General features: G+C 46.5%; 14 protein-coding genes and 2 pseudogenes across 21 annotated transcripts; 8 read left to right on the top strand and 8 right to left on the bottom strand.

Annotated features, from left to right (window-relative positions):
* Window positions 1–307: 307 nt before the first annotated feature.
* TGFBR1 (transforming growth factor beta receptor 1) lies at window positions 308–58,744 on the bottom strand. 2 transcript variants are annotated; one of them, XM_055302477.1, is made up of 9 exons: window positions 58,622–58,744; window positions 29,407–29,652; window positions 25,930–26,160; window positions 21,100–21,330; window positions 15,520–15,687; window positions 13,706–13,862; window positions 11,842–11,966; window positions 10,235–10,365; window positions 308–4,837 (listed from the first exon to the last, which is right to left on the bottom strand). In XM_055302477.1, exons 1-9 carry the CDS (start codon window positions 58,710–58,712, stop codon window positions 4,712–4,714), a joined length of 1,506 nt encoding a protein of 501 aa, XP_055158452.1. In that variant the 5' UTR covers window positions 58,713–58,744; the 3' UTR covers window positions 308–4,711. The 2 variants fall into 2 exon arrangements, with proteins under 2 accessions (XP_055158452.1, XP_055158451.1); XM_055302476.1 differs by having other exon boundaries at window positions 25,930–26,172.
* Window positions 58,745–89,959: 31,215 nt separating this feature from the next.
* COL15A1 (collagen type XV alpha 1 chain) lies at window positions 89,960–197,475 on the bottom strand. Its single transcript, XM_055301945.1, has 41 exons — window positions 197,327–197,475; window positions 197,164–197,249; window positions 159,234–159,781; window positions 157,586–157,660; window positions 155,985–156,065; window positions 150,986–151,133; window positions 147,533–147,642; window positions 145,386–145,541; window positions 143,995–144,147; window positions 141,535–141,684; window positions 140,927–141,076; window positions 134,851–134,910; window positions 133,575–133,667; window positions 132,126–132,251; window positions 131,507–131,569; window positions 125,412–125,447; window positions 124,845–124,985; window positions 124,582–124,650; window positions 123,779–123,814; window positions 123,595–123,678; window positions 122,245–122,310; window positions 119,770–119,805; window positions 117,896–117,958; window positions 115,259–115,327; window positions 115,113–115,148; window positions 112,390–112,443; window positions 112,229–112,288; window positions 110,866–110,934; window positions 110,708–110,749; window positions 107,797–107,842; window positions 105,639–105,719; window positions 104,961–105,010; window positions 104,757–104,858; window positions 103,714–103,858; window positions 100,373–100,437; window positions 98,897–99,025; window positions 98,692–98,751; window positions 97,866–97,925; window positions 93,826–94,011; window positions 92,200–92,315; window positions 89,960–91,047 (listed from the first exon to the last, which is right to left on the bottom strand). Exons 1-41 carry the CDS (start codon window positions 197,335–197,337, stop codon window positions 90,834–90,836), a joined length of 4,125 nt encoding a protein of 1,374 aa, XP_055157920.1. The 5' UTR covers window positions 197,338–197,475; the 3' UTR covers window positions 89,960–90,833.
* A 78,308-nt stretch (window positions 197,476–275,783) lies between these two features.
* GALNT12 (polypeptide N-acetylgalactosaminyltransferase 12) lies at window positions 275,784–314,444 on the bottom strand. Its single transcript, XM_055301463.1, has 10 exons — window positions 314,037–314,444; window positions 301,269–301,438; window positions 296,000–296,189; window positions 292,201–292,386; window positions 289,396–289,513; window positions 287,835–288,011; window positions 285,428–285,559; window positions 279,734–279,847; window positions 278,652–278,798; window positions 275,784–276,209 (listed from the first exon to the last, which is right to left on the bottom strand). The coding sequence occupies exons 1-10, from the start codon at window positions 314,399–314,401 to the stop codon at window positions 276,072–276,074; spliced, it is 1,737 nt and encodes a 578-aa protein (XP_055157438.1). The 5' UTR covers window positions 314,402–314,444; the 3' UTR covers window positions 275,784–276,071.
* LOC129495357 (U6 spliceosomal RNA) lies at window positions 282,601–282,701 on the top strand (annotated as a pseudogene).
* Window positions 314,445–329,217: 14,773 nt separating the features above from the next.
* ANKS6 (ankyrin repeat and sterile alpha motif domain containing 6) lies at window positions 329,218–376,965 on the top strand. Of its 2 annotated transcripts, none has more exons than XM_055302624.1 (15): window positions 329,218–329,597; window positions 333,914–334,416; window positions 337,127–337,171; window positions 337,841–338,045; window positions 339,043–339,149; window positions 341,117–341,265; window positions 342,510–342,708; window positions 343,708–343,757; window positions 346,743–346,952; window positions 347,853–348,006; window positions 348,915–349,084; window positions 356,732–356,918; window positions 362,161–362,228; window positions 368,025–368,141; window positions 374,747–376,965. In XM_055302624.1, exons 1-15 carry the CDS (start codon window positions 329,245–329,247, stop codon window positions 374,849–374,851), a joined length of 2,622 nt encoding a protein of 873 aa, XP_055158599.1. In that variant the 5' UTR covers window positions 329,218–329,244; the 3' UTR covers window positions 374,852–376,965. The 2 variants fall into 2 exon arrangements, with proteins under 2 accessions (XP_055158599.1, XP_055158600.1); XM_055302625.1 differs by having other exon boundaries at window positions 356,735–356,918.
* A 27,379-nt stretch (window positions 376,966–404,344) lies between these two features.
* GABBR2 (gamma-aminobutyric acid type B receptor subunit 2) lies at window positions 404,345–752,820 on the top strand. The gene is made up of 19 exons (XM_055301415.1): window positions 404,345–404,674; window positions 514,250–514,387; window positions 544,888–545,058; window positions 580,940–581,041; window positions 593,960–594,025; window positions 599,705–599,905; window positions 615,014–615,250; window positions 653,448–653,508; window positions 666,549–666,629; window positions 669,985–670,135; window positions 673,146–673,278; window positions 688,280–688,387; window positions 697,414–697,536; window positions 733,543–733,653; window positions 738,036–738,260; window positions 740,639–740,821; window positions 743,343–743,472; window positions 746,978–747,095; window positions 750,248–752,820. The coding sequence occupies exons 1-19, from the start codon at window positions 404,345–404,347 to the stop codon at window positions 750,411–750,413; spliced, it is 2,835 nt and encodes a 944-aa protein (XP_055157390.1). The 3' UTR covers window positions 750,414–752,820.
* On the bottom strand, window positions 631,598–633,653 carry LOC129494920 (60S ribosomal protein L22-like; annotated as a pseudogene).
* A 13,926-nt stretch (window positions 752,821–766,746) lies between the features above and the next one.
* Window positions 766,747–818,099, top strand: TBC1D2 (TBC1 domain family member 2). Of its 3 annotated transcripts, XM_055302780.1 has the most exons (13): window positions 766,747–767,220; window positions 771,689–771,830; window positions 777,904–778,051; window positions 786,011–786,144; window positions 789,811–790,007; window positions 796,988–797,383; window positions 802,429–802,539; window positions 808,238–808,425; window positions 809,507–809,983; window positions 813,609–813,729; window positions 815,763–815,948; window positions 816,756–816,877; window positions 817,560–818,099. In XM_055302780.1, the coding sequence occupies exons 1-13, from the start codon at window positions 766,894–766,896 to the stop codon at window positions 817,765–817,767; spliced, it is 2,757 nt and encodes a 918-aa protein (XP_055158755.1). In that variant the 5' UTR covers window positions 766,747–766,893; the 3' UTR covers window positions 817,768–818,099. The 3 variants fall into 3 exon arrangements, with proteins under 3 accessions (XP_055158755.1, XP_055158756.1, XP_055158757.1); XM_055302781.1 differs by lacking the exon at window positions 816,756–816,877; XM_055302782.1 differs by lacking the exon at window positions 771,689–771,830 and having other exon boundaries at window positions 767,114–767,220.
* Window positions 818,100–822,071: 3,972 nt separating this feature from the next.
* Window positions 822,072–877,225, top strand: CORO2A (coronin 2A). 4 transcript variants are annotated; one of them, XM_055302636.1, is made up of 12 exons: window positions 822,072–822,153; window positions 850,397–850,597; window positions 863,969–864,085; window positions 866,509–866,658; window positions 867,892–868,071; window positions 868,810–868,926; window positions 869,716–869,820; window positions 870,523–870,619; window positions 871,645–871,757; window positions 872,116–872,206; window positions 873,112–873,368; window positions 874,323–877,225. In XM_055302636.1, exons 2-12 carry the CDS (start codon window positions 850,397–850,399, stop codon window positions 874,452–874,454), a joined length of 1,560 nt encoding a protein of 519 aa, XP_055158611.1. In that variant the 5' UTR covers window positions 822,072–822,153; the 3' UTR covers window positions 874,455–877,225. The 4 variants fall into 4 exon arrangements, with proteins under 4 accessions (XP_055158611.1, XP_055158609.1, XP_055158612.1 ...); XM_055302634.1 differs by lacking the exon at window positions 822,072–822,153 and adding an exon at window positions 822,461–822,566 and having other exon boundaries at window positions 874,323–877,224; XM_055302637.1 differs by lacking the exon at window positions 822,072–822,153 and adding an exon at window positions 822,583–822,601.
* A 2,314-nt stretch (window positions 877,226–879,539) lies between these two features.
* On the top strand, window positions 879,540–907,937 carry TRIM14 (tripartite motif containing 14). The gene is made up of 6 exons (XM_055302742.1): window positions 879,540–879,783; window positions 882,436–882,531; window positions 894,362–894,595; window positions 898,627–898,789; window positions 900,468–900,560; window positions 904,058–907,937. The coding sequence occupies exons 1-6, from the start codon at window positions 879,568–879,570 to the stop codon at window positions 904,591–904,593; spliced, it is 1,338 nt and encodes a 445-aa protein (XP_055158717.1). The 5' UTR covers window positions 879,540–879,567; the 3' UTR covers window positions 904,594–907,937.
* Window positions 907,938–910,181: 2,244 nt separating this feature from the next.
* NANS (N-acetylneuraminate synthase) lies at window positions 910,182–935,082 on the bottom strand. The gene is made up of 6 exons (XM_055302723.1): window positions 934,871–935,082; window positions 929,341–929,556; window positions 916,854–916,953; window positions 915,462–915,616; window positions 912,104–912,370; window positions 910,182–910,412 (listed from the first exon to the last, which is right to left on the bottom strand). Exons 1-6 carry the CDS (start codon window positions 935,000–935,002, stop codon window positions 910,203–910,205), a joined length of 1,080 nt encoding a protein of 359 aa, XP_055158698.1. The 5' UTR covers window positions 935,003–935,082; the 3' UTR covers window positions 910,182–910,202.
* Window positions 935,083–948,900: 13,818 nt separating this feature from the next.
* ANP32B (acidic nuclear phosphoprotein 32 family member B) lies at window positions 948,901–973,465 on the bottom strand. Its single transcript, XM_055302322.1, has 7 exons — window positions 973,057–973,465; window positions 963,064–963,213; window positions 959,430–959,552; window positions 953,709–953,898; window positions 951,571–951,695; window positions 950,301–950,370; window positions 948,901–949,350 (listed from the first exon to the last, which is right to left on the bottom strand). The coding sequence occupies exons 1-7, from the start codon at window positions 973,108–973,110 to the stop codon at window positions 949,283–949,285; spliced, it is 780 nt and encodes a 259-aa protein (XP_055158297.1). The 5' UTR covers window positions 973,111–973,465; the 3' UTR covers window positions 948,901–949,282.
* A 31,036-nt stretch (window positions 973,466–1,004,501) lies between these two features.
* On the top strand, window positions 1,004,502–1,013,134 carry HEMGN (hemogen). The gene is made up of 5 exons (XM_055302761.1): window positions 1,004,502–1,004,580; window positions 1,006,286–1,006,384; window positions 1,009,111–1,009,629; window positions 1,009,714–1,010,337; window positions 1,012,979–1,013,134. The coding sequence occupies exons 1-5, from the start codon at window positions 1,004,502–1,004,504 to the stop codon at window positions 1,013,083–1,013,085; spliced, it is 1,428 nt and encodes a 475-aa protein (XP_055158736.1). The 3' UTR covers window positions 1,013,086–1,013,134.
* Window positions 1,013,135–1,017,898: 4,764 nt separating this feature from the next.
* Window positions 1,017,899–1,036,744, top strand: TRMO (tRNA methyltransferase O). Its single transcript, XM_055302731.1, has 5 exons — window positions 1,017,899–1,018,485; window positions 1,023,363–1,023,537; window positions 1,026,012–1,026,169; window positions 1,029,514–1,030,221; window positions 1,033,021–1,036,744. Exons 1-5 carry the CDS (start codon window positions 1,018,410–1,018,412, stop codon window positions 1,033,278–1,033,280), a joined length of 1,377 nt encoding a protein of 458 aa, XP_055158706.1. The 5' UTR covers window positions 1,017,899–1,018,409; the 3' UTR covers window positions 1,033,281–1,036,744.
* Window positions 1,036,745–1,046,731: 9,987 nt separating this feature from the next.
* Window positions 1,046,732–1,047,101, bottom strand: LOC129495192 (60S ribosomal protein L39-like). Its single transcript, XM_055302626.1, has one exon. The coding sequence runs from the start codon at window positions 1,047,099–1,047,101 to the stop codon at window positions 1,046,946–1,046,948; it is 156 nt and encodes a 51-aa protein (XP_055158601.1). The 3' UTR covers window positions 1,046,732–1,046,945.
* Window positions 1,047,102–1,073,667: 26,566 nt separating this feature from the next.
* Window positions 1,073,668–1,076,499, bottom strand: FOXE1 (forkhead box E1). Its single transcript, XM_055302091.1, has one exon. The coding sequence runs from the start codon at window positions 1,076,425–1,076,427 to the stop codon at window positions 1,075,285–1,075,287; it is 1,143 nt and encodes a 380-aa protein (XP_055158066.1). The 5' UTR covers window positions 1,076,428–1,076,499; the 3' UTR covers window positions 1,073,668–1,075,284.
* Window positions 1,076,500–1,153,433: the final 76,934 nt, after the last annotated feature.

Consider the following 1,153,433-nt stretch of genomic DNA (forward strand, 5'->3'; position numbering starts at 1 on the left):
AAGAAGATGAAAACACCCTAAATTTCCTTTGAAAAGAACTGCAAAACTTTGAGAATCAAAATAATAACATTACTTTAACACAACCCTAGCAAATTTGTGAGTGAAAATAGTTCACCAGTAGGCAGGTCCTACCCCATCCACTGACAGATTAACAACCCCTGTGCACATGGGAAGAAGCCACCACACCCATGGAGGCGCTCTGGGGCAGGTGGGCACTTCTTAACCCACCTTATGTGTAACTTGTACTGGGGAATAATCCAAAAATTCAAATGTCTATCTACAGCAACTACATTTCATAACAGCATGGCTCAATCCAATATACACACTTTATTTTAAATTATTCCACTAGCATTTGGGAAAAAAAGTCATTTATTTGCATTGCTTCCATTTTTCTACTGTAGTGTTAGGACTTGACATAAGCATTGTTCTTCTACTTCCTATTTACAACTCATTCAGAATATTACTACAAATACAATATACAACTTTTAAAAACTTATGGGGAACTGCAGTTTTTTGTTTCTTTCCTCTTTACAGGTTTCTCAAAGGCATTCAACTAAAATGAAAATTTATATGGACATTTTCTGTACACAGCTGAAAGGGCAGAGATCACACTGATAAAGCCAAAAGAATTTTGCACAAATACAATAAAATACAGAAAACAAAGTGTAGAGGATGTTATTTGGGGTACAAATATAAACAATACAGTACCATTTGAGTAATTTAGCAACATAACACTCATACTTTATAGAAATAAAACTGCAAACCTGGAGGATGCTCTGACAAATATTAAACATTATATACACAATGAGGTAAATGTACCTTGGTCTCTTGAGAGGTAATTTAAGTTTAAAGCGATTGACATTTTGAAGCATCTCCTTGACATATAAAGAAATATCAAACACCCCATCCATTGGCACAATGTGAAAAAGGGATAGTAAAACACGGTTCATGATATTCAATTCACAAATCTTTTTAAAAAATAAAAACAAATTCACTTAAGTTCTTTTTTTCAGCCTTAAGAAACAGGTTGAATGTTATTAAACACATTCTTAAAAGTTTACAATCACAAATAAGATTGCATAATGGTGTTGAAAAGTTTAAATGTACTGACAATCCTCAGAATGCCTTAGAATTCCAGCATTCCTAGAGAGAGGGCCCATGGGTAGTCCAGCATTCCAAAACAGAGACACAAGAAGCTACAGAATATGTGTCCAGATCTATTCTTTAGGATCTCACAAATATCTGAACTGGCATTTCCTGCCAAGCTGTTGTTACAACCTTATTTGGAATCTCCATCATTTGGAGCCAGAACACTGCCACAATCAAGAAACAAAAAGAAACCGTCGATTTACAATCATTCTTTCAGTGCAAGGATAAAAATAAACTCTGAATATGGCATGTCTAATGGGATACTGATTTTGTTCTGCATTTTACTTAGCACAATGCCATCTTGTTTTATAAAATATTCTATATGGGACAGTTCTCAGATGTAGAAGGGGAACTAAAGGTAGCTCATGCATGAGTTGCAAAATGGCCAAGTGACCACTTACATTTTTTAACAAGAACTGAAATTTTGAATTCTTGATGTTATTAACCATGACACTGTGCACAGACTCAAGGCACTTCTTGAGCACTATCACTACAGCAGAATTACAGGCTCAGCTCTTCAGACCTTACCCTGTCCTATAGAGGATATGATTTGCCACTGCTTCTGGCACAACTCCTATAGCCATAACTGCTACCTTGCTGCCTTCCCATTCCTTGGCTATAGCTAAAGTCACAACAAGGCAGCCAGCAGGGCGACTGTCCACCCAATCTCCAAACCTGGAGATCCCTCCCAGCAACATCCAGTGACTCAAGGGAATGAAAGCATGTCCCACACTTCCATCAATCATTTTACTCTAGATTTCAAAAGCAGCTATTCAGTCAAAAGGCTGCTGAGGGGAAATGGGTGGGGAATGGTAGGGGCAAGATAACTGGTCTCTGAGTCAGGGACCAGCAGGAAGGCAAGTTGAGAGAAACTGAAACTAAAGTTAGGAAGGACCAGGGATACCTGTGCCTCACTGGGTCATCCCTCCTTCATCCCCATTCCTCCGGCGTACTGGTGAAATGAATGTGGACAGGTAACTGGCCTAAAGGTATGTGTTAAGCCAAGTTTAATTTTGGAAGGTGAGCATCTGAAGATAGGCAGTATAAACAAAGGCTTGTGTTTCTAAATGACAAAATTAATACTCTAGTTAGACACATCTGCAGTTATGGCCATAGTAATCATGATCTATTTCATTTTTAAGTGACTTTCATTTTCAATATTAACTAATTGGGGCTTATCAACCTGTCATTAGCCAAAAAAGGAATTTGCTGCAGTAATATATAAACCCAATTTAGAACTAAACTCCAACTTTAAGAAAAATTCCCTGACTCACCAAAAGTACATTTTATCCACTTAGGCAAGAAGTCGATTACCTTATACGAAAGTGAGAAATCATGTATCACAATTTTAAATCAGGTAAGAACTTTTGGTATGTTCTTAAAGTTATGTAAAAATAGTTTTAGCATTGGTCCCCTGGATTTCATAAAGCAGATCTGGTAGGCTTAGAAATGGCCAAAGGGGGGAAAAAAAAGTACCTAATCATTGAGCTAGAGATTATTAAACAGGAAATATAAGACAATTATAAAACCAAATCCCTCAAACTCATTCACTTGCTTTGACAAAATCATGGTAACTACAGAAAAAAACACAAATTTGGAGTCAAAATATTAACCTCTAAGCACATTTTCCCCATGATGTTTTTAAACACATGAAATTGACACTAAATTCCTATGCATATGCCATTCATTCTAAAATTACTTTGGCTTTAAGACCAAATAGTCTTTCAAATTTATTCTATGTATAAGAGATAAGACATGATCAGAATGCAGCTTAGTCAGCATAAATGGCCACTATCTCTTACTGACCAAATACTATAAAGGTTATTCTGACCCTTTCATCTGGAAATTGATAGCACTATAAAGTCAATGTCTTGCCTCACTGCTATGATAGTTTTTTCTCCCATCAGAATAAGATCACAGTGATAAAGAGAACTCTGAAAACTGTCTAAAAGTCTAAAAGACTTTTAGCACTGGAAGTAAAAACCAGGTATCATAAGCTAGTTTCAACTTAGTGTGAAGACCATGACGAGTTTGCTTTAAACACTGAATTTGACTCAAAACATCTGTAAATGGAGAACCTATATTCAGAATGTTCTTTAGCTACCACTCTCCCAAATATCAAGGGTGTACTAAACTTATTACCTAACCATATAAAGTAAGCAGTTGCAGTATCTGCACACAGAAAGACTGAATTAGAAGCTGCCTTCCTCAAAGTGGAGTGAGACCTCAGAACCACACTAACTCTAACCTTAGTTACAAAGACAGAAAGTCCACCGAACACTGACTCCTATGCAACAAATGTGACTCTCTTGCACACCTGTTATCTACTCAAATGATTAACTACCTTTACCTTCCTAGAAAAAGGCCTATTATTTAACATTAACCATACCTTAATTTTAAATGTAATTCATTTCTTAAAAAAATAACACTGTCTTTGATCAGATAAAGAAAAAAATGGCTTACAGAATGCCACACAACTTTTCACAAGCAGCTAGACAAATTTTCCCTTTTAGAAAAATTAGTCTGTATGCCACAAGTTTTAAATTATTAAAGTACTATAAGCATCTAGAGTGCCACTTGACTTTTTTAAGGTATACTTGGACGACACAATTTAAATGTAAAAAAAAGCTTGATGTGAGAATATTCAAAAATGACCATGATAACATTTACCAATTAATGCCACTTCATTTCTTTAGTGGTTTAAGCACATTTTGGTAGGAGAAAGGCATTTTCAAATAGAATACCAAATGACATACTACAAAAAAATCTTCCAAAAAACAAAACAGAAAAAGTCTGGGTTACCCAGATAAATAAACTTTTGGAATTAAAATACTATAGCTTTTAAGACACACAGACTTTAAGCAATTCTACGCATTTCCATTAGAAAGACACAGAAGCGGCACTTACTGGTATAGTACAATCCCATTTTGAAGGCATGTAATGTTCTGAATATGTGAAAGAACAGTAACAGTATACAAAATACAATTGCATAAATTATGTTCCTCACTTCTATATGAGGTCATTTTTAGACTCAAGATAAGAGTTTTATAAGTGTTAGTTTTAAGATCCTGAAAATTATAGAACAGTACATTCAAAGTCTGAATCAAGGAAACTCTTTAGTGGTTCAGAATCCTCTGAGAATGTACTAACCAGAAATAAATCACTTTCTTTAAAAATAAGAAATGTTTCGTATAACTCAACAATCCAGCTCCTTTACCCTTAAAGATGATTTCAGCACAGCAGAGTTAACCTAAAGTTAAGACCAGCAATCATCTTTTTTTTAAAAAAAAACAAGTTTTGTGTTAATAAAAAATAAAGGTAGACTACACAACATCTTGTAACTGTCCTGGGAAAGAAGTGTTCATAGTGCACAGAAAGGACCCACACAGCTGTTTCCTGGGTCCAAAGAAATCCTGGGGAGTTTCTCATTGACCTATTACACTGTTGCAAAAGGAAGCAATATCCTTCTATTCCCTCTCACTGAGGTAGAACAATTGACCTCCCAAATTAAAACCCAGGAGCAGATCTGAAGGAAAAGTAGAGTTCAGGCAAAGCTGCAGAACTACATTTTGATGCCTTCCTGTTGACTGAGTTGTGACAATGTTTTCTTAATCCGCAAAGCTGTAAGCCTCGCTGCTCCATTGGCATACCAACATTCTCTCATAATTTTAGCCATTACTCTCAAGGCCTGCAAGAAAATAGAAGAAAAATAATTAATGAATTAATAATAATTAATTAATGCACCGCTCTCTATTCATCTGGATAAGATCTGAACTCTGTACAATTTCTAAGTGACATATGTTCAATTTTTTTTTATTTTGCTATGTTTCTGCATTATTTGTTATAGCAAATGAATAGAAATGACTTCAATTCCCATCAGTAGGGTACTGGTGTCAGCACCTGGAAAGCAGATGGATGAAGGCCGACTTACTTAGCAGAACTAAAAGAGCTGAATCCCAAACCAATGTATAAGGCAAAAAAGGGACTTATTAATTCACACAGAAACTCCCCCTAGAACCAAGGAATTAACTGCACTGAGTTAATTGAGAATTAACCAAGGAATTAACTGTACTGAGAACTTCCTCTGAGGGAAAGTTCAAACTAAAAAATAGGAGGATCACCCAAAAATGCTGGAACCCCAGATACCTCCCCATCCCCAAGCTTTACCAAGCTGAGTGATTGCCCCAACCCCACCCTAGCAAAAGACTAGAAGTTTGTATCTGAGGGGTAAAACAGATTTCTGACTTGGGAAAGATGGGGGCAAAATTCCATACTGACAACTCACTAAATGATAAAATCATAGGTTTTCTCCCCAAAACACAGGCAGCAACTTGTAGATACTCCTCCAGGCAAGAGACTAAAAGGGTCTTCTCTGGGAAATGTGAGCCCAAGAGGAAAGACCTGAAGATACTGACATTGGGGCTCCACAAGGAAGCAACCCATTTAGGTCACCCTGAAGGTCACAATGGATAAGCTCCATTCGTGTGCACAAAGCTTCCATCAGCTTCCAGTGTGTCCTGTCTTTAAACATGAAGAAAACTGGAGTTTGAGCAGACATCAGAGACAGCGGTATGAATGCAGAAGCTGATACAAACAGAACAAAGCTCCTTGGACAAAAGAGTTGTACAGAAAGAAAATATCAACAACTTATTATTAATATCCTCAAAGAGATAGAAGAAAATACTCAGATTCATCACTGACAATTTTTTCTTTTGCTTTTTGTTTGACTTTGGAAAAACTTGACAAAAGAATTGGAAAATAAACCTGAGGAAAAAAGATACAAGTTGATAAACCTCACAGAAAGTGTAGGGAAAACCAGGGATGGATAAGACAGAAAAGAGAAGAAAATGAGAAGGCCTCTTCAAGAGGTCTAACGTTCAAAACTGTAGTGTAAGAAAGAGAACAGAAGAAAACAGAAGGGAACAAGTCAAAGAAATACTTCAGGGACATTTCCTAAAAATGAACATTCATTTCCAGATAAAAAGGACCAAATGCCCATCACATACACTCATTCCACAAAATAACAAATTTATAGAGAGCATACCATCTACCATCCTAGGTACTGGGGATACAACAGAGGACAGACAAACAAAATCCCAGCCCTCATAAAGCTCACATTCTAGGGAGCCAAAGCATATCATTAACAAACAAATAAAATATGTGGATTGTCAGTGGTAATTGCTAAGGAAAACATCATTTAGGTAAGGAGCTAAAAATATGCATGGGAAAGAAGGTGATATTTTAAATGTCCACTAACAAGGTAACATCTGAGCAGAGACTTAAAAAAGGGGGAGAGTTGAATACACCAAGAAACATGAAGTCATGGGATCCAGGAAGGAAGGTTCACTATCACAGAGACAAAGGGAACCCAGGACAAACAGTGAGGGCTATCCCAAGACAAAAGCTGCACAGCTGGCCTAGAGAGCCACAAGTCCAGACTAGAAAAGATAGGAAGGTTCAAGAAAATACTTCTCCAGTCATTCTATCATAGTTTCATGTTCTTAATGTGTTTCAACTTTTGAGAGGAGATTTATAAAACTCCAGAAAAGTTTTAAGACTGAATCATTTTGGTTAGAAAACTAACCAAATGGAGAAAAAACAAAAATGACACCAGTGGCATTAATTCAGCATGATATGACAGTAACTATAAATTCCGTGTGTCCTCTTAATGTTTTCTGCTAACTTTTCCTCATGCTTAAAAAGCCATCTGTTTCATAACGTGCTCTATTTATTTAATGTGTGTATTAATACTTCAAGTTTGCACTTTGCAATATCAAGATCAAATCTGTAAAAGACAAAATCCAGCCCAATTTCATTTGTTAAACATGTAAATTCTCTGAGCACACTGAGATGTATTTTATCTGGGCCTGGACACTTGACTTTGTTGTAGGTAGCCAAGGAGCACTCTTGATGTCCTGACTATTAAGTCCCATGTTCTTTTGAGATGTAAAACCAACTACTTAGGTCGCCATCTTTTTATTCCTTTTAAGTTATAAAATTTCACATCTGGAGGAAAATGTTCTCTCTTGCCAATATTATAATAGTGACAACTAGCAATTAAGTATAGATTAAATAAGATCTGTCTTATGAATTCTTTAAATTTACAAGTACAAAAAGCATTTCTAAAATTTTTGTAAGACCTGGGGTTGAGAATCTCAGACACTGCTGGAAAGCATTTTACCCACATTCCTGGTCACACAGGCAACTGGATGAATAAGATGTTAAATCATCAGACCATCCTCCCAATCACCTTATCCAGCTTCCTCCTTTTAAAAGGCATGTTAGGATCTGGAGAACTGAAATGATTTGCCCAAAGTCAGACTCAGAAATGGTGGCCAGGTTGGTCTAAAATACAGGCTTCTTAATTTCCATCCAGCACCCATTCTACTGTTCTGGGCTGCCCTGATCAAAAGGATGCATTCGTTTATTTATTTATTTTGTAATATTTTATTCATTTATTCATGAGAGACAGAGAAAGAGGCAGGAGCAGAGACACAGTCAGAAGGGGGAAGCAGGCCACTTGCAGGGAGCCCGATGTGGGACTCGATCCCGGGACTCCAGGGTCACATGCCCTGGGCCAAAGGCGGACGCTAAACCGCTGAGCCACACAGGCGTCCCGATGCATTCGTTTAAAATGCAGGTGCCTTCTCTTTCCAAAAGACATGATACTACATATGAAAGCCCCAAAGACTCCACCAAAAAAACTACTGGAACTGATAAATGAATTCAGTAAAGTGGCAGGATACAAAATCAATGTAGAGAAATCTGTTGCATTCCTATACACTAATAATGAAGCAGCAAAAGTGAAATTAAGGAAACAAACCCATTTACAATTATGCCAAGTACAATAAAATATCTAGAAATAGACATAACCAAAGAGGTAAAAGACCTGTACTCTGGAAACTATAAAACACTGATGATGAAAGAAGCTCAAGACGATACAAAGAAATGGAAAAACATTCTATGCTCATGGGTTGGAAGAACTAATATTTTTTAAATGTCTATAACTACCCAAAGCAATATATATAATTAATGCAATCCCTATCAAAATACCAACAGCATTTTCAGAGAACTAAGACAAACAATCCTGAAATTTGTATGGAACCACAAAAGACCTCAGAGTCAAAGCAATCTTGGTAAAAAAACAAAACAAAACTGAAGGTATCACAACTCTGGACTAAAAGTTATATTACAAAGTGGTAGTAATTAAACAGTATGATACTGGCATAAAAACAGACACACAGATCAATAGAATAGAACAGAAAACATATAAATGAACCCACGATTATATGGTCAATTAATCTTTGGCAAAGGAGGAATGAATATACAATGGGAAAAAGTCTCTTCAACAAACGGTGTTGCAAAAACTGGACAGTTAACAAGCAGAAGAATGAAACTGGATCGTTTCCTAACACCACACACAAAAATAAACTCAAAATGGAATAAAGACCTAAATGTGAGACCTAAAACTATAAAAATCCTTGAAGAGAGCACAGGCAGTAATTTCTCTGACATTGGCTATAGCAACATTTTTCTAGATAGGTATCCTGAGGCAAAGGAAACAAAAGCAAAAATAAACTGAGACTACAGCAAAATAAAGAGCTTCTGCACAGCAAAGGAAATGATCAGTAAAAACTAAAAGCAACCCACTGAATGGGAGAAGATTTTTAAAAATTAATTTAAAAAAAATTAATTTATTTGAGAGAGAGAGAGACAGTGAAGGGCAGAAGGAGAGTCTTAAGCAGACTGCGCTGAGTGCAGAGCTCAACATGGGGTTCAATCTCAAAACCCCGAGATCATGACCTGGGCCAAAACCAAGAGTCTGATGCTTAACTGAACTGTGCTACCCCAGTGACTAGAGAAGATATTTTTAAATGATGTATCTGATATAAAGAACTGATACAATTCAAAACCAAAAAACCAAAGAATCCAATTAAAAAATGGGCAGAAGACGTATTTCTTCAAAGAAGACATTCAGATGGCCAACAAACACATAAAAAGATGCTTACCATCACTCATCATCAGGGAAATGCAAATCAAAACTACAATGAAATATCACCTCACACCTGTCAGAATGGCTAAAATCAAAAACACAAGAAACAAGTGTTGGCAAGGATGTGGAAAAAAAAGAACCCTCTTGCACTGTTCCTGGGAATGCAAATTGGTGAAGCCATTGTGGAAAATATTATGGAGATTCCTTCAAAAAATTAAGAGAAATATCCTATGATCCAGGAATCGCACTACTGGGTATTTACACCCCAAATACAAAAATACTGAAAGGCATACATGTACCCCTATGTTCACTGTAGCATTATTTTACAATAGCCAAACTATGGAAGCAACCCGTGTCCATCAACAGATGACTGGATAAAGAAGGTGTGGTATATATAGAATATTACTCAGTCATAAGAAAGAATGAAATTTTGCCATTGGCAAAAACAGGTATGGAGCTAGAAAGTATAATGCTAAATGAAATAAGTTAGTCAGAGAAAGACAAACACCATGTGATCTCACTCATATGTAGAATTTAGGAAACATAAAAACAAGCAAAGAAAAAAGCAAACAAACGCATGCACATGCGAGAGAGAAAGGAACCAAGAAATAGACTCTCAACTACAGAGAACAAACTGGTGGTTACCAAAGGGGAGATGGGTGGGGGGATGGGTTAAATAGGTGATAGGGATTAGGGAGTGCACTTTAAAAAAAAAAAAAAGAAAAGAAAAAAGGGTGAATTTAAACCCGTCTATACTGATAAGTGCATTAAACATAAATGGACTGAATGCTCCATGTAAAAAACAGATAAAATGAAAATGCAGGCGCCTTGGTTCACTGGTAGATTTAAATACTATTCTGACACACTGATGGTCACTGCAAATGCTCCATGGCCCTTTTGATTTTTGATGTACTTGAGATTGAACAGGAAAACAAAATTATGTTTTTCACTCACTGGTTTAACTGCCATGAAAAAAAAGATAAAGAAAAAAAATTCTTGTGTCTATTTTCCTTAAAAAAAAAAAGTAACAAATTTCCACATACAAGCAGAAGCAGTTTAGAAAATTGTGTAGTATCCAAAATCAATACTCACTTCACAACTCTGCCATCTGTTTGGAATATTTGGCCTTAACTTCTGTTCACAAACAACTTTTCTCATTTCTTCAACTGATGGATCAGAAGGTACAAGATCATAATAAGGCAGCTGGTAATCTTCATGAATTCCTATATTGGTTAAAAGAAATTGTTTTTGAAGAATTTACTCAGCTAATGCCAGATCATTCTTTGTCCAGGAATAGCTGAGAGTCCTAGTTCAGGGTTCCATTAATAAATTAGCGAAGTGGAACAGGGCTTCTAGCTTGCTCTATCTCATCCACATCTGCATCAACAAGCATCAACAACCCATCTCTCTGAGTTGGTACTGGGCCCACACCCTGAAACTACATATCACTAGGGGATCAGCAAAGGCTATTTTAATGAGGGTTAAGTATGAGCTATGATGACTTGATTAACATTTTCGCCTCATGTGCAAGAAATGATAGTTTTTAACCTGTGAGTGCTCACCCTCTCACTTGGTACAGGGGATATACACTCTACCATGGAGATGTAAATCCTACAAGCAAATCTGAGGTGCAAGTCCTTTACCTCTACTTGGATCTGTCCTCTTTGCTATATAATACAGAGACATGCTCTCCCTCTTATTGCCACATAAACCCAAGTCTCAACCAAGCCTGGGCCCCTAAGCATAAGAAACTATTCCGCAAGTAAATATTAAAAGTGCTCAATCTAAAACTAAACTTCAGCTAAAATAAACTTGTTTAAAAACTAGTGTAATGGTAATGTAACTGTATTCTGTATATGTAACTTCCAGCTAAGAAGTTGAAGAAAATAACCACACTCTCAGGGGGGAAAATGAGTTTGACCCAGGTACATGCTGTAGAAACAGCTTCCTGGGTGGCCTCTCAAGCAGTCATCCATTATAAATAACTATATTCCAAGATAACAAGGGCTTGGTTTCTGATGTTTCCCAAGATTCAAATGGAAATAGAAAAAGAATACACTAGAATAAGCATATCATGTCATGTCATTTCCCCCCACTGCAAGTTTTACCTCCATTATTTTCTTTGGCACTCTCAGTGATCACCTGGTGAATATAATTTGACTACTAATGCGCATAATTTCATTCAATGAAAAAAAAAACAAATAAACAAAAAAAACACGACAGGGGTGCCTGGGTGGCTCAGTCAGTTAAGCATCTGCCTTTGGCTCCAGTCATGATCCCAGGGTCCTGGCATTGAACCCCGCATTGGGCTCCCTGATCAGTGAGGAGTCTTCTCCTTCTCCCACTCATCCTGCTTGTGATTGCTCTCTACCACCATCTCTCAGTGTCAAATAAATAAATAAAAATCTTAAAGGGAATCTCTGGGTGGTTCAGTGGCTTAGTGCCTGCCTTTGGCCCAAAGTGTGATCCTGGAGTCCCGGGATGGAGTCCCATTTCGGGCTTCTGCGTGGAGCCTGCTTCTCCCTCTGCCTGTGTCTCTGCCTCTCTCTCTCTCTCTCTCTCTCTCTCTCTGTGTGTGTCTCTCATAAATAAAAAAATAAAATCTTAAAAAAAAAATCTTAAAGAAAAAAAAAAAAGTGGCTATCCTGGACCACCTTTTCTGTTCATGACAAACTGTTGGGAGAGGGGGAGAAATTTACCACCAATGGAACATCGTCGAGCTATTTCCCAGAATACTAAGCCCATTGCATAGATGTCGGCACGTTTGAAGGATTCAAAGTGTTTCATATTTATGGAATCATCTAGAACTTCGGGGGCCATGTACCTAAAAAAGAAGTCAGCAATTTACTTTATGGAATAGTAGCCATACTACTTTTGAACTGTTTCACATATTTTCTTTTCCTACTGAGAATTTTTTATATATATATATTTTAAATTGGTATTAACTTTAAGACTTTTCTTCCCTTTTAGCATGGTTCTGCTTTTTAAAATGACTCATGCTTCTTATAGAAATTTTCTCAAAGTTCATAAAGTACAAAGTGAAAAATCATTAATGCTTTGATGAACAACCTTTCAGATATCTCTATTCATATATGGAGATACACACACACACACACACAATATTATATAACTAAAATATTAGACTCAAGAAAAATATTAAATATCCACACTGCTTTGAAAATTAATGATGTCAACTAAATGCCATGAAAAGCTGAAACAGCAATTTCATGCTATCTTATCTGCCTTATGATCTTCATTTCCAATGAAAGACACATATATAACAATCATGACTATTATAAATGTCTTAACATATACCATCCACTTTGTCAAATACTACGCAGGGATCATATATTTTAATCTAGAAGTCTTCTCACTAAAATAGGATGAAAAGGAAGGATGAGGACATAATCCAGGGAACAAAATAATAGATAAAAAAATGAATGCCAGTCCTCCTACTGATGCCTCATTGTAGGGTTTTGGAATTTTAAAAACCCTCCTGAAGTTACAGATCAGGATCCATGAAGAACTGTAGCAATCACTGTCCTGAATCCCCACATCAAGAGTTCTGAGAGTCCTCCTCAAATCCAGAAATCACAGATACAACTGAGATAGAATAAAGCTTGGCTCTATCCAAGGTGGAGGCAATAGTGTGAAGATACATTGTGGCAACGTGCTGTGATATACACAGTAAGGCCTTTGGGGTCAGAAACGCCTAAATTCAAATCTCAGCTCTTCAGGTGAGGCTGACCTTATTATTTAACATCTATGGGGCTGTTTGAAGGCAATGACACCTACCTAGTTATGTTCTTTAGAAAACTCATAGATTCAACAAATATTTACTAAGGACTTACTATGTATTAGGTGCTATAATGGATGCTGGGAATACAAGCCTGATCTCAAGCAGCTTGCAATCCAATGGAATATAAAGACAAGTAAATGGAGAGTTATAATGTGCTCAGTGCCTTAATGGCCCAGCTTCACAGCTTCCTATGAGAGCCCCTGGGAAGGGCGCCTCACAGTCCAGGAAGGGCTTCCTCTAGGAAAGGAAGGGTGACTATAAATCAGGGAAACAGCAGGACAAAGTCTGCTCTAGGATACAGCACATGCAGAAATTCTAAGGAAGAAAGTATAGTTCCAGGAACTAAAAATAAGAAAATAGTTGGGCTAGCTACAGTACAGCATTTGAAGAGAGCATTAACTGAGAGAATGAATATATATATATACATTAAGCAAGAACCAAGAATATATATATACATATATATATATGACCCATTAAAATGACTGGCACATACTGGGTACCCTATAAACATCAGCTCCTATTATTATTATAATTTTTCTGGAAGGGCCACAAATGATATTTTCTGGAAGGGCCACCTTTCATCAGCAGGCATCTTTAAAAGTCAGGTAACCTTGGCTTCAGAGCAGGCAAGACCATGAGATCTTCTACCTGTGGGCAATCTAATAAAGTACAGGTTTGAGTTTCAGAAGATAATCCACATAAATGAGAAGGAAATTAAAAAGAAGTTGAGCTCAGAAGATAATAAACACTATTTACAAGCATACCTTTTTGTTCCCACTCTGTGATTTGGAGCAATATCAATGGTATCTGTGGCTGAATCATGTCTCACTGCCAGTCCTAAGTCTGCAATACAGCAAGTTCCATTCTTCTTTACCAAGATATTCTTAGATTTCAAATCTCTATGAGCAATGGCTGGTTTCCCTAAAGAAACAAAAAGTAAATGCAATTGCTTAAAAAGTGATAGCAATCACAATTCTCCCCTTTAGGTTCAAAGCCTCTTCTCCTATCCCAGTGTCAAAGCATTTCAGCCCATAATACCTGGACAATTACTAAACAACCTCAAGTGAATCATTGTATCAAAAGTTGCTGAAATTATATTTATTCAAAGAAAATGGAGAAAATAAGATGGTGCTCAAAAAATGTAAGTCTACCAATTCAAAGATGGGGAGTTAAAGATGTTAGTTTGCTGACATCCTATGAATTATTTATGGAACTCTCATCACTGCCTGATATTTCAGTCCAAGAACCAAGCATGTACACCACTTCCTTTACTTACCAACTGTAATGTACTCAGTATTTAATTTATAATCTTTACTACTAACAGTAGACTCCCTGGAGCCCTCCTAAACTGCTGATAGAAATGTAAAATGGTGTAGTCACTTTGGAAAAAATAGTCACAGTCTGGTAGTGCCTCAAGACCATTAGTTATTGTATAATCCAGTAATTCCACTGTATAAGAGAACTGAAAACATATGCCCCCCCAAAAAAGTGTACACCAATGTTCACAGCAGTATTATTCACAAAAGCCAAGAGTGGAAACAATGCAAATGCCCATCAACTGATGGACAAATGTGGTATATCCAAACAATGGGAGTATTAATCAGCCAATAAGAGGAACAAAATACTGAAACATGCTACAACATGGATGAACCCTGAAAACATGCCAAGAGAAAGAAGTCAGTCACAAAAGACCACATATGATACAATTCCATTTATAGGAAATGTCCAGAATAAGCAAATCTTTGGAGGCAGAAAGTAGATTAGTGGTTACCCAGGACTAAGGAGTTTGGGAGGAAATGGGGAGTGACTGCTACGGGCACAGTGCTTCTTCTTGGAGTGATGAAAACATTCTAAAATGGACTGTGGTGATGTACAACTCTGTGAATATACTAGAAACCACAGAATTGCACACTTAAAACAGGTGAACTATAGGATATGTGAGTTATAATTCAATAGTACTGGTATAATCACCAATAGTAACAATTACAAAGATGAGGAAGGCTAAGATGTGAAATAACATGTACGTAGTAAAGTGAGGAATGAAAGAGTCACCAGGGCAAGAAGATAATCACTAGAGGAGAGAGATACATTAGCATTTTATATACTACATGGCACAATAATCATACCATAACAATTTCATAATTAAAATTTCATATACGATTTTCTCATCTATAAAACTGTCTCATGCAGTCACCTTATCTTGGGGTCAAATATAATTATTTGGCCATATAACATTAGGTGGCATGTTGATTTTTAAAAAGAATTTTCACATTACATTTTGTACTACTACACAGAAACACACATTCTTTCAGACTTGAATTCTAAAATCAAAATCCTCAAAAATCACAACTCTAGATGCTACTTTTAAGAATTCACAAACATGTAGGTATTGTTATAATGACTAGAGAATCTCTAAACAAATACCCATATTCTTAACTCTGAGATTTTCAACAGAAAGATAAAGTAATATTAAAAACCTCATTTTAAACATCTTCACTTGGGCTGACTTACAAAATTTTCTAACAGACATTATATTCACTGGAATTTAAAGCTTCAATAACATAAGCACTTGAGTTACCTTGGGTACCAACAATCTCCATGTGGAGATGCGCAAGTCCACTTGCTGTGGACAAAGCAAGTTTTATCATTCCTTCCACAGTAACTGTGTATCTGTTCAAATAATCAAAGAGGGATCCATGCTCATGATAATCTGACACCAACCAGAGCTGAGTCCATGTACCATTGTCTGTGGAGTACAATAACAGTGTTTCAGAAGGGTTGTAAAACATCCATTTATTCAAAAGCTACCACTTTTTACTCTCAATCCTGATGGAACAGGATGATGATACCTTAAGATGGATATTATTTCCTTCATATTTTCATTTTGTCTTATACTTTTACATACATATCTTTCAGATCCTCTGAGGAAGCCCCCATGCCTGAGATAAGCCAAGGAAAACTAATCCCATTTAAGAGATAAGGAATCATAGTTCAAAGATGGTGGTCTTGAATCTACACAGATAGTAGCAGAACTGGGGAATCCTCAGTTGGCTAGAAAATGTCTGGTTTAGGATAAGTGCTCAGTGGCTGTTTCTGGAAGGAGGAGGGAAAAAGGGAGAGGGAGGGTAATGAGAAGTATCTGGAGCCTAGTGTGGCCACAGTAGGAATAAAATAGTACAGGACAAAACTGAAAGTGAGCATAAATGAAGAAATGCAAGCTTTAATCACAGACTACATTCAGTTCACAAAAAAGCCAGGTAAAAGGATTATGATTCCAAGGTTTCCAGCTCAGAAAAAATATAAAAATAGTGGTATCACGGACACATGGGAAAGTTGAGACAGGAACTAAAACCTCAGGGGGACAAAAAGCTGGGGCTGAACCCAGTTTTACACAAGGTGATTTTGAACTTCAACAACTAGGAATATATAGGGATGCCTGGGTGGCTCAGTGGTTGAGCATCTTCCTTTGGCTCAAGGCGTGATCCCGAGGTTTGAGTCCCACATCGAGCTCTCTGCAGGGAAGCCTGCTTCTCCCTCTGCCTATATCCCTGCCTCTCTGTGTGTCTCTCATGAATAAATAAATAAAATCTTAAAAAAAAAAAACTAGGAATATGTATTCCAGAAATGTTTTTGTAAACTGATACATGGATTTGAAATGTGTATTTTCATGGGAATCATGGTAAAGATTCTGTGTAGGTTTCTAGGCGAGGCTAACCCACAAAAGCCTATTTAACCTAGGAGTAGCAAGAAAACCACTCATATTTCATGAAATCATTCATTACAACAATACTAGGAGGCACCACAATTCAGTAAAAGATACACACTTGGAGTCACTCTGATCTGGGGTGAAATCCAGGGACTAGTTGTTATTGACTATGTGACCTAAGTTTCTTAACCAGTGAAATCTCTGTTTCTTCTTTTACACAGCAAGAATACCTTACTTTTGTAAAACTGTTAAGAAGATTTAAAAAACAGGACAACTGATTAAGATTTAGCATAATACATAGCAATAAGAACTTAAAATGGGCTGTTTCCTTCCTTACTGGTTGTAAAAAACAACAACAATATCCACCCCAATTGACATAAAACAGCTTCTATATTTTGAAGGTTGTTACTTGCAAGAAAGCAACTCTAGGTATTTTCAGAAGATTCTGGAGGTGACTTCTGGATACTTTAAAATAATTTAGATATTCATGACACTAGTTCTTCACATACTTATTCTTTTTTTTTAATATTTTATTTATTTATTCATGAGAGATACAGAAAGAAAGAGAGGCAGAGACACAGGCAGAGGGAGAAGCAGGCTCTATGCAGGGAGCCCGACGTGGGACTCGATCCCGGGTCTCCAGGATCACGCCCTGAGCTGACAGCGGCGCTAAACTGCTGAGCCACCTGGGCTGCCCCCACATACTTATTCTTCATAAACTTTATAAACTGATTCTATTCAAACTTGTACCTTTTATTTTCCTTGATACAAATGCATCACTATTTTTATCTGCATGCTTATTAATCATGACTGAATTGTGAAAGGCTGACAAATAAATAGGAACACAGGCAGATGGAAGAAAGGGAGATTTTCTGAGGTAATTAAAAAGAGACGCAGAAAAAAGGATATGTAAGAGGCTGTGTAATATAAAGGGTTGTCTGAGGTGGAATTAACTAAATCAGGGGAATAAAGATAAAGAAGAAGCGAACTATGGTGGATGGGTTAGGTTCTGAGTAAAGTCCATTAACCCCTGACAAAGAAGAAAGAAGAGGGTGAGGAAGACCCAAGAGGGTCAGCCAGTTCCCATAGTGACCACCAGATGACAGCACCAGCTTGGCTGCTGCCTGAGCAAATGGGAAGAAAAAGTTCAGGGAACAGCAGCAAGGGTACTTTGTACCAGGGTGTTTGCAACTTGGAATATGCCTAGAACATCTTGGGCCTGGGTAAGGTTTGAGCCCCAAACGACAGATTGAATAGCAACTACCACAGTCAAGTTTGAAACTACCACTATGCATGTGGATAAGTCCTTCAAGGGAGCAATTACTGTTTTGTAGACTCAGCCTTCATACGAATCAGTAAAAAGTTTTACAAAAAAAAAAAAGACAACTACTAAGAAATAAGAAACAAACACATAAAATCCAGAGTCATGAAACATTGTTTGTAAGGTTGTTTTAAGAGTTGGAGGGGAGTGGCACCTGGGTGGCTCAGTTGGCTGGGCATCTGCTTTAAGCTCAGGTCTGGATTCCGGGGTCCTGGGATTGAGCCCCACGTTGGGCTCCCTGCTTAGGGGAGAGCCGCTTCTCCCTCTCCCTCTGCCCTTCCACCGCTTGTGCTCTCTGGCTCTATCAAATAAATAAATAAAATCTTAAAAAAAAAAAAAAAGTTGGAGGGGATGCTAATGGTGCCAAAAGCAGAAGAAAAGGAAAACTAAGGACTTGGTCAAACTATGATCATTGCTTTTGTTTCTTTTGTTTTTACATCAAGTAATATGGAATTGGTAGTAGTCACTGATAAATCACAGTCTACAGCCATCACATCCATTGCTATCACTGCCCCTAAATCGCAAATTAAGGAGCACCTGGGAGGCTCAGGTGGTTAAGCGTTCAACTCTTTCTTTTCAGCTCAGGTCATGATCTCAGGATAGTGAGATGGAGTCTCACCACTCCATGCTCAGCAGATAATCTCCTTGAGATTCTTTCCCCTTTCCCTCTCCCTCTCTCTCCCCATCTGCTCCTCTCCCTGTTATTGCTCTTTCTTTCACTCACTAAAATAAATAAAAACTTTAAAAAAGATAGTAGTCTAATATGGTTCCTAATGTGATAGACTATATAATACACAATATATCGTATATAATATACAAGTGTATAATACAAAGTATGCAATATATAGGAAAGTATACAATATTTTCAGGAAGCCAATAAAATGCAATAATCAGATTTAGTCTCTAATCCTAACTACTAGTTTTTAAATACAAGGAGCAACTTCAGAGAGCCTATGGAAATTCAATCAACACAATCCATAATGTGATAAGGCCTATAGGACAAACGATCCAGTTTCTTCAACAAACTGCAAGAAGAAAAAGAAAAAAAAAAAAAGGAAGAGGGAACATAGCAATTTTAAGGGATTTAAGAAAAACACCAATCAAATGCCATATTTTGCATCCTTAAAAAAAAAAATTAGATTTTATTTATCTATCCATGAGAGACACAGAGAGAGGCAGAGACACAGGCAGAGGGAGAAGCAGGCTCCCTCTGGGGAGCCCAATGCAGGACTCAATCCCAGGACCCTGGGATTACGATCTGAACCAAAAGCAGATGCCCAACCACTGAGTCATCCAGGTGTCCCTGTAGACTTTGCATCCTAAAGTGAATAGCCAATTTTAAAAAAAAAATAATATACAACTGCAGAAACATGAAACTGACTGGATACTGATGACATTTTAAAAATTGACAAGAATTGCGTGGTCATGTTGCATTAAGAAGATTCCTTAATCTAAAGATACAAATGAAAAGTATTTGTGGATAAAAAGATTTATCATCATATCTTTGGTTTCAAATAATTCAGATAGAGGCAGAGTAGGTGGAAACATATCAAACATGATTGGCAATGACCTAAACGCTACTGAAGCTGGGTGACAGGTATTCATTATACTCTACTCGCTCCACTTTTCTACATATTGGAAATTCTCTAGAAATAAAATCTGAAAAAGAAACAAGTAATAAATGCTTACTGCAAATAAACTAAAAAATACAGAGAAACAAAAGGGAAAATCATTAAACACTTAATATTCTGAAGAAATAAATAGTGTTGAAGAAAATGGGAGGGGAGAAGAGGAAAAAGAGGACCATAGTTCTGGCCAATCTCAAAGAGAAAATGATGCATTTTTTAATAATAGGAAAGCTGGGATATATATCTGATTGCAGGCAGGGATGATGAGAGTTCTAACCGGAGTCTCTGAGGAAGCTACAAGAGCAGGAATTGTGGCCACAACAGTAGGAACCAAAGCCAAGATAATAGATGAAGTACAGTGTGAAGCCACTGCTCCCTGTCAGCGCTCACTCTGACACACCACTGACATGGCTTCCGCACTTCCTGCAGCATCAAATTGAGCCAGGCCACCAGGCACCTGTGCCACAGGCAAGAAAGCATCTAGATGGTTGGTCACCAATGGGCACTGTGGTCCGGAGAAACTATTTCTCTATTTAGTAAACTGGATTTAAAAGACTATTTAGCCTCCGGCAACTTAAAACACAGAATATACTAAGTTATTTTTACTCTTCCTAAAAAGAAAGTCATTAGTATCTATTAGAATGCCCTAATGGGGGATCCCTGGGTGGCGCAGCGGTTTGGCGCCTGCCTTTGGCCCAGGGCGCGATCCTGGAGACCCGGGATCGAATCCCACGTCAGGCTCACGGTGCATGGAGCCTGCTTCTCCCTCTGCCTGTGTCTCTGCCTCTCTCTCTCTCTCTCTCTCTGTGACTATCATAAATAAACAAAAAAATAAAAAAAAAAAATAGAATGCCCTAATGGTCATGAGGAAATTTAAATGAAACAGATCTCTGGGCTCTATCCTATCTCAAAGTTTTGAGCAGCTAGACTTTATAAATCCCATTTTTTCTATGCTATGACTATACTCAAATAACTGCCTAGAACCAAAATAGCATATCACTTTTAAATATATATGTAGCTTTCTACCTTATAAAACCAAAATAACAAAGCATATCACTTATTTTTTTTTAAGATTTTATTTATTTATTCAAGAGAGACACAGAGAAAGAGGCAGAGACATAGGCAGAGGGAGAAGCAGGCTCCACACAGGGAGGCCATGTGGGACTCGATCCTGGGACTCTAGGATCACACCCTGGGCCGAAGGCAGATGCTCAACTGCTGAGCCACCCAGGTGTCCTAAAAGCATATCACTTTTAAATATATATTCAGCCCTTTATATCTTATAAAACATTAGACATTTAGAAACATGTTGTCAAGAGTCAAGAAAATCTTTAAGAAGCTCCTATTTCTAAAGATTTCAAATATATTCTATTTGACTTAATAGGTCTAATCTGTATGACAAACATTTATTTTTCATCAAACCTGACAATGTTTAGTAGCCATATTTATAGAAAGGCTCAAGTAGATTTCATTATACTAAGAGGAGAAGCAGATGTTACTGACCTTTATTGTCTGCCGCTATAAATCCCAAGATGTTTTCATGACGTAACATTACGGTCTGATAAATCTCTGCCTCACGGAACCATGAGCGCTCTTCTCTAGAGGAGAAGATTTTAACAGCAACTTCTTCTCCTCTCCACTTTCCTCGCCAAACTTCTCCAAATCGACCTTTGCCAATACTTTCTTGTAATACAATAGTTCTTGCAATTGTTCTCTGAACAAGCAATGGTAAACCTAAAGATAAAAAAAGCCATTAAAGAGTGACCCAGGAACAGAATAACTCCTAAGGCTCTGTCTTTATGGAACTTACAATCTCACTAAGGAGCTACAGACTACATCTGCAAAAATAATAATTCATAATAAAATGAAAATAAGATAATAAATACAATAAAAGAATCCAGAAACTCCTGCCTAGAGGGTCCAGGTAGGCTTTGTGAAATAAGCTGAATTTTGACTGTCCTTCATGGAAGCAATAGGACCACAGAAGAAGAGGAGATAAGGTTTTCAGGTAGGAGGAATATTAAAACAAAGGTAGAAGAGGGAAATGAATGGATGTTTACGGAACCAGTTCAGTTAAACAGAAGGCGATGTGTGTGGTAAAGCAGTGGAAGAGAAGGGAAACTGATAGCAGAGTATGAAGAGCATCGAATGCTGAGCTGAAGATGACCAATGAGTGCTGCGGATAAAACAGGAGCTATTAAAAATTTCTGAAAAGGGTTCATGAATGAGAAGTAATTTAAAAATCTTATTTTAGAAGAATGAATCTGGTAATGGCTTTATTGATGGAAGGAGTAAAGTATGTGAACATAAGAAACATAAAATCTGTATGTACAATCCATTGTATGTACAATCAGTAAAATTTATCACAGAAACCATTTCAAGACAAGCAATTTACTTACTAGGAACTGGCTGTGTAGGCAACATTAGTATCTTAAGGAATGATGCCAAGTAACTTAACGTGGTAATGAGACATTGGCATTATTTCACCATCTGAATGTGCCCTCCTCTAAATATATATTTTTAAAATATTGCCATTTACTTGTTTACAGAAAAGGATTTATCACACCCTACAACATTTAATTAACACTATATATGGGACTATTCCAATTCACTTAGTATCATATTCCCTCCTGGACTAAGTAAGAGTCATCTTAAATTATACTGACCCTGACAATAAAAATACCAGCATAAACCATGTTCTACACTAGTATTTTTTTATACAATCTATACACATAAATTTGTGTGATTTATAATCTATATTCAGAGTTCCTTGCTAGACTGAATTAATCAAATGATAGTAAATGAAATTATGTGCTCTCTTTGGTTTCCTGATGTGAAAGGTTTCTAAATCCAAATGTTGTCTTTACTTTAAAGTAATCATAAGTTTTTCTTCTTTTCATTTACATGTTTCTCGAATGGGTCCTTTTCCTCTCCTTGCTCTCTATCCACCTCACCTCCTGCAAAGTAGTTAGCAGTCTAATTATAAACAATTGTTTTTATGTTTATAAGGAAGCTGCTTGCTGAAAAATAAATCTGTGAAAAATCCTTATTTAAATCAAGGAGCTCTTTTCTATTATGAAGATTCTTAATTATGTTGCTTTGTGTAGATACTAATTTATAAGAACATCCTTTGAACAGGATCACATCACATACTTAAAGATTTAAAGTATACTTAAGAGTTAACTTTAAGAGGCTACTCTGGAAGTTAGAAAGGCAAGGACTACAGGAGAAAGGGGAATTACAAATGGGAAGTCTGAAATGTCTAGTACATTCAGGCCCCATGTAAACAATATGGTCAAGAAAGGCTACCAGGACAAGAAAAGTTTTTGTCTCCCCATCATCACTGGATTCTAGATCCCAAACTAAAAGTCAAAGCCATGTCTAGATTCATGATGTTATCTATATTTAGTTATACCATAACCCACATGAATACATGAGCAGTAATACTTTACTTCTAAAGAGAAAAATAAACAGGCCTAATTCAAATCTCTATGTTCTTCGCTTTCCTCTTCAGTATCCTTAGAACTGCTTGAAAGAAAAATTTCAATAGGGAAACAGGGTCCGGACAGCTTCACAAGCAGTGAACAACAGAAAGAAGACCCAAACAACCCACACACATAAGAGACTATAAGCATAAACAAGACATAATGAACAGTGGCTTAAGAGACTCACTGCCTTTCAAAAACTGGCACATGTGCACATGCTCACACATACACTTTACAATCTAATGACGCTTAAATAGGGGCACACACACAACCTGTGATTCAAATTAATGCGACAGGAATTAGGTTAGCCTCAGGGATAGAGCTGCCCATAGTTCCCAAGTTAATGATATAGTCTTTGAGAAACGGAGATCAGGACTTTCCTTCACCATTGCAACAGTACTGAATAATAAACATATGAATTCCTAACCTGAAATGTTTAGTTTTACCTTTTCTCAATGGGCCAAAGAACTGAAAAGGGTATTACATAAAGACATTTTACTTACTCAGTCATGATGAGTCCCATGCATGAGACAGCATTAAGGCTTTATAATGAATATAGGAGGGAAACAGGTGACTTTTTCTGCTATCATTCAACATAAGATAGCTTCTCCCTCAATAAATTTGGAGGCCTTTCAGTACATCATAGAACTATGATAGGGAAAGGAGGCCTTCGACTAAGTTTTATTGGTACAATGCAGCAAATTGATACTATTTGTCAGATTTTTCTTTCAAGTTTCTTTCCAATAAGAGAGAATAACACCTGTCATTTGGACATAACTACAATTTATCAAAACATCTTGTCCCATTTGAACTTCACAACAATCCAGTGACGTGCATAGGGCAGAGTTCATTACTTTCATTTTAAAGATAAAATAACTTGGGCATGAGACATCAGCTAACTGCCCGAAGCCACAGAGCTAGCAAACAATGTAGACAAGTTTTTGCAGGGTCAGGCATAAAAGGAGAGAAAGAGGCTTTCAGATAACAGAGCTGTGGTTCCTGATATATCTAGAAATACAGATAAAATGGAAAAAGAGAAATTTCATTCATGACTTTACATCCAAATCTTAAAAGGTAAATAAATGTATTCTTATTCAGAAATCAGCTGTCATCCACACAGCAATTTCTTCTAATCCTTTAGGTAGGCTTATTCCCCTTGAGGCCTGATACATTACTACTGTGCCAAGTGGCATGAGCAGCTGTGATTTCCCTGGGTGTAAGTTTGGCAACAAGGGATTAATTCCAAATGATCTCGAGCCACCCTGATTTTCTGTGACTTTGGTCATTGCCTATCATAGTTTTTTTGGTCTAGGATGACTTCTAGAATGAGCCAGAGCTTCTTTGGGAATCCTTTGGACTAAGAATCAACTGGAAATCCCCAGGGAAGCCCTAAAACAAGCTTTCTCCACTCCTCTACCACTACAGCCCAAAGACTGCACAACTTCAGTACCAAAGCTATTCCACCTCAATCCAACCTCTCAATCGATTCAGCCTCCCTGCTCACAATAGTCTCAGGGGTCCCTAAAGGCTGCCTTGAGAGACCTGGGTTCCAGTGCAAGCCTGTATGTGTCCTAGTGTCATGAACAGAGATCACTTATGGAATATATACGGCCAAAGCCAACACATGGCTTCAGGCTAAGAAGTCGGTTTCTTTATACTTATATGACTCAACAGATATGCACATAAATCAATATATATTCATTTCCTTAAAATAAAGAGACATTTGTCATTGTGCGAACTTTCTGTAGTATCAGATGTGACTTCATGCTTCAGTTATGTTCTTCCTCCAGTCACAACTTCTGCTTTAATGTTCGTTTAGTCACTTGATTATAAAAATCATGAAATTTTCATTATATATATATATATTTTCAAATCTTCATTTTATCCATGAACCTAGGCTTTATTTGAAGTTGATTTATATTTTTCAAAAGACAGTATATCTCAGTATCTGTTCCCTATTTGTGACAAGGAAACAGAAGCCCAAAAGAAGAAACATGATTTAACCAAGGTCAGAGCCAACCAATGACAAAACTTGCAATGGAATCTACATCTCTTGATTCCTAGCCCAGTGTCCAATTACAATATTGTAGAGGACAGGGGTCTCCTCTCTTAGCATCCTTTCAAAGCACATGCAAGTGAAATAATAGATCCCTTTCAGTTTAAACATGAAGCACTGCTATACCAAAATCCATTTCAAGGGATGATTCTGGCAATTAGCCAGTCTACTTCTGAAACCACAAGAATCAGCAAATGGAAATGAGAAAAGCAAACCTCACAGAGGCCATGAATCCATAAAGCTATATTAAATAAGAAGTTGGTGAGACATTTTTCTAAACTGAGAAAATCCTTAGTTTAATTAAAAAAAAAAAAAACTAGGTCTGAGCTAAAGACAGCAATTTCATATGTTAAAAAAGCAAATAACCTTCGCAATTCCAAACACATTTTCTGTCATGCTTGCTTTCAAATATAAAAATAAAGCTGCTAAACAATTCTGAATAAAATGGGGAGCAGCAGATCATTTGAATATCTACGAACTTCAGCCTCACTCATAAGAAAATACTTGTCCTCATTCTTTCTATCCCATGGAGTCATAAGATGAGAAAGCTTTGAAATCTATACAAACATGAAGCTGACTTATTTCAACAGTAAAGGTATATTCTAATTTGTCTATGCCAGACCAGTCACAGTCAGACTCTTATTGGGCTTTAAACTGGAATTAGTATTCACACTGTCTCAAGTTTTATATACACTAAGCCAAATGGACTTAGCCAACTAACAAAATAAACAATAAACAATACAGTTAATTTTTAAAAGACTTCCTAGGATAAAGGAAAAACAATTACATTACCTGATCCAGAACCTGATGTTGTCATATCATAAATTAAATCTTTTAATGTAGTGCCCTCTGAAATAAAAGGGCGATCTAAGGAAGGATCCTCTTCATTTGGCACTCGATGGTGAATGACGGTACGGTTATGGCAGATATAAACCATCAACATAAGTGAGATGCAGACAAAGCAGACTGGTCCAGCAATGACAGCTGCCAGTTCAACGGGACCAAGGCCAGATGATGGCTTTCCTGAAAAAGGGCCTCAAATGAAATAAACATCAACAATAGCAAAAACACTGAAGGGGGCATCCACAATTTCCTAATCCTCCACATTTCCTGTACTTGGCCACTACTCCCATTAGTCAGAGAGCCTCATTCCAGAAGCTCACAGGGCTCAAATCCAGAACAAGTGAATCATCCAGTCTTTACCCACTGGCCCCTCCTTTCATGATCACCAGCTCAGTCAACATCCACTTACTCTTCCTCTGCTCTTCAGCCTACATCTAAATAAAGCCAGTGATCACCACCATTCTAGGACCTCCATATTATCACTCTCTGGTCACTAATAAAAGAACCAATAATCTAGAAAAACTTCCTTTAATGTCTTAAAAGTACTTTTTTAAAATTAAGTTCTTAAAATTTTAATTCCAGTATAGTTAACATACAGGATTATAGTAGTTTCAGGTATATAGCATAGTGATTCAACAATTCTGTGCATTACTTAGTGCTCATCATGGTAAGTGTACTTAAGCATTTGTTTTTTTACTTTAAATTCTAGTTAGTTAACATATAGTGTAATCTTAGTTTCAGGAGAATTCAGTGATTCATCACTTACATATAACACTCAGCACTCATCACAAAAAGTGCCCTCCTTAATACCCACCATTCCCCACAAGGTTGTTTTTTTTTTTTTAAAAGAAGTTTGGCTTGCCTTCTTTGCCCAATATACACTCATAATAAGCAAAACAAAACAAAACAAAGTATAAATATAGCTGAGCAAAAGTAAAAAAAGGAAAGAAGGAAGGAGAAAAAATTATCTATAGCCTTACCACTCAAACAACTCACATTTTAGTGTATGCCTGTGTATATATCTCCATCCATTTTTTTAAAACTTTTATTTAAGTAATCTCTACACCCAACATGGGGCTCAAAATCATGACTCTGAAACCAAGAGTCACATGCTCTAAGCAACTGAGACAGCCGGGCATCCTTCCATCCATTTTTTTTTTAATGTAAAATATAACTTTTGTTTTGTTAATAGAGTTTGCATGTATATACTTTCTAGTCTATGTTAACCACTTGGACTTTTAATTTAAGATCACTTATTTTCTCATGATCTCTTTTAATAACTAAAATTTTGCACTATTTCAGAAATACGTTAATTACAATGATTTTTGGCATTCATCCTGAGCCTTGCTAGTTTACTGCTCACAGACATTTCTTTCATATCACAACTTTCCCATTCGTGAGATCTTTATTTGGATTTATGATAGAATCCTAATTCTAGTAATTTTTTTTACTAAATACATAATTATCTAAACATGGTTATTGCTTTTATATATGGAAAATTTTGGCTGATCTAAAGAATTTTGGGTAGCAATTAATATATGATGTTCCACTGTCCTCTGATATTTAAAAAAAAAGAAGATAATCTGAATTTTTTCTCTTGTAGAGGTAAGCAGTGTTACCTTGTTCTGAATGCCTATTTTTTTCTTTATTCTTAAAACTGACACTTTTTATTATACATATTTAGTTAAGTATTTATTTTTTCATTAATTTTGCATAGTATTCATTTCTCTTCTGTCTCCCTGTATGTCATTTTCTGGAATTTTTGTAATAAGCATATTGGATCACCTAGATTTATCCTCTATATCTCTTTCTTTGCTGTCTTTTCTCCCTGAATTGCAACACAATTTCACAAGCTTGTCTTTGCCTTAAGCTTGTCTCACACTTGGCTACAAAATATTAGTATCCAGTCTGCTACTCACTTTCAATATTACGTTTTTAAAAATAATTCATCAATCGAGCTTTTCATTTAAAAGTGATCTTTAATGGAAAATGGATTTTGGACTGTCTGAAAGTTCTTCCTTATCATGACATAAGTCTTTTTCATAGGATGACATCTACTCTGATTTACCCAGTTCAGTTCACTTTTTTTGAACCACTGAAACTTTTCATTTGGTAATTTTTTTTTTTTGGTGTTTGCTTAACACAGAGCTGGGAATGAAGAATTTATGTATGTTTAGCATTAGAAATGAAGTGACTTCTTCACAAGGCTTTGTGACTCTTCATTTAGGTATTTGAAGGCCAAACAATGGAAATGGGAAATTCCAGAATTATCATTTTCTTTATCATATTAGAATTGCAGATACTTTAAACAAAAGTCAGAAAAATTACAGTCCGATCGAAATTTGCCATGAGAAACTTCCCTATCGTGCTGAAGATCTGGTTTTACTTTGCTATTCTCACTTGAATGAAATAGAGCACTGCCTCCCTGTATAACCTGCACAGCCACAGCAGTGCTTCTTACATCAGTTAGCATGATGCCTAGACCAACTGTGAGCTTAGAATGAGCACTGTGGTCTGCCTCCCTGAGCAATGAAACTAGGTGCTTCTTCCTAAAGGAGAACTGAGTGTTTGGTCCTGTACGTCCTCATGCCAAGCCCCTCAGCTTAAGGTTTGGTGGGATTTACTAAGAGGTCCTTTCACTGACCTCTTTTCATATGGGTAGTCAATCTTCACTAATATGATGTTATCTGCCCCATAAATTATAGAAACTTCTCACAAGTGCAGGCATGAGGGTGGTATTCTACCATTAATTCTGCTAACATGAATACAGGTTTCCCACATGTTTATGTTCCTTTGATTATGACAGAAATCTGGGATTTGAGGAAAGTGATGGAAGAGTTAAATACATGTGTTCAGACTAAGATCTTCAACGAGAACCAGAAAATTAATCTAATCCTACGAGTTAATAAAGCTTTCAAATTCCTGGCTCTGTCAGGACATTGTAAAATGTAAACTATGGTGAAGGACCAAAACCTAGAAATCACATATAATGCTTCATATAAAAGAGATTATAAAGCAGAGTTAAATTACAAAATGAAGGCAGCTGAACAGTTCAGTGCTGCTCTCAATTCCCATCCATTATCAACTGCTGTAAAAGGCTGAAGCATCATACAAAGAGAAGAAATTCACTCCGGGGACGTACTGCCACAGCAGCTTTGTCAGAATTAGCCTTTAAGAGACTAGCCTTTTAGGCATAACAGACCTCAGAGAAAGTCTATTATTGGAACTACGTTCTCAAACAACACACACCCACAAGTCAGGATCTTGGCTACTCCTATAACTCTACAACTATGGACAAGTTCCTTCTTGCCTCTGAACTGAATAAGCTAGGGTAGCAATATCTAAGATCCCTTCCAGTTCTAAAACCATAGTCAGAATCAACTTTTCTTGTAGTATTAAAACAAAAAATCTTATATAACAACTTACCAACAGTTGGGAGTTCTATTTTATTGCAGTGGTCCTGGTTGCAGCAATAGGTTGTAGTAACAGACCCAGTTTTTGAAGATGGTGCACATACAAATGGTCTGTCTCGAGGAATCAGGTCAATTTCAGCTATGCACATGCTATTGTGTATAACTTTGTCTGTGGTCTCTGTGACAGAGACAAAGCAGAGCCCATCTGTCACACAAGTAAAATTGTCTTTTGTACAAAGGTGGCAGAAACACTGTAATGCTGGAAAAAGAGAACAAGATTCTATTAGAAAAAATCCTCTAGGTTAACAATTTGAAATTCACTATATTCACTATAATACATTCCTGATCCTATTATAATCATACAATTTCTTTGCAACGTTCAAAAAACAAAATTTTTATTACTCTCAGAAGTTCCAAATTCTGTTGAGAACCACACATACAAAACAGCCAAATATGATAAAATCTGGACTCAGGGTTTTTTCTAGAACTTTTTCACTTCCAAACACAGAAAAATTATTACAAGTAATTTCCTTAAGGTAAGGCAAGCATTTGCCCTCCTATTTGAAACACAGTACTTTAAATTTTTAATGGCTATATTCTTAACAGCTCAAAGCTATATATTTACATACTCCCCCACTGGGAAGCAATGTGTGAAAATACTTCTACCTACCCACCATAGGTTGGAAATGTCATTTGGGTGATTTATGGCGATGGAGCAAAATGGAAATAGATTTGTATTGAGCCAGACAGACACTCTTCTTGTGCAAACCCTAAGAAAGACATGTAACCTTCTAGCTAGGGTTAGTGTTACTTGGTCAGTAAGCCAGGGAGTCTGCACCAGTACTACATAAATGCTCCAATCACACACTCAGCCATAGACTGGAGAAACACTTAGCACCATGCTTGCTTGAATCTTTTGATCTTTATGGCTCAACTCAAGAGGTAACTCCTTTAGGGAAGTCTTCCCCTAATTACCAACACCTTCCCACATACACAGACACATATACTCTCCATCAGGCCCTCCAATGAGGTTAAATACGGCCCAAAGCACACACTACTCACTAGAATTGCTAACTTTCTCTCCCCTATGAAACTATAAGCTCATTGAGGGCAGAGATCCATATTAACCATTTCTGTAAATCCACATCTAGCACTAGACCTGGCATATACCAGCATTCAAAAAAAAAAAATCTGTTCAATGAATGATAGAATGGGTACTTATATTTCACTACCATCTCATGAAACCATAAAACACAGATATGTCCTTAAGTTCAAACAAACTTGCCAATTACTTGTTGGAGAGGAAACAGTTACAGTCCAGATATGTAGTATGTAGAATGGCTACCTATGATGAAACCAAGGAAGTCTACAGAAACAGTGTATCTAGAAAAAGATAGTAGACAGGAGGACCAGAAGAAAACTAGTGGAGTAGTTAACTTGCTGTGCAGGAAGGGTTAACTCAGCAGGCTTGAGTTGCTCAAACCCTGTACATTCCCAAGAAATGCATGTCTTCAGGACTAGCCCTTGGCCAGTCCCTATGAAATGAGCTCTGAGCCCTTGAAATATTCTCCCTGATAAGAATGCTGCAACCTTGTGTGACTGAGCCTCAGTAGAAACCCTGAATACCAAGGCTCAGCTGAGCTTCCCAGGCCTGCAGCACTGTGCACGTGCTGTCACACTGCTGCTGAGCTCTGGTGTGCACCTGTACTACTGCACTGGGCAAGTACCCCTAGAAGCTGGTACCAGGTTTCTCCTGGGATTTGTCTATATGCCTTTTCCTTTGGATGATTTGATATGTATCTTTTCCACTGTAATAAGCCATAACCATGCGTACAACAGCTTTTCTGAGTCCTGTGAGTTCTTCTAGCAAATCACTGAGCCTGATGCTAGTCTTGGGGACTTCAACTCACTTGCAAAACCCAAATTCAGGAATGTCAGGATCTCTTCAAGCAAGTACTTCTTGGTTGCTGGCTTAATTAATATATTTGTTTATTATCTTTACAGACCAGCAGTTTTACCTTAATCATTATAAAAAAGATTTGTTCTTTCTTCTTAGATAGTTCAGCTATTTGAATTAACTCCTCCCAAACATAAGAACTCAAAAAGAGTATTTAAAAAGACATAATTACAGTCTAACATTTAAAAAATTATTTTAAAATTTTTCTTTTTAAAAAATTGTTTATTTAAATTCAATTTAGTTAACACATAGTGAGTGTATTATTAGTTTCAGAGGTAGAATTTAGTGATTCATCAGTTGTACATAACACCCAGTGCTCATTACATCAAGTGCCCTCCTAACCCCATTACTCAATTACCCTGCCCCCCCCACCCCTCCAGCAACCCTGTTTTTTTTTTCCTATAGTTCAGAGTCTCTTATGGTTTGCTCCTCTCTGTCTTCATATTATTTTTCATTTCCTTCCCCTATGTTCTTCTGTTTTGTTCCTTAAATTCCATGAGTGAAATCATATTAACATTTAAAGATTATTAAAAAAGGTGGTAGTTATTCATGGTGAGATTTAGTGGTGATTATAGGTTCAATTTCCTAAGGAAGAATTCTGAATAAGAAATCCATGAACTGGTTTCAGGGATACATGAACGTCATGAAACTGTCAAATGTTGTATTTACATTTTCAAGGTTCATAGCTTTCAACAGAATCACATAGGAGTTTATCAACCATAAAAGATTAAAACCACCACCATAGGAGATTGCCATCATTCTCTCTTGAATCCCCTTTACTCATGAGTCAGTCAACCAATATTTTCTATTAGCTTTATCAGCTACTCTACCAAAAATTGAGTGTATGAAGATTGATAATTCATGGTCATAGCCCTTGAAGAGCTCCAAGGCCTACAGAATGAGAACACTGCAATACAATGTAGTAACTGCTATATATCCCTTACCATCTATGAAATGAGACCTAAACACTAGGTCTAACAATTAAGGCTTTTACTTTTGGGTTCTAACTTACCACTCACATTGCAAATGCAATCTAGGGCCACATGCTTCTCACCATTATGACATTTATGTCTTTCATGGCCATGGTCTTTACACATACTATCTCTCTGCCTAGTTTAAAGTGCCTTTTATCCTTTAAGACCCTATTCAAACAAGATCTTTTCCATGATACAATCTACACTCTCCCCTACTCTTAAGATAACTGGGTAGGTCCTTACATATGTTCCCAAAGTCCTCTTTGTTTACCTTTAAGATAGAACAAATCAATCTATTTATAATTTGCTGTTAAAGTGTGTCTCATTACACTAAAAAGGACTATGTTTTTTAAAATTTATTTTCCCATCTTTGAATCTTGGGCTCTTAGAGATCACAAAAATATATGCTAAAACAATGTTTCCCAAACAGGAGGTAACAAGTATGTTGCGAGAAGAAGGGGAGTTTAAGAATTGTGTACAAAATTTTTTTTGATGTTTTCATTTAAAAGATAATCTAAAATGAATAATAAAAATGCTGGACAAGTAACCATAATTTAAACAAGTACTGTCAGTAGGCTTTCACTGATGCTTCTTCAGTTGTGTTAAGATCTCCTTCAGGCCCTCTCTCTCTCTGTCTCTGATGAATAAATAAATAAAATCTTAAAAAAAAAAAAAGGTGGGGGGAATCCCTGGGTAGCTCAACGGTTTAGCGCTGCCTTTGGCCCAGGGCGTGATCCTGGAGTCCCAGGATCGAGTCCCACATTGGGCTCCTTGCATGGAGTCTGCTTCTCCCTTGCCTGTGTCTCTGCCCCTCGCCCCATGAATAAATAAAATCTTTAAAAAAAAAAATCTCCTTCAGGCCAAATGTCCTAAAGGCACACTATACAAGCAAAAGTCTCATAGTAACTAATCAAGAGTGAAAAATACTGGACATTAAAATCATCAGAGGATATGACAAGTCAGGCATGGTATATTCAAAGCCAATAAATAGTTCAATAGCTAATACCATATATATGCTACAAGTATTACATGGGTCCTATCTTTGTAGTACAATTGCAAAAGTTCTTTAGAAGTAAATGTGGTTAGAAGTATCCAATGACAATTTTTCCATTCTCACTTCCAGCACGAGCTGGTGTAGAGAATCATTTAATAAGGATTTCAGTAATGACATAACGCTAACCTCATCTTCAAGTAAACACCACAGCTGACGTCTCATTAAAATTGGTATTTGAGGAATGCTTGCTGGCAAGTGTTTTGGTTAGATAGGAGGTCTGATTATCTTGAACTTACAAGCAAAGCCTTGAAGTCATTAATAGCACCTTACACAACATTACTTATGCAGAATGGGTACTTGCAACTTTTAGTAATACTGAAGTTAAAATACAGAAACAGATTTAAAATGGAATGAGACCTAACGCTATTTTTTCTACTGTGAAATCTAAATATTACCTGTCACACTGAATAACTATATTAATTTGAAATTTAGTTTTGTAGTCGTCTTTGTATTTAATTCGTACGCTTTGGTTTATAGTTGTAAATGGGCCAAAAATATAAAAATTTTATATCTAGTTTCATAGCTATACAATTTAAGTAACATGAAAAATACATTCCTTATGTTTCCTTTCAAAAGGGTCATTACTTATGGCAAGTTTGAGAAAATCAGTGCTAAAGGGCTCTTAACGAGAGTCTTTCAGTAAGAACAAGTCACTAGACAAACATAAACATTATGTAACATAAAGCTTAACCAGGTAAGGATTTATTTCTTGAGGGAATTTTAAAATTCTATTTTACCATTTAAATTAGAGTTGAGATTAAATACAAGATTGCTGCTAAATGTAGGAGATGCAGGAATATATATTAGGGAAAAAATAAAACTATTTAAAATTTCCCATGAATTCATGAGCTTTAATTCCCATTTCTTAAAAGTTAAAATTTATTTTATTAATAAATAGATCTGACCCCTAGCTATCTCCCTTTATTAATTAGGTTGTTGTTTTTGTTGATTTTTTAAATGCACATACAGGGCAAAATTTCTACCTAACAAAGGTATACAATGATGTCTTCTTCTCATCCCACAATAGCATCATTTAACACCTGCCCTATCACCTCGAATCTTTCATTTAATTCTGCCATTTTTCATTAAGCATATCCATATGTCAGATGCTGCACAGGCTGTGGGGTGGTGGAATAAATAAGACAAGTATCTGGACTGAAGGAGTTCATCAGGGTGGATGAGTAAGGCATTAAATAGATCATTAAAATCCAGAGTCTGGAAGAGAATGATCAAAGTGCTTCAACACTGCCAAGGCAGAAGGGAAAGAAAGAAAAGCTTCACAGAACAGCCAACTCACAACTTGGAGAATATGTAAATCTACTCAATAGTTAAAGATGAGAAAGCTGTCCTGACAGGGTTTTCCTTTATCAGTGGCAGGATTTTATCCTTAGTGGGTATCATCTCAAGTAATAATGAGACCATCAAGTTTAAATAACTATTCAAGATACTAACCATAATGGTTTCATTTCAAAAACAAAATGAACATAATACCTTCCTGACCTATTTCATCATCTCAATGAGATCGTCAAATGAGATACTGTACGTTAGCACATTTTGAGACTATTAAATCATATGTGACCATACGGAATTATCACATATAATAAATGGTATCATTTCAAATGTGGTTTTTATTTGCAGGCCACCCGAGAAACAGGTCTTCCCAAAAGTAACGTGTAAAATTCCACTCTACAATCCCAGACAGACAGAGCCACAGGAGACTTCGAAGATCATCTCATTTTAATTCAGTTCTATCATTTTATCATGAAGAAATGAAAAGATAAGAGTATCAAAATAGGGATCCCTGGGTGGCGCAGCGGTTTGGCACCTGCCTTTGGCCCAGGGTGCGATCCTGGAGATCCGGGATCGAATCCCACGTCAGGCTCCTGGTGCATGGAGCCTGCTTCTCCCTCTGCCTGTGTCTCTGCCTCTCTCTCTCTCTCTCTCTGTGACTATCATAAATTAAAAAAAAAAAAGTATCAAAATAATTTATAACAATATTCTAGCTACATTACAGGTGGATGTGAATTCCCACATTATCATCACAAACGTGATGGTACTGGAATCTGTATGTTTTTGTGTTGGTATCCATATGTTAAATAGCTTAAATCTTTCAAGATTCCCCAGTGGTTCAATAGTACAGCTTCTTGTTTGGACCTCTAGAGTCTGACTCTTCAGCCTGACAGCAAAGATAAGAATCAAACTCCCTGTTCAGGACCTTTCTCCTATCCTGGCCACCTTTTGCTTCCATGCCCTATTATCTACTGGCAGCCACAGCTTCTGCCATTCTAAGATGTACATTTTCCTACACTTTAACTTCTGAAATCTGCATCTGTATTACAATCAAAGTAAAAAGAAAACTCCAGCCTCTGGACAGAAAGGTTAAGTCATGATAGTTGTTGCAACATCTGCATGTGCAAACTTTGCCATGTATGGAAGGGATTATTCATTTAATCACCATTTTAATCATATGCATTGGTAGCTCTCCTGCAACTAAAATTTTATTTTAACCTTAATCCCTATTAAAGTCATCATAAAGATTTCACTATGGCTCAGCACTACAATGAAAAGCTCTTGTATTCACAGAAAATTATCAGTCCTGTGCCAGGAAATACAATTACTAGCAAAAGAAATTTCCAAAGATTGCAGAATCACAGAATTTTCAGTTTGAAGATGTTGGTGAAGGACTGTCAGAAACAAAACATCTAGCTGTCATCAAAGAAATGACAACAGTAAAGAGAGATAGCAGAATCCTTGGGGTTCTCATCTTCAGTGATGGTGATATATCCCAAGTTGAGATTCTGGCTCTTGGTCCCAACTATAAAGGAAATTTCCATCGTTGCCTCATTTCAGAGTGTCTGGAAGTCACACATCAAAACACTATTATTTCTACCTAACGCTAGGGCCACTACGGGTTGATTCACAACCCTATATATCTGGCTGGACAAATGGAAAAGTAGACAGCCCGTAAACAGTAGACAGAACAGACATATCTATGATCTTTGTTGATTAAATAAAAATTAGTACTAGAAACCTTGTCCTCCCAGGCCAAGAGTGATAGTGTCTATAAAAGTTATCCATATATATATATATATATATATATATATATATATACACACACACACTTCAACACTCTTTCCTTTTTCTTTTTTTTTTTTTTAAACATTTTATATATCTATTCATGAGACACAGGGAGAGAGGCAGAGACACAGGCAGATGGAGAAGCAGGCTCCATGCAGGGAGCCTGACGTGGGACTTGATCCTAGGTCTCCAGGATCAGGCCCTGGGCTGAAGGCGCCACTAAACCGCTGAGCCACCCGGGCTGCCCACTCTTTCCTTTTTCAATGCTTGTTATTTGGTCTCTCAATTCTTCTTCCCCTCTACCAAGAACTTGACTGAAACATCTTTTGAAATTCACTACTGAATTCAATGTTCTTTTCTAAAATTCTTTAGGATATGAGACACATTGACACATCTTTCTTTATTAGTTTATATGATACCACACTTCCCTAACTTATGTCCACAGTCAGCCCTTTGCTACATCTCAGATCTACATTTCTACACTTCTTGACCTTATACTTGGGCTCCAAACTCGTATTTTAACTACCTTCCAAGAAATGCTCTGCTTAGGCTTGCCTCTTAGTGCAAAGTCAACATGCTTAAAATCAAACACAACACTATTCCTCTAATAGTGGTATATGTGATTAAAAAGCCCCTGCAAGGATCCTAGATTCCTTCTTGTTGAGACAGCTCAGCAGTTAAAAAGGAAGACAGGGATGAAGATTTCTCTCACCAAAGACTGAATTCCAATCTTTTCACCACTCTGAGTTGGCTGGTGATGACCCTTCTTTACTTTCCCCCTCCCATTACAGCACAATTATACTTTATAGAGAGAGTATTTCCAAATATTACAAATACGCATCAACAGGCAGGTAAAGGACGTGCACAATGTCTCTTACTCAGTCTGCTTAGCTACTGTTAAAAACAGAAGATCTTACCAGTGCTGGCAAAGATGGAGGCAAAAGTGAGAAGTTCTAACAAACCCTTCTAGGTACTAATGGGAACCCCATTACAATCTAGTCTATATCTCTACTCCAGTTCTTCTGCCTTCCCTTCTGGCTGCTACTCCCAATACCATACCCTCTCTCAAGGAGGTTTGTCCTCTCTTTTCTCCCTGTTCCACCTCTGGGGAAAGCATATGTATGTTCTCTACTTTTTAAAATATGCTGCAAAAATCTGTAAACAAGGTTAAAACCCTGACCACCGACTAGTTTTGTTCAAACCAGTTGAACAAAGCACTCAGTGGTTCTCAACTCCACACCCTTAGGTAACCTGGCAGTAGTAATGTCAAACTCGGCTTTTCAACACACCAAGTACCATACGTGAAAGTGCATTCTCTATAGTTTAGTCCAGATAACATTGTACTCTCAAATTTACAGCTTCAAAACAAAAATATGATTTATCCAGACATTTCTCAAGTAAGTCCAAGCACTTAAGAAACATTATTTCTGATTCAACATACAACTCCAATTTGGAAGACGAGGGGCAAGCCTAAATTCTCATTTGTTTTTCTACAACACCATCATTTCCTAGTCTCCTGAGCTCCATGGAATTAGCTGATAAAATGTTAACTGATATCAGAAAAAAGCACACTAAGAATAAGCTGTCTAAATGGCAAGATGAGACTTAATAGGGGCAAGTAATACAAAGGCTTTCATTTAGGTTCAAAATAAAATAAACTGCACAAGTACAAGATAAAGATTTGCTTAGCAGATTTGGGGAATCTGTTTAACAACAGGTTTAAAAAGAGTCAACAGCATTTATTGGTAATTGTAGCCATGGTGATGGGGGAGACAGAAGAACAACAGGCACAGAATTCCCCAAATGCCCAAATAATAAGTAATCAGTAAGTGTTAGATGAACATCAATCTGCCATGTAAATATGAGTCAGAAAATCAAAGAATGAATTCAACAAAGTTTGATCTGAAAGGTATCCTAGCTGTGGAGACAACCACTCATTTCACAGCTATAGTGTCAATTTATCTTACTCCAATATTAAATGAAATCATAAGGTCCGGATGTGGTAAATACTGTTTCATGAAAATCATTTCCTAACTATAGCTCCTCTCTACAATGAACTGACTGGCTCAAAGAAATTATGACTTCTCTGTCATTAGAGATACTTAAGCAGAGGCTTAATGACCAATAGCCGGAATCTGTGAAGCAGAGAATCTGCTGCGCTAAGTAAAAGGTTGATCTAAAACTCTACAATTCTATTGTTTTGTTTCGTTTTGTCTTTAGTAGGCTCCAGGCCAGTCTGAGAGTCAGTGGGGCTTGAACTCACAACCCTGAAATCAAGACCTGAACTGAGAACAAGAGAGGGACACTTGGGACACCTGACTGGCTCAGTGGTTGAGCATCTGCCTTGGCTCAGGGCGTAATCCCGGTCCTGGGATTGAGTGCCACACTGGGCTCCCTGCATGGAGCCTGCTTCTCCCTCTGCCTGTGTCTCTGCCTCTCTCTGCGTCTCTTGTGAATAAATAAAATCAAATAAATAAAATAAAAAGGAGCGGGACACTTAAGTCACCAAAGGCCCCTCTCCAATTCTTTAAATAGTAATATTCCATAATTTTACAAGTTACATCAAATATTAAACATTCATGTTTTCATTTTCTGACTAATTAAACTTAAGCTGACATATCTTCAAGGTACAGAGATTACAACAGTGTATCTCATTTTATAATTGTTTGTTCATCTATTTCCTCCATTAAACTGTGAACTTCATTGGGTCAGGGTCTGGGTCTGGGTTAGTATTTACGAGTTCTTTATGCACCTCTGCATTCCTAGATCCTGGCACACAGGAAAGGATTCAGTATGTTTCTTGAATAAACTCCCAGGAGTGTCTCTTTGGTATGTGGGTGGTTGCTACCACCAAGGTCCTCAATAATGGCCAGCCAAGCAAATTTTCTTTTATCCCTTACTACCTTCATTTTTGAAGTCCTTTTCCCATCTCTCAATGTTCTCCTTTCAAAAGTCCAAAATTCCCACTTAGGTACCTCCCTTGAGCCCATTTGATATAAAATATCCCATTATCCAGAATAGCCTACTCTTCTGTATAAAGGGAAGACAACCTGACACTTTCAAAATGACAAATGAACACACCCTCTGACCTAGAAGGAATGTAGCTTATAGATTATACTTTACAGTGCCTTATGTACATGGTTATTAATTTCCTAAGAGTTTATACTAGATTGTTTCTAATCTTGCCTATGCATCTATCAGTAGGACACCAGTAAAATAACATGATGGTACCTATAAAATGGAAGATTGTACTATTAAAAGAAATTGATGTTTTCTATGTGTTAATGTAGACTGACCCCTAAGATGTATTAAGTAAAAATCTGCATAGTGCAGAACAGTGTATCTGATATAGTAACATCGTGTTAAAAAGCAAAGGAAAGAAGGAAAATACACACATACACATAGTACAAAGTATCTGCCTAGAAATGAAATAGGTAATACTAGCTTCCAAAGAAGGGAACTGGGTACCAAGAAGATTGGGGTGGCAGGAGACTTTTTACAACCATTTGTACTTTTTGAATTTAGAAAAACGTGAGTGTATTAGATCTATTCAAAGTTACAAAAAAATTAAAAATGCCATGCCGTGCTCCATCTCTAGCCCCTATACTATCTTCAAAACTCCAACTCAGGATATTTACTCTATGGAGTATAGATACTTCATGCCAATTTTAAAACCTGAAAGTTCTTTCTGGAAAACAATTTGCCAAGATATAGTAAGAGCCTTTAAAGTCTTTTTTTAAATCCATTAATTCGGGATCCCTGGGTGGTGCAGCGGTTTGGCGCCTGCCTTTGGCCCAGGGCGTGATCCTGGAGACCCGGGATCGAATCCCACATCGGGCTCCCGGTGCATGGAGCCTGCTTCTCCCTCTGCCTGTGTCTCTGCCTCTCTCTCTCTCTGTGTGACTATCATAAATAAATAAATAAACAAAATTTAAAAAATAAAATAAAAAAATAAATCCATTAATTCTACTTCTTAGATTTTAGTCTAAAGAAATAACAGGAGATAAGAGCAGAGATATAAGCACATAGATGTTTGTTACAGTATTTTATGGTTGAAAACAATCTATATGAATGACAATATGGCAATGACAACATAAATTATGATACAATCATAAATGAGATACTATATAGGCATTAAAGCTGATATTTCAGAAGCATTTCTAAGGACAGGAAAATGATCATACTATTAAGACTATATACAATGTGATTATAATTTCATCGCTATAAAGTGATCATCTTGGTTTTTTACCACGTCAACGAGTTGTGGGGTATATGTTGGTATACAGAGCAGATGTATGTACTGTGCCTTATCTTAGCCCCTAAAAAGAAATGAAGAAACTTTTATTTCTGATGGTTAAAGCTAAAACAATAACTAATTTCTCATTTTTCTCTAATCTAAATAAACTTTTATAGTTTGGGGAAATTGCTTAAGTTTTTTGAGCCTGTTTTCTAAATTTATAATAGCAATCTCAGAAGGTGAGGATTAAGATAATATATACAGAAATAAGAAGTATAGTACTTGGCACATAAAATGCTTAACAATTCATTTATGCACTCATTCAACAAGTATTAGTGCCTACCATGTGCCAGTCCCTGTCATACATGCTAGACAGAGAATCAGAGCAAATTTTTACACAACTCTAGAAGCCAACACTGACACATAATATAGGATGTAAAGAATGTGCACATAAATCAGCAAACATTCTCGTTAGCTATCTCTGTCTCTCTCTCCATTCACTGATACCCATATAGAGTTTTTCAGCAATATGACTATGAACAGGGTTAGGCCGAAGAATTTCAATGTAGTAGCATGAGATATACCTACAAGAAAGTATATTTTTAGTTCCAACCCAAATTAACAAAGTATTGGAACACATACAGTGTGCATATATCCCTAACTAATAAAAAAATTAGGACTGTCTGCATGGCTCAGTTGGTTAAGTGTCTGCCTTCAGCTCAGGTCATGATCCCAGGGTCCTGGGATTGCACCCTATATCGGATTCTCTACTCAGTGGAGAGTCTGCTTCTCCCTTTCCCTCTCCTTCTCCTTCTGTGATCTCTCTCACTCTCATTCTCTCTCAAATGAATATACATAATCTAAAAAAAAAAATCATAACTAGGGGCACCTGGGTGGCTTAGTCAGTTAACTGTCCAACTCTTGATCTCAGCTCAGGTCTTGATCTTGGGGTCATGAGTTCAAGCCCCCTATTGGGCTCCATGCTGGTAATGGAGCTGACTTTGGAAAAAATATATATAACTCATAAAATGTTCCTGCTAAGAGGAACCTGAAAATTACCTGATTCTAACCTCTATTTTACAGATGAGGAAACAGAAGTGCCCAAAGAGTTACATCAACATAATCTAGATAGATTCTAAAAGTACAAGGAAAAAAGGATTATTAGAAAATCTATGGTGGGGACGCCTGGGTTGCTCAGTGGTTAAACATCTGCCTTCAGCTCAGGGCGTGATCCTGGAGTCCAGGGATCGAGTCCCACATAGGGCTCCCTGCGTGGAGCCTGCTGCTTTTCCCTCTGCCTATGTCTCTGTCTCTTTCTCATGAATAAATAAATAGAATCTTAAAAAAAAAAAAAAAAAAGAAAGAAAGAAAATCTATGGTGATCTCCCCCACATAGGACAAGATGCCTTTCCCTCTGGAGAGCAAGAGTGGCTACAGGCGATGTGACTTGCACAGGTACTGAGGTACAGTGATGAACCTAAATGAAAGTAGCAAATCATTCTGAGCTAGAATGAAGTTGAAACAGAACTGTGGTAAGAGAAGGAAGTGGTAACCAACCACCAGCTGCCTTTGAATTAAAGGAAGAGGAGAGTCACACCTGGGCCTGCAAACAGCAAAAGGCCTACTGGAGCCATAGTGAAGAAACAACTGGTGGCACTGGTATGCAGTTCATAATTTTAGAAGCAAAGAATAAGGTTTGAACATCTTTTCCCAGAAAAGAACAGTGTATATAACCTTTGGGGGAACAAAGAACTCACCTCTAGGAGGACAGAGATACCTAGGATGAGACTCCTGCTCTCAAGCAGCTCACAATGTAAGGTGGAGAGCCAACATGTTATGGATAGAGGGTAATGCACACCAAGTGCTAAGAGAACAGAGAGAAGGGAGACCTCTCTCAAAGATGGTCTTCTCAAAAGCCCTTGAGGCTTACAGAAGGCTAAAGAAGAAAGCAAAGTCTTTCCAGGGAGACGCTTTGCAAAGATATTGTATAGATTCAGGAATAAGAGATTAAGCAGTTTAGGAAAATGTAAATAGATCATATAATCATGACATAAACAAAACCAAAAAAATTTTTAAAATTCAGCACCTATTCATGATAAAACACAAAAGTCACTATTCAAAAAAGTCATCAGCTTTTCTTAAACCAGCAATAAAAACAAAAATTCAAAAATATATAATTTACAAAAGCATCTGAAATCAAATACCTAGGAATAAATCTAATACTATGTTAAGACCTAACCTCTACAGGAAAAGCTTCAAAGCATTACTTATTTGACAGAAATTATGAAGGAAATAAAATAAAATTTACTTATTTATAAGTGGAGGAACATGCAAGACTCCTCACTAGAAGATTCAATACTGTAAGATGTCAATATTCTGCAAAGTGATCTGTAGGTTTAACAAAATCAAATCAAAATCCTACAGCTGTGTGTGTGTGTGTGTGTGTGTGTGTGTGTGTGTGAATCCACAAGCTGATTCTAAAATCTATATGGAAAAATATCCCAAGAACAGTCAAAGCAATTTTGGAAAATAATGCTTTTGGAAGACCTACATTATAAGATATCAAGACCAATCATAATATAATAATTAAGACAGTGTAGCATTAGCAAAAGAATAGACCAAGGGAATAGAACAGAGATTCCAAAAACAGATTCTTACATATACAACTACTTGATTTATGATAACAGTGATGCTATAATGCAGTGGAAAAAGTAAGCTATACCAACAAATAGTGCTGGATCATCTGGGCATGCATATTTTTAAAATAATAAAATACACACACACACACACACACACACACACACACACAGAGGAATATTACTCAGCCATAAAAAAGAATGAATCTTGCCAGTTGCAACAACATGGATGGAGCTAGAGAGTACTATGCTAAATGAAATAAGTCAGTTGGAGAAAGACAAATACCATATGATTTCACTCACATGTGGAATTTAAGAAAAAGAACAAATGAGCAAAGGGGGGAAAAACAGAGAGGTAAACCAAGAAACAGTCTCTTAACGATAGAGAACCAACTAATGGTTATTACAGGGGTGGCAGGGATGGGAGATGGGCGAGATAGGGGATGGGGATTACGGACTGCCCTTTTTGTGATGAGCACCAGGTGCTGTATGTAAGTGTTGAACAAATAAATTTTAAACCTAAAAATTATTTTTTTAAAGATTTTATTTATTTATTCATGAGAGACACAGAGAGAGGCAGAGACACAGGCAGAGTTGGAAAAGCAGGCAGCCTGCTGGGAGCCTGATGAGGAACTCAATCCCAGGACCCCAGGATCATGACCAGAGTCCAAAAGCATATGCTCAACCACTGAGCGACCCAATAGCCCCTAAACCTGAAAACTATTATTATACTATGTTAACTAAATGGAATTTAAGTAAAACTTTATTTTTTAAGTAAAACTTTAGAGAAAAAGAGATACTATATATTAACAAGCTATAACTAAAATTTAAATTTAAATTAAAAAATACCTATTGCATCCCATAATGAAAAATCAACCCCAGATGGGTTGTACATCTCAGCATTAAAGGGTACAGCAAAAAGCCTTTTAGATGAAAATGTAGGAAACATTTCAAGACATTAGGTCCAGAAAGATTAATCAAATAGGATTCAAAAAGCCCTAATATTTAGGAGAAAATAACAGAATTTGGGCTATATTAAAATACATTAAAGTTTGTTGAAAAGACACCATTCTCCTTTACCATTTTTCTATTCATGTCTTTTTCTTTTTTAGATTTATCAAATATTTGTCTATTTTAGTAATGTGCTTAAAAAGAACCAATTTGGTGTTTTATAAATCAAATCCATTTTTTAAAGTTTTTTCTAAATCCTTATTTTCTTTATATACTTAGTTGTTCCTTCTCCAGGTTGATTTGTACTTAGTTCCTTCTCTAGCTTGAAATTTTGTTTCCAAATTTCCCTTTAGGTGCTGCTTTAGCAAAACTCCCAGTAGTTTGGATATGTCGAGATCTTGTATTGTTCATTTCTAAATGGTCTGTAATTACAACTGTAACTTCTTCTTTAGCCCAGGGATTATTTACAAGAATTTTTATTTTTATTTTAAAATAAATTTTTTTTATTTTAAAATTTTTATTTTATTTCCAAGCAGATATATTTATTTTGACTTTTTCTATTAGTTGTTGTGAATTTCTAATTTGGGTATTCTTTGTAGACCTTCATATCATCAATTTTCTGGAAACTCAAGTAGTATTTTAAAAGAATACTGTTCAGGGGATCCCTGGGTGGCTCAGCGGTTTGGCACCTGCCTTTGGCCCAGGGCGTGATCCTGGAGTCCCAGGACTGAGTCCCACATCGGGCTCCCTGCATGGAGCCTGCTTCTCCCTCTGCCTGTGTCTCTGCCTCTCTTTCTCTCTCTCTTTGTCTCTCATGAATAAATAAAATCTTAAAAATAAATAAATAAATAAATACTGTTCATTATTACAAAATTGGAATACATTAAATCTTTATTATGTTACTCAAATATTCTTTCTTCACCTAGTGATTTTATCAATTTCTTCTTGTATTTTTAACAATTCTGGCCTTACATATTCTGACACTATTAGTTGCATAAAAATTCATGACGTCTTAAGAGATGGTACTTCATCAATATAAAATACACCTCTTTCTTCCATTTAATGTTTTTGTAGCTTGAATTTCATCAGGTATTCACCTTTTTGGGGTCAGATGTGCTTTTTTTATTCTACTTTTTTTTTTTAAGATTTTATTTATTTATTCATGAGACACACACAGAGAGAGAGAGAGAGGCCGAGACATAGGCAGAGGGAGAAGCAGGCTCCATGCAGGGAGCCCAATGTGGGACTCGATCCCAGGACTCTGGGATCACACCCTGAGCCAAAGGCAGATGCTTAACTGCTGCTGAGCCACTCAGGTTTTAGCTAAATTCATTAAGTTTTTGCTTTGAAAAAGGATGGGAATGACATAATAGAATAGCCATCCCTATTCTACTATTTTCAATATTTTTATGTCATTTTAGATGTCTTTTGAAAAAAAAAAAAAAAACAGCTAAGTTTGCGTGTCTCTGTGTGCATATTAATCCAACCTAAGAACCTGACTTTTCAACAGGGAAATTCAACTCTTCATATTTAATTAAGTATTTATGGACTTATGACTGCCATATATTTACCATTAACTTTTTTAACTTAGGTTTTATTTTTATTAAATTTATTTATGTATAGAGTTAAGGTATCAAATAGCTCTACAAGACTGTTACCAAGCCTAACAAAGAAAAGATAACAGCTCCCCAACACCCAGCCCTTCCTATTTCCTGCTCCACAGAAGCAATCACACTTTATACTTCATTGAGTTTCTTGGTATTTAGCTTTATGTCATTCCCATCCCTTTTCAAAGCAAAAACTTAATGAATTTAGCTAAAAGCAGGATGACACTGCTGGAAATTTCAGACTTCGTGAACCACACATATAGTTACCACAATTATAGTTAATTTCTTGAGTTCTCCAGTCTGAAATGTTCATCTTCCTTGTCAAACAAAATGTCAAAGCAAGCAATTCAATTCTGGTTGCAGTCTCCTAGAGGAAAATAGCTATATTAAAACAAGCAAAGACAGGAAAGCCCAGCCAAAATGGCGGGACTGTTACAGTATTTTACAATGCTCTTGCTTTTATAATATTTTATATTATTTCTTTTTTCTTTTTAAGATTTTATTTATTTATTCATGAGAGACACAGGGAGAGAGGCAGAGACATAGGCAGAGGGAGAAGCAGGTTCCTCACAGGGAGCCTGATGCGGGACCCAATCCGGGGAGTCCACGATCACATCTAGAGCCGGAGGCAGACACTCAATCGCTGAGCCACCCAGGCGCCCCTTATATTATTTCTAATCATTAAATCCATGATCTCTTTTGGGGCATGAGGATGTAAGAATCTAGTGTTGTCTGAGCTCCTTTCAGAAGAACCAAAGTTTTCAGACATCATGATACAAACATTCAGAGGTTTAGTACTGTGAATATGGGTTTCAAATTGCTGTTAGCATTGATGCTACCTAGCATTTCGGTTACTGAAGAAGACCTCTAGCAGGGAGTTGGTTATTAAAAGACAAGGGCATGCCAGGGCTTGATGTTATTTAGTCTTCGGAAAACTGAAGATAACAATATAGAATTATGCTATATAGAATTATTCAGCATATGTACAGAATTAATGACATCTATTTAGAAGTCAATAATTACTAGGCCTTGGCTATGGTTTAGAATGGTTCATAGGTGATTACACCCATTTACTCCATGATACTTTTTCTCCAGTTCCAGGATCTCCAAGCTAAATTAGATGCAAGCACCCACTTGCTTAGAACAGTTATTTCCTTAGGGCACACCATCTGTTTGCAATGCCCAGCTAATAGTGAGTCTGTTGCTCCTGGAAGAATATCCCCTAAGGTTTCTGCCTGACTCCTAAATTCAAATTTATTGGAATTCCTCCTTCTTTCCTCTTTTCCTCCTATAAGGCAAGGGAAAGCTAGATTTGACAAATGATCAATGAGAAAGGGTGGAAAGTCCCTAGCTAAAAGAATATGTGGCCTTGTTTTCTGTTTGTTTGTTTGTTTTTAAAGAATAAAGTGGAAGAAACAATTGTGATCTTGGAAGAAAGACTACATGAGAGCAGAGGGACTCCAACTTATAAATGCATTATAAATAAGGAAGAGGAACAAAAAGTTAAAATTTACCTTGGAAAGGTAAAAGCAAAACAATGGGGAAAAATAGAGCATTTGTTCATAGGAAAGTGATCTACAGTGATAATTGTGTTAATTGGCTTGTTTGTTGGTTATTAGGGAATTTCAAATTTGTAATGCATAACTATCCTTTGTAATTAAAGAGAGAGAGAAGAAAGAAAAAAAGTCAAGACAGATCTGTGGTTCTTGATCCTTGAAGAATGCCCAAAAAAAGGGGGGGGGCCTAGAATGTGTATCCCAAGGTGCTGAACCCTGGTTATTTTATTTCCTTTGGCTTAAACAAGTACTGCTGGTTTGTCTATATTTAGAGAGATCAGTAACAAAAACACACCTGGGATAAGGAGATACTATAGATTTTTTTCAATTATCCTCCACCAACTTTCTATTATGAAGATTTTCAAACATTCAGAAAAACTGACAACTGTGAACACCTATATACCCACCACTTAAATTCTGTAATTGTTACTATCTTGCTATATTGATTTTATTATCGTTACTTATCCATCTGTTAAGGGTCTGATTTGATAGCATTTAAAAAGATCTTCCCCAAATTTAGGCAATTAAAAAAAAGCCATTCTCCCTAAGAGACTTGGGTCAGAAATGGGATGCTAAGTGAAGTTCTAAGGAGGAAGCTGGATTCCTGTTCAGTCAGTAGCTGAATTATTATCCTGATTATCCCGAAATACCACAAACCTTCTGAAACCGTTTCCTCATCTGTAAAATAAAGCGAGACAAAATGATAATCATGATCCCCTTAGTTACAATCCTTTCTAGCCTAAAATTCTATGAAAAGCAATTTTCTTAATAACTGCCATTTACTTTTTCTGTTTTCTGTGTGGCAGGAAGTATGGTATAATCTCATTTAATCTTCACTGGTCCCTTAAATTTTTGAGATACCACATTCATGAAGACTACCGACTGTTTTTAGTAGCACATAGCCACTCTGACCTATTTCTAGTTGCACTTCCCCTTCACATTTTCAGTATGTTTTACTAGCATCAATTTTGTACTCTTTGGTGGAACTAGCTGGAACCAGCACACAGAAATTATCTTTGCTCACTGAGACAAACACGAGTAAACTCCAGCCCCTGGTTTGTAATTTTTTTTCCAAATGTAAAATGAGATAAAACAGCTAAAAGTACTTTAACTTGTTTATTTTGGTAAAATAATTACATATAATTATTGTTGAAGGAAATCTACAATACACAATCTTGGTGTTTTTATTTAAATCTGTTGCACATTGAATAACAAAATTAAAATGTCAGTTTTTCAATTGGAGAAAGTACTCAAATCAACAGCCATGTGCTAAACAAAGAGACTCAATTAGAGCACATTATGGTTCGATTTGGGAATGAATATATCAAAGAGAAAAAAAAAAAAACAAAGACCATACATATATTGTCTGTGTGTGTTTTATAAATGAAAAGCCACCACGACTTTCTATCTCTATATTCCTCTTCAGACTTAACTATCTCCTCCATGTTCATTGCCCTCAAATATATGTATTAGTCTTCACTTCTAGTAGAAAAAACCATTTGTTTTTACTTATTTCCAAGGGAGCTATTTGTATTTCAATGCATATTTAAAGATCTTATATTGTAGAAATGTAACAGGATGCCTGCACAAGGTGTCCCAGAACTATAAATACACACTATTATGTAATCAGTGAGGTTCACACCTAGAAAGTCTGGATGGAATGGTTATCCTGAAGCAAATGAACAAAAATAAGAAGGTTTAGCTCTGTTGATTGGAAGGAAACACTGGAACTGCAGAATAAGAAAGGAAAGTGAATCTACTCAAGTCACAGAGATGATAAACCCAAACTCTTCACTTGATTTCCCATGCCCCTTAAACAAAGATTTCAATAATAGATTCTGCTCAAGAGCAGGGAGAAACTTGTTTTTCCCAATGAAATCAGCATGTCTTTAACCAAAGAATATCTTTCATGGTAACATATGTGGGTATTTTCTATATGAATATTGGGGTTACTATGCAACCTCCATGTGTAGGGACACACTCTCTGAATAAGTGTTGTCTCTGAAAGGAAGTCATCGTTCTCAACATCCATCACCCAGAAAGGAGGCAGCTCTTCAAACAGGAAACCCAAGCAAAGACACTCTCTGGACCTTGCTGTTTTGGTCCCGTTTGAAGAAAGATAAATGCCTAGCTCTATTCACTTCTGGTGGCAGCACTCAGATAATGTCTGCCAAATGGAGACAGGCCAAAAGATAAGGACATGAGGAAAATGTCTTTGTAAGCCAGCTTGAACAGTTTCATGTTGCTTTCTCTATTCATTATCCTCCAGCTTTTAGCAAAGCTTGATTTAAACGCTGCAGCCTTACATCAGCTGTTCCACTGGCATTAGGGTAAGACTAGTGTGTCCATACTTGGATCACAGCCTTAGCATGGAGAAGAAAAATGGTAGCACACACCTCAATACATGTTGAAGAGGAAGCCTGAGAACAAGAGTTAGGGCTGAGGGCCAGCAACCCCTTACCACTTAGAGATTCTCCCTGCACTGCATCTTTGTGTCTGGGGCTCTTTATTATTAAAGAAGGTGGCAGCCTCTCATGAATGCTCAATAACAGGCAACAAGATGCAAACTATCAGGTTCCCTTATTGTTCTCACTGCCTGAAAACTCAGAGCTGACTATTGTGTTCAACTACAAAAGCTTTCCTCAGCTAGAAGTTATGGATAATTGTTCTTTCTTTTCCCCTTTTATTTATTGGTTCTTATCTTTCTGATCATTAGTTCTGGTCTTACTGCATATATTTTTATTTCAAGTTTCCCAAATCGTTTCCTGGAAAACAGCCAGAGTACACAAGCCAATCAGTGAATAAATTTTTCCCATATAATAAGAAAGTTACAAAACAGTGCTCATCTCAGTCAAAGCTCTGAATGCTAAGGAGGTTGACAGCTGTATGCTGGCCTCTCTTCTACCTTATCCAGGAACCAGAGCAGATTCCCAAGAGGTCAAAGAGAGCCTGAAGGCTAATGTCCATACAATCTGAAGATCACAAATCATTCTGAATACATACTTCTTTAGGGTTGGAGGGGGTAGAGGGAACAAAGCATGGACCTGCAATCCAGGAGAGAATATCTCAGTGAATGGAGCAAGGTTCCAGGTCTAAGCTAGGAGTTCAGGGTCAAATACTTCACTTAAGGTGGCTTTTTAGGGCACCAGAATAAAAAGAGAGAGAATGAGGAGTAAGGCAAATGTTGATAGCTGCTTCTCTGCCTAAGATTCTCTCCCATTTCTAACCATGTTGCTGCCCACTGAACAAGTCCACTTGGCTATGCTACTTTTACCTCAAACTCAACATGTTCAAACCAGATTTCATTTCCCCTCAACCTTTCTCTCACCTAATTCATTACTAGTTAAAGGCATTATCCAGGTGTAAAAATCCTGGTCATTCTTTTTTGATTTCATGCAATCCTTAATTTTTTTTACTTCAGCTTTCTATGACTAAGATCTACTGGCATTCAACAAATATTTACTGACTGCCTATGATGCACCAGGCACTTTCTATGCACTTTAAACTGCTGAACAAAACAAAAATATTCATTATCACAGAGCTTATATTCTAGTAGGAAGGAGAAAACAAAGTAAATAAGTAAATATAGATAAGTAAATACAGGATTTCAGAAGGTAATAAATGCTACAAAAAAGAAAAGGTAGAGTGAGATAATGGCAATTTTTAAAAAGGTGGTCAGAGCAAGCATCATTGAGAAAAAGGTAACATTTGAGCAAAGATGTGGAAGAGGTGAGGGAGGAGGCTGTGCAGGAATGTAGGGAAGAGCAGAGAGGCAAAAGGACAGCCATGCAAAGGTCCTATTACCAGCTCCTCCGATTTCGTTGAAATGTCATAGAATCATCCTCTCACTCCATTCCCAATGCCATCATACAAATTCCAAAGTCTCCTAGGTAATCACCCTGCTCTGTTTCCTATGTGATGTGGTTAGACATTCATTTTGCAAATTAAAACCATTCACCTGATTTTTAAGGCTCATAATTCTTTGAATCCACCCTTTATATCATGAACTTCATTATTATTTCATTATTTCAGGAACTCTGCCCCTCATCCACTCTAAACTCTATCCATCCCTCAAAGCAGGACATCAATTCTTACCACTTCTATAAAGTAGTGCCTGTGGTTGCTATTATTGAATCTGAATTTATATTTCCCAAGCATCCTATTTCTTGAAAGCAAGTCAGCCTCTTTCTCTACTTCCCATTGTTTTGGTCATTACTAAATATTTGATAAGATTAAATGAGCTTGGGGGGTTCCTCGGTGGCTTACTGGTTGAACATGTCCTTTGGCTCAGGGCATGATCCCAGAGTCCTGGGATCGAGTCCCGCATCAGGCTCCCCGCAGGGAGTCTGATTATCCCTCTGCCTATGTCTCTGCTTCCCTCTGTGTGTCTCTTGGTGAATAAGTAAATAAAATCTTAAAAAAAAAAAAAAGATTAAATGAGCTATTTCTTCTACAAAGCTGAAGCTCTTTGCCAACTTAAAAATACTTTTATCACATTTTATAAACTACTGAAAGAAACAGAATGATTAAAAAATGGTTTTATCATATTAAGAAATGCATGGGGGGGTAGAATAAGCCAAAGTGTTCATGGTGGACAGTGATAGCTTTTTTCTTTTCTCTAACTCAAATTTTCAGCTACTTTCAGGTCTGTGCTTAGGTTACTTTGAGAAACAAAGAGCTTGCTATGAAAATATATAAATCAATACAAATAGTGAGTAATCAACTGTCATTAGGCTCATCAGAGAAATTCAAATTACCTTAAAATATAATTCAAAGACTGCAAGCATCTGAATAACCTGCAGTTGTGAAGAGGCAAACTATAATTAAAACAAGCTGAAGCAAATTCTCATGGCTAAAAAAAAAAAAAGAAGAAAAAGCCTTCCTCATGAAATGACCAAAACAAGATATTTACTGTATATGAAAGCAGCATGATGTACAGGAAAGATTACACCCTCTGAAATGCTCAGGTAAAGGTTCCACCATTTATTAACATCATGACCTAAGTTTCATGGTCTGTAAAATGGAAACAGAGAAGCTTTTTTTTTCTTTTTTTTTTTTTTTTTTTACAAACTTTCATTAGATACAAACGAAATTCCAATTTGAACAAAAATTCTGTTAATCCTTGCTTACCCAAGCAGATGGAGTTAATGGTAATGCACAATCATTCACACTTTGGTGGTTAGACTATTGTTAGTCTACAGACCTCTATTCTATCTGAAGCAGTCTTTTAAAATAATATATTATGATTAAAAGATGAAAGAATATTAACATCTTTGGATAGCATCTAAGAGAGTTGAAAAGAATCTTAGGTTAGAATCAAGGTCATCAAACCTATCTTTTGAGCACTGGTCACCTGGACCTAGTAACAAATGGACTATAAAAAAATCTTTGGAGGGATCCCTGAGTGGCTCAGCAGGTTTGGTGCCTGCCTTCAGCCAGGGGTGGGGGGTGGGGGGGGGTGGGGGGGTGCTGCAGTCCCGAGATTGAGTCCCACGTCGGGGTCCCTGCATGGAGCCTGCTTCTCCCTCTGCCTGTGTGTCTCTGCCTCTCTCGCTCTCTGTGTCTCTCATGAATGAATGAATGAATAATAAATAAATAAATAAATAAATAAATAAATAAATAAATAAATAATAAATAAATAAATATTAAAAATTTTTGGAATGGGATGTCTTGGTTCCACATTCGGTTGAGAAACAGACTCCCAGTTTCAGCTCAGGTCATGATCTCCAGGTTGTGAGATGGAGCCCCATAAGGGCTGAATGAGGAGTCTGCTTGGTATTCTTTCTCCTTCTCTGGCTCTGCCCTTCATGTTTGTGCTCTTTCACTTGCTCTCTCTCTCTAAAATAAATAAACTTTTTAAAAAATATTTTCAAAATTAAATGGTACATAAGAAGATTTTTGTACTATTATACAACTACCATCCAGGGTTGGTTATGAGAATTAAATGAGACAAGGCGACAGAATAATGATTTTATTTATTCATTTATTTGAGAGAGAGAGAGAGAGAAAAAAAATGAGAGAGTATGAGTGCAAGAAAGGGGAAGGGCAGCAGGGGGAGGGACAGAGAATCCCAAGCAGGCTCTGCACTTAGTGTCGAGCCCTACACAGGGCTCGTGCTTGTTCTCACAACCTGGACATCATGACCGTGCTTGTTCTCACAACCTGGACATCATGACCGGAGCCCAAACCAAGAGTCAAGGCTTAACCCACAGAGCCACCCAAGCACCCCTGGCACATTCTTATAATACATTCTTTTCAGATTGTTAAAAATGGTACGTGGATCACTGAATGTTCAAGAAATGTCAAAGCGACCTGTGGGTATCCCCTGCAAGTCCTATTTTTTTTGTTGTTAGAAATCATTTTTTATAATGTGTGTTCTTGGAATGCCAAAATAAGGGACTAGCTTTACAAAAGGCCAGATCTGACTTATAAAATTGGACCCATACAAATTGAATCCAGACTTACTTACTCCACTCTCACTCTTCATTGTGTTTGAGAAAGTGTTTAAGGCAAAAAGCCTTATCCATAGGCTTTAGTGCATGTCAAAAAAGGGTAACCATAAGAAACCCACCTGCATCATCTGAGCCCAAACTGGATCTATTCCAAAGTAGCAACAAGTCTTAATGTTTACGAATAATGCTTGGATTTGATATTGAGGAAATTCAGTTAAGAAAGGCATTAATCTATCCTAAGCACTGGAGTTAGGCTGGGTCAAGATAGATAGATCATAATTTTTAAGAAAATTCCAAAAGTTTTCTCAAGCTAATTCTATGGGACAAAGCATGAAAAATCCCTGAGAAACATGCCAGCATCTGCCCTCACTCAATTCCAGAAGCAGGAAGCAAAGATGTGACCCAATCACATGATAATAAACCACAGCCCATCTGTTCAGAGAACTTGTATTATGTAAACCACAACCAAGAAAGAACAGCAAAAGGCAGGCTGTTTGTTGACATGAGCAGGGGGCTCTGTGATTTGAAGAGACATGTTCTCACATCAAAAGGGCCATCCATAAAATAATGGCACTTTCAAAACCCACGTCATTAGAAATGAACATATCTGATGCACTACAAAGGTACTACCAGAATGGTGTTGGGTTCAGATTAAATGTTTCAACAGGCCTAGAAGAATTTTTCAGCAAAGGTCTTCTCCACATAAGCAGCCCTCCCCAGAGGAACAGATTTATCTCCCACTCAATTACTTTGATCATGTCAATTCCCTATTTAATTTCAACAACAAAGTACATCATCTAAAATTCTAAATCTAGACCATGTAACTGTAAGGCCTTTAATTGCATCCATTTTAACTAAACCCCAGTTTCACCGTCTTACAAACTACTAAATAAAGCCTCCTCTTCTCAATCAATAAGCTCTATATCAGGTCTTTTAATCAGCAATATAAAAAAGACATTGACTTTCTCTTGAGGACGTTTTAACCACCACCACCACTACCACAACCACCACCGCCCCCCCCCCCCCCCCCCCCCCGCCCACAGTACATCAGAAGTCACTTTTCATAAGTTCTGTGAAACTCAAGATAACTTCACTTAGGTAAGTCATTCCATTAACCCTCCCCCCTCCAAGTCCTTCACATTTTTTTAAAGAGCACAAGATTTGGAATGAGATAAATTCTTGTCTTAGTTCTGCTTGACCCTGAGAAATTCACCTAACGCCTGATGTCATTTTTTTCCCTTGTAAACTGAAGTGACTTAGAACTTTCACCATTAAAATGTCTACCCCTGGCAGGCAGCCCATAGTATTTTCCCCTTATTCATCCCACTTAGGTTACCTTTCTATTTTGTTTCTTGTCATGTATTACAGAGCTTTCAGAACTGGTGTAAAGAAATAGTGGTTAATATACATCCAAAACCCATACTATAGAATTAGGAACTTAACTCTAAAGAGGAACTTGCCAGCCAATCAATAAAAGTTTTGGTTCCTGCCCTAGAGTAGGCCTCAGGACAGCTCACCACTCATCAAATCCCACTCTCTGCCCATTTGAATTCGAGCTACCTTCAAAGTCAGTTTAAATCCTAAAGTCCCAGAAAGCCTCGCCCAATCACTTCAACCTATATTAATCATTTCCCTCTTGGACCGCTCATACCTCCCTGTAAGGGTGATCTTAAAAATATTTAACAACTGGCTCCACATTGCTACCAGCCAATCAGAAAGGATGTTTGATCAATCAAAATACACACAGCCCAGTGGAAATTGCTGGTTGAACATTAGTCCTACCTATTATTATCAATACAAAATAGCAACCTCAAACTGGAATACAACTTTCTCATCTGATCTTTAAGATCTCATGAATTAGTTAAAGTAGGTATCATCCAGATTTTCTGCATAACTAGAAGTGAAGTTGGGACTAATAACCAAATCGAATAACCAATTGTGTCTTTCATCATATTATACAATTTTCCCATATTACATGGAATTGTCAATTAATAGTGCATAAACTGCATTTAAATAAAGCAGTATAAATACTCAAGGAATGCTCAGTCAAATGGAATTCCTTTAATCAACGAGCATTTAAGCAAACAATATAAAACACAGCGCTAGGCTCTGAAAGTATAAAGGAAATAAAAGGCATAACCTTTGCCCTCTGGGTACCATTCCAAAGTACAGATAAATAAAAGTGCGAGATGGTAGAAATAAACAATACAAACAACAATACAAACTGTAAGCGCTATACATACAGTTCAGGGAAATAAAGAGTTCAGGAACTAAACCAGTACATGAAGCCAAAACTGAGAACTTCTCACTCCCAAAAGGAGCAAAAGGAAGTATGTAGTTAGAAGGCTAAAAAGTCAGGAGTCAGTGGAAAAACAGAAATCGCTGGAACTGGAGGTTTAGAGTAATAATAAGAAGTGAGATTTTTGGTTGAATACTCAGAAATGGCCCTAATCATAAGCCTCAAGTGTTGCTGAATACAAATGGAAACTCTTATAAACCCTTTGTGAGAATGGCTGTGGAGGATTAGTTTGGCCATAACCTATAGAAAAGTCTAGATGAGAGAAACTGGAAAGCAAACAGATTCAAGGGATAACAGGACACTAAACTGATGGCTGTATACAAAGAAAGGAAGGCATTGATATAAAGAAGAGTTGGGCTCTACGCATGTTATCAAAGAAAAAACTTACATGACGGCAGAAAGGAAACCAGATTCTCACATGAGATATCCATGTAGACATCTGGTATGGTACTAATCTGTGTACTAAGGCCAGAGAACCAATTTCTCCAGAGAAATCTATATTAGAGAAGCTGGTCAGAGGGAAACAAAACAGATACCCAGACAATAAGGAACAACTGCAAGGTCTTAAAAAGGAAGGCAAATTATAAATTTAAAATTGCACTTGACCTTCTTTAGAATATATGAATGATCAACATCAACATAACCAGCAAATGTGAGCAGGCCAGTTGAGGTAAAGTAGGCTTAAGAATAACAGCACCTGGATCAACTCTGTATTGTATACATACATGCCACTGCAGTCTGTAAGCTCCTCCCCAGCATGGGTTGAGCAAAGTTCTGTGCATCAATTAAGTCCAACACTGTTCCTTGAATACAGGAACACTTAGTGTGCTAGGCTACAAAGAGGGAACTATGCTATTCTAGTTAACAGTGGTGTAGAAATGCTACTTTTGCTTGATACACGAACTACTGATTCTCCCACCTGCCCCTAATATACCTTGCCCCCACTCCCTAGGCCAATGTCAAAAATCCACGGTTTCCTCTAACCCAGGCCTAGTATGAAGGGACTCCAGGAATGTACTGGGAAGTCAACCTCATTTTCATATTGTGAGGGTAAAATCAAAAAGTGAACAGTAAAGACCAACTGCTCATTAGTGAACGTGAAAAGAAACACGGGTTGTGCCAGACGAGTATATACATTAAGGTGTATAGGTTTTGGGAACACTGGACTCTGGGTGCAAATCCTAACTCCAGTCCTTGGTCATGGAGTACTTAACCTGTTCGAAGCTCAGTCTTCTCATCTATAAAATGGGGCAAGTGCCACTAGGAGGGTTTCACGGTCAGCATTAGATAACGCGTATCTACACCATGGTAAAGCTCTTCACAGACAGTAGCTAGTGGCAGTCTCATTCTTGGAGTTCTTTGTTTTTTAAACATTTGGTATTCAATTTTAGAAACAGAAATGTACTTTCACTGTAATTTAGTTTCTAACACTGAGGATCTATATTTTAGTTTCTAGTATTTTAGTCTGGATGCTAACGGTTTTTCTCTCTCCCACGGAGGTTGATCATGACCCCACGTACCCCATCCTGATTTAACCTTTTTGGAAAACGGAGCAAACGTCCTCCCTGGAAAACCAACCGCACGGAGGGACTCCTGATTCGAAACTACTGTCACTCGAGAAAAGGAACATCACCGGCGACGTTCCTTCGAGGAAATAAAAGCGTTCGATCAATCCGGAGAGTCCTTCCCATTCAAACGTTCCGAACCCCGCAGAGTGAGCAAAACGTTCAAGTTTCTACTACGGAAAACAGTCTGCAGCCTCCTGGTTACTGGATGCACTTCAACGCTCCCCAGACGCACGGAAGAAACGTTCCGCACATCGTCGTGCCTCCTCCTCCTCCTCGCACAAAGCTTGGAGGCTCCCCTTCCGAGGCCACCCTGGCTGGAAAAGGAGCCCCTCGGGGGAGGGGGGCGGCGGCCCTGTGACCCCGGGGTCTCCACCGCACACCGCCCCCCCCCCCGCCGCTCCCCTACCCCGCCAGGGGGCCCCGGGAGCCCCGCGCCCCCTCCCGCTCCGGGCCGGGCGCCCCGCCTCCGCCAGGCCCGGCCAGACAGACGCACACACACCCCCGGGCGCTCGGCCCGCGCCCCCTCGCTCCTCGGAAGGCAGCCCCGGCCGCCGAGCGCTCCGCCCCGTCGACGCCGCCCCCCCCCCGCGCCCGGGAGCCGGGAGCAGGGGCGGCCGCCGGCGGCCCGGCACGTCCACTCGCGCTCGGACACACGCCCCCGCCCCGCCCCGCCCCGCCCGCGCTCCCCGCCCGCGCCTCGCGTGGCGGCCGCCAGGCCAGGCCAGCCCGGCCCCGGCCCCGCGCCGCCACCTGCGCCCCCGGCCCCGCGCCATGTTTGAGAAAGAGGGAGCGAGCCAGAGGCCGGGCCCGGCCCGCGCGCCCCGCAGCCGCCCGCCAGCCCCGCCGCGCCGCCGCTCACCCGTCGCCCCCGGGACCAGCGTCGCCGCCGCCGCCGCCGCCAGCACGAGGAGGAGCAGCCGCGGGCGCGGAGCAGCGGCCGCCGCCCCCATGGTCCCGCCGCCACCGCCTGTGGCCCGGTCCGGCCCGGCCGCCGCCTCGCCTCAGCAAGCCTCGCCTCGCCTCGCCCCACCTCCCGCCGCCGCGGCGGCCTCGCTCCGGCCCTTTGTAACTGCTCCGGGGCTGCGCGCCCATTGGCTGCCGGGCTCCCGCCGGCCCCGCCTCCCGGCGCTCCGCGAGCGGCCGAGCGGGACCCAGCCCGGAGCCCCGCCCCCCGGCCCGCCGGACAGCCAATCCGCAGCCGCGGGCGCCGGCCTCTGGCCACGCCCCCAGGCTCCCCGGGGGCCGCGCTGCCAGACCCCTGCCCCTGCCCGAGCCAGAGCCGCCCCCGGCTCCGAGGGGGCCGGGGCGGGGGCCGGGTGTGGGGCGCCCCGGCCTGGGCCGGCCTGGGCCGGCCTCCGGCCGCGGACGCCTGGGGTCGCGCCACAGGGGTGTCTGGGTGTGAGGCGCCTTCGGGAAGAGGCTGTGGCCGCGCGACGCTCTTCTAACCTTCTCCAAGCGCGTAAGATCCAGCACCGACCCCATCCACAGCCCCGCACCCGCGTCCCCAACACACGCACCCAGATCCGCGGGGTCGTCGGGCAGGCTTCAACTTCCACTTCCCAGACCCACGCCTCAACTTTCGATAGCCTCAGTCTCCTGCCTACCCCCCGCCCGTCCGCGCCCCCGCCGTCAGCCTCTCACCCCAACCACACTCCAGGCCCCGAAAGTCCTCAAATCCCGGCCTCGGGCCTCGGATCCTGAGATCGGACACGCCCCCTCCTCCCTCAGCCCCTCAGCCTCCCCCTCCCCCCCCCCCCCCCCCCACCCCGCAGCCTCTCTCCCTCCGGAACTCCGAGCAGACCCAGACCCAGGCTCCAAACCACACTCCCTCCTTCTGACCCCTTCCGGATCCAGGTGGGAAGAGGAAGGTCCCCACCACCCCCTCCCCACACACACCCCCCCCCCCAGAGGACGAGGATTCCCCTTCTTGGCTCGCAGCACTCCTCCCCTGGCGGAGGGGGAGCAGTCAGTACTTTGACTTGCCTCTGACACGCCTGCACAATGATTCTGAGGTGTCACTAGAAACCCAAATAAACTCGGCTACGTTTTCATTCTGAATTCCTAATTTACTGTGAGACGCTCCACCCACCTTCCCTCTGGGACACCAAAATGAGCTCCAGATTTGTAATTCTTCCTGTCAGACTAGTCCTCTCTTCAGACACAAACACAGCCGAGGAGGCTGTGTTCCACAGAACAGAGAACATTTTTCCACAGAACCTTTTAAGGAGAAAATTGTATTTTCTGTGTGATCTGAGCTTGGAATCAGATAAACCTTGGTCGCAGAAATCACAGTCACCGCCCCCCACCCCCAGCCCCAGCATCGATTCCTGAATCACTGCGGGGCTGCTCTTCCCTGAGCACTTCACCTGCCTCTGAAGACTTCCCTCTCGGGCTGTGAGAGGGCTGGGTGGGGGTCTCGGAGCCGGCATCTGGGACCTGCCTGCCTCTTCCCCTCCTGGGTAGGACCCTTATTTGAACAAGTCAGTCAACCTTACTGAGTCTCCCTGTCATCATCTGGAACGTGGAAATAAGATCTCCCTCCCAAGGTCAGTGAAAGGATATGAGATTTGGGGGTTCCTCCTCCCCCCTCTTTCAAGTTCTACTTGTAGGCCCTCCCTCCAGACACTCCCATCTCCTCCCTGGACAGGTGGCCCCCTGGGTATACACTGAACTGCCTACCTAGGGATGCAGCTGCTACCAAAAACATGGCACAGCCTGCTCTCTAGGGCTGCTCTTGCTCCTGGCCGCTGGCTGACCAAGCAGGCAAAAACTACTTCGGGCGGGTGCCAGGCCCAATCTGCTCTAATCTTTTCAGTGGAGATGTGGAGGGCAAGTCAGAGTCTTGTGAGACCTGAGGTCTATAGACTTTTTTCACTGCTCTAATTCTCAGTGTCTTCCATGAGAGCCCAGAAGATATTTATTGAATGAATGAATGAATGAATGAATGAATGAATGAATTGCCTCAGACAAGCGAAGTGTCTTCCTCTCATCAGGTTCTCTCATTAGATTCTTCATCTCTAGGGGCACATGGGTGGCTCAGTGGTTGAGCATCTTCCTTTAACTCAGATCATGATTCCAGGATCCTGGGATCAAGTCCCACATCAGGCTCCCTGCAGGGAGCCTGCTTCTCTTTCTGCCTGTGTCTCTGCCTCTGTCTGTGTCTCTCATGAATAAATAAATAGAATCTTAAAAAGAAAAGAGATTCTCCATCTCTAAAATGAAATATTATACCTACCCCATTTATAAATAAAAGGGATTGAATCACATGTCTTGGGCCCCTTAGATGATGTAATGTGTCTGGAACAGTGTCTAGAACATAGTAAATACATTTTTTTAAGATACAGTAAATATTTAGTTAATGCCATTTCCTTTGCCCAGCCCCCTTCAGGCTCTGTTTGATTCTAATCAGCATTCATGTTCTGTTAACCTGTGCCTTCGCCTTACAGAAGCTCAGTTCATCAGCCTTGGGTTATCTTCTATGACACACTTCCAGTTCTTAACATTTTCCATGGAATTGAGTGTCTTCATTAGAACACCGAGGAACAGGAAGGAGAAACAGACTATTTTTAAATTTTATTTTCCTGATATTAGGAAGAAATTTCCATGAGCCACAGACCCATAAATAAACTACATTGGAATGGAACAATAAATTACAAGTTCAAAATCATGGTTCTCAAACTTCAAAACGAGTCCAAATTGGCTGGAAAGTTTTTTTTAAATGCAGATTGCTGAGCATCAGCCCTAGAGAGTCTGCATCCGTTCATCTGATAGAAGTCCAGGACTCTGCAATTTGTAACAGAGACCCCAGGTGATTTTGCTGCGGGTGTCACCAGGCCACACTTCAAAAGACACTAGTTTAGAAAGCGTTACCTTGAAATTCAGTAAATGAAAATGCACATACTTATTTCACCTTTTGAGAAAGGGAGGGCAATGGGAAGAAAAGCCTCTGGCTTTGGAGGCCTAGCTGGTATTCTGGCTCTACCCTTTTCTAGATGTAGGATCTGTGCACGCTACTTGATTTCTCTGAGACTTCACCTCCCGCAGTGTGAAATGGGATAATGACACTGACTCATATATTTGCTGTAAGGTCTAAATGAGCTATTGCACATGAAGAATCTATCATAAATGTTAATTCCCTTCATAGTCTCTACAGGCTTTGAAAAAGACTTGTTTACTCCGTCTTGATTTAATGGGGAAGAAACGGAAGACCAGCCCCCAGCAGGTCAGCTTCAGAGCCAGGACTAAGTGACTCTCCCTCCAGTGCCTTGTCCTCTGTACAGTGCTGCCTTTCAGTCTTCATGCCAAGTACATTGTTTGCTTTTCCTTTTGGAGTACTCCCTCAAGTAAAATGTTTTCTTCCAAATGGAGAGCACAGGCAGTTAGTTGCCTAAACTACATTCATTCCTACATTCACTTTGTAAACAGAATCCTCATTTCCTTTGGGAAAGCAGTTTGCCTAGCTAAAAATCTTAATTTCCTAGGCACCTGGCGCCTAGATATGACCCTGTGACAGAGATCTGGCCAGTGAAATATAAGAAGTCTACCAGGTAGAGCTTGTTGGGAAGATACTGTTTTCCCTATAAAGAAGAGATAGACCCATCACATCCTCACCTTCTTTCCATCGGGAATATAGCTGCGATGCCCAGAGGAATAGCAGCCATTCTGTGAGCATAAGGATGGTGGCCATAACTAGGAATAGGAGACAGAAGATAGGAATGGATAGAGTAGAAAACTTGGAATGGAGTCTGGATCCTTGATAAACCCCTTGAGCAACTGTACCAGCTCTAAGTGCTTACCACTGAAGTTCGCATTATATTAGAAAAACAAACATCTCTTTATTTTAAACCTTAAAACACTCCAATTCTGGTCAATACTATCTATTGTATATTTTGTTACTATCGTATTTTTTTTAAACTATGAGCTAATGTTGATTTATATTATTTTTATCTATTGCTAACTCCTGGGCTCCTAGCTGAATAACAAATCACCTCAAAACTTAGTGGCTTAGAATAATAACCATCTATTATTTCTCATGAGACTGTGGATAGGCTGGGCTGTTTTTCTTGGTCTAGGCCAATTGAAGCTGATCACAGCTGAACTTGCATATGAGGCTGGTCAACTGGGAGCTGAACAGATCTATAATGGTTGAGTTCATCAGCTCCTTCATGTGGTTTTTCACTCTCTAGCAGGCTAGCCTAGGTTTGTGAACATGACAGTTCAGGGATCCAAGATAATGAATGGCAGTTTCCAACTGGCACATCGTTTCTGCCACATATCATTGGTTTGGGCATGAATTAGGCCAAACCCAAATTCAGAATAGAGAAATAGAGTCCACCTCTTGCTAAAAGGAACAATAACATCACATTGCAAAGGGAGGGACGTAGATACCAAGAGAGACCTAAGTGTGGCCATTTTTGCAAACACTTTTTATCACTTTTTCTGATCTTCATTTTTTTTTAAGCCCTAGATTTTCCAGCTCAAATAATTTTAATTCCACCTGAAGTACATCCTTTGGAATTCCCTTTAGAGAGAGTTGACTCAGTAGCAAACAATTTCAGTTTTTGTCTGCCCAAGATGACATTATTTAATCCGTAGTTTTGGACAGTGTTTTCACTGGCTACAGGTTTCCAGACTGGCAATCGTTTTTTTTTCTCAACAATCAAAACTATCATTCCACTGTCTCCGGCTTCCATTGTTGTTTGAAATCGGGTATTAGTCTATTTCTCTTTTGTAGGTAATTGGTCTTTTCTGTCTTCTTTTTAACAGACTTTATTTTTTATAAATAAAAATATTTATAAATTTTATACAAAAATAAATAAAATATAAAATAAATAAAATAAAAAATAAATAAAATACTTATTTTTTAGGTTCACAGCAAAATTGAGCATAAATTACATAGAGTTCCCATATATTCTCTGTCCCTGCCCAGGCACAGCCTCCCCCACTATTAATATTCCCCATCAGAGTGGTTGGTTTGTTATAATCAACGAACCTGCGCTGACACATCATTATCACCCAAAGTCCATAATTTACATTAGAATTCACTTTTTGTGTTGTATATTCTATGGGTTTTCACAAAGGTTTAATGACATACATCTACCGCTCCAGTATCATACACAGTAGTTTCACTGCCCTAAAAATCCTCTATGCTCAGCCTACTCATCTTTCCCGCCCCCTAACCCTTGGCACCCACTGATTTTTTTCCTGTCACCATAATTTTGCCTTTTCCAGAATGTCATATAGTCAAAATTGTACTGTAGCCTTTTAAGATTGGCTTCTTTCACTTAGTAATATGCATTTAAGTTTCCTCCCTATCTTTTCATGGCTTGATGGTTCATTTCTTTTTAGCGCTGAATAATATTCCGTTACATAGAGTTTATTTATCCATTCACCCCCTGAAAGATATCTTGGTTGCTTCCAAGTTTGGGCAATTATGGATGAAATGCTATAAACATCCCTGTGCAGGTTTTTGTGTGGACATAAGTTTTCAGCTCATTTGGGTAAATACCAAGGAGCATGATTGCTGGATCATATGATAAGAGTATGTTTAGCTTTGTAAGAAACTGCCAAACTATCTTCCAAAGCGGCTGTACCATTTTGCATTCCCACTAGCAGTGAATGAGAGTCCTGTTGCTCCATATCTGGCTGCTTTTATTTTATTGAATTTTTCATCTCTACAAGTTTCATTTGGTTCTTTTAAAAATCTTCATTTCTCCTCTCATCATGTCTACATTTTTCTTTATATCCCTAAACATATGAAGCATATTTATAATAGCTGTTTTAATGTACTTGTGGGATAATTCCATCTACTCTGTCATTCTGGGTCTGTTTCTGTTTACTGATATTTTAGGCTCACATTTTCCTGCTGCTTCTTATGTCTAGTAACTTTTTTATTGGATGCCAGACATTGTAAATTTTAGGGTATGGAGCGCTTTATTTTCCTGAAGAGTCTTGAACTTTTTCTGACAGTGAGTTAAGTTACTTGCAGATTAGTTTCATCCTTTTGAGGCTTATGTTAAAACTCCTTTAGGACAAGTCTAAAATAACCATTATTTTAAGACTAATTTTGCATCACCTGTCAGGTATGTTCTTTCTGGGATCTCTCTGTTAAATCTTCTGTATAGTCCACAAGGTCTCTCCACTCTGGCTAGAGAGGATTCAAATGATTTCTGAGCTGGTCTGAACACTGAAAATCTGTTTTATAGCTTCGCAGTATTTGTTTGTTTGTTTGTTTGTTTGTTTCCTCCAGAGTTGTTCTTGCCAATCTCCTGAGGTTTCACTCTCTGCATGCATAGACTAATATTCAGACAAGAGTCCAAAGGACCCCAATATGGATTTCTCAAAATCTCTGCAGAAGTCCTTCCTCTTGGGTGCTTGGGTGGCTCAGTTGGTTAATCGTCTGCCTTTGGCTCAGGTCATGGTCCCAGAGTTTTGGGATTGGGTTTTGGGATCGGGTCCTAGGATCTGGCTCCCTGGGACTGGGAGGCTACTTCTCCCTCTCCTTCTGCCTTCCATTCACCCTGCTTGTGTTCTCTCTCTCTTAAATAAATAAAAGAAAGAAAGAAAGAAAGAAAGAAGGAAAAGAAGAAAGAAAGAAAGAAAGAGAGAGAGAGAGAAAGAAAGAAAGAAAGAAAGAAAGAAAGAAAGAAAAGAAGAAAGAAAAGAAAGAAGAAAGAAAGAAAGAAAGAAGAAAGGAAAGAAAGAGAAAGAAAGAAAGAAAGAAAAAGAAAGAGATAAAGAAAGAAAGAGAAAAGAAAGAAAAAGAAAGAAAGAAAGAAAGAAAGAAAGAAAGAAAGAAAGAAAGAAAGAAAGAAAGAAAGAAAGAAAGAAAGAAAAGAAAGAAAGAAAAACTCTTTCCTCTCCAGCTGCAGGCTCCCTGAGCACTGATCTTGGTCTCAAGTCAGAGGAAATGCTGAGCATCTGTGTTTGTTATTTATTTGCATATCATCTTCTGTGAAGTGCCTGTCCAAGTCTTTTGCTCAAGTCTCATATGAATGATTTATAGGAGTTACCTGTACAATCTGGATATAAGTCTGTTGCCAAATGTGTGTCTGGTAAATATTTTTGTTCTGTTATTTTTATTAATGTTATTTTTAAAGAGTAGTAGTTTTAATTGTTTTTCTTTACAGTTAGTTCTTTTTGTGTCCTGTCTAGAGAAAAAAATGCCTACCCTCAACCATAGATATTCCTCTACATGTTCTTCTATTTGCTTTAAAGTTTTGGCTTTTACATTTAAGTACTTAAGCCACCCTGAATTAGGTCTTGTATAAGATGTGAGGTATGAGTCAAGGTTTAATTTTTTCTGTACTGACATTCAGTTGATCCAGTATGATTTGCTGAAAAACCTTTTCTTTCCTTTTTAAACTTTGTTGGTGCTTTTGTCAAAAATTATTTGACTGAATGTTTGCAGACTTATTTCTGGACTCTCTTTTCTTTTACATGGTCTTTTTGTCTATCTTAATGCCAGTATCACTGTCTGGATTACTATACTTTATGGTAAGTTTTAAAGTAATGTGGAGTTTGCCTCCCAACTTTGTTCTTCTCCTACGTTGTTTCTAGCCAAATTTTTAAGTTATGGTAAATAGAATTTATTTTTAAATTTCACTTTCTAACTGTGTTTCCACTAAGTTTTCTAAAATTTTTAATTTTAACTTCAGTGTATTTAACACATTGTTATATTAGTTTCAGGTGTGTGATATAGTAATGCAACAGTTCTCTACTCAGTGCTCATCATAAGTGTACTCTTAATCCTCTTCACCTATTTCACTCAACCCCACCCACCTCCCCTTTGATGACTATTTTGTTCTCTATAGTTAAGAGCCTATTTCTTGGTTTGTCTCTCTCTCTCCTTTTCTTTGCTCGTTTGTTTTGTTTCTTAAATTCTACATATGATTGAAATCATATGGTATTTGTCTTTCTCTGACCGCTTATTTCACTTAGCATAATACCCTCTAGGTTCATCCATGTTGTTGCAAATGGAAAGATTTCATTCTTTTTTATAACTGAGTAATATTCCAACACACACACACACAACACACACATACATATCTACATCTTCTTTATCCATTCATCTATCAATAGACACTTGGGCTGCTTGCACGATTTGGCTATTGTACATAATGCTGCAATAAACATAGGGGTGCATGTATCCCTTTGAATTAGTGTTTTTTGTATTTGGGGGGTAAATACCCAGTAGTGCAATTAGTAGGTCATAGGGAAGTTCTATTTTTAACTTTTTGAGGAACCTCTATACTGTTTTCCACAGTGATTGCACCAATTTGCATTCCCACTAACAGTGCAAAAGGGTTCCTTTTTCTCCACATCCTTGACAACACCTGTTGTTTTCTTCTGTTGTTGCTTTTAGCCATCCTGACAGGTGTGAGGTGATACCTCATTGTGGTTTTGATTTGCACTACCCCTATGATGAGTAATGTTGAGCATCTTTTGACATGTCTGTTGGCCATCTGGTTATCTTGTCTGGAGAAATATCTGTTCATGTCTTCTGCCCATTTTTAATTGGATTGTTTATTTGTTGGGGTGTTGAGTTGTATAAGTTCTTAAATATTTTGGATACTGACCCTTTATCAGATATGTGATTTGCATATATCTTCTCCCTTTCTGTAGAATGTTTTCTAGTTTAGTTGATTGTTTCCTTTGCTGTGCAGAAGCTTTTTATTTTAGTGTAGTCCCCATCAAATTTGGGGGACTATTTTGTTTTTGTTTCCCTTGCTTCAGAAGATCTATCTAGAAAAATGTTGCTATAGCTGATGTCAGAGAAATTACTGCCTTTGCTTAAAGGCAGAAATTAAAAAATCTTCTGGATTTTTATGGTTTCAGGTTAGGTCATCAATCCACTTTGAGTTTATTTTTGTGTGTAGTGTGAGAAAGTGGTCCAGTTTCATTCTTTCACATGTGGTTGTCCAGTTTTCCCCACAACATTTGTTGAAGAGACTATCTTTTTCCTGTTGCATTCTTGCCTTCTTTGTTGAAGACTGATTGTCCACATAATTATAGGTTTATTTCTAGGCTCTCTATTATGTTCTATTGATCTATGTGTCTCCTTTTGTGCCAGTATCATATTGTTTTAATTATTACTGCTTTGGAGTATATCTTGATACCTGGGATTATGATACCTCCAGTTTTGTTCTTTTTATTTAATTTTTTAACAGTTTCTTTCTAAGGATTTTATTTTATTTATTTGAGAGAGAGAGAGAATATGAGTAGGGGAAGGGGCAGAGAGAGAAGGAGAAGCAGACTCCTCACTGAGCAGGGAGCCTGATGTGGGGTTTGATCCTAAGGCCCTGAGATCACAACTTAAGCCCAAGGCAGATGCTTAACCAACTGGAGCTACCCAGGCACCCCAACAGTTTTGTTCTTTTTATTTATTTTTAAAGATTTTATGTATTCATTCATGAGAGACACACACAGAAAGGCAAAGACACAGGCAGAAGCAGGCTCCATGCAGGGAGCCTGACATGGGACTTGATCCCAGGTCTCCATGATCACACCCCTGGGCTGAAGGCGGTGCCAAACCGCTGAGCCACCTGGGCTGCCAAGTTTTGTTCTTTTTAAACATTGCTTTCAGGGCACCTGGGTGGCTCAGTCAGTTAAGCATCTGCTTTTGGTTCAGGCCATGATCCCAGGGTCCTGGGATCGAACCCCACATCGGGCTCCCTGCTTAGTGAGGAATTTGCTTCTCCCCTTCCCTCTGCCTATCACTCGTCTGCTTGTGTTCTCCATCAAACAAATAAATTAAAAATATTTTAAAAATTGCTTTGGCTATTCAGGGTCTTTTGTAGTTCCATACAAAATTTGGAGTTGTTTTTCTTAATTCTGTGTAAAATGCGATTTTGATAGGGATTGCATTAAATGTTAGGTTGCTTTGGGTAGTATGGACATTTTAACAATATTTGTCCTTCCAATCCATGAGCATGGAATGTCTTTCCATTTCTTTGTGTTGTATTCAACCTTTTTCATCAGTGTTTTATAGTTTTCAGAGTACAGGTCTTTCATCTCCTTGGTTAAGTTTATTTCTAGATATTTTATTATTTTTGGTACAATTGTAAATGGGATTATTTTCTTAATTTCTCCTTTTTCTATTTCATTATTAGTGCATAGTGTATAGAGATGCAATGGATTTCTGTATATTGATTTTCTATCCTGCCACTTTACTGAATTTATCAGTTCTGATCGTTTTTTGGTGGAGTCTTTAAGGTTTTCTATATATAATATCATGTCATGTACAGTAATGAAAGTTTTACCTCTTCCTTGCCAAATTGAATACCTTTTATTTCTTTTTCTTCTCTGAATGGTGTGGCTAGGAGTTCCAATACTATGTTTAATAAAAGTGGTAAGAGTAGACATCTTGTCCTGTTCCTGACTTTAAGGGAAAATCTCTGTTTTTCACCATTGAGTATGAAGTTAACTTGTGGGTTCTTTATATATGGCCTTTATTATGTTGAAGTATGTTTCCTCTAAGCCTACTTTGTTAACAGGTTTTATCATGAATGGATGTTGTACTTTTTCAAGTCCTTTCTCTGCATCTATTGAAATGATCATTTGATTTTTTATCCTTTCTCTTGTTGATGTGATATATCAAGTTGATTGATTTGTGAACATCAAACTACCTTTGCATGCTGGAAATAAATCCCACTTAATTGTGGTGAATGTTTTTTTTAAATGTATTGCTGGATTCAGTTTGCTAATTTTTTGTGGTGATTTTTGCATCCATGTTCATCAGAGATATTGGCCTGCAGTTCATTTTTGTTCTTGTTCTGTCTTTTTTTGATTTTGTAATCAGGGTAATGCTGGTCTCATAGAATGAATTTGAAAGCTTTCTTTCCTCTTCTATTTTTTGGAATAGTTTGAGAAGAATAGGTATTAGCTTTTCTTTAAATATTTGATAGTAATCACTTATGAAGCTGTCTGGTCCTGGGCTTTTGTTTGTTAGGAGGTTTTGATTACTGATAAATTTCATTGCTATCAATTGGTCTGTTCAAATGTACTATTTATTCCTGATTCAGTTTTGGGATGTTATATGTTTCTAGGAATGTATCCATTTCTTCTAGGTTGTCTAATTTGTTGGCATATAATTTTTCGTAATATTCTCTTATAATTGTGTTTTATAATTGATTATACAATTGTATTGTTGTTTTTTTCTTTCATTTATGATTTTGCTTATTTGAGTCCTCTCTTTTTCTCTCTCAGTGAATCTGACTAAAGGTTTGTCAGTTCTGTCGATCTTTTCAAAGAGCCGGCTCCTGGTTTCTTTCTTTTCTTTTCTTTCTTTCTTTCTTTCTTTCTTTCTTTCTTTCTTTCTTTCTTTTCTTTCTTTCTTTCTTTCTTCTTTTTTTCCAGCTCCTGGTTGCATTGATCTGTTCTATTGTTTTTTAAGTTTCTATTTCATTTATTTCTGCTCTAATCTTTATCATTTCCTTCCTTCTACTGGTTTTGGGTCTTGTTTGTTCTACTTTTTTAGATCCTTTAGGTATAAGGTTAGGTTATTTATTTGAGATTTTTCTTGCTTCTTGACATAGGCCTGTATTGCTATAAACTTCCCTCTTAGCATAGCTTTTGCTGCATCCCAAAGATTTTGGACCACTGTTTTCATTTTCTTTGTCTCTGTGTATTTTTTACTTTTCTCTTTGATATCGTGGTTGACCCACTCACTGTTTAGTGGTATGCCAGGTAACTTCCATGCTTTTGTTTCAAGCTTTCATTTTTTTTTTTCAAAAACACAGTTTTTGTAGAAGCTGTATTTGGATCTTTTCCAAATCTGTTTGGTGTTCCTTATTTCCAATGTGTGTTTTTCAATTTGGTCTTTTTTTAAGGCATGTAAAGCATTGGTATGTTAAAAAATATAGTAATCATGGTTATTTCAAAATTATGTTTGTATATGATAATCCCAGCATTTGAACTCTTGTGGGTCTATTTCTGTGTCTGTTGTTTCTCATTTACAGTGTGTCTCTATACATATTGTGACTTTTATTGAAGGCTGTGTATTTTCTTTAGGATTTTATTTGAGGGAATTCTTTAAAGTCTGAGTAAAGAAAGGGTCCCCTAAGGAGGATTTGCATTTCTTCCTGCAACCTGTACCTCTACCAGTCTTAGGTTACTCTACGAAATTATTGGCTTGAATTTTGGAGCTTTTAAATTTGTTGTTTAAAGCATACAAGTAATATGAATTGGGGTTTCAGACTGCATGAGGAACAGCTTATGCTTCTAGATTCTCTGTGATGACTTTTTTTTTTTTTTTCTGAGCTCAGCACCCAGGTTCGTGCAACTGCCTGGTGGTTGATGAGGTTAATAGTTATTTCTGGTTCATCTTTTCATTGGCGGTGTAGAGCTTTGGGGTCTCATCTTTATGGAAGAGTTGTCCAAAGGCCTTGCATGGCCTCTGATTTTTGTACTCTGTGATTCCCTGTACTCTGTGAGACCAGACATCAGAAACTCCAGTTAATCTGGTTCAGTAAGTGCCCTCAGAGCAACAGCCAGCTGCAATGCTCCAGTTGTCATGATGAGTTCCTTCTTTCACTTAGTATTTTTGCCCAAGCATCTCTTACTTTCTTGCCAGCTGACAAATGCATTTAGGAAGATATATTTCCCCAGCATTTTTAGATTTATTCCATGGGAGGGTCAATCTACCAATTATCAGGAATGAAACTCCTACTGCCTAAACTCCTATTACAGACATCTTAGTAATCACTATCGAATTTTCTGCTGCAGTGTAACAGTTTTAACTGTTATAGGTATCAAAGGGGATTCAAACAAAAGCTATTTTGCCAATACAGTTTTAAAAAAAATTCAGCTTCTGGCATTGTCTCTGCTGCTTTTCAAACATTAAAAATATGCTCACAGGCTGTCTATGCCACTTGCCTCTGTCAAGCTGGTTTCCCCAAATGCTTGGGTTGCTTTAAGAAAATGTTTTGTGTTTTGTATTGTTTTGTTTTCATTTAGACTTTTGTTATGGATGTCTACTTTTAAACACACTACGGATAAAGAATTTGTCCTATGGATACTTTCTCTGCTTTGGGGACTTTATTTGTTAATTTTTTATTAATTTTATAAATGCCCCATAGACACTGGAAAACTGAAGTTGACTCTTTTGTGCATGTGAATTTTTTTTTAAGATTTTATTTTATTTATTCATGAGAGACAGAGAGAGGCAGAGACATAGGCAGAGGGAGAAGTGGGCTCCCTACTAGGACCCCAGTGGGGGACTTGATCCCAGGGCCCTGGGATCACGACCTGAGCCAAAGGCAGATGCTCAACCACTGAGACACCCAGGTGCCCCTATCTACTTGTTTTTAGAGAGAAATAGTACAAGTGGGGTAAGGGGCAGAGGGAGAAGCAGACTCCATGATGAGCAGGGAGCTGGATGCAGGGCCTGATCCCAGGACTCTGGAATCATGACCTGAGCCGAAAGCAGATGCTTAACTGACTGATCCACCCAGGCTTCCCTGTGCATGTGAATTTTTGTGTGTGTATATGTGTGTATGTTTCATCCTGGTAGTTAATCTTTGCTTAATTTTGACTACTTGATCTGCAAAGACACAGACATGCATTAAGCTCTCCCCATTGCTTTCCCTGTCTCTCCAGAGACACATCCGCTGGCCTTGATCACCATCCTTACCTTGTAAAGCAATTACTGTAAAGTAATGCCAACTTCCTGACCCCTGTGATTTAGGGCTGAGGGCTAGCAGGCTTGAACCATCTTCTCTCTGACCCCGAGAAGTAGTCTCTGGAACTTAGCCTCTAGTGGGATGACAGCTAGGTCTCTGCCTCGTTCCCGTGTCTAGGCTGAGCTGAGCAGGTGCAGCATGCAACTGCAGGACTCTGAGAAGCATCTCACCTGAATCAAAAGCAATGGCCAGAACACATTTTTAGGAGAGATTTCAAAGAGCCTGAGAATTGGATGAGCACTGCTCAGATGGGGGCTCATCATGCCAGCATCACCATCTCTGGACCCCAGAGTATGGGTCCTGACTCCTCCTTTAGGCCCCAGAATGTAACTCAAACTGTTTCCTCATTTCTGGTAAAACAGTTGAGATGACTAGGTACTTTCCAAAGGAATTTGACTGTGAAGCTTAAGGAAATGAAAGAAGAAAATGCTGTAGGACCATCAAGCTTATAGAATCTGTGTGTCTCAGTTGCTGGAAGGTTTTGCTCCACATCCTACTTGAGAATTCCATTTATAGATGACTTCATATTATTTGAGATGGGCTCCTTTCTCTCAATCTCAACAAAAATCCAGCTTCAGGGTTGGGGGTCAGTCTCCCTGGATGCACGACTTTCTCTCTTCCAGTCCTAATGGGCCAGATTGTATGAGGAAGGACAGGGGCTCCTGAAAGGACAGGATGAAGGCATGAGGTCTTTCTGTGCAACTATTCTTTCCCCTCTCAAACATGGATAGGTCATGTTTTTCCAGCCCAGTCTTTGTTTCCCTCCTAGGAGCTCACAGTTAAGTAGGGGAGATGGCTGCATACAATTAACTTAGTGTAAGATCCTAACTTCAATATCTCCAGACCACCTCCCAGATCCTGCATCATGTTTCATCCAAAGAAACAACAGTCTGACTTTCTGAAGCACACACATGAAAAGTAATTAACATTTTTATTGAAAATAAAATATTTAATGGTGTTGGAAAGATTACATTTAAATGACAAAATGTGGACTACGCCTCCCTGAATCCTTCCTGACAGGCCTTCTGCCTGTGCTAACAACTACCCAGTTGGTCTTCTCCCTCCGCGTCTCCCACTATCCAGATCTCTATCATAAAGGCCCTGGGCATCTGATGGGCAAATGTGAACCAGGTCTTGGCCAGCTGCCAGAGAGGGCGGGCAGGACAACTGCTGCTGTTTGTGTCACCGTGGTGTAACGGGACAGGTGCGGTGGTGGCAGTCTTCCCTCCCACCACTTTCTTCTGTCCATCCTTGAGCACAGTTGCTCCCTAGGGGCTGTCCAGGGTCTTCTTGCTTTGACTCAATTCACACCTCTTCGTGGACAACCGCAGCTGCTCCCCTGGCTTCCTCTGGTGTGGACATGGACATGCAGATGACTCCCAAATCCCTGTTTCCCCAGGAATTCAGCTCCTAAGTGCCCAGGTTTTTCCAACACGTAAACCACTCTTTGGGGGAACCTAGAGCTTGAGAGGGACACATGGTTACCTACCAAGCTCTCTTTGGGACAGCAAAACCATGACTCTTATAAATAGGTTATTGATGATATTAGGTTGGTAATCATCCTGTGTCTTGTTTGTCTTTTGGCCTCTCCTCCCTTCCCAGCAAGTTCTGGCCTGGGAATAGCCTTTAGTTCAGAATAGTTCTGGACAGTGAATAGCCTTTTTGTGTTTCAGACAGGATCAGGCATCTCCAAAGCATTTATTTGTAATGTTTCCAGGCCCATCAAAGGATTTGGTTGGATTGCCTAAGAGACAGATCCCTGGATTAATTGAGTCCCCTCACTGTGGCCAGGACTAAGACCACTGCCCATCCATGAACCAATCACGGTGGCACTGATTGGGATTATGGTCATTGGTTTACTTCAGTCAAGGGATACTCCTAGAGCTCACCCAAACCACAAGGTTATCCCACTGTGGAGAAAGAGAGAATAGGTGGCAGGTGAGTAAGCAACCAGTGTCTCCTGCAAAGTTCCTCTTGAGCAATGGCTTGCAAACATTTTTTGTACATGATCCATGATAAGAAATACACTTTGCTTTGTGACCCAGTGCCCACTCCCAACGGACTCACTGACAGCTGTAACAAAACTTCCACAAAATAATATTCATCCTTTGCTTGCTCCTGGGAGCACCCTTTGCTTGCAGCTCCAGGCTGATAGTTTGTAGTCCTGGCTCCTTGATCAGGTAACACTCAATTCTATCTCAGTTTTTAAAAATCCTGGTCTAAACGCACTAGATTTATTTCACAACTCACTAGTGGGTCACAGCCCACAGTTTGAAAAATACTACTCTTAAGGTTTGCATAAAGGGCTTGCATTGTTTAAATGGTGGTTAAAATGTGTCATAAATTTTCCAGGAATGTAACAGGGAAGTGTGTTAGGAAGTGGAAGTTGAGTTAATGGAGAGTACAAGGTCATGAAATGTAGAGGAGTGGTGCTTGCCACTTATGACACAGAAAGCAGGCCTTGAGAGCAGGGAGTCTTGAGTTCCAAAGTGGGACTTCAGCTTCAGGCAGTAAGCAATCTACAGGACATCCCCCTGGAATAGATCAGATTTGTGGCTACAAAGGACTTCTCTGGAGGCAATATAGGGGCACTAAGATGTTTTGTTCCATGATTTTGGTTACCCAAAACCCAACTCCAACCTCTGACGAGACTTCTTCAACCTCTTGGTGACTGGGTTATAGTGACCAGACAGATGCTTTTTGGTCATGCTAAGGCCAGGCTAGCCCAAGCACCTATTGTGCACAGGATGTGTCTGTGTATGATGTGGAGGGTATGTGGGGGAGTGAGGATAAGTGGGCCTTGTACCCATTTATAGAACATTAGATGACATACACAAGTAAACAATATATTTTTAAGGATACATTAATATGTTGAAAAAATCAGAATAATAGTTTGAAAGAGTAGATTGAGAGAGAGAGATATATAAGGAAAGGATACAGAGGGCCTTCAACAGGGATGATAAAACATTTTATTTCCTAATCTAAGTGGCAGATACATGGCTGGTTGTTTTATTATTCCTTAAACATTAAAGATGCAATGTATGCACACATACCTACACACACACACACACACACACACACCTACTGGCATATATGACAAAAAAATATAATAAGTGCCAGGGCCTATGCTTAGTGAGCTCACAGACTCAAATGGAAGCCAGACATCATCACAACTAATATATTACACAATGAGATCATAAGAAATATAAAGAAGGACTTCATTCTGGCTACTTCTATGACCTTGGATAAGTCATTTTATTTCTTGAAGCCTGAGGCTCTTCTGATACATCTAGATAGATAGATAGATAGATAGATAGATAGATAGATGATAGATGATACACACACATGTGTATATAATAGGTTTATTGTGAGACTCAGTTGATATGTACTGCATGATAAAATGTCTGACAAACTGTAAAACGTGTGAGATAATATTATCACTCTGGGCATCTTTGCAACTGCTTCTTTCTTCTGTGAAACTGTTATCCCACACAGTTTTATGCTCAAGTGGCAGTCTGAGCGAAGCAGGTTGTAAGTGACTGTAAATTATTCTCAATTGAACATATTTTGTGTCTAGCACAATGAGGGACAGAAATAAAGGCGGCACGGGCTACTACTGAATAGCTTGTAATTGCCGGAACAGGGACTTGGAGCTTCAGAGACCCTGAGGACTGGTCCAGGGGTCTAGGATTTTGAACTTGTGGGCCAATGGGGGGTTAGTGCTTAGAGGAGAGCCCTGTGCCTCCCCTTCCCTAGGAGCTCTTTCAGTCCAGCCAGTGGACCCCCACTGCCATCGCCGCACCAGGCCCTGGAGGGTGCTGCTCCCCAGTGCTCAGGCCGAAACATGAACACAGATCCCTCCTCCCAGCTCTTTGCAGCCTAAGAAAGTGCAGGAACACTCTGGCTTCTCATGCTGCCAGGGTAAGCTCTCATTCATGATTACCAGGCCCCATTCTTGCCCCTCTGCCCTAGGGGACACCTAGCACCAACCAGCAGCAGTACAGCTCTGCAGGTTCCGTGCTCAAGGTCCTGACCTTTGCCATCTCCATGTGAGGAGTCCCACCCCAAGGCTTGGAGGTTTGTTCTCAGGAATAAAGTGAGAGTTCATTAGTAAGACTTAGGAGTCTAGGTTCAAGGACGCTCCGGCAAACTGATTCCGAACGTTGTCTCTCTTGGGATAGAGTATGTCCCAGAGATTAGGGGAGACCCAAGTCTCAGGTTGGAGTTAGAGTCCCACCCGAACAGGTGACATACACAAACAGGGTAATTTGAGGAGAGTTTAAAGTAGGGCTGTTTTCAAAGGGATGGCAGGGGATGGAGAAACCACAAGGGAGAACGCAGAAGCCTGCAGAGCTCCCCGAGGACCAGTAACAGCGGGTGCTGTTACCAACCCAGACACAAATGGGCACAGGGAGGAGAAGCATCTGGACTTTGGGCAGGGAGGCCTGCGAAGGATGCTGCTTGATGGGAGATACGCTTTTCACTGGAGGAATGCAGCAGGACCTTGGAGAGCCTGAAGATGGGGAACCTGGCAAATAAGTACCCCAACCTCGCACTCCTCCCTTCCTTCCAACTCTAGCCAGTCGGCCTAACCCACCTGGGAGCCAAAGCACAAGGAAACTCACTGCTGTATTCCAGAAAGAGCAGGTTGCAGGGCACAGAGCTAGGTGGGTCTGGAGGAGCAAGTGACCCACACCGCGTGGCTGTGAAAGTGTGGGGGGGTCGACAGGGGCCAGTCTGGGCAGCACAGCCCAACTGTCAGGAGAGGGAAACCCAGGAGGTATCAGAAATGACAAAACCACTGTCAAGCAGTCAATTCAGGGAGACCAGCTCCAGCGCATGGGAATTCAGAGATCAAGAAGGCCCCCAGGAGGCCAGGGCATGTCCTTGATGGCTGAATCCAAGTGTCCTGTGTTTAAACGATGATAGAGGGACATCTTTGCAGAGATATTTTTGGCATGCAAGAATCGAATTCATTTAGCAATTTCCCTTGCAGCAGCAGGTTGAAATTTCCCATCAACTGTTTTCAAGGACATTTAGAAGCAAAGCTGTAGCAGACGCTCCATTATTTACTTTATGAAGCAAGTGACTTAGTGGCAAGACTCCAGTGCAACAGCACAGAAGATCTGGGGGTGAGACTTCACTTTGCCTTAAACTCACTACTGTCCTTTATTTTTTTTTAAGATTTATTTATTAATGAGAGACACAGAGAGAGGCAGAGACATAGGCAGAGGGAGAAGCAGGCTCTTCACAGGGAGCCCCGTATGGGACTTGATCCCTGAACTGCGATCATGCCCTGAGTCAAAGGCAGATGCTCAACCGCTGAGCCACCCAAGTGTCCCACTACTCTCTTTTGAATCACTCTCTTCCCCTATCTGGGGCTGAGTTGCCTTTTCTGCAGTGTGACAGGGTTGGCTGTGATCTGTAAGATCCCTTCTGATTCTAGCAAGCTGATTTTCATAGAAACTATATGATCAGAACAAGTCTTGACACACTGGTCTGGGCAGTGATTTTTTTGGGATTGGAAACCAGAAGCTCAGGTAACAAAATGTAAAAATAAACAGGTGGAACTACATTAAACTAAAAAGCTTCTGCTCAGCAAAGGAAATAATCAACACAACAAAGGGGCAACCTACAGAATAGGAGGAGGTATTTGCAAACCATGTATCTGATAAGGGGTTAACATCTAAAATATATAAAGAACTCATACAGCTCAACAGCAACAAACAAACAAAAGAGAACCCTGATTTTAAAAATGGGTAAAGGACCAGAATAGACATTTTCCCAAAGAAGATATCCACATGGCCAACAGGCACATGAAAAGATGCTTGATATCACTCATCATTGGAGAAATGCATATCAAAACTACAATATCACCTCACACCTGTTAGGATGGCTATTATCAAAATGACAGGGACGCCTGGGTGGCTCAGTGGTTGAGCGTCTACCTCTGGCTCAGCTTGTGATCTTGGAGTTTTGGGATTGAGTCCCACACTGGGCTCCCTGCATGGAGCCTGCTTCTCCCTCTGCCTATGTCTCTGCCTCTCTCTGCATGTGTCTCTCATGAATAAATAAAATCTTTTTTAAAAATGACAAAAGATAACCAGTATTGGAGAGGATGTGGGGAAAAGAGAACTCTTGAACACTATTGGTGGGAATGTAAATTGGTACCGTCATTATGTAAAATAGTATGAGGGTTCCTTGCAAAATTAAAACTAAAGCTACTATAGGATTCAGCAATCCATCTTCTGGATACATACCCAAAGGAAATGAAATCAGGACCTTGAAGATCTGTTTGTACTCTCATGTTCATTGCTGCATTATTCACAATAGCCAAGATATGGAAACTACACACACACACACACACACACACATATATATACATAAACACAGTGGAATATTACCCAGCCTTAAAAAAAGAAGATCCTGTCATTTATGACAACATGGGTGAACTCAGAGGACATTATTGTTAAGTGGAATAAGCCAGACACAGAAAGAAAAATCCTGCATGATCTCAGTCTTGTGTGGAATCTAAAAAAAATGTCGAATTTATAGAAGCTGAGAGTAGAAGGCTGGTTACCAGAGGTGGGGAGGTGGAGGAAATGTGGAGATGTTGAATAAAGAGCACAAAGTTGCAATTATGCAGTGTGAAGAAGTTCTAGAGGTCTAATGGACAGCACAGTGACTGTCGTCAATAATACTGTATACTGGAAATTTGCTAAGGGAGCAGATCTCAGGTGCTCTCACCACATGCACACACACACACACACACGGCAAGTACGGGGAGAGATGGATACGGTAATTAGCTTAACTAGTAATCTTTTCACCATGTATATGTATGTCAAAATGTTGTACACTTTAAATATACAGTCTTTTTTTTTTTTAAGCACCAGTCCTGACATCTCAGCATAGCCAACTTGGCAGTCACTCTGTGATTCCGTTTTCTAAGTCACAAAACTGTTTCTTTGAAATCTCCCTTTAAAATTGCTCCATTTCTCTGATGCAGCAAGAAGGCAAGAGAAAATAATTGCTTTCCAGTGGACTCATGCCCACGAAAACAAACCCAAGGGTACTGCCGCTAAAAAGAATCCAGTCTGCCCCACTTCCTATTTATTTGGCTTTGGGGAGCCGGACAGCGCGCGCCCGAGGACGGTGGGGTCACCGCACCGAGTCACCACCTGAAGCAGGGCCTGGGGCTGCAGGGCCTCCGGGCCCCAGCTCGCCCCTCGGTCCTGTGCATCCGGGCGGAGGGAGCCGCCTCCTGACAATTCCTGCCACATCGTGCATGGCTTGTTTAAGTTAGACAAGAAAACAAAACCAGCCTGAGAGCGCGCTCCCAATTCGGTTCCTGGACTGCGTTCAACCCGGTTTCCTGTAAGACGGATCGGTTGCGTTGGCCTGCCCAGCTCCTTGCCTCGGCTTTCTCAACAGAAACAGCAGGCTCGCCTCCTGGCCTTAAAAATCTGGTGGATCCTGGTGGGGCTGCACCCACGCCCCAGGTGATGACACACCTATGGCTGGCCAATCACAGAGCCCCGACCCGCAGGCTGGAGACTGAAGGAGGGTGGAGGTTGGCCCTTGCAGCAGCTGGGAGTTACGTCAGGTTCACCCTGGAGAGGAGAGAGCAGCCTTCTCACTGCCTTGGCACAGCTGACAACAGAGCCATGTCAGGAGTTGCTGGTGGCCTTGCTTCCCGTGCCCTGTCCTTGCCAGGATGAAGCCATCCTGAGCAAGAGAAAATGAGGCCTGAGCTCGGAGAAAAGTGGAGATGAGTGATGCAGGGAAAGGCCTGGGAGAAGAGGGCAAAAAACTTGACAATATAATTCGGGTGCCTGGACACAGCGATCCCAATGCCAACCTGCCCTCCCCCTTTGTACAAGGACCAGTAACCCTCCTTTTCTAGGTAAGCTAGAATTAACTGGATTTCTGTTGCCCAACCAAGGAAGGCTTAATCATACAGCCATTGGTCCCTGCAAATGGAACTGCAGGGACCCTAAAATGTGGAATTGCCTCAGACAAGGTGGTGCAGAGCCACAAGGATTCCTCTTTCCTGGAGGGAGAAGCTGGTGTTCCAGGCTATGTGCTGTAGGCAGCTAGTTAGACCGTTACAAGAAGTCTAGGTCAACAGATGTCAGGATGTTGGAATGGGTTGTCTATGCACTATCAAAAAAGATAATCCATCAAAGTTGGGCTGTTTTGGGGCGCCTGGGTGGCTCAGCGGTTTGGTGCCTACCTTTGGCCCAGAGCGTGATCCTAGAGTCCCAGGATCGAGTCCCACATCAGGCTCCCTGCATGGAGCCTGCCTCTCCTCCGTCTGCTTATGTCTCTGCCTCTCTCTCTGTCTCTCATGAATAAATAAATAAAATCTCAAAAAAAAAAAAGTTGGGCTGTTTGAAAGTGGGAAGGATCAGCAGACAGATAAAAGAGAGGCTCTTTCTCCTTGAAGCAACATGCCATGGGTAAAGAGGGTTGGAGCACCTTTTTTCTTGAAGAATTGCAGAAGTAGAAATCTGTGGTTGGGAAGGAGAGTACTGGGGTGAAGCGGAAGCATCTCATCTTGAAGCGGCACAGCCCCAGGGCCTGTATAGACCTTCCTCATCTCTTGGAGCATCAAGCCAGCTCAGGCCAGGAAGCTGAGTCCTCAGGCAATGGACACTCCTCTAGCCCTGTTGGTGAAGAGATGAAATCTCTCCACCACGGGGTCTAGTTTGTTCAGTTGAATTCCCCTGAGTCCTCCAAGAGGCAGGACCAGGAGGAGGGCAAAGAAGTGTGCTCCTCTGCCAGAGAAGTGAGTTTTTGCTGTACCTGTCCAAACGGATGGGATATAGGTAGTTGGCCGATGACAACTAGAATTGCTTCCCCATTCCATTTTTTAAAACATAGAATTTTGCAAACAAAGATGCAGTGGTTTCAGGCATTCATTTAGTCACAGATGGCAAGAAGATGAGTATGTCCCATAGGCTTCTCAGTTTTAACCTAATCCAATGATTGCTTTTTCAATTATTCAACACATATTTATTGAGCACCTACTAACTGGCAGATCTCTTTTAGATTCCGGGGATACAATAATGAAGAAAACAAAACAACCAACCAACAATGACTTATGACTTGTAGAGTCATTCCCATACCAGGAAGAAGGGACACCACACAGGCAACTGGCCAAGGCCCAAATCCCAAGATTCATTCTCTGACAACAGAGCCATTTCAGTAGGCTCCTCCTAAATCCAACCCAAATCTGCCCACTTCTCACCGTGTCCTCAGCTTAGCCATGGCCAGAGACATCATCACTTCTCGGCTAAATCACTGTGACAGTCTTTGAACCGGGCCATTTGCCTCCAGCTTTGGCTCCCAGTCCATTCAGCACACAGAAGTCACAGTGGTCTTTCTAAAACAAAAAAATCAGTTCATGTACTGTCAAACCTAACAGATCTGTTGCGAGCCAACATCTAGATAGTTGTCTCTATGTCAATAATAAAATGAACACTAGCAGCAGGAGGCAAGTATGTGTCTGTGAGACTCTCTTTGTGTATATGCAGAGTCAATGCTGGCTTTGTGTTCTCTGACAGTGGAAAATATCCTAATGATACATTCAATTGTATAATTTGCTGCCTCCAAAAAATAAATAAAGCCAGTTCGTGTCCCTCTCCTACTTAAAACCCTCCAGGAGCTCCTCAGAACAACCAGACATAAAATCCAAATGCCTTACCTGAGTCTGCAGGAGCCTAGGTGATCTGCAGCTGCCTACCCATCCTCCCTCGGCTGGCTCCAGCCTCCTCCCTCACTGCCTCTTGCTTCAGCTCCTGCCAACTTCTTTCTGCCTCTGAGACATACCGAATGAGCCTGCATCTCAAAGCCTTTATGTTTGCTGTTCCTCCTTCTTGGGACACTCTTCCCCAGATCTTTGCAAGCCCATCTCCTGTCCATTGTTCAAAGGTAACAGGTTACTCGGTGGGATGTTTCTTATTGTCCAGGAATTCCAGCTAAAGTCCAGAGATGGACAAAGGACAAAGAGGTTATAAGCATCCACCATCTCATCTCAAGAGAGCTGCCCACTATCGCACCAGTTTCCCCTGCTGGGGCTTACCGAAAGGTCAAGTTGGAACGTCCCTATCAGCTGTCTTCCATCCCTCCTTACTAATTCTCATGAGATGACTGGAGCAGAGAAAAAAAAGGTGGGCTAGAGCCAGAATCTTCTCTTCATGGGGAGAGCAGTGTTTGTGATGAGAGGTGACCCTTCCCCTAAGCGAAATACTGGGGAGGCGCCAAGAAATCAGCCATAGACAAGGGGTCCCTGAGAGACGTGCTGTTCCCCACCTGATTATCATCTTCTAATTTGCCCCTAGACTTAGGTGAGTGAGGTAGGGGAAGCCTGGCATTGTTTCCAGCTGGGAATAGGGACAGACGAGGAGCTACTTGTACTCCTGCTGACTGGCAAGAAGGGAAGAGTTTGTAGCTAGGCGAAAAGGCCACTAAGAAAGGTAGTTGGGCTTGGGTCCTCCAGGGGACTCACCAGCATTCAAATGGCTGCCACAGAGAGGGTGTCAGTGGCCACTGTTAGCCAGGAAAGCAGCAACAGCCAACTTAGAACAGCAGCAGTGGCCAGGTGAGTAAAGACCCTCTTGCCCAGTTTCCTCTTCCTCTGCCCTTCCCGTATACACTGGGAGAGCAGGGCACCTTCAGGAGGAAGGGGAGGGATATCTCAGAACCTGATCACACTCTGTCCCCATCTTCATTCCCAGCAGTCAGGATCTGAGGTCAGGAGAGGCAGAGGAGATTTAAATCACTTGAGATTGAAGTCAAAAGGTAGACTGGACTTGTAATCACCCAGGAGGTCATGAAATCTTCCTGGGTCTGTCCTGGGCGCATTTGCCCTTAAGGTACATATCTCACTCTTTCTCAAACTTCACAGTTGGGAACTTGATCCTGGCAGGCTGTGCTGCCCACGCTGCTGGGCCAGCTGACTTCCGGCTACCTTTGGTAGGTGAGGGATTGGAAAGCCGGAGGAAGGAACAAATTCAGGCTTCTTCCCTGCAATTTCTGGCTATGGGGTCTTCTTCCTCTATGAGTCCAGGCCTAGCAGGGCCCAACTTTCGCTATTGGCTCCTGGCCTCTGAGCTTTAGTAACACATCCTCATCCTTTATGCCTCTCTTGATAATAGCTGGATAGTCTTACTGCACCCTGTTCAGTTTCTAGGCTTTTCTATAATTTGGGTGACTAATTGCAGCAAATTTCCTCTGTTTCAAATACTTATAAAGTGTTTTTTGTCTTCTAGATGGACCTTTACTCATAGAGTTCCCCACAGGTTTATAAGGGCCTATCCTGTAAAGGACTGTGCTATAAATACAGCATAGTTGAGGACAGTATTGGTAAGAAATCAAATAATTTTATATTCATGCCTTAAGACATCTTAATATACCAGTTATAAATATCCCAACTCAAATGCTGTCTTTTCAGAAGGGGATCTCAGCATCCCTTCCTCCAACCATATTCCATTACCTTATTTTGTCGTCTTTGAGCAATTTTCAGTACCTGAATCCATCTTATTTGATTTTTTATAATCTTTTAAATTTCACTTGTGGTTAGAATATTCAGGCTTCCTATTTACTTTTGCATCAGTTTTGCTCATAACATTTTCATAGCACATTATCCATTAAATCTATGTCTTAAGATTCATACCAGTAACTTTTATATAGAATCTTTTCATTTTTAAAATGGCTTCTGTGTCAGTGGTCTGTAGACTTTTTCCATTAAAATCCTGTGATTCAGTGAACCACTTCAATCCATAGATAAAACTCTTTCGGCTCAGGAAATTTTCTCTCGTTATTCTGTTAATATTTCACTTCTGGGGCACCTGACTGACTCAGTTGGAAGAGTATGTGACTCTTGATCTAGGGGTCATGAGTTCGAGCCTCACAGTTGGGTATAGAGATTACTTTAAAAAAAAAAAAGAACTTTTATTCATTCTTCTTTGATTCTAAGACTCCTATTACATAAATACCAGAACATTATATCTATCTTCCTCACTCTTATTTTTTCACCTAATGAATTCATCTTTTTGTCTGTATTCTGAGGGGATCATATTAATTCTTATGAGTTTATCTGCTAACTCAGAGTCAGTTTTTAGTGGTATATATGCTGCAGTTTTATTTTATTTGGGGATGGATACAATTATTTTATTTTTAAGGAGTGTTTCTTGTTCTCCCAGCATTCTAGTTCATGTTTATTCTGCCTTTTCACTGAAATACAAATTGAATTGTTTTATTTTTAAATATTTTATTTATGAGAGAGAGAGACAGGCAGAGGGAGAAGCAGGCTCCATGCAGGGAGCCCGACGTGGGACTCAATCCCCGGTCTCCAGGATCAAGCCCTGAGCCGAAGGTGGCGCTAAACTGCTGAGCCACCCGGGCTGCCCAAATTTGAATTGTTTTAAAAGCTACCTCCTGCTTGCCTGTTTTTTTTTTTTTTCTTAAGATTTTATTTAATTTGAGAGAGAGAGAGCATGAGCTGGAGGAGAGGCAGATGGAAAGAGAGAGGATAGCTCCCTGCTGAGCAAGGATTCCCAACGTGGGGCTTCATCCCAGAACCCTGGGATCATGACCCCAGCTGGAGGCAGGTGCCTAACCGACTGAGCCCCCCAGGGGTCCCAACCTCCTGCTTTCTGTAATAATTCTTCTTAATTGGCTCTGATTGGTCTCTTGGTTCCATTTTGAGGCCACTTAATCTCCTTGGATGACTAACAGATGCTTGTTATTTGTCAGTATTTATAAATATGAAAGCTTATATTGAAAGGGCTGGATGGGCCTTCGGAGCGCTGCGAGCAGTTGTGCGGGTCACCGTGCGTTTTCTCACCACTCCCGGGACTCGGGGCACATTTGCCTCCAGCCCCTGGCGGCACAGTCCTGTGGAAATGAGCCTCCGGACAGATTCGCAGGCAGACACTGCCTTTGCCGTGTTTGTCAGACACCCACTCATACCAGGTTTATATCTCCCAAAAAGTCCTCGAAGTTTCTGCCTGTGGGCATGGTTCTTGAAACAAGCCCTGTGTGGTTTCCCATGAGACGGGGCCTGATTTCACAGGTTTGGGGCTCCCCGGCCACTACTGGCCCAGCTGGTGACCCTGAGAGTCTCCATCAGCACTTTCTCTGGCAGCCTGAGCCCTCTGGGCCCCGGCCTGGCCAGTCACAAGTCCTGGCCTCCAACGCACCCCTGCCTTTCAGTGACTGCTGGTGTGTAACTACCACAGCTCCCTTGTCCCTTCGGTGGGATATTCTGGGGTGCCTATTCATTCCACACTGGCTCCCAGAGTTCCAAAGAGGAGAGCATGATCTGGTCATCTGCAGGGGTGACTGGATGCCCCTGTATAGCCTGCCTTCCCTTCTCTTTCTCATTTCCCCACTTCCCTGTCGGGTATGTCCTGGGATCACCTTCCACAGAAACTACTTGCAAATGAATGCTTGATCTGAGGCGGGATCCCAATCAAAATACTGACAGAGTGTGACAGACTCTTTAGAAAGTTCTCCTTCCTGGTGTGGAGAAAGACCTGGAGGGGGAAGATGGAGGCCAGGAGGTCAGCCGGGAGGTGTGAGCAGCAGTCTCACAGAAGGTAAGAGAGGAGTCAGTGCCTTGCTGTGTCTCAAACACCAACACATGCAGCAGAGCGGAATGCCCCAAGATAGTGGTTAAATATGGTGACATTTAGAAGAATAGAAATAACCATCATGGAAATATCTAGACTTTGCTGAACTTCCTCACACTTACTTTTATCTTTTCAAAATTGTTGTTGTTGTTGTTACTTCTAAGGAGGCATTCAGTCAATATTTATTGAATGAACGAGTGAAAGAAGAGATAAATGACCCCTTGGCTGCTGGCTGGGTGGCAGGGCCATTCACGGAGAGAAGGTCCAGGGGAAAAAAAAGGAGCAAGTCTGGTAGGAAGGGTGGGGCAGGCAATCTCCTCTACAAACAGATCAGATAACAGGGTACTCTGGGTACTTTTTGGAACTCAGGGTGCTGGGCAGGCGTAGGCAGGGGAATAATCAGACTATTTCATAGTCGTGAAATAGCACGTGCTCCTGTCAATCAGGAGGAAGCCAGCCCCAGTGCCAGAGCTGAATCCTGGAGCCCCTACAGAGCCAGATGATAACACTTTAGTTGTTGGATTATGGGGAGGAGTGGAGGGCGAGGGTAGCCAGACTACGTAAGGAACTCTTACCCACTTCCAGTAGGTATATTTGTACCAGGTGTGTACAGGGTGAGCCCGGGCCGTGGGTTTGAGGTCAGGCAGAGAAACCAGGCAGATTAGAAGACATCACCCAGCAAAGTGAGGCCCCCAGCTCCTTCTGAGAAACATCAGGGCAGGCTGAAGATAGTGAGCACTTATGGGTGCTTACTCAGTATGAGAATACCTTTTCTAGAGCTTCCAACAACTCAAGAGAGTAATTCCCATTACTATCTCTATTTTCTAGATGAAGGAACTGAGCTGAAGGGAAAGGTTGAGTGTAGGGGACTGTAACTTGCCTATGACTACAAGGCTCTTAGGGGCCAGAGCCCAAATTCAAACACTAACCAAGGCCTGCCTATACTTGACTGCCCTGTAAGTTGGAGTATATGGTGGAAAGCAAAGGGGTAAGTCAGCCAGTGGGGATCAAAGAGCTGTGAGGGGTTCAGTGATGTCTCGGTGACCCAGGAGCTCAAGGAGTAAGCAGAGAAGTGCTTCTCCAGCTGCTAGGTTAGGCAGAGATTGCACACATGTACTTGCCTCAATGGGTGAGTTCCCCGCGGGATTGGGAGAGAAGGGGATATACATGAGGTTTGAAATAGTCTGTGCATTCAGTGGATTTAAAAAGTGGGGTGCATCGTCTGTCTTTATACTTCCAAATCCAAACATAGTCCTGGATACAAAATCATCATTCAAAAAGTATTTCTGAATGGATGAAACAAAAGACCTACTTGATTTTTCTCGAACAAAGACCTGATCCCATATCTCGTCTTCTTAAAATCTTCCCAGCGTGTGCCACCAATTGCAGGAGCAAATTCAAATGTCTTATCCTAGAATTCAAGGCTAGTGTGATCTTTACAGGCACACAATGCAGGTGGGAATCATCAAGTCCTTTCCAGGGATTAGTATAACCCCAGAAGGGAGACGAAGTCTCTTTTTTCTGAGGCCAGTCTCTGGGGTGGTGGAGTAATGTGAGCCTGGAGCTGTCTGTGAGCAACCCCTGCCACACTGCCACATGAAGAACTCTTGTTCCTCCCCGCAGCAAAGGAAGGAAGCCAAATACAGAGGAAAGCAGAAGCAAGACAGCAGCCAGACAGTCACACACACACACACACACACACACACACACACACACACACACAGAAAACAGGCTAAGTGTCCTTCTTTCTGGTTTCCAGAGCTAATAAATTCCTTTTTGTGTGCTTGTTGTGGTTTTGGCTTATGAATTCGGCTTGTGTCTCCCTTACTGCCTAGTATTCGGCTGTACTGGATTGCTGACAGTTCCCTGAAGTCCATGCTGTCCCCTTCTTGCACTCTCTCTGAGATCAGACAATGCAGTGCCAGCCATACAAAGTCCAGGGGTGCAGGATGTTTGAGAATGGCTCTTGTGATCCATCCTCCTTGTTTCCTTGGTCCCCCTTTGGGCACCACCGTGTGCCACACTCAGGTTGGCAGAGAGCTATCACCCTGCCACCCCAGAAACTCTACTTCATACTTCGTCTCCACCACCTCCCATACCTTCTCAAGTCTCCTGGCTCCTCTGTGCCCTCCAAAGTTTGCCTCTGCACGGGGCCCGGCCCCTCATATATGTTGACAGCTGCCTCTGTCATTCTGGTTCTGCTTCTAGATGGGGGACCTTAGATGCTGTGGGCTTTAGACCTTGAGAGTCTACAACATAGACTCAGATCAAGTACCCAAAGACCTCCAGCAATGTAAAGATGAACTACTTGTGGCACACCTCCTTCCCTTAGCAGGCCTGAGAGCATCATAGTCTGTTTCTTGGCCCTTGAGGTACATTCAGAAGTAGAGCGAAGGCCTACAGACCTTTCAGCCTCTGTGTTTCAATTATGTGATAAGAACACCAGCTGTTTAGAGGAGGAAGAATGACAAAGGTAGACAGGTTCGGGGGACTGGGATGAAGTAAATGAGGCAGAGTCTGTACTGGCCACCAGCAAGGAGGCCAGGCAGGTGTAGAGTGGTGACAGCTATCCCAACAGGGGGTGGGACACGAGCGACAGCCAGGTGGAGGAGTGGCCTATGTGACTCACTTAAGTAACCATAAGGACACTGGACTGGTCACCTTTGGCAAGTGATAAGAAAGCTGATGTTCTGGGAAGGATCTTGAATGCCCAAGATTTTGACCTTCATTCTCAGCGATTGAAAGGGCTCAGGTTGATTCAGGGCCTCTTCTGAGAGGGCCAGTTGGTTTTACCCACTCCAGTGCACAGAGGACTGAGATGCCAGGTCATGAACCTCAACTTCTCTTCCCGGGGTTAGCAGGAGTCTCTCCTCCTTTTGGCTTTCCCTGAATTCCCATCTTGCCCAGCTCACTCTGTGACCCAGGGCCATGGTGGGCTCTGACTAAAACAGATGGTATCTTCACTTCATGACCTCAGGAACCTCCTGCCCTCCTCCTCTCAGTTCCTGTCCGTGTCAGGCAGTCCTCTGTCACTCGGTAGGTGGGCCAGTCCTCAATCCACTTCTGGGGTTTTCCAACCTACAACTGCCTTTTATCCTATGACTCATAAGAGATTCTCATCACTCTTCCATTTAGGAAGCCCCTAAGTGGAGGTTCTGGGCTGTGTGGCTTTTTTTTTTTTTTTGTCCTCAATTTCCTTCCTACCTCAAGGACTATTTGGGTGGATTCACTTTGCTGAGTTTCTGGGCCAGCCCAGCTGAATAGGAGGAAGTATCCCGGCATGCCCCTCGCCTGGTGATTCTGTTTCTCCTTCAGGGTCAAGCCAAGAGCCAGAGCATCACAGACTCAAAAGCTGGAGGGAGCAGACAGGTGGCCTCATGCAGTGGTTCCTTGCAAAGATGTGACAGCCCGCATCTGAAAGGAGCCCTACTGCTCACCAGCTAGGTGGCCTGGAACAAGTGACTTCCTGAGCCTTTACTTTTTTTCATCTGTAACATGGAGCTAAAAATACCTACCTTGCAGGGTTATTAAGAAAGGTAAATGGACCTTATAATAAGTCTGATGTTTAATAACTGGGAGCTGATATTATAATTATTTTATCCCAACCTCCTTGAAAGAACAAGGTGGGCTTGCCCAAGGTCATGCATTGCAACAGTCACAGTTCACTGTGTTTCCCCTGCTGGGGTTCTTCTGTCCCCACCAAGTGGGAGACAATGGGCAGGAGCGCAGATAGCATGACGGGAAATCCTCCCGTGTTCTCTGATCATCTCCTGAGGGCTGCGCAGCAGTGGCAGGGTTAGCAAACCCGCCCCAGGGCCACTTCCACAGCAGTGGTGGACAAGAAAGGATCTAGGGGAAAAGAGTCAAACAGAAAGAAAGTGCCTGGAAAAGATGTTTTTATGTTCACTTACATGGAAAAAAAAAATCAAAGTATACAGCATGAAGATATATGTGTCTCAGAAAATTCTTCCTCATGAACCTGGTGGTTCAACAGCAGTTGTAATTCGAGAGCTGTCCCTGGAAGTCATAAAGTCAGGGGGACGGGGTGGGGGTGGGGGCGGGGGTGGGGGGGTGGGCCACCAAGGGAAAGGTAGTCATTATGTGCTATTTCTTTTCTAGTTTCAGATAATTTGGAGTTTAAACTTTTCCAGCAAGTCAGAGTTATATAAACAGATGCCATACTAAAATATGATTGTGTAAAAATATAAAACTCCTAAAGCATGATGGCAATATTTTAGGAAATAAACATTAAAGTCTGGTAATATCAGAAAATACAAATAGGATCATTTGAGCAGTTCGGTCTCTCTGTAGATTATGGATGTATGAAGAATAAAGCATTCGGTCGGCACATAACTTAGGGTAACATGTCTAAACACTGACTTTGTGAGAAAACATGAAGGACATCTTACACTCAACAACAATGGTTAAAGGAGGAAATTACTTTCTGAAGGATGCAGTGGACAGAATGCCAAGGCCTTTGTTTTCAACTCACTCTTAACCGTGTTGGGATGTGTTCACACTGCATGGGGTCTCCTGCAGAATCTAGCACCAATAGATGGATCAGATTTTACTTTTGATCTGAGTCCTTTATGTCTTCAGTTTTTGAGTGTATTGAGGTATGTTTTCTTTGGTTGCTGTCGTGACGAATGTGTAATAAAAAACTAATATTTACAACATTTAAACATTTTAGATTTCAGTGTCAACTCTTCACATAAGAAAAACTGGAAAACTCTTAGGAATCATTGGAAGGTCATTACTTCCTAGCATCTGTCATGAAACTGTTTTCAATACACAGAACAATTAGCCTATTAGCGCAGCTATATGTTTTCTGGTCCAGAATCTTCCCTGTGCTCAGTGGGGAGGCCAGTCCCGTAACTGCCATGTCAGCGGTTCGCCACGCTTCACAGTACTTATCCACAAGACGCACTCCGTGGGTGCTGGAGCCGTGCCAAACGACCTTCTGGGGCCTGCAAAGGAATCGTGTCACGTTACTTTTGAAATGTCTCTTCTTTGTGTCGTACCTCATCGATGAACAAATTGGCGTAAGTAACGAATCAAGTCAAACTCTTGAGCCCTTCATGGTCTGACCCCACAGCACCATCTGACCCCACCACTGGCAATGTTGCTCTTTCCAACTAGCTGAACACCTTGTATTCCAACCCTACCTTGCTCGTCCCTGTTCTCAGACCACACTGTGCTTTTGTGAATCTGAACCTTTGCACGTGAGGACCTTTAGAGTGGCTTCTCTTTCATTTTCAGACCAGTGATAACTTCTTGTCTTTCAGAGTCCATTAAATGCTTGCTCTTACAAGCAGCCTTCTTGACTGTCGGCCCCAAATAAGGATGAATCTTTCTTCTGTACTGTCATCTGTTTCTCCATTTTATAATTATAGTGTTCTGTCCGGAACTATAGCTAGTTGGTGATTAATCTCCCCTGTAGACCATGAGCCTTGTAAAGGCATGGGGTCATGCAGCTTATTACTATGTCTGCCAGGTGGACATCGGGCCCAGCATAGGGTAGATGCTGAGGAAAGCTTTGCCAAGTTGTTCTAATCTTTTTTTTTTTTAAAGTAGGCTCTATGCCCAGTGTGGAGCCCAATGAAGGGCTTGAACTCATGACCCTGAGATCAAGACCTGAGCTGAAATCAAGAGTCAGACGCTCAAGTGACTGAGCCATCCAGGCACCCCAACCAATTGTCCTAATCTTAATAGCATGCTGTTTCCAAAGAATTAGAGCCAGCTCACAGCATAGGGTCAGAGGATCCCCCAGAACAGCATTCCTTACTTCCTGTTGAGGGTCTATTGCATGCTAGATGTTCTCACACTTAGCATTTTATGCCCACAGCAACCCTATGGTACAGCTATGACTATCTTGCCCATTCCACAGTGAGGCACCTGAGGCTGAAAGAGTGGAGGAACCTTGAAAGGTCCCTTATTAAGGGGTCACTACCTCAGGTCTCCTTGCTGGATGGCCCGGGCTCTCTCCATGGCTCTCAGCTGCCTTGCTGAGGCTCTGTGCTAGCAACAACCCAGAGGGGCAGCTGGTAAAAGCATCCCATTGTTAGAATGTCTCCTAAAGCTATCACACCATATACTTTGAGGGCTTACCCCCTACTTACCAGGAAGGATCCGTCATCACGTCTCGGCCATCAAAGGAGTATATTGGAACCTGTGCATTGAACTGTCCTCCATGGCCAGAAAAAATTGAGTCCCAATTGTTGAAAAGTACTTGGCCCTGTGGAGATAGAAATGCCACGTTGGAATCATTGTGCTATCAGCCTGCAAATGGACTAGCTATTTATTCATTCTTCAAGGCTGAGAGGCCACCCCACGCCAAAGCCACCAGCCCCAATCCCAGAGTCTGGACAGAGTGGGAACTCAAGAAATGTTTGTTGTTTCTTTTATCATCCATCCTTGAACTCTTCTGGTTTTATTGTTTATTTCTTGATGTAATTTCTCTTATTATATGTGTATAAAGCTTCCTCCCCATCAAAAGCATGTTTTAAATCTTTACTAATTTTTATTTATTTATTTTTAGATTTTATTTATTTAATCATGAGAGACACACAGAGAGAGGCAGACACATAGGAATAGGGAGAAGCAGGCTTTCTGTGGTGAGCCCGATGTGGGACTCGATCCCAGGACCTTGGGATCAGGACCTGAGCCAAAGGCAGACGCTCAATCACTGAGCCACCCAGGCGTCCCCTAATTTTTATTTAAAGAATTCTTCTACATATATACCAAGCTTCAAATTAGTGCCAGGGCTTGTGCCAGTCTACACTGCAGGTGATACAGAGCTGACTCTTTTACTCCTCTCCTAAAGGAGCCCAGTTTCCTTCAGTTATCTGTATTCCAAGAATACCAACAATTTGAGGGGGTAAATGTGGCAGAATGGAACCTAAGGATAAGCGATGGGTTGGGAGGTGCCAGGTGTGGGATCAGGATGGACCTTGTTAGCCTTGAGGTGTCAAATTGGAGCACCAGGGTCACAGGGACCTAAGGGTCTCAAAGTACCTGTGAGCTATGGTGAGATCAACATCCAGGATATAGTGTGAGCAGTAGCAGAGCTGTCCCTCTGTAGCCTTAAAGGAGCCGCCTATTTCCATGGGGTAACAGGGGTCCTACTAGGCCCTCCCCTGCCAGTGAAAGGGGGCAGAGAAATATCTGCCAGGATTTGGCAGCTTAGATGTTCCAAGAAGACCAAAGTACGGTGTAGGATACTGCTCTGGGAGCTCCCCAGCTCTTCTCTGGTGCCACCCAGCCAATGCCCTACAGAAGGCAGCCCTGGGTGGAACTGAGAGTCCCAGACTGGGAGTCAAGGACTTGACTTCTGGTTTATAGTGACTTCCAGCAAACTCCTTTCTTCCTCTGTGCCTCAGTTCCCACACTTGACAATCTGAAGAAAGAATGCCCCCTTCTTTTATTGGAAGTGTCTATTAAGATAATGGATGTAAAGCACTTTGTAAACCTAAAGAAAAGTGACATAACTAAAAGAAGTGATTATTGTTATTCCTTCCTTTTGTCTGATACAAGAGCCATACTGTCCAAGCAAGAAGGGCCATGGCAAATATAAGGAAACTGAGGCACAGAGAGGTTAAATTGACCCACCCAGTCACACAACCAATCAGGGACAGGCAGGGTCTGGAACCAGCACACTTCTGATGACATCAGGAAGTGGCAGCTGCCTGCGGTCCCTGTGGAGACCAGTGCATCGGGGAGACAATGGGAAGAATATTTATTTTTACCTTGAGGTTCACTATTGGAAGGCTGTATCTCTCTGCTTTCCTCACCACCGTGGAGAGGTCTTGCAGATGGGAGGATAAGAATGCTCGGTAGGTGGACAACAGCCCCGCAGCCCTGGCCTGCTGGAAGCACTGAAAATCAGCTCGGATGTCCCCAGAAAATGGCGTGTTCAGGGCAACCAGGTGCAGCTGGGAAAAGTAAGTGAGCGTTAAAAGAGTTGAAGGCCAACCCTGAGCCCCATACCCATCTCATGTTGATAGTAAGATCCAGACTTCCTGGGATGGAACGCACTATAGGTCACCTCATTCAGCCCCTGCCTGACCATCTCCAGGGCAGGAGAGCTCGGAGCCCCAGTCAGCCTGCTGCAGCTCTCTGAACTGCTCTAAAGGGTGGAGATTGCTTCCATAATGAGAAAACATAACAAAATAAAGCACTTCAGAGATCTGAGTCCAGTGTGTAGACCATTTGCTGGAGACTTCTGGGTCTGCCCTAGTTCAGCTTCCAAGAGGGTTTTAAGCCAGCTTTGCTACTGGATCCTAGAGTTAAACCGAGTTATCTGGCCTTGCCCTTTCCTCTACCTCCCAAGCAGGCTGGGGGCTGATCATGAGGGGCCAGAGGGAAAGGCACTTTTACAGGAGAAAGTCATGACATTAATTGCTAAGACTGCCGGGTAGACCCTTTTAGAAACCAGGGGGTCACACAGTAACTCTACCCTCACATTCCTTGCCACCTTGGTCAGCAGCCAAAATAAAAGTTCTTCCAGAGCGTGTTTTCTCCCACATTTTCTCTCCCAAAACCCATCCCTCTCTCCCAGCCTTCATGCTGTGCCCTCTAGAGTACATTCTGTAGCATATGTCCAAGAGTAGTTCTCTCCCTCCTCGATGTCACCTCAGGAGTGACTTTGCTCTCATCAGCACAGAGCTGGGGAGGTCTGGTGCCAGACCCTGGGCCTCAAGTCTCCAGAAAACAAAACAAAACAAAACAAAAAACTATTTCAAAATATCTTAAACCAAAAGACGTGAAATGAGCCTTGTGTAGTGAGGCAGGAGGTGCTCAGTGCTTCTCTCCCCATTTCTGCACTGCCTCTCAGGCCTGAATGTCCCCAGCACCAAGCTTCTATATGGCCCAACACCAAGTGTCGCCATATTGGCCTTCTTCCGCTCATCAAGTGTCCAGCCAATTGGGCACAGCTCACTATGAACTACAACATCTAGCCTGCCCCACGCAGTCCATGCACTTCTCTGGACGTTCTTCTCCATTTCACCACCGTTTCCTTCCCCATTTTGAAGAGAAGAGACTCCAAGCATGCAATATCTCCTAATTTATGATTTTTATTCATTTCTGTTCTGCTTGTATCACCGTGCTAGATGGAAGGCCAAGTTAAGCATGCCCCCCCATCCCCCAATTGAGACAAGGCTTCCCTGCAGCCCTCCCAGCAGCAGCCCTTAGGATGGGGTGGGGGCTGCAGCACACTGCTCACTCACCATGACCACTTTCAGCCCACCAGACTTCCGGCCCCCCACACAAACTCTGTCATCCTCCCTCCCATGTATCTGCAGACTAGCACCTGAGGGAAGAGGCCCTAGGGTCTCATCACCCTCTGACCAGCATGTTTCTGGTGGCTATACCCAAGGGCTGTCACAAGAGGATGGCATCCCTACACCAGGGGACACCTATGAAAGGCACAAGAGGTACATGCAGGGCTTCCCTGCCATGCCTCCGATCCCATCCATCTCCACGTCTCCTTCTTTACATAGAGATACATAAATAGAGAACTACCTGGAATGATGGTGGTTTCTGAATGGTGGGATGGGGGGCTTTTGTGCTCTCAGGTCTGTATTTCTCTAAGGGCTGGAACATTTTTCATAATGAATATGCTATCATTTTTATGAACATATTTTATGAATAATGTTTCAACAATCAACTTGTTAAATGGGTGATTTTGGGGGATGGCTGTAGTTTCGGTAAAGGTATAGGTAATTTACTGCTTCCTTCCCCATTCTTTGTATTGATTATCCAAACTTTCTATAAAATACATATGACTTTAGAATTTATAAAATACTATTTTAGAAATCTTTCAGTGGCTGCCCTAACTTCTCCCCTTCATGGCTGAGCTTTTGGAAGGGTTATCTCCTCTCTCTTTCCTCATCTCACCTCCCATTTATTCCTCAAGCAACTGGAATCTCGTTGGCATCCCTCCATGCCCCAGAAATGTTCTTCTCTGGCTTCTAAATTTGGAGGACACCATTTTGGTTTTTTGATGGCCATCTTGGCAGCATCTGACATTGTTGGCTTCTACCTTGTTTGGCATTCTTTCTCCCTCTCTGGCTATGGCTTCTATTTGTTCTCATGTTTCTTCCATCAGTTCCTTTTTGTTTTTGTTCCTCGCCCTCCAATCTCTTCTCAGTGTGCAGACTTTCTTTTGGGAATCCTACCACCCCCCTCACCCATGCCAATGGCTGGGAGGAAGACTCCCAGGTCTGTATCTCCAGACCAGACCCTCAATCCCACACCCTCTGGGGGCCTCCACTCATGTATCCTACAGGTACCTCAGACTCACAGTATCCTGGATCAGGTCCTGCCTGATGAGTGGCAGCACCATGGGAAACACATTTCTGACATCTGCCGAGCCCATGCCTCATTTTTTGAAAATGCCCACATGACTTTCGTTATAAAGAGTGTCCTTAGGCCATTCAATCTCAATCTCTTGGCTACGTTTGATTTGGCTGGGAGTGGGCAATGAGTCCAACATGACCCAGGTAGGCAACCTCTCCCCAGACCCTAAACTGAGTCAGGAGTACTGGGCTCTGCAGCTGTAAGACCACATGGTGTTGATGTCAAGATCAGTGCCATGGCAATGCAAAGCAGCGTGTGAGCTTTGTGGCCGTGACCTGTGTCTGTGTGTTGGGATGGGGTGGAAAGGAGGCAGGAGGAAAGAGGCTTCCAGAAGCTGGTCTGTAGAGCTACTGAGCAGGCTTAATAGCAGAGACAAGAGTCCACAGGCCCAGTGGTACTTCCTGCCATTGTGTGTCCGAAGGCTCCTGCAATTAGCTGCATAAAATCTTCCCTTAAGCTAGAAGGGAAAGAGTCAGAGTTTTAATTCTGGCAACAAAATGATCCTTGGGAAAGAAACTAGAGCCACTCAATTATCCAAGCAGAAACTTGGGCATCATTCCTGATCTCCTTTGTCCTCGCTGCCCCATATTCATACCAGTGACCAAATCTGTCACTCCTGCTTTTTTTCTCCAGTCTTCTTATTTTTTCTACGTGTCCAGGGCCATGATCCTAGTTCAAAGACTACAACAGCCACCTGTCTTTGGGCCCCTGGTCCTGTCCCCTCCAATCCATTTGTACACTCTAACCATGGTAATTTCCAAAATGCCAGTTTCCTTCAGTAGCTCCCCACTGTCCAATGGAACAGGTGCAAGTCCTTAGAATTGGCTTACCAGCCCTTGATGACGAGCCCCCACCCCTCCAGCCAGACGAAGTCCTCGCAGTTACACAAATATCCAGTGCTTCCCCCCGCCTCCCTCTGCTCCAAATCCCCTCGGCCTCAATGCCCTCTCTCTCCCTCCCACCTGGCTCCACCCTGCTCTCGGCTCTCCTGCAGGTCTTAGCTCAGAGGTTACCTCCTCTAAAAAGGACAGAATTCTTGGACGTTCCTCACACCCTGGCACCCTGCTTGCCTCACCCCGATGACTCACCACACTACTGTAACTACCTATTTTTTTAAAAGACATTATTTATTTATTTATTCATGAGAGACACACAGAGAGAGGCAGAGACACAGGCCAAGGGAGAAGCAGGCTCCCGCAGGGAGCCCGATGCGGGACTCGAACCCAGGACCCCGGGAACATGACCTGAGCCCAAGGCAGACCCTCAACCCCTGAGCCACCCAGGTGCCCACCTACCTATTTTTTTGTTGGCCCTTCTTGCTAGTCTCTATGCCTCTTGAGGGCAGGGACCATGCACCAAGCATGGGGCAGGCACTCAATAGATACATATGCAGCAATTGCAGGAAAAATGCATGAACTGTACTTACCGCAGGCCTCTCGTAACTGATGCTTGAAAGGGGCATCCGTGGAGGCGGAAGCTGATGTGGCTGTTATGTAAAAGAGGAAAACAAACGGTCCTGAATAAGCATCCAATCTGTTCTCCAGAGTACACTGAGGTGCAAGTGTGATGTTTCATGAATAAATACTTTAAATAGTCTGCCATTGTCTTCAGGCCACTCTGAACTGCCAAGAGTCTCATGTCCTTCACCTCCCTCCCGGCCCCCCGCTGTGAAGAAATGATCTTCAGAAAGGGAGGGGATATTCTCAAATCTTTTACAGAGAGCACTGAACCAAGGAACCAAAAGACCCATATTTTAGAGCCAACTCTTCACTTCGTAGAGCAGTCAGCAACTCAGAGTCTCAGTTTCTTGAACTGCAGGGTGGGGATGGCAAGACCTGCCTCAAAGCATTGCTATAGGGCCACAATATGGACGGACAATGGAAGTCGCCAACGTTCTTATCAGGCCAAGGAGTCTCAGAGTGCAAAACGTGAAGGGCTCTTCTAGATTGCCTATGGCAACCGTGACTTCACAGGGAATAAACTGAGGCCAAGAGAGGGAGAAAGCCTGTTGCCCAAGAGGATTCAGCTATGACATGCAAACAGCAGGTCTCTGGCCTCCGGGTCCAGTTCATCCACTGCTCTACTGTGAGAACATTCTGTTGGCACTTGGTAACTTCTGGCCTCCCGCCAGATACTAAACCATGCAGAGCTGGCTGGCCAGAGGCTGGAGAGCTTGGTTCTGGACACCAAGGGGGTACTTAGTGGATGCCGATGAGTGAAGGAGCGAGAAGTAGGGCTGGGCAGCTACTCACATTGCTGGAGAAGGCAGGGGGCGGTGGGCTGTCAGCCGGAATGGGGATCAGCTCTCCCAGCTGGAAGAAAACAGTACATTGAAAATGAAACCTCAACTAGAAATCGTTAGCCTACCCTCAAACAGAAAAATGGCATTTCCAGGGGTCGATTATGATTTTTTAGAGGGTATGTGGAAGCAGTCTGTTAAAAGAAGTTTAGCATTACCTGTAATTTCTTCCAACCATCTCGGACCCGAATGAAGAACTCAGTGCTGTCCCTCAGGTAGATGAATGTCCCTTCAATAACCAAGTGTGCTTTCTGCAACATGTCATCCATGCTGCTAAATGCCGTAACCTGTAGGAAAAATTTCCAGTCCAAACAGTGCAGTTTTATCGTTAGAGCAGTGGCACAATTCGAAAAACCAGCCTTTGAGAACTCAAACAGGAGCCATCTCCTGAAAGCCAGCAAAAAGGCTCTCTGTGCCCTAGAAAGACATGGAACTTCATTAATAGCCAAAGGACATTCTTTGTGAAGAAACAAAAACACAAATTAGCTTGGACCACAGATCTATACTGTAATAAATAAATGAAAACTGGACCATGATATTCCATGAGCAGAGATGTTTAAAAAGTGTAAAGAGAGTTGTCTTTCTTCAGTCCTGATAATAACAAAATCGTGAGTACCTTTTGCCACTTGGATTTGCGTGAGCTGCCCAGGGGCACTGATGTTGTTAAATGTGTTTAGCTCCTGCTACTCCATAAAGAGTTTCAGTTTTGTTCTCATTTGGAATAAGAAATGCAAGCTAGTGAGGAATTCCAAGTAGGGTTTAAATCGTTTTGGCCCCGCTGGTTAGTTGTAATATTAAATTACAGGAGAGACAGTAGGGGTCTGTATATCCCTCGGTCTAGAAAATGGCCAAAGATTTGCCATCCATCTTGGCAAATCTGGGAGCAGATACAAAAGCTACAAACATCTATTGACAAGCATCACGTCTCCAAGAAATATTGGCCAAGAGAGCTTTTATTTTTCATCTCAACGGAGAAAGGTAATAAAACATTAATTTTCACCTAGCCTGGAAAATAATGAGTTTGTGCATCAAAATGGCTTAGAAAGCCCCCAAAGGCACCAGATATCAAAATTCCATCAGCTGCTGGATGGATTTTTCCTCAGGCAGCCAAATTTTCCAACTCCAGCCAAGATCCTGGCGTATTCCCAGGACTCCTGACATCCTTGTGAGGTTGTCTGTCTCTCTTCCTGAGCATCGTAATAATCTCTGAGTGCTACACACTGGACCAATGGTGTGCAGGCAACCAGTGTGTGAGAGATATCCCCTGGCAGGAGAGACAAGGCGGAACGACCCAGGGTAAGTCTGACCCAGACAGGGCCTGCCACGATACCGTTTATACTCTTGTGCTTATGTTTCTAGATGTCATCTAATTGGCTCTTGTTATAGTTTAGTCAATTAAGGATTAGAAGGATGGAACCAAAGTCATACGTGATTTTGCATTCTGTGTCTTTTTACTTGATAAGCCACCTAAAGAGATCCTAAGTAGCCTCTGTATGTGAAACTGTACCAGTTCTATCGCCAGGGAGGCCTAATTCTTACATAAAAGGTGTGCCAGCCCCTACGCACTAGAGTTGATGTTCTAAGTAAACCCATTAGGAGCAGAAGGATGAAGACACATGGATAATAATACTCACCAGGTTTCTGGATCCCGGAAGCCCTGGCTGTCCTGGAGGGCCGGGTGGACCCGGAAGGGCCACAGCTAAAACAAAGCAGAAGAGAGAAGTTACAAAAAGGCATATTCTCCATGCAATGCCTCAGATGTCAGCTGGTCACCTTGGGGAGAATTTGCAGCCCCATTCAGAGCGATGCCAGGCACGGCACCTGGCATCTGTACCTTGGGGACCATGAGCCTGGCCTGGGACTCAGCCACATTGATGGGCTTGGGAAAGAGCTGCGATTCTTGACCGTAGCCCTGGATGAAGCCACACCAGGACTTTCTAGCTTCCTAAGTGAATAAGTTCCTGTTGTTTCTGTTGTCTGTAAGGGTCAGTACAATTGGGATTTCCAGAAATGTCATGATTTGGGCAAGTTACGTCAGCCCAGAGACTAGACATGCAGGGAACTACCGAACAGAGGAGGCAGCCTCAGAAAGAGGAAGGGAGGTGGCAGGCTGCAGAAGCGGGGCAGGGCAGCGCAGCAGCAGCAACAGGAGGAGCCTTGGCCTTGGGGCCAGGAGACACAGACTGAGGCTCCCGAGCTGTTGTTTCTCGGCTGTGTGATCCTGGGGAAGCAACAAGCTCTCTGAACCCCTGCTTCCTCACCTGTGAGATGTAAACCAGCCTTTCCTCTTCACTGTGGTGAGAACAGAGAAAGGATAGAAACTAGGGATATGCTTTGCACACTGCCTAGCGTCCAACCCGAGGTTTGTAGTGTTTGAGGAGTCACTGCCCTCTTTCCTAGAAAAATGCCCATACCCATGCTCTTCTTCTGCCTCTCTAACCCCCGTCCCACCCCCCAAATCTGCAAAGCTCATGGCAGTTCAGGAGGTTTTTACAAGTCCCAGTAAAATTATTATATGAGATTTTTCAGGTTGTTGCGAGGAAGTCTGCAGTTGTGACCTAGGACTTGGACAGCATTACATAGGTGGTGCATATCTGGTGAGGGGAGGGTCGGAGGACTTGGATCTGGACCTCAGCCATGCCTCCTACTAGTATTTGTGACCTTGAGCAAGTCTCCTAACCTCTCTGAGCCTCAGTGCCTTCATCCATGAAATGAGTTTTACAGTAATATCCATTTCCTCTCCCTCCCAGGGTCACTGTGAAGATTAAAAGCAGTAATTGATATAAGAGCATTTTGTAAAGTGTGCCTTGCCGTGCATTAGGCGAGGGGCAGTCCTTAGTGGAGCGAGGAGCCCTGGGCAGCATCTCATGTAGAGCTGCTATGAACGACAGATTCTCTGCATCTTGTAACGTCTTTCCTCCTCCTGCAACTCCTGCTCATCCCTCAAGGTTGTGTTGGCACCTAGGTTTTATCTGCCTAGTACCTTCTTTCTCTGTAGGACCAGTATCCTCACCTTCTCTTGAAATCTTCCCCTTCCCCTCTACAACCATTTGGATTCAGAAGGCCCCGTCATGTTCTCATGTGATCCCACCTTCTGGCCACAGGTGACCGGCCCGAGGTTGGGTATCTGGGCCAGGACAGGTTAGTCAGAATTCTTCCCTAGGACTTCTCCACCCCAGGACCTTTCAAACTAAAACTGAGAAAGAAGGCCAAGATTTCTAGCTGACTATGGAAACTCTGAGTTGTCAGTAACCATGTTTCCCACCGTGCAGAGGATGTGGTCTGTGGTAGCGAAACGTGAAGCTAGCTACAGAGAGGAGCTGACACAAGAGATGGCCAAAGAATTCTCGTTTCTGGTTCTGGCTGTGCCTGAGGTCCTGCTGCATGCCGCCCTCTCCCACAAAAAATTATTCATTTCCTTTTTCACATCCAATAAACTTCCCTTTTGCTTAAGATAGTTTGAGTTACATTTCCATCACTTGCAGCCAAAAAAATGCAAGATTAAGTGAAAGGCCCAGTCCTGAAGTCACGTCCTGTGTAAAGTTCTCTCTGATGCCCTAGATGGGTCCCTTCCCGGGTGGGCTTCCGCCACACGTGGCTTGTGTCAGTGCGAGCAACCAAAGTGACACATTCATGCTACAATTGCTGCTTTTGCACTCTGGGCCCAAATAAAAGAACACAGGCCTCGGAACTACACTGATCTGGGTCCACATCCCATGTGAGCCCTTAATTAGGCGTGTGACCTCAGAAACATCTATGGGTTTCACTTTTCTCAGCTGTAAAATGGAGATGCCAATTCTTTCTTTGAAGAGCTTTGTGAGAATTCCATGAAATGGTATAGGAAGTGACTAGTGGAATGCTTGGCACTTGGTTAAATGTCCAACAAATGGAGATTTTCTTCTACTTCATCCTTTTATTTTTTTTATTTTTTTTATTTGAGGGAATGAGGCAGCTATGGGTAGGGAGATTTTTATGGGGAGTTAGAATCAATGCTGGTCCTCAAGTCCCCTCAGGGCCAGTCATTAACAAAGCAGCCAAGAAGTTCCCACCTACGCATGAAAGATGTTCCACACCATTAGACTTTAGGGAAAGGCACATGACAACCACCACGAGATACCACCTCATGGGAATGGGTGATGGGTGGAATAAAACAGGTAGGATAACAAGTGTGGGTGAAAGTGAGCAGACACCAGAGCGAAAATGGTGTAGCCACTTTGGAAAGCAAGGTTAACAGGTCCTCAAAAAGTGAAGCAGAGTGAACACGTGTCCCTGCCACCTGGCAATGCCACGCCTAGGAGTACACCCAGGACACCTGAAAACATGTCCATACGAAAACCTGTATACGGATGTTCATGGCAGCACTATTCCCAACAGTCAAGAAGTGGAAACGACCCAGATGTCCATCGGCTGATGAGTCGCTCACCAGAAGCTAACGTGCACACACAATGGACTATCATTCAGCTGGAATGAGGGTGGGGAAGGGCTGACATGCACTAAACTCAGATGAACCCATGACACAACCATGCTGAGCAGGACAAGCCAGACACAAAAGGCCACATATGGTAGGACTCCACTGATGGGATAGGTCCAGAGTAGGTAAAGCCAGAGGGATAGAAAGTAAATCTTCCCATGCCCGGGTCTGGGGTGGGGAGAGCGAAAGAACAACTGCTCATTGGTGCAGGGTGTCTTTCTGGGGCAATGAAAATGTTCTGGAATTAGAGGAGATGGCTGCATGACCTTGTGAATATATTAAAAACCACTGAACTATACACTTTGAATGGGTGGATTTTATGGCACGTGAATTATATCTCAATGTAAAAAAAAAAAAAAAAGAAAGAAAGAAAAGAAAGAAAGCTCCATCCAGGAAATAGCTCTCAGTCATATAATGTGGCACTGACATGCCACTCAGATGTGGTGCCTGACTCTGAGCACAGCAGCAGGGAGAGCACAAATGACCACCATGCCCAGTACTGACCTGCACCAAGGATAGCTGGTGGTCCTGGGGGCCCTGGGGGTCCCGGTGGCCCAGGGGAACCAGGTCTTCCAAAGCCAGGAGGCCCAGGCAGGCCAGGAGCACCCGGGGGTCCCTGGGGCCCGATGACAGTCTCCCCCTTCTGGCCCTGTCAAGGCAAGAGCACAGTAACAGAACAGAGAACACAGAACTGACCTCTAGAAGTCCAAGCTCTTCTTTGTATAAGGGTATTTGTAAAAAAAAAAAAGTCAGTAACTACCAGCTACGGCTATCATTATCTCCATGCTGGGCACAGCTCAGCTGGTATAGGACCTCACACCCAGTCGTTATGCTCAGCGTCACTGCATCCAACTCCAGAGAGCCCTGGAGTCAGAAGGGCCCCGACTTCACATTTAACAGATTAAAAAACTCAGGCCCGGAGAGGTGACAGGGCTTGTTCCAAGTGTCAAACCCAATTAGCAGCAGAGGTGGAAGTAGACGCTTGGTCTCCTGGCTTTGCTGGGTCTACCTTCATGGTGAGCTCTGGGACCAGAAGTTGCTTATGGTTCCTAAGGGTCATGATCTGGTCATAATTTCTCTCTTGTGAATTTCTCTGAATTTCTCTCTTGTGAGCTGGAGAAACTTGGCATCTTAAGAAGACTAAGTCTATCTAGGGGCTCCTTCTTTGATGAAATTTCAGAAGAATCAAACAGCTCTTCTAAAAATATCTCCCTCGCCTTCTATTCTGTCTTCATTATCTGATATGTTCACTGTCAGTAACTCCTTGGGTTGAGAGAATTTTCCACCACTGACATGAATAAGGCAGTGTGGTTAGTGGCTTGAAAGTTACTGAATGCATATGGCCAGGGCAGCTCCCTTTCTTCCGTGGGCCTCAGCCAACCTCCCCATCAGTAAATAAATATAAGGGAGAGAGACCAATGCCCAAGTCCTGCCTCCAGCTTATGGTACAGTGACAGACCCTTGACTCTCCAGCTGCCTAGTCCCACTGGGGAGCTTCAGGGAAGGCTGTGATTTACGGAGGCAGATGGCGAGAAGCCACTACTCACAACCAAGCCAGGACTTCCCGGCAGGCCTGGAGGCCCTGACACCAAGAAATCACCGTGAGAGTCTCCTTTTTCTCCTTTGATCCCCCTGTCTCCATTCTCCCCCTGCAAGCAGAGAACATTCAGTGAGAGTAAGATGAACCGGTCTCTGATATAAGCCCAAGCACTTGAAAACAGAGGCCAAATGTTTGGTAGAGAAAAACTCACCTTCAAGCTGTTTAGAAAGTGTCTCAGGTAAGTTGGATCCACTGGAGGGCCTGAAAAAGAAATGCTGTGTAAAATTCACAACCATAACCTCAGAAATTTAAAAATAAAAATTTCCAGAGGAGCCTGGGTGGCTCAGTCAGTTGGGTGTCCGGCTCTTGATTTCAGTTCAGGTCATGATCTCAGGGTCATGAGATCAAGCTCCATGTTGGGCTCCATGCTCAGTGGGGTGGTGTCTGCTTGAGGATTCTCTTTCCCTCGTTCTCTGCCCCTCCCCCTGCTAGTGCGCTCTCTCTCTCTCTCTTTCAGAAGTCTCCAATTTGGCAACCATCATCATGCCCCAGCCAAAGTGACCTCACATTGGTTTAGCTGATGGAGTGGGCAAGGGTCTTGGAGGCAGAAATGAGTCCTCGACTGGGCCCCACAACCCAGACACTGTGGGACACTGGGCATGACCCTAGCCCTCTTTGGGCCTCATTTTGCACAGGAAGCATGAATAGATTGGAACTTCTGGTCTCTCTTGGCAATGTTCCATGTTGGGTATGCATCACCCATGACTGGGTCTCTCTAGAACTCCATGGAGCTTGTAGTCAGGGTGGTAATATAATTTCTCTTTCCGGCTCAGTTGGATTTCTCAGGAACAAAAATCAAAGGCAAGATCCAGAACAATAGTTGCAATACCTGGTGGTCCCTGGGCCCCCTGGTCGCCTTTTTCTCCTTTGGAGCCAGGAAGACCCCAGGATCCTTTTTCTCCTTTAACACCTGCCACCAAACACATATATGTTAAATTTTTTTTTTGAAGACAATGGAAAATCACCTTCATTCTGCATAAAATGTTTCTGAGACAAGTTGTCCAACAGAGCCCCTTTGGCGAAATCCACTCAATAAATGAAGGCCTAGCGAAGGTATGAAATCCTTTGGTAAATGCTGGGGAGGGCAGAGGTGGATGCATCAGACACAATTCCTGACCTTGAAAAGCCCTGTGTCCTTGGGGAGATGGACACAGCGGAGGCTAACCCGAAGCAGGGTGGTGTTCAGGGGTCAGCCAAGACTGCAGTTAACTCTTCTAGACAGCTTCATGCATGCAGCCTGGCTCAACACCCTGGCTAGCTTCCGGTCCCATCTCACCTCCGCCTGTGTAGCATGGTGCTGTAGGGGAGGAGAGGACTCTCCCAGGAGTGCCCTCAGAGGACATGAACGGTGCTAAGTATTCCATGTACAAAGTTGTTAGGACAACCAACTGTGTCCTCCACCACCATCCCTCAGGACTTACGAGAAGCACCCTCTCTCTCCAGCTCTTTATATGGGGGACAAGCATGGAGGGAGCCTCCTGGGAGTTCAGCACTGGGGAAGGGAAGCAACCCCCTGTCCCCACTCTGATGGGTAGGGTAGACACTAGATCTCTGAATTCCTAGTTCCCAAGAGGTGACAGATCCACCGAGCAGTGTCCTCGAGCCTAGAGATGGGGCTTGGAGGCTCAGGCTTCCCAGCACAAGGGGAAGGAGAGTGAGTGCCAGAGGCACGATGTGCCAGCTGGGGGTCATCTGGGAGATGCGATTGCAGGGCCAGGGTGGCAACGCGTCCACCTGCCCACTGTAAGACCGTAGGCAGTGGTGCAGCCCAGAGAAGGGGCCACTGAGCCCACCACCACCACCGATGGGGCTGCTCACCTCAGGGAGCAAGAGTTAACAGCCACAAGGAAGTAGGACACAGGCTTGCCAGGGGCTGTCGTGTCCAGAAAGGTCAGTTCCCTCCCCTGCATCCCAGAGCAGCCCCACAGGGATAGGGAACCACTGGGGACCTGAGACAGCAAATCCAGCTCTAGTTGCCTCCCCAGGGTCCACCCTGCCCCAGGGGCAGGGGGAGAGCCTTGAACCGGAGCTGAGCATGGAGGGTGACAGCAGTCTGCACCCTGTAACCCAAAGCAACAGAAGAAGCACAGGGCCAGATATCATCAGACCACCGCCTGGCGGGCCACAGACAACAGAGCAGAGCCAGAGGTCAATATTAGGGGCGGCGGGGGCGGGGGGGGGGGGGATTGACCTTTAACTGATTCAACTGCAGATGTTCAGGCCTCTCAATCAAAGTGGAAGACAGAGTGACAGGGGGTGTGGGGACAGGGAACGAGAGTGACTGCTCCCAGGCAGGCTCCTGGTTTCCTGACCTACGCCCCTCTGAAGACTTACACTAATCAGACGCCCAGAACCAGTGCCCCGCATACTTTACTGTGCATACAGCTCAGGGGGGGGGGGGGGGCGGGGGGGGAGGCTTACAATGCAGCCTGTGATTGGGCAGGTCTGCAGTGGAGCTTGAGATGCTGCATTTCTAACATGCTTCCAGGAGATGCTGCTGCTGCTGGTCCAAGAACACTTTGAAGCAAAGGTCTTTGGAGCTCCCATGGCCCTTCCCTGTATTCATTCCTGGTACGTTGCATCATAATGATTTTTAAAATAGTTCCATCGAATGGAGCCTAAGGGCCTGGGTGGCAGGAACGGCACAGGATTCATCTGCCTCAGCCCAATGCATGGGATAATATCATGAACCATGGTCTCAGTCGATGTTTTATGAGCAAATTAACAAACAAATGGACAAATGGAGTATCTCCTGCAGGCTGGAAGCCCCAGTCAAGACGTATAGACCATATGGAGGTGTGACAAAACCAAAAAGAGATGCTCAGCCCCACAAGCTGGCTCAGCTCCCCCTGCTTCCAACACATGCAGCCAGACCTTCCCAACCATGGGTCTTATGTCCAGCACTGGGAATGGAGACCACCTTTTGTGGAGCTACAAGGGTCTGGAAAAGTCCCACAGAACCATAAGGTGAAGAAGGGAAACCGTACCATGAAAGGTGATAAGTTCTGAATTCCCCGGATGAGTGGTATCAACCTGGAGAGAAAGAGAGTCAAGGTCATAATGTGCGAGCCCTGTCCTGGCATTCGCATCCACAGGTAGCCACTGTCCCCTGTCCTGGCGGTGTGTGTAGGAGGCACAGTGTCATGGAGTCAGGCCTTTCTTTGGCTATGGAGCCCCCAAAAGTCCTGAGCTCCCCCGTGGGAGCTCATGGCACAGGCCAAACCAGGCCTTCAACTGGAGGGGCCCATTATGCAGCCAGGCCCGGGGGGAGACTTACTGGCCGAACAACTCTGCTGAGGGAAAGGCCAACGCTTCAAGATAACAAACCGTGGCCCACTATGAGTGTTCTTCGCCTCTTTTATTATTATTTAGGACTGATTCATGTGAGAGGTCAAGCATCCCAGTGAGTGGTGTACCCAGCCACGAGGCTGGGCCAGCCATGAGTTCTGCTGCTGCACAGAATCAAGGATGAGCATATTAATGAAGAGGAGCTGATGATGGTAGTGATAATTAATAAGGGGGGAGGGTTATCATTTGGTTGAAGGACTATTCTAGATGCTCCATTACGTGCTGGGTATCCAAGTTGTCCTAAATAATACTCCTTCCCAGTTCATTCTCAGATTCCTGCATTTTCTTATCTATAATACAGAGCCACCCGCGAATTTGCTTTCATATCCAACTTCACCTTTTGCCAGGTGAGATGTGGAGTCAAAACGACCCCTCTGGTACCAGGATCCTCTTAGTTTTGGGTGGAGGGTCACCAAGAGAAGATGGGGCGGGGAGTGGATGGGAGTCCCCCAGGACCAACATTTCAAAGTTGGCTGCAGTGCCAAGCTGCTATTTTGTGGCTACGCTGATAAGGATCCTCCTCTCCAGGTGTAGGCTGGCAGTTGTGGTGTCAGAAAGGGGCTGAAAGTGAAGGGGCTCATGGCACGATGGACGTGGCACAAAGCAGTTCTTTGTCAAGTGTCCATTTTGAGAGCTGGTCCGGAAATGTCCATGCCCCAGCCCCGTGGTGTCCGACGGCCAGGCAAGGTGAAATAAAATATTCATCAAAAGTGCTCTGAGCTCATCTTTGGTTTTTCTTCAGTAACCTCATGACCCCAGAGGCCACAGCTACGCCAAAGGTCCTACCACAGGCCACGACAACTGCAGTAGCATTTTTACAAAATCTCAAGTTTGTGAGGTGCTGCCCTGTGGTGGTGCCACTGACACCCGCAATCATGTTAGCAGAGGGGGGCTTTGGGTACAAACTCCCAGGGGACTGGGAGCAGATGGTCCCTCCTTCTGTATGATAAGGAGGTGGAATGCAGCTACCTTTCAGGCCTCAGGCCACGGATGTAAACATGACCTGGCTTGCTGTTGTCCTTACAGAGATCTGGAAGCCAGCAAGCCCTTTGGCCATCTTAGTGGATCATGTCATTTGCATTCTAGGCCAGAGTTCCCCGGGCCCTGGGCTGCAGACTTGGGTGCCTTAAAGTTTTGACCTGGATAGATGTCCAGGCAAACACTCAACCAAAGTGCGTCATTTGAAAGCGTCTAACCCAAGCCTCACCACCACACCCAACACATCAATTATGAACCCACTTCAAGGGATCTTTCTACGCTGTCATTTGCAAGCTCCTGAGAATGGAGGGCACGCCTGTCTAGTTCACCCCTGTGTCGCCAGGGCCCTGCAGAGTACTTGGCTCTCGGTAAGCCCTCAAGAAATACTTGTTGAATGAGTGAAAAAATGATCACACGTCGCTCCTAGACTAATGCCTGTGCACAGGGACAGGCCCCCTCTCCCTGGGCTTCCCCACAGAAACAGAACCCTCCCAATATACAGGGAGTCACAGTGTTTGCACCTGCTGCCTAGTGGCCAGGGGACCCAAGGGATAACCCCAGCTCTGTCAGGACCATGACCCTGGACAACTCAGTGACTTGTGTGAGTCACAGTTTGCTTGCTCATTATAAAGTGGGAGGGAGAGCGCTTGCCTCTCAGGGCTGTGTGCCTCGCAACACCGCAGTTGGGAAGGGACAGCACACACTCAGTTGTAGGTTTTGGCCCATAGTTCCTAATGCAAGGAACACTGATTGGAACTGCTTTATCTTCCCATCGATATTTTTACAAGGTTTGTCTTCCTTCTTACTCTACTGCAGCACGCATGAAGCTAACGTGGTTACAATAATAAAAGACACTGCTTTCCTGACTGCATTAAAGAAAGATTCTGACAGTGTGTACACCCTTAGAAGATCCAGTATGTTTCACAGCCTAACAGATAACACGGTGTGTTATTCTAGAAGCATCTAGCTACTTACTTAAGGGTCTATATGTAGGGGATAGGAGACATCAAGAGGACATTGATAGACTGTAGGCGCCCAAGACAAAGAAAGACTGATCACCTTCTCTAGGTCGCTTCCTTTTTTTTTTTTTTTTTTGAAATTAAATGTCATTTATTTATTTTTTTAATAAATTAATTTTTATTGGTGTTCAATTTACCAACATACAGAATAACTCCCAGTGCTCATCCCGTCAAGTGTCCCCCTCACTGCCCGTCACCCATTCACCCCCACACCCGCCCTCCTCCCCTTCCACCACCCCTAGTTCGTTTCCCAGAGTTAGGAGTCTTTATGTTCTGTCTCCCTTTCTGATATTTCCCACACATTTCTTCTCCCTTCCCTTATATTCCTTTTTATTTAAATTCAATTAATTAACATATAACTTCAGAGGTAGAGTTCAGTAATTCATCAGTCTTACATAATACCTACTGCTCATTACATGGCGTGCCCTCCTTAATGCCCATCACCGAGTGACCCTATCTCCCCCCCTCCCCTCCAGTGACCATCAGTTTGTTTCCTAGCATTGCTTTCTATGCCAAAGTCTGCTCTGGAAGGCAGCGACCCTACACGACTTACCGGTGTTTTGCAGTGCGGCCGGGCTGGTATGGGGAAGACAGCCTGTGCGAAGTGAGAGCAAGAGAAGTGAGGCCCTTGGGATCCCTGACTCCAGGCACTCTGGGGCCCATTGTCCGCTGTCCCCTGAAGGTCTCCCCACCTCCCCCACACCTACTTACTCCTTTGATGTTAATCACAGCTCCAGGAGGCCCAGGGGGACCCGGAGGACCAGGTAAGCCAGGTGGGCCCTACAGGGAGGAAAAAGGCCATTCCTGAATTCAGGTTATTGTGAGTACATACATACTGCAGGATATTTTCTCCAGAGTTTGGGGACACAATGAGAAAAGAAGAGTCCTCTAAAGCCGACTAACTTCTCCCACAGGTAGGCCTGACACTTCTAAAGAGAACGTCTACATCCGTGAGCCCATTGCATCTTTACAGCAAGCCATGGGGGAGGACAGTGGAGCAAGTATTATCCCTGGTTTACAAATGGAGACAGAGGCCCAGAGAGGGGCAGTGATCCGCTCAAGACCACACAGTCAGAACTCAGATTCTGACTCCCAGAGCAGCATCAGCCAACACAGAACCCACCAACTCTCTAGTAGCACATCCCTGGTATGAAGGGCCAAGTGGGGTGGGGAGGATCCTTCACCTGATATGGTACCTGGGACAGTGCCTCAAAAATGCAAAAATAAATGCAAAACTCTTTTTCAAGAGCAGAGTTATTTTCAAAGCCAGGTCAGCCTGGCCTTAATACCACACAGTGTCTTCTCCTCCCCCTGGATCCGAAGCAGGACCTTGCAGCAGGAGGGGTTAGGCTCTGACCACAGGCATGAGGAGTCTGGCCTGCTGGGAAGCTGCACTAATTACTAAGTGAAGGCACGAGTGTCTGCTTTCCCTAGTAGCTGCAGTGGGCTTGATGGGTGTGAACCTGTCCCCACAAGCTTCAGTAAAATTGCACTTCTGGTTTCTGGACATACAAAGAAGAAACAACGTGATGCAAACAAAAGTAGACTTTGTATTGAGTCTGGTACATAGTAGGTGCTCAATAAATGTTGGCTTCCTCAATAAATGTTGGGGCCTACTGATGTCCCCAGTGTCAGCCACTTCGTGAGACTCCGCCCAAGTAGACACTCACAAACCCGTACTGAGCCCCTAGTGATGTGTGAGATGCCTGGGTCTGGGTATGGAGGGAAGATGGGATAGTATCCCACGGTCAGAAGACTGGGATTTGAGATTCAGATTTCCTGAGTACACCCAGATCCCCTTCTCCCACCCTCCCTCTTGGGTCTGGACAAGGAAGCTTATATTCTATGAAGCTGCTTTCAGGGACAGGGACCATCCTGAGAGTCAGCTGGAGGCCAGGGATGGCCTGGAGGATCTTTGGAAGTGGCAATGGAGGAAGGAGAAAAACATTCCTAAAGATTCTGTCTGCAAGCCCCACTCGCTGGACCTGGCACTGTCCCCTCCCTCCTCTGGACACCAGACTCAGGGCTCTGTCCCTGGGGAGTGAGGGGTTGGGGCAGTGGTCACGTCACTCACCGGCATCATGACCCCTCGGTCTCCTTTGGCGCCCTTGAGGCCATTGAGTCCCGGGCGACCCTGAAACCCACAGGGGATGCCTTAGTAAACCCAATGCCCAGCAGCTAGCCTGGCCCACGTCTCCACCCCTCACATCCAGTTTGAGGAACACCAACACCTACAGGTCGTCCAGGAAGGCCAAACTCTCCTTTGTGTCCTGGCGGTCCTTTGGGCCCCTAGAGGCAAAATATATATCAGATTAGGAAAGAACAGAAAGTCAAAGGCCAGGGTGATGGGGCAGGGGGCGGGGGCGGGGGGCACTGGCCAGCCTTCATGGTCAGGGCTGAAGATGAATCCCTGAGGGGAGGAAGGACAATGGGCAATTACGAAGTAGGCACCTGCCTGGCTCCTGGTCTCCCAACCTCTCTGCTCTCAGCTGGGACCACCTGTCCCACCCCTGGGCTCCCCATGCCCTCCTGCAGGCTCCCCCCAACCCCAGACTCTGGACCCCACCCTCTCCATCAGAGCTAATGAAGGAGCAAGAGGTCAGTAGCTTGGGGCCTCAGCCCTCAGGTAGCTGGGTGCTGGCGTCACTTAGAAGCTGGACTTTTGCTGCTAGGTCTTATGTCCCAGGACTCTCCATGTCTCCAACTGGAATCACAGAGGCCTGCCACACCCTTCTTGGCAGCCCAGCCACAAAGAGGGGTTCCTAGCGCAACCCCAACCCCTGAGAACCAGCTCCAGGATTTGACTCCTGCCTTGCTCCTACTCTCAGGAGTCTTGGGCTGCACCCCACTTCTCCAGGTGAGTCCTTGACCTGCAGACCCTTATTCATTCCAGTGTTGGCTTTCTACATCTTCAGGCTTCTAGAGACACTACCCTGTTCTCATCTCCTGCAGGAACCCTATGCCTTCCGGCATCGGGGATCCATGCAATGCACAATCTCAACCCAGAACAAGCTCTACTTCCAGTATCTTCCCTACTTCTGTACTGGCTCTGCCCTGTCTCCCAGGGGAATGACTAGTTTCAGCCAAGTCCCTTCCTCCTGCTGACATTAACATATATGGCCACGCCCTGGAAAATGGCAAATAAAGCTGAGTGGAAATAGGCTTTGTATGTATGTATAGGTATGTAAAGGACCTGGCCCACATCACTCCTCATCAAAGAAAAGCAAGGACAGAAGGAATTAACAGGGTACAGGCCACTTGGCGGTAGTTCTAGTGCAGAGCTTCTCAAACATCAGTGTGCCTGCGCATCACTGGGGATCTTGTCAAAATGCAGACCCAGGAGGTCCAGGGTGGGGCCTAGGGCTCTGCATTTCTAACAAGCTCCCAAGTGACGCTGATGACGTTGATCCATGAGCCTCCTATAACAAGGCTCCAGGGAGCTTGTAAAGGAGGCGTAAGCTACACTAGTCACCAGGGCCACAGCTCCCCTATATGGCACCTTTATGCAAATTAAAAGGTGTCCCCTACTGTCTGTCCTTGGCAAGCTGTGCACACACAGAACAACCAGCATGGCCACCTGCAGCGGCCTGCTGGCCACCATTGCTAACGACCACCATTTCCCATGGTACTGGATGCTAGTAAGTGGTCAACCAGTGGTTAACGCAATACTCCCCCAGTCTGCCTTAAGCCACAGTTTCTCCTCTGCAGCACATCCATTCTGCCTGACTTAAGGGACCAAAGGCCTCAGGAGGTCCTTTGAAGGATGCACCTTGGAGGTGGTGGGCCATTCATTCATCAAGGACATGCGTCTGGGAGGTATTTCTCCCCAGGTCTGAGGTCCAGCTTCAACCAAGCAAACCCCATGTGCAAATAAATCTCCAGGCCAAATACTTCCAAAGAAGTGTTTCCTGGAGGCAGTGGGGAAAACCTGGCCACAGAGTCTGAGAGGCTTGGTTGAAATCCCTAGTGTACCACTTACAAGCTGTGTGACTGTGGGCCAACTCGTCATTCTCTGTGACCTCAGTCTCCTGATCTGTAAAATGGGGATTCTGATACCGCTCAGAGCACTGAGGATGAAATGAGATGGTCTGTGTGCAGTATCAATGCGGTGCCTCACCCACAGTGGGTGTCTACACACGAATTTTGTTGTTCATTGGTGGTGGTGGGGGACTATATGCCAGAGAGGTTTATAGTTCATTCTGGAGAGAACTGGTAGCTTACAAAACTATTCAGTGGCCCAAATTGGTTACAGATTCCTAGAGCAAGGAAGGCGAGAGGGGGGCTATCGTATCATCTAGTACTAAGTCAATACCTCCACCTTACAGATGGGAAAACAGAAGCCCAGAGAGAGATGGATTTGCTCAAGGCCTCATAGCTAGAATCCAAAAAGCCAGAGAGGACTTCCTGGGATTCCTCTGGGGGCTCCTGGGGCAGTGGCTGTCTCCAGCCGGCAAGCCCAGCACACGGGGCACCTGTGAGTGCTCAGCACCCCAGTGCTCCTCTCCTTGCAGGACACACAGCTCAACCACACTTTTGAGGCATCCCCGAGGCATCTACGTTCTGGCCAGTAGAATGTGCTAAAGTGATATTCATCACGTTCCATGACCTCTTTCCCCTCCGCAACCACAGCCTTCCAGCTGGAAGATGCCAGTGTGGCTTTGAGGCCATCAGATGGTGGAGTCCCAGGTCAGAAGCACCCTGGGTCCCTGAGTCACCGCTCGGAGGGGAGATGCCCACCTAGGAACCACCACCGTGGGTTCAGTGGAGTGAGAAATAAGCTGCTGCTGTGTTGAGCCCCTGAGATTTTTACTTCATTCCAATTAGCCCACCCTAATCCACACACACCTTGCCATACCCTTTCTATCTTCACAACTGGGACAACCCACTCTAATGGAGCCAAAGTATGATAAATTCTTCAGCCCCCAGGCCGGACCCAGCGGAGAGGTGCTCTGGCTTACCATTGGTCCCGGGGCTCCGTGCACTCCAGGTTCACCCTAAAGCAGGGAGATACGAACTTGTCATTCAGAGGGACACAGCGTGTGGCAGGAACAAACGTGGGATGCTTATACACATGTGTGCCTGCAGGGTCTGGTGACACATTTACCTTTTTCCCCTGCAGCTGTTCCAGAGGAATGTCTCCGGTCAGGATGGCACCTGGCTCTCCCTTCTCACCCTGCAATTCAGAGAACCTTTCAGTGAAGTCAGGCCTCCTCCCCATGGCTCACAGTCCTACAGCCCCGCTCCTGCCCCTCCAACACACCACTCTGATGTAACCTGTCACTAGAGAGAGAACCGCAACAGGCTCCTCAGGCAGTGCTCTCTGGGTTATTCCCTCCATACACCACAAGCCCAGGCTGGGGTCCTGCAAGCCTCCCCCACCCAGGGCTCCCACTGCTGATGGATCTATATCCTCACCCCCTACCCTCCAGGAACCAGCCTGACAAGGTCGTTCCCACCTCTTGCTACACGGCACCCCTCTGAGAGCCCCTGGCTCCTAATTTATTTGGTGGCTCACTTTCCCAACAATCTTATTCTTGTTAAAACATCTGTCATTCAGAACATAAAGACTCCTAACTCTGCGAAATGAACTAGGGGTGGTGGAAGGGGAGGAGGGCGGGGGGTGGGGGTGAATGGGTGACGGGCACTGAAGGAGACACTTGACGGGATGAGCACTGGGTGTTATTCTGTATGTTGGTAAATCGAACACCAATAAAAATTAATTTATTAAAAAAAATAAAACGTCTGTCATTAAAAAAAATAAAAATTAAGAAAAATTAAAATAAATAATTATAAAATAATTTTTAAAATAAAAAAAAAAACACCTGCAATTGGAAAACAGACAAAGGTGTGAACACTAGAAGCCTCTCTCGACACAGAGGCCCTGTGGGGGGCCCTGTGGGACATGCAAACCTGATCAGGCAAAGCTATTTCAGAGGCAGGGAACTGGGGAGATGGGGAGACCAGTGGCAAATCCTGCCCCAAATCCCGTCCTCAGCAGAGCCATCTCCTTATCTCAGGAGGCTTCCAAGAAGATATCTCACACAGGGAAGGCCAGGTGGAGGAACCTATGTTACTCTGAGGCTCTGGCTCCAAACTTCAGCCCTGGCCCCAGGAGGCTGGGCCGGACCAGGCCAATGTCTCCCTTCAATGGGTGGGAAGCAGCCAGGGCAGTGGTGCTGAAGCAAGCAGAGCAGCCTCTTCCCTGTGTCCCCCCGAGCCCACACCTCATATCTGGATCTTACCACTCCACTGGTGAGGGAAGGCGGTCCTGAGCATGGCAGCAGTGAGAAGGACAAGCACAAAAGCATTAGAAGCAGAGCAAGAGAAAGCTCGTTTGCTGTGAGGGCTGGAGCAGAGCTGGCTGGGTGCCCATCCCAGTGTTCAAGGCGGCAGGAGCTTAGGGGCAGCGATGGCATGTAGGTCCCTCTAGAAACAGCGGTTAAAGCAAGAACCACTCTTGCTTGACCAGGCCTCCTCCCAAGCCAGAGCAGCTCCTCCCAAGCCAAAGGCCCATGGCAGCAAAAAGCATCCCAAGACATCGTCCCATGCGGCGCCAAACTTAGACCCCTTCACCCAGGACACTGAACCCCCTCTCTCCTAAGACTGTGGTCCAACAGACACTGGAGCCTCTGTTGGGGTTGCCAGGGTGGAATGTTGGGGTAGAAAACAAGAGAAGCTTAATGCTCCCTCTTTTTAGAGACATACATACCCACCCTCCGTGACTCTCAAGGCAGGCGCGAGGGCTGCTCCTCCCCGCTTTGCACAAACCTCCAGCACAGCCATGGCCATACTTTCTGCTGGCTAATTGCACACCCTGTTCCTCATGTCTTACTTCTATATCCCTAGGGCCCACTATGGGACACTGGCTGGCACACCCCGGAGAACAGATAGAAGACGCATGAGTACACGAACGGATAGATGAATGATACACAGTCTGCGATCTGTGAATAGATGTCAGTCACTCTTTCCTTTCTCTATAAAAACCAACTGGGGAGTTAATTCCAAGAAGCAAATGTGGGAAGGTATAAAGGTCCATTCAGCGTCCTGGGAGTTCCAAGGATATGCTTTGCATGCTAAATATTTATTCCAAAGATTCTGAACCAAGACTGCCATCCAAATGCAGAATGTCCAGCTTATTATTTCTGAATACTAGCATTCAATGTGCTGATTAATTATATGTTGTATCGTCTTTTATCCAATATATAGAATTATATATTGTTTTATCCAATAAATGTCTTGGGTGCCATTTGCATACCAGGACCTGTGCTAAGCACCAGAACTATAGAGAAGGAACCGGCACGTGGCCTGCCCTTGGGGAGCACACACTCTCAAGGGGGTGCCCAACAGGTAGTCAGACAAAGCACAGCACATGGATGACAACATTCAAGGGTGTGTTGAGTTCTTTTTCCAAGCCATGATGAGAATCAATTTTTCCACCTATGACCCACCCTCACCTTGGAGGACCATTGAGATGATAAAAGTTAACAGCTGGGGAATGGCTGCTAAAAGATATGGAGCTTCTTCTTGGCATGAAAATGTTCAAGAATTGGGTAGCAGTGATGGCAGTACCACCTTGTGAGTGCACTAAAACTCACTGAACTTTACAATCCTTTAAGGAGTGGATTTTGTGGTATATGAATTATTATCTCATTTTTAAAAAGTTAACAGCTACTTTCAGCCAATTGGAAATAGTTAGCAAATTCTGGAGCATGATCCCAGTAGAGACCTGAGTCCCTCTTACCTGTTCTCCTTTTAGTCCTGGAAATCCAGGCACGCCAGTGTCACCCTTTGGTCCTCGAGGGCCCTGGAAGGGATCATCAGAGGAGATTCTGTTGGTTGTTATAATTAAAATGCTTTAACCAAATGGAAGTATTTTTTTCAAAAAGTAGAATAGGGGGTGCCATTCCCCGGGGAGGAGGAAGTCACCATTAGCCATGATATTTTCTTAATTTTAAGTGGTGCAGAAGTTATGGTCTAGGGTAAAGAAGACAACACTGAGCATGAGTAGGCCTGGAGGCCCTGCTGCTGAATGGTGGCTTCCCCTGACGGGCACTCCTGAAACAGCCTGGTCCTGCTACCTCTGCTGGCTCTACGGCTTCTTCCAGGCCATCCTGCAGCCAGCCTCTACGCACTGTTCACCTTCCATGACTCCCGCTTCTTCTCTGGCTCCCTACCACTCATGGGACAGGATCCAAACATCCCAGCCTGACCCCCAAACCCAGCCCACCAGCCTCAGCACGTCATCTCCCGCTCCCTGTCACACCAGGGTGAGTCTTTCCCCTGCCCCTCTTTGCACTGTCTGCCAACTCTGTGCTTCTGCCCGTGGCCTTCCCCCTGCAGGAAAGCACATCCGCCCCTCTGCAGAGCCAAGTTCTGCACACCAGCCAGAAGTGACCTCTTCTCAACTCCAACAGACACTGAATACCTGTGACAATGACTCATAGCCAGACGTCTGTCCCCTAAAAAACGTTAAGCACTTTACTGCCATGTAGATTTTCACAAGTCCCTGTTCTGTCTGCTGGTTTAAAGGGTGAGTTACCCATTAGAGCAGTGGCTTCCAAAAATTCGTTATCATTATTTTTTAACAATGAAGCTCTTTTCATTCCTTTTCTTTTTTCAAATAAAGACTTCAATGAAAAACCTACTATACAAAGTATGTCAAATGGGGCTTTTCTATGGGAGGTCAGGGGTCTGGAACCTGCCTATGTGGCCCCCTCTTTGCTCTCTAAAGTGGCCTGGGAGCCTCCCTCAGCAACACAGAACTACTTATCTAGAGGAAGACGCGTTCTGGAACACACCACCAGTTTGAAGCAGCCAAGCCAGGGCTGGAGCTCAGAGGCCTGAGCTCCTTTTAAAAAATGTAAAAAAGTTCAGAAAAGTAGAAAAAGAAATCATTTATAATTCCACCATCAAGAATAAATTGATGTTGCAGTTTTGATAAGTTTCCTTCGTTTATCTGGAGACAGTGCATATGCCTGTTGCATTAGGACCTTTCAGAGCTATAGTGTCTTGGAGAAATCACCCTGGAGCCTTGGGCTTCAGCACAGGCTCAAAGTTTTAGACAGAACTGATCACTTTCTACCTAGAAATGCATATTCACGTCCCGTGATAGAAGCCCCAGCAGTGTGCACACGGACTATTAGATATTGGACTCCTAGACTGGGATTCCCCTCCGCCATCCTCCATCGCTACTGTCTTCTCTCTGTAGGAAACTGATCTGCTGGGACTGTATCAGCTGTATCTATTGAAATGCTTGACTCATCCACTTGCATTCATAGAAAGCCAACCACTGGCTCTGGTTTCTGCCAGTACTGTGGGAGAGAGAGAGATAAGACCCAACCTCCCCAAGCTGTTCACGGTAAAATCATGGGGGAAAAAAAAAAGACAAGGACACAATTAACTGTTATTTGGGATCAGAAAAGAATCACAGCAGAGCTGAAAACAAAGCCTATGGAACTCAAAGGAGGAAACGATCACTCCAGGTGGAGGTCAACGAGGACAGGTTACATGAACAAGATGGCACCTGGGCTTGGTCATGCAGAAGTTAGAGAATGACATTGCAGGTGGAGGGAACAGAATGAGGCACGGAGGGAAGATGGCTACTGTGGTACTTACTGGAAATCCTGGCAGCCCGGGTATGCCCTCCGGACCCTGTGACATACCAAAAACCAAGCAGGTGGGTTAGGAATGGCATTTCCAGAGCCAAGAGGAACACTGCCTCAGAGCACCGCCCCCCACCCCCAGCACCTCCCAAAGGCCCAAGCACGTTCCTATGTGAGGAATCCCATGATCCATTTGTTGATGAGGATGCTGAGGCCTGGGAAGGGAAGGGACCTGCGCAGAGTCACACAGCTAGTGACAGAGCCAGAAACTGCGTCCTGGAGCCCACAGCTCCACTCCCACCACCTCCTCCATCCCCAAATGGGACTCTGCATGTGAAGCGGCTGGCTCCCCGCTCCATGAGTTCAGTCAGTGTCCTCAACACATGTTCTTGGAGCATAAGCCCCTAATTTCTGAGGAGTGGGCCCAAAGAGTGCACTGAGGTATTTGGGGGTGGAAGTGGGGGCATGTTGGTGACACTCAGCTCTTCTCCCTCAGAGAAGAATAAACAGAGAGTCTGTGGTTCACTCCCGTTGGCCAGGGCTCTCCCTGCTGGCTCAGGGACCCACATGCTCATCAAAGGTCTGTGAGTTTGGCAGAAAACATAAAGAGAGAGATGACTGGATAGCAACACGTTTCTTGGTACACTGCATACACAGTGGGGTGGGAAAGCATGAGGGTGTTGGCCGGGTCTTGAGTCCCTCAGGGAGGGAGGGGCCTCTGAGTAGGAAAATCTTGGCCCTTCATTCGGCATGTAAAGGACCCTTGAGGGGTGTGGGTTTGCTAAGGGGAGGACAGTGTTGGAGGGGAAGGTGGATTCTCGAGGTGGGGAGAGGGAGAAGGGTTGGGGCAGACAAGGCCAGGGACTCTTAGAAAACAGAGGCCAAACTTTTGATTTTAGCCTGTTATTTTGCTTTAGTAATGTCCCACCTAATACCCCAAACTTCCAGCAGTTTGGGAAATACCAAGACCCACTATGAGACGACTTTTGTTCAGTAGTTGGTTTGCCTTAGGAGTTGGTTGGTTACTGGGGTGTTTTGAGTGATTGTACAGAAATCAAAGAAAGGGAGCCTCAGTGGATGTAGTACAGAAGAGACAATGGGAGGACCCACCAACAGAGGTCACTCAGCAGGAGAGACTAGCCCTAGAACCTCCCAGATAGCTGCAGAAGCCTTGGGGAGAGCACCGAGTTCCCCCAGGACATGGATGGTGGGGGTTCAGGCCAACCTCATTAGGGACTGCAGGGGTGGGTGACCCCTGAAGACATCAGGGCTGCCTAGCTGTGGAAGTGTAAGCCCCAGTCTCCATCCAGGCTTGCACAGAGTGTGCCTTTGCAAAGGAGTCCATATCCACCAACCTCCGGTGAGCTGCCCCAAAGGCTGGTGAGGCATGATCAAAGGACAGGCTTAGACAGTCAGGGTGGTGTGTGGCAGGCAGAAGGGCTGGACCCTAAGGCTCCTGAGGCCAGAGCTCTCTCCTCTCTCCCCAGCTGTCACCAGCACATGCTGGGAGGTGCAATGGGGTGTTATGGCACAGAATGCAGGAAGAAGCTTCCTTCCTCTTAGGTCCTGCTGTGCCATAGACCAACTCTGTGGACTTTCAGAAATACTGTTGTCTCATTGAATGTTCCTGATCTCTAACGGGGAGGCTAGAAAGAATGAAGCAAGTCATGTTCTCTCCTTTGTGCGCTGGTTTTCCCATTAGCACTAGGTTAGGTCTCTCTAGGCTCTTCCCATTATGTGAAATGAGATCATGTTAATAAAAGCAAGCCAAAGCCATCACACGGACGTCAATTGGATTGTTACTTATGATTCTCTGATTTCTATGACGCACACTTCTGATACGGAAGACTGGAAGCTTCCACTGCATTGGACAAAACTCCCCAAACAATCAAATTGATGTGATAGCCACTTCTCAGAAATACAAAGTTCTTTTTCCATTCTGTTCTGATATATTCCAGCTCCACGATTCAAGAGCTAAAAGGCTAGGGCACCTGGGTGGCTCAATGGTTAAGCATCTGCCTTTGGCTCAGGGCATGATCCTGGGGTCCTGGGATTGAGTCCCACACCAGGCGCCCCACGGGGAGCCTGCTCCTCCCTCTGCCTATGTCTCTGCCTCTCTCTCTGTGTCTCTCATGAATAAATAAATAAAATCTTTTAAAAAAAAAAAAGAGCTAGGGATGCCTGGGGGGCTCAGCAGTTTAGTACCTGCCTTTGGCCCAGGGCATGATCCTGGAGTCCTGGGATCGAGTTCCCTGTCGGGCTCCCTGCATAGAACCTGCTTTTCCCTCTGCCTGTGTCTCTGCCTCTCTCTCTCTCTCTCTCTCTGTGTGTGTGTGTGTGTATCTATCATGAATAAATAAATAAAAAAATAATCATAAATAAATAAATATAAAAAAATAAATTTAAAAAAGAGCTAAAAGGCTTCCAAACCAACGCAACTTAGTCTTATCAGAGGGACCCCCACTCTAGGGCAGCTATGGATACACACCGGAGGCCCAATGAGCTCAGGGATGTCCGAGAGATTCATGAATCCATGGGTGATGTTGGTCAAAGCCTAAAAAGAGAGCAAACAGACGATGAGACAGCGGGTAGCGTATGTCCCACCCTGCTCCTGGCAGGGAGGCTTTCACTGAAGTCGCCCCCCCATGACAGAACACAGATGGACATGATAACACCCTAAACTCACTGCCGACACATCCATCCCTTCCCCACCTTTTATAAAACCGCCCTGAGCTGCTGTGGCACTTTCCTCTTTCAATTAACCTTAAAATTGCACAAAACATGAATGCCTTCTCTCTTTTTAAAATTTTAATACATGTAGATATTTTGTATATAACACAAATATATATATATATATATATCTCCACAGAAAACTTGTAGTGTTGGCTATGTGTGTGTGTATGTGTGCACGTGCACACGTGTGCAGGTGCCTATTTTACATAAATGGCATCAGGCTGTATGTATTATTTTTCAACTTGCTTTCTCCAACCATATAGCATGACCATCTTTCCACATGAAATTGGGGGTCCAGGCATTTTTAGTTTTAATGGATTGCTAAAGAGCTGTCTAAAGGGGCCATACAATTTACACTGTCACTAAAGCCTATGTTTCCACACCCTTACCCATGCTTGATATTTTTAATCACTTTTTTTTTTAAAGAAACTCGTCATCCTCTTTTTCCTAGTAATCTGGGATTTTTGTCTTTCTGTTATCTACCAGTATGATATCATTTGTCTCCAAAGGGGCACAGTTTTTCACTAATGTGATACCTTAATACGAAGGGGACCTTGCTGTGGTCCCAAGCCACATCCCAGCCTCCTCTACAAATTTCTATCACTCTCTACCCTCTTCATACCCATCAGCTCCCTGTGCCTTGGACACACACTTTTTCTATTCTGAGCTTTGACTCAGAGTGTTCCTGCCCCCCTGAATTCTGCAAATCCTGTTCTTAACACTCATCTGCTAAGATTCTTCTCAGCTCTCAAGTCTCTGCTCAAAGACAGTTCCTCCAAGAAGTCTTCCTGAATTTCCCATACCCCAAAACATCTTTATTCACTTGTTCCCCCATTATGTTCCTCTGCCTCTATGTTACAGCTCTGTGACAGCTAATCTCTTGACTGTAAATGCTGCCAACTGGGGGATGTTCTGGAAGCACTATGTGAGAACAGTGGTACTGGGGTAGGAACAGACATGTGGTGGAAGCTCCAAAGCCAGATGCCAGCTCTGTGCCCTCTGCATAACCACCAGCCTCAAAGGCCCTCAAGCTGTGTTCAATCTTCTCTCCCCTTTAGTAAAAGCAGCAAATGCATAGCCATGCTCCAACCTGGATGATACTCACACTAGACAGGACCTCGATGCGACCTGGTGGCCCCCTGGGTCCGGGGGGCCCCACAATGCTGGCTCCATCCATCCCTCTGTCACCCTAGATACAGCGGTGATAGTGAAAAAAATCATTTGTGGATAATGCTCCTAGAACCTGGCTGGAAATTTCCCCCACCCTTACTTCAGATCTGTGACCTCACCTTGGGTCCCTGGTCTCCTTTTTCTCCTTTGGGACCCTGGTAAAACAAATAAACATTGTTTGGTTTTCTTCTCTTCACTTTGCTTACTTCCTATCTTGCCTCCCCTAAGTGCCCATGTGGATTTTGCCCCCAGATAACAGGACCAAAGATGATGGGCAAACTCCCCTTCCAGAGTCAGAAAGGAGTCTTCCCAGCACAGGGAGAGTGGCTTCTTAACCCTGAATCTCAGAGCCCTCTGCACCTAGAGGATAGGAAAAGGTCTCATTTAACCACCAAGGGGACTCTACTGCTTGTCCCTACAGGCTGTTTCTCCTGGACCAGTGTGCTCAGCTCTGGGTCCCATTTGACAAAGATAATGAGATGGCGGGGGGGTGGGGGGTCGGTCCTCTTGAGAGTAGGAATCACTAAGGAAGATGGACAACACCTCCCTGGGGCTAGATGCAGTGGGAAGGGGCACCTTTCAGGAGCACAGGGTTCTGAAATGAGGCAAAGTGTGAGTACTGAACAGGGCAGCAGGTAGGAGGCAATGAGGTGGAGATGCTTGATGGTAAGGACTGGAGAGAGAGAGAGAGAGAGAGAGAGAGAGAGAGGACTTTCAAGTTTTCCTCTATGATGTTCTGTGCTGCTCCTCTAAGAAAAAAGCTATAAAGAGCACTTGGCCTCCCCACAGCACTGCCGGAAGCTGGAGGCACAGAGAGGGTGAATTAATGAAAACAGCAGGGCCAGGATAGCACCCCCATAGCTGCCGCACTCCAGCATGACAACGTGACAGTCCTCAAAATGAAGGCTTCAAAACAACTTACACTTGGAGCCACTGGTCCGGAGATTCTCGGTTCATGCAATAGCCTGATGCTTCCGGACCCTTCAGTATCCTGGGGAAGGAAGAATGAAAATTTCCTCTCCAATTCCTGAGCATCTACTTGTGCCAGGTGTAGAGCTGGGCCCCAGGGCTGGGCTCCGTGGGGGAGTCGCCACAGCCTCTGCCCTTTGTACCAGCGTTGCAGCTGGCTTTTCCAACAGTCCCCAGGGCACGTTGTTCTTTAACCACACAGAGAGGGGAATATACCTCAAACCCAAGTCCCATTGTACATCCAGGGCCTGGGGGTCCTGGGGGTCCAGGAGGCCCTGGAGGTCCCATGATCCCGGGACTTCCGACTTGTCCATTTTTCCCTGGAGGTCCTGGTAAGCCTCTGTTGCCTGGGTCACCCTGTAAGGAAGAGGACAGGCTTACCGGGTGGCCCTGGGTTTGCTCATGAAAGGAATAACATACGTGCCTGAGTCAGAAAATCATTCTTTGGACTTAATGAGATTGATGGGGTCTCTGATGGGCACTGCTTTGAGGTACAGAAACTGCTACCTGGCTAACTGACACTTCACTTGGAGATGAGCTGATGCGCTCTGTGCACGCCCATGTGGGGAGGACATGAGAGAGGAGTAAACACAACAGGCTGCTCACCCACCCACCCACCCCGCCCATGCCAGCCACTTTGCTTTCTCTCAGCACTTGCTGAGATGTGTTTCTCTCTGCTCCCCAACACTCATGTGTTTGGCATTCCAGCCCAACAGTCCAATTATAGTAAAGCCAGAGAAAGGGCAAAAATGAGAATCAAGCTTTTTGTTCTTTTTCTTTTACCTTTTCACCAACGGAGCCATTAGGCCCTCTTGCTCCCTGGGAAAGAAAACACACACACACAAACAAAAAACAAGAGAAAGGGTCAATTAATATACATCTCACTCGGTATAGTCAAAAGAAAAGAAAATGCAGAATTACTGACTCTTAAGTAGCAGGATATTAAAATGGGCTGATGTCTCCAAGCCAAGTGCATTATCGGAGTTGTCATTTTGCTAGGCAAGTTATGCCGAAAGCTTGAGAAATCCGTGTTTCAACTCTTAGCTCATTATCTACCTCAAGAGTGAAAAGGAGTAGTTGAAGATTAACCAGGGAGAGATCATAGAGGAAGAATTCCCTTGGAGAATTGTCCGTGCACTGGCTGGTCCGTTACCCCACCCTCCCACGATGCAAGTAGAGGGATACGTCTCCTACTCCAAGCTAATAAACGGACTTCAAGAACTTGATATGTATTCCCTAGACTTTTAGAGATCTGTGGAACGATGGCTGACTTTCTTCTAGATATACCTAAATACCAATATCTGGCTGGAGTGGCCCCAGGATGAAGTTGGGGGGTGTTGCTCTAAAGTAGGTTGCAAAAAAAAAAAAAAGGAGGTTGCATGTCCATCCTCAATGGGAGCCACAGGACAGGTTTAGATCTGGGAGGTGGTTAGATGTGGATCCCATGGAACTGACCCAGCTGTGAGCTCTGAACAGAAGGGAGGACCAATGGGGGCTGGCGGCCAGGAGTGGTCAACTACAAGAGACATGGCCCTACATGTCAGGGGACTGTGGACGCGAGTCCCAATGAGAGAATCTCTGAGGATTCACGAAAGGAGGAGTCAGGAAAAGGTCCTGACACTGATGGTGATGGACCCACCATCTATGGCTGTGCTCTTCTCCTCAGTCCCCTGTCTCCCTGGGCTGGGTCGCTCTTCTATATCAAATCCATAGAAAGGACAGAGCAGATAGTTCCAAAATAACATGCTCAAAAGTCAGATGGCAAATGACACTGAGCTCGAAAACAGCCAGGAACGCCAAGGGGAAAAGACAGGAAGCCGAAGCCTGAGGCTCAGTGGTGGAGAGAAGGCACAGGGGAAGACGATCCTGCAAAGTGGTGACGGAAGCCAGGAGCAGGGTGAGGCTCTGATGGGCAGATAGGCTGAAATTCCGGAGCAGGAAGGCCAGCGAGCCCTGCCATTCCCCCTCATCTCCCCAGTCCCCACACCTACAAGAACAATAAGCTTATTTGCTGGAGTCTGGGTATAGGGCAGAGTCCTGAGTAGCTAGGGAAGCCCATGGGGGCCGGGGCACCCCAAACTCCTAAGACCAGCTGCTGAGATGCCCTGCCTGATGTCAACACTCCCCCCACCCCCCCATCCTCTCCCTGAAACCTGCAAGTCTCAGAAGTAGCTGCTGCCAAGCTCCCCACAATCTGTCCAGACAGAGGCAGAACACAGCCCAAAGGGAGGTTCCAATCTCAAAAAGCAAACACACAAGCAAGAAACACCACACATCCGAGGGAAGGCAACGCAGGGAAAGAGGCGGCAGTGCCAGCAGTGGGATGTACGCCCGGGGAAGGAGCGTGAAGAACACGAGCCAATCGAGACTTGACGGGTACGCGATACGGAATCTCAGGGAGAAGAGGGAGAGTATTACAGCCACGAAACACGACAAACCATCACGAAATAAGCACAGAGGTTATAGAAAAGAACCAAGCAGAGATCTTAGAAATAAAAATACAGAACTGCGGAAAGGAAGTACTCGATAAGAGCTGAATCAGAGGGATGGACCTGAGGAGAGAATCACAGAATCAGGTTGCAGCCCTCCCCACGCCCCTCCCCTGGACATTAGGGGGTGACAGGAGGGGAAGGGAAAGGGGGACTGGGAGAAGCGGTGGTGCCTGGGTTCGGAGGCTTCTCTGCCTACCAGCCTGAGCAGAGAGAAACTACATGTGACCTTTCACTATGGGCAGAAACAAAAAGAATCAGGTTCCAGTTCCGTCGCTTCTAATCTGGAGGCTATGGTTACTGCACCTGCTCTTCTGGGGTGTGACCAGCCATGCCAGCCTCTGCGGCCTGTCGCAATCTGTCCCCGCGGGAAGTGCCACCCTTATGTGCCTTTCCAGTAATGAGTCGCATAGAAGTCAGGGATATTGTGAACCAGAAGTTAAATTAACCCCCTCTCTTGACTTCTGGACCCTAATCTCTGAAAACCTTATTGTTGTGTTGCTAGCTGAGTGTGTTAAAGAAAATTATGGGGGAATCCCTGGGTGGCTTAGCGGTTTGGCTCCTGCCTTCAGCCCAGGGCGTGCTCCTGGAGTCCTGGGATCGAGTCCTGCATGGGCTCCCTGCAGGGAGCCTGCTTCTCCCTCTGCCTGTGTCTCTGCCTCTCTCTCTCTCTCTGTCTCTCATGAATAAATAAATTAAAATTTTAAAAAAAGAAAATTATGTTCAGAAAGTGATAAACGGTCTTTTCCAAAGTTACCTTCCCAGCTCTTCAAATCAAGAGTACATCTTGTAGTGGTTTCAAAGGGAGTTCTAGAAGATATTTTGAACCTTGAGTTATTGGTCTCAGACATAGGTGATTTTTATCCTGCTTGTACATGCAGAAAGGTAGTATTTGGGCCCGTCCCACTGGCTTACAGATTTGGTGGCCACCATTTTGGATTCTGAGTGGATCAGCTGGGACATGGACGAGCTTGCTTATTGGAATTTACATGAACAGATGCAGTGAAAACTGGGGACTCCAATTACAAGAGTCAGCGAAGACTCCCTGCTCCCAAAATGATGACAGTAGAGCTATAGACTTCATTGCTCAGTGTGAGACCTTGGAATTCCAACCAGCCAAGCTGTGGGTTTGGCTGTGGCAGTGAAGTATGGAGAGGCCAGTTCCACAACGGAAATGCTGCAAAAGACCGAGGCGCAGGAATGCTACAAAATCATGCTTCAGAATTCATTAGAAATTTCCACTCATTACGGTAATGGGATTTGCTAAGGACATTATGAGACTTCAACATACAGGAACATCAAAAAACCTAATAACTATATCAATTTTTTTTTCTTGTGGTGGTATCTGAGACCTTGGGCACGTCTGTCAGTGGTGGTCGTGCAGTTTGTTATACTGATAACTTGCAACTTGTTAGTTACAATTGACCATGGTCTGTTTGGTTTTACGGAGACCCATAATCCTGATTTTGTACCAAACACATCTGATGGTTAAAGAAGATCTGAAGTAGGAAATCGGGCCAATATTGGAATGTTTAACCGAAACAAGCTGTTACCAGCTCCAAACCACGACTGGAACCTTGTTAAGCGTGGCTCCCCCAGCAGAGTGTCAGATTTAGAGAACTGCTCCAAGAACAACTGCGTTTCAGTAGAAAAAGGGAAGCTGATGATGATTTATTTGCATTTCTCCTCATCTCATGGGCAAGACAAAATCTGCTATGCGAGGTCCAGCAATGACATTTTGGCAGCTCAGTGAGATCACTCAAAGCCTGTTAACTGGGAGTTCAATGCTCCTCAGCAATTCTGGGCACGGAAGAAAACTTCAAAACACAAACTCTTTCCTGCCTGGGTGTTCCAGCACCTTTTGACACTGAAGAATACACTGAGTGACTCAGATTGTAAAAGAAAGCGAAAGAGTGATGATCGTAAATGCTACACATGTGAAGATGTGGATGGCACCGTGTGCTGCGCAAAAAGAAGAAAGGAATTTTACAGAGATTCATCTCCAGCGAGTCCTTTCAGCATCCTTTCCAGAAGCACGTGGTAGCTGAGAAAGCAGGCTACTCCTCTCCTGTTCCTTCATGGGCCAAAGACCTCAGAGGGGCCGCTCATGTTAATTTGGGGAAATAAATTAAGGAGTATGCCTATCATCGAACACAACATAAAATAATCTGTTTCATAAATTCTTAATGACCATTCACATTATGATGACAACCTCACATTTGAAAATAATGACTATATATGATAATATTCTTCTTCTTGCCAAATAAGCTGGACCTTATTCTTTGGGAGAAAAGTCCCCTTTAGATAACTGTCCAGAGTGGTCTCTACTCCCTGCAAGTGAGAAGAGAGGCTGCTTTCTGCGCAGCCTGAAGAACTCCTCCTACAAGTGTCCACGCAACTGTGGAAGGCACCGCCTGGCAGGAAATGAGTCCCTTGTCACCGGAGGTGTGCAAACTGAAGAACAGTATCGCGGAGGGGAGTCAAGGATCAAATGTATCATCGGATCTCATGTTGTGTTACACCCTGGAGACTGCTCATTTTCTTTAGCACGTTTCTGTTATTTTATATCCATACCACAGCTCCTTGGTTTAGTTTTGGCTTTTAAGAAATTTTTTTTAAGGTAAATGTCATCTGCAAGGTTTCCTTTGAGTTTTCTAGATGCAAATTTCCAAGTCCTTCTACCGTCTCCTTTTACTTGGCCAGAAAGCATCGTATGAACATCATGCAACAAATTAGTACTAGCAAATTTGGGAGAGAAAAATGTAATTTATCTCCAACTATTATCCTGGTGAGCCTGCTGCCCTGTGCAAGGCTGCTCCCCTGAGCTGCTGCAGAGTGCACCCGCCCAGTGTCAGCATGCGGATGTGGGCATGAGTATTTTTAAATACCAGAGGAGCATGGAAGGGGTGTGTGGGGGCGGGTAGAGGAGAGCTGGTAAGAAGAACAGGGAAGAACAGTGTAGGTCTGTGATGTTTCCTGCAAAATCGAATTTCTTATGAAATACTCGGTACATGTAAAATGAGGTCCATAAAGCTTGACAACTAGTTTCTTTCTTCCTTTTCTGAGAAATGAGCTTTCCACGAAAATCAAGTTACTATTTCAATTAAAATAAACACACTTGAGAGCTGACGGAAACTGGAAATTCAGTTCAGGGAAGATGGTGGCGTCAAGGGAGTTCACATTTTCCACGACTTCATGCAGTGGAGTACACAGAAGGCCTTGCTCCTTATCTCAGCCAGGACAGATCATCCTCGCTCTGAACCCCAGTAAAACTCATGACTGCATCATTGCAAGGAGGTTTACCTTATCTTTATTGCTCTCCTTTGAGGGATGTGGCTTATCTCATCAAAGAGGCAGGAACCCCGTCCCCACGCACCGCAGACAGAAGACAGGCTTACAGAGAATGAAGAGTGAAGGGAACAGCAGATTTGCTGATCAAACTCTAATGGAGGCCTGAACCGGATCCTAAGGACGCACAGACAGCGTGAGTGCTATTTGTCAGGGTAGGGGTCGATCGGGGGAGCTCACCGGTAAGCTATCACCAGCTGAGGGGTCCCAGCAGAACAAATACTGTGCTAACAAGAAGTACAGGAAGGAGGGCTGCTTTCTGCTCATAGGGAGTCTGAAAGGGCTTCTCAGAGGATATATCTGAACTGGCCCTTGGAGGACAAGGAAGGGGAAAGTCACCCAAGATGGAGAGAAAGCATGTGCAAAGGCCAGGGGACCATCCAGGAGAGTATGCCCACAGCACTGCAGCAGGGCTGCTGGCTGATCCAGAGGCTACATGAAGGAGACGGGAGGAGACAGAGCTGGGATGGAAGGTCTGGGCGCCGTCAGTGTTTCGTCCTACAGGCAGCAGCGAGGCTTGATACCTTCTCAGCAAAGACCAGAGAAAGCTTGCTACAGGAGGGTGGACGGGTGGGGCAGGTGGGTGGAAGCTGGATTGTGGGTGCGGAGAACGCGACACTGGCAAGATGCCTGAAGCCACCGTGTGGGTGAGGAGAGATGAACATCAGATCAGGGAGGAAAGAGGCAAGAGATGTGGATGGCAGGTGCGCCAGTCCTGGCAACAGGTGTACCAGTCCTGGTACAGCAGGAAAGGGAGAGGAAGGAGGGCTCAGAGAAGATACTGCCTTTGAGTCCTCATGACTGGCTAGGTGGCAGCCCCATTCACGGAAGCTGGAGATGCTGAGCTCAGGTTTGGGCATCAAGAGCCCCAGGACGGGGACATCCAGCAGCGAGGGGATTAGGACCCCTCCTAATTAGATTAGAAAGGGTCATTCACCTAAGAGGCAAGGAGGTCTAGAGGTCTCAGGCCTAGAGGTCAGAGAGAGGCAGCGTGGGTCTGGCGGCCCCCATGTGCTTGGACCCCTCCCACCCTGTCCGTACCTTCTCTCCCTTCATCCCAGGAAGGCCGGAGGCTCCATCAGGTCCAGGCTGTCCCTCGGGGCCCTGAGAATATCAGTGACAATCAGCCCACAACATCTCTGATAAGAATCACTATGAACCCTTCCTGGAGAAGGAGGCCATGGCTGGGAGGACCAATCAGGTGAGGTCAATGGGTCCAGGAGCCTTGTGTCAGTCTAGGGTGGAAATGCTGGTCCCTGGCCCCAGCATGGCCACTGCTGACCATGCACCTGTGGATAAGTGTCCCTCACTCTCTGGGTGGCATCTTCCTCTCTGGGTTTGGGGGGAGCTGGGGGCAGGGTCGGCCTAGATGGTCTCTGAGGACCTCCTGCCCCCGGCCCAGCACTTTGATGTCCTATGATTCCAAGATTCCACATGAGTCTGTATCTCCTATCCTAAGACAAAGCAGCAAAGCAGTGTGTAGGATGGTATGTTTCTTGGCTTCTGCTTCTTATGAGTCTCAGCAATGACTCAGCTGAGGATTTTTGTTTACAAACATTAGCTAGCTGCTCACTCTCTGTTATGAGCCTTCGTGCTGGAGTCTGGGGTCTAGAGGAAGCCTCATGGCCAAGGAGAGGGAGAGATGACCCCAGCAGCTCACCGGGGGCCCAGGTTCACCAGCAGCTCCATCCTCTCCAGGCGATCCAGGGGGTCCCATGAAAACATCAGTTCCTGGTTTTCCTGGAATCCCAGGTGAGCCAGGAGGGCCCGGGGGGCCCGGGGGACCCTTAAAAAAAAAACAGATACTCTGTTAAGAAACAGCAGGGGAGGGGATAAAATATACTAAGCATATATGTTCCCTTCATTCTCTCTGTTCCTCACAATAATACTGCAAGTAGAGACTGGTGTTCCCACTTAGCCGATGGGGGAAACTGAGGCTCAGTGAGACAATGTGACTTGGTCTGGGCTTACACACTCACAGCTAATTATTAGAAAAGCTGGGACTTGAACCCAGGTCTTTATGAGCCTATCATATCATGTTTTCTACCTAGATATAGCTATAGAATAAAAATCCACAATCAGTTAGAATTTTCAGAGGTGTCCTGGCTAATTTAGTTTTCTGATTACCTGACAGAGCAGTCAAAAACTGCCTGTTGGTAACTCTTATTAAAATTCTTCCTAAAAAAAATAAAAATAAAAATAAAATTCTTCCTGTAGGGGCACCTGGGTGGCTCAGCGGTTGAGCATCTGCCTTTGGCTCAAGGCATGACCCCAGGGCCCTGGGATCCAGTCCCGCACTGGGCTCCCTGCATGGAGCCTGCTTCTCCCTCTCCCTGTGTCTCTGCTCTCTCTGTGTCTCTCGTGAATAAATAAAATCTTAAAAAAAAAAAAAAAAAACGTCCTGCAGTGTACTAGTCTCTTTAGCCTCCAGCTGGGTTGGTGGATCCTACCAGTCAGAAAGATCCATGCGACTCCCATTTCACTTATCCAGTTAAGTCCAGAATCCTTCCTGTCCTAGCTTGAGGAGGGGACAGAGGGGCAACTGGGTGGAGTCTTCTAGGTGAAGATTCAGCACAGGGGCTCAGGGAAAGCGCTGAAGGCAAGGTTGGGGGCCCCAGCACAAAGCCACCAGCTGGAGTTGGAGAAGGGAGGTCATCGCCAGGAACCAGAAACTAGTGGGGGCCCTGCCTTGGGCAGGAGGCTGAGGGAGCAAGAGCAAAGGGGAAGAAGGAGCAGTTAAAGAGGTAGTAGGGGTTGCCTCGGGGTAAGGAGGATTTCAAGAAGGATCTGGAAGCCAAAGTGTGAAATACTACCCAGAGAAGAGGCCAGTAATTCTCTATAATGGGTAGAGGGGATGGAGGCAAAGCCAATAAGAGGTGAGGGTTATGGGGATACGTGACCACGGAACAGCGCTGGATGCCAGGTAAAGGGAGCAAGCGGCGAAGCAGAGGTCCCGAATATAAACTATATACAAGGTTCATATTCATTTAAAACAAAACAAAACTGATCAAAGTGGAAAATGCCAAACATAGACACATGTGGAGGGGAAATCCTCCGGATTTCTGAGAAGGCAGTCCCAGATCCCAGGATGTCCCATTCTCACACTTACCCTTAACAGCTCTTCACTGCGTACCAAGTCCCCAGAGCCAAACCCAATTTCGGAGCCCCAGCCCAGGCCGGAGCCCTCGGCCTCAGTTTCTACCTGGAGAAAGAAGAAATTCCCACCGCTTGGTTTCACCTGCCACTCCCTAAGGACAGCTAGGTCACCAAAAGTCTTCCCTTGTAGCCCTATCACTGCTGCTGCCACTGCCCTTCTGGTCTCTTCTCCCACTCTCCTCCCCATCACCTCCCTTTGCACAGCCAACAGCCAGCCAATCCTCAAACATACGGTGCTCTTTCACATCTTCTCAGCCTCCCTTCTTGCCTTTCAAACTGTTACTCATCCTTCAAGGCCTAGTTCCATGGTCACCACCTCCATGAAGCCCTCCCATCCCATTTCCAGGTGGAGGTGGAATTCATCTCTCCCTACTCTGTGTTCCTCACCAATCTCTGCTGAGGTCTGGATTTGGGGGTAGGACCACCTGACTTGAAGCTCAGTTGTGTGTATGTCTGTGGGCCCCTCTTGGCTAGGTCCCCTCCAGGGTTGGTCCCCTCCAAGGTTGGCCTATCCTGAACTGGGCATTCAGATACCTCTGAACGCCCAGTATCTTAGCACAAGATCTGGTACCAAGAAGGCACTCAGTGCATACTTGTTGAATGCCATCAAATTCCTCCAAAGGACAAAAGGGAATCTCTTAAAAATACCTTTCTAGTACTTAATTCCTGAACATAAGAACCAGGTAAGGCTCAGTTCAGTCATGGAACATGCATGGAGCATACGCTCAGAGGCCCCAAGGAGGGGCTGGGCTGGAGGTTAGGTCTGGATTGAAAAGGGTGGCGGTGGTGTGTGCGTGCGAGTGGGAGAGGGAAGGTGGGGATGGGGCGCTGCTGCCACTGTCTGAGGCACCAGCTAGCCTCAGGGCTTGGAGACAAACTGGATGGGGACGTGGGAGGCAGAGGGCCACTGGAAGATGTTTCCTGATTTGCCTTGGTATCCAGGAAGATGAGGTGCTGCTCCCAGAGACAGACCATCCTGAAGGAGGAACATGGTGGGGCACGGTGACAAGTCGTTCAGGATGTGGTGGAGAGACATGTGGGCCATTCAGGGCCCAGGATATAAATAGGATATAAACAGACTCTGCCCCTGAGTTCCCTGAGGGTTCTGACAGAGGTAAAGGCCCTGACATCTCACTGGAAGGCACCCTGAATCTGAGCCTGTGCCTATTTCTCAGCAGCCCCAACCCCTGAACACTGTGTGTGTGCTGAGCCCAGATGGGGGGTCTCACCGTGGGTCCAGTAGGCCTGGCAGGTTCAGGGTGGCCAAAAAGCCCCTCCCCAGCTTCACCCTAAAGAGGACAGAATGGTCAGCAGAGTGCTGGGCACCCCTCCTCCGCCACTGCCCCCCTTTGTAGAAACTGATCATCTTTAAGAGGAGGCTTACACAGGGGTAAAGAAGGCTTTGTTCCTCATGAGCCAGCCCAAGGGGCACTTGTCACCCTGGGCTCAGGAGCCCTTTCTTTCTGCATCTCACACATAGGGCGGATGGGTATGATGGAGGGAAGGATGCCATAGGGATCCTCCCCATTCTGTCAGCTAGGGTCCCCCCACCACCCCAGTCCAGGTCCTGCCAGAGCAGGGTAACCAGGCCCAATATGCCACCCTCTGAGGCAGGTTCTGGCTGCCCCGCTCCTCCCACCAGCCCTGTACCCTGTCCAGAGCCTTTATTGCTCATAGGCCTGCCTCCCTGGGACCGTGGGCTCCTGGAGGGCAGGCATAGTGCCCAAATCACCTCTAGGCCCCAGCGCCTGGCCTTTGGTGGGTGTTTAGGAAATGTTTTCAGAGTGACAGGAACACCCACTTGGAGAGGAGAAGCAAAAAGGAAAAATAAAGCCCGTTTTATAAACAAATAAATATAGACAGTTAATGCCACACAATGTACTCAAGTTTAGAACCAATTTTCATCGTGCGTTATATTCCTACACCATTAAATACTCCTGGTAAAGGGAGGAAATTGAAGAAGTCATCAAAAACCTCCCAAGACACAAGAGTCCAGGGCCAGATGGCTTCCCAGGGGAATTCTATCAAACGTTTAAAGAAGAAATCATACCTATTCTACTAAAGCTGTTTGGAAAGATAGAAAGAGATGGAGTACTTCCAAATTCGTTCTATGAGGCCAGCATCACCTTAATTCCAAAACCAGACAAAGACCCCACCAAAAAGGAGAATTACAGACCAATATCCCTAATGAACATGGATGCAAAAATTCTCAACAAGATACTAGCCAATAGGATCCAACAACACATTAAGAAAATTATTCACCATGACCAAGTAGGATTTATCCCCGGGACACAAGGCTGGTTCAACACTCGTAAAACAATCACTGTGATTCATCATATCAGCAAGAGAAAAACCAAGAACCATATGATCCTCTCATTAGATGCAGAGAAAGCATTTGACAAAATACAGCATCCATTCCTGATCAAAGCTCTTCAGAGTGTAGGGATAGAGGGAACTTTCCTCGACATCTTAAAAGCCATCTACAAAAAGTCCACAGCAAGTATCATTCTCAATGGGGAAGCACTGGGAGCCTTTCCCCTAAGATCAGGAACAAGACAGGGATGTCCACTCTCACCACTGCTATTCAACATAGTACTGGAAGTCCTAGCCTCAGCAGACAACAAAAAGACATTAAAGGCATTCAAATTGGCAAAGAGGAAGTCAAACTCTCCCTCTTCGCCGATGACATGATGCTCTACATAGAAAACCCAAAAGCCTCCACCCCAAGATTGCTAGAACTCATACAGCAATTTGGTAGCGTGGCAGGATACAAAATCAATGCCCAGAAGTCAGTGGCATTTCTATACACTAACAATGAGGCTGAAGAAAGAGAAATTAAGGAGTCAATCCCATTTACAATTGCACCCAAAAGCATAAGATACCTAGGAATAAACCTAACCAAAGAGGTAAAGGATCTATACCCTAAAAACTATAGAACACTTCTGAAAGAAATTGAGGAAGACACAAAGAGGTGGAAAAATATTCCATGTTCATGGATTGGCAGAATTAATATTGTGGAAATGTCAATGTTACCCAGGGCAATTTACACGTTTCATGCAATCCCTATCAAAATACCATGGACTTTCTTCAGAGAGTTAGAACAAATTATTTTAAGATTTGTGTGGAATCAGAAAAGACCCCGAATAGCCAGAGGAATTTTAAAAAAGAAAACCATATCTGGGGGCATCACAATGCCAGATTTCAGGTTGTACTACAAAGCTGTGGTCATCAAGACAGTGTGGTACTGGCACAAAAACAGACATATAGATCAATGGAACAGAATAGAGAACCCAGAAGTGGACCCTGAACTTTATGGTCAACTAATATTCGATAAAGGAGGAAAGACGATCCACTGGAAGAAAGACAGTCTCTTCAATAAATGGTGCTGGGAAAATTGGACATCCACATGCAGAAGAATGAAACTAGACCACTCTCTTGCACCATACACAAAGATAAACTCAAAATGGATGAAAGATCTCAATGTGAGACAAGATTCCATCAAAATCCTAGAAGAGAACACAGGCAACACCCTTTTTGAACTTGGCCACAGTAACTTCTTGCAAGATACATCCACGAAAGCAAAAGAAACAAAAGCAAAAATGAACTATTGGGACTTCATCAAGATAAGAAGCTTTTGCACAGCAAAGGATACAGTCAACAAAACTCAAAGACAACCTACAGAATGGGAGAAGATATTTGCAAGTGACCCATCAGATAAAGGGCTAGTTTCCAAGATCTATAAAGAACTTCTTAAACTCAACACCAAAGAAACAAACAATCCAATCATGAAATGGGCAAAAGACATGAAGAGAAATCTCACAGAGGAAGACATAGACATGGCCAACATGCACATGAGAAAATGCTCCGCATCACTTGCCATCAGGGAAATACAAATCAAAACCACAATGAGATACCACCTCACACCAGTGAGAATGGGGAAAATTAACAAGACAGGAAACCACAAATGTTGGAGAGGATGCGGAGAAAAGGGAACCCTCTTACACTGTTGGTGGGAATGTGAACTGGTGCAGCCACTCTGGAAAACTGTGTGGAGGTTCCTCAAAGAATTAAAAATAGACCTACCCTATGACCCAGCAATTGCACTGTTAGGGATTTACCCTAAAGATTCAGATGCAATGAAACGCCGGGACACCTGCACCCCGATGTTTCTAGCAGCAATGTCCACAATAGTCAAACTGTGGAAGGAGCCTCGGTGTCCATCAAAAGATGAATGGATAAAGAAGATGTGGTCTATGTACACAATGGAATATTACTCAGCCATTAGAAACGACAAATACCCACCATTTGCTTCAACGTGGATGGAACTGGAGGGTATGATGGTGAGTGAAGTAAGTCAATCGGAGAAGGACAAACAGTGTATGTTCTCATTCATTTGGGGAATATGAATAATAGTGAAAGGGAATATAAGGGAAGGGAGAAGAAATGTGTGGGAAATATCAGAAAGGGAGACAGAACATAAAGACTCCTAACTCTGGGAAATGAACTAGGGGTGGTGGAGGGGGAGGAGGGTGGGGGGTGGGGGTGAATGGGTGACGGGCACTGAGGGGGACACTTGACGGGATGAGCACTGGGTGTTATTCTGTATGTTGGTAAATTGAACACCAATAAAAATTAATTTATTAAAAAAATAAAAATAAATACTGGTAAGTATAATTTTAATAGCTGCATAATATTCCATCATTTGAATAGCCTTTATCCAATTGACCCCCTTTTTTGTCTAGTTAAACTGTGTCCAATTTTTTCTATTATGGGTAATATGGAGATTAGCAAATTTATATACAACAACGCCTTTTTACATAGCAGGATTAACCCTTTAGGATTAATTCCCAGAACAAAAGTTTCCACTTTAACACTAAGTAGTTTCATGGTTGTTAAAACGTGGTTGCAAAACCCTTCCCAGAAGTAGTAAACCCATCAACACTGCCACCAACATGACAGGTCTCACCAGGCCTTCAGCACCAACTTCTCAAAGTGGAAAATACAAAGGATCAAAGGACAACTGACTCAGTTCCTCCAAGAAATCAATGACAAAAAGAAAAAGGAAGCTAAGAGACAATCATAGACCCCAAGAGACTTAAGAAACATCAGCCCAAACATCATGTATAGAACGTGTCTAGATCCAGATTCAAAGTAATTGTAATAAGGCATTTTTTAAGCAACTAGGGTGTCAGATATTATGAAAGAACCATTGTTAGATGGATAACAACATTGATATTGATAGTAATGACCACAGACGGGTGGCATTGTGGCCAAGGAGGAAAAAAGTTCCACATCAACCTATTCACAATATGCATTAAAGTATTTATCAGTTAAATAATGCAACATTTGGAATTTGTTTTAAAATACTCCAGCCTTCACCTCCAGCCTTCATCTCTGCTCCAAAAAGATGGCCAAATGAGGTGGAACAGATAAAGCACGGTGGCGAGTTGGTTATGTGTTCACACTGAGTCATGGGTACGTGGGGGGGCTTATTGTAGTACTCTAAACTGTCTTGTGAATTTTTAGAATTTCTATCACAAAAGGTTTCTGAAAGAGAAAAAGGAGAACTGGCTCCACATAAAGGTGCATGGCCAGCCAATACAGCTGCATCTGATGTGGTGTCACCATGGGGAGATGTGGTCTTGCTGTTTTCCACGGCCCTTAGAGTGAGGAGCAGAAGAGCAGGGGAACCTGGTCGAGGCAGCCACAATGTGTGAGCCGGGGCCACACGGGTCACTGCCAGCTGGGTGGGTTCCACGGAGCTGTCCAGTAGAATCTCCCGGGAGCCTGAACCCCAGAGCAAGGGGCTCCTCGATTGGTCTGGCAAAGCACTCAGACACCTGCGGTGGTTTAAGTGCCCTGGTGTCTCTAATGCGCGCAGAGTTAAAAACCAGAGCTTTTGTTAAAAACCTCCCTCTGTTTATGGATGGCAACATTGACACTGAAGGACACATCACACACCAGTGGCGCCCCTGCAAGGAACCCTGGCATCCTGGCTCCCAGTCTGGCACCTTTCCACTGCACCACACTCTCAGGGGTGCTCAGGGGCATAAGCTCTGCTGGCCAGCATGCCTCGGTTCAAAAGCCAGCTCTGCTTCTCCGAGGCATGCAACAGCAGGCAGGATTCTGGAGGTCCCACGACCCTCACCAGCAAACTGGGGCCCTTTCAGTTTGCAGTGGTATGCATGGGGTCAGATAAACTCGGACGTAGAGTGCTTAATAGATGTCAATACAAACAGCTGATTTCCTGCCCCTCAACTGTGAATTCCTTGGGGACAGGAGCCAGGTCATTATCATCTCCATCTCCAAGAGTCTGAACTGAGGCCCTGAGGTACTGTGCTCAGCCAGTGAGTAAATCAATGAATGAATGGACAGACTTTACAGAAAGAGGCAGTAAGTGGCGCTTGATGACCCCTGGGCCACTAGCAGAGGTCCTCAGGCCATGGGCACTCTGGCTCCAGAGTATTCTTGGACATGTGGTCCCACAGCCCCCGCAGGTTAGCCCTGCAGTGCTGTGGTGGGTCACATGGGCCATGTGCCTCCAGCCCGAGTCAAGGCTTTGAAAGCGCAGGTGACCCGATGTTACTTAGGAAGCTGACTTGCCCGATCTGGTCACCAGACTGTCCCTTACAAATATTCACATGCCCAGAGCAGCTTCATTCAGATTCACACCTGCCCATGCAGAGAACAGCTCTGGGGTTCTTAGTTCCCAAACACAAAGTTACAGTCCTTATGTGGTGACAACCCCAGGCATGCGTACAGAGTTTCCAAACATTCCCAGACTGCGGGACCTCTGACTTGACCTCACAGCCACCCTCCTAGAAAGAGGACCACATGAGCCCCAAAGGAAAGAGAGGGTTTGGGTGAGGTCACACAGGGACAGCCCAGAATCAGAGAAACTCATGGAGGAAGGGACGTGGCGGTCACCCACATACACCCCCGAGTCCTGAGTATTAGGAGCTTCCTCACGTTCAGGATGGGACTCTCGTGACATTTGAGATGGGGTCTTTGCATCTTTGGCCAGCTTTGCCCATTATAAAGTTTTCATTTGAATTCGAGGACAATTGGGACAAGAGGCCGGGTGCCCTAGATTTTTTTCGCCCTTGCATTTCCTCTGCAAACTGTAGCTTCCTGGGCATTCCCAGGTTGGATGCCCCTCAAAGGCCCAAATCTGGAACTTAATGAACCACGATGAAACCCACCTCTAAGCAAGCCTCTAAGCAAGTCCCTCCCAGGACTCTGGCCCTTCTTTTCCTCCTCTGGAAGACGGGCCGCACCTCATCTTCATGCCTCTACGCCACTTACCGGAGTGACCCCTCTTTCAGAGGCCACTGTGGGTACGGGCAGCGGGGGCCGCTCCGGGAGGCTGCTGCCCACCTCTTCCGCCTCAGCCTCAGCCGTGGGAAGGGGCTCCGCTGTCACAGCTGCTGCCAGCTCTCCCTCATCACCAGGCCCCTGAAGAGCAAAACCAGCAAGAGGAATCACCTCCCCTCCCGGATGATGCAATGTGCGGCATCGCTGCTGGGGGGTGTGGGTGACAGTGTTCCTAGGGCGCCAGTCCCGGTTTCACGAGACCTGCTTACCTTCAACTGTCCTCACCGCATCACAGGAGCACGGACTCGCAACCCCCTCCAACATGCGCGCCTCCCCTGGCGGTGGGGCGCTCCCTCCCCACCCTTCTCCCCGGCCACCCCGCTCCTTCCACAGCCCCCCTCCCCGCCTCCCCCTCCCTGGGGTGGTGACGACCCACGTCCGCGCCCTTGCCAAGCTGAGGGCTGCCCTGGCCTCTGGAAGGCCAGGCACTGCTCCTGCCTCGGCCCGCTGCCCCCCCCCCCCCCCCCCCCCCCCCCCGCTGCAAGGCACGCTGACCCACCCCCCGCTGCGAGGCACAGGGAAGGCCAGGAGATGCTTACGAGAGCACCCGCTTGCTCAGGGGCCGCTGTGGGTGGGAGGAGAACCAGGCCACCCGTGGGGACCTGGCGAGCCTCCTCTTCCTCAGACGTGCTGCCGGGCACTTCCGTCGCGGCTGCTGATGCTGTGAACATTCCTTCAGCGACTGCACCCTGAAGGGAAGAGGCATGAGAACAGGCCGCTCCTTCCACACCCCTGGTTCAGCAGCCGGGCCAAGGCAGACAAGTAACAGGGCCGTAGCTTTGCTCCTGCGAGGCCCGCCTTGGCCCACAGGCCCCTGGAGACCCAGGCTGGGGCACCTCTCAGGTCAGCAGGCCACCCCAGGCTCCCCCGCGCTTTGGCCTAAGCCTGCACACGCTCGGGCCCAGCGCTCACCACCGCCCAGGCAGCCCTGCCCCTGCACCCCAGGCAGCCCTGCCCCTGCCACCCCGGCGGCAGCTCGGCAGCTCCGCTGGCCTCCAGGAGTCAGGACTCAGGCCCTAGTTTTCTCACGCTGTGACAAGGGCTTTGCCTTTCAACAAGTGGGGGAGGGAAGGATGAGGAGTGAGGGGAAAGAGATGGGAGGGGAAAGAGAAAAGGAAAGGAGGAGGAGGGGAAAAGGAGGAGGAGAAGGTGGAGGCAGCCACTTTGTTAATTAAAATAACCCATGTGACTTGCACTTGCAAGTGGCCTAGAGAGCTCTGTCAGTGGGTCCCCACTGCGAAGTTCCCCTCATGGACCAAAGGGGAAAGACTGGGAGCAAACATATGGAATGTTCTCAAAGGCCAGGGCTGTTGATATGTGACAGCCAGATGACACCTCCAGTCATTCATCCAGCAAATATCCACCGAGTACCCACCATTTATTTGCGGGGAGGAAGACAATGAACAAGATGTATATATAATCCCTGTCCTATTAGAGCTTACACTGCGGAGGGAGCCAGAAATGAACTATTTATTAAGATTATTATTACCTGGATGCTTGGGTGGCCCAGTGGTTGAGCATCTGCCTTTGGCTCAAGTCGTGATCCTGGGGTCCTGGGATCAAGTCCCACACTGGGCTCCCTACGTGGAGCCTGCTTCTCCCTTTGCCTGTGTCTCTGTGTCTCTCATGAATAAATAAAATATTTTTTTAAAAAAAAAATCGCGCCCTGGGCTGAAGGCGGCGCTAAACTGCTGAGCCACCCAGGCTGTCCTAAATAAAATCTTTTAAAAAAAGGTTATTATTAACTACAATTATCATGAGGCCTTCCAAAGAGAGGTTTGAGTACCACGAACATGTCTGATGAGAAGATTCACAGTCTGAGATGGTACTTCCTTTTTTTTTTTTTAAGATTTATTTATTTATTTTGGAAGGGGGTGGGGAGAGAGAGAGAGAAAATGAGCACGAGGGGGAGGAGAGAGTGGCAGTAGGAGAGGGAAAGAGAGAATCTCAAGTGGACTCCCTGTGGAGCCTGGAGCCCAATACAGGGCTCCATATCATGACCCTGAGATCATGACCTGAGCCAAAATTGAGAGGCAGACACAACTCACTGAACCACCCAGACGCCCCTGGGATGGTACTTCCTTGACAAAGTGCTTGAGCTGAACTCTGAAGGATAAGCCAGGATTCAAGGCAGGGCAGAGGAAGGAAAAGGTTCTAGGCAGAGAGGAGAGGGTATGGGAAGATCCTAAGCAGAGAAGCACAGTCAAGAAACTGCAGGAAGGTCAGTGAAGTGGGAGCACCGAGAGCCAGGGAGACAGTGGCCTATGAAGTGGTCACCAAGGCTGGCCAGGCCGGACCCTGCAAGGCCTTGTGGCCACGTGGGGGAGCAGGGTCTGGAGTGAGGGCGATGGGAAGCTCCATGCAGAGGGTTGCCCCCCACCCCAGGGAGAGTTGAGGGAGAGGATGGAGGTGAGGTGGAGCCTTAGTCGTCTCAGTCCCACAGGCTGGGGCTGGGAAGGGTAGAAGGAGGCAGGTCTATAACGGATTTAGGTAGAAAAATCAATAAGACTTGATGCTTAACAGGATGTGGAGAATAAGGAAGAGGGAAGAGAATTCTGGATTGGCCGACTAGGGGGCGATGGTCCCTATCGTTGAGGTGGGAACACAGGAGGAGTGGACATGAGGAGTCCAGGGCTGAGTCTGAGTCTGAAGAACTTGCAGGACTCCCACTATAATCACGTCATAGGGACAGACCCACTAAGTGTCTTAGAATATCTGCGTCCCACCTTCATGAGCTGGGAACACTGTCTCCATGTCGCCTAAGGAGAGGGCTGAGGGAGTTTGGCCCTGCCCTTGACTCTGCCCTCTCACAGCCCACGCTTGTGCCCAGAAATAGGGCTTGACCACACGCGTGCCCAGGCCTTGGCCAACTCCACTCCAGAGAAGTGCCCCACTCAGGCTCCTTTGGATGTGCTGAACAGAATGAAGACTGGTCCTCCAAGAAGGCCAGGACCTGCTCCAGCTGTGGCCTCAACCCCGAGGCACTTTGCACTCCTTACCAGGGTAACCCCTGTCCCAGGGTCCTGGACGGCCATGGAGAGGGTCGCTCCCTCTGTGGGCACACTGTCGGCCTCTGTTTCGTTGGTGGCGCTATCAGGCACCTCGGCCTCCCCAGCTGCCGTGGCTCCCGAGCCTTCTTCAGCATCTACACTCTGAACAGGAAGACATTGAGAGGGGCCTGTCAGCGGTCCACTGTGGTCCGTGTGGCTGGAGCCAGCAGACAGCCAGGGTCCCTTGGGCATCTGCACCCTGTGGCTTCCTCGCCTTCAAAGCACTTGCACATCCAAGACCTCATCTTGCGCAGCACCGTGAACACAGCACCCATGCGGAAACCCACGTCTCGCACACCATGCAAGGTGTGAGCCCCTGGCCAGCGTGCCACCTGTGTGGTTCACCCCGCTCCTCCCTACCATCCTCGCTGCCACCCACCCCTATCCCTTCCCTCTTCCTTCCACTGCTCCTGGGAGTGGGGCTTTCACCGACGCCCCAGTCGTGGTGCCAGGGCAAAATCCAGGGACCCGCAACACACAGCCTTCTCCCTCATTAAGAGGAGTTGGCTGGCCTCACTGATCTCCTCACCTCGCTCTCCTTCCACCCCTCCCGCACCCCTAACCCTGCCCTCCCCGAGGCCACCAACAGTCATAGAGGCAGACCCACCAGCCGCCTTCCAGGCCTTTACTCACTGAGACTCTGGGAAGAATATGAAAGCACTGACCAAACCCAGAGCGAGCCGATACCACCCCTTGCCTGGACCATGACACAGCCTCCGATCCCAGCCCCGGCCTCCAGGCTTGCTTCTCCCAGCCTTTCTCCACTTTCTGAGACCTACTTTGACTAGTCCATTAGCCCACTTCTGAACACATTCCAGCTCCCACTCGCGGCTCTCAGGGTCTCGGGGGCCTCTCTAGCCACATTGCCTGCCTCCTCTTGTTCACACTCGACCCTCTGCATGTTCCCATTGATGCCTCCAGGTCTCTGCTTCTGCTAGCCCTCCTCCTGGAACACCTGTCTCACTCTCACCTGCCAGGTTCCTTCTCAGCGTCCCCATAGCCTCACCTTCAGCAGCATCCTATCCTCAGGAAGGCGTCCAGGGCCCCTGATCTTTTGGGTTGGGTTCTGGGCCCCTTTCAGTGCTTTTCCTATTGCATCTCTTATGGCTCTGTCCCCAGGAATTGGTCTATCCTGTCTACCCATGTCCCACATAACACATCACTCCACAAACAGCTGAATGAGTCAACAGACCCCTCAGCCTCCAAATCGGGGTCTACACAGACTTGATCCCACAAGGCTATCACTCTGCATTCTGCAGACTGATAAGGAAGACCAGTGACTGCCCCCACCTGTGATGCCCACCATCCCCCAGAAACAGCAAGTGCTCTGAGCTACTTACCAGAGTGACCCTTTCCCCCATATCTTCAGTGGACAAGGAGAGAGCTGGCCCCCCGGTGGGCATACTGCTGGCCTCCGCTTCCCCGGCAGTGCTGGTGGGCACCTCAGCCTCCCCGGTGGCCGCTGTGGCTGCCAAACCTTCTTCAGTATGCACAGCCTGAAACAAAAGCATCATGAGGCACCATGTCAGGGGGCCTATGGCTCTGATCCATGTGCCTGTGGCTGGAGGGAACAGACTGCCCACAGCCCTCCCTCTCAGCTTGCATTCCTGTAGCTTCCTTCTCTCGAAGCAACTTTCTTATCTATGCCTTCACCCCAGCCCCAAGACAGTCCCGGAATCACAGAATCCCAGGGACAGGAAAGACCGTGAGGCAACTGTATCTCCTGTTTGAGTCCAAGCATCTGTTTGCACATGCCCAGTGGCCAGGCCATCCCTGTCTCCTGAGTTAGCCTGCTCCAGCTCTAGACGCTTCTATCTAGACACATCTGTCTCCCTGTGACCTGCCCTAGGTGCCGCTCCAGAAGCCATAAGGACAAATCGAATGCTTTTGCCCCTGACGGTGCTTCAGAGATGTGCAGACAACAACCTTGTCCTCCTCAGCCTTCTCCAGACCGAACCCCGTGATCCTTCTTTGCTTGGGACTCAGTTTCCTTGGGAAATGCAGAACCTTCTCTGGAGGTTACACAGCAGATGCAAGAAATGGAAATAGCAGTTTTGGGTGCTAGTGTGATCCAACTATCTCAGTTTTCTCTCAGTTTCCAAACGTTTCTTTTTTTTTTCTTTTAAATTTGGAGGGTTGTTCTGTTTTATTTTGTTCTGTTTTGCAAAACGTAGTTCTTTTGGATACTAAAACCATTAAGCTGACCAAAGTTAGATTTTCTTGCTGCAGGACTTACAAGGAGTCTATAAAAAGGAGGATAGAAAGTGGAGTATCTCCCAAATGTATCTGACCACAGAACCCTTTTTCGTACGATATAAATCCTTGCAGAATTATTGTCCTTCCCCAAAAAAGAAAGAAAAGATGACATCACAGCTTTTCAAATGAGACTCTTTGTGCCTCAAATTTAGCTGAAGTCCCAAAGGGCTTTACAATAAAGTACAATTAAGAACAATTAATTCATTGTATAATAAAGTACACTTCCACATGCTAGAAAAAGCAACCAGACCACCTGTGTGGCCACGTGCTATGAGACAAGAAAGGAAATCAGTTTGTTTGGTTTTTTTAAATTTAAATTCAATTTGCAAACATGTAGCATAACACCCAGTGCTCATCCCATCAAATGTCCTCCTCGGTGCCGGTCACCCAGTTACCCCATCCCCCCACCCACCCACCTCTCCTTCTGCAACCCTTTGTTTCCCAGAGTTATGATCTCTTGTGGTTCTATCAGTTAGCCCCCGACCTGCCTCCAGCCACCAGCTGCCTCAGGGCTATATAGGGAAAGGTAAAGAATTCCTTTGGAGAGAGAATCATCTGTGTGCTGAGATTTTCTCCTCCTTCCTCCCCACTGCAAACCATTTGTGAGCTGGATATGTGTTCTTTGGAATTGGGAGACAAAGGGACTGAATTTTGATATTATGCTGGACTGGACTTTGGAAATAGCTGTGAAAATAGGTTATTATCAGATCGTGACTGGGAGAGAATGAGAGGTGTCCGCGTTTCATCCCAGGATAGCAGAAAGAAACACCCGAACCTGTGAGTTTTTAGCACAGGTTGTTGTGCAAAAAATACATTTGCTTCAATTTCACACCTCACTGTGTCTAGCATTTTAAAAAATTGGCTTTGTGGGTATAAAAGCCAATTACACGACAATGGAGTGGGCACATATGCAATCAATCTGATTCTGTCTTCAAGGAGATCCAAAGGAAAAGGCTGTGTATCTTCACAAATGAGCAGGAGGGAGATGGGTACAACAATGAGGACCCAGGACTCATTTCCAGGCAGGTATGAGGACTAGCTCATGCTGCATCTCCTCTCCCTGTCCTGGGGCATCCCTGGAGAACCTCCTGGGCCCTGGGTCTCCCCTCCTCCGTACCAACAACTAAAACCCTCGTGATTCTTTATCGTGCCCAATACAAGTCACCATCAAGCCTGAAATAAGCAACCAATTTACTACTGACTCAGCAAATGAAATCTACCATTCACTCACCTCCTCAGTGACATGAATGAAGGCCCCATCCCCTGAGCCAACATCTGTAATGGGGACACCATCCACAGTATGAACTTCCTCCAGTGTGTCATTCAGGACTTCACCAGACCCTACGGAAGCAGGCATTCTGGAATTAACAACTGCATTTTGTAATCTTGAAAAAACAATGAAGCACCTCTTTACCTATTAACTTGAAAAGATGTCCATAATATAGGATTAAGAGGAGAAAAAACCAAGTTGCAGAAAAACAGATGTTGAGGCGGATTATTACCCTGTCCTTTAATCACATAGGCTGGCACCAACTGTGGGGTGGGAACCCCGCTTTGCCACTTCCTAGGAACATGATCTGTGGCAAGTCATTCAACCTGGGCCTCAAGTTCCTCGTCTATAAGTCATGAGCAACAATTCCTATTTCACAAGGTTGCTTGGAAGATTATGTGCTACGAGGATTAAATAAGTTAATACAAAAAAAGCACTGAGGACAGCCCCTCAATACAGTTAGCAATAAATATAGTTAGCAATTGATAAATGCTCATTGTCAGTGTGGTTCTATGTGTGTTAAGTGAAAAAGACTATATGAATATACATGTTTTATCATTATTATATATATATAACCTTCATTATATAACTAACACAGTTATTAAATAACATATGTAATATATAGATACGTATGTGTGTGTGTGTGCAGCACAAGGTTGGCTAAACCACACTGCTTAATACTGGTTTCCGCCAGAGGATAGGAAAGAAAATTTTGGAGGGTTCATAAGACTCTGCATTGATTGAACTGTTACCACAAGCACATATCTCTTGTGCAATTTAAAAAAACAAGTAGATTCCTAAAGCAAAAAAAGAGAAGAAGAAGAAGAAGAAGAAGAAGAAGAAGAAGAAGAAGAAGAAGAAGAAGAAGAAGAAGAAGAGAGAAGAAGAAGAAGAAGAAATTATACTAATATGAATGTATGCCTGTCATGGGCTGGGCCCCAGGCTAAGCATGTCCCATGAGGTGCCTCATTTGATCCTCCCGCTAGGCCATCTGTCCTACCTGCAAGGACCTTTCATCACCTGACAGCTGGGGGAGCAGAGCCCGGACAGGAATCCCACGTTTTCCATCTGCCCACTATCACCCCATGGCATGCCTGTGCTGCTCCGGTGTGCACATTAACACTTTATGATGATTAACCCCATTTTGCTGAAGACAAACAGGTCCCACAGAAAGTTAGTGACTGGGAGGGGCCTCGAAGCCAGGTCGGCCTGTCCCCACATCCACACCGTGCTGTGCTAGGCATGTCCCCTGGTGAGAACAGTGTGGGCAGGGGAGGTGCTGAGCTATGGCCCACCCGCATCTTCTCTCTCTTCTCTCTCGTCCTCCCAGATCTGGCCACCAGGGGGTGCTGTGCAAGCAGCAGGCCAGACCCCGAAGGCCTGAGTCCCCACTCCTTGGAGGATGTTAAGTTGGAGGTGTGGGGTGGGGGTGGGGGTGCCCTGAGCCAAGACAGTCTCAGGAAAGCTTGGAATAAAACTACTAGGTAGCTTTGCCTAGACGGGCACAGGGCTCTGGGTTCAGGCCCCTTTCTCCTCACTATCTGGGCTGTCTACTCAAAAGAACAGCAAGCTCCGTTGTTTCCATTTGGCCTCTTCTCTGCCTGTAAAGGAATCTGGCTGATTCCAGGGAACAGAGGAGAGAGGTGCTTAGATCTGCGTCCCAGTCTGCATTGGCTCCCACCTCCTTTGCACTCACACGCACCCCCACTCCCCACCCCCAGCCTAAGGAGAGGCCCTTGCTCCGCTTGCAGCCCTTGCTGGTTCCTTGCCCCTCCTTAGAGATCCTAATTCCACTCAGGAGAACAGCATTCCCGATTCATAAACCACTTCCACATCCCTGGCTGGGTCCAATCCTCTAAACTACCTGGGAGGTGGGGACTGTGAACATTCCCAGGGGGGCAGTTAAAGAATCTGAAGCTTGGAAATGTTAAGCAACGTGTGCCAGGCCTTAAGAGCAAATAGGTGGCTGAGTAGAGCTGCTGCCCAAACTGTCTGCTCCGTCCCAGGTCTTCCACGGCAACACCCTGACTCTGCGGTTGTTATTATGACTTTATTAAGTTATCATACAAATTTTTTCCTATTCAGTACTGTATACCTTCTCTCACCCAGAGACTTCCCACTTTAGATGTTAAAATAACATGCATTTTCTGATGGTAGCAGTAAAAAGAAGAATGAGGCGTATGATTGCAGAAGGCTTGTCAAACACAGAAGAAAGGAAAACCACCCACAATCCTACCGCCCAGATAACTACTTATAACATTTTGTTGTCTATTACTCTAACACACACACGCACACACACTGCTCTACATGCCTATACATAAATGGATATAAAAATATATTCAAAATGAGGGTTACAGCCTACATGCAGTGTTGAAATCCACTTTTTTTGTGGAGTATACCACAAACCCGTCCCTGGATCATTCAATCCTCTGCATCACCAATATCGGAGCTCAACATAAAAATGAAATACAATTTGGCCAACCAATCTTTCCTACAGGCAGTCTGAGTGGGCTTTTGCCCTTGTTTTTTTGCCCTGCATGTTGGTGCTCTGGCACAAGCAGTAACCTCAGCCTGAAGCAGCCGCCCCTCTGATATAGGACAGAAATTTCAGGCCTTGGGTACATGTCAGGCAGCCGCCTAGGGGATCACATCAGATTCTGGGTTTTGACCAGTGTTCTCTGCACACTGCAGAATGACAAGGGTCAGGGGCAAGAGCCCTGGATGGGGAGCCAGGAGACCAGCACTCCCCCAGGGCCTGCCACTGACCTGCTGGGTGCCTGCCCCTCTCTGGCCACCAGTGTCTCACGTGTGCCACGTAGGAGTTTATACGACCTGATCCTATTCTCTGAGACTCAGGAGTTTGCGGCTGAAGCTGGAAAGGATGGGGATTCTGGAATCAGGCCTGGACACTGGGTCAGTCCCACTACTCACTAGCCGTCTGAGCATGGGCATGAGCCGTGACTATGAGCATATCACTTACCTTTTCAAGTATCAGGTTTTCCACCCATAAAATACTGGCCAATAAAACCAACCGGGAGAGGTACTTCCAAGATTGTAGATGGAGTATGTGAACACTTGGCACACAGTAGGTATTTAATAAAGAGCAACAATTCCTGCAAGCTTTTCTGTTGGAACTTGGGCCTTTCCAGAGTCTAGGGATTAAAAGTTCAAGTATCCAAGTTCAAATGCAGCTCTGCCATTTGCAAGCCAAAGAGCCTCAGCTAGGTGACCTCACTTCTCTGTGACTTTATTTCCCCATCTTGTCTATAAAACGAGGATGGTTATAATTCCTTCCTCGAAGGGCCGAGGGGAAGGTTAAATGAGATGCTCCATGTGGCATACATCCCCCAGGCTGGGCACACAGCAATCGCTTCACAGAAGACCATCGTGTATGAAGGCGCAACAGGGACTTGCCTTGCTCTGGGCTGCTATGCAGGCTGACACTCAAGTTGCCGGTTTCCGCAGTCCCCTCGGGTACGGGCTCACCAGAAAGTTCTGTGTCGTCAGAAGGAGGGGATGGAGTTGGAGGTGCGTTTATGGGTTCAACTTTTGCTTCTTTAGACTGAAGGGAGGAAAAACAAAACCCAAAAGGATTTACTTGGGAGGGAAGCAGGAAAAAAATGGCAGTGATTTTCACTGGGGGAAATAATATATCCACGACGTGCTAAACAAACCCAGAAAAATATCTGGACCTGCCTATTGTATACGTAGGCAATCACTGACCCTCCCAGGACCTGAAAAAGGAACTTGAGAAAGAGCAGCACCTCCATAGTGCTTTTCCCTGGGTGTTGGTATTAAAGGTGATTGTTTTATCTTTTTTCGTTCATCCACAATTGCAGTTTTTCCAGTAACGAACACAGAATATTTATGTATTAAAAATAAAATGTAGGTTATTGTACTGTAAAATCTCCAGGGCAGAAGCAGGAATGAAAGTCTCCAAGAAGTTGGGCCTTAAAGAATGAGGAGAGTTTCAGAAGACAGGGATGGAGGGAGGCTCCTGGTAAGAAAGGACACAGCACTGTTAGCACCTGGCTTACCTGTGCCTGGCGAGGGTTCGAGGGCTCGGGGAGAGAAGCAGGTGGACGGAGCCAGGGGAGGCAGAGAGCAGAGAGCTCAGTTCTTTGGTGAGAAGTCTGACCTTGCACCTGGGGTGTTCATGGGTATTAGGCTCAAGAGAAGTGTATGCATTGGGGAGTTCAGCCTGGCACCAATGAGAGCGTGGATTTGAGGGTTGAGAGTTGAGTTTAGGTCAAGAAACTGGGAGGCTGGGATGCCTGGGTGGCTCAGTGGATGAGCACCTGCCTTTGGCCCAGGGCGTGATCCTGGAGTCCTGGGATCGAGTCCCACTTTGGGCTCCCTGCATGGAGCCTGCTTCTCCCTCTGCCTGTGTCTCTGCCTCTCTCTCTGTGCCTCTCATGAATAAATAAATAGCCTTTTTGAAAAAAAAAAGAAAAGAAAGAAACTGGGAGGCTGCACAGTAAAATCCCAGCGAGGCAGGAATCGGGGATGGTGAGCGGTGGGAGAAAGAGAGCAGGCCCCACCACCAGCGGGCTGTGAAGAACTCCCAAGCACGCTCCCCTGCTTCTCCCCAGCTGCAGGGGGGGGCCCAGCCGGGTGGTGTGAGCTCTGCCCTAGGCAGTTCCTCTCCTCTCCCTTCCTTCGAGAAGCAGGGGGGCACTCTGCTGTGGTTCTCTGATGGCGTCCCTGCTGGTAGCTGGAAGCGAAGCTGCTTTGTAAGGGGTTTGAGCTTTGGGATCAGGCAGGCAGGCAGGGCAGGCAGGGGTATGGGAAACCAGAGCACAACGTAACAATGGGCTGAGCTCTGCTCAAGACGGCAACAGTCCTGTTACGTGAAATCACGGACTCCAGCCGGTGCGCCAAAACCCTCGTTTGTCAAACTCCCAAGAAGTCAGCTACCAACTGCGCTTCGAGGCAGAGCATGAATCAGGTAAGCTGACCCTTGGTGGTTAGGGTCAGCTGTCCTGCCTCCAACAGGTGGCTGTTGGTTTTCAGGGGTTAGTGTGGATGCGGAACCTGTGTGTCTATGACAAAATGGGACTACCGAGTCTCAAGACTTTGTATCAAAGGTGTAGAGGCTTGCTGAGCCTCTCTCATTCACAAACAGAATTCTTCATTCCACACGTACTTCCTGAGGCCCTACTGTGTGCCGCGTCCTTAGCGGATCCTCAGGGATACAGAAATGAAGGCCTTAAATTGTACTGGGGGGAGACCCAGACTCAGACACGATGTGCTTGAATGTGACATGTGGGACAGCAGAGTGAGTGAGAGCAGAGTACAGGAGGGACACTCCGACAAGGGGCTGCGGACAGGATCCTGAACAGTTAGGACTTGGCCGGGGGGTGGGGGGAGGTGGGGGGGCGAGAAGGGCCCTCCAGGCAAACAGACCACCCAGGCCAAGGCCTGGGTGAACGAGTTACAAATGTTTACAGTCTGGGAAAACTGTGAGCATTTAGGTGTGGCTGGAAAAGAGGCCCTGGCTGCGGATCCAAATCACCTGCAGAGCTTTTGCAAGTGCACTTTCTTGGGCCTCATTCCAGCCCTCCTGAATCTGAATGTCCAGGTACACAGCCCAGAGGCAACTGTCCCCCCACCGATCTCCCCCCACCACCACCTCCCGCCAAGACACACACGTGATTTTGACGCACAGCCAGGCCTGGGAACCACAGGGACATTAATTCTAACTGAGCACGATAGAACTTTCCAGAAATGGAAAGGTGTGTCAATAGAAGCTGACTTAGGGGGAAGCATGCGGTGGCAGGGACTCCTGCCCTAAATGGGGAAAGAGGTGAGGAGGGCTGGCTTTTTAAGTCCCTGACTGCTCCGGCAGGCCATGATTCAGTTCGCCGCTGGTCATGGCTTGTGTCTTGCAGAGTGGCAGGTTGGAAGGGGCGAGGACAGGGAAGTGAGATTCATTCCAAGAGAGAAGCCAGACAGAGATGAGAGGGAAACATCTGAGAGAAGAGGGGAATTCCCCCGTCCTGGAGGGGTGGCCCTGGAGGGGAGCTGGAGCCCTCCCAGGAGGTGGTGACATGAGAGACAGAGCCCTGGACCCGAGCTGGAGACCTGGCTGTGCCACTGCCTGGCGGGGCAGCCCTGGGGACAAACTAGTCACTCCTCTGTGCCTCAGTGCCCCCTCTGAGGAATGAATGAAAAACACTCCCCCGGAAACAGCAAAGGAAGTGCTGCTCTGCAGGAGCCACGCAGGGAGGCAGCGAACAACACTCAGATGCCAGGAACAGACAAGTTAGCATCAGCACCCACAGGCCAGAGAGAATTCTGTTAAGGACTACGGGCAACCACAGGGGTTTGGCATGCCCAGCAGCCCCAGTCACCAGCCAACCAGGAAGCAGGTGCTGGGAAGGGGGCCCCCAGCAGACCAGGGCGCTCTAGGGCAATAATCTTATCAGTGGAGAGCGACGCCCACCACCACGCACGGAGGGCTGCCCATGTTTCACGGGGGCCACGTAACCCGCACCAGCCCCCTCAACGGAGGAGGAGGAAGTTACTGACCCCCAGCCAACAACCAGCAAGTGGAGAGCTGAGCCACACCGGGTGGGACTCTGATGGGCACCGGTTCTCTTAACGCCGCAGAGGACAGTGTGGCTGGGAAGTCTAGGAAGTAAAGTGTCCAAGGAGGGAGGGGGCCCAGGGACCACCAAGTCCCTCAAATCACTCTTCTCTTCTCCAGACACCAGAAGGATGTAGTCCTTACCTCCTCCTGACTGCAGCGTGCTCGGACACCTGCCCCGCGCCTGTGGCACTGTGGCCCGAGGTCCTGACTCCACCACTGCCTGACCCTGGCAAAGCCACCCTGTTCCCTGAGCATCTGCCACCACCTCCCTTGCAAGGTTGTTGCAAGGATTGAATTAAGTCACGTATATGCAAGCACCAGGCCCACAGTGGGTATGGAGAAGTGCTGGTTCTCTTCCATCCCTTCCTTTTCTCTACCCCTGTCCAGAGCTGCCCAGCTTCAATGCCTCCTCCACCAGGAAGCCCTCCCTGGGTGGTCCCTGCTGCCATGATCATCTCATGCTCTCAAACCCTCACTCCCCTTTTCCGTTCCTCTTGCGGGGCCACCATGTGTTACTGGCATCTCTGCCTGAGCTGGCTTCACGCCGAGCTGGGAACTGGGGCACTGCGGGGGCAGCGCGTCAGGCTAGAAGGAACCACCACTCTAGGCCTGCTGCAAGTGCCCTGGACATGCCAATGGGGTGGCCAAGAGCTGTGGCACATAGGGTTACGACACTGCCGAGAGCAGCCACAGCCCCATCACCATCTAGGCCACCTTAGACCCTTGCCTCTTCCATCTCAGCTGCCCTCGAACTGGCTGTGGTCCTGGGGAGGAGCCTCTGCAGCACCCTGAGGCCAGAAGCACGAGGCTGTGGCCTGAGCCCTGGATGGGGCGTCAGGGGGCTCGTGCTCTAGCTTCAGCTCCACCCAGGTACCCAAGGGCCACTCTGTTCCCCTGCCTGGGCCTCAATTTGCCCATCTGTCCAAAGGGCAGTTTTCCATACATCTCTGTACAGAAAGCGGGGACCTTTAAGTCTCCCCAGCACTAACAGACTGAGGTTCCATTCTGCTCCACCCAAACCTCTGTCACCAGAGACCTATACTCTATAGCCTCTGCCCTATTTCCATCTCCTTGCTTTCTTTTATCAGGGATAAGTCTGTAGAATGTGCCAGACCAGTCAAGGAGATTGCTGGGCTTCTGTGTTCAATGACTCAGACACTGCTGTCTTCATTAAAAATGGGTTCCTGCTGTCCCCATGGTCTGACTCAGTGCTTTCAAAACCACTTCCTTGTCTGGGGCACAGAGTACATTCCCAGGAGGGAGGAGGCCCCAACCACTGCAAGGATGGCAGCCTTTCCCATGGGGCCAGAAGGGAGCTCCTGGGAAGACTCTGCATCTCACAGGAGTGGGGGCCCTGCCTTCTTTCCCATAGCTCAGAGCCCTGAGCAAATGCGACACCAGCCACCATTCGGCGGCACCACTTCCCTCGTCCCAGACACTGGGCTGAGACCTGCCCCTGCACTGCTTCATCTGACCCTCCCAACACCTCCTTGAGAGAGGACTCTGATTAGCTTTTTATGGAAGAGGAGCTGAGGCTCAGAGAGGCTGAGTAAGTCACCTAAGCTCACAGAGCTGGGAGGGAGTGGAGCACGCTTGCCTTTGGACGGTCCTCTTGTGGCCTAGAGATAACTGGCATTTCACTGCACTGGGAATTTGGCAAAATGCCTTGGCCAGGACTTTCCTGACCTTCCCAGGTGAGCCCACAATTAAAGTCACAGATCTAAGAAAAGAGACGTCAGACCCAGAGCTCGGGGCCCTCTCTATTAACGCCCGGCCCCTAAAAGCTGACCAAGAAGGTGCGGCGAGGCAGCCAGTACTCACCGGGGCTTGAGTGTAGGTGACAGCTTCTAAGATCTCCGCTACTCCCTCTGGCTCCTGAAGCCCGCTGCTCTCTCCTGACGCCTGTGTGGAGACAAATCATGCCCGGCAGAGGGGGAGCAGCAGTTGACAAGTGGGACGGTCACTGACGGTGACTCCTTTGGAGAAACTGTGTGCGTGCGGGCATGCACGTGTGCATGTGCGAAAGAAGGGGACGGACAGAGCCAGAGAGAGCACTGTACAGTGCTCAGGCTTGGCTATTCTTTTCACTGTTCCTTCCATATTTTATTGCTCATGCAGTCAATGCACAGTCTCTCGAACATACCTACTTTCATCTTGTCCAGGGCCCTTCAGCCTCTGCCAAAGGCACTTCCATTTGCATGGCTGTCACCAGAATGTTACGCTGGAGAACCGTGACATTTGGAGAATGTCTTCCTATTGCTACCTTATTTTCATAATTAGCCTTCTGATGTCAGCCAGAGAGCCTGGGGGCCACCATCATTTTGTAAATAATACCTTATTCTTGGACTCTTGGGCGGCCTCTACTTTTCCAGTGCTAACAGCAGGGCAGAGAGCAGGGGATGATATATGTAAGGTGTCCCTTCTCCCAGCTTTAAAGGAATGGCAGGCCAGGGTTATGGCCTTGGGGAGTGCAAACGTTCTTACAGAGCCAAATTCCACCCCCAAAGGGCTTTCCCACTAAATTGGCAGCATTTTTTTCTAGATGAATGAAATCAGCTTATGCTGTACTTTGAGGTTGACATCCCCCAAAGAGAAAGAGAAGTTCTAGGAATATGCCACTCCATGCTCACCTCTGACTTTCTGCATCACGCTATGGCTTCTACCAGACAGGCCTTTTCCTCCTCATCCCCAGCTGAGACTTGTGTGTCATTGGTCAAGCATCAGCTCCTCTCTCACCTACTCTTTCACCTTCGTGCCCCGACCCAACCTGGAGAACTTGGGTTTGAGGACTTCCCAGGTTCCGGTCACCCCCAGCTCTGTCACTGCCTTTGGGCTTGTTAAGTGTGTGAGAGCAGCTTGAGGAGAGACAGCTGCCGATGTATCTCATTATTTCCAGCATCCCCCAGGTCTGTCACCTAGCAGGGACTCAGTAGGTCCTCGGGGGAGGGAGGGAGACAGAAGGTAAGGGGAGGGCGTGGAAGGACCCATCTTTTTTCCCTGCCTACCACTCCATCCCCAACTTAGGAACTGATTCATTTGCCAAGCATAAAAGCTAAATTTAGGCCCGTTTTTATAGGAATTTACACTCATGTCTTAGAGTTTTAACTTTGATTTTAGAATCCTGACACCCTTTCTTGGCAGGAAGTCTAGAAACCAGGCCACTGACTGCCACAGCCACAGAAGAACCTAACACCCCAAAATAAATACAACCCACCCCAATCCCCACAAAAGACATGGCTGAAGTTCTTAAAAAAATAAACTGAGCCCAAAAACTCAAAATAGGACTTGAGGCAGTGCTTGACAAGTCTAGAGATTTTAGAGACTCCATGACGTTGGGGAAGAGGAATTGCCTGGGTGTCCAGCCCTCCCTGGTCAACTGGCGGCTAGGGGTGGGGGCAGGGGCAGGGGAGATGGGGGCTCACCGAGGATTCTTCAGCTTCACACATCTCCTCGGGGGTCCTGGGGTCAGGGTGGATAGTGAGCTGCTGTATGGAGCCCTGGGGAAAAGCACAAGGTCAGAAGCCACTGCTTGCACATCTAAGACCACTAGTGGCAAACATGATTGTTCTTGTAACAGAGACCACGCCACTGAGTGAAAGGACAGGTGTGAGAATGTGCTGTGTGTGGCCATGACAACAGGATAAGCCACCTCTCGGCCCACCTCATTTAGGGGGACTCTCCTTGGGCCAATATAATATGAGCTCCACTAGCTGCAGAAGCCCCAGGGGAGTACTGTGTTCAGAGCACAGGCTAACACAGAAGCCCCCTAACTGGATCCAGATCCCTAGCCTGTTGGTGACAGGCCCTAAGATGCACGTCCATCTCCCTCACCCAGAAAGTGTCTTTCCCCTATAGCTCAAAGTTTCTTGGCCAGAGCCCTCGTGTGAAGAAGAAAGACCAGCCAGCCTCCCTGCCTCCACTCCTGCCTCCTCTCTCCACCCTGACAGTTGGTTTTCCATGATGCTCCCAAAGTGAGTGTTAAAAAACTGTAATTGGATTTTAACTTCTTCAGATTCACTCACCGTCTCCCACTAAACTACAAATAAACCCAAAAACTCTGCCCCACGGTACCATTTAGTACTGGTTAGGTAAGGTACGAGTATGTGTGCTGACTGGATGCATAACTGCAATAAAAGGGATTTTCTTAGAATGGCTTATGCATAAAAGCTTCTTTTGGGACACCTGTTGGCTCAGCGGTTGGGTGCCTGCCTTTGGCCCAGGGCGTGAACCTGGAGACCTGGGATCAAGTCCCATATCAGGCTCCCCACAAGGGACCTGCTTCTCCCTCTGCCTGTGTCTCTGCCTCTCTCTTGTGTCTCATGAATAAATATAATTTTTTAAATCTTAAAAAAAAATAAAGCCTGTTTGACAGGGCAATTTTCTGCTATTTTTTCAGAGAATATTGTCCAAAAGGAGAGAGAGAAACTACCTTTCACTCTGGCATTCTAGCTTCTTCTACCTTGGCAAAAATTAAATGCACCTGGCACTTCTCTCCCAAGGTAAGATCACTGAAAAAATAATAAACTATCCTCCTTTTATAAATGCCTGAAAATGCACAGAGAGCTTTCCCTCAGGCCATCCCACTTGACTCTACCACTCCATGGTGCAGACTTTCTCATCGTTGTGTACAGATAAGAAAACCCAGAGAGGATCAGAGAATCCACGTTCTGGAGTCATCAGAATAAATTGGAAACCTAGGACTGGAATCTAGGTTTTGGGTTCTGGGACTAGTGCTCATCCCACCACACATGCCTGCCTCTTTGAGGCTTTAAGAATAAAATAATGAGGGATCCGTGGGTGGCTCAGTGGTTGAATGTCTGCCTTTGGCTCAGGGAGTGATCCTGGGGTCCCAGGATCGAGTTCCGCATCGGGCTCCCTGTATGGAGCCTGCTTCTTCCTCTGCCTGTGTCTCTGCCTCTGTGTGTGTGTGTGTGTGTGTGTGTGTGTGTGTCTCATGAATAAATAAATAAAATCTTTAAAAAAGAAAGAATAAAATAATAACAAGAACAATGGCTTGTGTTTCTTGCACAGTGTCCAGCGGCCTCCCGGATCCACAGAGCTTAGACTCACGGTGAATCTCTCCAGCCCCGTGGCTCCTGCATTGCCCACGAAGATCCCTGCACTGGGCTCGAAAGCCAAGGCCCGGGAGGACCGCTGGAAGGAGATGTGGCTGTGCTCTTCACAGTCCATGAGGAGGGTCACCTCCTCGCCCTGGACGATCACCGCAAAGCGGTTCCACCGGTGGGTCATCACAGGCACCAGGAAGGCAGCAGCCTCATGGGACACGTGGGAGCCTGGCTCCGTGTAGTAGAGGATGACCCGCTGGCCACCATCCTCCACACCCGAAAGCCGCAGGCCCAGGTAGATGACCTTCTGGAAGGCATCAGTGATAGCAAAGAGCACCCCACCGCTGGCACTGCTGGGCTTCGCTGTGACGCTGATGGCGAAGTCCCTGAAGAAAGTGGGTGGGATGAGGGTCCTGGCTGGGCGGCCGACGTTGGCACCAGGCCCGAAGCTGTAGGCTGGGAAGCCACCATAGCCCGTGACAAAGGACACAGATGAGGGCAGCGGGACACCGATGAGCTCCGTGAGGTCCAGGGGGCCCTGGGAAGCCAACTCTGCAGGGAAGGAGACAGAGGCCATGCCTCACACATATATTCCACAATGCTTGAAAATGGGGAGGAAAAAAAAAAGGGAAATGGGATCCCTCAGAAACCTCCCTGGAGTTCCTTCCTTACCGGTTTACAAACTTTTTTGACAATGACCCACAATAAGAAATGCATTTATATTGCAACCCAATAGGCCCGTTTCAATAAACATATCTGTAACCCCAAAACAATGTTTCATAAAACATTATTTACTTTCAGTACTCTCCAGGCACTCCGAAATTTTCCTTTGGGGAATTCTTTTCCTCATTTATTAAAAGCATGCTGGAGGGGCGCCTGGGTGGGTCAGTCAGTTGAGCAGACGTCTGACTCTTGGTTTTGGCTCAGCCTCACGACACTGAGCCCCAAGCTGGGCTCCGTGCTCAACAGGGAGATGCTTAGGACTCTCTCCCTCTCTCTCTGCCCCTCCCCTCTCAAATAAATAGAATAATTAAAAGCATGCTGGCAATGACCCACTCAATTAATTTCATTACCCACTAAAAAGTCCTGACTGCAGTTTGGAAAACATTTTAAAGTATTTCCTAGAATATTCGAGGACTATATAAAGTTCTCCCATCAACTTACAGATTGTTCCTCGTTTCTCTCTATAAAACTGGGTAGGTTGGTTTGTTTTGAACGAGGTCTACTGTTGAAGTGCCCCCAGGGTTATGGGGAGAAGCTGGGACAAGGTGAAGTGTTCCTAGACTTCAGGGCTGTTGGAATTCTCATCATCATCAACAGGGACATTCCCTGAGTTCTCCTTCTGCGTGGAGCCCTGCGCTAAACTCTTCACATACATTAGCTCATTTTTCATCCTCATGATAACTCTGGGAGGGGAAGTACCCTTAGCTTCATTTGACTTCAAGGAGAAATTAAGAAATTTGCCCAAGGTAAGTTCCCTCAGGGTTCAAAGCCAGAGAATCTGACCCCAGGGTCTGAGCTCTTATCCAGCTGAAATCCTAGGGTTCCATTGTGGTGGCCTGGAAAGGCCCCCAGTCTAAGGAGCCTTGATTGGCCCAACCCTGGTGCCCTGGGAACAGGCTCTGGGCTGCCTTGTGTGATGTGCACCCATTCCTGAGGAGATGTCCACGATGCCAGCAGTGAGACAGGAAGGCAGGTCTTGGGGACAGGTGGACTGGACCCCTGCGGGCAGGACAATGGACATGCAGGACACTTAGGCCTCAGAAGTGAAGCCAGATCCTGAGGATTCAGCCCAATGAGGAGATGAGGGAGGGTCAGAATCGAGCAGGGTTCTTCCCCAGAGGTCAAGGGGGAAAGCAGACCCTGGTGACTGCCTGGGTTACAGCCAAAGGTCAGAGGACCTTGAGAGCCTGAGTGACAACGGGGGACTTGAGTTTATGTCCAGAGAAGACTCAAGCCTTCAAGGGCACTGGGAGTAAAGCTCCATGTAGTAAATCAAGCCTGCCTTTCAGTTTACCAACTTGTCCCTGTCTGGCTGAACAACTAATTAGGTGTGTGACCTTGGGTGAGTCATTTCACTATTGCAAGGCCATGTTTTCCTCTATGATATGAGCCCCATGAAAATGATTGAGTGAGACCATCTGTGTAACTTGGTAAATGAGGTGGTAATGCAATAAACATTCACTACTCTTTCCTTTTTTTTTTTTTTTTAGATTTTATTTATTTATTTATTTGACAGAGAGGGAGCACAAGCAGGCGGAATGGCAGGTAGAGGGAGAGAGAGGAAGAAGCAGGCTCCCCTCTGAGCAGATGAGCAGAGAGCCCGACAAGGGGCTCAATCCCAGGACCCTGGGTTCATGACTTGAGTCAAAGGCAAATGCTTACCCAACTGAGCCACCCAGGTGCCCCAACTTCTGCCTTTTATTACAACCACGCAACAAGTCCAAGTGGTTGATGGACAGGGGTTATTGACCCCACTGTGCTGACAAGGCGAGGGCCAAGATGGGCGCCTGGACACCCTGCCTCTGTGCCCTTGAGCTCCCCATACAGAATAAAGACGACCAAGTTTTTCATACATGATTTTACTTAGTCCTCACCACAGCCCCGGGGATTAACTTCCATTCTCCCATCCTGCAGATGAAGAACTGAGGCTTGGGAAGATGGAGTGACTCTCCGAGGTGACACAGTAAGTAGCAGATGTTTTTAAGCCATGATTGGTCTGACCTCAGGCTGGTTCACTGCCTCAGTCTCTCAAGATGGGGGCTCCCTTGCAGAGGTTCTGGGGGGAGCTCAACCTGCTTGGCCTGCCATGCCAATGATCCTTTAGCAGCACGAGGGTGCGACTGAATTCTGGGTGGTCCAGGAGTTCAACTGTCCCTGAAGGATGGGAGAGAGAGATGCCTGGACTCCAGTGCCCCACCCTCAGCACCCACAGAGAGGGTTGCACAAAGTCAGCAGCTAGCTGCTCTGTGTATGTGTCACAAAGTTAGTACAAAATACTTAAGACCTACCAAAAACCATAAATAATGGGACACGTATTAAATGTTAAAATGGCCAATTTTGTGTATTTATGTTTTGCCATTTATTTTATTTTAATATTTTAATTTATTTGAGACAGAAAGAGAAAGCACAAGTGAGAGCAAGGGGCAGAGGGAGAAGCAGAGTCCCACTGAGCAGGGAACCCAAGGTGGGGCTCCATCCCAGGACCCCGGGATCATGACCTGAGCCGAAGGCAGATGCTTAACCAACCGAGCCACCTAGGCACTCCATTTAGCCATTATTTTAAAAAGGAATAATTAAATGAGAGGATTAAATAGTATGAAGCGCTGGCACATGCTCAGTCATGGTGGCAATCATCATCATCATCATTATCATCTTCAACTTTCAGGTTCAAAAGGAATCTCAGAGGGCCCCTGATACAGTCCCTAACAGAGATGTGTTAACCCCACACTGTCCAGTATGATAACCATTAGCCAAGTGTGGCTTTTGAGCACTTGAAATGAGGGTCGTCCCAACTGAGGTGCACCTCACGTGTAAAATATGAACTGGATTTCAAAGACTCAGTTTTGAGAAAAGAATGTAAAATATCTCATTAATCACGTGTATATGGATTACATGCTGAAATACATGATAATTTGGGGAAATACTAAGTTAAATAGAATATATTATTAAAACCATTTCTGAAGAATATTATGAAGAACAGGCATGAGCCAGCACTCTGCTTAAGAAAGTACTGATTCGGCAGAAGCTCTTGGGCACTGTCCAATCCTAGTCCCCTGGCCACACTCCAAAGGCAGTCTCTCTGCGGGGTGTGGGGTACATATTCCCATGCATTGTCTTTATATGTTTACTACATGAGCATGTACATCTGTGACGGAAGGTGCAACCACAGTGCACGTCTCTAAACCTCTCATCAGAGTTGGTATACTGACGTGGACTCCTCTGACAATTTTTTCCCACTCAACATTGCATTTTGAAGATTGATCTTTATTGACACATGTGGCTCTGATCTTATGCTTTCACAATAACACTCCACGGTATCAACAAGCCATACAGAGTGTGGCTCACTTTTCTGTTGGTGGGAAGGGAGATTTTCATCACTATTCAAAACTCTACTGCTATGGGCTTCTCATACACATCTCCTCGTGCTCACCCGGCGGGTGGAATGATTGCTCGATGTGGGGATGTACCCCTGCAACTTCACTGACTGCTGCTACCATGTCCTCTGAAGCAACTGTGCTGATTTTTAAAATTGGGACATCAGTGATGTATACTATTGTATAAGTTTAAGATATACAATATGTTGATTGGATTTATTTCTGTATTGCAACATGATTACCACCACATCTTTAGGTAACACCAATATCACCCAACTACCATTTCTTTTTTGGTAGTAAGAACATTTAAGACGCCACTGTGCCCACCAGCAGCATATTCTGACCAACATTTCAGGGGAGGCAGGAAGATGAGCTATGGGAGCAGCCTCTGTGGCTTTTCAACAATAATGATGATTTCTTCTTCTTCTTCTTCTTCTTCTTCTTCTTCTTCTTCTTCTTCCAGTTTTTTTTTTTGGGGGGGGGTAATGTTTACTTCATAAACTAAGTGATATTTAAAGATACTCATTGTAGTATTGTTTATAAAACATGTGATGGAAAATATGTCACAATGTCTTAGTGAAAACAATTACCCCTCCTCAACAAAGAGCGAATCTGATCACATTGGTGCCCTGCTGAGAAGCCTCCCAAGGCCACCCAGCCCAGGGCCCTCCCTTGGACAGGGTCAGTGTCAGGCCATTGCCTCCTGTCCTGTGGTTGGGACCCAGCCACACTCCCTACTCTCCAGCATGCCTTGACACAGTCTCTGGAGTGCCCCATGCTGTGGCCGCTCCTCCCTGCTCTAGAGCAAGTGCAGTCCCCTATGCCAGACACCCCATCTCACCCCACCCAGTTACTTTGCCAGAAGAGAACTCCTTCTCATCCTTCAAGACTCAGGCCCGGCCTCACCTCCCCTGAAATCACCTCTTTCACCTCCTGCACCCACATCCTCCTCCCCTCAGGAGGCTGCATTAGATGCCCTCTCAGTACACACTGGAATCCTCCCTCAGCCCTTATAGCACACGACATGTCACTTTATCTCTCTCCCTGTTAGACTAGGAAAACAAAGACCACACCATTCATCTCTGTGTTCCCAGTATCCAGACTAGTTCTGATGAATGAATGAATGAATGAATGCATGAATGAATGAATGACTAAAGTCAAACCCCTCATTTTACAAAAGGTAAAGGTGAGATTCAAGGAAGGAGGGGACTGCTGGCTACGAACTCAGAACTGATTTTCCATCCAATGATTCCCCTCTCCAGTTTTCGACATGCATTAAGACAGGAATTAATTTTAAGTATGAGAAATCCCAGAAGGCATAAATGAAAAGGTTGATCAATCCTTTAAATTTAACTGCACAGAAATTCTTCGAGTTCTGCATGGCAACAAAAGTTCCCAAACAGGTGTCAAATAAAATTCCAAACTGGACAGAAATATTTGCTACATATATCACAGATGACAAACTAGTTACCTAACACACAAAACAGATGAATAAACAGGAGAGCAACAGCCCCATGGAAAAATGGGAAAAAAATAGGGAAATTCTTTCCACCGTGAAAAAAATATCTAAAATGGCTCTTAAGGGATCCCTGGGTGGCGCAGCGGTTTGGCGCCTGCCTTTGGCCCAGGGCGCGATCCTGGAGACCTGGGATCGAATCCCACGTCGGGCTCCCGGTGCATGGAGCCTGCTTCTCCCTCTGCCTGTGTCTCTGCCTCTCTCTCTCTGTGTGTGTGTGTGTGTGTGGCTATCATAAATAAATAAAAAAAATAAAATGGCTCTTAAACATATGAAAAGATACCTCACTCAGGAAAGAAATAGAAGTTAGGGCTACGAAGAGATGCCATTTTCCCTCTCAGATTGGCAAACATCAGAACGTCAAATAGACGCAAGGCTGCGAGGAAACAGGAGGTTTCATACACTGCTGGTGGGACCACACACTGCTATCATGTCTGTGGGAGGCACTTTGACAATATTTCTCAAAATCACAATAAACATGGGCTTTTTGATCCAGGAATTATACCTTCATGGATTTTTTTTTAACAAAGTCACATATGTGAAATAGCATATACAATAATATTCCTTGCAAAAAAAAAAAAAAGAATATCCCTTGCAGTATTGTTTAGAATGTATAGAACTGACCATCCTCAGGAATGGTTAAATAAATAATGAGTTTTGATATACCATGCAGCCTTTAAAAAGAGTGATTCCTTAGGTATTAATATGAAACAATCAACAAGATGTATTAAGTAAAAATAGACCCAAAAAGGGGTGCAGAGCAGAATCACTATCTGTTAGAAATACTTATATTAATACATATTTCATATATAAATATATAGATGCTTAAATATATGTCAGAATACCTCTGGAAGGATACATAAGAAACTGGGACTCGGGATTGTCTCCAGGGAAGGGAGTTGGTGGCTGGGGAATGAGAGACTTTCTTCTCTCTGGATACTCTTGTACTTTTTGAAATCTTATACCATATACATGGTGTGAAAAAAGACATTTACATATTTTAAAGACATTAACTCCTCCCATCCCCTTTTAGAAATTATGAAAGCTTCCCTCCTTGCTTTTCCTCACTCAGATGTGGCCTTGTCTCTGTAGAAAAAGAAAGGCAACAGAAAGAGTGAAAAGAAAAGAAAAAAGAAATAAAAGCAAACACCCCACTGAGATATCTTTTCTCCCCTCCAGGTTGAAAGATAAAAACAAAATAAAACCAAGAGCATCCTGCTGACAGCCCTGCTTTTTGCTTCCCTGAACTAGTGTGAAGCTCTACACCCTCCTACCCCCCCCCATCCCCATCCAATCTCCCCCCTACTGAGAAGAAGGCAAGCCCCTTTCCGGTGGGCTGCTCCAAGTCTGGAGAAAGTATCCCCCCCCCCCCACAGGGAGTAAATGGGCCAGAGCCTCTCATCCAGTCATGGCTGGTTTCCAAGTGGTGTCCCCAGGGTTTCAGGGACATGTGGGGGTTCAGGGGACCCGGGGCAGAGGCAGAGAGGCCAGGAAGCCTGCTTAAACCAGCCCAGCACTTCCACGTGGCAATTCTGGGATTCCTTTATGTCTCCAAAGAATCCTGCATTTAAAAAAAAAAAATCACAAATCTATCCAACCTCCTTGTTTTATAGATAGGAAAATGGATGGTCAGGGAGGGAGTTCTGTGACTGTAAGCCACCGCCGGGAAGTGGCAGATGAGCAGCGAGTAAGGATGGACAGGGGGAGGTGTAATTCTGCGCTGCTGTCCCAGCCCCTCTGGGCACAGGCCGTTGGCCGGCCATCTGGAGAGTGGGCAGAGGAAGCCACCTGCAGAGGAGGATTCTTGGCATTGGACGGAGCCGGGTTCGGATCCAGCCTTTGCCATTTACCACCAAGTCGGCAGCCTTTGGGTGGATGACTGAGCGGTGATGTGAGGACATTCAGCTCATCTCACATGTGGGGAATCAGATGAAACGAAGGGTGGGAAGTGCCAATGCTCAGCAAATGGTAGCGGCTGGTATTCTACTGGATTGCAAGGTATAAGCTGAGCAAGAGGCAAAGTCTGCAAAGAGAACCTTCCCTGACGGTCCCCTGCCCTCCTGCTGCCCAGGCCCCAGCTGTGTGAGGGCAGACGAGTGTGCAGGAGCCTGGCCACAGGCCTTGTTTCCACTGGGTTAGCCAGAGAGGGAGCCAACTGCAATCTGCAGGAAGCCCGAGTCAGCCCAGCTCTGCTCTCAGCAACCCCCACCTCCCTCCAAACGCAGTGTCCTGTGGCGTGGCGTGGGGGGAGCGACCCCTGGCCTGGAGTGACCCCCCGCTCAGCACTGCGCCTGGGCCTGCTGGCTCATTTCCCCTTGGCTTCTGCAGGAGGGCCACCTGCTTAGGCGGCCACCAGGGAGGGGAGAGAAGCCAGAGAGCCAAGACAAACAGGCCCAGCGGCTTGGTCCACGGGCTTGTCCTGGGATGGCTCTGTGCTGGGTGGGAATTGGGAGGGTGGGGGTCACAGCTGGTGGGAAGACATCCCACTATCGGGAGGGAGGAGGCAATCCCAGAGGGGGCAGTGCTCACAGGGGCTGATCCTGGAACTCTCTGGCCTCGGGAACCTGGGCCCCTTCCCACGAAGGGCCCACACTTCTCCACAGATAATGATACCTATTCTCCATAGACAGCTGTGTGAAATAATACATCTAAAATGCTTAGCACACAGGAAGTGCCAGGCTCAGGATCTGAGGCCCTGGTTAAGGCTAGTGGGATCAGGCTCGGGCCCCACCTCTACCAAGGACCCCACTGCATGTTCATCCATCACCTGGAGATCCAAGCTCCCTCCCATTCCCACAGTGCCAGGTCCCAGGGAGCCCTCTGGGCATGGATACAGCATGGGGCACTGAGAGAGGCCCAGGTGGGGGATGCAGGACTCTTCAGTTGAGTCCCAGCTCCACCCCTGACTTCATCTGTGCTTCTGGGCAAGCTGTTCTCCATCCCTGACCTCAGTTTCCCCATGTGCACATCAAGGAGCTAGACAAGATGGACTCTTGGAGCCACAGCCACTCTGACATATTCTAAGTAGCTTCTCTGGCTTCAAAATACCTCCTGGGGCTGACTCTGACTTCAGTCTTCATCTCTCACTTCATTAATGCATAAAGAGAGCTTCATCTCCAATGGGGATTTTTCAACCCACTTTTCCAATCCATGAATTGATAAATATTTATAAAGTCCCCAGATTTGGCTTGTGTGCCACCGGGGATATGATGCTGAAGCAAGAATGCAGGCACTCAGGAAGCTCACGATCCAGGTGTCTTGGTTCGTAGTCATCCATTCATGCTACTTACAAGCTCCGAGGGCTTCCATGGCTCCCTAGTTCCGGCAAAATCAAGTCAAAATTCCAGTGAAGACGCCCTCTGCTTCATCTCTTCATTCTCCCCTCTCCCCTGTCTCTGTCTCTGCTCATGCTGTTCCCCCTATTTCCATCTTCTCAGAGCCAAATCATCTAGGAAGAGCCTCACCTTCCCACTTCCTGCCCCTGCTCAGCTGCACTCCAAGACAAGGGAGCCCTCCTCGCACCCCATACACAGAGCCACAGCATCAATCCCTCCTCTAAATACTCAAATCAGGGCTGAGCACAGGAGCAGGCCCTCTGCGCCCAAGGCCTGATGAAAGGGGACAGAGGCCCCTGTGCCCCACGTCTTTGGCTCAGGCTCCTGAGCACAGCTCTAGGCGGCCCCTCCCGAGGGCACAGGGAGGAGGCGGCAGACAGAGATGGACCCAGCAGAGGAAAATCTGAACAGTCAGTCACTGCAGGGTGCAACTTTCCTCCCAGGGGTCCAAAGCCAGTTTCCATGGAAACCAGGGCAGATTCCTAGCGATGAAGAAACAAACAGGGCAGGGTTCAGGTTTTCCTTCCACTGAGACGACAGCAACCTGGCCAGAGGAGGTGAAGAACCGGAACCCTTCCCTCTGCTCTTGGCGGCCACAGACTCCAGGACATCTGCATCTCATCTCCCTCCGTCACACCTTGGTTTCTCCTTCTGTGCAATGGGCTGGATCAGCCCTTCCCTATGCGGGGTGCTGGGGCAGTGCCTGGGGCTAGTCTGCGGCTCTGGGGCCTCGCCTCCCCAGGGAACTGCATTTGGCTTCGCAAAGCTCCATCTCACAGATGATCATCTGGGACCTGCGCCCAGGGCTCGCGCTTGTTAGCATTTAAGGCCGGAAGGAGCTCCGGAGCGTTCCTCTGGCTCCAGGTCAACTAGGGCTGCGGCGAAGCCAGCGGGGAGGGGGGCTGAGGACACCCCGGGATCCTGCGTGGCAGCGGCCCCTGGTGGCCACCTGGAGAACTGCGCCTCCGTGAAACCCAAGGGAGGCTTCCCAGGCTGCAGTTGCGGGGGACACTGCCGCCTGGGGAAACAGCGAGGACAGGCATCCCAACACCAGAATCAGAGTCAGGGGCCTGGGAGGTCCCCACACAGCAGGCCTGGGGTCATGCAGGTCGCTGCGGCCACGCCAGGCCTAGAACTTAGAGGCCTACCTCCCACCCTCTTCACTTTTCCTATGCTGGCTGCCTGGGAAAGCACAAGGTGCCCCCTCCTCACCTCTCTCATTTCCACCTGTGGCTGCTAAGACCTACGGGACACTTCAGTCAGCTTAGGTGGCCACCCTCCCAGATGTATTCGAGCTGGTTGGCGTACTCCACGGGAGGCAAGGCACAGGGGGTCTAGAGGATCCCATGCTGCTGTGGCCTGGGGCTGGAGCCAGTAGGCTTAAGGGAGTGTAGGTAAAGTGGGGGTGACTACCTGGGAGCCCCTATACTCAGGCTCTGAGAAAAAAGGAGTTCCCCAATACCTCCTCTGCTCCAGCAGCATAAACTGGGGAGCCTCCGAGAACCAAGCATCTCTCCTCTTGCTCCTTCTCAGGCCATCCTGCCTGGGAAGGAGATGTTCCTGCATCTTCCCAGGACTGTTCCTTCTCATCCCTTTGGATACCCCTCCAGACATATGGTCCCTGAGGACTCTGGGTTATCAAATCAGACCTCCTGGCCTGTGGCTTCCCTTCCTCTCACTTCCCCACAGTGACAGGAAGCTGGGAGTGGAGCAAGCCACAGACTCTATGCAAGGAGAGTACAGCTCACTGTCTGAAAAGGGTGTTTCCTCCACCGCATACCCACCAAAAGGCCATGTGCAAGTGTTCTGTGTGCACATCTCCACTACTGGGGACCACCCTGACCACTGCTGGGCAGTCTTTAGTCTTCAGATATCTTTCTCCTGATGGACTGAGGAGGTCTCCCTTAGCTCACACCCACCAGGCTGGGCCCTACTTTGCACTCTGGGACCACCCACAGGCGGCCTTGACTCTTGCATCATGGCCTCTGTGAAGCATGGTGTGGGGGAAACTGCTGGCCTGGAGGCGGACGGCCACTAGCTCAATGTATGACCTTGAGCAATCCCTTCTCTCTGAGCCTCAGGATGATGGTTTCCATGCCCCCCCCCCACTCCCCACCAGGTCTGTGAGTCTCCTTCCTGCATCCTTCTTGTCTCTCGCAGCTGATTTCCAGCTTCTCTAACCACTGTTCATTCACTGTCTGTTCCTCCAACCCACAGCCTTCGGGCCTGGAAGGAATGACTCCAGCAGGGAGTCAAACTCAGCCCGCCCCACAGACGTCCTGTCTTTGGGCAGCACAGCCTGGCCAGAGGCATGGAGCGCTGTGCCCAAAAAAATGTCACAACTCCGCCTGGGAGGAAGCATTGCTCCACCCAGGCTGGAGCCCGCAGAGGCTCCCAGCTCTACCTGACTCCCTTCCCGAGGAAAAGGAACAACAGAATTTGTGCTGCATGGGATCCATCTGCACCCAGCAACGATGCAAGAGGTTCTTAGAAAAACCTGCCACCCAATGCATTTCGTAGAAAAAGAACCATTTTCTTGCCAGGGGGGAAAAAAATCCTGGAACAACTCAGAAAGGAGACCTGGGCTTGGCAACAATCAAAGACCTCATTTTTCTGAATTACAGAAGAGCATTTTTCTACATGTAAACTTAGAACGCCTCCTTCCCTTTGCCGGTTTTCATATATAGCATAGGAATTTTCACGCTCAATGAAGTTACTGTGTGAGCTCTCCTCCCTCTCTTTCTCTCTCTCTCGTTCTTTTGCTCTCTCAGGCCTTTGGCCTAAAGTGAGAGAAGGATGGCTTTGAAGGTGCCTGGACGTGGGTGGAGACGGACGAGGTGTGGGCACTGCGGCTTGTCTGCCCCTGCCCACCCGGCAGGAAGAAGTTGTCCCCCACCCAGCACCCTCTCTGGCTTCCAGAGCATCCCCTCCTCCACCAGGGGAAGAGGCAAGGCATGATCACTCTCTCATTTCAAAGAGGAGGAAATCAAGCCCTAGAGAGAGGAAGCAACCCACTTGAAGCCCCAGTGCAGGAGCCAGCACGGAAGACTTCACGCTGGGCTCTGCCCAATTACAAGCCACGGCCTCCCGGGCTGCCCTCGGGACTCCCCCAGGTACAGCTGCACACCTCTGTCTCCCCGGGGCCCCCCACCTATCCCTCCACTCCAACATCCTCATCTCTCTGCATTCTGGTGGTGCGTTCCCTTCCCTCTCTGATAGGACCACGTGTGGGCTTCTGGGCATAGACCATGCAGACCCATCTCAGTCCCCAGTGGAGGCAGAGCCTGGCAAGGAGACCTATACATGAAGACAAGAAATAACATCAGCAGCTAAGATTCACCGTGGGCTTGCTGTGTGACAGGCGCCGCTCAACAAGCATCCCATGAATCATTTCATCTTCCTACTGACTCTCTTTGGGGCAGGTCATATTATTATCCCCATTTTACAGGTTAGAAAACTGAGGCTTGGAGAAGTTCATGATCACTTTAAGGCCATGAAGGATAATAAACAATTTAAGTTGGGATTCAGATCAGAATGGGTGGTATAGTGTGGCATGAAGGTTCCTGCCCAAGTCACACATCAGAGTCACCCAGGGAGCTTTTAAAAAGACAGAGGTCTGGGCACCTGGATGGCTCAGTGGTTGAGCATCATCCTTCGGCTTGGGTCATGATCCAGGGTCCTATGATCCAGGGGTCCTGGGATCCAGTCCCACATCAGCTCCCCGCAGGGAGCCTGCTTCTCCCTCTGCCTGTGTCTCTGCCTCTCTCTGTTTCTCATGAACAAATGAATAAATAAAATGCTTAAAAAAAGAAAAAACAAGACAGGTTTGCCCCCTCCTGCCTGGCCCTTCCTCCTGTGGACTCGGTGTCTTCCAGGGTCTGTCCTGGGTAAGTCTGATGCCCCCTCCCAGTTGGCAGCCACAAGTAAGGGTTACCCTCCCTCCCCCAGCCCAGGCTTGGCTATCAGACACGCCCAGCCTTGAGTCCTGAGTCTGCCACTAAGCCGTATATGGCCTTGGGAAAGCCACTTCACTCCTCTGAGCTGTGGTGGGGCCGCAACAGAAGCTGGCTCACAGAGTCATCGTGACAAAGGACAGCACCATGAGGGCCGTGCCCAGCAGGGGGCTGGCACAGCTGAAAACCCAGGACTCGCTGCGGGTCCTAGCTAACTGGACTGGGCCAGCTCTGGGCCCCACACCCCCACGCTCTCGCCAGCCAGCTTCCAACTGTTAGCCATTAAAGAATTAATAATATAATCGGATAAGTAGGCCCGGCAATGAGGGACCTGAGTTTAGCCTGGAGAGGATGTATTCTGACTCCCTGATTCTGTGACCCAGGTCTGCTCACTACCACCTCCTACATGCACACACACGCACACACACGCACGCACATGCACACACACACTAACGCCTCGGACTGGACAGAAATGGACTCCGGTGCCAGAGCCATCTGCAAGCCCTAGGGAGCATGCAGTGGGTCCTGCTGTCCCGGGCAGCTGAGGGTCTTTTCCAAGCCTGTCCCAGAAGCCTGGGCCCAGCACCACCTCGGAGACCACATGCACCAGGTGGCGCATGAAGTCCGGCAGGTGTGGGCAGACAGGAGCATCAGGGAAGAGTTTTTGAGTCAACTCTTCTCGATTTATCGACCTTTCTTTTCCATTTGGGGAAGAACAAAGGCTCTTTGAGTGTGACGAGGCCCTGGAGCCCAAGGATGACATCAACCGCAGTGAGTCATCACTCCCGGCGGGCAGCTCTGGAGGACTCGGCTCAGGGCGCCCGCCTCGAGGAAAACCCATGGAAAACGAGCAGGGAGGGGACGGGGCCTGTCGAGGGCACCTGCCGGGCACGGGAGGGGAACACGCAGCGGCCTGCTGGGAGCGGAAAATTGCCGGGTTCCCCCAGAAGGGGACGGAGCCCCGAGAGCCAGGCCGGAGGCCGCGTGGGGTCAGCGCAGACATCTGGACCCCCGGTTGCAGCTGCCCTCCCTGGGCGGGACCGGGGCTCCGGAGGGGGCTGCATGCGGGGGCTGCACGTGGGGGCTGCACACAGGAAGCTGCACGCAGGCCTAGACTCGCACACGCACACGCACACGAGAGTGCTCACACCCTGACACCCTCACCCACGCTCATCTCCTATACATGCCAAGTCACACACACACTCGTCTGCTCACACTCACACTCATCCGTGGGTACTCTCACACGCTAACTCACAAGGACACACACTCACACCAAAGCCACTCAGACCTCATTTGCTTCATATGTTCAGTTCCAATCCCAGCCTCACTGGAAGAAAGCGTTCTGGAGCTAAAAACAAACCAACAAAACCCGCACCATCTGATGCCTGGGTGGCTCAGCGGTTGAGCGGCTGCCTTCAGCTCGGGTCATGATCCCAGAGTCCCAGGATCGAATCCCACATCGGGCTCCCCGCAGGGAGCCTGCTCCTCCCTTGGCCTGTGTCCTTGCCTCTCTCTCTGTGTCTCTCATGAATAAATAAATAAAATCCTTAAAACAAAACAAAAAAACTCCACCATCACAAGCCTTCCACGTTACTGATGTTCACGAGGGAGCACTGCAAGGGAAGATGTCGGCCATGGGGCCCACGGAGAGTCTGCAGCCCACTCTCTCTAGTCTAGCTACCTATTTAAGGGTTTGGAGATCTTTTTTTTGGGAGGGGGGTTGGAGATCTTTGCCTATGCTTCCTACTCATAGGGTTTCAGTTTCTCTCATGTGGGTACATTTTCTGAATTTTCCCCCTCGTCAGTAAAACCTCCTCAGAATATCAGATTTCGGTCATGTCTTCACAAAGCATCGAACCCAACAGACTCATTTTCTTAGAGGCAATGCTAGATAAATATGAATAGATGACCTGTACAGATGATGCTTGGCACAGAGCCTGGCCTGTACAGATGATGCTTGGCACAGAGCCTGGCACAGGTAAGTGTCCAATAAAGGTCAGTGTCATGAACATACGCATGCATTTATGCCAAACGATAGCTCGTATGTATTGAGCCCTTCCTGTGTCCTGGGTGGAAGTGCTCTACCCACATGGCAGTGGTTCTCCACTCTGGCTGCACAGCAGAATCACTGGGGAGATTTTCAAAAACTCTACTGCCCATGCCTCACTCCCAGAGATTTTGATTACGGTGGTCCCAGCGTAGCCTGGGCTAGTGAAGGTGATGCTCATTCACAGCCCCCAAGTTCTCTCTCTCTCTTTTTTAAGACTTTATTTACTTATTTACTTGGGAGACAGAAAGAGCTCGCACACGAGCAGGGGGAGCAGAGAGAGAGGGAGAGAGATAATCTCAAGCACACTCTAAGCCGAGCAGAGAGGCTGATGCGGGGTTTGATCTTACAACCCTGAGATCATGACCTGAGCCAAAATCAAGAGTTGGATGCTAAACCGACTGAGCCACCCAGGCACCCTGACACAGCCCCTGAGTTCTTCACAACTACCCCACTCCTATCATCCCCAATCTGCAAATGTGGAAACAGAGCAGTTAAGTTAGTTGCCCAAGAGCACACAGCTCTCAGGTCTCAGAATGGGTGAAGCCTTCATCTGTTGGATGTGAAGAGCTGGGTCTTCATCTGGCCCTCTCCAGGAATGTCACTTCCCCCCAAGGCTGCCCCGCTCCAGGGAGCATGCCCTGGTTAGCCCTCAGTGACCTTGGGCCTATCTGCCTCTCTACCCCCCATCACTCTTTGTACCAACACAGCTTCCCCCTAGCAGCTACCAGGAACAGGGCCCTGCTGCCAGTCGGAGACAGTCTCTCAGGGGCTTTATCTTCTAAGCAGATCTGGGAGGGCCAAAGACTCCAGGCCTGCTGGCCACTGGAGGGCCACATCTCTCCTCTTGGCTGACCTGACATATTTTCAGAGGTGGGAGAAGGATCTCTAAACAAGATGACATATGTTGGGGAGAAAGACAGCTCTGGCTTCAAATCCCAGCACTGCACTTAAAAGTTGTGTGACGTTGGACAAAACATTTCCCCTCTCTGAGCCTCAGGCTCTAAATCTATAACATAGGAATAATGCCACCCAACCGCAGGAAAGAGTCTTGAGAATGACCTGAGATAACAGATATAAAACACTCAGCGGAGGGCCTAGCAAGAGCAGACATTTGTTTAGTAGAGCACATTGGTCATGGTTATTGCCATTATTATCAATGACATAAGCTTTCCTTCCTCTCCCCTGAACTACTACTGTAACGGCCCTGAAAGGCAGCTCTGAGCAGCTTTCCCTCTGGGTCTCAGCTTTCTCACCTGCAGAGAGGAAATGCTACTTCCATCTCTAGGTTGCAGGGAGGGCCACATGTGGTTCTGAAAGGCAAAGTGCTTTGTCAAGCGCAGCCAACTCAGGTATAAGGAATAATTTATAAGGACAGAGAGCTCCAAACAGGTGTCCAGGAGCTGAGAGTGTGGTTTTCCTCAGATGGGTGAAATCTGAACACACAGAGAGACTGTAATGGGGCCAATGCCACTCCTGAGGGGAACCTCCTGCCAGCTTGGGAATGGCTTGAGAAGCAGGGCCAGCACAGAGGAGCTAGAACCTGGAAACCGGTTTAGCACCCCACTCGATCCCCCCACCCCAGGGCAAGAAGCTGGAGTCAGGCCTAACTGCAGCTGCTGGAAGAAACAACAACAATAACAATGACCATGTTCACTGCAGTGGGTGGGATGATGGCTCTCCGGAAAGATATGTCCTCATCCCCGGAACCTGTGAATGGGATCTTATGTGGAAGAAGGGTCCTTGCAGATATTAAGGATCTTGAAATGAAGAGATCATCCCAGATTACCCAGGTGAGCCCGAAATCCAGTGACAAGTGTCCTTATAAGAGACACACGGAGGACATCTGACAGACAAAAGGGAGGAGACACTGTGACCACGGAGGCAGAGCCTGGAGAGAGGCCACCCCAAGTCAAGGAATCTGGCACAGCCAGTGGAAGCCCAAAGAGGCCAAGAAGGATCCTCCCCTAAGGCCTCCAGAGGGGGTAAGGCCCTACCCCCAAACCTTAATTTTGGACTTCTCGTCTCCAGAACTGTACAAGAATAAATTTCTGTTGTTTTAAGCCACATGAGCTGCAGTAATTTGTGACAGCAGCCAAAGAAATGAATGTATGCACTGAATGCTTACGGTACGGTAGTACGCCAGGTAGGACCTCGACTGGGTCGTTCCGTGCTCACGGGAGCCTGGTTTATAGATGAGGAGACTCATCTAGATGAGGTGTAGAGGTGTGGGTTCACATAGGTGGTAAAAGACAGAGACAAGATCTGGGACCCAGATAGCTGGGTTCAAGCCCCATAGCCCATCTGCTTAACCATGACACTGATGGTTCTCAAAGTGTGGTTCCTAGGCCAGCAGCCACAGCATCATCTGGGAACTCAGAGCTACAAATTCTCAGGCTCTACTCCAGACCTACTGAATCAGAAACTCTGCAGCAAAGGCCAGCGTCTACGTTTGGACTAGTCCTCCAGGTGATGATCACCCTCAGGTTGGTGACACTTGTATACAGTGTTGGTGCAGGCTAAGGTTGGGGTCTAAGGCCGGAACAGAGGTCAGTGGTAGGCAACCACACAGCAGGAGATGTGAGCAGATAGCTAGCAGTAGAGAAGTCTGCAGGGCCAGGACCCAGGCATAGGATTGGGAAGGACTCCACCAGGGACCAGGGGATGGACCCAGGCAGGGCCTTGGCCATGATGAGCTGCAAATGAGTGACTTCCTAGCCAGGCCAATAGAATGCTGAGTCTGCCGAGGGACTAGACCCACTGACTGACAACAGGAGGGCCCCAGGGCCTGGAGTGAGGTGGCCAAGTGGCCCTAGGCTGGAGAGAAGTGGATACAGGGAGGCTTGGGAGCCCCAGCCCAAGGGCCTTGGCATATCAAGTGAGGGTTCTGCAGCCAGGAATAAGCTGATGGCCTCCAAGGGAGCTAGTACCCAGGGAAAACCTGTCCTGAGCAGAAGGAGCCATGTCTTCCAGAGGGGTGGCAACAGCTACTTCCCTTGCCTCTCCAGCCTCCCCTTGCCCTGTGTTGGACTTAAGGGGCCTAAAGACATCCAAGGAAGTCCACTTCAGCCACACTGGAAAGCTGGACCTCAGGGCCCATTCCTTCCAGATGCCTACAAATGAGTCACCTCATCTTGCCAAGAAATCCTCCCTGTGTGAGTTTCCCAGGAAGCTCCGATTTCTCACTATTCTGTTATTATCTGTTTACTTGCCTATGTCTCCCACTGCCTGTGAGCCCTTCAGGGTAGAGATATCATGTTCTGGTTTCATTTCTGTATCTTCCAACTTCACCCACCCTCCTAGCATGGGACTGGCCTAAGGATGGATGGATGAATAGATGGGTGGGTGGATGAATGGATGGATAGATGGATGGATGGATGGATGGACGGACACATAATGCACATGTGAGTGAATGAATGAGCTCAACAGATTTTGGACAAGAGTGATTGCAGGCTTGCCCTAACATCTAATATTTTTCGTCATCAATCAAAAGAATTCTAATGAATGCCAGCTGTTGCCATAGTAATCCCACCAGCACCGTTAGCTCAATAGGCACCTACTAGCCTAGTTCTCATCTGATCTCCACTGTTGAGAGATAATAGAATATTATTATTATTATAATATCACAAAGGCCTGATGTTAACTTTTGTGAGGGCTGCAGTCTTCCATCCTTTTGGCTGACCCTTAAGCAAGAGGGCTTTGAATGACCAATCTTCTGCAAAATCTCTGCTCTTGGCTCTCACCCACTGACTGAGCTGGGAGTGCCTCCCTTAAACACACTGGCCTCTCAGACTTCAGACTAAATTCCAGCCGCCTCCACCCTCCCCCCTTCCTGAACTGAGGGTCTGGGTGGAGGATGTGAGCAACACATGCCTCCCCTTCTCCCTTACATGCTGGTAGGGTCTTGAAGTTTGGCTGGAGGCCTCAGGGAAACTGCCCATAACCTGTCTGGCTATCAGACATGAACTGGGGCCACTGGACAAGTGAGATGGGATGGGATGGAACAGACTTCCAGGTCCTGGGGGAAGTAAGGAAAGATTCCTAATCCTGGCTGTATCCCCCACCCCCACTCCCACTCCCACCCAGGAAGTAAGGCACTGGGTGGGAGGGGCTTGCAAGACAACAATTCTGGAGCTTTCTAAGCCTTTCTCTAAGTGAGGCATATCCTCAGGTATTTCCTGAAATTTTTGGCATGGGTGACAACTGGTCGGTAAAATATCTTAAAGAGTTGCTATCTACAGGCCTCAGTTCAGCCATAATTTACATGATCCCAGCCCCAATAAAGTGGGGTAAGGTAGGGTTAGGTAGGGAGAGATAGTAGGAGGCTACAGGATCAGGATCACTAAAATTCCAAAAATGTAGAGGTGTAAGGAAACCAGAGTTAGGGGGACAAACCAGACCATCCTGTCCTAGGTGTCAGAGGTAAGGTCTTGTTATAACAGCTACTTTTGACCAACAAAGAATTACCAGACCCTAAAAAGAAAGTAAGCCGTTAAAGGTGTTATCACTGGTCCTTACTCTGGTGTTATCAATAAATATGTTAAAAGGATTTAAGTTCCCCCTTAGCTTTCAATAAAAGATCAACCCTAAAGGCCCTCAGTGGCAGCCCTGTCGGGACCCCTCTCACTCCTGAGAGCTTTTTCTGTAACCTTGCTTAATAAAACTCTATTGCTTTACTCATTCTTCTTCGTCTGCAAGATTTATTCTTCAACTCTGTAAGACAAGAACCTAGCTCTCCTGCTTCACAACCACAAAGGGAGAATGGATCCTGGAAAGATCTTTCCTTTCACGCTATCCTGGTCTCAGTCAAGGGTTCTGGGCTTGCCTACAACCAGTGTCCAGGGGCTAACCTTGTCCAAATTTGGCTCTGGGCTGGACTCTGGGAGATTGCAAGGATGCAGTATCTGGTCCCCGAGTAGCTCTCAGCCTAGTAGAGGGATAAAATTCCAACACAGAGCCCTGCTACAGGTGGCCTGAACTGGAAGGCTTTGCACAGGTGAATATGGTGGAGGGAGCAGGGCACAGGCTGTAAGGAAAACAAGAAGCATGTGAGTGGTTCTGGGGGAGCAAGGGACCCTTAACCTCCAGCATTACAGCAGAAAGGAAAGCATTATAAATCCAGGGAAATACAGAAATGTGAAAGTGACATGCATTAGCTCACTTAATCTCAGGACAATTTGATAAGGTGGGGACCACTGCTGTCTCATTTTGCAGATGAAGGCCACATAGCTGGTGAGCGGATGGATGACCACATGGGACTTGCATGTGGGTCACCTGAGGTCCTCTCCTAGCTCTTTCTACTCTTACCACCTTTTCATGTGGGAGACAGGAGCTAGATTGCAGAAAGGCTTGACTGTCAAGCCAAGGGGATAAAAAATGAATCCAACAGGCCACAGGGAGCCTCAGTAGGTTTCTGAGGAAAGCCATAGCTGACCATTTTAGGAGGCATCACTACCTCATCCTAAGCTGCTGCCCCTGGCAGCCAGGCCCCCTTCCTTCGCTTGCCAAGGAGAGGGTGGAATTGGTGAATTGGAATGTGGGGTGAAGGCGGTAGTTTGGCAACAGCAGGAGACATACTTTCCTGCAGCTTCTCAGGGCACTTGGCATGTTACACCCTGGGCAAAATCAAGCTGCCCTGGGAACAGCCCAGGGCGTCCCAACAGACAAGTTTGTGTGAACTCAGCCAGGGCAGAGAAGCAGCCGCCGGAATGAGCTCACAGCTTCAGCAGGCACCATGAAATCTCCCTACACACACCAAGGCCGGTGGAGGCCTTCAGAGCCGGAGTGGACCTCAGGAAACACCAGTCCAGTGTCCCCAAGATGAGAAAATCAGGGCCCAGACTGACGATGGGAGTCACCCCCACGCCCACGGCATGGCATGTGCCCACAGCTGTCTACACTCCAGGCCACTCTCCCACCAAAGCCTAAAGAAGGTGTGATGTGGGAAGCACTTCGGCCAGTGCTTGGCATACAGTAGGGGCCCAATGTGGGAATGACTGCCCTCATGCCTGCAGTGGGGGCCTGCGGTCCATTGCATGTACAGTGATGTGCAGGCAGATACAAGCCACCTAAGAAACTGTCCTCCAGCTGTTACCAAACACACTGCCTCTTCCTACACACTGTCCTGCTCCGCTGTGCAGAGACCTGCTCTCTGCTGGACGCCAGAGCCCATTTGGCTCCGCGGTGGGATCTGAGTTTCAGCGAACAGCTGGAACAGATGGAACAGATGGTGACCTGAGTCATATTTTGCAACAGGCTGACTCTTGTTCAGTCGAGATGAAAGTACAGCTCGATGGTCTCCACATGTTCGCTGGAGGGAGGGCAGCACACCTCCAGAGTGACATGAGGGAGAGTCAGAGCTTCCAAGAGGAGTACCCAGGAGAGGCCCCTACCTGGAAACCCAAAACTGTGGGTAACATCAGAGGGGATCCCAGGAGGCCCAGCATCACCCCACAGGTGCAGGGGAAAGGACGTGGGATTCGGTGCCAGACAGACCTGCGTGCGAGTCCTAGCTCCACCACTTACAAGCCCATGACCTTGGGCCAGTTCTTTAACATTCCCAAGCATTAGTTTTTTTTTGTCTGGACATAGCTCTCAGGGTGATGGTGTAGGGCCATGTCAGGAGCACACCTGGCCCATCCATTCATTCACTCATTCATTCATTCATTCATTCACTCATAAATACTATCATGCACCAACCACCTGGGACTGCCAGTCTTGGAGATTTACCAGTCTTCATGGTCTGTATGGTCTAGAACTGAGCTCCTCATCCCGGGCAGAACCACTGGGGCGGGGGGGGGGGTTTGGAACGCTGATGCCTGGCTGCCCCCTTAATCAGAATCTCTAGGGTTGAGGCCACAGATGCTTCTGTGCAGCAGCATGAGGCGTAGAGGAAAGCTCCCATCCACAGAAGGCCTGCTGCCTCCCGCTCTCTCTGAGCACTCCCTTAGCATTACTTGCTGAAGGCCTCACACAGACCCAGAGGTGGAGGTGGGACCTCTACCCAGCCCCACCCCAATCCAGGCAAAAAGACCACCACTCCTTCTGAGCCATCTGCCCAAGGCACATAGCTCAGAAAAATTAGAATTGGGATTTGAAGTCCATCTGATGTTTCCAAAGCTCAGCTTTAACCACACGCTGCCACATACAAAAGGGACCTCAGCTTATGTGAATTCCTGCCCCTGGCTCTCCTCCTACGTCCCTGGGGATGGGACAGACACCAACCACACATCTGCAGTCAGGCGCGCTTGGGAATTTCAGGGCGGTGCAATGCTCCACCTGGACATCAGAAGACCCAGATCCGGGCCTTCTGTATTCCAGCTGTGTGACTCTCATCTTTCCGTCTGTAATTTAGAACTAGAATAGATGATCCTGAAAGCCCCACCTGTTCTGGGTCCTCCAGGTTCCTCCCAGGGGGTTTTGATGGAGGCAAGGTGTTTGGGGGACCTTCAGGCCCTTTCAGAGGGGAGCCCCAGGAGCCCAGCTCTCCAAGGTGCAAGAACGGTGAACTGTGCCTTCTCTCCCATGGGAGCCACTATGTGGCACAGACCACACTGGGTAGGAGGCTGCCTCCAAAGGGCAGTTCTTAGAATCCGGGACCTTGAGTGGGACTGGCCAGTCTCCCGGATGCATATGCATGAGCAGCATTTCTCGAATTCCACCCAACCTTCCCATGCTAATGCTGCCCCACACACTCATTCCTAGAAAGGTAAATGCAGATGGAGAGGGGAAAGTTTCTTGTCGCCATGAACACACACACACACACACACACACACACACACACACATCTATTCATTCAATCAGCATTCACTGAGCACCTGCTGTCTGGCAGGCACTATTCTGGGTGCTGGGGATCCAGCAGTGACAGACAAGTTCCTTCCCTCATGGAACTAACAGTTCTAGTACAAGAGTTTTGGAAGGCAATGATCTTCATCTTGTCAACACCAAAATAAAGGGTAATAACCCCTTCTGCACACACGCGTGCTAGATATCTGCAGATGGAGCAAATGTTTATACGAGACTAGGTTTGGCACCCACTGCAATAATTCTGAACCTCCCCCACAAGTTGGGGACCTCAAATCTATATATAACATCATCTCCACTTAAGCTTCCTACCATCAGGGAGAGGGGATGCTGTCTGAGGATCTGGGTCTAGACAAAGAGCTCCCCAGAGCTTAGAAACTTAATTAAAGCCTTCTGGCTTTAACTCTAAAAGAACTCAACTTTTGCACTCCACTCCATAATACATGTGTGCTGTTCCTTTTAGTATAAAATACTCCAAATCGGGGCGCCTGGGTGGCTCTGTCAGTTAAGCATCTGCCTTCCGCTAAGGTCATGATCCCCGAGTCCTGGGATGGAGCCCTGCACTGGGCTCCCTGCTCTGCGGGGAGCTTCGTCCTCCCTCTCCTCTGCCTCCTGCTCCCCCTGCTCCTGCTCTCTCTCTCTCTGTCAAATAAATGAATAAAATCTTTTTTAAAATGTTCTAAATTATTCCCCAATTATTACTAGACTCCCCACCCCAAGTTACCAACCTCTGGGTAAAATGGATGCAGGAAATAAACAATGTGACTTTGCATGCCACAGTCAAGAGCCATGAGCCATGAGCACAGCCAATCTGAGAAGGTCTCTAAAGAAATGGCCCAGACAGGAGGAGGTAATGCATCAGCCACATCCCACCATCTCTAAAGAAGTTGCTTTCCTGTGCAAACACATCTAAAAGCTTCCCACCAGAGTTATTTTACCACAAGATCTTGTTTCTGTTCCCTGGCAAGAGAACTCTGCGTCGTGTTCATGGATGCACATTCTGAATACAGGGATCCAGAGAGAGACAAAAATCAAAAGAAGAACATTGGCTCTGGATGGGCCTGAAATGAAGGGGTTCATTTCACAGACAGGAAGAAGCTTTTCAAAGCCAAGACTAACTGGAGTCTAAGTGCAGAGGGCAATTCTTAGAATCCTTTCCCCATGTGACATTCATGGCCTCCTGATGAGGCGGCTGTAACAGGCTCTGGGTGGCTGAGGCTCTGGGTGGCTCTCACTCAACCCTGCTCCCCTATCATTTCGCTGCGAGTCTCTTAAATGCACTGTACCTCCTCCCTGAAGCAATTCACCCTCTGCCAGTAGAGGCACAAGCAGGCAAGGAGGCAGGACCTGGAGGCCCCCAGTCCATGGATCCTAGGCTGTGAGCTCTACAAGGCATCCACACACAGAAGGAAGCCAAGAGGCTCACCTACGGGCCAGGCTTGGGAAAGCAGCTCCTGGATGGAGGGTCTGCTTTCGACCTGAGATTCCTCACAGGCTCCTCCCCTCCCGCACCACGCTCAGGCTGCACACAGGCTGCTCTTTCTACCCTCTCTTCATTCTGATCCCTTGACCTGGAAGATTCCATTCCCCTTCAAACCCACCAACCCCACAGCTAAATAGATTCACCCCTCACTTCTCACCCTAAATGTCACTCCTCATGGAGACTCTCCTGACACCCTAGTGCTGATCAGAATGCCCAGGTCTGTGCTTTCATAGCTCCCTGTACTTCTTGACATTTGTTTGTCATTTACAAATATTTAGGGGTTTTTGTACAATTATTTATTTAGTGTCTATGTCCCCCATAGATTGTAGACTCCCTAAGGGGTGGGAACCATGCCTCTCTTGTTCATCATTTGATGCCCAGCACATACCACATTGCCTTGTACAAAGCCAGAGCTCAATGAATTATTTATTCGGTAATAGTGAGTGAACAAATGAACAAATGAAAAACCTGGGGCACCTGGGTGGCTCAGTTGGTTAAGGGTCTGACTCTTACTTTTGACTCAGGTCACGATCTCAGTGTTGTGGGACTGAGCCCTGCATTGGGCTCTGTGCTGGGCATGGAACTGCTTGGGATTTCCTCGCTCTTTGTTCTCACACCCTCCCTCTCTAAAAAAAGAAAAGAAAAGAAAGAAAGAAAAAAGAAAAACCTACCAGGTATGACAGGCAGGATGGCCAAGTCTATTGAGGCCAGAAACCTTAGGATTAATTCTATCCCACCCACCTATCCACCCTTGCAAAGTCCTTGCTTAGCTATATTTCACTTTTCCCACAACAGAGTATGGCTTCTTAGGTTCCCTCTACTAGAAGGTCAATGATTCCAAAGATGAATGACCTTGTCCAGGCCTCCCCATCCTTGGCAAGACGGGCCGGCACACAAATCCTGAGCCCTGATGGAATGAGGCAGGTACAAGTGCTACGCTAAGAGCCGTGGGGGCATGAGCTCCTGACCTTATAGCATGAGAACTCTACAATGGATGGGTATTATTATCTCCCACTCTACAAATGAAGAAACTGAGGCTATAAGAGGATTAGTAAACCATCCAAAATCACCAGCCAGTACGTGCAAAGCCTAAAACTGAACCAGCTCTGTATGATCCCACAGTCCCAGCACTTCACCACCACGCTACAAAGGCCCAATTTCATGGGCACCTGGGTGGTTCAGCGGCTGGGCGTCTGCCTTTGGCTCAGGGCATGAGCCTGGGGGTCCTGGGATCCAGCCCTGCATCCGGCTTCCTGTGAGGAGCCTGCTTCTCTCTGCCTATGTCTCTGCCTCTCTCTCTCTCTCTCTCTCTCTCTCTCTCTCATAAATATATAAATCTTAAAAAAAAAAAAGGCCCAAATTGAATAATAAGTCTATGAAGGAGAAAAGGCGAATGAGGACTTTAGCAGGGCACGGAGAGAATTCCAACCTGCAGGAAGGCACAAAGACTGGGTGAAGGGAACATACTTCAAAGTTCAGAGACCAGCAAGTAGTTCAGGGGGGCTGGAGCCAAGGCAGGAGGCGGGAGGGAAGGGGACAAGCAGCCTTGAGTCCCAGCCCAAGAAAAGTGGAATTGAAGGTGTAATGGAAAGCACGTAAGGGGTTCAGGAGGGGGCCTAACATGATGGGACCTGTGTTTCAACAAGTCACTCTGCCTGCAGGGCGTTCTTGGGAATGGAGACACAGAGGTCCCACTGGCCAGGGAGCTGCTACAACAATCCACTGGAGGCCAGGACACAGGCCTAACCCCAAGGGGCCGGGGGTGGACACAGGGAGGGAAGCGGGACATTGGATGCCACAGGCATTGCAAGGGTAAGCTCAATTTCTTTCAAACAGAAACTGAGTATTTTTTCCAGGTGCTAACAATGTCTCAGCCGCTTCATGCACTGGGTCAGCAACACAGAGCAGCTGGTCCAGATGGAAGGTCAGGTGCACACAATGCCAATGGAGTCTCAAACAGAACTACTCTCAGCAATGGGACCCACCAACCACTTCTTCCAGTCCGGCCACACGGTCTCCATGGGGAGCCAGCCTTCTCCAGTCCTTGCTCTGTAAGTATCTGAGTCCCAAAGTGGAAGTGACTTGGTCAAGCTCCCACAACCAGGCCCAGAATCGAGGGGTCCACCCACCAGGTTAGTGCTATGCATTTCAGAGAACTTCCTCCAGCGGAGAGGACGAAGACATTCAGCTATAATTTGGTATCAGCCCATACTTGCAAATATGAAACAAGCAAAAACATTCCATTTCTTAAACTGGAAGTTTACATTCTTGAAGAAGAGGGGGGAGATTCTGACGTGGAATCATCTACTCTAGACAGTTAAATCTGAAGTAAAATTAGAAAATGTGTCACATGGAAAAACTCTGCAGTGAGAAATAGTTTCTCTGCCCCCTCCCTCATTTTTTCTTTCTGTGGGAGAGTGAGTGATTTGGCATTTTAACTAGACAGGGGGAGAGGGCAGCTGTGGTCTCTGTTTTGTGCCAAATACACAGTTGTCGGGCACAGTTTCTGCATCCTGACTTGTGGACTGGGATATAGTGAGGCATGTGCCTAGCAACCAGACGAACAGGGATGAGAGCTGCTGAGTTCAACCGTTTCCCCCAAGTGCCACAACGTTTGGCCAAACTGAACTCAGCCAGGCTAGGATGTTCATGCTACAGTGCTTTTAAAGTTCACCTGGTCCAACCCCTTCACTTCTCAGATGGGAAGCTGAGGCCCAAAAAGAGATCTGTCCAAGACAAAAGAACAGGGAACCCTCGAAGCTGAGCCTGTGGGCAGCATGCCTCCCCACATCATCGCCGTCTTTGCCTCCTGAAGACAGGGGAGCCCCTCCATGGTAGATGGTAACCTGAATGTACCAGGTGATTCACTTCACGAGCATTGCCGGAGTACCTGCCAGGGGCCAGGCATGGTGCTAGGTACTGAGGATCTAGGGGAGAATGTTCCCAGTTTAGACTCTTGAGGTGGCCCTCCCCCAGACTCCAACCACTTTGGAGGCTGTGCTGTTTGAGATCAGACAGTGAGGAGGGATATTCTGGGAGACAAGGCCAAAACAGCACATTAGTGGGATGTCAAGGGTCTCAAATGCCATGCTAAGAAGTGTTGTCATCATTGTCTATGGCTGCTGTAACAAATCACCACAAACTCAGTAACTTATACTAAGAAAAAAAAAAAAAAAGCTTGGGACACCTGGATGGCTCAGTTATTGAGAAGCTGCCTTTGGCTTGGGGTGTGATCCCAGGGTCCTGGGATTGAGTCCGCATCAGGCTCCCCACAGGGAGCTGGCTTCTCCCTCTGCCTGTGTCTCTGCCTCTCTGTGTCTCTCATAAATAAATAAATATTTTTTAAAAACTTATAATCTCATAGTTCTGCAGGTTAGAAGTGCAATACAGGTCTTGTGTGGATAAAAAGGTATCAACAGACTGTGCTCCTTTCCGGAAGATTTAAGGGAAAATCCATTTATTGCCTTTCCCAGATTCTAGAGGCCACCTGTGTTCCTTGGCTCACGGTCCCTTCCTGCGTCTTCAACACCAGCAAAGAAGGCCAGTCAAGATCTTCCCATGTCGCATCTCTCTGATCTCCTCTCCTGCCACTGCTTCTACTCTGCAGGACCCTTGTGATTATGTTGGACCCACCTGGGTAATTCAGGATCCTCACCCTCTTTTAAGGTCAGCTGATTAACAACCTGAATTGCATCTACTACCTTAGTTCTCCTACACCGTGTGACCTGACATATTCACAGGCGCTGGAGATTAAGATGGGGAAGCCTTCAGAGAGCCATGACCACCTGCCATGGGTGGTTAGCAAGAGAAGATGAGAAAGGATTCTAAGCAGGGGTGACATGATCAGAGCTGGTTTTACAGTGATGCTCAAACTGTAATGTGGACACGAATCACCAGGGATCTTGTTAAAAGGCAGATTCTGATTTACTGGGTCTATGGGTGGGACTGGAGATGATGATTTTTACCTAAGTCCCCAGGTGCTGCTGATGCTGCTGGTCTGCAAAGCACTTCTGAGTGGCAAGAAGCTAGAAGACTACTGTTAGCCACAGTAGGGGGATGCATTGAAGGGTGGAAGGAGACAGACCTATGTGCTGAAAATAAAGTTGGAAGAAGCCAGCCAGTAAGATGTACGGCTGGGAGGGAAGATGCAGCTGGCTGACCCAACCTCAGATGGAGCTCTGTGTGTGATGCTGTAAAAATTGCATTTAGGTTCAGTTCAGTTTGTCCGCCAGCTTTTGGGCTCTCTGGATTTCTATTCTAGAATGGTTGTAACTTACCAGCACCCAAAAAGCATACCTTCATTTTCCTTTTGTGACATGTATTCATTCTATCCCCACCCTATCTGTTATATCCAGTCCCTGCTCTCCCCCTCACTCTGGTCCCTGCACCATCCATTGCAGCAGATGGCTGCGGGTGGTTTTCCAGCAGGGCTGGAGGCACACACAGGCTTTGCTATGGTCAAGGCTTCATAATGCTGGGTTTTCACTTAGATCTCCACAGTCTCAGGCTTTGAATGATGCATTCATTAATGTATTCAAATACTCATTGTGTCCGCTTGGTGCCATGTCAGATGCTGAGGAAACATGGATAAATAAAAAAGGGTTCCTGCCCTCGGGGAACCAGCAGTGATGTGGGAGCAGGGAAGGAAGAAAGTCACTAATTATAGGCCCAATGCTTACTTCCTTACCTTTCATAGTAGGAACCACTGGCTCAATTTACAGGAAGGATAAGGAAAAGAGAGGTCACTCAGTGGGAAGTAGCAGAGCTGAGATCTGAACCCAACAACCAGGCTCCCAGAGCTCATTGTCTAAACTCTACTCCCTGAAGCTCCCTCTGGGATCCAGTGCCAGGTCTGTCCCTCTTCTCTGTTGCAACCATGGGCAGGTACTTTCCTCTATGGGACTTGGGATCGCCACATCTGAAAGGAGGCCTTTGGGCTGCACCAGGTGTTCTCTTCCCTGGCTGCACCGTAGGACCACACCAGGAGCTTTTAAAACTTGCCAATGGCTAGACCTCACCCCGGATGAGCTCAGCATTTTGGAAGTGGAGAAGGCTGGGCATCAGGTTCATTCCGAATCTCCAAGTGACTCTAAGGTGCAGCCACGGTTGAGAACCACCAAGGTCCTTATGACCTGACCTCTGGAACTCCAATTTCCTGAAAGATCCTCTTCTTCAGCCCTTACAAGGCATGTGCAAAATGAATAAATGAATGAAGCGCGAAGGGAAAAGGGAGGAAGGATTCACGACTCCATTCAGCTAAGGACAATATGGGACAGTCATGCAGCACTGTCCCTATACCTGCTGTTCACTTTTTCCCTTTGGATTAGAGAAAGAGCAGCAGTGGATAAGGGTGGGGTGAGCTAGTTCTTGTATGCTGTTGCAGGGAGTAGAAATCACTAGAGAAGCTTTAAAAAATGGGCATGCACTAGAGCCAACATTGTGCTTCAGGAATTTGTGCTAGGGGATAACTACAGAAAAGGTCAAATACAGAGCTACAAGACTAGGGTCATCACGATAGTGTTTATGCGAGCAAACAACCAGACGCTGTCTAAAGGCATAAAAGGGGACTAGTCTACTTAAGGGATGTACATACAACGAAATACTACTTTCGTTACAAAGGATGTTAGGGAACAATATTTAGTGTTCCAGAGGAAGTGTTTAGATGATTATTAAGGAAAAAAATGCCAAGCAACAAAACACTGTACAGAATGATCTATTCTTTTTATAATGCATGTGCATATTTAGGCAAATAACTTTGAAAAATGTCCACAAATGTCAACAGCATTTATCTCTGAGTCTGGAGATAATATGTGGCATTTGTAAACTCCTTCTCCCCCTAGATTTTTACAATAACTGTTATTTTTTCTATCAATTTTTAAATGCAATTGAACAAAATAAATCTCCTCCTTCAAAGCCTGCTTCCCTCCCCCTGCCTCCCCCATCTTCTGGTGGAAATAGACATCCCTACTTTGGTAGTGCCACGGTTTGCTTGCACCTGCATTAGGACACACAGGATAAGCTCCCTAGCATTTAAACCAGCCGCTGCACACTGGTCTCACCTACTGAACTGTGAGTCCCTCTAGGATGGGCACTGTCCCTCTAGGATGGGCACTCAATCCAGTGTATCTTCTTAGTCACCCACCACCCACCTCAGAGGGCCTCAGTGAGAGCAGACAGTCAGGGAATATGGGAAGAAGATAGAAATCTATATATCTATAAATTTATACATCTATATTGTAGCTAGAATACGGAATAGGGCAGACAGTTTTTTTTTATTTTATTTTAGGATTTTATTTATTTATTCATGAGGGACACACAGAGAGAGAGAGAGAGAGAGACAGAGGAACAGACACAGGCAGAGGGAGAAGCAGGCTTCCATGCAGGGAGCCTAGTGTGGGACTCAGTCCCAGGCCTCCAGGATCACACTCTGGGATGAAGGGGGTGCTAAACCGCTGAGCCACCCGGGCTGGCAGACAGTTTTTCAAAGACTTCAACAGATGTTCACTTTATGGAGAGACTAGTTGAAAAAGCCCTTAAAAGAGAGGGCTTTGAAGCTGGGCCCATTTAAGTCCCTCAGTGACGGAAGGGTGACTCCTAGAGATGCTTAAGGCAAGGCTGCTCCCTTTAAATCAGACTCTAGCCACGTTGCCCTAAACCCAGGAATGGGCTCTCTCAATACTTGCAGTCAGGGGTCCTGCTCATTTAAGGGAGATACCAGGACCCTCAAAATAGTTTTCTTCCCTTTCCAATCCTTCAAGTCATCCATGCCATGCAACAAGTGCAAAATGAACTGGATTGGATAAAATTGGGTTGGGCTGGGTTGGGTTGCATTGGGTTGAGTTGAATTGAATTGGGTTGAGTTCTGATGGAGATAAGAGGTGGGATGTGCTCATTAGGTGACCTTGGTCTCATGTTTCCCTCATTAAAGCTTACCCAATAACAGGTCTGGACCTTCTCCCAGGTTCTGCTCAACCCTAGACTTTTTCTCTCTTGAGTTGGGGCGGAGCAGAGGAAGGTGGTTTAGTCAACAAACTTGCTCCTCCCAACACTTCTGATGCATCTCTGCTCCCCTGGGCTTTGTGTCAACAGCAATAGCTCAAGACCCATAATCTTCTTTGAATTTGAAACCTTATTTGCTCATCCATTCTTCTTATTGCACATTAGTGTCTTCAACTGAATCTTATTGTAAGATTTCCTCTCTTTTGATAACCCTCACTCACCCACCAGCATGCCAACATCCCCAGCACCCAATCATATCATAAGAAAAAAGTATATGGCCTAATAAACAAGACAGGAGTGACTTTCCTTGCCAGATTTTGGAACATATTACAATGCAATGATTATCAAGACCATGTGAGATTTTTTTTTTTAAGATTTTATTTATTTATTCATGAGACACACAGAAAAAGAGGCAGAGACACAGGCAGAGGGAGAAGCAGGCTCCATGCAGGGAGCCCAACGTGGGACTCGATCCCAGGACTCCAGGATCACACCCTGGGCTGAAGGCAGTGCTAAACCACTGAGCCACCCGGGCTGCCCCTATGTGAGATTTTTAAAAACATGCATACACATAGGCACAAGAAGGGACCAATAGTAGAGATTTTGTATCATTAAAGAAAAATAATTTATATGATAACCAGAAGCAACACAATGATGGGTAAATCACTCACATCTTAATTAGTATTTTGGGGAATCCTAGGTATACCACTTTGAAAAAACATGGCTTTAGATTACATGCTATGTAATCTATGTAATTAACCTAATTTATGGTCCTTTTTAAGTAGGTCAAGCTGTAGACATTCAAAAAAACCTTGAAAAAAACTCAATATTTAACTAGCAGAGAGAAGATAAATCTACAGCTTTTGACAAAATATAGGCCATCACTAATAAGATGAGAGGGGATAAGCTAGACAATAAATTGTTTCTGCAATTACATATAATGAAAAAAGATAAAGAACAAAATAACATTGGCATAAATTCCTAACTAGTTATTAAAGTTACTGAAGGAAAAAAACCTAAGAGTCCCATAATGTACCCTCATTACTCAGCCATGGTCACCCCACGGTTGGCAGAGCTGTGGAAGAACAGAGACGAATTACAATTACCATTGACATGGTAAATTGGCACATTCTCTCCAGACCACAAGCTGGACCTACCCATTCATTCCCTCTTTGATTCATTGACAGAGTTTACTGAGTGCCCACACGGCCAGGCCCTGGGATAGGTTCTGGGATTCAGAGTTGGAAAGGCCCAGTCCCTGTCTCTTGGAGCTTCCCGTGTGGTAGGGAAGGCAGACAAATCATCACTGGTCACAATCCAGTCTGAGAAGGCCTGTGACTGAAGGATGAGTTGATAGACAGCCCAAAAGAAAGACACCCAACATGCCTGGCGGAGGAGGGCTTCCCAGAGAGAATGCTTAAAGGATGAATAGTGGGTTGCCAGGTGGACAAGGAGAAAGGTATTCTCAAAGAGCGACCCGCCTATGCGGAGGCACAGGGTGAGTCATCCCATATCTTACTCCACAAGCTACCAGTGATTTGGTGTGAGCCCAAGTCAATAAGGGGCATGCTTCTGCTTAAGTACAGCAAGAAGAACCCAGTGAGAGCAATTAAAATGAGAATGATTAAATTTGTATCTAAGAGAGATCCATCTAAATACATAAGAACTATCCAACTACTTCTGTCCCTTGATGGGCAAGTCTGTGTGAGGTAATCTAGTCCAAATAATAATAATCCAAAAGGAAAACAAAGGCCTTTTGTCAGAAGATGGTCTCAGCAGCACTGTTGACAATAATGACAAAACAGCTGAAGTCCTAGTGGCCAACTTCTGGACAAGTGAGGCATGACCCACACCCTCAAAGTGGCCCTGCCAGGGTGCCATTTAGGCTGGTAAGTAGCACTAGTCCTCAAAAAGAAACAGAAAGGCAAGGAAGTGTACTCTAGACAGGGAGATGAGTTCACATCTTGTGCAAAGTCAAAGGAACTACAAAATCCCTACGGTACACCAAGAGCTGTGAGTGGTTCAGTGTGCCAGGAATTGTCAGTGTGCACTCTGCTGTAAAACACACAGGCAACACATGATGCGACCACAGGCATTCCCTACTTTATACAAAACCAAAAAGTTTACCCAGTAATTAAAACACTACAGGGGCACCTGGGTGGCTCAGTGGTTGAGCGTCTGCCTTTGGCTCAGGTCGTGATCCTGGGATCAAGTCCTGCATCAGGCTCCCCACAGGGAGCCTGGTTCTCCCTCTGCCGATGTCCCTGCCTCTCTCTCTGTGCCTCTCATGAATAAATAAATAAAATCTTTTTAAAAAATAAAAATAAAAAAATATTACAATCATTTATCTTCATCACAACCTCCAATGGTATGTGAGCAACAGTAGCTCACTAAGGCCAGGACACAGGAAAGGCCAGAGGCTAGAGAGAGAAAATCTAAAGTGTGACTCCTCGCCACTTCTCTCTCCTTCAGGAAAGCACATCAGACAGCCATGAGCAAGAAGAGTGAAAAGGTTAGAGGAAAAACTCAAACTGGCTCTGCTTAGTGTTCAGATTTGCCTCAAAGAAGATCTGCAAATGGCCAAGAAGCATGTAAAAAGATGCTCAACGGCATTAGTCATTAGGGAAATGCAAATCAAAATAACAAGGAGAGACCACTTCACACCCACTAAGATAACTATAATTGTAAAAATGGAAAGTCAGAAGTGTTGACAGAGACGTGGAACAATCAGAGCCTTTGTACCCTGCTGATGGGGATGTGGAATGGTACAGCCACTGTGGAAAAGAGTTTGGGAGTTTCTATAAAACCTACACATGAAATGACCACATGACCCAGCTGTTCCACTGGGTATATACCCAAAATAAGTAAAACAAGGACTCAAATTCTTATACACAAATGTTCACAGCAGCACTGTTCATGAGAGCTAAGAGGAGGAAACAACCCCAGTGTCCCCATCAATGGAAAAATGGATAGACGAATTATGGTATATCCATGCAGTGAAATATTCAGCCATAAAAAAAGAATGAAGTCCTGGCACACACTACAACATGGAGGACCCTCTAAAACATCATGCTACGTGAAAGAAGCCAGACACAAAAGGTACAGGGTATATGATGCCATTTTATGGAACAGTCAGAATAGGCAAATCCACAGAGATGGAGGGCCATTGAGCGCCTGCCAGGAGCTGGTGGGGTGAGCATGGGAGTAATGGCGAGTGACCACTTAATGGGAATAAGGCTTTTCACTCTTTAGAGTGATGAAGATGTTTTGGAACTCAACAGAGGAGACGGCTGTACCACAGCATGAATGTATGAACTGCCACCGAATTGTACACATGGAGGTGGCTAGCTCTATGTTATGTGGGTTTCACCTCGGTAAAAAAAAAAAAAAAAGTGGGGATCCCTGGGTAGCTCAGCATTTTAGCACCTGCCTTCAGCCCAGGGCATGATCCTGGAGTCCGGGGATCGAGTCCCACATCAGGCTCCCTGCATGGAGCCTGCTTCTCCCTCTGACTGTGTCTCTGCCTCTCTCTCTCTCTCTCTCTCTCTCTCTCTCTTTCGAATAAATAAATAAAATCTAAAAAAGAAAAATCTCATTTAAAAAAAAAAAGGCAACCAGGATAACCACCAGATGTCCAATAAACATTTGAAAAGGTAATCAACTTAATAATCAGGAAAATAGGGGCACCTGGGTGGTTCAGTTGGTTAAATGTCTGCCTTCAGCTCAGGTCATGATCTCAGGGTCCTGGGATCAACCCCCCCACATCCAGCTCCCTATCAGTGGGGAGTCTGCTTCTCTCTCTCTGCTTGCTGCTCTGCCTACTTGTTCTCTCTCTCTCTCTCTGAAATAAATAAATAAAATCTTTGAGAAAAATAATAGGAAAATATATTAACACTATAGTTAAATTCTACTATGTATTCATTAGAAGGACTGAAATTCAGTCCAGCGACAAGACTGAGTGCTGGTGGGAATTTGAAGAAATGGGGGCTCTTATGCCACGCTGATGACCGTGCACCTCAGTACAACCATAGAGTAGGCTGGGCTGGCACTGTGTGTTCAGTTGGAGGATCTGTGCACGCTGTCTCCCAGCACTCCACCCCTAGATATAGAATCTACCAGAATACATGCACATGTACGAGAACGTGCAGAAACACTCTGCTATGTCTGCCAAAATGGAAATGACTCAAATGTTGTTGGAGAAAAATAGATAATGTATAGCACATCAATACAGTGGAAAACTATACAGCAACAAAGATGGATTCGCTACAGCCCACATGCAACAGCATAAATGAATCTCAAAACTTAATATTCAGTGAAAGACGCCATGTATAAAGTTCAAACGCAAGTCAAATGAAACTGTAGAATTTGAGGATGAACGCTTAGGTACTAAAGTTATTCCTAAAAAGTAAGGAAGAAGTTAACATAAAAGTCAAGGTGATGGTTACCTCTGAGGGTAGGGAGGGCATGATCGCATCCAAGGGGCACACAGGAGAGCTTCTGGGGCTAGCCTATTTCTCTGCCTGGGTTATAGGGGTGTTTGCTCCGTTATAAACCATTGGGCTGTACTTTCTGTGTGCACTTTTCTGAATGGATGTTATATTTCACAGTAAAACAGTTGAAAGGAAAGTAAATATTTGCACATATAAGGATTTTCTTAGCAGGAACAAATTACTTGTGGAGCCACTTTTCCCCGCCTCCAAAACAACCTCCTTATCTGCATAGTAGGTATTCCAATGACACTGTAACTTTACTAGCTGGGCCGTGATGCATCAGGGGCATGAGGATCGGCGTGGGGGACAGGGTCCCATGGACAAGGGTCTCTTTAAGCCGGGTGGGCCAGGAAACCCTCAGTGCCTGGGGAGCCTGGAGACTTTGGGAAGTGGTTTCCTTATTGAAGCACAGACACATAAACAGCTCCAGTGCCTGCCTCCGGGGGCAATTTTGAGGACTGGATAAATGTAACCTGGACCTGCTCACACCTCTGCCTGAATGCAGAAAGTGATTTGTTTATAAGCGTGAGCATGATTAAACTGCCCGCAAAATCTGGTTTGCAGGAGGATGTTTCACACGTCTAGGAAGTCTCTGCAGAGGCCCAGAGGGACGCTGAATACCCATCAGTTGCAAATGGCCCTTTCCTTGCCCTTTTCAGCTTCTGAGGGTTTCCTGGCACTCCCCTTTTACGTTATGGATGGGAACAGGACATCCTCTGTGTTGTTTCTAACAACTGACTTGACATCGAGGGGTCCAGCCTTCAAACACAAGAGGAGAAAGAAACACCAAAGTCTCTTTCCCCAGAATCTTCTTCCTTTGGGAGGTGGGGGTTGCAGCAAAATTCACAAAAGACCGGGAAACACGAAGCTGCCCTCTGCCACTGAGCTGGCAATACCCCATATCACATGCCAAACTGCAGCATTTCCACATGGACCACGGTGCTGAGCAGCCAATACTGTGCTCCAGCTGCCCTTTGATCTGCAAGAAATGCCAGGCCGGAGGCTCTGGCAGGAAAAGTGGCCACTGCGAGTTTGGGTCTTGCTCCCAAGGTTACAATGATCCAGGCTGTCCCGGGCTTCCTCTGGCACACAAAGAGTTAACCTGGGCCACCCTCAATGGTCTGTTTCCTTCAAAAGGACAGAGAGGCTGTTACCCCTCCTCACACACACTTATTCTATTGAGGCTATGTACGGATTTTCTAAAACCAAAAGGAGAGGGAGGCTACTGCTGGGACTAGAGAGTCGTGCAAAATGGTAAGGAGAAAGGACTGAGGGAGGAAGGATGGGAGCCCAGATCCCGCCTTTTGGACAGGCCACTTCTGAAAAGTCTCTCCTCCTCAGTGTCCTCTGCTGTCAAACTGCCTGCACTGCTTGCTAACGCGGGAGTGCAAAGATCCACCCGTAAATTCTACCACTTACTTCGTGCCTGCATGGGCCGCAGCGTGGAAACATTGGATATTTCTAATATCTCTTGTAAATCTTCACGGCATCCCCCAGGAAAGGTGGTCTAATTATCCCCCCCCCCTTTTTCTTTTGGATGAAGAAACTGAGGCACAGAGAGGTGAAATTCCCTGCCCTGAGCCGGGTCACCTAACTCAGCCAACGAACGATTCAAGCAGCCTGAACACACCCCTTAACCGAACTGTGCTTTAACTCCGGCTACAGTCGTCAGTCATCCACCCACCTCTGGGTGCTGGTGGGGGAAGGTGAGGCTCGGGGAACAGGAGGGACCGGGGCCCCTGGCTCCCCGCCCCTAGCTCTTCTCATCACCCAGGGCGCCACTGCGAGGGCGGACGGGGACTCCCGCAGCTAACCTGGAGCTAAGTGAAGCAGCATCGAGGTTCGTTCAGTCCCGTTATTTCTCGCGCGGCACAGGCCCCGGGGGTCCCCGCCGTGGTCACCTCCCGCACCTGTGTGCACGGCCCGCGCGCGGGCGCCGGGGGGGGGGGCTGTGCACCGCGGTCGGAGGGCCCGCGCCCCGCTGCACCGTGCCCCGAGGGCGCGCCCGCTCCCCCGTGCCGGGGCCTCGGGCTCGCCCCCTCGCACCCCCTGCACCGCCGGGGCGCGGAGCGGCGAGGACTCCCTTTTATGTCCAGGAATGAGGAGCGCAGGGCAGGCACGCCCGCCGCCGAGCGCAGCTGCCCGGGGGGCGCGGGGCGGGGGCGCGGGGCGAGGGCGCGGGGCAGCGGTGCCCGCGAGGCCCGGGCTTACCTGTCGCCGAGCGGGTCCGGGTGAGCGCGGGGAGAAGCGCGGAGACCCAGAGCAGCCACAGCAGGCGCCAGGAGCGCGCGTCCCTCCTGCAAGAGGTGGCGGGGGCAGAAGGTGAGGCGGGCGGGCGGGCCGCGGGCCCGGGGCGCGGGGGAGCGGGTCCTACCTTGGCGCCATCCCGCAGCCCCGCGCGCCCCCGAAGGCCCCGTGCGCCCGGCTCGCCCTTCCTGCAGCGAACAAAGGCGGCGCTGGGCAGCGGGGCGGGCGGCCTCGCGGCTCCCCTGAGTCACCCGCGCTCTGAAACCCGACTCCGCCGCGCTCACGCCCCGGGGGTCCCCACGCCCCTTTCCCGACGGCGCGCTCGGGGCCGCGGCCGCCACCCCCCCCACCCCCTCCCCGGCCTTACGTAACCTTCGGGCCAGCCCCGCGCCGCGGTCGCCCGGGGGAGCGGGCGTCGGTCGGGGTCGGGGCTGCCCCGCGGGCCGAGCGCCCTCCGTGCACCAGCCAATGGGATCCTTCCGGCAGCCCGGGAGGCTCGCGGTCGCGGCGCTGTCCTCAAGTGACGGAGCAGGAAACTGAGGCTGGACACAGGGAGACGCCGCGAACGCCCGAGATCGCACAGCGGGACGGGGCCCCGGGGCTCCTGCCTGATGCGCCAAGCCCAGGGGCACGGCGATGCCCGCAAGCGGGAGCCCGTCTTGGAGAGGGAGGGGGCTGGTGTAAACGTCTTCCATAGAAACACATGCAGCAAAGAATATTCCTTTTTTTTTTTTTAAGATTTTATTTATTTATTCATGAGAGACAGAGGCAGAGGCAGAAGCAGGCTCCATGCAGGGAGCCCGACGTGGGACTCGATCCCGAGTCTCCAGGATCAGGCCCTGGGCTGAAGGCGGCGCTAAACCGCTGAGCCACCCGGGCTGCCCTGCAAAGAATAATCCTAATAAAACATCTAAACGGATCGAATATTTCCAAAGTTTTCCTCTCTATAACTTGCGAGCCGCCTCCACCCCCTGCCCCGGGGAATGCACGTTTCAGGAGGGTGAGAATGTAGTATTTGTTTTGTTATCTGGCTAATGTAGTGCCTGGTGGTAGGAAATGCCCATAAAGGGTGAGCGAAGGGGCACAGTCCCAGGTGAGCCGCCACTCCAGGCTCTGCGATGATGTGGAAAAGGGGAACCGGGCTCAGCCTCCAGAAGCCAACCCCGGCCCGTGTGACTATCCCTCGTGTGTAGAGCTTAGCACAGGGCCTGGCACTGGCTAAGCCCTCAAATGGTGGCTTTTCATTCGGACTACCAGCACGCACAGGGGAGCAAGATTTGGGGGTGAGAGGAGACACCGTGGAGGTCCAAGGGGACCTACACAGGTCTGAAGCTGGCAAGCCCTGAGAGCCCCTCTTCCTGATGCACCAGGTAGCCACGGTGGGCTGTGGCCCCCATGGTCAGTTCCTGGTTTTCATTTCTAGTTATTTGAGTTAGGCCCCCGGAGATGGGACGGACATGATAGCTAACATTTATCGAGCGCTTATTATTTCCCAGACCCTGTGCTAAATAAATGCTTTACGGGTCCCATCCCACCCCCCCCACACACACACACACACCACCCTCGGAAAGTAGAACGTTCCTATGAAATCTTTCATGAGCCAAAACGATGTAAAGGAAGAAGCAGTTACCTTTGATTTATATAGGAAAATGTTTGAGAGTTCCCAAAAATAACCCCTCTTAGGCTTTTCTGGTACCTTAGGACACATCTTGCTAACGATGCCCAAAATAAATTGAGATAAAGCACAGATGCTCACAGACCCAGTCCAAAGCGGTGACAGCTTGATGCTGAGATGCTTGTGGGGGGCCAATCACACTGCTTGGGGTTCCCCGCTGCATCGATAACAGCTTGCCCACAAGATACTCAGCACTATTTTTGCTTTGCCCCTTTGAGTCTCGTAAGTGAAAATCCTCTCAGAATTTCTTTCAATTACTGAAAACAGGTATTCCCATAGGTCTTTCATAAAAGCAAAGTGGTTAAATGTGAACTTTTGAAAAGCAGGGGCTACCTATACCTATGTTATCTCACTTAATCCCCACCTCATCTCATACATGAGGAAGCTGAGGCTTCAAACATGCCCAACCTATGCAGGACAGGTGCCAGCACCCATGCTCTTCACCACTTGTCACACCCTGGACCCGAGAACAAGGGGGTTGGACCCACTGGAGACATGCAGCGCCCCAGCGTGAAAGGGTTAATGCCTACATGGCCAGTGAGGGCTCCCAAGGGAGCTCCAGCCTGTGGTCAGGAGCTAGGTTTCCACTCCAGTTCTGGCCTGGGCTACGGAGCAAAGTTAGACAAATCCTGCTATTTCTGATTTTTTAATTTCTTCATCTGGATAGTGGACATGATGGTCCTGATGTGGGCAAGTGGCTGTGAGTCTCTCCATAAGAAAACTCGCACCCCGCAGCGCTCTGGCCCCTGTAAAGGGCTGCATATCTGGATTCTGTACACATCTGGGATTAATGTGAACAGTCTTCAGAATGGGAAGAGAGAAGCATGGCCTGGAGAAGGCAGGAGAGGCATCAAGCCTCTGGAGGAGGGAAGGAGAGTTTGTGGGGGCTTCAGAGGAGGGAGGGTTAGGCAGGACTCCTAGAGATACACACTTGCAGTAAATAAATAAAAACTTCTGGGTTTGGAGCAGGGACCGGCGGGCAGGGCAGTGCCAGAGCCAAGACCTTCAATGACATGCTGATTGATGGGTATGCATGTGGCCTTGAAATCATTGGTATTCCCTGAGCATTGTGGAATCCCAGAACATTTACAGTGGATAGAACCCTGAGAAATCTGATCCAGCCATCTCCCTCCTGTCCCCATTTTATTGATGGGGAAACTGAGGCTCAGAAAGGCCATGCAATTTACTAAGTTGACTATCTAGTAAGTGGCAGATTGACAAGTCCCAGGGCCGAAGAGGAAGACGCATAAGAGAAGTACACAAATGGGTAAGGACTTCAAATGTTGCAGAAGATCCTTAGTGGTAGTGAATTCCCTGTCACAAGACAGACCTCTTAGCAACCAAGAGGTCCCAGAGAAGGTAGGAATTATGAACTGGGGGCTCTGGGATCATGCTGCCTGGTGACACCTGGCTCTGTTATTTATGAGGTATATGAAATCTGTAAAATGAAGATGACAAAGAGTTTTTCCTAGCAGTTGTTGGGAGGATGGAGGTGTTACTGACATACATGGCATTTACCAGAGTGTCTGGTGCAAGATAATGGCCATTTGGATGTTAGTTTCTATAACTGACGGTGGTGAGATTCTGGCAAAGGGCACGACTGCAAGAGAGGGGACACCGCACACCCAGCTTCAAGAGGGTGAAGCCCCCGCAGCCAAAGCCGCTCTGGAGCTACAGTGGCCCCCTGTGGCATCAGCACACAAGGCAAAGTGCATTCTGACAAAAATTGTCTGCTTCGGGCTTCTCTCTTCATCTGTTCATACTCACTGTGAATGTGATTCTCTCCTCCTTGAAGCTGCTCTGTACTGGAATACCTTATTTTAGAATAAATTACTAACCATAGAGAATTGCTCTCTTAATTCTCTATTTCTCTATTGCTTATAAAGAATCACATCAGCTGGAAATACAACTGACCTTCTTAGAGCCAAGCTTAGAATATATTTCTACATTGCTTAGAAACAGCCACTTCAATTACAGTTTTATGATAGGCCTGTGGTTCTATGTGACCGTTAAAACCAGAGGTTGTGAGGATGCCTGGGTAGCTCAGTGGTTGAGCATCTGCCTTTGGCTCAGGGCGTGATCCCGCAGTCCTGGGATCGAGTCCTACATCGGGCTCCCCACGTGGAGCCTGCTTCTCTCTCTGCCTCTGTGTGTGTGTGTCTCTCATGAATAAATAAGTAAAATCTAAAAAAAAAAAAAAAAAAAAAAACAGAGGTTGCGAACTGGTGGCCATTGGCTCAATTTGACCTATAGGTCTGTTTTGTTCAACTTACCTGGTGACAAGTTCAACATTAAATTAGTTAGCAATATGGATAATTAGGTGATTTTACATTAGTCTAGATTTCCAGTTTCTTCTTAAATTTTTGGAAAACCTGGCAACACAGGGCCCGAGTTCTCTGTGCCAACAGCTGATTGGCATTGCAAAAGGGCTGCTGTCTTCAGCTAAAGCCATGCTTTCCAGTTTGCTGCAGTCCTCACCACTCCCTGTTATTCCTCAACACCAAGGCTATGCATCATTTGCCATGACATGCACTCTGTCTTTCTTATACAAAAAAAAGAGCAAAGTGGGGAGTGCCTGGGTAGCTCAATTGGTTAAGCATCCAACTCTTGATTTCAGCTCAAGTCATGATCTCAGGGGCGTGAGATGGAGCCCCACATCAGGCTACATGATGGGTGTGGAGTCTGCTTAAGACTCTCCTTCTGCCCCTCCCCCTAAAAAAGAAGAAGAAAGAAAGAAAAGTGGAATAGATTGAGTACTCATGTCTCTGTTCAAAATGGATAAAAAATAAAAAGATGCATAGATATATAGAGTCAGGTTTCAAGAAAAAATGTAGAAGAACATATTTCTGTATGTTTAATATATAAATAAAGTATATATACCTTGGAAAATATGAAAACCAAGATGCTGCTATGAAACAAGCCTTGCCCCCCTTAGTTACATATGCTATGGGAAGGATGAAAGCAGGGCTGCATTTTGACTGGTAGGTTTTAACTGTGGTCCTATTTATAATTCAGGGTATGTACAGATGGTCTCAGACTTACAATAGCTTAACTTATGATTTTTCAATTCTACAATAGTATGAAAGCAATATATACAATCAGTAGAAACTGTACTTTAAATTTTGAATTTTGATCTTTTCCTGGGCTAGGTGTATACAGGATGATACTCCCTCATGATGCAGAGCAGGGCTACAGCTCCCGCTCAACCACTTGATCATGAGGGTAAACATGCAATCATTCTGTTTTTCACTTTCAGTACAGTATTCAATACATTACATGCAATATTCAATGCTTTACTATAAAACAGGCTTTGTCTTGAGATGCTTTTGCCCAACTGCAGGCTAATGTAAGTGTTCTGAGCACATTTAAGGGAGTCTAGGCTAAGGTACAATGTTCTGTATGTTAAATGCATTCAAGGCGTTTCAACTTAGGATATTTTCAACTTATAATGGGCTTATCAGAACTTAACCCTGTTTTAAGTAGAGGAAGATTTGTATGCATAAGGCAGAGCAGGTTCCCTTATTACACTGGCAGGGAGATCTTATGTGCAAATTTTATATTTTGTTTGCTTCTGTGTACTTATCGGATAATATCCAATTCACTGGAATCTAAAGATGGAAGTCCCCAAAGCACATTTCTTCTGTATGAATGACTGGAAACAAATGCATGTTAATATTGTTAATTTTGGGGATCCCTGGGTGGTTTAGTGCTGCCTTCAGCTCAGGGCGTGACCCTGGAGTCCCGGGATGGAGTCCCACATCAGGCTCCCTGCATGGAGCCTGCTTCTCCCTCTGCCTGTGTCTCTGCCTCTCTCTCTCTCTCTCATGAATAAATAAATAAAATCTTTATTAAAAAATATTGTTAATTTTGTACTTACTTTACCTAGGAAGCTAGGCCATGTTCACAGCCAACAGAGCTCTCATTTTGAAGTTGGTCCCAGAGGTGGGAACTGTGAGCTCAGGCTGATGGAAGACAGGGAGGGTGCAGGGCATCCAAACGGTCCCAGCTGCAGGTGTGGGAGGAATGGGGGCAGGACGCCAAGCAAGGCATTTTACCTCCTGCCAGACTGTGTTTTGAGGGTTTCAGCGATTTCCTTCCATTCAATATGAAGTAGTAGAAACAGCCAAGAGGAAGCCTCATGTCATACCCAAGTGGGTCTTAAATTGTTTACCACAGCTTCAGTACAATCTGAGAGATTAGATGTGTGGAGACGTGGGGATCTTGTGTCTCAGCTCTCCCAGGACTCAGCTAAATTAATGTGCTGTTCCATTTTCCCATGATCCACCCAAGTGTCCCAGAAAACACAGTCTCCAGGAACATTCTCCAGGCTGCCTCCAGCAGCTGGAAGATGTACAAAAATCAGTGAGAAGCATCCCAAATTTTGGGTTGAGAAGAAGTTACCAACCACATAGCTCAGTGTGGTTGTTCAGGACAAGGGATAATATCTCTCTTGGGGGGATTATGGTGACAGAGCTCACACAGGCACCCAGAGCTTGCAACTTCATCTGATTCCATGGGCAGAAAAAAGGGGGGAATAAACTTGGCTAGCTGACTAGAAAAGAATGTACTAGAATAACTAAAGAGGGCTGCCTTTGGGTGATCAAGAAAAAACAGTGACTGTTGAAGCCCCCAACAGCTTCCATTGAGGAACCTTGTTCCAATAACCACCTGGATGTGTTTGGATGTGCAAAGGGGGAAGAGAGGGCTGCATAAGAGAAAAAGATGAATTTGAAAATCTGACAATCCTGAAAGGAAGAGGACGAGGAGGGAGAGTGTGTCGGACCCTCTTCAGTACCACTGTCAGTCCCTGGTCCCTGTCCCCTCTGCCTTTGTCATTCATGTGTGCTGTAGCAAGCACCTGCTTACCTTTCCCTGAGAACTTTCTCTGCCCATACAGACCTGCGGTGCTGGGGAATTACCGCTGACCCAGCAGCTCTTAACTGCTGACCGACTGGAGTCTCTTTCTCACTTGGTGGGAACACGTAGGCACCCAGAGTCCCTTGCCCCCCGTACCCCATACCCATGCGGAACACCTCTCCCTTCTTGCCCCACGGGCTCCCTGCTGATGCTGCCACATTGCATGATCCACCCAGCACGAGCAACCTGGAAGTGATGTGGAAATAACATGCTGGGAAGTGGACTTTTTGCCCCCAGAAGCCAGCAAATACTTGTTTCTCCCTGCTTCTCCCAGATGCACTGTCCTGAGAAAGCCGTCGACAAGGCATCTCAGAAGAAGGTCTCGGGAGACTGATGTCTTCACCTAATGCATCTTACGGGTTCCTTCTCCTTCCCTGCTTCACTCCCCTGTCCTCACTTCTGCTTCCTGGGACTGTACTCCCTAAAGCCAGAGCTACCAAAAACTGCTGCCTGAGAACCGAGGGTAAGGCTAAGGCAGAGCTTACCTCTTGCTCTCTGACCCTCGTGCATCAGAACAGTCTCTGGGTGACTGTCCTTTCCCTCTCACCAGGTGCAATCAGCACGATGCCATCGACGGAGGGGACTAGCATTATGACCTGTGGCATTTATCAAGATGACGGGGTCCCTGTGAACCATATTATAACAGAGAATTGGAGAGTTAACACCGTCCTGGGGCAAAAAAAAAAAGGAGACATATAGTGCTCTACTTGCCATATGGAAGCAAACTGCTTTCAATTTTCCCCACTGGTAGGGATTGTGACTGCACTTGCTGGATCATGGTGCGTCCCAGGTGCCAAGGCTGTGTTGATATGTTCCAGTAAGGACAGACCGCATCTGGCATGGCAGCTGCAATTGAGGCTTCCATCTGGCCAGGTTTATGGCAATCCACTATTACCCATCACAATCCATTTGGCTTCTGCAAGGGCCATGGAAGTGAACTGGTGAAAATATAATGGGAGTCACCACCTTCGTACCTCTTACGTACCACTTAAATCTTAATAAGGGCTCTAATCTCTGAAATACTTCCTGGAGGATGGTATTGCTTCGTATTTACTCTTGGAAGTGGAGAAATGGAGGTAGTTTTAAGGATTGCCATTTGACCTTTCCCACCAGGCTCCATTAAGTCAAGTAGCTTAATATAAGTGCTCTGCCCGAAGTTAAGTATATCTATCCCATTTATATATTTGAGAAAATGCCTAAACAGATCTAGAAAAGACACAGGTAAATTATGTGAGCAGGTAGCCTAGAGTCCCATGTCACCTGACACTTTGCACTCATACCCCTTCTTCAGCGCACACCTGTGGCTTCTGGGTGGTTTCCTATGACCCAAAAACAGAGAAGGAAAGAATTCAGGCTGTTTCACAGATGAGTCAGTGCAATGTGTTGGTGCTAGTTGGAAACGAACTGTCTCTGTGTTGTAACCATTTCGAGGATGGCCCTAATGGATAATTGTGAAGAGAATGTCTCCCAGAGGGGAGAATCATGAGTGATAGACTTGGTCAACCACTCTAGGGAAGGGAAAAGTGGTCTGAGTTACACATGTGCATACATGCCTAAGGAGTGTACAAAGGTCTCGGATGTTGGCCAGGGGGTCTGAAAGATAAGACTGGGTTATCAGGGACAAAGAAGTATAGGAAAATGTTATTATGTCTTGACCTATGGGAATGGGCACACAATGTGTTGGTCCTTGTATTTCACAATGCTCACCAGAAAGTACCCACCACAGGAAAGACAGTCAACAACCAGGTGGACAGAGTGACTCATCCTGTGGATATCAACCAGCCTCTCTCCTTGGCTACCCTAGGGCTGATGTGGGGGAGACTTGAACAGAGTAACAATGATGGCAGGGGTAAATGCTAAGCAAAAATCCAACAGCATGGGCTCCTTCTGTCTAAAGCAGATCTAGCTATTGACCCTATGGCAGGTCCAACACGCAAGCTATAGAAACTGACCATGACTCCTCAATATGGCACCATGTCCCAAAGGGAGCAGTCAGCCACTTGGTGTCAAGTCGATTTCTTCAGACCCTTTCCTGAAAAATTCTCCCTTTATCATCATCAATACTTATCTGGATATAGGTTTGCTTTCCCTGACCAAGTACCTTTGCCAGCACCAAGGATGCTTGATTTATCAGTATGGTGGCCCATACAACAATCGTCTCAGATGAAGGGACCCATTTTATAGCAAAAGAGGTATGACAATGGGTGAATGGCCAAGGAACCCACTGGTTTTAGCATGTACCACATCACCCAGAAGCAGCTAGCTTAATACAACATTGGAAGGGCCTGTTAAAAAGGCTCAGCTAAGGCACAAGCTTAGGGACAACACAGTGCAAGGCTGCGGCCCTCTCCTCCAGAGTGGGAGGCTCTTGGTCAGCACATGGTTCGTGCCTCCTCATGTCTCCTTTTTTTGCCCCAGTACATGGCTTCTAGATCCAAGGTTAAGTACTTGGATCTAGAAGCCAAGGGATAGTAGGAAGCTTGAGCTCTTTTACCCTCCCTCCCAGTGCTCCACTGAAACCCTAGGCTCTTCCAGAGTAGAGGTGCTGGTTTCCATGGAAAAATCCTTCCAGAGGATACAGTGAAGCCGCCAAACTTGAAGCTGAGATCACCTGGTCATTTTAAGATGCTCATGCCAGAGAGCCAAGAGACAAAGAAGAGATGAGCTGTATTGATGGGGACAAGGAGGCTGATTTCTATGAGAAATGTAACAGCAGCTACCTACCTTATGAGACTAGAGAGGACCTCAGGTAATTTCATGGGGATATCTTGGTGCCTCCGTATTCTGTACAGATGGCAAATGAAACAAGACAACAAATAGATCATATTTTTTAATGTATTTATTATTTGAGATAGAGTGAGAGAGTGTGTGTATGAGTGGGGAGGAGGGGCAGAGGGAGAGGGAGAAGCAGACTCCCCACTGAGCAGAAAGCCTGGGCTTGATCCCAGGACCCTGAGATCACGACCCAAGGCGAAGGCAGATGCTTAACTGACTGAGAGTCACCCAGGTGCCCCAGATTCTTTTTTTTTTAATATTTATTTATTTATTTATTTATTTATTTATTTATTTATTTATTTATTTATTTTAGAAAGAGTGTGTGCACATGCATGAGCAGGAGGAGAGGGAGAAGGAGAGAGAGAATCCCAAGCAGACTCCCTGCTGAGCACAGGGCCCAATGTGGGGCTGAATCTCACAACCCTGAGATCATGACCTGAACCAAAATCAAGAGTCAAGCACTTAACTGAATGAGCCAGGTCCCTGGATCAGATTCTTAAAAGATGAAGGTCCAGGTCACCTCAGCAGGTGAACAACTCAGACCATGGAGAGTGTGAGCCAAAAATAAAGGAAATGTAGAATGGGGCAGCCCAGGTGGCTCGGTGGTTTAGCGCCATCTTCGGCCCAGGGTGTGATCCTGGAGACCCAGGATCGAGTCCCATGTCGGGCTCCCTGCATGGAGCCTGCTTCTCCCTCTGTGTCTCTGCCTCTCTCTGTGTGTGTCTCTCATGAATAAATAGATACAATCTTAAGAAAAAAAAAAGAAAAAAGAAATGTAGAATGGGCAACATTGAAGGGAAGTGACACTCATCACAGCTGGAAGATTGTAGCATGTTTCACTAAACCTCTTGCCTAAAGTCTTCCAGAAGATTTCAGCTGGCTTTGATCTGGAATGGAACTCTCTGACTGGCTGGACTTGCACTTGAAGAGAATATCTTGCTCTCACAACATCGGGAGCCGCATATCCTAGCATGGGAGCCAGATCTATTGAGACTGCATGTGCAATCCTAAGAGGTACACGGGAGGACCCGATTAGACATCCCTAGCTCACCACTCCAAATCCTCCCACTACCTGCCTCCAAGTGGCCATGTGTGCCAGCCACAGCCTTCGCTGCAGCCATCACCTCTGTATGGATTCCAGCCAACCGTGGGCACAGTCTGGCAGCCTTACACCCAGACTGGGTACCACCGCCTCCTGCTTTGGGATTTCTCCATCCATCCTGAAGCCTGAGATGCAGCAGGATTCATTTAGTGCCCACGCATAAGCAACTAGGAAATGCAAAGGAAATCCTACGTGGCAGACTTGAATAACGGGAGATAGAAACCAGTGAATAGATATTTCTCCCTTCCTCTCTCAGATGAATCACCCTACAAATTAGCTTGTTAAAGGAAATTCCCAGGACGCCTGGGTGGCTCAGCAGTTAAGCGTCTGCCTTTGGCTGAGAGTATGATCCCGGAATCCAGGATCAAGTCCCACATCGTGCCCCTCCCAGGGAGCCTGCTTCTCCCTCTGCCGGTGTCTCTGCCTCTCTCTCTCTCTCTCTCTGTCTCATGAATAAATAAATAAAATCTTAAAAAAAGAAAAAGAAATTCCCACAAGAGGGAGAAATTATTTGCACTTGATGCCTCTTATGTATTTTTCTTGTTCCTTGACTCATTCCCACTTCCCTCATTCCTGGGATCTTACTCTGTAAGAAACTAGTATAGAAGTCTTTGCCTCGAGCTCTGCTTTCTGAAACCCAGGTTAAGACAGAGGGTAAAAGCACCATCAACACACAGGCCAGAAAGTCTGTAGATGAAGCAGCCAGTAAAGCATTTGTAGCAGGAGTGGCTCCAGACCATTTGAGAAACTATAAACCTAACCTATAGTTTATAGCCATTTGCGTTCCAGCAGTGGAAACTCCTCCTGCCGGTCCCCTTCCTGAAGCAACAACAAAACTTTCAATCAAGTTTCTAAATATATAAATGCCTTGTGAAATGGGGTTTTGTGGACATCAACTGAAAGATGAATTCCCATCTTGGTCAACAGAACCGAACGAAGGCTGCACACAGAAGATACACTAATGAGCCATAACTAGAACTTAGTAGAAACAAGACTTCAGCATCAGAGGTAAGCATAGGAACTTCAGCTTTCTGAGAATTTGTTTAGATATTGAGGACAATTTTGGACTTCCAAAAGGCACAGAATGATGAAGGCAAAGGTCATTTTCAAGGGGCAAAGGGCTCCATCCAACATCTGACATATGAGTAGCAGAGACTATCCAAAATCGTATAGATTTAAATTCATGGATTGTCTCTTACCGACTGTGTGACCTTAAGAAAGTCACTCAACATCTCTGTGCCTCAAGTGTCATAAATTGAAAAATAGTTATAGTGGGGCACTTGGGTGGCTTAGTCAGCTCAGGTCATGAACTCAGGGTCCTGGGATAGAGCCCCGAGTCAGGGTTCCTGGCTCAGCAGGGAGTCTATGTCCCTCTCACTCTGCCCCTCCCTCCTACTTGTGCTCTATTTCTCGCTTGCTCGCTCTCTCTTGATAAATAAGTAAAATCTTTAAAGAACAAGAAAAATATCTATAGTAATAGAGAGTGGGCACAGAGCAGTCACTAAGCAATGTTCTGTTTTATTATTATATAATGCCTTTGTCAATATAAATAAAAGCCCGGACTTAGGGATGCCTGGGTGGCTCAGCAGTTAAGTGTCTGCCTTTGGCTCAGGGCATGATCCGGGGGTCCTGGGATCAAGTCACACATCCCGCCCCTCCCAGGGAGGCTGTTTCTCCCTCTGCCTGTGTCTCTGCCTCTCTCTGTGTGTCTCCCATGAATAGATAAATAAAATCTTTTTTTTAAAAAGCCCATAGTTATAATCATAGAATATCAGATCTAGAAGAATGCTCAGAAGTCGTCAAGCCATTCTCCACTCCTGACCAGACAAAGGAAGGGGCTTTCCCAGGACCACAGTTAATTCAACGCAAAGCCAGAGCCAAGTGTCTTAACACCTGTCCAGTGATCTTTTTTCTGCCTTGTGGGGCTCCTGCCAAGTTCCCCATATACCCAGAATCAAGACCATTACAAATCAGAAAGATAATAAGAAATAAATGTTTCATTCTTATGAGCTGCCCCTAAGTCTCTGCCCACTTTGCTAAGTGCTCCCCTAGAGCATATCACTCTGCCACTCTGCATTAGTCAGCATTGGTCCAGACCAGTGTTTTTTTAACTTGTGGCCCATATGCATCAGATTTATTTTGTGGGAGAATGTTAAAAATGCAGATTCTGAGTCGCTACCTAACACCTACCAAATCAGAACCTGAGAACTGGAATTTTAAGAAGCTCCCCTGACCCAAACACTGAAGTTTCATCGTCATTGGCCTGAAGTTCCAACATCTATATTTCCTAACAGCACCTGGCTTCTGAACTTGACCTTGGCATTTTGTGCATTAGGACACTTTCCAATTGAAATATAACCCCACACAATGATGCACTTGCCATTTCTAGCCTCAGACTGCCAACACTCCTCTTGGATGGACCTTCCCACTCACCACACCCTTGAAAGAGCAAGAGATCATATGTTCTGTTGAATTAAGGCCTTTAGAATCCAAGATTTTGGAGACAAAGCAGCCCAGAACTAGGAGGGATCTTGCACCTGATTCCAAAACAAATCCAATTAGGCTCTACCACGCAGATTTAAAGAAATAAGACAGCTAGGGCATCCCCTAGATATCACTTGGCTAAAGAAAGGAGGTCTGTCGAATAGGATGTAGGCAAACCCCACAGCTACGCGCTGCCTGCCTTCTGTCTTACCCCAACCCCATCATCAACACATCAGATAATACCTGTCACTTCCCCAGTATCTGTAGAGAAGGCAATAGCAAATATGGAAGCACTACAGATCACAGCTATTTTTGGCTCAAGGAGGAAGACAGTTGATAAATGTGTCCATATCATAAGCTGGAGACAGCAAGACATGCCATCTGCCCAAAGTGATAAGAGCTTTATCACTGATTAAGGACTGATGTCCCCACATGGCAGGGCCACACCTTGCTTCTGAGAGTGGCCAATAGAACAGCTAATGAAAAACACAGCCTCGGGTCATCCGGGTAGCTCAGTCTGTTAGGCATCTGCCTTCAGCTCAGGTCATGATCCCAGGGTCCTGGGATCAAGCTCCGGATAGAGCTCTAAGCTCAGCAGGGAGTCTGTTCCTCCCTCTCCCTCTGTCTGCAGCTTTGCCTATTTGTGCTCTCTCTCTCTCTTTCTCTCTGTCAAATAAATACATAAAATTGTGGAAGGAAGGAAGGAAGGAAGGAAGGAAGGAAGGAAGGAAGGAAGAAAGGAAGGAAGGGAAAGAAAAAAAGAAGAAAGAAAGAAAGAAAGAAAGAAAGAAAGAAAGAAAGAAAGAAAAAGAAAAAAGGAAGAAAAAGAAAAACACAGCCTCTCTCTCCCCCTTACATGCCACTCTGCCTCCTGCCCCAGCTCTGCTGGGCTTGACTGCAAAGCAGCAGGAGTAGTGTTAGATCAACAATGGGTTTCCTCAATCCTACAGATTCAGGGTCTGGTCAGAGGCACCCCTAGGAGGTGTTTGGAAATGTACGGGTAGGGAAGTTCCTTTTGTCACAATGAATGGGGATGCTCCCAGCATCTGGCAGACAGGGGCCAGGACTGCTAAATTCTGTAATGTGAGAGGCAGTCTATACAACAAAAAAATACCCACACAACCATGCCAATTGTGTCCTACTGAGAAATGCTGGCAGATGGTGGCTTTCCTTTTTTATTTATTTATTTATTTATTTATTTATTTATTTATTTATGATAGTTACACAGAGAGAGAGAGAGAGAGAGGCAGAGACACAGGCAGAGGGAGAAGCAGGCTCCATGCACCGGGAGCCCGACGTGGGATTCGATCCTGGCTCTTCAGGATCGTGCCCTGGGCCAAAGGCAGGCGCCAAACCGCTGCGCCACCCAGGGATCCCAGATGGTGGCTTTCCAATTTTTTTGAACAAGACCCTCAGCCTCACAATCTCATGAACACACACTTATGAAGCAAACATTTCACGTAGCAACACTGCCCTTCTTACATGTAGTGAGCTCAGGTAGTTTCTATTCTGTTCTGTTCCACTGGATTTAAAAAAAGAAAGAAAAAAAAGACATGGATCAAAAGCTATTAAATAGATTTTGTAGCCTATAAATGGGCTATAACCCATGTTAGGAGGTGATCATTTCAAAATTCTTAATCAGGGGACGCCTGGGTGGCTCAGCAGTTGAGCGTCTGCCTTCAGCTAGGGGCATGATCCTGGGGTCCCAGAATCCAGTCCCACATCGGGCTCCCTGCACAAAGTCTGCTTCTCTCTCAGCCTGTGTCTCTGCCTCTGTCTCTGTGTCTCTCATGAATAAATAAATAAAATCTTTAAAAAAGAATTCTTAATCAGCACCAGTGAGTGGATATATGGAGAGACTCTCTCTGTAAGCATTAGTCATCTGCTCTCACCCTCACTACTTGACTTACAAAATCTTGGGGCTAAAGTGAAAGCTAAAGTGACTTCTAAAGAGTTAAACTAGTCTTGCTGTGTCTCCCAAAACCAGATGCCCAAAGAGAGACAAACAATTGTCCGTTGCTGAGGCCTGAGGTTTTCACAGGGCCCTGCTCTGAGGCCCCCTGCCCTTGTGTTTTGCATTTCCCCACAGGGTGGGGGGCAAGGGTGGGGGGACGGGTGGATCCTAGCTATTCAAAGGTGTTAGATCACAGTGAACAATGGAACCAGCCACAGAGGGCTGAGGGCTCTGATTCAAGCCCAGAGGGTTTAAGAGTATTTCTCACCTTCCTGAACCACAGCCTGGCACCTGCATCAGATGGGCAGCCTGGTTCTCCAAACCAATTCCAAACTTCCCTGCCACTGTGTGCAAGCAGGCCAGGTTCTAATAGGCCGGAGGAAGTGCTAGCGTAGATGCCAACCAGGAGTGCCTAGGTAGCTCAGTCGGTTAAGCATCTGCCTTCGGCTCAGGGTCCTCGGATCAAGCCCCACATGGGTCTCCTTGGTCAGTGCAGAACTTGCTTCTCCCTCTCCCACTCCCACTCCTCCTCCGCCCTGTTTATGCTCTCTATCTCTATCAAATAAATAAATAAAATCTTAAAAAAAAAAAAAAAGAATAGACGCCAACCATAAGGTCAAGTACAGGGCCAAGCTCAAAAGTGGGGCCTGTAATACTGATTGGCAGGGCCACCCATGACCCTTTGACCACCTCCTGCCTGCTAACATTGATCATAAACTAAATAATCAGATCCTTTCCCCCACACTGCGTCCTCTAGTATTCTTACGACACTCTTAACTACCATCATATCATCATATTACTTTAAGATGGTTGAAAAGATGCCATTTTCAGGAAAAGTGGCCTCCCCCTGCCTCTCCATGGACAGTCCCTTCTTATCTTGGTTTATGCTTTCTCTGATTCCTGGATTTAGTGACTCAGTGTTCTCACACGTAGAGTCATTGCGGAAAGTACTACACACTCTCCCTGCAGGACCCTGGTGCCACCAAGGCCTGGACGCCCCCTCCCCCTTCCCTGCCCCACCTCCAGGCCTTGGCTGGAGGGCCAACCTTTCCAGGGCTCCCATTCCTAATGACATGCGAGATTTCAACTTCTGCTGCCAAAAAAGCAGACAAAATAAAATGTTGGCTGGCACCGGCCTCAGAGGATCTGTGTTCTTACAACCTAAATAAGATCATGACCCACGGAGGGAGAGGCCTTCATGGCTTCCTCGCCGCTTCTCTCACATGATCATCCCAGCAACCCTGGCGGTGGTAGGACACCACTTCTTCCCCGCCACCTCCCCACCCCACCCCACCCCCGCCTTCAGAGAGGAGAAGACTGAAACTCAGGAGGTGAAGGGGCTCATTTCTCAAGGTCAGTAGGTTGAGGAGGGGCAGAGCTGAGATTCGAGTTGGGTCTTCAGGCCTCCCATCCCACCTGACTCCACCACCTGAGCACGGCACCGGCCTTCCTTGCGTGCCCAGGCTGCCCACCTGACTGTCTGGGGCACACCTGGCAAGACAGCTGAGAGATTCTCACCTTCACAGAAGAGGCCGTTGAGGCCTCACAGGACTTTCCGGGCAACGCCAGCTTCTGAGGAAATCCCAACACTGGTCGTTCACCACCTCGATGCTTCACAAATCATGTTTGCCAAGAGGGACAACTGCTGAGGCGGGCACCTCACTGTCTGCTTGCGGGGGTCGGGGCATTGGACCCCCAGTTCCAAGAGCTTCCTGGAGCCTGAAGGTCAAGAGGAGGAATCAGAGTGGGCATTGGCATCTTCAGGATGACACTGTGCCCCAGGAGGTGGCCGCTGGCTCCAGGAGCCTGCTGCTGGGAGGCCAGGCCCTGGGCCCAGAGGTGGGGGTAGACCTCCAGAAGAGCCAGACCTCCAGAAGAGCCCGTCACCTATGGCTGTTCTGCAAAGGAGCAAGAAGCCTCTCGACCGCAGAAATTCCTGGAAGCACTCAGGTATTACACCCAGAGAAAATAGCCGCCGGGTATGCCCATCACATGAACCATCAGGAGAAAGGTTCAACTGTGTTGTGTGAGCTCTTTGTAGAAAAGCTCCACTGTGTGAAACATCTCAGAGAAGACTCTCATCAAAAACAAATAAAATCAAAAGTAACTTTCAAATTGTTTTAATTTAAAAGGGCAAGCCTTAAGGACTGAAGGAACTCTCAGAACAGCCCCAAGTTTTACAGACGTGCGTTAACAAGGGATTTTTTTGAAGCCAAATTTCCTTTTTTTTAAATGTTTGTGAACCTCATGAAATGGAACACCTACCTTCTTCAAAAGATACTTTGAAGCCATAAAAATGTTCATACACTTTGACTCAATAATCCCCTTCTGGGAAGCTAGCCTAAGAAAATACCCTGAAATATGGAAAAAGCCATATGCAGAGAAATATTCATCAAAGAGTTGCTTAGTGAAAAACTGGAACCAGCCCAAATATTCAAAAAAGGAAAGAGAGGATGGTAAAGTAAATTATGGTATAAGCCTTGAAGAAATCTTCTATAACCATTAAAAATGATGGGTATGGAGTTTATGAGGGATCACAGAAAATATTTACGATAAAGTATTGGGTACAGAGACTCTGGAACAGCATTTGCACACACATGACTTGTAAAAACAAGAAGGGAACATAAAAATACAGTTATCACTATGTCAAAGTGGTAGGCATATGGATTTTTACCTTGTTTTTTAATTTCTCTAATATTATTATATCTCTACTTTTTAAAAAAATTTCAATCTCCCCAAAAAAGTGAGGGAGGGCAGTAGATCCTGTTCATACTTTAAGTAGGAAGAAACATTAGTAGAAGTCAGGGGTAATTAAGTGCCCAAATTACTGCTTTTGGAATGCTTTCATGTCTTAGAAAATAAATATATAATATATGCAAAAGGCAGTTTTGTTCAAGGCTCCAACAACCCAAATTATATTACTGCAGAAAGCATTCAGGGTTTACAGAGTTTCTTATTTCTGTGTTTTTAGGTTGCTATGGATCCACTTACAAGGGTCTTCTTGTCAAAGAGCACTGAAATGATGCTTCATATCTCTCTACGTTTTTATTTCATCTGTAGCACTCAACATGCCATGGATATGAGTATTGGACTCAGAAAACAAATCTCATTTTCTCCCTCACCATCCAGGACATTTAGAATAAGAGAAGAATTGAAAGGAATTCAAAGTCATTCATGTAAAAAAAAATCTCCTTGGCAGGAGCGCATGTCACAACAATGTAGGTGGGGAGTTGGACATGCAGGGTCGCAGAAGTGCTATGTGAGTGTGAATCTGGAATCAGAGTCCTACCTGGGGACAAGGCCAGTGTGCAAAGGTGACAACAAACCACAAATCCAAACCCAAATATCTGGGAAAATACAAACTGGTACTTGGCTGGAAAATGAATTCAGAGGATCCAAGGGTCCCCTCATGTGCCTGGGGTGGCTGGCAAAATGGGTTCGGCTGCAGGTGTTGACCATGGCTCCTACACTGGGCCTCTCTGGCGTGGCAGTTCGGCATGGTTGGTGCTCTTCCGTGGTAGGTGGCATCTCCTGTAGCAGGCATTCGAAGATACCTGGCCAAAAGCTGCAAGACTTCTGGCAACTGAGCTCAGAAGTTCTGGAACGTCACTTCTGTCACAGACTACTTGTCAACACATCACTAAGGCCAGCCCAGGTTCAAGGGAAGGGAATTAGAGCCCATCTCTCAATGGGAGAAACAGTGAAGAACCTGTGTCCATCCCCTGTCCACCACAGCATCATTCTACATGGATTAGATCAGGAGAGAAATTGCAGAGAGCAGCAGTGCCGACAACGGCATCGAGATGGAGTTCATGCATATATTCATGGTGATGGTGTAGACGGGGGCCACAATTTGAGGAGACACTTTGTCGATATGGACAGAATACATAAAGTCAATGGAAGGCTATGGGGATGCACTAAGAATTCACTCGCCCGAAAGCTGGGCTTTCTCAGTCCGGCCTGCCACTGGCCTCACCTGGGGGCTTTCGAAAACACTCCAGCCTGATTCCACTCCCAGAGATTCTTTTTTTTTTTTTCTTTCACTCCCAGAGATTCTGACATGCTGGGTCTGAAGCATGGCCAGAAGCAAAGGGATTCCTAGAAGCTCCCCAAGTGAATCCACTGTGCAGCCAATGCTGTGAATTCTTGCAATGGGGGTTTGTGATACTCCTTATAAAAATCAAATGAGGGGATCCCTGGGTGGCTCAGCGGTTTAGCGCCTGCCTTTGGCTCAGGGCGTGATCCTGGAGACCAGGAATCGAGTCCTGCATCGAGCTCCCTGCATGGACCTTGCTTGTCCCTCTGTCTGTGTCTCTGCCTCTCTCTGTGTGTCTCTCATGAATAATGAATAAAATCTTTTAAAAAAAATCAAATGAATGTATAAAATCAGCTTTTTCCTTCTTGCATTTTTGGACCAAATGCTGTTGGATGAGGTCTTATGGTCCAAAGATTTGAGGGCTTAAAGAAAAATTTAACTCCTTGGACACTAGGGTCAACTCTGGAATGTTGTCACATGTTCAGAGCTTGAAGATTTTGCCAAGACTGGTTTCAGTTTGCTTTTTTTTTTTTTTTTTTTTAAATAACATGTTGAAAAGCTCTGTGTTGATGCCCCCGTCCCCTTATTATTCTGCAATGGCCCTTGTTCAAAGACTTGAAAATTTGATGTACCGTGTCCCCCTGATATAGATGTCTAAGAATAAATTAGAAAACATTCGAAATATATTTAGAAAAAATGCCATTTTGTACTACAAGGATTGAGGGTCTATAGAAAGACGCCTTTCAGAATAAATGTCAGGCATTCTTTTAGGATGAATAAGTCCCTACAGAGGTCCCATGGCGACCAGTCAGTTCACCCTCCAATTCGACTCATAACTACTCATTGATTCTGTGCAAGGCCTTCTGGAATGGGGTTGGGGTTCCAACACATACATGGATGGCAGGCAAACTCTTGGTCCAGTCCTGGGAAACTGATGCCTTCTTTCCTTTCGCAAACCAGAGGGACCCAGCAGTATTGGCTCAGACTTCTCTTTTGCACTCTCCGAATCTTCATGCCCCCTGGGATCTGATGAGCACAGGTTTCAGAGGAGGAAGTATGACATATAGTGCAGTGGTTCTTAAAGTGTGGTCCCTGGACCAGCAGCATCCATGTCACTGGGAACTTCTTAGAAATGCAAATTCTCTGGGGTGCCTGGGTAGCTCAGTAGGCTCAGTCAGTTGAGCGTCTGCCTTTGGCTCCAGTCATCACCCCAGGAGTCCTGGGATTGAGCCCCACATCGGGCTCCCTGCACCTTGGGAGGCCTGCTTCTCCTTCTGCCTGCTGCTCCCCCTGCTATATTCTCTCTTTCTGTCAAATAAATAAGTAGAATCTTAAAAAGAAAAGAAAAGAAATGCAAACTCTCCTGCCCACACAGCAGATCTACTAATCGGTAATTGTGGGGTGGGGCCCAGCCATCAATATTTTAACCAACCTTCCAGGAGAGTCTAGCCCACTAGAGCTGGGAACCACTGCTTAAGCACACAGATAGAACACAAACAGACTTTTTTGCTTTCAAAGCCAGCTCTCCAGCTTCCTAGTTGGGCAAGTCACTTCATCTCTCTCATCTTGTTTCCTCACCTGTAAACTAAGAATGGTGGCACATACCACTGTAGGGCTATTTGAGGATTTAGGGAGTGGATGCAAGCAGACTGTGGAGCGCTGTTCTTGGCAGAGCCACGTTGAAGGTGAGACAGGTGAGGCACCTGCCATCCTGTGGGTACCTCTGTAAATTCTGCACCTGTGGGGGCTTCACTCTCTCACTGTAGTCGCACCCTAGTACTTGATATTCCAAAAGTGCTCAGTAAGTGGCTACTACTTTTACATTATTGAGGAATCTGAGGTTCCATCCATTTTCAGGACTTTGGTCAGGCTGAGTTCCAGAAGCAAAACCTTTAAACAGTTTGCTGTAGAGGAAAGAACATCAGCTTTGGAGTCCACAGGTCTGAACTCTAGGAATATCAGCCAAGGAGTGAGATACAGAGCAGATGGGAGGCAGGCCCAGGTGCCCAGGACAGGCTCCTTTCACTGGGCAGGGCTCTTTCTTCCCCTCTTCTTCTTTCTGAGAGAAGACAGAGGCCTCGCCTGAGTTTGGACTCTCCCATCTATGATCACTGGGTTTTCTGTATCAGTAGATACTGACAACATCCAAGATCCATTCCTGATTGAAAGTTTCAGCAAATTAAGAATAGAAGGGGAAGGGTGCCTGGGTGGCTCAGTCAATTAAGCATCTGCCTCTGGCTGGGGTCATGATCCCAGGGTCCTGGGATCAAGCCCCATGTCGGGCTCCCTGCTCAGTGGGGAGTCTGCTTCTCCCTCTCTCTGCTGCTCCCCCTGCTTGTGCTCTCTCACTCTTCCTGTCAAATAAATAAATAAAATCTTTAAAAAGAAAAAAAAAAGAATAGAAGGAGGCCTCCTCTAGCTGTCAAAGGGCGCCCACAGAAGAATCCACTGGTAATATCTTCCTTAATGGTCAAAACTGGCCCCTTCCCCCTAGGAACAAGAACTGCTCCTCTCCGAAGTACCAGAGGTTCTAGTTAGTTCTTTAAAGCAAGAGAAAGAAACAAAAGGCATCCAGATCAGAAAAGGAGAAGTAAAACTGCTTTTTTGCCCAGATACCGTGATTGTAGGAAAAGTCTGATAGAATCTTCTGGAAAGCTACTGGAACTAAGATGTGTCCTCAGCAAGGTTGCAAAATACCAGATCAATACACAGAAATCAATTTTATTTCTATACACTAGCAACAGAAAAATTGGAATTTGAAATTTTAAAAACCATGTCATTTACAATAGCATAAACAGCACAAAATGCATAGGTACAAATCTAGCAAAAGATGTGAAAGGCTTGTGCTGCAAACTATAGAACGCTGTTGATGAAATTAAACAAGACCTGAGCCCATGACCTCATCCAAGGTCACACAGACTTTACCCCTATGTTTTCCTCTCAGTCTTTTAGTTTCAGCTCTTGCATTTGGGTCTTTGATTCATTTTGAGTTAGTTTAGTTTAATTTTTTTTAAGATTTATTTATTTATTTGAGAGAGAGAGAGAGAGAGAGTGTGTGTGTGTGTGTGTGTGTGTGTGTGTGTGTACACAAGCGGGGCAGGCACAGAAGGAGAGAATATCCAAGCAAACTCCTGTTGAGCGTGGAGCCTGACACAGAGCTCGATCTCACCACCCTGGTATCACGACCTGAGCCCAAAACCAAGAGCTGGACGCTTAACTGACTGAGCCACCCAGGTGCCCCTTGAGTTAGTTTTTATATATGGCATGAGAGAGGGGATCAACTTAATTCTTTTGCATGTGGAGATCCAGTTGTCCCAGTACCATTTGTTGACCCTGTTCTCCCCACCATTAAATGGTCTTGGCACCACTGCAGAAAATCAATTGATGATGAAAGTTTCTTTCTGGACTTTCCAGTGCACGGGTGTCTATCTTTATGATAGTACTACACCGTCTTGATTGCTGCAGATTTGCAGTAAGTTTGGAAATTGTGATGTTACCTTTTTCAAGATTGTTTTGGCTGTTCTCTCTTTGGACAACTGATTTTTGACACAGACATAAAGGTAGTTCAGTGGACAAAGCCTATAGTCTTTCCAACAAATACAGTTCCAGAACAATTAGACATCTGCATGCCCTTGGTTTTCACTCTCTTCTTCCTGTTACCCCTGCTTTCGGCTCAACCTTGTTTTCTGAAATGCTTCTGTTCTTCCAGAAGTCGTTTCCTTACTTCTTTTCAAAAATATAAATTTAATTAAGTTTAATTAAATTTAAGTCTTCTCAGTCTGTGCTTTCTCTTTTTGCAGGCTGTGCCTGGTCTCCCCATTCATAGATTATTTCGGAAATCTGAGAGCGTGAGCAGCTTAGAGAGAAAGACTGATGGGAGTGGGGAGTCAGCCTGGGAATCTGTCCCTGTGCCTTCCTTCCCCAGACAAATGCCCTCATCCCCACCCCTACCCCCAGCTGGCTCTGGGGAAGGGCATGGATCACCATAGCTACAAGGACTCAGGCACCTGCAGGGCCATCAGGCACGGGGCAACTTCTCTCCCTTGGTTTCTGAGACAGTAAAGGTTTCAGCCACTTTGTCCATTGGCATAACGTGTGTCTACATGACATATATCAAGAATCTAGTGCACATGGATGTCCAGCTAAGCTGTGTAAACAGGCCCCAGAAGGCTCGGATTTGGCCACTGGTGAGGCGGGAGGTAGCAGGAGAGTTCTGTGCAACACAGTTCTCACAGTGTGGCTCCCAGTCCAGCAGCATCTGTATCACCTGAAAAAGAAATCAAAGAATCACCTGGTTAGAAATCAAATTCGGGTGATTCTCATGCCTCTGGGTAGTTAAAGCGCTTATCCACTGGGCACTAAATTGCCAAAATTTCGTATCCTGCCCCTGCCATTTGCTACCTGTTACTTAAAATCTCTGGGTCTCAGTGCCCCCCACCTGTGCAGTGAGGATGATAATATCGTAGCGGGTTCCTAAAGGCTCTTGTTCACATTAATGGGACGATCCATGTAAATTCCTCAGGAAGCACTTGATAATCACTAGCTTATAAATATGAATTTCCCTTGCCTTCCCTGTTTCTGAAAATTCATCGTCACATGTAATCATTGTATAGCACATCTTAAAATCTCTCAAAGGCATTTGTATGATGGCCTTACTCCTGTTTCTAAGAAGCCAAGTAGGTACTGTCATCACCTCCATTGTCCATGTGTAGAAATGGAGGCCCGGATGATGAACTGTCTTTTCAGGGTCACAGTAATCATCATGGACATAAATCATTTCTGACTAGAACGTCTGTGTCTTTTGTCACGTTGTGATTCTCAGAGTGTAGGCTTGAAAACTCAGGTGACTCGGGTTTAATTATTTTATTTTTTTTAAGATTTTATTTATTGACTCATGAGAGACACAAAGAGAGAGGCAGAGGGAGAAGCAGGCTCCCTGTGGTGGGGGGCGCCTGATGTGGGACTGGATTCCAGGACCCCGGGATCACACCCTGAGCCAAACTCAAATGCTCAACCACCAGGCCAGCTAGGCATCCCAGGTTTAATTGTTTTAATCAGGTACCTATATTTATCCCTTACAGGAAGTAAGATGTGGTTAATGGTGATGGGGTTAATCATATATAAATCTTTCGCAGGACCCAGCCTCGCACTCATTGCTCTCCAAGGGTCTTCACTCCTGAAAGGGGAGACACTGTCCTGTGAGGTGAAACAGGCCTCCTCTGCTCCACCTTCTGGCTCCAACAGCTCTTAGCTGAGCACGTGACCTTGAACAGGGTACCTTGCCTCCTAGAGCTTCCTTTTCCTCTTCTATGTCACCCCTATCCTGCCCAGCTCCCAGAACAGTCTTGCATCTCATATGAAATAGTAGATGTGGATGGACTTTGCAAACTGTGAAGTGCATGCACAAGTATAGAGTTAGAAGTTGCAGAGGTGATAAAGGAAGAAAGAGTCTGCTGAAGACAAATAGTACTGGCCCCACCAGCGCTCAACAGCCCTGTGGTCTGGCAAAGCCAAAGCCCTGTGCAGCTGGTGGGAGGGAGGTGGGGACTGGTGGAGAATTATCAGGGTGTGTGGTCTGACCCCTCCTGGGGAGCGGCCTGCGGGGAGGGGGAGCTCAGAGACCCAGGCAGGCAGAGCTACAGGCAGGTGCTGTCACCCGTGGGAGCCATCGGCTGGGGGAACCCCCTGCTGCCCTGCTTGCTGACTAGCCAAAGGTGCTCTGGCATCACCTGAAGTGAAACAAGCTCTCATCCCAACTGCCAGTTCACAAAAAGACCCTGGGCAAGACCCTCACTTCTTTGGCCTTAGTTCTACAACGTAAGTGGCTGCTTCCTAACTGTCCCAGCATCCCTCTGATTATGCCTCCTACATCTAATACATGCATCTGAAAGTCTTCTTTCCCAGTAGCCTTCCCTGAGTAAGGATGAATGTGTTTGCCCTTTTGCAATATTGAAAAGCACACACCCGGGCTCCAGGAGACTGTCTCCTAGTGGCTGAGGGTGGGAGCCGGGGAATCAGCCTGCCTGGATGGGAATCCTGGCTGCCTACGTATGTGGCTTCAGGCACTTAGACCCTCAGTTTCTCCATCTGCAAAAGGGAGATCATAAAACATTCCCACCTCACTGGGGGGCGGGGCGGGGGGGGTCATTAGTGAGATGATGTGCTTCAAGGGCTTTGCCCAGCTCCTGGCAGAGGATAAGCTCAGTGAGAAGCCGTTGCCGTATCTAGCAGCGCCCGCGGACAGAGGACCACCCCAAGTTGACGTCAGGAAAACACGGAGACACCTAATTACTGCTAGGAGCATGTGAGCACACACGGGGGCTATCTCCTGGGTCCTTAGGACTTATGAAAAAACTGGTCATAGCCTGAGGACCCCCAGCATCCAGGGCCCCTAGCCTGGGAACTACTGGCCAAGAGAGTCCTAAAGCTTCATCAACCTCTGAGAGCATCTCAGTTATGCTGAAGGTCTGCCAAACCTCTTAAAAGTAATCCATGTGGTCGGTGGCAGCTGGGCCGTGGTGGGTCCAAGGCAGACCCCAAGAGGAGCCGCCATGGCCCAGAGTACCATCTCCGGGGCCAGGGCCCTTGGATAAGTGTCACACATCAGAGGGAAGCTTGCAGCCTCCTGCTCAGCTCATCCAGGAACTGATTCTCCACACCCCCTCCCACCTCTCTGATCTGGAAAGGCCAGGAGAGAGGAAGTGGTTATTTCAAAGGCCGGGTGAGTCCCCTTTGCAAAGGGGTCAGAAAGCCCGAGCCTCAAGTCCCCCAAGGAACTGTTGAGAGAACTTTGCCCATTTCCTTTCCTGTGATGTCCCCTTTCCTCTCCTCGCAGGCTTGTTCTAAATATATTTCTTGGAGGTCAAGATACAGGATGGCAGGGAACAGAAACATAACCACCAAAGAAAGGTAGAGAGAAAACTCAGGAGCTGGGTGGGTGGGAGTCATTGGAGGGGGTCAGCTATGCAGGTAAGTTTGTCCAGGACCAATGGGACAGCTGATGGGAATGCTGTACAACCCTCCCCTCTGTGATGCCTTTGCACCCTTCTCTCCCTGGGTGCTCTCACCGTCCCCAGGACAGCCAAGGCAGGGCTTCTTACTCCCTTTGTACAGAGAGCAAGAAAGGAGGTGATAGCACTGAAATCACAGCTCACTTTTACTGAGCACTTACTCACTTGCAATAGGTACTAGGAACTTGGCACGTATCAGCTAACACATTAGGATGTATTTAATCCCCACAAGAATCCTACGAGGTAGGTACTATTATTACTAAAGCGAATTGCAGATAAAGAAATTAAGGCACAGAGTGGTCAAGTCACTTCTGTTCTGTCAGACACCAGAGCCCACACTTGTCTAATCACCAGCTAGACCAGGCCTGCCCAAGGACCACAGGAGTCAGCAGAAGGGCCAAGAGCCAAGCCAAGGTCAGTGCTATATCCCTGCCACTCCTCTGTGGTCAACATAAGGATGGCTATTCTAGCCATCAGATCTACACAAGAGAGGCATGCCTGGGTGGCTCAGCGGTTGAGCGTCTGCCTTTGACTCAGGGCGTGATCCCGGAGTTCCGGGATCAAGTCCCACACTGGGCTTCCTGCATGAAGTCTGCTTCTGCCTCTGTCTCTGCCTTTTTCTCTTTGTGTCTCTCATGAATAAGTAAATAAAATCTTAAAAAAAAAATTTACACAAAAGAAAAGACCAGCTGGGTGGGAGGGAGGGAGCTCTCCATCACTGAGGGGCATCCTAGTGCAAACTACGTGATACTCATGGTGTGTGGGGGTGCTATGGACATGATGGAGGTTGGCCCTAAGCTTCTCCCCAGACAGGGACATCTGCAGTTCCAGGCTAGAAGGAGACAATCACTGAAGTTGCTGAGCAAACCTCCAAAAACAATCTCTAGGTCCCATTTTTCCCTTTTCATCCCGTGTCATTCATTCACTCTCCTGTGCTACCATTTCCTAAGAGCTTCCTGTGTGCCAGACACTGTGTCATAGAAGACGGACCCAACAGACCTCCTGGAGCTTATACCCAGTGACCTACACAACCCAGTGGCCTTCCTGGAATTTCCTCTACTAAACCAAGATTTCCCACTCTGGACCTTAGCTCTTTCTGTTTCCCTGCCACCAAGTCCTCACGCTGAAATGAAACTCAGCTCAAAGGCCCTTCCTGGAATTCCTAGCAGCCGTGCCACTCCTACCAGGCCCCAGGACCCCTACAAGGTGTTTATGTACCTCGCAGGCAGCCAGGCTGACCTGCTCTGAAGTTCGGGGAGATGTCATGAGGATGGGGAGTTCTTCTGCAGGACTGCAAGTTCATGGACAGGAGGGATTGTCCCTTACCTTGGCTTTCCCACACCAGGCATCCTGGCACAGAGAAGATACTCACTCATTCATCCAACCAGTAGGTGCCAAGCACCAAGCATGTGGCAGGCACCATCCTCCCCTGGGTTTACAGACCGCCTACGAAACAGGCCCAAAGCCCTGTCCTCACTGACTCCCTTGCGGCGACCGCTCGGCAGACAAACCAATGACTGAATGAATGTGCATTAAATCCTGTACACGGGGATCCCTGGGTGGCGCAGCGGTTTGGCGCCTGCCTTTGGCCCAGGGCGCGATCCTGGAGACCCGGGATCGAATCCCACGTCGGGCTTCCGGTGCATGGAGCCTGCTTCTCCCTCTGCCTGTGTCTCTGCGCCTCTCTCTCTGTCTCTCTGTGACTATCATAAATAAATAAAAAAAAATTTAAAAAAATTTTAAAAAAATAAATAAATCCTGTACACGCCTTTACGCCTTTTGAGACCCTGCACCTAGAAAAAGGTACATTTTAGGACCATTCGTATATCCACAGGCCAAGTATTTATCTAAACTAAGTGAGCTCGTGAAGGAAGCCCACCTTCCTCTGCGGTGTGAGTGTTTAAAAATCACCGGAAAGAGATTGGGTTGGAATTGGTCTCTGCAACATGACCCAGCTTTGGGGATCCAAAGCCTTGAGGTGTTAGTCTGAGGCTCGGATAAAAAATAAATAAACTAACCTTTAGAGTCACAGAAATAATTCAATTTGAGGAAACACCAGGCCGAAGGACAGTAATAGTAAAAATAATCACAACCCACACTTACACAGCACCAACCGTGTGCCAGGCCTGGGAGAAGCCCTGGTTCCCGACAGATGACGAGGCTGTGTTGGAAGGAAGGGGAGGCCACGGGGCGGGTGACCCTGACTGGAGCCGGAGCCGTCCCTCAAGGTTGGGCCATTGTTCACTTGGGTTCCTACTGTCCCATGATCGGTCAGTGCCTTTGAAATTCCCAGGACTTCAATAGCCGAAAAGAGAGGTCTTCACAAGGAGAAGGAAATTTGATGCCCTAAAATAGAAAAATTGTGCTCAGAGAAGGAAACCCCTTGGAAACATGGAGGCATCTTTAGTCCCTGAAAAGAAGATTTAAAAAACCTTTAGTGAGTACCTATTATAGGCCAGGCATTGTGCTAGGGCCTGATGTGAGCTGTCATTTACTCACCGCTGGGTGCTATTCTAATGTGAGGCCAAAGTCAGGAATGACATGCAGCTGGAATGTCCCTATATAACTGCCCCATTTACTAAAGTATTTATATGTTTCTTTTTTTTTAAGATTTTATTTATTGATGAGAGACACAGAGAGAGAGGCAGAGACATAGAGGGAGAATCAGGCTCCCTGCGGGGAGCCTGATGTGGGACTCAATCCCAGGACCCCAGGATCACGATCTGAGTTGAAGGCAGACACTCAACCACAGAGCCACCCAAGCACCCAAAAGTACTTATGTTTCTGTTCTAGCCAGTACAGAGCAGCTGCCCCGAGCCCCTGGGTGCCCCACTCCCGGCCCCAGCTGTGCCAAGCCCTCTTCCCATCCTGCCCCCACTTCCCTGTGATCAGACTACTCAGGAGTTGACTCCAGCACAACTGGGAGCCCAGAAGACCTGGCTTCCATTAGGGGCCCAGCCTGACCTGATTGTCCGGTGCCTGTTAGGTGTTCTGCTATCACCCCTTGCCTGGCTCTCACGGATCTCCCAAGCCAGTGGGGATCTCGCTGAACCCCAGCAGCCCCACGAGGGGCTCTCTCAGACTCCTTCCAGCTCCTCAAATGCCACTGGCCCCCCAGCTCCCCTCCACAGCCACTGCCTTCTTAGTCCTCACCACACCCTGCAATGACTTGGTTCCAATGATCTGGTTTCCGACCTGCTCACACTCCCTGAATTTGTTTCTCCAGCCTCTCCCCTGAGTTGGCCCTAAGTTGTCTCCCTGGGCAGTCCCGCTACCGTGTCAAGCCCAAGGCCTCCCCAGATGACTGAGGTCAGCTTCTTTCCCAGACCTCTCCTCCTCCCCCTGGTCCTGCAGTGTTCTCCATTTCTCTCACGCACGCACGCGTGCATTCATGGCAGAAATTCCCCTAGAGCATGCGTTATGTGCCAGGCATGGTGGCTGACACTGAAGATGAGGAAGGAACCAAGATAAACCTCCAAGGAGCCTGCAGTTCACTAGGAGCCCCAGCTAAAAACCTGATCATCACCTCCCCCCACCCCTGCAGGAATGTGAAACAAGTCCCACAATTTGCCTTTCTCTCCATCTCCATGGCCAAAGCCTGAGCCTGAATCCTCTTCTCTCTCATCGAGGTGACCACCAGCCTCCTCAGCCTCCCTCCTGCGAGGTACTCTCCTATTCTCTGCAAATAGCCAGAGGGACATCTCTAGCATATATCAAAATCTGCCCCCACCCCCCTTAGCTTAGAGCCTTCCATGGCTCCTCATTGCCCTCAGGAAAAAGTCCACATTCCTGGGCCTGGCATCCAAGGCCTATCCTGACCTCTCTTGCTCCAGTAGGGTTGGCCTAGCAGGAAATGAGCTGTGGGTGGTGAGGCCGTTTATCCCCAACGACTTGCTGATTCTTTATCAGGCAGGATACACATGCACACAGACCCCATACACACACAGAGACACACAGGTACACAGTCCTGTGCACCCTGAAACATGAACAAGCAAGTCTATTTAAACTGACGTACGTGCAATATAGATGTAGTTGTTAGACTTAGCCAATACAAACATAAGGTGCCCAATGGAACAACAAATTATTTTTTGGTCTATTTGGAACATCCCTAGGCTAAAAAATAATTTGTCGCTCATCTGAAATTCAAATTTAACTGGGCATCCTGCATGGTATCGGGTGACCCTATAAATTGGAAAAGACTTAGAGAAACATCAACCTCACACAGAACACGGCTTACACACTTGACATATTACACACTTAGAGTTCAGTTCATGTGTGAATGTGTACCTCACGCTATCATGCCCCCATGACTAATGGGCATCTCACCACCTGAGACTGAATGATGGCAGGGCCACGACATTGGCTGGTGGTGGAGAGCTCTTCAGGGAAGTGTTTATTCCGTGAATAAATGCCTAATTGACAGGAATTCCTGGACGTCCAGCTCCAGGAATATTGTGTGCCCAGAGTAATCCCTGCGGAAGCTGGGTTTCCATTGAATACAATGCCCTGACTGTAGGCATAACAGTGGGGAGAGGGGTCTGTGGGACCTAATCCTCTAAACCTGACTTCGACACATCTGTACTGTGTGTCTTTGGGCAAATCACTTCACCTCTCTTAGCCTCTATTAGCTAATCAATATAATGGGAAATGTTCCACTAATGAACCAGCTCCTTAGGGTTATGATGAGAATTACTAAATGACATAAGGTATATGAAAGACTTTTTTAGAGTTTGAGTCTGGAATAAAACAGTATTTGTAAACTCTCACTGTCAAGATACAAAATCAAACGAATGGCAAGTACAGTTAGATTTGGAGATGGAGAGGCCCCTAGGGTTGTAAGTGAACTACAGGAGAGGAAAGGGGATAAAACATTGGAACAATTAATTTCAGGCAATTAAAAAAGGTAGAAGGAAACTTTTGGGGTGAAGGATATGTTTATGGCCTAGGTGGTCGTGATAGTTTCATGGATGTATACTTATCTCTAAAATCATCAGATTGTATACATTAAACATGGACAGCTTTTTGCATATCAATTATACCTCAATAAAGTGGTTTTACAAAATAATAATGGCAGGCATTAGTATGAATTAATTACAGTAGAGCCACATCCTAAGTAGGTTAAGGTCTAAATTTAGCACATATAGGAAAAGCTGTTTATGTTCAAAACACTTCAGGTTGGTTTTTTTTTTTTTAAGATTTATTTATTCATTCATGAGACACAGAGAGAGAGAGAGAGAGAGAGAGAGAGAGAGAGAGAGGCAGAGACACAGGCAGAAGGAGAACCAGGCTCCATGCAGGGAGCCTGACAGAGGACTCAATCCCGGGTCTCCAGGATCACACTCTGGGCCGAAGGCAGACGCTCAACCACTGAGCCGCCCAGGCTGCCCTGTCCAAAACACTTTGAAACTAGGATTGCATATACAATGTTGTCCAATGTGGGGGATCCCTGGGTGGCTCAGCGGTTTCGCCCTGCCTTTGGCCCAGGGGGTGATCCTGGAGTCCCGGGATGGGGTCCCGCGTCGGGCTCCCGGCATGGAGCCTGCTTCTCTCTCTGCCTGTGTCTCTGCCTCTCTCTCTCTCTCTCTCTCTCTATGTCTATCATAAATAAATAAAAATAAATCTAAAACAACAACAACAAAAAAAAAATGTTGTCCAATGTCAAATAATGATTCTTTTGAATTGAGGACCCCCGAAATAGAATGAAAACAAGGATGAAAATATCTGGGCATTTTCTGCTTCTAAAATGACTAGCAAATCTCTACGAATGATGAGGGTGGAGAATTTCAGAATTTCTGCTTGCCTACTCTCTATTTTTTTGAAAACATTGAGTTTCTATAGTGTTGACATTAGCATGGTCCAGCAGTATTTCTGATTTTCTTTCCACCTTCAAACACAAAGGAATTGGAGGTCTCTTCTTCCTTGAGTTTAGGGGAGACGATATAACCTGCTTGGGCCAATGAAATGTGAACTGCTTTGTGTTACTAGGGGGCAGAAGCATTAAAGTGCTGGTGAGTAATTCTTCACCTTCTCCTCTCCCTGTTGCAGTGATCAACAACATTCCAAATGGTGAACTCTGGGTATTCAAGAGTGTGGAGCAGAGACCCCACCAATCTACGATGGATGTGTAGCATGAGTGAGAAATGACTGCTGACTGTGTTAAGCCATTCGTATTTGGGACCTGGATGTTACTGCAGCAAACCTCAGTCTAACCTGACTAATATGCTTCATAATCTTAGTACACATGAATAGATTTGTTTGTTGTTGTAAAGATTTTCTTTAAGTGGCTTTATATCTTATGGGGGAAGAAAGTTCTAAGTCCATCCGTAAGTTAAATGAGCCTGGTGCAATGTCACTACAGTTATGCACTGCCCAAGTTCCTTCTAAACAGAATCCACAGCAGCTCAGCAAGTCAAAATATATATTGGCAAAGAGAGTAGCTAATATAACGATGGAGGAGAGATGGGAATCCATTCAGAGAAAACAGGAGAGGATTATACCTGGAAGCTTTGCCAAAAGCCAGGAATGAAATATTGTATCATGGATCAGTGAAAGCATGTAGAAGTGGGTAATAGAAGAAATCAGTACCAAAAGGCTCTGGGCCAGAGGGCTGGGAGGGAAGCATGTTTACTGAATGCCTGCTGTGTGCCAGATACTGTCTTACATGCAGTGAAAATATAATTTCTTTACTTATTAGTCTCACTAAACCTCAGTGAAGTAGAAACTGAGGCTCAGAGAAGTCACGTAAGTTGCCAGAGGTCACACAGTGGTAGATCAAGGATTCAAACCCATGTTGGCCTTGCTTTCACACAGATGCTCTTATTGGAGCCATAGGGAAGCTGACTTTGGCAGGACACACTGGCCACTATTCACTCCAGGCATGGATGCAATTTAACATGGCAACAAGCTAGTGTTCAGCTTCCAGATAGCTCAGATGTGAAGGTTGATCAGAGGGGACCAAAGTGTCCAGAGGGCCAGCCCCACACGGGGCAGCCTTGCTTATGACCTCCTACTCTGCCCCCACCAGGATCTCAGGCTTCTTGGGAGTATCCTCCGAGGAAGAAGCAGCATTCCAGGCCCAGATGCAGACAGCTGTGTGCTTCCTGCAGCCTTGGGTGACTCATCCTGGGACAAGAAAACCGCTTCTTTCCTGGATTCCCTGTCCCCAAACCCTAATCTATGGAAAGCTGCCTTAAGCTCCCTGAACACAAGGCTCTGTCTGGGTGGCTGGCGCACGAGAGGGGTGGAGGCCAGTGACATCCAGAACAAAGAGGAAATTCAGGGCGGGAGATGGTTTTCTCGCCCTGGCACGCCTCCTGCAGCCATCTGGCTGAGGGGGCTGTTATTCAAACCTCTGGATCGTGGACTGTTTGTTTTTTAGGAGTTTGCAGCTGATTATTTTCATCAGATTCCCTACAACCAACTGCGCTGGCTCCCTTCGCAGGCAAACCTGTGCAGCCAGCACGTCCTCTCTGCTGGGTTCACACTTCCCTAGTGGAAAAACAGCAGCCGAGCTCTTCCCTAACCAATGAGTGGCCCCTGCACCAGGAAGGAGCCTTTGCCTCTGGATGCCTGGGCCCGCCTGCCAGATGTTCTGGTTGATGTTAACTGGAGAGACTGGCATGAGAGGGGCATCTGAGAAATCAGAAAACCCCAGGTGGTCAGAACAGCTCCAGCGGTCCTCCCAGCTCTGGAAAGGCAGTGTCAACCTTTTCTGGGCATCTCCATAAAGGTCAAATGTAAAGATCTCAGAGAGATCCATTACTCTGGCTGTATGGCAGCTGAGCCTCCATCCCTCTGGGGATTGGGGACAGTAAAGCTTTATGTCCCTGGGCAGTTGTATGCAAATGCATGCACATGTAATGACAGAGGTAGAAGGCCTAAGACCATGTGTGTACATAGCAGGTTCTCAGTAAATACCACGAATTCTCTACTTTTATTTCCTCAAAGATATGATGCACTGACCTTTTACTCCACTGCTTTAGGGACACGCAAGAGGGTTGGTGTTCCTCACTGTGGGGGACAGGATGCAGGAACTGAGAACTTTCTTTCCAGAAGCGATAAGAATGGTCCGTGTCTTCAAAGTAACTGGGTGATAACTCTTCACCCAGAAAATCAAATTCAAATGGTTTGGTAAGATGTGAGCTCGGTTACTCAATAGGCCTTCTGGACGTCAGTCTGTCCATGGGGATCAGGGAGATGGACCCAGGCAGCGGGGCGGGGGGCAGAAACTGTTTGTTCTGCATGAGGGAAGACATGTCTTCTCTACTGCTGGAATCACAAAAAGCCCCATGTCAAAGTCAGGCAGCCCCTTGCCTAAGAATCCAGGTTATGGCAATTTCTAAAGCAAACATTATTTTTCATTCTTTGTATCTTAATTTCTCAGAACTCCTCATTTCTGTACTTTGGTAGTAAGAGAAATGAGGATTTCTCTAATGCCTTGCCTGGCCCCCCACTCCCAGCCCTCTCTTCTCCCCACAGTTGAGGTTACCCCAGATGCATGTCACTGCCTTCCCTCAGGATGCTCCAAGGACTCAGGTCTGGTGGGCCTGGCAGCTGGGTCAGCAGGAAAGGGCTTTTGACTCTTCCTGATGCTAGTCCTGATCTTGCAGCCTGTTTCCTCAGGATCACTGGAGTCCCTAACCCAAAGACTTGAATCCTGACCCCAAACCTCAGGCCTATGGCTCCCAGACTTCCTCAGAAGCCACCCAATTCCCTAGAAGCTCCAAAGTGCCCACTCCTCAAACCCTGGTCCCACTCTGGCTGCTGCAGGCCTTTCTCTGGACCTCCAGACACTACTGCTTCCAGTAGTAGCCCCACAAAGGGCAGTTAAACTAACCCACACCAGCTTGCCAACAGCAGCATCTCATTGCCCACAGCTATGGTGCCTGGGGGTCTTTCCTGACCTGAGGGACCCACTGTGCCCAGAACAAGAGAGTGGTGGGAACGAGCAAATGACAGTGTAGCATGAGAATTGCAGTAGAGGTGCACAGAGCATGGAAAGGAACGAGAGGAACCCACTCTACCCCAAGGTGTGGGAAGGGAGTCAGAGAAGGCTATGGGGAGGAAATGTGGTGCAACTAGGAGTTTAAAAGCCAAAAAGGAGACCAGAGTAGGACAGCCAACTTCTCATTGATTAAATGGTCACTTATATCATCACCAGAATTTGTCCCTTCTGTGGCTACTTCTAATTCACTTAGTTTTGCCTCTGAGCTACAAATTCATGGCAGTATCTTGTCCTAAGTTAAAAACGCTGGATTTTCTTTAACAGGATAGCCAGTGAGGGAGTCCTGGGTGTGGAATCAGAAACTCCTGGGAGAAGCCTTGCATCTCTTGATTTTTAGAAGTGACTGACCATTCTAAACCTCAGTTTGCTCATCAGAAAACCAGAGAAAATAATTCCATCCAGGGCAGTCACACGGTTCAGATGAAGCAGTGTATGTGAGGTTGCTTCATGAATGGGCAGCCCCTCTGCCCATAGGAGAATTTGTCATGGCAGCAAGACCTTCCCATGGGCTGATCCATCAGCTTCCCAAGACATGGGGGTAGCTATGAGAAAAACCCTAAATCTTCATTTCCCCTGTTTGCATGCTTATAATTGCTGGGTTTGCTGGTCAACATGTACCTTACAAATGAGCTCTTAGCAGGCCTGGCATTTTGTACCTGTTTTTCCGAAGAGAAATCATACTTGAGCAACAAGGACACACACCCAAGGTCCCTCAGAATAAGCTTCTGCATGTGCTGGATTGGTGAGTCCAATGATAAGGTGTGAGTAGTTGGGGTGTCATTTTTTTAAAGTCAGGAAGGAGGGAGGTGGGAGCTCTGTTTGAGGGGAAGGGAAATGCCCATGCTTGCCCAAAGGTAAAGAAACCTTGGCAAAGGTAGCAGGTGTGTACATGCTGCTGACCTGCTCCTGACCTCTCCAAGGGAGACCCTGGGAAGGAAAGCTCTGGAGGGGAAACCAGAGCTGGAAGTGGCTTTCAATTACTTTTCAACTGCTGGCCATGGAAAAACAGGAAGGGAGCATTCAAAGCAAGGAGCTCTTGTAGCTTGAGGTTCTCAGAGCTGGTTGGAGCCCCATTGACTTTGGTGGGGGAAGGGAGACCCACCAACCGGAGCCTGCTGATAGAGCCCCATCCTGAGCTTGGCCTGAACTGAGTGGATGGAAGGAGAAGCATTGGATCTGAGTCTGGGTAGCTCACCCCTGATGCTTTGTGTCTGGCTCCAGACAAGTCACTAGCACCCTGTGGGCCTTGGTTTCCCCTTGTGTGTAGCTAGAGGATGGAACTGTGCCATCTCAAGGCACCTCCCCAAACTGACTTGTGTGGTCTCTGATGCCAATGTCCAGTGAAGAAACTCAGGGATTGGAGGAGGGTGACTGGCCACTTAATTCCACACCCCTCCTCTCCATCTGCTGGATTTCCAATCAGCATCCATACTTATTTATTTAGTTATGAACAAAAGAAGACAGCTCACCAATACTTACATAGCTCTGCAGTCCCTCCACCATCACGTCAACCTGTTCCCTCCTTCCAACGGCCCCATGGCAAAATAACCATAGCTACAGTGATTGACACTCCATGCCAAGCAGTATTCTAAGTCCTTTACATAGTTCATCTTACTTAATCCTCACTATTATATGAGGCACAGGTATTATCATCCCCATTATACTGATGTCCCCTTGCCCTGCTTTATGTGAGCTGGTGCACAGGGCTCCTCTAGATGCCCATGGACCCAGATCCTCTGAGTCTGACCTGAGTGCTCTCCACTGGAGCTCTAGCCCCTGGGCCAGCTCTGGTCTATTTACATTAGGCCCATATTCCTTCCCAGCTGTCCTTGTCCTTGGCTCTGGTCTCTCTCCTACCAGAGGACAGTCTTGAAAAATCATTCTCTTGGTGCAGCAGGAAGAGGCCACTCCAGTGGGCGGGGTCCTGAGGGAGATGCTGAGCCACTTTCCACAGGTCTGCTCCTCCCCAGAGGAGGTCTGGCCTACCGGCCTCACAGGGCAGTCTGACAAGTGTCTGTTCTAGAAACTTGGCTGAATGTTCTTCCTTCCTCACTGGCTCAGAGGATCTGCGGTCATGTCTGCCGGGCTCAGCCTTCCACCTGTGTCCTAGATCCCAGGACCGCCCTCTCCTGCACAGCCTCCCCTCCCTGGCAGCTTCCGCCCCCACTGGCTTCTTCCCATCCACTACAGCTGAAGTGCGGCAGAGAAAGCCCAAGCACAGAGTCCGGAGATGGAATCAAATCCAGCTCTCCACTTATCCATGACTCTAAATAGGACGAGCCACGGAGCTGAGCCTTGGTTTCCACCATGGAAGTTGGGGCTACGAAGGAGATGGGATAGTATGTTCTCTCTAATCTAATTTCAACTGCTCCCTTCTTGCTGCCTCTGCTCCATCCGGCTCTGTCTCCTGCCCATGGATTATCTAACAAATTGACTCAGTAGATGGTCCTGCTATCAAGGTGTCCACAGTCTAGTGGGTCAGAGAAGACAATAAATAGGTGATTACAAGACAATGTCCCGAGAACTGTGATGTCAGAGTTGGGAATGCTGAAGCAATGGGATGAAAGGTATCTAACTCAGGCCTTTTGGGTGCCTGCAGAGGCTTCCCAGAGGAGGAGAAATTAAGCTGGGAGCTGAGGGCTGGTAGCAATCAGCTCTCTGAAGGAGGGAAAGAGTATTCCAGGTGGAGGAAACAGCTTCACCGAGGCCCAAAGACAAAAGAGGGTGAGCAGGTTAGGGAATGTGAACATGGTTTGATTTGGTTGGACCATAGAATATATGCATGCATGTGGGCATGGAGGGGGTATGTATGTATGTGCCTGTGTGTGCGTGTGTGGGCGTGTGCATGTGTGTGCATGTGCATGCATGTTGGAGTGGAAGAGGACAGAGAGGTGAGCCTGGAAAGGTGGGCATGCACTGGCTCATGCAGAACAAGACTCTAGGTATCATACTGAGAGCAATGGGGTCCATTGGGGGGATTTTAAATAGGGAAGGGACATCGTCAGGAGTGTATTTTAAAAAGATCCACCTGTCTGCCATGGGCAGAGGGGGACCCAATTGAAAAAAAGAAAAGATTAATAATAGCAAGTGTCTGTGAGGATGAAGAGCCACTGGAATGCCCATGCTCAGATCCACTGGAAAGCAGACATGTAACCTTCCACACTACGTGAAGAGCTATTTGCAATACCTAGTAAAGTGGGAGACCTGTCTACTCTTGACCCAGTAACTCTGTTTCTTGGGGGACATGTGGGAGGATATTCACCACAGCGCCATTTGTAATAGTGAAAAAATAGAAATGACCTAACCAGGCATCTCGTAGGGGAGCAGCTCTGTAAACTATGACTAATTCATACAATGGAATCAATATGACGATTAAATGAATGAAGTGGTTCTCCGTGTAATAAGGACAAATGTAAAAATCTAATTAGCAGTGGAGGGAAAAAAAGGTAACTTGCAAAAGAACATGAACCTAATACCATATGGTTTGTGGGTCAGCAGTAGAAAAGGTAGAAAAACGCATGTGGGAATAAATCACATCCATTTTAAGATAACGTTACTCTTCGAGGGATTGTTAAGGGATAGGGTGGAAATGTAGCTGAGATTATAATATTCTATTTCTGTGAAAGGCAGAGTTAAAGCAAATATGGTGAAATGTTATCCATTGAATCAAAATACATTATTTGCTACACTTTTTTTAATATGTTTGAAGTGTTTTTTTTTTTTTCCAATTAAATTGACAACGGATTGGTGGAGAACAAGACAAGGGGGGGACAGATCTGCTGGGAAGGTTTAGGCTGTGTCCAGGAGAGGGGTGTCAGCAAGCCAGACCAAAGGAGGGCCCAGAGGGGATAGAGAGAAGTGGATGTCAACAAACAATACTCAACTCCTTGCCCATTGTGGTGACTTCCTTCCTTCTCCTCTCTCTATCCTTGGGTACTCATGGGAGTTCTGTATCCAGGAAGCTTCCTCAGCTACTCTACTTCTCAGGGATTTCTCTCCTCTGACATCTTGAAGTCCTTATCATCTTGGTTCACTCCAGGAATCATTTCATGCAACGATGCCTGTACGTGTGGCGTCCATATGTCTCATCTCTCCAATAAAACCAGAAGGGCAGGAACTGTCTCCTGTGCTCTTGATGGCTGTCCCTCCAAGCAAGTCTCTGTGGCTAATTGCTGGATCCCAGGGCTTCACACAATGCCAGACCCATGGCCAGAGCATGAGAAATTCCAGTTAAATGAATGAATGAACAGATGAGTGGCTAAATGAGTTCCAGAAGGAATTGTTGAGGGAACACCAAGCCCTGAATTCAAACCATGACTTTGCTGTTAATAAGCAGTGAGTCCCTTCACCTCTCTGAATCCATTTCCCCAGCTATAAAATGGAGAAAACACCCATCTTTCAGGATTAATGCTATGAATATTGAACACTGCTTATATACACCCATGGACATTATATGTCAAGGAGATTATATTTATAATCTATCTCTAAAATGCCTATCATTTCCTCCCTACCCACACTCATGTTTCATAGGAATTCTCCTTGTCCCTAGCCTAGAAAATGTGGCTTTTTATACCCAGGTGAACCAGTCCCTTCTACAGACAGCTGATGGAGCTCCAACCCAAGCTGGGCCAATCAGACTGTCCCTCCCAGGAATTTGGATACAGAGACCTAGTCAATTGGCACGCCTTCATCAAGCATTTGATGAGCAACGTCCTCTAACCATGCCCTCAGCTTGCACAGCTGCATATTTTAGCCAATGTGTTGCAAAGCAAGATGAGAGCCCAGCAACTGGAGCTGGGGTTTGGGGGTTGGGGACTGAGGAATAGGATGCTCTCTCTTGTTCTGTACCACAAGCCACCTTGTAGGACCCTTTGGGGACAAGTCTTCTCTCTTTCACAAAATGAGTCCTGACTTGTTCTTCCGCACAGTGCTTAGTCTAGTACCTGGCAATGAGAAGGTGCTCCAGTAACATGGATTCAAATGAATTGCGTTGCATTTGAATGCAATTAGACCAGGTCTCATGAGGGAGCGAGAAAGCAGGGTGATTGAGTGAGGACAAATCCAAATCCTAGGAGGCATGTGTTGAGCAATTAGAGATGTTTAATTTGTGGCAGAAAAGGCTCGTGGACTGCAAACAGGAAAAGGGATCTGATGTTCTTTGTGGCTAAGAGAATCAAGTGTGGCATCATACTAGGAACATTGTGTCAGACCAGCTCACAGACATACTGGGTTGTTTGTAAGGCTCCCTGTTTGGGAGGTGTGCAAGCAGTGACCAGGGGCCACACAGTTGCTGTTCAGGCATCGTATGAGGGGGTTGGGCTAGATGACCTGCAAAACTTGCAGCTGGGAATGTCTAAGTCTATGCTGTTATTTATTGGTGCAAACTAGATAAAAATGTTAGTCCAAGTTCTAGATATTAATGAGACCTCTCAGAAACCTTGGCCATGTGTTCTGAAATAAATATCAGACAAAGTGCATCTATGGAATAACTGTTATGATTTATCATTTCAGTTTTTATTATACAGTTTTATTAATGTTGGATGGAGTTTTAAGAAAAGCTTTTTTTGTCCTAAAAAATGTTAATGGGTTGCCTGTCAGCTTCAAAAGAAGAAAAATCGCTAACAAGAAAATTGTGCAGTTACAGGGTTGACCCGGAAGTGGAAAGAAGCAGCAAAGTTCCAGCAGAGGGTCTGGCATGTGCTCAACACATGGACATGTCCTGTTCTTTCCCTTTTTACAGCCTGCCCAAAGTCACCAAGAGGATAAAATCAAGATGACACCAGGCCAGCTTGAAGAATCCAGTGGGAGCTTGTTGTCTGTGTGATACCAACTGACTGAAGAGAGAGACACAATTTTCAAAAGTTGTGTGTGGAATAAGAAGTCCCTCTGCCCCATATTGATGCCTCCACTGGTCCCCTGCCAGTGCTTCCACCACCATAACAATCTGTGCCCTGAATTAGCAAGTTGATCTCAGAAGAGGCAGAAGAAAGTGAAGAGCTGAAGGGCTCTTTGGGGGTTTCATCCTGCTTCTATCTTCTTCTTGGGCATTATGGCATCTTGGTGTTTGCCAGTAAGCCAACCCCAGGTAAACCCAGCCATCAAGCAGGCATGTGATTCCATGTATTCAGCTTCCAAGGGCCATATATCAAAGTCAGAGAAGCATCTACATGGCAAACAAATGATTAAGGATCCAATCCCCAGACAAATACCTACAACTATAGTTTTTTTTTTTTTTTTTTTTTTTTTTTTTTTTTTTTTTTTTTTTTTTTTTTAACCTGGGCTATAGGAGCTTTTAAAAACCCATTACCCTACATCTAAAACCATTAGAATCAGAATCTCTGGGGGTAGGAGATACATATCAGGATTTTTACCTTTAAAAAAATAAGATATACTTTACATATCTCTGAAATATATAGATCTTAACTACACATCTTAATGTATTTTAGCAAATGCTTCGACCCATGGAGCTGCCCCTATCAAGATAGGGAACATTTCCGTCACTTCAGAAAGTTCCCTCCCGTCCCTTCCTAATCAATCCCTATCCTCAGACCTCAAGGTGAAACTATTGTTCTTATTTTCCAGCCCTGGATTATTTTTGCTCATTCCAGAATTGAAATTCTATGTTATGTCTATCTATTGATCAATCCATCTATCTCCATCCATCTATATGATGGAATTCTATATTTTATATATACACACACATATGTTGGAATTCCAGAATTGGAAATCATTCTATAGATAGAATGATACAGTATGAACTCCTTTGTGTCTGGCTTCTTTTAATTAGCATAATGCTTTTTAGATTCATCCATATTTTCTAAGTATCAGTAGTACATTCCTTTGTCATTACTTATATTCCATTATATAGATTTATACAATTCATTTCTCCATTCAGCATTTGATTTTGGTTGTTTCAGGTTGTAATGATTCTGAATAAAGCCTCTATAAATAATCACATACAAGTCTTTGTGATCACATATGTTTTTCTTTCTCCTGGTTAAGTATTCAGGAGTGAGATTGCTGGGTTATATCGTAACTATATGTTTAAGTTTATAAGAAACTTCCAAACTGTTTTCCAAAGTATTCCATTTGATATTCCTACCAGCAATGGAAGAGAGTTCCAATTGCTCCACATCCATGCCAGCACTTGTTATGTCAGGTTTTTAGAAACCTTTTTATTTTAGAACAGTTTTAGAATTACAGAAAAATTGCAAAGGTAGTAAAAGACAGTTCTTGGGTATCCTGCATCTAGTTTCCCTTATTATTAACACCTTACATTGGTATGACATATTTGTTACAATGAGTGAACATTATTAGTACATTTTTATCAACTAAAGTCCATTCTTTACTGGGATTTCTTTAGTTTTTACCTAATGTCTTTCTTCTATTCCAGAATTCCACCCACAATACCACATTACATCTAGTCATCACGTCTTCTTAGGCTTGCTTCCCTTGGCTGTGATGACTTTGACAAACTTGAGAAGTATTAGCTATTTTCTAAGATGTCCTCAGTTGGGATTTGTATGATTTTTCCTCAGTATTAGACTAAAGGATTTTGGAAAAGAGGACCACAGTGGTAAAGTATCATTCTCATCACATTGTATCAAGGGCACATACTGTCACCATGATTTATGACTGTTGATGACCTCAATCATCTGGCTAAGGACAGAGAAAAAAAGTATTCAACATAGCCACATATTTATTTACCAATTATTTTCCAATTCCTTCTGTAGGGTCCAATTTGCTTTATCCAATCCAGTGAATTTTTAATATTTCAGATGTTTTTCAGTTCTAGAATTTCTATTTGGTTCTTTTTTGTCATTTCCATTTCTCTGTTGAGATTCTCCTATCTGTTCACTCATCATGTCCATTTCTTCCTCTATTTTTAAACCTACAAATTGATTTAAAAATCTAGATTTTTTATTTTGGCAGCCCAGGTGGCTCAGTGGTTTAGCGCTGCCTCCAGCCCAGGGTCTGGGAGACCTGGGATCGAGTCCCATGGTGGGCTCCCAGCATGGAGTCTGCTTCTCCCTCTGCCTGTGTCTCTGCATCTCTCTCTCTCTCTCTCTCCCTCTGTGTGTGTGTGTGTGTCTCTCATGAATAAACAAATAAAATCTTTAAAAAATAAATAAAAATAAAAATCTAAAAAAAAATAAATAAAAATCTAGATTTTTTTCAAAGACTTTTATTTATTTATTTATTCATGAGAGACACATAGAGAGAGAGAAGCAGAGACATAGGCAGAGAGAGAGAAGCAGGCTCCATGCAGGGGGCCTGATGTATGACTCTATCTCGGGACTCCAGGATCACACCCTGGGCTGAATGAAGGCAGGCACTTAACTGCTAAGCCACCCAGGTGTCCCCTAAAAATCTAGATTTTTAAGTGTATTTGTATATCAGAGATACATTCAAAATCTACGTATTGATAATAGCTATGTAAAGATTTTATCTACTAATTCTATCATTTTATCAACTCTAGGCCTGTTCTTACTAACTGTTCTTCCTTCTAGTCTGGTGCACATTTCCCTGCTTTTTTTATGTTTCCAGTAATTTTTGTTTGTTTGCTAGACACTGTTGATATTATGGTGACAGTCTGGATTGTTACCTTCCTTTAAAGAGTGTCATGTTTTTTGTTTGATTTTGTTTTGTTTGTTTTGTCTGGCAGGGAGTTAGCTTTATTTTAAAGAGAAAAAGGCACAGACTTCCTGGGGTCTCAATTGCCTGTCCAGGGGATTGAGTGAGGGCTCCCTAATACAGCTAGGCAGAAATCCAGTAGCCATGAGCACTGTGAGACTACCAAAATCTCTGCTGACCTCATAGCTTCTGGGAGCTGTTTCCTGCCAGGTTTCTCAGAGTCTCACTCTGTGCATATATAGCTTACTTCTCAGCAAAAGACTTAAGGGGACTCCATGAACATTTCACATCAGTGTTTTTTAAAGTTCCTTTAGTGATTACAACACACAGCCAAGGTTGAGAACATTGACCATTATTAACTCCCTAATTGTGAAGGAACTGGGAAAAAAAAATGCTCTGCTACCAAAGAAAATGCAGGACACCTCAAGGTGAACTGGTCTGGGATGAAGTCCTAAAGGATGGTGATAAAGGAGCTCTACTCTCAAATGACACTAATCTGGGATGCCTGGGTGGCTCAGTGGTTGAGCATCTGCCTTCGGCTCAGGGGGTGATCCTGGAGACCCACATTGGGTTCCTTGCGGGGGAGGGAACACCATGGAGCCTGCTTCTCCCTCTGCCTGTGTCTTTGCCTCTCTCTCTCTCTCTCTCTCTGTGTGTGTGTGTGTGTGTGTCTCTCATGAATAAATAAATAAATTTTTAAAAAAATAATAAAATAAAATGATGCTAATCTGGGAGACATAAAAGCACAGAATCTAAGATAAATCAATGAGAAAAGTTCAGTGTACTTCCTGCTCTAATAGGAGTAGCTGTGATACTCTTGCTCTGCCTCAGTAGTCTCCTCTAGGACTTTCCTAATCACCGAAAATGTAGACAGTAAAGTGATATCTGGTTAAAATAAATTCTTGATGCACTAAGCCCATCAGGTAGAGGAATCTCCATCAACTCTTAGTGAATTCCTATCAGTCACCAGGTTCCAAGCTCAGAGGATATAGAGAAGTCTAAGAGGTCATTCCTGCACCTAAAGTAGTTCCCAATCTAGTTGAAATCCCAGTATATAGAGACGTACATTTCAGACTGTGATATATCCGTGGCATGGTAGAGATACATTCAAAGCGCTTTTAGGAGTGTAGGTTTCTAGCTCTGGGTGTGAAAGTCTTCACAAAGGAAACGGTTTTAAGCTGAGTTCCATTAAGGACAAGAAGGATGAAGAAGGTGGGGAAGCGAGGCAGGGAAGGATATTCTAGGCAAAGAGAACATAACATATTCAAGGGAGAATAAATAGAACATTAGGGGAAATTTGGGAAGTTCCGAGTAGAAGCATAGTTTATAGAAAGGCAGAAAGATGCCATCACCCTCCCCACGGGGTGAAATGAATCAAATTTAGGAAGTCAAAAATAACTTAAAAACAGTTCCTGCTGATTTATAATGAATCACACCTCACTTAGCAGATCCTCAGTAGAAGTTTCACAAAGGTCTGTTGTAGCGGGGGACATCTGAACAGTGTACACAGAACCAGAGGCGTCTGACCATGTGAATCTCATCCGAAGAATGTAACCTCACTGAAGCCACACATTACATTTTAGCCTAAAACTGGAGAGCGATCATTACACCGGGCTGGTGCTCCATGTGTATTGGCAGAGGCAAAATCTCTGGGTGGACTGGGAGGCTCAAGGATCAAAGACTCTGGGCCCTCGTGCCTCGGAGAGCCCTCCTGGTCAGTGAGTGGGAGTCTGAGGCCTGCAGCTCCCATCTACTGCAAGTCTTAAAGTCCTGGGGTTCCTCCAAGCCTCAGTCCCCTCCTCCGTGAAATGGGCACGTTAAGGCCTGCTCATTTGCTGTCTCATGGGATTCCCAGGAAAGACCAAAAGACCTTCTTTGTGTGGAAAGGCCTTGTAAGGTTTAGAGCCCAATTGCGATGCAAGGAGTTATTATTACTAATAATAAACAAGAAGAATGTGTGACAATGACCAGAACTTCCTGTTGAGACAACAACTCCATGAAACCATTAAGAGAGGTAGGATGTTTGTCGATTCCACAAAGAGAGTTATGCGCTGGTATTGTTTCAACGTCTCCAGGGAATAAAGGGTTTGACAGCAATAAAGAATGAGCCACTTTGTCCTAAAGATTCTTGTCCTCTTTGCAATCATTTCAATAGCTTTTGGTGCCTTCCCCAGGCCTGTGCTGCCATGACTGAAGAGAATTGAGCAGTACTCAATTAATTTTTTTCTTAACAATTTGTCTTTCCTTGGGCTGAAACTCACGTAATTCAAGTCTGTGGCTACGCCTCCCCTCCCCCAGGCAGCCCTCAGACACAGTGCTGGGGCCCTGCAGAACATCGGGTTCCTCAATGGCCTCCCAAGCTGCTTCTGCTTACCAAGAAGAGGGAAATGCGTGCCTGACACCAAACCAGTTTGCCAGAACCCCATCATTCCCTTCTATCAGCTCAAGATGAGATGCTTTCATGTGGATCCCAGTTGGCATTTTCAATTTGTTAAAGAAAAGAGTGTGGACAAAGCCTCCTGGGGAACACACGCTGCCCTTCAGAAATACAACAGAAAGATTCTTTCTTGTTGGTCTAATGATGCCTGGTGGTGATTTTGATGACCTTTGGGATGTCGTTTTCATGTCATGGATTCTTTTTTTTTTCCTAAGATTTTATTTATTTATTCATGAGAGAGAGAGAGACACAGACACAGGCAGAGACATGTCACGGATTCATACACAGCAGCTGACTGCCTTCCCCTACACCCTGTTGTTGAGGGAGCAGAAGGCTAGCTGAGGACAAAACAAACCGACACCCTGCAACCTACCCATCCCTCCACCCACCCACCCCACTCCTGGGTGGGATATGTGTGACATTTCTCCAGGAAGCTCCCAACTGTCTCAATGCTAATGCTTTGCTAGAGGGAAAAACAACCTTAACTTGACAAAGGCAAGGCCTCCAGTGTCTTGTAGGTCCTCTTTAGCACATGAAAGTTCTTTTGAGGGGCACTTGGGTGGCTCAGAGGTTGAGGTGTTGCCTTCTTTGGCTCAGGTCATGATCCTGGGATGAGTCCCGCATCAGGCTCCCTGCAAGGAGCCTGCTTCTCCCTCTGCCTATGTCTCTGCCTCTCTCGGTGTGTCTCTCATGAATATATAAATAAAATCTTTTAAAACAGAAAGAAAACTCTTGTGAAAATCCCTTCCTTACCTCTTCCAACTCCCGAGTATCTAATCAGCCACACCTCACAACTCCAGGGCAGCAGCTCTTTCTGTCCACAGGTCCTGTCCTAATAAAACCACCTTTTTGCACCAAAGACGTCTCAAGAAATCTTTCCTGGTCGTCGGTTCTAGACCTCATCCACCCCAAACCTCACCTATATTCCAAAACTACATCACTGTTACAAAGAGTTGGTGGGTTCTGGTCCCATATGGTTGATACAGGAAATAAAGGCAGAAGGAACTATAGATAAAATTAAATGTCCTTATAATTTACAGCCCATTGACAAAAACTCGAGGCAAGCAGCATATAATGTTCTTCCTGGAAGTTCCCACTGTCTTATTGTTAATGCCTTGCTAGAGGGAAAACAACCTTGGTTTAACAACAGGAGGACCTCTGGTATCCTGTGAGTAATCTTTAGCAAATTAAAATCCTTTTGAAAAAAAAATAAAATAAAATCCTTTTGAAATTTCCCATATCTTTACTTCCCCCAACCTCAAAGTGTATAATTAGTTGCCCCTCAATCCCGGGGCAGCAGTTCCTACAGCCCACAAGTCCTGTTCCCTGTGCTTTAATAAGACAACCTTTTCACATCGAAGACATTTCAAGAATTCTTTCTTGGCCATCAGCTCCAGACCGCACTCCACCAATATCCACACACCAACATTCAAAATCTACATCATGGTGATCCAAAGCCTTTTCCTGAACTTCTTCCAAATTGACACTAAAATAATCAAACTCCTATAATAATGGGGAAAGTCTGTATCACCACTAAGTATTTGAAAGCGTTCTCTCCTGGCTAGAATTTTATGACACTTCTCAAATTTTAATGGGCCTGCGAATCATCTGGGAATCTTTTAAAATGCATTTTCTGGGGATGCCTGGCTCCATCATTAAGCATCTGCCTTCAGCTCAGGTCATGATCTCAGGGTCGTGGGATCGAGGCCAGGTGTTGGGCTCTCTGCTCAGTGGGGCATCTGCTCCTCCCTCTCCTGTGCTCTCTCTCTTAAATAAATAAAATCTTTTTAAAAAATACAGACTCTGACTCAGTAGGCCTGGGATGGGGCCCAAGATTTTGCATTTATAACAAACTCCTGGATGATGCTCATACTGCTGGGCTCTGGACTACGCTGTGAAGAGCCAGAAGTCAGAAGACAAATTCTGAGCAGCTCTCTCAGAACTCAAAGGAAGTGGTTTAAGAGACACACATGATGAAAGAAGAATTGAAAAGGGAGCCAAGAACTACAACGGATCTTCTACATATAGAAAAGAACAGAGGAGATTGAGAAGAAGGATGGACAATTATTTTGATAAATGACCAAAATCATTTGAGATTTTTCAACACTCCATCCTCCTCTTCCTCTCCCTCCTCCTCCTCATCATCACTGCCAGAGGATGAATTATTAGAGGTTAGAGGAGAATTTACTTATTTATTTATTTGTTTGCTTGTTTGTTTATTTATTTATGAGAGGCACAGAGAGAGAGAGAGAGAGGCAGAGGGAGAAGCAGGCTCCCCACAAGGAACCTGATGCGAGACTCGATCCCAGGACCACGGGATCATGCCCTGAGCCAAAAGCAGACACTCAACCAACTGAGCCACCCAGGCATCCCAAGGAGAATGTTTTCTTAAAGTGATAAATGTACTCTAGGTGAAATCAAGTCCAGCAGGATGCTTACCGGTGAGATCCTAGAGCCATTCCCATTCACGTCAGTAATCAAAAAGATGTCCGTGCCCTTCGGTGTGATTAACATTATTCTGCAAATCCTAATCCAGAGAGCCAAATGTGAAACTGAAATTAGGGGTGATATTATGGGGGTGATACTCAGTTTCATGTGATCATGGCTTGAACAAAATAGAAGTGTCTTCCTCTCTTGCCTAAATTGGAGGGAACTGAGCAGGATGGCATAGCTGCAATCCTAAGACTCCGGAGACCCAGGCCTTTCTGGTTCTCTGTTCAGTCTCCAACAGAAGAGGCTCTCCCACTGCAGCTCTGCTCTAGTTGGCACACATATTTAATATCTCAGGCCTCTTGAATATGTAGTGCTTCCTTGGTCCTTCCAGCTCACTTATGCTCTGCCTACTTTACCTAGAATGTGTCACACAGCTTCTTGGTTCTATTGTTCTCTAAGGCAGAACACAATTTTTTAAATACATGAAATCTATTACCTTAAGAAATAAAGCTACACAAAAATAAGAAACATATGATAATAACCAGGCTTTTTTTTAAATGAGTGATAATATAAAATTATCCTAACAAATATGAAATTGTATCATAAAAGAGTAAGAAATTTACCAGTGTGCTAGACAGAAAGATCCATACAGAAAAGAAAGGTCAGAAATAGTCTTGACTATAATTAGAAAGTAGGAGATGCTAAGGCTATTGTTTTCAAATCAATGAGAAACTGCACGGAAAAAAAAACAAAATTAGGTGCTTACCTCACACCATTTATAGATTCCAGATGAATAAAAGCTATAAATGTAAAAATGAAACTATGAAGATAGGGCAGGAAAATCTGTGTATGTCTTTAAAAAATCTTGGGTTGAAAAATGATTTTTAAATCTGCCAGCAAAGATGGAACAAAAAATGAAAATGTCAATTGATTTGATTCCTAAACTTCTGTTTTTTTTAAGATTTTATTTTTACGTAATCTCTACACCCAATTTGACCCCAAGATCCAGAGTCATGTGCTCCATTAACTGAGCCAGCCAGTCTCCTGGATTCTTAATTTTAAAGATGTGCATGATTCTTGTAAAGGGCCAAAATTGAACTGGAGTAATGACGTAAAAAGGATCTGGAACAGTCCTTTCTAGACTAGGCTAGTGCTTCACCAAGTCCACGAAGAAGTGTGGATAGGTCACACCAAATGGACACTCTAGTTTTTTCTGTATACTAGCTGAAAGTTGATACACATATATAATTTTTAATTGTTCAAAAAGTATATGATCAGCATGGGTGAATCTTGAAAACAGTATCCTAAATGAAAGTCAAACCTGATAGGCCACAGGTCATGGGATTATTTTTTTAATGAAAATTCCAAAATAAGCAAAACCATAGAGACAGAAAGCTGATTAGTGTTTGCTGAGGAGGGAGGGAGTGGGATGGGGTGTGATGCTAATGTATGTGGGGTGCCTTGAGTATGATGAAAACGTTCTGGAATTAGTGGCGATGGTTGCATAACTTGGTGAATATACTAAAAACCATGAATTGTATACTTTAAAAGGGCATGTTTTATGCTATGAGAATGATATCTCAATAAAAAAATGTATATGCTACAATTCACTACCAAGAGTGGATTCGGTTCCTCTCGACTGATCCTCTCGCCTCTATAATACAATGAGTTAAAATAACTCCCTTACATTTACTAAGACTTGGTGCCTGAGCAAGGCTCACTGAAGGGATCTTTTTGGCTTGATGGCCAGGGTGGCTAGCTGGGGACATGCCTCCTCACTTGATGATGTGGGCCTCATATAGGATGAGCCAATCCATAAACCCACTAAATCCACTAAACCCACTGGCCAGGTAGATCTAGCCATATATCCACTAAACAACTCAAAAAACTCTGCTTTTAGTTTACAAATTTGAATAATTATTATCTGAACTTCCAGTGGGTGGATTTGGCCATCTGTGATTTCAGAGCATTTCTGAGCTTTTGGTTCCAAAACCATGGCCTTGAACTCATGAGGATTGGGATCCACTCCCAGAATTCCATCCACATCATTGTCCAGCAACTCCATGTCAGTGGGCCTTTTGTCCATCGGATATTGTGTAAGTTACAGACGTGGCTTATCAGAGCCGGAAGGAAACTCAGACATAATCAGTCTGACTACTCTACCTCCCGCCTCCTACAATTATATTGAATGGATGAGGTCCAGAAAGGAGAAGGAGCCATCCACAGTTTACCCCCACAAGTAAGTGAGGAAACTAGAATTAAGTTAAATTTCTGTGTCCCAGTCCCCAAAGCCCATGTGGTTGTATATACAATTATTTCTGTTGCAATATTGGCCTCAGTAACTCTAATTGCAATTAAATAGTCTCCCACACAGTGAAAAGCAAATGGAATGGCACAAGCCCAGCATCAAGACAAGGCTCTTAACCCTTTCAGGATGCTCCTGACAATATAGCAATGTGAAAGCCAGGCTCAGGACAGGCCCCCTTACATAAACACTGTGAGAACATATACCTTCTCCAAGTTCCTAGGACTCAGTAAAAATATTCTTGTTCATAGTTACAGATGGTATTAATAGGAGGGACCCAAGTACCTGCAGAGCACATCTGATAGTCTCCTAAAATCCTACTATAGAAAGGAAGCATTTTCCTCCATCTCCCCCATCAATGTAGAGGTTTCTTCTATGATGCCAGATATCCATTCATTCATCCATTCCACCAACACACATTTTCTAAACATCCACAGTGTGCTTGGCCCCATGTTGGACACTGAGACATGGAAATGGATCAAGCATAAGCCTGCCTTCAAGGAGCTCCCAATCTATTGGGAGATGCTCCTATATGACCAGCCCTGATAGAAGGGAAAGGCAAGAATCAGAGAGTTTACACAAAACACCATAGAGACACAAGAGAGGTCATGATTTTGACTTGCGGGTCAGGAAAGCTTCACAATTTGGATGACATTTAAGGCACATCTAGAAAGTCTTCAAATGACTGAGTTGGGGGAAGCTCTTATGACATAGGGAACAGATGAGCCAAGGCACAAACATGGGGAATATGGGGAGTTCAAGAAAGGGGAAGAGACTGGGGTCCCTGGAGCTGTGGTATGCTGACCTGTTCCCAGTGAGTCTCTATCACTAAAATATGGGTTTCTTGGGGTCAGCCAGGGACTGCACATTATCCCCTGCCAAATCTCCACCACCTGGCATAGTTTCTAGTACCTAATCAAAACTCAGCAAACTTTTTCCAAGTGAGTAAGAGCAAAGAAGAGGTAATATGCATTAGCCACTAACTATATGGCAGGCATTGCAGCAAATGCTTTACATACATGAAATAAACCTTATGAACTTGTATTTCTATTATTACCCCCCTTTAACACAGAACTTAATAAAGACACAGAGCGTTCCCAAAGCTAGTGAGAGGACTGTCTGGTCTTCAGATCCAGGTATCTGCTAGATGAATGTCCCCTCCTGCTTCAGGTCTGTCTCTCCACTACCCCACGGACAAGGCTGCATCTAGTTCTTGGACTTCTCTCTCTTAAATGCTGCTCTCTTACTGTAGGGGGTGATGAATGGTAGAAGAGGCAGGCAGGGGCCAGGTCATAAATAGCCTTGACTGCCAAGTATGGTGGGAGCTTGGATTGGACCTTAGAGATGGTGGAAGGTTCAACACAAGCCAATACACGTGCCCAGTCATTTCAGTACTTAGCATGAGTCTTGCCTTGGACTCTGAAGCCAGTACAGATTTCCTAGGAAGAGGGAAATGGAACCCTAAATTCCTTTGTTCTGTGTCATGGCAACACAACCAGATATCCGAGAAGTGGTGAGTGGGACAAAAGCTCCCATGGGTTAAGGCTTTCTCCGCGTGATAGTCTCAAACATCTGGCTCTTTCCTATGCTTTAAATTTAGAACGACTAGATATCTACTTCCTCCTAATCAAGATAAGCCCAGGGCCGAGAATCCAGACAATTGTGCTAGGTCATTTAATTGCCTTCCTTTTGGAAACCTTGAGCCAGCCATAGGGAAATTCTCTGGTCAAAGCAAAGAATAAAGGTCAACACCATGTCGTATCCTGATGTCTTTTACAGACCCCAGGAGCCACAGGAGAAATAAATTCCAGTCAAACGAGTTTTGAATTTTTTGTTGTTGTTGTTGTTGTTGTTGTTTTTTTTTTTTTTTTTGAGTGGAGCCTATATGTTAAGATTCTCCAGGTAATGGAAAAATAGAGACTAAGAACACTAAGAACATGAGAACAACGCTGTCTCCAACAGCACAAGGTTTACTTCTCATTGTTGTCTAAATAAAACCAGGCCAATTCCATCAGGGGGCTGTGTTCCTGAACCCACCATTAAATGATGTGTTATGAAACACTAATGGAAAAAATAGTATTACAAGTTATTCCTACTTTTCCTGGCTGCCCACAATTTTGTTATTAACCGTGCTTGCTTTCGTAAAGCTTTTTTTTTTTTTTTTTTTTACTATGAAAGTAATAGATACTTATTGTTGAAATCCTGGAAAATAAAGAGAAAAACAAAAAAATACAAATCACTGCAACCCTCTATTAACAAGTTGGTTTTTATTTTTATTTATTTATTTTTTAACAAGTTATTTTTTTAAACAAAAATTGAGGTCACCCTGTATATAAAATCTGAAGTACTTTTTTCATTTGTCTTTTATAAGAAACATAATCGTACACACCCAGTATTGTTCAAATACATCATTTTTAGCAGTTATGTGAGATCGCTCAGTGCAGAAGTGCCATAATTAATTTAACTAATTACCACCCTAGGGATACTCAGGTTGCTTCTAGTCTTTTGATTTTTACAAATGAGTGTGTGAATGTTCTTATATAAAGAGCTTCATCCTTCTCTCCAAGGGTTTCTTTAGGAAGTAGAATTCCTAAACCGAGGAGTATGAAAAACCTAAGGTTCTTGACAGATATTGCCAAATTGCTTCCCATCCATTCATTCGACACATATCCATTGGGTGTTTAAATGCCAAGCGTGGTTTTGGGCATGAAGTGAATGGGAAACCTAAGTTCCTGCCCTCAGGAGCTATATTTTAGAGAGGTACCAACTTAGCTTCCCACTTATAAGTAAACCTTGGGTAATTGGATAGTCTAAAAATTTTTTTTTTAATTATGGATTTAATTTGCTAGTTTTTAATTAACATGCTTTCCCATCTAGATGGCAATCATCTCCATTCACATGTGTGAATCGTGTGCTCATGCTCATTTTGTATGAAGATGTTTGCCTTCTCTCATTGGCCAAAGCTTGTCATAAATTCTAGACATTAACTTGCTGTCTACCATTTTGTACAAATACTTTTATCTGCATTCTGGATATTTATAGTGCTAATTTTCACTCATTTGGCAAATCCTGAATGCCTACCAGCATAAGGGATGGAGAGGTGGGCAGACATAGACATGGTCTCACTGGGGAAGATAAACTGCTTCATGAGAGAGTAAGGCAAAGGACTGAGGGATGGCAGGCAAGGGTCCCTCTTATGACTGAGGGCATGAATCTTGGGGACAACTCCTGAGGAGCAGACGCTGAGACATGGGGCGGGGGGTATCCAGGGAGCACTCTTGGAGGAGGGGGTATCTAGAGGGACAGAGGAAGGCAGAAAGGGAAGGGAAACACTGGCACAAGAATGTGTTGGCCTGTGAAGTCACTCTTGGTTGGTCCTGATCCCTGTGGGCTCCATAGTAAAACCTGCACAGTAGAGATTGTCTCCCTGAGGTGAGGGTGGTGGTCTTTTGTGAATCCAGCCACCAAGTCAGACACTTGGTAATGAGATGCTTCTGAAGGAAGAGAACGTGGCCTCCTGGGTAGGTAGCCCCAGAAGCAGCAGCTGGGAGCACCAGTGGTCAAGGCTGCTACAGCTGGAAATGGGTGCAGCAGCCTGGAGAGGGGGATCTGGGTGGGGCGCCGTGGTATGTTCCACATGTGTCAGAGAAGCTGAAAGTTCTGGGTGGCAGGAAGGGTGTGACACGGGCAACAAGATCAGTGTTGCAGTTCATAGAGATCAGTTTGGCTTCAGTGTAGAGAATGGGCTGGGAGAGAGGGCAGAGACAGACTGCAGGGTGCAGTGAGTTTGGGGCTTGCACAATACACAAGCCTCCCCACCAATGCCTGGAGTCACTGGGCCCATGATTAGCATGCCAAAGCCTCCAAGAAACCCACAAAACCAAAACTTGATTGACTTCGCTCAAACCCACAATTCTCAAGAAATCACAGAGGAACAATGAACAGAAAGGACAGCATGACAATACAAAGGGTCAACCCCAATATAAAGAGACTGTGGCCTGGACTACAGGAGGCCAGAACTACAGAGAAGTGGGTGTGGTGAAAGCATATTTAGGAATTAAAGACCACAGCACTTAACTGAAGATTGGATATGGAGCAAGAGGGAGAGAAATGTCAAGGATGACTCCTACGTTTCTAATTTGAGCATCTGGATGGTGATGACACATCACTCTCGGAGAAGGTTCGGGTCTGAGATCGAGTGGTAGGGGGGAGGCATTTGCAGAGAGATGTTACCCTTAATGTTTAAGTTAGTAAATGCCAGCAAAATGTGGCACATGGGCAGAGCCCTGTATGCAAGATTTGGGTTCTCCATCCAGCTCAACCAACAAATGACTATAACCCTGAGCAGGTCCCTTCACCTCAATGAGTCTCAGTTTTCCCGCCCAAAAAATGGAAAAAAACCCTATTCTAACTATCTCATACTGCTGTCATTTTGATCAAATAAAAAAATAGATATAAAAATATGCCCTAACTTGTGGAATGCAACCCAAACAGGAGTGGTGTTATGATTGCTACTAGCAATCTTTAGAGGGCACCCCAGCTGTAACACCCCAAGGAATTAAGTCAGAGCAAGCCATGAGGTCAACAGACCCAAAGACATAAATCTAGGAGGTGGTTAAGTTATAAAACTAATTACATAGATTGACTTAGAATCATCCTCACCATTTTGTCAGGCAGGAAACAATTTTCTTCTCTGTCACTAATGTCTCTCCCTCTCTCATTCTCACTCAATCAGTCCTTTCAAGCAGGGTCACCCACACCGTGCCCTCCCTGCCATCAAAACCTGTTCTCAAGGAATCACCCACTGACTGGAGTTAAACAGAGAGTGCCAGTACAACCCGGAGCGTGTTCTTCCCCAGGGATGTTTGCCCCTCCTCAGCAGAGAAACAAATTCTCTGACAAAGGCAGGATTCTGAATAATGGAATTGGGGCCCAGGCAGCCCACTCAAAGAAGTCCTGAGGGTGCAGTGAGCCATCACAAAGGACAAACACTGGAGGAGTCCCCTTATATGACATATCTAGAGCAGTCAAATTCATAGAGACAGAAATTTGAAGGGTGGCTGTGGGGTGAGGGTGGGGGAAGTGTGAAGAATAGAGGGTCAGCGTTTAATGGGGACAGAGCTCTGGACGTGGATGGTGGTGATGGTTGCACAATAACACGAATGTATTACTATCACTGAGCTGTACACTTAAGAATGGTTAGGATGGTAGATTTTGTGTGTATTTTGCAATAATAATAATAATGTATTGAGGAGGTTCAGGGTCACATCATTATAAACTTGTCAAACCCATCGAATGTACGATAGAAAGAGAGAAGCCTCATGTAAACTAGGGACTTTGGGCTATGGAGGTCTCCCGGTTGCAACAAATGTCACACTATGGAGCAGGAGAGGCTTCGAAGGCATGGAGGCATGAGGTTTATGGGAAATGTCGATTCCTTCTGCTCAATTTTGCTGTGAACCTAAAACTACTCTAAAAAAATAAAAGTATTTGTAAAATTAATAATAATAATAATAATAGAGAGGCATGAGGCAGTTTGTCCTGGTACTAAAGCAATCATTAGGCAGAGGGAGCTGCTACCACACATGCACACATGCACACGCACACACACACACACACACACACACACATACGTCACGGACACGCACACAGCCCTGCTCAGCCTTCTCCCTCAGCTGGGTGAGGGGAGCTGGTCACAGTCATTTGGACTCAGTTTGGGGCTCACTCCGGACCTTTGAATATTCAAAGGAATCTTTGTTCTCCCCGTGGAGCCATTCCTCATCCTCTTTCACTCTTACATTAGACATGCTTTGGATCTGATATATGGGGGAAAAAACCATTACCCATTTTACTCATTTTGAATAAACTAAAAATAACGATCCTCCCTAAAAGGAGCCAATAAGGACTCCTTGGAAAGAACAGAGGAAAAAAAGACATGGAATATGAAAAAGAACCCAAGGCTGCACATACAGAAGCCTGGGTTCAAAACCTGGCTCTGCCCCTCATCTGCTGTGTAAGTCGGGCAAGTCCCTGTCCCTCTCTGGGCCACAGGTGCCTCATCTACCGAATGAGGGGATTGTGCTGGAACCTCTGGCCTTTGAGATTCCCTTGGTTCTGACCTACTTTTCTGTGAAAAGTAAGATGGAGAGTTGAGGCATCTTATTTTGCTAGCCATCCAGCAGATGAATCATTTTTATTATTCAGAAACTTTTCCAAATTAATTTTGACGTGATCCTGTGTGGTAAGAAACAGCCAATGTCATCTGTCCTCCCATTCCTGTTCTCATGTCTAGAAATAGCCATTAATACTCACAGTCTCCACTTCCTCCACTCCCGCTACCCGCCCTGCAGTCCAGCTCCTGACTCCCCAGTCCTTTGAAACTGCTCTCGTCAAGGTCACCATAACCTCCTGTGGTGGAATCAACACGCATGTCCCAGGTTTTCACTTCTTCCCTCGACCTCTCAGAAACACTTCGCCCTAAATGCCCACCTCTCTTTCTTGAGATCCTCTCCTCCCTGGGACTGAGAGGGAAAACTCCCTCTGGAGCCCTGAGAGCCAATGCCAGGGTTGGAACCCATGTTATTACCGAAGCCTGGGCCTCCAAGGGGTACATACCACATCAGCATTTGTAGGGATTTGCTCTCCCCTGGGATTATTTTACCACCAGATTCTAGATTCTCTGGGCAATTCATTCATTTACTCATCTTTCAATTATTTGTCAAGAGCCAACTCTTTACCAGACACTATATAATGCAATGGGGGTAGAGCAAGACTAGCATGACCCCTACCCTCTCAGCATTTATACCTCAGTGCAAGAGTCAGGCATTCAACAGCTAAGTACAAGAGACATGCATGACTCCAAACACAGTGAGTTCTCTGAAGGAAAATACCAAGTGCTGTGAGCGATGGGAACAAGGTGCACTGATAGGAGGTGGGCAAATGCCATCTGGAGAGAGTGCCAATGAAAGGAGAAGGAAATGCAGGATAAAATGGGTGGGAGGGTGGGAGCACTCCAGGCAGAGGGAACAGCACACCCCTCATTGGGGTCTGGCTAGGGGTGGCATCTCAAAAGAGGTACCCAGGGGACTTGACCTTGTTATGCATCAACAACCTCCTGCTTTTACTTACATGGAGGTTTCTGGGGTCACTTGGGGGATCAAATGAAGACTCTGGAGGGATGCCTGGGTGGCTCAGTGGTTGAACATCTGCCTTCCACCCAGGGTGTGATCCTGGAGTCCCAGGATCCAGTCCCACGTCGGGCTCCATGCATGGAGCCTGCTTCTCCCTCTGCCTATGTCCCTGCCTCTCTCTGTGTGTCTCTCATGAATGAATAAATAAAATCTTAAAAAAAAAAAAAAAGAGAAGAAGAAGAAGACAAATCTGGAGGACCTACACCCCCATCACCACCCCACCCTAGACCTCCCTTGGCACCGCCGCTGGGGCCAGGTCCAAAGGAGACTGCAGCTGGACCATCTCAGGACCAATCAGGGGCCGGAGTGAGTGAGAGGGCAGAGCCACGGACAGGGGGGCAGGCAGGGCTAGATTCCACACAGCCCGGGGGACACCCTGAAGAGCAACCAGTTCCTGCTTCAGAAAAAATACTCTGCTGATCTGTGGAGACTCGGTGGGGAGGTGAGGGAGCGGTCAGGGCAGAAGGGTAACTTGTAGAGGCCAGTTCTCTTATAGGATCCTGCTTATTCCCAACAGGTGTAGAATCAGAAATGTTTTGCCATGGAGGGAGGAATAAAGGCCTTTTCCTCAGCTCCCTTGTGGAGGGCAAGCACTCCTATCGTTAGGAAGTCCCACAGGACCCGAGGAGGTGCCCTGGTCCCCCTCCTCAGTGCACAGATAAGGAAACTGAGGCCAGGCAGCCACAGGGACTCCCAGGAAGGATCTTCCCCCTTAGAAGCCACCTGGAGCGGCTGGTTCTGTCCTACAGACCAGGAAGAGGACAGTCACGGGCTGGAGCCCCAGACCCAGAGGTCTGACCCTGCTCTTGCCCATGCTCCAAGCTGCCTCCTTTGGGATGGCCAGAAGAGTAGAGGCCAAAAGCACGTGGCTGTGGACAAAGCGTGTCCCCAGCAGTGTCCCTGTGGCGGGGAGCAGCCCTTGGCCCATGCAGAGAGCTGCCTTCCCCCCCAGCAGCTGGCGAGGGAGCTGGAGCCACCGCCAGTGGACCCTTCTCCCAGGAACATCCAGCTCAGGAAGGTGGCGGGAGCCCGTGGGAACCGTCCTGTGCCCCCCTCTCCTGAGCCCGCAGCCACTGCTGATGCTCCTGGAGAAATTCTGGCCCAACATCAGTGGTGGTGGTGGGGTGCAGAGAGCTGGAGCCACCAGGGGCCCACCGCGAGTACCCCCGGGGCCGGGGCAGGGCCCTGCACCCATAACCTCGTGGAGACGGCAGTGCCCAGAGTGCACGTTCCGAACTTGGAAATCTGGAGTGAGTTCTAGGGGAATTTTTTTTTAAGATTTTATTTATTTATTTATTTATTTATTTATTTATTTATTCATTCATTCATTCATTCATTCATTCATTCATTCATGAGACACACAGAGAGAAGCAGCAGAGACACAGACAGAGGGAGAAGCAGGCTCCCTGCAGGGAGCCCGATGCAGGACTCGATCCTGTGACCCCTGGGATCACACCCTGAGCCAAAGGCAGAGGCTCAACCACTGAGCCACCCAGGTGTCCCGAGTTGGGGGAATTTAGACAGATGTTGCTCTTTCCACTTTCCTGCGGAAATTCAGCAAAACCAGGAGGCATCTCACTCCGGGGAGGAGATGAGACATGAGAAGTACAGGAAGAGAAGAAAGACAGGAGGCGTTTGTTTGCAAAGCAGTTGTCCCTCCCTTGCCCGGGGCTCCCCAGGAGGAAGTGGGCCTCCAGGAGGGCGCTGGGCAGCGAAGCTAGCCCTCGGCCAGCCCCGGCTTCCAGCCTCACCCCCGGGTGCCCACAGCGGGGAGCCAGCTCCGCACACTTGGTGCTGGCCCACTGCCGAGCCTTCCCACAGGCCGTTCCTCTGTTTGCGATGCCCTTCCCTCCCTTCTCCCTCTGGAGAACCTCTACTCAGCCCTCATGGACTGAGCCGGGCTCCCTGCCTCCCACCTGGCCAGGCCACCTGTTACCGGGAAACACCTCCACAGCACGATCCGGCCATGCCACTTGGCTTGGGAGGCAATTAGCGTGTCCTCTTCCCCCCACCCCACCCCCCACCCCCGAGCCTGTGACAGGTGCTCTACCTCAACCATCTCCCATCCACTGGGCCAAGCAGAGGGCCTGGTGCAGAAGAACCCTGTAAGTCTTGGAGGATAGATGTGGGGAGAAAGAGATGGAAGGAGGGAAGGAAAGACGTAGGAAGGAAGAAGGAGGAAATATGGATTTCTTCAGGAACTTTGCCAATGCCTAATGCTTCCTGATGGACTTGAGCCAACAACACCTGCTTCTCAGAATTAACATGTCTCCAGAAAATTCCTCCATGAGGCTGGAATAAGGCTGAGCTGAACACCACAAATCATAATGGCTTAAAGGAGACAGGAGATCATTTCTCACTCACATGAAAGTCGTCCTGGGCATGGAGAGGCTGTTCCTTGAAGTCATCATGCACCCAAGCCCCTCTGTCCTATTGCTCCAGGGGTGTTGCACTCGTACTGGTGGTTCAAGACAGTGCACTACCACGTCCCCAGTCATCGGAGGGGCAGAGGGCAAGGAAGGCACGCTCCACCTTGCAGAGCACGGCTGGATTTTGAGTGCCCGGCTCCCCTCACCTCCCAGGGTCACACCTCATGCAAGAGAGGCTGGGATTTGTGGTCCTGCGTGGAGCATCTGTGTGCCGAGGTGAAAGTTCTATTTCAGTGTAAGAAAGGGGAAATGGATTTTGGAAACAACCAGAGATTTTTTCCAAAATAACAATTGACAGAAAGGGTTTTTTTGTTTTGTTTTTTGTTTTTATTTTACACATTTCAAAAAATGCTCCAGCATTTTCCTTCTATATTTGTCCATCCCAACAAACCTGGGAGGAAACTGCAGGTCATGGGTGGAAATGCCTTTGGGTGAGGGTGCTTTGAAGTGAAGGAATGGGACCAAACCTGAATATAGGCTCTAACATGGCATTTCAGTTCACAACCGCCCAGATACTAGAAGGGAGAAAAGGAAGTTATGGCTGGGCAGATGCTTAGAAGGAGGCGATCTAGGGGTCTGAGGTCAACCCCAGTTCAGTGAATTTGCTGTTACATGTCTGTCCCCAGAGCTACTTTAATTGAGGCTAATGTCAGAACAAATAGGTGGGTGGTCATCCTTCCCCGACCTGGTCAAACTGTACCTGGAATGCTATGTTCCGGAGGCCAGCCCTCAGTGGGAACGCTGAGTTACAGAAAGACGTCTGGGTGCTAGACAGACTGCAAAGGGTCTGGACACCCTGTCCCGTGAAGAAAGAATCACAGCGGAACACCATGGAGAAGAGCAAAATCTGGGGGATGTAATTCCTTATCTTCTCATCTCACCACAGTGAGGACTAAGCGATGCCTTCTGGGTGGCTCTGAGGAGCAGGACAAGGACCAGGGGGAGAAAGTCACTGGGAGGCAAAGCCAGTGCAAAGAAAAGGAGGTAAAGAGAATGGAGCAGTGGTGCAGGTGGGGCAGGTGGGCCTGGTGTGGCAGGTGTAGCAGGTATGGCTGATGTGGCAGGTGGTGAGGCCTCACTGTCAGAAGGCTCTCGACCAGGGATGGAGATTCTACAGAAAGGATTCTTCTAAGGCAGGAGTTTATACCTAGAAACTCCAGAGGGCATGTACAGTCAGATGTGTACATGCGCAGGGCAGTCACATGCATGCACACATGTGTGCTTGTCATGGACAGGGGTCATAGCTCACTTGAGATTCCCTAGTCTATGACCCAAGTAAGATTCAGCAGGCTGGACCACCAGGCACCTCCGGGGCCCCTGCCTGCTGTAAGATCCCCTACCCTGATGTCAGTGCACAGACATCCCCAGTGAGGAGGGATAAAGAATTCAGTGGCAGGGACGCCTGGGTGGCTCAGTGGTTGAGCATCTGTCTTTGGTTCAGGGCGTGATCCTCGGGTCCTGGGATCGAGTCCCATATCGGGCTCCCTGCATGGAGCCTGCTTCTCTTTCTGCCTGTGTCTCTGCCTCTCTCTGTGTGTGTCTCTCGTGAATAAATAAATAAAATTTAAAAAAAAATAAAAAGGACCAAGACAACAGAAATGGGGAGGGAAGGAGATTGCCCTGGAAAATGGCCAGCAGGACTGAGGGCCTTTTGATACTCCTCAGATGTGGGGAGTGGATCTGGGGGTGATCCTTTTTTCTCTTAAGATTTTATTTCTTTATTAGAGACGCAGAAGCAGGCTCCCCACAGGGAGCCCAATATGGGACTCGATCCTAGATCCCGAGATCACGCCTGAGCCTGATGCTCAACCACTGAGCCACCCAGGCGTCCCAAGTTTTCTGGCTTAAGTGGCTGAATAAGTGGTACTGCCGTTCAGTGAGACAGGTGTAGCAGAACACTTGGTAACACCTGGCTGACCTTGGTGATAATCAAACTGACCATTACAAAAGGGAACAGGGGCAACGCACTGGCTCCTACACCTGAACGGTGTGAGGGTAGATTTCACTCACTTAAGTCACACCTGGATCCAGGGCCCAAATCATATCATCAAGTATATTCTCTCTCCTCTTGGCTCAGGTACTCCGTGCTGACTGTTCTTGATGGCTCTTCTTGCATTGTCACAGGCTGACCACCAGCCTCATGGTCACAAGAGGGCTGCCAACACCTCTCTGAGCTATATCCCTCTAGGTTTAAATCAAAAAGAAATCAAACATGGGCTTGCGTGTAGCATCTCCCTGAAAGTGCTGAGAGTCACTCTGGTTGGATCAGCTGAGATCACATGCTCGCCCCGAACCAGTCCCTGCGGTTGTGCTCACTGGCTGAGACCTAGGACATGAGCTCTGCTTGGAACCACATGGACCACAGAAACAAAGAGGGGAAGGGGTAGATCCCAAAGAGACACTGTGGCTCTTGCCAGAGTAAAGGGAAACAGATGTCAAGAAGACAAACCACATCTAGCTTTGTGAACAGCAGGGGAAGAATAGGATATGAGTCCGGGACAGAATGAGTTGTGTAGCAGCACTGGTGCAACCAGAGAGAAACGCTCCGCAGGCGGCAGGCTGGGGGAAGACCCAGGCCGCAGAGACCTGCAAGATCCTGGGGTGCAGGGGGTGAGAGACGGGCCGAAGAGGGCAAATAATGCCTTGGACTCTGGAGTCATTCTGGACTTCCTGCCTCAGGAACAACAAGCCCAGCCCTAGTGAAGGCCTCCTCTCCCTCCCTGGAGCATCAGGACCTGGCACTGGAGCAGCCCCTGACGTCCGGCTCCGAGCCACACCCCAGCTCCATCTTTCAACACTAGATTGCCTTGCACCTTCCTCTGCCCTAGTCGTTATCAGGACACGGACATATTTGCCAGTGATAGGAGCCACGGATGCTGCAGAGGAACAAGACCCGCGCCAGGCCCTGGTGCCAGGCCGAGACGTGACACAGCCAGGGTCCTTAAGGGGTGACGAGCGTGTGCTGGGAATGGCAGGCCAACACCTCACTAGGAGTCAGAGGGACAAGTGACCGTGAAGGCGGACAGTGTTGGGGACTCCTCCCGCCTCTCGTCAGCAGGGAGGTCTTTTACTCCTTCTCTTGACCCTTCTTTTCCCCTTGAATGAAGACAGGCCAAACGCGGTGGTGAGATGCAGGGACGCCGGGAGGAAACTCTGCAAGGGATTTAGTATATGAGAGGCCCTTGACCCTGGCAGGAGAGGTTCAGTGCAGCGTTGGGGACAGAAGCCAAACCACACAGTGTGATAGAATCCCAGCCCTCTGGGGGTTGGGTGCTTGGGGAGGGATGATGCAATGGGAGGAAGTGGCTCTGCAGCCAGCTGCCGTCCTGTCTGTCCTGCCTGCAGAGACCATTCCCCTTCCTCGCCTGCAGGACAAAGTCTCAACTCTTCATCTTGGCATCCACCCTCCCAGCCTCCCTTCCCCCGCATTCCAACAACACCACTACCCACCATTCCTGGCCCTGCCACCCTCCCCTTGGAGCACCCCCCCTCACCAATCCATGGCCTGCTCAGCCTCTCAAGGTGGCACAGATGTCACCCTTCTCTGACAAAGATGGGATCAGTCCTTTTTTAGGCTCCTTCCATCTTTCTGCGTCCACCTTGAATCATAATTGCCTGGGTCCGGGTGGGTTTTGCCCACCCAGGTAGGGACGGTGTCTGGTTGTCTGGTGCATGGAGGGGCGAGTAGCCTTGGCGAGTTGTTCTGGGCCGGTGACCGTACGCCTTCTATGGAGCTCCCAGGTCAAGGGGCACATGTGGGCATTCTCAGGTCGCCATCTGTCCCTTCCACTCCCACAGAGCTGGCTTGTGAGAGCTCAGGAAGGAAGCAGAGCAATCAGCAGAGAAGCAAAGAGCTTTCTTCCCTTCTCCTCTCTGGAGACTTCCCAGAGGGCAGCTGCATCCTTTCTCTCATTTTAGAACAAGAAGATGCGATTGTGACCAAATTTAGAAAATAACCAAAAATTAAAATAAAATACAACCCATATTTTAAAATCCATTTTGACAGCTCCACCCTGCTACAAGGAGTGTCTCTTCGGAGCCACATGGGTGAGGCATCAGCAGCAGAAGTAGCAAGCAGCAAGGCAGGCTGTGATGTCATGGGCTTGGAGGCTGCTGGGGAGCAGAGGGTCTTCTCACCAAAGACACACAGGCTGCCACACCAGCCCATGGGTGGGATGGGGAGACCCCAGGGGAAGGTGGGGCCCGGCATAGGGCAGAAGCACCCCCACTCAAGGAAGCATCTTCTTGGCTTCTTATTTCTGCTAATAGCTGGGGAGGAAGGATGCTTCTGGAAGCCACCTCAGAGACCAACCACAGTGGATGGGCCCCTCCTTAGCACAATGCTACTTTTAGCACATTCTTCTGCTGTGTTTTGTGGGGAACAGAGGGGAACCCAGGGAACCAAACAAACAGTGTCACTTACCTCATATAATAATAATAGCAACCAGGTATTGGGTGAATACTATGTGCTAGGAGCTGAACTAGGTGGTTGGTTGGTTGGTTGGTGTTGGTTTGGGTTTTTTTAAACATTGTTGCCAGGAATTCTACATGAGTTATGTTGCCCCAGAGTGATTGTTATAAGGAAAAACAGGTCTTCGTGAGACAATGAAGATGAATTTGTCAGGAACAACGGTAAGTCTTGCTTTGCATGGATAGCACTCCAAAGGCAGTTTCAGTATGGTTGTCAGGAAAGCTACTGTGTCCTCTGGGTATATTAATAAAGATAAAGAGGCCAGATTAAGGGAGGTGATAATCTGAATTTAGTTCCCATCAGCCCAAATGAGACCCATAATCTCTGAGCCTCAGTTTCTTCCCCGATAAATTGGACCTAGAAGTTATCTCCTTTGAAAGGTTGTTGTAAAGTTTTAACAAAGTAATGTATGAAAAGCAACTAGTATAATGCCTTGCAAGCAGCTCACACTTAATAAATGGCAATGATCATACTTGTAATTATAAACCCTGGCATTTCAAAATGGAGTTTAGGTTTTCTCCCAGAGGTAGGGAGAATCTGTGGCTACATGCTGTCTTCACACATCTGAACTCTGGTATAGACAGAGGAAGGAGACTAATTTTGCATTTCCTCAAAAGACAGAACCGTGTTCACTTGGCAAAGCGAATATTGAGCCAATTTCAACCTAGTAAAAGGGACGATGGTAACAAAAAAAGAACTGCAAGGAAATAGTTCAAATGGTACTGTCTCTGGGTAGTGAGAATTTAAGCAATTTATTTTTTTAAAAAAGATTTTATTTATTCATGAGAGATACAGAGAGAGAGAGAGAGAGAGAGAGGCAGAGACACAGGCAGAGGGAGAAGCAGGCTCCCTGCAGGGGGCCCAATGTGGGACTCGATCCCGGGATTCCAGGATCATGACCCCGAGCCAAAGGCAGATGCTCGACCACTGAGTCACCTAGGCATCCCTAAGCAATTTCTTTATATTCTTGCATAGTTTCTAAATTTTCAGCTAAGCATATATCTTTCTAATAAAATGGAAAAAGTGAAATGTTGGGGGAAGAGACATTGCATGTCAGGGATACGATAGCAGAGAAGGGAGCCTAGACTTCATTTGAGATTCTACCAAATATGAATCTCATTTCCAGGCCGCAAAAACCTGAAATCCTTTCCCAGTGGGGGCAATGCAGCAGGGGAGCATCCTCTCATGCTCTCATCCTGTGGCACAGAGACACCTGAGGGAATACCACTGAGTCCGGCTACAGGAGTGTAGGGCCCAATGGCTCCAAGGAAAGGTCCCAGAGGCCCATGTGGTGGGGAGGGAGCTCTTCACTCCAGCATTCGGGTGGGTCCACTAGGTCTCCCTCTTGGGGCAAGTCACCATCAGAGTGCGGCAGGGTGGAGCCTTCCCTCAACTGGCAATTAAGGAAGCAGCCTGAGTTGGATCTAAAAGGCAAGTGAGCAAGTGCTGGTGATGGGACAGGCATTGGAGCTCGCAGCAATGAACAGATGTGGGTTCCGGCCCCAGTCTCCTCTCCTCTCCTCTCGCTGTGTGATGCTGGGTAAGCCCCTTTCCTCCCTGGCCCTTGGGGTCCCCATCTACAGTTTCGAGAGGCTGGACACAATGGGTTCTACACTGTTTTCAGCTCAGAATCGGCAGCTGGAAGCCCCAGGCTCTTGGCCACACTTCCTCAAAGTCTCCATGGCCCAATGGACCTCAGTAAGTCTTTCAACCCCACTGTTCTATCCCTGCCTTTAATAAAGCCACATCTGGAGTATATCTCCTCTGATCCGTGTTTTGTACAGTTCTTCACAGCTGGATCCCCATAAATCAATTTGTTCTGCAGACGAGTTCCCAGAATGTCCAGAATCTTACCCAGAAAGGGCAGTTTTATTTCCCTTTAGCTTCTGGTTCCAAAAGCAGTTTGCTCAGTCCACTCCATGTCAGGACAGGCTCCCCAGGTCTCCCTAGTCCCATGGCCTGCTGGGGTTTTGCAGAGCGGCCCAGGCTCACACTTCTGTCCCCTACCTGTGGGCACAGAGGATGAACCAACCTGGGGGCTCCCTTCCCAGCCCCTCTTAGGAAGCGGTGCTCTGACTATACAGTGAAAAGACTGGACTAAAATGACCCTCCAAGTCCCCTGCAGTTCTTGAGTTCAAAGTTTTCCCACAGATGAATAATTACAAGAAGGGACAAGTTGAAAAGTTAACTTCCCTACAGATGGAGAAGGAAGGAGCCTGGAGCCCCCACTCAAGGAAGTCCAAGGACTTCTTTTGCTCATTTGTTCAGCCACAAGACCGCAAACAACACAGAATCTGACTTTTATGAAGAGCAACTGTTCCACAGGCAGAGGTCTGAGATGCTCTTTGTTTCTGATGGCTGCCCTGGTACCCAGGATATCTCTACGCACAGGCAACTCTGAATCTTTGGTCTGTATATGGTCCCTGAGCACCTGTTCTACTGGGTGCTCTATGCTCCCAGCTTTGCCCACTTCATCTCATGTAATGTTCACAACCCCTTAGAGTCATGTATTAGGATTGCCTCTATCTTACAGAAGAGGGCTTGCAGTTCAGAGGGGTTAGGTATTTTGCTCGAAGTCACACAGCTGGCAAATGACCAATCAGAATTTATATCCAGATCTGTCCTACAAATTCCAACCTCTTTTAAATCTGGCCTGCTAAATAAACCCGAATCTAGGTCCCTAATTATTTCCCTACTAACAAGAATTTGGACTGAGACTCCACTTGGAGGAATTTTTAAAGATAATTTTTACCAAATGTACTTAGTTAGCTTAAGTACATGTATTTTGCTTAAAAAGCCTAATAACATTCAAGGTTTATAATAAAATCAGTGGTCCCCTGCCCACCCATCCCCATCCCATCTAGATCTGGCTCCCAGGAGAGCCTCTACTCAACATTTCAAGTTATTTTTTCCAGTATTTGCTTCTGTATTTCAAATAATATGTCAATCCTGAAATTTTCTGTGATTTTTTTTTTTTTTTTTTAGATCATCATTACTGACTTTCTATTATGGAAAACAAAGTTTTCCTCACTACGTCTCTCCCAGTCTGGCTCCCATACAGATACACACAGATACACAAGTACACACATGCATGCACGGAGACACACCGCCCCTTCCTGCCCCTCAGCCCCCCAGTGTCATTTTATTGCCCTCAGGGCATCTGGGGGCAGCCTAAACTAGCCTTGACCTCTCTGCAGCAATGAGGAATGGAGTCTTGACCTTTGGTTAATGGAGTAGATTTTTTTTTTTTTTTAAGATTTTATGTATTCATGAGAGACACACAGAGAGAGGCAGAAACACAGGCAGAGGGAGAAGCAGGCTCCCTGCAGGAAGCCTGACATGGGACTTAGTCCCGGGTCTCCAGGATCAGGGCCTGGGTTTAAGGCAGGCACCAAACCGCTGAGCCACCCAGGGATCCCCTAATGGAGTAGATTTAATGCAAATGTCTATCTTCCCTGCTCCCAGAGCTCCAGTGAAAACCATATTCCCTAAGAATGGTTTGAAGAAATGAAGCTGGCTGGCAGAGAAGGCTCAGACGTGTATTCCCTCTCGAGTCTCGAGTCTCGGAGGGGCAGGGAGAGCAAACACACTGGGTGGCCTCCTGGGGGGATCCAGAGCAATGAGGGAGGCTTCAGGGAGATGAATTCCAGCTTCACCAGCCATTTGAGAACAGAACAGACCCCCTAAAAAGGGAGAAGCATCCCTCCCAGTGGTAGTGGACAAGCTGGGGTCCCCTGACCATAGATTGGGGACGAGGAAGGATTCCTGCCTCAGGAGCAAGTTGAATATATGACTTCTAAAGTCCCTTCCAATTCCATAACTCAGTAGTTTGCTTCCTTTTATAACAGTTGGCAGACTCCAGTGCTGCTTTGCAATCACTCTTGAGTTAAAAACCAGAGCTGCCCAATAGACACACCCTTCTGGCAATTTCTTTTGGGGATACTGAAACAACTGTCTTAATTCTAATGAGCAATCAGTTCCACTGACCCTTGCCTTGTAAAAGAAAGTTCGAGATGATTCACAGAGGAGTCATGACATGGCAGATGGGACAAAATTCTTTGTCCCACGGGTTTTAAACACTCTGAAGGCAGATAAATGCTGGATGAAGCAATGGCAATTGACCTGGCCACGGCCTGTGGGCCTCCCTGGCTCCGCAGCAAGAATCTCGAGGGAGAGACAGCAGATCTAGATCCCAAGCCCTGCCTTCTCATTCTTGCCTCGTTTGGAAGAAAGAGGGCAGACTGTGGGTGTGGGCAAAATGGGACTGTGCCCGGACAGCTGCCCATCAGGGAACAGGTCAGAACCTTCGGCCATTCTGCACTTGGGGCACTGCCCCCAGTTGTGCTCCGGACTTGGCGCTTTGGAAAGAAATGTGCCTGCCCGGAGACAGGAGGAGCCCACCGGGGCCTGCCGCACCTCCAAGCGGGCCTGCCTCAGAAACCCCCAGGCCCTAACTGGCAGCGTGGGCCCTAACTGGCAGTGTGGCGAAACCAGACTAAGAGTGAGGGGCTGCTGCGGGCAGGGGGGTGTGCTGGAGGCCTGGGCAGTGGTCCCCGGCCCTCCAGGAGGCTGGGGGGGGCGGGGGACAGAGCCCTTATCCCTGAGCTCTGGCTAAGACCTTCTGCGCTCAGATCCCAGCCCTGCCATCAATTAGCTGAGTTCCCTAAGCTCTGAGTCTTAGTGTCCTGCCTTTAAAACAGTGGGGTAGAGGGGGTGGGGAGAAGGATTAACACCTTCCTCACTGGGTGTTTTGAGAATTAAATTAGATCATTTACCTGAATGCCTAGAGCACTGCCCAACTCATGGAATAATAATGATAGTAATAATAATAATAATTATTATATATTGTTTTATATATTACCATTATATTTATATATATTATATATTGTATATTATATATATAATATTATATGGTACTATTAATAATAGCAATATTATACTATACTTTTTTTTAAAGATTTTATTTATTTATTCATGAGAGGCACATAGAGAGAGAGGCAGAAACCCAGGCAGAGGGAGAAGCAGGCTCCCTGCAGGGAGCCTGATGTGGGACACAAATCCGGGAATCTGGGATCACACCCTGAGCCAAAGGCAGGCACTCAACTGCTGAGCTACCCGGGCGTCCCTATACTATACTATTAATGATAATATTATTATACGATACTATTATATATACTATTATATTACATAAATGTAATTATTATAATATAGTAATAATAATTATATATTACAATTATTATACATACTTATACAATTACAATTATTATTATTAGCAGCAGCAGCAACAGCAGAGAGGAGATAGCAATCCTCATCTGGTTGACATCACAGGATCAAACAAAATAAAACCCTTGAAAACAAAACTCTAAAGTTGTGTAGAAATGTGAGAGATGTACTGCAGCGTGCATTATCCCTCACAGACATCAGGAGACTGAAGAGGCCAGTATTTCCCACCCCACTTGTTAAATAAACACTGTGACCATGATACAACAAGCCATGGGGCCAGTCTTTAGAACTTTCTATCAAGGTTGGTGACTCATTTTATTTCATGATTTTAAGGAAGATAGAAAAGCCAAATTTTGAAGATATAAGAATACTCTCAAGTATCACTTCCAGATCTGCCTCTTGTGGACCCATTTTGGAGGATTATTTAGACCAGTAGACTCGGCCTCAGTGAAAGCCCTATTGTGTTTCCTGAGCTGACAACACCATCTGCCGTGAGTGTGAGGGTAAGACACCAGTCACTAGCCAACCTGGAGCCTACTTCTTTTTCCCACTTGAATATCTGGCTACTCAAAATACAGTCCACAGACCAGCAACATTGGCATCATCTGGGAGCTCGTGAGAAATGCATAATCTCAGTCTCCACCCTGGACCTACCAAACATGAATCTGCCAGGTGATCCTATGCACATTCAAGTGTCAGAAGCACTGCTCTCATAGGAGGGAAAAAGGAAGCTAGTTGGTGTGAGCAATTTAAGTTTCACACATACACAACCCATAAAGAAATTCAGAATTGACTCATATAAATAAAACAAATCCTTCCCAGCTGACATCTAAGGAGCTCTTAATGTGACAAAGGTTTCATTTCTCGGGAATTTTTACAAGTTTTTGAAAAGGAACCTTCTTGAATGGTAAGTAGACCTCTGATGACAATGGTGGCATCCCCGAACTTGATTTTCAAATGCACTTGCATTGTCTACATTGTCGTTGAGGTAATAATCACACCGAGGAGCATGCTTCTAGAAATTCAACATGAACTCTGTCACTCTGAGGTCCCTTAGGCCATTCTCAGTTCTAGCCACCTGGCCCCATCCAACATGGAGGCTGACTTCTTCAGAGCCAGCTGGAGAATCTCTTCCAGCAGGAGGACTTCTAGGAGCCAAGGATCTCAGTCCTATTGCCACAAAGACCCAAATTCTGCCCACAAAGAATAGGAAGACCCCAGGGGTGCCTGGGTGGCTTAGACTCTTACTTTAGGCTCAGGTCATGATCTCAGGGTCATAAGATTGAGCCCCCAGTCCAGTGCTGCACTCAGCATAGAGTCTGCTCTGGATTCTATCTCTCCTTTTGCCCCTCTCTCACTCATGCTCTCTTTCTTTCTCAAATAAATAAATCTTTTAAAAAAGGGAAGGGGGGGCTCCTGGGTGGTTCAGTGGTTAAGCGTCTGCCTTTGGCTCAGTTGTGATCCTGGGGTCCTGGGATCAAGTCCCACAGAGAACCCAGCCAACCAATGCTCAGGCTAATGACCTACAGGTTAATAAGGGCTATTGTAAGCTACTACGTTTGTGGCTATTTGTTTACACAGCAATAGGAAACTAATACGGATTTTGGTACCTGGAAGTGAGATGCTGCTGTAACAAATACCTAGTATGGGAAGTGACTTTGGCATTGAACAGTGGGAGAAAGCTGGAGGAATTTTGCAGAACATGAGAGGAAAGGTTAAATTTCCTTGAACAGACTATTTGTAGAAATGTGGATGTTGAGGACACTGTTGGTGAAGCATTAGAAAGATTGTTTTGGAGAAAGTGAGGACCACGTTATTGGAAGCAAGAGTGAGGGGACCCTTGTTCCCTGTGGCAGAAAGCTTCGCAAAACTGCCTCCAGTTATATAGAATTAATAAGGGCTGACCCTGTTCTATAGTGGAGGAGATATCCAGGCAGTGCCCAAAATCGGCCTGGTGCCTCCCCGCTGGTCACAGTAGAATGCAAGAGAAGACAGATAAATAGTGGGAGAGTGCCCACTGCTGTTTCTTATGAAGAAGTAAGACTGAAGTAGAAAATGAAGTAGGACTAAATGATCTAGAAAATTCTCAGCCTCTCTAGATGACAAAAGATGCTAAAACTCAGAATGGCTGCAGAATGTGTGGCACAGAGAAAAGGCCACATGTGTGACTGCACTACCTTTTGTTAGAACCTCAAAGTGATCAAAAGGTCAAAATGTCCAGTCACCTCGAGAGCCCTTTCAAGAGTTGAGGGTGTGGGCTTTTCAAACATCTCCTCAACTGAACCAGGGGCATCTAAGGAAGTTTGCAGTCATATCCTTTGGGCATTTTTTAAAATGTATTTATTCATGAGAGACAGAGAGAGAGAGAGAGGCAGAGACACAGTCAGAGGGAGAAGCAGGCTCCACGCAGGGAGCCTGATGTGGGACTCGATCCCAGGACCCCGAGGATCAGGACCTGAGCTGAAGGCAGACGCTCAACCACTGAGTCACTCAGGAGTCCCTCCTTCAGGCATCTTAAGTGGAGTCTAACAGAGAAAAGAGATTCGTTTGAAAAGATCTATGGATGTGGCTTCTGTCTAGTGGAATGAAAAGTAGTGATTTCATACAAGATGCCCAAAGTTCTCGAGAAAACTATTTCAGCAGAAATCCTGCCAACTTGGACTTATAAAGGAACAGAGAGAGTATGAAATGAAAGGAGACTCTTGGATCCCCTCCCTCAAAACTCCACTGCAGGAAGCTGACTGGTAAAACCACTCAGTTGCAGCCACGTTACCCTGTGTAAAAAAAGGGAGGAAGACAAGGGGTGAGGAGAGCTGTGTGCCTGGAAGAAAGAGGCAAGAATCCCAGAGGATCATTCCCAGGTCTTGAAACTGAATCCAGAGAAGTGAAACACTCACCTGGCTAGATTTCGAAAGTAATATGGACCCAGGGCTCCATCTGACCTTCATTTCCCCCTTTCGGAGATGGAATGTCTGTACCCCTCACCCAGGTCCACAGCTGGAGAGGAGCTGTGTCCTTGCAGCCGCAGCTGCTGGAGGACACCCAGGAGCCTCAGCTGGACCTGGACCTGCCTCAGGCTTTGGACTTTTAGCTGATGAGATTTAGATTTAGATGATGAACTTTGGACTTCGAACTCATACTGGAATGAGATGAGACACAGGAACCTGGGGGAGGCCCTGAATGTATTATTCATGTGGTAGGAGCGTACGCTGGGGAGGGGGGGCTTGCAGAATGCTAAGATGAGCTCCAAGTGTCCCACCTCCTGGCGAACATGCTCGGTGCCACCGCCTCCCTTTGAGCCTGGGCAGGACCTGGGAATATGACGGGGTAACACTCCACTGAAGAAATTGTGTGGATGTAATTAAAGTCCTGAATTAGATGACTTTCAAGTTATGGGATGGGCCATTATCCTGGGTCAACCTGACCTAATCAGGTGAGCCCTTAAAAGAGATGAGAATCAGCAACAGGCACTCCCCTATGGGCCTTAAAGAAGCAAATGGTCCTGTTGTGGAGAAGGCCACACTGCAAGGAACAGTGACCTTCTAGAACTGAAGTCCTCTGTTCTCTGGCCCCAGGGAATTGAATTCCACCAACAACCAGTGAGCTTGGAGTGAAGTGGGAGAGCTAGGTTCTTGTCTCACGGAGTCAAAGAATGGATCTCGTGGACAAAGGAGAGTGAGTAAAGCAATAGAAGTTTACTAAGCAAAGATACAGAGAAGTTCTCAGGAGTAAGAGGGGTCCCGACAGGGTTGCCACTGGGGGCTTGTAGGGTTGGTCTTTTATTGAAAGCCACCCAAGGAACCTAAATCCTTTTAACATCTCTAGTGATAGCACCACTGAGCAAGGACCAGTGATAACACCTTCAATGGCTTATTTCCTTTTAAGGGTCCTGTAATTCTCTGTTGGTACAAGTAACTATTATAACAAGACCCCACCTCTGACACCTGGGACAGGGTGATCTGGTTTGTTCATCTCTGGTTTCATCTCCACATTTTTGGGGTTTTTGTGAGCCTGATTCCATGGGCCCCTACCTAGCCCTGCCTGTCCCTTACTCAGGAGGAGGACCCTGAGTCTCAGATGAGATCCCAGCCACGGTGAACACCTCGACTGCAGCCTTGGGAGCTCCTGAGCAGAGAATCTAGTCAAGGAATCTAACCTACAGAAACTGTAAGATGATGTATTTAAAGTTTTAAGTTGCTACAGTACAAAGGCTCCAAAGCAGTTAATAAAAATACATTCAAAAACCTTTAAAAAACTATATTCAAAGAACTAAAGGAAAATGTGTTTGTAACAATGAATCAATATATTGGAAATCTCAACACAGAAACAGACACTACAGAAAAGAACCAAATGGATATTCAGAGGTGAGAAGTATAATAACCGAAATAAAAATGTGTAAGCTCAGTAGCAAGTCTGAGATGGCAGCAGAAATCAAATGAAATCAAATGAAGTGAAAGAAGACACATTATCAGCCATTATCCAATTTGAAGAAGAGAGGGGCAGAAAAAAATAATGTGAAGAAATAATGGCTGTAGGCCTTCCCAAACTGTTTTAAAAAAACATTACATTGCCCAAAGCTCAACAAAGCCTAATCATGATGAACACACACCACATCTAGACAGATCTTAAACTGCCAAAAGCCAAAGACAGATTTAAGAGAAAGGGAACTTAAGATGTAAGAGAAAATCTTAAAAACAGCAAGAGAAAAATGGCTCATTGCCTACAGGTAACCAAATGATTACTGGGGTGACCTCTCATTCAAAAAAAGGGCACCACCAAGGTGGTGTAATCTCAAATTCACAGTGCTGAAGGGGGGCGGGAAGGGACCCCTGTCAACTATCATTCTGTATCCAACCAAACTATCTTCCAAAAAATTGAAGGTAGAATAGTAGAATAAAAACCTTCCCAGGTAAATAGAAACTGAGATTGTGTTACTAACAGATCCATCTTAGATGAAATATCAAAGAAAATCCCCTAAAGAAAGATACCAGAGGGGACTAAGATTCATAGAAAGTAATGAACAGCATGGAAATGACACAGATGTGGGTAAATAGTAAATATAAGAGACTGTGTGTGTGTGTGTGTGTGTGTGTGTGTATTTCTCTTTTATTCTCTTTAAATAATTAAAATAATTTAAAGTAATAATTATACCATTCGACTGAGTTTATAAGATATACGTATGTCCACAATAGCACAGAGGAGGGGATAGGAAAGGGAGCTACATGAATACAAATTTGTTAAATTTTACTGGCATTAACTCGAAACTCTGCTGAAGAAAATTGTGATAAATTCAGGAAGCATCCTGTAAGCCTTAGGGTAACCACTAAAAGCATAATTAAAAAATGAAGCTAAGAAATCAATATTCTTAAGGACATTCTTAGTCCCACAATGTAGAGGAGGAAGTGTGTCCAGGAAGATGAAAGGCGCTGCCAAGGGCTGGCCCCCAGGACTCTTGGCTCCACGCACAGGAGTGGGGGCCAATTCACACCTTCCAGTGGGTCAGGTGGAGACATCCAGGCTCAGATTCCCCACCCATCAGTGAAGGGAAATGTTCCTCAAAATGCCAATCGCCTCCTGGGCTGTAAAAATCTTTCTCTTGACACCCTAAAAAAATACTATTTTTAGGGGCGCCTGGCTGGTTCAGTCATTTAACATCTGCCTTTGGCTTGGGTCATGATCCTAGAGTCTGGGGATCAAGCTCCCTGCTCAGCAGGGAGTCTGCTTCTCCCTCTGCCTCTGCCCCCACCCTCTCCCCTGCTTGTGTTTTCTCTCTCTCACTCGCACACACACTCTCTCTCTCAAATAAATAAATAAAATCTTTAAAAATATTTTATTTTTATTAGTTATTCTTCTTTAAAAATGACTCTATGTAAGTTAATAGGAGTAAGAGGGGTGACTTCTCAAGCCAAAATAATTAGTGGCCTAATTAGTTGCAAAAATGCACATGCAGCCTCCTTGCATGATTTTTAGGGATTTGGTCAGCATCCATTTTACGCCTGCCTGAATTTTCTCCCCATGCCCTGGGACGGGCTGACACCCCTTCATCCAGCTCAGACTGACACGCAGAAAGGGTAAAAGATGCAGAACATAAAATATCTCACTTTAACCACTTATGAGAGAACTGAACATTGCTGGAAGGGGTTCACACCATAGTCCTGCCTGCCTATGAGCTATTAAATCCCATAAAGATAAAATAACTAAATTATTTAATATTTATTTTTGAATAAACACTCACTGATGTTTACTGTGCTTCACATTTTTTAACGCATTATTTATGAAGCTAAAAATTTAATGAGCCCATACTGCACACCAGGGACTTAAACTAAGCCCACATTTGTTATTTTATTCTCATGCTCCCCTCCACACCTGGTTTCATTACTTTCATTCTGCAGAAGAAGAAACCGAAGTTCAGAGTGGCATCAGACTGATGCTATAGCCAGGTCAGTTGGAGTCCTTCTGGGTAATTGTTAAACTGGAGCCCTCAGAGAAGGCCGGATGCTTTTAAAAAAAGAGACTAAAGGTGACAGGCACTAAGGAGGGCACTTGATGGGATGAGCACTGGGTGTTATGCTATATGTTGGCAAATTGAATTTAAATTTTAAAGAATTAATTTAAAAAATTTTTAAAAAGAGCCTGAGGCTCTTATCAACATAAGTTGATACTTTTTAATCAAGTACACCCATATCTTCATCACTCACATCTATCTATATTGCTCACATTACAAAACCAAAGGTCCACCATGTCCTCATAGTTTTCATTTAATCGTTTACATTGATGTCATCAGGTTGCCAAGATCCCAGAAGTGGATCTGAGATAGTTCACAAATCAGAATCGCTGACACAAACATTAGCAGCAGGGCCCCTGGGTGGCTCAGTGGTTGAGCCTTTGCTCAGGTCATGATCCCGGGGTCCTGGTGAAGGGGGAACAGAGGACTAGCTGAGGACAAAGCACGAGCCCGGGGGCACACTGACAAGTCCTTGACACAGACAGTGTGACCGTCCTCTAGGGACTCAACTGTCTCAATGTTAATACTTTGCTAAGGGCAAAAGGCAATCTTAGCCTGACCCCCAGGATCCTGTCAGGCTACTTTAACATATAAAAATTTCTTTAAGAAATTCCCTTTATCTCTAAACCGCCAAGGCATGTGTTGGTGGTCATCCCCCAAGCACATAGCCCACCGATATACATCTGAAGGGTCTCATGACTCAGGTTTTATTAGAAGGTAATAAATGCCTTTTTTTCCAACAAGAACCAGCCCCCTCAAGGTCCTGGGAACCTTGCTTCCAAAATTCCTTAGAGCCTTATGCTATCCTCAAACCCTCAAACCCCTCGCAGCTCCCAGGTAAATCTTCAGCTACCCCTCACAAGCTGACAGCAGCCGCTCTTCTTGCCCACAGATCCTGTCCCTGTGCTTTAATAAGATCACCATTTTGCACCAAAGATGTTTCAAGAATTTTCTTGGAAAAAAAAATAATTCTTCCTGGGTCATCGGCTCCAGACCTCACCCCCTCAAACCTCACCTATATTGCAAAACTTCATCACTGGGATCAAGTCCCACATCAGGCCCTCTGCAGGGAGCCTGCTTCTCCCTCTGCCTGTCTATGCCTCTCCTTCTGTGTCTCTCATGAATAAGTAAAATCCTTAAAAAAAAAGAAATGTCAGTAGCAGCTGCTATAGCTCAGATCTGAACACGGGTTTAAGGACCAAATATTATTAATGAACCAATTTGAAAACTGCATTTCACAGAACACATTAAACTTCCCCCTGATGCTAATATGTGATTAAAACATAAAATGACATAAATGTGTTTTAAAGTCACAGAGGTAATTACTGAAAGCAGCCAGCCATAGCGCGATAGGCACTGTCGGAAGGCCGCCCGTGTGTGCTGGAGACTGACGGTGGCTCTTAAGTCATGCTGTTCCTTCGGATTTCAGCTTTGGTTGGTCCTCTTTAGCTAACATAGTAATTCACTGGGGTATGGACTATGGTGGCGACACAGAACCAAATAGCATTCTTTATCTAAATAAATGTGGAGGGGCACCTGGGTGGCTCAGCAGTTGAGCGTCTGCCTTCCGCTCAGGGTGTGATCCCGGGATCTGGGATCGAGTCCCACATTGGGCTCCTGCAGGCAGCCTGCTTTTCCCTCTGCCTGTGTCCCTGGCTCTCCTTCTGTGTCTCTCATGAATAAATAGATAAATAAATAAATAAATCTTAGACGAAAGAAAGAAAGAAAGAAAGAAAGAAAGAAAGAAAGAAAGAAAGAAAGAAAGAAAGAAAGAAAATTTCAATGATATGAAATGATATGACTCAAAACAAAGTTCCTAGTGTCCATCTGTCTACCCTGAGAAAAACCTAACCCAATGTTTGAGGTATTAATCAGTTTATGCAGAGTACGCTATGGGAGTCTAATTTCCACACATGCTAGGAATCCTTGCAAACGCTGAAAACAGAATATTTAGGTTTTTGCTAGGAGTAACAGAAAGGCATGACAGTAGAACATACCTCTTGTTAGAAAAATATTTAAAGGTTTTTAATTCTCTGAATACCAAGAGTTAACATTTTATGATCACCCTTTGAAAACAGGGCACTTGGGAGCAATTTTGAAGTTTTCAAAATCAGTACAGAGCTTATTAAATCCAACATCACCTTCACAGATTGTAAAATGACTTCCTTATCAACGTAGAGCGGCCAGGTTTCAGGTGGGTCCGTCACTGTCGTCAGCCAAGTCTCTGCTGGGCAGAGTCCAGGGGCCTTCCGTACCTTCAGTGAGCTCCTCGGTACAGTGACACTTCATTACATGTGTTCCTTGAAGAGCCATTTCTGATGTTCTGAGTCGATGCAGTCCCGCAAGAGTGGTACGAAACTGTCACTTAACACCTTCCTCTCAGCCTGAACGCATTTTTTGGACTGTACATGAAATAGAGAACCATCCTACAAGAGATAACCAACACGGGATGCTTAAGAGAAAGATAAATAATTCCCCCAGAAAAATATCTTTTTCCTTAAAATGTGTTCTTAAGAGCTCAGGTGATTTTTGTCATTTCAGAGATAGTTTACTGAGCGCTAAGTGTCTGCCCTGTGCTAAGGGGCCCAGGACCACACGTGCATAGGGAAGGAAGGCCAGGTGGGTTAACAGGTGCCGCAGGCCGCCTCTCCTGGAAGCTCCGCACAAGGGTCTCCAACTCCACGGTCAGGCCCGGTGGCGCCACCTGCTGGCTGCTCTGGGGACCTGTCAGACCCTCTGTCTCATTCCTACCTGTTACCTTCAGGGAAATCAGGATCAAAGATCCTTCATTAACCTCTCTCACTTCCCTTAGGTCAACTAATTCCATCCCTGGTGATGTCTTTCTCTTAGATCTTTTTTTAAAAAAATTTCATTTATTTATTCATGAGAGACACAGAGAGAGGCAGAGACATAGGAAAAGAGAGAAGCAGGCTCCTTGTGGGGAGCCTCATGTGGGACTTGATCCTGGGACTCCAGGATCATGACCTGAGCCAAAGACAGGTGGCTCAACCGCTGAGCCACCCAGGTGCTCAGATTTTTAAATGTAGAATCAGGAAACTTGGCTGTAGTCCCAGATCGGCCGGAGAACAGCTGGGTGAGGAGGCACGTCACCTGCGAGGACACGGGTTCTACGGGGACCGTGCCAATTTCCACAATCCCAAAAGATCACAGTCCTCTTTAATGCCTCCCTCTTCTCTTCTTTTTCCCAACTGTTGCTGGCTGCAGCAAGTCTCTCCCCAGTCCCGTAGTTTGTCTTTTCCCTCCACCTATCTCTGCTGAAGCTGTACACCCCCAGGGAACTTAATCGTGGCCAAGGAGTAAATGGACACAACAAGTGATGTACCTGTTCTACGGAGAGAGAAACTTTGGGAATAAAATTATATGTAGAAGAATCTCAAAAATCTTAACTTTTGGGGATCCCTGGGTGGCCCAGTGGTTGAGCATCTGCCTTTGGCCCAGGGCATGATCCTGGAGACCCAGGATCAACTCCCACATCGGGCTCCCTGCATGGAGCCTGCTTCTCCCTCTGCCTATGTCTCTGCTTCTCTCTGTGTGTGTCTCTCATGAATAAATAAATAAAATCTTAAAATAATAATAATAAAAAAATAAATAGATAAAAACAATAAAATCTTAACCTTCAAAACACTTAAAGGAGCTCGCAAGCTGCCTTCAGAGTACCACGAAAGGAAATGATTAAGTACAGCATCCCTTTTCCTCCCCTTCCAAGGAAACTTACTTTTCCTTAAATGGAAAATCTAAGATAAAATTGTAATGACATTTCAAACCAATTTTACGATTTCTAGCTTTCATTACTATTCCTTAAGGACTTACAAACAGGTTCTTGTTAGAAGAAAGAAGAGAAGGGGCCGGGGGTGGGGGTGGCAGAGAAACACAGACCGGGGGAGTCTTCCCTCTTGTTTTTTATATCATGGATAGCACCATGGTGCAAGGCTTGTCCAGGAGCCTGCAGATTTCACTGCTAACCGTAATACTGTCTATAGGAAAATGTACTCCAGCTTCTAATCATACTTAGAATTAACCCATTTATAAGCAACAGAGACCAATCCTTCCATCCCTGGGGGGCAGGTTGGGAAGGAAAGCTTCCTATGGAGATAAAAGAGAACTAATTTTTTTCTTTTGAATTATTTTCTTTGGATTACTTCCCTGCTTTTTAGTGAGTCAAAGGATTTGACAGATTCACGAGCCCCCTTACAGCTTATAACAAGTGTGGTGGGGCTAGCCTTTCAGGCCTGAAATAATACCCAGTCCCACACTTGATCTTAGCCAAAAGGCCGAGAGCGATAATACCCAGTTCCAAATCAACAATAACTATTCTGATGGAGAGCCAACTCCCTCAGAGAGATGTTTTCTTAGTGATTATCCTGCAAGTAACAATTGATCTCTGCAGAGCCTCGTGGTTCCGAGGACTATTTCTGCTTCACATCTAATCCACACTAGGGATGGACAAGCTGCTACTACTGTTGCCATTTTACAGCTGGGAAAGACGAGGCCTTAAGAAATGGAGTAGCTTTTACCTGGGTCTAAGCTCACATCCTTACACTTTGGCTATTTGTTTCACTCATTTAAACCCCATTTCATCTTCAAATGTGTTTGCAACAGCTCGTCTTTCCATTACTGTGGCTACAGGTCTCGGGAGGGTGGGACTACTGGAGGGAAGCCAAAGCACTACTGATGCCCGGTGCTGATGCTGGATGCTGGACTCCAACCACACTGGGGGAAGCCCCTGGTCTCCCCGTATGTGGCCACATCCCCAAGTCAAGGACTATGCCAGGGGACATGCTTTACTTTCACTCCCCCGCGCCGGCCCACGGGCCGACAGCAAGGAAGGCAGGAGACAGCTCGCTTACCTCTTGCAAGATGAACTTCTGATTCTCTGGGGTGATCTCCTGGCAGAGATGCATGACGAGAACATCCGTTCCTGCGTCCACAGCGATGCAGGCCTCTGGCTGGTGGGTGTTATAGCGTATTTCATTCTGGGACGTGTACTCAAAAAACTAAAAACAGAGAGGCCAATGAGCACCAGTTACTCTCTGATGTGGAAAGATGGAAATCGCTGGACAGGAACCTGAGGAGACTCCAGGCTAGAAGAAACTTGAATCGCACCCCTTTGTCTAGGTGTCTGACACCTCGTCTCCTATGTCCCCCATGGGGCCTGCCTGGTGGTTTATCTCCCTTCCTGGGCTGGGATCCTGTTTCAGTCTACAGACCTTCGAGGACTTGCTCCCCTGCTCAGCCTGAAGCTCAGCACTTCACCCAGACAGGCCTGCCCAGGCCACCAGCAATTGCCCTAAACACTGCTTTGCATGGCACTGGGCATCCAAACGTATAATTCTGTTTAGGCATTCATTCTAAGGAAGTTATTTGAAATACAGATCTATTGCTTTTTTCCTTCTTTTTTTTTTTTTTCTGACAAGAAGTCAGTGGCAGGGTTACATACAATCACAAAGACAGGCAGGCAGGGACTCAGTTATAACTAAATAGTAATATACCCGTATAAAGGATTATTAAGAGGCCATTAGAACTGATATTCTCAAAGGATGTCTAATAACACATGAAAAGTATGATGAAGTAGAAATAATGGGATAGAAAACATATAGACATTATGATAATAACTATATAAAACAATAATCCAAAGGCCTTGCCTACAAAAAGATGGAAAGTAAATATGTCTTCATTCTAATGGCAGTTGCTGGGTCCTGTCATTTTCTAACTGCTTCTATTTTTTTGTATTTTCCAAATGTTCTGCAATAAGCATATATTACCTTGATAATGCAAAAAAAAAATCAAATGTTTAATTTTTTTTAAACAGAGAGATTTCCCCCTCATTTCCCTCTTTAAAGACCCATACCAATAGCCCTTGAGAATAGATCCTCCTGCTGTCTGCTGCCCCTGGCCCAGGAATGTGAAGCTATAGAGAAGCAGCACCTACCTGGTTCTGACCCATTCCATGACAGATGTACAGAAGGACCTGGTATCCCACGACCTGGTTTTCATTGGGTGGGTTATAGTCAAAGCAGTAATCTTTCAGTCCTTTGTTCTGGAGCTAAACAAAACATAAAGGTAGCATTTTGGTCCAGGTCCCGATTTATATGTAACGCAGATCCCACCCCAGGCTCTGAGAGTAATCACTCCATCGGAGAGGAGTGCCTGCTTCAAGAACTGGACTCAATGGGCAGCCCGGGTGGCCCAGCGGTTTAGCACCACCTTCAGCCCAGGGCCTGATCCTGGAGACTCAGGATCGAGTCCCACGTCAGGCTCCCTGCATGGAGCCTGCTTCTCCCTCTGCCTCTCTCTCTCTCTCTCTCTCTCTCTCTCTCTCTCTCTCTCCTGTTTCTCATGAATAAATAAATAAAATCTTAAAAAAAAAACTGGACTCAATGGTAATAGCCTCTTACATTTTGAGTTTTGAAAACACTTTCCCATTCTATACTATAGGCAAGAATCATAACCCCAGTTTTCAGATGATAAATCTGAGTTGCAGAGAGTTTAACTCTTTTAAAAAAATATTTTATTTATTTATTTGAGAGAGAGAGCACAAGGGGAGGGAAGGACAGAGAGAGAGGGAGAAGCAGACTCCCCACTGAGTGGGGAACCCAGGACCCTGGGATCAAGATCTAGCAGAAGGCAGACACTTAACCTCTTAACCACCTAAGAGCTGAGCTACTCAGGTGTCCCAAGTTTAATTCTGTATGGCCTGAAAGCTTCTATCTCTCCAGTTCTCATTAGTGGAGCCTTATTGCTGCACTACTCCAAGTATAACTGAGTTGTTGCCTCACACATGCACCTAGGCCTCCTGCGAGTGTGCATCTGCAAAAAGATATCCAGACTGAGAGACTCACCATGCCCCAGATCAGGAGTCCACCATTCTAGACCACAAGAACAGCATAATACAGAGCCAATGCCTTGCCCAAGGTCACACAAGTGCAGACACCTGTGTCTGAATCCAGGCCCCCAGCTCCAAATCCAGTGCTCTCCCCATGACTCAACACTATCTAATCTAACGTCATCTCTAAGGTACCTTTTAGATCTAAAATGCTTCAAACATTCTAAGAGCAAAAAACCATGCTCCATCATCTTCCCTTTCAAAAGCCTCTAAGAAAAGACACATAACTTTCCAAATCCCTTTCTGGAGAGTTCAAAGACTCCCTCAATGAACTCCGTGTGAACCCCACTCTTGCCCTGGCTCTTGTCTACCCTTGACTAGTCTGTTCCTGAAGATAAGATGCAGCCATATAGAAAGAAGGTTGCACAATCCACTAGCTTATAAAGCATAGACTTCCGTGTTCTTGAAGTCTCTTTGCTTTGTGAAGGAATCTGGGAACAGGGGATGTTTAAAATAATCAGAGAATCTCAGATTTGGAAGGGCTCAAATGTCATCTAGCAAAGTCTTGACCACCAAAGGGCCTTGATCTTAAATGAGCTCCCTATGTTCAGAAAGATTTGAAAAGAAACCGCAAAAACATTAAAAGAGGTGGGAACCTCTAAAGATGAAAACTGAGATGAACTAAAGTAGCTGTATCAAGTTGGTGAGGTGTAGAAAAAAATGATATTAAATGACTTTAGAACATTCCATTTTTTAGAACATCCCATATTTGATTACATTTCCTTAGTGAATTATGTTCTATAAACAAATAGATCTGCAAAGAAATCTTAAACTTCATTCAGTATTACACTGTCAATGGTAATGATGTGTGATTACTTTGAAACTACTTTAAATATAGTTTAAGATAAAGCAAATAAATAATATGCTAATGTTTTTTGAAATTAAGATTTTCAGCATAAGAAAAAAGAGATATAAGTATAATATTAAAGAAGAAAAATTTTGTGAGATTGCATTTGAGTTTGAGCATGAGCTCATGATTTGTTTCTCAGAGATATGCAGTTCCTTTCTCTTTCTGAAAAACTATAGTTCCATGCCCTCTCACATGGTCCCCACTGGTCACACGTGGCCACCAGGCACTTGAAATGTGATTAAGTCCACACTGAGATATGCTGTAAGTATAAAATACACAGTAGATTTCAAGATTCAGTATGCACTCAATAAATTTTTACAACAACTACCTGTTGAAATGATGATACTGGGGATATATTGAATTAGATAAAATGTATTATAAACTTCACTTGCTCATTTTAAAAATACGGTTTCTAAAAAATATTCCACTACTTATATGGCTAGCATTATGTTTCTGTTGTAGAGCGTGCTCTAGAGACAAAGACCACTGCTGGCATCCAGACTGTGGGCTCTGACCACTCTTCCCCACTCAAGGGGTCAGGGCTTCTGGGAGGGATGGCAGCAAATGTAGAAGATGAGTGTGGCCAGAATCAAGGAAAGAACAAACCAATATAAAGAGTCAAGATCACAGAGGCCAAAATAAAGAGATTTTCACTAGCCAAAGATGGGTAACCCAGTTAAGACAAACAACAACAACAACAACAAACGCACAACAGACTAATTGATCAAAGCACACTGGCCATATAAAAACCCCACTGGTTTACAGTGATGCTCAAGAAAAGAAAAAGCCAAAAAGCAAACGAGCCAACAAACAAAAACAACCCATTCAGTACAACTGGAGGAAGTTAGAGTGCCAACTCTTACTCTGAAAACAGGCAAATAGAAAAGACTTAAAAATGTGTTGTGCCCTTTCTGAATGAACTCAATTTCATGGACACCCAAATGTCCTGGTTAACAAGGGAATGTCCTCCTTTACAGAAGAATCTCAGCTAATAATGCAGAAGAAATGAAAGCACTAGAAAAAGCACCATTTGGCAATGCCATTTAAAATATGGGTCTAAGGCTCGCTTCAGCAGCACATATGCTAAAACTGGAATGATATGGAGAAGATCAGCATGGCCTCTGCACAAGGATGACATTTCTCTGTGAAGCCTTCCATATTTAAAAAGAAAAAAAGAAATACAAGTCTAGGTAAATGATTATCAACAGCCACCAAAAAAACACAAGAGAGAAGACTGAGGTGGCCCCTGATAGCCTGTCCAGGAGAGGCTCCTTGGACCCACTGATCAATCTTATCACCCGAGGCAGGACAACCAGAGGTGAGGTGCTCCTGCTATGACACAAGAGGAGCACAGAGAACGCCCACGAAGTGTTCTCGCCATAAGCAGCTGATTCCAACTCCAATCAGACCTTTAGACCTCATTTCCATTTTCAGAACTATGGGTGAGAGAAGCACAACTTAAAAAACATCATAGGGAAACAATTATGTAACTCCAAGGGTGGGATGCTCTACGGGACAATGGATGCTGTTTTTTTCAACAGGTATTCACAAAAGGGCAGGAAAAAAGGAAAGAAATAAGAAGTTATTAACTTATTTATTATTAATAATAGTTATTATTTTGGGTTTTGCTGTTTGTGTTGGTGACTTCACTGTTCAAATTATTAATAACAGCCTTAGATGAAAGAGCCACAGGAGGAAAGACATGGCAGCCAAACACAACAGGTGGACTGGGTTTGGATCCCAGTTGGAATGAGCTAACCACCCTAAGAAAGATGTGAAAAATCGGGTGGATCTGAATAAGGGAGAGGTAGTAAAGGATATGAAGAAATGACAGCTCATTTGATTGTGATAATGGTCTGTGGTTCTGTAAGACAATGTCCATACAGACATGCAGGTGGCAGTGAACAGGACTGAAATGACAGAATGCCTGGACAAAGAAAAATATGAGAGGATGAAACAGAGGAGACAGAGCAAGACAGTCAAAATCATTATAATTCTAGAATCTTGGGGTCAAGGTTCCTTACACCATTCTCTCTGCTTGAACATTTTCACAATGAAAATGGAATTTACTGCATTAATGGTCTGTTTTGTATTTATTTTGTATGTGTAAGTATTTATTTAATGTCCATCTCCCTAACTTCTAGAAAGTGTGATAGTGGTTGTCCTTTTGCCATCAAATCTCTGATGCCCAGGGCAGTGCCTAGCACAGGGTAAATTCCATATAAATATTAAAGTTGGAATATTCTGAAAGTTCTTGATACTCTTGAGGAGCACAAATACGTTGAGTAAGTGAAAATTTCATCAAAAGAGGCAGAGATTTAAAAACAATCAAGAGACCCTGCATATTAGGGAGATCGTTGTTGACGGTGTTTACTTTTTTTTTTTTTTAAGATGCCTGAAGATGTATTGGTTCTGATTTAGTTCATAGTTGTGGAGAACTTCTGTTCCATGCAATGTGCTCAGAATTCTCTCTCTCTCTCTTTTTTAAGTTTCAGGGATAGAGTTTAGTGATTCATCAGTTGTATACAACACCCAGTGCTCATTCCATCACATGCCCTCCTTAATGCCCATCACCCAGTTACCACATCCCCCCACCCACCTCCCCTCCAGCGACCCTCCATTTGTTTCCTATGATTAAGAGTCTCTTATAGAATCTCTCCTTCTGTTTTCATCTTACTTTATTTTTCCTTCCTTCCCCTATGTTCTTGTTTTGTTTCTCAACTTCCACATGAGTGAAATCATATGGTATCTGTCTTTCTTTGATTGACTTATTTTGCTTAGCATAATATCCTCTAGGTCGTCCATCCACATTGTTGCAAATGGCAAGATTTCATTCTTTCTGATGGCTGAGTAACATTCTATTGTACATATATGCCACATCTCCTTTATCCATTCATCTGTGGATGGACATCAGGGCTGTTTCCATAGTTGGGCTATTGTGGACATTGCTGCTATAAACATTGGGGTGCAAGCACCCCTTCGAATCACTGTTTGTATCTGGATAAATACCCAGTAGTGCAATTGCTTGCTGGGTCACTGGGTAGCCCTATTTTTAACTTCTTGAGAAACTTCCACACTATCCTCCAGAGTAGCTGCACCAGTTTGCATTCCCACCAACCAGTGTAAGAGGGTTCCCCTTTCTTTGCATCCTTGCGAACATCTGTTGTTTCCTAGGATTTTGATGGATTCCTATCTTACATCTAGATCTTTGATCCATTTTGAGCTTATTTTTGTGTATGGTGTAAGAAAGTGGTCCAGTTTCATTCTTCTGCACATGGCTACCCAATTTTCCCAACACTATTTGTTGAAGAAACTGTCTTTTCTCCATTGGATATCTTTCTGCTTTGCCGAAGATGAGTTGAACATAGAACATCCTGCTTTGTATCTATCAAAGGCTTCCAGAATGGAATACGGGCACCTCTGATCAACATGACACAGCAGAGGAGACCTCCCTAAGTCGGTGTAGTTCCTCCCAAGAGCCGAGCCCTGGACATTTTAGTTGACTTCATTCCAGAAACATTTCTTTCAGGTTCTTTGAAATAACCTAAGTGGCTCTTCTTCCTCCACTACTGTCTTTATGAATCCCTGAGTTGGGAATTATTAACTGGTCCAGGCATTGAAGCCTGACATTGGACATGGAAGCACAAAGTAAGCCTAAGTTTCCTCATCTATAATACGAGACTTCTACTCATCAATTTGGAGATGGCTTCTAGTGCTGACATTCTGGACCCAAGGCCCAAATGTGGGGAGAAGGAAAGACAGTGCATGAATGTGGGGAGGAGAGGGGCCACAAGGAAGGCTAGTAGTCCCCCGCTAAGGGGCCTTCCCCAGCCAGGAGTTGTTGATCAGGAACCCCCTGCCTACCAGGGGCAGGGGCCCGCCTCACTCACCATCCCGAAGAAGCCAGGCCTGTCTTCAGGCACGTGCAATTCTGGGTACACGTTCTCCAAGAACCACCTGAAGTCCTTACACTGGAGCTTTGCACGGAGCTGCTTCCTCTCTGTCACATCCCCAAAGGGTTCCTGAGAAAACAGCAAAAATGGTAAGTCCCTGCAGGTCACATACCTCCTATCAAAGTCCCATCTCCACGGATGCTCCCCTCTTCAACAGCGTTTAAAGGACGCAACGTGTCTGGTGATGAAGTCAGGGAGCTGCAGAGCCCTGGGGCTGCACTGGATCCTTGGTCCCGGGGATTGGTGAGTGCATGATCACAGAGGAGCACGGACCCCATGACGTTCTGAATTACTGTTGATCCCTGAGCATTCACTTTCAAACAAGGTTAAGTAGCCTCGATGTAATCACACTCACAGACCCTATGTGCTCAATATACTGAAGTCTGAATCTATACTTACAGTGGTAAGCGCAAAGCGCTGTGAGGGTAAGTACTTGTGAAAGGTTAGTTTTCTGGACAAAACCAATGATTCAGAACTTCCAAATAGCTGAATAAAAGCAAGCATCTGTTTAGCATGGCCACAGGAGCAATGCCAAGTGCTGACGTATGGCTGTCCCTGCACTATAATGTTAAAGCAGTTTACTTTGGGGCACCTGGGTGGCTCAGTCGGTTGGGCATCTGCCTTTGGCTCAGGTCATGATCCTGCGGTCCTACAATTGAGCCCAGAGTTGGGCTCCCTGCTCAGCGGCGAGACTGCTTCTCTCTCTCCCCACTACTTGTGCTCTCTCTTATTTTTCTCTATCTCACATAAATAAATAAAATCTTAAAAAAGTATTAAAATTTGACAAGCTAAATATTTAACAAAATGGTAATGATAGGAAAACATCTGAGTTAACTTTCAGATTTTTTTACTTAAATTTCCCAGTGGTTCCTTCTTTGGGGAGTCATGGTGCCCTCATCTTCAATCAAATTCCATTTTAACATTCAGCCCAGGCATCCAGATAAAAAAGGTGTACACGGTGGCCTTCTAAACAGGTTATTCTTTGGGAACCCTCAGGAAGAGGAACTGTGGCTTCTAGAGTGGGTAATGGGAAGGAACAGATATTTCCACCCTGCAGCCTTGGACAGGACAGAAAAGCAACAGACCCTGGCACCTAGAGGCAGAGAGGGGCCAAGGGGTGGCCAGGAACAGGTCCGCAGGAGGGCACATGCCCCAGGCTCAGCTCTGCGTGATTCGCCCACAAGGCCCTGGACAAAAATCTCTCAACTTCAGTTCTGTCACCTAAAAAATGAGAAGTTCATAGCTACCCTGAAGGGCTGCTGGAAGAATTCAGAAAAAGAGATTTTCTTGGTGGCTGGAAAAGAGAGGCTTTAGAGCACACCTCATCTTGCCAAGTGGCCCTCTTAGTTATGCAGATGCAGGGTGGGTGTTCTGTCCCAGGGCCTGCAGAGCTGGCCAGTGCAGAGGCAGTGCACCTATCTGAAGTTTATTTGGAACCCTAAAATCAAGACCTGTGGTTGCACACCTTTGTCGTCATTTGCAAACATGCAGAGAGTGGCCGAAAATCAGAGTCACCCAGCGTGACGGTCCTAACAGAGGTCATGACTCAGGTCCCATACTTTCACCAAGTGTCCTGTTCACGCTCTGTCTAGTGCCCCGTTTTTTGGGTTTTGCTGTTTGTCTTGGTGACTTCACTGTTCAAAAGCCCCCCAAGCACTATGCTGGAGGGCTCCCTAGAGTTCCTAGGTGTGAGAAGGCTGCGCTGTGCCTGATGGAGAAAATACACGAGTTAGACAGGCCCCATTCAGGCACATGTCATGGTGGTATTGGCCACAAGTCCGATGTAAAGGATCAACAATATATCCTTCATCATGTCTTTCAACAGAAATACACACAAACCAAGTTATGTCTTTTTTTAAAATTTTTATTTATTCATGAGAGACATAGAGAGGCAGAGACATAGGCAGAGGGAGAAGCGGGTTCCCCACAGGGAGCCTAATGTGGGACTCAATCCCAGGACCTCAGGATCACGGCCTGAGCCGAAGGCAGATGCTCAACTACTTGAGCCACCCAGGCATCCCAAAACCAAGTTATGCCTTGCTCAGTTGGCAAAAATGTCAACCTGTGAGAGGCAGGCAGGGAGCTAGCCCTGTAGTCCTGGGTTCAGCAGTCTGGAATTCAGGGTTGGCAATGACTGCACAGACTGTAATTACTGTGAATAATGAGAATCAACTGTGTGTATTATTATTATAAGTAGAAGAATAAAGTTTTCCCACACTGGTATCAGGAGTGCCCAATTTATTCTCTATTTCTGGAACCATAGGTCCGCTATGGTGGGGAGGCCAGACTCAGCTGCTTTTGTTTGATGAGGCCAGCCGGGGTGCAGGCGGGCCAGGGAACTCACCAAGCGGGCATGGGGGTTGCGATGGTAGTAGAGCTCCTTAAAGTCATCCATCCACACTTCAGCTGCTCGGACGCTGTTGGCCAGAGCCTTGTTGCGGGAGTAGGGAGCTTGCTTGGGGAAAACGTGGCCAACGTGAGAGCACGGGTGTGTCTCCAGGGTCCCACCGCATTGCCAGATCTGTGCACAGATTAGGGGTGAACTGGGGGGTGAGCTGCCGGCCTACAATGCCCGCAGCAGGCAGACTGGGCACACAGATGACATGAGGAACACTGCCAGGGCCTGGCCCTCCATGGGGCGGGAGGCCACCTCCCTGGCACACACTGAACACAGATGCAGCCCAAGAGCAAGGACACAGCCCTGAAGACAAATAAGCCATCGAAAGCAAGACCCCAATGTCCATGCACTAAAGCTCATGCACTTGACTCACAGGAACACCCATAGCTGACCTCAGCAGGAACCCCTTTACTCATTATGTAAAACACAGGCTCATTACCTGGTCTCCTAGCCACAGAAGATAGGAAAGCAGCAAGGAAGGAGAGAGGTTTGGAAGGGGGAAAGGAAGAGCTTCTAGAGGCAGGCAGAGCAGCCTGACACCTAGGGAAGAGGCAGAAAGACCATTAAGAGCACACCCTGAACCTCAACCTCAGGCTGAGTTGTCTGAGACCATTTCACGCTGGGGCAGATGGCCACGAACACCCCACTGTCCCCAGGATGTGTGACCGGGGAAAATATCTGGTACTTAGAATGGAAGTGGGTGAGTTTTCCGTGGAGGGCCAATTCGTATTTACTAACCCTAAGCAGAAAACCACATAAAATATTGTTGAAATTTATAATTTTCTATTAAAAAGTACAGACATTGACATAGATTTTTGATACATAAAATGCAAGATTTGGGAAAACCCACCAAAATGCTAGAGGTCTCTCAAAGGGGCATCTGTGTGCCACATGCAGCAGAATCAGTAGGTGGGCTGGTCCCAAAAAGCAGGTTCCTGGTCCCAACCAAAAATCTATCAAACCTGACTTTCTGGTGACAGTACCTGTAAGTCTGCCTTTTTGGCAAGTCTCCCTAATGATTCTGACGCGTGGCAAAGTTTGAAAGTCCCTGTGCTAAAGAGGGTACTTCGTAAGTAATTCAGCAAATCAAGGTTCCAAGAGATGGGATCGGGAGGCAGGGGCCTGTGTTTTAGCTCAGTCTCTGCCACTCACTGTTTGGGTGACCTGGACCCTGTTACCTCCCCTCTCCGGGACCCAGTCCCATCCTGTGGCAGCACGAGAATAGAACTAGGTGACTTGTAAGGCCCTCCCCTGCCCCAAATCTGTGAAAAGTACATTTTTTAGAAAGTTCAAATAAGAAGACAAGGATGTTTATAGGATGTGTGCGTCATTACTCGATCATCTTTCAGGACCGTTAGATACAATCTACCAACATGGAGGAAAAATCTACCAGGTTCTCCTGGCAAATCCTATTATGCTCTGAGAGAGAAGGAGAGGGGGAGAAAGAGAAAGAGAGAGAGAGAGAACAGGTTAAGAATAAGACCAAAGAAAAGACTGGAATACTTACCCTAAAAGAGAATTCCAGGTTTTCTCCGCCCCAAACTTCCATTCCTGTATCATAAGACCCCAGATATTCAAAATATTTCTTACTCACAGCAAACAGCCCTCCAGCCATCGTTGGAGACCTAGAAGAGTGTGATAACCAGATTGCAACGTGAGCGCAGGAACTCATCACAGTTGAACTCCTGCCCACTCATCTCCAGGCACAGCCTGTGTTCCTGCCCTGGGCCAGGGGCTATGCCGGGTCTGGAGGCATAGATGTGTCCCCACAGTCCCTGCCCTGGGGTAGCTCACGGACATCCCAACACACACTGTGCGTGAGATGACTCAGATCAAGCTGGGGTCCTTGCGCACACATGAGAAGTCATGCGGCACGTGAGGGAGGGTTCGGCCTGAAGAATACAGGGGAGTTGGCAGAGAAGGGGAATGGGATGGTTCTCCAAGAAGACACCAGCATGAGCAAAGGCCTGAGGGTGAGAGAAAATCTCATACTTCTAGAAGCATAGATAACAAGGAGAGTCAAGAAGAGAGATGTGCTCCCCAAGATGATGGCTAGTGCTGGGCTGCGGTGGCCCTGGCCATGCAACCACAGTGCAAGCACAGACGCCCTTAGGGCTGCTGAAAGCACATAAGGCAACGCCATCATCTTAAATCTCCCCCAAGGCCCGGGCCTCTCCTGCATGAGTGGCCTCTCCTGCACCCCAGGTGGCCAGCTTTGGCCTGCTTCTTCTGCTTCTGTTTTCTCCCCATGAGGTTCCTGTAGAACGAGTACTGGCTCCAGAAAGGGCCCAAGGCTTCCGTCCTACCACAGCAGAAAGCTGGAAAGGTCAACACAACCAGAGATGTAGACTCAAAAGGATGCATTCAGAAATGGAGAACCATATATCAAGAGCCTAACTGTTTAAAAATTGTAAGATCTTCCAGGAGCACTTCTGGGTCTTGGCAATGTATTGGCTTAGCCTGTGCTCCAAGCTCTGAGCCAATGAGAAAAGTGCAGCAAGACTTCCTGTGGAAGGGAAGGCTCTAGACTACAAAGCACTTCCATGAGTGTTCACCCTAAAATTCTAGAAGTAGGCAGGGTGGATATGCCTGTACCTATTTCACAGGTAAGGAAACTGAGGCCCAGGAATATTACAGGAAGGGAAGGGGAGCTGGCCATAACATCCCTGAGCACATATGTGCGTATGGGGGGGAATCATGAGAGTTCATGTCAGCCTCCCAAGCTGAATATGTGACCCTGGATAGGATTCTTCCTACTCTGATCCTCAGTTTACAAATCTGTTCGGTGAAATGTTGGGAAGGATCTCCTTCAGGACTCCTACAGAAGCCTGGGCATCATTCAATCTCTCCCTTCCCCATTCTCATTCGGTCTCTCTCTCTTTTTCCACAGCAGCATTTCTGGAATCCCCACTTTCCCTCCATCTTCTGCACCATCCTTCCTGACTGGAAGACTACAACACTTCCTAATGATGTCCCTGCCCCCTGCCCTACCCCTGCAGGCCCCTCATCACATGGCATCCAGCAATCTTTATTTTTTATTTATTTATTTATTTTTATTTTTTTCCAGCAATCTTTAAAGACTGCAACAGGCAATGGTCATTTCCCAGCCCCAATCCCTTCAATGGCTCTACCCTCTCAGGGTAAAGTCCCAAGCCCTGTCCTTGTCCTTCCAGACTGGACATGCCTTGGCCCCATTCATCTCTCATCCCCCATCTCTCAACCAATGTCTCCACAGGCATTTCCCTCTAGTCACCAGTGGGTCATCTCAAGGTCAGAACTCAGGTGGCAGATTCAGAAGCCCATCTGCCAAACATGAGTGCAGACTGAAGACACCGTTTCCAAATCAATACACCAGCAATATAGCTGATGTCTGACCTCCATCTGCCTGACTCCTATATCTGCCTCCCATTTGATCCTGAACTTGGAAGGGGAGGAAGAAGCCATACTATTAACTTCTAACACTTCAAAGAATGAGAGCAACTGATCCCTCTTTGAGCCCACTTTACTCAGACTCAGGTTTACCCACTGGCCATAGGTGGCCCATTCACCCCAAGGTCCATCTCTGCCAGTTGAAAAAGGACCTGAAAGTGTGTTTTCAAAATGTTAAGCATGAAATTACCATAGGACCCATCAATTATGCTCCTATGCATACACCCCCAAAAAACTGATAACAGGGACTCAAACAGATAACAGTATCCTATATTCACAGCAGCATTGTTTATAATAACCAAATGGTAGAAACAATCCAAGTGTCTATCAGCAGGTGAATGGATAACCAAACATGGTTATAGATTCAGCCATAAAAAGGAATGGAATTGTAAAAGAATCTTGAAAACATTATGTTAAGTAAAAGAAGCCAGACACAAAAGGACAAGTATTGTATGATTCCACTTATATGAGCTATTTAGACTAGGGAAATTCGTAGAAACAGAACGTAGAGCAGAAGTTACCAGGGGCTGGAGAAGGAGAGACATGGGAGTCATTGCTTGACAAGATGATGAAAAAAGTTCTGGAAGAATGCAGAGGTGATGGTTACACGATACTGTGAATGTGCTTGATGTCACTGAATTAAACACTTCAAAATGGCTAAAGTGGGAGATTTTACCACAGTTTTTAAAATAAGTAAATAAATAAAATATACCAAAATACAATCCATGTGTGTAGCTAAGATTTTTAATAAAAATAAATAAATGCTCTGGAGAAAATGGGAGAGCAACAGCAAACCAGCCCTCCCAAGAGCCCTCCCCAACACAGCAGCCAGATACAACAAGGCATGCTCACAGAGCGAGCGGCCTGCAAGTCACCCCCTAACCTGATGACATCAATGGGGGACCGCATGCGCATCCTCTCCCTCTCAGGGACCACGTGCCACGTGAACACCAGCCTCCAGTCGAAGCCGCCGATCTGAGGCTCCCTGGGGTTGCCCAGGTACTCAAACGTGTTCCAGTCAATCACATCGATTACAGGGCACACCACAGCCGACTCTTCCTCGTGGATCCTGCAAACACCAGGACGCCCCATGTGCCTCGCCATGTGGATGGGTGGCAAGAGGACGAGAAGGGAATTTGGGGATGAACTCTCCTCCTTTCACTTGGAAGGAGGAGCACCTGTGTGACAAAGCCTTGTGCCTCTTCCCATGGGTGTCTGTAGCCATGGCAGGCCCTGGCAGGTGGTTATCGTAGGGGATGCTCAGGTGACAGGGGAGGCTGAGGAAGCAGGGATTCTGGCCTGAATATGAAAGGTCCCACAGTTTTAATATTCTTATTCCATCTACGGATATTCTGGATAAACTTGAATCCCTCAATGAAAGTCGAGACATGTGAAAATCAAAGATCACTTTTATAACAGATGATCGATTTTCAGTTTCTAAAGGTTGCAAGAGGTTTCTTCATTTAATCACAATGAAACATCTTCATGTCAAGAAATAATTACCCCCTTAAAAAACAGAGATGTACCCAGACCAAAGGATCAGCTTTGCAGTTGGAATAAAAATTTGAGTCCTGCCCCTTATCTGCTGTGTGACATTAGCCAAGTCACTTAACCTCTCAGAGCCTGTTTTGTGTGTGGCTAACGCTGGCACGATAATACCTACTCAGAGGGTTCATAGGAGGACTCTCTGAGGAACATCTGTAGAAGATGGCTCGCAGAGCACCTGGTACTATTGCTCTTCTTTTAATTCTTATTATTGTGAGATATTATAGCGAAAAACCTGGTCCTCTCACTTCCCACTGCAGATAGCCTGCGTGTATCTGCTTCATCTCTTCTCCACAATCATGATTACAGACCCGGGCACCCTTCAGCAGGCCATCGTATCAGTTTTTTGTATCTGATAGCACACCAGGAAAGATGCACTGAGACTGCCCCGTGTCCAAACGCTGGATTTTTCTGGGTTACATTTTGGGAGCTTTTAGCTGGAATTTGAGACCTAAAAATCCTAAGTCACACAGTGCAATGCTGTGAAGAAACGGGGATGAACCAGACTTGAGCTGTAAGAGTGTCCTTAGAATAATACTAGAACTGACGAGTCACTGACCTCCACCTCTGAAAGGAATAATATGCTGAAGGTTAATTGAATTTAAATTAAAATTTTTTTTTTTTTTAAAAGAATAGGGCAGCCCCGGTGGCTCAGCGGTTTAGCGCTGCCTTCCGCGCAGGGCGTGATCCTGGAGACCCGGGATCGAGTCCCACATCAGGCTCCCTGCTTGGAGCCTGCTTCTCCCTCTACCTGTGTCTCTGCCTCTCTCTCTCTCTCTCTCTCTCTATGTCTCTCATGAATAAATAAAGTCTTTAAAAAAAAAAAGAAGAAGAATATCAGGAAGTCAGGGTGGGGGGATGTGAATACTAAATTTGGGTGAGAATTACAATATTAGGTGAAATTTCACTGTTCGGGATAGATTATATGAATAAAACCTGTGAATTCCCCAAAGTGAGGAAGATGTAGGGTGAGCACCTACCAACACCTAGTTATTAAATAAACTGGGGCCACTCTTAGATGGTTTGAAGGGACCAACAGCAGACCTCTCTGGGTAGGTTCAAAGAAGCTTCTTACTTAGCCCCTGGCAGAGAAAGAACTCGTGACTTGCGATCAAACTGGCTGGAGGCACGGGGAGCCTAATTTTTATAGAAAATTAGGAGGTGCCAGCATTGGAGTAAAGGCCCCTGGATCCTGGTCACACAACAAGCAGGCCCTGTAACAGCACATCCCACAGGTGGGGGCAGGGGCAGGTGTACTACTAGCACCTGGGGCAGAACCACGCTTTGCTGTGTGGGGCTAAGCTGCCTGGCATGAGATGTCTGGCATCCCCAGGATGAGGTTTGCAAAATGCCAGGAGCACTACTTACCTGACTTGAGAACTAAAGTACACCTTCTATTTTCAAAACCCCGTGGAATAATGGGGTACTACTGTTCCTATTGGACCATCTGAGTGGCCAGTGTGCCAACTCCGGTGCATACCTAGGTCCCTGGAGAGCTTCTGAACCATCCAGAAGCCCAGGCCCACCCCCAGAGATCCAGATCCAAAGAGTCTGCCATGAGAACAGGAGTTGGTATATTTTACAAGTTCCGCAGGTGGGATTCTTTTGTCTAGAGATACGGAACAAGGACTTGTCTATGGGGAGGGCTGCCTTGCTGCCCTCCACAGGATGGGTTAGAGTGGAATTCTGGGCAGCATTAGCACATCAGCTGCCTTTGACCAGCTTAGAGGAGGCCATCTGTGTGCAGGGTGAGGAAGGGGTGAGGGGTGAACCCACTGGTCCAGATTCCAGAGGGAATTCTTTAGCTGTCACCATGTTCTAAATAACCTCAGACTCCATCACAGGCTTGAGGAACCCTGGATGCTTGCTGCCAGTGAAGCTCATCAGAGCTGAGGAGGAGAAAGAGGCAGCTATGGCATCCATAGGGGACAGGACCAAACATAGCAGAAGCAGCAGAACAGGGGACAGCCTGGTCTCACACAGGAAGAGAAGCAAGTGGGTCCCAGCTCTTCCAGACAGACTCTAGCAAACAAAGTGCTAGAGGCCACAGGAAGGCAGTTTGCCAACTGCAGAGACCCAGATCCTCTGACCCTTCGCCTGGTCCATAGGGAGGAACCAGATGCAGAGCCCCCTCTGGGGGGGAAGGGAGACCCCCCCCAGAGCAGTTCCTAGTCTGCCAGCCTGGCTCCTGACTGCTATGATGCACAATTAGGAGGATGGGGAGGGAAAGAGTGAAGAGAACAAAAGTTGGGGCCCAGTGACAGTAGTTTTGGGGGACAGTCAGATTGGAGGGGTCAGGGGAAGACACTGTGGGACAGCAGGAGGTATGTCGTCCTTGAAGACTTTTCATGGCTCCATAAAAAAAAATATATATATATATATTAAAAACTGTATTTTATGACTATATTGGTATAAGGACAAACACAATTCAGGCTAGATTCATTATTGTGCAGTCATTATCGATATTCATTTTTTTCCTTCTGGTTTAAAAAAAAAATGCAGGACGTCTGGGTGGCTTAGCGGTTGAGCATCTGCCTTCAGCTCAGGTCATGATCCCAGGATCCGGAATCGAGTCCCACATCAGGCTCCTTACAGGGAGCCTGCTTCTCCCTCTGCCTCTGTCTCTGTCTCTGCCTGTCTCTGTGTATCTCTCATAAATAAATAAAATCTTTAAAAAAATAAAAACAAATTTAAAAAATGCAAAAACATTTTTGTGGGTCTGTTAACATTTCACGGGTCCTAAGCATTGTAGGCACTGAGTATAACAGATAAGACAGCCTTGCTTGAAAGAAATACACCAAAATATATATTCTTTAGCAGTGTGATTCTATATGATTGATTTTTTTTTCTTGGTTGATCGTACTTTCTAAGTGTTCCACAGCAAACAGGTAAATAGTAATAAAAGCAAACACTCATACATGCTAGCCTCATACATGCTACCATGTTCTAAAGACTGCATGTGTATTAATTCATTGAATGGCCTCCACAGCCCTGTGGGGCACGGACTGTTATCATGCCCAGTGACAGACGACTGCCCAAGCATCATCTGACCCCAGGTGCCCAGCAGCCTCTAATGCCCCAGGTAAGGAGCTTCCGCTTCTGCACGATGTTGGGCCCGCACCCACATGCTCACGCACCTCTGCAGCAGCGGCTCAAGCCACCCCTCGTGGCACTCACAGTGGCAGTCCAGGAAGGTCAGCACTTCGCCCTTAGCCGCAGACGCGCCCAGAAGCCGGGCTCGCACCAGGCCCTCCCTCTTGTTGGCACGGATAAGACGCACCTTGGGCAGCCCAGATAGCTCATTGGCCAAGCGCTCCTTTAGATGCTCTGCGGAGGCAAGTAAGACAAGCAGGGTCACCGCCCCACACCCCAAGTCATGTCCTGCCAGGGCCTCACTATCCCAAAAGAGAACACACATAAGCCTCCTTTGCTCTGCACCTGGGATGTCCTGACCTCACCCAGAACCGGGGCGGGAAGGGTAAGAAGGCCAGGGCAGGCTGGGGCAGGGGAATTCCAGAACCACCGAATGCTTCCCATCAGAACACACATGCACTGAATTGTATGCTTGAAATGGGTGCATGTGGTATGTGGCTATATCTCAACAAAGCTGCTACTCTCTCAGAAATACATCATACCTTGACGTGTGAGCATTTAAAGAGACAAAACATAAAAACTGCCCAACCACAATGTTTCAGAAAAACCGGCTTACTATAAACTTGGTTTATTTATGTTAATTAATTATGTAAAATGTTATAAAATTTTAAATTATGTGGAATTATGTTAACAAATAATAAACTCCCGTGCCTAATTACTGTCTAGGGGATTTACCTATAAGTCACATGAGTCTTAAAACTATCCCATAAGGTAAATACAACAATTATCCCCATTTATAGATGAGAACACTAGGGCCAGAGAGGCTAGGTAATATGTCAAGATCTCAGAACAAGTGAGCTAAGGAGCCAGGATTTTAACCTGGTGGCCCTGGTTTGAATCCAACAGGCTTAACACTGCCTCCCAGAGCTTCCTTGTACAATCTCTTATCCTTGTGAAACAAATCCAAAACTTGTCAGGAGGATGTGCTCATCGCATTTTGCGGAAGAGGAAATGAGGCTTTAAAAGTTGAAAAGTCATGCCCACAGCAAGGGCTGGCCCCCAGACTTGCAACTCCACACACGATCTGGGACTGGAGGCCCTGATTCACACCCCTCTGTGGGTCACATGGAGGTGGGTGGGAATCCATCAGGCAACCTAAAAATGAGACAATCTCTCTAGGTCAATGTGGGCTTTGTCTGAAGTCCTCAATCATCAGCAAAAAGGAAAATTTTATGAACTGTTCTAGGTTGCTTCATAGTTTGTAAAAATGTTTCCCTAAATATTCTTGGCACTCAAAAAAAAAGAGCATTCATTGGTTGATTTTTTTTTCAATCCTAAATATAACTGCAAGTAAGCTGACAGCAGGAATAAGGGAGCTGACTTCCCAAGGAAAGCTAATTAGTGGCAGTGCCCAGTAAACACCCAGGAAAATGCAGGTGCAAAAAAAAAAAAAAAAGAAAGAAAGAGAAAAAGAAAATGCATGGGTAGCTGCTCTTTATGGATTTGGATTTGGTCAGCATCAAATTTATGTCTGTCTGAAATGTCTCCCCAAACCCTGGGAGGGGCTGACACTGGTTCAACCCCACTCAGACTGACACACAGAGGGTGGCAGGGAGGAGGGGCATATCAGGGCTCTGATCTCGTTACAGGCTGTGGGGGGGCATGTGGCCCACACTACAAGCCACCACTATGGAGAGGGAAGCCTCGGCCCCACAGGGCCTTACACTGACATCCATGAGAGAACAGAGCTGCGCCGGAAGGGCTTCAAACCATAGCCCTGTCTGTTGAGGTGCTATTCAGTCCCACGAGGATAAAATAATTAATCTGATCCTTGCTTCTAAACGAATACATTTCTGAAATGTTTTCGGCACTCTACAGGTTTTTAATATTTCATAAAAGAATAAGTTACCATTTAACAAATGCTAGCAATACTCCAGGCACTGAGCCAGCACATGATCAGCCTTCATCTCAATCCTCACAATGACCCTACAAGGTAGGAACTGTTACCCCATTTTATGGGGGCCGAGGTCAAGGTTGACACTGGACTCGCTCAAGATTGTGTAGCCACAAAGCGTTGGAGCTGGGCTCCTCGTGCACTATGATCCAGAACCAGTGCCAGTGCAGATTTAAAACAGCCCTGGGGGCAGCCCAGGTGGCTCAGTGGTTTAGCACCGTCTTCAGCCCAGGGCGTGATCCTGGAGACCTGGGATAGAGTCCCACGTCGGGCTCCCTGCATGGAGCCTGCTTCTCCCTCTGCCTGTGTCTCTGCCTCTCTCTCTCTGTGTGTCTCTCATGAATAAATAAACAAAATCTTAAAAAAAAAAATCCCTGGGAGCAAGGGAGCAAAGAAGCAAAGGAAATAGATGAGTACCTACTACGTGCCAGTGGACATGGGGTTCTGTCCGGCATAAGATCTCATTTATTCCTTGTCGCTCTTTGACGTAAGTATGGATAAACCCATTCACAGATGAGAAACTGAGGCTCAGAAAAGACAAGTGACTTGCCCCAGGTGTCATGATAGGTTCACAGTAAAGCTCACCTCCAGCCCAGATGCCCTGACCCCAGAACTCAGTGCCCAGTAGGCTTCACTCAGCCTCAAGCTCGAGTCTGGCTTACACGGTGTCATAGAGAATGCCAGCTGTCCCCAAACACCCACTCTCCCTGGGGGTACACACAGCTACCCATCATATAGGCTACAGTTCCCAGCCTCCCTTGCAGCGAGGTGTGGTCAAGTGTCCCCATTCTGCTCAGTGGGATATGAGGGCAACTTCCCGGTCTGGCTCCCCAGCTCCTTGAAACCCTACTACTATCGGGAGTGAGCAGGAGGGGAAGAACCAGCCTAGGGCATGCAGACCAAGGCAGCACCACATCCTCCAGGACGTGTAGCTACGGGGCAGAAGGAGCTGGGCCCCTAACATTGTGGAGCCCGCCACACCGGCCCTAAGACTGTTATGCAAGAGGTGTGATGTGAGAGACACCAATTTTTATCCCGTGTAGATCACTGTTATTTTGACTTTCTGTGAGAACACCCAAACACACCCACCAATTAGGACACATCCTCCTGGCTTTGAAGTCAGACAGACCAGGCCCAGAGCCTGAAGCAGCAGAAGCCCACGAAGCAGTAGCTGCCCAGGGATGGTGATTTGGCTCTCCCTGTTGCTGCGGCCTTGACATTTCTCCTCAGTTGAGCTTAGCTGCCCTCACTTCGGCTAGTCACATGGCATGTGGCATGACAGCAGCAACCCCAAAACCCCACCCATGGGGTGTTGAGTCATGGGTGACTGAGTGACCTTCCTGTTTCCTCCAACAGCCCTCAGATAATTCCCATGAAGTTTATTATATTGAAGCCTACACCCCTTATCCTGGCCTCCAAGGCCCTACTGGCCTGACCCACCTGTGCAACCTGGTCCCATGTCACCTCCCCACTGACGGTCAGCCCGAAGAATACCTGTTCACCCTCACTTCTTCCTGCACCTGCTACCAGTTTGCCTCCTCTACATCCTAGCTATTGGCTTAAAACCACCTCCTCAGGGAGGCTTCCTGCCCCCCACCAGCTAGAGGAGGGCCTGTCCCCAAGCTCCACGTAGTCTTCTCCCACTTCTGTTTCATAGCACTTTCCACCTTGCTATATTACATTTGCTATGTCACTGCATTATGCTATGCTATTTTATATTGTGTTGTATTATATTATTCTTTACATGTTCATTGACCATCTCCATCCACATCTCCACTCACCAGAATGTGAATTTTATGAGAGTGGGGATTTGTGTTTCCCACAGAATCCCCAGTGCCTAGAACAGTACCTGGCACACAGCATAAACTCAAAAAACATTCAGTGAATAAATAAGGGCCAGCCCTGGACTGCATGCAAATTGCTGGACCCCAGGTCACACTGGTCGGGCCTATAGGGATGTTGGCCACTCTCTCAATGGAATGTCTCTCCCTGGCTTCAGTTCTCCTGTCTGGGCTGTCCTTTTTCTTTCTTCTTTCTTTCTTTCTTTCTTTCTTTCTTTCTTTCTTTCTTTCTTCTTCTTTCTTTCTTTCTTTTTTAAGAATTGAGAGAGAAAGAGAGGGAAAGAGAGCTAGGTGAAGGGGAGAGGGAGAGGGAGAGAGAAAATCTCAAGCAGACTCCTTGCTAAGCATGGAGCCTGATGTGGGACTTGATCTCAGGGCCCTGAGATCATGACCTGAGCCAAAATCAAGAGTAAGATGCCCAAGTGACTGAGTCACCAAGCACCCCTGCGCTGCCCCTTTTGGATCTCATCTCAAACTTGACACATCTAAAGCCAAATGCCACCTTTCCTCTCCCAGACCTGTCACTCCTGCCCTGGGTGGCTTTTTCAACTCTGGGATAGCACCACCACTCATCCGGAGACCTAAGCCAGGAGCCTGCAGGTCCTCTAGATGTCATGTCTCAAATGTCCCTCCTCCCCTCCCTACCCCTTCCCTCTACCTGCACCTGACTCCAAGCCTCCACCTGTCAACTGGGCCACCTCTACAGCACCTGGCCTCCCCACAGAGCTTCCCTATACACCATTTTCCCTCAGGTATCTCTGGCCCAGAGGGATCCCTCAAAGGGCAAAACTGCTCTCCTGTTTAAAATCCTACCTTTGAAAAAAAAAAAAATCCTACCTTTGCTCTTCCTGCCCCAGGACAAAGTCCCAGTTGGGCCTCATGTCTAATGCTGCTTGTACCCTTCTCATGTCTCATCCCTCTCCTCTGCCTGCACCCCTGAAGCAGCTGCTCCTTCCTGAACTACCTGCAGGTCCTACGCAATCCAAGCAACACCATGCCTCCGAGCCTTTCCACATTCTGTGCCTCTGTTCAGAACACCCTCCTTCCACCTCTGCTGCCCACAAACCACTCAACCTTCAAGACGTAAGGTCAGGGATCCCTGCGTGGCTCAGCGGTTTAGCACCGCCTTCAGCCCAGGACATGATCCTGGAGACCGGGGATCAAGTCCCACATCGGGCTCCCTGCATGGAGCCTGCTTCTCCCTCTGCCTGTGTCTCTGCCTCTCTCTCTGTGTCTCTCATGAATAAGTAAACAAAATCTTGAAAAGAAACCCCAAAAGACATAAGGTCAGCCACTATTCCTGAGTGTTGTGTGTCCTGTAGCACCATGTGGCAGAGCCGTCAGCACTCCCGCATCCCCAGCCAGCTCTGAGCTCCCCGAAGGCCGGGGCTGGGCACAAGGGGACACAGGAAGCCCTCCCTTCCTGGACCCCTACCACCTCCCATAAGTCACACCTTTGCCTCCCAGACACTACTATGGAAAGCCAGGCCCCTCGGAGAGCCCGTATCCAGGGCTTACCTCTATCACTGTAGTCATCTACAAGGATGACTTCTTCTAGCAGGATGTCTGGGGACGTCTCAAGGACACTGTAAACTGTCCGGAGGAGAGTTGACCAGGCTTCATTATAAAACGCTATGACAACAGAAGTCGTGGGCAAATTCTCATAATCATATTTCTTCTCTTTGCACCTGCAAATACAAGACAGTTTCAGGGATCGAGAACCCACTGCGGACTGTGTGTACCGGGCCCAGGATGGTGCTGGGGATGGAGGCATGAAGGCGACACAGGCCACGGTTGTGAGGCCTCTTCCTGGAGAGTAGAAAATAATCTGCTGGCACCTTCCAGAGCCCCCCGTGTTCCACTAGGAGCCAGAGCAGATTCTAAGAAGGGCTTTAAAATGACGCCAAGAAGCTTGAACTGTGGGACACTGTTTTTAAGCTTTAGAGCCATTTTCAGATTTGAGCAACAGACAAGCAGACTCCAAAGGGAGGGAGACTGTCAATCCTCCCTCCTCCACAGCTCTCTCACCTTCCAGCCCCACTGCCAATTGCCAGACCTGTGCTTGGCTATGCCCTCTGCCTGGAGCATCCTTTCCTCATTCCTCTCCCTGGGAAACTCTCTGCCCTCTTTCTGCCCCTGGGCCTGCAGGTGCAGGCTGCTGCAGGCTGCAAGAGGGGGCCCTGGCCACGCCTCTCTCAGCAGGTGTCACTCACTGGGCTTGCTCTGGGCTCTGGCCCTGGCTGGAGTCTCACTGCGCTTCCCAGCACCACCCTGGCCACACCTCTGCTTGCAAAGGCGGTGTGCTGGCTGCAGAAACTGGAGCCACCACTAGAACACTAGAACAGTCTAGAAGGGCTCCAGGGAGGACCCTGACTACCCCCTCTTCCAGAAGCCGTGCCACCCCTCGCCTCACTCCGTGGTGGCCTGGTGATGGGGGTGAGGGGATGGGCCTTTGACTGGCAATGAGAGGAACCAATAAGCTTTCTCTTTCTTTCCTAGGGTTTCCTGTTACCTTACAGGGAAGTTTCCCTACTGGACAGAGAACTCTCCTCACAGTCGCTGATGACAAACTCCCAGGGTTATTCCAGAAACTGGGCCATGCCTGGAAATCATCAGCAAGACATTGCCAGAGACAGGCAGGCACAGAAACCCAAGAAGGGTACCTGCAGGCCCCTGGGCTGGAACGGTAGGCTGGCAGTGCAAGATGGGCAGACGTGCCCAAGACCGGCCACACTGCCTGGGCACAAGGGAAGGCCTTACAGACGGGCCGGGCAGCACATCACAAGAGACGCAGAACCCAGTAGGATGAGGAATGAATCTACTCTGCTGATCAAGTGCCATGGGCCAGGCGATGTACCACTGTGCCCTTACCTGTAACCAAATATTTCCCAATCACCTACTATGTGCTCAACTGAAAAAAGAAAAAAAAAAGCTCTCCTGCTCCCACAGAGCTTACATACAAGGGGACAATAACCAAATAAGCAAGCATGTCAGTAATTTCTGAAAGTGATGGTGCTATGAAGAAAAGCGGGATGCAAAACGGAGCAACTGTTGAGGGGAGTGGGAAGGGGGAAAGGGTACAACCTGCAGAATGGGTAATCAGGGAGGGCCTCTTAGAGGAGGTGACATTGAGGATGAGACCTGAAAATGAGGGGCCTGGTCCTGCAAAAATCAGAGAAAAAGACCTTTAGGTATGCATTTTATGTCTTTGTGGTTTTTCTCCTTTTATTTTCTCCTTTTTCAAACATTCCTTAAGAAAATTTTCAAACATACAAAAAGTAGAGAGGATATTTTAAGAAATTCCTGGGACCTTGTGCCCGACATTCTCAATGCAAGGTCAATCTTGCTTCATCTATGCCCCCACCCATTCCCTCCATCCCAGACTAGTTTTAAGCAAAACCCAGCATAGCCCAGCATCCATAAATATTTCAATATATCTCTCTAAGAGATAAGGACTCTTATGATAAAACACAAGAAAACTGAAACACCTTAAAAAACTAGTGACTCCTAAGTGCTTCCATATCTCCAGTCTAAAATATTTCATAAAAATTCAGATTGTAACAGTTGGAAGACACACCATTCTTTTAAGAATCTCTATGTTGGGATCCCTGGGTGGCGCAGCAGTTTGGCGCCTGCCTTTGGCCCAGGGCGCGATCCTGGAGACCCGGGATCGAATCCCACGTCAGGCTCCCGGTGCATGGAGCCTGCTTCTCCCTCTGCCTGTGTCTCTGCCTCTCTCTCTGTGACTATCATAAATAAATAAAAATTAAAAAAAATAAAAAAAATAAAAAAAAATAAAAAGAATCTCTATGTTGTGGGGATCCCTGGGTGGCTCAGCGGTTTGGCGCCTGCCTTTGGCCCAGGGCGCTGTCCTGGAGTCCCGGGATCGAGTCCCGTGTCGGGCTCCTGGCATGGAGCCTGCTTCTCCCTCTGCCTGTGTCTCTGCCTCTCTCTATGTCTATCATGAATAAATAAATACAACATTTTTTTTAAAAAAAGAATCTCTATGTTGCTTAACAGTAGAATGAGTTGATTTTAAGGTGCATTCAAATCTCAGAAGTGTTTATATATGAAAAAATGACTTAAAATTAATGCAGTGTAATACTTTAATTCCCCAAAACACTTCCCATGTTGGCATTTATTGAGACTAGGCTCAGAGAGGTGAACTACTGGGGCAGTTCACAGAATTCCTGCGAGTATGTACCTGCCCAAGGTCCTTATGCCCAGACACCTTCCCTCCAGGATGCTCAGGCAGGATCTAAATATAGATCCCAACACCGTCCCTCCCCGCCCAGCCCTCCTTCTTACAAGACCTGGGCAATTTCTCCTGTCCTTCCTCTCAGGGTCCTGCTCTAGGCCCTCCTTCCTAAACTCCAGAACAGCTTCTGCCGAGAGCTTTGCTGTCACTGGGATGGCTTTTGCACATGAACAGGCTTATCTGGGATACTCTGTAAGAGGCTGGCTCTTCTCAACCACCTTTATATATCTGCTGCATTTGCAGGCCTTGCTCTGGACACTTGAGGAAAAGCCAGCCAAGGATGGAACATCACAGCTCTGATGTCTTGAAGTGACAGGGCATCCCCAGCAGCAGGACCCGAGTCCTTGGACACCACGGGCTTCCAATTCATGGAAGCAGTTATTTAGCACTGTGCTCCACAGTGGGGAGCCCAGCCCAAGCTCAAGGGGAGGAGAAGTAGGCTCCATTCTTTGCAGGGGAAGATAGCAAAGAATGTGTGGATATGTTTTAAAACCACAACACAGGATCAGAATGCAGCTGAATGTGTCTTCCAAGATCATGTGCTAAGACATTGAAGTTTCCTCTTTGTTTCCTCCCATGGATCATCCATTCTGTCAGAAGCCAGCTCCACTGCAGTGAAACGAAGATACTCAAGCATCCTAGGGGGAGGTTTCTGTCTCGAGGGCCACCAACCAACAGCCTGTCCTAACCAACCAGCATGGACTGAGCCCTCTTGAAAGTAGCTCTTCCAGCTCTAATTAAGCCTTGAGATGATGAAAGCCCCAGGCAGCATTTTGACTGTGATCTCATGAGAGATTCAGAGCCAGAACCACCCAGCTAAGCCACTCCCAAATTCCTGACCCACAGAGATTATGTGAAATCCCAAATGTTTATTGTTGCTTTAGGCCACTAAGTTTATGGTACTGCATAGGCTGAAATAAATCACAAGGAAACTGTCAGCTAAACCCAAACTGAGAGACGTTTTATAAACCAATAGGCCTGTACTCAAAAAATGCCAGTGTCCTAAGGGACAGAGATAGGCCTAAAGAGACACAACTAAATGTCACCCTTGATTCTCAATTAGATAACAGAGCAGGAAGGAAAAGCTGCACCAAAAATTGGCACCGTTGGAAAAATTCAGTATTGTAGAAACGTCCTGAATTCGATAACTACGTCATGGTATTACAAGAGAATGTCCCTGTCCTAGAAAACGCATGCAGAAGTAACAAAGGATAAAGGGTGCTTATCGCTGAAATTTATTCTCAAATGTGTATAATACTATAGTACAGAGAGAGGAAAAAAAATAAATGGGGCAAAATAATGAATGGATCTAGGCGAAGGACGTACAGTAGTTTCTTATGCTATTTTTCAATTTCCCCTGGCTTTGAATTTTTCAAAATCAAAAGTGTAATATAATAAGAAGGGAAAAAATGTTATGGTTGCCAAGGGTATATCCAAGCACCAAGCTGATTCTGATTCTAAAAATATATATGTCAAGGCTAGTGGCCCTGACAAAGGCCCTGTTCTATCTCACTCTTTCTCAGTTCCACCAAAATAGCTGCCCTCCTCCAAATATGTTACAATAAATGGAAAACATATATATGTATAAAAATATTAATAAGTATCTGCATTTTAAAAGCCCCTAACGAGTAGTCAGAGTGCATGAAGAAGCCAGAGCCCACTAGAAGCTTGAGATAGAATTGCTTAGACTCCATAAAAAAAAATGTGTTTCTGTGCAACCTAAAGATTTTTTTATTTAAAAAAAAAAAGGCAAAAATTTAGTTTCTCCACAGGCACAAGGAGGAATGAATGGGAAATGGGGACAGTAAACTGAGGTTTTCAAAAATGAAGTTTATTCAATTTAAGCAATTGTCCTATTGTGTGAAATCACATCCTTACTGTTCAGTATTAAAATGTATTTCTTCCAGGATGGGAATTAAGTAGGAGGGCAGAAAAAGCTCTGCATGACCAAATAACGTCTGTCCCTCCTCAGTATCTTTGTTTATGTGTTTTCAGTGCTCTGCAAAACCCCAAAGCCCATGACCACTGTTCTCGAATGTCTAGGTATGCTCTCTATTTGTCTCCCTTTAAATCACAAGAGTTCTGGGTACCAGTTGGCAAAACATACTTAGAGCTTCAAAATGTTCCTCCTCTTTAATCTCATATCAATATATCTAAGACCTTCTTACAGACACCCCTAAGGAAGCCTGCAGTAACAATCTTTCTTTGTAACATTATTTATAACAGTGAAAAGCTATAAACAATTTGAACATCCAACAAGAAAATGCGAAACAGTGCAGCTGCATGAAGAAAGACCATCCAAAACCACGTTTTCAGAGACTATTTGACAGTAAAGGAGAACAGCCTCACTGTAACGGTAAATCAAAAAAGCATAAACAGCAGTGTGTGTGCCGTGCTCACGTGCTCACATGCAAACAATAAACAATAGAAAGAAATATGCCAAAAATGTTAACAATGGAGATCTCTGAGCAGCAGAATTATTACGGATTCTTTCTTCTTTACAGTTTTCTGCATTTTAAGATTGTTCTACAATGAACATGCATCATTTTTATAATCACAAAGATTATTTTTAAAAGATTGGATCATATTTCTTTAGCTTCCCATAGCAAATGTCCTCACTGAGTGATAATTTCACACTCTGACCACTCCTTTTCTCTTGGCCTGGTAGAGTTTCTCCTTCTTTCTTTAAACATACCTTTAAAGGCATTCTCCTTCACAAAGTTCAATATATCCTTCTGGAATGTCTAAGTTTGTTTCCAGGAAAAATACTTTCCCCCCTTTTCCTTTTTTTTTTTTTTAAAGCAAATTCCCAAAAGTTCAAATTGCAAAATAAACGCTGCTGAAAAAGAATATGCAATTCACTTTCATTGCGTGATCAAAACAAATTGAAAGGCTTTTACAAATGTACAAGTCTGACCTTCTAGAACTGTGAATTAACTAAGTCTTTGATTCAGTGACCCAACTTTTCATTTAGATCAGTTAACCAAAAAAATTATTTAATAACTCTGATGTGCCTATCCCTATCTTAGGTGCTTTGACGGAATATAAAATAATTATATGGCATCCTTCTCCTGGCTGATAAAAAGCGGTGCATCCTCTAATTAAATAAGAACAGCTATGCATCCATCACTCAGGGTTCCACTTTTGCCTAGTGGAAGCTCAGAGCCAAATTCACTGCTAAATCATAGTGAGCCATCCTTTCCTTAACTTTCTGGTATAATCCGTGTGTTTTGTAAGGGCAGTGGCTGAACTGCGGTTTTTGCTATATTTTCCGCATGCTTTGTATTGTACTGGTAATAATAATATTTATTGAATGCTGACCACATCATGGGCAGTGTGCTAAGCACTTATGTGTTATTCCACTTTCCCTCCACAACAACCCTCTTGGGTGGAGAATATCATAATCTCCATTAACACAATACAGGTCTATTATAAGGATGTGAATGAATGGATGCAATAAATGCCTCCTCATTTTCTTTTATGTTTATATTTATGTTATCACATAAATGTCTTTAAAAAAAAAAAAGAAAAGAAAACCTGGGGCACCTAGGTGGCTCAGTCTGTTGGGCATCTGCCTTCAGTTCGTGTCATGGTCCTGGAGTCCTGGGATCGAGTCCCACGCTGAACTCCCTGCTCACCTGGAAACCTCCTTCTCCCTCCCTCTCTCTCTGCGTGCCTCTCCCTCTGTTTTGCTCTCTCTCATATCCTTTCTTCATGTTACTGCATTTTCTCTTTCAGGAACCATGTCTCCCAGACTCTCAGTTTGCGTGGTCTGTGCAAGGCTACACACAAGTACATGCACACACACAGATGTATGTATATACACACCCCTAGGAAGGTTACATGCTCCCCAGGCCTGACCAAGGAACATTTTCCTGATGACATCAGGTGGGTCCCTGAATCCAGGGCCCAGAATAATCCAAACTTTGTCCTTATCCCACACTTTTCTGTTACAGAAGTCAATATATTTTCTTTTATATTCAGGTCAGTTTGCATTGGGCTTTCAGTTGCTTTCAACCAAAAGAACTACAGCTAATAGAGAAATAGAGGGTTTTTTTGTTTGTTTTTTGTTTTGTTTTGTTTTGTTTAAGTGAATGTAGGACTTTCACTTCTGGCAATATGGAAGAGTACAATGCTTAGGAAACCCTGTTGGAAAATTCTTGATAAGATACTGAAAAAAAAAAAAAAAGAATTAAATGGATGGCTCAGCTTACAGAAAAAGAAAAAAGTCATCAGAGTCCAGGAAAATATGAAGATACAAATCTAGATATTAGAGTTATGAGACAAACAGCATTAAATTAATAGGCTTAAGATGCTTAAATAAAAGAGGCCATCAAAAGAATACCAAAGAAACAAGAATGATAGGCAAATTTCACTTAATATCAACATCTCACAGCAATGGTGTAAGTCAGGGGACCATAAAAAACTATCTTCAAATGCCAAACTACCTATCTAGAATGATATACCCCAATAAAATTATCTTTCAAGAACAAGAGCAAAATAAGAATATTTTCAGATAAGTAAAACTGAGAGTTTACAGCAATGGCTTTTCTCTACAGTAATGAATATATGATATGTTTCAAGAAGGAAAAGAACGCCAGAAAGTTCTCTGAGATCCAAAGATCACCCAGCATTCAGGAATGAATGAAGGGCAGAGACAATGATAACCTCAAGGTAAATGTAAACAAAATAATGCAGCATTTTTAAAATGTTTTAACATGTTAGTTTAAAAAGCAAGACAGGGCAGCCCCAGTGGCCCAGCGGTTGAGCACCGCCTTTGGCCCAGGGTGTGATCCCGGAGACCGGGGATCGGGTCCCGTGTCGGGCTCCCTGCATGGAGCCTGCTTCTCACTTTGCCTGTTTCTCTGCCTCTCCCTCTCTTTCTCTCTCTCTCATGAATAAATAAATAAAATCTTTAAAGAAATAAATAAAAAGCAAGACAGAGGGGTGCCTGGGTGGTTCAGTAGACTAAGCACCTGCCTTCAGCTCAGGTCATGATCTTCGGGTCCTGAGCTCAAGCCCCGCATCCTCACATTGGGCTCCCCGCTCAGCAGGGAGTCTGCTTCTCCCTCTCTCTCTGCCCCTTCTGCTCTCTCTCTCTCTTATTTGCTCTCTCAAATAAATAAATAAAATCTTAAAAAAAAATAAAAAGCAAGACAGAATTAAAATCCTGCAGTAAAATGGCATATAAGTTGGGAAGGAAGGTGATCAGCGTTATAAAGCATCCTAAGGCCCATAGTTAGTGATTAACTTTAGATACTGCTGAGTTGAATACGTTTTTAAATTTACCACTCAAGATGAGAAATAACAGAACTGCCAAATTAGTAGAGAAGAAAAAGTGGAATGAGAAGAGGAGAGAAAGACTTCTATTGACTCAAAAAGGCAGCATTTTGGGATCCCTGGGTGGCGCAGCGGTTTGGCGCCTGCCTTTGGCCCAGGGCGCAATCCTGGAGACCCGGGATCGAATCCCACGTCAGGTTCCCGGTGCATGGAGCCTGCTTCTCCCTCTGCCTATGTCTCTGCCTCTCTCTCTCATTCTGTGTGACTATCACAAATAAATAAAAATTTAAAAAAAAAGGCAGCATTTTAAAAAAAGGAAAAAGCAAAACATTTAGAAAGTATAAAATAGGATGGCATAATCAAAATAATCAAACCTTAAGTGTCTTGTAAGCATGAGAAATATATATATACACATTTACATATAGACATTTTATATATATATATATATACACACACATATATACATATATATATACACACATATGGACATAATTAGTTAAAAGTCAAAGATTGTCAGTCTGGATGTTTTCTTTAATGATCACACTAAATCTAGCAACATGCTATTTAGAGACAAGCCTGAAACATAAGGACATAGAATGAATGAGCGTAAAAGGATGGAAAAAGGTATCATGAAAATACTAACTAAACCTGAACACGGTTCTGCAGACCGAAAGCAGTGGTTCAAAGAAAGGACGCTACTCGGACAACCACAGATGGCTCTGGGAAAGATTAATAAAATAACCTGTGGTTTACAACCTTGTTGGGGAAGCAAAGAAACATCAGTCTGATCTCTGCACCATGTGTGATGTTGCTCGAAAGATACCGTTGTGATGACAACAGTCAAGCAGGCTGCCTCTCTGCAAGAACGGAAATCCTAACCAATTCCTTCCTGCCAACCCCAGTAAGGTGAAATTTTCTTTTGCTGAATTACCTATTTAGACTTATTCTGAAACTCTTCACCATCCCAGCACCCAAGTCCTGATCCCTGAACTCAGATGCACATCTGCAATTACAACATTAATGAGGCTAACACCAGAGCAAGCATCCAAGAACACCTATGTATTGTTGGCACGCTTTCCTCAACAGCAGTTCAAAATTCTTCTTCTACAGCAGAGAACGTCTGATGCTCGCATATGGCATGTCCATCCCCGTGCCCGTAGAAATGCCCAGGGCACTGTCCCTCCATCACAGTTTTCTCATCTCCTAAATAGGTCAGAATGCAAACAAGAATGACATTATAGTGATTATCTTAAGGCTTCTCTGATCTATAAAAACTGACGTCCTTTGCAAATATTGGTACATCAGCAACTATTTACTCATGACACATCTTACAAGTGACTGTAATGTCATCACAGTTTCAGGTGCAGTCAATCTGTTTTGAATCCATATATTGCCTAAATTCTGGTATTCTCCCACTTGCTCAAAAGCACCCACCCTTAATCTTCTGAGTAATTAAAACCCCACAGACCCTAAGACAGTAGCTTGCAACCCTATGTGCACATTAACCTCAACCTAGGCCCTACCTACAGAAATTTCTATTTAATTGTTCTGAGGAAGGTCCCTGGCATCAAAATTTCTCAAAGTTCCCCAAGGCCACAAATCCAGCTTTATGGCTCCCCACTTTGGCCTGCTGCCATCTCAGACGGAAAGTTCTGTCTCCTTGCTCGGCTCAGAGGAGATGGTGTTTGTGAGTCTTGCAACAGAAATAAATAACAGGAACAGAAATAAAGCTGTGCTCTAATCCACCGGCATGTGCATTTTCAGACTTACAGAAAAGCTGGGGTCTACACCAAGTTTCAAGGAATTAGAGCTGACGCTGAAGCTTCTCTACAGGTCTGGCCCGTCCAAGAGAGGAGACGCAGTATCAAGGCTTGCAGACGCCAAGAGTCCCTGCGTAGTTCCCAATTCCTTGCCTGTGGTAACAGGTTCACCCGCTGTAGTGTAAAAGGCAGGCTAAAAATGTGTGTGAACCTATGTACATACTCACGTTTGAATATATTCTCACTCACATACCCATAGGTATATTTTTCAAAATCTATTTCTTTTTCTCCAAGATTTTATTTATTTATGAGAGAAAGGGAGAGAGAGAACATGAACAGGGAAGAGGGGCAGAGGGAGAAGCAGACTCCCCACTGTGCAGGAAACCCCATGTGAGGCTCGATCCCAGGACCCTGAGATCATGACGCAAGCCGAATGCAGACACTTAATCAACTGAGCCACCCAGGCGTCCCTCAAAATCTATTCCTATACCTGGAAAAGTCTAAAAGGATACATGGCAAAATGTTAATAGTAGTTCTCCTGGAGCAGTAGGTTTATAGATAATTTTTATTTATTTATTTTGCTTCTATGTATACACCAACATTTCTAGAGTGAACATGTATTGCTTTTATAATTAAAATAGATAAATAATTGCTTGTACCCCAAAAGGGAGGAGGGAATAAAAGATCTGGGTTCTAGATCGGCTCTGCCCTAGATCTGCAAATTACCTTGGGAGCACGGCTTCTCCTCTCTGGTTAGACTGGACGCTCCCTCGGGGCCTTTCCCTTTGTGACACTCAAGGATCTTAACCATCCCTAAGCAGAGGCTTATCAGTTGGAGTCCCAAGGGACTCCCCCACCTGCACCTCCACTCCAATCGCAAATTTATATTCTGCTGTTCTAGTTTCTCAGGCTAAAACCGCAGGCCCTGATTAGGTGCCTACCTTTGTATGAACTATAATAAAAGTGAGTCTCCGTAAAAGGCCCTGACCTTTCAGGCCACACTGAAGTTATGGCTCAAGGCCTGGCCTGGCTGAGACCAACACAGATGAAGCTCACCTTTCTCTCCAGCTAGGCGAGAATAATCCAACAAGCCTTGCTGCAGGAATTAAAGGCAGGAGGCATTCATACTTCTTATCATGCTGGGTTTGGATTAACTTCCCAGAGTCAATGCAAAAGCAGGATCTATAAGCAAATCCTGATAGGACGCAGGGCAGCTGTGTCACCATGGAGACGGGATACCATAAGCCCCGCAGGTTATCCACAGTGCTTGAAAGAGGTTTCTCAACCTGGGACAATAAAGCAAGTTGGAACCAGGAAAAGAAAAACTTTACCACCGATCCCTGGATGACTCTTAAAAAGCGACCTCCTGACTACATTGTTGGCAACAGGGAAGGGAGGAAATGTAGCTAAGAATTGAGTGCACGGTGTGTTAAATGTTTTATTAACTCCCCGGTTGTGTTATTTCTACTCATTCCTCATTTTGCAGACAGGGAAAGTAGGGGGAACTGCACCAACACTAACAAAGTTCTAATCAAAAAGATTAACAGTGAAAACACCTCAGGCCAAAGCACCAGGCTACACATGAACAGATACCGCAAAATAGGAAGGACAGTGAAGTGCAAGTCCATCACAATTCTGCCAAAGGGGGGTGGGGAGCCACTTCTAAAGAAAGTACCCATGCTTTCTCTGGCCAAGGATTCACCCACCCCCAAATCCTGCAATCGGCACAGTGCCAAGGGGGCCAGGAGGGTCACATCCCCCACAGCCAGCTGCACCACTTCCTACCTGTGGGGCCTTAGGTGAGTCACCTGTCCTCCCTGAAACCTCTGCCACACCTCTAAAGCCGGAAAGCCAGAAAACAGGGAGCAGCGGCAGGTGCCTACTGCACACAGGAGGCTGCCCCATTGGCTACTCGCCAATCTCTGAGGTCTCTTTTCCTCAAAGCCTTTAAGAATGGGCTCAAGAGGGGACCTGGAAGATCCCTACCAACGAGGGAAGGAGAGAGAAAGCCAGGAGGTCTTGCTCCCTTTTCTTAGGCAGTGGGCACAACCTGCTGGGCCAGCAACTCCAATAGGAATTAGGCCTCTGGCCACACAGGCTTGGGGCCTGCTGGGTGCACAGGAGTATGCTGAGCTGGCCCTCAGCCAGAGGGAGACTTTCCCACCACCTCCTCCCTGCCTTCCTCTGCCTAAAGCTCAGCAATCCAGCTCCCAGTGAGGGGGAACCCTGGACTTGGCCTTCCAGGGCGACCTTTCAACTCTCCAGCTGGAGCGCCCTCCCCTCCTGGTTCATTCAAGAGTCTGGCACACCCAGATAAGTGAAAGGGGAGCCTATCTCCAACTCTAAGAGTTCTGAGTTTCACCAAGGTAGGGACATACTGGCAGAGCTGGGGATACGGCAAAACCAGGAAGCACCCTTAGACCTGTCTGCCTAGCTCCAAGCCTCCGGCCACTTTTTCAGGGCCGAAAGACAGACCTTCTTTCTCAAGGGGGAAGGAGACAAGAGACCACCTAGTGAAAGATCCATCAATTTCTGAGACTTTGGGGATCCCTGGGTGGCTCAGCGGTTTAGCACCTGCCTTCAGCCCAGGGTGTGATCCTGGAGTCCCGGGGATCCAGTCCCACATCGGGCTCCCTGCGTGGAGCCTGCTTCTCCCTCTGCCTGTGTCTCTGCCTCTCTCTCTCTGCCTTTCATGAATAAATAAATAAAATCTTTAAAAAAAAAAAAGGAGCTCTATAATTCAAAGAAAAAGTTCTGAGACTTTGCTATTTTCATTCTTTAAAAAACTCTCGTGTCCCGTCCCCCTCCTCGCACAGGAGCCCTTCCACTGCCCACTTCCGAGGAAGGCTCAGCAAGACGCGCGATCCCCAGGTACTCCGAGACCCTGGTTCCACCCCGCCCCTTCGGATGGAGAAACTGAGGCCCGAGGCCCCGCGGGCCGCGTGCCCCGCCCCCAGCCTCCCGCCGCGCCAGCCCCCGCGGACTCACAGCGGGTTCCAGCGCTCGGGCAGGCGGCGGTGCAGCGAGATGCGGTCGCTAAGGTAGATGTTGATCTGGTGCAGCCGCACGCTCTCCTCCTGCAGCCGCAGCTCCTCGCCCTGCAGCTGCAGCCGCACCGCCTCGCCCCGCGCGCCCAGGGCGTCGCTGGGCACCGGCGGCCGCGGCAGGACCGGGGCGCGCCGCCCGGGGCGCGGGGCGCGCGGGGGTCCCGGCTCGGCCGCCCCGGCCCCGCGCCGCGCCCGCAGCACGGAGCCCAGCCCGGCCAGCGCCAGCAGCGCCAGCAGCGCCAGCAGCGCCTCCCGGCCGCGCCGCAGCCCCCGCGGGCAGCGCCTCCGCGCCGCGCGCCCCCACATGCGCCCGCCAGCTGGGGCCAGCGCTCGGCTCGCCCGGAGGCGGCGGCGCAGACCCGGACCCGGATCCCGGAACCGCAGCCCGGCGCCGCCCCGCCCCCGGCCCGCCCCACCGCGTGCCGCCCCCTTCCCCGCCCCCCGCGGGCTCGCTGGGACTCGCCCGGCCCCCGCGGGGCCGCGTGCGTTGGGAAGGAGGTGAGGGCCCTTGAACCCTGAGCTCAGCGCCCGGCACGTCGTCAGCGCCCAGTAGCGGCTGAGTGCACCCTGCAGGATGCTGTGAATTTTACTCCCTTATCCCCTCTGACCCTAACAGGGGTAGTAGTAGCATTATCAACTCCATTGTACAGATGAGGAGACTGAGGCACAGTGAGGCTAATACACCCCAGATGGTCCCGGGAGGCGGGGGGTGGGGGGGAGGATCCCTGGGTGGCTCAGTGGTTTGGCGCCTGCCTTTGGCCCAGGGCCTGATCTTTTCTTTTCTTTTTTTTTTTTTTTTTTTTTTTGATTTTTTTTTTTTCCCCAGGGCCTGATCTTGGAGACCCGGGATCGAGTCCCACATCGGGCTCCCTGCATGGAGCCTGCTTCTCCCTCTGCCTGTGTCTGTGTCTCTCATGAATAAATAAAATCCTTATACATAAAAAAAAAAAAAAGATGGTCCCTGGGGGCCTGTAGGCCTAATTATAAATTAATTTTTTATTGGTCTTCAATTTGCCAACATATAGGATAACACCCAGTGCTCATCCCGTCAAGTGCCCCCCTCAGTGCCCGTCACCCAGTCACCCCCAACCCCCCGCACACCTCCCTTCCTACCACCCCTAGTTCGTTTCCCAGAGTTAGGAGTCTCTCATGTTCTGTCTCCCTTTCTGATATTTCCCACTCATTTTTTCTCCTTTCCCCTTTATTCCCTTCCACTGTTTTTTTATATTCCCCAAATGAATGAGACCATATAATGTTTGTCCTTCTCCGATGAAGGTGAAATACGGCTTAGATCCCTTAAATAACACACCTTCCCCTGGCACCCTGTTGGTCAATCTCGGTGTTTTTTACTCCTCACTTTACAAAAGCCTCCAAGATACTGATCACGAGAATGAGCCCTCTCAGAGAAACATATGCAGAGGCACCCATCATATGATCGCACACCACCCCAGGCCATTCATTCCCCTGACCTTGGTCAGAAGTTTCCTTTGAGGGGATTGAACAAATGAAGGAGCCACCAGGGTGCTGGAAATACTTAACAGTTTCAAGACTAGAGTGAGGCATGAGGCTGTCTCCAAGGCAGAAGATTGTAGGATGGGCAAGGCAAAACAAAATCAGTGATCAAAATAAACAATATTTAAAAAAAAAAATCAAAATGAAAGCAAAAAAAAAATCTCTGATGAACAAAACATAAAAATTTTAAATAAAGGTAGAATCTGATGCTGTGCTCGCATGGCTCATCTCACTGGCCTCACTCACCCTAAACGCAGCCCTGATTCCATGTCTTGATTTTGGTGGGGATTACAAGGATATATAAGTAAAAAAATATCAAGTTCTTCTTCTTTTTTAAGATTTTATTTATTTATTCATGAGAGACACAGAGAGAAGCAGAGATGTAGGCAGAGGGAGAGGCTCCCTACAGGGAGCCTGATAAGGAACTCGATCCCAGGATCCTTGGGATCGAGACCTGAGCCAAAGGCAGACACTCAACCACTGAACCACCCAGGGGTCTCCAAGTTCTTCTTTTAAAAATAAGCACTTGACTTGTGAAAGTCGTAAGTCAATTCAAAACATAAAGAATAAATTAAAAGACAGAACTAACAGAAATAAAAAAAAAAAGGGAGAAGCCCTGGCCTCCAGCACAAATGCTAAAGTCCTCAACTTGACAGGAAGAGGCCCTCAGAACGTGACTCCAAACTCTGCAAGGTCTACCCCATACCACTCTGGAAGAAGGGAGAGGAGTCTCACTGTTCCATATTTTTGCACATGCTGTTCTCCCTGCTTGGAATGCCCTGGCCCACCTGGCCCACCTCTATCCACCCTTCAAGGCCATGCCAAAAGTCACCTCTTCTGTGAGCCCTTCAGCAACTTCCACAGCCTTGTAGGCAAGTACATTTCAAGATTTCATCATCCTTTTGTGTATGGGTTCCACCAGAGAAACAGAACCAGGAGGAAATATGTTAAGAGATTTATAGAAAGGAATTGACTTACACAATTGCTGGGGCTGGCTAAGCAAGTCCAAAATCTGTAGGGCAGGCCATCAGGAAGTGAAGGAAGAATCTGCGTGAGCTGAATCTGCAGTTCATGGGCAGAATTTCTTCTTTTCTAAGGCAGCCTCAGTTCTGCTGTTAAGGCCTTTCAACTGATTGGGTCAAGCCCACATAGATAATTTCCATTAGTCAACATCAACTGATTACAGACGTCAGTTATATCTGCAAAATATCTTCATGGCAACATCTAGGTTAGTGTTTGATCCAACACACTGGGGATTAAAGCTTAGCTAGGCTGATGCATCAAACTGACCATCTCTATTAGTTTCCCAGGATGGCCATAACAAAGTACCACAATCTGGGTGGCTGTATTCCCTCTCAGTTCTGGAGGCTAGAAGTCTAAAATCAATTTGTCCTACCAGCAAGGCCATGCCTTCTTGGAAGGCTCTAAGGGGGATTGCATTCCATACTTTTCTCTTAGTTTCTGGTGTTGCTTGAAATCTTTGCCATTGCTTGGTTTATGCATGCATCACTCCAATCTCTGCCACCATTGTCATTCTTCTGATGTGCATCTGTCTCTGTGTGTCTTCTATTCTTCTTCTAAGGACACCAGTCAAATTGGATTTGGGCCCACTCTAATGACCTCATCTTAACTTAATTATGTCTGTAAAGACCCTATTTCCAAATAAGGTCACATTCCTGGGTACCAAGGCTTAGGACTTCAACATATCTTGTTGGGGGACTCAATTCAATCGGTAACACCATCATACTTTGTTACAATGCTTGGTATGCTGGATCGTGTTTAATTTAAACGTAGCCTTGTAACAACAACAACAACAACAACAAAAAGTAAGGGACTTAGAGTACAGGCTGTGGTCACTTCATGATCGCAGAGCTTAGTATAGTATCAGACACAGAGAAAGCACTCAATTAATGGCTGCTTTTGTGTCTCCTGCTCCCTTCCGTAGGCATTTGTTTGAATTCCCCAGAGAGGTGTCTGATAGAAGGCACAACCTGGTGAAGTGCAGGGAGGAGTTACTCCCAAAATGTAATGAACATAAATTCTTCAGGTCTTGTTGGAAGGGCCTCGGTGGTAACCCAATATGGGAATTTTCAAAAGTCTGCTCCTAGAAACCCCAGGGGACCACCCAGGAAGGTTAAAAAAAAAAAAAAAAGGCTGGTTGGGTGGGGCTCCAGTTCCCTTCCTTAAAACCGGAGTGTTGACACTTTTATCTGCTTAATGCTTTGAGCTTCCTTCTTAGGTTATAGCACCCTCCTTCCCAATGACCAGAAGAACCTGTAACAACACCAAATGAATTGTGCCACTCAAGCCACAGCAGGTCAGTGGCAGAACAGGAAATAAAACGGAGTAAAGGTGTGGCAGACACAGGTGGATGTCTGCCAACACCCATTCTCCTCTCCTTCCTTAACAGTAGAACCATGGGTTTTTGTTTGTTTGTCCCTCTGGGCCCATGGTCTTCAAACATAAAGACTAGAATCTCCAGCCTCATTTGCAGGCAGGGCATGGCCACGGGACTGAGCGTGCAGCCAATGGGCTGTACGTGGTGTTGGTGCTTCTGAGCAATGTCCTTAAAGGAAACTTCCTTACCCTTCCCTCTTCCTGCTGGCTGGACTGTGGATATGAAGACTAGAGTTCAAGCAACCACCTCAGGTCATGAGGTCAAAGTCATGCAAGGAGGGTGGTGAAACAACAGGCCAGAAGGAACCCAGGTCCCTAACATTGTGGACAGTGAACCAGTCCTGATGGGCTCCTTCCCGGCTTTGCTTACGTGAGGGAGAAAGAAGCTTCAGTCTTGTTTGAGCCACTGTTTTTATGGGGTTTCTGTCCCATCCAGCCAAATCTAATCGCAAGTGATATGCAGGATAAACTGCATAAGAATTCCTCCCAAATCTGGCTCTGACAGTGTGGCTGGTTTTAAAACAAGGCTGCAAATTATTTGACACTCCCTTGCCTCCAATTGGGGCAGACCTGTAACTGCTTCAACCATTAGATTATGATAGAAGTGAAGCTCTATGACCTCACTGGCTAGGAATAAGAAGCCAGGAAGCTTCCATCTTGTTTAGAGGATCACTGTTCTTGGAGCCTTGAGCTGCCAGAGAAGAAGTCCGACTATATTGGTATCATCCAGTTGTGCCCAAACCTCTGCTGGCCCAGCCAGCCCTGGCATCGAACAGGTGAGTGAAGAAGCCATCTTAGAAGTGGCACCCTAGCCATTCAAGTCACCCTGGCCATTCAGGTCACCTCATCTGTGGCCCCAGACATCATGGAATGGAGAAGAGAGGTGCCCTTTTCAAATTCTTGACCCACAGGATCCATGAGTACAATATAAGGTAGTTGTTATTTTATACCATGAAGTTTGGGGATGGTCTGTTATTGAGCAATAGATAACTAGAACAAATGGATGATTTTAGTCGATGGGTTTTTTTATTTTTATTTTTATTTTTTTATTCATGAGAGACAGAGAGAGAGGTAGAGACACAGGCAGAGGGAGAAGCAGGCTCCCTGCGGGAAGCCCGATGAGGGACTTGATCCTAAGACCCCACGACACTCAACAACTGAGCCACCCAGGCACCCCTAGTAAACAGTTTTTTAATTCAGGAAATATTTATTAATCATCTACTATGTGCCAGGCACCATGCTAGAGTCTAGGCATGCTATAAAGAGCAAGTTTCAAAGAGAAACAAAGCCAAATACTAGTAAAAGTGATGAGGACAGATCTTAATCAGTAATGCACTATTGCAGTAGGGAAGAGGGCCCAGCACTAACTGATCCAACTTTGATTTATACACAATGACTGAACATTTTAAATAGAGTCAGGGAAGTGAAAAATTACAAAGGAATGATCAGTGTAAATGCTGATAATGCCAGCTGTGTCTGTGGCTGGCATGTATCAAAGTTAGGATTCTATTCTCACGCAAAACCTGGGAGGCAAGAGGCCCTATCCTCCCCAGTGATTACATTTGTAAAGGAAAGGCTTTTGGTCCTTGGAAAAGACATTCTAGATTTATAGGAAATACACATACATCTCAAAGGGCTAGAGAAAGGATTTATAATTGTAAGCCCTTCTTACTAAACTCTCTAAGAAAGGGTAGTTGGGGCCGACAGTTAGCTGTTAGCTATGATATAAACAGTCAATTCTTTGGATAGCCGTGAGCTTCTTCCAGCAGATACTTAAGGGGGGCTGGGGTCATGCTGCCAGTTCAGCCTTGAGCTGTTAATAACTCTGTTGCTGTTTAAGTCTTTAATATGAAAGCAGGTAGGTATATAAAACCATCTGCGTTCAGAGTCTTTCCTCTTTATAGGCCAAGCTTGAGGCCCAGATGAGAAGTGGGGTCAGAGGAGCCTGGCTAGGGTTTGATCAAGGAGAGAGTCTTTGTCACAAGAGAGATTTTTGACATCATGGTGCTTAGAATGCAATGGAATAGACAGGTATTAAAAAGGTAACCTTCTAGAGTTGTGGTTAGCATGTTGAAGAGGAATTACAGGTGCTAAAAGGGCTTATAACAGATTAGTTGAGGGTTTTAGAAAGGCCCCTCTGAGAAAGTAATGTTTACATGGATACCTGAATGTTAAAGTGATATGAGGGATTTGAAATCATATTTTAGGTTAATGTGGAACTCCCTTTGCTGGTTCCCAGCTCAGGGCAATGAATAAGCTGTTTTTTTGTTTTTTAATTTTTACATCCTGGGAAGCTACTTCCAAAGCTTTTTTTTTTTAATCAAATATTCTCTATTCTCAAGACAACCACAGCCAAAAAAAGTTAAGAGGCATAAATCTGGTTCAATGCTTTCATTTTATGGATGGGGAGCCTGAGACACAGAGTAGGGAAAGGGCCCTCCAATAAGCTGGTGTCTCAGGTACAGGTATGATCTCATCTGCTGCCCTTGTAGATTCATAGACGCCCTGGAGGAAAGTGGCCTGCCCACTAGCTCTAGGAGGAGAATGGGCTTAGAGTGAACCTACAAAGCAGCTCCCACGTAGTACAACCTGCTGCAGACACCAACTGGTAGGAGGTGATTCCACCCATGGGACAGAGTCTGCCAGTTGGTACTAGAAGGCAGGTGTGAGAGGAAAGACCTGGAGCTGTGCCTTCTGGACTCTGTCCAGACGCTCAACACAATTAAGATCTGCGGTCAGATTAGAAAACAGACAAGGATTACAACTCATAATGTCTTGGATCACCTTACCAAATTGGAATGCTTCCTAATACAAGCTCGGCTGCAGAGAAGGAAGTGATGGGCCTGACACAACATGGGTTCAAGTCCCAGCTCATAGTAAGAGCTGTCGTTTACTGAGCATCTGTGTCTGCCGTAAAACACCAGACCTTATTCTTCATGTCCCATCTCATTTCACTGTCCTGACAACATTGCAAGGTAGACAGAAAAGGAAGTTTTGGCTCAGGGAGGGGAGATGATTTTAGCCAGGGCTGAAGGACATGGCAGTGGCAGAGCAATGATCTGAGTCCAGGCCCCTTGATTCTGAATTCAGGATTTTCCACCACACAGGATTTACTGGCAGACTGCTATGAGACCAAAAGGCAACTTAGCTTCATGTGTAGAAGCACAACTTCACAGCTCCCTTGCCTGACATCATACCTCAGCCCCATCACATTGCTCTGTGACCTTATGCAAGTCACTTAACCTCTCTTGACTCAGTTCACTCATCTGTAAAATGGTGGTGATAATAATGTACCTCTCAAGTAGGATTTTAGGAGGACTGAGTGATGTAGTCCACACAGCCAGCCTCCCCAGGCTCAAAGCAGGGTGGGAAGAATTTCTGGAAGGGCAAACAGAAGGGGTCCAGCACTTTGCCATTCAAAGAGTGGTCCATAGACCAGCAGCACTGGAACCACCTGGGAGCAATTGGAAATAGTCCAGCTTGTTAGTACAGGTAAAGTACTAGGGGTGGTCAACAGTGACAAGCTGGCACCCACAGACAGCCAATTCAGCTGGGACCTTAATTCGTTTTGCTCCTCCCAAATTGAGTACCTTGTCCTTTCCTTGGGTTTGTTGTTCTTTTGGAGAGCTTATTTGTTTTTTTGGCTACACCATCTCATTTCATCAGCTGTTCAACCAACAAACAGACTTCTCTAGAAGGCACTTGTGATTTGTTGTATTAGCTCCCTTCAAAGGGGTCATTACATCCCTTTTAGAGTTTAACCTGATGTACGGTAGATGTGGTGTTTCAAACATTGGTGGAGCAAAGATGGCTGATTCAATCAATGATTAGGGCAACTTGATAGCCATTTGGAAAAAAATAAACTTACATCCCAACCTCACACCCTACACCAAAACGAATTCCAAATGATCTAAAGATGTTAAAATAAAATAATAAAAAAAATCCAACAAGTATTGGATGAAAAATCCCAGAGACCATTGTAGAAAAGATGTATAAAGTTGACTACATAAAAATCTTAGTATTCTGTAAGGCCCAAAATAATATAAACTCAAGAGACAAAAGACAAATCAGAAAGAGATATTCGCAGATGGCATTTACCCAACAAAGCAACAGGGAAATAAAAAGAACAGAAATAAAAATGGCTGAATGATTTAAATAGTTCCCCCAATAAAGAAATGAAAATGGTCTAGAAACGTATCACCATGTGTTCAAGTTCTCTATTTAAAATGAATGCAAATTAAACTTACTCTGAAATATTTTTTCACTTATCAGATTGACAAAGATTTAAAAGGTTATTCATTCCAGTGTTGGCAAGGATGTGAATAAACAGGCTGTATATTCCTACCACTGTTGGTAGGAATGCAAACTGGTATAACCTTTTAGAAAGCAATTAGGCAACATTTATTAGAAGTGTTAATGTTCCGGCAGCTCTGGTGGCCCAGCGGTTTAGCGCCACCCTTGGCCCAGGGTGTGATCCTGGAGATTCGGTCCCACGTTGGGCTCCCTGCATGGAGCCTGCTTCTCCTGTGTCTCTGCCTCTCTCTGTGTCTGTCATGAATAAATAAATAAAATCTTTAAAAAAAAAGGTTAATGTTCATATCCTTTTGTTTTTTGCTTTTTCAAGAATTTTATTTAAATTCAATTTGCCAATATCTAGCATAACACCCTGTGCTCATCCCATCAAGTGCCCTCCTTAGTGCCCATCACCCACTTACCCCATCCCCACCACCCACCTCCCCTTCTGCAATCTTTTGTTTCCCAGAGTTAGGAGTCTCTCATGCTTTGTCTTCCTCTTTAATTTTCCCCCCACTCAGTTTCCCCCCTTTCCTTATGGTCCCTTTCACTATTTCTTATATTCCACATATGAGTGAGACCATGTTAATATCCTTTTGATTCTGCATGTCACATCAACAGAAATAGATTCACAAGTGCTCAAGAGATGGGCTTACAGGAAGCTTATTGAAGTATTGTGTATAAAAGCAAGAAGTTGTTAATAACCCAAATGCCCATTAATATGAGATTATAAAATAAAGTATTGCACATTCATACACTAATATACCACAGTATCCCTAACAAGAATAACACTAATTCTAGGTGTTCAACATACAAATGTGTTTAAGATGCAGTAAGTCAAGAAAAGCAAGCTATAGAACTGTATAGATGGTATGATCCTATTTTAATAAAATACGTTAACATATATAAAGGAAAAATCTCTAAAGAAATATTCACCAAACTATTAAGTATTATATTTATTTCTGGGGAATGAGATTCTGTGGGACTTTCCTTTTCATTCAATTTATTCATTTTTTTCCAAATATTTATTAATTACTTACCACCTATGTATCATTGATCTCAAGGTGCTCGCATTCTATATTTGCACAACATTGGAATTCTTCTCAACGAACATTATTGTCATATTAGAGAAAACAAATTAGACATTTAAAAGTAAATAAATACTCTAGAGATTATTTTACCTCCAGGCCCTTCCTACCTCCTCTCTAATCCACTGCACAGATCTCTGGAATTCAGTACCCCTGCTCCCTCACTTTTCCTACCACTACCGAGATCTTGCCCAGTCTTTCTGCCCAACTGGTGGCCAAGCTCTCCCATGAAGCTGTCAGTGATACCTCCAAATCAAGACACCCTCTTCTGAATTGACAGTGAAAGCTCATAAACTATCCTCTCTGCAATCATGTGGAATTCACTGGGATCCAGGGGCCATCCCTATCATCCCTAATATGCCATCACACATACAATGCCTAGTGCACAGAAGGCACTCAATAAGTGTTGATTGGATGAGGACTGTGTTGGTGATGGAGGTGCACTGCTCAGATCACCCTTAAAGAGAACCTGCTGGGGGAGCACAGCTGATAGAGCCTCCAGCTGCTATGCCTTCCAATCCTTTATGAAGTGCTTGCTGAGGCTATGTTTCTCCTGGTTTCTCTCAGCCAGTGACTTAAGCATGGGTGGCACAAGAACCCAACTGCCCATTGGGGACTACCTGGGGACTCCCCATTGGCTTGGCCAAGACATTTCCAAAACTGCAGAGCGCTCTGGAGCCATCCTACCCCAGCCTCTCCCATTCCCCTCTCCCAGGTGTAGCACCTGCATCAGGGTCTGAAGGCCCTCCTTTCCTTTTCCTCCTTCTTCCTCCTTTATCCAAGCATTTCTCTTGCGTAAAAGACAAACAAACCCACCTTGGCATTTGGTTCTCAGAGGACCCAAAACAACACAGGGATCAATGAAAAAATACTGGAAGAGAGTTCATACATAATAAGACTACAGATACACTTGCATAAGAGATTTATGTACAAAGATTTGCTGGATCCATGCTTCAAAACCTATGTGCATGTGAATCATCTGGGGATCATGTTGATAGGCCAACACGATCTGGTTCAAAAGGTCTGGGGTGGATGTAAGATGCCATGTTTTTAAGAAGCTTTCAGGTGGTACGGAGGCTGCTGGTCCAAAGACCACATTTTGAGCAGCAAGGTGCTGGAATATGTTTATGCACCACTGGATCTCTCTCATCTGATGACTGTGGGGATCATAGCAGCAGGCTCCAACCTCTCTCTGGGTAACAGTTGGGTTCAGCCAAGGAGGAGCACTAGAGGGCAGGAGGAGGGTGAGGGCAAAATATTTTATTCCTCTGGGGACTGTTCCCTACGAGGTTATTGTAGGTTGGCTGTGTCTCTCTACCCTAGGTCCTAACTCCTATCAGCTAGATCTCTCCACTTTCTCTCTTTCAGAATTTCAGTAACTGTTCCCTTCCTTCCTCCTTCAGGCCTGGGGTGGCAATGGCTCCCTACTGTTAGCAGCTTTGGACGACTGCACCAGCTCTTGGGGCTCTTAGTAAACTCTGCCTGCAGTTCTGTAATTAGTCCTTTAATAAATGTTCCTCATTTCTTCAGCCAAGTGTACCATCTGTCTCCTGCTGGGACCCTGACTGCTGTAAGCACTGTCAGCGCAAGATTTTTTATAACAAGCAGAGCACTAGAAACAAGGTGCATCATTTAAAAATGATTAAATAAATTATGGTACATCTGCTTAATGGTGTTACACGCTACCACTAAAAAGGATACATTAGATCTGTATTCATATTCACCTACCTATGGAAAGTTGCCCGAGACATTTGTTAAATTGTTTTAAAAAGCAAGATTCTGAATAGTCTGCATAGTATGAATTCATTCATTTGAAAAGTAAAATATGCATTTGTTAAGGCAGAGATTGCAGGGGGTGACAACCCTGCCTCTAAATGAACCAAACAAAAAGAAGGGTACTGTGGCAGGGGGAGTGGCGAGGATTTTCCAACTCCCATCTCTTTCCATCACTTATTTCTGCTTTCCTGTGCAGTAGCTTCATTCCCAGGCAGACTGTCTTCAAGTGGTGGCAGAGCAAACACCAGCATGGCTTACAACATCTGGACATCCTGACAGCTGACAACCTCAGCAGAGAGGTCTTGTTCCCAACTGCTTTAGCAAAAAAATCCTGGGCTGAAGCAATCAGGGTAGGCTTGGGCATATGCTAACCACTGAACCATTCTTACAGAGTGGGTAGGGAGGCTCCCTAAAAGAAAGAGGACATTTCTTCCGGAGTGAGAGAAGCAGGGCAGGTGTAAACAGCAGATATTCACTCTTAAGGGAATATTTGTAGTAGACATTTTTTTTTAAAGATTTTATTCTTCCATTCATGAGAGATACAGAGAGAGGCAGAGACACAGGCAGAGGGAGAAGCAGGCTCCCTGCTGGGAGCCCGATGTGGGGACTCGATCCCAGGACCCCAGGAACACACCCTGAGCAGAAGGCAGATGCCTAACCGCTGAGTCACCCAGGTGTCTCTGTGGTAGACTTTGTTATTCTTTTTGGCCGCCCAGCATCTGAAACCCCTTCATATCCGGGAGAGTCTCCTACCTTCTAGGGCACCTATACTAGAGCCTACGTCCGGCTATACATGCTGAAAATGCCAGAAATGCACTTTCTCTGCCTCCCATTTCATCAGGCAAAACACAGGACCCAGGCTGAGCCATTGACATGCTCTAATCTCAGGCTGGAGATTGTAATTCTGGAGCTGGTAATTCCAGAAAGAGCCTGTGCAGACTTCATCCTGGTATAGGGAGCAGCCATGGCATGATGTGAAGCATTGTTCTTGGTTGTGGGGCTTCCAAGATTGGCCCTAATGGGATCTGTGAGCTACAAAAAGAACCTGGTATTAAATCCCCTTTCTACTTAAATTATCCAGAGGGTTAATTTCTACAGCTTGCCATCAAGACGGTTGATCGATGCCTATATGTACGTATACATGTTTGTATACGTGTGAAATATCCTTGGAAAGATGAGACAAATGTGAATATTACCTATGGGGAGGAGAACTAGGAAAGCGGGAAGAGTTGGAAAGGGGCTTTTTACTTTTGTCTTATGCCCTCTGTACCATTGGAATTTACATTTTACCACACATATGACTTTATAATGAAATAACTAGTTAGTAAAAAGATACCTGAATAAATAGAATAAAAGGATGAGGTTATTCAGGATTATCACAGAAACAAATGTATTCATTCGACCTTCGAAAGGAAATCGTCCTCACCTCTGCTGTGGATGGAGCCAAATCTGGAAGCGAGTGAGCGAGTGTGTACCACCTCAGACACTTGGCCTACGTGATTAGCTCTAGCCCTGTCACTCCCTGCTCACTTTCCACGGCTCCTCGTTACTCACAGAATAAATCCCACAGTCATCCTGGCACTGAAGCCCTCAGCAATGTGAGCCCTGTGTACTTGCGAGACTTCTCATCTTTAAACTTTTGCTTAGAAGACTTTTTCTTCCAGTCCTGCTGGCCCACCCAGATCCTAAGGGTATTACCACCTTCTCTGATGGGCCAATGCCATGACCCTTTTTCTGGCCCTCATCAAGTGTTGATCTGTGTTATAATTCTATGTGTACAGGACTTAGTCATTTACACATTAGCCTTCTGCTAGGCTTTCGGACCACAGCTCAGAGTCTCTGGAAACGGGTTACCCCATATCAGAATGTTAATGTTATCACAATGAGCAGGCGGTGTAGGCGTTTGCAAACAGAGCCGCTCTTGTCAGAAGTTATTGTTCCCCTCTGCCTGGATTGCACTCTCCCCCAAATGTCACCATGGCTCCATTTTTCAATTTCCTCGGATCTCTCTACAAGTGTCACATTCTCAGCGACACCTCTACCCACCCTATTATAACATCCCATCCTCTATCCGATTTACTTGGACTTACACTCTAATTTATTGTTTCAATAGCACTCAAGTTACTTGTTTGTGTATTTACAGTTTCTCTTTTTCTACCGTCAGCTCCAGCTTCTCCAGCACCTAGAACAGTGTGCATAGTTGGCACTCCATCAATATTTGTCGAGCCCAGAGCATTGGATTGGATGTCGGAAGACCAGGGTCCCAGTCACAGCGCTCCTGGAGGGTGTCATGTGCCTCAGTCTCCCTTAAGCTCAGGTGTCTCCTCTGTAAATTGGGGGTGGTCACCTGAGCCCTCGTTGGTGGCTGACAGCATGCTGCGAGGATCAAACACAGGTCTCCAACTTCAGTAGGTATCAGAATCACGGGGGGTGGGTGGGGGAGGCTTGTTAAAATACAGGTGCCGCCCCCTCTCCCCCAATATAATTTCTGATCCGGTAGGTGTAGGGTAGGGTCAGGAAATCTGCATTTGTGGCAACGTCCCAGAGGGAGCTGATTCAAGAATCATTGGTGAAAAGCGAGAGGCACAGGAGGCGCTTGTAGCCTCAATCCTCAGGTGAAGGCCCCGCAGGACGTCCCGAGGCGGGGGGGGGGGGGGGCGGGGAGGTGTGGGGTACAGGGTGGACCACCCGAGCCTCACTTCAGCCAACCACTATTTGGGAAGCCGCAGCGAAGCGCAGGCGGCGGCGGACCCAGACCCGGGGGCTCTGAGCTCACAGCGCGAGCGGGCTGCAGCAGCCGCCGACCTCCGCGCAGGGCAGAAGTCCCCCGAGCGGCCGGGCAGGGCCGCACTGGCAGAGACGCACCCGCCGCCGGAACTCGCGGTCCCTCCCCGCCCGGCGGGGACGCGCGGCCCCGGCCCTGGCGCGCGCCCGGCACACAGTAGGGGCGCGGCCCCGGCCCCCGCGCGTGCGTGGCACACAGTAGGCCCTCAAGAGCGCAGCCCTGGGGCCTGCGCGCGCCCGGCACACAGTAGGCACACAGTAGGGCGCGCGGGCCCGCCCCCCCACGCACGCCCAGCACGCAGTAGGACCGCAGCCCCGGCTTCCCCCCTCCCCCGCGCGCGCCCGGCACGCAGTAGGCGCGCGGCCCCGGCTCCCCCGCTCCCCGCCCCGCGCTCCCGGCACACAGTAGACGCGCGGCCCCGGCTCCCCCGCTCCCCGCCCCGCGCTCCCGGCACACAGTAGGCGCGCGGCTCCGGCCCTCCCCCGCGCGCGCCCGGCACGCAGTAGGACCGCAGCCCCGGCTCCCCACCTCCCCGCGCTCCCGGCACGCAGTAGGCGCGCGGCCCCGGGTCCCCCGCTCCCCGCCCCGCGCTCCCGGCACACAGTAGACGCGCGGCCCCGGCCCCACCCCCGCGCGCGCCCGGCACGCAGTAGGCGCGCGGCCCCGGCTCCCCCGCTCCCCGCCCCGCGCTCCCGGCACACAGTAGGCGCGCGGCTCCGGCCCTCCCCCGCGCGCGCCCGGCACGCAGTAGGACCGCATCCCCGGCTCCCCACCTCCCCGCGCTCCCGGCACGCAGTAGGCGCGCGGCCCCGGCTCCCCCGCTCCCCGCCCCGCGCTCCCGGCACACAGTAGACGCGCGGCCCCGGCTTCACCCCCGCGCGCGCCCCCGGCACGCAGTAGGCGCGCGGCCCCGGCTCCCCCGCTCCCCGCCCCGCGCTCCCGGCACACAGTGGACGCGCGGCCCCGGCCCCACCCCCGCGCGCGCCCGGCACACAGTAGGCGCGCGGCCCCGGCTCCCCCGCTCCCCGCCCCGCGCTCCCGGCACGCAGTAGACGCGCGGCCCCGGCTTCACCCCCGCGCGCGCCCCCGGCACGCAGTAGGCGCGCGGCCCCGGCTCCCCCGCTCCCCGCCCCGCGCTCCCGGCACACAGTAGACGCGCGGCCCCGGCCCCACCCCCGCGCGCGCCCGGCACGCAGTAGGCGCGCGGGCGGCGGGCGGAAGGGGGCGCTGGCGCGCGGTATCCGGGGGCGGAGCCGGCGCGGCGGGCCGGGCGGACGGGCGCGGGCCGCGGGGCCGCGATGGGCGAGGGCGGGCTGCCCCCGGCCTTCCAGCTGCTGCTGCGCGCCTGCGACCAGGGCGACACGGAGACGGCGCGGCGGCTGCTGGAGCCGGGGGCGGCGGAGCCGGCGGAGCGCAGCGCGGAGCCCGAGGCGGGCGCGGAGCCCGCGGGGGCCGAGGCGGCCGGGCCCGGGGCGGCGGCGGCGGCCGGAGCGCCAGTGCCCGTGGACTGCTCGGACGAGGCGGGCAACACGGCGCTGCAGTTCGCCGCGGCCGGGGGCCACGAGCCGCTGGTGCGCTTCTTGCTGCGCCGCGGCGCCTCGGTCAACAGCCGCAACCACTACGGCTGGAGCGCGCTCATGCAGGCAGCCAGGTGAGCTCGGGGTCGGGTCCCCAGGGCTGGCGTCGGGCCGTCCCCGTCCCCGTCCCCGTCCCTGGGGCGAGCGGGCTCAGGTGGCCGCCCCGCCCGGGGCCCCTCCCGCAGACGCCCCGGGAGCTAAAGAGTCAGGGACTCGTTCGAGAGAGCTGGGATGGCGAACTTGGAGCAGCTCGGGGGACTACAAGAAGTGGAAGCGCTTTTTAATAATAAAACCAGAATCTTTTTTTAAAAAAAAGATTTTATTTATTCATGAGACATGAGAGAGAGAGAGAGAGAGAGAGAGAGAGAGACACAGGCAGAGGGAGAAGCAGGCTCCCTGCAGGGAGCCCGACGCGGGACTCGATCCCGGGACTCCAGGATCACGCCCTGGGCTGAAGGCGATGCTAAGCCGCTGAGCCACCCGGGCGTCCCTAAAATCAGAACCCTAGGAACAGTGGGCCTTTCGAGAAACAATCTGAAGACCTCGTCGAATAGAATCTTGGAGACACGTGATCTTAGGGGTGTTCATTCATGCCTTCTTGCAACCTAGGTTTCCTAAGAACCTACCTACTACTCTCCCTAGCTAGCCTAAGCGAGGGGGACCCTGCGGGATCCGGGGAGTCCCACCGCGAGCAGCTCGCGCACGCGTGGGCAGGCCAAAGAGATCGGGCTCGATGAGTGGGGAAAGTGCAGGGAGCTCTGGGCCTGGCAGACCCAGTTTGGGGAAGTGGAGGAAGGCTTTTGGTTAGGATGATGTATTTATTCAGGTTGAGACTCTATAGGAATTAACCAGGACAGAAGTGGGAGGTGGGAATGGGGTGATAGGAGGCCTACGCAAAGGTTCGGAAGCAAAAGTGAACCTAAGGCGTAAGGCGTAGGACTGCTAGAACCGTGATCAGTACTAGGATTGGGCTAGAGGTAGTGGGAGATGAGCCTCCCCTGGAGAGGAAGGCAGATGCCATGTGGCTGGGCTGAGAAGGATGAGCTATCCTAAGGGCATTGGGGAGTAATAGATGGATCTAGGCAGAGTGAGTGACACAATCAGTTTTATGTTTTGGAAAGAAAGATCACTTTCACTGCAGTGTGAGGAGGGATTGGAGGGATGGGCTAGATCTAGCCGGAGAGCCTGGTTAGCAGCAGTCTAGGGAGAAGTGATGGTAGCCTGGACCCGAGCAGAGACAGCCGTGGGAGAGCAGTGAGGTGTTCGAGATGTACTCAGGAAGCAGGGTGAACAGGACTTGAAACCCTGGTGGGAAGGAACTCCAGTGTACAGTAAAGTCACTCACCCCTGCTGGCCATCTTTTCAGGCCCCACCCACTCCTCAGTTTGGTCTCTGGTGGATGTTTTAGTAGCAGGAATGGTTACATTCATGTTTTTTCCTCTTCTGGACGTGATAAGCTTTATTGAGCACTTATTGTGTCCAGCACGGTGCTAAGTGCTTTAAGTGAGGTAACTCATTCAATCTGCAGAAACCTCAGGACGTGTAGGTACTGTCGTCATCCCCATTTTACAGATGAGGAATTGAGGCTCAGAGAGTTAACTTGCCCAAGGCCACGCAACTCATACTGTGGCAGAGTCACATTCACACTGAGGTGGGTGACCCCAGAGCCTGTGCTCTCGGCCACCAATCTTGCAACCGACTGTTTCCCCTTAGTGTCGGCCATGGGGAAGCTACTCACCAAATTGGCCAAATGCTAAAGGGACAGGTTGCATGGTGTTTGCTTTGGCCCCAACTTCACCCTTGGCCTCTTTTGTTCTCCTGATCTCTCCATTTCTTTACCTGATAGGGAGTGTGGCCTCTGTGCCCAGTGCTTTGGGTGGTAGGCGTTTTTGCCCAGTCTTTAAACACAAGTGTTAATTGCCAAATTAATTGGTAATCACAGCAGCTGTTCAGAAATTCCCACGCTTCCCTATCCTCAGTAATTACCTATTGTAGAAGCTCAGCATCCACAAAACTATCTCAGCCTTCCTTAGGACCTCAGAAGTCCTAATTCTTTTAAGTTTCCATCGTAATTGAATGACCTCCTGGGCTACCTGTGAGTTCAGAAATGTCAATCCAAATGTCAGCACTTCTGTTCAGATTCACTCCTTTCCTTTCTGTCTGAACACTTTTTATACCAGAAGAGCTGGGGTTTTAGATTTTCGGGTCTAGGTTCCAAAGTTTTGACTCCATCACTTTCAAAAGGAGACACTCTGCTTTCCACTCAAATCTTCAGTTTCCTCATCTGTGAAGAAGGCATTATTAGTTCATTTTAGGGTTTATTAAGATCAAATGAGATAAAAATGTGACCGTACTTTTTAATCTGCTGTAAGGAATTATACTAGATTTTATTTTAAGCTTAATAACTAAATAGCGGGATTTTTAAAAATTCTCTACTTCGGTGGAGGATACATGAGTTCTGTATTCATTTCCCTGGCCTTCATCCAGACCATCCTCTGTTTGGTGATGCCAGTTATTCATTTGACAGAACCTACTGAGCCCCACTGTAGGTCAGCCACCAGTCCTGTCCTTGGAGAGCGTGCAGTCTAACAGGAAGACACAGTGGTAGAGGCGAGGACTGGGAATGGTGGGTGCCCGGATGAAGGGCACCTGAACTCTGGAAGCTGCTCAGAGGAGGTGAGCTCTGAGCTGAATCCTGAAGCAGGATGAAGGGCCTACTGAGATCTGGACAGGAGGGTACTCCGGGCAGGGAGGCAGGATGGCAGAGGTGTGGGAGGAGTAGAATTGGTAGGTACATATAGGCCAGTGAGGAGGGGATGACATGGGGGTTGGGCAGAAATGAAGTTGACCAAGTCCAGGTGGACAGGCCTCTTCGAGCAGTGGGAAGCTGGAGAGTGGCCATCAGGTTTGGGTTTGGCGAGTATTCTTTTAGGGTTGGGCATCCCCACCACAGGGGATGGGCAGGAAGGACCGAGACTGGAGGCAGGGAGACAGATTGGGGTTGCAGCTTTCTGCATTTGCATTTCTGTCCTTTTGCTCCTTCTCTGCTCTTGGAGAAGAGGAGGGACAGGCCCATCCCCCTACAGCTGGAGGAGCCAGTTCACCCAGCTGTCTCCCTCCAGAGGCTGAGGTGACCTGGTGCCGTTAAGGTTCATGTCCCCAAAGGTATTTACAAGTTCAGGTCAGAGTTTGGCATTGGCTCTGCCTCCACGGGGAGAAGGGAGGCCCTGGGCTTACAGGAGGTACCAAACTCACTTCCGGAAAGGAGGGGAATGCAACCAGAGATTCAGAATGCGGCCTTGCAGATGCAGATGTTCTGCAGGCGTTAGGGTCTCGTGCCGCCGGCCCCTCTCTCCTCATTCTTTCCCGGTTAGTCCTAAGGCTCCTTCCAGCTGTGACGCTGGCCGCGCTGAGCCAAGGGTGCCAGCCCAAACCCTGCAAAACAGATCTTTTCTGCCCTCTGGCGGCAAACGAAGGTTTGATCTTTGCTGGGAAGAGGCATCTGTTTTCCTGTATTGGAGTTGGTGGTCGCCCAGCTGCTCCCTGGCAGCTCCAGTTTCCTGGAGGAAAGCCCCGCCCAGGCCCAGTTCCTGGCCCCTGGCAGCGGGCATTCCTGCCAGCAGGTGGCAGCAGGCCTCCGGTGAGAGGTGCCGGAGCCCGGCCCTGCTGACCCAGCTGGGCTACACCTCTTGGCGTGGGGTGCACTGGCTCCTCTTGAAGCACCTTCCTTGTGCGTTTGAGGATGGGTAGACAGGAGTCAGACATGAGCCCTGCCCACGGGAATCAGCACAGGCAGAGAAGTAGATGCCAAGGCCACAAAGCAGAATAAAATGAACTCTCTGAGATGTGGAAAGCAGTACGATATAGTGGAAAGGGTGAGGGCCTAAGGTTTCAGACAGCCCTGGGTGCTGACACTGACACGGCCTCTGACCAGCTGCGTGACTTTGGTACTTGGTGTAAATATAAAAGGTAAAATGATTATTTTAACATCTGATGCTTAGGCAGCGCTCCTTTGGCCAAGCACCGTGTTGAGTGCTTATCTGTATTATGTATCTTTACCTAGTGACTCATTTAATCCTCGACAGCCATTGAAGTAGATACAGTTCTAACACTATTTTTCAGGTGCGGCAGTGAAGGCACGTAGAAGCTGAAGGTCTTTCTCAAGGTGGTACAGCTAGTGATTGGCAGAGCTGGATTTGAACCCAGACAGAGCAGCTGTTCACCTTTGTGATGGTGGATAGGCAGGGCCAGCACAGCACCTGGCACCAGAAGACCTCTTACCATGAGTGGCTATTATGACTTTAATGATGAATGACAAATGAGGATTATATAAGCTGTCTCCTTGTCAGTGTTCCATGTTTGTGTCACTAATTCTCCATATTCCTGGCAGATTTGGGCACGTGAGTGTGGCACACCTCCTTTTGGATCACGGAGCTGACATCAATGCCCAGAACCGGCTAGGAGCCAGTGTGCTCACCGTGGCCTCTCGGGGTGGCCACCTGGGTGTGGTGAAGCTACTCCTGGAAGCTGGTGCCTTTGTGGACCATCCCAACCCCTCAGGCGAGCAGCCAGGGGCAGGGGACAGCAAGGACGAGCTGTTGGACATCACAGCCCTGATGGCCGCCATCCAGCACGGACATGAGGCCGTGGTGCGTCTACTGATGGAGTGGGGTGCAGACCCCAACCACGCAGCCCGAACCGTGGGCTGGAGCCCACTGATGCTGTCGGCACTCATTGGGAGGCTCAGCATGGCCCAGCAGCTGGTGGAGAAAGGGGCCAACCCTGACCACCTCAGCGTGCTGGAGAAGACCGCCTTCGAGGTTGCACTTGACCGCAAGCACAGGGACCTTGCAGACTACCTGGACCCGCTGACCACTGTCAGGCCCAAGACAGGTCAGGCTGTGCTACTACCAACCCTTCCCTACCCCGTGGCTTCATAGAGTCTCTTAAATTGTGTTTAAATGACAAAAGCTGAGGATTGCCCAACCAGAGGGCAGGTACAAATCAGAATCAGTGGATCTTAAGAGGTGCTATGCAGTTGGGAGTGCCTATTGCTTGCAGATTCCTGGGCCTCCAAAGAGCAGTTTGGTATCTGTGGGAAGAGTCTAGAACCCCCACAGCAAGGCTCTTCCTTTTTCTTTTTTTTAAGATTTTATTTATTTGAGACAGAACATGTGCACTTGAGCAGCGGGAGGGGCAGAGGGAGACAGAGAAGCAGACTCCCTGCTCAGCAGGGAGCCTGATGCAGGGCTCAAGGCAGGACCCTGAAATCATGACTTGAGCCGAAGGCAGCCGCTTAACTGACAGCCACACAGGTGCCCCACGGTCCCTTCTTTCTAACCAGATCATTCTGATGCAGGAAGTTCTAGAGTCTAGACTCTAGAACAAGAATCAGCAGACTTTTTCTGTAAAGGACCAGATAGTAAATATTTTAGACTTTGAGGGCCAGCCTCTGTCAGAACCACTCAGTTCCACAAGAGTGAAAGCAGCCATACATTATATGTCAACGAGTGGGTGTGGCTGTGTTCCAATAAAACTATAATTACCAAAACAAGCTGAGGAGCCGATTTGACCAAGACTATAGTCTGTGGACCTCTGCTCTAGAACAGTGTGCCCTCTGCCTGTGAAGACTGTGGCCTTATAAGGGAGACAGGGAAGATACAGGAAGTAAGCATATTAAATGCGATAAGTTACATAGTACGTTAGGTGGGCAGTACCATGGTGGGGGGAACGGGCAAGGTTGAGGTGTGGGATGGGGGTTGGGACGGTGCAGGCTGTGGTGTGGTGGGTGGCCTGGAGCACAGGAGATTGCAGCTGACTTGCAGGAGCTGAGGGAGCACTCCAAATAGGCTCTCAGGGAAGAGCCTCTGGGTAGGCCAGCAGCAAGGACAGAGGCTGTGTTATTACAGATAGGTTATTAAATACATAATCATTAGCCCGTAGCTGTTTTTGTGAGATGCCAGGAAATTTGCCTGGGAGACCCCTCAGTTCTCTCCCTCATGTTAGCTGCAGGACAGGGTGTCCCCCTACCCCCACTATGGTTGTTCCTTGGGCTGGGCAGGGTCCGCAGAACTGCTCTGCTATCGATGCCAACCCTGGCATCCGGAACGAGGGAGGGACCAGTCCAGGGTCACGTGACGTCAATGGCACAGCTGCCCCAGCTCCTGGGGTCAGGCTAGAGGGTCAGTGATTCTTTTGTATCAGATGGTTGCTTAGCAACCAACAAGAAGGCCAAGTGACACACTTTTTCATCCAAGGGTCCTGGCATGAGAGGGCCCTGCCCACATCAAATTAGACTCTGAGACACCTAAAGGAATGTGACATATTTAAAACAAAGATGCAGAATCTTTCTTAATAGTATTGCACAAGGAGAATTTGACATTTGGTTCCATGGCCTGTCTGTACTTCTCTGTAAGAACTCTGGAGTTAATGTCATTTCTGGGGTTGATGCTAGTTCTAGTAAAGAGAACAAAAATTGCTGTTTGGGTGAAGCCTAAGGCTTTCTGAAGCATTTCCCATCTACATTATTGATCCCTGCAACCCCCACATGGTCCCCATATTAACGTGTTATCCTCGTTATCAGCATGCTGCTGATGAGGAGACTGATCATTCTGGAAACAAACACACACTCAAATTCTGATATGCTCACTCCAGACTTGGTGATCCCTGCACTGGGCTGCAGCTTCTTCCCAGCTGCCTGAGGGGGCTGACCTGGATCAGAGATGTAGCCCAGAGTTACAGGTTCCCCTCCCAACCACTCCATCTCTAGAGTTAGTCAAAGATTGCAGGAAGTCTTGCATTTGGCCACCTGCGAGGGGGTGATGGGTCCTGAGGATGTCTGCTTTCTGACAGTAGCACAGTACCTACTAGCCCAAGCTTGGAGGAAGGTAACAGATGAGCAGATGAGGGAGGGGCGAGCACGGGGTGGGTGCAGCAAGGCAAGGTTTGGGGGTAGACATGGCTCCCGTACCAGCTGGGCTGAAGGGACCAGCATGAAAACATCAAGGGGGGCAGTGGTCTGCAGGGGGCCATGTCTGCAAGTCTGGGGCAGGGGTAACTTGCCATCATTCAGATTGCTTCTTCTTTGGGAAAAACAAAAATTAACATTGGCTTTTCTGGTGGCCACATCCACGACCTCCCACTGGCTCAGCTGTTCAGTGTCTCAAGGGCCCTCTCCTTTGGAATTATTTCATGGTTGTACATTTAGTTTTTACTAGAAAAGAATTGTTTTTTAAAAAAATTTTCATAGGAATCCAAATGTTTTCCAAGACTATACTTTTCCATTACATTTAAGAGGGGACATCCCAAAGTTTGGAATGCCCCAGAATGATTGCTTTGGTGTGGGATGAGGAAATGTTCTACTTATTTATGGTTTTTTGGCCAGATGACTTCCCAAGATCTATCTCTGGAGCATTTGCAGGCAGTCTCTGATAGTAACTCTTCCAGCAAGGGCCACCGGATTCGTCCGTTACATGGGTCTCTGATCAGATTGCTTTTGGAAAGTAGATCTCCTTTAAAACTAGGCTGTATTGTTACATGCATGTGACTTTTTCTGTTCTATGAAACCTTTTGTGGTTAACTTTTAAAATCTTTGTTTACCTAGATGAGGAGAAAAGGCGGCCTGATATTTTTCACGCATTGAAAATGGGTAAGCGCTTTAGAAAATCTTTTTGGAGATTTATGAATATAGGGACACATCCTTCCAACCTAGTATTTATAGTGCTTTTCAAGGCCACCCAGGGTGTTTGAGAAAGAAACAAGCGTTTTTGTTATTTCCTGACTCAGTAGTTTCACACAGAGAGGTTCAGCCCCTGGAGACTGGTAGTTATTATGGTGCTTTATACACAAGTTCCAGACTACCCTCCCTGCCACCCCCATCCCCAGCCAAACCCTGTGGCTATGTTCTGGCTTTTCCCTACCTATGAAATGCCTCACTGCCTACCTACCCACTCCACTATCTTTGTGATGAAGCCTAAAATCTCCTCTCCTGATTTAGACCCTACCTCCGGGAAGCCCTCCTTGATCTCACCCCCCCAGGGAGCTCTGAGCTCTCTGCATGTACGTTGCCTTTCATGTTTCCTTCATCTGTTCTCTTAGGATATCAATAACACTGCTCTCTTTTAGTAAAACTATCTGGGTGCTTGCCTCCAACTCTCATAGATTGAGAGATGTGCGCATTGGGACTACCTCTTCTTCACCTTTGTAGCCCCTGTGATGCCCAGCACAGAGGCAGGCTGAGCACCTGTTTGTTACATAAACCTGCTGGATAAGTAAATCCAGGCCCACAGATCACCAGGTCTCCTGCTTCTGTTTGCAGGAAACTTCCAGCTGGTCAAAGAGATTGCAGATGAAGACCCCAACTATGTGAACCTGGCCAACGGGGATGGGGCGACCCCATTGATGCTGGCAGCTGTCATGGGGCAGCTGCCTCTGGTGCAGCTGCTGGTGGAGAGGCATGCTGACGTCGACAAGCAGGACAGCGTGCACGGCTGGACGGCCCTCATGCAGGCCACCTACCACGGGTCAGTGCCAGCTCCACACCCTCAGAGGGAGGCTGCGGATGCCCTGAGCCGAGATAGGGTTCTTGATGGGGGCTTTCTGGTCCTGAGACACTGCAGACAAACTCTAGGGCTGTAAAGACCTTGAGGCACACACAAAAAATCAAAGCCTCGCAGGCTCATTCTATCCTGCATTCCTCCTCTGCTGTGTTCTGATTCCTGTTACCTCATCACCCCATTTACCAGTAACTGTAAAGACCCCATGCAGCAGGAACATTTTATGCAGGAAGAGAAGTTTCTGTAGGTTGATTTCAGTTGAACACAGTAATGGGTCTGTTTGGAGTGTTCACACTGATGTCCTTATGTCTGTGTCCTTTTGGAAATGCACATTGGCCATTCATACCATTGGCTCCTCGGCGACCGGTGGTGAGACTTGTCTTAACCCTCTCCTTTTGAAGAGGTCCACCATTGGCTGGTGCTTCTGAATCCCTTCTCATCCTGTCCTCCTGGAGGCTGCCTCTTTCGGGTAGACTGACCCAGAGGCTGGGAGCTACAGACAGTCTTACAGTGGCTAGGTGGTCTGAACCCAGATTACCAGCCCTTTCCTTGCCCTCTTTCAGGTTATCACAGCACTTTCCTATGTCATCTCGAAGGGGTTTGTCTTTCAGTTTGGTGAGCCTCAGACTTCTGCATCAGACACCTTGGCCTATGTGAGGCTTCCACGGAGGGGCGGGGGGAAGGATTGGGGGTAGAAGGAGTAGGGACCTGCGTGTGGTAATGGTGACCCTGTGGTTTTCCTTTTGTTTGTGGAAGGAATACCTAGGCTTTGGATTGCATCACGTTCAAGGCCGACCTGCCCATAGGGGATGGGGACAAGGAGTATGAGACTGTTTGCAGCTTTCCACGGCCTCCTTTCAGGCTTGAAGATGGGACTAGTTAATATCATCCGCTTCTTGCCCAGGAGCAAAGCCAGGCTTTTGCCTTCAGTGCATCTAACTCCAGCTTTTTCTTTCCTCCCCAGGAATAAGGAAATTGTCAAATATCTGCTAAACCAAGGGGCTGATGTCACTCTTCGTGCAAAAAACGGGTACACGGCCTTTGACCTAGTGATGCTGCTGAGCGATCCTGGTGGGTTGTTTCAGGGAAAGTGTCGTAAACCTGCGTGGCCTCTCTCTGGCTAGGAAAGGAATTAATTGCTTTTGTTTTAAGCACTTGCTTACTGTTGGGGGAAGTCACTCTCAAGCTCCAGGGGCTCACCACGTGTCCTCAGGCAAGTCCCTTCCCTCCTCAGCAAAGGCTTGGCTGGTCCCAGGTAGTCCCTTAGGCTCCTCCAGCGCCACCCTTTGGAGAGTCTCCCAGGAGGGAAGGCCAGTGAGACATACATCTGCCTTAGCAGTCCACACAAGTCCTAGAAAGGTAACTGGGCTCATAGCTGGAAACCCTGACTCAGGGGGAAATAAAAATACCCCTTTGACGAGCAGAATCAGAGCTGGAGCAGTGGCCTCCTCTGCTGCATTGTGTAGGTGGAGGCCGCTGGGTCAAGGGCACCATGCTGGGGGTGTGGCTGTCACTAGTCCCACCTCTCTTGGTCCCCACTGGCACCTGCTGCTCCCCTTGAGCCCCAACCCGTGTGACAGGCCCTCCTCTGGCACCTGAGGCATCCAGTTAGGCAGCTCAAGAGTTAGCGTCTGTCTGTCTGTCTGTCCTCTCTCCTGTTGCCTTGGAGTTTCAGCCCAGGGAGGTTGAGAGGCTGGAAGGCCTTTCTGACCCACAGACTTTGAACCTGCTGGCCGTGGGAGAGGACTACTTCCACAGTCCCAAGTGGAGTTACTCCTGCCTCTCTTGGCAGGGCTGGTGGCAGGCTGGAGTGCCCTACCTCACCACTAGCATTGCCGCCCTCCTCACCCCTGCTGCAGGCATTGCCACCCTCACCCCATCCCTGCTCAGGCCCCACATGTCTCAGATGCATACTTGGTTCCATTTCATACTCACAGGGCATGTGAAGGGAAGCAGAACTGCATATCCCCTTGTGGAGGGGAGGTGACGAGGGCCAGGGGAAATGACCTGACCCAGCTGGCGAGGTGGGGTCTCTGCCCAATTCCAGTGAACTCACTCTGCCTCACTGGAGACCCTCCCGGCATGCCAAGAGTTGGTGTCATCAGAACCCGTCTCCTGCATCACACATGCTTTTCTTTTCTTTTTTTCTTTTTTTTTTTTTTTAGATTTTATTTATTCATGAGAGAGAGAGAGAAAGAGAGGCAGAGGGAGAAGCAGGCTCCATGCAGGGAGCCTGACGCGGGACTCGATCCCAGGTCTCCAGGATCACACCCCGGGCTGAAAGCAGCACTAAACTGCTGAGCCACCGGGGCTGCCCCACGCACGCTTTTCTTGAACAAACTCCTGTCTCGCTGTGCCTTCTTCTGTTACCCCCTCCCCCCGACCACTTCCCCACCCCTTGCGCAGTAAGACAGTCTTTCCCTAGTTGATTTTTTTTCTAGTGGGTTTTTTAATGAAGTTTTTGCCTGAAATTTTGAAGAAACACATGCATATTATTGAACACTGGGAGAGAAAAAAGTCAACAAGAGGAAAACACCGTTAATAGTTTGTAGCATTTTCTTCTCAGTTTTGTTTATTGTGGGTTTTTTTGGTAAAAATAATAACAGTTAATAATAATAACAATAATAATAGCAATACTTAACCTTTCTTAAGTACTTACCTTATGCCAGAAATCCCCTCAGATCCTCCAGACACCTTTATGTGATGCCTACTGTCACCCCTTTTACAGAGACATGGAGAGGTTCCCTCATTTACCTGCAGTTAATGCAGCCAGGGAGGGGCAGAGGAAGAATTGAAGCCCCTGCCATCTGGCTGCAGAGTCTGTATTTTTAAAACACTACTCCTCTTTCTGTGGGGAGAGGGCTTCTGGGTTTTCCTTCTGGTTAAGTGGATGGAGCTCTGCTGGCCTGTGCGCCGGCTTCTGAAGACCAGACTGGAGCACAGGGTTGAGTTCGAAGGCCGAGGGGGTCATCTTGAGCCCTCTCTCCATGGCCCAGCAGACGTATTTGCAGGTAAAGCGCTGCCTTTTATGTCCATAGACACAGAACTTGTTCGACTGCTGGCGTCTGTCTGCATGCAGGTGAATAGAGACAAGGGCCGGCCCAGCCACCCACCACCTCCACCTCACTCAAAGGCCCGACAGCCCTGGAGTGTCCCAGTGCTGCCCGATGACAAAGGCGGGCTTAAGGTTAGCCTTTTCCCATCCTCAAGGGCGATAGAGAGAGCCTGGCTGATGGGGTGGGGGATGCCTGCTGCTTTCTGCTGACCCAGGGCTGTTTTAGGTTAGAGTGAAGGTGGCCCAGCAGGAGCAGGAAGTGAGCAGAGGGTGGGCATCAGGGGAAACTGAGGTGATCCTAACGCATTATGGTTGCTTTGCAAAATGTGGGTTCATGTTGTCAGATTGTCCCATTATTGCAGGAGAAGCTAGAAAACCATATTTTGATGTGGAGACTGAATTTATAGATGTCGGGAACTAAGAATTTTGCCTGATATAGTACTGAGCCAGCCGAACCAAATGCCTCTCCTCCCAGGCCACGTGTGTGTGGCATCTGCATCTGCACGTGGGATACTGCTGCTGGCACAGTTCTCGGGTCTCCCCGCAGCCCATGGGCCTCCAGCCACTGCTTTCTGGAAATAACAGAACAACCTCCAGTTGCTGGTTTCTAACTGCAAGCCAACTATCTTTCTTTGAATTTCTCAGCCTCCCCATTCTGTTCTACTTGCCTGAAGTCAAACTTACCTCTCCATCCTGTCTGGGGTCCCAGTGCCTCCACAGGTCTGCAGACTTTATATTCCTTTCCTATTCATAGCTCACACAAGCCCCAGGTCTTCCTTTCAGTGTTGTTTGCATGGGTCCCTGCAGTCCTGCCCTCCCTGCCATCTCCCTCAGCCAGGCCCTCACAGCCTCCCCTCCCACTGTGTCATAGCCTCCGAGCTGTCACGGGGCTAGGGGACACCCTGGGGGGTGGCACTAGTCCTCTATCTAAGTGGGGAGGCATCAGCTGGTGGAGCAGATGGCCCAGGCCTTGCCATGGACACCCAATACCTCTCACACTGTCACCAGAATGGGGGGAAGAGGTGACTGATGTTACGGTGTTTGTCATTGCCTCTTGTCCATCTGTGTGTCTCTGACTCACTGTAAGACTGAGCAAGTTGGCACCCCACTTAGGTCTCCATTTCTCAATCTGTGCAATGCAGAGATTGATGAGATGAAGGGTGGCAGGTAGGGTCCACTGTCAGAGGTGGGCTCCCAAGGGCTGAGTCAGGAACGATTTAGAGAGAACCGTGGCTTTGTGGGAGAGGGTGTGGTGGCTGATTGGTAGAACTTGTCGTGTGCCCAGGAGAGCGGAGGGGAAGGGTGCATAAAGTGTAGTCAGCATCCCTAGGATGGGTGCTCTGGATCATGACCTCTGCTCTGTGTTCCCTTGGCAGTCCTGGTGGAACCGAATGTCCAATCGGTTCCGGAAGCTCAAACTGATGCAGACCCTGCCCCGTGGGCTCTCCAGCAACCAGCCTTTGCCTTTCTGTGATGAGCCAGAGTCAGCGCTGGACTCCACAATGAGGGCGGCCCCCCAGGATAAGACAAGCCGCCCGGGGCTTCATGATGTGGCCCCCACAATGAAAGAGAATGGTGAGAAAAAAAAAATGCATGTGCTGTAGTATTTCCAGAATGGTCAAACCCAAATTCTCTGCCCTTTGTCCTACCTCCTGGGCTGATGTCAGAGCTGAGATGATATTGGAATGGGACACTGGGGCAGCCCCGGTGGCGTAGCGGTTTAGCACCACCTGCAACCCAGGGCGTGATCCTGGAGATCCTGGATCGAGTCCCACATCAGGCTCTCTGCATGGAGCCTGCTTCTCCCTCTGCCTGTGTCTCTGCCTCTGTATCTCTCTCTCTCTCTCTCTCTTTCTCTCTCCCCCTGTGTCTCTACGAATAAATAAAATCTTAAAAAAAAAAAAAAAAGGGAATGGGACACTGGAGTAAAAGTGGCTGGTCTGGGGAAGGACAGACAGGGACACAAATACGGTGTGGTAGAATGGGGACATAAGTGTCAAGAGTCCCTGGTTTCTGTCCCCCACACCGTGCTGAGGGACCTGAGGCTAGTCACGGCCTCTCTCTTGCCTTCAATAGGTGATTTTAGCAGTTATCAAACGTGATTGGTCTCTGGCACTGGAAGTGTTTTGAAATAGAATGAGTTATCCAGGGTGGGGATTTGGGGGGGTGGATGGTGAGCTTCACACCACTGGAGGTATTCAACAAATAGGATGACTTTGCCAGGGCATGAAAGGAGATTTCCACGCTGATTTGACAGTTGATTAGATCATAGCCCTCTGACAGACGCCACACCCAGACTAGCTCCTTCAGCACCACTGTTTGAGACAGACTATTGAGCTGGATGCAACACTGTCTGACCCGGCATGGCAGTGGCTTATGGAAAAGTTGAGAACATGCTTTGAGAGATACATTTTAAATGCTTTCCTCTATTCAAATATTGACTACCAATTATCATTAAATATTTAATCACCCAGGAGAGTTGGTTTTCCAGGATGAAGGCTGACCTGGTCACTCATCCTCATGCCGTGAACTTGTTGGGAGGGTCATTTCAGGAAATTTCCATTTGTCTCTCAGGTCCTGGGAGCACAAGAGGAGATAAAGAAGATGTGTTATTGACAACCATGGTGAGTGTGGGGCTTTCCTAAAAGCATTTCAGGTCTCTCACAATCATTAGTTCATTGATTTACAAGGCTAGATGTAGACATGTCTGTGGTGGTCACACATGGGGCTGATAGCCAAACGTGTAACAGTGGAACAGCTCTGGCACTGAGGAATCAGAACCAGCCCTAAACTGCGGGTCAGGCTGTGCTGGTGCTTAGTGGCCAGATGTAGGCCCTGATGGTGTTTGCAGGGAGGCAGCAGTGAGGACAGGGCTCTGAAGGGTAGGACTTGATGGGTGATGTTGGACTCCCCATTTTGGTTATAGGGAGTCGAGGGGAGAAGAGTCACGGAGGAGGCTGTGTTTCCAGCCTGAGAAGCCTCAGTCCCCTCATCTGTGAACTAGAGATGTGTCAGGATTAGGTTTTGCTACGAGTAACAGAAGGTCCTCAAATAACAATGGCATGAATGAAACAGCAGCTTATTTTTCTCAAATGCAGTTCAGGACTGGTACGTTGACCCAGGTAGGGACCTAGTTGGTTCCTTCTACCCGTGCTTGGCTTCTGTTAACCAAGATGACTCCCAGAGCTGTGGCCATTGCTGCCTTATTCCAGCCAGCAGGAACGATGAGGGGAGAAACAAGTGGCCACAGGCGGCACATACCAGGTGTCAAGTTTCCTGGGAACTCCCACATCACTTCTGCTTACATCCATTCAGCCAACGTCCGGTCACATGGCCACATCCCACTGCACGGGAGGCTGAGAAATGAAGTCTCTGTTATAGGTGCTTGTGTCCCATCTCAATGCCAGGGGTGTCTACTAAGGAAGCTGTGGAAGATGGATACTGGGGGACAGCTAGCAGTCTCTGACAAGGGCTGCTCTCCCTCACGGTTGTTCCTTTGAATAAGATTATCCCCAGGAACTTCTTAGCATAGTTCCTGGCCCAGAATGAGCTCTCTGTTATCCGCTCTGTGACCTTAGACGTGTGACTTCACCTCCCTGGGCCTCACGTTCCTCAAGTTTTAAAATGAGAGCCTTCTGGTTGGGGTCGAACTCCTCCATTTAGCTCGGAGATCCTGATGTGGGGGCCGGCCAGGAGAGGGCAGTATTGGAGAAGAGAAGGGAGCAGAGGCGGTGGGGACGGGGAAGGCCGTCTTCCTGCTGCCTCAGTCCCCAGAGTTGCCAGTGCTGAGCGCTCCAGGGATCCACTCCCTCCGGCCCGCCCGGCTGTGCAGTAGGTGTGCACCCCGCCTCTAGACCAGTTTACCAAGGTGGGAGCTTGGGCTGCCCGATGTTTGATAATCTCGTTAAGTAGCGGTAACTACCCCAGTGAAGACAAGGGCTGTTACTGAAATTTGGGAAGATGCGGTGACCTGTAAAGAAGAAACATAAAATCACCCTTGCTGACACGTACATGATCATGAGACGTCGTGTGCTATTTATCTTTTGAGTATTTTGCTGACCATGTTTTAGCACCTACGAGCGTATCTGTCGTATATAACGACGGCAAATACGTCCCGGCACCAAGTGCCAGCCGCTACTCAGGGCACGTAACATGCATTCACTCCTGCAGTCTCCCCGGCAGCCCTGCGGGGTCGGCACTGCCCTCTTCCCCATGCTGTGCCGAGCCTGCCTTATTACCGGTTTGTCTGACCATCTGTTGCATGTCATTAAACACTCTTTAGCCACGTCACGTCCAGTGGCTGTGCGATATGACATTCCATCAAGGGAACGTGCCTCGCTGACCGGTGGAGCCTCACCTGTTTGGACTTTGTGGGAGTTTTAGTTTTTCGTTATTGTTTTCACAGATCTGATGAATATTCTTATGCCTCAATTTCCCCCGCTTGCCTGACGGTTTCCTTGGGGTAAATATCTAGGAATAGAATTTCTGGGTCAGTGGGTGTGAATGTCATTGGCTTGCAGAAAGTTTGCAACGATTTAGACTCTGTCCCCGAGGAGTGAAAATGCCCATCTGTGGTGGGTTTGCAGCTGCGAGCGTCCCTAGTGCTCGCCCAGCCCAGCCCCATTGCTGGAGGAGGTTGCTGAGGTCCACACGGGACGGCACCATTCCCAGACTCGCAGAAAAGCTCGGGACGGCCAGGGTGGGACCCAGGATGGCCACACGCCTGCCTTGGCACTTGCTGTCCTACCTCCCCGTGCCCTGTGGAAGGCACCAGCATGCTGGCCTGCCCCTCGGCAGATGGAGGATGGCCAGGGAGCCCTGCCGAGTGGGCGTTTGCAGCCATCCTTGTGGAGACGCAAGCCTGCCCGGCTCCCGAGGCAGGTTTAGCTGTGGGATGCCCTTCCCTGCAAAGCACCATCTGGCACCAAGTCCACTGTCTTTTCTTAATTAAAGTTAGTGTGGACCGTGTGGATGCTTTTCCTTCACAATCCACCAGTCACCATTGTATGGATTTTATACTAGTCCTAAGTCACATTTCCAAAATATAAAATTACAGTTAAAAATGTCAGCAGTGGGAGGTGTGGCTGGAGTAGGAAGGGTGTGGTGGGATGGGGAAGGGAGTGAGTGCTGGGCTCACAGGGAGCCGACCTGGGCCGCCCACCCCCCGCCCCCACCCCACCCCCACCTTGCCCTGCCCCCTCCTCCTGAGACCCCTGGCTCTGCATGCATATCCTGCTCCTCTGGCTGCCAGACCCGGCCCATGCTGTTCCCTGGGCCTGCAGCGCCCTTCCCCCAACCCCCTCAGGGTCCCTGTCACAGCACACTCAGCCTCCCTTGGGCCCACCTCAGCCCCCCATCCCCTCTGTCTCCATTTTAACTGCTGTGATGGACCCAAAAGAAGCTGAGGGCTGGAGCAGAGTAAACAAGGGTATTGCTTAGTTGCTGGAAAGAGAGCAGAGGAGACCACATGGGTTCTGGCCGGGCGTGTGTTGGGGATGATGGAGTAACTGATGGTGCCATTCTCTGAGAAGCAGCAGAAACCTGGAATCTTCTGTGTAGAGCTGGGAGCCCCCGAGGGGCTCATCTAACCCACAGCCTGTCTTTTTCAGCTGCGCAATGGAGCCCCCTTCCCCAGACTCCCGAGTGACAAGCTGAAGGCAGTCATCCCCCCTTTCTTACCCCCTTCCAGCTTTGAGCTGTGGAGCTCCAATCGGTCCCGGACATGTCACAGCAGGAAAGCAGAGCCCATGAAGACTGTGCTGTCCCAGAGAGCCGGCCGGGGCGCCCCCGTGGGCATGGCTGGTGGAAGCACAGATGCTGTAAGTTGCCCAGCGGACGTGCTTTGACATGTCACTCACTGAAGTTGGGGTGTGTTGCAGGCAGAAGGGACATCAGACCTGCTAATCCAGCAAGTCCAAAGCTTTTCTTTTCTTTTTTTTTTTTTTTAAAGATTTAATTTATTTATTTGAGAGAGAGCAAGAGTACATGAGCAGGGAGAGGGGCAAAGAGAGAGGGAGAAGCAGACTTCCCGCTGAGCAGGGAGTTTGATGGTGTTTTCTTATACCCACAAGGAGTGTGACTTTAACTTTTTGCCCTTAGCGGTCTGTGACTTTTTGACCCTTGGTGTGTCTCTGCAATGTCCTGAGGTAGTCCCTCTTGATGTGGGAGATTATCTCCACGTGTGTAGACTGTCTACACCATAGATACAGTAAATGGCAAACCAAAGGTGAGGATTTAGGACCTTGCGCTGCCACTGTGTGATGAATGACTGGAACTCAGAGCCTCCATCTCTCTGTAAAATGGGGTTGACTTTTGCTTGCTTGCTGCTACCTCTTGGGGCTGTTGCAACAGCAAATCTCTAGTGGGAGAGTGAGAGCCTGGCCTCTGAAGGTGCTCGAAACAGGCAGGGCTGGTTTGCATCTAGTGTGCATTGTGGGAGGGGTTGAGTGATCGTGAAAGTGGGGTGAGTCGGGGAATGTTACATCACAGGATCTCAGCCTGAGCTAATAGTCTGGTTGCCAGCAGATAGAAATGAACTCTCCTCTTTTGGGGGGCTCCTGGCAGGCTGAGCACGAGTTGGCAGAGGTGTGCCGGGCATGCAAGCATCAGCTAGGGTGAGCCAGTGGAATCTGGGTTCCTCCCCACTGTGATGATGTGTGTCCAGAGAAGGGAATAACAAACCCTAACCACAACACACAACACCCACCTTCTTCTTGCAGACTCCTGGCAGGCCGGTTAAATTTCCATCTCTCTCCAGAAGCCCTGCCTCTCCTGCCAATTCTGGAAACTTCAACCACTCACCTCATTCCTCAGGTGGCTCCAGTGGGGCAGGGGGCTCAAGCAGGCACGGTGGGGAGCTGCATAACCGCTCAGGTGGGTACCAGGCAGGGCCACTCAGGGAAGCCCCTTGGGGCTGCGGGTGTGACCTGCCCTCTGCACTTGCTCTGTGGGCAATCCCAGAAACAACTGCATGCGCCCTGTTTTCCTCCTCCATGTGGCTCAGGGCTTTTTCAGTGAATTCAGTTTTGTCCTTTGCCCTCCAGAATGGCACTGCTCCTACATGTGAAATATTTACAGCAGTATGTGGTACCTAGTTATTGCTTTACTGATGTTGGTTATCGGTGTTCTCCCTGGGATCCTGTCTGGCCCTTGATATTATCATTTCTCCCTCTTCTTTCATAGTAATGCAAGGTTACTGGTGGGTTTGGGGCACCTGGGAGAGGGAACAGGGCAATCTACTCTGAGAATTATGGGATGAGGAAGTTATTGACAGCTGTGGGAGTGGGCTTGGTAAAGCTCTGGAGAGGGTGGGGGTGGGGGCGGGGGCGGTCAGAGGCCACACAAGCTGGCTGCAGCGTGGGAAAAGCGAGGATTGTACCTGCACTGCCTCTTTTAACACCTGTCACCATGATGCCTTCAGAGCACAAGGGCTGCTGTGTCCTGATGTCCTGATTAACTGATGCCTGTTAATGCGTTATATAAAAATAAATTTTTTGTGAAAAGAACTCTTTAGAGAAAAGAAAGCGAAGCATCACATTCCTCTCTTTTTATTTTTACAAATATTTTCTTTGTAATATATCCGATGGGTTTGGCCTGGAGACTCCGCCTTCAGTTTTCATGCGCAGTCCTCTTGTGGTCAGCCCTGACCCCCAGCCACACGGGGTCAGGGGGTCATCTGGAAAACACGTTTCCATCTCAGCATGGGCAGCACACAAGGTCCACCATGCTCACGTTGCTGGACCCTGGGTCCCTGGCAGTCATTTCTCTTCCTTTTTCCTCAGGTGGCAGCATAGACAGCGTCCTGTCACAAATCGCTGCCCAGAGGAAAAAAGCAGCCGGATTATCAGAACAGAAGCCCAGCCAGCCGTCAGGTCCTGTTGGGCCAGCGCCAGGGTCCAGCTCATCTGAACTCCCAGTCTCCCCAGCAGGCAGCGGAGGTCCTGGTGGCAAGGTGCGTGTTCTGGTTCCGTCTCCTCCTTTTCAACTCCCAGGTTCTGTCCTCACAGGGCCCACGTACTAGGGAGCCCGGGCAGTGCTGCCGCAGTCATGGGATGGCCCTAAAGACCAGCGGGCTGCTCCGGAACTTTTTGGGGAGAGCTGATCATGCAGGTGGCTGCCAGGATCCCAGCCGGTGCCCTCGGGCCCTGCACATGTGGGTCTACCTCCCACCTGCCCTGGAGGGCACCTCTGGGTGCCTCGTTCAGCCTCACACTGTGTACGTTTATTCATTGTCTAGAGCAAAGAGGTGTGGAGTGTGGGATCAGGAGCAGACTACCTGGGATCAGATCTCAGCCCCACACCTGAGCGTTTCCCGGGGTGAGGGGTGGGCGGCACCTGCTGAGCCTGCATCAGCTGTAAGTGCTGACGTGAGCAGCAGTAGTGGTCATGCTTTGATGTCATTCCTTCACTGTGCACACCTCTGGGGCATCTGCTTTGAGCCTAGCACTTCTAGCAGTAAGGGTGTAGCAGTGAACCGGGGGTGACCGCTCTCGGACTATCACTGCAGACTCACTCTGTCAGTGAGAAGGGGGGATGCTGCAGGGGCACAGATGGGGACCACTACCCAAGCTTGAGGGCATCAGTGACACCTAAAGGAGGTCTGAAGGATGAGGAGCCAGATGAGGGGGCAGGGTGGGGCAGGGCAAGAGGCAGGGATGAGGCTGCTCCAGAGTGAGGAGTAGCACGTGTGGCACTTTAGCCGGGGAAGAGCTGAAGGAATGTTGGAAGACAGGCCACCTCCCTGCTCTGGCACCATTCCTCCATTAATGCAGCCCAAGAGCCATCAACACGTTGTTAATCTCTATGGAGTTTGCAACAGACAGGAAACTGCAAATGCCTCTCTAGAGTGGGAAGTTGTTTAGTGTCTTTAGATCTGCCCCTCCACCTCCCAAGCCCCTCCACCTGAGTTGTTACTGGAGAGAGTCCCCCCAACTCCAGTGTGGATTCCTGGTGGTGAGTATAAATGGACTCTTCCACCAGGTGGCCCACCAGGTGCCTTCCTCCAGTGGCGCCATGTAGCCCATTTCATCCTCTGAGAGGACGTCCAGGCACTATTCCACTCTTCATATTTTTTAGATGTCTTAAGCTTTTTTCCCTGAGAAAAGTTAGATCATCTGAAAGCCTCACCCCTGGCCCCTTGCCCAGAAATGTCTCCAGAGATTATGTTTTAATGGATGTATGAGAAATAGACTTTATTTTCTGCCCACTCCTGTTGGTTACATAACTTTTTGTTACTCAAAGCCCCTTTTGCAATCAGACCTACATAATTAGATTCCCTTTACAATATAACTCCAGAGAAAGTTTCTTTTTCCCTATGCATTAGTATGGTTTACATTATATTGAAAATTACTCGTGTAATAGGATCTACGTAATCCTTGTAGAATTCAGCTCTAAAAAAATGTCTCTACTGTTACTTTCCTACATTTTCTTTCCTCAGATAAAAAGAATTATATAATTATTGTATTTCTCTTTTTGCCTTTGCTGCTAGGAAACTCAGAGCTACTAATTAAAGTAAGTCTTCTAATCTGGGCTTTGACATAGTTTTCCTCTTCTCTGTTGTTTAAAATTAACTTTTTCTATTTTGATTATTTTATGATGTGTTAGACATTAATGGTTTCCTTTAACCAGTGTTCAAAATAGGTAAGCGTCTAAATTGTAAGTTAACTATTATCTCACTTGGCTGCATCTTGTCAAATAATATAACCTATGTACAAGCATATTCTAATGAAAGGAGATTGTGTCAAAAAATACATTCAGGAAACGAACTGGAGAAACCATTCGGTTCAGTAATCACCTGATATTCTTTTTTTAAAAAAAAGATTTTATTTATTCATTTGAGAGAGATACACAGAGAGAGACAGAGACAGAAAGAGCAGGGGGTGGAGAGGGAGAAGCAGACTTTCTGCTGAGCAAGGAGCCTGACTTGAGACTCAATCCCAGGACCCTGGGATCATGACCCGTGCCAAAAGCAAATGCTTAACTGACTGAGCCCTGATGTTCTTAACAATATGCTGTAGTCTTGGGGAGCTATCTAAAAATTCAGATTTCTGGGTTCCTCTCAGCATAACTGAATGAGATGCTTCAAGACAGGGTCTGAGGACTCTGATTTTCCCCCTAGAGGATATTGCAGCCAACCCCATCCAGGTCTCTTAGAAACCACTGCCCTAAATCAAAGGATCCAAGAGTGGGCTTTCTGTCAAAGGCTCCAGCAGGAAAATGGAGACATGAAGTGCTTTTCAAAGACTCCCCTAGGAAGAATTAGAAATTAGTATTCAAAATAGGAGCCTCCTGAATCTGGTTTTTGTACTTTGCTGAAGACAAGCACCACCACAATGGTGGAATATTCACAAAGTATGGCTTCTATCATGTTTACGAATCAGCCTAAAGTGAATCTGAGGAGGAACAGAATCGGCGGGGGTGGTCAGAGTGTGTCCATGCTTCCCGGACCTCTAGAAGCCCAAAGTCCCACTGAGTAGATCAGCTCTCTGTTTCCACCCTAAAGTTTAGTGGTTTAAAACAAAAATCATTTCTTTAGCTCATGAACCTGTGGGTCAGCATTTCAGTCTGGACTTAGCTAGTCAGTCCTTCTGGTCTGGAGTGAGGGGGATCACTTACACATTCAGCTGTTCGCTGGGGTGACCGGGATGACTGGGCCATGTGTGCCCACAACAAGCTTAGATGTGTTCTCATGGCAACAACCAAAGACATGAGTTGAAAACCAACCATGATGTTTAAGCAAGTCAGCACACCCACTGCAGGAAAACACACAGAGTTACATGGGAGGAGCTGAGATGACACCACTAACATAGTTAGTCTGCTATACTGAGAACATAGGGAATAGTTCAGATATTTCTGAGCATCTCAAATAATCATAGTAATCTGTCCCCAACCCCCAACAAATATTGCTGCCCATAAGGTCAAGAGTATCATGTTTCTTTGCTTTGATATATCTGTTTAGTAGGGATTTACTAAGTGTCTCCTGTTTTAATTAGAAGCTTTATTATTGAATGTCTTTCTTTATAAAAAAGCAGAAAGAAGAATTTATTAACAATATAGGGAATATAGGGAACTAATTGACAAAGTCTTTCAAAATCTAAGAGAGGGGACTTCTTGTTCCACTCTGGGATGTAGTTAGAAGTAGCATTAAAGGGTTAGCAGAAGGAGAGGTGTACCCATTTCCTAGCATTAGAACTGTTTCTCTTAGCTTCTACTATCCAATCAAGATGTCCAGTCTTACCAAAAATCACAAGACATACAAAAGGGCACGAAAATCTGCACTCTCAAGAAACACAGCGTCATCAGGATCTGACTCAGATATGACACAGGAGTGGGAATTACCTGACAGTGTATTTTAAAAAACTACAATTAATTGTTAAATACTCTAATGGAAAATTTGAGCATGAAACGTCATAAATTGTTTCAGCAGATAGGTGGAAACTCTAAGAAAGAATCAAATGAAAACTCTAGAAATAGAAAACATGTAACAGAGATAAGGCATGCTCTTCAGTACACTAGACACAGCCAAGGTAAGAATCCACGAAGTTGAAGACAGGGAAATAGAAGTCACTTGAACTGAAACACAGAGGAAAAAAGAAGTTAAAAACAAGAACAACAACCAAAAACAGTTCTGGGATAATATCAAGTGCTCCCACATACAAGTAGTAAGGATCCCTGAAGAAAAAGAGAGAAAGATAGAAGGAATATCTTAAAATAATGCCTGAAAGTTTCCCCAAATTAATGATAGATGCCATATCACAGATCCAAGAAGTTCAGAAAACACTATAGGATAAATGTCATAAAGAATACACCTAGCCGTATTCTACTTAAGCTACCAAATAACTCTCAAAATTCAACAATAAGAGGAACATCTGGGTAGCTTAGTTGGTTATGTGTCCGACTCTTATTCTTAGCTCAGGTCTTGATCTCAGGGTCATGAGTTCAAGCTCTGCTTTAGGCTCCACCCTGGACATGAAGCCTACTTAAAAACATATTTTTTAAAACTCAACAATAAGAAAACAATCAACAAATTATAAAAATATATTGTGCAAAGTGTGTGGATATTTCATCAAAAATATGCAAATGGTGAAACATACGAAAAAATGTTGAACATTAGCTATTGGGGAAAATGCAAATTAAAACCACAGCAGGGGCACCTGGATGGCGCAGTCGGTAAAGCATCTGCCTTTGGCTCAGGTCATGATTCCAGGGTCCTGGGATCCAGCCCCACATGGTTCCCTGCTCAGTGGGGAATCTGCTTCTCCCTCTCCCACTCCTCCTGCTTGTGCATGCTCTTTCTCTTTCTCTGTCAAATAAATAAGTAAAATCTTTAAAAAAATAATGAAACCCACAAAAAGGTATCAGTATAAATTGGAAAAATGGAAAACATATAAAGTTATAGGTGCTAGTGAGCACATGGAGCTACTGGCACTCAGTTGCCAGTGGGAATGCAAAACAGTATGGCCACCTTGAAAAAGTTTGGCAGTTTCCGTCAGGCTCCAGCTCAGTGAGGAGTCTACTTGTCCTTCTCCCTCTGCCCCTCAACCATGCTCGTGTTCTCTCTCTCATTCTGCTCTCTCTCTCTTTCAAATAAATAAATAAAATCTTTTTTTTTAAAAAAAAGGGGAAAAAATTTTTGCAATTTCTTATAAAACTAAATATACACTTATCATACGAACTGGCTATCTCCCTTTCTCCTAGGTACTTACCCAAGTGTATTTCCAAAGATTTATTTTATTTTTTACTTATTTGAGAAAGAGAGAGCACAAGCATTGGGGAGGGAAAATCAGGCCCAGGACCCTGGGGATCATGACCTGAGCCAAAGGCAGACACTTAATCAACTGAGCCACCTAGGCGCCCCTCAGATGCATTTTCAAAAACCATTTGTGCCAAAATCTATTTGTGAATGTTTAGAGCAATTTTCTCCATCATCATGCCAGAGTGGAGACATGTCATCAACAGGCAAATGGATAAACTAACTGTGGCACATCCATATGATGGGACATTGCTCAGTAGTGGAAAGCAACTTGAACGGATCTTTGGCAGTTTACTGCACCAGACCCAAAAATCTACAGATTGTATAATTCCATTTATGCAACGTTTTAGAAAGGACAAGACCATAGGGATGGAACACAGATCATTTATTTCCATGGGTTGGGATGAGGAGGAGATTGACTAGAAAAGTATAGGCCAAGGGAATCTCAGAGGTGATGGAACTGTTCAGTATGTTGCACAACTCAGCATTTATGAAAACCCAGAGAATTATACACGACAGAGTTATTTTTGCGGTATACGAATTTTAAAAAACAGTATCAACCAGGAACCAAAGATGGAAGCAGACCATGACAACAGATCTAGCTATATTACAGATGACTGACACCACCACACGTTGGGGAGTGGGGCGGGGGAGAGACTATGTCGGGTGGATATGGTAAGGCCAAATAAAGACAAATAACCATACCCAAACTCTGTATTTAGTTGATATATTTTTTTCTCATAGAGATATGGGTTAAATTTTGAAACCATTTTACATGTAGCTATTTTTGTATACGTATATATGCTTTACATATGTACTGGGGCTGAACAAATAAGTAAATTAAATGAGCCCCATTTTTAACTGTAAGAGATTGAATCAAAGAAGAAATGCTAGAACAAACCCCATGGATGTTGGACTGTTGTCAGAGGTGTCAGTGTGAATCAGTATGAATGCATGCTTGTCAATATGTGTGCTTATATGTATACAGATATAGTAGTAAGTGTGGCTACATATATACTTGGCTTACTATGCTTTATTTCCTTGCTCTGTCCACTGAGAGCACCTAGAAGCAGTGACATCCCAGTAGCCATGAGCAACCTTGTACCCAGATTTTGGTTTCTAAATACCACTCTCCAAGAAAAGGGACAACAGCCTTGGAGAAGTGCTTTATTCCAGTGCTGGATCAGTGAAAATATAGGATGAGCCTGAGGCATTTTTATGGTGTCAGAAAGAATTTTAAAAAGGTGGGCATGGGATCCCTGGGTGGCGCAGCAGTTTGGCGCCTGCTTTTGGCCCAGGGCGCGATCCTGGAGACCCGGGATCAAATCCCACGTCGGGCTCCCGGTGCATGGAGCCTGCTTCTCCCTCTGCCTGTGTCTCCGCCTCTCTCTCTCTCTCTCTCTGTGTGTGTGTGTGTGTGACTATCATAAATAATAATAAAAAAAATTAAAAAAAAAAACAAACCTGGCTTTTCAAAAAAAAAAAAAATAAATAAAAAGGTGGGCATGTCAAAAGGACATAGGAACCAACCTGAAAGATCTCAGTGGCCAAAACTGGGACAATTTGAACAATAAAATAAATAGCAAGCTATTAGATTATAGCCCAAAGAATAAAATAAATATCCATGAGCCCATACTGATAAGGACTAAATAACTGAATAAACAGGGAAAAGGAACAACTCTTCCTTACAGAATTCCAAATAATAAATGGGAAAGAAAGAAGGGAAATAGCAGATCTTGTGTCATTAGAACATCACAGTAGTAATTGTTATAGACAAGATCAACTGAAGAATGCTAAAATTACTGGGAGAAACATGGTTTAGCTCAAAGCCTCCTGCTCCCCAAATACGTTTTCATTATAGAGTGCAAAGGTCATAACTTCATCATGGAGAAACTGGACAGATGCCACCTTAACTAAGTGATGAAAGGCAACATTATCAGTAATAAGAAATGGGTGCTTGGAGACTCCTGGCATGGTGCAGTAAGAATGGCTCATTCCCCCTGGGACCATTAACCCCCAAGTCCACAAGCAAATCTAATTATGAGAAAATAGAAAACAGACCCAAACTGAGGGACACTCTGTGAGCATCCCGACTCTCCGACAGTGTCGAGGTCCTGAAAGATAAGAGGGAGCTGTCACAGGTTGGAGGACGTCAAGGGGACACGATAAGTCAGTGCAACATGGGATCCTGGACCAGAACTGGGCCGTTAAGTGGAACAACCAGTGAGATCTGAGTGAAGTCCGCAGGTTAGCCAGTAGTATTATAAGACTGTTAATTTCTTAGTTTTGATGATTGTGCTATGGTTATGTAAGCTATTAACGTCAGGGGAAAGGATACACAGGAATGCTCTGTTCTATCTTTGCAACTCTTCTAAAATCTAAAATTATTTAAAAATCAAAAGGCGCCCTTTTTTTTAAAGCTAAATGACACGCATACAAAGAAGGGAAAAATGATGTGTTCTTTGGTGAAAGGTTGGCAATGACTGGTTTAGATGAAGGAACGTTAGGAGCGGAAAGGGACTTCATGTATTTATGAGCCACACTTGCACTGAGAGCTGGGTTAGCTGAGAGGTAAGGGGACTTGGCCAAGGACACAGCACCTGGTGTCCTGGCTCCTCACGTGCCACATTTTCCACCTCACCCCCTGCCTCTCTGCTCCAGGGGAGGATCTTCCTGTGACTGTTCTGACAGTCCTGTTCCTGCTTTGCATGGGTTTTGCAGTAGATTTCATAGTCCTGGTTAGAAATCTCGCTGAGTCAGATGTCGCTCGTGTTCCCTGTCGGTGTCTGTCTTAATCGCTTCTACCCTCCAGGTGATGGCTTACATTATTTGTCTTGTTCTTTTCAGCAGAAACTGGAGACGAGCAAAAGGCCTCCGTCTGGAACTTCCACTACCTCCAAAAGCACCTCCCCTACACTCACACCCTCCCCTTCACCCAAGGGGCACACGGCCGAGTCCTCGGTGTCGTCCTCTTCATCCCATCGGCAGTCCAAGAGCAGCGGGGGCTCCAGCAGTGGCACCATCACTGATGAGGGTGAGTCCCCCAAAGTCCTGAAATGCCACGCCCTCCTCTTTACCATTGTGACCTGGCAGGTACTCTTAATTTTACAGCCATCCTCAGTCAGGTTTTTAAAATTTCCAACAAAAATACCTATCCCTTTTCTTCCCTGAATCTGCCTTGTATTTTTATCTTTACTGTGCTGATGGTATGGTAAGCTCCCTCAAATAGTTTTTGAACTATATGTTCAAGGTGAGTTTTGTTTGTTTACACAAAGATGTACTGTAGAAATACATCTCCAAGACCAGTTATGGACCTTTCCCTGGACCTTGTATAAGTCAGAAGTCTGTCATTTGCAAGTAATGCGGTCTTCACTCAAACTGGTTTAAACAAAAGCAAACAACAGAATTTGTTGGCTCTCATAATGGAAGTGTCTAGGGTGTACTTCAGGCATGTGTAGGTCCAGGTACTTTGGGAGTGTTTCTCTCCATATCTCAGGTAGGCTGTCTCTAAGCGGTGGCAAAGTTGTCCCCCAGAAACTTCAAGCTTGCTTACTTTTGCTGCTAACTTGGCAACACCAGCAGAAAGAGTGCTACTTTCTTAGCAGGTCCAGCGAACTTCTGGGGTAAACGTAGTTGGCCTGCCTTGGCTCTATTGACAATGACGGATCATTTGCCCATGCTTGATGTGTGTCCATGGCAGTGGAATGTGTTGATTGGTCAGGCACAGGTCATGTGTCTGCTTTTGTAGCTGGGGTCAGAGTCTACGGAGAGAAGTGGCTCCTCAGAGGAAAATCACAGTGCTATTTCCAGAAGGAGGAGAGGATGAATGGTGGGCAAGCAGAATCAGTAACTGTCCCCTGTAACCAGAACTTTGGAACCTAGGCATGTGAATTGGCAGTCCCTTCCATGGGGATGATGCAGAAGGGAAGATTGACTGGACCCAGGGCAGGAGTGGAGGCTCAGCTGCAAGGCCCCAGATAAAGATAGGAAGAGATAAAGACAAAGGGAGAGGAAGAAGCCTGTCCTTTAAACTGCCCTCCATGGTCCAGGGGTGGGAATAGAGCGGGGAGAGTAGAGCTTTGGTAGAGATGGCCCAGGCAGCTGCCAGTCGAGTAGTATGTCAGAGAGGGGAGAGAAATCTCAGGTGTGCGAGGGCCTCACGCTCCTGCAAGGGCACCTGGCTGCAGCTGCCAGGAGAAGGGGGCTGAGCACGCTCTGCCCAGCAGGTGATAAGCTGAGAGCAACTACCCAGGCTGTGGTCTGGACTGAGTTGATAAATGCATGCTGCCATTGGCATCTTCTTTATTTGGGGGCTGCTTTTATTGTTTTGTGATATCTAATGCCATCATTAATAACAGCTTCAGAGAGTCACTAGCAAACCCCATTCTCCCCTAACTGTGTTTTCTGTGTGGAGTGTAAGGTTCCCTGCTCATGAATTCTCCTACCTTGGAGGCTTTTAGGAATGTAAATTCCTAGAGGTTCAGTTAGGTACTCATACCCCACCTTTCTCCAAGACAGAGTTGAGACTGTATCTGTATGCACTGTCTGTGCCCATGCTTTTCCTTCTCCATTGTTTTTTTTTTTTTAAGATTTTATTTATTTATTCATGAGAGAGAGAGGCAGAGACACAGGCAGAGGGAGAAGCAGGCTCCATGCAGGGAGCCTGATATGGGACTCGATCCCGGGACTCCAGGATCAGGCCCTGGGCCGAAGGTGGCACTAAACCACTGAGCCACCCAGGGATCCCCTCCTTCATTGTTTAAAAAAGGATTGCAAAGCCCTAGTTGAGATAAAAATAAAAGAGGACCTGATAGCACTTTTTTTTTTTAATTTCTCTGGTGTAGAAAGCCTAGTTTTCTGTTGGAGTTCTGTGTCCTGAAGCAACAAGACCTCTGTCTTATGGGCATGAGATTGTCACTGGACAGAGCTGTAACCTGTACCCCAAACAGCTACTTTTACAACATTATTGTGGGAAACATGTGGCCCGAGTCAAGGACTACCTACAGGCCTCTGCCTGCCCCATCTTTCCACCTGCTGAGTCTTTCCTAGACTCTCTAAGTAGTGGTGAAGCCTGTGCACTGGGTGCCTTAACTTGTGCTGGGTGTTAGGATAGCTCACAGTCAGGCCAGGGATTTGGACGCATGCAACATAATAGCATTATATGATTTTGACACAAATGGGATCAAATCTATGTTATCAGCAAACATGGAGTTGCCATGGCAGACTTCACCGAAGAACAAGCATTCAGGCCAGGCCAGAGGGCTGAGAAGAGGCAGGGCAGTGGCTGGCCAGAGTCAGTTGTTGAATTTACAGGAAATGTACAAGCCAGCGATTAAACACAACCATTAAAAGTCATTACAAGAAACACTACCACCTAGATATAGAATAATTGCAGGTATTATATGTGTAATATCTGTATATTACATATAAACATTCACTTATATATAATATATAAAAATATATAAGCTATGTATTTACATATTATATACAATATATTATATAATATAAATATACCTGAAAACAAAATATACATAAAGCATATGTAAATATACATAAAATCAATATAAAACATAAAGCAGGGCAGCCCCGGTGGCTCAGTGGTTTAGCGCCACCTTCAGCCCAGGGCATGATCCTGGAGACCCGGGATTGAGTCCCATGTCAGGCACCTTGTATGGAGCCTGCTTCTCCCTCTGCCTGTGTCTCTGCTTCTCTCTTTCTCTGTGTGTCTCTCTCTCTGTCTCTCATGAATAAATAAATAAAAATCTAAAAAAAAATTAAGCATATATAACATAAAATCTATAAATATAAAAATGTAATATATAATATATAAATTATATATAAATGTATATAAGCAAATGTATATTAAAACATATATAAAAGAATCCAAAGAAAAGAAATAAAAAGTCAAATTATGTGAATTTACATAATGACACTAATCATATTAAATTAGGGGTATGTGGTATTTAAAACAAATTGTATTATTAACTACTTTAGTACATTTTACTAATATCTGTGCTCTTTATGAGATAGGAATACTATATAACGGTGCATTACTATGCACATCCCTTCCCAGTTCCACTTCCAGGAACATGGGTTGTGTTGGCATCTTGAAATCAGCCAGGAAGGGGTATTGACTCCATGACGTCAGCAAGTGCCACTGATCAGGGTTTGGTTTATTGTTTCAAAGACCATTATGATGTAATCTAGACAATGATGGAGAGAACGTGCATTTTGCAGGCGAAGGTTAAAAGTGTGTCTGTTACATTGTGACTAACACAAAAAAATTGAGAAAATCTTCTCCCAGGATTTTAAAACCATTATCTCACTCGGCAGAGTTGCTCACGCACAGGTCCAATGTGCGTCTTCATTGTTCCATTTCATCTTACATGTTCCCATAAACAAAACTATCCGCCAACACCCATGTTGGAACTATACTCACTGGCTAGGGATTCAAGAGGAGGGCAAAAATCAGTGAGAGCATTCAATGAGGTGCCTGGAATGCCATGCAAGCATTGGCTAGATGGAATTTATAAGAAACGATATCATGTAGTATATTCTGATATGTAAATTGTGTGCTACACACCCCTTATCTCCATAAAATCTGCAACAAACTTATGCACCTACCTATCTACCTACCTATGTACATGCATATATTTTCCCTTGGAGAGCCAGTTGTTAGCCATTTACCAGCATGCTGCTGTGGAGGGAGCCCCAGGAGCAAAGGTTGGGCATCATGCAACTGTCAGCGGATTCTGTGTGGACGGGGACTCCATTCATCTCATACATCCTAGCTCAGTAGCGCTCTTCTGTGAGTCCTCACCCAGGCCTTCAAGGTGGTCGGCCGTCCTCCCTGTCCCCACACCCCCTTGGTGATACCCCTCATCATGCAGTTGTCACCAGTGATGACAGAGAGAGGTGTCAGAAGGGGTCGGGTGCATAGCACAGGCCTGGGAGCCGGACCACTTGGTGTGAATTCCTGCTCTGCCACAGACTGGCAGTATGATCCCATCCAAGATGTGGTAGCCAGCCTTGTGACGCCTGGCTTCCCCATCTGTAAATGGAGACAATGCTAGGATGGATCTCAGGGGGTTGTTGGAAAGAGCAAATGGGGTATCCATGTGCAGGGTGCCTGATGGTGCATCAGCCTCATCATTTTTATCTTCCCAGCCACACTGAGCTCCTTCACAGCACAGACCTTTCCATCTGTGCACTCCCAACATGTAGTAGGCATGTTGCTAGCTGCTGTTGAATGAATGAATTACAAAAGGAACTCAGGCCCCCTAACCTCCAGTCCACTCTTCTGTGAATTGCACCCACTGCCCCAGGACCTTTGCACTTGCTGTTCCTTCTGCCTAAATACTGCCTGGTGATCTTTCCCTTGGTATTGCACAGTTCACTCCTTCACTTACTGCTCAAATGGTACTTTATAAAGGAGACCTTCGTTATCCGCCCTCTATAATAAACAACATTCTCCCATTCCCTGTCATCTAGCCGTACCCTGCTCCATTCTTCCTGGCAGCCTGCTTATCTGTTTTGGTCTCTGTTGAGACCCTAATGCCTCATCTGGTAAATCCCTGTTGAATGTGTGAATGGATGTTTTTTCAAGCCAGTCCCCCCTCCCCTTTCTTGATGATGCTATTCTTGTCTCCTTTCTTCACTCTCCTCCTCTGAAATCTTGCTATCCAGAATCTTCTGTTTTCCCCTGCTCCTGGCCCCTCTGGCTCTGCTGTTCCACTAGGGTGTATCCATCCTTCCTTTGGGAAGCCCACAGCCTCCTCACACTGAGCCAAACTCCAGTTCTGGTCTGAAGCCACCTACTTGTTCTCTTAAGTTGTTTCTCTGCCTCGCTGACAACTTGCTGGCATTAGCATTTGCCACAGGTGCGGCCACGAGCATCAAGAAATCACAATTAAAAGCCATTCTTGGACAGAAAGTAGAGTTTTAGTACCAGCAGCTAGAACTCGGAGAACTTGGGGGTTGCAGCCATTGGAGGTTCACCTGGCCACGGACCTCCCCATCTTCTGTTTCCACCACCCAGTTTGGGATTTGGGGAGATGCCAAGGGCGTGCACGGAGGGGAAGTGTGGCTGACAGGTGGCTCAGACCCACCCCCAGCTGCATCCCCATGAGCGGAGCTTAGATCTGCTTTCTGTGTTGGGGTTTCTTGTGACATTTCATTTGAAATAAGACTGCCACTGCTTTATGAGTTTGAAGACCACTGTTCTGATGCATTTTGCCAAATTCTAAAATATCTTTTCACATCTTTCCCTCTCAAAGATGAACTGACTGGAATCCTTAAGAAATTATCCCTTGAGAAATATCAGCCCATTTTTGAGGAGCAAGAGGTAAGGGTGTTATTTTTGAACGTCCATCTGAATCTTACTGTAAAAAAATATCTTAAATATATGGGTTTTCATCCTGCAAGCTTCGATTGATCTTTTTCACTGAGACAGCTGAGGAAATGGAGTTTGTGTTCAGCACATTTAGTTCAGTTCATCACAGTGAAATCCTGGGGGCCTTATGGCTTGTTTTGTTGTAATAGAATTTTGTAATTTTGAGCACTTCTCTCCCTAGTAAAGTTTGTGTCTGTCCTGCACACACTTTTGTTGAAGGGGATCAACTGGCAGGCTTTTAGATTTAAAGTGGGTCAAAAGCAAATCCTAATGAATCTGTGCTAAGTGTCTGGATGTAGGGTCTGTGTTAATCCAACAGAGTTCCTTTTGCTTAAAAGCGCTCACAATCACATTTAAAAAAACAAAAATTACCGTTCTGCAGTTTGGCAGTTTCTCAAATGTTAAACATAGAATTACCATGTGACCCAGCAAGCCCACTCCTGGGTATATGCCCAAGAGAACTGAAAACATATGTCCCCACAAAAAACTTGTACACGAATGTTCACAGCAGCATTATTCACAATAGCCAACAAGTGGGAAACAACCCAAATGTCCATCAATTGATGAATGGCCAGATGCGTTATCACTGTACCATGGAATATAATTCGGCCATAAAAATGAATGAAGTGCTGATACGCGCTACAACACGGATGAACCTGGAACACATTATGCCAAGTGGAAGAAGCCAGACACAAAAGGCCACATATGGTATGATTCCATTTATATAAATGTCCAGAATAAGCAAATCTGTAGAGACAGAAAGTAATCAGTGGTTGCCAGGGAGTGGGGGGAGGAGTGACTGCTTATATGGGTGTGGGTTTCTTTTTGGAGTGATGAAAATGTTCTAAAATTGAGTGTGATGGTTGCACAACTCTGAATATACTAAAAGTCACTGAATTGTACACTTTATTTAATTAAACATTTTTTTTCATTTGCATAGAGTTGACCCACGATGTCACATTAATTTTAGGTGTACAACTCAGTGATTCGACAGGCTAATCTTTCATACTGTGTTCACCACAAGTAGAGCCACCCTCCCTCCCGTTACATCACTATTGCAATACCACTGACTATGTTCCTTGTGAGTTGTACACTCTAAATGAGTGGTCATTGTCGTTAGGTGAATTATATCTCAATAAGTTTTTGAAAAACTTACCATTTTGGCCAAATAAAGCTCCTCTGCAGGGGCACTAGCCACCAGGGTATAATTACTGGTTTAGAATATTCTGGTGCCTGGTCAAGTATATGACAACTGTCATAATTACGGTAGCAATCCTGAGAATCACTCACTGTCCCTGACAAGCTTGAGATGCTACTGAAGAGTTTGTATTTTGTTTTCAGCAGCAGAGTGCAGTGGCTTTCTTCCTCTTTTGCTTTCTCACTGTGTCCAGCATGTCCTTCTTGCCTCTTTGGCATTTTCAACCTTAGCAGTGATGTTTCTCATTGCCAAGAAATCTTTCCTGTGTGTTACTGGCAGCCTGCTTTTGTTTGCTGTGTCCTGTGCCCTCTTGGAGTACACAGGGAACACATTTCAAGGTGTGCCTCTGTTTCTTGAGGTGTCTTTGTTTCACAAGGCAGCATTTGTCCTAAGTTCTTGGCTGCATCCCCGTTTTGCAGCTGGCATGCCTGGGGGCACACCTGCCCTTCGCCATTCTCTGGTTCTCACAGTTGTCCCTTGTAGTGAACTGAAGTATGTTCCAGATGAAATTTGATGCTTTTGGAGGGTTTTTTTTTGGGGGGGGGGTGTTTTTGTTTTTGTTCTGTTTTGTTTGCTTTTGGAATTTTGAAGGGAAGGGAGACCATGCAGATTTGCTGTGGTCTTCACTCACCCACTTGAAAGTCTCCGTAGCCTTTGGGATCAGGGAGGGTCCTGAGGCCTCGGGCAGCACTTGGGGAGGGTTGGGAGCCACTGGCTGGAGGATTTCTGAGTGTATTGGGTGGTGTGAGGTTTAGCAGATGCAGTGCCCTTGTCAGGAGCCAGCTCAGCTGTCATGCCTCCCCAACCCCCCCAGCCCCACCCAAGTGCTTAGCTCCTCTCTGGACAACATATAAGCTAGGGTAGCAGTGTGTGAGAGTTGGTGTCTATCCATACAGAGATCCCGTGTGCCCTCGAAGGCTTTCATGGGACTCGGGTTTTTTGTTTTTGTTTTTTTTTGGGGGGACTCAGGTTTTAACACCATTGATTGCCCCTGCCCTCACCTCCACACCCATCCCCACAGGTACAGAGCACTGGTTAGTCCCTTAAGAAACTCCTTAAAATACCTGACATGCAGTTAGTGCTTTTCCCTCATTTCCAGGGCTCATAAATATTTCTCCCTATTATTTTATGCTTTTAGTCCTTGCTGAGAATTTGAAGAAGAATGAAGTTAATACATTTTCTCATCTTGCCATACTGAAACTAGAGACAGACTAATTTAAATTTTCAACTCTACCTGCATCAGGATGGATTTGGTTACATATATTGAAAAATCCCCAAATAATAGTATCTTAAACAAAATAGAAGGTTATTTTCCCCACAGCAATATTCAGGGGAGTCATCTAAACTCTGTCTAGCTCCATGCTCCACCATCACTAAAGTGTACAGTTCATCCTCCAAGTCTAGTATGGCTGCTAGTGCTCCAGCCATTACATCCATATTCCAGGCAGCAGGATGGAAGGAGATCACGGGAAGACACATGCTCTCCTTTTTAAGAGACTTCCTCAAAGTATCATAAACCCTCTTATATCTCATTAGCCGGAAGTCTGTCAGTTGCCATACTCATATGCAAGGGAAACTCAGAAATACAGTGCCTTAGCTTCATGGAAATGTGCCTGGCTGACAACTAGGATGGTGTACTAAAAAATAAAAGAAGAAAGAAAGAAAATAAAAAAAGTAGGGCATGAATATTGAAAGGACACAGATGTTTCTGCCTCATTCTGCTAACCCTTCAGAAGTACTCACGTGAGGAGAATTTCGTCTCTGGTGCTCTCCACCTAAAACGAGCTGTGAGGATTTGGCAGCCCCCAGGGGTGACAAAGGTCAGGGATTGAGAAGGTCAGTGCAGGTGGGGAAGCAACAGGATACTGGTGGATGCGCTCGTTCAGTCAGCCAGCAAACACAGCTCAGGTCCTGCCCCCTACCAGGCCCCCTTCCAGAGCCTGACCCCAGCAGAGCAGAAACGCCCAGAGCATTCTGGGAGCCCAGGGAAGGGGGTCTGCGGAGTGAGGGCCAGGGGACACCTCAGCCAAGCCTCAGCTGGGCTTTGGGGGGCGGGAGCAGGGCTGGCGGGCCTCTGGGAAGAGGAGCGGACGTGCGCCGAGACCATCACACTCTGGCCTGGCCGCGGCCCTCCGGACGCTGGCTCGTCTGGAGCAGAGGGCAGAGCCCGCGCAGGCAGGGCCCGGCCGGCCTGGCCGCGCGCCTGTGTGGACGGTCTGGAGGCAGCCGAGGGCCGGCGAGCCCTGTGGCCTCTGTGTGGGTGGCGGGCCAGGCTTGTGCGGGAGTGAGGGGCAGACTCAGGGCGAGACCCCAGTTCCTGGGCAAGAGGGCAGAGAGGTGCTGAGGAGCTGGGCAGGGGGCAGGGGGGCCGGACAGCGGGCACGGGGGAGGCGCAGGCCGTGTCTGTCGAAGCCCTGTCGTCTGTTCTTCCAGACCCGCAGCCCCGGGTGAGCCGTAAAGTCCCGGAGCCATGCCGGGAGGCACCTCGGGCTTGGGGCAGGGGGGAACGGCCCCTACCACCGACTCGGCCTGCTTCAGGTTCTTTCAATCCGGGAAAGTAAAATGACTATTAAAACACAGAGGGAATGATAGGGGACATTTTTCCAGAAAAAAAATACCTCTACCTCCATCAATTGTTTTGAAGACATTTTTTTCTTTTTTTAATTTACTCATGAGAGACAGAGACACGGAGAGAGGCAGAGACACAGGCAGAGGGAGAAGCAGGCTCCCTGCAGGGAGCCCGACGTGGGACTCGATCCAGGGTCCCCAGGATCAGGCCCTGGGCCGAAGGCAGTGCTAAACCGCTGGGCCACCCGGGCTGCCCTGAATGCCTACTTTTAAAGTGAAGAACTGAGGATTTCCAATAAGTTACAAAAGTTTTCTTTTAAATTGTTGCAATATTATGTCACGTAAAACTATCACGTTTTTATAATTTAGCTTGTAAAGCTCCGGGTAGAACCTACAACCACCCATAAGTTAGGTTGGGGGAGGGTTCGTACATTTCAGGTGGGAGACTGAGGCAAGGCCCCTGCCCTGGTGCCCAGGTGCAGGCGGGCCTGAGGCCCTGTCTGGCTGTGTCCACGCAGCACCGTGGGGGGCAGCGCCACCTCCTCTCCCGAGCCCAGGCCGGACCGGGGGCTGTGGGCAGCCCAGCTCACTTCCACCTCTCCCAGGTGACTGCCCTTTGGGGGTCTAATTTGCGAGGACCCATACGGGGGACACAACTGCTTAATTCTTAGGGAACATCAAGTCGCATTAGCACGGAGGCCGCTGCCCTGCGGAAACGGCGAGAGGGCGGCCGAGCAGCCGCGGCACCGAGGGGTGATGTGGCCCCGCAGGGAAGAGCAGGGGCTCTGGGACCCGCTGCCCGGGCTCCAGGCTTGGCTTCCACAGACCGGCCCCTTAACTTTGCAGACTGAATCTCTCCGCGCCTCAGTTTCCCTGTCCCCCAACAGGGGAGAGTAGCAATCACACCTTCTGTCATCAGGTTTGAACGACTCAGTCTGTGTAAAATACTCATGGCGTGAGCTTCTGCATCCTCCCCTCGTCACCTCGCGGTGAGGCCCTAGGACGGACGTGGGGTGCGCACCGCAGCGTGAGGCCGGCACCGGCCACGTCTGACCCTCAGAGGACGGGCGCCACCAGCCACACAGCCGGGCGGCCCGTATACCCTTCGCCTGGAGCTGAGGCCAAGCTGGGAGGACAGAAATGTTAGGGTCTCTCCTGTAGCAGCCAAGGGCTGCGGGGCTTTGAGGCGCCCTTGTTCTCAGCCCTTCTCCGCTTCCGTTCTCCGTGGCCCTTCTTCCTTTATCGCTTCTGCTTATTGATTTGCTCACTGCGTCTTCCCACAGTCTGCCCCTCCCTTGTCCTGTGGGGGGGAGCGTGCCGAGTCCTGCCACATATGCACAGTTGCTGTGAGGTTTCCAGGATTGCTGGAAACACAGCAGCACTGGGATCAACTATCTATCTTCCTCCTTTCCTTTCTTTCTTTCTTTCTTTCTTTCTTTCTTTCTTTCTTTCTTTCTTCTTTCTTTCTTTCTTTCTTTCTTTCTTTCTAAGATTGTGTTTATTATTTACTTATTTATTTATTAGAGCAAGTGTAAGCAGGGGGAGCAGCAAAGGAAGAGGGAGCAGCAGACTCCCCGGTGAGCAGGGAGCCGGATGCAGGGCTCCACCCCAGGACCCTGGGGTTATGACCGGAGCCCAAGGCAGGCATCCCTGGGATCAGCTTTCTACTAGCAGACTTGGATTTGCAGCACGCCGGCCACCCGGACTATGGTCTCAGAGACTCCTCTCCCTTGCTCAGTGGTCAGGGTCTTTCCACAATGCACCTGTCCTGGAATTCCCGGGCCTAGAGCCAAGGAGAGTTAGTCCTTAATAATACTTTGAACTAAACTCTCGTGGTAAAATCAGGAATTGGAAGTAGTAAGTCATAATTAATTCACTGCTAATAAAGCACGCATGGCCCATAATCATACTTCCATTGTGGTTGGGAAGAAAGAGGCGTGGCGTCAAGCCGATGGCAGCGAGCCCCCCTTCTGTTTTCCCAGGTGGATATGGAGGCATTCCTCACGCTCACGGACGGCGACCTGAAGGAGCTGGGTATTAAGACCGATGGGTCCAGGCAGCAGATTTTGGCAGCGATTTCTGAACTGAATGCAGGCAAGGTACTGTTCTCCATCTTCTTCTCCTGTTTCAGACAGCAGAGAGTGTCACTAGGATCCTGAGCCCTCTGTGATCCCAGGGACGTTTGAGGTCCGATTGCATCTCCTCTGGCACATCTGGCAGAGGACGGCCCCATGGGCACACTTCTCAGCACTGAGCGCTCACTACCCACCCACCCCCCCTGCTCCTTTTCCAGACCTCTCCTCCCTTAGGTGCCGCTAAAACCCTCCCTGTGGTACTTTCAATCCACGTGGCTGAGTGTTGCCCTCCAGTGACAGTGGAAGCAGAGCTTGTGGTGAGGAGGGGCCTTGGAGTCAGGCCCTCCTGGGCGTGAGCCCACTCCTCCCCTTACTCACCGTGTCCCCTACGAGCCATCACCTCCCCTTGCTCTCCTCATCCACTGCGGATGGTGGGGAGGCGACGGGGTCGTTGCCAGGACCAAAATGCCTACCAGCGCCCCTGGCACGCACAGACCCGTCAATCACTGTTGTTATTGTTGGCACCCCGCATTCTTGTCTGATGTGAAGTTTCTGTTTCATCAGCTTTAAACCAAAGATTAACAACACACCCCCTGCCAAGGGCATACATGCGAAAAACAGTTGGAAAAAAAATGCACAAGAAGCAAACCACCACTCACTTTGCAAACCTTAGAGCACGGCTGGGGTTGGCTATTCCAGCTCCTTTGCTTTCTCCTTTTTTCCCTAACGTGGGATGGACTTTTCTGCCTCACTGCCACAACCTGGAGGACTTGCTTACCTGTTGCTTTTTCACGCTTTGCCTGACAGCCCCCGTCTGGGGAGGCAATCACGCCCTGCGTCCGGGGATTTGCCATTACAAATAGCGCCTTAATGGCTCTCTCTGCCTCGTTCCTTTTTCCTCTGTTGTTTTGTTCCTCAGGCTGTGCTCCTTGATACAAGGTTATGTCAGAGAGCATGACCGGTCCTACGGTTCTGTCTGTGTATTGCCGGGTATGCACAGAAATATCGAACAGACTTAGAGTGCCAGCAGCAAATAAATATTCATGTAGCACTTTATCATTCACAAGACACTTCACATACGTTTCTCCAGTTAATCCGAGGAGGCCGCATCCTCACCATTCCCGTGTCCAGCTGGCGAGGGAGCAGAGCCTCAGGGTGGGAGGCGGGCCAGCAAGTGAGGCAGGACCTGCACCCGGGTCTTCTTCGTATGTTCCCACATGCCGTGCTGTGTGGAGGTGGCTCCTGCCAGCCCCACCGGGGCTGGGGGTGGTTGTGTCTGTTGCTGTCACCATTATGATCATTTTATCTGTTGATCGGCTATAAGGTGGTCCTTCAGGGTGATTTAATTGGCAGTGCTTCCAACACGTGTGTTTTATCTTGAGTTTTTACTGTCTGTTCTTTTTCTTCTGTAAATGGCCTGTTGCTAAACACTGCTCATCTGTTCTGTGGGCCCAGGCTGCCTCACTTTACAGACAGGGAAGCTGAGGCTCAGAGATGGAGAGTGAGCCCTGACACCCAGACCAGACCGTTTCTGCTCTGCTATCAGATGTGAGGGGCAGGGGAGGGGGTGAGGCAGGCACGGGGGTTGCTGGAAGTTGCTGGAAATGGACCAGTCTTGGCTGGTAGTGAAGCCCCAGGGTGGCTCATGGGGCCTCAATCAACCAGAACAAGCCATACAGTCTTTGGAGTGTTAGATCTAGTCATGAAAAATAGTCTTGGAAAAATAGCCATGTCCCAAGCATTATATGGGTGTTGAGCACCAAGGATACCTTGTGCCCAGCACTGCTCTGAGCATGTCACATCTACTCATTCATTTAACTTCACAAAAGCCACTGAGGCCAGGTCCAGTTTGTAGGTGGAGGAACTGAGGCACAGAGAGATTAAGGAACTTGACTGAGATCACACAACTGGTAAGTGGCAGAGTCAGAATTGGAACCCAGAGTTTGTATGCTGACCACTATGCTGCCCTGCCTCAGTGTGAGCCACAAGTCCATATAAAGGAGAGCTCCTGACCTTGAGTGGGGGCTGGAAAGGCAAGGTTCTGGAAGACATCTCCATGGAGGTGGCAGGCAGGCTGGGATCTAAAGAAAGATGGAAACCTTCAGGTAGAAAGGTAGAAGAGTGCAAACTAGGCAGGAGGAAGCACATGTGCAAAGGCCCTGTGGTGAGAGGATGTGCCATGCATTTCAAGAACTAAGGAAGTGCTGGACCTGAGAGCAAGAGGTATGGTGTGAGGGAAGGCCAGAGGAAACAGATGAGGGCCCCCGGTGGTTGAGGGTGACCCAGTCAAGTAAGGGCAAGGGCTTTGTAGAGGGAGTAGGTGAGTGATGGTAGGGGGATTTGGCTCAAGGGTTACAGGACCCTTTCTGCTCTTGTCCTCCAGAGGCTAGACATGTGAGCCAAGGAGAAGATGGAGGTGGGGGAAGCCAAGCCAGTCAAGGAAAGACAGGAAAGTTTCTAGTTGTAGGGCCAGTGAGGATCATGGAGGGCATGAGAAGACTAGCCAGGAGCTGGGTGCCACTAGAGTGTGACTAGGTGGTAGGGAGTGGGGTAGGGTGTGGTAGATGGTAGCTGCTAATGCTTCCAGAACCTCTCCTCTGCCCTCAGTGGCCATGGCCTTTGTGACCCAGGATCACAGAAAGAAGACAGACTGGGCTGGTTTGCAAATCTTAGGAAACTTAACTGCCATGATCAGAGTGGATGATGTGCCATCTCAAGCCCACTCCAAAGGAGAACATTTTTCTTAACATTTGCACAAACTGGGACCTTTTTTCATTTTCTCTCAAATTCATTGCCCCCATACTCTGTTTCTGTAACAGTCTGTCTCCTGTACCAAACAAGGCCCAGCATAGAGAAGCAGAAGCATCGACAGCTACTGGTCCTTAGTTCAGGCTGCATACCAGAGGACCATCTACTGGGTGGCTTGTGGGCAACAGGAATTGTTTCTCACTGCACGGAGGCTGACCATTTCAGATCAGGGTCCCAGCGTGGTTGAGATCTGTGAGGGTCCTCTTCCAAGCTGCAGACTGCCCACTCCTCATTGTGTCCTCACACGGCGGAGAGCAGGGAAGCACGGTGTCCCCTTTGTCATCTTAGAAAGACTCCACTGCTGTCACAAGAGTCCCACCCTGGTGACCTCATCCAAGCTCCGTCACCTCCCAAATGCCCTCACCCCTCACACCATCACGTTGGGGGCAGGGTTTCCACATATGAATGCAAGGTGTGGGGACACATTCCTCCGTAGCAGTGGTCTTCTTCGGGGGCACTGGCTGACTAGCTCCCAACCAAGAGACCTGGATGCTTCTGACCTAGATCGAGGGGACAGCTCTGTCCCACTCCCATCCCTCCCACAGGCAGCATCCACCCTCAAAGTCAGGCCGTTCCACATGGAAGCATGCAGAGGGAGGGTCTGAACTACAAAAGTCCTGTGGAAGTGAGGACCGTGCATCACAGTGTGCCATGGAGCAAAAGCATGATTGGGAGAAGCTAAATATTACAAAAGCAGTTTATCTTCTGCACTACTTGGGGTTACCATTGCAGCTATTTGCTACTTTTTAAGGCAAAGAAGTTCTCAGGCCGAGCGTGGCTTCCAGGAGCCCTTTGGATGGCCTTTGGATGCCCTGGGCCTCAGCTGTTCTGGGCCAGACCCGCTGGCCAGACTTTAGGGCATCCTGCCTCTTTCTTGATTGTCTCAGGACACCCACTCCCCCTTCAGCATTCACACTGTTTTGCAACCCAACCTCAGCCAGTGGAGTGCCCAATGGTTCCAATGCTCTGGACATATTCGAGAACCCAGACCGGTACCCATGAGAGAGGGGAGGCCCAGCTTTCCTTGTCCACCAGTGTCTTCATGGCTGTGGACCCAATTTAGGGTTCGCCAGCAGCATTTTTAAAAACAATAGCGTAGAAAATATCAATATTCTTTGCGGGTAGGAGTGTAAAATTTGTTTCGGTTGTATATATTTACACATAACGAGGTTGTGATCTAAAATGTGTTTCTTACACAATCAAAAATAGTTTGAACATTTTAGCTTAAAACGTTTTGTGTTTTGTTCTGTTTTGTTGGTGAATATGAACCAAAAACCTGGCTCCACCATAAGAATACCAGCAAAGCAGTCCTCTAAGCCATGGGCCTTCCCGGCTGAACCTCCCCACTCCAGTATTCCAGCTGTGATGTGTACTCAGGTCCACTTATTAGTTTATTAGTTTCAAACAAGTTTGTATGTTGGAGAAGGTCAGCCAGAAATTTCACCTTTAGTTGGTCGTAAGCCATCACTTCTGTGTATTGCCGTTTTGTGTGTGTGTGTGTGCACGTTCAAAGCAGTGCACGTTCATTTTACTAAATTTGCACAGTGCCAAAAAGGTGAAAAGAGTTTTTAAAGGAATCACGATCCAACCACCCAGAGGCCAGTGCTGTTCACATTTGGGAAGATCACTGCAGTGTTTTGTGCCAAATGTTTTTCTCTCTGTGGCTGAGATAAATTTGGATCTATAATTTTACATCCTACTTTCTTCATTTAACATTAAATATATGCAGTTACCCATGTCATTAAAAACTCTTTTTAATATAATACATTTGCATGGATGTACTAAAATTACCTTATTTTAAATCCCTACTAGTTGGATATGTAGATATCCGAACTTTCTATTAATAGTACTGCAGTGGGCAACTTTGTGTATAAGTCTAATTATCTCCTCAGAATAGATATCTAAAAGTGGAATTGTGAAGTCAAAGAGTCTAAATCAAGGTATATGGCACTTCTTCCTGAATTACTTTCCAGAAAGAGCCAGTGAACATCCCCACCAGCTGTGGGCGTGTGACTCCAGTGTCAGTGAATCCCCGCCAGTCCTGAGTACTCTCAGTTTACTTTTAAATTTTTATTAGTTTGGGAGGCTGAATAGTGTGCCTCATTTTAATTTCTATTTCTTTAGGTACTGGATAGACCGAACACTTTTTTTCTACTTTTCATGGCCGTTCGCTTTTTTCCTTTTAAGAATTATCAGGCAGGTCCTTTGAAACTCAGGGGCTTCTAAGGGGCAGATATTGTCATCATCTTCAGTCAGCTGTGGACACGAACAATGATGGTTTTCATTACCCACAGCTCTCTCCTAAGTAGGAGGCATTGCTGGAACCCTGGCTCACCCTGACCCCATCTCTCAGGCAATTCAGACTAAGGTAGCATTTAACAGTGACCTTGCCGTCACCCTCCTCTTTATTTGTTAGCCCCCTGAAGTTTGTAGGGTGTCACCCCATTCATTATCTCTGGTGGAGCCCCCTCATAGCCTCAGCGTGTCCTCCTATCCCCATTTTACAGATAGGAAACCCAGCAGCATGGGGTCCTGCCTGGGATGCCACCGCGAGGGAGCCGTAGACTAGGGAGTCACGGTCCTCTGACCCCGCATCCAGTGCTCTGCCCTCTGCCCTGTTGGACTCCAGGGGAGGTCTTTTTCTGGCTTATTTAACTTACTTGGAAGGATTGGCATGCCGGGAGGTCTTACTGCCTGTTCAGGTGTCCAGGAGGCTTTGATGGGAGATGAGGTCCCCACTCTCAGGGCTCATGGAGGAGCCGTCTGGGGTCTGGAGAGTCCACCCATGGAGAGTCCACAAATTGTACAAAGAAGAGACAATTTGTAATCCGAGCTCATTCTGTGGACTTCTTTTTTCCCTGTCTACTCTTAAAGAACAATCTGCCAGAGATTATTCATTTTTAATCTGCTTTACATTTGGAGTGCATTTGTTGGTTTTAAAAAATATGTGTTTAGTCCACACTGCTGTCCTCTGAGGACAGGACCTGTCAGCCTCCTGCTGCTCACACAGGGTCTGATGTCACCAGCCACCTTTTGAGTACTATTATTATCCCCATTTTATAGATAAGGAAATGAAGGCTCAGAGAGATAAAGTGTCTTGCCTCAGGGTCACCCAGATAGTAAATGGGAGGAATGGGATTTGAACCCTGGCTGTTTGATTCCAGTCTCTGCTCTTAACCTCTGTGTGTCATTGCCTCTCAGCCGGGCATTCAGTGAAGATGTTCTCTGGGCTGAAAGAAACATCCACCCTCTCCCTCTTTTCCCATCTCAAAACATGTGCGTTGAGGGGGTAGGGATGGGGGGAATGTTGCAGGGATAGAGTGAGAAGTGAATCACTGTGAAGAGCAACCTGACATCTTTTGGGCAAGAGGGAGTAAGGCAGTTCAAACTCTCCCTGTGTAGCAGAAAGAAGTTCAGCTCCCACTCAAATTCCCCAGAAATCTGAGAGCTAGAAAGACACACAGAGTGAGTCTGGAGGAAACCTCCCTTGCAGGCCATGTGACCTGGGGCAAGTCGGTCCTGCTCCCTGGGCTCTGTGTCCTGTCCTTGTCTGAGGGATTGGACCCCTGCATTTTAGGGGCCCTCTCCAGCCTTGACGGGCTGTGACCGTGGGTGCTGGGGGGCATTCTGAGTCAGCATGTTTTTATTAAACTCAGTACTCTTTTAATTAGATAATTTATTTTCCCCAAGACACCCATGGGTTTCTCAAGTATGAGTCGAGCATTAACAATACTATGTCAATTGAACTAATAGTTAAAAGATTTAACAAGAAAAAAAAAGATTTAACAAGACTTTGTGTCTGTTTTCAATTTCCTCCACAGGGACGTGAGAGACAAATTTTACAGGAAACCATTCACAACTTCCACTCTTCCTTTGAGAGCAGCGCCAGCAATACCAGGGCCCCTGGAAACAATCCCTGTACATGATCTTCCCTCCCGTGGTCACCAGCCTGAGCTTTCTGAATCCCAGTATTGTCCTGTCATAGCAGTGCTCCAGCCACCATCAGCTCTTCCCCATTCCCTGAAACATGCCACGCTTGGACACACCACCATGCCTTTGTCACATTCCCTCTGCCCAGAATGCCTGTCTTCTCTTCCCTGCTGTAGTAGTTGGTGACCCTTGTTGCTGTCACACAAACGCAGTAGACTTAGCCTCACATGAAGTCCTGTATGGCTGCTTCTGCTTGGCAGGTGGCTTCCCGCTGTGATTTGGGGACCCAGTTCCTTCCACCTCATGGCCCTGTCATCCCCAGGGGCCTCAGCATCTGGCTGGCAGTTTCTGGCTGGCAGAAATGGGAAATGCATGGTGGAGAAGGCACAGCCATTCTTAACTACCTTCCTCTTGAAGGTAGTGTTCCATCCACTCCTGTTCACGTTCCATTGGCCACCAGTAGTCACAAGGCCCCACCTGGTTGCAGAAGAGGCTGGGAAATGCAATCTTTGTTTAGGCAGTGGCTGCCCAGCTGCAACTCTGCACTTAGCTGGGGCAGCACATGTTCTAAAGGAATCTTAGCTTTCCCTGGCATGTCTTCCTGTAAAACTTCTAACTTGTTCTTTGGTATACAAGTCACCTACCCAGTGAAGCCTTTCTTGACTCCCTTACATAGAACTAACTTTTCAGCCCACACGGTCCCTTACTGCTTGTTTGTAACTCTGTTCTAATGCTTGGCTGCACCTACAGCATACAACATACAAGTATTCAGGACATGTATGTTGAATGCATTTTTCTTCATTGCAACAGCAACCTTTTCTGTAGGAAAAAAAGAGTAGGCCCACTGTGTGATCTTGGATTCCCTTCTTCTCTCTGGCCTTCAGTGTCCTCACCTGCAAGATCAGGGGTTGGGCAGGATGATGCTGTGATAGTCTACGCACCTCACCCCATGTCACTGTAGGGCTTCCTGCACTTCAAGTGGGAGCAGAAGACCCTAATACATTACGTTGTGGAAGGATTTTGGTGCTCAAACTTTCTAGACAAAGGAACCAAGTGTTTGGAATTTCTTGTACACCCCATTAATGCTATGTTCCTCAGAAGGGAATTGGTGCTTATAGTTCTCTGCGGTGTCATATTACTTTAGTGGGCTCCGACTTCTAAAACCCAGTAGCTTTTGGAAGTGTTTTCAAATGAGTAATTTGGCCAACACTTGCTGCATTTCTGTAATGTGCTGGGTGCCGGGGATACAGAGACAAACTAGAGCCAGCCCACCCTTGGGGACCTTGATAGGCACGAGAAGACGTGAGTGGACGGTCCCAACCTCGAGAGACAGCATGGTACAGGGGAGCTTGTGCTCTGGACTCGGGCTCCAAGTTCACCTGCAGCCCCATGCCTGGCCAGCTGCGTGGCCTGGGACAGGTCACTTAACCTCTTGCTCGGAGCTGAGAGCCACCGTGCAGAAAGCATTGGGTCTGCACAAAGTCCGCAGTTGACCGCAGCCTTCACAGAGTTCCCATCTTTGCCACGAGCCCTGCCAGGCCACATGATGATCTCCTTGGGAGGTGTGGTCTCATGTGTCCCTCCCCAGCCACGAAGGTCTGCTCCCCCTCCATGGCTTCTCGAGGCAGCCATGACCACGTCGCCCAGAGCCACCTCATGCTCACCCTCCACCTGTTGAGCCAGCTCGTCCTCCATCCTCTCAGCCTCCCACCAGCCCCAGCCGACTTGCACCGTGACTGGAGAGGGCGGTTTCTCTCTAGCCGTCAGTGACAGGCTTCTTTATAAAGGTCCCTCAAGGCCAGGCCTTTAAGGAGACGTGGTCAATGAACACCTACTGCGTGCATCAGCCTGACCTCCCCACCACCCCAGGGAATCCTGCACACCTGGGGGACCCAGAGGGAAGCTGCGTGCTGGTTACACAGCCCGGGTGGGCAGAGCTGGCCAAGAACTGGACTGGCGGGCTCCCGGGCCCACGCCTCTTCCACTGATCCACGTAGCCTCCTGGAGCTGGAAGCACCCGGGGTTCCTACTGTTGTACTTGTGGCTTCGGGGGTTGGTTATCAATAGGCCGTGGGTTGTTTGCCCCTGAAATACATTGGCCCCCAAGTTATGTGCTTTGAGGTCTTGTGTCTGCTTGCTGCTGTCCTGTTTTTTTTCTTTTTTTTTTTCATAAGCCCGATATTTGTGCAGCTTCCTGTCAGGTAAGTTTATTTGAACATCCATCATACACAGAGAGCTATGCTGGAGGGGATCCGCTTTCCACAGTGCAAGCTCCCCTGATCTCATCCGATGACCCGAGATGACCAGGGCTGATTCCCATTTTGCAGATGGAAAAACTGAGGCTCAGGGAGGCACCTCTCTTGTCTTTTTCACTGGACTCAAGTGGTTCTTTCCTTCCAGGCAGTTTGTGTGTTGCCTGGTGAGATTCCTGGCACCCTTTCCAGGCCGTGTTCTCTCCCCTTCCTGGTGACCCCCCACCACCCCACGTGTACCTTCCGCCTGCCTGCAAGAGGCTGTTCTCCATAGTGTTTCCCTTGCTCCATGACCTTAGCCAGCATTCCCAAAGTGTGTTCCTTGGAACACTAGTTCCATAGGATATTAATGGGTTTTTCATCAAGAAAAAGGCAGCATATATGTGAAAGTGCGGTGAGGCTTTGTGATCAAATAGGTTTGATGGGCACATCGGTTAAAGCCCGGTTACATGATTGTCCAGGTGCAGGACATCTCCCAACCTTCAGCATGCCCACGTGTGCTGGGCCTCTTCATGGGGGCCATGTAGCAGGTGACACTTCCCGTATGTTCGCTCACAGAGCGCTGCTTCACTGTGCTCTTACAAGACAGGTTCCTTGGACACTGTCAGGGAAATCTGCTTTGACTGTGGCAGCCGTGAGGACTCACAGCCCCTGGGAGCAGGGGAGGGGACACTGAAGGGCCATGGCTGGGTCAGGGGTCCTTGGTCCTCCTGTGTCCCCAGCATCTCTTGGCAGAGGTGCCCTGGTTGGCAGTAGGACGTCAGGGTAGGGGAGTCTCCTGACTGAGGTGATTGGGACCCTGCTCAGAGGACTCCGCATCTGTTGCAGGGTGTCTTCGGCAGGGTAGAGGGGGCCCTCTCTCCCGGCCTTAGTGCAGTATCCCGCCTACTGTGTGCTAGCTGTCCAGCCACGCTTCCCCAGGGGATGCTCCCACCGTTTCCCAGACCGTTACGTGGAGGCCAGCTAGTTTTGCAAGGAGAGTGTTTACTCTTGCATCCCTTCACTCACCGACATGCACTGAGCATCCAGCCTGTGCCTGCCCCTGCTTATGTTTTGGATCCAGGGGTGAAAATACACTCAATCCAGCCCTTAAGTAACCCCCAGTGTCTTCAGAGGTGTAGATAAAACTCTGCAGTGCTGTGTGAGGAGTCTTGTAATGAAGGGCTGTGCTAGGTCCGTGGCTCCAAGAGCATCGTCTGTGATGGCTCAGGTTTGGCCCCACAGGAGAGGGCTGGCGGATGAGGAAGCCAACGGGCCCCCAGACTGGGGGGGCGGGGACAACCTGTGTGAAGTGAGTCCACATATGACATTTGTGGATTACATATTGCTGGCATTGAGTTAAATACCTGTTTTTCTGACTTGGGTTGGTTTTGTTTTGTTTTTGATTTGGGTTCTTTTCTTTGAATGCATAGAAGCGATCTGTCCCCCTGGAAAGAGCACTGAATCTAGAGTCAACTCCAGCACCTGGTTTTTTGGCTCAGCCACTTATATTGAGTAACAGTGGGCTTGTTTCTTCCTGAATCTCAGTTTCCCTTTTGGTTAAGAGGAGTTAGTGCTCCCCAAGGTGCTAAAGATCAGATGCAAGTGAGAAAGCCCTTTTCACACTGTGTGAAGCTGTGCAGATTTGAGAAATCGCACTGTGGTTGCACATCTGAAATCAATCTCCATCTCCCTCCCTCTGGCTCCTCCTCCCCATCTCCTGTCCCCTTGTCCTCCCTCCACCACCTCCCACTTGCCCAGATGTAGGGGCAGCTGGGGTGGGGAGCAGGGAATAAGGCCAGAAGAGGCCTCCCGCCAGAGGGAGCAGCAGCTTAGATGGCTTGTGCTGGCATCGGAGCCCCAGGAAGCAAGGCTTGACAGTGGATCCCCATGCTCCAGCAGTCCTAACTCGGGGTGTTCGTGTCTTTGGGATTCCCAGCAAGGTGGACAGAAAGAAGCAGGAGGGCTTTCCAGACAAATTGCAGGAGCTGATCCAGCAGACAAGGAGACAGGAAACCCTTCCACTTTTCTCTTCCCTTGGAGCTGCCCAAGGACACAGCTACGCAGGGCAGGATTGGACCACACAGCTGTGGGCACCTACCCTGACCCGCGCCACCCAGAATGCCTCCTAAAGCTCGAGACCCTTCTAGGGAAACTTTTGCAGCCCAGCCTGAAGATGTTGTGAAGCATCACTCGTGCCCATCTGTCTTTGTCCCTTTCAAGCAACGTAATCACGTCTTTTTAACTAATAGATCTTGTTGAACATGTAAGGATACCTGATGTTTTTCCCTGATAAAGTCAATACTAAATTCTGTAGGACAGGCCGGAGAATGAATCTCCTCCCTGGAGGAGGTGGGAGGTGAATCACCTCCTCTGGGCAAGTTCTCCTTAAATATTTCTGGAGGGCTTGCCAGACTGTCCTCAGGGGGCCTCTTCTCCTCTGTACCATGCAGTCTAAGAGGGGATTAGACCCTGCCTTGAATTTCAGCCCCTCGTCTAAGCAGCCAGGCGCTATGGACAGTGATTCACCAAAGCTTGGGATGACAGAAGGGCAATCAGCACAATCACTGGAAGCCCAGTTCATCTGTCTCCAGTTCTTTTTAAGGTAGAGACCACCCAGGGCTCGCTCCTCAGGGCCCTGCCCAGTGGGGTGAGCCAACGCCAGCAGGTTCCCAGTTTGGTCAGAGCCAGTTCCCTAGGGCTGATGGACAAGGGGCATGGCTGTCCTCTTCAGGGAGACCTTGTCCTCCCCTCCTGGGTGAGGCTGGGATAGAGTTTAGCCTTATCTAAGTCCTCAGCAAGGCGACTATATCTTTTGATAAGAGTCCAGATTGCCTTTTTTTTTTAAGATTTTATTTATTTATTCATGAGAAAGAGAGAGAGAGAGAGGCAGAGACACAAGCAGAGGGAGAAGCAGGCCCCATGCAGGGAGCCGGATGTGGGACTTGATCCCAGGTCTCCAGGATCACACCCTGGACTGAAGGTCCAGTGCTAAACCACTGAGCCACCCAGCTCAGCTGCCCCAGGTTGCCATTTTGCTGCAGCCCCCCAGAGTTGGGTTTCCATGTGGCTCACCACCACACCTTACTTTTTATTATTATTTTAGTGTTATTTCCATGCAGGGACTTGATTCTGTAAAGGATTTTTGTCTGCCAAATGTATATTAAATAACAGTGAATTTGTCTTCCCACTTTGATTTTGCTCGTCGAAGGCACAAATGCTGCTCAGATTTCTTCCAGTGATAACTGTTACGGAGCAGGTGCCTGTGGTGTGTGGTGCATCTGTGAGCTCCCTTGCCTCCCTTACAATTGCCCCGTCAGGCCGGCCTTCAGATTCCCTTCCTACCAATCCAGTGACTATGGCACACAGATTTTGTTTTTTTATCATAAGTATACTCTTTAGTCCTCATCACCTATTTCATCACCCTCCCCCCACCGCCCCTCCGTAACCACCAGTTCTTTGTGGTTAAGAGTCTATTTCTTGGTCTGTCTCTCTTTTTTTTTCCTTTTGTTCATTTGTTTTGTGGCCCACAGATATTAACCTTACCAAGGCTGTTAACAAGGCACAGTGGGTTTGAATGCGGGTCTCACCTCTTCACTCCTAGGAGGAGTCACATTTTCTCCATGCTGTCTTGCTGCCTTTCAACACAGAGAGAAGAGAAACATTAAATTGGTTTAAGCCCAGCCAACAACAAAAATAAAACCTGTTAGTCTGTATGGCTTGTTCACAATTTTTTTTTGGCAGGCGGGGGGTGGGGGTAGTGCTCATGAAATACTATAAATAACTGGGAGATTCTCTTTGTTCTAAGAATTCCTACAAGTCAGGGGACTGCCTCATCTCCACCTCTTCTGGTGTCAGTACCTCGTGTTGGTGTGCTCAGGACTGTAGCACATAAGGGGGTGAGGGTTCCAGTCCAGCAGCAGCTGGAATAAGGCCCAGTGGAGCCCCAGAGGGTGGAGCAAAGACACTGGGAGTAGAGCAGGCTTTCTCTGATGAAGAACATTCCAGAACCAGAGCTACCCAGGAGGAGGAGCATTCCCCAGCAGGGCGCCCAGAGGCCGGGCCAGCCCCTAACAGGGCAGCTGGAAGGAGAATTCACACTTTAAATGGGGATTGGACCATGCAGTTGGTTCCCCAGTGACCCAAAGGTGGAGATGGTGTGAGGAAAACAAGAAGGCATTTACCTGACATGAAATATATGCAATTTTCTAAGACTGGCCTTGACGCAAGTCCCTCCTACTTTGTGAGAGAGGGTGGTGGTGATGGTCAGTTTAGTTTTATTGACGTGTGAATCCAAAAGTCTGAGAAAAACTTTTCTGCCCTGTGATTCTATGAAAATCGATAAAAAGAAGGGGGAGTGGCTCTTCAATAAGTTAAATATAGAATTACCAGGTAACAGCAATTCCACTCCTGAGTGTATACCCAAAGAATTGAAAATAGGTCTTAAAAATAAAACCTAAATGCAAATATTCAGAGCACTAGGCACAATAGCCAAAAGACGGAAACAATCCAGACGGCCATCAGTAGACAGAGGGATAAACAAGATGTGCTAGAGCCACACAACAGAATATTATTCAGCCGTGAAAAGGAACGGAATGCGGACACGCGCTACCACATAGACAAACCTTGAACACGGCGCGCTGAGTGAAAGCAGCAGACAGGAGACTCCGTATTATGCGATTCCATTTAATACGAAACTTCCAGGATAGACAGACATGTAGAGACAGCCAGAGTTTGGGAGGCTGAAGAAATGGGGAGTAACTGCTTAATGGGTAGGGGCTTTTTCTTTTGAGGGTGATGGCAGTTCTAGAACTAAATAACGATATGGTTGTAGATCGTGAATGTGTTTAATGCCCCTACATTGTGCACTTTAAAACGGTTAACGTGGTTAAGTTTTATGTTCTACACGTTTTATCCTAACGTTTTAAAGAGAAAAGGGGAGCTCATCACCTGGCTGGCCTTCCATCCTTCTCCTGTCGCTCTGCTCCTCTGGACCTTGTCATCAAGGTGAAAGACCCATAACCACCTCAGGTCCTCCTCCCCTCTCCCTCCCACTCACATGTGGACACACACCTTTCTGTCCCCTCTGCCAGAGGGCCGAGAAGGACAGAGGGTCTCAAGTCGGGGTCTCTAGAGCCTGTTACAGAACCTCTCACGCATGAGCGGGGATGCCCTTGTCCTGGCTCTGGGGGAGGCAAGTCCCTTTGGAAGGCGGGAACCTTCCAGGCGCCAGATAACCCCAGGCACTCCAGGCCGCTTGCCCAGTCTCTGGTTCTCATTGCTTTTCCCCAAGGGCCTCGGAGCTTCTCCGCTTCACTCGCTCACAGCTCTTTCAGTTGAATAATCGTCTCCACTTTCATCACAATCAGCAACGCTCCCTTTGAGTCACAGATGAGTGTTGGCAGAAGCCCTTCCTTGTTGGCGTGGACACCTGTCGGGTGAAGGACTTGAGCCGTGGAGTTGATGCCTCCGAGGGGCTCAGCCCCTTCAACTCCCCGTTACCTGCCACGGCGGCCTCCTGCCCTGGGCCCAGCCTCCCTCTGCCCATTCCCATTGCCCTGCCCCACTACAAGGATCGCTCCCAAGACAGCTCCTAAACCACATGCCACAGGCTGATTTCTACTTGGGGTCAGCTCCTGGGCAGCCCAGCCTGTGAGCAGGGTTTATAAATGGGGAGGCTGAGTGTGCCTAGAGGGGAGCCTCAACCATGAAGAAGGATCTAGAACTGGAGGCTGTGTGCCAGTGTCGCTGCACCTTCTGCAGGTTGGCTTCATTGGTGAGGTCACCTCAGGGAGGATTGATTTTACTAACTCCTCAACGGGGGACAGTGGTCAAGAGCCTGAGTCAGAATCCTCTGTGAGAATGCCCACCAGGCCACGTGGAACCGCAGGCTCACGACAGGCGTGTGGCTGGTGGCAGCCCTCCCCAGGTAAGCAAGCTGTTTCCTCGTTGTTGGAATGAGGGCTGACACGTTCTTTCACTGTCTCAGGAACTGGCGATGCACCAAGGAAGCAAAGCGTCTGCCTTTGAGGAGCTTTTGATCTCTGGGGTGGGGGTGAGGGTGGTAAAAATCCTGGCTCACAGGCATTATGAGGATTAACTGAATAATCCAAGTCCGGTGCCTGGCAGAGAGTGAGTGCTCATGGGGCATCAGCCACTTTTATTTTTTATTTTTTTTAAGATTTTGTTTATTTATTCATGAGAGACACACACACAGAGGCAGAGACATAGGCAGAGGGAGAAGCAGGCTCCATGCAGGGAGCCCAACATGGGACTCGATCCTGGGTCTCCAGGATCAGGCCCTGGGCCAAAGGCAGCGCTAAACCGCAAAGCCATCTGGGCTGCCCGCACCGGGCACTTTTAGTCGTGCTTTCCTCAACTTGTTCCTTGGGGTTCAGGGACAAAGGATCTCTGCACCAGCCACGGTGCAAGGGACACCGCGCTTTGCCACATGAATGAGCCCCGAGCTGGCAGCTATTAGAGGAGCAGGGGGTCAGGGATGCACCCAAACAAATTGCAAGAATGAATGGAGAATATGTGTTTATTGCAAAGCAATGGACTTAACACACATAATTCAGTTTACAGTCTGCAATTATATACAAAGAATACGGAAGAAAGAACTGGACAAGAAAATATGAGGTGCAAACTGTGTTCTATGGATCTGTGTGATAGCTCCACCTTGATCTCCATTGTGTCACACACTTGTACATGGATCCTCTAGCATTCCTGGGTCATGTTGATTTTTTTTAAAGATTTTATTTATTTATTCATAGACATACACAGAGAGAGAGAGAGAGAGAGAGAGGCAGAGATACAGGCAGAGGGAGAAGCAGGCTCCATTCAGGGAGCCCGACGTGGGACTCGATCCCAGGTCTCCAGGATCACACTCTGGGCTGCAGGTGGCGCTAAACCGCTGCACCACAAGAGCTGCCCTAAAAATAAACTTTTTAAATAAAAAAAAAATCAACTTGGGCAGCCCCCTGGTGGTGTAGTGGTTTAGCGCCACCTGCAGCCCAGAGTGTGATCCTGGAGACCTGGGATCGAGTCCCACGTCGGGCTCCCTGAATGGAGCCTGCTTCTCCCTCTGCCTGTATCTCTGCCTCTCTCTCTCTCTCTCTCTCTCTGTGTATGTCTATGAATAAATAAATAAAATCTTTTAAAAAATAAAAAGTTTATTTTTAAAGAAATACACAAGTCATTAACAATGAGAATATTTTGATGTGCAAGATGTAACATATTTACGTTTTTCCATCCTCTGTTGAGAGCCCTGAGATCAGGGACAGCTCTCACCAGAGCCCCACGGGGGCTCCAGGATACAGAGCAGAGCTGGGGGGGGGGCGGCTGGAGATCTAAGGAGCCCTTCTCTTGATGGAAATCTCCCACCTGGGAAAACTCTCCAAAGGGCTCCTGCTGACACTCCCAGTGAGGTCTCCAACTTCTGGCGTTTTTGACCGAGCTTGTAACTGGAGGCCATAATCTATGAGCATGGCTGTCTGCATAGTCATGCAGAGACTTGGTGGTAACGTTTGCATGATGTTCTTAGAACCTACAACCTTGCTACTCAAAGTGTGGTCCTCAGACCAGTAGCTCTGACACCTTTTGGAGGCTTCTAAGAAATTGAGGTGTGCCCCCACATTACTGAGCCCAAACCCGCATCCTCACAAGACCCCCCCCCCGGGGGACGCATGTGCAGGCTGCAGTGAGAGAGGATGCTCTCCAAGGTCCCTTCCATATGTTAATCCCCTCATCCACGACATCCTTATGAACACCATGATGCCTTCATCTCTTACACAGAGAAGGAAACTGGCTCCAAAAGCCAAGTGATCCACCCAAGATCACATGCTGGTTAGAGTAGAACTGAAAATCACCTGGGCTTCTCAGGCCCACTGACACCCAGTAAGCACTCATTGTGCTTTTACACACATGCTAGTTTAATCCTGTCAGCCATCTGGAGATACCGTTATTGTTAACCATTTCACAGGTGAGGAAAACACATCACAGAGACGCCAAGTAACTTGCTGAGGTTACATTCCTTGATCTAGACCCAGTGTATAGGACTGGAATTGAACCACTTAGAAACCGTAAGCAAGTAGATGGTCTGCAGGGCAGGGCATTCATACTCACCCTGGTGTAGCCAACTTCACCTGAGGTTCCAAGTCATAAAACCTGGATCTGAGTCCTGCTGACACTACTCTGGGCTGAGAGGGCAGATCAGCCCATCTCTGAAACCTTGGTTTTCCCATCTGTGAAATGGAGAGAACAGCAAACGCCGTCTGTTGAGACTGTGGTGAGGAGTAAGTGAGATAATAAATACTGGAGTGTGTTGTAAACTGTAAAGTGCGGTGCACATGCTACTTAGTGGCTTTATTCTCCAGGGACCCTGGCACAATGGTGGAAGAGGAAGAAGCTTGGAGACCGGGGAAGTTGCAGTAGGTGGAACTTTGAGGTTGTCATGGGAACCAAAGCTCTGAGGCTGATCAAGGCAGGAAATACCATCTGGTTTTAAACACCAAAAAGCCTCGACTCACACTGGACTTATTTCTGTAAACAGCAGAATTAACATCATCCTGTAGCAGTAACGTCAGCCCAGAGCAATCTAGAGATTGTCTTCCTGCTGATTTCCCTGGTCAGATCCAGACGAAGCACCTAAGGTACTCCTTATCCATTAGCTGGCACTTCCCCCGAAAAAGAAATGTGGACAAGTCACTTAGCAAATCTGAGCTTACATGGAAAGAAACCATGCTGGGAGACACTTTCCCAGCCCTCCTAGGCTTTGCAAGCCAGGAGGGAAGGCTGGAGGTGGTGTCCAGGGACAGCGATGGGGGGGCCTGGAACCAGGCAGAGCTGACTCTGGAAGGGTGAGAGTATCTCAGTCTTTCCTCCAAATTATGAGAGAGCAAACAGAATGGGATGACACCTCCCTAAGGTCACACAGCACATCAGTGACAGAACTGGCACATGCATCTGAGCCTCCCAAACTCTAAAATCCCCTCTTTGTCCTTCTCCACCAATCGCTGCTGCCTTTGGTATTTGCTCCTGCATTGTCATGTTGCTCCCCGGGAAACATGAGACTTGGGATTTCTCAGGTTCCCCACGGGCTCTGTGAGATGAAAAGCAGAACGTTTCTTGAGTCCTGCACCTCCCAGGGATTCGGCTCAGGAAGCCATCACTTCTTTGTTGTTTTTTTGGGAGTAACAAGGTTTCTGCGAAGCACATTTGTCCAAATGAATCAGGATGAAATTTTAAAAACGAGAGGGTGACGCCTTTGAGTTTTTAAAATCTAGAGGAACGTCCCGCTTCCATTGCAGCTCCGGATTCAGCAGAGGTCTTCGAGGGATGAACGCTTTTCTCACGGGGGCTGCTAGGAATCATTTGAGGTGAGCGCTCTGCTGGGAACGCAGGCCCAGGGAGGCTGCCGTGCAGTCCGGCTTGCCCTGTTTTCCCATGTGCACTGTGAGGCAGCTTCCACGTGACCACCTCTGCAGTTCCTGTCGGCTCTGACATTCTGTGACTTGCTAATCATTTTTTTAAGACAGGAAAGAAGACCCATTGCTCCTAGAGTTACCCTGATACTTGTCTCCACAGCTGACATGTACCTGAGTTGAGAAGCATCAGGATTTGGCCCTTCAGCTCCTTGGTGGCTGGGCCCTGGGAATGTCCTCTGAATGGGGCTTGGCTGGAAATAGTCTCTATCCAGCCTCGAGGAGAGGGGGCATCTGAGACCACTGTCCCGACACGAACCCAGGACCCTTGGCCGAAGCTGGCGCGGGACACCCCGGGATAGCAATGACAGAGCGCATGCCAACGGCTGTGTTTTCCCCAAGTCACCTCACCCCACCTCAGACTCCCAAGTTCTGCCCTCAAGCTCCTCTTCCCTTGTCCACCCACCAGATCATAGGCAGCAGCATCTCCTGGCAGTGGAGTAGGGGCTGGGGACCTGGGATGTCTCCTGGCCCCACACTCCTGGGGATGGCCCTGATTGTTCCGGATCCTGTTGTATTAATGGGAAGCTCCACTCCCAGGGGCTGTCACTCACCCTCTGTCCATCCCACCCCCTTTTCCACTTGCTCAGAGCCATCGGAACCACCTCATTGCCATCTCAAGGAAGTTCGTGGGGCTCAGCAGCTGGGGTTGGGGAGCCCTGGGGCTGCCAGGGCTATAAGAGAGCCTCAGCTGGGAGAGGGGAGGGAAGATCCGGGCAGCACTGTCTGTAATTTGGTTCCCAGGCAGGAAAGTGGGGACTGTGGTTCTTTCATATTTGGAGTTACTTTTTTGGCCTGAAACAACTTGAGAGCTAAACAGCTAACAGAAGAGCTAACCCCCACCCCCCAACCCCCCAGATCACTCCATGTTTCTGTTGTTTCACGAGCTACTTGGCAGCTTCCCAGGTGTACTCTGAAAAGGGCCCCATATGGGGGAGGGCAGGGAGAGATCCAAGAAAGAGGCAAGCCACTCTAGATTGGTAGGCTGCGGGGTTGATAAGCAAGGGAACTTACATACAAGGCTTGTCTTGGACGGCTGCAAGAGGGGTGGATCTCTTAAAAATTTATACAGAGGTCTTAGCTGGGTTTAGTCATGTATACATCCAGATGGCCTTAACACCCCCTTACGATCCCCAGACTGTGTCCTTAGAGCAGCTTCTGGGAGTGGGGAAGGCAAGTGGAACCCGCATTCTAAGGACAGGTGTGAGATGAGGACCTTCTGGTACCGGGGTCCAGCTCCCAGGTACAGCAGCAGTCACATCGCCTTGGTGACCTCCTCCAGCAGTTTCTAGTCTAAGGGCAGGGGCATAGCAATCCTAGATGTTTGGGCCTGAGAACTCTCTGAACCTCAGAATTTCTCAGCCTTCTCATCTGTAAGATGGGGATAATAAATTTCTCCTCCTGTGATGACTGGGAAGATTAAATGAGAAAAATGAACCTTAGTGCTTAGCAGACAGTAGGTGCTTTAAAAATCTATAAAAATTGCAGGGTGCCTAGGTGGCTAAGTCAGCTAAGTGTCTGCCTTCAGCTCAGGTCATGATCTCAGGGTCCTGGGATTGAGCCCCATGTGGGCTTCTGCTCAGCGGGGAATCTGCTTCTCCCTCTCCCTCTGCCTCCTCCCCTGTGCTCATGCTGTCTGTCTCTCTCTCTCTCTCTCAAATAAATAAATAAATAAATAAATAAATAAATAAATAAATAAAATATTTTTTAAGATCTTTAAAATTGCAAACACTTCATTTCCACTCTCTGAAGCTTTTTTGGAAAGGTTTCCATGGTGAATCTCATTTTCCACGTTGGGGGAAACTGAGCTCACAGCAGTGGGTGACTTGTGAGAAACCCCAGATCAGCCACATGTTGGTGTGGGTTATGTCCAACATCTGTCCAAAGCTCCTTCTGTCTTGCCACAACTATGAAATGTATGACTTTCTGAACACTTTAAAGCAATTAGGGAAATGAAAAGGAACTTGAGATACATCTGTTTCCTTGAGATATGACACCTGAGAAAAGTGAGAACTGAGAAATGCCAACTCTCAGCTTTCTATTTACTTCCTTTCCTAACAGCTTCCTGAGAGGGGCCTGGTTTGGAAACCAATTTTGTTGCATGCACCTGTCCTTCATATTGTGCCTCGCTATTTACTACTGTGGTGTTGTTTGTGAAGACAATGTCTAGTATGTTCTCTGAGAAGTTGACATCCAAAAACAAAGCCTGCTTTAGTGATGAATACTCAGCCTGGGTACAGGGCAGAGAACCTCTCCCTGAGACAACAGCTCGAAACCAGGCCACAGAGGGAGACTGGAGAAAAAGACAGAGCTTTCCCTCCCTCTTTCTGCAGTCATATGCTTAGAGAATTCCAGCACAGCCAGCCGGAGGGACACAACCTGCCCAAGGTGACAGTGCTGCCAAATTGTGGATTTGACTACATCAAGATTAAATGTTCCTTCTTCTTTTTTTTTTAAAGATATTATTTATATATTTGACAGAGAGAGAGAAAGTGAGAGAGAGCACAAGCAGGGGGAGCAACAGAGGCAGAAGGAGAAGCAGGCTCCCCACTGAGCAGGGAGTCTGACATAGGCTCGATCCCAGGACCCTGGGATCAGGGCCTGAGCCAAAGGTAGATGCTCAACCCATTGCACCACCCCAGGTGTCCCTCATTTCTTTTTAAATGAGTGTCACAAAGCTAACAGATAGGGAGGAGATATTTTCAATGCTTAAATCTGATAAGGGACTCATAAGGGGTTAATAGCTAGATTATGCAAGAACTTTTGGCAAACCAGGAAGAGGCCATCTCACAGAAGTAGAAACTCGGTTAAGTGTCAGCAGAGGTGCTCAGCCTCACCAAGTCATTGAGATAAATGCAACAGCAGCAGGATTCTATTTCATACCCATCAATTTAAGAAATTAGAAAGTTGGATAATGCTAAGTGCCGTTAAGGATGCGGGCTGTGTGAAGCTGGCACAGCCATCTGGAGAGCAGTCTGGCACATTTTCATGACGTCAGGTGCCAGTCCCAGGCCATGTGCCCTGAGATCCGTATTTCTGGTCCTCTCCTGCCCTGCTTTGTATTTTGGGGGGTCTGGTCCCTGCAGGGTGTGGTTCCCAGGTTCCTCATCAGCGGCAGCTGTGCCTCCTCCAAAGGGAGTTACGACTCCAGCTTTGCCAGATAAGGCCTCCTCTCCCTGGTTCTCCGGTAGCGCTTTCCTGCTGTTGCTGACTTCTGACTGCCTCCCTGACCCCCTACGTAGCTTCTCAGCCCTTTCACTCCTGGAGTAACCAATTCCCCAAGTGCAAGTCTCTGTGTTTGAAACACTCGTGAAGTTTCTGTTCCCTAGTTAGACTGATTCACATCCCTAGGAGCCCAGTAGTCCCAAATCCTGGGTGTGCAGCTTACAGCAACTCTCCTGTGGGTGTGCAAGGACAGATGTGCAAGAACATCTCCGGTGTTTGGGGAAATGGAGAGGAGGAGGTGGAGTGGCCGCCTATTGCCAGAGGAATGGATATTGTACAAGGCTAGGTAACATGCGACATGTAAGGAGGAGTGACCATGTTGGGGGCTGGGGAGGAATGGGGCCCGGGGATGAAGGGAAAATCAAGCAGGCGAAGGGTGCTGCGTGGAATGGATGATGAATGTGCCCTAAGCTGGAGAGGTGGTTAACTTGACCTCTGCAAATGAGGGTTGAAAATGTACCTTATGCCTTACAAAGGTGAGCGGGACAACAATATGATGGTCCAGGGAGAGACAATAACGTGTGAAAAGGATCAGAGGCCTAAAAACAGCCTACCCAGGGAACAGCCCGGAGCGGCCTGTGGCTGGGGCACAGGCCTGTGGTCAGTATCGTGCCCACAAGAATCATGGAACATCAGCTGCGCCCAGAAGATCTTAAAGATCGGTTCAGCCTCTCAGGTTGTGGCTGGGCAGACAGGTCCGGAGAGGGGCAGGGATGCCCTCCCTGCCCAGCGAGAAGCCAGCTTTCCCAATCCCCGTTTAGGGAGTTTCCTCTCATTTTCTCCTAAGTTCTTCACTCTGTGTCCGGCACCGTGCTGGCCCTGGGGACGCAGTCCCTGCCCTCGGGGGTGCATTCATGGGAGTGGGGCAGACATGGAGTCAAGCAGCCCTGCTATGTGGGGTGGTCGTGGGGGACACCCGTGGCCCCAGTGAGCTCCTGGCGTGGAGGGAGCACGATGCTCTGAAGTCCTCTCCCCTTGAATCTGGGTTGGGTGTGTGACTTGCTTTCCTATGGGATGTGATGGGGTGAAAATGTCCCTGTTCTGGGCCTAAATCTTAAAGAAGCTGGAGGTTTCTGCCTCTGTCCTCTTGAAGCCCTGCACGGACCCAGAAAAACTGGCTACCCTGCGGGGGAGACCTCATGCTGGGAGCATGTACAGAGGCCATGTGGAAAGGGAGAGGCTCCCGGACGAATTGGAGAGACCGAGAATCCCAAATGTGCCAGCCTCCCCAGCTGAGCCCAACCTCGGCCAACCTGCCAACTGAATGCAGCCGCCCGAGTGACCACCAGCCGGACCGGCCGAACTGCCCAGCTGAGCCCAGCTCAGATGATAGCCGTAAGCAACGGGCCTGCTATTTTGAGCCACAGATCTTGGAGTGGTTTGTTCTGCTAGCAATGGATTACCACACCCGCCAGTGTCAAGTGAACAGCGGGGGGGGGGGGGGGGGGAGGATGAGGACAGGGTCCATGGAGGGCCAGAAGGAGCGACAGCGGATCCGACCTGGAGGATAGGGAGAGCTGAGCGGGGAAACAGGAGAAATGATGGAACGTGAAGACGAGCCCTGGGCCTCACCTGGGTGCTTCGGCAGATGCCCTCCGAGGATCGAGGATCGAGGATCGAGGATCGGCTGCCTGCCAGGCCCCCGGCCGAGCTGGGAAAGGAGGCAGAGAAAGAGGGTCGCAGCCTGGTGGGAGAGGCTGGGTGCTCGGTGCCCGGCAGGAGGCGAGGAGCGAGAGCTGAGCCTTTAGAAGACAGAGGGGTCGTCTCCGCGGAGGGACAACCAGGGAGGACTTCATGGAGGAGGTGGAATTGAATGAGGGCCCTAAAAACCTGGTGCAGTTTAGAGTTGGAGAGAAAAGGCTTCCAGGTGGAGGGGCTCATGGGCGCAGAGTCAGGAGGTCGGCTTGTCCAGGGGCCGGCAGCGGCCAGGCTGGAAGCAGAACAGATCGCCGCAATGAGGGACACCAGTCCTGCTCTCTGTTTTGGCTAAACCCCCCTGATGCATGTATACAGAGATAGTGTAACGTGGCAGCAAGCCCTGGTAGTGCTCTGGTTATGTGAGGAAGGGAGGAAATGAACCCCAACCGAATGATATTTCTCCCAAAGTTAGTTCATGTTGTCGTGGTGGATTGGGAGACAAATAAATGCCTAAGAATAGACACACAGTATTAATTTTTCATTGATCATAATATCATTCTCATGCACATTAAAAATGTAGACTTTGGCAAAAAATAATTTTCATAAAAAAGAGAAAAGAAATATTTGGAAGGGTGTGGCATCTCCTTTCACATCCCTTTGATCTGTCTGCCAGTCGCTTTGGGAGAGTGGGCCTATTAGGGTATCATAGTAGGGGTGCTAGAGCATAGGGTAATAGGGTAGAAAGCCCTGGAAACTTCCAGACCCAGGATAGAATCCCAGCTGCGCCCTTTTCTAGTTATAGAGTGCCAAGCACAGAGTGAGGCACATGGCAAAAGCTTGCAACATGCTCTTGGAGTTGTTAAGATTACCGTGATCCTCATTCACCCTATTTTAAAAAAAGCAGCTGAGGCCAAGGAGCTTCCCAAGTGCCAACATACTGGGAACAAGGTGCCGTCTCCATGTCTTCTTCTCGGTTTCCCTCCATCTCTCCTCCCTGCACCATCTCCTCCCTTCCTTAGTCTTAGGGGTAACATTGTTTGTTACATGCCAGAGGTGTTGAAGTGAGAAAGCTTGAACTTCAGGTCATATGACCTTTCTGGGGTGTCTTTTGAGGGCTTCCAAAGGACAATAAATCAAACAACTTCATTGGAGACTCATACTAGCATAAGATAATGTCCAGAAAACAACATGCAAGTCACAAGGGAACTTGCTGAAAGAAACGGCAAAGAAAACAATGGGGCAGCAGGTACTCACTTTTTAAAAATAGTTTTCTTTTTATTTTAGAGAGAGAGAGAGAGAGCTCGCACACACCAGCAGAGAGGGGCAAGAATCTCAAGCAAACTCTGAGCTGAGTGTGGAGCCCAATGCAGAGCTCCATCTCTGACCCTGAGATCATGACCTGAGCCAAATACAAGAGTCCGACACTTAACCAACTGAGTCACCCAGGCACCCCCATCAGGTACCCACTTTTTTCATTTAAATTCAATTAGCCAACATATAGTACATCATTAGTTTCAGATTTAGAGTTCAGTAATTCATCAGTTGCATGTAACACCCAGCGCTCATCTCATCATGTGCCCTCCTTAATGCCCATCACCCAGTTACCTCATCCTCCCACCCACCTCTCCTCCACCAACCCTCAGTTTGTTTCCTAAAGTTAAGAGTGTCTCATGGTTTGTTTCCCTCTCTGATTTCTTCCTGTTTGGTTTTTCCTTCCTTCTCCTATGATCCTCTGTGTTATTTTTTCTATTCCACATACGAATGAAACCATATAATTGTCTTCCTCTGTTTGACTTATTTCACTTAGTATAATACCCTCCAGTTCCATCCATGTTGATGTAAATGATTAAGATTTCATCCTTTCTGATGGCTGAGTAATATTTCAGTGTGTGTGTGTGTGTGTGTGTGTATATTTATATTCTTTAGAAATATATATATATAGAAATGTGTATATATATATTCTTTATCCATTCATCTGTGGATGAACACCCGGGATCTTTCCATAGTTTGGCTATTGTGGACATTGCTGCTATAAACATTGGAGTGCAGATTCCCTTTTGGATCACTATGTTTGTATCTAGTAGTGCAGTTGCTGGGTTGTAGGGTAGCTCTATTTTTAACTTCTTGAGGAGCCTCCATACTGTTTTCCACAGTGGCTGCACCAGTTTGCATCCCCATCAACAGTGTAAAAGGGTTCCCCTTTCTCTGAATCCTTGCCTACATTTGTTGTTTCCTGACTTGTTAATTTTAGCCATTCTGACCAGTGTGGGGTGGTATCTCATTGTGGGTTTGATTTGTATTTCCTGATGCCACTGGGTACCCACTTCTAACAAAGGGAACACAGCCACTAGCAGAAGCTAGAAAATCAACAGCTCACTTAACCTTAAAACTGTGGAGTGATGGAAAAGACCAGTTGGCCTCTTAAGTCTAGAATTACAGCCTAAAATTTGTCCCTTCTCCTATACTGTCACCTCATTCAGCCTAAGACTCCATTTTATCTTTTGTAAAATGGGCATACGAATGCCTTACAGAATTATTAATGAGATCATTTAATGAGATAATATAAACAAAGGACATTGCACACTAGATTATGTTGAGTAGATATTCAGGGGGTGCATCCCCTGAGTCTGTGCATCTATGCCTCTTTGTCTAGAGCAGATCTCCAGATTCTCCCCTAGATTCTCTAAAGTGTCCCAAACTCCCCCCAAAGAAGTTTATTTTTTAGAGACTTAAGGGTTTTATTTTGTTTCTGTTATAAGATTAAATCTAATACTGAAAAAAAATCAAAGCAAAGATAAAAAGAAAATTGAAAAAGAAAAGCAATAGTAAACAATAGAAACCAAATGTAGTGGGATTTTTTTTCAATCTTTTTGTTGTTTTGTTGTTGTTGGATTTTTTTTTTAATGAACTGAGTCATCTTCTGGCTGAATGTCTCAAAATGAAAATATAAGAGGGAGAAAAATAGAACCAAAAGCAATAATAAAACAGAGAGTGAAGTGATACAGGAAGCCTTCTTTTTTTCTTTAATAAAAGAGATACATGCTCATAGTAAGAAAAAAAAATTCAAACAGTACAGAAAGATAGAAGGTGAAAAATAAATCTGTTTTTACCCTTCCATTACCTCTCACTCCTGGTCCTATTAGCCAGAGGTCACTGTTCTTGACAGCAAGAAACTCTTTATTTGTTGTTTTCACATTGCAAGTGATTGTATCCGTCTTTTAAAGGAGAAGATGGGATTTAGAAAAATCCCCAGAGGCATCTAATTTACTAAAAGATAATGAACATTGTATAAAAGAATTAAGTGCTTTCCAAGATCCTGACAAAATAAAGATATCAATCAAAAAAACTCCCCAAAGGAAGTCCAGATGGCCATGCAATTGAACTTTATCATGCTCATCGGCCTGACAATCTCCATGCCCTTGAAATACTCAGGAAAACCATCCAATAGAAAGCAACACATATTGTGTTGCTTATAGTATTGCATATAGTAAGCAATACATATAGTGAATTCTTCATCAAACTGACCAAAAACTGTAGCAAATCTGATAAGGTTGTAACCGGGTTCAGGGTCCCTGATGAGCACTGGAGCAAAGTTCCTTCTGAACCAATCCTTTAAACCTAGATACAGATCCATCTGAAGTCAGATCTTAACACCTACTTGTGCAAGATGGCATGCTATCAGGAGGATACAGTATCATTAATCACACAAAGTGGATCATCCCAAAGCATCTGACAATGTACACTGTATTTCCAAGTTTTAGAAGCACATGGAAAACAATAGAACATGCTGGATTTTATTAAAATCACCTATGGAATTTGAACAACGGCTGGAATACTAAGAAAAGGGCAAACAGTAGCTAAAATATCACCAAAGTCAGATGCCAGCCTATCTGTGTCCTTTGGTATTTAATATAATATAGAGCTGGGTTGGGGTGGGGCAGAGAGAATAACTGATTTCATTAGGAAAAAGCAAATGAAAAGACTCACTGGTGTTATTTAAAGCTTGGAATAAGATTGGCAGGATAGGACGTACAGCTTCCTGTCTCAGTGTGCTCCTGAAAACCAGGCCATAAATAAGATCCTTGAAAAGCAAATCATATTTACCCGATAGGAAGGATGTTATAATTGAAGCTTGCTTTGCTGATCAAGGATTTGGCATTAAATTAATCCTGTGCAGCTTCCCCCCGATGCCCCCGCCCCGAAGCTGTGCCAGCCCCAGGGATGTGAGACTCCCCCAATGTCACTTGGCCCTCAGCACCCTGGAAGGAAAGAGTAATCGTCTGCCCTTGGTGAGGAACCTCATGAGGAGCCACACTGAGAGGCCTTCCCATGCTACTCCCTCTCCCCATGGTAGAAGCATAAGTAGAAGGTGTTCAGGTAATAATGAGTAATGCCCATCTATTCATTCAACAAACCCATATTGCATGCTTTGTGTGTGCCAATGGTCTCACACGTGGAAAAGGATCCAGAGATGTAGACTAACCATATAATGCAGTGTGGTGTCAGAGTCTTTCTAGAATGTGCTGAGACAAAAAAATGAAAAAACTGTATTTCATAAAAGCTAAGACACCATTATTTTATGTATTACCGAGAAAGGAAAAAAAAATGCTGCCAATTATAAGATGCCATCAATGGCAAGGTGCCTCCCGATCCTAGAGCTGAATACAAATGTGTGTCTCAGAATGGGTGAAATATGGTAATTAACTTTTAAAGAAGTGATAAGTGATATCTCTCAGCATGAGCCAAGCCTCACCATGGGAGCTGACAGGAGGTAGCAATTACTTCTGCTGGGTGACTAGAGGAGGCATCACAGGGACATGACACTTGATCTGGGTCGTGAAGGATTTCACCAATGGAAGGAAGAGTGAGAAGAACGTTCCATGTTGAAGGAGTAGCATGAGCAAAAACATGGAGGCAGAAAAGGGCAGGCATGGTTATGGACCCACTAATACATTCTGAGTAGTTAGAATATAGAAGGTGGGAGTGGGGTACAGCTGGTTGCCGACGCTGGAACCATTGAAACCACATTGTCAGTAGCCGGGAACCCCAGTCTTGGAAGTTCATGCCACAGAGGTGACAGGGAGTCAGAGAACATTCTGAGCTGGGCGGATATGATTGGAGCCAAGCTCTGGAGAGGCTCATCTGGCAGGGTTGATGAAGGGTAGATTGAAGGGTGAGACCAGAGGCAGGGATACAGGTTAGACTCGCAACCAGCCTGGTTGGGGGTGATTGGAGAGAAAACCGAGGGGCTGCACATGGATCCAATGAGATGAAATCAGATTATAAAAGGTGAAGGCAGTCACAAGGCTATGAGAATAAAAGATCTACAGTCATGTACAACAATGTAGGTGAACCTCACAAACAATGTTGAGTGAGAGAAGTCAGACACAAAAGAGGATAGACGGTGATTCCATTTATATCAAGACCAAGAAAAGGCAAAAAGCAGTTTGCAGTGTTAACAGTCAGGAAGCTGGTTACCCTGAGGGAGGGTAGGGACTGGCAGGGACCCAACAGCGGCTTAGGGATGCTGGTCACTTTCTGGTTCTTGGGGTCATTTACATGGGTGTATTCACTTTATAAAAATTGGTTGAGCTGTGCATTAAGATTTTTTTTTGTGTGCATTAAGATTTATGCACCTTTATGTATGTTATGGTTCAATACCATTAACCCTCTCCCTCCAAAAACTAGGGACCCAGAGAGACACTGGAAGTAGGGCTCTGAAAAGGAGGAACCTACTGAAACACACAGGTGCTCGATGCCAGAGTGAGTCACAGACCACTCGAGGCTTCATACAGTGTACTTGGAGACAGCATAGGTGGATAAAAAATATAGAACCTTCTCACCTCTGGGCCTGTGAGAGAGACACACTAGACATTTTCGTGCATTGTGACCAGCAAACAGAAATAGTGGGGTGATCATAATTACAAGGCAAAGGAGAGATGAGGATGCCCTGAGCCCATGTGCCCAGGTCCATGGAGTACCTGTGAGGGCAGAGCGGGAAACTGTGGATGATATCCAGCCAGAGCCTCTAAGAATCTTTGAGAGATGAGTGAAAGGAAGGGCCAGGCGATGGGGACACAGGAGAGTTTGGGTGTCCTGAGAGGCTAAAGGGATGAGGTCAGCAATATGGGATCTGGGTGTTGACCCTCAGCGGCATGCGGGAAGTCCTGATTTTATAAACGCTGTGTGACCACACAGAGGAGAGAGGGATGGTGCCTAGGAGTGGGTGTGGGTTCACCAAGAACCATCCCAGCCACACTCACCTGTATTTGTTGTTACTAATCTGGCAGGTCAGAGAAATTAAGGAGATAGGGTGCATGGAGGCTTCAGTAAAGGCTGTAGCAAGAATTCTCACGACATTTTGGTGCACGAGCTGGATAAACATGGACTGCAGAGAGCAGAGTTTGGGGGAATCTTCAGTGGGTCTGGTCAAAAGACCAGAGGGGCAGATGGCCACTACTGTGGCCAGTCACAAAGCTCTCGACCCTCTGCTATTTAACAATTTGACCGATGCTTTAGGTTAAGAGAGCAAATGAGATCATCCAACAGCAATGGCATCAACTGAGACAGATGGTGAATATGATAGAAAAGAGATCCGTGATGCAGGACACCCTCGGTAGGCTGGAACATGGGGACATAATCACGGTGAAATGTTTCCACCCCATTCATGGACCCCTGAGTTACCCTCAGGGGTAACTGGTAAATAGGATCAGAGAGATCTGGCTTGCTGCTCACTTGAAACACCACCACCACAACTCCACAGAAAGCAAACCTAGGGGGGTTGTTGGAGGACCACAAGCTTCCCACAAGCCACAGGGTGATGTGGCTGCCAGCAAAATGCAGGTAGGCCAGTAAGGACAGCAGCATGGCAGCCCGGAGCCCTGAACGCAGAGGCAGGGGGCCTACTAGTCTATGTGCTTCTTTGTCGGGATGGAGAGTTTGTGGTCAGTTTTGAGCATCACCCTTGAAGAAAGCGAGGAGCAGACTCATGGCCAGGGCGAGTTGAAGATTCTGGGGACATTTCTCCTGTGCGACTTAGTTGGCGGTGGAATGCGGCAGTGCCTAGGAGCTGTTTTTCGTGGAGGGTGCCAAGGGTGAGGGAGAGCACCAAGATTCCAGCAGCAGATTGGGATCCAGGGTGAATACTACAGGAAGGCTGACTTTGGTGGCACCTGAGAAATAAGGCACAAACCGCCCATCAATCCAATAATGGAGTGGGAGCCTCAGGAGGCACTAATTTTACCACTGTGGTGGTATTACTACTATTATTATTATTAGTCACATGCCTGATAAGAGTTTAGTACTGTGTTAAGTGCTTTCTATGCACATATACATTGTTTTATTAGCAAGGGAGTTAATGATGTGAATGATGTGAAAAGTGCTTGGAATAGTGCCCGGCACGTGTGAGTACCTGAAACACATTAGCTGTTATAATCATTTAATCCTCATAATAAGCTCGGGATGAAACACAAATTGTCTATTCCCACTTTACAGATGAGGAAACTGAAGGTCAGGATCGTAAGTGACTCCCAGAGTTGAGCTACTGATAACTGGTAACCCAGACCCGGAGACCAGCAGGACTACCTGCTTCCTGAGGTTTGGTGAGTGGTTGGACCAGAGATTTTGCCATCCGTCCAAGGTTCTGTTCCTATACCGTGCCCCTTGTTCATCTGTAATCCCCTTTCTAAAGGATCTTACTGTGAGTGAAACCTGTACACGAGAGGGGATTTTGGCCCCCTTGCTAGTCCGTGTTCTTCTGGAGACCACTCAGGTTTAAGGTACCTTTTCTGCCTGTGTCTGCTCAGGGCTTGTCCAGCTGAAATGGGTCAAGGTGACTCCCCCGTCCACTGTTCTCAAAGTGACAAAGAGCATGGGTGGAAGGAGAGGCTCCAGGCTCTCCTGGCCTACCCCAGGCTCGGCATTAACCCCTGAAGGGTTTAGTCATAGACTCTCTCTGGGCCACAGCTCTCCTCTGATGATAACTCAGGAAGAGGGTCAGCTTCATCTCTCATTTGCTGAGGGACCCTGGCCAAGTCATTTTACATTCTTCTGGTGTTGATCCTCAGGAATGTTCCTTACTTCTTCAAAGATAATTTTTAAGAAGATATTATTTATTCATTCATGAGAGACACAAAGAGAGAAGCAGAGGCATAGGCAGAGGGAGAAGCAGGGTCCCTATAGGGAGCCTGATGCGGGGCTCAATCCCAAGACCTCGGGATCACGCCCTGAGCCGAAGGCAGATGCTCAACCACTGAGCCACTCAGGCATCCCTTCTTCAAGGCTCAGTCCTTCTCAGTCATATGAGTGTATCTCCAAGGAGAGGCATGTGGAATAGAGAAACGTGCAGGAGTTTGGGGTCAGACAGACTGGGTTTGGGCCCCATCACCGTCTCTGCCAAGTATCATTAAGCATATTAGTTAATCCATCTGGACTTCAGTCTTGTAATTTTTGCAAAACTGGGATCCTAACACCTATTTTTCAGGCAGTTGTGAAGATTAAGATGATGCATACCAAGGTGTCTGGCACAGAGTAGGTAGGTGTTTAATAAATGGTAGCTATTATTATTACTCGAACTGTGTCACCAGACCACGTTTGATGCCTGAAACCCAATTTTACGGTTTAAAAAACATGCCTTGTGAAAAGGGAAAAGCAACTTAGATTCATTCAGCTAATCTTTTTTTGGAGCCATCATTCATAACTTATCCATTAAAAAAAGAATTGAAAACAAACAATGTACTTAAAAAAAAACGGCTGAGCTACTTGGTTGAAAGAAACATTTCAATGTAAACAGAAATAAGAAATACACGGGGGAAAGGGGAGAAATACATGGGAGATATTTGTAAGATGGCTTATGTTTGTTTTTTTTTTTTTAATTTTCTTCTTATTTATGTATTTATTTTTTTCTAAAGAAAAAAGTGAAAGAAGATGATCTCCTTATCGTTGGAGTTAAGGCAGAGGCAGACATGGAGAGCAAGTCAGATTGGGACCAGGGTATTGGAAACTGGAGCCAGTTCCTGCGAGGAGGCAGCTGCAGGAGGGGCATATCTCAGCCTCTGGCACCAGGGTAGCGAGAAGTGTCCAGCCCAGCCTGGAAAAAAGACAGAGAGGAGGGCGAGGCCTGGTTAGGCTCTCAGTGTCGGGATCCTGCTCAAAAGGCAACCAGATGGATCACAGAGCCCTAAAAGTTCTCAGAAAGGGAATGAGTGTCATCCTTCAAAGCAGCCCCAACCTCTAAGCCAGGGTTCAGAGACTGGCTTCTGGTTCTTGTGTGTGGGGAGAGGGCACGGGAGAAAGGATTGCTAAGGAGGCAGGGTTTGGGGAAGGTGAGAATTTAAGCCATATGGACCTGGGCTGACATGCATGTTTTGTCATTTTCTAGGTGTGTGACCCCGAGCGTGATGGTTTCTTAAGACTCTACTATGTCCTCTGTAAGGAAGACGAGGAGATAAATCAGTGTTTACCATGGCCCCGGGACTTGGCATCTGCTGATGCATATTATTCCCATTAATAATGAGAAGAGCAATAATTAACCGAGCCACCTCTCATCACCCCCTCTGTTGGGTCCCTGGTTCCTGCCACCATACGTAGCTTTAGTGATAGCCGCCTCCTAGCTGGTTTCCCTGCTTCCACTTTTTCCACCTTCCCTCCCTCACCAAGGATTCTTCACTTGGCAGCCAGCGATCCTGTTCAAATACGTCAGATGGTGTCACTGCTCCGCTCAATATCCTCCAGTGGTCCCCCACTTCGCCAGGTGCAATTGGTCCTCCTCGATCCCGCCTGCCTTTGACCTTGGGTACTACCACCTTCCCCTTGCTCACTCAGCTCCAGCCACACAGGCCTCCTGACTGTTTCTTGGACATGCCAGGCACACTCCTGTCTCAGAGCCTCTGCCCTCGCTGTTCCTCCACCTGGAACACTATTTGCATGTCTCATTTGCTTACCTCCTTTAGGTCTTTGCTGAAAAGTCACCTCATTGTCTCCTTCTGTGACCCCCTATTTCAAATTGTAGCCCCACCCTGTCAGACTCAAGCCTCTTTGCTGCTATGTTTGCTTTTCATGGCACTTTTCATAAGCTGTCATACGAAGATAGCTTCTTCTTACCATTGCTGTTTATTGCTTCTCTTTCTCTTGACTACAATGTAAATTTTATGAGAACAGGGATTTGAGTTTGGCTTGTTTATTCCTGCCTCCTCAGCTCCGAGGACACTGCCCAGCACATAGTAGATGCTGCAAAACGTTTCTTGAAGGAATGAATGATTATTATAAAGCCAGAGGCTGGACTCCAGATGTAGGAGAATATGGACTTGAGGCTGGTGACCGAGGCAGGAACTCAGACCTAGGAAGCATGCCAGGAATCCAGTTATCCAAACTATCCAATTTCTATTCTTCAAACTGGAACACTGGCCAGGGTAGGACCTGGGAACCAGAGGGATGCCCAGGCATCAGAAGTGGGCATGAGATCAGAGCCTGGCCTGGATCCAGGCTGGCGGAGAGTGACACTGGTGCTCTTCGGGTCAGGGCTGGTCCCGGGCCACAAGTCTTGGGGCCAGGTCACCCCATGAGGGGAGACGGGGGGGGGGGGGCTGAAAGGCAGGTTGCCAGGCAGGGCCTTCAACTATTTCATAAATGTCAAGCAAAATTATCCCAGCTTTCAACTTATTCCCAGATGTAGGTGTCAGTGAATACTCCATATTGGCACAGCTTGGAAAGCACAAATGGAAAGCACAGATGACTAAGGGGAAAAAAAAAGGGAAAAAAAAAAAGGGAAAATGCTCATTGAGAAACCTGAACTGAGAAGTCGAGGAAGGGCAGATGCCAGAAGCGGATGGCTAGAGGACAGCTGTGATGTCAAGTGAATACCAGCTAAAAGAGATTACCTTGTCCTCTGGACCGCTTTTGGTCTTGTTCATGGGAGATGGTCAGGTGAGCTCTGCCCATGTAAAAAACCGTCTAGCTTAGTGAGCTCAGGAGTGATGTGTGCAGAAGCCTAGAAAGAGGAGTTGGGACAGGGAGTTCTTGGCCTGGGCTCCCTAGAGCTGTCCAAGGCACTCTCCAGGATTGGGCTTAGCCTGCCCTCTCTGTCCTCATGCTTCCTGATAACTAGCCTGGGATTCAGGGCTGCCTCTACCTCGCTCCAGAAGAGCAAGTCTGTGGACATCGTGCGGCTCAGCTCCTTCACCACATAACTGAGAGAACAGAGGCTCAGAGCAACCGAAAGTCAGAGCAGTGCCCCTCCCATAGGGAAGGTTGTTCCCCATCCTGGCTCCTGCTGTACTAGGTACAGAGCTCCGGCTGGCTCTGGGTTCCAGTCCTACCCTGGTAGCTCTGTGTACTTGGACAAGCAGTGGAACCTCTCTGAGGCATTCACCTGTATTCACCTGTAAAGCGAGGATGACAAACCCAGCGCTTAGTTCACTGGGCTGTTGTGAGGATGACATTATAAGGCATATAGTAAAGGTTCGGTGATGAAGGTTAAACTTCCATCCTTGTGGCAAGGCCGCGGATGTGGCCCAAAACGGTTGGCTCAAGCGCAAGGATGCGTTCTCATTTGATGTCCTGCGGGCTCCCCTCATTAGTCACCCCTTGGGATTTTATATCTTAATGACCCACAATTTCTCTTCTTCAAGCATGGAGGGGCTAGGTCAGATCACACAGGACTGCTCTGCCTAAGGTTAGCCAGCGCAGCCCGCGCGACCCGGCCAAGAGAGGGCCAAGCCAGGGGAAGCGGATCTGCGCTGGGGGGAGCTCCCACCCAGAGGGGAACTGTAGGGCGGAGCCCTCTGGGAGTGGGGACGCGGGGAGGTCAAAGGCCTGGAGGGGGCGGTAGCACGCGCAAGGTGGGGACCCCGGTCTCCGCTGAGGTTGGCAGAGGACGGCTTCCTTCTCTCAGTCCGGTGGGGGAAGTGGGGGTGGGGGGCTCTCAGTCCAGGCCCTAAGCTCCGGACACCCGAGCAGCAAGGAACGCTCGAGCGCCGGCGGCAGCTTCGGGCGCCCCCTCGGGCTCAGCGCGGGCCTCCGCGGACACCCGCGCAGAGCGGAGGAGCGGAGGAGCGGAGGAGCGGAGGAGCGGAGGAGCGGAGGAGCGGAGGGCTGCAGGTGCCTCCGGGACACCTCCGTGGCGCGCTCGCCCCAGACCTTCCCAGCTCGGCGGAGCGGCGGCCGCCACTGCGGGTGCCCGCGCGCAGTCCTCACCGCCCGACCCCGGCCCCGGGCGCGCAGGTGCCCCGCGGGCTGCGGAGGGGGCGCGTGTGTGCGTGTGCCGGGAAGGCGGCCCTCCCTGCCCGCGGCCGCCCCTGCGCCAGCGCCTCCCCGTCCCCTCCCCTCCGCTCCCCTCCCCCTCCCCCGGCGCGCACGGCCCGTCCCCGTCCCCGTCCCCGTCCCGTCCCGGAGGCGGCTCGAGCCGCCGCCGAGCAGCCTCGCCTTCGCCTCCCGCGTTTCCTGCCGCCCGCCCTCCCCCGGCCGGGCTCCAGGGGCGGCCGCGGAGCAGCTCCCGGCGGGAGAGCGGCTCGGAGCGCGCACGCGGGCGGCGGGCGGCTGGCGGCGGGCGGGCGGGGGCGGCCTGCTTCGGGGTGGCCGCGCCGGGGCGAGGCGCGCGCGAAGACGCCGGCCCCCCTCTCCGCGCTTGCTCTCCGGCTCCCCGCCTCCCGCACTCCGCTCGCTCCCACCCCTTCCCGGCGTGATTGATCCGTCACGGGCGCCGCCGCCGCCGCCGCCGCCGCCGTCGCCGCCGCGGCCGTTCGGAGGCGAGCAGGAGCCGGAGCCCGAGCCGGAGCCCGAGCCGGAGCCGGAGCCGGAGCCGGGGCCGGGGCCGGCGCCATTGCGCGGGCGCCGCGGGGAGAGCTTGGCGCGGGGCGGCGGGCCGGGCCAGGCCATGCGGGCCGAGTGAGCCGGCGCCCGCAGCCCGCGGCGCGGCATGGCTTCCCCGCGGAGCTCCGGGCAGCCCGGGCCGCCGCCGCCGCCGCCGCCGCCGCCGCCGCCGCCCGCGCGCCTGCTGCTGCTCCTGCTGCTGCCGCTGCTGCTGCCGCTGGCGCCCGGGGCCTGGGGCTGGGCGCGGGGTGCCCCCCGGCCGCCGCCCAGCAGCCCGCCGCTCTCCATCATGGGCCTCATGCCGCTCACCAAGGAGGTGGCCAAGGGCAGCATCGGGCGCGGCGTGCTCCCCGCCGTGGAACTGGCCATCGAGCAGATCCGCAACGAGTCGCTCCTGCGCCCCTACTTCCTCGACCTGCGGCTCTACGACACCGAGGTGAGCGGCCGGCCCGCGCCGTCGGGGCCGCGCGGGGCGGTGGGCGAGGGAGCGCCCTCCGAGGGAAGCCTCGGCCCCTGAGCAGAGCCCCGAGTGAGCCGCCCGCGCCTGGTGCCCAGTGCTCACCCCGGGGTCCCTCGGGCTTGGCTGGCACAGCTGGTACCAAGATTGGCTGAGCATCCCCCCGCTCTGGGATTGAATGCCTGTGTGTGTGCTGGGGCGGGGGTGCGGTGGGGGATAGAGGACCTGGGCTTCCCGTGGCCGGAGGAGGAGTGCAGACGGTGGGGACCGGACCCTCCAGAAGGCCTGCCGTGGTTGCCCCTGGCCAGGTGGGGCTGTGGGCTGCCGGGTGGGAGGAACGGGCGCCTTGGCTGGAAACTGGGCCACCCGGGGCTGGAGAGGCCGTGGCCTGCCCGCGGGCTCCCGGGAGAGCCCGGCCGCGCTTGGAGGTGCGGAGGGCTCGGGGCCCCGAGGGGCCGGAGCGCGCAGGAGGGCTGGGCGCGTGGTGCGCGCGGGCGGCTCGGAGCCCGCAGCGCGCGGGCAGGTGTGGGGCCGCCGGCTCGGAAAGGCTGCAGCCTGCGGCCGGAGCGATTTTATGGGGAGATGGGGAGACCCCCTCCCCCCTCGGGTTAGTTGCTCGGAGAGCGCCCGGAGCTGGTCTGGCTGCGGACGCGCGGAGGTGCCCGGCCGCGCCGCGCTGTGTGCGTGCTCCGCGGCCGCGGGAGCAGTTTCTCCGGGCGCAGACTTGGAGCGCGGACTTGGAGCGCGGCGGGCTGGCCCTCCCGGCCTCCTGCTCCGAGGGCAGCCGCGGAGCCCAGGGCTTCGCGTCCCGAGCCCCCTCGTCGCGCCCGCGGCCGGTTCCGGCTGAAGCCCCCGCGCGGACCTGACACCCCGCCGCCCGCACGGCTGCAGGGGTGCGCCGAGGGGGCCTGGGCGAGCGATCGCCGGCCGCGCCAGGTCGGGTGCGCGAGTTTCCCGGACCGAGGGAGCCCCCACGCTCCGGCCCAGGCGTCCGAGGCGCGGCCTGAAGGGGGCAGTGATTTCCCGTGCAGTGCGCTCCGCTGGCGCCTTCCCCGCCGCGCCGGCCCGGCCGCGCGCTGCGTCTGACCCCGTCCTCCCGGAGCTCCTGGGGAGCTTCTGCTCCAGCCCAGGTGCCTCTCCTCCTCCCACCCTTCAGAGAGGAGGCGGCGCTGCCCGTGCAGCCTGGGGCTCTGCCTCCTTCTCTGCCTGCCTCCCCCCCCCTTTTTTTTTGTCCTCTGAGAAAGAGCAGAAATCTGGATTGCATCTTATTCCCCACCTCCCCCCTTCGCGGATGAACCAGGCTGCCCTGCCCTGTAAATAAAAGGTGAAGGAACGGGTGGCAGTTGGTGGCGGTGCGCGCAGGCTGCCTCTGCCCTGCGAGGATGCAATCTGGGTGGCTGAGCAGAGCTAACCGGGCTGGGGAATTCTTTCTGAATGACATTCTCGTCGCCTTCATCTTTGCCCGAGCCTTTCAAGTTCTCCGGGGCACTTGTCTGGCACGCATAGATGCGCAGCGCACCTCAGTTCTAAGGAGGCATGTCCTGTGGGCACCATTTCCCTGTTGCCTCCATACAGATTCTTTCGGAAGGGTCGGGAGAGAGCCAGTTCTTTGGAGGCAGGAACATTTGTAGATAGGGCAGCCCTGCTTGCATCATCACTAAATGTTGTCAACTGCATAATGTTTTCATCATCAATTTATTCCCTTTAGAAAGCTTCCCTGAAAGAGATTTCACATTAGCTTGTTTGTGGCAGCAAAGGGTTGGGTGCTTGGTTTCAGGGTGTGGGTTGAAGCTTTTACATTTATTTTTCAAGTGTGTCTTGATGGCTCTCTGAGTGAGAGGCCCGGAGTCCGGAGGATAAGGCTCCTCCGCTGGTGGTGGGGATCTGCAGGAAGCAGTAGGAAGGAGGGCACGGGGTAATCTCAGTGCCATGCAAACAGAGAAACATCTCCATCCATGTGAAGGGGCACAGAGCATGGGTGGATCGGCCCTGGGTTCTGCTCAGACACCAGTTATCTTCCCCATGGGTGACCTTGAGTGGGGTTATTGAATCTATCTCAGCCTAGATTCTCAAATCTGGGAGAGTAGGGCTGTTGCATGTACTCAGTAGGGTGGTGATGTGATGCTCACGGGGATAGCAGGCCCGAGTGAGTGGAGAATGCCGTGAGCTGGCAGGCCCGGCAGCCAGGGCTCCGTCTGGCATGCTGGAAGCACCAAAGAAATATTTCCTGCCTCCCTTCCTTCGTTTTCCTCCGGTACGGATCCACAAGTAAGACCTTGCAGCTTTAGGTGTGATAAAATGGTCACAGCTAAATATTAAGCCTGCTGATTTTGTTGATCTCACTTTTGAAGTCTCCTAAAGGGTCAGTGAAGTTATCGCCAGTAAAAGGAACTCTGGCTTACAATCAAATACATATGTTATCTCCTGCCATGAGGTGTCATGTTTGGGAGAACACCCAGGTGATATAATACTTGATTTTTTTCAAGTGGCCTATCCCCATAGTAGAGGTATTTTTTGCTGAGCCGAAGTAAAGGAATGACTGGTGTGGGTAATTGCAGCAAGATCCACAGTGACCCGGAGGGTGTTTGGGGCCTGTGTTAGAGCGTCTGGGGCCTGTTTTATTCAGATGGGCCATCTTTGCGGATTGTGTGTACTCACTAGTCACTTCCTGGCTGTGTCACTTGTTGTCTGTAGACTTGAACACAGGATGGATGTGGTGAATAGGTTTTGGCTGGCTTTGCTGACATTTACTGTCAGTCAATGGCCAGAGGCTATGGGCAGCCAGGGTGGACCTTGGTCCACACAGCCTTCAAAGAGATGAAGATTTACCAAATAATGGGTTAATCTGATCAGTGGGAGAGCCTCCCTCAAAGGAGCTTCCTGCTCAAATTTCTCTAGGTTGACCCTCCTACTGTAATTAGAATAGCAATAGAATGTTCAAAGCCCACTCTGTGCCTGTGTTTATAAAAATGAAACATCCCAACAGAGCATCTGCTACTTAGGACCTCTTTTCTCTGCTGTAGATAGAATCATTTCAACAAATACTTTTTTATGTATTCCAAAGTAGAGTTGAGTATATAAAAACACAAGTAAGGAACTGAATATACAAATAAAAAGAAGCATCAGAAACCACATAGAAGCATGAAAGTTACTATTACCAAGAAGCTGGGTTATTGCCATTGTGCATATTACATTTTAGGTCTGAGCTTCCTGGCAGTCAAGGTAAAAAGGTAGAAATGGTGATTACTTAATTACTCATTAAATTACCAAATTTAGTTTTAGAATTACTAAAAGAAACTACTTACATGTTTGATTAAAAAACCCTGAAGGACAGTGCCTTTTTAAGCAAGTTTTGCAGGAGATTCAGAATGTTCTTCACATGGCTATCTCTCATTCTTTGGTAGCCACATTAAGAAAATTAAATAATAGCTAAGGGATGAGTTAAGAAATAATGTTGGCCTTTCTAATTTGATTAAAGTACTTTTCATTTTAGAAAAATGGAGAATTAGAGAGAGGCATGAAGAAAAATAATACTTGCTCACAATCCATCTATACAAAGATAATTACACCTAATAATTAGCATTATTCCCTTCTAGTTGCCAGTTTTTACTATATTATGTACTTGAGATCTTACTCTATTTGCCCTTTTATACTTTGTTTCATTAAATCGACATTATGAGTACTTCCCCATGTCCTCAATTGCAAAAATGATTTTGAGTGGCCATATACTATTCTGTCCTGGGGGGTGTACCATAAATATCAAGTCATTTCCCTCTTGTTGGATTTATTTGTTTTCCCACTTGTTCCTACTTAAATTATTATGTGACAAACTTAGGGAAAGTTCAGGGAGCCAAAGAAGCACATTCTAGGTGTGCACCTTTCAGGAAGTCTACCCTGATGCAAGGATCTAGCTGAGAAAATCCAGAGAAGACATGGTGATAGACGAGCATGTTCTTTCTTTGGGCACCTTTGCCAAATATCTGTCCTCTCATTCACTGAGCTTTAGAAAGGGTCTAAACAACTGGTGGATGGAGGCTGAGCTTTTCAAGGATGTCTGAGTACAACTCAGCAGGCATTAATTGAATACTGACTACAGTTACTGGTACTACAGAAGGGGATAAAACCCAGTCTTGGGTTTGAGGGAGGAGCTGGTGCATGGAGGAAAACAGGGCAAGCACCTATTTGCCGTTTTCAAGTTAAGATAGAAGTGATTGTGGTGATGACTGCACGGTTCTCTGAATATTCAAAAACCGTAGAATCATATACTTTGAAAGAATGAATATTGTGATATATGAATTCTGTTTCAATACAGCTCTTCTTAGAAGTAAAAAGAAAGAGAGTGAGCCCTTTTAGGGTCAGGTTACCTATTCTCTGTGGTTATAGCCCTACTGCCCAGCATGGTACCTGGCCCTTAGGAAGTGTATTGCTTAGGACTCACTCTAAGTGGTAGAAACCCCACTTTAACTGGGCCATGTGCCTGAAAAATCCTGGAGTGGGCTGTCTTCAGGCATGGCTGAATCCAGGGACTGAAAGGATATCTTAAAAAATGTCTCTCTCTGTCTCTTGGCTCTAATTTCCTCTGTTTGGCTTCACTCACAGGCAGGCTCTACCCATGTGGTAGCACAGATGGCCCCTACCAGCTGCAAATTTACACACTCCCAGTTTAGAAACTCCAGTAAGAAGAGTGTTTCTTTCCCAAATGTTGCAGCAGAAGTCCCAAACTCAGCTCTTGTTGGCTTGAATTGGGTCATGTGTCCACCCCCTGAGCCCATCACGTGACACTGGTGGTCTGGGACATCAGCCAGCCTTTCATGGAGGGAGAGGGCAGGGAGGTCAGCCCTGCCCAACCACATGAGTAGAGAGTGAGGAAGAGGTCGATGGTCGAAGGACATCTGAGGCTGTTGAAGGCGTGGATGCCAGGAGCGTCTGCTCACAGATATCCACAAAGACAGGCCCTTGGGAGATGCTGCATTTAAGAAAGAGACCAGGGATGGCACAGGCATTAAGAGAAAGAGATCATATCTAGGTCAGGAGAGGCTTCCTGGAGGAGAGAAAACAAAATGGGCCTGTAAGGGCCAATATCATGTTGACACGGAGAAGCAGGGACTCAGGGAGATGGAGGTTGGATCCCAGGAAGGGGCCCCAAGATCAAAGGGTGGAGGAGACAAAGTGTGAGGTGTGTTTGGGGAGCATGACTTGTTAGATTTTCTCCGGAGTGCAGGGCTTGTGGAGGGGTAGGTAGTCTGTTGGTGGGTGTGGAAGGCCTTGAATCACATGCAGAGAAGGTTGGACTTTATTCTGGAACCATGAGGAGCCGTGTGTGGGTGGCGGGTTTGAACGTGGCTGTGATATGATCAGGGCCAGTGGGAATGCAGAGCCTAGGTGGTAGACTGATGAGCCTGGAGACTGAGAAGCCAGGAAGCTACTCCAGCAGTTGAAGGACAGATGCTGAGGCTTGAACAGAGGTGGAGAGGCTGTGGGAGAGGATGTGCAGGAGAATGGGCATTGCTGAGACTGGACGGGGCAGGACGGGCAACAGAGAGGGCCCCATGGGGGATGCAGGGGGTGGATCTGGCAGGCAAGAGTCACTGAGTCCAGGCACTGCATGGTGGGAGCATGAGGAGAGAGTGCCCAGTGGAGGTGAGGTGGGCACAGAATGGCATACGCCCTCTCCAGACCCTTCTGCTCCCCAAGATGTGCTCCTCAGTATGTCAGGAGACCAGTGGTTCCCTTTTGGGTACCACTTACCTGCTTGGTGACCCGGGGCAATGCGCTTTGCCTCCGTTTCGTCATCTGTAAAATGGGGCTAACAAAATGAGACTTCCCTGGTCAAGTAATCAAGTCAGTGCTTGGTACACTGGGAGTGCCCAGTAAATATTTGCCGCTATATTGTCACCATTGTCATTATTCTCATCCTGTATGGGGACCATTATGCTGACCTCACAGGGTTGTAATAAGGAATAAATATCTTGGATGTGGAACCTCACAACAGGATGCAAATGGAAAGCGGTGTTATCTGTACTCTTGTCCGCCAACACCACGTTGCCGAGAGAGGTGCTGGAGGAAGGGGACCCCAGCAGCACATCTTCCCTTCTGCCATGGATCCTAGCATATTGCTCTCTTTCTCTCCCACCAGACTTTAGGTCCGTGAGGGCAGGGTATCAGGGAGTGAGTGTCTGCTGAACTGCACTGTGAGCGAGCAAATTCCAGTCTCCTTTCTGAATTAGCATCCCACCAGTTTGTCCAGATCATCTCTCTGGGGTCTTCACCCCCACCCCCATTACCACGGGATTTAGGTGATCCCACCTATCAGGATTAAGTTGACGGACAGGCTGTAGCTGAAATCAGCCCCATGCTTCCCAGTGTGAGGGCAAGTGCCCTTGGCCATGGTGGCCCCCAGCCCATTCCCCAGACCTCACCAGCTGCCCATCGGGGCGGTGGGTGGAATAACATGCTAGGGCCTGTTTAGCACTAGGTATTGGGCTAAGAGTTTAACTTGTTAACTCTGTCTTTGACGGCTTCTTCCTGTGTTTGGCCTACCCTCTCAAGGACACAGGGTACCATCAGCCTCTTCATGCAGAGATTTATGGTCTCAGCAGGTCAGTGAGCAAATCTGAAGGGTAAGAGAGCCATGAAAGCAGAGGTGCTAAACACATATGTGCGTAGGATACATGTCTTGTCAGTCAGGGTGAACGAGGCCCTGCTGCATTGACAAACAAGTCCCGAAATCTCTGTTGCCTAAATAATAAAATTTATTTATCTGTTGTCCAAAGTCCAGAATGTGTCAGAAGTGCTCCTCCTGACTGGCTCTCCTCCAAGTGGGAACATAAGGATCCAGGCAGACTTTGGGTGTGACTCTCCCATCTTGTGACCTCAAGAAGGTGGGAGTGGGGAGGACTCCCTGGAGAAGGCATACTGGATTTTTAACGATCTTTACTTGGAAGTGACTCATGCATTATTTCTACTCATATTCCATTGACTGGAAATAGTCACGGGTCAAGCTAACTTCAGAGGAGGGTAGGGGAGCATGTGGATGCCATGTGGACTTGTTGTTCTGGGTCCTTAAGGAAGTAAATGCCAAGATGGTTTTAGAAGTACAGGAGCTCTGGGGGGTGATGCCGGTGAACGATACAGGAGGAGGTGGGGAGACGCTCAGCCCGTGACACTGTGCTGATGATAGCTGTGAAAGGAGGGGGAAGGAGAGATGGGTAGGAAGAGGCTCAGCAAGTCTGGGCCAGGCAGTGGACTGCTCTGGAGCAAAGTCTGCCCATAGAGACGTCCTGCCTGGGACCGAAAGAGCCAGACATTAGAATCCCTGCCCAACTCAGTCATTGACCACAGGCTGCCTGGGAGCTTGTGTCCTTAGCAGAATTAAATATGGTGGCAGGGTTGAAACTGCAGCCATCCGCTGACCCCCCTCCTCCTGTAGATCCTGCCTGCAGAGGAGATCTAACCTGCCCACCTATGTGGCTGCTGCAGACGCTACCTGCTTCTGCCTCAGTTCCCTAGTGGGATGTACCCTCATTGATAGAACTTTCTACCAGGCCCCGTCTAGGCTCTGACACAGAAGTGGACAGGAACACGAAACTTGCCCTCGAGGAGCTCACAGTCTAAACAGGTGGACAAAACAGGCAGACAGAAACCCTCGCACATAGTGTGAGCCACCCGTGGTAGGGGTCAGAGGAGGATGCCGGGGAAGGCGACCCCCTTCTGGAGGCACCTGTTTGGTCAGTCCCTATGTTTGGTTGTGAGTGTAAGTGGCTCCTTGTTGCTAGCTTTTTTGATGATTTATTTTGATTGTAGGAAGGTCAGAAAATTAAGTGACGTAGTTCACCCGATGAACATCTGTATCCGTTTGCTCCTTTACTTCATTCTTATTCTCTATGCTTATGTAACGCTGCCCAGGGAGGCTGGTGAGAGGCCTTTGTCTCTGTACCTTTCTAGGAACAAGCAGGTGTACCAGGCTGGAACCATGGGAGTGTGAGCCCCACCCGGGTTTGGCGGTCTGGGTTCTGGTGCTAGATTAGTTGTTAAGACCACGGGGAAGTCCCTGCTTCTCTCTGAGAATTGCAGCATGGCTTGAGGATCTCTGCTCTGTTGTAAGCATTGTGAGAGCAGGTGCTGAGTGTGTCTGGCTCCCTTGTGGTCCTCTAGGCACTATCTCAGGGCCAGGCACAGAGCAGGAGCTCAATGAGTATTTCTTGAACAAACAAATATATCTAAAAGCTTGGAATCCGGCTCTCTGCTTCTAAGAGGATTAATGGGCATAGTTTTAATAAATCGAGGAGATGTTCTGTATGCCAAGACAAATGGGGTGAGCTTCCTGCTTGCTCTTCATTTGTTCGTGTGGGTTCTTGCTATTTGGTACTTTCGGGGTCCCTATAATTGTGGAGCACAAAGGGAAAAGGTTACTTGTCGGATGTTCCAATAGAAGATTATGTGCAGGGGATCCCTGGGTGGCGCAGTGGTTTGGCGCCTGCCTTTGGCTCAGGGCGCGATCCTGAAGACCTGGGATCGAATCCCACGTCGGGCTCCCGGTGCATGGAGCCTGTGTCTCTGCCTCTCTCTCTCTCTCACTATCGTAAATAAATAATAATAAAAAAATTAAAAAAAAAGAAGATTATGTGCAAAGCTGGTGTCATTCTTCTCTCCCCCGACGAACATACACGGCATCTTCCAAGATACGTTAAAACCTAGGAAATAAATACTTTCCAGCATCTGCGAACTGTTACGGTTTTAGATCGGTTTATTGGAACAGTCCTCTAAGCCAGCAGTTGGTGGGTGTAGGAATCAGGTTGTGATATCCCATTCCCACCTCCAGGGAACATGAGAGCCAACAGAGGCTGGACTGGGCTCCGGTCCTGGTAGAAATTGCCAGAATGGAGCCAAGTCATCAGCCTTGGTGAGCCAGGTGGTCTAGTGGCAGGTCTGGGTATAGTGAATGAAGAGGTCCCTGGGGATCCTCTGAATAGCAAGACTTAGCCCACGCTCCCTGCTCCTGGGCTGGAAGCTTCTGCTCTTTATCCTTCATGGTCAAGACTGACCCAGGAACTGGGTAGATTCAGCCTAGAGGTGACCATCTCCCTGATCTGGTTTTAGTCTGGACCCCAAATCAGATAACCAAGGTTATTGGAATCATATGCAAAATAAGAGTAAATCAGTTATGAGCTGAGCTTGGGGCATCTGAGCATTCTTGCTTGACTAAGGAGCATGAACCTTGTGACACCTTTTGGGGCCAGTTGGGGAATTCTTTTGCAATTTTCTACTTTTCCAGTCTTTTTGAACAGTCTACATTGCTGGAAGGATGAAGTGTCATTGTCATCTAGAAAATTAGTGGTAGATCCAAAGTACTGAGTAAATGGATTCATCTGTCTTCATCAGTGCCCACGTTCCACAGCTGCTGGCTGAAGCAGACCCCTCTCCTGCCACTTGGCAAGGACATCATCAGTCACCATTCAGATAAAATCTAGCCAAAGAAAGACTTTGTGGAGTGATGCATTATTGCTGCTCTCATGGCGCAGGGTCAGGAGGTGGCAGAGAGAAAATGATATTTTCACACTCTGCTTATGATCCACTTGACTTTGTTCAGAGGGAACTGATTTTGAAAGCAACAGCCACCCTTATAATAATCACTATATTATCCAAATCACTTTGTTTCTAGAACTACCTGTTCACTGAAGCTTTTCTGAGAATGCCCAGAAATGTTTCAGGGATTTCACTGGCAGGCAGGGACCCGGAAGCCCACTCCAGGGCATACACCTAGGCTCCTCAGAGCTCCCACCTAGGCTGGCCCAGAGGCCTTGACTTTGATAGGAGAATTGGCTCCTCTGTCACACAGTGGCCCGAGGGAACCCTCTGAGCTCCTTGCAGGACTCTGTGAATCCCTGAAACAGAAAGCCCTTGGAGAGCTCCTCATCTTGTTAAAGAAGAAGGGAAAGGGAATGGAAATGTTGAGTTGCATGTGCGCAGGTGAAGGAGACGAGACCACAGCAGCAGCTAGAACTTATCTGTATCCCAGGCTCAGCCCGGGGTGGTCCCTGTGGCTTTTGCAGGACTTTTCTGCAGGGTTCACTCATGTAATCCTCTCAACAGCCTGGTGGGGTAGGTGCCATCAGAGCCCGCGGTTTGCAGGTGAGGCTTGGCGGGGTCACGTGACATGATGGTCACCCAGGTGGTGAGTTGGGATTTTAATCTGTACGGTTTGACTTTGACGTCCTGTGCATAAGCACCCGGTGAGTGGCATCCTCTTGTCGTGTCTTACCTTCCTCCCATAGGGGCATGTGTTGTCAGTAGCTGATGCTTTTTTTATTTTATTTTGTGAACTTCATGGAGCCGCTCGTCTCTCCCTCTAACGCAGCCCCATTTCCCTGTCCACCCACTCAGTCACACGCAGCCAGCGCCACACTCTCTCCTCACTTTTAGCACGTCTGTCTACACACCTGGCTCACACAGACCCACTTTCTGCTCCCCTTGCACCTGCGGAGCTTGTCACCTCCTGTGGTGTTTCCTTGGGGTGTCAGTGTTTGTGTCTGTATGTGTCTCTCCTGGATTACCTCGAAGGCAGCTGTGCTGCTTCCTTTGTACTTGTAGCTCAGTGCCAGGCCTGGGGCTGGTTATGCGGTGTGTGGAGATGAACCCACAACAGCCGTGCTCTTGAAGGCATGCAGCAAGGTGGCCTGTCATCGTTGCCTCGCAGCATGAGAAGGATGAGGGGACAGGTCAGGGGTGGGGGCAGGGGTTGTCCCCCAGGTGCAGAGGACTGTTAGGAGCACTGACCCAGCACTCAATCAGGTGACCTCCCTGCCTGACACCCTGCAGGGTCTCACCCTTGATCTGGGGGTAGGAACTTTTTGTGGTGGCCTGGAGGCCCTGAGAGTCTGCCCTTCCCACTCCCCAGCTTTGGTGCTGCATGCTCTCCCTTCCTACTCTGGGCCGAGACACACACGGTCCTTGCAGTTTCTCAGGTGAGTGCTTCCCCTCCCTTCCCCCTCACGCCACACAGGGCCTTTGCACAAGATTTTCCACTGTCTGGAACGCTTTTGCCACCTCTGTTAGATAGCAGCTCAAGAGGGCTTTGTCTATCCTCTCTGATTGGGAAGAATTGTTTTCTCTGAGAACCACGAACCCTTCCTTTCTAGGGCTTTCCACAATTGCAGTTTGACGTTTGTTGGACTCTTTGATCCCTCTTGATCTTCTGTGTTCCTGTGGGGGACCATGAGCTCGTAAGTGCAGGAATAGCTAGGTGTTAGCTCCCCACTGAGCCCAGCACAGTTCCTGGCACACAGTTTGTGCTTGGTAGATATTTAGGGGGTGAATGGGTGAGAGCTGAAGCATTCTGAGGCTATCTACATGTTTATAATGTCTTGCAGTGTGTTTTCCAGTGCCCATCCGGTGTCGAGGAGTCAGCTGGGCACTGTGGAAAGACTGTAAAGTTAGGAATCAGACAATGCATGTACGTGTGCTGCCTCTCAACCCAGCCTCCCCCCCCCCACTTGCTGAGCCTCGGGTTGTCCTCTGTGGAATGGGGATGCCACTGTCTCGGGAGGTTCTTTTGAGGGTAGGTATAGAACATTCATGTAAAGCACTGAGCACACAGGGCACGTGAGTAGGCGCTCACTAAATTTTACTGTCATTTTATTATGATGTATGTGAACATGTAAAATGCTATGTCATCGCATTTGCGGGGGAAGTATGTCTGAAGCCCATGAAAAAGTGTGATCTGTGTGTAAGCCTCACCCGATGGGTATTCTCTGTCGTTGTTTCCAACACCATTCATTCCTGGGATGATTTGACACATAGTGAGAGCTCAGTGGTGAACTTCCCTGGCCCTTGGGGCCAGGCTGCTGTTCCTGCTGAGGCCCTCATAGCTCTGTGTTGTCACTGCTAGCTATTGTCCATCGCCTCAGCTGGCTGAAAGCTGGGCCAGCCCACGGAGACCAGCATGTCATATGTTTGGCACCTGCCATGTGCCAGTGCCCAGCACAGAGCCTGCAGGCACTTGGTAATATCTGTGAGTGGATGAAGGTCTTTGTGTCCAAGTACCTAGGATGGCCCCTGGCACATTGTAAGTGCTTAGCAAATGTTTCTTGCATGAGAAACGTTTGGTGCTAAACAATGTAAAATATGACACTTTTGGATAAAATACAACCACACCTCTAAATGGAGCAGAGGGAGAAGATGTTATCAGGCATCTATGAGGAATGGATTGCTTCAGTTGAATACCGCAGTTGAAGGCAAGAGAGAAACATCCTGGTGTTCCTATATGATGAGACACATTTCCCTTTAGGCTCAGGACAAAGCTTTTAGCTTAGAGGGCAGGGCAGGTCAGTGGGAAGAGCTCTGCGCTCCACACAGATGGCCCGTCTCTGATACTCAGTGGTGGAGGACCTTGAACTAGTCATTCAGCTTTTCTATACCCAAGTTTTATCATCTATAAAATGGGGATAATAATGATGCCTGCCCTATTTCTCCATGGAGTTATTGTAGAGATCATTGATGGGGGCAGGGGGAAGAGAATGAGGAAAGAGAGGCGAAGAGAAATAGATAAATGTGAAAGTGTTTACAAAAGTTGTAAAGAGGTACAGATATATGATATGCCTGAAACTAAGCACAAAGAGTAATTAATTCTGGGTTGTTCTCTCAGGGCCTTTGGCTGTTTCCAATAACATCTTTATAAAAGACATTGAGATGTTGTTCACACGGGTGATTCATTCAATTTCCTAATAAAGAAGGAAGGCATAGTATTAGATTATAACAGTGTGCGAGCGGATATACAGAGGGCGCTGAGGTTTTCTGGCCCTTGCTGGTACTCTTACAGAAGCGTCTAGAACAAGAGGTAGTTAACACGTCTTCCTCTCAACTGTCAGATGTCATTGGTCATCAGAAATCCAGCCACCCATCTTTGACACGTGTCAGACCCAAGACCATCCACAGCCAAACTATCTAACAAGGGTAGATGTGGGGTAGAAATTTGGGGGTGTGAGAGTGAGCGAGGGTGTCTGCTGTAAGAAGTGATTTGGGGTTCAATCCAGCAGTGGGGGCCCAGCTCTCCAATGAGGGAGGGCATTGCAAGTTTGGAGGCTGGGGTGAAGCCTGGCACACCACCTTGAGATCTGAAATGGCAGATCTGGCCAATCGGCAGCACGCAGGACTGGGTGGCTGGGATGCCCAATTGGCTGCGCTAATAGTATGTATTTTCTCCAGAGGAGCCTTGGCTCTCCCCAGCAGGTGTACAGGTATTTGGTTTGTACCTCAAGAGTCCTGGGCTAGGCAGTGTGGAGATGAGTGTGACTTGGGGGTCCCAGTAGCCCCCAGCTACCAAATCCTATAGATTCTTTTAAAAAAATTAATTTATTTATTCATGAGAATACACAGAGAGGAGAGAGAGAGGCAGAGACAAAGGCAGAGGGGGAAGCAGGCTTCATGCAGGAAACCCAACGTGGGACCCGATCCCAGGTCTCCAGGATCACGCCCCGGGCCGAAGGCGGCGCTAAACCGCTGAGCCACCCGGGCTGCCCACATCCTATAGGTCCTTATGAAAGCTGGGTCTTTAGACCACCGATCACCGTTGCTCCAGCTCCTCACCATCCTCTGGGAGCAACGGCCTCGCTTGGCCCTGATTCTAGTCTTGTGGCTCCATGGTGGCGAAAACCAAGTGACACATTCTTATTGAGGTCCCACTGTGCGCTGGCACTGTGCTGCATGCTTTCACATGTGCACCCAGGAAGGCGAAGTGGCTTAGAAAGAGCTTGGTCTTTCAGCCAGAGAGGCCAGGTCCAACCCAGTGCCCTGCTGGGTGACCTTGGGTGGCCCCTTCTCTTGAGCCTCCCTTCTCTGATGTGTGACGTAGAGGTTTTTAGCAGATAACCAGCGTTGTTTTGGGGACTAAATAGAAGTTTGTGGATCTGCTGCCTAGTGGGTGTTCTACAGAGTTAGGACCCAGTGGGAATGTGACACACCTGTGTCCTGGTGAATGGTCAGGGCAGAGAATCATGGGACTGGCCTCTGAGAGGGGCTGTGGTTCTGGCTTCCAAGGGTGAGGCCCTCTGTTGTGTTGTGGCTTGAGTCCCTCAGATGGCCGTCACTGCACACTGAGAAAGCCAAGGGCTTACAGTTGGGGGTGGCAGGGATGTGGCTCCCACTGGAGGAAGGGCTGACTGTGTATTCAGATGACATTCTAGAAGCCCTACCGTTAGGAAGCTTCGAGGGTAACTGACTCTCTCTCCCTGGGGCTTGACACTGGTAGAGTGGCTGAGCAGTGCCAGAGCCCTGAGCAGGGTCCGCTGTAGGAAGGGGCCAAAAGAGCTCCCAGGGGGACGTTTGCTTGGAGTGGGGGTGTGGGGTGTTGAGGGCAGTGTGCTCTGGAGGAGCCGAGCTGGAATCCCTCCTCCCTTGGGACTGTGGCTGTGTGGTTAAATGCAAACTGAAGGTGCTCGGTGTTGAGAACAGCAGCCCCCAGTTTCCATCTAGGCCCTGGCACAGCCTCTGGCACTCCCCTATCCCAGGGTTGACCCCCTCAGGGGACAGGATCCTGCCCTGGTTTCAGTGGAAACGCCTGGCCTCTGTGGCTGCCGTGGCAGTCTCTGGGACACCCTGAGGGTACAGCACGGGCTACCCCAGGGTCCCGAGAGCACTGTTGCCTCTCATCTTTGAACATTCAGAGAAATATGCACTATTTGTACCCCAGTCTGGTAAAGGGAGAAGTGCACTTGGTTTCTAATTTAGGTCTTATAGTAATCTTATTTAGTAGATATTCTTTCAATAATTAAAACAATAAGGGCACCTGGGTGGCTCAGTGGTTGAGTGTTTGCCGTTGGCCCAGGTCGTCATCCTGGGGTCCTCTCAGGGAGCCTGCTTCTCCCTCTGCCTCTCTCTCTGTCTCTCATGAATAAATAAATAATACCTTTAAAAAAAACAAAACAACAAGAATTACATATCTTGTGCGGTGCTAGAGTGTACTGTTTCTTTCAAATGCGATCATCTGGTAACAACCTGGTAAGAGAAATTCTGTTAGCTCCACTTATAGATGGGGAAACTAAGGCTCAGAATGATGAGCCCATGTGAGGCAGTAAGAGGACACTTACTAAGTCTACTAGACTCTAAGCCCAGTGCCCTTGGCACTACCCCTTAGCAGCCCCTCACACTCCAGTCTAGCCAGATGGAAGGATCTGGAGTCCTGCATTCTTGACTGGGTTTACTGGGATCCAGCCAGAAGCTGGGGGAGTCATCCATCGTGGCTGTTCCCCAGGGTCTTTCGATCAAGCCCTGGAGAGGGTGGAACAGTTGTAGCTGGTGAGGCGTGTGTAGAGATGCTATCGGCTTCAGGGATGACAAAGTGCTTCCTATTTCATTCTCTTAAGCATCTCAGAAAGGACTGCCAGAGGTGGCTGCCCACAGGAGGAAGGCAGGCGCTCAGAGTGGCTGGAAATTTGGACCAGCATCGGTACTGCATGCCGCTGTCAGCTGGCCACACGGGGAAGGTGACCTCATGCTGGACCCTGAGCTCCATTGAGGAGCTAGCACAGAGGCCCTGCCTCATGCCAGGCTGTGGGCACCTGGACAGGACTTAGATGTGATCCCTGCCCTTAGAGGGTATACAGGACATTGTAGTCAACTCATGCAAGCAAGTGACCCTAGTGGAGTGCTTATGAGCAAGCACAGATTCTGGAGGAAGACCGCCTGACCCCCGCTGACTAGCTGTGTTAATTTGGGGCAAACCACTTCATTTCCCATGCCCCAGTGTTCTTGTCTGTATGAAGGAGTGACAATAGTACCTACTCCACAAGACAGTTTACAACCGAACTCAGTTAAAGTTTGCCAAAGACTTCAACCACTGGCTCATACGAAGGAAGTGCCACAAAGTGTTTGTCACCTGGAATAAAGGATATGAGGCTGATTTGTACATCCTCTTCGAGGAGGCACCAGTGAGGGGTACAGGTGCATGAGGAGGGGGAGATGGATTCTCACTGGTACAGCTCTACAACCTGGGAGGGCTTCGCAGAGCCGCTGACCTTGAAGCTGGCCTTGAAGGACACTGGTGGAAGATATGGGAGTCCTGCCTGTTGGAGGAGGGAGGCGGGACTTTGAAGGGTTGATGTTGAGCCATTCAGATGTGGCAGGCACATAGGTGACCTACCACGAGAGACTCTGGGGGAAAGGGACCTGGAAGACCTGGCAATGCAAGCATCTTTGGGCCTGCAGTGTCAGAAAGCATGTTTTAAAATCAGTCAGTGCTCTCTGAGAGCCTCCTGCAGGGTCCTGGCTTCTGATATTTGCTGTGGGTGAAGAGGCTTCCTGTGGGCGAAAGCTGAAGGACACACTGCCATGTCACTTGGGAGCTGGGCAAGGTCATCTCCCGGGGCATCATGAAGACTAGGGTGCGGGGGAAGGAAGGTGCATCGGGCAGATTTGGAGTTAGATCTTGGCCTGGTCACTTCCAGCAGTAGGGCCTGGGACAGACCTGTAACCCCCTCCCCCCAGGCGGTGTTTCCACCTGCCTGGCAGGGATGTAGGTACCTGCTGAGTGGGTGGCCAGAAGGCGAGGACGAGAGGAAGTATCCCCAAAAGCCCTAGCTGGGGCTGCACACACCACCGATGCCCGAGAACACTGAATGGGAACAGGACCCAGCCTTGTTTGACAGCACTTAGATTCAGAGGTCTGCCATGAGACCATTCTAATTTTAACAATTGAAAAAATGACTCAGGGCCTGAAGAGGGCCCAGGAGTGATTTCAAATCTCACTCCAAGTTGGGTCTGTAGGTGGACCTAATAGATGCACTCAGCTTTACGTTTCTCTTAATGGCTTTCTTGATGAAGGGAAACAGAGTAGCAGTGAGCCGTGCTGGAATAATAGTCGTAGAAGCTCAGCAGCCAGAAGCCAGGTTGGCAGGCCTGACCGTGCGGTCTGAGGGCAGGGGACGGGCGCTGACAGTCCCTGGCCTGTCTGTCAGGGTGATGGGCAAGCCAATCTGGCTGCAGAGGTTTCTCCTTTGAACATGGGCTGTGCTACACACTGTGCTGGTGCTGGGGGACCTGTCTCTGACTCTGTCAGGATGCCTGGCGAGGATTAGGTGCTCCTTTTGAGACCTGCCAGGTTCCAGTCCTTTTGCAGCCACCACAGATCACTTCTCTGACCAGTGAAGCGCCATTCCTAAAGCCCATTTGGATGGAAGAGGTTCTGAGCAGAACAATAAAGTGCTTTTCTCACATCCACTGATAAAGAAGTTGATGTATGAAGACTCAATTGGATTTTTACCAAAGCGACTCCATTCTGAGTGTTTGGAGAAAGGGAGTTGAAATGGCTTGGGGGAACTGAAAGGAAGGGAGGAGATGTGTTCCAAATTTAGGATGTTGGAAAGCTGGATCCTGGGGTCTTTCTAAGGGAACCAGGATCTCTGAGCCTTGGTTTCTTTATCTGTAAAATGGAGAGGGCACTTGCTCTGACTACCCTCCCAGGGGGATTCTATGCTTCAATCAGATAATGGCGCTGGAAAGCCCTTGAGAAAAGTCAAGATAGGCATATCTAGGATTGTTAAGTGTTTTCATGAGAGAGCCCTACAGTGGCAGTTGTCTGAACTCATGAAGAAGGAAATCATGAAAGTTACAGAAAAAGCAGCGTCGTGAAAATAATGGAGACTAAAATAGGTCCTTTAGGTTTGGGGAAAGAAATAGGGCAGTGGATGTAAAGATTGAACTATCTATTCTTTTTAAGTCAGAATTTGCTTTTCAGGGCAGAAGGGTAGGCAGTTGGATTCATCTATCCTGTGTAAGCTAGAAGTCAGGATGTCAGGAGATTTAGAGCCCGCCAGAGCAAACTAATAAAAATATCCTGAAAAGATTTTTTTCGTTGTGGTTTGGATGCATACAAGAAGCCAGTTTAAGGGCTTTCAGATCTTTGTATGGTATAAATAATCATACTTGACGTAATAGTGTTAGGAAGAACACAACAGTGCCACAAGCCCCTATATTCTGACTTGGGGAAAAGCTCAGCTAGGAGACATCTGGAATAGATAATATTTTAGAAGACAACACTGGTCCCTCTGCTGGCTGCAGTGATTTGCTTTGTCCAGGCCAGCTCTTCTTGTTTGGAGCTGTACAATATACCCCAGGAAGCTGGTATGTGGGAATCCTGGCTTGTTGTCTGGGTGCCTTGGGAGCATGCATGACCTTGGCTACATGCAGCCATCTCTTAAGTGAAGCCTCCTGGCATTCCATGGGCTTAGCCTCTGTTCTAAGTCTTTATGGTAGTAAATCATCTACATTTCATCAAGGCCTTATGAGATAAGCATTCTTATTGCTTCCGTTTTTCAAATGAGAAAACCGAGATACAGAGAGCTGGGAGCCTGGCAAATGTGAACTCCATGGAGGTATTTGACAAAGTCTCTTGTAACTTTTCAGCTACGTAGAGAAGGTGGTCCATTTAGGTGCCTCTGTTAATGGTTTGGATCTCAAACCCAAAACGTATCACTCTGTAAGTAGTCTGTGGTGGTTGTCCACCAAAGAACTCTGTTCTTTGCTTTTTAAAGCAGATATATCTTCTTTCTTTAAAAGAAAGATATATATTAATTCTTATTTGTTATTTGTTTTCTTTTTTAAAATTTTTTATTTATGATAGTCACAGAGAGAGAGAGAGAGAGAGAGAGAGAGAGAGGCAGAGAGAGAAGCAGGCTCCATGCACCGGGAGCCCAACGTGGGATTCGATCCCGGGTCTCCAGGATCGCGCCCCGGGCCAAAGGCAGGCGCCAAACCGCTGCGCCACCCAGGGATCCCCTTAATTCTTTAATCAATAATTTGAGTAAGGTCATAGAAGTCATACTGCTTATAGATATACATGATATATATAATATGTATTATATATATATACTTTATATATATATATAACTTGAAAGAACACATATATTATTTCTCTAAAGAAAGATATATTGATTCTCTAATCAAGGATTTGAATAAGGTCATAGAAGTCATACTGCTCAAATCTTGCTGATGTCAAGCTAGCTAGGAGGATTAGCCAAAAAATAAATTTTCACTTAATACATTCACCCCTTTGCTCTAGGATTCCAAGTTTCCTTTTCTAGGACTTACCACATCAGCTGACACTTGAGTTCAGAAAACCAACTGCTTAACGACGGGACAAAGTTGATGAGGCTTAAAGCCATTGAGAATGTAGAGACTAATGTAGGCCCTAGTTGACCATGACTCATTATGGAGCAAAGGAGCACATAGGATCTGCTGCTCAGGGTGTGTGTGTAAATTTGGCCACCCGGGTAGGCTGGAGTCTCTGGGTCCTCTGAGGCTGGTGCCTCTTTCAGGGACTGCTGGGGAAGGTGATGCCAGAATGACCATAAAGATGAACACAGACTAAAGAAAAGCTCTTATTGGCAACCTTGGCTTCATTTCAGGTCAAACCCCACTCCACCCCACCCTGTCCCCTCCAATTCCCCACCCCTTCCCTCCTACCCCCCTCCCTCTGGCCAAAAGATGCTTATTGAATAAGACCTCTCTGTCGGCATTGCCCTGGGACTAGGTGCTGCTGGGGAGTACCAAACATAGTCCTGTCCTAAGTCATGGAGGTTGGAGATAGTGTCTCTCTGGTGTGTAGTTGGTGCCAAGGAGGTCTATGGTATGGTGCTCTCATACTGGTCATGGGGAAAATCCAGTCATTCTGAGGTTGGCAGCCTGCAGGCAGGAGCTGGCTAGTGCGCTCAAAGAGACCAAATGGAGGAGCGAGGAGTGGAATGGTCATCCTGTTCTGCAAAATAGTTCATCCTGCCTTGGACCAAGCAGGTTGGGGAGGGGGTGATGAGATGGCAGCTGGCCTTGAGGAAAGCACAGAATTTTCTCCTGAGGGCAAGGAATTTGGGTTGAGGCCACTGCACATGTGGGTACAGGTAGCTAAGGGGAGAAGCTTTGGACTGGGGTGAGGTTTCTCTACTACAGACACTGTAGTCACTCTGCGTTTTTGAAAAATGTTACTGTAGAGTATTGCAAAATATGTTTGGTTTTGATCTTTGGGGATAGGTACACTATCCTGGAATCACAAGCCCCCTTTTCCAGAATGAGGACAAATGTACCGAGAAATAAATAGATACCATTGAGTACCAGGAGCAATTTCTGTTTGGGACTTCAGTCAATATCACGTTAATGGAGTCCATCTCCACTGTTGGACCTTTCCCAGCTGGGAAGGGAAATGCATACTGACAAGCTCATTTGCATCTTTTGAAAAGCCATCCTAACAACCAACTTTCATATTTGGAGAGTTTGCATAAAAAAAAACAAGATAACTTGTAGTGTTTTTATCTTATTATGGAAGTAATTTATGTGTATTGAAGAAAATTTGTAAAATGAAAATAAAAGGAAGAAAATTAAAATCACTGTCACCCCACTCGCTAACATAATCACTGTTGATATCATGGCGTGCATCATCACACTTTTTAAAAATAAAATTTAGATTATCTGACGCTTGTTACCTGCTCTTTTTTTCTTCAGCTTTATATTATGAAGGACATTTCAGAACCTGGGCCATGTCAGACCCTCTACTCCATATTTTTAAGTGTCAAAGAGGGATATGAAATTTAAGTATTTGAAAACTGAGCTATCTCTACTATTTCTGAAAAATTTACTCTGGACCAGAGTCCAGTGCTTCTCTGTGCATCATCTTGTTTAGTCTTTGTAACATAGGTAGGAACTATTATTATCCTTTGGGGAGACAATATCTCAGGACATAGAGACTTTGCCCAAGACCTCAGAGGTAGGATGTAGAGGGCTCCACGCCCACTCAGCTGCCTGCAGGACCTCAGTGGAATTGTGCACTACTTCTTGCTAAGCTGACCTCAGATGGCAATGGATGGTGGGGGGGGGGGGCTTTCCTGGAGCACATAATTGGGAGATATTATTAACTAAAACACAAAAATAAAAGCTCTGCCAATTGGGCAGAGGATAAGCTTTTATTTTACCACTTCTTTGTTTATCAGAAAGGTTGATGGTATTTCAGTGTTTAACGAGCCCACTGTTTTAGTGAATTGATTTGTCGTATCTGTTGCCTATTTTCATTAATATGCATAACTCACTCCTACTGATTTGTGAAATTGATTTTTACATTTTTGTATGTTAACTATAATATCAATTTAAATATATTAATATATATAAATAATAAATGCATTTTTCTTTTGCTTAAAATAGTGGTTTAATTTTTAAATATTTAACCCTCTCATACATTTAGAATGAGGCTCCAATGATATTTCCAAAGGAGCAATCCAGTGTTCTGGCGCTATTTTTTGGCGACGTATTTCTCCACTTACTGGAAATGACACTTTATATGTAGTTGGTCTGTTTCTGAATTTTCTACTCTGTTTCATAGGTATGTCTGACCCTTTGTGGGTTAGTGCCCCATGATTTTAAATCACCTTAGGTTTATATTACACTTCAGTATCTGATAAGTGGTCTTCTCCTTAACAATAACAATACTTCTTAGGGCACCCAGCTGGCTCAGTTGGTGAAGCATCTGACTCTTGATTTTGGCTCAGGACACAAGCTCAAGGTCCTGAGATGGAGCCCCAGTTGGGATTCTCTCTCTGTCTCCTTCTCCCCCTCCTTCTCAAAAAAACCTCTAACAATAATAACAATATGTCTATTTTTCAAGGATGTTCTCAGGTATCCTCACCTGTTTATCCTTGTGCTGGAAACTTCATTTTGTTGGGTTCAAAATATCATGCTAATATAGCTGATATTCTGATTGGAATTTGGTGAACTTAAAGCCTGGATTTGGGGAGAATCATAATGTTTGCAGTATTGACTCATCCCACTCAGGAACAGGGGACATCTTTTCTTTCACTCTTACCTCTTTTATGTCCCTCTGGAACAATTGGTGATTATTTATGCAACAAATATTTCTTGAGCAGCTCCAGACGTTGCAGTCGTTTTTGTAGAAATCATTCTCATTTCCCTAAGGTAAGCTCGGTGTTTTGTGTCTTTGTTAGTATTGTGAGTGACATCCTTTTACTTTATAGTGATTCCTCTTTGTCACTGTATTTTCTGATTCTTGCTGGTAGGTAGAAAACTTTGATGTGTGAATATTACTTTTGTAATCGGCCACCTAACGGAGCATTCTCAGCGGTCCTAATGGTTTCCCACGGGTTTTCTTGGACCCCGGAGCCGGTTGGTCATATTATTGGTGAGCAACAATACTTACGCCTCTTCCCTGCCTGTGTTTTTACCTGGCTTCTTTGCCCACGGGTTGAATTGTTGTCACCTCTACGAACAGAACTGGGTAGAAGTCGTGAGTGTAGGCATCTTGTTTGCTGCAGGGACTGCTGGGCATGCTGCCTGTTGTTGGTGACAGACCACGTTATCGTGTCCTGGGAGTACCTGCTTTCTCATTTATGAAAGAGGGTTTGGTTAGGTTTTGTTCTTTTAAATGAGAAATGAGTGCTGAACTTTATTAAGTGCTTTTCCGGCAGCTCCTTTATGAACTGTTTGCATTTCAAGGAGTCCCTTCGGTGTGCAGGTGGATGACTTCATATCTGCAGCTCTTGACTGTCAACACCCGGTGTGGGGCGGGGGGCTGTCCTCAAGATCACCCACAGTCATTCGTCCCAGCCAAAGTGAGACACTGTGGACAGACAGCACACAAAAGCCATCCTCGTGCTTCCCCCCAGTGGATGCTCCATCAATGTATGTGGGAGCTATCTTCAGCCAGTGGCACGCATTTTAGGGGGCCGCTAGAGAGAAAGCGTTCTCAAAAGTTGGAGGTGGGACGGCTGGGGAGCCCCACTTCCCCACGTGCACTAATTAGGAGGCCATCAATGCAAGGAGGCATTTCATCCAGTTTCCTAGATGAGGTTAGTATCATGTTTGCCTCATTGAGGAACTGAATTGCAATGCCATAGACATTTAAATTGTGGACCATAAAGTGCTTGTCAAGTACTAATTGCAGCCTTCCTGAGCTCCTGGTATTACCAACCTCATGATTATGCCAGCTGCCGGGATGGCAGGCGGGCTTTCCAGCAAAGCACCTCACAGTAAAGGTGTAGTTGCTTTGGGGGCGGGGGGCGAGTTTTGCCTGGAGAATTAGATCCGCTTTGTAAATAAATACATGGTTAGGGCGCCAGGTGACAAGCTGGACGGTAGTTGGAAGTGCCACCAGAACAGTACCAGTTGCTTTGGCTGAACATGTTCTAAAACAATTTGGTTGAAAACACTAGGATCAAGGTGAAAATTAGGTTCAAATGATGAGCTGGCAAAAAGCGAATAGTACCTATCACTGGCTTTTTGTGTATTGGTGATTTGGTGCACTGCTCATTTATTCAATGAATATTAACCGTCTACTATGTGCCAGGTACTAATGTAGGCAGTGGGGGTACATCAGTGAACAAAACAAATATCCTGCCCACAGAGAGCTTGCATGCTACTGAAGGAGATGGGTGAACAATGAATAAATAAACACTCCACCTTAACTAGCTGGCCAGAGATGGTGTCAGGTGGTGATAGTACTAGGAAAGAAAAATAAAGCAGAAGAGGGTGAGTGATCATGACTTAGGGACTGAGTGAGTTCTATTTGTAGTTGGTGTCCAGAGAAGACCTGTCAGGTGGCATTCGAAGGGAGATTGAGAGAGAAAGGGAGCCTGTGATGCTGTAATGTCCAGGCCAGAGGAAGAGCATGTGGGGGGCCTATAGCATCTTGCATGTGGAATCTGAGACCCATGAGGAGGCTCTTGGGGCCCCAGCAGAGTGGTGGAGAGTTATAGGACTAAGCCGGAGAGAAGAAGATCCAGAGAGCTTTATGGCCATATGACACTTGAGCATTTTGAGCAGAGAAATGATATGAATTGTGTTTTAGAGCCATTTTCTAGACCTTGTCTTAAAGCATTTGGGGTTCACTTCATTCTGTCTCTCTGTCTTCCTACCCCTATATATATTGGCAGACCAGACATAATTAACTGAAAATGAAAGTGATTAAAAAAAAAAAGATAGAAAAAGTAGCCAACAACCATCACAAAAACCAGAAAAACAATTCTGAAAAATTGGCAAAAATGCTTGAGTGCCTTGAAGATGTTGTAAACCTGTCCCAGATGGCCTGAGGTAATTAATATGGGAAAAGCCAATGAGTAGCACTCTTCGTTTTTGCCAAGATTGTTGTCTGGGCCAGGCATTCTTCTGTCCTGGGGGTGGTCAGTGTGGAATTTGCTAGATACCTCCCTTTGTTCAGGAGCCTGTGTCTGGAGGCACAAATGTGTTTCAGACCTATCTTCTTGAACTGAAAACAACCACTGCTGATGGCGGGACTTGGGCAATGGTAGTACAGTTGGGCTTCACACAGTACAGTTGTCTTCTTGGCCATGTGAAATGACTCTTCTTTAGTGCTACCCCTATTCTAGAGGACTGTAAGGCAGGAGGGGTTAGACTGAGGGCTTATGTTGAGTGAATAATCATCTGAGGTCCTGGATCACAGGGTTTTTTTCCTTTTCACCTTTGGGGCCTCCTGGACAACTGGGCATTTCGCCCACCTCTGTACCTTAGCATCATCCTATAATAGTGTAAAGATCTGTTTCTGTGTTGTTTGTCCACATAAATTGTCCACATAAATTGGGACTTCCTTTAGGCAGTGTGTTTGGGTTATAGGAAAGCTGCTGTAATAAAGATACTCCAAAATACAGTGCCTTAAATAAGTTAAAATTTTATTTCCCTCTCAGCCAACAATCTGGCTATTCCAGGCTAGTGGGGCATTTCTGCTCCACAAGGTCATTCAGGGATCCAAGCTCCTTAATTCTTGTTGTCTTGCCATTTATCGAATTTGTCCACATTTGTGTGGTTGGAACAGGGTCGCTGCCATATCTATATTCCCGTCTACCAGAAGGGGACGGGGCAAGAGAATGTGCACAAGTCCAGAGCAAGCAGCTTGTCTTAAAGCTGAAGACAGTCCAGAAGTAGTACCCATCGTTTCTGTTCAATCCTGTTGTTTAGAAATTAGTCACATAATCACACCAGCTGCAAGGGAGGATGGTTATGTTTGATTTCTAGCTAGATGGCAGGTTCCCAGCTTGGATTTGATGTTGTGGTATATTAGTTTCTTATTACTGCTAAAACAAATTAACACAAACTTAGTGGCTTAAAACAATGCAAATGTATTCTCAGACAGTTCTGGAGTTTAGGAGTACAAAAGGAGTCCTGGTAAAGCCAAGGTATTGGCAGGTCTGGTTCCTTCTGGAGGCTCTGGGGGCAGGATCTGTGTCCTTGCCCTTTTTACCTTCTAGAAGCAACTGCATGCCCTTCCTTCCTTGTATCACTCAAACTTCCTGAGTTTGAGTTTATCATCACATCTCCTGCATCTTATCACTCGGGTATCCTATTTCCTTCTTGTTAAGGACAATTGTGATGACATGAGGCTCACCTGGATGATCCAGAACAATCTCCCCATCTCAGTTTTTACTTAATCACATCTCAAAGTCCCTTTTGCCATGTTAGGTAACATAGTCACAAGTGTTTGGGGTCAGGACATGGATATCCTTTGGGGGCCGTTATTCTGTCTACCGCAAGTGGGAAGTGGTTTTATTACTAAAAGAAGGAAAGGGAGAAAAGCTATCAGGACAGTGTGCTTACTGCCTGGCACACAGTAGATGCTCAGTTAACGTTGAACAAAGGACCATTTGGTGGGGTATCGCATACCATGTTTTCATGCCACCCTGAAATGCATTGGTTCATCCACTTTCCCTGTAGAAAAGCAAAAGGTGTCAGCTATCCTGTGGGGATCCTTGAGTGTATACACGTAAGCTTGGGGAAGGGAATGAGACAGATCAGTTGTCCATGGCTGTTACTCTTAGGTTCTGCACTAGACTGGGCTCCATCACCCACCCCACCTCAGAATGACAGGCATTTGGATCAGATGTCTCGTTCCACAGACACATAGCTCTACAGAGCTAATACTGAGCTCATTGCTGAACCACCAGCCTGGCTCCTTCTCCTGGTTTCCCTGTACTGTCCTCCTCTGGCACACAGACCGAGGGCTTTGGCTTCATCTCCAACCACTGCCTTTCCTTGGCCCTCCTACCATGTCGATGCCTCTGCAGATCTCACTATGTATACTCCTGGCCTTTCTCTGTAGCCTCGCTGCTCATGGAACTGGCCCAGGGCCCTGTCCCTGCAGGTGTGCACACTCGCCACGCTTTTATTGGGCCTGGTCCCTCCAGTCCGAACTCTTTCAGGCATCTCCTGCCACAGCGGCTCCTGCTGTGGACTCACTGAGCAGAGAACCACTGTGCTTGCTCAGACATCCCTTCCAGGTTCCCAGTTCCTAGCACAAAAAAACACCTGAGTTCTCAGTCTCCATTTGTTTGATCAGTGTGGGAGCAGGAAAGGGCCCTGGGAGTTGAGGCTCCGGAGCCAGGGCCTCATCCTCAGCTCTGGACCCCTGGGAGGCCAGGGACGAGACACCAGTCTCTTCCCTGAATCTGAGCTTTCTCCATCACAAACTGGACAGCCCGGCCAGCTGAGCGCACCTTCTAGGATATGTGGTGATTTCTCTCTGACCAGTGCCCAGGACTCCTGTAGCCAAAGGCTGGCCAGGCCGCAAGAGAAGCGGGGCTGGAGGGAAACGAGGCTGGCTTCCCAACTGGCCCCTGTGCAGCAGCCCCATGCGTGACTCAGGATGGCTGCCTGGCCTGTGAGGCCTCCTTGGGCTCTGGAGGGCAGGACTGTGCTGCTGGGCCTCTGGATCTGGGGCTGTACCAGCTCAGGGCCCACATTCCCAGGAGCCCCATCATGCACAATGGTTTGGTTTGGCTCTTTGGCTCTTCTGTGTGCTGCACCACTGCCTGTCGTCTCTCTTCTTGTCTCTCCTGTCATCCACTCCAGTGGAGGTAACTCCTGTCTTCCATCCATCACGAGCAATGAGCCTGTTCTCCGGGCCAGTGATATGCCAGGGGCTGTTCCCAGAGCTAAACCGGACTCCCTGGTGCAGAATCTTCTCTTGCTCATTTCTGCTTCTTGCCAGGCCCCCGACCTGGTCCATCCAGCCAGATCCCAGCCCTCAGGGCCCTTGAGGCAAGAGTGAACAGTTGTGACAGTAATGTAAATGCAGGAGAGTGGAGGATCCTGGGATAGCCCCAGATGTGAGTGTGGCTCTCAATGGGCATGTTCTTTCCCCTCAGAATGATGTTGAAGAAGCCTCTGTGATTTCTGGCCGTGTGGGTGGATATAACCCATTTGTAAGAATGATAACTATTGAATCTGGACATGGGAATCCTGTAGAGGGTTGGCTCTACTTCCATCCAGAAGCAAATTGTTAGGCTTCTTTTGTGTTGTAGCAGCAACCTGGGCACCAAAGGGAACTGCTAGGCAGATTTATGAAGCCTTCTGGTTCCCTCCCTAGAAGATGATAGGGACCCCAACAACCAAATACTGTGGGCCAAGCAAGGCCCGCAGCATCAGAGGAGGGGAGTGCCTGGCTGTTACAGCAAAGTTGATAAATCTTGACTTCTTCCTTTGAAGATTGATGTGGGGCCTGTGTGTGGCGCTCATGGTGACTTGTGGACTCCAAACGAGGCTTCCTCCTTACAGAAACCATTACCATTTATCTCCTCCTCAGCTGGCTCCCTATGACCTTCAGAGAGCAGCTGAAGAATTAGTACTAAGTATCAGACAGACAGGGCCTTGTTTGTTGAGCACTGCTTTAGAGCAAAACCAAAGTGACACTGGTGGTCACGCAAGGCTTCCATGGCCGGTGATGCCACAATCATGACATTTGTGATATTTGGACATGAATTGCCCAATGTGCTTATTTTCAGGAATTATGGGTTCCACCTTTCCACACTGGAAATAACTGCATTTTCTTTTTACATATTTGCCATTTTGTATCTTTTCTAAAATATTCTTATTATTTTTTAAACTTTTTTTTTCCGTATATATATTCCTTGTAGCAAAAAACAAGAAAATTCTTATAAGCAATAACCATATTCTCCCTTACACTGCTCTTCTCAGAGGTAAGCTCTCTTAACACCCCACTTCTCTGATGTGGTACTCTTATTTTTATTTTTCATTTTTTAAAGATTTTATTTATTTATTCATGAGACACAGAGAGATAGACAGAGTCACAGGCAGAGGGAGAAGCAGGCTCCCTGTAGGTAGCCCGAGGTGGTACTCTATCCCAGGACCCTGGGATCACCACCTGACTCGAAGGCAGATGATCAACCACTGAGCCACCCATGTGGCACTTTTAATTTAATATTTTTTTGATGATTCCAAATCTTTATCTTAGTCCTCATTACTTGTCTTCTGTTTTATTCTGGGGAGTTCCATGAGGCATAGAGGATTTCTTGATCCTGCATGATGACTCTTGAGTATGAAAAGTGCCATATGTGCTTATTGTCTGTCTTGTGTTTCTTCATTCTCTTGGCACCTGGTAGTACTTTCTGCTGCTGCATGTAAACCTTCTTTATGTTCCTTTTGCCTCTCTCCATGTACTATATCTTCTTGATTCTGAGATGTACATCTTCCCTCCACATTTTATTTTTTTTTTTTAATTTTTTTTTATTTATTTATGATAGTCACAGAGAGAGAGAGAGAGAGAGAGAGAGGCAGAGACACAGGCAGAGGGAGAAGCAGGCTCCATGCACCGGAAGCCCGATGTGGGATTCGATCCCGGGTCTCCAGGATCGCGCCCTGGGCCAAAGGCAGGTGCCAAACCTCTGCACCACCCAGGGATCCCCTCACATTTTAATGTCTCTGAAACTAGAATGTGTCTTGCCAGTGGGCAAAGGACTAAGATCTGATGAAGATTATCATCATCTGTGTATAGATGGACTTTTGTGTACTTTCTTTTTTTTTAAGATTTTATTTATTTATTCATGAGAGACACACAGAGAGAGAGGCAGAGATCCAGGCAGAGGGAGAAGCAGGCTCTGTGCAGGGAGCCCAACATGGGACTTGATCCTGGGTCTCCAGGATCACATCCTGGACTGAAGGCGGCGCTAAACCACTGAGCCAACCAGACTGCCTTTTTGTGTACTTTCTACTTTAGTTGCTATGGTCACTTATTTCATTGGAGACACACTTGAATTTTAACTTGCATTTGGATCCCTAAATGATTGCTTGTTATGTGTTCTAAAGAATTACGCTATAATGAAGTAATAAAATTATTGCGAATGCAGAAGATTGCCTGTCAGATGCCAGGCAAGGTGATTAAAGGCAGCAAAAATTGCCAGATCTCTCAGAATAGATCATAGAACTTTCAGAGGTAAGGGAGGTAGATGTGAGCAACTTTTGTAATGGAGGAGTATCAAATGCCCCAAATTATTAAAAGCTTAGGACTGATTTTTCAGGAGAAAGTATTTAGTTTCCCCCAGTAGATTATTTAGTTAAATAAAAACGACTGCAAATAACCAAATAGGAAATTTGGATGAAAATCCTCTATCCCTCAGGTTGTCTGAGAATTATACTGTAATTTGAAAGGTGCTAAAGGGGTCAAGGTTATGAAATGTGAGGTCACGTACAGCAGGGTGTCAGCATAATGCTGCGCTCGTCCAGCCGAAGCAAGCACTAAGTTGGAAGAATCTTGAGAATCTGAATCTGAAGGTGGCTTAGATTAAAATTTAGAGTCATAAAAAAAATTTAGAGTCATTATATTGAAGAGAAAGTTTAGATAAACCTGTGCTTTTTGTTGGTCAGCAAAAAAATATTTCTGTGTATTCATTTAAAAAGGAAGAAAATCTGTCACATGCTGTAACATGGATAAACATTGGGGATGTTACGTTAAGTGAGGTAAGTCAGGCACAAGAAGACAAATACTGTATGAGGTTTCTAGAATATTTGAATTCATAGCGACAGAAAGAATGTCGGCTGCCAGGGGCCGGGTGGGGAGGAAGAATGGGGCGTTGTTGTTTAATGGGTGTAGGGTTTCCGTTTTGCAAAGTGAAAGAGTTCTGGAGACGGGTTGCACGACCACGTGAATATACTAGCACTAAACTATGCAATTGCCCATGGTGATGATGATGAATTTTATGTTATACATATTTTATCACAGTTAAAACATGTACTTCTGTGTTCCTTTGGTGACAACTCCACTATCCACCCAGTTGACCAGACACTTAATGCCTCCCTTGTGCCCTCATCTGGTGATCTCCAGCCCTTATGGATTTTAACCCTGTTTCTCACTGTTCCCTTCTTGCTATGTCCCTCGCCATCAGCTTCCCATCAGCTTCCCCATGCAGCTGCAGGGGCATCTCCCATCACGGTCTCACATCTTCCTTTCTGTCTTCAGATCCTTTTACCAGAGTGAACTGTTCAAAAGTTTGATTGTATCAGGCCCTCAGTTAAAAGCCTTTAGTGATTAGGGCAATGTAAATCAAAACCACCATAAGATGCTCCTTCAGACCCACGAGGATGGCTAGAATCAAAAAGTCAGATAATAACAGGTGTTAGCGAGGATGTAGAGGATGGGGCACTCTCATATGCTGCTGATGGGAATGGAAAAATGGTGCAGCCACTTTAGACAACAGCCTAGCAGTTCCTTAAATTATTAAACATAGAGTTACCATATGACCCAGCAGTTCCACTCCTAGTTATACCCAAGAGAAATGAAAACGTATATCTGCACAAAAACTTGTGCACGAATGTCCATAGCAACAGTATTTGTAATAGTCAATCAAGTAGAAAGAACCCAAATGTCCATCGGCTGATGAATGGATAAACGAAATGCAGCATATCCATAACATAGACTATCCTTTGGCCATTAAAAGGAATGATGGACAACCTGAATGAACCTTGGAAATATTATGGTAAATCAAACAAGAAACCAGTCACAAAAGACCACATATTATATGATTCCATTTACATGAAATGTCCAGAATAGGCAAATCTATATAGACAGAAAGTAGACGAGTGGCTGCGTAGAGCTGGGGAAGTAGGGGGTGGTTGACAGTGGGTATAAGGCTTTTTTATGAGGTGATGAAAATGTTCTAAAATTGACCATGGTGATTACATGTATGTGTGAATATACTAAAAACCATTGAATTATACACATGGGGTATGTAACGTATATCTCAATAAAGGTTTATTTATTTATTTTTAATGTCTTTAGCGGCCTCCTACTGTTCTTAGGAAAAAGTCCAGAATTCTTTAGCTGACTCTTGGGGGTCCAGCCTGCCTGATCTGGACCTTCTTCCCTAGTCCCATCCCTGTCGGAGATTGCATGCAGGGCTTGCTGCCCTTTGCCTGGAGTGTGTCCTCTCCACCTCCACCTGGTCCCCTGCTCAGCGCTCCCAGATAAGTTATCCTACTTACACCTGCTTGAGATCCTAGCTCAAACATCACCTCCTCAAGGAGGCCTTTCCTGACTCCTTGTATGAATTTCCCCATGATATGCACTTACTGTTTCCTGTGCATGTCTCTGCTTGATTGCCCATGTGTGAGTCCCCTGCCCTCGGTCTGTTCTCTCTGCTCTGGCCCTAGCTATACCACTCCATGGGTATTTGTGGACTGATGAATCAATAACATCTGAGATACTAAGATCTATGGCATTAATGTTCTGGCTTATTCCTAAAATGATTCAAGGGAGCTTAAAACAAAACAAAGTCACAGCTAATAAAGTGCCTTACAAAGCGGGACACCTGGGTGGCTCAATGGTTGAGCATCTGCCTTCAGTGCAGGGCGTGATCCAGGGTCCTGGGATTGAGTCCCGCATCTGGCTCCCCGCAGGGCGCTTGCTTCTCCTTCTGCTTATGTCTCTTCCTCTCTCTCTGTGTCTCTCATGAATAAATAAATAAAATCTTTTTTTTAAGTGACTTACAAAGCTACATTAACTAAAACAGTGTGTTCTAAAACTTGAAAGAGATAGACTAAAAAAAAAAAAAAAAAAAAGAAAGAGATAGACTGGTCCATGGAACAGAGTAGCAACTCTAGAAGTAATACGATAATGTCATATATAGTAATTGTAGCATGTAAAAAAAATTTGGGAAAAGCTGAGTTATACAACCGAGGGTATTGTGGATGACTGGTCAACCACATTCAGAAAGTTAAAATGTTAAAGCAGTCCAACTCATGAATGGGTAACCACAGAGGAAAAGACTGGTCCCCATGGGACTAGCTGAGGCTTCCGGTGAAACCGCCCTGCTGGTAGGCTCTTCCCTCTGCCCCTTCCCACCCTCCTGGGCTTGGACCCCCAAGCTGGCCTGGTCCTTCGGGCTGTCCCCAGTAGAAGCTATAGGCTCTGGTGTTTGTTTCCTGCATCAGCCAGGGACTGGCCCCAGGGATGAGGTGGCTCCCGGAGCCCATAAGGGACTCCATGGTGAGCCACCGGCAGCATATATTCCCAGCAGCCTGGGGATGGGCGTGTGCCCCACGGGATCCACTGTAGCCATAAACAACAGCCATAAACAACAGATATTCATAAGGTAGATGTCTTGGGTATGATTCTCGAGCATGCTGAATCTGAGCTCAGTTCTGCATGTGGGTTTCCATTGGAGGGAATGAGGGAAGCAGGATGGGGCCAGTAGAGAAGTTGAACTTCCAGGTGGCTGTAGCAGAGGCCTCCGCTGATCCCCCCCAGGGAGGTGCAAAGCTAAGATAGGATAGGTGGAACAATGACTGGATATGGGCTGTCCCTGGGGAGGGGATGAAAACTTGGGTAGATGACTCACTTTGTCTAGGGGCAAGTCCTGGAGAGAGCTCAGCAGTGAGGTGGGCAGCTTGGGGAAGGGGTGCCTGGGTCCTGAAGGGGAGCATCTGGGCAGTGCACCCCGGCCACCAGCCCATCTGGTGCCTCTGCCATTTGCATTCATTTTCTTTGATCAGTAAGAAAGACGTCTGGAGCATCTTCTCCAAATTTTTGTGGTCTCCTAGGAACCTCCCTAGAGGAAGAGTAGGGCAGACTACAGTCACCCCACTGCAGCTGGTCTTGGGAGATGGCTGTTTCTTATCACCTCTCTGCTTTGCCATGTATTGTGGATACTCTGGTATCTCTGCAGTCTAGGTGGCCTACTAGGTAGGGTGACTCTCAGGGCCCGGGGCCTCTGACCACCACATTCTTCTCAGGCCATGAGTGCTGCACTGACCATTTACTGTCAAAATTGGGAGAAGGACCACTAAGAGATATGTCAGTGGATCACCTGGAAACAAAACCACTGGGTAGTCTGTGAATTTAGTAGAATCATTATGACCTGGAACTGGGCCAAAACTCCTTTTATTGGCTATCCCCGTATAATTCTATTCTAATAGGGGAGCTGTGATGATCCTTTGGGTCCTCAGATGCTGACATCAGCTCAGACCCTGTGTTTAACCATCTTCAAAACATCTGAGTCTTTGTCTTTTCCAAGTTTATGATTACGGGAATAAATTCTTTGAGTCCCTCTGGGGAGACACTGAGAAAATCATTGTTATATATACTTGCTGTTCTTATAGGGCCTTCCTCATGGGAATCCGTAGCCTCTCAGACAGAGGTGTTTTCAGGTCTGCAGGACAGCTGCCTTCAGCCTCCTGATCACCCATTCTTGATCTATTATTTTTTAGTTGTATAAATTAAGCAATGCTCTTGTTGCCTGCCCATCTCTCTTCCCCCTAGGAACACTGTGTTCTGTTAACCATCTTCCTGCTCCAGTTTCTTTTCTTTTCTCTTTTTAAAGTAGGCTCTGCACTGAAAGGCTTGAACTCATGACCCTAAGATCAAGAGTCACATGCTCTACCGACTGAGCCAGTCAGTCACCCCTTGTTAACCATCTTCCTAGATCTCTGTGGAGCGGCCCCTCCGACTGCCACACTGACCTTATCATTCATTAGGATAATTGCACCCACCTTGCTTTTAGCAGTTAAGTGCTGCTGTCTGGCCCCTTATTATTTGGGACCCTGTCATCCCTGTTGCTGTCAGACAGCCCAGTCTATATCAGCATTTTCTGCCATCAGCTCTGGGCTACAGAGAGAGGAGTGCCACCATTGAGCATCTTGATGATGCTGGGCACCTGTGTCAGGTACCTCCTCACCCTGCCCCTGCAGAACATGGTCGCATGTAGGTTTTCTGGCCTTGGCAGGATAGCTGCTTCTCACATGCTCACTTCCCTGAGTTTTTTGATCCCTTCTTCCATTGCCCTCATGAGACTTCTGACATTTCTGGTTTACTTAGTGGGAACCAGGCTTCTAGGAGCCACTCTGTTAACACCTCTTAGGGTACTTGCTAGGGTCTTATATCCTGTGTCATGGGAGGGTTCTCCCATATTGATAAAGTCTCCCTTAACCAACTTAGTGTCCCCCCCCCCAACTCTTGATCCACCTCCCTCAGAATCCAGGCACATACATGATCTCCTGGTTTCTGTGTGCATGTTGACTGGGTCCTACAGCACCTGGTGTATGTTACTCATCATGCCTTAGCAGGCCCAGGGCTTCTGTCTAGGCTTGTGTTGTGACTTGACTCTAGTTTTTGGTCTAGTGGTCAGGAGGGAGGATGGGGATGAATCCTGAGGGGGAGCATATGAACTATTGTTTCTGGATCATGTTTAAGCCTACCATAGGGAGCAGTGGGTCACAACTGTAGGCTCAGAGGACTCAGGAGAATCTGAGGATTCGAGTTTTCAAGTGCATCATCCTGATGTCGCCCCTCCAAGTCTGATGGCCTCTTTTTTTTTTTTTTTCCATCAGAGCCCTGATTTGGGCATGGCAGATTATCAGGGTTGAAAATGCAGCCTCCCTGGAGTTCCTTTACCCTTTTATATGAGTCCTGGGTCTGATGCTCTGCTTTTTCTGTGCTTCATCTGCAGGAGATGCAAGTATCTTTGTATGCTTCTGAGGCAGGCCTCTGATCTTCCGCTTAAATTGGTGATTAATCATTGTCAACCTCTCTGTACCTTCCTCCAGCACGTGGATTGGGCCCACTGGCGACTATCCCATCCTAAGCTCCTTATAGTTACTCCTCCTCTCGGTGGCCATCCCATCTTAAGCTCCTTAGAGTTACTCTTCCTCTCGGTGGCCATCCCATCCTAAGCTCCTTAGAGTTACTCCTCCTCTTGAATCTCTCAAATGCCTGTAGTATCGCCCCTACCAATAGCCTATTCCACTTCACCGTAGTGAAAGCTGTCCTGAAGGGGAAATCTGGGCAGTATACCATAGTATCCACTATGATAGTCAAAATATCTGAATGTACAAAAGAAAAAAATGAGAAAGAAATGAATACTTCATGGAGCAATGAACAAAAGACCCACTGTGAATAATAATACCCCTGCCCAGAGATGCCCACATCCTAATTCTAGAACCTGTGAATGTTACTGTCTGTGGCAAAAGGGACTTTGAAGGTGTAATCATTTGGCAATATTGACAGGGGAAGGTTCTCTTGGATTATGCAGGTGGGCCTGATGTAATTACAAAGTCCTTTTAAGAAGGAGGCAGGAGACCAGAGTGAGTAGTAGGAGGTGTGACAACAGAATCAAGAAATTTGAGTGATGTAAGGAAAGGCCCATGAACAAGGCATACAGGTGCTACTAGAAGCCGAAAAAGGCAAGGAAACGTTCTCCTCTAGAGGCTCCAGAAGGACCCAACCCTAGCCACATCTTGTCTTCAGTCCTGTGTGGTTTTGGACTTCTGTCTCCAAAGAGAGTAAGTATGGGTTGTTTCAAACCACTAGGTTTGTGGTACTTTGTTATAGCAGCAACAGGAAACTAATTTGGACCTGAACAAGAAATTCACCAAAGAATAAATACAATACAAATGTAGTTAAACATATATACCCTAATTATAGATGTATATACTAGCTATCAAAAAAATTAAAGCAATAAGATACCACTGTTACCTATCATGTTGGTAAAGATAAAAAATGGTGATTCTCATTGTTGGTAAGGATTAAGGAGATACGTATTCTCATGCTGCTGCTGGGAATATTGTGTAAATTGGTATAACTCTTCTGGTGAGTAATCTGAGAATATTTATCAAATGACTTTAAAATATGCATCTTCTTTAATGTAGAAATAACATTCCCAGGCCTTTACCCTAAGGTAATGATTGGAGTATAAACTATAATAATGAAAAATGGGAACCTCCTAAATATTCAAGGAGAGAGGATTGGTTGAATAAATATTGAATATCTATAAATACTTTCTGTATCCATAGGAAATCCTTTTGGCATAGGAAAATATTAATGACTTACCGTTAAATGAAAAAGGCAGGTCACAAAATAATATTTATAATATAACCTAGATCTCATTAAAATATGCATATAAAAATGTCTTGAAGGATATGCACCATAATTTGAATAGTGGTTATTTCTGGTAAGTATGGTCTGGTTTTTAATCTACATCACAAGTCAATAAACTACAGCACCTTCTTTTTAAAAGCCTGCAAGCTAAGAATGGTTTTACATTTTTAAAAGGTTGTTTAAAAAAAGAATATATGACAGAGACCATATGGTCTGCAAAATACTAAAGTATTTACTATCTGCACCTTTACTGAAAAGCTTGCTGACCCCTGATCTATATCTTTTAATTTTCCACAGTGAATAAAACAATGTTAAAAATGTAAGACCAACAAAAAATATTTATGAAAATTTCCATAGCATAATGGTCTAAAATAAATAGATCAGTTGGAGAATCAGTGAAGATATGAAAGGAAAGATGAGATGAAGAGAGAAATAAAGCGAGTACAGAGAAATGTGTACAGAGAGTCTCACACAGTTGCTAAAAGTGAATCAGAAATCTGGTCCTGTGCTTCCTAGGGCCCAAAGCAAGAATACAGACATCATCCATAAAACCTAAAACACCTAGCTGCTTCAGAGAAGTATCCTAGTTTTTCCTGGCTGAGATAATAACCACCTCTGAAAGTGCAATAAAGTGAATTTTTGGTGTGACCAGATTTAGAGTATACATTATCTTTGGGGTCTCTCAACTTGAACGTGTGTGGCTTGTGATCACTAAGAGCTATAATTGTTACCACGTGGCGTTCATCAGGTCAGATGCTGTCCCCTGTCCCTAAGCCAGTGCTTGTCCCTCCTGTATTACTGGAACACAGTGCTCTACATGCATAGCCCTGAAGGATATGTCACTGGTTGTTCGGAAGAACCACTTTTAGGGTTCCTCACTGAAGAAAGAGTGGCTCATTGTGTGACAGATGCTGGTTCTGCCTTTGTAGGGTTGACAGAGTGATGGATTAGAACAAGCACTTGTCTGCACATGAAGAGGCTGCTATGAGGCAGGTCCTAGTGACACCAGCTTATGGGAAGAGTTAGCCTGTTTTACTTGTGTTAGCCAATTCACCCCAGCATTCATCCACTGAATAAGGAGGCATAAAGTTCTCCACCAAGACTGTGCGTACCTGGGGAGCTCTATAAATGAATTGCCTTGTCCAGACTCCACTCAGACTTGCTGAGTCAGAATCTGCTGGGGTGAGGCCCCAGGCCTATGTATTTCTAAGTATCTCCCTTGGTGATTCTGATGTGCATCTCCACTGGAAAAGCCACGGGTGGTGGATCTTGGGTTTGGAGTTTGAATCCTGATTTCCTTATTAGTCACATCACTGTGGGTGAATGACTAACCTCTCTGATCCTCAGAGTTTCTCATCTGTAAAATGGGTTAAAATGAATATATGTAAAGCTTGTATGGTGGTTGGTACACAGTCAGTCAGTGATTAGTAATGGTTTTTGTGACTCTCATGGTCAAAGTCATCATTATCATTGACCGGGCTGAGTTGGCCCTTACCCTGGATCCTGGTTCTAATTACTCAACACTGGCCTTTTTTGTGGTCATGTCGTTTTCATATCCCCTTCCTCTAGAAAGAGATCTCTTTTTTGTATCTGAATGCCTGACCTGGGCCTCAGTGCCTTGAGAGGTTGTAAACTCAGGAGCATACGTGGCCTGACAGGCATGCGGTGAGCAGCTAATATAAATGAATGACGAGGGCAGAGGTAAGAGAAATCGACACAGACACACTATGTGAATTGTACCTGTTGGAAGAGCTTTTAATTCTGCTAAGAAATATGCTGTCTCTGTTTTTCTTGGAAACACACTGTCTTCTTGGTTTATGTTTTGTTTTCCCACTTTAAATAAAGACATGGGTACAGAGAAATATTTCTTCACCATAGAAAAGCAGTGGCATTACAAGTACAGTGATCAATATCAGCTGACACTTACTGTTGGGTAAAGATGGGTAGTCATGGGGACACAGTGGATGGGAGAGCCCTGCCCATCGGAAGAGCAGTAGCTGCTCAGCTTCAGGTAGTTGTTACCACATAGGAAGGTGGCCCAGGTTGGCCAGATCTCCTACTGATATTTCAAGAAAAGTCAGAAATTTGAAAATTTTAAAAATATGTATTTATTTATTTGAGAGAGAGAGCAGAGGCAGAAAGGCAGAAGGAGAGGAATAAATCCCAAGCAGACTTCGTGCTGAACTTGGGGCCTGACGTGGGGCTCGATCCCACCACCCTGAGATCACGACCTGAGCCAAAACCTAGAGCCTGAGGCTTAACCAACTGCGCCGCCTCAGTCCCCCAGAAATTTGGATTTTTAAAAAAATGTTGGCTCAGTTTTTAAAAACAGTACTGTATGGGACAGACAAAAGGTATTTTAAGGTTGAATATGGCCCAAGAGCTACCAGTTTGCAACCTGTGATCCAGAATCAAAGAACTGCTTGCTCTTGCCAGTACCCCCTACCACCTACCTGTTAACAGACCTCCCAACTGTTGACTAATTCTTGTCTGGATCTCCTTGTATTTCATGTTTCCATAATCACGCCACAATGCTCTGCCCTCCTGCTGGGACACCCTTTTTCCGAAATGCATTTGGGCAATGTGTCTCTCTTCCGATAGGTTTTCTTAAGAATGGATGAAATGAGTTGAGGCATAACTGGTAATTGGCTCGCCGTTCTTTGGCAATGGGAAAATATTCCTTGCCAATAATTTCTCTCAACACTTTTTCAGGCAAAGCAACATACGGGGTAATTATTTTTAGATCAGAAATAATTTGGGTGTTATAATGTCAGTGTACGTAAACCTGGTAAGATTATAGGAAGGTTTTAAAATGAGTTTTGAAACTAGTGACATATAAATTAAATGTTGAAGTACTTGCCCACTTATTACTCAAAATATCAGCTCAACTGTTTTTTCTTCTCTTCATAATAAGACGGCAACACAGAGCTGGGCTGAGCCCAGTGATGGAGCCTGTCGGATGTGATTGCAGCACCTCGGTCTCTACTCCCTGGCTCTGGTTTCCTTCCAGGGTTCCCTCCATGGTATATGGCCCCACATCCATTTGTTTCTGCAGGCTGGAGGCTAAAGGTCATCCTTTACACCCCTTGGTCCTCTCCACTGTTCCATCCTAAATATCTCTTGGATTTATTCGCTTCCCTCATCTCTGCCACTGCCCTGCTCCAGGCCACCATCATGACAGCTCTTCGGAAGCTGCACTGACCTTCTGTCTCCCTCTATCCACTTTGACCCACTCTCAGTTCATTCCTTACACTGCAATCAGATAAGATTTTCAGAATTGAAATCTGTGTATCACCTCCTTGCTTAGGATTCCCCTCCCTGCAACCCCCCACCCCCTGCAACCACCACCAGTGGCTCTCATGAGCCTTCAGATAAAGACCGAAATCCTTAACGTCTCTGTGAAGGTCCTGCATGGACCATCACCATTCTCATCTCTCACCTCGGTCCCCTTGCTCTCAGCACTCCAGCCTCTGCCCCATCTTTCATGTTTTTGAACATGTTATGACGTTTATGTACCACCCCCCTTTCTAGCAAACCCCAATACATCGTTCAGAGCTCAGCTCTGACCCCACGTCTTCAGGGAGTCTTCCCTGACCCTTCTGATCAGGTCCTTCTCTTTCTGCTCTGTGTTCTCTAACGACCTGTGCTTTTCCATAGCGCTCATCAGCCTGTAACTGCATGGGCGTTCACGGAACTCTTAGACTAATACCCGTTTTCACCGCTAGCCTGTAAACTCCGGATTGAGTCCGCACAGTCTGGCACATAGAAAGCACTCAGTAATAAATATTTGTTGAGTGAGTGGATGGTGAGAAGAATGTTCTTCCTCCCCATCGTGGCCCTAAAGGAGCTCACATATGGGACCAGACAACTGTGCTGGCGGTGAGAAAGGCGAGTTGGAACTGTGCCTCGGTGGCGGGGGGGGGGGGGGGCACAGCGGGGCCACCTAACTGGCGCTCAGCTCTGCGTCCTCGGTGCCTGGTGACGCAGGGGCACCAGCAGTCAGTCGTGCTGTCCCCGAGGTCTGCCCTCCCCAGCGACTGTAGCTCTGTGCGCGCATCTGTGCGGCCACATGAGAGGGATGGTTACGGCCTAAGATGGGGAGCCCACTGAATTTAGAGTCTGAAAACCAGAATGTAAGACACAAGGCAGTCACGGATGAACTTTGTGACCTTAGGCAAGTGACGTGATCTCTCTGAGCCTCTGTTTCCTCGTGGGTGAAATGGGAATATGGAACGTGTAAAGGGCTTAGTACCTGGCATACCAGGTGCATCGGGTTGTGTTAGAGCTCGATTTCTCCGTGAGCTAAAGGGAGGCACCGTGTGTGAATCCCCCTCCCTTCTGACTAGATAGTTTTAGCTATTTATGATGCTGAAGACTAGTATTTTCCATGACCTCAGCCTAGCTATTGAGTCAAGTAGATAGGTGAGGGGTATGCATGTGTGCACGTGCGTGTATGTATATGCATGCGTGTGTGAGTGCTCGTGCCTGTGTGCTTGCGTGTACACTACAACCCTCTGGAGGGTCCCTGTAGGCCTGGAGGATAGAGGCCATGCTAATGGCCACCAGGGATAGAGGGATGATGTCATATCCTGCTGGCTTTTGAATTCATGTCCAGAAAGAAAAGTTAGAGGTTTTCTTCTTTTAGAACTGGGACAGAAGAGGGGGGAGGCAGTGCAAGACACCTCATTCTATGTAGGGACCTCAAAGTTGCATTCTTTAAATCTTGGTCTACTTTAATCATTTTTTCCAACCAGTGTTTACTGTGCATTTCCATTTATGTGTCATGTTTATGCCACTGATAGTTTTATTTCAGCCATTCATTTTAAAAAGCTGAAGAGTCCCATTTTATAGGTGAAGAAGCTAGCAGATTAGAGAAAAGGATCCTGCTGTCTCTGTGGCTGTATCAGAAACCTTGGCTGCACTTTAGAACAGATGAGGAGTTTAAAAAAACAGGATGCCTGGGGCCAGGCCAGACCAATTAGGTCAGTATCTCTGGAGGTGGGGCCCTGGTGTTGGTGCTTTTCAGATCTCTCCCGGTGGCCTGAACATGCAGCCAGGGCTGAGCACCTCCGGCTCCTGGGGACCAGGACTGGAAAGCCTGGCTGTTCAGACTTCAGAGCCACCTGGTAAGGCCACCCGGTGGCTGCTCTTCTAACCTGCGGTGCCTGGGAGAGGACCCATAACCTCAACATGTAAACCTGGAAGAGGAGATTGAGAATTCCCGCTCACCTGGGAAATACTGGGGGAAAGCCTTTAGCCTCAGTGAGGAAAATTGGTAGGAAATGGGTTCTGGGGTCACTTTGAAGGAGAGCAGGGCAGAGAAAGCAAGCCTTTCTGTTTGGGATCAGGAGAAAGGCGGCTGCTTGGAGCAGGGGAAACAGGACAGCTCTGCAGCCGCAGATCTGGGTTTTTGTTGTGATTCTGCAGCTAAGTTGGCAAGAAGAGACTCAACTAAACTCTCAGGGACTCGGGTCCTCATCTCTAAAATGAGGTTAATTCGGCTGAAAAGTGCTCTCCAACTGTGAGGTTGTTGACTCCTGTAGCACCTTAAATGGATGAGCAGTAGGAAGGTCTGCGTTGGAGTGGAGAGTGCAGAGGGAAGATTCCAGGGAAGAGCTGTGCTTTTCCATATTCCTTAGGTTGTGGGTAACAGCAGTTATCCAACAGCTGTGGTGTGCCAGGAACGTTCTAGACCATGGAGAACAGAGATAATGCACATAATGTAAGAGATCGTTCTCAAAAGATAAGAAACGATGTGACCTTATTTTATGATGGAAGTTTACAAACATACAGTGGACAGAATGGTAGAAAGAGCCCTGTGTAGCCATCACACAGCTTCGACAATTGTTGCCTTGTGGCCAGTCCTGTTTTATGAGTGTCCCCATCCACTTCCCCTCCCTTATTGCTCGGAAGCTAATCTCACAACTTAATCCATTTCATTAGTCCATGTTTTTATTTGTAGCTCTAAAAGATAAGGGTCATTGAAAACCACCATCACATCGTAAAAAACCAACATTAATTCCTTAATATTGTAAAATATCCAGCCAGGATTCACACTTCCAGTTGTCTCATGAATGGCACACATTTTAAAGTTTATTTTGAATTAGGTCGACATGTTGTGATTGGATGGTATATTCTTAAGCATCTTTTTAAAAAAATTGCAGTAAAATATACATAACATTAAATTTACTATTTTAGCTGTTTTCTTTTTCATGCAGCCCCAAAGGGGCACTATTTTAGCTGTTTTAAGTGTGGAGTCCAGAGGCATTAAGTATATTTACATTGCTGTGCTACCATCACCATCATCCATCTCCAGAACTTTTTTGTTATCCTAAACTGAAACTCTGTTCTGTATCCTTTCAGTGGGACTTTGGAAGGTCACTACCTCTTTGGGAATTTATGGGGTCAAACTGGGTCACCACTAGGCCTTTCCAGCTTTGATAATTAAGATGTTTGGATGCTAATAAAATTACCTTTTTTTTTTTTTGACAAAAAAGACGGCTCTATTTGTCTCTGAGCTATAAAGGAGGATTTACATTATATTTCTGGAAAAAGAAAAAAGAACACATCTCAGCCACCATTCTTTCTATCTCTATAAATTTGACTACTCTAGGTACCTCCTAGAAGTGGAATCTTGCAGAATTTGTCTTTTGTGAGTGGCTTTTTTCACTTACATAATGTCTTCTGGGTTCCTCCACATTGTAGCTTCTTTCAGAATTTCATTTCTTTTTAAGGCAGAATAACGTTCCCAATATTGTATTTATATACCATGTTTCATTTATCCACCCATTGGTGGACACTTGGCTTTCCTACACCTTTCAGCTGTCGTGAATAATGCTGTTCTGTACTTGAATGTATGAGTAACTCTGGAAGTATCTTTTAATCTGTAGGTTTCCCCCTTCGTCTCCCTCTTTCCATTCTTCTTTTTTTCTCCTTGCAATTTATTTGTTAATGAAACTGGGTCATTTGTCCTGTAGTATTCCCCACTATCTGGGATTTTGCTGATGACCTCATTAACTTTTGGGCTGGTGAAAGTATTTTAAAATATATCAATTATATTGTACTTATTCTATGCCAGGCACAATTCTAGGTACTTCAAAAGCACCAATGGAATTAACCCTATGAGGTAAGTAGTATTCTTTTAACCCTCGTTTTGAAGATGGGGGAATAGGCTAAGTGGGGGTTGACTCCTTCACCCTGGGTCACCCAATTAGCATGTGTGGAACAGGATACCGTCCCAGGTCATCTAGTTGGATTATGCTACATTGCCACTCAAGCAAGGTGCTTAGTTAGGTAAAAGGAGGTCATTATTTTGATTCTTAGGGAAACAAGACCTAAACATGTGAATAATTAACAAAATAACACAATAGAAAATGCAAATAAAATTTCAAGTCAAAAGAGGGATTATTGCAAACCACACTTGATTATCATCCAAGTGAATAGATATTCTGGGACTATCTGAGGGGAGAGGCCCCCTCTGAGCCCTCACTGAAGTCAGTGTAGATCGAGACATATGAATCACCACAAGGCCTTTGTTAGCATGAATGTGAATGCTTATTGTTGGAATATCCAAAATAGATGGTCATAGTATTTAGCAGAAATGAAGCAAGGTAAATGGCTGCCTTTTTTTTCCTTTTGTTTTTTGATAGTCCTCAGATGTTCCCTTTCCAAGAGCTTCATGTGTTTTTGTAATTAGAAAGTTTCCATTTATTTTTTATTTTTATCATTTTAAATTTATTTATGTATTTATTTGAGAGAGAGGGAGAGCAAGAGTAAGAGCTTAAGTAAGGGGGAGAGGGCAGAGGGAGAAGCAGACTCCCTCACTGAGCAGGGAGTCTGATGTGGGGCTCACCAACTGAGCCGCCCAGGCACCACTACATTTACTTTTTAAACAACACAACAGTATTTTGGAAAATGGAGAAGAAAATCATTAATCCCACCACACCATCATGTCTATTTTTCTCAGTCTATTTTTCTGGTAGGCATAAAAAAATATAATGTGTTTTAGTTGTTGCAATGCTATGAAACTGAAAGTCTTATTTCTAAGTGTCTGAAAACCCTAGTGTCTGAGCTTGTGAATGGAGAGAAAAGCATTTTCCTTTGCTGCTGTTTGTACCCCATTGCTTTGGTTAGTTTGAGGTAAAAGGAAAAAGCCTGGGGAGGGTTCTTTTGTAGCCTTGGGGTTCCTGGGAAGGACCGTGAATCCAGCTGGAGGCAGAGGAGTGTGGTGGAAAAGGCACTGCCCACGGATCCAGAGTACCATCCTCCTCCTGACAGGCCACAGACTCTCAGCAGGACTTTGGAAGGTCACTACCTCTTTGGGATCTTACAGGGTCAAACTGGGTGACCACTAGGCCTTTCTAGCTTTGACATTCAAAGATGCTTGGATGCTAATAAAATCACCTTTTTTTTTTTTAAACAAAGAAGAAAGCTACATTTGTCTCTGAGCTGTAAAGGAGGCTTTAAGGTTATATTTCTGAAAAAAGAATGCATCTTTTGTTGGAGAAAAATTGGTCAAATTGAGTCCTCCTGACTGGAGAGTTAAATCAGTTAGATTTAAATCAAATCTACCAGCCCTGTCCTGTCATCACTGAGAGATGAATCAGGAGAAATCTACCTTTGAAACTGACCTGGATTCTGAGACATTCATCATTTTTTAATGGACCTTTAGGATGTGGACTTTCTGTTGGGCTCTGTGTTTTCTGTGGATGCTTATGAGTGAGGAAAAATGATAGCTGGCACGACCTATTTTAAAAGAATCATGTTTAGGAAAATGGAAAATAACTCAGATGCCTGGAAATTGGGAAATGATTAAGATTATTACCAGGTATCAGTTCTTTGGGGTCATCCAAGAGATGGACTATCAGTCCTGGAGGAATGTAAAGCTGGTCTGGTCTGGCAGGATGCCAGACTGGCTGCATCCGAGCACCTGGGGATTAAGAGTCATAAAAAATTCAGATTTCCAAGTCCCACTCTCTAGAGGCGGGTCTGGGTGAGGCCTGATTATAATGCTAACTGTTGGGTTTGAGAACCCCTCATCTAGTGCATGACCACCCCTTGGCAGAGGAGGAACCTGACTCCGAGAGAGGGCAGGAGAGGAGTTACCTGGTGCAGAACGAGCCCTGGAGAAGTGCCCTCAAGTACCACAGCATACCCCCCCTTACCGTGGCAAGCACGAAGGTGATGTCAAAACATGGAGATACGCTATTAAAGTGCTCTCAAGTGGTAGAAGCGCATTCTGCATGATTATAAACATCTAAATTAAGGATAGAGTAGGGGAGGGGACTTAGCCAAATAGTCATGTATTTGGGTGCCATTCCTGTCAGCTGCTTTCTTTCTTGATGTTCCTGGAAACTTGCTCGGAGAGAAAAACCAAGCATTTAACAAATAATTGCCATTTCACCTGATGATGTAAGAATGACATTCATTCTTACATAAGTGAAGTGGTTCTTGAATAACTGAGATCTCCTTCTCAGTGACTAAGCCCCACACCATGGGTAGCACCCAGGGTAATGAGGTCAAACGTTTTAACGTCATTTAGGTAAGACCTTTTTACATTTATTTAACTTGTGAACAAAAGATGGGATTAGAGACCTTATTACTGTCTTGTCTTTCTTCTCAGTGTAATTAACCTAATTCTCCCTCCTGTTGGTGGAGTGGAGAAAGGAAAGTAGGTGGCCTATTCATAAAACTGGCACATCCAGCACTCTGAGCGTCGAGGGGGGTAGGACACAACTTCTGTGACACTCCTTCTGGGTGACAGGCACGTGGCCAGGTACAGATTTCACGAAATCTCCCAGGCCCCTGTTATTCATAGATGAGGAAGCTGAGAGTCAGAGGGCTTGTGGCACTTGCCAGATCCCAGAGCTAGTGTGGGGTAAAACTGAGATCAAACTTACGCCCATCTGTTTCCAAAGCCCACTGTATTCTCTGCTGGCTGCCTGCATGTTTCCTGGGCTGGGCTTTCTCTGAAGTAGAACGGTTGAGCCGAGGGGAGGAATTGGAGAAAGAGTATGACAGGCCTGAGGAATGCTTATCTGGCATTAGCAACTCAACAAAAAATTACTGAATCCCTGCGCCAGGTGCTAAAAGGCAGGGGTTCCCAACAGGCAGCCACCCAGCCTCTATTTGACATTCCTGGTGATGGGGAGCTCAGTCCTTAAAATAAAGCCTTTTCCTAGATGTGAGCTCCATAGGACAGGGACAGTGTCTGATTCTTCTAGCATCCCCAGCACATTACCTGTGTTTGTTCAGTGCATTTGGGAGCACCCCCTTATATCGCATAAAATGTTCTCTCTGCCTCTTCTCTTCAGTGTACCTGGGACAAATCATGGGTAGTCCCTGGATAGGAAGTCAAGAGACCTTGGGGGGCCTGGGTGGTGCAGTCACTTAAATGAGCAATTCTTGGTTTCAGCTCAGGTCATGATCTCAGGGTTCTGGGACTGAGCCTCACATCGGGCTCCACACTCAGCAGAGAGTCTACTTGAGGAATCTCTGCCTCGCCTTCTGCCCCTCCCCCCATGCATACTCTTTCTCTCTCTCTCTAAAATAAATAATCCTAAAAAAGAGAGAGAGAGAGAGAGACTTAGATTCTAGTCCTTGAAGAAGTCACACAACCATTCTGAGCCTCATTTTCCCTGTAGGTAAAACAGTATTGCTGATATTACTGATGCCTGAGGACCTGTTTTGGATGCCCCACAAGGCCAGAATGGGTGTGGCAGGTTCCTCTTGAAGGTAGTCCTCAGAGAACCCTACCAGCCTTGGGACCATGGGGTGGTAGTCCAGTGCCTGGCAATATACTTTAGTCCATATTGTTATACCAGAGAGATAATCTTATGTAACATATAAATAGGGGCCAGAGAAAAATGCCACCCAAGTCCAACTGAGCCACAGCTTCCTATGATATTCTTTCAAATGATTAGCTTTAGAGTTTTGGAGGATGTGTTGGGTCTCCCAGACCACCTCCAGGTTTCATGAGTCGCTGGGAGGACTCACAGGACTCAGTGTATTGTGGTGCTCACAGCTATGAATTTATACAGTGAAAGGAGACAAAGCAAAGTCAGCAAAGGAGGAAGGCACATGGGGCAAAGTCCAGAGGAAGCCAGGTGTAAGATTCCGAAAGCCTCTCCCAGTGGATCACACACGATTAGTGACAACACATGAAGTGCCATCTACCAGGGAAGCTCGTTACAGATTCCGTGCCCAGGGTTTCTACTGGGGTCACCTGGGGGCAGCCTCTGCCTGGCACATAGCGAAATTCCAGGGTCCCAGAAGGAAAGCCGTGCAGCATAATCCACGGTGTGTGTGGTTTAGGCACACGGAGCCGCCGTCATCAGTTCTGAAGATGACAGGAGCCCTTCTGAAATCCATTTTTTTACAGACACCAGCCAATGGCCAGCCTCCCAAACAGCCCTTTCTCAGTATATGGTCTCGGGCCTGCTCCGTTGACCCTTTTCTGCACACAGGAGGTGGTGCATGATGATCCTCAGCGGGGACCCCCAGCCAGACTGCCCGGGCTCACATCCTGGCCTGCCGTTTAACCTTCTTGTGCCTCTGTGCCCTTCTCTGTAGAACGAAGAGGACAGTACCCACCACAGCAGGGTTGAGGATTGAATGCATTCATCTCTGCAAAGCACCTTGAACCATGCCTGACAGGTAGAAAGTGCTAAGTAACACTAGCTTAGCTGCTATTCTTATTACTATTTTCACTGTAATTTAAGGTTCTGTCCTGCTAAATAGGCATGTTTGGTTGCAGTAAAGGAGCTTCCCAAAGGACTTGTACTCAGAAATGTCCTGGCCACGCTGCACCTGGCCCTAGGCAGGGCTGGGGATGGTGACTTTCACATACACGTGGGTGGGATGGGGACTCGGTCGCTGCAGGTCTCCTGAGCACTGGAGAATATGATGTGGACAAAACCCCCATGGGGGGCACTGATGGCAGTGGGGAGGGCAGAAGGTGCAGAGTAGCTCACCAGCAGCCAGCGGCCCGGCAGCAGTAACAGAACGAACTGGACCGCTTTCTGGTAGCTTCAGCCCCAGGCGGTGGGAAGAGCACCAGCTCAGCTTCCAGTTCCAGCAATGCCTCGGGCTTGCCAGGTGACCTCCGGCCAGTCCCTGCACCCCCCCATGCCCACCCCCAGGGCTGGACAGGATGTTCCTCGGCCCCGGCTCTGACAAACTGTGTTGCCAAGGGCCCTCACTGGAGCTGAATCTGGGTTAATATGCTGGCAAGTTCCGAGGTCCCTGTGGTAGCACCCAGGGGTCCTCTTAGACTGCCTCGAGCGCCCCGACACGCCTGCGTTCCCGGCCTCCTTTCCCGCAGCCTCTCCCTCTCGGCTCTTCGCTGCCCCCTCTCTGGGCCTGTGACCATCTACCACATCTCTTCTGGAGGTCGGGGTTAGGTGGGGGCCAGTGACGGCGTGTCTGTGGCTGCTGAGTGGCCTGGGACATGTGTCGGGGGGGCACCCCACCTCTACCCCCCGCAACCCCTCCTTTCCACTACCTAGTGCGGCAGTGTCGAGGTCCCCAGGTGACAGTGCAATAAGGGACAGAAGGCGGGCTGCTGTGGGAGGGATTCAGGGTCGCATGTAACAAACTCAGCTCAGGCTGACTTCAGGGGAAAGCAGGAATCGATGGAGAGGGAACAGAATCCTTCAGAGGCTTTGAGGAAGGCCGGCTCCAGGGGCCTGGACCAGGCACCAGGACCTGGTTCCCCTCTCGCTTCCCCACCCCCCTTTTTAAAGATTTTATTTATTCATGAGAGATACAGAGAGAGAGAGAGAGAGAGAGAGAGAGAGAGAGGCAGAGACACAGGCAGAGGGAGAAGCAGGCCCCACACAGGGAGCCCGATGAGGAGCTCAATCCCGGGACTCCAGGGTCAAGCCCTGGACCAAAGGCAGGCACTAAACTGCTGAGCCACCCAGGGATCCCCTCCCTTCCCCTTTTGATTCTGTGTTGGCTACATTCTCTCGGAGCTTCTCTCCTCTTGGTGGGAAGATGGCAGCCAGCAGCTCTCAGCCACAGGGATTCTTTTAACCAACAGAGCAAACACACGTCCCTGGATTGCACCTCCGTGTACCTGTTGGGGTGAATGCCCACCTCTGCCCCCCGTCACTGTGGCCACAGGGATACAGTGGCTGACGGGGACTGAGAACAGAGGAAGGGTGTTCCCCAAGGAAAATATGGGCTTTGTTACCAGGAAGAAGAGGGCATGAGTATTGAGCTAATTCGATCCCTCTGAGAAGCTCCCCGTCTTGTCGGGGGGAACTTACAGAAATATCAAAAGGGACTCTGACTAAAATAAAGGCAGAATGGAGTCCCTGCTCTATTAAGATTTTTGTATCAATGAATTTCAAGAACAGAGGTAGAAAAGGGAATGTCTGCTACATGAGTGGAACTGTGAGCCCAGCCTCTGTGTGTGTGTGTGTGTGTGTGTGTGTGTGTGTGTACAGGATGGGCGGAGCATAAGGCCAGATTTCATCCAGAAAATGACTTGTGTTCATCTTTGTCACCACTCCATCCACAACCTTTGGACACTCACTCCGCCCCTCCATGCTGCCTAGACAACACCCATCTGTCGGGATCTTGTAGTGATGACTGGCAGGAGGGGGTGGATGAAAACCTGGCTCCCTCCGCAGGGGCCCCGGTGGACTGAGTCCAGGTGCCCACAGCAGGAACCTGCCACACAGCACACATAGATTGTTCCAGTTCCTTTTCTGTTTCACTTCTCCACTTCCTTGCTAGTGCTTTTTGGGGTCACTTCCCAAATAAACATCCTTATCTCAGGGGTCTTCTTCACACAGAAGCCTGCTGAGCCGGTGTGGATGGGGGAGTAGGATTTGGGTGGAAGGAGGTGGCTCGCGTGGAGGGGAGGAGGTGACAGGGCAGGAGGAAGTGGAGAAGGAACAGCACGCACAGAATAGAGAAGAGAAGCAATGAATTCAGTTTGGCCTGAACAGTGCTTTTCAAACCTTTTTGACTGTGATCCTTGGTAAGATGTGCATTCTATAATGTGGTCGGGTACATTCACACCTACACACACACACATACACCTAAGACAGAATTCTCGTGAAATGGAAACTTCCTATGTGCAATGCACTCTGGTATTTCATATTCCTTTCTATTCCATTACAAATTCCTGGTCGGGACCCGCTAGATTAATTTGATGTCTTACTAATAGGGTGGGATCTGTAGTTCCCTGGGCTGGAGAGGCAGAGGAATCAGAGGAGTGAGTGATGAAGGGGAGTGAAGTTATATCAGACCGCAGAGGAGCCTGAATGTCAGGCCTAAATACTTGCTCGTGGTCCTGCAGCTGTGAGGAGCCATTGTAGGCTTTTGAGTAGGGGCATGATCGGTTCCTGGCTGGGCTTCTGGAAGGTGATTGTGACAGTTCGGAGATGGGACACAGGGAGTGGTGAGGAAACTGTTGCCGTGGATGGTCCAGCTGAGAAGCTGCAGGGTCTCTGTCAGGGCTGGGGCAGGGGATGGAGACGCAGGAGCAGATGGTGGAGGCAGTGGGCCTTGGCAGCTAATTGGATGTGAAGACAGAGGAAGGAGACAAAGAGGCAGTGAGATCCCAGGCTGGCTCACTGGGCAGAGGGTGAGGCCGTCCCCTTCCGTAGCTCCCGATGAACTATTTATCAGGGCATGAAGCTTTCATTAATATTATTCTGGTGCAAGAGTCTGGAAATGTCATAAAGAACTTGTTGAGTGGTCAAACAGCTTGTACTTAAGGCTCCCAGGGCTGCTGTAAGTGGGAAGCAGCGGTGCTGCTGGAGGCTTGCTTCCTGATGGATTCCATTCTGACCATTCCTCACAGAGCCACTCTGCTCCTCTTGGGTGAGGCCATCAGGACCCCCAGCCCATCGACCTACTTGCTACACAATTAACACCTGCAGGCTGAGGGGCTGAGGAGGGCTGCATTTTGGCCTTCCATTCACAAGATAACTTACCTGGCGAGGGCCCTTCTGGAAGCTGACGATGCTAATTTGGTGCCTGCCCCTCAGAGGCCCGTGGTCTTGTTGGAGGAAGCAGACACAGAAATATATAAAAGTGGCTCCAACTAAAATGAAGGCACAGTGGGGTCTCTGCTCAGTTAAAATTTGGCAACGATTTTTATGAACAAAAAGGAAGGAAGAGGAAGTAACTTGTTGAGTGCCACTTAAGTCAAGTGCATACTAGTTGCTTCATTTACATTGGATAATTTAAGTCTTACAATAATTCATTTGCTGTTTTATGGATCCCTGGGCTTCCCCCCCACCATCAAAATTGTGTGTGCGACTGTGTTTGTAGTATGTGTCATGTGGTATGGTGTGTGTGTGTGTGTGTGTGTGTGTGTGGTATATATTTGTGGTGTGTGTGGTATGTGTATGGGGCATCTGAGTATATGTTGCTGGTATGTGTTATGTATGGTCATGGTGTGTTTGTGGTCTGTGTGATGCAGTGTGGTGTGGTGTAGGGGGTGTGTCTGTGATACGTGTGGTGTGGTGTATGCAGTGTGTGTGTGTTTGAGGTATGTGTGATGTAATATGGCACGCTGCAGTATAGTGTGTGTGTGTGTGTGTGTGTGTGTGTGTGTGTTGTGTATTACAGTAGATTGCTGGGTCCCATCCCAGACCTACTGATTCAGATGCTGTGTCTGTGTGGGAGTGGAGGGAAGAGGAGGAAAGCCCAAGAATCTGCATTTCAGTAAAGCCTCCAGGGTACTCCTATGTGTGTGAGGTATGAGAATCACTAGAGAAGGGAGGCTTTCATACCTTCACTTTACAGATGAGGAAACTGAGGCTTTAGAAGGTTTAGTAACTCAGTCAAGCTCAGTCTGTGAATGGCTTACTCCAAATCCCACTTGTCAGACTCACTGATCTGCTGCTGGTTCCCTCAGAACCTCTGAGACTCTGCAGTGGGGTTCCTCCCACCTTGCATAGCCTGCATATTACCCACTCTGCTCAGATGGAACCACCTCCAGGAAGCCTTCCAGGATGCATTCTCACTCTCTTCTCCAGTGGGTTACACTTCTCCCTCCTCTGGGCTCCCAAAGCACAGCTTGCTCACAGTCTAGGATGATCCTTGTCTGCCTGTTGCACCTTCCCCCGCCCTGAGGGCATCTCTCACACTCCTTGTATGCCCAGTATCTGAAACAGGGTAGGACTGTTCTGTCTGCGGTCCCTTAGTATCGCTCAAGGAGCGACAGACTCTGACTGGCAGCGAGGGGCACATCAGGGCAGTTTTGTGGAGGAGGGATATTTGAACTGAAGCTTACAGGATGAGGAGAAAATGGGGATAATCTGCCCCTGTCTACTGCCAGCGGGTTTCCTCTGCATTAGTAGCTAGCAGCTTAGTGTAGGCAGCAGGGTGAGCCGCGTAGTGTCTGTGACTAATAGTGTCCACGGTCTATTCCCAGGCTCTGATGGGGTTAGGGAATGCGGTTCGGCTCAGCACTCAGCACTCAGCACCCACTAGGTGATCCAAAGGTGATGCTGATCCAAAGGTGAATAACGTCTTGGTTCTGCTCTTAGCAAGAGGACTTCTGGCTGTTTTGAGAAATCACAAATTGTTGGAAGTGTTTTGTTTATACTTGGTTGCCTTTTCAAAGGTTCAAAACTTTAAAAATTATTCAAGTACCACGCAAGTCTTAAATGTTGAAATTGGGGGAATCTTAGCCAAGAATCCTTTTTAAATACAAACAAGGTGATTGTGCAGAAGAGCGGTAAGAGGGACGCCTGGGTGGCTCAGTGGTTGAGCATCTGCCTTTAGCTCAGGACGTGATCCTGGGGTCCTGGGATGGAGTCTTGCATCGGGCTTCCTGCATGGAGCCTGCTTCTCCCTCTGCCTATGTTTCTGCCTCTCTGTGTCTCTCATGAATAAATAAATAAAATCTTTAAAAAAAAAAAAAAGAGTGGTAAGAATGGAGGGCGCCTCTGAGCCAGTTGCAGGTGGTAAAGAAGGCCTGTCCTGACTGCCACCACAGTGCCTCTTTCTCTGGCTGGGAAGGAGGCACCTGGTTTTCTCCAGTCCAGGCAGGGTAGGTTCTCGATCATTAGGGCACCTTGGAGACAAGGCTGTTTTTAATGAGGCCACTGAGACCCTCCGAGGGTCCTCTCAGCAGACATCTCTGCTGACACCGCAAGTGGGCAACTGGGCACCTGGACCTCTGGCCCAGGAAGGGGGCAGGTGTGAGGCTGTCTCTAAAGCAGAGAGCGAGGGGTGCCTGGGTGGCTCAGCAGTTGAGCATCTGCCTTTGGCTCAGGGCGTGATCCCAGGGTCCTGGGATCGAGTCCCGCATCGGGCCCCCTTGGGGAGCCTGCTTCTCCCTTTTTCTGTGTCTCTGCCTCTCTCTGTGTCTCCCATGAATAAATAAATAACATCTTTAAAAAAGTAAAGCAGAGAGCGGGAAACCAGGATTTCCTTGAGCCATCATAAATGGGTCTTGTATCTGAAAATGTTTTCTCTGCTTATGCATGTGTGAGAGGAATGGCTGATGATTAGAGATGAGGCTGAAATGTATGCCAGGTTAATTGAGTTGTATTTGTAGGAAAAATGTGTCACGGCCAGGTGTGCTGTTTCTCTTCTCCTGGGAGGGGGAGGGCACTGGGTCCCTAAGGTCCATCCCAGGGCAGTGCCAATCTCCTGGCAGCTCCCATCTTCCTGGGTGTGATGGTATGGGTCAGTCCAAACGTGCAAGGCGGAGACAGGTGTCAGTACACACAACGGATAATTGGGGTGAATATGGCCTGTTTCTGCCGTGATTGCTGGATATGAAGAAGCAGGTAGCCCTGCCGGAGGAGGACACTGTTTTGAGACACCGTAGGCTCTGAGCAGTCTCCATCAATGTTGCCCCGGCAGGGGCCGACAGTATTAGTGTATTAGATTTCTACTGTGGCTTTCACAAGTTGCCACCAATTTAGTGGCTTAAAACAACACGGATTTATTCTTACAGCTTTGGAGGGCAGAAGTCCAGCACGAGTTTCAGTGGCGTGAAGTCAAGGTGTCGGCAGGGATGCATTCCTTCTGGAGGCTCCAGGGGAGAATCTGTTTTCCTGCCCGGTCCGTGGCCATAATTCTGGCCTCCTTGCCCCCCACCCCTTTGATCTTTCAATGGGCAGTGGGCGTCAGTGGCCTTTTCCACGTGACATCACTCCAGTGCTCTCTCCCTCTCCTCCCCCCCCCCCCCCGCTTACTTTTAAGGACCCTTGTGATCACATTGGGTATGCCCAGAGAATTTAGGATAATCTCTCTATTTGAAGGTCAGCTGACGAGCAACTGCAATTTTCTCTGTAACCTTGCCCTTCTTGGCCGTGGAACCTGATGTGTGCAGGCTGAGGATTGGGATATGGACATCCTTGGTGGGGGAGGCACTACTTCTGCTGACAGTAGGCATTCAGTAAGTGAGCCTTTTTATTAACATCATTACTCTCTCCATTCCTTTAGGAGGTAGAATGAGGGAACACCAGAAAAGTGGCGGGGAGGGGGGGGGAGGGGGAGGGGAGGCCTTCTCAGAGCGGCCCTGGGTGCTTTTCTTTTTCACGTTCAGTATCCGCAGTCAGTAGGGCCATTCCTGTGTGTGGATTTTGCCTTCCTACCAGGCTGCCTGCAGCAGAAGGCTTAGATTTATGTGGAGTCAGTGCAGAGCCTGGGAGTTTGGAGCGCTTGGCATAGGAGGAAATTTTCAGCTCAGGGTCAGGTGGGAGTTTTAATTTTTATTTTATTTTATTTTTAAAGAGTTATTTATTTATTTGTTTGTTTGTTTATTTATTTATTTATTTATTATGTTATTATGAGAGACACAGAGAGACAGAGACACAGGTAGAGGGAGAAGCAGGCTCCCTGTGGGGAACCTGGGCAGGACTCGATCCCAGGACCCCGGGATCATGCCCTGAGCTGAAGGCATAGATGCTCAACCGCTGAGCCATCTAGGCATCCCAGGTGGGAGTTTTTAATGGACACAGCTCTTCAAATTTGTAATGGGTCACCAGACCCACTGAGTCAGAGTTTCCAGTGGAGGGCCTGGGACTCTGCATTCACGGGCACCTCGGAGCTAGATATCTGAAGGAGACATTTTAGCAATGGTTGGCAGATTGGCCCAAAGGATCTTTTACCTCTGAGATACTTTGCTCCTGAAATTCTTTTGCTTCCCCATTTTTTTTTTTTTCTTTTCAAAAACAAAATGAAACGTCCTTCTCGAGAGAATGACTTCTCTCCAAGGGCATGTGCTTCAGTTTCCCGAGAGCTTTTGGGGTGGAACCATGGGCTCCCCCTGAAACGACCCGAAGACCTCTCTGTCAGCTCCAGGCGAGTCTGAGGGTCAGGAAGAGGGCCAGGCAGCCCCACAAGTCACTGCTCTGCCCACAGAGGTAATTCCTGATACATTCTTGGCCTTTTGTTTTCAACAGATACCTTGACGGGGAATCGAAATTGGTTTTCTCTTCCGAGTGCCACTTTTCATAGGAACTTAACTTGCCAGTATTTCTGGCATAACCTAATATGTTGCCATGCCACCTGTAGTGTTTTCCATAATGAAGAAAGGTGGGGAACCCAAGGCTGCTGCCTGTGTGAGATTTGCTCCCTCCTGCCTTGGAATCATGGCTGGAGCATATTTTATGATGCGGACCCAGGCTCCACTGTAGTCCATGCAGTCAGACTGGGGCCGCGGCGGGGTAGGCAAGGGAGTGGGGGTGCCAGGGGCACGGCGCCGGGAGGCGGGGGGCCTGTTGCTAAGCACACCGCACAGGTGGTTTCTAACACACACTGAAGTTTACGAGCCACCATAAATGCTTGGTTTCTTGGGAAGTAAAGCTCCATAAACAACCCTTTATCCAGTCTAAGACCATTTTTGACTTCTGCTTTCATCTCTGCCTCTTGCAATAACTGGCGTGATCCCTCTATTCCAGCCACACTAGATTTGTCTTCCTCCCGTAAACGTCGCCTGAGGGTTCACGCGGTCTTTGCATGGGCAGTTCCTTCTGCATCAGTCCTTTAGGTTTTGGTTGTCACATCTGACTTGAAGGCCCAGCCTTCAGATGCCTCCTTCTGGAAGCCTGTCCTGATTTCACACCAGGAGGCGGTCACACCCTCTTGCCTCTTGTGTGAGCCTTCCCCTTTGTTTAAGCTAGAGTGTGACAGCTGAATTAGATTGAGAGTTGTAGAGAGTATTTCTGGCTCTGTCTCCCACACTGTTGTTCTGGGAGTAACTCGGTGACAGTTTACTTTCATTCTCTCCCTCTCCAGCCCGTCTGCCCTCACCTTGGCCTCCTCCTCCCCCACCCCGCCGAACCCCGCACTCCAGACTCAGGTACCTAGGGGTCACTCTCTAGGTCTATGTGGAGCGAAGGGACCACTCACTCTTGTGGTGCTCTCCCCCTAAACTTGGCCTGGTGTGCCCTCCCAGCCTGAGTGGCTGTCCTAAAATGCCCTGTGGTTGCTAGAAGCTCTGGGTGTGCCAGTTCTGTGAATCCCTGATGAAAATAGAGACAGAGCAGTATGCTAATCAGGGAAAGATTGTCTTTATAGAGTACAGCTGATAAGATGATTTGCATATTCTGGTTCATTGTTGTATTTCGAGTAAGTTACATTATTCCTTAAAGGAGCTGGGGCCGAGTAGCCTGAAGGAGGGAGATTTTAGTAGGAGCAGTTTGGGTACCAGAGAACAAAGCCAGGCTGGAAGCTGGGGGATCACTGGGAGGCAGATATTTATAAGGAAGGGCTTTGACTGTCAGAGCTGCCAGAAATGCAGAGGCTTTCTCTTAAGGTGGTAAGTTCCCGGGCCCTGGGGGGCTGTTCCAGCTGCAGCTGAATGAGCTCTTGTCCAGAGCTTTGTCAGAGGGTGAGAGGCTGGCTCTGACCGTTCCCAGGCCAAGAGTCACTCGCTCCCTGCTTGGGCTTTTTCTTCCTTTAATTCTGTGACGTCTATATTTTCGATGGGCTTAGAATTATTAGCTTATTCTTTTATTTTCACTAATTTACTATTTTATTTTTGCTAACAGTCATTTATTATTCATTTGTTGGTCTCTGAGTTTCCTGGGGCTGCCCCCGGTACATGGCCACAAACTGGATGGCTTAGAACTCCAGAAATCCATTGTGACATTTCGGGGTGCTGCAAGTCCCAAGTTAAGTGTCAGCAGCGCCGTGTTCACTCTGAAGCCTCTGCAGGAGGATCCCTCCTTGCGTCTTCCAGCTTCTGGTGGCTCCTTCTGTCCCTTGGCTTGTGGCCCCTCCGTCCTCTGGTGGCCTCCTTCCCTGCATGTCTCTCTGTCTGTGCCTTCTCTTCTTATGAGGACACTAGACATGGGATTAAGGGCCCACCCGAAATCCAAGAAGATGTCATCTCTGGGTCCTAAGCCAGTTACATCTGCAAAGACCGAATAAGGTCACATTCTGAAGCTCTAGGTGGACATGAATTTGGGGGGATGCTATTCCACCCACCAAACAGGTATCAGACATTCTACTGGGGCTGTGTACTCACCATCTAATGCTGTACCCCAGGAATCCCCGGATTTCTATTGGGCAGGCCTTGCACGTGTATAGACTGAAGTAGTGGGCATAATGTTTCTACCCAGGGTCCAGGCTGGAGGACCCAGTTGTAGCTGAGCTGATGCTTTCACCCCCATCCCATAATCTCTGGGCACCCCTGGGGTCAGCTGCAGTCTTGTGCAAGCTGATGGGGTTCCCCTTCAAGGCCCCACAGCACTTCTCCGGGTCCCTGTCTCTGGGCCACTCGCCCCTTGCCCCCCGCGAGATGGCAGCTATGAAGAGGCTCCTCTGCCCCACCAGGAGTGGTGAGTGTAACTGGCCAGAGCTCACGCTCTGCCTTCTGAAGTCCTTCCCCACATTCATGCAGAGGCTGTGCTCCTGTGGGCTGCCCAAGGCTGTACTGAGCTGAGTGGGGACACTAGGGCAGGCCCTTGTCTCTGATGGGTGGTTGGCTTGAGGACTGCCCATCTACTTTGCTGAGCACCCCTAGCAGTGCACTGCAGCCCAACAACCTCCCGCTGACCACCCTCCCCACCTGCCCCCGGCCTGCACTCGGGTCAGACCCAGGTCTCCCAGCATCCTGGCCCTCTTTCTCACAGTGTTTCCCCAGTAATCTCTTGCACATCTAATCCTCTGCTGGCATCTGCTCTTCAGAGGTACTGGACCGACACAGGGTGGATGCCTCAGTCCCCCTCCTTTGGAGAAGCATTGTATTGGTACCTCAGCTGCTCATAGCGGTGTGCAACTCCATGGTACCCCCAAATCTACTTTGCTTCTGGCTGATCCCGCCTTCCTTGCTCCCTTGCTGATCACCTCTTGGCCCTCAGGCAAGCTCTGCTCCTAGGGAACCACATATAGACACAGAATGCTGCATATGTGGAGGGAACCCTGCATTCCTGTAAATTATGCTGTATATAAAATATGGACTCATATATGTTTAGACCTGGACACAGCCTCCTTTAATAGATGGGACAGTATTGGCATTGCGGAGACTCAGACACTGTCCTTGACATTTTTTTCTTTTTAGGGGAAGGGGAGGGGAGGGCTTGCATGTCTTTTGATTTTCTAATTCTTTCTTTTCTCTTTCTTTCTTTCTTTCTTTCTTTCTTTCTTTCTTTCTTTTTCTTTTCTCTTCTCTTCTTCTTCTTCTTTCTTCTTTCTTCTTTCTTCTTTCTTCTTTCTTCAATCCTAGAGTCCCCTCTCATTTCTTTTCCCCTTCACTGTGAGGCTGTCTATGGCACTTCTCTTTTCCACGACTCTTCTTCCTTTTATCCCCAAGTATTGCCTTTCAACGACCACCTCCATGTACTGCCTCCTTATAAATCCCTGCCATGTAGTAGGTGGTAGGATCCACTGGTATTTCTAGAGTTTCTTACTTAGGGTGGACTTTCTTTTCCTAGGATGGTTTTAGATCAGCTTTGCACCTGCTGCTAGCTCCTCTCTCTTCTCTACACAGTTTGACCCAAACTGCTCTTGTCCTGGGCACTTGCTCTCCTTGAGATTTAGTTTGTTTTTCTACTTTCAGGTGATTGGAAGTTTGAGGGACTCTCTGTCTTCTAGCTATAGTGAACATGCGTGTTTTATTTGTTCTTCTTGTTCTTTATCTTTTTTTAAAGGTGATATTGGGAGTTTTGAATAAAAATGGCGCCCATTACCTCAACCACCTGGAATCCCCCTTGCCCCTGACATTTTTGCTGCCTTTCTCATAGCACTGCCCACCCCCTGCTGAATGCTCTGACAGTGGCGTGCTGGAGCCAGCTCCTACCAGCTAGTAAGAGCTCATGTTACATTCTCAAGGATTTTTCACATCAGTAACTGGAATTGACACCTATGGGAGTGTTCACACCCTGGAAATCTGCCAACACTGCAAGGCAGGGCTTTCTTCCACCCTCCAGGTGCTTATTTTTTTTTTTAAGATTTATTTTATTTTTGATAGACACAGAGGGTGAGGGGGGGGGGAGAGAGAGAGAGAGAGAGAGAGAGAGAGAGAGAGAGAGAAGCAGACTCCATGCCAGGAGCCTGATGTGGGACTCCATCCCGGGACTCCAGGATCGCGCCCTGGGCCAAAGGCAGACGCTAAACCGCTAAGCCACCCAGGGATCCCCTTCTCCAGGTGCTTATTAACGTTTACCAGCATACCACTAGCTGTTTACAGTCAGGTTTCTCCACTCACCTGTGTACTTCCTGAGGCTCTCCAGAGCTCACTGCATTACTTTCCACATAGAAAGGGCCCAGTGAGTGTTGAGTGAATGATGCCTACTGAATGTTCTAGTTGCTTACTGCTCCATAACAAACCGTCCCAAACTTTAGGGCAAACTCACCACCGTTTTGTTATATTATCCTGTGGGTCAGGACATCAGACCATCTGCAGCAGGGATGGACTGTCCTGCTCTGTGATTTGGGAAGACTTGGTAAGTTGAGTTGACTCAGGCTGGGCTTAGCTGAGACCATTGACCAAAAGACATACACACAGCCTCCCCTACATGGTTTCCAGTATGTGACCGGGTTTTGAGAGGGAGCATCCTGAGATGGCAGGATAGCCTCCAGAGGCCAGCTGCACGGCCTATATGACCTAGTCTTGGAGGTCACAAAGCCTCACTCTCACCATACTTTATTGATCAGAGTGGTCACAAGTGCACTCAGATCCAAGGGAAGGTATGTCTAAGAGTTTGAGTGCCATGTTTTAAAACTACCATACTGAATAAGACTACAAGGTGCGTTTATTGAGCACCTACTGTGTGCCAGACCTTTATTTCTTCACAACTTCCCTGAAGGTATTATTACTGTTTCTATTTTACAGATGAAGAAACAGGCTTAGAGAGGTTAAGGAACTTGCCTAAAGTCACACAGCCATAAATCACCATGACCCTCCTACTAGGACTCACTTCATTTATTTGTGGAGTGTGCCGTGACCTTTGTCAGGTTGGGGGAGACAAGGATAAGTAAGACCCAGCCTTGCTTCAAGAGAACACAACACAGACTCAGTCTGGTATATGTGTACCCCCAGGCATCCCAGCATCCAGCCAACTGTGGTTGGGTGTGAGTGGTCGCCTAAAAGTCAGTCAAGGCCATGTGTGCTGAAAGTGCTGAGTAATTGTTCTTGTCCAGGCTAATTCAGCTTCATAACCTCAAGTCTGAAGTCAGTAGTGTGGAGTACTTTAAATTAGCTGTAAAATTTCAATCCAATTGCTAAACTGCCTAAATTATCAAGTTTGCTCATTGCTAGTTGAATGCATGCATAATTAATTTTTTCTAAAGTCTGGACTAAAAGCTGCTGAAATCAGATCTTTTTCTTGAATTAGATTCAAATGTCAGAGGGAAGTCTGGTTTTATGATGTAACCCAAAGCCGTGTGCAAGCTTAAAGAATTCTTAGTTGAGATCTATATTTGGGAGGAAGATAAAAGTTAGAGGGCCCGCTTCTTTTAAAATTGAAATCATGCTTTTACTAATTGAGAGAGAGGGCTCCATTAATGGTGTGTGTGAATCATAGTATCCTTAATGGCATTGCCAGGATTAATATGTAACATTTGCCAAAATCTTTCAGAAGGTAAGCTCCACAAGGGCAGGGACATGCATCTGCTTCACTAGCTACCTGCTTTATCCCCACGGGAGTAGAAGATATAGTTGCTGATGCATAGTAGTCATGTAATGAATATAAGTTAAATGGGTATGTCAGCTAACGGGATCATCAGAGCACCTGCTCTAAGATAAAGGCTTTTATTAATCTCATTTTTTAAAAATGAGGAGCCTGAGGCATGGAAAGGTAAGTTGTCTTTTCCAGGGTTACAGAGCCAGGAATCGTGAGAATCGAGGCTTGAATACCAATTTTTTTTTGGACTCCCTGTCCTGTGCTTCTCTTTTCCTAAGTGTGTAAACACAACACAGAAGTTGATGAGGTATTTCTGCACTTGATCTTAGCACTTGATCACAACACAGAAGTTGATGAGGTATTTCTGCACTTGATGAGGTATTTCTGCACTTTCTGGAGAAACGATTGATGAGGTATTTCTGAATTGAGAATCCCCTTGGTCAGATTTTGATGGGTAGCATTGATAGTTTTCTATATTAGCAGAGCATTTAATGGTGGTTTATTTATCTGACAGCAGTGCTGTACAACAGAACTGTCCGTGGTGGTGGAGCTATTCCTTCGCTGCTTTGTCTGAAATGCTAGCCGCTACCTACATATGGCTAGTGAGTGAGTGAAATGGGGCTAGTGCAACCTAGCAACCGACTTTTTTATTTCATTTCATCTGAATTAATTTAAATATAGATGTCAGCCACATGTGGCGAGTGGCTGCTGTGTTGGATAGCACGGCTCTGAAGTTGAAAAGTATTCAACTTAAGATGTAATTTTTAGTGGATACACAATACACTTATTTATTTGCTTTTTGATTAAGGAAGGGGCCAGGAAAGCATAAATACCTAGGCCCACTGAAGTCGTAATGGGGGTCCTGTCCTGTAGTGAAAAGTGTCAGCGGCCCTGCCCCTTCTTCCCACCTTGTCTCCTCTTGTCCCCACTATGCTTATGCCAATTACCTGCTGACAGGTACTGTTTGACAGCCACAGCCAAACCTTGATCATAATGAAAGCAGGATTCTCGCAGTCAGCACCACCATGGCATGAACACCCCCTCTGTGCGAGGTGCATCCCTCATTGAGTGATCTTGCCTAGTAAGTGGTGCTATCCCCATTTTACAGATGCACAAGTTGAGACCCAGAAAGATTAGTGATATGGGTATTTGAACGGATGTCTGATTTCAGATTTGGACTCATCTGCCTTTTCTGAGTGCTTCTCATCCAGCAATCCTTCCTGGCCATTGTTGCAGGGTGCCTGGATACTCTTGGCTTCAAGGCATAAAAAAGCCACTCAGAATGGCATCAACCGTCAGGAAATCCATGGGCTCAAATGAGAAACTCAGAGTAAGGGCAGGTGTTGAGTGTCAACTCAACCCTGTAACCGGGCCAACTTACCTATAAGGTACAGTAAGCACAGTGCCTTTTAGAAACCGACAAGGTGTTTTAATACATTGTAAAATAAAAGCAAGAGGACTTTTATGCTGAAGAAAGTGCATTGATATGTAATAGTAATGCAGTCTTTATGTCATTGTGGTCTTAAGATGTAATTTTTAGTGGATACACAATACACTTATTTATTTGCTTGTTGATTAAGGAAGGGGCCAGGAAACCATAAACACCTAGGCCCACTCAAGTCGTAATGGGGTCCTGTCCTGTAACGAAAAGAAACTTTTCTTTTCATAGTCCATTAGCCCAAATTTTCCAAGCACATTCCTTAAGGGAACTGTGTGTTCTCATTGGCTTACTCTTGCACCGGTCATAATCCAGGAAAATGGTTTAGATCAAGCCAGGATTGTAAACAACACTGGCTGCTACCCCATGGGGGAGTGGTGAGCCCAAATGAAAATTAGGGTCTACCAGGGTTGAGAAGATGAATGCTAGGTAGGAGACCATCCATGTCTACTATAACCATTCAAAGCACTCAGTGGGCAGATATGGTGAAGCCTTTAGGGATATGCGGAAAAGGACAGCCACCGCTTTCAGGCTGGTTTATGTTATCTGCTCTTGAAGTAAGGAAAATTGCTTGTAATTTAAGGAGCTCCCAGCAATAAATATGCTTGCTCAGCTTAATGATTGGAATCATCATAGGTAGAAATAAGAGCACGAAGAAATTTTAGGCTCATTGCCTATCACTTTTAGTCTTTTCTGTGAAAATTGTGATTCTTTATTAAAATAATAGCACAAACCCAGTAAGCTCTCTGCTCTCTCTCTTTTTTTTTAATTTCTTTTTTTCTCTTTTCTCTTTATAAACGAAGGCACCCATTATTCTGGAACACATTTGAAAATATTTGACCATCAAGTATGCATGAATTGCCTTGCTCATTAAACCTCAGCTCTTTAGTTCTGGTTGGATCAGGACCCTTGTGATCAGGAGCATGGATGATAAGAATTATCCCTTTCCTTACCCAGAATGGTCCGTGGGGATCTGAAGCCTTGGGGCTCTTACTCTTGGCTCTGACTTAGACCCAGGTTTAAATCTAGCAACCAATTTAACAGTGATCAGAGGGGGAAGGGGCTCAACCTTGCTTTAACCTATATAAGACCTATATAGTGGAGATAAGGCAAAGCAGTGAGGGTGCTGCAGCAGCTTTAGATGTGTGTACATACACACGTACGCACATATGGACACACATGCGGGTGTCCTAAGCTACACAGGAAGAGAAGTTGGCTGACTGGGAACCCACACTCTGTCATGCCGCAAACTCTTGCCCTTTCTTCTTAGGGAAAGATCCTGCAAGCAGTAGTTGGCAGGAGGCATTGGAGGCAGGGTGGTATGTGAAGGCAAGTTCCATTTTCAGGTGACGTTTGGGTCACACACACAAAGAGTGAGCTGTGATTGCTCAGAGGAAAAGTCAAGTACGGTGGCTTGGCTAATAGAAAAGCTTTGAAATAGTGATGCCTGTACTTTTCATGTAAGGGAGAAAGAAGAAAAGGTTCTTCTGCCCACATAGAGCGGGCAATTTCACAGCAAGTGCGAGTGTTTCACAGCCAAGCAGTGCCCTGGAGCTGGTCAAACCCCAGCAAATGTCCAGAGAGGACTCTGGCCTCAGCAAGTGCACCTGGGGTGGGGGTCGGGGTGGGGGGAGGTTATAGCTAGCTGCTGCTTAGATGACCAGCTACCTTCCTTTCAAAATTTGTGTGACTTTATAACATGTGGCTTTAGGACACCAGGGTCAGGGCCAAAGTCCTGGATTTGAAGTCAGCCCAGACTTCTAATTCTTTCTTCTCTCAGGCTTCACTGGTCTCCACTCATTTCATCTGTAAAGTTGGGTCAAAATTAAAACAATTTAATCTTGGGTCCAAGTGGGATCATTTTAAACACATGTAAGTTATTGTTGTATCTCACATCTTGTAACTTTTCAAAGCATTTATTCTGATTTTTACTCGTTAATGGTTAAAGGGGAAAGCTACGTTTTTCTAGAAATCTCCATGTTTGAGAAGCATCTGATTAGAGCCATTTGGCTATAATTCATGGAAAGAAAAAGTCTTGAAACATTTTTTTCAGCAGTAAGTCTGGCTGCCAGTGTCCAACGTCAGGCCCAATTGAACACGTCAATTTAAGACTCCAGGCTCTGCCCCAAATAGCTATGTGACCTTGGGCAAGTTCACTTCTCCTGTATAATCAGTTTTACCCATGCTATAGCAGAGTGGCCGGACTGGATTGTCTCTGAAGTCCCTGATAGCTCATTTGGTTTGTGATTTTCGTAGTTGACTGAGCTCCAGGTCGAGGGGTCCTGCTGACGTTCAGAAAGAAGGGAGAGTGGCTGTGGGATGGCACAGATCATCCGCTGGCACGTGCATCCCCTTTGAGACATCCTTGATGGATGCTCACCTGTCACCTGCCCTGTGTGGACATGTGACAGGGTGGTTGCTACTTCATGAAACAGCTTTTCCCTGTTCAGCTTCTCAGGTTGTTAGGTATTCATAATGAGTCTAACAGACCTGCCGGTGAGGACAGCTTGACAAAGCCCTCTGGAATGCAATATTCTACATGATTGTTCTGGATGATTCCTGCATCAGCCAGAACAATGAACAAGAGATTGGAGGGGAATAGCTTATCCCAGCTCTATCTCATTCATGGCACTGAAACCCTGGACATTGCCGCCGGTGCTTTGGGGCTCTTCTTCGCCAGTCTCCCGCCCTGGGTCACGGAGGGGGTGCTTCTGGTGTGGCCCACGTATCCTCTGGAGGCCGGATGAGGCTGACCAGGGAGGTGATGCAGGCCAATCACAGCTTGTTGACAATTAGGCCTCCAATCTCAGCATCTTATTCAAGGAGAAAGTCCAGGGCTGAAGGTGGGCTCAGAGCATCATGTGGATCTCTGAAATTGAGGCCACTCCTCCAGACTGGCCTGTCAGGGGCTGAAGCTAATTTACCTGAAGCCAGTTCCTATGTCCTTTCTGCTCAGCTGCCTCGTCTCGCTCAAGAAAGGGAATTTCAAACCGAGACATGTTAGGTTTCCACATCCTCTCTCCTTTATTCCCAAAGCAAGATGATCTCAGTGGTATCTTAGAATTCACTTCCTTGTAACTCCTCTGCTGGTTCAGCTCTCCAGGGGAATCCAGAAAAGTTCTAGCCACAGGCAAGAGTGAATACTTACGACTGAATGAATGCTTGGTTCTCTTCTTCCAAAGAGAAGGCATTTTAGGTCCCTTTGTGGTGGACAGACAGACTGAATGGGCAGCTTTATACATACCACATGCAATGGGGACTAAAGGCCATCATGCTTGGTGTTTCTTCAGATAACAAAGATAAGAGCAAGGACTTGTCTAGGACTTATAACGAGCCAGGCCTTTTTAAATACAGGTATTTGCATCATTTCAATAAAATCTCGGGGCTCCTGGGTGGCTCATTCGGTTAAGTGTCTGACTCTGTTTCGACTCAGATCATGATCTTCGGGGTCATGGGATCAAGCCCTGCATTGGGCTTCACACTCAACATGAAGTCTGCTTTGCATTCATATTCTCTCCCTCTCTCTCTCTCTCTCTCTCCCCCCCCCAAAATAAATAAATAAAATCATAAAAAGAAAATCAAATCTCATAATCCTAAGAGTATTGTTACCTGGATTGTATAGCTAGGGAAATGGAGAAACAGAGAGGTTAATTTAAGTAAGTAGTCCGAGATCACACCATAAGTAACAGGGTTTGAACCCAAGCTCTTACTACCTCACTAAGATTTCACCTTGAGATAAGCCAGAAATCAGACTCATTTCCATATCTTTTTTAAAAATAACAGATATGATTCACATACCATAAGATTCAGCTACTTAAAGTACACAGTTCAGTGATAATTGGTATACTCACATTTGTGCAGCCATCACCACAATCAACTTAGGAACATTTCAATCACCCTAAAAAGAAACTGTTACCCATTACCAGTCACTCCCTATTTTTCCCCAATTGCCTTAGCCCCTGTCAACTACTAATCTGCTTTCCATCCATATGGATTTGCCTGTTCTGGAAAATCTCTGTAAATGGAAGTATACGCTATGTGGTCCTTTGTAACTGGTTCTTTCACTTAGCATAATGTTTTCCAGGTTCTATCCAGAACTTTGGTCTGGTCCTCTTGTGTGCAATTCCCCTTCTCTGGTTGGCAGGGAATGTTCCTTCTACTGTTCTCCCTGAGTCTTGTCTTCCTTGGTTGTGGCATGTTCCTGCACAGGCTTTGGGGGACAGTGGACTTGGTGTGAATCCAGATCACTACATATTGTGTGCTCTTTGGCAAGCAGCTTAAACCTCTCTGCACCTCAGTTTCCTCATCTGTCAAATGGGTATAAACTAGTCTTTCCCTCTTTGGGTTGCTCTGAGGATTAAAGGAGGTAGTTGCCTAAATGCATTCTACCACACAGTGACTGGCCATGGGGCCAGTAGAATTTGGATCCAATTTGTTGTGGAACTGTCTTAAAAATTCAGAGGGGGACGCCTGGGTTGCTCAGTAGTTGAGCATCTGCCTCTAGTTCAGGGTGTGATCCTGGGGTCCTGGGATCAAGTCCTACATCAGGCTCCCCACAGGGAGCCTGCTTCTCCCTCTGCCTATGTCTCTACCTCTCTCTGTGTCTCTCATGAATAAAATAAATGAGATCTTTTTTAAAAAAATTCAGAGGAACCTCTGAGCTTGTAACTCTGTGTCATCAAAGAGGAATGAACCTAACCATTACTGCCTCCATGTAGAGCCTTCTGGTAGGAGGTACAGTCACCCTGTTGTCCCGTTTGACTCTCTCAGCAACCTGGTGAGGGGAGCATCATGGCCACCCCCACAGAAAGCCCCAGGTCCTCCCCAAGATCCCCCCAGGAGGAAATGGTCGAGGTAGTTTCTTGTGGAGCCTGCCTTCTCTCTGCCCCCACAGTCTCCTTGTACCATGCAGGCCACACAGGGCCTGAAGACAGGGAGTCGCTGGTAGGAGGCCAATGATGCACAGGAGCAATATGGGCACTGAGGTCTCCCAGACGATCTGGAGCCCTGTGCTGGGTGTTGTTGATGTCCTGGGGTTTCCTGCCCCAGGAGATGCATAGAGACAAATGCGGGGGTGGGTGCAAGAGAAGAATACAGGTGTCCCGTTGGTGGGTGTGTGCAGTGTGGCAGCCGGGGTGTGGGCTAGATTTGCTTCCCCTCCCTGGAAGCCTCAGCTGGGAGCCTTTCCACCTGGCCTGGGGTGTACGCTGGCCACAGTACTGGGATCCCAGGTCCTGGTGCCACAAAGGGCAGTGCCTCCTGGGTGGGGGCAGTGGCAAAGCCTCAGGAGGTCAGGAAGAAGGGTCCTTGAGAGGTGTGCCAGGCCTGGTGATAAAGAAGAGATTGGGGGTTGCAGAAAAACTCTGCAGAGCCACAGGCAGATCCTTCCTCTCTCATATCCCCCTGCCTCCGTATACATGGGGAAACTGAGGCCCAGAGAGAGGCTCTTGCTCAAGGTCCTACTGTAAATCAATGCAAGCTGCCCTCCTGTCTGCTCTTGGCTTAGGCCTCTTGCCTGGCCTGCCGTTCTCAGAGCATTTGCCAGGGCCCACCTTCCCTCGAAGCTGGGGCATTCTTGCTTTCCACCTTCCAACATCTGCTGCTCCCGAGAGGCCCCTCCCTGCCTCTCCCCCTCCTCCCCAGCCACTCTCTTGCTCCCCCCCACTGCTTCCCACCCCAACTCTCTATGTTGCAGCCACCCACCCACCTTTTGTTTAACATCTCATTTCTTTTCTATTAGAAGACAGTATTTGAACAATTAGGATAATTGAAGCCAAAATCTATCAACCTTTCATTGCAGTAGGGCGGGATACCAGTGCCCCAGCGGGGGTCAAGGTCAAGTTGCCCTGCAGGTTGAGTTGGTCAAGGTGTCTCTTCTTCCGGTGCTCTGGCAGCACCAGTGCGGTGAGCTCATGTCTCCTGAGACCTGTAGGCACCCGCCTTGCTGCGCCAGTCCGTCCTTCATGCATGCCGGGATAGCTGACCCTACTGGGGCTTCCCCATCACCCTCAGGAGGAAGTCTGTCTTCCTCACAGCTCACAGGGCGTCTGCATCCTCCCCTGCCCCGCTGCACCTGCTTTAGCTCTTGCTGTTTCCCATCGTCCTTGGCTCTCCAGCCACATGGAGTTCTTGCAACCTGCCACGTTGTCTTGCAGGTGTGGCCACTGTGGAGAGACTGTGCCTCTGAATCCTGGGTCAGCCCCCATCTCCTGGAGGCCTGGGAGGTTACAGAGCTGCCCAGGGCCTTGGGGGCCCCCATCTGAAAAATGCATAACAAGAGGACTGTGGGGGATCCCTGGGTGGCTCAGCATTTTAGTGCCAGCCTTCGGCCCAGGGCGTGATCCTGGAGTCCTGGGATCAAGTCCTACATCAGGCTCCCTGCATGGAGCCTGCTTCTCCCTCTGCCTGTGTCTCTGCCTCTCTCTCTCTCTCTGTTTCTCATAGATAAATAAATAAAATCTTAAAAAAACAAAACAAAAACAAGAGGACTGTGGTGAGCCAGAACCATGGCCCCTTAGGATATCCCTGTCCTGATCCCAGAACCTGTAGAGCTTACCCTAGGTGGCATTAGGGACTTGGCAGATGAGATGAAGTTAAAGACCTGGAGACGGAAAGACTGTCCTGGATTATCTGGTGGGGCCAGTGTCAGCACAAGGGTCCTTTGAAGTGAGGCAGGAGAGTCCAGGTAGAGAAGAAGATAGGGGAACAGAAGAAGGGGTCAGAGTCAGAGCAAGACCTGAAGAGGGTGCACCACTGGCTTTGGAGGTGGAAGACAGGCCCAGGAGGCAAGGAATGCAGGCCGCCTGCCGGAAAGAAAAAGCAAGGGGATAGAATCTCCCCTAGAACCTCCGAAGGGAAGCAGCCCTGCCAACACCTTGACTTTAGCCCAGCCAGACTGGTTCTGGACCTCTGATCTCCAGAACTGCAAGATACCATATATTTATGCTGTTGTAAGGCATGAAGTTCGCAGTTTGTTACAGCAGCCATAGGAAACTAATATAAGCAACTTGCCTCATTGGCTGTTACCATTCAGTGAGTTAAGACAGGTGCTCAGAAGAGCACGTGGCGGGCCTGGGTGGCTAAGTTGGTTAAGCATCTGACTTTTGATTTTGGCTCGGGTCATGATCTCAGGGTTGTGAGATTGAGCCTTAGGTCGGGCTCCATGCTAAAGGTAGAGCCTGCTTGGGATTCTCTCTACTGCCCCCATCCCCCTCCCCCTACAACTGATGCACTCTTTCTGTCTGGGAAAAAAAAAAAGAAAGAGAAGAGCATCTGGCTCACAAGCACTCAGGAAATATCAGGAGTAGTAGGAGGTGGTGGTGGTGGTGGAGGTGGTGGTGTCACATCTCTTAGAATGATGCGTGTCCCACCTGGAATGCCTGCCTCTGCTGTCTCCCTCCTACCCAGTCCCCCAGCACTCGACTCTTTTATTTGCCCTTCCTGACACTGCTCAGAGATCATCTCCTTTGAAAAACCCACCTTCCTCTGACCCCACCTTCCCATGTTGGAGCCAGACCACTGCTTCTCCAGATCCCCACAGTCACCTGTACCATGCCTCAAAGCCCCTATCACCTTGTATTGTCATGTGCTGTTCTCATGTCCACCTTCCCTCACATTGGGCCATTCATCCATTCAACAAGTGTTTAGAACATGCTTATCATGCACCAGGCACTGTTCTCAGTATGGGGGATACACTTCACAAAACATGTAAAAGTCCCTGCTCTCATGGAGGTTACATTCTACTCTAGTGAGGAGAGACAGACAAGCAAATCAGTAATTTATTCAGTCAGATAGAAGATACGTCACCTGGGCAACAAGAAAGCAGGCAAGTGGGATAGAGAGTGTGTGAGAAGGGGGGATGTCACCATTTTATGTGGTGTGATTAATCAGGAAGGTCTCGCTGAGAAGACTGGATTTGAGCAAATTCTTGGAAGGCATGACAGTGAACTGTGTAGATACCTGGGGAAAGAGCCTTTGACATAGAGAATGGCAAGTGCAAAGGCCGTAAGGCTTTGGGTGTGTTATGGGTTGAATTATGCCCCCCCCCCCCGCCAAAGATATGTTAAGTCCTAATCCCCCAGTATCTGTGAATGTGACCTTATTTGGAAATAGAGTCGTTGCAGATATAATTGGTTATGATACAGTCACACTGGAGTAGGGTGTGCCCTTAATCCAGTGTGACTGGTGTTCTGTAAGTAGAGGAAAAGAGACACACACAGAGAGAGAGAAACATAGGTAGAGACAGGGGGATGGTCTGTGCAAGGATTAAAGTGATGCATCTATAGGACCAGGAATGTCAGGGATTGCCAGCTGTCACCCAGAAGCTAAGAGAAAGGCATGGAACAGATTTTCCCTAGAGCCTTATGAAAGAACATGGCCCTACTGAGACTTCAGACTTCTAGCCTCCAGAGCTGGGAGAGAATACATGTCTCTTGTTTCCAGCCCCTTGGTTGTAGTAATTTGTTACAGTAGCCCTGGGGAAGGTTTGCAGAGGCAGCTGCGTGCATGGAGCAGTGAAGAAGCCAGCGTGGCTGAAGAGGAAGAGGGGTGACGTCAGGGAGAACCTAAAAGCAGCCAGGGCCAGGCAGGCCATGCGGGGCTGGGGGATACAGTGCAGGGGTGTTGACCTCAAGTGAGATGGGGCACCAGGGGAAGGCTGTGAGCCTCAGAGTGCCACAGATTGACATATTTTCTGCTTCTTCAGCCTCGTTTCTCTAGCAGCTTGCCCAGACCGGGGCGTGTAGCCGGCACCCAACAAACATTCCATCCTTTCTGTCCCAGCTCGAGGCTCTGGCTTGGTGGCTGTGACATGTATGTGTGATCCGTGGGATGGAGGAAGAGTGACTAGGTCCTTGCAACATGGAAGATGCTCTGCTCCTTATAATATTTAGGTTGATAAAAGAATATGTGTTTCACTTGGGGTGCCTGCAGACATTTTTTTTTTTTTAGTGGCAAGACACAGTTTTCATCTTAAAACCTTATAGTCAGTTGTTTTCTATTTTGATTAAAAAATTGTGCATTTTTAATGCAAGCTCGTAAAGTATTGATTCCCAGATTCTCGACGTGGCTGATGCATCCTATAGAAAAGCTTCCACTCCTTCTCCATGAGGTTTTCAGCACCGGATCTCTGTAGGCATATTATTGTGGGGAGGCATTGATTTTTGCCTGGTACAATATACCTTCTCTTTGAGGAAATGAACATTATGACAAACGAAAAGCCGTTTATCAAAGTGACTTTGATTCTTGTAGTTTGTGATTCAGAAATGAAGTCTGGGAGAAGGAGCCCTAATCTCCTGTGCTAATTATTTGGCTCCACACATAAAGGGACTCATTTCTCCTGAAGGAGCCCTTAGTAGGCCCGCAGGAGTCTGGTGCTAACAGTGGTCACCCTCATTCTCTAAAGCTGTGTGCAGCTCCACATACTTCCCTGCTTCCCATTTCAGAGCACTAGCAGCCTGCCGGCCCGAAGGTTCACATTCCATCCCACAGATGGCAGACGGAAGCTCAGAGAAGGAGAGCCTCCTCTTTGCCATCCTATAGCACGATGCAAGGTGTGTCCAGATTTGACTGGACATTCAAATGAGACGAGATTGTGTTCTGAAGGCAGAAGTGGATGGAGAGCCGCCCAGTGCTGATGCCTGGGTAATAGAACCAGAGCTCAGAACAGGAGGGCAAGGCAGGGTGGGGCCCCTCTGAGTCCGGGTTCTGCAACCAGTGGGGTAACTTCAGCCAACCTGCTCAACCTCTCTGAGCCTCCAGGTCCCCTCTCTAAAATAGGGAAAATTGTCCGCCTCGCTGCCATCTCCCTCGACAGCATTCTATAGGAGATAATAGTGAAAGTGCTTCATAAATTGTGAAGGGCTCTTCTTAAGCCAAAGGCAGTTGCTGTGAGATAAGAGCATTGATTGTAGAGTCTATAATTTCTGGAAGATTAATAACTAAAATATTATTTTAAAAGGATGGAGCCATTACTGTGTGCTGGCTGCTGTGTCTGGTGCTTCATACAAATCATGATGTTTGATTCTAATTCTGAATTACATCCCTGTGAGGTAGGCACTAATGTTAACACACCCATTTTGCAGATGGTAGTGGTGAGGGCTGCACCACTAGGGGAGTAGAATTCAGAACGGGCTCTGTATGACTTTGAAAACTCATAAGCCTCAACCCCTTCAATGGGAGTGGTAACTTACAGGTCCCAAGTTGGGCCAGTACAGGGCCTGAATCCAGAAGATGCAGCAAACATCTTGTAGGAAGCATCAGGCCCAAGGTCACCCAGAACCAGCGGCTCATAGAGGAGTCAAACCTGGTTCCAAGGTTTCCTCTTTGCTTCTTTTGTCGAGTTACCATCTGCTTTTTTGTCCCTGCTTACCCTGGAGAGTGTCTTTGTTCCTGTATCACTTAAAAATCCAGGGACACATTGACAAAGAGAAATTGACAACCAAATGTAATGTGTGAATTTTTTTTTTAAGATTTTATTTATTTATGAGAGACAGAGAGAGAGAGAGAGAGAGAGAGAGAGGCAGAGACACAGGCAGAGGGAGAAGCAGGCTCCATGCAAGGAGCCCGACATGGGACTCGATCCCGAATCTCCAGGATCATACCCTGGGATGAAGGTGGTGCTAAACTGCTGAGCCACCCGAGCTGCCCTAATGTGTGAATTTTTAAAAAAAACTTTGGAATTAAAGAAATCCAGAAATGACATTTTTGGGACAATTGGGAAGCTTTAAATATAAATTCTATTTTAAATAATATTATTTTATGAATATTACTTTTTTAAGTATACCGTGGGAATGCTGTTATGTGGGAGAGTATCCTTATTTCTAGGAGATACAGCCCAAAGTGGTCTTACATTTGCAACCCACACTCATAATTCAGGGGGAAAAACAACAGAGAAAGAGAAAGAAGGAGATGTGGGCAAGTATTAATGATCGGTGAATAAACGAAAAATATATGGGTGTTAATTGTCCTATTCTTCCCAGTTTTTTGTAGATTTGAACATTTTTAAATAAAATGTAGCAGTGGAAGGAAAATGATTCAAGGAGCAATCCCATTTGCTGAAAGTCTTTTGTGGGCTGGGCTCTGGGCCAGATACTGGCATGAGCTGGCATGAGCTCTCATGCGTCTCCCAGTCTCTCTGTAAAATAGGTGTTGTTATTTTCATTTTGCAAATAACCTAACCAAGCTCAGAGAGGGCAAGTGGCCGGCCTAAAGGTCATTGAGCAGGTGAATGTGAGCTGCAGGTCAGGTTGGTGTGAAGCTTTTGAAGCTTTCAAGGAGAGGACAACTGAACCCTCCTCCTCCCTCCACCTCACTCTTCCTCTCCTGTTTTTTTCATGATGGGCCTACATACAGTAAAAATTACTTTCATATCTGAAGAGGAAATTCAAAAGCTTGGTTAAAAAAAAAAAAAACACCCCACACTATTAATTAGGACCCTGTATCAGAAGCAAGAAAAATAGGAACTCCCAAGTATCAAAAGCTTCATTCGCTGACCAGAGTCCCCATAGGAGAGAGAGTTCTGGAAAAATAAATGTTGACATTTGACACCACAGGAGCACCAATTTAAAAAGGCACTTTAAACCAAAATTGACTTCACAAAAATCAATATTGAAAAATCAGACTTGGATTCCAATGAAATATCAGTCTCTTGATGTTTATTGACTTGGGTAAATGTTGGCATTTTACAGCCCAGAATTAAAATAATGGAATTTTAGAGCTAGACAAGACCTCTGAGATCATCCTGTTACCTACTAACATCTCTTTCTGGATGCTTCTTTTAGCGGGACATTGTTTTTAGTATGTTTAATTATCCCTTCTTAAACCGTGTTTAATTTTATAAATATCCCCCAAATCTTGATCCTAAGGGGACAGGTTCTAGTAACTATTTTACTTTCAGAAAGAAGAGCCAGGGTAGGCTGTCCCTTTAGAGGGGAGGAAGCTGGCCTGGGGTCCAGGAGCTGGGGACGGATGAAGGCAGAAGCCCACGTGCTCACCACTGCACTGCATTTCCCGCTCCAGCCCCTTCTCTTCTGGATCCCATCTGTCAGGTGGCGTAGAGGAAGTAGGAGTGGTCAGCACTGGCTGATTGACTAGACCGGCTCAGTGAGGCAGGAACTGTGTGTTAACTGGATGTCAGCTGGGGAAAAAGAGAGAGAGGGAGGGAGGGAAGGAGGGAGACACTCTTTTCTTTCAGATGGAAGCATCCTTTGTCATGGTTTTAGGGATAAGACGCACAATAGGCCATTAAGTTAGAGATACTATTGTTTCATTCCAACATGTTTTCATCTGCCTAATTAAATACCGCACACAAGCCTCCAACTATTGTGATCAGACAATCCCCACGAAGTCAAGATTACAAGGAGGGCACAAGAATGGTAATTATGCTGTGCCTGGCTCCCCTTCTGAGGGCCCCTGTTATTGAGCCATTGAGAGGGATCTTGTGGAATAAACGTGGTTGCCTTTTTTCGTGAGATCTGAGACCAGAGAACTGGGGTCACAGGATCAGTTTGCCCCCAGGCCTGACTGCCCTGGGGATGCAGGCCTCTGACCCAAGTGAAATGATGGCAAGGAGATAGAACAGCTACTTTTTTGGAGCAATTTTTTTTTTTTTTTGAGCACTTGCTACCTACCAGGCACTGGGTTAAACTTTTTTTTTTTTTAAGATTTTATTTATTTATTTAAGAGAGAGAAAAAGGAAGAGACAGAGCATGACTGGAGGGAAAGGAGCAGAGGGAGAAGCAGATGCCCTACTGAGCAGGGAGCCCGAAGTGGGGCCCGATCCCAGGATCCTGGGATCATGACCTGAGTTGAAGGCAGACGCTTAACCAGCTGAGCCACTCAGGTGCCCTAGGGCTAAGCTTTTTATATACTCCTTTTAGTCTTTAGAGATAACCCAGTGAGATCGATATCATCCCATTTTATAGATGTGGAAATCCAGACTTAGACTGGTGAGAGGGCTTGCTCCGGGTCATAAGGGCTACAGGTAGTGAACCCAAACTGGACACCAGTCTCTGGCTCTAAGTCCAGATCTCACAGGAGGTCAGCGCTTCCAGGAGGGTCCCAATGCCTGTCAGCCACACCTCCCTTCCAGCCCTCACACAGCTCCTCGGTTGGCTCAGTTTGCCAAGTATGTTGGGCCCTGCTGCCTGGATTCCTAACCAACCCCTCTGGCAGCAGCCATGGTTGACACCGCTCCTATGCTCAGCCTGTCCCTACTGTGACTTTAGCTCTTGGTTTACTGAAGCTTTTTTTGGGTAACAAATGATTCGGATCTCCCATATTCACCAGAGGAAAGGTAATGATTTTGAGGTGATCTAATCAGAGAATGGAAGCCAAAAAAATCCATTTAGGAACCAAGTTATCTGATTGTGCAAAATAAGCCGAAAAATCCCATCTCCCTTGTCACTCCTGCTGAACCTTGGTATTTTTGTGTGGGCCACAGTGTGTGTCTAATGCACATGCTTTCATTGTGAGTGCAATCAGCACAGGAATGTAACTATGAAATCAGAGATCTTAGAGGCCCTTGGGGTCACAAAGAAAGCGTGCTGTGTCCCTATCTGTCCCCAAACTACATTTGTACCCCCTCCTCTGGATATCCTCAGCCTCCTTTTTGACTCTTTCATGGAGTTTCACACTCTACCTTTTATTTCTCTCTACTCTGCTTCCCGTCACGTCACTCCACAGACGCTCACCAGCTTCAGGGTGACCTGGGTCTCACCTACCTTGGTGCCTGAGGGCCAGGCCCAGAGCTGTGGCCCAGACGTGTTGGGTTCTGTTTGGTTCACAGCACAGTTTAGTATTCAGATGCACACGTCTGACAGCAACCTGCGACCATCCATCCTAAAGAGGATTTATTGTGGTGAGTGGGGAAGTTGTTTAAATGCAACCTGGCACCTGGTGATGATCCTAGATCCCACGTATGCTCTGAGAATGTGAATGGTGTATGGCTCCCGGGGAAGGCTGGAATATGGAAGTTAGATGTAACACACCCTGCCAGGGGTCTGGGAGGCATGGCTCTGCATATGGAGAGCAGGGAGATTTTAAAATGCCTAGGTCAGAAACTTTTGTTTAAAAATATGGAAAATAGGGATGCCTGGGTGGCTCAGTGGTTGAGCATCTGCCTTTGGGTCAGGTCGTGATCCTGGGGTCCTGGGATCAAGTCCTGCATCGACCTCCCCGCACAGAGCCTGCTTCTCCCTCTGCTTATGTCTCTGCCTCTCTCTGTGTCTCTCATGAATAATAATTGTAATAAAAATCCTTTAAAATATGGAAAATAAATCCATATATCAGTATCGTGCTTATCCGGAGAGTGGTGATTAAGCTACCTCGCCTTTCCAGAACCTAGCCTGGAGTCAGCAGGTCCCTGAGCTGCTGGTAGAGAAGACTTTTATTAAGATTCATTCAGTTTATGAATGGGAGCTCTGCTTAGGGCTTTGCTCATGCCTGGTTTTTCTTGTTTTGTTCACTGTTCTCACCAGCAGCGTGATATTTGGTTCCCAGTCGACAGCAAGTCAACCAATGGGGGAGCGGGTGTCAGGCTGCTGGAGGCTGGGAGCTAGCAGCAAGAAGTGACAGCTTACCACCTGACTCAGAGGGCCAGGGGGGAAACAAAATGTCAGCCCAGGACCTAAAGACTAAACAAGCATTTGGGGGAAATTAAATTATGGAGCAGAATAAGCCGCATACCCTGTGCCTTCTGGAGCAAAGAGCTTCATACCCCTGGTGGGTCCACACTTGATTTCATAATCATCAGTTGGGTTTGCTAAGTCCCTTAACCTCTCTGAGCCTCCGTGTGCTTATCTATAAAATGGAAATAATAATTTATTGGGTTTCTATGTATTAGGCACCGTTCTTAGCTCTTGACCTGTGTCCATTCATTTAATTCTTACCACTTACTCTGAAACAGCCTTCATTTCTTAGCACCGAGAAACCAAAGCACAGAACTGAGAGGCAAAGCAACCCAAGCCCACAGAGCTCACGAAGGGCAGGCCCAGGATTCAAACCAGGCAGCCGAGCTCCAATCTCAGTTCTGATCATGGCTGTTATTCCGGGGACAAGAATCACCCCCTGTCACCAAGCAGTTAGGAGGGTTAAACTGCACACACCGAGGGGTCCGAATGAAAGCGCCCAGGCTGGGTACAGCACCGCTCCTGTAGGACAGCAGGGAGGGGGCCGTGATTATTCCTGGACTGAGGGGAGGTGGGAAGGAGCTTGTCTTCCCCACTGGACTGATGTGCTACTGTATTGTTGGAATTTTCTACAAGCTTGTGTTACCTTAGCTATTTAAAAAAAAAATGTTTTTGGGGGGAAGAGAAAGAATTGTCAAGACTAAGAATGTGTTTAAAACCTGCAGGAGTGTCTACACATGTATTGCATTTTAAAAATGAACCTATTAAAAAATAACTCAAATGTTTGGGTATTTGAAGATATACACTCAGGTTATATAGAGAGTCAGCCCTGTGGATCAGTCAGTGCTGTCTCGTGGTTCCACTGTGGACCTTGCCTGTTGCTGTGCCCTCGGGCTTGTGGCCATTCCCCGTTTCCTCAGTGATTCTCTCACTGGAAGCCACTCTCCGTGCCTCTGGGGGCTGTAACCGTCATCTGGTCTGGTCCATTTGCACTGAGATGAATGGTGCAGGCTGGTGTGTTTGCACCTGTTGGGGCGGGCGCTCCGAAGGCAAGGGAGATAGCATCCCCACCTCTGGAGCCCATCGTGGGCAGCGGCAGAGGTTGACCAGTTAGCCGCCGGTTGGACTGAGGGACAAGCTCAGGGGAGCAGTTAGTTCTGTGTTGCGGGGGATCAGGGAAGAGAAGCTGTTCTGGGCTGAGAGAACGACATATGGCAAGGCAGAGAGGAGGTTTATTTACCTGGAAAGTCTCTATCTGGGCAGTAAAATCCTGTAGAAAGAGCCAGCCTCTGGATGAACTGATTTTATGGTCTCAATTCCTGGTCAACTTCTGTAGGGCTGATCTTTACATATTTGTTCCTCCCTCCCTTCCTTCCTTTTCCTGCTTCTGGGTAGCTGGTTTGTTTTAATCAGGTATAGTAAGACGTGCAGACATGGAAATGACTGTCACAAATGAAGGAGTTTAAACCCTCAGAAGTCCCCTGGAAGCAGGAAGCATGCCACACCAGGCAGGGCCCCTGGATCTGTCGGGAAGCAGAGGGAGTGAGGGGAGAAGTGGCAAGAGCCTTAACTGTGGTTTCCATGGGAAGGATCTGGCGAGGCAGGGTAAGCAGCTTGGGATTGGCTAGTTCGGATAACTTCCCTGGGTGCTGGGGCTTAGGGCTGTCTGTCCTTTGTCTTCTGGTACCTGGATCTAGGGTGACTAAGGCATGAGTGTGGAAGCCCCCCAAAATGAAGTGATTGGGGGTGTGGGCTCTGAATCGGCTTGCATATAAGAGGCTCACAGGTTAGTTGTTTATTATCTTTAGGAATTGGCTAATCCTGGGAGAGGCCGTCAGCAAGGCTCCAAGTGTCAAAACTAATCCTTCCCACCCTCACTCCCTCACTGCTTTCCTTCCTTATCTCTTTCCTCCTTCCTGCCAATGTGAAAATACATCACGAAACATTTCAAACATACAGAAAGAAAAAAAAACAATATAGCGGCAATATAGCTTGTACTTACAGCTCCAATTTTAAAAATGTGAATATTTTTTCCCCCGGATCTCATTTCTCAAAGGACTAAGGCATTGCAGATGCAACCAAAGCTCCCTCCCTCCCCTCCCCTTCCCATTCCCCTCCCTTCTTCCATCCACAGAAATAACAACTGTCTGGAAGTTGGTTGTATTTTTCCCATCTCTATTTTTATATTTTACTACAGATGTACATGTCCATAAACAATATATAGTATTTTTAAAGCTTTATATAAACATGATACTGTACATAACATTCTGCATCCCGTTTTGTTATACCCCTTTTAGTTTGTCTTTTAATAGGTGGTTTTAATTGGTTTATATTTATTGTGATTGCTGACATATTTCTACCATCTTATTTCGGGTGTTCCTTCTGCCATTCCCATTTTTCCCCCTCTACTGACGTAGTTATACCCTTAACATTTTAGCATATATTCTAAATTATATTCCTTTTTTTCTCCTAAAATCTAAAGTTAGGGTTAACACAGTATCTTTCTCTACTGAATCTGACAAGAATTGTCACAATGCCTAACAACCTATTAAATATCTGCTCTATATTTGTTTCCTAGTGTTTAGGGTCCACTAATTTAAAAATATTAGTTATTTTTAGTTTTTAGTTAATGATTACATTTGCCAACAAATGTTACCAACATCTTTGCTCACTTTTTTTTTTTTCTTTTTAATCTTCCATTCCTTCTTCTAGGTTCCCTTTCCTTCTTGGTGAGTTCATCCTTAAGTAGTACTCAGGGCATATGATGGGAGCCAAGGGTGCTTTTACTAGTATTTGGAAGTCTTAAAATGTCTCTGTGTTCCTCTCACTCTTGCATAACAGTTTAGCAGGGTATAGAATTCTAAGCAAATAGTAATTTACCTTCAGAACTTTATCTTTTGGATCTCTCATTGCTGATGAGAAGTTTACTGTCCATCTGGTTATTGATGAACTGTCTTTGTCTGGCACAGCTCTTAAGGCTTGTGCTTAGAACCAGCTTACTGCCAATTCTATTGTATTCTTTTGGCCAAATCAAGTCACAAGGTCAACCCAGATTTAAGAGATGGGAAGGTAGATTCCACCGTGTGATGGAGGGAGCTACAAACTTATATTACAAAGGCCATGGGTACAAAAAGGGGCTGATAACTAAGGCCATTTTTTGCATTAGATCTGCCATTCTGTTCTGCTTTCTTGTCTTGCCACCCACAAGCATGCAGCTTCATGTGGCCTGCAGTGCCAGGCAGCAGTTGATAGAACTTTGTTCCAGCTTTTCTTATAAGTAGCAGAAGCTGTTCCCTACCTGCTTTGCTTTAAATAGTGAGCTTGGCTCTGGTTCCCCTTTGCATTGAATGTGGCTCTGCCCCTGCATTTTCTGGGGATGCTGTGAGTCTCTTTTGTCCTGGAGAATTCTCACTGCCAGGCACCTTTGGCTATTTTGTACCCAGAGCTCATGAAGGCCGGCCACCAAGCCCAAAACTTCATCTTCACTTACCCCATTGTAGGGATTTTTTTTTTTTTTTGCTTTTTTTCCTTGAGAATTTTGTCTTATTTTTGAGTAACTTATATCTTTAAATTTCTATTTTTGTCTTTCAGCTATCATTGCTATGTGTTTGGTATGGTGGGGAGGAAGGGATTTCAAGATGTGAATTTAATTTGTGATACCACCTTGGCTGGGATTCCTGTGTTTACTTTCTTCATAAAACTGAGCTTGTCACATTCTTTAGGAAACAGATGAGGTTGTGACAGCTACATCAGAGTGTATAGAATTGTGGCAGTGAGAACAAAAGCTCAGACTCTCAGGGTTAGAGGGGGCCTTCCAGTGCTTTAATCTCTTCTATACCCATCCCACAGCGGGAGCATCTAATGCCTGGACCCCTCCAGGGATGGCTGGCCTGCCTCCTCTTCATCCCATCTCTGAATAGCCCTGGTTTTTAAAAAGTTGTCCTTTTTCAGCCTCCTTATGGATTCTCTTACCCACCCCCCCACCCCCCACATACTTCTGTTTTTATTCTCTGGAATAAAACAAGTCACATCTGTGCTTTCTGCTTTTGAGAACCTGTCTCAGTATAGAGGCCATGACCAGGCCCCAAGGGAGCTCTCCTCCAGATTGAGCAGCTCCTGGTTCTGCAGCCTGAACTTGTATGATCTGATGGCCCATCCTCTCTCCACATAGCTCCCTCCATGGACACTGCACATTTTCCCTGGTCTCATAGGCAGGGCCTGGATGGAGCCTCAAAGGTGGATTTAGACAGATCAGCCTGAATTGGAGCAGGTCTGCTTCCTACCTCCTTGATTCTGGGACCCATTCTCCTATAGGTGCACCTGTGAGCCATGTTAGACCCTCATGATTCCTCGGTCAACCACCATTCATTCATTTGTTCATTTGTTCAGACCTTGAGGGCACCAAGGATGTGGTGGTAAATAAGACTACCATAAACTTTGGGTCCATTGCGAGAGATGTAATATGACCATGAGCAGGGCTAGATACATGGTGAGGTGAGCATATATAAAAGGGAACCTCACTAGGTTTGGGAGGAAGCAATGTGTGCTCTGAGAGCACTTCCTCATTTTCTTAACATTTCCAAATTCAGATTCTCAAGAGAGGAAATCCCTGCCTTGCTAGCTCATTGTTCCTTGACCCACAGAGTTATAGGTCAGTGACTTGCCTATGACCTGAATTTATGTACCTTGTCCAATTAGCTATGCTTGGGATGCTCTCAGCATCTTTGCACATCATCCATCCATCCATCCATCCATCCATCCATCCATCCATCCATCCGGTATACTGGGGATTCATTAAAAGAATCTGTGCAATCTTCATTGCTGGGGAAGCTCAAATAGGAATTACATAGGTCAAGGATGGGGTGGGGGTGACACTAAGTATAGTGACCATGTGGTTGGTAGGAGCATGGTGCAGTATGCTGGAGCCTGGGGCATGAGGGCGAGCATGAGACAAGCTCTTCCATCCCCAGCACTAGTGTGGTGAATGGCACGTAGTGGGTGCTTGATAATTTTTCTCTGGATCAGAGAAAGAATGATTGACTCCTGGGAGTTATGAGGTCTGGATTTAGCACCAGCTCTGCAACCAGCTAGCTTTAGGCCCTCAGGAAAGTTGCTTAACCTCTCTGAGCTTCAGTTTCCCATTTGTAAAGTGGTATGATGATGTTTGCTCTGGCAGGGTTATAGGTGACTAGGAGGGTCAAAGGGAAAATGCATGACATATCTTTATAAGCTGGAAAGAGCTTTATATATGGAATCTTATTGCTAACATTATTATTACTAATTTTTAAAGATTTTATTTATTTATTTATTTATTTATTTATTTATTTATTTATTTATTTATATAGAGGATTTGAGCAGGAGAGGGAGAAAGAGAGAGAGAGAGAGAGAAAATCTCAAGCAGACTCCCTGTTGACATGGAGCTCAATGCAGGCTCTATCTCAGGACCCTGAGATTATGATATGAACTGAAATCAAGAGTCAGATGCTTAACTGGCTAAGCCACCCAGATGCCCCATTATTACTTTTATTGTCAACAGTAATGTCCAGGTAGCATTCAATAATGCATATTTAAGGAAGGAATGTATATTTTCCAGTGAGTGGCTGTAATCCATGAAGGTGTTGCCAAGTGTTGGGCAAGCAACAAGCAGTTTCTGAAGGACTCTCCTAGAGCTCATCCTTCTGCACATTGCAGGTGGAAGAGTGAAACTTGGAAAACATCATCTTCTGGAACAAAAGGAAATTCTAGGAGCCTAAAGGGTGGCTGGTGGCTGTTGCAGGAAGGGGAAGGGGGTAGTATTGGGCTGCAGACAAGACCCTGAGAACTTTGGAAAGGCTGAAGTCCTTGGGATCCCACAGAGTCCCACTGATGTCCTGTCTTGCAAAAATAGTTACTCAGTAAAGTCTGAGGAATGAGTTTGTGTGGTGGGGGAGAGGGTAGCTGGGGAGGGGATGTTGAATAAATTTCCTTGGCAGAAAAATGAGTTGGATATCCCAAACTTTAGTTTGTATCCAGATCATCAGGGCTGCTAATTAAAAATGGACCAGCCCTAGAGATTCCTATTTGGGGATTGTGGAATAGAGCTTGGGAAGCCGCATTGTAAGGAGCCCCACCCCACCCCAGGTGGTTCGGAAGCTGTTGGCAACCTTGTCTTTGAAGAACACCATCCTGTGCCTGAGGCACACCTCCATGCTCCAAGCTTCCACTTGTCAAAAACCCAGCCAAACAGAAGCTTCTTAAAAATGCACAGAGCACCATGGGAAAGCACAGATCTGAATCGGAGGTGATATTTTCAAATGGAATAGGACGTTATTTTTGTACCTGTCAGTGGAAAGGTTCTTGGGGGTTAGCAAACTGGAGTTGAGTGTGTTGCTTTCACGCTACTCTAATTGTGGTCCCTAAAGCTCTCAGTGGGAGGTTAAAAACCAGAATATGTTTTCTGAATATGCCATGTGCTACCCTGTAAGGTCTGTTTTTGCAAAATTAATTAGCTTTGGGCCAGTTTCTTATCCCGAACCATTTGGGATTTCTGAGCTGCCGTTAGAGGAAGCATAGGTATGGGAAATAATTTCTTCTCCCGGTCTTTGTTTCCAGTGCATTGGCTCTGCTCCGCCGATGTGCTGGGCACAGGGCCGGGATCCAGAAATCGCAGGTATGATCTTTGCCCTTGAGGGAGGACAAAAAAAGCAAACACACAACTGGAATATGAAAAAGAGGAAAAGAAGTGTAAGCTGGCAGGCTCCAACATGGTCTTGAGAGAATAATACCAAGCAAGGGGAAACCGGATGAAAATCAATTACAACATTTCCAGGGGTAAACTACTCCCTAAAAAGTAATTAGAAATATTAAATTCCTCCTCTCTCCAGCATGAATGAACGTCGGCTAGTGAGGAAACACAGTGGAAAAGTTGTTCCAGACCAAATTCTTTGCTTGAGAGCGTCCACCCAGATTTGGTTGCAGCAGGAAGGGAGGAAGTTGCTGGAAGAATGATGTACAACCTTCAGGGATCTTGTTTATCTCCTTGAAACAGGGAATGCCTTGGCAAATGAAATGAGGTGCGCCGAGTGAGGCAGGCCAGGAGAGCCGGGTAATTATTCATATGTACCCCGTTTCTTCCTTAGTTCACACTTATTAGCAGTCTTGTTAGCAACAGTGATGATGCTCCTCCTGGCAGCCATCCCTTGCATTCGCTCAGTCCTGAAATATCCAGAGCCTGCGGCCCCCGTGTCTCAGCTCATCCCCCACCATAGTTCTAGGAGGGGGGTAGAGGAGGAATGTGCGCCTTATAGGTGAGGGTGCTGAGGCCCAAAGAGGTCACCCAGAGGCACCCAGGGGCTGTGCCTACTCTGGCTCTCCTGTCTTGGGCTCTCCACTACAGACTGTTGCCCCCTACTTTGTGGAATCCAGCAACTACTTGGGGGACTCAAGGGAAAATAAAGACTGTGGCAGGTACAAGGTAGTTTGCTAAAAAAGAAAAAGAGAACGAAGCCAAGCTTCCCTAATGAGAGACTCAGTTCCCTGTCCTGCATCTTTCCCCTCTCCTGTTGAATTAATTAGTGATGGCAAATTATTCCCAAGTGCTTGGGCAGTTTTGTTTGTATTTTATTATTAATTATTATTATAAGGAGTGTTTTCTGAATGGTATTAGGAGGAGCAGTTGTACAAGTAAGATCTTTCTAAAAGGAACTCAGCCCAGGGCCTTCACTGTGGCTGGATTGTGTTGTGATGGTGTGTTATTGGAGGTCACGTTCCCAGGCAGTGGGGGATCAGGCAGGCCCTGACCCCCGCTGACCTGAGCAGCCATGCCTGCACACTTGTCAATCTGTGAACTCACAGAGCACCTCCCCACTCAGCCTCGTTCCCCTGGGGGGCTCACGGAGTCTCCCATGGGAGATGCTCACAGTGACCGGCCCTTGGCCTATACTGGCCTTGACAGCTTTTACCAACCATGGCCACATGAGAAAAAGAAGGATGAGTTTTTCCTAGAGCTAATGTGGTTCTTGTAAAGAACATCCATTCCTTGGAGATGGTTTTTTTCCGTTTCCCTCCTCTGCCTCCTCCTCCTCTTGCTTCCTATCCTATCCTCTTTACAATTAAATCAAGGTGATTGAAGATGTTAGTATCTGTTTGTTCATTTTATTTTGTTCTTTAATGTCCTTACATGTGCAAATAAAATATGACAACTTACGCTGGCATTCTGGATCTTTTTTGGAATTGTGTGCAGGAGTCTGGTGATGTTCCAGAGGCAAGTGTGAGGTCCATGGGGCACAGGGGAGAGGTGGTCAGAACGGCCTTCTGTGATCAGGGATGATCTGGGCAGACAGGGACATCTGAGCTGAGCCAGGGGAAGGCAAAGTGAGGGGGTGCTCACCAAGGAGTGGGCGTTCCAGGGAGAAGATTGCTGAGCAAAGACAGGCTGAGCTCAGGATCCTGCCTGCCAGCTTGAGGAGGAGTCCAGGCAAGGAGAGGGGAGGCCAGCTAGCCAGCAGTGAAGGACTTTGAACAAAGTGCCTCTGACCTTGGAGGGCCACGGAAAACTTTGAGCGCAGTGACATGATCAGCTTTGTATTTAGGGAGCTCACTTTGCGTGGGAGGGTGGGCAGCAGTGGGACAGAGCAAGGGTGGGAGAAGAGGAGCCTGCCACCGTCCAGGACTGAGATGGCAAGGCCAGACAGGAACACATGCCAGCGGGACAGAGAGGCTGGCCCTATTCCACAGATCTCTGCGAGCAGAACCTTTGGGACTTGAGACAGGCTGGGTGCAAGGGATCATGCAAACCTGGAGTCTAGGGTGGCTCCTGATTTTCTAGTTTGGGAGACCTGCAAAGGGGAATGTTAATACTAATACTAATACTAATGCAAATATCAATACTAATAATAGTGATGGCTGACATTTACTGATCTCTCCGTGTGCTGAGCACCTGCTTAGCGCCATACCTATACGAAGGCTTACAGAGAGAAACAGGTTTCTCAGGGTATGACTTTCAGGATCTCTTATAAGTCACGTCTACAGTCTGCCTTCCGGGACACTGGCCCCATTTAAGGTGGTGAGTCTGGATTTGAACTTGTGGGTCACCCAGGTGGAGACGTGCAGTCTGGAGCTGAGGGGGACAGCAGGGATGGAGGTCGGGATTTGTGGTTACTGCCTGCAGCAGGTGGTTGATGCTGTAGGAGGGATGAAATTGCCCAGACATACTGCCTGGGAAGACGTGCTTTGCCCAACAGAGAGAAGTGGGAGCTGTCCTGCCTTTCCAGCCCCCTCTGCCTCTTTTCTTAGCTGATTTGGGTGTTGGGTTGTGAGTTTCCTGGAATCATTGAAATGAGGAAAGGGGATGAATGTAGGGCTTGCTTGGCTCTTCCTCTTCCTTTTGTTTTTTCCTGAGCTCTTTATTATGGATGACTTCAGATACAACCTGCAGGAGGAGGAGATAAACAGCCTCTGTGAAGCCAACGCTCAGCTCAGCTCAGCTCAGCTCAGCTCACGTTTGTTCAGCAGTTACCAAGCACACACCTGCCCCTTTCCCAGCTGACCTTCTAGAATCCAGACCCCCGCGTCCAGGCATCCTCTACTCTGTCCGTCTCCCATACTGTCTGCTTCAGCCAGTCTGAGTTGGCAAATCCTCAGCGTGCCTCGTGGTCTGGTGTGTGTCCAGGGTTCACAGCTGTGCCTCCTTGGACCTATCACGGTGTAACTGTGTCCCCGCCGTGCGAAGACTGTCAGCACTGTATACTGTGCATTAGGACCTGGGCTACATGCTCTGTAGGACAGAGGTGACACCTCTTAGCATAGCATTCAAGCTGACTGCATGTGTCCCTTATCAGAGAGATCCTTTGCCCCTTTCACCACGTGCGGGTTCAAGGGGAAGACAGGCTTCTGTGAACCAGAAGTGAGCCTTCCCTAGACACAGAATCTGCCTGTGCCTTGACCTGGGACTTCCCAGCCTCCCCGAACTGTGAGGAATAAATGTTTCTTGTTTGGGCCACCCAGTCCATGGCATTTGAGATAGCAGCCCCAATGGAGTAGGATACAGGCCATTTGTAATTCAACCCCAACAAGTCAAAGGAAAACCCTGGTCCCCTCACTCTGTGTTGAAACTCTAAGCTTATACTTATTTCCTAAACATTTGGTTGTGTTTTACTTTTTTGCTATTGTCTTTTTGGCCAAACCTTCTGGACCTCTTTTGGGGCAGAGCTTTTTCTGCTGCGGAGGCCTAGCACACTCATTGCAGGTGGTGGGTTTCGAAGACCTGGCTGATGGAGAGGGGCGCTGTCACATGGCGGACTACCTAATCTCCAGTCTCTTGGCATCAGCTCTTCTGCTGAGCTTACAGAGCCCTCCATTTGAACAGAATGTCTTAGATCCCCAGTGTATTGAAATCAGTAGAAGGGAATTTCCTGGCTAGACGGTGGTGGGGATCCCCTGCCCAGTGGGGGTTACTCTATGTCAGTGCCTGCTTTGAGGGGCCTCCTGTGGAACAGAGTTTGAAATTCCTAGGGTGGACTTCTCACCATCAAGGCCCCATCCAGGAGTGAGACCATCCATGTCTCTCCCCACTGATCCAACAACTGAGGGTGCTCATCTTATCTCATGCTCAGATGGGCAAAATGGCACAGAGCCCAAGAGAGATGGCTCAGGTCTGCCCACTTGCAGGAATGGGGGAGCCAGCCATGGCAACAACAGGCTGGTTAAGAAGAGTGAAACTCGTGGTGGGCGTGATGGTGGGGGTGGGGGTGGGGGGAGGTGGGGATTGGATGTGCTGTGACCAAACAGGGAAAACCCTGTCCATTGGGCATGGCCTGAGGGCAGGTGCTGAGCCTGACGAGGGGTGCGATGCTGCCCGAAGGTTAACTGCATTCATGATCCTTGCATCCACCAGCCATGTGGAAAAGCATTCAAGGCACCTGAGGACTATCCACCGCGTCCATGCCCCTAGCTAGGCCACGCCACCACAGCGGAAAAATGAAAGAGCACCCCCACCTCCCGGCCCCGAGGTGGATCTGTTAACACCGAGTCTGTTGATGATGGTGCCCACGTTTGGGGATTTGTGTTTCTTCTGGCACATGTGAAGTTTCAGTTTTTCAGTAAATAGTCATTAAAACAAGTGTACACAAAGCGACAACAATGCCACATTTTAATTTATTTATTTCAGCTGACTGCATCAGCCGGCCTCCTCGCGAAATTCCTTTGTCCTCCAGCATGCTCTGTGTTAACAAGCATCTCCCCTTCCATGTCCTGCTGTTTCTAGAGAATGTGGAGAATTTAGTGTGGGTGTAGTCTCTGGGTGCAATATCGCCTACTTTGTTATCTGGGAGGTAGGTGATGCGTTTCCCTGAGCGGTGGAAAATCCAGGCAGTCCCATTGTCTTAACAGTTAGAGAGCTTCCTCCTCTGAGAAGCCCCTTCCAGCCTCTGCAGTTCCCGTCACTGACCCCCTGTCCCCTAGGAAATCCTTAAGCAGGATGGACTGATGGTGCCATCAAAGGTGCCTCGTTCTGTGCACGGCGGTTAGAATGGCTTAGAAATGAATGCTCTTTCCTGCTCCCCGCCGCCTCCTGGGTCCTTCCCTTCCCCTTGCCTGATTTCATTCTCCCTCACGTCTCTGAGCATAGTGCTGGAAGTTTCCTCGTCGGTGTGCTGTCACCCCAGGTGACTCAGGGATGCCTGCCACCACGTCATCCTTGGTGCCCCCACCTGCCAGGCTTCATGAAGTCATGGGCCTGTGCCTGCCTAGCCAGGCTGGCTCCAAGCCCTGCTCCCCCTCTGCGGCCAGTATGCCCTTGATGCTTACTTCAACTCTCTGCGCTTCTGTTTCCAAATCTGCGAAGTGGGGGTGCTGTAAACATTCAGCTACTTGAGATGAAGTTTGTGAAGAATTGAGGGCCTTGCCTGGTGCCCCAGGAGCCTCAGGAGGTGAGAGGTGCCATTGTGATGATTTCTGTCATTGTTATTGGCACCCCAGGGGGCGCTCAGGCCGGTGTGTTGTCCCTGGCACGTTGTTTGTGGTCACAAAGTTGCTGGTTTAAAAATAAAATTCTCTGTGCTCTGTTGTGATGTAGGAGAATCCAGCACATTCTTTCACCTGTTTCAGAGCAACATGAATGGAATCTTGATGGGGTGTGGGGACTCCTGTGTGGCTGGGGGGAGGCTGGGGGGGGGGATCTGTGTGATTTCAGTAAGCCACACACCTTGGATTCTCTCAACAGTGCAATGCATTTCTTGGCCCAGATGACCTCTGTGAGACTTCCTGGCCTGACGTTTCCTAAAATAGGAATATCGGGAGACTGAGTGGGGCATGGGGGTGGGCCCTCATCAGTAACTGGCTGGGGAAGGTGAGTCAACCTTGGGGTGTCCTGGAAAGCCCTGAGATGGGGGTCACCCCTTCCTCTTTGCTCGCTTATGCTCCACCTTTCGGCCTTGAAGAGCAAAGCTGCGGGTTCCGGGGCCCACCACACAGGGATGCCTGGCCTATCATCCCCATCTGCTGCTGTTGAGGGGGAAGGATCTTGATAGAATCTGTGCAAGCACCTCTCTAACCTGGGAGACAGCTGGTAAAGGATGTTCCTGGCACAGCACAGACCCTAGGATGGAGGCTGTGTGGCAGGGTCGGGAAGCCTGGTTGTCATGTCAACAGATTGGCTCAAAATAGCGAGGGGCGGGCTCCCATATGGTGCCTGTCGTGACCATCCTGCTCGCTCCTTCCATGGCAGGGCTGCGCTGGCCCAGGCTTTTAGAGAAGTATGGAGAGCGGGGAGACTTGTGAGGATATCCCCTTCTCGTCGCCTCAGGAAGGACCAGACAGGGTGGGGACTGTTCTGGGGTCTCCACTGCTTTTCAAAGTGAAGCCTCAGGGACACCTGGGTAGCTCAGTGGTTGAGCGTCTACCTTTGACTCAGGTCATGATCCTGGGGTTCCTGTATTGAGTCCCGCCTGGGCTCCCTGCAGGGAGCCTGCTTCTCCCTCTGCCTATGTCTCTGCCTCTCTCTGTGTCTCCCATGAATAAATGAATGAATAAAACCTTAAAAAAAAAATGAAGCCCCAGGAAGGAACTCATAGACTGGTGTCCACCCTCCAGGTTGCCATGACTCTTTTCATTTGCCCATTGGGTGGCCAGGAAACCTCCACTCAGCACCTCTGCCTGCCAGGGGTACTGGGCATCCGGAAGAGAGAACTGACTAGAATTGGCCCAAGATCAAATGGCTGGTAAGCAGGAGGTTTGAAACCAGGCACCTGGCTGCAGAGTAAGGGCCCTTGACCATTACGCTGTAGAGGTGCAGGATATAGCGCTGCCCTCAGGGAGCCACACTCTGGGGGCTGCCCGGGGCCATTGTATTCCAGAGGGTGCTGGGTTAACCCATGGAAAAGGACATTTCACCCAGTGGAGGCTTCCAGAATGAAGCAAGACATGCCGGGCTTGGCCAGGCACAGAGGATGTGGAATATCTGTTGTGCAGAACAGAAGCCACATGGGGTCCAAGGAGTGGGGCCTGTTGCTGAGTAAGGGGGGCATAGTGTCTGGGGCAGGAGGGCCTCCCCAGCTCGCCCAGCCACCTGCCGTGTGCCCTCGGCCCCTTCCTGCTCTCTGCTCCAGTCTCCTCAGGAACGCAGGGCAGAGGGTAGCTGGGCCGGGAGCCCGCCGACGGCACAGGAGTCGGCCCTCCGGACATGGGGCACACACACTGTGCTTCTGTGTATCGTCATGGAATTCCATTTTTGTTTCCCTTTAGTTTCTTTGTATAGTGCTGTTTGAGAAACACTTTCCTGGCCTGGCAGAGAACAAAGGCGAGTGTTCTCTTTCCATACCCAGGCTCAGGGAGTAGGGAGGAGCGGGTTTCTCTCCCATCTTAGGGTTAGAAAACTGAGGCCCCTGGAGAGGCCGCAGAACCTGTCCTGGGGAAGAAACGATCACCTTCCTGCTTGTGTATTTCAAATTGTGGCAAAATATGCCTAACATCGAATTTGCCATTTGAGCCAGTTTTAAGGGTACGCTTCAGCGGCATGGAGTACGTTCCCGCTGTTGGGCCATCGTCTCTACCACCCGTCTCCAGAACTCATCTTCCCGAACTGAAACTCTGTACCTGTTAAACACTGACTCCCCCGTGCCCCTCCCCCAGCCCCTGGGAGACACCAGTCTACTTTCTTTCTTCATGAATTTGACTCCTCTAGGTCCCTCATCGAAGTGAATCATGCAATATTTATCTTTTTTTATCCGTCTCATTTCACTTCACTTCCTGCTGGCTTTTTTTTTTTTTTTTTAATTTGAAGAACTGCATTCAGATCATTTTTTTAAGGCTCAGGAAAGATCTGTTAAACCTAAAAGGAAGACAAAGTAAGAATTTCACAGCAAGGTCGCTACTCAGGGAAAAAAAAAATCATATTTTTTTTCTGCATGAAAATGAATAAATCCTGAAAAATCCTCCTATTTTGTTTGCAGGATTTATGAAGGCAATTTTTCTTTGCCCTCCACTTGGGAAATGGCCCAGGAGGCCATCACGGGTGTTTACAGAGCAGAGTCCTGGGGAGGGGGTGGTGTGGAGGCCATGGGCAGCCTTACTTTTACCTTAAGTCTGGCCTGGGCAGAGGTCACTCATGGTTAGAACTGCACCCACTTTTGGGGGGTGGTTCTGGCAGGACCTGCTCTAGAGATGCCAAACTATCTGTAAGTCCTGTAAGAGACCTCCCAGAACCTTGCAGATCCTAGAGTCTGTCCCAGGACCAGAAGCCCAGACATAAGAGGAGCCTAGTTCAAGGTCACCCAGCAAACAGCAAATAAACAGGAGCCCAGGGCTTCAGTCCCAGGACAGGCTCTGCCCTAGGATTGGGGTATGAATGGTGACAAGAGCCAACCTGACCTGCCCTCTGCCTTGTGAGTAAAGGGAGGCTCCTTAGACCTGCTTTAGAAGCAGCTCAGGAGGGTAGAGACCTGCCCAGCAGGCACCAACCAGGGGTTGGCAGAAAAGATGGGGATCAGGCCATGGCCCCTGGTTTGGCAGATGCACCACCTTGGTCCCCTGGATCCTGGGTTCTGGGCTCAAAGACCCTTCCTCCAGCTCAGAGGTTTTCCCACTTGTGTTTCCATCACCTCCTGTGTTCTTCTGCCTCTGGCAGGTCACACTAGCCTGGGGTGAGACCATCTAGAGGGTTCTCGATCCCTAGATTCTGAGATTCTGAGTGGCTGTTTTTTTTGTGTGTGTGTGTTTCTTTTTCTTTTTTTAAAATTTTATTTATTCATGAGAGACACACAGAGGCAGAGGCATAGGCAGAGGGAGAAGCAGGCTCCCCATAGCGGCTTGATCCCAGGACCCTGGGATCACGACCCAAGCAGAAGGCAGACGCTCAACCACTGAGCCACCCAGGTGCCCCATCTGAGTGGCTGTTCTCATTGGCAAGGCTTGGCATCTTCTGGCACTGGAAAACTTTAACCAAATTATTATGATTCTCAATTGCTCTGACCTTCAGTAGTACATTAGGAATGAGAGCAGTGGTGCTGGTTTAATGATAATTAAGATTACTGTGACTAATTCGCTATGATGCTCTCTGGGGTCTGCTTTCGGTTGCACCCACCCCCCCAAACTGGTCTCCCGTGCTTCCCGTGACACTCCTGTCCTGCACACCCTCTCACCTCCTCTATGCTCCCCATGATCTCTTCTGTATGTGGGTCATTGCTGAAGGGGAATCTAGAGAAGTCAGTTCACTGTCTCCCCATCACCACCCCACATGACCTGTGCCCCCACTGCATTTTTCCTTTTAGCTCTCATCGCCGTAGAACACGCTCGACTTACCGTGACACGATCTAATGCTGCCTAATATTTTACTTATCCTGCTTATTTATTCTCTCCTTCCTTGGCTGGAATGGCTGAAATGGAAGCTCTCCAGGGGTGGGGATTTTGTTCCCTGCTGCGTCCCTGCCACCTATCGCAGTGCCTGACTCATAGTAGGTGCTCAGTAAATTCGTATAGCCCGAAAGAGGGAACAGTCTTCCCACGGAGGGCCACCCTCTCCACCCTCTGCATGTGGTGAATTTCTCCTTTGTTTTAAGACTCAGCAGAGGTGCCTCCTCCTGCAGGACACCTACCCTGGTTCCTGGTATCCGGTTCAGTAGCCCCTTTCGGGGGCCCCACACTGCAGCCCTTCTCCTAGCTTTCCCGCCCCCTGCTGTTGCTCCTTGGCTTCTCTCTCATCCCCACTAGCCTGTGAGCTTTAAAGAATGGGCTCTGACTTGTTTCCCTCTGTTTTCCCGGTGCCTGGCACAGAGCATGGCTTGCAGGAGATGCTTAGTAAATGCTAATGCCTTGAGTTGATAAATAGCGTTAATAGATAGCAAAAGGCTCTGCCCCACATAGCCCCCATTAGTGCCCAAGGGTTAGGCCTTCTCAGCATTGCTTGCCTGTTTCACAAAGAAGTAATGTGAGCTCCCCATCCTGGTTGGGATGGGCTGCCCTCTGAGTGTCTGCACCTGCCCCTGCCTTCCAAAGGCTGCTGCTCTTGGAACTGGTCAGGGGTCTTACAAAGGGGCTTCCTCAGAATGGATCATACTCCTAAATGCACTGATCCCAAACTGACTGATGCCCCAAGATCCACAGACCCTTTCCTGGAAACCCAGCCCTCAAATGAATCCCCCTTCTGGAGCCTCCCCACACAGCTCCACCAGTACTTCCTCTGGGTCCTACTCCTCAAAAGAATTCCTTCTCTCAGAGCCTCCCTGCTCCCTTCTCAATACTTGGTGTTATCTGTTTTCTGCTCTGTCTTTCCAGCGAGGCTTCAGGCTGAAACCCCTTTGCATGTTTTCTGGGCAAGGAGAAGCTTCACCTCCTTCAGAGTCCAGGGGCAGCCCCAGGCACTACAGTCTTGGTGGGCAATGCCATGTGGGCTTGGAGACCACTCAGCAGTATCTCAGCCATGGGGGAGTTGGGGGGGCAAGCAAGGATGGGGTCCTGGGGGTGCACACCTGGAAAGGCGTGGTAGGACTTCAGACTCGGAGAAGCTGAAATATGGGAACAAGATGCTGAGATGGGGACCAGCTAGGTCCCAGGCCGTGCAGGTTGGACCTCTGAAGTCACCTTCTTTGTGCACTGAGCACCCTGCCCGTGGGCCCGGGTGGCCATGGCGGGGTTGCTACGGGAGCTGGTCCAGGGTGCCAAGGCGTTGGGGAAATCACCTCCAGAAAGGAACTCTGGAAATGGGTGCCTGCAGCAGAGATGGAAGGATGTATGACAAGATTGAAGAATTGGAAAGTCCCTGAGTAGAGTCCCCTGGTCCCGGTGGTGTGTGACAGAGGCCCAGCCTCCATCCATCAGGCAGGGAGTGACCGTCATGTCCCCCGCTGGAGGATAGGAGAGACACATAATTAAGTCCGGCTGAGCTGTTGCTGACGGAGGACGGGCCTCCTGAGTGATGAGTGTGGCTCTGGGCCGACGGGGTGTTGATCCCGTCGGGCCTGCAGTCACTACTCACCTCTGAGCGGGTGTCCAGTGAGTGTTTGAGCTCAGGCAGGAGCCGTGTTAGGCCACAGACCTCTGGGGGTCCTGGGGGGCCAGCTCTGGCCTGTGTCCCAGGAAGGCCTGTCGAGCTTGGATGTGGCTCCCCAGGGAAAGTCGGTGGAGTGGGCAACTGGCCCAGTCCCTCACCTGCGTCCAGTCCAGCGCTGGACTCGGCAGCATCTCCTGAGCCCCTCATTGTCTCCTGGTTCCCCCAGCTCACATCCTGGTGGCCCAGGACACACAGGGGCCTGGAGGAAGCTAAGACTCCCCTCTCCCTCTGGGGTTTCCCTTTCTCTGCTTTCTGCGTCCGACCCCGCCCACCATCCCTCTGACTGCCCGGCCTTCGCTCCTACCATCTCCTGCCTAGACCCGCACACTGGCCTCATTAGCCATCCCCTTGGCCAGCCTCTCTACCTTCAAGTCACGTCCTTCAAGTGATGGGAAGGAATGTCTTCCCGGCTCAGCTCTGGTGATGTCATTATCAGGTTAAGCCCTTTTAAGAACGCCCCTGGGTTTAATAGATACTGAGCTTTTCTGTTTGCCATGATGCAAACATTCTGGAAATAGATCCTGATGATAGTCATACCACATCGTGGGGGCACTTAATGCCACTGAATTGTACACTTAAAAATGATTAAAATGGTTAAAATACAAACCAAAACAAAAGCTCACTGGGGCCCCCAGGATAGGGTGCAGCCCCATTAACAGGTGCTCACTCAATCCCCCATTCCAATCCATCTCTCATTTCTTTCATCTGCTCGCGGAGTGCTCCAACCTAGAGAAACCACTTGCTCTTCCCAAGACTGACCCCACTTTTCCTGTCTTGTTTTCTTTTCCCATGGAATTTCAGGATTAGAGTCTTTTACTAATTTAGTTCTTTCCTTGGTGAAATAATCCTTTCTTATAGCATTCTCCTGCAGACTTCTGCTTGAACACCCACAGTGACAGGCAGCCCGCTGTCTTCCCAGGCATTTTACCCCATTTCTGGATGGCTCAGATGGTGAGAGGCAGAGGCAGGGTTTGGAGCATTAGGGCCTGGTTTTGAGTCCTGGGATCAGGACTTAACTAGTCACGTGACCTCAAGCTTGTCAGTTAAGCTCCTTGGATTTGTATCTTCTCCTCTGTTAAATGAGGGGTAATGTCGGTATCCTTTTCATAGGGTCATTGCAAATATTATGTGAGATCCATTATGAATGGGGAAAGAGATGATGCATGTAAAGAATTTAGCGAGGTGCCTGGCACATAGGTCAGTTCTGAAGAAATGTCAGTTTGATATGTATAAATTGAACCAAAATCTGGCCTTGAGCTCGGACCAAAACACAGACTGTTCGGGCATGAAGGAATCGGAGAGATGAACCATGGTGGTCATTTGTAGGTTCCCTGACACCTGGGTCCCCTCTCCTGCTGGTCAGCTTGCATGTGGTCCTTGGGACTTTCCTGGGTCATGTCTGGCCAATGAGTTCCATTTATTTTATTTTTATTTTTTAAAAAGATTTATTTATTTATTTATTTATTTATTTATTTATTTATTGATTGAGAGAGAGAGAGAGGCAGAGACGCAGGCAGAGGGAGAAGCAGCCTCCTTGCAGGGACCCTGATGTGGGACTCGATCCCGGGTCTCCAGGATCACACCCCGGGCTGCAGGTGGCGCTAAACCGCTGTGCCACTGGGGCTGCCCATGAGTTCCATTTAAATGCTGGTTCAGTCTCTAGAGAATTTTATTTTTCCTACTCCTGTGGCAACTGGCAGGATTTAAGATGGTGGTTATTCCATCAGTATGGTTTCCTGAGTTACTATGATGCATTGAGCCCTCATCAATGAGAGAGAAATCAATTTTTTCTGGAATGTCCAATTGAGATTTGGGGGTCTCGGTTCCACCGAGATTTGGGCATAGATCTGCTAACTCTACCTTCTCGTTCTTTATAAGTGAAGGCCGGTGAAGAGGAGGTCACAGGGCGAGGCAGTGGCAGGCCTGGCCCTACCCTTTGCAGGATCGCAACCTGTGCTTGACAGAGCTGGGTTTATTCTTTCTTTCTTCATTGGTCTTCCCCATCACTGGGTCCCATTAAGGAGACTGTTGAGATGGACCCATTTGACTGGGTCCTGTTGATGTCATGTGCTGGTCAAACCTAAGCCTCAGAACCCCTTCGTTAAGGGGCCTGACAAGTGAGCTCTTCTCTGGGCATGTGTTTTTCCCAGGGGTCCTAGGCCAGGTAGCTCATCAGGCCTCACATCTGGACCATGGCCACCAGCTCCCAGCTGACCTCCTTTCCTCCCCGGGGCCTCCTTCCTCTACACCAGCCTCCGGAGGCATCTGTGTAAAGCCGGCTTCCATCTCAGCACTCTGCTGATTAAAGTTCTGCAGTGCTTGCTGCTGCCTGAAGGAAAGGAAGCACGCCCTGCCTGGTGTCCAAGCTTCCCCAGGGTGCCGGCTCACCCCACCCATCCCTTCTGCCACTCTGTGCTCCCACCCCAGAAGCAAAATACTCCATTTTTCCAGTGTGCCCTGACCTTTCCCATCCCCGGGACTCCGCTCATGCCAGTGCCTCCCCATCACCTCTATGTCTTCTACACCTTTCAAGGCTCAGCCTGAATGCACCTCCTCCAAGAAGTCTGGGCAGAAAATGCCAGTATGACTTGAATATGCCTTCCTTTTTGCGTGACTTGTGTCTCTGCCATGGTTCCCACTTTTACCTGGCCTTGTGTTACAGCTTTTTGTTTCAATTTTCTTCCGTAGTCTCTGATGGCCGAGACTGGCCCCACCTACCACAGGGCCTGGCTCTTAATCACCGCCCCCATGAGTATTACTGGAACAGAGGAGTGCTCTGTGACTCATCCAAACCTTCGCTGTGCTCCGCACCAAATTTTACCAAATTGTTCCTGTCTCACCTCCTCTAGGCGAGAGGAGTCCCTGAGGGCAGGGACCATGTCTTACCCCCTCACACCACCTGCCCTTCCTCAGCAAATGTGGAGTGAGGGCACCCCTCAGAGAAGCACATTGTGCAGGCATATGTGGGGTGGAGAGGGGCAGATAGCTTGATGGTCTGCAACCAGTGTGTGGTCCCTCTTTGGCGGGTGACCTGGGCCCCCATCCCCTGGGGACGGGCTGACAATTTGTGATATTTGTGCAAACCTGTGAAAGGAACACTCCCACCCCCACACCTCCTCCTCCTCCCCTTCGCCCCTCCAGACAGGCAGCCTACACATGCTTCGTGTTCATGACCCTGACTTTTTAAAAAAATTTATTTATTTATTTATGAGACACACACACAAAGAGCCAGAGACACAGGCAGAGGGAGAAGCAGGCTCCGTGCAGGGAGCCGATGTGGGATTCGATCCCAGGATCCCGGGATCATGACCTGAGCCAAAGGCAGATGCTCAACCACTGAGTCACCCAGACGTCTCATGATCCTGACTTTTAAACATGTCACACCTGCATCTGCGGGGGTACTTATGGAGAGCTAACCAAGAAACACAGTTTGTATCCACCAGTCTGAGAAACATTTTGTAAATTTGGGGAGATGGCGGCTTTACCCGTGCAGAGGAGAGACGTGAGCTGTGTAGCTCCATCATCCTCAAATAACACAGTCTGCAGCTGGCTGAGAATTCAGAGTGACAACTTCAGGGAGAATACAGAAATGCCAGTTTTTCTCAGTATCCAGGATGGACAGTCTGGCTCTCTGGAGGCTTTTAGAAGCAGATGGTCTGTCCATCACCCCAAGGAAAGGGTGTGAAAAACTCAAGATGACTGGAGTTAATAAGCTCTTTGGGACAGAGTTGCGGATATGACTACTCTTATTTCAGGCTGTATCCACCCGCAGGGACTGCATCCACCAGGCAGCATAATGTTGGGCAGCCAGGATGTACTAAACACACCTGTTTGGAACCAGGCCCTCCGCTGGGCATGGGGGACAGAGGGCAGCAAATCTGAGCTGTATCTGCTCATGTCCCTTCAGTTCTGGTTGGACATCAGTCTCCCGCATGGGAGGGGGGATATTTTAAATGCACAGCACGCTTGCTTTCTGCCTCTTCCTGTAATCTTTTTTGGTCTCCCTTTTAAAGTTTCACCTTTCTCTAATCGTTTTCCAGACATTTTGATTTCTTACATTTCAAAATTTTTACAGCAGGTGGTTGGGAATGTTTATTCGTCGATGCCATCTAATTACACTAATAGACACTCGTGTGGCTTCGTGTATGAAGGTGATTTCTTGCTTGATGTCAATAGTCAAGCGCAGGTTGGAGGGGCATGTTGGTCGTGGCCTCTGGGAACAGGTGCCCAGATGGAGTCAGGAGGTGCACTGGGAAATGCACAGGGCAGGGGGTGAGTGCTGAGAAAGGCAGGACAGGTCTTCTGAGCGTGGGCAGGTCTGACACCTGTGAAAAGCGGGTGGGTAGGAAGGGGTATAGGCAGCATGGTAGCTCTGAGGAAGTCCCAGCCAGACCAGGGACACCAAGCTTGCCTGCTGTGGACTGGTGCTGGCTGGAAACGGTGGGCCCCTTTTCCACCACCATGCTCCATCAAGGTTTGGGTGGCCTGGCGAGAGTGGGGCACATCCCAAGGGCACGACTCCCAGATGCTGTCAGCTCTTGAGACTGTCCTCCTAATGACAGTTTCTCTTGGAGTGGCAGTGCCTTTCCATGATGGCCACAGGGATTCGCAGTTGGGGAAGCTCCCCCACTTGTAGGTCCTTGGAGTCTTCCCCACTCATACTGTGGACAGGACAGAGAGCACAGAGCATCCACGGAGTGGCTTCCTAGGCCAATCCCGGGCAGAGTGCACATCCCCTCACTCACCTGCCACTGCACAAAGCTCGATGGTCACATGTGATCGCAAGGAAGGCTGCAGGATGTCATGTCACTGGAGTGCCTCTGGAGAAAAACAGAACCCGGATACCCTGGAGCAGGGATCCAGAGTCCGTATCTTGACTGCCTCTTCCTTGCCGGCCGTGTAATACCTTGAGCCAATGACTCACCTCTCTGACCCTCAATTGCTTCATCTATTAAAATAAGAATAATAAAAGGATGTACTTCACCAGGTTGTTGTGAGGATTAAGTGATTATTATTTATTTATATATATATGAGAATCGACCTGGTACAAATAAATGCTGTGTTATTACTGTTACTCTTAATGTTTCCAAATGTAATATGTTGATAAATGTTTCTTGAGTATCTACTTGGTTCTAGGAATTTTGTGTCACGGGGACCTGCTCTGTTCTCCTAGCACTTAATAGAGGCTCAGAAAATGTCTGAATGAATTAATTTCACTGGCAAAACAAGATAGTGTTTAATTCAGTTGGCCATGGTGCTGGGCTAATTTTAAACATGAGTTAGCAATAAGAAATGTAAAGTCCTGTTCTTCAGCTCAGAAAGTCAGCCCCAGAACAGAACGAGAGAGACTTAACACGGTTGTGAAAGCATGCTGGGTGTGAGAAGCCTACTGGTTTCAAAACGACCTCCCATCTTTTAAGAATAATATATGCATTTAAAAAAATCTTGAGTAAAACAGGTACAAAGAAGAGAGTAAAAAAAAATCATTCAAAATCTCACCATTTTGAACATTAGATAAGTCTCATTCCAGACATGTCTCCATGCATATGTTAGATATAGACAGAAATAATTTTATAAATGAGATCATAATTACATGCTATCTAAAACTGATGTTAAATTTTATTTTTTTGAATGCCACAGAAGAAACTAAGGAAATATAAAGAGGGAATTACTCTACATTAAACAATTTTGCCGTCACTATAGAAAATCCTGATTTCTAAAATATCAAGGGTAATAAAAGACAATGAAATGCAGTGAGGTTAAAGTCCTGGCTTTCAGACTCCAGTTTTCAATTTTAGATGATATCGATTCAAGTTTTCCTGTCTAAGAAGAGGAAATTTGCAATCTTATGACTCCTTTGCCTCCTCCTCCTTCTGAGTTTTATGTTATGTTATTGTCTTCGCTTTGCTGGCTGATTCACGTGAAATGGGTGCAGTACTCAACAATTGCTTCTTTTTAACCACAAGCCTCCGTTCCTGAGATCTGTGATTTGAATCATGTTTTGGTTGGCTGCATTCATCATCAAGTTGTCTTTTTCTCCCCTCCAAGAAAGTTTCTTTCTTTCTTTTTTTTTTTTTAAGATTTTATTTATTTATTTATTCATGAGAGAGAGAGAGAGAGAGAGAGAGAGAGAGAGAGAGAGAGGCTGAGACACAGGCAGAGGGAGAAGCAGGCTCCACCACGCAGGGAGCCAGATGTGGGACTGGATCCCGGGACTCCGGGATCACACCCTGGGCCAAAGGCAGGCACTAAACCGCTGAACCACCCAGGCATCCCTCTAAGAAAGTTTCATAGGTGTTTTGTTACCAAGATTGTGTGTGCTGATTTAGTAGTTTTTACTGACAGTAAGGTCTGTGTGATGTAGGTGCCAGTTACAAAGATTGCATTCTAAGGTCGCATTAATAGAAGTCCATGCCCAGAATGTGGCAGGTGATCATTTTGTTCTGTTTATCATTATGTCTAGGCATGCTCTGAACAAATTGATAAGGAAAATACAACCCAATAGAAAAATGGGCAAAGTCACTGGTCCCAAAGAAGAAACAAAACACCTATAAACATATGTAAAGATGGCTCATCCTATTTAATAATCAGGAACAGACAAATTGAAATGACATCAATGCTCACAATATTGGCAAAAATTAAAGTTGGTAGGGATGTGGAGTAATGATACCTGTCAAACACTGACAGTGGGAGTGTAAATGGATAAAAGCACTTTGAAAAGAATGTGGGAAATCCTGTGATTTAACACTCCCATTGCCACATTTAGACACTAGAGGAGCTCTGCACATATGTGTCAGGAGACACATGTAGGAATTTTCAACCATCTTATTTACAACAGCAACCAAACAAAATACTGGAAACAATCCCAGTGTCCATCAACAGGGCAAGGAAGAAACAAACCATGGCATATTCCTGCCCCGGAATACTATGCACCTCTGAAAATAAATGAACTGCCACTGTGTTCAGCAACAAACATCCAAATGTCTCACACACGATGCAGAGCCATAAAGGGGTCTTGGTTCAAGTTTCAGGCAAAATTTACAGCATGATTCTAAGTATATATACATTTGAAAACAAATACAATCACATGATCTAGTGTTTAAGAAACACAGACATGTAATAAAACAATAAAGAAAAGCAAGGAAGGATAAATCCAGATGAGGAGTGCCCCTTGGGTGAAGGAAGGGGATACAGGGTGGCCACGCACAGGCTTCCACACTAGCTGTGTATTGGGTATCCTGTAGGTTTGTACTACTGTTTTTCATATTTTATGTAAGTTATGTATCTGTGATATATTCTTTTCCACACATGAAATATTTCAAAATAACATATTCTTATTTAAAATGAAACAGTACTCTGAAGCGACACTGCCTGGGATGGAATCTTCACCCTTTATGTGACCTTGAGCAAGTTATTTAACTTCTCTGGAGCTCAATTTCCTTTTCTGTAAGATTGGGAATAATAATAGTAAAACTACCTTATAATAGTATTGTGAGTAATGAATAGGATAATTTACATGAAGTTTCTAGGACCATGCTGAACACAGTGAGATCACGATGCGTATTAGCTAGTGTCACTTTTCAGTGCAGACAGTTGGAGATATTTGGGGGTGCATCCTAGAAATGTCTGCCTTCTGAAGCCTTTCTGGAGGATGACCACAAGTGGAAAGGGTGTGACACCATATCCTACAGGGGTGATTAGAAGAGCTAAGTGTCATTTGGCCTGAAAGCATTTCCTGGAGTCAAGTCAGGCTGCCTGAGTTTGGGTGTCTGAAGGGCTCTCATGGGAATGGGAGACTAATATATTTTAAAAGGCTCCAGAGCAGAGGTGGGCGAACTATGGCCCAGGGCACAAATCTGACTGCTGCCTGTTTTGGTAAATACAGTTTTACTGGAATGCAGCCATGCTCATTTGTTTATGTATTGTCTGTGGCTGCTTTTGTGCTACAAGGGGTTGACAAGTTGCTACAGAGACCATATGGTCTCCAAAGCCTAAAATATTTACCGCCTGACCCTTACCAGGAGAAGTTTGCTGACCTTTGCTCTAGCATGAGAACTTGAAAGGGAACTACAAAAGGAAGGTGATTTTAATACTTTGTAAGAAGCAGAGCTGGCCAATGACACCTTAGCTCCCTGGTGAGGGAGTGAGACTCCTGCCACTGGAGGAATGTAAGCAGATGCTGACTGCTCCTGGAGCAGGGGGCACAGAGGAGGACTTTGTATCTGGGGCAGGTCGGACACATCGGGTTTTAAATTCTTCAATTCTGAAATTCTGTACAGAGAAATTCTCAGTCTCAGATTGGTCGTTATTAACTGACATTTTCTTGGCATTTCTACATTTTAACTCTCAGCAACATTGGCTTTCAAATTTTTGAGTCAAAAAAAGTATTTTAATTCTTTAAAAATGAGATATAAATGAAAAATGGAATGTATTCCAGAGTTCTACTTTTCCATTTAAAAAAATGGATTTGCATGGCTTTTGGATCTATTCTCATTTATAGCCTATATGTGCCGATTATGATTTCTCTGTGACAAGTGTGTCCTTACCAGGAAAGAGGAGTCATCGGGAGAGGAGTCAGGGAAGGGAGTTTGGGGGCAGGGACCATGAGCTGCTGTAGATGTGGAGTCAAGTCAGTAGAGGGCGAAGGGGAAGCATACTGGACGGGACAGGGAGCTGGGGCGGGGGAAGCAACAGTGACTGAGGGCCAACCCTGTGCCAGAGCCCGTGTCCAGGTGGCAGAAATGCAGGTCAGAGGCTGCGCCCCTTCGATAAGCTTTGTACCACTGCATGGGAATGTGAGCAGCGATGGAATTACCTCCCCTGTCTTCTGGGGGTCAGGTCTGGCCAGGCCAACCCCCAGGATGCCCCCAAGAGGTGAGCAGGTGGGAGGGGGCTAGTCCGGGAGGTGGGGAAGTCAGAGGACCTGATAAAGTCCATCGCTTCCTTCCAGGACTCAAGACCCCCCTTATAGGGGCTCTGAGAGCAATTCATCAGAAGCCAAATCGCCCAAAGACAACTTGCCATAAACAATTTCTCAGAATGATAGTTTTGCCCAGTGACCATCTCACTAAAAGCCGTCTGACAGACACCTTAAATGGGGGGAATGGAAAAGCTTTGGCATCTCCCTGGCTCACGCAGGGGCGGGTCTGGAGTCTGCAAGAAGAGGGAAGCTAATAAACAGGCATTAGGGGAGCGTCGCCAAGTGGAGCCTTCAGGAAGGACTAGAATGTGAAATACAGGTGAAATGGACTTTCACCTGAGCCCGAAGGATGAATCCTCATGAAATGGCCGTGTGAAGTGTCTGCAGGGAGTCCCTCAGGACACTCAAACTTAGAGAAATTCCCCCCAGTGATTTGGTGATTGATTATCAGGCAAACCGATGTGCTGTGGATTAACGTGGAAGGAGTGAGCCTAAGTGCCTGGCGCATCCAGCCTCACCTGCAGGGCACTCACCTGCCCTTCCCTAGGCCAGAAACCAAAAAATCATACATGGCCGGGGACCTCTGGGGTCATCCCCCTTGTGGTTTCCTGGCATTTCATGCTACTGGCAATAGAATCCCCTCCTCAAATTAAGTATCACATGGAAACTTGATGTTAAAGACGGAACAGATCCAAGGAGAGCCTGCCGGTTGACGTGAAGGCAGGGAGCCCAGAGGCCCGCTTGCTGGCTCTAAAACAGCTATGCCAGGTCCTAGACCCCCGAGGGGCTGAGCGTGATGACCAAACTGGTCCCTCCTCAAAGACTCAGCTCTGGTCAGTTGGAAAAGTCCCTCTAATTAGGACACTATTTGTATCAGGCAGGAAGGGACAGTATCAGAAATGAGGATGAGGGAGAAAGGTATCTAAAATGGGACAGACACATGCCTGTGATTTTTATTTGGTAGTCCCCATAAAAGTGTTCTCTTTAGGGGAGGTGAGGGAGTAAGCCAGATGCCCAGGAGGTGGCTGACCCTGCCTCAGGTCCACAGCATGAATCAGGAGGCCTGGCCTTGAAACATTATCCTGGGGGAAACAGCCCTTTCTAGAACACTGCTAGCTTCAGCATCCCCCTTGCCTATTGAGCTGAGTTCTCCAGATTATTGAGAAAGCTCTGAACTGGGAATTGTGAAATCCCTCCCCTAATCCTGATAGGACAGTGACGAACCCCTTTCCTCCCCTTCTTCTCCTTGGTGTGCATCTGAAAATGAAGGTACAGGGCTGGCTAGATTAGCAATGCTCACGTGTTTGGATTGCACACATCAGTAGAAGCTAAAGGAGTGCAGTAGGGAGAAGGACATGGAGGAAAAACTTACATTAAAAAAAAAATTTTTATTTGGGTGAGGGCACCTGGGTAGCTCAGTCGGTTAAGCATCTGCCTTCGGCTCAGGTCCTGATCTTGGGGTCCTGGGATGGAGCCCCTAGCCTAGCTCCCTGCACAGCAGGGAGTCTGCTTCTCCTTCTCCCTCTGCCCCTCCCTCTGCTCATGCTCTCTCTCTCTTTCTCAACTAAATAACATTTTTTTTTTAAAAAAAAAAAAGAACCTTTATTTTGTCACATCAGGACATTACAAACAAAACCCTTCTGCTATTTTTAATTTCATAATAGAAAAACATTTCAACACCATACAAACTAGGAAGTATCTATAAATTAAGGATAGTTTTTTAAATGGAATGCATTTAACGTGAAGAAAAACCTCACTCTATTATTCTTACTTTTCTCATTTTACTTCACTGTGTTAGTTTTTTGTTGCTTCTGTAACAGATCACCACCGATTTCATGGTTTACGTCACAAGCATGCATCAGCTCATAGTCCAGGGGCCAGGAGTCCAGGCATTGCGTGATCTTGGTGGGTCCTCTGCTCAGGGCTTCACGAGGTCGAAAATCAAGGTGTCAACTGGGCAGAATTCTTAACTGGAGGTTCACCTGGGGAAGAGCCAGTTCTTTTTGATCCTAAGACTGAGGCCCTCATTTTCTTAATACATGGCCCCTTCTTCTTTGAGCCAACAGGCACACTGAATGTATCTTATGGTTGGAATCTCTGATTTCACTCCTGCTACCAGAAAAAAAAAAATCTCTGCTTTTCAGGGCTCGTGTGATTACATTGGCCACCTGGATAATTCTTTAAGGTCAGCTGATAAGAAACCTTAATTATATCTGCGAAGGTTTTGCATGTAACATAACATATTCATGAGAGTAAGATCAAGGAGCACAGGTCACGGGGGCCAAAATTCTGCCTTCCACACCCAGCCTGGTGAAAACAGAGTCAGATAAACAGTTGCAAATGTTAGAAGATTCTTCTAGGTCAAATACTGGTTGTCAAATATTTTCTCCTATTCTTGAGCTGACATTCAGAAGTGGTGTATTTGTGAGACATCGGGACATCATCATTAATACAGAGTCTTGCCCAGACAAGATGCCAGGGAAATGTTTGCAGAGCAAACAAGTATTAATAAGTTCATTGCTGCTAATATTATTTTAATGCAACTTTGATGATAAATCTTGTGGTACTGTATTATCATTGTCATTAGCAATAGATTAGAAAACAAGCTAAAATCATTATAAGAATGTATTAAAATGGGAAATGATTCAGTAAATCATGGTAGAAACAATTAAAACATGACTTACTCTGTTATATCTGCTGTGTTCTGCTGAGGGTGGAGAGTGTGTGGCTTTCAATCAAGGAACGGGGACAATTCATGGAGGGCCCCAAGAAGCAATGAGAAGTTAATCTTTCTTCTTTGCCTTCCCTCTTCCTTCCTGCATTTCGTCTTCTCTTTCTCTCTTTCTTTCTTGGCTAAATAAATAAATAAATAAATAAGCGTGGCCATTTTTAAAAATTATACTTAAATTTTAAAATGGCCTTATTTCCCAAATCTCTGCAGGCTGCAATCCAACACCCTGGCTTGGTCCTTAGGCTTTGCCCAGGGCCCTCTGCTGCCATCCTGGGGTGTCTACAGCCCAGCCTCACCCCTGCCCTGCATGATCACTGCGCCCCATGGGACTGGCCACCTCTCTGAGGTCTCACCGCTGGACAGTGGGCTCTCTGAGGCCAGCCACCCCTCACACTCGTGCCTCCAGCCCTGTTGACACCACTGTGGGTCAGAATCTCTCAAATGAGGAGGAAGCGGCCAGTACTAACCCACTCCGTCCCACGTTATGGCCACTTAAGGGGGAGGGAGCAGAAAGGAAGAGGAAGACAAAACTAAGTAGAGAGATGTGGGCATAGAAGGAAAAGAGGAGCAGATACAGGGAGAATGTCCGAGGGCTCCTTCATGCATGCTATAGATTCTTGCTGGGTCCTCACTGAGGCTCTGGGAAGACAGCTGTGAAAACAGTGACAAAAAAGTGACAAAAATCTGCTTTCGGGGGCTCATGTTCTAGTTGGTAGGTCAGTCAACTTGCAACAAAAAATAGACAACATGATTTCAGAGAATTTTAGGAACTCTCTTAGGGCAATAAATGAGGGGGCATGTTACGGAGTAACTGGGGGTGGGGGACATTTTGAATAAGGGGGACAGCGATGACGTCTCTGGGAGGTAACAGCTATGCCGAGACCTGGATGATGAGGAGGAGTGAACCATGCCGAGAACCAAGTGAATATTGTTCCCAGCAAAGAAAACAGCAAGTGCAAAGGCCCAGAGGCAGGAAGGAAATTGCTTTGTGTTTCAAGGAGCAGAGAGGAGGCTGGTGAGCTGTAGTTGGTGAGCCAGGGAGAGAGTGGAGGGAAATCAGGTCAGCATGGGGAGGCAGGTTGGGCCTGTGGCTTCTTGTATCCATGATGACAGGGAAGGTTCAGACCCTGGTACTAAACTTGTAAATAATACAGAGTAATTATTTTATAACCAGTTAGCCTAACAGAGTCTTTTCTAGCTGCCCTGCCTACGAATCATCTGACTGGGGGAATTTAGCCCCAGACACTTTACAATTCTCGAAAACTGACAGGATGTGCCAGTCTTTAGTGATTTTCTTTTCTGTCCCCAAAGGTTATTTTTATTGCCCCCTAGGACATTAACCAGTTTTGTATCTGATTTGGCAACCTTACTTATTTTCACCTTTCTTATTTTTCCATTCACTATAAAAATCCCTGTCTCTCAAGTTTTCTTTTGAATCCACTTTGTCATCCTGCAGATCCCTTTATTAATGAGTTAAACAAAAGGTTGACATGTACCCACTACCAGTTTTCATGAGAATTATGTTTTTAACCTTTTGAGAATTACATCCTGCTAGGAGGTTGGGCTTGAAGTGTGCGGAGAGCAGGACAGTCAGAAGGACAGGTTTATGTTTTACAAAGAACCCTCCGACAGTGGCTGGGTGGTAAGCAGGCTTCTCCAGGCCCCAGGGAGGGCGAAAAGCCCAGAGAGGCGCCAGGGACTTTGTGGAGGGAAGAGATGACAGGGTGACTTGAATGACAGAGATGGAGGTGGAACTGAGTCCCAACTCCCTACATTTGAGGATGTTTGTCCTTGTTCGTTTCCATACTGGGTCACCGGGATCTGCTTTAGGGCTCAGTTTTCCTCTCTAGGATGTGAGCACCTGGGCAGGGGGCTGGATCCAACTGGTATGTTACCTGAGCACCCAGCCCAGATTGAACACAACTGTGCTTGGCAAGTGTTTGCTAAGCAAACTCTTCCCTCTAGAGTCTCCTCCTCTTCTCCTCCTCCTCTTCCTTTTTCTTTTCTTCCTCCTCTTCTTCCTTTTTTTTTTATTGTGGTAAAATAAGCATAACATAAAATTTACCCTTTTAACCATTTGTAAGTGCACAGCTGTGGCATTAGGTACCTCCAATGGCAGTGCAACCATCACCACCATCCATCTCCGGAACCTTTCCATCTTCCCAAAGTGACACTCTATGCCCATTAAACATTGACTCCCCATTCCCTTCTCCCTCAACCCCTGGAAGCCACCATTCTGTTTCTGTCTCTATGAATTTGACTACCCTAGAGACCTCTTCTGAGTGGAATCATACACTACGTGTCCTTTGCGTCTGGCTTATTTCACTTAGCATAATGTCATCAAGGTTCATCAGTTTTGTAGCACATGTCAGAATTTCCTTTCTTTTTAAGGCTGAAAAATACTCCCCTGTGTGTATATGGCATATTTTGTATATGTCTGGAATCGTCTCTTGATGGATATTTAGGTTGTTTCCCCCTTTTGTCTATTGCAAATAGTGCTGCTATGAACATGGATGTGCAAATACCTCTTGGAGTCCCTGCTCTCAGTTCTTCCGGCTGTCTAGCCAGAAGTGGAATGCCGGCTTGTTCAGTAATCCTTTGTAACTTTTTGAGGACCTGCAGTGCTTTCCCTCCTGCAGCTGCCCATTGGACAATCCTACCTAAGCAACGTATCAGCATCCCGGTTTCTCCACATCCTCACCAACACTTAACCATTTTGTGTTTTTTTAATAGTAGCCATTCTAATGGGTGTAGATTTGTCCTCTTTTAACATGTAAATGACCCCAAGAAGGGGGAGACCCCAGAGTGAGGCATTTGGGGGCCCTTTCCTCAATGTGCCCTGCAGGGAGATAGCTGGAGAGCCAGAGATCCTGGATAGGGAGGGTGCTCAGTGGGAGGAGAGCCAGGATGGAGGGTACCAACATCACACTCTGAGCTTGTAGCGTGGGCTCGGGGCTGGCTTAGAGAGAGGCCTTTCGATGGGGGAGCTGAAACCCAGCAGGTTTCCCATGAGGAAATTTGTTTGTGTGAATCCGCCGTTGGGCCCTTGTCCCTGGGGAAAGCCGTTTCTAATTTGGGCTATTCTTTCTGTCTGTTGCTCTCCAGTGTGATAATGCAAAAGGATTGAAAGCCTTCTACGATGCAATAAAATACGGGCCGAACCACTTGATGGTGTTTGGAGGAGTCTGTCCATCCGTTACATCCATCATCGCGGAGTCCCTCCAAGGCTGGAATCTGGTGCAGGTAAGGTCCGGGTCACCTTTGGTTGGGGGACTGTCTTTGGCCACCAGCCTTTTGCAGGAATGCTTTCTTGTGCAACACAGCTCTTAAGTTGCCTGTTCAGGCCTCCTCAACTCTCCCCTGGATGATTGATTGCCCGCCACCGCTGCTGCCTTGACTCCTGGCCTGACCCTCGGCCTCTCATGGTATGGCCGACACGGTGGGTCTCTGTGGGGTAGCCCCACCACCTCCACTATGTGTTTGGAATCTTTCAGTGACTCCCTAGCCTGACTCTGTCGGTGCCACCAACGTAGCCAGTCTGCTTGTCCAGTGTCCTCTCTTGACCTGCCACTCACTCCATGCCTCAGCCCCTCCCAACCACCCACCCTTCCTCAAAGGCATCTTACACTTTCAGGCCTCCGAGCCCTGCTCTCAGTGTTCCCTAATCAGATGGGCCTTTATCTACTTACTGCCAACCCCCCCTACCCCCAACCTGAAGATTTCCTGTCCACCAAGACTGCCTCTTCTCTCATGTAAGCCTTTGTTGGGGCTCCTGGCCAGTATTCACTCTTTACACTGGCAAATGTTATACACCATCCACCATCCAGCCAGTGAGTGGATGGTCTGATGTAGACGAAGCTCACTAGTGCTAGCTGTTATTTGGGATGGAAGAGAGAAGAGCATGGAAAGATGCGACCACCAAGAATGAGTGGTGGCCCATGTAGGTTGTTTACATCTTTGCTTCATCCATCCAGCCATCCCTCCATCATCCACCCATCTATCCATCCAACAAATGTAATGGGCAGCTCATTATGCTCCTGGAGTTTTGGTAAACTCTGGAGCTATGGTGCTGGCGGGACAGCTAGGGCCTCTTCCCCTGCAGAGCTTACATGCTAAGAGGCAGCCAGGCAGTAAACCAGTAAACAAGTAATGATACTGAGCTTGTGTGATGCATGTGCCGGACTCACAATGTACCAGACACTGCTGTGAGAACTTATTTGCATTAATTCAATCCTTATGCTACTCTGTGCTATAGGCACTGTTATCATCCTTATTTTATAAATAAGAAAACCCGGGCACACAGAGGCCTAGTGACTTGCTCAAGGACCCACAGTGCATAGGTAACAGAGCAAGGATTTAAACTCAGGTAGTCTTGAGCTGAGACTTTGGTAGGAAACGGCCAGGAGAGAAATAAGCAGAGTGATGGGACCAGTGGTGACTGCCCCAAGGCAGTGAGGAGTGCCTCTTGGAGGAGGCGACATTTGAGTGGAGACCTGAAGGGTGAGAAAGAGCTGGTTGGGTGGATGGAATAGTAGATGCAGATGGACCATGGGAAAGAACTTGGTTCATTCAGGAAGCAGAGAAGTGGGGCAGTGGGACAGGAGCATGGTCAGTGGGGAGCCAGGGTGAGAATGAGGAGGCCAGAGGAGCCTGACCATGGCAGGACCTGATTTCACTGCACTGCTGTTGACCGAGCATCTGTCCGTGCTCGCCTGACATGCTAGGGGTAGAACCCTGACCTCACAGCCCAGAGGGAGGCAAGAGCTACCCATTGCTGAGATATGAGGAAGGAATGAGGTCCCAGGGAGGGCCACCCACTTGGCCCAGGGGCAAGGCAGGCTTCCCAGAGGAGAGATGTGGAGCTGGCTGTGGAGGAGGCGAGGACGCTGGACAGCTGGAGCCATGGAGGAGAGCACTGCTGGCAGAGGAAACGGGGTGCTCAGAAGTGGGAGGTGGGGGGAGTGTGTGGGCCTGGGGAGCAGTGAGTCATTCGCCATGGCCAAAGTGGGCCATGCTGAATGTGGGTGGGTACAGCAGGAGATGAGGCCAGAAGAGCAGCTTGGCATGCTAGGGTGCCAACCCAACCAGCACCGCTCACCTGGCTTCAAGCCCTGTGGTGCCTGCAAACAGCCGCGAGACCTTGGTCGGGTCCCTTTCTCTGTGCTTGGGCTTCCCTTCCTGAATACTGAGGAGCACACCACACTCCCTACTCACTACACTCTGAGCCCCAGCCCATCTCCTATAAAAGCAGGGGAGTGAGAGGACTGACCTCATAGGACTGCTGGATGGCTTCAGTGATAAAACTGTGATTAGAGCCAAGCTTGGCACATCCTAAGTGCTAAGTGTTTCCTGTTTTATTGCTACCCCCTGCCCTGCCTCCTACTGCTCCCTGAGTTGAATACCCCGACTCCTCATAATTCTGGGTCTTTCCGCCCTCACTGTTCCCACCCCCCTCCCTGAAATGCCCCCTTCTCCCCATGCCCTGTCACCCATTCTTAGAGACCCAGCTTAAATGCAGCCTGTCTTTACTGTATGCTCTAAGGTAGCTCCTCTAGAAATTCTTTTTCTCACTTCCCTGCATTTACTTCTAGCATGGTGCATATTTAGCCCACCCCTCGGGCCCCTCTGCCTGTTGCTGTCTTAGGGGGTTGCAGATGTGGGACGATGTTTAGCAGGGCTGTAAACTCCTTAAGGATGGAACCTGGGCCTGACTTAACTCCTGTTTATTCCTGTCCTTAACACTATGCAGACCTCATTCTGTGTCTGTTGAGTGAGCAGAGGGGTGGAGGGAGGAAGGAAGGTGGAGGATGGAAAGACCTGTGTGCAGATGGACATTTTGCTCAGCATGGCAGGTCAGGTTCCCTGGGGAACCTCCTCCTAGAGGGGAATCCAGGGAGCTTCCTGACCTTTTCATAGTCTCCCTTGGAATGATTTGACCCTCAGAAGTCTCTGAGGAGCTGCAGGAGTGAGTATAACGTTGGGAACTCCCGACTTGCCAGCCAGAGCTGTCTGGCCTTAGCATGAGCAAGACAGGTGTCTGGCTTAGAGAAGTAGACCAGACAGGAGACTGGATTATGAAATGGGGATTGTGCTAATTATTGCCGCATAATGAGTCATGCCCAAACTACAATTGGGGCTTAAATCAACAGTGATCATTACTTCATTATTTCTGTGGGTCAGGAATGCAGACCCAGAGAATGGCTTATGTCGGCTCTCTGACATCTGTGGTCTAGCTGAAAGATTTGGAGACCATGGTCTAGCATCATCTGAGGGCTTGACTGGGGCTGGACAATCAGCCCCCAAGGTGGCTCCCTCATAGGGCTGGCAGGTTGATGCCTCACCATGCAGGTTTCTCCATAGGGCTGCCAGAGTGCCCTCATGGCATGGCAACTGACTTCTCCCAAAGCAACTCACCTGGGGACCCAGACAGAGGTAGCAGAGTCTTTTAGGACCTTGCATTGGAAGTTGCATACTGTTGCTTATACTTTATTCTATTGGTCATGCAAATGAGCTCCTATTTAGCATGCAAGAGGACTTATACAAGCTGTAGTGAGAGGTGAGAATCAGTGGGGCCCATTTTGGAGGCTGACTACCATAGGAAGGAGGGGTTCTGGAAAGAAGGCCAGACCTCATGCTGCCCAGCAAAGGAGGCTTCATGCTGAGTCCCTCCTCTGTTTCAAGGACCTCCTGCTCATCCTTCAAAACCCTGGATAAGTACCTCTTCCTCTGTGATGCCTTCCCTCATCCCTTTCCTTGTGTACCTCCAGTCCCTAGACCCAAAGCAAATTAAATTGCTCCTTCCTAAATAAAGCCTGCTCTGTGAAGGCCATCTCCTGCAAGCCGGTGTAAATTAATCTTTGGGGAAAGGGGGCAAAATATCCTATTCTTTTTATGTGCAAGGCACAGAAAAACATACAGTATGTAAGTAGATTTATAGTATCTGTGTTGTTAAAATTTCATGAGCCGGGCATGGTTAGGAAAACATGTCTATGAGTGCTGCTTAGAAGAGTAAAGGCAAAAAGAAGATTGGGAAACGTAGTTCTATGTCACTTCTGTTACAGCTAGTATTTTGTCATTAAAGGCATCACATTTTGTGGGAAATGGTTTATTATATATCCAGGTGTTTCCTACTGGAGTATAAGCTTCTTGGGGGGAAGGGCCCCCCCATTGTCTTTGTCCTCTAGTTCCCAGTGCCTAGCACAGGGCCTGGCACCCAGTAGGTCCTCACTGAGCACTGAACTGAGCTAAGTGTAGGGCACAGACTGCAGAGCCTGGAAGCCTCCACAGCAACAGTTTCATCACTGCATGGACATGACCATGGGGAGGTGGAGGACTCGGGGGAATGCAGATTCTCCGTCCCCATCTCAGCAGGATCATTCTGCATTGCTCCAGACACGCTCAGTCCAGCACCACCCCAGGCATCTGCTGTTGGACGCTGCACCAGGTCCAAGGCTCTGGCTGACACTGACAGCAGGCACCCAGGGGCTGGAACCTGGATGGTAACCAGCAGTTTTGAGAGCTCCAGGGACCTCAGAGACGGAATCACAGGATAAGCCCAGTAGAGTTAACTTCTCCCAGGCTGTGGAGCCGGCCAAGGGGAGTGGGGCAACAGAGATCAGGATCTCGAGAAGGAGTAGCCTTGAAGCTTCAGCCTCCCTCCACGTTCAGGGAGCACAGACTCTGGGGACTTCCCAACCCCCTCCGCATCTCCAAGAGGCTGAGCTGGCTTGTAGAAATGGAGGAAGGGCTGGAGGAGCGTCCTACATTCACTCAAGGGATTCAATGAATCCCTTAACTTATTCAAAACTGGGCTCCCAAACACAGTTTCGCAAATGGGAAAATGCATGTAATTTGTGTAATTGAAAAGGAGCTCTGACTGCCCTTTGGGGGAACAATGCTTGCTGGACAGAGACGGCCTGGAATGTGTAATCAGTTGTTTCTGTTTCCTGGTGCTACAAAAATAGGGATTCGCGCGACAGAGGGGTGAAAATTCAGCCTGGTGCCAAAATCGGTTAAATTTAACTTTTGCCTTTCGCTGGGTTTCTTGATTCATGGTCGCTGCATCGAGAGGCTAATATTGTTTAAGTCATGATGTGAGTCACTTGGCCACTGGGAGCGTCAGTTCCTCCAACTAGATGCGAGCACCTTCTTAGAGTCCAGGCTGTGACATGCAAGCTCTCTCCCTCTCCGACCTGGTCAGATGCTGCCACTGGGGAGCTCAGAGCTGGGCCTCACTGGCAGGGCCTATCAGGGCATAGGCCAGGGGGCATCTGGGAAGGGGTGGGGCCTGGATATTGGAGACAGCACGTTCAGACAGGAGAACACACAGGAGTCTTTGTCTCCAGAGCTGTGTGGCTCTTTGAGAGATGTTGCTGGTTCTCTGTGACGTAGGTGGGGAGACCAGGGAGGGATGGCTGAAGTTAGTGGGGAGCAGAGCCCCCACTCCCTGCAGGCAAGCCCTTATTGCAGGAGGCATCCAGCATGGGGGGCAGGCTGCCTGGCTGTGAAGTAGGCGGTTCCCTGTTGCCTGACATTGCCCGAATGTTCTAGTCTCACCCAGGCCTGCTGCTGGGGAGATCTAATAGAGAGAGTAAGCACAGACCAGGTTGCAGGCTTTCAGATTGTATTGTAAGAGTCACTTATGGGCCGGGGGCTGCTGAGGATGTGCTTGTGTTAGTGCAAATTCCTGGGCTCTACTCAGCAAGTTGAGGTTAAAGGATTCAGCAAATGCCTCGAGGGCTGCAGACCCACTTGTCACCCTGGCTGCCATTTTAGTGCTCACAGCTCAGGCAACTTAGAGGCAATTAGTTCTTGGAGTCTTGCGAGGGCAGGTGATCTCTGAGGCACATTCACCTCCCAGACACTGGGACTCTAAGGACTGGGACACCAGGGACTCTAAGGAGTGCTCCTGGTCTTCAGAACTTCAGTGTATGCTTCCCCTGTTGGGAAGGCATGGAGGAGACGGCAGGGCAAATATCCCAGGGCCACTAGGACAAAGCCCGTGGTCCCAGGTGCGGCCAGAGGATGCCGTTGTCACCCCCCTATTCCCCTGCCCACCTCCTGCTCCTTCATGCTCCTGGCCCCAGACAGGTCTATGCTCATGCTTTCTGCTGTGGTCTGCTGCCTCGTTTCCTCCCCCATTTCTCTGTGCCATCCCACCCACACCCACCCTGCCACGGTGTATGCTGCCCTGTGCCTGTGTCTGGCCTGGCCTGGAGCTGCCTGAGATCAGGGTCTGCTCTCATTCAGCCTCGTACCCGGGCTTGGCGCCGGCCTGGCTCCCATGCTGAGTGGTCCGGCGGGGGTGGGGGGTTGCTTGCAGACCCCCAGGATCCAGGGGGCTGGATGCCTGCCTTCTAGGCCTCGGTCTGGAACATCAGATCATCAGAGCCTGCCAGACCCTAGGGACCCAGAGTGGTTCTCCACCTGCAGTCCCTTGGTAAATAGGAAAGTGAAGGGGAGACTGCAAAAGACCTCCAGCTCAGCCTCAGCCCACCCCTCCCGTCTCTGGACCTCATGTTGTCCTTTGACACTTTTTTCAGATCCCCTCAGCATTCTGAAGGGGGTTTGCTTTTGACCAGTTTACTTTGCTCCACCAGTTCTGCTGACCTCCACCCAGCCTAGGCTGTCTTTCTGCAAGCATGGGGCGGGAGAAAAGGCAGGAGAATTTGGAGCCGAGTTGGGGTGGGGGATAGAGGCAGGGCAGCTGAACCCAGAAATGCAGGCAGAGCCCCAGGGAAGGGACAAGAGCTGCAGAGAGAGGGGGTTGACATCCTCAGAGACCAGGACAAAACCCCTTCCTTCTTGGGAGCTAGGTGATAGCTGCCTCAGCCAGCAGACAGAAATAGTCTCGCTGATGAAAATAAAGTCAGATTCCTGAAGGGATAAAGGGCTGCTCGCAGGAAAACGCAAACACTATTTCGTCAAGAACTGTGTCCCGCAGAGCCTGTCCTTTAAAAGGCAGCACAGCAGATATTAAATTGTAGATGCATTTCTCCTGGCACCGTCCCAGCTTCCCCCCGGGGCCCCATCCCGCGCTGCTGTGCTCCCGGTGCTCCCTCCAGGACCTCCCCCGGGCAGGAACATCTCAGCTTGTGTGATGGGGCTTGAATCAGAGGAGAAGCTCCTACCAGGGAGTGGGGGGAAGCAGGTCATGCAGGTAGGGGAATGTTGACTTTGTGTTGTTCAAGTGTTGGCAACTACGGCCCAGAACATTTAGGACTTGATTTCTGCAAAATCTAAATCATGCTTGCTTTTGACATTTAAAAAACCAAATCGGTGAAACCCCCTCAATCAAGCCCTTTGCTATTTACTGAATTCAGGCATAGCTCTAAACTGTCGATCGATGCCATTTGCATCAGAGGAACAGAAATTTAGTCATCTGACTTGATTGTCTCAAGTGATTATCCTATTAAAGCTGTAGGTTGCCTGAGAAGTCAAAGGGTTTGTTTGTTTGTTTGTTTTTTATATTTTTTACTTAGCTGTGGGTTGTGGAGTTTGAGATAGATTTATAGAAAGCCAGAGCTGGTAGGGTTTTGGCAAGCGTCAGATCCTGTCTCCCCATTACATAGACCGAGAGGCAGAGGCCCAAGGTGGAGAAGACCTTGCCCAAGTTCTCACAGTAATTGCAAAGCTGGGTCCCATGGCTCGCCCTCCAGTGCTCTGCAATACCCACCAAAATATGGTCTGAGTTCCTCTCTCTCAGTCTGGCTTTTCTCTTATGTAAAATGGGAATAGCAAGGGACGCCTGGGTGGCTCAGTTGTTGAGTGTCTGCCTTTGGCTCAGGGCGTGATCCCGGTCCTGGGATCAAGTCCCACATCGGGCTTCCTGAGAGGAGCCTGCTGCTCCCTCTGCCTATGTCTCTGCCTCTCTCTCTGAGTCTCTCATGAATAAATAAATAAAATCTTTAAAAAAAAAATGGGACTAGAAAACCAGGCTCTTGTATTTCATGACGTTGTGAGAACCACTGAAGGCTTTCCCTTTTCAGTGAAAGCATTTCTATGTAGACTACAGGACAGTGACAGCGACTCCTCCACCAGAAGCAGATCTCTGATTACAGCTATCAGAGTTTAAACATCACCTCATTTTGCATCAACAACCAAGGTGGTTTACTCTGGCACCAAAGACCCTGAAACCAAGGTGTCAGGGGCAGGATGGGTGTTCTTCATCAAGACACTCAGGAGAAAAAAAAAGACAGGTTGCATACCACACCTGTTTCTCAGCCCCTGTGACTCAAAATCCACTCGGCTGGAATCCCACCCCTGCCCAGCCCAGGCAGGTGGTGACTGGGAGGCCAGACTGTGGACCTGATGGAAGACCATTCAGGAGGTGCTCTGTGATTGAGCACAGCTGGAAACTGCTCCTGGGGCTGCTCTCTAAGAAAGACAGCAGAGGCCAAGAATCCAGGCCAGGCTGGAGCCATTTCTTGGCGCTAGTCTCCAGAGGGGCCATTTAGCACATTAATAATCTATGAGATGCTTCCACCTTCTGGATTCATAAGAAAAAAAAAAGGTGGTGCAAGAGAGGGAGAAATGATATTAAGGACACACACCGTGGGCCAAACAGAAGCTATGGGTGGCCCTTCCTGATGGTGTCACTGGGCACCTGGTTCCGGGAAGTCCAGTTCTGAGTGTGAGTGGAATGTCATGCATGTGGTGACGAAAGGTTGCTAGCTTTTGATTTGGATACAAATAGATGGGAGGAAATACAAGCCTTCGACAGGGATCCAGGCAGGACTCGTTGATCCTCTGGAGGTAAAGAGGGGGTCCATTCTCACTCATTTATTCCTTCACTGACTCATGCTCACAGATATTTATTCATCTCTCACTCAAGCAGTGCTATGCCCACTGTACACTCCCCCAGGCTCTCCCAGACCAGTGTGTATCCCACTGCCCAGCACTGCCACCCCAGGACAGGCCGACATGGCAGAGAAGCAGTTTGGTGCAGTAGCTAGAACAGAGCTCTGGAACCCAGATGCCCTGGGTCATCGTCCCTCCTGTGTCTCTCATTGACAGAACCGTCTTGGGCATATCAGTAACCTCCCGGAGCATCCCTGCAAAACTCACCTGCAAAATGGGCCAAGTCCGCCCCTCTTCTGGGGCTATGGAGAGCATGAGACAGGACAGGGTCATGGAGCAGGCTGGAAGCACTCAGCAGACTCTAGGCCCTCAACACACTAAGGGTAATATTACTGTTGCTGGTGCTTTCACCATCTGAGACACCAGCTAGGCCCTGGCCAGGGAATTCCTTGAAGATTTATGTCTCCATTTGCCTCCAGATTCAAAGTTGTATGGATGAAATGAACCATTACAGACCATGAAGGTGATTCAGAATGGTGAAATTAAAACAGAGATCCTACAGGAGAGGCAAAATAAGCCCAAGGCAGCTATAAGAGGCACACATGCTCTCTTGGGTTGAGTTTTCACAGAAGCAGAGGTAAAGAAGGGCATGGTGCTATCGAGCGAGCGCATGGCGGCTCCCAATCTATTCCTGCCAGTGACCCAACCCGTATCCTTCCTGTCCATCTGGTAAAAGATTCAATTCAAGGTTCTGACCCCCATTTTTAATTCAAGACCGTGGTATCTAAAGTAATATCAGTTCCCAGCTTGTAAGCCCAAGCAAGCAATGGCTGCATTGCTTATGTGTCCTTCTCTGCCTCACCTCCTTTCTGGAAATATGCGGGGTGTAAATAATTCATTCTAAATAAATAAATCACTCACACTACTTACGGTACAGCTGATGCTGCTAGTAAGCAGCACAACTGCAGATTACATTGAGTTGAGTTGGGAATTACAAGTTGAGACTGGAAAGACCTGGAGAGGGAACCAGGGAAGTAATTCCCTCCAGGAAGACAGACCTGTAAAATGGTGTAATAGCAACCTCAAGGGGTGAAGGTGGAAATAATGTGGATGGGAAACATGGAGCAGGAGAGTCTCAGGCCCATGGGGGTGAGTTGGTCAGCCTGGCCAGGCTCTGCGCTACTTCTAGAGCCTGGACCTCTGGGCATGTCATTAGTGCTTCCCATGATTCTGACATACAGTGGGTGAGAGCCCTGCCGGAGGGTGATGAGCCAACCCTTGGATGGAGACTGGGCTGCACATGGTGGGCATGCTAAGAGAGGCTTCGGGGACCAGACGAGGGGATGGGACTCCACACTGTTGCCCACGTGTATCTGGCGATAGGACTCGGTGGGGGAGCGGAGTGGGCGTGGGCACTGGCTTACTAATTAAGGATCAAATTCCCACGTCCAGTCCAATGATCACATCGTAGGGAGGACACCTGGGAAGCTGGCTTGGATAGTTCTTACCATCAAGGGACTGGGGGAAATGGCCTAGAGATTCTGTAAAGCTTTATGGTCCACAGACCTGCAGCAGCACCATGTCAGAAGTACACACTCCCAGGCCCCGTCCCAGATCTACTGACCTTGAATCTGAATTTTGACAAGATCCTAGAAGATTCTTGCTGATTTAAGGTGCCTGAGTTCTCTGAAGGCAGGGATGTCATCCGAGGGGGAAGGATTTGAGGGTAGGTATTCAGACTCTGGAGGAGACATGAAGGAAATAGCTATAATTCAGCCCCTGAATCTACTTGCAGGATGTCAGGGGGAAAATGCAGGTGCAGTAGGTGTTTTGCCACCTTTGGACATGCCTGTAGTCGGGATCATGGACCTCAAGGACTCTTGTCAAACTGTGGTGCAGACAGAGCATGTCCTACTTGAGCCTTGGTCTGACACACCAGCCTGGAAGTCCTTTGAGCCAGCAAGGCCCTTGACCCCATGGTGGCCGAGAGCATATGGAGGGGACCTGTGGCTCCCAATAAGGAGCAATGGAAAGGGCACTGGATCAGCGTGTGGAGACCTGGCTTCCCATCCTGGCCCTGCCATCTCCCAGCTGGGTGGCCTTACACTAACCATTTCTCCTCTCTGGAGCCTGAGCACCCTCATCCGTGGACATTCTGCTTTCCTTCTAGGACTGTGCTGATGCTTATGAGAGGTGGGCCCTGGGGGGCTTGGTGGCTGTTGGGCAGGTGCTCTGGAACAAAAGCATGGCGTTCATGTCATAACATGGCACCCACTGCCCTATGTTTATCCTGTTTGATGAGGTAGTCTTATGGCCAGAGGCCCAGAGGGGCTAATATGCTTGGTCAGCTTGTAATAATGACAGTCTCTTGGGTTTGGAGTCACATGGGCTGGGGCTCACATCCAGGCTCTGGTACTTACTAATTGGCAGCCCTGGGGAGGTCACTTAGCCTCTCCCAGTCTCAGCTCCTTGTCTGTGACATGGCAGTGGCATGGGAAACCCTGGGCTGGTTATGGGATGAGACGAGACACTCAAGGTTCCCTGCACTACCTTGCACTCCTTCCTCCCACTCGAGGACCAAGGTGGCCTTCTGGTCTATCATCCAGGAAGCAGTGCGACCCTGGGATCTGGGATCAGCTCTCTCAGATGAGCTGTGTGGCCTCTGCACATCCCTTGCCCGTCTCTGGGCCTCCTACTGTAAGGGAGACAGTTGGGCCAGCTGATGATGACGTGTCATTATTCCCTGTAACCTTGTAGCTCAAAGCCATCAGCACCTGCCTTAAGCCTGTCATCTTCCCTCTTGTACCCTGATGTGATTCCCTTCTCTGAGGGGCTCCTGGATTAGGCCAGGTTCCCCCTCCATTCCTAAGTCACTTACCATTTAGACATACAGATGAGCTCTAGGTAGAGATCTCATTCTCCAGGTGAAGGAAGTGAGCCAGAGAGCTCAAGCAGCCTGTGTCGGGCCACACCATAAGCAGAGGCAGAGCTGCAGGGCCAGCATCTCTAGTAGGTCCCCCTCTGGCCCATTCCCCCTTGTACTTGGGGATAGAGCCTGCTTTCCATAGCTCCGGGGCCTTTGTTCATGCTGTTCCCACTGTTAGGTGTCTCTCTGATTTCCCTTCTCTCCTGGCTGAGTCCTCTGTATTTTCTGATATTTAATTCAAATGTTACCTCCTCCAGGAAGCCTCCCTAGTCTTCCCCAATCTTGCTCCTCAGCTTTGTATTTTCTTCACTCATTTCATCTTGCCCTTTCTTCAGTATCTTACAATTTTCTGATGAGGTTTCAATGTTACCCAAAGGGAACTCGCTCAGGACGGTCCTTGCCCATCTGAGCCGTGGCTGTACCTCAAGGATCTTGCACAAGACCTGGCACCGAGTAGGTACTCATAAATCAACAGTGGACACATCTGGATGGCCTATTACAAAACCAATTTGTAATACTCCTGGGCCAGGCAGGGTTTTAACCCTGTGCATAGATTAGTTCACTCATTCCTCACAGCAACCCGATGAGCTGGATGCCATTATTCTCATTTCATTCATAGGTGAGGACGCCAAGGCACAGAAAGATTGAGTGTCTTGCTGAGAAATTGCCAGGACTAAGTGGCTCCAGAGTCTGTGCTGCCAACTACAGGGTCTCCTACCTCTCACTCACTCCTGTTTAACCCTCAGACAACGCTGTGGGGAAGGAAGAGCAAGTGTCTTCCTACTTAGGCTGTTTTTACAATGAGGAAGGGGATGCCTGGGTGGCTCAGTCGGTTAGGCATCTGCCTTCATGATCAGTTCATGATCCCGGGGTCCTGGGATGGAGCCCCGCCTGGGGCTCCCTGCTTAGCAGGGTGTCTGCTTCTCCCTCTCCCTCTGTCCCTCTCCCATGCTTGTTTGCTCTCTCTCTCTCTCTCAAGTAAATGAATAAAATCTTTTTTAAAAAATAGAATGAGGAAAATAAGACGCAAAGATTGAAGAGACTTGCCCTGCTTCCTGTTGTGAACAGACCTCAGGGTGTGGGTGTGGGATCTCCAGAGGAGGCCATGCAGGCTCCCTCTCTGTGCCCAGAGTCCCTCCTCAGCCTACCTCGGTGAGGAGCCTCCTGCCTGGCACCAAACGACCACCCAGGCTGGCTGGAGCCCCTCAGTGCAGACCTGTGTTCTTCCTCTCCTTGTAAGTCCTTCATCTTTCTGTCTCTCTCTGTCTCTGTCTCTCTCGCTCTCACGCGCGTGCACACACACACACACGTGCACATGTGCACACACACGCATGCATGTGTGTGCACACATATATACATACCACTTTTAAACCTATTCCTCATCCACTTTTAAACCTATTCCTCATCCAGTAACTTGCTGTGTATAAAAAAATAAATGGTTCCTTGGAACTCAAAAACTAGATGACTGGTTGTTGATGAAAATCCATAACTATGCTAAGTATTTCAAGCATATAGTACTTAGAGTTCTACTCTGGGTGGTTTTATAATGAATGGGTTGCTTTTTTTTTTTTTTTTAATAGAACCTGGCCTACTTTAGTGCTGAATTATACAGAAGACATTTGCTTTGGATCTGTTTACCAAGAAAATTAAATAATTTATTTTTTGCCATGATGTGGAGAATGAGCCTTAGAAAGTGGGAAGTGCTCAACCTCAGACAAACAATCCTGGGTTAGATGATTATTTAGACGTTATGCCCAGATGCCAACACGAGTGTGGTTTTCTCAGATTTCCCCCGGGTTCCCACACGGCTGCCATATAGCCCTATCCTGTTTTTTTCTGAGATGGCGAGTTGGCTTTGTGTATACTGGGAATGCCCCCCCACCCTTCTCATCCTGGGTGTCTTCTGAAACTCCAGGTCTGTTGCTAGAATTGTGAGGATGCGCACAGCCAAGCAGCTCTGGCCCACCCCTGCAGCCCCCACTAGCAAAAAGGGATCTGTCCTCAATTTGCAGGTTGATCACCACTGCTCTGGGAAGCCTTTCCAGCCAGATCACAGCCTCCAGTAGACACATCCGTAGCACCTGTTTCTCCCCACCCTGCATTGTCATCGAAGGTTCAGCTTTCTGTTCAGGGTTGAGCTTGCCTGGTAGCTGTCAGTCCCCTCTGTCAGGGGCAGCTGGGGGGCAGGGAGGGGGCCTCTCTTGTCAGCAGATGGAACCCCAGAGCCCAGCATATGGCCTGGAATCTAGGAGAACCTCCAGGAATCTTTATTTTTGTTTGGTTTGGGGGTTCTCTCTTTCTCAGTCTCTCCCTTTTATGCAAGTGGCATTATGAATTCATGGATCTTTAAAAATTATATTAAATGGGCTGTATTCCAATCACAGACATTATTTTTTGATGCAGTGTTTTTGCTGCTCCACTTATGTTTCTACCTTTCCTCCAAATTTTCTTCCAAATTTTTTGGAAAATTTTCAAGCCTGCAAAAATGAAAAGAAGGTGCAATGATCATCGTCTACCCTTTACAGAGGGATGCCGGTTGTCAACGTTTTGCCATGTTGGTTTTCCCCTCCCTCTCTTTCCCCTGCCCGCCCCCTCCCTCCCCACATTCATTTTTTGTTGAAGCCCTTGACAATAGTTTGCAGACATAATGACACTTCACTATTACATATGTCAGCATGAATCCCCAAAGAACAATTATATCCTCTTATATCACCATAATATAATTGTCACACCTAAAAATTTAAGTGATGTGATAATATTACCCAAAAGATGGCCCATATTCAAATTTCCCTGATTGTCCCCAGAATGTCCTTAGTGTCAATTATTTTTGGGGATGGGGGGATCAAGGGACCCAGTCAGGTAGCATGCACTATAAATCCTGTCATATACTTAGTCTCCTTGAAAGTCTACTCCTTTTAATCTCGTGCCTTTTTTTTTTTTTTTTTTTTACTTTTGGAACATTGACCTTTCTAAAAGGCCCAAGCCAGTTGTTTTATAAAATGTTCCCCAGTTCCCAAATCCAGATATGGATTTGTTTGATCGTTTCTTCACAACTAGATTTGGGTTAAACAGTTTTGGCAAGAATGCTACCTTTTTTTTTACCGTGTTCCTTCCAGTGCTTTGAGGCAGGAGGCCCACCTTTGAACCATGAACCATTCTTGATGAGGCTAAAAAAATCAATCACTCAGCTAAGGTGGCATCTGCTAGATTTATTGTAAAGATACGTCCTCTGCTTAGTAATTATTAAGTAATCTATGGGGTGAGACTTCGAGGATAATGTCCTGGTCCCCCAGATAGTTTGAGCCTCAGTCGATGGTCCTGGCCAAGCCACTGACACATCAAGGCTGCCAAATGACAGCTTTCTGATTCGATTCCCTCCCTTCTTCACTGAAGCTCGCATCCTCCTCTGTAGAAGAGCATTTTCTTTTTGATGCCTTCTTTCCATCCTGCCTCTTTCTCTCCCTTCCTGCCTTCTCCTCCATTCATGTGGGCACTTAATATTTTACCTGCCTTAGGTTTGGAATCTCCCATTTCTCCAAGCATCCCTGATTCTTTGTGCTGGAGAATCATATTTGGGAACCAAGACCAGAGTGTTAGCTCTGCTCATGGCTCCTGGGGGTCACTGCTTCTAGGTTTTTTCAGTGGGCTGAACTAGAAAATATAATTCTCAATGTTTTTAACAAAAAATGTTTGAATTTGAATATGACTCCAAGGAGATAATCACACACCAATATAGGACATTTTACAAGCTGCCTGGCCTCGATTCTTCAGAAAACTTAATGTTGTGGAAAACAACAAGAACAACAGAAAGACAGGGGACTGTTCTTAGATGAAAAGAGATTATAAAAATATAGCAGCCAAATGGGAGGCGCGAGTGCTGATTAGATCCTGATTTTTTTTGTAAATTTATTTTTTATTGGTGTTCAATTTGCCAACATATAGAATAACACCCAGTGTTCATCCCATCAAGTGCCCCCCTCAGTGCCCATCACCCAGTTGCCCCCACCCCCTGCCCACCTCCCCTTCCACCACCCCTAGTTCGTTTCCCAGAGTTAGGAGTCTCTCATGTTCTGTCTCCCTTCCTGATATTTCCCACTCATTTTTCTCCTTTCCCCTTTATTCCCTTACACTATTTTTTATATTCCCCAAATGAATGAGACCATATAATGTTTGTCCTTCTCCGATTGACTTATTTCACTCAGCATAATACCCTCCAGTTCCATCCACATCGAAGCAAATGGTGGGTGTTTGTCGTTTCTAATGGCTGAGTAATATTTTTAACAATGGAAAGGGCATTTTGGGGAAATTGGAGAAATCAATGCGGACTGACTATTGGATGGTACTGAACTGTTCTTCATTCTCATGAGTGTGAGAAGGACACCGTAATGCTATCGGGGAATGTTCTCAGGGGGTGCATCCTGGGCTGATGGGAATGAAGTGTCAACGTGTTTATAATTTCAAATGCATCAAAACCAAAAACTAATGTGTGTGTGTGTGTGTACATGTGTATACGTATGCATGTACGTATACATATGCATATATGTGTGTATTTATATAGAGAGGAAAGCAGATACGGAAAATACTGAACAGTGAAGGGTATATGGTGTTCACTGTACTGTTTTTTTTCAACCTTTTTGTGGGTTTGAATACTTTCACAATAAAAAGCTGTGAATGTGCGTGTGGGTGGGGTGGGGAGTGAGGGAGACTATATTTCTCCTAGTGGACAGTGAGGATGTATCCAGAAGTCCCTTTATAGATTTTTCTCTGTGTGATTGATACACTCATAAGTGCCTTTGTTTTCAGTACTTAGGGATTGATTTCTTTCTTTTTGTTGATTAATTTTATTTTTAAAACATATGCAACATTTAGATGATTCTGCAGTCAAGAGTATGCAGTAAGCAGAGAATTTCACAACCCCATACAGCTTCCCTCTACTGTGTTCCATGCCTCTCCTGTAGATGGCCATTTTTCATTTATCCTTCCAGTGTTTCTCTTCCGAACATACATAAATGTGCTTTTCTTCCTCTTCATCTTCTGTACTCAAAAAGGAAGGTACATACTGCATTTGCTATCCTGCACCTTCCTTTTTACCCGCTTAATTTTCCCAGAGCTGTTTTATCAGCATATAAAGACATTCCTTATTTTTTTAACAGCTGCATAGCACTTCTTTTTTTTTTTTTAAATGTTTTTTAATTTTTTTTTTAATTTTTTTTTTAATTTTTATTTATTTATGATAGTCACAGAGAGAGAGAGAGAGAGAGAGAGAGAGAGAGAGGCAGAGACACAGGCAGAGGGAGAAGCAGGCTCCATGCACGGGAAGCCCGACGTGGGATTTGATCCCGGGTCTCCAGGATCGCGCCCTGGGCCAAAGGCAGGCGCCAAACCGCTGCGCCACCCAGGGATCCCCTGCATAGCACTTCTTGATGTGGATGTTCTACAGTTTGCACAGCCCAGGCCTCTATCAGTAGACACTGGGGTTGTTTCTAGTCTGTTGGAATAACCTGGGACCCCATGTCATATATGTGCTAGTGTGAAGTGGGGATGAATTCCTAGAAGTGGGATTTGTGGGTCAAGGGAATGCATCTGTAATTCTTCTAGAAAATAAGTATTTGCTGAATGAGAAAACTAATGAATGAACTTGATTAAGAAGAGCAGAAAGTAAAAGGCTGATCTCCAAATGGAGATGTGAAATAATCAGACTGAGTAACTGTCTTGAAGGAGGCTGGCTTCAGACCCCTCTGACGTTGTCTCCAAGGGCAGCCGTTTTCATTCCCTCCACCTAAAGAACGAATTCCTCCTTGGTTTGAGAAGCAAACACAGAACTGCAAAGTCATGAAAGGGTAGAGCTGAAATAAAAAGCCACCCAGTGCCATCTCCTTATTTTAACAGCAAGGAACCCGGGGGCTGAGAGAAAGGTGGAGAAGAAACCCCAAATTCAGCTCAGTTCCATCCAAAGCAGTAAACACTACATGACGTATCTGCTTGGGAATAAAGCATACTTGTTTGTAGGTTCTACCAAGAGTCAAGTGTCAAACTACTCTCCGTCTCTACTACGGAGAGCCCCCGAGATACCACATAAAGAGCACAGTGGTTCAGACCCCTGAGCGCATGCCGTCATGGCGCCATCACCTTCCACAGACTCTCAGTGTAAATGGGTTTTGTTTCCCATCTTTTGTGTTATTCTGGGGCATTCAAATGTAGTCATGATGATAAATTGGATCAGGTGGAGGCTTTGGCTGTGTGCGTTCTGGCCGGTGATGTGGGTGGTCATGTTTGCTGAGGATAGTCTGACATTACATAACTGTGGCGTTGGTGGCATTCTGATTTGATTCTAAGCAGACAGCATGGAGCAGCAAATGAGTTTAGCCCAGTCCAGCTGTGGACTCGGGCTGTGAGCCTGGGCGAGTCCCTTGTCTTCTCTGGTCTGTGTTGTGTAAAACCAGGAGTCGGGCAAGTTCAGGATGGCAGATAAGTGAATGACGTCACTGGCATCACTTCCCCATCCTGTGCCAGTTGCAGGTATGACTAATTGATCACCTGACGCTCTTCACTGACTTAACCCACGTCGTCAACCTGCTCGTGATGTCACACAGGCTCAAGCCTCTTTACCATCTCTGGTGTGGATGGTTACTTAGGATTGCCGGATAGAATCCAGGTGCCCGGTTAAATTTAAATTTCAGGTAAATAAAGAATAATCATCTAGTACAAGTATATCCCCAATATGGCAACCCTCTTAGGGCATTACTACTTATGCAGTTATTTCTCTTTTTAAAATGAGATTAACTTCTTTGAGAGATCTACTACCCTCTTTGTGGCGCTTCTGACAGTGCTCGTTCTCCAATGCCCAGATACAAGTCTAGCTCCTTCTGTATTGTTTAAATTCAGATTATGACTTAATTTAATGGCAAGTGATGGAGATTTGAGTAGGAGATTTTTATTTCTGAGGACTGTAGATTCTTGTAGGACTCCTTAATGAACCTGCAATCCAGGGTTTCCCGGACCTCAAAGACCTTTGGGTATATACCACTTATATTGTTAAATGATTATTTTCCTCTAAATACACTCATCCTTTTCTTTAAATACCATGAATGGAAAATCAGTATAATTTTCTGAGATATTGTAAATGTTAAAAAAAAAACACACCTATTAAGATATAAAATATTAATCTGGGGCTCAACTAAAATCATCGGGTTTGCCATCAGCAGTGCACATAGAACAGGACAAACTCATGCAAACCCCCTGCTGGTATGGAAATCCCCTCCATGATCCTGATAGATAGATGATTCTTGAGCATCTTCTTGAATACTTCCAGTGATGGAGAACTGAGTACATTGCAAGATTTTGATTCATTCTTGAACATCTCACCGTTAAATATTTCTTCTGTATATTGATCCCTATCAAGCTCCTGGGAATAGTCATATATCGATCTTAGTTTGCTCTCTGGGGCCCCACACACTAAGTCTGATCCCTTTGCATCCATTCATACATTCATTTATCAACAAATATTTGAATGCTTCTTCTGTGACAGCTTGAGTGGTTGTTATCTGACAGTCGCATTGAGGGAAGTAAGGATGTGCTTACAATACAGTGTGATGAGGTCTGGGAGGTGGGTGGGGAGATGGGGCGCACGTGACCTAGATGGAGATGTGTGTGTGGGTGATCAGGAAAGCCTCTTCATAGGGGAACGAGAGAGGGCCTGATGTGCTCTGGGAAATAGGAGGCCAGAATGAGAGGGAGAGAAAGGAGGCTGACCAGTAGCAACGGTGAAGGGCGACCAGACCAGGTGGGTTTTGTAACCTTGCCTTCCATCAGCACAGGGCCTTATTTCCTATACATTTTCACATCCAAGTTCTCATGTATTTTTTAAGAGCCTTGGAGAGTCAGTCTGGACAGAACTTATTCTGTCCATTTCACAGGCAAGGAAACTGAGGCCTAACATTGCTGGCAGACTTACGGCTGCATCTTTATGTTCCATAGCCACATATCCAGCTGGGCTCATTTCCTTGTGCCCCAGCTCCAGCCCCACTGGTTCAGGATGACTCAACTTAATTTTCCCAGTGCTGACCACGAAGCAAATCTCAGCAGTCTGGAGTCCAGAATTTTCCTGCTCCCTTCCTTGGTTATGGGAGGCATTAGCTCCCATTGGCTTAGGTGAACTGAACCTAAGATGACTCCTTTTGGAGGCCTGATGTCCCTGGGATCCAGCCTTCTCACAGCAAGGGGAAAAATAGTACTAGGAGAACTGAGGGATAGCAAGGAAGGCTCCCTGGAGGAGGTGGCCATAAGCAGGCCTGGACGGATGAGTAGGAGCTGGCCCTGAAGAGATGAGAGGATCCAACAGACAAAAATCCTGCATCCTCTTTCACTGCAAGCATCAAGGTGGGCCCCAGCACACCTTTCTCCCCCTATAGATGTGATTTCAACCTATCCACTAATTAGAGGTGCTAAATTGACATGAAGAGATGTGATTTTTGCAGTGTGGTAATTAAAAGGCAGTTGGCTTCACAGCTGTGATCACACGAGAGCACTTCTTACCCATAAAGACATCAGCTGAAAGCAAAGTGCAAAGGAGCAGAGGAAGCCAAAGAGGATTCTAATGTAATTTGCTAATTTCCTGCATTTGTCACCTGTACAGCTGTGAGGGAAAATGGAACATTTTAACCAGAAGTATAAGAGAAAATTAAAGACATACATTCTAATTGTACACAATTAGACAAGCAATATAATCATTATTATTTTTTTAAATTAACAAGCCATTTTAAATTCACCTGATTAGGATTTGGAAGGCCTGATTTAGAGTTATGTCCCTGCCTGGTGGCAGCCACGTTGCAGCTAGCAAACCCAGGCATTCACTGGAGCATCTCATCTGTGACATGAGTATACTCCTCTCCATTCTGCCTTCCTTGGGGTTAATGTATTACTGAGGGAGAAAAGCTTTGTAAGTTAAAAGGTCTTTCATAAGGGTATGAAACACCATCAAATCCTGGTAACATCTAAGTCTAGAAGTTGTGATCTGACATTAGCAATCATTCTACTCGGATCCTGAGATGGGGGTGAGGTAGATTAAATTAATCTCCTGGAATACAGAGAGGACAGATCCCAAAAGGTGAAGGAGGGTTCCTAAATTGCACAGTGGGTAGTGGAGCTGGTGTTCAGACCCAACCTATCCAAACTGAAAACGGAATTCCTACCCTTATGGACCATACTGCTTTCTCAACACTGTCTTGGTTTTACTGTGCTTCTATTTTGCTCCCATTTTTGGCTTAAAAAAAGGAAAGAAAGGACTTGAGGAAGTAATATTTGTTTTCCAACCTTCTTTACGTAAAACAGTGATAGAACTGTTTTGGTGGGGAATGAAGGAGTAAAACTCACAGGGTGCCGCATAGCAAAAGGTTGTATCTAAAAGAGCAAAAAAGTAAATTACAATTTAATATTTACAAATAAATAAAAGCTATTTCTTAAACTAGGTGATGGGCAGTTCGATATTGGTTTCATTATTACTCTTTAAGCTGAACGTATTTTGTATACTTACACAGTTATATGTTGCTTATATATCATGATAAAAGTTTAAAAAGCAATATATGAAGAATTTTAAATAAAGAGAATATATATATATATACACACATATAAGGTTTGTTTCATATAATTGAGTTGGACCACCTTAGAGAATCAAAAACATGATAAGTTTATGATTCAGTATTATTGTTTCTTTTAAGAAGATCTTATTTTTTCTTCTCCTTTCTTTTAAATTGCCCTACTTGCTTTCTCGTCCTGTGCCAGGTGCCCCCCTAAGAAACAGCCTTGCAGATCAGAGAGAGAACTGCGGGCCAAAACGAAAGTCCCAAGTTCAAACCCTAGTCTTGCTATTTGCTAACATGTGATTTTGACCAAGTCACTTAACCTCCCTGAGTTTCAGTTTTCTTATTTATAGAACGGGAGTAATAATGTCTACTCTGCCAGCATGGTGGATTTTTGTGGAGATCGAAGTTAAACTAAAGAAGTAAATATGTTTTAGTGGTTGTTGATTACAGAAAAGAGGCATAGCGGTCTGTGGAATGAGCAAAGGCTCATGCAGTTTCCCTGCTCTGCCTGTTGCTTGCTGTGTGACCAAGTGCAAGTGACTTGACCTCTCTGAGCCTCAGTCTCCTCATCTGAAAAGTGCAGATCATCATAGTGTCTACCTCGTAGAGGTGTTTTGTTCATTCAATGAGAAAGTGAATGCTGAGCCCTTAATGCAGTGTTTGCCCATGGCAGGTGCTCATCATACCATAACTTTAAGGAGTCTGATGATCTGAGCTCAAACCCCAGCTTTGCCCCTTACTAGCTGCATGGTCTCAGGCAGGTCACCCCAGCTCCTTCAGCCTAGGTTACTCCATGAGGAACAAAGACAAGCGATGCTTCCTCTCCCTCCCTCACAAATTGTTTTGAGCTCCCCAGAATATGGCATGAAAGTGGGTGGTGAAATCCGAGCTGCTGTGCACCTCTGAGTGATTAAAAACTAAAGCTCACCAACAGGAAGGAGACATGATTGTTCCCCAAGTGGTTCCAGCCCAGGATCTCTGACTGAAGAGGTTCCTTCCCAGCCTTACAGCAAGTCTCTGCACAACACCCCAGCAGGCTTTTTGTAGGAGTGGGACTTCAAGAACTCACCCCAGTGCCTGGGGTGAGTTCCTTTCCCCTGGCTAACTCAGAAAACGCTTTGCAGCCGCTCCACGTCACATCAATCTCACGGGCATCTGTGGAGAGGCACTCTGTGTCCAAACAGTTTTCCTCCAGGGCTTGGGTGCAGCAGCGACCTGGCGCAGGCCTGATGTGGGCCCGGGTTCCCAACGCACTCAGCCTAGCGCCTTTGTATACATCCTGGCACTGGCCACAAACAGGGTTTTGTCAGAAGCTTCCTGAGAAAGTTGCATTCCATTCATCTCGGCTGAAAGGGACCCGAGATGACAAATACTTCCCTCATTTAATTACAGAAACGGTCCACAAACCCATGGAAAAAGATTAAACCAAGCAGAGAAAAGAGCAAGCCTCCATCATATTTTGCCCTCCTTGCTTCTGGCCGGAGTTTCCCACCTAGGATCTAGCGATGGGGGCCGCCCCTGGTTGTATTTCCCACCTGAAACGTGCCGTAGCTCCGCAGAAGAGTTAAAGTCAGAGGCCCCAAACCATGGAGAGAATGAATTGCATTTAGGCAAGAATTCATCAGTGGCTTGGAATTTAATAAAGATTCCGAAGTTGGGAGGTGTATTTACATTTTTCATCTGGGCTTACATCTGCAAAGAGAAGTGAGACACAAAGGCAATTATCTGAATAAATCAGAGCAAATGAAACATGTACCCACACCAGGCTAACAGACTTCTTCATCATTTTCCTCAGTTGTTGGAGAGAAAAGCAGAATTGTGTGGTTGCAAGGAACCTTTGAAACCCATTGTCCATCATAGTCAAGAGGTCAGAAAACAGATAACCTAGAAGAAATGATGTCCATGTTCTCACAGTCACAGAGACAGGTAATAAGCCCGGTTTCCCAACTCCCTAAAGTGGCCTTGTAGTGGCCTCTGTTTAATGTTAAAGTGACTTGTTCAATATGCAGACCCTAAACTCACAAAATATTTCATGCCAGGCTGGAACTCCCCACCTGGGGAGAGATGCTGATGATTCTCTCCCCATCCCATGGTGCTGGTTAAAATGAGTCCCCCAGAATCTCCCAAGACCAGCCATGCCCACCATGGGAACTTGCTCTGTGTGAGAGACTCTGGAAGCCTTGGAATCAGCTGCCTTGCCGCTGGACTACTGGGTCTCAGAAGAAGGAGTAAGACCCGGATCATTGCCCCATCTCATTTGGGACTGGCAGTTCAGAGCTGGTTGAAGAAAGAGAACCAGATATGAAGTTAAAAGGCCAGTTTCATCGTTCCTGTACTGACCTCACAAACTACATCACCTTTCTTTTCCATGGTTTCTTCAGCTCTGAAATGGATGGTTATTTCTACCTCAAAGAACCGAGCGTCTCTAAGACCAACTGACATTCTACATGTGTGGCAGCTTCAATGATTATAAAGTAGATGGAACTGGATTGATAAAATCCTACAAAGCTTTGCCTCCTGGCACTCTGAACACTGCCTCATAAAATAATAATTGTTCTGAAAAATAATAGACTTTTCCCTCTCTCCTCCACCATCTGAGTGAGAGCCCCAGTTACCAATCACAGAATCTGGACAGCTACACCTCTACTCACAGTTGCTGATCTTAGAAGCAACCAAGATGCTTTATCCTCTTCATTTATACCTATCTTTGTAAATTCAAACAGAGCTATAAATTCCTAGGAAAAACTGGATAGGAAGAAGACAGGAGAACACTAAGGGTACATTACATCCTGGGAAGCAGAAACCTCCCAAGTAAAGTTTTATGGGCAAGAAAGAAAATCCCTGACAGCAACGCATGATGGAAATTTAATGTACAGTGTTGATTCACAGTATCAGAAAATTAGGCACCGAGGGCCAAGATGTCACCTCATTAATGTAGAACAGCAAATAGTGAGCACCTCCTGGACACTAAAGACTATGCTCAAATATTTATTTTCCACTTTTCTGGGAAAATATTCAATTATAATGTATAAAGACAGAAAACAGGGCCACGGGCAGTCCATGTGTTGTGGTATTTGATAAGCCATGTCTGAAAAGACCTGCCTTGCTTTTGACAGTATTTTGGAAACACCTAACATTCAGCCTTTGAAAAAGTGTTGTTAAAAATAATTGAAGGTGCATAATACCCAGAAGAAGCAGAGGAAGAGTCCACCTCTGAAAATTATCTATTACAGAATAGAGAAGAAAATTCTAGAAAAACATTTAACATCCTCAATCACATGCAGAAAATATATGTCTCTATGAATAAGCCTGAGATAAGATGACAGGGTAAAAAAGAAGTGTGATCATAAAAAAAAACTTTTAGGAAATGGAAAATCTCAATAACACAATAAAAATATATTAGAGACAGTAAAACTTAAAAGTGAGGCTGTTGAAAAGCAGATTAGCAAACTCATAGAACAAGGAACCTAAGAAGCTAAATGGTTTACATACAGCTGTTCAAGCACATTACAGCCAAAGGGCTGCAAAGTCCAATAATAATGAAGTGCCACCATATCCCAGAAAGATTAACAGATAATACCGAAGATTGGCCAGGATATGAGGAAATGAGAACCCTTGTGCCTTGCTGCTGGGACTATGGATAACCCAGCCACTTTACCAGAAATTAGCGAAACTAAATATGCACATACTCCATAGCAAAAGATATGGAATAAAATGAGATGCTCTTGTAGGATATAGAGGTGAAGTAATGGAAAAAAAATATGATCAGTATGGAAGTAAAGAATGAAAAGACAACATCTAAATAATCAGACTTCCTGGAGGAAAAACAAGAATATATATATTATTATATATTATATATATAATATATAATATATTATATTTATAATCAATATACGATTACATATAATACTACATTTATATTATATATTTTTTTTCTTGGTTGAAAAGCTTGAATGTATAGATTGAAGGACTCCCAGTGTCTCAGATAAAACCAGAGTGCCACGCCAAGATCTATCTTGGCAAATTTTTTGAAATCTAAGGGGAGAAGTGTAGCCCAGGAATTTCATACCCAGCTAAATTCTACTGTGTGTCAAGTCAGCAGGGTGTCATCCTCAGCAAGATTTCAACCACTTACCCTTCTTCAGAATATCAGAAGATACTCCAGCAGTTTGAGACAAGAAGCAAGATTAATATATCTAGAATGGAGAGGAGTAGACATACAGTCTGTACTAAAGAGAACAAGAGGAAACAAATAGGAAGCATACAAAGAGAGTAAGACTGCCAGGGCGCCTGGGTGTCTCAGTTGGTTAAGTGTCTGGCTCTTGATTTCGACTTAGTTCGTGATCTCAGGGTCATGAGATGGAGCCCTGTGTCAGGCTCTGGGCTGGGCATGGAGCCTGCTTAAGATTCTCTCTCTATATATATATCCCTCCCCCACTGCCTCCTCTCTCTCCCTCTTTCTCTTTCTTAAAAAAAAAAAAAGCAAAAAGAAATGAGTAAGACTGATAACAAGATAAGTGCAAGATCAAGTATTTACAGCAATAAGCTTACATGTTTTAAAATCCATGTGCTCTTTTCAGGAAATAGACTTTAAAACAATCTTAATAGAATGCAAAGAAAAGGAGGATCAGATTTATGACACAAATGCAAGCAGAAATAAAGGTCAATATTAATATCAAGCATGATATAATATAAATCAAACAGTAACAAAATGACAAAAAATAATAAAATGACAGGAGGGTTTTTTTTACCTTGATAAATATTTTAATTCTCAGTTCATGTAATGATTATTAAGTGCCTGCTATTTGCAACTATATACATTGCTAAAAAATAAAGATATAATTGTAATGAGCATTTATGTTCAAAACAACATAAAATCAAAGCATAGAAAACAAAGATTGTTGAAATACTTAGAGGAATTGTCACAGATGATAGAGAAAAATTTAACAAGTCTTCCAGTCTTTGACAGATCAAGTAAACAGAAATACAGAGCTTATGATAATAAGTTACTTTGGTTGATTATACCTGTTTTACATAAGAAATCTGATAAAGACTTTTATAATTTACAACTTGAGACTGCATTCTCTTTTCCAGCTACTGTGGAACTTTTACAAAAATTGATTGTAGAATAGGCCACAAAGAAAAGTCTCAAAAAATTCCAAAAGCAGGCACTATACATGCCAAATTCTAAAAACAATGCAATAAAACCAGAAATGATAACAAAACTGTAAAATAAGTTTAAAAGTACTCTCTGAAATAAATCTTTGTATAGGGATTAACCCAGAGCCTCAGTAACTCAGAGCCTCAATCGTAGTGTGTTTGGGAACAAACTTGGTTGTGTAAAATAAGGAAGGAGAGCCCAGAAAGGGTGGGCATTGCATTGAGGGCCATTAAAGCAGCAGTCCTGGTGTTTCCAGATGCTGAGTGACAGCCACTATGCCAGTGGGCAGCCATCAAGGGGAGAAAGAGCACTGGTGTTGGGAGTCCTGTAGACCCAAATTGGAATCCCGCTTCTACCTCTTAGCGACGAATATCTCAGTATCTCCCATTTCTAGCTTGCTTCTTCAAAACTCAGGATGTTGAGCTGTATTTGTGGTTCTCAGCCCTCCCTGGGCATCATAATCACCTGCGAAGTTTTTTTTAATAATACTGATGCCTAGTAGTCCTGGGCCCAGAGATTGATTCAGTTGGTTTGGTGTGGGACCAATGCATCATATATTTTTTAAATCTCCCCAAGTGATGCTACTGTGCAGCCAGGGTAGGCAACACCAGAGCTAGGTGAATTCTCAGGTTCCCCCAGTTCTGAAATTCAGCAGCACTGCTAGGCACCTGCAGCCTTTGCCCATAGAAGAAAGTTTTAGGAGGCTAAAGCCAGAGGCACGGTGATGCAGAGCAATCTAATCAAAGTGAGCATTATCTCAAATGGGGCAGAAAATGCCAGTGCCAGTTAATATTTTGCACCCAACATGATTTAGACTGGGGGCATATATTGTATTCCAGGCCTATTATAAACACAATGGGCCATTTATTCACTGAACAGTAACCACTGTAATTACCTACAGGGCAAACATATGAGGTTGTTCAAGCAACAATTAATTGTGGACCTGGACCTGATGGGACAATAGCGATAAAGTATCAACCAGAGTGTGATTCAGAAACCACATTAGAAAACCAATATTTCCCAAATTGTGTTAGATAAGCATTTGGGGGGATGTGATGACAGATACACCATCCCAGGTCCTGAAGAGTTACTCCCTGATTTTTTTTAATAGCTCCTTCTTACCCTGGTAGCCGTGGGAGGCTTGAAGTGTTGTTTTAATTCTGAGAGAGGAATCACAGATGCTGTGTTCAAGGGGACCGTAGAGAGCATCTATCTCTTGTGCTCACTCTGGGACCCAAATATCACCTGCAGGCAGGGGTGCTGACCTTGTTTGAGTTATAGGACCCTCTTGATGAATCTGATTGGAAGCTGAGGATCCTCTTCTCAGAAAAATGTGCATGTCAGTATGCACATACCCACACAACTCTTTCATATAATTGTTGGGGAGCTCAGGGACACCTTGGAGCTCCTCTGTATTCTCACTGGGTCATGCTCCTAGTGAGCATCCTCCATTTGCATACCTCCAGACACAGGGGTCTCACTACTTGAATTGCTGGACAACTCTGAATGCTGGTGTTCCTCAGTGTGTCCAGCTGAGATTTTCCTCTCTGTATGTTCTTCTCCCCATCGGTCCTTATTGTACTCAGAATTTTTCTAAACAGTCATTCTGCCCTTGGCCTTTAACAGTCTTGGGGTGATGTCCTTCTCTCCATGATGATCTTAGAAGTTGGATCCTCCAGGTACCCTCCAGCTCCTAGTGACAGCTGATAGGATATTTTGTGTTCATCTCCAACAGATGGGATGTGTTGAGGTTGCTGATCAAACCCAAGAGATGTAGGAATCCTAGATAGTGGCTGTTTACCCTCTGAGCCAGACCAGGAAAAGGGACAGGGTCTCTGCTGCCCCACTCTGTGTAAGTCCTAGGGAGGAAAAGAAGGAGCACTTTCTCAGGTGACAGGAGAGGCAGTAAAACATCTTCAGGTGGGGCCTGATCTTATTTCTCTGGATGCTGAAATTGGACTCTGGGATGTATTAGATCTAGAGCTGCGGCTGGGCGCAAGGGCTTAAGGTGAAAGCCGGTGGCAAGGGCGTGAGCTTGCCTCAGCTGTGCCCTCTTTGGATCAGGGATGTACACTGAAACAAAAGAAGGAAGGAAAAAGGAGAGGAGAGGGAGAGAGGAAAGAAGAGAGCAACAGAGGGAAGGAGGGAGGGGGTTATGGCAGACTGAAAGAAACCATGGAGGAATTAATTAATAATCTCAGTGGGGGAAAATCCTTTCCAAATATGACCCAAAGCTTGAGGACATAAAAGGGAAAAAAATTGATAAATTCAACCACATTTAAAAAAAAAGTCTCTATTGGGATCCCTGGGTGGCGCAGCGGTTTGGCGCTTGCCTTTGGCCCAGGGCGCGATCCTGGAGACCCGGGATCGAATCCCACGTCAGGCTCCCGGTGCATGGAACCTGCTTCTCCCTCTGCCTGTGTCTCTGCCTCTCTCTCTCTCTCTCTGTGACTATCATAAATAAATAAAAATTTAAAAAAAAAATAAAAAAAATAAAACTATTAAAAAAAAAAGTCTCTATGGCATGAGACACTATAAGAAACATGAAAAGAAAAAGTACAAACTGCAGGAGAGGGGGTGGTGAAATGAGCAACTTCTCTTGCAAAGGGCTAGTTTCGTTAATGTAAAAGATCACTTCTACCAGCTGATAAGAAAAAGACTAAGAGTCAAATTGGAAAATAGGTAAAGAATGTGAACGGTTTCCAGAACAAACTGCAAAGTGCTCTTGAGCATAGGAAGAGGTACTCAACCTCACTTATAATAAGGTAAATGCAAATTAGAAGTGCAACCAGATACTGAGCTTCCACTGGCACACAGCAGAGATCAAAAAGTGTGATAAGCACCTTCTGTGGGTGAAGCCGGGGGACAGGGAGAGCAGAGATCAGAGGAGAAGCTACAGAGGAGGTGACATTTAAGCGGGGCCTTGGAGGACAGATCATTAAAATCCAATTTAGCAACTTACTGGCACTTAAAAGAAAAAGAAGGAATAATGAAGGGGAAGATAGACACAGATTTGACTACTGAGTATAAATTAAAACACACACACACACAATGCAGAGCAAACAAACTGAGAAATTCGCAGTAACTGCAGTAGTCTGAGTTCGGATGCTGTACGTACAAAAGTCTTCGTTAAACTCAGTAATAGAAGCATTAGAAAACCAGTCAAAAATAAACAAAGACCATGACAAAGCAACTCCTAAAATAGAACATACTACTAGTTAACAGTCCCATGGAAATAAGCTCAGCATTATGCATAACCCACGAATGCAATAGGAATCATTTATTTTTTAATGATAAATCAGTATAAGATTATATGGAGAAGGGTTTAATTTCTCTCTGTTGATAAGAAATCTCTGTGGTGTGGTGAAATTGGCCGTCTAATTATACCTGGCTAGTGGGTGTATAAATTGGCGTAATTTGGGGGCGGCAGTGGTGGGGGGATAAATATTAAGTCTTTAAAAGCTCATCTCCTTTATGTGGGAAATTTTGTATCATGGACTCTATCCTACAGAAATAGCCTAAACTGTGGAAAAAAGATGCTCTGCACAAAGATGCTTGTAGAATAACATGACAATAACGACAAATTGCAAACAGTCTAAATGTCCCCAAATTAGAGATGATTCAGTAAATTATGGTATGTTCATATGCTGGAGTATTATGCAGCTATTAAAATGTTTGCAAGGAGTTTTTTAACAAGATGGTTTCAAGGCTTGTAGGATAATGTTAAGAGGGAGCGGGGGTTCAATCGTGTACGTAAAATGATCTCAAAAATCTCTTTTTAAAAAAAATCACTGTGTGGGGCGCCTGGGTGGCTCAATAGGTAAAGTGTCTGCCTTCAGCTGAGGTCATGATCCTGGGGTCCTGGGATCCAGCCCTGCCCTAAGGCATTGGGCTCTCTGCTCAGCGGGGAGTCTGCTTCTGCCCCTCCCCCTTTGCACCTGCTCTCTCTCATTCTCTCTCAGATAAATAAATGGAATCTTAAAAAAAAAAAAAATCACTGTTTATGGAAAAAGGACCAGGAGGAAATAAACTACCTTGATGGCTCATTGTCAAGGAATAAATTATTGGTCCTCTTTTGTTTTTCCTTCTTTCTCCTTATTTTGCATTTTTTTTTTAAAAAAAAAACCTCCTCTTCAATCATAATGTGTCACTTTCACAAATGTCTTGCCCCACGTGTTGGGCCCCCCCATCAGGGTCTCTGTTCCGTTTCGAATGGTCCTGGGCGCCCAGCCGTGAAGCCCACCAGTAAAGGTGATGTCTCTTTTGTGTTTTCCAGCTTTCCTTTGCTGCCACCACGCCCGTCCTAGCTGATAAGAAAAAATACCCTTATTTCTTTCGGACCGTCCCATCAGATAATGCGGTGAACCCAGCCATCCTGAAGCTGCTCAAGCATTACCAGTGGAAGCGAGTGGGCACGCTGACCCAAGACGTGCAGAGGTTCTCTGAGGTACGTGTGCCGAGGGCATGTTCACACTTACCTGTCAACTCTTGTCTCCCGCCAGCGGGCAAGGTGGCCTCATTGGGGATGGCTAATGTCACAGAGTTTTTAAGCAAGCTTTTACTGGCAGGCTCAGAGCTGTTTCACCGCCGATGAAACGGAGCCAGTGGCTGAGGAATTTGCACACGGGACGGGTGAACACTTCCATCCTAGATGGCTCAGGAGGGAGACCTTCCCTTCTGTCATGCCTCTTGGCTAAATCGTGCAGTGGATTCCCTGGAGACCCCTGCAGGTTGACTGTCCTCATCACTGATGCTGAGTGACCACCTAAAATCATGATGTGCCCCCAAGAGCGTTGCTACTGTGAGGGGAGTTTGGGGAGGGGCCGGCTTGGAACGAAGGCTCCTGGGTCACTGTGGATTGGTGGGTTTGTTTGGGCTTTTATTTGGTTGTTTATTTTAATGGCTTACACACATACATCATACGTGGTGTTTCAGGGTTTTGTTGTTGTTTTTTTTTTTTTTTTTTGCTTTTGCCCCCCCAAAAAAAGTTGAGTATAGATGGTAAAAAAACAAAAGCGTTGATTTGCTCAGTTCCCCCCAAATCCCACTTTCTCTCCCAAGTGAACCCCAGCTTTCAGTTTACTGTTCATCTGCCCAGAACTTTTTCCATGTTTGTTTAGACTCAGATGGCTTCATACTATGTATTTTGGTTTTCTCCCTTTGCTACGGATCTTAGAGGGCTTGATTGACCTCATTCCTATTCATGGGCCCTCGTGTTCTATCGGACCGATAGGTGGTAATTTACTGACTGTGTGCAGCTTTTTCATATCACAGCCATCATCTTCTGTCTCGGCATGCATCTTCTCAGTAGATTTCTAGAAGTGGAATTATTGTATTGAGTCATTTATGATATTGCAACAAACCGACCTCCAGGAAGGCTGTTCGGACTCCTGGTCCCACCAAATGTGTTTGAAAAACCCCCATATCCACACTTCTTTGCTAACAGGGGATATTAGCAAACGTTTAAGAAGTTTTCCCTACGTGGATGAGTGCAAACTGATCTCTTGCCTTTTCCCCCATTCTCCCTGGAGCTCCTACTTTCCTTTTTTTCTCCCACATGTGCTCTGGATACTCAGAGTGTCCCAGCCAGGCAAGCTATTCCACCTGTGCTTAGCAGCCCAAGAGGAGACACTGTGAGCTGCGTGGGTGGAGGAGATGTGTGAGGCAGGTGTCCGGATGGACCTCAGCGGGAGGAGTCTCAGAGGACTGGCCCTTTGTGGCAGTGGGGGTGGGGGAGGGTGTGTGTCCAGGAAGGTGGGTGCAGAGCAGGGTTGGCAATCATCAGACCTGTTCCCACTGCAGCCCCACACTTACTCTCTGAGGCTTTGCCCCACCTCTCTCGTGGGAAGGAGAGCACACTCCCTGCATTGGCTGTGGGACCTTGGAGAAGTCACCTCACTTCTCTGAGCTGTGGTTTCCTCCCCTATAAAATGAGGGCAGTAGCCCTTCCCATGCCTTCCCCGTAGTTCTTGCCAAAATCAGCCATGGATTTGAAAGAGCGTTGTAAATTAGAAAGTTCATGCACAGAGAGGGGTGTTTTTGGAGGTGCTTGAAAGGAGAAGTGTTCAGCCCTATGGTCTATGATTATCCAGACAAGGCAGGCTTTCCCCAGGCAAGGCTGGTCCTCGTCTTCCCACCTCTGCGTTTCTCAGTCCCTAGGGAGAGGCTCTGGGAGTGACTCATTGCCAAACACTGTGGAGGCTTTGGCTGGAAGATTGCCTTCTTTACAGCAGAGACCAGTGCTCTAAGATGAGTGTCGAACAGGTAGATGGTGAGGGTGGGGATGCCCAGTCCTGTGGCCCTATTGACATGGGGCTCTGCAGCCATGTGGAGAGACCTGCTTGTTTCCATCAGTCTTGGCTGCCAGAGCGTGAGGGGCCTTTAGGGCCCAACCTGCTCATAGTGTGGAAGTGAAAACCGAGGCCCAGAGAGGGGAAGAGACAAAGTTCTGGGTTTCAAAGCACCTCTGAAGTCATGAAGGATTGTTCACAGAGAACTCGGGACTGAACCCCGGGATCCTGACTCCCAGCGCAGGCTTCCCATTGCTCCTTTTTCCATCCATAACTTCCTGTTGTCACATAGGAACTGCTTGCAACTTGGGAGGTTTGAAATACCCCCAAGCCCTGGTTTATTATTTTTTTTAAAGATGTTATTTATTTATTCATGATAGGCAGAGAGAGAGAGAGAGAGAGAGAGAGCCAGAGGCACAGGCAGAGTGAAAAGCAGGCTCCATGCAAGGAGCCCGATGTGGGACTCGATCCACAGACTCCAGGATCAGGCCCTGGGCCGAAGGCAGGCACTAACCCACTGAGCCACCCAGGGATCCCCAAGCCCTGGTTTAAAGAAGATAAATCATTAGTCCTGACTTGATCAAGTGCTTTATAGATTCCCAAACACTCTAGCAGCCAACAGCCTGGTAGGAAGGGGTTATGCACCTGTTTTACAGCTAAGGAAACCGAGATTTGCAGAGGGCAATGGGCCTCTTCCTCCACGGCATATGCTGACAAAGGGCCCACCCAAGGCTGCCTGCCCGACCCTGCACTGCTTTCCCGGTCATGCTGTCCTCACTGGGGTCAGGTATTGGCAGTTTGGGAGCACATCTCCATCCCTACACGGCTCTGTTAGGGCCCTCAGCTGTGGTTTCAGGGCATCTCAGTGGGAGACCTCTTCTCTGAGGACAGGATGTTGCTTGGTGGTGTTGCTGGCAAGGACCCCTCTCGATTTAAATCTCTCAGCCCAGCTGACTCCTCTGTGTGCCCAAGGGTTTTGGCACCCCGCTCCCGATGTCTGGGCTGCATCGCTGGAGTGCAGGCTCTGGAAGCTCGCCAGGGGCTAACAGCTTTTCATGAGTGCAAGGGAAACTGGATTCCTTTTATGAAATTGGTCGATCAGCAACGTCAAGCACTTCTGTTCCAAACTGGTGCGCTGGAAGGATTGTCCAATGAAAATAGTCCTGATGTTGGGGGGAGCTGGGAGGGAAAGCTTAATCCCAGAAGCTTATTACATTGGGACTACAAGGGGTGCCAGCCCACCTCGGAGCCAGCTGCTCCTGTGGGGCCCAGCTCATGACCAGGGCCCAGAGGCTCCCTAGGACTTGGATCAGATGGGCCACTCTCCAGACTCCACTTTGCGGAGCAAGGGCTCCATGGGCCCAGACAATTTCCTTCACCTTGTTGACTTGGATGTATAGGATCTAGAGCTGCTCCGAGACAAACAAGGGTCCCTAGTGAACACCGGTGGCTGAAAAGATAGAGCCTGCCCTGCCCTCTCTAGGAGGGCAAAAGATTTAAATGAGCTGAGAGAAGAGGAAAGAACGTGGTTATCAGGCAGGCTGATCTCTAGGCCCTGCTTTGCCAGGCCAGGCCAGGGTTGTGTGGTCACAGCAATCCACTTCATCTCAGTGGGATTTAGTTTCCTTTGTGTAAAATGGGGATATTTACCCCAGCCTCACGGGGACTCAGGGATGAGAGTTGTTAGAACGGGACAATGAAAGACCTCTGCCTTGTAAGTGCTCACTCAACGGACATCCTCTCCTCCACTAAGTCCTGGGACAAACTCTAGGAATGCGTATCCATTCACTCACGGAATACGGTGTGCCAGGGTGTGTGATGGGCACAGGCCCTGTGCTGTGAGAGGGCCGGGGAGGGATGGACATGGCCTCGGGGTCAGTGGGTGTCAGGCCTCCTTCATGGGGTTCTAGACTCTGACTGACCATTAGAATCACCAGGGGCTTTTTTGTTTTTTAATACATTGGTTTCTGCCCCTTCTGTCTCTGCCCCCACTTTTAATGGCTTTGCTGGGCTCCATACCATACAGTTCATCCATTGTCAGGTTCAGTTCTTTTCAGTAAACTTGTGTGGTTATGCAGCTGTCACCACAACCCCGTGTTAGAACAGCCCCTTCACTCCACAAGTTCCCTTGTCCTTGTTTGTAGTCAGGCCTACCCCCAGCCCCACGTTCATTTATTTGCTCCATACTTTCGCCTGTTCTGGAAATTTCACAGAAATAGAATTATGCAACATGTGCTTTTTTTGTGTCTCGCCTCTTTCATTTAGCATCATGTTCTTGAGGTTCATCCATGGAGCCTGTATGAGCAGTTGGTTTCTTCATTCAGCTGAGTAGTATTGCCCCTGTGTGGATAGGGCACATTCCAAGGATCACCTGGGGAGCTTTTAAAATCCTGATGCCCGGGCCATCCCCACAGAACAGCCGTGTCACATCAGGTGACCCTTGGCATCAGATCCCGTGTGTGTTCTCCAGGTGATTTCGGTGACCTTGGTTCCCAGTAGGCTCAGCCAGAAACTCAGGGAGGGAAATGGCGCCCCCTTGTGGAGGGGGCCGCTGCTGTCAGAGTAGCCCCCATCTGCAGGCAGCAGGACCCCCCTTTGCAGGTGCAGGTGCAGGTGCAGTGACGGGTGCAGCAGGTTGGAGAGGTGGAGGGTAGCCTTGGCCCAGCACCGGGGCTCTGCCGGGTGGAAGACAAAGGTGGGGGCGGGTGATGAAGATTGAGGGTGCTGCTGAGTGGGTGCTCCACGGGGCCCGGGCTGGAGAGGGATGAACAGACAGATGGCCCGTGGGCTTGGAGGAAGTGGAGCTCTGGAAGTCTCTGGGAAGCTGGAGGGAGCTGGAAGGGTGGGAGACATGGTCAGAACTGGAGGAAGGATGTAGGGATCCAGGGGCCAGGCCCTGGCTCTGTGTGCATGGCTGAAGTGGAGCGCTGGTAGATGTTACTGGAACTAGAGACCAGGAGGTGAGAGACCAGAGTACTGAGTGACATCCATGTGAGCATGGCAGTCAGAGGATGGAGGCAGGGCTTGGGGTGGCGATGAAGGCAGTGAGCAGGCTGCCTGGGGAACCAGCAGACAGCAGCAGGGGTAGTCAGGCTCCTCTTCCACCCCCACCCAAGTTCCAGGTCCTGTGGTCTACGAAACCATCTTTGCCAAGTTATTCTATAGTTTCCCAATTCCATGACGCAACTAGTTGGCTAAGCACCCTTAGATAAACCAGTTTCTCCAGGCTTCAGTTTACCCTTCTATAAGATGAGGGAGTGGGCGGGATGCCTGGGTGGCTCAGCGGTTGAGCATCTGCCTTTGGCTCAGGTCATGATCCTGGGGTCCGGGGATCGAGTCCTGCATTGAGCACCCTGCAAGGAGCCTGTTTCTCCCTCTGCCATTGTCTCTGCCTCTCTCTGTCTCTCATGAATAAACAAAATCTTAAAAAAAAAAAAGAAGAAGAAGAAGAAGAAGATAAGGGAGTGGGGTGGGTTGTGTGTGATCTCTCCTAGCTCAAAGAATTTGTGTTGAGGGCCTAGGGAGATCTGGTCTTCAACCCTGTTCCAGCCACTCCCAGGGGTGTGGTAACGTGAGAATTACTTCGCCTCCTTATACCTCAATTTCTTCTTCTGGAAAATGGGGCTGATAAGTGGTAGCTAACTCTCTGGGTGGTGGTGAGGATTAACTGTGTTTAGAAACTTAAAGTACTGCGAGAAGTGCCTGGCTCATAAGCACCATGCAAAGGTGGCTGTTATTTTTATGTTCATCTCGAATCTGGCTCCTTAGCCTGAGGCTGCCCCCGCTCAGGAGCCCAGCTGTGTGGCTGCATGGCTTCCCTTCCTCCATGCCCTCCAAGCAGGCTCTGAGACTCCCGGCCCTGCTGCTGGTCCTCAGTGATCGCAGGGCTTCTGGGGCTGACCTTTCCATACCAGAGACCTCCTCCAAGTGATGGGATCCTCCGAGGCCCTTGATCTGTCCAACACCAAAAGGGCACCATCTGCAGAGTTCCTCCTGAAAACCAGCCTTCTCAGCCCTCAGGAGCCCCTTCTGGCCCTTTGAAGCCTTCCAGGCTTGCCAAGTCACCAGCTGCCCCACCAAAAGGACCTCTGGTCACCTTCTCTAAAGTTACTGCTTTTTTTCTTTTTAATGGAGCAGTCGCCTGGGGGACAGTCCTGCAGCGAAGGACAAGGACCTTGTGCTTGCATCTAATCCAGGAGCCAGTCTTAGTAGGCATCAGCCCTCCTCTGTTGTACTAAGGGGGAATGAACTCCTTGGCGTGAAAAGACCATCCATGGCTGGAGAGACCATCCATGGTCCCCTGAGGCCTCCTTCTTTCTCACCTCCAGTCACTTCCCCTCCATGCTGGCTTCTCTCTGCAGGAACATCCTCCTCCACACCTGGCCAACCATCCTCCCCAGGCTGGATGACACGTGCTGTCTCTGCTCCACACACCTCCCTCTACTCCAGGCTTCTCTTCCTACCTGCTCCTTGCACAATGTGGTGTGATACACCATCTGCTTTTTCACCCATCACCCATCACCGCTGACCAGGGAGCCCCTGTGGACAGGAGCCAGGCTGACCTCTCTGTCCCCTCCACCTACGTGCTGCCTGACACAATGCTGAGTGCTCAGCAAGGATTTCAGTCAATGACTCTCTATGCACTGGGCCATATTCTTAGGGGCAAATGCAGTGATTTCCCCTCTGTTGCCCTCATTCCGCTTGCACCCAGGATGGTGAGATGGGGAAACAGGGGTGCAGAGAGATCTCTGCCCCTAGCTTGAGTCACAGGAGCCATAGTGAGGAAGGGAGGAGCTGGTACAGTCAGCAAGTCACACTCCCATAGAAGTCAGGCAAGCCATTCTGTTGTTTCTCAGCTGGGTGTTTTTTTTTTTTTTAAGACTATTTATTTGAGAGAGAGAGAGAGAGAGAGAGAGAGAGAGAGAGATAACAAGCAAGGGGAACAGCAGGCACAGGGAGAGGGAGAAGCAGGCTCTTCACCAAGCAAGGAGCTAGACGCAGGGCTCAATCCCAGGACTCTGGGATCATGACCTGAGCCAAAGGCTGACACTCCACCTACTGAGCCACCCAGGCACCCTTGAGTTTTTCTTTGGATGTGACATTGTTTGTTAGTGGAAGTCCTTCTGGAAACCTCACTGGAAAGTCCTGGGTCAGCCACTGGAATCAGCAGGGGCCAGGCACCTGCCTTGTGGTTGCTTCTGGGTGGCAACGATGTTGGGTGTTGGAATGCACCCATGGTACTTTGTGTCTGAGTGATTTTTCTTGGCTGTGTCATCCTGGGATGTTCATCCCGAGTGGTTGACACTTCAGAATCCTGGTTTACCAGGATCAGGTAATCCCATCCTCTAAAGGAGTGGTTCTCAAAGTGCAGCCCTGGACCAGCAGCATTGCATCATTGTCACCTGGGAACTTGTTAGAAAAGCAAATTTGAGAACTCTGCCCGGCCACCCTGCATCAGATCCTTTGGGCTGGGGCCCAGTCTACTGCAGTTTTCAAACCCGCATCTTGGAGGAATGGGCAGCTTTCAGCTGAGGCCACTGTAGCCCTAGGCCAACTTTATCTGAGAAAAGGGCCAGGCATGCTGGAAGGGCGGAGGCACCTCTGGTCTCTGTCCTTGGCTTCCCTCCAGGCTGCAGGATCACCTGGGCCGCCCACACAGCCTCGGATCTTCCATCATTAGGAGGCAGGAGGGGGCTCCTGACGGACCAGATCCTCATCCCAGTGGTCCTAGGGCCCCATCCTGTGCCCCAACTTTTATCTGAAAACTTGCTAAGGATTTTAGGTAACTGGCTGTGTGCCCTTAGGCAAGAGACGTCCTCTCCTTCTCTGGGCCCTTACTCCAGCTCCGGGAGAGACCTGGCCTGCGGGCCAGCCAGCCGGGATTGCTCGGTTGCTCGGTATCCGGCCTGCCCACACCCACACAGCTGTTTGTGGCGGCCTCTTTTGCATTTAGAGGGGGTCCATTATTTCCCAGGGTGTATGTATATGATTTTTGTATAATTTTAATAGCTACCTGTTTGTGTTATTATATACCAGGGGGGAAAAGATTACTAGCTCATCAAAACTGTACTTCGGTGATGTTATTGTTGAGAATGGAAGCTTCATTTAAAAAGTGAGGCTGTTCAAAGGAAAAAACTAATCTAGCAAGCACCTGGGTAGTGCACTTAGGTGGTGAAATTGCCTCTAAGGGGTACAGGAGGAACTGAAGCTTGGGGACCCCTGGGATAAATAAAACCCATCCAGCTGCCTGTTCATTTAACAGACAGCAGTGGATGAGGGGTGGAGGATAGTGCTGGCTTTCCTGGTACTGGTAGTAATAGGCTTTTCCCTGCAGCCCTGGTCCAGTGCAGATATTCAGTAAGGGAGGGTCAGGGTCAAGGACTGGACCTGAAGACCTTCAGCTTTCTGAGGCTGAAGCTCCATGGGGCAGACTCTCATTTTTTTTGTTTTTGTTTTTTTTTTTAAGATTTTATTTATTTATTCATGAGCGACACACACACACACACACACACACAGAGGCAGAGACACAGGCAGAGGCAGAAGGAGGCTCCATGCAGGGAGCCTGACATGGGGCTCGATCCCTGGTCTCCAGGATCACACCCTGGGCTGAAGGCAGGGCTAAACCGCTGAGCCACCCGGGCTGCCCGATTCTCGGGTTTAAGCAACACTTGTTCCTTCATGTAAGTGCTCCCAGGGGCAAGTGCAGCCTGCTAGCAGGTGCTCTGCTGTGCCCATCCCTGCAGAGCGGGGAGACCCCATGTGGGTAAAAACCATCCCCAGTCAGGGCCTGCCGTTTCCAGGGCTCCTGCCCTCCTGGTGGCAGCATTCTATGGCAGTGAGCACACGCCGAGGAGGGCACTCAGGGTGGCTGCGGTGACCAAGATTTCTGAAGAAAAGGCGCATCTCCAACCTGGATGCCCTTGATCTGCCCTAGAACTTCTGCCCTCAGGAGAAGCTCTCCTCCCTCCACTCCAGAACATGGAGGAGATGGCTACCCCCTCTGTGGTGCGGGAGGAAGACCCTGGGGTCTGGACGGTGCTTCCTCCCTAACACTTCACACCAGGCCCCCAGAGCTGAGCACCCCTCTACCGCTCACACCCCAACTCCTATAAGAAGGACAGGAGGGGCAGCCCGGGTGGCGCTAAAGTGGTTTAGCACCACCTTCAGCCCAGGGCCTGATCCTGGAGTCCCGGGATCAAGTCCCACATTGGGCTCCCTGCATAGAGCCTGCTTCTCCCTCTGCCTGTGCTGTGTCTCTGCCTCTCTCTCTCTCTCTCTCTCTCTCTCTCTCCCTCTCATGAATAAATAAATAAAATCTTTTAAAAAAAAAAAAAAAAAGAAGGACAGGAGGCTTGGCTGAGGGCACGTGGTGCCAAGCACCAGGGCTCATCCCAGGCCAGGGAGAGTGCTAATCTTTCAGCTCACCAGGGCTGTGACAGCAGATAAATATACCCCCTACCCAGGCCATGTGGATCCTGGAACACAGGGGTGAGTGAGGGCCCAGAATGAGATTCCAGAGATTCTCTGGGTATGGGGTGGGGGGTCCTGCTCTCCATGGCAACCTCAGAGCCCTCACCAGGGACACTTCCTAGGGCCTCCTACACAGTCCCTGGGCCTGGTTCCCAGAGCATGACTCTAGCCCTGTGAAGCAGAACTTTTGGAGTGGGAAAATGTAATTATAACATCATCTCTGCCATTTAGGGGGTGCGGGTGGGGGACTGTGTGCAGGTGATGACATTCAGTCACCCAGCATGGGGCAAGCTCTGTTTCATAGAGTAGACTCAGAAAGGATTAGGTCACTTTGCCAAAGTCTTACAGCCATGAGGTAGCAGGTGCAGGTATAAACCCAGGTTTGTGCCCGCCCCTGTGGAGAAGAGACCACCAGCCAGGGCCAGAATCCCCACCCCGATTCCCACCACAGAAGCAAGGAGGTGGATATATAGACCAACCAACTCATGTGTCAAGGAGAGCTCCTCGCAGTCCCCTGCCATTTTCATCAAGGGATTCCGCATTAAATTTTTATTATTTTCTCAGATTCTGAATCTCAGAGCTCAGCTCTTCTTTCCACACCTGCTCCTGCTGAAGTATCTCAGGATGCTTTGTTTCAGCTGGGCCTCTTGGCTGACAGGGCAGTGCATCTTGTAGGATACAGGTCCTCGGGGCTATTCTGGTACCTTCTGGCTGTGGTTCTCCCCCCGAGGCCCCCTGCCAGGGTTGGATAGTGCCAGGGCAACAGGAGCAAAGGAGTGGAGTTGGAAGGTGTGTGGAACCTTCAGGAAACGGTGAATAGCCAGTGTGGAGTGGGAGAAGTGAAGAATGGGCTGGGAGGAAGGAAGAATAGTGAAGGCCCTGCATGACTCTATGTCTGGGCTTGAACATGAGCAGTAGGGAGCCATGGAAGGCTTTTAAGTAGGGAGTGAGAGATGGTAGCAATCTTCAGCTGACCAGAGTCTGGGAAACCAGCCAGGACGTTACTGCAGTAACTCAAAAGAAAACTAATAAGATGGTAGTTATTTTCTTACAGAAAAAATTCAAGTTCTCTTTGTTTTCGTTTTTTTTCCTTCTTTATTTAAAGATACTCCTCTATCGTTTCCTAAACTGTAATATTGATATGTACTCAATGCAGAAAACTTGGAAAACACAGAAGAGCCAAAAGGAGGGCTAAACATCAGCTATAACCTAGCCACCGAAAGGTCATTGTTAACGTCGATAGCATCTGTCTTTACAATTTTCTCAAAGCTTATGAGTGACTATGTATAAACAAACACATGTTCTTACTATAGAAAGATCTTCTTGAATCTAGGCATCCAGGGGCAATGTTCTTCCAGGCCAGCAACTATTCTCCATCACTGTGACTCATAACAGCCTGCCCACTGGGCCTGGTGACCCCTTGAGCGCCCCCACCTCTGCCACAGTCCTGTGTGTTTTGGACAGCTTCCCCCCTCCCCAGTCCTATTGATCCTACGGTCTGTTCCCTTTCCTCCTATATACCAAGAGTTCTGCAAATATTTTGTCCACTCATGGTCTTCTTTGTTGCTTTCCAGAGCTATTAATAGATGTTTTTTATAAATCTTTGCTGTTGAGGAGTTTGAGATGGGACAGGAGGTAGATGTATATTTTCTGTTGAAGTTTTTGCCAATATCTGTTGAAAAAATTCCACCCTATGGATATGCTATAGTTATTCAAGGAAGCTCTTACTATTGAACATGGAGATGGTTTCCAATCTCTCCTGATTACAAACAACAATGAAGGAAATTCATACTTGTATTTTTGTGTGAACATCTCCAATTAGTTTCTGACGATAAATTCCTAGAAACAGTGTGAGCACATTTTGGAACCTTTTGTATACATCGCCAAATTGTCCTCCAGAAAGATCATACCAATTTAGAGTTGCATAGAAGTATATGACAGCAGTCATTGCCAACATTATATATTATTCTTTTTTGATCCTTGGCAATTGCTATTTTAATTTGCATTTCTTTGATTACTACTAAGATTGAATTTCTTTTTTACTAGGAATCTCTCTTGTTTCTGTTTTTCCTTTTGTAAATTGGCTGTTCATGTTATTGGCACATTTTCGATTAGAGTGTTCCTTTTCTTACTTGATTTGTAAGAGGTCTTTATAAGGTAGGGATTTGTCACATTGATTGCAGATATCTCCTCATGTTTCATGTGACATTCAATTTTGTTTCATATGTTACTTGACAATTTTAAAAACTTTCGTATTTTACATAGTCAAATTTATCAAGACCTTTTTTTTTTCATTTTTCATTTTGGGCTTGGCATGCTCTTCTCATCCACAAATTCTTATAAATATTCACTTACATTTTCTTCTAGTACTTTTATTCATTTTTCACTTTATCTGGAATTTTAGCATACGGCCTGTAATATCAAAACTATACTCCTCCTGTCCTCATAGTTAGTTCATAGTTCTTCCAGCATTTCATTAATATATCTTCCCTCTACTCATTTAAAATGCCTATGCCGGGTAGCTCAATAGGTTAGGCATCTGCCTTCAGCTAAGGTCACGATCCCAGGGTTCTAGGATGAAGCCTGGCATCAGGCTCCCTGCTCAGTGGCGAGTCTTCTTCTTCCTCTCCCTCTGCTGCTCCCCCTGCTTGTGCTCTCTCATTCTCTCTCACTCAAATAAATAAATAAAGTATTTTTTAAAATGTCTATGGTGGGCAGTGGGGTGGGTTAAATGGGTGATGGGTATTAAAGAGGGCACTTGTGATCAGCATAGGTGTTGTATGTAAGTAATGAATCACCAAATTCTACTCCTGAAAGTAATATTACACTATATGTTAACTAATTGGATTTTAAATAAAAACTTGAAAGAATAAAAAAGTAAAATGCCTATGCTGAATTTTATTTTTAGAAAATGAATACACTACATTTTTTATACTTTACACCAGTTCTAATAGAAATATAATGCAAGCCCTATCTGTGATTTTAAATTTTCTAGTAACCACATTTTAAAAAGTAAAAAGATACAGGTAAAGTTAATTTTCATAACGTATTTTATTGAATGCAGTATATCCAAAATAGTACCATTTCAACACGTGACGCTATCCATGTCAAATTCTCAGGAACCACAGGTGGCTAGTGGCCACCATAGATGGTGCAACCATAAGACTGTTCTTGGGTTCTTGTTTCATTGTGTCCCATTGATCTATCTACTCTAGAATTGGCATCCCCATGTTTGAAATGTTATTCATGCAGAATACAATTTAATATACAGTCCTTCCTTATTCTGTCACAATGCCTTTATATTCACCAATTTAAGTTTTAGAAGTTTCCAAAAATGCAATAGGTGCTTTTTGAATTTTAGTGACTGCAGAATTAATTTGGGGGACACCTGACATCTTTATAATACTGAGTCTATCCATTCATGAACATAGAGCATCTTTCCATTCAAAATTTTTAATTAGGTCCTCAGCGAATTTTTGTCATTTTCTTTGTACAGATCCTTTCCATTTCTTGTCTGGCTTATTTTCAAGCATTCCACATTTATGACTGCTTTAGGGAAATGGGATCTATTTTCTTTAGTATTAAGTTGTTATTGCTGAAATAGAGAAACACTGTCGATCAGGGTATATACATATTTTGACCATGTTGAATTCTTACCACTTCTGGTAGTTTTTCCTCACTTGACTCCCTTGGGTTTTCTAGGTAGACAACAACAATACTGTCTGGAACGAGAATAAATTTGCTTTCTGTTTTCCAGTGTCACAGGATCTTTATCTTGATGGTTTTTCATGGAGGCTGTACCACATAGTGGTTAGACCGTGGGGGCTCTCTGATTCTAGCTCAGCTCCTTTCCCACTGTGTGTGTGACCTTTGGCAAATTTTTTTAACTTTTCCTTGTCCCTCATAATGGAGACATACTCCTATCACCTCTGCTGTTGTAGTAAAATAATAAATACATATAAGGCAGTTAGGACTTAGAACAGTGACCAAAAAAGCACCCAATATATATTAGCTATTAGTATAGTTATAATTATTGCCTTCTTCACTAAATGTCTTAGAGTTATATTTTAAAAATGGGAAAAATAGTAGATATTCTTGTCTTATTCTTGGCTTTAATGAGAATGCTATTTGTAAAGGATGTTAGAAGAACAGATATTCCTCATCACATTAAGGGGATGTTTTATTTATTCAGTGTTTGAACCAGATACACACGCTTAAGAAATCAGGTATCTTTTTATTATTTATTTATTTATTTATTTATTCATTCATTCATTCATTCATTCATTCATTCATTTTTTAAAAAGATTTGCTTATTTATTCATGAGAGACATAGAGAGAGAGAGGCAGAAACATAGGCAGAGGGAGAAGAGGGTTCCTCACAGGGAGCCCGATTTGGGACTCGATCCCGGGATCCAAGGATCACGCCCTGAGCCGAAGATAGACACTCAACCACTGAGCCACCCAGGCGTCCCTAGAAATCAGGTATCTTTTTAAATCTCTATCCATAGCTATGCATTTTTTCTTTCCTCTATTAGTGTGACAAATTATAGTCCTCGATTTCCTTGTGTTCATTCTGCAGTGCATTCATTCATTTAACATGTATTTATGGAGCGGCTGCCATGTGTTGGGCAGCCTGTCCTAGGCCCTGTGACACACTGATAAATGCAACAAATACCCTACCCTCAAGGTTCTTGCATTCTAGTGTGGGGAGACAGAATATTAATAAGAAGCAAATACATCTGTGATATGTCAGGTAATAAGTGCTAGGGAGAATAATGAAGTAGGGGAAAGGGGATAGGATATGCCATGTGGGGTGGGGTGAAGTCAAGGAGAGCCCCAAAGATAAGGTGACATTTGAGCAAATATCAGAAGGCTGTGAGAGGCAAGTCAGAGGATATCTGTGAGAAGAGCATTCCAGACAGAGAGAACAGGACATGCAAAGGTCCTGCTGCTGGTGGTGCTGGAGCCACATCACAGACACCATTATGGCTGGAACAGAGTAGGTGAGAGAGGAGTAGAGCTGGGTTTTGCAAGAAGAGACGGTGGATGTCCAGCCCCTGCAAGACATTTGTGAGGACTTTGGCTTATACTTTGAGTCAGTTAAGAATCTACTGAGTATTTTTGTTTATTTGTTTTTATTGGGAAAAATTTCACATAACGTAAAATCCATTATTTTAACCATTTTAAAATGTACAATTAAATGGTTTTTGGTATGTACACAATGACATGAACCATAACTTCTAATTCCAAAGCATTTTTATCACTCCCAAAAGAAGTCCCATATCCATTAATAGTCACTCCTTTCTCCCTTGTCCCAGCCCAACAGCCACATATCTACTTTTTATATCTATAGATTGCCCTACAATAGACATTTCATATAAATGGAATCGTAGGGGTCAGAGGTAGAGGAAATGGGTGAAAATGATCAAAAGAAACAAGCTTCCAGTTATAAGATAAATGAATTCTGGGGATATAATACAGCCTGGTGACCATAGTTAACAATACTGTATTGTGTATTCAAAAGTTGCTAGAGTAGATCTTTGAAATTCTCATCACAAGGAGAAAAATTATAACCATGTGAGGTGAACTTGTAGTAGTGATCATTTTGCAAAGCGTACATATGTCAAATCATTATGTTGTAAATGCTAAACTTATACAATGTCAATTGTAAGTCAATAAGTCTATTGTATCTCAATAAAACAAAAAAAGGAATAATAAAATATGTGGCATTTTGTGTCCAACTTATTTGTATATCTTCTTCGGAGGAATGCCTATTAAATCTTTTGTCCAGTTTTCAATTGCTTTGTTTTTTTGTTGTTGTAGTTGTTGTTGTTTTGCTATTGACTCATAAATGTTCTTTATATACTCTGGATATTAAACCCACCAGATACAATTTACGAATATTTTCTTCCATCCTGTGAGTTGTCTTTGCACTTTCTTAATAATGAGTTCTTTGCACAAAAGTTCTCAATCTTGGTGAAGTCCAATTTATTGGTTTTTATCCTTTTGTTTCTTGTGTTTTGGTGTCATATTTCAGAAACCATTGTCTAATCCAAGGTCATGAAGACTTAAACTATGTTTCCTTCTAAGAGGGTTATAGTTTTATAAAATGTAGCTCCTACATTTAGGTCTTTGGTCCATTTTGAGTCAATTTTTGTATATGGTGTGAGGTAAGTGTCCACCTGCATTCTTTTGTATGAAGCTATCCAGTTGTTACAGCACCGTTTGTTGAAGAAACTGTTACTTCTCCATTAAGTGGTCTTGGCATCCTTACTGAAAATCAGTTGGTCATAGTAGTGTGGATTTATCTGTGGACTTCTGGAGAGTTTTTAAAAGGAAAGATTTGATCTCTTACATTTTAAAAGGATCACCCTGGCAGCTGAGTGGAAGGTGGTGACTTAGATAAAATGATGAAAACCAATCAGATTCTGGATCATTTTTGACGGTAGAGCTGACAAAGTAAATTTCTTGATGGAATGTACGTGTGATGTGAAAAAATGAGGCATCGAGCATGGTGCCAAGTTTTCGATCTGAGCAACTGGAAGGAATGAATTGCTATTTATTAACTTGAGGAAGAATGCGGAGGAGCAAATTTTAGAGAGGGGACTCAACAGTTTAGATATGCCTACTGGGTATCCAGATGGAAAAGTTGACTAGGTAGTTGGATAAATGGATCTGGAATTCAGAGTTACATTAAACCATGGTAGCACTCCTGAAATAAACCTGTCTTTGTTATACTGCATTATTCTTTTAATCAATTTAATTATTTAGGGTTTTTTTTCCTGTAAGTACATGTGATAATAGTTTATATTTTACTCGATGGTGCCACCTCTAATCAGGTTTAGTTGATGGAGTTATACTAGTTTTACAGTGTGAAATAGAAAGCTTCCCATCTTTTTGGATGCCCTAGAATAGTTTATAGAATCTACAAATTAGCTGCTCATGAAAATCAAAAAATGAACCTACAAAACCATTCAACATTCTCCATCTCCCACCTTACTCTTTTTACAAGTCGTCTTTCTGGCTTCTGCCACGCTTCTTGATCAGGTTTATACTTCTTGTGTGGATTTTAGTAACTTATATTTTCCAGAAAGAGTCCCTTTCCTTGAGATTTGCAAATTTATTAGCATATATTTGAGTACCATGATTTTTCATGTCTGTGTCTTTTGTCATATGCTCTCTGTCATTATCGATATGTTTCTCCACTTTTCCCTTGATTAAGCTAGCTAGTTTCCTTTTTTTTTATAGTGATTTAGCTGATATTAACATCTTCAATTCAGCATGCACAAAAAAGGTCACGTTTCTTATTTTTCCAAATTAAATTAAACTGAATCAAGTGAACCATCTGCCACCAGATTTGCCAGGGTCAGCATTTTGCATCTCAAAGCATCATCTTTCTCCAACATGACCAGTATCCCTGGTGGTCTTTCTGTCACCAAGCTGGGAGAGCCTGCATTCTGTAGCCCCTGCTGCCTGCTGCCACTTGCGTTTGACACAGGTTGGACTGGTTACCGCCACTGATCTAAGTACCTGAACAAACTTCTGGGCATCATCAAGCTCCTTCCTAGGTTCCCAGCCTGCAACTTTCCACCAACAGCTTTTTCACTTCCATATGGAGCCACTCCCAGGATGTAGGAATACTTTGTTGGGAGTGATTTGCTCATTTTCTTTGCACAGATCCATGGCTTTTTCTCCTCCGATAGCCACATTCCCAAGAGTCACAGAGGGTCTCTTTTAGAAACCTGCCCCTAAATGGTCCTACTGTCTTTTGCAGCATAGTAGAGCCCATCCTCCTAGAAGCAGACACCTTGGTTTCTTCTGGGGGTCCCTTGTCCCCCCTTTAAAGATTACTCTCCCTACCAGACATGAGTAAGTTTTCCAGATATCTGTCTCAGAACATACAGCAAAAAGCACAAGTTAAATCATCAGTGAAAGATGCTGTTACCTTGTTTTTTTTTTTAACAAGGTAAAAAAATTGGATTTTTATTGGCTCTGCTTCTATTTACCTACTTTCTAATTTATTTGTTTCTGCTTTTATCTTTATGAATACCTTCCTATTTTATGTTTGCTTGTTTTGCCATCCTTTTTACTTCTAGATTTGCACACTTATTTTTCACTCTTTTTTAGTTGCTACCAAATATATTTAAGTCAATAAATTTGTCTTTGATTATAGCTTTGGCCAAATCCTATACATTTAGCTAAACAGTATGTCATGTTCATTATAATGAGACTATCTGTAATTGCCTTTTCAGTTTAAATATTAAGTTTCTATTTCTCTAAGTATATAAAATGCAATATAAAACATAAACATGCAATATATATTGTTGGCTACAGATATTAGCACTTTTTTTACTGCCCATCCCTCATCACCTCTAATTTTGTGTTGTTATAATTTGAGTTTTTATTTGACTTTATTCTTTACATTGTGGATATTCTTTTTCAGTTGTTATTTGAGATATTTTATTTAATTTATTATTTTTATTTTTTTAAGATTTATTTGACAGAGAGAGGGAGCACAGGAGGGGGAACCAGCAGACAGAGGGAGAAGGAGAAGCAGGCTCCCCATAGAGCAGGGAGTGTGATGCGGGACTCAATCCCAGGACCCTGGGATCATGACCTGAGCCAAAGGCAGGTGTTTAACCGACTGAGCCATCCAGACACCCCTACTGATTTTATTTTAAAACTATGTTATAATAACTATGATTTTAAGATTCAGATCTGTATTTATATGGCTTCAATCTCTATTGACAGATCCTTAATGATTGTATATTGATTTGTCTCTCCATGGCATGAGTAGGACTTTGAGTCATCCTTGTCAGGAAGGCAACAGGGGCTTTATACCTACCATGCTCTTACGCGGATCTGTTTCTCTCTATTGCATCTGCTAGGAAATATAGATTTTTATGAGCATAATCTTCTTCCTCAAACCTCTCTAGACATTACCTCAATGTTGTGATGACGTCTGATGCAATCTGGTTTGATTCTTTAGTGGATAAGTCTTTTTTTCTTCCCCCCTATGCTGGATGCTTGTAGGATTCTTTTCCCAATCCTTGGGATTAAAAAAGAAAACACAGCACATGTCAAATGTTAGCCTATTTTGTCTAACATGTGATTACCATTTTTATTTGAAGAATTGAGTGCTCAAATTGCAGAAGTTTTCTTCTATTATATCTTTAGTTATTGCTCTTTTATTCTGGTATCTTTTTTTTTTTTTTTTTTTTTTAAGAAAAACCAGTCATTCCCACGTGAATCTCTGCCATTTATTCTCCATATTATGTTGTCTCTGGTCATTTTTACTTCAGTCCTTGCTCTCAGCATTCTCAGAAGACGTCTCACCCTTATCGCCCTCTACATCACCTATGCTCTTTCCTGCTTCAGATGCTTCTTAAAATTCTCATAACCTATTCATTTCCCATCAATACTGTCTTAACTCTGCCAGCTTTCTTTTGGTTTCAATTTTTTATTGCATCATGTTCCACTTCTTAGGTTTAGAGCCCAGGTCTTAATATCTCCTTGAAGTACAAGACAGACACTACAACTTATTTCTGGTTCCTGCAGCGAATCTTTCTGGAGGTGATGTTCTTCCTATGCATGCATTCTTTGTTCGCTTCCTTTCCATTTCGGGAAGTGTTCATAGGTTCCATGCATATCTTAAGTCTTCCCTGGATCTGGTTCTTGCTTATAGCTGAGTTAGTTATCCTGGGGCCCCCTCCTCATGTGACTTAGATGCTATAAGATTCTTCATGTGAGATATTAATCTGGAAGACTGGATGATGAAATTTTATATTACCAGCCAGGGACCAGTGGCCGGGGGGTGGGGGTTGGGGGGCATTCTGTGCTGTGGCCATTTCTTCTCTAGTTTGTTGGCAGAGCAGCGCTCCAGATGTGTGCTCCTCCTCCTGGCCTCTCCCTTGTTCCCCTGCCTGTTATGTCTGGGAGCTGCTCAGGCCTATCATGGGGAAAGCAAGCTTGAATGGGCTTTGCTTATTCTTGGATCTAAAGGCCCAGCCACTCCAGAAGGCCATGGGACTGCACACAAGAGATGGGCTCCCTGGGGTAGGCTCTGCACCCCTCCTGTGACCCAACCTCTCCTCCAGGACTCAGTCACTCACCCTCAGAGACTGTGAGGTCGGTCCTGTGATTATGGCCACCCTCCCTGCAGTACCATGCTGCTTTCTCAGGAAGGAAAGCTATGAGTCAACCTTCAATCTGGTTCCACTGGCACTGTACCTAGCAGAAATTCCTCAAAGTTGGTGGCATATTGATGGCACCCTTTCCTGTTCTGCAATGCTGGAGCAGATTCCCCCCTATTTTTATATTCCTTTGGTCCTTTCTGTCACTTTCAGAAGGAGGTAGCTTAGGTAGGAGTTGGACATCTGTGTTCAGCTTTATCATCTTTCCCAAAAGTTTCATAGTTAACATTGTTCCCCGTACTTTGTATTTTGGCAGACAAATGACAATTCCCGAGCATTTCCTTTTCTGCGGCCCCCTTTTACATTCTTTGTATATACCGGCCTCCATCATATCTGGCGCTATCGTTTCTCCTGGGCACCTTTCCTCTCCCTCTCAAATGTCAGTAGCCTCCTCTCAATCAGATGATGGATTCTGTCAAACGTGGTACTGCCAGTCTTGGGGCCACAAGCGCTGTTCCTTGCCAGGGGCTCATCATCTGGCATCATAAGCCACATCCTGGCTTTCAACAATATTGATGGAATTTCCGCACATCCTCCTCCGTCTGCCAAAGCTACGACCTTCAAGTGGAAACAGAGGAGAAGCCATGCCTCTGCCCCAAGTCCGCAGTCTCCTCCCGAAGACTTGCGTTTCACAAGAGAGCCCCTTCGGATTCCTCCTGGCACACCCAGGCCCTCCCGCGTGAATCAGCAGCCGTGGGCAGCCGGTGGCGGGGGAGTGGTTGCAGAGCACACCCCCCCCCATCACTGCTTGGCCGCCTGCCCCAGGAAGACAGCACATCACACAATTTGCCATATCAAGTCTGTGAACAGCTGCCTCCCTACCCTTCGTGGGGACTCACCGAGCACCACACATCTGCTCCTTCCGAGGATGGCGAGAAGATTCCTCCCACTGTGGTGCCTGTGAATTCCCTCCGGGGTTTCGTGGGGCTCGCTCGGAAGAGCATTCTCCTGCAGAAAGCCTGCGACCAGCCTTTGCGGGAGTACACTGCTGGCCAGGGAGCCTCGTCCTGCAGCACCGCCAGTGCTTCCTGCCCTTCCCAACCTCACATCAGGTTTCCTCCACCTCCCCTTCTTGACTGATAATAAATACAGCCATTCATGGGACCTCAGCCATGCTGGACATCTAGCATGCATTAGCTTCTTTTAACCTGCTTCACGGTGTTCAGATAAGTTGTAGTTATGCCCCTTTTACAGATAAGAGAAGCTCTCAGACTTCCCTTGCTCCCTGCACGTGGCCCAGCGGGTGGGGGCAGAGGCAGCCTGCTAGTCTGACTCCAGTGTGTGCTCCGGCGCCTCTCCCACCACCTTCCTACAGGGGAAAATAAAACCACAGGCTCTTTCGTGTAGGTTTAGGGCAGGGGCCTGCCCCTGTGGGCCCATGAGCCAAATCCAGCTCTCTGTTTTTGTAAATAAAGCTTTATTAGAACACAGCCACAGCCATTCCTTCACACATTGTCTAGGGTTGCTTTTGCAACGTAAAGACAGAGTTGAGTTGCTGTAATGGAGACTGAATGGCCTGCAGAACCTAAAATATTTATCTGGCCCTTTACAAAGTTTGCTGACTCCTGGTTTAAGGCATGGGCCGTGGAAAGAGACCTGAAGTTAAATCCCTGGTCTCCTACTCCCCAGCTGTGGGACCCTGGGCAAGTGACTTGACATCTCTGAATCTCATTCTCTTACCTGTAAAGGCTCAAAATTATACCTTTTGAATTTACACCCAGTGGTCAAGAGGAGTGAGAGGACATGTGCTGCGGGCTGTTAGGAGGGATGGTTAGTAACTGTGAGCTGTCACTGTTACTTTTCTCACTATCCCCAATATGCAGCAGTCTCCCACCTTCCTCTGTGGCTTCCTTTCTGGAACATTCTGGCATTTTTGTCTAAGAACGCTTCATCTTTTCTGATACCCTCTGATACGGATGAAACACAGATGCTTCTCAAGCCTCCTCTGAATGCTGGAGAACAGGTGTGAGTGGCACTCACCTCTGGCAAATAAATGGACAGGACACTGTTGGTCTCATTCGTTCATTCAGCCAGTGTTGACGGAGCCAGGCCACAGTACTAGAACCTGACAGGCACTCAGGGCCTCGGGCTCTCTGGGAGCTCTCAGCCCAGGGGCAGATGGACAGATTAATAGTCCACGACAACCCCAGTGATTCCAGATTCTAGTCCCCTTTGGAAGATTCTCCTTGCATGGTGCACAGTGAATAAATACCTGTTCCCTGGAGTCTCTGGATATGGCTTTTAGGAAGACACATTATAAAAACTGCTGAGCTTAGCACAGCTTCAAACCCCACTCGCGGGCTGTTGGCCTGCTCAGCACTTTGATGCAGTGTCCACCCGGTTGGCTCACCTGACCTGCCAGCTCCCTCCCAGGACACACACTCAGCACCTCTACAGGCTGGGGCTGGCTCCACCGACTCTGGGCCAGGGCAAGAGCAGACTGTCTTTCCTGACCTTGGAGGAACTTTTGACCTTGGTTCCTTTCCATCATCTGTCCTCAAAGCCGACATTCTCTCCTAGCCACCTGTACTAGATCAGAGGAGCCCTTGTGTCGTGTGCTGTTAAGGGGGGTGTGGATGACCCAAAGAATTTGCCAGTTCTTCCAGAACGCGGCCAAGCAAGCATACACCTGAGAAGGAAGAGTGTTCAGGAGTCTTCAGCCAGAAGGACTTCATGGTGGAAGGGCCATTTGCAGTGGGGCTTAAAGCAGCAAGCAGGGCTTTGGCAGAAGAGAGCAGAGGTCAGGAACTTAAAGTGATTGGTGTATGTGCTTGGTGGCAAAAATGAATTATCAAGGTATACGATAAAATGTGAGGTGAAAAAAAATCAAGGTATAGAATTGTTGACGCTTCAATGACTTCTACCCAAAAAACCGGTTGTACCAGTGAAGGTCCTGGCAGGAAACAGGTGGCATATTCAGAAGGCTGACATGAGGAACATGTACTTTAGAGGAAGTACTTTGGGCAGGACCAGAGGAACCAGGTAGTGCTAAAGCAGCGCCGGAGACTCTGACCCCCTGGAAGACAAGAGGAAGGAGTGGTCACGGGGGGGGGGGGGGGGGGCTGCTCTTCTCTCCTCCCACCCACCCTCTGCTCCCCCTGGAGCCTGCGGTTGGCCCAGCCCACCTGCAAGTCAAAGGACAAGGTAGCTCAAGTCCATAAAAGTCACATTCCAGAAACAGAGGAGCAGAGACAGACTCGTGTGGGTACAGACGAGGGCAACCAACACAAGAAATTGTACTGGTTGGGTTAGCGTGTTGGGAACATGGGTAGTTGTGTCGCTACCCTCCTTTTCTCAGGCTTGAGGGGAAGTTGGGAAATCACTTGGCTAAGTTAGAAATCTTTGAGTGGACAGGACCTCAGAGGTCTGAGCCAGCCCCAGGGTCCCACCACAGAAGAACCCCAAAGCAAGCAGCTGCGTTTCTCCAGCAGCCGTGGGCTCTCAGCACCAGCACCCTGTCATCTAAGCTCTGGGGACAAAGCACAGGTTTGGGCTGAGTCAACGCACACGTGGGTGAGCCTGACTCAGGTCAGGTTTCCCTAGAAAGGGACTCGAGATCTTCAAGAGGTTTACTGCAGGAGGGAGGGCGGTGGACACGAAATGCAGTTGTAACAGAGGCCTCAGGAGAGCCCCGGGGTGAGCGCTGGAACTATGGTGGCCCCTCAGGGATGGTCCAAATCAGGCCTGAAGCCTGGGCCAGTCACGGAGACGGGTTGGGGGTGGGGGGCTGTGATCTTCGGACAGGGGCAAAGCCCCAAGGGACACTCAGCTGCAAGCCATCAGTAGCCACCACAGTGGCTCCCACCAGCAGCTGGGAGGCTGGAAAGTTCTGGCAGCACAGTGCAGTATCTGTTACAGGGCCCTTGGGAATGAAGGAGTCTAGACTAGCGGGCCTGGTAAGACCAGGACAGCTGAAAGGGCATCACTTGGCCAGTAGCCCCCAAATGTGGCTGTATAACGAGGACCCCAGGGTGCTTTATGCAGACGCATTCCTGTCTCCCTCCCCTCCTCTCATCTTGGGGTTAGAAGCTCGTGGGCAGGGCCCCGGAATCTGTATTTCTACAAGGCTCCCAGAGAGGCGTGATGCACAAGCTGGCCTGGAGCCACTGCTCTTCAAAACTCTGAACCCAAGTGTGGCTGATGTCAGGGAAGATTTCCAGTTCTGTACAGTGCTTGCTGAGCAGCTGCTCTGTGCCAAGCCCTGGGCTTGGTGCTGGAACATCAAGGAACGGAGCTGGGTACTGCCGTCAAGCAGGTGCCATCTTGCAGGGCTTCAGGAAAAAGACCTGGAAGGGTTGCAGCAGGTGGCTTTTTTTTGGGGGGGGTTACTGTTCGCAGGGGGGTTACCATTCTGTTGTTCCTCTTAAAGATATGGCTTTGGGTAGTATCGACGTCGAAAGCGGGAAACTGGGTTTGAATCCAGCTCTGCCCTGAGACAGCTGTGTGATTTGGGGCAAGTCCCTGCCCCTCTGCAGACCTCAGTTTCCCCTGCGGTCCAGTAAGGCCTGGTGGGTCAGTGGGTCAGAGATGTGGGGAGCGGGCCTGAGGGTGACCATGCCAACCCCACTTGTAGGACAGAGGCATCCCTTTGCAATGGCCTTGGGGCCAGGAGGTGAAGTACATCTTAGGCATGTGCCACCTCCTCTTTGTTGTCACCTCTGATCTTGATGCCGCGTCCCTTGGATGTGCCCAGCTCTGCCTTCTTCTCTCTCTTACTGATTGTAAAGCCTCAGCAAGCCACTTAAAATTCCAGGCCCCTATCTGTAAAATGATGTCTGCTTTATAAGACTGTGGAGGGGATGAAATGCACCCAGAGTCATCCTGCTGATCCCCCCAAGCCTGCTTGCTCCCCGAAGGCTGGGAGTGGGGGGCGGGAGAGGAAAGGAAGAGGGGTGGGCTACGGGTGCAGGTGGCCCTCAGGCCTTCCCTTCCTCCTCCATCCACACTGCCAGTCGGCAGTCCTGAACAAGTAAGGGAGGCCCTGTAGACAAAGGAGGAGGGCCATAGGACATCTGGGCAGGTCACTGAGCAGAGGACAAAGGAAAAAGACTTTGAAATATAGGACTGGAAAGAAAACTGCACATGAGAAGGGCAGGGATGCCCTAGGGTCTCTGAGGAGTCCTTCAGCTCCACCTTGGGGTGAGAGGGTGGACACAGATCCACCCGTTTATTGGGCTTACTGAGCTGCTGGAGCTGCCCCATTTCTGCAGAGGTGAGAATGTGTACCAGTGCCCTTGACACCTGCACCCTTGTAACTGGAGTAGAGGCCCGAGACATTCCTTGGGGTTCCAGCTGTCTCTCCTCCCCTTCCTCTGAGGCCCAAGTACCTACTCTAGCAACCTCACCTCTGCTTGCATACCAGCAGTGATGGGAAGCTCACTCTCCAGCCACAGCCGTTCCTTCCATCTTTGGTAGAAAGTTCTACCCCTGAGAGAGCCGAAAGCTACTTCCAGGTGGCTTCCCATGCTGGTTCTGGCCATTGCCTGGGATCCCAGGGGTCACGCTGGTCCCCACGTCTCGGTGATAGCTCCTCAGGATATGCAGGTGGGGCTTTCTGTCTATGTGGCCCTCTCCCCTCCCCTCTGCAGTTCCTCAGGTGCCAGGGAGCAGGGGAGGAGCTCAGAAAGCAGGGTGTGTGTGTGTGTGTGTGTGTGTGTGTGTGTGTGCGTGCGCGTGTGTGTGTGTGACTCTGCACCCCACTTCCTCCGGTGCTCTCAGGTGAGAGCCCTCTTCTTACCTGCTTTATTAATATCTAAATTTTCTGTAACTATTGGTCTGGGTCCCACAGGCCTGCTGCAATTAAAGCGCCAGGCGCTTCGTCACAGGAAAGCAGCCAGGCTCTGATGGCTGATGTCTTTCTGCCATAGCTCAGCAGAGTCTGACTTCATGGAGCTGACAGAGCTGCAGAAGTGGCAGGCGAAGGGAAGACTGCAGGCTGGGGGTTTGTGCATATCCAGGAAGGGGACTTCAGCCTGGTCCCACTTCCTCAGGTCCCACGCCCAGCCCGGGGCTGGAAGCTGAGGGTCCCGGATGGAGGGCGTGTGGACTCTCAGGACAGTTTCTGGTTCTCCAGAGAGAGTGGCCCTGTGCTCAGGAGGAGGGGTCACCACTAGCTTGGGAATGAGGGAAGACTTCTTCTTGTAGGAGGAGGTGTCTAGGGATGTGTGGGATTTTTTTTTAAAAGATTTTATTTATTTATTTATTCATGAGAGAGAGAAAGAGAGGCAGAGACACAGGCAGAGGCAGAAGCAGGCTCCACGAAGGGAACCAGATGTGGGACTCGATCCCAGGTCTCCAGGATCACGCCCTGGGCTGAAGGCAGGCACTAAACCGCTGAGCCACCCAGGGACCTCCGGATGTGTGGGATTTTAAAGTCAGAGCTGGTTGTAGGAGTTTCCAGGTTCTGCTGTAACAAATCATCACAATTTGTTACGTTACGGTAACAAAGCTCAAAGCTTGGAAGTTCAAAATCAGCCTCTCTAGGCCGAAAGCAAGGAATGGGCAGGACTGATTGGTTCTGGAGGCTCTAGGGGAGAATCTGGCTCCTTGCCTTTTCCAGCTGCTAGAGGCCAACTTCACTCCTTGGCTCGGGCCATCCTCCACCTTCAAAGCCAGCAGTGTTGTCAGGTCTCCTTCTGGGTCTACCTCCCTCTTTGCCTGAGAAGACCCCCTATGACTACACTGGGCCCACCTAGATAATGAGACGATCTCCACATTTCAAGACCCTTCACTTAATCCCATCTGCAAAGTGCCCTTTGTCGTATAAGGGAAGGGATTCCAGAAATGAGGATGTGTGCATCTTTTGGGAAGGGACCTTATTCTGTCTATCACACTTAAGCTTCTTTGGAATTTCTAAAACTGTGTGAGGCTGGACGGTGGGAAGAGGGACTTGAGAGCCAGAGAACCCTAGCTCCCCTGAATCATCTGCCCTCCCTCCCCCCGCCTCCCTACAGGTTGGTCTAGGGTGTGGTTCTGGGAGCTGAGCCCCTGAGGAGCCCGTGGGGCAACAGGGCAGACGAGAGTGGTCTGCAGGCCCTCCCCTCTCCCTCTGTTGGACTCCCCGAACAGGTGATGCCAGTGTTGGCTGCAATGCAGGAAGGAAATGTCGTGGGTGGATCTTGCATACAGGAGCCTGTCACTGGCCAGCTCTGCCAGTAGGGATCCCTGTTCCCAGCCACCATGGGGGCTGGCCACACGTCCACCAGCCGGTGGGAGCTGATCTAAGGGTTTGATGCGAGCGGTTAGGTGGGTTCAGGTCACAGGGCCCCGCACCCTGTGCCACAGTTGTGAGAGCAGAGAACAGCTCCCCTCCCCCGCCCCGGGAACTCTGCATCCCCCAGGGGTGCCCACAGGGCTGCCTAGCACTGTCCCCAGAGCCAGTCCCTGTGTCAGCGGGCTGCGCATTGAGGCTGAAGCATGCAGGCCAGCTGCTGAGCGTTTGGCTCACCCCTGCAAGACCATCTCAGATGGTCTCAGCATGAACTCTTCGAGGCTCAGACTAAGGACCCTCTGTGACGAAGCCTGGGCAGACACAGTGCCATCAAAGCCCGTCCCTTCGGGGGGCTGCTGCGCTAATTGGGGAGTGGATGTGACAGCCCCAGTTCTCGTGGTCAGCTCTATAACGGCCAGCTCAAAGCCAGCAACCTGGACTCCAGAGCCTGCCCCTGAGGCCCACCAGGCTGGTGGCCCCACCTGGGCCCCCACATCTCATAACATGACAGCTCCTGGTCCACCCCTTGTTTTCCTGCTCTTCGTAACTCTGGGGAAGTGAGAAAAACTGTCATTTCTTTGGGATAGACAAGTGGCTGTCAAGTAGAGGGGAACCTTACCTGTGATGTGGGGTACAGGCAGGACAGGAAGCCTGGCTGCTCCGTGGGGTCACGGTTTAGACCAGCAAGAGGCTGGGTCCTGGGCAACCGCAAATGTATTTGTTTCCATGGCTGCCACAACACATCACCAGAAACTGCCTGAAAGCAACAGAAATTCATTCCCTTATGGTTCTAGAGCCAGGGGTTCTGAAATCAAGGTGTCAGCAGGGCCCTGCTCCCTCTGAATGCTCCCCAGAACCGTCTTTCCCAGCCTCTTTCAGCCTCTGCTGGCTCTAGGTGTTCCTTGGCTGGTGGCTGCATCTCTGCAGCATCTGCCTCTGTCATCACATGCCTCACCCCTCCTGTCTCTGTGTCCCCTGAATCTCCCTCCGCCTTTATGTCATAAGGACAGTTCTCATTGGATTTAGGGCCCACCCAGGTAGTCCAGGATGAGCTCATCTCAAGATCCTTCAATTAACTACATCTGCAAGGATGCTTTTTCCAAATTAGGTCACATCCACAGATCTTGATTGTTAGGGCTTGGACGTACCTCTTTGGAGGTCACATTGGCTCTGCCGTGGGTGAACACACAGGTGTCCCCCCATACATGTGGGGTCTTCACATGGACACAGCTGTGTATATGCCACAGGTATTACCCTGTGCAAGTGCTACACATATACAATAGAGCTAATGCATGTTCACTTGCGTACTTACCCCGATAAAAAAAAATTCACTTGTATTCAACTCTGGTTATAGCTTATTAAGAGCTAATGTTTATAGAAATCTGAAAGCTCGATGGCTCTGTTTTTTAAAAGGAACGCTTTCTTCAATGAATCTTCATCAGGTTTAGGAAAGTAAAGTACAACCACATGGGATGTGGGGATTTAAGTGCATGCCCCAAATCTTTGGAAAACTTCAGAGATGCAGAGGGGTACTTCGAAAAAGGCAGAGTGCGGGCAGATGGAATTTTGAAATGCTTATTTTCTTGGAACCACATGCATTGGTGATGAGAGAAAACTCCCTTCTCTGGCATCTCAACCAGCTTCTCCTTGTACACCTCTGATGACAGGCAGCTCACTACCTACCAAAGCAGCCTTCTCCATCATTAGAAAGTTCTTTTGGCTTGGACCAAAGTTTGCTTTCCTGAATCATTTACTGTTGGCCCTTCCTCTGCCATGGGGGGGTGCCCAGAATCAGGTGCCCTCTCTTCCACATGAGAGCCCTTCAGTGTTTGAACCTGGTTATCACTTCCTGCCTCGGTCTTCTCTTCTGCAGGCTAATTTTTTAATTAGCTTAAATTAATGGTGGTTCCTGGGGAGCTCCAGCCCCAGTAAAAGTGACCTGAATTATTCAAAGATTTGAGTGTTTCAAATGCCTGTTTATCCTAATTAGCATCTTAACTACAGCGGTGCCCTCTACCTCTAACGAGCCACATTTTAACATGTTCCATATTTTAATGGATTTTACTTGAATGAACTGTTTAATCAAGTGAAGACACATTTCATGAATGAATAGAAGTAAATCTATAATTATACGCTTTAGTCAGGTAAAAGGAGTGACATTTTGGCACAATCCAGGGCTATATATAGCGAGTGCATTTGAATGACAAAGTAGGTTACCTCCACTTCCATAGGAGAGCTGGGAATTCGCTTTGCTCTCAAGTTCATTTCGTAACCTAATTAGAATTTTCAAAGAGTTGTAAAGTGCATGTGGCACAGATCTGGTTCTCCCCATCTTTACCTGGATGTCTGCCTTTCGAGATGATTCCTCAGCTGGTGCAGCAGCCTCATTAGAAAAGGCGGCCGGGGAACTACTGGCCACAGAAGCCAAGTGTCCCGTGGTCTCCGATGTTCCCCATGGCGTCCACCTTGCATTTCATGTCAGAGCCTTCACTGCCTGGGATGTGTGATCGGAAAGTGATCACTTAGAGCTATGACAATGCTTTGCTTTCCTCCTCTGCCTTTCTTACTGTCTCTTATGCCTTCTCCCTCCCTTGCTTCTTTCAGTTCACAGTCAGGACCTGCTCCTCACACTGGGGGCCAGGAGTAGAAGGACCTGGGGATGAAAGAGGAGAGATAACTATGGGACAGGACAGGAGAGAGCAGGGAAGGAGTGAAGGAAGCTGGAAAGGAAGATGGTGCCCTGGACCTGGAGAGAGTGGGGACAGTGATGTTGGGAACTTTTAGGCAGGCTGACAACCCTGCTGTAGCTTGGCAGTTCTGTTGCTTTTACCTCTCAAATGTGTGGTCCCCATCTTTAGCTGCATGTTGGTGCCACCTGGAGAGGTCTAAAGATGCTGATGCCTGGGTGCTAGCCCAGGAATTCTGAGTGGTTTAGGATGCAGCCTGGGCATCAGTTTTTTCAAACCCCCCAGGTGTTTTATGACCGATATGCCATCCAGAAGGCTCCGGGTGACTGCAGCCCCAGCCAATACCTTGACAACAGCTCAGGGAAGACTGAGCCAGAACCGCCCAGCTAAGTTGCTCCCATATTCCTGACCCATGGAAACTGTGGGAGATAATAAATGCTTCTTGTTTGAAGCCACCAGGTTTTGGGAAAATTTGTTACATAGCAATGGATGACTAATACAGATTATTAGTTGCCCCCAATGCACCCCTAAGTAGGTCACTTCTTGCACCTCCACCAGTGCCTCCAGAATCTGTCACCCAGATGGTTGCTGGAGCTTCCTCCCTGGCCTTCCTCTTCCCCACCTGCCTCTGCCCCTCACTGGCCCCACAGCAGCCTAAAACACAGTTCTGGTCATGTCACCCCTCCTTGAAACCTTGTAATGGCTTTCCACGGTGCTTAGGCTCAAGACCAGCATCTTTGATGTAAGTTATGAGGCCCTGATGGCCTACTCTTCATTTTGTGCTCACAACCTTCCCTCCTCCCTGGCCCATGCTCTGCTTTAGCCCAGCCTGACTCTTCTCACTTTCTTTCCCACCGTGGGACCTTTGCATGCACTACTCCTCAGCCTGGAATCCTTCTCCTGCTTTACCTCCTGGCCTGGATCCAGCTCCTCCATTACAGCCTCTCCCAGAGCATACTCCTGAACTTGAGAATACTCCCTTGACTTGGTAGGTACCAGGGCAGTCATCTGATGAATGTTCCTCACCCTCAGTAGATAGAGACCCAGGACTGGGAATGGTTTTGCTCACTATCAGAGCCCTAGTACCACCTCACATGGTGCGTGGAATAGAAGAGATGTCAGTATCATGCATGTATGAATGAATGAATGAATGAATGAACGAACAAGTGGATGAATGAATGGGGGAATGGGAAAATCAATGAGAGAGACTGGCAAGAACAAACAGAGCCCCAATCTAGAATAATCAGAGCACTAGGTAACTGTCCAGAGAGACTCAAGCCTATTGGCAATGACTGGGCATCGGATGGAATCCCAGCTGCAGGAATGAGGCAGGAGCCCAGACTGAGAGCCTGAGATCTAAGTTGTCTAGCCAGTGACATACTTATTCCTCTGGTCTCCTTTTCCTCCTCCAACCTGTCTGCTTCTCCCCCTGCATCTCGCAGGATGATAAAGACTGGCTGTGTCCCCGACGCCTCAGTCAGTTGGAGGAGTGAGACCAGTGTGATGGCTTCATTGGAGTGACAAGTCCTCATCACCCCTTCCCCCACGGCCCCGTGACCCAGCTGGGAGGGAGACTGTGTGCATACCTACTGGGCCTACTGCTCAGATGGCTGATCTGACCTGACGGGGGTTTTGCCTGCTTACGGGAGCAGGACTGTCCCCACAGCTCTGGGCTTTCCCCCAGAGCCACTGATTCTGCTTAGCTCTTGACTTCTCTCAAGATGTTGGACTTCCTTAGAGCTTAAAGTCTGAGCTTAAATGTTAAAATTCTTGGACTTGGATCTTGGATTCCCAAGGCTGCATGGGATGCCTTAGGAGACATTGTTGTCATCCCTTATAACCTTTGTACTCCCCAGCCCCCTGTCCATGGCTTCCCTAAGGGTCCTTGGTCCCTGTCCTAGCCACACCTCCCTCCTCTGAGCTTAAGCCACTTTGTCACTATCCCTTCTAAAGGCAACCAGAACTGAGCCCAGTGTCCTCCGTGTGAGCTGACATGGACAGAGGACAGACCAGAGGGTGACTGCCCCCTCCTTCATTCTAGCTGTGATGCCTTCAAATTATGGCTCCTAGTCCTGCTCACCCTTTTGGGTGGCAGTAGCCTCACTCAGTTAACACATTCTGGTCTTCCAATCAAAGGGGAAATATCCAAGCCATTGGAAACATTTTTCCCCACTATGATCAATGGTTGTTATAAAACTTATCCTGCTTCCTTTAGGACAGAGGTTTTCAGACTTGAGCATGCATCAGAATCACCTGCAGGGCTGAGTAAACACAGGTCGCTGGACCCTATGTCACTGTATCTGATCCAGTAGGTCTGGGGTGGGGCCTGAGAATGTGCATTTCTAACAAGTTCCCAGATGATGCTGGTGTTACCATCCAGGGGCCACCTTAGGACAGGCTTTCTGACACAACTTCATATCTAGCCCAAATCAGTTCTTGAGGCAGGGGAGGTAAATCAGTAGCTATTGCCCCCAAGCCTATCCAGATTATTTATTCCTGGGGCTCTGACCCTCTGGTTCTGTTTTCTGGCATCAAGTGACTTGGGCTTCTTGGAGCTCCTTCTGCAGCCTGGGCTCAGATCCACTATTGTGGAAGCAGAAGTGACCTCAGCCCTGTGAACTGGCCCCAAAGCGCCAGCCTTGAAGGATTCAACCCCTCTCGGTTCTTCTCCTAGCACCCTGGAAACCCTACCCCTGGCCCTGCTCATTTCCCCCAGGGGTCCTGGCTCTTCCTTCAGGGTAATGAGGCAGCCTTCCCCTCTGTCCCATCCATGCCCATCCATGCAGATTAGGTTCCCCCGCGGGACTCCAACTATACTGGAGAGTATGTGTGTGTTTTATTTTCTTGGAAAAATTGAGAGTCACTCTTTTCCCAGAAGAATGTATTTCTGCTTTATAATGGAGGCAAATGAAAACATAAGACTCACTGTGCAGAAATGCAGTTTATAGCAAGACATCAGCCCCATTAAACAAGAGAACCTACAATTCCAGAAGGAAAAATAGGCGTTTACAAATTCATGTCGTACCTCTTTGGCCAGTGGACTGAATAACTCTCCGATCTACACGTGAGGTTGTGGCTACTTTTCCTTAGGAGTTACATCAACTCCATTGTTTCTTTTCCATGCTTTGGTTACTTAAAAATACCATTTATTACTCATTTCCTCCATTTGCTTTCTCTAAAGAGGTCCATTAGAGTAAATACTTGAGCTGAGCTCAGACTTCTTGGTGCTAAAATTATGGTGGCTGATCGTACTACCATCTGTTCTGACCTGTTCTGGCTCATCAGGCTTCCAGAACTGCCCACAGCTGGCAGGATCCAGAAGAACCAGCCTGGGAGCATGTGGAGAGCACAAGACTGGGAATGACACTTCTGTTTCCTCATTTGTGAAATTAGGGGCAGAATGAGATGACCTCTAGGGTGTTTTAGTTTTGTTCGTTTTGAGTTCTAACTGCCTAAAAAAAATAGTTTATTTTGCCATAATTTATACAGCTCTCACACACACCCTTATTCACAGATAGATACTCCAAGCCACTGACTGCCTTGAGGCCTTGCCCTTACCCCTGGAAGTGATCATCCCAGCTTTTAAACTGCATAAAGAACTTGAGAGTTTACATTTTGCATCATTGGTGTTTTTGCTGGTCCCTGAAACAACCCCATATGTTACGTGCTGTATTGCCCCCACTTCAGAGATGTGAAGACTGAGCTCCAAGAGAGCTCTAACAGATCCCCTGAGTGTGCATGCCAGTGGTGCGTGCATCAGCTGCACTGCCTCCAGCAGGGGTGACTTTGCACATTTTCTGAAGTGTCTAATCGTTGTTGTTTCTCTACAACACCCCCCGACACACGAAACTAACAGTGGGGCTCCACCTGCATCCAAGAAGGATTTGTGGCAGCAGAAATAAACCACAATGCCAAAGTCAACTTTGTTGGTCCAATCAACTCATTCCCAGTCTTCCATCAAAATAGAGGTAAAAGGGCAGCCCCGATGGCCCAGCGGTTTGGTGCTGCCTTTAGCCTGGGGTATGATCTTGGAGACCCGGGATCGAGTCCCACGTCGGGCTCCCTGCATGGAGCCTGCTTCTCCCTCTGCCTGTGTCTCTGCCTCTGTGTGTGTGTGTGTGTGTGTGTGTGTGTGTCTCATGAATAAATAAATAAATAAAATCTTTTAAAAAATAGAGATAAAAACTAAGAATGGACAAGGTTCCATGTGATTGCAGCAGCTTCATTCTTTGTTTTATTTTTTATAAATTTAGTTTTTATTGGTGTTCAATTTGCCAACATATAGAATAACACCTTGTACCAAACATTTATCCAGAGCATTTCAAGCATTCAGGAAACACAGAGTAGCAAACACCCATGGACTCGTTACCCAGAATTAAATAAACGTTCACTTTTTGTTCTATTTGTGTCATATTTCTCTTAAAGAAATAAAATACAGCAGTTCCCATTGAAACCCTTTGGCTCTGCTTCCACGGTGGTGGCTTCCCAGCGACCATCCTGCAACGTTCACAGCCAAATTATTCAAAATAACGCTTTGAGATATACATGGGAAGAAATCTACCACGGAAATAAGAAACGCCTTTTTTTTTTTTTACTGTGATAAAATATAGGTAACATGAAGTTTCCATTTTAACCATTTATTAAAGATTTATTTATTTATGTTTAGAGAGGGGGAGGGGCAGAAAGAGAGGGAGAGAGAATCTTAAGCAAACTCCACACCTAGCACACCCTACACAGGGCTCAATCCCATGACCTTGAGATCATGACCTGAGCCAAAACCAATTGGAGGATGCTCAACCAACTGTGCCACCCAGACTCCCTGTCCATTTTTACCATTTTTAAGTGTCCAGTTTGGTGGCATTAAGTACATTCATACTATTGTGTAATCAGCACCACCATCCATCCCCAGATCTTTTTCATCCACCCAGTCACCCTACCCGTCAAACACTAACTCCCCATTCCCTCCTTCCCAGCCCCAAGTAGTCACTGATCTACTTTCCATCTCTATGAATTCTACTCCTCTAGGTACCTCATGTGAGTGGAATCCTACAATACTTGTCCTTTTGTGTCTGGCTCCTTTCACTTCACATAATGTCTTCGTTTCATCCACATTGTAGCGTGGATCAGAACCTCATTGGAAGGCTGAATAGTGTTCCGTGGTGTGTACATACCACGTGTTTTTCCCTCCATCCATTGATAGACATGTGGGTTACTTCCATTTTTTGGGTTTTGTGAATAAGGCTGCTGTGAACATGGGTGTGCAAGTACATCTTGAAGACCCTGTTTTCAGTTCTTTTGAGACAGGAACCAGAGGTGGAATACTGGATCATATAGCGATCTGTGTTTAATGTTTGAGGAACTGCCGTACTGGTTTCCACGGTGTCTGCACCATTCTGTGCACAGGGGTTTCCATTTCTCTCCATCTTCGCCAATGCTTACTGTTTCCTGTTTTTTAATAATGACCATCATAATGGGTGTGAACGAGAAGTGCTTGTAAGGATCATCTTCTCCTAAGGAAGAAGACAGTAAAGCCCTGAGACAGGGTGAGTCACACAGCGAGGCAGAGGTCACCACCAAGTTGGTGACAGAGCAAAACCTAGAATCTGGGCCCCTACGCACGCCCCCCTCCCCCGCCCCGGCCCAGTTGTTTTTACTGACACACACAGTCCAGTTTCCATTGCTTTACATCAGGGATTGCTCAGGCATGGCCACAGGCCAAATACAAACTTCAGATTTCTTTGGTTTGCTCCCTACTTTTTTGTGTGTGTTTTAAGTAATTCAAAATCATGCCAATATTTTCAGATATGAAAGGATCTTATATTTTAAAAAAACCTAGATTCTGAATTCTTCCCCCAAAACCAGAAGGTCTAGTGACCCCGGTCTAGCATTCTGGCACAGCGTGATTACAGCAGCTGCCACCTTAGATGGGACATGTGGTCACCAGTTTGCCACTGTCCCCACCACTCCCTAATATCCTTCCACACTGCTTCACACATTGGCTGGACTTGGCAAACCCTGGAGTTCACAGACCTCCGCTTTCCAAGCACAGAGTTGTTAGCTGCCCTGCGTGTCAGTGGACAGAGTTACATGTAACAGCGCGGGTTGGCTCCATACCCCCTCGCCATAAATAGAGATGAATGTGAATAGTCTGACTTGGAGACAGTATGATAGGGCAGAGAAACACCAGCATGAAAGCCTGGAGATTGGGGTGCTCATCTTGACTCTCCCAGGAAAACCTTATGCAATCAGTTTCTTGTCCTTTTGCCAGTGTGTCACCTGCAGGGTGGGACGGGCAGGTCTCCAAGGTCTCACAGGGCCCTCTAGTTTATAATAAAAGGGGGAAATTGCTCGTTTTGCATTGTTGGTGGAAAAAAATAGCCCAGTTGAGCTGCTTTGCCGGGACGACCCCTCTGACCAGACCCTTCCTGTCCTTCCTGTGGCCACCAGCACACCCACCCACTCTTTCTCTTTGTGACAGGTGAGGAACGACCTGACTGGGGTTCTGTATGGTGAGGACATCGAGATTTCGGACACTGAGAGCTTCTCCAACGACCCCTGCACGAGTGTCAAAAAGCTGAAGGTAGGTGTGTCTGGCCATGGCTTGGAGGACAGACTGTGCCATGCTCCGGGCTTCCCCACATCCCTGACTGTGAAAGAGCCTCGAGTTTAGGCTGTTCCCTCTCATCCTGGCATTTCACATGTGGGGAGAGGCTCCCAGGAGCTGGCTTCCCTTAGCTCTCCCCTTGCTTGGCCAGCAGGGGCCAAAGGTCTGGTTGCCAGGTGCATAGCCATGTAGAGCTTACTTGGTGACTTTGTATCTCTCACCCGAGCCTAAGAGGCAAGCAGGATGTGAGTTACCACCTCCTCCGTTGTGAAGAGATGGAGAGAGAGGGACTATGTTGCCCAAAGGCACAGCAAGGCAGTACGGTTACTGGGACTGAAAGCCTAAGCTCCTGACCCCTCTTATCCCACAAACTCTCTCTCAAACACCTGGTTTGTGCCAGACCCCCTCCTGGGCTCACAGATGCCATCAGGCATGTCCTTGTCCTCAGGTTGCTCACAGCTGGTGAGGAAGCCAGCAGCTTCCTCTAGGGATCAGAACAGAGGGGCCTAGGAACAAAGGGAGGAAGTGACTCATCGAGCCTGGGGAGAGGGTTCAGACAAGGCTCCAGAGAAGCATTTGCACCTGGCCAGGGAGGATAAGCAGGAGGGGGGCCTGCAGGTGCCCAGCAAGGAAAAAGGGGTGAAGATAAGAAGGCAGGGCAGCCATGCTCACCATGCATCAGGAACAGGCAGGAAGTCCACAGAGGCCGGAGTGTAGGGGCTGGAAAAAGCATTTGGAGCCAGGTTCCACAAGCCTTGAATGCCGAGCTAAGGACTTTGGTCTTTTATCCAGGGAGCAGTGGGAGGTGCTAGGGGTTTGTAAGCAGGTACAGACGTAGTTAGAGCATCTCTCTCCCTCTTTTCCTGTCTCCCTCTCTTCCGTTCCGGCATGCCCACATTTAGGGTTGTTGACATGGAGACCCCAGATGCCAATTGCTGATAAGCCCCCTTTCATCTTGGGCAGGTCCCAGGCTACACCAGTCAGAACAGGTGGCAGTTTAGAATTCTTATCTTGCAAAGCCCTCACAGTTCACAGATATAAAAGACTGAGGCCCAGAGACAGGGAACAAGGGGAGCAGAGTGCCAGTGGTTTGTTTCCTGACCTCAGGAGCATGCCTGTGTGTGACATTTCAGCCCTGAGAGTCCCTGCAGAGAAGGAAACAGTGGGTGGGAGGGCCTGCTGGCAGCCCAGGTAGCTGGGGCTGGATCTGCCCACACTGTTCCCCCACAGGCTGTGTGGGCAGAGGGTCCAGTCAGGCTGTAGGGGTCAGGAGGACCCAGAGCAGTGCAGAGTGCCTACTCTCCAGGGAGCTGGTGGGGCTGAGGGTGAGGGAGGAGCCCGATGCTGAGCTGACATTCTCCACCACACAGGGCAGCGTCTCCCCAGGGTGGGGACTTGAAATAGCTTCCTGCATCTCAGAGGCCTAGAGGGCTTTGGAGTTGAAAGAGCCTTTGTGTGTGGAGCAGAAGCACTAGTTGAAAGTCTGAGAGAAATTAGGAATGGAACTGGGTGCTCTGCTCTTCGGCCAACTAGCTCCAACAGAAGTAGGAGTGACAATACTGCTGACGGAAGTAGCAGCCTGCCGGTCCAGCGCCCTGAGCCAGAGCCGGGCCCGATGCAGACCCTCCCTGGCTCATTCAGTCCTCCCCAGAGCCCTCATATGGAGGCAGTTTTTGCATCCCTGTGTCACAGGTGGGGAATGTGAGGCTCAAAGAGGTTAAGGATTGCCCCTAGTCACTCAACTGGAAAGCAGTGGGCTGGATTCAAGCCTGGATCTGGGTGACAGGGCAGCTCAGGTCTCTCCAGCACCCCACACAGCTGCGGTGCTCAGAAAGGATGACAACATCACATAAGCTGGAGGGGACGGGGGAAGCAGGAGCCTAGTCTGTCTGCTGGCAAAGGAGTCCTTCTGGGGGAAGCACTCTTCCCCCAGAGGCTTGCAAGGCTGCTTCTCCAGCCTTCTTCTCATCTTTGCTCAGTTGTTCCCCTTTTCCCGGGGCCTTCCCAAATGCTTCATTTAAAAGTTAAATCCTTGCCCACTTTCTGCTGATTTTCTCCATTTCGCCGATGGATGTCTGTGTTCGTTTCCAAGGTCTGCTGAAACAAAGTACCACAAACAATGTGACTTAAAGCAACAGAAATGTATCCTCTCACATTTTGGAGGCTGTACACCCAAGGTCAAGGTGTCAGCAAGGCCATGTTCTCTAGAAGGCTCTGGGGCTCTCCTGTGCCTTTCTTTTCTGGTGTTGCCAACAGTCCTTTGTGTTCCTTGGCGTGCAGCTGCATAACTCCCAACCCCTACTCCCTAGGCATTTTCCTCTTCCTCTTCACATTGTCTTATTAGGATACTCATCGTGTTGCATTACAAGTCTACCTACACCAATATGACCTCATCTTAACTAATTACATCTGTGGGGAGCTTGTTTTCAAAGAAGGTCACATTCTAGGGTATTGGGGGTTCAACATATCTTTGGAGGACACAATTCAACTCATCACAACATCGGACCTATTGCTCATTTTGTGTAGTTGTTTTATCATCTATCTCCTCCCACCAGAACATAAACTCTGGGAGGCAGGAGTTTCTGTCTGATGTGTTCCCTGTTTTGTTCCCCATCACCCAGAATCAAATTAATTTGAGTGTGTGTAAATAAAATACCAAATCTGGGCAGATAAAGCCAATAGAGAACACAAGGATAGAATACTCAGGAATAAAGTAACTTCTGGAAAGCTCAGAGTAAAAGCACATCTCTGGTTTACTGTGGGATAAGATAGAGAAGGAGGTACAGAGGACAAGGAAGAAAACTGAATACCAAAGAGCAGAATTAAAATCTGCATTGGAGGTATTAGGGAGCAGAGTTAATGCCAAGAAAAATGATCAATAGTGTGAAGGACAAACTTGAGATATTTCCCAGAATTCAGAGGAAATGGTGAGAGTGATCAATATAATGAGGGAAGAAGTAACAGTTATGGACACTAGAGAAGGGAGACCCTAAGGGAAAACCAGAACAGGTGAAACGGAACCAAAATCAACACAAAATAGGCACCACAATAGCAACAAGCACACCGAGCACCCAGATGTTGGTTTCTAATACCATTCTCCATAAAAAAAGAACCAGGACTCCTTGGAGAAATGGCTGATTTTAGGACTAAGGCAGGAAATATGCAAGATGATCCTGGATCATCTTCTAATGCCAGAAAGTGAGGAAGTACTCAAAACATCAGCAGAACACAATGATGGGGGCACGTTGGAGGAGTACAGCCACCAACCAAAAGAGTTCCCAGTGGCCAAAGCTGGGACAGTTTCAGCAACAAAATAAAATAATATGGAATTGTAACTCAAAGTATGAGACAAATACCCATGTGTCCATACTGCTATGAATAAATTAATGGGAAAGAACAGACAAACCTCCTATACAGAAAAATCCCAAATGATTGATGTAGCTATTTTATACTCATGGAGGTGGAGCAGAACGACCCACTTCTTAAGTGACTTTCTTCCAAAGAGTACACAATGGAAAGAGGGGAGAAGAGTAACTTGATGGTGGAGAAATCAGACAAACATGACCTCAGTGGGGTGACCAAGGTCAGCATCAACAGTGGTAAGTCTCACTTAAGTGATAAGTTCATCCACAAGAAGATGCACCCTTGATATGAGGGGATGAGATGGACAGTTTGCCTCTGTGGTCTTCCTCTCCAGAACTTATGCCCCAAGTCCAACCATGAAGAAAACACCAGGCAAATTCTAGGCCATTTTCCAAATACTCCCCAAAACTGTCTAGGTCTTTAAAACGGAGGAACATCTGAGCCAAAAGGAGCCTACGGAGACATGGCGACTAAATATAATGTAGTGCTCTGGGTGCGATCCAGGAAGAGAGCAAGGACATTAGAGAAGAAAACCCAAAGGAAATCTGAATAAAGTATGGACTTTAGCTAATAATAATCAATATTGATTCATTAATTGTATCCAATGTACCACACTAACATAAAATATTAATAATAGGGGAAGCTGGGTGAGGAGCATATGGGGACTTTCTGTCTTTGTCATTTTTCTGTAAATCTAAAACTAATCTCAAATAAGTTTATTTTTAAAAAGGGAGACAAACTTAAGTGCGCTCAAGAGAGTCCTACTAGGTTGGACTGACAGAATTGCTAATAGTCAACCATTTCTGAACTACAAACTCAACAACCTCAGAAGGAAATGTGCACACTGCTATGTGCACGGTCTCACTGGCTTTTCCACATCCTAGCAGAATTGGTGAAAAGAGAGTCATACCAAGACACATTTTGGCAGAAGCTTTGAAGTGCAAACATAAAGGGGAAGAATCTACAAGTATCTAGGCCAGAAAAAAAAGCAAATTTCCCACAAAGGTGCAAAAACCAGGCCACCTCGACTCCTCTGCAGCATTCAATGCCAGAGACAATGGAGCCGCTGGGAGACAGCCTCCCAGGCGTGCAGCTGACGAGGCCTACTAGCCAGGTGCCCTTCTCAGAGTTAATCCTTGAAGGTTTACATCAGCCAGCCAAGAACAATGGCAAACTTCATAGCAGGTTACGGCAGAAATGGCTGAGTAGGGGCCACAGGAATCCGTGGACAGAAAGCTAAGTCTAAATAAGTTGTTATAAAATTGCATACAGATGCAGAAGTTCATTTTGAAAGCAAATGTACATGTACATATAGTGCAAAAATAGATACTTGAATAACAATAACTGAGATAGAGAAATCCAAATTCCATTAACAGGGCCAAAAAAGTGGGTGATATAAAACAGGGGTGGTAACCTCCTGGTCTTAGATAGAAGAGGGACTCAGCGGAGCCCACCTGGCTCATGAATTTCCTAAATAAATGTATAAGCTAAAGGATGCTTTGAATAACTTGATGGTAAATATACTATAATGCAAACAGAACCTGAAGCTTTTGAAGCATAGAAGGTGAAAGCAGGGAAAATCTAGTCCACATATTGAAAAGCAGAAAGCGAATGTGAACGCGGGGAAGCGTACCAGGTAGGTAATTGCAGACCAAATAGAGCCATTCTGACCAGAAATTCAAATAGGTCAAACTCCGTATGAAAAGGCAAAGACTTCTACAATTGTGTTTTTGAAGAACTAACTGTAGCTTTTGACGGCGGAGGAAGTGACCCCGAAAAGGCAAAGGTCAGAAGTCGGGCAGAGGTAGGGCAAGCCAACCAAACGAAGCAAGAACCCCAGTGTTCACAGGAGACCAAAGGGAATTCAAGGTACTGACCGTTAAACAGGATTAAGGAGAGTCATTCTCTGTAGATCGGGGTACCATTCACCGTGAGAACTACACACTCATGGACCATTATTGCTGTAAATTACATCTCATTGAAATATATAAAGAAAAGCTTGTTAAAATACAAAGGAGAATTGACAGAAACACAATAGCATTGGGAGCCATAACCCTCTCCTTCTTGGACAGATCACCCAGGCGAAAATAAGCAAGAGCACAGAGGGACCAAATAACAAAATTAATCAGGCTGGTTTAGCAGATATGTACCGAAGTTCGCCTAAAGGAAGTCAAGAAATAAAACCATCTCTGCGTGATGGAGACCGGAGGCCTTTAAGCTCCTTCCAGGCCTGTTCCAAACATGGGGCTTTAAAGGGGAACTGTTGCCAGGCTGGGCTGGGGGGATGGTGCGGAGGCTGCCCCTGGGTGTCTCCATGGTGCCTGCTCTGAAGCTTTGGGCCCTGTGGGGCAGAGGGCCAGGCTTCAGATGTCCTGCTCTGTGCACTTTATTTGCTTTCTCCCCCTTCCCTGGAGCAGCCCCCAACCCATCATTCAGGATTCAGATTCCGGGAACATCTCCCTAATTTATAAACCAGCCGATGAGCAACCTTAATTCCGTCTGCAGCATTAATTCCCTCTTGCCATGTCACAGAGCATAGTCACAGGTTCTGGAGATGAGGAAATAAGACATTTGGGGGGGATCCCTGGGTGGCGCAGCAGTTTGGCGCCTGCATTTGGCCCAGGGCGCGATCCTGGAGACCCGGGATCGAATCCCACGTCGGGTTCCCGGTGCATGGAGCCTGCTTCTCCCTCTGCCTGTGTCTTTGCCTCTCTCTCTCTGTGACTATCATAAGTAAATAAAAATTTAAAAAAAAAAAGACATTTGGGGGGAGGCCATTATTCTGCCTAAAACAGGAAGACGGCAAAATTAGACCTTCAGGTGAACTGTGACCCCCCGCTCTGCTCCATGGGAGAGGCCTTGTGGGAGCTCCCCTCTCATCCCCACAGGCCAGGAGCCTACTTGACTGCCGGAAATGGTTCACATAGGTACCCCAGGGGGATGCAAAGCTACAGCATGAACATGGTACAGTTTCCCAGTGGGCCAGTTTTGCTCAGAAACATGGGAAGAAAAGCATTATTTTTATCTTAAGATAAGCACAGATACGTAATTGGAATGCTAAATATACGTGAATTTTCAAGATAAAATAATAAACTTACAGAAATGGCATGCTTTCCCAGTGGGCTGCTATGGGTCATTCCTTCTTTACTTCCATCTTTAAAAATATATGCCTCCTTTGGGTACAGACTTGTCTGATCCTTATGTTGTACACTTGAAACTAATGTAACATTTTATGTCAACTACACTCCAGTAGATAGACAGACAGACAGATAAAAATGAAAAATAAATGGAAGGGCTACCAGAATAAAAAGTTTAATGTAACAACAGCAACAAAAGAATATATGTCTCCTGCTTCTCTGCCATTAGGCACATTTCTGGTAAGGAAAAAAGATGTCAACCTAACTAAATAAAAATACTCATTCTGGGTATGGAATCGGTGTGTCAGGGCCAGGAGGTACTTTGGGAAGCATCTATGCTAACCCTCCTGGACTTAACCCCAGGTCTCATAGCCAGAGTCAGGGGGCAGGAGTGAGCCTGGGCTCTAGACCCCTTCCCACTGGCCCAGGTCGTACCACCTCCCAGCCCCATCATGACCAGCTGCTAAGAGCTCGGCCGCTCTGGGGTTTGTAGCACCTCCTCCCTTTCTACAGCATCATACACAGTTTATTCTAATTTTTCAGCATCCCGGTGGGTCTATAGGGCTGGGCACCAGGGAAAACCAGGAAGCGATTGCAGTGGACCAAGGTGGATGTACAGGTGGCAGGAGATGCCAGATAACACAGAGGTCAGTGTCCGGTTGACCTTCCCTTCTAGCAGGACCCCGCACTCTGGCCACAAGGAAGGCACGATGGGGTGGCCTCTGCTTTCCTGCTCTTTTAAATGTATGCCAGCCATTTTAATGTCTCAGGATCACCTCTCCTGCTGCAGTGCTTTCACGTCCAAGTCTACCCAACTTTCTCGCAAGAGCTGTTGCTGCAAGCTGGATATTTTCTTAACCCAGGAGGCAATATATAGGGGTGACTGGTCAAGCACTCCAGCTCTGGGGCCAGGCCCAGCCGGAGTCGAGACCAGCCCACCACTTCCTACATGTGTGACCTGGTGTCTTAGGTTGAACCTCTGGGAAACAGAGCCTGAGAGTCTGGTGAAAGTGATTTATTGAGAACATGCTCAGGACACAGGATAAAGGCAGGATAAGGCAAGAGGAGAGCTGGGCCAGAATGCTGTCTTGGCTCGAGACCAGTTTAGCCTGGCCTCATGGGGTATCTGGAGCATAGCCTGCACCCCAGAGCTGGTGCCCTCTTTCAGTGAGCCAGTCACTGGATGCTGTGGAATGTGGGGCACAGCATGGTCTTCAGGGCCAGGAGGTTCCCATTAGCAGGGGGCAGTTGTCTAGAGAAGGGAGCAAGCCATAAGCAGCCTATGCTCACTGCTCTGGGATAGATGCAACAGTCCTGAGTCGAACCACCAGAGCTGACGGTGTCTGCAGCACTTGGAAAAGCTTCTTAGTTCTTTGGGGCTCAGCTGGCTCATGAAACTTTCCAGAGTGGACATAATAACACCTATCTCCTTGGGTGGGGCTGATATACCGCTTAGTACCACAGCTAGAGAGAGCTCCAAACTTGCCCTTGCTTTTTATTTGCTGGGATCCCTTACACACGGGGGGTTATACACAAGGTCTTTGAATTAGTCACTGAAGTGTGAAGTGAAGTGCTGAAGTGTCACTTTTGTGTGTATGTGATCTTAGCTGGCTTGAAGTATCCCAGAGACAAAGAGGCTTTAGACAAGAGATGAGAAGAACCCAGGAAGGAGGAAAGGAAATCCATCCAGGGTTTGGGCTGAACACTCCTCCCACCCCATCGCTGTCTCCTTCCATTATTGCCCCTTCCCTGTAGGTGAGGCCTCTTGTATGAACATAGGTCTCCATGTGCTCTACAACCTGAGGTCTAACCATCTGAGGACAAGACGTCCTTTGTCCCAACTCAGGCCATCTTTCTCTCCAGGTGGCCCCCTGCAGAATCGAGAGTCTGTGGAAGGGTGCAGGATTTTTGGACCCTGCCCTCTGCCACATTCTGGGTTCTCTGAACCATCACAACCCTGTTCTGTTACTCTCATCCTCAGGGACGTTCTTAGCTCTCCTGCCGTACCCCCTGGTACCCGTCAGACTGCCCCAGAGTCCTTTCCACTGCAAAGGAGAGTGTGTTCAAACCCCTGGCAGGGAGATGGGAGGTGTGGCCAGAAGCAGGGACCACTGCCAAGACACAATTTCTCTTCCACTTTACAGATTTTCAGGAAAAGACACAAGTTATGTAACATTGAACAGCGTGATCCTGGAACTTTTGCAAGAGCATGCATGTGTTAAAAACTTCTCAGACTCTCCAAACCCAGGAGTGCCTCAGTGGAGCACTGGTTGAGCATCTTACTCTTGGGTTCAGCTCAGGTCAGGATCTCAGGGTTGTAAGATCAGATCCTGCATCAGTTCCACTCTCCATGCGAAGTCCGCTTAAGATTCTCTCTCCCTCTCCCTCTGCCTCTCCCCCCTGCTCTCTCTCTCTCTCAAATAAATAAATAAATAAATAAATCTTTTAAAAAAGATCCTCTTTCCCTCTGCCCCTCCCATGTCAAATAAATAAATAAATAAATAAATAGTCTTGATTTTAAAAAGAATCCCGAAATCCAAAACCTTTCCCCTCATCCCCTGAATCTTCCAATAAGTTGTTGCTCTGGAAAGAAGAACAGGTATATCCATGCTTTTCATACTCTCAGGAAAACTCCTCATGCTCCCGGAGTACACATTTTCCATTTTGAGAAGCTGTTCCACCTCTTTCTACTGCTCTCAGGGTTCCTGCTGAGGATCCCAGGCCAGTTCCATCTCCCTTTGTCCACTCCCCCCGCTCCAGGTGCACTGGGTGCTGCTGCTTCCCTCCCAGACACTGCAGCATCTTGCCGCCTCTTCCTGGCTGGAATCAGAGTGGGTGTGGATAGCTCCCTGCAGCAGGCACAACCTGGCTCTGGTTAGGATCTTTCTCCAGGTCCTCTGATGGTCAGAGGGCCACCGAGGTGAGAGTACTAGTTCTGGGGTGCGGTGCAGTCTTGGGGAAAGCTTTTTGCCTCTCTAAGAAGGGGTTCAGTAGATCAGTGATCTCTTGGGTTCCATCCAATTCTAACAGTCTGGGAGCACAGAACCAAATGGTCCATGCAACTTGGTTGTCATGGCAACAGAGACACGCACTTGTCCACGAGTGGTAGAGCTGGTTATTTATCTATCTGCAGGTGGTTAGGTGGTCAGCCATGAAGATGTGGGCTCCTCGGTCCATTCAAGAAATGGACATGGTGAACCCAATGAGTGCTGAGGCCCTAGGCTAGCAGGATATTGGTGCTCTGGTGATCATAGCTACCAGTAACTGAATAAGGAGTGCAGACCAGGCATTGTGCTTGGTACTTCACATAGCATCTACTCCCTCATTCATGCATTCAACGCCTGTTGTTGATGTATATATGTCATGTATGCCCTGTCCCCCTGACCTGGGACCCAGAGCCGAATCAAGTTACCCTCAGTCCAGAGGCACCTGGGTGGCTCAGTTGGTTAAACATCTGCTTTCAGCTCCCTTGGGGTCCTGGGATGGAGTCCCACATCGGGCTCCCTGCTCAGCAGGGAGCCTGCTTCTCCCTCTCCCTCCTCCCCCCTGCTCATGCTCTGTCTCTCTCTCAAATAAATAAGTTTTTTTAATCTTAAAAAAAAAAGTTACCCTTAGTCCAGTGGAAAAGACAGGCAAGTAAGTGGACTTGTGCCATGATAGAGGGAAGCAGAGTGCTCTGGGCTGACAGAGGAGCAAATGACCACCTAATAGGGCAAAGATGGTTTCTCAGAGTAGGAGGTGCCTGAGCTAAAGCATGAAAGGTGAGTGGCAGCTCTCCACGCAAAGGAGTGGGGTGAGAGGGAAGGGAATTCGAGATGGAAGAGCTTGCAGAAAACAAGAGGGGGAAAACGTGGGGAATGAGCCGGTGAATGAGTGCACAAGTGGCAGACCTGTTTTAGAGAACTGCACATAGCTCATTCTCAAGCTCTGGAAGAGTGGTGAGGGCTGAGCAGGAGTTGGCTGGCAAAGCATCTTTAATGTCCTTCTAAGGAGTTCAGTTGACCTATAAAGCTCAGGGAGCCACGGAAGGATTTTGTACAACCATGTTTAAATCTTGGAATGATTCCTTCATCTGCTCTGTGGCGACCAGGGTGGATGGAACAGGACCAAGGGTGGGGATCCAGCCAGGAGACAGTTGTAGTTCACCAAGGAGGGAATGATGGTGGCTAAATCCAGTGTGGTGGGGCTGCGGGCACGGGGGTGACTTGGCACAGGATGGAAGGCAGAACCAGCAGGCCCTGGTTAGGGCTTGGATGGAGGTGAGTGAGCCTGAATGGGTGGGAGGGTAGCGACAGCATTCTCAGAGATGGACAACACGACAGGTGGAAAGGGCTCGTCGGCAAAGAGGACGAGTTCAGCTTGGGATGTGCTGAGCTTGAGGTACTTGGGAGAGCCCAAGTGGAAGGGTCCAGTGGGCAGTGGGTGGGGAGAGTGGTCAGGCCTCCATAGCACACAGAGGGCAGTTGTGGCTGGGCTCTCAAATGACGATGCCCAAGGAGAGTGATGAGGACACAGAGCTAAGGGCAAAACTGTAACACCAGCATTTAGGGCGGAGAGATGATGAGCTGACCCGGAGACTGAGCAGGAGGGACCAGGAGGTAGGAAAGAACCAAGAGGAAGCATCATGGAGGCCAGTGGGTAGGTTTCATTAGCATGAATCCCACAGCCACCTGGCAAGCTAGGTTGTATTACCCCTCTTTCAGTGATGAGAAAATTGAGGCTCCAGGGGATTAAGACTCAGGGCCACACAGCTGGTCAGTGGTAGAGCTGGGATTTGAACTAAAGTCTCTCTAAAATCCAATAAGCTATTTCTACTATATCATGTTTAGCAACACAGAGCTTGGCACAAAGTAGATGCTCAATAAGTGTTTGCTGGCTGGTTGGATGAATACTATTAGCAGCAAAAAAGGCTAAAAGATTTCAACAAACAAGCAGAAAAAATCCTGGAGTGTGCCTGAGAGCATGTCCATAGAACGGAAGCAGCTTAGAACTTTTTATAGCATTGCAGACATTGTGATGACAAAGGCTTGCCTTCCTTCAACTGCTCTGTTAACGATCTTTTAAAGTCCTTTCAGAGCAAGGTTTTTTTTTTTTCTTCTTTCCATTCTTGCTTGCAAACGAAGGATGATTTTAGAATCCAAGCCTTTTTTATTTTGCTAAAGTACATGATGAGTAAAATGGCCTCCCAGTCAGCACTTTCCAATTTTGAAAGATGCTAAAAACTGATCTTTAAAGGCATGTTTCTCTTCTTTATGCATCAAAGAGCCTTGAGTCCTGCTGGAAGGGACGGGCGGAACGGCGGGAAGGTGGCACCACCTGCCAGGCTGAGCCTCAGTGCAGAGGGCAGGAAGTGACTGGGGTGGGGAGCAGGCCAGTGGGCCAGGGCCCCGGCTGGTGTCCTGCAGGCTGCCTGGCACATCCTCCTGTAGCCTGTTCTCTATGGGGTGGGGCCCCGCCTGCATCCCCGTCCCCCCAGCGAGCAACAAGGATCCCTTACCTGACCCAGGAGGGAGCCTCAGGCAAGCACCCAGTAAAAGTTTGTTTAATGAATAAATGAGTCACAGGAGCTGTTGTACAGTGCACACATTGAGATCATAAGCGCAGTCCTATTTATAGAGTTTTCAAATGTAAGTTTTTCTTGGAGTTAAAGATGGGTTGGGATGAGGCTATAAAACCCTAATAATACTAGCCAGTACTTTTTGGGCGTTGACTATGTGCCAGGAACTGTGTGAAGCAGTTGATGTGGATCATCTCATTTGGTCCTCCCCAAAACCCCAGAAGCTAGGCACTGCCATTTCCCCCATTCTAGCAATGAGGAAATTGAGGCCAAGACAGATAAAGGAGCGGCCTGAGGCGCCCTGAGGCTTGTGGGTGGAGGTGAGATTTGAACAAAGCTCAGAACTCAAAGAGACTCTGAAACTTCTTAATTGGGAAGCTCTGTGGGTTCCAGGAGGGTATAGAACAGTCTAGAATACTAGGGGAGGGTGGAGCCGCTGCAGCCTGATTTCTACCACCACCAACTCCCCTGGGGACCTTGGGAGCTCCTTTCTGTCCTCTGGCCTCAGTTTTCCTGGGTGTCAGGTGGGGAAGAAGATCAGATGCTGCCTCAGTGCCCTGTAGGGCTGGCCTGCCCCTTGTTGAAGGAGATCATGGATCCTGCTGGAACCGCTCAGAGCTGCCAGCTTTATAAAGCCTCCAGCCAGTGCAGATTTGTCCCAGGACGAGCCCCTGAGACCAGGGAGGGCGGCAGAAGCTGAGGGGAAGCTGGCCCCACAGAGGCCAGAGCTCTTGGCCGGGGAGCTGGGGGTGCACGAATGTTCTTTGCCCACGGCTGCAAGCCCTCTAGTGTGCCTGTCGTCCACTCTCCTTCACGTACGTGTCCTTCTGTCCACAGGGCAATGACGTGAGGATCATCCTCGGCCAGTTTGACCAGAATATGGCAGCAAAAGTGTTCTGTTGTGTAAGTAAAACTTTGGTCATGTTGCTGTGTTTCACGAAGCTTTTTCTCAGACTCCTCGTCACTGCCCAGTCTGAGTCGAGTTGTCAGAAGCAGAAGTGTTCTTGTCACTGCTCTTTCCTCTTTTCAGGGAGCTAAACCGCACGGGCTCAGAACAGTGCGGTCGTGGAAGGCACTAGGGACCTCAGGTGACCAAACCTCCCCTCCAGCTCCCTGTCTAAGCCCCGTCGGTGAATGCTCCGCCTGTCCACTCAGCCATGCTAGATGGAGGCCTGCCGTGTGCAGGGCAGAGAGTGGGAGAGGCCAGACGTCCGGGCCAACAGATCCAAGTTGGGAACAGATTCAAGGTGCAAGGAACCCTAATGGGCTGGAATGTGCGATTCAATCTAAGATTAAGTCAAATAGTCCAAATAGAAGGCTGCATGAGCACAAATCATGTTGCCTGTGTCCAAAGTGGTTAGAGGCCTAGCTGAGGAGTTCTGTGCATTTAGAACAGAAGAGATTTGGAGCTCTTGGGGTTGCCGTGAGTCACCAATGCAAGCGTAACTGTCAGGAGCCATGGGGACCTCAGGCTGCGCGTCCACACCCAGGGACGGTGGTCCCTCCGCTGTCTGCTAGAGAGACACTGCCTGGGGTGTCCTGCTCAGCTCCTGGTGCCCATGGCAGGAGAGATGCAGGAATTGAAGGCGCACCAGGAGTGAGGACAGAACGATGCCTGGAAGCCACAGTCACATGGGGCTGTTTTATCCTGAAAGCTCAAGAACACAGTGAGAACTCTGATCATCTCTCCGTTTACTGGGGAGGAGGGAAAAGCCACGAGGCTGACATTTCTGGAGACCCTGGACGGAGTCGGGAGCTCAGGAGCCAGTCTGTTGCACAGTTGCTGAATGTGGGCTTGTTATTGACACTTCTTGGAGCCTCCGTTTTCTCATCTGTACAGTGGGGATGATAGCAGCACCTGTCTGGTGGGACTGTCGCGGAGATGCAGTGAGCAGAAACACCGAGTGGCGCCTGATGGGTAGTGAGCCCTCGGTAAACCTCGGTAAACGTCAGCGACCTTCGTTTGTTTATGTCAAGGCTCAGGTGTGTGCGAATGGCACGGACCGCGACTGGGCTGGCGAGTTTCCATCTGGTGGTCTTTACAGGATGGTGTGAAGCATCGTCTGCTCCACTTAGGGGTAACGAGGAGTCTTTCCATATGAAAATCTAAGAACGAATGTGAGAAAAATTGAAAAAACGGAGCAAATGGATTTAATACATTTAACTTCAGAACCTGGCTCATAGTTTTATTCATAAACCTTTACTCATACAATACAACCTTGCATATTACCATCTGAGGTCTAAAAATGGCCCATTTTAAAAAGGAAAATGATGCTCCATGTTGGAGAATGTCATCTCTTTGGGGGGAAGAAACCCTCCCCCCGCCCCCTTCCCCACCCTTCACCATATCCCCAAGGCCTTACAGACAGCTGGAGGATGATGTGTAATAACTCCAGGAGAAATGGATTCAGAAAAATGATCCTTGAAGACACCACACTGGTCACTGGCCATCTCCCTTTTACAAGAAATGTAGTCAGACCCCGTCCTCCGCTCTGAGCCAAACCCAAGTGGAGGAGTGGCTGTGATTTCCCTCTGGGCCATGCACTGGGATTATATTCTGAGTGGCATTTCCAGCCATGGTTTCTGCTTCAGAACAGGCAGTGTGGCTGTCTTCCTCTTGACCCAAAGCCCTGGGCTGCCTGCCTTCCACATGGCCTGGGACACCATCCATCTCCTCATCCTGCTCTCCTCTTGTTGGACCGTGGGCATTTTGCAATAGGCTCCCTCTTAGGGTCTGCGGGTGGATTTGTGTATTGAGGAATTCCTTGCAAATTTTTTGTTGGGTGTTTATCCCAAGTGTCAGACCCTCAGATGCAAGCCCTCCAGGGCTTAAGTTCTTACCTGGTAGGGAAGGAATTCTTCTGGCAGGTCTGGAAGATCCTGAGGAGAGTCTGCTCAGTGTCTTCCTACTGGATCAAGGCTGGCATGTGACAGAGGGAGGAGCCGCTCAGAGCAGAGGCCCCAGGAAAGAGCCTTCCTGGCTGTGTCAGGGTCAGAGTGCAGATCAGATGGAAACAACCGCATCTTTGCCATCCAAATGCTGCAGTGCAAACTTTGCAGCATGTTGCTGTGTTCTTGAGATTGGAACCGCCACCCAATGGAAGCGCAGACTCCAGCAAATGCAAGGCCTATTTATAGCCCTGTGGCAAAATGTTCATTTGGGCTTCAGCACAGAATGAGCATGTCTCCTCGCTTTTGTCTTCTCTTCCAGCCCCCCCCCCACCCCCGGGAGGGGTCTATTCTAAATTCTCAAGCACTCTGGCCTGGGTTCTGGTTTTAGCTCTACCAGCTGTGTGACCTCAGGCAGGTCACTTGACAGCTCTGGTCTCCAGCTCCCTCACCTCTAAAATGGAGTCAGCAGTCCTCACCCCATCGGCCTCACGGGGTTGGCAAGAGGCTGAAATTAAGGTTGCAGAAGGAGACCGTCATCCCAACTCTGAACTGCCTTCCTGATGTGAGGGTTCATTACTGTCATTGATGTGACTGGATTAGGAAAAGGGAAATGTCCCTCTTGCGTGTGGAGGGGAGGAGGCGAAAGGAAACATCATGAAAAGCAGAAACTGGATGTTTAAAAATAATTTACGTCATGGTTACCTGTCTGCAGCTAATAAGAACCAAAGTGATCCCTGAGGCTGAAGAAGGTGAGCTCAGGACTGCCCGTCACCACATGGCAGGGCTCACTGGTGGCCACAGGTCCTGAGATCACATTCCTACCAGAGGCAGAGAGAGGGAAAAACTAAGGTGACCGAGGAAACTGGAAATGCGTTCAGTCGCCCCACACCCATTTTTCTCAGGTGCGCTGTGCACACCAGACACTGTGCTAAGCAGCGAGGACCCAGGGAAGAGGGGACCCCACCCTATAAACACTCCCCCTCTGGCGAAGGAGCTCCCCCCCAGCTTATGTGTGTAACAACCTCAGCCCCTCTGAACATGGGAATTGCAGAACAGAAGACCAGAGCCTTCCCCTCAGTTCCTTTAGACGCTGGAGGGTATATTTGAACCAGTCTACTTACTTTGCCTGGGAGCCTCTTAGACACTCACTCGAAGCCTATTGACTTTTGCTCTACACATACGCTTAACAACCCAGGCACCTGCTTTCCAAGCCATAGCAGTTTAAAAGCAGCAAATTCAGAGAGGACAGGGACTCGATGGCAGTGAAAAGTGACACCTGAGACCCAACAGCGTTACTGTGCACAGGCCATAACAGTGACTGGCGTTCAGGATAAAGTCGTGCATTACGGAGAGGAGAAGGGAACGAGAAGGAGCTTGCTAAAATGTTTCCGAATGTAGTGATGGCCAGGCATGGTGCACGGATTATCCCATTTAATGCTTACGCCAACCCAGTGAGCTAGGCTTTCCTTTCCACAGGCTATAGATGGGAAAAGTGAGACCTGAGGGGTTGTGTGCCAGAGTCACCCAGCTGGCAGGTGGCAGAGAATCTGGTGCTGCTTGACTGTAATCTTTTTTTATGTGGTCAGTAGGAAAATGTTTATCTTCCACAAAACTGAATAACATTCTAAACAAAATCTGTTGTCACTCAAATGGACGAAGCTTCACTTTTCTGGAAAATTCACTCACAAGAACAGCTCCTAATGAGACAAGGGCAGGTCAGAGAGCTGTCACAGCAGATCCCTGGGAGGCTCCTGACTTCCTGCTCTGGGCTGCCTCTACATTATCACAAGATCTTTGTCCTGGGATAGTAATGCAGATCTGCCTCTGCAGATTAGAAGGCCTCTTATCTATTAACTCCTACTTTACATACGTTCCTGGATGGAATGTTCCAGCTCCCTCACCTAATATACGTTCCTTAATATACTTTCCTAATAAGTGAGGCTGTCTTCTTGCCTCAACCTTTTACGATTGAAAAAGCTTCCAAAAAGTATTGTTGTACTTATTTTGCTAGGGAAAGAGGGGAACTTCCAAAAATGGACTTTGAATCTTGTCCGCTTGACTTAGCTGTATATATATATATACATATATATATATATGCAAATCCTTTGATCCCTGAGCCCCAATTTCTCCATTTATAAGATATAAATAATAACACATACCTCATAGGATTGTTGTGAAAATGAAATAAGAGAATGTGTAGAATTGGCCAAGCACATAATAGGGGCTCAAGACATCTGAGTTCCTACCTTTCAATAAAGGATGTGAGTTGTAAAGTCTCACAAGTTCTGCTGTTGATACAGTGACCTGGAATCCCTGGGATGAGCCTTTTGTTCAAAAGTCTAGCCCCCAGACAGATCTTGGATTATCTATTCTTTAGAAGAAAGTTTCCTGGGACTAAACCCCATTCTTTAGAGGGAAGACCAGGAGATTGCCTGCCTTTGTTGAACTGGGATGTTATCATGCAATGAGAATATGAGGGCTGTCTGTGTTTTCTACAACAATTGTGATGGGGACAAGATTATAATGTAGCTGCTGGAAAAATGACTATGATCTGAGGCTGCATTATGAAAAATATATTATCTATAATTGGGGAGGTGAACGCCTCATATCATCAGAGGAGTCTAGAGAAAAGGCAGTGTGATCGCTGCCTCAAGGCAGTTGAAGGACTCTTTCATTAAATAATTTCAGTTTAATCTCCAGAGGCTTCACTGAACTAATGAGCAGAGGCCATGGAGATGGGATCTGAGGTTACATTAAGGAACAAACAATTTAACTCACATTTATCCCAGTGAGATGCTCCACACTGCGGGATGGGCTTTCTTAGGTGTTAAGAGAATTCTAGAAGAGTCACCTCCCAGATATTGGAATGGGAGGAGCTCTCCCCCAACTCTCAGACTTGACAGTAACTTTTCTCTAATATACAGATGCACTTAGAGTCTCTGGCCTACCCTGCTGTGGGGGCAGAGCCTGGCTTAGCATCCCAGAGCCTCAGTGGAGGGAAACCAGAACCTTCCTGGAGTCCAAAGCAATACTGCAGGCTCCCCTGCCACATCCTCCTGACCTCTGTGCTGTGTCTGTTGTAGGCCAAGGAGTGCAAAGGGCTGTAACATGAATTGTTTCTCCATGTGTTCATGACCTTCCAGAAATGAACTGAGGGGTCATTTAACATCATGTTATAAGACGTGCACAGCTCATCACAGTACACAGGGAGCACCTGTTGCAATGATCATGTGATTTCTATCTTTAATTCCACTAACGTGATATATTACTTTTATTCATTTGTGTGTGTTGAACCATCCTTGCATCCCAGGGATAAAGGCCACTTGGTCACAGCATATAATCTTTTCAGTGTGTTCTTGAATTCATCTGGCCGATATTTTGTTGAGAATTTTTGCAACTATGTTCATCAGAGATACCAGTCTATAGTTTTCTTATAGTGTCCTTATTTGGCTTTGGTCAAGCCCTCATGTTTAAATTTTTATTTCAGTGTTTATTATTTTATTCTATATGTTTCCAGTAAACCACCTTGGTTCTTTTGAGAGATAATGAAAAGAGATAACAAATAATAGAAAAATTAATAAACCCTCTGGTAAGAGGATGTCTGAGCCCCCTCCACCTGTCTCACAGGGCACAAAGCCTTGAACAAATGTTTAACTCTTGGTACCTTCATGGCCAATCCATCTGTTACAGGCCTATGAGGAGAACATGTATGGTAGCAAATACCAATGGATCATCCCGGGCTGGTATGAGCCTTCCTGGTGGGAGCAGGTGCACACAGAAGCCAACTCATCCCGTTGTCTCCGGAAGAATCTGCTTGCTGCCATGGAGGGCTACATTGGCGTGGACTTCGAGCCCCTGAGCTCCAAGCAGATCAAGACCATCTCAGGAAAGGTCAGTGCCATGGTCTGCCCACTTCAGCCCCCAGGCCTACCTCTTTTGATCATCTTGTCTGATGATGTTGGTACAAAGCACCCAGATCTTGTTCTTGCCTTTGCTCTGTGACTTTGAGCAAATCACTTGGCCTCTCTGAGCTTGCTAAATGGGGATAGCCAGACCTCCACTGCATGCCCCCTAAAGAACTTGAGGATCAAATGAGGTAAGAGTGCTTCGTAAGCACAAAACACAGTGTCCATGTAAGCGACAGAGTCATGATTTTTACAGCATCAAGTACAGCCTGCCTTTCAGACTCTGTCAGGCTTTCACTCCATGGACCTCTGATGTGGAATGTCATTTCTCAGTCTCACTGATGCTCCTGTCAGCCTAGAGGAGAGGACTCACGTAGACTTTGGGAAACATGTGCAGGAGACCAGCCAGACTGGCTTGAACCCCAGTTTTGCTACGTACCAGCTGTGTGACCTTGAGCTTGAGTTGTCTGAGCCAGTTTCCTCATCTGCATAGTAGCAGTAAAAATACCCTCCTCTGGTGGCAGATTGTGCAGTGTGGCTGGTGTGATGCCTGGCCCCTCAGTGCTGTCCTTACCGGGAGCAGCACTTTGGACAGGGTGCTCTGCATGTTGTCATGGGCCTTACTAACCCCTCCCTGCTTATCTCAGACTGCTGCAAGAGAACCAGGCACTGTGACATATATAAAAACACCTCAGAAGTCCACTGTTACCTATCAGTGTTAAGTGTTATCAAGAATCCGGGGATGGCGGCCCTGGTGAATGAAGATGATTATATCTGTCTCTTAGTTCTAACCACCAGCGAGAATCAAGGCCAGCAGTGCACACAATTCTCCTTCGTCTTCTCTGAGCTCAGACTGTTCATTTCTCCACCCAACTCCGGTTCCATTAAAGGAATTAAACTTCATGGCAAAGCTATATATGTATATTTTTATATATATTTATATATATAATTTTTTATCCATTATTCAATCTCAATCAGAGCCAGCTCTATAAGAATGATTTATTGATTTCTCCAAAAAATGGCAAATCATGAGGACACATTTTGTAAACAACTCTTTAGATCATGCTGGCACCTGGGGAATGCTGGAAAAACACTCTGGCTAGAAAATGTTGGAAGAAATTATTTTCATACAAAAATCGATGAGCATATAGAAAGTTTTGTGAGATGTGGAATAATGGGCAGAAACAACTCATTTCATTTCAGTAAGCGTTATTTTTAAAGGCATCAAAGTTTGTAGTTTGTTAGCAGAGACTCGAGTCCAGGGACACTCTAGATTTAATCTCAAAATAATAGAAAACCTTAGGAAAATGCAAAAACTAAAAAAAATAATTTCATGCAAGCAGGCAGCATAGTAACTGAACTGAGGACTTCAGGGGGACCAAAGACAGAAATGATTACACTCAAGATCTGTGAAGCTGGGGCAGCCCTGGTGGCTCAGCGGTTTAGCGCCACCTTCAGCCCAGGGCATGACCCCGGGGTCCCGGGATCGAGTCCCACGTCGGGCTCCCAGCATGGAGCCTGCTTCTCCCTCTGCCTGGGTCTCTCTCTCTCTCTCTCTCTCTCTCTCTCTCTCTCTCTCTCTCATGAATAAATAAATAAAAATTAAAAAAAAAAGATCTGTGAAGCTGGGGGCACCTGGGTGGCTCAGTGGTTGATCATCTGCCTTTGACTCAGGTTGTGATCCTGGGATCCTGGGATCGAGTCCCACATCAGGATCCCCGCAGGGAGCCTGCTTCTCCCTCTGCCTGTGTCTCTGCCTCTCTGTGTCTCTCATGAGTAAATAAATAAAATATTTAAAAAAAAAAAAGATCTGTGAGGCTTTGGGGCATAAGAGTTGCAAGATGCCATGCAAAGGGTCTTGAATGTTGTTCTAAGGAGCGTGGACGCTGCAGGGTGGGTGAGCCATGCATGGATGTGAGCAAGACACAGGACTGCGTTTTGGGAAGATCATTTTTTTGCAGTGTCTTTTGGAGGAGGTGCTCTGACTTTATAACAACATCTCCCAGGTCACTGATTTTCATTTTATTTTATTTTTTTCATTTTAGTGGTTTTTATTTGGGATTGGTGAGGAGGCTGACCTCACTCCCATAGCTCTGTGCCTGGGAATATAACACTTTGTGACTATTCCTGGGGGTGTTCACTTCACCCCATAGTGTGGGTGACCCACTCATGGGCCTCTCAGGATATAATAGTACCATTAGAGCAGAGCCAGGCTCCTGGCATGGGACAGCTTCCAAAATTCCACGACACACAGTCCTTGCCTCTGAGATGTTTGAAGCAAGAGACTGCATTTCCTACATCATCCTGAGGTTACAAGATGCTTGAAGTTATGCGGGAAAATCTGGGGCATCTGCCTCTTGAAATCAGAGGCTTTAGGGTTCTCCTACAGATTATCTAGACCAACCTCCTATCAGCTTCTCAGATCCTTCTAGTAGTAGAGGACTTACTACTTCTCCTCAGGGCCCACACAAGTCATGTCCAAACTAAACAGCTCTGACCCCTCCTGTTGTAAGTCACACGGCCAGTGCAGAGCATGAGGGCAAAATTTAAAGTGTTGTTAAAAACCTCAGTCATTAAGGAGAAAAGTATTATAATGCAATATTTTTTAAAATTCAAAATTAACATGCAAAAAAAAAAAATCCACAATGGGGGACGCCTGGGTGGCTCAGCGGTTGAGCATCTGCCTTTGGCTCAGGTCATGATCCTGGGGTCCTGGGATCCAGTCTCACATTGGGCTTCCCTCAGGGAGCCTAATTCTCCCTCTGCCTATATCTCTGCCTCTCTGTGTCTCTAATGAATAAATAAAATCTTAAAAAAAAAAAAGATTCACAGGACTGGGATTAGGGTGAACCAAGTGATTTTAATCCCACAATTGCAAGCCTGGATCTTGTCTTTATTTAAAATTGTTCATCATTTTTTTTTTGCATTCGTTTTGATTTTTTTGAAATATCATTGATTTGGATGCCTGAGGTATTTGGCCCCCTGTTCAGTTACACACCTTGCTTGCCTCCCGCGGGTCCTGGCCCTGAACAGGTTGTGTTTATCAAGCTCCTTCCACGCTCAGCCTGTCCTCTGCACATGCTCTGGTTTTTGTTTTGTTTTGTTTTGTTTTTGTTTTAAAGATTTTATTTACTCATGAGAGACACAGAGAGAGACACACACACACACACAGGCAGAGGGAGAAGTAGGCTCCCTGTGGGGAATCCAATGCAGGACTAGATCCCGGGGTCCCAGGACCACGACCTGAGCCAAAGGCAGACACTCAACCACCATGCCAGCCAGGTGCCCCTTCACGTGCTGTGGTTGCATGCTCTTTTCCTGGGGCATGGGGCCTGCAGTTGAATAAAACATTCTTATTTATAGTCTGACCACAGCCTAGTTCCCCAACTAATCTCCAAGAGTCTATGGTCAAAGGAAGGTCAAGAGACGTGGGAAATGGTTCTTGAATTTGAATTTGTGCCATACATGACTCCTGGGGACTGTGGTCAGCCTTCATGGGCTGCTGAGCTGAGGCCTAGATTTTGGGGTCCATCAGTGTCCGTGAAGACAAGCAGACACTTGTAGAATCCAGTCAGTGAGCTCTTGCCATCCTTCCTTAGGAAAGCTAAGCAGCAGAAATGGGAAGGGACACACCCAAGATTTTTGTAGTTGGTTAAATAGCAACCCCTAAAAAGATATGCCAGTGTCCTAACCCTTGGAAGCCGTGAATGTGACCCGATTTGGAAAAAGCGTCTTTGCAGATGTAATTAATTTAGGGATCTTGAGATAAGATCCTCCTGGACTGCCCGGGTAAACCCTAAATCCAACGGCGAGGGTCTTCTAAGAGAAAGTTAGAGGGAGGGGCACCTGGGTGGCTCAGCCAGCTAGGCGTCTGCTTTCTGCTCAGGTCATGATCTCAGGGTCCTAGGATGAGCCCCGTGTCAGGCTCCTTGCTCAGCGGGGAGTCTGCTTCTCCCTCTCCCTCTGCCCCTCCCCCTGCTTGTGCTCTCTTTCTCTCTCCCTCTCAAATAAATGAATAAAATCTTTTAACAAAAGAGAGAAAGGCAGGGGGATATTTGCCACATGGTGATGGTCATATGATGCCACAGACAGAAACTAGATACGTCCACAAGAAAAAGAATGCCAGGGACTGCCGGCAGCCATCAGGAGCGAGGAGAGAAGCATGGTATAGATTCTCCCTAAGAGCCCCCGGAGGGAACCAGCCCCCCGACACTTTAATTGCAGACTCCTGGCCTCCAGAACCGGGAAAGAATAAACTTCTGTTATTTCGAGCCACCCCCATTTGTGGAAGTTGTTATGGCAGCCCTAGGAAACTAATACAGTCACCCAGAAGGACAGGGACTGCTCCAGGACCTGAAGCCAGGACTGCTGATTCCCTACCCAGAACTCCTTCCCCCTCAAGGTCTCCCCCCAAGACTTGTGACAAACTTAGAACAGAATGCACCCAAATCAGCCCTTTCTATCTCAGTGGGGTCACTGCCAGTAGGTGACATAACAGGAGAGCGTGGGTCTGGTGATCAAGAGATCTGGCACAAATCCTGGTATTCCCACCAATTAATCTACCTCCACTGCTAGTCCTTCTCACCCCACCCCCACCCCAGCCTCAGTTTCCCAAGTGAAAATGAGAGATTTGGACCAGCTAACTCCTGGGGTCCTTTCGCATCTACGTTCTCTGGCTCTGTGTAAATACAGTACTGGGTTCTTACAGTGAGCTGTGTGATATGGTCATAATGTTAAACCTTGGAATCCCCAGAATAAAGGTGACTCATGGCAGAGAAAGGTGCAGAATCAGACAGAACAGTGGCCCCTCTTGGACTGTGTTCTCTGAGGTTCCCCCTTCCATATACCTGTTGCCAGTCCTGCCAGCCCAACCCTTTCATGGGCGCCCAAGAGAGCTCTGGTAGGAGGAATAATAAGGTAATGGGACTCCAGAGGACATTCATCTGTCTCTTCCTGTTGGAATTTCCAGTGATGGGATAAGTGCAGACCTTCAGACTTCCCTGAGCACATCCAGAGTTCGGTCTTCTGGAACCTCATGAGGACAGTCTCTGGGCACTGGCTTTGGCTCTACTGTCGGGCTCATTCTCCCCACTGAGATTCCCCATTACCACTCTGCTCCCCCATAGGAACTCTTTGACATTGGTGATTTCCATTGTCAGCTTTCACTTTTCAGAGTCCTCTTAGGTTTGTTTCCATTGTGAGGATTTACCACTATAGCCAGGTTCCTCTGGTGATGGCTCAGCCTCTCTGGACATTTTTCCCATTTTCCCACTGAGACACAGAGCTGAACCCAAGCACCAGTTAGAGATGTTCACAAAACCCTGGAATCACTGGGGACCTCAGAGGTGGCCCAACCCCCCAATCAAATGCACAGGTTCATTCTTTGGAAGAGTTTTGTAATGTTTTCTGACAAGAGGCTTCTGCAACCACCCATGACTATTTATTCAAGATGGCAGAAGTGAAAGAAACACCAATCAAGTGAGTCCTCAATGTAGGGCCAATGACCTAGGAAAAATTGCATCCATCCCATTGTCACTGCCATGTTAGCTCCCTGACAAAAAATGTAGAACTTTTAGAGAAGCTCTGGGCTCTAGAGAAGAGGAAGGGAAGGGGTCGTGGAAAAGCAGGCATACTCCCTGGAGAGGTAATCCTTCACAATGCCAGTGCCTCTGCCTCCCACCTTCCCCACGAGGCTGTTGTTCCCTACTGCTGCCCTAGGAATTCAATGGGGGACAAGTAGTGTAGCAGAGGAACATGGGATCCGGAGGAAGGGTGTGATAGCCCATGGAGGATCATAAGTAGTAAGGGCACTCACTAGATTTGAATTTTGGCCACCACTTCCCAACTGGGAGACTCTGAAAGATGACTAGTCATCCATACCAACATCCCTGGCCCCCCAGTCTACCTCAGTAACACAACTCTGGTTTTTAAGTAGGTATGTTGCCATGCAGCTGAAAGGGACATGTAGTTAGATAAGGCCAGGATTCTAAGTCTGGCCAAGGAATATAAGTAGGAGTGTTATATGGGACTTCTGGAAGACTCCTTTAAGAAGAGAGCTTGGACTTCTCTTCCCTTCTCCTTTCTGTTGGCTGGAATATGGATGGGATGGCTAGATCCCATCTTGGATTAAGAAGTGACCATGAGAAGGAAACCTCATTCTAGGGTAGTGTTGCATACAGATGGGAGCTGGGTCCCTGATTACACTGTGGAGCTGCCATAGCACCCATGCCCTGCCTACCCATGGACATCTTTTACATGAGAGAAAAATCAATTATCTCTAAGTCACTGATAATTATTTACTGCTATATACAGCTAAATCAGGTGACATAGTGATAGTGATACAATGACATTGGGCAAGGCATTTGACCTTTTAGAAATTGTTTCTTATCAATACTGGGGTAATAATATCTCATTTATAAGGTTTATAAGGATTAGATAAAGTAAAGCAGAGAAAAGTATCTTATAGGGTGCCAAACACACAATAGGTGCTTGACAAATGTGCTTCTTTTCCTTTAGCACAGCAGCCTCAGAGCTGGAGAAAGGAGCAGTGAGTCAGTTTACACACACATATACACAAATCTGCCCTGGTTTGTTATTGGGATTTTACTGAATTTGTAGGTCGCTTTAGGAAAAATTGACTTACTAATAGTCTTCCAGTCCATGAATTTTGTATATCCCTACATTCACCAAGGTCATCTTGAATTTCTCTTAGAAATGTTTTATAATTTTCTGTCTGGAATTCTTGCACATACTGTGTTTGGTCTATTTCTAGGTATTTGATGTATTTTGGTGAATATATGTGCAAATTACTATTGGGTGCATACGTAGGGGTGGAATTTCTGAGTCACAGAGTATGCATATGTTCAGCTTGAGTAGACTCTGCCAAACAGATTTCTAAAGTGGTTGTACCAATTTACACACCCACCAGCAGTGATTGAGAGTTCCAGTTGGTTCACATGGTCACCAACATTTGGTATTGTCAGCTTTTTAATTTTAGCCAATCTAGTGGGTGTATAGTCGTATCTCATTTGAGTTTTAATTTACATTTCTCTGATGACTGATGAAGTTGAGTACCTTTCCATATCTTTACTGGCCATTTTGATACCCTCTTTTACAAATTTCCTGTTCAAGTCTTTTGCCCATTTTTCTACTTGGATTCTCTGCCTGTTTTTCATTGATTTGTAGAAGTTCTTTTTAAATTTTGCATATGAATCCTTGGATGGTTATATGTATTATTTATATCTTCTCCCAGTCTTCCATTCTTGAACTTATACTTTCACTCTCTTAATGATATACTTTGAAGAACAGAAATTCCTAGTTTTAGGGTAGTCCAGTTTGTCTTCTTTATGATTAGTATATCTGTGTTCTGTTTAAACATCTTCGCCCACCCACCCTCATGGAAATATTTTCTATCTTATCTTTTAGAAGTTTTGTTTTCTCTTTCACATTTAGATATAGAATCCACAGGAAGTTGATTTTATGTATGATATGAGTTAAGATCTAGATTCATTTTCTGCCCATATGGATAACCAGTTGATTCGGGACCATTATTAAAAAGTCCATCATCCTCACCATCCTCTCCCCATGCTATGGTGTCAATTTTGTCATAAATTAATCATTGTATATACTAGAAATCTATTCCTAGACTTTTCATTATCTTCCAGTTGCATATCCACAAACCAATATCACTGTCTCAATAACTAAAACTTTATTATAAGACCTGATACCTAGTCGTGTAATCTTTCAACTTTGTTCTTATTCTTTCAGATTTCCCTGGATATTCCTGGCCCTTTTGTCATTTTTCATTTAGATTTACTCACATATCTATACTTTTCATTTCTTTTCATTCCTTCCTGCATTTCTGTTCTTCTGTTTATGACACTTTCATTCTGCCCAAAGAGCCTTTCTTTTACTGGGGATTGGCTAGAGACCAGTTTCCAATTGTCTGAAATTTTGTTTTTTCATCTTTAACTTTGAGGTGTAGAATTCTAGCTAGCCATGATTTGTCTTCTGGCTTCCATTGTTTCTATTAAGTCAGCTGCTTGACTTTTTGTTGCTCTTTTGGAGGTAATGTGTTTTCTTTCCTCTAGCTACTTTTAAGATTTTATCTTTGCTCTGGTCTTCAGCAGTTTTACTGGGCTGTACTGACGTGAGGTTTTCTTTGGGTTTATCTTGATTGTAATTCACAGAGTTCATGCAACTTCATGAATCTGTGAATTGAAATGTGTTTGGAGAGATTCTACCATAATATCCCTTTAAATATTGTTTCTGCTTATTCTCTCTTTCCTCACATTCCAAGACAACAATTATACGTATGCTAGACATTTTCAACATATTCCATATATCTCTTAGGTTTACTTCTTATTTTCTAGTCTTTTTTTTTGTCTGTGTTTCAGTCTGAATATTTATTGCTATTTACTACTACTACTACCCTTTCTTCTAGTTCATTAACCTACCTTCTGCTGTGTCTAATATCCTGCTCCATCTGTCTTATTGAGTTAATTTCAGTTGTCCTATTTTTCATTTTTAGACTCTGTTGTCTTCCTTTTTTCCTTCATAGCTTCTAGTTCTCTGGTAATATTCTGTATCTTTTCATCTATTTTTTGAACACATAAATATTATTCTTTTATTTATTTTTTTTATGGATTTTTACTTATTTATTCATGAGAAACACAGAGAGGAGAGAGAGAGAGAGAGGCAGAGACACAGACAGAGGGAGAAGCAGGCTCCATGCAAGGAGCCTGACATGGGACTCGATCCCGGGTCTCCAGGATCACGCCCTGGGCTGAAGGCGGCGCTAAACCCCTGAGACACTAGGTTGCCCAATGTTCCTCTTTTAAAGTCATGTCTAATAACTTCAAGATTTGAATCATCTGTGGGTCTGTTTCTATTGTCTATTTTTCTTCTTTCCTTTATTCTTTCCTCCTTTATTCCCTTCCTCATTTTTTGCCTGCCTGCCTGCTTTCCTTCTTCTGTCCCTCCTTTTCTCTTCTTATTATTTGGTCCTATTTCCTGATATACCTGTTAAATTTTATTGATATAATTGGAGATGAAAAAAAATGTAGAGGCATTATCTTTCTTCAGAGAAGATTTCTTTCTCTCCAAGAAGGCAGTTAGACTAGGAAAAGATCACCTAATCCAATCCAGAATTGAGATGATTCCAGGCATGGTTTTGGTTTTTATAAGACCCGGCCTATTTTTGGTTTGCCCTTATTCCTAGTATTTATTCTTCATTGTTACTAGCTGAAATCCTGGGGTGTTTACTGGCCTTGGGGTTCAACTTCTTTCTTCCTGATACTGTGATACTCCAAACACTTCTTAATTTCTAAACCCCTTAGCCATTGCTTTTTCTTGGTTTCTCAACATCTTGCTTTATGCAGCTTGGTTATCATGAACTATTTCAAGTGCAAAGGCCAGTCTGAATACTGGGCTTACTTTTCTGTGCTTCGTTTTTCTCCAAGACCTTGGTGTTACAAGCCTTGCTACCCTGATAGCCTTGAACTGCAGGTTTTTTTTATCTTCCCTTCCTTTTGGGATGGCTGAAAACTCTGATTCAGTGTTTTGTTTTCCTGCAACTAGCTTTCCTACTTACAAAGCATCAAATGCCCCAAGGGAGACAGCAAAGAATGCTGGACTCTTCTCAAAGCATTCTCTTCTCTTTAGCATCTTGCTTCTCAAGTCCTAGATGTCCTGCTTGCTTTATGAAGCCTTTGAATAGCTATTTTTATATTTTATTCTGCTTCTCTGAATGTTCTTCGTGGGAACTTTGGTCTGATATAAGCCATTTCATCACGATCAGAGTGGAAGTATGACCTGAGACTATTTTGCTTCAAAAGTAGAAAACAGCATGCCGGGCACAGGGCAGCATGCCACTGCCTTCAGCTCTTTGAGGGGCTGTTGTGTATAAGAGGGAACAGACATGATTACTGCAGCTCCACAAGGAGACACTGCATGCAGAATACAGGTCATAGGGAGGTGCTGGAGATGCTGTATCCAGAACACTAGTCTCCTAGACAGCAAGCACTCCTTAAGTGAAAATTCTTCCTGAAGAGAGAGTTAGCTTCTCCGCACTGAAAGATTCTAAGATGGAGCTCAGCAAGTATCTGGAAATTGCTATTGAGAAGATCCAATAATCGGATTGTAGGAGGGACTTATCAGTAGTAACCTATTTATATAGTCTTGAGATCTTGGAAGGTTTATAGAAATACAGATTCTTAAAAATATCCCATGGGCATACTGAATCAAAATGTAGGGCTCTGGCATCTGCATTTAACAAGGTCCCCAGGTGATCCACAAACTGGGGTATAGACACAAAGAGATTAAATACTCCCTAGTGTAGCTCCCAAGTGAGACTCTGGGATCCCCAAATCCCACAGGGGATGCCAGAGAGAAACTTTCCTAGTTTTGCCACTCTGAGGGTGACAGCTGGAGATGTGGAAGAGGATGAGTTCTTCACCCTCTGCTGTATTCTGTCCATGAGGCTCCTCTCTCCCAGAAAACAGGACTCTGCTTGGTTCTGCTGGAATGACAGACCCATAAGGTTTAGTCACATTGTGGGTTAGCAAGCTTGTGTGGGCTAGCCAAGGAGCCTAACCACTATTTATAACATAGTTTCTGTGGAAAAATATGTTCCAAGTTTCAACAACTGCCTTTCAAAAATATGCTGGAGCACAACCTGTCAGTAATTGGGACTATCTATATAAAGTTATTTTCTCAGAAACTTTTAGCATCTCATGATAAACCTGACCTCAGAGAATGAGTAATTAATCAGCCTTCAGTGTCAGCTCTACAATGGAAGAAATTCTTCTGCCCTGAATAATCGGAGGCCGGCTTGAAGAGCAGCTACTACTTTTTCTCAGACAATTTGTGAGAGTGTTTCTTCCTGCTGTCATTGTTTTGCCCAAGGGAGATTGGTGCTGGCTTCACCTGGGAAGTGATGAATGGCCTGGGATATAATGTGGTAGCAATGTCTTCAACTCGGTGCTTGCTAAGACAGTGACAATGAGGTCACCTTTCCGGGCTTAGTTACACCTGTCCCATTCCAAGGACTCTTCCCACAGAAATGAGGTCAGCAGCCATATTCCCAGTGTTCTTCACTTGAGGGATGAAGGACAGTGTTGTGAGATAGAAAGATATGGATTTGTAAGTACATATGTAAAAAGTGCACACAGGGGGTTGTGTTTGCTCCAAGCTCAAGTTGAATAAATGATATGATTTTGTGCCCCCTGCTGTCTTCACAAAAAAATGACCCCAATAAATAACATTAAGGAAGTTAAAAAATTATATTCATTTATCCCTTGGTGAGAGCACACTGAGAATGTTCGCCTCAGGTCTGGACTCCTGACTTTAAAAGGGTCATAGAAACCTTGAAGGATGACCCAGGGGCATGTTCTGGTAGGGAAGAGGTCTGGAAACATCATCTGAATATAATTATTAGATTGAACAAACAGGACTCAAATATAGACACCACCAGCCCTGGATGCCTTTGTATCCATCTGAGCAAGTTCACAGGATCAAAATCCAAGAGAGAAGAAGTCAGAGGGGCCTCATGACTTTGATGCTTAAAGCAATTAGAAAAAACAAATCCAATTTATAATTTATAATACTTTTAACATAGCCAGTAGCTAAATTAATAACCAGAAATAGACCCAAATCATATTTAAAAATCAAAGAAAATATATAACCAAATAGTAAAGGAGGGAATAATAACAAGAATGCATTTAAACAAAACATTAAAAGATGTGACTATCACCATAGCAATATTGAATAAAAAAGAAATGCACCTAAAAAAAAAAAAAGAAAGAAAGAAAGAAATACCTAAGAAGTAAAAATTGCCTATTGGTATTTGAAAGGAGCTCACTCTAATGGGTAGTCAGAAAGCTGCACATCAAAATTAAAAGAGGATATGCTCTTTTTCTTTCTTTTTCTTACCCTAATAAACTGATGGTTTTTAAAATTGTGAAATTCATTGTTGTCAAAGATGCAGAGAAATGGGTACTTTCATACCCAGTGGGATTTTAATTTCTCATATTTGGGGAGAATATTCTGGCTGAAGTATGGGTGAATCGTGTTTAAGTTTGTTATACTCTTTGCCTCAGCAATTATACTTCTGGGAATTTATTCTGAAAATATAAGTACCAGTATGTGTTCAGAAAGTTTAGATACAAGGATGCTCTTCGCAGTCCTATACTTGGGACAAATTCGAGACATCCTAACTGTCCAATAATTGGGGATTGGTTAAGGAAGTAAGGTAGGGCCTGCACGCTCTGGAGGACCGTTGATCCCTGCCAGCACAGATGTCGGCACAATCTTGGCTCTTCGGGGCGTCCTGGGTTAGCAGCCACACCAGCCGCGCTGGGTGGCTGGATTGGGCAAGCCACCTTTACTGTTAGTAACGGTGGGTAGCATTTATGGGGCACCTACTATATCCTGGACACCAGACTGGGTGCCTTGCATGCTTCATGTGACTGAATCCTCATGGCCACCCAGCAAGAGAGGACATAGAAACCTGCAGGAGAGGGGACCTCGCCCCAGGACACAGCAAACCCAGAGCCAGAGATGGAGGGCAGGGCTGCCTGCTTCCAAATCCTCTGTCCTGACTACTGTGCCAGGGTCCTACCTATGTTGCCAAGAGGAAACTTCTAGATCACCTGATCCCACTTTCCCATTTTTCAGATGGAGACATTGAGGATTATCAAGGACCTCTGTAGGTATTGCCGTAGGTGATCAAGACAGAAAACATCTTGACCCCACAGAGCTTAATTCTAGCTGTTGAGGTGTAGGGAGCAAGGAAGAAGGGAGGGCTGGAACAGACAAGAGGCAAATGATCACATAAGTAGAACTGTTGCAGGATATGAAAAGGGCAGTAAAGAAGATCAAACCAGTGGATGGAGAATGCCTGGGGTGAGGGGTGTTTAGAAAGGGTGTTTCAGGGAAGCCACCCCTGAGAAGTGACAAGTGTTGACGTCTGAATGCTGAGAATATCATGCAAAGAGCTGGGGAAGCTTTCTGGCAGAGGAAACAGCTGGTGCAAGAGCCCTGAGGTGCGAACCAACTTGATGTGATCAAAGGACCCAAGAGGTCTAAGTGAGAGAGTGTGCCTCATTATGGGCCCCTCAGCCCTTGTGCTCTGTGAAGAGGAGTAAGAGGGTGGAGGGCAGAAAGCCAGCCCCACAGGAGTGCATGAGGGTGGAGGGCGTGAGGGGGGCGTGAGGAGCAGCTCAAGGCTTCTGGGCCAGGCTGGACATAGAAACAGTGCTGCCTCCTGGAAGAACCCTTAGATTTGACGAGCTCCTGCTGTGTGTTTTGAGTGATGAACAAATGTGATGGCTGGACATGACGCATTTCCAAGGAAAACTGTCAACAGGGATGAGACCTGAGTCATCCAGTGGGAGCTGAAGCAAAAAAAGGAGGGGGTGCTATTGCTGGGCCACCAGCATTCCTATGTGGTCAGGCGAAAAGCCTCTCCTAGAGTCCACAGTTATACTTCTGGGAAGCCCTTGGCTGTCCCCAGGCACGAGTGAGTGTGACCCTGTCCTGCTAACACCTTGAACCATGGGCAACAGACTCACTCGGGCTCCAGCCGTGAGACCCAGCCCTGGAGGGCTCAGCTTCACCACCCTCCTTGGGCACCAGACATGGCCCCAAACAATTGGGGGTGGTTTGCCAAAAGCAATTATGCCCTCGAAAGTCAAAAATTAAAGACGTAACAGAGATGGAATGGGACCAGTGTAGCTACACACACACACACACACACACACACACACACACAGATGCACACATACACGCACACAAGCTGTGTAACCTTGGGCAAGTCTCTGGACCTCTCTGTGCCTCAGGCTGCAGGTGGGGGGAACATGTGTGACCATCTCTAAGAGCCCTTCCCAGTATAAACTGACAATGGTTTCTATATGTTATTTGTCCCCAAAGAGGGTTTTTCCAAAGACTTAGCTATAGACTCTGGTGACGTTTCTGACAGAGGAGTTCAGAAGTGATTTGAGAGGCCCATGGGAAGGTTAAGGGTGATGAGTTCCCCCGGGGTGGTATCCATTTGAATGTGTAAGCCTCAGCAATTGGAGTAAAAAGGTTTTCATTACTTTGTGGCCACAATCAGAATGTTAATATCACCAATGAAATTCTTTTGTGAAATTCAGTTCAACGGGAGAAAAAACTTCTTTTTACAAAATGCTGAATTATTCACAGACCTTGCTTTATTACAGAAGAGGAAAGAAGAGGGAAACAGTATAGGGTCAGAACAGCCCTTACATCTGTGCACCTGGGACCAGCCCTAGGCCCCATGCTCTAGGAAGGCCTCACTCAGGCTCCACGGGGCTCAGAATCCACAAGGCCACTGGGTCATGCCCCCACCCTGAGCTTGTACCCCTTCCCTCCTAAGAACTGGAAGCACTTCCAGGGCCAGGGAGCTTCTTACCAGGGTCTGCACTCTTGAGATTGGGCTGTACCTCTGGGGTTGTTAAAGGTCTATGATCCTGGAAGGGGAGGAGGTGTGGACTGAGCTGGGCTACACAGGTGGGCCCCACTGCAAGGCCAGCTCCCTCTATGCTTCTATCTCCAGCCTGAAGCCCCAAGGAGCCCCAAAATTCTATATTCAAACTTGCCCTTCCAGATCATTAGGAAGGTATATTTATTATGATGGGGAGACAAAAATATTTTACCAGGCAGTTTATTGGCTTGTCTATAATGTAAATATTTAGACATATGGAATGTGGTCCTCCACTGGTACTGTAGCTCCAAACCCTGCAAATATCAGAGGGAGGCCTAGTTAGGGTGCATTATTCCTTCACCCTAGCCTTCCTAGACAGCCAGGGTGCAAGTCTCAGCTTTGCCACTCACCAGCCATGTGATCTTGGGCAAGTCAACTTTCCTGAATCAATGTTCTCATCTGGAAAATGGGGGCAATAACGGTACCTCACTGTATGAGGTCACTGTGTGGATTAAATGAGATAATGCCCATAAAGAGCCTGGCACCGTGCCTGACTCACTGTAAGCATCGGAGAGTGTTAGTTCTTGGCACCATGTGCCTGATGTCTCTGCCGGCTATAACCTGGTGTCCCCCCTTCCCCCTGTTTTACAGACTCCACAGCAGTATGAGAGAGAGTACAACAACAAGCGGTCGGGCGTGGGGCCCAGCAAGTTCCATGGGTACGCCTACGATGGCATCTGGGTCATCGCCAAGACGCTGCAGAGGGCCATGGAGACACTGCACGCCAGCAGTCGGCACCAGCGGATCCAGGATTTCAACTACACGGACCACACGCTGGGCAGGATCATCCTCAATGCCATGAATGAGACCAACTTCTTCGGGGTCACGGTCAGTCCCACACCCCAGACTCCCCTTTCCTTCGGGCCCCTTGGTGATGTACAAGGCAACGGGGGCTGAGTCACACACCCTTTGATACTAGATCCATTTTCTCCAGTCATTGAGATAACTTCCTGTGGGTTGTAGGATTGCGGGGCTGCCAAAATGAGGGACAGGTTCAGGGATATTCTCTGACATGCTGGGGAAATGCTTCTCTGCAGCTCATGGACTGCAAAGGGCATAGTGAGCTGACTGTTCACAGAGCAGTTGAAATTCACCAGCTGGGGGTTGGGGGCAGCAAGAGGCCTGGACTCAAAGTCAGGTTCAAATCCTGGGTCTTTCAAGGTACCTTCCCCAAACCATAGAGTTTTCATTCCCAACATGGAAATAGTACCTACTATAAAGGTATAAAGATTGACCATTACAAAGTAAAAACTGCTGATATTTGTTGAGCAGGCTACTTGCTCTGAGCCTTGAGAGATGCGGATAATAACATAGGACTTGCAAAGAAGTTGGGAAAAGCGTTGTTAATAATTGTTAACATTTCCTTAATGACTATTATGTGCTACATACTTCGCTAAGCACCTCATGTAGGTTAGCTATAAAAATGTATGCCCAACGCTAGGCCCAGAGTAGGCTCTCAATACATGCTAGGATTGCTGGTGTTAATAATGATCCCGTTGCATCCGTATGCCATCCACAGGAAGTAGATGCTGTTATTATCACTATTAGAGGTGAGGAGCCTGGAGCTCAGAGCATTTACGTTCTCCGGCGAATCAGAGGTAGAACTGGGATTTGAACTTGCGTCTAGCTCTTAAATGCTGCATTACACTACCTTCTGGTATTGGACGTAAGTGGCAGTTATATCTCGTGATGATGTGTTCAGTCACTGACTCTGCTTCAGAATATAAGGAAAATTTGCCTAAAGCATGGGTTGAAATGGCTAAAGTCCTGTCTTGTGTTCTAATTTAAAGAGTCAAGAGAAGTTAGTCTGTCTTGAGGTATTAAGAGTTGTAGACAAGATGAGTCGATTGGTGCATTTCTTAAATGTTCACACTTCCTTTGTGTGCGCACGCTCAGGTGTGCGGGTGGATGGTCTGGTGGGCGGGGGCTGGTGCAGGTGAGGGTGTGGACAATGATGTGGATGCTGAGGTAGATAAGATGGGCTCCCTGTCCTGGAGCCTGCGGTCCAAATGAAGAGGCGAGAGCTGGACACCGATGATCATAAAAATTAAAAGGGCCCAGCACCATGGGAGAAAGCGTATAAGCCCAGAGGGGTGTCTGTGACCATGGATGAAAAAGTCAGGGAGCTTTTTGGCAGAGATAGCATTGTGCAGCGCCTTAGACATGCAGAGTGGGGGCCGGCAGTCTGGCCAGATGGAGCGTGGTGAGCGAGGGAGATATGCGTGAGTGTGTGCAGGGACAATTACTTTGTTGGGATAATTGGAAAGGAGGAGGATGAGGCTGGGAAGGTAAGTTGGGGCCCACTCCTGAAGGAACAAGCGAAGGAGGCTGGCCTTCATTTTACAGACCACCTATTCTCAAAGTGCTCCTTGACCAGCAGCACCTGTGTCCCCTGGGCACTGGGTAGGAATGCACACTCCCCAGCCCGACCCCCCAGGACTCACTGACTCAGAGTCCTGGTCAGGGGCCCAGCCACTGCCGTTTAACAACCCTCCAGGCGGTGCTAACGTGCTGGAGTTTGAGCGCAGCTGCTCTGGGTGGGGGGCAGCGGCTGAGGCTTCCTGAAAAGAAGTCGATCTCCAAAATCTCAGACCAGAGCCACTCTTAACCAGGCAGTTCTTGGCCTCTGCTCCCACAGTTCAGATGCAAAGCCTCTGAATAGTTAGGGGCAATACCCGTGCTTATGGTGCAGCTTGGATTCAGACAATAAACAGCTTTCAAAAATTTGGTTTCCAAAAAAATGTTTTTAATCCTCAGAATCTCTTATAAAATCTCACGTGGTGCTGGTATATAACACAGATTGGAGAGAAGCTTCTCGGTTGAAAGGAGGAGCAGCCCAGGGCCCTACCTGTTCAGCCACTCACCCGCAGCCCCTGGGCCACTCCCCAACCCCCTTCCCTCGCTCCAACCCCGCAGAATGTCCCCACCAGGACCCCAGAGGTCCTCCCTCTTCTACACAGACTGAGCCTTGCAGAGGGTGAGACTCGCCTGTTCCACACCAGGAGCACCGTGGGCAGAGCAATCTCCAAACGTGGCTACACTTCCTCAGGTCGTCCTGCCACGCTTTGCTTCTTATTTAATGGAAGGAATCCACAGTATCTCCAGCCCAAACAGCTGGATAGAGAGCTACAGAATCTAGGAAGCCTTCTGCGTCCCTCCTCATCCTAGCACTCGGCATTTTGCCCAGATGCCTGATGTATCTTGGTTGGAGATCATTTATAATTACTCTCAAGGGCTCCTTTTCATTTAAGCCAAATAATACGTAATCTCCACTTGATGAGCAATTAGATAAAACTGCCTGGACACTTGACACGACTTGAAGAGGAGTCTCATTCTCATGAGAAATTTCTTGACACATATATTTATGCCCTCCCCGGTTTATAATAATTCAGAGGATGTCAGGATTCAAGGTGCTCTTCACAATCCTCAGATTCAACCCCCTGATGTTGTAGATGAGTATCTGAGGTCCAGAGAGGGCGCTTGCAAAGTCACATGGAGGGACGGTTTGGCAGAGCCAGGATGGTGTGGCTCACTGGGCCCTGTCCCTGCCACAGCAGGTGCCACCACTTTTCTCAGTGTGCACATTCCCCTTTACTGAAGAAAGGGATTAGGATAATGAAAGAATTCTACACTTTTCCCCCCTTCCCCCTAATCTCCTTTGTCACATATTAATATGTGCTTGTCACTGGGATGTAGACAGGTTTCATTAAAATTGTCTTCTGATCAGAGAAGAAAGGACATCTTCTGACAAAATAAAAAGTGTCTCTGTGGTCCAAGGAGACCACAGAAGGCCAAGTTCAGCCATAAATAAAGAGTTGGAAAGGAAAGGAACAGGAGGCAGAAATAAATTGAAGCATTTTCTATTTGCTAAAGGGTTTTCATTATACGGCACACATGGTGTCCATTTTTCCACTCTCAGGCAGGCACTTTATTCTGGGTCACCCTCATTCAGCATGTTTACTATACGGAAAATCGTTTAAACACATTAAATTAATTATATCCGTGACTCAATTTCAATTGATTCAGTGTGCACACTCTCGTCTGGGAGCCAGGCCTGTGGTTCCTGGTTGGCATGTTAAAGAAGAGATTTCTTCCACGCATCCTAGATTGGGGACTCCGGCTTCAGCTTGGGCCCAGTTCTGTTTTATCTTCTTAGGAGCTCCTCCCAGGTACCCTTCTCAGGGAACACTGATATAGATTCTGTGTCCCCCTACCTTGCACACCTGATGTCCTGGGCGGGAGGGCGGTGGGGGGGGGGGGTCTTGCCTCCCTCTGCTTCCCTGAGGGTGCTCTTCTGATTTTTGGCCCTGTTATTAACCTCTTACCTCTCTATGGTCTGCAAATCTCAAAATGCTTTCCCACGTGGACATACCCTCTTCTGCCAAATGTGTGAACAGAAACTCAGGCTGGAGTTGGCGATTTAAGGTATCACAAGCCCAGAGCATTCTGAGAATCCCAACTCTTCGGGTTTTGTCTAGGGCAACATTCCTAAACTTCTATATGTATAAGATGCTCCCAGGGAACTTCGTTAAAAATTCCAATTTCTCAGCCTTACCTAGAACTTCTGATCCAATGGCATTGTGATAGGGCCAAGGAATTCACATTATTAACAAGTAGTCCTGGTGATTCTCAAATAGTAACCCTGAGAATTGCTTGGGCTCTGATGGGCACGAGCACATGTGTAGACTTATGCACGCATGCACACATGTATGCATGCACACATGCGTACAGGCACACACTTTTTGATTTTAGACCTGACAAATGTATTTGTTCCTACATTTATTCACTCCTTTACTAGCCTCTGGGCTGGGTACTGGGATCTGGAAGCATAGAAAGGAATAATGTGTGGTCCCTCCCTGAAGAACTCCCTGCCCAGTGAGGGATATAGACAAGTAGATGAATAATTGTTGGTCACTATCCAAGGTCTGTCCAAAACCCTTGGAGGGAGGATTCCATTCACCTTATGGGAGTAAAGACCAGGGAGCTGTCCTCAATTTTCCTGCAGGTCAGTAAAGGAAACCCCATGTGTGGATAATTGCAAGGTGCCCCTTCTGTGTGTTCTCACCTGTGCCATGTGTTGGGTAGCAAGGATGCAATGCCAGGCTCCTCCATGCCCAGGACTGATGCTGATATACTATGATTTAACAGACTCCTCAAATTAGGTGTTCTTACCAAGGATACACTAAATTCATTGACAGGCTTATATCCATAACACTTCAAAACATGCTTGGGAACATGTGCTAAGTATCCAGGTAAAAAAATCAAAGCCTTCATTTTCTTTGGGTGGTTACTTTTTTAAAAAAGATTTTATGTATTTATCTGAGAGAAGGAGAAAGAGCATGACCAGGCGAAGGGGCAGAAGGAGAAGCAGACTCCCTGCTGAGCAGGAAGCCTGATGTGTGGCTGGATCCTAAGATCGTGACCTGAGCCGAAGGGAGACACTTAACCAACTGAGCCACCTAGGTGCCGCAGGTGATCACTTTAATTTTTTCCAGTTTCCAATCTCTTAAAACAAGGATGACATACCAGATCTCAAGTGGACAAATCCTTTGGGCATGTCACACCGAGATTCGATGGCTCTAACTTTCAGTTAGAGCCCTTTAGCAAATATTCCTTCATATTTGTCTCTTAAAATGACACCATATTTACTTCATAGTGCCTAGGATGGAAGCTAAATTAATATAATCTCATTTTACTCTATTATGAAAACATAATATATGTAATATTTTTCCTGGAAAGTCACTCAGGGCATGTACCAGGTTTGCATGGGGGCTATGAGGCTTCCAAGAGCGTTCAGCTATGGAGAAATTGAAAGAAGCTCCTGGGGAATATCTTTGATTGTAAGAAGAGGGCCCATTCTTTTTAAACTATTTCCTGTGATTGCCTCCTCACTCCCCGTGGACGGATCTAATGTAGAAACGATTCAAAGTTCCTCCAAATAATAGCCCCATTCTTCATTGTCTGCCCAGCCTCTCAACCAGCTGTGAGTCTGGACATCTCAGTGTAACATCTGTCGGGGGAGACCAGCAGCCTCAGGTTCAGGCATGTCACCTCTAATGGCAGTTATCTCTAATTGATCACATCGAGGAGGTGACGAAGAACTGCAGATGGTGATTTGCAGAGTTTATTGATCTATTTGCCTTTGTTGTTGGAAAACAGGAATCCAGCTTTTGCTGCTGGTGTGTCCCTGAAATTTCAAATTGTTATGCAAGATTTGTTTAAAAAAATATATATATATAGTCTCCACTAAGATTCAAATACAACCACTGTGCTCCCCCTGCCAACATCTTACCTGGAAAGAGGGCATCACAGAGTAAACTCAGTTCAGTTGGAATTCCAATGACTGCAGGTACTTGGAAGCAGGTAGTTAGGGCAAGCCGGTGAGATCCTCATCCCAGGGAAATGTTAGCTGAAACCCCATTCTATGTCACATACACTGCTGCCTTGTCCTACTGGGATGCTGAAGTCGTGCAGTTGAGTTTTTATTCAAATAGGAAACTTTACACCACACACACACACACACACACTCCCATGAATTAACCATCACCTTGCTAGAGTTGGCCCATCTTTGCTGCCTGTCCAATCTTTTGGACTCCTGGTTTTATTCTCTAACACAAGTTAACCTACAGGCTTTGTACCAGCCACCCATTTGATATTTATATCTGGTATCAGCATTTACGGTTGAATTTGAGTGAGATAAGAAACAGAGCACTGGAAAGGCTACCCAGAAGTAGAGAAAACTCTCCCAGTCCTGGCTTTGACCCCCTTCTGGGACTGGTCATTTGCCAGTCATGATTCCTTCCCCTGGACTATCAGGATTCTGGCTGTTTCTGGATTTTGTACTCGAGGCTATCACTAGGAACCTGTCAGAAGCTCTGCAACAGTCTGACTGATGTGTCTACTGTGCGTCCTAGAAAATGGGACTTGTCCCAGTGACCTCGTGCTAGCTCCCGACACCACTCAGGCTTTCCTATTTTAAGGCTTCCCTTTCATGAGCCTCTCTGGGCTGTTCCCAGGAGCAACAGCCAACCCGCCAAGGACTTCTCCTGCACCCCACCTGTCTCCACCCCATCCCAGACTCCTGGGAGTTCCAGGGGAAGTAATCATACACAAACTTAAAACGGAGGAGCTGGTCTGAGAACCTGGCTAATGCCCCCTCCTCCTCTTAAACTCAGGTAAAATGCACCATGGCCTGGGGCATGGCAGTGATGAACTATAGCAGGAAATGTGAATTTGTAAAGTCAGACAAAAGGAGGCCACAGTCCACTGCTTAAAGCCTACTGACCTCAAGGAAATTATTTACCTTTCATCTATGGAGGGAAATATAACCTACTTCATAGGGTTGAGATGGTAAGTAATGATGGTGTTTAGCTCCCCAAACAGCATCATCGTTATTTCTATTATTATGACTACCGCTGTCACCATGGTGACTTTTCAAAAAACAGAGTTTCTTTGGATCTAATCAAGCAGTATTCAGAATCAAGTCCAGCAAAACAGTTGTTCTGTGCCTACTAAGTGCCAGTCTGTTTCACATATACTATCTCATTTAATTGTCTCAATAATAAGCAAATTGATTAACTTGTTTACAGGTTGTAGGGGTTTAATATCAAAACAGCATGGAGTAAACCCTGCCTGTAAGCAAGAACACTTTGCGAGTTTTCCACATTTTGCAATTTGATACTCGCCTTAAAAGTGGAAGGCTTAAAAAAAAAAAAAGTGGAAGGCTTTTGCTCACAGACCCCCCTTCTGTTCTTCCCTTTAGTTTGGCTCAAATTCCTGTGGCCCTGAGAATTAGCACTCAGCACTGCACACAAAAACTAGCTACAGCAAATGCTGGTCCCAGCCAGATCTCCTGGGATCTCTTTTAGGGCTTTGGTCGGGTCTGCCCAACACCTAGCTGTGCAGGTGTCCCTGCTGATGGCTCACACCTTGGGTGATTGGAGTCCCCAGCCTGGAGGTGCCTGGGACCTATACCCTAGCCCAGTGGCCCACAGTGGATGACTGGCTGGTGTGACGGTACAACACCAGTGCCATTCACGCTCCAGAGCTCCCTGCAGGATTAGGATGAGGCTGCCCCTCACCTGAAACCACATTCTAGCTTGGCCTCCTCTCCCTCCTCTCTCCAAGCTTCTCCTGAGAACACGTCTTTAAAAAATCACTTGCACATGATTCCCTGTCCTGGGCTCTGCTTCTGGAGGACCCAATTGAAGACACTCATGTGTCTTTCTGGGAAATTTAAACATCCTCAAGAGGGAATTTTTACTGTAACCTAATTGTCATCTGTGCATCAAGTTTAGCAGCAACCCTCCCCCATCGCCTCCCTCACACCAGGAAGAGGGTTCTGGACTCTTCTCCCTTATACTCACATTTTGATCCTGTTCCTGCCTGTTGCAGTCAGCCTGCAGCAGAGCCATACTTGCCTCCTCTGATGAATTAGCAGCTCCCAGATTTGCAGGGACCACAGCTTTTCATGCCTCTGGTCGCACAGTTCTGCACCTAGCACTTTACACCTGGTAGAAGCTAACCTTGAGTTTGTTGGATGGAATCCACACACGATTGAGAAATTCAGTCACACTCTCCCACTCTGCCGCCTTCCAGGCTTCTAGAAACTAAAAAGACTTTTTCTGCCCAATAAATAATCAGAACCGACAAGAGAAGTATTAACAGGATCTACAGTTGTTGAATCTGCTAATAACGATCCCCTAATTCTTGCTGTGATGGTTGGCATCACTGTTTCGCACAGCTTGTGGAAATCATCCCAGCATGTATGTGTGGGGCTGGGGACAGGGGCTCCTGCCGCGTCCTTCCCTTCCCAAGGCAGGAAAGAAACCCGCCCTCTGTTCCCCTCCCCTGTCTCTCCCATCAGTGTCTCTCTAGGGCTCAAGTCCTAGGGCCTGAGGGGGAGCCGGGGGCTGCTGATGGGCCCTTTGTGACTTTAGACTGTCAGGGGTAGTTCCTAGAGGTAATTGCTAGTAATAAACAACTATAATAATAATAATCACTGTGTGACTGCCCTTGTGCACAGAGTACATTTATAGTCTCTGTCTCCTTCATTCCTCAATGCAATTACATTTATTAACATAATGCTAATAATAGCTATCAATTAATGAGCTCCTACTGCATCCCAGGCTGAACCCTAAGCAGTGTACCCATGTTATTGAATGTGATGCTCAGAACAGCCACCAGGGTGGGGGATGGGTAACTCCCGAGCCTGGAAGCCACCTGCTCCCAGTGAGCTGTGTCCAGCTCTCACCTGTGTCCCATCTCTACCCACGTGTCACCTTGTCAGGGAGGCCTCGCCGACACCCTCTTTAAATTCACAGTTCCCAGGACACCTGGGTGGCTCAGTGGTTGAGCATCTGTCTTCGGCTCGGGGCATGACCCTGGAGTTCCAGGATCGAGTCCTACATCGGACTCCCTGCATGGAGCCTGCTTCTCTCTCTGCCTGTGTCTCTGCCTCTCTCTCTCTCTCCCTCTCTCTCTCTCTCTCTCTCATGGATAAATAAACAAAATCTTTAAAATAAAATAAAATAAAATCACAGTTTCCACCCCATCATTCTGCCTCTCCACAGTTACCCCCATCTGATGTCCCCCCACCCCCACTAAGACTTAGAGCTAGGTGCCCAGGACTTACTAGGTGCCTGATAAATCTTTGTTTAATGAATGCAGGATTTGGGTCATTAATGGCCATGTCATAGATTTAAAAAAAAAAAAAACAAAAACAAAAAACAGGCTAAGCAGAGATAAATGTTGTACCAAGCATCCTCCAGGTAGCAAGTGACAAGAGTTTATTCAAAACTGGCTCATGTGGCTAACTCAGAAGCCCAAGTTCTGGGCCATTTGGGTGTCCCCTAATTCATCCAGCATTGCCAGCACTGCCTATAAGCCAGAGCTGGGCCAGGCAGAAGGAGCAATCTGGAAGGTTTGCCACCGCTGCCCCCCACCCTGCCCCCAAGGAATTTGCTGTCTGAACAACCTGGTGAGATGCATAGGAGGGAAGCAGGAACCCCTCCCTCCCCAAATTAACAGTGGAAGATGTGTGGGCTCTCCACCAGCACTTGAGTTATGTGTCCATCTGCCCTTTCCCAGGGGACAGTGAGCCTGGGAGTCCCTTGACTGGGACTGGGGCCCATAATTCTCTCTGAACCTCCAGTGCCATGTATAATACTGGCTCTTAGTCCTTGAAACACATGTTTGTTGATTGAATGAGTGAGTGGTGAATCGTGGCTCAGAGTGGCAGAGTGGCTTGCTGGGCTTCCACGGTGTTACTGGTGAGTCTCATTCAGAATCACATCCTAGTTCTTCTGATTCTAAAGGCAGGTGTCTCCAAATCTAGTGTTCCTAGGCACCGCTTGGCTGCCCTCCCCCCACCCCCGTTTCTTTAAACACAATTACAAATGACTGCAGATAAGGCACAGCACAGGAAAGAAACCTACTCCTTCTGCTGTCAGATAAATTTGAAAGATCAAAATAATGTGGTTTAGCAATTTGTTTCAATTGATGCCTAGCCTTCCAAAGCTTGCAAGTTTGACTTCCTCTAGTCGGGATAAAAAATAGCTGTTTCCTTATGAAAAGCAGTGTGGGGGAGTGTGTCTTCTTAGGAGAGCTTCAACAGAAGCCCTACGTACAGACACTATCCAGGTCTCTGTGAGAAACAAAGGAAGGAGCCAGTGACAAGGTGGTCAGAGTAACAATTACTGTAATGACAAATGTCATGATAATCGGAATGGCTGTGATTTTGAACGCTCACTATATGCTGGGTGCTATGCTAAACTCTTAAATGCATTATCTCATTTGATACTTGTAATAACCTGGTTATGGATTGAATTGTGTCCCCCTGAAGATCCATACTTGAACTCCTAACCCAAAGTACCTCAGAATGTGACCTTAATTGGACATAGGGCCACTGCAGATATAATTAGTTAAGATGAGGTCCTCCTGGAATGGGGTAATCCAATATAACTAGCGTCCATATAAAAAGAGGAAAATTGGAGACAGACACGCACACAGAGAGAACGGCACGTACAGATGAAGGCAGAGAAGGACTGATGCTTCTACGAGCCGAGGAACACCAATGATTGCCAGCAAACCACCAGATGCTGGGCAAGAGGTGCAGAACCCACTCTCTCCCGCAGCCCTCAGAAGGAACCAGCCCTGCCAACACCTTGATCTTGGACCATTAGCCTCCAGAGCCATGAAACATTAAATTTCAGTTGTTTCAACCCCCCGGGTGTGATATTTTGTTAAAGCAGCCCCTAGCGAATGAATCCAGCCCCAAAGAATGGAGACTGTTGTAACCAGCATTTGGCTGGTGAGAAAACTGTGAGGTTCGGGATCCCTGGGTGGCGCAGCGGTTTGGCACCTGCCTTTGGCCCAAGGTGCGATCCTGGAGACCCAGGATCAAATCCCACGTCGGGCTCCCGGTGCATGGAGCCTGCTTCTCCCTCTGCCTGTGTCTCTGCCTCTCTCTCTGTGTGACTATCATAAATAAATAAAAATTAAAAAAAAAAAAAAAAGAAAACTGTGTACCCAAGGTTGGACACAGGACACAGGCTGGCTAACTTTCGACCCTCATGGTTAACCATTACCCTACACCTATACAAGCTGTCCTCCATTAGGGGGCAAAAGAATCCCAGCCAAGGAAGGACAGAGCTGAGAGGAGTCAGTGAGACTGGCTCTTCTCACCACCCACTGTCCAGGTAGGGAATCTGTGGCCCCCCTGAGAGGTGAGGCTGGAGCCAGGGCCCCCCCACCCCTCATCTCTAGGAGGGCAACTCCCTGACGGCTGGTTTCTACCACCCGGGGGAAAGTTCTATGCCTCTTGGTTTGGCCAGCCAGTCCCTGGAAGCAGCTCCTTACATTTTACTCACTTCTTCCCTGACTGGGGGAGCAAGGGTATTAGAACCCCATGTTCCGTCATCTTCTCATTTGTGTATTTAAAAATCACATGTACGTTTCCTTTCTGGACTACAAAGATAACACATGATTAGAAGGAAAACGTAAAAAGTACAGACAAGTACCAAAAAGAAGGTCAAAGTCACCCATAACTTCATCATTCAGATTGCTCTACTTAAGTACCACCCTTCACACCCAGCTGTGATCTTTTTTTAAAAAAAAACTCTTTTATAGCTATTTGTTTTGATCTCTCACATTATTAAGCTTTTTCTATGGCAGTGGTTTTCAATCATTTTAACTCCATCTTTTTTTTCATTGTGATAAAATGTACATAAAATTTACCGTTTTAACCACTTTGTAAGTGCAGAGTTCAGCGACATCAAGCACAGCCACTTTGTTGTGCAACCATCACCACTGCCCATCTCCACGACTTGTTCATCTTCCCAGACTGAGCCATCTGTACCCATTAAACACTAACTCCTCATTCCCTGCAATCATTTTTTAAAAAAGATTTTATTTATATATTTACTTGAGAGAGAGAGAGCGAGAGCAGGAGGGAAAATCTGAAGCAGACTCCACACTGAGCCGGGAGTGGGATGCAAAGCTCAATCTCACGACAATGAGGTCATGACCTGAGCCACTGGTTGAGCCAACAGGGGGTCCCGTGTGATCATTTTAAAACTATTATTTATTATGGGAAAGCTGGTTTTATTTATGTATTATTTATATTGAACATTTTTGTAGGGTAGCCCGGGTGGCGCAGCGGTTTAGCACTGCCTTCAGCCCAGGGCATTATCCTGGAGACCCAGGATCGAGTCCCACATCGGGCTCCCTGCATGGAGCCTGCTTCTCCCTCTGCCCATGTCTCTGCCTCTCTCTCTGTCTCTGTGTCTCTCATGAATAAATGGATAAAAAAAAGAAAAGTATTTGTAAAGATATAAGTAGTTTGCTGACTAATTTTAGAGAAAAATTATTTGCAAGCTACTGCTAGCCAAATAGTTATTAGCCTAACAAAAGGTTTCATACAGAAATTTAAGAATGTACATTTTAAAATGTTGAGAATCCAGTGAGCAAAATTTTTAAAGTAAATAATTAAGTTTATTTTAAAGTAACATACAGTTAAATATTAGTGATATACCCACTATTGAGGAAAATACTCAGATAAAGATAGACCCCGATCCTGTGTGAAAACCAAATCTGAAGAGCCCCCGTAACACATCACATGCTTTTCTTCTTGTAGGAGACTGGAGTACCCCCTCAATGTGTGTCAAGGTATGTTAGCCTGTGCACTTGCTAAGTAGGAGGGAAGCCTTCTGCCATCGGGGGGGACAGCTAACATAAATTTCAGTTGACAAGACACACAGCTTTAAACACTGATGGATGCCCGCTCTGCCTATGTGCGCTGGTACAGCGGTGACTTGCACACACGGCTGTGACCCCATGTGAGGCCAGCCCTGTGTCAGGGGTCAGAGGGAGCTGGGAAGATCCATCTTCTCATGGAACTGCAACCCCCCGCACCCTCTTTCTTTCTCAATGAAATTCAAGCTTTCTAGAATTTTTGTTTAAACAGTAATTGGCAGGGGCACCTGAGTAGCGCAGTTGGTTGAGCATCTGACTCTTAGTTTCGGCTCAGGTCATGATCTCAGGCCCATGAGACTGAACCCTGCTGCATTGAGCTCCGTGCTTATCTGCCTCACTCTCTGCCCCTCCCCATGCTCTCACACAGAGGCTTTCCCTCTCTCTCCCTCCCCCACCCCCGATAAAATAAATAAGTCTTTCATAAATAAATAAACAGTAATTGGTAAATTACTCAGTTGCTAGGCCTAGAGTCTAGTCAGGGCACTGTAAACCGTGGAAGAAGGTGTGGGAGGGGCAGAACCACCTTCCTAGGAGGCAATAGTGTAAAATGCTTAGGATTGCAGACTCTGGAGACAGACTTCCTAGATGCACATCTTGGCTGCACTTGCTAGGCAGGTAAACCTGGGCAAGAACTTAATCTCTGTGTGCCTCAGTTTTCTTGTCTGTAAAATGGGGATAATGCCTTAGATTGGGCTCCCTGTGAATAGGCTCTGAGCCAGAGTGCTGCGTGCGGCAGATCTGTGGGAGGGTGAACTCAGGAAATGCACTGTAAGTGAGTGAGGATAGTAGCTTGGGGCAGAGCAAGAAGCTGATCCAAAATGTGGTTGCAGTTGAGGCTACAGTTGATGCTGGGAGTGCTCTGGAGCTGGGATGGCCCTCACCGTTGTCCACAGTGAGGCATAGAGCCAGGGCCTTTGTAGCTTCCCATTAGCTAGTCACTGGCCATGGCTCGGCCCTCACAGTGGAGGGCAGGTGTCTCTGTAGGCAAGGAGCTTCCCCGTAGTGGAGGATAATTGGCAGTAGGATACCCAGCTGGGATCCTCAGTCGCCAGTATTCCCAGGAACTGGAGGGTGATGCTCCAGCCATAAAGAGGAGAGCTGAGCAGAGCTCCTCCAGGATACCCTACAGATAACAACAAGCCTACTGTATAGGGTCATGGGGCTTAAAGAGGTTTTTGCATGTAGGGTACAGAGTCCGAGCTCTGTACTGAGTGTGGAGCCTGCTTGAGATTCTCTCCCTCTCCCTCTGTTCCTCCCCCTGCTTGTGCGCTCTCTCTCTCCTCCTTCTCCAGAAAAAAAAAAAAAAAAAATTGGCCTCTTTGAAGACTTCTCTATAAACCCACCTCATTTATTAAAAAATAAGCAAGCAAATTTCTGCAGTAACAAAGATGCAGCAAAGCCTTAACAGGGAAGCTAGCCTGGGCCCCCAGGTTGGCACAACCCAGTCAGGCCCCCAGGCAGGGCAGGATAGCAACCTCAGCAGCAGGTCCAAGCACAGCACCTCAGAGGCAGGAGAGGTGCAGGAGGTCCCAGGAGCTGGGACCCAGACCTACATTCGTTATTTTAATAGCTGTGTTTGATTTTAATGTGTACAATAAAAATATAAGTAGCGCTTGAGGTAGCAAGAAGGGGTTTCTTTTTTAGTTTTTTTTAAGAGGCAGATATTTAGTAAAGGAAAGCACAGATGGTACGTGGATGCTGCAAAAATCACTAAGGTGATACACACATCACGGGGGTTTCATACGCTTTATCTTTATCTGGAAAGGCACTTTGGTCGTCCTCTTCAAAGGACTCAAATAAATGAATCACAAGAGTGGGAAAGACAGAGAGAGAGAGAAACCAACAGCAGAACATTGGTCATCTTGGGCAGCCGGTCTCGTCTCCAAAGCAGTAAACAGTACTGTACTTTAACACATCAGATTTTTGTGGTAGGATTAATAGCCTTTTTGTTTCATGCCCTTTCACCACATTCTGTGCATTCTTAGTAATAAAAAAAATGGTGTTTGGCCAGGGGGTGGTGTCCATTAAATGAACAAGAGCCAGGCTGCTTTGGGTAAGCTGCCTGTGCCAGCTGTTGGAACCTGGCCATGGACCCCAGGCAGCACAGTGTGGAAATCCTTGCTCTCGTCCTTGTTGTGCCATCATCTTGACTCTGAGTACTTGGTTAGCTTTATGATGGAGGCTTCTCCTACCCACTTCTTGAGGGTGTGGTCTTAGAAAGACCTTTCTAAGACCCCATTATTCTCAGTTGCTAGCTCACAGTCTAGCCTATACTAGGCTCTCAGCTCATGGTCAGTGAACAAATACAACACAGAGATTTTTATCACCACCTGTCCCTCACCTCCTCAACATCTCCTAAGAGCTTTATACACAGTAGATATAAAGGAAAGATCAGTTAGCTGGTGGGATGGGTGAGTGGATGGGGGCGCGGAGTGGGTGGATGAGTAGACAGTTGGAAGGTTGAGTGGATGGGTGAATGGATGGATAGATTTGTAGGTAGGTGGTTGGATATATGAATGGATGATGGAGAGATGGGAATATACAAGGATAGATGGGTGAATGGATGAGTATGTGGGCGGATGGGTGGATTAGGTGTGTGGGTAGATGGATGGATGCATAGATGGAGTGATGGCAGGTGGGTAGATGGGCAGGTCAGTGGCTAGACAAAGACAAATGAGTACGTAGGTCAGTGGGTAGATAGGTGGGTGAGAAGGAGTGAGTGAGTGAGCAGCAGGACCAAAAGAGGTAATTGCAATTCCTATGTGTCTGCTTCGCTCTAATCAAAACACATTTTCTCCGGGAGAATCTACAGAGGTGATGGCCCTGATGTCTTGACTCCTCTTCTGTACAAGTCCTGACCTCTAGAGAGTGTTCGCTGTATTTTCTGATGTGAGACCCCATCTTGTCAACTGACTCATGGAAATACATGTTTCATTTCATGCCATTATTCTTCACTCACACTTCACCCTTTCAGGGATCGGGCCTCATTAAAATCTGTCCTCTACCCTGTTCCTCTTTGAGGAAGTTCCTTGTTAGGGCATTTCTGCTGTGAAATGTATCACACCAACTGATGTGAGTGCCAACCTGAATGCTAAAGACTGTTATTAGCAGATTTAGCCTAGAGATGTTTCAGAGTTGTCAGTTCTGATGTACATAGGATTATATTTTCAAACATCATCACACATCCTCTATGACAGACTTGATTACTGTGATGAACTAGTTTTCTTCCTTTAAGAAATGTTCCAGTTGCAAAAATGATTCTGAAAGCACTGGTGAAAAATGCCGGGCAAAACTGAAGTGACACTATCTCATTTGGGTGGCTCATTAACCATCCTGGGAGAGGCAGCTCAGTGTGGCAGAAAGAGCACTGGACGTGGAGTCTGCAGACCTAGGTTTGCGTGCTGTCCCCTCCATCTTAGCAGTGGTGACCTTGGAGAAGTCTCTAATCTTTTGCCTTCTCTTCTGCAAAATGAAACCAGTGATCAAGGGCCCCTTGCTGGGTTGCTCTGAAAATGAATTAAGGGAGGTGTGTTACAAACTATAAAGTGCAGTGTATGATTGAGGGATCCCCCAGTAGAAGAAGAAAGAAAGCCATCATTTCTCTATATCATTTGTTTTATTTATTTATTTATTTATTTATTTATTTATTTATTTAGTTTGGTTCCCAAGTTTTATTCCAGAACTCAAAAAAAAATATTCCAGTTAAATAAATTTTATTTTTTTTAAGATTTTTGTTTATTTGAGAGAGAGAGAACAAGAACACAAGCAGTGGGGAGGAGCAGAAGGAGAGGGAGAAGCAGACTCCCCGCCGAGCAGAGAGCCTGATGCAGGGCTCAATCCCAGGACCCTGAGATCATAACCTGAGTGGAAGACAGATGATTAACCTACTGAGCCACCCAGGGATCCCCAGATAAATGAATTTTAATCTTCATCTTCCTCCTCATCCTCATCATAGTTAATCTGGAAGTAACACCATTCATAATTCTCTTTGCCAGTAGCAACTCCATGCAACCAATCACAGAGATTATTCTCTTTGGATATTTTTTGATAAGCTATTTCAAATACCTTGTTGGGAAAAGGCATGTCAGATGTTACAGTAATCTTGCTCTCCCTCCTTTCAGTGGCTAGAACCCCTCTACCAAGATTTACAGCTTTGCCATTCACTTGGATTCTCTCTCAAAGAAACTGCTCAAAATTGGCAGCATCCATGATTCCATCTTCTACAGGGTGGGGTGCAGTCAAAGGTCAGCCTCAGAACTTGCTTCTTTTTTTGCCTCCCCTTCACTCCAAGCCTTTCACAGGTGCCATGGTGGCACCATGTATTGCTTTGTTTTTGTTTTTGTTTTGTTTTGTTTTTGTCTTAAATAAGAGGAGAAATCAGATATAGTGAAAAAATTAACTGTATGTCCGAGAACTAATAAAACACCCTTTCTGGGCCATGGGATTTTGATTATCAGTGATGGAACCATGGTGTAAAAACCTGGCACAACCACAGGGAAGTGGCTGTTTCCCTTTGTTCGTTCATTCCTTCTACAAATATTTCCTACCACCTGTAGTATGAGAGGCATGAGGAGAGGGATGCTACAGATACAGTGTTGGGCAAGGCAAATGAGGAGACAGATGGTAAGCAGATATTTACCTGAGTAACTATTTGAATGTAGACTGTGGAAAGTGCTCTGAAGAAAGCCCACAGGGTATTTTGAGAACTTATGGCATGGAGGCCTGACCAAGACTAGGGAACGGGAAAGACTTCCTTGGAAAAAGAAAAGACAAGACAAGACTTCCCTGAGGAGATGACTTTGAGTTGAGATCAAAGAATAAGTAGGAGCTAATTAGGCAAAGGGGATAGAAGGGCATTCCTGGGAAAGGCAAGAGCGAATGCAAAGGCCCTGGAGTGAGAGGAAGTGTGGCACCTTTGAGAAAGCAAAAGAAAGCCAATGCGGCTGGAACGGAGTGGCCCAGGATGAGCCTGGAGAGTGGGCTAGAGGGGTTGGGTGGAAGCCAGATCACAATGCCCCTGTTATCCTAAGATGAGTGAGACCCTGTGGAAGCATGTCTGGTAAGGGAGAAACTGATTGCTGTTCTTAAGAAGCTTCCCCTGGCTGCAGTGGAGAGAACAGATTAGAAAGAAGCAAGAGCACCTGCGGGGACACTGGTACTAACCTGTGGTGAGTGGGGAGGGAGAGAAGCAGGTGGATTCGAGGCATGTTTTGGGAGGAAAAAATGCCAGTCATGACAGAAAAGAAGGGGTGATCAGGGGTGTACTTTCTAATGCAGTTACTTCTCATTTTGAACTGAATGGCTCTCAAGTTCCGTATACTGTAAACATGAAAGAAAGGGAGCTATCCACTGTGCGGTTTACCATCTGGAAAATGTGAAAATTGTTCATGGTGGTCCAGGGGAAACTGGATGCTTAATTACCCTTCCCGATCCTGCAGAAAAATATTCCACACAGGCAGATGCAAAGAAAGGTGTGCTTGGTAAAAGCCAAGAATGCAAGTGTGCAGGACACCTCTATCTGAGCCTTTAGGTGCTTGCGGTCCATAGGGAAGCAGACTTAATGCAAATGGCTAGAACCCACTCTGGCCTGTCTGCAAATGAGGTTACAATGCCAGTGCCAGGGAATCCTCTGTGTTGTGCTGCCCCTACCTGCCAAACAGGGTGACCTCAAGTCCAGCACACCCCCCCAGCATTCCTCTAGTCTTCCCTCTGGGACCCTGGAAGCATCTCAGTGTCTTCACAAATGGTCCCTTGCCTGGCCCAGGGCCACAGCTCCTTGGTGACATCCAGTGCCTGAAAGCCATTCATGGAGGCCTCTCAGCACAGGATTGCCAGATCTTTGTTCCTCCTGGCCCCCACAGGGCCTTAATCCCTCAGTCCTCTCTGGGGGAGAAGGCCACTCTGGCCCTTGCTCAGCTGGGCTCAGTGCTGTGTGGGAGCTGACTTACCTCGGCTGGTTAGAGCCAACTGTGTACATGTCTTCCCAACTTCCTACTCTGTGATGTCACATTAGTAGTGTGAAACTGGCCGCGACAGGAGTATTTACACCACAGTAATCAGCGAACGCTACAAATCAGGACTTCTCCGCCTCCTCCTTGGAGAGCTTTATGTTAAGCATTTCCTAGCATGCCACTGACTGGGCCCGGAGCTCACGTGCTGTGTCCTGAGCTCTGCAAGCTTGTCTGTGAACACAGTTCCCTTAGCTTCCTACTGGGTTCAATCCCTGGGGTCAGGCTTAGAGACAGTGACCACATTGTCCTCTCAGCCCCCACTCCCTACCTAACACACCTAAGTACCAATACCAAACATTTCATTGTCTGGGGGCTGTGGCCTCATCAAGCATCTGACAGGGCTAGGCTCTGAGTCCTGTCTTAGGTGCAGTAGTGACCCCTATTATTACATAGCTGTGTGTTGGAAGAGACTGGATATACTTTGTTTTTTTGTTTTGTTTTCTTTTTAAAGATTCTTATTTACCTATTTTGTGTGTGAGAGAGATTGAGAGTGCATGTGCACGCATGAGTCAGGGGAGGGGCTGAAGGAGAAGGAGAGAGAATCTTGAGCAGACTCTGCACTGAGCAGAGTCCAATGCAAGCTTCGATCTCACCACCCTGAGATCATGACCTGAGCCAAAACCAAGAGTCAGACGCTCAACCAACTAAGCCATCTAAGCACCCCTATACTTTGGAGAGACTTCCAGGACTATTTCAAGGTTCAAGGGTGTCATAGCAGAGAGAATCACTACCTGCTAGAGATAGGATGAGACCAGAAGAAGGAGGGGCATTCATTCTTTCAGTGATTGACTAATTCATACCAGGCCCCATGTTTGTGGGAATATGGGAGAGAGTAAGACACATTCTACACCTGTGCTGTTCAGTGTGATCACCCCTCGCCTCTTTCAAGAGCATTTAAAATGTGGCTGGTACATAAATGTAAAAAAACACACCAATTTAAAAAACCTAGTACCCCCAAAAATATAAAATATCTCATTAATAATTTTTATATTGATTATGATTGGAATGAGATTATTGTGGATAAATCGGGTTAAAAATTTAAAAATTGACATTAATTTCACCCATTTATTTTTTACTTCTTAAATATGGTTCCTGGGTTCTTTAAAATGACATATGTGGCTCATATTCTATTGGTCACCATGGTTTTGAGGGGGGTTTTGTACTTTTTTTATTGGAGTTGGATTTGCCAACATATAGTATAACACCCAGTGCTCATCCCATCAAGTGCCCCCCTCAGTACCCATCACCCAGTCACTCCTCCCCCCTGCCCATCTCCCCTTCCACTACCCCTTGTTCATTTCCCAGAGTTAGGAGTCTCAGTCACCATGGTTTAACATTTGAAGTCAATCCTAGGCCAGAAGAATAAACTTCTGGTCAAGACAATTGAGCTGGACCTCAAAGGACAGATGAGGTTTGGAAAGTCAGAGACAGTGGGAGCTGGGAGGAGAATGTTTTGTAGAAATAAGCACTTGGACCCTGCCCTCTAAGAGGAGTAGTGCATCCCTTTTGACTTAAAAAACAATCGCTCTCAGAAGTTTTCCTCAAGAAACAGCGGAGATACGGGGCAAAGACATAGCCAGGTAGAGCGCTCATGGAAACATGGTCTGTCTTGGTGTGGACAGGGGAAAAACTATAAATAACCAAAATGTCCAATGCTTGGGCTGAGCTAAATAAATGTTGATGCATCTATACAGTAGAATTATTGGCAGCTATTAGAAATAGTTGTTGCAGAGCACTAATGACTTAGAAGATTGTACGTATAATATTTTGTTTAGTGAAAAAGGGAGCAGATTGCAAAGGTGTTTATGGCAAATCCGCACTTTTGGCAGCAAACTTTTAAACACATAATGACTAGAAGAAGTACTCCAAAATGTTAACTGTGGTGTCTCTGGGTAGAATTCTTTCTCTTTGCTTATTTCTCTTTTCCAAATTTTCTACAATAACTATATATTACTTTAGGTCTCGGTCTAGGAAAAAAAAAGACTTAAATAACATATTAACTTTAAAAGACCTAGACTTTATTCCAGTCTTGGCCCTTACTAGCCAAGGAACTTAATAAGCTAATAAGTTCTTGGACTCCCTTTGCCCATCTGTACAATAGGTATATGAATACTTGGCTCACAGGGTTGTCATGAGGACTAATTGACACATCACTACCTGGCACCTGTCGGCTCTCAGCCATTATTAATATTCTTTCTCTCTCTGCCCCATTCTATCTTAGATGGACTCTGATTCTCACTTGGAAATGAATGGAACAGGGAAGGAAGAGAACATGTCCTGCTCTCCTGTAAGCCTCAATCTTCTGAGCCTGGAGGAACTTCTTTCTCCTCAATGCCAGACTCTAGTGAGCTGGATCCCCACTAGTTGGAGTCCAGTTAACTGAGGGCATATTATGTCATTTAACTTTTAGTATGCAGGAAAAAAATATGTAGGGCATTGCCTAACATGGGCTAGAGGCCAGCTTGAAAAACTCTTGAGGTCTAAGACCCTAGGGTACATACAAGTAATGACTGTTGTGACAGATCAGCCCTAGACTGTGACTCTAGTAGACCCTTAGTGTAATAATATGAAGAATGCAGAATCTTGTATATGCATATGGATATATGATCTACATACATATATATGCACAAATATATTTTTACAGGCCCACAGGGTGTGATAAAACAGTGACCTAGATACTCCCTCAGGCACACAGGGTCTTTAGTAGGCCATATGTGGTGATAGTTAATCCATGGAACCACTGTCAATTCCCCTTTAGCAATCTGGCAGGGTCCCTGCAGTATGTACAGGCTCTATAGTGCTTTCCGAAATGTACCAGAAAAATTGCCTATTCATCCTCAAATCGAGTAATTCTATCAACTAGCTTATGAAGAGCTGCCTCGTAATCCATGCTTAATGACCTTAGCCGCTGGACAGCTGTCTTAGGAATTATAGTCTCTTGTGAACGGAGTATTCTGAGGTTCTAAACTTCAGTGTAGTAGAAACATGTCCTATTTTCCCCCAGCAATGGGATGTGAAGATGTTCAGCTTGGTGTCTTCTTCTTGGGCTCACTCTCCTCAGCCCAACTTTTATGAGGAGTAGTGACCATCACAGGAAGTGGGACTTACCAAATGTCTCCCCCATGGGGCAGTCAGCGGATCTCAGTTGGGGCTGAGCTCTGTGCCTCCATTCATCTATAGGATGAGGGGGTATTGGCTGGCATGGTCAGAGAAGGGGCCTTTAAGGCCTCTTGTGACTCTGAAGTAATGAAAAAAGAAATGTTTTCAAGATGGGAACCAACATTTACTAAGCCCCTGAAGTACTGAGTTTCCTGGGAAAAAGCCCTACCTGTGAAGCAGACGTGCTTAGTACCATTTTTTTTTTTTATTGGAGTTCAGTTTGCCAACATATAACATAACACCCAGGGCTCATCCCGCCAAGTGCCCCCCTCAGTGCCCATCACCCTTTTAAAGAAGAGGCAACCGAGTTCAAGAGGCCTTGTGGCATGCCCAGGCTCACGAGGTGGGAAGTGACAACTGTGCCTTGGTTCATAAGAGGGTTTCAGGCCTGATGTTAGTCACTTCTAATGCCCTTGGTTTGGGTTTTTGTTTTGTTTTGTTTTTTACACTCTTATCCACTCCCCCACCTCCCTCGGTGGAATTCTTTGGAACCTAAGTTTGCACTGTCACACCAGCCATGTTTCTGCAGACAAATCTCTACAGGTATCATCTCAACTCCTCCCTCCACCTGCTGAGCTCTGCTGACTCTCTGAACTCCCAAGCACTCTCTTCTCTCCCTCCTCTGCCACTCATTTATTCTGGCTCTCACTTTTACACTCACCAGATTATTCTTCTTAAATAATCTGTGACCATGTTATTCCTCATTAAAGGCCTTCCATGGCTCCGCACTGCCTACAGGATAGAGCCTGGCATTTTAGGAACTCACCTCCAGCCATAACGTGTGCTTCCAGCTATTTCTCTCATGCTGCTCTTTACACAGAGGGATATTAGCTACTCTCCCACACACACATCAAATTTTCAACCTTTGCAGCTGCACTTATGGGTTATTGGGTCTTTTTGTTTTTGTTTTTGTTTTTTTTTTCTTATTATCATCTTCTCAACCATGGATTTATTCAAAGAGTGATTTTTGAGAACTTACCATGAGCCAAGCACTGTACTGGAAGCCAGGAAGACAGTAGTGAACCAAACAAACTGAAATCCCTTCCTTCAAAGAGTTTACAACCTAGTGCAAGGAGAGAGTCAATAATCGACATATTAAGTAAGTAAATTATATAGTATGTGAGAAGGTAGCAGTTGCTATTTAAAGAAGAAAAAAGAAAGGAGAATTGGCAATGGCACCAGTGGAGGGGAAGCAGAGAAAAGTTTTAAACAGGATGGCCAGAGGAGGCCACCCTAGGAAGGTGGGGCAAGGGGGAGCTGTGCCATGACTAAGGGAGAAGTGACCCAGGCAGGTGGAACCAGCGTGAAAGCATCGGTGACAGTGTCTGGAGCACTTGGGGTAGGAGGAGCTTCTAATCCCAGCCAAGATGGAGGAGTAACAGGGACTAGATTTATCCTCTTGCCTTGAGCAACTAAAAAAAAAAAAAAAAAAAAAAAACAACAGTCAAATCATGTGAAACAACAGTTTTCCAACCCCAGACTACAGACAGGAGAGGAGAGTGATCCCTGAGAGAAGGGACACAAAGGATGTGAGCCTTATGATTGTCCAGCTTACTACCTGGAGAGTTGCCAGGCCATGGCACAGGAAGGGTGGCCCAGACATGGCCCTGTGGCCCACCAAGCTGATAATCTGAATTGAGACAGTTGAAAATTTGAATGAAGAGAGACTAGGAAGGCTAGAATTTGCGGGCAGAGTAGCAGAGGAAAGAGAGCTACATGAAGAGGGGAGGGCAGCCGAGAGCTGCAAGGGGCTGCCTCAAGTCTTCAGCTGTGGGCTCACTGGCACCTGCTGATGGAGTAAGGAAACACCTGAGACCTGGGACTGCACCAGCAGAGGATCCTCAGAGCTCATGCAAGGCCAGGAATCTTTTCTCTTCTCACCAGCCAGGGTGGAACAACTTCATAATGCACAGGGAGAGACTCAGAAGGCTATTGTCACAGTAGTGAGGGTAAAATCAACCCTAGACTAAAGGTGGCTCTGATCTCACCTAATAAGGCTTAGAAGCAAGGGGTCAAACTCATTTCAGCTAACTTAGCTATGTCCTGGACAAAGCTTAAGAATATTTAAAGGAATATTCAGAAATATCTAGCACCCAATGATGGTCTGATATCTGGTCAAAATTATCAAGCAGGCAAAGAAGCTGGAGTATGTGGGAAGTGTGAGGAGGCCAGTATAGCTCAAACGTGTCAGTGAGGGGAGAGGCAGAGACACACCATCAGAGAAATCAGAGACCAGATCTCATTGATCTCAGTAAGCCCTGAAAGGTCTTTGGCTAAGTCAGTTGTCAGGAGATGTTTTCTTTCTTGCCTCCTCTACCAGATTGAAAAGTGCCCCTGCGTGGCTCCAAACTTGTAGGGCACCATGGAGCAACTGACCTGTCCTTAGCAGGCTAGCCTTGACCACACCTGCCCATGACCAGCCTTCCCACTGCACTCCCAGGAGTATCGGTTTAATGCAGAAGCAGGAAGAAGAGGAGAGTATGAAAAAAAAAGTACTGAAAGGAGGACGTTTCCCATTTGGGACAAGAAGGGGCCTGGGGACCTGCATCAGCCCTGCCTTCCAGTCTCAGATCCCGCCCCTGAAAGATGTGTGACCTTGGGAAACCTTCCTAACCACCACGACCTGTTTGCTTGTTTGATTAAAATTAATAATTGAGTGCCACCTACTTCTAAAGAGGGTTTGAAGCAGCTTTTGATAACAGGCATATACACAGCAAGGCCCCTGAAATCTACAGTCATGTAACGTGAGGACAAAATATATTCTGAAAACCTAGGCTAGTATAGTGAACTTAATGATGAATTTAAATGAGCCAGCTGCCAAGTGATAAAGAGAACGGAACCTCATTTTCTCCATGTGTAAAATGGGATTAATGATCTCTGCCCAGCCTACCCCAAAGAGCTGCTATGAGGATCATCGGGGCTCTCTGGATGAGAGCGTGCCTTCAGGACTCTTCTGCAAGTAATAGAAAACCGTCCTCATTCAAAGATAACAGTGAAGTCCAGGATGAGGCTTCTCCATCTCTCCGTCCCAGGGGCTGCTTTCTCCTGTGCCAGCTCCATGCTCAGCCAATGCACATTACTTCTGGATCCCATCATCACTGTACCATGTCCAGCAAAAGAGGAGGCTCCTTCCTGCAGCAGTGCCAACAAAAAAAAATCCCTGGAAGTGAGTCCCTTTTGCCTTGATTGGCTGGCTTGGGTCACGTACTGGTCCCTGAACCAATCACTATAAGCAGAGGACCACACTGATTGGCTTAGTCTAAGTCACGCGATTCAGCTCTACATAGAGTAAGTTTCCTAGAACTTCTTCGCCTCAGAGTGCGGCCAGGTGGGTCTCAGTTGGCTCTTCTCTCTTCTCACTCCTCCAGCATATCCATTCTCTGCCCTTCTCTGTGCCCTGGGAAGCTTTTCTTATGGTCAGCGTCACCCAGGACCCCTTGTCCTCAGGCTTCTGGGTAGATTTAGCCAATGGGAAGTACAGGCAGGAGATTGGAGGAGAGAGAGAGAGAGAGAGAGAGGTCAGGGTGCAGCCCCCAACCTTGCTTTAGTGCTGTATCTCTTGAAATAAATGTGCCCTCCTCAAAGCTATGGATCTTCTTTGTGTCTCCACTCTTATGAAGCTCTGAGGACACTATTTCTTCCCTTGCTCCTCTGCTCTGAGGGATATAACAGCTCCTGCCATTGCTAGTCTATGGGCACAGCACTGTCTTTTGTCTGTTCCCATAATCTGCTCCCTCACTCTGTAGTAGTCCTTAATTAAGTGTCTTCTTTTGAACCATGCAGGATGAATTCTCTTACTTCCTGTGACCTTGTATTTGTTATCTGTTGCTTCATAGCAAATTATCCCAAAGTATAGTAGCTGAAAGCAACAATAAAGATTTATTATCTACATAGCTTCTGTGGGTCAGGAATTAGGGAATGACTTAGCTGGAAGGTTCTGGCTTAGGCTTTTTAATATAAGTAATTGCAGGCCAGATGGGACTGCAGTCATCCTAAGACTTACTGGAGCTGGAGATTTGTTTCCAAGATGGCCCACTGACATGACTGGCAAATTAATGGTGGCTATTGGCAGAAGGACTCAGGTCCTCAGCACATGGACTTCTCCATAGGGCTGCTTGGGTATCCTCATCATATGGTGACTGGTTTCCACCAGCATGAGTGATCCAAAAGAAAGCAAGTCTGAAGCTTCAGTGTCTTTGTATGGTCTAGTTCTGGAAGCCACACACTGCCATTTCTGTAATATCCTACTGGTTACACAGACCAGCCCTATTCAGTGTGGGAGGGGACTTTACAGGGTGTGAATACCAGTGGGTGAGAATCACTGGGGCCATCTTAGAATGTGGCTATCACAGCCCCTGGCCAACATCATCTCTAAATTAAAATCGGGGTACTATTATCATTCAAAGGGGATTAAGTGGTGAGCCAGAAAAATAAATGCCCACTGCACGGTGTTCAACAGCTATAAACCCAGTGCAAATCCTATCAATATAGGAAATTGAGACTTAAATTCACCAGCTGGATCCATAAGTCAAGCAATGGTCTTAGAAGAGCCCCTGTGGTTAGGAGTGAAGGACCCCTCAAGCCCACGCCAGAGGCAAGAGGGAAGAGAGAACCCTTTTTATGCAAAAAGATTCCTAGATTTATCTTTCTGAGCTTCCACTGGCCTCACTCCAGCCTGAAAACAGCTTCAGACACCCACTGCGTTTGTTTCAAGTCCACTCCTGGCATTTCTCAGCCTCCCTTCTGGTTTCTGCTGCTAGAAGTAGCCTCCTGACCCTCCTCAGCCTGAGACCACCTCAGTAGGCAGGGCTGCCAATAGCCGCCCTTCCCTCCCTCTCAGATTTTTCCCCTGCTGATGCCTGTCTCTTTGTTTCCTTCCCGGGAGAATTGATGGAAGATTTTTTAATTGATGGAAGATTTTTAGGCTTAGCCCATGAAGCCAAGTGAATAGTCCCCAACCCCCATATGGAGCCATCTGGGTTTCTAACGGGAAAGCTGAGCCAAGAGGGAGAATGGGTTCTCAATCAGGCGTGCCAGGACACCTTCCTGCCAGCCCAGTCCGCTGTTGCCGAGGTGGAAGGTGGGACTGGTGACTCATTGGGATTAAGAGCTGAGGGCCACTGAGGCTGGGAGAAGCCTGGGAGACAGTCACATCAGTATGCCTTGCCCTTGCCCTGCCGCATATATATGCCCTCATGTGACATACACTTCAACTTACATACCCATTGACAGATGTAGACTCACACCCAGACTGTTGTACAGATGGAGAAACCAAGGCACACTCAAGATTTTGAGAGCCTCCTGCTCCCCCACCCCACCCCCAGCCTCTCTGTGTAACTTGATGTCAGCCATTGGGAGCTTGGAAAGCTTCTCAGGAAGCTCCATCTCTCGGTTCAGGGATGAGCACGACCAACCTCAGGATTTCTTCACATTCCTGCGGGCTTGCGCTCTCATGGTTCCACTTGAGCTGAGTTCATTTAGGATTCAGACCATCCCAGATCCCTGATGTTTTCCTCAGACCTGGGCCCCCTTGGTCCATGTAGGGAATGCAGACCCCTCCTCCGTTACGGCAGCCACGCAACACAAAACCGCACAGACCTGAGAGCCAGCCTCTTTTATAAGGGCTTGTGAGGGGTCCCAGGGAAGACTTGGGGGCCAGGCGGAGGGGGTTTGCACCACGCAATGTCATTTGATGACTTCAAGTTGGACGTTGCTTACACCTGACCCAGTTCATGCTCCCCAGCCTCCCCATCTTCCGCTTCCCCTGCTGGGTCTCACCGGGCCTCCTGCCCTTCTTTGGGCCTTCTTCTCTGGGGAGAATATAGCTCCCTCCTGTTCCCCCTGCTGAGGTTCTTACCTTCCACCCAGGAGGCTAATCAAGATCTTCCTACACCAAGATCATTTCCTCTTGAGAGGGATTCTGGGCCCAGCTGTCAGGTAATACAAACTTGAGCTCCTTATAGGCCAGGAGACCACCACCGAAGTGATGAGGGGGCCCCAGACTAGAAGCCAGGTGGCCCACCTCCCAGCACAGGGCCCTCTGACTTCCAGGACCCCCACAGCCCTGCCCATTTTTCCTGTACCATTCCTTTGCTGCGCGCATCTCTCGCGCTCCGCCTGGCCACCCTGCGGGCTGAGCCCTCTGGCCTGGTGCCTGGACTGCTGTAGTACCAGCTGCCTTGTTTGAGACCTCCCTCCCCACCTCCCCCTCCCCACCCCACCCCCACCCCAGCCCCAGGCCAGCCTGCAGCCCACTCTGGCTTAAAGTGAAGATTCCAACAGATTGCAAATTGCCTATCTCAGACTTTCAGGTCGACTGGTCAGCAATTTGGTTTTCCTGGTGGAGACTAATCTATTTAACAAAAATAGAACATACAGTAAAGCAAAATTAAATATTTCTAATCATGGGGATGCTTGCATCTGCAAATGATCAGGAAAGAAGAGGAGCAGTGGGTGGGGGCAAAAGGTCCGGAGGAGGGTCTCATGATGTGTGGCTTTAGAGCTGTAAAGCTCAACTGGCCACCCCGGAAGCTGGGCAAAGACCCCACTCACTGGTTAGGGCATGTCCCGCTGCCGGCTACGCAGGTAAGAAGGGCACCACCATCTGTCTGCCAAAGCAGAAAGCCATTCTTTACTTCTCCACCTTCCTCAGCTCTCAAATGGGGCATCTCTAAGCCCTGTGGATTTCACCTCCTTCCCATCCTGTGAATTATGGACTCCTCTCCCGGCATGTCATCCTCCTCTCTCACTTGGATTCCACAGTAGCTTCCAACTGGCCTCCTTGCACTCAGTCTCCCCTCATGCCCACTCATTTTCCAGTCTAATGAAGGTACAGCACCAGAGTAGCTTTTTTATTCAGCTTTATTGAGGCATACTTGATAAATAGGATTTATATGTATTTAAAGGATACTCCTTGATGATTTGATATACATATTTATTGTGAAATGGTCGCAACCATCAAGCTAATTAACATAGCCATCACCTCACACAGTTTCCATTTTCTCATTTTCTCTTTCTCTCTTTCTTGCTTTCTTGTAGTGAGAACACTTAAGATCCACCCTCTTAACGCTTTGCAAGTTGACAGTAGAATATTGTTACCTAGAGCCTCCATGCTGTACATTAGCTCCCCCAGAGCTTATTCATGCTGTGTAACTGAAAGTTTATACCCTTTGACCAACATCTCCCCATTTCTCTCTCCCTCCAGCTCCTGGCAATCCCCATTCTCCTCTCTGCTTCTGTGAGTTTGACTATTGTAGATTCTACACACATAAGTGATGCCAGGCAGTATTTGTCTCTCTGTGTCCTTCTTATTTCACCAAGCATGATGACCTCCAGGTCTATCCATGTTGTCACAAATGACAGGATTTCCTTCTTTTTAAAGAGGACATCGGACATGTTACCTCCTGCCCTTCTGTGGCCCCTACTTGCAACATGAGGTCCAAAACCCTGCCTGATATGATTCTTGCCTTCCTTGCCTCCACCATCCTTACCACTTGCATATCACTCACCAGCCACCTTGCCTTTCCTTCTGGCTCTTCTTAGAGCCGAGCTCTCTTTTTGCCTTTAGGCCTTTGCATGTGCTTTTCCCCTCTGTTTGGAACATTCCTCTCATCTTCTTTGCCTAGCTAACTGACACTCATTCTTTCCTGTTCCCTCCAAGCCCTTCCTTGAGAGAGTGCTCTTCCTTATGTGCTCATACCTCTATGCCCACCCCCTCCTATCACCTGTCACACTGCCTTGTAACTACTTCTTTTTTTGCCTGTCACCTTCATTAGACTGGGAGCTTCTAGAAGACTAGGAGTTTGGCTTAATCATGCATTTCCCCAGGGTCTAGCATAAACATGGCCTGTCCCAGAGTGAGCACTCAACAAACACGGCATATGGCAACTGCTCCCTCATTTTCTGTGAAGAAACTGAGACCCAGAGAGAGGAAGGAACATAATTAGGAGCACACAGATGTTTGTGACAAGACTAGAGCTAGAGCCCCGAACCTCCCACTCTAAGTGCAAAACTCTTTCTGGCTTAATTGTGCAGAAATGGTCTTAGCAAACATGATTCAGCCCAGGGGACACAGACCCCAGTACCAATAGCTTGCAGGGGTGTCTGGATCTCCCAACCTGTGATAACCTTTGGATCTTCATGATAACCACCTCCTCTGCCTTGGGCTCCTCATCTCTCTTGGTTCAGAACAGAGTGGAGCAGTACAGTTTTGGGAGCTGAGACAATATTAGGCAACCAGTACAAGCCCCTTCTTGCCAGCTCTTCCCTCTCTGATATGAAGTCCCTTTCCCCATTTCTCAGAAGAGAGTCTTACCCACCCCTTGTGCAGGTGAAAACTAAGTATTTTGCATTCTTCCTCACATTTTTTTTTTACTATGGAAGCCCAAGAGGACTGGCTTGGCCAACAATATACTGGAGCCAGATCCTACAAGCTCCCAAGAGAGCCAAGAGCTACTTGTAAAATGATCAAGAATTGATGAGCCAGGTGTTAAATGGTAGATAGCTGGAAATCTGCCTTGGTGGGAGTATTACAATATGGAAATTCTCAAACACTGCCCCCCAGGGTCCTCTCCCCTCCCACCCAAAGAGCCCATTGTTAAACATTTATCAGCACATCCCTGACTAGCTACCTTCCTTCCTCCTCCACCTACCTCCTAACCTCCTACTCTACCCCTGCTCCCCCCCCCCCTCCACCAAGGCTGTTTGGGTCTCACTCTGATCCCCTTCAAAGAGCTCATTCTCCCATCAGTGAGTGGTTCTTGCACAAGAAGGCAGGGTAGCATGTGGTTAGAAACAGAAGGTTGAAGTCAGACTCATCTGGGATGAATCCCGGTTCTGCCCACTAGTCACATGACCCCAGGCAAATTTCTTCTTTCACTGCCTTTGTTGCCTCATCTGTAAAATAGACATAATGGTAACACACGGTGCACTGCATTAGGGTTGCTGTTGAGAATTGATTAATGAAGAACAACCCCAGGAAAAAAAATCTCAGATAATGTACAAAAATGTTTCAGCAGAGCTAAAATTAACTTGAAGGGTGTCATCTCTGAGAGTTCTGCAGTGGAAAACCAGAGAACAGAGTTGAGAAAAGATTCATCCCCAGGTACCCTTCCTAGAAAACAGCAAAGCACAGCCTGCATCTATGTGTTCAGAAGACCCGTTGCTCATGGCTCTTTCCATTCTTCTAAGTGTAGGGGGAAATGTGCTTATGCTTGCACAGATCTCTGGCTCTTACTCACGAAAACTCGAAGCTGTCAGTAAAAATTAATCTATTCCAAGAGGGAGTATTATTTTGTTGGTGATGATGTTGCTATTTTTGCTTGTTAAAAAAAATGCCTTCTTATAACATCTTTTCAAAAAAAGTTTTTAATAAAGTTTCTCTGTTAGGAAAATAATACATACTCATTATAGCATATTGGAAAATATTGATAGGATAAAAAGAAGAAAAAGCGATAATCACACAACCTAAAAACCAACTAGCTTTAATATTTTTATTTGGTGGGAGTGATTTTTGCATAATTGTGAGTGTACTGTAAATATTATTTTTGCCCTTCTCTACTTATAAGTTAGGATAAGTAACACTAGCTGATGTAACAAAGACATCTCAGAGTCTTAGTGGATCAACACAGTAATAATTGATGTTTGCCATGTGCAGAGTCCAAAGTGAAATGTGTCTGGTTGGTAGAAATTCTTTCCTCATGATGACTCATGGACCCAGACTCTTCCATCTCTGTGCCTTGCGCCTCAGAGTTCACTAAAAGACCCTATGAATCTAGTTGGCAGATGGGGGAAGTGAAAGAGCAGGAAGGGTCTTGTGGGACTTCTACCTACATTCCATTGGCTGGAGTTGTCACATGGCCACACCCAACCTATAAAGGTGGCTGGAAACATGTGCTCCAGAGGAGAAGGAAATGGATTTGGTAACCCACCAGCATCTGCAATCGAAATCTTGTCAATCTTTGTAATTTTTGTAATAGAATGCTCAAGTGTGTATGACTAAGTTTAAGTCACCCCTTGTTTAAAACCCTTCAGTGGCTTCCTTTGCATTCAGGATTAAGTGCAGCATCCTTGATACAGCCTGTAAGGTTCAACATGAGCTTGCATATGTGCACCTTACCAATCACTTTCCGTGCTCATTTCCTCCCTAGTGACCTCTTTCAGCTCCATGGGGATCTTTCGCTCTCTGGCTTCCCAATCTCTCTCCTGCCTGGGAAACTTTGCACAGTGCAATCCCTCTTCCCAGGACCCTCTCTCCCACACTCTTAGCTAACTCAGATCTCAGTGCAAATTACACCTCCTTAGAAAAGCCCTTCTTACTTACAGTCTACATTAGGTTTTTGTCATAGTTCACTCTTGTAGCACTCTGTTCTTTTCCTTCATATCACATATTATAGGTTGTAGTTATGTATTTATGTCTGCATCTCCCACCAGACTACAAGCTCTGTGCAATCTAAGGCCATGTTGACTTTGCTCACCCTTTATCTGGTGCCTGCCCAGGATGTGCCCAACACGTGTTAGGTGCTCAACAGGGCTGGTTGGTTGAATGCATGTATCATGTTTTATCACATGTCTATTTTACATGGCTCTTGCCCTACTTTATGGACCTTTCATTCATTTCTGAGATTTTGCTGTTCTAAACAAGGTTGACTCTTGTATTACGACTGGAAGGAAAGAGGAGCTGATCCACCTCTCTTGGCCCATCCACCCCACCATCTTCTCTTCATCTCTCCCCTCCATTGCATCCAGCCCTGCCTTAGGCCACCACTCTGCTTTGTGGCTGGTGACCTTTGGAACCCTTTAGGCCATCTGATCACAGTCCCTCAGAAAGATGCCTCTCCATTTACTACGCACTAATAGAAGGGTGGCATTGGGGCTTGCCACACCTTCCATCTTCCCTCCTCTTAATTTGCTGCAAACCCACTGCTCCAAACTCAATGGATACATCAAAATTTTCTCCAGACTTGGGCCTATCAAAAGCATTTTCATGTAAGAAAATATTTTAAGTAGTGTGCAAAATATGACTTAATTTAGCCTAAGGCACAGGCAGAAAAAAATATTTTTCACTTTTGTAGAACATGTGGGTAGACATACACAATTGTTTGATAGTTCTCTTTTACGTCTTGCCCTCCCTTGGAAAACAGAAGGCTTCTTCTTCTCTTCTTCTTCTTCTCTTCTTCTTCTTCTTCTTCTTCTTCTTCTTCAAGCCAACATAATGAAGGTCTCTACCCTTGATGGAAAATCTGACCAGCATTCAAACCCCAGTGTTTTCTCCAAGTCCTCATTATTTATTTGAGACCAGCCTTGTGCTGTTTGGAGGGCTGGTAGCAGAACAGTCCAAGGTGGGCTTGGATCATCTACATAGATAGCAGCGTGCCGACCAGGGGCTCCTGTCACCCTTCAACTTCCATCTCCTGAGAGATTTCCCTGCCTGTGTAACATGTCAGGGTAGATCTTGTTTCCCTACAGCACAAACCAAACACACAGATGAGCATGCATGCTCACACTTTCCAGAGACAAACACGACTGACAGAGACAACTGCGCACTTGCAGTCATATTAAAGGCGAAAATCCTTCCCTAAATGTGCCATAATCTAAGAGACTGTGTCCCTCAGTGGGCCCAGGGTTCCTTCCAATCAGGCTGAAATGAGCAAGTCTTCATTTGGTCCAGCCTCCAGCTCTAGCCTGAAATCAGATCATGTTTGGGACTAAGGCATCCATTCCGGTCCTCCTCTGTGAAATTGAAAGAGAAAAAAAAAAAAAAAGTTCCAAGTAGGGCTTCACCCATACAATTCATAAACTGCTGCTGGAATAGATCGTACTGCTACTTAGTAGTGAAACATTAAAGATGAATAATGGAAACAATTTTTCTAAGAGTAGGCTGCTGGAATCCTAAGTAGACATCTCACTCTCCACTGATTTTCCTGGGGATTCTGAGCTGACGCCAGGTGAAATGCTGCTAACCAGGATTACCTGGAGGAATTATGAGTTACCCTTTGTCCAAGGCAGCTCTGGGTTATGCCTTCTTCACAAATACCTTCTTTAATTCTCGCAAACCAGCCTGACAAGTAGGTACCGCGCTCCCTATTTTTCAAAGAGGAGAATTGACACTCGGAAGCACTCCATGACGATGTGGGGTCAGGCCGGGAGCCGTGTTGGCTCTTGACCGGTGAATGCTGAAGCGTATGTTTTTTCCGTGTGTTTTCCTGTGCATTCTGAAGATTTCTCCGACAAAGAAACACAGGTTTATTGCTCCTGATTCAGCCCGAGCTGTTTGGATTGCCTTTTATGAAACAGACTGCCTTCTTTGACATTAGCAACATCTCTTTTCAGGGGAAAAAAAAAAGTTCCTTATAAATTATCCACTTGGCAGCTTTACTTCCATTATTTTATTTGCATTCCAGATCTGCTCCGTGGTCATTCTTTATAAACTCCTCAGAAGTTAGAATCCATTATCAATCAGCATGCCGTCAAGAAAACAGAAACCACTTCAGGCATTTCAGAAGGAGCTTTAATACAGGGAACTGGTACAACTTTGGGGAAAAGGGTGGAGGAGCAATAGAGGAAGGTGCTGTCACGGGAGATGAGTATTTACAGAAACAACCAAGCCCCTTGGGCTGCAGGAACAAAAAGGGAAATGGTGTCGCCGCTGCCTCTGAAATGCATGAAGTGATTTCTGTTTTCTAGACAGCAGGCTGATGGTAATGGGTTCTAACTTCCGAGGACTTTACAAGAATGACCCCAGAGCAGATTAGGAATGCAAATAAAATAATGGGGACCCAAGGACACTGGCCTGTAAGGCTCCTGTCACTGCTGATCCTGCTGCTGTGGGGACCCCACCACTGGCCACTGAGCAGTCAGCTCAGAGCCCCCCACACTGACAGTGGGGGGCCTGCTGAGCCCATGGACACCTGCAGGCACTCAGAACTCCTCCTGCTACAGCCAAAGCAGAAAAAAAAAAAAAAATAGCTTTTCCCTTATGCGTACTTTCTAATCTCCCATGAATGCTTCTCATTAGCAGAACCTAAATGGAAACCAGCTGGCAGGGGATGGTGGGAAATGTGGTTTCTGGACTTTGGGCCCTGCAACACAGAGGAGTGTGGAGAAGAGCGGGTGTGGACTGTGAGCCCGCAGACAGAACTCGGCCACCACGCCAGCCAGAGCTACCAGACTCCACGCTTCAGAATTCGGCGCCTCCTATGGATGGGTCTCGGGTGCACGTGATGACCCTCAGCCCTGGGATCGCACACGGAAGAGCTTAAGGAGCACCCTGTATACATAAAGAATACGTGTGTGGGGAGAGGAGCAAGACAAGTCCCCGCTCAAGCTGGGGTTTAAGAAAGCCAAGCCAGCCCGCTTCCCTGGCTGAAATGCCAGGCCACAGTGAGGCTGAAGCCTGGGCGACACTCGGGATCCGTCGGCTCTGTTCCCACCACCTCCTCACGCAGGCTCCTTCAGGTTGCAAGGACAGCATAGTGCCAGTGACCTTTGATGGCAGGGTCTTAGGTGGGGTTGCCCAGGAAACATTCTGAGACAAAGATTTGCAGACAGGAAATCTGTCAGGGAGGGCTCTCAGGAATAAAACCTGGGGGGAGGGAGGGAGGGAGGAGGGAGGGACGCGGGATGTGGCCAAGGGACAACTGAAGTAATGCAGCTGTAACCCGGGCCTCAGTCATCCCACAGAGACCTCTGGATCCCATAGCCCTTCATGTTTGTCCTGAATTGAGGCAATGTCCCTTTGCGACTATTGGATATCGGCTGCCCCCAGGGATGGGGCATAACCATCACTGGCACAGTTCCATTTGGGTGCCAGGCACCTTGGCGGCTGGGGAAGGTGAGTGCCTCCTTCCCAAGGGGGCACTGGGGCAGCTCACTGCAGTGTCCAGCAGATGAAGGGCGGGGGTAGGGTGGAAGCCCGCTATTGTCCAGGCCACAGTGCCCAGCCACCTTGGTGGTGCCATCTGAGCTGGCAAGAGAGAGAATCCAGCCACCACCCTCGCCTGAGCCGCTGCCCCTCACACCAGCATTACGGCTGCCAAAGCCCCCAGGTTCTCTACGTCTTTGTTTCCACTCTGTCATCCCTTCTCCATCCAGTACCCAGAGCTATCTTCTCGAATCTTATATCAGATCATAGTACTGCTTTGCTCAACCTTCTCCCCCTCCCCCGGGGCTCTTCCCTGCACTTAAAATCACCTCCAGAGCCCAGTCATGGGGGTGTGACCTGGCCCTGTCCACCTGCCTGCCCCCTCACCAGGCTCCACCAGTGAAGCACATGGCGGCTCATTTGGTTTGAGAACTAAGTCACTTGGGGGCTGATGTCTCTGAGAGGTGAGGACGCCGTGGGCAAGGGCCCAACAGTTTATCCCTATGCCCAATGAAACCGTGTGATACGGAAAATCTCTTCCCAAGGGTTGGAAAGCTTCCTGGTGCTTAAAATCTTTTTTATTTCAGTTCTCTGCTATTAGATTTTTTTTAAGATTTTATTTATTTATTCATGAGACAGAGAGAGAGAGAGAGGCAGAGACACAGGCAGAGGGAGAAGCAGGCTCCACGCAGGGAGCCCGAACATGGGACTCGATCCCAGGACTCCAGGATCAGGCCCTGGGCTGAAGGCGGTGCTAAACCACTGAACCACCCGGGCTGCCCTATTAGATTTTTTTAAAATAAAAATTACTACTGCCATTTACTGAGTGCCCGCTGTAGGTCAGGAGCTGCGTGAGGTCCATAACTCAGGTGCTTGGGAATTTGCCCAAGGGAGCACTGAAGCCAGGTTTGTGATACTCAGACTCTGGCCTCCTTCCACTGCATTACCTGAGAGACTAAGGAGCTGCTGTTAGTAAAAATAGTTATTGTGAGGAAAATAAAATGTGACAGCTCTTACTTTAAAGATGGACTAATTTGTTTTGTTTACAAAGTAAAGAGAGGGTCTCATTCCCCACCTCATACTCCAATCCAGTGTCATTCCATCCAGCTTCGAAGACCATTTCATAAACTTTATAATTTAATAAATATTCTGCAGAACTTGTCCACGTTTTATATATAGATATCTTTGGAGTTCTTCAGAGCTTGGAGGGGGATGGGCAAATTAGATCTCCAAGAAATCAAACCAGGAAATGCCCTCCTTGTCCACCATGTCTGCATCTTTCCCAGCAAAGTGCTCTATTTGCATAAAAGTGAGCATTTCAGAAGATGTTCTGTGTTTTTCAATCATCCCTAGAAATAAAATCACAGCTCCCATCTCACCTTACGCTGAAGTGTTTTCACACTCCCGGGAATTGCTTGCCGTCACCTGAATATGGAATTCGGTGGGCATTAGTTTCTAACCAATACCACTTGCAGCTGTCTACAGGATTTCAAAAAGGTGTCAAAGTGGCCTTAGGAGGTGTTTCTCATTCTGAGAACAGGTTGAGTGATTCTATTTGTTCGAAAAGCCACAGGGCCTCAGACTTTGGGTTTCCACCAAGGGAGGATACCTCCTGGCGCTTTGTCCTGAGAATTGAGTGGGATCCAAAGTATCGTCTGTGCCATGACCTGACGATGCAAGAGCATAGTGAGGGTAAAGCAGTGTCCCTTTAAGACCATTGCTTTTCCTAATTGCACATTAATGGAATGATAGGAAGGAATTTATTTCTGGATGAGGAGCAACAGGCTGCAGTGAAATGGCATGAGCATTAAAATCAAACTCGGATTTGGCTCCCAGCAGCCTCGTTTGCAGTGACCTAGTATAGAGCACATCACCTCTCTTGGTCTCAGTTTCTTGATCTGTAAAATGAGGATCATCCCCCTTTCCACTCAAGCTTGCCAAAAAGATTCATTGATACAATGTGTCGATTTCTTTAGAAGGTGATAGAATTTCTATGGGTCCTGTATTAGCCAGGAGAGACCACACCCCCTTTTTATGTTCCCGATTTATTTAACCCAGCATATGGAAGCCCAGGATCAGCCAGCAAGGCAGATGCAGCAGATGATACTGTCTGTAGCCCCTGGGGTCCTTAATGAGGGATGCTCAGCTGCCTGTGACACTAGGCAGGTCTCACTGGCTCAAGAAGCTTCATTTTGTGCTGCCCCATAGCCCATTTATAATTGCAGCTGATGTCACCACTCAGGAAGAACTTACAAAAACATTCTCTGCCTGTAATAAGAAATCCTAACTGACCTCCAGTCCCCTTCTGGTCCTCATACCAAACAGCCTCAGCAGAGCCACACATCTTAATGGGTAGGACCCAAGAGCAGAGTCAGGGCCAGGCTCTGTGGGCCTCATCTCTGCCTCCATCCCTCCAGCACCATGGAAGACCTTGACCCAGGATAGCACAGGACACGTTGGTGGATTTTGTGGATAATCATGATGATAATGATGATGCACATCTCAGCTTTAATTCACATGTGTTCATTCCCTTATTGATTTCATGCTCCTCAGATGAGCCAAATAGTCACAACCAGTTTTAAAACAGCTAGTTTAATTTTGCATCTGCAGCCCCACAGGGACCTATTTTTTCCAATACTAATATCATAGTGTACAATTAATGAATTTCATTTGAGATCAGGAGTGTTTAAGCTAACATGGCATTTCTCTTTTGTTCTTGTTTGTTTCATTTTGTTTTTAGGGTCAAGTTGTGTTCCGGAATGGGGAGAGAATGGGGACCATTAAATTTACTCAATTTCAAGGTAGGCTTTCTGGTGCTTATTCTTTGTAGTTGATGAATTCTGCATTTGGGGATGTTGTGTTTCTGCAATAAAATACATCAAAAGAAATGAAAGTGTGATGTTCCAGATAAGAGAAAGCAGAGTCAATAGAAAACACTTCTCTGTGAAAACATTAGTTTCAACTTATATAGAATATTTTTGTCAACCACATGACGTCTCAGGCTATCCGGTCTCCCCACATGACTCTCAGAGGCTCATGGAAGTACAGGGAGGGGGTTCAGTCCCTTCCAACATTCTGAGAAAGCTTGCATTGCTTTCGTGTTTGATTATAGAAATTTTCAAACAGACCCTCAAGTTGAGAGGAATCACATAATAAGCCCCATGTACCCATCACCTGGCTTCAACCATCAACATTTTGCCAATCTTGCTTTATCTTTACTCACCCGCTGAACTCTTTTTTTTTTCTGTAATGTTTAAAACAGCTCCCAGACATTATCTCATTTCAATCTATAAATACTGCAGTATGCATTCCTACTAGATAAGGACTTTTCAAAACATAACCATGATACTATTACCCCACCTAAAGCGTTTAACAATGATGCTTAATATCCTTTCACTTTGATCCTTTGATTATCTCCAACATGTCTTTACAATTTGCGGGAGAATCCACACAATGGCTGGTTGATATTCCTCTTTAATTTCTTTTAACCCATAATCATCTCCCACGTGCTTGTAACAGGTCCTTAATTTTTTTAAGAAACCAGGTCACTTGTCGGGCTTTTCTGTTGTCCACATTGGAAGGGGCTCAGGAACCTTCCAGAAGTAGGTTCCTCAAGTGACCAGGTGGAAATAGAGGAGAAGGACAGGGGCTTGTCAGAGCCCACAGGGCATCTGTGAGGAGAGGGGGAGAGGGGTCTTTCTTCCCAGGTAGGCACCCCCTTGTAGCCCAGTACAGAGATCAGCAGGGTTGTTAGCCGAAACCACTAGATGTACCATTCTTCACTGCAGTGTTTTTGGCCTCTGGATATTTCTGGAAAATCCAGAAACAAGAGCAGTGCCTTCTGCGTCAGATCCCAAAGTCATCCAGGCGAAGGCAAGAAATGAAATCAAGTTATTCGGGTTCATTCAGACAAATCCCACCGGATTTAGATCAATGAGGAGAGGTGTTCGGTACTGTGGCTCCGTAATGCAATCTTGTAGATTTACCCATTCGTCTTCCCGTGGCAGGTAATTGAAACGCATGTCAGCTCTCTGGCATGCACAAAAGATGTAATTTTCGGCAAATGTAATTATTTTCCCATTTGTTAAGTTTTGCTTCTTCATTGGTTGAACCAAGTAAGCATCTTGGCAAAGATACTGACTTTTTTTTTTCTTTTGAGTGATTGTAACTAAATTCTCTTGTCACATTTCCAGTTCTCAAATTATATCATTCTAGGAGAATATTTTATAAAATATTGATTGGCTGATCACAGCTACAAGTGCGTGCCAATTTTATTGCCTTTTTTTTTTTTTTTTTTTTTTAATGTTAGGATTAGACACCAGCTCTGGGGACTGGTGTTAGGGATTTATAAGGAAAGCAATGGAGCAAATGGTAGTTTGGAGGGGGGAGGGAGGGCTGGGGTCTGACCCTCCTTAACTCAAGTCAACATAGCACATTAGGCAAGTAACTTCACCAGTGTGAAGTCCTCATCTGTAAAATAGGAAAATAATCCTGCATACCTTCTTGGAACGGGGGAAGAACGCAATGAGATAACTCAGAGCAATACATGCATATATTTCTTGCTCAGCAAGCAATAGCAATTATGGTTAGCACTGTGACACTTGTCTGAGGCAAATCCAGATTTCATTGGTGTGTTGAAACCCCCCAGGTGCCTTTATGTCTGGCTGCCCTTTATAGCTTCTCCCCACACTTAGCCATATGTAGGATGTCAGATGGGGCAGGGTCTTAGAGATGATCCCATTCCATTATCTCCTGGTATAAATGGGAAAGTAGGGCCCAGGGCAGGGAGGTTTTCTCCCCACGGACACAAGCTGGTTAGTGGCAGAGCTGAGACTGGACCTCAGCTTCCTCCTTGGACTCCTATGCACACCTGCACCCGAGTGTTTTCCCTTCACCACAATAGTGCCCCATTTTTAGGGCACATCAGAGCTGGGCCGGCATGTACTCCCCTTTATATGTTTTTAAATCGAACATTGATCCTGTCGACAGAGGGCTTCTGTGTTATTCTGGGGACTGAGATGAGCCACTGGAATGCTGAGGGTATGTTCACGTCAGCACAAGAGTTATTTCTCCAAATGTAAAGGGTCTCAGAGGTGCATCATCTGCCGAGATGGAGCAGCTTTGAATTATTGAATAGGCTGACCACTGGCCCGGGAGGGTGCGTGGTTATCATTTCATTTCACAGAGAGGAAACTGAGGCCCAAACAGGGGAAGGGACTTGCCCTGAGGCCCTGACTCATCATACCTTCCCTTCTATGGGTTGGTCCAGACTCTCGTTTCTGGGGACTTCCTAGGACTGACCCTGAGAATTGCCTCGTGCCATTGGCCTTTCAGAAAGGTTCTAAATAGAACCACCATGTTGTTTTCTGCTGTGTCCTTCACACCATCTCTCTCGGTCTGCTTCTCTCTCCCTCACCTCCTTCCCTCTCTTTAGAGGGCACAGAAAACAGCAGGGCTCACAGCAGAGCTGGCTCACAGACAGTCAACCCCAAAGGGGGGCTCCCCTTGCAGGGGCTGCTTCAAGACTCACACCCAGGCTGTCAAAGCTCACTAACCTGATCTCAATGCTGGCCCCTCCCACCCTTCCTCTGAAGACCTCACAAGATGTTGTTTCCAAGCCTAGTTCCTGGGGCCTTCCGAACCCTTTTATCTACCGTAAAGGAATCATTTTGTAGGAGGCTCTGTTAATTCCTTTGCAAAACTGAAACCCAAATGAGTTAGAAATGGGAGGCAGTTTTGAGAAGAGAGCTAAAAGGGAAGCCAAGAAGCCATGGTCCTGCACTTTTTGATTCCAAGGCTGTAGGGTAGCTCAAATGCCTGGCACTCAGGGCCTCCAGTACAAGTTTATTGAATTAATCTGGAGGCCAAAGACCTGGGTTCAAATCCTTGCTTTGAAACCTAGAAACAGTGTAACCTTGGGCAAGTCACTTTGTCTCCCTAAGCCTCAGTTTAATCCTCTGGAAAATGGGGATGGCATGAATGCCAGCCCTGCCCAACCGCCAGGGCTGGGGAAGGGGCCAAATGAGATTTTGCTCTATAGAGTCTCAAGTGCTGGGAAGCTCGTCACATTATTGCTGTGATGCCTGGCTCCTGGCTGTCTCTTGGTAATGCTTACTGGATTTGTTGGTGAGAGGACTTGTAGAAATTTAAGAACATCTTCATTTACTTAAGGTTTCCGGTGACTTGTCTGGCAACCAGCAGTAAGCCTTGACAATGGAAGCTGAAGCTAATTCAAGATGGTGCTCATTGTTGTTTCAGGCTGGAGAAACTACCTAGTTAGTAAACTTAGGAGTGCTGGATAAGCAGATCTGTTCTAAAATAATGTACCATGGTTAGCCCCATGGCCCCTCTTGAGATGGAGGCATTTTTAATCCAGGGAGGGCTCTTCAGATCCCTAAAAATGATCTTTCTCACCCCCAGCTTCCCTCTGTTTACTTTGTTTTCAAGGGTTCCCAAAGCTTTTAGCTCCCAGCAGGACAATGGTAGATGGTAGGCGGCAGATGCTGTCAGTGACACATCCATATTCCCTGAGCATCCCACAATTCCAGAACAAACGCCTCAGTGAAAGCAACTGCACCCCTTACCCTGTGCAAGGAGTAGGCCAGATGTCCAGGGAATGGGTGCTTCCAGGAATAGCCTGGTGCCAGGGAGGAGAGAGAAGCAGAGGATAAGCCACCCATCATCCTTCCCTCTTGGGTGCGGCAACTGCAAGTTATGCTCTACTCCATCTCCAGGGGGTCCTCAGTGGGGTTGTGCCTCAGTTGCCCACTAGAAATCTGCTCATTGGAGCAGCTGGGTGGCTCAGTGGTTGAGTGTCTGTCTTTGGCTCAGGTTGTGATCTCAAGGTCCTGGGAGGACCCCGCAGGAAGCCTGCTTCTTCCTCTGCCTATGTCTCTGCCTCTCTCTGTGTGTCTCTCATGAATAAATAAATAAAATCTTAAAAAATTGAAAAGGAAGGAAGGGAAGAAAAAGAAAGAAAGAAAGAAAGAAAGAAAGAAAGAAAGAAAGAAAGAAAGAAAGAAAGAAAGAAAGAAAGAAAGAGAAACTTACCCATTAATGCCCCCCTACTGGCTCCCTTCCCTCCTCTGCCTCCCCTCCCCACAGCTCTTCAGTGTGCTCTAGGACCACCTCCCAAATCAATTCCACACCCTCACACTCTTGTCTTGGGCGCTATTCTGAGAGACGCCCATGTGGTCAGAAGCAAGCATTAGCGTCCTGTTGGCCACACACCACGGGTGCAGTGGGGCCAAGGCCCGAAACCCCTTCGACTCCCGTTCAGTTGCCTGCCCCCTACCCTCCACCCCCCCCCCCAAGGCATCGCTGACTTGCATCACGTGGACATGAGCATGAATACCAGGGAATTGGCTTCTTTTTTCCCTCAAAAGAAGAAAGAATCCATGTTCCTGCCGAAGTCTAAACAGGGTTCAGAATTTGCAGCAGGGAAGGAAGTTGAGTGAAGCCATGATTAGAGCCTTGTTTGTGCTGTTCTTCGGGGCTGGGAGCATCTGCGTGCTCGCTCCCTCACCGGCCCTGCCTTCATCAGGCCTGCTTGTCAGAGCCTCTGCGAGCGATAATGTGCTCGAATTCCACGCGGCGTCTGTGCAACAGAAAGGGCTCAGGCTTCGGACTGTTATGTTTCAGCACCTGATTTGAAGGCATGGGGTCTCCCATCACTCCAACAGCATAATTGTCATTCAGAAGGTACCTGGCGAAATGTAGGCTTGTCCTCCCCGTTTGCAGACATTAATTACCGTTTGGTCTTTGGGGTAAGAGATACGGTTCTATTCAGTGCACATTTCCTGAGCATCTGCCAGGCGCTTTACCAAGTCCTCTGAGGGAAGCCAAGTTGAATAAGATACAGTCCCTTACCCCCAAGGGGCTTCGTAATTCCTCTGGCCGAGTGCCAGGGCCTATAAAAACAGGAAGATTATTTCCTAGAACCTACTAGAAAACTTTCAGAGCTAGTTGGACCCTAGTTTGAGATGCTTGAGGCCAGTTTTTAATATCCTTTGCCTTCTGTCAAGTCATGTATTGTGTAGCTCCCTTCACCTGGCCGGTGGTCTGGAAAGGCCAGGTTGTCGGACTGCCACTCAACTTGATATAATTAAGAGTGGAGACATAGGCTGCTAAACCGCAGGATACCCTGGCAGGCTTGAGTGTCAGCAGGAACGGAAGGACACACGCGAATGTGGGCTCTTTGAGGCTGGGAGACTGACCCTGACACTTCCCAGCCTTCATGACCCAGGCCTTATCTTTCAGAGAGCCCAAAGAAGGTAGCCTGAAAGACGAGAATCATGGTAGCAGACCTTGTGTTTCATTGAGCCGTAGATAGACTTCCATGTTGAAGGGAGCCCTGACTCTCTTTTGCAGCATTACCTCTGCTTGAATGCCTCCAGTGATGGGGAACTCCTCTCCTGGCATGTATATGAGCTTTGAAGTATATGAGCTTCGAAGCAGACATGCTTCTTCCTTACGAGCTAGGCGCTGTGGCTTAATCTCTCTAAACCCATCATTTCAGCATTCAGTTTAAAATAGTAAAATTAAAGGGGGTCGTTTCCTTAGCCTTGAGGGATGGTGAGAATTCCATGACATGAAGCAAAGAACGGTTCGGTTCGGTGACTAGCACAGAGAAGGGCCCTGGCAACCGTGGGTTTCCTAGTCCTCTCCTGGGCACTTATGACCATAACCCCAGGTTTGCCTGCAACCCCTGCCAGAATTTCTCCAGGAAAGTACGACCTTGCTTCCTTAGGACACATTTTACTCTCCTCATTTCATGAGATGCTGTTACCACTGGTCCAGGAAAGCCCCTCTCATTTGTTTGTCTGTGCCCTTATTTCCAGCATTTGTTCTCGCCCCGCAGCGAAAGGCAAACACTCTAAGTGTTTAATGCGTATATTGTGTTGGGATGTCCTTACAAAACATGGGCTGCTATTTTGTATGCATGTATTTTGATTTTTGTCAGTGCAACTGGATTGTGCATCTTCTTCTGTTTCTTTCTCTTTTTTCCCCCTCCCCACTCAGCACATTGTTTTTTGAAGATGCCTCCGTGTTCCTCTGTGTGCATCTGAGCCATAACTTTCACTGATTGTGCTTCACTCATTCACTCTCCCAGTGACACATACCCAGGCCGCCTTCAACTCCTGTACAAAAAATGGGTGTCGTTGTACATGTCCCCTTAGGAACCTAGCTGGGCATTTCTTTAGGACAAATGTCCAGGAGCAGAACTGTTGGATGGGAAGGTGTGTGAATGCTGAACATGCCTAAGATCTGCCAGATGACTCTTTCAATGCCCACACCTATCTCCACTGCCACCAGCATGGGGATTCCTGTGTCCCTCCTCCCAGCAACACTTGCCAGCCCCTGGCTCTCTCATTCTTTTCCAGTTTAAAGGTATAAATTAATATCATGTTGTAGTTTTAAATATTATTTCTTTGATTACTAATGAAGTTTGGGCATTTCTTCCTGTGCTTCTCAGCCATTTGTTGTTGAATTTTTTGATCCTTTGACCACTTTTATTTTGTGGGTATTGTCATTTTCTTGTTGATTTGTGGGAGTTCCTTAAGTACTCTAAATATAAGTCCTCTTTTACCTTTAGGCTTTGCAAATATCTTCTCCCATTCAGTCACTTGTCTATAGACGTAAAGTCCTTGATGAACAGAAGTTCTTCATTTTGATGTGGGTAAATTCCTTTGTTCCCCCTCTATGGTTTGGGCTTTTAAAATTTCTTAGGAGTCATTTCTTAATGCCCCAGGTCCTGATTGGGCACAGAGGAGTGCTGAGCTGGGTATGATGGGACCCCTGCCCTCACAGAGCTCCTGGTCCAAGGGGCACAGACCTCAAGTAGTCCCATGTGATATGTGATAAGGGCGTTCAGAGGAGGGGCACTTGGCTCCACCTGGGAGATTAGGAAGGCTATATGGAGGAGGTGGCATCTGAGTTTCCTTTTCTATCCCTGAGTTTGGGATTCTGAAGGGCCACTGGAACGTTAGCTAAGAAGAGGAGGAAAAAAGGTCTGTTCTAGGTGCAGATAATCTGTTGTGTTTACATGTGGACTGTGCACCCCTATATACTTAGCTTTTGTCCCTGGCCTCATTTGCCTAAGTCGATAAACAAATCTGTCCTTAGTAGAGTTATTATATTACCAAGCCATTTGGCCAGTGTCCCCCTGGCCTGTTAAAAATTTCCCAACAAAGGTCAATGATGTTAATTTGTTCCAAACATGGCAGTGGCATATTGTTTATGAAGACAGAGAAGAGTGTGTGCACGATTCAGGCCAAGGAAGCATGCAAGTCTGTCTCTGCTCGGGGCTGCTGAGAGGTGCTGCTCAGCCTTGCTCCTCACCCAGTGACAGGAGAGTCACCCTCTAGGGCCTGCTCACAGACAGCGACCTGGCTGGGAATCACCTCTAGGAAGGGCTGGCTATCTGGAGAAGAGCAGAATCAAAGCCCGTGAGTGCCATGTCCCCACCCCTGATGAACCACCAGGAGCAGGGTCCATGCGATGTGTGGCCCCCAGGCAGAGTCAGGACCTGGGGGACAGTTTTTCAAACCAATTGCAGAATCATCGAACAAGAGGTGGAGGCCCCAGAGATCTCCCCATCCAGCCCACTTGCTTTAGCAAGACCCAGGCAGAGACCGGCACTCCCTGGGGGCTCCTCGCTGAGGTGACAGCAAAGCCAAGACTAGCTCCAAGGGTCCTGTCTACCAGCCAGAGCTCTTCCCTATCCCTGAGTTTGGGATATTGTCAGGAGGGCCTAGAATGGAGTCATTGTATACTATTTTTTACTTTCGTTGAGTCAAGGCCATCCAGTGTTTTATTCCGCAGGGTCACATGTTGAGCCTATGTAACAGTTCTTTAAAGAGCACATATACTTTAAAGGCCCTCCATTCAGATCTAGAGCCAATTGAAGACAAATGGACAGTTAGAGGTGAGGGGAGTAGAACCCATGTGGCAGGCTATGGGCACCCGGCAAACGCAGGAGGTTGGCGACCCTATAACTCACTCTCCCCCGCCTGGAGGTCACAGTTCCAGAAGAAGGCAGGGCCACTGACGGAAGCTGTTTCCCAGACGTCTCTCGTGGATGCTCTCAGGCCCACAGCCAGTGAATATTTTGAGACTGGGCTTTTTTTTGGCAGCCTAATCTTCACCAATAGGACCTATTTCCTTTATGTATCATCCAAATCTAAAATCTGAAATAAAGAATGGGCTTTTTAGGGAGAACACCTCTCTTTGCCCCACAGTGAGGAAACAGCATTGTTCTGCAGGAGAGGGGCTCTGTGTTCCACACTATTTTTAGCCTCTTCGAACAGAAAACATCGGCATTGAAGGACCTTGAGTCAAATCTAGGGGTTCTCAAGTCTGGCTGTGCAGTAAGGATCAGCGTTAGGAGGCTTTTAAAAATACTGCTGCCCAGAACCCACCACTCATCCCCTCAGAGGTTCTTGTGTAATCGGTCCATATGAGGACTCTGACATAGGTATTTTCCAGCACTTCCCAGGTGATGCTGTTGCCCGGCCAGGGCTGAGAACCACTGGAAGCCCTGCCGTGTCATTTGCAGATGGAGAAATTGAGGCTCAGAGAAAAAGGCGGTCTGTCCAGAGTTACATAATAAGTCAGCGGCAAGCTGCAGCAGAGTTACGGGGCAGGGAGTCCAGCAAGTGACAGACTCAACCCTGCAGCCCTCTGCTCGATTCCTTCCTGCACCCCCACCCCCTGCTGGATCTTTCTGACCTGTCTCCTAGTCCACAGTCCACAAGGCCCAATTGGCATCCATTGGGTGGTTAACGTTGTTTGCTCAATGGAGTTGACAAGGAGGCCAAGAGTTAAAAATTGAGAGTACTGGGTGCCTATTGTGGTCACCACCAGCTGGGCCACAGGTGGATGGAGGAGTGCAGAGACGGCACCATCCTTCTACCTGCAGACCCGGGAGGGGCCCTGGGTAGAGGATGGTGGACGAGACTCTATGCTGCCTGGGGACACCAGATGCAAGGCTTCAAGTTCCACTCAGGGACTAACTGGCTGACAGGAATCATAAGGCCAGGGCACACCTAGGGCATGCTTCCAACACCGGGGGGCTGACATCCATGCCCTAAGCCCACAGCAACTGAGGTGCTGTGGGGAGGAAGGGAAGGCTTTCTGGAAGAGGTAGGTGGGTGTAGGGTTGGGCCATGTTGATACAGGAGGGGAAAACCACCTTCCAAGCAGCAGGACCATTATGGGGAACCATGGCAGTAAGAGAACCTAGGGAGTGTGTGGGGACCTGGCAAATAGCTCAGTTACTTTTATCATGAGGCAGACTACTATTTACCAAACACTTATTGTGAGTTAGACTGCAAGCCAGAAACTGCCTGTATTCTCTTCTTTAACCCTCATGGACACTTTGAAAGTTCCCATTTTACAGCTACAGCCACCTGCTAACAAAATGCAGGCCAGAGGGAAATATTATCTGCAAATGAGAGTAATTTTACCTCCCTTGTAGGGCTGGGTGAGGCTGTAGTCCCTAAACTAACGGCGGAGATTATGATTTTTTTTTTTATCTTTGTATCTCCAGCCCGGAGCCTGGCACATAATAGGCACCCAGTCAATGTTTGTTGAATGAATGAATGAGAGGTTAAGGGATTTAGCATAAGCGTCTCTGGTCGCCAAGATGTCCAAGACCACCTTGGTCAAGGATGAGAATAGAACCTTTTCCATCACCCACGCTGCTGCTTTTGAGGGATCCTTTATGAGGAAATACCTGGGGCTGGGGCTGGGGCTGGCATGCAGTAGGCACTCCAGAAATGTAGGCTGAGTGACCAGCAGCTCTGCTCAGCATGGGTGGGGCAAGTGGTCTGCATTCAGAGCCAGGGGAGCCAACTTTAGGCACCCGCTTGGTCACTGTCTGGCACATGGCCCTGAGCGTTCACTTAACTTCTGTGAGGCTCCTCCCTCATCCGCAGCTGGGGGCAAATCATGCCCAGCTCATGGTTTGCCACGAACCTTACATGCAAGAACATGGGAAGCCCCTGTAAGTCCCCAAGCAGCACCCCAGGGAGAGATTCTGGTGACTATGGCTGTCCTGGGAAGCCGAGTATGTGAGCCCCAGCCGGCCAGCAGCTTCACTTGGTGCCATGGGACAGTACATCAGGGTGTGTGAGTCAGAGGAGCAGGCTGTGCAGCTGGGGGTGCAGTGGGGTGCCAGCCACATCACTTCTTGGCTCCTGGTGATTTGTTCCAATCAGCCTGCATATTTCATGAGCTGCCTCCCCACGCCAGATAAATAAATCAGGGCTCCCTCCTTAGAGCAGCAGGAGCTGATTGGGGCTGAAGACTTCAAAAGGCCAGAGCAGGGATGCTGGAGCTCCCAGCAGAGTCTGCTAATGTGACATTTAGGAGCTGTGACCCAGGCAGGCGCCAGCCACCTGCACCGTGGCAGAGAGACCGTCGTGAGGAGAGGGAAGTGACTTTTACCGCCCTGTTTTCCATCCCACAGTCAAAGGAACACAGGCAGAAGTGTGGCCTATGGGATTCCCTGTTCCGCTTCCTGAATGTTTATAAGGGACCAGCAGTACATCTGCATTTCTGCAAAGAAATTCCCTTAGAGCCAGAGCCCCAGCCAGCCAGCAGCTCCTCTGGGTGCACGTTTGGAATTCCTGCAGCTGTGTCACTTGATCACCTCTGGGTATTCTGATGCAGGATCTGCAGCTCTGGGGACCTGCTTGGCCTGCGGGTGGGCACGTGGGCATTCCTTGCTGCAGTTATTACACTCAGGAGGCACACGCAGCCCATGGAGCGGGCAGCTTGGCAGGAATGGTCACCGCTCAGGCAGCCCCGTGTCAGCCGAAGAGCATGGCCTGTGGGAAGCATCCTGGATATGAGGCTGGGCTCCATCTACTCTTAGAATCAATGGGGCAGAGCGACAGGGGGGCGTGCAGAGGTGCAACCTGCTGAGCTCTTCCCTCATCTGTACCTTGGCACTGAAAACACCAATTCCAGCTGTGAGAACTGAACAAGAAAAGGCACAGAAAGTTCCTAGCACGGATCCAGGCACACTGTCGAGGCTCAGTGATTCCTCGGTGGTTCTCCCCACCCGCTCCTCAACCCTGTCAAAGCCGGTTCAGCCCTGGGGGCTTCACCCTCCAGTTCCACACCCCTTGTCTTTGGTCCTCCTTCCCTGGACCTGCTTTGTCTGTGGTCACCAGTACCCTCACACGCTAAATCCTCTCCCCCCTTGCTTAAGGGGCCTGTTGTTCTAGTCTCTCGGTGACATCGGATATTGCTGGCCAGCTCCATTGTGACATTGTCCCTTCCTTTGGCTCTCATAATGCCCACTGTCTCCTGCTATCCTGCCCCTGGCACCCTGGCCAGTCCTTCCCAGTCTCCCTGCAGTATCTTGCTCTGCCTGCCCCTCCCCACCCCCAAGAGGTTGGCGCTCCCCCGGATTCTGCCCTTGGCACTGTCCCTAGGGATCTGCCCCCAGCCCCCTGCTCCAGCTCCCAGCTTACATGCTGATGGCCCCAACTATCAGCCCAGACCTGTCCCCTGTCTCCAGACCCAATGACATCTCCACCCTTGTGATCCATGATCATGTCAGGCTCAGCACTTCCAAACCAGAACATGGCAATGTCCCCACTTCTCTGACCCTCTCCTGAGTTCCCCGTTTACAGAATGGTACCTGAGCCCCCAAGACACTGGCTTCATTCCCCTGTTCCCTATATCCCCCACACATTTGATCACTCAGTTGTCCACATTTTACTTGGAGAAAAGAAACCTTTGTCAAATCTGACCCCCCGTTCTCCATTCTTCTTGCCACTGCCCTGCGCTGGTCCTCATCATCTTTATTTCTGGTGATGACCAAAACAGTGGCCTAAACCTACATCAGAATAGTATCAAAGATGAAGGTAAATCCAAATGTATCACTTGGGCTTGAAAATACACCTGAACAAGTCAGTGTATATGAAGGAGATTGTGCTTGATATGACGTAGCAGAGCAATGTGGCCTCCGAAAGATGCTAATTCCATCTCAGGATGAATTAATAGGAATATAATGTGCATAAAGAAGAAGGGGATAGGGATCCCTGGGTGGCGCAGCAGTTTAGCGCCTGCCTTTGGCCCAGGGCGCGATCCTGGAGACCCGGGATCGAATCCCACGTCGGGCTCCCGGTGCATGGAGCCTGCTTCTCCCTCTGCCTATGTCTCTGCCTCTCTCTCTGTGTGTGACTATCATAAATAAATAAAAATAAAAATAAAAAAAAGAAGGAGGGGATAGTACTCTGTATTTGCTGCTGACCAGATCATGCCTGAAGAAGTACATTGGTCAGTCCTTGAGTCTACACTCTTTAAGACACAGTGACATTGTGTGGCATGGCCCAGGTAGGGACCTGAAGAGGGGAGAATTAGAAATGATATTCTGTGAAGTGAGGTTGGGGGCTGGCACCAGGAGGGATGATCTGTCTGTGTCTTCAAGTCTTTAGGCTGTCCTGGAGCAGAGGGAGCAGCAGCGGTCTGTGTGGTCCTAGATGACAGAGCCAGATACCAGGGGAGAGTTACAAAGAGACCGTTTAGCTCAATGACCAGGAAGGACTTGGTAACAGAGAGAAGCCAGTTATGAGGGGGGTGGGCTGCCATCCATGAGGCACACAGCAAAGTGGGGGTAACCAGTGGCTGAGATGGTATAAGACGGCATCTGTTCCACCCCAGATCCAGTTGGAGGTTTTGCGATTCTATCTGGAAAAGGCCCCAGGGAAAAGGAAAGCCTGTGAGAATATAGGCAGGGCCTGTGGGGAACAAGAGCTGGGACAGGAGCAGCCAGCCATGGGCCCGGGGCCCCATCTAACCAGCCACTGTCTCTTGCTCCCCGCAGACAGCAGGGAGGTGAAGGTGGGAGAGTACAACGCGGTGGCCGACACACTGGAGATCATCAATGACACTATCAGGTTCCAAGGTAAGGCAGGGGGGCTTCTCGTGGGAGGGGGTCTACCCAGTGGCTCTGAAGCCCAGATATTGTGTGCCGGTTGGGGACAAGCTCAGAGTCCTTGGCTTCCTGGGGAAGAGGGATCCTCCTTTCCTCTTAACACATTGATTCCCTCACAGGGTCCCCATCACTCACACGGGAGCTGGCTTCCAGCTCCTGGGGTGGGTCCCTGCAATTTGCATGGAGTGCTGTCTCTCACCCAGGCATCTTCATTTAAACCAGTCCATGTGCCAGGAGGAATCGTGTTTAAATGTGACCTGGCTTCATTTAGCTCTGTCTCGTCCTTTGGAGAACGATTTGGTTGGGTTAGAAATAAGGCCTATCCACCTGCTGGTCTTCCTGAAGATCATTCTCTCCTCTTCTGCTAAAGAACTCTTCCTCAGCTTCTAGAACCAGATCGAATGACACCTCATCTGTGCAGTCTTCCCTGATTGCCCCCAGTTGAGCTAATGGCTCCCTTCTCTTGGCTTTCACAGTGTTTGACTCTGCCTTCCCATAGTCACTGTCTTTTGCATGGAAATTTCTAAGTTGTTAGACCATGAGCTCCCTGACTAGATCCTATCTGACTTTTAACTCCTAATACCAGCCAGGCTCTGACACATGTTGAAGGTCCATATTTGATTAAAACAACAACAACAACTAAACAGGTGATTGATCAAGTGAAGGGATGACTGGGTGGGTGAATAAATGGATGAGTCAATAAAGTAGTGGGTGGGTGGATGGATGGACAGGTGGATGGATGTGTGGGGAGTAGGTGGGCTTAACCAGGCTTAATTTGCCTAAGTCCATTCTGCCCTCAACAGCCAAAATACCCTGGCCATTGTGCTATGCTGAAGATTCTTCACCTCTGCTCAGAGCACTACCTGGTTCTGTTGTTCAGCAGAGGGCCCCACTCCATGGTATCATCTCAAGACCTTCCTGAAGGGACTCCTCTCCATTTCTTGGCCTCTTCTTTCCGATCTTCCCAACCAAACTGCTTATAGTTCCTCAAATATGCCAGGACACCACCGTGCCTTTGCCCCTGCTGGGTCCTCTGCCCAGAATGCCTTTTCTTCCTTCTCTTCCTTGTGGGCAGCCACCTTATTCATCTTCTGATGACCAGCTCTCCCTTCTGTAGCCTTTCCTGACTCCATCAGGGAGAACTGCACTCTTCACTCTGCTTCATGTTCGGGCATCTCTGTGCCTGATGGACCACTATCCTTTGGAGACAGTTTGCAGAATGGTTAGCGCACAGGACCCAGGCAGGTCTGGGTTCAAATCCTGCCAGCTTTGCCACGTACTAGCTATAAAAGTCACTTAACACCTTGAAAACTGTTGCTTCTATGTAAAATGGGAATAAGCATGTCTATGTGTGACGCTGTTGGATGGATCAAAGGAGGAAATCTCTGTAAGGCACTTAGCCCATCGTAAGCATTCAGTAAATATGCTTGCTTATTACTGCCTTTTTCTTTTTACGTAGCTAGTCTATAAGTTCCTTGAGTACAGGGACTGTATCTTGGTTGGCTCTGGATCACTGGTGCCCAGTGCTGGGCCCAACAGGTAGAAAGTGATAATTAATGATGATTGGTCATCATTAATGATGATGAGTGAAGGTATAATGGTGGATGAAGGAATAGTGAAAAATGGGTGAATAATGAGTGAATGGATTGAGTGAAGAGCAAGAAAGAAAACTCAGGGCTGCTGCTACTGACGTTTCTGAGAAGTCATTACCAAGTAGCTTCCATAATATCTCAGTCAAGGTGTCATTTTGGGTGGAGGAAAGGTAGAGCAAGGACGAAGAGATGTTGTCAGTTTCCTGATGTTGCTTCTACATGAAGGACTAGTGGTCATAATCATCATGTAACTGGTCCAAACCTCAGCCCTTTTCTCAATGCCCAGAGAGGGACTTGTTCCCAGCCAAGAACCAAGGGCACCCCCTGGTTTGGGAACAAGAAGCTGCCTGAGCCAGCCTAATGCAGCCAGAGGTTCACTTGGGGGTAGCAGGAGGGAAACAGAAGAATGGGCCAAGAAGTATTCAGATGTAGAGATTTCACTTCTGGAAGCAAGAAGTGATGTTACTTCATCCACCTTGTGTCTGCTTTTGCCCTGACTTTCGGCCCTTGAAGCCACTCCTTAAAAATGTTCCTTTACATGGAATTGCTTAAAGCTTTACATTAACCATGCCAACAGGTTCCTAGCTGTTTTCGAACCTGGCAACTTCCCTAGACTACTTAGATGATTCTAACTCTTTATATCCACTGAATGTTTCCAAACATATTTGAACCTGCTAGCAGAGTTTTTTAAACACAGATGTTCAGGGGAGATCTCAATCCCTGCTGCCACACCTGCCCATCCTCTGCTCATCTCCTGGGAACAGCAGGGTAACCATGGCTGGTACCCATGGCACGGCCATGGTGGGACCATCATGACCCCTGGTGGGGCTCCCTGGGTTCCCTGCTTTCCCCACCAGAGAGAAAAGCCCCAGTGTTTCACAGTTCTGCAGCAGAGGCCTGACTTGAAATAGCAGCTAAGAAAAAAGGGATTTGTAAGAAGTGGGGCGGAGTCGGACAGGTCCCTGCACCCCTCCTCCCAAGCCAGCCTGTATCCAGTCGGTTTTGCCAGTGACCACAAAGATGAGTCTTCTCATCTTTGGCCTCAGGGCTCCCCTAGGTTCCTGGTGCCCTTGGAGAATGAGCAGGGACAGCTCTGCAGTCACACAGAGGAATGGAATCCCACAGGTCAGGTCCAGTCCTGGCACAGCAGGGAGGGCAAAGCATGCCTGTAGCTTCTGCCTCCCACAGTGAGTGAGACTTATGAAAATAGAAAACCAGGAAAAGCTTTTACAACATAATGACCTTGAGGCAGGAAACCCATGCCCAGAGACATACATGTCTCCATGGGACTGACAGGCGAACTGTCTGCCCTGTTGAGGGTGATCATTATCATGTCTCAGAGCAGAGAGCCCAAGCCAGGTTCCTCACCCCCGGTGGCACCCAGTGGTACCCACTCACAGCATCTAGCCCTGTGCCTTCCGAGCTGCCATTACCTTTGGGGACAAATGGGGATGGTTTTTCAACAGGATAATTAGACCAAATCAAATTCTAGTCTTTTAATGGCTATTAAATGCATCACAAATTCCTTATTGATTCTATTTAGAGAAAGAAATAAGTCCTAGCTAGGGCTCCCTGCCAGTAGACTGGCCAACCGCTGGAGCCCTCTCGCCCAGTAGATGTGTCCTGCACAGAGGTTATGCACAGGTGCCAGATGGCAAGACACACAGGCAAAGATGTTCTTGAGGGCTGACTGTGCCCTGGGCTTGGCTCATGTCTGTTCCTTGGCCTTTTAGGATCCGAACCACCAAAAGACAAGACCATCATCCTAGAGCAGCTCCGAAAGATCTCCCTACCTCTCTACAGCATCCTCTCTGCCCTCACCATCCTGGGGATGATCATGGCCAGCGCTTTCCTCTTCTTCAACATCAAGAATCGGAATCAGAAGTAAGCCGTTCACTCCCTCCTCTTGGACTGATGCTTTCTGGATTGACAAACCTCATGGATAAAGTGTAGGGGCGTCACATGACAGGGTGGCTTTCTAAAGTGTTTGTTCAGTCACTAGGATGTTATAGTTGTTCCATGCGCATGTGTGCACACTGATACACACACACACACACAGCATGCTGGTTGCACAGGAGGGCTGGGTTAAATCAACTCTGAGTCCATAGGCCTCCTCGGAGCTTTGGCTATGCTCCTGCACTTTGAACCAGACCAGGAGGAAAAATACAGAAGGGAGAATTCGCCCAAACCCCCCATTACCCTGCCCCCAGCATCTTGGGGAAGCATTGCCTGAGGCAATCACTGAGTTTACTAAGGGGTGCTCCCCCTCCGTACAGTACTTTACCATCTGAGAAGCTTCTCCCTCATGTCATTCTCACTAGCCCCTCAGATAACTCCCCAGATCACAGACAAGAATCCAGAAGCCCAGTGACAGAGGGAGGGCCACTGTCTGAGCCACACCTGTCCCCTGCGTTTCTGGCTTTGGTTTCTTCTCTGCCACACATGTTCTTCACTCTCTGGAAGAGAGCAGCTCACTCACTGAGTTATTCTGGTCGGCCGTGGGTAGAACAGGCCACCACCCAAGTGGTGGTGTTTACCGAGCATGGCCAGCTTCTGTGGTTTCCATAGCAAATCCCTGATCCCAGCTCCCTGTGTTGTTGGGGAGCCGCTGAGCAGGGGCTCAGAGTGGGGGCCAGCCTCAGTGACATAGAGCCCGGAAGCCCCACACTGTGTGACCTTCCTGGCTGCCAGGAGCAAGCCTGATTCCACAGAGAACCGGGTTTGTTGTTGTTGTTGTTGTTTTCTATCTCCTTGCATCCAAAGGAAGAATTTCGAGGCTCTAGATTTTGTTGTTATTGTTTTCGGTTTTTAGTAAGTCAAACCTATTTCCTAAAGACCAAAAAGACTTGTGTTCACCGTTATTTTATTTTCTATACATCAATAACACATATGCCACAGAAAAGAAGAAGAAGAAGAAGAAGAAGAAGAAGAAGAAAGAAAGAAAGAAAGAAAGAAAGAAAGAGAAAGAAAGAAAGAAAGAGAAAGAAAGAAAGAAAGAAAGAAAGAAAGAGAAGATAACTTTGTCTACTCTGTACAAACTTTAACTGATGACCATACCCATTAGTATTTGGCACAAGGTCTGGGCACATAATCAGCTCTCAATTAATAATCAGACTCCCTTTCTACAAGCTTCCAAAATACCTACCTTAACAGCAAGCTGTCCCTATCATAACACTAAACTCCTTTAATTCTTTCACTGCCCCGTTTTGGCCTCCTGTGGAAAATGACAGTTACTCTCTCCAGTAGCCTGGCATCTCTGAATTTTTTACTGGCCTTGCACATTAAAAAATCTGAAAGAGAGATGCCTGGGTGGCTCAGTGGTGAAGGGTCTGCCTTGGGCTCAGGGTGTGATCCTAGGGTCCTGGGATCAAGTCCCACATTGGGGTCTCCATAGGGAACCTGCTTCTCCCTCTGCCTGTGTCTCTGCCTCTCTCTGTGTGTCTCTCATGAATAAATAAAATCTTTAAATAAATAAATAATTAAAAATCTGAAAGACATAAGAATAAATGTCACAGGAGTTCCAAGTTCCCCTCACTTTTATGTCCCTACATGGTACCTATCTGTTAAGGTCCTTTTACTCCAGGTAACCAGCCCTACTCCTGGCCTCTCCCTGCCCCGGCTTCCTGTGATAATAAGGATGAAGGGGCCTTTCCAGTCCATGGTTTGCAAAAGGACCCCCAGGAATCCATTGTCACATCAACTTCACACACACCCTGGGCAGTGTGATCTGTGCTCCCGCTTTACTTATGAGGAGACTCAGCCAGGCTGAGTGGCCCTGCCAAGGGGGCACCTCTGTACGGTGGCCCCACCCAATGTCCCAACTCCGAAGCCTCATGTGATCCATAATTTGCATCAGGCTTCTTGTCTCTCTCCCATTTGGACACATTGCATTTTTTCTTAAGTGTGAAAGGATTCAGAGAATGGCAGAGTGCAAAAAAAAAAAAAAAAAAGAAAGGGCAACAACTGACCCTAATTACAACCTGCAAAAGAGCACCTGGACCAGGGGGCACCTGAAAACCCAAGACAGACTGAGTGGATGATGCTGGGGTAGCCAGGCACTTCTGAGGGGGAGTTCCAGCTGGCTGTTGGTCTGACCCAGGCCTGGCTTGCTAGGCAGCTGGGAGCCAAAGCAGAATTCCTGTAGGAGGTGAGAGACAAGCATACTCCCAAGTCTGGGAGTATAAAGAATGTCCCCAACAGTAGCCTAGTAAAGATAGGGGCAGGGGTGAGGATAGAGACTCCATTGTCCATTTTATCACCTAATACCTAGGTGAAGCATTCTTATCCACATGTGTGACCCCTTTGTGCGTAAGACTGGGTGAGCTTCAGATGACCAAAGTGAATGCTCACATACCACCTAGCAACCATACTTCCTGAGCCGTCCTGAATGCTCACCTCTAGACCTCCTAGGCCTGGCCGCCGCGACAAGGTAGAGGGTGGTGTGGCCTTCTTCCCCTCATCTCCTTCTTCCCCGAAGGCTGCTGAATTAAAATGTAGAATTCTCTAGACTTAGCATATATCTTCCCAGCCCCAGAGGGGAAAACAAAACAAAACAAAACCTGTTGACTTAATGTTTCTGTGTAAACTGAAAATGAATGGTTGAAGAAGCTTGGTGTTACAAGCTGCCCCTAGAGAAGTGACAGGCGAACCTGACGGAGGAAAAATCCACCAGTAGAGTTAGACAGCATCCGGGGTCCTTCAGTGAGAGGGAAGCGGCCCCACAGCAGGTGCACAGCTGGGGTGGCAGCAGGGGTGGGAAGTGGAGGAAACCAGGTTTGCATTTCTCACTCCTCTAACCGTGGCAACACTCAACACCTAGTAGGCATTCAGGAAATGTTTGCTGGAGGAATAAGGACCTGCACAGTTCTGTTGACTGGAGTCTTTCTCTTGGCAGGCTGATAAAGATGTCCAGTCCCTATATGAACAACCTCATTATCCTTGGAGGGATGCTCTCCTATGCATCGATATTTCTCTTTGGCCTTGATGGATCCTTTGTGTCTGAAAAGACCTTCGAAACACTTTGCACTGTAAGTCATTCTGCATGTTCCAGGGGGATGGGATATCAGGTTTTCTTGGTTTTCCATCCTCCAAAACACAGATACAAACCCCAAAACGAAAATACGTGAACAGGCAAAAGACAACTCATTCAGCTGTTTGTGCGGTTTCAACCGGGCAGTATGTTGTTGCTTTCAGACCAGAATGGACTTCAGTGTTGCCTACAGAATTAAGATCAAGGATTTATCAGGCCTGCTAGAAAAAAGCCCCCCAAGAGATGACCAGATAGTCTATAAAAGGGAGGGAGGAAAACCACCACCCAGAAAAGGTTCTACACCTGGCAGTCAGGGCCATGTAAGAAGGAAGAAGTCTGCCCATGTATCTCAAGAACTGTTCACAGAATATAATGAGAGGTGTCTGTGCATATGGCTTTGAGTCATGTAGAAAAAATCAGAGCCACTATCAGTGTTTCTCAACCCATTTTTTTCCTTATTGCTCTTCTAAGAAGCCTTTTTAGACTTGTTTATAATTATCTACTCATAAAAATTTAATACCAAAGATATACTATATGTTTGTTTATTTACTATATGTATATCTATAGTTTATACATGAAAGGGTAGTATTTTCACATTTAAAAAGCAATGTTTGCAGAACGCATGGGTGGCTCAGTTGTGAAGTGTCTGCCTTTGGCTTAGGGCATGATCCCGGGGTCCTAGGATCAAGTGCCACATCGGGATCCTTGTGGGGAGCCTGCTTCTCCCTCTGCCTATGTCTCTGCATCTCTCTATGTTCCTCATGAATAAATAAATAAATAATCTTTAAAAAATAAAATAAAAATAAAAAATACAAACCAAATTTGCCCCTTGGGAACTAGATCACCCCCATTGAGAATGCATGTGCTTAAGGAAACCCAAGACAGTGTAATTTATTTACTATATCTTAGAAATCCTATTTTGAAAATTAATAACCATGTTTTAAATATTTGTTGCCTCTTTGATGGTGTTGGTGGTGGTTTTTTCTACAAGAGAAAAAAATGCATTAGCAATTAACAGTGGTGTAGAACTAACTCTCAGTTGAAAGTATCATCGGCTCACTATTTAAAATGAGAATGAGCAGTTGGGATTTATTTCTGGACTTTGACTACTCTGATCTCTCAAAACTGGGTTAGCCATTTGGGTCTCTGTATTGTCCCAAACGCAGTAACTCATCCAATTCCTGGCCTGGAGGACCAGAGCTAGAAGGGATGGCCAAAGGATCCATGTCGGCTATATTGATAAAAAGCGGCTCTTTTGTTGTTACTGTTTTCTTATAAGGTATTAAAAGCAATGTAGACCCTTTTTTGCACAGCAGTCCCTTTTGGATTATACTTGCTGCTCTGAAGTCTCAGTGTCGCCCACTACTGGACATTTATGGATTGCAAACTGGCAGGGAGGGGTAAACAGAGCGGAGGACCTCTTCCAGGTGCTGCAGGTCAGCACCCACACCTTGGACTGTCAAGACTGCATCCGGTCCCCATGCTCTGAGACAGCATGTGGAAAGAGGGGAAGCCCCCTGAGTCCTGCAGTTGATTAGATTGGACTGACTCTCACCTGGCATCAAGAAATTGTTAATATTACCAGTAATTGGATGTGAATTGCCTAGCGAGTGAGATGCCTACAGAACACTTACTTTGTCCAAAAGGTTCCATGTGAGAAGTGTGTGGTCAAGTCCCTGAGACCCTGGAGGACAGGGAACTTTCAGAGAAGCACCCTGAGCTGCTCAAAAGTCCCTGTGGGTGTGGTTTAGCTGTTTGTCACCTCAGGAGTATGACCCTTTGGCACAAGGATGATGACCATGGCATGTGGGAGTCTTGCTCCTCTGAGGGATGCTGTGAAGACCTTTAGGTCCCCCACATTTAATTCCCCTCCACTTGTGCTCAGCAAGTCTTTTGACTTTTGTGCCCTTGCACTTTCATGGATACCATTGTGTCCAAGGTCAGCTTTCCTGGGTAGAGGTGAGGCCACAGTAAAGGGCTGCTTCTGAATACTCAGAAGAAACTAAGTGAGGAGAGTGGGGATTTCCTTCTCCCCTCTGCACCTGAGGACACCCCCCCCCCAATGTTTGAAGAGATGGTGATTACAGCAATAACGAAAACTGTATCAGGAGCTAGTCTGGTGACTTGTATTTTTATATAGCTTCGATATCTCAGTGGAAGCCCAGAGAGCTGAGGGGCCCACCTTGGTCTCCCAGCCAAGAACCAGGGAGTAGAGTTCCACCCTGGCCACTCCCAGGGCCCCTCTGCCTGGCTCGGTCACCTGCTGCCTGCCACCTGAGACTGCATCCCCTGGCCCAAGTTTGAGTCTTTGGTGCAGAGAGAGTCTCTTCCTCCCAGAAAGAAGCTCCTGACATCTTACCCTGCCCAGGATCCAAAGGCTGTTACTGCATAGGTGCTTTCTTGACTTTGACCTGAATCCTGCAAACACAGCGTGATGCAAGCTAGGGAGCAAAGAAAAAGGGACATCCCCCACATCCGGGTTTTTTTCTTTTAATGAAGCCTGACATTCTGTTCTGGGAGTCGCACTCATTTGTGTGAGGGGAAGGTTGTCCTGGGAAGCCTGGCACGGCGGTATGAATAAATCATAAAGCGCTTTACAAATCAGCATTAGCTCCGAACATGAGGGCTCGGAAGATGTTAGGCCCCAGTTCTCACCATCCCTGAGGATTCATTTATTTGCAGTCAGGGCTGTTTCAGAGGCTCTGTAAAGGGGAGCCCACATTCATGACTGTGGGGAAGAGGCATAGATTAACTACTCTGGACTGAATTGGGTCAGCACAAATGTGCACATGGGTGAGGCCTGGGGTCACCTATTTAATAATTCCCGATACCGCTCAGAAGGGGGATTGAAAGCTCTTGAATTGAGAGCCTAAATACCAGTCCCCAGTGAGTGCAATTTGAGTTGTGCTCCACCTGCTATTCCAGAGGGGTTGGCTCCTTTATTTTATCTGGTACCTCAGATTCTGTTTACTCTGGGCCAAACAGGCTGCTCACCGGTAAACACCCCCTGAACTGGGAGAAGGAAGTAGAAGCAGGGCCAGGCAGTTCAGTGAACACAGATCTTAAACCCCCTGGGTGTGACTCCCACCGCCTGTATGAACTGGCCCCTGACCGTGGCCGGTGACTTAGCCTCTCTTGGCCTTAGTTTCACCATCTGCAAAATGAGCATAACAAATCCCCGTGCACGATGGTGGTGTGGGCGGAATGAGATGATTGCAATGAGGTGCCTGGAGCACCAGGGACAGCAGGTGGGCCCCCCTCTCCCTGTCACAGTTACAGTCCTGGTGTCCTGCTCTGTGTTCTAGAGGAAATTTTCATAGGACAAAGGACAAGGCATATGGAAGTCATTGTTCAGTCCTTCCTGCTGCTAGGTGAATGCTCCATCTTTTTTCTTTTCATTTTCAGTATGGAAACTAAACACAGTGATAAACCGTGAACACTACCTCAGGAAGAAACCAATGACAATCATGAGATTATGCCTCTCTAGGGGCTGTGCCTCGGCTCATGAGGCCATTATAACTTGGACAGGGGTGAGGGGGTTGCATGTGTGAGCATGCACTTGCACGCGTGAGTGCACACACACACACACACACACACAGCAACTGCAAGGGAAGCAGTTATACTTAGTTCCCATCCCTGCCCCCCACACACACACACTCCCTCTGACCCTTTCAGGAATCTTCCCAGCCTGGTTTCAGCAAGTCTTGCAAACAGCTCCAGCTACACTCTGCTATCTCCCTGGACACTGTGTGGGTAGCGGAATCACCATAGCAACATGGCCCCTATGGGCAGGGAGCTGCCTATGAGGACAGTGCTGGGCTGGGCCAGAGCCCCCATGCCAGGGGGTGTGGGAGGGCCGGCTCAAAACTTACTCGCTGACCTGGCTCAGGAATCCCAGCCCCTGGCAGCCCAGAGTGGGAGCAAGGTGGGTGAGGAAGAGGAAAGGTTCTTGTCTTCCTTGTGGAATCTTAAGCAGAACCCCCAGCATGAGCGTGGAGCATGGAGCATGAGAAGGGGCTCTGCAGTGAAGGCGAGACCCAGATGGGCCTCAGATCCCAACCAAGTTCTCAGGAGCTTCGAGGGCTCTCAGAGCATCCCTGAGGGTGGAGGTAGTCAGCAGCACCATGTTCACTCCCCAGGCCTGTGCCCTCCCAAAACAGTACTATCCACTTGCTGGCCGGTGCAGACGTCCCTTCAGATCCCCACACCCCCCTGACAAGGCAAGGTTCGCTGTCCCTTGTGACACAAGAGAAAACCAAAACTCTGTTGCCCATGGCTGGGTGGCAGGGCTGAAGTTTGGAACTTAGATCCGTTGGACTACGGGAGTGCCTAAGATACTGCATTCTTAAACAAATATATATATTTGTTGTTAACTAGTTCATACCAGAGAAACAGATCCACCAAATGTGTAGGGAAATGTGGTCAACATTTATCCCAACCTCTAAAATTTGTCCATTTGGATTTTTAAAACTTGAGATATTATTTACGTACCATAAAGTTCACCCTTCTAAGGTGTATAATTCAGTGGTATTTATTCATTCAGATTTGATACGTCCCCAAGCATTTCAGATACCCAGCATATAAGAGAATTACAGTCACACTGCTTATGTTCAAATCCCAACTACGCTATTTCCCAGCTGTGTGACTTTAGTTTACTTAGTGCCTCTGAACTTTAGTTTACTTCTCTGTAAAATGGGCCTAAAAATAGGATCAAAAGGATTCAACAGCATAGTGTATGCAGAGCATTTAGTGCCTGCCTCACACTAGGGTTCAATAAATGTTAGCCATTATCTTTATGAATGATGGGATTGTGTCTGGATCATGGTGTTCCCTGAGAATACTGCTAAGAGAGACACTGATAAAGCACAGCAGATTTAGGATAAAGAGGAGCCTGCAAAAGTGCTGTTGGTGCTGGTTGATTGAACGGAGATCCGCCCATGGAGACTTCTGGCCTCACATGGCCTTGCTCTGCTAGAACTGGGGCGGGCACAGACTCAGGCCCTGTCTAAGTCAAAGCCACGCTGCTGTACCTCTGCTGCGTTCAGAGCCAAAAGGGGCCTCAGGCGGCCAGGCAAGGTAAGAAAGAAGCAGATGAGAGTCCCCAGGCATAGGCATGTGATGGGAGAGCTAGGAGAAGCCGGTTCAGCCTGGGGCCACTCTCAAGGCAGCTCAGAGGATCGTGGCTTAGCTGTAGATCTCCCGCTGCCTCTACTTGCTGACAATCCTGATTCCTTCTCTTTAAAAAAAAAAAAAAAAAAAAAAACTTTTTATTAAAGTATGCACACACCCCCACACATATATCATAAGTGTATATAGCTCAGTGAATTTTCACAGACCAAACTCAGCTGTGAATCCATGATCTCGATCAAGAAACAGCTCACCACTAGCATCCTGAAAGTCCTTCCCTTCCTGTGGCGAACCATGCCCCCCGCTCCCTTGGGGGTAACCACCAGCCTGTCTTCTGCCTGCATCCATAGTGCCATGAGCATTTAAATCAGCTAAGGATCTTGTGAATGCAGATTCTGACTCAGGAGGTCTGGAGTGCACCTGAGAGGCCTCATCTCTAACAAGCTCCCAGACCACACCTAGAGTAGTACAAAGGTCAAGGTTAGAACCCTGCTTTATTTTTGTGTTTGTCTCTTGTAGACTGGTCATGGAAGAGAAATGTAAGTATCAGAAATCTTGGCTCTTGAGGATCAGCTAGGGGCATAAGGGGGCTTCCTTTCTCTCTCTCTCTCTCACTCTCTCTCTCACACACAAATACACACACACACACACACACACACACACACACACACACCCTCCCCATGGAATCTCTGGAAGCAGAGCAGCCTCATCACAGGAGGCAAGGTTGGATTCTGGGTCCTGGAGCATGCTCTCAGCCATCCACGCTGCTCACAAGAGGTGTATGGATGATCTCAGGATGGGCAGTGGCTGGGAAGGGTGGGGTGGTGGGGGCGCAGGCACTGGATTGAGGGGCAGAATGTGCTCTTCTAGCCCTTCTGGGATGCTAGGATTTTCTGACTCTGACTCAAAAGGCAAAGGCTATCTGGGAACACCCACCTGGCCTCCCAGTAAACTCAAGTCTAGGAAGAATTAGTGATGTTTTGATTCAAAAGGCCATACATGTCTGTGATATTGTTTGCTTGGGGATTTCTTTTTGAGGCAGTTGAAAGATAACCTGATGCAATAATGTGGTGAGGGGGCTGCCTCAGCATGCAATCTTGTGTTTTCTGGCTGGCCACGGTAGAGCACTTTGTGATTTCTGAAGGTGGCTGGAAGGCTGGGCCAGGGGATGCCCAGGGTGTCTAATGGTGGCCTTGCCTGGCAGGTGCAGACCAGCAGAAGGAGGCAGCCGTGGGGACTAGAACTGAGCTGACAAGGTCTGTTGGAGCCAACCGGAGTCTTGGAGAGGCTGCAGCTCCCCTCTTACAGCGGTGGCCTCCCCACCCCATCTCCATCCTGAGCCGGATCCTTCAGTTGTGAAGGGTTGCCTCTGGCTTCCAGGAGGAGGCTAAGAAGGGCACCAGAGGCTCCCCAGATCTCCAGCAGATGATGTGCTCTCATCCCTCACACTCTCCTGTGGGCCTCTCCAGGCCCTAGCTCTGGTCCTAGAAGTCACTCATTCGCATGATAACATTTCCCAGGTACTTACTCTGAGCACAGTAAGGACTGCATAGATCGCTGCCCTCAGGGAGCTGGCAGTGTAGACGGGAAGATGTAGGTAAAGAATAACTACCATTCATGGGGCTCAGTAATTGAGCATCTGCCTTTGGCTCAGGTCATGATCCTGGGGTCCTGGGATCAAGTCCCTCATCAGGCTTCCTCCAGGGAGCCTGCTTCTCCCTCTGCCTATGTTTCTGCCTCTGTGTGCCTTTCATGAATACATAAATAAAATCTTAAAAAAAAAAAAAAAGAATAACTACCATTCAGGATGCTGTATGTCTCGAGGGAGACAGGCCTGGGGGAGGGAGGGAGGGCCAAAAGTGAGGGGACTGATCAGGGAAGAGGGAAGACTTTATGTAGGGGACCCCTTGAAATGAGCAACAGTAATTTCTGGAAGTCCTAGAAGATGCCTCTTACTTGCCCGCAAGTTTCATAGCAGCTGCATTCACTGTAGTGCATCCACTCTGCCCTTCTCTTGGCCCAGCACCCGCTCATCTGCATCCTTGGTCCCCAGAGCCACGGGGAGGCGCCCCACTCAGCCCACGCAACCCCCCACCCCATGCTGTCACCACCCATCTCGAAAACATCATGCATCCAGAATATTCGCTGGCCTTTCGTGGCCAAGGCACCTGCTCGGGTCATAGAGAGAAAGGGAAGAAAGACCTCTCCCCTCACTCTGCATCCTGTCACCTGAGCAAGGGCCACCAAATGTACATTTTGTGCACTCTACAAGGGTATTGATATCAGGGGCAGTGGGGGCTGGATTTCATCCTGTGAAGTGCTCAGTTCTTCAGCTGGGAGGGCTTTCAGGAGGGGGTTCAAAAAAGTCCCCTGAGGGGGTGCTTCTCAGAAATTCCTCCTCCCCGCAAGCCAGGAGGAATGCCTGGAGGCTTTCCTGGTGGTGGAGCTCCTCCCTCTGGTGGTGCCTTCTTTGGGCCTACCATTGAAGAGGTTGATTAAGCCAACCTGATGACAGGTCTAGCATTGTTCCACACATTTGAAGGGCCCAAATTTGTAGTAAATTCCATGGCAGTTTTAAAGTCAAGCTGCTATAGTAAATATACTGGGCATTGTTGATACTTGAATATGGAATATGTGCACAGGGAAAGGAAATAAACATTGCACTTTATAAGCACTGTATTGTTAAGTGGAAAATGCAATGTCTTAAATAAACTGTATTTAAAATTGACAAAAAGAAAAGGAAAAAGAAAGAAATTCCTTCTCCTAAAAGGAAAGGCTTTAAGTGATTTGCCCCAAGGCTGCTAAGACACCCCCGTGGGTCCCAGAGTGGCCCTGTTTGTGTCCAACCTCTCCCGTGGCCCTCTGAACTGTACCTACCCTCCCCTAGAAAGGTTTTGCTGTACTCCAAACCCTTGAGGGTATTTTCTGTTCAGATCTTGCTTAAAGGAACCTGGGCAAGACAGGGTCTTCTGGAGCAGTGTATAGCCTCCCCAGAGGCTTAGAACCTCAGGACGCACACCAAATCTCACCCCCTGCCCCAGGAAGATGTACATAGCGGAGGCTTGGGTCTTGCTTTTTGGACAGTCTGGGGCTTCTTTTCCTGCCTTCTCGCCATTGATTGCCTGGGGTGAATGGTCAGAATGAAACCAAAGGTTCTAAAAAAAAAAAAAAAAAGAAGAAGAAGAAGAAAGAAAGAAAAAGAAACCAAAGTTTCTAAAAAGAACCTTTCTGGAAAATGGGAAAGCATCTTGACCCCCAGCATCCAACCAGCCACCAGAGCTTCCCCTGCCATCTGACTTCCCGGCTTGGGGCTCATATGCCTCTGTAGTGACAGGAGGCCCAGAGCGTGGCAGCCCCGGTCATCTGTCAGAACCTGCGAGAGAGGCCGTGTGTCCATTTGCCCACTGGTCCCCCAAAGAGCAATGAAAGCCCTTCCCTCTGCCAGGCAGGCCTTCCCAAAATCAACTGAGCAAGCAGCTGAGCCGAATTGTTCTGGGCATAGGTTTTTCTTTCCATTTGGAGATGTGTCGAATTGTTTTTTCCTTTTCATGGTTGAGACTGATGCGGACATCACCTGCCTCAAGGTCTCCCTCCCTCGGGGATGTATGTGTTCAAGGCAGTGTGCAGAGGCGGGCGGCCACTTTGCGGCTGAGGAGAGAAAAGAAAGACCTTACCGTCAGAAGAGTAAATATGTTTAAGACTTTGGGAGAAAAAGTAGCTATTTGTCTTGTGTTGATGAATCAGTAGAGACTTGTATTAGAGGTGACGTATTGGAAACAGAACCGTAGAGCCCCTCAGAACCTTCTGGTGTATTTGGCATCATAGGGACACACAGAAAGGAGATACCTAGGTCATCATTAAGTAAGCGCAGGAGATACTCCTACAGCATTCCTACAGGGGGCCCTCCAAGTTCTGCTTGAATATGTCAAGTGATGGGGATCTCACCACCTTACGGCAGACTTTATTTGGGTAGAAGGGACCACTGATGCCATGAACTCAGTCTTTTTTGCCATCAAATACCCCTCTATGGTCTTCCTTCCATGTGCTTGACTCAGGCACATTTCTGGTGACAAAGCACTCATTACCTCCTCAGCTGGCTCATCCAGCCCGATTACTCCCTTCTCACCGGTGCTGGTCCCAGAGATGGAGCATTGGAGGCCCTCCCTCCCCCAGCACCATCTCATGGGAGAGGGAGAAAGATAAGCAGATAGATATGGTCTCAGTGTGACCAGCACAGCAGAAACGTGCAGGAGGCCACAAGTCTGAAGGAGGAGGCAGCCATGATCTCCCTGCGAGGTCTGGGAGAGCTTCTCAGAGGAGGTGGCTCATGAAATTGGATTTCAGAGGACAAATAAGAATAAGAACTTGTGAAGGAGATCAGAGAGAGGAATAGTATTCTGAGTAGAGGGAATACCTGGTGCCAGGCCCAACAGCATGAGCCAGAGCAGTTGGGGTTGGGAACATTCAAGCAGCATGGGATGGCTTGGATGTGAAGTGCCCCATGGCGGGGTGGCAGGAAAAGTAGGGGGCGGTAGGGGCTACACCCTGCTAAGAATCCGGTATCTAACCTGATGTTTCAGTAAGGCAGCGAAGGACTTAAACCCAGGAGACTTGCTTAGGTTTGCCAAGGGCAGGGGGACAGGGTTGGATGGATGAGCAGGAGGGAAGGGGAGGGGTGGGAAGAGCAGCAGTGGCTCCCTGGTGGACCAGTGAGGGGTGGTAAGGAACACGTGAACACGGATCAGACATTGATTGAGAACCTCAGCACCTCACACACCTTTCATCTAATCCTTGCAACCATTCTGAAGAAAGAGGCATTACTGTTCCCATTTCACAGATGAGGAAAAAAGTCTCAACGACATTACACGCCCTGCCCAGGTTCACAGAAATAGTAAGTGACCAAGATAGGATTTGAGCCCCTGTCAGTCTGAGCCCAGAGCCCTTGCTCATCATGACTGCCAGGATGGCAGCTTGAGCACGCAGAGGAGGGGGTGAACCAGTGGCTCTAGTGGAGAGACTAGCTCCCAGGGTGCAGGAGGGTTAGGGAAGCAAACACAGCGGTCAGAGCACCAGAGGACTAGCAACCACAGGAAGTGCTTTCACTCCTAGGCCGGAAGGGTTAGAGAGAGGAGTGTTTTCTGGAACCCAGAGAGGGCCTGAGCCATGTGAACAGACCCAGCTTTGGCCAGAGATACAGCTCAGAAGCAGTGGCAGCAGGGAGCAAACACTCTCTCCTGGCACCCTCCAAGCTCCTGATGGAACCTTCCAAGTCTAGCCAGAAGCCAGGGGGCGAGGGAGCCTGGGAGGTGCAAGCATGGAGCCTCCTGTCTCAGACACAAGGCGGGGCAAAGCATGGTCTGGGCAGAAAGTGAGGCAGAAGCAGGGCTTAGGGGTTGAATAGAGAGTGATGGGGAGGATTCCCCAGGGTGATTTCCAGGTACCTAACGGGGGTGACAGTCGATGGTGTGGATAGTGGCACTTCCCTGGGGTGGGAGGAAATGGAGCTGCTCAGAGGAAGAGCCAATGGGCTCAGCTTTGGCTGTGAAGCATGAAGTTTTATGGCACAGCCAGGTGTCACCTAGGTCTGTGGTGACAGTGGCTCATGCAGGTCTGGAGCTCAGGAAAGAGACAGAAGCTGTGAAAGATACAAGGGACTTGTCAGCTCAGAGAAAGTGGTTGAAGCTGAAAGTGGGGCTAAAAATCCAGGGAAAGCCCTTAGAGGGAAAGAGGGTCCAGGTCTGAACTCGAGGGTCCATTTCCATCTTAAAGAGCCAATGAATAAAAATAAATGTAAAACATACTACATACATACATACATACATAAAATACACTAGCGATAAAAAATCTTAATAATAGCTATATCTCAATTTTCATAGCATTTAATTCACATATAATTGTCATTCTTGCTATATAGTATTCGGAATGTAACTTTGATAGCAACATAATATGTATTGGTTTACTTTAACCATACCTCTATCATTGAATAAATTGGTCGTTTACCAAAAAAATAAAAAAAAGAGAAAGAAAGAAAAGAGTCAATAGAGAGGTGGGAAGAGAAATAACCTCCCTATGGCAGACGCCTGGCCCAGCAGCGACCCTGGGCCGGGCCAGCCCGCGGTGGGCAGCTCTGCCGGTGGGGGTCCCATTGTCCAGCTCTGGGAGTCTTTCCTCCAGTGTTGCTTCATCATGGTCTGAGGGGTTGTCTCTAAATGGCACGTGAACAGCACAGTGTGCAAGGCGACCCAGGGACTGTCTTGCAGAGGAATACCGCTTCTGGGTTGTTTTTTTTGTTTTGTTTTGTTTTGTTTTGTTTTGTTTTTAATGTAGAAGAATACAAAAGAAATTAAGCTTTACTAAGGTTTAATACTGGGACTGGCCCTGGAGCCCTGGCGCAGCGGTGTGTCCAGTACTCCGGTGCAGGAAAGCTCCAGAGAACCGCGAGGTTCATCAGTCCGTTATGCCAGATGGCAGTGGGGTGTTGTGCCAAGGGTCCCCAAGACAACCCCCGGCTCAGTGATCCACTAGGACGACTCAGCATATGTTTGTACTCACAGCAGTGATTTATGACAGAGAAAGAATATAGAGGCAGATAAGCAAAGGGTAACGGCACCCGGGGCAACGTCCCAGGGAAGGCGGGCGTGGGCTTCCCTGATTAGGACACCGAATCCCCCAGCGGTGAATGGTGACAACGCGTGTGAAATGCCATCTGCCGGGGGGGCTCCCTAGAGACTCTGTGCCCAGGAGTTTTGTTGAGGGCAGGTCACCTGGGCACCCTCCGCTTAGCACATGCCTGAATTCCAGGGTCCCTGAAGATCAGGTGTGCAGTGTAAACCACAGTGCTGGCACAAACAGCTCAGGCAAACAGTCACTCTTATTACTGAGGGAGTGGTGGGGACTGTCCCCAAATGCAGGTTCCCAGATGCCAGCCAAGGGCCAACCTGGCCAGAGGCCTTTCTAAGGATGGTGTGGACCCTTTCCTGCCCAGGCCTCCTCAGCCACTCTTCGATTCCCCTTATGGCAGCATGTCGCCGTTTCCAGATGCCAGGCTAGATTTGTGTTGTCAGGGTTTAACTAACTTAGCTAATTTATACTCTTGCGTCTTAATGAACTTAGCCTCACGAAACAGGCAAGTGGCCCAAAAATGGTTACTTTAAAAAAATGTAAGTCAAAGCAACTGTAAGAAAGCTACGAGCCCGGAGCGACCCTTCTCCCCAAAATAAGAGATCTTTGCCAGCCGCATAAAAATCAAATGAAACAACTTCATCCCCTGCTGTCCTTTTTTTTTTTTTTTAATGTCCACGTTGCCTTTATGTTCCTGTTTCAAATTGATTGTTTTTCTGATAGAAGAACATGGTCAAAACACTTGGAGGCCATTCTACCAACCTGTTAGCACTAAAAGTGTGTAGAGGTGGCCCAGGAATGTGTTCTCGGGCAGCCAGCTACCCCCGGGTGTGTCCTGTGCCTTTGACAGCTGACTCCTGGGTGTGGATGAACCAGCTTCAGCTTCGGGGAATCTCTATCTGAGAAGGAGTTCATGGGATGCAGGGGAGAGAGGGCTCAATGGGGGCCAGTGGGGGGCAGGGGTTGCAAAGCATTGGCTTCCAGGCCCAGCTCTGCGGCTTTGTGCATGGTTCAGAAAAATGTCTTAAATGCCCTGAATCTCTGAGTTTCTTCATCTGCAAAGTGATTTCTCACTCAACTGGTGGTTCAAAAAAAAAAAAATGTTTTATTTGTTGTTTTTGTCGTTATACACTTAGCCTCTGGCCTAATACTACTTACTGAGTGAACAGATCAATGAAGGATGGAAGGAAGGAAGGAAGGAAGGAAGGAAGGAAGGAAGGAAGGAAGGAAGGAAGGAGTGGTCTGTAAGGTCCTATGCAACTCTGACAGACTAGAGATTTGTGATCTGGTCATTGATTAAGCTCAGGTCTAAATTCCCAATAACTGGGCATGATTATTCCTCCCACACCTGTTCTGTTCACTTTTCTTGCACTGTTGGATTATAATATGGGTAATAATGTGGCCCTCCTGTGCCTTCTCTAAAGTACTGTGATTCATTCTTGCCTGTCTGATTTATCCTTGCTTTTGAAATTAAAAAAAAAAAAAAAAGGATGAAGTCTCTACCTGTCCCACTGCCAGCATTCACACCTGGCACGTCCATGTTTCTGAACAATCGCTGTGATACTGTTGTCTTTCCTTGTGGGGCCGGCCTTGCCATCTTCTCAGCCAGGTCCTGCTCTCACAAATAAAATAGAAAGGGGAAATATTGTCTCGGTATAACTAGAGGCTGGAGAGCCAAGTTGCTAGAAGGGCAGAGTGAAGGTACTCCGTGCAGGAACTCGGCTGGGGGCGTTTCTGGGAACTTCCTGCACCTGCTGACGACACCCCTGGGCTGGAAGGGCATGCTGTGGCAGGGCAAACCTGCTGTGTCCGATTCCTCTGGACATGGAGACTCTAAGCTGACCGCTCCAGCCTGGCTGTCTCCCTCTTTCTCCTTCTGCATTTACCTTCCTGCTGTGTTCAACTGAGGCAGGTGGGGATCTTCTTTTAGAGGGAACTTAGCATAACAGAGCTGAGGGAGAGGAGAGGACAGACCAAAGCCAGAACCAGACACTCACAAAGCACACAGCTTTCTCACCCCAGTGAGTGGGAGGCCCCAGGACTCAGTGACACACAGCCTGGAGCTAGGCGAGTCTCTTCTGTTTGGGAGGGCATCCAGACCAGCCGGTGAGGGTGGAATCTGGAGAGACTGGGGTCTGGCCGTGATGGGAGTGTGGGAAGGGAATAGGCACCCAGGAGGCCCCCACCACCCAACAGATGGTGGCCAGCCATCCCAGCCTGCAGGGGCCAGCCTGTCAGTCACCAGCCCAGGGCTGGGGGTCAGAAGATACTTAATCCTGGGGAACAGGTGACAGCCAGATAGGGCCTTCATCTTGAGCAGGAACCCAAGGTCTGAGTGTAGGCTCAGAGGCCAGGCTGACCTGGTGCTATCCAGACTCTGGGGTCACACAGAGCAGTTGGAACAGCATGGCCTCACCATGGAGGAGGGGGCCGGGTGAGAGGACCCCAGCAGCACTCACTCCTCTCTTCTCCCAAGGCCCAAGGAGACAAGTCCCTAGTGGGAGCAGGAAGGTCATGGCCTTTCTCCTCTGGCCTTCCTCCCTAGCTGAACGGCCCCTGCCATGGCCTGGAGCTGGCCTGGCTGCGGCTGCCAGCTAGGTGTCCCCAGGGTCTGCTCTGGCTGGGTCCTGGCAGGCCCCACCAGAGTGGTGGGTTTGCTGAGCACTGGAGAAGGGCCACAACAGGCTGGTTCTCCTGCCCAGTCTCCGCCCCTATGGCTCAGTGCCCACCCCTCCCCCATGCCCACAATCTGGGAGCTGGGAGTCCCATAGGAAAGGTTCCCGGGGCCATCTTGTCTCCTACAGACTCAGGTGAGGAGACAGGAAGTCCCAGCGATTATGTTCCCTTCTACAGGTCTGTCTCCTCACCTAAAAGGTTTTAAGGAAGAGAGGGAGGAAGGGAAGACCAGAAGGCTGATCTGTTGCCCCTTAGTGATCCCTCGGTGGTCCTGGGAGCCTCTGTGCCTCTGCCAATGACTGGCTTCCTCTAGGCTGTGAGCCCATGGCAGGCAGAGTTTGAACCTCACAGGCCCCTATGCCCAGGGCCCTGGGTCTGGTGAGTGGCTGATAGAACTAAATGTCTATCAGATTGAGATACGATTGAAGGACTTTTGATGAGAGTAAAACTCTATGGGATATAAAATAGAGCATCTGTCCCCATCACCTAGAATCCCCCTGTTGGGATGCGCTCATAGATGGTGAGGTCAGTTCACCTAGGAGATGTTAATGTCTCTGTTTTCTCATGGCCTCTAGGTCAGGACCTGGATTCTCACCGTCGGCTACACAACCGCCTTTGGGGCAATGTTTGCAAAGACATGGAGGGTCCACGCCATCTTCAAAAATGTGAAAATGAAGAAGAAGGTAATCACTCCTGTTTCAGGATGTTTGCGATGTTCACTTAGCATTTATTTAGCAAATATTATTAGATACCTACAGTGTGCTTAGCACCGGCCTATCTGCTGGGAATTCAAGCTAAACACAATGCCTGCCCATCCCCGTCACCTTCAGCCTCCTAGGGAAATCAAACAGCTAAAAAAGCATTAACGACTCATGGGGAGAAGGGCTGGCTGGTAACATATGGGGCAACAGGGGTACAAGCACTCAGGGAAGGCTTCGTGTAGGAAGTGACACTGATGCTGAGACCCGAGGGTGAGTGGGGGTTAGCTAGGCAGAGGCCCGTAGAGGGAACTGCACGCGTGGAGGCCTGGGGAGGGGATGGATGTTTAAACAGAGCTGGTGGGGATCCCTCGGTGGCTCAGTGGTTCAACACCTGCCTTTGGCCCAGGGTGTGATCCTAGGGTCCTGGGATAGAATCCCGCGTCGGGCTCCTTGCATGGAGCCTGCTTCTCCCTCTGCCTGTGTCTCTGCCTCTCTCTCTCTCTCTCTCTCTCTCTCTCTCTATCATGAATAAATAAATTAAAAATCTTTAAAAATAAAAATAAATAAATAAATAAACAGAGCCGGCAAAGGCTCATTAAGGCCAGGACATGGTGTTTGCAGGGACGGGGTGCAGGAGGAACCACAGTGAGGCATCTGAACTTTAACTTTTGGGCAATGAGGAGCCCTTAAAACAGGGGAGCAAACAGGACACAGACCAAATTTAATGCTTCCATTTTCAAAGAGGCCCTTAGAGGACAGGAGCCCGGCCTTCATGTGGGTGGGAAGCATTTGCCACCCATGCAGGGAGGTGTAACCAGCATGTTGGCTCAGCTTGACTCTTACAGTGTAGTCATAAACTTTCTCCACCACTGTCGTTTTAACTCTTCCGGTGATGCGGTTCTTCCCTTGCTTCTAGAGAAAAATTCAGGCAAGTCTCATGACTAGGAAGGCCCTCTGGTCAGCAGCTAATATGTGGAGTCCTCTGTAATAGTCAGATCTTCAAACTGCATTCAAAGGCACAGCCTCCCCCAGCTCAGGCCTGCCGCGGGCCAGCCGCCCGTCCTGGGAGAGGGGGTGTGCAGAGCTGTTTCTCTCCTTTGCCAGCCTGAGCTGTTGCCCTGTCATCCCCCTTCCCAAGGTTTCTGAACCCTCTGGAGTTGGAGCTTGGAGCGGTAGAAGGAACTGCCACAGGGCTTGCTGGGCCTGGTTAAGCAGACCCTTCAGACTCTCATAGGGTGCTTTTGTGGGTTTTTCAAAGCCCCCAGGATGGAGACTTTCCCTCCTGCAGGGCCCTGACATGGATGCAGTACTCCCTCAGGGGGCCATGTGCGGTGCCTCCACTCCTGGGCTCACCTGGCCCCTGCACATGTCTGGGACAGGGCCACACATCTCCCCCTCTGCCCTGGACCACCTCTGGTGCACAGGAGACATGCATGCATCCTTCACCCACACAAACTTGAGGCGTGCAGGTTGATCCCACTGCAACAGCTTTCTCTCTTGTTCCACTCCCTGGAGCCACTGGCCAGCTGGTCCTCTCAGGAGTCTCGGGCTCCCCCATGCTTCAGGGAGCCCCATCAGTCAAGCCATCGGAGTGCTCTCCTTAAAGCCTCCCTCTTCGTTTGGGGTCAAGGGGGAAGCATAACTCATCCTCTCGCTTATGGGGAGACGTCTCAGCATCATGATGACTCTTTCCAAAAATCCTCTTCTCGATTTGACCCTGCCCCATCCATACACACTTTTTAAACCCCCAATGTGGGTATAACCTGTTTACAGACATCTCCTCCGCAGATCCTGCTCTTATCCCATCTAGCGTGTGGTGCTGTTGTTTGTCATCTGGTTCCCTTGGTTATGAGCCCTGGTCCCTGTGGCAGACAGCAAGCACGCTGAGGGCAGTGGGGCCACCAGGGGAAGCAGGAAAGCAGCTCCCATTCTCTTCTGTACCCACCACAGACCTGCTGTTGGTCTTTGAGCAGACGTCTTCATCCTTCAGAGCCTCTTTTTCCTTATCTGTAAAATGGGGCCATGTTGAAATGATAACTGTCTCCTGAGCTGTGATCCTGCCTGGTAACCAGTGGCACCACTCACTCATCAACACTTCCACCTGCCAGGGCTGCTACGGGAGCTGCTGTTCAGATGAGGGAGGACCATCTTTTCTGTTCTGCCCCTGGCCCCCTACCTGAGCTACCTGGGACAGTACAGGCTGCATTTAGAGGGAGGAAAGTCTGTCTCTGCCACCCACTGCCCATGCTCACCTGAAGGGGCCTCCACAGCATTTATGACAACTCTCTTCCTTCTGTAAAATGAGAAGTGTGGCCACCAGTCCTTTTCAGTCCTGACTGCACATTTCAATCAAATGGGAGCTTTTGAAAACTCCAAAAAGCAATCTAACCCAAGCCAGTTGAAACCACCTCCCTGGAGCTAGAACTGAGCATCAGGAGTTTCTAAGACTTTCCCAGATGATGCTAATATACAGCCAGGGTGGAAGGCGTCTGATCCAGATCATGGCTACTCAGAGTGTGGGCTGGACCAGCAGCAGATTCTCAGAGCACCTGGGTGGCTCGGTTGGTTGAGTGTTGGACTCCTGATCTCAGCTCAGGTCTTAGTCTCAGGGATGTAAACTTGGGCCCCATCTTGGAGTCCACGCTGGGCGTGAAGACTACTTTATTTTTTGTTTTGAGATTTTATTTATTTATTTGAGAGCAGAAGAGCACAAGAGCTGAGGGGAGGGGCAGAGGGAGAAGAGACTCCCCACTGAGCAGGGAGCCCAATGTGGGGGCTCAATCCTAGGACCCTGAGATCATGACCTGAGCTGAAGGCAGATGTCTAATTGACTGAACCACCCAGGCGCCCCTTGTGGAACCTAGTTTAAAAAAAAAAAAAAAACATGCAGATTCTCAAGCACCTCCTCAAGCTCCACCGTCCTAGGTGGAGCCCAGGATCCTGCCTCCTCTCACCAGCCCTCCCTCATCCATGCTGGTGCAAGCCAAAGTTTAAGGCATCAAGGAACCAAGTGACTTCTAGGGCCCCTCCTGTGCTGTGGCTGTGGTTAGAATTGCTCTGCCATTTATTTATTTTTTTTTCTGCCATTTATGACAACTCCACCCTGGCTTTGAAGAATCACAATGTTGATTCCTTTGTGTCAATATATGATTCATCCATATTGTCGTGTGTCATAAAGAACTGGCCCTTATTTTCCATTACTCATGGTGATTGCTGAGCAAGAACACTCCCAATTGTCTGGCAACAATTGACAAAACATGTCAAGGAAGACTTGGGGAGTTCAGTTATCTGAGAGCTCCATGGAGGGCGGGGCTGTGGTGTGCACAGTCCACACCTGCTGCACTGCCAGAGCAAGGCAACTGGTTCCACCCCTGGGCCGCTGGGCCAACAGAATTCAAGCTGGTGGTGGGCCAGGCACCCCCCAGGCCGGGCTCGTCTGAGAAGCTGCCAAAGACTTTGTACAAGATTTGGTCTCCTGTTTCACCTATTACAAAAGAGGAACACACCATTCCAGGGAGAGAAACTTTTTGCTCTAGTTTTGCTTTCTAGTTATTCCAGAACAGGTTTGCAGGGCTGCCACCAAGCATCCTTTTTCAATAAATAAGAAGAGGTTAAAGGTGTAGAAGAGAAATTTATATCTTATATGGATCAAAAGCTCAGGTCCAGGAACCAGATTGTCTTAAAAGGGTTGCAGCAATTACAAGTCAAAACTGGGAGTGAATTCTTCATGATTCCAACCCTTTCTATAGCCAAGGTTGGTTTTCATTGTTGTTGTTGTTTTTTATTGGTTTCTTTTTAAAGTTTAGATTTTTTTTTTTAAGATAGGCTCTCTCATTTTTTTGCTGCACGTTTACTGGATTCACATAAGTTTGTAAATGCAATATACGCTTGTTTTCATAGTCTTTTTATCCTTCTCTTTCTTCCCTGGCTCCCGCCTCCTCCTCCCTCCCACCCATGATGGCATGCCCTCCCCAAACACACATACACAAAACTTCACCCCAGATGGCCACATTTTTAAAAGACATTAAAGGAAAAGAAGCCTATTAAAGGACATATTGACATGTGGTGACTTAATGCTTCCAAATCTGGTATTTTATGACATGTTACTGTTTTTTTCTAAGGCTCAATCATAAAATCTTGAATTGGAAGACTTACTACAGTCTTTATTCTGCCTCTTAAGAGGACCAAATTGAGACATTGAGACAAAAGCAGTAACTCAGAGATGAGATCTTTTGTTCCAGGGGTAGATGTGGGGTTTTTTATGAGGACAAAGAAAGTTCACTACAGGGGTGCCTGGTTGGCTCAGTCAGTAGAGCATGCAACTCTGGATCTCAGGGTTGTGAGTTCGAGTCCCACATTGGTTGTAGGGAATACTTAAAATATTTTTTTAATTTAAAAAAAGTGAGTTCACTACACACATGATTTGGTACTCTTGCAGACAATAACATGGGGACATCATCTCAGATCTTCATATAGGCTCAGCTCCAGCAAAATGCCAAGAGAGGGCTTTTAGCAGCTTCACCAGAGAGCACCAGTCGTCTGAGTGATATGCATTGCACAACTTCAGAGGACGCCATTCACTTTGTTACTCCCCCTGGAATGGCATCCCCAGAACTAGGCAATGAGTGGGTCCTAGCAGAAGGACAATCTGAATCAGTCAAAATATCTGAAGTCTCTTGAAGAAATAAAGAAGTGCTGTTTTCTGCAAATCAGGAGTCAGACAACTTTTTCTGTAAAAAGCCAGATAGTAGACATGAGCTTTGCTGGCTATAGAGTTGCTGTTGTAACCACTAAACTCTGCTGTTGGAAAATGAAAGCAGCCACAGACAAACACATAAGTGAATGGGTATGGCTGTGTTCCAATAAAACTTTATTTACAAAAACAAGCAGTGGGCCAAATCCCAAGTTTGCTGATCCCTACTCTAGACAACAATGGAAAGTGACCTTTAATAATAATAGCTGACAGCTGTTGAACAGTTATAATAAGCCAGACTTTGGTAACCTAATATAGTTTATGTGATTATTACCCCCATTTTGTAGATGAGGAAACTGGCTCAGAGGGGTTAAGAAACTTACACGAGGCCACACAGCTCATTGTAAGAGTCACACTGAGATCTGATTCCAGAATCTGTGCTTAATCATTATTACTATATCCCTTTACACCCACTGAGAATAAAGCACTCGTAACCTCTTGGCTTGAGAGAGAAAACTCAGTGTGATAGCATCAGTGTGCCCTGACATAATCAGTGTTGAGCATGTTCAAGGTCACTGCCTCCTGGAAGGTAGACTGTGGGAACAGCCATAGACCTTTTGTCTCAGGGGATCTAGAGGTGCTGGCACTTGCTGGTGGGGAGGGAGAGAGGACTGAGAGGCTGAAGCCAGCAATTCCGCCTCCAGATATTTATGGTACTGGCATCCTCCTGACCATCATGGTAGTCACTGCTCTGAATCCAGCCTCCTCCCTGCTCACCAGGACACCTGCACCAGCTCCTATCTGGCCTCCTGTTGCAGGCTCCCTGCCTGGAGTCTACCCTTCCATGCTGCAGAGAGCTCCGCATCACTCCTCTGCTTAATGATGCTTACTCCCTCAGAGGCCCCAGGTAGGGGCCCCATTCCAATGTCATGCAGGCTTCCTCCCTCCACCTAATCCCCTCTCCAGCCACCCACACCCACCCCACTCACACAGAGCCTCTCACAGAAAGACTAGGTATTTCAGACAAAAGAACCAGCACCTGCAAAGGTCCAGAGGGCAAACATCACAAGAGACTCAGGCGTGGTTAAGTATTAGCAATATGTGTTTGGGGAGTAGTCAGGCCAAACTTGGGAAAACCCTTGAATGCCAAGAAAAGGAGCTTGGCTGGATTTATACCCCCAGGTGATGGGGAGTCACAGGAGAATCCTGAACCAGGGGTAACATGATGCCATCAGTCCCCTGACCCAGCCTTCAGCTCTTCCAGCTACAGTGGCCTCCAGCAGCTCCTCTGAGAAGCCACCTCCTCTCCTCTCAGCACCCTCTTGTAACCTTCCGTGACAAGTCTGTCTCTCCTCCCAACCCTATGGGCCCCTGGAGAGCAGCACCAGGGTTTGTCTTTCTCTCTTTGAGCCCCAGCCATGTGCCCATGCTGTGCCTGAACTTGGAAGGTCCTTCTCCCACCTTCCTGCTGGCACCCTCCTCCCCTGACATCAGCACTGAGCCCGAGCAGCTTCTCCCCAGTGATCACAGGCAAGCCCTGCACAGGGAGCATGTCGCAGCCAGGTTCTGGTTCCAAGTGGAGGCAGGGACCAACTACTCTCCTCGTTGTGTGCCGGTGCCTTGTCCAGAGGCTGGCTCTCTGACCTTCCTGGGGAATGAATGAATGAGCCTCAGGAAGAGGCCAGGAGAAGGCGGCACAGCCTCCTGCCCAGGGTGCAGGTTCCTACCCTCCTCACCTGACAGCCTCCAAACTTTCCAGGGCATGTGCCTTCCTCTCCCTGTCCTTGCTACAAGGCTGAGGGGCATTCACTGGAGGTTATGGCCACATTCATTGCCTTCGGAGCCCCAATGACAGTTGCAACATCACATTTACTTGTGCGATCATTTGGTTTGTGTCTCTCCTCCCTTCTAGACGGTGAATTCTGTGCAATTGGGTTTTGCTCATCACTCTACCCTTAGTGCCTGTCTGAGGCTTGGCATAGAAGAAGTGCTCCATAAGCACTGGTTGGTGGATGATGGCCTAAGAAAACGTGCCCTGGGCCCCCACTCTGGAGGGAGGCCCCTGCTAGCCTGTCCTCCTTGTCCTAAGCTCCTCAGGCATGTCTTCCTTTGGTTCCACTTTCTCAAGGTTAGCAGGGAGCTGCCCAGCTCCCCAGAGAGCCAAGGTTAAGCAGGATTTCTGCAAAGCACCAGTGGTTCATGGGATGCTCTTGGAAAATCTCAAAGAGGGACCTTTGCCAGTGCCTAGACCCCAGGTGAAGCAGTTTTGGTAGATTTGATCTCTTTGACAGGAACTCAACAATACTTCCCTGTTTTTTTACAATTCGGCAACAGAGGAACCTCCTGAATCTCTATTTCTCCTTTTAAAATGACTTTAATTGTTAAAAGCCAGACCTGGTGATATTTCTTAAGCTTCTGACTCAGTTTTGTGTGTTTTTCTATAGTCTCTTCCAGAAGGACTTCATCACATTAGCTTTGAGGGGAGGGGCACATAACTGTACAGAGGGTGAAATACAGGTTTTCTTGGGTGCTGGCAGCATTTGTCGTCAGGCCAGTCCCTGTCAAACAGATGTAAAGTGGAGTGGGAGTCTCACAGTGTAATGAAGACAACCCAGGCTGCAAAGAGGGTGGAAACTATTATCTTTTATGGCTGTATTCCAGTAAAACTTTATTTATGAACACAGAAACTTGAACTTCATATCATTTTCACATACCAAAAGATGCTCTTTTTATTTTTCCCCAACCTTTTTTTTTCAGAAGACTCTGCTTCTATTTATTTTTGTATGAAGTTTGATTTGCCAACATAACTAACACCCAGTGCTCATCCTGTCAAGTGCCCCCCTCAGTGCCCATCACCCAGTCACCCCATCTCCCCACCCACCTCCCTTTCCACTACCCCTTGTTCATTTCCCAGAGTTAGGAGCCTCTCATGTTTTGTCACCCTCTCTAATTTTTCCCACTCAGTTTCCCTCCTTTCCCTTATAAGAAATAGCGAAAGGGATTATATATGAGGGTGGAAATTATATTCCTTTTTTTATATATATATTCTTTCACCTCAATTTGATCCATCAAACTTTTAAGTGCCTACTGCATGCCAGGCCCTGCAAGGTACTGAGGATGCACAAAAAAATTAAATCGGCCTCCCTTCTGTCAGGGGCTCCCTGGTTTCTGAGGAGGACAGACATAAAACAATGTAGCACCAACTATAGCGTCTGGTTGGTGCTCTAAGTGTCCGAGGGTGTGGACTTCGGAGAAAGGAAGAGCTTAGTTCCCATCTGGACTTCATCTCTTACTAGCCGTATTACATTGAGCAAGTTACTTAGCACCTCACAAACCTCAGTTTCATTATCCATAAAATGGGAATAATAAAAGGCGCCTGGGTGGCTCAATGGCTTGAGCGTCCAACTCTTGGTTTCAACTCAGGTCACGATCTCAGGGTCATGAGATGGAGCCCCATGTTGGGCCCCATGCTCAGCATGGAATCTAGTTGAGATCCTCTCTCTCCTCCTGCCCTCCACACCCTCACTCCCACTCTCTCTCTGTCTAAAATAAAGAAATTGGGGTGGCTGGGTGGCTCAGCTGGTTCAGTGTCTGGCTTCAGCTCAGATCATGATCCCGGAGTCCCAGAATCGGGCCCTGCATTGGGGTCCCCACTCAGTTGGGAGTCTGCTTCCCCCTCTCCCTCACTCTGCTCATGCTCTCTCTCTTGCTTACTTCCTCACTCAAATAAATAAATAAAATCTTTTTAAAAAATTAAATAAACAAATCTTTTCTTAAAAATGAGAATAATAATAGTATCTACCTTTATAAAAGACAGAGTAAGTATTCACTGAATATTAGCGATTCTTTCCTTATTGTTACTACTACTACTTCTCCTGTTAAGTACAGGAACAAAGTGCTATGGGAGCAATTAATTCTGCTGTGGGAGTTACAGGGGACTTCATTGAGGACGTGACAATGGATCTGGGTCTTTAAAGGTTATTAGGAGTCTGCCAGACAGACAGAAGAGGGTGTTTCAGACAATAGAACTGGCACCTGCAAAAGTCTGGGGGTGGGAGTCGGGGGTGAGAATCACAGCAGGTCCAGAAACTAGGAGTCTTCCAACCTAAGTGCACATGGTGGGGGCGGGGGCGGGGAGGGTGTGGAGGAGCCAAGCTCATGAAAGGCCTTGAATGCCAAGCAAAGGAGTTTGGCTGGATTTATCCTGCGGGTGATGGAGAGTCTGGAGATGTTCTGAAACCCCTGAGCCGGCCCGTCAGCTGCTTTCGGGAACCTCTGTCACGTCTGTTACCTTCTGCCCCTGCCCTCTCTGCAGATCATCAAGGACCAGAAACTGCTGGTGATTGTCGGGGGCATGCTGCTGATCGACTTGTGCATCCTCATTTGCTGGCAGGCTGTCGATCCCCTGAGGAGGACGGTGGAGAGGTACAGCATGGAGGTAAGCGCCGACACTGGCAGGAGAGGGTCTGCGGGGACACTGCTCCCAGGCCCTCCGGGACGGGGAGGCAGCACGTCGCCCTGCTTAAGAAGAAATCACAGTAGTCACAGGGGAATCTTCACAGCTCCACATGGGCCCACATTCCCCATCAGAAACTCCTCAGTTCTGTTTCCTTCCATTTTGAGACGTGTTTCAGAAAGGCCAAATAGAAAGTCTTCACTCCTGGGGAAAACACAGTGGAAGAATTGTCTAGTGATATTAATAAATGCAGAAATAAGAAATGTTGGGCTATTTACATGAGTATATTCTCTGCACATTGTGGAAGCCACCATTTATGTGATCCGTCGGTGCAGAAATTACACTGCATTTCAACCTCCTCTAAAGTAAGCTCCCCAAGGAGCGCTACTCCGGGGTGAACATAGTTCTGTTCCTTCTCGTTACTATGTGGTTTTCGAAGTGATAAGTTCTGTTAAAATAAAGAACCTCACACAAAGGCATATAATTTAATAGTCTTGCATTGACCCTTGCCCTTTACTCACATTGGTCTTTCCAGGATGCTCCAGATTAGGGAAGGTCAGGATCCTTTGGAAATTGTGGTTTTGTTAACTTGCCTCCTCGGGGGAAAAGGGCTGGGCTTGAACGGGGTGTGCCGCGCATCATGGTTTCCATACGGCATAGCAAATTCTACTGAGAGAACCCGAGTCTGCATTATTAGAGAAATCTTTTTTGTGGAATGTAGTGTGGATTCTTAAACGAACGTGGAAATGGTCATTTTACGCGCTGGAAACAGAGGTTTTTACCCTCCTGGACGAGAAGGTTTTCTAGCAAATAAGATGCCCAGCTGCATTTGCAGGGGAGCAGATAGAGGGTTTACTCAGCCCAGTGAGAAGTGGCAAAGCCAAAACCATGACAGAGAATCCTGTTTTCTGCCGGCACAGATGTAGGAGACAGCTTTAGGGCCGGCGCCTCCGTCTCACGGCCTTCAGCCTCACTTTGGAAGGAAGCAGGACTCCAGACAGGCACAGCCAGGACTGCCGAGGAGGAGGAGGAGGAGGAGGGCCCAGACGCGGGCTGCACCCATGGGCCAAGGGGGCAGAAGGTCACTGGGACAGACAGGCTGTTTCCAGAGGGGCGGCGACACCTGGTCACCACTCATGGTGCACAGTTGGCAAAGGAAGAGTCCTGCCCCCCACTCCATCCTGGGGAGTTCCCATCCATTGCCAGGAGTTGGAAATCCAGACAGGATGTCAATAGGAGAAAGAACTGTCATGGCCAACCAGGCCTCTGGGCTATGGAGAGCCAGCGGGCTGCTAATCACAAGCCCTGAGGCCAATAACGTTACAGGAACGATGGTGCTAGCTCGCTCCGTGTGTTAACTCACTGAATCCTCACAATAATTCTGGCACAGGTGCTCCCGTTAACCCCACTTTAATGCTGAGGAAACAGACCCCCAAAGAGATTATTTAACTTACGGGAGGCTTCCTAGCAGGTTAGTGGCAACACCACTACCCTAGCCTGCCTTTCAACACACAGATGGCACTTTGCCATTTTTAGGGGCTCCCGCGGACCTTGGCGGTGGGCACAGGTCCTTGAAGGGGGCGAGGCAGGGAAGTGCTTTCACATTGTGCGGACGAGGGCTCCGACTGGAGCGGGCCAGACTGGGCCGGGATGTCAGGGACGGGGAGAGCGAGTCAGGCAGAGCGGCCTGAAGACCTGGAGCCGGGCGCGGGGACCGAGGCCAGACCACCTCGCTGGCTGGAAGCCCGGTAGCGTGGGTGGCTGGGGAGGCGGGCGCGCTGCCTCCACCCGAGGTTAAGGTGGAGGCCGGGCCCACAACGGGGTCCCCCCCCACGCTCTGCCTGTGACCCGGAGGGAGAGGCCGCAGGGCTGGCGTCGGCCTGAGTCAGCAGACTCCAGAAATGGATCTGGGCAGCCTGTCCCCCTGGACCCCGTAAAGGAGATCCACCTCGTGCAGTCTGATTACTGGCAGTGACAGTTTGCTGTCGCCGACCTTACCTTTCTTCCTTCCTTTCTAAAATAAGTGCAGAGGCTCTCGGTGGCGCTGAGCAGAGAACCCCACCTATTTACCACCTTCCAGGGCAATGGGTCTCAAACGTTGGAGCACAGGGGCACGGAGATGCCTCCCTGCATAGATGAGGAAACTGAGTCCGGGGAGGGCACGGCACGTTCCTGCCCAGGGGCATCCAGACTTTCCAAGGTGGGGCCTGGAAGACAACCAGCTCCCTGGCTCTTGGCCCAGATACTCCGTCTCGGTTTCCCCCCAGGTCTCTGCTGAGATTTCTCTCTGAACCTTTTCTGGCCTGCTCCTCTTTTTCTCGTCTTATTTTAGGGCTGCCCTGTCATTCTGTTGCCATGGTAGCAGAACCCTTTGATTTGTCGACCCGCAGCCCTGTCGGCTTATTGTCTTTTTTCCACCAAACAGCACCAAGCAGTCAGTTGATTTCTCAGACCCTCCTCTGTCAGACGCAGCATGGTGGCTGAACAGTGTGCCCAGGGGACGAGGTGTCCTAAATTGTCCTTCAAGGGTCTGTTTTTTCCAGGAACCCCAATGAGAGAGAAGTCTCTACTTGGGGGAGAAGTGATCAAAGATCTCTGTGGTCTGTCCCCAACTACCCTTCCCGACCTTAGATGCCTCTGCTTCCTCTGGTCAGTACATTCTGGACACTCTGAACACCTCAGGATTCCTGTCATAGGCCTTGCTCAGTGTTACACTTTCAAGCCTTTGCCCGTGCTATTCCCCCTTCTAGAAAGTTCTCTGGCAAGTAAATGGAACTTCAGTTCCAGGCCCCTGTGTTATCTCTACAGGGATGTTATCTGTCCTTGGATTGCCTGGCTCCTCCACAGTTAAGCTCCTGTTCTTCCCCACTCCTGTGCCTAGTTTCCTGATATTCCTCTGTCAGGACACTTAGCAAGCTATTCAGCTCTGCTGTGTGCATTCCCGCCCCTGCCCTCCATAGACCGCCAGCCTCTCCAGGACAGAGCCGTGTCACTGAGACCACACACACCCTGCCCAGCCAGCACTCCTGCACACATCTTCCCCTGGGGAGACAGAGGTAAGCACAGTAGCCATGGCTACCCATAGCCATGGTGCCCATAAGCTAGTTGGGGTCAGATAGTAAACACAAAGACAAAGAATCATGAGCCCTTTAGATCACATAGATTCTCTGATAGTGGTTAGAAGTAAATAGGATGAAGAGTTAGCGAATAACGGGAAGGACCCATGGAGGAGAATTTCCCAGTGAGAGTGTGTGCAAGTGTCCAGAGAATACAAATCTGATTCTGGAGTCCTCCTGGAGATATCACAGCTCTGCACCCTTATTCATTTCCATGCAATAAATATTTATATAGCATTTGCTATGTGCTGGTACTATTCTAAATCTATGATACGTATCATTTTTTAAATGTATACTTAATAGTCTTTGTTGCTTAGAGCAGTTTTTGGTTTATAGAAAAAATTAATGGAAAACACATATATGCTCCACCCCACACCCCACACTTTCTTCTATTATTAACATCTTGCATTGTGTAGTGTATCTGTTACAATTGATGAACCAATACTGATTTATTATTATTTACTAAAGTCCATAATTTATGGTCAGGCAGGATTTACTCTTTGTGTTGCACATTCTGTTTGTTTTGCCGAGTGCAAAAGTCACATATCCACCATTACACTGTCCTAAAGAAGGGTTTCACTATCCTTAATGCCCTCGGTGTTTGGCCAACCCCTGGCAACCACTGATCGTTTTATTGTCACCATAGCTTTGCCTTTTCCAGAATGTCGTGCAGTTGGAATTATATGCTAGGTAGCCTGTTCAGACTGGTTTCTCCCACTTAGTCATACCCATTTAAGGTTCCTTCGTGTCTTTTTGTGGCATGATCACGCATCACTTTTTATCACTGAGTAATATTCCATTGTACAGATGTACCAGTTTATCTGCTTGCCCATCAAAGGACATCTTGGTTGCTTCCAGGTTTTGGCTATTATGAATGCTGTAAGCATTTTTGTGTAGGTTTTGTGTGGACATAAGTTTTCAACTCATTTTCAACCTAGGAACATGATCACTGGATCATATGCTAAGTCTACATTTAGCTTTGTAAGAAACTGCCAAACTGTCCTGCAAAATGGCTGTACCATTTTGCAGTCCCATCAGCAACGAATGAGAATTTCTGTTGTTCTACATCCTAGCCAGTATTTGATGTTATCTGTGTTTGGGATTTTAGCTATTCTAATAGGTATGAAGTGATATCCCATTATTGTTTTAATTCCCGTTTCCTTAATGATGTGTGATGTGGCGAATCTTTTCTTGTGCTTTTTGCCATCTGCAAATCTTCTTTAGTGGTATCTGTTGATGTCTTTTACTCACTTTTTAATTAGATTGTCTTCTTATTGTTGAGTTTAAAAGTTCTTTGTATATTTTGGATGCAAGTTTTTTATCAGATACATTTTGTGAATCTTTGCTCTCAGTCTGTATCTTGTTTTTTCATTCTTTTAACATTATCTTTTGCAAAACACAAATTATTTATTTTAATAAAGTCCAATCTATGTTTTTCTTCCATTAAGCATGTTTTCAGTGCCACATCTAAACACTATTTGCCAGGGACGCCTGGGTGGCTCAGCGGTTGAGCATCGGCCTTTGGCTCAGGGTGTGATCCTAGGGTCCAGGGATCAAGTCCCACATGGGACTCCCTGTGAGGAGCCTGCTTCTCCCTCTGCCTATGTCTCTGCCTCTCTCCCTATGCCTTTCAGGAGTAAATAAAATAAAATCTTTTAAAAAATAAAATAAGCACTCATTGCCAAACCCAAGGTCACCTAGATTTCCTCTTGTTATCTTTCAGAAGTTTTATAGCTTTGCATTTACCTTCAGGTCTATGGTCCATTTTGAGTTAATTTTTGTAAAAAGATACAAGGTCATTTTCTAGAATCATTTTTATGCATGTGAACATCTCGTTGTTCCAGCACCATTTATCAAAAATACTATTCTTTCTCCATTGCCTTTGTGTGTTTGTCATAGATCAGTTGACTGTATTTATATGGTTCTATTTCTGGACTCTCTATTCTGTTCCATTCATCTATTTATGTGTTCTTTTGCCAATACCAATTGTTCTGATTACTATAGGTTTATATTAAGTCTGGAAGTCAAATAGTGTCCACTTTCCAACTTTATTCTTCTACAGTATTGTATTGGCTATTCTCAGTCTTTTGCTTCTCCATGTAAACTTTAGAATCAGTTTATTAATATTCACAAAGTGACTTGCTGGAATTTTGTTGGGGATTGTGTTGAATCTATAGACCAAGTTGAGAAGAATGGTTATCTTAACAATATTGACTCTTCCTATCCATGAACATGGAATGTTCATTTGTTTAGATCTTCTCTGATTTCCTTCACCAGAGTTTTATAGATTTCCTCATACAGATCTTATATAAATATTTTTGTTAGATACATACCTAAGTATTTTATTTTGCTTTTGGTGAAATGCAAATGGTGTTGTTTTTCTAATTTCAAATTCCAGTTGCTCATTTTTGGCAAATAGGAAAGCAATTGACCTTTGTATACTAACCTATATCCTGCAACCTTGCTATATAATTGCTTATTAGTTCCAGGAGGGGTTTTTGTTGACTCTTTGGAACTTTCTACTAGTCATGTCAACTGCAAACACACAATTTTATTTCTTCCTTCCCAATCTGTATACCTTTTATTTTCTTTTTTGTCTAATATTTGTATTAGCTAGGGGTCTAAGTACAATATTGAATAGGAATGGTGAGAAGGGGACGCTCTTATTCCCAATATTAGAGGGTAGACTAGTCATGTCAACTGCAAACACACAATTTTATTTCTTCCTTCCCAATCTGTATACCTTTTATTTTCTTTTTTGTCTAATATTTGTATTAGCTAGGGGTCTAAGTACAATATTGAATAGGAATGGTGAGAAGGGGACGCTCTTATTCCCAATATTAGAGGGTAGCACCTGGTTTCTCACTATATTAATGATGTTAGTATATTACTTTTCTCTTAAAGTGTGTGTGTAATAGTTATGTTGGCCAAAGGCAAGGGTGCCTTGGGGAAGGTGACAGGAAAGACAAATGAAGATGTGGGCAGAGCCTGGTCATTAGAGACATTATGGGCTAAAAAGAGGAGTTTAAACTTCAAAATTAAAGACATTTAATCAGGAGAGTGACATGATCAGATTTGCCCTGGCTGCAGGGTGAGAACAGATGGAGGGGCAAGGCTGGGGGCCCAGAGATGGCTCAGAGATGGTTTTTGCTATAATCTAGGCAGGAGCTGATGGTGACCTAAAGCAGGGCAGTTGCAGTGGGAACAGAGAGAAGTTGGTGGCTTTGAGAGAGATTAGGGAAGTGGCTATGATAAGACTTGATAATTGATTGACTCTAAGGGGTGGGGCAGGGAGACAGCAAGGCAATGCCCAGATCTCTGGGTGGTGAATGGCAGACCTGTTAACTGAGGCCAGGTGCAGAAGAAGGATCAGGTTTGGGAGGGAATGTGAGGGTCTCACTTCTGGGTAGAGGGGCTCAGAAGATTGGATACAGAGTCCTAGAGCACAAGGGTTAGAGATGGAGGCGTGAGGCAGTTAACACATTGAGGATGGGATCACACATTGAGGTGTGATCACCCAGGGAGTGGGTACAGTAAGAAGTGAAGATGTCCTGACAGGAGCCTAAGCAACCCACAAAGCAGTGACGGGAACAGAAGCCTGGGAAGAGAATTTTGAGGTGGTGGTCAGGAAGGAAGGAGGTATCCAGGAGAGAGAGCTGTCCACACCTGGGGAATGGGAGAGAGAGCTGCCACACTCAGGGGGCATTTGAGCTGCCACACTCAGGGAGAGCTCTCTGAGACAAATGCCACAGACCAAGGTGAGAACTGACAGTGCTCCCGCATTGCATCTCAGCCCTCCCTTCGTCTGCTTTACAGAGTCTGATGGGAAGATTGGCCACTTCTGCATTTCAGATAGAGCAGGTGTGGGCAAATCTGCCAAATATGCCAGAAGGGGTTTTTTAACTATGATTTCTGTTCTTGAGAAAAAGGGAAGACACTCGATTTTGAATACTACTCTACTAGCAGTGATGGTGAGTAGGTGTTATATACACTGGTCTGGAGTCTGGGGAGACATGTAAGCCTGAGATGGGAACTTGGATGTGGTCAACACATAGATGGCATTGAAAGCCTTGGATAGTGCACCAAGATGGTGCTTGGATGAACAGGGGGCATTAGATGGAGAAGAGAAGGGGACCAAGGACAGACTCTCAATCACTCCAGTGTCTGGACATCAGGAAGGTAAGAGAAAAGCAGTAAGAACCTAGAAGGAGAAGCCACCAAGACAGGAAGAAAACCAGATGAGTTTGGTGTCTAGGAAACCAAGTAAAAAAAGTGTTTCAGGAAGGAAGTTTTGATCAAGTGTGTCAAATGCTGCTTTTAGATCAAGTAAGATGAAAACCAAGAATTGACACTGTGTATGTGTATTCATACACACACACCCATATGGGGCTTTTTTCTTTTAAGAAAAATAATTTGAGATAATTTCCCTCCAAACTAAAAGTAGTATATGCCAGTGGTATGAAGATAGCCTATGAATCTAGGTAGAAAGGTTGGGTTTTTTCTCCCAAGCCTTCTTCCTTCTACACCAGGCCACCTCTTACACTTCCACTTGACCACTCTAAAATGGTTTTGAAGTGAAGAGAACATGGCGGATAGCACTAAAAGTTGCTGTAAGTTGAACACCCCACAGAGCCACAGGGGAGCCACAGAGACAGCATCCTGAGACCACCTGCCCTCCCTAAAGATCCCTCATCTGCTCCCAGGCAGGTTGCAACAAGAGATGGAATTGTGTGCAGTCCAGTCACCCATGGGAGCCATGCGTGTGGCATTTATTTATGGAAATGGTGAAAGGCTGTCTGCACAGGCTGCAAGCAGCCTACATTAAGAATTCCCGGCACTCTGGGTTCTATGGCTTTCTGGCCATTTGGGCAGTAATCATTAAGGGCAGTCTGGAACAGAAGGGTATTTCAAACTTCCCTCCACGTTCCATGCGTCTGCCATCCTTTTTTGCGGAGGCAAACCGGGGCTTTCAAAGTCATAGACTAACACTTGGCTTTGAAACTAGTGGCTTATTCCAGTATGTTTCTATGGAAACAGATATTGGAAGAGGCAAATACATAGAGTTTTAAATAATTTTAACTCTCATCTTCTACCTCCCTCCACAGTTGCTCTGCAAAAAAAAAAAAAAAAAAAAATCCAGTCACAAAGCAGATACTTTCTGGAAACATCTGGTATCCTCATAAAGCATGTCCAAGTTCCATCTCACACTATTTATTTTGAAATAAAGAGATATCAGAATGGCCAGGGTGAGCATAGTGCTAAAGATCACTCTGCTCTGTGGATCGTTCATAGGTAGCCTAGTGGTCCAAAGCTTTGAGGCAAAGGGTCACATTCCCAGTGATGGACCATCACTGCCAACCCTGGATAGCCCTGGGCGGTGAGACTGGTCTTTGTCATCCGTAGTCTTCCATGGGGTCCTGAATGGTTGGGCTGGGGCCCTGGCCAGATGCAGACCAACTCCAGGCAGCCTAGTGGGACCCCACGGGGACCTCTGGCAGAGTCTGCTAGCTGAGGGCTGCCCCAGTTAGCCTGACTACTCCCCGGAGACAGCCATACCATCTGAGCTTCTGGCCAGTTCATTCTCCTGTTTAAAATCCTCCCTGTCAGCCAGAGGATGAAGCCCATGTTCCTCAGCAGGCCCAAGGTCCTTGATGTTCTGACTTTGTTTGCCTCCCCATGTCTGAACCCCTCCTCACTCCTTGAGCTCAGCTACCCTGAATGACTGGCATTCCTCTGAAACATCACGCCCCCTCTTCCCACACACCTTTGTACGTGTTGTCCTCTCTATCCATAACACCCTCCTGACCACCCCAAGATGCCATCTTCATGCAAAAATTTCCTATTTGACCTTCAAGAGGCAGCTCTGAAGCATCTTATCCAGGAGCCTTTGGAACACGCAGACTGGCCTTAGATGCACCTGCCTAGATGCTTGCCCCTGATTCTCGTCACGACACTGGTAACTGACTAGCTGTGCACCTGGCCCCCCAAGTCCGTGACCTCCTCGGAGGGCAAGGCCATCTGTGTGTCCCCCGTACCTACTCAGTGGCAGGGCCTGGCTCAAAGTAAGTGCTCGGTAAATATTTATTGAATAAATTGTTTCCTCCACCTGGAACTCCCTCCCCATGCCTCCATATGTCCAAATTCAACCCATATGTCTGGGCCCATTAAGCCGGCTTCTCCAAGAAATGTCTCTGCCGAGTTGCAATTTAATTTAATATTACACCCTCACCTTTTATCAAGGGCCCACTTCTGAGGCTAAAGCTGCCAATTGAAGAATGATTCAGCATCTTCTCTAAAGGACTAGTGTTCATTTTGTGACTTAGTACCCCTGAGATGAAGATCCACAGGCTAGATCCTCATGGAATTGAGTGCCAGGAAATGGGTTGTGCTCTCCCTGTGAACTTGTATCTGCGTCCTTCCTTCAATCAAGCAGTCATTACTGAATAAGCCACTCTGTTTTCTTTTTAACCTTGGCTGCCAGAAAGTAGGAGCCAAATCCAGCACTCTGGCTGCAATAACCATCTTATCTCAGGTTCCTGGAGGATTATCTTGCTTTCTGATCGTTTGTCTTTATTTTTAACTGTCCTGTTGTGTTTGGGCTTTTATTATGTGCTGCCTTAGGCCCTTTGGGAGAGCAAGCAAGGTGTAAATTCCAGATTAAGTTATTAAAATGAGAATGCAGGGCAAGATTTAATTGGAATAATATGCCAGAGAGACATTTAAGGATGTCCGCAGATACTCGCCTTCTGGCACGGGTCCCAGCTCAGCCCCGCCTGCAGTCAGCACTGTGGGCCCCATGTGTGGACAGACGGGCTCTGCTGGCCACAGCCACATTTCTGGAACATCTTGTATCATCAGAAGGCATCTTAGATATGTGAGAGATTACGGTTTATTTCATCTTCCTTGTTGGCTTCGCTTTTGCCTTTGGGAGGCACTCAGGTTCCAGAGGCCCCTTCAGGACACAAAGCAAAAGACACAGAGCCACCGCATCAGAGCACCACCCTGAGGCTAGAAATTCCCTGGTCCCTACCTGACCAGGAGCTTTCCAGAGGATGATCTGTTTACTAGAAATTCTCAAGTACCTGGAACAGAATGGCTGGAGAATTGGCTGTGATACTGGCATCTTCTGATCACTGTGTGTCTTGGTTAAACCATTTCAGTTCTTGAGCAAAACGAGCCTTTAGATTTTGGTGACTTTTCCCCCAACCCCACACATCCATGTGAGCAGAAACATAGGCTGTTGCACCCAGAGACACCTTCCCTCTTTTTAGTGGGGAGAATTCCAAACAACCTACTCTTCATAAATTATGTGCCATTGGGATGCTCCTTCAGCATTTATGGAGGGGGGCCCACTGTATGCTGTGCTCAGGCTCCCTTATGGACCACACAGGCTGGTGGGCAACATTAGACACACACACACACACACACACACACACACACACAGACTGGGTTGTCATCACCAACTCTACCTTTCCTCTGGCACAGGCTTCCAAATTCTTGGTTTAAAGTTTAAGCTATAGTGCTGAGCTACTGGGCTTCCTTTTCTAAAGTATGAGCCAGGATTGAGTGTGGATTTAATGCCCCTCCGAGGATGAGAAAGTAAGAGAGAACATGTATTAGTCAGGGTGTGCTAGGTTTTACTGTGGTAAGAAAAAAAAAAAAGAACACAAAAACTCTGGACTGAAAATAATAAAGATTCTTTACTCCTCAGAGTACTTGTCCATCCAGAGTCAACTACAGCTTCCCCCATGATGTCCTAACTCCAGGACACAGCTGGTGGGGCAGTTTCTGTGGTAAAAGGAAAGAGTACATGGTAAAGCATGCATTGACTTTTAAAACCTCCACTCCCAAGTGTCACGTGGCACTTTCACACAGATTTAACTGGGAAGAACATGTGAACAGCCCATGCCTGAGTTTAGTGGGGCAGGGAAGAACAGTCCTACTATGTGCCCAGAAGGAGAGAGAGAAGCATGTATTGATATACAGGGTTCTCTATATATAGTACATGGACTATAGTACATTCTATATGAATGAGTATAGTACATTCCATCCAACTCCCTATTGCTGTCACAGATCCTACCCCATCCTAGAATTGAGCGCTGTAAGGACACGGAGGGAGAGAGAGTTGTCTTTTATTCACTGCTGTATCCCCAGGACCTGGAAAAGTGCCCAGCACGTAGTACACACTCAATAAATAATATTAACTGAATAATTGAATGAACCCAGCCTTAGAGCAACTGTATCAGTACATCAGTGGGCTGTCTCTGAGAGGTTTTGTGCTAACCCGCAGACTCCACTGCCAAATCCTTTCCCAGTCCACCACTCTGTCCACCTCCACTGCTACCCCTGAGGTCCAAAGCACCATCACGCTCAGTGTCTGGCCTCCCATAAGGGGGCGCTATGAGGCAAAGCCGCAGTGGACACAGTGCACAAGAGGTGTGATTAAGTGAAGAACCATTATCCAGGAAGACACCGAGTTGTTGTTTATTGTTGTTATCACAAGTTTCTAAGCGGGTTCCCTGCTCCCACTCATCGTCACTGCCAAGTTATCCTCCACTCAGCAAAGAGATTCATTCTTGATGGTTTATTTTGAGATACGATTCAGATGCCATAAAATTCAGTTTTAAAATGTATGCCATGGTGGCTTTTAACACATTCAGAAGACTGTGCGAACATCCCCACTATCTAATTCCAGAACTATTTCATCATCTCCAGAATCAACCCGTTTCTTTGGCCCATCACCCCAGATTTTGCCTTCCTTCCAGCCCCTGACCACCAATGACCTACCTTATACTTCATGGATTTGCCTACTCTGGACATGTCACATCGGTGGGATCATACAACATGTGGCCTTTGGGTCTGGCTGCTTTCACTCAGCATGTTTTTCACGTTCCTCCATGTCATAGTGTGTGTCAGTACTTCACTCCTTTTACGGCTGAATAGTATTCCCTTATATGGATATGCCACATTTTGTTTGTTAATGGAACATTTATCAGTTAATGGATATTTGGGTTCTTCCCACCTTTTGGCTATTATGAATATTGCTGCTGGGAACATTCATGTACAAGTTTTTGTGTAAACATGTTCTCAATTATCTTGGGTACCCACACATACACAAGTAGAATTGCTAGGTCATATAAAATTCTGTTTAACATTTTTAGGAACATGGTGGCTGCACCATTTTACATTCCCACTAGGAGTGTATGAGGGTTTCAGTGTCTCCACATTGTTGCCAAAAATTTTATTTATCTGCCCTTTTGGTTATAGCCATCCTGTTGGGTGTAAAGTGGTAACTCATTGTGGTCTTGAAGAGAATTATTATCAAATAACTAATAATGGTGAGCATTTTTCATGTGCACATTGGCCATTTGTACATCTTTGGAGAAATAACTATTCAAGTCCTTTGCCCATGTTTGATTATTTGTCTTTTTGTTGTTGATTTGTAGCTGTTCTTTATGTATTCTGGATACTACTAGATCCTTATCAATATATGATTTGTGAATATTTTCTCCCATTCTGTGGGTTGTCATTTCTCAGTACTGTCCTACATTTAGGCATTCAATCTGTGTTCAGTTAACTTTTTATACGGTGTGAGGTCAGAGTACAAATTATTTCTTTTGCATGTGGATATCTAATTGTCCAAGGACAATTTGTTGAAAAGGATATTCTTTCCCCCATGGAATAGTCCTCTAACCCCTATACAAAATCAGTTCACCCCTAATGTATGGTTTATTTCTGGGTGCTCAGTTTTTATTCCATCAATCTACATGTTTATCTTGATGACAACACTACACTGTCTTGATTATTATCACTTCTTCATTATTCTTTTTCAAGACTGCTTTGGCTATTCAGGGTCTCCTAATTCCATTAGAATTATAGGATCAGTTTTTCCACATTTGCAAAAAAGACCATTAGGATTTTCATAAGGGTTGCATTGAATTTGTAGATCGATTTGGGAAATATTGACATGTTATTAACTAATTAACAAACCAGGGATGCCTGGGTGGCTCAGCGTTTAGGCATCTGCCTTTGGCTCGAAACGTGATTCTGGGATTCCAGGATTGAGTCCCACATCCGGCCACTGCATGGAGCCTGCTTCTCCTTCCTCTGCCTATATCTCTGCCTGTCTCTGTGTCTCTCATGAACAAATAAATAAATTCTTTAAAAAACTAATTAACAAACCATACATGGCCACCAACATTCTATCTCCCCTCAACCTGTTTTTCCATCACATTATTTGTCCTTCACTCTCTCCTCCACTAGAATGTGAGCTCCATGAAATCAGGCCCTTGCCTGTCTTGCTCAGTGCTCCATCCCCAAAGCCTAGCATAGGGCCTTGCAGGCACATAGTAGGTACCTTATATATGTTGGTTGAATGGACACATGAATGATGAGCAAAGGAGGAATGCATGCATGAATGAATGCATGTGTGAATGAGCACGTCTCCCTGACGTGCCTCTTTTCAGCTTTGGCAACCTCTTGATGGGGATGCAGTTGCTCAGCAGCTGGGTTAAATTATTGGGTAAATATGTTGATGCTGACAAGAAAAATAAATCATATTTTAAAGGTGGAGGAGGAAGGTTTTTTAATGTTTTAAAGACAGGCTGCATTTGTGGTTTTCAGTCCTGGTTGCATCACCCAGAAAAGATCTTCTTAAAAATACTGGTGCTCACAGTCCCCAGAAAATCAGAATTGGCAAGGGTCCTGAGTATTGGGATTTTTTTTTTAAGTTGTCCTGGGTTCTGGTGTGCAGCCAGGATTGAAACATTCTGGACTAGCCTCTCACCAAGCTCTAGGAAGGGCCCAGGCTGCACTATGAATGCCAGAGTTAGATATAGATTCAGGACAATAAATTATAGGCAGAAAAGGTAAGAGAAGAAAAACCGGAATCCAGAAGACCTAAAGTCCAGATGGTCTCCTACCAACCCTTACCCTGCCCCCACCCCCCCGCCCCCAAGCCAGCAGATGCGATGGTGACAAAGTACAAGTAGACTCAGAGAGAGGGCCACCTGGGGAGGCTCCCATGTGTGAACCCCACAGCTAAATGAGCTCCAGTCTCATGATTTTCTAAAAACCCTTCATCATCATTTAAGCCAGTGTTTCCCTCGTGGAAGAGAGAGAGCAAAGAAAAGGAAGAAGGAAAAGCTACATGTTTTCCATTTCTGCCATATTTTTCATTGCAGTTGACAGGCAGGTGGGCAAGTTCCAGATCAAAACTTTAGGCCAGGTTAAATAAAAAAAGCGTGGCCTGCAGTTGCAGGAAGCCACCAGCCACAGAAACCAATAGGAAGGCAAAGGGCATGGGGACTTCAGTGTCCGGGCACCCAGCACTCACAGTGGCCCTGAAATGGAACCATCGGCCACTTGGTGTGTGTTTGTTAATTTTGGCCAGTGTTTGGCTTGACATTTCTCTCTAAATTAGCAACAGTGGATTAAACTTCAAATGCTGAGTCATTTTGACCTTGACACAGGATGGGACACTTAACATGACCCAAAGATGCTCGGTTCAGTGCAGAGGACACACTGACACAAACTCTGGGCCCCTCCCAAGAGCTCAGAGGACAGCAGCATACTCTCAGGCCCAGCCTGCACACTGGCCTGCCCTTCTGTGGACTGGGGCCCTGACCCCAGGTCTGTCCCACTTGGACACAAGGCACTCCACAGTTGGCAAACATGTACCATAATGACAACAGTGCCTCACGTCTCCATAGCGTGGCACAGTTCACAACACACCTGGACATCCCTATTTTCAAGATGGGGAAACCAAGCCTGGAGAGGTGAACTGACCAGGCTGAGACAGACCTTGCTACATTCTGGAATTGTCCTCAGCCTGAGCCATGTGGTGTCAGAGGGCGTGGGATCTCTTCTGCCAGAATGAGGCTGTTGATCTCTTGATCTTCCTGCTTTCTTTTCTTTTCTTTTCTTTTTTTTTTTTCACATCCATCCTGAGTTTTACTTGTTTTGTTTTAGAGAAATATTTTCTTCATTGACGCTTTTGAAATTATTAGCATCCATTGTGCTTAGTTGTTCTCTTATAAATGTTTAAATGTCCTTTACATCTGTGAATTGTTTCATGAGCATGAAGCGCTTCTGAGCAGATGTTCAAACCCAACAGAGTGAGATCTGGGAGCATTGTCTCCCAGTCCAGCCTCAGTAGCAGTGTGCTCCCCCTTCATCCAGGATTCCAGCTAAGCTGTGTTGTCTTGGTAATAACAATAGCACCAACAGTAACACCAGCAGCTCTTGGGGAGTGCATACTATGTGCTAGGCGCTGTTTCACATGCTTTACTCCGCCAGCCCTTTAATCCTCACAACAAGCACATGCAGCACCTACCATTATATTCAGACAAGGAAACCAAAGCACAGAGGGGTTAAGTGACTAACCCAGAGTCACACAGCAGGTGCGTGCATAGCAGATGGACTCTGGAATTAGGCTTAGCTTCAAATCCCAGCTGAGCCTCATACTGTGTGAAGTTACCTAAGTGTAGTGGGTGGAACTGTGACCCCCAAAAGATATATCAACATTCCCGCTCCCAGAATCTATGAATGTAACTGTATGTAGAAAAAGGGTCTTTGCAGATGTAATTAAAGATCTTAAGATGCAATCGTCCTGGATCACCTAGGTTGGCCCTAAATCCAGTGGCAAGTGCCCTTATAAGAAACAGAAGAGGACAGACACAGAGAGAAGGCCGTGGGAAGGGGAAGGCAGAAGCTGGAACAATGTGGTCACAAGCCAGGGAACCGCAGCCACCGGAAGCTAGAAGCCACACAGGATTCTCCCCCGGAACCTTCAGAGGGGTGAGCCCTGCCGACACCTTGCTTTCAGACTCCTGGCTTCCAGAACAGTGCAAGAATAAATCTCTATTGTTCTAGGGCACCCAGTTTATGGAAATGTGTTAGAGCAAGCCTGGGGAACTAATATGTATAGTGAGTGGCAACTTCTGAGGGCCACGATTTCTTCCTAATATTCTTTCTTCCTAATATTAATAGTACCTAGGGCTTTAGGGAGGATTAGAAGAGCCAGTGCCTGCAGAGGCCTTACCCTGTGCCCAGCACATCAAGAGTCCTCGATGAAGGTTAGCTATTACATGGAGCCGTATTTGTTACCTGGTCATTGGCCACCCTGCCCCGGGGCCCCCTGAGAACTAGTCCTAGATCTTGCCATTGCCCTGTGTCTGGCTCCTTATCACTGGGCCCCCTGAACCCAGACCAGCATGTTCCTGGCTCAGGAGCCTCAGAGGAATCGAATCTGACACCCAAACCCAGACTGCAGAGCCTGCTCCTCTGAGCCATCGTCACCAGAGCTGCCAGAGCGAGACGATGAACATCCACTCATGGCATTTTAATATTTCACCCAAGAAGTCATTTTCTTACATGAGTCAGACACAGAAGTCTCAGAGAATTAAATCAGAAAGGTAACTCTGGGCCAGAGTGATTTCTGCCAACGGGTGTGGAGGATTTTCCTGTGTCCGTTCGGCTCTTTCTTTCTTATCTGTGTCTTACAGCAGACGGGAAGCCAGCTGACGAGAGATTGCATGTTCATACCAATTATTAAAAATATATGGCAGCCTTCTGGAAGTGCATTCACATGCCAAGGAAATGGAATGCATTCACAACCCAGGCTCTTGCACTGTGGGCTTTGGAGGAATGGTGAGGTAGCCATAGATGCTACAATCCAAGGTTCTGGTCCATATTTGGCCATCTCCTAGCTGTGTGACCTTGGATGAGTGACTCACCCTCTCTGAGCCCCAGTGCCTACTAGGAAAAATCCATGCCTCCCTCACAGGTTTACGAAGAGCATTAAGTGGTCTACCACGTTCAAGTGCCTAACACTGAACCTGACCCATAAAAGAAGTTCGATCATGGCGACTTTTCTTCTCACTCTTGACTCTGAACTTCCTGACTCCATAAGGAAAGTAACACAACTGCCCTGCCAGCCTCCCAGGGAGGTCCTGAGGAGCAGTGCTGCGTGTGGGGTCTCCTACACTAAGGAGACTAATACATTCTGGTGCACTCCTACCAAAGTCCACTCACTTAATCCTTGCAGTCACCCTGAGCAAAGAGAGTTCTGTGCCCGTTTTGCAGGTGAGTGTCTAGAGGTACATGGAGTCAGGTGACAGGCTCTGGACCATACAGATAGTAAAGATAGTAAGTGGGGCCCAAAGACATGAAGCCAGGCCTGCTGCTCCCCAAAACCATACTCCCTCCATGCTCCATGCTGATTCTTACATGAGACCATGGATGAGAAATTGCTTCAGAAGTAGCAGAGCTCCACCCCAGGGTGAGGCCTATACTGTTGTTGTCTCCAGCACTGGTCTGTCATTGGACATCTAACTGCTCTCTGATCCACGTTTTCTGCCCTCACTTCCCCCTTCTAGGCATAAACCCCTTGGATCAGTCTCATTTGACCCACTGCATGGTAGTCTATGAACTTAAGCACATGTGGTCAGAACGCATCCATGCATGCACATTCTTCCTGCCCCGTGCCTTCTCACACGGCACGGGGCACACCCACACACCCACACCGCATGCCCCACCCACACACTTTCATGCCCACATCCAGGAGGCCCTCAGCACAACCTGCCCTCTGTTATGAAGAAGCCCTAGTGATGTTCAGCTGCAACAGGAGGCTGCAGAGAGACAGGAGCCATTCATTCATTTGCCAAAACCTCATTTGCTGGGCCCATCTGCGTGCCAGAGGCTGGGGCCACAGCAATGGGTGAGGCACAACCCCTGGTCTCAGGACTTCCCCAGTCCCAGGGGGACAGAAATGTTCATTGACCATGTCAGTATAGGTGAAAGTGCTAAAATAGCTCAGCTCCCCGCCCTATGGGATCACAAAGGAGGTAGCTATTCATCCTGCCTTGAGGAATATTTCTCAAAAAAAGGACAGAGAGAGGACTTCTCCCCCACCCCCAAGTCTTGAAAGAACAAGAGGATTTGGATAGTTAAGACAAATGGGAGCTGTGTGAAAGTCTGGCATTTCCTCAAAAATTAAACAGTGTTACTATGTGACCCAGCAAATCCACCCCTGGGTATACACGAGAAATGAAAATGTGTTCACTAATAAAGCAGGAAGAAAAAAGTGGAAACAACCCAAACATCCGTCAGTGGATGCACGAAAGGTGGTCTATCCTGGTAGTAGAATATTATTCAGCCATAAATAGGAGTGAAGTTCGAATACACACTGCAACATGGATGAACCAGGAAAGCATTATGTTCAAGGATTGAAGCCAGACACTACAAGCCACATATTGTATGATTCTGTCCATATGAAATGTCCAGAAGAGGCAAATCCACAGAGAAAGGAAGAAGATTGGGGGCTGGGAGAGCGAGGTTAGGGAGTGACTATGAGGTTCCTTTCTGGAATGATGAATGTGATTTGAAATTAGATAGTCGTAATTGTTGAACAACCTTGTACATATACTAAAAAACCACTGATTATACATGTGAAAACAGTTAAGATGATGAATTTTGCCATGTGAATTTAATCTCAGTTTTTAAAAAGATAAGTAAAGGTAGACAGGGGCTACACCAGGTGAAGAGCATTCCAAAGCAAGGGTAGGAAGAGTGGGAAATGCTTTTGGGGAACAGCAAGTTTTGATCCAACTGGAGCATAATGCTTTGTATTTTTCTACTGTTGCTTCACAGCTTTAGAAGACTAAGTGATTGTCAGCCCTAATCCCTACAGTAGCCATTAGGATATTCTCAACTGCAAGTAACTTAAGTTGGAATGTACAGTAGAGGCAACCTACTGGCAATTTGGAAAGGTCCAGAGGTAATGTGGACTTCAGGCCCAGTTTGATCAGGGATCTATTCCATTTCTCCATTATTCTTTTGTCCCTGTCTTCTTCCATGTATGAAATAAGTCATCACACTAGCTTCCCACATGTTATGGAGATATGAAAAGAAAGATGCATTACATTTAGAAAAATCTTAGAAATTTTGGACCAAATAGAATTTTAGCTGAGTTTTATTTTTTTTTAAGATTTTATTTATTTATTCATGAGAGACACAGAGAAAGAGGCAAAGACATAGGCGGAGGGAGAAGCAGGCTCCCTGCAGGGAGCCCGATGCGGGACTCGATCCCAAGACCCTGGGATCATGCCCTGAGCCAAAGGCAGACACTTAACCACTGAGCCACCTAGGTGCCCTTAGCAAGTTTTGCCCTGGGCAAAACCTCAAGGAGTAGATATTAGAGGCAATGGCATTCCTGGTAGATGAAAATCCTTGAGCAGGAAAGTATATGTTATGTCTGGGGAAGAGTTCAAGAATCAATTAAATCTGGCTGCTTTTTAGTAGAAAGAAGGTAAGGGGCTGGAGGGAGATTAGACTTTAACCTAAGAGATAATTGGGAACCATTAAAGAAATTTTAGCAGTGGACCAACGTGATAAGCTCTTTATCAAAGTTCACTCCAGTTATCAGATTATATTTTGGCATTATTATTACTTTTCTTAGATATGATAATATTGTTATTGTGTAGGACAAGGAACACATTCATACTAAAGTTTTGTGGAGTCTGAAATGTACTTTCAAATGGTCTGGGGAGTGGAAGTTGTGTGTGTGTGTGTGTGTGTGTGTGTGTGTGTGTGTGTACAGAGAGAGAGAAAACTCATCTGGAAACTTTTGGGGGGTATATTGCAGCAGGGGGTAATAGTAGTAACAGCTGGTCCTGAAGAGCCCTTCCCTGGGGCCAGGCACTGGTCTAGGGGTTTTCCACATCCGTCCATTTAAACTTCAATCCCATGAGTTAGGTATCCTGTTCGTGCCCATTTCACAGGCGGCAACAATGAGGTTAAATCGCTGCTGCAAGCTCCCATCATTTGCAAATAGCAGGCAGACTGGCACTCAGGCAGTCTGGCCCCAGGGCTGGCTGGCATCTTGAACCACCTCGTATTAGTCTCTCATCCTAGACTAATGCACTTCCTCATATTCTCAGTGACTGGCTGGCTGACGGATGATTGATCTGTTTATCTTGCCAGAGAGAGAGTCAACAGCAAATTTTGGCCGCAGTCTCATTGGTATTTTTGCAGCAAATCAAGACCTATTTATTACTCATAGAGTATTTTGGGGGTCTGTGGTAAAAAAGAAATGCAAAACTGAATTTCACTTCTCTGCTACACTGCTCATTCTTTTTTAATAACGCTCTCTTATCAGCCTCCTGGCAGCTTTTGCGTTTCCTGTGCATGTTAATTTCTTTATTATTAACGTTGGTCTCTTTGGTTCAGCCCAGCATATCTTGGTGCTTTTTGTTTCCAGCGCGCACTCATTTTGCCTTGTTCATTGGCAGACGTGGGCCCAGTTCCTGTTTCTAAAAGGGATTCTTTGAGCCTCGGTAAACACGTGGCTTTCAATGAGTCCTGCCATCCTCATTCCCATTTCCATCTCGGCCACGACACTAATAGGGTGTTCTTAAGGTTACCTCAAATACAGGCCGTCTTGTATCAGGTTTCTGACATTCTTCCTCCACCATTGTCTTCTCTCTGAGTCGCAGCTCAGAGAACCCCACGGCCCAGCCCCGAGTGAAATGATAAACAATAAGATGTCCAGGGATTGAGCCCTGCTGTAGAAGGAGATGGGGGTTTGTGAGATGCGCTTGGAGGGTGATCTGGGACCAGATCCCAGGAGGACCTAAGCGTTAAACTGAGAACTTCAGATTTTATCCTAAAAGCCAATTCTATAATATTAAATGCTAATCCCAATGGGTGTCCCAAAATAAAAGAGAATGGGGGATTTCATGGTCCAGTCATTTAAGAAACCCCAGAAACTATACATCTGCCTCTTGGAAATGTGCAATAGGGTTTAAGATGTTAAAGGCTCTGAAAAGTCCTACAGTTTAAAAAATTGTTTAATTTTGGGGCACCTGGGTGGCTCACTCAGTTAAGTGTCCAACTCTTGGTTTTAGCCTGGGTCATGATCTCAGGGTTGTGAGATTGAGCCCCACATCAGGCTCCAAGCTCAGTGAGGAGTCTGCTTCAGATTCTCTCCCTCTGTCTCCCCTTTGCCTTTCCTCTTGCCCCCCACTCAAATAAATAAATAATCTTTTAAACAATTTTTCATCAAATATCTTAATATTTAGTAAAACAATTTTAATTAGCATTTCTAAAAGTTCTTTGGCCATGGAGCCCTTTTTTTTCATGGAGCATATTTACATTTACATATTCTGCAGAATATAATTTAGGAAGTGCTGCTGGTGGGGACAGGGAGTCTCTGTGGGTTTTGAGCAGGAGGGAACATACTTAGACTCTGTTCTAGAAAGGTGGCCCTGGCAGTCAGTCACCATGGGGGGAGACCAGAGGCAGGAGGGAAAGAGGCCCCTGAGCAGTTCAAGCAAGACGTAATAAGGATCTGAAGCAAAGGTTTCAAATGTTTCAGTGTTTTCTTTCTCTTTTATTTCAAGCTGCATTGTTGTCTTAAAATTGGAAAATCAGTGTTGCTATAATAAATCATAGCACAAGGATTTTACTCAGGCATAAAATCTGAATGAGAAAAGCAATCTGTGCAATCTTGCATCTTCAAAGGAAGCATTTAGCCCAACAGGGTGTTGGAACACAATAGCCATCTGCTTCTGCAAATCACCAGAGTTCATCAAGCCTTTCCAATCAGATAGACCCAGATTCACGTCCCAGGTCCACACCTTCATGGCTCTGTGACCCAGGGCAAGTGGCCACACTTCTCTGTGTCTCTGCTTACCCACACCGTACAGGGGAGAAATAATAACCCTTTTCTCACAGGGCAGCTTCAAGGCCTGCATGCGGTGACATGTGCAAAGTCCCTAGCCTGGTGCCTGACATGTGATGGCAGAAACAGATGTCATTGCTCTTCTCCATTAGCAGGGATAGGCTGAGCGGGGCTGCAGTAATAAAGAAGCCCTAAATCCCAGCAGCTAAATGCATCAGAAGTCTATTTCTCACTCATTCACAGTCCACCTGTGAATCTGCGTGGTCTCCAGGGTAACGGTCTTGCGCAAGGCAGCTCAGCCATCTGGGTCCCACCCCCTGGCACTGGCGTGAGTCTTACGACACACAGGTTCTAGGCTCCAGCCCACAAGGGGCAGATGTCACTTTCTGCACAGCGCACTGGCCACTGGCCATGTGATGCCCACCTACTGGTGAAGGGGCTGAGAACCGTGGACCAGCAGCCAGGGTGTCGGGGGAAGCCCCCTTGTTAGCCCCCTCCACCTCTCTTAGCCTGTTTCCTCATCTGCAAAACAGGGCTCACACTTCCTGCCCTACCCTGTGTGAGATTGTTAGAAGGGCACACAGTTCTCACATAAGTACGTGAAAAATGCTAAGTTAACGTTGAGAGGTGATGGTGTGCTTACTTTTCGCTGTGCTGAAGCCACGCCACTTTCTTTGGCTCATAGGAAGCACCTTCCACCCTCCTTAACTCTAGGTTCCTCTTATCTCCCCCAACCCCCACACCCTGGCTCTAGATTGCTCACTCTCCTCTCATTTGGGCCTTTGAAATTATTTTCCAGTTCGATCCTTAAGGTCACCTCGCAATAGGCTTAAGCAGCTGAGTTTTGGAGTGGCACAGTACGGCCGCACATCATGAGGGATGACAGGGAGACGGCAGAGATAACCCTCAGGGGTTCTGCTTCATGGGATCTATGGTTTCTTAGATCTCTAAGGAACACCAGACGGGTGTGTGTGTGTGTGTGTGTGTGTGTGTGTGTGAGAGAGAGAGAGAGAGAGAGAGAGAGAGAGAGAGAGAAAGAGAGAGAGACTATTTCAAGCACTGATATTCCCTAAAATGTGGATGATGGCAATGTGGACTGTCAAGCTCCGCGGTGTCCTTCAGCTGCCAAATAAGCAGTGCAAGCTCAGGGGACAGCCCCAGGTGAATAGGGCTCTAGGTGTAGGGAGGGGACAACACTCTTGCCCTACTCAGATCCCCTGGGAAACTTGTGTTCTTGTAAGGGACCCAGACCCTTACAGGGGGTGGAGAGAGTGACAAGATGAAGGATGGCCAGGATAGGGAGAGAGCCAAAAACTGTGTCATGTCGAAAGGGTTGATGCCAACCCAAGCAAAGAGAGGTCTCAGAGGAGCACAACAACCATTAGAGCCAAGGAAGGAACCCCGACCTGCAGGGCCCCAGAAGGCAGAGCCCAGGACCAGTGGGGGAAGCTCTGGGGCTTCAGATCTCAGTCTAGGGTGAGAGAGAACATTCATGGTTAAATGTAACCTATCCCAAAATGAACTGGGCTGCTAGGCTGCCTTCGGAGGTAGTGGCTCATCACCAGAGGTGTGCACAGAGAGGTTGGATGAACCCCTGGCAGAGAGTACACAGTAAGGAATGGAAGTAAAAGAAAATGTCTAGGTCTCTTCAAGCCTAAAAGGCATGTGAGTCCCCAAACTAGAACAATATGATCTCAGAAGACTTTATATGTGTATCTATAAAGAGGAGAGAGAGACAGAAAGAAGAGAAAGCACTGGCAAGGTGGAAAGAAAGAGGCCTAGAAAGGCGAGGCAGCTGTGGGGTGAGGCCGGGGGCAGGTCCACTTGCCAGGAGCCGGTTGCCGCTCAGGGATCCCCAGCGAGGCCGGCGGTGGCAGCACCAATTACTACATCCTATTTTGGAACAATCTTTGCAGCATTGCACTTTGGGGGCTCCCAATCCGCCTGCCTCCCTGAATGACAACAGGAAAATGAAACGGATGCATTGTTCTCACTTGCATTACCCTGGGGCGTGTGTGTCTCCGAGCTTTGTAGTCTTTTGTCTGACTGTGCTCTTGCTCAGTGCTCAGAGCAACCCTCAAAGCAGGTGACTCTGGCATTTCTCAGAGGAGATCCTGAGGCTCAGAATGAGCACAAGACAGAGCTGGGGCAAGAACCCTCATCCAGAGGCAAGGCCGGTGGCTGTTCGTCATCCCAGGGCACTATGGTGTCGCCCTACTGCCTCTTAGCCAAGGGCAAACAGTAAAATCCGAGATGCAGCAGGGAACGGGAGAGGGAGCACTTGACACTCACCCAGGCAGCCACCTTCCTTTCTCCTTGACGAGCTGGAACTCCCAGAACTAGCCAGAGTTCCCGGGAGGAGCACCAACAACAGACAGGGCCCCTGGGCTAGGAGTCAGGACACCACTCAAGTGCGTGCCCTTGGGTGAGTTACGGCCTGTGCCTGGGCTTGGTTTTCTCTATGCAAAATGGGAACCAGGCTGATGGCCCTACTAAATTTTTAGGGTTGTTAGGCAGATCTAATGCCTTTGAAAAACCATAAAATTGAGTGTGCGTGCAGCAGCAGTGGTTGACTGCTCTGTCCACGATCCACAGGCTTCAGCTTCCTGATTCAGAGCATCCTCACACCCTGGTTCTGTCCCCTCCCTGTTCACACCATGCTGGACATGGACTTGATAGTGGCCAGTCATGGTGAACCACCAGCCAGGCTGTGCAGCTGACCCCCTGCGAGGGAGATGAGGGACACAGCACCTGCATAGCCAGGCCAGGTCTGAGCAGGGCCAACTTGGTGGCTGTGAGGTCTGGGCTGAGCAGCAGGGATGCCAGTCCCCACCACAAGGACTGGGGCCAGTCCTCTTGAACAGGGCCTTGTGGGGGTGCTACTCAGTTCTGGGGCCACAGACCTCTCCCCAGACCAGTGGCAATTACCCCCACAAAGAGGCCCTTCGGCTTGAGGGGTGCAGGCCTACAGGCAGGATGAGGTGGGTGGGCACTTGAGCAAGCATGCCCTGGCCAGACTGGAAAGTACAGGAGAAAGGGCTGCCTTTGGCCAACTTGGGACGAGGATGAAATCTGGCATAGGGCAGGGCACCAGAGTGGCCACAGGGACAGCTCATGGCTGGAGGTGCCTGGCCATCTGTGGGCCCTGAAGCTGAGGAGAGCCCGTCTTGGGACACTTGAAACCCATTGCTGGCACTCTAGTGACCAGGCCACACTTTGGCGTAGTTCTGGATTTCTGGGTTTCAAGCAAAGGTTTGGGAAGTCGGGCAAACCAGGTTGCAAGTCACAGCTCCATCATTTAGTGCCTGCGTGACGTTGGGCATGGTGCTCAGCCTCTCTACGTCTCATTTAGCATCCCCTGAAAGGGGACTCCCTAGAGCTCACCCCTGTGGTGATCGTTGGGACGCAAGGGACAGTGTATATGATACACTTTGCCCGGAGTTTGGCACACGGTGAGCGGGCAGGAGGTGTGGGGGGAGACAGGAGATACAAGAGGGGGAGGAGGTACTGGGGACTGGAGGGAGAGGAGATGTCCAACACGGTACGTCCAACACGAGGCGATGGTCCTCCCTGAGGAGAGGCAGGAAGCACAAGGAACCTTGGAGGGGCAGACATAGGACTAGGAAGATTTCAGAGACGAAGGAGTGGGTGCCGTTCACGTGGTGGTGAAGAAAGGACATCCCAGGACCAGGAGCAGACATTACGGGGCCTGGCCATGGATGGATGAGGCTGGTGATGGGCAGAAAGGCTGGAGAGATTGGGGGTGCGGGGTGGGCATCGCACAGGGTCACGATGCTGGAGTCACGGGTCAGGGCATCTTTCCTGTGGGTTGAGAAGCCGTGGAAAGTCTCTGGGGTAGCAACCAGGGTGGAATCTGAAAGGAAGAGACGCCCAGAGTCCTGGTCTCACTTGGGTGGAGAGTGGAGCAGTTGTCTGAACTGACCACCCTGGGAGGAAGGGCAGGTTTAAGGGCGAGAGCGATGAGTTCAGACTGGAAATGTCAGATCAAGGAAAGGAACGCCCCTCCGGGGGAGGACCAGGGTGGGAGCTGGGGCGGGGGCAGGGGTGCTGCCCAGGAGAGGAGGTCGTGGTGGAGCACAGCGTGTGGGGCTTTCCTTCCCTCATTTTGCAGGCAGTTCTAGGTACTTGCCTCGTGAAGCTCTGGGTTTTGTTTATGCTTGAGGTTTGCTTTACAATATCCCCTAATCTTACTGCCCCTGTGGGCTCTGAAGGACCCAGGTCTCCCTTCTCGACAGCCCCTCTCGTCTCCCACTGCTCTTTTTATCAATTTGCTCCTCCTCTGCCACCCAAATTAGGTCCCCCAGATCCTTGCCGGGCCCGGCCTCGGAGCTCACACACACCCTGGGAAAGGCCATCCTGCGGATTTCTGCCCCATGGGTTGGGGCCTGAGGGGTCCTGGCATCCCCGTCCTGCCGAGGTGGTACAAGCCAGACTCCAGGCATCAGAGCCCGCGTCCCATCTGGTGCTGCCACCACAGAATTGCCAAATGTTGGCGCTTGAGGGGACCTCCGAGGCTAAGGGGCTTGCTTGCCCCATGTTGGCCAGCAGATTTGCTGCTTCTACAAAACTCAGGCGACCATATGAATAGTTAGCTCGTATTTCTACATATCCCAAAGTCATCTGGGGACTCATGGGCCTTGAGATCTGGGAAGATCTGGACAAGCAGCACAGACGTGGGTAGACACCAGACAGACCCAGCTCACGCAGACAACCCTGGGCTGCCTGGTGTGTCTCATTCAAGGGAAGCCAGAAATCTGGGTGTTCCTGTGAATCACCTGAGTTTTAAATCCTGACCGTGAAGACAAAAAAATTCTAAGTGCTGTATAGATCAAGTAAAACACATCCATGGCCCACACACCACCCAAAGGCCACAAGCTTCTCTGTTCTAGAACAGTGGGGAAGACTCCGCACCCTGGCGCCCAGCCGTGCCCTGGTGACGCCCTCTTTCTTGAGGATGTGCTGCTGAGGCATCATTCCATCTGGGGAGGTGTGTTTGGGCACAGGTCTCCTTACCCAGCACAGTCAGGCTTGGGGAAAAGCGCATGATGCCACCACCCCCATGTTGGGTGGGCGCTGCAGACCATGAAGCCGGCACTTGAGAAGCAGCAGTGCCATCACCCATTTGCAGGGGGCCTGGTGAAAACCCCTCCATGATCAAGCACCTCTTGGCTTTGGGTCCAGCAGCAACACCTGTGAGTTCTTCCTTCTCCAGGCTTCCCCCAGAGGCCTCAGACGCAGGCCCAAGGAAAATAGGAGCTCTTTTGAAGACCCTCTCCCCAGGGAGGGGAACAGAGCCAGGCCACAAGGAAGGACAAAAGAAGTTGCAATGCCCCCCACCTGCTCTGCAGAGCTGGCTGGCCTTTGCCTCTGACTTGCTATGCAACCTTAAGCAAGTCTCTTGTCCTCCCCAAGTCTCAGTTTCCTTACCTGTAACACAGGTATAAAATCCCTGGCTCCTCCACCAGACTGCCCTGAGGTCAAAATCAAAGAGAGATTCTAGCATGAACACATATGGGCTGCAAAGGGCTAGAAGGGTTAGGACCTATAACTAAACTTGTCAGCCCCTAACTTCCCCAAGACGATTCCCATCCCACCGTGATCCCTATACAACACGGGATTCCCGGCTAATTCCAAGGTCAGATTCAGAATGTCTCTCTGAATGGGACCAGGCAGGGGTCTTGCTGTCCCACTGGAGTCCTGATGCTGACCAGGGCTGCTTGCCCTCCTCAGCCAGGTTCCAGCTACCTCACCTCCTGCCACCTCATCTCCCCTCTGCAAAGCAGGATTCCATGAGGATGTGGCCTGCAGGCATTGGGTGAGTGGCTCTGGGGTCCATGCTTATTGCTCTGGAAGCTGTTGCAGGTGCACCTGAGCAAGAATATATAGCATCAACAGATTGGATGCATCCAAAAGCCAGCTCCAGGGGACTGATGGGGCAGTGCCAAGCACCCATGAATGTTGACTGGTGAGCAACTCGCGAGGCCGGCCCCTCTTATGCCAGCCCACGGCATGGTCCAGTGCACAAGACATGGGACCAGGGTCAGGATAACTTTATCTGGGTCTCCACTCAGTCACGCAGGTGCTATGAGTCATCTTCTGGGCCTCAGTTTCTCCATCTGTATAAAGAGGAATTGGACTAGTGCATGATCCTTTTCGTGTTTGGTAATGAAGAGCCAGGGGAGGGAGATTTGGCCTGTCACGGTGACCACAGGACACTCCTGGCAATTGGGGCCCACGGTCTAGGGGCTCTGAGTGCCTTGCACTGAACCAGACTGTCCCTCACAACAAAGATTTGTACCCCCTCCAAAGGAAAAAAAAATGCAGAAGCACCCCTGTTGAAACACCCTGGTGGATGATCTCACAGGTCCCTTCCAGATCTGGGATTTGGAAAACTTTCACCCAAATTCACAACCAAACATTCTAAAAAGAAATTCTTACCTTGAAGTGACAGCTTCTAACTCTGCTGCCTCAGAGATGTGGGACTGCTGCTGTTAAGATAAGCAGCCCAGCCCCAGAGGGATCCGGAAGGTTCCTCCCGGCTCCAGTGCTCTGTGACTCTGCAGCTGGAGATAATGACGATGGTTTACACATAAGGAGCGGGCTTTCCAGCCTCTAAAGCCTGCTAAACACACCATTTACCTCCTTTGATCGTCTTGCCAACCCCGGGAGGTTGGAGATGAGCAAACCATGGCTCAGAGAAGGCTTAGAGATGTGTTCAAAGTCACACAGCTGGCAAGTGATGGACCTGGGGTCTGAACCCAATACCCTTTCCTCTCACCCAGACTTCTTTGATGGGACTCCCTCGTCATCTCCCCCAGAAAAGGCAGTGCTGACTCCCCTGCCTTCCCAGGAAAAGAGAAGCACCTCAGAACTCTGAAATGCATCCTCCCCTCCCCTCACCATACACACTCAAACTCACATTGAGATACACACATATTCACCTCCAGTAGGAAAACCTACCAATTTTACCATATATTTCAAAAATCAACTTTAGAATTAGAAAGAAAGCAAGCAAGCAGCCCGAATGGCCCAGGGAAAAAGTTCTGAAAGCCAGCTTCTGGGAGCTGGTCAGAAGGTAGAAGGCACCCCCTCCTTCAAAGAAGCACTGGCCAAGTGGGGCTGGGAACCCGACATTCACAGCAGTGGGTCTGAGGTCCGAGGGACCAGGACCCTGTAATCACAGGTACAGCATGTGACCCACTTCACTCCTGCCACCCGGACTCCCCACCCTCCGTGCCCAGACCTGCACCCTGACCAGCCCTAACCACCCCGGCCAGCCCCACACGGGACACCCAGAAACACAGTACTATTGGGGTCTGATCTGCAGTTAGAATATACCGACCATCCACGTCAAGTCTGCGCTTGTGCTAGGCTGTCGCTCTGTGTCACAGGTGTGCGAGTGATGAGAGAGTCTGCATTCTTAAGCAAAGATCTGCTAAGCCAAGGACCAAATGTCACTCTGTCGTTTAAGACCCCTTAAGGCCTTGCTGCCCAGATGGCAGTCCCTGGACCAGCAGCATCAGTGTCATCTGGAAGCTGCTAAGAAATGCCGCATCCTGGGCCCCACCCAGACCTCCTGGCCCTTTCTGCACTTCAACAAGCTGCCCGGGTGGCTCAGGATCCAGTGGGAAGCAGGGCTGGCCCCTCACTACTTGCCAGCCACACTGGCCTCCCTCTGGTTCCTACAACACGCCAGAGCCCTTGCTGCTGGCTGTTCCCCGTCTCAGGAATGCTGGCCCCCCTAGGTTCGCACGTGGCTGCTCCCCCTCCCCCTCCAGGCCTCAGACCTTATGTCACCACTTCAGAAAAGCCTGCCCAGGCTCCCTGATCTGCAGTCAATGCCCCTCTTGGCACCTCTCAGAGTAGCTTGTGGGTCTCTTCCGCAGCTCTGATCGCGTTCTCGCCACAGCTTGCTGTGTGGTGTGCCCGTGCCAGCGTGCCCGCTCCCAGAAGGCTAGCACCCTGTGTGCCTTATGCGCCCAGGCCCGGCCCGGAGCACAGCGCACGGCACACAGCAGGCACGCAAGACGGAGTGGATTCTGAGTGAGCGAGTGGAGGACAAATACAGGCATCCCTAACCGCGCCGTCAGTTAACCCTTGGACTCACTTGCAAGCAGAACCTGAGGTCTAGGAAAGGGTGGGGCATGCCCACGGTCACCCGGCAAGTCTAGGTGGAGCGAGACCAAAGACTTTGACCTTTCAGGACTGGGCACCTCAACCCACGCCCGGCGCCCTGCCCGTCGGTGCGCGGGGCCTGACAAAGCAGGCCGTGAGCAGGGGCCACTGACCTACATTGTGAGTAATTGCATTCTGCAGAGGGACTCTCAGGCCAGCTGCTCTCCTTTCGCCGCACAGATGGGGGAGGCTTTCCCGGGCAGCTTCTGCTGCCTCCCGCTGCGCCGCGGTCGGGCCGGGAGTCAGGTGTGAGCACTTGCGGCCTTGGCCATCACGGACAGGCGTGGCCTCTCCCTGGCCGCTGCGCCCTGTCGCGCAGGAAGAGCATTTTATCAGCTTGCATTCAGCTTGCCGCCCCAGAGCACAGCCTTCACGGAGCTCCGGGGGCTTCGGGGGGAGGCCTCTGCTGAACGCTTGGCGATGAAGTCATTCCTCCCCCACGCAGCACCTCACAGTTTATACAGCAGGGTGCTAGGATTATACCCACTGTCCCCTTGGAATGTGACACGGTGCTTGCGAGAGGCAGGGCAGGCTGGGAGAAGCAGATGGTGAGGGAGGAAAGAACACTGGCTTGGGAGGCTGACAGGGCTGCGTTGGAACCCAGCTCAGACACTGACCAGCTGGAGATTTGGGGCACGTTCTTTCATCTTTCTGTGCCTCTGTTTTCTCATCTATAAAATGGACACAACAAGTTGTTGGAGCCTCACGAGGCTTTGACAAGACAGCATATGCAGAGTTTGCAACTGTCATCCATGACAAGCGGCACTTGGCGTTCTTGGGGCCGCTGTTAGTGGGTGAGGTCGACTCCCTCCCCCTCCGAGGCTGTCTCTCGTAGAATTGTCCTGATCTTACTAGGATGGAAGAGCCCTGAGGACAGGGCTTGTGTCAATGCTGCTTGTGGCTGTATCCCAACCCCCTCTTGCCCAGAACAGTACCTAGCAGGTGGCAGTGCTTCATAGTTACATTGGAATGAATGATTGATTACTTGGGTAGTTGCCCAGGTGGGCAACAAGTCAGGAAGAAAAATAAAGCAGAGAAAAAAAAAAACAATTCGAGAGCTCTTATAGGCCAGTCATGCATGGGAATTGATTTAGACCAGTGGAAATGCTGCAGTCCCCAATCACATGGAGAGGCAGGGCTGAAATAACGGCTCAGACCCTGGTAGGAGATCACAGCATGGCATCTGCAGGGGTCAGGGCCCTGGATCGCTGGCCCGCACTGAGAGCAGGATGAGCGTAGGGTCAGCAGGCCTGGGTCCTGCAGCCCTACCTTCCCCGATAGCTGTTACCCTCCCACCCCACTCCTGCTGTCTGGAAGGGGTGGGGCCGGTCCTCCAGGGTGCCTGGAAATCTGGCTTCCTTTGAGACCACTGGGTGCCTTCTAAAGTAGCATCGGATGCTGCTGACGGCTTTGCGGGCCCCACTGAGCCACAAAAGTAGCTCTGTGTCCTCAGTAGAGGGTGAGCTGCAGCCGCTGGGCCGGACCCTCCGTGTGGGCCTTGGGTGCCCCCTAGTGGCACTTTGGTGTATGACAACGACCCCAAGTAAGTGCTCAGGCGGTGGCGCCTTTCCACGCCCCACTGTCCCCTCCCCTCACCCCTGCAACCCACCCTTTGCATCATCGAATGCGGCTCTCCCCCTGTGTGTGACTGCTCAGACCGCTCTGAACCCTGGTCCCAGGCACTATTACAACTGATCAGATGAGCAAAGGCATGGCTTTTACGGTCGGCTTTGAGACTCAGTACAGGGGACCTGACTGTTCAGACTCCCGTCCCCTAGCCCCAGAAGTACATGAACCTCCTCACTCCTAAGACCACCCCAGCCCCTGCCGCTCTGATTCACATAGAGTGTGCTGAGACATGGGGTTGTGTGAGGATGATGTTAACGATCAAGAGATTTTTGTGGTTTATTTCTGGATCAGCGCCTGGGTGGTGGGAGCATAGGGTGGAAGCAGCTCTGCCCACCCCCGGGACCACTGAGTTCTGACCCTTGATTTTTTTTTTCTGCCCTCCCCACCTCTGCAGTGGAGGCTGTGCTTAAGCTTATTGAGATGGGTTGGGGGCTAAGAGACCGGATGTAGGAATTAGGATTCAGGATGGGAAGGGTCTGAGCAGACGAGGATGGGGATTGTGAAGGGGAGGGTGGCTCCTAAGAAGTTAAAAGATAACCTGGCTAGAATGTTAGCTGCAGAAGGGGAAAAACAGAGCTAGCAGCAGTTCAGTGAAAGCTACCTAATGGTGTCTTAGGCAACCATAAGGAACACATGAATCACCAGTGGAAGGTAGTTGTTTAGGAAGCCGAGCAGACGTAGAGCAAGGGCACAGGCGGACTCACTACCACCTGGAGCGTTGAGCTCGAGTACAGGCCTATAGATCAATGGTAAAATGGAGGAGGTTGAAGGACCAGGTCGGCTCATGGCAGGAGGTGACGTGTATTGTCACTGCAGCTCTTTCCCTCCTGAGGAAGGGCTTGCAGGTGCAAGGAGGGGGCTTAGGATTATTCTGAGGACCCCAGAGGAAAGGAGGCAAAGACCAGTGGGTAGAGGTATAGGAGAAGGTTCTGGTTCAATAAAAGGATTGTGCAGCCACTCACCAAGAGTGGGAGGGGGTGGGCTCTCTGTCACTGGGACTGTAAGAGCCAGACAACCACTCAGCTTCCCATGAATAGAGTTTTCATAACATTGAACAATGGTATATGACAGCATCGGTCCTTTATACACAGGGAATCTAAGAGTCCATCATAAATTATTACCTTTCATTATAGAACAACAGATACTATCATCATTAATGGGTTTGCTATTCATGCATGACCGTAATGGGCCTCTGCTACTGCATTCTGATGTCTGCTTGGTTGTCAGGCATTAGAGAAACCCAAGTTTCACTGTTAGAAGTCACTGTTGACCTTGGGACCAGCGCCTTTCTCCGTCTCCTCAATTAAACAATGGAAGGACATCAGGAAACCCCCATCACCATACTAGAATCCAGCCCAGCTCCTGGGTGGGTAGCAGTGGAGGGGAAATCTCTGGCCTCTCTGTGGTTCTTGGTGATCACCTTCTGCTGGGGTGACTCTTACTAGTGCCCACAGCTGCCACCACAGAAGCCTCAGGGAACCACTAGAGCCTGTGTGTGGACTCAGTGACCATGGAACCAAAGCAGCTGAGCTAAGGCTGTCTGTGGCTTGGGACAACAAAAGGAAAATCAAGCCTGAGAGAGCATGCAGCTGGGTGGTCTGGTTACAGAACGGCCTGAGTGCACAGGCTCCACCTCCCTAGCTCTTCCTGCTTCCATGTGGAAGCACCGTCATTCCCCAAATCACAGGAGCCCAGACCATTGCCCACCTCAAAGGCCAGACCAAGAGAGCGAGGCCAAGAGAAATAGGGTGCTCATTCCCAGTTACCTAAGGCCTGCTTTCCACATCCAAAATATCCGTTCTCGAGTGACGCTGCCGATGCCTACCGCTTACCCTCAGGCATGTGGCTTTTACCCTAGACCTTAACGGGACAATTCCATCCTAGACACAGTTCTTTGATTAAAAACCCTCAGCGGGTATCTGTTCTAAAGGCAAATAGTTTTGCAAATATACCTTTAACTTTACTTTGTAAATTTGTTATTGGTAGTGTATGGATGTAGAAATTCTAAAACTATTTTGTGTCTATTTAGTATTGAGCAAATGAATGACTGTTTTGATATTGTGGGAAACCAGGGATCTTATTATGAGAGAAGAACAATGCAAATACAGAATGGGAAGAAGCCAGAACCCTGTGGCATAGGATTTTATTTACATCTATCTATAAACAGATGGTAGAGAGATGAGGATAGGTACATAGAATAATGATGAATGGATGGAAGGATGGATGGATGGATAGATAGAGAGATAGAGAGATAGATAGATAGAGGAAGAAGGAAGGAAGGAATGAAGGAAGAAAGGAAAGAAGGGCCTAGAAGTAATGATATCCTAGGAACAGCAAACACATCTAGTGCCCAGATCTTGGTTTTTTAATATCATTCTCCACCAAAAAGAACCAAGACTCCTCAGAGAAATGACTGATTCTAAGGTTGGAGAAAGGAGAGTACAAAGTCAAGTACTTATTGTGCCAAGAACTAGGAAAGTGCTTCCAAAAAAGTATGGGGATGTATTGAAAAAACACACGAGGCTGAACGAGGGAGTTTCCCACTGGCCAAATCTGGGGGAATGTGAACATCAAAATGAATGATAGTAATGGAAATGAAAAAGAAACCTATAAATGCATACTGATAGGGAAGCCCCGGTGGCTCAGTGGTTTGGCGCCGCCTTCAGTCTGGGGTGTAATCCTGGAGTCCCAGGATGGAGTCCCATGTCGGGCTTCCTGCATGGAGCCTATTTCTCCCTCTGCCTCTTTCTCTCTGTCTCTCATGAATAAATAAATAAAATCTTTTTAAAAATGCATACTGATATACATAAATAAATGGGAAGAAAGGAAAGATCTTGTTTACAGTGGAGTGCCAAGTATTTAAATAAAATTATAGAGTTAAAAAAAAAAGTCACCATTTTACAGCCACCAAAAGAATGTGACTCAGGTAGAAACCATTACTGGATGCTGAAACCACTGAATTGGCATTTGTGAGGAAATAGGACACTCACACGGTCTCAAAGTATCTCCTACAGAATATTTATTAATAACATGGGGGAAACGGTACCTTTGAAGTGAAGAGATTGAGCAAACATCACCTGAACCAAATGATCAGTTAGCATCATCAATAATGGGATAAAGTGCCACTGAGAAGAAGCTCCAAGGAGGCAAAAACCTCACTTTCCATAGGATTCCTGCCACAAATGCATACCCTGGATCTAATCATGAAAACACATTCAAACAAAACCAAATTGAAGGATATTCTACCAAATAACTGACCTGCATTCTTCAGAAATATCAATGACATAAAAGACCAAAAAAGACTGATGAATTGTCGAAGATTATAGGAGACTAAACGCATGACAAGTAAATCAGGACATGGTCCCAGATTGGACCCTGCTTTGGAAAGACCACAATTGTCTTAAAGGGCATTATTGAGTCAATTGGAAAAATTTGAAAACTGATAGCACTTTAGATACTGTATCAGTTAAATTTCCTCAATTTGGTAAGTATATGTGGTTATAAATGAGAATCTCCTCATTCTTAGGAAATACTTGCTAGGTATTTAGGGGTGAAAGGTCAGGATATCTGCAAGTTACTCTTAAATGGTTCAGAAAAAAAAAACATGTAAAATACGCATTTTTTTTCATTCTCTGGGTGTGTTTTTCTTCTATTTCCACCATGTGACTGATTCTCATCCAGAGTTTCCCAGCTCAAATTCCTGAGAGAGAGAGAGAATAAGTTTGGGTAGAGTCGTCTCCACCATCCGTCTTTGAGCAGAACATGGTACTAGGAAACCTCCTAAGTCTCCGAGCAACTCTGGATTGGCTGCTGTGGGTCAGGTTCCCACCCTCTGTCCAATCAATTTTGGCCCAGGATGGGTCATGTGGTACATTAACATGGTTGCCCCCACCGCTCCCTCACTGGGTTGATGGGCAAGAAGGCTTCCTTAGACAAGCTTGGCAGGTCCCAAGGCTGGGCCAGCCAGCAGCTCCTGGTGTTAATCCCAGAGACACCTGAAGGCCTCTTGACATAACTTTGTGCGCTGTTCTCACCTTCACTCTTTCAACAAACATGACAGATGCATGCTCTGGGCCAGGTCTTACGCTAAGTACTAGAAGCACAGGAAGTGACCCACTCCCTACCCTCAGGAGACCTGACTCATGTTTGAAAGGCATGAAGAGCACAGATAACTAGGGTGCAGGGCTGAATCATGACCAACAAATATAAGGCAGCCTCATGGAAACATGGAAGAGGAGTCCAAAAGGCCTCCTGGACAAAAGACTGGTTGTAGCTCATGGGAGGGAAGGTGGCCGTCAGATGGGGCCCTGGCTGCTGGAAAGGTGCCCAGTGCCATCCCTGGGTTTCTGTTTTTTCTTTGCACAGCCGGACCCAGCAGGACGGGACATCTCTATCCGCCCTCTCCTGGAGCACTGTGAGAACACCCACATGACCATCTGGCTTGGCATCGTCTATGCTTACAAGGGGCTTCTCATGGTAGGTGCAGAGCAGAAGGCAGAGGTTGGGGGGCTGCTTCTCTGTCATAGCTCTCTCTCCCAGGGGCCTCTGTGAACGTAGAAATAAACAGGACCCCCAGGATGAAGCACTTACCTGCCTACCCCCGTGTTCACCACATGTTCTCTCAATTCCCACAACAACCCTCTGAGATAGGTGCAGATTATACCCCCATTTCACTGATGAGGCTGATGAGGCTTGGTTTGCCCGAGGTCACTCAAGCTAGTAAGTGGCAGATTCAAGAGCTTAACCACAGAGTAATCCCAAAACCTGTTAGTTGGCCTCGCGTCGGCCACCATGATACTCCCATGATGTCTGTCAGCATTTAGCACACGCTCACATCCCACATTTTACTGGATTCTCTCAAAATCCATGGGAGGTGAATGGAATCATCCTCATCTTATAGATGGGGAAGGTCAGGCTCAGAGAGGTTAAAGGGCACCTGGTAACCTCCAACCTCCAACCCCAGTACTCTTTCCACTCTACTCATTTGTTAGATCAAAGATCTGTTAGATCTGTGATCAAAGGTCACATACCAAGACCACCCCACATGTCTGGAAAGACTTGAAAGGGCTGCCACACCCCACCTTATCCCACATTGACCCTTGAAGCTTCTCTCCAATCCTATGCAAACTGTGCCTCCCCTAAAATCCCTCCAGTGAAGGATTTTAGTATATGTGCTGTCGAAGCGAGCACCCTCCAGTGAAGGAAACCAGCTCCCGTTCCCTCCTCAGGTCTTGCCATAGGAAAGTCAAGCCACCATCCACGTCTGTGTAGCCTCTGCTTAGAGCCAAGAATGAAGCCCTCTCCAAAACTCATATAAATTGGGATTTCTTGTATTGTTTAGATGCATCCATACCTGCTGCTGCTTCGGAGAACTGTTTCTGAGGGGCCACACACCAGAAGAGCATGTGCTAGGAGACCCTAGGCAGAGAGTGTCCCCCACTTCATACTAGTTGAAACTAGTTTCCATAGGAATCTATGAGGACCGCTGGACCGCAATATGAGCCCCACAAAGTAATGCCCCAGAAGGTGTCCACAGGAGGCTCCCAGAGTGGAAATGGGACTTTGAGGACTGGCCAACAGCCCTAGGCTTAGAGATGGGCACTCAGGAGACATGGTCACCGGAGTTGTGAGAGACAGGTGGCATAGACCTGAAGACAGATCCATCATTAGTGGGCAAAGTTGCCAGAGAGCGGCTTTCAAGTCCACATTAAAGAAGGATTTTGTACAACAGAGCAGTGGCCGCAGAGGTGGTGGTGCCCCCTAGGAAGGAAGGTGCCCCCTTCACAGGAAGCATGTGGTACCCACAATTGAGGCCCCCAGCCCTTGCTGAAGAATGAGACTGAAGCCAGATGCTCCAGGACCCTTCTAGCTCCAGGTCCCCCGATCCTGAGACTCTGTGAAATTAGATTATGGGGAATCCGATTGACTCTTTAAACTGCATTTATCTGTAATGTCTTGACCATCCATTATCTTCTCCACCTACTTGCAAAAGTGGCTGGAGATGACTGTATCTCTTCCTGTGAAGCTAATACCTTCAGCTGGATCCTGTCCATAAAAGCTGTATTTAGCAGCACAAGTGTGTTACTGTTTCCAGTGTGTGCAAGGAATTGTCCTCAGCCCTCCTGGCCCCTAGGGTTTGTGACTAAAATTCTAGCTCCTAGTGCCTCCTCTGAAACCACAGAATTTCAAGGCTGGAGAGAGAGTGCCCAGCCCTGAGGCCCACTCTCCCCTCTCAGAGTTTCGGCACTCGGCACTCCAGCCCACGCTGAGCATCCCCGACATCCCCATTCATTCAGTCACTGCTGCCACACCTCCAGGGATGGGAGCTCACCTGCCTCACTGTGACCTGTGGCATCGTGGATGCTGTGTCCTGTGGCTGCAGTCACGAATCACCGCAAACTGGTAAACGTAGACTGGCTTGAAACAACACACATTTCTTCTCTCACTGCTCTGGAGGCCAGGAGTCTAAGACCAAGGTTGAGCTATGCCCCCTCCAGAGACTCTAGGGAGAATGCTTCCTGCCTCTCCACGGCAGCTGATGGCTGCAGGCATCCTTGGCCTGCGGCCGCATCCCTCCAATCTCCACCTCCATCTTCACGTGGCCATCTCCTCTCCATGTCTCTCCTCTGTGTGGCTCTTGGGAGGACACCTGTCATTTGATTTAGGGCTCACCTGGATAATCCAGGAGGATCTCATCTCAGGACTCTTAGTCATATCTGCAAAGACCCTTTCCCCAAATATTCAGTCTCTGTGGATTGGGATGTGACTTGTCTTTTAGAGCCCCCATTTAACCCACTATAGGCAGGTTGCTTTTCTAGAAGGCTCTTCCTTATCCTCAGCTAAAATCCGCCTCGATGTAACTTGTGCCCCTGAACCCTCCCTCATTCTACTCCTTGAAGGCCTAGGAACAAGTTACTGTTTCCTTCTGACACTCTTCAGAGATTTTGCAGCCAACCACCAGGTCTCCAAACTTGCACACATTTAACAACTGGTAGAGACTCTCATGATGGTTTGTGGGCCCCTGGGCAGGTCACTTAGCCTTGTCCAGCCGCTGCTTCTTCCCCTAGAAGAGGTGGACAGCCAGGCCCTGCTGGCACAGCCACTGTGGGACTGAAGGGACCACACACACACGGAGAAACCGGCACAAAGCAAGGCTTTCAACAGCCGTTGGGTTCTTTTCCTCACTTGGTATCTGCTTCCTGGGCTTCTGGTTCCCCATTTTAAAAGGAATCTTTAAAAAATAAATCAGTCTGGGTGCCTGGCTGGCTCAGTGAGTGGAGCATGTGACTATCTTGGGATTGTAGTTTTGGGCCTCATGTTGGGTATAGAGATTACTTTTAAAAAAAGAAAATCTTTAAAAAATGTTTTAAATAAAAAAATGTTTTAAATGATAATAATAAATCAGTCTATGATATAATACACTTACAGAAAAGGAGAGGAAAGCAACCATGGTTGTATAAATAATACCAATTACAAAATAACCGACTCTTGTACTGGGCACTTTGGTTTACAAAATGCTTTCACAGCCATCCTCTCATTTCATCTGGACACAAACCCTGTGAGATGGTATTATTATTATTATCTCCATTCCACAGACAGTGAAACTAAGGCCCTGAGAGGTGAAGTGATTTGCCCAAAGTCACACAGCCGACGAAAAGCAGCGGATTACAGCTCCTCCATCCTTGTGCCCCCGACCCTTCACTACATGGCTCCATGCTGCCATTCTAAGTCAAACCTGAAAACAGAAGCCCTCAGTGTGATATTAAGTGGCTCATGCAGCTTTGGATGCCCTGAGTTGCAGTGGTGAGGTCAGAGGGAAGAGGGGTCTTTGGAGAAAGGCCTCCTGAAAGGGCTGGGCTGCAGCCAAAGCCCCTGCATGGTCAGCATCCTGGTCAGCTCGCCCCCCCCCCCGACCCCCACTACCATTCTGCCTGCCATTCCATCTGCACTTCCTCCTCAATCTGCCCTCCCCTTAGACCACCCAAGGAGTCTAAACCCTCCACATCCTGCTTCAGATCACACTGGACCTCTACCTTGTCCATTTCTGTTGGGAGATGTATTGGTTAGGAGTAGAGTTATAAGTGACAGGAAACCCAAAATGATAGTGGTTAAAGAGATAGTTAACTTCCTCCTCAAATAGCAATCTAGGGCTGGTGGGGGTACCCAGGACCTCAGCTCCTTGGACCTTGTGTCTCCCTATCTTCATCATATAGCTCCCACATTGTAGACTAAGATGACTTTTTGGTCTAAGATGGCTGCTCAAGCTCCACCTATCACACTCCACTCCATCTACTAGGAAGGAAGAAAAGGAACACAGTTTCCCTTTATAGATACTAACCAGAACCTGTCCTGAACCTTCTCATACACCACACCTAGCCTCAGGACAGTTAGGATATATAGTCTCTATTCTGAGTGACTTTGTGCACTGAGAGGTAATAGAAGTCCCAGACATGGGGACTCTGTCTTATTTAGTGGTAAAAAAAAACGGGACTGAACTTCTAGAAACAATTCACTTTTGCCCCTGTATGACTGTGTGGCCTTGGACAAGCCCTTTCCTCCTCTCTGGGCCTCTGTGTTCTCCCTAGAGCGAGGGGAGGTTGTCACAATCATGTTTCTGGAAGCCTTCCCACCACGGCCTGCTATATGTGAACCAGTGTTGGGGCGCAGGAGAACCAGATGCTGTAACATCCCCAGTCTGCATTTCCTCAGCAGGACTCAACCCAGGGCCACCAGTGGAGACCCGGGGTGACATCTGGAAGACCCGGCCCACGGCAAAGCTCCCAGCCCCCCTTCTCAGAGCGGCAGGTATGTGCCACCACGGGATAATGACCACTTCCCCTCTCCGCTCACCATTTCAGTTGTTCGGTTGCTTCTTGGCTTGGGAGACACGCAACGTCAGCATCCCTGCTCTCAACGACAGTAAGTACATCGGGATGAGCGTCTACAACGTGGGGATCATGTGCATCATTGGGGCCGCCGTCTCCTTCTTGACCCGGGACCAGCCCAACGTGCAGTTCTGCATCGTCGCCCTGGTCATCATCTTCTGCAGCACCATCACCCTCTGCCTGGTGTTCGTGCCCAAGGTACGGCCCGCCCTCCGCATCCTGCCATCTGACCTCTGGCCTCTGACCCTGTCCAGGGGACTGCTAGTTTCCTACACTTCCTGGCAGTTCTACGCTTTCTCTGCTTGTGATGATTATAGTTCACATCATGGAAAATTAGGAAATGCAAACAAGTAAAAATCAGATTTTCCAGTCTCGCCACCCAAAAACAATCACTGTCAACGTTTTGTTTTAGTTTTTTACTAAAAACTACGTATTTTTGATGTTTCCTTCCAGTCTTTTTTTTAATATGTTGTTTATTTATTTAAGAGTGCACACACATGTATGTGCACACCGAAGAGAGAGAGTAGGGGGAGGAGCAGAGGGAGAGGAAGAAGCAGACTCCCCGCTGACACAGAGCCCCAGTGCAGGGCTCCATCCCAGGACCCTGAGATATGACCTGAGCCAAAATCAGGAGTTGGACACTCAACGGACTGAGCCATCCAGGTGCCCCTCCCAGGCTTTTTTAAATGGTTAGGCAGTGAACCTTCTCAGTTACAGCCCTGATTATAGCTCACGTATTGTTTCATAGTTTGCCTTTTCCACTATGAATTTCTCCTTTGTGTTTCTCACAGTCATAACCACCAACGAGAGGGCATGCTCCATGTTTTCTTGTCCATTTGATTCCCTTATTGATGAGCATTACAGCCATTTCCAGATCTTTTATGTTATAAATGAACTTCTTTTCTCCACATAACACATGATCCCCGCTTCTGGCCACACTCTTCAGACAGGCCCTCAGAAGTAGTATTAGTGGGAAAAAGGACTAAATGACCACTTTTAGCAGCCACTGACATGTCCCATTCATCTGAAGCACTGACCTTCAAGACCAGCCTGAGAAGTATTTTTCAAACCTCACCTTCCCGGCAGTGGGCAGGTGAACCAGAGGCTCCGGCATCTCGGGAGTCCCTGCAGGAAGCTGGTCTCAGCATCAGGGAAGAACGGAAAACAGAGAGGGTGGAGGGGATCATTGGCCTGAGTGGGGTGGGGTGGGGCATGCCTTGGAGTATGGTAGGGGGGTGCCCAGGAGATCAGTCGGGACCACTGTACCCTAAACAGGCTGCCCGTGGCCCCGCATCCAGTCAGTCCCCACGTGGCAGCTTCCCCTGAGCACTGCTGCCCTATATGCCTTCCTTCTCTGTCTGTCACACCCACACAGGCTCTAGGCCAATGCTAAGACCTCGTTGCCCGCACTCTGACATTCTTTGATTCCGGTCAAAGATGCCAGATGGCTCCAAGCCCAGCTCTGACCGTGTCCCTCTCCTTTGTCAACCTCGGGAGCTCCTCAGTGCCCTCCTGGTTCCAGAATCAAGTCCCCGATACCGGGCTGCCTTTTAGGGCCCTTGGGTCTCTCTTCCAGTCTCCCAGAGAACCGTGTGCACCATCCAAACTGCTCTTCTTCCTAAGCACCCCTCTCTTCACCCTGCCCCCCCAATTTGCATAGGCCACTTCTTGCCCCCCTTAAATTCCCTTCTGTCACTGTCCCTCGAGCCCTGCACAGAGCCCAGCCCAGGCCCATAGCACCCACAGCCCAGCCTGCCCTCAATACTTCTGGCCTCTAGACTATGGGGTCCTGGCGGACGGGGGTCCTAGCTCCCTCAGCCCCTGCTCTCCAGAGCAGGCCCATGTCAAAGCAGGAGTGTTTCTTGAAGAAATGAGTAAGATCAGGATCAAGCAGCAGCCTTATCTCTCCTCTAACAATGCTTTTGTCCATGACCGAGCTGGTCACCGGTCTGTCCTCAACACTCACCAATGGTTCCAGTAAGAGAAGCCTTCATTTGCCTCTATCCACTGTCTTCCAGTGTCACCCTCAGGGTTATTTTCCATGCAGAATGAGGCCCAAGGCAGAGTGAGGCTCAGCTGGCATCAGGCTGAAGGGGAGCTGGTGGGCTCCACGGGGTGGTTGGGATGCAGGTGGAGTCAGGATCAGGAGACCAGACTTCTGCTGATGAGGAAGAAAACTGAGAGATGCCTGGGTGGCTCAGTGGTTGAGCATCTGCCTTTGGCTCAGGTTGTGATCCCGGAGTCTTGGAATCGAGTCCCGCATTGGGCTCCCTGCAGGGAGCCTGCTTCTCCCTCTGCCTATGTCCCTGCCTCTCTCTCTGTGTCTCTCATGAATGAATAAATAAAATATTTTTTAAAAAAAAAGGAAAGAAACTGAGACTCAGCGAGAGGGGGGAGGGGCCTGCCCAAGTTCACAGGCAAGCAGGTGGCAGAGACCAGTCTGAGCCCAGGGCTCCAGACTCCCAGCGTGCATCCACGCTGCCTCCAGCGCAGAACCTGCTGCGGCGGAGTGGACGGGAGATGGTGCGGGGGGAGGACCTCTGGCTTCTCTCTTCAGCTCCACCTTGTCCTTTCAGCTTATCACTCTGAGAACAAACCCAGACGCAGCGACTCAGAACAGGCGATTCCAGTTCACTCAGAATCAGAAGAAGGAAGATTCTAAAACGTCCACCTCAGTCACCAGCGTGAACCAAGCAAGCACATCCCGCCTGGAGGGCCTGCAGTCTGAAAACCATCGCCTACGAATGAAGATCACAGAGGTAGCTCCCCCAGCATTGGCAGCCGGGGCCCCAGCCTCCCTCTGTCCTAACACAGGGCTTCTTAGAGCTGCCCCTCCCAATCTCGCCCCTCCTCTAAGAACCTCCACCCCCCGCATCAGGCTGTGCAGTCCCATGTGCTGGGATTACAGCCATGAGAACCAGGGGGGCCGTGCACTGGACAGAGGCAGTTTGTCAGAACCCGCTCACCAGGCCCAGGCTCGTGGAGTCCAGCAATGCCTCGATTCAAGACACCCTCAGAAAGCAAGGAGTTCTTAGAGATTTGTTAGCTCCCAGATTATGGGAGCTTCCTAAGTGTGTGGGGGACCCCCCCCCTTAATTTTTCACTCTCCCAACCCAATAACCACCCTCATCCATATGATGTACAGCAAGACAGGAGGGGGTGAAGAGAAACTTTTCAGGCAGGAGAGATTGCTAAAGTGGACCTCACTGTTGTCTTGAGGGTCCTTAACTCTTTCTATAGCATTCCAGGGAGGCTATACCTAGATTCCTTTGTGTCCAAGCCAGACCTCAAATTCTGGACTTTCTATACCTGAGAGGGGACACCAAATTATCCTCCTCTTCTTCACCCTTCTCTTTGAGTCCAGGTGTGTGACTGGCCTATGGTCTGAAAGCATGTGCTTCACAGAGAAACCCTCATTTAATGAGTGGGATGGGGAAGAAACAAAGGAGTGTGTTGGCAAGGATACTTGCTAAGTTACTGTAACAAAGAGGTCCCAAAACGAAGTGGCCCAAAGAAAATATTTCTCTCACCTAATGGTCCTCAGGAGATTGATCCAGGTTGGCAGGCAGCTCTGCCTCCATGGCCATGACTGAATGAGGTTCATTCACACTTGCTGTTTGCCACTCCCCAGGGTCTGTTCCTCACCAGGACAGTTAAAACTGGGTGGAAGGCATGGCCTGTTCCACCATGTCTCAGGAAGGGAAGAGGGAGTCCACACAAGAGATAAGCAAGTAATACAAAAATTGTGCACCTTTTGGGTCTGCTCCAGTTACCTTGGCAACAACTTAACATGATCACACTTAGACACAGGGTAGGCTGGGAAATGTGGTCTCTAGCTGGACAGTCGTGAGGAAGGAGTGAGATCCGGGGTTGCCAGAGTAGATACAGGACGCCCCAGTGAAATTTGAATTTCAGACAGCCAATCATACTTTTAGTATAAGGATGACCCATACAGAATTTGGGATATACTTACACTAGACAAATGATTCATTGTTATCTGCAATTCAGATGTGACTGGGCATTCCATTTGCTAGATCCGTAGCCTTTTGGGGTACTCACATTTAGTCTGTCACAAAGATCTAGGACACAGAGTTCTGTGCATCTAAACCTGATGGTTTAGGATGAGATAGCCCCCCATTAGACCCCAGAGCAAAGTAGGAAAGGTTTCTGTCCTTCAAAGCCCATGGCCGGTTCTGCTTTAATATCAGACGTCTCTATGACTAGAACTACCCTAACTTGACACTTGACTTTTACTTGCATACTCCAGCAAAAAAGAGTTCACTCACTTCAGGAAACCTGACACCGAAGCCAGTGTCAAATCCCTAAAATGTTGGGTTGTTTTTCCTGGGATCAAATCACAATGGGCCTTCTCTGATGCTAGCCCTGCTGTTTGAGTCACACACACAAAATGTATCTCTCCCTTGAAACTTATTTAAAAATTCATGACTGTGCTCTTGACATTAGAACAACACTTTACAGTTTATAAGTTCCTCTCCCTTATACTATAGTAGAATGGCCACTGCCTTCCCCAATTACCACCATGTCCCCAGCACATCCACACGCACACGCGCACGCGCACACACACACACACTCTCACATGCACACACACCAGGTTTTTCAAGGGCTAAAGTGCCCCAGGGCTTGCATCTGACTTTTCTATGACCTGAAGGCAACTGCAGTCCATCCTCTAGAGGAGCACCTATGGTCTTGAGCTTCAGTGTCCATGTGCGACTCACAGCTGACCAGCCCACAGATCTGTCCTCCCCTGCTGGGTATCAACAATAATTGTAGTACTTTTATTGTAGTAGCAGGTTCCCCTTACGATGTGTCAAGGACTGGGCTAAACTTTAAGTGCGTTGCCTCATTTAATCTCCACAATAACCACAGGAGGTAGGTACTGTTATTACCGCATTCTGCAGATGAAGGAAGTCAGACTCAGTCTCTCACAAGCCCGTACACAGATGGTAAGGGGCAGCCCTGGGTTTGCCCCGAGGCTTGTCGAACTTCAGAGCCTGTACTCTGCCACCACCCTACCTCCCTGGGCTTGCCCAGCTGTTCCCTCAAGGCACAAGCCTGCACTGGACACATCGCTGCAAAGCCCTCCCCTCCCCAGCTCGTCCTGCAGCAGCAGCCAGCAGAGGCCCTCTGCAGCTCTGCCCCAGCCCACAGCGGTCTCTCTCATCCTCCAGAAGCTTGCCTGAGGCCCAGTCCCATGTGCCTGTGAGCTGGGGGAAGGGCTGGGTCAGGGGCTCTGACTCAGCTGGAGCCTTTGTCTTCTAGCTGGATAAAGACTTGGAAGAGGTCACTATGCAGCTGCAGGACACACCAGAAAAGACCACGTACATTAAACAGAGCCACTACCAAGAGCTTAACGACATCCTCCACCTTGGGAACTTCACGGAGGGCACAGGTAGGAGGAGACGGCGTCCCTGCAATGTGGGGACCTGGGTATCACACACCAGCTGGCCATCTTCCACCTTCCCGACAGAGAAACTGAGGCTCAGAGAGGGGGTGGGGATTATTGGAAGCCACACAGGTGCAGCTGGAGTATCAGGAACCCACAGTTCGGTGTCCATTTGAAATCCTGCCCTCCTAGAGCCAGGGCTTCTGTCTCTCAGTCTCTTGGATTCCAGTGGCGCATGTACGTGACACGGCCAGCAATCCCAGGGTTCTGATTGGAGGCACATTGTTCTTAATGAGTAGTTTACCTTACATCTCCCAGAGACATTCCACGGTTTCGAATGTGCCTTCTCACCGTATGGGAAAGGAGTGGTCAGTTAGATACGATGTGACACTCAATCCCACCAGCCACTTGGGAAATGCAAACCAAAATAACACAATCCAGTCTTAGCCTACATTTCAGCAAAATTTTTGGAGATCACCAATGTTGTTAAGGGTGTGTAGAAAGAGGCATTCTCCTGCAATGTTTTGGAAGTCAGTCAGGCACATCCAAATGTTTAGATGTTAAACCTCTTGATTAGCATTTCCACTGGCGAGATCTTGCCGCTGGGAAATACTCCCACATGGGCAAAAAGTATATGGGTGGTGTTCATCACATTATTTGTAGGTGAGAAAAACTGGAATTAACTTAAATGTTCAGCATTTAGGGCGGTTTCATTCATTATGATGCAACCAAACAAGGTGCATAATGGGGTGGATCTATTTGTACAAATATGGAGAGCTCTGCAAGTGGAAATAGCAAGATGAGGGCTAGCATTACAATACACATAAATGCACACACGTGTACACGTGTGGTATGTGTGTTAAGTGCATTTTTAAAAGGCTTGGAAGAACAAACACCAGATGGTAAACAGTATCCACCTGTATGAAAAGGAGCAGTATGTGCAGAGAAGGAATTCTTCTTACATTTCATTTAATATACTTCTCTGTTTTTGCATGTTGTTGGCATTTATTCATTGATATGCTATAAAATTATTTTTTACATAAATGAAAAATCTTTAGTTTCTTTTTTTTGGTTTTTACAGTTTCTTTTATTCTAATTACATAAGTAATAAATATTCTTATTATAAAAGCAAATTATAAAATTCTTACTATGTAAGGTGTTGATTGCAAAAAAAGTTTTAATTAAGATAAGTAACAAGTAAATTGAAAGAATAAAAATTATTCACAGTAATTTTAGTATCTGGAAAAGGTGGATATTTCAAAGTAGTGGAAGGAAATGAATTATTCAATAAATTTAATAGGGATAAGTGGATAGCCATCTGGAAAAGAATAAAGTTAAATCCTTACCTCACACCTAACAGAAAAATAAAGTCTAGCTGGATAAAAGATTTAAATGTAAAAAGTGAAACCATGAAAGAACTAAAAGAAACCACAGGAGAATTTTTTTTAATAATCTCAGCGAAGGCCTTTCTCAGTTTGATGTAAAACACAGAAACCACAATTGAAAAGATTGATAAATTTAACTATAAAAAAATTTAACAACACAAAAGCCACCATAAATAGTCAAAAAATCAAACAAACTAAGCCAAAAAATATTGTAACTCAGGAAATGAGCTTATTTTCTTACATATGCGAGAAATTTTATATCCTTTATATGAAGTATATACAACTTTACGCAAATTAATTTTTTAAAAGACCAATAACAGAAGAAAAATGGGCAAAAGAGAGTTCTCACAGAAGGAAGTGCAAGAGGTCCATATGTTTATGGAAAGATGCTCAAGCTCTATCCTCAGTAAAAGCGTGCAGATGAGGGGTCCCTGGGTGGCTCAGTCAGTTAAGCATCTGCCTTCACCTCAGGTCATGATCTCCGGGTCCTGGGAATGGGCTTCCTGCTGAGCAGGGAGTGTGCTTCCCTGACCCTCGCCCACCCCACTGCTGGTGCCCTGTCCCATCCCATGCTCGCTTGTGAGCGCTCTCTCTCTCTCTCAAACAAATCAATAAAGTTCCTTTCTAAGTGCAGATGAAATTTTTAGTGAGATACCATTTTCACCAATGAGACTGGCAAAGACAAGAGATCAAAATATTGCAGTTTGTGGACACAGTTGGGGAAATGGGCATTCTCAAACATTGCTGGTTGAATTTGAAATTGTTATGACCCAGTAGTTCCTTCCATATTCTAAGAACATGCACTCAACTTTTTCACATTTGATAAAGTTGCTGTGAACCGTGAATTAATTAGTGAATACTGAACCACTGCTCCTGGGCGAAATACAAGGTTTGGTTCCTGCAAGGCTTTCTCAGGTTGACATTTTGGTCAACCAATCAATGCACAACTTTGTTGCATGTGTGTTTCTGTCTGAAGACATCTTATTTAATATATTGTTGATTCATTAACACTGTTCATTAGCACTATAATGCATGCCTGAATGAAGCCCATCTAACGCATATATTTTCTTCATCAGACACATCACAGCCTTCTTGCACTTATGCATGCGTTATAGTGCTGTTAACCATGAGGGCAATGTGAACTTTTCAACACTGTGTGTGTGTCAGCAAATGGCCCTGAAAGCATTACCAGTATTGATTTGGGGGTTGCAAATAAATTTGAATGAGTAGACGAGTTCACAAATACAGAATCCATGACTAAAGAGGACCCACTGTCCTCACATGGGGGCAAAATGACATTCACTAAGTGACCCACTGAAAAAAAATCTACAAAACCCCGGTACTCCTCCAAACCCCTTGGTGGGGGCCAGGTTTTTGTATTCAATATTTCTTTAAATCTCTCCAGGTAGTTCTGAAGCACAGAGGGTTGAAAGCACCCACATCATCATGTTTTGTGCCTACACAGTTATTTCTTTCAGTGGAGCCCCCATACATACATAAGTTGTAATTTATCCGTTATTACTTGAAAAATTCAGATTAGTCCCCACTTCTATATATTATAAACAATGCTGATGTGAACATCTTATGTATAATGTCACACACAACCTTCATTATTCCCTTAGGATAACTCCCTGAAGTAAAAATTCTGGGTAAAAGATACATACTATTTTTTAGTGTTCGATGCTTATTGACAGTGACCTCCAGAAAGATTACACCAATTTAAATTCCCACTAGCAGTTTACTGATATTCTTTTCAGTCTTTGGCAGTCTTATGGATATATATTTTACCTTGGAGGGTTATTTCCTTTGTCATTACATCCCTGTGCACCAGTGAAAAAGGCTTTTGTATATTAGAACTTATGTCCAAGTTCTGTTGCTTACATTGGTTGACTGGATTTCCTCCCTTTTTCTTGGAAAAAAGAAATTCCCAGGATGCCACTTCGATCCCTGGGTGGAAACTTTTGGGTTCATTGCCTTAGTCCTGAGAGAACTACTGCAGAAACCACAGCTCCAGAGGGATAATAAGGCTCTTTTGCATTCTCTCTCCTTGGGCAGCATCCTAGAATGACTGCATTTTTTTAATGAAGTTAACAGAATGTATTGTGATATTGTTGTTTTGCATTCAGATGGGGGAAAGGCCATTTTAAAAAATCACCTCGATCAAAATCCCCAGCTACAGTGGAACACAACAGAGCCCTCTCGAACATGCAAAGATCCTATAGAAGACATAAACTCCCCAGAACAGTAAGTACTTTCTCCTCTAGAATTCTTGTGAAAGAGCATGTTACTCATGCACAGCAGTTTCCATCTGCACCACATTTTCCCATACAATATTTTTTTTGAAGTCCACAGCAACCTCATGACACAGGTCAAATTACAATGCTCATTTTACAGATGAGAAAACGAATATTCAGAAAGGGGAAGTGACTTATCAAAGCTCACCCAGTTTCTAAGTGCAGGAGATCAAATTTGAACCCAGGTCTGTCCCATCATCGAACCCACTGAGGCACACTGCCTTCGTTATATATAAAACTTAACCTTGCTAAATGCACTTAATCCACAACTATTCACTGACACCTACTATGTGTCAGATGTTAAAGTGAAGAAAACTGATCCCACTGGCTTCATTGGCTCCAGAACAATTACTGATTGTTATTGGCAGTAAACAATTATTGATTAGTTATATGGCAGCCGTCAGTGGTTTACTTATTAGTACCCTCCGCTAGAGTGTAAGCACCTTGAGGATAAGATATGAGCCCCTCCCATGTCCCTTGGACTCAGTGCAGCTTCTGTCACTGAGTCGGCTTTTGGCAAGTGTCTGTTGAATGAATAACAAAGATGCCTTCCTTCACAGGGCTTATTTTATCCAGTGACATAATAACTTCATTAAAAAAGCAAAATCTGGTGTATTAAATTGTAAGTGCTTTGGAGAAAAATAAGGGAAAGGCGTTAGAGATTGTAATCTTAAACAGAGCAATCGGAGAAGATCCAATGAGAAGGTGGCATCTAAGCAAAGACTTGGACATCTCTGTTAGCTTTGATCCCACTGGCAATTTTTAGTTCTTCCTGGGTAAGAGCATCTTGGAACCAGAGATTAGAAATGTCAACACTGATGGCACCATCGTGGGTGGCTCAGTTGGTTAAGTGCCCAACTCTTGATTTCATCTCCGGTCATGATCTCCAGGTCATTAGATCGAGCCCCACAATGGCCTCCACACCCAGCATGAAGTCTGCTTGATATTCTCTCTCTCTCTTCCTCTGCCCTTTCCCCTGCTTGCTGTCTTGTGCACTCCCTGTCTCAAGTTAATTAATTAAATCTTTTTTTAAAAAAATGTCAGCACTGAAACTTGGTCCCTGGGAAGTGACAAGCACCAAAGACAGCCAGATCACCGACTGTAGTGTAATTTGGGGCCATTTAGTGTTAGAGCCAATAGTCTCTCAACCCAGTTAGCTCCAAGGCTTCATTGGCTCCAGAACAATTACTGATGGTTATATGGCAGTCGTCAGTGGTTTGCTTATTAGTACCCTCCACTAGAGTGTAAGCACCTTGAGGATAAAGTATGAGCCCCTCCCATGCCCCTTGGACTGAGTGCAAGTTCTGGCACTGAGTCGGTTTTTGGCAAGTGTCTGTTGAATGAATGACAATGTAAACCAGGACCTGCAGACAGCAACATGCCATGACTCTGAGACCCATAGACAGATGTCCACCTTGCCCAGGCAGATAACCCTTCCCAGGAGCCCGGACAGGGCCCTTTTATCCCATGATAAAGAGTTTCTTCCTCAGCTCCCCATTCCTGGACTCTTTGCCAGCACCCTCTTGTGTTAAAGAGTAGATCATAGCTCAGGTTACACAGGTTCAACTTGAACTTCAAAAGGAGAACTCCAACACACTAACCTCGTGAGCACCTGTGACATGTCCTTGGTAGAAACTCTCCCACGAACAGGTCCTTAGGGAGTGGGGGCAGCACTGCATCCATCCCCATCCGTGTCAGGACCCCATCTGTGCCAAATATACACACCAGGGGCACGCCTGTTGGGATGAGTTGATTTGCCTTCCTCACAAAGCACTGCGGTTTTCCAGAAGAAGCAGGAGCCCCACCTTCCCCAGTTCTGGCTTTGTTTCCTCTTAGTAAGTTACATAAACCCTGTACCCTTCCCTAGCCTTTATAATAGGAATAGCAATCCTTCTTTTCCTACTGAGCTTTTTTGTGGGTTTGTGTGTGTGTGTGTGTGTGTGTGTGTGTGTGTGTGTTTTGAATAGCTGAGGGTAGGGGGTGGGGGGGAGGTCCTCACTTGAGTGGTCAGACACTGAAGACACAAGGAGGCCTAGGATTCTGAGAATGCAGCTTCCCAGGTACAAGAGAGAGCCACACAAGATGCAGCTGAGCAGAGCACATCCTGCCCCTGCCCCACCACCATCAAGCAACCTTTTCTACAGTCAAGGTGACTTCTTGGCCTGGGGCAGCTCTGATGGGAACTTGGGCCCAAAGACCGTGGCAGTGAGAAGGGAGTCAGAAGGCAGCTGCCTTTCCCCCTCCCTGCGCAGAGTCCCATACCACCCCCACCTCCGCCTCGCCTTGGGGCTTCTCTGGCTGTGCTTCTGCGAATTCACCCAAACTCTGGGAGCTCGGAGGCAGAAGGAGCTCATTCTCTGAGTTTAAACTGGATAGTGAAGGAAAAACAGTTCATCAGGATCGGGAGGTAGAGAAAGTATCCTGGGCTGGGGGAAGAGCATGTGCAAAGGCAAGGAAAAGTGGCCATAAGCAGCGTTTTAGGAGAAACCAGCCGCCAGAGGGCAGGGTTTGGGTGCAGGGCCAGTGGAAGTTTCACCTGGAGAATTAGGCAAGAGATCTTAGGCAAGGTTTTACCACCCCCAGCCCCCACGCCACAAGGTTGGAAAGGTGACACTAGTCACCAAGGAAGCTGAAAGACAAGGAAGGAATCTATTGGAATCAGCCCAGCAGAAACGGCTGAGGTCCTGGCAAGGCAGGGGCGGAGGAGCCAGTGAGGAAGGATGGAGTGCCAGATGCCTCCCAGTGCATTTGGAGGTTCGAGAGAGAGAGTGAGAACTGTCTATGTCAGCAGCAAAGCCCCATGAGATGAGCAAAACCTGTTCTTAGGAATCACTGCATGCTTAGGAAGGCTGCATCCCCTTCACCTACTCTATCTCCCTGGTTATTCACAGGACAGTCATTGGCAGTTGTAGGCCTGCACCAAATACCTGCTATTTGGGTGAATAAGGTTAGATGATGGGAGGGACAGATCTTGGATGCAGGATAACTGTTCTCCCACCATCAGCTTCTTAGCCAAAGCGAGCCCAGGGAACATTCTGGTGAGCGGCCAGATAGCCTTCACTAAAACTCCTCTCTCCCCCTCCCTCTCTCCCCCCGCCACAGCATCCAGCGCCGGCTGTCCCTCCAGCTCCCCATCCTCCACCACGCCTACCTCCCGTCCATCGGAGGCGTGGACGCCAGCTGTGTCAGCCCCTGCGTCAGCCCCACCGCCAGCCCCCGCCACAGACACGTGCCACCCTCCTTCCGAGTTATGGTCTCTGGCCTGTAAGGGTGGGAGGCCTGGGGCCGGGGCCTCCCCCATGACAGAACCACACGGAGCAGAGGCTACAGGAACGCTGTCAGCTCTGGCTGCAGAAAAGCTGGGCGCCACGGCTGGCCTTGTGGGACTGCACGATGGCACTCAGGTGGACAGGATGGGGGCACTTGGCACCTGACCTCGCGCCTTATTTGTGAAGTTTTTATTCTTTCACAAAGAAGAGGAATGGAAATGACTTCTTCCTTGATGTCTGCAAAGAAGGAGGAGCTGGGATATTGGAAACTTTGCAAAAAAAAAAAAAAAAATCCTAGACGAGAAAATCACTAGAACTCCAGCTAGAAGTCACCGAGTGTCCCTGAGCAGCCTTGAGAAGAGGCGAGGGGCTTCTGGAGAAACCACCTCTGCCTCTGCACACGCATCCCTGGCTGTGGGCCCCCGCCCCCCGCAGGCCAGCCCTTCTTCCCTCTGGGGAAGGAGGCGGGCAGGGCAGCCAGGCCCCCAGCTGCCAGTCCAGCCAACCCCAGCCTTCCTGGAACAGGGAGGCTGCAGGGCAGCCAGGTGGCCCGAGGGCTGGGGTACGGGACCAGGCTGACTCACGTGCCTCCCGGTGGGACCTTACTCTCTGATAAATGCCACACATTAACACAATAACACCCGTTCTGGGACTGTGGGGATTTAGGGCACGTCACTGCAGACACGCTCTGCAGCAATCACTGACAGTCGGTCATGCACCCACCACGTTGGCCACGTCCTTGTGTTTGTATCAGGTGTTCCAGAAATCAGGGGGACCACCCGAGCTAATCATGGAATGTCTGTTCCCAGCAAACACACTAAAGAAAGACTGTGCACTTTAACCTCTCATCAGGGCCCAAGGGCTGGCTGGGGTTGGTTTTTTTCCACTGACTTTGTTTCTGACCAAAGTGAATGGGGCATTCTGCTAGAAGACATCCCTGTAGTCATAGGGAGAGAGTTGCTAGCCAAGGGCTCCCCTTGGCTTCCATCTGGACAAGCCAGGGAGCCCCCCGCTTGGGGGTCACGGGGGTGACCTGTCAACACACTGGTTCTCATTCATAAGATCACTCTTCCTTTTCAACCGAACCTCAGAGAGCACTGGCCTGGGAGCTAGGCAAACCCAGGCTCAAGTCCTTACTCGATGGCTGACTCCCTCAATGACCTTGGGAAAGTCACTGGTGTCTCTCTGAGCCTGTTTCCCCTCCCCAACAAATTGGGGTTGGAATAACACCCGTCTCCTGCCTACCTCACAGGGTCACTCTGAGGATCAAAACTTGATCTTATCCAGGAAAGCTTCCTACCAAACAGTGAAGCAGCCCTGACCCATGAGGTATCAGGATGACCATGACCTTCGGCCCCCACCACCGCCAGGGGTTTGGCCCAGAGAAGCTCCCAGCACAGCCCTCTACCAGGATAAGCTGGTGGAGAGAGGCTCCCGACGACTTTTGTGACATTCCTAGACAGGTTCGTTCTTTGCTTAAAGAAAGACCTGAATGACAGCGTCCAGGACGTCTGCACAACTGAGCGGTCGCTCACTCCCTAAAGAAACCTAATGGCAGCTTCAACAGGCAGGCAATAATCTCTTCCCAGACCACTGAAGTCAGGAATATACTGCTGTCACCACCAGACTTTGACAAAAAGGGCCCACAGGAATCTTACCATCGCCAACATTTCAAAACACCCTCTTTCACGTAGCATAGCTCCCCCTCCCCCCCCCAGAGAGGTTATGGAGGTACTGTAGCTTTTAGGGAAAAAAAAAAATGTCAACACATCACAGGTCAAATTGAAGTCATTGTCTGTTTAGGCACTACGAATCTCGAATCTCGGTGTTGTCACTCACTGTGTATTACCAGTATTTACTTGCTTTCTTGATTTCACCAAAACCAGATTTAATTTAAAGGACCACGTTAATTTTTCCAAGGGAAGGAGACAATTCATTGTACATAATGTATACACACACACAAAAAAAAATATACCTGTAGAAATATTATTCCAGCATAGCAGGAAACAAAAAGAAACAAAAGTATTGGGCAGTCGGAGGTGAGTGTGTGCGTCCGTAACCCGTTGTGACCCCCTCAGCGTGCACAGTCTTCTAGGTTAACCCACAAAGTACATTTTCTGTCTTAATGATACTGTAGGTTCACCCATTTTTTTTTAATTTCCCTGCAAATAACGAGACCCACAGAAGTGACTCTAGCTATCTAACGGTTCTGTTCTTTTATACGCAGCAAACACACCGTACATTTCCGAAGAGGCTTCAGCCTGAAGGCATTTTCCAGTGACGTTAGTGCACAAACGCTTTAAATTAGACTGGGACTGCCAGAATCAAATGTAAATGAGGAATTTCTCGTACCCCTATTGCATGGTATCAATTTTTAATAAATTGTTGCAAATTTGTTTTTATGAATAAAAGGGGAAAAAAAAACACAGCCAGTCCTCTTTAATGCCTCCTCGTCCCAAAGTGCAGGTCCCATCAGGTCCCGTTCCTCCGCTCAGACACTGGGGGCACAGTTCTGGGGTGCCTCCTCAGTGATGACGTCCCTTCCTTCAGAAGCTGCCCTACCCTACCCTCTGCAGATTGTAACAGAGCAGCGCTGCCCCCCTGCGACTGCAGCTGCTGGATCCCAGGGTAGGGACATGACCTGAGCTGGGCCAGGACTTGCCTTCTGCAGGATTCCTCCATTTAAGGAAATTTAGTCAGCCATGAAAGAGAAAAGAGAGCCGATGTAGAGAGAAAGGATCAAAAGATGGGCCCTGATGGTGTCTGAATAGCTGGTCAGCTGTTCCAGAAGGCCGGCAGCACCCTGGCCTTTCCCAGGATGGGAAGGATTCTCAGTTCTCCAAATAAATTACTTTTTTTGGCTAGTTAAGTCCAGTTCCCATCTGTTGCAAACAAGAAGTCCCTAACTAACCTAAAAGCCTCACTGCCTCCCCAGCCACGACTCCCCCTCTAGGCCTGACAGCCTGTGGTTTGGCCCTATTCTTTCCAGCCTCCTCACGTGCCTCCCCACCTAGAATGTGCTTCCTGCACCAGGCTGAGCCCTCAGCCTGCAGCTCTATTTCAGATACCCTCATTCTTCAAGGTCCCATCCAAAACGCCCTCCGAGATCCCTCCCCATGAAATTCTCTCTTCCTGTTTTCTGTACTCAGGACGCTGTCCCCCTCTCGTGGCACTGGGTACATGCTCACACTGGCTCCTTCTCCCCACTCCAGACCAGGAGCTCCCTAAGGATGGGAGTCACATCTGCTTCCTGTGTGTCCCACCCAGCAGCAGGCCCTCCCAGTGGTTCAGAACAGTCTTCCGTGAGACTTTTGCAGAATTAAACAATTTGGCTGAGGCACGTCCATGTTGGTGGCTGGGTCTGAAAGACAGAGCAAAGGCAGGGGGCCAAAACAGCCTGGGGAGGCCTGCGGCCATGTGACTGGGTGGAGGCCAGAAGCGGGGACTGGACCCACAAACATCATTGGAGGACTAGTCCCAGGTTAGAGCTTTCTAGTGCTGGATCCTCAGTGATGAGCCTGCCAAGGAACAGGCCTCTTGAACCTTGACTGGAAGAGGACTCTGCTCCATGACATCTAGGTTACCTAAGTAACAGGGAATATTTTATTCCACAGAGCCGAAAGTCTTAAAGACGCTGAACGCAAAAGTAGAAATCTTAGAAGGTGATACCAGTAATGCAATGGTCACCTGGATCACAAAATCAAGTCCACACTCAGAGCTTTGGAGTGGGGTGAGATTGAAGGGGCTGCCGGCCTCCAGGCTCCCGTGATGACAAAGAGCTATTGGCTTGGCACTCTTCGCTCTTCATGTCTTGGCTGCTGTCTGGACCCTGGTTTATCATATCTGTAACTGGAGAGCTCTGGCACTCGTGGTGAATTAGGGCTCTGTGTCAAAAGGAAAAGCCTTTGATTCCCCTCCATCTGAATTCCAATGCAAAAACCCCAGAACAGTGTTTCTGAAACTAAAATCCACGGGGACACCTTTTAAGACATAGTGTCGACTTAAATTGTTTTTATAAAGTTACCCAAATATGTTCAAACGAAATATAAGCTCATGCTTACATCTTTCATATAAAAGCAAAACAAATTTATAAACTCAATGCAAATAAAATGACAAAACCAATAAAAATCGTATTAACAACATTGATTTAATGGGATAGATGAGGTTTTGCAGAAAAATAAATTGCAGCTCACAACATGAGCACAGCACCAACCGCTCCCAAGCACACTCCTTTGAGCGCAGCCTGCCTGGTGTGATGACTCAATTATCACACTGCTTTTCTTTATTTAAACCACTGTGAAAACTTCATTTGTTCAGCACTCCGTGATATCATGTGGCCTTCACTTGGCTCTCACAGATCACTTCCTGCTCAATCCACCTTCGTGTTTTTCTCCTGAGCCATCGACAATGATGGGGCTACCCAGGTAATACACACAAATCAAATGGTGATTGAGAGATGATGTTCACTGAGCACTAGGCAAAGTGCTTTGTGGGCATTAAGCTCATTTAAGTCTCGCGGGGACCCCAGAGTCAGAACAATTATTGCCGTCCTTTTGCAGCTAAAGGTACTCAGGCGCAGAGGATGAGTGCTGTCCTGAGCCACAGAGCTGAGATTGAGAGGGGAGTTTAGCAGGCACAATGCCAGGACACACCCTCTTCACCACTTCCCTGAATTGCTCATCAGAAGCCACTGGATTCCAATGACCAGGAATATGCCTAGTTAGATGATCTTGAAATAAAGGTACAATCTTTTTGAATTTAGTAGATCTGCACACCTCTGTGATTCATCCCTGCATCCCCCGAGGCTCTAAGCCCCAGTCTGAGCGTCTCTGGCCAGGACAGTGTGAGCAGGGGAAGCTCCCAGTGTACTGACACGCAGGCAAGCCAACGAAATGCAAAAGCTACAGCAGAGACAGAATCTGCACTAGCTGCCCATTGCCTGGCCCCCACCCTCGTCCCCGACCACTGCACCAGGAGCGCTCAGGCCTCCAGGGTCCAGTTAGACTCTGCTCGCCGGGGGCAGAGGAAGAAGTTGGAAGATGCTCGCTCTTCTGGGGAGAAATGCCAGCTTTAGGTGGGATATTTGCTGCTTAAAAATGATCAGGCTGGTAAAAACTGGAAAATAACCAAATGCTATCAACAGAACAGGGAAAAAAGTGATATAGTATATTCACAGCAAGGAATTACAAAAAAAAAATTACAAGTACATGTGATATGAATGGATCTAAAAAAAACCATGCAAACTGAAAGAAGCCAGACATAAAGAAAATGTACCGGAAGATTCCAATAATATCAAGTTCAAAAACAAGCAAGGCTAATCTATTAGACATCAGAATAGTTGTTGCCCTTGGCGGGATGGGTAGCGGGAAAGATGGTATGAGAGGGGCTTCTGGAGGCCGGTAATGTTCAAGTTCTTTTTTTCTTTTTTTTTAGGATTTTATTTATTTACTCCTGAGAGACACACACAGAGAGAGGCAGAGACATAAGCAGGCTCCCCACAGGGACCCCAATGCAGGACTCGATCCCGGGTCCCCAGGATCACACCCTGGTCTGAAGGTGGTACTAAACCGCTGAGCCACCCATGCTGCCCTCAAGTTCTTGATCTAAGCACTGGTTACAGGGCTGTGTTCACATAAGGAAGATTTTTTGAGCTGTACACTTATGATGTGTGATTATACACATCTATACACACATGCATATACATATAATCACACACAATATATAAATATATAGTCACACACCGTAAGCATATACCTCCATAAAATATGCCTTTTCCTGGGCAGGAAAAGAAATCAGTGTAGAGTCTACGAATATTCTGCAGCGTAAAGACAAACAGCAGAGAACATGCTAAGCCTGGGGGCGCCTGGGAGGCTCAGTCACTTAAGCCTCTGCCTTCAGCTCAGGTCACGATTCCAGGGTCCTGGGATTGAGCCCCACGCTGAGCAGGGAGCCTGCTTCTCCCTCTCCTTTCTGCTGTGCTGTCGCTATCTCTGTCTCTTTCTTGCAAATAAATAAATAAAATCTTCTAAGAAACCAAACCAAAACAACAACCAAATTAAAAAAAAAAAAAAAAGGAAAAGAAAAGAAAAAAACACGCTAAGCCTGAACTTGCTCTGGGAAAAGATGTCCTGCAGGAAATAGAAGGAAATGTCAAATCTCGTTCAATCTAGAGTCTCAAGAAAAACAGTCAAACCTGATTTCCGTGAGACAAATATAGATTTATAGATAAATCGGTGAGGCAGTGCACTGAGTAGAAAAGGAGAGAAGAGAGAGAGGGAAGGCAGGAAGGGAAGATTCTGGGATCACGGTAGTGTCAGCAGCCCACACATTTAACTCCTTCCTCCTTCTAATTCCTTGCTACAGTGGCTCACCCAATAGGGGAAAGTCATTCGAGGATTCTACCTAGACCATTCCTGAAACCTAGAGAAGATGTCTCATGCGCACTCCTAAAAGCTGTTTCCACTGTGTGGGGAAGAGCCAGGGACGAGAGCACCATGGGCCAGCCTCTTCCTACCGCCCGTGGAGAAGGCCACTTGGGAGTAAATTTCAACTCCGTAGTGGGAAAGCCACTGGAATATTACCAGCGTCTCCGGATTTGGTTTCAGAGCTTCCGCCCTGAGGTCTAAGGATCATGAGATGTGAAGCTGTATTCTCAGTATAGGCTTGCAGGAAGTCGTGGTTTCATGTGATTGCTGCAGAACAGACCTGCAACCTCCACTTTCGCTCCCCCCACCTTCCCCAACCCTGTGCATACAGCCTGAAGGTGGGGGTGAGGTGGGCCTAGTGGATCAAAACTAGAGGACGCGAGAGAATGTGGAGTCCAGGGAGCAGCAGCCAACTCTTTCATATCCCCTGGAGAACAGGGTGGGCATTAGACAAGTTCTCCTCCCCTATAAGATGAGGGGCACCCAAAGTTTTCTTCGCTTTCGTACCCTCTTCCCACCACCATGTAGGGGACGGTCAACACCCTTTAGCTGAAAACTTCAGAACCACTGGACTGCCTGATGCTGGTGGGATGTGGAGAGATGGCCCAGCTGTGGGTGGCTATTCCCTGTGTGACTTGGCAGGAGACATGGGTTTCCCGTCGGGTGGCTGGATACTGAGGAAGGTTGTGGAGGGTCCGGTCATCTTAAGAAAAGCGAGGGAGTGGTACACCTGTGGGCAGGCTGAAGAGGAAGGAGAAGACTGAACTTCTGGAGCAGGCTTCTGTATCTCCTTGCTGTTCTCAGAGCATCCCCAGGCGCCAGGGTAAACACGAACGCAGCATCAGTAAGAATCCCTTGTGTCATCTCCAAGGAAACTCCTACCCCAGTAAAATCCTTCCTTTTCCCACATGGCTTTGCAGAAGCAAGATCTTTCTTTTTCCCATTGCCCGATTTCTTCAAAATATATGTCAAAGGGGGAAGATATGCCTTGGTAGGACAGATGTTCTCATTTGCTTAGCATCTTGGAGATGAACGTTACAAGGGGTCTGCATTTATTTCCCTGCCAACTTACCTCCAGTTCTGGTCATGCGATGTCTAAGGGGCTGTTCTAGGGGAGGCACAGCCGGACAGGGACAAGCCTAGCAATCATGTCATGGCTAAAGGACAATTTGGGGGTAGTGGGAAAGCATGGCATGGCAACTACTACCTTCTTTGGGAAGTCATCAAATATAAGGTGCTGTCCTACTCCTCATCGCTTCAAAGTGACCAAGGAGGATGGAATGCAGTAAATTCCACCGAGACAGTTTTAGCTCGTGAACAAAATCATTTACATGATGAAATAGAGTGGCCACCCCATCTCTAGAAGGGTTCAAATCAGGAGGCTAGAGATGGAATTCCTCCACTGGGTGAGAGGTTGGAATGGATAAGCCCAAAGATCTGTATTTCAGTGGTTGCAAACTGACCACATGCACGTCATATGCGGCAAACAGACATGTTCGCTTCTGTTAGCACAACGTTTCCCTACAAAGTGGTTTTTATCATCATCATCATTATCATCATCATCAGTATTATTATTTAAATAAAATCTGCATTTCTAGTTTCTTTTGAGAAGAAGAAAAGAGCTGATTAGAGTAGGTCATATGTTTTTTAGTTCCCCATAGCCACACCACACCCTATTATTACCCAACATCAAGGCCAAGTGTCAATTGACATTTACATTCTGCTTGCACTGCAGGTTTTTCCCCTTACACTCAGCCCACTTCACTCATGTATATTATTACTTGCTTTCTCTCTGTAGGCATTTGAGTGGATGACTTTTGCTATATTCTATGGCTCTCAGCCTTTATTTAAAACAATGGCATAGAGCTATGTTCATCTCAATTTTCCCTCTCTCTTCATGCTCCCTGGAGATTTGCAGTGCATGTGAACAGCATAGAAATCACTCAAAAGCCATCTTCACCCAGTCCTGGAGCTAGTAGGCTCCCAATAATCCAATGGAAAGAAGAAAGGCAAATATATATATATATATATATATATAATTAACTAATTATTTTAAAAAAAAAAAAAAGAAGAAAGGCAACACCTGAGATATGCTTCAGCTGATGGGTCATGAAGCCACACCAGCTCTTCAGGACAATGGTCATTTTCTGTTTTAAAGGGACATTATTCCTCATTGAAGGAACATTACTATCTAATTGACTCCCATTTAGGAGACTGAGAGCCCCCTGTTAGTTAATGAAACCAGGAAGAAACAGAAAAACCTTTTTGTCTGCGAGACTGAAATAAAAGTAAGAGTTTGAGCAATGATCTAGATCAAACACATGTTGGGAGATCCCTACTAGCTCAGAGAACCTATGATTCCTAGAATTCCTACTAATATTAGTAGCTAGCACTTCTTAAATGTGTTCTATAACCAGGTATTGTATAAACACTTCACATGGGTATCTCACATAATTGTGTAATAACACCACAGGAGAGGTATTATGATTATCCTTAGTTATATAGATAAAGAAACTCAGTCACGGAGAGGTTAAGTAACTTATCCAAGGTCACACATCTAGTGATGATGGAGCCAGAATTCAAATTCAGACCATCTAACTCCAGAGACTCTAGAAGAAGTGATGAAGGAACCACCAAGATTTGATACTTAACACCCCAATGGGATTTCCTCCCCCTACCTGTTAAATGATATTGCTACATTTCTTGCCAAGCATATCAAGAACATAAAACACAGATATTCTAATTTTCTTTTCTCTGCCTTATGAAGATTAAACTAAAAATAAAAAGATCAACTTAAAAAATATTAAAACCATCTCATATATATTGTATGTTAATAAAATAAAATGTTAATAAACATTAACAATGTTAATAAAACATGTTAAAAAATAAATAAAAAAATAAAAATAAAACATGCTTACCAAAAAAAGCCCTAGAACTATTCCATCTTGTTATGTGATTCTTTAAAATATAAAATAAATTAAAAAGCAAGTTTTCCTGGTACCAAAGTTCCTTTGGCAGAATTTGATTCACTTTTAATTTATATTGAAATATAAATATATTTCAATAAATATATAAAATAGAAAATAGAAAAACTCTCAAGGTCTGCAATGTCCAGTCATCCCTTCAAGGTTCTTTTTTCTTTTTCTTAAGATTTTATTTATTTATTTATTTGAAAGAGAGCACAAGCAGTGGGGAGGAGCAGAGGGAGAGGGAGAGGGAGAAGCAGATTCCCTGCTGAGCAGGGACCCTGACTTGGGGCTCATCGTGGGGCTCAAACCCAGGAGCTCAAGATCACAACCTGACCTGGAAGCAGATACCCAATAGACACCTATCTGAAGATTCTATATTAGCTAACAAATATTTAACCTATGGAGTCAAATCTCCATTGTGTTCAGTCATGCGAACTTTGATGGGTGGACATTTGTTACAGTGATCCTACTGGGGAGGGGGGCTATTTTGACTTCTGAGATTATATCATATGATGAGGTATGCAAACAAAACTTAACATTGTTTCTCTAATTCAGTGTTTTACAGAAAACTGCCTGAGAATCCTATTTGCAAATGACTTGTGGATTTAAATGAACCTAATTCCCCTAAAAAATTATGTTTCTGAAAATCATGTGTGCCAAATAAACATGAGTTCTTTAGGCTTCTTATGAAATGAAAATTATACTACTCATGAATAGATCCATTAGAAAGGATATGATGATGTTTTGCTGACCAGAAAGCCTAAAATTTTAAAAACGTATTTTCAGTAAGACTGTACTCCTTCCTTAATAAGAGACTAAAAATTATCCTGTAGTAGAGGAGTAAGAAATTTGACAAGGAAGACAACTCCAAATAACTTGAAGCATAATGGTCATTAGTGTATGTAATAAACCCCTGTATTGAACAGAAAGAAATACAAGATTTTGTTGATAGAAAATCCATTTCTCTTGCCTTCAGTAAATAAATGAGTCGAAGGAATATGTAAAATATACTGACTTTAAGGGTGTCAAATTATTGGAGGAACCGGGTGGCTCAACCACTTGAGCGGCAACTCTTGGTTTCTACCCAGATCATGATCTCAGATGCTGGGATTGAGCCCAGGTCACATTGGGCTCCACGCTCAGCAGGGAGTCAGCCTGGAGGTTCTCTCTCTCTCTCCGTCTCCCCCTCCCCCTGCTCGTTCTCTCTCTCAAATACATAGATAAATCTTTTTTAAAAAGGCTGTCAAATCAGTACCATATTGTAGGGGAAGGAGGTGGGTATTGCTTGGTGCTTCTTTTAAGCCCTTTGACAAAACTGAGAATACCCAATACACCCAGGGACAGTACAACATGAAGGCCACAAGGCGTCGCTTTCTGACAACCTCTTGCATTGCAGCTCACAATAGTCTCCTGAGAAGGAAGGGAGGGTAGGGAAGGGATGTTAACTACATTTTGATGTAATAACCAGAAGTGCATATATTAGAATACACAATTAATGTATCCAGATCAAAGGAAGTTTCCCTAAGCTGAAAACTTAAATCTTTTTTTTTTCATTTTTATTTTCTTTTCCTCTGGAACTACACTGAGCCTGTTGGTATTACCACGGATTAGGAATACCAAGGTGAAAATTTTCCATCATTACCTCTTAGACTTCACAAACATTCAGTGGGATGTCCTGGGTATGGATTATGACTCTTATATTACAGATGAAGAAACCAAGCCTAGAGAGTTTGTAAGAAGCCAATGAAAATTCCAGTGGCCAGGTTTTCTGACACCTGCTACCCCAACTGGGGACTGTATGCCTTGCCCCTCCCCACATCCCTCAGAGTGAAGGTGCTTGGGAGCAGGGTGTGGGTGTGACTATTTTGCTTTTTGGAAGTTGGCATAAATATTTTATATAAAACTGCCTGATATTAATTTGTGTTTATTTATTTTTATAACATAAGGCTTCAAAGAGTTTTCCTGGGTGCTCTAAGACACCTTGGGCTGTGTCTTGGATGGGTTTCCAAGGAAGCTCATTTTGTTGTGTATTTGTGTGTATTTGTTTGGTCAGGCTGCCAAAGTATAGATTGTGTGGTTGAAACAAGAGACATTTATTTTCTCACAATTCTGGAGGCTAGAAACCCAAGATCAAGAAGTCAACAGGGCTGATGTCAGCTAAGGTCTCCCTCCTTTGGTTTTAGATAGCCGGCTGTCTTCTCCTTGTTTTTACGTGGTCTTCCCCCATCTGGTCTGTGTCCTAACCTTCTCAGTCAGACTGGAACCTCATTTTGCCTTAATCACTTCTTTAAGGGCCCTATCTTAAAAAATAGTCACATTCTGAGGTCCTGGGGGAGGGGGCAGTGAGGGCTTCAACACATGAATTTAGAGGAGACATAATTCAATTTGCAACAGGGTGGAAAAGTTTAGAAACCTGCATTACTCCCTCCAACTCTTTACCATGACAATGATGGTATTCTAGTCTGTGTTCTTAATCTACAGCTCCCAAGAGTTGGATGTCATGTATTTCTTTCTCTAATAAAGTTCCTTAACTTAATCTGCTTTTTGTATGTGACTTTCTTGATTGTTTCCTGTAGCTCAGAGAAAAGGTTTATGATCTCTATTCTTTTATTTTTTTCTTTAATGCTCTCCACGATAAGTGTCGTCACCATCTGTCACCATACAAAGTTATTACAAGACTACTGATGATATTCCCCAGGCTGTACTTTTCATTCCTGTGACTATTTTACACCTGGAAGTCTGTATGATCCCCATTCTTGAAGTAAGAAATTATATCCAACTTTGGAGCTGCTTAAGAACAGGAACAGATGTGTACTTACATTTTTTAAAGACTTATTTTTTTATTTTTTAAAGATTCTTTTTATTTATTCATGAGAGACACACAGAGAGAGGCAGAGCCTAGGCAGAGGGAGAAGTAGGCTCCCTGCAGGTAGCCCAATGCAGAAGCTGATCCCAGGACCCGGGGATCACAACCTGAGCCAAAGGCAAACGCTCAACCACCAAGCCACCCAGGTGCCCCTTTTTTAAAGATTTAAATTATATTTTTTTAAACTGTGGAAAATACAGAAAAGCAAAAAAGAAGAATATGAGAAAATGAGAATTATTCTTCATCCCACACCCTGGAGAAAATGCTACCAACATTATGCATCATCTTTCCAATCTTTAAATTTATATATAAGATATATAAATTGTATATATTTATATTTAAATTGTATATATAAGATATATATATATATGTGTGTGTATATATATATATATATATATATATATATATATATATAACCAAATAGTAACTTCTGTGAAAATAGTTCTGTGGTCTGCTTTGTTAACCTAGTATTTTCCATATCAATCCATATCCTCCTGCAAAAAGTACTTAATCAGTTACCTAACCAGCTTCAGATTTTTGGACATTTATATTGTTTTCTATTTTTTGAAGTAGTAAGTAATGCTGTGATGAACATATTTGTAAGCATGTATGATTTTTTTTTTTTATGACAAACTCTTAGAAATGGAACTCCTAAACCACAGGACATGCAAGCTTCAGGACTTTTGGGAAGTTGCCAAGTTATCTTCCGTCTTCCTTGTCCCAATTTCCACCAATCTCCTCTGATCCTTCCCCCAGGAGACTGGCATGGCTGTTTTCCCCATTTAAGAGATGAAGATTACAGCCTCCCCCGCTCCTAAAAATAATCTGATCAATATTATAGGTCAAAATTACTGAAGTAGTTAAAAGGTTCTGCTGTTTACACATTTAGTCTTTTTTTGTGTGTGTGAATGGATTGTTGATCTGTCCATTATTTTCACTGCTTCTCTGACTTATTGACTTGTGTGTGCTGCTTATAAATATTAACCCCGTGTCACGTGTTACAAATGTGTTTCAAAAAATGTTCTCACTCATACTTGTCTTTTTAGGTGGTTCCTGAGATTTTCTGGCACACACATTTGTAATATTTCTAAGGTCAATCCAGCAATATTTTGCTTTCTGTGTGCTGTTTTTGATGTTGGGCTCATGAAGGCCTTCCTCTCCTCGATCCAAGAGTATATAAATATCTGCCTTTATTTTCTTTGGGTATTTTATGGTCTCACTTAAAAAATTCTGTATTGTGGCAAAATATATATAACAAAATTTACTATTTTAACCATTTTTAAGTGGCAATTCAGTGGTATCAAGCATATTCACAGTATCCTACAACAATTACCACTATACATTTCTAGAAGTGTTTCATCATCCCAAACAGAAACTCTATACCCATTAAACAATAATTCCTCATTTCTCCCTCCCCATCCCCTTGTAATTTCTATTACACTTTCTCATAGAGAAATTTGCCTATTCTAAGTACCTAGAATAGGCATTTTGCCTATTCTAGGTACCTCATTTAAGTGGAACTATACAATATTTGTCCTTCGGGGTCTTGTTCATTTCACTTAGCAGAATATTTACAAGGCTCATCCATATCATAGCATCTATCAGAATTTTGTTCCTATTTAAGGCTGAATAACACTCCGTTTAAATATATATTATGCTTTCATTTTAAGGTATAATTTTCTAATGTACATAAACACGATTTGATATACAATATTATGGGAATATCTAAACTAACTTACTGAAGAGCTGATTTGAAATTCTAACTTTATCTGACATTCCAATACAATGTTTTCTCAAAAGGGACATCACCCCCAACGGGTTGAAAATTGGTCTTGGGGCACAGAAGAAAAATCCTACTCTTTTTATGTTTAAAGCACAGACATATGTGCAGTACATAGAGATACATGTTATATCTGTGGTATTAAAATTTTATGGGAGGTGGTGATTAGGGAAAAAGTCTGAAAAGACTCCTTTAGGGATAATAATGGGGGGAAAGGTTGAGAAACCCTGCCCTGTACCACATTCCCACACTTATTTGTATGTTTTTCTGAACTTACTTTGCTCCATTGATGTGCCTGTCCCTACACCAGAAACATTAAATTCTGTTGTTCTTATCATTCTGTTCACTTCTTCCTAGAAAGTATGAGAATCTGAGGTCACCATGATATTTACTTGTTTACTTGTCTATGGCCTGTCTCCTTGGACTAGAATGACAGCTTAGTGGGATCTTGGACTTGTCCTGTTCATCACTGTGGCCCTGCATCTTAAATGGTGCCTGGTAGAAGGCACCCAATGAATATTTTTTGGTTGAATTAATAAGTTTGAATGGTAGATCAAATCCTTTCTGTTCTTTTTTTTTCTTCAAAAATTTAGCTACTCTCACCTGTTCACTCTTGGAAATGAACCTTAGAATCACTTTAATAGGCTGCAAAAAATCCTATCAACTACCCTCCTCTACCCTCCAGAAGGTGGAGCTTCTTGAGACTTAAAGAGTGTTAAAAATGGTAACTTTTTAGCCAAGAAATCATCTTAACTATGTGAAGGAGGTCTACCATCACCATGTGCATATCACATAGCTGGATATTATGGGATGAGAGAGGCACTTCCCCTCTTGTCGTGGTCTCCCCCAAAGCCCATCACCCCAATCTAATGAGAAAACACCAAACTCAAATTCACAGAATTCTATAAAACTGACCAGCACCCTTAAAAAAATGTCAGAGTCATAAAAAATAAAATAAAATAAAGGAAAAGCTGAAATACGTCATAGCTCAGAGGAACTAAGGGAACATGATGACCAAATGTGGAATCCTGGATTAGATCCTGAACTATTAGTGGGAAAACTCCTGAGTTTTTCAAATTTAAGTCGTATATTTGAAATTATTATTATTGCAAATATCTACCATTAGTTAGCTAGAAAATCTAAACAAGATGTGCTATTTGTTTTATTAAGAAGTCTTGTTTGTTTGTTTGTTTTTTAATTTTTATTTATTTATGATAGTCACAGAGAGAGAGAGAGGCAGAGGCAGGGACATAGGCAGAGGGAGAAGCAGGCTCCATGCACCGGGAGCCCGATGTGGGATTCGATCCCAGGTCTCCAGGATCGCGCCCTGGGCCAAAGAAAGGCAGGCGCCGAACCGCTGCGCCACCCAGGGATCCCTTATTAAGAAATTTTGAAACATTGTGTGTCAACTATACTTCCATAATAATCAAGACGTCTTTTAAAACTCCAGAAATGGATGGTGAACTTGATCAAATACCTTTTTAGAAAATATCTTTTTAATCAAATACCTTTTCAGAAAATATTAAGACGACCGTATCTTTGGCACCACAGATGTAATTTCTTTTTCTCCTGTTATTCAAATATGCCTGCAGCTCTAAAATAGCTCCTTCCAGGTGCAGTATGTAATTCTTTGGTGAAACACCAGAACCGGTTTGCAAATATTTTACGTAGGATTTTAGCGTCATCACTTAGCTGCAGCCGGGCCTGGGCGCCCTACCTATAGTGACTTGGGCCGCAGGGAGGCGAGTAGGAACCGGAGCAGGTGCAGCGGAGGCCGCTGCACTCAGTGTAAAGTCCTCAGCAAGCTGAACGAGCCCCCCGGATTGAAGCCTGCAGAGACCCAGGACTCGCTAGCGCCCCGAGCGGCGCCGGAAGTTGCGTCATCCACCCGCCGTCCCTCTCAGCCAATGGCCGCGGAATGCGCCGTTCGAGGGTGACCTGCACGGCACCTGGGCGGTAAAGGCAGACGGCCCTTCAGGCGCAAAATGAACTGTCCTTGTACATTATTACGCGAGGTAGCAGGGCAGCCTAGTCAGAGGCGGGTGTCTCTTCTCGCTTCTCTGCCGCCAGTTAACGTAGCTCAGGGACACCACGCCTTCAACCTGAGGGCGCTCTCACGGTCCGCAGGTGCCCTCACTAAAGATGGCTGACCGGCGCGGAGTAAAAGCCGGAAGTAGGCGGGCTGGGCGGTGCGGGGAAGGGGGCGTGGTTAGGCGTGGCGAGGGCGTGGCCTGGCCGCCTTGAGGTCGGGAGGGGCGTGGCCAGTCGCCCCACCTGGACTCTCTGTGAAAGGCGCGCTGGCCGCCGCCGTCCGCATTCCTGCCGTCTCCGGGGGGGCGGGTCGCCACCGGCCCCGCCCCCGCCCAGATTTCTCCCTCTTGGGAGCACCCCCGGAGTCTCCGAGGTTGGGCCCGCGCCGGCAGCCGAGCCTCAGTCGGAATGGAGGGCGCCCAGGAGGACCCCGCAGAGTGTAGCTCCTCCGTCCCCAGGTTCGCAGAGGTGCTGCCTCCGGAGGAGTCGGGGGCGGCCCCCAAGAAACTCTGTGGCTATTTAAGTAAATTTGGCGGCAAAGGTCCCATTCGGGGCTGGAAATCCCGCTGGTTCTTCTACGACGAGAAGAAATGTCACCTGTATTACTCACGGACCGCGCAGGATGCCAATCCCTTGGACAGCATCGACCTCTCCACTGCGGTCTTCGACTGCAAGGCGGACGCCGAGGAGGGGACTTTTGAAATCAAGACTGCCAACCGGATTATTACCCTGAAGGTAAATGGGGCAGTTTCCCCCCTCTTTTTCAGCCAGGATGGGTTCCCAGGGCACGGCTGGGCACGTGTGGTGGTCACAGTAAATTCACTGGAACAAGAATTACAGACTCTGATCTCTTCCAGTGAACCCTGGGCGCCCACGGTTTAGTGGACTCCAAAACGCATTCACACCCATTTCCTCATTGGGCGCCCACGGCAAAGGCGGGGTGATGCACCCACACTAGAATTTATAAACTGAGTCTTAGAGAAACGAAGTGACCAGCTAGGGGTCATGCGTGTCCGGAGCGGTGTAGACCACACTTGGAATCCCTGAGTCTTCCTACTTCCTCAGTTGTGTCTCGAGACTTTTACTTTTTGTTGTGCCTTAACAATGCAGTTACCTTAACTTTCTTACTTGGGGCTGAAAGAGAGTCAGGATATGAGCTGTGTAATCCGCTCCTGGCCTGGATTCTGAATCACTCTCCTTGATATTTTGGCCAAGGGGAGTGAATGCTGAGCAAATGTTGGCGGGGATTGGGAGATAAAATACTTAGGTTTCTCGGATCAGCCTAAAATGTTCGCAGAGGCATGACTAAACGTGTTTTGCCGTCAGTAGGTTTTATTTTATTATCACCTTGAACTGAGAAAGCCTGAAACAGTGGGAAAGCCACATGCTTTGAAATCAGCCCGGCTTGGATTCAGATTCTCCATCAGGTACTTAGTAGCTGTGTCACCCGGGCAAGTTACTTAACCTCCCAGAATCTAGGTAGTTTGTGAGATTTAAAACAAGGTATGTAAGCATCTGGCACCTACAAATTGTTGAATTAATCCCAGCGTCTAGATGCAGCCCAACACCTCGTGGGTGCTCAATCAATTCTTGTTTAATGAACCCAAATGATGATAATAATAGGTCTTAATGTTCACGTTAGGAAGAGGTGCCCCAGAACTTGAGCGGAAAGACACATCTGAGCTGAGGGTTCCGGGATTCACACTCATCAAAGAAGAATGTGCCAGGAGACAGCCTCCCGGACACCACTCCGTCTTCCTGCCCTTCCATCCTGGCTTCCAGCCAACTGGGCATCCATCGAGCCCCTGGATGTAGCCCACAGTTTCCGTTCCCCTTTAATGGCTGGGCCTGACTGGTGACCTGGCTGGGGAAATCAGATAAAATAACGCAAACCTGGAATTCCAGGCCCGGGAAGGCATGCATTTGGGAGGTCATGTGGTTTATGGGTCATGCGTTCCCTCCCACAGGCTGAGCGTTATCTTACAGGGTCTCCAACACCTGTCTTTAACTGTTCAATTGATCTATGTCTGTGCCTGGCTCTGTGCTAAGCACTGGGGCGTGGAGCCCGATCAGACGTGCTGCCTGGTTCTCAAACAGCTTGAGTAAGGTCTGATGAGGGAAGGAGAGGGAGACTGGCACACACAGTGCAGTGTTCTGTAGAGACGTTCTGATAAGTCTGTACCAGAAAAGTGTGACAGGAGGGGTCGCTTCTGCTGAGTGGAAGGGTCCGCCCAGGAGGAAACAACAGAGGACGAGATGACACCTGAGGCCCAAAAAAGGGATTTGGTTTTCTATGAGCAGACAGGAGGGAGAAGGGTTATTCCTGGCCATGGGTGTTCCGTGAGCAAAGACAGGAAACATGATACAGTCCAGAGTGTCCTGGCAAATCACAGGAGCCTGGGGTACAGACGGGCCCAAAAGATGGAGTGGGAGAACGGAGGCCCAAGCATGAGGCATTTGTGAGTTAGGCCTGGGAGCTTGGACTTTGTCCCGTGGGCTGTGGGAAATTGTCAAAGAGCTTAAAGCAAGAAAGCCTTTGAGATTAGAATGTTTAGAAGGTTCAGTGCAGCTGTTGAGTAGAGAAAAAATTAGAAGGCAAGGCTGCTGGTCAGCAAGTCCGTCAGGAGGTGATCGGTAGAGAATGGTGATTGAGCTAGAGCTGTGACAGGGGGAGGAGGACAAATGGGGGTGACCCGGGATGTGATGAGGGGGGATGCAAGGGAGGAGTCAGGGATGGCTGACTGTCCAGTTGGCCCAGTCATGACAGGAGGAGCTCAGGATGGGGTGGCTGTCAGTAGACTCTTAAGTTCCAAGAGGACGAGACCATGACATATATAGTAGGTGCTCCTGCTAATTAATAAAATTGGGTATTTGGGTATGGGCCAGAGCTTGTCAGCACAGGGTCATGGTGAAGCCCTGGAGGGGCTGAGGTCTCTCAGGGAGAGTGTATAGAAAGAGAAGACTGGTGGGCAGTCTTCTGTGGTAGCTCCCTGACAGGCCGAGGGCCTCTTTCATGGAGCCCCCAGCCTCGTGCACACCTTACCTGTGGACTAGTTAGAATGAGGAGTCTTTGGTTGCCCACAGCCTGCTGCCTGCTGCTGTGCTCACATGGCTTGTAGGCAGCTCTGTGAGGCTCACTATCCACTCCCAGTGAGCTGCCGGGCTTCCTTGGCGCAGCTGATCCCAGGCCTTCTCTATGCAAGCCACAGTTTCTGGCCATATTTACCAAAAAGCTCTGGTGAGCCGGAGGAGACCTAGGTCCTGGGACCAGCTCCGTCACTGCCTGCCTGAGAACTTCAGTTCTCTATCCACAGAAGGCCTGATCACGCCTGCACTGCCTCCCTCCTGGAGGATCCGACAACAGAATAGATGTGAAAATAGATATTTGGATCATCCAAGGCTGGGAGACTAATGATCCCCATCAACCATTGCCTTGTTTGGGGTACCTGGAGGGTGCCACTGTGTTGTTACTATGTGCATATGGCTTTCCAGTCCCCAGTCATATTCATGATTTCTATGCATCCCCAAAACAAAGGAGAGATTCTCTCCATTTCATTAAAAAGTCAATCTTTTAGGATTTCTGGACCCAGTTCCAATGTGGAGCATGGAGGGTGCACCCCACCCTACCTCCCCAACACCAAGCAAGTCTCAGATACCAGCTGGTGCCTGAGAATTCAACTCAGTTCTCTCTCTCTCTCTCTCCCTCTCTCTCTCTAAGTCGGCTCCATACTCAATGTGGGGCTCAAACTCACAACCCTGAGATCAAGTGTTGCATGCTCTACGAACTGAGCCAGCCAGGCACTCCCAAATCAATTCTAACACTTGTCTATCCAAAGACAGCATCAGATCCCACAGGTTAAGGGCTCAGTTCTAGAAGACTGACCCCATACCTTTAGATGCCAGTCACAAGCCCCAGGCTGTCACATGTGTGTGTGACAGCCAGCTACAGATTGGAGTTTCCAATGACCTCCTCCTCAGGTTCCATTAGTTTGCTAGAGTGGCTCCCAGAACTCAGAGAAACACTTAAACTTACCAGTTTAGGGGATTCCTGGGTGGCTCAGCAGTTTAGCACCTGCCTTTGGCCCAGGGTGCGATCTTGGAGACCCGGGATCGAATCCCACATCGGGCTCCCAGTGTATGGAGCCTGCTTCTCCCTCTGCCTGTGTCTCTGCCTCTCTCTCTCGCTCTATCATAAATAACTAAAAAAATAAAAATAAAAAAAAATAAACTTACCAGTTTATTAAAGGATATGATGAAGGAAACCAATCAACAGCCAGATGAAGAGATGCACAGAGCAAAGTATGGGGAAGGGGCAGGAACTTCCACAACCTCTCCAGGTGTGTGCCACTCTCTCCACATCTCTGTTTTCACCAACCCAGAAGCTCTCCAAAGCCAGTCCTTTGGGGTTTTGGAGACTTCATTACCTAGTCACGATTACTAAGTAGTTTACCACTCTCTCCTCCTGAGAGGGCAGGGGTGGAACTGAAAAGTCCTAGCCTCTAATCACAGGATTGGTTCTCCTGGCAATCAGCCCCCCATCATTGGGTCACCTAAGGGCTTTCCGAGAGTTACCGTATTAAAACAACAAAAGTCATCTTTTTCACCCTTATCCCAGGAAATTCCAAGGGATTTAGGAGCTGTGAGCCAGAAACCATGGACAAAGATCAAATACATATGAAAAATATATTTTTGGTCATTTCAATAATATATGTTTCTTATGAAACACAGTCAGTTAAAAAACATTGCATTGTCGCACAGGGAGATGGTGATGGTTCCAGGGCCCCACACAGGCCAGAATTTCCAAGCTCTCTCCCTGTCCTTGTCCACCACCACCAAATGCCCTTGTCCAGGGAGCACATTTTGATCCCTTGGAGTGTGACAGCTACTGTGCTGGTCGCTTCACTTCCCTTACCTCATCGCATCCTCGTAACTGCCCTGTGACAGGAGTGCTGTCATCATCACAGCCCAGATGAGAAAACTGAGACCCAGAAAGTTTAAGGAACCTGAGAGTTTGGGACTGGAGCCTGATTATCTTCTGTGGCCAAGAAATAGGTGGTGTTTCAGAGGTGGGAACCCATCTGCAATGACAACTTTTTTTCTGGGAGGGAGAGAATTACCAAGCCTCCCATGAGCTTCCCACATTCTACACCCAGTGCCACCCTGAGGACACAGGGCCATACCAATTAACCCTTGTGCTTCTCAGGCCGCCACCAAGCAAGTGATGCTATACTGGCTGCAGCAGCTGCAGATGAAGCGCTGGGAGTTCTACAACAGCCCGCCTGCACCTCCCGCCGCCCCCGATGCTGCCCTGGCTGGGAATGGGCCCGCCCTGCGCCTCGAGCTAGGTACCCAATGGGTTTGCCTCCTGCCCACACCCTCAGGGCTCTCAGTGACCCAGCCTCTCCCCTCCCATTTGGGGTGAGTGGGGAGGAGCCTGTGCTAAGGAAGCAAACTGCCAGAGATGGGAGTCAGTATCAGTTAGGATACCATGTAGCATGGAGGGCAGGAATAGGGGCTCCGAGGCTAGGACGTCTGGGTTTAGATCCTAATCCTGTGTGGTCTTAAGCAAGTTGCTTAGTCTTTCTGAGCTCCAGTTTCCTTCCATATAAAATGAGCTTGATAAGTTAGACCTACTCCTCAGGGTTATTATGAGGATTAAATGAATCCATACACCTTAAGTGGTTGGGACAATGCCTGCACATCGACAGAGCTCAGGAAACAGCAGCTGCTATTTTGATGACTATTATGGGAAGGTCTGGAGAAATGAAACTTGAGCACTGTTGCTGTGAGGCAGGTTGGTGAGCAGTGATTGTTGCTGCTTCTGACACGCATGCTTTTGTGCTGCGAGTCGGGGATCAGTGATTGTGTCCGTAGTATTTCCGTAAGGCAGAAACCATCACTCACATGTGGCCCGCAAAGGAAGTTTCTTGATCTCAAATCCTAGGACGTCTCCAGTGTGGAGGAGTCCTAGAGATCATCCCCTGCCATCCCCACATCACAGCGCGACTGGCAATACGGTTAGCAGGTGGAGGATGGGGCAGACCACTCCCAGCCGCCCCTGTAAGAGCTTGGAGCCTTGTCACAGCTCAGTGATGCAGCGTGGCTCAGACCCTTATCCCCGGGTGGCAGGGAGGCCGAATAGGCAAGGGCATGACTTATGGCCAGGCGGCTCTGGACCTCCGGACCTGGATGTTTTGCATGTGCCATACTGAGCTCACCTGCCCTTGACCGTCTGCTCCCCCAGCCCCCCCCCCCACTTACTCTGACCCTCGTTTACCCAGTTGCTCCAGTAACAGGGAGCTGCCCTCACCCCTTCAGCAGTCTCGGTGAGCCAAGCCGCTCAGTCACCACACTGGCCATGTCTGCCCCCAGCCTCTGCCTCACAGTGGCCTCTGCTCACAGTCATTGCCTTGGGTCAGGCCCTAGATCCTCACTGGAAAATCCCAGCAGGCTTCTCGCCCCTGTCCTGTGTCCCAGCCTGCCACCTCGGACCCATCTGCCCCACTGCAGCCTGAGGGGGCTTTTTTCTTCTTCTTCTTCTTTTTTTTTTTTAAGATTTTATTTATTTATTCATGAGACACACAGAGAGAGGCAGAGACACAGGCAGAGGGAAAAGCAGGCTCCATGCAGGGAGCCCAGTGAGGGACTTGATCCCAGGACCCTGAGATCACGACCTGAGCTGAAGGCAGACACTCAACCGCTGAGCCACCCAGGCATCCCCCAAGTGGGCTTTCTAAAGTGAGCACTGGACCTCATCCTCTTGCATGGTCTACCCCACCACCACCACCACCCCTTGCAATGTCCCAGGCCCAGCTTTTTAGCCCAGTGCTCAGGGCTCTTCCTCCCTCGCCTTACCTCTGTCTGCACCCTCAGTGGCTGCCTCTTGCTGCGAGCTTCAGCAGCACCAGAGCCAAGTCTCTCTGGCAAGTTCCTGCTTATTCTTTATAGCCACACTTCAGTGTTGCCTTCTGCTCTTGCCAACCTCCCCTTGGAAGCCTCCCAGCACTCTGCCCACCGGACTCTGTATAAGCCCTCAGCCCTTTGTTCACATGGTTCTAGCAGGGCCTGTCGCATGTTCTCATTATAGCATCCTTGTCAGTCTCTGCCCTCAAGGGTGGAGGCCATGTCTTTGTCACTTGTGTCCCCAGTACCAGGTGTCCTGCCTGACATACTGGATATTTGTGAGTGAATGCACTGGATTTTATTATTAAATGAGAAAGGGAATATAAAACCCTTAGCCTAATGCCAGGCATATAGTAATTGCTCAATGCATAGTAGCTGTCCTAATAATGTTGTTACATGTGTACGTGTACAGTACCACTCTTAAAATGCCTACTGGTTTTTTATTGTTAATAATACTTATCACTCATTTCCTCCAAGAACCTTCTGGGTGTTTCATGCTTGTAAGGGCTGTCTTTGGGGAAGGGTTTGTTTGCACTTCCCTACTTCCTTTCTACCCTCCATTCCCCATCTGCCAGAGAGCTAGACAACCCTGGCTGCATGCAAAACTGCAGCTTGAGGTCAGCACTATTGCTGGAGATCAGCCTCAGATTAGAAGCAACAAGAAACTGTCCTGGTAACAGAATTCTTGTATATCTGAAACTGAAATTGGAACTGAAAGAACTTTGGGATCCCACAGGGTTCTTCTGTGCCGAACTCTTTCCGAGTTCTGGAATTCTGTGGTTCTGATTTAGCACACTTAATAGTGTGCTTCTGGGCCAGCTCCTGCTGGGAGGGTGGGGAGAGAGGACCAGTTTCCCAAGGGGGACACTGGTGGGAGACACAGGAAGCTGGGATGTGGGCTTCTCTTAAAGCCTCTCTGCTCCCACAGCAAGCCTTCACCCTCTCCAACGAGGTCACTGTGAAACCTTCCCCAGCCCACCCAGAAGATGGATCTAGAGTTGTGCTCAAGCTGAGAGACCCTGGAGCTGCTGTCTGGAGCGGGTTACCCCACCTCTAGTCTCCACCCTTCCTGGGGGGAAGCAGAGCCTACTCCCAGAGCAGTGAAAACCAACTGACTCACATCTGACTTTGAGTCACAGATGCTTCATCTGGTAAAAAGTGTCCTATCACTGCCATTGAGCAATCCACCAGGCACGTTCCCCTCTCTACAGCTTTTAAGCATTTACACCTTTATTCCATGCTTTACCTAAACGCTGGTCTCCAAAAGAGCTGAGAACGATTGAGGGCAAACCAATTTATAATTTATATGTTGCCAAAGTAGGACAACAATTAACACAAAATAGCACATGTGTAGGTAGATATTATCACAAAAAGATGCATACCGCTTACGTGGTCCCGACACTTTACACATTATTGGATCCTCATCTCAATGTTACCAGGTAGTGTTGTTCACGTCTTAAGAAGAGGAAACAGAGGCTCGAAGAGGACAAGGGACCTGTTAAAGGTCACAGAGCAAACGGTTGTCTCCAGGCTCACAACCCCGTCATGCTGAGGAAGCAACTGCCACGTCCAGGGCCCTCCAAGGAAGTGGGCTGCTGGCCCTGGCCTTTGTCGTTGGGCAACGACTTCCTACTGGTGATAGAGCAGCCCATGCCGCTCAGACAAAGAGAGAATGACAGATAAACACTGCTAGAAATTCTTGGTGTGGTCTCCTTGCTGAGGGTGGGCCCAAAGGCCCCCACGCCAGAGCCTTGAGTCATCAGTACTGTTTCCTGCGGGAAATACTGACCTTCACTGTGGCCTTCATCATCACCATCACCATCCTTGAACACCTCCTTGCACTGGGGCTTGTGCCTTTCCGGGCAGCCTCTCCCTTCTTGGAACTATCTGCCTGTCACAAAGCCTGCTTTGACAAGCCACGCAGTTTTAGTGGAAAAGCAAGGAACTGTGAGGGTATGACTCTGCTGCCAGCTGTGTGACCCTGGCCACAAAAAACCTTCTGAGCTGCCATTTCCTCACTGGTGAATGCAACCGGTGGTGACATTTATCCCCAGGACTTAGCTGGTGTGACCTCAGAGGAAGGTTACAGCCACAGGTGGAAGTAAGAGGAAAACAGCTAGGCAGCTAGGGAGGTACTCACCAAGACATTAAATTCTTTTTTATTTATTTATTTATTTATTTTTTATTTTTTTATTTTTTTATTTTTTTTATTTATGATAGTCACACAGAGAGAGAGAGAGGCAGAGACACAGGCAGAGGGAGAAGCAGGCTCCATGCACCGGGAACCCGATGTGGGATTCGATCCCAGGTCTCCAGGATTGCGCCCTGGGCCAAAGGCAGGCGCCAAACCGCTGCGCCACCCAGGGATCCCCAAGACATTAAATTCTTAGACAAATTGCACACGTCTTTGTTTTGAATGAGGGAGAATAGAAATGGTTAAAGTATTGCTACACCAGAAGACCTTAATTATTTTGAATCAGCTCAAAGTCTGGATTGAAAGATGCAAGTCCACAGACTGGGGCTTTATGGTTTTCTAAATATGTTCAGATACTTTACCTCGGAAGGAGACAGGGTGGAGAGTATCATTCCCGTTGTAAAAATGTAGAATCTGACACTGGAAGAGAAAATGTGATTTCCAGCCTGGTCACAGCACCCTTCCAACAGAAACATGACTTGGCTTCAGGTCTTCCAAGTCCACAGCTGTCGCCCAGATTCCTTGGGGGCTTCTGTTGACTCCCCCAGGGGGCCCTGTGGGCCCAGCCAGATGAGCTCCCCTCTTAGCACACCCCGGCCCATCTTGTCCTTCCTAGCCTCCTTGTCTCTGGTACCTCCTGGCATCCTTGGCTCTGTCTGGAACCCCTTCCTGCTGCTTGTACTTACATACCCAGAAAGATCCTCCCTCGCTCCTTCGGCAAGTCAAAATCCATTCAAGCCCTCTAGGTCCTGCTCCAGTGCCCCTCCTGCAAGAAGTCTTTTTGGACTGGAGGTGACATGGTGTGTCTCCATCTCCCAGAACTCCCCCACACTTTGCCTGCCTTGCCCTCCAGCTTCCACTCACAGGGTCTTCCTGAAGCGTGCACTTCTCTCTGCTCTTTAAGCTGGAAGCTTCCTACGCCTTTCTCCAGCTCCACCCAGAAACCTCTGGGCAGATGCCAAAAGGGTTTGGTGAGAGAGTGAACTGAAGAGAGGAGCTCAAGAGAATGACTTGGCATTGCCAAGTACTGGCCAGTCTGCCGGATGTGAAAGAGCCTGTTAGGAATTGATTATATTGATTGCAAAGAGTGTTTGTGAGTAGATTGCACTACTGGCCCCTCCCGTTGTATTTAATGTTTTTGTACCCACACCCTATTTGGTGATGGAGTGCAAAAATAAAATTACCCCTTCTCTCACATTTTTTACCCTCAGTAAGAGGGCTTGAATGGAAGGTATCAGCTGCCCTACACATCTCAGGGACCGTCTGATCCAGATCCTACCACCTGATAAGTGGCTTTCATTCGGTTCTGTTTTTTGTAATACTCAAAACCAACTTCTAAATAATTCACCTCCTCTCTCTCTCTTATACCTCAAATAACGTTTCCTTAACCTTGAAATGTTCTTTGACACTAAATGCTTTGAAGCACTTACTGTATAAGAATCGTTGTTTAAACAGATTAATAAAACATAGAAAAGTGGAAGAAAAAGTACCCATAATATTGTCACCCAGAACAGCCAGTGTTCACATGACATTATGACCCCCCACCTGCTTTTTATTTAAACATATTTCAAATCCTATAATACAAAGAGCCTAATTTGCTTTTTGGTACTCCACATTATGACCTGAAAACCTCCATGCTTTAAAATCTTTTAACAAACATCTACTTTTGGTGAGTATGCATTATTTTTCTGTTTATAAAAAAATAACCCATGTTTACTGTAGGCAGTTTGGGAAAAAACACAGAGCAATAATGAGGACGTCCAGCTTCTGATCCCACCATGCACTTCTGACTTCAGTCCATACACAGAGTGTACTTCTGGGAGACTTCTTCTATACAGTTGAGATCATGCTATAACCCCAGTTTTTTTACTCATTTTTTAAATATATATATCCCACGCCTGTTCCTTCTGTTTTTAAGCATTCTTCATTAGTGTTGTTTTAAACAGCTGAGTAATATTCTGTTTTCTGATGGCATCATGATTTATTTAACTTCTCTCCAGATCTTCCAGTTTGAGGGAGTTATTTCCGGTTTGAGGCTAGACAGTGCCAGGAGTGTTTTTAGGATGGATTCTCAGATGTAGAAGTATCTGTAGTTGTGCCTATTTTAATGGGGTTTTCAGGAAGAGACCTGCCCAGCAAGAGGCATCATTTTCCCAGAACACTTGATGAAAAGCCCACCTCTTTGGTTGCTCTTAACCTACGAGGAAGGTGTGCTTGGGCAGCCCACCGACTCCCACCTGGAGCCGAGCCTGTAGCAACTGTGTCTAATGTGTCCAAGTGCAGTGACCCGAGGGATGATTGCCCTTCTCTTTGTTCCCCAGAGCAAGAGGAAGCAGAGCCCGACGACTTCCTGGGCCCTGTGCGAACACCCCCTGGGCTCGTGGGTGTGGCAGCTGCCTTACAGCCGGTGCCTACCATGCCCTTGGCCCTTCAGAATATTTCCCTCAAGCATCTTGGAACTGAAATACAGTAAGTGTGATGGGACTGAGGGGCTAGCCAAGCTACACGCAGCCCCTTCTTTGGAGCTTACAATGATCCGATATGATCCCCCTGCAGGGATCAGGGAGGTGGGCCTGAGGAGAGGGGCTTCATTTTTAATTCATCACATCATTTCTTTAAAATATTACTTGTGTTGTTCTGAGTTTTAAAGTAGTACACATTCTTTGTAGGAAATTAGAAACATCTAGAAAGGTATAGATTTTCAATTACCCATGATCCTGTCACCCAGATAGCATTCTTAGCATTTGGTATATCTTTTACCTCCGCGTTTTCTACATACATATATATGTAACTGAGATCATACTGAATGTAACGTGATGATAGCATCACAAGTGTCTTCATATGTGAAACACATCAAATTATTTACTTTTTTCCCCAAAGTGACTGTATGCAACCCAGTTTTTAAAAATTTTTGTACAAGTTTTATTTTATTTTTTATCATGATAAGTGTACTCCTTAATCTCCATCACCTATTTCATCTATCCTGCCCTCAGCTCCCCTCTGGCAACTACCAGGATGTTCTCTAATAGTTAAGAGTCTGTTCCTTGGTTTGTCTCTCTCTCTTCTTTTTTTTCCTTTGCTCATTTGTTTTGTTCCTTAAATTCCACATATTGAGTGAGGTCATATAGTATTTGTCTTTCTCTGATGACTTATTTCACTTAGCATTACACTCTCCAACTCCATCTATATTGTTGCAGATGAGAAGATTTCACTCTTTTTATGGTTGAGTAATATTCCATTGTGTGGAATATTCTTCTTTAGCCATTCATCTGTCAATGGAAACGGGCTGCTTTGGTAATTTGGCTATTGTATATAATGCTAAAGTAAGCCTAGGAGTGTATGTATCCCTTTGAATTGGTGTTTCTGTATTTTTTTGGTACATACTCTGTAGTATGATTATGAGAATATAGTGGCTACACGAGTTTATATTCCCTCCGACAGTACAAGAGGGTTCCATTTTCTCTATATTCTCATTGCCCCTTGTTTCTTGTGTTTTTTAGGTTAGCCATTCTTAAAGGTGTGAGATGATACCTCATTGTAGTTTTGATTTGCATTTCCCTGACGATGAGTGATGATGAACATCTTTTCATGTGTCTGTTGGCCATCTGGATGTCTTCTTTGAAGAAATGTCTGTCTGTGTCTTTTGACATTTTTAATAGGATCATCTTGTTTTAGAGTGTTGAGTTTTATCAGTTCCTTATATATTTTAGATACTAATCTTTTATCAGCTATGTCATTTGCAAGTATCTTCTCCCATTTCTGTAGGGTTGTTTTTTAATTTTGTTGATTGTTTCCTTCACTGTTCAGAAGCTTTTCATCATTTTTTTTAAGATTTTATTTATTTATTCATGAGAGACACAGAGAGAGAGGCAGAGACATAGACAGAGGGAGAAGCAGGGAGCCTGATGCAGGACTCAATCCTGGACCTTGGGATCATGCCCTGAGCCAAGGACAGATGCTCAACCACTGATCCACCCAGGCATCCAGAAGCTTTTCATCTTGATGAAGTCCTAATAGTTTATTTTACCTTTAATTCCCTTGCCTCAGGCATATCTAGAAAAATGTTGCTACAGACAATGTAAGAGAAATTACTGCCTGTGCTCTCTTCGAGAATTTTTATGGTTTCAGGTCTCACATTTAGGTTTGTTTTTTTTTTTTTGTTTTGTTTTTTTGGTTTTTTTTGTCAAATGTTTCTTTTTTTTTTTTGTATTTATTTATGATAGTCACACACACAGAGAGAGAGAGAGAGAGGCAGAGACACAGGCAGAGGGAGAAGCAGGCCCCATGCACTGGGAGCCCGACGTGGGATTCGATCCCGGGTCTCCAGGATCGCGCCCTGGGCCAAAGGCAGGCGCTAAACCGCTGCGCCACCCAGGGATCCCCTCACATTTAGGTTTTTAATGCAGTTTCATTCTTTGGCATGTAGCTGTACAGTTTTTCCAACACTATTTGTTGAAGAGACTTGTTCCCATTGTGTATTCATTCCTCTTTTGTGAAAGATTGACCATATAATTGTGGGGTTTTCCTGGGTTTTCTATTCTATTCCATTGATCTGTATGTCTATTTTTATGCAAGCACTATACTGTTTTAATTACTTTATGACGTGATGTGAAACCTGGATTTGTGATGCCTCTAGCTTTGTTTTTCTTTTTTTATTTACTTTTAACCTGTGTAATTTACTGTGTGTTGATCAGACCTCAGCTACTTTTTATTTATGATTTATTATTTATACAATTTCCCACCAGTAGGATTTGTTTTAGATAGTTTATAAGAAGATAGCAAGATGGCCTGAATTTAAGAGGCAGACTGCCTGGACTTGTGTCCTAGCTCCGCCAGTCATAGGCTATGGTGCCCTTGGAAACTTGTTTGATTTCTCTGTGCTTCATTTAAATTGTTAGAAAAGTAAATACAATAGTGCTTGCCCTACAAGATTAGTGTGGAAGTTAAATGGGTTAATGCATGCAAAGTGCTTTGGAACTGTACTTGGCAATGCTAAGTACTTTCTATTGTCTACAACTACTATTGTTAATCTAACTGAAGAAAAGGAAGCTTTTGGGAATTCAAACTGTATCCAATACTGATCCTGTTGGAGTGCTTATTTTCTGTGTGGATTTCAGACAGACTGGAAACTCTAAAGAAGCAGACTACATTGTTCCCTGGACTTGGATTAGAGATCCCTGGTTCTCTGTGACTCAGACACAGCATTTCCCTGTCAGCCTCTGTGCTTGAGTTCCCTCAGGAAACTAGGAAGGTGGTGATGCTGTTTCTAGAAGAGAAGCAAGCAGGTTTTAGGGAAAAAATGATAAGTGTCCTCTAGGGCCTACTGGCTGGAGGTAGAACTGCCCCCCAAGGCATTTGGAGAGAGGGGCCTGGAACTCTGGAGAGTTATCTGAGTTGCGGAGAGAGATTTAGGGGGTGTTGGGCATGGATGAGCCCCTCCAGGGTGAGTGGACAGGGAGGGTGCCCTGCAGGGGATCTTCCCTCAGGGGGTGTTGGAGGGAACTGGGTGTGTTGGGAACCCCCTGTTGGGGAGAAGAGGCTGAGAATCTAGCCATCCAGCCAGGGTGTATCCAGTGTGGTCTCATGAAGCTTAAGCCAGGTATGTGCCTGATGAAAGCCACAAACAAAAGTCAAAGAGAGAAGATGCAGAGATAGAAAGGAAGAAGTTTCAGAAGATCAGTTGGTTACTTCCCTCCTGACATTTGTAATAACCCACAGAAAACGTGAGGAAAAAGTGCAAGAAGTGGGCTACTTGCCCTAGGCTGCTGAGAGGCCCAGTAAGATTGAGGTTGCTCTTGTTTCCCACACCCTGGGCCCTGGCTGGTCTTGGAGCTTGCTGTGGGCTCTGCCATGAGCCTGGCTCATACGCCGGGGAAGAGGTAGGAGTGCTTCCAGAGCACCATGCTAGGTACTTTGCACCATCACTGAGTTGTCTGGACAAACCTGTGAGGTAGTGTCATAACAGTTAAGTTCTTAGACCTTGAAGTCTGATGTCCAGGTCTGACACTCAGTCCCGCCCCCGCCACCCTCCACTTACTTAGCTTTGGTTACTTATCCTATCTGCATCCCAGAGTATCTGCATCCCATACAGACATCCCTCTGTGTGATTGAGGTGATAGTACTCACTTCTCTGGGCTCTTGTGAGGATTAAATGAATTGAATGACTAGTATCAGCTTAGTGCCTGGCCCATGGAAGGGCCCAGTCACTATGTGTTGTGGACCCATTCCTCATCCTCACTGCAGATCAGGAAACCCAGGCTCAGAGAGGATAAATGGCCTGCCCAAGGTTATCTTTCCAGAGCAAGTCTTTATGACCACCCCCCCACACTGACCAGGCCTTTCAGACCTGGAGCTAATCCTACCCAGAAAATGACCTATGGACTGCTCCACATAAGGTCAATAAATTTATGAAATGCGGACACCTCTTCCTGTGCAATAGTTTGGCTGGGTAGTAGCCAGCTAGGTTGTGTTAGCAGTGAGTGAGCACCTCATCCCCAGAGGAGATGTATGCTAGAGCTTAGGAGCCTCTTTGCTACCATTAAGTAGGAGTTTCTATACCCTCCCCTACCTTAGAAATAGCTGCTTATGAGCCCCTAGCATTAGGGAGGCTACACTTCCTGGGCAAGAGGAAGCAGAGGCAACTATGATGGTCACCCTACCAAGCCAGCACTTCTAATATAAGAATGTGTTCCTGAGTTCTCTTTGATTATGTAGCTGTGATTTGTGAGATACACGGAATGGGACTGGGCACAGGACCAGCGCAAAGTGGTACTCAGCAAATAGTGCTCTTCAGGGGTGCCTAGGTGGCTCAGTTGGTTAAACATCTGCCTGGAGCTCAGATCATGATCTCGGGGTCCTGGGATTGAGCCTCACATCAGGCTCCCTGCTTGGGGGGTTGAGGGGAGCCTGTTTCTCCCTCTCTCTCTGCCACTCCTCACCCCTGCTTATACTCTCTCTCTCTCACTCTTTCTGTATATATCAAATAAATAAATAAAATCTTTAAAAAAAAAAAGTGTTCTTCATGACCCCAATTTCCTTTTAATAAGACTGCTATCCTTTTATTTGTGAGTGGGGAAAGAAAGAACTGGGAAGGGGAAGTGATGAGGCAAGGAGTCAGAGTCTCCATACAGTAGGATCTTAATAATAACAAAGCCAAAGGAGCCAGAGACCAAATTTCAAAGTTAGGTATTGGGAATGCTGAGTTCTAATTTCTTCTCTCTTCTTAATTTAACAGATTCATTTTTCCTTCCATCAGTCAGCTGTATTTTGCATTAAAGTACAATCTTATTTCTTATTCTGAACCCAACTATGCCAAAAAACTGGATTTTGTTTTAAAAATGAATTTCAGGGAATCCCTGGGTGGCTCAGCAGTTTAGCGACTGCCTTAGGCCCAGGGCGTGATCCTGGAGTCCCAGGATCGAGTCCTGCATCAGGCTCCCTGCATGGAGCTGGCTTCTCCCTCTGCCTGTGTCTCTGCCCCTATCTCTCTCTCTCCCTCTCTCCCTCTCTCTCTCTCTCTCTGTGTGTGTGTATGTGTCTCTCATGAATAAACAAATAAAGTCTTTTCTTTTTAAAAAAATAAAAATAAAATAATAAAAATGAATTTCAGATCAAATAATGGTTCTTTGAAAAGATCAAAAAAATTGACAACCCTCTAGTCAGAACAAGAAAAGACATGAGACTCACATTGCTGAAGTCAGGCTCAAAAGTCGGAACATTACTACCAGCCTTACAGAAATCCAAAAGATTATAAAGGGTACTGTGAACAATTCTGTGCCAACAGATTAGATAACATAGAGGACAAGGACAAATTCCTAGGAAGACGCAAATTACCAAAACTGATTCAAGAAGAAAGAGAAAATCTGAATAGACCTATAACATTTAAAGTGATTGAATTAATAATAAAAATAACTACCCCCTACAAAAACAAAAACAAAAAAACCAAAAACCTGGGACCAGCTAACTTCATTGCTGAATTCTACCAGGCATGTGAAGAAGAATTAATACCAATCCTTCACAAAATCTTCCCCCTAAAAAAAGGAAGAGGGAATACTTCCCCATTCATTCTAAAAGGCCAATATTATCTTGATACCAAAACCAAACCAAAGTATTGTAAGAACCTGGAATCTTCAGCTAGAATTTCCTTGTGTTGATCCCTAACTCACCCCTTCACACGACTCCCAGCAGTATGTGAGAATTTCAGTTTCAACTCTGCAGTTTGTTTGGGTCCAGACCTTGGCTTTCTTTCTTCTCTTGCAGCCAAGGTTCTAGGTCTCTGGTATCAACAGTTGATCCATAATCACACGGAAAAAAAAAAAATCTAGTAGCTCTGTGTGGTGATGGATGTTAACTGGAGGTAGCATGGTGATCATTTTGCACTATGATGAATAAATATATTGCACACCTGAAATGAATATGTTATGCGTTAGTTATATCTCAATGAAAAAGCAAATGGTTGACCCCAGAACAAACTCGTGTCCTAAGTCAACTTTCACAGCAATAGTGCTACAAACACACATTTCAAAATTCAGTGTCGTATAATAAACATTTATTTCTCACACATCTGGATTCAGCTGATATAGGCTAGGTTCACCTGGTCTTGACTCCAAGCTGTTGCTAAGATCTAAGCCTGCTCTTCATATTTCTCATCTTCTGTGGACCAGCAGCTGCCTGAGGCGTGTTCTTCAAGGGGGCAAGCTCCTTGTGCAAGGACATTTTAAGGCTATGTTTACATCACATTTGCTAACATCCTTTTGGACAAAGCAAATCACATTGCCCTGCCCAAGCTGAGAGAGGAAGCACTCTGCTCCTGAGGAAGTGGTGGGAAAGGAGTCAATATTTGTGGAGGAGTGGTCTAATCCACACATTCACCTTCTCACTTGAAGTTCACCTTTCCATGTTTAGTCCCTAAGAATTACCCTTCCTTTCCTGGGAATTCGGCTCAGTATTTTTGAGACATGTTTGATGTTTATCTAGCACCTAGGTGTTTGGGAAGCAAAACCAGGACTCCATCACCAATCTACAGACCTTCACATCCCTTTCTTTTTTGACCATACTGTTGCTGCCTTTTAAGTAAATGACCTCTTAGTGCATTATTTTTCAGACTGTTGACCACCATCACAGTAAGAAGTACATTTTATTTTATGGCTCAGAACACACATACATATAACTTACAAAATATTAACCCTTTCTAAGTGGGGTGCATTCTAATATTTTCCATTCCGTATTTTAAATGCCGGTTACAGGGCATCTGAGTGGTGCAGTCGGTTAAGCCAAGTTCGTTCTTGGTTTCAGCTCAGGTCATGATCTCAGGGTCATAAGATCAAACCCCATGTTCGGCTCCATGTTTATGCAGAGTCTGTTTGAGATTCTTTCTACCTCTCCCTCTACCCCTCCTGCTTGCATGCATTTCTCTCCTATCTCTCTTTGTCTTTCTCTCTCTCTAAAATAAATATTTAAAAAATGAAATAAAATAAATGCTGGTCATGATACTAAACTGATTTTACAGTGGTCAATGATTCACAACCTGCAGTTTGAAAAACACTGACCTAATGAACTCCCTTAATCATTTTCTATTCCTCCTTATTAATTTTGGCATATGTCTACTTTTATCTGTTTGCAAAGGGAAAATAAACTCTGTTAAACTCTCCTTTCATCCAACTCATTATGAATTTCTCTGTGGTCTCTGGTCCTTGGCCAGCCATTGATACTGTCTAGTTCCTTCCTGCAAACCCAATATGTATTGAGCCTACACTCTGGGCATGTGTGGCCCAGTGCCAGGTACCAGCAGGCATGTAGTAGGTTAGTGCCCAGATCTTGAAGAAATGACTCCACTGTTCAGCCTAGATAAGTAGTTGGTCAAAGGGTAGTCCGTTGACAAAGTGCAGTAAAACTCCTTGGAGGCTAGGAGATGATGAATGAAGGCCTCAAGGAGAACAGACCTGAGTGAGCAAAGAAAACAAGGGGAAAGAATCCAGGAAGGGTTTGGAACTTTCATCAGCAGAAGTAGGGAGCCACCGATGATTTCTGAACTAACTAGTTATAAAACCAGATGAAGGTTTCAGGAAAGTTAGTTTGGCAAGTCAGTTTGGCATTCATTCAGCATGTATACTCTATGTGCCCTCCATGTCGCAGGCGCCGTGCTAGGCATTCAGAGTATTTTAGTGAACAAAACAGGCGAACATCCCGGCACTCACCAGAACTTATGCTCCAGCAGTGGGGCTGGGAGCAGGGGAATCAGGCTTGTATTGTTGGTTAGCAATATCGTGTGTGGTAGTTGGTAAGTACAGGGAGAAAATGAAAAGGAGAGAGTGAGGGGGTGGGGAGTGGCTCTGGGCTGCATCTCGCAGGGTTCCTGGAGCCTGGCAGACTGCTTGGGGCATGACAAGGGGGCAGGATGGCAGCCTCATGCTCCTGTTTTCCTTTCAGAAACACGATGTCCAATATTCGGGGCAACAGACAGGCCCAAGGAACGGGCCACGGACCTCTAGGGGAAGATCCTCCACTGAGCTCGGAACCTCAGAGGGCGGAGCAGCCCTTACCCTCTGACCCCAGCACTCCAGGTGAGTTCCACTCAGGTTTGGGCTGACCTCAGAGACCCAGTGAGCGCCCTCTTTATCTTCCCCCAAAACCAACTTGTGCTTTTTTGTGTCCAACATGAAATTCTGCAGGTGACTTCTCCTGGTTTCCATGGGGCTAGTAGCAATGACTCCTCTCCTTATCAATATTATTGTGGTAAAATACACAATAATGTTATGTGTATAAAATGAAATTTACCATTTTGACCCATAAGTACATAGTTCAGTGGGATGAAGCACCTTCACAGTGTTGTTCAACCATCGCCACCACCCATCTCCAGATGATTCTTGAATAAATGAAAATATCTCTCACTTTTTTTTCTTACTTTTTTTTTTATTTATAAGGAAAGGATATAAAGATGCCTCTCTGGGGTAATTAAAATCAGATCTGCCTGAAGAAGCAGAGCAAGTGACCTTTAGGTGTCCACTCAGCTATTCCATAGCATTTTATTATTTCACAAAATTTGAGTGGCCCATACCGTCAGGGATGGTGGGCTTTTTTTTTTTTAATTGGCATGGGTGCCCTTAGGACATTCTGTAATCTGGAAACAGTTGTAAGAAAACTGGCTGAAACAGCACTGTGGGGTTGTCTGGCAGCAAGGATCCCTGGGCTGTATAGAAGTGACTCCAGAAAAAGCACCTCTTTGAAGCAGCATCTGGTGAGGCCCCACGGATCACAGTGAACAGTGCAAGGGGGGGATCAATACCCCATCAAATCAATAATAATAAAACCAGCACTCATATATACAGTTACTTTGTGCCTGGGCTACTCTAAGCACTTTTTTCCCCTTGATAACAATTTTATTAAGATATAATTCACATACCAAACAACTCATCATTTGAAGTATACAGTTCACCATAATCAATTTTAGAACATGCTTATTATCCTAAATTTTAGAACATGCTTATTATCCCAAAAAGAAACCTTGCATCCAGGGGCGCCTGGGTGGCTCAGTTGGTTAAGCATCTGCCTTCGGCTTAGGTCATGATCCCTATGTCTTGGAATCAAGCCCCATATCAGGCTTCCTGCTTAGCAAGGCGTCTGCTTCTCCTCCCTCTGTTCCTCCTCCCTGCTTGTTCTCTCTCTCTCTCTCTCTCTCTGTTTCAAATTTAAAAAAAAAAAAGAAAAGAAACCTTGCATCCCTCCAGGTCTGAGCAACCACTATTCGATTTTCTGTCTCTATGGATTTGCCTGTTCTGAATAGTTCATATAAATGGAATCTGCAATATCTGGTCCTTTAGGACTGACTGGCTCCAGTCACTGAACAGAATCTTCTCAAGTTTCTTTCACGACCACTAAGCACTTCACCTGCTTTGACCTCTTTAAGGGGAAGGTTCCATTGTTCTCATTTACCAAATCAGGGAATGGAGAACAGAGAAGTGGAGGGACTCACTCATGGCTGCATAGGGGTGCAGAACTAGGAATTAAGGTTCAGGCCAAGGCTTTAGAAAAAGCCTCATTTTCTAAAGCAGTGATTTTTTTCACACTATGTTTTTATTGCCATGATACCTTTTATTGACCCCTCATAGATAAAATCTAATCTACAGTGCAGATCAAAGCAGACTTGAGACAGGGGATGGGAGTCTGGGCTCCCCTCCACGACTCCTACCCTCTTCTCTGCCCAGTCAGGCCTGTGGCACACCCATGAAATCCTACAGCAATGACTAAAGACCACTCTCCTAGGCCTCATTTTCTCTGACTGTGGAATGGGTGCAATGATCCCTACCTTGCCTGCTCTCAGGGTTAGTGGAGAGTGGTATCCCCAGAGGGCCCAAGGCTACAGGGAGCCTCCCCGCACACACACACAGGGGCTCTTCTATACCTCGTGGCAGGAAAAAAAGAGGCATTGCTTTCCTCTGAGCTCTGCAGTCTGCAGTCCAGATTTCTGTTAAGTCTAGAACAAAATCATTCTGTTCTTGTACTCAACAAGGCCAAGGAGGTTCTGATTCCTGTTAACCTAGAGTAATTTCTTATCCATTTGGGATTGTTTGGCTGGCCCCAGAAGAAACATGCTAAATTATTCAAATCATCCTGTAAGCCCTGCCTGTCCCTTCACCTGGGATCCCATACCACATCCTTATTTTTAACACCCCAGTCCCAAAAGAATTGAGAATAGTTTATTAAAGCTAATAATAGCTTTTTAAAAAATATCAGGGGAAAATAAATGAGTAATTTGGGATAGGAAATTTAGGTAAGATCAAGATAAGATCCTACAGAATAGCTAAGAGTGGGCAGCAGATGTGGTGCTGAGCTGCTCTGTAACCAAGGCAAAGAAAGGAATGCAAGCATTAGATTATTTCTAGCATCTGTAAAAATAAACATATTTTCTTAGAAAAAGCAAAGCCCTAACTCTGGGAAACGAACTAGGGGTGGTGGAAGGGGAGGAGGGCGGGGGGTGGGGGTGAATGGGTGACGGGCACTGAAGGGGGCACTTGACGGGATGAGCACTGGGTGTTATTCTGTATGTTGGTAAATTGAACACCAATAAAAATTAATTTATTTAAAAAAAAAAAGAAACCAAAGTAAAATTTAAAAACCTTTAAAAAAAAAAAAAGAAAAAGAAAAGCCTTTTCTAGGGCTGAGAGCTAAGGAAAATTTCTTCTGTTGGTACCTCATAATGGGCACAATGTGTATGCACCATATAAACAAGATTCTTAAGGTCTTTTGACCATATAGTCAGGCCATTAAAATGTCTCTGGATACAGGCTAATGGCAAATCCCTCAAGTATAGACTGAGGGCAGGGCAGGACAAGGCATCATGGATGAGTGAGTAATTCTGATGTTTAATTTGATTTAAGAATAAAATAAAATATTTGATTTAAAAATAAAATAAGAAATTCAGCAATGGTTGGCAAATGTTTTCTATAAAGAGCCAGGTAGTAAATGTTGGGGGTGTTATGGCAACATATGGTCTCTGCTGCCAGTACTCAACTCTGCCCTTGTGGAGTGAAAGCAGCACAGACAATGCACAAACAAATGAATGTGGCTGTGTTCCAATAAAACTTGATTTACAAAAGCTGGCTGTGGGCTGGATTTGGCATGTGGGCCATTGGTTGCTGACCCTGGCTCTAGAGGAAATAGACTGTGCAGCCTGGAGACAGCCAACTGTGAGGAATGTGTGTCCTACCTTAGCTTGTAATAAGAGTCAAACAAGAGTTTGACTTGGTGTCTGGGGCGAGAATGCAGAGTTCAGATATTCCACACTCCTGTCTATGGACAAATCTCTATACTTTGAAAATCGCCAAGAGGGTAGGAGCTGAGATCCTGAAATAAGAAACAAGACATCCTGCTAGGACTAGTGCTTGAGATGGCCCCTGGCACACAGCAGCAGTGTGGTATGACATGCCTATGGCAGGCAGGGATCTGAGAGCTGGGGACAGGCACACTTTAAGGGATGGGCTGAAGGACCCAGCCAGGACAGTGTCAATATATATAGCCCAGGGGTTCTCAAAGTGTGATCCCCTACAAGCTAGGAGATTTTAGAAATGCAAATTTTCAAGTCCCACCCCAGGCCTACTGATGAAAAGCTCTGGGAATAGGGTCCCACAATCTGCATCTAACTAGGCCCTCCAGATGCTTCTGCAGCAAGCTCAATTTTGAGAACCACTGAGGCCCCCAGTCATAACCTCTGTGTTCCTCCTTTTGAGCAGGGAAAGATCCAGCGGATTCTCCGAAGCCTACACCCAAGTCCTCTCTGACTGCCAATCTCATTCAGAAAGCCAAGCGCCAGAACAACACCTTTCCGTTCTTTGCCGATGGACTCACACGGTCCCGAACTGCCCAGGAAAAGGTGCTGGCCTTGGAGCAGCAGGTTCTGATGCTCACCAAGGAGCTAAAGTCTCAGAAGGTGAGGTCTGGCCCCAGGAGACCCTGGGCTCCAGTGCACCCGTCTGGGCCTGGAGCCCTTGAACAAACCAGACATGCAACGTTAGCCTGGCTGGGCAGATGTAAAATCTCAGTCTTTATTAGCCAAACTACTGGTGGTGGGAAATGCTGTGCTGTTGGTGACTGAGGGACATGTGGACACTCAGCCTAGGTGATGGACACTCAGCCTAGGTGCCCTTCAAGGGCAGGGTCTCTGGGACCTACTTTGTGATTGCTCTTGGACTCCTCCTGGAGGACTATGCCTGACCTGACCCCACCCTGAACATTTAGAGAAGGGGGCTCTAGATGCAGAGTCCTGGGAAGGGCCCCTGAAGGTACTGGCAGCTGGTAACAGTACAGATCACTGAAGGATTCATGGGACAGAGAAAGCAGGCAAGTCTGTGTAGCTCTGGGGCTCAGCCAGGCCCAACAAGGGACAATGATGAGGAAAATTTAGGCTCAATAGAGAAGGTAATTATAGCAGTTTAAAAAGGAGTTACATGGTTGTTATAGGACACAGATCACACACAAACACAGACATTACAATCATCCAAATACCATACAACCCAGAGAATAAATCAGGTTCATGTTCTGGGGTAACTGTGAAGTAGTGAGAATCACATGGCAGGGAGGTGATGGGGACTGCAGCCCGGGGGCACAGTAAAAGTGGTTAAGTTAGCACAGTTGTTACTGAAAATCCCAACAGTGGTGCCCCATGATGCCCCCAAGGGTGGGCCCCACTGAGAAGCCAGGCTTCTTTTCCTCTGAGGGGAAGGCCCACGTCTTCATGTCTGAGCTTTGGCTGCCCTCAGTCTTTTTCTGTTCTATTTCCCGCTCTCGCTCCTGGGATGGTGGGGGGTAAGCTGTGTGTACTTCTGAATAACCTCCCCCTTGTACATTTCTTCGCCTTTCTGCTGCTCTGTTTTTGGAGAAGATAGTCCAGAAAAGTGCTCTCCCTACCTGGTTTTGCCCCTTCCCTGTCTTTCTTGCCCATAAACAGACATTAGGAGAAGCAGCAGAGGCTTCCCTCCTAGTAGGTCAGGGGATACATTTAGTGAAGCAGCCTGTGATTGGAGTTCTCCAAGGAGGAGGCTCATTCGTTCATATGTTCTCACTTCAGTCATTTATTCACTGAGTCTTTATCGAGGGCCTGTGGTGTGCATGCAGTATTCTAGGCGCTGGGAACAGTGGGAAGAGACATGGGTCCTGTCCTGTCCCTGCATGGCTTACATTTCATAGCAGAGACCAGCAGTGAACATACCAACGCCCACATACAGTGTTACAGTGTGTGAAGCCCCCTCTGATGCCACTTAGCAGCCCAGCTGTTTTTTCTCCCACCACCCCATTCCTGTGGTGGGGCTGCTGGTGCTCCTGAGTGCCGAGAGGGCATCCAGCTGAGCTGGAGCAGCTTCTCCATCCCCGGACCAGTACAGTGTAAGTCCCACACCAAACGTGGCCCGGGAAAGAACCCTGGATGTGAAACCCACCTCTCCTCTCACTATAGCTTCCCCTTCTTTCTAGGAAATCTGGGTGGCCTCCCCTGGCTTGGTTTTTGCTTCCAAAGTATCAGGAATTGTCAGATGAAAGAGAGGTCTGGGAGCCCTAGATTTCACTGAGGTTTGTCCCCAGTGGCTGTGCTGCTCTGGAGGATGTGGCATTCTTTTTTTTAAAAAAAATTTATTTATTTATTTATTCATGAGAGACAGAGAGAGAGAAGCAGAGACATAGAAGGAGAAGCCGGCTCCATGCAGGGAACCTGATGCGGAACTTGATCCCCAGACCTGGGATCATGCCCTGAGCCAAAGGCAGATGCTCAACCTCTGAGCCACCCAGGGGTCCCCAGGATGTGGCATTCTTAATAAACAAAGGCAAGCTCTTAGAGATGACCAAGGTCTCCCCCGGCTGCTGAGAGCTCCCTGGCAAGTGGAGTGAAAACAAGTTACAGCTTATAGGACAGGCCTGCGCGTAGATTCATAAAACCCAGTGCCTGGCACCCAGCAGCCACCCACTATGCAGGCTTTGATTGGTTTGGCTGTTACTGTGGCATTCCCTGCCCTCCTTGCTGATTCCTTCCAGCCTTATGATGCATGCCACACTCCTCTGAGGGACTCAGAAATATGGATGTGTTCACTTAAGCATCCCCAAGAAGTGTGTAGCCTAGCAGTGATGGGCAGAGGTCACGTCTTTGTCCTGTTTTAGGCAGGGGAAGCCACAGCCCTACTGACTCTGGCATTTTACCTCCAGCCTAGATACTAAAACCAAAGAGGGAAAGGAGAAAAGATGGACTCTTCTCTTGGCCCAGAGGTAGGACAGAGGAGCCCTGCAAAACCTTGGGGTGCCCAGTGGTGTCCTAGATGTGTGAAATGCTGATTGGAGGGCACCTGTCCCATTTGAGACCCTATGAATCCAGTTCCTCAGCTGGGCAAACAGTCCCCTGGACTTCCCTGCAGCCACATCTATAAAATGCCTTCCTACATCTCTTTGGTGGGAGGTATTCTCTGCCTGAGGCTACAGGAGGACATGGGAGGTCTTGCCCTGGCTCAGCCACCCAAGTGGTCATTGCTAATAGTCCTTTAAGAATTTGTATCTCAAACTCTGTTGGATGCTGTAGAGGGCACAGATGTACATTGGGTCCCCGCCCTCAGGTAAGAGCAGATAAGAGCATATATAACCAATGTGAAGTGTGGCCGTAGCTCTGTGCTCAGGCTTTCCATGCATTATCTGTAATCCTCACAACAGTTACCAGCCCCCTTTTCCTGAGGAGCAAACTGAGGCTCTGAGAGATTCTGCATGCCCAGGCTCTCCCAGGAACCAAGACTGGTTTCAGACTCTGGTCTGTCTGCTTCTCGAGTTTCTGCCCTTTACACCGTGCCATGCTCAAGGAGCTCAGAGAAGGTGGGTGACTGGCTTGAGGTCACACAACTGGAAGAGTCAGGACTGAGGCCCTGGCCTCTTTCCCCAGGTACAGGACTCATCCCAGCCCTACCGCCTCCTCTGTGGTCTCCATGTACAGCTCAGCATCAGACATTAGCATCACAACCGCTCTTCAGAAAATACGAATGCACTTGTGTCTGGTGTCATATTAAAATATAGGACTACTCCAGTACCCCCTAGGCCATTATATGTCCCAGGCCCTTGCAATGCTGGTCCCCAAGAGATTTAGGCTCCTGGAATAGCACCAGATGGCTGCTTGGCCTGGTGACTCAGGCTCTCAGAATTGACAAAATTGCACCCAGCCTGAAGGTTGTCTGCTCCAGCAGATGGAAGCCCATTGTTTGTAGTGATGTTGGCCATCTGTTGACTGATGGGAGTGATGAACTCCTCCAGGTCCTATCTGGGGCCCACTTAGCTCACTCAGGGTAATTCGTTTAGGAAACTCATTGGGAGCAAGGTGCAGCCTCTTATTTCCCTAGAACCCCAGCCAGAGACCAAAATGTACACTCCCCTTTTCCAGAGTCCAGAGTACAAGGACTTCAGAGTGCAGGGAGGGAGGATCGAGAGGGGCCCTAGCTGCTTCCGCTTGGGGAGGGGCACTTGCCATACTTTCTCTCTTATCCTTGAAGTGGCTCTCCCAGGAGTAGAGCATGATCTCCAGTGTATATATGACAAAGCCAAAGTTCACTTTCCTGAAACACCCTCATTAAATACCCCTTTACGGACCTGGAATGGCAACCAAGGCCCCAGGGACTCTAGAGCTGGTGCTCCTTCACCTGCACCCTGTTGGTACCCAGCCTCACAGGGGTCAGTGGCCAATGTGCTGGACTCTCAGTCCAGTGCTCTTTTCCCAGCAATGTTGGGCCCATCCACCTTGATTTTAGTGAGTGAATAAAGTATCAGCTCTTTAATAAGATAAAGCATTAATTTTTAAAGGATGATTTGTTGGCTTTTAAAATTTTAAAGAATCAACTATACTTCAATAGATAAAAATATCTTTTAATAAAATGACAACTCGTGGCCTGTTACCAAAATCTGAAATGGGACAAACAATAACTTGATTAAGAAATATTAAAAAGACCACTGGTCAGCTCTTCTGTTTCTAAGAATGGGTCCCAAAGCATTGCTTATAGTTGTAGGAGTTGGAAACAAGCTGGATGTTCCTCCTTGAGGGTGGGACAAGGGAACTGTGGCACATCCAGAAAAGGAATACCCCCTGCACTGTTGCCAGTGATGGTGCTGCTTGGGGAGGTGCCATAGTGTATCGTAAGGCCCAAACAGCTTCAAAACAGCATGAAGCTTCCCTCTTCATTAAATTTTAAAAAAATTTCTATATGCTGTGTAGGTACATTTTTGTGACTAATGTCCTCAGGTTCATCCATGTTGTAGCCTGTAACAGGATTTCCTTCCTTTTCCAAGCTGAATAATACTCCACCGTGTGTAGATGCCACGTTTTGTTCATCCATTCACCATCAGGGGACAGACATGTGGGTTGTTCCCATCTCTTGGGTGTTGTGAATAATGCTGCTATGAACATGGGTTATTTCTATTTTTAAAGAAATTGAAAGAAGTGTTTCCGTGCAAAATTTATTAACCACACATCCCAGAGAAGTGGAAGACTCTCGATTAGGAGTTGGGGTTCTCTGTTATGGTGTGGGGATTCACCAGCTCCTTTTAGTCTTTTTCCTTCTTTCTTGGGCTTTAGTGTCCTGCTGTGACAGCAAAGAGACTTGCCTGGGCAGGTGGTCTCCCGGGGTCTGCCAGCCACCAGGTTTTCTGAATCCGACGTCCATTCGCACTTCTCATCTCTCTCATCTCGCGCTTCCTGCCCTGATTCTGTCCCTTCCCTGGTTCCTTTCTCCCTGTCTCCTTCTGCAGCAGGGGTCCTGGGCTGGGAGGAGAGTAGGAAGGGGGAGGCAACTAGAAGTAATGAAATGGGCTTCAGATCTGACTCTCCCAAAGCTGGAGGAAAGATATCTGCCTGATGCTGAGCCTCAGACGAGTCTGCACAATAGTGTCTGCTGGTTATTTCGCCCAGGCAGTTTCCAAGGTCATCTCCGAATCCCAGCTGAACCAGAAAATGGCCTCAGCTTCTCAGTTATCCTGGAGCCACAGGAATGGTGATCTCTCTCAGCAGAGCCTGAGAAGCTAGTTCATTCCAAACATTCTGGTTTGCTTTGCAACAGCTCCCCACCCCACCTTCCGGCTGCACCCAAGAATGCCCACAGCCCCACACAGGCTCTTTCATTCCTTGAGGCCTTGCTGGAGCTGTTGACTCAGCACGAGGAAAGCCCTTCCAGCCCTTAACTCCTTCCTGCTGCTTGACTGTCTCTGGCCCTTCTCATTCTTCATGGATCAGCTTCAATTGTTCTGCCCTTCTGTAGAATATACTGGTCTTCCCCCCACCTCCATCCCGGGTGGAAGTCATTGCTCTCTGCTCTGTATCCCCATCTACACCCTTGCTTCCCTCTTGCAGTAAATTACTCCATTACAATAGTTCACTTTTGCTCCCACCAGCCTTGGTGGTTTCTGAAGATGAGAACTCTAAGTAATTCCCTCCTGGGTCCCCGCACCCAGCCTAGGGCCTGGCAGCAAGTGGAGCGTAAAGTTCGGATGGCCAGAGGGAAGGGAGAAAACTAGAAGAGGGACAGTCCGTGGTCCCCAGGTTTCAGAAGATGCATGCTAATTCAACCTTGCCATTAATTTATCAAAGTCATGATTTAGAGCAGTTCTCTTCTAAAATGGAATCATTCTTGGGACATCTGGGTGGTTCGTCAGTTAAGCGTCTCCCTTTGGCTTGGATCATGATCTCAGGGTCCTGGGATCAAACCCCACTTTGGGCTCCCTGCTGAGCAGGGAGCTTGCTTCTCCCTCTCCCTCTGTGTGTGTGCGCTCTCTCTCTGTCTCAAATAAATAAATAAAACATTTAAAACTGGGATCCCATGGTGGCGCAGTGGTTTAGCGCCTGCCTTTGGCCCAGGGCGTGATCCTGGAAACCCGGGATCAAATCCCACGTCGGGCTCCCGGTGCATGGAGCCTGCTTCTCCCTCTGCCTATGTCTCTGCCTCTCTCTCTCTCTCTCTCTCTCTCTCTCTCTCTCTCTCTGACTATCATAAATAAATAAAAATTTTAAAAAAATTAAAACAAAACAAAACAAAAAAACCAAAATGGAATCATTCTTAGCAATAACCCTATCCAGCTGATTCATTTAGTTGAATACTTTGGTGTGAATACAGGTAACATGTCTCTGGGAAACCATGTTCTCAGTCATGGAGCATAGCAATGACCCAGAAAAGGAATATTGAGATTAATAAGTAAGGTCTGCCACAGGAGCCTGGAAGAAGAGCCACAGTAGTGTGCCATCTGCTGCCTTCATTACTGACCGAGCACAGGCTGGGGATGATCTGGGATTGAAGGCCACTCTGTTCAGCAGGGATTCAGTTTTCCCATCTCTGAAAGGGACATGTAGGGTATAGGCTCAGCTGCTGTAACAAAGAAGCCTCTGAGTACTCTGGCCTAAAACACTCTGGAACTTTCTTTCTCTCCTACCTTCTCGTGGAAGAATCCAGAGGTTAAGTGAGAAGCTCTGAGCCAGTAGCGCCATTGCTGTCCTCAGCATACACCCTCTGCTTAGGAGCCCAAGGTGGCTGCTCCAGATCTTGCCATTTCCCAGCCAGGAGGAAGGGCACCCCACACTAGGGGAGCATGTGGGTGGTGGTGGCTTTAAAGATAGGACCCAGAAGCTACCCACATAATTTCTCCTATCCCACTTAGGCAGAATATTGTCATTAGTGTCAACCCACTGGAAGCCTGGTTGGGAGATGTGGCCTTCAGCTGGGGAACCATGTGTCCAGGTAAAACTTGGTTGAACAGAAAAAGAGAAACTGAGATGGCCCAGAGGCTGATGCTAGCCACCCCTCAGGGCTGTTAGGAGAGTGGGTGATAGCAGATGCCCAGGCTCCTGCCCCACCCAGGCCTTCCCCGAGTTCATGGAGTTCACAAGGTGCTTTTTTCCCCCTTCTCCCCCAGGAGCTGGTCAGGATCCTACACAAGGCGCTAGAAGCCGCCCAGCAGGAGAAGAGGGCGACCAGCGCATACCTGGCCTCGGCAGGAGAAAAGGACCGGCTGGAGCTGGTGCGGCACAAGGTGCGACAGATCGCAGAGCTGGGCCGGCAGCTGGAGGCCCTGGAGCAGGAGCGGGACAGCCTGGTGCAGACAGCCAGCCTGCGGGAGCAGCAGGTGCAGGAGCTGCAGCAGCACGTGCAGCTGCTCATGGACAAGAACCAGGCCAAGCAGCAGGTCATCTGCAAGCTCTCCGAGAAGGTCACCCAGGACTTCACGCACCCCCCTACCCAGCCGCCCGTGCTCCCCGGGGCTGCCGACAGGGACCTCCTGAGCCAACAGGAGAAGATGGAGCAGCTGAAGGTAGGGGCCCCGCCCTCCAGGCCCCGGGCCCTTGGAGAGGGCACTGCTCTTGGCCCTGGGGGTTTCCTAAGTGAAGCAGGGAGAACCCTTAAGACCGGAATATTCCTGCTGGAAGTATTGCTACACACTTCTCACTGTATTAACCAGAAGGTCCAGTGCAATTTGTCTTTTCCTGATATCAGTGGCTGGAGAGAGAAGGTGTGTCTACATAATGATTAGAGGTGGAAGAGCACAAGATGAGGTCAGGACTCCTGAGTGCCAGACCAGCTCGGTGCCACACTGATGCCCCTGGGAGTCCCCGAGGTGCCCGGCCGCCTCCCCCAGCACACAGTCCAGGGAATGCATGGCTGGCTGTGACTTGCTCGTAACCATGGCAGTCTCCTCTGTGACACTGTGCGGTGTGGTGGCCACCGCCCTACATGCCCTGTTCCTGTCATCTCATCTGATGCTCCACCAGCCCTGTGAGGCTGTCACTTGTGTGCTCCCCACTGTGTGCAGGAAGGCCGAGGCCGAGAAGGGGGTGTGCGTGGAGCAGCCCAGGGAACTCGAACTCTCTGACCTGTGTCTGCTCCGCTGCCTTCCAGTTTCTTTGGGCCTTCCCACTACTGCCACCATCCCTGCCTCCCCCGTGCCCGGGCTCGTGGCTCTCACCTGGGGAGGCTGTGCCCTCCCACAGAGACCAATTACAGCTTGGGGAACGGGAATGTAATTTTAAGTGTGATGCCTGCCGTGGATGGCAGTGTCCTCTCTAAGACGTGGGGACAGGAACCGCCAAACCACCTGGAGGCCTGAGGCTGGGGATCAGGGCTCATAACCCCCACAGTCCTTAAAGGCAGCTGTATACCCAGGGCCAGTCCTGCCCCAAACCCCGTCACGCGCAGCTGTACTTGTAGATATACGTACGTGGCACAGGGAGCTCCTGTGCTGGAAGAGGGGAAGCAGAAGCAAAAAAGAGAACTCCAAAAGCTTTTGAGAGCCCAGTGGGCAGTTGTGGTACAGTGACCCCTGCCCCAGCTGTGAAGTCGAGGAGACCTGTGTTTGGATCCAGGCTCTGCCTCTTACTAGCTGGGTGATCTCCAGCAAGGTCCCTCACCTCTCTATAAAAACAGCCTCACTGTTGCTACTCACAGGGTTGATAGGGGGGTAAAGGAAGATGACATCAAACCCAGGTTCTGTTCCCTTTCCTTCAATATGAAAAACCACATACTCAGTCTTTGAATCTTTTCCCTTTAAAATCAGATTCTTTTGAGTTCAAAATGAAAAACTAAATCCTTTCAAATGCAGATGGAGCTAGCTTTAGAAAGCTCTCTGGGGCTGGAAAATTGCTTTCATCAGATTGCTTCCCTACCCTCCTCTGCCCTGCCCAAAGTCTTCTCTCTGTGCCCATCCTGCTGGAATCCATAATTGAAGACCCCATAGAGCAGCTGGGGGCCGGGGGGGGGGGTTGGAGTGTGGAGGCAGGGGGTGGTGTAGAGAAATAGATCTTTTGGATGCCTCTAGACTGCCCCCAAGAGCTGACTGGAAGCATGGACTCACCGTAGGAGACCAAGTGTGCCTCTGGATTTGCATGTTCAGGAATTTATCAGTAAGCCCAGATAGGAGGAGGCTCCCATCAACCTAACATACCATAACAGCTGATCCTCAGAGGCCCAGTGTTGATGCCAAAGAGAATTACATGTGCTAGAGTTCCTCATTTATTAGCCTTTAGGTGTCTGCTCTAGCAAAATAGAAGACTCAACAAAAATCCATTGTCTTTGAGTTTGGGGACAGAGCATGTTCACATCTCCCACTTGCCCTGGGATGGACGGCATGCAACTTTAAGTAAATGCCCCTTTGTTGAAGCTGCCATTTTGAGAACAGAATCATCGACCTCTTGAATATTGGAGCTGGGCAGAGTTGGTGATAGCATTTCTGACATTTTTCTGGCAGGGACAGCTGAGCCCGGAACAGGGGAAAGGACTGGTCCGGGGTCCCACAGCACAAGCAGCAGGGTTGAAGCTAGACCACGGGTCTCACCACAGCCCTTCCACTGCCTTCCCCACTAGCACCATGGCTGGTCCACGTGGCATTTCCCCAAGAGAATTCCCAGGCTCCTGACCCCCATGAAGGCAGGCGCAAGCAGACTCTCTTCTTCCTATCTCTTTCTCCAGTTGTGTTTTCCTCCTTTGCTTACTGGTCGCTGTCTGGTGGGTTTCTCGTCTCTGAGCTCTCTCTTTTTCCTCCCTACAGTTCTGAGCTGCGAAGAACACTCAAGGTAGGGCGATGAGCTGAATGGGGGGTGCTGCCCAGACGCCACCCCCTCCCGCCCCCATGGCTGCCCCAAAGGGGTGCTCACACCCACCCTCGCCATCTGGGCTGGAGGCAGGGTGGCCCAGGCAACATGTCCAAAGCCTGGGAACTGCCAGGGAGTGTCTTTGGGGCCTGGAATGAGGACAAAGGGATGGTAACAGAGGCTGAACCGAGTGGCGGTGTAGAGGTGATATAGAGCAGTGGACTCTACTGATGTGCTTTCACCCAGCGATAGTTTATGATTCCTGCTATGGACTGAACACACCTAGGTTTGGATCCAGCCTCTTGTGTTCTAGGCACGTGACTGAGGAGTTTCCTCATCTGTAAAATGGGATTGATGGTACTTTAATACATAGCCCACAACATTAGGAGGATAAATTCCACATAATTGTGTGAGGGAGACGGGTCTGGCACATAGTAGGAACTCAGGCAACTGGTAACTCTCTTCCTCCCTCGCCTGGAAGTTTTTATATTTTCCCAGGTATTTGGGAAGAACACACACAGCAGCCATGGGAAATCTCCCTGTTTTGTACAGCTGTGTGACCTCAGACAACATACTTGTCCTTTCAGAGCCTCTGAGATCCCACCTGATCCCACTTTCCAAGCTGCTAGGGAGATTGAATGGAGTGACATGCTCAGCACGGGGCACAGGGTAATGGTGTATGGAGCCCACTCAGCTTTTGTGTTCATGAATCTGTGAATGTCCAGACACCAAAACAGATGACTGTCTCAGGAAGGGGGAGTGGTCCTGGAAAATCCTGATATTCACAGGAGGTTGGTCCTTGTACTGCAAACATGAGGATTTGCACCAAGCTCACCACGTTTCCATATGAGGATAAGAAAGTGGGGGTTGTGGAGAGGTAGTGGGCAGACACTTGTGCAGAGGAGCAGCTGGCACCCCCTGGCAGCATTTCTGAGAAAAAGGAGCCGAGTTTGATCTAGGGTAGACATGTGGGAGAGTAGAAGGAAGTCTGCACTGAGGAGTTGGAACTACCTGTGTTCAGGCCAGATGGAGAGAGCAGAGAGCAAACTCAGCCTGAGTGCACAAAAGCCTTGCACCCCGGGCACAGTGAGGGATACAAAAGCAGGGGTGGCCAGGACAGGAGACACCACAGAGAGCCCCAGTGGAGTGGTGAGAGGCCATGTGATGAAGTCAGCCTGGGGCTTTTATTTTTAGCTAAGGAGCCATGGGAGCATGGGGCCCTCCCACTGGGTCAACCATCTAGGCAGAAGGCAGCAGACCCTGCGTATGAATTGGAGCTTCTGGGCTGGGAAGGATCTTGGCCAAAATGCAGCCCCCCACCCCCACCCCAGGGAGGATGTGAGCTGTACATACGTACATGACCCATCCCTGATAATGAGGTGCCACAGGCATCTCTGGTGTGGTGCTCTTAGTTTCCAAATAAATCAGGCCCTAGCCAAGGTCATGCCTGCAATAGTGTCTCTCACATGCACTTACAGCCCAGTACATTTCTTGAGTAGTGGGAGCAAAAGGGCTTGAGTTTTGGCTAGTGAATGTCCTAGAATTGCTAGGTATAGTTGTGAGCATGCATTGTCCATTACTTTTGTAACATCCATCCCAGTAAAATGAAGGTTCAGAGCCAGTGCTGTGGCTGCTCCTTTCTGAGGCTCAGGCCCCTGTTTGAGCCTCCTCAGTGCTTGGCCAGCTTCTCCTCAAATGCCCCAGCAGCAGGATCTCACTCTGTCTACTGAACAGCATACAAAAAGAAAACGCTAGGTGCACAGATGCATATCACAGCATTATTCATAATCAAAACCAACTGAAAATACTCAGGGCCCAAGTAAAAAATAACAGGAGAATGATTATAACTAAGGTACAGTAAATTCACCCAACAGAATAGTCATCAGACATTAAAAATGATCATTGGAAAGCTTATGTAACATAGAGAAGTATGGTTGACCCTTGAACAACACGGGTGTGAACTGCACAGGTCTGCTTATAGGTAGATTTTTTTCTGATAAACACAATATAGTAATGTCAGTGTATTTTTTCTTCTTAATGATTTTCTTAGTATTTTCTTTTCTCTAGCTTTATTGTAAGAATACAATATTTACTACGCATATCTCATGAAATGTGTGCCCATTGGCTCTTTGTGTTCTCAGTAAGGCTTCAGTCAATGGTAGGTGATCAGCAGTTAAATTTTGGAGGCAGGGAGTCAAAAGTTACACACAGATTTTTACTATTCAGGAGTGGGTTGTGAGGTGGGATCAGCTCCCCTAACCCCAGAGTTGTTGAAGGGTCAAATGTATTTACAAGGAGACATTAAGTAAATAAGACAATAAGTAAAAAAAATTTTCCATCCAAAATTGTTTAGTATGATTGCAAATATATGACTACGTATGTTTATTTTTTAAACAAACACTATTTGGATGTTTGTTTTGGTCTCTATACTTAGTGTTATGACACGTTACCTCATGTCGTCTCCCAGCTGCCCAGTGGAATAGTATTTCCCCCTTTTACAGGTGAAAAAACAAAGGGTCAGGTTTGTTCAGTGAAGCCTCCCAGCCAGGAAGTCAGAACCAGGACTCAAACTCCAGACCTGATGCCCTCTCTACTGTATCATGCTGGGATCAAGATTAGTGATGGGGGCTGTCTACAATACTACTTCTTTTAGACTTTCTCTTCTGTTGTCATTATTAGAAATTTCTAAAGGAAGGAAGTGTTGGCAGTTGAGGGTGAGAACCAGGGAGATATTTATGGTACAGCACATCAAATGCTTTGCTTTCTTCTCCAGGATGACATGGAAGCATATCGGACCCAGAACCGCTTCCTCAATTCCGAGATCCATCAGGTCACAAAGATCTGGAGAAGGGTGGCTGAAAAGGAGAGGGCCCTCCTGATGAAGGTAAGAGGCAGAGTCCATCTCCATGCCCAGCCACTCTTTGGTCTGTCACCTTCTTGCCCCCATATCATTCTGTCCTTATCACCTGCCTACCCTACCTCTGGACTGTGCCCTTTCATTATGAGCTGCCTTTCCAGCCCCAGGCATTTGTGCTCTGATTGCTGCTTCTGATCACCAAAGTGCAGAGGAAGAGACAGACAGCCATTAATGCACCTTCCCTCCCATCTAGAGTAACTTCCAGAGGATTTAGAGGGCAGCCATTCCTCCCCTCTCCCCTTCATTTTTCTCTTTTCTCCCTTTTTTCCCAAAAAAATTGCATATACGGGGAAATTAGAAAGTGGCCATGCATATCCAGAGAAAGGCTCAGGAAAGACTTGAAAGCTTAAGTTTACACTTTAGGCTACCATTGGCACAGAGACAGCCTATAACAATCAAAAAACAAAATCAGTCTTTTCTCAAATTGGGAGAATCTGATTTCTAGTGTTCAGATATCCAGTTTTCAACAAAAAAATCTCAAGGCATACAAAGATATAGAAAAGTGTGGCCCATTTGAAGGAAATACATAAGTCAAGAAAAACTGCCCCTGAAAAAGACCTCGTGCTAGATAATACTAGACAAAGCCTTTAAAACAGTTGTCTTAAAAATGCTCAAAGAACAAAAGGAAGATGTGGAGAGTCAAGAAAGCAATGTATGAACAAAACAGAAATTTCAATAAAGATTTAGAAAAACCTACAAAGAAACAACAACAAAAAAAAAAATTCCAGAGCCGAAAAGTACAATAACTGAAATGAACAATTCACTGGAGGGATTCAAAGGCAGATTCAGGCAGGCAGGAGGAAATCAGTGGACTTGAAGATAAGAGTGGAAATTATTTTGTCTGAGAAATAGAAAGAAAAAAGTTTGAAGAAAAGTGAACAGAGTCTCAGTGATCTGTGAGACACCATTAAGCAGACCAACGTACCCATTATAGTATGGGTTCAGTGAAGCCTCCCAGCCAGGAAGTCAGAACCAGGACTCAAACTCCAGGCCTGATGCCCTCTCTACTGTATCATGCTGGGATAAAGATTAGTGATGGGGGCTGTCTACAATACTACTAGTTTCGGAGTCCCAGAAGGAGACGGAGGAGGGGGACAGAAAGAATATGAAAAGAAATAAAGGCTGAAAACTTCCCAAATTTGATGAAGACACAAATAAAAACAACCAAGAAGCTCAACAATTTTCAAGTAAGTATAAACTCACAGAAACCCGTACTGAGACACATTATAATCAATCCTTTGAATGCCAAATATAAAGAGATTGCTTGAAAACAGAAAGAGAAGAAACCCCTCACATATAGGGAATCTTCAAGAAGATTATGAGCAGATTTCTCATCAGAAACTTTGGAGGCCAGAAGGCATGGGCCAATATATTTAAAGTGCTGAAAACAAAAACAGCTATGAACCAAGAGTTCGTATTTGGCAAAACTTTCTTCCAAAATGAGGGAGAAATTAAGACATTTTCAGAGAAACAAAAGTTGAGAAATTTTGTTCCCACTAGATCTGCCCCACAAGTAATGCTTGGACAGTCCTAGAGGGTGTGATGGAAAGACACTAGACAGTAACTCAGGAGTGTATGAAGAAACAAAAATCTCAGTAGAGGTAAAGACATGGGCAGTTGTAAGACATAGTATTACGGTAAAAAGGGTTTGTAATTCCACCTTTGTTTTCTACATCATTTAAGAGAATACTTTTTTAATGCTTAATCTAAAAGTTAGTATTACTACAACTTTGGTTTGTAACTCCACGTTTTGCTTTCTACCTAATTTCAGAAACCAATGCATTTAAAATAATTATTATGTTTTGGTGCTCACAATGTATAAAGCTGTAATTTTGTGACAACAACCGAAAAGGTAGGGATGGCACTATAGAGGAACAGAGTTTCTGCATGTTATTGAAGTTAAGCTGGTATAAATTCAATTTAGAATGTTAGAGCTTTAGGGACACCTGGGCGGCTCAACGGTTGAGCATCTACCTTTGGCTCAGAGGCTGTGATCCCAAGGTCCTGGGATCAAGTCCCACGTCAGGCTCCCCTCGGGAAGCCTACTTCTCCCTATGCCTATGTCTCTGCCTTTTTCTGTGTGTCTCTCATGCACAAATAAATAAAATCTTTTAAAAATAAAAATAAATAATTTAAATGAATTAAACTCTCCAATTAAAAGGCAGAGTTTGGCAGAATGGATAAAAACACATGATCCAACTATATGTTGTGTACAGGAGACTCACTTTAGATCCAAAGACACAAATGGATTAAAAGTGAAAGGATAGAAAAAGATATTCTATGCCATAGTAACCAAAAGAGAGCAAGGTGGCTATGTCAGACAAAAGAGACTTTAATTTTTTTTTAGAGTTACGAAAAAGACATATGTTTTTTTTTGTTTTTTGTTTTTTTGTTTTTTATTTATGATAGTCACACACACAGAGAGAGAGAGAGAGGCAGAGACACAGGCAGAGGGATAAGCAGGCTCCATGCACCGGGAGCCCGACGTGGGATTCGATCCCAGGTCTCCAGGATCGCGCCCTGGGCCAAAGGCAGGCGCCAAACCACTGCGCCACCCAGGGATCCCAAGACATATGTTAATAAAAGGTTCAATACAGTGAGAAGATACAACAGTTATAAACATTTACATACCTGGTAAGAGACCAGCAAAATATATGAAGCAAAAACGGACAGAACTAAAGGGAGAAATAGGTAATTCTGTGATAATAGTAGAGACTTTAATACCCTCACTCTCAATAATGGTTAGAACAACCAGACAGAAGTAAGGAACGAAAGGCCTTGAACAACACAGTAAACCAAGTGGATCCAAGAGGCACAGCACAGAACATCTACCCAACAACAGCACACGTATTCCCCTCACGTGTGTATGGGACATTTTCCAGGACAAGGTATTTGTAGGCCACAAATTGTCTCAGTCAATTTAAAAAGACAGATACCATGCAAAGTATCTTCTCCAGCTGCAACAGGATGAAGTTAGAAATCAGTAACAAGCAGAACGGTAAAATTCACTAACTTGTGGAAATTGAACAACTTATTTTCAACAATGAATCAAAGAAGAAATGGCAAGAGAAATTAGAAAATACTTAAAGGCAAAGGAGAAAGGAAACAACATACTAGAACTTAAGGGACACAGCAAAAGCAGTGCTGAGGAGGACATTTATAGCTATAAACACTTACTTTAAAAAAACAAGAAAAGGATCCCTGGGTGGCTCAGTGGTTTAGCACCTGCCTTCATGCCCAGGGTGTGATCCTGGAGTCCTAGGATCAAGTCCCACATCAGGCTCCCTGCATGAAGCCTGCTTCTCCCTCTGCCTCTGTCTCTCATAAATAAATAAAATCTGGGATTCCTGGGTGGCTCAGCGGTTTAGCCCCTGCCTTTGGCCCAGGGCGTGATCCTGGGGTCCCAGGATTGAGTCCCGCGTCGGGCTCCGGGCATGGAGCCTGCTTCTCCCTCCTCCTGTGTCTCTGCCTCTCTCTCTCTCTCTCTCTCTCTCTCTCTCTCTCTCTCTGTGTGTGTGTGTGTGTGTGTGTGTCTATCATAAATAAATAAATAAGTCTTTAAAAAAAAAAAAAAAACAAGAAAGATCTCTAATCCAAAACCTAACTTCACAACTTGAGGAACTAGAAAAAGAACTAGCCCAAAGCTAGCTGATGGCAGGAACCAATAAAGATTAGAGCAGAAATCAATTAATTGGATAACAAAAAAGTAATAGAACATCAATGAAACCAAAAATTGATTTTTTGAAAAGATGATCAAAACTGACAAACCCTGAGCTAGGTGGACTAAGGAAAAAAAACAGAGAGGACTCAAAGTCAGAAATGGAAGTGGGGACATTACTACTGATGCTGCAGAAGTAAAAAGGATATAAGAGTACTATGAATAATTGTATACCAACAAATTGGATCGCCAGATGAAATGGACACATCCCTAGACACATGAAGCCTGCCAAGACTAAATCATGAAGAAATAAAAATCTGAATATGCCTGTAACTAGTAAGGAGGTTGAATTAGTAATCAAAAATCTCTCAACAAAGAAAAGCCCTGGACCTTGTGGTTTTCCTCATGAATTCAACTGAACATTTAAAGAGGAACTAACAAGAGGCCTTCTCAGACTTTTCAAGGAGGTTGCATGCAGACTAGCAAGGGAATCCAACACAATCAAGATGCATTTGAGCACACAAGATTCTTTGGGGCCCAAAGGGAGGAAGAAAGTCAGGGAGGACTTCCTGGTGGGAGTACCTTCTTGAGCTGAGTCCTAAAAGTGAGTTAGTGCTATCCAGGCGAAGAGAGTAGAGAAAGGCCTTCCAAGAAAAAACAGCGTGGTCAACACCTGTGGACTGAGAGGCGGGGGAAGGTGGGGAGGGAAGAGCTTTGGGATATTCTCTGAGGAAACTGGGAGCTGTAGAAGGGTCTTGGGTGGGGAGGTCCTCAATCAGACTTATGTTTTGAGAAAGCTGGGGGCTCAGTTGGCTTGCGGAGGTGGGCCGGGGAGCACAGAGACTTGGGAGTCTGTAGCAGAAGTGCCCAAGAAGAGTACTGGGAGGGGGCTCGGGAAGTGGCCCTGGTGGCAGAAGGATGCAGACGTGGGAGCCAGCTGGAAAGGGGAGGGGAGCAGGTTCACCGGATGGCCTGGAGTTGATGCTCAGGAGATGGTAACCCAGGCAGGAGTGAAGCAGAATGGCTGCCTTGACCAGGAGGCTCCCCTTCTGCCACCTCAGGATGAGACAGGAGCCAGGCTGGCCCAGAGGTCACAGCGATGCTCTGAGGCCGATTTTTCCCGACCAGCTTACACAGTGGGCCCAGGAAAATTGCCTGAGCTGCTCTGCACACCCAGCTATGGAAATAGAAATACAGTTCAAGACAGGGGCAGGGAGTACTCAGGAAGGCCACTGGTGGGAGAGAGGTGGTATGCTGGAGGAACGGGAAGAGCCAGTAATATAGAAGCAGAAGGCACAGGGGCACTGTCCAGAGCCACATGGCCATCTCCTGGGCACTGCTCCATAGTGCCACCTACAGAGAGTTGCTCTAGGCCAGGTGCCTGGGGAGAGCCTTTACACACATCAGCTTGTCTCATCCTCCCCAGAATCCTGGGGCAGACTCTATTATTTCCATTGTTTAAAGATTTTTATTTATGTATTTATTCATAGAGACAGAGAGAGAGAGAGAGGCAGAGACACAGGCAGAGGGAGAAGCAGGCATCATACAGAGAGCCTAATGTGGGACTCGATCCAGGGTCTCCAGGATCACGCCCTGGGCTGCAGGCGGCGCTAAACTGCTGCGCCACCAGGGCTGCCCTATTTCCATTGTTTAGAGAAAGAAGCTAAGGCACAGAGAGGTTAAGTAACCTGCCCTAGGTCACCCAACCAACAGTGCCTGAAGCAGGATGGGACTGCAGGCTGTGTGAGAACCTGCACTGCCCTGCCCACCACTCCCCTCTTCTGAATCCAGCTGCAGCCCTGGGCCTGGCTCTCCTGCCTGGAGTCTCTCTGCCTTGCTATAAACCCTCAGGTGTGGGGCCCATCTCCTGACCCTTGGATGACTGGCTGGGGGTAGGGAGAGCATGGGAGATGAGGCTGAGAAGGGTTCTGCTGCCTACAGCTGCTCAGCCTCTCGGTGGGCCCAGGCCCAGCAGGTGGCCTGACAGCCCCATCCCACCTTCCACAGTGTGCCTACCTCCAAGCCAAGAACTGCCAGGTGGAGAGCAAGTACCTGGCCGGGCTGCGGAGGCTGCAGGAGGCCGTGGGGGGTGAGGCCACTGAGTGCTCGGAGCTGCTGAGACAGCTTATCCAGGAGGCGCTGCAGTGGGAAGCCGGGGAGGCCTCAGCCGATGGCGTGGAGCTGAGCCCCATCAGGTGAGCCCAGCGGCCAGCGAGGGTGGGTCTTCGTGACCTGAGAGTCCCCAGCCCTGGTGCTGGTTCCCTGCTGACCGTGTAGGAGCCCTGCACATCACTTACTTCCTTGTACCTTCAGATAAAGAGCAAGTGGTGGGGATGAGCCCCACATTACAGTTGAGGGGTTACAGCCTTAGAGGAGGCAGCCCCTTGCCCAAGGCCACAGAGTATATTAGTGCAACTGACCTGGGTCTGCTCCAGAGCTCCATTTTCCCCACTTCCCCAGGCTGTCTCCCAGAGATGTTTGTCAGAGAGGGGAGGAGGGGAGACAAGCCAGCTGCCTCCCCTGAGCCAAGTCCTTGCCAAGCACAGTGAACATAGGCAGTTGACTGTAACAGAAGGGGCTCTGGCTGTGGGGTCTAAAGCCCCTGAAGGCAGCCCAGTGGAAGGAGCCCAGGCTTTGGAGCCAGACAGGGCTCTTTCACCATGTGACCTTGGACAAGTCACTTTACCTTTCTGGGCCACATATTCAGCCTCCATCAGATGTGGGCTAAGATCCCCACTTTGCAGGGGCTAAATGAGAGAGCACATGCAGAGCACACAGTAAGGGCAAAGAAATATGGAATCAGTGAAAAGCCCTCTGGGATGGATCCCTAGCTCTCCCATCTTACTTGTCATTGATGTTGTCTGTTCCCCATCCATCCCTGGGCTTACTCACTGTGCCAGTGGGATTCTGGATTGGCAGTGCCAGACTCCTTGAGCCTAAGGCTTCATGGAGTAATTAGAGGGTCCTTTATATTTGCACAGAATGCACTTACTATGCACTTACTACATACCAGGCACTGTCTAGGCCCCCAGCATCTGACAACAGAGGATGTCAATGGGTCTTTGCGAGGCAGGACAGGAATTCTTTTACCCATTGTATAGATGAGCAAACTGAAGTGCAGAGAATTGAAGTGACCTGCCCAGAGCTGCATGGCTAACCCACAGTGAAGCCCAGGCAGGAATCTTGCCTGGGGTTCCCCCTACCTACCCTCCCGCCTTGCCCCTTATCCAGGGAAGGGCTCTGCAAGGTGCTGCTAACATAGGCTTTTGCTGGCAGGGAGTATGATGAGTATGGCTTCCTGACGGTGCCCAACTACGAGATGGAAGACCTGAAGCTGCTGGCCAAGATCCAGGCACTAGAGGTGCACTCACACCACCTGCTGGCTCACGAGGCTGTGGAGCGGCCGCTGCGGGAGCGCTGGGCTGCCCTGAGTGATCTCGCACCCTCGGTGGAGCTCAAGCAGCTGCTGCGGGCAGGTGTGCCCCGAGAGCACCGGCCGCGTGTCTGGAGGTGGCTGGTCCACCTCCGCGTCCAGCATCTGCAGAGCCCCGGCCGCTACCAGGAGCTGCTGAGCCAGGGCCAGGTCCGCGAGCACCCTGCTGCCCGCCAGATTGAGCTGGACCTGCACCGTACCTTCCCCAGCAACAAGCACTTCACCTGTCCCACCTCCAACTTCCCCGACAAGCTGCGCCGGGTGCTTCTGGCCTTCTCCTGGCAGAACCCGACCATCGGCTACTGCCAGGGCCTGAACAGGTGAGCATCACAGCCCTGGTGAGGGCACAACCTTTATCCTTTAGAGCACCCCTCAGTCCCTTTGGAGCTCCCAAGAACCTGGAGAGGTGAGTCCAGGAGGGTTGATTCCCGCCATACAGATGGGGACAACATGGACATGTTTAAGAGGAGGACGAGGACAAGGACGGGTTCAAGACAGAGGGGCTCCCCAGGCTGTGCGCTCTCCTTCGATCTGCACTTAGGGTGTGCCACTCATCATCACTCATATAGAAAGCACTGTGAACGGTCCCCCCCACCACCCCGGAATTTTGTAGTGCACAACTCAACTCACATATCGCAGAACTGTCTGGGTCATGGATCATTTACTTTAAAACAAAACCCATTCAAGGGAGCCCAACAAAAAAAAGAATTTGTAAATGTTACAGGGGAAGAGAGGGTGAGACCAGATGGTCATTAGAAACCAAAGCACCTCCTCTCGCCAGCAGGGCCCCGGCACTACACAACCCCCGGGCTGCCGATCATGCCCCAGTCCATGGGGACAAGTCCCGGAGTTGTGCAGCAGTGCCGTCCTGCCCCGCAGCCCCTCAAGGGGGCCACACCATCTCTGGCCCCTCTTGCTCTACATGTCTGCTTCCTTTTCTCAGCAGACCAGTCTCTGTCCCTCATTCCTTGGACATTTAGGGCCCCTCAAGGCTGTCAGACTGGAGACCTTAGCCCCTGAGTCTGGAGCCTTTTCCCCCAATCCTCCTACTTGTCAATATCCTCATGTCCTCAGGCCTAAATTCCCAAAGGAAGGAATGTGATTGGCCCAGCCTGGATTCATATCTGCTTCTGGCAACAGCAGGACATAAGGGCTTGGGGTTGGAGGTGAGGTGGAGTGGGGTGACCTGGTAGGGCTGCCCTGTCCAGCACTGTAGAGGACTCTCATGGATGGCCCCGGCTATCTAGACAGAAGTTACATAATTTCAAATATTCCCCAAAGCAAGTTTGGACTCAATTTAATTTTTTTTTTCAATTTAATTTTAATATGCATATACTCAAGCAAAATTTACATAAGACACTCTGCCCTTTTTTTTTTCAGAATAGGCGATGTGTGACATTTATTTAACACAGAATAAACATTCAGAGAGCCCCTACCCAAATTTGAATGATTCCTAAGGATACATATTTTTGATACTGATTTGCTGCCTAAATTGGGTGAAATTGAGCATATATACATGTTCAGTGGCTGGAAATTCAGAGTCAAACCACACACCACTCTCTAAGCTGAGGGGGCAGGGGAAAATCCTATAGCAGGAAGGGTCTTGAGACAAACCTTCCAGAAGGAAAGAAGCTTCTGCCTATGTGGAAAAAGGCAGTTGTGAGGCTGTGGAGGGAGATGTAGACTGAGCAAGTGGGGGTGACACCCAGGAGTGTTTCAACTCTTTCTCTGAATGCTTTTTTTTTTTTTAACTGATATTTGTTTAGGCAGATATTCATATTGCTTGAAATCCAAAGTTATTTGTCATAGGAAGAGCCCCTTCAGGGTCAGACAGTGGGGCCCTTAAGCCCCACCCTGCAGGCCCCTTTCACTTGTCTGAGTGGCGCCATCCAGTGGCAGCCGGTAGAACCATGTGCACAGCGTCCGGACAGACCCTGCTTCCGTGCAACACTCTCCTGTTTAGAGGGTGACCTATGTCATAGTAATGATACAGTGCTAACCTAGGGAAAAAACTTAAAACCAGTTCTCTGTAAAATATAAGTGGAGTGCATTAGAAGTAGCTGTTTCTTTCTCACATCACCACGCTACCTCCTTTGCAGACCCACTTGAGCCTGAATGCCTTAAGTTGGAATCTGGCTTCCGCCCTGAACAGCTGGTAGGCCCTAGTTGGTACGAGCAGCCTCTCACTACTGACCTTTTAATGTGTGCAGAAATCTGTGCTGGTGCCAGCAGCCAGCTCCTGGACTAAGCACATCCACATCCCAAGACTCCAGTGGAATGGGGTAGGATGGAGAGAACACCAGGCTGGGCTTTGGGAACCCTGGGTTCTGTCTCCACTCTGCCACCAGCTGACTGCGTGACCCTGAGCAAGTGACTTCTGCTTCCCAAGACTCAGTCTTCCCATCTCTGCAATAAGTTTATCTAGACCCAGGGATGACCAACAGGAAGCACCTGCCTTGTCTTGTGAGTTTTTGAGGCAGCCTCCAGGGTCAGTGGGAAAGAGCACAATGATCACTCAGTTATGTCTACCCTGGGCATAGACCAAAAAGAGTGGTGGCCAGTTTCATACATTGCTGTCCCTGAACTAAATGACCTCAGAAGGCCTCCTTCCCCAGCTTTGAGAGGATAGCTTCCTATGTCCCAAGAGATCTGTGACTCTTCCTTTTGTCCACTCAGCTCAGACTCAGGAGGGTTTGTACAGATATTTTAGCCAGAGTGGAAAGAAATTTCTTCTGAATCTACTGGGTAGAGAAAAGGAGTTTCCTTTTTCTTTTGAGAATTGACCCTGTTTCTTTAAAAAGTATGAACCTCAGAAAAGGGACTGGATCATGAATCCAGTCTAGTGAGAGTCCAGAAAGGGATAAATAGCTGGAAAATGAAAGGTGTTCTTTAAGCTCATCAAGAGCATGAGGCTCCACAGTGCTCTAAGGCGGCATCTTCCTAAGGGTGTTCAGTGGGTGCACTGTACAAAAGGGGTTCCACAGCCCCACCGGATAGGTGGCCTTGAGTTAGAGTCACATGGGGTCTTGTCACTGCAGAATTCTCAGAGGCTTTTACATGTTGTACATCATAAGACTCTAAAAGGGGGCTAGAGTATGCAGCATTTCCCAAACATTTTTTAATTTGGGACCTTGTGTTCACCTAGCATCTTGAGAGACCACCGCATTTTGGCAGATGTATTCCTAGATTGACCCTGGGTGAGACTTACCAGGAAAGATGGGAGAAGTAGAGAAAACAGTACTTCTTCCAGGCTGACAGCCCTGCTCAGCACTGTGGGGGTCTTTCTTCCTTTCTTACCATGATCTCATTGGAGCCCTGTGATAACTTTAGGGGCCAGGGAAGCAAAGGAGAGAAGGAATTCTGTGTAGTGAGCACCTGCTATATGCCAGATAGTTAGCAAGGCACTGTATGTAGGTCTGACTTCCCACTCAAAATGCCTCACAGCCCTGGGAGGTGGAGATTGTTAAATCAACTTTACAGATGATGAAAGTAAGGCTCAGAGAGGGTTAGCACACTTGCCAAGGTCTCAAAGCCTGTGGATATTAAGATAAGAATAGCTAACATTCATAAAGCACTCACTACATGTCAGGTAGTGTGCTGGGCATTTATCTCATGTTAACTTCATTCATCCTCATAATAGTCTTGTGATTATTATGAGGAGGTTGAGGCTCAGAGAGGTTTAGGAACTTGCCCACGATCATCCAGCCAGGAAGCAGCAGGTCCAGAATTCACACCTAGGCAACAGGGCTCCAGAGACTCAGATCTCCTCATTGCTCTGGAAATCCCCCATGCAATCCTCCCCAAAAACATGTTCATCTCACCCCAGGTTCCAGAACACTAGCCTAGTTAAAGGGTAGGGTTGGGAGCCAGGGATCTACCTCTGCCACCCTCTGCTTGGCTGCAACTCCTACACATCACCCCAGTGCTCTTTTCCTCCCATTCCAGACTGGCAGCCATTGCTCTGCTGGTCCTGGAGGAGGAGGAGAGTGCCTTCTGGTGTCTGGTGGCCATTGTGGAGACCATCATGCCGGCTGATTACTACAGCAAGACGCTGACATCATCCCAGGTGAGCAGGGCAGGGACCGATGGGACGGAGAGGCTGTGCAGGTTGGTGCCCCTTGAGTGGTTCCTTCAAGCCAGTGAATCTCAGAAGAATCAGGAAGCTCTCAGGCCTCCATTTCTCCCTCTGTACACGGGGCCAGTAACCCCTCCCTGGGACTCCTGGGAAGTTCAAGTGAGCAGATGGCCTCTACAGCTGTTGGGGCCCTGCCCACGGGGTAGATTGTTGTTATTCCACTAGTGACACAATGTCACGAGAAATGGTTGGGGTTTTTTGTTTGTTGTTTAGTTTTATGTTTTTCAGAAATGATTTCTTGGTGAGGGAAGGAGAAGAAAATCTAGAATCTCTTGCTTTTTGCCAGTAAAGAATTTCAAAATAGAGGTCAGGTGGGTGGAAGTAGGAGTCAGTAGGACTCGTGTGGACGAGCGTTCACACACACTGGTCACGGCCTCCCAAGAAGCGCAGCTGTCTCCATCCTTACAGCCTCGCCGCCCTCTGACTCAGCCCAGACTAGCGCTGGAGTCAGGGGCAGCTAGGGCCAGAGCCCACCCTCCCTGAGCCAACTGCATGGCCTTGCAACATCCCCTCTCTGAACACCTGGTTTGTCTGCTTTGGGATGGAAGTACTACTTCTTGGGCTTGTTGACAGGTGTAAATGTGAAACCATTTTCGACCTCCCATCTCCTCTCTCACTTCACTCCTCATCCGGCTCCCGCTGCATCTGAGCTGTCTGCTTTATGTGGAGAGGCCAGTGGGTGGGTGGATGGGTGGGTGGGTGGCGGACCTTCTCGCTTTACACCCCAAACCTACCAAGCCATTTCCTGCCCCCCCCTCCCCATTCCTTTCCTTTCCTATTAGGATCACCCAACACTGATTCCTCCTGCAGGACAACCACGGGGGTGGTGGTGGTGGTGGTCAGCAGACACACAGGTGTCCGCTGTGAAGGAGGGAGGTCAGGGCCAGAGACTGAGACTGAGGATTCGTCAGGTCATGAATCAGAAAGAGACCCAACCTCACAGTGGCTTAAGGGGCGGCGGATATTTTCCCCAGATAATGAGAAAGCTGATGCCCCCTTCAGGCTCTCTGCTGGGCCATCCCTCACGTATTGCTTTCAGCACCCTGTTCATGGTCACAAGACAGCAGTACCACCTCCAGCACTGTGGCCGTGGTCCAGGCTGGGAGAAGCAGAGGGTTGGAAGGCAGGGGCTGGCTCCGCTTCCCCGCCCAGCAGTTGCTCACACCTTGTTGGTCAGGACTGTCTCACATGGCACCCCTCGCTGCAGGGCGGGCTGGGAAATGTTCCATATTTTATTGTCATGCTTCAACATCTTGGAAACTGAGGTGTGTTGTATAACCAGGGTGCTGTGGTAGGGTTGTTGGAAGGTTTGTTTCTCATTTTTTTAATGTAGAAGAATTTAAATGTACAAAAAATAGAGAAAATAGTATATGAACCTCTATGTATCTATCACCTGGTTTGAATAATTATCAACACAGACACGCAACTGCTGTTCCCTATCTACTCCCGCCCACTCCTCTTGCTTTGGTGATCTTGAAATAAATCCCAGACATCACGTCAGCAAATCTGTGAATCCTTCAGCAGGTTCAGTGGCATCTTAAGCTCAGTAAATTACCCTCAGTCTTGAGCTGGATGCATTGAACATCTTGTATGTCAGGCCCAAAATGGTTGTAGAGATGTGGCCGTGGTGTCAGCCAGTACAGGTCTGAACTGCTGCTTGGCTTTGGGTTCAGGAGGGCAAATGGGCCAGAACATGAGTGGCTAAGAACTTAGCCCACAGAGACCTCTGCATCATAGCCCAGTCCTCCAGCCCAGAAGGCTGCCAGCCTGTGCTGGGAACAGCAGGGTGGTGGCCACGAGGCAGGGGTTGAGGGGATCCTCCAGGCACTCTGTGCTCCTGGGGTGAGGGAGTGGGGGGACTCCAGGACTGTGTGTGGACTGGCTGGGTGGGAAGGGCAGGCAGGGAGCCAGGCAGCCCCTTCTCTAGGGTGGCAGCTGACAGGCCCTCTCTCCCTGGCTCCCAGGTGGACCAGCGGGTGCTCCAGGACCTCCTCTTAGAGAAGCTGCCCAGGCTGATGGCTCACCTGGGCCAGCACCGCGTGGATCTCTCCTTCATCACCTTCAACTGGTTCCTCGTGGTCTTTGCAGACAGTCTCATCAGCAACATCCTTCTCCGGGTCTGGGATGCCTTCCTGTATGAGGGCACCAAGGTAGGGCACTGCCAGGGGTGAGCAGGACAGTCCTGGGCAAGGCCTTTCAGCCCTCCGGGTCTCGATCCTGCCCCTGGAGAATGGGAAGACAGTGATCCCCTGGTCAGGCTGTTGAGGACATCTCCTGGGAGCATGGCTTTATAAACTAAAGTGCTTTGCATACACAAGGAGGAGGGATAGTTCTGCCCCCGAAGATGTGTCTTAAAGTTGGGGGGGATTTCCTTTTCCTAGGGAAGAGCCATGGCTGGGATCCAGGAGGCCCGTCCCTATTCCCTCCACTGCCCATCCAGTCACCAGAGCCCCTCTTTCTCTTCCTCCTGCTCCTGTTTGGACTGAGCCCCATATTGGGAGGCTGGCACATGGGCGTGGTCCCAGCTCTACCTCTTGCCTTTCTAGGAGACCCTGGGCAGGCCTCCCTTCTTCCCCATAGTGGTTGAGAACGTACCACACTGCAGTTTACAGAGCACCTTCAGATCTGTCACTCTGATTCCTGCTAATACCCCATGTGAAGACAGTATTACCCCCATTAGGTCCAAGAGAGTAGCACCTCACCCAGGGCCCCTGGACAAGTAAGGATAGAGCCAGGCACTTGGTCCCCATGCCCAGATTCCACGCTGTGCTCCCTCCTCCCCCTGGGGTTCCCCCATCTGCCCCTGCCTCCCGGGCTCCCCACACACGAGCTTTCAACCTCTGCAGCCTGTCTGGGGGGGTCCCACACTGTCTGGGTGTAGGGGGTCTTCCTCCCCCTGGGGATTACCTGCCCTGGCCACCCCCCATGCCCCACCTGAGCCCCCACTTGCCCCCCAGGTGGTATTCCGCTATGCCCTGGCCATTTTCAAGTACAACGAGGAGGAGATCCTGAGACTGCAGGATGGCCTGGAGATCTACCAGTACCTGCGCTTCTTCACCAAGACCATTTGCAACAGCCAGTGAGAACCCATTCTGCCCCCAGTCCTGCCTGTCCGGCACCCCCACCACCCACACATGCCCCCAGGACGTAGAAGAGGGTAGGCAGGTATTTGCTGAGTGGAGATTTGTTAGTGGTGTCGATCCCCCACTATGGCTTAGAAACCTTTAGGAACATTCCACTGCCCCAGTGGTCTGTTCGCCCTTTCACATGGCATTCAAGGCCTCTGCACAATTTCATTTCTTACCCACCTTTTCCTGCCCCTAACACCCACACCCTATCATCCTACCAAACAATTATTTGGGTTCCTAGGACACCAACGTCTGGACTTCTGGCCTTGCAGTTTCTTCTACTTAAAATGCCCCCCTGTCATCTTCACCACTGCCACCTTTGCCTGGCCAACTACTACTCATCCTTCAACACCTAACTCGCATGTCACCTCCTCCAAGCAGCCTTCCCTAATAAACCTTTCCTTACGTGTTAGAGTTCCCATAGCCCTAAGCTTCTTCCTGCCTCAGTACACATCACTTTGGGTGGAAGTTGTCTTCTTATTCACGGTTTCCTTCGTGGAAGGTGAGCTGCCTGTGGGCAGGGGCTAGGGCCTCAGCCACAGGGACAGAACAAATGCCAGGGTGCCTGGGAAGGCCCAGCAAATGCAGACCCGATAGGGCACTGGCTTTGGACTAACTGTGCTCTCCCCCCAGGAAGCTGATGAATATCGCCTTCAACGACATGAACCCTTTCCCTATGAAGCAGCTGCGGCAGCTGCGGACGGCGCATCGGGAGCGGCTGGAGGCTGAGCTGCACGAGCTGGAGCGGCTGAAGGCCGAGTACTTGGAGACTAGGAACTCCCAAGACCCAGCTGTGCCAGAGGGTTGCACCAGTGAGGACGAGGGGGAGGGGGGACCCTGACTTGGCCACCTGCCCTCTCCGAAGCCCTTTCTCCCCTTTGGCCATCAGGCCCCCAGGAGGATGGCCATGGGGTGGTGGTCCCACCCGTGAGCCCCATCACCACGTGACGTGGGGCAAGCCCCTTCCCCTCTCTGGGCCTCAGTCTCCCCGTCACGACACTGTCTGCCATGTAGCCATTGGTTGGGTCATCCCCTCGTGAGCACATACCCAGGGATGCCACCCCTTTCTCACTTCTTCCACAGAGCACTTTAGCACAGACGAGCAAGAATATGCTGTCTCAGAGGGTAACCTGAACATTCTTTAAGTTTTACCTGTATAAAACAATGGAAATACTGGAAAGAGTTGACAAGCTTTGGAACTTGAATGAGTCCCAGTAACCAGCTGCTCCCGAGTGGGCCCGGGGCTCCAGGGTGTTGCATCATGAGGGCAACCCTGGGACATCCCTGCGTTCTGTTTCTGTGGGTGTCTCTGCAGCCCCCCCCCCCCGCCTGCTTCCCTGAGGAGCGAGGGCCCCATGCAGGTAGGCTGTGTCTCCCCGGGCCCCAGCGCCTCTACAGTGCCGGCTCTGCCTGTGTCCCCAGCCCAGCTCCCGTGCGCTGAGGCCTGGTTCCTGAGCCTGGCACCTATGCCCTCCTTTCCATTCACAGCGCGTTTGAGGGGGGGGAGGTTCCAAGAGAGAACCCCTGTCCACACCAAGAGGAACGTGGTGTGGGGCTCAAGGCAGAGAGTGCTGGGTCAGGCGCCCGACTGTCTGGTCTCCTTCTGCCAGCTTCACAGGCCCAGGCACGAAAGAGTCACCTCTTCTCTGAAAAAACGAGTGGCTGGAGGCTGCGGAAAAGGTGGTGAAAGGGACAAAGCTACAGCCTGTTGCCAAGTCAGGGCTGGCTCTTCCGGCACCCACCGTGTGCAGGAACTCTGTTTCAGTTCTGCTGGGCTCTTCGGGGCCCTTCCTCAGTGGTCAGAGGCCTCCCCTGATCCCCTCAAGGCAGGGGGTCAAGGCCACATCAGTGATTTTGGCCGCTAGTGTTTAAGCAAACCCTTGACTGTGCTGGTACAGGCTCGCACTGGGTAGACTTAGGCAGGAAGGACGGGGGGCGGGGGGTGTCTGGCATGGAAACTTCCAACTCTGATCTGAGGATCCTGTCCAGGGCTGGGAAGGAGGCACACCTGTCCCTGGGGACCAGGGACCCGCCTGCTCACCCCCGAGTGTGACCCTTGAGGAGTTGGCACTCCAGGCACCCAGTTCCCTGACACCGACACCGTGCCCCCTACACAGCTCTGGAGAATTGCTGTTCAGAGTACTTTCCTCCCACATGACGGGCTATGGGCCAGCCCCAGGGCTCTCTCCCACCAGCACCCCAGGGTCTTGACGACCTTCCTCATTTTTGCTAAACTTTTACATCTGCTGAGATCTGAGAGGCGTGGTGTGGCCTGTAGGGTCCTAGCTGTACCCCCAGCGGGCTGGGTGCTATACCTCTAAGGGCATCATTGACAAGCAAGGGGTCCAGCCTCCTAGTGCTCCCAGGAGGGCTATAAAGGAGAGGACGCTGGTAGCTGGCACAGAGTAAAGTGCCACCTCCAGCAGGGAGTGGCCTCTTTATGGAGAAACGTCACCCAGAGGGCTCTGAAGAGGCCCGAGGCTCCAGGAAGGCCGGGCCCAGCTGGTCCTTCAGCTCCAGCCTTGAAATTCCGAGTCCCTCCTCAGCAAAAAATAAACAATCCCAGATACGACTGGGGCTGTCAAGATAAGCGGCACTCCCCTCTCCCTTCTTCCCTTCCTATCTGCCCTGCTTCCTCTCCCCCTCAGCCTCCTTCCTCCCCTCCCCTCCCCTCCCCCTCCTCCTTCCCTTGTCTTCCCTTCCTCCTCAGGCCCACTCTCCTCACCCTCTCTCTCTCCCTCTTCTCCCTTCCTCATCTCTCCTCCCCAACACCCCCCAGCTGGGTGCCTACACTTTGCCCCTCTTGGACCAGGGGAGGGGGTGGTGCTTGTTCATGGACCGGGCAGGGTAACCCCTGGCATCTACCTGGCTGCACCATAGAATCACCTAAGCAGCTTTTTTTTTTTAAGATCTTTATTTATTGATTTATTCATGAGAGACAGAGAGAGGCAGAGACATAGGCCGAGGGGGAAGCAGGCTCCCTGCGGGGATCCCAAGAGCCTGAGCCAAAGGCAGACGCTCAGCCACTGAGCCACCCAGGTGCCCCAACCTAAGCAGCTTTTAAGGAATATTGGTGCTGTGTGCCCCGCACAGCCTGTTGTGGGGCCTGGGGGGTGGAGACCCCAGGACTGACTCTGGTCCAGCTTCCTCCAGTCCTGAAATGAGATGCTGGAGCTGGAGCTGGAGCCAGGAATGAGAACTGACTGTCCAGAGCACTGCTCACTCCAGGCCACACTCAGTTTGGAAACAAGAAGGTGAAGCCTTGGAGAGGTTAAGGAACTGGCCCAAAGTCCCACAGCTGCTGAGTGGCTAAGCCATGCTCAAGCCTTTGAGGTGCTAACTGTAAGACCAGGGAGGCTTCTTTCCAGCTCACCTCCACTTCTCTGGGGCCTAAAACACCAAAGGATCCAGGGGAAAGAGAGGCCCAGCCTATAGCTCTCCAAGTGGTATAGGGCCCCTGGGATAGTTCCAGGCAAAGGAAAATGGAAGATGCATCCACCTGACAGGCTGTACCAGGGACTGGCGCAGGGGGGGAGGCGGGTGTCATACCTCAGGAAAGGTCTGTGGCTGTTGCTGCTTGCCCTCCCTCCCCCTTCTTCCAGAATGGCAGAAAGGCAGCTGTTTGGGGCCCACCCCTGGTGTCATATTCCTGGCTCTGCAGTACAGCTGTTGCCCCCTTCCCCAGGGGACGCTGTCTTCTAGGGCCAGAGGATCTGATCCCTCACAGGCCCCCTTCCTACCCCAGGGGATGGGATCTCTCAGAGCATCTCTGTCCCACTCAGCCCCCACAAGCTGCCATCCATGTCCATGCTGCACTGGATAGGGAAGGGGGCTCCCTGGGGCAACTTGCTCAAGAATAAAGAGACTACTACTACTACTTTGGAGACCCCCACTCCCGCTCCCCCCACACTCAGGACCTCACCTCCCAGGCACTGCCGTTCCTCACTCTTGAGTTCAGTCTCCCAGGGCACAGGCCATATTGCCCAGACAGCTCCATTCTGGGCAGCTAGATGAAGAATTTGCCACCCTTCCTCACACACTCTGGTCCTGCACAAGGCATATTTGCCCACACGTAGCCCATTAAACGAGGCTGGCCGTGTTGACATGTACAGGAAGGGAAGAGGGCAGTGGTTTCCTGGCCTGTCCCAATCAACCATAAGACCCGATAGAAGATGCTGGCAGGTGGACCCAACTCTGAGGCCAGGCCTACCATATGGTCTTCTAACTAGGGGCCCCTGGGCAGGTCATCCCTGCTCTGGCCTCAGTTTCCCATGTGTGCAATTCATAAGATGTTTGGGGGAGGGTAGCCTTCCTCGAAAGGCCCAGGGTTAGGGAGAAAGGAGCAGAACAGGGTCCCCCACCCCACCCTGTCCCCGCACACAGGTGTACATACATGGACACAGGCAGCAGCCCCAGAAAGGGTCCTGGGTTGCGCGTACTGCAGAGCCCCCCAGGGACCTGCCGGCAGTCCATAAGCCCATGGCCCCCGGAGGTCCCCGTGCCTGGGGCGGGGCCTCCGCGGGGAGGGGCTGGGGGGCGGGGACCAGCGAAGGAGTCGCGGGCTGCGGCTGGCTCCTCTTTCCGAGGAGATAGTCCGCTCTAAGCCTCAACGTTCTTAGCTGTAAAGGGGGGTAATAGGAGCGGCTGAACTAGGGGCTGAAAGGGTCACGAGGATTAAACGAAATACTACATGTAAAGTACGTAGTACGCTGTTGTTCACCGCACCGGAGCTGGCACCTGCCCCGGGTGCTCCAGGGACCCCACTGGACGAGACAAAAGCCCTGCCCCTGACGGGCGGGGTGGCGCACGGCTCTCGGCTTGGGCCTGGGAGCCCAGCTGTGTGATCTTAAACGCCGCTTAGCCCGTCGGCGCCTCGGCTACTTTATTCGTACCATAGCAATAGTGTAACCTCGTGGGCTCGTGCAAAGCGAGGTGATGCCCTGAAGCGTGCGGCGGCAGGAGCTGTGTTAAAAGGAGAAGCCTCCCACCCCCTCCGTCCGCGCCGCGCGCTCAGGCCCCGGAGCCGGCGAGGCCGGGCGGCAGCGCCCCCTGCCGGCCGCCGAGAGAACGGGGCGCTCCCGCCGCCGACCGGGGAGCCGCAAGGATTCCTCCAGCGGCCGCGGTTCACCAGGCGCCGCCCCGGTGGCGGGCTCTGCGCGCGCGCTTGGCCGGGCCGGGCACCCAGCGTCTCGTGCAGGTCCCGAGCAGCTCTCGCACGCACGCACGGGTACGGTTCCGGTTCCACCCCACCCAGGGGGCAGCGGAGCTCCGGAGGTCAAGACCCTCGCCCCGCGGCGCGCAGCGAGGGGGCGCCCCCCCGACCCCAGCCTCCGCGCGGCCGCCGGGCAGCCCGCCCCATCACTGCGGCGAGTGCGCGTGCGCGCGCCCCGAGGCCGGTCCCGGGGGCCCGGAGCGCGGGCCGAGAGGGGGAAGGAGGGGGCCCGGGGCGCGCGGGGGGGCTCGTGCCCGGCCCCGCCCATCGGCCCCGCCCTCCCGGCTGCGGGGGCAGGAGGCGGCGGCGCCGCGCGCGGGCACTCGGCGGGCGGCGAGGAGCGCGGAGCCGGAGCCGGAGCCGGAGCCGGAGCCGGAGCCGGAGCCGGAGCGGCCGCCACCACCGCCACCTGCGCGGCCGTCACCAAGGTAGGGCGGCCCGCGCCGCCAGCCGCGCCCTCCCGGTGCGCACGGTGCGGGCGCGCGGCGCCTCCGGCTGCAGCGCCCTGGGAGGGATGCTGGGCTCGGCGCGCCGCGGGGGACCCGGCGGGGCGCGGGGGGACAGGCTTCCGGCACCTCGGCGTGACCTGACCGGGCGCCGCTCCTCTCCAGGCCTCAGTTTCCCCACTGGCATAGCGGGCGCGGTGGTGGCCCCTTGCGCCCCGCGCTGTTGGGAGAGGCCGCGCCGAGGAGGCTCCCGACGGCTCCGGGCTGGACCGGCTCGGTCGGCGCCGCCCGCCGCTCCTGCCCGCAGGGAGGGCCGCTCGCGCTGGGCGTGGCAAGCCGGTCCCGACAGGCCCCCCGGCGGCCCGACTCGGCCCCCCCACTCGGTGACCTGCGGGGCGCAGCTTCCAGGTACAGGAAACAGGAGGGGGCGACAGCCCGAGGTCCCTACCGAGCCGCCCGGCACGCAGGGTGCGGCCGTCAGAGCCGGCCACCGGCCACCAAGTCTGTCTTGCTGGGAGAGCCCTGACTTGGGGGTGAGGGGACCGTCGGCTGCAGACTTGTCTCGACCAGACCCGTGAACCCTCCAGGATTTAGAGAATGGTTTGCAACCTCCTCTTCCCCTTCCCTGCCCCCCCCCCCCAGCTGTGATGGGGCTGGATCAGGTTTTGGTGCGCGGACCTCAGAGGGCAACAGTGCCAAGAGAGCCGTGTCTGAGTGGGATTGGATCTGGGACAGAGCAAGTGTCTGAGGGACTGTGGCTCTAGGCTTTCAGGATTTTTAAAAAAAAAAAAAAAGACCTCTGGCATCTGGCCTGGTCGCTCACTGGAAGGTTTTGCTGCCCCCATCACACACCTCCCTCTTAGGATGGGGATGGCACTAACTGTAAACAGCTGGAAGCTGCTGGTCCTGCCCTGGGCACGCAGACAACATCTTACTCCTCTTCCTCCACCCTGGAGCACTCATCTGGTCCCTTAAATCTGCTCACTTCCAGGCTGAACTGCCCCAAGCCTGGCACTCTGTCTCCTGCCAGGGCCCAAGGGAGCAAAGGGAAGGGGCAGGAGCTGAGGTATCTGCCCCAGAGCAAGTAGTGGTGAGCCTGGGGTTTGTTCCGAACCCGCCTGCATCAGGACTGGAATGTGTCCCCTGCCCTTCCTGCACTTCCTGAGCACCTGTGGGTTAGCAGCTGCCTTAGAGGTCTGGAGTGAAAGGAGGAGCCCATTCCAGGTCCTTCCTGCCCACAGTGCTTCCCCATCTTCTCCTGTTGCCTACCCTGATTGAGGGAGTAGTTTCTGAGAATCAAGTCTGAGCCTTCGGGTCCCTCTTGTCCGCTTTATGACCTGCTCCCACCCAGGAGCATTCTTACTGCCAAAAGTAGAGAGGGACTGCCGGGGCAGGTGGTGAGCTCTCAGTGTCATCGGAGGTATGTGAGCAGAGGCTGGATGAGCACTTGCTAGGGGTGAACTGCCTTTGACTGCAAGTCTGGGATTCTTGTTCTGATTGAGAGTGGCCATGACCGTGCCCTCTGGCTATGGTGGAACCTCACCCAGCCTGCAGCTAGGCCGCAAATGAGTATTATTACCCCATCGTAAAAGCAGACTAAGTATATGTGCTGTCACTTGAACGTAACCCCAACACACAGGCTTAAGTGTTACCTGAGTCTCTTGTCATCTCTACATCTGTATAATCTGGGTTCTGTTTTCCTGCTCACCTGGTGCAAGGAGGCACCCATTTTGGCCTGATTTAGGGGCATGATAGATTCTGGCTATTACAAAGTCATCCTATGCTAATAATTTGAAAATGAACTATGGAATTAGGGAATGCCCAAGCTGAAGGGAATCTGAAGGAATCATCTCTCCAACCCCATCATTGTCTAGATAGGCATCCCCCAGCCCCAGAGGGAGCATGATTTGTCAAAGCTGAGACAGCAAACCAGCCACCAAACCCAGGATCCTGATTCCAAGACCAGAGTATGGATTTGTTTGTTGGAAAATATATACCATATAGTCGGTGAAAGCAGTCTGTATGTATTCCTATAAAATGAGGGAAAATAAATACAAAAGGATAAACCTTTCTGCTGGCAAGGCTGTGGGCAATTCTCCAGCAGCATTTAATTCTGCAGGGCAATCTGGCAGCCTGTTACAAAAGTTCATGAAAATGATTTAAACTGCCCTTTGCTGCTAGACTTCTACTTTGACGACCTTACCCTAAGGAAGTAACTGTAGAGAGAGATTAATGTAATGCTGTTAATTATAATAAGCTTCCTTTTTTAAGGTTTTATTTATTTATTCATGAGAGACACAGGGAGAGAGAGGCAGAGACACAGGCAGAGGGAGAAGCAGGCTCCCTGTGGGGAGCCTGATGTGCGGGAATCGATCCCAGGACCCTGGGATCATGCCCTGAGCCGAAGGCAGATGCTCAACCGCTGAGCCACCCAGGTGCCCTTCTAACAAGTGTCACAGTGAAGCTTTTGGAGCTTTATCTGAGGTTTCATAAACATCATTTGAAAAGTACAGCTTAAAAAATAGTAGCATTAAGGCTTACATTGCTGGAATCTGGCCAACATAAAAGCGGTGTGGTCCGGAGGAAAGCCCACTAGACTAGCGTCAGCAGGCCCAGATTCCAGGATGAGCTCTTCACGTTCTCCTCTGTGTGACCTCGGGTCAGTCCCTTCCCCTTTCTGGTCTCACTTTTCCCATCTGTGAATCAGGGTAGATTCAGTGCTTGCTGAATTTCTTTCAGCTCCAACAACCCACCTTGGGGGTCTAACAGATCTCTGTAACCAAAGCCTGCATTGGAACAGTGACCACGGTGACAACCAAAGAATGTTCTACCCTTCCTCCCCCATCATTAAATGAATCTTCTTAGAGGCAGGCAGCTAGCCTTTTTCCCCTGGGAAGGAACTTCATTCAGCCTTAGACTTTTGTTAGTTCCAAATGGCCAGAACCTGGATTGTTTTAGAGTGTAGTGTGGCTTTGTTTTTATTTTTCTTTGCCAGATAATCAAGGGACAGAGATGCTTCAGGAAGACCAGAAAATAGTGCAGCAGGATCTTCTATTTGTTATTTTGAGTCTAAAGGCTGTGCCTCGCCTCTTTCAGACCAGATTAGAGGTGTTTTGTAAGCACATCTCATACGAAGGGCCAGGAATTGGTGACTTCACTTCCGTGAGCAAACATTTATTGGGCACCTAGGCCTGGAGGTACCTCCTAGGGCCCTGCATTGTTGCCATGAGAAATATATTAAACCCTTTGAAATGGCCAATATCTGACTGTTTTGACTTACAAGAAATGGCAATTTCATTCAGTTCAGTGTAAATGGAAAAAGATATAATTAAAGAGCCCTGTGCTCCCTACCATAATTGAGAGATGGGCAGGGTGCAGTGGAGACTAGGAAAGTGTGATTATAAGCTTGGAAAAGTCAGAGAGAAAGGGCATGGGTGCCTCACTTTGTAGAAATTAATAATAATAATATTGAGTACGTCCCGCCTGCCTGACACTATCCTAAGTGCTTTACATTCATTCATTTAGTCATTCAGCTATTCTTTTATTAAGCACGTAGTGCTAGGTATTTTCTGGTGTGGAGGCAGGAGTCTTGACAGTAAATAAAATAGATCAAAAAAATCTGTCCTAAAGAACTTACAGTCTAATAGGGGAAAAAAGACGACAATAAGTAAAGCCATTGGTGGTAAATGCAGAAGGAACAAATAAAACACAGCAGTAGGCTTCAGGTGTGTGGAGAGGAATGGAAGGACGGGGTTATAATTTTAAATTGGGTGATTGGGGGGACCATTGAGAAGCACCTTTTGGGTAAAGTCTTAAAGGAGGTGAGGAAGTGAGCTGGGCTGGTTTCTGGGGAAGAGCCATCCAGGTAGAGGGAACAGCGGGTGCAAAAGCCCTGAGGTAGGCCCTTGCCTGGCAGGTTCAGGGAAGAGTGACCGAAAAGGCAGGTGGACTGGTAAGAGGCACCACCCGTGGTCAGATTGTTCACCTGCCCTGTACATCATGGAACCCTCCAAGTTTGGGGTGGGGGGGTACTGTTTTTTTTCTTTCTTTCTTTTTTAAAGTAAACTCAATGCCCCACATGTGAAACTCAAACTCATAATCTGAGATCAAAGTTGCATGCTCTACTCCCTGAGCCAGCCAGGTGCTCCACAGCTGGGGTACTCTTTTTACTCCTCTTTTTCAGTTAAGAAAACAAAGATACAGAGACATTAGGTAGCTTGCTAAGACCATGTCTCTCAGAGGAGCTGGGGCTCTTAGTAGAGAGAGGGCGGTAAGGAGCCGTGGGACAGGGCCAGGGCATGGCCAGATTTGAGTGTTAGTGTGTTTCCTCTGGGGTGCAGAGAGAAGGCTGTGGAAAAAATCCAGGCTGGGGTGATGAATTGGACCCAGGAAGCGAACTTCAGCGAACCTGAAGTGAATGTGGGGGCAGAGGATCTGCCGAGCTCGAGCTCGGTGCTGGGAGTGAGGAGGGGGGTCCAGGCCAGGTGAGCAGGAGGAGGAGGAGGAGGAAGCCAAGCTGGTCTTGGCCTATTTATTTAACAAACACTTATTTGCACTTCTGCTCCCAGCACTGTCTAAGATTTTATGTACATTAACCCCTTCAATCCTCAAGGCATTGTGGAGGATCGAGTCTCTCCTTATTACTACTACTTTTTAAAATGGGTGTGTTATATTGTATGTAAGTTATATCTCAATAAAGTTAATTTACAAAGAAAGTATATTTGTTTTTTTGTTATAAATACTTGACAGTAATGGGGAATTTAGAAAAAAAGGAAAACAGACAGAAAATAAGTTATCCATGTCTTCTCTTTTCATCTCAGATAACCAATATAAAAATTTTGGTGTATTTACTTCATCTTTTTTCTACTCTTTCTCGCCATTTTACAGATTAGGACCCTGGGGCCCAGAGGGGTTGGGCAGTTGGGACAGGGTCATCCACTTGAACCATGTCATCTGGCTCCAGTGTCAAGGGTCTTAATCACTGTGCTGTGCTACCTGGAATGCCAGTGGGTGGGTTCCACTGGGACCTACCCCACCCACTCGGCCCACCCCAGCATCAGTTCACAGATAGGGAAAGTGAGGCTCAGTGAAAGGCAGGGCCTTGTTCAGCATCTCTCACCCAGTTGGGAGCAGATATGTGAAGTCACATTCTACTAAGAAGAAACAGGATGCTGGGAACTAGTGCAGGGTTGACGTGACAGCTGCTTTCAGCCTGGCCCCGAGCCCAGAGCTTGCAGGGGGCTGGCAAGTGGCGTGACCCTGCCCACAGGGAGTGCCGAGGACTGCCAGGGCAGGCCCGCAGTTCCCTGAGCTCGAGTCTCATCCCTCCTGCCTGCCCTGGGTGGGAGGTGGCCAGGAGACAGGGAGGGAGAGTGTGGGGCTTTGCCAGGCCTGCAGGCCCCCTGGGAGTTGTCTCTTACTCTCTGACTGTGCATTTATTTCTGGCTCTGATGCCAGCAAACTCTGGGGCCGCCTGCTGCTAAGGATGCAGTCCTGGCATCCAGTCCCAGCACAGCTACCAGGTGAGCCTGGGGCCAGGTCTTCCCCACTGCCCCCCCAACCCCCCCAGCCTGCAAAATGGCATCATAATGGTGCCAACTGCAGGATGAAGTGAGATGTAGGTGGAAAGTGCTGGCACACGGAGGTGCTCAATAGGTGACCTGCGCTACTGTTGCTATTCCGATGGCTACCTAAAGGGTGTTGGCTCAGGCTGGGGGATGGAGCCTGCCCCAGCCAGAGCACCTCCACCACAGTCCCCTTCACACCTGGCTGAACCAGGCAGGGCCCCTGGCCAGCGCAGGAGGAGACGGAAATGAACTTTGGGCAGTGGCCTGTAGTCCAAGATTGCAGATAACAAAAGACGCAGTGGAAGGAAAGAAGCCACGCCCCTGAGGAGGGAGACCTGACCTGGCCAATATCGTGCTCTGTAGGCAAGTCACGTCCCTTCTTTATGCCCCTTGTCCTCACTCACAAAGTGGGGAGAATATTTCCTGCCCTGATGATTGTAATGATCTTCATCCCAGCAGCCGTCTACTGAGGCTTCTCTGTGCCTGGAGAGTATGGATGGAGATGACCCAGACCCATCACTGCCTTCAAGGGCACGCAGCCTGGGGGTGGGGGTGGGGGGCTCCAGCCAAGATAGGGAAACCCAGGGACTGGGCCCTCAAAGGGGGGCATCTAACCTTAGGATGGAACGGGGGGTAGGGAAGGCTCCAGGAGGAAGTGATGCCCGAGCTGGGTTGTGAGTGAGATTGGAGTCAGACAGATATTGGAGGCAAGGAAGGTCATTGGGTAAATGGCCCACCTCTCTGAGCCTCAGCCTCTTTATCTGTAAAATGGCTCAAATGTAAATACTTGCTTTCCTAATTTATAGGGTGGTTGTGAGGCTTGAAATTGGATAAAGAGCATGGAAGTGCTTTTGAACTATGAAATGGCAGGCACCTGTTCAGTGTTGTTTATTGTGATGTCTGGAGCCCCTGGGGGTTAGGGAAATACAGGGCCAGCATCCTTCTGGGTCTCAGAGAATATCCAATCTGTTTTAAAAGGCCTCCAGTCAAATCCAACAGGGACGGAGAGGCTCAATTCACCTCATACCCCTTTGTTTTAAGAGCTCAAGAGCATTTCTGTACGAGGGTGTGGCTTTGCTTAGAGGGGGCCCTGAGGACAGCCGTGACCCAGTCACAGCCCTGTCCCACTGAAGAGGGCCTGCAGAAAGCCATCAAGCTGTAAGCACAGGCCAGGCCTTAGGACCCAGGGTAGGGGAGCGTGGGCTACGGGACGTGCCAAGGGAGGGAGTGGAAGACGGGAGTGCCATGAGGAGAAACCGTTCTGTGTAGAGGAAGTCCACAAGGTCACATGAAATGGAAAAACAAGGCAGAGAACAGTAAGTGGAGACTGAGCCTCTTTGGATTTGAATGTGGGAGAAGAATGTATTTACACGCGTGTGCATATGGAAAAATAGATGCGTATCAAGCTGGTTGATCATCACGATCACTTTCGTCTTTTCTACAGTTTGAAATTTGTACATGCTATTTGACTTTTATTTCTTAACAAGTTGTCTGTATGTAACATATGTGACGATATAATGCAGGTGGTCTAACAGTCTGACATCACCAGGCTGGAGGGCTTAAGGAGGCACCCATGGCACAAGGACTTGGTGAGGCCTGGATGATACTCCCCTGCTGGCCTTCCAGGTCAGTTGAGAGCAGAGTCCAGGGATGGCTGGATGAAGGAGTCGCTGAAGGAGAGGTCTCTGGGATAGGTTCTAGGACTCTTCTTGGGACAAAGACTGGGGTTGTAGGTGTCTGCAAGAACAGTCAGCGCTGTGACCAGACTGTCCAAGCCAGGGACTGCAGGCTACATCAGCAGGAGCATAGGCTCAAATCCAGAAAGGTAAGGGTTCTACTGGAGTGTGGGCCACCCCCTGAGTGGGTCTGAGGCAGCAGGAACAGGTCCAGAGGCCCAGCTGGCTATGTGAAGGGCCTCAGATTCTGTGATGCTTTAGGGTTCTACCTCAGGACGCCAGACCTCAGCAGACCCTTTTCCCTCAAAGATGCGCTTTCTTGGTCTTTGGTCTGTGGGACCCTCCACACCTTCCCACCTCTTTACAAAGGTATTGAAGAAACTAAGCTACTGTCATATTTTATTGAATGCAGGGTGCCATCTTTTGTGAGATACACCATTATTTTATAATCCATTAAGAAAAAAAACATCAAACTGTAAGTTGTATCCCAGTTTCAAAGATACTAAATGTTGAAAGACTATGTCTTAGAATCAATTAGATATGGCATGCAGTAGGCCTCACACTAGACTCTTCATGTATGTATATTCATTTAATCCTGTATCGACCCCCTGGCTAGATATTCTTGTCCTCTTTTTACAGATAAGGAAACGGACCCAGAGAGGTTAAGTGATTTTTTTGCAAGGTCACACAGTGAGCAAAAGATAAAGCTGGGATTTGAACCCATCCATCACTTTTTCCTCATCCAACCCCACAAAGAAGGTTCCTGAGTCCTGGCCCTTGGGAAGAAGAAAGTGTTCATGCTGCAGAGTGAACATATGCCAGTTCAGAGTTCAGAAATGCCCCAGTGGACTGGTCATTAAACACCCAGGGCTATGAGTAATGGGGGGAGGCCTCGAGGGGAGCTGGGGAAATAATGGACAGGAAAGAGCTCTGAGAGCTTGTTGGCTGGTTCATTAGCCTCGTCCTTGTTAGGATCAGTACCAGGAACAGATTGGCCACCCTGCAGAGAGACCACAGAGACCTGCCCCGCACAGGTTATCCTAGAGCCTTACCCAGAAAGGCCCATTCGTTCATTTCCTACAAAATTATTTTTCAATTTACTTTTGTGAATGAGATCTTTATTCATGTATTGGTCACTGTGTGCCTGTGAAACATGGCCGTGTGCTAAGGATACAGAGAAGAACAGACATGGGTGCTGCCCTGGAGGGCTCACAGACCAGAGGAGATGGCCAGTGACCCTAAAGTCCCACAAAACCTGGAAGAGACAGAGAAGGGAGGGCGTCAAAACTTGCAGAGCGGAGAAGGTGCCTAATTCAGGGTCACTGCAGAAGGCTGTCATAGGGGAAGGATTTTGGAGCCGAGACCTGGAAGATGAGGAGGGGGTAATTGGGTAAAAGTGGGAAGGGGAGCCTGCTGGACAAAAGAAACAGCCTGGAGGCTGAATGAAATGGACCTTCGAGGAATCAAAAAAAATCAAAAAGCACTGAGTGTCTCCAACTCTGATTCCTGGGCAGATGAGGTGGAGGAGAGAGGTGGAGTGGGCCAGACCCTTTGGGTCCTGGAGCAGTGGCCGTGGGGTGACATGCTCAGACTGGCATCTTTTGAAAAGATTGGGGGCAAGATGGTTGTTTGGTGAGACTGAGTGTGCAGGTGACCCCAGCTGGTACCAGTGGGAGCAGAGCTAAGTGGAAGGTTTAGGAGGTGTCTGGGGGTGGGGGGGGCGGCATTAGCTGTGAGTACAAGGAGGAGGCAGCCACACAGGTGAGCCCTGGGATGTGGCTTTTCTGGCTGTGCCCTCACAAGACCTGACTTACAGAGGGAAGGGTCTTGGGGGGAGAAGAGCTGTAGTGGGAAAGCTGTCACCCCCATTGGTACCTCTTGTCCTGGTTTGGATTTTGTCTGTTTTTTCTCGTGGAGACCTTCTTAGGTATCCTGGCTCATCCAGCACCAGAGTTTTGCGGGATGATGGGAAGTAAGTCAGTGGGTGAAGGCTTCAGGGTGACGATGAGATGACAGGCCTCATGGGAGGAGGTGGAGGAGGGGCAGACAGGCTGCGAGGAGGAAGAGGAGGCCCCTGATGGGCGGTCTTGGGGGTGCAGAGCTGTGGGAGGGTGTCCCAGGCGCCAAGGTGTGTGGACGTCGCGTGGCCCAGACGCCATCCCCGGAGCTGGCCTTTCAGAAAGGCTGGATCCAAGCCTGGTGGCAGAGTGGAGGCAGCGCCAAATGGGTTATGCGGTCTGTGGCACCGGGCTCTTTCCTAGGGCTTGAACCTGTTTTATCCTGCAGGGGTGCCAACAAAGGCCTGGTCACATCTGACAGGTGTCAGGAAGCTGAAGGGGGGAGGGTGCAGTAAGCCAGGGGCACGTGAATTAGTGACTTTGAAAGCAAGTGGATCATTTTCACACGGTGACAGAGTGCAAGGTGTGGCCAAGAGAAGAGGTGACTGAGGACACGGAAAGGAGGTCATTTGGAGATGATATGGTCCTTGTATGGGGGGAGGCTGGAGAGGATCTGAGACTTGTCCAAGGTCACACAGCAAGGAAGTAGCTCTGCTCGTGTGGTTTGCTGTGCCTTGGGTTCCAGATGCCAGAGAGTGGTTCCTTTCCTCAGTCTTCCCTGGGACACGAGAACCCTGCATAGGGCCAGGGCTAGGCGTCAGGAGGCCTGGTGCGGGGCTGTGGCCAGCCAAGGGGTGGGTGGGAATGCATTCGGGGCGACTCTGAAAGAGGGAGCAGCTAAGCTGAACTTTACAGCAGCTGAATGTGCAGAGTGGTGAGCAGGACCTATTGGCAAGTGCAAGCCTCGGGCTGGCGATGGGAAGCATACTGAGCCTACTTGGGATGTGGCAAACAGACGGTCCAGTTGGCTCCGTCTGGGGAATAGTATCGGGTACTGGCCGGTTGCCAATGGTGGGGAGGTGGGAGTAGCCTGCCCTTGCAGGGGGGAGTATTTTTTCATTGACACTGTTTAGACTTGCAGGCATATCATAATAAAAAGTCACTTTTAGCCAGTCTTATTTTTTTTTAAGATTTTATTTATTTATTCATGAGAGACACAGAGAGAGAGAGGCAGAGACACAGGCAGAGGGAGAAGCAGGCCCCATGCAGGGAGCCCGATGTAGGACTCAATTCCAGGACCCCAGGATTACGCCCTGAGCCAAAGGCAGACACTTAACCGCTGAGCCACCCAGGTGTCCCATAGCCAGTCTTATTATTGTCTTTAAGTCCTCTACAGAAAATGCACCCCCTTATTGTCTGCACCCAGGCCTCCTGCCTTTGCCCCTCCCACTCGCTCTCCCCAACCTTGCCCCACCTCTCTTCTTGCTTTACTCCTGGGCCACATCTTGGCTTTGAATCCTCAACTCAGAAGCCATGGAAGGTTTTAGAATGGGGGATGCTTCTGTCTCGTGGCCCAAGTGGGACTCAGTTTAGAAGTCAGGTGCAGAGATTACAAGGACAGCCTGGAGGAGGCAAGTAGGATGTGGGAGATGAGGAGGATTAGTGCAGGGGGGAGTAGAGCTGTGGGGATGGGAGCAGGACTTCAGGCATGCCTCAGAAGGCCCAGGATGCATGTCCACAGCTGTTCACCACCACACCAGGCCTGGGCCAGCACAGTGGGGGAGACCACTGGGCTGCAGGGGTTCCAAGGCCTGCAGTATCCAGGGCTGTGGTTGGCAGTCACAGAATCCCCAGGCTTTAGGAGCACCCCAGATCTCACCTGCCCTAATCAGAACCTTCCAGAGCGTGAGGACAGCAGTAATGCCCCTCGGGGGTTACTTCCCAGCTCGCAGATACCAGCAGGACCTCAGGGGTACCCAAACAACAGCCCTCGGGCTGGGATTGATTAGTCCTCATGTTACAGATGAGGAGCCAAGGCTTCAGAGTGAAGCAGAGAGACTCCTGGAACCATGGCCTAGTGACGGCTCCATGTCCTGATAGCACTTGTAACTTTACTGGGATGCACACATGCATGCTACCCACAGCCACCCTCAAAGCTAGCAGGTGACCTCATGGCACAGGGGATATCGCTGCAGAGGGCTGAGACATGCAGGGACCTGGGAACAGCCCAGTGAGGGGCTGGACAGTGGTGGGGACAGAGAAGCAGCTGGTTTTGAGCATCAAGAACTAGAGATTTGTGTTCTCTCTGGGATCTGGCACTGACCCGCCAAGTGCCCTTGGACAAGTTACATCCCTTCCCGAGTCCTTGTTTCCTCACCTGAAAAGTGAGAGCATTAGATTAAATGATCTGTACCAGCCTGTGCACCCTGAAAATCCTGACAGTCTCCCCAGCTTCTGTTCTGGTGGCCTCCAAAGTGAGGTGTGCAAGACACTTGTTGGGGTGTAGGAAAAAATACTAAGAGAAAATCATGCAGCTTTGCTCACGTTTGGCAGGTGCAGACCCACTGTCACCACTCAGGCTGTCAGATGGCCTCATGCCTCACGTCTCCAGAAGTCTCTGGGGAGAAGGGGAAAAGCACTCTGAGAAAGGATGACAAAGGACATCCCCTACTCTTTGTTTTCGGGAGTGTAGTACAATTAATTCAACCCGGTTAATCAGGTTAATCCAGACTAATTAATCCAGATTGGCTTTATGGATTATATTAACCAGTTTGAGCTAATCCTCACAAAATGGGCAAGTGGTTTTAGAGATTCCTATCTGAACTGTGGGTCGTTAGGGGTTCTAATAATACCAGTACGAGGGGACAAGGAACGAACACTTGGGTTTCCAGCATGATCACATCAGCAGCCACAAGACAAGGGGGGAAAAAAAACAATGGCAAGCTAATCAAGTCTGATAAGAAGTCAGCCCAAGATGTTTTTAAATTGCGGAGCGGGTGACGCTATTTGAAATACAGATTTAAAGTCACTCTGGTTAATGATGAATCTCGCCTCGTGGAGATGTATGTTATGCCTCGCAGCCCCTGATGATAGTTACTTGTATAAAACATAAAATATTGACAGGGTGGGACTCATTTTCTTTTTTTCTCTTTGGAAGGAGTAAATGATTAAAAAAAAAAAAAGTCCCCCTGCTCTAACCTCCTGATCCTTTTTTTTTTTTTTTTGAATTTTTTTTTTAATTTTTATTTATTTATGATAGTCACAGAGAGAGAGAGAGAGAGAGGCAGAGACACAGGCAGAGGGAGAAGCAGGCTCCATGCACCGGGAGCCTGACATGGGATTCGATCCCAGGTCTCCAGGATCATGCCCTGGGCCAAAGGCGGGCGCCAAACCGCTGCGCCACCCAGGGATCCCTCCTGATCCTTTTCTATGCAGCTGCCCCTTCTGACAAATCACTGCGTTTGTAATCAAACTTTGCTCAAGTGGGGTGTGATTTCTCCATTTCTCTACCTGTTCCCGGGGCAGTGAAGTCTGGGCCCACAGAGCCCAGCACAGGTGTCAGTCTCCAGCTGGAGACGTGGAAAAATGGAAGGTGAGTCGATGTGCCCCGATTCACCTTTCCCATCGTGGGGCTGAGGCCGTGCTGACCTTTCTAGCATCAAAGGCTTGGGGTCTGCTCCCGACCCTAAGGAGCCCCATCTTTCCCAGCCTAAACCACAGTCTGGAGAAATGCAGCGCACCTTTCAAAGGTCTCAGACTCAGGGGGGTCCAGCTAGGGTGAATGACCCTCCCCACCCCCAGCCTCACAATTGGAAGACTTCTTCCCCAGCCATGCTTGGAATTTGTCCCTCTGAGGGCAGCAGCACAGATAAGGAGGAAATATTTGGTACTGTATCCAGGCACAGGATCAAAGGAAACTTTGTTCCATGTCTTAGAGGACTCTCCCTGGCTGGGATGCCAGAAATCCAGATCCCGTTCCTGGTTCTGCCCTTTATGGATGTCCCTGGACAAGCCGACTCAGTTTCATTTCTGCACCCTCTGAGAGATCTTGGGGTCTGGCCAGTGCTACTACTATTCTAAGAAGTGAGTCTGGGAGCTTTTGGGGGACATGCTCTACTGAGTGGTCTCAGCCCCCATCTGGAGGGTTTGGGTATGACCTGGGCTCCAACGTGGGTGAGAGATGGGGACAGCTTGGAACATTCTGGGGAGGCAACCAAAATGAGAAGAAGGAGACTTAGTCACACAAGAAAGTCCCCCACCTGAGTGGATCGATGGCAGGGGCAGGGGGTCAGGGGCCTCAGATCTCTGAAGGGTTGTGGGGTGGCAGGGGCAGTGGATGCGGTGGTGAGGCTCTAGGGATGAGGGATGGAGGCAGGGCAGGAGGGGAAGTATGGATTTCTGCTCAGTAGAAGGAGGAAGTCTGACAGCTAAGCTGCTCTGTCCCCCAGAAGGAGTGAGCTTCCCACCACTAGACTGGTATAAGCCAAGACCCTCAGACTTTTCAGAGTGGTGTGGAAAGGAGGACAGGAAGCTGGGCTGGATGCCCACCTGGGGCCCTGACCCTGGGCAGTCCTGAAGTATTTGTTCTGGGTTTTTTTGTTTTGTTTTGTTTTGTTTTTTTTGTTTGTTTGTTTGTTTTTTTGTTTTTTTTTTTTTTTGTTTTTTTGCCCCAGATGTAATAAGATCATTTGGGAGAGGGAGTTAGTGTGTCTGGCTGAGAATTAGATTAGATAAGAATTAGAGCTTTAGACTCTAAATCAGCATGAAGGGGTGGGGGAGGGGCGCAAGGCTTTCTCTGTTGCCTTCCCGTTAAGGGAGTTTGGGTGCCTCCCAGCACAGATGATCCCCTCCACCCCTAAATCTTTAGATCTTTAAGTATTGCCTCTTGGAAGATAAAGAAAGGACATGGACACTTTGTGCTTCTGGTTTGATCTCTAAGCCCCGGTTCATCTTATGCATTTTTGCTAAATGTTCATTTCAATCCATTAATATAGTTACATACCGTAGAGCAGTGCCTAGTTCTCAGTGAGTACTCAGTAGAAGTTACTATTATTATTTATTTTGAATTTGCCTTGGATTTGCCATGTACCAGGCAGTGTTCTAAGTGCTTGTCATGTATGAACTCGTTTACTATTTTAGGATGACAAGACCCGAAGCCCGGAGAGGTTGGCTAGCCAGCCCAAGGTGATAAGCCAGAGGGTGTGGTGAAACTGGTGTCTGAGGCCGGCAGGTGGGCCCTGGTTGTGTCTGTAACCTTCTCTGCTGCGTCTCCATGTGGTCACAGATTAAAGAAACAAAGCACATTTGCCTCCGTTCTCCCTTCAGAGCCTCCCTAAAGCCTCAGGAGGCTGGCGCACAGAGGTGCACATTCCCATCGTACAGATGGGGTCTGGGGCCCAGAGATGGACAATGACTTGAGCAGGGTCACACAGCATATGGGGGCCAAGCAGAGTGGAGCCGGGCCCCTGGTCTCAGAACGTCGATGTACCTTCCCTGCATAGAGCAGGGCTCCCAGCTGAGCCCAGTGGGAGTCCATGTGAGCAGACACTGCTCCCAAAGGGGCTGTTCCTTCGCCAGAAGCAGCCAGAGTCTGCTCCACAGAGGGGCAGCAAGCCAGAGGGAAATGGATGGGAGGAGTCATCCCTGTGTCCAGGGAAAGGCCCTCCAGGCCCTCCCAACAGTGCCCGGGAAAGTCGTGAGGGTGCTCACCCCAGGCGCCCCTTCTGTCTGAGGGAGGCGCAGGCAGGGGAGCCCCTGACTAGCCAGGAGTAAAGAAGGCGGAGCAGAAGCAGAGGTGGAGCCTGCCTAAGGGGGCTGTGATGCCTAGGTGCTGCTAGCTCTTTTCTTCCATTTTTACTGTGACAAAATGTGCCTAACATAAAATTTACTACTGTCACCACTTTTAGTTCTGTGCCATGGGGTCCATTCGCACGACTGTACATCCAGCAGCACCATGATTTTGAAATTTTGATCTCACAGTAGCCTGTTCTCTTCTTTAATGCTTTTGCCGACATGTATGAATGAAAGATGTGTGTTCGGGGCTGAAATTATCATGCTTGACAAAAAGGACCACGATGTGTAGAAGCTTCCCCCCTGCCAGGCATTGCTTTGAGTTAACAAACTCATTGAATCCTTACAATTTGCCTGCAGGTTAGGTTCTGTTGTTGACTTCAGTTTACAGATGAGAAAACCGAGGCATAGAAAGGTTTAGTATCTTTCTCCAAATCCCTCACCGGTTACTGCCGCTAACTGAGTTCTCGCTGCGTGCCAGGGTAGCTGCTGTGTTCAGCCTTGGCCCTCTTGCATAGCAACCTGGTAAGTGGTAGGTGCCCATGTGGTTCCAAGATCTGCAGAAGGTGAGTCTGGGTTTATATCTGGGCCTCTGACGCTGAAGCCTGTGTCTTGGCCACCTGGCCTGGACACCTGCCGTGTGGACAGTGAGGCTGGCATCCGAACACCCGCCTGCTTCTCCAGGGCTGGCCTGAGCCCATGTTTATATATTGAGACTGTTTGGGGGATAGAATGGCAAACACCACAGCCCCAAGCGGCCCCGAGTTAGGAAGTGGTTGCGTGCTCCTGGAGCCTTTGGAGGACAGGTTCCTGCCGCCTAGCAGTTGTGTAACCTCGGAAAAGTGACTCCGTTGCTCAGAGCTGAGCGCGGCCCGCCACGTCCGTTAGACGGAGGTAACTCTCCCCACCCCAGGGTGGACGTGAAACCTAAACCGAGCGGGCGACAGGAAGGACTCTGCAAATCATAGAGCGGGCGTGCGGAGTGGTGGCTCAGGGTGGTCCCGAGATCAACTGTACCATCGTCACCTGGGAACTTGTTAGAGATGCAGGTTCTCGGACCCCACTACTGACTTGCTAAATCCGAAAGTGTAGGGTAGGCCCCGCAATCTGGGAGCTAATGAGCCTTGTGGGTGATTCTGGTGCCCACTCAGGTTGAGACCTGGGGTTGGAAAGCTTCCCGCAAAATGTAAATGAGATACTGTCACCAGTCCTGGCAGAGGCTCAGGCTTGGGCCAGAAGGGCCTCTTCAGCCTGGAGCGCTGACATCTTTCCTGTACTCCTCAGCCTCTGCTGGGCCTCCTGCCCTGCCTGGCCCACAGGCCCAGTCTGAACAAATGATTCGGGGTGGGAAGCGGGGGCAGCTCTAGGAGGCTGGAAAGGGGGAGGCAGTAGCCTCACCGTCCTCCGTCCTCCCCGGGGGTCGCTGTTGCAGCCACTAGGTAAAGCATTGATTAAGGCTGAGCATTGTGTCCACCCACGTTCCTGGGGGGGGGGGGGCGCGGGGGAAGCAAGAAGGAGCTGCCCAGAGCCCCCCACCCCAGCCCACCCCGGTGTGCAGGGCTGAGCTGGGAGGTGGAGTGGGAATGCCAGCTGCCCAGAATCAGGCAGGAACCAGGCAGGCAGGCCTCAGTCACATCTGGGGACTCTTAGCACAGGGAGATGGGTTGAGGGAAAAGAGGAAACTCTTTTCTGGTGTGGAACCTCAGCTGCTGAGATGTGCCCAGGAGCCAGGCCTCCCGGCTGCACGGCTCTCTCTAGTTGCCGAGACCTGTGGAGACAGGTCAGCCCTTGGCTCCTGGTCAGCAAAGCCCAGGTCTGCCCCTCTCCCCCTCATCAGGCCCACGCTTTTCCTCCCGAGCCCAGACAAGGAAGGCCTCAGAATCTTCCTCCTCCAGCTCTTCACCGTGCTCCACAGCTCCCCCCTCCAGCCAGCTGGAGCGGGCACAAAACAGAACCCACTTCGCGCCCCTAGTTCTTCCTTGGATACAAGCCCAAAGTTGAGGAAAGAAAATATTTTCTCCGGCCAAGCGTTCTAAGTACCCAATAGCCGGGGCCACCTTGGGGCAGCCCTCACCTGGCCACACCTTTACACACTTTGACATCTTCCCGTGGTCTCAAGAGCCGAGTCCTGAGCCAGCATCAGAGTCTGGGCTGGCACCTAGCCTGCAGGGACCCCACGGCAACCTTGCACTAGCCCAGGCCCCGGCCAGACCCGACCCTCATGGTTCCCTGGATGTGTCTCACTCCCTCCCCCTCCACCATACCCCCCTTCCACCTGCAGGGCCTCCCTTCACGTCACCCTGCAGGCTGGCCTCAAGCAGACCTGCCCCGAGGCTCTCACCCACTCCCAGGATTTCCACCTTCCTGCTGCAGCCTGTTCAGTCCCCTTCGCCCTGAACTGAGCTCGCTGGTTACACGTCCGCCTCTCCCATCAACCTGAGCCCCTGAGGGTCAGCAGCCCCAGCCACGGTCGTCATCCTCACCTGTCCCCCATAAGTGCCCAGCACAGGCTGGGCTCTGGGAGGGCCCCAGTAATGTAGGTTGAAGGCACTCTGGGCCCCAGCTCCCTGCCACAGGGCAAGGTGGAAGCTGATTTGCTGGCCAGAGGTGGGGACCCACAGATGACAGAGTACAGGCCCCCCTGCAGGTGCCCATTCTCAGAAGTGGAGCTGTAGGGCTTCCGGTCGCTGGGGAACGCTGAGCCAAGCACTCTCCCTGTCCAGGGCTCAGGGGCCCTCTAGGTCCAAAGACAAATTCAGAAGCTCTACTGGGGAATGGTTGGTGAGGAGGAAGTGGAACCTCAGATTTTCAGCCTCTCCAAGGTGGTGGCTTTAGAAAGTCCCCAGTGACCCTTGTCTCTTGAAACTCTGAGATAAGGAGATTGTGGGGCAATAAATCTCTGTAAAGTTAGTCTGGGCCTAATTTAGGGGAATAAACAGGAAGAAGCCGTGTTCTGTGTCTCCAGAGGAGCAAGGCCACAAGGGCACCAGCCCTCCGAGGAGTGGGACAGCCGATAGGTAGACAGCTGTGTCATCCTCACGGTTCCAGGTTTTGGTGCGTGTGGGCTGCAGAGCATTCAGTGGACCGTCCTGACAGTTGGGCAAGGTAAGAGTATTACCTGCCTGAGAAAACCTGAGGGGGGATGAGATTTGCCCAAGGTCATGGAGCAAATTGGTGTCAGAATCAGGACTCAGTCACCTGAGCAGCAGGCTTGTCTGCTATGAAAGTGACAGGCCCAGGCAGGGGTGGGTGGGGGTCCTCCTGGTGCCCAGAGAGGGGGTTCAGGTGGCGTGAGTGGAAGCTAGTCCAGGAGCCAGGTGGGTCTCCCCCTGGGTACCTGCCTGTGGGTTCTGACACGAGTGGGCACAGCAGAGGGGAGGACCCGGCAGGCCAATGTGTGGGTGGCTGGATGAATGGACAGAGGGAAGCAGGCAGGAACGTGGGCAGCAGGACCGGAGTGGGGAAGAAAGCAGCCACAGCCGAGCTCTTTCTTGGTCCTAGAGGCTTGCAAGGTGTTTTACAGCCATTATCTCGTTCAATCCTCGGCAAGCCTCTGTGAGGCAGGTATTAGGGTACCCTTTTACAGATGCAGATGCAAGGCCCAGAGACAAGTGGAGGTCCAGGATTTGATCCTGATTCTCCTCTTTCCTTGCCCTGGGCATCCTGCTAGGATTAGAGAGTGCTCCGGGGTCGCTCCCTGGTGGTGGTTCTCTTGGGTCCAGGACCGTGGAGGGAGAGGAGCATCCTAGGAGCCCAGCTAAGTCCTTACCTGGTTTGCTGATTTGCTTGGAGACAGAGAGAAGAGGGCATGAGCAAAGATGACGCACCTGGGAAAACAATGCTTTGAGGGGAGAGCAGATAAACCGCTTTGGCTAAAGGATGAGTTTGTGGAGAGGAGAGACGGCCGGGGGAGTGCCGGGCCCCACAACCCAAGTCCCGCAGAGGGCTTGCCCCTGAGGACAGAGGGGACCTAGGGTGGTGAGTCTTAAGGGAAATGATGGTGTCAGAGAGAGATCAGGAAAGGAGCTCTGGGCTGTGATGGGGGAGAAATGGAGTCTCCCAGAGAAAAGGCTGCCCGGACTTTGCAAGGCTTGAGGGAAGGGGAGAGAACAGTTGGGGGCCATGGTGCAGGGGAAGTCAGGCCGTCTATCACAGGAGGTGCCCTGCCCCTCCTGGGTGCCAGGGACCTGGCTCTGGGCAGCATCAGATGTCAGGAGGAGGCGCTCCCTTGGGCCTAATTTCATCAGGAGGAGAGAGGAATTTCTTGGCTTTGTCTCTGACTCAATCTCTATTTCCTGTGGGCCTGCGGGGAGGCATCTGTGCCAGACCAGAAGGACCGGAGACCTGGAAGAAGGGAGATGGGGGCAGAGAAGAGGGCCCACGGCAGAGAAAACCTGGAGACAGGGCTGTTTTTACTTGCTGGCTGCAGGTGCCTCTGCCCCCACTGCTGATATGGCCTGGGCATTGGAGGCCTGGGGGAGGGTTGCCCTGAGGCTGTGTCCCTGCTCTCCTGCTGGGCTGTGCTAGTAGAGGAAACCAAAGGGCTTCCCCAGTCTTGCCCACCACCACACCTACTCACACCCTGGCCCTGCAAGAGCGTCAGTCCCCTCATCACAGGGCTGAGCTAGGCAGCCAGCTTCTACCCCAAGGGCCCCCCACAGAGATGCACACATACAACCTTCGGATTCTTCTTGACCAAGAGGGATTATTGGTTAGCGTTTCATGGATGCTTGTCTGTTCCCTCCATCGACGTGATGAGCACCAGGGGTCAGAATTCTGTGCCCAGTGGGCTGCTTTGCACTTCCTGATTTGGGATTTTTACTCAGACCTCCAAAATGTTGGGCCCTCAACACATACCTGTCACATACTAAATCAAATTTTAGCGTCCTGTAAACGTTGGGACCACGACAATCTTAACAGCAAGTAAGTGTGCACCCGGCATCATTCCACATGCCGTGTGGATTATCTTATTTGATTGTCCAGGCAGCTCCGTGAGGGAGCAGAGACCCAGGACTCAACCGCTTGGCTTCAAATGCCAGCTCACCTGCCTTACAAGTGATGATTTTGAACAAGTTGCTTAACCTCTCTGGGCCCCCGTTTTCTCATCTGTAAAAAGGAGGTGATAATAGTATTTTAGGGATTATTGTGAGGATTGAGTTAGTACATGGAGCATACTTCATACATTAGTTAGCTGTTAGTTGTTACTATGCCCAATTTTTCTGGTGAAGAAATAGACACATTAAGTAACCTGCCCAAGGGCGCTTGGGTGGCCCAGTCGGTTGGGCATCTGCCTTAGGCTCAGGTCATGATCCCGGGGGTCCTGAGATCAAGCCCCATGTTGGGCTCCCTGCTCAGCAGAGAGCCTGCTTCTCTCTCTCTCCTCCTTGTTCATGCTCCCTCTCTCTTTCTCTCTATTTCTCTCTCTCTCTCTCTCTCTCTCTTAAATAAATAAATAAAATCTTAAAAAAAAAATAGCCTGCCCAAAGTCACACAGGTGTGGTGGACATACTCTGTAATTATGCTGTTAATTGGGTACCCAGTAGCCACATGTGGCTGCTGGGTACCCAATAGCTACTGAGCACTTGGAATGTTGCTAATGTGATGGAGGAGCTGCATTGTACATTTTATTTCCTTTTACTTCATTCGGACTTTGATTTAGAAGCCACAGGACCCCATGTCAGACTGAGCTGGGGCGGGGGTCCCACACCCAGTGATCTGATGTAACTGATTCTCATGGGTGTTTGGAGTCGCACCCCACAGTCTGTGCTTCAGCGGTCTGGGATCATGCCATCTCCTGCCATCCTGTTCTCAGCCATTTCCCTGAGAGGTGTAAACACACGGAGAGCAGTGACTGAACTACTCCTGCCCTGCCCCTGCACCCGGGTCCCAACACAGGGCCTGGTCTAGGATAAGCACTAAGCCCATAGCGGATGGAGCTTGCTGATTGAATTAAGCCAGATCCACCTCCCTTTACAAACCTGGTATTCTTCTGTTTCGAAACGTTCTATGCTCTGGTTCGTGATGTGAGGCTTTTTAGGAAGTCAATTCTAGAGCAAGTTGCCAGAGTCAAGGTTACAAGTGACTTAGAATCGTTATGTGTAAATCGGGTAACAGTTTTCAGGAGACCTCTGTGGTTGGTGGGGTGCCCAACTTGTCCCTATTTGTCTGGGACTTTATTTTAGCCCTGGAAATCCTGCCCCCTCGCCACTTCCCTTCCCACATGCCAGGCAAACCAGGACAGATGGTCCCCTGCTTCTGTGGAGAGTGAAGAGGCCTCTTCTTGCTCTTCATCTTGCTTCTTCTTGAAGGAGGGAATAAAACTAAGCCAGTGGGGTGAGACCCTGAGGCCCAGGTCCCTGCGTATCACCGTGTCACTCCAGACACGGTGGAAGGCAAAAATAGTCACTTAGTGCCAAGAAGTGGCAAGTAAACCAGGGCCTGGCCTCACCTGAGCAGAAAGGACTGTGGATAAAATTCTCATTAGCAGGAAGTCGCTAAGACCGGTGGTTCCTTCTTTCTGCCTGATGAGAAAGGAAGCCTCCATGGGAATGGCTAGTTAAGCAGAGACCTGCGTCTTGACAGCAGGAGGCCTGGACCTCACTTGGGCTTTGCTTTCTGAGCCAGATAGCTGCCTCCTTCTGGGGCGGATCAGAGGTCCTGATAAGGATTCAGGACGAAAGAGAAAGAAACTTTCCTGTCAAGTTTGAAGCCCAAGATCAGGATCAGGATAAGCGCTAAGATGGATAATAGTTGGTCAAGGACTGGAGTCAAGGTGAGGGACCCACCCATAATTAGGTGTTTGTCATGTTAGCTCCTCCTCTGTGTGGTTCGCCTTCAGAGTGTTCTTGTATGGTCGTCTTTTTTCTAGGAAACTGTGGTTCTGATTCCCTTCTATTAACTGCATTGACCAAAGTGAGGAGGTGTAGACCTTCTCCCGAGGCACGTATGGGGGCAATTCACTGGCCACGAGGTCAGGTTTTAAGAGAACAAATAAAATATAACAGCCAGTATTAGATGAGGAACTACAGACTCGTACCCGCAGCACCAGACCCCTACCCGTCCCTGACGTCTCATACCAAATTAGGTAATATCATGCTTCCCCTGAGGCCAGGAACAGGCAATTAATGAATAATCTATTATGCTGGTTTATACCACACCCAGTTTGGGTTTGGTTTTCATTCACCCCGCAGCTAAACCTTGTCCTGCAATGATGCAGGGCTGGGCTGGAAGACAGGCTTTGGGGGCATGCAGGAAAGTCTCTGTGTCTGTGTGTATCTCTCTTTCTCTCCCTCAGACAGACACACACACACACACACACACACACACACACACACCCCAGAGAGAAACACATAGCAGGAAGAGGGGCCTCTAGGTCAACCCATGGCTTCTGCTCCCCACCTCCCTTGCTCCTGTTAATATGATCTTGGTCAAGTCACTTCCCTGGCATCTCAGTTTTGCCCTCATCAAATGGCGACAACAACAATCTCCACCTACCCAGCAGGGGAGCTGGAAGGGATGGGACAGCCATTCTACCGTCAGGCATTAAGAAATAAACTCAGTGCAACATTAAACCCAGAGATGACTAAATCTTTGGGGAGGGTGGGGAGCTTGCAGCCCACAAAGCCTAATCCCATGGCATCAGGCCCACTAAACACGCATGGGAGAGCAGCCATAGAAGCCATGCCACCCCCTACTTCGTGCCCCAGCGGGCTGACGTGCCGCGCCTCAGAACGCACGCTGTGACTTTGATGTGGGCCCAGCTGGATGGCACCGGGCAGGATAGGACTGCTGGCGTGGGATAAACCTGGCCCAGATCGGTCGTTCTGGCCCAGCCCATGGGCGAGGGCCCTCACCATGCCAAGGCCCCGCTGCAGACTGTAGTTCCAGGCAAGTGCCTGCTTGTGGGAGAAACAAAGCTCCTGTTCTCTGAAACGCTGACTCCTTAAGCTCATGCATGCACGGATACACACGTGCACGCACAGATGCACACAGGGGTGCATGCACACCCACAGGAGTACACGGGCCCAGATGATGATTGCAGTGCTCATGCAAAGACTTGCACACAGAGTGCACACAACATTTGCACAAACTTCACCCACATATATGTGTGCATACTCCTTTACCACATACAGAGGGAGAAACGGCCTGCCTGGCTTGGCCCTATTCCCCACTCCTGTAAATTTGCTTCCTCAGCAACAGATCTGGAAGAACTTTGGCAGGGGAGATAAGATACTGGGGCAGGGTAGGGTGGGGCCGAGTGAGGAGTGGAGTTGGGGGCAAGAGGACAGAAGGTCACTGAGACAGTTTTCGTTTTCTGTCACTTTTATGCAACTGTTGGCCTCATCGGTGGAGGCCAACAGCCTCCACCCTCTTTCTTTATATATATATATATATATATATTTGTTTATTTGAGAGAGAGAGAGCGCACAAGCCGGGGGAGGGGCAGAGGCAAAAGCAGACTCCCCACTAATCAGGGAGCCCGATGTGGGACTCGATCCCAGAACCCTGAGATCATGACCTGAGCCAAAGAGAGACACTTCATCGACTGAGCCTCCCAGGCGCCCCAGACAGCCCTCTCTCTGGAAGGTGTCCACTTCGTTTCCTGAGCCTCGTTTTACTTTTCTGTAAAGTAGAGGTGATAGTGGTCATGATGCCTCCCTTTAGGGCTTAGGTGAGATGGAGCGTGTGCTGGGTGTGAACGAGGCTTCACCATGGTTGTCACCTGCGAGAACCTGGAGCTGGAGGCCCTGGAGGCAGGGCTGGGCTCAACCCCCAGCTCCACAGCCCCACAGCTCACTGGCTGTGTGACCTCGGGTGGGTAGCTTCGCTTCTCTGCCTCAAGCCCCCCCGTCTGTAACAGGGAGCAAAGTAGCCCCCACCAGGTAAGTTGATATAGGGCAAGCACTGACAAGGGCACCTGGCACATAGCAAGCCCCCCAAAACTGTGAGCTGTTATTGGCATGGAGTGACTGAGCTGAAGGAGTCACCAACCAGGCTTCCGGGGGCCTCCTGACCCTGACCCCGGGCTGAGAGCCACCCGTCAGGTGTGGGGTCAGGCCCCAGGCCATGAAGGGAGAAAGCACGGGGGGGGGGGGGGTGTGTGTGGCCGGAGTGGCCAGGAGTGTTGATGCTGCTCGGGTCATGCTGGTCTCTGCAGCCACGACCTGCCCTCTTACCCCACGGCCCACGGCACTTGACACAGACACTGGCTTTTCCCCCTCCTTGGCGTCTCTCTGCCTCGTCCCCCTTCCCCTCTCCCCTCTGCCCTCCTTCCCCCAGGTGATTCTCACCTCTCACCTGTTCTGTGCAGTCTTGCTCTTGGCAATCAAGGGACTCCACCTAAAAGTGAGCTCCGGGTGGTTCGGCGGTTTGGTGCCTGCCTTTGGCCCAGGGCGCGATCCTGGAGTCCTGGGATCGAGTCCCACGTCGGGCTCCCAGCATGGAGCCTGCTTCTCCCTCCTCCTGTGTCTCTGCCTCTTTCTCTCTCCCTCTCTCTCTCTGTGTGTCTATCATAAATAAAAATAAATAAATCTTTAAAAAAAATAAAAAAATAAAAGTGAGCTCGGTTTTAATCCCTGCAACAGCTCCCTGTTGCCCTCAGCGTTTGAAGTTCTTTCACCCGGCTCCCGGTTGGTCTGGGTCCTGCCTCCCTGCCCACTCACCCCCATGCTCCTGTGCTCCAGCCATTGCCCGTCTGCCGGTTGCGGCTGCACCGGGCAGTGTGTCAGTCAGGATGGATAGGCTATCCTCTGTGACAAACAGCCCCACTTGCTCAGCGGTTTGCTCTGCAAGTTTATTTCCCTGTCCATCGTGTCGGGAGGGGAGGTCCTCTGTTCCACACCATCTCTTGGAGGCCCGGGATGATGCAAGCCCCATCATCCAGAACACGTGGCCTTCTCATCCCTTTGGCCACGGATGAGAGTTCTGGAGGGTCACAGGCAGGGCTTACATGCTTCAGCCCGGAAGGGGCACACATCGTGGCTGCCCCTGATCCTTTGGCTAGAGCTCATACTGGGGCTGCCCAAAGGCAAGGAGGCTGGAACATGAGGGGAGCCATGGAATGTCTGATGGGCATCACCACTGCCCACAGACAGGTGCGCCACCCCCCCACACACACCATTGCCGCTGCTGAAAGTGAGGCAGAGCTGGGGGGCCCTGGGGCTGAGCCTGCTGACTTGCCCCCTCCTTTCCTACCTCAGCCCCAGCCCAAGGCAGCTCCTCACCTGCCATCTAATTACCAAGACCCTAGGACCTCTTGGTCTTTGCTGTTTTTTTCTAAGACCCCCGCCCCCAGACCCATTTCCCTCGGGACCCAGAGTAAAGAAAAGATGGGCAGCTCACTAGCAAGTGATGGCTTGTATCTTACACACAATGACTAAATCCCCTTTGTGATTCTGTTTCCCTTATTGAACTGGCCACTAGGAAGCTCAGACCCAAGTCTAGGTGCACCTCCACTGTGTGGAGGGCCTGACAGCACACATTCAGTAGCTTAGTCCCCCCACCCCCTGGAATATCAGAGGATCTCTTTGTTCCCGCATTTTCTCTCTGACCCCATTTCCTCACCATGCCTTTCCCATTTGCTTCTATCTTGTGTGCTCTCCATTTCTGTAAGGCTTCTTATATCCTTTCTGGGATCAGATGGACATTAATTAGTCAGTCTGTCCCTACATTTGTGCCACTTCCTGTAGCTCTGGCAAATGCAGCTCCCAAAAGGTGAATTGAAACATCTGAGCTTCGGGGATCCCTGGGTGGCGCAGCAGTTTAGCGCCTGCCTTTGGCCCAGGGCGCGATCCTGGAGACCTGGGATCGAATCCCACGTCGGGCTCCCGGTGCATGGAGCCTGCTTCTCCCTCTGCCTATGTCTCTGCCTCTCTCTCTCTCTCTCACTGTGTGCCTATCATAAATAAATAAAATAAAATAAATTTTTAAAAAAAAAGAAACATCTGAGCTTCATGGGACAGACCTGTCCCAGGAGGCTGGTGGGTTTCTTGTAGAGGGTTTGGCTCCTGGGTCGGACCCTGATCACTGTGACCTCTTGAGGTCAACAGTCTAATCTTGTGACTTTGAACTGAGCACAAAGCAAGTGCCTTCTTTATCCTGACGCTGTGGGTGCCCAGCCCAACATGCCTGCCCTTGGGAAATTCCTAGGGACTGGGGTGGGCAGAGCTCTGTGCCAGGCACTTCCAGAGCAGAGCCCCAGGCCTTTCTCTGAAGAAGCTGCAAGCAGGTTCCTGACCAGACTCGGGAATCAGAGGCATCAGCTGGGTCAGGGGCCTGAGGGCAGGGAGGGGACACGGCTGGTGAGGGCAGAGGGAGGAGAGGAGAGAGCACTGCTACTTGAAGTGTCAGGAAAGACTCTGGAGGAGGGGCCTGGGAGCTGGAGAAGGGAGGGTTTGCACTTGTGGAGATAGATGCAGGGATTATGGGGCTGGGAAGGGCAGGCCAAGCAGAGGGGAAGGCAAGGGCGAAGGCCCAGAGGACTGGAAATCCAAGAGCAGGTACCAGAGAAGCTAGAAGCTTCTTGATCTGGAAAGTACATTTTAAAAGATGAGCAAGAAAAGGTGAATCTTGGAATATTAGGGGGGGGACCCCACTGGAAGGCCTTGAATCCAGGCTGGGTTTGCCCTTGCTCCTACAGGGCAGCAGTGAATCAAGAGTGTCCCAAGGTGACCTCGGGTGTGTGTTTGGGTGTGGGGTGAAGAATACAGCCAGGCTTGGTGTCCAGAAGATCTCTCTGGCCTAGATGAGGAGCATGGATGGGCAGGCCCGATAGGGTCAGAGGCCAGGATCAGGGTTTTGACCTGGGCAGCAACAGGGCTGAGAAGCCACATGGTATCATGTGTTTGACCACTCATAGGGTGAAGATCCTCTTCTACCATTTATGATCTAGCCCTGCCTTCCCTCCAGCTTGTGTTCTCTTCACTCACATCATCGCGTTTACATAAATATATGGGTATATATATATATTTTTTTCTTTTTAACATCTTCTTGCTAATCTAACTAAACCACATGTAATTTCCCAAACATTCCACATTTGCTTCTCTCTCAGGGCCTTTGCTCAGGCTGTTCCATCTGCCCGGGACATCTTCCCCCCACCTTACCTTTGTCCTGCCAACATGGCCAACTCCTACTCATCCTTCCAATTATAGCTCACATGTCACTTCCTCTGGGAAGCCCTCCCCGACTGCCATGTACAAACCTTTATTATTATCTATAATACCCTGGGTCCCAGGGGCCCACCTTCCCCTAGTGGCCTCACTCATAGGACTCTTCACTCCTGTAAGGCTGGGCTCATGCTTATGCTCTCCAAACCCCTGGTGCCAGGCACAGGCCCTAGTCATACAGTGATGCTCAGTAAACAGAGTGAACAAATGCTGGACTGAATAAGGAGCTAGGGAAGCTCGAGATGCCTGGATGATAATAGTGGTAGTAATTATGACTGTAGATCAAGGGACCTATAATTTAGTCCTCATGACAAGTCTATGAAACAGAAGATTTTGTGATCCCCATTTTACAGATGAGAAAACTGAGGCTTCAGAACTTAAGTCACTTGCCCACCCAGCCAGTAAGAGGCAGAGCTGGAACTGGAGCCCAGCCAGACAGGCTGGCTCCAGAGGACACAGTGTGACCCACATAGCTGGGCTGAGTGGGGTGGGCAGATAGGGAGGAGATGTGAGTTCTTCTCTCTGGTGTTTGTGCCTTTTGTGTTGAATACTTGAAGGGATGACAAGCAAACAGGTCAGTGATGATCCTGCACTCTCTCGCCAGATCCATAGAAGGAGCCACAATTACAGCCTGTTTGTTGGGGTGTCCTTGATAGTGCACCATGCATATAGAACCGACCGCTGCCCTGGTCCTGCCCCCTCGAGGTGAGCTCCCCGAGGGTCCCGCTATCAGGCCAGGGAATCTCATGCCCCTCTTGTCCTGTTTGTTTCCCGCAGATGTCATGGCATCCCCAGTACCGGAGCTCCAAGTTCCGCCACGTCTTTGGCAAACCAGCCAGCAAGGAGAACTGCTACGACTCGGTGCCCATCACCCACAGCGTCCAGGACAATCACTTCTGCGCTGTGAACCCCTATTTCATTGCAGTGGTGACTGAGTGCTCCTGCGGAGGGGCCTTCTTCGTCATTCCCCTGCATCAGGTAAGGAGTTCATGCCCCTACTGAGCCTCAACACCCCAAACAACCCTCTGGAGGCCGCGCCAGAAAGAGGGGGAGTAGAAGCAGCCTGGGTGTCTGGTCTCACATGTGGCTTCACATCCCATCCCTGCCTCTTACTAGCCATGTGACCTTGAGTCCTTTCACTTCTTTGAGCCTTGGTTTCCTCATTGGGAAAAAACAAATACCTATCCTGGGATTTCTGCTTCTAGCAGTTGCCTAGCTACTCCTAAGACCTCCCCTCCATCCCACTGCAAAATAACTCACTCCTGAATAAAATATAATTGGTAATGCATTGCTGGGCTCGAAAGGCATTGGGGACATCACCAAAGCGACCTGCCCGCCCCAACAAAAAGAAACAAATCTGGAGCCAAAAATCTGACTGGGGAGACGGAAGCAGTGAGCAAGCAGAAGGAAGCAACTTGTCCTGCAGGCAGTTGTTAACAGTATAGGTTAGACCATATGCATTTGCTGATATTTAACAGTTTTGGGGGTGCCTGCGTGGCTCAGTCAGTTAAGCATCTGCCTTCGGCTCAGGTCATGATCCCAGAGTCCTGGGATCAAGCCCTACTTCAGGCTCCCTGCTCAGGGCCAGGGAGTCTGCTTCTCTGTCTCCCTCTGCTGTTCCCCCAGCTTGTGCCCTCTTTCTCTGTCAGAGAAATAAATTAAATCTTTAAAAAAAAAAAGTTTTTTAACCCAAAAGTGGTAGTTTCATATAGCCTAACCTAAGAGCAGACCTTTTCAGGATACCAAGCCTGAGTTGGCTCAAAGCAGAACCTCCAAAGGGGCTCAAGGGATCCCAGCTGGTAGCACCTCTAGTTCATAGCAGAGGCAGATGGGAAGTTTCTCCAGAGGAAAGCATCCCCCATGTGGACAGGACTCCCACAGAGTAAGATCAGGGAAATTCATAATCTGAGATCACCAGGCATGTGAGCTCCCATGAATAAGAGTCAGCTGAAACAACAAACAGCAGACTTAGCCATGCCCCCCCCCCCCCCCCCGCCGCTGCTCCAACAAAGGACTTCGGAAGATCATAATACAAAATGGAATTTCAGAGACTAGGTTTTCTGATCCGAATGAAATTGAATTAGAAAGCAATAGCAAAAGCTAAATTTTAAGCTCTCATTCAGGAGTATCTCAGCGGTAGACTGCAATAAGATAGCAACACAACCACCAGATTGGCAAAAATGGAAAGATCTAACCATGTAAGTGGTGGTGAGGATACAGAGCAATGTAAACTCTCAGGCACTTCTGGTGACGAGGTAAACTGCCTCACGTGTTTTGGAACAAACTGTGACAGTTTAGAGGAACATACACATACCCCATGACCCAGAGATCCCACTACTAGGTATAGTCCACACAATGCAATGTGTTTATGTGCACCAGAACACAAATACAACAATGTGCATAGGAGTGTTGTTCATATTGTAAAACTGAAAAAACTCAAATGTCCAAGAATTACATAAATCAATTATGATATGCCCATACTATTGAATATATATAACCATGAAAAGGAACAAAGTATATATACATACATACCACAACACAGATGACTCTTTTTTTAAAGATGTATTTATTTATTTGAGAGAGAGCGAGAGAAAGGGGAGGGGCAGAGGGAGAGGGAGAGAGAATTTCAAGCAGACTCCCTGCTGAGTGTGGAGCCCCATGTGGGGCTTGATCTCATGATGCTGAGATCATGACCTGAGCAGAAACCAAAAGTCAGATGCTCAACCAACTGCATACCCAGGCGCCCTAACATGGATGAGTCTTAATGACAATTTTGAGGGAAAGATACCAAACAAATGACAAACTATCATTCACCTAAAGATAGATACAGACTACATTGAGCTCTACCTTAAGGGATGTATAAATAAGTAGAAAAATTTTAAGGAAGAGCAAGTGAGGGACTACCAGGAGAACCAGGATGATTATCGCCCCCTGAGGTAGGGGGAGAAGTTATGATTGGAAAGTGTCCCATGGTGGGGGGGGGGTCTCCTTTGTGTTGGTAATAGTTCATGTCTTAACCTGAGAGGGTGGCAGATATATGGGTAATTTATTTTCTAGCAATTCATTTAGCCAAACACTTACATTTTATGCCCTTTTTTTATATGCCACATTTCATACAAACACATATAAAGATGATGCAACGTTTATGTGGTTTTACAGGCAGTTTCTATATAACTTCCAAGGAACTGATTATTTCAGTCTTTTGCAAACATTTCTAGAGAATAGGAAAAGAGGGACTGTTCCCCTCCTCATTCTAAAAGCCAATGTAACCTTGATTGCAAAACCAGATGAGGACAGAGCAAGAAAGGAAAATGACAGTCTCAAGATGTATACAAAATGGCTAGCAAACTGAATCTAGCAGTGAATTTTTTTAAAAAGATATATTCTGACCAAGTTGGATTTATTCCAGAAATTCAGAAGAGCTTAATATTAATAAATCTATAAATGTAAATCATTATAGTATCAAATGAAAGGAGAAGACCATATGGTCATCTTTGTTAATACAGGAAAAGGCATTTGATAAAGCTCAATACCCATTCATGATACAAATTCTTAGCAAACTCAGAAAAGAGAATTTCACTAACCTAAGAAACAGAAGTTTTAAAACCTTTTATTTAGATTCACCCATTGTTAACATTCTGCTAGATTTTCTTTTTATCTCTTGTATGTCTTTCTCTCCATATGTGTATGTGCTGAAATTTTGTTTCTGATCCAGAATCCAACTCCAGATCATTCATTATATTTAGTTGTCAAATCTCCTAGTCTATTTCATGATACGGACGTTTTTTAAGTGGGTAAAGAAAAGATATTTTGTAGAACATTTTAAAATTTGGATTTTTTATTTTTTTTCTCATGATTAGGTGCATATTATACGTTTTGGGCAAGAATGTTAAACAAACGATGTTGTACCTTCAGCTCATTATATCATGTGACACATATTGTCACTTTGTCCCGTTATTGGTAATATTGGTGATATTTGATCTCTTTGTTAATATGGTGCAAACATTCATAAAGATGGAATGTTAGAAATAGCCCTTCAAAATCAGCAATGAATTCAAGGTCATGGACTGTACCATAGGGCTGAAAAATAAGTTAAAGGTATAAGGATTGAAAAGGAAGACATAAAACCACTCTTATTTATAGATATGACTGCCTACATAGAAGCCCAAAAGAACATGTGGTCAAGTTATTTCAAAAATAATAAGGGACTTTGAAAGGTGGCTGGATAAAAAAAAAAAATCAGAATACAAAAATTAATTGCATTTTTATATACCTAACACTAGAATATGTAAACATTTTGCAGTGGAATAAAACAAGATTGGAGATATAGGAATAAACAAGGCTTAAAAGGAGAAAATTACAGAGCATTATTGAAAGACCAATGTTAAAGATGACCTAAGAAAATGGAAATATGTACCATGTTCATGAATAGCCTTTCTCCCTCTCCCAAATCTCCACAATATTCTCCTTTTTAGGATATATTCCACAGCATATTCCTTTCTTAGGATACCATCCATACCCTAATTACTTTGCATTAGAGTTATTTATGTTCTTCTGCTAGTAGCTCTTTTTTGTTTTTTCTTAAAGATTTTATTTATTTATTCATGAGAAACACAGAGAGAGAAAGGCAGAGATGTAGGCAGAGGGAGAAGCAGGTTCCCCGTGGGGAGCCCGATGCAGAACTTCATCCCATCCCAGGACTCCAGGATCATGACCCGAGCCAAAGGTAGACATTCAACCACTGAGCCACTCTGCTAGTACCTTCCAGTGTACTTGGAATAGTTGGGGGTGGGGAAGAAAACTGGTACTTTATTTACCTGTATATCGATAACATTTTGGGCATGTAATTGGTGCTCATAAATTTTCATTGACTGAACATATTACCCAATGATTGTTCATTCACATGAATAAGGAGAGCATCATTGGCAAAGGGAATGGCACCAGCAAAGCCTGCAGGTGAGACTGTGCATATGCCCAGACAGTAGTGCAGAGAACAATCTGGCCAGAACAGATGAACACTCTGTGTTGAAGGGGGGAAGGAAGGGAAATGCTCTGGGGAAATGGATTGGGGCCAGATGAGAAGGGCCTTGAATGCCAGGGTAAGATGTATAAACTATTCTAGAGCTGAATTTTTTCAGGTTGGGGAGGGACAAATGCAAAATGGGACTTATGGAAAGACTTGAGGGTCAGAGCTCAAAGGTCCCCTAGAGATGACCCATTTGGCTTTTTGTTTCTCCTAAGCTTTGGGTACATTTAAAAGATTCTATCCACTGAACAGACAATATTCTTAATTAATTAAATAATTAATGGATTTTTCAGATTTGTATTACTCAGCCTCTTTCAGAATTGTCACAGTTTCTAACTCAATCAACTACCAGGTATAAATAGTTACTAACAAATGATTTAAGAAAATAAGTTGCTTTGATATGATGGAGTATGGACCTGGGTGGGGAGAGTGGACTTAGTTTAGAAAGACAGGATGATCGGAGAAGGCCTTCCTGAGGAGGCAACATTTGATGATTGAAGCTCTAGAGGCAGAGTGTAATAGCAAGTACAAAGGCCCTGAGGTGAGAATGGCTTCAGTGTGGGCCCTGGGTTTGGTGTGTTTGAGACACAAATTGATACAAATTGTCATCAGGGCAAGAGACATGGGAGGTAAGGTCAGAAGAGGGGGCAGGGCTGGGACTGGAAAAGTCTTGGAGGTCAGGTCAGGAGTCTGACTCGGAATATTCTGAGTCCAGTGGGAAGCCTGCACAGTCACACTGTACAGCCTGATCCTAGGTAAAATGTGTGATTCTCCTTGGGCTTTTTGAAATATCATAAACAGCTCAAGGGCACCTGTTAATTGCTACCACCACAGACTCCCACGAATCCAAGCACAACCAGAGCTGGAAGCCACTAATCAGAGCTCAACCTGAGTGTCAGAACACAGATTCTGACTCAGTGGGTCAGAAGTGGGGCTGTGGAGCTTGCATTGCAGCAAGCTCCAGAGTTGCCGAATAAAACACGATTCCCAGTTAAACCTGAATATCAAATAAGCACCAAATAACTTTTTTTCCGCTTAGTTTTTCTTTGTCATGAAACTTTTTTGTTTTGAGATCATTGTAGATTCACATGCAATTGTACATTGTAAGAAATAACACACAGAGATTCTGTGTACCCTTCACCCAGTTCCCCCCAGCGGTAACATCTTGCACGACTAGGGTACAGGACCAAAACTAGGATATTGGCATAGGTTCAGTCTAGATGCAGAACATTGCCACCACCCCAAAGATCCCTCGTGCTGCTCTAGCCACTTCCCTCCACCTCCACCCTCTCCATAACCCCTGACAACCACTAATCTCTCTTTTTCTATTCTTGTACCATTTTTTTAAAAAGATTTTATTCATTTATTTGACAGGGAGAGAGAGAGAGTGAGAGAGAGCATGCACACAGCAGGAGAAGTAACAGAGGGAGAGGGAGAAACAGGTTCCCTGCTGAGCAAGGAGCCCCATGCAGGACTCAATCCCAGAACCCTGAGATCATGACCTGAGCCAAAGGCAGAGGCTTAACCCTCTGAGCCACCCAGGGGCCCCTATCCTTGTGCCATTTTAAGAATGTCACATAAATGGAACCATTTGGGGCTTGACTTTTGTCACTCAGCATAACTCCCTGGAAATCTCTCCAGCTTGTTACGTGGATCAATAGCTCATTCTTGTTTTATTATCGCTGAGTAGTATTGTGTGGTTTGGAGGCACACCATCCGTTTAACCGGTCACCCACTGAAAGCCAAAACGTGATTGGTTCCAGTTTGGGGCTATTAGGAATAAAGCTGCTATACACATTTACGGATAAGTTTCTGTGTGAACGGAAGTAAGTCTCCGTTTCTCTGGGTAAATGCCCATGAGTGCAAATCACTGAATCCTAAAGGAGTTTTACATGTTTAGTTTCATAAGAAACACCCAAGCTATTTTTTAGTATAAGTAAAATATTGCATGGAGTGTACTTACACTGAAAAAATTATTTGTCATTTATCTGAAATTCACACATCCTGTATCTTTATTCATCAATTTCTGGCATTCCTACTCTCAGGTGATGCTGATGCTGCTGGTTTGCAAAATGCGTTTTCAGTAGCGAGGCTCTAATCCGTTTTTTGTTTGTTTGTTTGTTTTGTAATTAATAAAAGGATTTCAAACACAAAAGCAGATAAAAACAATACTCTGAACTCTTTTTATACCCAGATTCTAGAATTTCCAAGGCTTTGCCACTCTTGCCTCATCCATCCTTTTTTTTCCTCTGAAGTATTTTTAAAAGATTTTATTTATTTATTATTATTTATTTATTTATTTATTTATAGCATGTGAGAGCAGGTGGGGAGGGGCAGAGGGAGAGGAGAGAACCTCAAAAGCAGATGCCACGTGGAGCAGGACATGGGGCTCGTGGGGCTCGATCCCATGATCCCATGACCCTGGGATCACCACCTGAAATCAAGAGTCAGGTGCTCCACAGACTGAGCCACCCAGGCATCCCTTCCTAAAGTATTTTAAAGCAAATCCTGGACATTTTGTCTTTTTACCCCCATAAACTTCAGTGTGCAATTCTAAAAACTTGGGACATTTTCTGATACAACCGCAAGGCCAGGATGGCAACACTGGCAGTAGCTTCTGTGTCACCTGTTTCCCACCAAATGCAGGTGGAAATATCCCTGATTGCCTCATAAATGCCTCTTTATACTTGGTTCTTTTGCATCGGGGTCCAGAAAGGAGCACACATTGCATTTGGTTGATATTTTCTTGGGTAACCCCCACAGTGCACTGCAGTGGGCCACTTCCCAGCAGACAGGCCTGCCGGGCCCTTTCTCGTGTGGCAACCTGGGAAGGTGCTTATGCCATGCCTTCCTTAGCTCCTTCTGTAGGAAGGATTGTCCCATCCTGCAGGTAAGGCTGCTGAGGCTCAGGGAGACGACTTCCCAAAGGATCCCGAGCCCTGAGGGTGAGGACCAGAATGTGGCCCAGACCTGGGTGTGGCCATGGGGCCTCACTCTTGTTTCACTGACCTGCTTGTGGCTTCTTGGTTTGGGCTCTGGTTTAGAGGGGTTCCCTGTGGGCTACCAGGGATTACATCCCAGACAAGCACAGAAAGGTATCAATAAGTTATTGCCCCCAGAAGGAAGGGAGGGACAAACTGGCTAATTATTTAATGGAATGTATATAGGAGCCTCAGTGTCGGAAAGTGCCTGGCCTCACACAGTGTCCTGGAAGTTCTCAGAAGGCCCAGGCTGGGGGCACCTGGGTGGCTCACTGGGATTGAGTCCTGCATCGGGCTCCCTGCAGGGAGTCTGCTTCTCTCTCTGCCTGTGTGTCTCTGCCTCTCTGTTTCTCTCATGAATAAATAAATAAATAAAATCTTTAAAAAAAAAAAAAAAAGGAAGGGCCAGGCTGCCTTAGGTGCTAGGTGACTCTGCAGGCAGCTTCCTTCTTCTCACTGTGACCCAGGGCGGCCTGTTTGGAGGGAGGCTCCTGCAGCCTGGGCAATAAGGGCTGTGCTCAGGGAACAAAAGAAGCAACCGCAGGAAGGCAGGAAGGTTTGGAGTTGGGCTCACCTGGAGCCTGGGGCCCCGCCTGCAGCAGAACCACCCTTGGGGGGTGCACAGGGTGGACTTTGCTGTGAGGTGTGGAGGTTGGGGAGAGATGAACGTCAGGGGAGACAGAGCCCTGGGGATGCCCCTGGGGAGTGGACCAGGTTGGAGGGGACCAGGCCGACACTGTGGCCTCCAGGAGCCTGCAGAAGAGTCACCAGAGACCCAGACTGAGTATCTCAAGTCTGTGTCTGACCACCTCCCTCCCCTGTTCCGTCCCCTCCCAGAGGTCCCCGCTGCCTGCAGACAAATCCTGCCTTCCTCATCAGGCTTCCATCTCTGTCCCAGCCCACATTTTGAAACTCAGCCTTCCATTCTTATTCGGTTCAAACTCAGATTCTCCTTCTAGAAATGCAGGGTGTGGGCCAGAATGGCATGTTGCTTTCTGTTTTGTTTTGTTTTGTTTGAAAGTCTCTTCCAGTTCCAGGGAAGTCCTGCATGAAAGTGCCGCCTGATGCCAATGATAACTGTGGCAAGAGCAGGCAGTGAGAGGAGAGAGATATTCCCAGGTCCCCAGGCTCGGCCACCCTTAGCACACGACTGTCAACCCCTCTGCTCCCCCACTGCCCAATGTAAATATGGATTCTTCTTGGGGTGGTTGGGAGGTAAATCAAATAATGTGAGCAAAGCACCTGGCACAGGCCTGGCACAGAAAGGATTCCTTAAATGATGGTTCCTAAAGAGTAACATTTGCAGACCTGTTCCTTACAGGCATGAGAATGTGCGACTTCATTCACTGGAGTACCATCTAGGCATCACTTTATTCACAGAGGACGCCCTGGCTCAGTCGCCTGTCAGTTGTGTAGGGAGAGATGGGAGTCCCCTGTGGGACAGTTTGGCCTCACACTGAGTACATCCCTGGGCCACCCCCAAAACATTCTGAATGACCATAAAACCGGGTCATTGTAATTTGCTCTAATGAGCTTACACAGGTGAATTTCCAGAGAGTCTGCCATGTGTCAGGCACTGTCATAGGAACTCGTGTAATCACTCACACCCTGTGAAGTCCTACTACGGTGGCCATTTTGTAGATGAGGAAACAAGGCATAGAGAGCTGAGGTCACTTGCCCAAGGTCGCAAGGTGGTGAGTGCTGCAGCAGGAACTCAACCCCAGGAAGCCAGAGTCAGCCTGCCCACCTAACCTCTTCTGCACCGTGCAGCCTCCCTGCACCCTTGTGTCCACTCTGGGCCGTCGGAAAGGTCCCTGGAAGCTGTGACACTCTCGTGGGAACGGCTGCACCCCTGTGAGCGCTGGGGGTTGTGGCAGTGGCCTCACAGCTGTCCCACCCTAGCAGTTGAGGTCTGTTCCCCCCTCATCCCCGAAGTGTCCCCTGGCTAACTGCTGGCCTAGTGGACTGAAAGGCAGGAGTGGCCTCCTGATTATAAATGTCCCTGTCATGACAAGGCTTTTAGCAGCTCAGTCAATAGCCCATGAGACTGGCTAATAATGTCTATTAATGTTGGATCTCAGCACAAACCCTGTTAGGCAGAGCAGCCTGCTGGCTCCGGCTGGGGGTGGGAAGCCAGCCATCCCTCGTTCTCTGAGAAGGAAGAGAAGTTGTCTGGGGCTGGGTCTCTGCTTTGGGCCGCCTGGGAGGAATGCTGGCCCATCTGAGCCGTGCCCGGCCCTGAAGCCCCTCCTGAGTCTGTGGCTCACGCGAGTCTCCGCTCCCGTCTGAATGCAGCTCCTGGGCAGCTCGCCTCCTGTCACCCAAGGCCAGCCTGACAATCGGCTCTTTGCAGAAAAATTCCAGACCAAAATTAGGGCAGGGCTCTGGGCCAGAGAGTGGTTGGGTGTGCCAGACAAAAGACCCAGCACTGCCCATGCCCTTTGACCCAGGAAACGGCCTGAGAAAAGGAAAGGCTGTGTGCAGAAGTGGGCAGGACACTGACTCAGAGCCCAGGGCCCAAGCACAGCACAGACTCACACCTGGGAGCCGGAGTCCTGGGCTGCAGCCCTGCTCTGCACCCCACCCCACCCAGCCCCGCCCCGTGGTGTTCCCTGGGACCCTAGCACCCCCTCACCCCCACTCCGTGGTGTTCCCTGAGATCCTCAGCAACCCCCCACCCTGTGGTGTTCCCTGGGTCCCTCTGCACCACCCCCCACCCCGTGGTGTTCCCTGGGACCCTCAGCAACCCCCTGCCCCATGGTGTTCCCTAGGACCCCCAGCACCTCCCACCCCTACCCCGAGGTGTTCCCTGTGGCCTCAGCATGGCCCTCCAGGCTGGGTCAATGAGAGAACTATAATCCATTGGTGATGCCTACCACCGGGTCAGGAAAAGAGAGTTTTGCTGTGTCTTTACCATTCCTGGCCTCTGAGAGCCCTCCAAGATCTGCAGTTTTATAACACATTTTTGGCTAATCCTGGGAGGATCCATCTTTTCAGAAAGTTTGGAGTTCTGTTTTATTGCAAAATCCACACCGTTTTATATAAAGTTTGGAAAATTTTTTAAAAACCAAAACAAACACAGAAAATTATACAACCATTCATTTTCCCACCATCTAGAGATAACCCTGAATAGCATTTTGGTACATTTCCTTCTAGTCTTTTCCCTTGGTTTTTGATACACATGGGCGTGCACGTGCACACGCACACACGTAACAAAAGCTGTTCTTATTTGATCGCTTACTGTAAGGCATCCCTGATTGGCTTTTTATGCACGATATTTCACTTCACCCTCATAACAGCCCTAGGAGGAAGAGATTTTTTTTAAAAGATTTTATTTATTCATTCATGAGAGAGCGAGAGAGAGAGGCAGAGACACAGGCAGAGGGAGAAGCAGGCTCCATGCAGGGAGCCTGACTTGGGACTTGATCCCGGGTCTCCAGGATCAGACCCTGGGCTGAAGGTGGCGCTAAACCGCTCAGCCACCCAGGCTGCCCCAAGGAAGAGATTATTATTCACATTTTATACATGAGAGGAGAAAGCTTGCAAAACTTGAGCAGGTGCACGACACGATCAGATTTTAGTTTTTGAAAGCTCACCCACGACCTCGTGCAGAATAGCCTGGGGGCTAGGGAGAGCTTGGTGGCTGGAGGGTGCTCCTGTGGAGACCTGGGCCAGAATCTGTAGGTGCATGTTCTTCCTCCAGGGCCATGGCTCCAGGTGCTACCCGCTGTGGGGGCCAGGGAGCATGCACCTCTCTTCCTTGTGGACGAGCCCAAATGGAACTCACACATCATGCACAAATGACACAAGCCCAAATTCTTTCCTTTTCTCTGTCTGAATGTACATGGGAGGGTATAACTGTTTTTCTGAACCATCTGAACATAGATGACATATCTTGAACTTTATCCCTAGATACTTGAGTCTTTCCTAAAAGTAGGCATATTCTCTTATAAAACCGTGTTACATTGATTTCACAAAGTTTAACGTTGCAACGATATTTTTTCTAAGGTTTTTATTTTTATTATTTAATCATGACAGACACACACAGAGAGAGAGAGAGAGAGAGAGAGAGAGAGAGAGAGAGAGGCAGAGATACAGGCAGAGGGAGAAGCAGGCCCCAAGCCTGATGTGGGACTCCATCCTGGGTCTCCAGGATCACACCCCAGGCTGAAGGTGGCACCAAACTGCTGGGCCATCGGGGCTGCCTGACAATAATCTACCTTTCATGTTCCAGCTTATCAAATAATGCCCTGTATAGAGTTTCCCCTCCAGTATGGGATCCAGACAAAGGTGCCTAATACCCTTTCCCCGAAGGGCAAGAGCTGAACTGGGCGGAGTATTTCTGAAGGGGAGCGCAGGACCACTGCCTCTGCTTGCAGAGCTATAAGTTGCATGCATAAAGCCCCCGTGAACAAGGGTCTCTGTGTCAGCATTTGCTAGTTTGCCAGAGGGACCCAGAAGCCCTGTGGCTCTTCCAATGGCAGCTGTGGTTTTGCAGCCTTATTAAGCTAGGTTGGAGATACCACATTGTCTTTGCTCAATCTCAGTTGGGCAAGGTGTCAGTGGTTTCTGCAGAATTGGGGAGGTGAGGGAAGGAGAGGCAATGGGTGTTCTTGAGTCCACTCTGTTCTTGAAAGATCTTTTTAAAATAAAACCCGGAAAACATTGATCCTGCCAGGTCAGGTACTACATCCTGTGCCCCTGCCACCTTGCTTGTCCCCTACGTATGTTGTGCAGATTTGCTGAATAAATGGATATTGGCCAGTTTTCTTTTCAGCTGTCTCTTCCTCATAGATAGAAAACTGGGTTGCAGAGCATTTGGGGGCAGGGGGCGGGCTTCAGCACCTAAGGTGGATGGTGGATGTGGATAAAGCCCATTTGGCTTTGGGTCCTCAGGCCTGTTCTGCTAAACCATGCAGTGAAATGAGTGTGCCAGTCACTGCCTGCTCCAGGTGCTGTGACTGAACCAGCGCAGTGGTCCCATGAGCCAGGAAATCCAGGCCTGTGTGTGGAGCTGGAAGTCTCTGCTCAGGACACGTGTCCTCCTAGCACCCATGCAGCAATTCTCAGCAGGCAAAGAAGGAAGGGAAGGAAATGCTCTTTCTTTCTTTTTAATTGAAATATCATTCACATACCATAAAATTCATCATTTTAAAATGTATGATTCAGGGGCACCTGGGTGGCTCAGCCAGGTAAGCATGTCTGCTTTCAGTCAGGTCGTGATCCCAGGGTCCTGACACCAAGCCCCACATTGGGCTCTCTGCTCAGTGGGGAGCTTGCCTCTCCCTCTCCCTCTGCTGCTCCCCCTACTTACGCTCTCTCGCTCTCTCTCTGTCAAATAAATAAATAAGATCTTTAAAAAATAAAAATAAGATGTATGATTCAGTAGGTTTTTAATATAGTCACATGCTTGTGCAAACATCACCACTATCTGATTTCAAAATAATTTCATCACCCCACAAGGAAACAGCATGTCCATTAGCAGTCACTTCCTATCGCCCTCTCCCCCCAGGGTCCTGGGCAACCACTAATCCATCTCTGTGGATTTACCTGTTCTGGAGCTTTCATATGTATTAGTCAGGGTTCTGAATACAGAGTAGCGGAAGATGTATTAATTTGCTCAAACAATGAAACCACATCTGGTCCATCATTTATGTGGGATCATGCCGTGTGTGGCTTCTTATGTCTAACTTCTTTCACTTGTCGTGTTGTCAGGTTGAGCGTGTGTGAGCTCTTCATTCCATTTTTTAGCTGAATAATACTCCATTGTATGACTAGACCACATTTTGTATATCCATTCCTCCACTGATGGACATTTGGGTTGTTTCTACCTTTTGGCTGTTATGAATAATGCTGCTACGAACACTGGTATACCAGTTTTTTGTAGGCCTGTGTTTTCATTTTCCTTGGAGATATGCCTGGGGTGGGATAGCTAGGCCACATGGTAACTCTATGTTTCACCTTTTAAGGAACCACCGGAGTGTTTTCCACAGTGGCTGTATCAGCAGTGTCTGAAGGGAAGTCTCCTTTTACTGAATGCCTACTGTGTGCTAGGCACTGTGCTGGACCCTTTCCACACTTCATCTCCTATGATCCTCACATGAACCCTGTGAAATACCTATGATTGCCTCCATCTTACTGAGGAGGACACTGAGGCTCAGAGAAGTGATGTGACTCCCCCAGCATCACACAGAGAAGAATGGCAGGGCCTAGATTCACACCCCATTCTGTCCCTTACATTTCCCTGTCTACCCAGTGATTGCACTGCCCGAGTGACCATCCAGATGCTTAAGGGGAATTAGCCCCCTCTTCTCCCCAACACTCCTGGGCACTGTTTTGCAGACGGGAAAATTGGACCCCCACTACCCAAAGGTCTGCGGGCACAAAGGGAACGTCTTGGACATCAAGTGGAATCCTTTTAATGATTTTGAGATCGCCTCCTGTTCTGAAGATACCACAGTGAGTGTCTCCTTACCTGAGTGGAGTGGGGTTGGGGCAGGGGAGATGGAATGGTGTCTGTATTTGGTTCAGATGCTCCTGACCCCCTGATCCTTCATGGGATCACTGTGGGGGTCACTGTGGCGGGGAGAGGCTAAGTGAGATTGTGGGGGGAAAGTTCTGGGCTCTGGGACTTGGGGCACTGTCCCTTTAGACCTTCTCTCTGGACCTCAGTCGCACCACCTCTAAAATGGGCATAACAGCTCCCAACCATTTAATGAGGATCCATTGAGACTTGCAGTCCACTGGAAAAGCCCATTTTTGAGGGAACTTTAAAATGCTGGACGGAGCATTTTTTTTTTTTGTTACGTGAAAATATTGTGACACTTTACTTCACAGACAATGGAGCTTTAAAAGGATAGAAGTGGGATCCTTATATGAATATGGGCACCACAACCATCCCCAAAGCTTCAGCCGCACCAACTTTTTGAGCCCCTGTTCTGTACCAGGGTCATAATCCCCGCCCCCTACATTTGGTGTTATTTATTTATAATATGTTCTGTGCCAACCTCTAAAATGGAGTGAGTCGGCTTAAAACAAAAGACACAGTTTAAAATAAAAGACACTGACTCTCACTACACATACCATTTCACCTTGTCTTCCCGGCAACCTCACAAGGTAAGATGTTTTTCTTATGGAGAACCTGAGGATCTGAGAGGTACAGCAGTTTGCCCAAAGTCACACAGGCTGAGGATGCGGAACAAAGCTTCAGACTAAGGCTTGGTTCCAGGGCCCAATATATTTCCACTGAGCTATCCCACTTCCCTTAATAGCAGCAGCCACAGATGGAGGAAGTGAAGAAATGATGCTCGGTACGTTGATTGTGAAGGGTTGCAAGTGCTGAGCTCCGGGTTTAGCTCAGAGCTTCCTAGCCATCAAAGCAAAAAGGGAAATAGAATGTATTGCCGTACCCTCACTGTCTGATTGAAGGAAACAGACCAATTCATCAGGAGAAGCCGGTAGAAAATTCTCAGAGGACTTGTGTCAGTTTCCATATAGGGGATGATGAGGAGCATAAAAAGTGACTGGGGAGGGCGCTTCACAGAAGGGGCAGTCAGGCCCCATATGTGAGAATTGGCCTTGTCTCCAGTGGTTGGGTAGCCAATATCTGACTCTGTCCCCACTCCTAGAATACCTGCATTTTTAAGGACTGCTTTGAAGACTCCCTTCAAGGTCTTTATTAAATTCCTAGCTACCTCATCTCTGGCCACCGTTCCTCCCCAGGTGCCTGGGGGGCAGGAGGATTGGATATGACTATCGAGAGTGGCAGTGCCTAACCCCACCCAGGCCCGCTGTGTTAAGTGCTGGACTGTCTCCTCCCTGTCCCCGGGGGCCTGTGGGGCAGGGGTGGCCCTCTAGCTCTGAGCAGCATGGGGGCCGAGTCTGCGCCTCCCAAACACATCTGCCCACAGTCCACCCTCCAGCAGCAGCCAGTTCTGTGCAGGAACAGCATTCACCCAACAACACATCATGGGGAGCCTCTGGCACTCGTGGGGTTGCCTTGCTGGTTTTAAATCCAGATGACCAGGAAATAAATATTTGTTGAATTGAAAGCAAAGTCTGAAAAAAAACAAAAACAAAAAACAAAGAAAGCAAAGTCTACCTGGAAACCCTGTGGGAAAAGGGGCATCCAATCACATAGAGGCTTGAGAGTTCTGAAGGACGACAGGGAACATCAGGTTACTGCCATCTCCTCCGTGTCATCCCCCCGCCCCCATGTCCCCAGCCTCCGTAACACGGAGCTTACTCTACCCTTACATCCTCGACAACACTACTCTGAAAGGAAGCCCTTGGCTCCTCTTCCCAGGCCCTTACTGTGGAATACAGCCCACGACCCCATCCAGCCTGGCCTTCTCGCCCTTTATCTTTCCTCTTTCAGGCCATCCAAGGGGCCACTCCAAATGAAAGAGCTCGTCCCTACCCTGTCCTGCTCCAGAGACTGCACTGGCTCCCTAGAGTTCTGACGACAGAACACAAACTCTTGCTCCTGGCATTTGAGGTTCTAGCCTGAGCATTTGGGACAACTGTACTTTGAGAGACATTCTAGGCCTAGGAGGCAGATTTGGTCTGACATCCAGCCTGGGAGTCAGACCTGTGGCTCACTCAGCTGCCCACAGCTCAGCTCATTAGGATGGCACGGGTGACCAGGAGGCAGATTTGGAGGCCTGGGCTCAACTCTGGCAATGGGAGCCCCTGCTTGGGCTGGAAGACCTTGGAAAAGCTTCTCTCCCTCTGAGGGCTCCAGCTGCCCCTCCGCCGAGTGAGAGATGAATACAGAGAGCACCCCACTGAGTGCTTCCAGTTCTGTGGCTTTGGGTGGCTGGGGTACCAAGGTGACCCTGGCTAACATAACTATACCCTGCTGGCTGTGTCTCCCCTGAAAGATTAAGATCTGGGACATCCCCAAGCAGCTGCTGACGAAGAACCTCACAGTCTGCAAGAAGGAGCTGATAGGCCATACCCGCAGGGTGGGCCTGGTGGAGTGGCACCCTACGGCCGCCAACATCCTCTTCAGCTCTGGCTACGACTACAAGGTGAGTTCATGCACTCATTTCTTGGGGCTGCCCTAACATGACCAGACTGGGCACTTAAGACAATATAAATTTATTCTCACATAGTTCTGGAGACCAGAAACCCAAAATCAAAGTGTCAAGAGGTCCATGCTCCCTTGCAAAGACCCTAGGGGAAGAATCCTCCTACGCCTCTTGCAACTTCTGGTGGCTCCATGCATCCTTGGCCTGCACCTGCATCACTTCCAACTGCCCCCAGCTTTACGTGGCCTTCTCCTCTGTGTTTCTATGTATCCTTCCATCTTCTGATGAGGACACCAGTCATTGGATGTAGGGTTCACCCTAGTCCAGTATGACCTCATCAGAACTAATTATATCTGCGAAGACCCTGGTCCCTAATAAGGTCATGTGCTGAGCTTTAGGTGGACATGAGTTTTGTGGGGGAAGGGGATACACTATTCAACCCATTAGTCTTCCTGGAGGAGCTGGGCTAGACCCTGTCCAGAGAAGCTTCCCACCTCCCCATTGACTGCCAAGCTGGAAAATTCATAGTATAGGAGCTCCAGATTCTATTCCAACTCAGTCTCTGTCTTGCAGTATGAACTAGGAAAGTCCCTTGTCTTCTATAGGCCTCAGTTTCTCAATCTGTACACAAATTGGTGGATGTGACCATAGCCATGGCTTTTAAACTCTTCCCTTCATAACATAGGGATTTACAGAGGCACTTTGGCAGAGCCTCTTGCCCCTTCTGATCAGAAGTGCTCTTTTGTCTGTTTATGTGTCTGCAGGGCTACCACCTATGGTTGTGCAAGTTATTCTGCACACAACTCCAGGGGGTGTGATTCACATCCCAGGCTATGGGAATGGGTTGCCGTGGAGCTGTGCAGTGCACAACCTATGGAGCTAAATGTGGCAGCGCTGTTTATCTGTGTGAGGTGGAAACTGCTGCTAATAATTGTTTGAAACCCCCGGACAAGCTCGTCCCCTGGGGTCCTTCCGATATGGCTGTTTTGTTGCTCCAAAGCAGATGGTGTTTTCTTTTCACCGCCAGACAGCCTGACTCCTGGCTTCCCCTCCTGCCACGTAGTAGCTTCAGCCAGCAGATCCATCCTCCCACCCAAGGCTTCTTGGCCAGACTGCCATCTGTGGCTTCCCTCCTGGGGATACCGTGTTTCACTGCAGCCTGGCGGGCGTGCGACTGTGGGAGCCAGGGGTGGGGGTGGCCACCGTGCTCAGAGCCAGCTCATTGCTGTACAGGTGATGGTCTGGAACCTGGACACAAAGGAGTCTGTAATCATGAACCCCGTGAGGACAATTGGCTGCCACCAAGGCGTGATCCTCTCTATGTCCTTCAACACCAATGGCAGCCTGCTGGCCACCACCTGTAAAGACCGCAAGATTCGGATACTCGACCCCCGAGCAGGGGCCGTCCTCCAGGTCTGTGCTGGGCTGGGGTCTGTCTTGGGGGCAGAGCAGCAAGGAGCGGTGAGGGGCTGGGGAGGCTTCAGAGAACAGGGTTGTGATGCTATCAGCATTGTGGCCAAGCCTTCACATGTGCTACCTCTGTCTGTCCTCTTGGCACTGCTGGGAGGTAGGTTATGTCACCCCCATGCTTTGGATGAGAAAACAGAGGCCGAAGAGAGGTTAGGTGATTTGTCCACCTTGAAAGCTCAGCTTTGAACGTGGTCTAATCCAGAACTTGTCGGTGTGCCTCAGCTCTGCCAAGAGGCATGGCACTACTGCCCGTCCACTGTTTGACCATAGGCAAGCACGTTCTGTTCTCTGAGCCTCCGCTTCCTTATCTGCAGCAGTAGGCCATTAGTCCTTCCTCTAGGAGGATGAAACAAGATAACCCAGGTGACAGTGCCTGCCTAGCCCCATGCCTTGCATCCAGTGAACACTCAGCCATCCTTCAGCAAGAGCATGGAGCTGAGCCGAAGGTTGCCTCTATCCTAGCTCAGGAAAAGAACTCTCAGCAAAAATCCTGGGAGAGAATCCCTATGGGTGGAGGGTCTCTGGAAGGCTTCCTGGAGGCAGTACCTCTGGAAGGATTCTTTAATCAGAGCTAGGGTGAACAAGGAAGGTATTTTAGGTACAAAGCAGCAGCAGCAAAGGCAGGGAGGCCAGAGCCCCTAGCTGCTGCCCGCAAGCCCCTGACCGCACATGTCCGCCCAGGAAGCCAACTGCACGGGGCACCGAGCCAACAAAGTGCTGTTTCTGGGGGACCTGAATAAGCTGCTGTCCACGGGCACATCACGATGGAACAACCGGCAGTTGGCCGTGTGGGACCAGGTGAGTCTCCCCTGCCACCCCACACTGCCCCTCACCATCACCCAGAAGCTGAGTGCTCATTCATTCATTCCCTTACTCAGTGCTCAAGCATTCATTCACTCATTCATTCATTCATTCCCTTACTCATTACTTAGCATGGCCTGCCTGGCGCTAAGGATGCAGGGATGAAAAACGGGGGGATGCCAACAGCCGGATGGAGTGAGCACAGACCTTGTGCATCTTCTCGTTCAAGGAGGGAGTGGCCGTGGTGTGGGGAAAGGGGGGAGGTGGCCACTTCAGGGACCAGGACAGGGGGAGGGTGGGCAGAGAGGGCGGAGCTGTCCTTCTGAACAGAAGGAACAGCTGGACAGGGGCTTGGAACAGAGCCCTGAGGCGGGTGGGCAGGAGAGCATCTGGGGGTCGGGGTGAGGGTGAGGGCCAGGCCAAGCAGTACTGATTTGAAGGGGCACGTGGCTAGAGTTTCAAAGACTGGAGAGATCGCTGCCTCTCTCTGAATCTCCTTCTTCATCTTTTACGACAAGTAACAAAGCAAGCAGGGGAGGCCTTGTGTGCGATCAGGGGTGTAAGAGGTGATCCACTGAAAGCAAAATGCCGGCAAAATAAAAGGTGGTGGCCTCTCTCTCTCCCCTCTCTCACATGCACACATGCATGTGCGTGTGCATGTGCACACACACACACATACACACACACACATTCAGAGCCCCCTGGTGGGGATTCTTATTTCAGAGAACACCACTGAGGGCCCCAGGGAGTGACCCCCAGGCCTTCCTGGTCTCCCTTCCCTTGCAGGACAACCTCTCCGTGCCTCTCTCAGAGGTGGACCTGGATGGCTCCTCAGGCGTGCTGTTTCCCTTCTATGATGTAGACACCAAAATGCTCTACGTGGTGGGGAAGGTCAGCCTGGTGCGGGAGGGAGGTGACTGCTGGTACCCCGAGGCAGGAAGCAGAACTCCCCCGGCCTAACCCTGCCAGTAGCCAGGCAGCAGGGGACAGGCAGGAGTTACTGGACACTCTCCCTGTCCCACCTTCCTGGCTCCCAAGGAACATCCAGGGCCAGGCCTTTGGTCAGAAACCTCCAAGCTTATCCCTCCTCAGTTCTGGGACCAGATGAGGTGGGACAAGTGGGTATATCCCAAGAGGGGTACCATCGGTTTTGGACGGGGAGCAGGTTGTCTTTGTGTAGGACTATCTGTACCTGACATCGTAGCTCCTCCCCCCCAATGTCAGGAGCAGCACTCCTCCCCCTTCCCCTCCCCAGTCACCATGACATGGGCAACCAGGTGAGACCCACTGGGTGGTCCCAGGACATGCCACTTCTGACCTTTATGTGCAGCTGGGAGTGGGATTCAGGCCTGTGCTCCCAGAGCTCCCACCTTGGGAAGGCACATAGGTGGGCTTTGGGTCGTGGTTGGGGGGGATTGAGTGTTAAAATGGGGACCCCCTGCTGCTTTGGTGACAGTTCCCTGATGTTTTCTTATGTGAAGTGGCTTTGCCAGCACTTCAGTCATCGTGAACACCAGGTTTCTGCTGCTTGGCAGCGGGGGCCAGGAGGGGGCTGATGGGAACCGGCTCTGAGCTGTACCCCCTCCTCCTCAGGGAGATGGAAACATTCGCTACTATGAGGTGAGCGCCGACAAACCTCACCTGAGCTACCTGACTGAATACCGCTCCCTTACCCCACAAAAGGGGATCGGTGAGTGTGGACCACTGAGGCCACTTGGAGTCTGGGGTAACGGAGACGAGTCCGATGAGGGCCCTCATTGGGAGGGCAGATGGTGGATCAGCTCTGGCCCTATCAGAGCTCTCATGGGAGGTGTGCGGGAGGTTCCCCGGGAGCAAGTGGCAGGAAGTCAAGGAAGGCTTCCCAGAGGAGGCAACACTTGAGGGGCCGAAAGGGGAGCAGAACACAGCATGGGCAGAGAATGAAGGATGTTCTAGGCCAAGGCAGAGCAGTTATAACTATAGCCACAACCTTAAGAGAGGCTGACCTAGGAGGGCCCGTACTTGTAAGTGTATTTGGGAATAAGGAAAAAAAATAAAAACAAGACAGGTCTATATGTTGTCTATACAAAACCCACTTCAGGGATCCCTGGGTGGCGCAGCGGTTTGGCGGCTGCCTTTGGCCCAGGGCGCGATCCTGGAGACCCGGGATCGAATCCCACGTCGGGCTCCCGGTGCATGGAGCCTGCTTCTCCCTCTGCCTGTGTCTTTGCCTCTCTCTCTCTCTCTCTCTCTCTCTCTCTGTGACTATCATAAATTTAAAAAAAAAAAAGCTTATCTCTTATAAACAAAAAAACAAAACCCACTTCAGTGAAGACACGGCTAGATTAAACACAAAGGGAAGGAGAAAGACACCGTGCTAACGCTAAGCAAGAGAAAACGAGGACAGGAGCTCTGTTCAGAGCAGCTTGGGCACAAGCTGGGGGGTGGTCGTGGAAGGTCTAGAGCAGAGCACGCTTCCTGTAAGAGCCTAGCTAACATCACTGAAGTCCTTGAGGATGAGGACCAAGTCTGATTACTTCAACCCCAGTTCCCCAGCACAGGGCCCAGCCCTGCCTAGGTATTTGCTCATGAGCTGCTTGTAGAGGGAAGGGTGGTGGGAGAAGGCTGCTCTCTGCTCACGCCCAGGTGTGCAGCCTGGCTTTGCCACTCACAATGGGTCCTTGTGACCCCAGCCCAGCCGGAACCTCTTAGCCCTCCTTGGCCATCCACCCACAGGTATCATGCCAAAGAGAGGTCTCGACGTCACCTCCTGCGAGATTTTCCGCTTCTACAAGCTGATTACAACCAAAGGCCTCATCGAGCCTATATCCATGATTGTACCTCGGCGGGTAAGGTGGTATGGCCATCTGTGAGGGAGGCGGGAGCCCCTCCTGGAGAGGACAGGCCCTGGGACCTGGGGCCCGGAGCCCACGTCCCTGGGAGGCAGCGGGGAGGCTGATGGCCAGTCCTCAAGGGGAAGACCCTTCTCATTGTCAGTGCAGTGTTGCTGGGAGCTAAGCGTTCTGAGTCCCACCTGGTCTCTGCTCTTGAGTGGCAGTGCAACCTTGGGCATGTCCCTTTGCTCTCTGGGCCTCAGTTTCATCAACTCATAGGTGGGGAAAGCCTGGACCCCAGCTCCCTGAGGGCCCTCCCATCCGGGCGGCTTCCTTGCCACCACAGCCCTCACCGTCCTGGCTTTTTCTACAGTCGGAGTCTTACCAAGAGGACATCTACCCACCCACGGCAGGAGCCCAGCCCTCTCTGACAGCCCAGGAGTGGCTCCGTGGGATGAATAAAGGTGAGGGAGGCAGGCAAAAGGCCCCATGCAAATGCGAGGGGAAATGGAGTGTCCAGTGGCCCCAAGTAGCTGAGAAGGGGTTGACCCCACACTTCCAGATAAATGATCCTTTACAGTCAGTCCCCACTGATGAGGATGGTCACATATGGCTCCAAGAAGGAAGAGGTTGGCCCAAGTGGCTCAGGAAACTTCCAAATCAAGGGATTTTGCTCTATAGAAAACTTCTTAAAACTCCAGGCTGTGCAGAGTGAGTGGACAGTCTCAGCTGAGTGCCCTTGCTCATCCTCCCATCCCTCCTTTGCAATTACTCTTCAACCTGAGAGACCCTGTAGACAGTAGGTCCCACCCCAGACCCTTCCTCCCTAGGCTGACACCCTCCCCATCCTGTCCACCTAAGGACCAGCCCAGGGAGGGCAATGAGTGCTCCCCAGCCCTGCTCCAGCAGCTGCCTCTGTGCCCGGGACCTCCCTCTTCTTCTTCTTCCCCGCTTTGGGTCACACTTGGTCTGCTCCTCTCTGGTCCCCTTGCCTCTTCTGAGACTGTGATCCCTGGCCTCCCCTGCTTCTCAGAGCCATTGGGAGGATTCAGAAACTGGTAGATGACAGAAGGCAATGTGTGTGGGACTGTCCCTACAAAGCAAGGACACTGGAAGCACTCATGGCATTTGGGGTGCAGCTCCAGGGCTTGTCCTCTGCTGCTCCTGCAAACCAGGCTTTGCTTAGATGATCACTTGAGTGTGTTTGCACTCTGGTGCCCTTGTGTGTGGGCTGGTTCCTGTCTGCTTGTGGCCAGAGCTCTACTCCTGTGCTGGGCTCTGTGCGTCTGTGTGTGGTTCTGTGCCTGAGGGTGTCAGCATCTGCTGATGAGCACTCAGGCCCCATTACAGCCTTTTGCTTCCCTCCCAGGACCAGTTCTGGTGTCCCTGAGGCCCTGCTCTGAGCTGCTGAGCCCCCAGCCACTGCTCCCCGAGAGACCCCCATCTGAGCCCACGACCCCCTTCAATCAAAAAGAGAAGTTGGTTGTAGAAGATGGTCAGAAGCCCTTCTCCCGGATGGAAGAGAAGGTGCCAAGGCAGGCAGCAGAACACAGGCTGGAAGAGAAGAAAACACGGCTTACAAATGGCTTCGACATTGAGTGTCCCCCACCAAAGACAGAGAACGAGGTGTGAATGGGGGGAGGGGAGAGAGATGGTCTTGGGACAGGATGAGGGGTGACTAAAACAGCCAGCAGAGCGCTGTATGTCTGCCCAGATGGCCGGGTTACCTACAGATGGTGGAAAACCGTCTGATTGCAAGATGCAGGGGGTTTGGTTTGGTATTAAAGTCCCTCCGTTCCCATTCTGACATGAGGATTTTCTGTTTCAGAGTCAACATTTGTTCAGGGCCTACTGTGTGCCAGGTCCTGTGGTAGGCACTGTGACCTATCACCCGATTGAATCCTTTCCACCTCCCTGGGAGTCAGCATGTAGTGGCTAAAAACATAGGGGCTGGCATCTCCCGGAGGGATTCAGATCCTACCTCTGCTGAGCAGGGACTGTAGGACCTCAGAGCCAGGGGCTGAATCTCTCTTAGCTTCTGTTCCCACGGTGGCAGCGCACTGGGGCGCTCACACCACCACCCCTGTAGGGGTGCTGTGAGCATGCAATGGCACAGATCCTTAGGGATCTTAGGGAGCATCCGACAGCTGGTACTGTTCTCCATAGCACAGCAATTATGATAGTGCCCAGGTTCATTTTCTGACCCCCAGCTCCTAGAAGGAGCCAACTGAAACTCAGAGAGGGTAAATAACTTGCCTGAGGTCACATAGTTCAGCGAGTTCTGCAGATGAGGGATCTCCAGACTTCAGGCCCAAGCATCCTTTCCTCTGTTCCACGGGGGATCCAAGGAGGCACAAAAAGTCTCAAACATCAAGTCATTTAAAATCTCACTTGTCGGGTGAAGAAAAGGTTTTTATAAAGGTCTGTGCGATGGCCATTCCCTAAGGCCTCAGGCACATTAATCACCTCTGCCTCTCTGAGCAGGAAAAGGGGGCAATGTTTTGTCCTTCCTGCTGTTGTTCTGGGCCCTCACATCCCAGATCATCAAGTGATCTTTCCCTCTGTTCTGTGCTTTCCCAGCTGCTACAGATGTTCTATCGACAGCAGGAGGAGATCCGAAGGCTCCGGGAGCTATTGACTCAGCGTGAGGTCCAAGCCAAACAGTTGGAACTGGAGGTCAAAAACTCTCGGATGAGCTCAGAGAGGTTCTGAGCAGGGATCTCTGCTCTCCCCGCCCTCAGGGACACCACTCGGCTCCATGGGGAGGTCCAGAACCAAACCACAAGTCCCCCAAGAACAACCACTATTTCTATATTTTTTACCAGAAAACGAAAAACTCTCGGTTGCTGAAAGATTCCAGTGGGGGGATGTGGTGCCCTTTTTCTAATTGCCTTCTCAAAACAATGATGTCTGAATTGACTCTTTTTAGACAATAACTTGCCTTCCGTTTAATTCTGTCTTTAAGGGTCTACAGTGAGCTATTACTTCTCAAGGGAAAGAGCATTGTATAAAGTTAGAGCTGGAGGGACCCGAGAGGGGGACCTGCCTGTGATTCACAAGTCGTGGTCCACAGAATGGGAGAAAGCCTCAGCAGGAGGGCCGTGGCCCCCCTCCACCCCATTCCAACCAGATAGCGCCCCTTCTTCCCGATTTATATATTGGCTTCTGTGGAATACATAATGCTGCTTCTGAGAAAACATTTAGAAGTTTGGAAAACCAACGATCTGGCCCAACTTCTTCATTTTACAGGTGGACAGACTGAGGCCCAGAGAGAGACAAGTGATCAAGGTCCTCAGAGGGTTCGTGGCAGGGCGGGGTCAAGCTTCTGGTCTGCTGGGTCTGTCTTTCGGCTGTTTCTGGCCTGATGCAGCTCTCAGCCCATGGGGCAGGAATCCCTTTGTTCCGGCTGGGCCCCTGACTTGCTCAGTTTCCCATATGAACCCAGTCACAATTTCTCCATATGAACCTGGGGACCCTGGGGTGTGCTGCCCTCTACAGGATCTGCCATCAGAGACAAGAAACTTTGGCATTGACCTGAGGAAAACTATCTGTAGGGTGAAGATCTGGGTCTGCCGAAGGAACTCACATGACATTGGTGAACGGGCAGAGGAAATTTAACTGTGGGGAAATAAGTCAAGCTTTGGCCCGATGCTAGAACACAGATAGGAGGCCAAAACCATCCTCTCTTCAACCAGAATCAGCCAAATGTGGGCAGACACCATCCCTTATGTAGGGGAGCAGACATCAGAGTGGTGCCCATGACCACTGACTGCCACCACCAAAGCCCTCAGGCCACAGAGCCTGCCCGGTCCAGAGGATATAGGCAGATTTCGGTTCAGGAAGAAGGGAGCCTCAGCCCTGCAGTGTGCCAGCAGAGCCTTCTGGAGAGGGATGACTGCACTAGGCAAGGAGGTAGGGCCAGATAACCCTGAAGTTCCCCTTCTAGCCTGAAAGTTTTTACATGTCCCTCCTTTGTGAATCTGTGTTCTGAGCCCATTCTCTAAAGTTCTTTCTCAGTGGTCCATACAGCAGCCCAGCTGAGATGGAGAATGTTGGAAATTGAATGTGCCCTCCTGACTGAGGAGATACAGTCGATGAGTTTTGCCCACTGCACAGGCCAACACTGGAGCTAAGATGACATCTGGAGGAGGCCACCTATCCTGGGAGATTTCAACCCAGGCTGTACATTAGAGTCCTCCTAGGAGTGTTCGAGAAATACAGATGCCCACACCCAAATCCAGACCAGTCGAAGCTGAATCTCCTGAGTGGGGCCTGGCTTTGTGCATGTTGTTATAAGTTCCCAGGTCATTCTGCAATACGGTGGGGATGGAGAGCCACTGGGTTAGCCCATCTGTACCCATCTGCAGTAAAGATGAGGACAGTGAGCATCAGACAAGCTCTAGGACTCCAACTCCATTCCAGGTTGGAAGCATCAACCCATGTCTCTCTGGGACCCCTGGCTACAACTCAATGATGGCTCTGTGCCCCTGAGTGCCCCCTCCCCTAACCGTGGCTTGGTTCCCTTGTCTGCCTACACATGCTAGATGCCCAGATTCCCTAGCTTGTTTACTCAGTCAGTGGGGCTCACCAAAGGCCAAAGACCAAATCCCAGGTATTGTGAGGGAAGCAGAGCTCCCCTGGGTGGGGTTACCTTTCCCACCTCATTTGTGGCCAGCACTTCACAGTTTACAAAGCCCTCCCACCTCCACTCACTGGCACATCCAACTCTAATTCTAACGTGGGCCGGGCAGGCATTATCCCCAGGGTCAGAATAATGACAGTATCCCCATGTCATTCTCCCAGAATGAAGAAGTATCATGCCCACAGGCACTGGCTGCAGAGAGCTGGAGGTGGGGCTGAGTCTGGGGAGCATCCCCAGTGCCTCCTCTGCACATAACCTTCTGGAACTCTCCCGACCCCTAAGGGACCCAGACATCATGCTCAAAAACAATGTGAAGGCATCTATGAACAAACTTGTTTTTTGGGTTTGCTTTTTTTAAAACGAATAAATTATTTAAATTATTTCACAGCAAGGGAGAGGGATAGTAATTTTTAACAAATATTTTTTAAGCCATTTTTTTTATTGCATTTTTTGTTTATGTTCTTGACTGATGAAGTAGAACTTGCCCAGCATCTGCAGGGCCAGGCCCTCACACTCCAGGCAAGCAGAACGTGCGCTCATCTCTTTACTCCATACCCTGGGACCCCGCCAACTGTTGACTCAGGAACTTTCTGAGAATGAAGATAGCTCTGGGAGATGAGCATTGGGGCATATCCACCTTAGCGCTACAATAAATGTTCTTCCTGGAACAAGATTTAAGATTGTATCATAGAAGGAAGAAGGAAATCAAAAATAAAATAAATCTATGCTTTTAATATGAAACCGTGCCTAAAATAGTTTGATTGTTTTAATGTTGTTTCTGAAATTCCTTTTACCTTTGTAAAAAAAAAAAAAAGAAAGAAAGAAAGAAAGAAAAGAAAAAAATAAAAGTGAAAATAAATACATGTGAAATCTTGCAATGGAAAGAATCCAACAATAATAAACAACATCTGCCTAGACATTTTAATACCTGGAGCTTTCCTTTTCTTGATTTGTTCCACAGATACTAAATGAGTATCTAACTTGCTTGGGCCAGAGACCAGGCTGGGAAACAGATAAAACAGATTTGGTCCCTGCCCTCTGAAGTTTTCAGTCATGGTTGGAAGGAAGACAAGGGCCAGGATAGGGGAAGTGTGGGTTGCTCTGGGAGAAGCAAGGAAAGCTTCCTGGAAGAGGTGATATTTAGGCAGACACCTGAAGGATAAATAGAAGTAAGCAGGGCAAGGGTATTTAGGGAAAAGAGGTTTCAAGCAGAGAAAACCTACTATTCCATGGTCTGGAAACAAGCAAAAGATAGAGCATAGACGGGGCAGGGATCAAAGGTATTAAGCGGTTAGGATAGGATAGGAACTGAGAATTTTTTTCCTAACTTTATTGGCATATGATTGAAAATGTTGCATATATTTAGATTATACGTGATTTTTAAAGGTGTACGATGTGATGATTTAATATATGTATACCTTGTGAAATGATTACCACCATCAAGTTAATCAACACATCTATTATTTCACATAGTGTGTAGGGAGAACACTTGAGATCTACATTCAACCAATTTCAAGTACACAGTACAGTATTATTAACTATACTTGCCATCCCATACATTAGATCCCCAGAACTTAGACTCTTACAACTCAAAGTTTGTACCCTTTTCTCCCACCCACCAGCCCCTGGCAACCTCCATTCTACTCTGTTGCTGGGAGTTCAACTGCTTTTTGGTCTTTGTTTTCTTGGATTACACATGTAAGTGAAACCAAACAGTATTTGTTTTTCGCTGCCTGGCCTATTTCACTTCGCAAAAAGTCTTCCAAGCTCATCTGTGGCGAACGGCAGGCTTTCCTTTTTTAGGTCTGAATAACATTTCCCTGTTTATACACACACACACACAGCACATCTTTATCCATTCATTCATGGGAGCACACTGGTTGTTTCCACGTCTTGGCTATAACGACTAAATGCTGCAATGCACCCAGGATGAAGTCAGTATCTCTCCCAGAGAAAAGAGAAGGGCGATTGCTGGTCATACCGTAGCTCTAGTTTTTATTTTTTGAGGAAACCCCATAGTGTGTTCCTTGTTCGCTGAATGTACTAATTTATGTTTGGTGGACTCTGGAGACTCGGCCTGGGCGGCTGCAGTTTCCAGAGTGGTTCTGGCAATTGCGAGAATGGTGGCTTCTGCCGGGAACAGGGCAGAGAGAACAAAGGCAAAGTAAAAGGTGGAGGTAGTGCACAGCACGCCGGGGGCCGCAGGTTCCGGAATCTCGTGTACAGGGCCGCAGCCTCCGGGGCCCCGAGCGCAGGGCCGCAGCCTCCGGGGCCCCGAGCGCAGGGCCGCAGCCTCCCGGGCCCCGAGCGCAGGGCCGCAGCCTCCCGGGCCCCGAGCGCAGGGCCGCAGCCTCCGGGGCCCCGAGCGCAGGGCCGCAGCCTCCCGGGCCCCGAGCGCAGGGCCGCAGCCTCCGGGGCCCCGAGCGCAGGGCCGCAGCCTCCCGGGCCCCGAGCGCAGGGCCGCAGCCTCCGGGGCCCCGAGCGCAGGGCCGCAGCCTCCGGGCCCCGAGCGCAGGGCCGCAGCCTCCGGGCCCCGAGCGCAGGGCCGCAGCCTCCGGGCCCCGAGCGCAGGGCCGCAGCCTCCGGGGCCCCGAGCGCAGGGCCGCAGCCTCCCGGGCCCCGAGCGCAGGGCCGCAGCCTCCCGGGCCCCGAGCGCAGGGCCGCAGCCTCCCGGGCCCCGAGCGCAGGGCCGCAGCCTCCGGGCCCCGAGCGCAGGGCCGCAGCCTCCGGGGCCCCGAGCGCAGGGCCGCAGCCTCCCGGGCCCCGAGCGCAGGGCCGCAGCCTCCCGGGCCCCGAGCGCAGGGCCGCAGCCTCCCGGGCCCCGAGCGCAGGGCCGCAGCCTCCCGGGCCCCGAGCGCAGGGCCGCAGCCTCCCGGGCCCCGTGCACTCGCATCCCCGGGCGCGAAGCCCGTCTCGCTTCAGTCGGCCCGGCCGGGGCGAGCCCCATTCCTGCGGGGCCGCCGAAGCCGCTGGGGCGGGCGGGCGGGGCGGGGGCGCACCCCGCGGGGCCGCAGGGCGCCCAGGCCGCCGCTCCCCAGGCCGGGCGCGCGCCGCCGTCCTTCCTGGGGTAGCAGGGCCGCCCCCGGGGCTGCCCGGCCCCGCCCCGCCCCGCCCCGCCGCCGGGTTTCGATTCTCGGCGGGAGCCCCTCCCCCGCCCCGCGGCCGCCCGGCTCCCGGGGCTGCATGGCGGGCGCAGGGGTGCCGAGCGGGACGCGCGGGGGGCCCGGCCCCGCGCAGCGCGAGGACCCGAGCGGCTGGCGCTGCCCGGAGCACGGCGACCGCGTGGCCGAGCTCTTCTGTCGCCGCTGCCGCCGCTGCGTGTGCGCGCTCTGCCCGGTGCTCGGCGCGCACCGCGGCCACCAGGTGGTCCTGGCGCGGGAAGAGGCGGCCCACGTGCAGGTGGGCACGCGGGCGGCGCGCAGGGGGCCTAACGGGCGGGGAGGAGCGTGCCGGGCCGGCAGTCGGTTTGCGGGGGGGCTCCGAGCCGCTCGGCGGCCCCTGTCGTTGCGAACCAGCAGCCAAGCTTCAGGAGAGGTGGGTTTGGGAGAGAGAACGGGGGCGCCCCCCGCCCCCCGCCCCGCTGACCGCAGATGGCCTTGACCCCGCCGCGGCCGGTCCACCGCACCGCTTGGGCTGGAAGGTCAGCCTTGAACAGACAGACAGCTCTGGTTTTCTGTTCCCGGGGTTCAGAGTCAGGGGCTGGGTGGGGACGGCTTGATTGACTCTGACCACCCACTCGGCCCTTCCCCTCCACCCAGCCCCTCCACGCCAGGTCCCATTCCACGCACCTAACAGCCTGGTGGGGAGCTGTGACGGCCGTTTTATTGATAAGAAAAGGAAGGCTCTGGAAGCTGAGCCTGGCTTGACTCCAGGACTCTACAGCTGGCCCTCCTCACCTGTTCATAATCCTAATAAAGGTCAGGGGCTCCAGACCCCTGTTCCAGCCTTGGGGGCAACTTGTGCCCCGCCGGTCAAACCCGTCTACCTCCCTGGGATGGAGGCCCAACCGTCGTCTCTGACAGCTGATTCCATCACTTCCTCCTCCAAGAAGTCGGCTGTGATTAATGACCTTTCTCTTCACCTTGTGACACCCTTGGAGCTCCAGGATGATAATGGGCCCTGTGGGGTTGGTCCATTTGGTGGAGTCCTGGGTGTAAGTCCTGCCCCTGACTCCAGGGTCTTCCTTTTCTTATTTATATAATGGTTGTGATAATAATAGCTCCTCAGAGGCTGTTTCCAGAGATAAGGTGGCTGCTTTCCAGAGATGGTAGGGCTTGGTTGTCTCATAAGCAGGTCCACTCGCCTGCCTACCTACCTGTGTACTCATTTTGTGTTCACACACCAGCTATCATCATCCTTCCATCCACTCATCAAACATCCATTCAGCACATACCTTGTACCATGAATTAACAAGTAGACCAAATCATCCCTGATCTGGGGGAGTTCCCTGGCTGGTGGGGTGAGAACAAATGGTGACAATACAACGTGACAAGTATTGTAATTGGGAAGCTGGAGAGAAGACAATATGAGATAGGAATAGGGAGCCTAGGAAGACTTCCTGGAGGAGGCCATTGGAACTGTCCTTGAAGGATGAGTAGGATATTACCAGGTCTAGCATGACAGGAGAAGCACCCTGGGACTGGACTCTCTTTGGGTGATGGACAGCAGCTAGACTTGAAGTGTTAGAAATCACAGTGGGGTGAGTATGTGCTCCTGGAACTTGAGCTTGTGGCTTATACTTGGGTTATCATTGTGTCCCCATCCCCACCCACCACCTAGACTACAACCACACACAGTAGCAAATGCTTGTTGGTTGTTAAAATAACAGTAAGAACTTTATCTGTTGAGTACTTACTCTCTGCCGAGCGCTATACCAAGCACTCTGTGAACTTGTCATTCTCTATAGCAACACTCTGGGGTTATCTCCATATTTATAGCTGAGGAAACAGGCTTTTTTTTTTTAAGATTTTATTTGTTTATTCATGAGAGACACACAGAGAGAGAGAGGCAGAGACACAGGCAGAGGGAGAAGCAGGCCCCATGCAGGGACCCCAATGTGGGACTCGATCCCCGGTCTCCAGGATCACACCTGGGCTGAAGGCAGTGCTAAAGCGCTGAGCCACCTGGGCTGCCCAGGGAACAGGTTTAGAGAGGTGAGATCACTTGCTCAGTTCACATGAAAGGGGAGCCAGGGCTCAGACCTAGGAATCCTTGTGTGACTCTGGGGCTTGTGCTCATCACAACTTGCTGGGTGGCTCCAGCTCTCCACCTGAAGCTGGCAGCCCTTGGCCATTGTGTTCGACTTAGCAAACACTTCCAGATCACCCCCTGGTCCTGTGGGGGAGCCAGGAATGGAGCAGGCCTGCCCTCAGGAAGCTTTCTGTTGACTGGGCAGCCAGACCTAGGCCCAGCAGCCGACTACAAGGCCAGCCATAAGAAGGTCCAGATAGAGGTGAGGTCAAACCTGTGGGGTCTTAAGAGGGCCACAGAGCACACCTTTGGAAAAATGGCAATTGCAAAACACGGAGATTTGGAAGGAAGCCATCTCAGGTGGGAGGGAGAAGGGAGCATGAACCCCCACAAACCTCACACATGCAGGTCTTCTGAACCCCAGTCCAGGCCAAAGAGCCATAGCTCCCTGGAATGTAAGTTCCACGAGGGCAGCCCCTATGACAGGGCCTGGGACATAGTAGGTGCTCAGTTAATACTGACTCTGTAAGTGTATGCTCTTCCTCTGTCCCCAAGCTGTTTGCCTTAAGGTCCTATTTGAGAAAATCAGGTCAAAAGTGGGATTGTAGAGAAACCAGGGAGGGGGAGTGCGCCATCAGGGTTTGAAGAATATCTGACGTGGGCCTCTGAGGATCCATGGGACCCTGGTTCCAGCTCATCCTCCAATTTGTCCCATGACTCTGGGCCAGTCATCTCACCTTGTGAGTCTCAGATACATCAGATGAAACAAAATGCAGGGGTGGGAGATGACCCCTGGGGTGGCTTGTTATCTCAAAAGTCACAGTATTAAATATTAATTTTTCCTAACTCCTTCACATACAGAAACTCACCCAAGAATGTTTAAAGCAGTTGGAAGTCAAGCAGCAGCAGCAAGTTGGCAACATAACCCAAATAGAAGACACTGCTGAGAAGCTCAAGGCAAGTGGACAGTTCTTCCTTATTCTAGTTGAGATGTCCACAATTCCCCTCAGACACAAGTCTCTCCTCAATGTGTAGCCAAGGGAAAATAAAAGCGTCAAAGGGGCAAATCAGATTTGGTGGGGTTTAAGACTTCCATAATTTAGGGGGCTCTTTTTAAGAAAAAGAACACAAAATCAAGTGTAAGACCATGGCCAGGCCACTGGAGCCTGAAAGCTTCTGTTTTGTTAGCTTTATGTGAATCTGCCCGGCTCCCTAGTCTTGCCACATAGCGGCTCGTAAAATGGAGGAATGGCCTTTCCTGCCACCATCACCACGGCCATTCTCTCAGGACTAGTTGTCCATCCCTTGCACCCATAGTCACCAGAAACAAAGCAAAACGTGTTTTAAACATGCAGGTAGCTTTTTGGGTTTCACTGCTTTCTCAAAAGAAAGTGAACAGGATATAAATATATTCCATAAGTAAGTACTTTCTTCAGGCTTCTCCATAACAATGTTTATTTAAATGGATTCTTTTGTGGGCTAGGAATGGGAAGTTGGGGCTGACATTATTGTGAGCTGCCACTTGACTAAAAAAGTTGCTGGGTCTTTTGGTTCTTTAATATGAACTGAGCTGGTCCCTCCACCCCCCTCAGTCTCACTGCCCCCTCCTCAAATTGAGGTGGGATGCCCTCCCAGGGCCTCTCCTCCTGAGGGCTCTATGAACCCTGGAGTGACCCCCACAAGTCAGGCAGAGACTGGCTCTGTGGGAGTAGCTGGCACCCAGGACTTCCTGAGGCCAGGCCCACAGCAGAGTGGAGATGCAGATGCCCAGGCTAGGCCACAGAATTGGCCCCCTATTGGCCCAACATCCATTGTCCATGACTGCATGCCCCAGCATGCTGGGGGCAGTTGTGGTGTACACCTGTGGCCCCAGCTTCATTATTAATAGTGTCCCTCATGTCTTCTTTTTTTTTTTAATACCCTGTCTTTTTGTTTTGATTTGTTTTGTTTTGTTTTGTTTATTGAAGTTCAGTTTGCCAACATATAGTATAAGAGCACTTCTCTGCGGCTCAGGCAAATACATCAATTTGAAAAGATTCGGGAAGGGATGAGGGAGGTGCTCTGCGCTGCAAAGCCAGAAGAACAAAATCGGAATACAGATTCACTGTCTGCAAATCTCTGAGTAGATATGGTTGGGGGGCCCCCAAGGAAAGAATTTAGGGCCTGTGTGCAGAGTCTAAGGGGGTACATTTCAGCTTCATCTAAGGAATGGGACTTTCTTTTACCTTCTCCCCAACTTTTAAACTTTTATTTTGAAATAGTTACAGATTCACAGGATGTTGCAAAGGTAGTACAGAGAAGCCTTGTGTACCTTTCACCTAGCTTGCCCCAAGGGTTAGATCTTACCTAACTGCAGTGCAGTATCAAAACCAGAATTGACAGCGTGGTTATATAATTCTACGTCAATTTGTCATATTCGGGTAATAGGCGCTGCTACCAAAATACAAAACAATTCCATCACCACCGAGATCTACCTGAGACATCACCGCTATAGTTACCAACCCCCCCCCCCCGGCCCAACAGTCCCTAACCCTGGGCGATCACTAATTAGTTCTCTATCTCTATGATTATGGCATTTAAGAATGTCATAAAAATGGAACCATATAGTGTATGACCTTTGAGATTTTTTTCACTCAACATAATGCCCTCCAAGTTGTTTTATGTATCAATAGTTCATTCCTTTGAATTGCTGAATAATATCCCAGAGTCCAGTAGCACAGATGATGTACCACTTTTCTTTTTTTTTAACCTTTCATCTATTTTAGGACATTTTAGTTGTTTCCAGCTTAGGGCTAATACAAATCTGCTTTGAGCAGTTGTGTACAGGTTTTTGTGTGGACATAGTTTTTATTTCTTGGGATAAATGCCAAGTGCTGATTCTAGGTTATATGGAGCTGTATGTTTAGTTTTTTAAGAAACTGCCAAACACATTTTGCAGAGTGTGCCATTTTACCTTCCCACCAGCCCGATGTGGGACTCCATCCCGGGTCTCCAGGATCACACCCCAGGCTGCAGGCGGCGCCAAACCCCTGCGCCACCGGGACTGCCCTGTATAAAAATTAAAAAAAAAAAAAAAAAAAGGAGGATCCCTGGGTGGCTCAGTTGTTTAGCGCATGCCTTTGACCCAGGGCGTGATCCTGGAGCCCCAGGATCGAGTCCTGAGTCGGGCTCCCGGCATGGATCCTGCTTCTCCTTCTGCCTGTGTCTCTGCCCACCTCTCTCTCTTTCTATGTCTATTGTAAATAAATAAATAAAATCTTTTAAAAAAATAAAATAAAAACTTAGACGTGGAGAAGTAGAAGGATGTGGCCGTCGAAGGCCTACACTCCCACATGGGAGCTTTATGGTTTCAGGTATTTAACATTTAGGTGTTTAGTCCATTTTGAATTTATTTTTGTGTATGATGTAACAAAGTGGTCCAGTTTCATTCTTTGGGACATAGCTGTCCAGTTTTCCCAACACCATTTGTTGAAGAAACTGTTTTTTCCCCATTGCATATTCTTGCCTCCTTTGTCAGAGATTAATTAACCATATAATTTAGGGTTTGTTTCTGAGCTCTCTATTCTGTTCCACTAATATATATGTCTATTTCTGTCCCAGTACCATACTGTTTTCATTACTTCAGCTTTACAGTTTATCTGGAAATCTGGGATTGTGATTCCTCCAGTTTTGTTTCTTTTCCAAAATTGCTTTGGTTCTTTGGGGTCTTTTGTGGTTCAAATGTGTATACAAATATGTATACAAATACATAAAGAACTGAGCAACCCCGGGTGGCTCAGCGGTTTAGCACTGCCTTCAGTCCAGGGCCTGATCCTGGAGACCTAGGATCAAGTCCCACGTCGGGCTCCCTGCATGGAGCCTGCTTCTCCCTCTGCCTGTGTTTCTGCCTCTCTGTCTCTCGTGAATAAATAAATAAAATCTTTAAAAAAAATGAAAAAAAAATACATAAAGAACTTAACTCCTCAAAAAACAAAAAACCCAATTAAAAGTCGGCAGAAGACAGGGGTGCCTAGGTGGCTCAGTCAGCTAAGCGTCTAACTCTTGGTTTCAGTTCAGGTCATGATCTCAACATCATGAGATCAAGCCCTACATCGTGCTTTGTGCTCAGTAAGGAGTCTACTGGAGATTCTCTTCCTCTTTCCCTCCCCACAGCCGTGCATGCTTTCTCTCTCAAATAAATAAATCTTTAAAGAAAAGTGGGCAGAGACATAAACAGACATTTCTCCAAAGAAGACATCGAGATGGCCAACAGACACATGAAAAGATGCTCAACATCACTACTCATCAGGAAAATGCAAATCAAAACCGCAATGAGGGGCATCTGGATGGCTCAGTTGGTAGAGCATCTGACTCTTGATCTCAGGGTCATGAATTTGAGCCCCACATTGACTGTGGAGTCTACTTAAGAAAAAAGAAGAAGTGCCGACAGGGAGACCTGTCAGAATGGCTAAAAAACAGGTCTCAGACCTGTCAGAATGGCTAAAAAACACAAGAAACAGTAAATGTTGGCGGGATGTGGAGGAAAAGGAACCCTTGTGTACTGTTGGTGGGAATGAAAACTGGTGTAGCCACTCTGGAAAATAGTCTGGAGGTTCCTCAAAAAATTAAAAATAGAATTACCATATGATCCTGTAATTCCACTACTGGGTCTTTACTTAAAGAATATGAGAACACTTAATTCAAAAAAGATTCATGCATCTCTATGTTTATTGTTTATTTATAATACCCAAGATATGGAAGCCACCCAAGTTCCATCAACTGATGAATGGATAAAGATGTGCTATATATATATATATGTACACACACATAAACACACACACACAAGGAATATTATTCACCCATAAAAAACAATGAAATCTTGCCATTTGCAACAACATGAATGGATTTAGAAGGTATAATGCTAAGTGAAATAAGTCAGAGAAAGACAAATACTGTATGATTTCACTCATATGTGGAATTTAAGAAACAAAGAAAAAGACAAACCAAGTAACAGACTGCTACCTATAGACCACAAACTGGTGGTTGCCAGAGGGGAGGTGGGAGAGGGGGATGGGTAAAATAGGTGAAGGGGATTAAGAGTACACTTACTGTGATGAGCAATGAGTAGTGTGTGGGATTGTTGAAGCATTGTACACCCAAGACTAATATAACCCCATACGTTAATTATATTGGAATTTCTTTAAAATTCAGCCATACTTCAAGCTAACCACTGGTCACATTTTAAGGGTTTTTTCCCCATACGTGTATATGCTTTCATATAGTTTGAGACATACTCTCTTTACACTCTATTATCATGTCCCCACTTTGTCAGTGAGACATGATGGCTCGTTTCCTTCTGTGATTTGTCGTTTGTATCACCATCTTGTCTTCAGTAGGTGTTTTCCATGGTGTCCTGTATGCCCTGGGTTGTGAGAGCTCCTCTTCAGAGAGCCCTGTGGCTGGAGCATCTGCAGGGTACTCTGTCCGTTTCAGTAGTTCCAGAATTGTTTTAATATGAATTTTTCAGTTTTGAGGTCCCATGAACTCGGATTTGAATTCTTCTTGATATAAGCCTGCTCTTTGATTTGTTTTGCTGGTGACTCTCTTTTACCCATGACCCCTGATGGTTGACAAGATTCCTTGCCCCTTTCCCAAGCCAGTGGGTGGAGTTTTTCCCATGCCTGCTTCATGGATAAAGCAGCTTTCTGTGCACCTGGGTGCAGGTGGCAGGCACCTAGACAGCCAGGCCTCCAGTGTGGTGTGGCTGTCACATGTGGTCATTCAGCTCAGCCTCTGCACGGCTCTGACAGAAAGTTCCCTCTTTGTTTTGGGCAACTAAGGATTTCTGCTTTCTGTTGTCTGTTTGCAGGTTTGCCTTTTGTTTTTGAACTTGGTCATATAATTTAAAAGTTTGCTCATTTCAGCAGCGTTTCGATTGTTTGAACGAGGAAGGGAGATTTCTCACGTCAGCTCCTTCTTCCTTATTGACCAAAACTGTATGTTGCTTTATATATGGGGTTTTTGTTGTTGCTTGTTTAAGATCATAGCACTTCCCTGTGTCATTAAAAGTTATTTATTGGGATGCCTGGGTGACTCCGCGATTGAGCATCTACCTTCAGCTCAGGGCATGATCCTGGAGTCCCGGATTGAGTCCCACATTGGGCTCCCCGCAGGGAGCGTGCTTCTTTCTCTGCCATTGTTTTTACCTCTCTCTCTCTCTCTCCTCTGTCTCTTATGAATAAAAAAATAAAATATTTAAGTAAAAGAAGTTCTTTATCAATGTCAGTGTTAGAGACTGTATATTCCATAATACGGATCCACCATGATTAAGCCATTTTCTTAAAGTTGAACATTTGAATCATTTCCACGTTTTCACTAACATAACACTGCAGTGAACATTTTTTATTCATTCTCTTTGGACACACTCCTAGAAGTGATTCATCTGGTTAATGGGCACAAATGTTTAGGACTCTCATGCATTCTGCTGAACTATGACTGTTGTACTTGTGGCAGAGAGGTCAGGGGCAACCATGCTGTTCTGTATTTGCTTATGTAGGGAAATTACTAGGGAAAAGGTCATTCACCTGAAAATTAATCCATAAGACACCTTTGTAAGCAAACAAAACCAATTAAAGTTCATACATGGTCCAAAGTCCATTATTCAGAAACCAACGAACAAGGCCTAACCAACCATTCTTTCCAGAGAATGATCAAGAAGGCCTCAAACAATACCCATTAAATGATTTTTTCCGATATTCTTGTTGATAGGCTGTTTGCTTCCCTATCATGGCTCCTCAGAGAGCCACGACGTACAGGTGGACAGAAAACTCCACACTCAGGTGCTACCCTAACTCAGACAAGGACGAGGTGCCAGGGTAGCAGAGGGGTTACATTCTCCTTTCTAAATCTTCCCACTTCCGCAGGGAGCTTTTGGTACTTTTATAAGTGGGGAAAAATTATATAAATACATATACTATAGAAATACATATACAGATAAGTTTGGCTACTGTCTGTCGAATCCGGACCCAGGTAGGGGATTAGGATGTGCCTAGGCTGTCAGAGCTGATGGGCCCTCGGAGATGGGGTCACCCAGGAAGAGAAGTGACTCATCATTGGTCCCATAAAAAGGCAGGGATCCCTGGGTGGCGCAGCGGTTTGGCGCCTGCCTTTGGCCTAGGGCGCGATCCTGGAGACCCGGGATCGAATCCCACATCGGGCTCCCGGTGCATGGAGCCTGCTTCTCCCTCTGCCTGTGTCTCTGCCTCTCTCTCTCTCTCTGTGACTATCATAAATAAATAAATAAAAATTAAAAAAAAAAAAAAAGGCAGAGGTGGATCTGGGACCATAGCTCTATCCATCAGAGCCCACCCAGGAAGACAGAGGCCATTTTGAGGGTTTGGGACAGAGGCAGTGAATGTGGGGAGTGGTGACACAGCATGGGGTGGGGGGCAGCGAGGCAGTAGCTGGATCAGGAGTCACCTTTGCCCCCAGCCTGCCTAGATAAGGGAGGAGGTGAGATGGCCAAGAGCAGGGGCAGGGGCCACCTTGGGGGGAGCTGGAACCAGAGTGGGCCTGTCCCAGGGGAGCTGGAGGGTAGAAGGGACATGGGGATGCAGTCTCTTATAGAGACACTGCCTTGGCTGCCTCGCTTCCCCTCACTTCTCTCTAGTTCCTCCTCCCATTGAGCAGACCCAGCCTGAAGGAGGATCTTGGAAATTCCCGTGCAGCAGTCCGCCCCTCTCCCTACCAAGCAGGCGGGAGGGGGAAGGGACAGGAAATGGACCTGAGGCGCAGAGGCCTAGCCTGGCAAGGCACACTGGGGAAGGAAATGAACAGCCTCCTTTCCTGGCTCTGCGCCTCTCCCCGTGACCCACCAGAGCTATAGGGACTGAACCACAGCATCGGGTCAGGGGACCGGTGACTTGACACCAAGCAGCCTTTGTCCCAAAGGGGGAAAAGGAAGATGAGGGCTCAGCCAGGCCGTGCTGCTGTTGACACTGGCGATGCCTCCCTCCAGGGCCCTGGGCCCACGTGGGCTCCCATAGCAGCCGGCACGCTGTGAACCAAATCCCCCGCCGTCCAGCCAGTGACTTTGTCGCTGCCCCAAGTTCTTTCTGTCCCCACTCCCTAACCTTTTACACTGGACTGTCCCGGGCCTTCACCCCAGCCCACTCCAGTATGGGATCCGGTTCCACTTTGAACCAGTGCAGCCCAAACCACCAGACCGCCTACTTCCTTGTTTCATTTTCTCTCCTGTTCTCTCTTTCTCTCTCTCTCTCATTCTTTTTAACTGTTTGCATAATCAGTCTCACTGCTTATGCCTTAAGTTTTCTCATGAATGTTTCCAAACAGTTATTCTCAGACTGAGGTGCTGACCACATGTTGTGCCAGAAGTGTATTTGGCACATCCCCCTTAATAAAGTGGAGCTGTGGAAATTGCTCGGAGCAGAGCCGGGTCAGGAGACAATAGACCTCTGCTCTCTTGATTTCTAATAGAAAGACATTGCAGGCATTGCCTCTAAAGTGTGTTTCTAAATTAAGAGGTTTTTGGTTTGTTTGTTTGTTTGTTTGTTTTTTAAGATTTTATTCTCTCACAGAGAGAGAGAGAGAGAGAGAGAAAGAGAGGCAGAGACACAGGCAGAGGGAGAAGCAGGCCCCATGCAAGGAGCCCAATGTGGGACTCGATCCTGGGACTCCAGGATCACGCCCTGGGCTGAAGGCAGGCGCTAAACCACTGAGCCACCCAGACGTCCCCTAAATCAAGAGTTTGGAACATGTTTTCTTTCCTTCATGTGGTCATTCTGTAGAGACATATTTGTGTCCAAGTTCACGGACCCATAGAAACCATGCTGTAAATGTAGACTAATTCCCAGGCTAGCCCAAAGCCAATTTAACCTGTACTGCACATGGTTGGTGTAAGCTAGCCTCAGAACCTAGCCACTGCCTAGAGCGCTGTACAGGAAACAGACTTAGGAACTCATTCCATAGATCATGCCAAACCACCTATTCCCGCCCTACTAAAAAGAGAATGTGATGTCATGGGGAGCCTGTCCTCTGAGTACCAGGGGCCATTCTGTTGTGTGGGCTTTTGTTTGGGCTGAGGAAAGAGGCTGGCCTCTGTTTTGCTTTTATTTTTTTAAACTTTCTGTTTTATTTTTATTTTTTTTAAAGATTTTATTTATTCATGAGAGACACAGAGAGAGGCAGAGACACAGGCAAAGGGAGAAGCAGACTCCCTGCAGGGAGCCCGACGTGGGATTCGACCCCGGGACCCCAGGATCACATCCTGAGCCAAAGACAGACGCTCAACTACTGAGCCACCCAGGAGTCCCTGGTTTATTTCTTAATCGTGCTAGTATACCAATTAGGATATACCAATCTTCCCAAACATGACCAGAACAGACATATAAATGCCCTTGCAAACATATAGATGCATATACAGGTTTCCCCCACAATCTAAAAATAGTTTCCTTGAAACCTTTTGTAGGTAGAAAGGGCCTAAAGGAAAGAGCATCCCTGTTTTTTTTAAAGTTTGAGTCAAGCCACTTCACTTTTAGGAAAGACCTGCATTAATACCTGTTTTCTAACCCAAAGAAACCTGAAGCAGATTTTCACTTTTAGGACAAAAACCATTGCCGTTGCTAATGTAGGTCTTTTGTAAATGCAAAGTGGACCACCATAGACTTTCAGAACGCAGGCATAATTGTATCCGTATATAATTTTTGTTTAGTTATCTTTTACATAAATAGGATCATCCTCTATATATTATTCTATAACTTGCTCTTTTTCCTGTGGGGTCTTGGAGAGTTTTCCACGCCAGGGCATATGGATTCATTGCATTCTTCAGCGTGCGTGTGTGTATGTGTGTGTGGTAAAATATGCATAACATAAAAGTTAGCATTTTGACCATTTTTAAGGGTACAACTCAGTGGGACTCATTATATTCACAACATTGTACACTCATAACCACTGTCTCCAAAAATTTTTTTCACTACCTCAAATATAATCTCTGTAACAACTAAGCAATTACTTCCCTTCCTGCCAGCTCCTGGAAACATCTAATCTGCTTCCTGTCTCTGTGAACTGGCCTCTTATAGATATTTCATAAAAGGAAACCATAAAATATTTGTCCTTTTACGTCTGGCTTATTTCACGTGGTGTGACTTATCAGGTCCGTATTGTAGCATGTATTAGAGCACTGCGTTCTTTTTATTTATTTTTTATTTTTTTTTAAGATTTATTTGTTTCTTATTAGAAACAGAGAGAGGGAGAGAGAGAGACAGGCAGAGGGAGAAGCAGACTCCATGTTGGGAGCCTGACATGGGACTCGATCCCTAGTCTCCAGGATCACACCCTGGGCTGAAGGCGGCGCTAAACCACTGAGCCACCCGGGCTGCCCACTGCATTGTTTTTAATCACTGTTATTTCATTGTATGAATGTAACATAACATACATAATAAACATACAAACACCTCCCATATTGAAAACTTTGTCCAACTTTATCGCCAACAATGCTGTAGTAAGCATCTTGGTACACAAATGTTCACGCATATGTGAAAAGGTTTTCTAGGATCAATTCCTGTAAGGTGAATTGCTGCATCAAAGGTTATATGCATTGAGACGCTTGGGTGGCTCAGTGGTTGAATGTCTGCCTTCAGCTTGGGTCATGATCCGATGGGATCATGGGAATGGGATCGAGTCCCGCATCACGCTCCCCGCAGGGGGCCTGCTTCTCCCTCTGCCTGTGTCTCTGCCTCTCTCTGTGTCTCTCATGAATAAATAAATAAAATCTTTAAAAAAATGTGCATTTAAAATTTTGATGTTATCACTGCATAAAAACACTGCGCCAATAGATACTGTGACCGCAGTGTAAGTGCCTACTCCATGCACCATTCCAGGCTCTGCTATTATTCGTCAGTTAAAATCCTTCCAGGCTGATGGCCAGAAAGTATTTTCTGGCACATTGCTCACTTCCATGACTGTTCGAGAGACCAAGCACCTCTTCATCCAGCTATTGGCGCTTACATGCAGTTGGTCCATTTTCAATGGAATAATGGAATCATTTCTTTTTTTACTGTATGTGATGGATGATTAGCCTGTGGAGTTTGTTACCTGTCCTGAAGCCATGTTTACAGAACCTTCCCTCTTAGGAAGAGTTTCACTTTTTATGTGATCAAACCTGGTATGGCTACCTTTTAGCTATCTGAATTTTTTAGCTTCCTCTTACAGAGGTCTCAAATTTTTCTAAATAAAATCACTCTGCATTTCATTCTGATAGTTTTTGTTTTTAATGTATAGTGCTTTAATCCCTGTGAAATTTCTTTTTTGTTTAACTTTTATTGTGGAATACCTCAAGCATACCCATATATTTAGAAGCAAATACCAGGCATACTATTTTATCTGTAAAACTGTTAGCATGTTATTTGCACAAGGTGATGCATTTTTTTACATACACCTCCATGTTATCATCATCACACCCGTGAAAATTCACAACCATTCCCTTATATCATCATCCAATACCCAAGCGTTGGTCACATTCCCAATTGTGTTATAAATGTCATGTTTTGTTTGTTTGTTTGTTTGAATTAGAAGTGAAATAAAGTTTTCAAAATGCATTTCAAAATAAAGTTGGCCTATTTCTTAAGTTAATAGTTACCATGTTCCTCCACTCTCTCTAGACTGTATGTTGTCTAAATTGGATCTATAAGTTAAATTCAGAGTGATCAGACACAGAGTCTCATTTTTTGGCAAGACTACTTTCTAGGTGGGTTATTTTTTTTTTTTTTAAGATTTTATTTATTATTCATGAGAGACACACAGAGGCAGAGACACAGGCAGAGGGAGAAGCAGGCTCCCTGCAGGAAGCCCGATGTGGGACTCAATCCCAGGACCCTAGGATCACGACCTGAGCCGAAGGCAGACAGATGCTCAACTACTGAGCCACCCAGGTGCCCCCTAGCTGGGGTGTTGTTTGCATTTTTTAAATATATGATGTAAGATGAGAATCTAACAATTTTTTTCCAGTGTATGGTTAATTGTATGTTGTACCAATAACATTTATGGAATGGTTCGGTTTCCTCCCAATAATTTGAACTGCCACCATCTCTCTCTCTCTCAATCTCTCTCTCTCTCTCTCTCCTCTCTCTCTCTCTCACACACACACACACACACACACACCACACACACACACATACACACGAGTTCTTTCCTGAACTCCTATTTTGTTTTCTTTATCTTTGTCTATGCCTAAGCCACATGGTTTTAAATCCTGTAGCTTTATAGTTTTTCATATTTAACAAGGCAGCTCATCCTTCATTAATCTTTTTAAAGCAATTTTTGGCTTTTCTTGTGCTTATTCTCCTCCATCATAATTTACCATTTGTTTAGTCCACATGTTAAGACTTTGGGATTACAATGAATTTGTAGACTAATTTGGAAACAAACAGCGTCTTTACCGTAATGGATCTTTCTAGCCAGGAATATGGTCTTTTCTTCTGCCCTTTCAGAGATGCCTTTTTTAATGCCTTTCAGGATAATTCTCTACTTTTTCTTTATGTAGTTCATTGTAATTTTTGTTAGTTTTATTTTTAGGCATTTTGCTATTTTTCCCCCACTATCTTTATTTCCTCATGCATTTGCCAACAGGTTATACCCAGTACTTAGGAAAGCTTGAGTTTTTACAAGCTGATCTTGTACCTGCCCAGGCACCTCGCCAGGTTCCCTTTTTAGAGGTCATAATTTTTTTTGTGTTGATTATTCCGGATTTCACGGTTGGCAATAATATCATCTGCAACTGGTTTCTTTTCAGGCTCATGCAGAGTCAAGTAAAACCTGGCTGATGGGAAAATTCACTGAACTCAGATTACTACTTGATGAAGAGGAAGTGCTGGCCAAGACATTCATTGATAAAAGCACACAGCTTACCCTCCGGGCGTACAGGGAGCAAATAGAATCTTGTAAAGAACAGATAGATGGCATGCACAGTCTCTCCAGCAGGGTCTGGAGGATCAACCAGGAGCCCGATCCCATGCTGCTGCTGCAGGTAATGCTGGGTTTCTGCCCTCACAGTGGACCCCTGCCCTACCCCCTGTATTTCATTTTGGTTACTGTGGCATTGAGCACAGTGTTTACACACTGAGTGAATGAATGCACAGAGAATTGCCTCGTCAGCATGCAGGCTTTCTTGCCCCCACACAAGTGGTAAGGAAATGTACATTGTTAAGGAGAGTGTATACATCTTGGACTAATGACATCATATTAACAGACACCATTTGGGGGTTGGGGGCCTCTATGTTCCAAGCACCCTTGGTATCTTAGCTCTAATATTTATTGAGACTCTACAAAGTGGATATTCTCACCCCAATTTATGAATGAGAAATTGAAGCCCAGAGAGGGTGACGTGACTTGTCCAAGGTCACACAGCTGATAGGCGACAGAGCTGTGATCAGAACCCAGGTTTGACTGATTCCAGAGCCACCGGCATGGCTGCCCAGCCCTCTGCCTTTATACTCTCACTCGAGGCACCCTTCCTGGAAAGGCAGTGTCCTTCCAGCTACTGAGCAGGCTCCAGGAGATGATGCACAGTTTGCTCAAAGGAGGAAGAAAGATGGTGCTCCTTGGCCACTCCTCCACTGCTGGAGGCTCTTATCTTATACTGGGGGAGGGTCTAAGAAACAGCCCCTATGATTCATTGCTATATTAATGAACACCTGTTGTTTGAGAGTGCTGTGCCTGTTTTATCAAGGAACTGTGGGAGAAACTCCCCTCTTGTGTCAGTACTTCTGGGCAGCGACCTGTCACTGGGATGGCTTTCCTGCTCACATGCCCCTTCCTGTTTCCTTCTTTGCCATGGCTTCTGGGAATCTCAGAGCTAACTAGGTTTCAGGTAGCTTGGCGAGGACTTGGTGGCATACAATTTGCTCCTCATCTCACTCTGGCGTCCTTAACCAGCTCACATCCTTAACCTGGTGTTCTCTTCACTTAATTTTGCTCACCGTAAAGGAAAATCTTGCAGTATTCCTTGTAACCTTGATAACCTTTGTAAGATGCCTTACAGGCTTGTGGGGCAACTAAATAAAGATGTCATTGAGTCTAACCACAGATTAGGCTCTGGCTGAAAAATAGACAAATAAGTCAATCAGTACAAAACCAGTTAAGCAAGTCCCTGCAAATGTTTGGAGGCTTGTGCGTTTGTGTCCTTGGTCAGTTCAGCCTGTGGGTCTCATTGTTAGCTAATGAAAGAATACACCTAACAAAAATTCTGGGTGAGGTGCTTTCCTAGGCACATTGGATACTATACTCTAAGAGGGGCAGGGTGGGCAGAGGGATACATTTGTTGGTTTCTCTAAAAATAATGGCACTTTGTAGGGATATCTAATACAAAGGGATGCTTCCATGGAGAAGAATGTTTTTCTCTCATCATAGATACAGTTTCAGGGCTTTGTCATCTTTTTTATTCTCTGGTGCCAGAGCTGCTGATTTTCATCATTCATCATTCCTCCCTTCTGTTTGCTCATTTGTATATTCATCAAATATATACTGAGCAACTTGTTCACACACCAGGCCCCTGCTGGATGTTAAGAGCTTGCAGGTGGGGAGACATGCTCAGAAATAGTTGTTTACAATGCAGCCAAAGCGAGCTAGCAAGAGTATGTCTAAGAAGTGTCCAATTCTGCATGAGGGGTCAGGGAAGACTTCTGAGGGGAGGTGACAGTGGAGCTGGGTGTGCGAGCAGGAGGAGGAACCCACCAGGCATATACAGAGGAACAGAGCAGAGAAGATATTCCAGGCAGAAAGGAATCCGATGCACTCAAGGGCCTGGCAGGCTGGAAAACCACTAGGGCAGGGATACAAGGGAGGAAGGGGTGTTGGGAGATGCAGCTGGATCTGGAAACCAGGGCTAGTTAGCCAAGGGCCATATGTCATGGGTTTAGACTGCCCTATAAAGATTTAGGAGCCAGGGGAGTGTTTTGAACTGGGGAACGACCCAGTCAGTTTAATGCTTTTGCAAGGTCACTTTGGTGACAGGATGGGGTCAGGACCGGTCGACCGGCATCAGGATGGGGAGAGGCAGGCGGGTTTGAGAGATGCCACAGGACTGGTAATTGGAAGTGGGGGAAATGCAAGATGATGGCCAGCTTCTGGCTTGAGATATGGGTGACTAGGGAGCTGTTTCCTGAGTTGGCAAAGGTGAGAAGCAGGTGGGCTCGATTTCATCCCTTATTCTATCATAAAGATTTACCGAGAGCCTACTAGGTGTCATGCCCAATGGTAGATGCTGGAGCTGGGGATACCAGGATGCCATTTGCCCTTCAGCCCCCTTCCCAGTCCCACTCCACCGGTCTGCCCTGTGAGCTACCCTCCTGCCCTGGAGCAACGCATCTGAACTCATGCTCTGGCAAGGGTCTCCAGCCCCCTGGGAGTGACCTTAGCCCTGGTTCCCCCACAGTTACCTTCTTCCACACCAAATGAGGATGGACTCTAGACCAGCACCCCCGAGGCTGCATGAGGCTTGGAGACCATCCTGTGGTCCCTCCTGAGGTCCCACCCTGCCTGGTGGGCTCGCCTTTGCCCAAGAGCAGAGTGCCGGCCATGCTCCCTCCTGAGGCATCCTGTCTCCTTGATCACCACTGCCCAGGAGCCAGGGCCTGCTCACTCACCGCACTCGTTGCCCAGGACGGCCCTTCAGAAAGTGCAGACTGGGGGGGATCCCTGGGTGGCTCAGGGGTTTGGTGCCTGCCTTTGGCCCCGGGCATGATCCTGGGGTCTCAGGATCGAGTCCCGCGTTGGGCTCCCGGCGTGGGGCCTGCTTCTTCCTCTGCCTGTGTCTCTGTGTCTCTGTGTCTCTGTCTCTCTCTCTATCATGAATAAATTAATAAAATCTTAAAAAAAAAAAAAAAGAAAGAAAGAAAGTGCAGACAGGGCTCCTACCTGCAAACAAGGGAGTCCACTGGAGCTGTTTTAAGCAAGTTTTTATGAAAGAGTATTTGGTAGGTCACAGGTTCTCCATCCAGGAGGGCCTGAAAGTCAGGATGGGGACCAGGCCACAGACAGAGATGTGCTCCTGCAGAGCCTCCCAGCTCCCAGCACAGCCTAGGCTCCGCCCCCCAAGGCCTCCACCCCTGTGGTCGCGTCTGGGATAGGGGGCTCCCTGCACCTGTCACTGCCTCACCCCACTTCCACCTCCAGGTCTTGGATTGGAGGAGCCTGGTCACATGCCTGCACTTTTGCGCAAAGTAGGCTGGGAAAGCCAGTTTTCTAGCTTCTACCTGGCAAAGCCCCACTTATGGCAGGAAGGCTATTCAAAGAGTGGGCTCCAGACAGGTCCTCGCTGTGGGGGGCATCCTTGCTGAACTTCCAGGGCCCTGGCTTCCCTCTTGGAACGGGGTTTCCTGCTCCCTCCTTAAGACGCGCCCGAGGGCTTCTTTCCCTGGGAAAACTGGCCGGTCATTCCTGTTGTCCCTCTGTACCTCAGGCTGACCCCCTGTGGCAGTGTCTGCAAAGCTCCAGGGCCCCTTGTGAGGTGGCGAGCAACCTGAGGGCAGGTGCCGCCGGCCAGCCTCCTTCCTTCCTCTGCCCCTAATGCCTAGCACGGAGCAGAGTTCCAGGAACAGGCGACCGAGGGAGGGAGGAATCAACAGCGCACTGAAGCTGTCTGGGGGTCCCCGCGGGGCTCAGCGGTGTAGCGCCGCCTGCAGCCCAGGGCCTGATCCTGGAGACCTGGGATTGAGTCCCGTGTCGGGCTCCCTGCATGGAGCCTGCTTCTCCCTCTGCCTGTGTCTCCGCCTCTGTGTGTCTATCATGAATAAATAAATGGAATCTTTAAAAAAAAAAAAATTTTTTTTAAAAAGCATGTCTGCCCCCCACCCCCCAGCCACCCCCGGCCTGGGGTCCTGCTGTGCCGTGTCTCTCTCTCTGCCCCACCCCCACCCCAGCTCTGTTCCCCAGGGGGCACGGCCTGGGCTGGTCCCAGGGGCCGGGGTGGGGGGCCCACATCCTGGGGGCAACAGTGGAGGCTGGGCCGGCCGGTGCTCCCACAGCCACCCTGACCCCCCACCCCGCACACCCTGGCAGGAGTACCGGGCCGCTGAGCAGGAGATCCAGCAGCAGATGAGCCTGGGAGAGCTGTGCTACCCTGTGCCCTTCTCCTTCGAGCCCGTCAAGAGCTTCTTTAAGGGCTTCATGGACGCCGTGCAGAGCGTGTTACAGACGCCGCTGGACATTCGCCTTAAGGACAGTAAGTTGCTGTGTGACCACCCCTGTGTCTTGAACTCCCCTAGAGACAACTGCGCAGACCGAGGCCTGTGGCTGGGCGGTGGAGGACTGCCCTTGGGACTTCACCTCCTCCTCTTCTGAGACCCCGTTCCCCCTCGCAACCACCCTGCCCTGCTCCTGCCCCTGAGCCGCTCCCGGGATCCGGCTACACCCCACCTTTGCCTGCCCAGGGTCCCTGGGCTCCTGGCCATCTGGCCAAGAGTCTCCACCCGGGAAGCCCTTCCACACCACCACCCTGCACCCACGCTGGCCCCAGGGGCCTGTACCGCTGCCTTGCCCCCTTGCCTTCCCTTCCTGCCCCATCTCCTGCTTCGGGCCATCCCTGAGAACGTCTCCCTGCCCATGGCAAATGCCTGAAGGGCAAGAACCCCCAGTCCCGCTTGGAGGCCCCACGCGGGGCCTAGCACAAAGCCGGTGCTCAGTATGATCTTCCTTCATTCATTCATCTCCGCTCTCAGGATTCACGGGCACACTTCTGAGCCCGGGTGCTCTGTTAGGTAGGACAGGGGACAAGGACAAATGGCTTGCCTTTGTGGTGCCCAGCGTCCTGGGAGTGAGACACACTGAGGATGTGAGTGGGGAGTGTTCTGAAGAAGCCAACAGCGGGGTGAGGAGAATAGGGGTGAGCAGGAGGAGGGGCTATGTCTCTGCGAAGCAAAGCCAGCATCTCGAAGCCAGCATCTCCGGGAAGGGACGTGCTCTTCCCTGCACTGCGCTGCTGCTGGACTCCAGCCCACTCCCCCAGGATGGTTCATGCCCTGGCACTCCTGCCACTGCAGTCTTCCTCAGCCCCAGTCCCTCTTCCGTCCCTCCTGTCCCACTGGGGGCCTGAGCCTCCGAGCAGGGCGTCTGCCTCCATGCTCACCCTGCCCCTTCCATTCCCCACCACCGAGAGCTTTGATTCTTCTCAGGTCTGCCTCCACTCAGACACCTTCCAAGGCTCCCCATGCTACTACCAGCACCTGCCCTGAATGTCTGTGCCCCTGCTAATGCCCTCTTGTTGGGGAAGCCTCCCATCCTTTTCTCTGGATGTCCCAATCTTCCCAATCCTTTAAGAGCTAGCTGAGGTGCTTCCTCCTCCATGATGGCTCCCTTGATTCACCTCCCTTCTCTGAGACCTAGAGCAGCATTCCCGTGCCTTGGTTGGTAGCTCAGGTGAGCCCACTTCTCACCTCTTTTACCTGATGGAGCAGTTGAAGACGGGGACTATGGCTTGGGTTTCCCCTAACTCCCTCACACTGGAATGAGACCTGAACATGACCTCTCTGAGGACCTAATTTCTTGTTTTCCATCTTATCCTGGAATTTGCATTTCTGTCGAGTGGTTGTCTTGACTGGTGAATACTTAGTTCATTCTCAGGGTCCTTCCTGAGCCTGCTGTCTCTTCCCCAGGCTCACGGCTCCACTCACACTCGCCTGAATTCGCTTCCCACCCTCAAAAGTACACTTCTCCTTAGACAGGAGTATTGTCCTAGAGTATTCCTGTTGCAAATTCAGGAATTTGTGTCTCTTGCTCAAATTTGCATGCGATTCTTGGGGAGGGATTATGCGAATCTCCAGTTTTGTGATATTTTTAGTGCGTTTTGTAATTTGCGCGGCTTGCATGAGCGCCAGGAACTCATTTCTCACAATCTGTTACAGACATGAACTGCCAGCTCTCGGGCTCCTCCAGCACCAAACTAGTTTCCTTGTTGAAAACAAGCCCCTCACCAGAGCGATCACTCTTCTTAAAATGTAAGCCCTGGGAGCCATAGCAAAGGGAGGGTGGAGAGGCCTGGGTGCATGGGTGGGGGGTGGGGGTCACAGAAATGGAAGTCACCCCCTTTTTTTCCTAACAGGCCCAACTTGGGTTTTTTTCAACCTTTATTACTAGTTTTTAAATACAGAATAAGGGGCATCTGGCTGGCTCAGTTGGTAGAGCATGCAACTCTTGATCTTGGGGTCATGAGTTTGAGCCTCATGTTAGATGTAGATATTACTTTAAAAGTAATAAAAAAAAATCTTAAATACAGAATAACATGTTCATTGTAGAAAAATTAGGAAGCAAAACCAAAAAAATTTTTAAAGAAAATTACTTTCCCATAGATAACTACTATTATTGCTTGCCCTGTTAACTCTCTTTGGTTTATATACATACAAGGAGGATATATTTAATATTATATATTTTTTACACACATGGTGTCATACTATACATACTGTTTGGTAACCTGTGTTTTCATTTAGTGATATATTGTGAAAATCTTTGTTCCCTTAAAAAATTATACAGGTAATGCATGATTCTTACAGAAAATTAGAAATTCTAGATATTAAAAAAAAGAAATTAGATATATAAAAAGAAAACGATTGCCTCTCCAAAGAAAATGCTGTTAATATTTTGGCATACATTCTTTCAGACATTTTAAAAACATATATGTGTATAATTTTTAAAAACAATCACATTATATTCTTTTGTAAATTTTTTATTTAACAGTATACCTTGAACAACTTTGTTTCAACAGATTTAAATATTATCATTAATTTTAAAGGATGCATGGTATTCCATTGAATGAATAGGCCACATTTAACAAATTTCATAATGCTGGGCATTTAGGCTGCTTTATATTTTCATTTCTATAAACAATGCTGCAATAAACATCCATTCTTGTACATATTTGCTGACCTAATGAGTAAGTGAATGGATACACCTTAGCTCATTTTTGGATTACTTTATAGGAGTAATTTCTCAAAGTGAAATTACTGGGCATATGCTTTTCAAAGTAAACTTTGAAATGTAAAATATATAAAGAAAAGTACAGAAGTCAAAGAGGTACTGTTCAGTTATCTTTTTAAAGAAACTATTTTTAGGGCAGCCTGGGTGGCTCAGTAGTTTAGTGCCTGCCTTCAGCCCAGGGCCTGATCCTGGAGACCCGGGATCAAGTCCCACGTCAGGCTCCCTGCATGGAGCCTGCTTCTCCCTCTGCCTGTGTCTCTGCCTCTCTCTCTCTCTCTCTCTCTCTCTCTCTCTCTCTCTGTCTCTCATGAGTAAATAAATAAAATCTTTTAAATAAATGTGCTATAGTCATACACTGGAATACTATATACAGCAGTGAAAACAAACTACTTCTACACACAAAAATATGAATAAATCTCCTAAATATTGAGTGACAGAAGCAAGACACAAAAAAGTACAATCCGAATGATCTAGTCACATAAAGTCCAAAGACAGGCAAAACTAATCTACAGTGTCAGAAATCAGGAGAGTAGTTACCCTTGGGGAGTAGTGAATAGGAGGCTGCATGAGGAAGGCTTCTGGGGACCTGGAAATTTCCATTTCTTGGTCTGAAGGAGATTAAAAACTTTGTTTACTTTTAAGAAATAATTGGACTGCCTGAGTGGGTCAGTTGGTTAAGCATCCAACTCTTGGTTTTGGCTCAGGTCATGATCTCAGGGTCACATGATCTAGTCCCACCATGGCCTCCACGCTTGGCGCAGAGTCTGCTGGAGATTTACTTCCGCTTCTTCTTCTTCCTTTCCCTCTGTTCACCCCTCCACTTCTGCTCTCACTCTCTCTCTAAAAATAAGTTCTTTTCTTTCTTTTTTAAAGATTTTATTTATTCATGAGAGACACAGAGAGACACATTTTATATTGAAGGACATTTTGGATTGTTTCTGGTTTGGCCTATAGTGAATGATGTTGCTATGAACATTCCTGTGCATGTATTTTGAATCACATATGTATGCATCTCTGTTGGATATTTACCAAGGAGTGGGAGAAAAGGATGCCTACCATAACCACTAATGTGCAACATTGTTCTAGATGTCCTATACAGTGCCGTGAGGTAAGAAAAAGAAATGAAGGCTATAAGGATTGGAAAAGGTGAAGGAAAAACCATTATTCATGATGACATGAATACAGAAAATCTAAAATATTCAAAAGATAAATTACAATTATTAAGTGAATTTTTAAAAAAGATTTTATTTATTCATGAGAGACACAGGCAGAGGGAGAAGTAGACTCCTTGCAGGGAGCACAACGTGGGGACTCAATCCCCAGACCCTGGGATCGTGCCCCGAGCCAAAGGCAGATGATGCTCAACCCCTGAGCCACACAGGCATCCCAGAATTATTAAGTGCATACAGAACAAACATCTGTTGGATATAATATCAGGATACAAAACACAATCATATTTCTATCCATTGGCAATAAATAATTAGAAAATGAGACAAAACATTTTTGACATTTAAAAAAAATCAGGAATAATATCTAACAAAAGATGTGCAAAATCTTGCTATAGGAAACATTACTGAGAAAACGATTTGGCAATATCTACTAGCTGAACATTCACAAGTCCTACCATCTAGACTGTTTTTCACATGTACAGATGTGATTTAGTGTAGCGAGAATGATTACTGGGAGTTAAGTCAGCGCCACGTTTCTAGGGCACAAGTTGGCAGTATGTACCAAAGGCCTTAAAAGCAAAATTATCTATCTTGACGCAGCAACTCCTCTTTTAGGAATGTCTCCACAACCAATAATCAGATGCATGAAGATGGAATTATATTAGTGTTTTCAAAAGCTTTTTTTAAAAGTCTAAATATTGAAAAGGGGGAGGGAGAGGTTAAATTACAACACACCAAAATCTTGGGGTCAAAAAAAATGTTAGGGTCACCATTACAATGCTCTGATAAAAAAAATATTATTTGTTAGGGTAACATGTTGATAAATACATCAACAAATCTTAAAAAGCGGATGACCCAAGAGCATGTATGGCATGATACCAGTAAGAAAAAAACTATGAAGTGGCAAGATAAAAGCCGGAAGGATACACACCCAAGCGTTAATAGTATTGGGACAGGATTTTTATTTATTTTTTTTTAAATTTTATTTATTTATGATAGTCACACAGAGAGAGAGAGAGGCAGAGACACAGGCAGAGGGAGAAGCAGGCCCCATGCACCGGGAGCCCGACGTGGGATTCGATCCCGGGTCTCCAGGATCGCGCCCTGGGCCAAAGGCAGGCGCCAAACCGCTGCGCCACCCAGGGATCCCGGGACAGGATTTTTAAATTAAATTTTTGGCCCCCTCCCCGTGCCCCCCAGCCACCTCCCCGGAGGCAATCTGGGCTGCAGGAGTAGCTTTTTCCGTTCCGCGCCCGCGGTGCCCGGCGCCTCCTCCTCGCGGGGCGGGGGGCGGGGGCGGGGGCGGGGGCGCCGGCCCCGCCCACCAGGTGTGCCCCGTCCCGCCCCCGCAGATGCGCGCACGCCCACGCTGGAGCCGGACACGATGCACGCGCGCCTGCGCCTCTCCGCCGACCGCCTGACGGTGCGCTGTGCCCTGGTGGGCCGCCTGGGCCCCGCGCCCGCGCTGCGCTTTGACAAGCTGTGGCAGGTGCTGGGCCGCGACTGCTACGCCGCCGGCCGCCACTACTGGGAGGTGGACGTGCAGGAGGCGGGCGTGGGCTGGTGGGTGGGCGCGGCCTACGCGTCCCTGCGGCGCTGCGGGGCCTCGGCCGCCGCCCGCCTGGGCTGCAACCGGCAGTCCTGGTGCCTCAAGCGCTACGACCTCGAGTACTGGGCCTTCCACGACGGCCAGCGCAGCCGCCTGCGGCCCCGCGACGACCCCGAGCGGCTCGGCGTCTTCCTGGATTACGAAGCCGGCGTCCTCGCCTTCTACGACGTGTCGGGAGGCATGAGCCACCTGCACACGTTCCGGGCCAGCTTCCAGGAGCCGCTCTACCCGGCCCTGCGGCTGTGGGAGGGGGCCATCAGCATCTCCCGGCTGCCCTAGGGGTGCGCAGGGGTGCGCAGGGGTGCGCCAGGCCTGCCCGGCTCTGGTCGCACCGACCCCGTGTGGGTGCGGCGGTAAGCCGCACCCGCGCGTCCTCGGACCTCCCCACCGCCACCAGGGCACTTAGACCACCTTGCATTTATGGTCCGGGTGCCACCAAGGGAGCCCTAAGCATCCTGACCATGTCAGAATGCATTTCCCCTCAGCCACAGACCTCTCCCTCCTACAGCAGTCAGCAATGCCTGGCACTTAGTAGGCACGCAATAAATTGAATGAATGAGAGTCCTCCAGCTCGTCCTCACTAATGTCCCTTTGAGCTGCCTCCTCTTCCACTCGGCCTCAGCTTGTCCATGTCACTTCTCTTCAGAGCAGCCGCAAGAGCATCTTAACACCTTGTGGCCTGAACCCTCTCCCATCCTCCACTGTACAGTGATACGACTGAAACCTCATTTAACCTTTTAGAACTACCAGGAGGTTCCCAAGGATCCCAGGAAGAAAAAAGCAGGCACTTTACGTTAGCATCCAAGGGTTTTCTAGTCTGCCCCCAAACTCCTAATGCCTATCTAGCTTCTACTGCTCTTTTCAGAGACCCTTTTTCAGAGTTGTGACCACCCGTACATTCTGCTGCTGTCCTCCCCTCTTGCCCCATACACAACTCATTTATACAGAAAGGCCCTTCTTCCTTTGCTGTCTCAGCCTTCCCTGGCTTAACTGCCTCAGGAAGTCTCCCCAAGCCACAAGAACCTCTCTCACTATCAGCACCACAAATCTGGAACCTGGCTTTCCAACTAGATTGGAAGCTTTCCAAAGGCAGCTATGTCCTATGCCTTCCCCACCCTGGAAAGTTCAGGATGCCCCTTTCCCTCCCAGTGAGTGACCAGCAGCTGGCTATCACTGAATCAAAGAACCGCTGAGCTGAGAAGTCCTCATGAATCAGTCTGACCTCATTGTACATTTGGGGAGACTCAGGTCCTGAAAGTTGCTTAAGGTTACCCCCAAACCCCAAAGCAAGTGTCTTACTTGCCCCCTGTCCCAGCTCTTCAGGCCCAGCTTTCAATGTGGGAGATTTTACTGCTTACTCATTTCTCAGGGGATGTTGGAAAGAAATCAGCAGGTGGCTGTTGCTTAGCAACTACAGGCAGTTTTCCCAACTGTCTTGGAACCAAAAGAGGAGGAGATGAGAGTAAGGTTTGGACAGCCCAGACATCCCCATGCCCCTCCAATCCCTCAGTTCCAGGTGTTGCCAAGGGAACCCCATTTTCCAGAAAGAGTGACAGAAATAGAGAAGGCCAAATCAGCAGGACCTCGCAGGCCAGCTCCTTCCCAGGAAGGGAAAGGCCTCTTTTGGGGGGGGCTGTGACTCAGCTTTAAAGATTTAGCATCATTATTTGTCAAATTTTCTAAGACGGTTTTGAAACCATACTATGTTAAAGTATCTTCTTAAGTGGTCAGCAAGAGGGCAGGGGAGGGTAAAGAAAATGCAAAGCTGAAATCCACTCATGGTTTCAGGGCATTAATTAGTTTGAACCACGTAAAACTGCCAATTTCCAATAGTTTCCTGACTTAATGCCGCTTCATACAGGGCAATGTAATACAAGTGACATACAAGGCAGAAGGAACCTTAAGGGTGCCTTTAATTCTAACCAAATCACTTAAAACTCTAGCTGGATAGAAAGCATAGTGTCTAAGCACATTGCTCCAAGAAATCCTGAAAAAGGGAGAATTAATTCTACTGGGGATGACCCAGAGCTGAATTCTGATGGGGTACTCCTGACAGAAGATGTCTCTCTCTCTGTGTGTGTGTCTATGACTAAATAAAATCTTTAAAAAAAAAAAAAGAAGAAGAAGAAGATGGCTGCACTTGACCCTACGTCTTTGCAAACGAAGACTGACTTCCAGACTCTGGCACTGTCCTAACGCTTTACAGCTATTAACTCATTTGATCCTTACATCATCCCTGGGAGGCAGAAAGTTATCCCAGTTCTGCACGAGGCAAAATTGAGATACAGAGTAGCTCGCCCAAGGTCACACAGCCAGTGGTGGACTTGGGGTTGTGCTCATGTCCAGCAGGCCATACTGTTCAGGTGAACACACTAGTCTGTGGCTAGTACCTGCTTGCTCCTGTTAGGCCTGTGATGCTTGGCTTTGGCCTACTGTGTTTACCTTTGGATTACTTTCCTAGGGCAGAGATGAGGCGCAGGGAGGAACTTGAGTTTGGAATTCATGTATCAGAGACAGAGCTAGACTATAAAGGACAAAAACTGGCTTTGAGCAAATGCTTACTCTGTATCAAGACCTGTGCTAGCCAGAAAACTGCAGTTTCGGTACACAATCATGTGACCTCAGGCTAGTCATTTTACTTCTCAGAGAGTCATCTGTAAAATGGGGGTGATGACCCTGCCTACTAGTGTTGGGAGGCTCAAATGAGCCAACGGTTATGAACTTGCTTTAAAAACCATATAGTACTGTACCATGCCAGGACCCACTGGCATCTCCAGCAGAATTCCTGTTGTGCCTGACAGAGCGCTGGGACAAGAGATATTCCCAGCACCAGCCTGCAGTAGCAGGAACCTCCTTCTTGAATATTCTCAATGCAAGAGTTAAGTTTCCTTGAGGTCTGTAACTATAAAAATCACTCCTCTAATTCTCCTTCAGATTGATACTTGGAGAAATTTCTTAATATACCAAACTGCTTGCATATATTTTTAAGCCACATTAATTTTATAATATGTGGTTTGTTCTAATAAATATGAATACGGTACCTTTTAATCATGTTCTGCATTGGGAGTTCATGCTGCTTCAAGTACATGGCACCTGGGCCTGGACAGGACCTTGCTCACCTCGCATCCCCTCCACAACTTTCTGGTGGTAGTCAGCTGGTCCCGGGTTGAATAGTGCCAGTAATGGAGAGTTCACTACTTATGAATATAACTCACTAAGTTCTTGCCTGTGTACAAATAAGCCCTACCTTCTAGCTGTTCCTCTCCAAAACACTACTCTGTAGCTTTTGGCATCTTTGTGACCATCCTTTAGCAATGTGGAAGCCATCTGTGGTCACTTACTGATTTGTAGAGATTTCAGGGACCCTTCCTTGCCGATTGCATCTCTTCTGTTCCTGCAATTCCACTGAGCCAGGGAGCAGGGGACAGTAATGTCCCCCTAGCAGAGGACACACACAGGTGGGCCTGCCTATGCACCAGTCCTGGTGGGCAGGAGTCTGTACCAGGAGGAGGGGACAGCCTGCCCAACAAGCCAAGCTGCATGTGAGGTGAAGTTTGGGATAAGCATGAGAGTAGGGGGCCAGATCTGAGTCTAGCATATCCTCTGAAGCCTTCCATGGTTCCCCGCTGCCTATAGAACAAAGTTCAAACTCTGCAGGTTTTTAGGCCTTTGCTTCCCTTTTTTTTTTTTTTTCTTTTTTTAGATTTATTTTAGAGCATGAGTGGAGGGGGTGGGTGGTAAACTAAGGGAAACAGAGATTCTCAAGGAGACTCCACACTAAGTGCAAAGCCTGATGCAGGGCTCATTCTCATGACCCTGAGATCATGACCTGAGCCAAAATCAAGAGTCAGCCGCTTAACCAACTATGCCACCCAGGTGCACCACCTTGCTTCCTTTCTGACCACCTTCCATATCCTTCGTCCCCACAGAGTTACTCCCTGCCAAATCATCCCCTGTAGTCCAGGGACACTCTGGCACTTACCAAGCCTGTGCCTCAAATCCCAAGATTCCTCCCTCTGTCGCTTCTCAACCTAGAAAGCCACCGGGGCCCTTCCCTGGCCATGCCTCCTCTCCCATCCCTACTTCCAGGACTCCCATCCATGGCTCCCATGACCTTTAGAAAACGGCTCAGCAATTCACACATGTAGGTACAATTTGTAGAAGTGGTTGCACCCAACAGGCCATGAACTCTCTTAACAGTGCTTGTCTGCGGGCCCAGCCGTGCATTCCCCACATGGAAGGCAGTCAAGGATGTCTTCTAGACCTGAGCTTCCCAACCAGAATGGACTAGAGGTATGCTGGGATCCTTCCACCCTTGGGTCAGCTGAGTGCAGCACAAGGCGGCCAGCTGCTACTGGCTGTGGGCACGCTGAATTTAGTCACTCATGTCATACAAAGACGGTAATTTTCAATCACACTTCAATTCTTAGCACATCATTTGACACATTCTCTTTTACACATGAGTACAACCCAGGATTCCCTCCCCACCCTACCCACACTTAAAACATCAGTGCCTCAGGGTGCAGTCAGTTAAGCATCCGACTCTAGATTTCCACTGAGATCGTGATCTCAGAGTCGAGGGATCAAGTCCCACGTTGTCAGGCTCTGCACTCAGCATGGAGTCTGCTTGAGATTTTCTCTCCCTGTGCCTCTCCCACTTGTGCTTTCTCTCTTTCTGTCTCTGAAATAAATAAATCTTTAAAAAAAAAAATTCAGTGTCTCTCCAGAAACTGCACAGGGGAGGGAGGCTCTACACTCACAAGTAAAGAAACTTCAAAAGGCTAAGTATATGGATTTGAAAAGAGACTCAAGTATACACTTTGAAACAAAGAGTGATAGTGAACAAGGTTGGATAAATATGAACAAAGATTAGGAATCTGGCAATACATTTGAAAAGAATCGTTTATCTCAGTATTGGTTCAAAAGAACAAAGGGGAGTCTGATAAGGACTCGCTGTGAAAGGTTTGTTCATGCTGCTGTTCAACAAAGTAGAACACTAAGGATCTTGTTAGCTAGGTTTGTAATTTCATGATGCATAGGGAAGGGCTGATTGCAGCATTACGACCACAAGCTACAAAACGCTGAGCCCACACTCCCCATGTCCCTTACACAGCCCTATTTCCCACCCACCCCCACCTCCCCACCATTGACATATCACCTGCTAACTTACTGTGATTTACTTACTATGCTTATGGTTTGCTGTGCCTCTATCCCCATCTGAGTGGAAGTTCTGTGAAGAAGAAATGTTCTGTTCACTGCTCTATCCCAGTACCTACAGCAGAGCCTGGCACACAGCAAGACCTCTATATTGCTGAAAGAAGGAATGAATGTCCTTTCCTCTCTTCACTCATAGAGATATGCAGATTTTCAGCAAGTTTCAGCCTGCAAGACGCCTGACCTCTTCTTTGACGCCCAGTGACCGCTATGCAGCTCACTGGGGACACAGTTCCAGGGCGGGGAGGGAATCAGGGCAATGGAGAAGAGACAGCTGGAGGCGTGGAGGGAAGTGACATTTCGGGTCATGTGGACTGTCTTTATGGGCAGGATGAATTAAGGCTTAAAGAAGAGGACCTTATACAGCCAGCTCACACACACACACACACACACACACACACACACACACACACACCTCTGTGTACCCAACACAGCAAATGGACAACAATGATTTGCTTTTGAGCAAACCACCCCTTCTGGGCCAGCCAACCTGAAGCAGAGACTGGCATGTTTGCTCTTCGTTTGTATCCCTCCTATGGGTGTGACAGTGCCTAGCCCAAAAATGTGTGTCTCGGGCGGATGAGTGGACGAAAGCCAGGTTTCTAGAGACCAGCACTCATCTCCCACCTCACCCGACGGTACCAGTAAGGCAATTCAGAGAACGGCACTTTATTTTAAGACTTGATTTTTTTGCCATGATTTTCTACCGATTCTTCCAAGATGGTGTCGTCTTCTTCAACAGTGACCAGGACCTTCTTGCCCACAAGACCAAAGATGTCTTCAGGAGGGTAGCCTTTGGGCTCACCCACCTTCACGGTGAGCATGTCCAATGTTAGAACAGTGCCTTCTGGAATCCTCACTTTGGCCACCACAGACTTGCCCAGCTGCGGATAAAATTAAGACTCAGTGTCGGCCTCATAGAAGTTAACTGGTACGTGTTGTTTTATACCTAAGGTCCCTGACCAGTTTTCACAGGATACCCGGGGAGTAGTGACCCTCTTGTCCCCTCAGGGCCTAGAAAAGTTTGGGGTGTGGGGTGTACTCAGAGGCTCAGAGGAGGGGCCTTTGGATAAACTACACAGGAAAGAGCTCAGGTTCTACAGCCAGAGCCAGGTCCAAATCCCCTTTAGGTGGGTACAAGCCATGGTGGAGTTTCTCTGCAAAATAGGAAATAACAGTGCCTTCAGCTTTGTCAGACAACTGTAAGGATTAGCAATAATAATGTCGGCAATCTACCCGGAATGCTCCCAATAAATAAAAATTATGATTACTTTTATCATCATCCAGTTCAATATCTCACTTTGAACATGGGAAACAGGTCCACAGAGGGCAGATAACTTGGCCCAAGTTGCAAGGAATGGGGATCCTGAGTCCTGGCCCACTGCTCTTAGAGGACACAAAACTTAGGGCCACCCTGCTCAATAAAATAAGAATATGGGGGGGAGGGGCTCACAAGCCTGAGTATGCTGCTACTCAGAGGACGGGAAAGGGCACCACCTACAAAGGGGCAGACAGGCAGGTGAGGGGAATAAAGGGTACCGGAAGCTCATGACCAGACTTTCTAGGTCTTGTCCATAAATGCTGATGAACAAATCACTGTATCACTCGATATCTTCCGTGTAAGGGCCAAAGAATCAATTCTACAGCTGCATGCCAGGACAAAAGGTCAGCAGCGGATGTCATCAGATGACGCATCATCCTGCTGTATAACACTGTTTGCCCAGGGAGCTGAGGGGCTCAAAACCAAATTAAGGGCTCAATTCTTCTGCCCTTCTGGTACAGTTCTCTCCCCTTCTCCTTTGCCAGGCAGTTTGTGGCCTTTTACTATTATTTTCATTTCCTGGTACATAGGCACCTTTAATTTGAGGGAAGCAATCAAGACCTACCAGAATAAAAGATGACCACATTCCTCATACATGCCTGCTGTTTGGTCTTGGCCTCCACCCAGAGGGCCACAGCAGAATAGGAGTGCCTGCACTGCCGGCAGCCCCAGGACGCCTGGCTCTGTGACCAGAGGCCAAGACAGGTTTAGGCCACGGTCTCCAAGAAGCCTAGATGGTCAGCAAGTCAGGCAGTATTCCTTGGCCCCACCATCCCATCTGTCTGATGGTCAGTGCTGTACAGCCACACTGCTCCCCGGGGAAGATCCGTATCATCCGCCATCAGTGACAAGCCACTGCCCTGCCCATCCAGGGCCACCTCTGCTTACGGATGCCTCCTTCTCCTGCTGGCCTCATGGAACCCTTCTGCCCAATTGTCTCTCAAGGCTCACCTACTCCAAAGGAGTAGGACTTCACCACCCAAGTGTCTCACAAGGCAACCCTGCTCCCTGACAGCTCCTAGAGTCTAGAGCACTGGAGTCAAAGGCTTCAGAGGCTTGGAGGAAAACTGCAACACGATTCTAGGAGACTGCTGAAACTACTGATGCTCCCTTAAGTGACATGCTCCTCCTGCTGCTAATATGACCCCAGACTCTGTGGGTCAGCCTGGGCTCAGGCAAGATGAATACCAACTCTCCTGGCAAGTATGGTCACTCCCAAGACAGTGGAGCCCAGCAGGGTTGTGGAGAACCCACCTTCTCATTGCAGGCCATCTCACAAGGCAGCAACTGCTTGGTCGGGGAGCCCATGGCCCTTTCCACGAGGCGCACAGACCGCACCAGCTCGGCCAGCTCTCCGGGCTCCAGTGAGGCTGAGTGATCACTCCCCTTCCACGTCTTGTCCAAAGTTATGTGACGCTCCAGCACCTTGGCACCCAGAGCCACTGCGGCCACAGATATCGCTATGCCTGTTTCATGCCCTGAATACCCTATGGGAATGTCAGGAAAGAGCTTCTGATATTCCTTCAAAAAAAAAGGGGGGGGGGGCGGAGTTAAATATTGTAGCATTTTATGCACACAGTGCAGAGTCAGGCAGATCTAGGCTGGAGTCCCAGTTTAGCCACTCACTATTTGTGCAACTACAGGCAAGACACTGAGGCTCTCTGAGCTTCTCACTCCTGACATATTGGTACCTGTCCAGGGCTGCTCCAAATGCGTGAAAAGCACTCAGCACACTGGAATGCTCCAAAAATAATGGCTACTCTCAGCAAGAATGCACTCTAAGAATGCTTCACACGGCACAAACCACCTGGAGTAACAAGAGAACTATAACTAAATACCTAAACTCAGTCAAAAAACATCTGCCACATTTAATTAGCCTGAGCTGCTGAAAGCAAGTGTGCTGTATGCACAAATATTGTCATCAATAATATATACAGCCCAATCTCGAAACAATCCTTTGGTGGAAATGCTAAATAATTAACTAATTTGTGATCTATAATTCACTGAATGCAACAGCAGACATTCGTCAAGCGAGTCTTGTCATTGAGGCAGACCAGAAAGCGTAAGTGTAGTAGAAAGACCCAGATGGTTTTTTTTTTTTTAAGATTTTACTTATTAATTAATGACAGAGAGAGAGAGAAAGAGAGAGAGAGAGAGCGGCAGAGACACAGGCAGATGGAGAAGCAGGCTCCATGCAGGGAGCCTGACATGGACTCGATCGATCCTGGGACTCCAGGATCATACTCCGGGCTGAAGGCGGTGCTAAACTGCTGAACCACCCAGGGTGTCCGATGGGGTTTAATATAAGATTAGGACAGCTGAGTGGCATAGGCCCCAAAAACCAGATTAGAGGGCATATGATGGACAAGGGAATAGAGGCTGCAGGGTCAAACGGCTAGAATATGAGTGAGCTGGGCCCAAGATGCGGGGGTTGGGTGGGCGACCAACCCTCACTGTCCTCCAGTATCAGGAGAGGATATTACGGCACCCTGGATAAAAATGGAAGGGTAAGGTGGGTTGTATCCACAGAGAAAGAAAACCAAGGAAAATAATCTGGAGTCACGTAAGGCAAATTGTTGATGATAGTAATCTCTGTGGGATGAGATTACAGAGAATGTTTATATTATATATCTCAGAGCTATTTGAGTTTAAAATCACATTTAAAATTTTTGAATGATATAATTTAGAGATGAGTGAGAAATGGAGAAAAATCTATCACCTGGGAGAGATAGAAATTTAGGTAAAAAGGTAGCAGTAGGGACGACTGAGTGGCTCAGTGGTTGAGCATCTGCCTTTGGCTCAGGACATGATCCTGGTCCAGGGATTGAGTCCTGCATGGGGCTCTCTGTGAGGAGCCTGCTTCTCTCTCTGCCTATATCTCTGCCTCTCTCTCTCTGTCTCTCATGAATAAATAAATAAAATCTTAAAAAAAAAAAAAGGTAGCAGTGTCAGTTTTCAAAAAAGGCTCATTTTTTTAAGTTAAATATGAAGAATATATAGCAACATATCTAAAAGCTTACACTATCGTGGAAAAAAAACCCCAAGAATGTCAAAATACTGTACTACCAAAAGGAAAATATAAAAGGAAACTTGTTAATTGCAATACTGGGATTATGTGTCTGTGTCTGTTTAGAATTCCACTATATAACTACAGTGGTTTTGTATGATAATTACATATACATGTTTCTAATTAAGTTAAGCTTCAGGTGCTACAAGGAGAGAGGGGTGGAGGTGGCCTGAGACAACAAGAGACAAAAGATTCTAGTTCCAGCTTTGCCACCAAGGTGCTGTGAGATCTCACGCAGGTAAGTCATTTTCCCTCTGGGACTGGATTTCGCCATCTGTAAAATGACTGAGGTGGAGTAGACAAAACCCTGGGAGAGAGAAAGCTCCCTCAAGACCGTTACTGTGACCAGTTTGAGCCTCATTGAGGCTCAGAATTACAGGCAGAAAATAACAGAGCCGGCAAATAGCACAGATCAGGAAAAGCCAGAAGTTTCAAGAAGGTCTCCTACAACTCAGTATGATGAAAGCCCAACCGATGTTTGTACACCAGTGTTCCTACCAGCATTCTTCACAATAGCCAAAAGGTGGAAACATCCTAAAAGTCCATCAATGGAGGGATGGATAAACAACATGTGCTATATACACACAATGGAATATTATTCAGCCTTAACAAGGAATGAAATGTTGGCATGTGCTACAACACGGAGAAGCCTTGCACACAGTGTGTAAGTGAGAGAAGACAGATACCAAGGACACGTAGTGTATGATTCCACTCAGAGGAGGTCTCTAGGGTAGTCAAATTCCTAGAGACAGAAGCAGAATGGTGCCTGTCAGGGGCTGTGGGAGAAGGAAATGGGGAGTCAGTGTTTAATAGCCATAGAGTATCAGTTTGGGAAGATGGAAAGGTTCCAGAGATGGATGGTGGTGGTTTAATGTGAAGGTTCCTAATACCACTGAACTACACATCTAAATGGTTAAAATGGTAAATCTTATATTTTATCACATACACACACAAAAAAACCCAACATACTAAGAAAGGATATAAATCAGGAATTCACAGAGGAGGGACCCCTGATGGTCAATACGTATAGCATAAAAAATGTATATATATACAATTATGAGAGCTCGCACCTTGAATTTCAGAGTGGGAAAAATTAAGATTGGTTTTAAGAACATTTAATTTGGGCAGCCCCAGTGGCTCAGCGGTTTAGCGCCGCCTGCAGCTCAGGCCGTGATCCTGGGGAACTGGGATCGAGTCCCACATCGGGCTCCCTGCATGGAGCCTGCTTCTCCCTCTGCCTGTGTCTCTGCCTCTCTCTCTCTCCTCTCTGTGTATTCTCATGAATAAATAAATAAAATCTTTTTTTTTTAAAAAAAGAACATTTAATTTATAATCACCCTCTTTAGAATGTACCTGCTTCCTTAACTGCACAGTTGGTTCTAATTTGATTCTCTAACGGCAAGATTGCCAATGGATGTTCAAATGACATGAAGCATGTCAGGACAGGTGAGAATTTTGGCTATAAGAAAGGCCCCATCTTTCCCACAGTAAATGGCCCAAGAGATGCCATTTTGCTATGGCCTCATCAGACCACGGCCTGCTCACCGTGATGACGCACAGGTTGACGTCCTCAGGGAGGAGTGGGTATGCACTGGTGCACTGGAGGAAGCAGAAGTTGGGGTTGAGAGGCTTCACAATCTGATAGACTTGCTTCATGGTGTCCATCGACTGCATTCCGCTGGAGATCACCATTGGGCGGCCTGAGGGACCCAACACCAACACCGTCATCACTTCCCCTTTCTGGGTTCTGACTCTCCCTCACGCATACCCCAGCTGCTGGCCTCATCATTCATATGAACTCCAAAGACAGCTCGCAAACACTGTGCCAGCCACTGGCGGGGGGAGAGGGGAGCGTGGTGGACTCCTGTCCTCGCCGCTGAGGAAATGTAGACTCCCCTAGCCCCCAATATTATTGTCTAGCAAAACGAACTGAATTCAGGGGGCAGAGGAACTCCACACCCCTCAGAGAAACACGAGCACCTCAGTGGATTAAGAGGCTGCACAGCAGGGTAAAGCGAGCACTGCCCCCAACTCAACGGCATGAGTATGTGTGAGGCCCAGAGCTGCCATCTCCCCGCTGTGTGGTCTCACATGCCTCACCTGCGAAATAAGTATAAAGCATCATATTACTCAGCCATTAGAAATGACAAATACCCACCATTTGCTTCAACGTGGATGGAACTGGAGGGTATTATGCTGAGTGAAATGAGTCAATCGGAGAAGGACAAACAGTGTATGTTCTCATTCATTTGAGAAATATAAATAATAGTGAAAGGGAATAGAAGGGAAGGGAGAAGAAATGGGTAGGAAATATCAGAAAGGGAGACAGAACATAAAGACTCCTAACTCTGGGAAACGAACTAGGGGTGGTGGAAGGGGGGAGGAGAGCGGGGGGTGGGGGTGAATTGGTGACAGGCACGGAGGGGGGCACTTGACGGGATGAGCACTGGGTGTTATTCTGTATGTTGGCAAATTGAACACCAATAAAAAATAAATTTATTACTAAAAAAAAAAGTATAAAGCATCATAATCATATAACCTGCTTCAGTCCCAGGGTTGTTATGAGGATCAAATGAGATGATTCATGTTGCAAAACCCCTTTACAGACCGTAATGTGCAGAGGTTAGATGTTATGATAGACGTACAGACTATTTCTCAAAGTCCGAACTTCCTCTAAGAAATTCTGTATACACTGCCATATCCTCAATTTCATATAAATAAAAATAAAATAATTTTTCATTTTTAAAGTTCTTATAAAAACGGGCTTATCCTTAACTTCTTTCCTTTCAAGACAGCACACAGAAAAGTAGGAGTATATGTTAATTGAATAGAGGTTTCTAATGCCTTCAAGGAGACTCCTTTAGTGGGCTCTACTACAGAAGCAAAAATGAAAAGATTTGGAACTTCCTCATTTTAGGGCAAAAATTAAACACTTACCTTTTTTGGCTGTCTTTTCCAGATAAGGAAAATTATTAGTGTCCCCAGATCCAACTTTGAAAAACGGAACATTCAGCTCATGCAGAAACTCAACTGCCATCTATAAAAATCAAAGAAGGAGCTCTTTTTCACCACTGTTCAAAATCACTGTCCTCAAGTCAGGCGAGGAGCCACAGACAAACAGAAAATCCCTCCTCTTGCCCAGCAAGAGGGCCTCTCACAACAACCTGAAAGCAAAGGTGTGTTATCAGTCATTTCATTCAAATTCCAACGTTCATTCATAGCCACCCACCCGTTTATCCAACAAACACTGTGTGCTGGCCTGTACTGGCCATGAACTCTGCAAAAGAATCGGACCCCAGGCCAGATCCTTCCTTTTTCAGGTGCCCAGGGTCCAATCGCAAAAGGGTCATGACCTAATCTTGATCCAGAAATCCAGGTGGTGAGAAAGTGAATGTCCCTCAAAGGCCTTACCCTTTATCTAAAACCAAACAGCCAGGAAGAGAGGCCATTTCAAACCTTGCCACAAGGGGAAAAAATGGAGCATTTTATGGCCCAGCCCTGACACAGTGATCCACAGGTGGCAGGGCCCATCAAATCCAAACCCTCTCAGCCCCTAAACCACACTGCCCACAGGAAAAACAAACCTCCATCACTTTTTTTTTTGGACACATCACTGCTTAAGGTTATCTGTCGAGGGCCCTTCACCATCCTTTGCCCCCACCAGGATTCGTTAATAAGACTCAGGATCAGGAAATTGGCAAGTGTCAACAAATGCTAACAGAATCAGCAGGTTGCAAGTTTTAAGAGTAAAATCTCAGTTTGTTATCAAATTATAAAACTCCCCCAAACTACCTCTTATTACTATTTTTAAAAATGGGAGTTGGAAATCAGAAGTGGGAAGAATCAAGGTCTCAGAATGTTTCCAAATATCTAAGTTTGATCTGTTGTAAAATGTTGCCTGGGTTTCAGACGTAGGTTTGGGGGATGCCTGGGTAGCTCAGTGGTTGAGCATCTACCTTCAGCTCAGGTCATGATCCCAGGGTCCCGGAATCAAGTCCTGCATCGGACTCCCCTCAGGGAGCCTGCTTCTCCCACTGCCTGTGTCTTTGCCTCTCTCTGTGTCTCTCATGAATAAATAAATAAAATCTTAAAAAAAAAATAAGTAGGTTTGGAAGGCCTGATTGGCTGGGTCACTGCTTCTCACACTTTAATAAATGTACCTCAATCTCCTGGGGATCTTGCTCAAATGAAATGCAAATTCTGATTCTGCTGGGTTAAGGAGGGACCCGTGTTTCTATTAAGTTCCTGGTAATATAACCACTGCTGTTCTGTGAATCCTATTTTTTAAGGCATTAGGTCATCATGCCTGAAAACCCAGAGGGCACAGGGGTGGCTAGGAACAGTGTGAGAAGGTCATTCTGCCCGCAGGCTCTTCAAATCAACCCATCATTGCCTCAGCTTCCTTCCATCCTGCCGGCAGGTGATAAGCTCCTCCAATCATTGGCCACACGCAGAGACAAACTTTCCTCTTGTGTAAATCCCTTAATATCATGAAGGTGAGAGCTGCCGGGGAGCCAGACTCAGTGGGTAACCAGCCAGTGAACAGTTCACAGGCAGTTCACAATGCCCTGGGTCCAAGAGACACGGTGCAGCGTGGCCTGAGTGCCCCCTACACCCAAGCCTGCTAAGCTAGCTTCGCTGCGGTTCCTGCCGTCTGCCCTCTGCTGGCTTTCCCCCTCGCCTCTCTTGTCCCCTCCGTGTTGTTCTCTCTCACCCCTCCTGTTTATGTGTGTCTCACCAGCTCTATGATGGAAGTGAAAAACACTCCTTCTAATGGGTTTACTGAACAAAGTCGACCGCTCCCACTTTTCTCTATCCGGCAGATGGAGAGAGTGTTTTCTACTGTAAAAGGGAAAACCCTATGCTAAGTTTTCTTCTCTCACAACGTCAACTCTGGAAAACTGTGCGGAGATTCCTCAAGAAGTTAAAAATAGAGCTACCCCACGACCCAGCAATTGCACTACTGGGTATTTACCCCAAAGATACAGATGTAGTGAAGGCACGGGACACCTGCACCCCAATGTTCACAGCAGCAATGTCCACAATAGCAAACTGTGGAAGGAGCCACGATGCCCTTCGACAGATGAATGGATAATAAAGATGTGGTCTATATATGCAAGAGAATATCACCCAGCCATCAGAAAGGACAAATACCATTTGCTTCAATGTGGATGGACCTGGAGGGTATTATGCTGAGTGAATAAATCAATAGGAGAAGGACAATCATCATATGGTTTCATTCATAAGGGGAATATGAGAAATAGTGAAAGGGACTATAAGGGAAAGGAGGGGAACTGAGTGGGGAAAATGAGAGAGGGAGATAAACCATGAGAGACTCCTAATTCTGGGAAAGGAACAAGGGGTAGTGGAAGGGGAGGTGGGCGGGGGGATGGGGTGACTGGGTCATGGGCACTGAGGGGGGCACTTGATGGGATGAGCACTGGGTGTTATACTATATGTTGGCAAATTGAACTTCAGTAAAAACAAATTTAAAAAAAAACAAAAAACAAAAACAATGTTCAACTTCTGCGAGAAGGGCTTATCAGATGACAAATCCCCAAGGGCACGAAGAGGAGAGGCACAGGGTGAGCAGGAGCACGGAGGGGTCAAACGCAGGAGAAACACTCCACAGAAGCTCACCTGGGAGGGCTGGAAAATGGGCTGTGGCAGTCCTCCTGGAGACCCAGCCCCACCTAGTGGCGTTCCGAACACGGCCACTTTGGAGTAACCTGCACAGGGTGCCAACTGCAGAGATGGTGCAGACCCCAGACGGTACAGCCCTGCCCAGGGCCCCTTAGGCGCAGTCAGCGCCACTGCCCCCCCCCCACCTCGTTCTCCACAGGCTCTCGGGCTTCCCCTAGGCCTGCTCACCCCGCTGTCCAACCCTTTTCCACGTCGGGGTACCGTGCAGCCAGGCAGCCTCACAATTCTCCCTCCCTCCAACCCCAGCACGAAGGCTTTCTCCATCTGTCTGAAAGGAGCCCTGCTGACAGGGCCTTCCCTGCGCATCCACGGGCTGACAGGTGCAGGAAAGGGGCCCACCAGCAACCTGGTTTCAGTGAAATGCTGCACTGCTCCCTCTTAGACGGCCCCCAATAAAGACACTCATCTAGCTTTTTTTAATCCCAGTGTTTCCCAAATTTATTCAACTCAGAATCCTTGTATATTAGAGGGGAGCGGGGGAGACAGGCTTTATTATTTATAATTAATTGGTAGTACTTAATTATCAATAAATGAGACTCGACAATGTGTGGCCACAGAACTCCCTTTCCATGTCATGACCCACTGATCTGAGGGGTGACAAAAGCAAGAAGAGGAGCTGGGATTTTTCTAGAGCCCCTTCCCCGTCCTCAGACTTTTGAGGTCCTGTGGAAAATGGAAAGAGGGCATCCCACAGGGCAGCTCTGATAGGACAGGGCACTGGTGTGTGAGGGCAGCATGTCTTTCAGGGGCCACCCCGACAGTCATGGCCTTCATTTGCTTTCTCCATAGAACTCTCCATTTAGACCTAAGGAACTCTGCTCATTTCAGCCCTGTTCCATGCACCTCTCTGTAGCATTGACCAGGTGCCCTGGTAGTTCTCTCAGTCTTGATAAAATTCCACCACACTGTAACCTTTCCTCAGCATACGAAGAACACCCTGGGACAGCACACAGAGTGGAGAAACGAGGCACTCGATAAATGGCTACCGTCCACAAGGAAGTCAGGGTGGTAAATACTCAGAGCCACCTGCCAGGTAAACACAGAACAAGGGACCAACCCACTTCCAACAGCCAGGCAGACAGGACATGCTGGTTCAGGAAAGGGACCTGGCCAGCAAATTAACTCTTGGAAAGACTCTTAAGAATGCATTTCCCCTCACTGCCTCTGCCAGGGTCAGCCAGGAAGATACTTGGGAACAAATGGCAATCCTAGGGCAGAGAAGCCTCCCTGTCCAGACAATATGAAGCAAAACAGCTCCAAAGGGTCCTAAATAACAGAACAGCTATCATTCGGTGGATGCAGATTTTGTGCAGCCCTCACATCTGACCTCTCACCACAGCCATGTAGGGTGGGCATCTTTACTATCTTGGTTTCTTTTAAAGATTTTATTTTTTTATTCATGAGACACACAGAAAGAAAGGAGAGACATAAGCAGAGGGAGAAGCAGGCTTCTGTGGGGAGCTTGATGTAGGACTTGATCCCAGGACCCCAGGATCACGACCTGAACCAAAGGCAGATGCTCAACTGCTGAGCCACCCAGGTGCCCCTATTCTGTTTTTTACAGATGGGACACTTGTGGCTCAAATAGGGTTTCAGTGATGAGCCTGAACCCACAAAGAATCAGCACCAGAACCCGAACTCAGAGAGTGGCTGCAGAGCATGTGTCGCACATGCCACACAGAAGGGCTTCCTGGGGAGTGGAGGGAAAGGAACCAAAGGGTGAGGCCAAGAGGCAGACCCTGATCACCAACACCCAGGCTCTTCTCTTCCAGCTGCTCCTGCTTCTACCTCAAGGCCACTTGGGGGTAAACGACCTACACAAATGACTTGACTAAGCAAGCCTCACCGATGCACAGAGGTGCTCTCCCTCCTTCAGAGTCCACATCCGGGTGCCTGGCAACGTGGACCGAGGAGGACAGTCCTCATCCCAGGTGCGAGTGGCCTTGGTGAGATCTTCTTTGGCTCCGCATCAGAGTGGGGAGAGCCTCTGGACGGCAGCCTGTTCACACACAAAAGGGAACTGAGGCCCAGAGAGGGCAGGGAGCCACCAAGCTGAGATGAACTTAGAGCAGAGCCAAGGCAAGAAGGCCAACGTCCTGCCACTCCGTCTGGTTGCCCTCCTTAACGGTAAGCTGACGTTTGCTCCAAGCTGGCTTGTGCTACGCTGTGTGTCAACAATCATGGGTAATCCTAACAACAACCCTGCAAGATGGGTTCAGGTACTAACCCCGCTTTGCAGCTGAACAAACAGAAGCACAAAGAGGTCGAACCACTTCCACAGGGGCTCCCCACAGATGACAGCAGCAGCACCTTCAAACTCAAATCTTAAACAGGTGACCACACAGCCTGGGTATGCACCATTCAGCCTGGGGCCCCAAAGGTTTGGCTCTTTATGCTCTTACAAATGACTACGGACTCTACAGGGTTTTTGCTTAGGTAGGTTCTATCTCCATCTACTCTTATTTATCAAATTAAAAGTAAAACTAAGGAATCTGGAGTGTTTTTAACTTTAAAGTTTTAATTGTGAGATAATTATAGCTTGACATGAAGCTGTAAGAAATAACATACAGAGAGCCTATGCACCCAGCACCCAGTTCCCTCTACTATAGTGTCACCTTGCAAAACTAGAGCATAAAATCACAACTGGGTAAGGGATGTTGACAGAGTCTGCTGGTCTTATTCAGATGTCACCATTCTTACACGGATGCACTTGTGTGTGTGTGTGTGTATCCAATTCTATGCAATTGTACCACACGCACAGAATCGTGACTACCAAGCTGACAATAGAGAACTGTGCCATCACTCCAAGGCTTTTTTTCTTTTAAAGATTTTATTTACTTATTCATGAGAGACAGAGAAAGACAGAGGCAGAGACACAGGCAGATAGAGAAGCAGGCTCCGTGCAGGAGGCCCGATGTGGGACTGGATCCCGCAACTCCGGGATCATGCCCTGAGCCGAAGGCAGACGCTCAACTGCTGAGCCACCCAGGTGTCCGCTCCAAGGCTTATATAGCCACGTCCACTTGCCTCCCTTCCCTTCCCTAACCGCTGACAACTATTCATCTGCTCTCTATCACTGTAATTTTATCATTTCAAGATTGCTATAGAAACTAAATGATAGGGCAGCCCCGGTGGCGCAGAGGTTTAGCGCCGCCTGCAGCCCGGGGCGTGATCCTGGAGACCCGGGATCGAGTCCCACGTCAGGCTCCCTGCATGGAGCCTGCTTCTCCCTCTGCCTGTGTCTCTGCCTCTCTCTCTCTCTCTCTGTGTCTCTATGAATAAATAAATAAATAAATCTTTAAAAAAAAATAAGAAACTAAACGGTATAGTATGCAACCCTCCGAGACTGGACTTTTTACTCAACGCAATACCCTGGAGATCCATCCAAGCTGCAGCATGTATCAGCACTTCATTCCTTTTTATGGCTGGAACCATTCACCTGCCAGAGAACTATCTGGGTCGTTCTAGTTTGCGGGCTATTACAAATAAAGTTGTTACAGACATGCATGTACAGGTTTCTCTGTGAACTCTAAGTTTTCATTTCTTTGGGGATAAATTACCAAATGACACCTGGTGGGCTACATGATGAGCACATCTCTAGTTTGTGCTGCTGTTTTTTTTAGGTATGTAATAAGTGGTTATTTTTTTATTGAGCTATAACTGACACACAACAATGGGTGTACACCATGATGTGATATGCATATACATTGTGAAATGATTACCCCAATAAGTTCAGGTAACATCGGTTTGGCACATAGGTGTCAAAATTTTTGTATGTGTCCAGTTTATAAGGAACTACCAGTATACTCTGAGTGAACTGTGATATGATACCACATGCGAATTGTATTAAAATAAAGTTGTGTTCAGAAAAAGGAGAGCGCCGTATTATTTTGCCAAGTGATTATACCATTCTACATTCCCACCAGCAGTGTATGAACAATTCATTTGCCCTGTGTCCTTGCCACTAGTTGGTGTTATTGTTATTTTTTGTTTTAGCCAGACTGATAGCTCTGTGGAAATACTACATTGTAGTTTAAAACTGAGAATTTTTTTAACATGTTATTTATTTATTTTAGAGAGAAGGCACGAGCAGGAGAGGCAGAGAGAGAGGGAGAGAGAATCTCAAGCAGACTCAGCACTGAGCATGGAGCCCAGTGCAGGGCTCAATCTCACAACCCTGAGAAACGACCTGAACCACAACCAAGTCAGACACTTAAATGACTGAACGACCTGAGCCAAAACCAAGTCAGACACTTAACTGACTGAACTGCCCAGGCACCCTTAAAACTGAGAAATTTTTGAACAGACAAGCACAAAAGAAAAAACATGAATTGGAGGTCATCAAAATTAAAGATGTTTGTGCTTCCAAGGATACAGCCAAAATGTGAAAAGACAACCCAGAGAATGGGAGCCATTTCTGCAAATCATGTATCTAAGGACTCATATCTAGAATATATAAAGACAAATAACCCAACTAAAAATTGGCAAAGGATCTGACATTCTTCTGAAGAAGGTATACAAATGGCCAAGAAGCACATGCAAAGACGCTAAACAGCAGGGAAATGAGAATCAAGACCACAATGAGATGCCATGTCACACTTGCTAGGATATCTAGAATCAGAAAGTCAGATGGTAACAAATGTTGGTGAGGCTGTGGAGAAACCGGAACGCTCCCACACTGCTGGGAGGATTGTAAACTGCTGCGGCCACTCTGGAAAATGGTCTGGCAATTGCCAAAAGTGAAACAGAGAGTTACCATATCTCTCCCAAGAGAATAAAAACACGTCTAAACAAAACCTGTACAAGAATGTTCATGGAAGCATTATTCCTAATGGCCAAAAAGCAGAAACAATCCAAATGTCCATCAACTGATACGTGGGTAAAAAAAAAAAAATGTAGCATATCCATAATGTTGCCTATTACTCAGCAATAACAGAGAGAAGTGCTGCGGAGAGAGGCTCTGACACAAGCACAACACAGATGAACCTTGAACGCATTACTACGTGAAAGGGGCCAGTCACACAGAACCACATACTGTCTCACTCTGGTTATCCCAGCAGTCACTGGTGCATCTCACAGAATGTTGAAAGAATCCAAAGGACTGTATGCATCATGATCGTGTTTCGATGAAGTTCAACAGCACACAACGCTATCATGTTTAGGGACATATGCTTGTGTGGTAAACTTTTTGCAGAAAAGCAAATAAGTGACAGAAAAGCCCAAATTTACAGAGCCAGAAAGATAAGTAGTGGCCTAGGGCTGGGAGGACAGAGGGGATTGAGAAATAAATGACTAGGAATGGGTACATGATAAAAATGCACTGAAGTCGACTGTGGTCATGGTCACACAACTCTGAATATACTAAAAACAACTGAATTGTTAACTTTAACTGCTGAATCGTGTGGTCTGTGAGAAGAGTGTTACTAAAACAGAAGAGCACACAGCACACCTTTCCTTAGCCAATGCTGGGAGAATGATGCCATCACATATCACGCAGCCTCTAGAAAACTCCACTATACACTTGGGAGAGAATGCCAGTTAAAAAAAAAAAAAGGCAAATCACCTCAGAGTATCACTATGAAACCAGTTTGGACCTGGTGGACCTTTTGAAAGGTCTTCTGATTCCCCAAGGGGTTCCCGGACCCCACTTTGAGAACCACCGCCACACTCCTCCCAGTACTCTCATTTGTTATTGTTGCTTTCTGGTGTCACTGCAAGGGAACTCCCATGTGACTTTCTTCTACTTCCCCTTTCTTTCGTCAGGTTTTAGAAAAACTGTCCTAGGGAAACAACTACGTGGTAGAGGACAGGGGAATGACTACACCACCGAGGCTAATTATTTTTATTTTATTTTTTTGTTTTTTAATTTTTTTTAAATTTTTATTTATTTATGATAGTCACAGAGAGAGAGAGAGAGAGGCAGAGACACAGGCAGAGGGAGAAGCAGGCTCCATGCACCGGGAGCCCGACGTGGGATTCGATCCCGGGTCTCAGGATCGCGCCCTGGGCCAAAGGCAGGCGCCAAACCGCTGCGCCACCCAGGGATCCCCTATTATTTTATTTTTTAAAGATTTATTTATTGGGGTGTCTGGGTGTCTCCGCTGGTTAAGCCTTCAGCTCAAGTCATGATCCCAGGGTCCTGGGATCGAGCCTCACATCAGGTTCCCTGCTCACTAGGGAGCCTGCTTCTCCCTCTCCTCCTGCCCCTCTCTTCCACTCGCGCTCTCTCTCACTCACTCTGCTTTCTCTCTTATTTATTTGAGAGAGAGTGTGCACAAGTGCATGCGCCTACAAGCTGGGGAGGGGCAGAAGGAGAGGGAGAGAATCTTAAGCAGACTCCCCAGTGAGTGTGGAGCCCTACATGGGGCTCAGTCTCACTACCCTGAGATCATGACCTGAGCCAAAATCAAGAGTCAGATGCTGAACTGACTGAGCTACCCAGGTGCCCCAAGACTAATTATTTTTAACAGGTTCAGCACTTAGTCCTCCAAATGAGAGTGTTTCTCAAAGTCCTTACTCTGGGAAAGACTGTAGGCTTATTCCAAAGGCAATACTAGGGATGATCCAGAATACTGCCATAAGCTTTGGAAATTCTCCCTAGAGCTTTGCAGGCCCTGTCTCATTACTGACTTGTTACTACGTCAATCAGACCAAAAGTTTCACGTTTGGGCACAAGAAGGATCAGTAGTTTCCTGAACCCAAACCTGCCCTCTGAGGATGAGGGCTTGGCTGTCTCTGAGTGCCTGAGTTCCAGAGGACTGCCAAAGAGCAATCCCAAGATGCTGTGAACTCGCAGTACATGAAGTAATAAGCACATCACCAAAACAAATGTCACTTTCTAGGTGTGACTTTCCTTTCACCAGGCACTGGCTTAGCGTGTACTGGCATGTGCTAAGATCAGGATGGACTAAATGCCAGGATCCGGGTTCACAGTGAACACACAGTGCCCAGCCTTGAGACGTGTGCTTTACGTATACGGTCTCACCTGCTCCAGAAGACAAGCCTGCATGTTAGGTATTTTAATAACGCCTTGCCCTTTACCTACGAGGAAAGAGACCCAGAGATTAGCGACTACGGACACCTTCCCTGTGAAATGGGGATAACTGTCCTATTTGAAGAGGTTGTTAAAAGGAGCAAATGAGTTGATATGTTTAAAATACCCAGCATAAAACTTGGTACCTCATAAATACTCAAGAAATATTAGTTAATGGTAGGGCCAAAAACAACACCTAAGTCTTTCAGATCCTAAAGCACATGTTCTTTCCTGCTTAAGCTTTTGTGATTTACAGATCCTTTAAGGATCTGATAAAAACCACTAACCCTCTCTTTGGTTTGGCTCACTCATTTATTCCTTCAACAAATACCTCCCAACCACCTACTGCATGCCAGGCACTGGGGATGCTGCGGGGCTAGCAGTCTGGTAGGGAGATGGCATAGTTCACACCCAATCAGACAAGTACCGAGCACCAGGAGAACACAAGAGGAGGCACCTGAACCAAGCAGGGGAATATGAAGAATTTCCCGAGGATATGCTACTTGAGCTGGGATCAGGAAAAAGCCCAGGAACTCCTCAAGGAACACTTTCCTTAAAAAAATCCATCTCCTGGTCCCCAGAGCAGCTCTCGGGCCCAGAGACTCTCCAGTCACTGACATCAAGGTGGTGAAGAGCAAGGGGGAAGCCCAAAGGCCCTGCTGAGCTCCTCGAAGCCACACACACACCTGGCCTGATGCCCAGGCAGAGTTGAAGGATTGAAGAAAGCACACAGCACCAGGCATCAGATCTGCCTTCGAGACCCTTCTCCTAGCTGTATGACTTTGTACAAACTTCCTGGCCCCTCTGAGCCTCTATTTCTTCAGCTGCAGAGTGGTGCAGAGTAGGGATAAGACATTTACTGTAAGTGAACGTGCTTTGTAAGCCAGAACATATAATTCAAAAGTAGGAAATTATGATCATCAAGTGTACAACTGGATCCAAAGAATGTCATGCTTACAAAAGCTGCAAATTAAGGGATGAATCTGTGCTAGAGAACGGAGGCCTGGACTTGTCGTCTCCCAAAGATGCCTAGGCTCTCTGCCTCCCTACCCCGTTAAAACTACAACAGCCTAGGCTAGACTTATGTTTCTTTTCAACTCAATTTACAGACATATTTTGGGATTGGAACAGTGACACAAACAGTCAGGGAGGCCTACAAAAATGAACCGGAATTGCTTCAAATAGTCTAATCGACTACAAGCATTCCAATTGTTTCAAGAGCCATAATAACACTTGTAGGTTTTATCTAATCATCTATTTCTGCAAAGCTATCCTATGGAAAGAACATAAAATACAGAAAAATGATGTTCATCTCAGTATTATTAATAAGCACAGAAAACTGAGAGTAACTTGCATGTCCAAAACTAGAGAAATGGTTAGGTATGTTATAAATCCTTTAAAAAAAGTATTACATTGGTGGGGCTCCCAGGTAGTGCAGTTGCTTAAGCATCTGACTCTTGGTTTCGGTTCTGGTCGCAATCTTGGGTAGTGAGATTAAGCCCCACATCAGGCTCTGTGCTCAACATGGAGTCTGCTTAAGTTTCTCTCTCCCTTTACCCCCGCCCCGGCCTGCTGCAATAAATAAATAAGTAAATAATTTTTAAAATGAAATACTACATTGCTATCAAAAGCTTTAAGCATGGGGTACCTGGGTGGCTCAGTCAGTTGGGCGACAGACTCTTGGTTTCAGCTTAGGTCATGATCTCAGGGTCGTGAGATGGAGCCCCACAATGGGCTCTGCACTGAGCTGAGGGTGAAGCCTGCTTAGGATTCTCTCTCTCCTCACCCTCTGCCCCCCCTGCTCACTCAAGCCCATGTGCTCACATGCGTGTGCTCTCTCAAAAGATAATAATAAAAGTTAAAAAAAAATAACTTTAAGCACAAGACGTGGGGACTGAGATGTCAATTATATCTCAATAAAGCTGGAAAAAAAAGCCCAGATATGGATAAAAGCTTGTGGTATAAGGTTAAATGGGAAAAGCACACACAGAACTAAATATTCCCAAATGTTGCAACCAGGCAATAAAACATGCACATAAAAAACTTCAGAAGGAAATCTGTAAAAAGAGCCACCAGACAGGGAGCATGGGTCAGTTTTTCCTGTTTCTAAACTTCCTATGATATTTATTATTTTTACAATTAAAATTTTGACATTTGAAAAAGAGTTCATGAGGGAATCTCAAAGAGTCAGGTCACAGAGCAGATGGGACCCTCTTGGGTCCCTGGCACTGGCAGGACCCTCCCCGGATGTCAGCATGACCATTCTGTGAGCCACTCAGGATGACTACTGATGCCCCCCACCCACCCAAATCTGCCACGGCCACTCAGCAAGGGGCAGATCCCTATCAGAAGGGAAGTTTCCTGATTCTTAGTCCAGGCCACTTTCTGCTGGGAGAAAACTGGTCTGGTTGGGGTCTCCCACAAGCTTAGGGGACTCAGGGATGTTAGTGTGGCTCCTCCCAAAAACAACTTGTTTGGAAACTTCTGGTATTCCTCCCACCAAATCTCACCGGGCCTCTGCTCCCCCTGGCCTCCCATTTAGTTAGGCACTGATGCAGTTAATGTGACATGGAACTCTAGGTCCACAAAGCACAAGAAAAGTCTCAAGTGAGCAAATGCTGGAGCTGACTCTGGGCCAAAAGCCACCAGGCACCTGTAGCAAATGACAGCAGCCCTATGAGGACTCACCTCATCCATGCCCGAGGCGGTGAAGAAGATGCCAACCTCCTGAGCGTATCTCTGCAGCTCCCTGTACTGCTCGTGGCTGAACTCCAGGTGGCGCTTGTGCTCCCCGTACGTCTTGCCCCAGGAATGCTTGGACGTATAGGGCCTCTCCAAGGCTTTCCGATTAAACTTGTACTCCAGCTCGCTCTTCTGGAACTTGGCACAATCGGCCCCACACTCCTGCAACAAACATACAACACACCTGTCGTGGATTCTCAGAGAAAAGGTAAATGTCGGAGCAAATGCTCTGACATCTGTATCTTTAAAAATAGGCCAACTGACGACAGGCAAAGAGGAACAGGAGAAGCAAGAAAGTCTCAAAGGAAGAACAGGCTGGGGATGGGGCTCTCCCCTATTTTCCCCCCTTAAAATGCAAAAAGAACCAAAAATGGGCACTTTTTTCCCCACTCTGTTTTATATTAAAAATAATTAAACAGTTAAGGAAGATTTTAAGTTGGATAACTCAGCAGAGGACAGCAAAACGAGCACTGGGCCAGAGTTGAGAGGCAGTCAGGACCTGACCCTCACTCTTGGATAAGTCCCTCCCGCTCTCAGGACTCAGCATCTCCATCTCCATACACAGCTGCCCTGGGCTAGCTCCAGGACCTGCAGCTGTTCTGAGGAGCCCCTAACGGGGCAGGAAACAACTCTGCTTTTGCTGTTTTGCACTTGTGCTTTTCTGCATGGCATCTTGTTTGAACAAGAGGTTCTGGGACAAAAAGTAAACAAGACTTAGAAAGGCCTAGGCCTTACTGAACAGAAGCTATAACATAAAAGCTGGGTTGTTCAAGTATAAAATCTATAATTCTATTGCCAATCAACCCCCAATCTCAAAACTGCTTTTTAAAAAAGATTTTAAAAAATAAATAAATAAAAAATGAAAAAGATTTTATTTATTTATTTGACAAAGAGCACAAGCAGGGCGAACAGCAGGAGAAGGAGAAGCAGGCTCCCCACTGAGCAAGGAGCCCGATGTGGGGGCTTGATTCCAGCACCCTGAGCCAAAGGCAGATGCTTAGGCAACTGAGCCACCTCAGTGTGCCCCTCAACCAGGTGCCCCTCAACTGCTTTTAAAAACCATTCAAGGGGGGGGAATCCCTGGGTGGCTCAGCGGTTTAGCACCTGCCTTTGGTCCAGGGCACGATCCTGGAGTCCCGGGATCGAGTCCCACGTCAGGCTCCTAGCATGGAGCCTGCTTCTCCCTCCTCCTGTGTCTCTGCTTCTCTCTGTGTCTCTCATGAATAAATAAATAAAATCTTAAAAAAAAACAAACCATTCAATAGAAAGATTAAGGAAAATCCTCTAAAGTCTCTAGCTCACTGACATTTCTACAGACAGAGTTATTCACATTGCTAAAAACCTCACTTCCAGAAATATCTGTGCTAGCAGTGCTGTTCCCACTCCTGGAAAGACCACAAGATGGCATGGTCAGGAAGGTTCAAAAAACATGAGAAATGAAAGTGACCTTGGGCAACAGAGTTCTCATTGTCTAGAGGAAGATCCCCCGTCCAGAGAAACCTGAGCAAAGCCACACAGTGAGTCTCTGGCAGAGCTGGACAGATCGCTTTGCTAAGGCTGCAGAACGTGTGTCTCCTGGCCCATGACTGCCACCTGGAACCCAGCTACTCCAGGCCACCAGCAAACTAAGGGGGGAGAGGTTCACAGAGCATTGCTTCCCCCCGTGGCTTCTCAGCTCTAACTCAAGGGGTGAACTTACCTTCAAAAAGTGAAAGGGCTTGTCTTCTCTGGGCAAACCTTTAATTTACAGAAAGAAGATAGATGTGAAGTAGCAGAAACTATTAGAGACAAGAGGTCAGATAAAAATTCTACTACATTCTACATGACAGCAGTTGTCTGGGGAGAAGAGCAGGTTCTTTCTTTTTCCTCCACTTCCTTCCTAAGACTCAGTGATTTCTTTCTTTTATTAAAAAAGATTTTATTTATTTTTATTTGAGAAAAAGCAAGAGACAGAGCAGGAGTAGAGGGGGCGGGCAGAAGGAGAAGCAGAAGTAGACACCCCTCCCCACCTCTACCCGACTGAGCAGGGAACTTGATGAGATGCAGGGCCCTGGGATCATGACTTGAGCCAAAAACAGACACTCAACCAACTGAGCCACCAGGATCCCTCTTTTTATTTATTTATTTATTTATGTATTTATGTATTTATTTATTTATTTATTTTTCCTCTCTCTCTTTTTTTAAATTATTTATTTTAGAGAGAACAGTCACAAAAGGGGCAGAAGGAAAGGGAGAGAGAATCCCAAGCAGACTCCCAGCTGAGCCTGGAGCCAACCCCAACTGGTGGCAGTGGGGAGGGGAGGGGCGTGGGCTGAAATCTAGAACCAAGGGCCAGTCACTTAATGGACTGTGCCAACCAAGCACCCCAAACTGAATTATTTATTAATCTATTTCATTTTATGGTAAACTCCAGGTTTAGAAAACACAATCACTGTCCCTGTTTTAATATAATGCCGATGGTTTCTTTGTTCAAGTTTTTATTGATTCTCTCCTGGCAAAAAGAAAACAACAACAACAACAACAACAAAAAAAAACACCCACAAAAAAACAAGCAGCAAAACCCCAGGATCTAAGGTGTGATGGGCCAAAGTGTGATGATCTCTTTGCAGCAAAATTTGGAAGTTAAAAGTATATTCAATTAGTAAATCTCTAATTATGTTTACAGTTCATATATATTATATAATTATGATGGTATATTTTGTAGGAAAATAAAAATAACTGAACTCAACTTTAAATATTGCAAATAGATTCATTTATTGTATGAGTAACTCTGGATAATTAAACAAGGGAATGGGACTATTTGGCAACAAAGACTAAAACAAAAAAATCCTAAAATACAAGGATTTCAAGATACTCCACTACTTTAAGTTTAAAAACAAAAACACAGGGACGCCTGGGTGGCTCAGTGGTTGGGCGCCTGCCTTCAGCTCAGGTCGTGATCCTGGGATCCAGGATAGAGTCCCATATCAGGCTCCCTGTGAGGAGCCTGTTTCTCCCTCTGCCTATGTCTCTGCCTCTCTCTCTCTCTCTCTCTCTCTCTCAGTCAGTGTCTCTCATGAATGGATAAATAAATCTTAAAAAAAAACAAAAAAACACAGGATGCCTAGGTGGCTCAGCGGTTGAGCGTCCACCTTTGGCTAAGGTCGGGATCCCCGGGTCCTGGGATCCAGTCCCGAATCAGGTTTCCCTCAGGGAGCCTGCTTGTCCCTCTGCCTGTGTCTCTGCCTCTCTGGGAGTCTCTCATGAATAAATAAATGAAATCTTTAAAAACACACACACATACAATTATAAAATAAGTGAAACTGAAGCCTAGGGAGGAAAGAGCACCTGCCCAAAATTATTCAGCTAGTAAATAGTTATCTTCACACCAGTCCAGTGCTCTTTCCATTGTACCACAGCCTCAATCTCTGCATTTTCCTCCCCTCACCCCAGAACTAACCTCCACAATGAAAAGAGAAAGAAAAATAACTTTGTTTCTATGGCTTCAATGTCTCTGGGGATTTTTACAATCTCAGAATTCAGAGTTCTCACCTCTGAATTTATAGGGAACATGAATTAAGAGCAGGAACTACCCCCCTAGAAAATAATGTTACCACACAAAGGCTTATGCCCTCCAGTTAGGAACAAACCTCTGCAGTCCAGTATTTACTAGCTGTGTGCCCTTGGGCAAGTCACTTCTCAGAGGGTTTAAAATGAAACCAATAGGGGCACCTGGGTGGCTCAGTCGGTTAAGCCTCTGTCTTCAGCTCAGGTCATGATCCTGGGGTCCTGGGATGGAGCTCCACATCAGGCTCCCTGCTGAGCAGAGACCCTGCTTCTCCCTCTAGCCCCTGCTTGTGCATGCACACACTCTCTCTCTCTCTCTCTAATAAACAAATAAAATCTTAAAAAAAAATAAGGTGAAAACAATAGCATCTACCACATTGTATTATAATAATGAAATGAGATGGTGCATTTAAAGCATTTAGCCCAGTATCTGATAGAGTAAGCACTCAAAAACATCAGCAGTTGTCACTCTTTAAAAGTATTTTTTATCATTCAGTTGGCTTCCATAAAAGCAGAGTTAGTCCTAAACGAAGAGCAAGATAAATACCTAATCACAATTAACGACATTAGGTGAACACCTTTGACTGAAGGGAAGGGGGGGAAAAAAGATGGGAGCGAGCCATCTCTAAACCCAGGAATCACAGCACAGACCTCATGCTGGGGACTAAGGTCACAATAAAAACACGATAGTCACCCATTCAAGGGTTTCACAGTTGAACAGAGAGAGCAAGGAACTTGGACAGTGACAATGCAATATGATGGGAGCAATGACAGGGGCCCAGCCTTGAGGGGAAGGGTTGGAAAAAAGCATCCAAGTAGACCTGGACAGGAATGGAAATCTGCCGGGGCACCTGGGTGCCTCAGTTTGGGCTTCTTTCTGCCTTCTGCTCAGGTCCTGATCCCAGGGTCCTGGGATCCAGGCCCGCATCAGGTTCCCTGTGGGGAGCCTGCTTCTCCTTCTGCCTCTCTCTCGGTCTCTCATGAATAAATAAATTAAAAAAAAAATAAAAATCTAAAAAAAAAAAATTGCCAAGAGGGAGCAATGAATATTTATAAACCTATCGCTAATAGCTAACATTTATTGAGTCCTCTGTGCCCAATACTGTGCGAAGAGCCTTACATAAATCATCCCGTTAGATTCTTACAAACTCTATTAAGTACTATTATCAGCCGATTTTCAAACGATGAAACTGAGGCTCACAGAGAGGTTAAGTAACTAGTCCGTGTTCACGCGGCTGGTAAGTGGTGGCGTCTGAATTTGAATCCAGAGCCCGGACGGTTTAACCATTTCATATTCCAAACACAAGGAAAGGCAAGTGAGAGGAGATCACAGCAACTTCGGGAACTTCCGGAACTTGCTGGAAGTAATTCAAGGTCGTTGAAAGATGTCAGAGACGAAACAATGAGCGGGCAGGAAGGAACCAGGTCACTGAGGTCTTGAAGACTACGGTGAGGGGTTGACTCCACCCGCGGGCCGTGGGGAGCCACTGAGGCAGGGGTACGACCTCATCAAACCTGCGCTCTAGAAGATCCTTCTGCTACCCGAAGGGGGCAAAGGACGGGTCAGGAGGGTGGGGAGGGGTGAGGAGGACGGCAAAGATTTAGGAACGGACATGGCGAGCCGGACGCCAGGGCGCACGCGGGGTCCCGGGTCCCCGCCCCCGCCTGCTGTCTCCGGGCCCCGCCCCCGGCCCCAGGCCCCGCCCCCGGGCCCAGGCCCCCGCCTGCTGTCTCGCGGCCCCGCCCCCGCCCCCGTCCCAATCCCCGCCGCCTGCTGTCTCGCGGCCCCGCCCCCGGCTCCGGGCCCCGCCCCCGCCTGCTGTCTCCGGCCCCGCCCCCGCCCGGGGCCCCGCCCCCGCCCCCGGGCCCCGCCCCCGCCTCCGGTCCCGGTTCCTGCCGGCGCCTTTTCCGCCCCGGGCTCTGCCCTCACCTTAGCCGTGCGGATCATGCGCTTGGCCACTTCCAGGTCGCCCTGGTGGTTCTGGCCGATCTCGGCAATGATGAAGCACGGGTGCTGCCCGCCCACCCAGCGCCCGGGACACAGCTCCAGCTCCAGCGGCATCGCGGCGGCTCGGCTCGCCTCGCGCTCCGGCGCCGCACCGCCCGCCTCGAGTCCGGCCCGCTGCCCAGCGGGGACCACACGGCGGCCCCGCCGCGTCCGCGCCGCCACGTCAGCCCGCGGCCGCGCAGCCAATCCGCGGGCCCCAAGTCGCTCCCGCCAGCCAATCGCGGCAGGGGGCGGAGCCTGCGCGAGGTGGGCGGTGCGGCGGGACGAGGACGACCGCCGGGTCCTCCTGAGCGGGGCCGCGGGCTCCCGGCCGGGCTGCCGGGGCGGTGGTGCTCGCGGCCTCCGTGCTCCACCCGTGAGCCGCTATTCCCCTTAGGGCAGTGGGACGGCGGGTGGCTGACGGCGGCCTCGGGCGTGGGGAGCGGGCTCCCTACGGTGTAATGGAGAAAACGGATTCTGGAGTTGGAATTGCGGAGCTGCTTTGAGCTCAGCTCCCACTAGCCGGTTCTTGGTCGTGAACGCGTTAGTCTTCCTGGACCTTATTTTCCTTTTCCCCCAAATGGGAGAATTATATAGGTTCGTGACATGATGTATAGAAGGCCCTGATCACGGTACTTGTCCTGTAGTGAGGTTTCAATAAGTGGTCTCCATTTATGTTCGAAAAGTTCACCGAGGGGCCCTGGGTGGCTCAGCGGTTGAGCATCTGCCTTCGGCTCGGGGCGTGATCCGGCTCCCTGCGTGGGGCCTGCTTCCCTCTCTCTACCTAGGTCTCTGCCTCTCTGAATACATAAATAAAATCTTAAAAAAAAAAAAAAAGTGCCACTGACTTGTCCAAAGCCATCCAGAAATCCAGAGCAGAGCTCGGACCAGGACCCCTGGTCTGCCTCTGGCCTAGGGCCACCGCGATATGCTGTTAGCTTGCAGACAGAGTTCAGAAATAAGAGGCAGTTTGAAGAAAACACTGATTCTCAGTTTGCTTTACCCGATAAGCAAAGTAATAATAGAGGAAAGCAAGGAGGAGGCACCTCTGGGTGGAAGGTGAGAAGAGTAGGGTTTGGACACATTGGTATAAATATGTAAGTGAAACTGCCCACCAGGTAGGAGAAAAGGCAGGTTTGAGGTTCAGTAGAGGTCTGGGCCAGAGAGAACCTAGAGTCATTCTGAGTGAGGACAAGACCCAGGATAGTTAGACGGCTGGAAGAGAGGGCTTGCAGAGGGAGGAAGAGCGTGGAGGAATGAGCTTGGGCAGCTGCCACCACAGGAATGGAGAAAAGAGACTAGAAGTAGTTGACAGAATTAGGGTGGTCTTGAGGCGGGGAGACTGAAGGGGTCAAAGGCCCAGACAGTCCAGGAGAATGAGGAAGAAGAGACCAATGGACTTAGGGATCAGAATGCCACTGGAGAGAGCAGATTTGTTGACCAAAGGAGGTGAGGAAACAGAAGGGACAAATATAGACCTTTTCTGGGGAACATTTGATTGTTAAAAGCAGATAGAGGGGCACCTGGGTGGCTCAGTGGTTGAGCATCTGCCTTTGGCTCAGGTCGTGATCAGGTCCTGGGATCCCCATAGGGAGCCTGCTTCTCCCTCTGCCTTTCTCTCTGACTCTCATGAATAAACAAACTCTAAAAAAAAAAAAAAAAAAAAAAAAAAGGCAGATAGAAAATGGACCCTGGGCTACATGGGGTCCCAGAGTTGAGGGGTTCTGAAGAAGGGCACCTTTGGAGGCCAGGAGGAAGCAATCAAAGGAAAGGAGGGGATCGTAGCAAGGTTCACTTATCCGTGATCTCTGGGTATATCAGAACAGATGGCACTTGCATTCCATCTATCAGGTTTAACTGGCATTGGACATCTGAGGCAGAGCAGGAGACCTTGAGTCCAGAGAAAATTAAACCCAGCACTAAAGTAACTCAGTGCTACATATGCTAAAGAAAACCATTATGGTTTCAAATAATTTGTGAATCGTGAAAATTATGTTTAAAGGGAAAAAGGAAAAATCACATTTAAAAATACAACCAGGGGCACCTGGGTGGAAGTTAAGCATCTGACACTTTTTTTTTTTTTTAAAGATTTTATTAATTTGGAGACGCCTGGGTGACTCAGAGGTTGAGCATCTGCCTTTGGCTCAGGGCGTGATCCTGGAGACGCGGGATCAAGTCCCACATCAGGCTCCCTGCATGGAGCCTGCTTCTCCCTCTGCCTGTGTCTCTGCCTCTCTCTCTTTCTGTGTCTCTCATGAATAAAGAAATAAAATCTTAAAAAAAAAAAGATTTTATTAATTTGCTTGATAGAGCAAGCACAAGCAGGGGGGAGCAGCAGAGGGAGAGGGAGAAGTAGGCTCCCACTGAGCAGGGAGCCCAACATGAGGCTTGATCCCAGGACCTTGAGATCATGACCTGAGCCAAAGGCAGGCGCCTAACTGAGCCACCTAGATGCCCCAAGCGTCTGACTCTTGATTTCGGCTCAGGTCATCACCTCAGGGTGGGGAGATTAAGCCCTATCGGGCTCAGCAGTCAGTGTGGAGTCTGCTTGGGATTCTCCCTCTGCCCCCCACCCTCCACTCACGCTCACTCACTCTCTCTAAAATTAAATAAATAAAACCAAATAAATAAATAAATTACAACCTTCCCACAAAACAAGTTAGGCTGATGTTATTTGTGATTAAATAAAAGCTTTCAGTAAATGAAAGTAGTGCTGTATCTTACTATAGAAGGAAAAGACACAATTTTCATATCACGCTTGTTCTTTTTGTAAAAGCCAGTTTCCAGTGCTTTCTGTTGCTTTTCTGCTTGGATAATGAATCAATGTTCAATATATGGAAATGGATGAGAGTACATGTGAAGGTCTTAAAAGCAAATTAAAAACAATGAGGGATTTTTCCCCCCTGTTATTGGCAGGAGAAGTTAAGGAAGAACTTCGTTTGGAGAAACTAGGATAACCCAGAGTGCTGGGTCCATGAGGATCAAGGGAGAGAGAAGATGGAGATCCAGTCCCCAGACCTGGGACCCTTGGGTCTGAGGCCCCACTGGTCAGTCCTACTACGCTAAGCCTTTCCTTAAGTTGGTTCCTATAAAGTTGCCTATGGCCTTGCATTCCTGCCTAATCTTTTGCCATTCTGTGCTCTAGCTATACTTAACTATTTTGAATTACCCTGAGGGATCATGTTCTTTCACCTCCAGGCCTTGGCGTAAGCCGTTTTCTGAGTCTGTAGGCTTCCCACTCCTCCACCTCCACCATACTGAGCCATGGCTGACCACCTTCTGGTCCATTACTATAAAAGTCACTTTCTCTCAGAACCTTCTCTGATGTCCCCAACAGTCTTCTCTGGGCTCCCATAAGACTCTTACTTGCGCACTTATTACCTTTCTGGTACTGCCCTTATCTTGTCTGTCTTCCCTCTAGGCTGTGAACGTCTTTGGGTCAGGAACCATCTGGATCACCTGCTCAGCACTAAACCCAAGGCAAAGCTTGAGGGATAGCATGGTGAACAAGACAGATTACACCTCCATCCCTATGGTGTTTAGATCCTTGTCTTGTAAGTGTCCTGCAGGGCCAGGAGCTCCTTGAGAGCAGACCTGGACCGTTTCCTACTGTCTCCGTAGCACCAAGCACAGAACTTAGCACTTAAGAGGTGCCAATAAATATATTCTCAACACACAAGTGCCGAAAAGGAAAGATGACAGTGAACACTGAGACATAGCTGACTTCATATGTTTACTGACTTCAGTTTCTTAGGCAAACATGACTGTTGCCTGAGTTGCTCTTGAAGTCAACTTTCTGGAAAGTTCCTATGAGGAAGAAGTGAATGAATTGTTGATCCACCCAAGTCTCTCAACCCCAGCTGCCAAGGACCTGCCCTGGTGTCAAGAGGCCAAGTTGTCTGATCCTCCCAAGTTTCTCAGTTGTTCCATTTACAGGCACCCTTGCTGGTTACACCCTCACCCACACCTACTTCCTGCTTCCTCAACCTTGGTCCTCATCCCTGTAATATAAACATCATTCTTATATCATCCATGAGAAAATAAGCCAACCATCACACCCTGGGTGGTATGGAAGGTGAAAGTCAACTCATACTCCATTGGAAAATTTTGGGGTTTTGTTTTGTTTTTATTTTATTTTTAAAAAACATTTTATTTATTTATTCCTGAGAGACACACAGAAAGAGGCAGAGACATAGACAGAGGGAGAAGCAGGATCCCCACAGGGAGCCCAATGCGGGATTCAATCCTGGGACTCTGGGATCACACCCTGAGCCAAAGGCAGACACTCAACCGCTGAGCCACCCAGGTGTCCCAGGTTGTTTTTTTTTTTGTTTTGTTTTGTTTTGTTTTGTTTAATTTTTTATTTATTTATGATAGGCACACAGTGAGAAAGAGAGAGAGGCAGAGACACAGGCAGAGGGAGAAGCAGGCTCCATGCAGGGAGCCTGACGTGGGATTCGATCCCGGGTCTCCAGGATCGCACCCTGGGCCAAAGGCAGGCGCCAAACCGCTGCGCCACCCAGGGATCCCTGTTTTGTTTTTTTTAATTTTATTTATTCATGAGAGACAGAGAGAGAGAGAGAGAGGCAGAGACATAGGCAGAGGGAGAAGCGGGCTCCCTGCGCCATTGGAAGATTTTGACCTGTGATACACAACTTACCTGCCTCCATTTTCCAAGTATGGCCTCATTCACCCACCCAACAAATAATTCCCGAGTGCCCACTGTGTATCAGGCACCTCGCCAGGACCGGGAATAAAGTGAGGAACAAAGAGTGTGGTCCTTTCCTGTAATGTATAGTTTACAGTAAATATACACTATCATTCACATACTGATATTGTTAAATAAGAAGATTCGACCAAGTAAGTTTGAAGATCTAAGTGGCGTTATTAAATGATTTATGCATTGGGCAGCAGCCCATCTAGCAAGTAGAGGGGCACTTTGAGAACTGTACAAAATGGAAGGTTTTTGTAGACAGAGCATGAGGTAAGAAAACTATTCACAAAAGAAAATGATTATTTTCCAAAGGAGGCTGTTTGCTAGGGATATAGATAAGGTATCTAATCCTGCAGATTCCCTCATCTTTCTTTGGAGGATGGAGAGGATCCAGGTGACAGAGTCCCTGGCTCCGGCGAAAAGAAAAATTTCCTGAATGACCTGTTAAGACCACATTTCTGGGGGAGGTTGCAAACTGCAGTTAGATTGAGTGTTGCACCCAGGTTTGGGAACTGGGCCTAATCTAAGTGACACCACTGGGGGCCCATGGTTTTCTTTATTTAACAATATAAATCATGAATTATAATAATAAGAGCAATGAAAAGAACAAATCAAGTGCTGTGTGAGACTAATAAGAGGAGCTCCTTTTCATGGGTAGTCAAGAAGAATCTTTCTCAAGAGTTGAAACCACCCCCCCCATCCCAAATTCCTTTCAAATGATAACAATCTCTTTCTGTGCCGGGTCACCACATGATGCTGATATAGTATCCTGGAAAGCACAGGGTTTGGAATGATTCAGGCCTGGGTTCCACTCCCAGCTCAGTCTGTCCCTGCTGAAGAGGAACTGCTCAACTTCCTATGAGAGGCAACCACCACCAGAGGGCAGTGGTGAGGATTGCGCAAGAATCCCTGTGCCAGACCCCTAACACCCCCAGACCTGTCCACCCAGATTCTTGTCCTGCTCTGAGACGTAGGAATGGGTCTCATTCCTAAACTCTGGCTGCCTGGTCTGTTTCCACTGCTTGTGGCCTGCTGGACCTTCCTTCCTACCCTCAGACCTCATCCCGACTGTGCCTATCAGCAGCCATATATCCTTCCCACTCAGACAGATGCTGCCCCCTCCACACCCAGGTTAGGAGAATGGGCCTCTACTATGTGTCTCCACCTGCTCTTCTCACCTTTAACTTCCAAGAGCCCCCCAAAGCTTAAAAACTTTAATTCTTCTCAACCAACACTCAGAAAGGTTGGCTATCTCATCTGTTCCCCGGGGCTTCAAGATCTCCTGCATCCTCATGGGCAACTCTGAGACATTCATGACCAGGCCAGACTGAGTCCTCCCCCTGGTTGTCTGCTCAGTTCACAGCTATTTCTAAAAACAGCCCCGGTAGCTCAGAATGCCCGCAGCAACTGTGTCTCAACCATGTGATACTGCCAACCTGAGGCCAAACTGATCCAGACATGTGTTAAAAGAGAATATCCCAGCCAATAAGCACATGAAAAGATGCTCAACATTATTAACCATCAGAAAAATGCAAATCAAAGCGACAATGAGATTCCACCTCACACTCCTGAGGGAGTCTAGAATCAGAAAGACGGGTAATAACAAGGACGTGGAGACATTGGCAGCCTCGTGCACTGCTGCTGGGAATGTAAACTGGTGCAGCTGCTTTGGAAAACAGCTGGCAGTTCCTCAAAAGGTTAAACATAAACATTTGCACCAGCAATTCCACTCCCTGTATATACCCAAGAGAGATGAAAACATATCTACACAAATATGAATAAAATGAATTAAAAAATGTAATATAGCCATACAATAGAATATCATGGTGATAAAAAGGAATGAAGTACTAATGAATACTACAACATGGATGCACCTGACATTGGAATCTCGTCACAGGGGTATTCATTTGTTGAAACTTTGAAGAACATTCAACTGAGAGGGGCACCTGGGTGGCTCAATTGGTTGAGTGACTCTTGATTTTGACTGGCAATGATCTCTGGGTGGGGAGATCGAGCCCCGCGTCAGGCCCTGAGCGCCGAGATATGTCCTTGAGATATTTCCTCTCCCTTTGTCCCTCTCCCACTTGCACACTTGCACTCTCTCTCTCTCACACACACTCACACAAATAATCTTTAAAGAAGAAAGAACATTCAACTGAGAGAAATTGTGGGGAAGAGGGGTTGGGGCTTAAAGGGCATGATGGATATCAACTATTTACAGGACTCCATTTAAAAAGCTGAATTAGAGTGTTTTTTCCCCCTTCAGTGGCTCCATGGGTCAAAATTAGAGTGTTATAGGGGGCTCCATGGGTCAAAATTAGAGTGTTATAGGAAATTGGATCAGTAAGAGCTCTTTTAAAAGATTGTTTGTTTACCTAACAATAATAATAAAAGATAACCCTGCCTTTCTATTCTAAAGAACTTTCTGTTTTTCTAAGATGGAACACATTGCCTCATAAAGAATGAGCTCCCCATCACTGAGGTATCGAACAAAGTCAGGTAGGAATGTTGCCAGCGGGGCTCCAGGACTAGAGGGATTCAACTAGAAGAGATCTGGTTTCTTCTAGTTTAGGGAGCCTGGATTTCCCTGCATTTTGGAGGTGTCCATGGGTATCTGGAGATAGAGAACTTTGTTAGCTCCAGATGGGTGGATTCTGATTTTGGGGTCTCTGGACTTCCCTGTATTGATTTGTATTATCTGCTGCCACTTCGGCCCTTTGCTCCTCCAAATATACTAATTTTTCTGGTAAGGTTTGGGGGGGGGGAGATAATTAACATGAATTAGTATGGTTTGAAAGAGAAATGTAGTTTGAGAGAACTGTCTTACGTAGGATCAGAAAGCTGATGGGAGGCAAACCACGATTTGACTCTGCTCTCAAAAACTGAGTTCCTGAGTACTCGTTTTAATCACATTGCTTCTATGTCCAAACACCCAACCCAGGCATGGGTGGGGATTAAACACCTGACAGCCATTCTCTGCCCAGAGATTTTCTACAATTCACACATTTAGTAGTATGAGTTGAACTGTGTCCTGCCCAAATGCATCTGTTGAAGTCCTAACATCCAGCACCTCAGAGTGTGCCCTTGTTTGGAAATAGGGTCTTTGCAGATGCAATTAGTTAAGATGAGGTCATTAGGGTGGGCCCTAGGCCAAGGTGACTAGTGTCCTGATTTAAAAAAGGACAATTTTTACACAGACATGCACACAAGAACTCTGTGGGAAGAGGCACAGTGAGGAGATAGCATCTACAAGCCAGGTAAAGAGGCCTGGACCAGATCCTTCCTCATGGCCATCAGAGGAATCAACCCTGACACCTTGATTTTGGATTTCTAGCCCCCAGAACTGAGACAAGAAGTTTCTATTTGAGCCATTCAGTTTGCGGCATTTTGTTATGGCAGCCCCAGGACACAAATACACTTGGGTCACTGAGGAAGTGTGCACAGAGTGCTAGTGTGTGAGGCACAGCAAAGGGATCAGACACATGGCAAGAGCACCCACTATCTGCAGGGGAAGGGAGGCAGGGAGCAGAGTGGCCAGTGCCAGGATGGTGAGAGCAAGTCTTCAAGGTCATCAAGGAGGACCCCAGGGAGGCAGGCCGGCCTGCCAGGCCATATGGGAGGCTCTGTGCTGCTTCTTGAAGATGGGGTAGGTTTTGCTTGCACAGATTGAGGAAGAATGAACAAAGTCAAAGTGAAACATGCAGGAATGTGCAGATGGCTGGACCAGGGAGGACAAGAAGTAAGGCTGGAAAGGTCAGAAGGTTTTGTGTGTGTTGTGTGTGTGTGTGTGTGTGTGTGTGTGTGTATACCGGGCAGGAACGTTACCTGAATCCCTGAGGAGAGCCAGGTTGTAGGGAGATCCCTTGAACAAGTGTAGGGATGACAGGTCCAGGGTGGGACACTGAATGGTTGGTTGGTCTCAAGGGGCCCAAGATGTGGGAACTTGGATTTCCTCAGCTTCATTTCTTCTTTTTCTTTTTTAAAAAATATTTGATAGACAATGAGAGGGAGAGAGCGAGCACACAAGCAGGCGGAGTGACAGGCAGAGGAAGAGGGAGAACCAGGCTCCCCTCTGAGCAGAGAGCCTGACATGAGGCTCAGTCCCAGTCCTGGGATCACGACCTGAGCTGAGGGCAGATGCCCGATCGACTTGAGCCACCCAGGCATCCCCATTTCTTCTATCTGCCACCTACTGAAGCACTTGCATTGTGGAGAGCTCTGGATTTCAGAAGTCCCCATCCACATGAGGGACCCTTGGAGATGAGCTTCTCCCAAGTACAATAGACTCGGTCCCATAGCCTGTTAGCTCTCTCACCCTGGCCTAGTATTTTCTGGGAAGAGCACAAAGTGGGGAGTGAAGTCGGCCTTGCTCTAGGAGGAGTGTAACAGTCACCCTAAGCCTCAATTCCCTCATTTGAAAGATGGGGTCAGAGTCCTTACACTGCCTCCTAATAGATGCAAGATAATAGACGTGAAAGAGCCATACAGGGCAGCCCAGGCGGCTCAGTGGTTTAGCGCCGTCGTCAGCCCAGGGCATGATCCTGGAGCCCTGGAATCGAGTCCCGCATCGGGCTCCCTGCATGGAGCCTGCTTCTCCCTCTGCCTGTGTCTCTGCCTCTCTCTCTCGCTCTGTGTCTCTCATGAATAAACATCTTAAAAAAAAAAAAAAAAAGAGCCATAAAAATCCAGGGACACACTGGAACCAGCATTTCTTTGGTCAGCAGTGGGGCTCAGGATGGGTCAGACTGGAGCTAGTCAGGCCTGAGCATGGGCAGGGTGGTTGTAGGTAGGCTTTGGACAGGTAGCTATGGGAAGGCACTGGGTGACTTCAGAAGCAGGGAAACAATGGGCCAATGTCCCAGCAGGAAGGGGACCTAAGGGCCAATCAGAGACAAGCAAGAGATGCCCCAGTCACAGGAGTGGACAAAGCCAAGGGCCTGACAGGGGTTCCCAACCCCATGGGCTGGCTGGGGTCCTGTGGACCTCTCAAGTTTCCACAGGGTCCTGCCATCCCCTCCCTGAGTGTCCCCGTGCCAGGCTGACTCCTCTAAGATGCCTGCTTCTCTCCTACCTTGCTTGCAGGTACATGGCTGTGCAGAACCCTGGTCACATGCACCTTAGCTTAGTTGGGCACCAACAGAGGCCACTGGCACAGGCTGTCCCCAGCTCTTCTCAAGAAGCTACCCCTCACAGGCGCCCAGCACTTTCACACTCAGCAGAGAGAATAGGCAAGGCGCTCCCGATTTACAAATGGGAAAACAGAATTCCAGAAAGCAAGGGTCCTTTTCAAGTTCACCAAGGTGGTATATGCAGGGCTGCTTCCCTCAGTGTGAAAAGATGAATGGTGATGGATGCTATTTGCCTGTCCTAAGTGTTTCATGGTTTCCACTCTGAAGACTTTAGCTGTTCTCACTGTCCTGAACCTCCCGAACCAGCGGGGTACAGTTAGCCAGGCTCTATTTTGCTCCCAGACCGAGGAGGAAGAAACAGGCCCACTTTCTCAACGAACAGGGTCAGGAGCCAGAGGGCCCTAAAGAGGTGCACTCCCATGGAGTGAACGCTTTGGATTTGGGCAGAGCTGGCTGAGAAGCCGGCTAGTGACTGGCTGCGTGACTTTGGGGAGGGTACTTCACCTCCAATCCCTTTAGATTCCACATCTGGAAAATGGGGATTATGGTGTATTATTTCACAGGGGCTAGAAAGAATCCTCCTTTCTCAGTACATGGCCCTCTGCTCCTTCTGACTGGAACCTTTAGTGCCCTCTAGTGGCAGATCTACATCATGCTCATGCCAATGAGTGTGACGCTGCTTCCAGAACTCACAGGAACCTGACTGGCAAGACGGATTTCCTAGTATTCCTACTGTTTTTGGAAGCCACCTCATTCACAGGCACTCCTGAGGGTGCAGCCCTCATCCGGCCTTGTCCGGATAACTGTTAACAGCCTCCTCACAGGTCTCCTGCTACTGCTGTAGCCCTTTTACTCCACCAGCCCAAACAAACCCTTGCCTACTCCTCGGAAGGGCTCTGGGGTAATGGGGAGTAAAGCATGAGTAACTACTAGTGTCCCTGTTGCTGCATAGAACCCGGAGTGTATCCCATTTAGATTTGTACAGCCAGAACAGAGCTCTAAACTCCTTTAGCTCAGGCCCCATAGTTTCCATTGAGGAACTGGAGACTCACAGGAGGGAGTGGCAGTGGAGGGGAGTCAAATACCAGCCAGTGGCCAAGCTAGAGCTAACACAGAATTCTGGATTCTCAGTGAAGCCCTCCTCCCCACACTCCACTCCTGCTTCTCCAGGTCTGAGGTGGAGCCGGGCCAAAACGAACACCCCCACCCCTCACAAACTCCTCCTGACCTGGGGTGAAGTCCCTTCTATCAGACAGAGTTAACTCCAAGGGTAGTTTCCTTTTTTCTATATGCCCTCAACATCCCTGGGACAAGTTATAAGATACTTGGTCAGAGATTATGAGGCTGACCTAATTGGCTCTGGGAGAATTTCTACACTTGCTGCAATCTTGATGGTTTTCCTGCAGAGCCAACTATTTGGCCGACCTAAGCTTAAGTCTAAGTCAGCTGGTAACTTGACTCCCTTCTCAAACTGTCAACACAGCGGTATCATCCGCCTCATTAAAATTGATGTCAGCACCACTTGACAGGGCTGGAGAAAAGGGAAGGTCATAGCCTAAGGGTAGAACTACTTTCGTGGTTGATCTTACCTTTCTCTGGGGGTAGGTTAGCGCCAAAAAGAAGGCCAGAATGGAAATGTGGACTCTGCCGTAGCTACCCTCATGCGGGCACTAGTCAGGAGTCCCCATGGTGGTGATGGGGGTGGCAGCTAGTACCTCTCACAAAATGCTCTGCACTCCCGTCAGAAGTAACCAGCACTCCTGGGCCTGGATTCCTGGAGCTGAATGAGTCAACTGAAGGTAAGAGCACCAAGTTGAAAACAGGGCCATGTGGTTTCTAGCCTGGGTTCTTTCACTTTACCAGGGACCTCGGGCCAGTCCTTGACTCACATTCTCCTGTACCTGTTTCCTCATCTGTTCAATGAGTATGGATTCTTTTTTAAAGGAGAAATGCTTCAGGTGCAATAACATTCCAACATATCACACAGGAAGAGCAGCTGCTGTGGCTGGGGAGCAGGTGTGTGAAAGACACTCCTACCCCGCACCCACCCTGCACCAGCTATCTAGCCCAACATAGCCCCCAACCAGCTTAGACAGTTTATGATTCATTCACTGCAAAAGCTAGAAGCAAACCCACTCAGAGGGCCTCCTTCAGATGGGAGACAACTCCAGAAATATGGTCCACTCTGTGACCTCATCATCAAAAAGCTTGCTTCTCAAGAATTTAAAAATAGTATTTAGTCAAGAGCAGCTGAGCCTCAAGGCCCTCCCAGAAGTCAGCATGTCAAAGCCTTCTGGAAAACCCCATTTTAGAAGAAAAATAGGATAGAAATGAAAACCTGGCTTGATAATTTCCTAGATGTCACTGGCCCCATGTAGCAGGTCAAAGTGATAAAGTGAATGCCCAGTAAAGGTTGAACCTTCAAAGGCCCTCTAGAAGGTCCCAAATTACCACTGCAGTCTCACCTGCCATTCCTGCATTTCCGACCCTCTAGGCAAACTTCCCCTTTGAACCTAAATGTACTCAGTAGTTGCTCACCTCAGACCCCTGCTCTGTCACGCTCCTGCCTCCTTTCCCCAGGCCTTTTCTAAAGCCTATTTCTAAATCTGTATCCGCAGCATGTGCAACTCAAATATTTTCCTTCCTAGAAGACACCCCCAATCCTTCCAGTTTGATGCTCCTTTCCAGCCTCTGAATTCCCCCTAACACTTACCGGACCTCTAGTTACAGGTCCTAGTAAGTATCACTCCTGTCTATCTTCTCTTCCTACTAGTTACGTGAACACCCAACAGCTGGCTTGTTTCTGCTCCAGCCCTCTCCCTCTTGTCCCACCAAGGAAACTGGCCCAGCCTAGGTGCCTGGTAGATAACATGAAAAAGAAAACAATCGTCCAAAGTTACTGTTGGATATTTGGCAATACATGCAAAACTTGGCTACAGAAGAAACTGCTTTATAATGTATCTAAGATTTGCCAAATGGCAAAGGCCTTGTGGCTGAGAAAAATTTAGTACCTGTTAAACCAGAAATCCAATTTAACTTTTTTGGAATTTCCTTTGCAAAAAGCAAACCCTAAAGCCCAAACACTTCAATTTTAAAGTACACACGGTTTGGGGGCGCCATTGACACTACATAACTTTTTCTAGATATAAATTCAAATTATATTCCAATCTTTAACACTACTTTTATGCATAAGACCCCTACTCATTCCAATGAAGATTTACTAAAACAATCCTTAAAAATCTTCTATAAAAAATATTAACAAAGTCACACATCTATTAAATGGTTGAGCCACTGAACACACAAACTGCAGAACATCTTACCCCTCCCCCAAATCCCCTTAAGAATAGAGAAAATTTCCATCTTCTGGAAAAGCGGAGCTGACCTTGGGCAGTGCCTACCCGCTTCCTTGGCAAGGCTTTTCACATGTCATTCCTCCTTAGCACGCCTGTCTTGATAACAAACCATACTCTGTTCACTTGTCAGTCAAACCCTACATGTTTCAGCCTTGATGCAAAGCCCATTTTTTTCTTCAGACCTTCCTGTCATGGAGGGTCACAGACCATCAAGTGCTACAAGAGACTTCAGAAGCCATTTGGTCACACCCCCTCAATTTTACAGATTGGGAGGTGATCCAGAGGTCAACACAAGGTCACACAGGAAATCAGTGGCAGAGGTAGAATTAGAATTAGGATCTCCCAGAAACCAGTGTTAATGCTCTTCCTTTATACTGTCCTATTTTTTTTAATTCATCTATTACTTTAGTCTAACAATTTTCCTGGCTTTCAGGGGCTCTAGAGCACGGAATTTCAAACGTTTTAAAAAGCCTACTCCCACAGTAGAGAAAGGAGGAGAATCAGATTTAAGTGTCCAAAGATTCTATATACTTGTGCATTTCCCCTCAACAACCATTAATATAAAAATGTCATAGAAACCAGTTCTTTAGTGTTTTCACATGAGCTTACAATTAAAGTCTAATTTAAAAATGTAAGCATACAACTAGGCTTTACCAAAGAGGAACGTGTTTATTTCACTTAAATTCTTAAAAATACTTTTTTGGCAGTTGACACATAAAATGTCCTAATGTAAAAAAATTTCATTAAAAAGAAAAGAAAAGCATGAAAAAACAGACCCAAAATGTTAAGATTTTATTTACAAAGCTTCTTTGTTGTACAGAAAGTAAAAATGCTGTTACAGTCTCGGTGTAACTGGAAGCCACAGATGGCTGGCTCACCAATCACAACTCTCCACGCTACAGCAAGTCTGACACGAAAACCTAACAACGCTTACAATTTTGTGGGGTGAAGTCCCCAAGCTTGGTGGTGAATTTCCAAGAGGGGCTAAAGAGAGGAAGGTGGAATGTCACAGGAACTATTCTTTGGCTCTTTGGGTGGGTGGGTGTCCTGGGGTTTGTATCACAGCTACCTTTTTTTTTTTTTTTTAAACAGCTACCAAATCCATATGAGCAGTCCAACCAATACTGAACAGTTCTTTCTTTGCAAGTTATTTGGGGTTTTAATCATCTTCTCCTTCATCGTCTGTTTCTCTCTTCCTCTTTTCACCTTTCCCACTTTCTTCCTCCTCTGCACAACAACAAAAATTCACTTTGAGACAACTGGAAAGGTATTTGCCTAAGTTACTGCTAACAGAGGTAATAACAATGAACTTCTGATGGTTGGGAGACTTAAAAAATTGTGATCTTGATTAGATTGGAGGTTGCAGATTTTAAGAGGTATTAACTAAAAAAGCATAGAGACCATTGAACGAAAGTCAAAATGTACCATAGCATCTCAAATGATAGCAAAGTTAACCCAGTTTTCTCCATTTTAATTTGCTGTCTTTAAGTTGACTCAAATTGTAGCAAATGAATATTAACTCAAAAGGTTTTTTCCCCAACTAGTAAAAATCCATGGCTATGTCAATGAAATTACCTAAACTGCAGGATGTTCCAAAAAGCTCCCTGAAGGCAGGTACTGAACCCTAACTTCAAGTGCAAATTTAGTTCAATGTGTGGCACAGAGAACAGACGCTGAGAAAGCAGGAACCAATGGAAAGCAAAGCAAATAATCTGGTACTCTAAAACCTGCCCAGGTGTGAGAATCTATACTTCCAATGAGTAATAGAGGTTTCACTGGTTTTAGCTGTGGTAGGAACTTAAGAAATAACAGTAATAAAGTTGTAAAGGTGCTATTTATACATTCTGCAAAAGTTATGATCTAGTTATTTTAGACTTTAGTGAAAGAATTCCAAAACCAGAAATCTCATATCTGGAAGTAACCCAAATGATGGGGTCTAAAAACATACTCCAAGTGTGGGACTGTGGGTGGCCTCCCACCTGCACAGAGGCATTATCAGTCACTGAAGAGCAGGAGATCTGGGCCAGCATAGGTGCACTGACAGTGCTACATAAGCCACTGTGAAAGCCACCAGGGGAAAGAGAATTTTTTGTTCTCTGTAGTTTCACAATCTAAATTAACAGACATTTTCTTGTGTTTTTAACTGAGGAGGACCTAAGTGCATACATGATACCCACCTTCATCTTCATCTTCATCCTCATCGTCTTCATCTTCATCAACCTCTCCATCATGTCCAAATTCTTCTTCCTAAAGAATAGTAAACAGCTCTATTAGCTTAATTTGCCAAGGTGAGAAGTACAGAGAAAAAGATAATTTGCCAAAAAATTTAACAATTCATCAGAGAAAACTTTTAATATTATCTTTATCTAATGTCCTGAAATCTGTTCATTTTTCTGAATAAGCTTAAATTAAGATTTTCTTTAAAAACTGCTTTTCAGGGTCGTCTGGGTGGCTCAGCTGGTTAAGTGTCTGCCTTCAGCTTAGGTCATCTCAGGGTCCAGGGAATCAAGTCCCGTATCTGGTTTTGTGCTCAGCAGGAAACTTGCTTCCTCCCTCTCCTAGTCCCCCCACCCCACTTGTGCTGTCAAATAGAGAAATTAAAAACAAAAAACTGCTTTTCAGAAGTAAGCATTTTGTCAGACATGTTTAATTAGCATACTATTTATAATGGATAATTCGAGGAGTGATTTTAAAATCTTGAATTTCAAAACAGAATTTCTATATTCCCATTCTTACAAAAAGATTCTTTTAGGAACTTGATTTCATTATTGCCTGTGAGATTACACAAACTGCTCAGCCTTAGTTTTTTCCTACTACAAAGCAATGTGCTTTTTGATGATATCTTATTTTCTTTGCCTGTTTTGACAATTTCCTTGAGGTTTGTCAGAATCAAGTCATTCCTTTCTCCTGTCCTTCTACGGCATTCAACTCCTCATAGATACTGTTATCACTGGGTGGCCCATAAACTAGACTACTTGCTCTTTCAAGGCAGGACCACGTTGTTTAACTCTGCGTCCTCAACTCTTTAAAGCATAAGATGTATTTACTGAATTAAGCTGAACATACGAGAACAAGTTCAGGCTTGGTAAACATACCCTTCCCTTCAACACAACCAAGGGACAGACATACCACCAGTTCTCAACATTTCCAGTTTTCTCACCCTATGGAAATGACACTACACTCAATTCATTACTTCTTCCCAATAAGTTAAAAGGTCAAAACTTTACCCGCAGAGCCAAGTACCATGTCTAATTAGCACCCTGTAAGCACTCTACTTAGAATTTACTAAAAGGTGGACAAAAAGGAAACCAATCAGACTGTTATTAGTCTATTTACAAGTTTACTATTTTCATCAGAAGCCTTTACTTTTTCTTAAAAAAAAAAAAAAAAACTTCCACATTTTCAACTACAAATAGGAAACAGAGCTGCAAACACATTTGCACCAACCTCTCCACTGACTTCGTCTTCATCCTCTTCCCCTTCTACATCTTCATCTTCATCTTCATCCTCTTCATCATCAAACTCTTCCTCCTCACCATCCTCATCTTCCTCATCCTCCTCATCTTCTCCTTCTGCAAGTCCAAAGGAATTCATTAAGTTACCCTGAAGGCACATCTGCTAAAGTGCCAAGGCACTTTCAGTTGATGGCCGGACAAATGCTGAGCTACATCAATGCCTGGGAAACCCAGGCACTGCACTCGTCCCTGTCCTCCCAGCTGGTTGCAACTCAGTCCCTTCGTCCACCAGGGTCCCTTTACATCTGGAGGCCAAGAGTACTGATGGACTAGCTGTGCACTGCAACAGTTCCTGATGAAAGGATAGAATCTCTGGAATTTGCTTCAAGATAAGGAAAGGGGGTGTGGGTAGGGGTTGGGCATGTATAAAACCAGTAATTGTTGAAGCTCAACGATGAGAACATGAAAGTTAATTTTACATTATTTCTATCTTTGTCTGAAATTTTCCACAGCAAAAAGTTACCACACCCCCTACCCACCAAATAAATGACAAAGAGCTCCTTCTCTGAGGTAAGGGTACTGCCACAAAGCCAGAAGCCAGAGGGGGAACCTGACAAACAGTGGTAAGCAGCCTGTGATGGGAGGGTCAGGGTGGGTGGAGAAAGGGGCTGGCTGTGTCACCTGCACCCGTGTCTCTATTCCACCTCCTGATGCAGGGCCAAAGACAAGCAGTTCTTACCTCTCCTGCTCTGGGAGCCTGCAGCGCTGCCCTGCTTCCTAGCCTCTGCGCATTCTCCCCTTTCTTCTCCCTTGGCTAACACGGATTCAAACCTTTGGTTCTCAGCTTAACGTCACTTCCTCTTGCCAGGCCTCCTAATATGCTCTCACATGAGCACCTGACACTTCTCCATTATCACAGGCTTTACTCACTTGTGCTTATGTAACATTTCTCAGTAGACTGTAAACACCAAGAGGACGTGCGCCATGTCTGGGTTTTCTTTTCAAAATTATATTCCATGGTGCTTGGCACATAAAAAATGCTCAAATTTGTTGCCTGACTGAGCTGCTCTCCACCCTCCAAGGAATTTCCTTACAGGCTCTTGCATACATGGCCATTCAACCTGTTTAAGGCAAACTTAAATAGATAAAAGAGTGTTTTCAGGAATAACTAAGAACCTTCAGTGAAGGGAGTAAGTGATGTGAACATCTGAAACAAATTGAGACATCCTAGTCTGTGTCCACTTTACCATCCTACATCCCATCATTTTTTACCATCTCAAATCTGCCATAAATCTGCAAAGATGCTGCCAGAGTATTACACCTTAACTGCACCCAAGCTGCCTAATGTTTTCCTCAACTTTTCTTGACCATTTGTTTTTCTTTTTATCTTTAAAGAAAAGACATTTAAAATAATGTCTCTGCCTCTCTCTATGTCTATCATAAATAAATTTTTAAAAATCTTAAAAAAAAATACAGCAAGACCATAAATTCCAGCAACATCAGGAATGTTAGGAGTAACTTTTCTTCATGCTGACTTATGTGAAAGCTGATCACTCTGCTTCCTTTAAGCCACTGGAGAGGCGAGAAACTCTTTATCTGAGTGGCTCAGAGACAGTGAGTCATGGTGCAAGGAAAAAGCACAAGCCCATCAGTAAAGAAAGCTATTTTATTTACATTTGGCTCTAACAGACAGATCCCTAGTTATCTATGAAGTGCTCGGCCTTGTGAATAAAGATGAAAAAGACCGTTCCTACCCAAGAGGAACATAGCATAGTTGAAAGAGACAAGGATAACAGAGTGAAAGACGACGAAAGAGGTAAGCAAGGAGGTGCTTTCACACACAGGAACCTAACCTACTAGCTTCTGGGCACTGAGACGTGCGATCTTGAAGTGTTGACAAAGCGGAGTTTCCCTCCAAAATCAAGACTAATTAACCATTTTTATGTGGAATCATTTGAAGGCTTCAATGTTCTAAGAATTTATTAAAATTAAACAGAGGTCCTAGCTCCAAATTTAATGGAAATGCCTACATGCATGGATATTATTTTTTCAATGACAAAAACATTCAATAGCTTTATCATGACCTTTGATAGGCAGAAATTAGGTTCACTGGATGTTACACCCACTCACCTTCATCCTCCTCTTCTTCATCCACACCATCCACTTCGGCATCTGAGTCAGGGGCTTCCCGATCCTCTCGGTCATAGCCATCCAGGTAGGTCAGTTGGGGCAGGAGCTTGAAGACACTCTCTCGGTAGTCATTCAGATTAGTAACCTCACAGTTAAACAAATCCAGGCTTTTCAGGTATTCCAACTTTTTCTGAAGAAAAGGATCAAGAAACATACTTTCTAAATCAAAGGAACACCAGCAACAAAACCCATCTCCTGAAGATGTAAAATTCTAGGCACTGTATTCATTTAGCTGCTACCAACTCAACTTTAGACACAGGAAAACATTTCAAGTCCTTTGCAAACTTTATAGTAGGCCACTAGATTTAGCTTATACAATCTACCTTCTGCATTTACCTTCTCAGAGAACTGTCCTTTTCCAGCAATATTAGTAAGTAGTTTTAAGAAAAATGAATTTGGAAAATACCAAACTGGATCTTTTCACAATATGAGACAAATCAAACAGAGTTTTAATAAATTTAGTTCAAAACTAAGTTTTAACATTCAAGTAATCAAATGGCCAAAAGAACTGGTCTTCAATGCTCTGGGGTGGCCAGATGGGGAAAAAAAATTCATTCAATTAATCAATTCAATCTTGAGGTACTTGAGATTTCTATTCAAAGACATAGATGTGAAACACTAGAGAATGGCATATAATAAAGTAAGAAGTGTAGTGATACAGTTATTCTTCAGGAAGAGAGGATTGGTACAGGCTGGGGAAAAGGAAGGGGCATGCAGAGTTGAAACTTCAGAAGGAGACAAACAATACTCATTTTAAATTTGGGACTTTTCTGATGTAAAACTCTTCTGATTTTACCATACCCTGAAATTTTGCCGCAATACCTCATTTGTTTAGAACTTTGGTTTAATCTATCTAAAATACAAAACACAACATAGTTGAGATCTGAAAGCTTGGGCTGAGGAAAGTTTTCTGAGTAACAAAGTGGGTAAGAAAAAGTCCATGTATTTTACTCAGATTCATTTGCTTTCACAATCACGTACTAGTATTTCAATCAGACTCTAGTAAGTTGTCACTAAGGGTGAAGGGAGACATTGGGAGGACAGAGATAGTAGTATATTACAAGCAAGTAGGAGAGAGCAGCAGGAAGTAACAGCAGACCCTCTTAGGAAAAACAGGGGCAAGTGCTTAAAAAAGCAAACATAAAACATCAATATGTAGCCTGGTGCCCTCTAGAAAAAGGTCAATGAGCCTGGAGGGCATATAGCTTCATAAATGTCACTTTTAAGGGTTCTGAATCAGGAGAAAAGGCTTGGTATTCAAGTCTTGAGATATCAAGGCTGAAACAAAAAATTAAGAGGCTCTCCACATGAAGTAAGTTGCAAAAAAATAATTGTTTAAAGGCTTTGATGCTTTACTGGGAAAACTATTTTAACATTCACAAGGGGAACCCTGGGTGGCGCAGCGGTTTGGCGCCTGCCTTTGGCCCAGGGCGCAATCCTGGAGACCCGGGATCGAGTCCCACGTCGGGCTCCCAGTGCATGGGGCCTGCTTCACCCTCTGCCTATGTCTCTGCCTCTCTCTCTGTGTGTGACTATCATAAATAAATAAAAATTTAAAAAAAAAAAAAAAACCATTCACAAGGACCCAGGAAGAAATGCAGATGAAAAAACCTTGCCTTCAGGATTGAGGTATCTTAGTTACAAAATGATTTAAAAATCTTCACCCTAAAGCAAGGCTTGACAAAATATAATTGGCCCATCCTGGTCCACTGCCTGTTTTTGTAAAGTAAGTTTTATTGTAACATAGCCACTTCATTTGTTTATGTGCTCCGTAGAATATCTTGCCCTAGAATATTGGCAGCACTGACAGACTATATGGCCTATAAAGCCTATAGGATCTTATCATCTGGCCCTGTAGAAGAAGGGCTGCTGACCCCTGCACTTAGAGGATCTCTATCTTCCTGGTCAAAGAAGAGGTTCCCACCACTTGTTTTATTTTCACTGAGCAGCCCTTGGGAACAGAGAGGAAGGCAGGGAACACAGAGCAGGGTTATGGCAACAGGCAAATGCACTCCTCAAAACACCAATGTACAATGATCCAAGAGTTTGTGGATCAAATAATGTGCTTATGTAAGTTAGTCTCCTGAGGTCTTAAGAAAGCTGTCCCCAGCCCTTCTAATCACAGGGAGAGCTGCTTTTATGTTGTGTTGCTTTCAGATTAGTTCCCTACTGGGCAGGCCCTGACCTCCAGCTGCCCAGGTAGGCCTTCTTGCCAAAGAGGGAGAAAATGTTGAAACACCACCCCAGACAACTAGCTGGCACACTGGGAACTCTTTTCTCTTCCCAAAATGGTTGACTCTATACCAGCTAAAATATGACCACAAGTAAATTTAGGCAGCTTTCCCAAAGTCTAAAAATTCTTCACTCAAGGGAATGAGCCATTTACTTTTCAAAATTATTCCCTAGGAATGGATGCACAAAAATGCATACAGCCCCTGATCCTTCAAGCTCTACAGTGCCTCAGGCCCCTCCTATAGTTCCAGGCCACAGGGCCTCCAATGCCCACCTATTTTTGAAACTCCACGAATCTGTGACATTTTTGGCTACCTCTTGAGGAAAGGACCCATTATGAATAATTCAAACATACCAAACAGTTTGCTAGAAAACGAAGTGAAAGCAAATAAACAAAATTCCAAGTAATTGTAGTACTCTAGAATTGTTTATAGTAATAAAATTGTGCTTTAAGCCCCAAAATATACTACCCACAGATTAGGATCCCAATGTAATGTGTAAATACTGCTTTAAAAAAAAAAGAAAAAGAAAAAGAAAAAAACCAAAAAAAAAAAAAAAATCAAAACCAAAAACACCCCCAAAAATCAGAATTCTACCATACCAGAAATTTGGCCTAAAACTAATAGGCTAGCCATAATAAACATTAAACATTTTATTAACAATAATTTTGCTTGCCTTCTTAGAATTTAGAAGGGCTTTGGGGGATGGTTTGGATGGCCCAGGTCTCTTAAAAAAGGTGTCCAAGGAAGTTTGAATTGATGCCTTCTTTGTCTCTCGATTAATGTCCCTGTAGCAAGCAGAGGCATTCACATCATTGCATTGACTTTAAGAACTGGGCTCAAAGTAGACGGTGTTCAAAATGTACGTGGTTAATGAGGATGAGGATGGTGTTGTTCCCACTGAAGAATACTTTCAGAAGACAAAATGGACCCAACATTCCCCCCACTTCACCTTCTCCTACAGTTTTATTTTATTCCAAGAGACAACTTCAGGAGACCTACCTAACACCCTCAGGCACCTGAACAGTAAGTTCAGGAGAACGGTTCGAGCTCAGGCTTTTCTAGATGGCCCTGGGTATGCAGCATTGCGGCTATGTCACTGGCTAGCTAAGTGTGTGACTCTGGACAAGGGATTCAGACTCTCCCAAGCCTCAGCTTCCTCGTGAGTAAACTGAGGGCCATGTTATTTCTTTTCTCTTTGTAGAAATGTTTTTTGAGGATTACTAATGAAACAGAATACATAAAGCATCTACTACAGTGTATGGTACACAGCAGATCCTCCAAAACTGGTAAATACAACAATGATTATTTCCCATTCTCACTGTCCTGGGGGACCAAGACTTTCACAGCTACCAAAGAGCTCTCATACATCATGGACCAGGTCAGGAATGCCCAAGAAAACAACTCCCATACAACGTTTGCTTCTGCTCTGCCTCTGTGCACTAGGACACTGACAAAGGCTTCTGGGTGAAGCATCAAAGAGGACTTGAGTTGCCATGAGAATTAGGCAACAGGCCAGTGATCCCACATGGGAAGGTACTGCATGACACTCTGTTCAGGAAAAAAGGGGTTGTTAGGCTCACGGTGACCCTGAATCAATAGGCCTACCATTGATATCTAAACAATAAAGAAAGGCTCAAGGTAGCCTAACTGGGAGACACCAGCACTTAATTTAGTGCTCCTTTTGGAATTCCCAGTTTAATGTCAATTTGGGTATGGAATACATATGTAGGTAAAAGAACAGGTCCCAAAAGCAGTGGAAAGAATGGTAGAGTTGGATTTGAATCTCAACTTTATAATTTATTCTGTGGCCACTGAGTAATTATTGAAGCTCTCTGAACTTGGTTTCCTCATCTCTAAAAGGGGGACAGTCTGGGTTATAGGAGTATACAATCGGCAAATGTTAATGTCCTTAAAAACAGCAAAACTCAAATGTTTACTTAAACATTAGAAACAAGGATTGGTTTAGAGGAAAAGAACTAGCAAAAAGGAAGGAGGAGCCCAAGTATCTGGATGTACCTATAATCCAAAAAAGGGGCAAATACAAGATGCAAAGGTGAGAGACTCCCAGAATTTGAGAAATAGGAGCTAAAATGTAGCCCACTTAATGAAATATATAAATAAAAGGACTTGATAAAAGGCAATTTAACCTACACTGGAGCAGAGCCTTAATTACTGATTGGGGGTAAAAGATGCTATAGTTCTGGCAGGAAATCCTCTTTGTTAAAAGAAGTCACAAATTAACTCTATCTTCCCTTGAAATATCAACAGCATTCTGTACAAGTTAGGTGAAATCCGAATATTTTAATGTACTGTGACATCAGAATAGATCTAGTAGAAAAAATGCCTATCCTCTTGGGTTTTGCTCTTCTGGACCCTGAGACAGTTCCTATCTGCTTGTATAACTCTCTCCCAATATGTTTACAAGATGAATTAAATGGAAACACTGACTTTATATATACGTAAAAACAGAGAAAATCCATAGGCTTCTTTGGATAGTATGAAACAAGTTGGGAGTTCCATTCGCCTTATCAAAATGGAATTCGGTCTCAATGGCAAATTTATAGAATGTCACATTTAGAGAAATCAGTCACTTAACAATCTTGAATTCATAGTACTTTCCAGGTGGCAGCTACACAGAAGAGCCTGTGAAGCTGCTCCATACCTTATATTAACCTATCCATCCAGCTCTTTTCTGCCCTACAGCTTACACGTGGACTGTACCCCCATTAGCACAGGCTTCCCAACTTACAAATTAAGTTAAGCACATTATTTTAGTCTCAGAACTCCTAAGAAAAGGCAGAGCTTATTATCCTCCGTGCTTCATAAGTGAGGAAACTGAGGCCCAGAGAGAAGAAGCAATTTTCCCAAGGTCACACAGTAAGCCTGTAACCCAACTGGCACTTAACTTTTTATAGCTTATCCCAGTAGGAAGACTAAGGATTCTGGGGTTCCCATGCAAACTTAAGGCAACAGTGATCTAGCTGGGGCACAAGATCAGTCGGAAGACCTAAACTTATTGGAGCTGTCCTTGGACTATAATTCATATATGATTATAATTCATCTATAATTCAGATATGCCATCCAGTATGAATAGCTTTTTCTATAAAAGTATAGAATTGCCTGGCCAGTTTGAGGGGGAAAGAATTAAGATAAATGTTTAAGTCTTTGGTGAATATATGAAACTTAAAAAGGAAAAAAAAAAAGAAAAGAATTCCCCTTTGAAGGAAACCACTACAGTATCAGGCAGGGAGAGCAAAGCCACAGGAACACATAACTAGAGAGGCCCTGATCTTTAAAATTTCTACAAGTATTATAATAACAACAACCACCTTCTTGATTATTATTTCCAAACATTTCCCTCACTATAAAGAAATATGAAAATGAAAATGACCAATAAGTCCTGGTTTCCAAGTTATCACTTACTTACCAAAGGTTCCAAGGTGCTGATATCTTTCAGTTTATTTCCACTTAAATTTAAATGTGTAAGATTTGGAAGTTTTTCTGCTAACATGTCCAGACCTCCAAAGATTCTATTGTCACTGAGCTCAAGCTGCAAGAGAATATACAACATACATACAAATACACACAGAGAAACACATCATTAAGGCATTGTAAATAGCAAATATAGTTCTTAAATACTTATCAAGATCAAATAAACTCTGTTCCTATTAGGGCATGTTTGTTCATTTTGTTTGATTAAATCCAGATAAGTAGTCTACAGTAGGTCCTAAGAACATTTTAGGAGAGGAGGAGAAACAGGATGGATAAGAAGAGCTGCATTTCCTTAACCAGCTGCTAATTATAATAGTTTGCTCAAGATCTGGCCCCTAACATCAGTGAATCCATTTTCTAACCTAAAAAGTGGGTCAAAGCAAATTAGAATTCTTTGAGAAGTTCCAATAGTCTATACCTGCCAGGAAGGGTAAATGGTCTGTGCATTCTAAGCAGCTTATCCCGCGTGCCAAGCAAAGCTCACTATGCCCACTTGAAACCTAATCTGGTTCTGTAGAGTTGACACATCGTAAGGTTCTATACCTGGAAACCACCCAGGAGTGTCGCTCTCTATAGGAGTGGCATGGGTCCCAAAACAAGCCCTTAAAGAAGCTTCATGACCTCAGGAAACTGAGTGGGGCAATAGCTTCAGGGTTGCTGAAACCAACTCCCCGGAGGAGGCCACTTCTTGCAAAAAGCCGGCACTAGCCTTTATAAGAACCTACTCTAATTTCTTAGCGGCAGGTCAAGTAGCACAGTGAGTGGTGTGCCAATGAAGGAATGAGCCTTCACCATGGAATTCGAATCTGAAGTGAAAGAAATCGGAGCCTGGAAAAATTAGACAGTTGAGAGCATATAATTCAAGCTCTTCATTTTGCAGATGAGAAAACTCAGGCTGCACAACTGGTTTCAATTCTCTAGTTTAAGTGCCAACACAATGGCAACCGCATCTAACTCTTACACAGGCCATAAGTGCAGGGCACTGTTTGAAGCACTTGAAATATATGAGCTTATCTGCTCTTGCGATAACCCTGTGGAGCAGACAGAATTATTATCTGCATTTACGGATGAGGAAAATGAACTATAACTCTATAACCTACCCTAGGATCACACAGTTGCAGAGTGACCAGTTACAGTTACAGAGTGACCAAGGACTTGAAGCCAGGCAGGCTAGCTTCAAAAGAATTCACCTTCCCACTATGCTATGTACTTGGAATAGCATGAAAATTTCATGTAATTTTTAGTCTTTGGTATGCAGTGAAATGAACTACATGATGCAGAACAGAGGCACTTTTAAAAACTTGAATATTTGTTGAAAGAATGAGCTTAAAAAACTCAGGTCTCCTACTTAAGGTGTTACTAAATATTTCAGAGGAAATGCATCATTTCACAACATTTTTTCCTTCCCATAGCATATTCCAAATTATCTAGTCACATTCTAGATTTATAAATACAGGTCTAGGGGGCACCTGGGTGGCTCAGTCGGTTAAGTGTATGCCTTTGGCTCAGATCATGGTCCCAGATTCGAGTCCTGAAGTGGGCCCCCTTCTCAGGAGGGAGTCTGCTTTTCCCTCTCCCAATGCCCCTCCCTCTGCTCAGGCTCACGCTCTCTAATAAATAATCCTTATTAAAAAAAAAAATACAAGTCTATAATCAACAAAGACTCCAGTTTTAGCTTTCTTGAGATTTTAGTAAATTAAAACAGAAAGAGACCACTTCCCTTGGTTGGTTAGAATATCACACATATGTAATATTCGTATCCTTTCAACATGAGTATCTTAGGGAGTAGAGATAAAAGGCAATCTGCCGAAGCACTTAGTGGCATTGTGAAATGAAATCGTATGTGTAAATTTAGGAAACCTGTGACATTTACACACCAAAATTTCATTCAGAAACTGTTTCTTATTAAAAAACAATCTGTGCTCAGGGTAGGAAGAAAGTTTATATCAACTGTGAGCATTGTCTTATCTGCCTTTTAAGTCTGATTTGTAGATCACTCCTCCCTAACTCTACAAGTGATTAACAAGACTTCAGAAGGATTTGATAAAGCCTCTATATAGATGGGTCACTGATCCACTTCTCCTCTGATTAAGTCTGATAGTACACAGACCGCAGCAAATCAAGAAAATCTATCAGGATACTAGGAAAACAGAACACAAAATACACAGTAAGATCATACTAGCATCAAGTTTATGCAGATACAAGCTAGAAAGTCATCCATTGTTTAAAGTCAACTGTTGTTTAATGGGCTAATCAGAGCTCCCGGTGTCACAAATAACCCATGTAAATATAAACGGATTACACCTGAACCTCTAAAGTAGCTGCTTAGCAGAAAGGAATAATTTACCAATTTAAAATATAACAGAGGATTATTCTTTCTGATAGGAAGCTAAGTTACCTGAAACTCAAAAGGACTGCCTGGGCATTTCTCGCCTAAATAAGGCAAATAAGTAAAAACAGCTTATCGTTTTTAATTCATGTACTTAACCCAAAACAATTTCCTCTCAGGACTTAAGCAAGCTACTGGAACAGCCTACCTGCATTTTGCCTAAATTTGATTATAGATTTCTATGTATACCTTTGGATAAAAGTTTTGCTTAGATTCCCTAAGAAAGGGAATATCAAAACAGTAGAAAAGTTTGCAATACTTACACATATTTTTTATTATGTAATAGAAAAGGCATTCATTTAGGAAACAGGAGATAAGAGTTCTAGTTTTTGCTACAGTACTAACCTCTTTTGTAGGTGGCTTTAGGCAAATTACCGTACCTTTCTGCATCTATTCCTGTGCCTATAAAATAAGGGATAAGGCTGGAAGAGCAAAGCTTCTTCCAGTTTTGGCATTCTGGAGCTTCGAGACAGTTACAAGTACAAGGAGATGAGAAAACATTTTTCTTTTGTGTTTTTTAAAATTGGCAGTTGGAGAGGGGCAGGTGGATAGTAATTGGTTTATAATTAGACCAATAAAATGCTAACAATGAGCCATCAGCTAAGATAGGGAAATACAGCAGCTTTGTTACAATGAATTCTTGCAGTCACAACACATTTTAACTTTCTAGTCATTTAAAATAACACAATGGGTCTGAATTATCATAGACTACAAATCTGCAAATTTTTTATTGAAACTCACCCTTAATCAACAAACATAAAACATGGAGAGTGAGAGACACCTGCAGTTCCTAAACCAGAGCATACTAAAGGAGAAAACCCAGCTAACATTATAAACAATGTATAGCAATCAATAAGTAATAGCTTATTCACAAAAAAATTATTCTTCATAACCACTATTTATTGAGCATACATGCATTATTTCTAAACATCACAGCAATTCTGTAAGGTTGGGTGGTATCACCAGTTTACAGGTGAGGAAATTGAGCCTTAGAGAGATTAAGTAACCTGCAGAAGATCACCCATCAGAGAACTGGTGGGGCTGGAATTCAATCCCAGGTATGCCCAGGTCCAAAGGCTATGTGTTTTCTGCTACACTAACTTCTTCCTTAGGGGTAAAATCATGTATGTTTCCCTTCTCAGAATGTTCTCTCGTTTATTGCTCAAGAAAAAGTACTTACCTTTTTCAATTTAGGTAGTTTGGGGAGATTTGAAACGGAAATCAAGCCTACATTTATTAAACTGAGGAACTCTAAGTTCACAAATTCAGCTGTTAAGCCCTCAATTTTCCCATCATTTGATTTGCAATTATCCAGGACAAGTTCTCGAACCTATGGATGACAATGGAGAAAAAAAGAAAAAGACAAACTTTCAAAAACATACATAAAACAAAGAACATAGCAAAAACTACAATCATAAACATCCAGCAAAAACACCCACATACAGGGACAGTCTCTACTTAGACCTAGATCACAGTTATAAATAAATGAAAAAATGATTAAGCCTTTAGTAACAATACACTAATAGATACCAAGGATAGAATGTTACACCAAGGTATAAATAAAGATTTAAACTCTTTACTTCCCAGAGACAGAACTACAATCCTTAAAATAAGTGAAGAAACTATATCCTTATTCTTTTTCCCAAATCTGTTAAAGCCCAAGAGGCAGCTTTAACTATAAAGGCAGAGAAGCTTCCCCCATCCCCCAACCCTGCCGCTGAGTCTCCCTTAAGGCCCAGGGGACTGACACAAGGAAAAGAGGAAATCTTTACTTTTCCTATCAAATCCCTGAGATTTTGGCAACATGTTTCTGCACTATACATTTCCACTTGTGGTTTTATTAATCTTTACTAAGATTCTCGTGACAATTAGAAAGGGTCAAGATGCAAGGGGCCTTAACTCAAAGATCAATTTGGGTTACATGTGAGAAAGGTATTTTCAGGAAAGAAAACTATTAGACATTAAATTAGGTTCCCTTTTCAGGCCATAAAATCTCTTTGTGGGTCCTGAAATTCAGACTTCCAATCCATTCAAGGCAATCACATCTGAAGATTTTATTTATTTTTATTTATTATTTTAAAGTTCTACACTCAGCATGGGGCTTGAACTCCCAACCCCCAGATGGAGTCACATGTTCTACAGACTGAGTCTGCCAGGTACCCCATGATTTTAAATACTGATCTTTTTTTTTTTTTTTTTAAGATTTTATCTTATTTATTCATGACAGAGAGGCAGAGACATAGGCAGAGAAGAGAAGCAGGCTCCTCACAGGCAGCCTGACGCAAGACTCGATCCCCAGACTGGGATCATGCCCTGAGCGGAAGGTAGATACTCAACCGCTGAGCCACCCAGGCATCCCTAAATACTAATTAATAAACAACTTACTGCGTGAGTAACTACCATAATAATACCTACTTCCATTCTTGTTCTGTGGTTGACTCTGAAACTTCCAACTTTTAAACACATTTTGGTCACTTAACAGTGATGCAAATTAGCTTTAACGGCCAAAAGCACTCTTGCAGTCAATCTACCACGTGAAACAGCATTAATCAAGCATGTATATGAGAGATGCTCGTATTTCTAAACTGAGACTATGAGCTAATAATACCTTCATCCTCCCATGTAAAATCCAAGGATACTACTCTAGTAATTGCTATCATTTATGGAGAACTTAGTATTCTTCACACCACCACACCCTCCCCCCATTTACAGAGAAGGAAACAGATTTAGAGTCAGTGATACCCACAACACCACAACTTCTCACTTGCTTCTTTACTACTTCTCACTACCCTACTTCCTCCTCCTAAGCCTTGGTTTTAGTTAGGATGCATGTAGGCCAAATACATCTTTTACTTCATTCCAGGTTTCTTTACACACCTCTGCCATTTTCCCCCTTTCTGGGGCAAACAGCACATCTGAAAGTTAAGGTGTCAAGTGAGAAGTGAGCTCTAGAAACAGATGCCTGACATCATATCCTGGCTCTGCCACTTACAACCTGTGTTACCTCAGAAAAGTCACTTAACCTCTCTGTGCCTCAGCTCTTTATCTGTGGAGGTAACAGTATCCACTGCGTGGAGCTGCAGAGGAGTAGCACCTGAAACGTACTAAATGCTAAAAAAGGAACCTCTGGGGAAAGGGAGAAGGGGAATGACAGGGACCTCTGCCGTTAATTCGTATTTGTGCTGGGCTTTTCATAAGCATGTATTCCTTTTGTATTTAAAAAAAGTAAAACCAACCAACCATAAAAATAAAGTCAACTGTGATTGCCCACACATCTAATACAGAAATACAACTAAAATGTTCTCATTTGGTTTGGGGGATTTTCTATGATTTTATCTGACAGAGAATCCAAATTATTATACAGAATGACGCTAATATTCCAAAACCCAAGTAAAGAGGGATCAGAGTTAGCCATATTGTCTCCCAGCTCACTGGGTGAAATCACCTCTTGGATATTTCTTCCAACTGGTAAAATTCCACTCTAACTAGGGTCATCAAAAACTACCATAAAGATTCAAATGTGAGTTAAAACAGGTTTGCTGAACCAAACAGCAGAATAGGAATCAAGAGGAAGGAACTGGGAAGGAAAAAAGATGTCAAATGGTTCAAAACTGCAGGTTTAGTTGCTGGGTGTGTAAGTGATGGAGGGGAACTGAGGTCTGGCTTAGAGAAATAGGAGCCATGTGGCTACATGGAAATGTGTAGGGAACAGCCTTCTGAGGGGCAGATGAAATGAATACCATGAGGGATACTTAGTTGAGGTTCCCTCCGGATGTTCGGGTGCAAGTATCCCCAGAAAACAGGATATGGTCTGGAGTGCAGAGGAGGGTCGGCAGTTCTGTATTTGGCATCATCAGGGCAGAAACAAAAGTGGAAAGGATGGATTCCCTAAAAAGAGGACCAAGGACAGAACCTTGGGGAATGCACAAAGACGACTCGAGAAGAATTAAGGAGTGGTACCAATGGTGAAGCACTGGTTTCCAACACCTGTAAAGGCTTCTGAAATAAGGCACAAGAAGTTACTGAGAAAAGGACTGAAAAAATTAGAAAACAATTTCAAAGCCCATCAACACAGGACTCATTTCCAGGATACACTGTGGGACAAAAATATGCAGAATGGATGTTCTATTTATGTACAGACCACACATTCACTTTCTTATATGTACAGAAAATCTCTCAGGAAGAGAAAGTGAGTGGCTAGGAGACCTTCCTATATAGCCTTATTTAGCATTACAATGATGATAATATTAATAATCTATTAGAAGAATACACATTTTAAAAGTCACCACTAGACTTCAAGCTTTATGACAGACAAGGTCATGTCTGTTTTAGTCACCACTATACCAATATGAGAAAGAGCTTTCATAATTGTTCAATGATGAAAACTGGTCCTAGGCTTGTCAGAGTACTGCCTACAGGTTTCTGTCAGGATTGCAGGGGACTGAGCAGATGCAGCAATAGAAAGCTTGGATAAAAAGAGAACCACTTTCTGATCACAAGCATTATCAAATCAATATAAGAAATACTTGTCACTTAATATTTTGGTATATTAATTCAGTCTTTTTTTTGTATATTTCAAATACAGGTGAGCTAAAACTATTAGTATACTCTAACTCCAAATATTTTTTAATGGCTAAAGAAATTGAGTATGTACATATAAAATTACAATCCTCCCTGTTGGAATATATTTCCCATTTTCCCTTTTATAAATAATGCCATATCTTTTTATGTAAAATTTCCTCTGTAATCAGGATTCTTTCTCACAACCTATTGCTAGATGAAAAAATAGACATTTGAGTCTCTATTATTGAGTTCCAAGTTCTTTATTTAAATTAGCAACCAACCGTTCTGTTATTTGTGTGACCTTTCTTGATATGTGGAAATTTTAGGTATTTGCATTTATTTTCTTGAGGATACGGTTTTAACCCTGACAAAAAATAAGCAACCCCCAAGAAACATGGGACAAAAAGACAAGCCATAAAAAAATACAGATTGTCACATTTAAAAAGTTGATGTTCACCTACAACGATCATTCTACTCTTGTTGGAGGAAGGGAACTCCTCCTGTGGAGAAGGCCAGGATGGATACTGGTGCAGGTGGGTTTATAAGTGGAAGAGTAAGAGTTTGGGGAATGCACACCTGAGACCTTTAAAGTTTGTCTATGAGTAGAAGATAACAATTTACTGGGATGAGATGGGCAGAGGATTGTATGGCTCAGCAGAGAAGGCATGCCCCTGGACTTTTAAAGGAAGACTTAAGTAGCAATAAAGAAACGTACATGTACCCCCAGAACAGAGTGCAAAAGGCACAGTAATAGGACAAGCCACTGGGGAATATGCAGAGAGCAGAGTAGGAATTACTGAAGAAAGCAGAGACCACAGGGTTCTACTTGAGGCTGTGCCCAGGGACAACAGGTCTGGAAAGCCAACACTCAACAGCCTTCTTCTAGCCCATCTAAACAAACATGATATGGTCTCATTCATTTGGGGAATATAAAAAATACTGAAAGGGAATAAAGGGGAAAGGAGAAAACGTGAGTGGGAAAAATCAGGGAGACAGAACATGAGAGACTCCTAACTCTGAGAAATGAACAAGGGGTAGTAGAAAGGGAGGTGGGCGGGGGGTGGGGGTGACTGGGTGACGGGCTCTGAGGGGAGGCACTTGACGGGATGAGCACTGGGTGTTATTCTAGATGTTGGCAAATTGAACACCAATAAAAAATAAATTAAAATAAATAAAGTTCTTAATAGGAGTATAGCGAAAGGTCTGCTCTCAGGGAACTGTGTCAGCAGCATTTGAGTAAACTAAGCCTTCTCTGCCCTATTCCTTACTATGGAAGGACCCAGACTAGCTTGCAACGGAAAGAACTGTGGGCAGGGAGCTGGGAGGGGGGGTGGTGGTGTTAATAATCCCATAGCCTCCCAATCTAGACCCAGAGTAAATGAGAGATTCTAATCAAGAAAAAATGGTCCGTTTCTCCTTATGTTCCAAATCCTCCCAAAGCTACTATCTAAAGAGGTGAGGTTGGGCAGGCATTTGTACATTTGTGTGTACAAGTCAGGGAGCCATTTGTTCCAAGATAAAGTTAACTGGCCTTCTGCTTGAAGACAGATAGTTTAACTTTAGAGACCAAATTTACTCATCCTTCATTTCCCAATTAAACTAGATTTTTTTAAAGCATGAATTCAAGATAAATACTTAAAAACTATTATTTCCTATTTAGCTCTTATTTTTGTTTTCTGCACCCATCAGAAAAGCAGTTCTATTTTCTACCACTTTGTAACTGAAAAATCTAACCTATACTGCAGTCAGGTTATGGTGATTGGTGTTAGGGTCCACAGAGAAAGAAAAAAAAAAAAATCAAGCAATTTTTCTTTCATCCTCTCTAATTTGCTCTCACTTCCTACCCCCCTGGCTACTCAAATCAATTTTACCTAACTGGCTGGAACTAGTTGGGTAATCTTCCCCAATTTTAACAGTTGTAACTGCTGTAAAGGGGGCGGGAATGTATGGAGGAATTATAGACCATTCTGAGTTATCAATTCTTTTATTTAGAAGAGACCATAGACTATATACCTGAATGTCTAGGTAGAAATCTCAAACATGCAGGCACCCCCATCCTATTTTGTTTATCTTTATCTGCTATTTTTGGCTTATCTGTATCTAATTTTTCCTCAACTTAGATATAATACTTATAAAATAAAAACAATTAGTTGCTATGCAACCAATGAGAATATCCCATTGTGCTGAAAAAAATTTTAAAGATGTAAATTAAGGGAAAGAGAAAAGTGTCTCCTAGGACTACTCTACTCATGGGTGAGGAGTGCCTGGTCTTCACACACAGCCCACCAGAGTCCCACAGAGGCATCCACTGAACCACAGGAACTGCCTGGCTTTCTAACTTTGAATGGAACTCTCGAACAGCAAACATCAAGGCTAGCTGTCCCCAGACAGCCTAAGTTGTTGAGGTTCTCACAATAGGGCCATGTTTGGTGCAACGGAAGGATGATAGCCTCGCATAAAGAACAGGTATTTTTCCCATTTTGGGATATAACTAAATTATATCTCACTACTCGGTCAGTATCTCATTTCACATCTGAAAATATCACCAATTTCTGTGGTATATATGGTATTTTCTAGCACTGCACAATTTGTTCTCAGTGAAGTAACTAGCAATATTTTGTATGAAATATTTCTTAACCTGGCCTATATTTTTAAATGGTGATCCCATTCTTTTCGTAGGTTTTTAAATGCCATCTTAGGCATTTTTCCACCATGAGAACACACCTGATATGAAGAGCTGTTTTGGGCTTGGAAAAAAACCTGAATTATACATTTATTTGTAAGTCCCCTCTTAAATGTGCATACTTGTGTTTATTTTTTTATTTTAAAGATTTATTTTTACTTATTTATGATGGGGGGGGGGCAGAGACACAGGCAGAGGGAGAAACAGGTTCCATGCCGGGAGCCTGATGCAGGACTTGATCCCGGGACCCCAGGATCGCGCCCTGCGCCAAAGGCAGGCGCAAAACCGCTGCGCCACCCAGGGATCCCCCCCATACTTGTGTTTAAAACAAGGAATAGGGACACCTGGGTGGCTCAGCGGTTGAGCATCTGCCTTTGGCTCAGGCCGTGATCCTGGAGTCCTGGGATCGAGTCCCACATCAGGCTCCCTGCATGGACCCTGCTTCTCCCTCTACTGGTGTCTCTGCCTCTCTCTGGGTCTCTCATGAATGAATAAATAAAATCTTAAAAAAAAAAAACAAGGAATAATGGGGATGCCTGGGTGGCTCAGAGGTTAATAAGCACCTGCCTTCAGCTCAGCGTGTGATCCTGAAGTCCCAGGATCGAGTCCCACATCAGGCTCCCTGCGTGGAGTCTGCTTCTCCCTCTGCCTATGTCTCTGCCTCTTTCTCTCTCTCTCATGAATAAACAAAATCTTTAAAAAATAAATAAATAAAACAAGGAATAAGGATATAGTAATAGGTGGAATGAACCTATTATCTTAGCCTCCTGTACCCTGACCAAGGAACACAAAAAATGTAGAAGTGCTACCAGGGTCATCTTTAAACCTCAAAATAAAAACAAAAAAGCTGGGATCCCTGGGTGGCGCAGCGGTTTAGCGCCTGCCTTTGGCCCAGGGCGCGATCCTGGAGACTCGGGATCGAATCCCACGTCGGGCTCCCGGTGCATGGAGCCTGCTTCTCCCTCTGCCTATGTCTCTGCCTCTCTCTCTCTCTCTGTGACTATCATAAATAAATAAAAATTAAAAAAAAAAAAAGCTACACATACACTCACACACACACAACATAAGCCTACTGGTCCTAAGAAAAAAGAATTACAAAAAACACTTGTGATCAAACCTCTACCCTCCTCAGACACTTAGTTCTCACTTGATGGCATTAAAATCAACCACGGGATGCATGCATGCCTGTCCATATTATAACTGTACATTCAGTGAAGAAAAGGTTTTCTCCTCCCAAATGTTAAAAATCTGCAGGATCTCAAGAGGCCAAGCCTATTCTCTACAGCTGGGGCCACAACATAAGGTGCCACGTGACTGAGTTTGGTTATAAAGGATCCTTCTTCCAAATTTCATTTGCCTCAAAGATGACTCTTGTGCAAAACAATGATTAACTTTTAGAATTTCCTTCAAAATCTACAGCATTTTTTCCCTGAAAGCCTTTGGTTTTAAGATCAAAGCTTTCCTCTCTTAAGAACCTAACTTCTGCTGTCTCAGTCTCCTCCTCAGAGTCCCTAGGGGAGGCTTTCTCTTCCTGTCCCCCAACCTTAGCAGGCTACCAAGACGCTCTCCAGGGCCCCTCGAGTGTGCCAGTGCAAGTACCACCACCGGGTTCTGAGGCTCCAGGATGGCAGAGGCTGCTATCTCGTTTACCCTGCTTTTCTAGGCCCTGCCATGCTGCGGGTACTCAAATATTTATTTTATAAACCAGTGGATTGCCGTAGGCTAGCGCTGTCCAGTAACAGTAGCCACTAGTCACCTGCTGCTTTTGAGCACTTAAAAGGTGGATGCTGCAACTGACAAACCGACTTTTAATTCAATGTTAATGAAACAATCACAAGACTGACCTTTGGCAAGAGCGTAAGGCCAAAGTTGGTTACTCGAAAAGTTAACACCTGCCCCGTGTATTTACGTATTTCTTCAAAATACACTGGTAACACCGTGTGTGAAAAAATTCCATGTCGGGGGACATCAGCCCAGCCAAGAGGGAACATTTCCCAAGAGGGAACAACACTGCCCTTACCGACTGCTTCCCCAGTAACTTCAGTCTGCGCACGAAGAATTCAAATACTAGATCTTAAAGTGCTCCGGGGATGCACGCGCACGCTTTGGGGGGAATCTTGGCTAAATTTACTCTACGTTCTACGTATGGACTCGCAGCCACGGAGCAATAATGCGAAGGCCTGAGACCAACAACTCCTCCAAACCAGAGCCCGGCCCGTCAAGTTCCAGGGTGCGAAAGCGGCTCAGACCGTCCAGGACCCGAGCACGTGGCCCACACAAAATGTCTGACTGGGGACGGGCGGCCGTGGTCAACCCCCCCCCCCGCCCCCCAGGCCCCGGGCGGCCACGAGGAGACGCCCACCCCTCGGGTCCTCCCCGGGCGCGCCGCGCGGCCCCGCCCCCCACTCGCGGGGACGCCCGCCCCACGCCGGCTGGCCGGTCCCCGCAGGCCGGCAACTTGCTCCCCACAGCTACCTGACGGCACGAGGCGCGCCCCGCGCTCGGCCGCGGGCGGGGAGGGCGGCTTCACGCTCACCCGCGGCCCGGGAAGAAAGAGGCGATTCTCAAAGGCCCGCCCGCCCGCCGCTCACGCAGCCGCGGCGCCGAGGGCCGCCTCCCCGGAGCACGTGCGGGGGCAGAGGCCGCCGAGACCGCGCGGCCCGCGAGCGAGCCCGGCCGAGGCCCGCCCGTCCCCGCGGCGCCTGGCCCGGGCGGAGGCGGCCGCCTGGCGTTGCCCTTTTAAGAAGGGGGGAGGGGGGACGGTAGCGCGCCCGAGAGGAGTCGAGTCGGAGGAGTCGCGGCTCCCGCCAGTGCGAGCCGAGCCCCGGCGAGGCGGGCGCCGAACCCGCCGCGGGCCGGCCTACGCGGCGGAGGGAGACGCGCGCCCGCCAACATGGCGCTGTGTCGGACCGTGGCGCGCCCCGGCTGGCGCGAGGAGCCGCAGCCCGCCCACACCGAGGGGCCAGACTCCGGGCAGGGGCCCCGGGCTCCGCCGCCACGGCGCGGAGGGAAAGCGAAGCGGCCGCCGCCGCCGCCGCCGCCGCCACCGCCACGGCTGGCCTGGGCCGACCGGGGCCCCCGCGCCCCCCGCGCCCTGGGAGGCCGGCAGTGGGGAAGGCCCGGAGGGCGAGAGCGGAGCGGCAGAAACGGGGGAGAAAGTTTTATTTTTAGGCTTGAAAAATGGCGGGAAGCGCGTCCTTTTTTCAAACTTGGCCTCGGGAGGGGCGGCGGTTGCGCCACCTCCGCCGCCGGCTCGCCCCTCCCCCGCCCGGCGCGCGCCAGGCCGCGCCCGCCCGAGCCCCCGGGCGCGCGAGGGGGCTCCTCGCCCCCCTGTGAGGCCGGCGGCCCGCCCGAGCCCCCACGGCCGCGGCCCTCAGCGCGGCCGGCGCCCGCCGCCCGCCGCCCGCCGCGAGGCCCGCCCGGGGGAGGCCCCGCCCCGCCCGAGCCCCTTCCCCGGCCGGCCCGGGGCGCGCGGAGCCCCGGCGGGCCCAGCCCCGGCCGGCCGCGCGGCTCCTCGGCAGGCGCGGCCTCCGCCCGGCGGCGCATCCCGGGAGGCTGCAAACATGGCTCCCGGCGTTACACAACCCCCTCCTCCCTCCCTCCCTCCCTCGCCGCCGGCCGCACGCACACGCGCTCCTCGGGGAGCGGACCCCGGCGGGCGAGGAGCTCAAAGTTTGCCGTCCCCCAGCCCACCGCCTTCCCCGGACGGCCGCGGGGCCCCGCGGGCGCCAAAGAGTTAATCCCCGCGCGCTCGCTCCCCCCTCCACGCCCGCCCGCCCGCCCGCCCGCCCGCCTTCCCCGTCCGAGCCCGCGAGCTGCGCCCTTCTCCGAGCCGGGGCCGGCGAACCCGCGGCCCGGGCCCCGCAGGTGGCCACCATTACGTGCAAGTCATGGGGGGAGAGGGCGCCCGACGGGGGCTGTGCTTACAGCGGCCGGGGTCCGGTTCCTCAGCTCCAGGTGGATCCTCCTCTTCATGTCCATGTTCCCCTCTTCCCCCCTCTTCAAACTTAACTTTCCGCGGCGGGGGCGGAGGGGGGAGAGGCGTCCCGGCCTGCGCAGCGAGGGCCGTCGGAAGGGGTCTGCTGGCGGCGGCGGCGGCGGCGGCGGCGGGCGGCGCGGTCCCGGGCGGCGGGCGGCGGGCGGCGTGCGGGCTGGCGAGCGGAGCCCCCGGAGCCAAGTTACTCACGGGAGCGGAGAGAAACCATGGAGGGAAAAGGGGGCTGGAGCGCAGCGCTGGTCTCACTACCGCCGCCCCCGGCCGCGGCCCCGCACTGCGCTTAAACCGGCGACGCGGCGCGGGCGGCTGCTCGGCTCCACTCGGCCCCGCGCGGCGCTGCTCGGCTCGGCCTCCGCGGCTGCACCAAGGACGGGGCGGGGAGACGCGCGGCGGGAGGGGAGGGGAGGGGAGGGGAGGGGAGGGGAGGGGAGGGGAGGGGCGGAGGCGGGGGGGTGGGGGGAGGCGCAGCCCCGGGGACCGGAGCGATTTCCTCCCTCCCTCCCTCCCTCCCTCCCTCCCTCCCTCCGACTGCACGTGGGGTGGCTGATGTAAGACCTTGCTCGGGGGCTTCCCCGCCCGCCGCCGGGCGGAGACCCCCGGCCGCACCTCGCGGCGCCGGGAGGCGGCTCTGGGCTGCGGGGTCCGTAAGGCCGGGCCCGTCCTCGTGGGCTCGACCAAGCCAGCCCGACGCCCGCCAAGTCGGGAGACGCGAAGGGAGCGCGGACGGGCTTTGGGGTTCGCCCTCGGCTGTCTCCCGCTGGAAGAGGCCGAGCACCCGCCCCCCGCCCTCGGGCCGGGCGGGGAGGACAGCGCCGCGAGGACCCCCGCCCGTCGGGGCCGAGTCGCTGCCGCCCGCGTCCTCCCGCGTGGCACCGGGCGGAGGGGCCGGGCGTCCCCGAATTGAAGACGATCTCCCCGGGTTTTCTGGGGTTTTTTTTGTTTTGTTTTTTTTTTCCCCCTAACGTTTAAGTATAGGCTAGCGAGGCAGCAATTAGCATTTCTAATGGGGTCTCGGAGTTTTACCGCGTCCCCCCCCCCACCGCAGACTTTTATCTCCCTTATTCCTCAGGGCACCCCTGCGAGGTGTGTAAATTCTCGGTGGGCTCGTTCCGGCGAAGCTTGGCAGGTAGCCTTTGAAATGGTCTGGCGCAGAGAGCAAGCCGCCCGGGAGCCGGGGTTAGAGCACTCGGTTCGCTTTGCAGACCTCCGGGGAGTCACGGAAGGGTGTATTAGGCTGAAAATAAGTGGATATGCCGCGTGTCGAACCAGATACCATCTTCATAGAGGCTCCGAATATTGAGGACAATTACGGAAAGAGAAAAAAACCATTCTGTGCAATGACCTAAGGTTTTCTTGAAGTGAAGAAAGACTCCTCCCATTTTACCTGAGTTCATTTAGTAGCAAACAAAACCGTCTTTTATCAGTTTTGAAAATCTCCAATTAAAATTTCAAAGCATAACAAGAAAGTTTTAGAAGCACTTTGGGAAAAGGCAAAAACCTCACGTATGTTGTTTCTTGAGTCTTGTGTTTACAATGATCAGTCTTAGCAGACCTCTCTGATGGAAAATGGTGAGTAAAGTGGTCTTCGGGATGTCACAGGAGGTCTGTAACTGTATGGTGATGAGAACTGCAGGGCCGTGAGATAAAGGTTTTTATGAAAAACTAGCAAATCAGTGACATGAGCTAGCAAGCAATTATTGAGCCATCCACTTTTAGGATCTGAATATGTTTTTTTCCCATTTAATCTTCAGACAAGCCTCTGAAGTAGATGGCATTTTACTCATTTTACAGATGAGGAACTGAAGCTCAGAGTTCTTAAGCTGCGCGGCCCACAGGAGGTGGAGCTAAAATTTAAACCCAGATGGGTCTGACTCCAAAGCCTGCCATCTTTTCTGCTACACCATCAGTCTAACTGGAATAAAGCATGGGGCCTGCTTTGGTACAGCAGATTGCAATCAATGGTAGAGGGCCTGTAATACCAAACAGAGCATGCAGGCACCATCTTGCAGGCGAAGAAGAGATGCTGAAGGAGCCTGGAACATGGTAGCTCTGTGCCACAGAGAGTGGTAACCTGGTGGCTCATGCAGGAGGCGGTATTGATCCTTAGGTGTGAGAAAGGGGCCAAATCTCGGGATCCTGTCCCCTTTTTATAATCAACCCCAGGGTATGAAGGACTCTTTCGCCATGATACATAGCTCACAGAGTAAATGTCTGTTTTCTAAGATTAAGCTACAAAGTAATTAATAAACATAGCCACAATGTGCGAGCAAATAAAAAGAAAGCAAAAGAGCCAAAGGAGGAGAGACTACAAACCCGGTACTGTCCCTTCTGACACAGCCGGTGCTGGCATGCACCTCTGTGAACAAAGAGCATGTGTTCCAGTGACATGCTTCTTTGTCAGGGGCTTCACTGCCAGAGGCATAAATAACACAGGCAGAACAGGGTGTGTCTCAGTGCCCTGCCAACCTCTTCCACTGGACTGTCAGTCCACAGGCCTGAAGGGGCTGTTGTCACAGTGCCCTGGTTTTGAATGTTGCTGTACTTAACATCATTCTGAGTATGCATCTGGGGTGAGAAAGTAGAATATAGAATTGTATCTAATCCACAATTACCATGTCCAGAGATTTATGGATTTGAATAAGGGCTGGAAGGGAATAAGGAAAAGTGAAAACCACTTCGTTCCTTAGGGAGTTTGAACTATGGGTGAATCTTTTTCCCCCCATTAATGTTTGCCTAAAAAGCAAATATATTGGGCATTCCTTTGAGTCTTAAAACTGCCTGTTAATCAGAATGTGTGTATATTCCAATAAGCCCCATAATGTCCAAGAACACTCTGAGCTAGTTTGTAATTCCTTGGACCTTCTTTCCACCCCACTGCCTCAGCAACATCATCATATGACCCGGGACTTCCACAAACTTTGTGGCTGTGAACATAATTTAATAAATCTGAAAGTGAGAGGAAAGAGCCCCACTCAGGCATTGGTTTAACTGACTTTGAAACCAGTTTAGCAGAATGGGCACATTTTCTCTTTAGTAAAGACAGTACATGAGGCTGCTGCATAATGTAGGGTAAGGAAATCATTGTTCTTTAACTGCTAAATACTTGCATTCTTCCCCTCCTCTCCCATGCATATGTGCATACACTGGTAAATCTACCTTTTGGGTTTCCACAACAGGGTATGTGTACCTGTTACAGCAATTAGACAACAAATGAGAGTTGAAGGATTCGAATTCTCAACTAGACTGTGAGCTCATTCAAATATTTCTGAGGATATGAACGGAGAGTAGAAGCCTGGGGCCATCTTTAGAACACAGGTGCGCTGCAAATGTGTGTTAGGTTTGAAAATAATGTCACATGTACTTAAAAATACTGCCTAGGCAGCTGAGATTGTTGAGACAAAGGGAGAAAGAGAGGCAAATAGGTGAAAATGGGGTAAGGAATGAGATCCTATTAGTCTCCAGATGGTAAAACAGAGCAGGAGAGAGTGTCAGGTGTGTAGGCAGCTGCAGGTTTAGTAAGGGGCCCCTGCCAAGGAAACCAGATTCCTTTCTGCTCTCTGAACAGCTGTAGGTGCTAGGCCTTCCTGGTGCAGTGTGAAGAGCTATGACTACTCAAGTTTAATATTTATTAAACATCATCCTTACACCAAATACTGTGCTTGGGACTTTCATGTACATTGCATCTCAGTTAATCCTGGCAACAGCACACTGGGACAAGATTATAATCCCCTTTCATTATTTAGGAAACAGGTTCAGTGAAGCCAAGTGGAACTCACATAACCAGTAAGAACCTGGATTTCTCTTGTCATTAAGGTCTCACTATAATTCACTCCAATTACTTTGATCCACTAGTCCTCACAACTGCTTCTGAAAAAAAATTTTTGTTTGCTCTAAGATTTACATGCTCATCATGAAGGAGGTGGAAAGTAAAAAAAAAAAACAAAACACAAAAGCAAAACACCAGCACTGAGAAAATAAAATTTAATAATTAAATTCCTACCAATGAGACATATCCACCATTAAGTACAAGTTTTTTGGTAAAAAAAAAAAAAGCAGAACAACATATTTATTTTTAATAAATGAGTATTGATTCTGCTCAATGTTTTTCCCTTTTCCTAACTCTGTTAAGAATTCTGTTCCATCATTTCTTGGCTGTGTGCTTTTGGACAAACGTCATAATCTCTCTGAGCCTCAGGCTGCTCATCTGGGAGCTGTTGTGCAGATTAAACATGATCATGTGGGTGAAGCTCCTACCTGGCACAGTGCCTGGCATTCTCCTCTATGCCCTGGGCAAGTCACCTTAAGCCCAAGTCCCTCCCTTACCCTAAGCAGAGGTTCAGAATTCACTGGCCTCCTCAGAAGCTGTTGAAGTTCTGCTGTGACTGTCAGTCCTTCACCTCCACTCCAAGTCCTTCATCTCCTGTAAGAACCCTGCCCCTCTGCCTGAGAGAAGGGTTCACCTGAACCAATACATGTTTTCATTCTCAAAAGGGGCAGTTTCATTGTCAGTTCCACCCAGTGCTTGGTCTCTCCTGAGGAATTGCAGGGGGGGGGGGGGAGGGTGTTCCTGAGCTAGTCTGGAAAATACGTGAGTTGCCCCACAGTGTTGAGCGTCCCTCTCCTCCATAATTAGCCAGCGTCCCCACCATCTGGACCCTTTCCTACCTCACAGGGAATTCCTTGTCCACACAATGCTAAGACTGCTCTCGGAGTCCTGCTCCTGTTGACTGAACTTTCCATCTGTTCTCAAGCTTGCTTTGCCAGCTCCTGCCTGGCCAGGGGCCCCTCTGTGGGCATGCAAGGTACTCCTCCCTCACTCTAGATTCTGACTCTACTCAGGGAATTTATGTGCTCCCTGATTTGTTAGGCTCTTATTTTGGTAAAAGCTGTAAATCCCAGGTATCCTCACACTCTACTTCTTCCTTGAAAAGCAGGGCAGCCGAGTTTCTGGGTTTTTTTGGTGTGTGTGTGTGTGTGTGTTTCTTAATGTTTATCTGTGCATGCACTATAGAAAACTTGGCAACTATACTTACTGAAAGAGGAAAATAGGGGCACCTGGGTGGCTTAGTCAGTTGAGTGTCTGCCTTGGGCTCAGGCCGTGATCCCAGGGTGCTTCTCCCTCTTCCTCTGCCGTTCCCCCCTCTTGTGCTCTCTGGCATGCTCTCTTTCTGTCAAATAAACAAACAAATAAATAAATAAAATCTTTTTTAAAAAAGAAAAGAAAAATCTCAATTCAGGGCTAAGCACTGCTCATGTTTTGGTGTTTATTCTTCCAGTCTTTTCTCTACCCACAGATGGCACTTTCTCAAGTCTCAGATTGCCAGAAGCATCATTTCATTAATAACAGCTTTTCGGGGGGGCGGGAGGGGGGAGCCCACTATATTAAATATTCATATAGAGTATAAGAGACATCCTTATTTTGGAAATAGCAAGTAGTGAAAAAAAAGTATCATAGTACCTAGGAAATACTGTATATATTACATTAAAAAATTTTTAATAAGTGGGATAATACCGTGACCTACTTTTTTTGGTTAACAGTATAATTATGAACATATTTCCATGCCATTGAATAGTTGTCTACAATATATATTCCTTGAAGACACTCTTCTACAAAATGAAAATAGCTTTTCTTTTTCTGAATATAAAGACAATACATATTCATGTAGCAAATTCATGCAATGCAAAAAAGTATAAAGAAGAAAATAAAAGCCAGCCAAAATCCCATTACCTAGCGGCAACTACTGTTAACATTTTTGTGAGTATTTTCTGAGTTATCTCTATGAATGTAGATGCATATATAAAATATATAATATATAAATGCAATCTTACTATAATGGTGCTTTGTAACATGCTTTCCTTTTTCTTTCTGCAGTAGATTGCTCCAAGTCAATAAATACAGACCTCCATCATTTTATTTATTTATTTACTTACCTCCATCATTTTTAAAGCCTGCATCATATTTCATTGTATGGATATAGCATAATTTATTCACCTGGTCTCCTGCACATAGACATTTGGGTTACTTCTAGTTGTTCACTCTGTGCAATTAACTCCTTGAAGTAAATTCCCAGAAGTAAAATTCCTGAATCAAAGTATATACATTTCAAATTTGGGTGTGCATGGTGAATTGCCCTACAGAGGCTGTACTTCTTTTATATTCCCATTGGCAGTGTGTAAGACTTTCCCTCACCCTTACCTAAATTAGGTATTATCTTTCAGAAAATCTTCAGTTTGACAAGGTTGAAAACCTAAGGAGGTTTGGACAATTCGATGAGAAAAGAGTAGTCTTTTAAACAAATGGTGCTGGGAATATTACACATCCATGTGCAAAAGAATGAAGTTGGAACTGTACCTCTACAGGATATATACAATGGATCATAGACTTCAATATTAGAGCTAAAACTGTAAGACTCCAGAGAAAACAAAGGAGTTAATGTTCAAGACTTTGGATTAGGTAAAGCTTTCTTAGATGTGACACCAAAAGTGCAACACACCAAAGGAAAACAGAAGATAAATTTGACTAATCAAAATTTTAAAACTTTGTGTTTCAAATGATACCATGAAGAAGGTGAAAAGACAATGCATGGGATGGGAGGAAATATCTGGAAATCACACATCTAATAAGGGACTTGTATTCAGAATATATACAGAACTATCAGAACTCAAGAACAAAAAGACAAATGACTCAATTACAAATGAACAAAAAAATTGAATGGCATTTCGCCAAAGAGGGCATACAAATGGCCAATAAGAACATGAAAAGAGTTCTGTTTCATTAGGCATTGGGAAATGCACACCAAAACTATAATGAGATACCACTTTATACCCACTAGGGTGGTTAAAATAAAAATGATGGACAAGTGTTGGTGAGGATGTAGAAGAATTGGAACCTTTGTACATTGCTGGTGGGAATGTAAAATGGTATGGCTGCTCTGGAAAACAGCTTGGCAGTTCCTCAAAAAGCCAAACAAAGCCAGCAATTTCATTCCTAGGATAATGAAAATATACGTCCACACAAAATTTGCACATGAATGTTTATGGCAGCATTTTTCATAATAGCTATAAATTATAAACAGTGCAAATGTCCATAAACTGATGAGTAAACAAAATGTGACATATCTGTACAACTGAATTTTTTTCAGCCATAGAAGGAATGTGGTACTGATAGATGCTACAACATGAACCTTAAAAATACTATGCTAAATGAAAGAAGGCCACATATGATTCCATTTATGTGAAATGTATAAAATAGGCAACTCCATAGAGGCAGAAAGCAGATTAGTGGTTGCCAAGGGCTGGGAGTAATGGGGAGTGAGAGCTAATGAGTATGAGGTTTCTTTTGAAGTAACAGAAATGCTCTGTAATTTGATAATGGTGATGGATTTAACTCATGCTTATCACCATCGCCTCCCAAATCCTTAAGAGGATTTAAAAATAAAGTTGAGGAAATTTTCCCAGAAAGCAGAACAAAAAGATAAAGAAATATAGTAAAGGAAAATAAAATTAAAGGACAGCTCAGGAGGTCCAATATTAATCAGAATTCAAGAAACAGAGAAGAGTAAAATAGAGGGAATTAGTGAAAGTCTACATCCCAAACGGTGAGATACCCTTCCAACTCCCCTTCTCCCACTTAGCTCTAGAAGGCTACTAGCTTATCTCCAAAGGCAGGAGAGGAGATTGGAGAATTCTTTTCAGGGGAAAAGGACTGATTTAAGAGAAAATATCTAAAATAATCAGATTTATTTTATCTTAACTACAATATTTTTAATTTCCAAAGACTTTCTCTTGTTCATTTCTATAGCATCTTGTTTTTATTTCATTGACGGAACATCTGGTTTTTTTTTTAAGATTTATTCTTTTATTTAAAGATTTATTTATTTTATTTGAGAGAATGTGCGTGGGGTTGGGGGAGGGGGAATTGGTGGGCTGGCAGAGGGAAGAGAAGGAGAGAATCTCTAGCAGACTCCTCACTGAGCATGGGGCGGTCCTGGGGCTAGATCCTACAACCCTGAAAGCCAAAATCAAGAGTCTAATGCTCAGTTGGTACTGAGCCATCCAAGCACCCTGAAGACTTTTATTTTTAAATAATCTCTACACCCAACATAGGACTCAATCTCACAACCCTGAGATCAAGAGTCACATGCTTCACCCACTGAGCCAGCCAGGCATCCCGATGTAACATCTTTTCTATATTTGAGGAGATAGAGTTTTATTCTTATATCTAAATTGTGTTCATTTTCTCCAATTCCTTTTTTACTAACTCAAATTTTTTTTTTGCTCTTGTATTAGAGTCTTTCCTGAGTATCCAATCACTCTTGAATATCCGTTTATCTTAACAAGAGAGGCACTGAAAAAGTGAGAGGAAACTGTGCACTGGTAGGTCTTAAAGAGTAATGGGCATCACGCCATGGTGATTGGGAAGCAAGCTGGCACTTCCACTGAACGAGCCTCAAATGTCAGTGTCTTCAGTACCTACAGCCATAAAGGATGAACTTATCAAGTAATCATACAACACAGTTCCTTTGAATTTACAGATTGAAGTAGCCCACCAAGTCACATTGTAATGAGATTTCAAAAACCAGAAATCCTGAAAGTGTCCTAAAAGGAAAAAAAAAATCATAACGAAAGGATCAAAAGTCAAATGACATGAGGCTTCTCAGGAGAACATGTGAAACTAGGAGACAATGGAACAATTGATGTCTTCTGAGGAAAAGGATCCTCCTCTGAGAACTTAACACACAGCCAAATGATCACTCAAGATGAGAGAAGACTACAAATGTTTTCAGACTTTCAAAATCTCAAAATAGGAACACTCCACGCACCCTTTCTCTTGAAGCTGCCAGAGAATAATGATCCCATAAAGGTAGCTGTGTGGCAGGCTTGGAGAGCAACCCAGTATGGATGGAACAAGGGTCAGAGGGCTCCTGGAGGGTTGCTAGAAGATAAAAATGAGGATTGCCTCCCATGTAATCACACTGAGAGGTAATTTTACAGCTCTGATCGAGAAATGAAAACAATGAAAAGAGGTAATTCTTAACTCCAGGAAAAATAGAAAGCTGTACAAGAAATAAAGGCACATGGCTCATCTGTAAACATAAAGTCACACTAGCACAAGTAACTACTACTGAAAGGAAGGCCAAAGCTGGGCATGAGGGTAGGAGTGAGGGTGAAAGAGAGTGAAATTCGTCTTTTTCATAGCAGGAAGTCAATAGTTAATGATAATGGTTAATGTCTCAAACTAAAAAAACCCAAAGAGTACTATAACCCCATTATATGTGTAAAAGGAGGCAGACACCAGAGGCAACAGCTAAAAGAACTGGAACTGCTGTCTGGGGGGAATGGGGAGCCAGGGGGAAGGGCGGGGCAGGAACCCCTGTTTGGGTACAAACTCTGTCGTCCTATTTGGCGTCAAAAACTCTGTCTTTGTGTTAACTCTGAAACAAATGAAATTTAAATTAAACAGCAAGCAAGCTGGCAAAGGAGGCTCCTGGCAGTAGCTGTGGATGATGGGAAAAGGTGTTCTGGCTGCCTCAGATCTGTTCCCAAAGGGCTGTATGTCCCCAGAGTGGCAGAGGACAGATGGTGTGGGAGGGGCCAAGGGGGCTTCATACCTTTTCTCGGGCGTCTGCTCAGGGAATGAAAGTGGTAGGCTATGAGCTCAAATTGGGTCAGATTTACCAGCTGCAACCTGCACTTTAAAAGAGAAGACATGATGCCAAGACTCTGGCATTGCGTTTCTGTCAGATTTTGCATGGTGTTGGAAGATTCCTAATTTCTCCAATTCTTCAGATGTGGTTTTAGTGAGAAGCTGAGAGAGAGCAGGGGCCTCCTAAGGAAGCCACTGTGTTTTTTTTTTTGTTTTGTTTTTTGTTTTTTTGTTTTTTGTTTTTTTTCAGAAGCCACTGTTTTTCACTGGATGTCCAGGTTCTTCTTTCCACAGCAGCCTGAGCAGGTAGGTTTTTTTCTCTCTTGCTTGCTTAAATTGAGGAAGAATTGCATACAGTAAAATATCAGATATTAAGTGTTCAGTGAGTTTTGACAAAGATATACACGTGTATAACTGATGCCCCAATCAAGTTAGAAAGTACAGCTGTCACATGCCCCTGTAACCCTTCCAGTGCCCTGTAAGAGGCAACCCTTATCCCAAAATACATTCCCAAGAAATGGCTTTGCCTGTTCTTGAACTTCATATGAATGAAGTCATACCACAGTGACTCTTGTATTTGATTTCTTTCACTCAACGTGGTATTATTAAGATTTATCTGGGTGGTTGGGTGGATCAGTAGCTCACTTCTTTTTATTAATGAGTAGTATACTAATGGATAAATATAATGCAACTCGTTGATCCATTTTCTGAGCAAGTTTCTTCTTTCCGGTGACCAGCCTTGTTCCTGTGCTGGATCAAGTCTTTGCATGGCACTTACAGTGTTTTTTTTCCCACTACTTGGAGTTAAAGGGTAAACAGCTAGGCTTTTTAAAAGAGCAGCACCATTTACACACATGCTATAAATTAAAACCAGATGTGATACATGTTCATTTAGGTTAAGGCTATTTCTACACCTGGAGAAGGTCAGTTAAAAATCTGTGACTATAACCTACACGTGAGGTAACTCAAGTCTGGATCAGATTTTTTTGCCGTGAGGGGAGAGAGGGAAGGATGGGCAGGATAAATATTTCACAGGAAGATTCAGCAAGGCTTTGTGTCAGAGTAGATGTATGGGATGAAGGAGCAGGATGAGACAAGTCCTATTCAAAGTGGTCATCAGCTGGTTGAGTCCTTCTTCTCTTTACAACTTGGGCCAATTGGTCCCTCTGCAGGCTCTGTCCTGTTAGGGAATTTAAGGAGCCCTGGTTCAGTGGCCCAGTTCACCTTCTAGGCCCAGTGTACCTTTCGTCCTGCTCCTTGTAGCTAAATTCTTACCACACACTGTGGCATTTTTTTCAAGGCATGGTGAGATTGTGAAAAGAACACTGAATTTGGAACCATGTGAACGCAATACTTTTAAAACAAGTAACCCCTTAACATGATCAAAGAAACTAGCTCTGTAAAGGGTTTGGTGCTCTAGGCTGCTGAAAAGAATGGATGCCAGAGCCTAGCTCCCTCCTAGAACCTTGAAGTCCATTGGCCCGCAAGTCCTGTCACTCTGGGATAAATGGATGATAGGGAACTATTTCAGCCTAATGAGAAAAATAGATTGCTTAGGTTGCAGTGGGAAGAACTCAGCTCCAAGAGTAAAAAGATCTGAATTCTGGTCCTGTTTTTACTGTGTAATTTAAGGTTTTTTTCCCCTCTCTGTGTCTTCTGTTGAATGAAGGAGCAGGACTGCATGATCTGCTTCTGGCTCTGACATACTAGAATATAATGCTAATTTCTAAGGAACAGTGGTTATCATGATGTGATATCTGTAAAGGATATCTTTACTAGGGGCATCTTTATATCTAAGACAAGATACCTTTTTCCCTTTGATGCTTAAGTGAATATCCAGAAGTGATGGATTAAGTGGAGTATTCCTGGAGAAGGAGATTTGAATCATGTTTCAGTAGTAATACTGGTGCTATCCCAATGTTGTTGTTGTTGATATCTGGATGAGGGTGTATCAATGATATTTTGTGAAGATAGGGCACTTTATATGGATATCAATGAACAGGATCTCAAATATCATATAGTTCAAATTCTAAGAAGAATAAAAAATGAACCTTGGTGCCAAGGAACTCACCTTCTAGTGACATGCTTCATTCCATCTTTATATTGCTCAAATCACTAGGGAACTATTCATTAGGTTGAGCTGAAATCTTGATTTCATATAGGTATTAGTCCTAGCTTTGCCCTCTGGAGCTACAAACTATACCTGTGTTCTTTCTGGCCACAGTTGCAAACTACTGAAATGCAGGCCAGTATTGGGCCATGTCTTATTAGCAATTCACGGCATTTAAAAATATCTCATTTAGTTTCCAATGTTAAAACATCATGAGACATTTTTTTTTAAATAAACTGCTTCTGGCTCTCTTGAAAGATCAAAAAATCTGTATCATTTCCTTCCCAATATGATTCTTCCCATTTTTTAAATTAACAATTCAAAGTTTTGTTCCAGTCTTCGTCTTCCCTGCCTCTGCCAAGGTGCTTTGGGAGAGACTGATCCCATCCTGGTTCCATAATAGGGCACGCAAATTCATCCTAATTCATCAGCATAGTCCCACCTCATCACATTTGTTGATTCAGAAGCCAGCATTGTCTTAGACTGGGTTCCCTGGAAACAGAACCTGTGATGGAGAGTAGCACACACAAAGTTTGCTGAGGAGTGTTCTTAGGACATAGACCTATGGGGACATGAGGACAGGGTGGACATGGACAGAAGCTGATCAACTAACTGATCAGCAATGTAGTTCAACCAAGGCCTCAACTGATCCCACCAGGGACTTGAGAATGGGGATGGCCCTTCAGAATTGTCCCAAATTGAAGTATAGGGCCCAGGTTCATCAGCCATCGGCTAGCCTCAGGTGGCACCCTGGGGGAGGGCGGTGTAAAACCTTGGGAGAAGTGGTTTCCTGAGACCTGAGACTGACTGCAAGAATATTCCCAGCATCTGAGAGTTGACTAAGTCTTCCCTGAAGAGAGGAACTGAACGGAGCTCCACAGTATCCACTATAGGCTCATGACCCAATCTAAACTAACAGGTTTGCTGAGGCCCCTGAGAAAAAGGTTTCCTGAAATGATCTTGATCTGTCTGGAATGGGCAAGGACCCCAGGGGACTGTTGGCAACCACCTCACATGGAAGTTGGCATTGATGGCACTGGTGTCCTGCTGAATCAAACTCACCCTGAAGCTTGAATTACCCTGGACTGTTAGTGTGAACTTTAATGCTAAGTCAGTTTTTCAGCTGTGTTTTGGTTACTTACAAACAAACATACTTTGACACATTCTTCCAACCTGGAGCTGCATTCCTGGCAGTCACCTGCTAAGTAGCAGCTGTCTCCCTTTCAGATGGGTCACTTGGTTTCCAGTTTACTGGTGCACACCCAGTTTTTAGGGGAGGTAGTGGAGAGCTAAATTTTAATCCTCTAATAGTAGGAACTCAATATGTAACGTCTAAAGTAGAAAAATCAAGAAATGGCAACAGAAACATATGTTTATAAATATGGAGGTAAACACCAGAAGCTTAAAAAGTTGGCAGTAGCTACCTCTGGGAAGATCTATCAGGGTGGTGAGGAACAAGAAATACAGCTGGTTTTTGCGGAAAGGCTTGACATGCTCTTTGGTTTGAGACTCTGTGTATCCCCTGTTGAGCATGCATGCTCTGGGGAATCTTGCACTGCTCAATAACTCTCCCACCTCTTAATTCTCCTGCCTTCTTCTGGCCTTTCTCCTGGGTAGGGAGTTTCCTTAGTGCTGGTTGAATAATCATCTTAAGCTACCCCTTCTCTCTCTCTTAACTTATTCTCTCTCTCCACTTCTGGAGACCTCTTTCCCTGCTTCTGATCTCTTCTCTTAAGCTCCAGGGCTGTGTCTCTTCTACAGGACCACCTGGCAGTTCCCCAGCCCTATCTCTAACTTGCACAGGGAGATAGCCAAGGTCTCTCCCAGCTCTAACACTGTGAAGTCTAGAAAATGCATGTAAACATTTAACAAGTCACAAGAAGAGCACTCTTACTAACTCAATGTTATTAGCCATTTTTTCTTTTATCAGAACAGGCATTTATTGAGCACTAACCATGTGCCAAGTTTGATAACAGATGCTATCACATGGTTTTACTGTCACATGGCTTAGCTGTTTTAACATCTCTTCATGCCCTAAAGTTTTTGTTTCCCCAGGTGACCCATCTATAAAATGCATATAAAGTTGGAAGGATTAAATGAATCAATGTTTGTAAAGCCTTTTAAAAAGTACTTAATAGGGGCATCTGGGTGACTCAGTCAGTTAAGCAGCTGCCTTCAGCTCAGGTCATGATCCTGGGGTCCTGGGATGGAGCCCCAAGTCGGGGAATCCCTGCTAAACAGGGAATCTGTTTCTCCCTCTCTCTCTGCCCCTCACCCCACTCATTCTTTCTCTCTCGCTCACTCTAAAATAAATAAAATCTTAAAAAATAAAAATAAAAAGTACTTAATATAAAGTTATTAATCGACACAACATTTGGAGAGCTATAGGGGTGTGGGATGGGGTGTACTGTATGTGTATGTACTGGGCTTTTGGGGTAATGAAAAATATTCCCGCTTTTAAGAGTCACCTTTTTGGAGAGACAAACACATTAACAAAAAATGACGTATTGTGAGTAACAGTGATACAATTCCTTATATCAGGAATATGAATTAAGGAATATGACCAAAGTACTATAAGAACCCAGATTGAGGGAAGGGGCCAATTCTTCCTGGGGTGGCAGTAGAGATCCAGGAAAATTTCACCAAGGGAGGGTCCTTTTCAATGGGCTTTAAAGAACAAATAGTAGCTTTCCAGGTCAATAGAAAGGATACAGCAAAAGGATAAAGCATTAGGCAAAGTCCAAAGAAATGGTTTTGAAGAGCCTGGCATATTCAGGGAATAAGAAAAATGTTTCTTGCTTTAAGAATTGTAGCTATTGGGGTGCCTAGGTGGCTCAGAAATTTAAGCGTCTGACTCTTAAGTTTGGCTCAGGTCATGATTTCATGGGTCATGAGAACTGATCTAATGGGTCATAAGATGGAACCCTGGGTATGCAGGCTCTGTTCTTAGCAGGGAGTCTGCTTAAGATTCTTTCTCCCCCACTCTCTGCCCCTCCCCCCACTCAAATAAATAAATCTTAAAAAAAAAAAAAAGAACTGTAGCTATTGAAAGGCCTTGCAAAGAAGAAAACTTTCAGAACTAGAAAACCCTCAAGCTTCAAAATTCTAGGTGGGAAGAATTTCTCTTATATGGTACAATGTGTAAACTTCACTCTCTTTTTTGCCTTTAAAAAATTATGGTAAAATTCACATAACATAAAGCTCATTTTAACTCTTTGAAAGTGTACAATTCAGTGACATTTAGGACATTCAAAACCACCACCACTACCTAGTTCCAGAACATTTTCCTCACCCCCAAAAGAAACCCTGTACCCATTAGGCTCTCCCCTCTGACCTCCCCTGATCCCTAGCGACTGCTTATCTGTGTTCTGTCTCTACAGATTTGCCTGTATGGGACATTTCATATAAATTGAATCATATAGTATGTAGTAGTTCCATACCATGATAAGACAAATATCATCTTAATATCATTATACAAATAATTTGGCCTTGTGGACCCCCTGAAGGAGTAGCAGGATCGCTGAGAGATCTGCAGAACAGGATTGAGAAATGACCATCTAGGTCATCCAAGGCGTGGAGTTAGAGGTCCCCATTACAGCTTCTCTTCTAGCACAAGGTGGTTATCAGAGCCCCATGTCAAACCTGAGACCTCCCCCTCCCAGCTACTCACCTCTTTTGTAAATTCTTCCAGTAATTTTCTGCAGTTGAGGTGAGTAATATAGTATAATAGGTTCATACCTAAACTGCTCAAAGTAATCAAACAACCAAATGGGGACACATATTTATTAGTAATAAATCTGAATGTGGTAACAAACAAACAATTATACCACATACTTACTTCCAATAAAATTCTGATCACTTCCTGCCACTCTCATTGCAGTTTATAATCATAGTAATTACCTTTTACCTGTGACAAGAGCTGTCATGTATTTTTGAGTATCAAGCAGCAGCCATGCTGTAAATTGCTAGCCCCTTTCTCCTCTAATGATAACAGCTTATTTTTTCTTCAAGTATTCTTCTCAGAGTAATTAGCATGCTTATTATACAGCATATTCAAATGTTAATGTGCACACTGCACTGATGCTATTGTGAGACCCATTTTGCTCAGGAGCTAAAATTATGTTGCCATTCTGCTTGGTGCTAGAGGTTCTGTGCCTGAAACCTGTTTTCCACATGCAAGGAGCCAAGGTTATTTAATTAGAATGCTGAGCTAGAATGAGAAGAGTCTGACACTTAATATAGAACCTGCAAAGCTAAATGGGGTCAGCGAGTATAGGGCCTACACATTTGAATAAGCCATCCATCACTATAGAGACAATCAATATTTGAGCAGTCTGGCTTTGGGGCATGTTTAACATCGTTCCTCCAGGGGCGCTACCAAACTCTGCCTCTGCAGGTTAAAACACCAGAAATCACAGTTCAGTTGGAATCATTTTCCTCACACTGAGCTGAGGTCTGCTTGAATTTTCACTCTTCAGTGGTTGGTTTTTTGTTTTTGTTTTTGTTTTTGCTCTGCCCTTTGAAGCCCCAAAGAGCATATCTGCTTTCTGTTCTGTAACTTCCCTGCAGAGACTAAGGATGGTGACCTTATCCCTATGGTCTGTTCTTTCAAGGCTCAGGGACCCAGTTCTTATATGATGGGTTACCAGTCCTTTTCCCACTGTGGCTAGTGTTGCCCCCACTTTTTTTTTTTTCCTAAATGAGATATTTAGAACCTGAAACAGTGATCCAGGTGTAGTTGGATTGGTGTGGAAATGCACAGATCTCTCTTGGATTTGATTCTACAGTGCTTTCCTGGAGCATATTACCTTTCTTGTTATCCACCACTGATTGATAATCAGCAAAAACCACCAAACTTTCTAAACCATGTATTGGTACACAGGCAATTAGCCATTTAGATCCAAATACAGGATCACGGATTTGTCGTCATCGCGTTTTGTCATGTTAAATTTGGCCCAATGCTTTGGCCTATCAAGAGCCTTTTTTTTTTAATCTTTTTTTTTTCAAGAATCTTTTTTTTTATCTTTTTTTTTTTTTTTGTGGATCCTGAATCTATCCTTTTCGTCCAAAATGTAATCAACCTACCAATACTGCTATCTTTACACATATCAGGATTAAAAGCAACTGACAGAAAAGGCCTCAGGATGGAGCCCTTCACCTGCTATCAGAGACTTCAAAGTATTCACTCAACCCTTCCTCCGTACGCTTCTTTTCTTTCAACTGTCTAATCCTCTAACTCAAGTTGTTAAGGAGGGAAAACATCAAATATTCCACGTCACTAACTGGCCAAGTAAAGTGACCTGGAAAAGAAACCAAGGAAAAGGAGTGAATAAGGACTGTTGAATGGCCTGATGTGACAGGACAGGATTCTCTGAATCCTACTTGAGCTAGGTCCACACACCGGGACAAATTGAGGAGGTACTAAGGCATGAGCCAAATGGAAGATAGTCTAGGGTTCTATTGTGATGAGAGAGAGAGGAAATCAATAACCAGGAAACAGAACCAGTGTTGGAAGCTGGGAGATAGCCAGTTAGTACATCAAACTGGAAGGACTAGGCAGAGAGAACAGGGACAGTGGAGGATCACAAGGAGAATGAAGCAAAGAATGGGCACGTAAAACAGAATCTGGACATGCTAAATGCACTCCAGAGCTGTGTTGTTCAATACTGTAGCCACTAGCTCTAGGTGACAATTTACATTTAAAGTAATAAAAATTAAATTAAAAATTCAGTTCCTCAGTTGCATTAGTCATATTTCAAGTGTTTGATAGCCACATGTGACTAGTGGCTACCATATTGGTTGGTACAGAAGACCATTTTCATCATTGCAGAAAGTTCTATTGGACAGCTTCATCTCTAGAGCACTCTAGGTGCCAAACCAGGTAAGATATCATTTTAGTGCATTTGTTTTTCCTTTGCTTTCCTTCAAGACCCAGCTCAAATATCAATTCTTCTGGGCATTTGCCCCATGCTTGGTCTGTAACTGTATGCCCTGGGCAGCAGAGCATTCTGAGTTATGCAGTTCTTGGTGATAATGCATAGATCTAGATGGGACTTGGCATGGAGATACTAGCATGGGCATTTGCCCAATCCTTAACCAAAATGTGGCTTTTTTTTCTGTTTGGGGAAGGCATTCTCCTTTCTCCTTGGCAAAACAATTAGTTTTGGGGCTAAGACACGTGGAGCAGGAGAGAGGGAGGGAAGAATACTGGCCCAGTCAGCCAGATCTGCTGAATCCACCTCTGCAGCTATGAAAAACCATTTGCAAAAAAGCTTTTGACCTCCTGTCCACAAACATTATGTAGGCCATCTTGGCTAGGCAGTCAAGAAGTTGAAGTCAAATTGATGTAAGATATCTTGTCATCGTACCTGTAGGCCCTCACTAAATTTCCATTCTGCCTTCTTTCTTTTTTAATTTCCTGTGCCAGAAGCTCTTAGACTTTTTCATAATAAGGTCTATCAATTCTACCGCCTAAAATCTCCCTAGGATCTGTCCCTTCCCTCAATATTCTCAGTTAATTTATCTTCTCTCTCCTTTCTCACCCAGCCCCCACTCCACCACCTAAATGCTCTTAAGAACCTTACCTGACCATGACACTCTCCTCCCTGAAATCCTTCAGTGGCTCCCATGACATCATAAAGGCCTGCTGCTCAGGGCCCCACTACCCTTCTTGTTTCTTTTTGTTGTTGTTTTTAATATTTTATTTATTTATTCATGAGAGACACAGGGAGAGACAGAGACATAGGCAGAGGGAGAAGCAGACTCCCTGCAATGAACCTGATGCGGGACTCAGTCCTAGGACCTCGGAATCACAACCTGAGCCAAAGGCAGACGCTCAACCACTGAGCTACCTAGGGGTCTCTACCCTTCCGGTTCAAGTCTTTCTGCTCTCTGACATGTAGCGCATACTCCAGCCCAGAACCACGGTGTCCTCCTGCAGCTCTGTACCTCTCTACTTGCAGCTCCTCCTGTCGGAAATGCCCCCGCTCTTGCCCCTTGTGGAATTTCTACACCCCTGTTAAGGTTCCATTTAAATCTCATCTCCTCTGAGAAGTCTACCCAGGGCCCTCAGACAGACTTAAGTGATCCATCAGCTATGCCCACTGTTCGGGCTTTGGTCAGAACACATGCTGTGTATGACACTCATGAGTCTGTTTCTCCTGCTAAACTGTGAGGTCTCAGGGGAAGGCAGCATGTCTGACTCATCTCTTATCCCCAGTGGCAAGCATAGGACCTGACGCATCACAAACATTTACTAAATGCCTGTTCAAGTGAACAACAGTCTATGCCATTATGAGGCTCCACGGGGACTGAGAGTTGAGGACTATGCGGATCCTCTGTGAGGGTTGCTACTGCTGGGTTCCTTAGAGGCACCCCTGGATGGGCAGCCCTGCTAGTCCAAGAATGTGGGAATGAGCAAGAAGACTGCTGAAGCCCTCCCACACACTGGCCCTCCCCTGCCCCCGCCCCCACCCCAGGGACAGGCCAGGCACTGTGACCTACACAAGCCCATTCCTCACTTCTCCTGAAAAAGCACAGGATCCCCTAACGAAGGCTCTTGTAGGGACCCACCTGTGGGTAACTCTATAAAGAGAATTAGGGGCAAGGGTGAAAAGCCTCTTTGTAGAATGGAGAGGGATGGAACACTGCTACTCTTGTACTATATGGGAGATGTCACTCACTGGTGAAGGAAATGTGGGAGGTTGCAGCAACACTTGCTATGTTTTTAAAAGTGCACCATACCTCACAGTTACCAAGACATTCCCACTTGTATCATCTTCTTTAGTCTATTCTCCACCTTGAGGGCCAAGCAGGAGAGATCTGGGGTTGTCATTTATAGATGTGGAAACGAATTGCCAAAGAGGTCACAATTTTGAGCAAAGGCCCATAAAAATGAAATGACTTGGGATGCCTTGGTGGCTCAGTAGTTGAGCATTGCCTTCGGCTCAGGGCAAGATGGAGTCCACATGGGGCTTCCTTCATGGAGCCTGCTTCTCCCTCTGCCTGTGTCTCTGTGTGTGTGTGTGTGTGTCTCATGAATAAATAAATAAAATCTTTTTAAAAAATGCAATGACTTACCCAGGGCCATGAAGTAATAATGAGATCTATAATAAATGGGGGTTACTTAAAAAGCATAGGCTGGGTTTCTTTAACAAAATGCTTAAAATCAGATACATGTTCTAGAAAATTGAGCCTGCAGAGGGCTTTCAGGCATCTCTTGGGAAATGTGACCAGATGACATTAAAGATTTCTTCCAGCTATGAGATTCTACGAAATTTAGTGTTTACTGTGTCCCAGGTTCACGTAACTCCATTAAGTACCATTATGAACTCCCTCATAATTCCTAAAATAAATAGATATCCTGCCCAGCCTGGCACCCCTGTCTGACTTACTGAGAAGTCTCATGCCTATTACGTATGTATTCCATCACCTGGCCATCAATCTCTTCTTTCCACTCCTTCTACTCCCTACAACATAGCAACTCTATTACTTGATCAATGGTTCACTTCCTCTGTCAGAGATAACTAGGATTTAGAGCTAGAGGCGTAATTTCTATGTAAGACTAGAAAGCAGAACTGTCGTCATGTATTATTGAGATCTTAATTTAATTCCCATTAAAGGGGAATTAAATTGACTGGATTAGTGAAGGTTCACTCTATTCTTTCCTCTCTGAGTGTGACTAAATCCATTTCGGTGCCATATTTGGTAGTGGGATATGGGAATGGAGGTTTCCATAAGTCAGAATAGAGGTGTGGTTTTCTGGAAAGGAAAGTCTGCCTTCTTTGGATGGACCAATGAAGTTAATGACATTCTGTCTGACAAGGTACTCCCCAGTCTCCTTGCATCAGAGTGAAGTATTGTACACCCATCTGGACTGGGTAAAAACAGAAGCTAAAAGCTGTTCTGTGGAAATAGATACTCTATTTATCTTCAGATCCAAGAGTCCAGGCTCTACCCGCTGCACCACACACTCTTCAAGGTGGTAGTTGTTCTTTTGAGTTAATGTTTCCTGAGAAGTGAGGTGCAATGTCCAACTTTCATGATAAAGGCTATATCAATAATAACACATGACCTCCTATTTCAGATAGAAGAATTATGGGCAATTTTGGGTGTTGCTGGCAGTCTTAGAGGGTGGCTGTTCTGTCTCGGTTTTTTTTAATGTCTCTCCTGATTATCAAGAACATTCTGACACTTACATGTAAGAATAAGATGTGCTTCTTGCTGATGGTGGGTTGGAGGGTTCACTACAAAGTGCTGGGCCAGGCCTGCCACCTCCACCTCCAGTGGAGTGTCAGACATTGTAATATGACTCCCACACAGGTTTCTGTCACGGCTAAGCAAGGCTGGTTTCCTTAAAATGAGATGAGACTACTAACAATCAAGGGTGACAATACAACACATAAAGAAGCACAAAGGAAGTCTTCATCCTCATGTTGAACTTGCCCAGGATATATGCTGATAAAATCAGATCCGAGCATATCCTGAACTCCATCTGTTAAAGGCACTCACAGCCACTTAAGAGAATGCTAGGCAAGAAAGACCTGGCAATCCATTTTCTGCCTGCCAGTGTAACTCCTTCTCTTCCTTCCCCAACCTGGCTAAAAATACAGCAAAGTATCACTAAACTACACACACACACACACACGCACACACGCACACACGCACACAGGCACACAAACACACACAAAACAGAAAAGCCTAACATTTGTTGAGCAGATTGTAACAGAATATCAATTAGCTAAGTGTTTGGTATGCAAACATCCCCAGTGCTAACTCCAGAGGAGGACTTGGGGGGAGGAGGAATAGAGAGTGTCAGAAAAGGAGGGAGCAAGGCAGGCTGCCTCCAAGGGAGGAGCCTGGAGCCAAAGCTCTGACTTAATTGGAAGGTGAGAATGGTGCAGTTGCCATGTATGTCCACCTAGTGGCAGCAGTTCCAGCCAGAGCCCCCTCTACCTGAACTGGTTCAGGTAATGACTGTTTACTGCAATCATACCTGTGCTGGGCTCTCTGGTGGCACTAGGGGCTGGACCATTCAGAGGGTTGCAATTCATCAGCAGTGGTCCCTTTGGGGCAGGGACTATTTTAACTCTAAACTCCAAGTCCGGGAGATAGAATCTGCTGGAAGCAGGGAGTTGAAATTTCCAAATAAACGGAACTAAAGCATCATGTTAGTCTATAGCATATATTCTTTGACAGAATGGCTAAAACACCAGGGGATGGAGAAATAGCAAAAACAGGAGAGGCTAGTGTTCAACTAGAGACGCCAGTGAGAGTACCTGACATGAATACTAGTGGGTTAGTACCAAGCCAGGGAGTGAGGTGAGTCTTTTGCTCTGTTCTTTCTGAGTTATAAATCAGTCACTGCAAATGGCAGTTTGGCTTCAGGAAAGATATGGACACAATCTAGAAGTTCCATGAAATGAAAAGAGTTCACTGATTAATTACATAGGCCAGCATTTCCCAAGATGTGGTATGCATTCCACTTGGGGAAGTGCAGATAATTTTAGATTTTTTAATTTTTTAAATTTTATTTTAATAGTTTGGTATTTATTTTAATGTGCCTTAGATGAGATATAATTTATTATACCACAAGCCTATGACTGGTTTTCTGTTTACAATGGTGATATAAAATTTCCATTTGAAATACTTTTAGTAAAAATGGGGTACCTGGGTGGCTCAGTTGGTAAAGCATCTGACTCTTGATCTCAACTCAGGTCTTGATCTCAGGGTTGTAAGTTCAAGCCCCACATTGACTTCACACTGGGCCTGGAGCCTAATTTTAAAGAAATGTTTGAAATACATTCAGTAAAAATAAGTTTATTTGAATAAAAATGTTAAGTAAATAATAAGAAGACATTATTACAAGAGTCTGGCAAAAGTCACAAATAGGGAATGTAAACAATTGGAAATGAAGGATGAAAGATTGACTTGTAGACAGGAGAGTTCAGAATACTAGACAAGTGTAGGGAAAATGATAGAACTCCTTAAGGATCCAGATTCCAGTTCTAACTGCTACTAAGCTTGTATGACACTGGCCTCCCTCTGGATCTCTATTTCTTTACCTAGAAAATAACTCTAATGCCTTTCTCAGCTTTATTACTTAGTGGTTCTGTTTCATTTGTTATTAGATTATAAACAATCATAATAACAGCCAGCGCATTAAGGTCAGCTGTGAGCTGGATGTTTTCCATAATTCATCATTTAAAATTTTCATAATAGTCATAAGAGGTAGGTGTTATGATACCCATTCCACATATAAAGGGATCAAGGCTGAGAGATTTTATTTTTGAATTTTTTATTTAAAGTTTTTTCTTTAAAGATTTTATTCATAAGAGACACACAGAGAAAGACAGAGACATGGGTAGAGGGAGAAGCAGGTTCTCTGTGGGGAACTCAATGTGGGACTCGATCCCAGGACCTCAAGATCACAACCTGAGCCAAAGGCAGACGCTCAACCACTGAGCCACCCAGGCATCAAAAGGCTGGGAGAGGGGATCCCTGGGTGGCTCAGCAGTTTCGTGCCTGCCTTTGGCCCAGGGCGTGATCCTGGAGTCCCAGGATCGAGTCCCGCATCGGGCTCCCGGCATGGAGCCTGATTTTCCCTCGGCCTGTGTCTCTGCCCCCCCCCTCTATGTCTATCATAAATAAATAAAAATAAATCTATAAAAAAAAGGCTGAGAGATTTTAAGTAACTTTCCCTAGGTTGCACACAACTTAGATCAGATGCCAGAACCTGTGTTTCTTGCTCTTAGCCTTGTTGTATCACAATAGTTAATTCCTATTCACCTTTCAAAACTAAGCTCAAGATCATCTATTCAAAGAAGCCCCTCTCTTCCCATCTTGGTTAGTGTTCTTCATCCAAGTTCTCTTACTGATCTACGAATACTGTTTTTTTGTTTTTTGTTTTTTAATTTGTCTTTGTATCCCCAACACCCTGCATTGTTTTGGGCAGAATAGATAGTCAACAAGTGACCAAAAGAGGGGAAGCATGAGGTAGAGGGGATTGGAAAATTAAATATATTGCCATCTTATTTTACTAAATATGAAAGAAGTAGAAGTGAGAGGTGGGAGAACAAGGCAATTAAGCATATATTTTTCTAGATCCAAACCACCCAGCTGTGCCACTTACTAGGTGGGTGAACTATGGCACAGGGTCAATGCCTGTGCTTCAGTTTCTTCATCTATAAAATAAAGATATAAGTACACCCTTACCTTAAAGAAGGATATTGTAGAGAGTAAATGAATTATATATAAAATACTTAGAACAGTGCCTAGGATGAGGTAACCAGGTGCTCAATAAACATTGGCTATTATTTTTATTTTTTGTGAAATGAATAAAAGGGGGAAAGCCCTTTTCATAAAGTGAAAAAATCCCACAACATTATTACATACATATAAAATCTCTTCACTTTCCCAATTCTACTTGTTAACAATGCAGATTCATTCCATGGCAGTAATAAGAATTATAGCCGTAGTGTGCACATAGTGTGGAAGTGAGTTCTGCTTCTATGGCAGTAGAATTAGTGCTCCACATCTGCTCTCAGAACATTTGGAAATATCAATATTAAAATTATCACACTGTTTGTTATATTCTAATTCAGATTTACTTGTCTCTCGCCCTCAATCAGACTGAGTTTCTCGGAGGGTGGGGGAAGGATTGTTGTTTGATCTTCTCTATGTCATCAATTCTCAGCAAAGAGGCTAGCAATAAATGTTCATTACACATTTGCTAAATGAATATTGTAGACAAGATGTATGCATGGTGAACAATAAAACTAAAATATTGTGTGATATTTACCATACAAGAAGCTCAAATTAAGTGTGATTATAGCTTGGAAAGGAGCTCTCACTTCTAGGTAGGAAGAGGTAGTAGAACAGAATGGTGAAATCTAAACTTTAGAGATAGACAGCCTTGGCTTTGAGCCCTAACTCTGGCACTAATGAGCTTATATAATCGTGGGATACAACCTAATCTCTCTAAACCAGCAATGTTCTTATCAGTGAAATGAGGATAATATTAGCTAGGTAGACTAAATGAGATTATGTACATAACATTTCAGGTACCTATTATGTGTTCATAAAGTGGCTAACACATTATCATCATCATCAAAGGCTTTGTGATGGAGGCATTCACTATCTGAATGGGCAGACACAAGGAGAGAGCACTGAACAGCCAAGAGGTGTGTGAATAAAGGTACTGTGGATGTTAAAGCCTAGGCCAAACAGGGAGGATAAATGGCACTGTTCAATTAGAATATTGGATATTTTCAGGAAAGTAATGGGAGGGAAGATTGGGAAGTTGGCTTGAAAGACCAGGACGAGAAATTTAATCTTTATCTTGCAAGTATTACCGAGACTTTACAGTACTCTACACAAGGTAGTAACCCATTCGGACTCAGCTGTAAGGGGAATGTTCTGGCTGTTTGTGCAGGACAGTCTGGGGATGGTGAGGAAAAATGGAAGCTGACAAACACCTAGGAAGCTTTTCCAGCACTTCCAATGGGAATTGGGGGTCCCTCTCTGGGATGGTGGCATGGGGAAGGATAAGAGAGAATGAACATGTGGGGCACTGGGAGGAAGAAACTCATAGAACTTGTCTAGTTGGATGTGAGAAGTAGTGAGGAGATGGAGACCAAGACAATTGTGAAGGTTTACAACTGGATGACTGGGATCATGGTGCTACTATTCTGACAGAAAGAAACCACAGAGGAGAGTGGCCTTAGGGGACAGATAGATTTGCTTTCTGCTCTGCTAACTTTGAGGTGCAGTGGGATATTCTGTAATGACTGATATCCAAGAGACACTTGAAAACATGAGCTTAGAACTCATACTGATATTTATTTAGAAGATATCTGTACAGAGGTAATAGCTAAAGGTATACGGTTGGATCAACCATCTAAGAAGGGTGGGCATATACATAGAAAAGATCAGGGTGTTATCCTTGGGAAATACCTCCCACATTGAGAGGAGTGAAAGAGAAGACTGTGAGGAAGGATGAGGAAGAGGGAAAAAGGTGGGGAACGTACCCCCATAGATGCTAGGATTGGAGCAGTTTTCAAGGAGGGTGGGAGTGCTACAAGGAGCCATGAGTGATGGGAGGTCGGAGAGAAGTGCAGAGGGGCTACTGGACTTGGCCACTAGAAATCACTGATGAGGCATGAGAGAAAAATATGTGGAAAGAAAAGCTAGACTGCAGGTGTGAAGGAATGAAGAAGGGACATATGGGGAGAGATGAGGTTAACTGAGTATGGTAGGAAATCAAAAAGTTGGGGAAAGAAAGGGCAGAGATGTGATGGTGGTTCAAGGTGGAAGCAGAATTGTTCTTTCCCAGATAAATGGCCACTCACAATTCATCCAGAGATGCTTATTTGTCTGTATATTAAGTAGAAAGAAACATTGATGGAGGAGGCAAGAGAAGGACCTTTCGAACAAACTAGATTGAGAGGCGGGTTGCTGCCATTCTAAAGCCACAGACCATGTTATCAGTAGGAGTACAGCAGCATCTGCTTTAGCAGAGACAACTCATTTTATCATGCGTCCACAGACTGTTAGAGAGGGAGACCAGAAACTCTCTCTTTCCACTTAGGAAAACAAAGCTTGATCCACTCTTTGAAAAGAACTCAAAAGCTCATTCTCATTTCTAAGAAAATGAGTGCACAATATCTTCCCTTTCTTGACTTTTGTGCCTAAATGCACTCTAGGAAAATGCCTAGGTGCATCATTAGAACACTTCAAGAACCCTATGAACACCTCCCAAGTTTCTGACACTCCTATCTGCAGGGTGCCTTTTAAAGATTTAAAAAAAAAAAATGCTTTCAGGATCACTTTCATCCTCACAGCATCCCTGGGAGGCTTTACTCTTTCTGTTTTACAAGTGAAGAAGCCAAGGATTAGAAAGAATTGAGCTATTTCTTCCCAAATTACACAGCCAGGAAATGGTAGGGCTACATGCCCTTTGCTCTTTCAAGTATCATTCATATGGTCCTCACAATATGACGCTCTAGGTCTGGCATGACAAACCAAAGTGTAGCAGGACTCTGATCTCCCCCTGGTGTGGGGGCTCTATAATTATATCAGTATAGCCTAAAACTACATTAGCTTTGGAGCACTTGTATCAGATCATGTTTTTGACTGGGTAGTACCCTTTGCGCCCTTCTCACCCCCATCATAAGAGCCAGAGGGCAGAAGTTCTTAGTGATGTTTCTTTCCCTCCCAAACCTGCCCAGTTCAATCAGCCCTCTGAAATGCATGAACAAGGTCTCAGTATTTAAACTTGCTCCAGATGAGCAAGAGGCAAAAAACCATTTTTCTCCCTTAATAACTGGTTTGGTCTCGTAGTAAGAAGACCAGACTGGGAGGTTGAAGGTCCAGGTTCCAGATTCGCTCTAGCTCTGTGACCTGAAATCACTTGATACTAGCATCAGTGTCTTGATCTGAAAAATAATGACAGTTATTTTACGTCTGCTGCAAGGATCCAGCGAAACACTTGTGGGTTTAATTTTCTGCTATTTGACTTGAAATTCTTTTTTTTTTTTAATTTTTTTTTTTTGAGAGAGAGCACATGTGCAGGAGTGGGGTGGGGGGGCGGGCAGAGGGAAAAGCAGACTCCCTGCTGAGTGCAGAGCCCAACATATGGCTCAGCCCCAGGATTCTCAGATCATGATCTGAACTGAAGGCAGATGCTTAACGGACCGAGCCACCCAGGTGCCCTTGACTTGAAATTCTTAATTTTTGTAGGAGGAGCTATGCATCTTCATTGTGCACTGAGCCCTGCAAATCATGTAGCTGGTCCTGCCCCTATGACCTCTCTGGGCCCCAGTCTATATAATTAATTGAATTGTTAGGAAATAGATAACCCTCAATCCTTTTACTCTACCCATTAGCAAAATTTGGCACAATTGATCACTCCCTCCTCCATGAAACATCTTTTCCCTGTGGCTTCTGGGGCACAATATTTTTCTAGTTTTCCTCTGCTTCACTGGTGGCTGCTCCTTTGGTGTTTCCTCCCTAATCTGTTAGTATGTTCCAAACTAAACTTATCATCTCCTGCAAGCCTGCTCCTCCCAGCCTTCCTCATGTATTAATGGTAACTCCCTACCTTCCAGTTGCTCAGACCCAAGCCCTTGTCCTAGTCCTTGACTATCTCTCATTCCATATCCAACTTGGAAGCTACTCCAGAATCTGACCACTTCTGTACTACTACCATCACAGTTCAAGGCTTAATCACAGCTCTCTTGGATTATTACAAGACCCTTCTAAATGGTCCCCTTGCTTCCATCCCATCCCCTGTTTCTAAGAGTCTATTTTCCACACAGTAGTCAGAATAATCCTTTAAAAATAGAAGTCAGATCATATCAATCTTCAAAACCATCCCGTGGCTATCTATCTCAATCAGAGTAGAAATAACTACAAGTGCAACAAACTTAACTCTTTGAACCTACTTCCAACCAGCATAGGCCATTTGCCAGTGTCCCTTTGTCTGGAATGCCCTCCTAGCTATCAGCCTGGCTGGCCACTCACCTCCTTCAGTTCTGCTCAACTGTCACCCTATCCATCAAGCCTTCCCTGACCATCCTATTTAAATAGCCACCAACATCGACTTTCCCCCTCATTTCCCAGCCTATTGTTCCCTGCTCAGTTTTCTCCCAAACACTCATCACCATCTGATTACATTTTTAAAAATTTGCTTAGAGTTTATCTCTCCCCATTAGACTATAGGCTTCATAAGGGCAGGGATTTTTGTCTTTTAGCTGCCATGTCTCCAGCACATAGGACAGTGCCTGTGAATGACAGTAGGCAGAGTTCTGGAACAGATGATGGGATTACTATTATTAAGTCACAGCCACATCAGGTCCTCTGAGTGTAAAAAGTTTCTTCACAGGCTGCATACCCTCCATTACAGAAGTGTGGGTATTTATGGGAGACTCTTGTGGCAGCCTCCCACTAGAGTATACTGTAGGAATGGAAAGCTGAGTCGAGAGAGGTAACTATGCCCTACAATTTTGTCACTTAGAAGCTTCGTGTATATATGCAAATAACTCTAGAACAAGGCAGCATTTGTTAAAAAATATCCAGCCTTTAATGGCTAACGTCTCACATTCTGGTAATGGCTCCAGTTTTCTACAGAGATGAGGGACAATGAACTGTGGCTTGTGAACTTACTACGTGACTCCTGTCCCAGACAAGTTCCTGCTCTGGCCTGCTTATCACATCAAAGACACCTTGCTCAACTTCCAATCTAGTTTGCTCCAAAGTCCCTCCACTGGACCCCTCCACCCAACATTGGCTGTACTTACTGTTGACTTGAGACCCCACCCTCTCATAGTCCCTCCACATTCTGCTTCTAGATACAGGAAATATGAGGGAGGAGTGGATTCAACTTGGAAGGCTGCAACAGGCTAAAGAATCTATTATTTCCTTAAAATAAAGATGTGTAAATATAATTTGAGTGTATGGTGCTCAGAATTCAGGAAGTAGATCTATCAGTCTTTGCATCCTGACAGTCTTGGTCAACATGTGACACAGTATGTAACATTCCCTAAGGTTTGCCGAATCATTGAACTGAATGTCATAAGCCCCAAGTAAGGATAATTCTAATTAAGAAGTGCTTCTGCATCTTGTGTAAGGTACCCCAGAGATATTTTGTAAGGTTATTTTATTGAGCTATCATAAAAAACAACCCGTAAGAATGAAAGTATCTCAAATAAAGGGACCAATATTTAAAATGCTGGTTTAAACAATAAATCTTACTGCTTTAAAATTTTTGAAGTTACTTTCATATGTATTTGATTTCTTTAAACTCTGTATCTGAAAATCCAAACATTTTTGAGAGACAAATCACGAATTACACTTTCCATTCCCTCCAGGACTCCTTTGAATAGTCTCTGAGGTTATGCGTTTTTAGATCTTTTCTTATTGGAAAGACTGGAGAACTGAGAAAGTTAAAGCTAAAACATTAGGATGTGGAGACTGAAAATCACATTAAGTGCAGGTGCTGTGTATATGGGTATTTGTTATGTAATTCTCAACACTTTCCAGTGTGTTTGAAAAACTTGCTTCTCTCATACATTCACACTACACATATATTTTCATACCCAGGCAAGATCAAGCCTGAAAAGATGACCTGTCTCATAATCAGTAAGTAGTGATGTCAGTAATAAGAAAATTTGGGGCAGGTTAATCATTCCTCTCCTTGGCTCTCAGTTTATATCTGTATGTAAAATGAGGGGGAGGGAATTAGATGGTTTTAGGGGCCCTTACACTTCTAATGCATTAAGAGTCTAGGGAAGTAGGGGGGCACCTATTCACATTTTGAAGGTCTTCTCTTGATAAAGGATTCTTTTCAGATTTTCTGAGTTTCTTTAGTGCATTTAAAGCTATGACTTGTTTTACCAAAATCTGATTACTATATTTTTTTCTTAATAAGAGCAGCTAATACTTGTTAAGCAAATTGAATATGCTAGGCACCATGTCTTATACAGATTATTTGATTTAATCTTCCCCAATTAACACCACGAGATAGATATGTCCCCATGTTGTAGATAGGTCAACTGGCCCCTAGGCTATCTAACTTGCCTAAACAACATTGGAATTCAAATTCTCTTCAATCTAATCTATGGCTCTAGAATAATGTTAATCCTGCATTTCTCAAGACAGGCTGTTCATATTAGGGTGTGTTCAGTAGTTCCTTTGCTATTTGAACAGCCATGGTCCTCTGTGCCTCCTTGCCTTCTCAAATGGGGTGACCAACTAGGGATGGGGTAATTCCTTTGGTTTCAACTTAATTTCTGTGGCATAATATGGTCATATTTTCATTAAGAAATCCTTTTTGACCTCCCCTGGATGAGTAACAGTGGATTTCACTAGTTATCTTGAGTCACTTGTGAAGGATCAGATGAGCAGCAAGGGGGTCAGATTTGCTTTGTATTCCTAATTTGGTTCTTTGGGTCTATCATCTAAATTTCACAGCACCTACAATAAGACTTTCCATTATTTTGCAACCAATTAAGGTGAAAAAAATGCCATATGCAGGAAAATAATGTAAGATTAATTTCACATCTTCTTAGTTTTCACATTCATTATTTTTATAAGAACGGTGTCAGGTGGGCAAGTCAGGAATTATTTACCCACTTTGCAAATGAGGAAAGGGGAGGTGACTTACTCTAGGACATGGACTGGTTAGGTCCTAGACCTAAGGTTCTTTCTATACTATGCCACTTCCATAACGAAAAAGGACCATCAAACTTAGGCACTTTTTTGGCAGCCAGAAATAAATGAGTGTTGTACTGGACGTTGTCCCATGTCAGGCTGTGGCCATGGGACTCCCTATAGAGCTAGCAAATGTGCTACAGAATGAGGATAGTAGGACCAACCATGCCCCCTACTCAGACCCGTGTAATGTGATAAAGAAAGTAGTAGTAGCCAACAGCTGTGGTCCTAAAAGATAAAACTTTTAGGCGGGAAGTTAAGTGACAAGTAAACTTGTGTGTGTGTGTGTGTGTGTGTGTGTGTGTATGTATGTGTGTGTGCACGTGTGTTTTACTGTTGGGTGCTTTTGATATTTTTAAAAAGGCTGCTTGTGGAAGTCAGACCAAATAGCAGGAAGGTATTACAGCAAGATGGATTTGGGAAAGGACCAATCTCACTTGACGTTCCATCAGACAACTAATCCTCGTCAAGAAAAGAACCATGTTCCAGGTAATGAAAGGGATCTTAAGAAGTCTCTAGTGGCCACTAACAGTCTTAGTGACTGTTGGAAGAAACTGGGGCTGTGATTATTTTCCTAATTTTTATGGATCTGGCACCAAAAAAGGACATAATTGAGTATGTTCATATAACCTTAGATGGGAAGGAGTGGGGCTATATACCTTCTGCGGTGACTTCTAGTGCATTGATTCTAATAATCCAGAGAAAACAAGGAGATAACAAATAAATTATTAATAATATATTTAAGTGAAAGATAATGAAAATACCCAGTACTGGACAGTTGTGGTAAAACAAGTACACCCCCTGTACTTCTACGGTAGTGTAAACTTGGTATGATTTTTGGAAAGAGATCTGATCTACCTATTGTCAGATCTATAATAGTGCTTATTCTTTTGACTCACTAATCTTAGTCTTGAGTCTATCCTAAACTGGCATTTCTCAAAATGTTTTGTGGAACCCTAGGCTTTGAGACAGTTGTTAAACTATTTTGTGCCATGACTCCCTTTGGCATTCTTATGAACCTATAGAGCCCCTTTTAGAAAAATATTTTAAGTATGTAAAATTGATAGGATTACAAAGGAAGCAGTTGTAAGGTACAATTATCAAAATGAAAAATTGTGATACAGTAATATATATGCTTATTTATAGATGCATTAAAAACACAATTATATTAATGGTGTGCCTAAAACTATTGTATCAAATCAAATATATCATCTCAAATAAATTATATTTTAAGGTATCTGCAACAGCTATATTGTGATATGAAAAAAAATCTGTGATTTCTTTTGGGTGACAAAGTCACTTACTACACAAAAACTGCTCTGGTTTGTCACCTACATTCATAATTGAAGGAAACTTAATTGGACATTGGTAAAAATAAAGGTATGATATTTCCCCATCCAAGTTCACCATAAAAACTTCTGTCCTAAGAACAAAAGGTGCTATGGTCTAAGGGACATGCTCTGTCCTTAGTGCAAGTTTGTAATCACTTTACAGGCTCTAAAAAGACCCATTAACTTCTCACAAACTTAGACTGCAACAGAACCTTTTTCGATAATAACTTTCCAAAGAACTTGGAGAAACACCATCCTAAAGAAAAAATTCAAAAGGAAAAAAGCTGTATGCATGAATATCCTTATTATAGTTTGATCTGCAAGGGCAAAAAAAAATTCCTATAAAATTGGCAACAACCCATACAAGTGGAATAACTGGGCAAACAGGAATGCATCAACTTGATTAAAGTTATAATTATGAGGACTATGTCATACAAAATATATCTAACATAATGTTAGTTGATAATGATCAAATTATGGTATGCTATTACTATACATTTGTGTAATATAGGGACTAGATGTGTATGAGAAATAAAATGAAAACAGGTTATATTGTTAAGGATGGCAGAAAATGGCTGATTTTATTCTTTTATGTTCCTAAAATACGTAAAATTATTTTAAAGAAATTAATGAGTTGATAGCACATTTACATACTGACCCTTTTGTTTAAAAATATTTATGAATGTTTGCTCCTAGGCATTCTTCGGAGGTACAAGGATAAATAAGATGTGGTTCTTGTCTCCCAAATGCTAGGAGAAAAACAGACATCTAGCATAGAGTTTCTACCACTTTGCAATAGGACTCTTGCTGATAAATGCCACAACTTATTACTATCTCCTATAACTTCCATTTTGATCCCACAGAAGTCATTGGAACTTGGAATTTGCGAAACAGAGAGCAACTCAGAAAAAGAAAAGCTGAAGCACAAGAGAAGCAAAATTTGCAATGGCACTTTGGGTATGGTTTCCCAGGAATGATTTTTTTTATCATGTTATAGCAGAAACTTGTGTACTCAAGTTCTGTGGCGACTCTGTTGAAGAATATCCAATTAGCTCCCTTAATTCTACTCTTATCAAGCAACCTTCTGATCATTACTTAGCTTCTCAAATAATTGCTACATAGAAAGAATTCATTCATCTGTTAGTCCAAGCATCCTCTGCTGTGTGACTTTGCATTTCTCCCTGTTCACTTAAAAATTAGTCTTTAGGTACATATATCATTTTCTCTGAGCTGGTTGATGAGTTCTTTTCCTGGACAAATGGAGCTAGTCTCAGTGTGCTGATAGAATTGGGTTTCTGGGCTTGCCGGGTAGGGAGGCCAAGGCTGGAAAAGCCATTGAAGTAGATGACACTTTAGTGAGATTCTTGGCTGCTGGCTGGCCATGCTCTTGTGACATCTCCATACTACTGAGGACTGTTCCTACTACAACATACCACCCAGCGAAACCTTTAATGGTTCCAAAGAGAAGCAGCAGAGTGTAATGGCTAAGAGCCTTGGCTGTTAAAGCCAGAATGACTAGATTTGAAGTATGGCCCCCTCATTTCTAACCATTTGACCTTGGACAAGAAAGTGCCTTGTTTTTGTCATTTGGGAAATGGAGATAATAATACTATCTGCCTTGTAAGTAGATGACGTGAAGATTGTATGAGATAACAGAATAAGTAAATTACTTAAAACAGTGCCTGGCACATAGGAAGCACTGTTTCCTGTGTTAATATGAGTACTAATTTATATTTGAATAATTCATTCATTCAAGTTATTATATGTAATTCTTTTTTAAAAAGATTTATTTATTTATTTATTTATTTATTTATTTATTTATTTATTTATAGCAGGAGGAGGGGCAGAGGGAAAGGGAGAAAGAAAGGAGACTCCCTGCTGAGAAGGCAGCCCAATGCTGGCTCCACCACATGACCCTGAGGTCATGACCTAAGCCAAAAGCAAGAGTTGGCCGCTTACCTGACTGAGTCACCCAGTGGCCCCTATTATATGCAATTATTACAACCACATGAATTTGGACAGATACCATTTACTCCATTTTATCTATGAAGAAACCAAGATACAGAGAGTTTAAGTGACTTGCCCATGAAACTACTAGGAAGAACATGGAACATTACTCAGATTACCTCATATAGAGATCTACCTAACAAATTGTTTAGGATTTAATATCTAGGATGAAATAGTCGTTTCCTGAAAAAGTCACATACACCATCTTTTAAAAATCTAATAATAAGGACTTTATAATTTATCTTGTTACCTTTGTTATTGCAATTAAAGTTTAAAATGCTGAGGTGTCATTCCATCTTAATTTTTAAAATATTGATTTCAAACTGGTTTTGGTGAGGTAATCTTTAAAAAAAATTAACTATGGCAAACTTCAAACATAAACAAAGGTAGAGGAGGATACACGTTAATTATGCAAGGCATTATGAGCACTGCAAAGATATAAAAGCACTAGTTTTACCTAGTTTGCTAAAAGAAATAAGAATGTTTACTATAAGAGGGATCCCTGGGTGGCACAGCGGTTTAGCGCCTGCCTTTGGCCCAGGGCACGATCCTGGAGACCCTGGATCGAATCCCACGTCAGGCTCCCGGTGCATGGAGCCTGCTTCTCCCTCTGCCTGTGTCTCTGCCTCTCTCTCTCTCTCTCTCTCTCTCTCTCTCTCTCTCTCTCTCTCTGTGACTATCATAAAAAAAAAAGAATATTTACTATAAGAATATTTCCCCAGAAATAACAAGAGTATGAAACAGCCTATGTTCCCTGACTAAAAGTATGACCCTCATAATCCTAAGCAAGGAGAGCATTTCAGCCCTGTGGTCTATAAGACTCCATGGAGCAGGTAGCGTGGAACAGAATTTCAATAGGTTTAGAAAAATGATGAAATGTTTATTTATAGTACCTTTTCCTTCCCCAACCCCCCAGCCCATCTGCATTAGCCATCTGTATTTAGTTATAGTGGCAGTTCCTAACAATTTGTCATTGGCTGCAATTTCCATGCATATCCTTTTATCTTTTAGATCCTTCATCTAGCTATTAATTCAGAGTAGGTATAATATGACCACTCATGCCTTTCCACCAGGCTTCTTTACTTCCAGAATGTTTTTGCAGCTTTTGACTCAGCTTACAGTACATCTCATTTGACATGTATCATGGCTATTTAGCATTCTGTACACAAGACACTGAATTAGATAAGCAATTAGATATACATCTGTCTGCAGGCTGCACAGACAAGGAGCTGTGCCTGGATTGCAGATCTAGAAATGCAATTATATCCATTTGCTCAGGGCATATTGGGACTAACTCACACAGACTAAACCCAAAGAGACTAGTGTATAAACCAGAACGCCAGTCTATTCATTTATAAAATCAGTTATACGTTTTCCATAACCATTCTTTAAATATATGCTCTCAAACTCTCTCTCTCTCTCTCTCTCTCTCTCTCTCTCTCAACTCCCCAAGAAGATTTCATGTGAGCAGGGTGTTCCCTGAGGAACATTTCCTTTCCTAATAACTGAGAACATCTAGCTCTGCTCCTTCATTTTATAAAGGAGATTGAGGCCTAGAGAGATTCAGTGATTTGTTCATGGTCATGCAATATGGCAGTGGGAACCCTGGGGCTGTTATCACTAAGCATTTCTTTGAATCCTGTGGCCCCATTGCTGACATTAATTCTGATCTTCCACAGAGAGAAAAAATGCAAGCGGCCAAGGACAGGAAAAGGAAATAAAAGAGGCAGAAAGAGAAAACAAAATACAGAACTGAAGGTGGAACCTCAGTCACAATTTAAAAAGGACATGATGGAGAAAGCACTGGCATCTGTGGAGAAAGAAACTGAGCCACCCAGGAGTATAACCGAAGCACTCTCTCTGGTAGCCTCTCCCAAAAAAGTTGTGCCTAAGAAACAATTTTCTGCAGAGGATAAAGAAAGCATTATGTATCAGGAAAGTTCTTCTGAGTTACAAGGAATAGTGGTACAAAACCACCCTTCTGAAACATGCCAAGATATGGCTGAACCTGAAGTCCTCTCTCCTACAATGTGCCAAGAAAGAGTGGTACTTCAAGACCATACTTCTAAAATTTGTCCTGATATGGCTGAACCTGAAGCCCTCTCTCCTATAATGTGCCAAGAAACAGTTGTACTTCAAGGTCATCCTTCCAAAATGTGTCCTGATATCTCTGAACCTGAAGCCTCCTCTCCTACAATGTTCCAAGAAACAGCTATACTTCAAAGCCATCCTTCCAGAATGTGCCCTGATACAGCTGAACCTGAAACCCTCCCTCCTACAACAAGCCAAGAAATGGCTGTAGTCAAAGACATTCCTTCTAAAACACCTGAAGATGTAGCTGACCTGGAAGCATGCTCTCTTGAAGCACCCCCCAAACCAGATGTGCCTAAAGGATACGCTCTTGAAACATACCAAAAAGGAGCTGAACCCGAGGAATACAATTCTGACCCAGATCAAGGAATGGCTGAGATTGAAAGCCTCTTTCCTAAAACACAAGACATAGCTGTGCCTAAAGACCTTTCTACAAAAACACACCAAGAAACAGTTGAACCTGAACACTTCTCTTGTGAAACATATCAAGAATTTGCTATGCCTAAAGCATCCTGCCATCAAAGGAGCCAAGAAATGCCTGCCCCTGGGGAATATCCACCTGAAATATGTCAAGAGACACCTAGACCTGAGGACTCTTCACCTGAAATATACCAAGAAACAGCTGGGACTGAAGACTATTCACCTGAAATATACCAAGAAACACCTGGGCCTGAGGACCTCTCTACTAAGACATATAAAAATAAGGATACGCCTAAAGAATGCTTTCCAGAACCATACCAAGAAACAGGTGGGCCCCAAGGCCAGGATCCTAAAATACATCAGGATGATGCTAAGGATGTTTATACTTTTCCCCGAGGTATGGTATTTTAATGGTACAAGTCAGCAACACTGCCACTTAATGGGGTCCCCCATTTATAATTTAGAGCACCAACATAGGTACATCTCCCTCAAAATGGTGATTTATAGCCTTCTTTGACAATCATAGGCTATCTCCCATTATCACAAGGGATACCATTAATGTTATTTGCTAGTTTTGAGTAAAATATGATTTTCATCCAAGTAATGCCTGTTTGGCACACATTTACAAAGAATTAAAATAATTGAAAATATAAGTGTATGTTGTAGGTACCCAACATACTATCTGTTCTGGGAAGCTTTAGCTAGTGAAGTGAATGAACCCAATGTAAGAGAATTATGTGCAAGATATTGTGAAGAACAATCAAGTTTAAATTAACAAGAAAGCTTGATGAATACGATTTTTCTTGAGAACTGAGATTTCCCAGAAAACTAAAAGCAAGTAAGTTCAGGGTACAAGGTGCCAAAGAAGCTATAAAGGTACAAAATATGATCCTGTTACTAGGGAACTCATTTTTGTAGGATTTATCAGGTTTGCCAAAACCCTTCTCAATGTTTGTTCCTGAAAAGCTTTCTCCTAAGCATAACACTTTTAAAATAACGGAACCTTTCTTCAGTTTGACTTGCCTCAGGGATATAAATGAGAACCCTGATTCTCTTTGGACAATACCATAGACAGTATAAGAAATGGGCTGAGTCGACCAGACCATAGTTCTCAGGAAATTGTTTTCTAAAGAAATCCCTCTGGTAACTTATTTATTCTCTTTCCTAAAAGATGAGTGTAACAAAAGCATGAGGTTAGTTGGGTTTTGAGAAATATCTTAAAAAGACAGGTGAAGCACTTGCCTGTGTGGATAGAAGCCCCTGCTAGAGAAGCAGCTGTCATCTGACTAGAAAATGTTCATGATAATGAATTATGAATGTTCATTATGATAAATTAGAGTAATATGTAAGTGAATATAGGGTAAGTCCACTCTAGTACCGTCTCCTATCTTTGATCCTCATCCTGAAGGTTGTTTTCCTTTGTTTTAACAAATGAGATAGTATACATTCTATTCTGTAACCTGCATTTTTTTCACATATAATATATATCGTGGCCATCTTAATGACATTTTTTGTAACAACTGTATGGTATTTTTATATATACTATGATCCATATCTCTCTATATATATTTATATATACATATTGTAAAATTTATTCAACCAATCTCTGAAATGCCAAACATTTAGGTTACCACCAAGTTTTATATTATGACAATGTTCAATGAACATCATTGGAAGTAATATTTATTTGGCACTTTCTATGCACCAGAAACTATTAAACCTTTTGTGTGAATTATTTTATTCAATGTTAAATATTCTAACAGAAAAACAATATTATCCCCATTTTGTAGATAAGGAAACTGAAGCACTGGAAGCTTAAGTCTATACAGTTATATTCTTTGGATAAATTCCTAGAAATTGAAATGCTGGGCCAAAGGGAATCCACATTTAATGTTTGGATACATTCTGTCAGACTAGCTCCCCAAGGTGTTGTAGCAATCCACACAAACCAAGAGTTTATATAAGTGCCTTTCCCCTGGCCCTTGTCAATACTGCATGTGATTACATTTTTTTTAAATTTTTTAAAAAACTTATTTATTTATGATAGTCACAGAGAGAGAGAGAGAGGCAGAGGCACAGGCAGAGGGAGAAGCAGGCTCCATGCACCGGGAGCCCGATATGGGATCCGATCCCGGGTCTCCAGGATCGCGCCCTGAGCCAAAGGCAGGCGCCAAACCGCTGCGCCACCCAGGGATCCCTGCATGTGATTACATTTAAGTAAAAGTTTAAAAAACTTTTCTGAGACACCCAGGTGGCTGAGTCAGTTAAGTGTCTGACTCTTGATTTTGGCTTAGGTCATGATGTCAGGGTCCTGGGATCAAGTCCCGTGTCGGGCTCCATGCTCAGCAGGGAGTTTGCTTGAGGGTTCTCTGTCTCCCTTTCTCTCTGCCCCTCCTCCTGCTCTCTCTCTCTAAAATAAATTCATCTTTTAAAAACATAATAGAAAAAATCCTTTCCTGTATGTTAGGTTTAAAAAACCCCAAACAACCTATTGTTTTAATTTCTACTTTTTTGATGACTAATTTGAATTTTATGACTGTTATAAATTTGAATTTTTTCTTTTGAGAATTGCTTGTTCGAATTCCTGTTCCATTTTAAATTTGATCTTTTTGGATTGATTTTTAAAATCCCTATATAATAGTGATTAAGCCTTTACCTACACATAAGTTGTAAGTATTTTCCCAGTTGTTGATTTGGGTTTAACTTTATTTATAATGATTTTTGTCATCTACATGACAAGATTTTAATTTTAATTTTTATTTATTCAAACCTAACTAAAATATTAAATATTTTAATATTTAGTTATTTAAACCAGTCATTCTTTTCCCTTATGGTTTCTGGCCTGTGTTCTGCTTAGGGAGGGCTTTCTAATCCTAAGATTATAAAAAACATAGTTTCTACAACATTTATGGTATTTTAATATTTAAATCTTTAATTCATCTGAAATTTGCTTTTGTGCAAGGTGTGAGGTAGTTTTTTTCTCTAGTCACCTGTCCCAATACCATTTATTGAACCTATTTTCATATTTTATTTTACAGAAATGAGAGAAAAACCCAAAGCAGAAGAACCAGAGATACCAGCAATTCCAAATGTTCCTCAAGAGATTCATCCAGAAAATGATGTCTTTAGTTATGTTTTGTTTTAACAATGCTCAACCATCAATAGTTGTCCAACAAAATACACATCTTAATATTTTGTGTGTGTGATTTTCTCAAAACATTGTAGATCTCTATAATACTCATTAATATTTTAAGTGTGTTTTTTCACATAGAGACTACATCTGGAAGAACAGGAAGATGTTTTTTCAGGTTCTGTCATATAGATGATATTCTGCTAATGTATGCGTGTGTGTGTGTATGTGTGTACATATATGTATATTGGGGTGAGGATAGTGGTGGGAAGAAATGGGAAAGGAATGGCTGAATGATTTTCCCTGCTAAGAAGAAACCACTCTTTGGTTAATTCTTTTTTTTTAAATTTTCCTTGGTAAATTTTAAAAAGTAGAGAAACTATTGTCTGAACACTTAAAATCTGGGAGAGTAATAGTTGTGTTTTTTTTTTTTTTGTAAACTTTGTTCAATTAGCCGTGTTAACAATAGCATCAACATTTTATTCAGGCTTTGGTTGGTTGGTTTTAAAATTAATTTTAACAATTATCATTCTGGGACTCCTTCAAAGATATTCTGAGGTGATGAGTTAATGAATGCAGTTTATGAGTGTTTGAAGTTTGATTTTCTTTTTCCTTTTTAAATATTGTATTTGTGCAAAATGTACATTAAATCTTTATTACATGCTTCACAGTGTGGACATCATCATGGTAAGCACATCATCCTTACCCACCAGGGGTTTAATCTAATCTCATGGGGAATAAAGGAGAATACAAATAATAGTAAATGCAATTGTCATTTGAAACATAGATACAAGAGGAGGCACTCACTTTTTTTTTTCTGGAGTGCTCTGAAAAAAATATCTTTGAGAAGCCTTGAAAGATGGAAAAGGTTTGTATTGTAGGTGAGGATCGTGGCATTATTGTATGTGACACAGAGAAGGGTGAATTCAAGACATTATGGAAAATTACATGCAAACTACAGTTAACACACAGTCCATGTGGAATGACAGGCTAATGGGCTAAAAATCTCAGAATGGACAGAATTTTGCATACCTAAGAAATATGTGTTAGGTAATGTGAAACTAAGACTTTTTTAAAAAAGATTTTATTTATTTATTCATGAGAGAGACAGAGAGAGACAGAGGCAGAGACACAGGCAGAGGGAGAAGCAGGCTACCTGCAGGGAGCTCGAGATGGGACTCGAACCGGGTCTCCAGGATCACGCCCTGCACCAAAGGCAGGCACTAAACCGCTGAGCCACCCAAGGATCCTTTTTTTTTTTTTAAGATTTTATTTATTCATGAGAGAGACAGATAGAGATAGAGACACAGGCAGAGAGAAGCAGGCTCCATGCAGGAAGCATGATGCGGGACTCGATCCCAGGACTCCAGGACCACACCCTGGGCGGAAGAAAGGCGCCAAACCGCTAAGCCACCCAGGGATCCTCGAAACTAAGACTTTTGAACAACGCAGTTTTAGTATTTTAATAGTGTCTATCTGTGATAATGGTCAGAGGTGGCTGAAAATGACAAGAGACTGGGGGCAGGAAAAGGAACTATTCTGGGTGGGAAGATATCTGAAAATCCCCCCAAAATACCAGGCTGTTGGCAGTTTTCCATCTTCACTCAAAGTGAAGGAGATTTTTTGGAAGTAAAGGTTTAGTTCAGCAACGACACAATTGTGCAAGTTCTTCATCTAGGTACACAGGCACTGTGCCAGGTACTAGGCTATACAGCAAAGAGCAAAACAAAGTTCCAGTCTCTCAAGCATTTGGTGTAGAACAGAGGTTCTTAAGTCTCAGGATACATTAGAACCACTGTGGAAGGTTTCAAAATTACAGCTGTCCAGACATCTCCCCCCGGGCATTTTTATTTACCTGTCTAGGATGACATCCAGGCATAGATATGTTAATTTTTTGTTCTTTTTTGTTTAAAAAAATTTTAGGAATAATTTTAGAAATTATAAAAAAGTTGTAAAGATAGTACACAAGTTTCTGTTTGCCTTTCACCAAGTTTATCCTAATATTAACATGTTCTGTAACCATGATCCACTTATCAAAACTTAAGAAATTAAGACTGTGACATTACCATTATTTTAATTTCATTCGTTTTTCTACTAATATATTTTTTCTGCTTCAGGATCCCATCTAGGATACAATATTGCACTTAGGGTATTTGAAAAGTTCCCCAGGTGATCCTAATGTGCAGCTACAGTTGAGGGCCACTGATATAGTGGAAGGTTACAATGCTGTTTTCCTCCTGTTTGCACACACTCCCCCACAAACCTTCCATTTGTTTCCTCTTGGGATATATTCATTGTACAAAGATTACGCATACCCCATTATATTAAGCGACATATTGAGGGCAGCATAACCATAACAGTCATTCACATCTGGATGGCACTTCAGAATTTACATTTTCATATACACTTAAATTTGATTTGCACAAGAGTTTGTGAAATGGGTGGGGCAATGATTATCATTCCAGTTTTATAGATGAGGGAATAACCTCAAAGAGGCTGAGTATTCACCTAAAGTCACATCTAACTACCTCAGTGCTTTTTATTTTTATTTATGATAGTCACAGAGAGAGAGAGAGGCAGAGACACAGGCAGAGGGAGAAGCAGGCTCCATGCACCGGGAGCCCGACGTGGGATTCGATCCCGGGTCTCCAGGATCGCGCCCTGGGCCAAAGGCAGGCGCCAAACCGCTGCGCCACCCAGAGATCCCAACCTCAGTGCTTTTTAATGCTGGGTATAATCTTAGGAAATCTTGTTTCAATTCACCTGCTAGAGTGGGTCAACATTAGAGGAAAAAAAAAGTAAATGGAAGTTTCATGTTCTAATAGTGTTGCATTAAGATGAACCATAAGATAGTTGTATATGTACAATGCACAAGAGCATAAAGGTGAGATGGGGAAGTAGATAGAGGGAGGAATATAGTACACTAGAAGGAGAGGGATCTTCTCTTTTTACCTCTTAGAACCCTTTTTACTTGTCCTCTTACCCCACTCCCTGTATACACACAATCTCTGCTTTCTCACTATTCTCAAACACCAGCGTGCATCTGAACACTTTACCGTTTTCTTCTTGGCTTAGAACCTTGAGGCCACAGAACCAAAAGTTTTGCAACCATCTACCCCTACTTTATAGGTACAATAGTGGTTCTTAAAAATCCATGAATCCTATGCTATTAAATCTAAAATGATGCATGAGAAGTCCTGAAGCTTTAGCTGTTTTTTCAAAGGGATACTTCATCCAAATGAAAGATTAAGAACCATTTTTAAATGTAGGATGATGACCACCTATATCAGAATCATTTAGGTTTTTGTAAAGGAATATTCCCAGGTCTTACCTCCAAAGAAACAGTTGCCTTAAAAACTACAAATAATCAGATATAACTCTGGAAAGGATAATAAAAAAACCTCAGAGCACATAATAAAGGTGCTACATATTTAAGTTCCTATTTTCCATAAAGAGAAAATTTACCTTTGAAATTTAGATGTAGCAAGCTAATTCAGTGTTTCCAAATCGGCCTTGCATCTCAGTATACTTGTTACACTCCGTAATGCATGATTGTGGCGTGATTATCATGAGATAATAATGCCTAGGGTCAGGCGGGCAAATACCTCTCATTTTCCACAATGGTTTGTCCACAAATTAAGCGAGATGTATCACTTTCAACACCACCATCTAGCGGCAAACTCGATGCCAGGTGTTACTGCCCCAGTTTTACGAAGTGTATATATAGCTCAATTGTTCTCAAACTTGTTTCTGCAGGTGCACAGATGAATGGCATTTCTCCTGGAAACAGATGCCATTAGGCATTGTTTTCCAATTTTTTCATGGGCAGAAGACACATATATGAATTTGATCAATTTTAAAGTGTGTGTTTTATTTTTTATTTTAAAGATTTTATTTATTCATGAGAGACACACAGAGAAAGGCAGAGACGCAGGCAGAGGGAGAAGCAGGCTCCGTGCAGGGAGCCCGACGCGGGACTCGATCCAGGGTCTCCATGATCACGCCCTGGGCCGAAGGCAGCGCTAGACCGCTGAGCCACCCGGGCTGCCCTGTGTGTGTGTGTTTTAAATCACAACCTTCTCTTTAAATCTTTGGCTGTTACTGGTTGTTTTCTAGTAGTGATCTGTAACTCCGTGACAAGTGAAAAGAGGTTTAGCAACAGATTTTCATGGTTGAGCCTTTAACATCTGGGCACTTGCATGCTTTTGAATATTTTATATTCCAAGCCATATGTTCCCCCCGCCCCACACAGGTTTTTTTTTTTTTTAAAAAAAACCCAGACACAGAACTGTATGTACAGAGAAACTTGACATAGGAAGGAGATGACGCTACAAGTAAGTAGGTAAAAAGGTAGTAGCATCGCTGCAAGGATAACTGTTTTTATCGCGTGGGATGAAAACAGGATTCTTGTTGGCTCTCAACTTTTCATAGCTGAACAGAAAAAGATCGGGCAGCCCGGGTGGCTCAGCGGTTTAGCGCCGCCTGCAGCCCGGGGTGTGACCCTGGAGTCCCGGGATCGAGTCCCGCGTCGGGCTCCCGGCATGGAGCCTGCTCCTCCCTCTGCCTGTGTCTCTGCCTCTCTCTCTCTCTCTGCGTCTCTCATGAATAAGTAAATAGCGTCTTAAAAAAAAAAAAGAGAGAGAGAGAGAGATCAGTCTCTCCCTTGTACATGGCATTTGGCTCTCAATTTCATTCTTGCTCCAGTTCCCGTTTGGCAAGGAGCACAAAATCCAGCCCCCCTCCCCCCCCCACCTCTTAACCCCTATTCCAGTGACGTTCCCCATTTGGGTTCCTCGCTGACAAAACATCGTTTTATTGTGGGAAAAATTAAAGTATACAGAAGTATAAATAATCATGTGTTCTCACCACTCAAGAATGTCTAATTTCCTGACATCGACCACTAGGCTATGTGGTAACTGCACACACACATCCTTTTTCTTTAAAAATCCGTGTCCTTCACTGGACGCGTAGACTCCTACTATATTAAAGTTCCGAGAGAGGCATCATAGTGCGTAATTCTTCATGGAAGCGTCCCCCGCGGCAAGCGCGGGAAATCGGGAGTCACTGACTGGTGGTGAGTCGCAGAGGATCAGAGCGAGGAGACGGAGAGCCGGGCCCGGGAGAGGAACCGAGGCCGGGAAAGGGCTTCAGGAAACCCACCGAAACCCTCCGGGTGCCGCCGGCGGCGCCGGCTCAGAGCGCTCCCCGCTCCCCGCCCCCGCGCATGCGCCAGGCTCTGGGTCCGCGCCTTCCAGGGCGGCTTCTGCGCAGGCGCCAAGCTCGGGGACCGGAAGCGGAAGGCCTGTAGCTTAGGGTCGACACCTCAGTGAGCAGCAGCTATGCGCGCCTTGGAGGAGCCGGGGCCTGGGCCCGCAGCGACCCCGTGCGGGTGCGTGAAGCCGGCTCTGGAAACAGGTAACTTCTGACAGACCCGCGGTTCCGCACCCGAAGGAGGCCTAGGCGCAGGCCGCTGACTTGACGGCAGAGAGGGACACAAAACGCGACAAGTTGAACCAAAGTGCGTCATTGTACTTATTGCGAAGCCACGGATCACGTGCACGGGCGACCACGTGATTTTGCCGAGGCGAGCGGAATGATGTCACCTCCTGTTTGGGGTAGCTGCGGCTGGGTCGGGCTTGGCGCGGTGGCTGGAGCAGCCACGTGCTGAGCAGCAGCAGCGTTTCTCGCAGAGGTCGTGCTCCTGTGAGAGTGAGGATGTGAACGCTGGTGTTAGCGGGTTTGGAATTAATAAATACAAGAGAGAGGCATCCTGTACTGAGGGAAGTGAGGCGGGAGAGACAGGAAATCTTTTTATACTGGTTCTGGAAGAGATGGGCATGAGTTTGTTTTCACGTCATCATAGAGAGAATATTAGATTAGAAGAAGCAAATGGGAGAAAATTAAAATCTGCTGTCACCCAGAGAAAACTACACTTAATATCCCGGAGTCTACTTTCCATTCCTGTTTCAGTTCATGCACGGTAGAAAAATGGGATTATGTGACGCCACTGTCTTAAGACTTTTTTCTTTTCTTTTATGACTTTTTTTCTAAAATTTAAGTTCCCTATAAATCTATGGCTATTAATAATTTTAAGGGATTGCACATTATTCTGACTTAAAATTTCTTTTTTTAACTTATTTGAGAGAGGGAAAGCATGTGTGCACATAAGCAAGGTGAAGATGGAGAAGCAGGCTCCCCACTTAGCAGAGAGCCCCATGTGGGGCTCGATCCTAGGACCCCAGGATCATGACCGGAGCCAAAGGCAGATGATTAACCAACTGAGCCACCCAGGCACCCCCATTTTGCTTTAGAGCTGTGTTCTGATTAACCAATTACTTACTGTTGGGCATTTAGGTTACTGCCAGTTTTCAATGTGAAGAAAATTCTTAAAACTAAAATGTGCGCATGTTATGAAAATTTAGCTAAAAGTACTGTAACTTGGTCAAAGGTTGTGCTCATTTAAAAAAAAATTATTGCACAGTGCCAGATTACAGGTCTAATATTTTGATATGCAGGAAGGAACAGGGCTCAGAGGTCTACACAGCAGGGAATGGGGGAGCTGTAAGCTTGAAGTACTGGATGGAGGTTTATTGAATTCACACTGTAGAGAACCTTGATTTTAGTATACGTGCTCCTCTAGCAAGCTCTGTAGAGAACCTTGAATATCAGGTTAAGAAATATAACCTCTGCTAACAGAAAGGTGGAAAATTTAGCAAGAGGGTAGCATAAAATTAAGGAACGCGGAATCTGGAGTATTGATATAGTGCACAAGGGGAAGGGCCTGTAATGGGGACATGAATTAAGACAAGGTTAATTTAACAGTCCAGGCAGGAAGGCAAAAGGACCTGAACTATCTGTCAACACTAAGACATACAGTTAAACTTTGTGTATAAAAACTCTGCATTAGGGCAGCCCCGGTGGCTCTGCGCGCCACCGTCAGCCCAGGGGTGATCCTGGAGACCTGGAATCGAGTCCCATGTTGGACTCCGTGCATGGAGCCTGCTTCTCCCTCTGCCTGTGTCTCTGCCTCTCTCTCTCTCTCATATTAATAAATAAATCTTTAAAAAAAACTCTGCATTAATAACCTGTTGGTTTTTCCCTTACTACACATTATACAGTTGTATTGTTAAAATGAGGCGAAAGCCTGAATAGGAGCTTGGAAAATCAATCTTTGTTGAGCACTTTCTGTTGTACTAGGTGCTTTACATATTTTTTCTATGATGTATTCAGAGTTCTTGTTTTGGTTTCTTTTTAAGATTTTATTTATTTACTCACGAGAGGCAGAGACATAGGCAGAGGGAGAAGCAAGCTCCCTGTGAGGAGCTTGATGCACTTCTCCATCCCAAGACCCCAGGATCATGGCCTGAGCTAAAGGCAGATGCTCAACCACTGAGCTACCCAGGTGCCCCTCTTGTTTTTTTTTTTTTTTTTTTTTTTTTTACCCAAACTTAGCTTAATATTGGGCAGTTGTATGCAGTTGGAAAGTGTTTGTTAAGCAAATGAAAGCAGGACACAGGGATCCCATCTTACTAGGTTAGGGGTCCTTTTTTGGCCCTTTTTCTTTATGACATTTTAATGAACACCAAAGAATTGTTTGGCCTCAGTTTCTTCATCTTTAAGGTATTTATTGTCTATTCTGTGGGAACATGGATGAGGATAAACAAAAGAATGCCTGTAAACATGGAAAAAAATTTAAAGTCATCAAAAACATACAGTTTAGAAGGGTCTTAGAATCATAATATTGAGAGAGAAAGAAAGTCTGAGAAGAAAACATGCAGTTTGATACCAGTTTTTATGGAGTTCAAAGGCAAAATAAAGGAAGTATTATCTAGGCATGCATATTCATGAGATTACAATTGTATTAAAGGGAGTGATATGAGATCCCATTCAGAATGGCACCTGTTTATCTCAGGGGGAAAGGATGGGTGTGCCATAGAAGAAAAGCAATATAAAAGATAAAATTTGTTGGTAAAGCTCTAGTTCTTGGAATGGGTGGTGGGTACACAGGGCTTCATAGTATTATGCTCTGTTATACATTTATTACATATATATAAATAACAGTTTTTATAAGTGAAGAGTGACGAAAGGTGCTATGAGGGACAACACCAGGTCTATAATCTTACCACCCATGCTGGTGGCACAGACTTAATGGATGCTGGAAATAAAATGATGGTCTAGAGTGTATAACATCTCTTAAAAGAAGTTAGTAAAGCTTTCATGAAATGTTAAAAAAAAAAAAGTTGTTTGTAAATTCAAAATGCTAGTTGTGGATACCTTGGACTTTAGACCTGTATTCGTGCTGCTTAGCCAAGTTTTCCTTTCTTTTTCCTTCAAGTTTTCTTCTTTTGAAAGGAATTACTACTTAAAAAAAACAAAAGGGATTTCTAATTTTTGTAAAAATTTCAAATACACAAATTACAAAATATAAGAATAATCCAAAAATCTCACTGTCCATTTTTACCACTTTACCACATCCAATTTACATGTTACCATATCCATTTTACCAAAATGTTAAATTTTGCTGAATGTCCTTCCAAATAGTTTTCTAGACATGTACAAGTACATATTTAGGTAGATGTATAAACAAACTTTCATAAGGGATTATGTTCTATCACTTTCTATTTTAGTTAGTTTAGACTTAAACCTTTTTTCCTTGTAACATGAATTTTTTGAGTACCTATCCCCTTGCATACAATATAGTAGACAGTGAACATAGTAGTAAACAACATAGAAAAACTCCTACCAACATGGAGCTGACATTCTAAAGAGGCAGAGAGCTACTGGTCCATGCCTAACCTGAAATCTACCCTGTCTCTAGATATTTTAATAGTATGATACCATGTACTTTCTTTATTGCTTAAACTGCTTTGCTTCGTATGTTCTGTTCCTTTTAAGTGAGTGCCTCTTTATTTGGACATGTTTTCCCCACTATCTGAAAGTAGAGCATGCCTATGAAATTTTTCGTAAGCTGAAATGGTATAATGCAGAGAAGCAATTATCATTAATTTATATGGGAAAATCGTTGAATGTTCCCAGACCCAAAAAATAACCTCTCTCAGGTTTTTCTGTTACTTTAGGTCACATCTTTCTAGGGAATGCAAAAAGCAAATCCAGATAAAGCACAGATGCTCACACAGTTCAAAGCTCTGGTGGCTTGATGCTCAGATGCTGAGTGTGGTTCCTGGGGAAGGAGCTGGGTGGGGCTGATCTCCCTGCTTGGGGCACACCCTACATCTATAATAGCTTGCTGCAAAACAAATGCTGAACACTTCACTTTTTGCCTTTTTTGGTAAAATCAGATATTCTCTTCGTATTTCTTTTGATTAGCAAAAACAAGTACTGATATAGGTCTTTTGCAAATGTACAGCAGCTTAACACAAACTTGAAAAGCATGAGGATGTATACACCTGTCTCCTTATCTTTCATTTTTCTTTGTGTTATCTTTCATACTCCAGCCAATTGAAATAGCTTGTTCCCTGCATGTGCTATGGCACTTCACATTTAACTTTGTGCATGTTATTCTATTTTATTTTTAATTTTTAAAAATAACTCATTTATTTTTTAAGAGTATGTGCATGCCCAAGTGTGAGTCGGGGGAGGAGCAAAGGGGGATGGAGAAGGAGAGAATCTCAAGCAGACTCCATGCTCAGCCCGGAGCCCAACTTGGGGCTTGATCGCACAACCCTGAGATATTGACCCAAGCTGAAACCAAGAGTCAGATGCTTAACTAACTGAGTCACCCAGACACTCCAATACTCTTTATTTTAAATACCCTTTTAGGGGATCCCTGGGTGGCGCAGCAGTTTGGCGCCTGCCTTTGGCCCAGGGCGCGATCCTGGAGACCCGGGATTGAATCCCACATCTGGCTCCCGGTGCATGGAGCCTGCTTCTCCCTCTGCCTGTGTCTCTGCCTCTCTCTCTCTCTCTCTCTCTCTCTCTCTCTATCATAAGTAAATAAAAATAAATAAAAATAAATAAATACCCTTTTAGCCCTGACCAAAGTCACATACCTTAGAAATGGTAACAGAATTTGAAATATGGTCATAGTAGAACTTCTAAAAATACCTCCTATCTTTCTTAGACCTGCACTCTTTCTGGCTATCTAATGGTATATAATAATGTCTGTGTAGTTATGAGGCTATTTATATGTATTCATATGAATCATTTTTAATAGTTGCATAACACTTGGTAGATGTTAAAACTATGAAATCAGTGCATTGAAGAAAACATGTTTTCCTACATTTTTATTTGACATTTTGACTAATGATTTCTTGCCTAATTTTCTTCTGTAGGGAATCTTTTAACTGAGCCAATTGGCTATTTGGAATCCTGTTTCTCAGCGAAGAATGGTACTCCAAGGCAGCCATCTATTTGTAGCCATTCGCGGGCTTGTTTGAGAATTAGAAAGAGCATCTTTAATAATCCTGAACATTCTTTGATGGGCTTAGAACAGTTTTCTCATGTTTGGTAAGTTGTATTATAGTTAGAAGTGGTTCTTTGGGCCAGAACTTGCCCTTGAGTAAAGTACTCCAGGGGAAGGCAACCTTGGGAGTCTGCCATCCAGATCACCTTTATCAATTGCATGGAACTGCCATACCACATTCATGCACATGACTGCATACATAACTTGGGCACCCTCATGGAAACTGGAGATCCACTGAGGGGGCACATTCCATTTGCAGTTGGTTCTAATTGTGATGAATGCCTTCCATTGAGCTGAAATCTATATACCTTCTTGATTCTGCCTATGGGTCATTATTCTATCTTCTGGACCAGGGGACAGCGAGCTATAGCCTGTAGAATCCATCTACATCCTATCTTTGTAAATAAATTTATGACAACACAACCACTTCCATTCATTCCATCAATACATTCCATTCCATCAATACAATTGTGCATGGCTGTTTTATGGTATGATGGCAGAGTTGAATAGTTACAACAGAGACTGGTTGGCCTGCAGATCCTCAAATATTTACTGTATGATCCTTTACAGAAAAAGTTTGAGACTCTGCTCTAGATCCATGAACAATTAACTCTATTCTTTCTAAGAGACAAAAGAAGCTTTAAAAATCTGGATACTCTAAATAAAGTGTTACCTATATTAGGACCTGTGTTATACTAGTGTTATTGTCACTTGGAATTCGGTCTCTGTCCATTCTTCTCCACTCCAGTATCACCAGTATAACTCGGTCTAATTTTATTAGTGAAGACCTAAAATTAAGTATCTATTCTGAAATAGCTTATTTTTGGTGTTAATTTGGAGATGTGTGTAGAGTAAAAACAACATGTTATCTGATCTAGTTTGTATGATCTTGGTTGAATTAATTAAATTAAAAACATTGCTGGTATAAAAAAAAAATGGACCCAGATCTATATAAAGAGATTTTTCTGATAAAAAAAAGAGAGAGAGATTTTTCTGTGTTCCTCCTATTTTTCTTCTATCTCATCCTCGCCCCCAACACTCTTTAGGGATCTTTTTTTTTTTTTAAGGGATCATTATTTTTAATAGCTTGGTGTATATCCTACCAGGCCTTTTTCTTTTTTAGTACACATAGAAGCATAAACATACACATTGGGAGTGGGTATTTGTTTTAAACAATAGAATATGTTTTCTTAACAGTATATATCATGACCGTACATACAGATTTATCTTTTTTGCTTTAATGGCTGTCTCATTGCAAAATATAGATATACCATGATTTTACCACTTTTTTGTTAATGGATAGTTATTTTGCTATTATAGTAATACTATAACAGACCTTCTTAGACACAATTCTTGGCACTTGTGCATTTTTACAAAGAGGTATCAGAAATGGTTATATTGAGCTAGAGGGTGTGCATATTTATAATATTGGAGAGCTACTGCCAAATTGTGCTCTAAACTCAATTTATATATCAAAAGTGCATGAAAATAACCTTCTTCCTACATTCTTGTTAACACTATATGTTACAGTTTTTCTACATTTTTGTCTGACAGGGAAAAACCATATATTTTTTTTAAGAGTTTATTTACTTATTTGAGAGAGAGAGCATGCACCAGTGTTTGCATGGGGAGAGGGGCAGAGGGAGAGAATCCCAAGTAGACTCCACGAGGAACCTGACATGGGGCTCAATCTCACAACCCTGAGATAATAATCTGAGCTAAAATCAAGAGTCAGATACTCAACCGATTGAGCCACCCAGGTGCCCCGAGAAAAATAGTATTTTTTTTTTTTTTTAGTTAAATGTCTTATTAGTGAGGTTTAACATTTTTCATTTGGTTGCTGCTATTTCTTACTCTTTTATGAATTGCTTATTCATGTTCTTTGCCTAATTTCTTATAATGAGTTGCCCTTTCCTTTGTGATTTGTAGGAACACTTTGTATACCACAGATATTAACCCATTGTCCATTGTACATGCAGCAAACATTTTCTCCTGGGATGACATTTTGTTGTCATAAACTTAATGATTTAATGAGTTCATATCTGTTCTTGTTTCTCTTCATGGCTTCCTGCTTTTATGTGTTGTTTAGGAAGGCACTGCCAAGACATTTAACATTTCTGAGCCTGTTTTTCCTCATTTCTTAAAGTAGGGGATAAATGACAAATCTTAGGCTTGTCAGGAGAGTTAAATGAGTATAAAACGTCTAGCCGATTGGAAAATAGCAGGCACTTACTCCATAAATATTGCTTATTCAGATACTTGACAAACATTATTTAAGTTCCCACCACATGCCAGTAATTATGTTAGGAGCAAAGGATATAGAGACCAAACTCTGCCTTCCTTCAGGGAATGAGAATAGCTTTGTTTCTTTCCCCACTGATTACATTGTAATACCATTGAAAGCATCCTGTTTTAATTTGTGGGATTAAAGATTAAAGATTTTTTTCTCCCATCAAATCATTATGATAAATTAACTAGTATTCTCTTCTTACTTGATGGTTTGGTTTATTTTCAATAGGATTTTGTTTGTTTTTCACAAAAATGGTCATTTGAGCTGTAAGGCGAAAGTGCAGCCTCCCAGGCTGAATGGTGCGAAGACTGGAGTTTTCTCCACAAGGAGCCCGCATCGTCCCAATGCGATAGGATTGACCCTGGCCAAGCTGGAAAAGCTAGAAGGTAACACTTTCCGTTTCTACGTTTGTCTTTTCTTCCTTACCTGAAAGAAGTCTTAGGAAACCAACCTAGTATTCACTGGCTGTTGTTATTCTGACGAGTACCAACGGTGTCAACCCCTGACAACCACCAGACAGGGAAGAACACGAAATGACTAAAAGAATGTTACCATTTGAAATCAGCTCTCATAGGATGCTCAATTTCATTATCAACACATGTAGTAGAACCTATTACATTATTTAAAAATAATGTATGACTTCATAATTATTAGTACTTTCTCTGACTTGGAATACAATAAACACAAAATTATTAAAAAATAATTGGACACTTTCAGAATTAACACATAGTAACTGGCTGTATGTGTAGATATGGTAAACATGTGGGGTGGTATTATTTCTTCCTTGCATCTTTGAGGAAATGAACATGCATTGTGGTTCTAGTTCAGCTGTTAACTCTGATGTGTGGTAGAGGGTCTGCGATGAATCTCACTATAATAACATTTAAACACCTATCAGATTGTGGAAGTGCCTGTATAGAATACCAGATTAGTTTTAACTATGTTCATATATAATCTAGTGACCAAGCCATACATTTTTTTGAAGCATCCCATTTTTTTTAAGTATAATTGACATACTAGTTTGAAGTGTACAATAGGATTCAACATTTATATACATTGCAAAATGATCACCACAATAAGTCTAGGTAATCATTTATTACCATATAGTTACAAAAATTTTTTTTATGATACGAACTTTCAAGATCTACTCTCAACAACTTTCAAATATATAATACAGTATTACTGAGTGTAGTCCTTGTGCTGTACATGACATACCATGACTTACTTATTTTGTAATTGAAAGTTTTTACCTCTTGATCCTCTTCACCCATTTCACCTGTCTCCCTACCCTGTTCCCTCTGGCAACCACTGATCTGTTTTCTGTAGAATAGAGTTTTGGTTTGTTGGTTTGTTAGTAAAGCATCCTGTTCTTAAATCACTCTGACCTAATAAGCACATTTGTTAGAGAGGTAGAAGATGAAGTAGCAGGTAGACTGAGAGTTGGGAGACCATTCCAGGCTTTAGCTTGCTTGTTTGTAAAGTAGGCAAAGGAGTAAGACCTGCCTTCTCTGGGACTCCAGAATATTTTTTTAAGGATCTTATGAGGCAGAAGCTCTAAGAGTACTTTTTAGGCTCTTCTGTGCTAAATAGGTAAGACCAGGTATTTTGCTTGTTTTTTGCCAGAACTTGAAATCCCTCCCCTGGGTTTTATTCACCTGGGCCTTGGGTAGTTTTTCCAGGAAAATTCTGTAGCCAGTCCAATGTGAGCTTTATCAAATTGTGATGGCTGACCAGCTTGGGTAACAGTACTGGAACATTTTATGATCATTCGTGCAACCCACACATATTTTCTGAGCACTATGTATGTGCCAGGGATTGTTCTAGGTGCTTAGGGTATAGTGGCAAACAAATTAAAGAAAAATCTCTGCATTACAGAAGAACTTAAAATTCTAATTGGGTATATAAAATTTGAAATGTAAAAGGCAAACACAATAACACTGGAGACATTCTTAACAAATGAGTGTTATGGTGACTATTAGTGTTTGTGTGGTGCTTTACAGTTAAAAAGAGCATTTGTGTACATTATCTCACAGTGGCTCTTTGGGTTTGATGGAGTAGCAATCCCCCTTTTATGGATGAGGGAGCTGAGGCTCTTTGATGTTTGATAATTTACCTCATTGTATCCAGCCAGTTGGTTGTGTAACTTGATATCCCATGAATTTTTACATATACTACAATATTTTCTTCTTCTGCAGACATTGTTAGGCATATCCATTAGGAAGTCCAAAGTCATTATGCCAGAGTTCCAGGTCATTCACAGTGAGCATGTTTTAGAAAACAGAGTCCTTTGTTAGTCATGGTTTTCTTAAATGAAGACAGAATGCAATGTGATCACATGCAATTTTTGGATTCTCATTTGGCCAGTTTCCCAAGAATCAAGTGAGTTGACTCTGCACCAGTAGCAGGAACTGAACATGCAGCTGTATAAGTGAGACAAAAGACTTGTCCTTAATATTGGGCAACAGTGACTTATATTCTCCTTAATTGTTTGTGTCTTGATGGATGGATTAGATTCCCATTGCTGTGTAACAAATTACCACACACTTAATCAGTTTAAATAATACACACTTTTTACCTCTTTGAAATATTATTATGTTTCATAATAATTAGTGTAGAAGTATAGGAACAGCTTAGTCCTCTGCTTAGGATCTTATCAAGCTGCAAATAAGGTGTCATCTGGAGTTTCAACTGTGGAAGAATTTGCTTCCAGGCTCACTTAGGTTGTTGGCAGGATTCACTTTCTTGTGACTGTGGGACTGAGAGCCACAATTGCTTGCTGGTTGTTGGCTGGTGGCTGCCCTCAACTCCTAGACACTCCTGCACTGCCTTGCCACATGGGCTTTCCTAGTGTGACTGCTTACTTCATCAAGCCCACAAGAAGAATATCTTGAGTGCATCTGTCTGCAGGCACAGGAGCCCTAGATAATGTAACATAGTCACCGGAGTGATATCAAGTCACACTTGAGAGATGGGGATTATACAAGGGTGTGAACACCAGGAGGTGGGCATCCTGGGGACCACTGTAGTGTCTGTTTGCCTGGAAACAGTGGAAATCCTCATTGTTCCCACAGAGATACATTGAGGACTCTGATGTGCCTGGGCCAGAGTTAGAAGCCCCAGTGATGCAAAGATGAGTCAGTGCTAAAGGGCCTACTCCATTGTCTAGGGAGAGAGACTCTACTAGGTCCTTGCTAGACCATGTGAAAAGGGATATAGCAGAGGTTGTTTTTTTGTTTTGTTTTGTTTTTTTTTTGTTTTTTTTATGATAGTCACACAGTGAGAGAGAGAGAGAGGCAGAGACACAGGCAGAGGGAGAAGCAGGCTCCATGCACCGGGAGCCTGACGTGGGATTCGATCCCGGGTCTCCAGGATCGCGCCCTGGGCCAAAGGCAGGCGCTAAACCGCTGCACCACCCAGGGATCCCCTATAGCAGAGGTTTGTACGTAGGTTTCTCTGTGGAACCCAGAAGAAAGAGTACTTATGTGTGGAAGAGCCAGAAAGGCTCTGTAGAAGAGCCTTAAATAACATGTAGGAGTTTGACAGGTAAAGAAGAGGATGGGTTTCTGGATAGAATGAAAAGGGTGTGTTGGCACCAGGTATAAGAGAGCCCGGTGTGTAAGAGAATTATGAGTAAGTTTGGGGAGGCATAAACAGTTGGTGTTGGTTTTTAATTATTTGCACTGTTCTTGATTGTTACTGTTTCTAAGAGGATATGTTTTTCATATTATAGGTGGAGCTATATACCTTTCTGGAATTGACATGATTCATGGCACACCTGTCCTAGACATAAAGCCCTACATAGCTGAATATGACTCACCTCAAAATTTGGTTGAAACTCTACAGGACTTTAATTTACAGAAAAACCAATATAAACCCCAAAATACATCTCAGTCTAATGGCAAGATTGACAGCTATGACCAGCGACAGATCTCAAGGAGTGATAAACCACAAGCCTATAGTCACACTAAGGAGAAACCTAAATGTCCTGAAGATAGAACTTCAGAAGACAATATGAAACGTGACAACTCAACAAAAGTCCAGCAAAACTCCCCTCAGCACAGGGAGATAGCAGCAGATTTGGGCTTAGAATCAAGAAATGATGAAAGTCTGAATGTGGTAGAAGAACAAATTGGCCCATATTGCCTGGAGAAGAGCTTTTCAGACAAGATCAGGCACGTTCAGGGTGTTATGGCCGTAGATGAGAAGAGCTTTTCAGAGGAAGGTACAGAAAAGAGGCTAAGGAGTGGGAAAGAAGCAGTGATTCCAAAAGGAAATAGTGCAGAGTTGCAGCCCATGGCTCTTCACTGCCCTTCCAGGATGGCTGGTGCAGCCCCCCACAGCATGGTCCCTGCCTGGGTGAGAGAGGCCCCTGTGGCCACCTTGGAAGTCCGGTTTACTCCTCACGCAGAGATGGATCTTGAGCACCTCAGTTCAGAAGGTGAACCAGGTTCTTTCTGTTTCTTATGTCTGAATGAGAGCTTTAGCCAAATTTGGTATTTCTGAGGGCAGTTATATAGAGTATTTGTCAGTATGACTAGTTGTAAGAAATGTAGGAGTATAAAATTGTATTTGAGCAAAGGCACCATCTGATGACATACTTTGTTCACCACAGTGAGTCCCAGACATTCAGTAAAGTTTTTGCTGAGAATGGCTGCTGCCTCATGAAGTGGCTCATGATTTAGGGGCTCTTGTCAATCTGTTACAGTAGTTCCTGGAGTTTTCTTTTCTTCTCTCTCTTTTTTTTTTGTTAAGATTTGTTTATTCATGAGAGACACAAACAGAGAGAGAGGCAGAGACATAGGCAGAGGGAGAAGCAGGCTCCTTGCAGGGAGCCTGATGCGGGACTTGATCCCAGATTCCGGATCACGACCCGAGCCGAAGGCAGGCCCCCAACCACTGAGCCACCCAGGCATCCCAGTTCCTGGAGTTTTCAAACAGCATTCAGAAGCTAAATTCTTGTTCTGTAAGTTTTTTCATGTGTTTAACTGTCTGACTAGAGAAATACCCCATCTTATTCTATCAGGTGGCTGATAGTTCTACCTCTGACACAGAGCCAGGAGTAAAAGGGAAAGAGTCTCTTAGCACAGTAATTGTCCTCATAAAAGTCCCAGCACTAGAGACTTCACTGTAGAAGAGAAGCCACAGGGCTTTGACTTGGAGCTTGTTTACTTTAACATGTGGTTTCCCCAGCCTGTAGCAGATCCCAAGCAGCAATATAGAATGAAGAAAGGGGCTGTTATAAGGTGGCTGCAGTGATTCCAGTAAGAAGTGGCCTGTTAGTTGCCAAGGATATGCCTGATTTCATCTGCCACCCAGGGTGTGTTTCTTATTCTTTCCAAAGGCTTTATGTTTAAACAAAGCGTTTGATTTCTAGATTGACCTCTTTATTTAAAAAGTTTTGTTTATGAAAGTTGTTTCATCGTTGTATACAGTTGATGGGAGGAGGAAGGTCAGTTTTAAAAGAATTTTGTGATAGAACAAAGGAAGCAGTGCTGCCTGGAAGATACTTTATATTTATACTTACCCTTTGGCCTGCAGTTATCAGTGAATGCTTCCCTACTTTGGAAAGTTTTATTATTTTCAAACTATAATGCTGTATATCTGAGAGTTTACAATAAAACTTACTGATTTGAAAAAATCATTAAAAAGAGAAGTTATGAAATGTAACTATAAAACAGGAACAGCAGAATTTGGAGTCAATACAGAAACAAGAAATGACCTCAGAAAGTTTAGTCTAGAAAAGATAAAAGATACTGAAATGGTTGCAGTGTGTTGGTGGTGGGGGTGGGGGGATTGGTGCTGGAATGGAGTGCTTGTGGATAAACGAGAGGGTGAAGGATTGTGACTTGAGGAGCAGGGAGGAAATCTGGGAAGGCTTCCTGGAAGAAAGCCTGGAAGGCTTTCATGTGAGCTAAGCCTGGAAGGCTACATAGGCAGAGAAGTGAGGGAAGGGCACCTGTGCCAAATGAATAACCAAGCAAAAGGCTGGAGCTTTTCTTACACTGTTACTGAAGAGTGTGATGATTTTGGAATTCCTCTTTTTTAAGTGTGTTTGGAGTCATTTCATGAGGCATGCAATAAAGGGATCTTAGCACTGCACAATTGGGGTTGTTTTGTTTTGTTTAAGGATTCCATGTGATTTGCAGTTGAATTGGTTTTTGGTTTTTGACCAAAATGGCTTTATTTACGAACTGACTGGATATAGCCCAGAGTGATTTTTGGCTGTTTTCTAAAAATTGAATTTACTTTCAGAAGAATAAGATCCACCATGACTCCAGATGATATTTTGATAAGAACAACATTGTTTAAAGCACATGCCTTCCTGGAAGGAGTTAGCCTTCATTTGGATGTATGTTATGTTGTAGCTGTTAAAAATTAAGTCACAGTTCATTTTTTAAGTTTTGTACATAACTGTATTTTTTAGAATTAAAATACATCCATGATAATATAGATGTAGGAAGTTTTGCCACTTAACAGGATATACATCTGTTTACCTAAAATACGCACCTTTGGTGGTATGAGGCGGCCTCTTCCCTAGTGATGGCATTCAGTATTTGTTTGTTTGTTTGTTTATTATTTATTTATTTATGACATAGAGAGAGAGAGGCAGAGACACAGGAGGAGGGAGAAGCAGGCTCCATGCCAGGAGCCTGACTTGGGACTCGATTCCAGGACTTCAGGATCGCGCCCTGGGCCAAAGGCAGGCACGAGACCGCTGAGCCACCCAGGGATCCCCGGCATTCAGCTTTCTCAGAGTATCTATTTTACTTTTTCCAGAAGGACACTCCCATGTCCTTGTTCCTTAGGGAATGTGGTGTTACTTTTAACTGGGGCTGTGACGCTAGCTCTCTGAGACACTGTCCCTTGCCTATAGCTGGTGCTTTGGTTGTATGTGGGTTTAGTTTTCTTTCCTGTGGCTTTCTTAGAGTGCTGGGACTGTCATGCATTTCCCTGACCATGCCTCCATTCTGAGAAGAAAATGACAAGGAATCAAGTTAAAGGCGTCATTGAACATAGATTTTGTTGAACAAATGAAAATTTGTGGCATGTATAAGTTTACTCTAATAGTAATAAATACATTTGAAAGTGACCTTCTCTGCAACGACTGAATAGATTGCTAAACCCAGTTCATTTCATGTGATAGTCAAGGAACCAAGCAATCTCCGCATTGAAGTTCACTGTAATGAAATTTGATCTGCATCATTTTCATCACTAAGTTATATTTTTCTCATTGCAGATGGCAGTCAGTCTTCATTTAAATATTTTCAATCAGCAGAGGAAGCAAGGCATGCCATTGAGGCTGTGTTGTCAGCCGACCCTCGGTCCATATATCGACGGAAGCTCTGCCAGGACCGCCTTTTCTACTTTACTGTAGACATAGCACACATCACTTGCTGGTTTGGTGATGACTTTGCAGAGGTTCTAAGGATCAAGCCAGCTTCAGAACCTGTTCAGATGACTGATCCTGAGGAGTCCTTGGTGTCTCTGGGATCCTAAGTAGCCTCCATCATGTGTTTAAAACTTTGAATTGGCTTTTGGATTATCTGTACAAGTTAATGATGTGACGTGTTAATGAGTCTTTGCAGAAAGAACAGTTTGTGATCTCACTGCTTTGATTGATTTGGGTTCAAATATTTATTCTAAAAACATTTTTAATAAACTGAGAGATACAAAATTTAGAGAAATATATGTATGCTTTTCATTTGGTTAATATCAAAGAATCCAAAGGTAATGAAATCTCAGTGATTTCTGAAAGAAGCTGATTGTTTTTGGCACTTGGTAAAACTGGGTAGAGATCATTCTAGCAGGAACTTATAAGCCAGGGGATCTGTTCAGCAGTCATACTGGTTTTCCAGTATTGGTTTTCCTGTCTGCAAAAGTTTGACCTCTCTATTTCATCATAAAAACTGAGTTACCAACGTCTTAGGAAACTAACAGACCAGGGGCAGCCCCAGTGGCGCAGCGGTTTAGCGCCACCTGCAGCCCAGGGCATGATCCTGGAGACCCTGGATGGAGTCCCAGGTCAGGCTCTTTGTATGATGCCTGCTTCTCCCTCTGCCTGTGTCTCTGCCTCTCTCTCTGTGTGTCTATCATGAATAAATAAATAAAATCTTTAAAAAAAAAAAAAAAGGAAACAGACCAAAAACAAGTGGTATTAAAGCTCTTTAGAGATTAAACCCCTGTGTTTTAGAGACTTTGTCATACACACATTTGTATGTATATAGTATACATATATTTAATCCCGATTCTAAAATAGGGACTCTGATCTTTCTTCGGATGTCTTTGTATCAGAAAAGAAAGTCACCCCAGAGATCCAAGAAAATAACTTAATTACTGGTTTATTTCTTATTTATTCTATGAGTATTTACTGAAAGCCTATTATGGGTTAGGTTTTGGTGATAAAATGAGATAAAAACAAGATGCAGTTCTTACGATAAGTTATAATTAGAAGAGGAGGAAGACGTGTTACAGTTAGATAAAATATAGTAATTAAGTCTGTACATGGTTCCTACGTAGTACCATGCAGGAAGTGGTTGTAAGAATGTGTTGCCTATAGGTGATTTTAATGATGTGATCCCAGATAACTGAAGATTTATGATCAGCATAACCAGATTAGACACCTGTCAACATGACAGGCTTTCCTAATCACAATTGTAAATCTTAATAGCTGATTGATCATGGTTTTGAAATGAGCACTGCTGCCTGTAGATACTTGCACAGAGTCATTTGTGGCTGATGACACTGCACTCTTCAACCAAACTGGATTGTCTTTGAGGTTACTTAGAACCTCTTGGGGAAGTATCTTCAATTTGATTTTTAAAAGCTCTTTGAGATAATTATAGATTCACAGAAAGTTGCAAAAATAGCGTATAGGCCATGTGTACACTTCACCTAGCTTTTTCCTATGGTAACTCTCTTATATAATAAACTGTAGTATAATGTTAAAACTAGGAAGTTGACATTGGTATAATCTGCCCTTTATTTTGATTTTGATGCCTTTTCTCTTAAAATTATTTTGAGACTAAATTAGGGCTTGAAGCAGAAAGTGTTGATATTTAATACTGAAAAAATAGTCTGAAGATGATACCAGCCTTCCAGCAACAGGACTATTTAGTTGTTTGACGTTTTAACCTACATTCTTAGGATTTTAGAACTAAAATCCTAAATACAATCCCGTTTAGTTCTCTGCCCACTCACCAGCCAGTGATGATCCTTCACCACTGCCCTTTTGTAGTTCATTGTGTGATAGGGTTCATTATCAAAATGTTCTTCCTTCCTATGAGATAAAATATGTTCTCTGATAACGCCACCCTCTAATGGGGCATAAGGCTGATCGAGCTCCCATGCTAGCCTGTCAGATACCATTCCAGCTCCCTACTCCTTGGTCCTGTCTGCTGAGCTACCCCCATTTCCCTCAGCACTTTCCCATTTGTTAAGTCTCTCCCCGCCCCCAGTCTTTGAATCCCTTGTGTGAGCTTTTATCTCTAGGCATGTATTTTCAGTGTCCTGTTGTGAGGAAATTTGGATTGCTAAGTCATGAACTCCCATACCTCAGAAAGAGAAGTAGTTTGAAGTAGTCTTAACATTTCCTTTTGTGGTGGGAACTTTTCCAGAAGAAGAAGAAAGGGACACAATACTCTGTACTATGCATAAATGGTATCTACCTTAAATTTTAGCCTTTGCTTTTTGGTGCCTGTAGGGGGAGCCCTTGATAACTGATTATTTTCAATAGCTTGGGAATAGATTCCAGGAGTTCAAGAAGCTTTCAGGTAATTTTGGCTCTCGGCCCACTTACCCCAGATTTCCAGAACAGTAACTTCCACAAGATGCTTCCACTGATGCTTGTCAATCACATATAGGAAGAGATTAGAGGATGAATGCCATTTATTAACTTTTTAAATTGTAGCTTGGCTTAAGGGCTAGGATGGATTATTTCAGCATGTGGAGGCTAGGCACAACCAGATAGACTCATTAGCCAAACCCATAAGCATGTATATACAAGATATTCATTCTGTTTATGTATTTGCGACTTTTTTCTTTGAAGAGAAGAGAGTGGAGTTGAAGATATGAATCAACCTCTTGTTGATAGTCTTCTTTTTATGATAATGGTCATAAAGAAGGTAGGTGAAGACCCAGTAAGAATGAAATCTGTATCACTTACTGAACTGTCATGTCCTTGGCACCGGGCTACATGCTTTTCATACATTGGCAGAGGTTAAGTAACACACTCAAGCTCATACGGCTGGTCAGCCATTCATTGAGGATTTCGACCCACCCAGTCTGGCCCCAGAGTTGGCTTCCTTCCCAGTGTGGCTCTGCTGCCTCCCCCATGCAGATGCAGATGCTCAGCAAGCCATGCTGGTTTATTTGAGGGTCAACAGTTTCATGTGTTTAATAAGTGCAAGACACTTAGAATGATGTTCATGGGAATCCAACTACTAAATGAAGAATGGCGGAAGAATAAGAGTAGAAATGACTATTCCTACCAGATCTCTGTGGAACCTCCTGAGAAGCAGCATGGGAGATGTGGAGAATACCGAATTTGACCTCAGAAACTTTTAAGTGCTGTGTTCTGCTCTGCCGTGTGCTAGCTGTGCAACCTTGGGCAAGTCACTGCACCCATCTCCAAATCCCTGTCCTTACAGAGTTGTTACATGGATAATACTTGGGAAAGTATTTTCTAAACTCTTCACTGGTCTCCAAACTTAGATAATGTTTTTATTATGCCTGTCATCATTGACACCCTTTCTTTGCCACTCTGCTCTGGTTCACCTACCTGGACAAGCAGATGCAGGGAAACCAAAGGATCCTTAAAATACAGTGTATGGGGCAGCCCCGGTGGCCCAGCGGTTTGGCACCCCCTTCGGCCCAGGGTGTGATCCTGGAGACCCGGGATCGAGTCCCACGTTGGGCTCTCTGCATAAAGCCTGCTTCTCCCTCTGCCTCTCTCTCTCTCTCTCTCTCTCTCTCTCTCTCCTGTCTCTCACGAATAAATAAACAAAATCTTTAAAAAAATACAATGTATGGATAGCCTCTTTCTTTTTTTATTACAAAAATTTTTTAAAAGGACTCCTTTTAGCAAATTACAGGATGTTTTGCTAAGGGAGATATCACAAAGTGGCCCTGCCTTAAGGACCCAGTTGACATTAAGCCATATGCCCAGGGCAATGTCTTCCTTCCACCTGGCCTTCCCTTCTAGGATTGCACATATATCACAAACTGCCTTCCTTGCCTGTGCGTGTAATCAGCAGGTCAGCCCCTTTTTCTCTCTCTCTCTTTTTTAATTTAAAGATTTTATTTATTTATTAATGAGAGACAGAGGCAGAGACACAGGCAGAGGGAGAAGTGGGCTCCATGCAGGGAGCCCGACGTGGAACTAGATCCCGGGATCCCAGGATCACGACCTGAGCTGAAGGCGGTGCCGAACTGCTGAGCCACCCAGGCTGCCCCAGCCCCTTTCTCATACATGATCCTCCTTAGTGTCCTCTCTTTTTGACCTTCTTTCTTGATTCTAGCCCAGATGCTTCAGGAAAATCCCTGCATTTCTTTTGTAAGAAGATAAAATTATAGTCCTGCTGTGAAGTTATTCAGGTAAGTTATAACTAACTCTATGACAGAGAAGAGGCAAATATAAGGATTAAAGCTCAATGAAATGTAACGAGTTTGTCTTTTTTTTTTTTTGTTATTGTAAAATAAGGCTCCTAATAATATAGGTAGTCACCCAGTGGCTCTCCAGCATCCTTTTTATTATACTGTCTGCCCCTTCTCTGCATTGTAGGTTAGAGCAGGTGCAGCTCACAGAGGATTCAGGATTTAGGTCAGTGCGTGTGACTGAACAGACACAAGAGAAGCCTTTTCAACGTCTAGAGGAGGTAAAAATTCAGTGATCCACTCAATCCACTCTATTTTTTGATGGAAGGGGCCATTTGTCCAATGAGCTCACACCACACTAACCAATTAAATTTGAGCCAATGTGTTTTATGTTGTGCTGACAAAAAAGGTAGGATTGAATGTAACACAATGTTACCTATCTCTGCTGCCTTGTAGATCACTTAAGAATTCTATTCAGATTCTTCATTAATTCATGCAATTCAAGACCTATAAAGCTTTTTTATTCAGTGTTAACAGTCTTTATTTTTAAAATTACCTGCATGCTAAGTACTGAAGATCTGTCTAATAATTTTTCACATTGGTAGAGACTTTATGGTTTACAAAGCAATTTAAAATATGTTATCTCTTTTGGTATCTTAGCAACCCATTATGGGTTATTTTTGCTTCTGAGAGCTGAGTGTGGCACTTAACTGCTACTTAGAAAAAGGGTGGGCAAGCTATAATCTGAAGGCAGAGTTTGGCTCACCCTCTGTTTTTGTATAGCCTAAGAGCTAAGATTGGTCTTTAGATTTTAAAAAGATTGTAAACAAATTAAAAAACCAAGAAAAGAACATATGACAGACTGTGTGGCCTGCAGAGCTGAAAATACTTATCTGGCCCTTTGTAGAAAAAGTTTGTTGACCCTCATTTAGAACATTATTCCTCTGAAAAGATGTTTTGAATTTCAGAAAAGTTATTTACAAATTAAGTTTTTGGATTATCAGGATCCCTGGGTGGCACAGTGGTTTGGCGCCTGCCTTTGGCCCGGGGCGCGACCCTGGAGACCCGGGATCGAGTCCCACGTCGGGCTCCCGGTGCATGGAGCCTGCTTCTCCCTCTGCCTGTGTCTCTGCCTCTCTCTCTCTCTCTCTCTCTGTGTGTGTGTGACTATCGTAGATAAATTTTTTAAAATTTAAAAAAAAAGTTTTTGGGTTATCACATGCTTCTAAATCAGGGATTATCTGTGTTTTTTAAAGGATAAAACCATGTGAAAAAGCTTATGAATATGACATAAATATTAAATATGTATTAACCTATTTGTGTAAAATGAGGTTGTACAAATCGATATTTGCACACATGTAGAAAATTTCTGGAAGGATAGATAAAAATATGTTAACAATAATTGCCTCTGGGAGTTGGTCTCTGGAGGCTCATTGAAGAAGGGAACTTCATTCTCTTCAGTATGTTGTGGATTTTTTTTAAATCATGAGCACACATTTTTTTATGTGGAGCATAAGGAGAGTAAAATGTTTTAAGTTAGATTTATATATCTGAATATAATGTCCTTCCCCCACCCCCAAGTCAGGTAAATACAGTTAGAAACATTTTTACTTTTTTCTGGAACCCTTACATGTGGATCATAAAACCAGAAACTATCCAGATCACACATCAGCTGTGGAGCTGAGCCAGTTTGAGGCAGGTAAATTGGCTGAGCCTGGACGGCTTGTCCCCAAGGGTGCACTGACATCTTCTGTTCTTCCATAGACTGGGTTTTGGGTAAGGCATAGTGCCTCCAGGCAAAAAACAGGCATCTATGTGGATGGTGTCACTGGCAGAGGGCTGAGCCGTGAGGAGCACCTTAGCCCAGTACTCACCAAGCCTGTGCAGTTCATCCATCCTGGACTAAGGGATAGGTCTCTGCTTGTAGGATCCATTCACTCATCAGCTCCACCCACTGGTTCTCTGTCTACTTGCATTATTTAGTCACAAACTATGTGACTGGTGGGAATTGCTGTTCCTGAGTCCCCAGAGCTGGCCCTTATCCACTGTCAGAATGGAAGCTTGGAAAAGCTTGGAGCTGGGGATCAGCTGTGTCATTTGGGTAAGGGGACTGTGCTGAGGTGGAGGTGGGCCGACTTGGAGGAAGACTGGGCTGGCGTGTTGGCAGGTGGCAGAGCAGAGCCTATGTAATGGGTGGAGCAGGGCTGTCAACGGATTTGGAGGCTCAGGCTCTGCTTGGGTTGGGGAGGAGTTGAGGTCTGAGAGGACTGGTAGAGCCAAGGCAGGACTGAGTCCCAGGGGGGTTAGGCAGGTTTTCCAGGGACCCCCTCATATCAGAACTGGAGATTTTTCTTCCTTATTTCTTTGCCTAATATCCTATGTTTGCCAAAATAAGAGGTCACAAGATGCCTTTAGTATATAGTCAGACAACATGAATTACAAGGTGTTTGCAAATGACTATAAGGGGAAAAAATAATTGACATAAAATTGGAGAAGCCAAGCACAAAATGTCCACTGGGTCATAAGGTGGAAGAAGATTGGTCATCAGAGCTTGCCCTCTCCTCCTCTTGGGAATACTTCTGCTACCACATGAACAAGCCTGGGTTAGCCTCCTGGATAATTAGAGATAAATGGCTGAGTCTCAGCTGACATTGAACCAGTCACCGCACCTAACAAATGAAGCTATCCTGTATCATCTAGATCTATCTGAGTTGTCCTAGACCAGAAAAACTGCCTAGCCAATACATAGAAGCATGGGCGGGCGGGGGGTGGGGTGGGTTATTTCAAGCTCTAATTTTAGGGTGATTAGTTAGCAAAAAAGGTATTTAGCTACCACACTCTTGAGGGGAGCAGTAGAAATCTGGTTTATTTAACAAAGTCCTTAAATGTTGAAGGGGTCTTTAGGGTAGGACAGATTTTTGTGATAAAAGTAGTGAAAGAGGGCAGCCCCAGTGGCGCAGCGGCTTAGGGCTGCCTGCAGCCTGGGGCATGATCCTGGAGACCTGGGATCGAGTCCCACGTCGGGCTCCCTGCATGGAGCCTGCTTCTCCCTCTGCCTGTGTCTCTGCCTCTCTCTCTCTGTGTGTGTGTCTCTATGAATAAATAAATAAAATCTTTTTAAAAAAAAGTAGTGAAAGAGTATATAATAGCTAATGTTTATCAAGCTCTATGGATCAGGTATGGAGCTATACACGGTTAACTCATTATGAGGAAAGAAGATATTATTATTTTCATTGTACATAGGAGCCCACAGGCACAGGGACATTTAATTACTTTATAGCTAGGAAGAGGGAGGACTTAGAATATAAATTCAGAGTCTGTCAAACTGGAATCAACACTCTTAAATACTCACTTCAAGGTTTCTAGCTAAGAGATTCTACAAATGGTGTTCCATTAAAAACAACAACAACAACCAGAAAACCAAACTAAAACCAAGCTCGCCGCCTCATTCTCTCAAATCTCATTTCTGATTTCTGTATAAACATAGAGTAAACCTATGCATTTGTTTCTGCTGCCTGCTTAAATCCCAATAAATGACAGCAAAAAAGAGCAAATCAAACCCAAAGTAAGCAGAAGGAAAATAATGATCAAAGCAACAATTAATGAAATAGAAAAAAAAATAGAGAAAATCACTAAAACCAAAAGCTGATTCTTTCAGATCAATAAAATTGATAAACTTTTGGCCAGACTGATTAGAAAAAGAGAAGACAGCAATTAATATCAGAAAAGAGAGGTAACAGGACACCCGGGTGGCAAAGCGGTTAAGCGTCTGCCTTCAGCTCAGGGCTTGATCCCAGGATCCAGGATCGAGTCCCACATCAGGCTCCCTGCGGGGAGCCTGCTTCTTCCTCTGCCTGTGTCTCTACCTCTCTTTCTGTGTCTCTCATGAATAAATAAATAAATCTTTAAAAAAAAAGAGGTAATACTTGTATAGATTCTACAGATAAAGGGAATATTATGAACGACTTTATGCCAATCAATTTTAAAAGTTAGATAAAATGAATAAAAAATAGCAAAGAAAAAAATAGCAAAGATACCAGTTATCCAAATATACTTAGGTAGCCTGAATAGCTCTTGTATCAAATTGAAATTGGGTTTAAAAACCTTTTCACACAGAAAACTTCAGATGTAGATGGCTTCACTGGGGAATTCTATCAGGAATTTTTTCTTCAAGGAAGAAAAAAAAAATCTAAACACTTCCAAATAGGGAAAGGATTACTTTTCAACTCATTTTGTGAGCCCAAAATTACCTTGTTACCAAAACCAAACGTAAGTATTACATGAAAGAAAACTACAGACTAATATCTCTGAGCATAGTTGTAAAAGTTATAAACAGAATTTTAGGAAATGCAATCCAACAATATATTAGGAGATAATACATCATGACTGAGTGAAATTTATCCCAGGAATGTGTAGTTGGTTTAACATTAAAAAAACATCAATCAGGGCAGCCCTGGGTGGCTCAGCGGTTTAGCGCCGCCTTCAGCCCAGGGGGTGATCCTGGAGTCCCACGTCTGGCTCCCTGCATGGAGCCTGCTTCTCCCTCTGCCTGTGTCTCTGCCTGGGATCAAGCCCTGAGTTGGGCTCCCTGCTCAGTGGGGAGTCTGCTGCTTCTCCTTCTCCCTCTCCCCCTCTCCCCACTCATGCTTGCTCACTCTCTCAAATAAAATCTTAAAAAAAAAATTTCAGTAGATGATGAAAAAGCACTTGACCAAATCTAGTATCCATTCCTGGTTAAAAAAGACTCTCAAAACTAGGAATGGAAGGGAACTTGTTCAGTCTGATAAAGGGCATCTACAAAACATCTACAGCCAACTTCATACTTAATGGTGAAAGACTGAATGCTTTCTACCCTGGTTTCAAGAACAAAACAAGGATGTATACAGCCACCACTTCAATATTGTGCTGGAGGTACTAGCTAAGGCAGTTAGGCAAGAAGAAGAAAAGGCATACAGATTTGGAAAAAGAAAAATATAATTTTCCTTATTTACAAATAACATCTGAAGAAAATTCTAAAAAAAAAAAAAGCCACTAGAACTAATAAATGCATTTGACAAAGTCATGGAATATAAGGTCAAAAAGCAACAATAAAACTTATTCTCTAGGGGATCCCTGGGTGGCTCAGCGGTTTAGCGCTGCCTTCAGCCCAGGGCGTGATCCTGGAGTTCCAGGATCAAGTCCCGCGTCCGGCTCCCTGCCTGGAGCCTGCAAGCCTGCTTCTCCTTCTTCCTCTCTCTCTGTCATGAATGAATAAATAAAATCTTTTAAAAAAATTTATTCTCTTCACGGGATGAGCACTGGGTGTTATTCTGTATGTTGGCAAATTGAACACCAATAAAAAATAAATGTATTAAAAAATAAAAGTTTATTCTCTATATATTAGTAATGAGCAATTAAAGTTTAAATAAAAGTGCCATTTACATAAAATTATGAACTACATAGGGATAAAATTTATCAAAACGTATGAATGTGCACAAAATTATAGGACATTGGTGAGAGAAATTGAAGAAATGGAGATATCTACAACATGAATCAGAGGACATAGTATCCTTAAGGTATCCATTCTCTTCAAATTGATTTATAGATTGAAGGAAATTAAGTAGGCAGGCTATCTTAGGAAAGGGGCGCTCCAGTGGGAAAGCCCTGATGCTGGCTTTGCATCTCTACCTTCAATATGAGCTTCAATTCATCAGCAAGCTGCTCTTTAAGGTTTGGCAGTTCCAGATCTTGGGCAACCAACACTTAGGGTGAGGCCAATACGTGGTCACTAGAGTCCCTTGGCCACTCAGACATTTATTTCTGAGCATCTCTCAGCTTCGTGTCTCTCAGAACATCAGATTATGATTCAGCAGCTGGAGTCTTCTTGGGCTTCACTATCTCCCAGGACTATTTCACCCTTGAAGGAATCCCTAAATTAATCCCCAATATCTTTTTCCTAAAGTGGAAACTCCTAGATGCTCTCCTCTGTGGTCATCCGCTCCAGACACTCCTCCCCTGTTCTCTGCCTCTGGAGCACTGCTCCTCCATAGCTAGAGTCTATTGGTACACAACTCTACTTTTATCCCTTGGGTCATGTCCCACCATCATTTGGCTGGAGGTGACTCTGGACTGTCTCTCTTGTCTCCCATACAGTCACACTTTGTCCATGATCATGGGCAGAAGTTTGTTACCTCTTCTCCTTGGACTAAGGGTCCTATGGGAACCATGACCAACACCACAGGAACCTCTGGTCTCCTTGCTCACACTGAGAGGTCAGAGAAAAGATGCAGGGAACTGCATCTTTTGTGATCAACTTCCTCTTGACCTGTGCAATGAATGGTTTCTTTCTAAGAGCTAATAAGCAAACTTGGCTTAGCCATCCCTGAAGCATGGGTAGCTAAGAGAGAAAAGAAGACCAGGGAAGAAACCATGATTAGGTCTCTATCAATTTAACTTTATGGATTCAAGGACCTTGAATCTACCTCTGCTGTACCCCAAACCATATAACCTAGGTTTCTAGTGCTTATCTAATGCCTGGATCATGGAAGGAAAGCTTCTAAGAGGTATTCAGGCAGTGTTCCTGATTTATGAAGATGCCAAATTTCTAGTTTCCTATTAGCTATAATACTTTGAGGAGGGGGGAGTTGGCAATAAGCCATGAACTACATACATTCTACAAGGGCTCCTACCAGAGATATCTACCCAACTTTTGTCAAAGTGAATCCTTGGGGTGTTTTCCAATTGCCCTGGAACCCCTTGATGAGTCATTCCCTGAGTGACATACCAAGTCACTTTTTGTCTCCTCAGAATCAGACCCTAGACTCCTCGTGGGGTAGCTTTCTAAATATTAGATTATTGGGCAGGGGGCATTTCCTATGCTCCATACTCTTTGCAGGTCATTCCCTAACTGGCACTTTGCCAGACCCCTCACATGGAAACTTCCTGGGTGCCTCAGTGTCATCTGGGCTAGATCCTTCCCTGCTGCTTTGGCATCTATGACAGAGGATTGTGAAGGTCCGCATTTGCCCTTTGGCCAAGTAGCCCCTGATAGTTTTCCCTGAGGCTGTATCTGTGCCAGATGGGCTCAGTGCTGGATGAAGCTTTCAAAGGTGGTGCTCCAGCTGCCCCCAGATCTCGCTAGGAAATTCTCCATCAAGGATGGAGCCTGGCACTTGAGACAGAGAGGCCCCCTGTACTGTTATACTGAGGAGTGTTGGGAACCAGAAGATTAAAGATATCCTAAGATCTTTGGAGCAAAAGAGGGCAAACATCACAAATGTTCCAGCTGCTTCTACAATAAGTGCCAGTCCAGGGATTGAATTTCCCTTAGGTGAAAGATTGTGCTTCATCCTGGGGTCTAGGAAAGGACACTCTACAGGACGTAACTGGGGGGTGAGAGAGTGGGAGAGATGTTGAAGGGGGACTAGGGTAGAGACCGAGGTCAGTGGAGATTCTTTAGCCTATATGAACTGGACTCATTAGAGAACCCACTAAAGACAGACCCTTGTGGGGATCAACTGTGTCTAAAGACCAGGACATAGTCCAAAGGACTCATGAACAGAGGGGAGGCCCTGGGAGAGCTGGTTCCACTTCTGCTGCAAGAAAGCCTCCCACACCCCTCCAGTATTTGGGGTTTGGGAACCGAGGACTATGCAGTTGTTCTGGTTTATCTCTGTTACTCCACAAGGGCTGGAAGCCTTCAGTGTTCTGTGTGTCCGCCAGGAGTCCCAGAAGATTTCACTGATGTGCTTCAATTGTTTAGGAAGCATCCCTCCTCCTATTCTTTCTCCTCCATAATCTGGAAATTCATTCCTTTTGTGACTTGTGTGTTCAGAAGCTCCAAGACTAAGGGGGAGAGGCTACTACCTCAATGCACCTGTTTGTGGAGTCCCCCAAAGACAGGTCTCTGAGAGAGAGGAGGGCTCAGGCAGAGAGGATGTGAGGGAGCAACATCTCCAGCCTCCCCAAACATCAAAAGATCAGCTTCTGTAGTCACTCTATCCTGACTCTCCCAGCAGGGATCTTGCTGCCCTCATTAAGAAGCTGGCCTGGGGGCTATGCAAGATAAGAGATACAAGCTGCAGCAGGAGCAGAGTGGGGATGGGGGACCCAGCAAGCCTGGCAGAAGTCACATTCCCCTACATCACTGGTTTCAGGACACTTCTTTCTCATGCAGGGGCTTTCTTTCACATTCCCTTCCCTTTAGGTTTATGCTCACACTCACATGACAAGTTCAGCTGCAGTGGGGCCCTCGAATCACATAGGCCATGCTAGAACTAGAGGTACAGAAAAAAAGAAGAGATTCATCGATACCTGCTTTTCCAAAGAACAAGCAGGTCCCATGTCCCATGAACTCCTTTCTGGCAGGCTCTCCAACCTGAGACACCAGGAGACTCTGTCCATGTGATGAAGGGAGGAGCAAAGGAATCTTCTTAAGAGTCTGAGTAAAATGGTCCTATGGGAAAGGCTCTTGGAACACTGACCTCTGAGAGCCCCAAGCATTCCTGTACAAGATCAGGCAGTGACGGGCTAGCACGAGAGGCTCAGCGGTTTGGCGCCGCCTTCGGTCCAGGGCCTGATCCTAGAGACCCGGGATCAAGTCCCACGTCAGGCTGCCTGCAGGGAGCCTGCTTCTCCCTCTGCCTGTGTCTCTGCGCCTCTCTCTGTGTGTGTCTCTCATGAATAAATAAATAAATAACCATTAAAAAAAAAAAAGATAAGTCAGTGACAACTGACAGGCTCAAGTATGGAATAGCGCTTTTTTCTTTATCCCATCAGATCCTTATAATCACTCTGTGGGGGTTGCAGGCCAAGTGGATCTCAACGAGAAATATGAGCCTTAGTAAAGTTAAACAATTTTCCCAAATCAGGACCCAAAAGGCCAGCCTCCAGAGAGCCCTACCACTGCACCTCACACCGCCACCTAGTGGGCAAGACCTACTGGCCAGCTCCATCATTCTTTGATTCCCATGGATGGGCCTAGCAGGGAACCCCAAAAAATTCTAGGTCTGACTCCTTACTAGGAGTCTCCTTTCTGAGAGCTTTGCTTTCGGAGAGGGATGAGCTCTAGCAGCTGACTTCCTCGGATATTGTAGACCTGGGTCTCATGGAAAGGAGAGACTAAGTTTAACTCTTGAGAGATCTGGACCAAACAGGCAGAAACTTACCTGCAAAATGCTCCCCCTTTGCTCCTCTTCTTCCCTCTGCATTGATGCTGAAAGACAAGAGACAAATGAGGGGCTTGGACTCATTCTCTTTCCTCTCAAGGCAGATAATTATCCATGGATAATCTCTCCACAATGCATTAATGGAGCTTTGTGTTCCTTCCCTTTTATTCATTTGCAAAGTGGATAAAAGTATTTTCTATTTCCTTTCCCTTTTTTTTTCAGCTGAAAGGTCTCACATTTATTACTGAACCAACCTACTGGTATAGAGGCATAGTAACAGAGAAAATCATTCCCTTGATAAGACATGTCTATTGGACAGGTAGGAAGAATGTTTCCATATTGATAGGATAGGAACATGTGATCTCCATGTGGCTTAAATATGTGTGCCAATTATGTTTGCTATTTCATGATGTGCGATGCTTCCTCACAGACCCAGCTTGGTTCTTCTCCAGTGTCTCCTCTTGGAGTTGTACCTGATTTTATTACCAGTTTTCATCCGAATCCACTGGGGAATAGGACGATTCTGCTTTTGTTTCTTGGCCAGGAATTGCTTGATTCTGAAAGTCTTGTGAGAAGACATGGCATGGAACAGTCAACCACACGCAACCAGGATGGCGGCGGAAAGGAGAGAGCTCCTTTCCCTTTTTTTGAAAACCTCAGAGAAGGGTTTTCAGTTGATTTTCTTTAATTAGCAGGCCTCTTCTGAAGAAGGACACAAAATATCAAATGGCATGTGCTCCAGAAGGTAGGATTCTGCTCCCTGAGGACAGCATTAGTGCTCCAGCACCTGACTAGAAACTCTCAGAAGTTCAGCATTACTATTCAGATTAGCCCTCACACTTAGGAGAGTCCAGGTTGACACACCTAGATGAGAAGGTGACCGGTCAACAAATGTTGAAGACTCTGTTCCCCAGGTTCTCTGAACTCTCTGAATAATTCAACCCATGGCATGACTGGGGTTTCCCCCCAGAACACCTTACAACACCCAGATAGGTGGTCTGTGGGTATTGGATAGGAACCCTCATCTCTAGCCCTTCCTTGTCGACAAGAGTGATTCTCTCAACTTTCCTGAGAGTTTCCATCTCAGTTGTCTCTCTGGGCCAACATAATTGATTTAGAAAAGTGGGAAGATGGATAGGGAAAAAAAAAAAGACTTGATCCATGCTAGGAGCTGGTTGTCAGATTCTCTAGGGTAGTGGTTTAGGGGGAGACAAGGAGTTTAAGGTAAACTCCTAGCCTCTCAGCCCAGGAGACTCCTTAACCCCCCAGCCCTTTCTAATCCCACCTCCGTCTATGCCCTCCTATTCTCCAGTTCCATCTTTTCATCATGTGAGATGTATACCTCCTCATACTATTTCCTATTCCTCCCACCCAGAACCTAGATACTAACTGAGTCCTTCTTTATGCCTTGGAGAGCTCAGCTTGACCTCCACCACTTCCACAGCCTTTGAAGGCCTAGGGTTGTCCTGGAAATTTCAGGGATTCACACTGGAGTCTTTAACTCCAGATTCTCTGCATAATCCGTTTTTGTCTTGCATCAACACAGGCATACACCTCATCCCACCCCCTTCAGTATTCCCAGAAGAATGCACTTTCATATATCAGAACTAGTGAGCAGTGCAGCCTTTGCTAAAGCCAGTGCAGGAGTGACCAGAGGGAAAACCCATAGCACACACCATGAAAAACCACTTCAAAATACTCTCTGATTAATTATTTTCCTCCTAAATTCCCTTTTGTGTTGCTGTGCCCCTAAGGGCTCTCAACTCTCCCTCCTCCACCCATCCAGCATCCCACCCTGCTGTTCCTTTTGCCTCTCTCCCAGGGTCACCCCCCTTCCCAATATGGTGATTCTTTTCCCTTATCTTACAGAGCAATCCCCTCTCCCCAGGTCCTGCCCCAGCCTGCACACCTAAACCCATCTTGACTTGAGGAGTAGGAGAGGCCTTTCCTTTAAGATGTTCCAACTTTTAAAGGGAACTTTAGAGTTATTATGAAAATATATTTGGTTAATTTTGAATCTTGCCTATACTAACTTATTCTAAGAAGAGTTTCTTGGGCAGCCCGGGTGGCTCAGCGGTTTGGCACCGCCTTCAGCCCAGGGTGTGATCCTGGAGACCCGGGATTGAGTCCCACGTCGGGCTCCCTGTGTGGAGCCTGCTTCTCCCTCTGCCTCTGTCTCTGCCTCTCTCTCTCAATCTGTGTTCTCATGAGTAAATATATAAAAATCTTTAAAAAAAACGTTTCTTGATTTCTCTTATCTATTTTCTATATCTTTACCAAAATCCCTATTGAAATCTTAATATTTTGAGATCATATATTTCATATCACTATTCAATTTTTCTTTTTATGGTAAATTATATAAAACGTATGATTCAATGAGTTATGACACATACATATACCGGTGAAACAATCACCGGTAAATGTATGTGTCAAGATCTAGAAGATGAGCAAATCTACTAATTTTCTTTTTTTTAAGTGATATTTTATTTTGGGGCATCTAGGTGGCTCAGTAGTTGAGTATCTGCTTTTGGCTTAGGGTGTGATCCCAGTCTGGGGATCGAGTTCCAAATCAGGCTCCTCGTGAGGCGCCTGCTTCTCCCTCTGCCTATGTCTCTGCCTCTCTCATGAATAAACAAATAAAATCTTTTTTTAAAAAGTGATATTTTATTATTTTAAATATTTTATTTATTGAGAGAGAGCATGAGCAGGGGGCAGGGTAGGCAGACAAGCAGACTCCCCACTGAGCAGGGAGCCTGACATGGGGCTGAATCCCAGGACCCTGGGATCAAGACCTGAGCTAAAGTCAGATGCTTAGCTGACTGAGCCACCCAGGAGTCCCTCTTTTATTATTTTTTAAGATTTTATTATATATATATATATTTAAGATTTTACTTATTTATTCATGAGAGGACAGACAGAGAGAGAGAGAGACAGAGACACAGGGAGAGGAAGAAGCAGGCTCCATGCAGGGAGCCCAACGTGGGACTCGATCCCAGGACTCCAGGATCACACCTTGGATTGAAGGTGGTGCTAAACTGCTGAGCCACCTGGGGTGCCCTAAGATTTTATTTTTCAGTAATCTTTATACCCAGTGTGGGGCTCAAACTCACGAGATCAAGATCAAGAACCATATGCTCTTCCAACTGAGCCAGCCAGGTGCCCCTCAACAAATTTTCTAATGAAAAAATTAGTTCCAGTCAAAGTCCAATTGGAAAGAAAAAGTCCAACTGAAGACTCATGATACACTGACCAGATTCATATGAAATTGAGGAAGTATGACCCTTTAGACTCCAAAGGTGTGGGGCTGGAATACACAGTCTTACAGTAGCTCATTGGGACTGATGGTTAGTGGGGCCACTGCTGCTTCCACCTCTTGATTCCCAGGCCATCTACTGTTCCTCTTGAGGGCACATCACCATTTAGGGGTCTCTGATTTAATGAATACACTATATCCTGAAGGATAATACTCTATCCTTTCAGGGTGTTGCCTTAGAGATGGTACCTTGGGCCTTTAGAAGGGCATTTCAGCATTCTATGAGGCTAGCTCCTCCGGGTGCAATATGTGATATCAAGCAGTGCATCCCATGACCATGCGCTCATTCCCATATCTTGTCTACTATGAAGTGAATCCCCTGGTCATATGCTATGCTCAGTGGGATTCCATGCCCGTGGATCAGGCAATCCTTATGACCATAGGGGGTCAAAAGTAACAGAATGAAGATAATGGAAATCATATAGAGAAAAGAGAGATTGTCAATGTACAATAATAGGCAAAGGGAAAGAAAAAAGGATTTTGTAGAATCAGAAAGTTAATCTGCTCCCGAAGTCTGTAAATTCTGGAAAATTCCTAAGAATCCTCAGTCTGAAGTCTCCTAATGGAATGGATGTCTTGTAGTCAAGAGAAAGTGATGTATGGTTTTTCAGTTGGCAAGCATGTATCCAAGGATTAATACTTTTCAGTTTTATGCTCAAGGGCAGTTTTCCTTGACGTCTTTTTGAGAATACAAATCTCCATGTTTTAGATCATATAGACACTGCTAAGGTGGGTGTTCGGCAATTTATAAAAATAAAGCAAAGAAATTTTCATCCACCTTTCCCTCTTGCATGTCTGTTTCTCCCACCAAATTGGCCCAAGGATGAGAGCCATTTCTTAATCATATCTATCTTCCTTCGTCTTCTCCAGAGACCCACATAGGGCCAGGTGCAGATAAATATTTAGGAGAAAATGTTGAACAGAATGGCATTGTGCCCACCTTGCTTGCAGTGGGCTCGCTCTCAACTAGCAGCTGCTCATTCTTCCCGCGTGTCCAGCCTGGTGGATCTGTGCTGTGGCATGCACTTCTTGAGTCCTGAGAGACTGGCCAGATTCCAGGGCAGTACTCACTGCTTGATGAAGCCAGAAGAATGCCTGAAGCGGATGAGCACATTCCCATCCAGTGTGCAAATGGTAGTGAAATCACTGTAGCTTCCTGGGGGGAGTCAAACGCCATGACCCCAACCCCAGCAGGAAGATGCTGGTGGATACATTAATAGAAACAGATTTTCCAGAATGAGGAGTCCTTGAATCTTACTCTATCCAGGGTCATTACCACTGGAGTGCAGCTTTATTTTTTCCTTTGACTTGAACCTGGTGAGACTGCATTTGTAAGAAAATGTTTTCTGATATCCTCACTTGCTCAATGGTGGAATGGCTGCCGTGGGAAGTTATGAGTTCCCTGCCTGGGGTGCTGGATAACTAACTAATTGGCAGAGATGTGGTGGAGGTGGAGAGGACTCCCAGCCCCAAGATGCTATGAGTCCCATTGTCCCCAGGAGGCTGCCAGAGGTACGCAATCTGATGCGGATTTCACAATGCAGTTTTGAGGTTAGTGATGCAAGTTCATTCAGGAGAAAACTGTGGCTGGTGAGACCGACCCCAGGCTGCTACTGGGGCTCAAAGGGCCTGACTCAAGCTTCATATCCCCTGCCAGCATTTCACAGAGAAGAGATGTTGTCTCTGGTTCTTCTTCCTCTGCTCATTCCCTGAAGGCAGGTGACTGGTCTTCAGCCCTTCTCACTTCATTCTGCACAACCCCCCTGGGAAATCTCAACCACACCCCTGACTTCAGCCCCTACCTCTGTAATGATAAATCCTAACGCTGTGTCTCCAGCCTTGACCTCATCCCTTAGCAACAGACCCATCTAACAAACAGTTTCTTGAACATCTCCATCTTGTCATCCTACATCATAAACACAATGTGTCCCAAATTAGGATGGTTTCTCCTGCCTTCAAGCCTGATACTCTTCACCCAACCAGCCACACCCATACAGAAACTCCATCTCCCTCTTAAGTCCGCTTCTACCTTGCAGTCATGTTCTGTGCGTGCTACACTTTCAGTGTCTCTTTTTATCAGCCTGTTTTATTCCAGTTCTATGGACACTCACTGGTCCTTTTGTGCCAGCTTCCTCTTTTTTAACCACACTCGTGCTGCTGCCAGAGTGACTATCCTTCAGTGTAGGTGGGATCATGTCGCTCCCCTCCAAACAAGAATAAAACATAAAGACTGACAATATCAAGTGTTGGCAAGGATAAAGAGCTACCAGAACTCCTATGCATTTTTGGTGGGAGTGTAAATGGACAGAACAGCTTTGGAAAACTAATAGTGTCTATTCATATAGATATTTGCATACCCTATGACCCTATAGTTCTACTATTGAATAGGTACCCAACAAATGTACATCCATAAAAGCACCAAAAGATATGTGCAATGAGATTTACAGCTCCTATCTGGAAACTACACAATGCTTGTTAGCAGTTATAATTCATTCATATAATGGAATATTAGCAATGATAAAGAAAAAACTACACATATATAGCAACATGACAAGTCTTGAAAACATTATATTGAGTGAAAGAAGCCAAATGCAAGAAAATAGGGAAAACTAGTTTATGATGTTAAAGTCAGGATAGTGGTTTCTCTTGGGTAGTTCCTGAAAGGGGGGCAACAGGGATTTTGAGAGTTTTAGTAATGAGCTGTTTCTTTAGCTGGGTGATGTTTATATAGGTGTGGTCAGTTTCTGAAAATGTTTACAATTTTCTATATATATGCCGTATTTCAAAAAAGTTTACTAGAACACCCCCAATCACATATACACCAAAACAAAATTGCTTCCATGTTTCTGGTACCCGGAGGAAACATTTCCAAGTCCTCGCAGAATATTCAGTGTTCTCAGTGGTATGACCCAGTCTACCAAGCACCTCCTTCCCACCTGTGTCATGTGTGTCATCCACACTAGGTCACTCCTTGATTTCCTCTCATATCCCTGTGCCCATGCTTCTACAGTTTCTTCTGCCCAGAATATCTTTCTTTATCTGGCTTTTGGCTGAAAATGCCACATCCTCTGTGAGGCCTTCCTTGATTTCTCAGACCACACAGATCTTTCCTGGTGTTGCATTCACATGGCAATCTGCTTTCCTTCTCTCACAGCTCTTAGCTCCCTCTTGCATGTGTTTCCTTGACTGGAGATAAAGCCTCAAAGTGGTAGGAACAGTATCTTATTCATCTTTGTGAAGCCTCTTGGGGCCAGTGCTGTGCCTGCTACAGTGCTTGAGCTAAAAAAATGTTTGACAAAGAATTGTGTGCTCTGAGTTAAGCCACAGTTTGTACTGCCAGAAAGCCAAGACATCCAGCATGCCTGCAAAAAAGTTTTTGCCAAGAGCCAAGTCCCTTTGGAAGTAAACACATCCTGCAGTCCTTTATTGGCTGCTGACAGCCAAGTAGATGTAAATATGTTGTGCAGTATTGTGGGCGTGTCCAATTAGACTTGGTGAGACCCAGCAGCCCCACTAACATGAATAAGCCGTGCAAATATGTGGTTAATGACCATGTCGCTCCGTGTCAATTCTTAATCCCAGATAATTAGCAGATAGATAATTGGTAGAAGAATGGAAGGTGCTGATGGATGTCCCATCACTTGGGTGAAGCTAATGATCCTCTGTGGATTAAGACCCACCCTCTGTAAGTGTTGATGTCTCCTATTTGAAATGCTCCTTTTGAAAGGGCCTAGATCCAAGAAGAGGTGTCAGGAACTCCAGAGCGGGACGTAGGCATCTGCACTAATTCCCAGGCTGCTTCCATAGAAGGTGGGTGGTGGAGCTTCATTGCTGCCATCTTAGTGCAGACAGCTGAGTCCTGTACTGCCCTTGACTTGGTGGGTAATTCTGAGTAGATTTTTTTTCCTTTCTTTATTTTACCACTTGTCTAATGGTAAAAGGTAGAAAGGATAGGATGGGCATGTTGACTTGTGAACCGATTGTAGATATGAATTTCCCTACTCTGTTCCTTCTTGGCTGCATCAGAGAGATAGTTTGCTGGCCTGGATGATAGGACGCTTTGGAGGGGACATTCTAGGGGAGAAATAAGTATCTGAGATGTAAGCGGACAATATCTTACATGAGGTGAATCAGGGCCAGCTAGCTGTCCACTGAGATGGTACACTTATTTCCACAGTATGGAAAAAGCTGGCCAGCCAGTGAGTCTGTTTTCCAGCCCCCTTTGCACTGACCTGGGGGCTTGGGAGTGGTTCTCACTAGTGGAAGGTGAGTGTAAGTGGCGTGTGTCACTTCTGGGCCTAGCTGAAGAAGAAGGTGCTCAATTAGCACATGGAAAGCCACCTGGTGATTGGGAACACCCTGGATGGAGTGTTTACAAGTGGAAAATAAAATCCCATTGTGTCAAAATTTCAAAATTCTGGGGTTTACTTGTTATAGAAGTGGGAGGTCCCTAATGAACTAGGTACGTAATCAAGGAATCAGTTTCTTTCCATGATACTAATACTGAGAACTGGAAAGGGAAATTCACTTATGGTCCACAAATATTTACTAAGCACCTTCTCTGTATCAGGTGCTATACCTACTATATGTAGGTACCATGTTGAGTGGCTGTTTTGGGATAAATGAATCAATGTGGAGGAAAACATCAAGTTAATACTAGTATTGGTTGCATATAGATATAGCAAAACAAACAAAATACAAAGAAGAAGCTGGCCTTGAATGACTGGAGGGTCAACACTGAACCTATATCAGATTATATCTCGCACATGATAGGTTATTTTTCTATACTGGTAAACCCCTATGAGCCAGGACAATGTTAGATAGTAGGAATAAGGAGTGAATAAGTCACTGCTCTGTTCTTTTTTTTTTTTAAAGATTTTATTTATTTATTCATGATAGTCACAAAGAGAGAGAGAGAGGCAGAGACACAGGCAGAGGGAGAAGCAGGCTCCATGCAGGGAGCCCGACGTGGGACTCGATCCCGGGTCTCCAGGATCGCGCCCTGGGCCAAAGGCAGGCGCCAAACCGCTGCGCCACCCAGGGATCCCCACTGTTCTGTTCTTAAGGTGCTCATAACCTAGGGCAGTGCTTCTCAGTGGTTCTCATCTCAAAGGGATAATTTTAACCCTTTGTGGACATTTGGTAATCTCTGGAGATACTTTTGGCTGTCACAGGGGATGGGGGTAGGAAAGAAGAGGGGAGGTATCGGCATCTAGTAGGTAGGGGCCAGAGATACTGTCAAATGTCCTACAATGCACAGACAGTCCCCTATAACAAAATATTATCTGGATCTAAATCTCAATAGTGCCAAGGTTGAAAAACTGGTTAGTGGAATCCTAAGAAGAGAGAGATAAAGAGATGAATCTGCTAGATGCTTCAAATGTATAGGAACAAACACCTAGTGTGATGCTTTTGTGGGATAAAAGATTCATTTCTACTGAGGAGATTTTGTAAAGGCCTTGGGATGTTGGATGTGAGTGGGCTGCAGATCGTACTATCCCAAGGGACATAAACAACAACCCTGGGGAACATCACTGAGCAGCTTGCCAAAGCTGAAAGAGGTGAGCCCCAGTTACAGCTGTGAATTATGTCAGGGGAAGCATTGATTGGGTGGGCCTGGTATAGTGGGTGTGAAGATGCTTTGTAAAGGGTAAAATTTGGGCCATGACAATAGTTATTATAAAGAAATGGACTACATGTTAGAGGTTGGTTTGGATATAACTTTTTAAACTCCTGTGGAATGATTTTGTTGCCATAGACAATCTTTTTGTCCTGAACTCAGTGGCAAACTTCTTTTTTCCAGGGGTTCTCCCCCAGTGAGCTAGTAGCACCAGGTTACACCAACCCAAGGAACACCAGTTGTATTGCCCACAAGACCAATTCTGTAGACAATTATGTGCATGCTGACCTTGAAGTTACACACCCTGGGAAGCCCTGGGTTTAACAACTTTTACATTTGACAAACTATTCATGTTCATGAGAATGAAATCTAAAGGAAGCTCTGCAGTGGAATCAGGTGTAGAAGAGTGAGCTTTGGACTCAGGAGGCCAATTTCGAGGCCATTACCATAGGCAGTTAGGTCACACCTTTTGAGCTTTAGATAGTAAGAGATTTCTATGGAATGTGGAACCCAAGATTTTTGAACCTAAATTCAGTGTTCTTTAAAAAAGTAAAAAGGATTTAGTGAAATATATCATCCATATAAAAGAGGCAATGGTACAATATTCTTCGACTCCTTTTCCTCCTGCTCCTTCTTCTTCTTCATTATCATCATCATCATCATCATCATTAAATGACCACCCTTGAACCAACTGCCCAACATAAAAGATCAGAACATTATTATAGACCCCTTGGGGTTCCTCTCCCCTATTGCTTCCTAATTCTTCCCAGACCAAGATAACTACTAACAAAAAATTTGTGCTAATCACTCTCATGTATTTCTTTGTAGCTGTATGATGATTTGGAGGACTGACATTCAGCCCATTAATCAGATATAGCATTTCCCATTATTTGCAGCTGGTGTCTGTTTTGATTGGCTGGGTGTCCACTCTGATTGGTTGGTGCCTGAATAGTCAGCAAATTTCTAATATCACTCCAATATGTGTGAATCCCTAAATAAGAAAGGTGTTGTTTAGTTTTATCCATTTAGCATTTTTGTGAGTGAATCAGGAGGCATGTATCCATCTGTGCCTTTTCTTTTTCCTGCTCAACATTTTGTTTTTAAGATTCATCCATTTGGATGTGAGTAGGTGTAGTTCATTCATTTTCACTTCCAAGCAGTATTGCATTGTATAAATATACCACAATTTATTTATGCACTCTGATGTGACGGACATTTGTGGGGATTTTTCAGATATGTAATACCATAATGTATTGCTATGGATATTCTTGTACACATCTTCTGGCGTACAGTGTGCAAGATGTACTGCATCTGTGTTTATGTCCTCTCTTCCTTAACTAACTGTACCTATTTGAGGCTTCTCTACTGTCTTTTAATGTCTTTCTCTTTTAATTTTTTTATTTTCTTTCTTTTTTCTTTTTTTTTCTTTCTTTCTCTTTTTATTAATCTCATCAGAAGTTTGTCTAGTTCATTAAGCTTTTCAAAAATATGGATTTTACTTCTGTTGATGTCTATTGTGTTTTTATATTTTATTCTTTCTCTTATCTATCTTCTACTTTTTGGGATTTATTATTGTTATAATTTTTAATTTCTTATGCTAGAATGCTTCGCTGACTATTAATTGAATAGCTTTTTAAAAAGATTTTACTTATTTATTCATGAGAGACACACACAGAGAGAGGCAGAGACACAAGCAGGCTCCATGCAGGGAGCCCGACGTGGGACTCGATCCTGGGTCCCCAGGATCACGCCCTGGGCCAAAGGCAGATGCCAAACTGCTGAGCCACTCAGGGACCCCCAGAATAGTTTCTTTTTAGGATAAGCATGAAGGCTCTAATTTTCCCTCAAAATGCCACTTTGACTCCATCCCTCAGGTCTCAATATGTGATGTTTTAGTTATGGTTTGATCTTAAATATTTTTCAATTTCTGTAAGATTTCTTCTTTGAGTTGTAAATTTTCCAAACATGTAGTATTCTGTAATTCTTCTTTTGTTATTGATTCCTAATTTAAATACATTGTGGTCAGAGTTGATGGTCAGAACAAGCCTCAAATGATTTGTTCTGTATTTGTAAATGTTCCAAGTGTGCAAACAAGGAATGTGTTTTCTTCTTCTCTTGGGTGCCATAGTTCACGAATGACCTTGGGCTTATTAACTGAGTTGTTAAAATATTCCTTATTCTTGCTAATATTTTTTGTTTTATCTTTTATTACTGAGAGAGATGTATTCTCTGTGATGGTATATTTGTTTTTTTTTTTAAATTTTTTATTTATTTATGATAGTCACAGAGAGAGAGAGAGAGGCAGAAACACAGGCAGAGGGAGAAGCAGGCTCCATGCACCGGGAGCCCGATGTGGGACTCGATCCCGGGTCTCCAGGATCGCGCCCTGGGCCAAAGGCAGGCGCTAAACCTCTGCGCCACCCAGGGATCCCCTGTGATGGTATATTTGTTAAAATATTAGTTCTGCCAACTTTTGCTCTATATTTTAAAGTTAGTTGTTAGATGCATACAAGTTTAGAATTATTGGACAGCCCCGGTGGAGCAGCGGTTTAGCGCCGCCTGCTGCCTGGGGCGTGATCCTGGGGACCCTGGATGGAGTCCCACGTTGGGCTCTCTGCGTGGAGCCTGCTTCTCCCTCTGCCTGTGTCTCTGCCTCTCTCTCTGTGTCTCTATGAATAAATAAATAAAATCTTTTTAAAAAAAGTTTAAAATTATTATATTCCTGGTGATTTGAACATGTTATTGTTACAAGGTGGTCCACCTTATTTCTTGTGAGGGTTTTTTCTTTTTTCTATGAAATATATTTTGTCTTACATTATCAGGTTTATTTATTAATCCGACATATTTTTATATTAACATTTAATACCTTTAGATAATTATAGATTCATATGCACTTGTAGGAAATAATAGACAGAAATCCTTGAACAGCTTGGCATCACTAAGCTGTTCTCCACTACTGTAATTTTTTCATTTCAAAAACATTGTTATAAATGGAATTATACAGCACCATAGCCTATTGGGATTAGCTTTTCTTTCACTCAACATAATTCTCTAGAGGTTCATCCAAGTTATTGTGTATATTGATAATTCATTCCTTTTTATTTTTTTTCATTCCTTTTTATTGCTAGGCAGTATTCCATGGTATGGGTGTACCAGAGTTTAACTATTTAACCACTGAAAGACACCTGGGTTTTTTCTAGGTTTTTGTTGTTGTTGTTGCTATTATGCATAAACTGCTATAAATATTCATGTACAGGCTTTTGTGTGAACATAGCTCTTTATTTCTGTGGGATAAATGCCCAAAAGTGCAATTGCTGAGTATGGTTGTTGCATGTTTAGCTTTATAAAAAACTGCCAAATTGTTTTCCAGAGTAGCATCATCATTTTACCTCTCCACTCTTACATTCCCAGTAGTAACACTGATCCAGTTTCTCCGACTCCAGGCCAGGATTTGGTGTTGTCACTTTTTGTTTTATTTTAGTCATTGTGGTAAGTCTGTAGTGATATGTCATTGTGGTTTTAATTTGCATTTCCCTAATGGCTAATGATGTTGAACATCTTTTCATGTGCTTATTTGCTGTCTGTATATCATCTTTGGTGCAATATTTCTTTTACCGTTTTCTAGTTGGATTTTTTTTCCTTACTGTTGAGTTTTGAGAGTTGTCTATATATTCTAGATCTAAGTCTTTTGTCACATATGCGGTTTGAAATATTTTCTTCCAGTTTGTAGTTTGTCTTTTCTTCCTCTTAACAGAGTCTTTCACAAATGTTTTTAATTTTAATAAAGTCCTATTTAGAAATTTTTCCACTTATTTATTATGCTTTTGCTGCCAAGTTTAAGAACTTTTTGTCTGCCTAGTCCTACTTCCCAAAGATTTTCTCCCATCTTTTTTCTAAAAATTTTAGAGTTTCACATTTTCTATTTAAGCCTATAATCCATTTTAAGTTAATTTTTGTATAAAGTATGAGAGACTGAGGTGTTTTTGTTGTTGCTGTTGTTTCAGTTTTTTGCCTGTGTGTGTCCATCTGCTGCAACACTATTGAAAAGGCAGTCTTTCCTCTATTGAATTACTTTTGCACCTTTGTCAAAAATAACTTGGTGGGACACCTGGTTGGCTCAGTGGTTGAGCATCTGCCTTCAGCTCCAGTTGTGGTCCCGGGGTCCTAGGATCGAGTCCCATATCAGGCGCCCCACAGGGAACCTGCTTTTCCCTCTGCCTATGTCTCTACCTCTTTCTTTGTGTCTCTCATGAATAAATAAAATCTTGAAAACAAAATAATTTGGTAATGTTTGCGTGGGTATATTTTGCAGTTCTCTACTTTTTTTTCATTGACACATGTCTTTCCTTCTATTAATACCACACAGTCTTGATTACTATAGTACATAAGAAGTCTTGAAATTGGGTAAATGCTTCCTCTCAGTTTGCAGTGGACTACATGTTCATGTCCTCTCAAAATTCTTTTGCTGAAATCCTATCCCCTGATGTTGAAGGTATTAGGAGATGGGGGCTTTGGAAGGTAATTAGGCCATGAGGGTGAGGCCCTCATGAATGAGATTAGTGCTCTTATAAAAAGACCCCAAAAAGCTCTCATACTCTTTAGACTATGTGAGGATACAATGAAAAGTTGGCAATCTGCAATCTGGAAGAAGGCTCTCACCAGAACCCAACCATGCTGGTGCCCTGACCTCAGACTTCCAGCTTCCAAAACTGTCAGAAATAAATTCTTATTGTTTGTAAACCATCCGGTCTATGATAGTAGCCCAAACTGAGTAAGATATACTTTAACTGAGTAAGATATACATATTCTTTTTTCAAAATCATTTTAACTATTCTAGTTTATATACATTTACATACATTTTAGAAGAATCTTGTCTATATCAATAAAAGCTCTTGCTGGGATTTTGATAGAATTACATTAAATCTGTAAATCAATTTGGGGAGAATTGATAGCTTCATTTGTTGAGTTTTCCAACCATGAACATGGTATGTCTCTCCATTTATTTAGATTTTCTTTGATTTCTTTCATCAGAATTTTGGAATTTTTAGCATACATGTTCTTTACATGTTTTGTTAGATTTACATATAATTTTTAAGTGATTGTATTTTTACTTTTAATGTCCACATTTTCATTATTAGTACATAGAAATAAGTTTTTTTGGATATGTTTATATTGTATCCTGTGACCTTGCTGGACTCACTTACTAGTTCTGAGAGTTCTCTCTTTCTTTCTTTCTTTCTTTCTTTCTTTTCCCTCCTTTCTTCCTTCCTTCTTTTTCTTTTTCTTTTTGTGACTTTTTTCTTCTTTAGCCTGTCAATATGGTGGACTACAATGATTAACTTTTGACTGTTGAACTAGTTTTGCATCTCTGAAATAAACTCTTGATTGTTCATGATCTGGAATTCTCTTCATATTGCTGAATCTATTTGCTAATATTTTATTAAAGACTTTTCTGTCTATATTTATGAGGAATAGTGGTCTATAGCTTATATATATATGTATACATATATAGTTTATATATGTATAAATATACATACATATTTGGTAAATCCTAATCTGATTTTGGTATCAGGGTAATAGTAGCTTCATAAAATGAATTGGGACATATTTCTTTCTCTTCTATTTCTTGGGAGAGATTACATAATTGTTATTAATTCTTAAAAAATTTTGTGGAATTCTCCAGTGAAATTATCTGGGCCTGGAAATCTCTTTTTTAGAAGTTAAAAAAAGTTACAAGTTCAGTTTCCTTTATCTTTATAAGGTTTTTCAAACAATCTACTTCATATTTGGGGAGTTGTTATAGTTTTTGTCTTTTGAGGAATTGGTCCATTTTATCTAGGTTGTCAAAGTTCTGTGTTTTGTATTGTTTATAGAATTCCCTTGTTATCTTTTTGATGTCTGTGGGGTCTGTAGTGATATCCTTTGTTTCATTCCTGATGTTGGTGATTTGTCTCCCTCTCTCTTTTTTCCTTCATCAATTTTGCTAGAGGTTTGTCAATCTTATTTACCTTTTCCAAGAACCAACTCTTTGTTTCCTTGATTTTTCTCTGTTGTTTTTGTTCTCAATTTCAGCAATTTCTGCTCTTTATTATTATTTTCTTCTTTCTATTCACTGGGGTTTATTTTGTTCTTATCTTTCTACCTTTTTGAGGTGGGACCTTAGGTCATTGATTTGAGATTTCTCCTCTTTACCTATATATGCATTTAGTGCTATACATTTCCCTCTTAGCACTGCTTTTGCTGTGTCCTGTAACTTTTTATATGTTGTATTTCATTCTCTCTCTCTTTTTTTTTTAAGATTTGCTTTATTTATTTGAGAGAGAGCATGAGAGCACTAGCAGGGGGAGGGGCAGAGGGAGAAGGATGGGACTCCTCTCTAAGGACAGAGCAGACATGGGGCTCAATCCCAGGACCCTGAGATCAGAACCTGGGCCAAAGTTGATGATTAACCAATTAACTGACTGAGCCACCCAGGCACCCCTATATTTTCATTTTTGTTCACTTTCATGTTTTTTTTATGATTTTATTTATTCATTTGAGAGAGAAAGAACAAGCAGGTGGGAGGGGCAGAGGGGGAAAGAGAAGCAGACTTCTGGCTGAGCAGGGAGCCCAACTCCGGGCTCTATCCCAGGACTCTGAGATCATGACCTGAGCCAAAGGCAGATGCTTAATTGACTGGACCACATCTAGGTGCCCCCACTTTCATGTCTAAAAACAAAAAAATTCCTGAGACTTTCTCTTTTACCCATTGAGGTTTTTTGGTTTTTTTTTTTTTTTTGTTTTTTTTTTTTTGTTTTTTGTTTTTTGGTAATCTCTACACCCAATGTGGGGTTTAAACTCATGAACCCAAAATCAAGAGTTGCAAGCTCCACTGACTGAGCCAGCCAGATATCCCCTTTTTACCCATTGAAGTTTTGGAAGTATGCTGTGTAGTTCCCAAGTGTTTACAGATCTATGTGATCTCTTTCTCAATGAACTTGGAGAGCTTACTCTATGATTTCAATTCTCTTACATTTGGTGAGGGTTTTTTTTTTATGGTCCAAGGTATGGCCTATTTTGGTATATGTGCCATAGGCATTTGAAAAGCATGTGCATTCTACTGATGCTGGGTAGAGAGTTCTACAATTGTTAATTAGATCCTGTTTTGATATTGTTGAATTGTTCTGTATCCTTCTGATTTTTTGTCTAGTTGTTCTACCAATTATTGAGAGAGGGATGTTGAAGTATCTAATTATAATCGTGAATTTGTCTCTTTCTCCTTTCAGTTCTATCAATTTGATTCACATACGTGTAACTCTCTTGTTTGGTGCATACCCATTTAGGATTTCCTTCTTACTTTTTTCTTTAGATTGATTTATTTATTTGAGAGAGAGAAAATGTGAGTGGGGGGAGGGGCAGAGGGAGAGAATGTCAAGCAGACTCCCTGCTGAGTGTGGAGCCCAATGCAGGGCTCCATCTCACCACCCTAAGATGATGACCTGAGCTGAAAGCAAAAGTCAGAGGCTTTACCAACTGAGCCACCCAATGCCCCCCATTTTGTTATTATGTAATGTCCTTCTCTGTTCCTAGTAATTTTCTTTGCTCTGAAATCTACTTTATATGGCATTAATATAGCCCTTCTGTTTTGGTTTGTTTTTTTAATTAATTTTTACATGATATATATTTTTGATCCTTTACTTTCTTTTTTTTATAATAAATTTATTTTTTATTGGTGTTCTATTTGCCAACATACAGAATAACACCCAGTGCTCATCCCATCAAGTGCCCCCCTCAGTGCCCGCCACCCAGTCACCCCCACCCCCCGCCCTCCTCCCCTTCCACCACCCCTAGTTTGTTTCCCAGAGCTAGGAGTCTTCCATGTTCTGTCTCCCTTTCTGCCTTTACTTTCAACTTGCCTATATGGCTGTATTAGAAGTGAGTTTCTTCAAAACAGGACCATAGGGGAAGAGAGGGAAAAATAAAACAAGATGAAATCAGAGAGGGAGACAAAACATAGGAGACTTAAAAAAAAAAAGATTTTATTTACTTGACAGAGAAAGAGAGAAAGGGTATCCCTGGGTTGCTCAGTGGTTTAGCGCCTGCCTTTGGCCCAGGGTGTGATCCTGGAGTCCCAGGATCGAGTCCCACATTGGGCTCCCTGCATGGAGCCTGTTTCTCCCTCTGCCTGTGTCTCTGCCTCTCTCATGAATAAATAAATAAAATCTTTTTTAAAAAATTAAAAAAAACCTAAATCTTAAAAAAAAAGGTCAATGAAAGCTCTTTAAGGGTTTCCTCCATCTTTTTTATACTGTCCCCACCATCACCCACCAGAGTGCAGGAAAGCGAGAGGTGTGGGGATCCTAGCAAATCTTAAGAGAGAGAGAGAGAGAGAGAGAAAGCACAAGAGAGCACAAGCAGAGGGAACAGTAGAGGGAGAAGCTTAGCAGAGAGCCTGACATGGGGCTCTATCCCAGGACCCTGAGATCATGACCTGAGCCAAAGGCAGCTGTTTAACTGACTGAGACACCCAGAGACCCCTAGAGACTCCTAATCATAGGAAGCAAACTCAGGGTTGCTGGAAGGATGTGTTGGGGAGATGGGGTAACTGGGTGATGAACATTAAGGAGGGCACATGATGTAATGAGCACTGAGTATTATATAAGACTGATGAATCACTGAACTCTACCTCTGAAACTAATAATACACCATATGTTAATTAATTGAATTTAAATAAAAAATAAATTAAAAAAAGAAGTGAATTTCTTATAGAGAGCTATATTAACTTCCTATAGCTGCTGAACTAAATTACCACAAACTTGGTGACCAAATATTTATTCTCTCACAGTTCTGAAGGTCAAAAATCCAAAATTGGTTTCACTGGGCTAAAATCAAGGTGTTGGCAGGGCTGATTCCTTCTGGAGGTTCCTGGGGGAGAATCCATTATTTGCCTCTTCTAACTTCTAGAGCCTGTTAGTATTCCTTGGTTCATGGCCACAACATTTCCCACGTATCAGTTATCTAGTGCTGCATAACAAATTACCCCAAAACTTAGTGGTTTAAAACATTTATCAGGGCACATGGGTGGCTCAGTTGATTAAGTGTCTGACTTCAGCTAAGGTCATGATCTCAGGGTCCTGGGATTGAGCCCCACTTCCAGCTCCCTGCTCAGCAGGGAGTCTGTTTGTCTCTCTTCCTTTGCTCCTCCCCCTGCTTGTGCTCTCTCTCTCTCTCAAATAAATAAAATTTTTAAAAAACCAATTATATTTATCATCTCACGGCTTCTCTGCCCCTCTCCTTCAGTATCATTCACAAGCCTGTAATTTTCTCAAGGTTTGACTGGGAAGGATCTACTTCCTAGCTCACTTACTTGTTTGTTGGCAGGATTAGTTCTTTACTGTTGGACTAAAGTCTCATTTCCTCATAAGTTCCTCAGTTCCTTACCATTTGGGCCTCTCCATCCAGCATTTTACAACATGGCAGTTTGCTTCACTAGACCAAACAAGAGAGAGAGTCGCTAGCAAGACAGAAGTCGCACCCTTTTGTGACCTAATCATGGAAGGGACCCCTACACTTGTGTCATATCCTGATCATTAGAAGCAAGCTTATGAGGGTGGATAGAAACTACAGAGGCTGTGAATATCAGGAGAGGGGATATTTAGGATCCTTGTCAGAAACTGTTACCACACTATGCTACTATATGGAGCAGGTAGGAGGGGCAGATGGAGTATGAGGATGCCTAAGAGAACATCAGTACTCCATCTGGAAGGTGAACGTAATAGGTTGTGGACAGAGGGCAAGGGCTTGGATATTCAAGCTATAAGATTGGGCCCAAGGGTAGGTTCTAGCCCTAAGTCCCCAAGACCCAGGCAGAGTATCAAAGTGGGGGTTGACTTTCATCCTTCTCGCTACCAAGCCACTTTCTCAGGTCTGCATACTGTGAGCAACCATTGCAGGCAAGACACAATGCCAAGCACAGCATTATACCTGGGCCAGTAATGTGCTGGGGTAGCCATTCATTTGCAAAAATCATAGTATAACCGCAAGAGCACAGGTCAGAGCCTGATGTCCCAAGTCTAGTGTGGGATCCACCCTACTTGCCGGTGACTTCTCTTTGGGCTTTGGTTCTTCATGCTATAAAAACAAGTGCAGTAAAACCTCCCCCATCTCACTCACTTTGGGGTTGTTTTGAGGACTTTATGAAATAATGACACAGAAGGCCTTGGAAATAAACTATCACACTACAATTGTCACAAACTTTCACAGTATGTGCTTCCATCCTCATTTAATATTCAGGGGAGGAGGATTCAGATTCACCAAATGTATGCTAAAGAGACAATGGGAGTCACCTGATTGCTCTAGCCACACATATCTGCCCAGCGTGTGGATGAGACTATTGAAGACAAGGGACTTGCTTAAGATCACACACAAAGTTGGTGGCTGTGGACAGGTGAATAGTGCCTCTCTCAGAACCAGGAACTTTATGATGCAGTGTTATCTCTTAGTAGCTCTGCTGCCTGACTTGAAACTCTGATCCCCCCACTTCCTAGTTCATGATCATTATCTCCCAGGGGAGTTTGTGGAGACTAGAAAGCAACAAACCATGCCTGCCACATAGCTCACTGAATATTAGCTACTGTGATTGGTATTAGAGAGGGAAGGCAGTGTTGTGTCCATTTTATTGCTAGAGAAGGTGAGGCTGAGACTTGTCTAGGTGCCGGAGCCAGAACTGGATGCAGTACTTTTCTGACAAAAGCAGGCAGCCGATCAGAAAACAGGAAAGTACCAAACTTTGGTAAGATTGGACTGTTACTAATAATACACCATAGACTCCAGGTTCATTTCATGCATGCACGTATAGCATACAGGAGGCAGTGGAGGCAGCCCAGGTTTCCTGAGGATGAATTCAGGAGAAAATTTTCAAAATGAGATCTGAAACCCCCCTGCTAAGACAAAGCGAGGTTTCTGCTAGGGCATATCTTACGGGGCCAGTCAACCTTGCAGTAATGTTTTGGGAAAGCTGTTTATGTTAATTGTAATTTGGGACTTGGGTGGAAAGACTGTTTCAGTTCTGGGGTTTTGCTGTGCTATGGGGCGGGCTGCAGGCCCAGACGGGCCCCTGTTGGAAGGAAGTCAGCCCTCCTCCCCCCAAGGAGGAAGGGCCCTACTGTCTGTGGTTGGGCAGCATTGTGCTTGCTGGATTCCAGGCTGTCAGTCTCGCACTCCCGGGACGCTCAGCCTGTAGATTGTTTTGTTAGGTTTCTCCTACAATTAATTTGGAAATTACCCAGCTGCCCACAGCCTCTCCCAGGTGTGCTGTAAACTCCAGGTCTGATCCTGTAGCCTGCACCTTGGTGGGACCAATGGTGGCTGGAGCTGGGAGGGTAGGGGTTGGGGGGCAGGAGGCACAGTCTGTCATGGTAGGGCTCATTTTAAGCAACAGCCAGTCCCCTTCAGCTTTAGCACTAACCATCCTACTTTGTAAATCTGAAGCAACCAGAGGCACACTCTTCACAGACATTGTCTTTAAATTTCACACACCCTGTAGAGATAAGTCAGAGGCCCGTGAAGGATCTACACCACTCAGAGGCCCAAAGAGAGAGGACTTCCCTGGAGCTCCCATCAAAACCAACAGGCAAGTCTCCCAATTCCCATATCCTGGGAGGAAAAATCCTCAGACATCTGATTCATTTTGCTGTAGGTATGAGTTGAGTCCCTCCCATGCAAAGGATCACATGACCTCAAGCTTGTTCTCTCTTCTTGGACCTCACTTGCTTCCTCTGAAAAAATGCAGCTGAAACCTGCTGCTTCCCGGGGCAGTTGTGAGGGTTCAAAGGATAACATGTGTGGAAGTGCTTGGTACACCCTGAACACAGCCATGCTCCATAACGTTAGGGTTACAAACGCTCAGCTCTGCCACTGCCAAGCCACTTGAAGCTGGGGAACAGTGATGGTACAAGAGAGCCTCAGAGAGGGTCGAAGATATTCACTTGCTGTGCAACCACAGCGAGTTACCTTCCTCAAGTGCTTGGTTTCTCCTACGGTAAAATGCGAATAGAACTAAACCACCTTTCAGCTGCAAGTTTATAGGAATAGCAAAGGAAATCTCAAAGGGAATAAAGAATCAATTTTTTCCCCCTGTCTCATAAGGATCACCTTCTTTATCAGTGAGGATGCAGTTGGCTGCAAGTAACAGAAAGCCTGGGGGATCCCTGGGTGGCTCAGCGGTTTGGCACCTGCCTTCCTCCCAGGGTGTGATCCTGGAGTCCCAGGATCAAGTCCCAGGATCAAGTCCCGGGATCGAGTCCCGGGATCGAGTCCCGCGTCGGGCCCCCTGCATGGAGCCTACTTCTCCCTCTGCCTGTGTCTCTGCCTCTTTCTCTGTTTCTCTCATGATTAAATAAATAAATAATCTTTAAGGGATCCCTGGGTGGCACAGCGGTTTGGCGCCTGCCTTTGGCCCAGGGCGCGATCCTGGAGACCCCGGATCGAATCCCACGTCGGGCTCCCGGTGCATGGAGCCTGCTTCTCCCTCTGCCTGTGTCTCTGCCTCTCTCTCTGTGTGACTATCATAAATAAAAAAATTAAAAAAAAAAGATTAAAAAAAAATAAATAAATAATCTTTAAAAAAAAAAGTAACAGAAAGACTAAGGAAAAGCAGCTTAAGTTTGGAGGACATTTGTTATCTCTAACAACAGGTGCCAAAGCTATAATGACTCATTCCAGCATGGGTTCTTTCAGCGGCTCAGCAATGTTGTCAGGCACCTGAGTTCTTCCCAACTTTCTGCCCTGCCATCCTCAGCAGGTTGGTTTGTTTTCTTAGGCTGGCCCCCTCCAGGTCCAGCACGGCTGCCCCACTTCCAGAAGTCACACTGGAAACAGCATTCAGAAAAAGAAAATTACTATTTCTCTTCCCCTGTCTCTTTTTAAGAACAAAGAAATGTTTTTTAGAAGCTCTCAGCACACTTTTCTGGGTATCTCATTGGCTTGGAAAGTATCCTGTGACCATTTCTAAGTAATTCCTGGCAAGAGTGATGGAATTATCACCACGGTTACTGTAGACAAATCCAGAACCCAGGGGGGTACTCCAAGCAGTAAGACTTCCCCTAAAACACGTGACCAACTGAAACCTGGACAAAATCAGGGTCTTATGAGCAAAGAAGGGGTAAGACAGCTGGGGAGATAACTAGCTGTGTCTGGTATACTTTTTTGAATAGGGCAGAAAGAGCGTGTACTGTTTTATTTCCATTCAGAGTTTCCACCGTAGGTTTGTTCTCAACATGTTCCACTTGACTGCTCTCAGCTCTGCCATCAAGATCCCTGTGTCCAATCCCCATGATAGGACACTATTCTTTTGAGCACCATAGTAGAGAAAATGTGGGCAGATCACATTTCACACAGGTTGAATAGTTGTATAAGGCTTTGATGAAAATTTAGAGTAAAAGAAAAGTGTTACACGGGAGGGGAAAATTTTGAAAATGCTCATATTGAACCTAATTTTCCTGTAGTGTAAGAAACGCTTCACAGGACTGCTCAAGGACATGCCATGCTCCTACTCTCAGTCCCTGGTCCTGGGGTCTGGACCTCTGCGAGAGAGTGACAAGATCCGTTGATGTTTGATCTGGGTCACACACTGGCTGCAGGCAGGGGAGTGTCTGAGGGAAGCAGTGGAGAGAGTAGGGAGCCCTGTCAGGAGGCTGTGATCCAGGAGAGAGATGATGGAGGCTCCTGCTGGGTTAGTGGCCTTAGAAGTCCCAGGATAGCATGAGGTTAAGTGGTAATGGTCAGAACAAATTCATGGTGACAGGAACACATAGGGGTGTCTGGGGAACAGAAAGTGGTGCACTGGCTGGAGCCTAGAGGTAGCTATGGGAAGGGGAGGCTGGGAAAGGGGCGGGCGGGCATAGGTATCCTGGAGGGTCCTGAGTGCCAGGGGGGAGGAGTTTGCTTTTTGCTGTGGACATCAAAAGGCTTTTTCCCAAAGGACTGAAGTTTGGCTTCAGGAAGTGAACCTGGTGAGGGGAGCAAAATGGAGGGGAGGCGGCAGGAACGCCCTGTGCAGAGCCCCTGGCTGGCTGCTGGGGAGGGTAGAGGGAGAGTTGGGCCCTATGAAGCTGTGGTTCTCACACTTTATCTCTGATTGCTGAGTGCCTCTCTGTGCCTGAAAAAACACGAGGCTTGGCTCTGCCCACACTCCTGGGAGAAGCCGCTCCAGGTTCTCAGATAGCAAGATAAGCCAGTGCTCTACACCAGGGCTGAGATCCACCCTGATTCTGGCTTCCCAATTTCTTCCTCACCCTGGGAGGGGCTGACAGTTGATCGCTGGGCCTCCCAGACTACGTGCTTCTGCACCTGGTTAACCCTGGGCTGAGCTGGAAATCTGAGCCTCAGTGCAGAAGAGGGGTTGTGGGGCTGACAGAGGGGCACGGGGAGTTCTGTAGGGAGCAGTCACCCTCTTCTGAGGTGGAGTTCCCAAGGCCATTCCAGGGGCTCTGCAAAGGCCAGCTCTGGCCTCAGCTGGGGAGAGAAGATACTGGGGAGAGTGCAGGGACAGACCAGACAGCAAACCTGATAAGGAACTCCTATCCTCCCTTGCCCCACCTGCCCGCCCCATTTTTTCTTCAGTTCAGTTTTTAATTTAGTTCACTGCTCAGTTTAGGCTGAGAAGCACTAGCCACACTGCTTTCCCTCTAGGTAGTTCTAAGCTATTTATTTGACCCAGCCCTGTCCAGTTTACCCGCTCATCCAATGGAGGCCCCAGTGAAGGTGCAGTCCACTCCAGCTCCCAGCAGCCACCGTTACCACACTCCCATCTGGTTACTTCCATCTCCACATTGGTTTTTATTAAGATGATAATCAAATACTATGTCCCTTGGGAGAGGCGTATGTTCTAGTCCAGCTTGGACACTTACAGCTCTGAGATCTTGGGTAAATTGTGTGCTCTTGCTTTAGCTCTATAGAAGCTCGACAGACACTCACAGTATTCCTATTATTGAGAACTCATGTGAGCACTGAGATAAGAGTCTTGGTTCCCCCAGTGAGTTGTTATGTGATCCTGGGCTCCAGCCCTGTTCTTCATGAGACATGCCCTCTGTCTGAACTGCTTTTCACTGGGGATGTTTTTTCCTTAGTTACTAGGAGTTAGCTGTTCGAAGGAACAAAATGAGCATGGAAACCAAATTCTCCTGAAAGGTGTGTATTTGAGGCAGGAAAGGATTCATTAGAATGTCCAGGATCTTGGGCTGTCCAAGGGGGTACTTAAAAGCTCTACTGGAGGATCCCTTGGCCAGGACAGACTCATATAGGGGCCCTTTCCTGCTGGCTACTGTGTCCCAACAAGAGAGCATTATTTTTCTCTTCAACTCCTAACTACCCCAGATTTGGGGCTGGAGCTGAGGGAACAGAGGCCAATTTATTACATACTTGGGCAATGACTGCTGCTTAGAGAGGATACAGAGACCAGAATCCCAAATCTTCAAAGTACCTCAGCTAGGTGTCAGGAGCCTGGGTTCCTGCCCCGGCTCTAACTGGCACCTCAGCTTTCAGGATGCTTTCAGGTACACCTTCGTTGAATGCCATGTCACAATCACCCATAAAGTTGGGGACACGAGGTGAGATGCATTCTAGGGTTCTAGGGCTGGATTCCAAGACTCAGAAAGTACACCCCAGGGAGGAGATGAGTGCTCCTCCTCAGCCTTCTCCCCTTGCAGCCCAGCCCCTCTCCTCTGTGCAGCCAGAGCCCGAAGCAGCACTGTATTACTGGTTTGGGTTCTTGGTCAGAAACAGGAGGCTCCTGGACGTTTCTCTGGGATCTCTGATCTTGACAATATCATTCATTTTTTTTCCCATTTCTCTAAATTTCTGCCTCTTTGCCTAGGGCATGTGAATCATCTGAGTGTCTTGCTGAAATGCAGGTTCTGGTACAGGAGATCTGGGGTAGGACCTGAGATTCTGCATTTCTAGTGCGCTCTCAGGGCTTGCCCCTGCAAGCTGGTCTGTGGCACATCCTTGGAGTTGCAAGGCCTCAGGGCTTCAGTCTCTTAAATAAGATGACAGGGAGGGCATCCTGGCCCTTGCATCCGTGATTCAAGTGACCCAAAACAGAGAAGTTCGAGAATGTAAGAGTAAAAGGAACCCACCACCTGGTTTTGTTGATGGTAAAAAAAGAGGCCTACTCAGTGCAGGAAGGAACTTGTTCAAGATCTCATAACCTTTAAGTGAAAAGGTTGAGATGTAGGCTTCCTGTATAGTAAAGACAAAAACAAAAAGGAAAACTAAAAGACACTCATTGAAGTGTTTGCGTGCGTTCTCTGGGCAAACTATAGGTTCCTTTAATTTCTTTCTAATTTTTTGTTATTGTTGTTGTTTTTTACAATGAAGATGTAACAATTTTGTAATAAAAATTTTTAATAAAAGAAAATTCTCACAAATTCCTTAGTAAATGAGATTATGTTTATGAACCCTGCTGGGTAAACTGTAACTATATACATTAGCTTCATGTTAGGAGTGTGTAGTTCAGCTCAAACTGTCCCAAATTTATTTCAACAAGGTTACTCATGCTCCTCCATACACAAATCACCGAGATGGGGAAGAAGGCCAAAGCCGGTTCCATCCACCGCTAGCAGCTTCCTGCTCCCCTTCCTTCTCTGCTCTCCCGACACTTCTCCCCAAATGCTGGCCGCAAGAATCTTTCCCCTTAAATTGGGGAAAGGGTTCCCTGATTCATTTTCGTAGTAAACGACCTCAGGCCAAGTCTGCTTTTGTTGCTGGTTTCCTAAGCTTAATTGCAAGCAAAGTTAATTTGAAAGAAAATAAATGTTACAGCTCTGGGGCGAATTCTAACGAGCCTTGGGCAATTAGGGAAGAACGCATCTAATTACGCACAGCCTCGGGGCGCCTGCACACGACGCTGGGGGTGCAGGGCCCAGAGAGGGGAAAACGATTTTTCTAGTTTCATAATAGGAAGAAGAAGGAAAAGAAATAAAGATAAACTCATCTCCCGTCCCTGAGCCCCCAGACGGTGGCTGTTCCACGGTTTGGGGATTCTTAGGAGTTGTAATGTTCCAAGACGCTCCAGAGAAATGTTCTCAAGATCCAGAGCCCCGCGGACTGCAGGGTCCGCCCGCGACCGGGGCCGTGGTTGCAGCCGGAGCTGCGCTCCCTCGCCGGCGCAGCGTCCATTCCAGGCAGGTGGGTGGTGCTCGCGCTTCGGGGGCCGCGGTGTCTACAACGCCTCGAGCCCAACCTCGCGCGTCTCCCTGTCTCTCCCGCCTGGCTCGCGCGTCACACAACCAGTTCCCTCCTCCCGGCGTCCCCTCCCCCCCCCCCCCCCGGGGCAGACCCCCCACCTCGGGCATCATCTCACCAGATGTCCTAGGGGACAATGGAGAGGAGGAGGCAGGTGGCGAAGATGCGTGCACTTTCCCACCCCATCGCTCTCGCTCCCCCAGCTACATACCACGACGCTCCAGCAGGCTGCGGGATCTGGCGGCGCTTTACAAATTAAAACCTTTTCTCCCTCCAGCGCCCAGCACTTGATAGTTCACAAAGAGCTTTTCACCTCTCCTGTCTCCTTTACCTTTTAGGAAGACTCTCTGAGGTCCATTCACAAATGTGGACCCTGGAGGAAAAGGGACTTGAGGTTAATGGCCAAAGCACTGGACTTGGCAATTAAAAAACAGAAAAGGGGTCAACTCCCACACTAACTGGGTGTAGAGACCACCCTTCCCCAGCCCAAAACCTTGGCTCCAAGGACAAAAATCTCTGGGTGGAGGGCTCTCAATTTTCCGGCTACTACTAACTAGGCGAGGCATCTTGATTTCTGGGCTAGGAGAGCCAGACTGTCCAACCGCACACAGAGAACCTTCAGATTTCATACCTGCAAGCCTGCGTATGGAGAGGAGAGAGGCCCAACGCCTAGACTTTTGCAAGGTCTCAGGGCTGGATCTGGAACCTGGACCCACTGGCGGCAAGATCAGTGCTCCAGCTGCCTCCTGCCTCAATGGTCATTTACCACCAGTGAAGTCAGGAGAGACTAACATCTACACCAGTAGAGTCCAATACAGTAGCCATCAGCCACATAGTGCTACTGAGCACTTGACATGCGGCTAGTCCAAATTTAGGTGGGCTGTAAGTGTAAATGCACTCCAGATTTGGAAGAGTTAGTATAAAAAAGTAAAATACCTCCAAAATTTATATATTGATTATATGTTCAAATGATAGTTTGGATATGTCAGGTTAAATACAATCTCAACTATTATTTTATTAATATGGCTACTAAAAACTTTTAAATTACATTTGTAGTTTGCAATATGTTCTATTGGACAGTGCGGATTTAGACAAATACCCGTCTGGACAGAAGCACATTCACACGTCTTTGTGAACAAGACAGCGTAATTCCCAAAATTAAGAATAAAAATTAGCAATGGTTTTCAATCTCTTTCTAACAGAACCCCCAACCCTTCCCTGTCAAGTTAACTACACAGAAAGGGGCTGAGTTTCCTTTGCCAGAACTCACTTGATCAAAGATTTTTATTAAAACAGTTCATCTGAACCCTCAGGTTGATCTGAAAGCTGCACACCGAGCCTCTGAACACTGGAAAATTTCACTACAGGATAAAAACTTACAAGATTTCTCAAGAGAAAGGTGGGAAAGAGGTTGGATTTTCTCTGATTTTGGTCAGCTTGATGCTTAAAATAAACGGATACAAAACAAAGTTAAAAATCCAGTTTCTTTCTAAAGCTTACTTCACTGACAACCCCAATTAATTTTTCTCTTTCCTTTTCGTATGGTAGAGGGTGCCAGAGACGGGAAGAGCCCGCTCAACAAACTGAAACCGGTCCTCAAAGAGCTCCCCCCGAGTCCTGTCATCTGTTTGTATTTTAGTTTGCCAGTTTGGTCCAGGGTTGATTAATGAAATGAAAGAGTGGACAGTGGATAAATTTATTTTTACCTGCCTCATTGGAAAACCAAATTATGACCTAGCAGTAACAGCTACCAAATGATCAGCACATCATGCTCAAAAGATTCGAGAAATTATAACATAATTGCTGCCTGGAACCAATCCAGCGACTTTAGGTTAGGTGCTTGCCCTGAGCTCTGTTCCGGTTCTTGGGAATAAGGTTAGGCCCTGGGTGGCCCACCGGATGCTGCCAAATATGCAGGGCTGCAAGGAGGATGATGAGGCCCTTAAGGACCGCGGTTGAATCTTGCAGCCCTCTTGTATAACACTTGGGGAAACGGGGTGTGGGTGATGGAAACTGGGTCGCGATGTGGGGCTGAGGTCCAGACTAAGAGCTGGGTCTGCAGTTCTCAGAGGCAGGGAAAACCAGCCCCAGGTCAAGCGAAGCAGAGAGACTTCTTCCATTTTGTTTTGTTCTTTAAAGAAGGGAAGTTACTTTTTTTTTTTTTTTTTTTTTTTGCAAACTCATCCTCCTCACCTTAAGGACGATGCTACTGGTAACCTAATCGAAGGCACAAGAGGCCGAACCGTGTCAAAAAGGCCCTGCATTCTTGCAACACAGGTTAGAGTGAAGACGTGATTCCCCACACTTCGGATCCCAGACTCCGGTGTAGGCACTAGGCCGCGCCAGTACCGCCAAGGACCCTCCCCAGTAGGATGTCAGAAAGGCATGTCCTTTGGAGCTTCGCCTTATTGAGGCCCCTCTGTCCCCGTCCGCGGGCCACCACTGCCCCTCCCCACCGCCACCCATTCCCAAGGCGAGCCGGGCGTGCCTGTGATGCACCGGTCCGGCCCGCAGGGCTCTCGGTCCTCCTCCAGTTCTCAGGTCTCGGGGATACTCGGTTGGTGGGGACGGCCGAGGCGACTGCCAGCTGTGGACCGCGTGCTGGGCTCACATGGCTGACACGTATCGATCCACCGCGCCAGGATAGGCCGTCGCGTGGCGAGCGTGGTAGGCGCCTCCGCCGCCCCCTCCGAGCTGCGCACCGGGATTGTAGCAGGGCCCCAGCGCTCCGAACTGGCCGGGCGACGTGCGCCCGTAGAAGTCCACCGCGGGCTCCACGCCGCCGCCCCCGCCGCCGCCGCCGCCCCCGCCGCCGCCGCCGCCCGCGGAGGGCGACGCGGGCCCCGCCAGCCGGCCCGCCGCCGCGAAGAGGGCTCCGCCGGCCCCCTGCGGGTACGCGCCGTCCGGGCCCGCGTAGGCGGCCGCGTAGGCGGAGGGGTTGGCGGGTCGCGCCCCCGCGCAGCCCGCGGCCTGGTAGCCGGCGGGGGCGGCGGGGGCGCCGGCCGAGGCGAAGGCGCAGGAGCCGGCGGGCGCCGACGGCGCGGGGCCCAGTTCAGGGCTGAGCGGCCGCTCGGGCACCAGGCCGAAGACGCGGCACGGCCCCGGCGACGCCGCGGGGTAGTAGACCGCGGGCGGCGCGGCGAGCGGCGGCGGGGCATAGCCCGCGTAGACGGCGCCCGGGTACGGCGGGCGGGCGGCGGGCACGGCGCCCGGGAAGATGGCGGCGGCGGCGGCGGCGGCGGCGGCCGCGGCGGCGGCGGCGGCCGCGTCGTGCATGTAGGCCGGGTAGGTGGAGAGGTCCGAGCGCTTGAAGCGCTTGCGGCGGCGCAGGAAGCTGCCGCTCTCGAACATGTCCTCGGCGTTGGGGTCGAGCGCCCAGTAGTTGCCCTTGCCCGGGCGGCCGGCCTCGCGCGGGATCTTGAGGAAGCAGTCGTTGAGCGTCAGGTTGTGGCGGATGCTGTTCTGCCACTTCTTGGGGTTGTCGCGGTAGAAGGGGAAGCGCTCGGTGATGAACTTGTAGATGCCGCCCAGCGTGAGGCGGCGCTCCGGCGCGTGCGCGATGGCCATGGCGATGAGCGCGATGTAGCTGTAGGGCGGCTTCCCGCGCTGCAGGGGGCGCTTGCGCCGACGCCCGCCCGCGCCGCGCCCCGCGGCCTCCGCCGGGACCCCGCTGGCGGGCTCGCCGCGCTCCTCCTTCACGGCCGCCAGCGCCTCGGTCTGCGGCGGCGGCGGCCGGCTCTCGGCCGTCATGGCGCGGCCGTCCCGCGCGTCCCGGGGCGTCCCCGCCGCCCGCGGCTGTCGAGGGGCGGGGGCGGGTCTGCGCGCCGGTCCCCGCGCCGGTCCCCGCGCCGGTCCCTCCGCGGGGAGCTCCTCGCAGCGCGGCGCCCTCGGCCTCCGGAGAGGCGCGGGAGTGTCCCGCCCACCGACGGCTCCGCTCGCGTTCCGGAGCGCGGGGCCGGGCGCCGGCAGCAGCGGGGGGCCGGGCCCCTGTGCGCGCAGCGGCCGGACGGTGCGGGGGCGCCTGCAGCCGGCCTGTGCTTCCCGCCGACCGAGGCCGACCGTCGAGGTCGCGCGCGCAGAGGAGGTGCGGGCGCGGGGGCCCGAGGCCGGGGCCCTCAGGGCAGGAGGCGCAGCCCGCGGGGGCTGCCTAGGCTGCGGCGCTGCGGCCCCGCGGCCCGGCCTGCGGAGCGCGAGGCGGCGAGGGGCACGAGCGGGGCGCGCCGGGCGGGCAGGCCGGCCACTGTTCTCTCCCTCCGCGTTGGCCTCCGGCCGCCGAAACCGCGGGCGAGGCGCTCCCCTGCACACACCCGGACCGGCTCCTCCCTCCGCCGGCTTCTCCTCCTTAAAGGCGCCAGGAAGCGTGGGGCGGCGCCCGGCCCCCCCCCGCCCCCCGACCGCCCGCCCCCTGGGCCCGGCGCACCTCTGCAGGTGGGAGCCGCGGTGCAGGCGAGGCGGGAGCCCCGCAACGTCGGGGCGGGGAGGGCTCTGAGAGCTCGCCGGGCTGGCGTCCCCTGCGCGCCGACGGGGACACTGAGGCCGGGACAGGGCAGGGACTGTCCCGGGAGACGCAGCGCTTCCGGACTTCACCAGCCTCTGCCGAGGGCTGGGACCCGCAGGTGAAAAGGACGGGCTCGCTTCGCTTCTTCTTCTTCTTCTTTTTTTTTTTTTTTTTGGTCGGGGGAGGGTGAGACAGGAGAGAGCGAGGGGGCGCCTGGTTCTTGTGGCGTAGACGACGGGGAAGGGGAGAGCACCGTGCAGCTGGCTGGCTGCTACTTCAAGGATGATCTTCAAACCCCAGCCAAAGCTGCCTCGCGCCTTGCCCATGCAGCCCCTCATCTTGCGGAGGATGCCTAGGCCCGGTAGGGGAGGTGGAGGTGGCTTGCCCTGGCCTCGCCGCGACTCTGCCGCTCAACGGGGCTCACACCTGCGCCTCTGTTAGGACTGCGCTTCGCCCGCTCCGGGCGGGAGGCGGCCACCTTCTCTCTATGGTTCCCAGGTTCCTCGACTGCGCGGAGGGTTTGCGCCTTCCGCACCCGATATTTAGGGAAAACTACCCCCCCCGCCCCCGTCCCCTGTCTTTGGGTGACCCAGGATCCCTCTACGTGGCCGAAGGCAGCGTGCAGCTTAAAGAGGATGAAGGCTAGGCTTCTGTCCTCGGGTGGCGACCACCTCCTACAGTTCGCCCAGGCCACAGAGGGCTCCAAGTGGCTCCCGGAGCCCCCAGGGGGGCAGCCGAGCAGTCTCTTCCCGCAGAGGTTGCGGCCCAGGTGTGGGTGCCCCAGGTGGCCGGGCAGAGGGGACCCTCTTGCTGAGTTCGTTTCCGGCCATCCCGCAGGGCGGGACCCCTGGCCTCACCCGAGGCTCCCTGCGGCGGCCGCCCCCGCTAGCCTGGGTTCCCTTTGTGGTCTTGCGCGGGGAGACCTTGGGCCGGTCCTTTTCTTCGAGGCACGGCCTCAATTTTCTCCTCTGTGAATTGGGGGCAGGAGGGCGGACCTCGGAGGCCTTTTCTGTCCTTAGGAATCCGGGCCTTGGTCTCGACTCCAGGGGTTCCAGCCGCGGGGCAGCTTCCCGCCGGCTGCGGGTGTAGGGGGAGGCGGAGCGAGTCTCCAGGGCGCGGGCGGCAGGGCCTTCGGGGGGGTTTAGTTGCGTCCTTCGTGGCGGCGGGCTCGCTGCAGGTTCAGCCCGGCCGAGCACTGGGGCAGCTGCCTGCGGAGGAAAGAGGCAGAGATCCTCGCTCCGCCGACCCGAGTGTGGAAGCAGTTGCACGGTTTGCATGAAGACTTCCCTCGGCGGATGGGTGCTCCAACGATTGGAGAGGGGCTTTTTCACTCGTTCAGCAAAACTCCGTTTTCGCCTTCCAAAGTAAAGACAATGCGGAAATCCGGATTTCACCCTGTTACATTTTTGCAACAGTAAAAAAGAATGTTAAAAATATTTTTTTGTTGTTGTTTTAGCCAGATTACATCATAGCAATCTTTCAGCACTGGATTTTGTGGTTCTCTGTATTTCCAAAGTTCTAAGATTCAGATTTTCAAATTTTTTATTTTGGATCACTATCCTAACGTGTTTCCACAAATCAAATAATCTGTAATTCTGAGAGTCTATGACCAGAAGTCTAAATTCTTTGAGTGTGATTATATTCCTATAAGCTTCTGGTCAAAATGTAAAAGCGAATTCCTCCTATTTTGAGATGCTGGGACTAAGATTTTATTCCTGAAAATATGATGCCACTACTGGGAACTGCAGCTTCTTTAGTTTTTAGATATTTTCATAGCTCTGAGGTATATATTACCTAATTTGAATTTCTATCTAGGAATGTCTGATTAGAAGATTTGGGTCCCATAAATCCACACCTCTCTTCTTCCTTAATTCCAGAATGTTAGTGCTGGATCCAAATTACAAAATAATGTCAGTACTGAATCCACTATTCTGTAACTCAAAGACGTTAATTTTGATAATTCTTATAATATTCTTGATTGTATGCTTTAATGATAGGTCCCATGACGTTATGATTCTTTACTCTTAAAAGCTCCAGTGACTATGGTTAGAAGCCTCACGTCTCAGGATTTCTTGTTCCTCAATATTTTGTGTCTGTGAACCCATTATTCTAGAATTCTGATTCCTTTTTCTAAGACTTTGCTGCTACAGAGCTACTCCTGTACATCAAAGCAAGTGTTAGTATCCTGAGGTCAAGATTTTCATGAACAAAGGATCCTAAAGATCCTATTCTGTAGATGTTTTATTCTAATAATACATTTTAAAATTCCGTACTTTGAAGATTCTATAAATCCGTGATGCAAAATTTGAATTAAATGATATTATGAATGAAGTGGGACAGTTTACCGTTTGGATCAAAACTATGCAAACAGATTCCCCTCCATGCAAGGGCATTTCTTTGCTTGTCTCTGGTCAAGTCCTCCCTCTTCTCTTGTGCAGTGTCTGTTAACATTTGTAGGGGTAGCACATGCCACTGAGAACCATTTGAAAGCCACAGAGTGGGTTCCAGCCCGTTGGAGATTATTTCCTAGTTTAGCAGGGGTGCATTGGTGTTGATGTGGGTGGGTGCTGGGTGATTTCCATCTCCTCTGCACCTGCTTTCAGCCCTGAGCCTATGCTCAGCATACACCTTTGGAAAAACCTCAAAGGCTATTTTATTTTCAATTTTTAGGGGCAGTGGAGGAATGCTGGTCATCTGCAGAAGACCTTGCAACTCTTCTCCCTACAACTACTTTCCTTAGCTTTGAAGTGCCCTCAGTTTTCAAGCGCCCTTAGAGAGTCCGTAAATATAAAGGAGGGGATCCATGAAGTTACGGGAAATTCCTTCATATCCCTTGACGCAGATGCCCCTCATGCAGATGCAAAGGTAACTAGCTCCTCTCCCTAAAGGACATCTTGGAAATATAAGTTGGAAGGAAACTAGGCCCAGATTGTCAAAGGGATGCTTGAAGTCTTTCAGAGGAGGCTGCATGCTGAAAGGGAAACTGGGGTCTAGGGCGCCTTACCTCCAGCACCCACAGCTTCTCCATCTTTCCCTGGGCTCTCAGAGCCCAGTCATATTTCCTGGCCTAGGTTACTGTCCTTATCAAGTGACAATGGAAACTTCAGGCCGCGATGCTTGCAGATCAGATCCAAGAATCTTGGGACAGCGAGGACACAATGACCTCTGTTTGGTTTACTCTGGGACAATCAGTCAGGGTCAGCAGGCTCTCCGGCGTCTTCAGAGAGCATCAGACATGACACTGCCACAAAAGGGGTCCCATGTCACAGGAGCCCAGCCGAGGATAGGTGCAGGACAGCTGCAGGGGTGTGCAGTGAGAGCTCCCATTTATAGCTAGCTCATTATTGGCCCAGTGGCATTGAGCCCTCTGCTCCCCTTTTAAACCTGTTTCCCCATCTGTGAAGTGGAGGCTCCCCTACCTGTCGCCCCTCTTCCAGAGAGTCCAGAGGATGGAGTAGGACACATCTCTGACCCGTGATTGTTTTCTCCGCTTTTCAATTGTTTTCAGGGCGAAACTTGGATGTAGGGGGAAAAAGAGAGAGAGAGAGAGAGAGAGAGGAGAGAGAGAGAGAGAGAGAGAGAGAGAGAGAGAGAGAGAGAGAGCGCTGCTGGGGGAAAGTCAAGTCGTTCTCACTCTTGGGTGGAGATAAGACGCACTCCCGGAAGAAGTAGCTGTTAATTAAAGTAAATTGTTTTCTGCAGCTTAGCCCAGGGATTTTAGACTCCGAGGCCCTTCGGGTGTGGCCTCTTTTCCGCGAGTGGGCGGCTGGGGGACCCCCGGAGCTCGGTGCCGGCCGCGCGGCTTTAAGCACTTTAGCCACCGGTTCGCTTGAACCCGCGAACGCAGGATTACTGCCACTCGGAGACGGATTGGGGGAACTGGGCCCAGAGGGGTGCCGCGTGCGTCCTGCCGCCGGCTGGGCTAGCCCGCCCCCAGCCTCCCCGCTCGCCCCGGGAAGCGCCTCCGCTCCCAGCCGCTGCCCCGGAATCTTCCCCCAGCCCTGCCCGCGAGTCCCCGGGGCGCGGAGCTCCGCAGCGGCCGCGGCGCAGCGAGAAGGGCCGGGCGGCTCCGCGGACTTGCCGCCCCGCGCCCCGCGGGTCTGGGACAGAGCCGCGCCCCCGCCCTGGCCCCCGCCCCAGGTCAGCTCCTGCACGTCGGCTCACGGCCAGCGGGGCCGGGCTGGCGAGAGCTTGGCGGTGGCCTCTCCTGCGAGAGCCGAATCCTGGAATCCCCGTTCGGAGGCGGCGACAAGGGCAAGACCCCGGGTCTTCCCAGGGTGGCGGGTGGGCGCACGACGCTTAGATTCCGGCACACCGGGGATCGTCGGGGCCCGGGGTTCTTACGCTTTCCGTGCTCCATGCGCTGCTTTGGGACTCGGAGAAGCCTGCTATGGGCACGGAAACTTACGGATGTTTATGTCAGAGACGGGAGTTTCTGGTTTGCAAGACAATCTCAAAAGGGCTGATGATTACTCCCCTTTCCCCTCAAAGGGGAAATGCACTAGACAGCGTTCTAGTTCAGCCACCTGCGGCACACGGGAAGAGACAGGGACCTGCTCCCCCTCCCCAGGCCAGGCGAGGCCTAGGAAAGAGATGGAGATCCTTGAGGACTCCTGCAGTCCGGCCCTGGAGCCCATCAGGGTGACTTGCCCTAAACTCCATCCAGTTCCGGGGTGTGGGCTGAGTGTGGGGCTGGGGGTGATTAGAGCCGGGCCTCCTGCCTCAGTCAAGTCTCCTCAGGAACCCAGCACTGCTGGCTGGCTGGTTGCTCAGGGCTCAGGACCCAGGGCCCGGGTGTGAGGCAGGCCGTGGAAGACACTTGCACCATGGGGGGCATGGGTAGTCAGCCCAGCTCTCCTCCGGCCTCTTTCCTTAGGGCATTTTTAGGCCTCTGTGTATCTACCGGCCTGGGAGTGTGTGTCTCTCTGTGTCACCAGCTGTCTTTCTGCCTCTGTGTGTGAGCAGGCCTCCACCTGTCTGTCTTCTCTTTCTGGGTACATCCATTAAGTCACTCCCAAAGAGAGTCGGCTGGTGGGAAGTGAGGGGGCTTGCACACTTCAGCTAGGGCCAGGCTGCCCACACCTGTGTCTTCCCTCCCCGAGGATGGTGTGGGCCATGGAAAGAAGGGGTGGAGAGATGTGCAGCCAGGAATATGCTGCACCTGGTGGGAGTCCTGATCCATAGCCTTTCTGGCCACATGCCTCTCAGAGCCTTCTGCTCCCTCCCTTCTGTTGAGCCTGAGGAGAGGGAACACAGGGTTACCTGTTGCCAGCCATCCCAACAAGTCTAAGACTCCAAACAATCCTCAGCAGGGCACTCCTGCTGTCCGTCTGCATAAACCAGGCCACTTGGCTGGTTAAAGATTCCCAGTGGCTCCCCTTCATTCAAGGCAAGATCAAGTGCCCCTTTCCTGGCCCTCCCTGCACAATGCAGTCCCTTCCCACCCCTCCTCTCTCCCTTGGTCTTCACTGCTCCCAGCTTCACAGTACTTCCACCGAGTGGTGCCCTCAGCCTGGGGAAGCCAACTCCCTTCCCCAACCCCACCTCAGCTCAAATGTCTCCTCTTCTGGGAAGTCCTCCCTTATCTGCCTGAGTAAGTAAAACACTCCCTCTCTGAACCTGCCCCAGCATGTTTGGATTTGGGCACTTGTCATATGTTTTGTGGTGTAATGATTTGGTTATATGACTGTCTCTGTTCTTCTCTGAGAGCTCCTTAGTGGCAGGAACTGGGATTTCATCCACCTGGGCACCCAGGTCACCGGCACAGGGCCTGGCATCGGGCACGATGGGGCCCTGGTATGAGAGCCAGTTACTTAAAATCACCCAGTCCAGGGTCAAGTCCTATTTCTGCCTCTTCCTAGCTATGTGGCTTTGGGCCACTTACCCATTCTCAGCCTTAACTTTTTGATCTATAGAATGGGGATGATACTGATGTTATAAGAGTTGTGAAGTTTACTAATATTGCAATACTCTTCTATGTGCAGATACTGTTTTAAGCCCTTTATGTACTTTAAATACATGAATGTATTGGGACACTAGCAAGTCTCAGACCTGTCACTAACTGGGCTTTGGGGGCAGAGCACTGGATCGCTAAGGAATGACTGGCTATAGAATGAGAGGTCTTGAGGGTGATAAGCAGGACATGAAGGAAGGTGAAACTTAAGACCTTGGGTTTGCATGCAGCCTTGGTTTCTGGCTAGACAAATCTGGCCCAACCTTTTGACGGGAGGGTTGGGGAAGGGCTTCAGCACTGGGCAGGGTATATTCAAAGGCATATTGTTTAGTCCTGAAGCTGTCCATGTGCTCCACCCATAGGGTAGAATTCCAGGGGCCTCGGGGCTGGTTAGGGGACCTGGGTTTGCCCTTTTGATGTGTGTTTGGACATATTCCAAGAGTAGGAAAGAGGTGAGAGAGACTGATGCTGGCATCCTTTGGGGGGGGTCTCACCTTCTGCGGGTGATGTGTATGGCTTTCTGTCTTCCCTGAGCTCTGGCCAGGCCAAACTAGCTCCAGCTGGTGTGGCCAAATGGACGGCTAGAAGTTGGCTCTGCGTCAGTGGAATAACACAGTAGTGAAGCCTCTCACAGACTTCTATTTCTTCCTTTTTCAACGTTCTAACTTCCTCATAGATGCCTACTATTTCCTGTTTGTTGTTTGTGGAATTGCCGCTGATTGTTGAAGCAGCTTTCTGGACAGGGATGATTGGCATTGGCTTTACCCAATGATTAAGATGGTCCACATTCAGGTAAGCAGCTCCACCTCCTTTTCCAGGCTCACTTTGCTGACAACCTCCTAGTACTCCTCCCTTGGGAACTGGGTTTCTGTCATTTATGGTATTGAAATAACCTAAACAGACGTAACATCAATGGAAGACTTTCACCAAGAAAAGAGCATGTCCTTCACATCACACTGTAGTTCTGTTCCGCATTTTGCCCATGATTTAGAAGACATAGGAGGCAAGCTGATTGATCTTGTGGCTGACCATGCTGAGGTGCTGATGCTGGTAGCTGATAGATGCAAGACTCAGAATAATCACCAAGTTGGGAGACTGATCCAAAACCAACAAAGGAGATACTTTAAAAACTGTTATGAAAACATTGTAACATTACAGGAGACAACAGGAATAAAAAGTCACTCACATGCCAGTTATCGCTCGTTCACCTGCTAGGTTTTCCTATGTTCTGGGTTTTTTTTTGTTGTTGTTGTTGTTTTTAAAGATTTATTTATTTATTTATTTGTTTGTTTATTTATTTATTTATGATAGACATAGAGAGAGAGAGAGAGAGAGAGGCAGAGACACAGGAGGAGGGAGAAGCAGGCTCCATGCCGGGAGCCCGACGTGGGACTCGATCCCAGGACTCCAGGATCACGCCCTGGGCCAAAGGCAGGCGCTAAACCGCTGAGCCACCCAGGGATCCCTGTTCTGGGTTTTTATCTCCTTTGTGTTCTTACACATGTATGTATGTTTACATAGGTGTAATCATGGTGTATGTACAATTTTGTATTATTTTGTAACACATTTGTATTATTTTGTAAACATAACTACATGTTGCCCCTTACTTTCCATTTTTCATCTATCATTATGAGTGAAATGGTCTAGTGTTGATTTAACCCTGTCACATTCACTGGGCAATCAGGTAGTTCTCAATATCTTTGATATAGGTGATATGACTATGAATTTGTTTGTGTAAAAAACTTTTTATTTCTTTTGAAATATCCTTAAAACAAATTCATATGAGTGAGATTTATAGGGACAGGAACATTTTTATGGCTTTTAATATATTGCTACCAAATTGTCTCCAAGATATCTTGCAACTTACCACAATTAAGATAATTAACATATCCATCACTCCTAAAAGTTTCCTTGGGCTGCTTATCTGCTCTATCCTGCCACTATCCATAGGCCATCACTGATCTACTTATGGCACTATATTTTGCATTTAATAGAATTTTATATAAATTGTATGACACATTGTATTCTTTTTGTCCGGCTGCTTTTGCTCAGCATAATTACTTTAATTCTTGGCCAGGTTGTGATGTCAACAGTCAATTCTCTTTTTAAAAATTTCTTTGCGGGGTGCCTGGATGGCTCAGTCAGTTAAGCATCTGTTTTCTGCTCAGGTCATGATCCTAGGGTCCTGGGATTGAGCTCCACATCGGGCTTCCTGCTCAGTGAGGACTCTGCTTCACCCTATCCCTCCTCCTCCACTCTTTTTTCTTTTTTTTTTCCCCTCCACTCTTACACACACTCTCTCTCTCACTCACTTTCTCTCTCAAGTAAATAAATAAATAAATAAATAAAATCTTTAAAAAATAAGTTTTTCTTTTTGATAAGATAGTGTTCTATTATATGGATATACTACAATTTGTTTATTCACTTGTTGATGGACATTTGTATTGTTTCCATTTTTGGCTATTACAAACAAAACTTATGAATAGTTGTGTAGAAGTCTTTGTGTGGACATATGTTTTTATTTCTCTTGAGTAAATTTCTAAGAGAGGAATGCCTAGGTCAGATGGTAGGTAGGTGTATATTTAGATTTTTAAGAAATTGCCAAACTTTTCTCACAAAGTGGCTGTATTTCATTCATTTCTACTAGCAGTGTATGAGAGTTTTAGTTGCTCTACCTCCTTACCAATACTCAATATGTTCAGTCTTTTAAAATTTCACCATTTTTAAGGGTGCCTGGCTGGCTCAGTGAGTGGAGCATGTGACTCTTGATCTTGGGGTTGTGAGTTTCAGCCCTGCATTGGATGTAGAGATTACTTAAAAATAAAATCTTTAAAAAAATTTACCCTTATTAGTGAGTAGGTACTGGTATCACATTGTAGCTTTACTTTGTGTTTCCCTCATGACCAATAATAATAATATATTATTTATTGCTGTGTAACAAATTACCCCCCAAATCAGCAGCTTAAAACACCAAACATTTATTATTTCACAGTTTCTATGGGTCAGGAATTTGGGTGTGCCTAGCAGAACTGACCCACCTGAGCTTCAGATTGCTTTGGAGCAGTGCTGGTTGGTTATAGGAAAATCGGAGAAAAGAGGTAAAAGAACAAAGGGTTGGAAAAGTGGACAGAAGAAAAATGAATTGATTGGAAAGAATTATTGTTCAGAACAAGGTAGTGGTTCTTAAACTGATTGTCAGACTGTAGTTCTCCTACAGGTTGGAGAAGTTCGTTCTGATTATTCTGGGAAATGGAACATTTGTTGAATTAAGGTACCTATATCAGGCTTTGAATAGGAGCTATATATTAGTTCACTTAATCATTCCTCAGGAAAAAAAAATCATTCCTCAGAACAGTCCCATTTACATATTTAGAAATTGAGATCTGAGGAGATGCCTGCCTGGATGGTTTAATCGGTTAAGCATCTGCCTTCAGAAGGGAGAAGAAATGTGTGGGAGATATCAGAAAGGGACACAGAACATAAAGACTTCTAACTCTGGGAAATGAACTAGGGGTGGTGGAAGGGGAGGAGGGCGGGGGGTGGGGGTGAATGGGTGACGGGCACGGAGGGGGACACTTGACGGGATGAGCACTGGGTGTTATTCTGTATGTTGGTAAATTGAACACCAATAAAAATTAATTTATAAAAAAAAAAAAAAAGCATCTGCCTTCAGCTCAGGTTGTGATCTCAGGGTCCTGGGATTGAGCCCTGCATGGGGCACCTCCTCCCGCTTTCCCCCCTCCTCATGCTCTCTCTCTCTTAAATAAATCAATAAAACCTTAAAAAAAAAAAAAGAAAGGAATTGAGATCTCAGAAGTTAAGCAAAACTTGGCCAAGACTATATACCTGAGATGGGTTTGGGTTCCCTCTGTTTCTTGCCAGAGCCTGTGGCCTTTCATCACAGTTCCCTAGTATATTTATAGTGTGTTAATACACTTCCAACTCTGCCTCTCAGTGTCCTTTGCCTTCAGGGTCAATAAGATTTCTCTGAGCAAGTTCTAATGGTCAGTAAGAAGTGTGGCTCCTTTCATCACTCAGGTCTCTAGTTGTGGTAGCCTAGGTGTTCCCTGTAGTTTGAGCTGTACTGCAAAACCTCCCATCTTCCCTAAGTCTAACAGGCTGGAGTAGCCTCTGTAAGTTTGACCTCACTCAGTAAGAGGGCTGTAGGTCTTTGCTCTGGCTACCTCCATGAATGATTTTTGTCCCATAATGGAAGCCCCAGGTGGTCCAGCCTGAGATATCCTCTGCCCAGTCAGCAGCCCCTGATATAACCTGTAGATACCATAAATCTTGAACGTGATGCCACTGCAAGTTTTAGCTCCAAGTAGTGAGTGGGTTTGAGAATGTCCAATCTTCTCTCCAGCCTTAGTTTCTTCAGCTATCAAATTGAAGAGGAGGATCTGGTTGGCAACCTTAGAACCCTATGGAAGAGAACATTGCAAAGTCTGCTCCAGTCACTAAAAGCACCAGGCATTTTCTTTTTTTTTAAATTTTTATTTATTTATGATAGTCACACACAGAGAGAGAGAGAGAGGCAGAGACACAGGCAGAGGGAGAAGCAGGCTCCATGCACCGGGAGCCCGACGTGGGATTCGATCCCGGGTCTCCAGGATCACGCCCTGGGCCAAAGGCAGGCGCCAAACCGCTGCGCCACCCAGGGATCCCCACCAGGCATTTTCTATTGATGAATTCATTCATAGGTCTTGGATTAAGACTGTGTCACAAATAAAATGCAAATCTATCTACAGATGTTACTGAAGTTTTGGTCATTTTTTTGGGACATAGAATTCCTCAATGCTTACATAAAAGTATATCTGCCTTCCATGTATGTGTGCATGTTTTGAGAACTGTGGAATTTATACTTGTTAAGAAAAGGACTCTCACACTCAAAATGAATGAGAAGCACTAAGAGATTCCCTATCATCTCTCTAGCCAGATGGAGTAATACTAAACATACTTAACAACCATGATGTTTTTCAATCAGTATAAAGTTACAAGATAAGTAAATTGTAGAGCTCTGCTGTGGGACATAGTATCTACACTTAACAATGTAGTGTTATGCACTTAAAAATTTGTTAAGAGGGTAGATCTCATGTTAAATGTTCTTACACACACACATACACAGGAGTACAATAATTCTTTTGGAGGAGATGGATATGTATGTTACTTTGGGGTGATAGTATCATCAGTATATCCATATAACCAAACTCACCAAAAAGTGTGGATTAAATATCTGCTATTCTTGTAGATCTATTATATGTCAATAAAGCTGTTTTTTTTAACCCAAACCAATAAGTCAGGGGTATTGATCAATCAGAAGGTTGGCACTAGGGCGGGGGCCAATCAGAATGGATGCACAGCAGGCAGCATGGGTAGGGGTGGGGATGGTTGTTTGGGCTGTCGCTGCTTATCCATGGGGCATCTCAGTATTTTGGTATCTCAGTATTCAGAGATTGCATGTAGGTTTTCCACCTGCTGTTTGGAAGTGGCATCTGATGCCTGGGCACCAGCTTGGACTCTTGCATCCCTCCATAGCCCACTTTCCATGGTCAGGAGCCCACCTGGTAGCCGTGAACTGCACCCATCTGCCCCAAATTTGACTTTAAAATGCTGGGCAGTTTTCCACCCAGGTGGTAAACTTGTGACTCTCCAAAACTGGTTTTGGTTGAATTCGTTCATCTCCTCTTTGCTACCTGTGTAGAAGTGAGCTGTGTGAAGGGAAGAAGGTAGAATTTGGAATCAAGAGTTGGTTCTGGGTTCACATTTCAGCTCTGGTGCTTTTATGCATATGCCTCCTAGGGAGGAAATCCTCCTGGACCTCAGTTTTGTAGTCAGTTAATGGGATGGTGACATGTGTCCTGTTTCCCTCCTAGGGCTGAGCTGAGGTTTAAATGACAGGAAGGAGGAGAAGTGCTTTGCAAACTGTAAAGCACTGTGCACACATGAGCGAGTCTCTGTTCCATAGGCTGGAGGATCTTACTGTTGAGAATGTTGCTGGTCTGCTTCTGATCAAATCAGGGGTTACAGATAGTCAAGGTTTCTTGACTGTCCTCAAATGTGATCATAATATAGCTTCAGCTTTTTATGGAGGGGGGAGGGTGGGCTGCAGAAAGTGTGATCTTTTTTTTCCCCTTTAATTCTGCAAAACTAGAGTTGACATTGACATGGGCTGCTGGACAGTACCTAATTCATCCCCTTCATAAATGAGGTCGCTGAGGTCCAGAGAGGGCCAGTGAGTGGTCCAAAGCCACACAGTGATTAGTGGTGGAACCAGAACCTTGTCTGATGCTCAGCTCTTTGCATCACAACATGTGATGTGTCGTGGCAAACCACTCATTCACATTTTCATTCATTCATTAAACAGCATTACTGCATACCTACTGAATGCAGGCTCTGTGCTGACTGTTTTGGGGGTAGACAAGTCAGGTGCAATTCTGCTCTCAAGTTGCTCATGACACTGGCAGAGAATACTCTTTCAGATTCCTGAGAGGGGACTAAATAAAGCGTTTTCCCCATTGTTCTAGCAACCTCTTCCGGGGGCAGGGTTAGTTTTGAGAACAAACAGCATGGTGAAGAAGCTCAGCAATGCACACCAGTCCACAACCAAGCATCCTCATCTGCTTGTCTTATTCATCATCCCCCCCCCCCCCCCCCCCGCCCGCCCTTGGAAGCTCACATTGCAGATGCAGATGTGTTGAGGCTCCTAGAAGGGAAGGGATATGACATCACAGAACTGGGAGGTGCTAGTGCCACTTTGAAAACAAAGTGTGACTCCAGGGCCTTGTGGATCTTGTGCACTGGCTCCATTTAGGTAGAAAGAGTATGGTTTGGGTGCTGAAGAGACCTGGGTTCAAATCCCAGCTCTGCCATTTCCCAGCTGTGTGAGTTTGGGCAAGTTACTATTTTGAGAACTGTATCCTGTTGTGCAAAATAGAGATAACAGGGTGGTACTTACAGGGCTCCTGTGAAGGTGAAATCAGTGCCTGGGAGTGGAGCTCCTAGCTAATGCCCAGCATGCAGTGGGCACCTGGTATGTGTTTCTCTGCTGCCCCTCCTGTGGACGGCTTGTCAGTAACTGAAGGACCCATGTACCCCTGGCTCTCTGCACCTGAGTCCGGTGCTTCCATAAGAAAGGCCTGGAGGAGGTGCCTGAGTTGAATTATACTAACAGCCGTTGGCAAAGGTGAGGTTTGCTGAAGGCTCAGGCCTGAAAGTTGGGGCTCTTTCTCCCCCCAGTTGCTCTCTTGGGCTCTCTCTGTCTCTCTCTCACAGGTGGGGATTCCTCAAAGCTTCCTTAGGCCCCATTTGGATGCCCAGAGCGGCTGCCATGCCTGACTGCACGGGGTGTCAGTTTTGCCTTGTTGCTGCTGCATTCCGGCTTCATATGTCAGCACCTCATGAAAATCTTCCAGGTCTCGGCTTTGAATAGCCCCTTGGCTGCCTGCGAGTGAAGAGGCTGCCTCTGTTTTGCCTGTCAAATCATCCGCTTTGTCTGTCTACGGGCAGGTAAGCCGGGTCCCCTTACATAATACCGATGGGGCCATCACTGTCAGGGCTGATTTTGTCCTGCGCAGGCTGAACAAACAGCCCTTCAGACCCACCAGCAGAGGCCATGCGGAGCAGGAGCTGCTATTCTTCAGATGCAGTTTGATGACAGGCTCTAAGCAGATGCGGACTGCCCCGGTGGGGAAGGAGCCGAGCTCTGACTTGCCTCTCCCAGCGCTGCAAATCTTCCTTTCCCAGCTGAGCCAAACCTTCCAAAGGACTCCCACCTTCACTCTTTTCTTTCTCTCTCTTTTTTTTAAAAAAGATTTTATTTATTCATTAGAGAGAGAGAGAAAGAGAGAGAGGCAAAGATACAGGCAGAGGGAGAAGCAGGCTCCATGCAGGGAGCCTGATGTGGGACTAGATCCTGGGACTCCAGGATCATGCCCTGGGCCGAAGGCAGGCACTAAACCGCTGAGCCACCCAGGGATCCCCAACCTTCACCTTCACTCTTGCGCTTGCTGATCATGTGATGCAGGGATTGGGCAAAATGAGAGGGAGACCCTGGTATAGGAACCCGATAACCAGCCAGATTTCTTCTTTTGCCTTCACTGCTAGGAGACCTGGAACAGATTTAGCACTGGAGGCAATAAGGAACTCATCCCTATTGCCTGGTAAAATATTTAATCAGTTTTTCTTTAATATATATAGATATAGATATATATATTTAAAGATTTTATTTATTTATTCATGAGCGACAGAGAAAGAGAGAGAGTCAGAGACACAGGCAGAGAGAGAAGCAGGCTCCATGCAGGGAGGCCGATGTGGGACTTGATCCCAGGACTCCAGAGCATGTCCTGGGCCAAAGGCAGGCGCTCAACCCCTGAGCCACCCGGGCATCCCCTTTAATGTATATTTTTATTATGGTAAAATACACAGAACATAAAATCTACCCTTAGTGACATCTGGTACATTCACAGTGCCGGGCAACCATTGCCATTGTTTAGCTACAGAACTGTTTTCATCACCCCAGAAGGAACCTGTTTACCTATTAAGCAGGCCTTCTTCATTCTTTCACTTTTGAGACAGCACAGGTATCCTCGTGAAGTGAGTAGGGGGGTAAACACAAATAATAAAAAAAGGAAGAGACAAGTTGTAAACTTCATTGCATTAGCTAGACACATTCACTTTTTATTTTTCCACTTTCACTCTTTTTTTATAAAATTTTTATTTACGATAGTCACAGAGAGAGAGAGAGGCAGAGACACAGGCAGAGGGAGAAGCAGGCTCCATGCACCGGGAGCCCGACGTGGGATTCGATCCCGGGTCTCCAGGATCGCGCCCCGGGCCAAAGGCAGGCGCCAAACCACTGCGCCACCCAGGGATCCCTCTATCTTATTCTATAATCCATTATTTTGAAACAAACACCAGACATTGTATAAATTGCTCTGCAAGTATTTCAGTGTATATCTCTGAAAGGCAACAAAACCCCAATACCATTGCTGTACCAAAAATTAATTAATTAATTAATTAATTAATTAACAATAATCCCTTAATATCATCAAGGGAAACTTGATGGCTTGTGATGGTTCAGATATCCAAATGTCTCATAAATATAATGGTTTTATTTTTACATTTTGTTTGAGATTAAAATTTTTTATTGTGCTAATCACCCTTAGAATTGTTTTGTTTGGTTTTAAGTCTCATTTAATATGTAAATTCCCACTCCATCTTTCATTTTTTTCCTAGGAATTTATTTGTCAAAGAAACTGGATTATTGGTCTTATAGAGTTTCCCACATTATGAACTTTATTTTTATGGTATAGTTTACCTTGTTTCTCTGTCTTCTGTGTTTCCTATACATTGGCAACTAGAGCTAAAAATTTATGTGATATTTAGCCTTCCAATTCATGTACATGTTTTATTTATTACTTTAATTTAGGTTTTCCTCAATGTCTATCAATAACATTTTCTATTTTTCTCCATAAAAGTCTTGCATGTCTTATTAAAACTATTTCTTTTTTTAAAAAAAATTATTTCTAATATTTGTTTTGGTTTTTTTGGGGGGGTAAAATTGGAAATGTTAACTTTTTTCTTTTTTTCCCAGCCTTATTGAAATATAATTGATATATCACATTGTGTAAGTCTCAGGTGTGCAGTGTGATGATTTGATAATACAAATATGTTATATATATTGCAAAATGTTTACCATCACTGAGTTAGATAACACATTCTTGACACACATAATTACCATTTTTGGTTGTGTTGTTGAGAACATTAAGATTTACTCTCTTAGCAGTTTTCACAAATATAATACAGCATTGTTAATTATGGTTACCATTCTGTATGTTAGATTCCCAGAACTTACTTCTCTGATGACTTAAAGTTTGTATCCTTTGACCAGTTTTCCTCCACCCTCTAACCTCTGGCAACCACCAATCTACTCTCTGTCAAATTCTATGAATTTGGCTTTTTTGGCTTTTTAAGATTCCATGTATAAGTGAGAGGTTACCCAGTTATTTGTTGTTATGTTATTTATTTTGTTTTTTGAATTAAGAAATGTTAAGTCTACAACAATTTTTTTTAACTTTGACTTGTCCCCAGCAACTGGTTAAACTCTCTTAAAACTCTAAAAATTTATTTTAAACTTCTTTGATTTTTAAATATAATCACATAATCATATAATTATACAATCATAAAATTATATAATCATATAATCTGTGAGTAACATTTTTGTTTCATATGTAAATCTGTTTTAGAATATATAGAATTTAAAAAAAATTTTTGTTTGTCTATTCATGAGAGACACAGAGAGAAGGCAGACATATAGGCAGAGGGAGAAGCAAGCTCCCTGCAGGGAGCCCAGTATGGGTCTTGACTAGATCTCGGGATTCTGGCATCATACCCCCAAATTCTTTTAAGACAGAGATCAAAGCAAGGATGCCCAGTATCATCTCTTCCATTCATTACTACACTGGAAGCAATAAGAAAAAAAAAAGTTCTAGGGACGCCTGAGTGGCTCAGCAGTTAAGTGTCTGCCTTTGACTCAGGGCATGATCCCAGGGTCCCAGGATCGAGTCCTGCATTGGGCTTCCTGACTGGAGCTTGCTTCTTCCTCTGCCTATGTCTCTGCCTTTCTCTCTCTCATGAATAAATAAATAAAATTTAAAAAATTTATTTTAACATTTCACAATTAAATATATTTTGCTATAGGTTTTCATTTGTTAGGAAGTTTCCCTCTATATCCAGCTTTTAGGAAATTTTGTCATAATTTGGATGTTAATTTTTCAAGTACTTTTTCTCCATTTGTTGAAATATCCATATTCTTTAATCTGCTAATATTAATCTGATTTCTAAAAATGTTGAACAACATTGCATTTTGTGAACCTTAACTGGAAAATAATATGTTATTATTTTTATGTATAGTTGGATTTAGTTTGCTAATGTTTTGTTTGAAGAGTTTCATCTAGCTCATCTATAATGTTGGTCTGAATGATCTTTTCTTTTAGTGTTACTTTCAAACTTTCATATGAAATGATATATAATCATAATTGGGCTATAGTTACTTATTTTCTATTAGAATTTTTTTCTTGGGGTGCTTTGGTGGCTCAGTTGATTAAGCATCTGATTGATTTTGGGGCAAATTACGATCTCAGGTTCATGGGGTCAAGCCCTGCATAGGGTTCCATGCTCAGTGGGGGAATCTCTTTGAGATTCTCTCTCTCTCTCTCTCTCCCTTTGTCCCTCCCCCTGCTTAAATAAATATTTTTTATAATAAATAAATATTTTTTAAAAATAATTATTTTTCCTTAAGATTTGATAGAATTTGCTATTTAAATATTCTGAGGTTTTTTTCCTTTGTAGAAATATTTTCAACACTTAATTCAATGTATTTGATCACACAACTACTTGATTATATATTTCTTCTTAAGTCAGTTTTTAAAATATTAGTAGATTTTATTTTTTGAAGCAGTTTTAGGCTCAAACAAAATTGAGTGAAAAGTACAGACAGTTCCTAGTATTCCCCACACACCCATTCCCTAGCCACCCCCATCATACAGAGTCTTTTCAGATGGAGTTCCTTCTCCTCATAGTGGGAGTCTCCATGTCTTTTCATGGCTTAATGGCTCATTTCTCTTTAGCACTGAATAATATTCCATTGTATAGAAATGCCATAGTTTATCCACTTACTAAAGGACATCTTAGTTGCTTCCAGTTTGGGAAATTATGGATAAAGTTGCTATAAACATTTGTGTTCAGGTTTTTATATGGACATAAGTTTCAATCCATTTAGGTAAATACAAAGGAGCATGATTGCTAGGTCATATGGTAGGAGATGCTTAGTTTTGTAAGAAACTACCGAATCGTCTTCCAAAGTGACTGTATGATTTCACATTCCCACCGGCAGTGAATAAGAGTTCCTGTTGCTCTACATCTTTGCTAGTATTTGGTTTTGTCAGTATTTTGGATTTCTACCATTCTAATAATAGGTATGGAATGGTATCTCAATGTTGTTCTAATTTGCAGTTCCCTAGTGATGTATATCACTTGCCATCTATATATATTTTGTGTGTGTGTGTGTGTGTTCTGTGGGAGTTGTATCTGTTCAGATCTTTTGGACATTTAAAACATGGAGTTATTTTTTTATTTTTGAGTTTTTAAAGTTCTTTGTATCTTTTGGATAACAGTCTATTATCAGATATGTCTTTTGCAAATATTTTCTCCTAGATTGTAGCTTGTCTTCTCATTCTCTTATCAGTGTCTTTCACGGAACAGAAGTTTTGAATTTTAATGACATCCGTCCAATTTATCAGTTTTTTTCCTTTCATGGATCATGCCTTTGGTGTTATATTTAAGAAGTCATTACCAAACTCAAGGGCATCTAGATTTTCTCCTGTGTTATCCTCTATTTTGCATTTTGGCCTATGATCCACTTTGTTACCTTTTGTGAGGGATGTAAAGTCTGTGTCTAGATTTTTTTTTAACATGTGGATGTCCAGTTGTTCCAGCATAATTTGTTGAAAAGACTATTCTTTCTCCATTGAGTTGCCTTTGCTCCTTTGTCAAAGATCATCGAGCTATTTGTGTGGGTCTATTTCTGGGCTGTTTATTCTATTCCACTGATATATTTGGGTTTTGTTTTGTTTTGTTTTTGCCAATACCATTGTCTTGATCACTACAGTTTTATAGTGAGTCCTGAAGTTGAATAGTGACAGTCCTCTGATTTTGTTATTCATTAATACTATGCTGGCAATTCTAGGCTTTTGTCTCTCTACATAAACTTTAGAATCAGTTGGTTGATATCCACAAAATAAATTTCTGAGATTTTGATTGTGATTGTGTTGAATCTATCGATTAAGTTGGGAAAAATAGATATCTTAAAAATGCTGAGTCTTCCTAACCATGAACAGAGACTCTCTCTTTGTTTAGTTCTTCTTTATTTTATTAGAGTTTTTAAATCTTCCTTATATAGAACTTATATATATTTTGTTAGATTTATGTGTCTTTCTTTTTTTATGCTAATGTAAATGGTATTGTACTTTAATTTCAAATTCCAATTGTCCATTGTTGTTTTATAGGAAAACAGAAAAGCAGTTGACTTTTGTATATTAACCTTGTATTCTGCAAGCTTACTATAATTGCTTATCATTTCCAGGAATTTTTTTAGTCTTCTTTGGGATTTTCTACATAAGCATTTATGCCATCTGTGAACTGAGATGGTTTTATTTATTTCTTTCCAATCTGTATATCCCTTTTTTTTTTTGTCTTACTGCACTAGCTGGAACTTCTTGTTATTGATTTTTAGTTCAATTCTATTGTGGTCTAAGAGCATACATTGTATCATTTCTATTCTTAAATTTGTAAAGATTTTTATGGCTCAGAATGCAGTCTTTCTTGGTAATTGTTCCATATGAGCCTGAGAAGAATAAGTATTGTGCTATTGTTGGGTGAAGTATTCCATAAATGCTTAGTTATCCTTATAGCCTTATGTTCATATTTTCTAGACTTTTTTAAAAAAGATTTTATTTATTTATTTGACAGAGAATGAGAGAACAAGAGAGAAAGCCATCACACCAGTAGACTAAGCGGCAGGGAGAGGGAGAAGCAGGCTTCCCGCTGAGCAGAGAACCAGATGTAGGGATCGATCCCAAGACCCTGGGATCATGAACTGAGTTGAAGGCAGATGCTTAACCAACTGAGCCACCCAGGTGCCCCAAGACTCTTTTATTTCTTGATACATAATTATTCTGATAATTCTGATAGCTTTAGTTTATAATTTTTACAGTTCTGAGCTATCATTTCCTTTTCATGTGCGTTACATTTCTGACTGTAAGATATTAATTTTATTTAAAATTTAATCTTTGGAAATTCCATGTGCTTTGTATTCTCTCTCCCTCTCTCTTCTTTTAACAAATAGAACTACTCTCCCAAGTTTCTCTGTTCCTTTCCTATGTGAAAGTCAACTAGGTCTTACATAAAGTTATTGATTCACATTTTATACTTTCAAAACTCTGTATATGTTACTTTATTGTCTTTCACATTACTTTTGTAGATAGAAATTTGAAGCTGATTGAATTGATTTTGTTCTTTGTCTTAATTTTTTCTGTCTGGATATTTTCTCTTTTTGTTACTTAGAGTTCTGTTTTCTTAGATATACTTAAATGACTTTTAAATATATTAATTGACTTTTTATAGGAAGTGATAAGCCTTTCAATTCCCAAATAGGTCATATTTCATCTCTGAAAAGTTCTCTTTTATAGTTTTTATTATAGCTTGTCTAATTAATTTTAATCTTTTAAGAAACACCAGTTAAGTACATATTGGCTTATGCTTGTCTTCCTCTATCATTTTGCCTTCCACTAGTTTAGTCTTTTTTTTTTCTATTGCATTCTGAGAAAGTGGTTTCAATTTTCTACATTAAAAAGCAATTTTTATTTGCCTATGATAATTCATCATTCTATTATTGGACATGGTCCATGCCCTGCCTGATATTTACCTTGGCCCTCACCTCTGCACATTGGAGGCTACTTGCTATGAATACCTATGACTTCTCTCTTGGCCTGCATGTGTAGCAAAATGGAAGTTCCAGGAAGTTAACATTCTCAGATGCCACATCAAACAATGACAGATGGGAAGCTGGTAGGTGCCCAAGCTTCCTTACTTGCCAGATAGGAAAACTCTGAGGTATGGTCTTCACTGTTGAGCAGAATTCTCCAGTTACCCATGATGGAAACATGCTCAATAACTTACCCTTGGGGGATCCCTGGGTGGCTCAGCAGTTTAGTACCTGCCTTCGGCCCAGGGTGTGATCCTGGAGACCGGGACCAAGTCTCACGTCAGGCTCCCTGCCTGGAGCCTGCTTCTCCCTCTGCCTGTGTCTCTGCCTCTCTCTCTCAATCTCTCTCTCTCTCTCTCTCTCTCTGTCTCTTATAAATAAATAATTAAAATCTTAAAAAAAAAAAGAAATAACTTACCCTTCATAGACTTGTTTTCTTTCCCTAATCCACCTCCTTACTCCTTTACTGATGTTCCCTGGGAAAACTCTAATATAAACATCACAGCCTTGCCTCAGGATCTACTCCTGGGGAAATACAGCCTCAAATGTATGGTGGAGGAGGATCCCAGAGCGATGGGAAGACATCTGATCTTGAAGGAAGGCGCTAGACCTTTGTAGCAGATGAAACATCTGCTTAAGCTAGAAAAGGTGGGCAAGGACAGGGCGAACTGGGGAACATTCATCACAGCCACCCAGAGGGGTTTTGTTTTAAGTCGCACCATTTCAAAGGGACTAGCTTCTGAACCCACCTCCACATTAACCTCCTGTTTGATCTTGGCAAGTCACTGTCTCTCTCTAAGCCTCTAAGATATTTAAATTATTTCTGATTTTTGTTCTTATAAACAATATGTTGGTGAATATATTTGCACACGGGTCTTTGTTTGCATCTTTTTACTATCCTTTCTAGAATAGATTCCCCAAAGTGGAATTACTAGTCATAGGGCATAAATATTTTGTTTTGCTTTATTTTATTTTATTTTATTTTATTTTATTTTATTTTATTTTATTTTATTTTCTAGGTCATAACTATTTTAAGTCTATAAAATAAAAATTGCCAAATTTCAGGTAAGTCTTAGGCAGAAACTGAATAGCAACCAATTTATAGATGAATTCTCTGAGACCATGGTGTTGATGACTGCTTTATTTTTCCTGCTTGCCCATATAAAGGATGTAGCCTTTTTGGAGTGAAAGGAGTCTTTCTGCTGGCTGTCTTTGATTTTTGTTAGGTCAGCCTCAGGTACTAATCTTATTCAACCACCCTTATTTTGCCTTTTTTAAACCATTAGTCTCTCTCTATGGCAATGGCATCCTGTCACAGACACTAACCTTAGCCACAGCTGTCCTCATGCTCACACTAGTTCATTCATGCAATTTATCTGAGGTCTTCTCAATGATTTTTTTTTTCTCAACGATTTCCAATAGGATAAGCACTGTTTCCTCCAGAATCAGATAGGAACAGACCTATTTGGTGAACTAGAAAGCATGTTGAGCCCAGACCCAAGGTTTGTAATTTTGGATTCATCTCCTTTCCTCTCCTAGCCTCAGTGTTGAGGGAAATGAGGCTTAGAGAGAGACAGTGACTTGCCAAGATCAAACAGGAGGTTAATGTGGAGGTGGGTTCAGAAGCTAGTCCCTTTGAAATGGTGCGACTTAAAACAAAACCCCTCTGGGTGGCTGTGATGAATGTTCCCCAGTTCGCCCTGTCCTTGCCCACCTTTTCTAGCTTAAGGAGATGTTTCATCTGCTACAAAGGTCTAGCACCTTCCTTCAAGATCAGATGTCTTCCCATCACTCTGGGATCCTCCTCCACCACCCATTCTTTCTTGCTCTTTTCCTCATACATCTCTCTGACTTGTCTCTTATCTGGTCCTGACCTATCCTCACCTCTCTCCCTCCTCTCACCTTTCACTGGGAGGCTCCTCATGAGGCACCTCTTTGGGAAAGCTATTCCTTTCCTGTAACTGGTGACTGATTCATCTATTCTCTGAACTAAACCAGAAGCTCCTTGATGCCAGGAATGGGTCTGGGTGGCCAGTATTATCTCCAGCACTTACGGCAGTGCTTGGCCCAAAGCTAGCACTGAGTAAATGTCTGCTAAATGGGCAGATGATTGAATGAATGAAAATGAATGGAAGACATTTGCTGATCATCTTGAATGGAGATTTGTTTGAAGATCAGCAGTCAAATTATTTTAGAACCCATCCTCACAGAGAGCTAGGAAAATGACATAAGAATGACAGGCAAAATGGCTTCTAAAAATACCAGAGCCTTAGGGTCTTATTTTTCACACCTGGCTTGGCCAGTTTTGTTTATTCAGAATTCTCTTATTTCCATGTAAATGACATTCCCTGATATCAATCTGGTTTTGACTCTGTTTTCTTGTCTTTTGGTTCAATTAAAAGAAATTTTGCTATGGTTAGTGAGTTCCTGGACTTAACGTTTAGCTGTTCTTTTTTTTTTTTTTTTTGAAAGTTCTTTTTTTTTTTTTTAATTTTTATTTATTTATGACAGTCACACACAGAGAGAGAGGCAGAGACACAGGCAGAGGGAGAAGCAGGCTCCATGCACCTGGAGCCCGACGTGGGATTCGATCCCGGGTCTCCAGGATCACGCCCTGGGCCAAAGGCAGGCGCCAAACAGCTGCGCCACCCAGGGATCCCCCGTTTAGCTGTTCTTAAGAGGTACTAGAGCTTCCTGTGTCAGGGAGAGTATGGAGTGCCTGACATCGATATCTAATAAAATCCTCACTGGTTAGTAGTATCTCCCTCATTTGGTAGGTAGGGAAACCAGTCCAGAGAGATTAACTTATACATGGTCACTCAGGAAATGAGCATGGAAGCTGGGATTTGAACCTGCATCAGATCCTTTCACGCTGCGATTCTTTTTTTTTTTTTTTTTAACATTTTGTTTATTTATTTGAGTGAGAGAGCATGAGGTGAGGAGGGGCAGAGGGAGAGGAAGAAGCAGACTCTCCACTGAGCAGGGAGCCTGACTCAGGGCTCCATCCTGGGACCCTGAGATCATGACCTGAGCTGAAGGCAGACGCTTAACCAACTGAGCCACCCAGGCACTCCTGGTGCAATTCTCGTCTCCCCAGTTTATAAAGTGGTTCTGTATCAATCATCTCAATGGCTCCTTGAAGCCTCATGACTTCTCATGAGGGAAGAGAGTGGGGATGCCTAATCCCACCTTACATGTGTGGAAATTGAAGGAGTTAATGACAAATTTAGGACTTCAACTCAGTCCAGCAGACCCCTCACTTGGCCCTTGCTGGGGATATGACTGTGGATGATTTGTGTTCCCTCTCTAAGTCTCAGAATTCTCATCTGCAAAATCGGCATGAGGGTTTTTTGTCCTCTCCTGACACCAAATATATGGTGTCTTCTCTAGTACCACTTCTCCAGCTTTCTGACACCATTGAGGTCTCCTCAGATTCTTTCAGTTCTTTTTTTTTTTTTTTTTTTTTTATTCTTTCAGTTCCAGCACTGAGCACCCAGAGCCAGTGTCAGGCTCCACACACTGAGGGCTCAGTCCTACAGTACTGTCCTCACTTCAGAGGCCATTCCAAGTGGTGGGCCCTCCAGTTACCTGTACTTCTACAGACTTGGCTACAAAGTCAGGGATTCCTAGGTCCAATAACTCTGTCATTCCAGAGAAGGCTATACTCACTACTACACTAGTTTATTATAAAGGATATAAATGAACAGCCAGATGAGGAGTACACAGGGTGAGATCTGTCTCCATGGATTGTGGAGTGTACCATCTCAGACCTTGGTATATTCACCAACTCAGAAGTTCTCTGAACCCATTTTTTAGTTTATTTATTTTTTTAAATGAGGGTTTCATTACATATAATTGATTAAATCATTATTGGTGATTGAACTCAATCTCCAGCCTGACTCCCTGCCACCCACTCCCAGGTCAAAAATGAAAAGGTAGGGCCGAAAGTTTTACCCTTCTAATCAATGACTTGGTCTTTCTGGTGACCAACCCTGTCTTCCTTCAAGCTATTGGCACGCACACCCCACCACCACCACCCCTCACCTTCAGTGACCTCATTAGCATACACTCAGATAAGGTTGAAAGGAGCTTATAAATAACAAAAGATACTCCTTTAGGAGCTTAGTGCCTGGAATCTGAAATAAAGAACAAATACATATATTTATCATTGGACCTCAGGGGATGATTATGGTGAAAATCATGCCGGGGGCATGGATTGAAAAGAGGTGAGGCTGCTGGTAGACATGATTTGTGTACAGGAAGCCCAGAACTTTCAGGTAAAGGGAGAGCTGATGATGGCGTGGATGAGGATAAGGTGCAGCCTGGGAGGGCTGGAGGGCAGCGGTCAGGGGAGTTGGCTGGACTCTCCACAGACATCCTGGTGACTCCCAGGTCCTACCTGTACTGCGTTAGCTGAGGGAGGTCAGAGCTGAGGGAAAGACCAAGTCCAAGCTGCTTGGATGAGTCCAGGGAGGGAGAAGTCCTTGACCAGCCCTTTCTTCTCTAACCATTCTTTAGCCCTTTCTCTTTACACTTCCCTTACCAGCCCATCAAAGGCTGCTGTCTCTTCCTCTTGCCTCCAGGCCCCACCTACACACATGCACATGAGCGGACGCACACACATGTACAGAAACACATGTACACACTCCTGAGACTCATGCACTTTGTCCCAAGACCCAGCCCATCACTTCTCCCAACAGTTAGCATCAGTCTCCTGAGCAGCTCCTAGGGGCATTTATTCCTTCATTCACTCACTTAGTCTTTCTTTCCCAAGCTTTGGGTGTCCTGTATTGGCTTATTGACCTGGGTAAATCATGCCTCCCTGCCCAGTAAGAGGAGCTTTCCTGTCACTTTCTGTGATGCTTTTTCAGATGCATACTCTGTCTCCAGACATTCTTCCACCTTGCTGCTCTAAGGGCCAAGGGCAGGCTGCCCCAAGATGGGCTACTATGGCACATTGGTTATTTTAAACAAAAGTTACTTAAGAGACTGTCTATGCAAGAAGGACATTCAGACCTTTCTCTTTCCCCTTGAAAGAAGGAAATAAACCTCCCCTGTGAGAAGTACCCTCCCTGTACCCTCCCTTCTTGTCACCAGAGATGGGAAATTTAGAGCCAGAAGATTGTATAAACAATGCTTGTTACTTTGGACTAATTTACTACCCGAGCCCAAATTCTGTTTAGAATTCCTTACTAATTGAAGCTCCCAAAGTTAAGTTTTCTTTGTCCTGTCAATTCTTCACAGGTTTATTGTCTCTTTGTCTAAAAAGTATAAAAACTACCTGTCTTGGACATTTCTTTAGGTTTCAATCTTATTATTGAGCTTCCATGCACACGTAATAAAACTTTGGTTCTTTTCTTAATCTCATATAAATTTATTTCTTAGTCCAGCTGGAAGAACTTGAGGGTAGAAAAGAATTATCCTTTCCCTTTACTGCCCTTAGGAAAGTCTTCATTGGCATCCTGTTTCTTATCCTTAAAAACATTTTGAAATTACTATTCAAATAATGTTGAATATTAATAATATTATTAATAGTATACACCTTGCCTATTGCTTGAACTTGTAGCTTTCATATCTGCATGGATGCTACTATGCTTACAGAGTTGATTTTATTGGAAAGTAATATAAAAAAGTGGTTAAGAGCTTGAAATTTGGGGTTGGCATAGACCCCAAATCTGGGTTGGATCATGCTTGTATGTCTTAACAACTGTGAGACCTTGAGCGTGGTACTTACCCTCTATAAACTTCCATTGTTTTATCTGTAAAAGTGGGATCATAATACTCAGAGAATAAGAGTATTATAAGAATTAAGGTGGGATACAATGTTCATAGCAGCAATATCCACTATAGCCAAGCTGTGGAAGGAGCCTTCAACAGATGAATGGATAAAGAAGACGTGGGATATATATATATACAATGGAATATTACTCAGCCATCAGAAAGGACAAATACCCACAATTTGCTTTGACGTGGATGGAACTGGAGGGTATTATGCTGAGTGAAGTAAGTCAATTGGAGAAGGACAATCATCATAGGGTTTCACTCATACATGGAATATAAGAAATACTGAAAGTGATTATAAGGGAAAGGAGGGGAACTGAGTGGGAAAAATTAAGGAGATAAACCATGAAAGACTCCTAATTCTGGGAAATGAACAAAGGGTTGCGAAAGGGGAGGTGGGTGGGGGGATGGGGTAATGGGGGATGGGCACTAAGAAGGGGCACTTGATGGGATGAACACTGGGTGTTATACTATATGTTGGCAAATTGAATTTAAGTTAAAAATTTTTTAAAAATGGGATGCCTGGGTGGCTCAGGGGTTGAGCATCTGCCTTTGGCTCAGGGTGTGATCCTGGAGTCCCGGGATCGAGTCTCACATTGGGCTTCCTGCATGGAGCCTGCTTCTCCCTCTGCCTTTGTCTCTGCCTCTGTGTGTGTCTCTCATGAATAAATAAATAAAATCTTAAAAAAAAAGAATTAGGTGGGATAATGTTTATAATGTGCTTAGCATTCAATACATGTTGATAATTATGTCTGTAGTCAGAGCATATACATTGCAATGACCTACTTTCTCTGCTTAACTTCATTTCAGAAAAATTTTTTATCTTGTTACTCATTGTTCATATTTATTATTTTGAACAGCCACAAAATGTTTCGTCAAGCTTCATTAAAATTAACTTAGTTATTTCCATATTGCTTGATACTTAGGTTATTTTTGGGTTTTCTCTAATATAAATAATGCTCTGATTAATATTTTGGAACATAACATATTTTTTTAAATAGCAAAACAAATTGAGTCAAACATATTTTTATCTCAACTCTGTAAACTCTTGTGATAAATGTGGGGCATTCTGATCAGATGCAGGGTCCACCAAATGTGGAGTGTCCCATTTGGATGGGGCCAGTGGCACGGCTGATGAAAGAATTCACCAAGGCAGAACAAAAGAGAAGTATATTGAATATACTGCATGGGAGCAGCAAGCAGGTAGGACAACAAATTTAAGACTGTGAATGTCATATTCCCTTTTTTGGTACTTTTAGGAACTGTGCCTGGTTGTAATTGGTCAGTTAGGGTCTATGGTTATTTCAAGGTGGGTCGCTTAATGAGCCTGTATGCATTGCCTGTTTGCATTTAGCTCAGAGCTCGCTGTGGGCCTTTTGCATTGGTCTACAATAAATACTCTGGATGCAAAGATGGCTCAGACTGGCTCCCTTCCTTTAGGGACCTTCTCTCTTAGTAGAAAGAAGCCTTGGACTTACCCGTCCATTATATAAAGCAGAAAGTACCCAGTGCTTTCAGAGAGGGACGGGTTGCAAATGCCTGAAGTGAAGGGGAGCAGTTAGTGTGGAAGAAGTATTTGCAGACCAGGAAGCTCCATGAAAAGTTCAACTCATCCATTCAGACATGCATCCACCATGCTCAGCACCTCTGCTGTAGAACTGCTCTCCTGCTCTCAGCTCACACGTTGTTGGTGGTGTAAAACTAGGACTCTAATCCTATTAGAGAGGCCACAGAGAGATGACAGCTATTCTCAGTAGCAGGAGAACTTGTGTCAGCAGCTTGCTGTGAAGTGGAGGAAGGTTTCTGAGGCAGGGCTTTGGCCTGGACTCTGAAGGAAGAGGGAGATGGAATCTTGGAGGAATTTGTAGATAGAGGCCTCATATGGGAGCCCTCTGGGATGGAGCATGCAAGGAGTGAGGATAAGTTGTTTCACTGATGGTTTGTAATTCTTCAGAGTTCAAGTCCTGATAGAGGAGGACTTTCTAGATAAGGACATCTTTCTTCCAGAGGACCTAAAACATCTACCAAGGATGAATGTCTGCTGATCTCCAGATCACTTTCACTCACCAAACTATGACAAAACTGGACAGTAAATGATGGCAGCACTCTCTGGGTGCCAGGAATACATTTTTAAAAAATTAATGTATTTTGGTAAAACACACACACACACACACACACACACACACACACACACACACCATAAAATTTATCACCTTAACAATTTTTTTTCAAATAATCTCTACACCCAATATGGGAGTCATGCTTACAACCCAAGATCAAGAGTCTCATGATCTACCGAGTGAGCCAGCCATGCACCCCTCACCTTCACCATTTTTTTTTTTTTTTAGATTTTACCCATTTATTCATGACAGACACAGCCTGAGAGAGAGAGAGGCAGAGACATAGGCAGAGGAAGAAGCAGGCTTCATGCAGGGAGCCCGACGTGGGACTCGATCTCGGGTCCCCAGGACCATGCCCTGGGCCAAAGGCAGGTGCCAAACACTGAACCACCCAGGGATTCCCACCTTCACCATTTTTAACTGTACAGTACAGTAGTGTTAAGCATATTCACATTGTTGTGCAACGGATCTCCAGGGCTCTAACACTGAAACTCCATATCCATTAAATAATTACTCATCATTTCTCTCTCCTCCCGGCTCCTGGGAAATAACATTATACTTTTTGTTTCTGTGAATTTGACTTATCGAGGTATGCCATAGAAGTGAAATCACACAGTTTTTGTCTCTTTGTGACTGGCTTATTTCACTTAACGTAAAACATCAGTTTCATCCTTGTTATAACATGTATCAGAATCCCCCCTGCCTCTTCCTTAGGCAACCATTAATCTTCTGTCTCATAGAGTTGCCTATTCTGGATATTTCATTAGAAGTGGAATTATAAATGGAATCATACAATAAACAACCTTTTGTGAGTGGCTACTTTAACTTAGCATAATGTAATGTTTCCAAGGTTTATCCATGTTGTGGCATGAATCAGTATTTAATTCCTTTTATTGCTGAATAATATCCTATTGTATGTGTAAAATGCCACATCTTATTGACCCATTCATTAGTTAATGGACATTTGGGTTGTTTCCACTTTTTGGCTAATACAAATAATCTGCCATGAACATCCATATACAGGTTTTTGAGTGTGCATATGTTTTTACTTCTCTTGGTTATGTACCCAGGAGTGGAATTGCTGGATCATGTGGTAACCATGTTACCATTTGAGAAAATGCCAGACTGTCAAGGTGGCTGCACCATTTTACATTCCTATCAGCAGTGAATCCAATTTTCCCACATTCTTGCCAATTGTGTAATGTGTGTAGTGGATTGAAAGGGGCTCCCCACCCCAAAAGATATGTCCATGTCATAATCTCTTAATCCTTGTAAATTGTGAATGTGACTTTATTTGGAAAAAGAGTCTGCAGATGTAATTAAGGATCTCAAGATGACATCATCCTAGATTATCTGGGAGGGCCCTAAATCTAATGATAAACATCCTTTTAAAAAACACACAGAGGAGAGACAAAGAGAAGAGAAGGCTATGTGAACATGAGGCAAAGATTGGAGTGAGCAGCCATAAGCCAAGGCATGCTGACAGCCACCAGAAGAGGTAAAGAATGGATTTAAATTCTCCTAAAACTTCTGGAGGGAAGGTGGTGCTACCAAACCTTGGTTTTGGACTTCGTGCTTCCTGAACTGTGAGATAATAAAATTTGGTTATTTTAAGCCATTCAGTTTGTGGTCTTTTGTTATGGCAGCCACAGGAAATTGATGTTTGTTATTATCTGTCTTTTTGGTTTAGCCATGTTGTCGCCATTCTCATAGGTGTGAAATGGCACACTCCAACCTTCCAGCCAATCTCAGAGTGTGGGGCTAGACAGAGACACAGGACTCCAGAAGTGTCCTAATAATAGATATGGGAAACAAAATGCTATCATATATATAGCCTCAGTGTCCGTGGTTCCAGAATTTTTTTTTTTTTTGGTTCCAGAATCTTTGTCCCATATTTTTTCCTAACTTTTGCCTCCACCCTGTGGTACTGTTACTTCTGGGCCTTGGCTCCAAGTCTCCAGCCAGCAAGCAGAGGTGTCAGCATGACATCATGGGTTTGATCCAACGAAGCCAAGATTGCTAGCTATTGTCCTGAAACACCTCTGCAGATCAATCAATCCTGGCCATCAGAAGCTCTGGTGAGAGTGGGGCAGCAGCCTGTGGACCTGACCTGTCTTAGGGAGAAGAGCCACGTGGGGTTGAGGGTTTGAGTTAGGTCCACTACACTCGCCCTGGAGGCCAGCTTAAATAGGCAGTGTCCACTCTACCTTCCCAACACCGCTCTAATCCTGGCCCTCTTTTACACCTCTCCCATCAGTCACTGGACCATTGTAATCATCTTCTTACTGGTCTCCTGCTTCCAGCTTCTGCTTGCTCCAGCCTACCTCCCTTACCAGCTGTCAGAGGGCCTTTGCTAAGGCACAGTCCTGATTATGGTTCTTCCTTCCTCAGAACCCTGCACTCACTTCCCATTGCCTACATAGCAGTTTCAATTGTGTGCCTGTGTTCAAAGCCCTACTTGATCTGGGTCCTTCATCTCTCTCCAAACTCATTCCCTCCCTCACTCCACCATCATCCTTTACTCTGACCAAACAGAATGACATACTCTTCCCTAAATGTACCCCTTGCCTTTGCTCTTATTATTTCTTGTGCTTGGAATGTCCTTCTCACAGTGTCTCATGGACTGAAATCTCTATTCTTCATGACTTGGCTAAGATGTCATCCATAGAGCCTTCTCTTTTCTCCCATTTGGAAGTGACCTTATTGCATTCTGTGGCAATCCTTGGTTTCCTCACCTGCGGGATTAGGGCTGGTGTAGTACACATCTTTGGGGGTTAGAGTGCAGTACACTTATAGTGTATGAGATTGGTTTCCCTTAGAGTTGTGCAATTAAAACAACCTGTACAGTCCTATGTGGTCACTCTGGGCAGGGCCACTTTATTCCCTGGAGTCCTGAGGTATGGGACTTAAGATTTTTCCAAGGGCTTTCCAAAGATATAGGGGCTTCTAATGTAAAAAGAAAAGAGCATATCTAAAATGAAACATAAAGTCCTAAAGAAAAATTGCTAAAATGTCCTACTTTATAATAAAAGTGTTTATACAAAATCTGTTTTTATAGTAAAGAAAATTTAATTTTAATTTGTGAGATGCAGCTTCCAAAGAAAGAGTGATTAAGGCTGGTGATGATGATGATTGATGATAGGTAACATTTATTAAGTGCTTATATGTACCATACATGATTCTAAAGTTGTACACATTTTTAATTAATTTAACCCATATGGTAGTCCTGTGATGTTGTGCTATTATCCCCATTTCAGAGATAAGGAGACTGAGGTATAGCCTGTAAATGTCTTAAAATAGCCCTGCTTGTCTGCATCATTTTCTAAGTCTTAGATAGCAGGGCTATTAATGACTCAATGCTATGTCCAGCTCAGGACTTGGCATAGAATGGGTACTCAGGGTCTGTAAAATGAAGGAATGAATGAATAATTGAGTTGAAGGTCCTTCATAGCATCTTAAATATATCACATATGTCTTTAGTAGTTGGACTTAGTACCATTTTAGAGACTTTTTTTTGTTGTTCTTACCCCCACTACTAGGCTCTGATAATTTAACCACTTCAAGTGATAAGAAATGAGTTTAGATGATTGCTTTGCTAATGGATTATTGTAAGGATTCCTAGGAAAGGGAGACAGAAAACTTCTGAATGGTCACAGAAACAAGATTCAGGGAGACCTAGAGCAGCATTTTGGGTACAGCAGGTTTAGGGGTTGTCCTGCGGAAGCAGGCATCTAATGCTATTAACCAAGATATTATATACAAATAGTGAGTAAAAGAGAACTGGAGTGGCTGTATTATTATTATCAGACAAAATAAATTTTTTTAGACAAAATACATTTTTAAAAAATTTTAATTTTTTTGACAAAATTGTATGTTTTTAAGTTATACAATGTGATTTTTTTAAAAAAGATTTTTATTTATTTATTCATGAAAGACACACACACACAGAGAGAGGCAGAGACAGGCAGAGGGAGAAGAGGATCCCTGCAGGGAGCCCGATGCGGGACTTGATCCCAGGACCCTGGAACCATGACCTGAGCCAAAGGCAGATGCTCAACTGCTGAGCCACCCAGGGACCCTAATGTGATTTCTTTTTAACCATAATCAAATTAATGAATATATCTATCACCTCCCATAGTTATCCTTTTATGTGTATGTGAGAATACTTGGGATCCAATCTCTTACAAATTTCAAGTATGGTATAACCTATGTTATTATTAACTATAGTCACCATACTGTACATTAGGTCTACAGAACTTCATCTTATAACTGAAAGTGTGTACCCTTTGATCAGTATCTTTCCTTTCATCCCCCCCGCCTCCCCCCTTAGTCCCTGGTAACCACCATTCTGTTCTTCATTATCATGAGTTCTACTTTTTGGTTTTTGTTTTTTAGATACCACATGTAAGTGAAATCATGTGATATTTGTCTTTCTATGTCTGGATTATTTCACTTTCGCATAATGTCCTTCAGGTTTATCTATGTTGTTGCAAATGTCAGGATTTCCTTCTTCTTTTTTTTTTTAAGAGTGAATCATATTCCATTGGGTTTATATACCACATTTTCTTTATCCATTCATTTGTCAGTGGATATTTAGTTTGTTTCCGTATCTTGGCTATTGTAAATAGTGCTGTAGTGAACACTCTTCAAGATAGTAATTTTATTTCCTTTGGATAAATACCCAGAAGTGGAATTATTGGATCATATGGTAGTTCTGTTTTTAATTTTTTGAGGGAACACCATACTGTTTTCCATAATGGCTGTACTAGTTTACATTACCACCAACAATTCACAACGGTTCCCCTTTCTCCACCTCCTCAGCAACTCTTGTGATCTTTTAACTTTTTGAAAATAGCCATCCTGGGGCAGCCCCGGTGGCTCAGTGGTTTGGTGCACCTTTGGCCCAGGGTGTGGTCCTGGAGACGGGGGATCGAGTCCCACATCGGGCTCCCTGCATGGAGCCTGCTTCTCCCTCTGCCTGTGTGTCTGCCTCTCTCTCTCTCTCTCTCTTTTTCTCTCTCTCTCTCTTTCTCTCTCTGTGTCTCATGAATAAATAAATAAAATCATTAAAAAAAAGAAGAAAATAGCTATCCTAACAGGTGTGAGGTAGTATGTCATTGTGGTTTTATTTACATTTCCCTGGTGATTAGTGATGTTGAGCATTTTTCAATGTGTCTGTTGCCCATTAGTGTGTCTCCTTTGGAAAAATGTTTCTTCAGGTCATTTGCCCCTTTAAAAAATCAGGTTATTTGTTTTTTGCTGTATGACTTCCTTATATATTTTAGATATTAACTCCTTATCAGACCTATGTTTTGCAAATGTTTTCTTCCATTCCATAGGTTGCCTTTTCATTTTGTTGACTGTTTCCTTTGCTGTGCAGAAATTTAGTAGTTTGATATAGTCCCACTTGTTTAGTTTTTGTTGCATCTGCTTTTGGAAACAAATAGATTTTAAGTCAAAAAGATTACAAGAGGGGCACCCGGGTGGCTCAATTGGTTAAGCGGCTGCCTTTGGGTCAGGTTATGATCCTGGCATCCTGGAATCAAGCCCCAGGTTGGGCTCTCTGCTCAGCAGGGATTCTGCTTCTCCCTCTGGCCCTCCCCCTGTTCCTTCTCTCTCTCTCCCTTGCTCACTGTCTCTCTCTCTCAAATAAATAAATAAAATCTTAAAAAAAGATTACAAGGGACAGAGGACATTATATCAACAAAAAATTCAATCCATCAGAAAGTATTAAATTATATAATAATTATAAACATATATACACCTGAAAATAGAGTCCCAAAATATATGAAGCAAAAATTTACAGCCTTGAAGGGAGAGATAGTTCTACAGTAATAGTTGGAGACAAGATTGGATTTGGAGTATTGTTCTTCTCCAACTAGTTCAGGCAATTCAGGGTTGAAGAAGTAGAGTTAATTGCAGAGCAATGAGTCACCATGGCTTTCAGAGCCAAGGTGAGGGGGGAATAAGGGCAAATTCAAAATAAGTGGATGGGATGCTGCAGCACACCTCTGAAGTTGAGAGCATGACAATTCAACTGGTGTACAATTACAGGTTTAAAAACAAATTGCTATATTCGCATCATTGGCAGTGGGCATGAGGATTGGCACGTCATCCATGGCACCTTGGAGGCTGACTGGAACTTCTTTGGCTGGTAGCTGCCCTCATTTTTTTTTTTTTAGATTTCATTTATTTATTCATGAGAGAAACAGAGAGAGGCAGAGACATAGGCAAAGGGAGAAGCAGGCTCCATGCAGGGAGCCCAATGTGGGACTTGATCCAGGGTCTCCAGGATCAAGCCCTGGGCTGAAGGCAGCGCTAAACTGCTGAGCCACGCGGGCTGCCCTCATTTTGGAATGCTTCTGGTCTTCATGTGAGATTCATCAGCCTCTTACTGAGCACCTACTATGTGCCAGGGACTGAAATGAAATAAGACAAGGAATGAAATACTGACATGTGCTACAATATGGCTGAACCTCCAAAACATTATGGTAAAAGAAAGAAGCCAGACATCATATATTACATATTATATGATTCCATATATATGAAATGTCCAGGAAAAAGCACATTTGTAGAAATGGAAGGCAGATTAGTGGTTGCCTGGGACTGGATAGGAATGAGAAGTGATGGGCATGAGGGGTCTTAGTGGGATGATGGAAATGTTCCAAAGCTGGACTATGGTGTTGGTTGCACAAGCTTTGTAAATTTATGTTATAAATCATTGAATTATACACTTAAGATAAATAAAGTTTTATAGTATATAAACTATACTTCAGTAAGGCTTTAAAAAAATCATGAGGTTCCTGATTTTCTTTGGGAATGTGTACCTTCTTCAGGAAGAAGGACTTGCAGGGCACACATTTGACCTTGAGGTGGAGCCAGCATGTATTAGGCAGATGGCTAGGCATTTGAGAGGAGGTGGAGGGAGGCGGAGTAGAGCTGTGTGTTTGATCCATTTTCACTATGGGAACACATACTGTACACACTGCATGTTCTATACCTCCCCCACAAGTGGTGTTCATGCCGAGCCCGGGCTGGGGCGGGGGTGGGCACTGGACACTGACAATGTCTGCTCTGATTGGTTTATGCTTTCCTGGTGTTTTTTTGATAGTCAGCCATAAGTGGAAGTATATGTCCACTCTACCCAGTCTTAGAACACTGAGGCCCAGAGAGGGAAAGCGCTGTGATCCTGGTTCAGCCAGCAACTGGGTGAATTTGAACCCACATCTCCAGCACCCCACACTCCTGCTTCTTCTCAGCAGTTGCCTCTGGGCTCCTGCATAGCCGGCTCTTGAGGACCTGGGGTTGACACACAGACTCATAGTCTTTTCTTAGATGGTAGAAATCTGGACTTAAGGACCAGCTGTGACACTGGAGAAAAAATGTTCCCTTTCTTGGGGACCTAGCATCCATATTTGCAAAATGGGGACTATGGGATGAGGTGCCACGAACACTGATCTCTTGTGAATAAAGGCCTTACTCTCAGAATCTTGATAGTTCGAACCTGCCCAGGAGCCTGGGACATCCCTTCCCCTGGGCCAGCCCCTAGAGGTGAGTCATAGGGAAGAAGATAATTCCATTATGGAAGGGGGCCACCCACTGGGGCTTTATTATCCAGCATAATAGTAAAGTAATTGCCTCCATTACCCAGTGCCTTATAGGAACCTGGCACTGTGGTAGGTGCTTCCTGTGTTTTATCCTCCTTAATCCTCACAGTAAAACGGCAAAAGGTAGGTGGTATTATTTGTATTTTACAAAAGAGGAAACTGAGGCTCAAGGAGGCAAGGAAGCTAGTATACATTCCCTACCCACATCTGCCTGTTGAAATGTTACACAGGGCTTGAGATTCATCTCTGGCACCATGGCTGTCCTTGGAGTCGTCTCAATGTCTCTTGCCACTGTATCTGTCTGTCTCTCTACAGCACCTGGGTTGTGGACTGTGGGTCTTTGAGTCTAGGTCAGTTGTTCCACTAGGGCTAGGAGCTCCTGGAAGGCAGGAAGTGGGCTCTGATGGGCTGTATCTTTCTAGAGCCTGGCCTTCTGGGAATGTGGTTCAAATTGGCACCCAATCTACAAATTGGGTTAAGACCCACCGGTAACAATAAGAAGGAGAAATACAAGGTCAGCAATAGTGAAAGTAAGTCATAATCTTCATACCAACTCAAACTCTGTGAAGAAGGGATAATGACCCCATTAAAAATAAGGAAACCATTTCTGAAGCTTGAGCAATTTGGCTGAGGTCACACTGCCAGCATGTGGAGGAACTGGATTCAACCACTGGCCCGTATGATCAAAAGCCCATATTCTTTTCACTGTTCTAGGGAAGTTGCCTGAATCTCACTTTTTGATTCTTCTTTATATTTTTTTTCCATATTTACAAGCCACCCATGAGATTGTCTAATCAATATTTTGTCTTTAAATCAACTTAATTTTTTCTTTCTTCTTTTTTAAAGTAGGCTTCACCACCACGGTGGAGCCCAGTGTGGGACTTGAACTCACAATCCTGAAATGGAGATCTGAGCTGAGATCAAGAGTGGGATGCTTAACCGACTGAGCCACCCAAGTGCCCTTCAACTTACTTTTTTAAACATAAATTTATTCTATAAAGAAACTTAAGATGGAAACCCAGTATCATTTGCTGAATTAATTAGTCATTGTAATACTTAAGTTCATCCCAGTGCCTTTTAAATTTTTTTTCTGTTCTTGGTTGACCCATTCATTGTTTAGTAGCATGTTATTTAGCCTCCTCCATGTATTTATGTTCTTTCCAGATTTTTTCTTGTGGTCAATTTCTAGTTTCATACCATTGTGGTCAGAAAAGATGCATGGTATGACTTCGATCTTTTTAAATTTGTTGAGGCTTGTTTAGTGGCCTAATATGTGATCTATCCTGGAGACTCTTCCATGTGCACTTGAAAAGAATGTGCATCTGCTGTTTGGGGATGTAATATTCTGAATATATATGTTAGGTCCATCTGGTCCAATATATCATTCAAAGCCACTGTTTTGTTATTGATTTTCTGTCTGGCTGATTTTTCCATTGATATAAGTGGGATTTTACAGTCCGTACTATTATTGTATTACTGCCAATTTCTTCCTTTATGTCTGTTAGTAGATGCTTTATGTATTTAGGTGCTCCCATGTTGGTGCATAAATATTTATAATTACTATATCCTCTTGTTGGATTGTTCTCTTCATCATTATGTAGTATCCCTTGTCTCTTGTTACCCCAGGTTTCTTTTCACTTCCATCTGCATGTAAATGTTTTTCATCTCCTCACTTTTAGTCTGCAGGTGTCTTTATGTCTAAAGGGAGTCTCCTGTGGGCAGCATATAGATGGGTCTCCCAGGGACTTTTGGGTGGTCTGTTCATATATTCTGTGGAATCCATGTCACACATATCCATGTATTTCACATTGTTCCTATGACTCTTTCATTATTTTTTTCTATTACACCCTTTATTATTTTTTAATTTATTTTTTAAAGATATAGTTATTTATTTGAGAGAGAGAGAGAGAGAGAGAATTGGGGGAGAAGCAGAGGGAGAGAATCCTCAAGCAGACTCCCTGCCAAGTGTGGAGCCCAACAAGGGCCCGAGGTGGGGCCTGATCATACAACTCATGAGATCATGACCTGAGTTGAATGCCCAACCAACTGAGCCACCTCTGATCCCTTTTAAATTTCTTCTCTTCTCTCTTATTTACAGTCCATTTTGTCACATAGTGCTCAGAGTCCTGGAGAGCAAGTATTGGAAGGGATACTGCAGAGGCTTGTCATGTCACTGAGACTGAGAAAGCTTGTGACTTGTCCACTAGTACATGCAAATTAGTGGTCATACAGTCCAGGTCCCACAGGGGCTTTTCACTCTTCACATTTCCTTGGCCAGAACTGGTATCGCCTTACTACACGTGTTCACATGGTGCCACAGCTCCGCAAGCGGGCAGAAAGTGCAGACTCCTATGGAAGGAAAGAAGAACCAAATAATAGTGAGCGTCAGTAGTATCTTCTACACATTATTCCTCACACCATTCCTATGGGTGGGGTACTAAATATTATTTCTCTCCTATAAATGAGGAAAGTAGAGCCCAGAGAGGTAAGTTGACCAAAGCTACACAGATGATAAATGGTGGAGCTAGGGCTTGAAGCAAGGCAGTCTGTAGAGTTCATGTGCAAAACCCAGATCGAGTGCCTCACATCTCATCAGCAATCTATCAGTTTCCTATGGCTGCCGAAACAAATCACCATAGACTTGGTGGCTAAACAATAGGGATTTATTGCCTTAAGTTCCAGATATCAGAAGTCAGAAATAGTTTCACTTGACTAATTTCAAGGTGTCGGCAGGGCTATTTCCTTCAGGGACACCTCTAGGGGAGAATCCATTTCCTTTTCTCTCTCTCTCTCTCTCTCTCTCTCTCTTTTTAAAAGATTTTTATTTATTTATTCATGAGAGACACACACAGAGAGAGAGGCATAGACACAGGCAGAGGGAGAAGCAGGCTCCATGCAGGGAGCCCAATGTGGGACTGGATCCTGGGACCCCAGGATCACACCCTGGGCTGAAGGCAGGTGCTAAACCGCTGAGCCACCCAGGGATCCCCTATTTCCTTTTCTCTTTTAGCTTCTGGAGGCAGCCTGCAGTACCTAGCTCAAGGCCCCATTCTAATCTCTTGCTTTTATTCTCACTTCTCTGTAGTCAAGTTTCCTGCTGCCTCCTTCTTTATTTAAATATTATTTATTTATTTATTCATGAGAGACACAGAAAGAGAGGCAGAGACATAGGCAGAGGGAGAAGCAGGATTCCCACTGGGAGCCCGATGTGGGACTTGATCCCAGGACCCCAGGATCACCACCTAAGCCAAAGGCAGACGCTCAACCACTGAGCCACCCAGGTATCCCTGTGCTACTTCCCTCTTAAAAGGATATTTGTGATTACATTTAGAGCGCACCCAGATAGTAGAGGATAATCTCCCCATCTCAAGGGGAGATAACTTCATCACACCTGTAAAGACCCTTTGCCATATAAAATAATATTCATAGGTCCCAGGGATCAGCATATGTACCTCATTTGGAGCCATTATTCAGACCATGTGAGCTCTTATTATCTGGATTCTGGTTGTCTTTGGTCTGTCCCTTTCTTTGAGCCCCAAATGCTTTCTATCTTACAAGATAGCAATTTGTCATAGTTTATTTCTTCTTTTGGAATTTAAGTTCCCTGAGGGCAGGAATTGGGGCTGATTCACCTCTCTCTCTACAGAGTCCAGCACATATAAATATCATGTAATTGTGGAAGTATTGAATTGAATGAGCTAAACATTTTCCTTGAGGGCATCAGAAACAGCTGTGGTGAAAGAGGAGCTAGTGAATGGTGGTGTCCCAATGTACCACCCTTTTGAGGAGGAAGAGGCTGTCCCCCAGGACTCACCTTTGCTTTATCTAAACTATGCCACTGCCTCATGCCTGTACAGGGAGGAGGTGAGAGCAAAGGGAAAAGTTGGCTGTCTTCTCACCAATGTCTTTTTTTTAAAAAAAGATTTTATTTATTTATTCATGAGAGACACAGACTGAGAGAGAGGCAGAGACACAGGCAGAGGGAGAAGCAGGCTCCCAGCAGGGAGCCCGATGTGGGACCGGATCCTGGATCCCAGGATCACGACCTGAGCCGAAGGCAGGCACCCAACCGCTGAGCCACCCAGGCGTCCCTCACCAATGTCTTTGACTCACTGACTCATTCATCAGATTTTATTGCCTATATCTACACAGAAGTCACATGGCCTTAGGAGTCTCTTTTTGGTGTCTTGTGGAAAGGCTTTGGGTCATACCTGTTATGTGCATGGGCAAATTCCCAATCAATGAGGTGGGATGGAAGGAGGCTCAGGTTACCTTGGCTCAAGACCTAACTTTGCTGCTGCCTTGGATAAGTCACATCCATTCCTGGAGTGTCCACGCAAATATGTCATTGTATTTACCACATTATTAAAATATAATAATATATGGTTTCTTCATTCTCCTTCCATTCCACGAGTTACCTGAGGAGAGGACAGTGTCTATGTCATCTTTGTTTTTCCATTCATTATCTTAACACCTGGTATACCATAATCTCTTAGAAGTAGTATAATAGTATAGTAATGATGAAGACAGAAACTATTTATGGAGAACTTTCCAAATGCCAAGCACTGTTTTGTGTACTTTCACATTGTAACTCATTTAATACTTTAACAATTCTATGAATTAAATAGTATTATTATCCACACTCTGCAGATGAGGAATCTGAAGCACAGAGAGGTTTAGTAACTTGCCTAAAGTCACACAATTAGTAAGTGGCAGAGCCAGGGTTTAAGTTGAGGTCCTTTGCCCATAGTTCATGGTGTAAAGTACTCTGTGCAACATGGTTTACTTGAAGAGTGGAATAAAATGGGGACACCTGGGTGGCTCAGCAGTTAAGCGTCTACCTTCGGCTCAGCGTGTGATCCTGGAGTCATGGGATCAAGTCCCCCATTGGGCTCCCTGGATGGAACCTGCTTCTCCCTCTGCCTGTGTCTCTGCCTCTCTCTCTCTCTCTCTCTCTCTCTCTCTCTCTCTCTCGCTGTGTCTCTCATGAATAAATAAATAAAATCTTTAAAAAAAAAAAAGAGAATGGAGGGATCCCTGGGTGGCGCAGCGGTTTGGCGCCTGCCTTTGGTCCGGGGCGCGATCCTGGAGACCCGGGGTCGAATCCCACGTCAGGCTCCCTGCATGGAGCCTGCTTCTCCCTCTGCCTGTGTCTCTGCCTCTCTGTCTCTCTCTGTGTGACTATCATGAATAAATAAATAAAATCTTAAAAAAAAAAGAGAGAATGGAGTAAAATGTGGAAATGTGGATCTTCAAGATCTGTTAAGCTCTGATTTCCTGTAAGTCTCAAAAATGCCTCTCAGACTGGAAAAAGGGACATTTACTCTGGCATGGCAATGTGGACCAGGGAAACAGGTCTGCACTGGTACAGGCAGGATCTACTGCTAGTGGGAGTTTGAATCCTGACTGTGGCACTTATGGATGTGACCTTGACAAAGTTATTTTGATTCTCTTCCTTGATTCTCAGGTTCCTCATAGGGCAAAAGGACAATTATACCTACGTGGTAGAGCTACTAGGAGAATAAAATAAAAATACAAAAAATAAAAGAGAATATCTTATGGAAAAGTGCTTGGTGCAGAGGAAGGTCTGCAGTAGAGTTCAGGATGTAATTGTTACTGAGTTGGATATTCTTTAGAACAGAACTTGGTGGGCTATTTAGGTGGGCCAACTTCTCAAGGATTACTGTAAGAGATCCCCATGGTAAAAAGTGAATCCAAGGGTATCTGCTTTCTGGATGTATGGATTTTGGATGGAAATGTAGCAGCTTGCCTGTGTGTGTGTGTGTGTGTGGTGTGTGTGTGTGTGTGTGGTGGAGCAGTCTTGGCATCAGTTGCTGAGGATGAGGGTGGAAACAGAGTGGAACGAACAGGAACCAGGAAGCAAGGAAATATATTCAAATTCCAGCTCTGCCATGACCTTCTTGTGTGATTTGGCAGGTTTGGCAAGTCACTAACATCTTTGGGTTATTGGTTCTCCAATTCCAAGATGAGAGGGTGTAGAATTTAAAAATCTCTACCACCAAAAATAAATAAATAAATAAATAAATAAATAAATAAATAAATAAATAAATAAATAAATCTCTACCACCAGCCTGGAAATTCCCAAGCCAAATTCTTCAATGAATGAAAATTCCTCTAGTATCCATCTCTACCAAAGGAGCAACTGTTTTTCCTTCCTGTGGGCAGTTGCTATGTATTTTTTTTAAGATTTTATTTATTTATTCATGAGAGACAGAGAGAGAGGCATAGACATAAGCAGGCTCCCTGTGGGAAACCTGATGTAGGACTTGATCCTGGACCCTGGGATCAGGCCCTGAGCTAAAGGCAGATGCTCAACCACTGAGCCACCCAGGTGCCCCAGTTGCTCTGTATTTGAATCAGGCATCTGTGAGTAGCTTTTTGTTCTGGTGGTTAGGCCCCTCCCCTCTCAAGTTAGCAAGAAGCTCCAAGAGGCCTACCTATCGCAGCCATGTTGGCTCAGACCTCTGGACAAGAATACCCAATCACACAACAAACATTTATTTTATTTTTTAAAAAGTCACATAGTTAGTGAACAAGGGATTATGGGAGAAAACACAGATAAGCAAAATGAACAAAATTAAAATCTCTCATAATCCCATCACCTAGAGATGGTTACTATTAACATTTTGGCCTCTATTCTTTCAGATGCTTTTTTTCTATGTGAATTTAAATGAAAAAATTAGTTCTATGCAATATATACGTAACATCTTGCAACCTGCTTTCCCCACCTAACATTATACTGTGAGTGTATATTACATATTCTACATTTTTAGTGGATGCAAAGTATTCCATTGTATGGGTGTGATAGTGAACCAATCTCTTGTTGGACCTTTTAGTTGTTTCCATTCTTCACTCTGATGAATGTCAGGGCCCTTAAATATTTGAGTACAATCTTTCAGGCTTTCTTAAATTTCTCAGAAGAGGAATTGCTGGGTTGACAGATTTGAACATATTAAAAGATTCTGATACACATTTCTTTTTGCTTTCCAGAAAGTTTGTATGGAAACAAATTCACCATGAGAAGAGTTTATGTATTACCACTTTAAGAGCAAATAGGAAGGGTGGTTATTTTAGTCAAGGGTTGGTGGGATCAGGGGAAGCTATGCAAATGAGGTGTCTAGGTAGAGATCTGGATAGATAAGTATGAGTGAGCCAAACAAAGAGAGACAATAGGTGAGAAGGCCCAGAGGCATCACACTCTGAGGACAGAAATAATTTCCATGTGGCTCGTTTGGAGGGCAGGCAAGTAACAGGAAACTAAAGATATAAGCCAAAACTTAATGTAGGGTGACATAGATTTGATTTCAGGAAGGTTGCTCTGGTTTCAGTGTAGAGAGTGAATTTTAGGATACAAGACTGAAGATTAAAGTTAGGAGGCTGTTGCAATCTCCCAAGTGAGCAATATGGTGGTGGCCAAGACTGGGATAATGACAGCAGGAATGGAAAAAGACAACTAAAGGGACATTAAAGAGGTAAAAGGATAGGACTTAGTGATTACTTGGATTGTAGGAAGATGGGAAAAGGTAAGCCTTAAAAAATGACTCTCAGGTTTATTTTCCTCTCCAGGAGGATGGAGAACCTGGGCATTGCCCTATGGTTTTGTGATAGGAAGATGGTATGTTCAGCTTGGAACTTGCTAAATGAGAGGCTCCTGTGAATCCATTCCAGGGCGGTATCCTGTAAATATGTGGATCTCTAGAACAGTGAGCTGGGCTGCAGGGGCTGCTGCAACCTGAAGTCTTGGGGAAGATGATGTCAATTCACTCCTTACCAAGGAACAGATGGATGCCTGAAGAGAACCTCAAGGCACACCAACTCCTAAGGGATGTGTAAGGAAGGAGGAGCCTGCAACGAGACTGGGAAAAAGCCAGGGCTAGGAAGAAAACCTTGAGCACCTGTTGTCATGGAAGCCAAGGGAAAGGAATTTTTCAAGGACAGTCGTTGGCATACTCTGATAACAGATCTGTAACTCACATTTTCTCAAGGATTACCTCATTTAAATCTCCCCACAGATTACTGGGGTGGGGACCTGTGTCATACAATTTTGAAATCGGAAACTGGAGACCCAAAAGGGAATTTCCCGAGGTCCAGTAAGTCAATGGCAGACAAAATTTGAACCCAGGTCTTGGCTGGCAGTGTGTGGGCCAGGAGGGAGAGCCGCGCACATAGAATTTTAGTGTGAGGGATCCCCGGGGGGGGGGGGGGGGGGCTCAGCAGTTCAGCGCCTGCCTTCGGCCCAGGGCGTGACCCTGGAGACCTGGGATCGAGTCCCTCGTCAGGGAGACTCCCCCTGCAGGGAGCCTGCTTCTCCCTCTGCCTGTGTCTCTGCCTCTCTCTCTCTCTCTGTCTCTTGTGAATAAATAAAATCTTAAAAAAAAAAAAAAGAATCGTAGTGTGAGCTTCTGAGGTGGATGACAGGAGAAATAATTCATGGCCAGGGCTCAGTGTGCACCTAACGCGCGCGGACACCGCTCTAGGCCTCGCCGGCATCCCTTCTAACCTTTACAAGCACCGAGAGGTAGTAATTTTATTCCTAGTGCACAGAGGAGCTCGGGCCCAGAAGTCGAGTGACCTGTGGCACATCACCCCCCTCCGCAGGTGTTGGGGGGCAGGTGTTGGGGGCGCGCTGGAACCCAGGTCCTCAGCCCTCTCCAACGACGACCCCCGACCGCGCGGCTGCGCTTTCCCGAGGAGGGAGGCGGCGGCTCCGGCGGGAACAGCCGCAGGCGCCCCGGGGACCCCCGTGGGCCCCTCGCCCCCGCGCGCATGCCTGGCCGCTGAGGCGTGAGAGCCGCTGCCCCGGGCCCTCCCTCCCGCGCGCCTTGCACAACCGGCCCAGATAAGTGCTGCGTCTCTGGGCAATTATCGCCTTCCTGCCGCCACCGGGGCCGGCCGGGCGCAAAGCCAAGGGCCAGGGGACTCTCAGCCACCCAGGGAGAGCGGGAGCCGCCGCGGAGGCCCGGCACCAGCGCCCCGCGCTTGCACAACCCCCGGACGCGGGCGGCGGCGGCGGCGGCGGCGGGCGGGGAAGCGGCGCGATGACGTCACGCGCAGCCCGGCGCGGGAGCCCCTCCCCCCGCCACCCCGCCTCCCCCCCCCCCCCCCCCCCCGTCCCCGACCGAGCGTGACTGGGGAAAGCCGGGGCCGCGGGTTCGCTGCCAGGTAGTCCGCTGCGGGCCGTTCTCTTCCTCCTCCTTCGTCCTTCCTTCCTCCCCGCGCCGTCTCGTGTCCCTTTCCTGCCTCCCTCCTTCCTTCCTTTTCCTCCCCCCTCCCTCCCGTCCTCCGTCCCTTCCCCTCTCCCCCTGCTTTCTCCTCCCTCCTTTCTCCCCTTTATCATTTCTTCACTCTAAGAATTTTTCCCCCCTAAGGCCTGCTTTTAAATGGTGTCAAAAAACACATAGCACAAAAAATCTACCCTCGGAAGCGCACAGCGGTTTAAGCACATTCACACGGTTGAGCCGCCCCCAATCTCCAGAACTTTTTCATCTTGCGAGATTGGAACGGGATCCCGTCAAAGGACACCTTCTTATTTCCTCCTCCTCCTCCTCCCCAGCCCCTGGGAACCACACTCGGCTCTCTTTTCCTTCATTTTTCCTTTTGCCTTTTTATGCCTTTCTTTTTCCTCCACCTCTCCTTTTTCCTTCCCCTCCCTCCTTCCATCTTCCTCTCTTTCTTTCCCTTCTTGTAAACCCGACGGCCCTGTTGCACGCTGCCGGCTGCCGGCTGCCAGCCCTCCGCAGGCTCCGCAGGCCGTGCCAGGGGTTGGGCCAAGAGGCCTGTCAGCGAGGCTGTTTCGGGGCTGGTGAGTCATCATTCCTCCCCCGTGTGTCAGGGCCAGTGGGCGGCCCCTGGAAACCTCACCTGGCTCTTCACTGGTAGGCAAACATGTCCAGCAAGGAACTTTTGCCAGGAAGAGTTAATTAGAGAGAGGCCCTGATGCCAGCAGAGTCTAGGGTCAGGCTGGGAGCCCCTCTCTCCTCTGGGCCTTCCCCAACCCTGGGCTCCCCTTCTAGACAGTGTAAGGCGGCCTCGATGATGCTGATGGTGATGGTGATGATAACTTGGGCTGACACAAAACTTTACAGTTCACAAAGCATTTCCTTAGACATGATCTCATTCTTGTTCTCACAACAGTCTTGGGAGGTAGGCTTTATTATTCCCGTTTTACAGGTGAGGAAACTGAGCCTCAGAAAGGTGAAGGGATTTGCCTATGGCCATGAAGCTGGTAAGCTGTAGAATTGGCAAGGCAGGGACCCAGATTTGTATCACAAAAGCAGAAAAAAAGGTGGCTAGGTTAGAGTTTATTTTTATTATTTATTTATTTATTTATTATTTATGATAGTCACAGAGAGACAGAGAGAGAGGCAGAGACACAGGCAGAGGGAGAAGCAGGCTCCATGCACTGGAAGCCCGACGTGGGATTCGATCCCGGGTCTCCAGGATCGCGCCCCGGGCCAAAGGCAGGCGCCAAACCGCTGCGCCACCCAGGGATCCCTAGGTTAGAGTTTAAAACATTGCTCTCTTCTGCGTTCTCATACCATCTTGCTTAGACCTCTTGAGTGCGGACCTCACCTGATGGAGGCACAATAGGGGGCAGCTACTGAAGGAGTGCTGGAGGTGTTTGATGGCATGCAAGGCAAGTGTAAAAGAGCTGATTTTCCAGGTAGTTAGGAGACTTTTAAAAGTCTAATTGAGTTGCCACTAAGCAGTCCCTGAGTTATTGAGAGAATAGAGGACCTGTAAGTGTGGATGGAGTTGGCAGTTCTCCCACCTTTTCTGGTAGACTCTCTGGCTCACCAGAGTACATTGTTTCAATTCCTTTGTCATATGTTGGTATGGAAATAATTTTTAGTGTCATGGGAAATTGTGGTAGATTATTAATGTTCACCAGTATCCATTTCTCTTCTACTTTTTAAGAAAGGATTTTATTTATTATTTGACGGAGAGAGCACAAGCGCACGAGGGGCTGAGTGCAGCAGAGAGGGAGAGGGAGAAGTGGGCACCCCGTGGAGCAGGGAGCCTGGGGTGGAGCTCTGGCCTGGAGTCCTGGGATCATGACCTGAGCCCAAGGCAGATGCTTAACCAACTGAGCCACCCAAGCGCCCCTCCATTTCTCCTCTACTTGTGGGTACATGGAGGCATATGCTCCCCTGGCCCTTTGAAGTAAAGCAGTATCCTCTAGGTTAGAACATTCAATGCTCTGTTCAATATTTATTCTTTATTCTCTCTTCTCCAGCTGCATTGAGGCTGCACTTTGGAATGTTGGAGCTTTTTGGCCTGAGTCTCAGAGAGGTTACCATGAATGTATTCCCCTATCAACTGTTACAGATATGTAGAGTAAGAAATAAATCCTGGTGGCATTAGGTCGCTCAGATTTAGGCTGCTTGTTACTGTGGCTTAATCTAGCTTATTCTGACCAATACATTTTCATAGAGGAATCAATATAATCTATTGCATGCCTAGTCAATTTATAAAACATAACTTTCATCTTTTGAAACAAGATGTAAATATTTTAAAGACAAAAATATTAAAACTGCATAATCTCGGAGGTAATATAAACTTGATTTATATTTTTTTCCCTAAACGTCTCTTTTTCACTTTATAAAATGTTTTTAGGAGTTTCATTGAGATATAATTTAGGGACTCCTGACTGGCTCACTGGGTAGAACATGCAGCTCTTAATCTCAGGGTTGTGAGCTCAAACCCCATGTAGAGAATGGAGCCTACTTAAAAAAACAACAACAACAAAAAACCAAACATATAATTTAAATGCAATAAACTCTACTTATTTAAAGTGTGTAATCTGATAAGTTTTGGCATTATGTATATACCTGAGAAACAATTACTGCAATTATGGTAGTGAATATATCCCTTACCTATAAAACTTCCCTTGTGTCTCCTTTCCCTGTCCCTTCCCACCAACCTAACCCTATCACCTAGTCACCAGGCAACCACTGACCTACTTTTGTCACAGTAGCTTAATTTCCATTTCCTAAAATTTTGTATAAATGGAATCATACAGTATGTACTCATTTCTGTCTGGCTTTTCATCACTCAGTATAATTCTTTTGAGATTATTCCAGATTGCTGCATGTGCCAATAACTTATTCTTTATATTGCTGAATAGTATTCCGTTGTATGGAAATATCACAATATATCCATTCCTGTCTTTTTTTTTTTAAGATTTTATTTATTTATTCATGACAGACACACAGAGAGAGAGAGGCAGAGACACAGGCAGAGGGAGAAGCAGGCTCCATGCAGGGAGCCCCATGTGGGACTCGATCCCCGGTCTCCAGGATCACGCCCTGAGCCAAAGGCAGACGCTAAACCACTGAGCCACCCAGGGATCCCCCAATCCATTCCTGTCTTGATGGACTTTAGTTGTTTCTGATTTTTGAATTACAGGAAAATTACTATAAACATCTGTGCATGAGTCTTTGTGTGGACACGTGCTTTCATTGTCTGGAGGAACCTAGGAAAGATGTGATTGAATCATTGAACTTTCTAAGAAACCACCAAACCGGGGCACCTGGGTGGTACAATTGGTTAAGCATCTGACTGTTGTTTTTAGTTCAGGTTGCATTCTCAGGTTGTGAGATTCAGCCTCGTGTCGGGCTCCGTATTCAGCATGGAGTCTGGTTAAGATGTTCTCTTCTTCTCCCTCTACTGTGTGCATGTGTACATAGTCCTTCTTTCTCAAATAAATAAGTAAATCTTTAAGAAAAAAAAAGAAACCACCAAACTTTTTTCTTTTTTTCTTTTAAATTTTTTTTTTAATTTTTATTTATTTTATGATAGTCACACACAGAGAGAGAGAGAGAGAAGCAGAGACATAGGCAGAGGGAGAAGCAGGCTCCATGCACCGGGAGCCTGACGTGGGATTCGATCCGGGGTCTCCAGAATCACGCCCTGGGCCAAAGGCAGGTGCCAAACCGCTGCGCCACCCAGGGATCCCCAAACTTTTTTCCAAAGTAATAGTAACATACATTCCCACCAATGATCTATGGTGGAGAGTTCTAGATCTTCCACATCTTTGCCAATAATTTATATGGTTAGTACCTTTAGTCTTTTTTATTTTAATCATTTTAGTAAGTGTGCAGTGTATGTCATTGTTTTAAAAAGTTGTGATAAAATGCACACGCATAGGGGCATCTGGGTGACTTAGTGGTTGAACATCTGCCTTTGGCTCATGGTGGATCCGAAGGTCCTGGGATCGAGTCCCACATCGGGCTCTCCAAAAGGAATCTGCTTCTCTCGCTGCCTATGTCTCTCTCGGCCCCTCTCTCTGTGTCTCTCGTGGATAAATAAATAAAATATTTTTAAAAATGCACAAGCAAAAATTTGCCATTTTAACAATGTAGAGTGTGCAATTCAATGGCATTTAGTACATTCACAATATTGTGAGCCATCACCACAACAGTTACAGAATATTTTCATCACCCCAGAAGGAAGCCCCATACTTTTTTTTAAAGGCTAATTTTTAAAAGACTTTATTTATTCATGAGAGACACAGAGGCAGAGACACAGGCAGAGGGAGAAGCAGGCTCCATGCAGGGAGCCCGATGCGGGACTCGATCCTGGGACTCGATCCTGGGACTCGATCCCGGGACTCGATCCCAGGAATCCAGGACCACGCCCTGGGCCAAAGGCAGGCACTAAACTGCTGAGCCATCCACAGATCCTCATCCCCATACTTTTAAAGAAGTCACTCACCATTCTCCCTTCTCCAGCCTCTGGCAGTCAGTGATCCATATTCTCTCTCTATGGATTTGCCTATTCTGGATATTTCATAATGGAATGTGGAATAAATGGAATTATACAACATGTAGTTCTTTATAACTAGCTTTTTAAACTTAGCATAATGTTTTTGAGGTTCATCATGTTGTAGCATGTATCGGTATTTCATTCTTTTTTTGTGTCCAAATAATATTCCATTGTGGGATCCCTGGGTGGCGCAGCGGTTTAGCGCCTGCCTTTGGCCCAGGGCGCGATCCTGGAGATCCGGGATCGAATCCCACGTCGGGCTCCTGGTGCATGGAGCCTGCTTCTCCCTCTGCCTGTGTCTCTGCCTCTCTCTCTCTCTGTGTGTGACTATCATAAATAAATACAAATTAAAAAAAAAACAGAAACAAATAATAATCCTTTGTATGACTATATCAGTTTTGTTTATCCATTCATCAGGTGATGGACATTTGGGTGGTTTCTGCCTTTTGGGGTATTGTGAATAGTGCTACTATGAACATTTGTGTATATTTAAAAAATATATTGTAGAAGTATTTTGCATGAGATCTACTGTCTTAACCAAATTTTTAAATGTACAATAAATCACTTTTGACTGTAGGTATCTTGTAGAGGTTTTTGTTTGAACACCTGTATTCAGTTATTTTGGATATACACCTAGGAGTGGAATTACTGGATCATATTGGTAATTTTATGTTTAATTTTTTTTGAGGGACCACCAAACTGTTTTCTGTGGTGGCTGCATCATTTTACATCCCCACCAGCAGGGCAGGAAGGTTTCAGTTTCTCCAGATCCTTGTCAACACTTATTATTTTCCATTGTTTGGATAGTAGCCATCCTAACAGGTGTGAGGTGGAATCTCATTGTGTTGCCTTTGTCTTTGAAAGATAATTTCACTATGTGTAGAAGTCTAGCTTGATGGTTATTTCTTTTATGGATAAAAGATTTTACTCTACTGTCTTCTACCTTTCATTGCACTCAACAATAAATTTGTTGTCATTTCTTATTTTCCACTGTGAATAATGTGTCTCAGGTTGCTTTCAAGATTTTCTCTTTATCATTTGGTTTGAGCAATTTATTTATGATGTGTCTTGGTGTAGTTTTTATATTTCTTCTGTTTGGGATTTATTTGGTTTCTTGGATCTGTGTGCATTTATAGTTTTCAACATAATTGGAAAATTTTTGATCATGATTTAGAAAACAGATTTATTGAGGTATAGTTCACATACTATATAATTAACCCATGTCAAGTGTATAGTTAAATGTATATTGTTATATATATATATATGGATGATGGACATCCATCACCACAATCAATTGTAGAGCATTTCATTCTCCTAAAGAGAAACCCTCCTCTTTTTAGCTGTTGTTTTCCAATGTACCCTCCCCTACTGTCTACTCTTGTTCTCTATAGATTTGTCTATTTTAGATATTTTATATCAATAGAATCATCCAATATGTGGTCCTTGGCCATTATTCCTTTAGTGTTTTTTTTTTCCCTGTTCCCTCCTCCCCTTCTCCTTTAGGACTCTAATTTTTTTAAAAAGTTATTTTGAAAACTGTATTTCAGTATAGTTGGTTTCCTTTATAATTCTTTGTTTTATTTTATGCATTTAAATACATTATTCTAAAATACACATAGGCTTCACTGGACTGCTGCGGGGGCGGTCCTTGGCACAAACATGTTAAATAGAGTATCCCTATTTTGAATAATGTTATGGATGACTGTTTTTCAAACTGATTTTTTTTTAAAAAAAGCTATGCCTCAGGATAGTAATAGAGGCTGCAGTGGAGATATTCTTTGCTCACATAAGCATGGAAACACTCAGGGAAATATTTGACATCTTTTTCTGTTGGATTTATCAGAGCCTTTTATTTGCTAAAATGCTTGTGTGTATCTGAGAGGAAATATGCATGGGCAGCATTTTCCAAGTCAGTATAGCACGTAGTAGATACTTTTTTCAGTTTGTTATTAAAAAAAAATTTAGGAGTGCCTGAGTGGCTTAGTTGGTAAAGCATCTGACTCTTGATTTTGACTCAGGTCACGATCTCAGGGTAATAGGACCTCAAGGTAATGCATTCAGTGTGATGGATTTCTTTTCTTGCTGACACTCACAGGCTTTTTGCAACATTACTATGGGGCTGATCTGTTAAGGGAAAGATTCTTTTGAATCTGTCATGCCTTTACTACTTGTGCACAGAATGACTCAGTTCTTCCACAGTCTTTTTCCATTTGAACTTCTGAAAGTTTGCTTCTTACAGGCCTGTGCTATCGTTTTATCTTCAGTTAACACCTTGAGATTAGGTGATGGTTAATTGTATGTGTTCACTTAGCGAGGCCTAGGGTGCCAGATATTTGGTCAGACATTTCTCTGATGTTTCTATGAGGGTGTTTTTGGATAAGATTAACATTTAAATATATAAACTGAGTAAAGCAGGTTTCCCTCCCTCATGTGGGTAGGCCTCGTGCAATCAGTTGAAGGCCTGCATAGAATATAAAGGCCAATACTTTCCTGAGTAAGAGAGGTTTCCTTCTGCCTGATTGTTTTTGAACTGGGATGTTGGCTTTTTTTGTGGATCTCAAGCGTGTTGGGCTTCAGACCAGAACCATCAAACCTCCTGGTTCTCAGGGCTTTGGACTTGGATTGGAAATACATCATTAGATTTCCTGGGTTGCCAGCTTGCTAACTTATCCTGTGGATCTCTGGAAAATCCTGACAAATATAGGGACTGATATCCTGTGGCAATAGTTAGGGGTAAAGTATAATTTTTTAGTATTTAAGTATGTCCTATGCAATATCTAGGATATATTTATACTAAAAAAGTATTTGTTGTTTATCTGAAATTCAAATTTAACTGTGAGTCCTGGGGTTTCTCTGGTAACCCTACCTCTAGATGATGCAGATATGATTTTATTTTTAATTTTGGGTACCTGAGGGCCTGGAGGAGGATAGATGGGGCAATTGGGTTGGGTTAGGTAGGGCCTCCTTGCTTTCTGTTGTCGATTCCAAACCTGTTTCTTCCCCTTCTTCCCTCAAAACTCAGCTCCTCTGAAGTATACATTAATGCACTCTTTATCCTCATTCATTAGTATCTTTAGCACTGACATACTGTTTTCCTGTCTTTTTGCTGACATCATTCCTGGTGACTTCAGCATCCACATGGATGAGCCATCCAACATGTTGGTCTCTCAGGCCCGTGTCTTTGTTTCATCTTCTCCTCTGTGATCTCCTCCTTTGTGATGATGCTGAATAATTTTTAATGCTTGATTAGTTCTAGGGAAACATTCAGCAGGACATGGGTATGAGGGATGAGAAAATAAAGAAATCAAAGATATATCCAAGGTTTTAGGTCTGATAATATGTGTGAATGGGTAATATGTATAGGACTAGGGAAGGAGGAGGGAATAAGAGGTTTAAAGGTGGGAAGAACCAAACGTTTGATTTGGTACAAGTTAAGTCTGAGACACCTATTAGTCATCCAAGTGTAGATACTCAATATGAGTTTGGATATTTATGAGTCAAAGTCCAAGAGTGGAAGATACTAGTTTGGGAGACACTGCTGTATAGAGTGTATCCAAAGCTTTGGACCAGAGGAGATCAGCAGAAGATTTAGAGAAGGGGATCTGTGGTCAAGACTTGGAGCACTCTGACATTTGGTCCCAGCCAACATCAACTCATGAATTACTGCAGTGGCCTCTTAATCAGTCTCCTATCTTTATCCTGTTCCCCTACTCTGTATTGTCCACTCAGAAGCCAGAGTTATTATTTAAAAGTATAAATCAGATCATGCCAACTATTCTGCTTAAGACCCTTAAATGGTTTTTCAAAGCACCAAGAATAGGGTCTAAACTCCTTATCCCGGCCTGCAAAGCTCTGTGTGACCCAGCTTCTGTTTATCTCTCCTGCATCTTTTTTTGAACCAGTCTCTTCCTCATCAGTTCCAATGGCCTTCTTTCCATCCCTTGAACACAAATTATATTTTCTGCCTTAAGGTTTGTATATTAGCTGTTCCCTCTGCCTTGAACTCTCTACAGATCATTTCACAGCCTTCCCTGACACATAGTCAATCAAAAGGAGTCACACAGATAATCTGAATCACATCATCTTGCTTTAAATATCTGTGTAGCACTTACCTCTAACTAATATTTTCTTATTTGTTAAACATCCTGCTAGAACAAAAGCCCTGTAAGAACAGGGATCCAGGCAGCCCCGGTGGCTTAGTAGTTTAGCGCCGCCTTCAGCCCACGGCGTGATCCTGGAAACCTGGGATCGAGTCCTGCGTTGGGCTCCCTGCATGGAATGGAGCGTGCTTCTCCCTCTGCCTCTCTCTCTTTCTCTCTGTCTGTCTCTAATAAATAAATAAAATCTTAAAAAAAAAAGAACAGGGATCTTGTTTGTCTTATCTACAGCTGTACTGCTAGTAGGAGGCCAGTATCTGGTACATAGTAACATTCAATAAATAATTATAAAGGAACAAATGGATGAATAAATAAACATGCTCCCATACAACAGTCATGTGCTCTGTAACCAGTATTAAGACTTGCAAATCTTGGGGATCCCTGGGTGGCGCAGCGGTTTGGCGCCTGCCTTTGGCTCGGGGCGCGATCCTGGAGACCCGGGATCGAATCCCATATCGGGCTCCCGGTGCATGGAGCCTGCTTCTCCCTCTGCCTGTGTCTCTGCCTCTCTCTCTCTCTCTCTCTCTCTCTCTCTGTGACTATAATAAATAAATAAATTTAAAAAAATTAAAAAAAAATTAAAAAAAAAAAAGACTTGGAAATCTTTAATTGAGGTCTACTGGGAGGTTTGTAGTCTAATGAGGCTTTTTCATATGTGAAGTTCTTCCACACTGCTGTTACCTCCCCATCTCATTCCTGTCCCTCTGGCAGACTTGACCAATCGATCAGCACACTTTCTTCTGATGATTCTGGTCAAGGTTCCACAATATTTTGCAACTTCAGGCACCATCATTAGTCCATCAGAGCTGGCAGAGAGGATAAAATCCATTTGTTATTCCAACTAGGTTGTGGTCTAAACCGCTTTATAGTAGAGTTGTATCTGTAGCTTGGCTTTGGGAGGTTGGACACAGTTGGCTAAGATAAGGTGATGGTATGAATTTAGATCTATTTGTTCTGTTCCCTGGTCTCAAGTACTGACATCAATTCTTTGGCAGGACCCCTGAGCTGGTGCTTGTGCTGTGTCATGAAGAAACTTTCAGTGCTGGGTGGTGTTGGTTAATTGGAGTATCCTGTAGAAAGTCATGGTGTGAGTCTGTCCTAGGGAAGCCTAGAAGTAATATTTAAGCATTTCTTTTTGGGGCTTCAAGTGGGTAGAGCCATGCATAGCCCCTTAATGTCATGATTCGTGACCTGAAGAGGGAGCCTTTGGAGAATGCATTTTTAGAACCAAGCAAGGAATTAGATATTGAAAAGGGAACCTGATACCCTTGTGTACACAGTCTGGGGAGATGCAGTCCTCTGCTGGAGCAGGTTTAGGGATGAAGTTGGTGAGTATGGATTTGGATATGTTGAGATTGAGGTATCTGTTGTGTATATGCTGGTCTTAAATCCCAGGGGAAGGTTTGGACTGGGGTTAGAGATTTGGAGGTCATCAACATCTGTCTGGCATTGGAAGCTGTGATGGGGGATGAGATCAATTGGTAGGTGTGGCCATAATGGAGTCATGATCCTTGATGACAACTTGGAGCTCCGATCTTCATGAAACTCTGACATATATCCGTATGACCAAACTAAAGTCCCTGATTAATGTTTCTTTTTTTTTTTTAAAGATTTTATTTATTTATTCATGAGTGACAGAGCGAGAGAGGGGCAGAGACACAGGCAGAGGGAGAAGCAGGCTCCATGCAGGGAGCCCAATGTGAGACCCGATCCCAGGTCTCCAGGATCACACCCTGGGCTGCAGGCAGTGCTAAACCGCTGCGCCACCAGGGCTACCCCCTGATTAATGTTTCTAATGAGAACCAAGGATCATTGGTGTGGCCTCAAATGGGTGAATTAACAAGTAAATGAATGAACAAATCACTACTGTATAGCAGCATGTTCATGGTCTTCAATCTCAGCCAGGCTCTTAGTGCCACTTATCAGTCCTTTTACTTATCCTTCCATTTCTCCGAACAACTATTCATATCCCATTTTTAGTTTCCCATATTCCTTTCTGTATGTCCTACTTTATGGAACAATTGAGACATCAAGTGTGACCTTCCTGGTCTTCCCCCACTTTTCTGCCCTCAAATTCAAGATCACTCCCTTTATCTCATTCTCAGAATGTCCTTACTCTTTTTAAGACCAGTCTATCCATGTACACTCTGGATCACACTCTTCCCTTCCAGCTCTAAGACCTTGTTCCAGCAATTGTCTCCTTCTTGTCTTTCAGCTGATTTATTAATATTATCCAAATTTCTTGAAGAGTAGTTAGTACTCACTATTCCTACTTCCTCACTGTCTTTGCTCCTGAGCTCATTGCACTCTGCCTCCTGCCCCCACCTAGGTTTCCTGAAGGACACCAGGAACCCCTATTAGCCAAGCCCATTAGAAGCTTTTCAGTCCAAATCTAATTTAACTCCCCCTGCCATGCCACCCTGTATTTGACATCTGAGGAGTCTTTCCTTTTGGTACTACTACTCTGGTACACACAACACTGAATTTTCCTGATTCTTCTCTTACTTGTCTCCTTTGTGGGCTCCTTCTTTCTTGACCTTTTAAAAAATATTACTGTTCTTCAGGATCCATCTTTGTCTTATAGCCATTGTCATTCTATAGACTTTCTTTGGACAGTCTCATCCACTCCTGTGGTTTTAGCTGCTGCTTATATGCTGAGGAGACATGGAGGTACCATGGCAAGAATATCCAATGGCTACAAATTGATTTAGGAGAGCAATTCTGGGGGCACCTGGGTGGCTCAGTCAGTTAAGCATCTGCCTTTGGCTCAGATCATGATCCCAGGGTCCTGGGATCGAGCTCTACATTGGGCTTCCTGCTCAGGGGGGAGCCAGCTTCTCCCACTGCCTGCCGCTCCCTCTGCCTGTGCTCTCTTTTATCTTTCTCTGCCAAATAAATAAGTAAATAAATAAAATATAAAAAATCTTTTTAAAAAAAGGAGAGCAATTCTGAACTCCATGATTAAGAAGTGAAGGATCAGGGCAACTCTAGTTATTATTCCACTCCCATTGTATTGTGCATTAGATCTGATTGCAGCTTTCTGTAAATTACGTGTTTTTGCATGTCTATTGAAGATGTCCACCTAGTGATGACCTTTAATCCCTTACAATCTTGAGATGCCTTTCTCTCTATTCCCTAGTTGATATTTAGGATTTTTATAATCTAAGAGTTCTTATCTGGTGTATTCATGATGGACATGGGGAGGGTACCAAGACACTGAGCTGATTGTTGCATACTCCTAAGAACTCGCAAGTGAAGGTAGAAGGTTGCTTGGGGGGGGGGTGGAATCCCTGGGTGGCTCAGCAGTTTAGTGCCTGCCTTTGGCCCAGAGCATGATCCTGGAGTCCTGGGATCGAGTCCCACATTAGGCTCCCTTCATGGAGCCTGTTTCTCCCTCTTCTCCCTCTGCCTGTGTCTCCGCCTCTCTCTCTCTCTCTCTCTCTCTCTCTCTCTCATAAATAAATAAAATCTTAAAAAAAAAAGAAGGTTGCTTGGGCTACTGTCTAATAGAGGTGAAGGATGCACCACTTAAGGTCTTCTCAGCCTCACCACTTCTTATTCACAGTGCTGCTGTGGTTACCACGTTTATGTGGATGCTGACTTCCTGTGAGCTCACTGCGATAGTGTTTTACCCAAGCCCATGTTGCATGACTCTCTCCTCCACCCTGGGACTTCCCTGGTGACTCTCCTGTAAAGCCCATGTGATGCCCGTAGATGTGCAACCCAGAAACACGGGGGAAAATTAGCACTCTGTGGGAGAAACTTCAATCTCTGGGAAAGGGAGCTGGTGGATAAATTCTTCCCCCTTTCCACCTGCAGGCAGTCCTGAGACTAGGGTAGACAAACACATCCTGGCTTGCCTGAGACTTTCCTGGATTTAGCACTGAAAGTCTCATGTCTTGGGAAGTCCTATGCAGGTCAGTCCTACAAAAATCAGGATAATTGGTTACTCTACCTGAAACGAAGATTGCCTGGGGGCATTTCCCTGAGATTGAAAATGAGGCTTTTTTAGTAGCAGCTATCTTGTATTGGTCTCTTCTTTCTGCTTCACTCGCCTTAACCTGCACTGCTGCTCTCTTATAAAAGAGTAGCTCATAAGCACCCTGACTCGTGCTCTGCTTTCTGGGGAACCCAGGCAAACTGAAAGAGGTAGCTTGACTTACTCTGATGACAGCCATAGGTGTCATGGCTCTGGGAAAAGGGTTGTGAATTACTGCAAAGAGGAAGGAGTTTCTCTGAAATTCACCTAAGTTTCACTGGCACCTGTGCATGGCCTCATCATCCATGTGAGCTGTGAGCTGTGTCCTTTTTGGCCCTTGTCTACCACCACACTCCAGTTGCACTTTATCTCCCAGCCACATTGTGCCGTATGTTGTTCCCTATACATACCATGCTGCTTCAGACTCTGGGCTCTGCTCGTGCCTGGAATGCCCTCCCTACCTTCTTGCGAGTGACACCCCCCTTCCAAAGCCTGCTGGCCAAGGCTGGGGAGAGCTCCCTCCTCTCTACGTGGTACATATCTTTTTTTTTAATTTTATTTATTCATGAGAGGCACACACAGAGAGAGAGAGAGAGAGAGAGAGAGAGAGACAGACAGACAGACAGACAGAGGAAGAAGCAGGTTCCATGCAGGGAGCCTGACATGGGACTCGATCCCGGGACTCCAGGATCACGCCCTGAGCCAAAGGCAGACGCTCAACCGCTGAGCCACCCAGGGATCCCCAACCTGGTACATATCTTTACTGCTCTTTCACATATTGTTTTCTGTTTTCTCTGTTCATTCACTAGAACATGAATTCCTTAAATGCAGGGATTTTATCCTGTTCAATTCCATATCCCAGCACTTGTCGCATTCCTTGCTCAATATGGATTTGTTAAATGAGTGAATAAATTTTCCCAGCAACTCTGTGCAGTCACTTGTGGTGGTCAGTTGTAACAAAATAAAATTGAGGCTTGGAGAAGGGAGGAGTAATGAGGTAGGTTAGAGAGGTCAAAGTCTCTCTCCACGGTACTAGTCTCTCTAGACAAAATATTCCTGGCTTTTCCAAGCACTGTAAGCGGAGGGGCAGCCAGGAACTCAGAAACACACATAGAGTGAGACTGAAAGAGGTCCTTCTAGGTCTAGAAAGACACGGAGGTCCTTCTAGGTCTAGTGCAATCCTTACCAAGCTTACCTCTTGCTTGGAAGGCAAGCTCCCAGTTCCACTGTCATCCTGACAGCCTCTCTGTGACACAGCTACAGCTCTCTACCTGTCCTGGTTTTCAGCTTTCCCTTTGTTTTAATCTTGGAAATGCCCTTACTTTCCTTGACATTTCCTGTATCTTTAAAATGACTAAAACAAATATTACTCAGCATTTCTGGGTGTTTTGTTGTAGGGAGCTTCCAGGATATTTACTCTGCTACTTTGCCAGGAGCCCCTCGCTTCATCACCTTCCCCACTCCTGCTCCATCTTGATATGCTTCTCCACAAATGAAGGACAGTTGTGTAGAGAAACCTAAAATGTTGTCTCTTGACCCTAAAGTTCTGCTAAAGCCATTATGGAAAGGATTGACCTTGGGGCTGAAAGATTTTATAGTTGGAGCTTTCCACATTTGGAAGGCTGCTATGCAACATCCCATGAGGGTGTGGACAGGTCTGGGGAGGAGAGCTTCACACCCAACTGGGGTCCTCTTCCCAAGGCCAGCCCCAGTCCCTTGACTCTCTGCTGCCTACACAATTAATCCCAGTCTTCTCGGCCTGACCTTAAGGCCTTTTGCCTGTTGACATCTCCAGTCTCACCTCCCGTTTCAACCAGTTATATGATCCTCCTGATATTACTTGGACACAACCTATCCTTCCTGCCTCCAGATGTTGTCTCATGCTGTCTCCCTCCCATAGTACCCTTTCCCCGGTGTTTTGCCTCTCAGATTTCCCCTGCCCTCCAAGGATCAGGTCCAAGATCACCTCCCAGGAAGGTTGGGGACTCTGACTATCTCCCAGTTCTCCCCAGCCCAATTCTGGCCCTTCTTATGGCCTGTTGGCCATACCTTACTGTGGTGAGTCCATATCTATACAGTTCTGGGGGAAGCCACCTTCGGCTTACTCCATTCCTGCCAGTGCTCAGCACAACACCTTGCTCATGGAAGGTGCTCAGTGTTTTTGTGTGGAATGATGAGAACAGGTTGTGGGGGCCTGGCTGCCACAGAGAGGTGTGAGGAGCCTACCAAAGCAGCATACTCCTGGTTACTGGGAGATGACCATCTCATGGACCCTGAACTTGATGGAAGATGACTGTTGAGGCTGCTTTCCATTTTCTCATTTAGCACTGAGGTTGAATGTTCAAAGGCAAAGGTCTGAGTGGAGGAGAGTTTAAGGCTTTTACTTTCCATGTCCTGAGAGGAGACAAATGCTACATCCTGAAGATCCCTCAACTACCATCACTCTATGACCCAGACCATGTAGCATCCCTTAGTATCACCTTATTCAGCACCTCTGAGCAAATGGTTGGGAAGTCAGCTGATGGTGGAGGAATTTTAAGAGTAATTTTGAGTATGTGGAATTTTTGCCTTATATGCTTAGGTTAGCCTCTAGCTCCCATGCCAAGTTTGTCTCTACCTTAGCACCAGCACCTAGTATAGGACTTAGTGAGAAGTGCTGTTGTATAAATGAATGACTCCTCTGACATTGAAATAAGGAGGACCCTTGATGATTGTTAGACCAATCACATTTTATGGAGAAATTATCATAATAAACATTTATCAAAAGCTGTCTCTATACTAGAACCCATGCTGAATATTTTACATACATTATCTAATTTTATACTTTCAACAAGAGTGTGAGCTGGAAGTTATCGTCCCTATTTTTATTAATTAATTAATTAAAATTATTATTAATATAATAATAATAATAATAATAATAATAATTAATTATTATTTGATAGAGAGATTGAAAGAAAGAGCATACATGTATGAGCAAGGGGGAAGGGCAGAGGGAGAGAGAGAGAGAGAAACAGACTCTTGGCTGAGCAGGGAGCCAGACACAAAGGGCTTCATCTCAGGACCTGGAGATCATGACCTGAGCTGAGGCAGATATTCAACTGACTGAGCCACCTATGCGCCCCCCTATTTCTTTTTTTTTTTAATTAAAAAATATCTACTAAGAGCTAGCATTGTTTCTTTCAACAGGTAGTTGTCTTGGATAATCTACTCAAGGGTGATCACATAGTCTGACTTAATGAAGCCTGTATCCTTGTGTACTGATGGAAACTGACAACACATACTGAGGCCCATATTTCTGGATCAGTTGGTGCCAGTTTGAGCAGACACAGCAAGAGTGAGAACTCTGGCTGTAGTTTTGCAGATGACTCCAGTAGAGCTGCTGGTGACCCATCTTGCTTTCAGGGGTGAAACAAGATGAAAAGTTGTCCAGCTGATGACTTGCAGAATCTGCTGTGTTCACAGCCCACTGACTGACCCTATGGTATACTGCTTGTCATTGCATCTGAAGGAAATAGAGATGCATGGAAAGGCAGAAACTTGACCTGGTCCCCTAGCCTCTCAGGCAGGACAGCCTCTTTTTTGTTTTTAATAAATTAATTTTTATTGGTGTTCAATTTACCAACATACAGAATAACACCCAGTGCTCATCCCGTCAAGTGTCCCCTCAGTGCCCGTCACCCATTCACCCCCACCCCCCGCCCTCCTCCCCTTCCACCACCCCCAGTTCGTTTCCCAGAGTTAGGAGTCTTTATGTTCTGTCTCCCTTTCTGATATTTCCCACACATTTCCTCTCCCTTCCCTTATATTCCCTTTCACTATTATTCATATTCCCCAAATGAATGAGAACATACACTGTTTGTCCTTCTCCGATTGACTTACTTCACTCAGCATAATACCCTTCAGTTCCATCCACGTCGAAGCAAATGGTGGGTATTTGTCGTTTCTAATGGCTGAGTAATACTCCATTGTGTACATAGACCACATCTTCTTTATCCATTCATCTTTCGATGGACACCGAGGCTCCTTCCACAGTTTGGCTACTGTGGACATTGCTGCTAGAAACATCGGGGTGCAGGTGTCCCGGCGTTTCATTGCATCTGAATCTTTGGGGTAAATCCCTAACAGTGCAATTGCTGGGTCGTAGGGCAGGTCTATTTTTAACTTTTTGAGGAACCTCCACACAGTTTTCCAGAGTGGCTGCACCAGTTCACATTCCCACCAACAGTGTAAGAGGGTTCCCTTTTCTCCGCATCCTCTCCAACATTTGTGGTTTCCTGCCTTGTTAATTTTCCCCATTCTCACTGGTGTGAGGTGGTATCTCATTGTGGTTTTGATTTGTATTTCCCTGATGGCAAGTGAGGCAGAGCATTTTCTCATGTGCATGTTGGCCATGTCTATGTCTTCCTCTGTGAGATTTCTCTTCATGTCTTTTGCCCATTTCATGATTGGATTGTTTGTTTCTTTGGTGTTGAGTTTAATAAGTTCTTTATAGATTTTGGAAACTAGCCCTTTATCTGATACGTTATTTGCAAATATCTTCTCCCATTCTGTAGGTTGTCTTTTAGTTCTGTTGACTGTATCCTTTGCTGTGCAAAAGCTTCTTAATCTTGATGAAGTCCCAATAGTTCATTTTTGCTTTTGTTTCTTTTGCTTTCGTGGATGTATCTTGCAAGAAGTTATTGTGGCCAAGTTCAAAAAGGGTGTTGCCTGTGTTCTCCTCTAGGATTTTGATGGAATCTTGTCTCACATTTAGATATTTCATCCATTTTGAGTGTATCTTTGTGTATGGTGAAAGAGAGTGGTCTAGTTTCATTCTTCTGCATGTGGATGTCCAATTTTCCCAGCACCATTTATTGAAGAGACTGTCTTTCTTCCAGTGGATCGTCTTTCCTCCTTTGTCGAATATTAGTTGACCATAAAGTTCAGGGTCCACTTCTGGGTTCTCTATTCTGTTCCATTGATCTATATGTCTGTTTTTGTGCCAGTACCACACTGTCTTGATGACCACAGCTTTGTAGTACAACCTGAAATCTGGCATTGTGATGCCCCCAGATATGGTTTTCTTTTTTAAAATTCCCCTGGCTATTCGGGGTCTTTTCTGATTCCACACAAATCTTAAAATAATTTGTTCTAAGTCTCTGAAGAAAGTCCATGGTATTTTGATAGGGATTGCATTAAACATGTAAATTGCCCTGGGTAACATTGACATTTTCACAATATTAATTCTGCCAATCCATGAGCATGGAATATTTTTCCATCTCTTTGTGTCTTCCTCAATTTCTTTCAGAAGTGTTCTATAGTTTTTAGGGTATAGATCCTTTACCCCTTTGGTTAGGTTTATTCCTAGGTTGCTTTTGGGTGCAATTGTAAATGGGATTGACTCCTTAATTTCTCTTTCTTCCAGGACAGCCTCTTTATCCAGAGGTGCCTTCATTCCTAGGCCTTCCAAGACACCTGCAAGGACACCATGAGGAGAAAAAAAAATTTCAAGTGCATTTTAAGAACCACCTTCATTCTCTTGCCCTGTACGGAAGGAGCATGTACTCAAAGACCCAGCCAGGAAGAAAGATTTGATCTGGGCAGGATCCATTTCCCATGGCGACGCCTTCTTGAGTTAGAAGCTCTGGTATGAAGTAAGACTTGTTTAAAGCAGTTAAAAGCAGCCATCCCCATTGTGTCAAGTGGTGACAGTATAATCCTCCTTAATAATTTTGTTCCTTCTCCAAACTCCCGTCCATTATGCACCCTTAAAATGTGACTTCAGATGCCTCTTTAGGTTTCTAGTCCTATAAGTGCAGGGAGATTTGGCGAGAGGGGAAGAGGTAAAAAGACTGTCTCTCTTGCACTCAGATCACTCAATGATGCATCGCTTGAAACACATCCCCCCATTGTTTTAGCTAGAGCTGTTTGTCATAAAGTTTTTTTTTAATGCAAATTTAAATTATGTACAAAGAGTAGAGATATTAGTGTGTTAAACCTCCACATCTCCACCACCTAGGTTTAATAATATCAACATATATGGCTGATCTTGCTTCATTTATACCAAATCTACTCCTATCCCCTTACCACTGGATTATTATTATTATTATTTTAAGATTTTATTTATTCATGAGAGAGACGCAGAGAGAGGCAGAGACATAGGCAGAGAGAGAAGCAAGCTCCATGCAGGGAACCTGATGCAGGACTTGATCCTGCAACTCCAGGATCACACCCTGGGCCGAAGGTAGACGCTCAACTGCTGAGCCACCCAGGTGTCCCACCACTGGATTATTTTAAAGGAAATCCCAGATGCATCTGGAATATATGCATCTTTTATCTCTAAAAATAAAGATGCTTTTTTCCCTTAATGTCAGGAACATGACAGGGATGTCCATTCTCACCACTGTTATTCAACATATTGGAAGTCCTAGCCTCAACAATCAGACAACAAAAAGAAATAAAAGGCATCCAAGTCAGCAAAGAAGTCACTTTCACTCTTTGCAGATGACATGATACTCTGTAGAAAACCCAAAAGACTCTACCAAAAAATTGCTAAAACTAATACAGGAATTCAGCAAAGTTGTAGGATATAAAATCAATGCACAGAAGTCTGTTGCATTTCTATACACCAACAATGAAGCAGCAGAAAGAGAAATCAAGAAATTGATCCCATTTACAATTGCACCAAAAACCATAAGATACCTAAGAATAAACCTAATCAAAGAAGTAAAATATCTGTACTCTGAGAACTATAGAAAACTTATGAAAGAAACTGAGGAAGACACAAAGAAATGGAAGAACATTCTATGGTTATGGATAGGAAGAACAAATATTGTTAAAATGTCTACAATACCTAAAGCAATCTACATATTTAGTGCAATTCCTATAAAAGTAATACCAGCATTTTTCACAGAGCTGGAACAAACAATTCTAAAATTTGTATGGAACCAAAAGAGACCCTGAATAACCAAAGTAATGTTGAAAAAGAAAACTGAAGCTGGAGTCATCACAGTTCTGGACTTCAAGCTATATTACAAAACTGTAATCATCAAGACAGTATGGTACTGGCACAAAAACACATTGATCAGTGGAGCAGAATAGAGAACCCAGAAATGGACCCTCAGCTCTATGGTTGGCTAATCTTCAATAAAGCAGGAAAGAATATCCAATGGGAAAAAGTCTTTTCAACAAATGGTGTTGGGAAAATTGGATAGCCACATGCACAAAAATGAAACAACCATTTTCTAATACCATACACAAAAATGAATTAAAAATGGATTAGATTAAAGACCTAACTTCAAAATGACTGAAAGACCTAAATGATGGAATCTATCAAAATCCTAGAGGAGAACACAGGCAGCAATCTCTTTGACCTTGGCCATAGCAACTTCATGCTAGACATGTCTCCAAAGGCAAGGGAAACAAAAGCAAAAATGAACTATTGGGACTTCATCAAGATAAAAAGCTTTTGCACAGCAAAGGAAACAATTAACAAAACTAAAAGGCAACCTACAGAATGAGAGAAGATATTTGTAAATGACATAGCAGATAAAGGGCTAGTATCCAAAATCTATCAAGAATTCATCAAGCTTGGGCAGCCCAGGTGGCTCAGTGGTTTAGCGCTGCCTTCAGCCCAGGACCTGATCCTAGAGACCCGGGATTGAGTTCCACGTCAGGCTCCCTAAATGGAACCTGCTTCTCCCTCTGCCTGTGTCTCTGCCTCTCTCTCTCTCTCTCTCTCTCTCTCTCTCTCTCTGTGTGTGTGTGTGTGTCTCTCATGAATAAAAGTCTTTTTTAAAAAAGTTTTAAAAGTCTTAAAAAAAAAAAAAAGAATTCATCAAGCTCAACACCCAAAAAACAAAAAATCCAGTCAAGAAATGGGCAGAAAACATTAACAGACTTTTCTCCAAAAAAGACATACAAATGGCCGACAGACACATGAAAAAATGTTCAACATTACTCATTATCAGGGAAATACAAATCAAAACCACAATGAGGGCAGCCCAGGTGGCACAGCGGTTTAGCGCCGCCTGCAGCCCAGGGTGTGATCCTGGAGACCCTGGATGAGTCCTGCGTTGGGCTTCCTGCATGGAGCCTGCTTCTCCCTCTGCCTGTGTCTCTGCCTCTCTCTCTCTCTCTCTTTTTCTGTGTGTCTCTATGAATGAATAAAAAAAATCTTTAAAAAATAATAAAAATAAAAATAGAACTACCCTATGGCCCAGCAATTACACTACTAGGTATTTTTCCAAAGAGGCGCATGCACCCCAGTGTTTATAACAGCAATGTCCACAATAGCCAAAATATGGAAAGGGTCCTAATATTCATCGGCAGATGAATGGATAAAGAAAATGTATGTACACACACACGAATATTACTTGTCTATCAGAAAGAATGAAATCTTGCCATTTGCAATGACATGGGTGAAACTAGAGTATATTATGCTTTTTTTTGTTTTTGTTTTTTAATTTCATTTAAATTCAATTAATTAACAATGTATTTTTTATTTCAGGGGTAGAGGTTAGTGATTCATTAGTCTTATAAAACTCATTAGAGTGCATTTTGCTAAGTAAAATAAGTCAGTCAGAGAAAGACAAATACCATATGATTTCACTCATATGTGGAATTTATGAAACAAAACAAATGAACATAGGGGAAGGGAAGGAAAAATAAAATAACAGAGAGGCAAACCATAAGAGATTCTTGATGATAGGGAACAGAGAGTTATTGGAGGGGAGGAGAGTGGGGAAATGGGGAAACGGGGTAACTGGATAATGGGCATTAAGGAAGGCACTTGATGTAATAAGCACTGGGTGTATTATTATTTTTTTAATAAATTTATTTTTTATTGGTGTTCAATTTACCAACATACAGAATAACACCCAGTGCTCATCCCGTCAAGTGCCCCCTTCAGTGCCCATCACCCATTCACCCCCACTCCCTGCCCTCCTCCCCTTCCACCACCCCTAGTTCGTTTCCCAGAGTTAGGAGTCTTTATGTTCTGTCTCCCTTTCTGATATTTCCCACACATTTCTTCTCCCTTCCCTTATATTCCCTTTCACTATTATTTATATTCCCCAAATGAATGAGAACATATAATGCTTGCCCTTCTCCGATTGACTTACTTCACTCAGCATAATACCCTCCAGTTCCATCCACGTTGAAGCAAATGGTGGGTATTTGTCGTTTCTAATGGCTGAGGAATATTCCATTGTATACATAGACCACAGCTTCTTTATCCATTCATCTTTTGATGGACACCGAGGCTCCTTCCACAGTTTGGCTATTGTGGACATTGCTGCTATAAACATTGTGGTGCAGGTGTCCTGGCGTTTCATTGCATCTGTATCTTTGGGGTAAATCCCCAACAGAGCACTGGGTGTATTAATATGCAACTGATGAATCACTAAATTCTGTCCCTCAAACTAATAATACACCATATGTTAACTAACTTGAATTTAAATTTAAAAAATATAAAGGTGCTTTATTTTTTATTTATTTTTTTAGAAGATTTCATTTATTTATTCATGAAAGACACAGAAAGAGGCAGAGACATAGACAGAGGGAGAAGCAGGCTCCTTGCAGGGAGCCCGATACAGGACTCAATCCCAAGATCCCAAGATCCCAGGATCACTCCCTGAGCTGAAGACAGATGCTCAACTGCTGATCCACCCAGGCAACCTTAATTTTTATTTTTTTAAAAAGATTTTATTTATTTATTTATTTATTTAAGATAGAAGTACGTGCATGTGCATACATGAGGTGTACGGGGTGGGGGGGTGGAGAGTAAGAGGGAAAGAATCTCAAGTAGACTCTGAGCTGAGCATGGAGTCCAAGGCAGGCCTCAATCCCAGAACCCCAAGATCATGACCTGAGCTGATCAAGAGCTGGACCCCTAACCAACTGAGCCACCCAGGTGCCCCAGATTAAGATGCTTTAAAAAATTATGTACAATATTCTATCACATAAAAAATGATTTCTTGGGATCCCTGGGTGGCGCAGCGGTTTGGCGCCTGCCTTTGGCCCGGGGCGCGATCCTGGAGACCCGGGATCGAATCCCACGTCGGGCTCCCGGTACATGGAGCCTGCTTCTCCCTCTGCCTGTGTCTCTGCCTCTCTCTCTCTCTGTGACTATCATGAATAAACTAAAAAAAAAAATGATTTCTTAATATCAAATATACAGTGTTCAAAAATATGTACACAAATACATATACGTATCTAGAAATTATCTACACATTGACTCTTGTTGGTATATCTTCTAAGTCTCTTTTAATCAATAGATTCTCCTGCTTAATTAAAAAAAATATTTTGAAGAAACTTGCTTGTTTGCCTTATAGATTTTTCCATGTCTTGTATTTTGCTGATTACATCCCCAGAGATCATTTAACATGTTCCTCTGGTCTCTGGGATGAAATCCAGAAGTTCTCTCAGGTTCAGGTTTCATTTGGCGGCAAGGAAGTTTCAGAGTTGGCGCTGTGTACTTCTTGTTGCCTCTGCAGTAGGAGGCTCATAATGGCTGGTTTTCTCTTGTCTTGGCTTATTAAGAAGATATCAATTAGTGGGTTGAAGTGCTTTCAGCCCAATCTGTTCATTATATTGTTCTTCACTTGCCTTTTGCCTAATGATTTTAGCAGTCCTTGATGATCATTGCCTCATTGCCTCATGCTATTATTTCATCAGGAATTTCAAATATTCTCTTTATTATAACATAATAATAATTAGCATAATAATATTTGAATGCTAATATCCTTTCACATTTACTAGCTGTAATTCTTCTATAATGAAGAGTTTGATCTCATTAATATTTGGTTACTCCAAAGTACAGTTCATAAAGGAAAGGCAGGGTAGATGCTTAATTCTTTTCCTTTATTTACTTGTTTATGGAATTATGAGTTTATTCTCAAGCATCCTCCGATATGTTGGTTATATATTGCTGCATATTAATTACCCCCAAACTTAGTGGCTTAAAATAACAATTTTATTATGTCCCATAATTTTGAGGGTCTGGAATTTGGGCCAAGATTAGCTGATCAATTTTTTTTCCTGGTCAATTTTTTTGTTCCATATGGTATCAACTGAGGTTACTTGGGGGTAATCAGCTTGTGGATGGGCTGGTCGGGGGGATCTGAGACAGCTTTGCTGTATATGTGATGCCTTAGAGGGAATGCCTAGAAGGTTGGGCTTTGCTGGAACTGTCACCCAGGGTACCTACGCATGGCTTCTCTGGGATGGCAGTCACAGGGCTTCTTATCTGAAGCTCTTCTTATCAGGGCTCTCAGAGAGTGTTCAAGGAGACCCAGGTAGAAGCTTTTTCTGACCTACCTTCAGAAGGCATGCAGTATCATTTCTGCCATATTCTGTAATTACAAGTGAATCCCGGAACAGTCCAGATTCAAAGAGAGGGTACTATATAAGTACATGAATACTAGGAGGCACAGTTCATTGGGACCCTCTTACAGTTGCATGGCACACAGAAGCAAAGGCTCCCCCTAGCCTCTTTGAATGCACTTAACTCCTTTTCAGGGGTCTGGCCATCCTTTTAATTTTGACTGCGAGCTGGCTGCAGGAGCACAGCCTTCCTTGTTCCATGTGTCCACAATCTCCTTCAAGGCCAGCAGAATGTGGACAGCCCCATTGTGAGTGAGTCCACAGTGAGTTATCAAATTCCTGAAGTGTTAGAGTGACCATTGCCACCTTCTACTAACCACTGCCACATTGTGTCTCGTGGGCTCTGGCTTAAGCTGAACACCTTCACTGGAACCATCTTGAAGAAGTTGGCTTTGACTTGCTTGAAGACTTGAGCCAAGGTTCTGTTCTGGAAGTGTGGTCCTTTCCTGATACAAAGAAGCCATCCAACAGTAGTCACAGTGATTTCATGGGCAAGACTAAGGTGTTATGGCCATGCATCTGAAATGATTGCTTTTAATGGCTATAAAATATTTCATCCAGTGGGTGCAACATGCTTTACCAAACCACTTCACTTTTATGTTTGTATTTTTTTATTATTTGTGAGTAATACTATATGTTTTTGTGCATTAAGTCTGTTTATTCTGTTAAATTCTTAATAAGCTAGATTTCTAAGAACAGAATTATTTTTTTGGCTGAAGATGTATTTTATAAATTTGCTTTCCAAAGAAGCAAACGGTTTATGTCCAAACAGCAGTGTATGTACATATTGGCTTTTCTGTAATCTCAACAGCTTTGAGAGGTATCATTTTAAAATATTTTTGCTAATTTAGTAGGTGTAAAACTGAACTTAAGGTTGCTTTGAATTTCTTTTTTTCCCCTTTACTCTTCTAAGTTGTCAGTTCTTTCCTCTTGTACCAGTATTATAGAGGGTTAGTTTGTTTAATGTGTATCAATTTGGTACTGGTTACTAAAGGGAAACAGGTTATTTAAAGCAGTGCTTCCAGTACAGTTTGTATTAAAGATGTTCTTTTAACCATCTTAAAAAAATTCAAAACATTTAGGTTCTAAATCTTCTCAGAGATGAGCAGAAGTAACATTTTTCTTCTTGAATTCTGCAGCTACAGGAAATTGACAAGCAGGCGCAATACCTAATTATATTTGAAATAACCCAGAGAAAATGAAAAAAAACCACCCCAAAACATTTAGAAATAACCTTTTACATGTGTAAAACAACTTAGAGGTTATAAATGGCTTTCACATTCATTATCTCATTTGAGTTTTATGCTCATCCCTGAAGGTAGACTGAGAGGACTTATTATGACCATATAACAGATGAGAACATTGAGGCTCAGGGAAGTTAAGTACATAGTGACCCAATTAGTTAACTATGGCAGATCTGAGTAGGATCCAGGCTTTCTGACTCCAAAAGAGTTTGTTCCTGCATTTATTTTAAAAAGTCATTAATGATGAATTATCACATCTCAGGCAGTAGGCTGGGAGATGGGGATGCAGTAATATAAAAAGAACCTGCCCTCCTGGAGTTTATAGTTCCAATAGGAGAGAAGAGCAATCACCATGTAAACTAGGAAAGGACAGGAGACCTAAACTACCCAGAGAACACTCAGCCCAGCATAGGGTCAGGGGATAGGAATTAAGGCAGGTGGGACACCTGGATGGCTTAGTGGTTGAGCGTCTGCATTTGGCTCAGGGCATGATCCTGGGGTCCTGGGATCGAGTCCCACGTCAGGCTCCCTGCAGGGAGCCTGCTTCTCCCTCTGCTTATGTCTCTGCCTCTCTCTGTGTGTCTCTCATGAATAAATAAAGAAAATATTTTAAAAGAAAAAGGAATTAAGCAGGCTTCTTAGAAGAAGTCAAGATTAATGAGTTTCCTAGGCTATGAGGGTTGGGGCAAGACTGATCTAGTTCAAGGGAAGTAACTGATTGATCCAGAGGTGAGGGTGTGTACGGAGGTAGGCATGACAAACCTTGGTTGGATATGGGAGGTGAGGGCAAGGGATTCACTGAGGATGAGGCCCAGGTTTCTGGCCTGAGTGCCTGAGAGGATGGAGATACCACTTACCAGGAAGGGTAGAGGGGGAAGAGCAAGTTGGAGGCACATGTTCATGTGCATCCATGTGGTGTGTGGTGATTGTCTAGCTCTGAAAATCTTCAGGTAAATAAATAAGAACCTTTCTTTTCCCTAAAGAAAGCTATAGTTCAATGTGACACAAATAAATAATTCTGACATAAAGTGAGCCATGCTATGTGGTAGACATGTGCAAGAGGTTCTAAGGGCACAGAGGAGGGCAGAACGAAATTGTGGGATAGGAAAAGAAGTGTTGAGGAGATTTCTCAGAGGAGGTAATATGTGGAGTACACAAGAGGGAACCCAGTAACAGAAGTGTGAAGGAATTGGGAGTTCTGTGTGGCAGGGTATAGAGTGTAAATGGAAGTTTTCTTGGAGCTGGAGGCTATAGGGCTGAGAGGTATGGACTTCATTTTGATGATGGGCTAGGATTCAAGAAATCTGTTTTCAATCACTAGAATGTAGCTGCATCCACTAGAATGTAAGTTATCCAGGGGCAGTCAGTGAATGGTGTCCGACACATAGCAGGCACTCAGAATATTTCTTGGATGAATGAGTTGGTGATAATGAAACCTTTCCCTTATTTTTCATATTGTTGGAGGATTTCCCAACACCATTCAATTTTCTTTTGATGATATACATTTCATAATAAGTCTTAACATACAACTTATATACTGAAAGCAGATTTTATTCATATGTTTAACCTTTTTAAAGGTAACCACTATTTTTTTTAGTGAAAAACAATGTACAAGTGGTTTTGTGGGTCCATATGAGTTACATATTATGTAAGAATTGTGAAGTGCATGGACCATTTTGAAAATATAAGTAGATTTTTTTTTAATTTTTATTTATGATAGTCACACACACACAGAGAGAGAGGCAGAGACACAGGCAGAGGGAGAAGCAGGCTCCATGCACCGGGAGCCCGACGTGGGATTCGATCCCGGGTCTCCAGGATCGCGCCCTGGGCCAAAGGCAGGCGCTAAACCGCTGCGCCACCCAGGGATCCCATAAGTAGATGTTAAAGCATTTTAGTAGATGCTGTTTTCATTATCATTAAAAATTTGGGAAAGATCAGATAACTAAAATTATTTTGAAAAATTTTTAGATATTACTAGACTCCGTTATATCCTGGAGCCAGCAATCTAAAAGCTTGGTGAGTTTAGCAAGTATTTTCAAATGTCGTTATTGTTGGGGTGATGAATAATACTTAACAACCAACAAAAAGTTATCAAATGTTAGAGATGGAGAATTCCTTTGACTTCTGGTCCATCTTTTCATTGCATAGGTGAAAAACAGGCCCAGAGAGGGAAAGAGACTTGTCTAAGATCACACAGCAAAATTAGTGCAGAGCCAAGAATAGTGTCAAGATATTTGACTCTTAGTCCATCACCTTTTCTATTATTCTATGCAGTAGTGGTTATTGTTTTTGTCTATCTAGAACCCCTTCTTCCACTTCAGGAAAGTGACTTCCCTTTGGCCATAATGGTGGGCATGTACTAGGCCAATCATTTTATGTACGTCACTCTTTCTGGCATTAGTCATTGGGTCAAGGGATGAACATGTGACCCAAGTTTTACGAATCATAATTGTTCCCCAAAATTTGTAGAAAGAAAAGGACCTTTTCCTCTGTGGTTATGAAGTTGTGAAGATATGAGCTCAGAGCTGGGTGGCTGGTCCTGTGTTACATGGAAAGAATGAGAACAAAAGGAAAACAGAAAGAAAGGAGAGGCAGTGTAGATGGAATTTGAATTACATATTCTAGTCACCAAGGTGTATTCATCCCAGTTTTTTTTAGCTCTTTGTTTTTAAACCAATGATAACCACCCATTTTTTTTTCTTTTTTTGTTTAAGTAAGTTGGATTTCAGTTCCTGTTCCTTGCAGCCAAAGAGTCTAGCCCAGGATTTCTCAACAGCAGCAGTACTGACATTTTGGAACAGATCATTCTGTGTTGGGAGGGGCTGCTCTGTGCACTGTACAATGGTTACCAGCAGCCTTGGCCTTTACCCCACTAGATGCCAGTAGCACCCCACCCCAATTGTGACAAACAAAAAACAATGTCTGTGACAACCAGACATTGTCAGATGTCCCCTGGGGGATGGGGCAAAATTGCTCCTGGCTGAGAACCACTGGTGTAGTTTTATTTAAACAAACAAACAACAACAAAAACAAATTAGATAGGGAAAACTGATATTCAGTGAAGTGTGGGACTTTTTTCAAGGTGGCAAAGACAGGACTACCACATGAGCAGAAAAGATCCAGGAAGTGATACTACAAAGATGTTGGAACATGCAGATATTGGCTCTCAGAGCTGTTGGAATAATAACAAACTCTACAAAATGATTTGGGATTTTACCCATGACACAGGCGGTAACTCTTAAGAATTCTCACGCATTTCACGAGATGGTGAGACAAAGCAATGCCAGTTTTATTTCTGTTGTCTTAGATTTTTCTGGTGAATGACTTGGAGATCTGGGTTCAGTGAACTTTGGGTGTCTCCAGAAAGCTTACCACATACCCTTTTGAAGGAGATATCCAGGAAGCCAAACCTTGTTACAGTTAAAATGTGATTCATTGCACAATGATGTCTATGTGAGATCAATAGAATACCATGAAGAATCAGCTTCATTTTTCTTAGAACTGTTTTTGAGATACTACTCTTCAGAAGAGGCATGGTGAGGGAAAGAGGACTAGCACAGGAATCAAGAGGTCTAGATGTGAGCTTGTGAGACTCTACCACTAATGCTGTGTGACATTGTGCATGTATCTACCTCTCTCTGGGCCTCAGTTTCCTTTTCTAATGAGGGGTTGGATCAGACAAACACTGAGGAGATTTCTAGCATTTATTTCCAGTGATTCTTATAGGCAGATTCTACGTCATATTTATTTTGGCATTTCTATCCCCAACCTAAGACCCAGCGCAGCACCAGAAACAAAATAGTACTAAGCAAATGCTTTTTAATTCAGTTAACTGAATTACTTAGGAGATAAATGCCAGTAACATCACAGTTTCTACAGAGGCATAGAATTAGAAAGGATCTTAGAATTGAAAGGGGTTCCTGGGCAGCCCCAGTGGTGCAGGGCTTTAGCGCCGCCTGCAGCCTGGGGTGTGATCCTTGAGACCCGGGATCCAGTCCTGCGTCGGGCTCTCTGCATGGAGCCTGCTTCTCCCTCTGCCTGTGTCTCTGCCTCTCTCTCTGTCTCCGTGTCTCTCATGAATAAATAAATAAAATCTTAAAAAAGGGGGGGTAGGGTTTCCTAAGGTTATTCAGTCAAATTTCCCAACCAAAGCTGGAACCATCACCTTATTTCCCACAGATAAACATACACTTTTTGCTTAATACTTCGGATGACAGGGAGCTCAGTAACCATGAGGCAGCCAATTCCACTTTTGGATAGATCTAGATATTAGAAAATTCTTTTTTTTTTAAGATTTTATTTATTCATGAGAGACACACAGAGAGAGAGAGACAGAGACAGAGACAGAGACGTAGGCAGAGGGAGAAGCAGGCTCCATGCAGGGAGCCCTCTATGGGACTCAATCCCAGGACTCCAGGATCATGCCCTGGGCCAAAGGCAAGACGCTCAACTGCTGAGCCACCCAGGTGTCCCAGAAAATTCTTTTTTATCTGGAACCTAAATTAGCCTTCTCATAGCTGTCACTTGCTTCTAGTTTTACTTTTTTAAGTTAATTTTCATTTTAATTCAAGCATATGTGCGTATAACTTGAAGTCAAATAATACTACAAGTCTTATTTATAATGAAAAATAAATCTCTTCTTTATCCTTTCTCATTCCACAGGGCTGCTCCTTCCAGACGACTGCTTTCCATTCCTTTAGCTGTTTCTTTGGCCTTTTTATACCTCATTTCTGACTGATATGCTTATACTGTCATTTTTTGATTTATAAATCTTAGGTATTATCTATTGATTCCTTATTTTTGTAGAAGAGGATTTAGCCCTCTTACCTAGCTTCTTCCAACTTTCTTTCCCTTCATTCTTTCACTATACTCTTACAATGTTTGGTTCAGTTAGTATTCAGTGTTTTTATTAGTATGACTACATAAATATTGTTTAATGCTAATTCAAGTAAAATACTGTGTTTTTCTTCTTATACTTTTTGTTTTTCCTGGACTTAATAATTGCTTTGATTAGGTTTCTATGTACTTTTCTCTAATTATTCTCAATTTTTAAAAAGATTTTTATTAATTTATTCATGAGAGACACAGGGAAAGAGGCAGAGACATAGACAGAAGGAAGAATAGGCTCCCTGTGGGAAGCCCAATGTGGGCCTTGATCCCAGGACCCCGGGATCACGACCGGAGCCAAAGACAGGCACTCAACCACTGAGTCACCCAGGTGCCCGTATTCTCAAATGTTTCAACTAAACTGTAAAACACTTGTTAATACATCAGTTTTTAAAAGTTTTTATTTTTATCAAAGTTATACATTATATATATGTTTATATGTAGTTGTATACAAAGAGTCAAATAATTCCATAAGATTTGACAGTGATAAACCCTTGAATTGGTGCCACAATATATATTTCAGAAAGTACTTTTACCTAATCCTGAACAACGGCTGTGGCTGTAGGTTGTTGTGTTTTGGTAACAGATTAAGAAAATGAGGCTCAGAGAGGGCTAATGATCTGCTTAAGGTTACACATTAAGCACCCAGAAGAGCAGAGTCTTTAATGCAGTCCATCATTTTCCCAACTACACTTGGAAACATTATTTTGAGTCCAGACTGGTCAATGGCAGAATGTGCTCTAAAGATAAGGGGCATGAGATATGACTCTTGGGATGTGACTCATTTTTAATACATTGGAAGAAATAATTTCTGTGCAAATCAGGACTCAGCA

This window comes from Nyctereutes procyonoides, unplaced genomic scaffold (genome assembly GCF_905146905.1).
Source record: "Nyctereutes procyonoides isolate TBG_1078 unplaced genomic scaffold, NYPRO_anot_genome, whole genome shotgun sequence".
Taxonomy (NCBI): domain Eukaryota; kingdom Metazoa; phylum Chordata; class Mammalia; order Carnivora; family Canidae; genus Nyctereutes; species Nyctereutes procyonoides.

Excerpts from the sequence above, each read along its gene's own strand:
- TGFBR1 (XM_055302476.1), bottom strand. The coding sequence starts at position 58,712 with ATGGGGGCGGCGGCCGCTGCTCCGCGCCCGCGGCTGCTCCTCCTCGTG. Across the intron at positions 29,653-58,621 it reads GCTGGTCCCGGGGGCGACGG|CATTACAGTGTTTCTGCCAC; the intron begins GTGAGCGGCGGC and ends CTCTTTTTCCAG. Across the intron at positions 10,366-11,841 it reads TCGACGATGTTCCATTGGTG|GAATTCATGAAGATTACCAG; the intron begins GTAAATTTCTCC and ends TAACCAATATAG.
- COL15A1 (XM_055301945.1), bottom strand. Across the intron at positions 112,289-112,389 it reads TTGGCCTTCCTGGACGACCT|GGTCGCCCGGGACTCAATGG; the intron begins GTAGGTGTTGGT and ends TGTGGGTTTCAG. Across the intron at positions 107,843-110,707 it reads GGCCGCACTGCAAAACACCG|GTTGATACCACTCATCCGGG; the intron begins GTAAGTCGTGTA and ends CTTTCTCTCCAG.
- GALNT12 (XM_055301463.1), bottom strand. The coding sequence starts at position 314,401 with ATGTGGGGGCGCGCGGCGCGGAGGCGCTGCCCGCGGGGGCTGCGGCGC. Across the intron at positions 301,439-314,036 it reads CCCGAGCGCTGGAACCCGCT|GTGCAAAGAGAAGAAATATG; the intron begins GTGAGTCCGCGG and ends TTGTATTTGCAG. Across the intron at positions 296,190-301,268 it reads AGATGACTACAGTGATAGAG|AGCATCTAAAGGAGCGCTTG; the intron begins GTAAGCCCTGGA and ends TTGCCTCCGCAG.
- ANKS6 (XM_055302624.1), top strand. The coding sequence starts at position 329,245 with ATGGGCGAGGGCGGGCTGCCCCCGGCCTTCCAGCTGCTGCTGCGCGCC. Across the intron at positions 337,172-337,840 it reads TTTTCACGCATTGAAAATGG|GAAACTTCCAGCTGGTCAAA; the intron begins GTAAGCGCTTTA and ends TTCTGTTTGCAG. Across the intron at positions 341,266-342,509 it reads ATGACAAAGGCGGGCTTAAG|TCCTGGTGGAACCGAATGTC; the intron begins GTTAGCCTTTTC and ends TTCCCTTGGCAG.
- GABBR2 (XM_055301415.1), top strand. The coding sequence starts at position 404,345 with ATGGCTTCCCCGCGGAGCTCCGGGCAGCCCGGGCCGCCGCCGCCGCCG. Across the intron at positions 653,509-666,548 it reads TAAATTTACTCAATTTCAAG|ACAGCAGGGAGGTGAAGGTG; the intron begins GTAGGCTTTCTG and ends TGCTCCCCGCAG. Across the intron at positions 670,136-673,145 it reads ATCAAGAATCGGAATCAGAA|GCTGATAAAGATGTCCAGTC; the intron begins GTAAGCCGTTCA and ends TTCTCTTGGCAG.
- TBC1D2 (XM_055302780.1), top strand. The coding sequence starts at position 766,894 with ATGGAGGGCGCCCAGGAGGACCCCGCAGAGTGTAGCTCCTCCGTCCCC. Across the intron at positions 802,540-808,237 it reads AGAGGGCCCTCCTGATGAAG|TGTGCCTACCTCCAAGCCAA; the intron begins GTAAGAGGCAGA and ends CACCTTCCACAG. Across the intron at positions 808,426-809,506 it reads GTGGAGCTGAGCCCCATCAG|GGAGTATGATGAGTATGGCT; the intron begins GTGAGCCCAGCG and ends TTTTGCTGGCAG.
- CORO2A (XM_055302633.1), top strand. Across the intron at positions 868,927-869,715 it reads AGTTGGCCGTGTGGGACCAG|GACAACCTCTCCGTGCCTCT; the intron begins GTGAGTCTCCCC and ends CTTCCCTTGCAG. Across the intron at positions 873,369-874,322 it reads CACCAAAGACAGAGAACGAG|CTGCTACAGATGTTCTATCG; the intron begins GTGTGAATGGGG and ends GTGCTTTCCCAG.
- TRIM14 (XM_055302742.1), top strand. The coding sequence starts at position 879,568 with ATGGCGGGCGCAGGGGTGCCGAGCGGGACGCGCGGGGGGCCCGGCCCC. Across the intron at positions 879,784-882,435 it reads AAGAGGCGGCCCACGTGCAG|AAACTCACCCAAGAATGTTT; the intron begins GTGGGCACGCGG and ends CTTCACATACAG. Across the intron at positions 900,561-904,057 it reads GCGATCACTCTTCTTAAAAT|ATGCGCGCACGCCCACGCTG; the intron begins GTAAGCCCTGGG and ends CCGCCCCCGCAG.
- NANS (XM_055302723.1), bottom strand. The coding sequence starts at position 935,002 with ATGCCGCTGGAGCTGGAGCTGTGTCCCGGGCGCTGGGTGGGCGGGCAG. Across the intron at positions 929,557-934,870 it reads GCATGATCCGCACGGCTAAG|GAGTGTGGGGCCGATTGTGC; the intron begins GTGAGGGCAGAG and ends TGTTTGTTGCAG. Across the intron at positions 912,371-915,461 it reads TCAACCTGTGCGTCATCACG|GAATATCAGAAGCTCTTTCC; the intron begins GTGAGCAGGCCG and ends TTTTTTTTGAAG.
- ANP32B (XM_055302322.1), bottom strand. The coding sequence starts at position 973,110 with ATGGACATGAAGAGGAGGATCCACCTGGAGCTGAGGAACCGGACCCCG. Across the intron at positions 951,696-953,708 it reads TGAAGAAGAGGAGGATGAAG|AAGGAGAAGATGAGGAGGAT; the intron begins GTGAGTGGGTGT and ends TTGGACTTGCAG. Across the intron at positions 950,371-951,570 it reads AAGACGAAGTCAGTGGAGAG|GAAGAAGAATTTGGACATGA; the intron begins GTTGGTGCAAAT and ends ACTATTCTTTAG.
- HEMGN (XM_055302761.1), top strand. The coding sequence starts at position 1,004,502 with ATGGATTTGGGAAAGGACCAATCTCACTTGACGTTCCATCAGACAACT. Across the intron at positions 1,004,581-1,006,285 it reads AGAAAAGAACCATGTTCCAG|AAGTCATTGGAACTTGGAAT; the intron begins GTAATGAAAGGG and ends TTGATCCCACAG. Across the intron at positions 1,006,385-1,009,110 it reads GCAATGGCACTTTGGGTATG|AGAAAAAATGCAAGCGGCCA; the intron begins GTTTCCCAGGAA and ends TCTTCCACAGAG.
- TRMO (XM_055302731.1), top strand. The coding sequence starts at position 1,018,410 with ATGCGCGCCTTGGAGGAGCCGGGGCCTGGGCCCGCAGCGACCCCGTGC. Across the intron at positions 1,018,486-1,023,362 it reads GAAGCCGGCTCTGGAAACAG|GGAATCTTTTAACTGAGCCA; the intron begins GTAACTTCTGAC and ends TTTCTTCTGTAG. Across the intron at positions 1,030,222-1,033,020 it reads TGAGCACCTCAGTTCAGAAG|ATGGCAGTCAGTCTTCATTT; the intron begins GTGAACCAGGTT and ends TTCTCATTGCAG.
- LOC129495192 (XM_055302626.1), bottom strand. The coding sequence starts at position 1,047,101 with ATGTCTTCTCACAAGACTTTCAGAATCAAGCAATTCCTGGCCAAGAAA.
- FOXE1 (XM_055302091.1), bottom strand. The coding sequence starts at position 1,076,427 with ATGACGGCCGAGAGCCGGCCGCCGCCGCCGCAGACCGAGGCGCTGGCG.